The sequence below is a fragment of the Lepidochelys olivacea genome (genome assembly GCF_965140295.1).
Source record: "Lepidochelys olivacea isolate rLepOli2 genome assembly, chromosome: 7".
Classification (NCBI taxonomy): Eukaryota; Metazoa; Chordata; order Testudines; family Cheloniidae; genus Lepidochelys; species Lepidochelys olivacea.
In genome coordinates, this window is record NC_140417.1 from 120320313 (window position 1) to 121308933 (window position 988621).

A 988621-nucleotide genomic window follows, 5' to 3' on the forward strand; every position below is an offset into this window, starting at 1 on the left:
GTTTCTCTCCTTCCTCCACTGCACCGGAAACAGCAAGGGAGTTGGTCATTTTTGGAAGACTCATGCACTATCAGTTTAAATAAAAACTCCAATCATGAGATTTCCTAAGTTGTCAATAGGGAATACGTCCAGTTACTAACTCTGAAATATCAGGGGATGGGGAGGGAGGATGGAACAAACCAAATAGTGACAGGGAAACCATAACAGTTATTAATGCACCTTGCTGTGATATTCCAACAAGTCTTTCATCTAGGTGCACATGTATTGGAAAGAGTCTGAGAAAAGATTCAGTGTAACTTTTAAAAAATTGACATAGGCAACGCAGCTAAATCCTTCTAGTGTACTGAGGCCTGATCATTGGAGCTGATCAAAAAAAAAAAAAAAGGTATCAAAACTTTATTTTGATAAAATGTTAATTTTTGCCAAAACAAAACATTTCAGGGTTTTTAAGTGGTTTTTTTTTTTTTTTTTTTTGGGCAAACAGCCAATATCTTCCGGGGCAGAGACAATCTCCCAAGCAATGGAATGTGCTATTTCCTTACTATTATTTGTATTACCCTAGCAACTACAGGCTGCAACCAAGATCACATCTTCATTGTGGTAGGCACTGTACAAATGCATAGGGTATGTCTACACCGCAATTGGTGGCGGTGCTTTGATCCAACTAGAGCAGCTAAAGTAGCAGTGAAGAGATGGCAGCATGGACCCTGACATGGGCTAGCAGTGCAGGGACGTCAGCAAGGTCCCAGACAGGCTTGCACAGCCCATGCGGAAGCCCATGGCTGCAGCACCTTTACAGCTGCACTAGCTACACTAAAGCTAATGCAGGTTTGCCTACGCATGCTGCGATCACACCTCTGACTGTAGCATAGACAGAAACAATCCTTGTCCTGAAGAGTGTGCACTTGAAACAGACAAAACCAACAATGGAACTATTCTTATGCCCATATCACAGATAGCAAGAGGAGGCACAGGGAGATTATACTGACCGAGGTCACAGAGTCTGTTGCAAGAGCAGGACTTGAACTCAGAGTGGCTGAGATGAGCCAGGCCAGCATTCCCCCACAAAACCATCCTGCCTCGCAAAACTGCTTCCTGGATCAATGTAATACTGCACCGTGTTCTTTTTTCCCCCCAGGCATTAGCTAAACTGGCTTTATTTCACCCATTGTCCAGGCTGCAAAAAATGAAAGTTACAGGTTTGTTTTTTATATGAAACTAGATGGGATCACACACACAGTTTGGGGCACATGGTCAGGTTACTCAGGATCAAAAGGCAGGAGATTCTAACTGACCGGATCTGACCAGGTCAGTCAGTCACTGTCACAGAAGACCCTATCCTGTGACTAGTGGCACAGTTGACTTCCCTGGGAGTTGAAGTCACTCATTACCTTGCCAAAGACACTCAGCATAGTGTAGGAATGGGGCCCCAAATTGGGTGCACAGAAAACCTGCATACATGCCCTGGTTCAGCGAAGCACTTAGGCCAGATCCTCAAAGGTATTTAGGTGCCTAACTCTCATTGAAATCAATCGGAGTCAGGCACTTAATTACCTTTGAGGATCTGGACTGTAAACACTTGAATTGTCAATGGGACTACTCATGTGCTTAAAGTTAAGCACGTACTTAAGTGCTTTACAGGTCTGGGCCCTGGGTGATGATGCTGCCATGCCAACACAATCCGTTAGCTAGCCTGGGATCAGGAAAGTGGTTTGAGATTTTGCCTGGGCGCACGGTCTCTCATAAAAGACGCAGGTGAAAATCATGCTAGCTGACGGATGATCTGATTCCACACCTCCCAGCCTCAGTCTAGGAAGCTAGAGAGCCACTGGGGTAAGCAATCAACCGAATAGAGAATATGATAATGCAATGTTATCACTAGGGCTACATTTTGAAGCAAGAGAGTCTTTCACAAAGGTACATGTGTAAGAGTGTCCGATTTTTCATTTACTCACCCAGATCAGGATTTTGCAGCATGCCTAGTTTTGGGCATAGGGCCAGAGGCTGTTTTGGAAAAGGTGACCCAAAGGGACCAACAACTCCAAAGCTACAACAACAAAGGCTAAGGCTACATCTTGTCTTCACAGTGCAGCAACTAGATTTGGCAGCACAGAAGAGAAGCTCTCTCTAGCAAAGACTCTGGCGCAGGAAAAGAGTTCAAGTGTGAAGCCCTGCAATCTGGAAAGAAAGACAACGCTGAACTGTTCCGTAAGTAACAGCCCACCTCCCCACCTGGAAAAAACAACACCACCATCATCCCCGGGAATCCTGTGTGGGGTCAATCATTACCCAATTAACTCCCAGTCAAGGAGCACATCTGCCCTGGCAACGTCCTTAGATCACTGGCATATAGCTCTTAACCCCCTGGAGGTGCCTATATTCTGACAAGAACTCAACATCTGACGCCCGCTACTCGACCAAATCATGCCAGGGTGAGCTAAGGACAGGATTTCAGCTCCATCTCTAAATGGGTCTGTTTCTGTGGCTGTAAGCATGTGATCATGCGTGGTGCAGAGAGCCTCTTGGGACATGACTCAGCCCCTTGAACACCATGGAAGTTACTGTTTGCCTAAGGATCATTGTTAGAAGCTCAGCACATTGCACGTGGGTCGGTTTCAAATATATGGTCAGTCTCTGTGACACCCTTCCTCATGCTAGATAGTACTTTACTGCACGAGTAGTCCTGCTGAAGCCAATGGGACTGCCCGGGGAATGAGATGCTACTGAGAGTGAGAAAAGAGAAGGAGGACTTGTGCCACCTTAGAGACTAACCCATTTATTTGAGCATAAGCCTTCGTGAGCTACAGCTCGCTTCATCAGATGCATTCAGTGGAAAATATAGTGGGGAGATTTATATACATAGAGAACATGAAACAATGGGTGTTACCATAGACACTGTAACAAGAGAATGATCACTTAAGGTGAGCTATTACTAGCAGGAGAGTGCCCCCCCCCCCCGACAACCTTTTGTAGTGATAATCAAGGTGGGCCATTTCCAGCAGTTGACAATAATGTGCACTACAAAAGGTTCCTCCCCACCCCCGCCCCCGCTATCCTGCTGGTAATAGCTCACCTTAAGTGATCACTCTCGTTACAGTGTGTATGGTAACACCCATTGTTTCATGTTCTCTATTTATATAAATCTCCCCACTGTATTTTCCACTGAATGCATCTGATGAAGTGAGCTGTAGCTCACAAAAGCTCATGCTCAAATAAATTGGTTAGTCTCTAAGGTGCCACAAGTCCTCCTTTTCTTTTTGCGAATACAGACTAACACGGCTGCTACTCTGAAACCTGAGAGTGAGAAAAGGCATTAAAATCTGACCCAGAGAGTCCAATACACCACTTCAGATTTGAATAGGAGGGGGCAAGTTTCTGCAGGTGTCCAGGGGCCACTTAGGCCCCTGAAAGTTCTTGGATTTACAGAGGATAAAATGTAAAAATCAGTCTATTTCAGGAGCATGTGTTGTGATTATTTCCTTTACTTCTAATAATTCATAATAATATAGGTTTACTACAACAAAATTACCAACACCACACCCCCTCAGCTGGGTTGTCAGTAGGATTTGAAGTGGGGACCATCAGAGCTAATACCACACATTTTTTATGGCTTGAGAGAAGGGAGCAGCTCCTCTAACAAGTAGCTTTAGTAGGTTTTTATTCTCTCCTGTGGAGCAGCTGCTAGAGGGGAACAGAAACATACTGAGCTAGACAGGAGCAAAGACACTGTGCTAAGTGGGTTAGCGTGTTAGTAGATTGAGAAGTGCCTCATTTAGCAACAACCCATGGGCCTAGCAATGGGAGGCCAGGTATATCCCATGGTCCCACTGACATCCATTCACTGTCTCTCCTGAGAATACTAAAGGGGGAGGTGCCGACATAGCTTCTCCCCCTCAAAGGTGCCGAGCCCTGTTGACCCATCCTCTCCCACTCTCCCCTCTCCAGGCCGAAGCACAAAGCTGCAGTCGTATACGTGCACCTGCATCTAGCTGACCCTGCATGGGAAGAAGAGGCTGGTTGCCGTGGAGGTGCGCCATGAGCTCGCCTTCCCTAGCTGTAGCAAGAATTGGGATAGATTTGTGCTTTGTGGGCCAAGATGATGAACCAGGAACCCCTGCGGATCCCAGCTGCCCAGCAGGGTGGGAGAGGCCTGCTTTCTCCAACCCCCAGACCTGCCACTCCAAGGACTTGGAAACAACTCCCACCCACCGCCGCACCCTACCTAAATGTTTCCTCTGGTGGCAACGTGCTCAGCACCTCCTGAGAGGTTCTAAGCAATCACAATTCCCATTGACTTCAAGGGGAGTTGAGGGTCCTCAGTCCTTCAAACAATCTGGACTCTAAACTGCTCCTAAATTGCATCCATCAAATGCACTTGCACATGCCAACAGTCAATTGCACCTGATTAAAATATGCAGCTATCTGTGCATATTTGACAGGCACAACTTAGGCACTGCTTTTTGAAGATAGGATCCTTAACCCCAGCTCCTGGGTCAAGCTTCTGTCTTACACTTGTTGGGTAACCCCTTATTCCACAAAGAGCCCTGTTGACTTGAATGGGACCATTCATAGAGGAAAGAGCTATTCGATGGAAAAGCTTCACCAACTCTCCTGATAGTTTTTGGAAACAAACTGAAAACATCCTCCCCTGGAAGGGGTGACCCATCAGCGACATCACCCACTGAGTAACTACTACTCATTTATTAAAGTCCCTAAATTCAAATTAACCTAATCTGGAGCCTCCGCTCTGAGAGGGTAAATGCTGAGCCTGATGGGCTTAGTGTGAGCCGGTGAATAGGGAACCAGGTTAGGAACCACAATTCCTGCCTGGTGTTCCAGGCTTTGCCACTGATTCATCCTCCTGTAACTTAAGATTTAAAATAAAACGTTCAAAGAGATCCTTTTCACCCTGCCACCTCTCTCCAAATTTGCTTGTGGCGTAGTTAATTCAGCCCTGGCGTAAGAGGGGGTGGAATACTGCTCAGTGATCTGAGAACTGGCATACTACACACCAGCTCGAAATTTGTATGGCTAAATTATAAAGCTCTGATAATAGTGTTTACAGTGCAAATGTTGACAGACCTACCTGACAGCCAGTGTATCCAGAGGGAGGGTATATATGCTGTGATGCTTTGTTCAGTGTTAGCTCACAGTGATGTCTCATTCCTTCTTCCCCAGGCTGCTAACACCTTGGTTAGCTTTCCTGTAAACTACTGCAGCCTCTTCCTTGCTGGCCACACTGTGTCTCACCTCTCACTCTTCTAGGCCATTTAGAACATATTGCTAAAATCATATTCCTCTCCTGCTGATCCAGCCACAGCTTCCTCCACGCACACATCACACCTTCTTCAGTGATTCTTGGAAAAGCACCCATTCATGAGCACCCCCGTCCCTTCTTATTATGTGTTTGCAATACTGACCTCCCCACAGGTGGGTCCTGGTTGTGATCTGCCTTACACCAGTGAAACCCCATGGACTTCAGGGGAGTGGTTCCTGATTTACACTGGTAGGAGATGACAATAAGGCACGTTGTGTGTGCTGCTATCTATTATTCACACTCCAGTAGTGCCTACAGGTCCCATTTATGGATCGGGGCCGCCTGGTGCTAGGGACTCTGTACACGTGTAGCAAACAGATGGTCCCTCCCCCAGAGAGCTCACACTTCTGTGGCTGAATTTGTTATATCATGTGTGTTGTCTGAGCGAGGCCCTGCTCCTGCAATGTGATGCGGACAGACCCCTCTGCACCAATTGACCTCAGCTTAAAGGGTTAGGGCCTTAGATAGTAAGCTTCTTCAGGGAAGCTACCCTGTCTTTAAAGTAGTGTGTCTCCCCCTCCGGAGCTCTGAAATCAAACACTCAAAATATCACACCCACCATAAGAAAAGTTCCTTAGAATCCATGATAGACTTACCAGGAAGACTGCTATGGACCAAATCCAACACCTGTTGCAGTGAGTGGAAAGGCTCCCATTGACTTCAGTTGGCCTGGATCGAGCCCTACATCTCCATCTTTTCACGTGCTTTTACAGCAACCAAAAGGTGAAGTGTGCCTATTCCTTCTGGTTTACATCTCGCCCAGTGTTGGATTCAATTATCATTATTCAGCGACGGGACCTAAATGAGTACTTCAGAAATGCTGCCTGCCACGCAGGGCTAAGTGAACAAATGATGCTACCATTAAAGTTCTGTCGTTTCCTGCTGTGTAAGTCAAATCTTCAAGCATTAAAAGCGCCTCGGCACCACGCAGATTCACAGACAGTGACAATGATTTTCAAGTTCTCTGGCTTTTATATAGTCCTCGGGGGGTTTGTTCTCTTTCTGGTATGCCTGAGACAGTTTTAATGCCTGAATCTACATAAGGTTTCAGGACTCTCTGACGCTGTAAATTAGGCAGGCTGTAGTTGCTTAGTTCCTGGCAATGATAAAAGTTATTAGCAACAATTCTTAATTTTTCAAATTCCTGAGCAAGTTTAGTTCTCCTGAAAGTGGCAATGTAGCAGGGCGGGACTCACCCCTGCGGCACCTCCTGCTGGTCGTCCAGCGAATTAGCATTTCCAGGCTCCCGAGCACCCTCTGCAGGCCGGTGTCCTGCTTGCCGTTGGGCCCCGAGTCCCTCCCAGACTCCGGTGCTCCTTTCACGCCGGGGTGCTGCCCCCTGGCAGTATCCCCACAGATCTGGGTCTTCCCCCACCCCCTATCCCCACCTCGCCTCAGTCTTTGGCTACTGCCAGTCACCATCTAGCACCCGCTCCCTGGGGCGGACTGCAGTATAATTGCCACTCATCATCGGCAAGGAGGGTCTGGACCTGCTGTTTCTGCCTACTCTTGGGTTGCCCTCTGCAACCCCAGTACCCTTTTCCTAGGCCTTCATCAAGGCCTGCAGCCTGGAGGTTTCTCAGGCCGGAGCTCCCCAGCTCCTCTAGCCTTTCCCCAGCCCTGCTCCACTGATAGGTACCCTGCTCAGCTCCCAAGAGTCAGGCCCCTCTCTCTCAACATCTAGAGAGAGACTGTCCTCCTGGCCCACTGCCCTCTTATAAAGGCTATCTGGGCCCTGATTGGGGCTTGGCCACAGCTGTGGCTGTTTCCCCAATCAACTGAGGCTTGCTGCTTTCCCTAGCAGCAGCCCTCTTGCAGCCTCAGCCCTCTCCCAGGGCTGATTTCAAGCCCTTCAGGGCAGGAGTGGGTGACCAGCCCACTACAGGTAAGTTAATGCAATTGAGCTGGGACAGGGCTAGTGGCCAATGTATTCAAACTTTGGCTGCCTAACATTAGTCTCCTAGCATTTTATTGCCATGTGCTGCACTTGGCAAGTGGGGTCATACTCATTAATCATCCCTTCGGACTGGGAAGCATACTTGCGGTCACAAATCCTAGTACTTTGCATTCCTATAGTGCTCTTCATCTAAGTAGCTTAAAGCACTTTTCAAACAAGAATGAATTAATCCACATAACTCTCCACTCAAGTATTATTATACCCATTTTACAGATAGGTAAACTGAGACAGTGAGCTATTTAAGGTCAGATTCTGCCTCCCCTACTCAACACTGAATAGTACCTTATTCCATTCATAGTCCCATTTATTTTGACACTAGATACTAAACAGTGCAGGTAATGGTGGCAGAATCTGTTTGATTGGGACTTGTCCATGGTCACATAAGCAGAAAGAGGGAGAGCAGGGAATCATCCTGGTGCCTACTCCCCACCCCAGCCTTAACCATTAGATTACGCTCACTTTCCTAGATCCTGATCTGAATTAATGGAAAGACATCCATTGACTTGAATGAACTTTGAATTTGGCCCCTATACAGTACAGTTAAGATATGGAGTAATAAACAAATGACTTATCCGTAATGGGCTGGGCTTCTGAGGCTCTCTGAGCCCTATTCTGCCATTGTTACTCATGTGGAGTAATGCTTTACTCTGGGAGTAGTTTAATTTATTTCAGTATGACTGCTCCCAAAGTACATTACTACTCAGTACATTACTCAAAGTATATTTCTACTACTGAGTAAACGGGGAAAAATCTGGCCTTATAGAAACACTGGAAATTCAGCTCCTTTCTAAAGAATGGCCTAGACCCTATTTGGGACGTCTTCATACTAATATATCCAGGTCAGCCATCTTGACTTTACTGTGATTGGATTATTGTGGTTGTACTGAAATGTCATAAACACACACCAGACAAGAGTCAGACAATAAGACTCCTCTAAAATGATACTGTGGCGTAAATATACTTGACAGAGAGAAAAAAAATACAATAGATCTGATGACTCAGTGTTCTGGCCTCTGATGTAACAGCAAAGTAGATCCCTGTTGTATTTAACTTGAGTCTCCTGAATTAAACACTTCCATTAAAAGTTTCCCACAGTAGCTTTAATATTTAATTATGTGTTCCACCAAAGCAAAGATCAAAATCTCTGCAAAGGGGTTTTTTTTTATTAAATATTTATCAGCATATCTCTTTGGACTAGTTTTTCATCCCCTGAGCCAGGAGAGAGCATTCCATATAGAAAGCAGTTTCAAAACATTTTATTTTACAGCTTGAGAGTTTTCTATACTTCAGCACCTCTTGCAGTGATTTTGTCATATCACTTGGTAATCAATGGTAATTAAATCTCTTTTGGCCAAAAAGGTTGGAGGGCTCACACTGTGTTGCAAAAACAATTTTTTAAAGTTACAAAAATGTTCCAGGATCTTTCTCCTAATAGAAATTAAAGTGCAAAGTTTGCCATGTTTTGAGTTCAGATTTACAAGAAACAATTTATAGAGGATGGCAGGTTCCAGACAGAGTATATAGACTGCCTATTTAAACAGACATAATTATGTCACTTAGTATCCACATCCAGTATGCAGAATTGCATCCCAATTGTACAGTGGGTAGGTCCACTGTGGCCAAAAACTCCCTTGATCTTAATAATGGCTGTAGCAAATATTGAATAAACCAAATGATATTTCTCCCCCACAAAGAATTTTCTCACGTGAACATCTGAGCAAAGAGTTGTCAATTCGGCGTTTGCTTAAAATAGGACATGGAGTTTCTCGTTATTCCTTTTTCCTTGTTTTCTGTTTTTCTCCTTCCTTTTAGTAGATTTAAATTGATGGATAAACGGAATATGTGCTTGGGATGGAGGTAGATAGAGGGTATATAGTTGTGCACATTTAAGTGTTTTGGGTGTTACAATTCTAAATAAAAAGTCACAGTAACAAGGAAGAAATATCAGCATATGTCCCAGCTGTGCAGCTCCATGGACATGTATGTGGTAATGCTGGTGCCATCAAGAGCAGAATTTAGCCTATTGTGTGTAAATTACAGCACTGCCCACTCTAGAATAAGCTTCTTTTATGAAAACAATGCAGTGATACCAAAGAGAACATTTGATATGAGTTAATCTAAAACCATTCTCTGAAACACCCAAGAACTAATTTAGTTCAGCAGGAAAAGTGGGACATGATGAGATGACTCCAGTTTAGGCCATAACCTTGGGCGGCTGCTTGGTGAGAGCAAAGCCTCCCCCAGTGAAACGAGGAACATCCATTCTCTGCATTGGAAACTCCTGCTCCATGTTAGCCAACACTCGCTCCTTATCCCTTTAAAGGAAACAAAGAGGAGAAAGGAAAGAAATGTTTTTCACTTTAACTATGCAACAGTGTTTTCAAACAAAGCAAGTCCTGTGTCCTCCAAAGTTTCTGTGATGCAACCACTCTACCAAGAGATCATTAAAAATATGTTGATTAAAGCCTGTTAGGCTAAACAGCCAAGACTAGGTGTCTGTTTGGATCTAATTAAGCGACTACCGATGATTTTCAGAATTATTAAAAATTAGAACTAAATGAGTTCTAATGTTAGCCGCCCGAAGTTGGTCAGAGCATCTCATTAGAACTAGAATAAGCGTGAGCTTTGTGACTTTGGGTTTCTAATCATCACCCCATTCTACCAAGTCCTCATTTGTTTTCAAACAAATAGCTAGATTCATCAAAGGCACGATGGAGAGATATTTTTCCTTTGTTGAATTTTAATGAATAAATACTGTTATCTGTCTTCAAATTTTAACAAAGTTCCAGTTATAATTATCCAGCCTGTTATATTTGCAGAAAACCAACACTATATCTGTGGGGTACCTATAGCCTCAGGAACTTCCTCCATCTGAGGATCCAAAGCTTGAATGTGGTGGCCTTAAGAGAATGGAGCAATGTTTAGATGTTCACTCTTTAATAGGTCCGGGGGTGGGTGGTATCCAGAGTAGAATAAATATAAAACTTTCAGTTTTCTGAGATACACCTCAAGACTTCAGAGACAGGTGTCAGAAATCATAGAATCATAGAACCATAGGGTTAGAAGGGACTGAAAGGGTCATCTAGTCTAATCCCCTGCCAAGATGCAGGATTTCTTGTGTCTAAACCATTCAAGAAAGATGGTTCCAGCCTCCTTTAGAAAACCTCCAGTGAAGGAGCTTCCACAGCCTCCATAGGCAGTCTGTTCCATTGTCCTACTGTTCTTACAGTTAGGAAGTTTTTCCTGAGATTTAATCTATATCTGCTGTTCTGCAGTTTGAACCCATTGCCTCTTGTCCTGGCCTCTGTGGCAAGAGAGAACAACTTTTCTCCATCTTTTTTTGGCAGCCTTCAAGTATCTGAAGACCGTTATCATACCCCCCTTAATCTCCTCTTTTCCAAACTAAACATACGTAGTTCCTTCAGCCTTTGCTCACATGGCTTGCTTTCCATCCCTTTGACCATCTTTGTCACTCACCTCTGGATCCTTTCCAGTTGCTGCACATCCTTTCTATACATTGGTGACCAAAACTGGACACAGTTCTCCAGCTGAGGCCTACCCAGCGCCGAGTAGAGCGGTACTATTGCATCACATGACTTGCATCCTATGCCTCAGTTAATGCAACCTAAAACTGCATTTGCTTCTTTTGCAACAGCATCGCATTGCTGACTCAGGTTGAAGCTGTGATCCACCACAACTCCCAGAGCCTTCTCAGCAGTGCTGCTGCCAAGCCAGTTTCCCCCCATTCTGTATTTGTGCTTTTGGTTTTTCTTCCATAAGTGTAGCATCTTACATCTGTCTTTGTTACATTTCATGTTGTTGTCCATAGCCCCGTTCCCCAAATTGTCAAGATCCCTCTGAATTTTTGTCTTCTGCAAACTTGATCAGTATGCTCTTCTACACTTATAGCCAGGTCATTCATAAAGATGTTAAACAACACTGGACCCAGAACAGATCCCTGTGGAACCCCACTTGAGACCTCCCTCCAATCTGACATCACTCCATTAATCTTTTCTAATATTTAAAATAAATGAAGCAGGATTTTACAAAGTCCTAGTTTACTATAATAACAGTGGAGCTCTAAGAACTTTACAAAAGAGGTCAGGATACCCTCATTTTACAGATGGGGAACCTAAGGCACAGAAAGGGGAAGTGACTTGGTCAAGGATAACCAACATGTTAATGGCACAACTGGGAATAGATTCCAGGCTTCCTAAGTCACAGTCCAATCTGTCTACTAGGCCATATTGACTGGCCCTAGCTTAGTTAAGATTAAATAAACAGTTATTGTAAAGGAACACAATTTCCTTGTATTTTTTGTCATTTTGCTTTAACAGCTAATCTTTGGCCTTTGCTGATTCCTGCCCAATCTCCTTGGCCCCTGGATTGATCTCCCAGTGAAAAAAATGGCTTCCTATAGTTAGCATTTCTCCCTTGGCCCCCCAATATTACTATCTGAAAAAAGAAAAATCCAAGAGAAACCTCATACGGAGGCCAGGGATGTTTTCTTGTTCCACATGTCATTTGTGTGGAAGCATGGGATTAAGCACAGGTTGGGTTAGGTTAGGGGAGGGCAAACTTTTTGGCACGAAGGCCACATCTGGGCATGAAAATTGTATGGCGGGCCATGAATGCTTACGAAATTGGGGGTTGGAGTGTGGAAGGGGATGAGGGCTCCAGGTGGGGGTGCAGACTCTGGGTGGAGCCAGAAATGAGTTCAGGGTGCAGGAGGGGGCTCCAGGTTGGGACATGGGGTTGGGGTGTGAGGAGGTGGGTGAGGGCTCTGGCTGGGGGTGCAGGCTCTGGGGTGGGGCTGAATATGAGGGGCTGGGGCAAGGGAGGGTGCTCCGGGTTGGGACTGAGGAGTTCAGAGGGCAGGAGGGGGATCATGGCTGGGGCAGGGGGTTGGGGTGTGGGAGGAGGTCAGGATTGCAGACTCCAGGCGGCGCTTACCTCAAGCAGCTCCTGGAAGCAGCGGCATGTCCCCTCTCCCGCTCCTATGTGGAGGAGTGGCTCTGCGCGCTGCCCCGTCTGCAGGAACCGTCCCTGCAGCTCCCATTGGCCTCAGTTCCTAGCAAATGGGAGCTGTGGGAGTGGCGCTTGGGGCAGGGGCAGCGTGTGGAGCCCCCTGGCTGCCCCTACATGTAGGAGCCGGAGGGGGGACATAGCGCTGTTTCCAGGAGCTGCGCGGAGCCACGGCACGCGCAGAGCGGGGCAAGCCCCCGACCCTGCTCCCTGACTGGAGCGCCAGAGCGGGGCAAGCCCCGGACCCCACACCCCAGCGGGAGCTTGAGGGCCAGATTAAAATGTCTGAAGGGCCGGATGCAGCTCCCAAGCCATAGTTTGCCCACCCCTGGGTTAGATGCACACAAATAAACCAAACCACTTGTAAATATTTTTAACAAAGTCAACATAGTGCTGAGGGAAAGTGCCAGGCTGACAGCCCTGGGGCCTGAGGTGCCCCATCTTGACAGGTATTGCCACCCGCAGTGTACTTCAATCCAAAGGCTGGAGTGAGAAGGTTGGCCCAGCTCCATGTCCTTTCAAACTGTGGGTGCCCACTGAGGCTGTCAGCAAGGGTGCCAACTGCAGTGTTGCTGATTCTTGTGCACCAGGTACTGTTTCACACAGCATCATTGTTCAAGCTGTCAGGTGGTAATGACTTTCTGGTTACTGCCTGTAGTCAATGCAGCTACTCACACAGGAAAGGGCTAATGGATCAGGTCTCTGATCTGGATTCAAGCAGGCGACCTAGAAGCGACTAAAGGCTCCGTATCCCATGACCAATCCTCTGAGATCAAACCAATACCATGGTGTTGGAGGGAACCAGGAGAGGTAATGGAGAAGAAAAGCAACAAGTAGTGGTAGGGGAGAAAAGGGAGGAAGAAAGGATGTCAGAGGGAGCTGGGGATGCTGTCAGGGAGGGCCAGGGATCAGAAAAAGAGGACTAAACGTTTACAGTCCCAAACACAAGATTTCCTGCTTGAAGTCAAATCCAAAGCGAAGGTCCCATGCAAGTCCACCAATCATTACAGCCAGGGAAAGCCGCATCACTTCAATAACCAAGACTTTAAATCACAAAGAGGGCAGTACCGTGCAAATCAATAAAGGCCTTTAGATTACACCTTTCTGCAGTGCTATCTAGGAGCATTAACTCAGCTGCATACCAGCATAGTCAGTAATGTTGCCAATGCTGTTGCACCAGCGGGATTCTCTTTTTATCAGCAAAGGCAGCCACAACAGCCATTTGCCGCTATTACAATGATCAAGTCAAAAAAAGTTTAATTTTGGGTTGAACTGAACATGAAATGTCAACAAAATGTAAGCTGGGTCAAATGAAGGAGAAGGAGCAGTGGTGGCTAGGGCACTCCCCTAGTTTGTGGAAGCCCCAAATTCAATTCCCACTGTTCTGGAGAAGGAATTTGGACTTGGGTTTTGCAGGTCACCCTAACCACTGAGTTATGGGCTGTCTCAATCTCTTCTTTTGAAGCTTTCCTACTTTTCATAAATAAACCATTGGAACAGGGATCAACAGCAAACAGTTTCAATCAACCTGAAACTGCATTTTGTTTTTGGCAAATAAACTATTCACCAAAAGAATTTTGCTCAGCTCTAGCGACCTTCCAGAGGAGGAGTGTGAGTCAGGGCTGGGAGCCAAAACAATGTTGTCAACCTCTGAAACAGGTGTGGGGCAACATAAATCACCGAGGTCCTGGACAAGTCTCAGCATTGGCACTTGGATGGATTCCCAGAACACACATAGGGTGTGGCTAGCAGGGAACAAACACCCATGCTCAAAGGATTGGCCTTGTGCCTGGCCCCTGCAGGTGGCTGCCAGGGAGAGATGGCCTGCTAAATTCAACTACTGAGTTTAATCCTTAACTTTTAAACAAAATGATGGGACTGCAGGGCTGGCTCCAGCCTTTTTGCCACCCCAAGAGGCGAAAAAAAAGAAAGGGGAAAAAAACTGATTGAGCTGCCGCCAAAGTGGAAGGGAGGGAATGATGGGCCCGCCGCCGAATTGCTGCCAAAGACCCGGACGTGCTGCCCCAACAACTGACGGAGTGCCGCCTCTTTCTATTGGCCGCCCCAGGCACCTGCTCCCTTCGCTGGTGTCTGGAGCCAGCCCTGTTGGACTGGCATAAACTGACCAATGACGGGAACCTCTTTATCACTGTTTGTGACTGACAGCTGCAAACATAACCATCCCAGGCAAGGTAAAAGAAGTCAGGTCCTGAGTAATGTGATTCTCAATAAAATTATAACAGGACATCAATTCTAGCTACAGACATACAGCAAAACAGGAGCGTATTTCTTTTCTTCTCATGCACAAAAGCTAATATGAAACCAAGGTCCAAACTGTAAACATTAAAAGTGTTTTCAAGAGGACACTTAACTGTTGGAAATGGATTGTTAGACATTATGGGAGCCTCATGTATTGATCCTAAAACTCCAGGAAGGCCATTAGCAGTGAACAATTGTTGATAATTCCAACATCGAGGCAGCTTTATACAATTTGCAGATGGACAAAGGTCACTTGTCATCACTGACTATTTTGCTAGTTCCACCATCAGTACTGTTTGCTCTCTAAAATACAGTTAAGGCAAAGACAAATGCAGGTAGCTTTGAATCACAGTCAACAAAAATGGAAAAATGGAGTTTGGAGTGTCTGAGGGGGCAGGCTGGGGGAGAAGATGGGTGGAAGGAAAACTGGCTCATGCAAAAAAACATTACTGGAAATCAAACCATCCAACTGCAAAATTACATCATCCCCTAGAAACCTCTCCTTGGGGAAAATATCTACATTTCCAGATGTAAGCAGTGTCAGGATGAGCTCCACCCTGACATCTGGTGGTGAGGTGTGGCAAGTTGTGGAAAAGAACTTCAGGGGCCGATCTCATTTGCATAGGCACACCCACCACGCCTAGAATGAGACCATAGCTGCCCAAATGGTCACTTTGGCCGCTGTGGGATCCCCAGTGTCTCTGTTATTGGGGCAGGAAGAATAAATTGCTATTACCCTGATTATGGGAACTGTGCTTGGAACTGTACGTGGCCTTTTGTTATGATGGAGGGATTCACCATCAACTAAGTAGCACTCGCTAGGCAAGGGTCATGGGTTCCAAAACTGTGTGAATGGAGAGAGGCTGGGGACAAGTATTAATACTTGGTGGCATGGGCCCCTTGGTGAGGGCCTTACATGCTAATTGCACTTCCTCCTCTCTCCACTGTGGAATATCAGAGCTAATTTTGATTTCATTAGAAGTCTAGTTATAGGCTGCTGAGCTCACTTTGGGCTGACAGTGCACCAGCACTGGGGCTCCCCTATTATAAGCTGAATTCACCTAAGCGCTGAAATCACTGAGTGTTGTGTTAAGTAGTGGGGGAGCCTGAAGATATATTGTGGAGCAGTTTGCAGGACGGCTGGCGAAGCAGTTCGACACGGAGCAGTGTGTGGATGGCAGGAGCTGCTTGTGGGCCGTGGAGCTGAGCGAAGGAGTTCGTGGGGCGGCTGGCGGAGCGGAGTGCAGCTGCGCGAAGGAGTTTTGTGGGGCGGCTGGCGGAGCGGAGCGGAGCGCCGCTATGGAGCTATGGGGCGGTCAGCTTCAGATCACGTAAGGTGCCTCTTACCCCCGTCCCATTTCCACCCAGGTTGGGAGGTAAAGCTCCGCCAATAAACTTTCGAACTCTGGGGCTGCCCTGACCAGGGACAGAGACTTTTGGGGCATTGGACTTTTGGGGTTGCTGGACTCAAGAACCAAAGGGAAAAGGGCATGCCCCAATTTGCCTGGGGTGGAGTTGTTTTTGCTCATGGGTTGTGTTATGAATCCGGTTGGTGGTGTTTCCCCAACATAATGCCACATTGTTTCTCTCTGTTATTAAAAGACTTTTGCTACACTCAGACTATGTGCTTGCGAGAGGGGAAGTATTGCCTCTTGGAGGCGCCCAGCGGGGGTGGTATATATTTGTCCCAGGTCACTGGGTGGGGGCTCGAGCCGGTTTGCATTGTGTTATTGGAATGGAACCCCTAGATATTGAACCCGGCCCTTGTTGCTGCCAACTCTGACGGGCAGAAGGGTTACACAAACATGACTAGTGATTCTGGGTTCAACTTGAGGCACCATAATGGGGCCTGATTTTTCAGACTGTGTCAAGCACCCACCACCTGAAAATTAGGCCCCTTTAAGGCATCACAAGTGGAACACCCAAAAAACACTGGTCACTTCTGAAAATTGAGAGCAGCTGGTTTGAATGCTCAACTGTGCTCTGTGACTATAGAGGGAAATTACCTACCATCAAACTAAAACATTCAGCATTGGCTAAAACACTAGTGACTAACTAGATACAAAAAGATTCAGACACAGCCTGAGGTAGAAAGGGGTGAGAAGTCTAGCAAAGAAAGACTGTAGGTGCAGCTGAGGAGAAGAAAGAAGTGCTTGGGCATTGCTCCTCCCGTCTAAAGCTGTGGGTAATGAATTTCTGCAGCCACAAGGGAGCACTCATGCAGCCCCAATGAGCGTGGTTTTTCTCCAAGACTCTGCGGCATCAGGGATACATGATCCCAACATTAGGAATATGCATTCAGAAGAAGAACTACCTCCCCCATCAGGGTGCTGTGCAGTTTGAATATTTGTAAAATCCCTTGAGATCCACAGTCCAGTCAGTGCTTGAGAAGCCTTCAGTAGATGCACCTGAGCTGCCCAGTTACCACCCTGAATCCAAACTCCTATTTCTGAGTGAGATAATAGAGAAAGTGGCAAAGGGTCTCCTCCAACCGTATCTGATCAGCACCAATACCGGGACCAACCTAAGTTGATGTCAGACAAAGACGCTGTTGCTGCAAAATAGTCTCCTGACCATGGGCCAGGGCAGCTGGCTGAAGCTCAACCCAGCCATGACCAAAGTGATGTTGGTAAGTGAGGGGATACACTTAGAAGAAGTGGCACACACTACTACATCATCCTCAACTAAGTATGTCCTCGCATCAATGATAAGGATAGTTTACAGTCTCATGGCCCTTAGCAATAATGGCAATGAATGCTTCTTCTCATCTATAGCAGGCCAGGAGATCCACCCCATGCTGGTGGACGCAGATATGGGCACACTGATCCAATAAATGGTAAAATAAGCTCTGACCAGCATTTTTATGCTGACCATCTGCATAAACAGAGGAAGTGACAACTAAGTTACAACTAAGTTACAATTTCATAGAAGGCATGAAAGATAAAAATGTATAAAAACTTGGGCAGGAAGGAGGACACACAGGTGCCAGTGTGTAATTGGTTAAATTTTTTGTTATCTAGGAGTGTGGGACATTGTGATAAGTTTGAAGGAGGTAGCTCATTTTACCTATATAATGTAAATGAAAAACAATGCTCTTTGGGAACCATTTCCGGACCACAATTCAACATCAAGCTGCTGGAACTCTGACCCCCTGCACAACCGTGACATGCAGAGGCATCGCCGGGAACCCTCAGATGAGTGGATCCTGACTGGCCAACAGGAGAAATTTGTCTGTATATTGGGAGTAGTGAGCATAAGAGATTTGTTTGTTACACGTATTCTGTGTGTGTTGCTAATAAATAGATGTTTAAAGCACAGCTGTGTAAGACTCTTTCACTGGGAAAAGATAACACAGACCCGTAGAGCCTGGAGCCCCGTGGGAAATGGCAGGTACTTAAATTGGCCAGGTTTCTCCTGGAGCCCCATGGGAAAGAGTAGGTGCCTTACACCCTGAGCCCTCGGTCAGGAAAATGTGGTGGTGCCTAAATTGACCAGGTCATGCCTTGAGCCTTCGGTAGGGTATAGGTGGGGTGCCCTATATTGTGCGGGTAACATAGGAATGAATACAACAGCCTTAAAAATAGCTCCAGCTGGTGTAACATGCTGCATCGCATCTGCTAAGAGATTCAGACCAAAGTAAACATATCACCCCAGTGCTCCACTCAATGCAGTTTTCTCCCTTCCCAATATCAGATCAAATTCACAGTCCTTGCACTGATCTCCAGGTACCTCAATAGGATGGCCCTAGGCTCTCTCAGAAGTCACCACAATTATGACAGGTGATCTTTGTGAACCATGGAATTGTTCAGTTGTGTTCGTGGGGGAACAGTGCTTTCTTAGTGCCCAACCTGTGATGATGAATCCCATCCTAATGCAATAGCATTCACACAATAACATACAACCCTGAAGCAGCAAATATACTGTAAGTGTTGCCAAAAAAAGGAGACTAGAGAATGGAAGAACAGGATGGAGAAAGGAGGAGGAAGATGGAAGACATACGAGAAGATGGGAGAAAAGAAAGGGAGGAAGAGGAACATGCGAAAGAAAAACATTTAAAGATTTTTTTTAAAAATGTCTAGACCTGCTCAAGGAGAAGAGGGAAGAACTCTGAGAGCACCCAAACTTTTCTGCATTTATATCTTTGTAGGCACTCAGATGCAACTGAGGTGGGCCATGCCTAAGGTTGAGGGTTAGCTGGAGAGACGGATCAAGAGAATTAACATTATTCCTTACTTGGTCTGCTGTTCCTTGCGTTTCTGGGTTAGGTATTTCTTCTTCACATTCAGAAGCTCATTGCCCAGTCTCTCTATTTCATACTTGTACTCTTGACTCTGTGATTCATACATGTTCAGTTCTGAAGACAAAACCTAACCAACCAAAAGCAAAAAATAAGCTTCACAGCTTCACAGGTTACATCTTTCACACACTCCCTTCTCCCCTATCAGATAAAATCTCAGAGTTAAAGCTACACTGCGTATTTCACCAAGCAGCTTTTGAGAGACATTAACAACATTTACTGTAGTCCTCCACCTTCCTGGACCCAAATGTGAGCCAAAGACCCAAAACAAGGAGCACAGACAAATAATTAAGCAGGGAATTTTAAAATGGCATAGGATCCATCTCTTTACCACAAGTTATATTTTCCTAGCATTTCAGTGTCTTGATTATTAATTTCTGATGTATATAATTTTCAGCAGTGAAAGTAAGGTAAAGGCATATTTGTGGGGGTTAGAGAAAACTGTGGCTCTTAAAATGAAAGTTGTCCAGTTTAATGAGGGAGAGCTGAGAGATATAATGTGAGCCGGACATTTCAAAATGCTTGCAGTTAGAGTTGTGCTTTCTATCTTTACTAATCAGGAGAGAGCTGGCTGGGGTCTAGACTTCCAGGGAGTAGAGCAAATGTTACTCTGGAATCTTTCGGCCATCTGCCTATACCATTACGTCATTAATGTTTCTAACTGAAGGACGATTTTAGACATAGTTGAAAAGCCATCCTCTTCTACTAGCATTAATGTACCTTCTGTTGTGCACCCTTTCAAAACACTCATAAATACCTATTTCATGCAGACTTTACAAGACCTGCCTCATCAGAAGCGAACAGGAACTTTAATATTGCATTTTTGTTCAAGAGGACCCACTGTATTATAGAATATAATTAACTCCACATAAGCAATATGGCATCATGCGATACAATTATTGGCATGATCCCAATCCCATTTAAATCAATTAATTTGGAAATAGGGTCATACCAAAAGCACTTTCCTGCTGCAGAAAGAAGAATATTGAGACTAGTCAAAGTTTGGAGCCCTGGCGATGTTCCAGTTAGGAAGAGAAATTGGTGAGAGTCAGGTATTTTCTATGATGCAACATTGTTTATTTACAAGGAACACATAAAGTCCTGCTTCTCCAAATGCAGGAGGAACCAAGAACAATAGGAGCAGTTTCTTAGCTTATAACTAAGGCTACAATTTAGTCATGGAGGTCACAGCAGTCACGGATTCCGTGACTTTACCGGACCTTTGTGACTTCTTCCACCTTCAGCTGACAACAGCTGAAGCGGGAGCTTGAGGCAGGACTGTGCGCCCTTGCCCTGCTGCAACAGCTTGCAACTGCAAGCTGGAGAGCTGGAATCAGGACCCTGCAGCCCCTGCCCTGTGGTTTGCAAGGAGTGGGGGGACTGCAGCCTGGCTGTGCACCCCAGCCTGGCAGCTTCTGCCAGGGGCTGCAGCTGGGCTCATGTGCCCCAGCCCCGTGGTGGGAGCTGCAGCAGGGGCTGTGCGCCCCTGCCCCACAGCATCCCTGGGCCGTGCGCCCCCTCCTGGCTGCGCCCCCTGCTGCAGCCGCTGGAGCCAGGGGTCTTTGCCTGACAGTCCCCCCCTCACCCATTGGACTCCATTCCTCCCCCTATGTAACCCTGCTCCCAGTTATTTTTAGTAAAGTCACGGATAGGTCACGGGCTCCATGAATTTTTGTTTATTGCCTGTGACCTGTCCATGACTTTTACTAAAATAACAGTGACAAAATCTTTGCCTTACTTATAACCCCAAGCCTCCTTAGTCAACAGACCCAAAAATTCTCTCTAGTTTTTTCCAGGGTCACACTGTGCTCATCGGCTACTGTTTGGCTTTCTTGTTTTTTGCCTCTACCTCACTCACTGTTCTGTCCTCGGTCTCTCCCAGTTTTTTGACTGTTCTCCTTCATACACACACATGCCCACACACCCCTGCCCAAAACAATACTCAGCAAAAGCCTGTGGGTGGGTTCACATACTCCTTTTGTCTTAAGTGGGGGCTTATCCTTACAATAATAACAACCGTACCCTTCGATAGCAGAGGTCCAGAGCATCGAGTGTCCGGGAGCACTCTGTACAGCTTTATTCCAGGCATCTAAGAGTTATTAAGGCTCTGATGCAGCCAGGTGAAACACAGGCAACCACATGGCCACCACCAGTCCATGACCAGGCAGCATTCCCGCTTCATCTCAAGGCCAATCTTCAGAGTTTGATGTGCAGGGATTTTGTCTCAAAGGTGGGCAACATGACCAAAAAGTCAGCAGTGGCCAATGATGACTTCGGTCCTCTCTGGGCCAGTACTCAATGCTACATCCCTATTACTGATAAAGTCAAACCATCTTATACCCAGTAGTCATTGCTGACAATGCATATGAAATGGCACCAACTTCCTTATGTTTTTTTTAAGCAACGTCCCTGTTTCAGATCCACCTAAGAGAATCTGACATGTGCAGGCTTCATAAAACCATACTTTTGTATATAGTTCCAACTTTTGTTCACTCCAGACCGTATACAGGTCCTCCATTGCCGAGGCTGCTAAACCAGTTCTCCTTAGAATGTCTGGTGGGCTGCATCTGTTTGAAGACAATTTATTGCCTAGGTAGATGAACGTTTCAGAGTAGCAGCCGTGTTAGTCTGTATCCGCAAAAAGAAAAGGAGTCCTTGTGGCACCTTAGAGACTAACCCATTTATGTGAGCATAAGCTTTCGTGAGCTACAGCTCACTTCATCAGATGCACTTCATCAGATGCATCGGATGAAGTGAGCTGTAGCTCACGAAAGCTTATGCTCAAATAAATTTGTTAGTCTCTAAGGTGCCACAAGTCCTCCTTTTCTTTATAGGTAGATGAAGTTATCCACTACTTCCATGGGTTTGTCCAGAAGCAGAGATGTCTTGTACCACAACTTTTGTGCCAACACTCTGGATTTTTGCTTTTACCCAAGAAATCCTTGGCCCAAGAGCAGGTGCCTCTTGCTGGAAGCTCTCTAGTGTAGCTTTAAGATTGTTTGCATCCTGACCAAAGAGGATGACATCATCCGCATAATCCGGGTTGGTAAAAGAAGTTAAATGGACAGTTATACTGATATTTGTGGAGATATGTTCAAGGAAGCAATCTATTGTGCAGAAGAAGAGGGCTGCAGCCAGGACATATCCCTACTTTACTCTGGATCCAGTGTGAAATCTGTGAGACCTGAGGGTACCTCAATGCACCCATGCCTCTGAGTCATTATGTAGGTCTTGAATTAACCTCAGGAGGATATCAGGGACACTGATGCCTCGCAGGTTCTTCCACAAGGCAGCTCTAGCCTTACAGTTACATAAACCAAAGGGTGAGTTCACAGCTATCTGTCTCAGTGAAGTTTTTACTCAACCCATAAACATATGTTGACCTGGCACAGGAGAATAGCATGTATGCCTGTTTGCTAATACAATATTGTGTGTGAGGAAGTAAAAATGTACACAGCAGCAATTTAATGCATTAAAGACCAATGAGAGCTCTAAGGAAAACTTTGAATCATATTCATCATCTTTGAATCATCAACTTTGAATCATATTCATTGCTAAACTCCTGCTTCTATTTTACATTTTTTGCATTTCTTTTCTCTTCTTCCAGATAACTAAGATTTACATAAAAACAGGCTCCTTGTTTATTGAGGGTAAACATCATCTGCTCCTGGAGGATTTTCCCCATGGTTGGTGTAGAGTTGATTATGATGCAGAAATAGAAGATGATGACTTCAACAGGGAAAGGAGCTGAAGGAGCAGATGAACTCTTGGGAGAAGGCTCTTGCTTTCATATAGTCAAGAACAAGGGAAGAGCCCTACATTTCATATAAGTAGAATTGCTTCTCATGATCACACCTTCAAAACGTTTTCCATGAGGCAGCTCTTCAGAACCAGGAAATCCTGATTTCTAGTGACAAGGGGTTAAGATAGATTACTCTTGTCAGCCCTGTAATAAGACGTGAGACTAATGTACGCACAATGCACTGTGAGAGAAATAACAAGGATTTAGGAACAGTTTCCACTAGCATGTTAAAAGGAGTGTGAAAATGTTTTTGACTCACTTATTAGAAGATTTCACTCATTTAAGAAAAAATGAAATTAAGCCTCATGTATCTGTAGTATCTCAAAATGTCCATGTGGATGAGCGTTTAGAGTAATATGCTGTACATTAATATTCTAATTGCACTTTCATTTCTTCTTTGTTTAATGAAACAAATAAAAATAATATTACTAAATTCTATTCTCAGAATGCTTAGGAAGCTTACACATTAGTAAAACAACCTCCCTTTGTTTTCCCCAGCAGAGAGGCTATGAATATTGTTATGGACTTTCATACAGAAAGCACAGTTAACAGGTAGCACTGGCATTATACAACACTGTACTGTAGACTAGAGAAATGTCATGTAAGTGCTCGGCAATGTACCCACAGTAACATGTACAGTTCTGTCCACTTCAGAACCAAAACACCATTGGAACAAAACCAAGGGAAGTGGTGGATTCTGCATCTGTTGAAGTCTTCACATCAAGACAGGATCCCTTTCTGGAAGATAAGCTTTAGTGAGACATAGGTTACTGGGTTCAATATAGGGATAACTGGATGAAACTCTCTGCCCTGTGCTAGACAGGAAGTCAGACTAGATGATTCAATGGTCTCTTCTGGCCTTAAAAATCTATGAATCTATGAAAAAGAAGTCAATTTCTAAAATGTAACTGTTTCGGTTAGCCTCTGAGGGCAGACCAATAAACAGGCCCTATATCTTGTCCAAGTAAACCTGTTGAGTTAGTAATATTTACGCAGCATGCTATTCCTGGACTGAAATACAAGGTGTTCTTTCACAGATTTATTTGGATGAAATGGAGGATCTACTTATTGATCTGCCCTCAACGACTAATGGAAATGGTTAGGTTTCAGACGATTCTTAGAAAGGATGCTTCTCAACTGATGGGCCAGTCTTTGCTTGTAGAGACATTTTATAGTTATTCTTCCATCTTTGACTGTTGGTCCTATTTGTCCTCTTACTTGTATCTATTGACTAATCAAGCTGAGCATATCCAGTTATTTTAATCTTTCCTAGTAAATCAATATTTTCAGCCTTTTGTCATTAGTGCTATTCCCCTCTGAACTCCTTCCAACAGCCTGATGATTTTTTGGCAGTGAGGTGGGAAGAGCTGTGACTCTTAGGCCAGTGTTTCATGGAGAATGTAGGGAAATGTTGAATTATCCTTTTTTGACAAACATCAGAAATATTTGTTTAGGACAAGACAAGACTTGTAAATGAAGAAAACTATGCCCATTCCCCACAGTTAAAAAGTCTTTGGCATCACAGCTTAGTGTGGAATATGGATGCATAAAAAGCTGAGAGGAAACGGCTGAACTGCTAAATAACTGTATAGCCAAGTAACATCACAGGAAAACAAAGGTATCTTTTGATACGCAGCTATAGTTTAGGAAGTGTCCTATTTTAAAGAGCTTGTTCCATTTTCTCTGACATTATTCTTTCTTATCTTTTCTCACTTGCTATCCCCCTTACTGCACTGCAGTATTATTGGCCAGGCTGCACAAAAGCAGTGAAAGCACTGTGAAGAATTACAGTCTTCTGAAAACCCCCTGACAGTGAAACATTTTTAACTCCTTGCCCCCACCTCCAGCCAGAGATTGAGGCTCAGGTTCTCAGCACCAAAAGACTCCTTGGGAAGACAGCCTTCCCTGTGCAAAGCACTGATGTAGTCCTATAAGCATAGCAGCCCTTCAGATGGACTCCCTTTCTGATTAATCCCATGAAGGGCATCTCTTACTTTCAGTTGCTTGGTCTTCTCTCGGAGGGTGTGTCGGTAGAGCTGCAACTGTTCTGCCGCTTCGGGCCCAGGCTGCCGGGCCAAGATGTGCTTCAGCTCTACATACAACTTTTCCTTTTCCTAAGAGACAAGATAAGCAGAACAGCAACAGTTCATAAGTGCTCTTATTTGCTGTCACAGTAACAACAGGACAACCTGTATTTATATCAACCCAGCTGAAAGATGCAAGTAAATCTAGCAGCTATTTGCAGAAACAAAGCTGCCTGTGTGTCAGTCTCTGCCTTGCTAGCCATAAGGTATTTAAAGTTGTTGTGATAGCAGTGGGATAGCTCATTAAGACAAACACCCAGCTAGTTCGTACCAAGAATTAAATATTCTTAAACACTGTCATCAGCAAACCTGCTTTGGCACAGAGGGTATAAAACAGAGTCACCAGAAATATAGTCAAGGAGAAAATTACTTACCAGTAATTGTGTTTATTGTAGTCCCCTTCTCCCACCCCCATCACATTACACTAAGGGATATAGCTCCACCAACCTGGAAGTAAGGAGTCAACCAAACTGTCAATCACAGCCTGTATAAAAGAACCAGCCCGCCCAATTTCTCCTCCAAACAGAATCCTGTAGAGCAAATAAATATATAAGAAAACCAAACAACACACAGCACTAATTGAGAGAGCCCCCAAGGGGATGTGGGAGGAAAGGAAAATTAGGGATGACTATCACAAACACAATTACCAGTGAGCAATTTTTCCTTGTCATATGTCTTCTCGTCCCACACATTACAACAGAACCTATGCAGTACATGGATGTAACAAGCCATAAGTTCCCAGAGGAACTCCATGGCCACTAGAGGCTTTCAATGATGAAAGATTGCTTCCAAATATGGTTTAAGGTCTAATTTATTTTACCTGAGTAAATACGTGTATTATGTAAGGTCTATATCATGGCTTTGCACATTTCAATGGGGCTAATGCTTCACCACTCTCAGTGATGTTGCCACCTGTACAGGTTTTCCCAAAATCATCCCTTTTTTGAAGAGGCTGTCCTGGGAAATTTGTAAATGTGCTCAGTACACACTACCAGTTGTTCAGTTTTATGGGCCTGGGATCATTCTGGATGTCCTGTTTTTTTGTACCTCAGAGATGGCAACCCGACCGCTCAGACTGAGATAATTATTATTATTTAATATAATCATCCTTCTACAAAAAAAAGACATAGCAGGCATCTAAGTTTGTTAGATAATGAGAAAGAATGATCCCCCTTCTGTATGCTGTGAGTGTAGAAATGTTCTTTTACCAGTGTTGCCACATCTCTCAATACTTGTTGTTTTTCTTGGTACCCTGCTCCTGCGGTAAGGTGATTATGAGAATTTCAGCTATCATTTAAAAAACAAGTTTCTAGCCCTTGTGGTTGCAGAGAAAGGATGGAAAATGTGTACATCCAAAAGGCTCAAAACCAAAACGCAAATAAAAAACTTTTTTAAAAATATCATTTTTAGGCCAATCTCGTGATTTTGGGGGGCCTGACTCACAATTTTAACACTTGAGGTTGTGCTTATCAAATGAAGGCTTAGAACTAGGGCTATTGATTAATTGCAGTTAACTCACACTATTAACTCAAAAAAAATAATTGTGATTAATCGCAGTTTTAATCGCACTGTTAAACAATAGAATCCCAATTGAAATGTATTAAATATTTTTGGATGTTTTTCTACATTTTCAAATATATTAACTTAAATTACAACACTGAATACAAAGTGTACAGTGCTCACTTTATATTATTATTTTTATTACAAATATCTGCACTGTAAAAATGATAAAAGAAATAGTATTTTTCAATTCACCTCATACAAGTATTGTAGTGCGAGCTCTTTATCATGAAAGTGCAACTTACAAATGTAGATTTTTTTTTGTTACATAACTGCATTCAAAACCAAAGCAGTGTAAAACTTCCATGAAAGTTTATGCCCAAATAAATGTGTTCATCTCGAAGGCGCCACAAGTATTCCTCATTGTTTTTGCTGATACAGACTAACATGGCTACCACTCTGATACAAGTCCCCTCAGTCCTACCTCTTATTCAGCCAACTGCTAAGACAAACAAGTTTGTTTACATTTGTGGAAGATAACGCTGCCCGCTTCTTATTTACAATGTCACCTGAAAGCGAGAACAGGGGTTTGCATGAGACTTTTGTAGCATTGGAAGGTATTTATGTGCCAGATATGCGAAACATTCATATGCCCCTTCATGCTTCGGCCACCATTCCAGAGGACATGCTTCCATGCATCATGCTGATGACACCCATTAAAAAAATAATGCATTAATTAAATTTGTGACTGGACTCCTTGGGAGAGAATTGTATGCCTCCTGCTCTGTTTTACCCACATTCTGCCATATATTTCATATTATAGCAGTCTCGGATGATGACCCAGCACATGTTGTTCATTTTAAGAACACTTTCACAGCAGATTTGACAAAACGCAAAGAAGGTACCAATGTGAGATTTCTGAGGATAGCTAAAGCATTCCACCCAAGCTTTAAAAATCTGAAGTGCCTTCCAAAATCTGAGAGGGACGAGATGTGGAGTATTATTTCAGATGTCTTTAAAGAGCAACACTCCAATGCGGAAACTACAGAACCCGAACCACCAAAAAAAGATAATCAATCTTCTGCTGGCGGCATCTGACTCAGATGATGAAAATGAACATGCATTGGTCCGCACTGTTTTGAATTGTTATTGAGCAGAACCCGTCATCAGCATGGAAGCATGTCTGTGGAATGGTGGTTGAAGCATGAAGGGACATATGAATCCTTAGCGCATCTGGCATGTAAATATCTTGCGACACCGGCTATGACAGTGCCATGCAAATGCCTATTCTCACTTTCAGGTGACATTGGGTTTTCTGGTAAGCAGGTCAATTGTACTGGAGAAAGTTGGCAGAAGGAAGTAGTGATCTTCTTTAGAAGTTGTTGAGGAAGACAATGGCCAATGAAAGTTAGGGTAGGGCCGATGAATGATGCAATCCTGACACAAAGAGCAAAGGAGAAGAGAGCATGGATAGAACATCCCCAGTTGCTTATCTGATCTGAAGAGGGAGCACTAGCGTGCTGACAGGGTCCAGAAAGGAGAGGAACTCAGGAGATACTGAACTCAGCTAATCCTCAGAACACCTGAAAGGCTAAAAAACATGGATGGAAAGTAAATAGAAAGACTAGAAAGGGTGTGGGTCTGGTAAGAAAAGCAGGGCCCTGGATATCATGTCATCACAAGGTGAGTCTGGAGCCTGACAGAAGAAGCTGTAGTGTTATACTGGGACTCCATGAGGCAGATTAGGAGACTGTGGGGCCAGTGAACTTCTGGACATTTTTTGTAGAAGATGCTTATCCTGGTCAAGTCTAGAGTCTAAGCACAAGGGAGCAAGCATTAGAAAGGCTGCCTGCATTAGGTCTGGTCCTCTCATTTACAACAAGTTGTTTTGTATTTGGGGGCTCATTTACTGTATCTCTCTCTGTGTTTTTTTATCCTTTTTACTCATTTTTTAATTTAAAAAACTCATCTTCTATCTTATCCTTCTCTGCTCCCAGGAGAGCTGGAAGGGGAAAAGAAGCATGTTTGAACAGAAACAGAACTAAACGACAAGGAATGAATAAAGGGACCTAGACTTCCAGGTTGAAGATGACAAAAAGACTGAGTAGGAAGTAGGCAGGCTTGGTCATTTAGACTGGCTTTGATGAACATCCTTTTCACCTACCTGCTTCATGGATGGTGCAGCTATCCTTATTGGGGATTCTTTTGTGGGTGTGAAAAAAAGAGACCTACAACAGTGTGTAACTGCTGTGCATGATCTATATTCATAACTCAACATTGTATGGTACCTGGGCCAAGATTTTCAAAAGTGAGGCGTGATTTGGGATCCCTCAACTTTTCTTTTGGATGCCCAACCTTAACATCTTCACAGGGCCTGGTTTTCAGCACTTTCTGAAAATTGGGACCTTTTAAAGCGTATCTAGTTGAGCATCCAAAAATCACAAGTTACTTTTGAAAATCCTGGTCTTAAACTACGATAATTTATTCAGAGGTACCCCTTATAAGTTTTTATCAATGCCTGGTAGAAAACACAAAATCATCACTCATAAAGTGTGCAGATGACATAAAGTTTGGGGGAATGGTAAATAATGAAGAGGACAGGTCACTGATACAGAGTGATCTGGATTGCTTGGTAAGATGGACACAAGCAAACAATATGCATTGTAATATGGCTAAGTGTAAAATTATACATCTAGGAACACAAAATGTAGGCCATACTCACAGGATGGGGGACTCTATCCTGGGAAGCAGTGACTCTGAAAGAGATTTAGGGGGCATGGTGGATAATCAGCTGAACATGAACTTCCAGTGGGATGCTGTGGCCACAAGAGTAACACACTCCTCGGCTGTATAAAAAGGGAAATGTCTAATAGAAGTAGGGAAGTTATATTACTTCTGTATTTGGCACTGGTGCAAATACTGCTCAAATACTATGTCCAGCTCTGGTGCCCACAATTTGAGAAACATGATGATAAATTGTAGAGGGTTAAGAGAAAAGCAAGAAGAATGATTCAAGGATGGAAAACGTTCCTGATAGTGAGAGATTCAAGGCGCTCAATCCATTTATTTTAACAAAGAGAAGATTAAGGGATGATTTGAATACAATTTGTAAGTACATACATGGGGAACAAATGTGTGATAGTGGTCTCTTCAGGCTAACAGACAAAGATCTAACAAGATCCAATTGCTGAAAGCTGAAACTAGAGAAATTCAGACTGAAAATAAGGCATACATTTTTAACAGAGAACATAAGTAACTATTGGAACAACTTACCAAGGGCTGTGGTGGATTCTCCACCTCTGGCAATTTTAAAATCAAGATTGGAAGTTTTTCTAAGGCTATCCTCTAGTTCAGAGACGAATTGATTTAGGGAAGTCCTCGGGCCTGTGTTAAACAGGAAGGCAGACTAGATGATCACAGTGGGCCCTTCTGGCCTTAAAATCTAAGAGGTGGTGTGATTTTTTCACAGAACAACTCTTCTGTAACCAGGCAGCCCACTGTAACATGAACTACAATTTGCACATGCAAAGCATTACATGGAACTTTCATTCTGCTGCACAGAGTTTCACTATGTCTCTAAAAGTGACTTCTAACATTTTTTGTTACTTTGGGTTCAAGCTTTTTGTATGTTTAAAAAGCAACAGCAAATGAAAAAGTGGCCTTGTGAAAACCAGGCTTCTCTGTGTTAACACTCCATCCCTGAATGTATCACAGATTTGTATTTTGGGAGCGTGTACTGGTAATTTGGATAAATATGGACCAGTTGATGGATTGAAGGTCTTATGTGCAATTGTTTTCCAATTTATTTCTCTCCTAACCTACTACAAGGGCCAACCAAGCTCTTCAAACATTGTGCAATGGGGTGTATAATAACCACATTTAGAGACAAAGCGTGCAATTCTATTATAAAGAGAATCTATCTCATGCAACAGAGACTCATTAGCTGTCCGATGTGTATTGTTTCCATAGTCCAGCAGTGGCAGAACCAGCTGTCTTGTAATGCATATCCTGTCCTTTATTGCTAAGCGCTGTCCATCTCTTTTATATCTAGTCAATTAATTTGTCACTGGGTTAGAAGCACCATATGTCAGGGAAACATCAAAAGAAAACCCTGTATACTTAATTCTTTCCTCATCAGCAAAAGTTTGTATTCACAGGTTGACACTTCAAAATATTCTAACATTTTAGCCAAGGATGCAACAAAATGTGACTTGTGTATCACGTTGTTTACCTTTCAAATTACTTTAAAAACACATATAGCTGGAACAAATTTAAGTCAGAATACAAAGTATATCTGATACTATCAGCAAAAGTGGTGCAGTTATCCCCACACATACATATTTGGGAATGCCTGGCAAAAACAAAGCAGCATAAAATAACTGAGAAAGAACCCTGAATTTTACAATGCATAGTCGGGGCTTGGGGATGGATGAGCTGAGGAATATGCAATGTAAACTACACCTGGGTATCTCCTTTATATCCAGCCACTGGCTGGTATACTGACTATATGGAGTTACCAGCCAGCGCTGTCTGACCCATCAGCAAATGGTATTCAAAGGAGTGCTGATTTCAGTTGTGATATTTCCTGTACTGCAACCACTGAAGATGGCTCCCTGCTGCTGTTTGGACAGCAGCTGAAATTTACCCCTCCTCGCTCCCTCCTTAGTCTCCAGGGGTGAACCTAGTGGAGATGGGGCAGACAGAAATCAATCCTCCACCTACAGGAAGGCCATAGGGCTGCAACCCAGATGGTATTCCAAGTGAACACCTGGAGTAGTAGTTAAGACCCCTCACACCATTTATGCATGGGTAATGCTACAATTTAGTCACAGGTATTTTTAGTAAAATTCATGGACAGGTCATGGGCAGTAAACAAAAATTCACAGCCCATGACCTGTCCATGACTTATACCATAAACATCCCTGACTAATCTGGGGGGGGGGTGGAGGGCCGCTGCTGGGGGGGCACCCTGGGGGCCCGCTGCTGAGGGGGGTCCAGGGCCATCGGCTCCAGCTGCCAGGGGCTGCTGAGCAGCGGCTGCTCCAGCCATCCCAGGACTGCTGCTGGAGGCCACCGACAGCGGCTGCTCCTGGGGACCGCTGCCGGGGGGCCACTGACAGCAGCTGCTCTGCCCATGTAGCCTGTGGCAGGGGGTCTCAAACTTTTTCTTGTTCAGGCGCCGCACAACATGCTATAAAAATGCCAGGGCCCAGCAGGGGAGTGGGGGTGGGAACTCAGGGCTCCAGGCCGCGGGTGGGGGGGTGGCAGGGGACAGATCCTTGGGCATAGGCATCGTTTTACTTCTATTTGGGGGGGCAAGAGCTGGCAGGGCTCGAGCCAGCTCCGCAAAATGGGGTCCAGGGAGGGAGCGCTACCTCCACCCCCTGATTCACTCAGGAGGCCACCCAGCCTGTCTGGGCTCTGCGGGGATGCAACCAAAAAATATAACCCAATGGGGGGGCTCAGTTCAAAAAGTTTGAATATCACTCAGGGTGCAGGGAAGGGATAGCTAGGGGCTGTGTGCAGGCAGGGGGGTAGCTCAGGGTGCAGGCAGGAGGTATCTAGGGGCTGTATGAAGTGAGGGGAGTAGCTCAGGGTGCAGGCAGGGGGGTAGCTGGGGCTGTGTGCAGGCAGGAGAGTAGCTCAGGGTGCAGGCAAGGGAGTAGCTAGGGGCTGTGTGCAGAAGGGAGAGTAGCTCAGGGTGCAGGCAGGAGGGTAGTTCAGGATGCAGGCAGGGGAGTAGCTCAGGGTGCAGGGAAGGGGTAGCTAGGGGCTGTGTGCAGAAAGGAGAGTAGCTCAGGGTGCAGGCAGGGGGTAGCTAGGGGCTGTGTGCAGGCAGGGGAGTAGCTCAGGGTGCAGGCAGGGGGTAGCTAGGGGCTGTGTGAAGTGAGGGGAGTAGCTCAGGGTGCAGGCAGGGGGTAGCTAGGGGCTGTGTGCAGGCAGGGGAGTAGCTCAGGGTGCCAGCAGGGGGGTAGCTAGGGGCTGTGTGAAGTGAGGGGAGTAGCTCAGGGTGCAGGCAGGGGGTAGCTAGGGGCTGTGTGCAGGCAGGGGAGTAGCTCAGGGTGCAGGCAGGGGGTAGCTAGGGGCTGTGTGCAGGCAGGGGAGTAGCTCAGGGTGCCGGCAGGGGGGTAGCTAGGGGCTGTGTGAAGTGAGGGGAGTAGCTCAGGGTGCAGGCAGGGGGTAGCTAGGGGCTGTGTGCAGGCAGGGGAGTAGCTCAGGGTGCAGGCAGGGCAGTAGCTAGGGGCTGTGTGCAGGCAGGGGGGTAGCTCAGGATGCAGGCAGGGGAGTAGCTCAGGGTGCAGGCAGGGGAGTAGCTAGGAGCTGTGTGCAGGCAAGGGAGTAGCTCAGGGTTTAGGCAGGGGGGTAGCTAGGGGCTGTGTGCAGGCAGGGGAGTAGCTCAGGGTGCAGGGAAGGGGTAGCTAGGGGCTGTGCGCAGAAAGGAGAGTAGCTCAGGGTGCAGGCAGGGGGTAGCTAGGGGCTGTGTGCAGGCAGGGGAGTAGCTCAGGGTGCCGGCAGGGGGGTAGCTAGGGGCTGTGTGAAGTGAGGGGAGTAGCTCAGGGTGCAGGCAGGGGGTAGCTAGGGGCTGTGTGAAGTGAGGGGAGTAGCTCAGGGTGCAGGCAGGGGGTAGCTAGGGGCTGTGTGAAGAGAGGGGAGTAGCTCAGGGTGCAGGCAGGGAGTAGCTAGGGGCTGTGTGAAGAGAGGGGAGTAGCTCAGGGTGCAGGCAGGGGGTAGCTAGGGGCTGTGTGCAGGCAGGGGAGTAGCTCAGGGTGCAGGCAGGGGAGTAGCTAGGGGCTGTGTGAAGTGAGGGGAGTAGCTCAGGGTGCAGGCAGGGGGTAGCTAGGGGCTGTGTGCAGGCAGGGGAGTAGCTCAGGGTGCAGGCAGGGGGGTAGCTACGGGCTTTGTGCAGGCAGGGGAGTAGCTCAGGGTGCAGGCAGGGTGGTAGCTCATGGTGCAGGGGGTAGCTAGGGGCTGTGTACAGGTCCGGGGGGCTCCCAGGGCAGCTCCCAGCTTCAGCAGGGGGGTGGGGGCAGGGCTCTGAGCTTCAGCCCCGTGCCACTCCTGGCTGGGAGGTGGCCACCGGCTTCAGCCCCACACTGCTCCAAGCTCAGGGGGAGGCTTCAGCCCCGCACCACTCCCGGCTTCCGGGCACAGGATGGGTGGGATGCGCCGACTTCAGCCCCATGCCGCTCTCAGCTTCAGCGCTGGGGCACCGGGTTTCAGCTGTGGGGCCCCGCAGCCTCCCTGAAAGGGCTCACAGACCCCCAGGGTCCGCAGACCTCTGGTTGAGAACTGCTGGCCTATAAGGCTAGCCTGCTTGCTTGCCTATATATATCTATATCTATAGATATAGATATATATCTTTTCTTATGGACTTCTTATTTTGTTATGAATTTGATTATTTGTTTTATTATCATAGATTTATAGGTTTATATTAAAGCATTTTGGCTGTTAACGCAAGGGACCTACAGACCACATCCTGTATGCTGAGCTATGGCAAAGTTAGCAGACATATGTTCGGGACCTTTCACCTAGGTAGGTGGTGATGAGCTAAAGCATAAGGTTCATATATGGCTGCGACCTTTAACATAGCCAGATAAAGGATGCTTGAAGCAGGGTGGCATAGGGGGCTTCCTAAGTTCATACCTTATTGAAACTTAACAGGTAAACCACAAGGAAAGAACCAAAATAACTGGGTAGGACAGAAATAACAAATGTGAGAATGAGCTAATGTCATTAATATGTATGTATATGTCATCAGTACGCACAAACTATGGAGTAAGTGTCCCCTGACATTTTGTGGGTGAGGAAACTAAGTCTGGACATAGAAGGAGGGCTCAAGTACTCAAGCCCTATAAGAGAGGTGACCCGCCATGCCAAGAAAGTTTTTTTCTAAGCTTCCTAATTTCTAAGCTTATGGGTTCCTAACTTTCGAGCTTCAAGGCTTCTTTGTTTATTAGTCTATAAGTCTGTTAGTTCTTAATTGTAAGTTTAAGTCAGTTAGTTAAATAAAACTCTTAAGTTAGCTTCAACAGCTCTTAGGTCTGTAGCTTCTCCTAAGCTCTACACCTCCCACTCAAGAACTGAGAAACCTGGACATGAACTTTCTTGGCATGCCAGAAGCAAGGCTGGTCCTTTGTCTCTCACCACCAGGTTATCAAGGAAGGGTGTATGTATATTAATCAAAAGCTTTAGTGTATAATATCACATGTATCTCTAAAACAATATTACTACATTTGTAACTCTAATTATTACTCCATTTATCTCAATAAACATCTTTAAGGCTACATTTGTCTCAGTGTAAGTGCCCTGTCATACATCTCATCTCGAGAGTCCCTGCAAACTCTGTGTAGCCTGATTCTGGGAGAAGAACCTTATTATCTTCTGATCAAATTAATTGGTGAGCCTATAACCCATATTATCCAAATTAATAATATTAACTTCCTAAAATCAGGCACACTGGTCCCTGGGACCAGCCACACTGGCTGCTACTTGGGCGGTCCATGGGGTCAGCTGCTTGGGCAGCCCTGTGGTCAGCCACACTGGCTGCTGCACAAGTCATGGAGGTCGCGGAAAGTCAGGGAATCCGTGACTTTCCACGACCCCCGTGACAAACACGGAGCCCTTTGCATGGGTCTTGAGACACGTGATCCATGGAAGTGCAGACCCAGTAAACCCTTCCTTGTCACATTACAAACTACCCCTCTGTGCCAGACTGCAACTGTAACACACAGGTGGAAAGGTGGCAGATTTGGAGTTTCCCTACAGGAGTTTAAAAGCAGTTGGAAAGCACAGGTATTTGCTTGCATTAAGTAGGGCAGGTCTCAGTGGCAATACCCTTGCCTATTGAGGAGGTATGGGTAAGATCCACGAGGCTTCCCTGTAATTCAGAGAAAGAACAGGAGGACTTGTGGCACCTTAGAGACTAACAAATTTATTAGAGCATAAGCTTTCGTGGGCTACAGCCCACTTCATCGGATGCATAGAATGGAACATATAGTAAGAAGATATATATACATACAGAGAAGGTGGAAGTTGCCATACAAACTGTAAGAGGCTAGTTAATTAAGATGAGCTATTATCAGCAGGAGAAAAAAACTTTTGTAGTGATAATCAAGATGGCCCATTTAGACAGTTGACAAGAAGATATGGTAACTTCCACCTTCTCTATATGTATACATATATCTTCTTACTATATGTTCATTCTATGCATCCGATGAAGTGGGCCGTAGCCCACGAAAGCTTATGCTTTAATAAATTTGTTAGTCTCTAAGGTGCCACAAGTCCTCCTGTTCTTTTTGCGGATTCAGACTAACATGGCTGCTACTCTGAAACCTGTAATTCACAGTTATTGCTGCTTAGCTTTCATGGCTAGGAGAAATGTAAGTTCCTCTAGCTCAGAACTAGGCCCCAAAAGCTGAAGTCTTTATACAGTCCTTTGTGGGCAAAATTCCCACCAAAGTCAGTAGGAGGCTAGAGCTTTGTTCCAGGATTGGGCTCATTGTTACAATTATGTACCGTTAGTGATGCAGGCGAATATACAGCTACGGCAAAGTGATGAGACCACATTCATTGTGCGTAAGCAGTGCACATTGGGAGTCTCAGATTAGGGGTTAGAGTCAGTCTCCCGGAGTTCTGAAGAGGATTTCAGTGCCTCTTTGGTAGCTGCTGTATAATTTGTGTAAGTAAAACAGAATTATTTTAGAACAATCTTATCAGTCTGAGATTTGTTTTCCAGGAGAGCTCAGAGGAGCCCACAGATCTGCCTTTAGGCTATACTCTGACAATATGTTTCTGTGTCTCCAAGTCTCTGTCCCATTTACCCTCCCGCTTTTATTTCCTTCCTCTGAATATGAACTAGCTGCTGTCTTAGATTCCTGCATTCCCCTGGCCATCTTACTCTGCACTTGCTGAGTGAGAGGAAATCATTTCTTCTGTAGAGATCTGACTAGGTATTTGGCAAGTTCCAAGGGACTGATTCTTCAGACTCCCACGGTCATCAATTTACTCACTCTGTGGTCAGGCAGAAGCACCTTACCAAGCACTAAAGATATGTCTATATCCGAGCTGGAGGTATAATTTCCAGCTCAAGGAGACATACCCACGCTAGCTCTGATCCAACAAATGCCCCAGAATGTGGCCATGGGCAGGGCGAGCAGTGGCAGGGGCTAGCCTCCCCAAACACAAGCCCAGGGTCTTGGATGGGGTTGTATTCAGGGGAGCTAGGCCCTCCCACCACTTGTGCTGCCACAGCTACACTTCTGTCTTTAGGCACTAGTTTGATGAGAGCTAGTGTGGGTATGTTTACTGGAGTTGGAAATTACACCCTCCAGCTCCAATGCAGATGTCCTCTAAGGGCTTGTCTACACTTACAGCACTGCAGCTGTGCCATTGTAGCACTTAGTGAAGACGCTACCTACACTGACGGGAGAGCTTTTCCCATCACCCCAGTTAATCCACCTGCCCGAGAGGTAGAGAAGCCCTCCAGTCAACAGAGGAGTAGCTAGGGTTTAGGTTGCTTTAACTGTGTTGCTGAGGGTGTGGATTTTCCATACCCAGGAGTGATGTAGTTATACCGACATAAGATGGTAGTGTAGATCATAGAATCATAGAATATCAGGGTTGGAAGGGACCTCAGGAGGTCATCTAGTCCAACCCCCTGCTCAAGCAGGACCAATCTCCAACTAAATCACCCCAGCCAGGGCTTTGTCAAGCCTGACCTTAAAAACCTCAAAGGAAGGAGAGCGTAGGTAACCCATTTCAGTGCTTCACCACCCTCCTAGTGAAAAAGTTTTTCCTAATATCCAACCTAAACCTCCCCTACTGCAACTTGAGACCATTACTTCTTGTTCTGTCATCTGCTACCACTGAGAACAGTCTAGATCCATCCTCTTTGGAACCCCCTTTCAGGTAGCTGAAAGCAGCTATCAAATCCCCCCTCATTCTTCTCTTCCGCAGACTAAACAATCCCAGTTCCCTCAGCCTGTCCTCATAAGTCATGTGTTCCAGTCCCCTAATCATTTTTGTTGCCCTCCGCTGGACGCTTTCCAATTTTTCCACATCCTACTTGTAGTGTGGGGCCCAAAACTGGACACAGTACTCCCGATGAGGCCTCACCAATGTCGAATAGAGAGGAACGATCACATCCCTCGATCTGCTGGCAATGCCCCTACTTATACAGCCCAAAATGAAGGCTAAGCCTGCTTCACATAGTAGAAATTACTGCTGCCAAAAACTGCTCATTTTGCTCGCTCTTCCCATGGAGAAAAGACTGTCAGTGACTGATATCTCAGCTCTTTGAGCGACATTCCCTTATATTCCCAGAGTGCCACTCAGCCATTACTGCAGTCACAACCCAATTCCTTCTGTAGGTGATAGTATGCATCACAGAAACCAGTAACTGGGAGCAAAGTTCTGTGTTCACTTAGATGGCCTTTTCTTATCTGCTCAGGATGCTGGCAAACTCCTGAAATGACCCCAGTAGTTTGTAGCCAAGTGTATGATTTTGAACTAGAGGTGATCAATGATCTGACCGCTAATGAAGATGTATTTGCAGCAAAAATACACCAGAAAGCCCCAATTCTCTCATAGTATCAGTGTGGCCTTCTGGTTAGATATTTCAACAAATGTGACTAGTACGGCTGCTACACATCAACAGCCTTCTCAACCAGCTCTGCAAAAATCCTACCATGCACCGAGCACTCTCCCTCACGCAAAAAACATTTCAATCTGAGTAAATTTCCTTTGTGTTTGTTCCTGTCTCTAGCAACAGGAGCACCACAGCCATCAGCAAAAAGAAAATAAAGGAAGGCGGAGTTGTAAAGCGAAAATGTGCCACTTACTGTACCTTACCATCTCCCAAAACACTTAACCAAACTGGAAATCCTTATTTTAATTAGTAAGGGGTGAAAAACAGCATAGCGGCTCTGCAAGCGCATTGCAGTCAGACATGGCTTTGCTGAAGAAAACAGTTAGTCAACATGCCACAGGGGGTTTCTTGTTTATTGGCATTATAACCAAAATGTCAGAGCTAGGCTGAACTCCAGAACCATTTTGTTTATGATGTCATGGAGTATTACAGCCTCTTAGATGGGATGAAATCCCCACTGTGAGATATTAAATAGGTGGCTAGAATCTGGTTTAAAATAAGACTGTATATATCGTCATAGTCATTTTCCCTTTATAAGCAAGGTACTTTTTTTATATATAATACAGTAGTTCTTGGCTCAGGATGTCTATGATTAGGAGTTTTGTGAGGCATATGAGAAATTAGCATACAGTAACCTTCACGATTTTTGTAACAATAGAAGAAATTTGCCTCTAGCACTTCGAGCTATGTACCATATGAACTTTCTCAATAAACACTTTTCAAAAGCTCTTGCTCTTTCTCCTTGTCTATTTTAAATATGTTAAACACCTTTGCAGTTGGGGCAGCTGTCTAGAGTAGCCTGCATTTATATCATCAAGTAGACCCTCCTTTAACAGTCTTGGGCAATATTTTCACAAACTAAAACTAAATCAGGCTTGAAACAGAACACTAAAGTCCCTCCACAATGTGGCAGCACTCGCCCGGATGTCCTACAAGGGGCTGCAAGGAGCTCCTCCTTAAATGGTGCAACCAAACTGAAAGGAAGATTGGCATGATTTCCCTGCCTTTGCTGGAATTTGCACCACTCAGGACAGTGCTAAATTATCCCTGCCTGAGACGATTTATCCCTCCGGCTCATAACAATGCTTCTGAAGAGCAAATTTGTTTCTCTTGGAGTGGAGCAGACTGCACCAAAATGACTGGCATTTTCAAAACAACTTAATAAGGGGAAAAAATACCTTGGAGCCTCTTATAAGGTCTTCAACCTCAACCCTTTCTCCCAATGGCACAAGCTGAACACTACATTATCACTGTCTTTCAAGAACAAAGTATAAACATTTCCAGCAAAAGTGCAGTTGCTTCCTATACATTTATTTTTGCCAGGTGTTGTTCCCTGCTTCTTTGGGTGTGGGTGAGAAAGCTGTTTTGTTCAACTTGGAAAACAAATGTGAGAGATTCTCTCCGCTCCTCTACCTCAGAGCTCAAAGGTCTAAGACACAAGGTTTATAAAAGGCTAAGGGAGGGGGGGAAATACATAGGAGCCCCTTACTAAAATATTGACAGCATTTCACTGATTGCTAGTTATATGGGGCCAGATTGTCAGCGAGTATAAATCTGTGTGGCTCTGTTGATGTCAATGTTTACCTTTGTCATGGCAAAAAATGAAGGATTAATGATCACTTGTTCTTTTCTATATGTTCACAAGGACAAAAAAAAATGAGATTTGGTGAGCTGTTCCTTGAAACTGAGAATTGTGGTGAAAAGGCATGGACTTATTTAAATGCTCTATCTGACTTCAAGGTCCTTGTAATTTACCCGAGCTTTGGTTGAACAGAGTTCTAAACAAACTTCTGTTTCATCTTCTCCTAGGGATTTGTTTTAAAATATTTTGTAGGATGGCTAGAAAAGGTTGATGCAGATCCCATCAACAAGGAGTCTAAATATTCTAAATGAATAAGTCAGAAAGGTAGACAGTGTGATACCTTTGACTGGGCTAATAATTATACACAAACTTTCAGGACACAAAAAGTCCCCTCAAGTGAACATCAGTTTGCTTCGAAAGCTACAACATTGGTTTAATGACGCAATGGCTCTTACCGAGCTGACTGCAGTCTAAACGGTCAGATTAGCAGACAGACTTAGCAAGGTTCTGGTGCGAATGAATGCTTAGCCTTGTAGGCTAGTGGCTCAAGCAGCAGAGTAGGGCTTGAGAGACCTGGGTTCTAAGTCTACCACGAGCCTGCAGGATAATTTCAATGGGAGTTAAGCACTTAACCTGCTTAGGTGCTTTTGGGAAATCCCACTAGGTAACTTTAGGCATCCAAACAGCTTTGTCAATATGTTCCTTACCTTTCTATGAGACTTAGCCTAAACCTCACAGCAAAACACTGGGACTTAGGCTTCTAAGTGCCTCCGTCACTTTTGAAAATGGGACTTAACGCACTTTTGAAAATATTGCTTCTTGAATATATATTTTATAATTCCAGTCCTCTCTTAACACTACAAAACACCTGTCTATCAAAGTAGCAAAAACTCCTTGCCTATGCCAAGTATCTTACTGAATGAAGAGCTGTCCCCTGAGAGTCTGTGGAACCCACTGAAAGGCAACAACATACGCAAGGCATACACATGGCAATTCTGAGATTATTAATTTGCAAAAAAGAGCTTCCCCTCAGTAGCTGTAACTTGAACTAAAATCTGATGTGCACTAACAGCTCTTAGCTTTGCCGGTGCATGTTTACGAAGAATGCGGAGGAATACTACTAAAGAGAAGGGAAAAAATGTGGTCCTTATTGTCAAGCAGAAGCAACTGCTGTACCCACAGAATATGGGCCTGGTTATGTTATGTTTTTAAACTATGACCTCCCATGTGTCCGATTTTAAAGACATCAGGCCATAAGAGATTTTATTAACAGTGATACCTACCTCCCCCTCAAAATGATCTAGTTGTTGTTGCATATCTTGTCATCTGTGTTCCCCCAACACTGACACTACTCAGATTCTTCTGGGTAAGAAACTGAAAGGATTTAAAAAAAACCCACTTTGCCTGTCACTGTCATATGTCATTTTTTTAAATGACACACACAATAATCATCCATCACTGAAGGTGTTGTCACGGATTTTACATGTCCTGTCACTCGGGACTGTTGAATACATTCGCCCTGTCGGAAAAACGCCTGTCAAGTGGTACCTGAGTAATGGGGATTTTCAGCAAGCTTTGGGTTGGGTGCTATAATGTGGATTTGTGAATGCATTGCTATACTGTTGTTGCTGCACTCCTCCAGTAGTTTACTTTCTCTAAAAGGGTCTGGATGGCTGACAATCTAGACTGCATTGCTAACACCACAGCAAACTTTGTGCATAGCAATGTATTTATTCAGCAGAACAAGTAATTTACCTTTCCTTAACGAGATAACTATTTGATTAATATACTTCACCCTGAGGTGCATAGCAGATTTATTTGTTTCCCAGATATATGCTTGAATCCAGGGATGAGGAGTAAACATTCTTTATTCAGTTCATTTGTTACTTACTGGACCAAATCCTGAAGTCTTCATTCATACTTTATTCGTGCAAAACTCCAGCTGAAGCCAATTGCAGTTTTGCCTGATTCAGAACTTCAGAAGTTGACCTACTACATGTAGCGTTTGCCGTTTAATAGCACTTTGGGTTAATGCTCACGATTCACGGGTTCAGATCTGGTGCAAGATTCCAGCAAAAGGAATGTGGTGGTCTCTGTGACTTCCGCTTTTCTGCTAAATTGTGTGCATTCATCTCATCCTCCCAACCCACTCTCTTCCTTTTGTCCTTTTGCATCCTGTCTGTCATGTAGACTGTGAATTCTCTGGGATGCCTGTACATGTACATGCCTATACAGCACTTACAACATTGAGGCTCTGATCCTTGATTAAGGTTCCTGGGCGCTACCAGAACACAAGTAATTAATATAATAATGGTCTCCATCACCACAAAAAGAAAAGGAGTACTTGTGGCACCTTAGAGACTAACAAATTTATTTGAGCATAAGCTTTCGTGAGCTACAGCTCACTTCATTGGATGCATTCAGTGGAAAATACAGTGGGGAGATTTATATACATAGAGAACATGAAACAATGGGTGTTACCGTACACACTGTAACGAGAGTGATCACTTAAAGTCAGCTACTACCAGCAGGAGAGCACGGGAGGGGGGAAGGAACCTTTTGTAGTGATAATCCACTGAATGCATCTGATGAAGTGAGCTGTAGCTCACGAAAGCTTATGTTCAAATAAATTGGTTAGTCTCTAAGGTGCCACAAGTACTCCTTTTCTTTTTGTGAATACAGACTAACACGGCTGCTACTCTGAATCCATCACCATAGTATCTGAATGCCTTCCACCTTTAACATATTCATCCTCTCCATACCCCTGTGAGGCAAGACAGTGCTATTAACCTCATTTTAAAGATGGGGCAAATGGGGTACAGAGAGGCTGACTTGCCCTTAGTGCTGCACATCAGGAGTGTAGATATAAGCGGGATCTGAATGAATGCTTCTCTGAGATCTAGCGGGGGGGGGGGGAGAGGTGTGAAGACTTTGGGTGTGTTTATGTAAATACAAAAAGAAAAGGAGTACTTGTGGCACCTTAGAGACTAACCAATTTATTTGAGTTTCTCCCGCTCTGGTTAGATATTCAGGAGATAGAGCGGTGTCAAAGTAATCACATTTGGCTGGTGTTGGGTTACAAATCATTTTAGTACTGAATGCAGGGGTAGTGAAATACTGTTACCTATTTGTAATTATTGTAGGAAAGCAGGACTGTGCTTAACCTGTCCCAGATAAGGAGGCAACCAGCTGAAAGAACATTGTTAAGCCAGGGGTTCGAATGCCAGAGCCCTGTGATAGTAAGACAGCTGGGAGCAGGTGTCTCAGCCAGGAGGCTGTGAACCCTCCCCAAGGGTCTTCCCTGGACTGGTTAAACCTGTTCCTCCCCACTGTTCAAAGAAAGAGCTAAATGGGTTTCATTAGGAGCCTCTTTTGTTATTTTAAATGCTCAATCTCTGAGAGCTGCAATAACTTGAGCTGGGGCAGTGTCTCTGCCCAGCCTGCAAAGAGCTGACAATCACTAGGAGACTGATGTGCAGAGGTCACAGCAGAGAGGCAGGTGGCAGCAGAAGGTGATTGACAATTGGCTGGTGAGGTAGCGAGTGCAGCAAGCAGGGCAGCTGGCGGAGAGGCGCAGTGGGCAAGTGCCCAAGCAGCAGAGCGAGTAAGGTGCCTCCTTACCTCCACCCAGGGTGGGAGGCAAACTCTGCAGATGCACCTCTGAACTCTGGGTCTGCACTGACCAAGGACAGCAACTATGAGTGGGGTGCAAGAACCTGAGGGGGAAAGGAGACTGCCCAACTTACTTGGGGAGTGGGTCTTTTGCTCATGGTTTATGTTTATGAACCCTGTTTGCAGACCTTTCCCAAATTAATGCCAAGTTACTTCCTTCCCTTTATTAAAAGTTTATTTTCTACACTCAGACTCTGTGCTTACAAGTGGGGAAGTATTGCCTCTCAAAGGTGCCCCAGGGTGGTGTATAATTTTCCCAGGTTACTGGGTAGAGGCTTGAGCCAGTTCTGTGTTGTGTCAATGGAAAGGAACCCCTAGATATTGAACCCGGCCCTGGTTGCTGCTGGTTCCACCTGACAGAAGGATTACATCGGGAACATCTCTACAGTGTATTCCATATATCTATTGCTATCAATCTCTCACCTGCATACTAAAGTTCATGTATTGGGAGTACGTGCATTAAAACACAGGATGCCAAGGATGGCTTAGGTGTAATTAAATTAATCCTGAATGATGCAGAAGGATGGAATCTGAAGACCTGCTAGAGGTCCCTTTCAACTCAAATGAATCCACAAATTCCCCTAAAAACATTAAAAATGGATTAAGTATGTATGTAGGTTTCCTATCTATAAACCCAAATGAATTTCTGCTCCAACAGCAATGTCCTCCTCCTTATAAATGACATCTTTATCCCTGAAATATTTCTGGACAAAACACCATCAGAGCAGCTAAAAATGGCAAGGACATCCCTGAATTGTTATTGGGATCCATTTTCTTCTAATTTCTCAAATAAATTCACATCTTGCTGCTGTCCAAAAACATCTATCACAGGAAATCTGTTTTTTCTGGGCAGCAGGGGTGTGTAATGTAATTGCACAAAGATTCAATAAGAACTAAACTGGTCCACTGAAAAAATTCTTCATCAAAAATGTTTTGTTTGGGTGCTAAGTAATCTGCTTTGCTTTCCATCTCCCACTGCCAGACATATTATCACTATTTGTTTTTATTGGAAAACAATTTTCTTAGTGTTAAACACAGTTGATTATCTTCACCTGATGCAGTTAAACTCATCACTACCATTCCTGCCTTGTTTTTAAAAGTGCGATTTAAATAGACATCCCCTAAACAAAAACAAAAAAGGTTGCTTTCTAGTGAAGACTTTATTCTCATCTGTTTGACTGCAGTAGACAAGGCTGGGGGTAGGGGGGAGGGCAGAAAATAATATAAATGTCAACATGTTTTTAAAAACAGTTTATCATGCAGCATGTTTCCAGAGCACATAACTGTTCTAATTCTAGATGGATTTAGATTAGAAAGACTAAAACAAACTAATGTACCTTGAGATATGTTCTGAATACATAAGAGTCAAATTTGCATTGTGAAACTCACCCCTGTGCAGAGAGCAAGCACATACCCTAAGCATCATTTACGTCCCAGTTTAAGCCTCTATGTTTATAGGGAATTTAAGAGGTACATGCATAGACTATGCTATCCTTCTGCACAGGTGAACTTTGCCCTCTGGGCCTAAGAAATATGCCAATTTATGACATCACAGCTCCTTGTTTATAAAAGGAGTTAAGCCTACAGCAAACTTGGGCACTAATCCTGCAGTCTGCTCCATGTGGGATGGACACACAGAGCCCCACCGACTTCATGATCAGCACTTATAGTTGTAAAAAGAAAAGGAGGACTTGTGGCACCTTAGAGACTAACAAATTTATTTGAGCATAAGCTTTCGTGAGCTACAGCCCACTTCATCGGATGCATCCAATGAAGTGAGCTGTAGCTCACGAAAGCTTATGCTCAAATAATTTGTTAGTCTCTAAGGTGCCACAAGTACTCCTTTTCTTTTTGCGAATACAGACTAACACAGCTGCTACTCTGAAACCTGCACTTATAGTTGTATAAGGAAAGGGAATAAAAGATTAATCAAAAAGGGGATGTGTCAGTGATAAAATAGAAGGCATTAAAGAAATGGCAATTGTTCAGAAATATAATCATACCCACCCATGCAAAGAATCCGAAAAAAGAATCAAATCCTTTAACATAACACAAAATACCAGAATGCAAAACATTTCCACCTACAGGCACCAGTAAAGTGACTGAACAACGGCCAAGTTCAGTGGCAAGCACAAAGAAAGGAAAATAAAAAGAATGTCACAAGAAGGAAAGAACCTGAAAAAATGCTCCTGAAGGATAAGTCAATATCTGTAGTACCTACATATGTTACTTTATATACTGCATTGGAGACCTCTATTCAAGTCAGATCCAAGGAACTAGGTGAAATAAATTTGACCGCAATAGCTCAGTAGGTGGCTATGCATCAAAACTTATGTATCAGTAATTACACATTTGCGGTTGGTCTTTGGCTAGAAGTGTTCCAGAGCTGGAGTTCATGGGAAGTTATTCTTCATACTAAGAAAGAATGGTGCTCTCTTTTGAGTCCAAATCTAGACCACTGGAATCTTGCCTAAGGCAATTCTGAATGTGTCTTTCAGTATGCTGGCTGCTATGTGTATCGCAGGGGCCGGGGGGATTTCTTTGCGGCTACTAGCTCCCAATTACAAAGCAAAAGACAAACAATGTGTCTAACACTCCACTGTATTACTCCAGCCGTATGACAGTGTAACTCCACTGGCATCTGCACAGCTGGCTTAGAGCTGGAATCATGCAGTTGAAAATCAGGCCCCATGTGCTCATTCTTTTTCCTGGCTCCTCACGTTGCATAAAGACAGCCTCAATGTTCTCCTTTTTTCGGGGGGTGGGAAGAGATTTTTCTGCTTGTTTTTCATATTAGAAACATTTGGTCAACCCTAAGGCCTTGTCTACACTTAAAGTTTTGCCAGCATAAGTATGTTGGCTAGATTGTCGGGCTCAACGGGTAGTGATCAATGGCTCCATGTCTAGTTGGCAGCCGGTATCAAGTGGAGTGCCCCAAGGGTCGGTCCTGGGGCCGGTTTTATTCAATATCTTCATAAATGATCTGGAGGATGGTGTGGATTGCACTCTCAGCAAATTTGCGGATGATACAAAACTGGGAGGAGTGGTAGATACGCTGGAGGGGAGGGATAGGATACAGAAGGACCTAGACCAATTGGAAGATTGGGCCAAAAGGAATCTGATGAGGTTCAATAAGGATAAGTGCAGGGTCCTGCACTTAGGACGGAAGAACCCAATGCACAGCTACAGACTAGGGACCGAATGGCTAGGCAGCAGTTCTGCGGAAAAGGACCTAGGGGTGACAGTGGACGAGAAGCTGGATATGAGTCAGCAGTGTGCCCTTGTTGCCAAGAAGGCCAATGGCATTTTGGGATGTATAAGTAGGGGCATAGCGAGCAGATCGAGGGACGTGATCGTTCCCCTCTATTCGACATTGGTGAGGCCTCATCTGGAGTACTGTGTCCAGTTTTGGGCCCCACACTTCAAGAAGGATGTGGATAAATTGGAGAGAGTCCAGCGAAGGGCAACAAAAATGATTAGGGGACTGGAACACATGAGTTATGAGGAGAGGCTGAGGGAGCTGGGATTGTTTAGCCTGCAGAAGAGAAGAATGAGGGGGGATTTGATAGCTGCTTTCAACTACCTGAAAGGGGGTTCCAAAGAGGATGGCTCTAGACTGTTCTCAATGGTAGCAGCTGACAGAACGAGGAGTAATGGTCTCAAGTTGCAGTGGGGAGGTTTAGATTGGATATTAGGAAAAACTTTTTCACTAAGAGGGTGGTGAAACACTGGAATGCGTTACCTAGGGAGGTGGTAGAATCTCCTTCCTTAGAGGTTTTTAAGGTCAGGCTTGACAAAGCCCTGGCTGGGATGATTTAACTGGGAATTGGTCCTGCTTTGAGCAGGGGGTTGGACTAGATGACCTTCTGGGGTCCCTTCCAACCCTGATATTCTATGATTCTATATCAGATAGGGGTTACGGGGTATGATTTTTTTGCCATAGTCTAGATGCAGTTATACCAGCAAAAAAAAGTCCTTTTGCCCGCATAGCTTATTTAGCTTGGGGAACTGGTATAAGATATTCAGACAAAAGGGATGTGTCAGAGATGCGTTTGCCAATATAAACTTCACTAGAAGGATTTGCTGGTATAGCTATACCAGTGTAGCTACACTGGCAAAGCTTTTAAGTGTAGACAAGGTCTAAAGGTATGTCTACATTGCAAATGGGCATGATTGTAGCATGGCTAGGCATTCCCGTACTAGCTTTAATCTAGCTAGCATGGGTAACGATAGCAGTGAAGATGCAGTGGCACAGACTTCAGTGTGGGTTAGAAACCCAAATACATACCAGGGTCCCCAGCAAGCTTGTAAAAGGGCAGCTAACCTGTGCTGAAGCTCATTCTGCTACGTCTGCACATATTGTTACCCACACTAGCTAAATTAAAGCTTGCATGGGTATGCCTACCTGTGCTTCAATTAATTTACAGTGTAGACATACCCCAGACTCAATATGCCATCCCCTTAATTGCAGGCTGCAAGAACTGCGCAATGGCCTTCAACCTCCAGATGTGATGTTACAGTCTGGTTCTCCAGATCAGAGGATGTCAAAGTCCCCCAGGAAACAGAGGTAGACTATGACCTGACATATAAAAATCTACATAAAAAATCCCTCCTTTTTATTTTTTGGATGGAAAAATCTCCTTAAGAGGGCATCATAAAGAAGCTGTACAAGGTAAGGATAATTTTTCAGGCGGAAGGGGCTTGCAGTTCCACTGATGCACGGCTGGAGTAATAGAGTGAAGTACCAGGCACATTGTTTTGGCTTTGCAATTGGGAGCCAGTAGTGGCGAAGAAATTTGCTCCCCTGTTGTACACATAGCAGCCAACGTACTGAAAGACACATTCAGAATTGCCTTAGCCAAGGTCCCAATGGTCTAGATTTGGACTCAAAAGCAAGCGCCATTCTTTCTTAAAATGAAAAATAACAGCCTATGAACTCCAGCTCTGGAACACTTCCAGCCAAAGACCAACCGCAAATGTCTAATTACTGATATGGAAGTTTTGATGCATAGCAGCCTGCTGGGCTATTGCAGTTAAATTAATTTCACCTGTTGCCAGGGATCTGGCTTGAACTGAGGTCTCCAATGCAGTATATAAAGTAATGTATGTAGGTACTTCAGATATTAACTCATCCTTCAGGAGCATTTTTTCAGGTTCTTTCCTTCTTGTGACATCCTTTTTATTTTCCTTTCTTTGTGCTTGGCACATTGGTAGCTGAACTGGGCCTGTAAGTTTCACTGCGTGCAAAACACTGGTCCAAACTACACTAAAGACTCTCTGCAGGCAAGGAGATAGAGAGATGGTGATCTGTAAGTCAGAGGTGGTACTATTCAGGTAGAAAAAGGTATAACATGATTCAGTTGCTGGAAGGTGAAGTTAGACAAATCCAGACTGGAAATAAGGTGTAAATTATTAACAATGAGGGTAATTAACCATTAGAAAATATGGTCATGGTGGATTGTCCATATTTTAAAATCAATTTTAAAATCAAGATTGGATGTTTTTATAAAAGATATGCTCTAGAAATTATTTTGGGGGAGCCCTTTGGCCCATATTATGCAGAAGGTCAGACTAGATCACAGTGGTCCCTTCTGGCTTTGGAATCTAGGAAGCCTACTTACTGTAGGTTAAAATAAATTAGTAGGGATTCCATAATGAATAATTTCCTGAAGTGAATTATAGGTATTTTTACCTAAACAGATTATTTTCTGTCATAAAATGCCCAGCTACACCTATCTACCCTCCATGTAATGTGTAAGCTCACAAATGAAGTTGTTTCCAACAAATATAAGCAACCCTCACCTTTACGACATTTGACTTATGATGAATGGCACTTACAACGTTTCTGAATTGACACCCTCATTCGACTTACAAAATTGATTTAGACTCTACGATGCTCGGTCTCGCAATGGAGTGGATTGCGATTCTGAGTTACGACATTTCGACTTACGACGCAATTTTCAGAAACCAATTTTGTCGTAAGTCCGAGGACTGCCTTTATGCAAATAAGGAAGCCACTGAAAGCCAACCAAAGCATACATATGCCAGTTCTGAGAGCGCAAAATAAATCTCAGCCACTATGAATGAGTAGAGATAGTCACCTAAAGTGAAGCTGAACCTTCAGGAAACCAAAATAAAGACAGATAAACACGCACACCGCTAACATGACAGAATAGGTGTTCACTAGCAGAAGGGCCCTTCTGATGAGCAGCTCCTTTTTTCCGAGTGACTGATGAGACTCTTCCAGGTCATGTTCAAAACAATGCAATATATATTAAACACTGTTGCAGCAATGAAGGACCTAGCGGAAGCAGGCTCCATGACAGGCTGGTGGGAGAAAGCGATTTTGAGAGGACTAGGCTCCCATAAGGCATGCTGAGGAAAATGCCTGGGATTTTTAAAATAAGTGGATCAAGATCGTTTTATAACAAACAGCCAGGCCGACCATTTCACAGTATACATAGAACTAAATGCTGAAGCTCCTGGACATTTTTACTCAGTCCTTACTTGGTCAAAACTTGCATTGACTTCACTGAGATTTCTGCCTGTGTAAAAGCATGAGTTTGGCCATGTCTACACTGTGAGCTAGGGGTGTGATTCTCCTGCATTAGGCCTCATCAAGCTAGCATGGGTGTAAACAGCAGTGTTGTCGTGGCCGCATGGTGGTAGCAGCAGCAGAGGTGGGGTGCTGAGTGTATAGCCACCAGTTTCAGGTGGGCTTTTACTCAGCACAGCTCGGCCGTGTCTCCGCTGCTGCTACTCATGATTCCGCGGCTACCCAGATATTCATACTCACACGAACTTGAGGAGGGCTAGCGTTAGTTTAGGTACATAAGCAGCAGAATTACACCCCTAGTTCGTAATGTAGATGTAGCCTAGCATTAGTCTCCTGTCACAGCTTAAATACATTGTTCCATACAGTCCCAACACATTATGTTCTGTGGACCAGCGTTAGCATTGATTTCAACACACCTCTGAGGAACAGTTTGTTAGATCCTGTCATAAATATAAAGGGAAGGGTAAACCCCTTTAAAATCCCTCCTGGCCAGGGGAAAGCTCCTCTCACCTGTAAAGGGTTAAGAAGCTAAAGGTAACCTCGCTGGCACCTGACCAAAATGACCAATGAGGAGACAAGATACTTTCAAAAGCTGGGAGGAGCGAGAGAAACAAAGGGTCTGTGTGTCTGTCGATATGCTGTTTTCTGCCGGGGATAGACCAGGAATGGAGTCTTAGAACTTTTAGTAAGTAGTCTAGCTAGGTATGTGTTAGATTATGATTTCTTTAAATGGCTGAGAAAAGAACTGTGCTGAATAGAATGACTATTTCTGTCTGTGTGTCTTTTTTGTAACTTAAGGTTTTGCCTAGAGGGATTCTCTATGTTTTGAATCTAATTACCCTGTAAGGTATCTACCATCCTGATTTTACAGAGGGGATTTCTTTATTTCTATTTACTTCTATTTCTATTAAAAGTCTTCTTGTAAGAAAACTGAATGCTTTTTCATTGTTCTCAGATCCAAGGGTTTGGGTCTGTGGTCACCTATGCAAATTGGTGAGGATTTTTACCAAACCTTTCCCAGGAAGTGGGATGCAAGGGTTGGGAGGATTTTGGGGGGAAAGACGTGTCCAAACTACGTTTCCCAGTAAACCCAGTTAGAGTTTGGTGGTGGCAGTGGATATTCCAAGGACAAAGGATAAAATTAATTTGTACCTTGGGGAAGTTTTAACCTAAGCTGGTAAAAGTAAGCTTAGGAGGTTTTCATGCAGATCCCCACATCTGTACCCTAGAGTTCAGAGTGGGGGAGGAACCTTGACAGATCCCTACTCAGATACCACAAGGATGAGTATGGTGTAAGAACCCAAAATTAAATGGAACAGAACAACTGTCAAGTTAACAGAGAGAATACACATCATCTATTTCCAGTACTTATCTGGCCGCCATTACTATGGTACCTGAGCACCTCACAATCTTTAAGGTATTTATCCTCACTACATCCCCATGATGTATGCTATAATCCCCTTGGGAAACCGAGGCAAGGAGAAACTAAGTGACTTGCCCAAGTCACAGAGAAAGTCTGTAGTAGGGCCACAGGGAATTGAACCTCAGCTTTTCAAGTTCCAGGTTACCAACCAAGCCAGCATCTTTTACCAAGTAATGACTTCAACAGAACTATGCTGATTTGTACCAACTGAGTATTTGGGCCAATATGATGTAGTGCAAGCCAGCAAGATGTGGGAGTCCAGGGTGCTCCCAAGCTTGCAGATCCTAATTCCCCAGTCCTGGTCTTTAGTTGTTGCTGAATATTAAAAAAAAAAAAATCCAGTAAAAATGTAGCAGAACGGTACCGTCACTACGATAGGCTAAGTTTAAATGAGACTAAATGGTAGGATTTTATTTTTGTTACCAGGAGGCAATCAAGCATCCTTTCAACTCATGGTTGAAAATGTCCCTATGCTGTATATGCTCCCTTATGCTTATGATCAATCTTTAGAGAAGATAACTGACAACTGAGACATAACGTGAACCTTCCCACTGTAATAAACTCAGAGGCCTGCAGTAAAATAAACCAGACTTTTAGCCAGTCAGACATAAAATCAAATTAAAGAACGAATTCACTTTGAAGAAACAGAACTAGATTTTGAACAAATACAGCAGCACATAATTCACTTTTAATGGGACATTTTCCTAAAGCCACACTAATTATAATCCCAACAAGGCAATTTGGTTACTTTGTGCATTTAGTACATGTCACTGTTCATTATGCAATTAAGCACCATACCTGTGAAGACCTCACCCCATATACACAAAATGGGCAAATACTTTTTTAATCATTATTTATGATTCACTCTCCGGAGCATCTCTGCTGCAATAATAAGATCTTATAGCCAGAAAGCACCTTTTGCCCTGAAGGATCCAAAGCATTTTATATACTACAGTACACATGTTCACAAAGACTTTCACCCACCACTGAAATGGGATGACATGCAGCCGCATTTTTTACAGAGCACAGCAATACTATGAAAAGTAGTTTAAGACACAACTGAAGAATATTGTCTTGTTGAAACTGCAAGAGGACTGTAAGGAGTTAATAATTTAACACACACGGAGGCATTTCTCTATTTGTCACTTAAAGTGTAATTTCTTCTCTGAAAAATGGCTCTAAAAATGGCAGTGTGGTGCTTCATATTTATTACCTATCAGTGGTTGATTTACAGAGCAAATCTACTCAGATGGCAGGTTAAAAAGGGTGGTTTTGTTTACTGATAGTCTGGAATCTGAGAGTCAAGCTGGTTTCTTCCTGGCTCACATATCACCAGCAAGAAAGATTCTCCATTTGAAAAGTAGTTAATTTTTCTGTTGATGATGTGTAAGCCAGAATGGAATGTAGCACATTCTCTCATAGCTGCATTGTTTCTGCAGATCTAAGAGGAGTAAAAAGTAATGAAAACATATTTTCGAGGCTAAAGTGGATATGACCAAATACATATAGGAGCAAGACTAAGTAGATAGCTATCTATATTCAGCGGTTCTTAATCAAAAATATTCCATCCGTGTGCCCACCTGATCCTAAAAGATGGTCCCCACTCAGTGCTTTGTGTGATTTTTCAAATATTATTCACACACAAAAAAAAGACTGGAGTCATGGATGGAAGGCAGAGCTGGAGTATATAAGATACAGGTAGCATGTATTTTTCTTGTGCAAATGTTATGGTTCTGCTGTGAGAATGTGGTAAAATGAACACTCTCCAAACCTTGCATGCAACTGAGAGTAGGTGGCCCAACCGTTTCCAGAAAACAGGGATATTTCCAAATACCAATTCCTTACACTGTGCTCAATGCCCAGTCCACAAAGCTCCCTCCATGCCAGGTGTAACTCCATTTTTGTTCGTATGTTTTGATTTGTGTGTGTAGTCCGTTGGTTCGAAGATGACGTTTTCATGCTCTCTCTTTTTGTGGATTCTGGAGTGACTCTGAAGTCCAAAGCATGAGGTGCATTCTCATGAGCAGATCGGGCAGACAAAGTCATTGGTGAGCATCTTGGTAGCTATAGCAGGGGTATGACACTTTTCCCTGGCAGCTAACAATCAATTATTTCTGTCTTCTTCAAAGGCTCTGAGTGTTGTATGTTGCCATACTGATCTATTTAACACAGCCTTCTCAAGATCATCTGGTTTTACTGCACCAAAGTGTGTGCTGTTCTTGATGCTGTCCTGATAGCACTTTCTGGGGCGGCCTTGATTCTGGAGTCCTTGTGCCAATTCGCCATAGAAAATATTTCTGGGGAGTTGATATTCAGGTATCCTAATGACATGTCCAACCCAGCATAGTTGGGCTTTTATCAGCATGGCCTGGATGCTGGTGGCATTTGACTTTTGGAGAACCTCCAGGTTGGTAATTTTGTCCTGCCAGTGGATCCCCATAATGGCATGCAGAAACCGCACATGGAAGGCCTCTAGCTATTTGATATGCCATTTGTATGGTGTCCAGGTCTCTCGACCGCAGAAGAGAGATGTGAGCACAAAGGCATGATAACATTTTGTTTTTGTTGAGAGGGTTATTGTTGTGGGATTTCAGGACTTTGTTACGTAGCTTTCCTAATGACTGAGAAGCTTTCTCTGCCCTGTTTGTAATCTCTTTATCAAGCGATCCATCATTAGAGATATTGCTGCCAAGATAGGTAATGAATATGCTAGGGGATATGACATGGCGTGGTGAAAATGATTGGTGCACCACCAGAGTTTTCTCCAGGCTGATTGTGAGGCCAAACAATTTTGATGCTTCAGCAAAGCGATCTATGATGCACTGGAGAGCTCCCTCTGAGTGTGCTAGGAGGGCACAATCATCTGCAAAGAGCACTTCTCTTATTAGTTTCAGAGTAACAGCCGTGTTAGTCTGTATTCGCAAAAAGAAAAGGAGTACTTGTGGCACCTTAGAGACTAACCAATTTATTTGAGCATGAGCTTTCGTGAGCTACAGCTCACTTCATCAGATGCAAGTGAGCTGTAGCTCATGAAAGCTCATGCTCAATAAATTGGTTAGTCTCTAAGGTGCCACAAGTACTCCTTTTCTTTTTTCTCTTACTAGTAGTTCTGTTACTTTTCTTTTTGCTTTAAGCCTATAAGATTGAATACTGAGCTATTGTGTCTGTATCTGATGTATATGCCTCTGTTGAGCCCATCTGTAGCACGGTTGAGAACTTGGGTGAAGAAGAGGTTGAACAGTACAGGGGCAAAGACCAAGCCTTGTTTGACTCCATTTGAAATGAGAAAGGAGTTGATGAGATCTCCATTAAAAAGTACCTGACTTTGCATCCCCTCATGAAATAAACTAATGATCTTTACAAGTTTTGATGGGCAACGAAGTTTGCTGAGGATCATCCATGATCCTTCTCTATTGACTGCATCAAATCCTTTTGTCAGATCAATGAAGACACTAAACGGATCCATGTTTTGTTTGATACATTTTTCTTGTATTTGCCTGATACTAAAAATCATGTCTATGGTGTTATGACCAGGTCTGAATCCACACTGAGTCTCAGGTAGATTGGCTTCTGAGACAGATGAAATCAATCAGTTCAGGAGGACACAAGCAAAGATTTTTCCAGCAACAGATAGGAGATATCCCACAGTAGTTATCACAGACCATTTTGCTGCCTTTATTTTTAAATAAAGGAATAATTGTGGCATCTTTGAAGTTTTGTGGCATTTCTTCATTGTCCCAGGTGTCAGTAAGGATCTTCTGGAGTGCTGTTACCACCTTTGGACCCACAGATTTATATATTTCTGCCAGTATTCCATCTCTGCCCGAGGATTGTTGTGTTGATTTAAACACATCCAAAGCACCCAGCACGCCTACCCAGAAATCTGAGAACATTCACAAAACTCACTGTGTTCAACATATCGCAAGTACACAAAAAGCAGTGTGGTTCTTTGAACCACCATCATAGCCCCACCAATCTATTACAGTCTCCAGTTTACAGCATTCCAGAGATTAATAGCAAAACATCAAAAATTCTCACTTTCCCCCAAGGGCCCAGAAAAGACCTGACCTGCATGCAACAAAAGACCCATAAAAAATTCACCTCTATTTGGAAGTGGCAAGTCTGCCCATAGCATTTACAGCTCTACCATAAAGGGACCCGTTTATATCCATGTTATCACCTTCCACTCACAGTAGCATAAGAAAAAGATTCTGTTGGTGACAGGAATCAACAAAAGCTTCATTTCTTCCTGCGATGGCAGAGCAGTTCCTGGGAGACCAGGGCAGTTTAGAACAATAACTAAAGGTGGAAAAATGTCAAATATCTTTAAACACAAGGGGCTTTATTCAGATTGAAATATGTATGGTAGGACCTTTTGGGATAGATGTGTTCTATACTCTGGCTGCATACATCAACTGCAGAGCAAACTCAATAAGCAAGGCCAAGGGGAGAGAAGAAAAAGGCTTCACAGTATGGAACTTAGTTGCTGCTTGTTTCCTAGAGTCTTAAACCTCAGCCAGGGTCCGGTCCCTCTCTTTATCCCCAATAGGGGTCCTCTATTTGCAAATGTGCATGAATGCTGGTAGAGTAACCCCCTCATATGCAGCTCCATCAGGAAAGCAATACAACAGCCTCTCTTCTTCTTGATCCCTTTATTTAGGGGCTGGAGGATCTCCTGTTCTGCTACTGGGATGATGACTGCCTATAAATCAATGGATCAGCTTTCAAGTAAACATAATTTCCTTGGTCAGGCATTTCTTAGTCCTTTTGATCATGCCTGTCATTACCAAGACACTGAAGAAAATACCTGGTTGATTTCATTTTTATTTGGTTTGGCTTTTGGTGGCCAAATAAAATAAATCAAACCTTTTGTTTTATTTTTCAGAGTCATCCAGATATCAGTGACTGGAGTATAAAAGTCAACTGACCAGCTGATATTTGTTCTCTATGTGTGTGTGAGTGCTGCCATCTACCACTAGCTAAGGGAAATGCAGGAGAACAAGCAAACTCCACAATTCAGAGGAAAGGCATCCTAATAACAATATTGGGAGCATACCTATGGTCCGGAGGCTGCATATGCAGGGTACAACAGCTATACTATGTTGAGATACTGATGACAGAGATGATGCTACAGTACCTGAAGAAGCAATTCTTTCTCAACCACTTCTTCTGTCTTACTGATGAGCCGTTTCTGTAGGGTGTGTATCTTCTGTATCAATTCATAGGTACTCGGGTCACTGGCCTATTCAAGAAGAACATTATTTTTTACATTACAGCTGTACAGCCTATACCTAGCAGTCTATGCCTCGTGTCCTTATTGTGTACCAATAAGACTGAATGAAATCTGAGTGTCTGCGTTCCTCTTTTACCGCAGTAGCAGCATGAACTGGTTGAAAAGAGCATATAAACAAGCAATCCTTCTGAAGGTAAGCCTGTCAGTATGGGAGATCTGCCATGGTAGGCCAATGTTTATGACCACCAACCTTGAGAGTCCCTTTCAAACCAAACATTTGTGATGGGGCGTCCCAGCAGCCTAATACCAAACTGACAAGGCTGGAATATCTGCACATGCAGCTTGTCCTGGGACTGGAGGGGAGGAAGGAGGAGATTAGTACTTCATTTTTAGCAGAAGCCATTACTGACATACATGGAGCAGCACAAGCATTCAGAAACCATGCTGCTGGATACATATAAGAACCCAGACAAAGAGGAGCTCCCAAGGGAGCTGGATCCTGTCCTCTTGAACCAGAGGGAGGGACACTGCAACATTGTCCTTGGGAGTGGTGGAGGAGATCCTGGAGGACCTTCCCCCTATGTTACTATTCTGAGTCTTTAAAACTCCCCTATTTATGGCATCCCGTTTTTAAACTGAATCTAGTGCTTACAAAGGGGGCAGACTGCAGCCACTATACTGGAGTTCTCTAGCCACTGAATGTGTGCACAGCACTGAATTCTAGCCACTGAACGTGTGCAGCACAGGAAAAAGAGCATGCTTTGTCCACATTTTTCCCTTCTCCTGGCACTCATGTATCTCTACCCAGTTGCATCCCTGCCCACCATGCTCTGAGTGTCCCTAGGCTCTGTTTGCCAGAAGCTGGGAGTGGATGACAGGGGATGGATCACCTGATGATTGCCTGTTCTGTATTCCCTCTGAAGCACCTGGCACTGGCCACTATCAGAAGACACGATACGGGGCTAGATGGACCATTGGTCTGACCCACTATGGCCATTCTTAAGTTCAGTTATTAAGGAATAATAAAGGGAGTCCAGGCCCCCAGGACCCATTCAGTCATTGGCCCTTCTTAGACCATTGCCAAACTGGGTGCTAATTCATGACAACTGTAGTGGTATCTTTTGTCATGGCGATGTTTATTCATAAGGAATTGGACCGAGACCCCATCAAAATCATTTCATATGTTTGTTACCATCTGCTGACCTTTCAGTGTTCCAGGTCCAAACCAGTGACCTAGAATTGAAAGGCTTCATCTCCCATTATCAGTCCCCTGATACATCCAGTCCCCTACCACCTTGATTTTTTGAATGGTATGATTTCCCGTTTTTATCTGGAGCTGCTGGAGATTGTGCTTAGATCTCCTCAGTGCACTTCAGCATCCTGTATTTTATCTCCATTCCAGGAGAAAAGGTCAGCACACTGTGTAGCTTTAAACTCAGCACTGAAAGATCAGAAATTAACTATCATATTAGGCACCACAGCCAAAATCTTCAGATGCACTTCTTTGGGGGCTAGCATGTTATCACTCATTTACTAAGGCAGCTAAGCAAACCCTCGGCATCAGATCAGAGACCAAGCGTATGCAAAAGAGATCTCAGATGGCTCTGAGGTAATCTGAGAAATACCCAGTGGTGTCAATTGATGCTCATATATTTGGTTTGTGCTTAACAGGTTGGGGTTTTTTAGTCTTCATTTGGCAGGGTTGGATACTGTGAAAATTTGGACTCGCTTCATACATAACAATTTACATTATGTTAACCACAGCGGTTTGCATTGGAAACTGACCATTATTTATTTGGTTGCCTGTTCTTCCCCTCACTGGCCGCTTACCTCTCTGACCTCAGATCCACCCACTCCCTGTTCCACTACTCTCATCCTAACCCCTCTCATTTCTGTCCCACACTACTTTCCATCCTGAGTGAAGAGAGGGTCATACCTTCACTGTCTTTTCTTCTTTGAACAATCTCTCTGTTCATCCCTTCTAATGAATCATTTCCCTTTAAATCTCAACTCGAGACCTCCCTATCCTCTTTAGCAAAGCCTTTTGCAATTGTACATTACGGAAGCAACACAAAAATAACACTGATTGCATTGTGTGAAGGAGCCATTCAGCAGTTAACCACCATCGGGACTATGGAAATTTCACTCTGCCTGCCCCTCTAAATGCCAATTTGCATAACATTAAACAAAGTATGACTTGCGCTATGCTGTTGATTTGGAAATATGGCCTTTTTGGTGCTCATGATAATGTTATGCTAAAATATTACCTCCAATTTTCTCCATCTGTGAACATTCATGGGGTTCTCCAGCTCTTCCTCAAGGGCTCTGCATCGAGTTCGTTCCTTCAGTAGCTCCTTCTGCATGTGATAAACCTCCTGCCTTAAGTTCAGGACAAAAAAAAAAAAAAAAAACCAACCATGAACTTTCACAAAGAAATCAAACATCAGCATTAGCATTAACTCTTCATTCCCTTACACGCAGGATCATTAGCGATGGAAGAGACTCATGTGGTCACCCAAAAATCCTTCCCATCCTACTGCTTGGTTGTAGCCCCGTGATATATTTTCTATTGCTTCATCTAGTCTTAATGACTCAAGCGAGGGCTTTTCACCACTTCCCACTATTTCTCAATTTAATAGATCTCACTGCTTGGAATTTTTCTAGCTATTTCATAGATTTAAGGCTAGAAAGGATCATTAGTCTGACTTCCTGCTTAACACAGGCCATAGAATTTTACCCAGTTACCCCCGCATTGAGCCTAATAACTTGATTCTGACTACAGCATTTCATCCCACAGGGATCACACATGGTCCATAGTATTCACTAAAGGCCGCACTTTAGATTGTTTTGAGGAATGAATTATGAGACGGAGCATCTCAGTCCAGTTAAGAAAACAGATAAATATGGTCCAGCATAGTGGTCACTACACTGCAGGAAACCCAAGTTTGGTTCCTAGTCATAGTCTCTCGCTACATGTCCTTGAAGGGCTCAGAACACAGTGACGCTGTTACACACATACGGTAAAATAAACATGTCCCTGGTACTCCCACAACACAGGACTCTGTAAGTATACAGGACAGCTGTAAGCAGGTCAGGCAGTTTGTCACCCTAATTCCAAACTGCCTGTGGGTTAGACATCAAGTCATTCACCACTAGTTTCAAACTGCATTCAACAGCAGTTTGGGAGCTGGAGTGAAGTGGAGGGCAAAAGTCTGGGGGGCCTGCACAGTGGGCATGTTATTATCACCTATCCCCTTCTATCACATGCAATAGTAAAGCCTCCTTGACTTTAATATCTTAATTTAAAACTAATCATATAATTTCTCCTCCTAACAAAGGCGCAGTTGTAGCCTTTATTGTGTGAGCCTCACTTCACAGAACAGTTTAATAAACATCGGGCCAGATTCACCGTAGCTGGCCTGGGGGGGGGGGGGTGTAAAAGACAGTTACTTACCCATACTGCAACTCTTGTCCTTTGAGATGTGTTGCACTCGTCTAAGTGGAACAGACATATGCAACCACTCAAAGAAGATTTTACACTTCCCCATTCTGACCTCACCCACATGCTCCAGAAGTCTTTCACCACTTAGCACAGGCTGATTTAATAGTTGCTGGGCACTCCCCTAAGAACCTTGGCAATCAAGGCTGTTGTGGGCACATGCTGAATCAGCACATTCTCCAGCAGCCCTGCCTATACGACATCCTTGGTTGGAGCCAGTGCTGTGCTGGGCACCTGCAACTCCCCGCCACCCGGCAAAGGGGAGGTAATGGCTGCTTTGCCTTCCCACTTCGCCCTCCCCCAGTGGATTTCCACCTCTGAAGCTGCCAAAATCCTCAGCTGAATTTGACTGGCTGTTTGGAAAATCCTGATGCTGCAGGGTCCTGAGTGTAGATTTGGATGGAGTAGGGGAAGGGAAAAAAGGCATCTCCCATTGGCAAGCCAAGAAAGCTTATGGCAGAACTGGGTTAAATCTAATTAGTTGTACAAATGATAAAAGGACTCCTTCAGCTGGCAGTTTTAGTAATGGTTTGGGAGTTCATTGAAGTGTAGGCTTGCTGCTGTAGTTAGCAAGAATTGATCCACCCATGGTGGCAGGCACCACACTATACTTCAATACATTCCTTGCATTTCAATAAAGGAACAGGCATCCAGTCCAATACATTTGAGCAGCAGGCTCAACCCCTGCCTTTGTTTGCAGGCAGTGAATGTGAGCCACAGTTGTTAAAATCCTGGGCCTGTTTCTCCAAAATTGGCATAACCCGACTGCAGTCAATGGGCCAGAACCTCAGCTGGGGTAAATCAGCATAACCCCACAGAAATCAATCAATCCCCAGATGGGAATCTCACCCAACGGGGTTATACCAGAATTAGTGTGAATGAGGGCAGTACCACACCCTCCATCTCCAGATTTTGGGACATGGTTACCTGCTGGAAACACAGCTCTGTTTCTTTATTAGTCCCCCAGAGATTGTACAGCAAATGACAATGTTTTCCCACCAGGAAAGAATATGCCTCAAGTATAGTAAGGTTAAAAAAAAAGAAGGAAAACATTAAGTCAAAGTAGGAGAAGATAAATCAGTCTGGGCTATAAAACTGTGCTTTTAAAGAAACACAACCTTCAATGAAAATTTAACTAAATCTTCCTCACTGGTCAGACTCACATATAAATCTAGCAGGATGGAATGCTGAAAACATATGGGAGTTTGTTATAAATATGTCAAATGTTCTCCTTCCTCTATGGATTGCCTAATAAAAAGCAGTTCCACTAATGTGGGCCCTGGGCACCACTAAGTAGCTCGCCGGACTGTGAACACCTTTTCTCCTGCTGTCTGTCAAGCTTGTAATGTCACCAGCAACTCACAAGTCCAGGGTGAATTTTGGATATGGCTTCCTTTAGATCCAGGCATTTTTTTTTCTAATTACTGATCAACTGGTTTATGAATTTAAACTAGTTAGTGTTTGAGGTCAGATAAAGCAAACCCTCCTTCGGAGCACCTTGTTTGTCATTACAAATCTTTACCATGTGTGAAAACAAGCTTTCTCGTGTGTCTCAAATGTAATGTCATGCCTGCAGCCGCTAGTGAAATTTATTCATTCTGCCTTTCTACCTGAGTTCCTCCACATTAGCCACACTCTTGCAAAGTATTCCCTTCTCCCGCCGAAGTTTCTTGATCTCCAGCTTGAGGAGTCGGATGTCTTCCATTCTCTGCCGGTACTGAGTCTCCCCCTTGTTTAGGATGGACTGCTGGATTTTGATCTTTTCATAAAGCAGAGCTAATTCATCATTGCGCCGAACAAGCTGCGACCCCAAGATGTCTCTCTCGCTGATAACCTAGGAATGCAGAACAAGGCAAGATATTAAGCTATAAAGCTGTCAGTCATAGAACATCAGGGCCTGTATCTTCATCAGTCAAGAGCAGTTCAATCAAAACGTTATTTCTTTATCGGTGAATGAAAACTTGTTAAGGACCTATATCTCCCCCCCAGTGTAGGATCAGGTTATGTAAATTGAAGTCATTCAGTTGCCATCAATACAGTAACAGGTTGATTTCAATGGAGCACCATCAATTTACCCCAGCTGAAGATCTGTTCCTTAAAAAGCAGGTGGGAGGAAGAAAAGGAACAAAGGATTGTTTCTGTGAGTTGGAATGGCAATCAAGAAGGAGAAGCTCCTTCTTAATTAGACCTTCTTACCTGGTCTAATTCCTTCTTCTGCCTCAGCCTCTCAGCATCAGCCTCAGCAATAATTTTCAGGAGTTTTCTCTCTTCTGCCTCCTGTTTTTCAATAAAATGTTTGGTCTCCAGGGCTTGTTGTTTCATCTTCAGCAGCTCAGCCTGACAAAAGCAAAGACTATAGGTAAACTGTGCTTAGCAACAACTTCCCACTACATAAACGTGGTAATTTAGGGTTAGGGTTTAGAGATCGCCTCGTACTTTAATTTAGTTTCCTGTGTTGTGCACATGTTGCTAGTTCTCAAGAGCAAATAAGAAATACAAGCGAACACACAGAGAGCCAGAAAGAAATGGTGTAAACAGCACGTCAGCCATTTTTGTATCAAACTTTATACCCTTGAGAAATTCGGAAAGATTTCTCTACATTTATGGCAATGTCTTGATCTGTATTTCAGGGGCACTTCGTATAATGAAAATAAAGAAAAAATGCTGGAGATGGTAGGGGTCAGTTGCTGTCTGCTGTTACAACACAGCAGAGTTGGATTCGAAGCTAGCTTAGGTTGCAAGTAAACGTAAGTGTGAGGATCTCATCCTAGTGCCTAAAAGAGGTTAATCCATTGTGATACCGCATGGCCAGAGGGCAGCAGGAGAGTGTTAGAAGGGAGCCTTATTCCCTGTAGAGGGAAGAAAGTTCGCTATAAATTAATTAAAGCACCTGAAGCCAGTCACATGATAAAACCCCCCCGCTTCAATCAGACAAGAGGAGGAGTTGAAGCAGAGTGGATTGGCATTGGAGCCGAGAGCAGTTTGGAGGGGTTGAAGCAGAGTGGATTGGCGTTGGAGCCGAGAGCAGTTTGGAGGGGTTGAAGCAGAGTGGATTGGCGTTGGAGCAGAGAGCAGTTTGGAGGAGTTGAAGCAGAGTGGATTGGCGTTGGAGCAGAGAGCAGTTTGGAGGGGTTGAAGTAGATTAAATTGGCGTTGGAGCAGAGAGCAGTTTGGAGGGGTTGAAGCAGAGTGGATTGGCATTGGAGCCGAGAGCAGTTTGGAGGGGTTGAAACAGAGCGGATTAGCGTTGGAGCAGAGAGCAGTTTGGAGGGGTTGAAGCAGAGCGGATTGGCGTTGGAGCAAAGAGCAGTTTGGAGGGGTTGAAGCAGAGCGGATTGGCGTTGGAGCAAAGAGCAGTTTGGAGGGGTTGAAGCAGAGCGGATTGGCATTGGAGCCGAGAGCAGTTTGGAGGAGTTGAAGCAGAGTGGATTGGCGGTGGAGCCGAGAGCAGTTTGGAGGGGTTGAAGCAGAGTGGATTGGCGTTGGAGCCGAGAGCAGTTTGGAGGAGTTGAAGCAGAGTGGATTGGCGTTGGAGCAGAGAGCAGTTTGGAGGGGTTGAAGTAGATTAAATTGGCGTTGGAGCAGAGAGCAGTTTGGAGGGGTTGAAGCAGAGTGGATTGGCGTTGGAGCCGAGAGCAGTTTGGAGGGAAGCAGAGAAGAGTTTGGAGAAGTGCTGTGGTGGGCTAAGAAGACCAAGACCCTAGGTAAAGGGATACCTGGTTTGTGCAAAGGGAGGGCAGGAAGTCCCACAAGCTGAAGGGCAGGAGAGGGAAGTAGCCCAGGGAAAAGAACCGCTAGCTCTAGTGGTTTGCCGCTATCCCTAGGTTCCCTGGGCTGGGACCCGAAGTAGAGGGCGGGCCCGGGTCCCTCCCTTTCCACTCCCCTCCTCTAGGATACTAGTGGAGCAGTTAATACCCCAGTTCAGGAGCAAGAAATGGTGCCCTGAAACACCCCCCCCCCCGAAGAGAAAGCGCGAGACCCATCATAGTAGTGCCAGCAATTTGCCACACCATCTTGCAAAACTTGGTACAGTTCAGAAGAGTTGTGAGATTAGCTATGAAGAGGGCTAGGACTGGAATAACAAGGGTTGTTGTAGTCAGGATTAAGGCTCATGGGCAAAAATGTGTCACAGCCAGATATGGAATAGCAGAAGGCTCTGAAAGTCAAAATTAAAGTGCTTTAGCAGATTTGAGAGTGAGGCGGAGAAGGCTGGAATAGCAGGGGTCACCACTGATCAGGAGTGATACGCCTTTGCAAAACTGTGTGGAGACAGCTTGCAAACTATCTACCTGTGCTACAGATAGGACTTGACCATTGTCATGAGTTCTAAAATTTAACACATTTATCCACAGAAAGAGTAATAAGGTCTTGCTGGATTACTAAACAGGTATCTAGCACTGTTAGGCAATTAGCCGTAGTCAAGATGGCACTATCTTAATGAGGTCTGTTTGTACAGGTTCAAACGCTTTTAAGCCTGGACACAAATAAAAGAAATGCTTTAGCTAGGATCTGATTCCAAGGTGCTTCCTGAGAAAAAGCACCATACAAACATGAGAGAATCAGAATGTGATGAAGGGTGTGCCTGAAACAGCAATAATTTAAGAGGACAGAAACTACAATTCCATCATCATAATAAAAGATCTTGTTCCGCTCTTGTTTTCTTTAATAAAACTTTTATTTTTCCATCTCTGCAACATTCATATCTCTCATACTCAGTGTTGGATGCTGATCAGAATCCATCACCAGAACACAAATGTAAGCCACTTTACATTAAAATGCAATCAACAGTGTGTAAAAGCTGTCTACAAATGTAAAATTGCCCAGGCATTTGGCAATGCTTTGTAATATTTTTTTAATATATCAAAATTCAGCATTCTCCTTATGCCACAGAAAATACAAGTTGTAAACAAGATGTGGCATTAGATGTTGGCAGGAAACACTGACATAAACAAATCCCCTCAGTGGAATGCATTGAGTACATATAAATCTGGACTGGCGGGTACAGTAAAGAATCTAACCACTGCTAGTCATTCCATGGCCCTACAAACTCAAGCATAAGTCTGGTGGGATTAGTGGTTTCAATAGAAGAAAAGGAGTACTTGTGGCACCTTAGAGACTAACCAATTTATTAGAGCATAAGCTTTCGTGAGCTACAGCTCACTTCCTCAGATGCATATCGTGGAAACTGCAGCAGGCTTTATATATACACAGAGAATATGAAACAATACCTACTCCCACCCCACTGTCCTGCTGGTAATAGCTATCTAAAGTGATCATCAGGTGGGCCATTTCCAGCACAAATCCAGGTTTTCTCACCCTCCACCCCCCCACACAAATTCACTCTCCTGCTGGTGATAGCTATTACCAGCAGGACAGTGGGGTGGGAGTAGGTATTGTTTCATATTCTCTGTGTGTATATATAAAGCCTGCTGCAGTTTCCACGATATGCATCTGAGGAAGTGAGCTGTAGCTCACGAAAGCTTATGCTCTAATAAATTGGTTAGTCTCTAAGGTGCCACAAGTACTCCTTTTCTTTTTGCGAATACAGACTAACACGGCTGTTACTCTGAAACCTGGTTTCAATAGCTACAGTATTGGGGTCTTATATACAGAAGGTAAGAGAAACAAAACTTGGTTACACACATAGTCACATTATATGCAGATAAAGGGTCAGATCCTCAACTGGTGTAAATCAGTGCTGCTTCTTTGAAGCCAGGTGAGGATCTGGCCCAGAGTGTTATTAGAAACAGGAGAACCCATTTTGAAAAAAAATGAGAATACCTTTGAACCTTTGCCAACATCTAGAACCAAATTCAAACCAGATGGTTATTTAGATTCTGAAATGTTCAGGGAAGAGGGCCTTTTAACCTTCAATCTCCAGCCAGGGCTAGAACCAGGAATGCTGCAACCCGATGAGAAAGCTGTTCCCAAGGGCGTTCTGCCTGCGATGGAACCACGAGTGCTAGAAATCTCAGTAGTCGCTATTTGTGCAGAGTCTCCCACTCAATTCTGCAGGGTCAAGATTCTGATAGGTTTCAGATACACATCTCTCAACATCCGGACGCTTAACCAAACCTCTTCGAACCACAGGCCAGATCCAAAACCTGCCTAAATCAATGGAAAGACTCCTGTTGTCTCCAGTGGGCTTTGGATCAGGCCTCATGTAAAGTTCGCCCATCATGCATATATGTAACACATCTCTGTAAGTTACTGCGTTAAGCTTAAACCTCATATTTGCAGAAAAGCACCTGTGTGAATCTTACTCCTCCACATTACACAATTTCACTTAAACTGATTTTTCAGTCAAAGCCTGCTTTCTTCATATCAGTGCAAACACAACAAATTAAAACCTTCATGCCACAAGAATAATTGGGCTTTTTTGTGCCTATGTCAGTGATTCCTCTCACCGTTCTCTACCTCTGCATTCAGCAGACACACATAGGTGAAAAAAACCACAATGCCCCAAAGCCAGTCCCTAATATGATGCTGACCCATGCACATACTTGCTAGTGAATAACTGAGTAGCTAAAACAGTGCAGCAATCAAATTGCTGTCAAACTGATGGTGGATGATTCTGAGGTGACAAGACAGGGCTGGGAACTAGTTAAGGCAGAATCCTGCCCACAGAATATTAGGTGCTGTTTGGCTTCTCTGTAACTGATATAACAACTCTAAGACAGAACCGATAGAGGAATCACCTTTTTATACAGTTCTATTGACATCCTGTCATAACTGTAATATGCTGACAGTGGCTGAAAACCTAAGGAGTCATTGGACCATAGCGAGACATTGACAAAAAGAAAGCACTATGGAAAATGGCAGGGGATTTTTTTATGGGAGTAAGTGAAGAGAAAAATGACCTGCTATGGATATTGTTTCTTTAACTCTCAGACTTGGGAGACAGGAGCAAATTGGGTTGAGCTGTCAACACACATGTAATAATATATCCAAGGAGAGACTACAGAGAATGCTGAGAAAAAGAACCAGAGATTGCTGGGCCACTTTCCTTTTATTTAAACACAGATTTTTCTGCTTTCTAGAACATGCAATAGTGAAGTTGCTTTCTGGGCAGAGGGAGCTACTGTAAGATACTACCTGATTCCCTGAAGGCTTGTGCTTGCTAGTTACACAGCAATACCGGACTGAGAACTGGGGTAGTACTGTTAGCACTTAAAGCTACAGACACAAAAGAAAAGGTTCAAGGTCTGGAGCAACAGGTATCGACCCTGCGTTGCATAAGAGAAACTGAAGATTTCCTGGACAGACGTCAGGATATGCTTCTACGGGGACAAGGTTCTGAAGATTCAGAGCAGGCTGCGCAGCGGGGACAGGAGGATGGTGAAGGAATTTGGCAACATGTGACCTCCAGAAGAAGGGGGAACATCCATGTACCAGCAATGCAGATACAGGTAAGTAACCGTTTTCATGTTCTCTCCACAGGTACCATTGTGGGGAGTGGCCCAGATGATACATCTGAGGGAAGGGAGCAGAAGGAGACTCCACCAGTTGAAAGGCATGAGATGCACTGCCCTAAGGTTGGGGGTTCCACGACCACCACTCCCAGGAGAAGGAGGCGGGTGGTGGTGGTCGGGGACTCTCTCCTCAGGGGGACTGAGTCATCTATCTGCCGCCCTGACTGGGAAAACAGAGAAGTCTGCTGCTTGCCAGGGGCTAAGATTCGCGATGTGACGAAGAGTCTGCCGTGACTCATCAAGCCCTCAGACCACTACCCCTTCCTGCTTTTCCACGTGGGCACCAATGATACTGCCAAGAATGACCTTGAGCAGATCACTGCAGACTATGTGGCTCTGGGAAGGAGGATAAAGGAGTATGAGGCGCAAGTGGTGTTCTCGTCCATCCTCCCTGTGGAAGGAAAAGGCCTGGGTAGAGACCGTCGAATCGTGGAAGTCAACGAATGGCTACGCAGGTGGTGTCAGAGAGAAGGCTTTGGATTCTTCGACAATGGAATGGTGTTCCAAGAAGGAGGAGTGCTCGGCAGAGACGGGCTCCACCTAACGAAGAGAGGGAAGAGCATCTTCGCGAGCAGGCTGGCTAACCTAGTGAGGAGGGCTTTAAACTAGGTTCACTGGGGGAAGGAGACCAAAGCCCTGAGGTAAGTAGGGAAGCGGGATACCGGGAAGAAGCACGAGCAGGAGCGTGAGAGAGGGGAGGGCTCCTGCCTCATACTGAGAATGAGGGGCAATCAGCAGGTTATCTCAAGTGCCTATATACAAATGCACAAAGCCTGGGAAACAAGCAGGGAGAACTGGAGGTCCTGGCAAAGTCAGAGAATTATGATGTGATTGGAATAACAGAGACTTGGTGGGATAACTCGCATGACTGGAGTACTGTCACGGATGGATATAAACTGTTCAGGAAGGACAGGGAGGCCAGAAAAGGTGGGGGAGTTGCACTGTATGTAAGGGAGCAGTATGACTGCTCAGAGCTCAAGTATGAAACTGCAGAAAAACCTGAGAGTCTCTGGATTAAGTTTAGAAGCGTGAGCAACAAGGGTGATGTCGTGGTGGGAGTCTGCTATAGACCACCGGACCAGGGGGATGAGGTGGACGAGGCTTTCTTCCGGCAACTCGCAGAAGCTACTAGATCGCACGCCCTGGTTCTAATGGGAGACTTCAATCATCCTGATATCTGCTGGGAGAGCAATACAGAGGTGCACAGACAATCCAGGAAGTTTTTGGAAACTGTAGGGGACAATTTCCTGGTGCAAGTGCCGGAGGAACCAACTAGGGGCGGAGCTCTTCTTGACCTGCTGCTCACAAACCGGGAAGAATTAGTAGGGGAAGCAAAAGTGGATGGGAATCTGGGAGGCAGTGATGATGAGATGGTTGAGTTCAGGATCCTGACACAAGGAAGAAAGGAAAGCAGCAGAATACAGACCCTGGACTTCAGAAAAACAGACTTTGACTCCCTCAGGGAACTGATGGGCAGGATCCCCTGGGAGAATAACATGAGGGGGAAAGGAGTCCAGGAGAGCTGGCTGTATTTTAAAGAATCCTTATTGTGGTTACAGAGACAAACCATCCCGATGTGTAGAAAGAATAGTAAATATGGCAGGTGACCAGCTTGGCTTAACAGTGAAATCCTTGCTAATCTTAAACACAAAAAAGAGGCTTACAAGAAGTGGAAGATTGGACAAAGGACCAGGAATGAGTATATAAATATTGCTCGGGCACGTAGGAATGAAATCAGGAAGGCTAAATCACACCTGGAGTTGCAGCTAGCGACGGACATTAAGAGTAACAAGAAGGGTTTCTTCAGGTATGTTGACAACAAGAAGAAACCCAAGGAAAGTGTGGGCCCCTTACTGAATGAGGGAGGCAACCTAGTGACAGAGGATGTGGAAAAAGCTAATGTACTCAATGTTTTTTTTGCCTCTGTCTTCACGAACAAGGTCAGCTCCCAGACTACTGTACTGGGCAGCACAGCATGGGGAGGAGGTGGCCAGCCCTCTGTGAAGGAAGAAGTGGTTCGGGACTATTTAGAAAAACTGGACGTGCACAAGTCCATGGGGCCGGATGCGTTGCATCCGAGAGTGCTAAAGGAATTGGCGGATGTGATTGCAGAGCCATTGGCCATTATCTTTGAAAACTCATGGCGATCCGGGGAAGTCCCGGAAGACTGGAAAAAGGCTAATGTAGTGCCAATCTTTGAAAAAGGGAAGAAGAAGGATCCTGGGAACTACAGGCCGGTCAGCCTCATCTCAGTCCCCGGAAAAACCATGGAGCATGTCCTCAAGGAATCAATTCTGAAGCACTTAGAGGAGAGGAAAGTGATCAGGAACAGTCAGCATGGATTCACCAAGGGAAAGTCATGCCTGACTAACCTAATTGCCTTCTATGATGAGATAACTAGTTCTGTGGATGAAGGGAAAGCAGTGGAAGTGTTATTCCTCGACTTTAGCAAAGCTTTTGACACGGTCTCCCACAGTATTCTTGTCAGCAAGTTAAAGAAGTATGGGCTGGATGGATGCACTAGAAGGTGGGTAGAAAGTTGGCTAGATTGTCTAGATCCATGTCTAGTTGGCAGCCGGTATCTAACGGAGTGCCCCAAGGGTCGGTCCAGGGGCCGGTTTTGTTCAATATCTTCATTAATGATCTGGAGGATGGTGTGGATTGCACCCTCAGCAAGTTTGCAGATGACACTAAACTGGGAGGAGTGGTAGATACGCTGGAGGGTAGGGATAGGATACAGAGGGACCTAGACAAATTGGAGGATTGGGCCAAAAGAATTCTGACGAGGATCAATAAGGACAAGTGCAGAGGCCTGCACTAAGGACAGAAGAATCCAATGCACCTCTACAGACTAGGGACCGAATGGCTAGGCAGCAGTTCTGCAGAAAAGGACCTAGGGGTGACAGTGGACGAGAAGCTGGATATAAGTCAACAGTGTGCCCTTGTTGCCAAGAAGGCCAATGGCATTTTGGGGTATATAAGTAGGGGCATAGAGAGCAGATCGAGGGACGTGATCGTCCCCCTCTATTCAACATTGGTGAGGCCTCATCTGGAGTACTGTGTCCAGTTTTGGGCCCCACACTACAAGAAGGATGTGGATAAATTGGAGAGAGTCCAGCGAAGGGCAACAAAAATGATTAGGGGACTGGAACACATGACTTATGAGAAGAAGCTGAGGGAGCTGGGATTGTTTAGTCTACGGAAGAGAAGAATGAGGGGGGATTTGATAACTGCTTTTAACTACCTGAAAGGTAGATCCAAAGAGGATGGATCTAGACTATTCTCAGTGATAGCAGATGACAGGACAAGGAGTAATGGTCTCAAGTTGCAGTGAGAGAGATTTAGGTTGGATATTAGGAAAAACTTTTTCACTAGGAGGGTGGTGAAACACTGGAATGCGTTACCTAGGGAGGTGGCGGAATCCCCTTCCTTAGAAGTTTTTAAGGTCAGGCTTGACAAAGCCCTGGCTGGGATGATTTAGTTGGGATTGGTCGTGCTCTGGGCAGGGGGTTGGACTAGATGACCTCCAGAGGTCCCTTCCAACTCTGATATTCTATGATTCTGTGATTCTATGAAAAGTTAAAGGAAACAAAACTTGTAATCACAGAGTCAGATTCCAAGCCCAGAAGGGACCACTCTGATTATTTAGTCTTATCCTCTTGTATAATATCCTCTTCTGCAAAATAATTCATAATTCTATGATAATAATAATTTTATAATAATAATTCCTATTCTGAGGGCCAACTATACAGAGAATGATGCAGTCAGCACACCCACAAAACCCTATATGTGTGAGCACAGTTTGGGGTTTTGAAAGAGAGGGAGAATTTAAACTTTCAGCAGGTAATCTAGGAATCTGACGACTAGAATTTTAGGTGCAGAGAAACAAAAGGATCTATTCTTCCATCACAAACATGGAAGACTCATACCTGTAAAGGCCACTGAGAGTTATACTTCAATTACAGAATAGTTCTTAAAGAGTTCAGCAAAGTACCATGGGCCAGGGAATATGAAAGAACTTTCGAAACCATGTCCTTTCCTTCCTAATGAGTCCTGGCAAACGCCCCACAACTAAGGTGCCTTACCTTTAGAGCCTCCTTTTCCTTTTCTATTCGTTGATGTTCCAGATGTACTTTCACAAGAGCTGCCTCTTTGGCTGTGATCTCTTCTTTAAGCTGATCAACCTGATGAGTCATGATCTTCAGTTTTTTCTTCATTTCGGCGATCTCATCCTAATGGGACAAAACAAATGTTCACCAAACATCTGTCAGGGTGATCTAGGTATATTTAATCCTGCATCGGCACAGGGGGGATAACTAGGTAACCTCCCGAGGGCCCTTGCAGTCCCACATTTCTATGATTCTAAAAAGGGATAAAAGAGAATTCAACTATTTTGAGCCTGGAAGTTCAAGCTATATTGAAACTTGAAATTAAACCACAGCACCTGAGAGGAGAAGACTCTCAACCAAATCCTTATCCTACTAAGCTGTGCATACAAGACATCACTTTTAACGTTAGCAAAGAAAAACAATTCCATTAAATGATCATTTGATGTTCATGCTGGCATGATATTGCAGTAATCAGACTGCTAAAAGGACATTGACAACAACAATAAGCCTGTGAGCCACCTTATTTAGAGCGCTGGACACATAACAGGACCTAGCAGTGGATATAAGTGAATAATGCAACTGTGATCCTATCCATCTGTTTTCATGACTTTATTGGCTTGTTATTCAACAAACATTTGTACAACTGTGCTTTGTTTGCACAAATGTTGGGGGGAGAGCTATTATTAAATGAAAGTACTCATGTGCCAAGGCATGTCTCTGTAGGAAAATGAGCATAATCCTTCACAAATACCCATGCACACATCAGAAGTGGTCAGCCAGCCATTTCTTATATGTAGGCTTTGATTGTTTGGGACTGAGGGTGTTAGGAGGTAGAAAGGTCCCTTGGCTGAAGGCATTTTTCACATGTTCCAGCCCCAGAATATACAGCAAGGTGTTTGAAGTCAAGTTAGATAGCGTGGCAGAGAGATCAGTGACTGTGTATAACTATCCTATGGAACCACTTCTATACACGTACATATACGGTCCTATATCCAGAGAGTCACCTGCTAGTACAACGTTGGGAGGCTGCTTTTGTTTGTGACTGATAGTGACTGTGAGGAATGGTGACAGAAAACTGGAGGACAGTACATTCAATACATGCAGATTCGCTTGGTAGATAAGTGAAATATTTTTGCATAAGACTCTTAACACAGCAGTTCTCCAACTCCAAGCCTCTGGCCAGAGTACCGACACTGACAAAGTTAATCAAATGAGAATGACGATGGGTCACAGCACTTTTCACAAATAACACTGAGGCATATACATTAGATTAATGATTGCAGTGACCGGCTGGTAACAGTGTGATATGAAAAGATCAGTGGATTCAACACATGTATTTGGCAGATGCCTGAAATCGTGTGCAGTAAGGGATTTGGGAATACACTGCAACTCCATAAACACTGCTGACCAGTGCTGTGGTACTAAGTCAATTAAATGACCCAGACAATGATGTAACCTTTGCCACTAGAACTGCGCATGTGCATATACAGACAATTACTCATGTAAATGTAACAGGGGAAAACTAAATGCAAGAAGAAGAAGACCAGATATTTTAAAATCTGGTGCCTGGATACATACCCAAATACACTGCTATCTTTGTGTGTGGAAGAGGACATGAAGGGTCACGTGATTTTTGCAAAGGACAGGGTTAGTTTCATTTAAATAAACAAATAAATGTATTCCCAATGTTGGAAAGAACCCCAAAGCTGAAAGCATGCTTTCAAATCCAGCCAAGAAGTCCCTTTCCAAGAGATTTTACTGAGTTGGAGATTAGGATATCCTGGAGAGCAGAAGCATTGTGGGCTGGGCAGGTTAACTGACAGCCTTTCGTTATTAAACAATCCAAAAAATATCCACAGCTAGCTTTCTTCTATCTGAACAACCTTTTGCCAATTTATATTACTTCCCAAGAGGAATTACTATTTTGCATAGTTTTTAAGTCAAGCCATTTTTTATCCATGGCTGGCTGGCTTGTTACTGAACTATGAATTACTATGTTTTTATTTCCACATACAGTACAGTGTGATTACAACCAAAAGGATGTTTTATCCTCAGCAGTCTTCTGACACACAGAGCTGTCAGCTAGCACAAATTATAAATCAAATAATCCATTAAAGGGTAAATTAATGGCCTCTGTAGTAGGTAGTATCCTGCACAGATCTTTGTGTGGGCTGTATATATACATACACCATGCCAGGGCCTCCAACTGAGACGTCCTTAGTTAGCTAAAGAGTTTAATGCGTCAGAGTGTATCTGACAATTCTGTAGGAGGGTGCAAGAAGTTTGTGTTCTAAATTGATACTGTATCTTTAACAATTATAAAAGGAAAGTAATTTAGTGTTCTCTACATGCTTCACCTGGTTTTGGTGCCTTTCTTGGTACGAACATGTATTAGGATGGAGGACCAATGAATTATGAAGCATGTGAAATTCAGGCACTGTGAGTTCAAGAAATGCCGCTGCACAGCCAGCAATCACAAGGTTGCCAAAGCTTCGGTGGCACAACAAGATGGACAAAATCTGAATGTCCAGCCAGACCACCTTAAGGACCTAGCTAGAATCAATCCACTTGATCTGCCAGGAGGCCACATTTGGGATCTGCCAAAATGACAATGACATGCTTGACCCTTATTTCTGCAGATGCTTCACACATGCAAACATTCACACGAACATTAGTTACCCATCCTCAATTACCAAGTGTTATGTTGTCACAGCCCTTACCTGGCCACAGAGAGGAAGTACAGGAGAGCAGCCCCTTCCCCATTACTCTCCGGACCAGCTCTGCTCAGATAGTAACTCCAGCTGCAGTGGGGAGAGCAGGAGCTATTTGTCTGAAACGCCTGGCTATGAGCAAGGGTCGGAGAGAGCTTGGAAGTCACAGGAGTCTTGGATCCACCTCTGCTCACTGGTGGCCAGAGTTGCTGGTAGGATGCACAGAGGGAGCAAGTAAGCTGCTCCACGCTAAGAGGCGAAGTAACTTACTCCTCCCCAGACTTGGGGTAGTTCTACACTGAAACCAATGGGGCATGATAGCAGGACGTGTAGACATACCTCAGCTAGCTTTAATCTAGCTAGTTTGAGTACCCATAGCACTGAAGCCATGGTGGTACAGGCTTCAGTGGGCTATACAAGCCCACCCAAAACCCTGGGTAATTACTCGGGCACCTAGTCTGCACTGAAGCTGGTGCTGCCAGAGCTTCACTGCTCCAGGACCTTAGCGAGCTAGATCAAAGCTAGCTCAGGCATGTCTACATGACCTGCAATGGCACTCCCTGATTATAGTGCAAACATACCCAGAGTGGGGAACAAGTAGGAAAAGTAACTCTTTGGCATAGCTCATTTTCTGGTCTGCTCCTTGAGCAATGCAGCTACATGCCACCCCTTACTCAGGGTAGATTATAAATGTCCAGTGTGATCTATATATTTATCTTATATTTCCTTCTTCTCTCAAATACTCTAAGGCTCTAAACCACAGTCATCCAGAGCCCAGACTCTGCAGTTTATTGTAGGATTTCTATAGTGTTTAGGTCCTTACTGTTGAATAATGCACTATATTTTTATACAAGTGATCTTTACCTTTCCTCCTGTATTGCTGGAGGGATTCACAGGGAAAAGGTGGAGGATTGTAATCTGAGGGGAATGACAGTGCCTGAAATTCACAAGCCAGGTGGAAACATTTAGTTATGTGGGAAAATGCTACTTCACCTGACAAGTGTTTCTTCCATTGCCGCTTTCTTATACATGAGTCACAGTAGCGAGAGGGTGCAGGGGATGGTGGCGGTGGGGGGTGTGTGTTCATTTTCACTTATGTCATGTCTGCCATATGCTTATACCAAACCTAACAGAGGGCAGAGAAGAGGGGAGGAAGGAAAGAAAGGGAAAAATTTCTCTATATGATATGAATATATCTCTCCAAAGTGCCAGGGTCCTTATGCAAAGCAGGGAGCAGTCCAACATTGCACCCAAGGACTGCAAATTTTACTTCTCAATCCAAATGCAAACTGTCCAGATTAGCAGATGACCTAAAAAATTAATGCCCAACACACACACACACACACATATATAATATTTACACACATATCACCTGTGCAGATTTTATTTATCTGTCTTTCCTTTCCAAAAGTATAAATTAGAATGATTTTCTTAAAAAAAAAAAACAAGCAAAAATCACAGAGTAAAAAATGTATTCTTGTACCTGAGCTTCAATCAGATTTTTACTGTATAGGTTCCTGTCTGATCTCACAGCTTCATACAGATTCTGTTGCTGCTTTAATTTAGTCTCCGCCTCTGCTATCTTCTTCTTGTAGTCAAAAATCTGCATTTCCCGCACTTTGATATCTTCCATGTGCTGGAGGACCTGGAACAGAAAATAGGAAATGAACATGATTAAACCATCTTCCCATGATTATCAGGATGGGACAAAACTTTGTGATTTTCATCTAAGGTGGCAGCTGCAAATCCCTATAATAAGAATCTGTGCCAACAGTCACAATAGTTTGGTCCGAGTGGGAAATTTAACCTTTCTGAGTTGCTGATTTGGGGGAACATTTTATTTTTACCTGATGCCTAGGCTTTGGCTCAGACACAAAGGCAGAATACATATACATTTTAAGGTCAGAGCAACACAAAGCAGCATTCATAGGAAAAGTTATTAGGTTTTTTAGAAAGCCAGGGCCAGATTTCAGATGTTTACCAGCTACTCATTAGGGAGAGAGACAGAAAGAGAATATGTATGATATATTCCAACTGGTTACGATTGCAGATAGATCATTGTGAAGGACAAGAGGTTTCAGTCTCTCTTTCTTCCTTCCAGTTAAATGTTGTTTGAACTAATATCTGATCCCAAATGTTTGATGGATAATTACAGTAATAAGGGAGTCAATCAACTATATTTACAACTAAACAGCCAGGTAAGAAGCCACCATAGTAGCATTCATGAGGGGCTGGGAATGGTGAAGTGTGGAGATGGATGGTGGTGGATGGATTTTGATGAGGGATATTTTGCCCAGGGAAGATCACATTTGTTGCTAATGGAGATGGAGAATTTGAGAGGGAGATCCTTATTAAAGTGTTGGTGGCATACCACTTCAAGGGGAATGACAAGTACTATGTTAAAGAAGAAACAACAAAAATGGTTTGCCTGATCATTTTGCTGGACTTTTTAGTGATGCTCTATCAAAAATAAGCCCCTTCACCCTGCTGGCGCAGATTTCATAACAGATGAGCATAATCAAGCAGCACTGTATGGCTATTCAACCAGAATGCATCAAATATTGCACAGAAAGAAAACTAAATATGGGCAGGGGCACAAAGTGAAGAATATCTGCTTTTGGTTTCATCATGCGGGGCGGGATAAGAATTCCACCTTTAAAATGAGCAGAAATACCAAGGGATATAAAAACAAATGAGGAAAACAGCTTTATGCATAGACACGCAGGAGGAATAAACTCTGAATTACAATTGCAATTCATACCCAAGTGTCTGGTCTCCATTCTTTGAAAGTAATGGTTCAAGGAGCAGTAGAATTTGTATTCATATAAATTCACAGGAATATAAAAATGTTTGGAACAGACACGCAATAACAGCAAAGTTAGCAGTTAGCATAGTTGTCCCCTTCTGTGAATGTGACAGCAGAGCCAATGTACTGCAAGGTCTTTAGGGGGCTGGCTATGGGGCAAGAGCTTAATGAATTGATTACTCTACAAGACACCTTCACCCAACTCTGGAGACTAAGCGTATCTAAATATAGAACGTTTTATCACAGCAATGGGGCTGGAGTTCCAGCACATTTGTAGCTGACTGCAGAGGAGCCCAGAAACTGCTTGCAATGCAATATGAAAGCAGAGTCCCAGTTTATAATCTACTCCTGCCTTTTCTTTTTGTGTTAAAACAATTTACCAATAGTAATAAGAGTGAGATAAAATCAATAAAGAGTGTTTAAAATCTGCAGCGTAGCCTAGTGACTATATAAGCTGAAGCAGGATTTGAAAGTAGGTCACTGCATTTGTAACTCTTTAACTTGTATTTGATGCAACATAAGTGATAAACTTCTGGACTAAGTTTTCCAAGTTGGTACACATGGTTTTTACGCTGACTACGCCTTTTGTGAAGTGATGAAACTCAAACAATTCCCCTTTAAAAATACCAAAAAGGCTCGCACAATGTGATCCAGGGGCTGATTCTGTGAGGGGCTGAGGGCCCTCAAATCTAATAGGGTTGAAGGCACCCAGCAACATTCAGGGGGAGTTCACTTCTGTGCATAGGGCCATCACAAAGCCTATTCATTTACATACCATCGAAGCTAGAGTGACCATATTTCTCTATGCTCAATACAGGACACCTGGTAAAATTACTCATATTCATAGATTCATAGATATTTAGGTCAGAAGGGACCATTATGATCATCTAGTCTGACCTCCTGCACAACGCAGGCCACAGAATTTCACCCACCACTCCTGCGAAAAACCTCTCACCTATGTCTGAGCTATTGAAGTCCTCAAATCGTGGTTTAAAGACTTCAAGGAGCAGAAAATCCTCCAGCAAGTGACCCATGCCCCATGCTACAGAGGAAGGCGAAAAACCTCCAGGGCCTCTTCCAATCTGCCCTAGAGGAAAATTCCTTCCCGACCCCAAATATGGCGATCAGCTAAACCCTAAGCATATGGGCAAGATTCACCAGCCAGATACTATAGAAAATTCTTTCCTGGGTAACTCAGATCCCACCCCATCTAATATCCCATCACAGGCCATTGGGCCTATTTACCATGAATATTTAATTACCAAAACCATGTTATCCCATCGTATCATCTCCTCCATAAACTTATCGAGTTTAATCTTAAATCCAGATAGATCTTTTGCCCCCATTGCTTCCCTTGGAAGGCTATTCCAAAACTTCACTCCTCTGATGGTTAGAAACCTTCGTCTAATATTCAAGTAAGTTCAACAGCAATCCATCGGAACTATGCAGTGCAAATGTTCAAATGAACATCAAGTTGACTGAGCCCCTGTTAAAAAGAAATGCTGCGTAGTTGGATTCTTTTTATCTACCTTATTATCTTTAAGGCTTTAGGGTTCACACGGGGAGGGGTGACACACACACAATCTCATACACCTCTCCCACAGAGGGGAGTGGGTGACCGACCGACCCGACCCAACCCTCCCTGCCCAGCACTCTCCTCCCTCCATGCCTGGCTGGGCCCCCAGGATGGACCCGCCTCACCTGGTACCTGGCACCTCGTCTTCCTGAGGCAACACGTGGAGGGCACGCAGAATCACATGCTCCCTCTCCCCAGATTTCTGCCAGGGTTCACACCACAATGTGGCCAGCAGCCACCCTTCTGCACTCTTCAGGAGGGAAGGGATGGGAGCTGCTTCCATCCGCAGGGGAGGAGTGGGGGAAGGGATGACCTGGCCCTTGTCTTTGCAGAGCTCATCTCTTTCCCTTCCCTCCCTCCCTCCCCCTCCCCACTCCCCTGTGCTTGGAAACAGCTTGTCCCTTCCTGCCCACACAGTGTCAAAAGGCAGCTAACACCTCGCAGCTGCTGCTGGCCACTGACATAATCCAGCCACCCACTGACACAATAACCCAGCCGCCTCCTGTCCTCCGTCCCACCCCTACAGTGCAGGCAGGAAGGGGATAAGCCCTAAGGATGCATTGTGCACTGGGGGCCCGAGGAACCTGACTGCAGGGGCTTCAGCAAACTGGGCCAGAGAGGTGGCTCAGCAGGGGAGGGTTTCTAAGGGACGGAGCAGCCCCGTGCTCCCTGGGAGCAAGACCCAGGGTGGGGGGTGCAAGACACAGGGAGGGTGTTAAGTCCCTGCCCCGGGGGCTGCTATGGAGCCTGCAGGTTTGGGGCATGAACAAGCTGGAAATTGCTTTCCCCACACACACACTCCAGAGCTTAGCTGAGGGGCAGAGAGGCTTCCCATGCCAGCGCTGTGTGTGGCTTTGGCACATGAAGCCCTACTATGAGGACTTAAGTGGGAATTAAGTGATGTATGGGCCCCGTGCTAACCCTCTAGATGGGGTGTATTTTACCCTAAGGCAGCACAGGAAAGAGGATATTTTTGGTCTGGTAAATCCTTTAATTATGAAAATGGTAGTGCAGCCCAGAGGCACATGTACAACCTGAAAGCAACTGACTAGAGTTCATGGTGACAGGGTCCCTTTAAACTCCCAATTTGTATCAGGAAAACTAATCATTCATATGTGTATTTTGGGGGGAAGGTGATTTCCTTGCACTCATGCAAAAACCAGAATCTGCATAATTACTCCAGACACTGAGTGCATAGTTGAGAAGGCCAGTGAGGCATTTGCCTTCAAGCCATAACATGTGCAATTACACTGATGCAATTTTGCATCGTGTGCCACGCCCAGTTTTGTAGTGCATGAAATTAAACAAGACTACAGTATAAAGACTGAGCAAGATCCTTGGCTGTGGGCAAGAAGTGCATGGTGCAGGTCAGAATGGGGGTGCCAAGGTAGCCTTTGTACAACCCTGATCTTGGCATGTTAGAGCAACCAGAAGATTCCTCTACATTACACTGCCTGCCAACAGCCTCCAGGGGACAATGTGGCAGCCAGGAATCAGCCAGGTGTGAGAATCTTGGCCATACCCCCTTTTCCTCAGCCATGCGCCTTACACTGGTGACATAGGATTCTTCAATAGGGCACTTTAAACTGGTGGAGGGGCACAGTGTGGCCACAGCTTAGCAAGGAAAATCAGCCATTATTTTGAGGCAGCTTTCCGTTGTAGCCTCGGACATCTTATGTGTATATTTGGCTATTATTTACTTCTTCACCCTTCATTTCAGTGAACCTGCCCAAGAACTTAGTATTGGATCCTCGCTTATTTGCTTCACTTTATTTAACCGCTGTGAGATCTTGAGAAGTTCTGCCTACTTCTTAAATATCCTGCTATAGCATTAAGCTTTCTATAGATGAAGCGTATTAAAAAAGAAATAGGTTTCTGGATTTTCTTGGGTATGACATTAACCTTGTAATGGGCTTTTGGAGATACAACACTGCTTCGTAACCTCTAGTTAACCATGGCCAGGGAACAATGACAGGTGAGATTGAAGGGTTTATTCAACTGTTTGCTGTCCAACAGATTCTGAATGGTGAGTCTGAAGCTGCAAGAGGGAACAGAGATTTTAACAACTTGAAGTTTCAGGTGAAAACAGCCTACTTTCTAAAGAGAAATGTCCCACTAACACTTGTAGTGAGTTAATACAGCCCACACAAGAAAGATTTTCCTCTCATTTATACTGGTGTAAATCAGGACTCACACCACTGAAGTCAATGGCGTTACACCAGTGTAAAAGTGGTGTAGGTGAGCAGAGAATCAGGAACAATGAATAGAAGGGTGAATCTAGCACGAAGTCTCACCATAAAATCCTTTGCCATCCTGGTTGTAACTTTAAACAACAGGCTATTCATCAGATGCCTGAAACAACAGTATTGTAGCTCGAAGGGCACAGTCCTGCCTTGAATTTACAGACCTGTGTTAGGGTCAGTGTGGCATGGCAGGCCCCAGCAGGAGCTCTGGAAGGCACTGGGCGTCAGACAGGCATTCCTAGAATCCCTCAGGAGCACAGCAGCTGTGCCATCGGGGTATATCATGTGCCCCCAGGAGGCTGGCTAGCTCCACTGATTGGTGCAGAGGGGATGACACAGCCATGGCTGTCCACAGGGGAGAGCCTCTGGGAAGAGAATCTTCCCCCAAGTTGGCATAAGGCTCCTCTATTGCAGTATAAGGGCTGCCACTATCCCCAGGTTACTGTGCAAGGGGGAATGGCTAGCAGAGAGATTTGCATAATCACAGATATACCAGCCTCACCCAGAGCCCTGCCCTCAAAAAGGAAAGAGCAACTGAGCACAGGGAGCCTCTGCAGAGCACACACAGGGTGTGAAACTCTGTGCTAGTCCCAGCAACTTGCTCCAGTCCTGATGTGATCAGGGATCTCTGCAGCTGCACAGTGAGTCTGGATTTGCCCCTTAGTGAATCAAATAAGCGTAAAAATCCCCTGTAAATGGGTAAACACAATACAGGCACCATTACACAAACAGCCCTAGAGTCACAACCCCCATTTCCTGAGGCTCTGCAACAGTGAGGCCACTATTCCATTGACCACACTTTGCCATGGGTGATGTCTGACAGGCTCTGAGAGCACTTGAATGGGTGTTTTAGGAGTGGCCTAGACCTGCAAGGACTTCACCTCCCACCACATTGCATTAGATGCACATGTGTTAGGGTAAAAGGGTTATGGAACTTTCACATTAAATGCCAAAAATGTTGCACCCAAAGTGGAAAAGTCAGAAAACCCTCAAGCATTCATCCTTTTCACCCTAGGTACAAAAAAGTGTGCACAGCACTAATCAGAAATGCATAGTTCTATAGCAAGATCCTTGCCGTTCTGATTTCTGTGATTTACAGCTTGACCGTACTTTATAATGATCCTAACTCATAGCTACATGATTAGATGCAGTGCGGGGAGGTACGTAAAATGTGACTTTGGAATAAAGAGAAATCTCACTTAAATGGAATATTATTCCAAAGAAATTATATGAAGTAAGCCAGACAAGAGGGTATGTATCATTCAAAGATGATTTAGAAGCCACTGATCACATGAATGTGTAAGAGGTAATTATAAAGTGAGAAGGTAGCAAATAACTTGTGAGTTGAAACAGCCTGAAGGCTAGCTTCCCAGTAAATCAAAGAGCTTCTTGGAGAGCTCTGCAATGTGATCTTCAGCAATTAATGGAACATGTCATTGTCATGTTCCTGAGCACACCATATGAAATAAAGCGGTACAGAAGGCTAAAGCTTGCTCGGGAAGGACAGGCAGGGAAGAAAAGGAGGAGGTGTTGCCTTATGTATTAAAAATGTGCACACTTGGACTGAGGTTGAGATGGAAATAGGAGTCAGACTTGTTGAAAGTCTCTGGGTAAGGCTAAAAGGGGTAAAAAACAAGGGTGATGTGATGGAAGGGGTCCACTTCCAGGAAGAAGAGGTGGAAAAAGCTTTTTTTAAACAACTAACAAGATCATCCAAAGCACAGGACTTGGTGGTGAGGGGGACTTCAACTACTCAGCCATCCAGAGGGGAAGGATAGCTCAGTGGTTTGAGTATTGGCCTGCTTAAACCCAGGGTTGCGAGTTCAATCCTTGAGGGGGCTGTTTAGGGATCTGGGGCAAAAATTGTGGATTGGTCCTGCTTTGAGCAGGGGGTTGGACTAGATGACCTCCTGAGGTCCCTTCCAACCCTGATATTTTATGATCTGATGGGGAAAATAACACAGCAGGGCACAGATTATCTAACAAGTTCTTGGAATGTATTGGAGACCATTTTTTATTTCAGAAGGTGGAGAAAGCTACTAGGGGAGAGGCTGTTCTAGATTTGATTTTGACAAATATGGAGGAACTGGTTGAGAATCTGAAAGTGGAAGGCAGCTTGCATGAAAGTGATCATGAAATGATAGAGCTCATGATTCTAAGAAATGGTAGGAGGGAGAACAGAACAATAAAGACAATGGATTTCAGGAAGTCAGACTTTAGCAAACTCAGAGAGTTAGTACATAAGATCCCATGGGAAGCAAGTTTAAGGAGAAAAACAATTGAAGACAGTTGGCAGTTTTTCAGAGAGACATTATTAAGGGCACAAAAGCAAACTATCGCACTGCGTAGGAAAGATTGGAAGTATGGCAAGAGAACACCCTGGCTTAACCAGGAATCTTCAATGAGCTAAAACAGCAGTTCTCAAACTGTGTATCGGGACCCCAAAGTGGGTTGCAACCCCTTTTAATGGGGTCACCAGAGCGGACTTAGACTTGCTGGCATCTAGGGCCAAATCCCGAGCCCCACTGCCCAGGACTGAAGCTGAAGCCCAAGAGCTTCACCCTGAGTGGTGGTGCTCAGGTTACAGTCCCCCTGCCTGGGGCTGAAGCCCTTGGGCTTTGCCCCCACAACAGGGCAGTGGGGCTTAGGCAGGCTCAGGTTTCAGTCCCCGCTCCTGGGGTCATGTCGTAATTGTTTTTGTTAGAAGGGGGTCACGGTGCAATGAAGTTTGAATATGAACAAATAACACAAGTATATAGGGACAAACTTAGAAAGGCCAAAGCACAAAACAAGATCAGACTAGCTAGAGACATAAAGGGTAACAAGAAAACATTCTAAAAACACATTAGAAGCAAGAGGAAGACCAAAGACAGGGTAGGCCCGTTACTCAATTAGGGGAGAAAAACAATACCAGAAAATGTGGAAATGGCAGACGTGCTTAACGACTTCTTTGTTTCGGTTTTCACCAAGAAGGTTGGTGGTGACCGGATGTCTAATATAGTGAATGCCAGTGAAAATGAGGTATGATCAGAGTCTAAAATAGGGAAAGAACAACAAGTTAAAAATTACTTAGACAGGTTAGATGTCTTCAAGCCATCAGGGCCTGATGAAATGCATCCTAGAATACTCAAAGAACTGACTGAGGAGATAGCGGAGCCATTAGAGATTATCTTTCAAAAGTCACGGAAGAGATTCCAGAAGACTGGGAAAGGGCAAATATAGTGCCAATCTATAAAAAGGGAAATAAGGACAACCCGGGGAATTAGACCAGTCTGCTTAACTTCTGAACCTGGAAAGATAATGGAGCAAATAATTAAGAAATCAATTTGCAAACATCTAGAAGATAATAAGGTGATAAGTAACTGTCAGCATGGATTTGTCAAGAACAAATGGTGTCAAACCAACCTGATAGCTTTCTTTGACAGGGTAACAAGCCTTGTGGATGGGGGGAAGCAATAGACGTGGTATATCTTGACTTTAATAAGGCTTTTGATACTGTCTCGCATGACCTTCTCATAAACAAACTAGGGAAATGCAACCTAGATGGAGCTACTATAAGGTGGATGCAGAACTGGTTGGAAAAATCATTCCCAGAGAGTAGTTATCAGTGGTTCAGTCATGCTGGAAGGGTATACTGAGTGAGGACCTGCATGGATCAGTTCTGGGTCCAGTACTGTTCAATATCTTCATCAATGATTTAGATAATGGCATAGAGAGTACATTTATAAAGTTTGCGGACAATACCAAGCTGGGAGGGGTTGCAACTGCTTTGGATGATAAATTATAATTCAAAATTGATCTGGACAAACTGGGGAAGTGGTCCGAAGTAAATAGGATTAATTCAATAAGGACAAATGCAAAGTACTCCACTTAGGAAGGAACAATCAGTTGCACACATACAAAATGGGAAATGACTGTCTAGGAAGGAGTACTGGGAAAAGGGATCTGGGGGTCATAGTGGACCACAAGCTAAATATGAGTCAACAGTGTAACACTGTTGAAAAAAAGCAAACATCATTCTGGGATGTATTAGCAGGAGTGTTGTAAGCAAGACACAAGAAGTAATTCTTCTGCTCTACTCCATACTGATTAGGCCTCAACTGGGGTATTGTGTCCAGTTTTGGGTCCACATTTCAAGAAATTGAAGAAAGTCCAGAGAAGAGCAACAAAAATTATTAAAAGTCTAGAAAACATGACCCATGAGAGAAGATTGAAAAAAATTGAATTTGTTTAGTCTGGAAAAGAGAAGACTGAGAGGGGACATGATAACAGTTTTCAAGTACATAAAAGGTCATTACGAGCAGGAGGGAGAAAAAAACTTCTTCTTAACCTCTGAGGATAGGACAAGAAGCAATGGGCTTAAATTGCAACAAGGGAGGTTTACGCTGGAAACTTCCTAACTGTCAAGTTGGTTAAGCACTGGAATAAATTGCCCACGGAAGTTGTGGAATCTCCATCACTGGAGATTTTTAAGAGCAGGTTGGACAAACACCTGTCAGGGATGGTCTGATAATACTTAGTCTTGCCATGCGTGCAGAGGACTGGACTAGAGGACCTCTCGAGGTCCCTTCCTGTCCTATGATTCTATGATTCTACAATAGGAGGCAATGGACACAACAAAAAGCTTTTGCGCAGATTCTCCAAGTAGCCCATGTATCACAGACTGGATTGAATTAGTATGTTCAGAGGTAATAGGGAATTTTACAAATCCCCATCCTGTGAAGTGCTGAGCTCTTCTTGCAGAGTGCTGAGCATCCTCAACTCCTACTGCCTTCAGTGGAATTTGAGGGCACTCAGCAGCTTGAAGGATCATCTTTGCAGCTTAAATAGGGCTGAGAGAATAAGACATAAATGAACACAGAATACCTCTCTGTGGCTCAGAAGTAACATGTAGGAGACCTAGGTTTGAATCTCAGACTATTTCGCATTCCCGGAGCAGGGTGGTTGGGAGAAAAGCAATGGCAGCACACTCAGGGTACATCTACACAGCAAAAAAAGACCTACAGCAGCAAGTCTCAGCCGATTTGGGCCCATAGGGTACGTGCTATGGGGCTACAGATAGTAGTGTAGATATTTGGGCTCATGCTGGAGCCCAGGCTCTGAGACCCTCCACAAGCCCAAGTCTGTTGACCCAGGCTCTAAGACTTGCATTGCAAGGGTTTGTTTGTTTGTTTTTCACTGTGTAGACATACCCTCAGATCCCAGTGGCCTTGCCTGGCGTATCACTGCAATCTTGCATACCTGGCCTTGCGTATCACTATCACATTCACTGGACCTCCCAGACAGAGCAGAAACATAGTAATGTGTCTCATACACAGAGAAAGAAAAGTGACTTAAGCAGGGAAAAGGAAGATCTTGATGAAGGAGCAACTTTGATTTGAACCTAGGCCCCTGGAGATATTAACCTGTAAATAATTAACCATTGGAACAATTTACCAAGGATCATGGTGGATTCTCTATCACTGACAAGTTTTAAATTGAGATTGGATGTTTTTCTAAATATCTGCTTTAGGAAGTATTTTGGGGAAGTTCTCTGGTCTGTTGTTATATAGGAGATCGGACTAAATGATCACAGTGGTCCCTTCTAGCCTTGGAATCTATATATCTGTGATCAGTTTGTAAAGATCACCATGTGGGGCAATAGCAAGGCAGCAGAGCCAAAGAGAAGTTGGTTAAAAAGTCAGGAAAATCTGGCAGAGGATGGACATGGCCAAAATTATTTTTAACCACATGGAAGATAGGGGAGAAAAAGAAGATGCTAGCCTAGAACAGTGAACAAATGTACAAGACAGTCCTGAGTGCAACGATCTGCCTAAAACCCACAAGCTTTATTAAAATCTTTGTAAACTCTCTGCAGACCATTGCTCAGTCCTACCTATCAGCTAAATCTAGAATGTCAGGAACTGAATCTAGTCTCTTTCCAATTTTGAGGGGGAGAGAGAGAGATGGATGAATCGTGTGTACACAAATCATCTCATACCTTCTGGGTGAGTTCACTAGCTTCATTGATATAACGGTCTCTCTCTTTTTCCAGCTGGTAGATGATCTTCCTCTGCTTCTGAGCCTCATCCTTATAGTTCTGAATTTCTTCTTCCAAGTTCCTCTTGGACTGTTCATGGAGCTTCACCAGGTTCAGCTGCTTTTGAGTGACACTGGCAGCCTTTAGCAAGTTCTGCAAAAAGAATCCCAAAACAATATCCACCCATGTCTGTAACTCAGAATGCTGCACTGTACACACTATGTTAAACACTAGCTTGTGTCTGAGTGGGTTAGGAATGCCCTCGAGTCATTACACCTTATCAGATCCGCTAAATTAATGACACTCAGTCTCCAAATATGATCATGAGACTGTCTCCATGAGTCTGACAGTCACTAAAGCAGTGGTCCCCCAACTTTTTATGGCACGCCCACCCTTACTCGTAATGTGATCTGTCCATGCCATTCCCCAACCTCATCCCCCACCCTGGGCCAGGAACGGGACCATGGTCCAGGCCAGGGCCCAAGGCCGGAGCAAGAGCTGCGGCTGGGGCCACGGCTGGGAGCAGAGTCACACCCAGGGCCAGGAGTGGGGCCGAAGCCAGGAGCAGGGACAAGGCCAGAGGCCAAGGCTGGGAGCAGAACTGCAGCCAGTTCGTGGTGGGGGCTGAGGCTGGGGGTGGGGCTGGTGCCACAGCCAGGAAACTGGAATGGAGCCACAGCTAGGATGCAGTCGGGGCTGGCAGCTGGGGCCACGGTCAGGAGCGGAGGTGTGGCTGGGAGCCAGGGACTGGGGTTGGGGCCATGGCTGGGGGCAGGGCTGAGGCTGGGGCCGGAAGTGGAGTTAGGGCCAGGACCAGGAACAGAGCCACAGCCAGGAAGACCAGGAGCCAGAGCCGTATCTGGGGGCAAGGCCGGAGTACAACTGGGGGCAGAGCAGGGCTGGTTCCCAGCTGGCCCAGGCCCCGCTGCACCCCACCCCGAACGTTCCTCCGCATGCCCCTCTGGCAGGGAAAAAACCCACAGTTTGGGGATCACTGCATAAAGAATGAGGCAGAGCCCTGTGTTGGGCTATTTTTTTTAATCTCTGCTCCCATCCCACCTTGCAATACCCACTCCTGCCCACTCCCGCATTGTTTCTTACGGGTTTATCCCGCTCCCACCCAAACCTCAGATCCCACAAATCCCGCAAGAGAGACAGATTCCCCATGCTACTTAAAAAACAACAAAACAAAAATTAAAAAAAAACCCACCTCCGTTAATATATTATATACATAAAGGGAATTCGGACACAATTTTTACCACTAAAAGAATAAAACAAATCTTGCTTAAGCCATGTAAAAAAATACTTTAACTCCTGTTGTAATAGACACTAAATTTCTTTCTATTCCTTGCTTAAATTTAAGTATTAAAACCTTTATTTTATTTTTTTTTAAAGAAAAACTTTCTTTACCTTGCTGAAATTCTATTTATGACAAACTGACCAGAGATTTAGTGTTTTCCTGCAAATTACTGGAGTTTGAGTTTTTTTGCCACACAATTGTGGCCTCAACAAATTACATTTCACCCGCTCCCACTATTATGGCAGCAGATCCTGCGGGAGCTCCTAGTCCTGCTAGAGGGCTCTAGAATGAGGCAGTATTTTTGAATTGGAAGCTGGGCTACTGATGTTTGCATTACAGAAGGAATGGAGAGGGTTGTTCATAAGGGGGAATAATGAAGGCACTGGGGAACACCTTCCAGTCCCATTTTCTAGTAACCCGGTTGAACCTGTAAACTGAGCAAGGTTGGCCTGCAAGTCATAGAAGGAGAATAAACAGGACACCAAGATCTCAGTTTAATCAAGTTACTTTTCTAACCTCACTTTAAAAAATCCTTCAAAATCCTTCAAAACTAAAGAATCAGTTTTTCACCCTCTTCAAAAGGTAACCCTGTAATAGACTCATTCAGGATGCAGAACAATGTTTAATTCTCAACCAAGTGAGAAACCTAAAGAATCACATTATAGAGTCAAATCTACCAAACTCAGTTTCAGAAAATGGTGGCAGGAGAGATCAGGGTTAAAAACAGACAAGGCTGTGATGCAGACAGATGGTGTGTTTTTTATTAGCACAGCCCTAATTTGACTAGATTAACATTAAACTCGATATGTTGTAGATACTACAAGCAGAGGAGTAATCAACTGCTTAGAATATCAAATAACACGTTTGCAATAAAGGCAAATGCACATAACACTTACAGTCCCCTGCTGTTTTATATGCTAATACTAAGAAGTCCCTTTTGTGTTCACAGATAGTAATGTTGTTTCAATTCATAGAAAGGGGGGGAGCATGGTTTAAACTACAGACATCTCATATTCAAGGCAAGATATTTGTTTACCAGTGTTAGCAAAGCAAGCTCACCTTGTTTAATATGTCCCTTTCTCTCACCAGCTCATCTATGGCTTTCTTATCAATTTCTACCTGCTTTTTAGCAATCTCCAACTCTAAAAGCAAGGAAAAGATTATTAAACTCTGGGTTCAAACTGCATAGCTGGCAAAAACAAAGGTCTGTGGACTTTTTAAAAAGCTTTATTAATATTATATAAATGGAGATATAATTTATGACCTCCATTTGCAAATTCAGGTGCCTAAATTTAGGGATGTGAATCCATATTTAGGCACTAGTGGAGCATTAGGCCAAGATTTTCAAAAGGGACGAGTGATTTTGGGTGCCTCTGATTTTAATTTGAGACACTGTAAAGGAGCTGGATTTTCAGAAAATGCTATGCACTCTGAAAATCAGGTCATTTAAAGACATCTCAAGCTTGGCATCCAAACGGTGAGTCTCCTGAAATCACTAGTTCCTTTAGAAAATATTGGATTTAGATTTACAGAGTTGTTTTAGGTTTAGTAACAGCCGTGTTAGTCTGTATCCACAAAAAGAAAAGGAGTAATTGTGGCACCTTAGAGACTAACAAATTTATTTGAGCATAAGCTTTCATGAGCTACAGCTCACTTCATCGGATGCAATCCCTCTGGGTCAAATCCAGTCCTGGCATAAGGGCATAACTCCATTGGCTTCACTGAAGCTGCTCCCACTTAAGGCAATCTAGATTTGGCCCTTCATCCAAATACAAAGACGAATAAATCACTAACAAAATAAGTAAGAGGACATATGTGTCTGAACCAGAAATTGACATGCTGATATCGGAAAGGCTGAGATGCAGGCAATACAATGCACTGGAATGCATGAGAACAATCAAAGTTGCCAGGAGGTGCATTGTTATCTGTTGCCTTTCTCACCCATTCAAAGACAGAGCTGCATTTCCTGTGTCTTCCCCTCCATCCCAGCATGAGGCCTGATCCGATGAGGCAACAGCAGAATGGCTGTGAGACCCTTACCTTTCACAGTTGTGGAGATATGAATATGAAAGACAGCACGTCCCATACATACAGTCATATAAAATACTTCATGTCCCATATGTGCAGTCAGTTCAGTATACAACCTACAGTCTAGGCAGAGCACAGGGAAGCTTCTACTGAGGCAACATGTCCACACTAGGTATATAGCAGAATGGGGCTTTATATTTCAGCACTTCACTATAATTCAGTCTGTTGCACTGGAGTCATCTCCATACTGGTATCATTGTAGGCGCACAAAACTGCAGGGGCAAAAAAATGCCCTGCTTGTGTCTTCTTCCAATCTTCCCACAGCCAGCAGCACAATGCCCTCTGCATCAGGGGCTGGTGCACCGACAATACAGGCTTGCACACAGACACACACAGTGAGGGTATTTCTTGGGGTGGGAAGGGTTACACCTGCCACACAAAGGGGCTGCAGATCTGGCCCATTATGTTTTCACCCAGCACATGCCGCAGTGTGTGAAAATTCCAAAGACCCAGGAGACATACGTAAGGGCATTATAGCCATAGTGCCGTGCCGCTCCCATTCATATGGTCCCATACTGGGCACCAAAGAGGCATGATCTTGACTTGGAACATACACTGAATGAACATTATAACAAACAACACAACAGGGCCAGCCCAACACAACAGTGGCAACACAACAGTGCTTTGATTCCTACCTCTCTCTAGTCCAGACATTTGGTTTTTTAGGGTATCCCTCTGGTATTCTGCTTCAACTTTTTGTTCCTCTGCAACACGCAGTTTTCTCTGGATAACTTCTCTCATCTTGGAGAGTTTTGAAATTTCATGACGCATCTGAGTCAGCTCATCCTCTCTCACCTGTGTAGAAACAGAAGGGAGAGCGGTTGAGAAGGACAATCCATTTAGAATCAACAAAAGGAAATACTTCTTTGCTTAGAATATAGTTTATGTACAGTACTCAGTGGCACAGGAGGCCACTAAGATAAATGCTGCGGCTGGATTTAGAGAAAGTCTGGAGAATTGCACCACTATTAAAATAATTTAAACAAAGTCAGCTGAGGCAATGAGAAAGGTAATCAAATCTCATGCTTCAGGGCATAAGAGAGATCAATAAAGAATTCCCAGCTGCAGTCCATGCACAGCACCGCACAACTGGCTCAACGGATTAGGTCTGAGTAGCCTTGCCTTTCATTGACACATCAGCTACTGGTGACTGATGGTCTGATCTGATTCTACATCCCTAAAAGCATGAATCTACAGCTTTAAAGACCAAATCTTTGAGTCCACATCACATTATGGAATCAGGAAGTGAAACTATTGATCCAAGACACTGCACTAAAATGTTGCCAATAGTGATCATTGCACAGTAGTGACTGCAACCAATCAATACATCAGAAATAATCCCCACACCTACTATGAAACAAATATAAAATTGCCCTGTAGTTGCATCAATGCCATCACATTTTAAGCCTTCCCAAATCACAGTGCACACTGCCCCATTCGCAGAATCAGTCACTACTAGGGACCTAATCCTGTGAGATGCAGATACCTCCTGTGAGGAACTGAGTGCACCCAAGTCCTACTGACAAAGACTGGACTTCAAGAAATTTGCAAACATTTACATCACTCGGTGCTGGGGTGCTTAGTACTATGCCAGAGGTGTTTGCACACTACAGGATCAGGCCCCCACCTACAGCACCTAGCATAATGGGGTCATGGCCCATGACTAGGGCACCCACAAGCAATACAAATAAATAATAACTGGACAGCACCTTAACAATGAATTTTCAGAAATCTGTGCTCATAATTTGATGAAGTTTTGAGCTCCAACTTCCACTGAAGTGAGGATCAGGCCCTTACACAGCTAATATCTGCCTTTGCACCCACCTTGAATCTTGTACTCAGTTCCCATTTGAACATGTTGTTTGTTAAATGTTATGCAAAGATGATACTGCTGGGAATAACAATTATGCTAGCTAACCAGGCAGAGTAATCTGGTTTTTCAATAGGTAATAAAAGTGCCCTTCCAGTGTGCACAGCAATGCAACAGAAAAACAAACTCCTACAGTGAAATCTCACTGGGGTTCCCGAACAGGCTCTTTATGTTACATTAGCTTTGGACAGATCTTCTAACACGTCTGTTGTCATTTGTTTTCATTGTTTTAACCAACAGTGCCCACTGCAAGAAAGCTTTCTATCAGCAACTGACTTCTTTTAATTAGCTGAATCAGTTGTACTTTACAAAAGTTTGATAACCTATTGCTTTTCTGTCCTGTTTTCCCATATAGCCAGTGTTGTAACTGCAGCCATGCTCTTGGCTGGGGGAGATCAGATTCAGCAGACATATAGTAATAATATCTACAGTGTCTTTTATTCCCAAAAGCTCTTGAAATGCTTTAAAAACTGTATGTAGCAGTCACTTTACCCACTGATGAAATGCAGCTACCTCTGACGTGGAGCAAAACAGCTGTTTAACAGTGCACAGCAACACAAGTTAACAGTTTAGGTCAGCAAGCAAACAACAACCTACTGAATTGTATTTAACTTCCCCAATTGATACCAAAGAGGAAATTTAAGTAGGCAGGCTGTACCTACATTGGAAGTTGGCTGGGGCAGTTATTATTCCTATATATTATTGGCTTCCAGCAACACTCACAATATGCTAATCACTATACAAACATTAAGGAAGGCACAGCCTCTCCCACAGAGGGCTTACAATCGAAAAAAAGACTTTGCCTTTGTGAAAAATATCATGAGGTCTTTAATGATCACAAGTACTCAGGACCTCAGTCTTATATCTCATCTGAAACAGCACAGTTTGTACTGGTAATAGACTGGGATGCTGGTATAGTTACTGACTCAGAGGGAAGAATGCCATCTACTGAATCACCAACACCAAATTCCCAACAGCAGAGGGATATATCTGATGCCATGCAAATATGAGCTGCTACTTACTTTCAGCTCCACTGTTTTCTGCTGGTTCTCCTGTGTTATTTGTTCAAAGGCCATGCTGTGCTGCTCGTTCTCTTGCTGGAGTTTAGAGTTTCTCGCTTGAAATTGCTCAAGTTCTTTGGCAGCTCTTTCATTCAGGATCTGTTAGATTATAAAACAATCCAGATAATTCTTTTAAATCTAATTCTAATGTATCTACATAGACAGACTGGCAGCACCTTGAGTCTCCCTGGGGGATCAGAGCTACTGAAGATTTTTCTCTTGATAGAAATTGTTCTTTATCCCTGATGAAATTATTAATGTGCTCAGAAATATGATAAATGTTCAACGGCTGAGAAAAATAATTCTAATGAATAACATAGCCAGCATAATTTTCTCTGGGAGCTTTGCAAGTCTCCCTCACAGGTGGTAGATAAATATTTTAATGCCTCTTTGCCATTTGGCAGGCATCACTTACCTAGCAACTCACTACAATCATTGCAAATGAATATGAGATTCAAATAATTTTAATCATCTGAGGGGCAGGGGAGCTCTATGTTTGCAAGCAAATCCTACATTAATATGCCTATAACACTTTATGGAGTGTGCAGTTTGCTGACATCATGGCACAGCTATTTTGACAGCTTTGTTCAGCCAAAAGCCCAGAACAGCAGTTTCATGGTTCATACGGAGAACATATATTTCGATATTGGAGCTGCCAGACTTTTCTTCTGCATGATGGGACTTCCTCTGGCAGACACTACTTTATAAGTGAGGAAAGAACTATTATCATATTTTTCAGTTCAAGCTTCCATGTGTGGCAGATCAATATGCTGTTTAAAAAAAAAAGGGTGTGTGGGGGATTCCTCACCCCCATTGCATGCTGGGAGAGAGAGAGAGATGGGAGGTGAGTGTAGTGACTTCTGCAGCACAGAAGAGCCAAGGACTCAGCTGTAATGACTATGAAGGGGATTCTTCATTGAAGCTGCTGTGGTTCCCTAACGATACAAACTAGTCGCAAAACACTGCTTTAGGACTTCGCCAGAAGACTGGTTTGAAAACAGTACTTGGTTAAAAAAATAAAAAGATTTAAGACAATGCTTCATGCTTCTCTAGAGACTTTTATAGTGTTTATGCAAACATTCATTAGCTAAACTTCACAGTAATTTTGAGAGGGAGGTAAGTGTAATTTTTCCCAGTTTTCAGATGGAGAAACCAAAGCACAGAGGTTTCCCAACACACCACAGCAAGTCTTTTGCAAAACTAGGAATATAATCTGAGTCCAGTCTGCTGCGCTGACCACTAAATCACACCAGCTTTGGGGTATTTGGTCCCAATCACTGTGGTCTTTGCAAGAAGACCCCTAAAAATCATCATTAACCAGGTGGAAAACCAAAGGCCTTTAAGAGTGAAAAAAATAACTTGTCCATAAGAAAAGGATAATATTGGACTGTCATGCATTACTATTTTAATTAGGATTTAAACATCAACACTGGTATTTTCAACACAGCCTAAGGGAGTTAGGCACTTGAATCCCAGTGAATTTCATTGGTATTTGGGCACCTAAATCCTTTAGGTTCCAATGTAAATACCAGTCTAACATATTAGCATAACTGAAGCAGAACATATCTGCATTCTGGCCAGAGTATAGAAAGTCTCCTTTTACCGTACATAACGATCCTGAGGCCATTTCTTGCCACAAAACTTTAGGCAGTACTCCTTGTTGATTTCACTGGGGGCTTCTGTTTAGCATGATATAGCCCCTCCAGTGACAAAGAGATCATCTTGACAATCTAATTGGTCTTCCCCATCCCTCATTCTATTATGAAAATGCTAAAAGAGCAAACTAATTTCTTCTGTGTCTGATATCGGACCCTGATACTATTCCAATTTTTGTGTTGCAGATAACAGAATCACGTACTGTACCTTCTGTTCCTTGAGCTGCTGTTCCAGTTTTAGGAGCTCCTCTTTGTTCTTCAGCACATGCTGCTGCAGTGCCTTTATTTCACTCTGCTTGTTGTCCATTTCCACTTGAATGTGTTTAAACTCCTTCTCCAGTTTGTCCTTCTTTCGAGACTCCCGGGATGCCTCATTCTGACGCATCTGGATTTCCTGCTGGAACTGCCATCACACAGTGACAGAGGAAAAAAAGAAGTTAGGGCCTTGCCTGTCTTTTATTCAAACAAATCAGGTACAGTTTCCCTTTATTCTTATTGTGCTTAGCTTTGAGACCGAGCAGCTTTTGTTTAATACTGCCTTCCACTGAATGGAATACGGAAGAACTGCTAAGAGGTAAACAGGCTCCCTCTTAGGAGAGCTATCTTTCTGGAACCCCCCAGATGATGAGCTCAAATTATTAATTACAAGGATTTCTTAGCCATCAATCACCATACCCTAAAAGCAGCCAGCCAGAAGGCTCTGATGGATTCAACAGAGCTGAGGATACCTACCACAGCTGAGAGTCACCTGTCACCCAAACACCATGATTTTGACCCTGAGGACTAACAGCAAGAACACTCCACTAGGGATCCATTGGGGCTTTTAGGATGTTTTCATTTGTAAGTTACCCCATCTGATCCTTGGTTTACAGTCACAACATTGAAACTAACTTGGGCTCCAAGCTGTGTTGCCGGGGCCATGGTTTTGCTTATTGTACCTCACCAAACAAGCCATTTTTATAAACATTTATTACACACAAGTAAACAGTAAAGAAGGAGGGGGAAGCCAGACCACCAGGGCAATGTTCATTGCAACATCTGCTCTTACTCCCAGCCTCTCTATAGAATCTTTTAAAGGGAAAAGCCCCTCACTTAACAGACGATAATGATGTCAACAAGCTTCTGCCTCCCTGGCCCAGCACCCCTCAGAGCCAGCAGGGGACAGGGAAGAGTCAGGATGGGCCGGTCCACCAGGGACCATTCTAACCAGCACAGAATAGAGCAGTCCTGTGCAGCTCCACCTGAGCTAAGGCCATGACTGCCTGTCCCTTCAGCTGCGCCAAGCATGAGCTAAGGATGGAGCCCTCTGTCTTGGGGTTGTGGCGCAGTTTCTGGGAGGGCCAAAGCGCACTCCATGGCACACACCCTGTCAGCGATGACTGTCAATGAGCAAACGGTTTAACCCTCTGGTTCTGTGAAGCATCCCAGCTTTTTTAAGGCTCCTTCCTTCTAGCCCCACTGATTCTCCCCTCCCTCTCTGGGGCCCTTCCCTAGTCCTCCAGTGTTTCCCTCCCTTTGATAAGCTCACAGCCCGCTCCCTCCCAATAGCCTCCAATAGACCTGGGCTCTCTCCCTGCTTAAGGTCGGCAACAGTAGACAACAGCTCCTCTTCCCAACGACCACTGCCATCCCATGAAGATCTCATCATGTGACCTAGCAGCTCGGATGGACTACTTGTTGAGCCACAGCTACTCTAATTTCAGATTTCATGGCTCTGTGCCTCAGAGGCAACGTGTGGCCCAGGAACACATTATTTGGATTTGCTAGAGTCTAGATAAAAGGTTGCCAGAAGAGAAGTGCTTCTGGGACCCACTTCCTTTGGACGATCCCACTGAAGGGCCCAAGGGCAGGTTGCACAGAGTGGACTGTGACTATGGTGAGAGCAGAGAAACAATGGGAACTGATTCCTTGAAGAGTAAAATATAGCTGTAAGTCTAAGGGCTGGGGAAGGTCTTCCCCAGTAAATGTCTGAAAACTAAATGCAGTGTGGAAAGATTTCAGCAGCAGTACAAGTGCGATGGCTGTCTCTCGCTCTCATTCATTTCCCCTCTCTGTAGCAGGGCTGTCTCCCCATATCCTTGTCAGAGCAGCACAGATACCCAGTTTTCCCCTGCTTTATATCATCTACTCTCTGCTCAGGAAGCGAGAAACCAGGACTTGATATGGAACCCAGGTGTCCCACATGGCAGTGCAGGGCATGACCCCAGACCTGCTTTACTGTTTGTGCCTGACAAGAAGCCCTGGTGCTAGCTAGAAGGTTATCTCCACCTCTCTTTGTTTTTCCACTCTTTATTTCAGGTCTCTCCTTCTTGCCTCCTCTTCCTTCTGCTGTCTCTTTCTCCCCTCCAAATCACACTCATATTATTTTCTTTCACCTCTCCTTCCCCTATTGAATCTCTCCTTTCTGCATCTGGGAGCCTCCCACCATCCCCTGACCTCCTGCTCTCTCCTCATTTACATGTCCTCTTACACATTCCCAGCCTTCTACACCTCCAGCAGGCTTCTGTAGTAAGAGGAACATATTCACAGTATGATAACCTTCACAGATAGGAAACCTCCTGCAGACACGGAAGCTTCAAATGCAGGAGGGGACAGCCTCAAAGCAAGAGGAAACTACGACTCAGATAGAAAAGGAGGACTTGTGGCACCTTAGAGACTAACAAATTTATTTGAGCATAAGCTTTCATGAGCTACAGCTCACTTCATCGGATAAGCTTATGCTCAAATAAATTTGTTAGTCTCTAAGGTGCCACAAGTACTCCTTTTCTTTTTGCGAATACAGACTAACACGGCTGCTACTCTGAAATATGACTCAGATATCTCCTTCAAATGCAGGAGATTTGGCAGCTCTGGAAGGAGTCAATAGTTGACAAACTGCTTTGCAAAGAAAATAGCGGAGAAATAAGGCAAAGGATAAAAAGCACTGACGAGGAAATCCTCGGCGAGCCTCCTGAAAAGGTTTGGGATGTGAAATGGCAGGTAGCAGCATAGTAGTTAATGGAGATCAATTGCAAAGGTGGGGAATGGTTCAGGACAAAGACGACTTTTGCAACCTGGTGAGCTGCACAGACCTGAGCAATGCTTTCTTCCGCCTCATTTTTTGCCCTCTCTGTTTCCTGCTGTTGCTCTGTAGTTTGGATTAGACTTTCACGTAATTTCACAACCTCTGACAAGAGCTGGTCTCGCTCCTTTGTTACTTCTTCTTTAAACCTCAGCAAATCCCGGATACTGGAAGAAAGGAAATAATAGTCAAGCAATGTCGCAGTCCCCTTTGGGTTCTCTCGGATACCAGAACAAGCTGTTTTGTCATGATTGGGAGTTTAAAAGTCACATTTCATTTTGAACTCCTTTTGAATTAGTCCACTGCAGCTGTCAATCAAATACATGAGCTACCTACTATATTCATTAAAGAGTCATGATCAAGGCAGATGGACACAAAATTTAACCTACCACTCCATAAATCATGCTGTCTTTATTTTCACTGCCTAAAAATCTTGGGTCTAAAAATCCCAGCAATTCCCCAAAACAAGAGTTGTAACAACAGATAAACATTCCAGCTACTCCACCCTGTGCCCCTTGGAAAGTCTTTCAGCCACCTCCTTTTTGCACTATTTTCCAGGGTCCCTGCACTGCTGTGTCCATTCTCTTTGCAATCCATCTGGCTGGGGTGGCTGTACTGATGAGGTCTTGCTGCTGCACAAGTCATAAATAAATAACACTCCCTGATCTGATGAGCTAGCAATCAAACTATTCTTGGTCTCTCTTCGTATTATGGCAGCACCTAGACGCCGCAACTGAAATCAGATCGTTACTGTGCTAGGCACTGCATAAATGCAAAGTAAGTTTACCGCATAAATATACAAGACAGGTAATGGATGGGAGAACACAGAGAGCGACAAAAGCAACTTCCCCAAGATCATCCAGCAGGCCTGTGGCAGAGCCGGGAATAGAATCCAGGTCTCCCAACTTCCAGTCTCTAGTCCAGGGGTGGCCAAACCATGGCTCGCAAGCCACATGAGGCTCTTTTACAGTTAAAGTTCGGCTGATGGAGCCCCCACCGGCCCCCATTCTCCATCTACCAGACTGTGGGGGGAGTTTGGAACTTCAGTCCTGCGGCAGGGTGGTAGGGCTAGGGGCTTCCGCCTAGCAGGGAGTGGGAGCTCAGGGCTGAAGCCCCGAGCCCTAGAAGGCACCTGCCGCAGGGTAGAAGCCCCAAGCCCCGGCAGGTATACCCTGCCGTGCTGAAGCCCCAAGCTTCGGTAGGAGCATCCCAGCTCTCAAATTTTAAAGATTGTCATATGCGGCTCGGAGGGTCAATAAGTTTGGCCACCCCAGTGGACCACGCTGCCATCATGAGTGCAAAAATTTGCAGGATCAGCTCTCAAAATCAGTCAGAGATCAGACAAGACAGGCTGGCAGATCCTAGGACATTTTCATCTGATCTCTCTGGGCCTGATCCAACACCCATTGAACTCAATGGGCCTGATTTTCTGTTGTCCTGTGCTTTGCATGGTCATTTGCACCAGTGAAAAGTGAGTGCAAAGTGGAAGTAAAACACTACTATTTTGATTTACACTCACCTTGCATTGGTGTAAGTGACTATACAAAGTGCATGGCAATGGAGAACCAGCCCCACTGAGTTCAATGGGCATTGGATCAGGCTCGCTCTCTCCTTCATGGAGATAACTTACTTGTGCTCTTGACCCAGTGATAATCCAGATCCTTGCTCCACTAATTTAGTCAGGTTCATAATTTCCTCTTTCAATGAGAGAATGGTTTCCTTTGCTTTCTGCTCCTTGTCATAGGCTGCATCTACCATTTTCCAGGCTTTCTCAATCTCCTGGGAACATCATGGGAAAACAGTTTAACAAATTAAATTGGATTCAGAATGTTTTGTCTTGGTTAATTAATAATACAGGTTTTGGTGTTTTTTCATATTTAGATATATATCAGTTTTCTCCTTCCATGGACTATTCACTGTGGCCAGTGCATATTATACTAGGTCAGTCAAGCACTATCTATTTATACTCAATTGAGGATCTGGTCCATTTTCTCTAATAGACACACTGGGCTTAACATTTGCAACTCTTGTTGTAGGATTTGGTTGCGTGACTCCCACTGAAGCCAATAAGAGTTTTATGGCCAAAAACTCACTCAACTCTCTGAGACTTCATGTCTTAAGGGACATTAAAAAAATCATATTTCTGTCTTAAAATGTTTCATCTACTCTAGTTACAAGTAATACCTAAAATCATTATAACTGAGATTAGAGGAGGGGAAAAAAGACTTTTTTTCCAGTTTACTTTGTGCATTTGTTGACAATACTGTCGCAGTTCAGGGCAACTGCACCTGTATTCCCCCTCCATCGTCCCTCAAGGCCATCCAATCCCTGTCACAGAGACTATTTTTACAAAGTCACTTTAGCTGTTTCCCATGTAGAGAGTTAGTGAGGCCCTGCTTCAGCAAAGCACTTGAGCATGTGCCTAACTTTAAGCCCATACGTAGTCCTATTGACTTCATATGTCTTAGTTTAAGCCGTATTTAGAGCTGTGGTGGAACTACTTTGTGCTTACATTTAGGCGGATTGTCATAACTATAAAGGGAAGGGTAACCACCTTTCCGTAGACAGTGCTGTAAAATCCCTCCTGGCCAGAGGCAAAACCCTTTCACCAGGAAAGGGTTAAGAAACTAAGGTAACCTCGCTGGCACCTGACCCAAAATGAGGGGACAAGATACTTTCAAATCTGGAGGGGGGTGGAACAAAGGGTTCTGTCTGTCTGTGTGATGCTTTTGCTGGGAACAGATCAGGAATGCAGCCTTAAAACTCCTGTAAAGTTAGTAGGTAATCTAGCTAGAAAACGCGTTAGATTTTCTTTTGTTTAATGGCTGGTAAAATAAGCTGTGCTGGAGGGAATGTATATTCCTGTTTTTGTGTCTTTTTGTAATTTAAGGTTTTGCCTAGAGGGATTCTCTATGTTTTGAATCTGATTACCCTGTAAGGTATTTACCATCCTGATTTTACAGAGGTGATTCTTTTACCTTTTCTTTAATTAAAATTCTTCTTTTAAGAACCTGATTGATTTTTCATTGTTCTTAAGATCCAAAGGATTGGGTCTGTGTTCTCCTGCACCAAGTGGTGAGGATTATTATCAAGCCTTCCCCAGGAAAGGGGGTGTAGGGCTTGGGGGGATATTTTGGGGGAAGACGTCTCCAACTGGTCTCTTTCCCTGTTCTTTATTTAAAACGCTTGGTGGTGGCAACATACTGTTCAAGGACAAGGCCTAGTGTGTACCTTGGGGAAGTTTTTAACCTAAGCTGGTAAGAATAAGCTTAGGGGGTCTTTCATGCAGGTCCCCACGTCTGTACCCTAGAGTTCAGAGTGGGGAGGGAACCTTGACACAGATGCTTACATATTTTGCTGAATCGGAGTCCTAGTCAGCCTCCTTTGGTTGTAGGTGGGTTTTTTTGTTTTGTTTTTTGGAGGGAGAACTGCGGGGGAGGGGTGTCTTTCACCCAGTAACTGGAGAGAGAAACTTTTTGTAATAGGAAAATGTGGTTGTGATGCCACAAAAATTGCCAGATGACTAAGGCATAGTTGCAGTAACTTAAGCTGCTTTTAACTTTTTTTTGAAATTTACTAGATTCCATGTTAAGAGTGTCTCTTTAATATCTTATGAAGGTTGTGTAACAAACAGATGGAAGTAAGGAAGTTAGCAGTCAAGGCTGGTAGGTGTCTCTAGCTCTCAGTATTGTGGGAGAAGAAAAGAAACATAAGCCAAACGTACTAGTTAAAATTCAAATACCAGACTTACTAGGAGTTTGGAGATTTATTTCAGATTTAGACCCCAAACCTTTCAATGTAACTCTGTATAGGCACTAAGGTCTGCACTAGTAGATCCCGATATCAGCCTCCCATCCAACTCCCACTGAAGTCATGGGGAATCTTTTTATTAACTTCAATTGAACTTGCAACTTTACTCAGGTGAGTATTCTCACAAAAGTCAATGGGGCTACTCAGGTAAGTAATGATTGCTCACCTAAAAGTAAAGGTTACAGGATTGGGCCTGTAGATCCTTATGCTCTCTATGACAAAATTTCAGTTTTCAGTCTGATCTAGGGCAATATGTAAACTGGAGACATCCTGAATGGGGTTTTGCAATTTACTTTAGCTGGAACAGGACTAAGCCTAATGTTACCTAATTGTAGTAATCTGTTTCTAACTTCAAGTGGAGGAATGGGAGGTTGCTTCTTTTACATTCAAGATTAAAAGAAAGGAAATCTCTGATGATGGAAACCTCTGTTTTTAAAAATCACATATTACTCATTGGAAAGATAGGACTTAGAAAATACAGAGCATGTCATAATCTTTTAGATAATCAAATTACAATTAGTAATTAAAAAATGCATTGCAATTTATTGCATAATTAACACCAGAGACTGAGCTATACTTGATGGTTGTACTAACAGTCGTTCAGAAAATGTGTGGAAAAGATTTCTAAAGATTATAAAGCAGCTGGTTCATAAGCTGTAGATTCATAGATTCATAGATATTTAGGTCAGAAGGGACCATTATGATCTGTAACTGTATGGGTGTTTAAGTAACAAAAGTGATTGCACCAATTTAATTTTTCAAAGACTGAGGGCTTGCCTACACATACAGTGTTGCAGTGGAGGTGCTGTAGTGCTTAGTGAAGACGCTACCTGCAGGGATGAGAGAGCATAGTTAATCCACCTCCCTGAGTGGTATCTATGTCGACAGGAGAAGCCCTCCCATTGCCACAGCGTTGTCATAGATTCATAGATATTTAGGTCAGAAGGGACCATTATGATCATCTAGTCTGACCTCCTGCACAACGCAGGCCACAGAATTTCACCCACCACTCCTGCGAAAAACCTCTCACCTATGTCTGAGCTATTGAAGTCCTCAAATCGTGGTTTAAAGACTTCAAGGAGCAGAAAATCCTCCAGCAAGTGACCCATGCCCCATGCTACAGAGGAAGGCGAAAAACCTCCAGGGCCTCTTCCAATCTGCCCTAGAGGAAAATTCCTTCCCGACCCCAGATATGGCGATCAGCTAAACCCTAAGCATATGGGCAAGATTCACCAGCCAGATACTATAGAAAATTCTTTCCTGGGTAACTCAGATCCCACCCCATCTAATATCCCATCACAGGCCATTGGGCCTATTTACCATGAATATTTAATTACCAAAACCATGTTATCCCATCATATCATCTCCTCCATAAACTTATCGAGTTTAATCTTAAAGCCAGATAGATCTTTTGCCCCCATTGCTTCCCTTGGAAGGCTATTCCAAAACTTCACTCCTCTGATGGTTAGAAACCTTCGTCTAATTTCAAGTCTAAACTTCCTGGTGGCCAGTTTACATCCATTTGTTCTTGTGTCCACATTGGTACTGAGCTTAAATAATTCCTCTCCCTCTCCGGTATTTATCCCTCTGATATATTTATAGAGAGCAATCATATCTCCCCTCAGCCTTCTTTTAGTTAGGCTAAACAAGCCAAGCTCCTTGAGTCTCCTTTCATAAGACAAGTTTTCCATTCCTCGGATCACCCTAGTAGCCCTTCTCTGTACCCCTTCCAGTTTGAATTCATCCTTCTTAAACATGGGAGACCAGAACTGCACACAGAGTTCGGTCAGCATAATTGCATTGCTCAGGAGTGTGGATTTTCCACATCCCTGACTGATACAGCTATACCAACATAAGTCTGCAGTGTAGACCAAGCTCGAAAATTAGTAGCGCTGGTTAACAGTCCTGGGTTGACAGCCCTGGAGAATGAAGTCCTATTAGCCACAGCAAGGGCAGCACAGGCTTCTGAACACTGCTCTGATAATGTCCCTCCATCCTAACATGGTGGGACACCTCTAGAGGCAAGCGTGAAATTTGTTCTCTGTAGTTCAATTCAGTACTTAGCTTCTCTGATGTGACTGTCAACAAAGAGCTATTATGTGAAGTGTACATAAGAAAATGGATTGAAACCATAAAACACAGGGCTGAGCAGCCTCAAACGGTAACAACTGCTGATCACTATTGACCTAGGCCACTTTCCTTCAATCTGATCTAAAGAATCAGGCCTCTGCACCGGAACATTTCAACAGGACTTCACAAGGTGCATGGGTCTGCTTCTGCTGTTCAGACTGCAGGACTGGGGCCTTCTTTTGGATTTGATCCAGTGATCTAGAAGGAAAAGGCTCTGCACCCATTACCTCCGTGACCAACAGTCACCAACATTTAGGTCTTTACTTTTATTGTTTTTACAGGAACTGCCCCAAGAGAATTCTCCTTTCCCTAGCACACACTGTGATAAAAGACCCATGGCATAGCCACAGCTGGCCAGAGTCAGCTTACTCAGGCTTGCAGGGTTCAGACACTGTGGCTATAAAACTGCGGTATAGACATTCAGGCTAGGGCTAGAACCCTATTTTTGAGACCCTGCAAGGATGGGAGGGTCTCAGAGCACAGCTCCAGCTCAAGCCCAAGTGTCTATGCTGCAATTTCTAGCCCTGCACATCTGACGATCTTTTCAAAGCAACTAGTTAGTGAAATGATAGTGAAGTACAGTGAAATTAGGATTAGTCATAGGATTCCTTTTCAGACAGCAAAACAGCAAGCAATTTTGAGGGTACGCTGAAAAAAATCAATAGCAACTAAAGAGTTTCTCAAAGACATGATAAAAACATTTTTGTAACAATGTTATAGTGATACCTGAATACTTAGCCCAAAGATTAAGCCTGTTAGCCAAACTGAGCAATACCTGTGCTCTGTGCCCCCACATCAGCACATCCCTGTGCTTTAAAAGAGTAACAGTTATGAGCTGTTTATTGTGCCCTGCCTCTCTAACTGTAACATATTGTCCTCCACCTGGTGACGGTGCCCCCATAAGGCTTTATGGAAATATGCTTATGAATGTATATATATGACATAACTGGAATATGTTTTATGCTATATATGCCATGTAACATATCTCTGTGAAGGTTATGATCTACTGAATCTATTCATCCTATTCGTATGCATGTATCATTTTTGTATTCAAAGTTATGAATATTGGCATATACTTGCTTGATTTTTGAGTAGCCTTTGTAAAGCATTTGGTCAGCTTCTGGAGAAAGCAATGTGCAAATTAAGTGCCCAATCAAGAACCACTTGAAGACGCCAGTCCACATCTGAGCTTTCCCAGGAATGGGGCTTGGCTGGTAAGAAACTCAGTCATGCATGGACACGTGACTGGCCCATGTGACTCCAAAACTCCATTTTGTAGCTGGATTCTACACAGGGGGAGGGAGAGGTGTCCACCCTCAAGAGAAAGTCTATTTAAACCCCTGGGAGACCCCTCCATTTTGTCTTCAGCTGGCTCAGGAGATAGCCTCTCCACCCCCAAGGATACCTGAAAGAAACTGGAACAAAGGACAGTAACTACAGGGGGGTGTGAGTGATTGCTGGACCCAGACTAGAAGGAAACTAGTCTGTAAAAGGAAGCTTACTGGGTGAGGTTTTTATCTGCATTCAGGTTTCTTAGACATAGACTTGCATGTTCTATTTTATTTTGCTTGGTAATTCACTTTGTTCTGTCTGCTATTACTTGGAACCACTTAAATCCTACTTTCTGTATTTAATAAAATCACTTTTTACATATTATTAACCCAGAGAATATATTAATACCTGGGGGTGGGGGCAAACAGCTGTGCATATCTATCAGTGTTATAGAGGGCGAACAATTTGAGTTTACCCTGTATACGCTTTATACAAGCTAAAACTGATTTATTTGGGGTTTGGGCATCTGAGTGTTAAAGACAGGAACACATCTTAAGTTGTTTTCAGTTAATTCTGCAGCTTTGGGGCACGTGGTTCAGACCCTGGGTCTGTGTTGGAGCAGACTGGAGTGAATGGCTCAGCAAGACAGGGTGCTGGAGTCCCAAGCTGGCAGGGAAAGCAGGGGCAGAAGTAGTCTTGGCACATCAGTTGGGAGTCCCAAGGGGGTTTCTGTGATCCAACCCGTCATACACCCTTTCCACACCAGTCTCTCGGCTACTACAATGGTGGGTGCTGTTACTGTGTACATCCCTTCAGCCTCTTGGCTGCTGAGATTAGCAGAGATAATATCCTTCCCACTCTACCCCTCTTCAGCTTTATGGTATTTATGAGAGGATTTCTCTGCTACTCTATCACCCTCCCCAGCTTCCACTTTTTGAGTCTTCTTCCCCACGAACAGTTCCAGTGCCTCCCTCCACTCCTGCTGAGAGATTGCCCAGATAGAAGCAGAGTGAAATTGACATGATTCGCATCAATTTCAGAACTGTCTATAAGGATCTGATTAGCATCAGGAAAAACCTGCAAGAATTTAGACAGTTTTCATTCTGCCACAATTTGGGAAAGCCCTGAGCAGTAGCAGAGGCACAAGAACACCTCCTGGGTGTAAAGCATTTGGTCAGCTTCTGGAGAAAGCTCTAGGGACACCAAAACCACTCAGAGAGATAGAATATCAGGGTTGGAAGGGACCTCAGGAGGTCATCTAGTCCAACCCCCTGCTCAAAGCAGGACCGATCCCCAATTAAATCATCCCAGCCAGGGCTTTGTCAAGCCTGACCTTAAAAACCTCTAAGGAAGTAGATTCCACCACCTTGCTAAGTAACCCATTCCAGTGCTTCACCACCCGCCTAGTGAAAAAGTTTTTCCTAATATCCAACCTAAACCTCCCCCACTGCAACTTGAGACCATTACTCCTTGTTCTGTCATCTGCTACCACTGAGAACAGTCTAGGTCCATCTTCTTTGGAACCCCCTTTCAGGTAGTTGAAAGCAGCTATCAAATCCCCCCTCATTCGTCTCTTCTGCAGAATAAATAATCCCAGTTATTAATGAGTCTACTCTACAGCCTTATTGAAGAGGCATATGGCTTTTAGCTCATGCAGTAGAGGCTCATGCACTGAGGTCCCATGTTCAATCCCGCCTGCCGACAACCAGGGTCTGTCGGCGTTACATCTGCTGACTTGGGATGATAGTACTCCCAAGAATTTACACTCAGATCACATATGGATGGTTGTCTTCTCAAACATAAGGACAAGAAGCTTAATTTTTTTTAATGAAAATTTACAAAAGTTCATGACACTCCCTTGGGGAAAAATCCTACTTGCAATAGGCAGGTGGATTTTTCATGTCTTGCCAATATTTAAAATGTCTATAGCATTTCAGAAACATCAACTAATTAATCTCGAAATGCCCCTGTGAAGTATTTAATATTACTCCCATTTTACAGATAAATCATCTTAAGCAAAGAATTAGTAACTCCTTTGAAGCCAACAGAGTTAGAGTGGACTGTGTAAATAAGCACAAAATTAGACTGATAGATGTTGAGACATGCCCAAATGCAACTCAGCAAGTCAGTAGAAGAGCAGAGGTTAGACAGAAGGTTTCAGCTCCCAACTCTATACTCAGTCCACTAGCTCATATCACTTCTCTATAGCAGAACTATATCTTCAAGACATTGAACTGATTAAAATTTTCCCTCAGCTAACTACTGCGTCCTCCATTAAATATTTTCTGTTCGTATTTAATTCTATTTAAATTTTACCCTCTTCAGTGATGTTATCGTCATCTGATCATCTTGAGAGAGCTTCAGGGCTGTAGCCACTTTAGCCGAATTCACCACAATCTCAGCATTCAGCTCCCTGCATTTTGACATGAGACGCCTTTCATTTTCATACGATTTCTTCATAACCGTGTGGAGCTTCTCATATTCTATTCGGAATTTCTCCAGACTTTTATCTCCCATAAGTTCATTGATGACTTCTTGGAAGTCTTTTTCCAGTGCTTCGAAGGCATTTTCTTCTACACACAGTCTGTCGTTCCTTTCCTGTGTTAAATGAGGTGGATAATCAATTAGCAAGGGGAGTTCAAAAATCCCAATTTTGTCAGCAGATGACCACAAGAGATAACAGCAATATATTAATGACAGCTCATTGGTAACTAACCATGATGTAAACCTTCTGTGTAGCAGCTCCCTCCCTCCCATATGAAATTCACATTCCATTCTATTTGTAGAGGCCAACGGGTAATGGACAAGATGGATGCTTTTTATGTCTAATGTCTAAGGCTTTAATTCTGATCTCTCTTACACTGGAATGACTTCATTAAAATAGAGTTGTTAAACCAGTGTGAAATTGGTGTGAAAAGAGAATCACACCAAATAAGCTTGCGAGTAATGGATCTTTTTCTAGTACATGTAAAACATTCATCTCATATCTTAAGACTAAATGTATTATTATTCCATATATTTGGATATGCCATTTAGACAAAGACTAATTAAATTGGAAGGTGCTCACAATATCTATTTGACACTTAAAATACCTTTCTTAGAGCTTACAAATAACATCCTAATGAAATGAGTTAAGGTTCATCTTTTTGTGTGTTGGTGAGAAAATATTTTTGGTAAAACTTTTTGGTGACATGACGTTAAAACCAGCAACACACATAGGGCTGAATGCATCCCTGGTGTAAATCTACCAATGTACATGATGCAGCAGATAGGAATTTGGCCCACATTCTGGACCAGATTTTTTTTTTAAAGTGGCCAATGATTTGTTGTGCCTGCTTTTCTGGGTGCTTGGCTGGGCCTGATTTCAAGAAATGATCGGCACCGTGCCTCCAATTAAAGTTGATCAAAGTTGTGGGAGCTCTGAAAATTAGGCCCAACATGTCTCAAGATGGACACCAAACACTGAGGCATCCAAACTTATTGGCTGCTTAAAAATCTCACCACGTGTGTCTTACATCATTTTCTGTCTTCATCAGAAATAGCTTCAGGTGCACCAACAAGCAGATTCTTCTCCGCCACCTGATCAGCCTCTCAAATAATTTAAAACTCTGCAACATTTTAATTGCTGATAGAAATGCATATATGAAAACGAAACGACGTGGATGAGATAAACAGTATTAATGTCAGAGTCTGGTCAGCCCCAGTATTTCCTTTGCCCAGAGCTTCAAGAATCTACATTGGCAAAGTTTCAAATAGAGGGCAGAAGACAAGAAAAGGCCCAAGCACAATGAACTGCAAAGGGGTTTGTCCTCAGCTAGATCTGGATTAAAGCTGTGCAGAAAGCCTCAGTGTAACCCACACACCTCCTGGGTGTAGTGTTCTGTCCCCTCTAGTGGCATCGAGACCACTTAGAGCAGGGGTGGGCAAACTTTTTGGCCTGAAGGCCACATCTGGGCATGGAAATTGTATGGTGGGCCATGAATGCTCACGAAATTGGGGGTTGGGGTTTGGAAGGGGGTTCGTACTCTAGCTGGAGGTGCAGGCTCTGGGGTGGGGCTGGGTATGAGGAGTTGGGGCACAGGAGGGTGCTCCGGGCTGGGACCATGGGGTTCAGAGGGAAGGAGGGGGATCATGGCTGGGGCAGGGGTGCGAGAGGGGGTCACGGTTGCAGACTCGGGGTGGCACTTACCTCAAGCAGCTCCTGGAAGCAGCAGCATGTCCCCTCTCTGGCTCCCATGCGGAGGCGCAGCTCTGCACGCTGCCCCGTCCGCAGGCACCCTCCCTGCAGCTCCCATTGGCCTCGGTTCCCAGCAAATGGGAGCTGCGGGAGCGGCACTCGGGGCAGGGGCAGCGTGTGGAGTCCCCTGGCTGCCCCTCCGTGTAGGAGCTGGAGGGGGGACATAGCACTGTTTCCGGGAGCTGCACAGAGCGGGGAAAGCCCCTGACCCCGCTCCCTGGCTGGAGCGCCGGAGCGGGGCAAGCCCCAGACCCCACTCCCCAGTGGGAACTTGAGGGCCAGATTAAGACGTCTGAAGGGCCAGATGCGGCCCCCAGGCCATAGTTTGCCCACCCCTGATTTAGAGAGTAATGAGACTGCTACAGCATTAGTTAAGGGCCATGGGGCTTTTATCTCATGCAGTAGAGGCTCATACACTAAGCTCCAGCGATCCCAGGTTTGAAATCCCACCCTGCAATGACCGGGACTTGTTGTTGTTACCTCAGCCCACTGCGCTGCTCTCATAGGGAGGAGGAGTGGGTCGCAAGGGGTGCCAGACCCAGCAAAGGAATGTCTTTATTAATTGGGTTGCTGAAGGGCACATTTTCAGCACAATCTTATCAAAGTTGCTGCTCCCAGATTATGACAGACATCCCCGTCTTTTCTCAGAGTACTTTAAACACCATGGTCAGGCACCTGGGGACACTTAGATTGGGTGACCCTTGGAGCAGGAGCCCCAAACCACAGGCTGGGATGGGCTGAGATTCTAATGAAGAAAGGGGCAGGACAGAGAGAGCAGTGGAGAGAAGGGGATAGGGAGGAGAGAGCAAAGGGATGGGGAGGAGGGTGATGGGGAGGGGATGGGGAGGAGGAGAGAAGGGAGGGGGATAAAGAGTGCGATGGGGAGAGGGGAAAGGAAAGCAAGGAGGGTGCAGAGAAAGATGGGGAGATCAGGGGGCTGGGAAAGGAGACGGGAGGGCCTGGGCAGGGAAGAGGGGCGCACAGGGGGAGCAGGGCGCTGAGAAGGGAAGAGGGGTGCAAGGGGGGAGCAGGCGGTGGGAGGGGCTGGGCAGGGAAGAGGGGCACGGGGGGTCTGGGCGGGGGAGAGGGGCGCGGGGGGGGTGCAGCGGGGGGGCTGGGCGGGGAAAAGGGGCGCAGCGGAGTGCAGGGGGGGTTGGGGAGGGGAGAGGGGCACAGGGGGCGGCTGGGCAGGGGAGAGGGGCGCGGGGGGGTGCAGCGGGGGGGTTGGGCGGGGAGAGGCGCGCGAGGGGAGCGGGGGGGCTGGGCAGGGGAGAGGGGCGCGGGGGGTGCAGCGGGGGGGATGGGCGGGGAGAGGCGCGCGAGGGGAGCGGGGGGCTGGGCGGGGAGAGGGGCGCGGGGGGGGTGCAGCGGGGGGGCTGGGCAGGGGAGAGGGGCGCGGGGGGGTGCAGCGGGGGGGCTGGGCGGGGAGAGGCGCGCGAGGGGAGCGGGGGGGCTGGGCAGGGGAGAGAGGGGAGCGGGGGGGCTGGGCAGGGGAGAGGGGCGCGGGGGGGTGCAGCGGGGGGGCTGGGCGGGGAGAGGGGCGCGCGGGAGGGAGCGGGGGGGCTGGGCGGAGGAGAGAGGGGAACGGGGGGGCTGGGCGGGGGAGAGGGGCGCGCGTTGGGGGAGCGGGGGGGGGCCGGGCGGGGGGAGCGGTACCATGGGGGGGAGGGGGCCGGCCTGGCGGGGGAGGGGCTGCTCACCTCGCTCATCTTGCCGCGGAGCGGGAGGGGCTCCGGCCCGGCGCTGGCCCGGGGGGGGGTCGGCGGGTCCCCGCGGGGGGGCCGGAGGGGGCGGGTTTCGGCGGCTCAGGCTACCGGGACGCGGCTGTGTACACGGGCCGCCCCTCCCGTCTCCTAGCAACCGGCTCCCCGCCCCCTCTGCTCTCTGCTGGGGCAGGGGGTGGTGTGGGGCAGGGCGGGGGATGAGGTGGGGCAGCGGGGGGTCACTAGGGCAGGGGGTGGGGATGGAGCAGGGTGGGGGATGAGGTGGGACAGCGGGGGGTCACTAGGGTGGGGATGGAGCAGGGTGGGGGATGAGGTGGGGCAGCGGGGGGTCACTAGGGCAGGGGGTGGGGATGGAGCAGGGTGGGGGATGAGGTGGGGCAGCGGGGGTCACTAGGGCAGGGGGTGGGGATGGAGCAGGGTGGGGGATGAGGTGGGCCAGGAGGGGGTCACTAGGGCAGGGGGTGGGGATGGAGCAGGGTGGGGGATGAGGTGGGGCAGCGGGGGGTCACTAGGGCAGGGGGTGGGGATGGAGCAGGGTGGGGGATGAGGTGGGGCAGCGGGGGTCACTAGGGCAGGGGGTGGGGATGGAGCAGGGCGGGGGATGAGGTGGGGCAGCGGGGGGTCACTAGGGTGGGGATGGAGCAGGGTGGGGGATGAGGTGGGCCAGGAGGGGGTCACTAGGGCAGGGGGTGGGGATGGAGCAGGGCGGGGGATGAGGTGGGCCAGGAGGGGGTCACTAGGGCAGGGGGTGGGGATGGAGCAGGGTGGGGGATGAGGTGGGGCAGCGGGGGGTCACTAGGGCAGGGGGTGGGGATGGAGCAGGGTGGGGGATGAGGTGGGGCAGCGGGGGTCACTAGGGCAGGGGGTGGGGATGGAGCAGGGCGGGGGATGAGGTGGGGCAGCGGGGGGTCACTAGGGTGGGGATGGAGCAGGGTGGGGGATGAGGTGGGCCAGCGGGGGGTCACTAGGGCAGGGGGTGGGGATGGAGCAGGGTGGGGGATGAGGTGGGCCAGCGGGGGGTCACTAGGGCAGGGGGTGGGGATGGAGCAGGGTGGGGGATGAGGTGGGGCAGCGGGGGTCACTAGGGCAGGGGGTGGGGATGGAGCAGGGTGGGGGATGAGGTGGGGCAGCGGGGGGTCACTAGGGCAGGGGGTGGGGATGGAGCAGGGTGGGGGATGAGGTGGGGCAGCGGGGGTCACTAGGGCAGGGGGTGGGGATGGAGCAGGGTGGGGGATGAGGTGGGGCAGCGGGGGGTCACTAGGGCAGGGGGTGGGGATGGAGCAGGGCGGGGGATGAGGTGGACCAGCGGGGGGTCACTAGGGCAGGGGGTGGGGATGGAGCAGGGTGGGGGATGAGGTGGGCCAGCGGGGGGTCACTAGGGCAGGGGGTGGGGATGGAGCAGGGTGGGGGATGAGGTGGGGCAGCGGGGGTCACTAGGGCATGGGGTGGGGATGGAGCAGGGTGGGGGATGAGGTGGGGCAGCGGGGGGTCACTAGGGCAGGGGGTGGGGATGGAGCAGGGTGGGGGATGAGGTGGGGCAGCGGGGGTCACTAGGGCATGGGGTGGGGATGGAGCAGGGCGGGGGATGAGGTGGGGCAGCGGGGGGTCACTAGGGCAGGGGGTGGGGATGGAGCAGGGTGGGGGATGAGGTGGGACAGCGGGGGGTCACTAGGGTGGGGATGGAGCAGGGTGGGGGATGAGGTGGGGCAGCGGGGGGTCACTAGGGCAGGGGGTGGGGATGGAGCAGGGTGGGGGATGAGGTGGGGCAGCGGGGGTCACTAGGGCAGGGGGTGGGGATGGAGCAGGGTGGGGGATGAGGTGGGCCAGGAGGGGGTCACTAGGGCAGGGGGTGGGGATGGAGCAGGGTGGGGGATGAGGTGGGGCAGCGGGGGGTCACTAGGGCAGGGGGTGGGGATGGAGCAGGGTGGGGGATGAGGTGGGGCAGCGGGGGTCACTAGGGCAGGGGGTGGGGATGGAGCAGGGCGGGGGATGAGGTGGGGCAGCGGGGGGTCACTAGGGTGGGGATGGAGCAGGGTGGGGGATGAGGTGGGCCAGGAGGGGGTCACTAGGGCAGGGGGTGGGGATGGAGCAGGGCGGGGGATGAGGTGGGCCAGGAGGGGGTCACTAGGGCAGGGGGTGGGGATGGAGCAGGGTGGGGGATGAGGTGGGGCAGCGGGGGGTCACTAGGGCAGGGGGTGGGGATGGAGCAGGGTGGGGGATGAGGTGGGGCAGCGGGGGTCACTAGGGCAGGGGGTGGGGATGGAGCAGGGCGGGGGATGAGGTGGGGCAGCGGGGGGTCACTAGGGTGGGGATGGAGCAGGGTGGGGGATGAGGTGGGCCAGCGGGGGGTCACTAGGGCAGGGGGTGGGGATGGAGCAGGGTGGGGGATGAGGTGGGCCAGCGGGGGGTCACTAGGGCAGGGGGTGGGGATGGAGCAGGGTGGGGGATGAGGTGGGGCAGCGGGGGTCACTAGGGCAGGGGGTGGGGATGGAGCAGGGTGGGGGATGAGGTGGGGCAGCGGGGGGTCACTAGGGCAGGGGGTGGGGATGGAGCAGGGTGGGGGATGAGGTGGGGCAGCGGGGGTCACTAGGGCAGGGGGTGGGGATGGAGCAGGGTGGGGGATGAGGTGGGGCAGCGGGGGGTCACTAGGGCAGGGGGTGGGGATGGAGCAGGGCGGGGGATGAGGTGGACCAGCGGGGGGTCACTAGGGCAGGGGGTGGGGATGGAGCAGGGTGGGGGATGAGGTGGGCCAGCGGGGGGTCACTAGGGCAGGGGGTGGGGATGGAGCAGGGTGGGGGATGAGGTGGGGCAGCGGGGGTCACTAGGGCATGGGGTGGGGATGGAGCAGGGTGGGGGATGAGGTGGGGCAGCGGGGGGTCACTAGGGCAGGGGGTGGGGATGGAGCAGGGTGGGGGATGAGGTGGGGCAGCGGGGGTCACTAGGGTGGGGATGGAGCAGGGTGGGGGATGAGGTGGGCCAGGAGGGGGTCACTAGGGCAGGGGGTGGGGATGGAGCAGGGTGGGGGATGAGGTGGGGCAGCGGGGGGTCACTAGGGCAGGGGGTGGGGATGGAGCAGGGTGGGGGATGAGGTGGGGCAGCGGGGGTCACTAGGGCATGGGGTGGGGATGGAGCAGGGCGGGGGATGAGGTGGGCCAGGAGGGGGTCACTAGGGCAGGGGGTGGGGATGGAGCAGGGTGGGGGATGAGGTGGGGCAGCGGGGGGTCACTAGGGCAGGGGGTGGGGATGGAGCAGGGTGGGGGATGAGGTGGGGCAGCGGGGGTCACTAGGGTGGGGATGGAGCAGGGTGGGGGATGAGGTGGGCCAGGAGGGGGTCACTAGGGCAGGGGGTGGGGATGGAGCAGGGTGGGGGATGAGGTGGGGCAGCGGGGGGTCACTAGGGCAGGGGGTGGGGATGGAGCAGGGTGGGGGATGAGGTGGGGCAGCGGGGGTCACTAGGGTGGGGATGGAGCAGGGTGGGGGATGAGGTGGGCCAGGAGGGGGTCACTAGGGTAGGGGGGTTGGGATGGGGCAGGGCGGGGGATGAGATGGGCCAGTGCAGGGTCACAAGGGCAGGGGGTTGGGATGGGGCAGGGCGGGGGATGAGATGGGCCAGTGCAGGGTCACTAGGGCAGGGGGTGGGGATGGAGCAGGGCGGGGGATGAGGTGGGGCAGCGGGGGTCACTAGGGCATGGGGTGGGGATGGAGCAGGGTGGGGGATGAGGTGGGGCAGCGGGGGGTCACTAGGGCAGGGGGTGGGGATGGAGCAGGGTGGGGGATGAGGTGGGGCAGCGGGGGGTCACTAGGGCAGGGGGTGGGGATGGAGCAGGGTGGGGGATGAGGTGGGGCAGCGGGGGGTCACTAGGGCAGGGGGTGGGGATGGAGCAGGGTGGGGGATGAGGTGGGGCAGCGGGGGTCACTAGGGTGGGGATGGAGCAGGGTGGGGGATGAGGTGGGCCAGGAGGGGGTCACTAGGGTAGGGGGGTTGGGATGGGGCAGGGCGGGGGATGAGATGGGCCAGTGCAGGGTCACAAGGGCAGGGGGTTGGGATGGGGCAGGGCGGGGGATGAGATGGGCCAGTGCAGGGTCACTAGGGCAGGGGGTGGGGATGGAGCAGGGCGGGGGATGAGGTGGGGCAGCAGGGGTCACTAGGGCATGGGGTGGGGATGGAGCAGGGTGGGGGATGAGGTGGGGCAGCGGGGGGTCACTAGGGCAGGGGGTGGGGATGGAGCAGGGTGGGGGATGAGGTGGGGCAGCGGGGGTCACTAGGGTGGGGATGGAGCAGGGTGGGGGATGAGGTGGGCCAGGAGGGGGTCACTAGGGTAGGGGGGTTGGGATGGGGCAGGGCGGGGGATGAGATGGGCCAGTGCAGGGTCACTAGGGCAGGGGGTGGGGATGGAGCAGGGCAGGGGATGAGGTGGGGCAGCCGGGAGGTTGGTTGAGCAGGAGGGAGGGAGGTTGGGGTGAGGAATGAAATGTGATTAGGGGGATCATTAGGGCAGGAGGTGGTGAAGACAGGGGGTGGGACTCGGGGGGGGGGTCACAGGTGGCAAGGAAACAGGAAGAAGCACACCGACTGGGCAGTAACATGTTAGATAGGGCAGGACCTGACACCCTCATTGCCCTTGCTCAGGGGCCATGCCTGCCCTCCTTTGAGCCAGGGTCCCCACACGCAGCCGATTCCCCTCACCTCCTAACCCAGCTGTGTAGAGGATAGTCTCCTGGCTGCTGCCTCCCCAACTCCCAGCTCCTAAGGTGTAAATCGGGGAAACAACATCTCCTCCCCTTAGATGGCTTTGGATAATGGTGGCACTGCATGGTTGCAGCATTTGTCAAACCCAGAGCATTGTCACTGAGGACCTAAGGGATCCCCCCAACTTGGGGAAAGGCAGCTGGTTGTGTGCTCTATAATTAGATTTCATCCACCAAGTAACAAGTGTGAGCTCCTCAAGTATTATAACAGCCTTAACATGGAGTCACAGACAGTCCTCTTGGGCATTCTGATCTATCTTGCCACCCAGGCAAACTTGTCTTTGCAATAGAGGGTCTCTTACACCAAAAATCACAATAATGTCCAAGTTACTTCCAGTCCCAATGAACTAGTCGCTTACACTGGGTGAGTTGTCCTCTCTAGATCTCTCACCAAAGACAATGCTTGTAGCCAGTTCTGTAATAAACTAACTAAAGATTTATTAACTAGGAAAAAGAAATGAGAGTTATTTACAAGGTTAAAGCAGATAAACATACACACCCAACTGAGTTACAGTCTTAGGTTTCAAAAAGTAATAGACATTGCTGTGGTATGCAAGCTTTCTATGTCCTTTAGAGCTAACCCAAGCTAAGCAGATTGGGGATCCCTTGCTTATGCTTGGAAATATTGCCCTTGCCAAATTCCAAGCAGCATAGAGTTACAGTTCCTTCCCCCAGAGTTCAAACTGATGAAACAAGTGTGCATGCCTGTCTCCTCTTCACGGGTGTATGTAGAAGGGGGGGGCAGCAATCAACAAAGTCCTTCTGTCCTTTGATGTTTCACAGTGGCTCATTTGGTTTCATTGGGTCTTCTTGTGTGCATGCCCAGCACTTTACATTAATTAATGCTTCTTTCCTGTTTGGTGAGCTACACAGTTACAGAGGTTCACAATGCAAACATGCAATATAACCTTATACCATGGGCTACAGCTGCTATAAGTGTCATCAATACATGCAGCATCCTACAAGCATTTCATCATGTCTGAACATTGAACACATTGAACAATTAACATCAATTTTAACAATGCTAACACACAGGTGAGTCAGACTGGTTTACAGCTATGCATTTGTCAGTGTTCAGAGAGACCTAGGGGCCTTGGCATGAGCTCGCACCTGGTCTACCAGCATCACACCCTCTCAATCTAGTTTTAAACTGAGCTATTATTAGTTTCCTCCATTTATGTCCCTGTGAAATTATAGATGATGGTGAGAGCCAAAATTCTCTGGACCATGTGAACACAAACATAAGATGCCAGGTGCAATCATGGTGGGATTCCATTCCAAACAGGAATGAACTTGATTCAAGATGTTTTATTTAATTTAAGGTGTTATTATTTGTTTCCTCTTGTAACAATGCTGGTTTGGCTCAGTTGACATGAATAGTTTATAGTCAGGTGGCAGAATCAGCTATTTCAACTAGCTTAAAAGAGAAATCTAGGACAGTAGATCTCCATGTGTGTGTGCAGGCGATGGTTGGTGACTACAATAGAAATATTTGCTTAGTGACTTATTTGAGGTCACAGCTCTAAGGCAGTAACTTAATGTGTACTTTAAATTGTAGTGACATAAAAGTGATAAGCCATTATTCAGACAGGGAAGGATTTATGGGCCTCTGCAGAAATATAAAGGTGCAGTAAAATCTCATCATAACATCACCCAGAAGATTGTAAGCTCTTTGGGACAGGGACTATGACTATGTATTTGCTGTAAAGTGCATATCACTCCTTTGGGCATGATAAAATAAATAAGGATAAGAAGAAGAAATAACAGAAAACAGAGAGAGGTTTTTGTGTGTTCTTTTATACCTTTGCATTGTAGGAAAGAAAATCACTAGGTGGCACTGTACTACCAAAATGATGTGGTGGCTACCACCATAATAGCAATTAATAATACTCAGGCCTTACAGCCTTTTACATTTCCAAAGCTTATTACAAAAATGAATTAATAAATATTTGATATATAATAGTCTAATTAATATGCAAGTGTGATTGAGGTTCCATATGTGGGTTCACATTCTGCTGTCTTTACTCTTACAAATAGATTGACAGGGAATTAACAGGATGATTTATGTGAGTTGAGAGAGCAGGATTTGGTCTGAAATTTGCTAAGACTACAAATCAAAATCTCATTTTTCTAATGGCTGGCACTGAACATTCCCCTGGGATGTGGAAATCCAGCTGTGTTCTATCAGCCTCATACACCATCACCAGTACTAATAAGGATTCTGTAAGTAGAATATTACTGAAATTGGTTTGCTCATAGATTCCAAGGCCAGAAAGGACCATTGTGATCATCTAGTCTGACTTCTTGTATAACACAGGCCAGAGAACTTCCCCCAAAATAATTCCTAGAGTCGATCTTTTAGAAAAACATCCAGTGAATCCACCGTGTTCCTAAGGTTCTAATGGTTAGTCACCCTCACTATGAAATATTTACACCTTATTTACAGTTTGAATTTGTTTAGCTTCAGCTTCCAACCAATGGATTGTTTTATAAATTTCTCTTCTAGATTGTAGAGCTCATTATTAAATATTTGTTCCCCATGTGGATACTTATAGACTGTGATCAAGCTACCCCTTAACCTTCTCTGTACAGGGCAGAATAGAATCCAGCTTGCTCTCCCATAGTTGTGTCAGTTTTGCAGTGCTAAAAGGAGCAGGATGTTGTCAGTAAAAGTAAGTCTGATTTGTGTCTAGTCATTGGTAAATGTTGTGGGTTCTCTGATTGCTTGATTATTTGTAGGCATGGCAGAATTTTCTTTTTATTCTTTTTGTTATTTTGACAGATAAAATCAATGTTCATTGTAAAGAATGTTTTGAATTTTTATCTATTTAAATTTCAGCACCTGTGGGAAATTTTGCAGGTGTCAGACAATAACTTACTGACAGTAGACACTGAGATTCAAAAAGTTAAAGTTTATAACTGTTCAACTGTTAACATCACATATCAACATACACAAAGTAAACATCTTTAAATCAAACTCTAATAAGTTCTCAAGCAGTAATTTTCTTACTTTGCCTATTTGTAAATTTTGATTATTATTCATGGAAATGTTTTTTCATCCATTTATCAGTGTACAGTGATATCAACACTTACCAATTAAAATCTAGTCTTACGAAGCCTTATTATCTATGATATACTGTATTTCTTGTTGTGTTTGATTTTTTTGTCAATTCTGTTTGTTATTCCCAAATTAAATAGTGATATGAGCACTTGTCCATTAGAAATTGGACCGAACCTTCCTACTCACTTGCACACAAGACACAGAACAGATATCAAATGGTAACAACCTATGATCACTTTTGTCTTGGACTGGAATTGAGCCAGTAACCTAGAGGTGAGAAGACGTACCATATCCCATTACCATTTTCATACAGTCAAATCATAAACTACCTAGTAGGTCTGCCAGTCGGTGTCCCTCTTTTATAATAAAAATTCCCCAATAAAGGTTTTGGTGAGCTAGTAGCTAAGAGTTAAGGGTGCTAAGTGCTATTCTAAGCTACGTATACAATGACCTACTTTGTTTGGTTTTCTTAAAATCCATGTAAATAACTATGAAAATCATGTCCTACGGTTAAATCTACAATCTTGACACCAAACTCAACCTATCATTTATTAGCATCTCCCCAATGGACTGCAAGATTCTGCCTCTGGAGCAACAAAACATCCTTGACTTTGTCCCTGTAGCAGTGCTGGCCTCTGAGATTTCCATTTCTTTGTTCCGTTTGTACCTAGGGCCAGATCTTCAAAACCCTTTGTCACAACTCCGATCAAGCGCCACCTTATTGGCCACTCACCAGATTGCTGTGAGGGAAATCTCATGTTAACATGCAGACACCTGCTTTACTTTATTTTTTGCTGTATTCCAGTATCTTGATTCGCTCCCTCCATTACCTGCCCACCAAGCCGCCCATTTTGATTCCCCCTAGGTCCTCCTGTCACTGCTTTTGTTCCCTGGTTGGTCTCCCAGTTCAAGAACATTTGGGGGTATCTAAGATGAGTTGAAAGAAAAGGAGGACTTGTGGCACCTTAGAGACTAACCAATTTATTTGAGCATAAGCTTTTTTGATGCATCCGATGAAGTGAGCTGTAGCTCACGAAAGCTTATGCTCAAATAAATTGGTTAGTCTCTAAGGTGCCACAAGTACTCCTTTTCTTTTTGCGAATACAGACTAACACGGCTGTTACTCTGTAAGATGAGTTGGTTTCAATTATTTCTACTTTTACCAGGCTCTGACCAATGAGAATAATTTCCCCCCGCTTCTCCCCATAGCAACCCTTCTCTACCAGCAGCAGGAGCCATTGCCATAGACTCTGACTTCCACGCATAATTTACTCCTTTGCCTCATAACTCACTCCCACCAAATCCTTTGGTAGCTGTAAGTTAGCCTGACATGTTTCATTGCTTGACACTTGAGCCCCCTGGGGGGCCCTATAAAATAACCCTCCTCTTTTAACACCCCAGAAAGGCCATATAACTGCAAAGTCCTAAGATGATTAGAAGGTCAGGTGTGAGGGGGAAGATAAGGACACCATGTGGCCAGCTTGAAGCCAGAAGGCGACTGTCTCTCTGCAGGTTTATTTGAACACTGGCCTGTAGCTGTGAAAGATTCACTGGTTGATGGAACTCCCCCCTTCCTTCCCCCCTTCTTCTTGTGCTGCTGTCCTCTGAACAACTCATTGCTGAGTGGGAGCATTGAGACGCCAGAGGAATAGTGAGTGATGCAACAAAGGGAATTGTGATGCTAAAGGTAAGTGGGTGATGCAGGATGCTTGGGGGGCACACATACATAGGGGCAAAGGCATAGGATATTTGACGTGCGCTTTCAGGTCCCTCTGGGTTGTTTCTGGGAAAATACCATCCTGCTGCACCCTGTTCTATCCTTTCACAGCCAGAATGCACTATAGCTTTCAGGACTCAGCGAGGCCTGGATCTAGCAGGATTATCGCTCCTGCTTTCTTTGTTGTTAATCTGAATCCCTGTTTGTGCACCAGAAAAGCAACCATATGTTTCATTCTCTTTGTGAGTCAGATAGCTAGGGGGCTATCACAGGATCTATTCCACTGACGCATGGCCTGACATTTGACTTCCCTATTGTGTCCCTAATTTCTGTTTTCAAAGCCTGTGTAATTATTTATATGTTCTTTTGTTGTTTGTTTTGTTTTGAATTGCTTACAGAAACATAGTGCAATATTAATTTTACAAAGGATTAGAAGCAATGCCAGGAATCATCAAAAGAAATCCCTCCACCTTCTAAGGTGACTGAAAGCAAATGGGAAATGTGTCTCACATTCCAATCCTGGAGCAGATTCTGCTATTATTGCGGTAGCATCTAGGGTCATGGACTAGGACCCCACTGTGCTAGGTGCTGCAGTCCTATTGACTTCAGCAGGGCTGCTCACAGACTAAGGTACTACCATCGTGAGTAGGGGTGGCGGAATTTGGTCCTTTGTGACATTAAAATTAATACCTTACTAAATGATCTTAAATCATGGCCCACGGACTACAGCTTAGTGGACACGTTACTGGCTTTTCTCCTTGTTTCGAGCTTGTAAATTGTATAAAAAGACAGATCCAAATAAATTAATACTTTCCAAATATGACTTTCCCTAGAGATCTTATGCCACCACAACTGGCAGAGATGGAGGATCATGGATGGGATGGAAGATGGGTCCAGGAGATAATCTACTGCATTGCGGGCCTTGCTCTGAAAAAGTTTGAGAGCTAATATGTTGTTAGGTTAATATGATTCTATTCTTAACAGATGCCTTTAATTCATAATTACTGTAACTTGTATTGATTCTTTTTTTTGGGGGGGGTGGGGGGAGGGCATATCATCTCCATGTCCTCCACGGCTCTGTACTGGATAGAATCAGAACTGATCAACGGCTTGTCATAGGCTCCATGCTACTGACAGCTAATGATAGGTGATAGATACCAGTGTTTGTGGAGCAGGACGATCTGGGTCCTATCTCTGCTGTTGCCATGAAGTTCCCAGTGGCCCCGGTGTGCAGCATGGTGACAACTATAGAGCCCTAAGTGAGCACTGATTTGTTGCAATATTTGATTTTAGTACGGGTGAAGGATGTTTCAAGCTCCCCAAATTAAAAAACATAGTAAGAGGACAAAAAAAAGTGCCTCTGTGGCTAAACAACAAAGTCAAAAAAGCACTGAGAGGCAAAAAGGCGTCCTTTAAAAAGTGGAAGGTAAATCCTAGTGAGGAAAACAGAAAGGAGCATAAACTCTGGCAAGTGAAGTGTAAATATATAATTAGAAAGGCCAAAAAAGAATTTGAAGAAGAGCTAGCCAAAGACTCAAAAAGTAACAGCAAAAAAATGTTTAAGTCCATCAGAAGCAGGAAGCCTGCTCAACAACCAGTGGAGCCACTGGGCGATTGAGATGCTAAAGGAGCACTCAAGGGGGGTAAGGCCCTTGCGGAGAAACTAAATGAATGCTTTGCATCCATCTTCACAGCTAAGGATGTGAGGGAGATTCTCCATCCTGAGCCATTCTTTTTAGGTGACAAATCTGAGGAACTGTCCCAGATTGAGGTGTCATTAGAGGAGGTTTTGGAACAAACTGATATATTAAACAGTAATAAGTCACTAGGACTAGATGGGATTCACCCAAGAGTTCTGAAGGAACTCAAATGTGAAATTGCAAAACTACTAACTGTGATATGTAACCTATCATTTATATCAGCTTCTGTCCCAGATGACTGGAGGAGAGCTAATGTGACGCCAATTTTTTAAAAAGACTTCAGAGGTGATCCCAGCAGTACCGGACAAATTGATTGAAACTATAGTAAAGAACAGAATTATCAGACACACAGATGAACACAGTTTGTTGGAGAAGAGTCAACATGTTTTTTGTAAAGAGAAATCATGCCTAACCAATCTACTAGAAATCTTTGAGGAGGTCAACAAGCATGTGGACAAGGGTGATCCGGTGGATACAGTGTACTTAGATTTTCAGAAAGCCTTTGACAAGGTCCCTCACCAAAGGCTCGTAAACAAAGTAAGCTGTCATGGGATACGAGGGAAAGTCCTCTTGTAGATCAGTAACTGGTTAAAATATAGGAAACAAAGGGTAGGAATAAACCATCAGTTTTCAGAATGGAGAGAGGTAAATAGTGGTGTCCCCCAGGGGTCTATACTGTGACCAATACTGTTTAATATATTCATAAATGATTTGGAAAAAGGGGTAAACAGTGAGGTGGCAAAAAGAAAAGGAGTACTTGTGGCACCTTAGAGACTAACCAATTTATTTGAGCATAAGCTTTCGTGAGCTACAGCTCACTTCATCGGATGCATACTGTGGAAAATACAGAAGATGTTTTTATACACACAAATCATGAAAAAATGGGTGTTTTATCACTACAAAAGGTTTTCTCTCCCCCCACCCCACTCTCCTGCTGATAATAGCTTATGTAAAGTGATCACTCTAAGGAGAGTGCCACAAGTACTTTTCTTTTCTTTTTGCGAATACAGACTAACACGGCTGTTACTCTGAAACCAGTGAGGTGGCAAAATTTTCTGATGATGATATAAAGCTACTCCAGATAGTTAAGTCCAAAGCACGCTGTGAAGAGTTACAAAGGGATCTCACAAAACCGGGTGACTGGGCAGCAAAACGGCAGATGAAATTCAAAGTTGATAAATGCAAAATAATGCACATTGGAAAACATAATCCCAACTACACATAACAATCATGGCTGTTACCATTCAAGAAAGAGATCTTGGAGTGATTGTGGATAGTTCTCTGAAAACATCCACTCAATGTGCAGCAGCAGCCAGAAAAACTAATAGAATGTTGGGAATCATTAGGAAAGGGATAGATAATAAGACAGAAAATATCATATTGCCTCTATATAAATCCATGGTATGCCCACTTCTTGAATACTGCGTGCAGATCTGGTTGCCCTATATCAAGAAAGATATTTTGGAATTAGAAAAGGTACAGAAAAGGGCAACAAAAATGATAAGGGGATGGAACAGCTTCCATATGAGGAGAGATTAATAAGACTGCGACTTTTCAGTTTGGAAAAGACACAATAACTATGATAGAAGTCTATAAAATCATGACTGGTGTGGAGAAAGTAAGAAGTGTTATTTACTTCTTCTCCTAACACAAGAACTAGGGGTCACCAAATGAAATTAACAGGCAGCAGGTTTAAAACAAACAAAAGGAAGTATTTCTTCACACAACGCACAGTCTACCTGTGGAACTCTTTGCCAGAGGATGTTGTGAAGGCCAAGACTATAGCAAGGTTCAAGAAAGAACTAGATAAATTCATGAAGGAGGGGTTCATCAATGGGGATTAGCAGGATGGGCAGGGACGATGCCCCGAGACTCTGTTTGCCAGCAGCAGCTCATTCCTTCTGAAGCACCTGGCATTGGCCACTGTCAGAAGACAGGATACTGGGCTAATTGGACATTTGGTCTGACCCTGTATAGCCATTCTTATGTTCTCCTCGGAGAAGAACTGTCATTTTCCAATTGTCTCTAGGGTGTCTTGTGCCCCTCTGGGGCAGTATGAAAACAAACATAAAAAAGGGTCAACTCAGACCCAAGTAAAATAGCTGTCAACTGGGTGCATATAGATTTGGAGAAATCATCTGAAAACTAGGAGGAGAAAGAAATGGGGAGAGAGTAACTTGCTCCTTAACAAAAGGTGACAAAAGCCCATTTGACAAGACCCAGGGAAATAAAGGATGCACTAAGACAGGCTGAATGTTGCAAAGTAGCAGTGGTGAGATTCCAGTGTCTGTTGTTACAAATAAATAATTGTCACAAATTACCATATAATAAGAAAGGATTGTAGGAACAACACACAAATTGCCAATAAGCCCCAGCGGAGTCAGACAACCACATACACAAAGCCTGTCAGTAAGGTTAATGTGGTTACCTAATCTAACAAAAGTCAGGCAATTTAAATAACAGACTGACACAACATCCCAGGTCAACACTTATCAAACAGAAGGCTTCAAGACAAAGGTGTCCTATCACATTTGTATTGTGTCGTTTTTGACATTGCATAGTTCTGGTGCAATTAGGGTGGACCAGATGTCCTGATTTTATAGGGACAGTCCCGATATTTGGGCCTTTTTTTTGTATGGGCTCCTATTACCCCCCCAACCCCATCCTCATTTTTCACACTTGCTATCTGGTCACCCTAGGTGCAATACCAAACATGGGTGATAAAAGAAAAGGAGGACTTGTGGCACCTTAGAGACTAACCAATTTATTTGAGCATAAGCTTTCATGAGCTACAGCTCACTTCAGTGGATGCATGGGTGATAAACAGGTTTCTAACCTGGCACCATCCACACTACTGAATAGTGACCACATGAGCTGAAAAAGCAATTCTAGGAGCAGTAGTAGGCAGTTCTATGTGTAGACAAGCCCCCTGGGAAAGGGTAACAGGATGCTTTGCCAGTGGGTTACCATATTACAATGCAATTGTCACCATGCTGTGACAAGATGACATTGCAGGGACCCCAAAGGGATTTCAGCCCTGCTTTAAATGTCCTGCTGACCCATCAGAATCAGAAATAAGGCAATCCTGCTTGTCCCACTGAGTTCAGATGTTATGCAGCTCCAGAAAATCACATTTTTTCTGTGTTTCATTTGGGAGGTGATAGCTGTTTAGCTTGTAATTGTTTATTGTCAATTAGATCTTTAATTGGGGAGCAGCATTTTAATTGTGGAAGGAGGACAGGGCTGGGAGTCAACAATACCTTAATTCTAACCCCAGCTCTGCCACTGATTTCCGCTATGTAACTGTGGGCAAGTCACTTAAACTTTTTCTGCCCTTCCTGTACTGTGAGGATAATAACTATTTCTCTCCCTGACAAGGGCTTTGTGGAGAATTAATGAGCTGCTGTTTGTGCAGCCTTTCCCGGGGGAGGGGGGAACTAAGCGTTAATTAGATTGTTTTATCCTCAGGTTTTAACTTTCTTTTCAGTCCTCAGCTGGCCACAACTGCTGTGGGTGCCCCAGCTACAACAGTACTCACGTGAAAAGTAAAACAAATGCGCCTCCCTGCCTTTGTGGTAGGGAAAAGCTCCTCGCTGCAAAGCCATGTGCAGGACGCATGGGGGAAGCTGGGGGAGAGGTTACCAATAACTTTGCACGTTCCCCGCGTGGGCAGAGAAGGGCCGGGGGTTGCAGCGGGCCGCTTCTGGGTGACCGAAGTGGCGACAATGGAGAAGCCCGTTGGATGGAAATCTCGCTTCATTGCAACAAGCTGCAAGCAACAAACCCGGGAAAGTTGCTGCTTAGCCCTGTAATCATGTATTGCGCAACAGGCAGGGTTTAAGGGCGACTTCCCTCCGCCCGGGAACCTCCGGATTTTGTGGCACGCCGCTTCAGCAAGCGGCTCGGGTTTACACGGCTCTCAAAGGCTTGGACCCGTCGCGGCGGTCTTTGTTGCACTGGACATCTAGGAGCTGCCTTATGAGGCTTCTCCCCCACCCCCCTTTTTCTGACCGTCCTCCTTAAGAAGGTCCCAGGAGGCAGAAAGTGGAGCCCGGTGGCTTGTTCTTAGATGGAGGGAAGCGTTTCGCGGAGTCACGCCGACATCCAGGAAATGAGTAAGACCGAAAGCGAGCAAAGCCGGCGCTGCTAGCCCCGCGGTGAAAACGGGGAGCATGAGGCTCGGAAGAAAGGAAGACCCCCTGGGAAGCCTTTGTCCGGCGCCCCGGCGGGTGGCTCCGTGAGCACCCGTGTGCACGTTCACCAAGCGGAGCGAGAGGGAGCCGCCGCTCGCAAAGGCGCCCAGGCGCAGTAAGTCAAGAGCCGGCCGCCGGTGCGGGGGAGGCAGGGGTCCCGCTCGTCCTCCGTCTTCGGGGATGCGGAGCGAGTCCCTTTCCTTGTAACGCTCCTTCTGCCCTGGAGCTCGCCGGGCTGCGGGCCAGCGAACAGCCCCCCTTTGCCCCCGCACCCGAGCGGCAGGAGCGCGGCCGGGCTCCGGGGCGGGGGGGGTTAAGTCGGCGTGCGCCTCGTCCCGGCAGAGTAGGGGGGTTCCGGAGCCCGGGCGGTGGACGGAGAGTGGGGAAGCTGGCTGCGCTGGCTTGCCTGACGCTGTCCCACGGTGCGAGGGTCTGTGTCAAAAAGAGCCGCACAATTCGGAGCGGCACACTCCGTGTTGTTCTGTTCGCTGGCGCGAGCTCGAGCTGTTCTTTCCCGTGGGGTAAACAGGCCCGCGAATGATCCCCTGCAGGGCCACGGATCGCTGGCACGTCCCTAGATAAGCTGTTACCAGCAGGACAGTGGGGTGGGAGGAGGTATTGTTTCATATTCTCTGTGTGTATATGAAGTCTGCTGCAGTTTCTACGGTATGCATCCGATGAAGTGAGCTGTAGCTCACGCTCAAATAAATGGGTTAGTCTCTAAGGTGCCACGAGTCCTCCTTTTCTTTTTGCGAAGACAGACTAACAGGGCTGTTACTCTGAAACATCCCTACGTTGTAACCAAAGTTTTCAACACCAGCCTGCGTTTGCATAGATTTTCCTTCTGCGTCTGTTGACATGCCTGCATTGTGTCATTCTCTTTGAAAGCAAGGAGTGAATTGCGTCTGAGGTGGGGACAGAGAATGAGAATAAGATGGGGGAGAAACCCTAGCTTAGTTGAGACTTTCTTCTTTTAAAAAAATAACACCAGTTTCTGTAAAAAGAACAGGAGGACTTGTGGCACCTTTGAGACTAACAAATTTATTAGTGCATAAGCTTTTGTGAGCAGCATTCATCGGATGCATAGAATGGAACACTTAGTAATATATATATATATATATACACACACAGATAAGTTGGAAGTTACCATACAAACTGTGAGAGGCTGCTCTCATAAATGTTAGTCTGTAAGGTGCCGCAAGTACTCCTGTTCTTTTTGTGGATACAGACTAACAGGGCTGCTACTCTGAAACCAGTTTCTGGACATTTCTTAATCCTCAGATACTCCCTGAAAGGCCTACACACTGGAAAAGGTTTCCTGGTGTAGCTATACTTGTTCACACTAGGGTTTTTGCCTCTGCTAAAACTTCTTTTTAAAAAAAAAAAAAATCACATCACTAACAACAAAAGTTTCCAGGGTAGCCTGGCCTGGGGGTCTTTTCTCCTTTGAGCCACAGGGTCAAAAGTTAAACACAGTGTTTAAAGTTAAGCATGCATGTGAGTACTCCCACCCACTGATATCACCCGGACAGACTCAGAGTGCATAAAGTGAAGCACTCCTGTAAGTCTTTGCACAGTAAAGGCCCCAGCATAGAAAACCTAATCATCTGCCCCTCTTCTTCTGCACCAAACATACAAGGGATCCTTAGCTTACAGATAGAAAAGGAGGACTTGTGGCACCTTAGAGACTGACAAATTTATTTGAGCATAAGCTTTCTTGAGCTACAGCTCACTTCATCGGATGCATGCAGTAGAAAATACAGTGGGGAGATTTTATATACACAGAGAACATGAAACAATGGGTGTTATCATACACATTGTAACAAGAGTGATCAGGTAAGGTGAGCTATTACCAGCGGGGGGGACGAGGGGGGAACCCATTGTTTCATGTTCTCTGTGTATATAAAATCTCCCCACTGTATTTTCTACTGCATGCATCCGATGAAGTGAGCTGTAGGTCAAGAAAGCTTATGCTCAAATAAATTTGTTAGTCTCTAAGGTGCCACAAGTACTCCTCTTCTTTTTGCAGATACAGACTAACACGGCTTCTACTCTGAAACTTAGCTTACAGATGTTGTTCGTGAAATAACCAGTGTGGAATGCATGTTACACAAGCTTCATCTCTGGCTTAAAATGACACATGGCTGCCTTGGGTTTTAATGCTAACACAGCCAAACTGAACCTAACGTAAATGTTGACAAGTGAGGGCTGCATTTTTATAAAAACGTTACTATTTCTCTTGTATGTGTGTTTATCTTTTCCTAAAATAGCCTGGTTCCAATTTGCCTCTCATACCGGTGCAAATCAGGAACAGCTCCACTGGAAGTCACTCGTGGTAAAACCAGTGACCAAGGAGAGTCAGGACTCCAGTGGACTTTCCTACACTAGCATTGGGTCTGGAATCTTCCACTGGTGTTGCTTCCCTGGTGGTAGTAATTGTGGAAGTTCTGGTGTAAACAGGACTCTGGTATTTACTGGCATTCTTACCACTAGGCTATCTGCGTTCACTCTGGGGTGTGTTAGACAGCCTGCCGTAAAAATGCTAGTGCTGTCTCTACACTAGTGCAATAAAAGTAGTGTAGACAGAAACTGTCTGGAGTGTCTTCTTCAGCCACTCTGTCATGACAGCTGTTTGCACTGACTTATTGAGAGCATGAAGGTAAACACAGGGCCACATCTATCAGATGGAGCAGCACTTTGTATGTGCACCCACCCACCACAGCTTGTTTTGAATGATCTTGGGACTGCTTTAATGTCAGATGCTAGTGAAGCACTGCATTATTGCAGCTGTTACTATTGAAACACTGTCCACTGGTATGAACTCTTTGATTTACAAATGACTGGTCCAGATTTTCCTTTAGCTCCTTGCCATGTTTGAGAGCAGCTTCTCCAATACTTGAGTGGAAACAGATCATGAAAACAGGGAATGGAACCTTGAACTCCACCTTCTTTAACATATGGGACTTAGTGTGTTTCATCTTCAAAGCACTTAACTAACCCTCACAATATTCCCAGGTGGGTAATAAACTCAATAACTATGAGCACCACAGAGAAGTGAATGATTTGTCCAAGGTCAGAGAGTGAGTCAGTGTCCGCATTGGGATCAGTCACTGGGGATTCCTGGATCCTCGTCTTGTGCTCTTGCCACCAGATCAAACCCATGTGCTTGAGTAAAAGTGTTTGGAACGCTTGTAAACAGGGATCAAATTGGGGGGTAAGGTGGGAGAAGGAAGAAATCAGTGGTATTATTCCAAGGTGTGCTCACAAAACAAGCTCTACCCCTTTAGCAAGAATCCTGTAGGTAGATCTTCCTCATATAACTGCCTCTGGACTTTCTTCCACGCTTTGAGTGGCAATGCAGTAGTTTAATCCGCCATCACTAGAACTCAGAGTTAACAACCCCTTATATAATGAACAAGGGCAGTTTGCACTTCCTGAGCTGCTGCTTCAGGCTGTCTGCACACTCAAGCAGACTTCCCTATGTTTAACACTTTTGGTTCATATTTTGAAGGCTGTCTTCACAACTGTAGGGGATAGGGCATGCTGCCTCTTGTAATGCTAGTTAAATTGTAACAGAGGAAAAACTAAACACAAGAGACTTGGGCCCAGATCCTCAAAGATACTTAGGCCAGGTCTACACTACAAACCTGTATCAGTATAACTGTGTCGCTCAGGAGTGTGAAAAATCCACACCCCTGAGCGTCGTAGTTATACGGACCTAACCCCCTGTGTGGACGAGCGAGCGTCTCCCATCGACATAGCTCTCGCCCCTCGGGGAGGTGGATTAACTACGCCCATGGGAGAAGCTGTCCTGTCAGCATAGGAGTGACTTCCCCTAAGCGCTGCAGTAACACAACTGCACCCGCGTTGCTGCACCGCTGTAGTGCTCTACGTGAAGACGAGCCCGTACGCACCTAAGTCCTACTGATTAAAGTACCTAAATCCCTTCGAGGATCTGGGCCTTAAGACCGGGCTTTCAACGCTGCTGAGACTTTCAGTTCCAAATGAAGTCAACAGCAGGGGTGGATGTTCAGCAGCTCTGACAATCGGGACCCTAATTTGGGCTTTAAAGGAAAGCTTAGATTCTGCAGCACAAGACAGCAGCTGCCATAAAGCAGAACCAGTTTGCTAAGCTGCTGTGAAACCAGCCCCTCTGTTTGTAGCTCCTGTGTCCCATCCCAAAAGGACCTCACTCATGAGAGGAATGTCCATGGGGAAGAGGTGCTGGTTCAACAGGTGGCATTGGGACTCCACACAAGCATTACTAATACTTCCAGTGATATAGCTTCCTGTCCTGCACTCCCTACTGCTCATGACTGGCTCCGCTGATCCAGGACTGGTTTCAGAGTAACAGTCCTGTTAGTCTGTATCCGCAAAAAGAAAAGGAGGACTTGTGGCACCTTAGAGACTAACCAATTTATTTGAGCATGAGCTTTCGTGAGCTACAGCTCACTTCATCGGATGCATACTGTGGAAAGTGTAGAAGATCTTTTTATATACACACAAAGCATGAAAAAATACCTCCTCCCACCCCACTCTCCTGCTGGTAATAGTTTATCTAAAGTGACCACTCTCCTTACAATGTGTATGATAATCAAGGTGGGCCATTTCCAGCACAAATCCAGGGTTTAACAGGAACGTTGGGGGGAAGGGGGTAGGAAAAAACAAGGGGAAATAGGTTACCTTGCATAATGACTTAGCCACTCCCAGTCTCTATTCAAGCCTGAGTTAATTGTATGCAATTTGCAAATGAATTCCAATTCAACAGTCTCTCGCTGGAGTCTGGATTTGAAGTTTTTTTGTTTTAATATTGCAACCTTTAGGTCTGAGATCGAGTGACCAGAAAGATTGAAGTGTTCTCCGACTGGTTTATGAATGTTATAATTCTTGACATCTGATTTGTGTCCATTTATTCTTTTACATAGAGACCGTCCAGTTTGACCAATATACATGGCAGAGGGGCATTGCTGGCACATGATGGCATATATCACATTGGTGGATGTGCAGGTGAACGAGCCTCTGATAATGTGGCTAATGTTATTAGGCCCTGTGATGGTGTCCCCTGAATAGATATGTGGGCACAGTTGGCAACGGGCTTTGTTGCAAGGATAGGTTCCTGGGTTAGTGGTTCTGTTGTGTGGTGTGTGGTTGCTGGTGAGTATTTGCTTCAGGTTGGGGGGCTGTCTGTAGGCAAGGACTGGCCTGTCTCCCAAGATTTGTGAGAGTGTTGGGTCATCCTTCAGAATAGGTTGTAGATCCCTAATAATGCGTTGGAGGGGGTTTTAGTTGGGGGCTGAAGGTGACGGCTAGTGGCGTTCTGTTATTTTCTTTGTTAGGCCTGTCCTGTAGTAGGTGACTTCTGGGAACTCTTCTGGCTCTATCAATCTGTTTCTTCACTTCCGCAGTAAGTGTGTAAGAGTAAGGACTGTGGGATTTGAACATGCATAACGCATAAGGAGGAGTAATTTGGGGCAAGTTGCTTGTGCACAAAAACACACCCCTTAAAATGGCTTATCTGGGGGCAGCCTCTTGCCTTTATTGTTCCAGCATTCTGCTCTCCATGTGTCCCCTTTAAATCATACAGCTTTCCCTGCTTTGGGTCACAGCTTTCCGTAGGCACCAGCACAGCACTAGAGATCAACAGATGCGCTCTTACAGTCCCTGGACTTGAATGTCTGTTGGCTGGGTGCTCTCAGGCGAGAGCCCTCGCCTCTGGCGCTTGCTTCCCCTCTTGGTCCAACAGAGCCTGTGTGTCCGTTGGCCTTCAGGAGGCTGTTTAAAAGCCATTTGCTTTGCTGAATCCTTTACCTCAAGAGGGTGATTTCAGGGCAGGTTTGTGTTTGCAGCTCAGGGTCTGTTCTAGTTCATCTGGCAGCGGCTTAGTTAATTTAGTGTTGCGCCCGGAATGCTAAAATGTCTGCATCAAAAAATAAATCGCTCTCCCAGCTGTACCTCTGGGCTGGCTCTCGCTTTGCATGTTGCCCTATTCTTGGCTACCTGCCTCCCATCCTGCTTCCTCCGCTGGAGGAATGAGTGGGCAGAAAGATTTGCTTACACAGCTGAAATGGCACCTCTGGCGTTGGGCACAGCAGCAGCATCCCCACCCACATTACACCCAGGACGCTCTCACTCCTTACCTACAACTCCCTAAACTGGAATCAGATGTCAAGAATTAAAACATTCAAAAACCAGTTGGAGAACACTTCAATCTCTTTGGTCGTTCGATTACAGACCTAAAAGTGGCAATTCTTCAACAACAAAAATTCAAAAACAGACTCCAATGAGAGACTGCTGCATTGGAATTAATTTGCACACTGGATACAATTAACTTAGGCTTAAATAAAGACTGGGAGTGGATGGGTCATTACACAAAGTAAAACTATTTCCCCATGTTTATTCCCTCCCTCCCCCCGCACTGTTCCTCATATGTTCTTGTCAACTGCTGGAAATGGCCCACCTTGATTATCACAACAAAGGTTTTTTCCCCCCCGGCTCTCCTGCTGATAATAGCTCACGTTACCTGATCACTCTTGTTACAGTGTGTATGGTAACACCCATTGTTTCATGTTCTCTGTGTATATAAATCTCCCCACTGTATTTTCCACTGCATGCATCCGATGAAGTGAGCTGTAGCTCATGAAAGCTTATGCTCAAATAAATTTGTTAGTCTCTAAGGTGCCACAAGTCCTCCTTTTCTTTTTGCGGATACAGACTAACACGGCTGCTACTCTGTAAACTGGAATCGTCACCTTCCTGCTCCACCCAGCAATTAAAAGCTAAACTGGAAAGTATGACTGCTTGGCAGCAATCTCCTGGTTTTAATTTTCAAAGGGACACATGGAGAGCAGAGGCTGATCCCCAAATAAGCCATTTGGTGGGGAGGGGATTTGTGCACCTGCAGCTTGCCCCATATTGTTCTTAAGAGGCCAGAGCGCACCAGGCTTCAAAGGGGCGATTTTACAAGCCTTTGCCTGTTGCCAGGGGTCTATGGGCTCATTGCTGTGACAATCCAGCCGTTATAGATGTGGGGCCTGATTCTCGCATGCCATGCACCTTCAATTGTCACTTACATCTGTGCAAATCAGGTGTAAAATGCCTCCAGGCCAGAAATGCTGATTTGGCAGCCCATTGCACCTTGTGCAAGGGTGTGAAGAATCAGGCCTAATGAGGCCTCTTCTCAGTTAATGTGGAAGTGCCCCGCTTTCAAAACTGCTGACTTTGCACATGACCTGCCAGTGGGCATTGGGGACCAAAGAAGTAGGGGAGCTCTGGCCCAGATCCGCAAAGATACTGAGGCCTTTACGTCCAAGTTATGGCTCTGCTGCAATCCACGGGACTCCTACCAAACCCGGTAGGAGCCTAACTTCACTCCGCACCTAGATTTTCAAGTTCCCTACAGGCCTGTGGTTCTGCCTCTGGGTGTGTACATTGCTGCTTTCCTCGAGGTGCCCAGACGCCTATCTCCCACGTAAGTCCCATAGTGGTTAACGAACCAGGGGAAGATAGGTATGGCATTCGGCTGCCTACATTGTGCTGAGCCAGACCTGATAGGTGTGCTCAGAGGGGAGTAGGTCCCATTCAGTGCAAAATCATTTTCTGTCCCAATGTGGATAAATACTTAACTCCTCATTGAGCTACAGAGAGATGCTGCAGACCAGTGGTCTGGACATCCACCTGGGAGTTGGGAGACCCTCAGTCCGGTCCCCTTGCTCCAATCACTCTTTCATTAGAGGCTGAAGGAGCCCCACATCAGAATAGCCCGGTCATAGGAGGACTCTCCTGAGAGGTGTAGGAGAACCCCTGTTTAAATCTTTCTCCCCCTCTGGTAGAGAGGGGGGGAGTTGAACCTGGGTCTCCTACATCCCAGCAAAGTGCTCCAGCTACTGGACCAGGAGTTATAAACCAGCCTGCTGACTATTTTGTGTGGAGCGAGGCAGTCCACTAACTCGTTCCTGCAAGAAACACCTGAGGCATCTAAGCTATTGGACTCCAGGCGCTGGTTCCCGTGCATGGATCCACAAGCAGAGAGAGGCACCTCCCTGAAGCCGGGAGTTAGGCACCTGTCTGAAGAGAGGGTCCGAGCTTAGGACACACCCCTCTCCTACGTATCTCCCAGGGCAGCTCCCTGCCTAGCGTGCTGGCTTTTGTGGATCTCAGCCTAAGGTGCCTCTCTCTCCCCACTCACAGCATAGGGAGCCTGGGCTCCCAGCTCAGGCTTTGTGGATCACTGTGTTGTTCCTGTGCTTTTTTTCCCCCCTAGATACCTAAAATTTGACGCCATGATGCTCAATACTGCCCACTCTACTCCCTTCATGGCCCCCATCCCTAGTGATCGTTGTGGAATAGGAAAGAGAGGCTCTTCGCTCTCGCACTCCTGTGCTTTCTTGTTGGGACCCCGTGCCCGGCAGGCTCTTCTAAATTAATGTCTCTCCTCCTTACTGTCTTTCCCCTACAGTTACTGCCAGTTTAAAGTGAGGGTGAACCCTGGAACTACAGAAAAGAAGGGGACACGGTGATCTAATATTTAGCCCTTGAAGGGCCTGATCCAAGGCCCATAGGAGGGCTCCTGTTGACTTACTTAAGCTTTGGATCTCAGGACTTCCTAGCCCAAGCACAGTGCTTATTATTTGGCTTTGAGAAATAGCTATGCACTGTCTCCCCCTCCCCCAGTGCCCAGCACGCAAGGGAACAGCTGAGCACTGTTTGAATGACCCCTGTTTAACTAATGGACATGGCCAGTCACCTGTCTACATAATTTCTCTGAACTGTAACTTCCTAAGTCTCTGATGTCAAAAAAGTCCAGCCAGAGCATCACTCTTCCTCCCTATAAAAGATCAGGGTGGATCTTTCCTGCGTTGTTGCTCAGTATCCATTCATGCTTTCTGCTCCCCTTACCTCTGTTCTCTACCTCCTTCCCTCCCTTTTCTCCTGCTGCTTGCTGAAATCAACCAATCCCCCAGACTAAGCTTTTCTAGCTTGTGTAAGCTGTTTAGGACAGGAAGGTGCCTTTGGTGAAACAACTAGCATGCAATGGCATAAAATCATCCACCCCTCTTAGACCTTCTGTCTCTCTGGGTGTTAATTTGGCCCTATTCATAAGCATTAAACAACTTTAAAAGTGGGGGATGATCAATGAGAAAGGAGTCTACTGAGGGATTTCCTCACCTGCATGTGTGTTTGTGACTGCAACAAACCTGTGATCAGATTTGGGTGGCCAGTCAAAGGAGCTGGGATTTAAAAGCTGATTATAACTGGTCACTATAGGTCGAGAGCCACAATGGTATTTCCTAACTTACATTGAATACAGCTGTGGCTCTGGGCCTGTGGATTGTATGCTGCATGACTCTTCGTAACAATCTGTGCCCTGACTAATTTCCATCTATGGTAACTGTATTGTGCCTAACTAACTTCCCCCTCTTAACTTGCGGTTCTTCTTCTTCAGTTCTCTTTATGTTTTCAGCTTGGAAAAGAGATGGCTAAGGGAAGATATGATTGAGGTCTATAAAATCATGACTGGTGTGGAGAAAGTAAACAAGGAACTGTTTACTACTTCTCATAACACAAGAACTAGCGGTCACCAAACGAAATTAATAGGCAGCAGGTTTAAAACAAATAAAAGAAAGTATTTCTTCACACAAATCACAGTCAACCTGTGGAACTCCTTGCTAGAGGATGTTGTGAAAGCCAAGACTATAACAGGGTTCAAAAAAGAACTAGATAAATTCTTGCAGGACAGGTCCATCAATGGCTATTTGCCAGAATGGGCGGGGATGGTGTCCCTAGCCTCCGTTTGCCAGAAGCTGGGAATGAGCTACAGAGGATGGATCACTTGATGATTCCCTGTTCTGTTCATTCCCTCTGGGGCACCTGGCATCGGCCACTGTCGGAAGACAGGATACTGGGCTAGATGGACCTTTGGTCTGACCCGGCAGGGCCGTTCTTACGTTCTGCAGAATTCCATGCCAGAGCTAGCTGCATTTCTGGAGGCAGCGAGAGGCGGGAGAGGATGGACAAATGTCTCTTCTCTACAGCACAGAGGTAATAATATGAACCTTAATGAATGTATGTAAAGCCCCTTGAGATCTTTAGCAGGCAAAGTACTTGTTCCCAGAGATGATCTGGAAATAGAAAATGCCGCTTCCACAGGGACCTACTAGAAGGGCTTTCACTTTGGAGCTAGCTCACTTGACAGTAAGTAAATCTCCTTTAAAATGCTAATGAGCAAGGCTGTAGGAAAAACATGGGTTGTTTTTTTGGTAATGATGTGGTGTTGTTGTTTTTTTTTTTTTTAATGGAAATCTGAATGCTTGGGTTATGTGCTAATACCATCAGGAGATGAACCGAATCAGCAAAACCCACCTGGACAAGCAATAACAAGATGACTTTATAGAGGACCTTAATTTGGAAACGCTCTTGGCTTGTGTGTGCAGAAAAGGGGAGGTTGTTAATGTTTGGCACTCAGTCTGGAATTACTCTTGGCTGGCTGCTTAGTATATGTTGTCTCATGTCATTTTTTGGATCCAGTCTTGTGAGAGGGGGTCCCCCCTCTTGGTCTTTGGTTGAAATAGCTGTTCTGATGCCAGCAAAGCAGTTTTCCAAAAGCATTCCTGGGCACACTCTTCCCATCTGCCAAGATCAAAGCTGTGAGAGTTGGAGCACTTGCTTTCTTGCCTCTACCACTTCTTGCACTTAAATGGACTCTCCTGTTTTTCTGTTTTACCCCTTTCGGGAGGTCACTTTTCTGGTTGAGCCAGCACATTACTCATATCAATGAGATTTTTACCTGGGGCAAAGATGCTCTTTCAGTATATGCAGTGAGAGAACATTTTATGCACCGCATTGCCACATGCACAGCTTGGAAAAAATCCACTCCCCTTTGGTGCGTGGAACGCTTGCCTTCGGGAGAACAAGAGCCAAAGACACCTGTTTCTGCAGAATTTAAGCTCTTTTAAAATGCATTTTCTAGCCCATGTGGTTGTGATGATCACATTGTAAAGGCAAATGAAGTGTTGCCTTTGAGCCTGCAAGAATAGAGTCGGGGTTCCTTCACCCAAGCAGAAACAGGGAGTGGTTGAGCCCTACATTTTCAGGTAAGCTAGCTCTGTAATTAACTACCTCCTGCCCTGAACTGCACCAAGGAATGGTGGTGCTTCTAGTCGAAAATATTTGATGCATTGCTTTAGACAAAGCAATGAAAAATTAAATCCCATAGGGCCAGACCAACCCTGACTCCCACTGAGCAGTTACTCACTTGTGTAGCCCCACTGAATTCATCGGGACCATGGCTTAGGTGAGTGACTGCTCAGCAGTGGGGAATGAGGTTTCACAGACTGGCCCACAGAGAGTAAAGAAGTTACCATTGTTAAGAGTAAATTAGTAAAGACCCACTGGTCCATTATGGGAAGGAAATAGAACATAGATGCTGTGTGAATATGTTGGAATGTAGATAAAATTGAATGTTGTTCTCTCTTGAAGAAAAAGTGGTCACGTAAAGAATGGTTTCAGAGTAGCAGCTGTGTTAGTCTGTATCCTCAAAAAGAACAGGAGGACTTGTAAAAAGAAAAGGAGTACTTGTGGCACCTTAGAGACTAACCAATTTATTTGAGCATAAGCTTTTGTGAGCTACAGCTCACTTCATCCTTCATCTACAGATGCATACTGTGGAAAGTGTAGAAGATCTTTTTATACACGCAAAGCATGAAAAAATACCTCTCCCCACCCCACTCTCCTGCTGGTAATAGCTTATCTAAAGTGATCACTCTCCTTACAATGTGTATGATAATCAAGTTGGGCCATTTCCAGCACAAATCCAGGTTTTCTCACCCCTGCCCCCCACCCCCCACACACACACAAACCCACTCTCCTGCTGGTAATAGCTTATCTAAAGTGACCATTCTCCTTACAATGCACAAGGAGGACTTGTGGCACCTTAGAGACTAACCTGTAAAGAATGTGATTTATCGACCCGAGGGACAGAATTAAGGGTACTTGGGCGATATTAAATTGGCATTATTGCTTCCCTTGAGTGCTAACTTGTGCAACTTAATGTTCTTAATATAGCTTTTTCTATGGAGGGATGTGTGTACACACACATACGCATTAAGGATAAAAAAAATTCAAAAGCAGACTTTGGCCATTTTGAAATTTTATCCGTCTAACACAAGGCATCACTGAAATGCAGCCACTTCTGGAGTTACAGACTGGGGTGGGAAGGGAAGAATTCGACCTAGGTCCTTGCATGAATAGCTGTGGGCTCTATATATCTAGGGCACATGGGATCAATCAGCTGATCTTAGCTGGTGTAAGAAGGCAATGATTTTATGTGTATTTACATCAGCTGAAAATGTGTCCCTCTCTCTTTTAAGGCCTTCTGTAAAAGACCCTTGCATAATAAACCTGCTTGGTACTAAAGGTTTTACCAGGATTTTAACCTGAGAGTCCGGTATGTGCAGCCTGATGGTTAAAGCACTAATGCCAGGCTTCCGTTTGATGCTGGAGTTAAGAGTTCTAAAGACCTTCTCTACTGAGATTGGCTGAGCTGCATTCCAGCTTCTTATCGATAAGCTGCCACTTCAGACACTCAGGTGGTGGTGGTTGTGGTTTCTAACTCAGAAGCAGCTACTAGAGGAAATGTAAAATACTAGGGACTTGATTGGAATCATTCAGACCTCTGGAATGTGGATTTCTGGCTCAGTCCTGCATGCACTCCTAGTCCTGGAAATTGTTGAACTCCGGTCTCCCACCTGGAGTGGTAGCTTTTACTCTGTACTCTTAAACTGAGCTCAGAGGCCTCCCTGGCAATGCGGATTTTGGGCCCACTAGTGGGGACCCTGAAGTAATGACGCATCATTCCCATGGCGCTGTAAATTAGCCTTTAAACTACAGCAGGGGCGTGTCCTCGGGCTTCTGAACAAAGCCCTCCTTTCATGCACTCATATTTATAAAGGAAGTGAGCGTTCATGTTCACCACAGACATGTCCCTAACAAGAAACACGTGGCCTAATAACCCAAATGCTAGCATGCCCTTGTATTCAGTGCTTTCACCATGGCAATGTGTGTCACATCTCTTCTCTCCTGCTAACAATTCCTTGCAGAGCTTCCTTTTCCAACGTTTATTTTATGAAACACTCAGGGAAGGGAAAAGTGAAAGGATTTGTGGCGGTAGGAATGCAAAGGAGGAAATTGCCCAAGTTTCCCAGATAACTCCTTGGACCTTTGGCAATAGGTGTGCCACCCCACCATGTGAAATTGACTAGGAGGTGATGGCTCCGGGTGCAGGAGAAGCTGCATGAAATTGTGTGGGGAAGGGTTATCTTGTTTACTTGCTAGCTTGCTTATTTTATCTTCTCGCTCTTACTGATTAAACTAATTTAAAACCACAGTTTAGCAGAATGTATTCTTTAGCCAACATATTTGTCTTTTTTCTGGGTTTATGATCGCTGATCCAGGATGAGTGTTTGGAAAAGATTGCTGCTCCTGAAAGTGTTTGCACTGTTCCTCCAAGAGGTTAGCAGGGCGCAAGGCAATATGATATCAGGGCCTGATTCTACACACACACTTCTACTGGGAAGCAACTGCACTGAAGTCAATGCAGTTACACTGATATGTAATCCGTGAGAGAGGAAATTTAGCCAATCAGATCTTAAAATCTCATCTCTCCTATTTACTAGCTTGCTTTCCCCTTCATGTCAGCTGCAGCAGGACTCACAGATTCCGACTAGTTATTTTAGCAGGTGTCTAATGCCCGAAGAGGAGTGGCGATTTTTTATACCATTTTGTAAGATGGGATTCCAGTTCTCCTTTCAATATAAAGCATTGGTTTCCTGTTGTAATGGTTCTTGCTACAATGGTCAAGGTAAGTTGGAATTCAAAGGATTGTGGAGAAACAACTGCAAATGGTTATTGAGATAATGTGACCTTTAAAAGGTTCCGTATTTCACAAACCACCGGAGCACACGCATTAGCTGTAGTAACTCCTGTTCTGTCGAGCGCTAGTAGCCGACAGGACTGGTGAACAGCATGCTTCCCAGGAGAGTTCGCTCCCAGGAGCTAGCCTTCATTTTGAGCACTGTTTATTAGCAAGGTATTGGACCCTTAGATCGGGGCCCTGCAATAATTTTAAGTGTGCTAACTTGTCCTGTTTCAGGACTCAGTATGATGCAGAAGATCTTGGATCAGTGTAGTTCTCAGTCCCTGCCTCTGGGCTCTGATCCAAACAGCAGTGATGACAATGGGCATCTTTCCAGTGGCTTCACTAGGCTTTGGACCAGGCCCTTAATGGAGAGGTTCACACCACCACTTTTGAAATCCATGGTCAATGCAGGATCCTCCTACTTCTAGCTAGTATAGAAATAGGAGATGGTGTCAGGGATGGAAGAAATAGGAGCTCTAAATCTGCCATATTGCCAGTACCCATAGAAGTGGGTGGGAAAGTTCTGGGTGCTGGGAGAGCTGGCATAACAGTTAACAACTTGTTTAGCTTTTATGGCAGGTTTGACTCTTTTTTTTTTTTTCCTTGTTAAGAATTGCAGGAGCGGGGAGAGATTCTGTGTGGAAGTTTTTGGCAATTGGCCCCTCTCTGTAGTCCTAATGCAGGCTTTCCTTCCCTTCCTCTGCCATGAGACTACTCTTCAGGGATATCCGCTGTTGCTGCCGACAGGGTGGAGTGGGGCAGAAGAGGGAGATCAGGGGAGAAATTTCCTTAATGGGTCCCAATGTGGACATCAAGCAGGAGACGGGGAGCATGTGTGCAATGGCATTGCTCTTTCCCCGTAGCTACTGTTACGGGGCCAGCCAGTACAACAGCAGGGGGTTGCTGTAACTTGCGACCATCTGTGCTGATGAAAGATTGCATGAGGTGCGGATGACCGACTGGCTGTTGTGATCGCTTCTGTCCAATTCAGTGAGCTAAATGGGGGAGCTGTCCAGGCCAGTGGGTCAAACGTTTTTGGCCTAAGTGTAAAAGTTCCAATTGTTCTAGACCAACAGCATGAATGTATGTGACTTAAAAAGCCTAGCCAAGATGTTCTCTGGCATCGACTCTACAACAACCGAATACATTGTTGGGATGGGTGGGAGCGGCATATGCACTTCCTGCCCCACCGTCTGTGTTTGTAGCATAGAGGTTGGAGACAGGCAGCCCAGTGAAATGCTGTAAAAATCCTCCTGAGTGCTTTCCGCAGAGCTGAGGCTTCTTGCAACATGTGTCTCTGTGGCCTGCTAACCAGAACGGAGCAGGCTAGCAGTCGAAAAACCAACAACTCGACAGTGGTTAGACAACTGGTGTGCTAAGACCACTGCCCACTACACGGACTAATTACACTGTCCTTGTACTCTCCCATTTCTTTATCCACCTATGGTCTCTGGTCTTATACTTGGATTGTAAACTCTTTGGGGCAGGGGCTGTCTTTTTGTTCTGTGTCTGTACAGTGCCTAGCGTAATAAGGTCTTGGTCCCTGACTGGGGCTCCTGGGAGCTACCTCAGTGCAAATAATTAATACGTGCACAGGAGAGCATAGTGGACTTTCACTGGTGCAAATGGTGCTTAGATGCCATGGTGAGCAGAGCCTTGGAAATACCTCGATAGATTGCCCATGTGATGGTGAGATTGTGTGTTGGATCGAAAATCCAACAAGTAGCACCGTTCTCTGGGGTTTGGCCACGTGCTCCTGAGTGAGTGGCTGTTCTCTGCTTGAGTCAAAATAAATCGGCTGTCTCTTCTATGGGTTTTATTCTTGTAATGGAAGCTACTAAAATGTATTTCATCTATAGATGAAATACTGGGACTGTTCCCTTTTGAAAGGGTGACTTCCTGGAGCTGCCTGGGATCTATTAGAGCAAACAGCAGAGCCGGATTAGGGTCTGAGTCAGTCAGTCTGTTTAGGAGAAGGAGGGGCTGCCTTGTCCTGCATCCAGGACGAACATCAACATTTCCATGAAAATATCTGATTGTGCTACTGGGGGAGAAAACCATCACTTCTGAACTGTTTGCACCAGGCCACTGGGCAGGACGTCCAACTCTGGCCCTGCGACTGACCCCTTTGGCACTGAGAGTCTGCCCCAGGCACGATGTTCATAGACCTCCTGAAGGCAACAGTGCTGGCAATCAAATGGCAAAACAATCGTTACCAGGCAAGTATCCTTGTCAGACAAAGTTATCCCATGGCTGAGCATCTAATCTGGGGTGGAGTTTCCAAGGCAACATTCTGGCCTCTTATGGGGGAGAGGGTGTGGTGTTGGGAAGGAGTCATCCTTTCTCCCCCTTAGTGTGCTGTAAGGGGAGAAAAAATAGAGTGTTGGAGTAAGAGGGGTGGGCCTGGAGACAAGAAAGACTGTCTAGGGATTAGGGCATTAGTCTAGCACTCAGGAGAATCCAGTTCAATTCCCTGCTCTGCCATAGTCTGTCTCTGTGACCTTGGGTAAATCACTTGGGTTCTCTGTGCCTCAATTCCCCATCTGTGCAATAGGGATATCTTACAGGGGTATTGTGAAGCAATCAGTGTATTTATTCTCACAGTCTTTAGATACAACAGTAACAGCGACCTTATAAGTACCAAAGATCTGGATAGATAGGGCAGGGATGATTTTTATAATGTATCTATTTTTTAAAAGAAAATCTTGACCCTACAGTGATCCAGCTACTAGTGTTTCTTTTCTTGCTTGATTGTGGTGGATTTGGTTTTGAGACGTTAAAAATCAGTACTGACCCAGGGCAGTAGCTGACTGAGCAGCAGAGATGCATAAGTGAATATCTGAGGGCAAGCATAGGCCTTCAGCTTCATGTTTCATGAGGCAGTGCATCATGGAAGGAGGCACTGAGCCAGAGACTGGATAACAAGCACTCTTGGGGTCTATTTCTGGCTGCGCTACTGATCTGCTGTGTCCCCTCTGGCAAGTCCTTTAATCTCTCTGGTCATTTGCTTCCCCAGCTGTGAAATGGAGGTGACACGATTCTGCAAAGAGTGGGTGAGATTTAATATTTGTGAAGCAGGGTGGAAGTTCTGATGGTTGTAGTGATGTTAATTTTAGCAGGTGTAATACAAATTTAATATTGGTTCTGTGTTAAATGGACTCAGAGTTGACTGGTCTCTTAAAACTAACCTACCGTGAAAGTTGTCCCATGCAGCAGGGCTTAACTTGAGGCTTTCCAAAGTATCTTGTTTTAAGTATAGCCATGTCTCTGCCTGGCACCGGCAGTGGGATATAGAGCTCTTCTCTGGCTCACCAGTATAACTCAGTGGTGACTCTTCGGCAATCTGTGTGAAAAGAGCTGGCAGGTGATAGCTGGCCAGTTCCCAGTGCACAGAGGTCCACATCACAGACTGATGGCACTAACTGGTCCTTCTTCATTGGCAGCCTTGTTAGAGAAGCCAAAGATTGAGTCGGCCATGGAGATGGATCCCTTCCAATCCCTCCCCTACCACCGCCCGTGACGTACCTGTTTTGTGGATAAAGAGAAGGATGGGGAGGATTGTGCTAGGAACTGAAATCCAGCACCTTTCTCCAGCACTAAATGAACATAATGTGAGCAAAAGCAAACCGGAGCGCATGCATTAGCTGTAGTAACCCCTGTCCTGTCGGCTACTAGCGCTCGACAGAACTGGTGAACAGCATGCTTCCCAGGAGAGTTCGCTCCCAGGAGCCACAAGAACAGCGCAAACTATCATCTGTTTAACCAAGAGTTCCTCAGAGCGTGATCAGCCCTGTTTATTCTCTGCTTTGGCAGTATCCAAGATGGCAGCGCCCATGTTCCTGTGTAAGGACCAGCTAGTGGGAAGTCCTCGCAGATCTCCGTTGCTCAGTACAAGTCTGGCACGTCTCACTTCAGCATTGGCAGAACTTTCAACGATGGAGGGTTTATCGCCCTGAGTGATAGAAGCCAGATAAACACCCCTCCCCTCCCCTCCCCCTCCCTCCCCTCTACTCTTCTCCCCCCCCCCCCCCCCGGGTCTGCGCTAGGAGCTACCCTCAAGCAAACCGGAACACATCTCACAGGTGCTGCTGCTTTGTTACAACTGCCGCACTTCGCCAGCTGACAAGCGTGGGTAGGGTGGGAGTGCATTTATAAATATTAGAGTTCTCGGTGTGTTTAAGCACTTGGGTTTTGGCGGTTGCATCTAATCTATCCCAGGCCAAAAGAGCAGCCGCACCTTCCCCCAGAGCACAGTACAGCGCCAGTGTGACCTGCCATGGTACTGCCCCACCTCATGAAATGGAGAGAGTCCTTTGATGAACCTTGAGGCTTGTCTCACCTCGCTTTTGATGTGCAGTGGCTTCTGTGAGACACTAACTTGGGACCTAGTTCTGCAAGCTGACTCCAGTCTGATAATGATACGCCGAGCTTGGAAGAGTGTACCGGGCATTTCCTTGGTGGGGGACTTAAATCTACCAGCTTAGAGGTAGAGACAAAAGAGGGGAGGTTCCAACGGGAAAGCCCAACGGTGACGCCCTCGGAAGAAGTCCCAACTACCCTGACACCAGCAGCTGGGAAGAGGACATGCTGGCATGTTTACCAGGGTACCGACCCTGGGCATTGTGTGAGTGGGATCTTTATCTTCTGTATCAGCCTCCAGCCAAAAAGGGTCTAAGTTTGAAGTGCTAGCTGTTGGAAAGGAGAAGGAACTCTCTGTCTCTTCAAGGACCAAGGCAGCTGGGGGACAAAGAAGTCTCTGGTATTGAGGTAGAGTCTCATTTTGTGGAGGTTTGGGGGTTATCCTCGCCAGTGCATGCTTCCAAGTGTGCTTCAGCAGCAGCATGAGACTGAGTGGAGTCTTGATAATTCACAGCTGCCCACAGGGCTCTGAATAGCAGCAGTGGCACTGGTCAAGCTTGTTAACCTAGTTCTGCTGCAGCTTCGCCAAACTATGAGCAGCAGCAGAGGCACTGGAAGGAGATGATAGTAGACTCAGGAAGACAGCACTGAAGTAGTTAATACTCAGATCACCTACAGAGACATTTTTTCTTTGCAACCCATAAGAGCTAGAACTTCTACGTATTTTTTTTTTTTTTTTTTTTAATGAAAACTTAGATTGTGTGGGTCCAATCACTCACTAGGGCCATGGACAAATGGTTCCATCCTCCCCTGCCCTCCAAATGTGTCATTAATACTTAGGTTTATTCATAGGTTTTTAAGGCCACAAGGGATCACTCTGATCACTTGGTCTGACCTCTTGTATAACAAAGGCCACAGAACTTCGCTGAATTAATTCCTGTTTGAGCTACAGCAGATCTCTTAGAGCAGAGGCTTTCAAAGTGTGTGGGATGTTTTCAGAGGGGTGCACGGAGCTGACTGGGCCAGGCTGAAGGCCTGGGATGAGGATGGGGAAGCAGATGGGGCTCTGTGTAGGTGGTCTCAACTGCCGGAACCAGGTTTCCTGCCCATCTTGCTCACCCACTACCACAAATACAGCAGCCTTCAAAGCAGCACCGTGGGAGCTGAAGGCAGCATAGTGGGAATACTGACCAATATTGACCAATAAGCAGCAAAATGCTTGGCTGCCTTTGTGCAAGAGCTAAGTATCACAACATTACCCACAAAAAGCTACATTAAAAGAACATTATTATGGTTGCAAAGTCAACCACTCAAAAGTTAGGAAATGCCGGAGTTGAGGTTGTCTGTGTAATCTTAATTTGACACCTCCTGAGCCCCTTGCACATATGCATTGTGATACAGGGTTGTGTTAGATGATATCCCCCTGGTTTTTTCCCCACAGGATCCCTGCCTCATTCAGTTCTCTGGACTGAGAATGAACTGGGGTTGTACAGTGAAGGAGGCTGTTGTCTGGAAGACCTCTGCCTCATTTGTTGCAGTGGTAGATTGTCGTGCTCTGTGTGGACCAGCGCTAGAGGGGGGTGAGACACACACTTTGCCAGTGGGCTTCACAGATATCTGCAGAGAGTAGAGGAGCAGTGAGACTCAGGATTCCTGGCTTCCATTCTGCCTCTTCCATCCCCCACCCCCAATCTTGACCTCTTCTGCCCTGCCCCTCCAACCTGCCCCTGTCGTTTCCCTTGCCCAGCCCCATTCTCCTTGGCTGCCTAATGCCAGTCTCTGCTTCTCATCAGTCTCCCACAAGTTCACCCCTCTGCGGCTCCTTGTCCAATCTCTTATCCCAATTGGGTCCCAGTCCTAGTCTCCCCCCACCCTTGTCCTGCCTCCCGCCCAGGCTCCTTGTTGCAGGCTTTTTGCCCACCCAGTGCCCATCCTGCTCAGACTCTAGCTCCTTGTCAGATCTGTCTTTCCATTCTCCACCTTTGTTTCTAGTCCCAGTTCCCCTCCCATCCCAGACTCCTTGTCCCAAACTACTCCTTCCACCACCCCCAGTCTAGCTCTTCTCCCCTCTGTGTTCAAATCAGATGGTTTCCCCCATACTGCCTAGGAGTGGGGGGAGATGTCATTGACCGCACAGGAGAGAGGTTTCCTCCTGCTCTTTCTTTTGGTGCCTGGCTTCACCCTGGCCTGGAGCAGCCACGACAGGGAAAGTCTGGCTTTCCCACTGTCGCCCTGGTTTGGAGGGTGCTCTGTCGCTCTGTGGGGATGGCGCATGAGCAGACTGGGCATACGCAGGCACTGTGAGGGGCTGGACCATGCTCAGTCACTCTGGGAGGCTGGCACATGTAGGGTCTGGTCATAGTGGGAGCTGAAAGAGACTTGTGCATGCTCAGTGAGGACAAAACTTGTGGACATTTTAGCTGTTAAGCTCTAAGAAGCCTCTGCTCTGCAAACTCCCAGGGGAAGTGGGTTTTTTCCCCCCCCAACGGCTTGTAACTTGACCAAATTTGGCAGATTTTCATAGGGCTGAAAAAGGCTCAAAGCTGCTCCTTGCTAAATGTCAAGTCCCTGCTACAAAGCATGGGAGCACTTAGAGCTGTTTTAAAAAAAAAAAAAAAGTCACCAGAAGGTTGTTTTTTTTTTTTTTTAACATGAACAAAACAAGGTATCTTTCCCTAGCCTCGTTCTCAACAATGGCTGGACTCTTTTTGGCTGAAACGCTCTCTCAAAAAATAAAACAGCCTGGATCAAACACTCGTTACAGAAAATTTCAGCCCAAACAGTTAACACTTGGCAAAGGGATAAGCAACTGAAAACAGGGTCTTGTAATGAGAAGGCAGGCTGGACAAACTTAAAAGGTAGTGCTACCAGGCCAGCCCCCCTGTATCTTATCTCTCTCTCTCACTCACACACACACACTCTGAAGCTGCATTTCGTGAGATCTGGGAATGGAATGTTCCTAGTAGCCGGTATCAGAGCTGGTCCCCTGCCCACCTCAGTCTGGAGGGACTGAAACCGACTAAGCCCTCGCTGCAGTAGAAAGTTGTCCTGTGTTTAATTATGCTGGTGTAGGTAACGCAGTACAATCCCCGCTCGTGTGAATGCAGTATAACGGATAAAGATGTTTTGCACTGGTATGGCTATTTCTGCTGTAAGGCACCTTTTTATACTGGTAGAACTCGACCCATCCTGGTAGAACTGAATCTATACTAGGCTTGTCCTGACAGAGCAATGTCAGTTTTAAAAAAAATCACTCTTCCAACCCATGTAGTTACACTGGTACAGCTCTTATGCGTAGCCCAGCCCCTACTGAGGATCTGAAGGCAGAAGTATGGCCTCTGGCACCCTGTCATGTGTTCTGTTTTTTTTTTAATCTCTAAATGTACACACAGTTCTGCAAAAGCACAGTGCCGAGGAAAGGAACTCGGCAGCATTTCCTGCCTTTCCTTCACAAACTGATAAAAAGCGTTTGAGACATGGGCGGGGGGGAGGGGGACGGACGACCCAGCTTATTTTTAAACCGCACCAGGGCGTGAGTCTCATGGTGTCACTGCGCCTCCTGGACTTGCCGCTGTTTTACAAAATGATGAGTTCATGGTAGATGCAAAAAATGAGAAACAATTGGGATTTCCAGTCTTCTCTAGATGAAATTTGTATGTGTGTGGAGTGGGAGGGATGGCTGAAAAACACTGGGAATGAATGTAATGGTTGTGAAGGGGAGGGACTCTTAGCATTGTCTTGAGCATTGCGTGAGCTTCCCTTCTGCAGTTCTGCCAATGCCCCTCCGTCCTGATTTGCTCTCCCCTCCCTTGCTATTCCTATCCCAGCCCTCTCTTGAGCACAGGCTACCACTTATGGATAAATATATACCATCTATTGTTGTTTCCACCACACTGGTGCTCTGGAAATACAAGGAGGCATGGTGCTTACAGTCTAAGTTAGTCACTAATTATGTGGTGCCCTGGGGAAATACATGAATGGAAAGTAGAACAAGAAACCACTGAACACATTTTCAGTGACTTTTCTGTTAAGGCAATATATGATCTTGAGAGGGGTAAGGGTAGTGTGCACTAACCCAATATAGCACCTAGCTCCACGTCATGATGCCGAAATTAATGGTGGTCTCAGTGGGAGCCAGGATACAGTAGCCTGACAGCTGACAATATTGGAACAGTGCCTTCATAGTAAAAGATGGTATCCTCTTAGTATGTATAATATCCTCATGTGGAAGGGCAAGGGGCTACCTTTTATGGTGACACCATATTGTCTCATGACTTGTTGTGCTGTAATGAACTGGCTGGTACGTCTATGAATGTCTATTCCCTACTGGAGAAGTGCTCAGCTGTGTGTCATATGCCCCATACTGCTAACCTAATGGTGAGTCTCCTTACGTTCAAATGTTGGCCTGTGTTTCTGGAGCAGGAGGATCGGAGTTCTAGTCTCTCTGCTGCCATAAGGCACTGAGTAGTAAGCAGGGGCAGCACAGCCCCACAACCATAAATTCCTAGGTGGCATGGATTTGTTACAATATGACCTGAGAAAACCAGGAAGATTGTCAGCTTGTGAATTTGTACTACAGACAAGACAGCCTCTCATACCGTGTAACATGCTACCTACCATTATTGCCCAGAAGCTACAGCAATGGGATCACCATAATACCTACTTAGGATCCACCCCATCCCAATAGTATACATTAGTTAGTTAAGAAGTATTTACTTTGGTTCTGGCTGGCTTTCATTGTATTGTATTAATGTACCTTTATTCTCATAGCAGAGTCCCTTCTTTTTCCCAGATGCATACCTCTTGTGTCTCGCACGTCCACACATACCATGGGTCTGTTGCATCCAAATGTTCCACCAGAAATTTAAAAAAACAACACCGTACTCTTCTCTAGTCCTCTTGGATTCCCTGTTGTGTTAAGGCCCAGGGGTAATACTTGGCAAACAAGGAGACCTTTAGAGCTAGTGACTTCCTAGCACCATGGAGAGAAGAGGGAGATCAATCTCCAATCAAAGGAAATGCTACCCCTAAATACCCAAAGAACTCCTACTAATTCATGCTGGCTAGGACTCTGGGAGTTTCACTCAGTGTTGGGTAGATGCCCAGGCAATAGGATTGTGCCCAGCAAAGCTGGGAGTTAATTTCTTTAATATCATCAGCTCCCAGGAACCCCTGGGGCGCTAAACACTCATTCGTTTGCAGACCCAATGCATTATGGTAGCCGTTACAAATAAAGCCTCCCAAAACACTGTGAAGCTGTCACCCCAGCCAAGACTGGGTGAAGGGGGTGTCAGGTGGCGACTGTTGCTGCATGTAAACCGAGTGGTACACATTTGGCAGTAGAACAGCATGCCCCAGACCCTTCAGAATAGAGCCGGTTGACTGGGACTGCAGCTCTGAGGAAGAAGTGTTGATGTTCGTTCGGACCTGGCAGGGATGTTTTCCAATGTATCGTTCAGTAATAGATCAGCAGGTGCCAAAATTAAACTGCATGATGTATTTAACACCATCCCTCTCTGGGTGTGAGGAACCTGCCCTGCCCCATCCCCGAGCTGCAGACTCACCCGCCCTGCCTTCTTCTAAATGCTACCGTGTTGTGGCAGCCAGTACACTGGGACGGACGTGCCCCAGCATGATCTCGGCTGTGCAGTGACGCCGTGATACTTTGAAGGAGCGGGAAGCGACTTGGGATGTGCCTCCCGCCCAGAGGCACAAAACCGTGCAACCATGTTCCCACCCCACGTGTGAATGAGCAGCACTGATTGTGGAGATAGTAGGGTTGGATTTAGGCAATGTGAGGCTCTAGGCATGCCCTGCACAAAGGATATCCTTGCCGCCCCCCCATATCATGACCATTCCCCTTCCCTATGGTCCCACCCACCTGCATTGTGCCTCTGTCCTTTCTTAAGGTGGCAATGGTCAACTGCACAAGACTGCGGGGGAGGAGGGAGAGATTTCCAGCCCTCCTTTCAGCCTGCCCACTGTTCTCTGCCTTCAGGTGGGCCAGGGTGTGTTCAGAGAAGGGGAAGACCGCCTCCGCCCACCCGTGGGGGTCAGGGGGGGCAGGGAGAGCTTTCCAACAGAGTCACAATGGAGTGACAGCAGTGAAAGCGTCGTCCTCTGGCTCCAAAGGATAGCAGAGCTGTAGACAACTCTGGGAATCCACACACGCTTACCTGCCTCCTCTCTAAGCCTCTGTCTAGGAGTTCACGAACAAGTGCCTGTGTCTAAGAGGTCCTTGCCAGGGTGTCCCAAAGACCCTGTGTCAGATATTTAGCTGGAGCAAGGAGAAAGGGATTGACCACGTTAGACAAAATCACTGACCTTATTTCACTACTCCTCTGACCATGGGTGGAGGCTGAAATATCTGTGACACTGACAGTGGGTTTTTCTGCTCCTCTCTCTTGCAGGGAAGGAATCGCCATGCCAGCAGGGATCTTCCGGGTGTGTCTGGTGGTGATTACGGCCATCGTCAACCACCCACTCCTCTTCCCCAGAGAGAATGCCACCGTTCCTGAGTACGCTGAGGACATCATCCAGAAGATGAAGGCGCATGAGGAGAACCTCCGGCTGGAGCAGCTGCGTTTGGAGCAAGAGATTGCCAGACAGGAGGCCACGCTGAAGACTTTGGAAAAGGCCAGGGAGCCGGAGGAACAGAACAACAAGGAACCCCTCCCCTGGGACTTGTGGAGCGCCATGTCCATGGTCATCTTCCTGCTGATCGAGCTCTGGAGGCAGGATTACCAAGATGGGAACTGGCAGGAGTCAGCCTGTGAGGAGGACGACATGGCCGTTCTCGGGAAAGCATTCAAGGGCGTGGCCCTCCCAGACAAAGCCGCGTTGGCCAACTTCTACGAGAGGTGTATCCTGGGTGCCACCGGTGACATGGCTAGGAAGCGAGAGTTGGTGGAAGGCTTTGCAGACGACTTGCTGGAGGCCCTGAGGAGCGTGTGTAACCGAGACGCCGACATGGAAGTGGAGGAGTCCATAGGGGTGGGGAGCATGTACGAAAACTGGAGGGTGCACAAGCCTTTGGTTTGCGACTTGATCGTCCCTTTCACACCCCCAGAGCCATACTGTTTCCGATCCCAGACCTGGTGCTCAAGGGAGTCAGTCCCACCGGACAAACAAGGCTACGGCACCATAAAAGTCTGCAGGGCAGATGAGGATGCAGTAGGTTGCATCTGTGGCAAGACTAAGCTGGGGGAAGACATGCTGTGCCTCCTCCATAGCCAAACCAACCAGACCACGCGCAGTGGTGAGATGGAGGATCTGCTGTGCTGCAAGAACACCCAGTATCTGGATGCTAACCAGGTCATGAAGTGGTTCCAGATTGCGATCACCAAGTCCTGGAACAAAATCTCCCACAAATATGAATTTGACCTCACCTTCAACCTCTTGGACTCACCGGGAGCCCTGAAGATAAAGTTCAGGTCTGGGAAGTCCATTGCCTTTCACCTTACCCCTGTGGTACAGTGTGAAGACTCGGATGCCTATTTCATCTCCCATTTCCCCCGCAGCAGCCTAATGGCTGATCCTGTCTCCAGTACTGACTGGTTTGTTACTTTTGCCGTGTACGAGAGGAGGTTCATCCACTCCATCTCCAAAAAGCTGCCTGCCAGTGCCTGCCACCTCAGCTGCCTTCAGATCCTCTCCTTCCTTCATGGAAAGCAGTGTAGCTTAACAGGTCCCAGCAGCCTCACCAACTACCACCTGAAGACGGTGATGCTGCATTTACTGCAGACCCGGCCCTATCAGGACTGGGCCTCTGAGAACCTGGAGGTCAGGCTGCAAGACATGCTGAAGTTCCTGGAGAAAAGCCTGCAGGAAAAGAAGCTCTGCCACTTCTTCATTGGAAACCGGAAAGTGCCCGAGGTGCTGAACTTCCCAGTGGTGTTCCAGAAGGCAGAGCCACTCAACCTTTTCCGTCCGTTTGTTCTGCACAGGGACGCTTACAGAAAGACCGTGGACACGTTTCATGAGATGCTGAGGAACACATCCGCACTCATAAACGAGTACACCGTGCACATTCCCTCTGTGGGACATACAAACATGCTCCACAAAGAATCCCTTTAGCAGGACCAGCGGAGAAATGCTCTTCCACCAAGCACAAGTCCTTGGGGCATCGCAGAAACCTCTTGTGGGCAGTTGACTTCAGCGGGAGAGACTCTCGCCTTTCATGGAAACCACTGCAGGCCCTGGTTTCTACAGAGTGGGAGGGGAAGAAAGAAGGGGAGAAACTGAAAGATTTATGCTGTCAGTGTCCCTCCACTCCACCAATGGGTTGGCTGGTTTGTTTTTTCCCATTGTGTACCAGTCTCTGTGGTGGTGACAAGCAACAGACAGGACTAATCTTTTCAGGGGTTGCAATGCAAATATTGGGGGTTATTCAAAATCTCTAATCAGATATTTAGTTTGTTTTTAAAGGAGGAAGGGAAGGGGATGAGAGGGAAACTAAGGTGGCTCCCACAAAAAATAATATTGCAAATGAGACCTCCTGCTTGTAAAAAGCAACAGCCCTGTGATTGCAGCTTGGAAGTTTAGTAACAGCTGATTTTTCTGCGTGTGTGTGGTGGGGTTAAAACCCAGACCCTGCAGATTAATTTCAATCCCCCACAAGGCAGCAGAGAAAGCGGCATTGAAATCAACCATAGTTTTTTAAACTAATGGAAATTCAAGTTGCGAAAGTGCCCACTTAGTAGGACTTTCAGCTGCAGCTAAACAACCTCTTCCCCTTTCCTCCCCCACCCAAATACACACTTCCTGTACCTTGCAAAATCCTTCTCGCTTGGGAAGCATACCGGAGACGGGGGGCAGGATGCATTTGTGATACAATATAATTAGTCTCTTTCATTATCATCCCGGTAAAGGGCAGGGCAGTGGACTTACTGCCTGGGTGAACATATGGTGAGGACAGTGTCCCAGTGCTGTTCTGAAGAACACAGTTGAGCATTCTTTTGATGTTAGCAAGACAGACACAAACAGAGCAGGTTCCTAAGGGACAAACTGTGTTTCCCAGTTAAGCAGCTGATGTGTGTGTAGAGGAACCCACTGATGCCTCTGTGAAATAAGCCCAGATATAACAGTCTTCTAGCAAGGTAGATATTAACCTCGCAACCTAGTATGAGTAATCTAGTACACTTTTTTTTTTTTTTATCCTACCCAGGCAGGCAGAACAGCTATGGCTAAGGAAGAGAGTGGCGCACATGGGTGACTGGCCATCAGGAGCTTTAAAGCTGGATGTGGCAAACTCTTAGCCTCCATAGTAGAACTGCTGTCCTGTCCCTCCTTCTAAACACCCCCCGGAAGGTCTCCATCCGCATCCAGACAAGACTGCCTCCAGTCCTCCTAAATGCTGCTATTTTGATAAGTTGCTTTTAGGAGTCTCAGCTGGAGGGAGGTGAGACCCACAGCCCTCTGGGACCAAAGCATGGTGAATTTACAGCCTCTTCCAAGCTTCAAGCAACCACAGGAGAGCTAGAGTCTGAGGATCAAGTCTTGACTTCTAAATCTGGTGGGCTTTAAACAATTTTGTATTTTGAGGCTAGGGCTCTTGTCTTGACTGTACACATCACGTGGCTCTCTTTTTAGAAGAGGGGGGAATACTGTCCTTGATGGCTGCCTAGACAGCACCGGTGATGCCACCTTACAGCAGGGTGCTCTAACCCACTCAACTTAGTTAAGGCACATCTGGAAAGTAGATTTGATCCCATCTCATTGAGAGTGACACCCTCTGGCAATAGACGAATTATCCAGCCTGCTGCTGAGAGCGAACCTTGGAGAGAAGGTTCCCCTTTCCAGGAGGAACCATTATCCCACCCTTGAGGATGGATGCCCAAATCCACCCTTCCAGTGGAAAGGGGTCCTGATGTACAAAGGCAGAGGGCATAAGCCGAGAACTTGGGGGGCAGGGTGGTCAACATTGCTTCTGCGATGAGCTTGCAGCCAGCCTCAGGTGATACAAAGTGAGCCATACCCTAGGGCAGGGGTTGAGGGTTATTAGGTGACCACCCTGGTTTTATCTGTAACTTTACCTATGACATTACAAGTGTTTTGGATCAGAAAGTGACTTCTGCATTGTTCAGGAAGGGGGAAAGAAGAGAAAAGAGAAGGGCTATTGGTTAATGGCTGCGGCTACCACTTGAGAAGTGAAGTTGATGGTCTCCACGCCAAATTCTGGCAGCTCTCTGTCTGCACCCCCAAACCATCACATACCAGTGGTGGTCATTTTTTCAGGAGAACAAGAAGACTGGAGTGACAGCACATGTCTGGCTGCTGTAGGTCGGGCGTGAGGGAGCAAGTGCTATTGGGCTTTGGCTTTTATCAGCACAAACCATTAAACAATGATGCGTAATCAAAGGACAGTCACAACTGGCAACTTGGATACAATAAGCAAAAATATAAGGAAGGGTTTAGAGAGCAATAGGGACTTGTAGATACATCAGAAGCTCTGTGGAACATTTTAAAATGAAAGTAATGTGCCTCTGGCAGCGGCTGAGTTCCCAGTGCATTGTATGGTGTCCTCACCAGCCCTATTTTTACACAGACCTATCACGTGCAGGATCTGGTGAGGCAGCTGTGACTTAAGTCCCTCCTCAGTGGGTTATTATTACCGCTAGAGAGAAGTGAAACTCTGTTTGACGTTTCCTGTGAGGAGTCTGAATTTAGCATATCAGAAGCACAGAAAGAAATCCATGACCCAGGTGACACAGGAAATGACATGTCATGGACCAAAAAAAAATTGATACAAGAAATGGGGGGGTGGGGGGTAGGGATAAGGGAGAGAACAAGGCCATTTTAAAACATCTCTCATTTCCCTTGTGTAAAGTGTCAGAGCAAACCCACTTGAAAGCCAGCACGGATGTCTCAACTGTAATTCAGCTCTTGGTGGTTTTTGGGAGGGCTTTTAAAGTTGAGTTTGCAACCATATGCCGGCAATGGGGAAGCAGAACTTTACAAATTACCCTATATTAGCTACATGTAGCAGGGACTTTCTGGATTTATCTGACTGCTTTGCTAAGGCTGCTTAAACATGAGGTGCTTACTTTGCCGAGGTGGGCATCTTAAAGATGTTTACTGCAAATTCAGGCTAGGAAGGACCCTGCAGATGCCCCTCCCCGTGGGGGAAGCACTCTGTATTCACACAGCATGTTTTGGCAAACCTTGTGCAAGTGATCTCCTTCATAAGCTGTATGGTGCAGCTCTGACGGCTTGAACTACTGGAGGATGGGTGTACTTTGCATCTCAGGTGATCAGACCTTAAATGTGGTAGCAAGAAGAGGTACAAGGGGCAGGCCAGACATCATCCTGCAGAGATCCCCTTCTCATGCTGGGGTATTGCTGTTGCTATTTATTTGCTGGGAGAACTTTGTCACAAGGGGCTAGGGTTTGTTCTCCTGGAGTCTAACCACCTCCCTGACCCCAGATTTATTGCTTTCATCTTCTACTGCAGGCTTTACGAAGGTGGGGGAAGTGATACAGCCATGGACCCAAAGTGCAGCCTCACCTGCAGAAAATGCCTTGTACTGAAGCCATTATTGCTATTCAAGAGCTGAATGTCTTTTAAGAGAGTCTCTTCCATTTTGGGGGGATGGGACGGGGTTTCACTCTTCAACATGTGTCTGCCATGGGACGTGGCATCTGTGTCTCAGTTCCATGTACAGCTCTTCTGTTTCATAAAGAGAATTGAACACTTGGTCCATCATTCAAGCAGGGTGTAGTGGTTGTTCCACTTGGGCTTTTCTAATGTGTGTTAATGTACAATCTGTAAGACATTCTGTAAGTGACAGAGAGGAAACAGCAGCTCTTACCCTGATCTTACCGGCATAGCTGCTGATCACTGACTGCTTGGTGCTGCTCATGGGACCATACATGGTCAACAGCCTTATTGATTACTTGCCTTTTTGGATACCCTTTTGTAACCTTGCTTGCTTGGAAGGGAGACTCCTGTCCTGTCCTGTCCTGTATTGTAGAGGACTAACCTAGGAGGATGGGGAACAGTACCAAAAATCTTGCAGCTCAAGCTCCCTCTTCCTTGGGCTTTTTAGAACGTCCATATCCTGTTCCTTTTAAAGGATACACCAGGAAAACTTTCTGTATTAAACTGCTGCTTCTAAAGCAGCAGGTTGTTGAATTTTGTATGTATTTCTCATGCAGCTTTATTTATAATAAAAGAAGTACTAGAAGTCTTGTATGAAATCTTAAAGAAGAGAAGTGTGTGTGTGTGTTTCGTAATCTCCCATAGGCTTGCACAGTTCCCAGGGGGAGCAGCAGGTTGGAGTTTGGACGCTGTGGGCGGCATCCGCAACCCCAGTGAATAAACAGCAAAATCTGCGTTGACTTCAACAGAGGTAGGACTTCACCCAATCAGTCTAAAGTCAGTTCTGGTGTAACTGGGCGTCCGTGAAGTTGCAGCCATTTATATGAGGATTCAACCCGAGCTCCTGAATTACCAGTTCTGCTGGAGGAATTCCATTCACTTTCCTGTCTGACCGGTACCTAGACAGCTCAAAACAAAACCTCTATCTAGTGCGTACTTGGCTCAGCTCCTTCCCTTGAATTTCAGGTGAAATGGCACCTAATTCAGAAACTAACAGTGTGGTTCTCTCTGAAAGGAAAGTGCTAAACAAAAGCAGTCAACCATCCTATTATAAATCAATAATAAGCTACATATAACAACAATTCTTAACATTTCTCTTGTGACTCCCATCCCGGACTCTCCCAAGTTCTTCACAAGCCCATAATTAAGCCTTGCACCACCTAATGAAGTAAGAATTATGACGGTGTTCTGCACTGAGCAGGTCAGGGAGTAGGATAGTCCTAGTTTCTGACCAAGGCTCTTAGGTGCTGTGGCATTACAAATAATAATGTTACTTACCCAAAGTCACAGAGCCAAGCGGTGCAGTCAAGAGTTGCGCGTTATCCTTTCCCAGCTCTCACCAATGGACAATGCTAGATGAAGAACAGGAGTGTTGTGGCTTGGGTGCTGGGTTTGGGTGTTGACAACAGGCTGTGTTCTCTAGCTGAGCAGTCCCCTATGCTAGCTGTACTCTGCCACTACACGCTCTTCCAGAAGTCAGTTTCATGGACCACAGAAGAAGTTTTTCCATTATTGCTCCTGTACCTGAGAGCTAAAGGATGGGGGCAAAATCAGCAAAAAGAGCCCTTGTGGGGAAGACTCAAAGACCCTGGGTTGATTTCTGCTCCTAGCTCTGTGTCACAGTAAAGTTAGGTTTGGGGTCAAACCGATCTCTAGTCTCATCTGAGAGGTTTCCCCCATTTCATCGATGAGGAAACGCAGCTAGAGATTGTAAGTGACTTGCCAAAGAACCTAAAGTACAGGTTGAGGCACAGTTAGGAGTCCTCTGAAGAGTAGACAAGACCCAAAAGTCCCTGGTTTGGTCTTTCTTTGTGGTGTGACTTAAATATTTGTGATGGAGCCTCTGAGGCACCCAGCAATCTTGATATGTTAGCTGACTTAAGTTCCTCTGGGGCTGAAGAGCTGAGTTCAGGTTCTCTTTCAGACAATTAAGCTACTGCAAACTGAGATCACTTTACTTCTGGATGACAGCATCCACATGGGGGAGGGGGGGTAATGCACTTTAACTTATGTGCATTAACTTGACACCTTTAGCTGATTCATCTTAACTTTCCTGAATGCCCCCATGTAGATATGACCTCAGTGCGAATATCAAAACTTCATGGGAATAGTTTCCTTCCAGGCACCATCCTCTTTGCTGTAGAGTTAATGATTTCTCTATGTTAAGTTCTAAGCCTGTCCTCTCCTCCTCACATGTCCTCTGACCAACTTCTTGCAAAATAGAAACTACAGTGAACATATAAATTCTGACTTGGTTTTTAAAAGTAATTTGAATGGAAAAATCCCCATGTCTTCCAGTTAGCAGTACTCCTTTTTATGTTCTGCCTTAAAATTATCTGAGAGAGGAGAGATGAATCCTAACTTTTGTGGTATAAAATACTTTGAAATGTTCTTAGCAGTAGGGATAAAGAGTTGAGACCTTTGAAAGGTACAGGAAGAAGGCAGAGCCGGCCAGATGCTTTTGAAACTTGCAGTGGTGGTACTGATGTTATCTAGTTTCTACGGGGAGACCAGATTAAAGTGATTTAAGCTTAAACATTAACCAAGTTCCAGACATACTCATTACTAATTGAATTTAGTTCACATAAGTCTAGATGCTAAAGATCCACACACTGCCCTTGATACCCAGCTGAAGTTTGAATGTCTCAGGCAGGATGTGGAAAACATGAAGAAGGTTCAGCAATTACAACAAAGGTCTTAGACATTCACAGCTCCTTGGGTGGGGCAAGAGTTCAACTAACTTTTACCACCTTCTTTTTTTATGGCCAATAACATTCTATCTGAGACATAGTGTGAAACTTTTTAAGTCTTGTCATTCTCCCTCATCATACTGTCAACTGCAGCCATTTTGGCCTTAGAAATAATGCCCTGCATGCCATTGACAGCTTGGACACCGAATGGTTTAGCCTGGCTAAATAATTTTTACACGGGCAGCAGAAGTGCGTTAAGGTTAGGGTTTGATTAATCTTATTAAATTTAATAAGACTCAGGGTATGGCTACACTGCCGATGTTACAGCGCGGCTGGGGTGACCAGATGTCCTGATTTTATAGGGACAGTCACAGTTTTTGGGTCTTTTTCTTGCGGTCTGGTCACCCTAAGCATGGCCGCGGCAGCACTGTGATGTGGGCCGTGTAGTCACACTTTATCGCCGGGGGAGAGTGGTGTTTATACTGGCGCTTTTCAGCGCTATATCTTTTGTTGCTCGGGCTGTGTTTTTGCACGCCCCTGCACGACTAAAGTTTTTGCGCTGAAAGTGGCAGTGTAGATACAGACTTTCCCTCACTCCTTAGCCTTCTGAAAGCTCAAGTAACTTTAACAGCCAGGCAAAGAAAACATTCCTTGCCCCATCAACTATAAGGAGCTAGTTATCTTTAGCCTAATGACATTGTCTAACTCCCACTTGCCAACCTGCTGGGCCCTTGGGTTTGTAGCAAGTTATGTCCCTCTGCTCTCTTGTACATTCTCCTTCCTATGCAAGCTCCTCAGATCTAGATTGACAGGTACTTGCTACACAACCCAGCACTACAGAGAGAAAGGAAAGAACCAGAACTGTCGCTAGCTGGGTCAGCCCCAGGACATGACAGAGACAGGGTGGGAGAGGGAATATCTTTTATTGAACCAACTTCTGTTGGTGAGAGAGAGAAGCTTTCGAGCTACACCGAGCTCTTCTTCAGGTCACTGGCAGGGCAGAGAAGGCCAGCTCGCTCTGCAGAATGCTCCTAGGCCCCTGGACTAGGTGGTTTTAGAACGGGGTGTTTATATTTAGTAATACAAATGGGAGCTGCCCCTTTTAAAATAGGGTGGTGGCAAGCGACGTGGACCCATGGCAGGGGCCTTGGAGCAGCATGTGGTGCTATGGGAGGGCTTCTGAGGAGGCCGCAGCCCACCAGGGAACCCCGGGAGGGTTAGACTCCTCAAAGTTCTCCTGCAGGAACCGAGCTGCAGTGCTGAGGGTGCAAGTTTGGCAGCAGAGCAGCCGCTCCAGGCAGCCGCAGGAAGTGGGCAGAGCTCTCCCCTCAGGAGCCCACCCCGTTCTTCCAGGGGAGAGAGGAGGGAGCAGAAAGAGGCCAGAAGGTCAGGGCAGTTCTGGTCCCTTCCTCCTCTCCTCTGAACAATGGGATGGTTCCTCTGCTCCCCCGACCTTGGAGAGGCAGTAGGAGCAGAACTGATGGGGTCTGCAGGGGGCAGAATTGATTTGGGGTCAGAATTAATAGCATAGGGGACGGGGGAAGGCAGAGCTAGGGCAATGAGACACACACACACCACACACGCTTCAAACCACTGGGAAGGAGAAACATGGGCCCAACTAGGGCCACTCTTTTCCTCCATCCAAAACTGTGCGAGGGTGACCCCTCACCAGGCACTAGGATTCAAGCAGTGCCCCTGCTTCCAAGCCAGGCCTGGGAAAGAAAAAGCCCAGGGAGGAGCAAGCTAGACTCTCAAGGACCCACGGGAGCAGACCCACTGGCTAGAAGCCTCAGCAGGGACCAGGGGACACCTCATCTCAGACTGCTTTCTACAGGTTTGGGCCTTTCTGCCCCCTGTGGTGTTTGACTGTTTGTTCCAACCCCTTCCCTTCAAGGACCCTTTACCTAGTCTCACTCCACATCTCCTCCTCCTCCTCCTCCTTTGGCCCGTCCCTGCCCCATCCCCCATGTCCCTCTGTTTAGCTAAATCCCCTCCCATCAGAGTCCCACCCAAATAGCTTGTATTTAACAACCAGGATACTAACTTTTCCCTGCTCAGCTAGCCCCATGTTTGTAGCCCTTTACCCTTTGTCTGCCAGGTCAATTTAGTTCCATGCCCTGAAGAGCTTAGGGTTGCCAGACAGCCGGTTTTCTACCGGAACGCCTGGGCAAAGAGGGACCCTGGCGGCGCCGGGCAGCACCACCGACCGGGCCGTTAAAAGTCCGGTCGGCAGTGCCGCGGGTCTAAGGCAGGCTAGTCCTTACCTGTCCTGGCCCCGTGCTGTGCCCTGGGAGTGGCCAGCAGGTCTGGCTCCTTGGCTGGGGGGCCATGAGGCTCCATGCACTGCTCTCACCCCGAGCACTGGCTCCACACTCCCATTGGCCGGGAACCGTGGCCAATGGGAGCTGGGGGGGGGCGGTGTCTGTGGATGGGGCTTGCGGTTCCTGGCCCCCCTGCCTAGGAGCTGGACCTGCTGCTGGCCGCTTCCGTGGTGCAGCAGAAAGCCAGGAAAGACAGAGAGCCTGCCTTAGTCCCTCTGCACCGGGAGCTGCCCGAGGTAAGCCCACACCACAACCCCCTGCCCCAACTCTCTGCCTTAGCCCTGAGCCCCCCCCAACCCAGAGCCTCCTGCTGCACCCCAAGTCCCACATCCTTGGCCCCACCCCAGAGCCTGCACCCCCAGTACAGAGCCCGTACCCCCTCCTGCATCACCAACCCCCAGCCTCAACCCGCAGCCCCCTCCCGCACTCCGAATCCCGCGGCCCCAGCCCAGAGCCCCCTCCCACATCCTGAACCCCTCATTTCTGGCCTCACCCCAGAGCCTGCATCCCTCAGTTAGAGCCCGCACCCCAACCCCCGCCCCAGCCCAGTGAAAGTGAGTGAGGCTTGGGGAAAGCAAGCCACCAATGGAGGGGGAATGTAATGAGCAGGGCGTGGGGCATCAGGGAAGGGGTGGGCCTCAAAAAGGGGCAGGACCATGGTGCTCAGTTTTGTGTGATTAGAAAGTTGGCAACCCTAACATATCTGAGAGATTTTTTTGCCTCTGAGGCAGTGGACTGAACTCACACCTAAACCAATTGGGGTTAACCAAATATTTCAGCTATTTGAAGGGAATATAGTATCTTGATCAGATAATTTGCTGTTTCTGCACCAGAGGACTTAAGTGACTGCTTTGAATTGGTGTGTAGCATTGGGAAATAGGTCCAGCTTTGGGCTAGAAGCCAACCTCTAACTGCCTTAGAAGGAAACTTAGTTTTCCCTCAAACAGCTGTTCCTGACCACTTTTGGAAACAGGATACAGAACTAAATGAACCCCTGCTTTGAACAGTATGGCAATTCCTATGTTCCGAATAACACTTAGCCCTCAAGGTTTGAGTGAATATATAAAGGATTTAAAACCACTGTCCCCAGACGTGATGCTCTGAGGAAGTGCTTTCTGTTTCCAGTGTGTCCACGAGCAGTAGTATGAATCTGGAATTCATAATTTGTTTCCATTATTCTTTTTACAGTTTGAACATATGGAGTTTCTCTAACATGGAATACTGACAACATTTGAAATATTCAGGTGTGTTAAACGTTGGTAATTTGGATGCTTGTAAAATATAGGGATGTGGTAATGGCCATTTAAAAATGGTACATAAATATGAGGATTTTTATGAAGTTTTAAAAGTACTATTCTGGAATTTTTAGTCTGAAGAAAATAAAGCTCCTTAGTTTGCTTTGAAATCCTCATCAAGATTGCTCCCCAACATTCATTCTAGATATTTGGTATTCACACTTGCTTAGAATAGCTTCCTTCTAATCACCTTCTGCTTTGCAGCAGAATTAATGGCTTGTGTATTTAACTTTTAATGATCATTCTCTTATGTCAATTAGAATAACTGCAATGTTATTGTCCACAGGTTACAGAGGGGAATTGAGGCACAGAGTGACCAAGCGTGAGATCCATAAAGGTACTAAGGTGCCTAAATCTTGGGTTTAAGCACCTAAGTTCTGGTTTTAGGTTCCACTGCAATCCACAAAGCTCCTGCTGAACTCTGTAGATGCCTGAACTCACTTGGCGCCTGTGTGCAGCCTCTGAGAAGGTGCACTGTTGCCTTACTTTAGCTGCCCGAGTGCCTGTCTCCAGCCTGAGCCCTAAAGTGAACTACAAGCCAGGGAAGCTGAGCATTCAGCTGCCTAAATTGTGTGCTGGGCCCAGTCCTGTAGGCTAGTGGTTAGGGACAAATCCCTTATTCTCATCAGGTGGGACAGGGTGGGGAGAGGCTTGAACCAGGAGTTTCCTACATCCTGAGTACCCTAGCAACTAGGCTACAAGTCATAAGGGAGGTCCTCTTTTGCCTTCTGTCAGGCTGTTTTGTGTGAACTCACTGAGGTTCCAGTCTGGTAGGCAGTCTCTATGCATGCCTACTTGATTGGCCCCCTGCACATGACTTAGGTGGCTGAATGCCTATTTCCCCCCCATTCATGAACCACAAGCAGAGATAGATACCTCCCTACTGCCCAGACTTAGGTACCAAAAGATGAGAAAGGATCTGGGCTTAGGACAACCCTGTCTAGCTTAGGCAGCTCCCCGGCTCGTGTGCTGGCTTTGGTACCTTTCTCTACCTGTTCACTGTATAGGAGCTTAGGCACCTAACTCAGGCTTTGTGGATTCCAATCTTGTTCTAGGTTAAAAGTTAGCATCAGAATACCTAAGTGCCTTAGTGGATCCCACAACAGGTGACTTACCCAAGGACATATAGAACACCCAAGGAAGAGCAAAAAAGTTGAACCCAGATCTCCTAACCCTTCTGCCTAATTGCCTAACCAATGGGGCATCCTTCTTCTCAGTCTTAGCCCTGGTCTACACTTTAGGTAGAGTTTAGGTCGAATTTAGCAGCATTAGATTGAGTTAACCCTGCACCCGTCCACACAACGAAGCCATTTTTGTCGACTTAACAGGCTCTTAAAATCGATTTCTGTACTCCTCCCCAGCGAGGGGATTAGCACTGAACTCAACATCGCCGGTTCGAATTTGGGTTTGTGTGGACTCAATTCAACCGTATTGGCCTCCGGGAGCAATCCCACAGTGCTCCATTGTGACCGCTCTGGACAGCACTCTCAACTCGGATGCACTGGCCAGGTACACAGGAAAAGCCCCACAAACTTTTGAATTTCATTTCCTGTTTGGCCACCATGGCGTGACCATGCAGAGCTCATCAGCAGAGATGACCATGGAGTCCCAGAATCGCAAAAGAGCTCCAGCATGGAACGAACGGGAGGTACTGGATCTGATCGCTGTATGGGGAGAAGAATCCATGCTATCAGAACTCAGGTCCAAAAGACGAAATGCCAAAATATTTGAAAAAATCTCCAAGGGCATGAAGGACAGAGGCTATCACAGAGACCCACAGCAGTGCTGCATGAAACTTAAGGAGCTCAGGCAAGCCTACCAAAAAACCCAAGAGGCAAATGCCCGCTCGGGGTCAGAGCCCCAGACATGCCACTTCTATGATGAGCTGCATGCAATTCTAGGGGGTGCCCCTGCAACTACCCCACACCTGTATGTAGACTCCTGCAAGAGAGTCTCACACAACAGGGATGAGGATTTTGGGGACGAGGAAGGTAGCGCACACCAGGCAAGCAGAGAAACGATTCTCCTCGACAGCCAGGAACTGTTTATCACCCTGGAGCCAATACCCTCCCAACTCTTCTAACCCGGGCTCCCAGACCTTGAAGGCAGAGAGGGCACCTCTGGTGAGTGTACCTTTGTAAATATAATACATGGTTTAAAAGCAAGTATGTTTAATGATTAATTTGCCCTGAAGACTTGGGATGCATTCATGGCCAGTACATCTACTGGAAAAGTCTGTTAACGTGTCTGCGGATGGGGTGGAAATCCTCCAGGGACATCTCAACGAAGCTTTCCTGGAGGTATTCCCAAAGCCTTTGCAAAAGGTTTCTGGGGAGGGCAGCCTTATTGCGTCCTTCATGGTAGGACACTTTACCATGGCAGGCCAATAGCATGTAGTCTGGAATCATTGTATAAGAAAGCATGGCAGCGTGTGATCCCGGTGTTTGCTGGCATTCAAGCAACATCTGTTCTTTCTCTCTCTGTGTCATCCTCAGGAGAGTGATATCATTCATGGTCACCTGGCTGAAATAGGGGAATTTTATTAAGGGGACATCAGAGGTGGCTGTTCCTGCTGGGTTGTTGTCTGTGGCTGAAAAGACATCATCCCCGCTGTTAGCCACACAGGGCGGGGAGGGGTGAAGCGATCATCCCAGAGAATTGAGTGTTGGGGGTTTAGTTGGGTTTGTGCTGCACGTTAACCCGAAAACATCAGCCCCTCCTTTTAAATGGCCAATGTGTCTTTTTCAATTTTAAACTCCCTTTTTTCCCTCCTGCAGCTGGAAATGTTTCAATGCTGTGACTAGCATCTCTGACCCAGAGGCTAGCGCAGATAAGAAGGCGAAAAAACACACTTGCGATGGAAATGTTCTCTGAGCTCATGAAGTCCACCCAAAGTGAAAGAGCCCAGCAGAATGCATGGAGGCAGAAAATGGCAGAGTCCAGGAAAGCACAAAACGAACGCAAGGACAGGAGGGACGTGCAAGAGGATAGATGGCTGGAGCAACAGGAGAGGTGGCGGGATCAAGAGGAAAGGTGGCGGCAGCACGATGAAAGGAGGCAGGATGCAATGCTGAGGCTACTGGAGGATCAAACTGATATGCTCCGGCGTATGGTTGAGGTGCAGGAAAGGCACAGACCACCACTGCAGCCCCTGTGTGACCAACAGCCCTCCTCCCCAAGTTCCATAGCCTCCTCTCCCAGATGCCCAACAACGTGGAGGGGGCCCCCTCCAAGTACCCAACCACTCCACCCCAGAGGACTGCCCAAGCAACAGAAGGCTGGCATTCAATAAGTTTTGAAGTGCAGTGTGGCCTTGTCCTTCCCTCCTCCTCTCCTCCCTCACCCCACCCAGAGCTTCCCTCCTCCCCAACCCCTCCCGGGCTACCTAAGCAGTTATCCCCCTGTTTTTGTGATGAATTAATAAAGAATGCATGAATTTGAAACAACAATGACTTTATTGCCTCTGAAAGCAGTGATTGAAGGGGAGGGCGGTTGGCTTACACGGAAGTAGAGTCACCCAAGGGGGCGGGTTTTCATCAAGGAGAAACAAACAGAACCGTCACACCGTAGCCTGGTCAGCCATGAAACTGGTTTTCAAAGCTTCTCTGATGAGCAGCGCGCCTTGCTGTGCTCTTCTAACTGCCCTGTTGTGTGGCTGTGCGTAATCAGCGGCCAGGCGATTTGCCTCAACTTCCCACCTCGCCATAAACGTCTCCCCCTTACCCACACAGACGTTGTGGAGCACACAGCAAGCAGTAGTAACAATGGGAATATTGGTTTTGCTGAGGTCGAACAGAGTCCGTAAACTGCGTAAGCGCACTTTTAAACATCCAAAGGCACATTCTACCACCATTCTGCACTTGCTCAGCCTATAGTTGAACAGCTCCTGACTACTGTCCCGGCTGCCTGTGTATGGCTTCATGAGCCATATCACTAAGGGGTAGGCTGGGTCCCCAAGGCTAACTATAGGCATTTCAACATCCCCAACTGTTATTTTCTGGTCTGGAAAGTATGTCCCTTGCTGCAGCTGTTCATACAGACCAGAGTTCCTGAAGATGTGAGCATCATGTACCTTTCCCGGCCATCCCACGTTGATGTTGGTGAAATGTCCCTTGTGATCCACCAGTGCTTGCAGCACCATTGAAAAGTACCCCTTGCGGTTTACGTACTGGCTGCCTTGGTGATCCGGTCCCAAGATAGGGATATGCATTCCATCTATTGCCCCACCACAGTTAAGGAATCCCATTGCGGCAAAGCCATCCACTGTGACCTGCGCATTTCCCAGAGTCACTACCCTTGATAGCAGCAGCTCAGTGATTGCGTTGATTTGCCCACTCCAAATTGATTCCCTACTGACCGGTAGCTGTCTGGCGTTGCAAGCTTCCAGAGGGCTATCACCACTCGCTTGTGAACTGTGAGGGCTGCTCTCATCTTGGTATTCTTGCGCTTCAGAGCAGGGGAAAGCAAGTCATAAAGTTCCATGAAAGTGAATGTTTCGCAGCCACTGGGAATCATCCCAGACCTGCAACACTATGCGGTCCCACCAGTCTGTGCTTGTTTCCTGGGCCAGAATCGGCGTTCCACAGTATGAGCCTGCCCCATTGCCACCAGGATAGCCAAATTGCCTGGTCCCGTGCTTTGAGAGAAGTCTGTGTCCATGTCCTCATCACTCTTGTCACCGTGCTGCCATCGCCTCCTCACCTGCTTTTGCAGGTTCTGGTTCTGCATATACTGCATGATAATGTGCGAGGTGTTTACAATGCTCATAACTGCCACAGTGATCTGAGCGGGCTCCATGCTTGCTGCGGTATGGCGTCTGCAGGAGAGCAGAGTTGTAGGGAAGCGGTGGTTGGATGACCAGTTTTGCAGACCTACGGCACCGTCTGCTGCCCAGACACAACAGCTGGGCTGCACGCTTGCCGTGGTATGGCGAGACAAGAGCAGTCAAGCAGTGTTGCAGTGGAAGCGGCCCTGCGAGACCACCAGGGGAGCAGACTGCCAGCAGAAGTGGTGGGTGACGACGGTCATATAGAGGACCTGCGAGGTGGATTCATAGCAGCAGGAGAGCAGAGATGCAGTGGAAGCGGTGGATGATGACAATGGTTTGCAGTCCTACTGCACCGTCTGCTGAAAGCAGTATGGCGCCTGCACGGAAAAAAGGCGCAAAACAATTGTCTGCTGGTGCTTTCACAGAGGGAGGGGTGACTGACGACATGTACCCAAAACCACCCACGACAATGTTTTTGCCCCATCAGGCACTGGGAGCTCAACCCAGAATTCCAATGGGCGGCAGAGACTGCAGGAACTGTGGGATAGCTACCCACAGTGCAACGCTCCGAAAGTCGACGCTAGCCTTGGTACAGTGGACGCACTCCGCCGACTCAGTGCGCTAGTGGGAACGCACACAATCAACTGTAGAAAAATCGCTTTCTAAAAAATCGACTTCTATAAATTCGACCTAATTTCATAGTGTAGACATACCCTTAGCCTCAGCTCCCGGGTCTGCACCAGAAGGAGATTTCCTTAGCAAGTGGTGCTGCTGCTAAGAAACAGCACTGACCGCCCATTGCTAGACCCTATCTGCTCCCTGGGCAGCAACTGTGCACAAAACTCTTTGGTACAATCATTCTTTGGGGTGTGCTGCAGCCCAGCAATCTCCTTGAAAAACTGAAGGCATTTGCTGACTCCAACTGCTGAGGCATGGTCTCTGTCTTCACTCCAGCAAACTCCCCTCACAAGTCCTGGAGCCAGCTTGTTCTATAATGACTCCTCTGAGGAGATTTATAAAATAAGAAAGCCTGAAGTTCCAAACTGGTTAAGTAACTAAATGTTTGACATAAAAATACTGCTGACTGGAAGAAGTGAGTAGTTCAGCTTTTTTTTTTTTTTTAACCACCTTAGAACAATTTCCCTGGGAGAGACAAATCCTAACTTTTGCTGTACAAAATACTCTGAATTTTTTTTTCAGAGCACTAGGACTAGACAGCTGTGAACTTCGAGAGAGGCAGGAAGAAACTGGAAACAGCCAGATGCTTTTTGAAACCTGCACTGGATCCCTGTTTCTGAGGTGGTCAAGTGTGCACGGGAGGTAAGACTGAAATTTATTTCACAGGAGCAAGTGGCGGATTAATGATTTTGCCACCCCCAGGCCCTGAAATAATTGCCGGCCCCACCCCCAGCTCACCTCCGCTCCGACGCTGCCTCCTCCCCTGAGCGCGCCGCTGGGTCCTGCTTTTCCCCACTCCCTGCCAGTGCTTGTGTGTGAAACAGGTTCGCCAAGGAAGAGGGGGGAACACAGCACGCTCAGGAGAGGAGGCGGGGCTGGGGCGGGGATTTGGGGAAGGGGACCAATAGGGGCAGGGAGGGGGCAGGGAAGGGGTGGAGTTGGGGCGGGGCCGGGGGCACGACCTGGTGCCAGGGGAAGCAGCCTCTGGCTGCTATTACAAATTTACCGCCCCTGCAATTTTGTCGGCCTAGGCGTTAATATGCTGCTGACAGGAGCCCAACTGGAGATAAAGCGCCCAACTCCCACTCAATTTCAGTAGGATTGGGGCAACTAATTTCCAGAGGATTCTTTGAAAAATCTGACCTTAATATACAAACCTGAACCCCGCATGCACATTCCTGACACTTATTTAGTTTAGTAAAAGTTTGAACACTAAATGTGAAATCCTGCCAGTCAGTGGCGGTTGGGCTTGTCTTCACTGCAAAGTTAACTCAAGTGTTGTCCCTAACTCACATCCTGTCCACACACAAACGCCCTTAACTCAAATGCATTGGTGCTTTTAACGTGAGTCGGCTGGCCTGTCGGAAGGTATAGGCCACAGCTGGAGTTAGTACAACCCATCAGCTGCTAACACACATGGCCATTCTGCAGTGTAGACTCAGGTTAGCTCTACTCAACTGCTGCTAGGCCTCTGCTGCCTTCCCATAATTCCCCATACCTGCCCCCCTCATCCATTGTGCCAGGAAAGAACAGGCAAGTTCTCCCACAACTCACTGTGATGAAACTCCTAGTGCAACTTAGCTTACTGCAGTGCAAATACCATAGACTACGCCCCCAGAGGTCTTGCTGCCACACAGGAGTGAGTGAAGCGCCGGGATGGACACATCAGCTCGAGTATCGATTTGCAGTATGGCTGTTCTCATTCAAGCTAGGCTTACTCAAGAGAAGTAACAAAGTACAGCTACCCTGAGTTACTTCTCTAAGTGAAGCAGCCGCTATGCCTTTGGTAACCATCCGGCCTTTGGATCATTCAGGTGGTTGGATGTTGTGAAGGCCAAGACTATAACGGTTCAAAAAAGAACTAGATAAGGTCATGGAGGCTAGGTCCATCAATAGCTATTAGCCAGGATGGCCAGGGATGGTGTCCCGAGCCTCTCTTTGCCAGAAGCTGGGAGTGGGCGACAGGGGATGGATCACTTGATGATTGCCTGTTCTCTTCATTCCCTCTGGGGCACCTGGCATTGGCCACTGTCAGAAGACAGGATACCGGACTAGATGGACCTTTGGTCTGACCCAGTGTGGCCATTCTTATGGATTTGGGGAGCATAAAGAGGAGTCAGCAATTATGCCAGTCCACGTGCTGAAATAACATACAAACTTTGATGGCAGATAAAACTTCCATCGGGGACATCAAAAATTTCACCTTGAGCCTTGCCATTCTCACTCTCCAGACAAGAAACTGAAGTCATCTTGGGCTGCAGTAGCATGTAGTTCAAGTCATTTACCATTTGAACACCATCAGTTATTTAGTCTCCCTAAACACCTTTGGGGAGTACGTAAGAATGGTTGTTCGGTTATTTTTCACAACCCAGTCTTACACCCCAGCCCTCTTCTGAAAACTCAAGCAACTTTATTTTTCACAGCTGCTTGAGGAAAATATTCCTGACCCCCCCCCACCCCCACACACAACAGCTGACACAGAGAGTTTTAATGGCTATTTAACACCATGTAACTCCCAGTTGCCAACCGGACATGCACTGGGAAGGGCAGCTCTGAGACTGTTCCTATGCCCCGGGGGGGGGCATGATGCATTGGCAGCTGTCCCTGCCCATGAGCTCTGCTATTATTCCCATGGGAGAGAGCTTTTATGTGGTGCCAGTGGGACATTCTCAGCATCTAAACTCACCTTCAGGGCCATTGAAGAGTTACCACCGCATCATGTCAGGCTGACGTAACATTCCGATGCTCACGTTGTACCGGCCTCCCTATGCACATGAGAATTTAGGACTTTGAATGAGTCGTGCAATTCATGTACAAATGGACCCTGATCTTGCGTTCCGAGGTATCAACCCACTAACTTATTAAGGAATTCAGGTTGGGTATGGCTCTGATGATAAGAGTTTGAATCACTATGAAAACATGTCTGTGCAGTCTGACCAAGCTATGTGAGCCCTGTGAAGAGTAATTTACTATCACCAAGCCTTGTGGTTATGCAGGCATGGTGTATAATCAGAGCTGTCTTCCCACAGCTAGCAGTGGCTAAATAATCCCTCTGCCTTAGCTATTATGGATGAGAAGCAAGAGCCAGTGCACGCCAAAGGGTTTTAAATCTAAATAGAAATGGGAAAAGACTACAACCAAATCAGTAAGTGGCCAGTGAAGCTGAGACATGCATCATACCAGTGCCCCTGGATTGTTTTAGGGTAGGGATGGACTATATTCTTATTGACAGCACTTTTTTGGTGGGGAGGATTAGGGTGCAGGTTTTGAGTAGAGCCAGGAAGAAAGGGCAGAAGCATCACTAAGGGTTTGTCTGGGCTCAAGGGGTGCAATTTCCAGCTCAAGGAGATAGATTCATAGGAGCGCTCACTGAGCTAGCAGCAGTAGTGGTGGGACAGGGTAACTACACCGAGTATGTACTTGTCAGAGACCCTAGGTGTGTACTGGGGGTGGCGAGCCTGTCCCAGAGCTCGTGCTGCTGTGGCTACACTCTAGCTTGCTCAGTACGAGTATGTCTTCTTGAGCTGGGAATCACACCTCCGGCTCATTAGTGCCTGGCAAACCAGGGTGTGAAACTACAGTGTGTTTCATATATGGGGAGCTGGAAGATGGTTTTAAGAAATGATCAGTCCTTCCCTTCAACTCTTTTTGGATGTCTTGGCTCTTTTTGCCTCCCCCTGCGTCTCATGGCTGAGCTATGACCACGGAAGAGATGACTAATGAGACCTGCCCTTCAAATGCTTTGTTAGCCACAGATTCCAGGAAATGCCGCCTCCCCCACGCTCAGCTGGCGTGCACGCTTTCCCCCCCCCCCCCCGGATCGGTCCCTGTTTCCCTGAATGGATGGTGTTTCCCACCAGCCTCATTCGTAGTGGGAGAGCTACAAGGCAATAGGACTTTGTGTTGCTATGTGAGTGCCTGGCTACCAGATTACGCCTTGAGCTCTCGCATCAGAAGATAAGGTGCCTACAAATGGCACAGGGGAAACTCAGTATTTCAGGTGTGCATACGCAGTATGTGTTTTCATTTCACGTCCTGAACTGTTGGGTAGCGTTGCCCTGTTAAATAGCTGTCATGTTCCACCTCAGTGGTGGCTGCATCTCACAAGGTGACCAATTGAATGATTCCTGTATATAAGGTTAGCAAAGTGCTTCAGGAGGGAAAACGCTACCTAACTGCACTGCATTAATAAGCCATTTAGAAGAACCAGCAGCAGCTGCCAACCCACTTGTTTCTAGCACCCCATCACAGCTGCGTGTTGGCGGTAGGGAAAGAAGCAGTTACACCTCTATAGATAACCAATGAGGCCGGGGGCGGGGGAGCGTGCAAAACTTACATCAACTCAAGCTACCCTAGGATTGTGGAGCGATTAAGTCTCCCCAGCCTCTCCCCAGCGAAGCCATGACTCAGCCAGCCTGAATGATTTCAGCACTTTGGCTCTGCCTAATAGGGAAGGTACAGCAGCTAAAACGCACCTGTTGTGCCAGCTGATTAGGTGGAACATTTATATAGGATGCCACAACAGCACAGAAAGGGGAGGGGTAGCAGCAGCAGTTAAAATACCACTGTTCATACATGTCTCTGTTCACATCATGTCACACACAGTCTGGGCATGTTTGATTAGCAGATATGGACACCATCATACCTCCTAGCAGTTAAGGGCATCGAAGGGGGATCTACACTCACAATATCCATTAAGCAGACAGGGCAGGAGATTGTGATTTTTTTCCCCCTTTTGCTTTTGAATTTACCTTATATGGTGCAGCAGAACCCCAGGGCCAGCCCCGCTGGGTATGTCGCTGGAGTTCTCCTTAATGATGCTTATGCGGCCCCTGCCCATGAAGCTTGATTTTCTTTCTTAACAGGAGGCCCAGCTACTTTGTGTTTCTTCTCAAGGCAAAAGGAGGACACGTTCTAAAGCCCTTTCAAAAGGGCTTTTGTAAATGATTCCTAAAAGAAAAGGTGTTTTGCTGTAGCCCCAGGAAGATGTTGGCATTCTCTACACATCAATATGTCCAAAGGTAAAGACAGTCTCCCTGAATTGATCTCCCAGGGCTGCCATCCATTACTTACCCTAAGTCGCCCCATGCCTCACCCCTTGCTTCATTACAATGGGCCTTAAAATAAAACAAGGGCTTGGCCCTGACCGCTATAGGCCAAATTCTGCTCTGTTACACTAGTGCAGCTCCATGGGCTTCACAGGAGTGGTATGAATGCAATGGGAACTGAGAACAGAACCTGGCCCTATGGTACTTGTCTTGCTAACTTTCTGTACCCATCCTGCCCTAAGCTTTCCATGACTCCTACCATGTTGTGCACAAAACAGTCTGTCCTTTTGCCTGCATCTTTCTGCCTCTATCAAGAGCAATCACACGCTCTGGCTGCTTGAGTTGAACTGTTGTAAACTGGAGGGAAACTAAGGGCTTGGTCTATACTTAAAAATGTGGCTGGAATAGCTGTGTCGGTCCAGGGTGTGAGTACACCACAACTCGAACCAACATAATTGTGCTGCCCTAACCTCCAGTGTAGATACAGCTATGTCAACCGTTCGATGTAGCTAACTTTGTCTGGGGAGCTGGTGTTCCTACATCAATGGAAAAACCCTTTCTGTCCCTACAGAGCTGTGTCAGCCTTACTGAGTTATGCCAACATAGGTACACTGATATAGCTATGCCAGTACGGCCTCCAGAATGTAGACACAGCCTAAGAATAAGGCCTGGTCTCCACTGAAAATTTAGATGAGCGTAGCTACACCCCTGAGCGCCATAGCTATGCTGACCTAACCCCTGCTGTAGATGTGGCTAGGTTGATGGAAGAAAACACCCTGTGATGCCACAGCTATGCCGCTGTAGTGCCCATAATGTGGACGAGGCCTAAATTGCAGAGGTGCTAATCCTCTCGGTTACATCCCCCACCCTGCCTTCCCTGGTTTGACTGCAGCCCTTTAAACTTCCCTTTGGTAAGGAGTTTGCCTTCTACGCTGCCAATTTCAGCCAGCCTGGAGCCAGGCATCCTTTGTGCCGCTTGAGAGAAGAGAGAGGCTCAGTCTCTCCCGTGTTACAGTTTCTTTCCTTTAGAAGTCTCAGCCACGTCTCTTGGTCACCACTGACATTCAGCAGTCTCTGCCTAAGGCCGCAATTCCTCTGCCATAATGGGTTCAGGACCCTAGCTGTCTGCCTGTGGATTTAGAGCAATGGCTGATGTGTAATAGTAAATTATAGGGCAGTATATTTCAAATTTATTTTTTTATTGAACCAGCATATTTATAATGGTACATCACTGAGCCAGGAAACTAAAATGCAGAGAGTGTCTCTCTGTTCAAATATCACAACTGAACCTCTTAGTTCCTGGTGCCTGGCCTTAATCACTTGAATTTTTGCATACTGGTTTCTGGTAGAGCCCTTAGCCCACTGGGATAGCTTCCTGACACAGCACCTAACATTATTTCCCAGCAGCGGACTGGAGGCAGTCACGCCGCATTCCCAGGTTGTTTATGTCAATGCAAACCTGTTCCCAATCTGGTTTAATAATAGTTTTCAGAAGCCTGAAGGCTCATACTTGAACAATGTTGAATATTTAAAAATTAAATAGTTTTCCCTTCACTTACACAATTCCTTAAGCCAGCTGGAAACTCTCCACCAGGCTTTTCCCAGGCCCAGCTCACCAATGGACTTGTGCATTGGCAAGATGGATACTGGCTGTACCAGCCTCCAAACACCCCTTGCCTGTAATCAAAATGCATGGATCTGTTTTCTTATGTGACTATAAATGCGGCAACTTTGGACTCACTCAGGCCATTCCCTCTGTGTATGCAGTCATAGCTGCTGACTGTAGTAACTACAATAAAGCTCCAATCCTGCTATCACATGATGATTATTTGGGCACAGTAGTGCCTAACAGCCCTAGTCATGGAGCAAGACCCCATAGTGCTGGTGTCCTCACAGCATCCCCCTCAAGTCAGCGGTGCTCCACACATCTGATGGCAAAACTGGCAGCTACATTTTATGCCTATTATGCTAGTGGAGGTAATAATAATTCTGGGAGAGGAAGCTGGCTTATGTTCAGGCTTGCACATTGCCAGCGGAATTGTTACATAGGTTCCAGCTGCAGCGTCTATCACTGGTAATGTTTTACCCCAGCTTGACTCTCAGAGCCCAGGCCACATACAAAAATCATTCCGTTGTATACCTAACCACAGCTGCCAGTTTTCAGAACAGAACTGCACTTCCAGTAAAATGGATGATGCTGTTTGTTCGCAATGAAAAGAACTTGAGCTTTCCGGTGAGCTTTCCATGCTGCCACTCTCAGCAAAATAGTGCAGTTTTCCTTTGTTTTTGAAAAAGCCTAACACCCCTACACTTTTACCTTAGCAGGCAGAAGCTAGATCCATAACTGGATGGAAAGCTTCTGACAAATTAATCAATGCAACAGGATGTGGCAGGGTTAATTTAAGCTGTGGCATGCTTCCTTCTGAATCAGCATGGAACCAAAGCCCCAGCATAGCATAGGCGGAAATTTGCTGTTACAGATACAGTTGCTCAGGTGAGACATAATAGGGATCCGGGGTACTTGACATTGTCTCATTTTTAAGAGTGTTAACCCTAATGGACAGGCTGCTCAAACTCCTAACTCATGCAATAACATTGTTTCTCTGATTGCCCCCCTGCAGTTGGAGAGGGTATTCTCTACTTCCTTTCCTAAACTGTAACATGTATGGTTTGTCGGTTCTATGAACCAACTTTGATCCCTACTCTATATTTCACGAGGGCTTTGCCTGCTTTTAAGTGACTCAAGCAATGGCTTTCTGATGCACTAGGTCTGTCTTTGCTATGACAAAGCATCCACAAAGTCATACTAAAGCCAGTGAGAGTCCCTTACAAGTTCAAACTACAACACAGCAAAGATTAAAGATGTCACACCTCAGCTACCTTTATATTCCTGCTATAGACATACACACACACAAACAGTGAAGAATGTGGAGAGGGAAAGTGATGTTTTACTCAAGCTCCTTTCATAATCCAAGAATTGATGGATTGTCAGCTAAACAGATCAGCTGTGATGTTGTTCACACTGACACTTACGCTGCCATTGTTAAGTTTCAGGGTTAACGTCACAATGAAAGAAATGAGGCCAGTCACAAAGCTGTTGCCAGATGGTAAGATAGCCCTCTGTCTACTTGTTTTCAGAAGCTTCTCTTTGCAAACACAGGTGCTGAAATACAGATTCAAGTGCCCAGATAACTAGCCTGATTTTCAGAGGTGCAGGGCTGCACCTCTCATGGACTTAACATATTAAGAATACAACGACTTCAGTGGGAGCTGCAGCTACTCAGCACCTCAGAAAAAAAAATCAGGCCACTAAAATGCCTAAATTTGTATTTAGGTGCCTAACCTGAGACACCCAAGTTGGAAAATTTTGGTCTGCACAAATTCTGCATTAATGATCTGGAATGGATGATGGGATGGATTGCACCCTCAGCAAGTTCGTGGATGACACTACGCTGGAGGGAGAAGTAGAATATGCTGGCAGGTAGGGATAGGGTCCAGAGTGACCTAGACAAATTGGAGGATTGGGCCAAAAGAAATCTGATGAGGTTCAACAAGGACAAGTGCAGAGTCCTGCACTTCGGTTGGAAGAATCCCATGCACCGCTACAGGCTGGGGCCCGACTGGCTGAGCAGCGGTTCTGCAGGAAAAGGACCTGGGGGATTACAGTGGACGAGAAGCTGGATATGAGTCAACAGTGTGCCCTTGTTGCCAAGAAGGCCAATGGCATATTGGGCTGCATTAGTAGGAGCGTTGCCAGCAGATCGAGGGAAGTGATCGTTCCCCTCTATTTGGCACTGGTGAGGCAACATCTGGAGCATTGCGTTCAGTTTTGGGCCCCCCCACCCCCACACTAAAGAAAGGATGTGGACAAATTGGAGAGTCCAGTGGAGAACAATGTAAATGATTAGGGTGCTGGGGCCCATGACTTATGAGGAGAGGCTGAGGGAACTGGGCTTATTTAGTCTGCAGAAGAGAAGAGGGAGGGGGGATTTGATAGCAGCCTTCAACTACCTGAAGGGGGGGTTCCAAAGAGGATGGAGGTCGGCTGTTCTCAGTGGTGGCAGATGACAGAACAAGGAGTAATGGTCTCAAGTTGCAGTGGGGGAGGTCTAGGTTGTAGATTAGGAAAAACTATTTCACTAGGAGGGTGGTGAAGCACTGGAATGGGTTACCTTGGGAGGTGGTGGAATCTCCATCCTTAGAGGTTTTTAAGGCTCGGCTTGACAAAGCCCTGGCTGGGATGATTTAGTTGGTGTTGGTCCTGCTTTGAGCAGGAGATTGGACTACATCACCTCCTGAGGTCTCTTCCCATGCTAAACTTCTATGATTCTATAAATCCCTTGGGCCACCCACAAAGGGCTAGACAGGCATATGAGCCAAGTGTGAGTTCAATCAGATCCCTGCATAGTTCAGTGATTTATTCCATTTTGTCTTCCCCAGGCTGGATTCTTGTGTTTTATTTCTTCCCAAGAACCTTTAACAAGTTGTACCTAGAATGGCAGCATCACAGCTGGGGCTTGTCTTCCCCGCAGTTAGCTCAAGTCCCATCCACACACAAAAACCCTGGAGCGAGGTGGTGCTTTTAGACACAGCCACAGACTGCAGTGTGCGCTAAGGAGCTAAGGCTTAGCATGCTCTCTCTAGCATATGCTCAACGCTTCTGACAACTTCCTAGGACACGAGACGAAGGAGATTCTAGAAGGCTAAAAAACCCCAACCCTGCAATTAACTGTTAGGCTAAAGTCAAGGCCTTTAGTTTGGAAGTTTCTTAATGTCTGAGAATACCCTGACCAGTTTTTAACAGGAGTGGGTGTTTGAGAGGTGGGGGGAAATTATTTGGACAACTAGCCTGGCTGAGATGCTCCACGTTTGGCACCAAGACAGTTGAGGTCAGAAGCAGAGTAGCAGGCATGGCCTGTTCCCAGAGGGGCTGTAGGCATCGGTTTCTTGGATGTCATGCTTACTTTGGAAACCCAGCATTTTCCACTTACAGTCAACAGTGTGGTAATTGAGAAGTTCTGTGTAAGCAGAAAGCTCCCCTGAACAGAAAGGAAAATGGGGCTCTAATTGCAGGGCTTGCTCCCTGACTATTTCATTATGACTGTGAGATCTCTTGAAAGCTGTTACAGAGGGGACCATTTTTCAAGGCACCCCAAGCTGTGTTTAAAAAACATGCGGACTAAAAGAGAAACAGCAGAAATGAAAAACCCAAGCCCATGTTTCTGATCTAGCTAAAAGCTGAAAGTGGCATAAACAACCCCATGCAATGGATGTACATAGCAGTACAGTTATACATCTGCCAAACTCTGAGGGGACAGAGGTTCATGGTAGAGTGTGTGTGTGTTGCAGGAAACTACTTACAGAAGGGCCTATGGGTCACTACTCCCACCACACCTTTCTGCACAGCACACCCACATACCACCCTGTAACTTACACCATCATTCCCATCACTTCTTGCTCTGGCCCAAAAGGTGAAAAGTTCTCTATGTCAGGGTAGAGTACATTAGGAAAAAGCAATAAGACTTCTTCCCTGGAGCAGCCCTGAGACATCTTGTGTGGGATTCCAGCACAACAGTGATTCACCTAAACACCAGAACAGTTCACCACAGTGCGGTGGTACCCATAGAAACTGTCCTATATAGCTGACCAATTGTCTCACTGCTTTTGGATCTCCAAAAATTTGATCTGCTTGTTTTTTTGTCTCCCCCCCATTCTCCAGCTTAATCACTCTAGTTTGTTTTATGTAACTCAGTTTGGGGTTTGCACTGGTAAAGTTAATCTTGGAAAGGTGACACATTTTACCAACACCAGCTGAAGTGGGTGTAGTTTACAGGAAGGGACGTTTCAATATAGAGGCTCACAGAAGCTAGAGATAAGCAGTATGCCCCCATTATAATTTTTCACTGTAAGTACAGCATATAGCTTCCCCCCAGAAGACATCTGGTAGTAGTTATCCTTACAGAGAGCCCTTCTGGGAACCTCTCTAGACTAGAAGAGCTAACAATGCTTGTGTTTAACCTTCAGGAGTTTGAGCTTTGATGAGTGGATAGGTAGAAATAGTACTGGTTTTCTACCTATTTGTAAGGGCACTAGATTTAGGTGCCAGAATTCTAATCAACCCTGTGCTTGGACTACCAGTCATTTATTTCTCAGCACCTCAGTTTCCTCTAGCTGAGAAATGGGGATAATTTGCCTCTCCCACCTATGGTGGAAATTACAGTTATAAAGCTCTTTGTAGATGCAAAACTCTACAAGTGCCAATGCAACATAATGCACAACAGCAGCTGCACTGGAACCAGTGGCTAGGACTTGTCTGGGTACAAGCAAGTCACTGCAGTAAGGAAGTTGAGTTGCTTGGAAATCTAGGACTGGTTTCTCTCCCACACACCTGAAATCTGAAATTTCAAATCTGAAATTTGATTAATGATATGTTGAGCTAGGGCCACAGGTACTAGTCCCCTGTAGTCCCACCTAGTGACAAAGGGATCAAAGGTAGACTACTAGCTAAGTAACAGCTCACTGTAATTCATTCATCCATCCAGCTTTTCTGAAAGTAATGGCGAAAATCCAGGTTGGTGGAACAGGAAACAGGAGTTGAGAAAGTGCCTTTGGTCTCTCCTGGGCACAGGGCTGTTTTCTCCAAATGAAAGCCCACTGGTATTGGCACCTTGCTAGTATGCCTAGTCTGGGGCAGCCCTGAAGGTGGGTTTAATGGTACCTGTATTGTGAAGCACTGTTCTACTTAAACTAGGAGCAGGGAAGGTCAGCTCATATTCACTCCTTCCATATTGATAAGAAATTAGAATGAAGCAGAGCCCCATGGGTAGACCCGGCACAGCTCAGTTCACTGGACTTCACCTCCAGCCTGATGGTGAATGTGCAGTTTTGGACTCTAGACAAAACCAGACCACATCATGGGCACAGTGTAGACTGTGACACTGCTACCATTGTCTGTACCAGCTCAGGCCTACCTGGTTATGGAGGTTAGAAGGCCTAAAATAAAGTGAAAGAACAAACAGAGAACAGGTTAGAGCCCTGTAGGTCTAGACATCCCAAGACGATGCTACCCAAATTAAAAACTGTAGCTGTATTTTCCTCTTCCACTATTACCTTCTTGAGGGTGAATTCATAAACTTCAAATGCTTCCAGGTCTGAAATATTCCTCTGTGAGACTTGGACTATGAAACCTTGTAGCCTTTAGACAGACACCTGGATCTTGACGGCAAACTGCAGTGGCAGTAGAGAGCAACTTGCTTTGGACAATGGATCCCAAGTCATTTCCTGATCGCTCACTCTTCCATTGTCTTTGTCATGGGAGAGGGGCTTCAGGGAACAGACACATGAAGCACTGATGTCATGCCCATCCAGTTCTGAGGGTGCAGCATTCAGCCAAATGAGGGCAGGAGTTAGCATATTTAAAAGATTTCCTCCTCTATTGTTCAAGTACCAGAATCACAAAAACCAAATCATAAAGCAACCAAACAGGCATCACTCTCTACAAATGAGGAGGACAGAGATTATGAAGGGTTACATACATACAACTGCTAGTGACCTCCCATCTCCTGCCTGAGGCCAGCACTCCCTCCACCCACCAGGAGGGATGGGACTTCACAGGAGGTTTCTCATTCTTTCCTACACAGATTTATTCCCATTTTAAAATGCAAGCACAGAACTGCACCATCCCAGCCAACTGCAGGTGCCCAGAGAAAACAGAAGCTATATTTGTGACAGGGATATGCCCACCCTCATCTCACAGCCCATAGTCGCATGCCTCAGGACTGTTCTGCACATACAGCTCAAAAAAGCCTTTGAGTGTTTGTGCGTCAGTCATCGTAGCCTTGACGGCAGGATCCTTCTTCATGGCTTCCACCCATTGCCTGAGCTTCGGGGTGTGCTGCAGACAGCTATGGGAACAGGAAAGAAACTTTGTATGAGCAGAGGGGAAATTGGGAGGACATCAAGAAAGCTGAACATTTAATGAGGTTCTATGTTCCTGTTTGTTTTGCCTTCTCCCTCCCACAAGGTTAAATTCCAAACAGACAGAAGAAATACATTTTAGGCCAGAGAGAGCAGAGAGAAGGGCATCTCTAGCTACATCTACACTGCATTTCAAATCACACTGCACTGAGTCTCCAAGCCTGGGTCTACAGACATGGGCTTGTGCTCTGGCACGACAAGCCATTGTGCAGATGTCCAGGCTACCCACTCCCATCCCTGGGCTTCAGAGCCCGAACGGCAACACAGATGTTTAGTGTGCCATAGCGTAGACTCAACTTTGTAGACCCCTGCTCTGAAGCTTGCTGCCACGAATTTAAAATGCAGAGTAGACATGCCCTTTAAGGCTATCAAGTCTTCTTTATATAGCCAAGGGTGAATAGCCACTGCTTGTGGAAGCTCCTACTCTAAGAGAGAAGCATAATCCTTGTGTGATGTACCTACCATCCTTTAGACATTGGATTACTCCCTCACCCTTCCCAGAGAGTGCGTGATCCTGCACTGACTGCAGCATTTGTTTTGCTGGAGTGGAAGATATTCACATTACATTGGGGGGGGGAGGGGTGTTTTGCAGGTCCGTGACCCCTATCCCAATACACCCCACTTCATGCCAATCCAAGAGCCCATTCTTCCCATAAATCCTGTTGGCCAAAACAACTTACACAGTTTAGGTCACCACCAGCCAGTGACTTTTTATTGTCAGTTCCAGGGTAATTGCACCTGTATGCCCCACTCCATTGTCCACTCGGGGCATGTGCAGTCAGGTCTCCAGCCATCACCGGTCTCTGGGCAGGGACCCTGGCCCACTCCCATCTGACTGCGGGGTTTTTAAGGCTGCACAGCTTCCTGCCTTACACTGAGATAGCCAGACAGGCTAACTAGGGCTATAGGCCAGTGCCTGTGCGTGGCCTTCTCTCAGAGGGCTATGAACAGTGTATTGTCAGCAGTCCCAAGTTACCACACAGCTCACTCTAAGCAAGGAGATTTATTCTTAGGTAAAACATTACCTGGGGTGGGGGAAGGAGAGAACAGAGAGGAACCCACACAAAACACTGAACAGACATCCCAGGAGTTACCCATCAGTCCAAGGGGCCTTAGCAGGCCAAATTGGTCTTTCCAACCCTTCCACAAGAGTTGGGGCCCCACCTTGGAGCAGGTGGCCTTGTCCATTTGCTGGATCAGAAAGGCGGCCCTAAGTCAGTTTAAACAGCCTTTTTATATCAGTCACCCTTTCTTTGTCCATTGATCTCTGGAACACCCAGTTTCAGCCAGTATATGCAAGCCTCCCGCTAGGGCACTTGGTAGGCAAACCCCTCTGTACTTCACTTTAATCACCCCCCACTGCTTTTGGTTCCTGGAGGAGCTGTCATAGCCCTCCCTCCTGGAAAAAGAAAAAGGAGGACTTGTAGCACCTTAGAGACTAACAAATTTGAGCATAAGCTTTCATGAGCTACAGCTCGCTTCATCGGATGCAATCCCTGGCCCACAGTGATACAATATGGTCCCCAAAAGACATGGCCTGGGCTTGCGAGATCAGGCACAGCCAGATGGCTTGAAATCCACACGCAGCGAGCACACAGCTCTACTGCAGGAGAGCGAGCTCAATGGGCATTTTTAGCTCCCCCTCCCAAATGACCTCCCTGAGTATCCTGCACATGAGTTTGCAATTTCCAAGTCTGCTCGTATTAAAAGCCTAATACTGCCTCTGCACAGCATCCCCTATCTGACAGGGATCTCAGCTCTTACGCTCAGATTTTTTTTTTTGGGGAGAACCCCTCTCCCTAAACTGGAATAAGGCCATAATGCCACGAACACTTTTCTTCTTTACCTGCACGGCCCAAGTGATAGCACAGGAGAAGCTAAGCCACTTGGTGGCTTTGGCCCTTGCTTTCAGTGCCTGAGGTAATGACTTCAGATCCTAGGGTCTCCTTGCATCTTTGATGAAGGATTGGGGAAGGGGGGGGGGGAGAGCCTGGAACTTGGGAGAACTGGGTTCAATTCCCTGCTCTACCACACTCTCTGGGGAAGTCACGAAGCTCCCCATATGTAAAATGGGAATCACAGAACTTCCCTGCCTCACAGGAGTGTTGTGAGGATAAACGTATTTTAAAAAATAGTTGTAAGGTGCTCAGATACTGTGGTAATGGGTGCACTACAAACACCTAAGACAGAGGCAGGTTCTCTTTGTGGTTAGTTCCATTACGAGCAGGCCTTAACTTTGGGAGAGCTGGTTTCAATAGGGTAAGATGCCTTCTGGGACTATTTTTATTCAGTCTATACAGTGCTACACAATGGAGTCCTGGTCCATTACAAAGGGCTGTTATATGTTACTGAAATACAGCACACCCTCTTGTCCCCTCCCCAAGTAGGGCCCATTACGCGGCCCTGTTCATGTCTGGAGAATTTACACATTCCATTCACGCTAAGCAGCAGCGTTCCTGGCTGGGGTAATTTAGAGTTAATTAGAAGCTGTAATGCACCACTTGAAAATGTGTAAGATCCATAAAACATTCAAGCACTTACTCAGGCAATTGTAAGAATTCCAGTCGTTCAAACCAAGGCCAGATCATGTAGTCAATCATGGACACAGAGTCCCCACCATAGAACACAGTCTTGCAGCCAGCTAAAGACTGAGGACAAGATGCAGTATTTCATATTTAAAAATTAGTTACATGGAAAACCCTTACAAAAAAACCCAAAACATGCTATACGGCAAAGCAGGAGCCAGGGAGGAGATGAACAAGAGAGTGGAGGCAGAACTGGCATCTCCTTACCTAAATTAAACATTCTTAGTGGGCCAGTCAGTCACTAGAGCAGCTCCAATATGAGTTTGGATTCTTTACATGCTGAGAGCTGGATCCTACTCTAGCTCAAATGCACAATCTGGACTGGCAATTACGCACGAGCCCTGAACAATATTCTCAGGATCCAGGTGGCAGTTAGAGACTGTTTTAACTTGACAACTAGCTATTCTGATATGGAGGCACCAAGACAGATATGGCAACCCTGGTGCCTTGTGTGTTTTGAAACTGTTAAATAAACATTTCAGCTGCACCATAAGACTGGTCGAACAAGGGCATAAAGATTTCAGCTGTATTTCTTTTTTCACCGCATCCCCAAGTTGAGGTAGCTTTGTGAATGCAATTCTACCAGACCATTGTCATGCTAAAACCTGTGCCAGATTCCATCCTCAGACACAAGAGCAGAGTCCTCCACCTCAGAAGAGATGGGGGGATGCATTCTTCCTATTGCAAAACTGGTCCACACTATACACACTTCTAAAAACAAGTGCCGTGTAAATGGATTGGAACATGCCTCTGCTGCTGCACCTGTAAACTGGTGACAATCCCCAATTTCAAAGGAGAGAGAAGAGGCTAACCTAGATGTTTGAAAAGCACTTTACCATTCTCCAGGGCCTACTGTGGTAGGATCTTGAAGTACTTGACCTGCATTTGCAGTAAGGTCCCCATACCCACCTATGCTTTATCCACAAACAAGATCTTACATGTGACATTCTTAGGAGTTTGGTAGCGTTTGTACGTAGCACAACGGGATCCTGCTCCGTGACTCGAACGCCTACACGCTAGGGTAGTACAAGTCATCATCAGAAACAGAGCTAGCACTCGGAGGGGCTTTTTCTGACACCTTAAAATACCAACTTCTTGTCCATGTAAAGCAGACGTTAAGAGTCCACTTATTTGTGGTGGGGAGGAGGAGGGGAAATGCCAGCGATCTATTCAAAGCCGTAAACCATCAATCAGCAAACATCTGAGGAGCTGCTTCAGTCACCAGATGCCGGACAGAAAATAACCAGATGTTAGTATTCAGAGGAGCAGCCGTGTTAGTCTGTATCCGCAAAAAGAACAGGAGGACTTGTGGCACCTTAGAGACTAACATTTATTTGAGCATGAGCTTTCGTGAGCTACAGCTCACTTCATCGGATGCCAGCTACACTAACACCCCACTACCAAACGCTTCAAACACGGAGTTCCTCTCGAGTTAAAGCCTTTCAGCTTGGAGTAGCTGATCACAGTCAAGAGCTAAGGTACTGGCAGGTGACGTTGTCTGGTTCTTGTGGGAAGCGGCTTCCCAGGGAACTCCATTTTCCACGGCATGCATCTGATGAAGTGAGCTGTAGCTCATGAAAGCTTATGCTCAAATAAAATTTGTTAGTCTGAGGTGCCACAAGTACTCTCTTTCTGCAGATGTTAGCAGTTTCATAAAGATGTGACCATGGCTCCCTCTGGTGGACAGCAGTGAGTAGGACACAGGACATTTCAATACATTTCATGCTTCTCTGGCTAACAGCTCTTGGAACAGGCTGAACTGATTTTGCATGGCTGGATGCTCATTATCTTCTATAGGTCAGACTGGGATTTAAGCCACTGCAACAGAGAGAGGGGCTCCCTATTACCTGCCAGTCCATATACATCTAGAAAATCCCTCAGGATCTCTCAAAGTCTTTTGCAGCAGCAGGTATCTTGCAGCAGGATTGTAAATGGGAGGGAAAGGGAAGCTTAGTTTTTTATTTCTCAGTGTATTTGTCTTGCAAGAAGTCCCCTAGGAAGCAGCCTCCCCCAAGAACCAGACAATGTCACCTGCCAGTACCTTAGCTCTGGACTCTGATCAGCTACACAAAGATGAAAGGCTTTAACTTGAGAGGAACTCTGTGTTTGAAGCATTTGGTAGTGGGGGGTTAGCATACCTAACAAGTTAGACAGAGGTATCAGAGGGACAGGGATACTCTAGTGTCAGCCACACCAAAGTAACTGGCTGAAGTTAAAGCCATCAGCAAAGGGAAGGAGATGACTGTAGCCGGAGCTATGAGAGGTTCACAACAGAGGAGCAGTGTGCCAAGATGCTGCTTCTTGCTCAAGGAGGACAGAGTAGGATTTTTTTTTCCTTTTGAACATGGTCATTTCTTTGCCGCCTGATCAGATGACCAGATAGTTTTTTGGTTGCTTTATTTCTAGAAGATCATGGGCCTCTCTCCAAAGAGGTAAAGGAGGTTGTTCATTCAAACAACTATATTTTAAGGAGTCACACCGCAGATGGAGGGAAAGTATCAGCACATCTTCTTCAGACAATGACCTGGCAGTGGTTTGGGTTAACAAAAAACAGCACTTGAAGTAAAAAACTGAATTTAAATCTCCAATATAGATCCAAAACCACCTGTCGCAGCTCCCTGGACATTGATGGAGGTACACAATTGGACTAGAACATGGCCCATAGCTGGATCTTTGCAATCAGAGTCCCCCAACCCAATGGCTCATCGGAGTGATATGGTGAAGGCACATCAGCTTCATAGCCAGCAGCATGCAAGGGAGTGATGTGGCCAGGATCACATCCAGCCACCTTTGACTGCCTTAACTGGATGAACCAGGTACCTGTTTTGCAGCTCGGTGAATTGGAGTGTGAGATCAAGGGAGACTTGGACTCACCAGCTTCAGGATTCAAGTACCTTAACCACCACATCTACAGGGGAGGGATTATATTCCATGGGAATGAGCAGGGAGAAAGGATAATAGCTTGTAGTTGGACAGAGGGGGCCAGACCCTAAAATAAACTAAGGGTCAACAACTTCATCCCCAATATTGTTGTACTCATCTCAGTAACAGCAAAGAAGAAACACTGTCAGTCAGGTGGACATGCTAACATACCAGAGAAGGTTATAACAACCCAGTCTGAATGCTCTTCAAACTTGCTGCAAGACCTCCTTCTGTCCTAGGAGGGCAAGGCAGACATAAAACAGCAGAGGTAGCTAGCACCTGAGAAGGGTGTGGAACAAAATCCCCTACGAAGTCCACTATGGAGTTCAAAATTCAGCTCTAGTTTAAACTTTGCCATGCTTAGATGCTGGAGTTTTCTATGCCACATCTCAGTGTGAGGGGAGTAAACTACAGGACTACACATTTTTCATAGTTAGAACTTCTGAAATAAGTCCTGTCTCCTCCCTTTCTCAAGGCTTTCCAAGTGAGACAGCCAGCCCAGTGCATGCGAGCAGAAGAGGACTCCCATTTACCATAGGTTTGGTAGTTTCGTTCAGTCCCAGAGAGGACTGTTTCTTACCTTCTCAAATTCGCCAAACTTCTTAATTAACTCCGCTTTCAGCGCTGAACTGTCCTCCCCATTTTTAACTGCCAGGAGATGTTTTAAGGCTAGAGGTGGTAACTGAACAAACCAGAAAAGACAACAACATTACGGAGAGCTTGACCTCCTTGCAGAAGGGAGGTTTTATCTCATTACAGGGATAGTCACAAGTCACTTCAGCCCAGATCCTTAAAAGGTATCTGAAATCAATGGAAGTTGGGTGCCTAAATGCTTTTCAGGATCTGGGCTTTAGCACTTAAATTTAGGTTTTGCTTAAAAAACACACACCACACCAAGCCTAATAGTGACAGAAGTGTTCTCTAGGTTTCAGAGAAAATACAGGTTGCAAAAGAATTAAAATGCTAATACTGAAGGATTATAATAGTGCAGAAGAATCAGAAGAGGGAAACTCACTAGTCTTTCCATTGTTCAAGCTGCCTACGGTGCCAAAAAAAGCACCAGCAATAAAAATGGTGAAATGCAAATTTTGACATTCCAAGGATGCTTTTGAAATTCCAATACATGTTAACAGGAAAAGATATTAAGGGACAGTCAGATTTAGACATTTATATCTTCAAGAACTTTGTCGTTTGGCACCTGCCAGAGAAGTTAGGGGATTGGCATGAGTTACAATAAAATAACAGAATAAACTTGGATAATATTTGTAAAGCTTCCTTTTGGCTTTCAACAGTTTACAGACCCATGCTTTGAAGAATTACCCTAGAGTGAAGGATTTGAGAATGGCACTGATACAAGCATTTACCCAGTTTGCCATCTTTGCCTATAATGGTACAGCAAAGCATACCACAGAGGTGTGGTTTATAGAGTGCTCCAGTTGCCTCACGTAGACCCTGCTGGTGCATTCCAAAAGGTACCTCATTCATGTTCAATGTAATTTGAAACAGGACTATATTATGCAAACTAGGCACCTTTCAGAGCATGCCAGCCTGGTTTATATGGGGCAGTTAGAACACAGCACATTAGAGCTCTCTGGAGGGACAGGGACAGGAGACCAGCCCTAAGGCTGATCTGCTAACCCCCTTAAACTGAATGCCAGGTTCCCCATTCTGCACCCAGTCCTATAGAGAGTCAACGAGCTTAAGAGATCTCCTGCTTTCACCTCACATGTTCCTTTTTTCTGTCTTTCAAATGCTGACAGAGATGCAGATAGCTTAGCAGCATTTTGGATTAGCGAATGGTAAGTGGTTCTATTATATTTAGAAGAGTGATTTTACTAGGAAGCAAGATCCATCCTTAAAAGTGAAAGGAAATGTCTACAGTGCAGCACTAGTATTGTGCATAGCCCTGAAGGAGGTTACACCGCCCCCTCCTGATGGTTACACCGCCCCCTCCTGATCACACTGTACCTTGGAGAATCTTTCCAAGAGCATCTTTTGACATGCTCGCTCATAAGGATCAGCAGGTAGAAGCTTCTTCCCAGGATATGCTTCATCCAAATACTCGCATATGATTGGAGACTCATAGATCAGCTGACCCTTGCTGGTCTCCAGAATAGGTACCAAACCAAAGGGATTTTTCTCAAAGAGCCAGTCAGGTTTGTTTTTCAGATTGATGTTGATTGTTTCATGCCTGAAGAGTTTAAGACAGAGCAAGATCAGTTTTGTCAGCCTACTCCAGTAACTTCAAAGAAAGCAATAGTGTTTGCCTCAATATCCTCCTGTCGGTTAGCTAGGAGTAAAGGGAGAGAAGAGCCAGGAAAACATCCCCATTGATTTACCACCTCTCTCCTTTCTTGAAGTCAGTGGTGTCTCGAAGGTAGCTGGGAGTGCTGGTAGCATAGGGCCTGAGGAGGGAGTCTACATAGCCAGACAATTCTGCTGTCAGGGTGCCAATGCCTGAGATGATGGGGCGCCCAGGATTTCCAGGTTTATGGATCTTGGGTAGTAGACAGACTATCCCAGGTCGGAGTTCCAGGGGTGCGTCTGTGCGGATTTGATCTTGTGCTTTTTCAGGGAGTTTCTTGAGCAAATGCTGTAGTTTCTTTTGGTAACTCTCAGTGGGATCAGAGGGTAAAGGCTTGTAGAAAGTGGTGTTGGAGAGCTGCCGAGCAGTCTCTTGTTCATATTCCGACCTATTCATGATGACAACAGCACCTCCTTTGTCAGCCTTTTTGATTATGATGTCAGAGTTGTTTCTGAGACTGTGGATGGCATTGTGTTCCGCACGGCTGAGGTTATGGGGCAAGTGATGCTGCTTTTCCACAATTTCAGCCCGTGCACGTCGGCGGAAGCACTCTATGTAGAAGTCCAGTCTGCTGTCTCAACCTTCAAGAGGAGTCCACCTAGAATCCTTCTTTTTGTAGTGTTGGTAGGGAGACCTCTGTGGATTAGTATGCTGTTCAGAGGTATGTTGGAAATATTCCTTGAGTCAGAGACATCGAAAATAGGATTCTAGGTCACCACAGAACTCTATCATGTTTGTGGCGGTGGAGGGGCAGAAGGAGAGGCCCCGAGATAGGACAGCTGCTTCTGCTGGGCTAAGAGTACAGTTGGATAGGTTAACAATATTGCTGGGTAGGTTAAGGGAACCATTGCTGTGGCCCCTTGTGGCATGTAGTAGTTTAGAAAGTTAAGTGTCCACATACCACACAACAGAACCACTAACCCAGGAACCTATCCTTGCAACAAAGCCCATTGCCAACTGTGTCCACATATCTATTCAGGGGACACTATCATAGGGCCTAATAATATCAGCCACACTATCAGAGGCTCGTTCACCTGCACATCCACCAATGTGATATATACCATCATGTGCCAGCAATGCCCCTCTGCCATGTACATTGGTCAAACTGGACAGTCTCTACGTAAAAGAATAAATGGACACAAATCAGATGTCAAGAATTATAACATTCATAAACCAGTTGGAGAACACTTCAATCTCTCTGGTCACACGATTACAGACATGAAAGTTGCGATATTACAACAAAAATAACTTCAAATCCAGACTCCAGCGAGAGACTGCTGAATTGGAATTCATTTGCAAATTGGATACAATTAACTTAGGCTTGAATAGAGACTGGGAGTGGCTAAGTCATTATGCAAGGTAACCTATTTCCCCTTGTTTTTTCCTATCCCCCCCACGTTCTTGTTAAACCCTGGATTTGTGCTGGAAATGGCGCACCTTGATTATCATACACATTGTAAGGAGAGTGGTCACTTTAGATATGCTATTACCAGCAGGAGAGTGGGGTGGGGGGAGGTATTTTTTCATGCTGTGTGTGTATAAAAAGATCTTCTACACTTTCCACAGTATGCATCCGATGAAGTGAGCTGTAGCTCACGAAAGCTTATGCTCAAATAAATTGGTTAGTCTCTAAGGTGCCACAAGTACTCCTTTTCTTTTTGCGAATACAGACTAACACGGCTGTTACTCTGAAACCTGCAACAGAATTTTACTCTGACCTTACACTGAACGGAAGGGAAACTGTCTTAGCCACAAGTTAGAAAGAGGAATAGGTAGTCTAAGAGGCAGTATGATAAAGCTCAAATACCAAAGCCAAGCAGACAAGGTTGGGGTTGTTTGTTTGTTTTTTTAAAAACAAACACTCACTCAGGGTTGCATATCCTTGAGGTTTTTGGAAGTCAGTTTAATTGCTTGAGTTTATTAAACTACTTGTAATGGGAATGAACATTTATGGAGTGGTACCATGTACCTGTCTCCCGGAACAAACTTTTGTGGAGTTTCCAATTAAGCATGTCAGCTAACAAGTTAAACAACATTGCAACGAACAGATTTAAATATAGACAAACCCTAAAGTGGGAAATTTATTATCTGATGCCAGAATCCCGCCCCAACCCCTTTGGCCGCCTTGTATCGGAATGATCCTGCAGTACCCGATCCTGCAAACTGTTCTGACAGAAACCCCTGCACCAATGCAGAGCCCAACAAAAACTTCGGTGACTGCACAAGATGCATGCACACGGCAGCTTACAGGACCACAATCTTAAATTGTAAGTTCTGTACTGCAAAGAGCTATGTTATTTAGGTATTAGATAATTACGTATACAAAGCTACTAGTGTGATTTAACTGCCAAAAAGAAACTATTTTTTAATATGTGTCAGTCCCAGCATATTAGAGAGACCAGGTAGGTGAGGTAAGATCTTTCATTGGACCAGCTGCTCGGCTGGAAACAAGCTTTTGAGCCACACAGAAAGAGCACCATGTAGCTCAAAAGCTTCTCTCGCTCTCCCTCCTCAACAGGAGTTGGCCCAATGAGAGATTATCTCACCCACCTGGTCTCTCTAATATGCTGGGACTGACACAGCTACAACTACACTGCCTACAAAGAAACTATTATCTAATAATCTGTTCTCAAAAAGGTTCCCAAGCACAGATTCAGATATCAGATCACGAGGATTGCACATGCCTAGGGACACCAGTGACTATATTTCCACTCAACATAGCTGGACTCCAATCAAAGGACAATCGTCACCAGTTATGCAAGGAGCAGCCACCACATTTAAAACAATACCGGGGGCGGGGAAATCAGAAGAGACCAAGTTACTTGGGTTGCCTTATGTATAGGAAAATAGGCAGGTGGATTGATGTGGAGCTTTACTACATTTGGTTCTCTGAAAGAGTCAGAGAAAGACTGCAGTGTGATTGGTGTGTGCTCCACCAATAAGAATTTGAAATCCAATGCTGACCTATAGGGTGTGGTTAGACCATGAGTGAATCAGCAATCCAGCAGAGGTCATATTACTTACTAACTGCAAGCTTAGTCATATTACTTAATCACTTGTAAACAAGGAATAAATACTTCCCTATTTGAAAAGGCACTATTGTTGATAAAGTTCCTTCAGCAAAGGATCTAGAGGAAGCTATAGAAATGGAACATTTTTAAAAAGAGAAACCATGAACACACACAAGTACATTTACCATAGAAACCACTAACATACTATTGTAGGCTATATTTTAATGAATTGTAAGCCAGAGAAAATACATACCGAGTGTTCATGCTAAGGGCTACATTTTCCAGCATTTTTGCTGCTCAATTTCCATTAGGTAAAGATATTAAAAAAGATGAAATTCACACTTGAGATAAGGTTTTTCTGCCATTGCTACAAAGACAACCCAACATTACTACAACGGAAACAGAAAAAATTTTGCTTGGGGGTTTTCTAATTAGCTTACTTTGTACCTTTGATGCAGTTAGTTTCCTCAGTGTCCCATTTGTTTGGGCAGGCCTTTCCCACAGCAGCAGGCAATGTGAAAATATTTTCAATAAAAAAATAGATTTGAATGTAACCCCACAACAGCTGACTGGGAAACATTCAAAAGTAAGAACAATGAGGAGCCTGGTGACACCTTAAAGACGAACAGATTTATTTGGGCATAAGCTTTCGTGGATAAAAAATCCCACTTCTTCAGATGCATGGAGTGAAAATGCATGAAGTGGGTTTTTTATCCACGAAAGCTTATGCCCAAATAAATGTGTTCGACTTTAAGGTGTCACCGGACTCCCGTTGTTTCTTTGGATACAGACAAACACGGCTACCCCTCTGAGATTTAAAAGTAGTTTTGTGTACTGACTATACTTCCACCCCACCCCTTTAAAAAATAAATTAAAATAAAATTAAAATATTCCCTGGATTTTGTGTTTGTCTCTTTTTAAATAGGTATGGGTAGCAAGAGTGACAGCTATTTGATTCATCCTGTTAAGCTTGCTAAATTATAGAAGACCACCATACGTAAGCCAAAGTGGCTTTAACAAAGGACACAGCAGAGTTACATGAAAGCAGTAAAAAAGGCTTCAGCCCCTAAGCTTTTAAATACCAAGGAGACAGCCACCTTGGAGCATATGATCTTACTTAACGTCTTTGGCTTTCAAGACAAGACGTGTTCTCTGTGCAAAGGGACAGAAGCGCATGCTGTAGACACGGATCAGTCCCTCGGGCACAGGGCCTGGAACAGTGCTTCCTACAAGAGAGATGTTACACCGGTTATTCTATGCTCACACCTGCACAATTACAGGCTTCCTCTTAACATGAGGTTTAAAACAAAAACAAAAAAACCCACAACCAGTGGCCTGGGGAGGAAACAAAAAGGGATTCTGAAAGTAGCCTTTGCTCTTTGTAGAGCACTTAATTCTGGCATGGAAACGGTGCTTCTCCTGCACTTCTGGAGGGAGGCTTCGGGAGAGAATAGGGCTGTCTTACTTTGGTGAGGGCCCTGGGGTGAATCAGTTCTCCAGGGCAGTACAATAACAGACATTGTGCATTTATAGAGCTGCTGAGTGGGATGATCTCCTGGATAGCTTGCCTCCCACCCGAGTGAGCCGAGTCACCTCCGGGCAGATGACGACATAGGCTCTGTGCAAAACACGAGTAGCCCTCCCAGGGGCCAGAGATCCAGGCGTGGGGGGGGGGATCCAGGCACAGTCTCCCCACGTCTGAGCAGAGAGCACACGCGGATCCGGGGAGGGGGACGTGCGTGCAATGCAACCCACCAGACCCTGGCAGAGGCAGGGCCCTGGGGAGAGAAAAAGGCGTCCAGGGTGCTACAAAATGACACCCTCCCCGCGGGAGGGACAGACGCAGGGAGCAAGGCGAGAGGGGGAATCCGGTGCCCCAGCCAGAAAGGCAGAGCTGGAGGGTGCGGTGCAATGCAATGCAATGCAATGCCCCACCCCCAAGCGGGAGATCCCCTGCGGGGCACACAGCCCGGCCAGCACCCACCTTTCCCCAAGCTGCGAGCGCGCTCCCCAGCCATTGCTGCCGTCTCAGAGGCGCCTCGGTCACCCGGGGCGCCGAGCTCCGCCTAGCGCGCGCTGTATGCCGACCCACGCCGCCCGGGCTCCCGCGGGTCGATCCCGCCCCCTCGGGCACAGCGGGAAGTTAAAAGGGAAGGAGCTGCAGAAGCTACCCCTTTTCCACCCCCCAAACCGGGCGAGGGGGCGGGGGAAGCAGCAGATTCACCCCCCCCCCTCCGATAGCTAGGCGAGGGGGTGGGAAGCAAATTCACACACCCCCAGCTACCAAGTAAAGGAGGGGGAAAGAAATATCCAAGGTAAAAGCAGAGGGGAAGCAACCCACAGGGCACACAAAGAGTAGGTTTGCCTTATTCACAGAGGAACTGGTGCCAGTACTGGAGACGGCAAGAGAAATAAGTGGGGCATTAAGGGAGGCATGGGCCTGAACGGGGGGGGGGGTTTAAGGCCCAGCTTGACAAAGCCCTGGCTGGGATGATTGAGTTGGGGTTGGACTAGGTGACCTCCTGAGGTCTCTTCCACCCCTAATCTTCTATGATTCTCGTCCTGGCTCATGCATGAATTTGCTGCATGACCTTAGGCAACTCACTTTGCCTCTCCTGGACTTCACTTCCCCATCAGTAAATCAGGGCTATTAAGGCTTATCATGTCTGTAATGTGCTGTGAGATCCTTAGCTGGAAGGTGCTTCCTAAAAGTCAGTGCCATTGGTCTGTATGTATCAGGGAAGGTAGCTGGAGCACCAGTATGGATGGGATATTCAAGACAAGCTTGGCTCAGGCTTTAGTGGCAGTGAATAGTTCCGTCAAGATGCAGGAGGTCAGAATGGATAACCCAGTGCATGCCTCCCATCTAACATAAATCTATTCCATGCCCTGCTGATGCTGACCCAGTCACTAAGAGACACTGGTAAACTGTTTTTAATTTCCTTTACCCTGTTCTGCCTATGACAGGGGAAATCCGCACCAGGTGACTTTTCAAGTTAAATGGGGAACCCAAGGCAACGTTCCTGTATCGATTACGTCACTGCAAGGGAATGGAGGCACTGGCTTTCTGGATGGGAAACACCACTGATGCTTCCAGCCGCCTCTGATGCAGATAGAACCCTCCACTTCAAGATGAAAATAAAGGAGGGAGCTAAATAATCTAATAAAGGAGGGGGCACAATGGATGCTGGGCTTCACATGATTGCTGTCTTGACAAATGCCTCACAGGAACTCACCAGCCTTTGTAGGAGCTGTTGCTGCACCTGGGCCTGCTCCTTGATGAACTCCTGGAACCTGTTTAATGCATAGTTATGGTGAGTCCCTCTGACACAAACATAAGGCAAAGCAGGACTTGAATGTGCACAAACTATGGAGGGGGGAGGGGTAGAGAAAGACAAGGCAGTGTCACATGATGCCAGTTCCCCAGCAGAACACAGAAGTATTCACATTTTTCCTGCCCTGTCAGGGTAAAGACATTTGCAGTCAGAGTGTGCCTGCCCCTTACGGGGGTGCAAGATAAAGCTGAAGGAGGGAGTAAAGAGCCTTCTCCGCCATGTTACTCAGGCAAGGGCCCTGTGGTAAAATGAGGCACAGGTGAAATCTCTCCTCCTGGGGCACTGTGACCCTGCCCTAAGTTCAGGGCTGTGCCTGTTTGACACAGTCTAGTTCTTAGTATGCACAAGGGGACTATCAAAACTCTTGTTTTGTTTTGCTATTGACTCTAGATTTGCCCCTCAGTCGTTGCATGATGATCAATATCTCATCTCTCCTGTGGCCAAAGAGCATGAGAGACAGTAAGTAGTGAAAAGAAAAGGAGTACTTGTGGCATCTCTCCTTTTCTTTAACAGACTAACACGGCTGCTACTCTGAAACCAGTCAGTAGTGAGGTGATCAATGTCCGCTAACAGGGTGAATTGATACCTTATCAGCCTAATGTTTTCAGTAGTTTGAACCCTAAGTTTGGCATTGAACTGGTAGCCTGAAGTTTTACTCAGTCATTGTTGCTGTCTGGTTATCTAACTTTGCTCCAAGGAGTGATATATGTGATCAGGGAGTGGCATGTATGGCTCAGGCATGTGGTGTACAGGACAAACACAACCCATTTATCTCATATCTCTTGCCAACACTAGAGGCAAGAAACCTCTACAGTACTTACCCTGGAGATTCTCAAACACCTAATGCCTCAGCTACCAAAAGTAATTATTTCTTAGGGGACATTTCCTCTGAGTGCCCTCATTTACCACATCTACCTCGGACAGGGCAAGGGTTAAATAGGGAACTGTCACTGTCTCCTTTGGTTATGGAAGTAGTGACTTATTTGAATAATCTGGTGGAGTGGGATTGTAGTGGGGTGGCTGCCTCATTCCAGGAGAGCAAGGGTTAAAAGCAGCCCTTGAAGAGGGCTGTGGCTGGGACCCAATTAGAAAAGGGATTAAGAGCAGTTGAGGGAGGCTGGCTGAGTAGCTGGCCACAGGTGTGGCCAGTTCAATCAGGACACAGTTGGCCCTGATAAGAGGGGCTGTGAGCTAGGAGACAGAGTTTCACTCCAGTCTTGGAGTGAGAAGGATCTAGCTACCTGGAAATATGGGCTCCCTGGAGCTGAGCGATGCTGTAGTGCTCTGGCCTAGTGAGTCCCCAGGCTGAGGCCTTGCTGAAGGCCAAAGGAGGTACTGGGGCTGTAGGGAGACAGCTGGGCCAACAAGGGTCGTAGGTCCAACCCCCTTGCTAGTGATGAGTGGCTATTACAGACTGCAGTTAGCCCCAGAGAATGGGGGCTAGATGATGACTGGCAGTAGCTACTGAGGCAAGGTGGGCAGAGGGTTGGGGGGTTCCACTGGGAGAGGAGACCCTGAGCATGGGGACTGCTGTGGGGCAGAACCCTAGGGTAAGGGGCACTGAGGTCCAGGAGGGACACAGGGCCTGAGGCAGGAGAGACCCAGGCCAGCAGGAGGTGCTCTGAGTGCTGGAATTGAGCAATTCCTTGATGACCAGCAGGAGGCGCTGTGGTTGTGAGCGCTTGACACTCCTACAGGGATGCAAGGAGGAGGGGTGTAGTAATTAAGGAGGACACAGGCAGTCTGGTAAACCATAGCTGGTAAGCCAAGGAAGGACAGGTAGGATCCATATACACAATGCAACACCAATAAATCTGCACATGATAATATCCACTGTCCAAATGCTTTGATGACCACACCCAACACTGGCATCCCAGGGAATTGAGTATGGTATGTGACAGATCTCATAGCCTGTGGACTAGTTGAGCCCTTTTAGCCTCAGGTCTGCACATTAAGACAACTCTCTGGAACTCTATCATCAAGTCTCAATAATGACAGGTTTCAGAGTAACAGCCGTGTTAGTCTGTATTCGCAAAAAGAAAAGGAGGACTTGTGGCACCTTAGAGACTAACCAATTTATTAGAGCATAAGCTTTCGTGAGCTACAGCTCACTTCCTCAGATGCATATCGTGGAAACTGCAGCAGGCTTTATATATACACAGAGAATATGAAACAATACCTATTCCCACCCCTAACCTAAGCTAACCTGGTGGCTGAACTTTGTGACTTTGTCCTTACCCATAACTACTTCACATTTGGGGACAATGTATACCTTCAGATCAGCGGCACTGCTATGGGTACCCGCATGGCCCCACAGTATGCCAACATTTTTATGGCTGATTTAGAACAACGCTTCCTCAGCTCTCGTCCCCTAAAGCCCCTACTCTACTTGCGCTATATTGATGACCTCTTCATCATCTGGACCCATGGAAAAGAAGCCCTTGAGGAATTCCACCATGATTTCAACAATTTCCATCCCACCACCAACCTCAGCCTGGTCCAGTCCACACAAGAGATCCACTTCCTGGACACTACAGTGCTAATAAACAATGGTCACATAAACACCACCCTATACCGGAAACCTACTGACCGCTATTCCTACCTGCATGCCTCCAGCTTTCACCCTGACCACACCACACGATCCATCGTCTACAGCCAAGCTCTGCGATACAACCGCATTTGCTCCAACCCCTCAGACAGAGACAAACACCTACAAGATCTCTGTCAAGCTTTCTTACAACTACAATACCCACCTGCAGAAGTAAAGAAACAGATTGATAGAGCCAGAAGAGTTCCCAGAAGTTACCTACTACAGGACAGGCCTAACAAAGAAAATAACAGAACGCCACTAGCCGTCACCTTCAGCCCCCAACTAAAACCCCTCCAACGCATTATTAAGGATCTACAACCTATCCTGAAGGATGACCCAACACTCTCACAAATCTTGGGAGACAGGCCAGTCCTTGCCTACAGACAGCCCCACAACCTGAAGCAAATACTCACCAACAACCACATACCACACAACAGAACCACTAACCCAGGAACTTATCCTTGCAACAAAGCCCGTTGCCAACTGTGCCCACATATCTATTCAGGGGACACCATCACAGGGCCTAATAACATCAGCCACACTATCAGAGGCTCGTTCACCTGCACATCCACCAATGTGATATATGCCATCATGTGCCAGCAATGCCCCTCTGCCATGTACATTGGTCAAACTGGACAGTCTCTACGTAAAAGAATAAATGGACACAAATCAGATGTCAAGAATTATAACATTCATAAACCAGTCGGAGAACACTTCAATCTCTCTGGTCACGCGATCACAGACATGAAGGTCGCTATCTTAAAACAAAATAACTTCAAATCCAGACTCCAGCGAGAAACTGCTGAATTGGAATTCATTTGCAAATTGGATACTATTAATTTAGGCTTAAATAGAGACTTGGAGTGGCTAAGTCATTATGCAAGGTAGCCTGTTTCCTCTTGTTTTTTCCTACCCCTCTCCCCCCCAGATGTTCTGGTTTAACTTGGATTTTAACTTGAAGAGTGGTCAGTTTGGATGAGCTATTACCAGCAGGAGAGTGAGTTTGTGTGTGTATGGGGGTGGGGGGGATGTGAGAACCTGGATTTGTGCAGGAAATAGCCCAGCTTGATTGTCATGCACATTGTGTAAAGAGTTGTCACTTTGGATGGGCTATCACCAGCAGGAGAGTGAATTTGTGTGGGGGGTGGAGGGTGAGAAAACCTGGATTTGTGCTGGAAATCACTTTAGATAAGCTATTACCAGCAGGACAGTGGGGTGGGAATAGGTATTGTTTCATATTCTCTGTGTATATATAAAGCCTGCTGCAGTTTCCACGATATGCATCTGAGGAAGTGAGCTGTAGCTCACGAAAGCTTATGCTCTAATAAATTGGTTAGTCTCTAAGGTGCCACAAGTCCTCCTTTTCTTTTTGCAAGTCTCAATAGAGTGAACACAGCTCCTTGTTCTGTCCAGGTACTATGCAATTCACTGACTGATCTGTATGGACAGTAGCATGGCACTATTGGCAAGGTACAATTTTGCCCAACTGTCCTTGGGTAGAATTTCCACTGTTTGCAGTGTCCTCTGAGCTCTTTGTTGGTGCCCTTGACCACAAAGACCACTCCATTTCAATGGTGTTATGCATTAATGTTTTAAGACACTAGGTCAAAAGGGCCCATTTGTTCTATATAAAGTGTTCACCTACATACAGAGCAGAAGGACAACATAGTGAAAAATTTGTCTACAAGGCAGGAGCATGCCAAGTGCAGGGACAGAATTCAGGCCAAATGCCCAGTAGGGATGTAAAATATTAAGCAGTAAACATTAGTCTTACCGGTTAACCAGCCTTAACTGTTAACCTCTGGGCCGGCCCCAGACATGCCAGCCCTCTAATCAGTTACCATTTAAACAAAATATTTTAAATAATTTAAAGGGTTAACTTTTTAAATGGTATTTACATCCCTAATGCCCGATCTGGATAATGATGAATTCCAGGGTTTGGACTGTACACTTATAATGTACAGCCCAGCATGACATTTCAATAACCATCATTTCATGTTTTTCGCTGTGGATGGGAAAGGAATGTTTCTGGCACTTAATCTGACTCCTATCTAGGAATGTGGTCACACCCTGAAATAGTTCCATCTGGTACATAATGCCATAACTCCTCTGCTTAGCAACACTGATTACATCACCCCAGTGCTCTGCTCCAACTGAATAAAATCCAATTTGGGGTCTCTGTCCTGATATTCAGAATGGTTCATGGGATTGGTCACTGTTATCCTCTGTCGCCACAGAGGTAGAGGCAATGACCTCCCAGGACACCACTGTTTCATAGGAACAATTAAACTGTTGACCAATAATAGGAGCTTCTGAGTCAGATGACAGAACTTTCACAGGAGCTAGACCTAGACATTGGGATGCTCTTACAAGAAATAAGAATGGTCACAGGGCACACTACTTCAGAACTGAATACAAAACTCACTTTGATCTAATAATCTTCTCAAGAAGCTTTTCACATACACAGAGGCACGACACACGGTTAATGATTTATCATTATCTCTTGTTCACTTGCTATATTTTAAAACAAAACCTATGCAGCTAATACATGCAATCTCATGATTGCAGCACGGTCATCCTCATCTTTCCACCATGTTCCTCCACTAGAAGCCACCCCTTGTTCCTATTTGGATTGTAAATTCTTTGAGACATGGAACTTATGCTGTTCACTGAGCATTCTGAGTGCCAGTCGGAAGGCACTGTAGGCAAGGCAGAGATTTGCCCTGCTGTCAGTGGTCAGAATTTGCACTCTTTCCAGCACTATCTTATAGTGTCCTGTGTGCACCTCCTACAGCAGGCCCTCAGTCTTGTTTGGGGTGTCTGAGTGCAGGCACAGCACAGATCATTAATAATAATAAAATAATACACACAAACATCAAAAACCCTATAAACACTTTGCTTCTGTAAAAGAAAAGAGATGGTTATTGATACTTCTGTCAAAATACTTGGGAGGTGCTCAACATGCTAAACGATGAAAGCCACATAAATATGTAGATAAAGATTGCAAATCTATACATCTGGTGGTTCATTTTTTCAGCAGCTATCTTTACTTGAAACATTAGAATCACCACCAAATTTTGGGAGTGCAGGCTCTGGCCAGGAGGCGCCTACCTGCCCAGGCTCTGGCCAGGATCCCTGCCTGCCCTGGCTTCACGCGGCTCTGCTCCCCCAGGTCGCCAGCATACCCGACCCCTAGACAGAGGGGCCAGGCCACTCTGCACTCATACCTGGCCAATGGGAGCTGGGGCAGCGTGCAAAGATTCCCTGAATGCCCGTCACCATGGAGACTTGCCATGGGCTGGATGAAAAGAAGCAGTGGGCCGCATCCAGCCCACGGGCCTGCAGGGCCCCCTTTAGCCCAAGGCTCTAGGCTGCAGCCCCTAAAGCCCCTGCATTAATCCGGCCCTGCCCACACGCTGCAAAGAAAGGCCAAAAGCCTCCAAGGTCACTGCCAACCTGACTTGGGGGGAAATTCCTTCCCAACCCAACATATGGTGATGAGTTAGACTCTGAGCACGTGAGCAAGAACGAGCCAGCCAAACAACCAAAAGACAGAATGCTCAGTACCACCTCAGAGCACTGGCCCACCCCCTTCCATGTACCATCTCCAGCTACCACCATCTCTGTTGCTTCAAAGGAAAGAGACCCAAAAAAAAAAAAAAAAAAAACCAACCAAACCACCCAACAACCCAGAATACATTTAGGGATGGGAGGAATCCCTTCCTGATCCTTGCAGGGGCTGGCAATAGTCCTGAAGCATGAGCTTTTAGGAAGAGAAGACACAAACTAGAAGTGAGCCCAAATGTTGCTAAGCTCTGCCCCCTACCATCACAAGCAATCTCATCATACAATTGCATTCATACTTTTCTCCAGCTTGCTCTTAAAACTAATTTAAGTTGTTTGCCCCTACAACTTCTATTGGGAGGCTGATCCTGAACCTCACATCTCTGAAGGTTAGATGATTTCCTCGGACATGTTGGGCAAAGTATTCATTGATGTTGGGCCATACCTATATTTATCTTTAATCTCCTTCCCCATGTCGGCTCCATAGCAGCCCAGACATCCTTCCTTATTCGTTTTTTATTTATATAACAAACCATTTTATTATTCAGTTTCCTTAGCAACAGCTAATTCATCTTGACTTTTAGCAATTCTAACTTTATTCCTGCATTATCTAACCTCCAAGATGTAGCTTTCTTTGCTGTTCCATTTAATTCCCTATAGGCTCTCTCTCATTCCTGATAGGCTCTCTGGTTACTCCTACTAAACTTTTTGAGGTGGTTATTCATCCACTTGGATCTCGTGCCTTTCCCAACAAGTTTTTTACCTTACTTGGGTTGCAAATTTCCATTTTTGTATAGTTGATTTGAAGATATTCCAAGCCTCCTCCATATTTATGTTCTTGAGTTCTTCAGCATGGCTGACACCTTTAACTAATTCCCTTGGTTTCCCAAAGACTGCCCTTTTCAAATAAAAAAAAGAGGATAATTACGTTTTGGGTTAGGGTTAACCCTAATCAAGTTTTGATTATCCTTCCATTTAATTTAAACTGAATCATCTCATGATCACTTAATCCAAGATTATTTCCTATGAGCAGCTCTTTTATGATATCCTCTCTATTTACCAACACCATGTCTAACTTGCATCATTTCTTGTTGGTTTGGTGATGATTTGAAGAAAACGTATCAGATCCAGCAATCACAGGGCCCTACCACTGTAATTTGCTGTGAAGTTAAAGTCTCCCAGTATGGCACAATTCCCAATAGTATTCATTGCTCTGATATTATTAGAGCAGTCTCTAGCCATACCCAAGTGGGATCCTGGGGATCTATGGCAGACCTCTGTTCCAATTGACCCTCTTTTACAATTCAAAGTGATTTTGACCCAAACTGGTCCTGTTTTGTCTACACTATCAGCTCCTTATTTCTCAGCTCTGCTGCTGTGCAAAGCTACCCGCCCCCATAGGAGTGGCTGGTAGAGGAGAGGGCAGATGTTGGGGTCAGTTGCCAGGCAGGGGATAAAGGACAAAGACCCAGGGCTCTGGGCCCCACCGTAGGGCCCGCCTACAGCCTCTCCCTCCCAATACTGCACTGGCCCTTTAACTGCCAACCCATCGCTCATTGGTTGCTGCCGGCAGTGAGAGTTTAGCCAATCAGCTACATGTTTGGAAGTTGGCGTACGGGGGAAACACCGCAATAGCCAATGGCAGAGGCTGTTCTTGTTCCTAGGAGACCGATGTAAACGGTGCGGCCGCGGGGCCCGTGTTGCTGGGGTTGGGGGCTATGGAGTCTGACGCGGAGAACGGGGAGGACATCGGCCGCCGCGTAGCCGACCTGGAAGTGAGGTGGGGGAGGCCGCTCATAGCCCGCCATGACAGCCCCCGTAGCCGCCTGTGCCCCGCCCCCAGCCCCCCCTTAACTCTCAGGTGCCTCCCTGAGCCCCCTGTGCCCCGCCCCCAGCCCCCCTTAGCCCCACGAGCCTGCCTGAACGGCCTGTGTCCTGCCCCCCTTAGCCCCACGAGCCTGCCTGAACGGCCTGTGTCCTGCCCCCATGTGCCCCACCCCCGCCCTTAGCCGCACGCGCCTCCCTGAGCTGCCTGTGCCCCGTCCCCTTAGCCCCGCCCCCAGCCACCCTTAGCCCCATGTGCCTCCCTGAGCTGCCTGTGCCCCGCCCACTTAGCCCCCATGTGCTCCATCCCCAGCCCCCCTTAGCCCCACGAGCCTGCCTGAGCCCTACCCCCTTGACTCCCATGTGCCCCACCCCCCCTTAGCCTCACGTGCCTCCCTGAGCTGCCTGTGCCCTGCCCCCTTAGCCCCCATGTGCTCCACCCCCAGCCCCCCTTAGCCCCACGAGCCTGCCGGAGCCGCCTGTGCCCCGCCCCCATGTTTTCCACCCCAGTCCCTCTTAGCCCCATGTGCCTCCCTGAGCTGCCTGTGCCCTGCCCCCTTAGCCCCCATGTACCCCTCCCCTAGCCCCTCTTAGCCCCATGTGCCTCCCTGAGCTGCCTGTGCCCTGCCCCCTTAGCCCCCATGTACCCCACCCCTAGCCCCACGAGCCTGCCTGAGCCCCCTGTGCCCCGCCCCCCTTAGCCCCACGAGCCTGCCTGAACGGCCTGTGTCCTGCCTGAACCGCCTTAGCCCGCATGTGCCCCACCCCCATTCCCCCTTAGCCTCACATGCCTCCCTGAGCCATCTGTGCCCTGCCCCCTTAGCCCCCATGTGCCCCACCCTCAGTCCGCCTTAGCCCCATATGCCTCTCTGAGCCACCTGTGCCCTGCCAGCTTAGCCCCCATGTGCCCCACCCCCAGTCCCCCTTAGCCCCATGTGCCTGCCTGAGCCCCTCAAATAACCCCCGTGTGCCCCACTCCCAGTCCCCCTTAGCCCTATGTACCTCCCTGAGCCTCCTGTGCCCCACCCCCTTAACTCTCATGTACTGTACCTCTCAGTGCCTCCAGTGCCCAGCCCAATTAACCTCTCAGTGCCTCCAGTGCCCTGCCCTCAGCTCCCCCAACCTCCATGTGCCCTGCCCCCAGAGGTGCCTATGCCTCCACCCCCTGAGCCCCTCAGCACCCCATTCACCCCATGTGCCCTGTGCTTGAGCCCCTCAGCACCCCATTAGTCCTGTCTGCAGCCCAGCCATTAACCCCATGTGCCCCCACCTGTATTAACCCCTAGGTGTTCTGCCCTCAGCCCCTGTTCACCTCATGTGCCCAGCCCCCCATTAACCCTCATGTGCCCTGAACTCTCATGTGCCCCACCCCCATCCTCCTATTAGCCCACGGGTACCATGCCTCCCGAGTTCCCTATTGATCCTCATGTAGCCTGCCCCCCAAGCCACCCTTGTGCTCCAACTCTGAACCCCCATTAACACCTACATGCCCTGCCCCTCAGTCCCACCCCATGCATCCCACCCCTTAAGTCTCTCATCCCTACCCCATTAACCACTATAAAAAGAAAAGGAGGACTTGTGGTACATTAGAGACTGACTAATTTATTTGAGCATAAGCTTTCATGAGCTCAGAGGTGTTAAAAATCCACATCTCTGAGCGGCATACTTAAGCCAATTTAAATCCCTGTGAATTCTTCCATCGACCTAGCTACCGCCTCTCAGGGAGTAGGATTACTTGCACCAGGGCAGGAGAATCCCTCTCGTCAGCATAGATAGTGTCTACACTGAAGCACCATAGCAGCTGCAGCTGTGCCACTGTAGTATTTCAAGTGTAGACAAGCCCTAAATGGTTATAAACTAATATAGTCACTGTAATATCTTAGTACTGTACCTCATGGACATGCATGAATTTATATTCATCCCCCACGCCCACCCCATGAGATAGGAATGCATCATCATCCCCATTTTAGACTGAGAACTGAGGCGCAGAGAGATGAAGGGTCTGATCTTTGGAGGTCCTGAGTATCCAAAGAATGCCCAATCTAAGCCAATGGCAACTAGAGGTGCTTGGCCCATCTGAGAATCAAATGCATCCGATGAAGTGAGCTGTAGCTCACGAAAGCTTATGCTCAAATAAATTGGTTAGTCTCTAAGGTGCCACAAGTACTCCTTTTCTTTTTACGGATACAGACTAACACCGCTGCTACTCTGAAACCATTAACCACTATGTATCTCACCCCTCAGCTCCACCCCACTCGTCATCCTCATGTAACCTGCCTCTTAGCCCCACCCCATTTATCCTGTTTCCGAGCCCCTCAGCCCCCTTGTTAACCACCTGTACCCCACCCTTTAACACCCCCATTAGCCCCTATAGACCCAATCCCCTCAGCCCTTCCCCATTAAACCTCAAGTACCCCACCCCTGAGACCCTCTTCATTAACCCCCGTATACCACGAGCCCCTCTCATCCCATTAACCCCATGTACCCACAGCTCAACCCCCTGTACCCTACGCATAACTCCCATGTGCCCCAGCCCATTAACCCCCATGTACCTCACCCCTCAGAGCCTGCCACCTCACCCTCAGCTCCTATCTCACCTGCTGACCTCCCTATCCCTGAACCCACATACTCAATCTGTCCCCCTCCCTCAGTTCCATCCTGTCCAGAACCGCTGAGCCCCAATCCCCTAAATTTCTGTAATCCCTCTATATCCCCTGAACTCCATTGTTTCCCACCCCAGTGGCTCTCAACCTCTTTATCTCCTTCCCTCCGCCCTCTCTCCCTGTCTCTGCCAGTCCCTTAAAGATCAGAGATTTGGGATTTTTTGATCCCCACAGACACTACAATTGTCCCACCTGTGTGCAATGAAAATCTTTTTCCTCTCAAAGCGTATGACAGTCCCACAACATCCTTTTTGGCTTTGTGCAAAAATGAATTACAGTCAAATTAATCTATTGCACATGTATATTGGTTGAGATTTCCAAGGGATTTACATACATTTTCTGTTTGATTAATGGAAAATAAGTGTTTAAAACCCCTTTACTGTTTTGAGTATCTCAGCCATCGTGTCTACCATTACTGATATTTGGAAGCAGAGCCTGCAGTTAGCTTCAGCACTTATTGGAGAAGATAATCATTTAACACTTTATCATCTTCTCTCTCAAAAGCCTCACATTGCAACCACAAGCCTTCTGATCCTCAAATAGTAATATTCCTCTGTCTCTGAAGCTGGCCAGTGCTGTCGCCACCTTCAATCTGAGATCACTCAAAAGACTTGAGGTGACCTCTAGAGCTGGGTGGGAATGGGATTTTCCAATTCATGGAGAAATCTGTGATTCTGAATTTTTTTTCCTATTCTGAACTGGAATGAAAACAAAAAAAATTGAAAATTTCTATGAAACAAAATTCCAACTTTTTCTTTTAAATAAAATTGAAATAGTTTGTTCCAGTTTTGACTTGTTTTATATTATAATATATTTTATATTATATAAAATAATAAATTCAAATGAGAAGTAGTTTTGAAATGGAACATCATAACATTCGGTCTTGAAAAGGTCAAAATGGAAAGACCTTATCAGAACACTCCATTCTATTTTTTTTCAAAAACAAAGTTTTTTGGAAAACAGCATGTTGCCATGAAATGTTTCGCTTTTGCTGAATCTGCATTTTCTAACAGAAAACCACTTCATCTGACCAGATCTGTCACCTCCCTCCACTGAAATTGAGCTTGTTTGCAGATTGTGACCTGAAATTGAGCTTATTTGTAGACTGGTCTGATTGTGAAACGGCTTATGATACTTGTGGGTTCTATAAGAATAACATGTACTGCCATCATAGTGACTTTGTGCCTGCATATATGTTGAGACTTTTTTTTTCTCTACGCAGACATCAAAATGTTCTTTTTGATCACTGGTCCAGAACCAGTGCTGGGTAAAAGTGAGTTACTGGTCCTCTGAGCATTCATACAGGTCTGCCAACCTGCCCTGGCTGGCCATAAATCTGGTGCATCTGTAGAGGGCTCAGGAAGAAGCTTACGAGCTTAACTTCTCTTTTCTGATGCCGTGTTGCTCAGCTGATCTGTGAGCATGTGTTGATTCCTCAGGGGAGCACAAATGAACTTCTCAAGGAGCAGGTAGCCCTCTGGTGAGTGGGACAGAGAGTAAGAGAAAGCCATCATGTGGGGAAGGGGAGGAGAGCCCTCCACCCAAAAGAAACACTACAGAAAAGGAAAACAGAAAGTAGAAAAATTCACAGAAGTGCTAAGAGAAAAGACCCTGGCGTTGTCTACACTACAAACTTATGTCAACCTAAGTTAGATTGATATACAGCCACCACAATAATTACTGCAGTGATTCATGTCCACACAATGCCTCCTCTGTTGGTGGTGCTCATCCTCACCGGGAGCACTTCCACTAACTTAACTGTGTGAGGCATAGTGAGGCACTGACAGCTAGAGCCTCCCCACCCACCCTGGTGCCAAAAGCTTGAGCTGTGAGCCACATGCAATGGGTTTCACAGCCAACAGGTGATGTAAGTAACACAGTGTCTACACAGACACTGCATCACCCTAACTACATCGATCTAAGTGCTACACCTCTTGTGGAGGTGGAGTTATTAGGTCAGTGTAGTGGGCAATTTATATTGGCGGGAGCAATGTTGTAGTGTAGACACTTACAGAGTTAGGTCAGCATAAGCTGCCTTACGTTGACCTAACTCTGTAGTGTAGACCAAGTCTTAGAAAAGGACAGAAGAGAGGGAGAGATTAGGCACAGAATAAAGAAGAGAAGGTGCTAACTGTGGAAGGTACTACACAAAGGGTTAATGGGACAGTGAGGGAACCCGTCTGCCAATCTGTCACAAAACCTTATGACAAAAGAGGCTGAAGAATAAAGATCACAAGTATAAGGTATGTATTTCTAGCTTTAGTACAGTGCTACCCAAACTTTTGAAAGTTTTAAAGCACATACCCTTCAGGAAAATGAAACCAATTCTATCCTCATTGTAAGCCTAACCTGTTGCTAAAGTTCTACCTATCTTAATGTATGCATCTTCCCTGCCTCCACCCTGTGAAATACTTTAAATGTCTACACTGTTAACTATTGTTGGCATTTGAGTTAGCATGCATTGAAATCAATGGGGCAGTAGAGCTATTGTTTTAAGTCGTCTGTAAATTCGGGCAGATATTGTTGTCAATTACACTTGGATCAAATTTTAAAGGTTTTTTTTCTGATTGTAAGAGCTAAAGACTAAGGCCTTGTCTGCATTCAAAAGTTGCATCACTTCAACAATGCCGGTATAGTTGAAGTGGTATAGCCACCCTAATGTGGACACAGTTATACTGGGATGAAGGTGCTTTATACCACTATAACTGACTCTTGTGGGAGTAAGAGCTAGTCTAACTACAAAGGCTTTTCCTATATAGCTGTAAGAGCAAGTCCTCTAGTGGAGATGCAGCTGATACCAATAAAAGGAGTCCTGACCTTCCCTGCAGGAGCAGTCCTAGCCATTTTGCTGGCCACAGCAGGAAAAAATTTCACCCCAAGAGGCCAAGCCAAAACAACCCCCACAAAGCTGAGTGGCACAGCAGTATGGTGCCACCTGGAAGTTGGCACTCAGGGAGACTGCCCTGCTTACCTGAACCTAGAACTGGTCTGCCTCCCTGAGTGACATAAGCTATATCAGGAAAGGGACTCCTATCAGTATAGCTGTGCCTACGCGGGTGGGGAGGAGGGTGAGGGGGGAGGCGTTGCTAGCATAGTTATGTCAGTTGTGGTGTGATATTTTTCCCCCCCACACACTCCTAGCGTAGTCATGCCGGCAAACTTTGCAGTGAAGGTGGCACCTTTATACTGGCATAACTGCATCTACACTGGGGGCTGTGCCATTATAACTCTTTCAGTGAAAAATCACACCCTTAACAGAAATGGTTATAAGCGCTGTGTGTGGACCAGGCAGATTTTTTAAGTGAAATCTGAAACTAGAGAAAAATGCAGACATCTGTCCCAGCTCCTCTTGCTGGTCTTTTGTGCCTCCCCAAATGGGGCATGCCTCATGCTTTGAGAAGTGCTGCTCTAGTGATTCGTGATTATGGATCGTGAAACTGTCTCTGGCCCTCCTACTGGTGTTTTTCTGACACGGGTCCAGGACTGAATATAGCAAGTCTCAGGCCTTGGATCACTATAATTTCCGTTTGCTGCCATCCTCTTGTTTCATGTTGTTTTTTTAAATAAAATGTATTTATGTCCAGTGTATAATGCTCCCTTGTTTTTTCCCCAAAGATGGGTTCAGGGATTCACAAACAGGAATGTTGGTTTTGTCAATGACAAGACTATCTGCTACCCCTGTGGCAACTACATCCTTTTTGTTGACATTGAAACAAAGAAGAAGACAGTGCTGAAGTGCAAGAATGGTCACGTTGGAGCCTTTGCAGTGAATGGGAAAAGTCAAGTGGTGGCATTTTCAGACCAGAAGCTAAATCCTGTCATCTATATCTACACTTTTCCAGGACTGGTTAAACGGTCAGAAATAAAAGGTAGTGATGGGGGTTTCCTTTCCTGGTTCCTATTCCATTAAAATAAATACTAAATCATCATCTCATGAAGGGCATTTTGGTAAGAACAGAAACCTCTTAAAATAGCATGGCAGAAAGGTATCTAATGACAGGAGAGATGCAGGGAGCACTATAAAGATCCCTGGACTGCTTTCAAATAAAGACCCAGATCTACAGCCCTTAGATCCACTACAATCCCACTGAATTTGTAAGCGTGGCTAAAAGCTGAATGAGAGGGCAATATTAAGGGCTTATGCGGTGCCCATGGAAGTCAGTGAGATCTTTGCAATGGATTTCAGTGGGAACAGGGACTGAGTCAGCAGTGCTAGCAGCTTGATTAAAATACCTTGTATTAATATTTGGTCTTTTCCTTCTGAATAAGACAATTAAAGAAACATGCACAATGATTTTCTCAGTAGGCAAGAAAATTCTCAATTGAATTGGGTTTTTTAGGGCATCTGCATCTGAAGAAGTTGGTTTTTAATGTTGTCCTATCCTGACTAAGAAGACTCCATATTTCTTACTCCGTAGAAAGGAACATTGGTTTTGCCACGTCTTACCCTGTTTTATTGCTGGGTATATTACTTTGGAGTACCATACTTCATGGGCTGAGTTAATCACTTGAAGAATGATGTCAGCCTCTCTGTCCTCACAATGGATTCTTTCAAACTATAGAAATCTGAATGGCTCAGCTAAATTCTTTAAAATGCAAACATAGCAGGCAAAAGGCAACCTTTCTCCAGTTAGAGAGGTGTATTTTGCTTAAGCCTTAAGACTAAGAGCCTAAAGACTCTTCCTTAAATTTGATTTGGTATGCTATGCACAGACTCAACCAGTTGATAATCATTTAGGAGTAAAAACACATACATGTATAGCTTGGTTAACAACTAAAGGGGAATATGGCAGTAAACATTTAAGGAGGAGGGCTTTAATGGGATGAAATTAATTAAAGGAAAACATAGGCTGAATAATGGGGAAAATTTCCTACCAATGAGATTAATTAAACTGGAGCAGTCTCCCAGGGAAAGTGGTGGGAAACATAGAATATTAGGGTTGGAAGAGACCTCAGGAGGTCATCTAGTCCAACCCCCTGCTCAAAGCAGGACCAACACCAACCAAATTCTGTTATTTGAGACAGCTCAGTTGATGGTCTTCTGGTTAAAGGGTTGGAAGTTAGGAAATTTGGTTTATATTATTCCCCATTCCACAGTCTTCCTGTGTGATCTTGAGCAAGTCACCTAACCTCTCTATGCCTCAGTTTCCCAATCTGTTGAATGGGGATCTTAATACTTCTCTACTGCCGGGGGCAGCTGGTGAATAAATAAATGTTTGTAAAGCACTTTGAGATCCTTGGAGGGAAAGCACCATAGAAGCACAAAATTTTAATAAAGCAAGGTGGAAAAGCCCAGGAGAATGTTCCATAGGGGGCAGTCATGTGTTGGCTTGGATTGGAGGGGTGAGTGGACATAGATACTTATGAGGACTATTCTATTTCTAGAACAGAAGTATAGAAGCAGTTTTATATCTTCTTTTTTTGTTTTTCTTAAAAACCGTAATGAAAATTGTCTTTGTATGATCAAATCAAAGTGAATAATCATGGATGGAGCAAAGCATCAAGCTTGTGGTTGTCCAAAGTGAAGCCGAAGGCTGACTAAAATCACTGCTATTAATTTTATATTTTAGGGCAGGCTCAGCTGGACTACTCTTTACTTGCATTCAGTTACACGGGTCCTTATCTGGCCAGTTACTCTTCAGTCCCCGAATTTGCTCTTTCAATATGGTAAGTATCAGACCTGTATCTTTAATAATGGATACTTAGGTGAAGGTTTTTATATGTGCACTCCTTGAGCAGAGCTTCAATTCACTGACTTGCCAAGAGAAACCAGTAAGGCCAAATGATGCTTTGGCTTCCTCATTCCTCTCTGATCTGCCACTGTCTGCAAACATTCTCTGCCTGAATTGCCTTGCATTGAGTAGGACTTCATAAAAGATTTATTGTTATTTTGCCATAGCTAATTTCCAGACTGTTTTCTTCAAGATTTTACATTTTGATATATTTATAACAGGAAAATAAGCCTTTCCACGACTTAATTATGTGAACAGTCCTGGAAGCTGACTGCAGTGGTAATTGTGAGAGAAAGCTGCCTGCTAGCTAGAGCACAGGACTGGTAGCCAAAAATTGCTGAGTTCTAATGCTGACTTTCTCGATGGTCCTAGGCAAGCCATTTAACATCCCTGCTCAGCTACTCCCTCTGTAAAATGGGGATAATGAATCTTAATTACTTCATGGGGCTTATATGAGGATTAATTAGTTAAAGTTCGTAAAGCAGATAGGGGATATAAAATGCTTTGTAAATGCTACGTATTTGTTTTCCAATAAAAAGTCTCAGCACTCCTATCAAATCCCTGAGAGTTCCCAGTTTCTCCCTCCTTAAAACACCACCATCCTTGTCACAACTTCCAGCTGAGAACAGGAAAGGGGCTTTAAAGCCCCAACCACTCTTTCATTGTCCTGAGGGTCACATGTATCCATTCAGTCACCTCAGCAGGATCAACCTCCCCAGCATTCACAGCTTTGGGATGAAGAGACCTGGACTAGCCCTTGAAGCCAGGTGTCTTTCATAGCTGTGCCAAACAGCAGCACTACATGAGGTGCTTGAGCCACTTGGGCTGATTATTTGAAGCTTCAGTGCCTTGAAAAGACATATGGTGAGATAGGTTGAGGATAATGAAGTAGAACTCATTGTTTATTTTTTAAGTTGATCTTTGTGAGCCACTTAAATCCTGCCCCTACCTTTGTTTCTGGAGTGGTTCCACAGCACAGGGAGGGAGGATCATGGGGCAAGCAGGCATTCACAAGAAGTGTCTATCCTGTGTACGGCTCAGCTCCAAGAGACCCTTGCCTGTACAGGGGCATGTGAGGGGTGAGAAGGCAACTGCCCCCTTGAGCAATTGGTCCATCAGCCCTCACAGATCACAACACATTGTTTGTGTTATTCTAGCCAGTCCTTCAGCCACCTGCTGGCCAGGCTGTCAGTGGCACTGGACACCGGATTGGCATAGAGCACCGCAGCTCAAAACCTGTGAGCAATCCGCCAGCCTCAGCCTCCCAAGTAACTGGGATTACAGGCGTGCACCACCATGCCCAACCTACTGCGGTGGTAATAAATAATAATGATTCTTCTTCTCAGTCCCCAATGGAGAAGAATAACATGCATCACGTACTCTAGCTGTGTGATTCAGCTCAGGATTTAGGCTGAAACATGCTTTACACCAGATAAAGTATGCCAATCACACAACTGACTCTCTGTCTTGAAGAGCAGTCTAAAAGGCATGAACAATGACCATTCAGAACAGAATTAACATGGTTGGCCCAGTTTATGCCTTGCGTACACTTTAAAAGTTCCACCAGTTTAAAAGATTCTGCCAGTCCTGTAAGATAGGAAATTCCACTGGAAATGGTGGAACCTTTCACAGTAGTGGAACTTTGTAAGGTCATCTGCTTTAAGTTTATTTAATCAGCAAAGTGACCCCAGAATGCATTTGACCCCGAGCAGCTAGTTGTCACAATGGAATGACCCACAATTCAAGTCTGAAACAATTTAATAAAGAAAACCAGGATGTTGTTATAATATTAGGCTTTGGTCCTGCAGTGAGCTCCAGTAAGTGCACCTGTGTGAAGTTCATTACAGAATCAGGGCCTTCATCTAAGCAGTCTGATTACCCATCAGTGTGCATTCTTCCTACTTTGAGAACACAGAAATAATATTTTACAGGGTAAAATAGAGCAAAATATTTTTAGTATTTGTTCTGCGATTTCAATATGATGATTGTACAATGTCTATCTGTATTGTAATCCTCAAATTGTTTGCTATGCACAGATAAAAGGGATTTTTTTAAGTTAGCCTGGGCTTGAAGTATAGGAAGCTTGTGGATAATGAAAAGCTGCTTTTCATGACAGACATTTTATGCCTAGATCTTTCTTCTGTTCAAAGCAATGGCTTAGTGCCAGATGCTTTTTCAGACACATACGCCATATCACATCATATCTTAGTAAATTAGCTACAACAAAAGAAGCTTGGCACAGCTTGCTGTGTATCAGAGCACACGGACAGATCTTTAGGGAGAGAGCTACACTAACATCCTTCTATGCCAGAATTTCACCTTCTAACTTCCTTTAATATTAATGGGAGCTACTGAACATGTGTTAATACTAGTGCATCAAGATAAAATACACCCCTTAAATCATGTTTTATTTGTTTCCCAACACCCATTTTTTTTCCAGTGTGATATTAATATTAATAATTCTCTTGCATCCTGATCAATATCTATAAATGAATTTGTCACAAGCTAAACCAGCAGGATTATACTAAACTCATACACAGTAGCATGTACATGCTAGAGTTCTTCACTTCAACCTTAGTCATACATAATAAAGCTGAAATTCCAACTCCAAGTGACATGCTTTATCAATATATTTTTAAATTGCAAATGTTCATAAGACGTTAGTGTCAAGTATGATGTTCAGGAAATGGTGACTGTTCTCCTTCAATGATGCTAAGCAATTCCAAGGATAGCATGTGAAAACACAAATGTTTACCTTCTTACCTATAATAATTATAGGATTTTTATCCATACATCTTAAAGCTCTTTTTCAGAGGCCTGTAAGGATTATGGTCCCTGTCCTATAGATAGGAAGACTGAGGCACAGAGCTGGGTGGAGGGAAGTGACTTGTCCAGGATTACACAAAGAATAAATGACAGAGCTAGGGATAGAACCTATGTCTCCTGACTCCCAGCCTAATGCCCTGTCCGCAAAGCATAGCTGCCTGTGATGCACAGCAGCTCTATTTGTTTTGCATATTCTTGTAATGTTTCCTCTTAGTTAGTAGCAATCTTGGTCCTAAACAATATTCATTTTACATATGATTGATTATCCAGCTTCTTCTGTCATTCCCACCAAGAAGAATTAACTTGACTGACAGTTTTTGTGTGACAAGGTGCCAGATTCCTGAGGCATGGAGCATCTGCTACTGCCATGGATGTCAATCGGCACTTCTCAGGATTGAGTCTAAATGGTCATTCTGAATTTTATGACTTATTTGATACGTTTTTTTAAATTCTCCTTTTTGAAGGGACTGGCAAGAAAATATCCTTTTGTGCAGTAAATCTCAACCAGGTGTGACAGTGACCTCTATGAGCTTTAACCCCATGAACTGGCACCAGCTTTGTTTGTCCAATGAAAACTCTCTTACTGTCTGGAATATCGAAAGGAATGATCAAGAGCATCATCTCAAGTCAAAGTAAGTAACAGACCTTCCAGGCTAAAAGAAAACTATAGAGTTAACTTTATTTTACTAAAAAGAAAAGGAGGACTTGTGGCACCTTAGAGACTAACAAATTTATTTGAGCATAAGCTTTAAGTGAGCTGTAGCTCATGAAAGCTTATGCGCAAATAAATTTGTTCGTCTCTAAGGTGCCAAAAGTCCTCCTTTTCTTTTTGCGGATACAGACTAACACGGCTGCTACTCTGAAACCTTTATTTTAGTGTTTAGGATCACTGACGTATATCCATTTACAAAGACCATGGATCCAATGAAGATTAACTGACAACCCTTTAAATCACAACCAATAAGATCTTTAACTGTCTGTCTCTTGAGTTTTGTGTGTTGAATTTGTGATAACATTTCCTAGTGCTCCGGTCTCCACATTACAACCATCACTATAGCTGATATGAATGGTCAGATTTGGTATCAGTCTTTGCTAAGAGGCCAAGTATTGAATGCACATGGAGATGGGACTATCTTCCCACTCCTGCAGGTGGCTTTGCCATTACAGGACTGAGGAATATTGACAGGGCAATGTAGGAAAGCTTGCACTGCTGCTGTTGCATGTGATTACCATGTTTAGATAGAGTTTCTTGCCTGCAAAGATCATTTAGTAAAGTGGAATGTGTGTATTTTAAAGCAGATGTGGTCACAGACTGGTCTGCAAAAAAAAAAAAAACCCAGGTTGGGTCCAATGCTTGTTCTCTCTGTGATTAACATATCCTGTGTGATGAGTTTACAAGTCCAAAGGTGACTTTTCTAATGCTCACTGTAATTCGCCCAACACTACAGACTCAGGGCTTGTCTACACTTAATAGTTTTGCTGCTTTAACTATACTAGTTGTGTGAGTGTGTGTGTGCGTGTGTGTGAGAGAGAGAGAGAAAACAGCAAACCTTGTCTAGTGTGGATGTATAAAAGTGCTTATACTAGTATAGCTTATTCCAGTTGAAAACTGAAATAAGTTATACCGATAGAAGGTACCATTATATCATTATCGGGGGTAGCCGTGTTAGTCTGTATCCACAAAAACAGCAAGGAGTCCGGTGGCACCTTAAAGACTAACAGATTTATTTGGGCCACTAAAGCCTATGCCCAAATAAATCTGTTAGTCTTTAAGGTGCCACCGGACTCCTTGTTATTGTATCATTATAACAGTCTACACTAGGGCTTTTACCAGCATGCCTATGTCAGCAAAACGTGACAACCCTCACAGACACAGTTTTGCTGGTAAAATGTGTAAGTGTAGACCAGCCTTTAATGTGGGATCTGAAAATCAAGCTGGATTCTTTTTGCTTTTTATCACTATAAAGTTTACTCAGGAAGATGTATTTATTTTTCTCTCTCTTCACTCCAGTTGGCAGGAACTGAATTTGGTTGAAGGATTATTATTTATTTATACATTTTTACATAAAATTTCATTGTCATAAATCTGCATATTCCCCAAACTATTGCAAACTCACCCTCCCTTATACATTTTAATAGGTACTCTGCTATCTGATTGGTGATCATACACAAAAGACACTTTCTGAATACCACTCAGAATGCAACAGGAGAATAATATTTAGAGCATTTTTCATCTTTAAAGCACTTTTCAAACATTAGCAATGAATCTTCACAACTCCCTGCTGGGAGGGTAATTATTAACCCCAATGCACAGATGGGAAAACTGAGACCCAGGGTATGACTATACTGAAATAAAAAACCTGCAGCAGCAAGTCTCAGGGCTCAGTTCAATTGACAGTGGGCCTAAACATAGCAGCATAGCTGCTCGGGCTGAAGCCGAGGCTCTCAGACCCTCCCCCCTCACAGGATTTCAAAGCCCAGGCTCCAGCCTGTGTCCAAACTTTTTACTGCTATTTTTATCCCTGCAGCCCAAGCGCTGTGACCCTGAGTCAGTTGACCTGGGCTCTGAGACTTGCTGTCTCTGGTCTTTCATCACTATGTAGACATATCCCAAGAGTGATTAAGTTACTTGCCCAAGACAAAAAGGAATCAGTGTCAGAAGCAGACATTGGGATAGAATACAGAAGTTCACCACTGCCAGTTCTGTGCTCAGACCTTCTCCTGAAGTAGAAAGATTATGTGTATGTCTACACTATGGAGACTATATTGGCATAGCTATAGTGGCACAGCTATGTCCACTTAGCCCCATAGCATAGACTCAACCTACACTGACAGAAGGAGTCATTGTAGGAACACTGCCTCCCTGAACGAAGTTAGCTATATTGACAAAAGCCCTCTTCTGTCTACATAGCTGCACCTATACTAGGGATTTTGCTGTCATAGCTACAGTGCTCAGTGGGGGTGTTTTTTTCCATGTCGACATAGCTATGATGATGTAACTTTTCAGTGTAGACCAGGCCTATTATTCTTTATTACAACAGTATCTGCCATTTAAACTGGTTGTTTACGTCACTCTTTCATTATTATAATAGAGGTAAAGTGTTTGCATTAGAACGTCAACTAAGGGTCAGAGTCTCCAGGTTTTGAAAACATACTTCCCAGCTATGTATGAGTGTTTATTTTCTGTAAGTGCTTCCTCAGCTCATATGCTATTTCTTTTCCTTTCTGCAGGCCTGTCAGACTCCCTGCCGAAGATGGGTCTCTGATGTATAACCAGGATGTCTTTTTTTCACATCCTGGTATCCAAGACCTCTACTATGGTCCTGTGCTGCCAATTTCAGCCATTGCGGGGCTGGCAGGGGATGAAGCAGAGACATTTAGGGTAATTACCCTCTGCATCTAACTGCTAATATAAAATGTTATGATTGTAATGATACTGACAGATATGAACACAATTCATAATTGAAAGCCTATTAAACTTGCCTGGTCTAGGAAAGGGATATATTCTCTCAGCAATGTTTGTGAAACCCATATTAGCATTAGAATTATAATCACGGGGATGGCTCACTATTTTGTCAGGTCTGAAACACCTAGAATCCCAGATAAATCACATGAGGGCTGACATAGCCCATTTTAACTTTCCAAAGTACCTTGTAGTTCTTTTTCAAGTGGCCTCTGTGTATTCCTGTTTGTGGGATATAATGCCTCTGGTGTCAAGCTGCCGAATTTTTCTATGCCCACTGGGGCCATTCACCCCACTCTTGCAGAAGATTTCAAGGGTATAAAAGGGAAATGAGGGGTGGGGGTCTCCATGCACTTCAATTCCATTGTGACCGCAGAAGGTGCAGAGCGATTGTATCACACACACTGTCCTCAACGCTTTCCTCATTGATTTCTTGTAATTTTGCCCTTTGGGGCTATTGTCTTTCTAGTTAGTTAAATTAGCAAATTGTTAGCAAAGGCTGCCTTCAGTCAGAAGAATAAAGAAGAAATGGTGCCTATTGGGCACTGGTACCCTCCGGAAATGCTGCAGGAGTGGGAGGGTCTCACATATGCCTACTGACGGGGGAGGCACCTCAGCCCCAGTCGATGAAGTCTGTAAATGTGTACATCCAGCGTTGACTTGGACATCCACTAGCCTAAGTGGCACTGTGCAGAAGATTTGTGCTCACCAAGGAATTCCCTTCTTACCTCCCTTACCATCTAAAGTAATATTTACCTATGGCAGATTGCAATGGTCACCTTGTTCTCCAGCCTTTTAGGGCCTCCAGGCTCTGGTGCACATAAAAGCTTCCCCACATAGGGTTCTGGAATAGACAGTGATTTGTTTAGCCGGTAAGACTTTCTCCCATTGATCAAGACCAGAAATTCATCTGCAGAAAAGCACAAATGTCTCACTTTGACAAATACTAAGGAATTTTTTCCTCTCTACTACCTCATATTCATTCATTCAATAAGGACATGTTCCTCCTCTAATTTAAGTTTGTGTGAGGTTTTTCAATTGAATTCAGAGGGAGCAGGAGCTTGCCCTCAAGGAAACATTCAACAGACAGGATTCAACAGAAAGGAAGATTTATGTCCTTTGTCAGTAGGTCTGAATCAGATGAGAGGACATTCTTAATATTTAAATTTATAGACAACCACTTGCTCCAACTATGCTTCAGAATATGTTGTTGTGGCTGGAGTTGTAACCAAGTGATGCCAAAAAGAGGCAGGCAGCAGCATGAAGTTTTTAACCCTCTCTCTTCTTGCACAAGGAGATATTTTCTGTTTCAGTATCTCATATAGCTAAACCCTGAGTTTTCTGCAATTGCTCAGACTTGGTTTCCAAACATGACCCCTCTTTGTCACCATGCACTGTTAGAGGCCATCAGCTTTCCACAAAATGTTTCATGTCTAGGCTTCTGGGCTTTTCCTCTAGAGAGTGCTATTTAAAGGAACAGAGCTTTAGAAAGCTTATGAATGATTGTACAATTTCACAACACAAACAACAAATGGGAGTGCTTCCTGTGACTCCCTTGTCCTGGGTATGCACGGTGATGGTCCCATTCTGGAATCAGAGCTCTGTGCCTATTATGTATGTTGAGTCATGACCATGATTAGAAATTGACTTTATAACAGATGGCGACTGGACTTGCATAGGAAGCCTCTGAGTCAGAGTAACTCAGCTACTATCTTGCAAAAAAAGATGGGTGGATGTAAAATCTCACAAAATATGTAAAAATACCTGTCTGAAGTCTATGTCTGGATGATATAATGACCATTTCATTAAAGAATCACTAGCATACTCTAGAGTTTATTAATCTCATTTGATTTATAAAATAAATGAGTCCATTGTATTTCTGAAACATCTTCCCTCAAAATGCTTCATAGAGAATAATGGATTGAACCTGACAACACACCTTTGAGGTAGATAAATATCCCATTTTAGAGAGAGAGAGAAAGTGACTTAACCAAAATCACATAGTGAGTCTCTGCCAGATCTTAGAAATAAAACCTAGATACTTCTGATTCTCAGTTCTGTGTTGCCAGCAGAAGAGTATCCATCTTTCCTCTTCCTATACCTTTTGCAAGACTCTGTGTTTCGCAGAATTACAAACCAAGCATATTACTTCATTCCCCACTAAAATGAAGCTACTTTTGGAGTGGGATGTGATTGCTGTTATGGTCTCACAGCAATTCTACATAGGAGTTTTGGGCAAGGAGTGAAGAGTGAAACAACAGTGGAATTTGGCTAGGCAGGTAATCATTGACCAGTGTGGAATTAGGCAAGGAACCCAGGAGTAACACTTCCTACTTTCCATTGAATCTAGAGATGAAAAAGATCTCTTAGGTCATCCTGTCCATCTCTCTGTCAACATAGGATTATTCTCTATTTTACATTTGCTAGTGTTCTGTGAAGATCAGCTTTTCATGTGCCAAGCAGCAGGGTTTTTGCAACTTCTTTGGAGGGTTTATCTCACAGATAATATATATCACTCCCAGGAAGCTTCTCCTACTATTCATTTTAAATTTGTCCCACTACAATTATCTATAATCTGTTTTATTCTATTAAATACTTTTCCTCCTATTAAATACTTTTCCTTCCTTCATGCTTACACGTTTCAAATTCTTGTAGACTACATTGCATTACCTGGACTGCAGGATTCAAGCTACTATCCCTCATTTAATCACCACTTAGCCAAGCTATTAATATTTAATTCTTTTAATATTTTCTCTTAAATCAGTCCACCTAATGGTCTTTGTTGCTTTTCACTGAATTCACTTCAACTTAGGAATACCCATCTGTCCATACTTGTTGGCCCAACTAACAAAGATTCTGAGGCACTCACATACTATAACGCTCTTCTAATGTAGGGAAGTAATATTATCCCCATTTTATAGATTGAGAGCTTAGGCACAGAAAAGCTAGGTGACTTGCCCAAGCTTGCACAGGAAATCTGGCAGAGATGTGCCCAGAATTGATTTGCAGATGACACAAAGATTGGCAAAATGGTAAATAATGATGAGCACAGGGCAGTCTAACAGAGCAGTCTGGATGGTTTGGTAAGCTGTGCCCATGAAAACAAAATACATATTAACACTGACAAGTGCAAGAACATATGTATAGGTATAAAAAATGTAGGGTGTACTTACAGAATGGAGGACTGTGTCCTGGAAAGCAGTGACTCTGAAGAGGATGTAGGTGTCATAGTGGGCAAACAACTCGACATTAGCAACGGTGTGGCTAAAAGGGCTATGCAATCCTTCGATGTCTAAACAGGATAGTAGTGAGTAGAGGGAGAAAGGTGATTTTAGTTCCATAGATAGTATTGGTGAGGCTAATACAAGAATACTACATCCTGTTCTGGTGCCCACATTTTAAAAAGGGTGTTGAAACATTGGAAAGGGTGCAGAAAAGAGCCACAAAAATAATTGAAGGGCTGGAGAAAATGCCTTATAGTGAGATACTTAAAAAGCTCTGCCAGGTTAGTTTATCAAAAAGAAGACTGAGGGGTGACTTGATTACAGGGTATAAATACCTTCACAGGGAGAAGATACCAGATACTAAAGGACTCTTCATTCTAATGGAGAAAGGCATAACAAGAACCAACAGGTGGAAATTAAAGCCAGACAAATTCAAAGTAGAAATAAGGGACAATATTTTAACAGTGAGGGTGATTAACCATTGGAACAAGGTACCAAGGGAAGTAGTGGATTCTCTCTCTCTTGGGTCTTAAAATCTAGACTGGGCCCTTTCTGGAAGATATACTTTAGTCACATGCAAGTTAATGGGCTCAATTAAGAAGTAAGTAGGTGAAATTCTCTGGCCTGCATTATACAGGATGTCACACTAGATGATCTAATGGTACCTTCTGGCCTTAAAATCTCTGAACCTATATATTTATGTATACAAACGTTTGCCACTTTTAACTGAAGCTTGCTGATTTTTATATTGAAGCCTAAAGATGACATCCAGCCTTCAGTCCACCCTACTGTCCACTGCTGGACTGCGACGTCTGACCTGTATATGGGCTGTGAAGAGGGACATTTTTTGGCAATTAATGTTGAGACACTCAAAGCTTCTCTTCTCTATTACAAACCTCCACGAGACACTAAAGGTAACAAAGAGCTTCACTGAAGGTTTTTATAGAAATTACATGTTTCTCTTTGTATGTGGTTTCTTCCCTTTTCCATGGGCTTCAATATCTTTTTCCTCTGGCAAAAATATACAAATGCTTCAATGTTGTTTGGTCTTAAAAATGAACAATAATGCTGGTATTGCAGATCTCATTCACAACCCCACAGAACTGATGTAAAAGCACTAGTAGGCCAGACATATACAGACTTATATTATTATTGTTTATTAATGTATTGAGCACCAACAACATGTTTGATGTTGCACAAAACCCAGGGCTTGCCTTCACTAGAAAATTAGGTTGTGTTAGAACATGCCCTTGAGGAGTCATGCTAACTAACATGATACGTAACACTACTTTGCCGTCAGTGTAGACAGGGAAAGCTGTGTTTAATGTCATGCCAACTGTTCATGTTAACCATGTAGTTACAGACATGGAAAACATGTCAGTCATTGTCTACATTTACTGCAGAGTTGTGTTTAGCGTTAAGTTAGCTAACATGATTCTTCAAGGTCCTTTTCTAATGCTGCACCGAGTATTCCTGGCTTTCCAAAGTATTGTCCCTCACTTAAAGTGTGGTGATTAATCCAGATACAGAGGGTATTGTTTTGGAGGGTTTTTTTAACAAAAAGTGCTGTGTTAATCCCCTGGCTGTGATCTCATTATTTATTGTCACAAGTCAAACAAGGTAAGTATTTGGAGTTCTCCAAGAAAAGTTCGGGATTTGCCAATTCAGGAGGTTGCACCTTTCGGTGCTTCAGTTGGCCACAGTGTTCTTCTTTGCTTCCTGTTCTAAACTATTGTGCAGTGGTGTTATATGCTCTTAGGCCCCAATTCACTTTAAATTAAGCATGTGCTTAAGTAATTTGTATGTGATTAAGACCTTTGCTACTTAGCAAAGCACTTAATTACATGCTCAACTTTAAGCACATGCTGAAGTCCCATTGAATAAAAAAAAAACATTAAGCACGTGTTCAATCAATCCCTTTAACAGCTGCCACATTTCACCTGAACGTTTTTGGGGTAGCTGAAGTTCCTCTATCATAGATTAATCAAATATGATAACCTAAGTAAATAATAACAACATTTTCATTAGAATATATACTGATTTCCATCTATAGATCTCAAAATGGTGGGCAGAGACCTGTCAGGGATTTTCTAGACCAGGGGTGGGCAAACTTTTTGGCCCGAGGGCCACACTGGGGTGCGAAACTGCATGGAGGGCCGGGTAGGGAAGGCTGTGCCTCCCCAAATAGCCTGCCCCCCGCCCCCTATCTGACCCCTCCCACTTCCCACCCCATGACTGCCCCCCTCAAAACCCCTGACCCATCCAACCCTCCCCTGCTCCTTGTCCCCTGACCGCCCCCTCCTGGGACCCCTGCCCCTAACTGCCCCCCGGGACCCCACCCCCTATCCAAACCCCTTCTGCTCCCTGTCCCTTGACTGCCCCTCCCCCATCCTCACCTCCTAACAGCCCCCTATCCAACCGCCCTCTGCTCCCTGTCTCCTGACTGCCCCCCTGGAACCCCTTGCCCCTTATCCAACCCCCCAGGCCTGGCCCCCTTACTATGCTGCTCAGAGAAGCATGTCTGGCAGCTGCGCCACCCGGACAGAGCCAGACACAGTGCCGCACTGCCCTGCATGAGCTCGCAGCCCCGCCGCCCAGAACGCTGCCCACGCAGCGGCATGGCTGCAGGGGAGGGGGGCCAGCAGAGGAGGGGCCGGGGTCTAGCCTCCCCTGCTGGGAGCTCAGGGGCCAGGCAGAATGGTCCCATGGGCCGCATGTGGCCCGCAGCCTGTAGTTTGCCCACCTCTGGTCTAGACTCTAGATAATACTTAGTCCTGCCTCACTGAAGGGACTGGACTAGATGCTGTCGAGGTCCCTTCCAATCATATGTCTATGATTGTTATTCTCATTTTACTGATGGGGTAACTGAGCCACAGAAACATTGTGACTTGCCCACAGACACACAGATGAATTAATTGGTAGAAACAGGAAAAGAACCCAGGTCTCCTGATGCCTAGCTCTGTGTTCAGTAGACTAGGCTACAGCTAGCCCTTAGTGCAACATTCACATATTCAGTACATGCACTGTAGTTAACACTTTAATTTGTTTCTTTTTCTTTATGCAGAACGAAGGCGAACACAATTTCATTCCTTACCACTTCTTTCTGATGATAGTTTGAAAAACGAAGGTATTTACTTGTTTAAATGCAGTTGGGTTTTTGTTTGTTTTTGTTTTTTTAAAGGCTGCACCAGTGGCTGCTGAGAGTCATAATACATGTCAGTACAACTCCATCATAGGTAGAGCATTGGCTCTAGAAGGATACTGATGTTCAGTGACCTGCGAGAGACAATTTAATGGCATGAGGTCAGGTATCTAAATCACAAAAGTCATCAACACGATTGGTACTAATGGAAAGCCATTTTGACAGCCTCAACAGAGACAATGAAACTGGACGTATTTGTTTTGTGTTGATTCTAATTTACACTGATGTGAGATCAGACTCAGGCTCCTACATTTTGTTTAGAACCACTGAAAATTATTTGTTGTTTATATAGCACTAACTTTGTACGAGGCACTCTTTCTCAATTACTATTGGGAAACTTAAAAAAAATCTGTTTTGTCTTGGTGACTGTTCAGTGGCCTATACAAAATAAATGAATAATCTCAGTTCAGTTTGTAATGGACAGGTGTCCACATCACTAAAGCCACAACTGACACTAATTGGCCTTCTCCTTGCTAGACTGAGCTACTTCCTCACCCATAAATGTAATCCCTCTCAAATCAAGGTTGAGGCACATCCTGGGGAGTGTGGAGGTAACTAGCCCTGTGACTACTTGTGCTATAGTTTTTTTCAGCCTCCCAGGTTGTCAGTCTGTCATATTTCACAAGCAGTACATTCAATGAGATATTTAAGAGCTAAGCCATTTTCAAAAACATGAAATGTTTTTGCTTTTGCAGAAGACAAACGGAGAAAACAAAAACCTGTTCTGCTTGCTATGGCATATCATAAGGATGGACTATATGCAGCTGGAAGTGTAAGGCATCCCTCATTCTTTGAACCAGGCCTATTGTGTGAAAACCTAAACCGAAGCATATTCGAGTGAAATGCGCTCACAGAACCCCTAGCATGGGCAGAAGTGAGAAGAAGAAAAGAGCTGTAGAACTAGGAAATGTCTCTCTAGTGTTGTACGTACTTTGCTGTTTAAGATTTGGGACAACAAATCTGGAGGGGAAGAATCCATTTTTTCATAGTCTAACAAGCAAGTAGTGACTAAGCTCCCAGTGTTTAACAACGATAGGCAGCAAATAAAGAGCTTTTCTTTGGAGAACTCGTAAAGGGTTGTAAAGAGATATGAAAGAATTAGAATGGACGTAGAATGGAAGAGGAGAAAGAGAATTTCCAAGATAACTGCCCAGTCGTGTTGTGCTCAGAAGTCCGCTCTGCCTTTATGTATGATATAACTTAACGATACATGTCTTGGTTATTCTTTAACAAAAACCCATTAGGCCAAATTCAGCTTGTGTTACTCCTGTGAGATCTTAGTGAAATCAAATGGGGTACGTAGTATAACTGGTAACAGAATCTGACCCATTGCAATTAAACTTGAATTATTTTTAAGTCTAGATTTTTAAGAAATATTTTAGTTTATCTTCATTTCTGGCATCATGCAGTATTTCAGTCTAGGTGTCCCATACTCAGGGACAAGATAAAGGTTAATAAGACCAACAATGACAGGAATCAGTGGAATCATCTTGACCCTTCCCACAGCGTTTCTTAGATGTTTACACAGTGCAGTTTTGCTGTAACTGGTTAGGATAAGTGGTCTAGATCTGATGTGCATTTGCATTTATCTTTTCTGTTTAGGATGGTATTGTGCACTTTTACCAAATCAAAGGCACACACTATCAGATGGATAATTGCTTTGATGTATCAGAACCCATAATCAGCCTCGTTTTCTCCCCTGACTACAACATATTACTAGTAGAAACAGACAAGGTACAGTATTATGTAATGAGGTGCCCATGTCAGGTTACATAGCACCTGCATGACATTTTTAGTATCACTGAGCTAAATTCATCCCTAGTGTAATCCCACTAAAGTCAATGGCATTACACCAGAGGTGAATTTGGCCCAATGTGCATGTGTGAGAGAAGCACAAACCAATTGATTTCTGAAGATGGTGGATTGTACCATACAATTTTTACCTGACTCTTATGTATGATTCTGTGACTTACTGGTCAACACGGAAGTCTGGAAGCCAATGGGATCACTTGAACTATGTACAAAAATCTGTGCAGAATTGAGGCCTAAGGGAATAATTCAATTCCCTCAGAAAAGGAAGAGGAAAATTTAAGTTCTCTCTCTTCTGAGAAGTCATATTTTCCAGTCATATCATTTTAGTTGGCTTTTTTATAATTCTACAAAGTTTTAATATTTTTAATGTGAAAACCATAATAGCACAGGAGAGAGAAAAAATAATATCCTGGGTAAGAGGATGGAGCAAGAGATTGGAAGTCAGGATTTCTGGGGTCTGTTCCTAGCACTGGCACAGTGACCACGATCATTCACTCGTCCTCTCTACGCCTGAGTTTCCCCTTCTGTAAAATGAATTAATATTGCATCCCTATCTCACTGGGGTAATGTGAGGATTAATTAATAAATGTTTCCCAAATGCCTTGAGATATTCAGATAAAATAATATGCACTCTAAAAGGTTTATGTTTTGTTTTGTTTTAAAATACTTTATTGGTTCTTGAAATAAATTAAACAGAGTTTGCTTTAATTTTATTTCAGTCATTTTCTGAAATTGTCCACTAACTTTGGGGGAACTACATTGATTTACATCAGCTGAGTCTTTTTCCTCAATTCGGAGACATCTGTAAAAGTTTAAAGAGCAAAGTTCAGAAAGATGGGTGGTTTTTGTTGGTGTGATTGAGGACTCTTACGGAATGCTTTATAGCCAAATGATGGATTGTCATTTATATTTGTCAGGGATCAGTCTATGTCTATAAACCTTCACAGAATGAGAAAGTCATCAAACTCTTGGATGCATGCAATGATCATTTCCTGTCAGCTGATTTTCTTACTCCAGGGAACAAGTATTGTGTGGTAAGGAACTCTCTCCTTTGTTATACATAAGTGGTTATCCTCAACTAGGAATAATAGATAACCAAAATATTGCTATGGCAACCTACATAGCATAGAAGCAGATGTGCTGCAGAGGCTGGGGCTCATATTCTGATATCAGTCACATCAGTGTAGATCCAGAGTAACTCCATTAAAGTGAGTGGAGTTATTCCAGGTCTAGGTTAGTGTAAACGAGAACAGACTCTGGCCTTGCATTCTTTGAAGAAATGTGGTTAAGCCACAGATTGTTCAGTTCTTATCTGGACTCTCCTATTGATTCACTATGTGGCCTTGGAAACGTCACTCTGTATGGGCCAAGTTCATAACACGGCTGGAGATGGGCTCAGTACAGAGAATGGAAGTTGAAGGAGGTAGCTTTCTAGCTCCCTAGCCACCACACCTGTGCTGGGACTCCCACTGGCCTCTTCAGCCCTCAGTGCAAGTTTGAGCAGCCTGAGAGACTATCTATCCTGTGCCGAGCTATCCACAGCCCCCAGGGGCCTTTTCCACAGCCAGGGCATAGCAGTGCCATGACCATGCCTCACTCATCATGAAAACACCCTGACATTCCCCATGTGGCAGGGACTTTTCCAGGAGATAGTGTACAGCCAGCTACCCTGATTCTTTACCAGCCAAGGAAGTCCCCAGAGAGCCAGCATAAAGGAGCCTTGAGGTGCTGATGAATCAGTTGTGTGGGTCTCCTCATTTTTAGCAAAGAGATGATAATCCTTACCTGCTTCATGGGAGAATTATGAGTTAATTAATTCATATTTGTACAGTACTCTGAAGATTTAAATAATTAGATGCAAGGTGCTGAGCACTTTTATGACATAAGTCTCTTCTTGTCCAAAGACCAAGTCCTCTTTTTCAGGCACGTTTACCAGGAAAAATTGTGAGCGTTTTTCTACACTGCTGGCTGAATGGTGGAGGTGGAAGTGCTAATGTAGATCAGGCACGTATGTTACCAGTGCATCATCTAATCCTGCTCCGAGCACCATCGCTGGAGCTGCACTGGTGCGAAAATGCTTACAAATTTTCTGAGTATAGATGCATCCCTAAAGGAACGTGATTAATAGCACTGTGTGTGACACTGCTGTGATCGTTCAAAACTAAACCAGCATCTTTTTATCTGCTATGCCCTGTCATCAGCCTGGTTAATTTTCCATAGAAAGCCACTGCCCACTTCATGTCCATTTTTTCCACTCTAATCGGTCTCTTCTTCTTTAACAGTCTGTAGCAATTTCAGGGGAAGTGCATGTTTGGCTGCTGGAGGATGGAGCTTTCATCAGCAAGCTCTGCCTGAATACACAGGTACTGATTACTGGAAATTGAGGTTTAAACCTTTTTTAGTCATCAAATAAAAATGAGAATATTTTTTTGCAAAATATACCAAAAAATGCCTTAGATTTACCATTTTAATAATGCTGAAAATTTGTTTCTGAAAAGCCCAGTGAATCATAAAGATCTCCTGAATATGGGGATCTCATACCCAGGGCCCACAACTACAAAGATGGCCAAATTTTTTATATTGTTTAAAGAAAATAATTTCTAAAACATTGGTTGTGGTGGTACCGCAGTACCTTTCAGTCACTTCACCCAATTCATCTGTGTGCTATCTCCCAGGATTCTCCATAGCAAAAAACCAGAAGTCTCTTCAGGTTTAGTTTAGTCTAATAGATAGAGTGCTAGACTGAAATTCAGGAGATTTTGATTCTTTTTCTTGCTCTGCCACTGTCCTGCTGGATGATCTTGCCCAAGTCAGTTCATCACTCTGTTCCATAATGTCCCCATCTGTAAAATATGGGGACTTTGTGCTGACTTACACCAGCAGAGGAATGGCTAGTGCATTTCACTTGACTCCAGCTGGCCATATTTTACAAAATATCTGAAAACTGAAAACCATTCATCAGCAGTATTCTAGGCTTGTCCACCATTCAGCTGAACTGTTCCATGACAGTCTTTACCAAGAAGACCACTGGAAAGAAAATTATATTTTTTAAAATTTTAATTAAGATAATAATCCCAAAGGATTATTAGTAATAAAGGCTTCATATTTGCTGTGAGACAAAAGCCTTTGCACATGGTCTTTAGTGATCAGGATCTTAATAATTCTCATTCAGAGCAAAACGCTTTCTATGCATGAAGAAACCTCTGAGGATTTCATGACACTTTAAAAGGAGTTTTTGTTAACCAAAAGAAATGCTGTCCTTTGTGAAGAATAACCAAAATTCTTGCTGATAACCAAAGAATGATAGCATTTAGTGTTGAATTCAGACCTTTGTTTCATGCTTGGTGTTCTGCTTTCTGGCAGAGAGACCAAAAATTTCCAGTCCCACTTTTTTAGAATCTCAAGGTTGTAACTTTGTTAAAATACAAGACAGTGATAATTGCATTTTAACTATGATTATTTTGACTTTTTTGAAACTTTACAAAAGTATTTTGGTCTTTAAAAAACCAAACCAGCCAACCAACTTTACCATTCATCTTTAATTTAAAAATGTTGAATCAACTAATTTGATCCAAAGACCCTCTAGGTAGGGACCCTGCCTTCATTTTCAGTTTGGGAAGAATATACACAGTGTGGGTGCTACTGAAAATAAGTACTACTATCACTAATAATAACAATAAATTAATTAATGTTCTTGTAGAGATGCCAAAATCTCAAGCCAGTGGTCTATTAGAAACATGCCCAAAACACCCCTTACTGACAAGACCTGTGGACCCTACACATGCCTATCACAACACGTGGTGTACTTCATCCAGTGCACTAAATGGCTCAATAACAATTATGTGGGTGAAACCAGATAATCTCTATGCTCTCAAATGAACTCATACAGGAAAATGATAAAAGACAAGAACACCACCTGTAGGTGACTGCTTTTTACAAAGCGATCACTATATATCTGATCTCTGAGTCCTCATCCTCAAAGGAAACCTGCATAATACTTTCAAAAGATGGGCCTGGGAGCTTAAATTCATTACTGTGCTAGACACCAAAAATCATGGACTGAATAGGGACACTCGATTTATGGCTTATTACAAGAGTCTGTAACCCACTAATCGCCCTTTTTTGTTCTATGACTGCAGAGGAGTAAGCAGGCCGCTCTACCTTGAATGGTCCCTTACAATATGTGCTAACTACTTACGTTGAACAATCTGTTCCACCTTGCATTTAGCTGTGACACTGGGAGTTCCTTTCCCAGACCTGAAGAAGAGTTCTGTGTGGTTCAAAAGCTGTACATCAGCATAACTTAGGTTGACTTAATTTTGTGGTATAGACTTGCCTGAAGTGTATTCTGTACTAAATGAAAAGCAAAAAGCTTATATTTACACAGCACCTTCAATATGAGGGGTTTAAAGTGATTTATAGCCATTACTGATATCTCCTTAGTGCCTGAGTTTTACATCTGACAGAATGGAAGCACAGAGAGGTTAAGTATGTCCAAAATATTAGTATCAGAGCCAGGAATAGAACCTAGAAGTCCCATGTTCTAGACATTGGAAAACACTTCCTTTCTTTTAAACACCACTGTGTATGTTAGATTTGTTTTGTATTTGTTTTTGAATAATTCCATTTTACACTGATCTTTTTAAAGACTGATATATAGCACCCTAATTTTGCATGGGTCTCGAGTTAAAAATATCAGAAGAGTCAGGTTGCAAATCATGTAAGTTTCATGTGTAAAGTTATCATAGAACATAAGACTGTGACAGTGTAATCAACCAGTCCAACTTTTCTTTTTGATAGCTGTTTATTATTTTTACTTGTGTAGTTCTCTCCTGATATTTCATTTAAACTAAGCCTGTAGCATCTTTGCCCCAACAGTCCTTGACTCTGGCAAAGGGTCTGATGGTTTGATTGTACTAGAAAACTCCTTGCATGAACTGTTTGTTTACCCATTTACAGGAACTGCTCCCATTTACAGGAAAAGTGTTACTTAACCCCTTACAAAAATTAACAAATTAATCTACTCACTGGGCAGAATATTAAGTTCTTTGCCTTCACTGTGGGTTCCTACTTACTCTATCTGATCACTACTAATGGCGCACCAAAGACCACATACTAAACTACAATTTTGATTTTAAGATGTTTCCTATTTTACAACTGTGTTTTTGCTTTTTTGCATTAAAAGGATCTTAAAATACCAATTAAATTGTTGCATATTCTTGCATCAGCCTTGTACTAAAGTGTTGGACTACTATATAGGGTGCTCAGATTTGAGTCCTAGTCGCTTGCTTTCCTGGACTGGAAGTGCTGGGCAAGCTGCACATTATGCTCTGGTGGTTCTGATTTCATATAAATTTTTTTATTTTGAAATCTCAAAATTTTTCATGGATGGCAAAAAAGTTTCTGACCTGCTCTACTCATTAGCCAACCTCTCTGATCCGTTTAGAAGCACACTGACTGATTGTGGATATGATGCAGGGCCTTAAGGATGGGGGTATATAAACCTTGGGATGGGGATGGTCTTTAAGAATCTAGTACTGCATTCATGGAGAAAAGGGGGCATAATGTTTTTAATGACCCTTTTTTGTGACTCTGATTAAGTCAAAATTTTCTTTACATAGATCACTTATTGCTATTTTTTAGATGTGAGAGAACTTTGCATAATAGAGCAAGTTTCATAGTAAGATGTTGCAGTACAATTAAGTGTATTTTACCATTTAACTAGGCAACTGCTATGGTTTGCTGCCCCTCCTCATATAGTGTTGCTGTGGGGACCAAAGTGGGTCATGTCTATTTCATTGATGTTACCAAAGTTGAAACGCCACGTGTGGTTCACAGAGTTCTTCTTTCCAACTTACCTGTGCAGCATCTGCAGTAAGTATGTAGTAGCAGAGGGGAGAGGTATTGTCAGCAGATAGCCTGAACAATGTGTGTGTTGAGAAATCTATGTGCACTTTTTTGTGTATTCCTCAAGAGAGTTGTGCATGTCAGATGAGACACTGTGGACTAGATTCATGAAAAGAATAATGGATGACAATATAACATGCTATGGTGCTCATCATCCTGTAGGATCCAAAAGTGGCTTACAACTACAGACATGTAGCAACCACTTCATTGTTGAATGAAGCCACTTCTGCCAGAGTTGGAGTATAACAAACAGGTGGACAGCCGATGCAGACACACTACACAATAGTAGGTGGGGCGGGACTTTGGTTGAGGGCAATGGAATAAACCCATGTTCTTACGAAAAATGCCACAAAGAGCAGGAAATATATTAATATATAAGGTCCTATCTGACAGCTTCGCCACACACTAAGTTCCATGTAATTACATATCTAACTTGGGAGGATGAAGGGGTGAGTCAGTCCTGCAGTGATTCAGACCTGTGGTTCCAGGAAATGGAGACATCTCTAATCTGATGCTTAAAGCTCTGAGCTATCCCTTCTCACATGATGGATGTTTTTATTACTATTTATTATTATTCTGTTAACATTTCACAAATGTAATTATTCCTATACAATTAGCACTAGGGATTGTTGGATTTAAAAAAATGTCAATATTTAATAGTGACCCGTAGAGATAATCATTAATCTACTTTAACATTTTAATAAATGGGATTGATATTGGATTTGTTAAACATTAAAAAAAACTATTATTTGAGAGATCAATTGTGACATCTCTTCATTATTATCTCTAAAGTAAAACATTAACAATTCATATATTGAGTAAATGATTTTAAAGGTGTATCAATACATATAGAGACAGAGAGCATATAATATAAAAAGTCTGCTTAGAAATCTCTGAAAAAGAGGTGGATTAAAAGGAATGAAAGATTTTATAATGTAACCAAACTATTGTGTAATATTACTAGGTTTACATCAAACGCCCACTGAAGTAAACAGAAATGGCTCCCATTGACTTTAATGGGCTTTGGATCAGGCCTGAGCCAAGTAAACCCTACAGGCTAAATCTCTGTTACAGTATGGACCCCACTGAAACCAGTAGGGTTACACGAGTGTAACTCAGAGCAGAACTTGGCCTTTTGAATTGAATTGTATCAGGTGAAATACTGTGATTAGACTATAATGGACAAAAACTGTGTTAAAGTGGAATTCTGTTTTGTCTAGATATGATCAGAGTGGTCAGTACCTCATAACTGGAGCTGCAGAAGGACATATCTTTATTTTAGATGCCCGGCCCTCAAAATTATTCCAGGTTCTTGGATACTTAGGTAATATATGTAACAGAATATAATATCTAATATTAATTGCATTGTATTTTGTTTATGCTGTTATTTAGAAACTAAAGTTTTTAATACAAGGATGGAATTGGGGTGAAGGATTGCAGCCCTGGTGACTTTACTTCTTTAAATGGTGCTCTGTATTTTTTCCCGATAAATGCCATTTTGTTGTATTGGTTTTTTTTTCTTTTTGATGACTTTCTACAACAATCTCTCATGTGCAGTAGTCTTTTGTTTGGCACCTTATCACACTATAGCACTCTTCTGAACAAATACACTTTACAAGATACTGTTAAACAACAGAGTTTGTTGCAGTTTTAAATCCTGTATTCTGGGAGCTCCTCCATAACCTAGACACCTTTGCCTGAGGGTGCACATGTACTGCACTTGCAAATTCAGATATAAGCCATTCTGCATGAATGTTGTGTTTTCATCTAGTTGGGACTGGCCCTAACCATTTTTTCCTCTAATTTTCGTTCCCACCAGTGTGGCTTCCCCATCATAGGCCAGAAGAGTTACTGGTGAGCAGAATAAAGCATTTGTTCCAGCTTCCCACCCAAGAAGCTGAGAATGGTGCCAGCAAAGCACTCCCAGTCTCTTATGGTCCAGTAAGTGAGGGACTGGGACTGATAGCAAGTCTGGCTATCATCTGTCCAAAGGCCTATCCCACATCACTTGAACATGGGGACTGACGGAACTGTCAGTTTTGTTGATTGATACTGAAGAAGACAAAATGATAGACTGGAGAACTACAAAAGTACAATGTGTAAATGCTATTCCCTTTGTTCTCAAATGCTTACAGCAAGTCTTATTCATCCAGTGATAAAGATACATGTAAGCCTAATGCTCTTACTTCAGTGATAAACTCTGATTTAATGCTTTGCTTCATTCATGTACTTAAGCTGAAATGTTCAGTCTCAGTTGACCTCACCCTGATATAGACTTGCTTCCCTTACTTTTTCTTTTGCTATGAAGGGTGATTTTTAATAAGGATTAGCCACATGCAATAAGCAAACACAACCTTTTGCAGACTGGCCGTGTTAACTTTTTCTGTTGATAAATCATCAAGGCCCCAGTGCTGCAGAACACATAAGCACATGCTTTACTCTATCCCTATTCAGCACTTAAGCATGTGTTTCAATTTAAGCAGGTGCTTAAATCCTTTTAAGTCTAAGTGAGCAATTAATTCAAGGTTAAAGATGAAATTTCCACCATGTGTCTTTGAGTTGGTTCTTTACATACTTTAACTCATGAAAAGGATCCTTCTGAAAGCTGAAACCTTATATGTATATAACCCACTGGTGGTATTAATATTTTTAATGGTGTGGTATCCATGTCTTAATTTTGAGCCTAAATATGTTATGGTGGTGGTTTAATTTAATTTGAATTCCATTGTGGTGGCATTTGGATGGATCCTATACAAAGTAGGGCTGTCAAGCAATTAAAAATTAATCGTGATTAGTCGCGCAATTAAAAAAATTAATAGAGATTAATTGTGCGATTAATCACACTGTTAATAATAGAATACCATTTATTTAAATATTTTTGGATGTTTTCTACATTTTCAAATATAATTATTTCAATTACAACACAGAATACAAAGTATACAGTGCTCACTTTATATTTTTTTATTACAAATATTTGCACTGTAAAAAACAAAAAAATAGTATTTATTTACCTAATTTATTTAGTATATAGTTATTCACCTAATACAAATACTATAATGCCATCTCTTTATCATGAAAGTTGAACTTACAAATTTAGAATTATGTACAAAAAAACCCTGCATTCAAAAATAAAACAATGTAAAATTTTCGAGCCTACAAGTCCACTCAGTCCTATTTCTTGTTCAGCCAGTTGCTCAGACAAACAGGTTTGTTTACATTTGCAGAAGATAATGCTGCCCGCTTCTTGTTTATAATGTCACCTGAAAGTGAAAACAGGCATTCTCATGGCACTGTTGTAGCTGATGTCGCAAGCTATTTATATGCCACATGTGCTAGAGTTTCATATGTTCCTTCATGCTTCAACCACCATTCCAGAGGACATGCGTCCATGCTGATGACGGGTTCTGCTTGATAACAGTCCAAAGCAGAGCGGACCGATGCATGTTCATTTTCATCATCTGAGTCAGATGCCACCAGCAGAAGGTTGATTTTCTTTTTTGGTGGTTCGGGTTCTGTAGTTTCCACAGTGTTGCTCTTCTAAGACTTCTGAAAGCATGCTCCACACCTCATCCCTCTCAGATTTTGGAATGCACTTCGGATTCTTAAACCTTGGGTTGAGTGCTGTAGTTTGTCTTTAGAAATCTGACATTGGTACCTTCTTTGTGTTTTGTCAGATCTGCAGTGAAAGTGTTTTTAAAATGAACCACATGTGTTGAGTCATTATCCGAGACTACTATAACATAAAATATTTGGCAGAATGCAGGTAAAACAGGGCCAGAGACATACAGTTCTCCCACAGGGAGTTCAGTCACAAATGTAATTAACACCTTATTTTTATAATGAATGTCATCAGCATGGAAGCATGTCCTCTGGAATGGTGGCCAAAGCATGAAGGGACATACAAATGTTTAGCATATCTGGCATGTAAATACCTTGCAATGCTGGCTACAAAAGTCCCATGCGAACCCCTGTTCTCACTTTCTGGTGACACTGTAAATAAGAAGTGGGCAGCTTTAGTTCCCATAAATGTAAACAAACTTGTTTGTCTTAGCAATTGGCTGAAAAAGAAGTAGGACTGAGTGGACTTGTAGGCTCTAAAGTTTTACATTGTTTTATTTTTGAATGTAGTTATGTAACAAAAAAAACTATTATTAAGTTGCACTTTCACGATAAAAAGATTGCACTATAGTATTGTATGAGGTGAACTGAAAAATACCATTTACCATTTTTACAGTGAAAATATTTGTAATGAAAAATAATATAAAGTGAGCAGTGTACACTTTGTATTCTGTGTTGTAATTGAAATCAATATATTTGAAAATGTAGAAAAACATCCAAAAATATTTAATAAATTTCAATTAGTATGCTACTGTTTAACAGTGAGATTAAAACTGTGATTACTTGCGATTTAATTTTTTTGAGTTAATCGAGTGAGTTAACTGGGATTAATCAACAGCCCTAATATGAAGTTTCATTGATTGTAATATCCCTGAGAATTAGATTTGGTCTTAAATGGTATCCCCTGGAATAATTTCAAAATTTGCATAATCACAGTCCAAATATGGATGGCTGACCTTTTCCATGTCTTGTCACGTTTCACCCAATGATTATCAGCAACATCTCTCCAGAATTGTTCAAATTTGCTCAAATTGCAAGTCACTTAACCTATCAGATCAGCTTAAGTCTCAACATTTCAGTGGGATGAAAAGCCTGAGCTTTTCAGAGGTGCGGAGCATCTGCAGCACCTATTGACTTTAGTTGGAATTGTGGGTATTTAGTATTTTTGAAAATCAGTTCCCAGCAGTGCTGATTTTCTCAATTTAAATAAAGTAACTTAAGTGCAAGTACAATATGATTATGACATGTTCTGAATCTTCATTCCCCAATGTGCTTCGCGTGGGAGCTCAACAGAAACAAATACAACTTGATGCAATAACTGGCTTAAGTGTTGGTCTCCATCTACTTTCAGTGATGAGTAGTGAAGTCCTAGGCCTTTCTACAATATATGATGTGGAGAGTGAATTAGTTGAGGTGATGGCACTCCTTTGTCCACCAGACCTCAGAAGAGCAAGACTGGAAATCTTTTGTCTGCCTTCAGCAATCACAATAGGTAAAAATGAAATATGTTTCTTGTGTGATATTCCTTGAGACATGTGTACACTTTTGTCATCCCTTGCATAAAGCACTACTGCTCCAATCTGTTTTTTCTATCTACTTTATAGACCCTCCCAGTGTACCATGTCTAGTATCCCTTAATCAGCTGACTCATTTAACAAAATAGTACTGCAGTATGCAAATGAATTAAGGAGTGCGGGAGGCAAGAAAGAAGCGAGGGAATGGTGATTTACCTCTGGCATCACATTGCCACCACCCAACAATAAGATGTCCATAGGGCAGCAGAAGGAGAGGAAGGTGGAAGAGAGAGGTTAATCTCACCAGTCTGTCCGTGAATTACTATGGGTTCAAGGTGGCTTAATAGTGAAAATGTCAGCGGTTAATATATTAATAAATAATAATGACTGTCTTTCCCATAGCACCACTAGATAAAAGTTCATAGCAAAAAACCCAACAATTTTAAAAAAATCTTAACTTATATCCTAATTTAAGAATATTACAAAGAAACGTGGTGTGAAACAAAAGAACAGCATTGAGGGCAGGAGAGAGAACTAGAACTTACTTTATAGGCAGACTTTAGGGTTCTCAGCCATTGTAAATCAGCATAGCTCCATTCACCAGCTGAGGATCTGGCCCTAGATCTCTGCAGTCATAGATTTTCAGCAGAGCGCATATTGGGGCATCACACTGAAAGGGAACCTGGTGATTTGTGGGATGGGAGGAGGTTAGGCCTTCAGTAAACTGAACAACCATCCAAAAAGAGTTTTCAAAATACACCCCAGCCTTATTTTAGCTCTGTGAGAATTTATAAAATGGTCAGCACCGGAATACGAGTGATTTTTTTTTTTTTTGTAACTTCGCTCATAAATTCATAAGGGTTTTTAATATGGCCAGAAGGGACCATTGAAATCATCAGTCTGACTTTCTGCACAACAGACGCCATAGGAGTTTCATATATTTGTTTGTGGAATTCAGCATGTATCCTTGAAGTTAAATTTTTTTAAGCAGGTCACTTCTTTCAAGTACCACAGATTCCAAGAATTGGATGCAGCATGACAAGACTGATCATTGAGCCCTTGGTTAAATGTACATATGAATTAAAAGATCTAGACAATGTTCTAGACAAATGCATATTCTTCATCACATTTTTCTTAAATATTGAAAATTAATTGAATGGCCATGAAAGTGTTTTAGTGGATTAGTGCACTATAAGGTGGGTAGAAAGCTGGCTAAATTGTCGGGCTCAACGGGTAGTGATCAATGGCTCCATGTCTAGTTGGCAGCCGGTATCAAGTGGAGTACCCCAAGGGTCGGTCCTGGGGCCGGTTTTGTTCAATATCTTCATAAATGATCTGGAGGATGGTGTGGATTGCACTCTCAGCAAATTTGCGGATGATACTAAACTGGGAGGAGTGGTAGATACGCTGGAGGGGAGGGATAGGATACAGAAGGACCTAGACAAATTGGAGGATTGGGCCAAAAGATATCTGATGAGGTTCAATAAGGCTAAGTGCAGGGTCCTGCACTTAGGACGGAAGAACCCAATGCACAGCTACAGACTAGGGACCGAATGGCTAGGCAGCAGTTCTGCGGAAAAGGACCTAGGGGTGACAGTGGACGAGAAGCTGGATATGAGTCAGCAGTGTGCCCTTGTTGCCAAGAAGGCCAATGGCATTTTGGGATGTATAAGTAGGGGCATAGCGAGCAGATCGAGGGACGTGATCGTTCCCCTCTATTCGACATTGGTGAGGCCTCATCTGGAGTACTGTGTCCAGTTTTGGGCCCCACACTTCAAGAAGGATGTGGATAAATTGGAGAGAGTCCAGCGAAGGGCAACAAAAATGATTAGGGAACTGGAACACATGAGTTATGAGGAGAGGCTGAGGGAGCTGGGATTGTTTAGCCTGCAGAAGAGAAGAATGAGGGGGGATTTGATAGCTGCTTTCAACTACCTGAAAGGGGGTTCCAAAGAGGATGGCTCTAGACTGTTCTCAATGGTAGCAGATGACAGAACGAGGAGTTATGGTCTCAAGTTGCAGTGGGGGAGGTTTAGATTGGATATTAGGAAAAACTTTTTCACTAAGAGGGTGGTGAAACACTGGAATGCGTTACCTAGGGAGGTGGTAGAATCTCCTTCCTTAGAGGTTTTTAAGGTCAGGCTTGACAAAGCTCTGGCTGGGATGATTTAACTGGGAATTGGTCCTGCTTCGAGCAGGGGGTTGGACTAGATGACCTTCAGGGGTCCCTTCCAACCCTGATATTCTATGATTCTAGTTTAAACAATCACATTGCAGGCTGGTGCTCTATCAAGCATCCTCCACACCCCAGGAGTACATCCCAGTCCTGATATGCAGTCACAGTCAAAATGGGGCTTTGTGCCACAATGCTGTCATTTGATTTATATCTATGTATGAATTGTTAGCAAAACCTCTTTTGGAGAAGGCTTTATTGTGTAAAGTTGTAAGAAAATATGGTGCAAGACTTTCTTATCACTTAAATCTAAATTCTAAAAGGAACTCGTTAACCGATTTAAATTTTTTATTAAAGTTTAATGTTTAAAAACAAATTTACACAAGTTAAGGAGGAAGGTACTGTACATCTGGGGTCTGGCTTGGGTTATGAGGGATTACAAGTGTCGGTTACAAGGTTCATAAGATATATACATAGCACATAACCAGCATAGACCCAGATTGGGGTGCAGGAGTTTTTAAAAAGTCAGTGGATAAGTGATCTTGGGTATGCCACCCACAGAATGTAGAGTCTAAGTCTGTATTGGTGTAGTGAATAAGTACATGGGTGGGGTGCATCCCCTACACTTCACATAGTTACTTTCACTGAGGCACAGATACTGAGGCAAATATTTTCTTTAAATGTCCACTGACGTTGGATGTCTCCAGTTGTGGGTGCCTAACTTTAAACACTTAAAGTAGGGCCTGATTTTCAGAAGTGCTGGCCACCTGCAACTTCCATTGACTGCAGCTGGAGTTGTGCGTGCTCACACCCTTTGAAAATCAAGCCCTATTGTAGGTGTCTCATGTTGGGCAGCCAAAAAATGGAGATGCCCTGGTGAAAAGTTGGACTTACGTAACTTATCCAAGGTCATATAGAGTCAGTGGTAAAGCTGAGACGCCAGACTCCCAGTCCCCTGCTCAAAATATTAGACCACCCACCCTCCCTGCTGAGATTAGCTGGTACATTAAAATTTGCTTTTGTTTTTCACAGCTACCATATTATTTTTAAAGGTGAAATGTCTGCTCTAGCATCAGTGATGTCTTTTCCATCTTGTCTCTTTCAATCCGATAGACAATGATGAGTGTATTGATGAAAGAGGGATGCTAAAGAACAGTGTCATTCAGAAGCACCAGTACGAACTAGAATACCCCCTGTCCTCAGCAGTCAGACAGAAAGGTGACACTGTGTATGGCTACTGCAAACACGCACCTTTCATCTGTAAATACCATCTCACCAAAAAGGTATTTCTCTGATGCTGCTTTTTGGGTGGAGTTAAATATTGTAATGTTGTCAACACAAGAAATGTGGGGCATGAGCACAGCAGTAAGTAAGCAAAATCTCTTCTACCTATCCCTGACACCTATCAAATTGCATCATTCTCCACTAGCTTAATGTAAAATAGGTCAACCCTATTTGGAACCTACATGGTGCTCACTGCAGTTCTCCACCTCAGAAGTGTGTATCACAGGCATTAGATCAGCACGCCAGAGCAATGACCACAATGTGGCAGCATTCTTAAAATGGTACAAACCTGAAGAATGGCTGACACCTGTACTTCGAATAGCAATTCTTTCTCAAGAGCTAGAACTAGACATTAGGCCTCTGAATCCATGGATGTCTAGGGAATGTGTTGCTCTCTACATTTCCTTCCTGAGCCAATCTGCATAATTTCTGTCTGGCTCAGTCTCAGGTAGTTCTGAATCACTCAATTTCAGATTTCTGCAATATTTATTTGGATCTATAGGACACATGAAAAGGTGCATGTCCAAGTCTCTAGGTGACTTTTCACATATGTTTAAACATACAAACAGCTCCCACCACCCAGAAAATAATTATCCAAAAGTGAAAATTTCACTTCCTCCACAAAAATACCCTACTCCACCCACAAACACCAATCTTCTGAACTTCCCGACCAACCCAAAACCCTGCAGAAAGAGATGGACTCTTATCTAATATGCCTTGAGGGTCAACAGATCTGTGCTATTTCAGACCAAGTGGGAGAGTAAATCCTCATGGAGAAAACCTTGCTGGCAGGCTCTTCCCTTTTAAGCAGAGGGGCTCCAGCTTAGGCACCTCCATTGATTGCAACTCCTAAAACATCTACTATATCCCCTTCTGCAACTAGAGAGGATGAGATAACGTATTATCAGCATAGCAATGATATACCCACCCCCAGGCCCATAACTCTTATAAATAGCAACATATGTGAAAGATAATCCAACAAGCTATTTGTACCTGCCAGCATTATCACTCAGTTTTATATGGCCAGCTGTTGATACTTCCATCATCTCAATTGCTGTTTTGTATTTTGTTTGGTTTATAGAAAACCTGGAAAGATGTGTCAGTTACTTTATCAGAGAAGAGGATTCCAAGCAACCAGTTTGCACCAGGGTTCCTCCATTTGTCACCTAACAGCCAGCTGTTGGCATCAGTGGCTAAGGATGGAGTATTGTTTATCCATGATGCTGTTACTTTGGTAGGCATCAGTGCACAGGTCTCATTAAACCTATGTTGATCAGAGCAGTCGGGAGTTACTGCATGGATCAGTGTAATGAAAGCAAATATATAAATTGCTACAGAAAAAGACTTGCTACACTTGAAGAGAAAAGGAAATTGTATTATACAATTGACTAGTCTGATGTTTATTTTTATGATGGATGCTTTTATTTTCAGAGGTTGTGTGTGTGTGTGATCATTTGCCGCTTATTTTCTTCTACAGTAAATCTTCTAGTAGATAATTTTGCTGTGCATCACAGACATCTGAGAAATTAACCTAATGGTTCAGTCCTAGGAACTTATTCCAAGGCCTGAGTCAAAACTTGGCCCACCTTTTAAAACCACACATTCTAGTAGTTTTTATACTCCTTAATGACATTTTGGATAAAGTTTTATCCTAATACAAAGGAGCATTTTAAACAAGGGAGCCTATTAACAGAATTTAGTGACATATTCCTGTAGAAAAACATATTTGCTCCTGACCTGATATTGTTTCTGTAACTCTTTCAGGAAACAGTTGCTCGGGAGCATTGCCATTCTTACCAAGGACAGGGAATTGGATCCTTGGCATTTTCATTGGATGGCCAGTTCCTGCTTGTCAATGGCATGGATGATGGTACCCTTGTATGCCTAAAATGGAAGTATGTATAAGTTTAACTGATTATATTGATAATATGAATACTGGTGCCCAAACACACTAATTTCTGCATGCAGTTAAAAGCTTTAGGCAATATGTTGTATTATGTGGAAGTTAGTTTTATTGTCTTCTGTACAGACAGATAGTATACAACCTAACAGCAGCAATCTGTGATTACCAAACCTGGGCAGTTAATCAGCTGAAATCACTTGACTAAGCTGATCAGCCCAGCTATGGCTGCAGTTCAAATTTAGGATTATCTTTAGGACTTAGTTATGTAGAGCATCTTAAGGCTAAAATAAAAAACTCAGGGAAGACAGACTTTGATGAATAAAAGTAATTAAAAAGAAAAAATGAAGGAAAATTTCCCCTTTTAAGAAATTATTGGCTTTAGGCCATTTGTAAGCTATTCTGGAGTAAGTATTAGAAAAGTGGTTTCTTTCCCATGGTGGAAACTGCAAACAGATATTGTTGTTTCACAGAAACATATTGATGCTGCTACTTGTCAGTCACACCAGAGAGGCTTTGGATTGAATGGGCTTTGGATATTGACTTCCCTTCCTCTCACCCCTAGAGGTTGTCCCACCAGATCATTAAGAATATAAAATCATTAAGATTATGTACATACACATAGTGACCAGTTCCTCTACATCTTGGACATTCGCATCCCCTACTGCATATTGTCTGTACTTTGTCTGTTGTCTAGACTACAAGATCTCTGGGCAGGAACTGTCGTAATATTTCTGACTAGTACAGCCCTGAATATATTGTTAGAGAATCCTATCTAACTGTGCCATATCCATCCTGAGAACTTCCGTCTCTGGTGCTGTAAATCTGACCCCTTTATCAGCCTTAAAACAAATAAAAGTTTAAAGACAGAATAATATAGTTCATTGGTCCTTGGCCTTTCCCATAGTGTGACCCCATATCACAACAGAAAAAAGCTTTGGGATCCCCATTCCATCTAGTTATAAAGAAAGGAAAAGTAGTTGTAACTTATAAAAAAAACTTGATCCCCCCCGCTTGAGAATTTGTGATATAATTGTGTTTACTTAGCTGTTTGCAATAATATGTGGTTGTAACTAAGCTTTAGAAGGAGGCATTCAGAAGCATTGAAAGGTTACAATGGAAAAGTTACTGGCCTAGTCGCTAGGGGGATAGCTGTAGATGTGATATATGCAGATTTATGCTGTATGTTCATAGTAAGACATTTGACATAGTCCCACATGACATTCTCATAAACAAACTAGGGAAATCTGTTTTAGATGAAATTACTATAAGGTGGGTACACGCCTGATTAAAAGACCACACTTAGTACTCCTTTTCTTTTTGCGAATACAGACTAACACGGCTGTTACTCTGAAACTTAAAGCCTAGTTCGCTGTCAAACTGAGAAGACTTATCTAGTGATATCCCGCAGGGGTCTGTCCTGGGCCTCGTACTAGTCAACATTTTCATTAATGTCTTGAATAAGGGAGTGGGGGGTGTGCTTATAAAACTTGCAGATAACAACAACCTGGGAGGAGCTGCAAGCACTTTGGAGGACAGGATTAGAATTCAAAATGGCCTAAATAAATTGGAGAACTGATCTGAAATCAACAAGATGAAATTCAGTAAAGACAAGTACAAAATACTACACTTCAGAAGGAAAAATTAAAGGAATAAATACAAAATAGGGAATAATTGGCTAGGTGGTAGTAGTGCTGAAAAGGATCTGAGGGTTATAGTGGACCACAAATTGAATACGAGTCCAGCGTGATGCAATTGTGACAAAGGTTAATATAATTCTGGGGCATATTAACAGGTGTATTGTATGAAAGACCTGGGAAATAATTGTCCCGCTCTACTCAGTGCTGGTGAGGCCTCAGGTGGAGAATTGTGTCCAGTTTTGGGTGCCACACTTTAAGAAAGCTGTGGATAAATTATAGAAAGTCCAACGGAGAGCAAAAAAATGATAAAAAGTTTAAAAAACCTGACCTAGGTGGAAAGGTTAATAAAACTGGATATGTTTAATCCTGAGAAAAGACGACAGAGGGGTGACCTGGTAACAGTCTTCAAATATGTAAAGTGCTGTTATAAAGAGGATGGTGATCAATTGTTCTCTGTGTCCACTGAAGCTAGGACAAGAAGAAATGGGCTTAATCTGCAGCAAGTGAGATTTAGGGTAGATATTAGGAAAAACTTTCTAACTATAAGGATAAGGTTAAGTACTGAAATAGGCTTCCAAGTGAGGTTGTAGAATCCCCATCAATGGAGGGTTTTAAGAACAGGTTAAACACCTGTCAGGATGGTGTAGGTATACTTGGTCTTGCTTCAGCACAGAGGGCTGGCCTACATGTTCTCTGAAGGTCCTTTCCAGCCCTATATTTCTATGATTCTATGATTAAAGATTTAACTTGAAATTCAACGCAACTCAGAGAAGATGCTCTGTTCACCTTATGGATGCACTTAAGACTTGCATAGAGAGTGGCAGGTATAGTAGCGACACATAGGGATCTCTTTATGCCACTGAATACCATACATGTGGGCTCCCTGCCAGCCAGCCCCAAATAGGCCATTTGGAAGAGGCTCACTGGATCCATACTTATATGGATTCACATAAGTCCCATGTAGCACTGCAGTGGCTCAGCCACAGGGATAAACCACCGTATATCAAGGGAGGTGAAGTCCAGCTGGGGAGCAGAGCACATAGTGTGGAATGGAGTTATGAGGCACCTGGAACTACAACTCCCATGAGGCACCACAGAGGCAAATGCAAGGATTAATGTTGACCCAGCTTGAAACAAAACTTTTCAATTTGGAACTGTTAAAACATTTCATTTTGATTGAAAATTTCAAAACGAAATGTTTTGATGTTTCCAAATCGTAATTTTTCAGAATTTTTCATGCTGTGAAAAATTTCAGTAGTTTGACCTTTAGTCCCACTTCGGGGTGAAAACGCTGAAATGCCTGTACTGGAATTTCCTGTGGGACAGAAACTCCAAATTTCGATCAGCTTAATATATTGTAATAAAAGGTTTTAAATTCTTCAGCCTTTTCCATAATACACAGAAAAACATGTCAGTTCCTCCTTTTTCCCAGTAGGACTGGAGAAGATGAAATTAAGGAAGCTACTGATGATTGGCGACTCATTCTCGCCTTTCTGAACAACTCAATTTACAATGAAAATGCTGTTTTAAAGTCCATGGAGGAGTGGAACATTGCAACAGAGTCCCTACTGGAATCATCCTTGGAAATGGAGTCTCAGGTCTGAAACTTTTTAAAAATTTGAAAAAAAAAATTATCTTTAAAGGGGTGGGGGAAAAGATCGAGATAATTCTTGAGACGAAATTTGATCCACCATTACAAATGTACAAAGTTTACCGTATCCTGAGACAGTGCTCTTCCCCTAGGAGAGTTTCTAGGCGAAAGGGGGAAAATCCTGAGAATAAGTGGTCTTTGTTTAATTATTTTACTTCTGGGATAGAATTCTCATGAAAATAAGAATAGTTTTAGGGACCAAGGTGTTCACATGTCCTCAGATTTCACTAAATCTATTCAAATCTGCCCTAGACAATTGAATTTATTAACGTCAGACTTATTTTTTATTGTGATGATGCAAAACAGTTTTTCCAGGTGTCATCTGTACTATAGTACATATGCACGGTAGCAAGGGTTTGCAGGTTCAGACCCTAACACAGAAGTTGCCAGGGAGATGAGAAGAACATTGTAATATATCTTCTGATGAAGTACTCCTTAAGAATTTACCTGAATTTTTCAATCTGCTATCTTAAATTTTCTCTTGTTTTCTCTGAATATTCATATTTGAGGCAGTTTTTATAAAAAGTGTGAAGTATGAATAAAGGATTGAGTGGAATATGTATTGTCTGAACTAGGCATTTTGGAAATAGATCTGTGTAAATGCCTGGCTTAAAATTTGAATGTCAGGAAATGCTCCAGAAGAAACCAAGTGTGGAAGTGATGGATGAAGATAGCTACCTCAACCTGAACATACTCAGTACTGATGAAATGACCTGGCTCAACCAGAAAGTACAGAAGGTATTTTTACAGAACAGGCACCAACCAGGGACAAAATATTCAAAAATGACGAGTGATTTTGGATGCCTCGCCTTGGGGGCCTAATTTTCAGAGTGGATACTCAGCATTTTCTGGAAATCAGGCCCTGTGAAGGTGTTGAAAGTTGAGCACCCAAAATCACTAATCAGTTTTTGAAAATCTTGGCCCAGGATTGTAAACTCTTTGGGGCAGGGACTGTTTCTTTGTTATATGTTTGAATAGTGGTAGCACAATGGGGCGTCTACACATTATTGCCATAAAAATAATAAAAAAATAAGACTCTTCGACAACTGGAGCCATTGAGCAGCAGGCTGATTATCCTGAAGCCCAGAAAGATTTTCTAAAAATATAACTCAGAAACTTGCACAAATGGATCAGCATCAGAAACCAAGCAAATGTGCTTCCTTCTTCCCATGAGCCATCATACCAAATTTCACTGCATTGTTAAATCAATACTTAGGATTGTGAGGTAAATCTGAAAGACCCTGGAGTTGTTCCAAGCCATTGTTGGAGTAAGACTCCTGTGCAAAGAAAGGACCACATTTTAAAAAGACAAATGCCTCGCAGGGCTAAGAAGGGAAGAAAGAAGATGTAGAGCTTTGTGACCTTGGCAACTGCTGATTTTATTGTTAGTACATATATTTTTCAAACACACTAATATGTGGCTGGTGAATGGTCCTCATGTAAGATAGAGCTCTATGTATCATCTGTGCTTTCAGGTGAAGGGTGGGGAGAAAACAAAGGAAATGCCTGACAATGTAAGGAGAGTGGTCACTTTGGATAAGCTATTACCAGCAGGAGAGTGAGTTTGTGGGGGGGGGGGGGGCGGGGGTGTGTGAGAAAACCTGGATTTGCGTTGGAAATGGCCCACCTTGATTATCATACACATTGTAAGGAGAGTGATCACTTTAGATAAGCTATTACCAGCAGGAGAGTGGGGCGGGAGGAGGTATTTTTTCATGCTTTGTGTGTATATAATAAGATCTTCTAAACTTTCCACAGTATGCATCCGATGAAGTGAGCTGTAGCGCACGAAAGCTTATGCTCAAATAAATTGGTTAGTTTCTAAGGTGCCACAAGTCCTCCTTTTCTTTTTGCGAATACAGACTAACACGGCTGTTACTCTGAAACCTGACGAATATCATTGTCTTCCTGGGTGATCTCAGGAAAGCGCACCATTCCTCATAGGGCTGACTGAGGGCTTTCAGACTATGGAGTCCATCTCGCATCAGGATCACATCCATCCAGTTGCCATTAATGGCAATTGGGCTGTGTAAAGTTTCGAATCCACTTTGAAGAAGAGGAAGGAGGGAGCAAATTCCAGAGTCACTGAGGTGCAGAGGAATTGTAAAATTTCCCCTAAGTGATCAATCTGCAAAACTTAGAACCCAACAGGCCACCATAGCTTTCAGAATGGGTATGATCTGTTAATTCACTTCACCTTTTAATTAGTCCAGAGGAAATTTTTTTTTCCCTTTCGAATCCACTAGTACAAGGCTAGGTTACGCTAAAAGGACTTGGTTCTAAAACCTTTGATTATTAGATCAGATAAGATGCTCCTATGCCTTCTGACACCTCAAGCAGCCCAATGTTTTCACCTCTGTATGTCAGTTCTCTGTTTCTTGCTGCATCATAATCTGTTTCCATGGCATTGGCATCTTTTTCAATAGTTTTCTCGTGTCTTCTGTTGTCTTCCTCTTTTCCATCTTCTAACAGGTAGTATCCAGACAAGGGCTTGTCTAGGAATAAGTTTTTTTGATATCTTTACAACATCTCCAAACCACTTCAGTCTTCTTTCTCAAATCAGTTTCTCTACAGTCTGTTGACCAGTCCTTTGTAACACTTCAGTGTTGATTATTTTATCCTGCCAGTGGACACCAAGTATTCTCCACAGATATCTCTGATGGAATGTATTAAGCTTCCTGTTGTGAGCTTCTAGCATTTGCCAAGTTTCAGAAGCATACAACAATGTAAGTATCACAAGTGACATCATATAATTTTATCTTGGTTCTTGTGTGAATCTCCTTATTTTTCCAGATATTTGCCGATCTTGAAAAGGCTCCACTTGCCTTTCCACTTCTTGCTTCTACCTCCTTATGGAGTTGCCCACCAGCACTGAATGTGCCTCCAAGATATACATGCTTGTTAACCATGTCTTACTTTTCACGATCAATCACATACCCACCATCATTGCTGCCTCCTCATTCAGCGATCATGACTTTAATTTTCTTCTGGCGGATTTTTAATCCTACTTTGGCAGACTCACATTTGACATTGATGGTAGTCTTTTTTCATGGCACCGTCACCTGTGTCCAACAGAACAGTGTCATCTGCAAAGTTTAGATCTTGAAGTTTTACTCTGTTCCACATAACTCCTGTATCTTCCTTTGATATTGCTATTTTTATTACATAATCTATAACAATGCAGAAAAGAAGAGGTGATAAAATGCAATGTTGCTGTACTTCAGTGACCATATCAAACCAATGGTCTCTCTACCTTCAGTCCTTACACAGTGTTTTGAATCTTCATACAGCATTGTGAGTGGTCACACTGTCTTTCTAGGAAGCCGATATTGTCTCAAGATCTTCCATAGTGACTCTCTGTGAATGCAGTCATAAGCTTTGGTGAAATCTATAAAATTCAAGACTAATCTTCTCTGGTAACCAAGCCCTTTCTCAATCAGTCATCTCAGGATAGAGAGGTGATCTATACATGATCTTTTTGGTTTGAAGCCTGCTTGCTCATTTTGCAATTTTTCATCTATATATTGATTCTGTTCAATAGTACACTGCAGAACACTTTCCCACATACTGAAAGTAGTGTTATTCCTCACCAATTATCGCACACCATTTGTTGGTAATTTACAGATCACACCTTTCTTCCAATCCTCTGGATAGAATTATTTTCTCCCAAACTGTATTAGGAAGTTTATGCATTTCATGTAGTACCACATCCTCCCTAGCTTTAAGCATTTCAGCGGTTGTCTTATCTTGACCAGGTGCTTTGCCATTTTTCAGCCGCCTAATTGCTTCTTTTATTTCTGCTTCTGAAATTTCTAGCAGTGACATATTTAATTCTTTACCTTCTTTGCATTCATCAATTAGTACTGGTGGCTCTGGCTGGTTAAGTATTTCATTAAAATGTTCTCACCATCGTTTATTTTGTTTTACTTTCATTGTTAACAATCTTTCATCTTTTGATTTTATAATACCACTGTGACTCTGTAACCGTGATGACAAATAGCCTACACATCTGAAATAGTTTCTTAATCATCGCTCACTGACGCTTCTTCAGCTTCTCTCGCTTTTTCATCAAGCTATTCTTTCTTATCTATCCAACATGACTTTTTTACTTCATCTTTCTTCACATATTCCTGTTGTAATGTACATTGTTCTTCTTGTCATGTTGCCTGTACGTTCCTCTTTTTTAAGGCTTTTCTTTCCTCAGTCAGTTTCCATGTGCCTGATCGTATTCACTCTTCTTTCCTTGATCCTCTTGGTCCGAATGAAGTTGTGGCAGCTTCCCAAAAAACATCTTTGAAGTGAGCCCATTGTTCCTGTATATCATCATTCATTAACCATCACTCCTGAAATCCCGTTATGAGCTGGATTTTAAAAACCTTCCTGATTTCTGGGTCAAACATCTTCTTCACATCAAATACCATCTCTCTTTTCTTCTTGGAATAAAGCTAAAAAGACAGGCTAACTGTTCCGATGAGAACGTAGTGGTAACTTCTTACATCAGCACTTGTAAAAGATTGAATATCTAGCAGCGATCTTCTCTGTGGTCTGCTGACGGCAATGTGATCCAGTTGTTTCTCAGTCATTTCATCATTTGACTTCCATGTTAGTTTGTGTTTTCTATGATGTGGGAAAAGTGTCCCTCAATGCACAGATTATACATGGTGCACAGTTTAATGAATCTTTTGCTGTTGTCTATCCGCTCCTTAATTCCAGGTTTTAAATGTGTAAAATGTTTGTATCCAAAGTTTAGTCATTTCTTTTCTTTTCTTGTTCTCCTCATCTACTTTTTTCCTTCAATCATATATTTATTGCACCCAGGCCATCAAAGAAGAGATCAAGAAGTTTGCTGATAAGAGGAAAGAACTGAAAAAAGGAATTAAAAAGCTCCGTAAAACTGTGAGTGTTTGAGACTGTTCACAAGTTGCTTCCAGGGAAATTGGTTCCACCTGCCACTTTTAGTTTGCTTTAATAATACCGACCAGGTCTAGGCTCCATTTGCCACAAGCCCTGAGCAAGGCATAGCACATAGGTGCACTGCACTAGGAACATACCAGGAACCAGACTTGAGTTCCCCTTTTACTTCAAAAGGGGAGTAATTTGTGTCAGCCCTATATCTTGTGTAGATTACGTCCCCTAGTATACTGGCCCCTGCATGTCCTCTCACCACCCACATGCAGAGGCTGCTGTCCCCTCCATGTTGCTGTCTGTAAGGCAGAGTCTTACTAGCTGGCCTTTAGTTTGGTTCACTAGTGTACATGTCACTGCCCCTCTGCTCTGCCTGACTTCTCAGGCTGTGAAGAGTTAGGATACTAAAATAGAAATGAATCCTGCAAACAAAGGCCCCATCTGGCAAGTTGATGCCTGCCTCCTCTGAAGTGTTCTGTGCTCTCAACTCCTATTGATGTACATGGGAGTCAAAGACACTGGAAACTCAGCACCTTGCAAACTTGATCCCGAAACAATCACCCTGAATTGTTTTGGCTGTGGGTTGTTCAACATCATAGGCCCTGATTCAGCAAAGAGTCTAAGCAGGTTCCTAACTGTAATGAAACTAAGAGTATATGATGTCTGCACTTCAAGCTAGGAGTGAGAGTCCCAGGTTGAGGAGACATACATATGCTAGTTCTGATCAAGGTAGCATGCTAAAAGTAGAATGTAGCCATGGCAGTACAAGCAGCGGGAAGAGGTAGCTGCCCTGAGTACTTACCCACCCGAGACCCTAGCCACATACTCGGGGTGGCTAGTCCTTCCTAACACTTGCACTGCCATGGCTACACTCTGTTTTTAACATGCTAGCTGGATGAGTGGGAGTATTTGTCCTTGAGCTGGGAATCTCACCCCAAGCTCAAAGTGTAGACATACCCTAAAGGCCTGATTCAGGAAAACACTTGAGCACATGCTTAACTTAAAGTTAACTTAAAGCATAACTTTGAGTTCACTGGGACTTAAATACATGCTAACACTAAGTACATATTTAAATGCCTTTTCTGAATAGGGATGCTTCACTGCATCAATGCCTAAGTGCTTTGCTGAAATGGATGGATTTAAGCAGGTGCTTAAAGTTAAGCATGACCTAAAGTGCATTGCTGAATTTGGGTCACAGTCAGTAGTATTTAATTAAATTTTACAGGCCTTGTGATTCAATGATTCAATAAGCTCTGGACTGGGAAATGGGAAATCCAGGCTTTTGTTCCTAGCTCTGCCACTGACCTATCCTGTGATCGTGGGGAAGTCACTACACACCTGTGGCTTAGCTCCCTGCATGTAAAATGTAGATAATAATATTGATAATTCAGGATCAAGATTTGCAGAAAAGAGTTTCACTTTTAGGATAGGTTAAATTTTGGGTCTGTCACCTTTGACAATGTCTCTTTAAAAATGCCTGCTGTCAAATAGAAGAAATAGATATTTATTATTATTAACATTTATAAAGTGATTTTCACTGTACTAAAAACAAAGCATCTCCCTCTTTAGAAAGTTGGCAAACTCATACTCATGTTATGAAAGGTATTCAAGTTACATGAATTAAGACAACCATACAAAAATGCAAATAAGCTATTTCTTTTAAGCTTATAGCCAGAATACTGTGTGTGCTGTACAATAAATAATCATGCTGAAAAGGAACTCAGACACTTATTTTCAAATGTCACCTCTAAACCAGCATAAAGAAAGAGGAAGAAAAATATTTATGTATATATAAACCCCCATGTATATATAACCCTCTTCAGCTGAGATTGTGAAATCTACATGAGAGTAGTTAAAAGTTTAATAATTTATAGAACAGCTCTTATCTGATACACAGTCTAATAATGTGCTAGAAAATAGTATTCCTTCTATTCATATTCAGATGAATTCACTTTTGCTCCTTGTACGTTTTAAATAAAATTCAGATTCAGGAAATGATGTATGAAAATGAACAGGCGCCTGATATTGAGAGACTGGATCAGCAGGAATTCAACCTGGACATCGAAGAACAGGAAAGGCTGCAGGTGGAGAGTGAACAAGAAGTGGCCAAGGTATGGTAGTATGGCATGAAAATGTTTTAAATGATAGGAATGGAAGGGAGAGAGAATTAGGTAGGAGGAAAGGAGAGAGAGCACGAAAGGAGCAAATCCAAGCAGCAAAGTTTGTAAGGTGTTAAATTAAGTAGCAGCATAAATGTGATTGCCCAACTGTAAATAAATAAATAAATAAATAAATTAGCATTATGAAAGATCTTGAAATGAACGGATCAGGTTGGTTATTTAACCTATCTTGCAGTTAAAAACCAAATTTGTGTAGAGAATATGGTCTGTGCCAAGAACTGCTGAGTTCTAATCCCTGACATTCCCACAGTGACCTTGGGCACATCACTTAACCTCTCTGCCTTTTTCTTCCTTGAAATGTTAGTTTAATATTTGTGGTGTGCTTTGAAGATGCAGAGTGCTACAGTGTTTTTAGTGCTGAGTACTAGTAATGCAGAACGTCTGTGGTGTTTACTTGAGGGACCCATTGAAAATTGCTTTATTTTGCATCCCATCCTTCTTTCTCCCTCTGCTCCCCCTCCCCGCCCCCGAAAAAAATCCCAAAAGATAAGGAAGGAGATTGAGATGGAGAATCTAGCCAAGTGCTATCTGCGTGACGTCATCAAAAAGGAATGCTGGGACTCCATGTCCATAAAAGGTCGTGCAATTAAGGTAACTTCTACTGTCACTTTATTTCATACCTTTCCCCTGTAGTTTGGGACTCATAAAGGTATTGAGGTTAAGTATGCAGGAAGCTTACCACAATTTGGGCTTGCAGAGCATATGGGAAAGAACTTGCTGCTTCCCAAAACACATACAACCAGAGCTGGGTGAATATTTTCAGTTCAGCCAGAAAACCAAAAAATCAAAGAAAAATACTCTGTTTTGAAAATGTTTAGAATTTGTCAACAAAGTCTGTTCTGAGCCAGCTTCAGATAACATGTATGCATACATTTCCCCCTTTTAATCTTTAGCCTAGTAGCTAGAGCACCTGCCTGGGATGTGGGAGACCCAGGTTTGAATCCCCATTCTGTAGCAGGAACTTTAACTTGGAGCTCCCTCCCGCCAGGTGAGTGGGTTATACTGGGGTGGGTTGCTCTCAGTCTCTCCTGTTGAACCTGTTCCACTTTGTATAATTGTTTAAATATTCATTTGGCCTGAGAATGACTGTATAGTCTAGTGATTACACATCTATGAGGCAGGAGATGTGGATTCAAATTGAATCTAGTTATACAGTTCTAATAATGTGCTAGAATATAGTATTTCATCTATTCATATACAGAAACATTTACTTTTGCTCCTTGTTCTGTTTTTAATTTGTATTGTATGAATCAACTAATCTATTCACTCATTTTTTCTAAAGGTTGCTCTGAAAAACTTTTTTTCAACTAAAATGATCAGGTACAATTTCCAAATAATTTTGAGTCAACCAAAACTGCATTTTTCAGTGAATAACTATTCATGTGAAAAATTTTACCCAGCTCTCCATAGAAACCCTTAGATATTTTCCCCCCAGAGGTTGCAGAACTGCACAGCTCTGAGTTGGAGGAGCATTGGGTGTTGATTTGCAAACAAGCAACCCTGAAATTCCACTTAGTTACAGAATTCCTTTGTGCAGCTTGCTAGAACAAGGAGCTTCTGAAGTAGATTAGCATTTACCAAGGCTAACTGCTATTATATTTGTATTATTTGTTAAGTACTACTAGAAACACAAAGAAAGGCAAATCCCACCCCAGCTGAGCCTATAAATTAAACAGAAGGACAATGACTGGACAAATAAATGGAAGATCTCAGAAGATCCCGAGGATAGGGCAAACCTAAGCCTCAATCCTGCACTCTAATTCCAGTAAAACTCCCTGAGTAAGGAGCACAGGGTCAGGTTCTTGAGGGGGTTTATATTTTTTTTTTTGAAGACATTTTAAATCAATTTTTTTTAACTTCTAAAGACCCTCCAATATTTTATATTGCTCATGATTACTCCTCGGTGTTATTCATAGCAATAAAGCCGAGTCACTGTAACTGTTTACCAACTTGGAGTACAGCTGAACTGAATGCTGTTTTAACTGGGGAAATTTTATTCTAGTCTTTTTATCTCATTTTACAAGTGCTTCCATGCAGCCTATGAGGTGAAAAATTACCCAATGAAAGAACGTAGTAAAGAAGAGTTGGAAGCTTTGGAAAGGGTCCTGCAGTTAAAGAAGTTCGAGTCAGCTGATTTTAAGGTACAATCTCACTCCTCCCAATTCCCCAAAAAAGTAGGAAGAGATGTTAACTCCAGGCCTTCTTCAAGAACGTCTTAGCTATGCTTAAACAGGTAGGCGTTTGTTTCTAAGCTCCATTAGTATCCCAGATAAAACTTAAAGAAGAAACTAAAACAAATGGCATTGGTTATTTTAGTACAAAAATATATTCAATTTTAAGCATTTTGTCTACATCCTAGAACTAGGAGTTAATTGTAGAATTGGACCTCTTGAACTGATTACTTTTTGGAATCCTATTAGCTATAAATGGAAGGACTAAGGGGCCTTTTCTACACAAATGATTCTGAGATAATGTATATAGTTGATCGACCTGCTGTGTTTTTGGATATTCAGATTCGGAAGGAGATTGTTGAGTTTCAGCCTCAGGCTGTACCACCTAAGGAGGAAGGGGAGAAGGTGGAAGAAGAACCTGTGACTGATGAGGCCCCCTCCAGTTCCCTGATTGGGAGCCTGAGTGCTCAGTTTGGGGGAGACACATCCATCTTATACCACCAAATGGACCTGCACACCAGGGAGCAGAAGATTAACCAGATCATATTACTGCAGGTGACCTCTTCATACATTTGTGTTTCTGCATTGATACCACCACATGTGCAGGTTCTCAGCCAATCAGAGTTGCTGTTAGATACTCTCTCAGCAATGTACTTTTCTGCTGAATGAAAGAAAGTTTTCCTTTTCCTCCCAGCTCATTACTCCACCCTTGTTTAAATCCCTAGATATCTCTGTTATTTAAGAACTCCTTACTAGATGCCTAAAAAGTCACAATCCCACAACTGAGGAAGAAGGCTTTGCTGGTTATGGTTTAGACGGGAAGTGAAGGTAGCTATAAAAAATTAAAATAGAATATATAACAAATGGAAGAAAGGAGAAGTTGATAGAAATTAATATAAATTATATGCTAGCAATTGTAGAACATTGATAAGGGGAAACAAAGAGACACAAGTTGAAATCTATGGCCAGCAGAGTTAAGGACAATGAGAAGGAGTTTTTAAAATATATTAGGAACAAAAAGATCCTGACAATGAATTATATTGTTACCTTACTAGATGGAAATGGTAGAATTATCAATAATGATGCAAAAATATAGAAATGTGCAATAAATATTTCTGTTGTGTATTTGGGGAAAAACAGATTATATAGTCTCATCACATGGTGATAACACTCTTTCCATTCCACTAGTACAGGCGAGTCGCATCTTACGCGGGGGTTAGGTTCTAAAGTCAGCGCCAGAGGCGAAAATCGCGTATAGTCAAAATTACCCTTGAAAATCCCTTAAATCGCCCATAAAGTACAGTACAGTATACTGTACATGGTTTTGTGTATACTGTACAACCCTGTACAGCAGGGGTCGGCAACCTGCGGCACACATGCCAAAGGTGGCACGCAAGCTGATCTTTGGCGGCACTCTGCTGCCAGCCAGGGTCCTGGCTGCCGGCCCCGCTCAGCCTGCTGCCAGCCTGGATGAACGGAACCCCAGGCTGGCAGTGGGCTGAGCGGGCCAGCGGCCGGGACCCCGGCTGGCAGGGGCCAGCAGACAGAACCCCAGACCGGTAGCGGAGGGTCCCGGCTGCCAGCCCTGCTCAGCCCGCTGCCAGCCTGGATGAATGGAACTCAGGGCCAGCAATGGTCTGAGCAGTCCTGGCTGCCGGCGCCGCTCAGCCCACTGCCAGTCTGGGGTTCTGGCCACCAGCCCAGGTAAATGTAAAATGTATTATTGGCACATCAAACCTTAAATTAATGAAGACTTGGCATGCCACTTCTCAAAGGTTGCCAACCCTTGCACTAGAATCCACTCAGCGCGGCAAGATGCTCACACTATGTCTACACTACCCACCGGATCAGTGGGCAGTGATCGATCCAGCGGGGATCGATTTATTGCATCTAGTCTAGACGTGATAAATCGACTCCTGAGTGCTCTCCCGTCTACTCCTGTACTCCACTGCTGAGAGAGGCATGCGGGAACTGAGACCAAAAGAGGGAACAGCAGATTCACGTCTCCCATCTCACGCTCGCTCTGGAGCATATGCTCATTGAGTGGAATGGTGGGCGGAATCATTCTTTTTCTTTTTTTTCTTTTTTTTTTGCCAAGCACGTTGAATTCGCATAAGTTAAATGCGCATATGATGCGACTTGCCTGTATCTCTCAGAAGCAACTAAAGTTAGGCGTTTTAAGATCAGCAGGTCCAGATAATTTGCATCCACGAGTTTTAAAAAAGCTGGCTGAGGAGCATGCTGGGCCATTAATGATTCTTTTCAACCAGTCTTGGAGCACCAGGGAAGTTCAAGAAGACTGGAAGGAAGCTAGTGTGTGAAGTTTTTAAAAAGGATAAACAGGATGACCTGGGAAATTATAGTCCTGTCAGCCTGACATCAATCCTGGGCAAGATAATGGAGTGGCTAATATGGGACTCGATTAATAAAAAATTAAAGGAGGGTAATGTAATTAACCCAAATCAACATGGGTTTATAGATGACAGATCCTGTCAAACTTGCGTTTTTTTTTTAAATGAAATTACAAGTTTGGTTGATAAAGGCAATCGTGTGCATGTAATATACTTAGATTTCTATAAGGCTTTTGACTTGGTAGCACGTGACATTTTGTTTAGAAAACTTTAGCTGATAGGTCTCAAAATGTAATTGTAAAGGGGAAATTATCAGATGTTTTTCCGGTGGAGCCCCACAGGGGTCAGTTCTTGGCCCTATCCTATGTAACATTTTTATCAATGACCTGGAAGAAAACATAAAATCAATTATAAAGTTGCAGATGACACAAATCTTGGAGGAGTGGTAAATAATAAAGAGTTATGGGTCATTGATTCAGATTGATCTGGATCTCTTTGTAAACTGGGTGCAAGCAAACATGCATTTTAATATAGCTAAATGTAAATGTATATACATATATAAGAACAAAGAATGCAGGCCATACTTGTAGGATGCAGGACTCCATCCTGGGAAATAGTGACTCTGAAAAAGATTTGAAAGTTGTGGTGGATAATCAGCTGAACATGAGCTCCCAATGTGATGCAGTGGCCAAAAAAGCACATGGGATCCTGCAATGCATAAACAGGAATCTCAAGTAGAAGTAGAAAGGCTATTTTATCTGTTTGTGGCACTGGTGCAACTGCTGCTGGAATACTGTGTCCAATTCTGGTGCCCTTAATTCAAGAAGGATGTTGATAAATTAGAGAGGGGTCAGGGAAGAGCCATGACCCGACCCCCCTCAGTTCTTTCTCAACTATCATCGGCCTGAGATGAATCTCCCAGCAGTGTGATAGCTGATATCTTTATTTACTGTGTAGAATAGTTAGAGCAATTGTTTGTTTACTAGTTAGCATTGCCAGCAGATCAAGGGAAGTGATTATTCCCCTCTATTCGGCACTGGTGAGGCCACATCTGGAGTATTGCGTCCAGTTTTGGGTCCCCCACTACAGAAAGGATGTGGACAAATTGGAGAGAGTCCAGCGGAGGGCAACGAAAATGATCAGGAGGCTGGGGCACATGTCTTACGAGGAGAGGCTGAGGGAACTGGACTTGTTTAATCTGCGAAAGAGAAGAGTTAGTGGGGGATTTGATAGCAGCCTTCAATTACCTGAAGGGGGTTCCAAAGAGGATGGAGCTCAGCTGTTCTCAGTGGTGGCAGATGACAGAACAAGGAGCAATAATCTCAAGTTGCAGTGGGGGAGGTCTAGGTTGGATATTAGGAAACACTGTTTCACTAGGAGGGTGGTGAAGCACTGGAATGCGTTACCTAGGGCGGTAGTGGAATCTCTATCCTTAGAGGTTTTTAAGGCCCGGTTTGATAAAGCCCTGGCTGCGATGATTTCGTTGGTGTTGATCCTGCTTGAAGCTGGATGGTCTCCTGAGGTCTCTTCCAACCCTGGTCTTCTATGATTCTATACTTACCCTTTTTCTTCCTCCATTATATTTCTCGAAAAAAATTTCATGTATTTCTTACCCTTACCATAGTTTGTGCTCACACGGAGGGCTGAACTGTCATAGTTCAAACCATTTTTGATTCACCGGGCTTCAAGTGCTGCTTTTCTTGCCAGGAACCAATCCCAGTATTGGACGGTCACTTTCTATGTGTGCGATGCTTAGGTGAGACACACACCCACAAAAGTGTTCTCACTACAGCAATGTAAAGGCTCACCAGGAAGGACAGAGACCTGCATCTAAAACTTATCCTTATGGCAAAGATTCTGCGCCCAGCATCTGATCCCAGCCAGCAGACGCTCTCTGGACAGAATTCTCCAGAGACTTCACCCTCCTCTCAGAGGAAGGCTCATTCCTCAAAAAGAGTAACAAGGAAAAGAGCAGCAACTTCTCCTTGGAAAGTGCCACTGAAAAAGAAGCAGTCTCTGGCTCATTCTTTATCCTCAGTACTGACTGCACCACAGCTGAGTACTTATGAAGCACCAGAATCCTCTGGTACTGCCCGTGCTGTGACATCTGACAAATCCAAGCCTGCAGACTCTGAGTCAAGAGGCAAACAAAAGCTCATCTCCTCCGTTGCAGTATCAATGGAACTGCCAAAAGACGCAGCACTGAGACTCTCCCCCGGGCACCACCACCTGTTCCGACAACGCAGAGCACACAGGTGTCCAGCGTCTGCAGCTGCAACAGCACTGTCGGAACTGAACACTTCAGTGCCAAAACTATCAGCAGCATGCCATTTTCTGCAACACAAGGACTTCCTTATATCATCAGCACCTGAATCCCTGCCTCTTTGGCATTGACATATCCTCGGTATGCACGATCCCAGGCAGGCCAAGCTGCTTCACCACTGGCCCCTCCATTTTCCTGCGAGGAGGAGGATAATGAGCAGCAGGGTGTTTTCTCATCGCACCACTCCTCTCCTGTCCAACCTACCGCAATAGGGTCACCTGTATGGCCGAGACCTCATCCCAGACCTGACATCCAGACCTGGTATGGACACCTGTGGATCCCTCCACCTGGGCCGTTCCCAACACCCTGGCCTTATTGGGACCCCTGGGCTGCATACAGGAGGCAATATCCCAAGCCCCTACAGGGAAAGGATTAGTTCTCCTCCACCATCCTCTGTGGGTGCATCATTAGAGCCCATTGAGGGAAAGCTTTGAGGAACAAGAGGAAGCCCTGGAACAGGACAGGACAGGACACCACCTGCCGGTATTTCCTCCTCTTCCCCAGTCGAGGCCATAATGCTCCACCACCCACAGGTGCGGACGATTTCAAACACTTTCAAGAACCCTTCAGGAGAGTTGCAGATGGCCTAGAGATCCCTCTAGAGGAGGTCCCAGAGTCCCAACATAAGTTGCTAGACATTCTGCAAACCTTGTTGGCTTCAAAAATAGCACTTCCAATAAACGATGCACTCATGGAACTAGCCAAAACCATATGACACGCCCCGGCAACAATGCTGCCTACCTGCAAGAGAGCTGATAAAAAGTATTTTGTCCCCTCAAAAGGGATGGACATTTTATTTTCCCACCCAGCACCAAACTCTCCAGTTGTCAACCACTCAAGCAGCAATAACATTATAGATTCACCCCATATGACAAGGAGTGGAAACAACTAGACCTTTTTGGCCACAAGGCCTACTCATCAGCAACCCTGCAATTTCGAATTGCCAGTTACTCAGCATTAATGGTAAAGGACAACCATGTAAACTACTCCAAACTTGCAGAATTTATTAATGAGATCCCAGAAGAGAAAAGGGACCAAATCAAATCCTTTTTAACTAAGGGTCAGCTTCTGGCCAGAACCGTCCTGTAGGCATCCCTAGATGTGGCAGATGCAGTGGCACGATCTGCGACCACAGTCATTGTTATGTGCCGAGCATCGTGGCTTCACCTGTCCTGTTTGCCCAAGAAGTACAGTCCACAGTGGAGGACCGCCCCTTTGATGGCCAGAAACTGTTTGCCTCGAAGAGAGATGAAGCCCTCCACACCCTGAAGGACTCTCGGGCATCTCTCTGCATATTGGGGATATACACACCTGCAATGAACAGAAAAAAGGGTAGATATTATCCCTACCAGAGCACATGATATCATAGGTGCCAACTTTTGCAGGTGCCGGTGGGTGCTTGCTCCTGGCTCTGCCTCTGCCCTGCCCTGCCCCCATCCCAAACCCTTCCCCAAAGTCCCCTCCCCAACTCCGCCCCCTCCCTGCTCCTATTGGACCCCTTCCCCAAATCCCCGCCCCGGCCCCACCTCTTCCCAGAGTGCACTGCGTTCCCCCTTCTCCCACCTCCCTCCCAGCGCTTGCCGCCGCAAAACAGCTGTTTCGCATGGCAAGCGCTGGGAGCTAGTGGGAGAAGCAGAGCAGCAGCGCGCTCAGGGGAAGGCAGAGCAGAGTTGAACTGGGATGGGGTGGGAGCTGCCAGTGGTGCAGAGCACCCACCAATTTTTCCCCATGGGTGCTCCAGCCCCGGAGCACCCACAGAGTCAGTGCCTATGCATGATATGCCCCAGACACTCAACAACAGATACACTACAAGACACAGCAACAGAGACAGAGATCTTTGAGGTGTCGACCACATCCACCTCAATCATCTGCTTCTCAACCATCCTCTGCTTTACAACAATTTTGAGAGTTTGGTTGAGAGTCCGAGCAACCTCCTCCACCCGCCAGTGCTGACGTCATTGTCCATCCCCCATTTTGGCCACCATTTGACCCCTTTCTCTTTGGCATGGACTTCCATCACCACAGACAAATGGGTCCTAGAAATAATCCATAAGGCTATGTGATACAGTTCATCTCCATCCCTCCCCAGTCCCTCTTTAGGGACCCCTCTCACAAACAACTTCTACGGCAGGAAGTAAACCACCTATTACATCTGGACACCATAGAACCAGTACCATCTCAACACTGAGGGAAGGGCTTTTATTCCCAGTACTTCTTAACCCAGAAGAAGAACAGAGGATGGAGGACTACTATAGACCTCAGAAAACTCAACAGATTTGTAAAGCTCCAACGGTTCCAGATGGTCACACTAGCAACAATAATACCAGCACGGGAACAGGGAGACTGGTTTTCAGCCCTCAACCTCCAAGACCCCTATTTCCATGTTACCATATACCCCACTCACAAGAGGTTTCTCAGGTTTACTCTGGGAACAGAACAATACCAATACAAAGTTCTGCCTCTCAGGGTATGTCTACACTACGGAATTAGGTCAATCTTATAGAAGTTGATTTTTAGAAATCCATTTTATACAGTTGATTGCGTATGTCCACACTAAGCGCATTAAGTCGGTGGAGTGCGTCCTCGCTACCGTGACTAGCGTCGACTTTTGGAGCGTTGCACTGTGGGTAGCTATCCCACAGTTCCCGCAGTCTCCGCTGCCCATTGGAATTCTGGGTTGAGCTCCCAATGCCTGATGGAGCAAAAACATTGTCACATGTTGTCAGTTGCCCCTCCCTCCATGAAAGCAATGACAGACAATCGTTTTGTGCCTTTTTTCCATGCAGACACCATACTGCTGACAGCAGATAGTGCAGTAGGACTGCTAACTGTCATCATCATCCACCGCTTTCGCTGCAACTATGCTCTCCTGGTGCCATGAATCCACCTTGCAGATCCTCTTGTCGTTCTGTATAAATATCTATTCTTGTGGCATCCGTCGTCATCCACCACTTCTACTGCAACTCTGCTCTCCTGCAGACACCATACCACGGCAAGCATGGAGCCCCCTCAGCTCACTGCTGCTGTTGTGAGCATTGAAAACACCTCGCGCATTATCCTGCAGTATGTGCAGAACCTGCAAAAGCAGGCGAGGAGGCGACAACAGCGCGAACACAATAGTGATGAGGACATGGACACAGACTTCTCTCAAAGCATGGGCCCTGGCAATTTGGACATCATGGTGGTAATGGGGCAGGTTCATGCTGTGGAACGCTGATTCTGGGCCCGGGAAACAAGCACAGACTGCAAAAAGAAAAGGAGTACTTGTGGCACCTTAGAGACACGGCTGCTACTCTGAAACCAAGCACAGACTGGTGGGACTGCATAGTGTTGCGGGTCTGGGATGTTTCCCAGTGGCTGTGAAACTTTCGCATGTGTAAGGGCACTTTCATAGAACTTTGTGACTTGCTTTCCCCTGCCCTGAAGCACAAGAATACCAAGATGAGAGCAGCCCTCACAGTTGAGAAGTGAGTGGCGATAGCCCTCTGGAAGCTTGCAACGCCAGACAGCTACCGGTCAGTCGGGAATCAATTTGGAGTGGGTAAATCTACTGTGGGGGCTGTGATCCAAGTAGCCAACACAATCACTGAGCTGCTGCTATCAAGGGTAGTGACTCAGGGAACCCCACTGCAGCAAAGCCATGCACTATGACCTGCACATTTCCAAACTGTGGTGGGGCGATAGATGGAACGCATATCCCTATCTTGGGGCTGGACCACCTTGGCAGCCAGTACGTAAACCACAAGGGGTACTTTTCAATGGTGCTGCAAGCACTGGTGGATCACAAAGGACATTTCACCGACATCAATGTGGGATGGCCGGGAAAGGTGCATGATGCTTGAATCTTCAGAAACTCCGGTATGTATGAACAGCTGTAGCAAGGGCCTTTATTCCCAGACCAGAAAATAACCGTTGGGGATGTTGAAATGCTTATAGTTATCCTTGGGGACCCAGCCTACCCCTTAATGCCATGGCTCATGAAGCCATACACAGGCACGTTGGACAGTAGTAAGGAGCAGTTCAACTATAGGCTGAGCAAATGCAGAATGGTGTTAGAATGTGCATTTGGACGTTAAAAGCTCGCTGGCGCAGTTTACTGACTAGGTTCGACCTCAGCGAAACCAATATTCCCATTGTTATTGCTGCTTGCTGTGTGCTCCACAATATCTGTGAGAGTAAGGGGGAGACGTTTATGGCGGGGTGGAAGGTTGAGGAAAATCGCCTGGCAGCCGATTACTTGCAGCCAGACACCAAGGTGATTAGAAGAGCTGGGTCCCCTGCGCCTCAGAGAAGCTTTGGAAACCAGTTTCATGACTGGCCAGGCTACGGTGTGACAGTTCTGTTTGTTTCTCTGTGATGAAAACCCGCCCCCTTGGGTGACTTTACTTCCCTGTAAGCCAACCAACCTCCCTCCTTCAATCACCTCTTTCAGAGGCAATAAAGTCATTATTGTTTCAAAATCATGCATTCTTTATTAATTCATCACACAAATAGGGGAAAAACTTGCAAGGTAGCCCGGGAGGGGTGGGTGAGGAGGAAAGCACCAGGTGGGGTGGTGGATGAGGGGAGGCGGGAAGGACAAGGCCACACTACAGTTCAAAACTTATTGAATGCCAGCCTTCTGTTGCTTGGGCAATCCTCTGGGGTAGAGTGGCTGGGTGCCTGTAGCCTCCCCCCCCAGCGTTCTTGGGCGTCTGGGTGAGGAGGATATGGAACTTGGGGAGGAGGGCAGGCAGTTATACAGGGTCTGCAGTGGCAGTCTGTGCTCCTGCTGCCTTTCCTGCAGCTCCACCAGACGCCTAAGCATGTCAGTTTGCTCCCCCATTAGACTCAGCATTGCATCCTGCCTCCTTTCATCACGTTTCTGCCTCCTCTCATTGCGTTCATTTAATGCTTTCCTGGACTCTGCCATTGTTTGCCTCCACGCATTCTGCTGAGCTCTGTCAGTGCGGGAGGACCACATGAGCTCTGAGAATTTTTCATCGCAAGTGCATTTTTTTCACCTTCTAATCTGCGCTAGCCTCTGGGACGGAGATGATAGGGGGAGCATAGAAACATTTTCAGCTGTGGGAGGAAAAAAAGGGAGAGTAGTATTTAAAAAGATACATTTTAGAGAACAAAGGAAAGACTATTTCACACTTAATCAAGCAATTCATATTACATAGCACATGTGCTTTTGGTACAAGGTCACATTTTGCCTCTTGTATTGAGTGCTTGCCGGTTTGGTGTGAGACATCACACGTGCTCGGCTGGGCAACAGAATTCGGCTTGCAGGCAGCCATGGTAAGGCAAAGGGTTTTGACTTTTTCACCCTTCTTAACATGTGGGAACGGTTTCAAACAGCAGTGCCCTCCTTTCCCATACCAAGCAAAACCTGTTGAGTTAGCCATTTAAAAGGAGGGGCTGTGGTTTTAGGGTAAATGTGCAGCACAACCCAACCCCCACCCTCCAATTCTCTGGGGTGATCGCTTCACACACCACCACCACCCCGCATGGCTAGTATCAGGGAAGATCCCTGTCAGCCCAACGCGAATAGCTCAGCATGAATGGGCCTCCCCCCACCGCGTGGCTAACAGCAAGGATGATTTCTTTTCAGCCAAATGCAAACAGCCCAGCAGGAACGGGCACCTCTGAATGTCCCCTTAAACAAATTTCCTGTATTTCAACCAGTGACCATGAATGATATCACTCTCCTGAGGCTAACACAGAGAGTACCTCTAGAAGAGCTTCATGGAGATGTCCCTGGAGGATTTCCGCTCCATTCCCAGACATGTTAACAGACTTTTCCAGTAGCTATACTGGCCGCAAATGCATCCCAAGTCTTCAGGGCAAACTAATCATTAAACACACTTGTTTTTAAACCCTGTATTATATTTAGAAAGATACACTCACCAGAGGTGCCTTCTCTGGCTTCATGGTCTGGGAGTCCACCTTGGGAGGGTTGGGAGGGTATTGGCTCCAGGGTGATGAACAGTTCCTGGCTGCCAGGAAGAAGGGATTCTCTGCTTGCCTGGTGTGTGCTATCCTCAACCTCCTCCTTCTCATCATCTACAAAATCCTCATCCCTGTTGCATGAGATTCCCCCCTTGCAGGAGTCCACAGACAGTGGTGGGGAAGTGGTAGGGGCTCCCCCTAGAATTGCATGGAGTTCATCATAGAAGCGGCATGTATGGGGCTCTGATCCAGAGCGACCGTTTGCATCCTTTGTTTTTTGGTAGGCTTGCCTCAGCTCCTTAACTTTCACGCAGCACTGCTGTGTGTCCCTGTTGTAGCCTCTGTCCATCATGCCCTTGGAGATTTTGGCAAATATATTGGCATTTCATCTTTTGGAACGGAGTTCTGCCTGCACAGATTCTTCTCCCCATACAGCAATCAGATTCAGTACCTCCTGTTCAGTCCATGCTGGAGCTCTTTTGTGATTCAGGGACTCCATGGTCAGCTGTGCTGATGAGCTCTGCATGGTCACCTTTGCTGATCAGCTTGCCACACTGGCCAAACAGGAAATAAAATTCAAAAGTTCCCGGGGCTTTTCCTGTCTACCTGGCCAGTGTATCTGAGTTGAGAGTGCTCTCCAGAGCGGTCACAAAGGAGCACTCTGGGATAGCTCACGGAGGCCAACACCATTGAATTGTGTCCACACTACCCCAAATTCGAACCCATGAGGTTGATTTTAGAGCTACTCCCCCCACCGGGGAGGAGTTCAGAAATCAATTTTAAGAGCCCTTTAAGTTGACAAAACAGGCTTGGTCGTGTGGACGGGTGGAGGGTTAAATCGACCTAATGCTGCTAAATTCGACCTAAACTCGTAGTGTAGACCAGGGCCTAGTCTCTTGACAGCACTGCGAGTGTTCTTCAAAATTCTCGCGGTGGCACATCTCCGCAAACAAGAGGTAACAATACTCTCCCATCTGGACTATTATCTATTAAAAGCTCCCACTTGGACGCCCTTAACATTACTCAGAGGACACTCAACCTCTTCCTGAGACTGGGTTTACAGATAAGCATACAAAAATCAACTCTAAACCCCATACAGATGTTAGACTTCATTGAAGCCCAGGTAGACTCTCTGGAAGCCAGAGCATTGTTACCAACAAACAGGTTCATCACTCCAACCAACCTCATTTCTTCGTCACTGAAGTGTCCATACATATTGGCCCGAACCTGCCTCCAACTATGAGGACATATGGTGGCAACCACATTCTTGGTACAACATGTGCATCTTCACATGCGCTGTCTTCAGGGCTGGCAAAGAACCATCTATGTACCACATAAACACAGCCTAAACAGACGCCTGGCAATGCCGATTAAAGTCAGACTCTACACGGCTGGACGCAAACCAACTTGTGCGCAGGAGTCCCTTTTATCCAGACTCCTCCTTCAATAATAATCACAACCAATGCCTCCTTGATAGGCTGGGGAGCCCATCTACAACACCACACAATTTAGGGCAGGTGGTCTTCCTCCGAGACTCTGTAACACATAAACCTCTTAGAATTGCATGCAGTTCGCAACGCAGGCTTGCATTTCTTGCCATTGATCAGGAACGAGAATATACTGTGGCAAAGCACCTCCAAGGCACTTCCCCCTCTGGCGATGATGGGTCTCGGGTAAATCAGTCCCACGCTGGGCAGTGTTTGCCTTCCCTCTTCTGTGCTCCTTTGGCTGTGTTTTCAAGGTAGGTCCCAGGGTTGGCCTACGGGGCGATCCTTCACGAAACAAAAAGGAAACAGTCCTATAAACACAAAAACAAAGGGGGATATCTTTCTCTGACCCCTTGCTGGGGCAGGGTGTTGTTCTGCTGCTTGCCCTGGGCTGTCAGTCCTTCCCATAGCAGGCACTCAGGTTTGGCTGTTCCCCTATGGGAAGGAGCACAAACTGTCACCTTGGAGAAGCTTATTTCCCTGCTGACACTAGCCTGGCAATAGCTTGTCTCTCTCTCTCTCCCCACTTTTTTCTGCCCAGAGGAGGGGTTTTTAAAGGCCTCAGGCAGCCCTTAATTGGATTCAGGTGTCCCTAATTGATCTGAGGTAACCCCTTCTCAGCTTGTAGGAAAAAGGGCCTTTAACATTCTAGGGCTAACATATCAGCCTTCCAGGACCCTTTTGCAGCTGTCCAGCTTGACTTTGTCACAATACAGATAATGACAGACAACATTGCCTGCATGTTTTATATAAACCGACAGGGAGAGGCCATTCGCACTCCCTATGCACCGAAGGTATGAAACTATTGTGTATCCGGCACAATGTCAGAATCTCAGCCTCATACTTTCCAGGTCGTCAAAATACTACAGCAGATACACTGAGCAGAGAATTTTCCCAGGATCATGAATGGGAACTAAACAATGTGGTCCTGTGGTTGAAGAAACATATTCTTCAAACACTGGGGTCACCCATCCATCGACCTCTTCACAACATCCCAGAACTACAAATGCCCACAATTCTGCTCAAGAGCAGGTTTGGGGCCCCAATCCTTGAGGGATGCCTTCCTCCTCAGCACCCTTGTGATACGCATTCCCCCGATCTCTCTGTTATCAAGGGTGATACACAAAATATGTACCAATGAGGCCAAAAACATATTGATAACCCCAATGTGGCCCAGACAGACTTGGTACTCGTACCTATTGCAGATGATGGTATACGCATCACACACCCTTCCACCTCTGCCAAACCTTCTATCACAGGATGCTGGACGAGTTCACCACCCATACCTGGAGAGACTTCATCTCAGAGTATGGCTCCTATATGGTTCCATCATGATGAACTGGCATGTTCGGAACAAGTTAAAGACATATTACTAAACAGTAGAAGGACAACCACATGCAATACTTACCTTCACAAATGGAAGATATTCCACATATGGTGCCAGAATAAACAAATTAGTGCCATTTCTGCACCCCTACCCTTGGTATTGGACTATATTTTAGGACCAAAGACATCTGGACACTCCATTAGCTCAATCAAGGTACATCTCGCAGGCTATTAATGCTTTTCACCACAAGATTAGGCAAATATCAATGTCCTGTCAATCTGATCACCAAACATTTCCTTACAGGTATCAAGAACTTTTACCCCGAAGTGCGTGTACCTACTCCACCTTTGGGTTTGAACTTAGTGCTATGCTGCCTCACCGGACCCCCATTAAGACCCTTAGCAACATGCTCTCAGATGCATCTATTGATGAAGGTGGTGTTTTTATTGGCTATCACATCAGCCCACCGAGTGGACGAGTTAGGGGCCCTCATGACACACCGACTTTACACCATCTTTTTCAAGGACAAGGTCACACTAAGACCCCACCCAAAATTTCTACCTAAAGTATCTTCCTGCTTCTACATAAATCAGCCAGTCCATCTTCCCTCATTCTTCTCCAAACCTCATGAGAACATGCAGGACTCAGTACTACATACTCTAGACATCGGGTGCACACTAGCATTCTACCTCGACAGAACCTTTTCAGAAAATTTCCAAGGCTTTTCATTTCCACTACATAACGTTCTTACAGCTCTCCAAATTGATCTCTGGGTGCGTCCACCTCTGTTATCAACAAAAGAATCTGCAATCCCCTTCAGAGATCAGAACTCACCCTACCAGATCCCTTTCAACTTCAGTGACCTTTCTAAACAACGTACCAATCATAGACGTATTTAGAGCAGCCACTTGGGCTTCCACACACACGTTGGCACAGTGTTTTGTAATCGACCAGCATTCAAGATCGGATGCATTCCTAGGTCTTGCAGTGTTATCATCACGTATACAGGCAACTCTGAAGCCCCTTCCATCCAATGTGGGGTACTGCTCGATAGTCACTTGAAGTGGAGCACCCACAGGGATATGCCTCAAAGAAGAAGAGAATGTTACTCACCTTGCTCAGTAACTGAAGTTCTTCAAGATGGATGTCCATGTCCATGTGAGTGCTCCACTACCTCCCCTCCTCCCTCTATGTTGGAGTTCAATTTCCAGACTCTACAGAAGAAAAGGAACTGAGGGTGGCTGGTTAGCACATGCTAGATAGGTGCTGACAGCGCTGTGAGATGGGGACAACGCATGTGTGACCCGGACGGACACTGCTGCTGAAATTCTCCGATCAAAGGCATAGGGACGCACCAACACCTGAAGTGGAGCACCCACAGAGACATCCATCTCAAAGAACCTCAGTTACTGCACAGGGTAAGTAACCTTCTCTTTCTGACAGGTTTCAGAGTAACAGCCGTGTTAGTCTGTATTCGCAAAAAGAAAAGCAGTACTTGTGGCACCTTAGAGACTAACCAATTTATTAGAGCATAAGCTTTCGTGAGCTACAGCTCACTTCTTCAGATGCATATCGTGGAAACTGCAGCAGGCTTTATATATACACAGAGAATATGAAACAATACCTCATCCCACCCCACTGTCCTGCTGGTAATAGCTTATCTAAAGTGATCATCAGGTGGGCCATTTCCAGCACAAATCCAGGTTTTCTCACCCTCCACCCCCCCACACAAATTCACTCTCCTGCTGGTGATAGCCCATCCAAAGTGACAACTCTTTACACAATGTGCATGACAATCAAGTTGGGCTATTTCCTGCACAAATCCAGGTTTTCTCACATCCCCCCCCACCCCCATACACGCACAAACTCACTCTCCTGCTGGTAATAGCTCATCCAAACTGACCACTCTTCAAGTTTAAATCCAAGTTAAACCAGAACATCTGGGGGGGGGGTAGGGAAAAACAAGAGGAAACAGGCTACCTTGCATAATGACTTAGCCACTCCCAGTCTCTATTTAAGCCTAAATTAATAGTATCCAATTTGCAAATGAATTCCAATTCAGCAGTTTCTCGCTGGAGTCTGGATTTGAAGTTTTTTTGTTTTAAGATAGCGACCTTCATGTCTGTGATTGCGTGACCAGAGAGATTGAAGTGTTCTCCGACTGGTTTATGAATGTTATAATTCTTGACATCTGATTTGTGTCCATTTATTCTTTTACATAGAGACTGTCCAGTTTGACCAATGTACATGGCAGAGGGGCATTGCTGGCACATGATGGCATATATCACATTGGTGGATGTGCAGGTGAACGAGCCTCTGATAGTGTGGCTGATGTTATTAGGCCCTGTGATGGTGTCCCCTGAATAGATATGTGGGCACAATTGGCAACGGGCTTTGTTGCAAGGATAAGTTCCTGGGTTAGTGGTTCTGTTGTGTGGTATGTGGTTGTTGGTGAGTATTTGCTTCAGGTTGCGGGGCTGTCTGTAGGCAAGGACTGGCCTGTCTCCCAAGATTTGTGAGAGTGTTGGGTCATCCTTTAGGATAGGTTGTAGATCCTTAATAATGCGTTGGAGGGGTTTTAGTTGGGGGCTGAAGGTGACGGCTAGTGGCGTTCTGTTATTTTCTTTGTTAGGCCTGTCCTGTAATAGGTAACTTCTGGGAACTCTTCTGGCTCTATCAATCTGTTTCTTTACTTCTGCAGGTGGGTACTGTAGTTGTAAGAAAGCTTGACAGAGATCTTGTAGGTGTTTGTCTCTGTCTGAGGGGTTGGAGCAAATGCGGTTGTATCGCAGAGCTTGGCTGTAGACGATGGATCGTGTGGTGTGGTCAGGGTGAAAGCTGGAGGCATGCAGGTAGGAATAGCGGTCAGTAGGTTTCCGGTATAGGGTGGTGTTTATGTGACCATTGTTTATTAGCACGGTAGTGTCCAGGAAGTGGATCTCTTGTGTGGACTGGACCAGGCTGAGGTTGGTGGTGGGATGGAAATTGTTGAAATCATGGTGGAATTCCTCAGGGGCTTCTTTTCCATGGGTCCAGATGATGAAGATGTCATCAATATAGCGCAAGTAGAGTAGGGGCTTTAGGGGACGAGAGCTGAGGAAGCGTTGTTCTAAATCAGCCATAAAAATGTTGGCATACTGTGGGGCCATGCGGGTTCCCATAGCAGTGCCGCTGATCTGAAGGTATACATTGTCCCCAAATGTGAAGTAGTTATGGGTAAGGACAAAGTCACAAAGTTCAGCCACCAGGTTAGCCGTGACATTATCGGGGATAGTGTTCTTGACGGCTTGTAGTCCATCTTTGTGTGGAATGTTGGTGTAGAGGGCTTCTACATCCATAGTGGCCAGGATGGTGTTATCAGGAAGATCACCGATGGATTGAAGTTTCCTCAGGAAGTCAGTGGTGTCTCGAAGGTAGCTGGGAGTGCTGGTAGCTTAGGGCCTGAGGAGGGAGTCTACATAGCCAGACAATCCTGCTGTCAGGGTGCCAATGCCTGAGATGATGGGGCGCCCAGGATTTCCAGGTTTATGGATCTTGGGTAGTAGATAGAATATCCCAGGTCGGGGTTCCAGGGGTGTGTCTGTGCGGATTTGATCTTGTGCTTTTTCAGGAAGTTTCTTGAGCAAATGCTGTAGTTGCTTTTGGTAACTCTCAGTGGGATCAGAGGGTAATGGCTTGTAGAAACTCGTGTTGGAGAGCTGCCGAGCAGCCTCTTGTTCATATTCCGACCTATTCATGATGACAACAGCACCTCCTTTATCAGCCTTTTTGATTATGATGTCAGAGTTGTTTCTGAGGCTGTGGATGGCATTGCGTTCCGCATGGCTGAGGTTATGGGGCAAGTGATGCTGCTTTTCCACAATTTCAGCCCGTGCACGTCGGCGGAAGCACTCTATGTAGAAGTCCAGTCTGCTGTTTCGACCTTCCGGAGGAGTCCACCTAGAATCCCTCTTTCTGTAGTGTTGGTAGGGAGAACTCTGTGGATTAGTATGCTGTTCAGAGGTATTTTGGAAATATTCCTTGAGTCGGAGACGTCGAAAATAGGATTCTAGGTCACCACAGAACTGTATCATGTTCGTGGGGGTGGAGGGGCAGAAGGAGAGGCCCCGAGATAGAACAGCTGCTTCTGCTGGGCTGAGAGTATAGTTGGATAGGTTAACAATATTGCTAGGTGGGTTGAGGGAACCATTGCTGTGGCCCCTTGTAGCATGTAGTAGTTTAGAAAGTTTAGTGTCCTTTTTCTTTTGTAGAGAAGCAAAGTGTGCGTTGTAAATGGCTTGTCTAGTTTTAATAAAATCCAGCCATGAGGAAGCTTGTGTGGAAGGTTGGTTTTTTATGAGAGTATCCATTTTTGAGAGCTCATTCTTAATCTTTCCCTGTTTGCTGTAGAGGATGTTGATCAGGTGATTCCGCAGTTTCTTTGAGAGCGTGTGGCACAAGCTGTCAGCATAGTCTGTATGGTAGGTAGATTGTAATGGATTTTTTACCTTCAGTCCTTTTGGTACGATGTCCATCTGTTTGCATTTGGAAAGGAAGATGATGTCTGTCTGTATCTGTACAAGTTTTTTCATGCAGTTGATAGATTTCCACTCCATACGGCTAAATGCAGTGCCTTGCATAATGACAGGTTTCAGAGTAACAGCCGTGTTAGTCTGTATTCGCAAAAAGAAAAGGAGTACTTGTGGCACCTTAGAGACTAACCAATTGAATTGTATCTTATCTGCCACACAGGTTTATTACTGATTATACCAGAAATGGTTAGACGATTATGAACAAAAATATTTATCGTTACACACAAATTGTATGTGGCTAGGTATCTTGAAACATGCATTTTGAATAGCCTAATTCAACCACTGATTGTTTCATTCTAGTATAATAGGCATAATAGGAAAGATGCATATTTTTCTTCTTAATAATCCAGTTCCACTTAGAATACAGGCTTTTAAAAATCATTATTTGGCCTCTGCTTTGTTTCATACACTTGAAACACTTCCTAATTTCATTGGTACTTTATGTGCATAAATATGTACTACAGGAACTCCTCACTTAATGTTGTAGTTCTGTTCCTGAAAAATGCGACTTTCAGCAAAACGATGTTAAGCGAATCCAATTCCTCCATAAGACGTAATGTAAATGAGGGGGTTAGGTTCCAGGGAAATTTTAACACTCACACTCTACAAGGCAGAAGGAAAGGAGGGAGGGCAGACAGAGACACCCACCCTGTGTGTGTTTGAGAAATAGAAATGTGCATTTTCCCTTTAAGTATGAAGCGTGGGGTCAGAAGTACACTGCCTTGTTAATTAGATCTCTGTCCATGTGTCCCCCATGCTCTATGGAAGATGGGGTAAGTGGGGTGCAGGAGCAGGGGGGAGGGGGATACTCTGCCATTAGCACCCTTCTTCTTCCCCTTCCCCCCCCCACAGCAAGCAGGAGTCTTGGGGAGCAGCTCCAAGGCAGAGGGCAGGAGCAGCACATGGCAGTGGGGGGAGGGATAGCTGAACAGCTAGCAACTGATTGCCTGCTGAGCAGCTGCTGCACAAGGAATTTAGGGGAGCGGGGAGCTGATAGTGGGGCTGCCGGCCCACCCTGGTTCCAACCACGCACCAGCTCGCTGCAACGGGCTGCTCTTCCGGCAAGCAGTGGACAAAGCAGGTGGCTGCTAAAGGACTTTAGAAGGGAGCACTGCACAACTTTAAATGAGCATGTTCCCCAATTGATCAGCAACGTAACAACGAAACAACGTTAACCGGAATGACTTTAAATGAGGAGCTCCTGTATATAATGCTGTTCCATTCAGAAGCAATTTTAAGTTTGCAGACTACAGCACTCAAAAGCAGGAAATAAAATTAAGATTACCCACACATCCTAAACTCTGCTGCTTTGTGTGTATGTCTTATAATAGTCTCTCATCACAGGTTAGAAACCAATGTTTGCCTAATTTTCTTAATCTGTTTTTGACAGTGTGTTATTTACAACAGCAGCTTTGCCAGATGGTATTGAGGATCAGAAAAGGCATGGATTAGTTCTAAGAAATCAGAAGAAATAAGTTTTAGCTCTGCCTGCCATTTTTCCCATCTCAGTTAGCATTTGCATGCTTAATACAACTAGAATTTTGCATTTAGGGTTATTATGAAGGAGGTGTGGTAGTTTACACACACAGGCACACACAGACACACTTGGTTTTCTGTCTTCTGACTTGTTGGTGAGTGGTGTCCAGTCAAGACGGATGTGACCCTTGCAGTGTTTCCATTTTCTTGTGTGGTATTTCAGGACATCATTTACAAAGTGAAAACTGCCTTTAATAAGGAGTTTGACACCGTCGCTCGACAGAAGGAGCAGGAGATTGCCCGTGTAAAGGAAAGGAACCTGAGGATCCAAGAAATCGTGGAACAGCTCGAACTCCAGGAGGAGGTCTGGGAGCCAGCTCTGACAGATGATGAGATACCAGAGCGAGCTCTCACTGTCCAGGATTCAGAGGTATTTGAAAAATAAATCATTCCCTTTTATACGCTTGTGCAGACTTAGTTCTCTGGTTCTCCATCATTTCAAGCCATTATGTCAGTATACAGAAAGTAGCCATAAAACTGATGTGTCCATGTACACATTCACCCTTTTTTGTACTCTGCATTACCTTGGATTTTCCAGGTTTTGGGGGAAGATTCTGAATAATTCTGTCTGTAGAGTGGAAAGAAATTTGCAAAAATCTTTGAAGTTAAATTTGGTGCTTGTAAAGATGCTTGACTAACATCTCTGGAAAACAAAGCCTTCTGTTTATCCATAGACCATGTCCAGCATGGCATGGACAGTAGACTCATACAGTTACCCTGCCCAGACATTGTGCCTCAACCATGACCTGGAGGGAACACTTCTGTGGCAGTCAGAGCATGGTTTAGTTTCTCTGTTCATCTGTGAGTCGTCCCCCCCGCCCCCCATGCAGTAGTGATCAGTAAGGGTGTTAATTTTGAAGTGGATACCTAGCCACTAGAAACTGGACTGAGATCACAACTTTGTTTCATATACATCATTGAACAGCCATCAGATGGTAACTATGGATGGACTGTGATGGGACTTAGAGTGAGCGTCTCTTATGTAGTTTCACACATTTGTTTTTTCAATGTGATCTCTTCATAGGCAATCATCTGCCTTCTGTACAGTGTCTGAATTTATCCCAAATAGGCAGTTTTTGCAGGTGTTAGTGTCTATCATTTTGGTGTCAAAGCATAGATAGCATAGTACCTCTAAATTTAATTAGCAAGTTATGAATCATCACAGAATTCTTGGCACACGCTACGCTATTCATCTGATCTATACTTTTTCTCTCTGTCTTCTCTCCCAAAATGAGATTTGGTTGCAGGATCCTCTTTCATTTCAGATTCATGCATTCCTCTACATCATGTCAGTCCTGGAAACACACATGCCATCACCTTGTTTTGTGTGACGTACACACTAGTGGTGGTATTTTTGCCAAATGTAGAATGTACTAGGAGTCCGTGGGTTCTAGACCTAGAACAGAACTTGAGCCTTTTAATGTTTAACTTAAGCGTTGCTCTATAACTGGAGGCAGAGTAATACAAAACCTTGAAGGTGAGGAGACAGGGAGCTTGAATCTACAGGAAATAAAGGAGTCAGTGAAGGGATACAAGGAAGGGAGTAATGTTAGTAGTGTGGTTTTAGATAGATTGATTAGTTGAGGGAGATGTTCCAATCCCCTCCATTCCAGTACCATAAAACCCAGATGCATAACACACAAAACACAATCTACAGGAGAAAAAATGGGAAGAGCTTATGTTTTATTAGTTTAGAGCATGGCTATGTGCAGAGAAATCTGTACTGAATATTCACAAGAGAGTGAACATTTTGAGGAGTATTACTTAGATACAGAGAGCAGCGATACAAAGAAATAAGCATGCTAGCCCATATTATGATGTTTTTCTAAAAATTCTGTGAAAGAACCTACCCAGAGGAAAACCTGAGCTGAGTCTCTTTGTCTTCACAGATTAAAGTTGAAAAATACCTTACCCCAGAGCAGAGAGCGAAAGCGGAGATGATGGCTAAGATTGAAATGGAAAGACGTCTTGCTTCTCTGGTACTTTTGTTGAAGCAGTATTTTCCTTGCTAACTCACTTAGCATTGGGGACTTATTGCAATTATAATTAAATATATTACAGTCCATTTCCCTCACCATCCTTTACAATCCGAACTAAATAGCGATCTTATGGAGGAAGGAAGGGTTTAAGTTAGGGGTGCTATTTTAAAAAATATTTAGTGTTGGTGAAAGTCTCAGCTTGACAGATTTTAAGACTGGATAGTTTTCTAAAAGATATGCTCTAGCTCAATCAAAAGTTATGGACTTGATGCAGAAATTTGGTGGTGAGGCTTTTTGGCCTGAGTTTTGCAGGAGTCAGACTAGATAATCACAATAGTCCCTTCTGGCTTTAAAAAGTATGTATCTGCAACAGCCTGGAAGAAAGATCTGGCCACAGAATAGGTACACCATAGGCAGTGATAATGGAACCTTCCCCCACGCTAACCTGCCAATACCTTAATCAGAGTAAGTAAGTAGGTCATGTCTGTGCATCCATTGACATAACAGTTACTAACCTTTCCGTAACTTGTTCTTCGAGATGTATTGCTCATGTCCATTCCACCTTTGGTGTGTGCATACTGCATGCATAGTTGCCAGAGTGGTATCTGTCAGGCTGGCTCTAGTGCCCTCTAGTGGTGTGCACTCATGTGCCGGTATAAGGGGCCCAGCCAGTCTGCAACTTCTCAGTTCCTTCTTGCCAGCTAACTCCGACGGAGGGGAAGGAGGGTGGGTCATGAGCAACACATCTCGAAGAACAAGTTATGGAAAGGTCAGTAGTTGTTTTTTCTTCTTTGAGCGCTTGCTCATGTCCTTTCCACGTTAGGTGACTCCCAAGTGGTACCCAAGGAGGTGGGTTCAGAGTTCATGGACATGTGGTTTGCAACACTGCTCTGCCAAATCTGGCATCATCTCTAGCCTGCTGGGTGATGGCATAGTGGGAGGAGAAAGTATGTACCGATGACCACGTCGCTGCCCTGCAAATGTCCTGGATCAGGACCTGGGCCAGAAACCCTGCTGATGAAGCCTGAGCTCTCGTCAAATGAGCAGTCAAGATGGCAGGTGATGAAACCTGCCTACTAATAGCACGTGCAAATGCAGGAAGTGATCCAGGATTAAATTCTCTGGGCTGAAACTAGTAGGCCTCTCATCCTGTCTGCTACTGCCACAAAGAGCTGTGTGGATTTATGGAATGGCGTGGTCCTTTCTATGTAGAAGGCCAGATGTGAAGATGCTGCTCCTCCACATTCTTATACAGTTTTGGGAAGAAAACTGGCAGAAAAATAGCCTAATTACGATGAAACTGCAAAACTACCTTCGGGAGGAATGCGGAGTGGGGGCAAAGTTGTACCTTGTCCTTAAAGAACACCATATACAGGGGTTGTGATGTAAGGGCCCTGATCTCTGAGAGCCTCCTGGCCGAGGTAATCGATACCAGGAAGCCGGCCTTTCATGATTGATACGACAAAGGGCACAATAGCAGCAGCTCAAAGGGAGGACCCGTGAGCCTTGATAGGACCAGGTTTAGGTCCCACGGGGGAATGAGTTCACAAATTTGAGAGTAAAGTCTCTCTAACCCTTGAGGAAGCGTATTGACATTTCATGCAAAAAGACAGACCTACCATCCACCGGAGGGTGGAAGGTGGAAAAGGCTGCTAGGTGTACCTTAATCGACGAAGTGGCTAGGCCCTGTTGTTTCAGATGAACCAGATATTCCAGCACAGACCTAGTGGGTGAGAGGCCTCGTTGGGACGACCACACGGAAAAACACTTCCACCTGGCAAGGTAAGTCACTCTAGTAGATGGTTTCCTACTACCTAGCAATACCTGGTGGACTTGCTCCGAACAGCCAGCTCAACCATGGAACTTCCATGTGGTCAGGTGGAGGGCCTTGAGGTTTGGGTGGAGCAATCGGCCGTGATCTTGCGAGATCAGATCTGGAAGGGGAGGGCGTGGCAATGGGGTCACTACTGACAGGTCCAATAACGTGCTGAACCAGGGCTGGTGTGGCCACGCTGAGGCTATGAGAATAACCTTTGCTTTGTCCCACTTGACTTTGAGTAAGACTTTATGCACGAGAGGAATGGGAGGAAATGCACAGAACAGATGCTTTGTCCAGGGGAGCAGGGAAGGCATTTGTGAGCAAGCCTGGGCTGCACCTACACAGAGAGCAAAATTGCTGTCTCTTCCTGTTTTGCTTGATTGTGAACATGTCTATGAGGGGAGTCCCTCACCGCTGGAAGATGATCCTGGCTATATCAGGGCAAAGGAACCACTCATAGTGAGAGGAGAAAAATCTGCTGAGGTGATTTGCCAGATTGTTCTGGGCTCCCAGAAGGTGAGAAGCTTCGAGATGGATCGAGTGCATCACACATATTCCCACAAGCGAATAACCTCTTACCAGAGTGGGGAAAAGTGTGCACCTCTCTGCCTGGTGATGTAAAACATGGCTGCCATGTTGTCCATAAGAACTTGCACAACCTTGCCTGCAATCTGGGGTAAAAACACCTGGCACGCTAGGTGGACCACTCTGAGCTCTCTGACATTTATGTGCAAGGAGAGCTCCTCCAGGGACCACAGACCTTGAGTCCTGAGGTGCTCAAGGTAAGCCCCCCAACCTAGCTCGAATGCATCCAAGATTAGGGATACTGAGGTTTGGAGACTGATGAAGGGAATGCCCAAGCCTACCAACCAGGGATCCCCTCACCAGTCGAGGGACATGAGGACCTGTGTGGGAACTGTAAGCACCAAGTCCAAATGGTGATGGCAGCGAGTATACCGAGGACTGCCAAGCTTGAAGGGGTCTGAGTTGCAGTCTCGCGTGCTGCACCACGTACTGATCATAATGGTCCCTTCTGACCTTAATATCTATGAATCTATATGCATGTGGCCATGTGACCTAAAAGCTTGAGGCAGAAATGAGCTGTCGTGACGGGGTGGGCCTTGACCTGCTATATCAGAGATGACATTATCTGGAAGCGAGCCTCTGGGAGGAAGGCTCTGGCCCAGGTGGAATCGAGCACTGCACCAATAAATTCTATCCTCTGGCCGGGAATGAGAGGTGACTTCTGCTCACTTATCAATAGCCCCAGGGCTTGGAAGGTAGCTCTCACGTAGGCCTTGGACCAGCACTTTGATCAGCCAGTCATCGAAGTAAGGGCAGATTCATACCCCTTACCTCTGAGGAAGCCACCACCACTGCTATGCATTTTGTGAAAACCTGAGGGCCTGATGACAGGCCAAAGCGGAGGATGGTGAATTAGTAGTGGGTCAGGTTCACAATGAACCTGAGGAACCGTCTGTGGCCCCAAAAAGTGAAGATGTGGAAATAGGCATCTTTCAAGTCGAGGGCAGAATACCAGTCCCCTGGATTCAGGGAGGGAACAATGGACACCAGGAAGACCATGCAGAACTTCAGTTTCTTGAGATAACTGTGGAAGCAGTGCCGGCCTAGGATGGGTCAGAGACCCCCTTTGGCCTTCAGGATTAGAAAATAATGGGAGAAAACCCTTTCCCTCTCAAGTTCTGAGGCATCTCCTCCATGTCCCCTGGGAGGGCTTGCACCTTCTGTACTAGAAGTTGCTCGTGAGGAGGGTCCCTTAAGAGGGACAAAGATGGTGGAAGAAAACTGAAGGGTGTAACCTTCCTTCACCATACTCAGCACCCATGGTCCAAGGTGATGAGGGACCACGCTGGACTGAAGTAGAAGAGTCAGTGTGAAAACAAAGGGGAAGCAGGATCTGGTATGTGAACTGACATAACACCCTCGGGCACCCCTTCAGAAGTTGTGCTTGGAGCCTCCTGGATATCTGTGAGGGCCCAGTAGAGAGGCTGAAGCGGATGGGGGCAGTTGCCTATGCTTATAATCCCTGCTTCATTTCTTAAACAGGTCCAGACGTGGTGGCAGAGATGAGAAGCTGACCGGTTGCTGAGGTTGGAAGTGCTTCCTCAAAGGTGTTGGAACACAAAGGCTAGAATCCTTCAGGCCATGGAGCTTTGCATCTGTCTGCTCAGAGAAGAGGGAAGTTACCTCAAACAGGAGGTCCTGAATGGACAGCTGAATGTCTGGTGGTAGATCCAAGGCTTAGAGCAAAGAGCTCTTTTGCATGACTACTGCCGATGCCATAGCCATGTCAGCTGTGCTTAGGGCCATCTGGAGGGGGGCCCTGGCTATAGCCCGCCCTTCCTCCACAAGACTGCAGAAGTCCTGTCTGGACTCCTGGGGCAGCGAGTCCTTGAATTTTGACAGGGAATCCCAGACGTTATATTTATACCTTCTAGCAAGGTCCGCTGGTTGGAAATGCGGAGCTGTAACCCCCCCAGTAGGAAAAATCTTTCTACCAAACAGGTCCAGCTTCTTTGAATCCTTCACCTTGGTGGCTGCACCCTGCAGCCGTTACCTGTCTCTTTCGTTGGCTGCTACAACCACAAGGGGTCCGGGAGGGGGATGGGAATATAGGTACTCCTACCCTTTTACAGCAACAAAGTACTTTTTCTCTGCTCTTTTTGAAGTAGGGGGCAGAGAGGATGGGGTCTGACATTGGTTTCTGACTGGACCCATAACAGTCTCATTGAGGGGTAGGACCACTGCAGCCAAGATGTTGATCAGGCTGTGGGAGGATTCTTTAAGCACCTCCACTTCCAGCCCTAGGTTCAGAGCCACCCTTTACAGTAGCTCTTGGTGAGCTCTGAAGTCACTTTGAGGCATTGAGCCACTCAACCCCGACTGCTTCATTTGGGGAGGAAGAGGCCTGCACTGGCGGGAGCCTTCCCCCTCTTTTTCTGCACTGACCACATCATGTAGTCCCAAGTCCTGAATATTGGTACTGGGCTCGGTACCGAAGTCTGGGTCGGGTCGTGGTCACTGTGACAGAGGAGCCCATCTCTGACACCACCAAGTATGAGCATCTGGAAAGCAGGCCCGGTGCTGAGGGAAAACGCCTTGGATTCCAAAAAGGCCATTGAACCTGCATAGACCATTGTCCAGTGGGCCAAGCGCCAGGAGGGACACCTTCACCAGGATCCCACCGGTGGATGCCACTGAGGAAAAAAATCTCCAGCGACTGTGCACAGCAAACATGGAATGGAAATGAGCAAGCACTCTAAGAAGAACCTCCCTTCTGAAAAAACTAGGTGCCCATTGTAGTGATAGTTACTTGATATGTGGGCATCTGTCCACCAAAAATCAGACTGAGATTGCTAGTGTATTTCCCATAGGTCACCAAACAGCATTTCATTCACTGGCGACATATCACAGATTCTCATTGGCACCGTAGAGGTGAAAGGCCTGAGCCATCCAAGTACCCTGTTCTGCAGCATTTTCTTTTCATTTGTTATCTTTTCCAGAACAGCGCAAGACAGCGTGCCCTTTATGACATGATGAATGGGGTCCTAGAAATCAAAAAGGAAGACATCTTGAAGATTGTGAGTTGTTTCTCTCATATGATTAAAGTAACAGTTGTTATTAGAACTGAATAAAATTCACCATTTCTGAATTCTAACTGGAATTCCAAGAATTACAAAAGGACAGAAATGGTGAAAATTTGCCTTAAGCACCACTCTTGAGAAAATGTTTTGTCATAAGAATTGTGTTGAAAGAGGAAACCTTTGATATTTTTGTATAAATACGAACTTTCACTAGCAGTGCAAATCTTTCTAAAGGAGTTAAGCAATGGAACAAGATAACCCAAGAGGTTGTGGAACTCTTATAATTGGAGCTATTCCAGGTGAGACTACACCTTGCTAACAGGGATGATTTAGGGACACCAAATCAATTCTTCCACTGTACAGGAGAATGGATGGGAAGATCAATCCACTATAGTTCCCTTTCAAATCAGATTTCAGAGTAACAGCCGTGTTAGTCTGTCTTCGCAAAAAGAAAAGGAGTACTTGTGGCACTTTAGAGACTAACCAATTTATTTGAGCATGAGCTTTCGTGAGCTACAGCTCACTTTATCGGATGCATACCGTGGAAACTGCAGAGGACATTATATACACACAGAGACCATGAAACAATACCCCCTCCCACCCCACTGTCCTGCTGGTAATAGCTTATCTAAAGTGATCATCAAGTTGGGCCATTTCCAGCACAAATCCAGGTTTTCTCACCCTCCGCCCCCCCACACACAAACTCACTCTCCTGCTGGTAATAGCCCATCCAAAGTGACCACTCTCTTCACAATGTGTATGATAATCAAGGTGGGCCATTTCCAGCACAAATCCAGGTTCTCTCACCCCCTCACCCCCCTCCAAAAACCACACACACAAACTCACTCTCCTGCTGGTAATAGCTTATCCAAAGTGACCACTCTCCCTACAATGTGCATGATAATCAAGGTGGGCCATTTCCAGCACAAATTCAGGTTTTCTGACCCCCGCCATCCCCATACACACACAAACTCACTCTCCTGCTGGTAATAGCTCATCCAAAGTGACCACTCTCCCTACAATGTGCATGGTAATCAAGGTGGGCCATTTCCAGCACAAATCCAGGTCACTTTGGATGAGCTATTACCAACAGGAGAGTGAGTTTGTGTGTGTATGGGGGTGGGGGGGGTCAGAAAACCTGGATTTGTGCTGGAAATGGCCCACCTTGATTATCATGCACATTGTAGGGAGAGTGGTCACTTTGGATTAGCTATTACCAGCAGGAGAGTGAGTTTGTGTGTGTGGTTTTTGGAGGGGGGTGAGGGAGTGAGAGAACCTGGATTTGTGCTGGAAATGGCCCACCTTGATTATCATACACATTGTAAAGAGAGTGGTCACTTTGGATGGGCTATTACCAGCAGGAGAGTGAGTTTGGGGGGGGGGGGCGGAGGGTGAGAAAACCTGGATTTGTGCTGGAAATGGCCCAACTTGATGATCACTCTAGATAAGCTATTACCAGCAGGAGAGTGGGGTGGGAGGAGGTACTGTTTCATGGTCTCTGTGTGTATAATGTCTTCTGCAGTTTCCACGGTATGCATCCGAGGAAGTGAGCTGTAGCTCACGAAAGCTCATGCTCAAATAAATCGGTTAGTCTCTAAGGTGCCACAAGTACTCCTTTTCTTTTTGCAAATCAGATGATTCTAGGAGACCCAGATTAAGCAGTGGCCATAGGAATTTAGTGTGTCAGCTTCATTTGCTTCAGAGGTGATTTGCTAGTGCTGTAAAGTAGCAAGTATAGATACCTGACTTGGTGTTACTTCTTTCATGGCCATTTCAGAAATGGGTTTTGGCCTGGATCTTAGGAGAGGCTGCTTCGCTCTACCTTCTACAGCGAAGGAAGCCTGATCAATAATAGAGGGAGAAAACATTTGCTGTCCAAGTACAATGGTGCTCTAGAATGAAAAAGTAAAAGAGACCCAAGTACTCTATCTAAAGCTGATATGTTTTCAGGAAATGAAAGTTCATCTTGGCTTAGGAGTTAATTAAGGGATTTATAATGGAAAAACTGATCTTTTAGCAATAGTAGTAATACTGAGCTTGCTGAAAAATCTCACTTGTATTTTATTGTATCTGATGATTTTCTGTGAGAGAATGAAAGCAAAAATGGCCATGTTACTCACACCATAACCATTGGTGCTGCTAGGAGGTGTAGTTAGTGCTCCATCCCATGCAAATGCTGCAGGTTCAACACTGGTATTACTCCAGGAAGTCAAGGAACATAAAATAGGGCCAAAGCAGAGATATACATTCTTTGGGCGCAAGACTTGTGCAGTTCTTCCAGCTGCTACTAAGATGAAGCTCACAATAAACGTTGAGAGGTTTATTGCTGGTGCTGTACGTTCTTTTTCTCAGTGCTCTTTAATGGAGAATTGATGTTGCTCATGAATTGCATGGCTGTTTTGATATCTTCAGGAGATTCCCCCACCTCCTTTTGTTTCTAAACCTGATACCCTTTGGAATGAAGAGGAAAAGAAAGTATTCAAAGAATTTGAGAAAAAAGTTAAGGAGCTGAATGAAGAAAGGGAAAAATACAGAAAGGTAAAATAAAATGAGAAAAGGAGTGATTTTGTTCAACGTCCTTACACACAGTTTCTCTTTTTTCTCAGGATTTATTGACATGACCTCTTGGTTTCTTAAAGGGGGAAAACCCAGATCTATTTTAATAAAATAAAAAAATGCCAATAAGTGTTAAAAATTAACAAAGTTACCTGTGGCATTGTAGAAGCCCCAACTTAAAGCAGAAAACACGAGGTTTACCTGTGATAACTAGCACATTCTGAGTCTGATTAAACTGCTTTATTGCTTTCCATCACAAATGTACAACTATTTCCAGAAAGATGTTTGACATTCCATTAACAGAGCTGCAGGGAATATGGATATCAGATGCACATAATTTCACAATTTTTATTCTTCAAAGAGAAATTTGGGCAGCAGAACAGTCAGCCTTGCCACACCCTCATTCCAAATGTGTCATTTGTTGGGCCCTTTTGGCTGAAACATCCTTTCTTTTTCTACTGTCTTATAGCATTGTCTCTGATACTTTTTACTCAAATACAGCTTTTATGTGATGGTGGAAATAAAGGGCTTGATCCTATGAAGCGCTGCACGCTCCAATACCCATCATGCCTAGTTTAAACAAATCTTGGCTCCTTCTGTCTGTAATATTATCAATAATGTAATGACTCCCCAGAATTTAGCTGAATTTGATAGTTCAAAATAGAACCTAGCTAATTCTGAAACTACTTTCTCAGCTCAGTAGTGCTAACTGGAATAAAAACTAATCTTTGGGTAATATTTTCAAGTGCCTACATGATTTAGGCTCCTGAGTCCCATTTTTAGGCTCCTCAGTTTCATTGCATGTCAATGGTCAAAGCTATTTTATGTAATCTCTCTTTTTAAACAATAAAATAAAAAACCTATAGCCACACACTTTGAAGTTTTGATTTAAATGACTAGGTTTGGGTATGATTCTCAGCTCCCATTAACTTCAACAGGAGGAGAAGGAACTCAGCACGTCATAAGACAGTCCCTATATTGTCAGACCAACATGACTAAAATTTGTTTTTTCATAAACCTGGGATTTCCACCTGAGCAGAAGATAATGAAGCTGGCATGCATGGCTTCTGAAGGGTAATGGTCTAATGATGTAAATAAATGAGCCATCATCAGTTTTTATTGTCTGTTTTCTAGATATGTCATCACTGAATTATATTATATTATTATTATTTATTTATTTATATTGTGGTAGAACCTAGGAGCATCAGTCAAGGAGCAGGATGGCACTGTACAAACAGAACACAAAGATGGTCCCTACCCAAAGTGCTCACTGTCTGTGCACCTCTCCAGCCACCCACACACTTAAAAGCATGCACGTTCTTTTAGCTTTCATATTCCTCCTTCCCATTCCCCCGCAGACACTAGAAACTGAACTGAAGAAACTTCAGACCTCCATTCAGGAAACAACACAAACTTTTGATGACACTGTGAGCAAGCTGTTTGAGCGGAAAGTTAAATCAGAGATGGTCATATACCAGGTAAGGCAGAGATTTTTATCTCCATCTCCCAAGCTGCAAGCGTGCTGATCTTTCCCCTTACAATCTTTCCACAGGAGGAACTCAAAATAAACAACCTCCTTTACTCTTTGCTGTTGGATGAAGAGCTGAGCACAAGAGAAGCTGGACTGAACCACTTCCTTGACAAGAAGCAGAAGGAGAAGGTGAGTCCAGTACTTGGACTATAAGGCTCCAACCATTTTCATATGGAACCTGCTCTTTACAAATAAAAATGTTGCCCAAGCTGCCACAGATAATTTCCCTCATGATTTACACAGCTGTTGATCTTTTTTTTTTTTTTTAAGGGTGGCAGAAGACTCCTATACTAAAGGCACCTCTTCTTGGGAATATACTTCTCTCGGCTTGTCTGGAATTACATGTGTAAATTTCCATACACTGAGGAAAGCATGACATTATCTGTCAAATACACTATTTTAGTATCCTGTGGCAGTCTGTAATTTGTCTGGTAGCACTGATAATGCCTTTGCTACAAGAACCCTGCACAAAAAGATATCTAATGTTGCCGTCTTTCTTAGAGAAGAAAATGGAAAATTCGGAGAAATTTGAATTAATTTCCTGAAACTGAAGTTGTCAGGGTTTGCCCACCACTGATGAGCCATGTATAAGCCAACATAGTGGCTTTGGAGTTCAAAACAAACATTTCTGCACTTGTACACAAGTATATACAGGACTACAAATGTTCTATAAGATTCTGATTGCTTTATTCTGGAAGCTCACCTGTAAATCTGTTGTTGGACCAGTTCTACAGATATGCAAACCTAGGGACCTCTTGCACTAGCTGATCTCACCTGTCATGCTATTCAGGGAGAGAGGCAGACATTCAGGTAGCTGGGGACCACTATCATCAACATATTACATTGCACCCCGAATTGCATAGTGAGCCATTGCAGTCTATAGAGCACTTAAATAATGTGCTCCTTATGACAAACCTCATTAAGCAGCTGGGTAGCTAAATTTTGCACCTGCTGACCCTTTTGTGTGGTCTTTACAGGTAGCCCCATATAGAAAGCCTTGCAGGAATCCAATTTAGAGATCAGACAGGCACATGACATATTGAGTGCTGTCTGTGGTGTCTGCTTTGGAGCATGTTACACCGGAGGTGAATTTAACCCAATTGTTGTATCTTAAGCTGAGACAAGACATCTCTTCAGCATGTGTAATACATTTGAATAGCATTCCAGCAGCTGTGTTTACTTTTAGTTCTGTTTCTGAAATCCATCTGGTTTTGTTACAGCTCAGTACTGCACAGGCGGTCCAGGTTGCACGAGCACAAGATGATGCTTACAGGGAGACCTATGACAACTTAGCAGCTGAAGACAAAGTAAGAGTCCTAGTCATATGTTCAAGCAGATGCAATTGCAAAAAAAAAAAAAAAAAGGGGTTCGGTGCTACACCTCCAGAATATACAGTATTTAGGCCCCAGTTCAGCAGCACACTTAAACATATGAGTAGTTCCATACAGATTGATGAAACACTGAAGTCAGTGGGAATACTCAGATGCTCCAGTTCTTGGCTAGGTCAGGATCATGCCTCAGTAAGTTTCTTGGGCAAGAACTGCGTCTCTTGCAAAATGCCAAGACCACTGTCTACGCTTAACCTGCTAGTCTCACTTTTTGTAGACACTTCTCTGGGTTTTAAAAAGCACAACAGACATGGTAAATTGTCATCTCTGAGAGAGGCAATCTATGAAATAGCCCAACTCCACCTAGCACCTTTTAGCATGCGTCATTATTCTATATTTCTAGGATATGTGCATGCTGAAGTTTTGCTGATTATTTTTCCTGCTAGATTCTGGAACGTGGCTTTAAAAAGGAATTTTCTGATGTTCCGGCGCATCACATTGATCATCTTTTCAAACTTTACAAACGCCGACCACGGTAAAATTCCCTTTGACTCAAACCATTTTCTACATGTTATTGTTTTTAACTTTATGATGGGAGAGGAGAGTCTATTTTCTAAGCTCTGTGAAGTATCTTAGTTAGCAGTAGGCCATTGATTACTAACCTGTTTTTAAAACTGCACCTCTGTAATGACGATGGTCATTAACCATTGTTGATGACCAACTATCATATGGATGACTGACAGACATTTTAAAGCAATCTTCTCCTCTCCCCACATTATATATGCTATTTAAAATGGAAAAATCATGGAGCAGGTCCTCAAGGAATCAATTCTGAAGCACTTAGAGGAGAGGAAAGTGATCAGGAACAGTCAGCATGGATTCACCAAGGGCAAGTCATGCCTGACTAATCTAATTGCCTTCTATGACGAGATAACTGGCTCTGTGGATGAGGGGAAAGCAGTGGACGTGTTGTTCCTTGACTTTAGCAAAGCTTTTGACACAGTCTCCCACAGTATTCTTGCAAGTTAAAGAAGTATGGGCTGGATGAATGGACTATAAGGTGGAGAGACTATAAGGTGGCCAGATTGTCGGGCTCAACGCGTAGTGATCAATGGTTCCATGTCTAGTTGGCAGCCAGTATCAAGCGGAGTGCCCCAAGGGTTGGTGCTGAGGCTGGTTAGGGGGAGGGTTAGCTCAGTGGTTTGAGCATTGGCCTGCTAAATCCAGGGATGTGAGTTCAATCCTTGAGGGGGCCGTTTAGGGATCTGGGGCAAAAAAAATTGGGGATTGTGTCTGCTTTGAGCAGGGGGGTGGATTAGATGATCTCCTGAGGTCCCTTCCAACTCTGATATTCTATGAAAATCTTCTGGAGGATGACGTGGATTGCACCCTCAGCAAGTTTGTAGATGACACTAAACTGGGAGGAGAGATAGATACGCTGGAGGGTAGGGATAGGATAAAAAGGGATCTAGACAAATTAGAGGACTGGGCCAAAAGAAATCTGATGAGGTTCAACAAGGACAAGAGCAGAGTCCTGCACTTAGGACGGAAGAATCTCATGTACCACTACAGACTAGGGATCGAATGGTGGTGAAGCACTGGAATGGGTTACCTAGGGAGGTGGTGAAATCTCCTTCCTTTGAAGTTTTTAAGATCAGGCTTGACAAAGCCGTGACTGGAATGATTTAGTTGGGGATTGGTCCTGCTTTGAGCAGGGGGTTGGACTAGATGACTTCCTGAGGTCCCTTCCAACCCTGATATTCTAGGATTCTATGATTATAATAATTAATAAATAACCACCCAAAACATGCCTTTTTATGTTTTTTAAATAATATTTCCTGGTTGCATGCTGAAAGAGATTAAGACAATGGTGAGAAGCGTTTTTAGTGCTACAAGACCTTGTTCTATGTAGCAAGTAAGAAGAAAGATAAAATATTTATTTTACTATGTATGCCATGGTTGATGACACCAGAGCCCAGAAGATCAAGATGCACCTTGACACTGCTAACCCTTATGGAGATCGGCCAGGCTCAGCCAGAGCTTACAAAGAGGCACTTGCCCATTTAATGAAAGCCATAGATGAAATGGATGACCCTGAAAACATGCCTGAGGGATTAGACCCGACGGTCTGGGAACGTTTCTGTTTGGCTAGACGAACAAAAGTGGAAAGCGAACAGCTGGTACGTCAAGCTATTTCCATCAGATTTATTTTGCTGTTGATTTACTGTTTTATACTCTTTGATGCTTTGGGATCTTAACCTAGAGCATCAAGTTCTGAGGACTAAGCAAGTGGCAGCACAGTGTAGGTGATCTGTGAGTCCCTAGCTCACTTCCAGAGTGTGAATGAGCTGAGTAGTCATCACACTCTAGCAAAGCTCCCTCTTTCAGCAGATACAGAGCAGTATGAATGGCTTCCGAGGAAGCCACATCCTGCTCTCCTCTAAAGAAAATAAGTGGGAAGTAGGAGCTGTCTCAAAGTATCCCTCCTCTTTCTCCTTCCCCCATCCCCACCAAAACAAAAGCAAACCATCAAGGTGTATCCTACCATTCTGCATCTGTAACCTACGTGTAAATCTGCTGCATTTGTTTACCCTGATGAATGCTTTTTCCTTCCTAACGCATCAAGAGAAAATCCTAACATGTTGATAGAAAGCCCTGTTACACTATTAATTGATGTTAAGGTATATTAATATATTACATTAAATTATATTCTATTATACTAATATAATTAAGGTCACCAAGATATAAACCTTAAATATCCAAAGATGTAGCTAAGATCCGTTTTGCTTTGCTGAAGTGAGAAGGAAATGAGACCTTCCTTTCATAGGAAAAAAATATGCATCAGTAAAGGGTAAACTTTCAAAGAGCAGCTAAGGACTACAATTGTGGACTTGCGTAGACTTTAATGGGAGTCAGGAAGGTAGCCAGCTCCCTCATTCAGATCTTAAATATCTGTTCTTGTGAAGAATGAGCAAAAGTCTGTCTACCATAAAAGGTTTTCCTCTGTATTTGCAAAGTTCAGTGTGTTCAAGTAGTTGTGATGTTGTTTGTTTAGGTGAAACGGAAAGCCCTGACGCTAGCAGAGATGCAGGCCTTTCTCCAGAAAAGGATTGATGATGATGAGAAGATAAGGATGGACATTGAAAAAATTTTAAATGAACTCAATACGTAATTTTGCTTATTATTCTTACATTCACATTCATCTACACTTTAGCACTCTGCTGACACAGAATTAAGTCTAGTGAGAAGTGTACAGTTCTGTACTGTATCACACTTCTCTCTAAAACTCATCTAAGAGACATAGAGCCCAATTCTGAAAGAGCCTTGACTTCAATGAGAGGTTCAAACACGTAATGCTGTATTTTTCTTATTCTATCAGCTACTACACCATCTGGTTCTCACCACATTTGAAATGGGAGTGTTATTTGGGAACAAACTCCAAGATAATTAAACAAAAAGAAATGTACTTGACTAGGGTGGGGGAGGTTTCTGTCATGCTTTTACAATTATTGATAAAGTTTTTCTTTGTTCAGTAGGGTCTTTCTCCCTTATAACTTCTGCTTGACCTGGGAGTGAAGACAAAACACAGTCTGTGTAGAAAGAAGCACTCACTGTAGGAGCAAATAGGAGAAAACAGGGTGTGAGGGAGCAAACCCTTGCTGAAACATGCATTTGGTCATTAGCAAACCAAAGAATTATGAAAATTGCAGTGACCCTTTCTGTTTTTCAGATGATTTCCTAATCTTTCTGTTACCCTCTGATCATAGAGAAGATTTAAAATACAAGCATTTTATCAATCACTAAAAACTACTATTGATTCTCTGCAATTTTAGGCTACGAGAGGAAAAGATGAGGTTTCAACTGGATTTGACTATCCAGTTTCTGCTTAAACAAGGACAGGTGGAATTGGAGAGTGCTGCTGAGCTAATACCAGATTATACTGATGCTATTCTCATTCACAAGAGTGTTATTGAAGAACTGAATTGCACAATCCGGGTAATTTACATTTTCTGGAGGAAATTAAGGGCTTTAAATGAATGGATTTTCCTTTGGAGACTGCAGCTTTTATCTAGTTTGACATCTCTGTAATACTGATTTAATCTCTTTTCATGCACTTCCATATACCAATGGGCTCAACTGTCACCTTTGTTTTGAAAGGTCCTTGAAGCTATTATGAGTTCTGTAACATCTCTAATATAAAGGCTACCATCCTGAGCACTGATCACTGGAATCCTGATCAGTGGAAAGGCAGCATCTTTAAGCACTATGTCCATGCTGTTTATAGAGAATTAATATCCTATACACCACTCCTACATTCCCCAGTTGTGCAATCATGTCAGGTAACTGAATGTTGGGTTACAGTGAAACTTCCAAAAATTAAGCGATTCTCCTTTTATATAAAGGTGAAATTGTGGGATCATACATGGCACATTTCATTTTTCATACTCACAATAAAGGTTATTTTCTTGCCATCCCAGCTGCATAAAAATTTGCTTTTTATTGCTACTGCATACAACCTTCAGTGGTAACTGCAAAATACCTGAAACTGGGACAAGTTCAAATATTGTAGAGCAGGGGTCAGCAACCTTTGAGAAGTGGCGTGTCAAGTCTTCATTAATTTAAGGTTTGGCGTGCCAGTAATAAATTTTACATTTACGGGGCCCCCAACGGAACCCCAGACTGGCAGCAGGCTGAGTGGGGCCGGCGGCTGGGACCCCAGCTGGCAGGGGCCGGCAGACGGAATCCCAGACCAGCTGCCGGCTTGGATGGACGGAACCCTGGGCCGGCAGCGGGCTGAGCGGGGCTGGCAGCCAGGACCACGGCTGGCAGGGGCCAGCGGACAGAACCCCAGACCGGCAGCACGGTTGGCAGACGGAACCCCAGACCGGCAGTGTGCTGAGCTGCTCAGCCCGCTGCTGGTCTGGGGTTCCATCTGCCAGCCCCTGCCAGCCGGGGTCCCGGCCGCCAGCCCTGCTCAGCTGGGGTTCCGTCCATCCAGGCCAGCAGTGGGCGGAGCGGGGCTGGCAGCTGGGACCCTGGCTGGCAGCAGAGTGCCACTAAAGATCAGCTTGTGTGCCGCCTTTGGCATGTGTGGAGGAAAAATGCTTAGGCCTACATTTTTAAAGGTATTTAAGCATTGCTGAGTTCACCATTTCAATGCCTACCTCATTTAGGAGCCTCAACGTCATTTCCAAAAAGGATTTAGGCACTTAGGAGCCAAAATTCCATTGACAGTTGATGGGATTTAGGCTCCCAAATCACCATTGAGAATGACAGGCTCCTAAATCAGTTAGGTGTTGCAAAGCTAAGCTCAGCAATGCCTCAATACCTTTAAAAACATGGGCCACAGCACTTATATAAGGTGGGAGAACAGATAGCTATTGACTGCAATTTGTTTCACCCTCATCTGTGATACAAGGCTGAAGCAGTAGCGTTAATTTAAAGTGTCAGCAACAGGCAACAAGTTCCATAAAAAAGAATATAAGAATGGCCATACTGGGTCAGACCAATGGTCCATCTAGCCCAGTATCCTGTCTTCTGACCGGCCAAAGCCACATGTTTCAGAGGGAATGAACGGAACAAGGCAATCATCAAGTGATCCATCCCGTCATCAACTCCCAGCTTCTGGCACTCAGAGGCTGGGGCTGCATCCCTGACTATCTTGGCTAATAGCCTTTGATGGACCTATCCTCCAGGAACTTATCTAATCTGTTTTTTAACCTGGTTATGAGTTTTGGCCTCTACAACATCCCCTGGCAATGAGTTCCACAGGTTGACTGTGCATTGTGTGAAGAAGTACTTCCTTTTTTTTTGTTTTAAACCTGCTGCTTATTAATTTCATTGGGGGACCCCTGGTTCTTGTATTATGTGACTGACTAAATATCACTTCTTTATTCATTTCCTCCACACCATTCATGATTTTACAGACCTTGATCATATCTCCCCTTATTCATCTCTTTTCCAAGCTGAAAAGTGACAGACTTTTTAATCTCTCCTCATCCAAAGCTGTTCTATACCCTTAGTCATTGTTGTTGCCCTTCTCTGTATCTTTTCTAATTCTAGTATGTATTTGAAACAGGGCAACAAGAACTGCATGTAGTAGTCAAAGTGTGGGCGTACCAGAGATTTATATAGTGGCGTTATGATATTTTCTGTTTTATCTCTCCCTTTCCTAATGGTTCCTAACATTGTTAGCTTTTTTGACATGAAGTCTGTCTGGACACCAGCCTCTGAAAATGATTGCAATGTAGCACATTAAAATTACTGAAATTAGAAGTCCTGTTCATCCTGTTACAGGAAAAATTATTCTGTAATCCATAAATTATGCTAAAATTAATCTTTTTCAGGCTCAAGGAGAAAAGAAAATTGCTAGCATGGTGGAAAGTAAAGACTTCTCTAAAGGGATATTTCAGCTGGAATGGGAACATAAAAAAATGAAGATGCTGATGGAAGATCTAAACCAGAAGGCTCGGGATATTCAAAAACTGCATGTTTCACGCGATCGCCAGCTCGTAAGTAACTCTGAAATTGAGATTTTATCTGGAGAAAAGCTGCTGCCCATGTTTGTACCATTATTTGTATTCTTCAGTTGTCCTACATCTATAGGGAAACCCAGCCCAAGCTAGGACAGCAATTTAACCTTAAGGACTAAATTTTTCTTTGACATTTGTGTAATTCTGAAGTCTTTGGAGTTGTACAGGTGCAACTAGGCTTGGGAAGATTCAATTAAAATCATTAGTCATTGGTAAATGTCAATTTCACCTGACACTCAGAAAGAGAACCATGCATAATGACAGGTTTCAGAGTAACAGCCGTGTCAGTCTGTATTCACAAAAAGAAAAGGAGTACTTGTGGCACCTTAGAGACTACCCAATTTATTTGAGCATAAGCTTTCGTGAGCTACAGCTCACTTCACTGGATACATACTGTGGAAAGTGTAGATCTTATTATATACACATAAAGCATGAAAAAATACCTCCTCCCACCCACTCTCCTGCTGGTAATAGCTTATCTAAAGTGATCACTCTCCTTACAATGTGTATGATAATCAAGGTGGGCCATTTCCAGCACAAATCCAGGGTTTAACAAGAACGTCGGGGGAAGGGAGGGGGAGGGTAGGAAAAAACAAGGGGAAATAGGCTACCTTGCATAATGACTAAGCCATTCCCAGTATCTATTCAAGCCTAAGTTAATTGTATCCAATTTGCAAATGAATTCCAATTCAGCAGTTTCTCGCTGGAGTCTGGATTTGAAGTTTTTTTGTTGTAAAATAGCGACTTTCATGTCTGTAATCGCGTGACCAGAGAGATTGAAGTGTTCTCCGACTGGTTTATGAATGTTATAATTCTTGACATCTGATTTGTGTCCATTTATTCTTTTACATAGAGACTGTCCAGTTTGACCAATGTACATGGCAGAGGGGCATTGCTGGCACATGATGGCATATATCACATTGGTAGATGCGCAGGTGAACGAGGCTCTGATAGTGTGGCTGATGTTATTAGGCCCTGTGATGGTGTCCCCTGAATAGATATGTGGGCACAGTTGGCAACAGGCTTTGTTGCAAGGATACGTTCCTGGGTTAGTGGTTCTGTTGTGTGGTGTGTGGTTGCTGGTGAGTATTTGCTTCAGGTTGGGGGGCTGTCTGTAGGCAAGGACTGGCCTGTTTCCCAAGATTTGTGAGAGTGTTGCGTCATCCTTCAGGATCGGTTGTAGATCCTTAATAATGCGTTGGAGGGGTTTTAGTTGGGGGCTGAAGGTGACGGCTAGTGGCGTTCTGTTATTTTCTTTGTTAGGCCTGTCCTGTAGTAGGTGACTTCTGGGAACTCTTCTGGCTCTATCAATCTGTTTCTTCACTTCCGCAGGTGGGTACTGTAGTTGTAAGAATGCTTGATAGAGATCTTGTAGGTGTCTGTCTCTGTCTGAGTGGTTGGAACAAATGCGGTTGTATCGCAGAGCTTGACTGTAGACAATGGATCGTGTGGTGTGGTCAGGGTGAAAGCTGGAGGCATGTAGGTAGCAATAGCGATCAGTAGGTTTCCGGTATAGGGTGGTGGTTATGTGACCATCGTTTATTAGCACTGTAATGTCCAGGAAGTGGATCTCTTGTGTGGACTGGACCCGAGACAGACACCTACAAGATCTCTATCAAGCATTCTTACAACTATAATACCCACCTGCGGAAGTGAAGAAACAGATTGATAGAACCAGAAGAGTTCCCAGAAGTCACCTACTACAGGACAGGCCTAACAAAGAAAATAACAGAACGCCACTAGCCGTCACCTTCAGCCCCCAACTAAAACCCCTCCAACGCATTATTAAGGATCTACAACCTATCCTGAAGGATGACCCAACACTCTCACAAATCTTGGGAGACAGGCCAGTCCTTGCCTACAGACAGCCCCCCAACCTGAAGCAAATACTCACCAGCAACCACACACCACACAACAGAACCACTAACCCAGGAACGTATCCTTGCAACAAAGCCCGTTGCCAACTGTGCCCACATATCTATTCAGGGGACACCATCACAGGGCCTAATAACATCAGCCACACTATCAGAGGCTCGTTCACCTGCACATCCACCAATGTGATATATGCCATCATGTGCCAGCAATGCCCCTCTGCCATGTACATTGGTCAAACTGGACAGTCTCTATGTAAAAGAATAAATGGACACAAATCAGATGTCAAGAATTATAATATTCATAAACCAGTCGGAGAACACTTCAATCTCTCTGGTCACGCGATTACAGACATGAAAGTTGCTATTTTACAACAGAAAAACTTCAAATCCAGACTCCAGCGAGAAACTGCTGAATTGGAAGTCATTTGCAAATTGGATACAATTAACTTAGGCTTGAATAGATACTGGGAATGGCTTAGTCATTATGCAAGGTAGCCTATTTCCCCTTGTTTTTTCCTACCCTCCCCCTCTCAGACATTCTTGTTAAACCCTGGATTTGTGCTGGAAATGGCCCACCTAGATTATCATACACAATGTAAGGAGAGTGGTCACTTTGGATAAGCTATTACCAGCAGGAGAGTGAGTTTGTGGGGGGAGGGAGGGAAGAAAACCTGGATTTGTGCTGGAAATAGCCCACCTTGATTATCATACACATTGTAAGGAGAGTGATCACTTTAGATAAGCTATTACCAGCAGGAGAGTGGAGTGGGAGGAGGTATTTTTTCATTCTTTGTGTGTATCTAAAAAGATCTTCTACACTTTCCACAGTATGCATCCGATGAAGTGATCTGTAGCTCACGAAAGCTTATGCTCAAATAAATTGGTTAGTCTCTAAGGTGCCACAAGTACTCCTTTTCTTTTTGAGAAAGAGAACCCCCGTTCTCAAAAAAAAATCCATCAATAACAGTCAGCAAGTGCAGACCGCCCTGGAACTAGGCCCACAGGGCCCACTCAATTACTCAGCATTGGAGTATGCTGGACTGTCCCCAGGAAGCAGCCATTCAGTAGCAGGGTGGTATGCCCCATAGCTGGGGGTCTCTGCTCTGCTGGACGGGGACCACAGCCTCCCCCGCACTTGGGTGTCTTGGGCCCCCCAGCCATACAGGGAGCCTCTTGCAGCACTTCTATCAGTGCTGCCCTAACCCCTCACTTAATTTGATAAGAACATGAAAACAGCCATACTGGGTCAGACTAAAGGTCCATCCAGCCCAATATCCTGTCTTCCACCAGTGGCCAGTACCAGGTGTCCCAGAGGGAATAAACAGAACAGGGAATCATCAAGTGATCCATCCCCTGTCACCCATTCTCAGCTTCTGGCAAACAGAGGCTAGGGACATCATCACTGCCCATCCTGTCCAATAGCCACTGATATTGTCAAAATTATTAAAAAAAATTGAATTTTGTTAAGCCTAGGTGTAACTGCAGGCACAATTGGTTCTAAACTTCCGAGTATCAATATTGGCAGTTAAAGCAAGGAATCAGGATTTCACAGCCTTTAGTAATTCATCTTTAAATAAAACATTCTTGATCTTATAGAATCATAGAATCATAGAATATCAGGGTTAGAAGGGACCTCAGGAGGTCATCAATGAAAGTTCTGAAGTGCCTCCATTTGGTATGTCACAGAAAATCAAAACATTATTAGTGTGCTTTTTTTTTTTTTTTTTTTTAAAAAGGCAGCCACTTTTGAATTTTCTGACTTCAGAAGTGCAAAAAGGGGACTGATGCCAACAAAAGAGCCAACAGGTACCCAAAAGGTGACTGTAAGCTGGAAAGTTCCTGCAGCAAAATCACCAACAGTGCGCTGCTATTTGTTTGGGTGATCCCAAAAAGGCTTACCTGAACCAGGAAGTGGACAAGTCATCTACAAACATCTGATTGCTATTGGTCATGAGTTATTTAAGACTACTTTGTTTCCCACCTGACAACAAGATCCTTGGAAACAATATGCTACCTATTGGTGTCTCCCAGAGAAAGATTTTAATAAATTATCTAGAAAAATTACTGTGAAAGTAAAGTAACAAAATTCAGAACTATAAGGTGGTCACTTCATAAAGAAAAAGCGTTCCTTCTCAAAAGGTACCATCTGTTAGAACTGTGCTTATGGGCTCCGTGGGACATTAGTCTCTGTCTAGCTAGATTAGGCAGAAACATTTTGCATTCTCCCCCATGAACATGACTTGGGGAGTATATCACATCTAATTCATACAGTGTAAATGGACTTAGCCAGCCTGGTTCCGTCACTGGGAGAAGGGCTGGTAAAAGTGTACCTTTGCTACGTAGCGCATAACCTCCAGAGCCTTAGTCACCTAAACCATTGGACTTTCTTTTAAAACCTTTACTCTTAGAGATTACAGATTTTGAGAGCTTCTTCTAACAACAGACACACTGAGTATATTAGGGTTAACAATGCTAGACATAATGAATGCTTGAATAGAATGTTCTCAAATATTCAAGCAGCGTCTAAGACATCATCTTAGAAATGTTCATTTTATGGTTTATAGAACTGCTTTGTGCTATCCAAGATTAAAACAAATGTTTTTTCTAAACTTTATATAGCTTAACTGCCAACCTAGGATCTTGGAATGGTTGAAATACCCAGTAGTCTGATTTCTCTCTTTTTATTCTGCAGTTCCTAAGTGTACTAAACTATGACAGCCGCATCACCCAACAGGTTTCAGTAATGGAACAGACGCTTGGTGTGATGGATAAGGTAAATCCAAAATGTGTTGTACCTATTCAGTTCCTGGGGGAGGGCGGCCAGAAGCCCGCCCACATCTAAAAGCTCCTTCCCCAGCTGGAGGTTGACGAGGTCTCACGACTTCATGGGGTGTGCAAATACCAGAAGTTGTGGGGAAAAGTACAGCCAGAAACTGAGAAGGTTCTGGAGGAGCCAGAAAAGGGGCTGCAACCTGGCGCACTCAAGGCAGATGTACGCCAGGGTCTTCCTCATGCTGCAGAAGGGGCAAGTGTCAGGGAGAGTGCTGAAACATCAGGTACATGCCCGTGCTCACGGCTCCGTGAAGGAGCCGCCTAAATGTGTTGTAATTGAACAGATGAACCTGTGAGTAGCACTGTTCAACACAACTCCTTCCCTTCCTCCTCAACTAAGCCTCCCATTGCCCAAAACCTTGGTATTATCCTTGACACCGAACTGTGCTTCCTCACGTTTGTCTGCAGATCTGCATATCACTACCTGCAGAGCATTGTGTGTGTATTCCACTCTGCTCCATTACTAGTCAAGTTTTCCTTCAGGTCTTCATCTCCTATTGCTTTCTGTACTGAAACAGCTTTCTTTATGGGCTTCTCATATCCAGCCTCTCACTCCTACACATGCATAGTGCTGCTCGCCTACGTACAAAGAAGCATGCGCACAGCACCCATCCACTGGCTCATCCAAATAGAAATTGCCCTTGTTTTTAAAAGATTCCATGGACTTGCTCCAGTGTGCAATAACTGACACCATCCCCGACTTTGTCTCCCTATGCTCCTCCTCCCAGCTTTAGCATTTTCCGCCTTCCTCTCCATCCTTTCACACAATTTCACCAAAATTGGCAGACGAGTCTTTTTCTCTGTAGCTACTGCAATCTGAGATAGTGCTCCTGCATCTCTGCATCCTTGACTACACCTCTTTTCAAGTTTCATCTTAAAGTCTCTTTCCAGCTGGCCCATACTACTTAGCTTTTTCCTGTCTGCTAGTGGTTACATTGATACTCCATAAAGAATGTTTGGATACAATTTGTATGAAAGGTACTATGTAAAATAAAGTTGCATTGTACCAACTAGCCAAATATAAAAGCAAACTGAGCCCCAAGGTGGTGTTTTAGTTGATAGATTTCCATATAAAGTTTGTTCAGGCAGCTTTATTAAAGTCTCATATTTGCTTTATTCAACTGGAAATGGACAGTTGCACAAGAAGAATGTGAAGAACCGTCAGAAAGTATTTAAAGATCTGGAGAAGCGCATCTGTCTAAAGGAACAAGCAAACTACAAACTCAGCCAGGAGCTGCAAGAAATGCTTGTGTCTGTTTCAGAAAGGCGGCACATCTTTGAAGCAGCTGGTGAGTCCCATTCTATAGCACGCTCTAGGTCACAAGTAAAAGACATTCATAAAATACAGCTCCAAAGCTGGTCAGTTCTACTCTCCATCAGCAGCACTACAGGGACAAAACACTGCCAGCAGCAGATTTTTTGTATGTTACATATACACAGCTGGTATTGCCCTGCCTAAGAGAGCTATTTCAGTATCCATCAGACACTAAGGAGATGTCTAGACTTGAGATTTTTGCTCCTGTTGTAACTCAAGTTAATTAACTGTTGTTGGTATAAGTTTATGAAACTCCACTGAAGTCGTAAAACTACTCCCATTTGCATCAGCAGAGACTTTGGTACAATGCCTTTGTCCTCTCTAAAAAATAAATTCATCCCTCCTCCACTCACCATTTGTGCCTGGGCAAAACAGAAGTAGCAGTACATTGCAAGAGCAAAAATTTGTCCCCAAGTGTGAGCTCTTTTGAAAGTTTACCCCAGACTGTACAATACTTGTCACTGAAATAATATATGCCCTGGGGCAGGGCCTACAACAATAGTTTTTTTTCTGATATGAACTATTTCTGATATTTTGCTTTGCACAGACACACAGCTGATTTCTGAAAAAGCTGCAAAGGACCACTACCGAGATATTGTGCAGCGACGACAGCTAGTGGATCTTGCAAAAGAACAGGCCCAGGAGATTGCAGTTCTTCAGGCAGAAGTTGAAAGGCTGAGAATGAGAACATTTCCTGCCCTTTTTGAAACAGAATATTAGCAGAAGCGTACTTCCACCAACATGAACGCATATGAGTTCATCATTGCTTATCTCCTTTGCTTACCGTAGATACATCTCTCCACAAAAGAATTGATTTCTTCCTTTATTTACTATTTTAAAATATTTTACTAGACTGAGTATGAAAGCTATTTTGTACATTTTATACCCAATTCTGGTGTGCCTGTTGTAAAACTGGAATTTATGATTTCACAGCTTAATGACAGACACGTGTTTATTACTATAGAAACAGATGTTTTGAACAACATAGTCACCTTGTGTATTCTGTGGTCAGCAATGTATGTTCCTATGATGCTGAAGAATGGAAGCAATTCAGGAAACCCTGAATTGTATTTACTTAAGAAAAAGATATAGGGCAAAACTGTCAAGTAGTATAACTAAAAATAGTTTTGTTGAAAATCAAATTACTAGTATACATGTTGAATGAAATCACAAATATACTGATTATTTTAAAAAAGAGATCATCATCATTGCTACATGATACCATCATAACAGGCAGCATTAGGTGCACTTTACCTTGATTATATAATTAAAAAAAAAACACTACTGCTTCATTTAACTCCCAAGTCTTGAGTTCAGGATCCCGTATTTTACCTCCTTAGTTGATGCCATCGCACACTGAACAGGTCAACATCTGTCATCACAGGAAAAAGACACATAAAAACAGTGCTGAGAGCAGTTTTTTCAACTGCTGTAATTGACATGATACCAAGCCTTCCACGTTCAGAATTGTGTAAGTGAAGTATCAACTGTTTTTCAAAACTCTTAAATTCTGGAAGATACAATTTAAGTCTACATACGCTGTTAATAATTTTGAATCCTAAAGAGTTGAACATCTTTTCCTTTTTAAACCATTATTAGATCATCTTATTTCTGCTCTTAAATTTTATTCCACTTCACTGTATTTAAAAAAAAATAAATCTCAGTCTGTAGATTAAATAAGCCTCATTAGAGCTACCCTACTGAACTCTTCTTAAACAGTTTCTACTGTATGCCCCACTAGTGGAGTCCAACTTCAGATGTGTTGGCATGAAATTTCTTCTCACACCACTTCTCCCCGCAAAAGAGATGGGAAGCAGATAAGGAAAAGAGGAACCTTTAGTAAATTCTACCATGTGGTTTAAGATGGACCTGCACAGGAATTTCCTGCCATTACAATTTCCCCCCACCTGTTCTAAATTGTTTCTTCCCTCATCTTTCCTAGGAAATATGCCTCAAGTCAGAGCCCCATTCCAAGGTGACATCACTAACAGCATTAATACTTTTGTTTAGGAAATACTACTTTTGTTATTAAAACTTCTCCATTGCTTTTGCTGCCTCCTTCTAGATCTGACTTCTGTTTATTGCTTTATCATTTTAACTATGATTCATAAGTAGTCTAACTACCCCTCCATGGTTCTTCCCAGATTTCTTACCTCGTACCAAGTCCTCATCAGGAGGCAGGGGTTGAATTCCAATCTAGCAGAACCGAAGAGCCCTAGGAGGGCAGCTAATCCCTTCTGGATGCCCCATCTTCTTACCCAAGACACTGTTTCAGTCCCTTTTTCATTTTGGTAACTACACAGATTATCAAATGATTTAATAATAAACACTGCTTATATAAATTCCCAGTTAGCAGTAAAATTCACCTTCTACCCAAGAGGGCTTTGCTGCAGAATTTAGGTCTAGTGTCACCTGATAAACAGGAGCATGGTAATCTGGAACAGCAAAACAAAAATATGCTACTTCTAAATTCAGATTTTTCCCGATTTCCCTGCAGGTACATCAGAAGTGTCTCAGTGTTGAGGAAGGGAGTATAGATTGTCACATGTACAATAAAACAAAGTTACAGCAGATTAGGAATCTGTATGTGTACAACGAATCGGTGCATTCTGGAGGTATGGGGGGCAGCTGGGGTTCTTATAAACTTACACTGGATGAAAAGTGTTTCAAAGTAAAAAAAGAAATTCAGTAAAGAAAGTAGCTAAAATAAATGGATTGTCAAGGAGGAGATAATCAACAGGGAATCAATTTCTCTCACAATCTCTAATTAACATAATAAAATACCACTCACAAATTGGAACTAAAACCTAAAAAGATGAAAATGGCTTTGGGATTTACTAAGAATAATTGCAGAAATGTCAATTAAATGCAGCCATTTAAACATATTAGACACAGTTCTGTTTTTGTTAAGCACCATAGAATATGTATTGCTTCTCGTATCACAAGAAATAAAGCCATGCACAAAAACTCAATATGCTTCAGTAATTGAGAATATGCAATGTGATTACACCTGAACTTAACCCTTAGAAAGGTCGCATCAATTGACTGGCAAACTGAAGAAACTTCCAGAATATGTATGTGTTGAATTCCTCAACATCTTAGTCTTAACTAGAAAAAAAACAGTTAACTTGACCCCATTATATCAAACGAGAATGTACAGTGTAAAAATGATATGAGAAGATACAGCCCGCTGCTTAATTACAATATTACTAGATTTCATTTTCATATTTCACTAATGGCAATTTTCTCAGTAAATAAGTTTCTATCATATAAGTCAAGAGATAATCCTTTCCAGAAAACTACATAAGCACAGTCTATTACAACAATCCACTACTGAAACAAACTATCATGATGGTTTAATACTTATGATGCAATCAGTTGATATTTAATCTTTTCTGAAGACTTTTTTTTATAACCGAGACCTTTGTAATGGTAAATTACATATCTGTAAAGTCGTCTTCTGCTCTGCTGTAGTGTAGTAACTTGTCTTCTAATCCAAAATTGTCTATCAACAGAGTGAGGCTCAGTTTACTGCCATCTGTAGACAAAGCTGACTGGAGTTCATAAAGCATCAACTGGGTGCTGCATCTCCATTTCGTTATCAAAGACTGCAATTCTGATGGGTTATTCTGAAACGGTGGGGGGAAAGGTTACTTACTGAGTTGCAGAAATTATAGAAAAATAATACTTGGAACTTTACAGATATTTATATAACTTAGTTAACTGAAGGCGCCCCAAAACAATTACAATAAAAAGCTATATGCAGAGAGAATTTCTGCCTCCTCTGGAGTGGAATGCAACAATTACTTCTGTAGTGGTGCTGTCCAGGACAAGAAGTGGGAAAACAGCTCATCCACTTAAAACTATGTGGAAGCTTAGGTATGAAGAATGTAATTAAGTGAATTAGAATTTGACCCCTCATCTCCTACAAAAAGTTGCATGGATCTTTATCATCTACATATAGGATCTCTGCACTTTCAGCAGTACAATATCCACTAACAATGATGGCAAATTAAGTTGTAATCGAACAGAGAAGTGCTATCTCGTGAATCAACACTGTTTTCAGCAATACCTAGGGCTGCATCAACATTGGCAGCATTCAGACCCAAGAACCTAACATGGTGGAAAAAAAGGGCCAGTGCCTTGTCTGTGGTTGTTTCTATTAGTAGAGCTGTACTGTTAGTAAATTGCACATCCAATTTTGTCTAGTGTAGATAAGCATTGGTAGTCTCCCAGTCAAGTGCGAACACTTTTCACAATAAAAGACAGAGGTCAAGAACAGTTAAAGATGTATTTGAAGTAAACATCAGGTTTAAAAGTCATTCTTAAAGAGCTACATTATTTTGCATTATTTTTTATTGCATTTCTTTTAGTTTGGATGATGAAAACAGAACAGTCTTTCATTTTGGTTTCTCATCAGTTTCAATTTCAGGTTCTCATGTATTAGCCCAATGCTGCAATCTTTAGGCTTGAAACACTACTAAGGAATGTTTTCGTTTTAAAAAAATATTTTTCCAATAGAATTTAAAAGAACACACAGAGAAACATTTCTACTGGAGTTGGTCACAATTTTTTGAATTTTGAAATTAAATTTAAAACAGAAAAACAAAAATAAATAAATCAACCAACTTTCTTCCCTGCTTTTTGACTAGCTCTAATTTCTGCTGGTTTTAGGAATTTATAAAAATGTCTTTTTACAGAACCAAAATTTGCCCTGATATTGTCCCTTGCCTGGCACCATTTCAAAAAAACATTAAAAGATTTAGAGCTGAGATAGTGTGACCTATTCAGAAACTCTTCTCACCTTGGACCTGTACATCTTGACCAGTTTGAGTCTTCGAAGCAGCTCTTCCTTCTCTTGGACCTGCTTCAGCAATCTTAATTTTTCCTCCAGTAGTTCTTGTTGACTAAGGTCAGCCCCCAACACCACAGAGTGTGGAGAATTCTGAACAAATCTACAGCAATGTCTCTCCTGTAAAGGACTACTCAAACTTATATCTGCAGCACAGTTGTTCTCCAGGATTTCACAACTATCTTGTAATCTAGAACAGGCTCCTTTTGCCAACAGAGCCCCTTCTTCAGAAGTACTGTAATCTTTTTCTTCAATATCTACTTTAAGGCGTTTTGCCACAGTGAAACTGGAATTAAACGAACGTCTTGCTTTCTTTAATCGCTCCTTAAGAGTTGTGCTCATTGGCTAAAGAAAATGACAAAGGAACAAAAAAAATCAAACAATATTTTGGCTAATATAAACTGTTTATTTGGGAGAAGTAAGAACAGAAGTGACTTTAATATAAGTAGTAAGTTTACCAGTTCAATTTTTACAGTATATGTAAACCCCACTATAATGTAAATTTTCACAATTACCACTACATATTTCACAAATGTGACTGAGCAGTTATCTTCCTCCTCTCATGTATACCTACACACACTCCCTCAGCAGCTAGATGTAAGAAAGAGTTGTGGCTCCAATTTTCCTCACTTCATCTCTCAGGACTAAATCCTGCTGTCCTTATTCAATGACTCCAGGAGAATTTTCTTTAAGGAAGTACAACTATCCTAATTGTCTACTACAACTATCCTAATTGTCAAAATTTAGAAACTGTTACAAGTCAGTATGTTAACATCACTGTAAAAAAATCTCAGCATGGAAATCTACTCCTGGAGGCTTCAGAACTAGAGGGAACTCAAGATAACTACTGGATCAATAGCACAGCCTTGTAATTTCCCCCCACCTTTTAGTTTCAATATTGCTCACAATGTGCTATGTACTTTCCAAATATAAAGCCTAGCATGAACTCCCCAAAGTAGGAAAATTAATAGTTAAAAGAAAACTACAATGTGATATATTTGGTAGTACAATCACTATAAATATAATTATAAAGAAGTAAATCAATAAGTTTCTGGAAATAAAAAACAATAATAATTTTTTTAAAGAAACCTCTGCCTACATGACCAGTTAATGATGCAAAGTAGGACTGAAGGAATCCTTTCCTCCACTGGACAGCACTGCAAGTCAAGCATTTCAAAGTTATTTGTAAGGCAGATCCCCTGTTTTTTTGTTTAAGGGAAAAAACACAAATCTGTAAGTACTAAACAAAAAATTAAATGATAGAATTCAGCTTATAGTAGCTTTGAAACTGTTTTCAAGTGTTTTCTACTAGGAAAATTCTTGCAGGTCTATTCTGCAGGAAAGAAAGCTGCCTCACTAAATGTAAACACAGATATATCTAAATACTGCTTTAAAAATCAATTCAACATATATTCTTCTTATGAGCCTGATTTTGCCACCCTGACTCAAATTGGGTAGCACTCAAAATCCAAACGGGACTACTTGCACAGTAAAGTACTACTCAACATGTGTACGGGTGAAAGCTTTGAACCATACTAAATTAATTTAAAGTAATTTAAGTTAACTAATTCAAACATAATATACTCCTGGGGAAATTCTGCACCACTGCGCAAGCACAGAGTTAAGGTCCCTTGAAGAATAATTGACGCTGATGGGGAGGTGAAGGGAAGCCGCAAGAGAGGTCACGCTGCAATTATACCTTTCACCCAACAGGGGCTGATGTGCCAGAAGAGAAGGCAGCTGGCTCACAGGCTGGAGCAGCCAGCTGTGGAGAAGAAGGGAGCAGAGGCTGCCTTTCTCGCAGCACTCTGCCCATGAAGCCAGGTGAGAAGGCACAGAATATAGGGGAGACAGAGTGGTGCTGCTGGCGGGTGGGGGTGTTTACACAGACTGGGGTTCAGAAGGGCTAGTGGGGCGCATAGGAGCTAGTGGGGCAATAACACTGAGCCAGGGTCTGAATGGGAGTGGGGGTGCAGATATGCCTGGCTGAAAGGGAGATGCTAGGGGTCAGCCAGGGTCTGCATGAGGGAGGCTCCCTAACTCCTTAACAGTCCCTCCCCCTCAAATAAAACTGTTCCATACTTCTCCCACCCACACCCAGCAACCCTCCAGTTTTATTCCCAGGCTCCTTCCCAGCAATTACTTCCCTTTTTCTTAGCTCCTCCATTACCCTGACTCCCCCAAGCCTTTGCACTGCTTCTGAGGGGTGAGGGAAATACGTTTCTGTATTGTAGTTTAAATGAATTATTACTCAAAGTTCTGTATTAATATGCCTAGTAAGGAATCTATTTATCAAAAAAATTTTCCTGAATCTTTTTTGTTGTCTCTTTTATTACAGACCTGCTTGCTAACAGGTATTTTTAAATAAATTACCAAAATAACTGAAACTGGCATTATTATATTGTGTTATTTTGACATATAAAATATGCAGAATTTTTTAAATATTGTGCACAGAATTTTTTTTTTTTGGCCCAACGCTTTTAATTTTTTGGCCCAGCATTCCCCCAGAAATAATAATAGGCATCTTCCACTGTTGCAGTTCTCCAGCTGTAATGGTTATCCCAGGTAGCCAGTCCTCAGATTTCTGTTCTATCTGAAACAAGCATTACCACTATTTCTACTACATCAACCATTGAACATCACTGGACCTCAGACATGGTCATCAGAAGAATCAAATAAGTGTCAGGCTTGCGGCCAAGAGACATTTATATTCCAAACTGCTTTTTAAAGACCAAGGCCACCATTTTAGAGTGGTTATGGTTTTGAGTGCCTCAGTGTTAGAGTGACTAATCTGAGGTACCTTACAGGGCTTAATTTCAGAAGGTGGGTGCTCGGCACTTTCTGAAAACCCAAAGTCACTGAATTCAAAAATCACTAGTTATCCTTGAAGATCTTTGCCTACTATTTTATATCCTTATAAAATATTTAAACAATATAGTTAAAAGACACATATCACAATCTGCCTATGCTGGCCAGGCCCCTGTTTTAATGTGTGCCATGGTCAATTTAACATCACTAACACGGCTCATGCAGGGGCATTACATCAGAGAAGGAATAGGCAATGTAGAGCTGAACATCATAAGACCTAATACATTGCATTTCTATTTTACATAGAGTTTTTCATACAAGCTGTGCTCCAAACTTAGAGTTAAATAATACCAATTTGATTTCAGGTATGATGTGAAAACAGATAGGAAAGTCAGCATGGAAAGCTGTCAGATGCAGCGAAGGGTAATGCTGTTATAACTGTGGTAAGACTGTGATGTGACAGACTAAACTAGTGCTAAGTGAGCAAAGGGGGGCAAGGTCGGGGAAGAGTGGGCTGGAGCAAGGGCAATGTGATTGTATTATTCTGCCTGTACTTTGACACATACAGAAGCAGCAGCACCATTCTGCATATGCTGGAGCCCAGAGAACTGAGACTTGGAGCCTTTTGTACAGATGGGAAGAAGGATTTTAAAAAAGTGAGTTTAAATAACGTCCTGAATATCTTTATAGGTATTTATAAGGTTTCTATCAGCTTTTAGCTCGGCATTCAGGGTGTGCAGCACTGTCATAATCAAAGCACACATACTTAGAGAACATTACCCATTAATTTTAATTCTGGGCATAAACTATCTGTTCCCACATATATTCTGTCAAAGTATTCCATAGACCGCCAAACATCAAGTAAAGTTTGCTCACTATTGGTGTTGCAATACCTAGCTACAATGGGAAAACCTCACTAATAGAATGGTATATAAAAGGTTTTCATACCTTTTTCCCTGAGCCACTGCTCTGAGGAGCTAGTGTCCCACAGTCCTTTGGAGTACTGCACAGTGATGTTGATTTGTCTAACAATGGTGTTTCCATCTCGAGAATAAGTTAATATACTGTAGAAATAATACAGAAACATATTAATATGAAGAATAGACATATAACTTGATAAGTCAGGTTTTTTTCCCTCTGCTTAAGGTTAGAATGTGATGAAACAGGACCACCAAGTGGCCAGGGAAACAAGTTAAAAGCAATGGTAAGAAAATACCAACACTAGGCTATTTTCCAGTTGTTCAGTTTCCAAAGTCATCCGTTTATATAGGGCCTTATTCTGCCAACCTAATTTCCATGGAGTCGTACATTGGTCTGTGAGTAGCCCTCTTTATTACAATAGGACAGCGTTTCCCAAACTTCTTTGGCCACGAAACACTTTTTAGCCTATTACAGAACACTTACAATATTATTTTGTAGTCGTTTCATTTTCAAATTAAAAATTGCATTATTTATGCTCAAATATAATTTTACGCCATGATATTCAATACAAGATCTATCAATAACCGGAAAAAGTTTTATGTTAAATTATAGTCATTCAAAAAGAGTTGTAAACTACGCTTCAAATATGCAAAATTTAGAATTAAAAAAAATTTAAAAACGCTTTTTTTTAATTACGATTCTTTCATAGAACACCTATTCACATCGTGCGGAACACAGTTTGGGAAACGCTGCAATAGGACAAATGGCAGTACTATTCAGTAGAAGGTTGGCAAAACTTGGCCTTTATTGTTAAGTTTTGTCTATTTATTTGTCTCTTTGGTCTTAATGTAGGATTAGAGATAATATACTGCATAGAAAGAAGAAAAATTAATATAAAATTAATATGGTTTCCAGTCTCCATCATCAGCCTCTGTCATTTGCACCAACACTGGTGGGCTCTCTCAAACTCGCCACAGGCAGTGAGTGGCATGTATTTATAAAGACATGGAATCTATTATCATATGCTCGGAAAAGGCTAGATCCTGCTATATCTTACTCATATGCATAATCCTCACTGCAAACGGACACCCCATCGACTTCAAAACTTGAGCAATTCTTAGTACTTGTCTGAGTAAGGATTACTCCTATGAGTAAGGCCTTGAAGAATCAGTATCTTGGTTTGGCCATTTCTCACTTAGAGATAAAAGGTTGCTAAGAGCCACAGGATTTTTATTGTTCTACTGTACAAGCAATTAAGATTATTAAAAAAATAAAACAATAATTATATATACAGGAGCTCTGAAAATAATCTAGTATCTTCTTTGAAGTGTGATCCTTGTAGGCATGCCCCATGGATAAATGTATTACTCAAGTAAATGGAATTTTTAGATTAAAATGAAGATGCCCCAATTTGCTCATCAAAGCACACCGATTAACATGGTAAGTAGTACTTCTCCATACATACCAACTTTACATTGATTTGACAACATTTAATTTAGTTTATGCAGTGTAGTGTAGCTGTGTCGGACGATATTAGAGAGACAAGATTAGTGAGGTAATATCTTTTATTGCACCAACTTCTTCTGAAGAACAAGAAAAGTTGGTGAAAGAAAAAAAAAATTAACTCTCCCACCTTGTCTCTTCAATTTAGTTTGGCATTTCTGAACCACCTGCTAATGCCCAACATGCAGCTGGGAAGTTGTCAGTTATGCCTTCCAATGCCTAGAGACTGATATTAGCAGTTTACAAACAGAATAGAGAAGCCTTTTAAAATTAAGGATATTTAAACAAGTTACATGAGTAGTGTAAGATTACATGAGGTACTATCTCCCCACAGGCTGAGGGCACCAAAGCTGCAGCTCTCCAAAACCTTACTGTCTCAAAGAATGAGCTACAAGGGAATCCAAGTCAGGTCTGCATGGCTGCATAGACAAAGTATTAGCCCTTATTTGTCTTACTGCTAAATCAAATCCATGTTACCTTGTCATTCAAGATTCAGCACATAGCATTCTATTTTAGGTTAATTTTCTAAAAGGCTGTTAATCATGTGTCTTAGCAACTAATACATTCTGAAAATGCATTTTCAGAATGTAACAGTGATAAGTTATTTTCAGAGCATAGCAGTAAGTTACTTCATAGTTTGAGCAAGAGGCTAGGAAAAATTCACATCATACCTATACAATATTTCACAGATAAGTAGTGAGTCTCTCCCCACTAAGCAACAGAACATTTTAAAACCTGAAAACAGCCTTCAATAGAGCTCTCAGTCTTTCTGAAATCCAATGGCTCAGTTAGCCTTTACACAGGTTAGTTTTCTTCAGGAAATAATTTATTCTACTAACAAAAAATTTCCAAGGGAATTTCCAAAATTTCCAATCTGTAATTGCACTTCTCCACAGGTCTCTGCAACTCTGCCCTGCACAGTGAGAATCCTCCCCTTATGAATCAGGATCAATTTTATTCCCATGCAAAAACACCATTTAACATATAAAAACAGCTTCTTCCATTGTAAATGAAACCACTGGGAAGTAGGGGAGCAGTAGCTTTTCCTCAGCTCTGCCACTGACTCCCAGTGAGGCCTTGGGCTAGTCCCTTCTGTGCCTCAGTTTGCCCTATGGCACAATGGAGGTAATGCTGTTTACCTTGTGAACAGCTTTGAGATACACAGTGGACAAACATATTATCAGAGATAGTTATTACTGTCATTTCATGCTCAGCGAGCTTTGCGCCCTGATTAACCAAGGCAGAGCTAGGGGACAGACCATAGGCAGGGTCAGTGCTCTCAGCAGTTCGTCTGACACGTGGTAACCCCTGCCCCCCCCAAGCTGCCATCCCCTGGAGGGCACAGCCCCCTCCCAGGCAATACCAGTGCTGGGGTGTGGGGGGAAATCACCCCATTAACACGGGGTAACCCCCCCAAGCTGCCATCCCCTGTGGGGCACAACCCCCTCCCAGGCAATACCAGTGCTGGGGTGTGGGGGGGAATCACCCCATTAACACGGGGTAACCCCCCCTCAAGCTGCCATCCCCTGTGGGGCACAGCCCCCTCCCAGGCAATACCAGTGCTGGGGTGTGGGGGGGAATCACCCCATTAACACGGGGTAACCCCCCCTCAAGCTGCCATCCCCTGTGGGGCACAGCCCCCTCCCAGGCAATACCAGTGCTGGGGTGTGGGGGGGAATCACCCCATTAACACGGGGTAACCCCCCCTCAAGCTGCCATCCCCTGTGGGGCACAGCCCCCTCCCAGGCAATACCAGTGCTGGGGTGTGGGGGGGAATCACCCCATTAACACGGGGTAACCCCCCCTCAAGCTGCCATCCCCTGTGGGGCACAGCCCCCTCCCAGGCAATACCAGTGCTGGGGTGTGGGGGGGAATCACCCCATTAACACGGGGTAACCCCCCCCAAGCTGCCATCCCCTGCGGGGCACAGCCCCCTCCCAGGCAATACCAGTGCTGGGGTGTGGGGGGAAATCACCCCATTAACACGGGGTAACCCCCCCCAAGCTGCCATCCCCTGGAGGGCACAGCCCCCTCCCAGGCAATACCAGTGCTGGGGTGTGGGGGGGAATCACCCCATTAACACGGGGTAACCCCCCCCAAGCTGCCATCCCCTGCGGGGCACAGCCCCCTCCCAGGCAATACCAGTGCTGGGGTGTGGGGGGAATCACCCCATTAACACGGGGTAACCCCCCCCCAAGCTGCCATCCCCTGGAGGGCACAGCCCCCTCCCAGGCAATACCAGTGCTGGGGTGTGGGGGGGAATCACCCCATTAACACGGGGTAACCCCCCCCAAGCTGCCATCCCCTGTGGGGCACAGCCCCCTCCCAGGCAATACCAGTGCTGGGGTGTGGGGGGAATCACCCCATTAACACGGGGTAACCCCCCCCCAAGCTGCCATCCCCTGCGGGGCACAGCCCCCTCCCAGGCAATACCAGTGCTGGGGTGTGGGGGGGAATCACCCCATTAACACGGGGTAACCCCCCCCAAGCTGCCATCCCCTGGAGGGCACAGCCCCCTCCCAGGCAATACCAGTGCTGGGGTGTGGGGGGGAATCACCCCATTAACACGGGGTAACCCCCCCCAAGCTGCCATCCCCTGGAGGGCACAGCCCCCTCCCAGGCAATACCAGTGCTGGGGTGTGGGGGGAATCACCCCATTAACCCGGGCCCCTCCCACCCTGAACACGCGGAGGTGGGACTCGAAGGGGCTGGACTAGCCCCCCGGTAGCTGGGGCCCGACCCCCAGGCAATGGGGGAGGGGTGGCTGACGTGACCCCCTCCGCTGCGAGGGGGGGAGGGGCTTTCCCCTCGGTACCTCACGCTCCTCAGCGGGCCCCCCCCCCGCCTGACGCTGCGGCCTGACGCTCGCTCGGTCGGGTTAAAACGGCTCCAGTCCAATCTCCCGCTCGAGGGGGGGAGGGGCCGGGCTTGGGGGCGCGGGCGCGGAGAGGAAGGAGCGGTCGGGCGCGTGTAGGAAAGAGAGATCCCGAGGCCGCCCGTCAGCTCCCAGGGGGAGAGAGACACGGCGTGCGGTCGGGCGCGCGAAGAGAAACTCACATCCCGCTCTGCGGAGTGGCCACCGGCTGGGCGTGGCCAGAGGCGGGAAAGTCTCGACTCGCGGGCGGGCGGGCGGGAATGAAGAGAGGGGAAGGGGGCAGGGCGTGTGCACACACATGGGGCGGGGGCGGGGGGAGGAGGGTTGTGGAGCTGCCTGGCCCAGGCTGAGTTGGGAGGCAGGGAGGGGATTTCAAAATACCTAGAGGGGGAATATTGGGGGTTTATTTCTAGCCCTCCCCAGCATCATGCAGTGCCCCGCAAACCAGGGGGACACCCTTATCTCCCCCAAGCCAGGTAGCTGGTTATTCAGTGACATAGGGGCAGCATCAAAGTCATGCAGCTGGGTGAATAATTATACCCCTGTCCCCATTTGACACTCGCTCAGCTTCCCAGTTGGGCTACTGTCCACCCCAAATGCTAGCACGGTTCTGGATGTTTCATTGACAAAACTGGCCCTGGGCATCTCACGGCAACTCTCCCTCACGGCGAGGGAGATACTGCCTGAAAATGAGTCCCCGTGGGAAGCCATCTCTACTTGGGGCAGGCCTGACAGAACAGGCAAGAGGTAGTGTTACCACCCGCTATGCCCATGGTGAGGCCAAAAAATATCCCATGGAAAGAAGGACAGAAGTGCAAAAGGGCAAAGACAGGAGCAATTAGATTTTCCTAAAGTCAAAGCTAAATGAAATCATATGAAGAGTAAAGAAAAGAGAATATGGAGGGAAAAAAATGAAAATAAAGCAGCATGATTGGGGGAAAGGGCTTTGAGAGGCAGAAAATATGGATAGTTAGTCCATAAAGGGAAAATCAGAGGACCAAATAATTTTTAAAAGGAAGTAAGTGAGAGACAGACAGACACATGTCTATTCCTCACACCACTTCAATATTGTGTTCAATTTTTGGTCTTCTGTTGCAGAGCAAACAGCCCAAAACAGAACTCCACTTGCCCAATTTAAAATTCAATTTAAGAATGGCTATGCATCTAGTTGGTAGCATCTAATGGCAGAACTAGCCACTAAACTGTGCATATTTTTTATAAAAAGAAAAGGAGGACTTGTGGCACCTTAGAGACTAACAAATTTATTTGAGCATAAGCTTTCGTGAGCTACAGTTGCATCCGATGAAGTGAGCTGTAGCTGACGAAAGCTTATGCTCAAATAAATTTGTTAGTCTCTAAGGTGCCACAAATACTCCTTTTCTTTTTGCAGATACAGACTAACACACCAGCTACTCTGAAACATACTTTTTATGTCACTGAACCCTGCATAAAGTTCTCTCAGTTCCATGCAATAGATCTCTGCTCTTGTATTCTGCTCTCCCCCTTTGGGTGTAGATCTCTCAGTGACATCAGAACATAATCTTGTATCCCATCAAGTAAAAAAAGTTCAAGTAGGATACGTTATTCTTGAAGCACATGCGTTTTTACTTATCATTTGAAGGGATCTTGCCACATCTGGTAAACCCAAAATGTGACCTATGCCTCTTGTATCTGCAATAAAAATCTAATCATTTTTTAAAATATGTTAAAATCTGTCTCTTTAGACCTACAATGAAAGTTGGGTGTCATGTTTTAGCAAAACTCCTAACACAATTGCACTTTTCAAGTGGGTAGAAATTCAAATGTACAGTAACCATATAGCATGTCTCAAAGTTCTCAGCAAGTCTTCTTCTGCCTTAGTGATGATAACTTTTTTAGATTACTCACTCTTGGTTGTGCAGACATCCTAATATTTCAGTTGCACAAGATGAACGGAGTTTTAGATTTTAGATATTCTTAACTGCTAAGATTCCATTAAGATTTTACAAGAACCTATTGTGAAAAATGTAGATTACCAACAGAAGCATTATATACTTAATTATTATTACAGTAGTGTAGCACGTAGTAACTGCAACTGAAATCAGGATTCCGTTGTGCTAGGTGCCTATGCATGTAGAAAGTAAGACACAGCTGCATGTCCAGAAGAATTTATAATCTAAACAGACTAGACAAAGGGTATGAAAAAAGAAATATTATCCCTATTCGCAGGCAGGGAGCACAGCTACAGAGGTATTATGGTCTTGATTCAGCACGGTACTTATGCACATGCTTAGTTCCCCTGAAGTCGATTAACTTGCCCAGGGTCACACAGGAAGTCTGTGGTAAAGCTGGGAACTGAACTGCAATTTTTGTGCATCCCAGTCCGGGGCCTTAATCATAAAACCACCTGTCCTAATGGCTAGTATGGACATTCAGTACTTCAGGGTAGCAAGAGGGATAAAACTAAAATCCTCCCACTTGAAAAGAACATGTTCCTATTACGTATGCTAGAGGAGAATCTTCATTATCTCTTACCAGCATTATAGGGTTTATGGCATATTGTAGAGCACTTCTAATTGCATCCAGTAGAGGGCATTGCTACATACACACAACTAGCCGCTTCATTACAATATGCTAGATTATAAATTAATAGTGGCTATTGTTTAATTTTTTTTTCATTTCATAAGAAGAATGATTTTGTTTAAGCAAAACAAGATAGAAATGAAGTGAATTTGCAGGATGTTTTTCACCAGATTATATCAATTTTGAGGTCTAATTGCAGAATATGATATTGTCCCTTAAACCTCTTCAGGGATGCTTTGTTGACTAAAGAACAAAGGACCATATGTAACTCCAATTTAGTTTCCTCTATTCCTTGGCACTTTAATACATAAAGTGCCATCTGACTCTTCTCTCTTCAATTTATACCAGTTTACCCCAAAATCTAACTGTACATGTTCAGAGCCTTGTATGGCATGATCTCACTCGTTAATCTTCCGTTCCTAAGAAAGCACTAACATTCAAACACTAGCACTGATTGCACAAGAGCATCACCCATATTCTGTTCCAGTGTAAGAGCTTACATTGTCCATAGTAGCAAAACAGTTGATGTTTGTGAGATATGTGGGGCATAAATAATCTAGATCCAGGATTTAGAGGACCCAGATTAAATGTCATGGATTCTGCATTCTAACAGTTCCTGCATCATTACAAAGCCTATTTTGAAACCAGTTGCAAGGCAGCTAAGATCTTCCCCATAAGTCTTGTGGATGCTGATGTTATTCAACATACTGAGCAGCAAGTCCAAATCCATGCATAGGTTAACCGCTGTTCTAATTTTCTGAGATCAGTAGGTTTTACGAAAAGCCATATGATTTATCCCGACAGGTAAAGCACACTGCACACTCTGCATATTTTCTATAGCTGGAGGCAGTAAGGTGGAGTGTTTTTATGTACTCCACCACCAGCCGCTGCAGAAATTTCCGAAGTTCTTCCCATTACAGTGCGGGCCTAAGGCTGTGTTTTCACTGGCTGCACCGGCCTGAATAATATTTGCTCCTTGAAAAGTGTTCTGACTTGTTTATACCCATACGAGTGTAAGAAAATATGACTTTATAGGCCACATTCATGGAGTTGTGCAAGCTGAGACCAGATCTAAACTTGACTAAGTGGGTCAGAGTCTGCTCTCACAATGGTGTAAATGGGTAGCAATTCCACAAAGATCAATGGAACGGCAGTGTAAGACTAACACCAGAGCAGAATCTCACCTTCTCTGTCTTGGGTTTGAAGTTCGTTTGGGGCTTCTTTTACAATACTCTTCAATTTCATAAGAGATTCTTCCTGGAAAGAAAAACAAGTGTAATTTATTATAGCTGTGCAGCATTGCAACTCCTGATTAGAAAGGATAATCGAAATGCCAGCTAACATGGACTTCCTGATTCCTTTTACTGCTTTACCTCAGAATACCTAAGTGGGTGATGCCAGGTGGTAATAACAGGGAGTAGCAGCAGACTATGCCTTCTCTTTCTGTGTTTGTGGGATTTTCTCTGGTGTAGTCATGAAAAAAAATTATGAACATGTTTGAAGTCTTTACAAGATTTTAAAAGAAGAGACAGGGAAGGGAAACAATAAACAGACCTCCAGTGTTTCTGTGCTTGGCAGGGAACTGACTGAGCATTATTTTAGGAAAATTCAAACCTTTCACATTTTAACTTCAACCCTTTGCCCAAACTAGGCACCAAGCTAAAAAATGTTGACACTTGTGATGGTCTAAGCATGTGCTTGTTGTGTTAAAGATATTTGGTAGATGTTGGTTTTATTAAGAAAGGTTCAGCTTTTGCATTTTAATTCACAGCCCAGGAAAGTGTTAAATCTTAGTTTTGCATTCTGCTTTCAAAACTTCTTCAAAAACAAAAAGTGGCATTTCTGGGGGATGACCCAATGGATATTACCGGGGGTAACTATGTGAGAAACAAAGCTTTGACTTTCAAGCTTGACCCTTGTTTCTTTACTTCCTTGATCATAGACTTCAAGGCCAGAAGGGACCATTATGATCACCTAGTTCAGCAGTTCTCAAACTGTGGGTCAGGACCCCAAAGTGGATCGCAACTCCATTTTAATGGGGTCGCCACGACTGGTGTTAGACTTGCTGGGGCCCAGGGCCAAAGCCCAAACCCACTGCCCTGGGCCAAAGCCAAAGCCTGAGAGCTTCAACCCTGGGTGGTGGGGCTTAGGGTTACAGGCCTCCCTTCGGCTTCAGCTTTGGCCCACTCCATTAGACTTCTAGGATGGAGGCTGGCACAACTGATCAAGAGAGCTTTAAACTGGGAATTCGGGGGAGATGGTTGGGAGATGTCCAGCTAATCTCCATGTCAGTTATTCTCTTTGAGAGGGAAGAAAATGAAGTAAGAAAGGATACAGCCATGGGTAGGAGAATGGACATAAGGTGGAAGGGCAGTGTACATACCAATCTAATAGGTAATATTGGTGGTAGAATGTCTGTGCCCAATTGGGTAAAGAATGTGAGCGAAGCCAAACGGCAAAAATTAAGATGTTTGTACACTAATGCAAGGAGCCTAGGTAATAAAATGGAGGAACTAGATCTACTGGTGCAGAAAGTGAAATCAGACATTATAGGGAGAACAGAAACATGGTGGAATAGTAGTCAGGACTGGAGTACGGGTATTGAAGGGTATGTGCTGTATAGGAAAGAGAAATAAAGGCAAAGGTGGTGGAGTTGCATTGTATATCAATGATGAGGTAGACTGTCAAGAAATAAGAAGTGATGGAATGGATAACACAGAGTCTGTCTGCGCAAAAATCACATTGGGGAAGAAAGCTACTAGAGCCTGCCCTGGGATAGTGCTTGGGGTATGCTATAGACCGCCGGGATCCAATGTGAATATGGATAGAGACCTCTGTAATGTTTTTAAAGAAGTAAATACTAATCGGAATTGTGTGATCATGGGAGACTTTAACTTCCCAGATATAGACTGGGGGACAAGTGCTACTACTAATAATGGGGCTCAGATTTTCCTGGATACGATAGCTGATGGAGTCCTTCACCAAGTAGTTGCTGAACCAACAAGAGAGGATGCCATTTTAGATTTGGTTTTGGTGAGTAGTGAGGACCTCATAGAAGAAATGATCGTAGGGACAACCTTGGTTCGAGTGATCATGAGCTAATTCAGTTCAAACTAAATGGAAGAATAAACAAAAATAGATCTGTGACTAGGGTTTTTGATTTCAAAAAGGCTAACTTTAAAAAATTAAGGAAATTAATTAGGGAAGTGGATTGGACTGAAAAACTTGTGGATCTAAAGATGGAGGAGGCCTGGAATTACTTCTAGTCAAAGTTGCAGAAACTATCAGAAGCCTGCATCTCAAGAAAGGGGAAAAATTCATAGGCAGGAGTTGTAGACCAAGCTGGATGAGCAAGCATCTCAGAGAGGTGATTAAGAAAAAGCAGAAAGCATACAAGGAGTGGAAGATGGGAGGGATTAGTAAGGAAAGCTACCTTACTGAGGTCAGAACATGTAGGGATAAAGTGAGAAAGGCCAAAAGCCATGTAGAGTTGGACCTTGAAAAGAGAATTAAAAGCAATAGTAAAAGGTTCTATAGCCATATAAATAAGAAGAAAACAAAAAAAGAAGAAGTGGGACCATTTAATACTGAAGATGGAGTGGAGGTGAAGGATAATCTAGGCATGGCCCAATATCTAAACAAATACTTTGCCTCAGTCTTTAACAAGGACCTTAGGGATAATGGTAGGACGACAAATGGGAATGAGGATATGGAAGTAGATATTACCACATTCGAGGTAGAAGCCAAACTTGAACAGCTTAATGGGACTAAATCGGGGGGCCCGGATAATCTTCATCCAAGAATGTTAAAAGAACTGGCACATGAAATTGCAAGCCCGTTAGCAAGAATTTTTAACGAATCTGTAAACTCAGGGGTGTACCATATGACTGGAGAATTGCTAACATAGTTCCTATTTTTAAGAAAGGTAAAAAAAAGCGATCTGGGTAACTATAGGCCTGTTACTTTGACATCTGTGGTATGCAAGGTCTTGGAAAAAATTTTGAAGGAGAAAGTAGTTAAGGACATCGAGGTCAGTGGTAATTGGGACAAAATACAACATGGCTATACAAAAGGTAGATCGTGTCAAACCAACCTGATCTCCTTCTTTGAGAAGGTAACAGATTTTTTGGACAAAGGGAATGCAGTAAATCTAATTTACCTCGATTTCAGTAAGGCATTTGATATGGTTCTACATGGAGAATTATTAGCTAAATTGGAAAAGATGGGGGGGTCAATATGAAAATTGAAAGGTGGATAAGGAACTAGTTAAAGGGGAGACTACAGCGGGTCACACTGACAGGTGAACTGTCAGACTGGAAGGAAGTTACTAGTGGAGTTCCTCAGGGATCAGTTTTGGCACCAATCTTATTTAATCTTTTTATTACTGACCTTGGCACAAAAAGTGGGAATGTGCGAATAAAGTTTTGCGGGTGACACAAAGCTGGGAGGTATTGCCAATACAGTGAAGGACCGGGATATCATACAGGAATATCTGGATGACCTTGTAAACTGGAGTAAGAGTAATAGGATGAAATCTAATAGTAAAAAGTGCAAGGTCATGCATTTTGGGATTAATAACAAGAATTTCTGTTATAAACTGGGAACGCATTACTTGGAAGTAACAGAGGAGGAGAAGGACATCGGAGTACTGGTCGATCACAGGATGACTATGAGCCGCCAATGTGATATGGCCATCAAAAAAGCGAATGCGGTCTTGGGATGCATCAAGCGAGGTATTTCCAGTAGAGATAAGGAGGTGTTAGTACCATTATACAAGGCACTGGTGAGACCTCATCTGGAATATTGTGTGCAGTTCTGGTCTCCCATGTTTAAGAAGGATGAATTCAAACCGGAACAGGTACAGAGAGGGGCTACTAGGATGATCCGAGGAATGGAAAATCTGTCTTATGAAAGGAGACTCAATGAGCTTGGCTTGTTTAGCCTAACTAAAAGAAGGCTGAGAGGACATATGATTGACATATATCTATAAATATATCAGAGGGATAAATACCATGGATGGAGAAGAATTATTTAAGCTCAGTACCAATGTGGACACAAGAACAAATGGATCTAAACTGGCCATCAGGAAGTTTAGACTTGAAATTAGACGAAGGTTTCTAACCATCAGAGGAGTGAAGTTCTGGAACAGCCTTCCAAGGGAAGCAGTGGGGGCAAATGACATATCTGGCTTCAAGACAAAGCTTGATAAGTTTATGGAGGAGATGATATGATGGGATAGCCTAATTTTGGCAATTAATTGATCTTCGACTACTAGCGGTAGATATGCCCAATGGCCTGTGATGGGATGTTAGATGCGGTGGGATCTGAGTTACTACAGAGAATTCTTTCCTGGGTGTCTGGCTGGTGAGTCTTCCCCACATGCTCAGGGTTTAGCTGATCGCCATATTTGGAGTCGGGAAGGAATTTTTCTCCAGGGCAGATTGGCCTGCCTCTGCACTGTGCGGCACGGGCCACTTGCTGGAAGATTCTCTGCACCTTGAAGTCTTTAAACCACGATTTGAGGACTTCAATAGCTCAGACATAAGTTAGGGGTTTGTTACAGGAGAGCCTATTATCAAATATTTGTTCCCCATGTAGATACTTTTAGGCTGTGATCAAGTCACCCCTTAACCTTCTCTTTATTATGCTAAGTAGATTGAGCTCATTGAGTCTGTGACCATAAAACAGGTTTTCTAATCCTTTAATCATTCTCATAGCTCTTCTCTGAACCCTCTCAAATTTATCAAAATCCTTCTTGAATTCATGGGCACTGGAACTGGACACAATATTCCAGAAGCACTCAAACCAGTGCCAAATACAGAGGTAAAATAACAGCTCTACTCCTACTTGAGATTCTTCTGCTAATGCATCCAAGGATTGCATTAGTCCTTTTTGCTACAGTGTCTTATCATGGTCTGAAAGAAGGACACTTGCAATCTGCTAACACTCAGTGGGAGGGGCTGCTTAATATTTCTCTTGGTTGATGTAGGAGCTGCATTAATGTTCTCTGAAAGGAGTCCCATCTGACATTCCTCAGCCAACCAAGATCACCATGATATGAGACCTTTGGAAAGGGCTGGGTGAAAAACCAGGAGAACTGAGTCCTTCACTTAGGATAAAATAAAGGGACTTGCAGTCTATCTTTGGATTTTCTGTAGCACCATAATATCTAAGCAATGCCCAGGAAGATTTGTATGGCACAGACCCTAATGGATTTTATGGAGTCTTTTGATCTTCTCACATCCCTAGTATAGGAGATTGTAACTGGGATTCGTAAAGTCTAAAAAGTCTTGCCTACTCTTTGAAATTCACACCTTTCTGACAACTGGTGTAGCTCAACTCCTGCAGGACACGGTTTAACAGCAAGTGTAAATAAGAGCAAACCGACCACTCTCGGTTCAGCTGCAGTTAGCAATGGGTAATTTTCATAGTGTATACAAAGCTATAGAGTGCAGCACCTCCCTACAGTACTGCAGTGTCAGCAGAAAGCAAAATTTAAAAATGCACACCCTGTTATTAAAAGAAAAAAAAATAGATCACTTACCTGAGGCTACAGAAAGACACGTGGTCATAAAACTTAAAAAATAAAAAATATGTCCTTTGTTTGAGACATACTGAAAATTTGGCGTTCCAGGGAGTTTTGTGTCTATGCACACAGTTGACTAGAAAGGCTCTTTAAAGTAAAAAGAGGCCAAGGTGTCAGATAGTCGCTACTTTGAAATCTTAGGCAAGGCTCACAATGTTAAATATTCTGGAAGAGAATAGTAAATACAGACCACGGCCTGGGACTTCTCGCTGTTTTTTTCTGTCATTTATGTCAGGAGTTTTCAAACTGTGGGCCACAATGCAGTCCTGGGTGGTCTGCCATGGGCGGAGTTGGAGGGGAGTTGCCCCCCAAACAGTATATGTTGGCAGAGTGGCAACCAGCGATGGCCCCTGCACAGGGCTGGAGGAGCCCAGCACCACCAGCAGAGGGCAAAGTGGAGGCACCGGCCGGTGGGCGAGGAGAAGGGGTTGTCCCTGAGAGTTGGCAGCTCCCAAGGTGGCTGCAGGAGGCATTAATTTCTCAGCAACAAATTTAGGCAAAAAATACTACAGAAAAATATCAAAATATTTTAAATCATTTCTTTCAATACTTATTTTAAAATGAAAGAAAGAATTGTGAAAAATGGCTTCTGAGTTGTTTTATCAATTCAAATTGAAAACCCTGCCTAATATCTATCGTGAGCCCTGATAGAAAGGTGATAGTCACTACAGAAATTAAGATAGAAATTCAGGACTGCATCACTGGATTTAAGTGATTACTTATACTACTAATAATTTGTATTACCGTCGCACTTGCAATCTAATAGGACATATTTTAAGGAGACCCCCCAACATCACCTATCATTTTTCTGAACCTTGGGAATGACCTTTGTGACACATAAGTCAATGACAAAACTGTTGATTTCAGTGGGAGCAGAGCTGGTATTCAGTAAAATAACTGAAAAGTAAGTGATTTCATGCAGGGCCATATGCTGTACTGATTGATGTCAGAAAGAGTGCAGCCTATCGCATGCAAGTAATGGTACTCTTACTATTGCTACTGAGACCCTGCAGCAGAACTGCATCTTATTGAGTTAGCATCAGCATTTCACACTGTATTCAGTATGTATGAGTGTTTAGTCCCTCACTATCTCAGGGCATGAAGGAAACTGGAATATGGATGGAAAATATCTGTCTTAAATTGAGCTCAGGGAAGCCTGGCATGACACTGACAGGAAGAGGGAAATTCTCGAGTAACTGGCAAATACTGCCACATCATCCTTCATTGAAGACATTTTCCCATCAATAGAAAAGGTAGTGCACAGTCTGGGGATCACGCTGCGTTGATCAGTGACCCTATACATGGGGACAGTCACCCAAAGACCTTTTATCTGACTCTTCCGCTCTGCTAATAGCGTGGCCATAGTACTTTGTGTGTACATCACCTCCAGGCTGCTCTAGTGCAGTTCTTAATTTATAGGACTACATAAGAAGCTCACAGAAAATCTACAACTGTGATTCATGTAGCAGGCAACACCCTGAATGAGTTGAGCTGAAGTCACCATATTATGCCGGTGCTTCATAGACTGCACCTACTCGCCACTCACTGTCAAACCCATTTCTGAGTTCTGGTATGGATCTATCAAGCCTTTAAAATGGGATGGAACCATCATACATCAGGGACAGCCTCTCCCTCTACGGCTCATTTCAACAGCTCCAATTGTCTGCCACAATAAAACTGATACTGCTTAGGAATGAACTCAAGGGAGCCTGGGCCTAGCTACTACAGGGATAGGTGCTTTCGAAATGCTTAGATCAAAAGCAAACTCTGTCTTGTCTCTTCTCCCTTGTCTCTACCTTTCATTTCTCCCTCCCTCTTCTATTATTTCTTCAATTCTGTAAAACAGTTCAGGATATAATGGGGATGAAAGACTTTATATAATACTGTACAGAAAACCTCAGCGGGTTTTTGAGCTGACACATGTCCCTTTTATTGTGAATATGAGCCCATGTGTTCAACCAAACATGTCAGTCCTGGTGTTTGTCATATTTCACAAGGCCTGAGGGGTACAGTCAGTCAGTGATTCAGTCTTAACCCTCGGGTGTGTCTCTAGGAGAACAATATTTGAGGAAGGCGAAGCAAATAAAGACATTGCTCATGGTTATATCTTTGCTCAGAAATTTCTTGCTTTCTTTTTCTAAACAGGGCTATGAACAAGAACTATCCTTAGGGCTGGTGTTAGAGAAGTTGGAAACCTGCAGAATCATATAACACATTGTATTGTTAATGATGAGTTTGGAAAGTCTCATCCCAGTTATGCCCATAATAAAAGTTTTATTGCTGTGAAAGCTTATTTTGAAAAAGCAGAAAACATCATGGGCCAACTTCATCTCTGATGTAACTAACTCTATGGGCATCAGTGACGTTTCAGCAGCCCATCAATATGAAGACAGTCCTCTAAACCAGTTCTATTCAAAGTGGTGGTCTGTGGACCGGCTGCCGGTCTGCGCGCACATTGGGAAAAAAAATTGCCGGTCCCCCACATCAGGTAGCTTGTGAAACACTGCTCTAAACCTTGGAACCTGAGCGGAGAGGAAGGAAGGGAGAGTAAGATAAAGGATTCTTCACATGTTTTTCTGCCATAGGAAGAAGTTAAATAAGAAATGTAGTTCACTCCAGAAATCCACAACAGAAACTAAATAACTATAAAATACTAAGTAATTAGTCATACTGTAGCCTATAGGTATCAGTATTTGCAAGGTGAGGCATAGATATAAGTTAAGGTAATAATATTTAAAAATCCTCAAGGCCTGTAAAGTAATAGTTTAGTTAAACTAATTAAGGCATAAGGCCCCCAAAAGCCTTAAACATAAGTAGATAACCAAGAGTAACTCTGGATCATAAGATATTACAGCATTCTATTTTGTAATAATTAAAGTGTTGACACAAACACAAGATGCTAATTTATACCAGCTTGGGATATTTTAAGTTAGACTTCTGCTGATGTCCCTGACCACAGGAATACCATGGTAACGGATTGACATTGTGGCAAGGCACCTCCTTTGCCCTGCAGGCCTTAGCATTTCTCCCTCTGGCAGTGAGGGCCTGGAGTAAATCAGCGCTATTTTGGAGGGGTTTTGTTACTCATTCTGACTTATTTTTCAATATTTACAAAGTGGGCCTCAGGGTAGGCCCATGTAGTATTCCTCAGCCAGACAAAAGAAACAAACTCATAACACAAAAAGAGAATATCTTTCCCTGCCCTCTCTCTGGGATGTTGCCTTATTATGCCAGCTTCTGGGTGTCAGTCCTTCCCCGGACAGCAGTTAGCTTGGTTGCTTCTCCTATAGGAAGGAGCACAACCTTCCACCCAGCAGTAGCCTTTTCCCCTACCTGCCTCTAACCCTAGTGCAACTTATCTCTCCTTCCTCTCTCTCACCAGGTGTGGATTAAATGTCACAGGCAGCCCTTAATTGGACTCAGGTGTCTCTAGTTAACCTGAGGTAACCTCTTTTCCGCTCATAGGAAAGAGGGCCTTTACCATTCTAGGGCTGATATACCTGCCTTTCCTCACACTCTCATTGCTGTGAAGTCTGACTTTGTCACAACATATATTCTAATAAGCTAAAAGTAAAAGAATTAATAGCCTATGGGAAAAGGGCACCCCAACATTAGTAGGGTGAGGAACTACAAATAAAGAAAAGGGGCTAGACACCACTACTGAATGTGCATTAGGCATCGTGGCATAAGCATAACACATTATAAAAGCTGTACACCAGCCTGAGTGCCTGGCGAGATGCCAGGATGATGACCACTGGTGAGGGTGGTAATAGGGCGGAGAAGAGAACGATAATCATGAACACTGCAGGTTGTTTTGCAAGGGATGGTGTAAGTATAGGGATGCTCAGCTCATTCTGTTTTATCTCTACCTTTCTGAGCTACAGTGTTTGTAAATTTGCTAAGTTTATTAATAAAACTATTATAAGTATAGTGTAATTTCAAAAAGAAAAGGAGGACTTGTGGCACCTTAGAGACTAACCAATTTATTAGAGCATAAGCTTTCGTGAGCTACAGCTCACTTCCTCAGATGCATATCGTGGAAACTGCAGCAGGCTTTATATATACACAGAGAATATGAAACAATACCTATTCCCACCCCACTGTCCTGCTGGTAATAGCTTATCTAAAGTGATTTCCAGCACAAATCCAGGTTTTCTCATAGAATCAAAGAATTGTAGGACTGGAAGGAACCTTGAGAGGTCATCTAGTCCAGTCCCCTGCACTCAGAGCAGGACTAAGTATTATCTAGACCATCCCTGACAGGTGTTTGTCTAACTTGCTCTTAAAAATCTCCAATGATGGAGATTCCACAACCTCCATGGGCAATTTATTCCAGTGCTTAACCACTCTGACAGTTAGGAAGTTTTTCCTAATGTCCAACCTAAACCACCCTTGCTTCAATTTAAGCCCATTGCTTTTTGTCCTATCCTCAGTGGATAAAGAGAACAATTTTTCTCCCTCTTTCTTGTAACAACCATTTATGTACTTGAAAACGGTTATCATGTCCCCTCTCAATCTACTCTTCTCCAGACTAAACAAACTCAGTTTTTTCAATCTTCCCTCATTGGTCATGTTTTTTAGACCTTTAATCAATGTTGTTGCTCTTCGCTGGACCTTTTCCAGTTTGTCCACATCTTTCCTGAAATCTGGTACCCAGAACTGGACACAATACTCCAGTTGTCCTTATTTAATTTCATTCTATTTACTTCAGATCATTTCTCCAGTTTGTCCAGATCATTTTGAATTTTAATCCTGTCCTCCAAAGCACTTGCAACCCCTCCCAGCCTGGTATCATCTGCAAACTTTATAAGAATACTCTCTATGCCATTATCTAAGTAATTGATGAAGATATTGAACAGAACTGGACCCAGAATTGATCCCTGCGGATCCCCATTCGATATGCCCTTCCAGCTTGATGGTGAACTATTGATACTGTAACTACTCTCTGGGAACGGTTTTCCAACCAGTTATGCACCCACTGTATAGTAGCTCCATCTAGGTTGTATTTACCTGGTTTGTTTATGAGAAGGTGATGTGAGACTGTATCAAAAGACTTACTAAAGTCAAAATATACCACATCTACGCTTCCCCCATATCCACTTGTTACCCTGTCAAAGTAAAATAGTAGAGATAAGTATGAGTGTTGCAACCATGCACACCGGGGCTCCCAACTGAACAGTAATTCTCAAAATATTGGGCCTGATCCTGGGACAAGAACCTACTAAATTTCAGAGTGCTAACTGGGAAAACTAAATCATAATATAATCAATATTCAAGCAACAGTGCTAAAGCATTGCTTTATGTTTTAGACCCTGGATTCTCTATTTCTCCTTCCCATTTTACCTATCCCTCCTTTGACCATGTCCGATATTGCATTACTGATGTAATAACATACAGTCCGGGTACCCGATTGGAATCATCTCTACTCTTTTACAAACAGACAGTGACAGTGGCAAGAAATATCTTCTTCAACCGTTAGCCACTCAGTGACTGTTCCTCTGAGACAAGGATGCAGCCACAATATTCAGATTTCGATCTGGAGCTGACTATGTAGGCGATGCAGAACCTGCCACTCAGATAATATTCACGATCCTGCCTTTTAATGAAGAAAGACTGATGAGAGCACATCACTCCAGTGCTCCACATGCGCCATTGGCTCTCCTTCAGTTCCTAATCTAATACGAGGCCCTGGTCCTACCAAGACCATTAATGGTTTGAGAGCTGACCATCAGCTCAGAGTCCTCCTCTCCGTCCATGACCCACGGAAACATCTACGCTCAATATGGATGCGGTGGATGATGGAGCCCTGGCTGAAGCTTTCACAAGCTGGGGCAGAGTGTTCTCAGCAGATGGTCCCCAATTATGGAAGTCATTAAAAAGAGAGATTAAAATGTGCCCAAGCCTTAGTATATTCAGAACCTAATCCTCTAATGGAGGATTACTGTGCCTTCCCACACCTGACCAGCTGTATGTCTTTGACTTTACTTCATGTGAGACATTCAATAATTCAAAGCAAGTTTATTAAAACAATCTTAACTAGCAAACTTTAGATAAAGCACTGAAGATCTGCATTAAAAGGGCACAAAGTATTTTTCCTAATTTTAAAAAGCTTTCTCATTCAGTTACCTATATTAATTCTTGGATCGTTAACTCTGAAATCTGATTGCTCAGTGTAATTGCTTCTCTCTCTCTCACACACACACACACACCACTCTATTGTACTTGCAAATGTGGTTTTTAATTACTGAGTTGCTTATTGCTGGGCTGTCACACTGCTTTGTTATTGCAGAGTTGCTCATAAAGTGCAGGGCTCTGTCCAGCGGTTTATTATTGCAGAGCTGTTTGTGAATGCTAAGTAGCTGACAGAAAAAGGTATTGAAGAATTTGGTTTGGAAGAAGTTAAAGAATTACCTGGATTCTTAACATAGCTATAAAAATAAATATACATCATGTGCAGCACCACCCAATGCTAATAGTGACCCTTTCAAACTGATTTAATCACAGCATACTGCCCTCCTTTATATGAGCTGATGGCCTCAATTGTATCAATAATTGCTTGGTCTCTGTTTCCAGTCAATCACTTCCCACCTGGTCTCTTTCTTCCTAATACTTCATTATATTTCAAATGCTTTTATCAGCTTGTTGTTTTCTTTTTCTTGTTGTAACTCCTTATTCTTGGCATGTATTAGCTACACCAAGTCTTGTTCTTCTATTCACACAGTGTGTGTGGCGAGGGGGCGGTCTAACCTATCACTGGTACATAGATGGGGGCCATGCAAACTAATTATAGCTGAGTCAGCTTTTAACATTAGAAATGCTGTGTTATTGGGCAAAAGGCACAACTGTGATGCTGGACATATTAACAAGACAGGTTTAGCTATCAAAGCATTTGATATCTACATCCATGCTGTTAAACAAACACCTGTGAAGCCATACACTAAACAGGATCCATCAGTAAAGTCAATGAGCTCTGCCTTCTGTTGGCACAGCCTGCCCTTCCTCAGCAAAACAGGATATCTTGTACCTGCAGTTACAAGTTTAAAGACTCCTGTAAGACTGCCAAATCGTTACTGTCAAACCAATCATTATCACAAAGCGTTGGCAATTAAGCTGGCCCAGGATGTATTTCCCACCCTGTGCAATGCTATGAATTTAGTCCCCAAATCAACAGGGCATTTAAACATGCATATAGCTTTAAGCACATGAGTGGTCCCCATTATTGCCAAGGGAAGTCCTCAAGTGCTTGAAATTATAGATTTACATAAGTTCATTGCTAAATCAGGATCTTAGCAGGCAAGTACTGGTCCTCTGATTATTTAATTATTTCAAGTCCCCATGGTAATGTTTTTGCTCCCTAGTTTTCTGTTCCCCATCAGACCACAAGAGATGACATTCTCCTAGTGCAGATTTCTAATCTGTGAAACCATGGACAAATATTTATTTTTGATTACTTTAATTTATGCTGTGAAGCAAACTTCTTTATTGGCTGAAGCTACAAACCCTTCAGCCAATTACCTTAATTATGGACATTAACAAAGAAGGAGCCAGAGAGGGGTTCCTTCACAGGTGCTGGGGAGGTAACGCATCCCACAGCAACACAGGGCTGGCAACCCTAAGATAACAATAAATTCACCCAGCATGATTCATCCCTACAGGACATTTGAAATTTGTAACACGTGGAGCGAGGCGGGGCCTTGTGGTGCCTTGATGTTGATAAGTGAATGCTGCATGTTATCACAAGTTTCAGAGCCCGAGCTTGAGCATTAGATGAATTAATGAGACTCTGCATCGTTCTGAAATGAAATGTTTGAATAATAACTAAGTTTCCAGCCTTTTGGCTTTCCGAGATGGTGACATATAAGGGGGGCTGGCCTTTTGGGAAAGGGCAAGATTGTTGTGTCGTTGGTAATTACAGAGATTTTTCAAGGAGAGACATTTAAAAGTAGCTAGAGATGGGTCAAGCCACAAAGTCCAGACCCAGGTCAGAATGTCCCCAGATTTGGGGGTGTTTCGGTCTGGAGTTTAGTTCTGCCTATTATGGAAAGAAGGGGCCAGTCACAAAGCTTGGACCTGAGCTTCCTCAAAGTTTTGGGGACTCAGACCTGTTTGTAAAAATAATCTATTTTATGGGCAAGATGCTGAAGTCCTTATGAAGGATGAAAACAAAAGCTGCTTTGTCCCAAAGTGTTTGGTAAAGATTCTGTTTTTCCTCCTTGTGGCTGGCTGGAAAGCAGGTACACACAGTGTCACACCTTAGCTATCACTCTTTACCTGGTCTCCTTTTTCCTGTGGTTTTGAAGACATACCTCCTGCCTGGCTCTGGATTCTAAATGGAGGACAGGTCATTTGCAAAATTAGATTCTGCTGTAGGCAGGGTTATGCAAAGAAGATGAATAAGACAGGGTGATCCCAGGTGAGGTGTGTCTTTTACTTGTAATGGTTAGGATTAGGATCTGGAAAATGGCCGAAGTTAATATGAGAGCACTTATCTGCATAGCTCCAGAACCATATGAACCTATCTGCATTCAGCTCCGGTTTATACCAAAAATCGCAGAAGTTGTCACCAGAGTTTCGTTATTATCTTTTTTTCCAAGAACCTCCTTTCTCTCTGTTAAATGTAGCCTTTGCCACTCTATGTCCTTCCTATCCAGAGGCAATATACTGATGAGGGCAGGACATGGGTGTCATATATGCATTTAGCCAAATTATGCATGTAAGCAATATGCACTTACATTGAACGGGAGCACATGAGCATCACTCAGGAAAAATTTGGAACAAGGTGGTGACACAAGAGGACTCTGCATTTAAGTGGAGTAGACTCTAAGAATTTTCACTTCCATGGATCCTTTATCCAAGGATCACAAATCACTTTAGAAACCACAAGTTTAACCTCACAACAACCCCATGATAATAATACTTAGCTCTTGCATAGTGATTTTTAGCTTTCGATCTTAAAAGCATTTAATAAGGGAAGATAAGTATCATGGTTTCCATTTTACAGATGGAGAAACTGAGGCACAAATAGGTTACACGATGTGCCCAAAGTCACACAGGAAGTTTGTGGCAGAGTCCAGAAGAGAATCCCAGTGTCCTGATTCCCAGCTGTGTTGTGTGTGTGAACCACAAGATTATAGTGCATGACAGAGCAATATACCTACTGCAGACCTGAAGGCACATAAGATGATGTTGTTAAACAGAATTCAGTTTGATTTCCACAGACTGTATCATACCACTGTGGTTTCTTTTCTAAAGCATGAATAAATAATATTCAAAAGGCCGCAGACATTGATCTTTTGTGTACTGTTCTGGGTCATGAAGCTTCTCTTTGTATACCAGTTTACCCAAACAGATTTTGTCCGACATTATTGTGGAGTTTGAGGCTATGTATAGCAAAGGTGTGTCTGGCTAAGCCTCTACTTGCAGAAGCATGATCTCTGTTTGAAAAAAAGGAAACAGGGCGGGGGTTGCAGGAACATAGAGAAAAAGAAAAACAAATGATACTGAGTACTTCTGTCTTTCAACCCACACGAAGGAAAGCTGGAGACCAGTAAACACCTGACAAGGACCAAAGAACAGCAACTACAAAGGATTAAAAAACAGACTTAGAAAAAGTTGTTAGCCCACGGCCATCTATAAAGAAGGAGTATTATAGTATTCTGTGAATACTTAGAAGCATCATAGATATTGACAAATGACATGGTGTTAACTACCCTGTAATGCCATGCACGTTTTCCAGGTTTTGTTCAGTTTTTTTCTAACGTAACCCTTCTGCCCATCGGAGTTGGCAGCAACAAGGGCCAGGTTCAGTATCTAGGAATTCCATTCCAACAACACAATGCAAAACTGGCTCGAGCCCCCACCCAGTGACCTGGGACGAATACATACCACCCCCGCTGGGCGCCTCTAAGAGGCAATACTTCCCCTCTCGCAAGCACAGAGTCTGAGTGTAGCAAAAGCCTTTTAAACAGAAAGAAACAATGTGGCATTAGGTTGGGGAAACACCACCAACAGGATTCATAACACAACCCATGAGCCAAAACCCACCCCAAGCAAATTGGGCCGGGTCCTTTCACTTTGGTTCTTGAGTCCAGCAACCCAAAAGTCACCCAAAGTCCCAAAAGTCTTGTCAAGGTTCCTTCCCCACTCTGAACTCTAGAGTACAGATGTGGGGACCTGCATGAAAGACGCCCTAAGCTTATTCTTACCAGCTTAGGTTAAAAAATTCCCCAAGGTACAAACTTTGCCTTGTCCTTGAACCCTATGCTGCCACCACCAAGCGTGTTAAACAAAGAACAGGGAAAGAGCCCACTTGGAGACATCTTCCCCTCAAAATATCCCCCCAAGCTTTACACCCCCTTTCCTGGGGAAGGCTTGATAAAAATCCTCGCCAATTTGCATAGGTGAACACAGACCCAAACCCTTGGATCTTAAGAACAATGAAAAAGCAATCAGGTTCTTAAAAGAAAACTTTTAATTAAAGACAAAGTAAAAGAATCACCTCTGTAAAATCAGGATGGTAAATACCTTAAAGGGTAATCAGATTCAAAACATAGAGAATCCCTCTAGGCAAAACCTTAAGATACAAAAAGACATAAAAACAGGAATATACATTCCATTCAGCACAGCTATTTTACCAGCCATTAAACGAAAGAAATCTAACGCATTTCTAGCTAGATTGCTTACTAACTTTTTACAGGAGTTCTGAAGAGCATTCCTGATCTGGTCCCGGCAAAAGCATCACACAGAGAGAGGAAACCCTTTGTCGTGTCCCCCCCCATGCTCCAGCTTTGAAAGTATCTTGTCTCCTCATTGGTCATTTTGGTCAGGTGCCAGCAAGGTTACCTTAGCTTCTTAACCCTTTACAGGTGAAAGGGTTTTGCCTCTGGCCAGGAGGGATTTTATAGTTCTGTATACAGCAAGATGGTTACCCTTCCCTTTATAGTTATGACAAGTCCCAAAAGTCCAACAACCCAAAAGTCTCTGTCCCTGGTCAGTGCAGCCCCAGAGTTCAAAAGTTTATCTGCAGAGTTTTTACCTCCCAACCTGGGTGGAAATGGTTGGGGGTTTAAGGGGCACCTTACATGGTCCAAAGCCAACTGCCCAACCTCTCCATAGGGCTCTACTCCACCAGCCACCGCACAAATTGCTTTGCTCTACCAACCACTCCAGCGTCCTGCAAACTGCTCCACAATACATCTTCAGACCTCCCACTACTTAACAGAATGCTCAGTGATTTCAGCTTGTAGCAGGGGAGCCTCAGTGCTACTACACCATTGGCCCAGAGTGAATTCCGCTCAGCAGCCTGTAACTAGACTCCTAGTGGAATCAAAACTAGCTCTGATATTTCACAGTGGAGAGAGTAGAAGGTGCAATTGGCATGCAGAGCCCTCACCAGGGGGCACATACCACCAAATATTAAACACCTGTCCCCAACCTCTCTCAATTCACTGGGTTTTGGAATCATGACCCTTGTCTAGCGAGTGCTGCTTAGTTGATGGAGAGTCCCTCCATCATAACAAAAGGCCAAGTACAGTTCCACTGTCCTTGATTCACATAATCAGGATAATAACAGTTTATTCTTCCTGCCCCAATAACAGAGAAACTGGGGCTCCTACAGCAGCCAAAGTGACCATCTAGCCGGGGTAGGTGTGCCTATGCAAATGAGATCAGCCCCTGAAGTTCTTTTCCATAACCCGCCATGACTCGCCACCAGATGTCAGGGTAGAGCTCATCCTGACTCTGCTTACACTAACGATAGAAAGATTATAATTTACTCAGATGTAAAGAAAAAAAGAATTTACTCAGGATTGGCTCATCTGATTTTTTAAGAGTTTTCTGATAGCAGCTGTGAGCTTGTGTTTTCTGTGGCTCTAGACATCATAAGCCTAATCTGTAGTTCTTCTGCAAAAAAAGTCAAGGCAAATTTTACCTGATTGGGATCTCAGCACCAGTGGTAGAATCAGTGCCTTATGAGGGCTGTGCATTGACATCATGATCAAAGTATGGAAAAATCCACATTAGGAGAACCACCTAGGCTTTAATAATTCAAATGCAAACATGATCTACAACTTGTATATCCATTTATAAAGCCTTAGAGATGATCACGAGAGCCTTAGAGATGAAAGGCACTGTGAAAAAATAAGTTACTGTTAAAAAGTTATACAGCAACAGAAGCTGAACATTATGGAACATGTACAAAGAAAAGAGGGAAAGGCAAACATTTTATATAAAATTTTAATATGCAGGAGTGATGTAAAATGTCCTTAACTGGTATTAGTAATTTACAAGCTTGTCATAATAGACTCTTCTTATTGTAAACGTGACTATTTTTCATGGATTTGAGGTCAGCTTTCTGGCTCATAACTAGAGATGATCTCAAGCCATAAATTCAGATTTTTCCAGGGTGAATATTTCCAGTGTTTGGATCCAGTATTTGGCATGGCCTACTACAGAGCTATGGCCCACCCACTGAATTTATTTGTAATGAAATTATATTTCTGGTCTGTATTTCATACCATTCATGTTACTAAGTATGACCTAAAACTGCTTACTTGACAAACCTTCCCTTACTGAATAAGAAAAGCTATTGTCAACATGTTCATGGTGATTGGAGAAGAGGTACCCATGCTAAGTAAAAGAATACATTGCTAACCTATTGTTAAGTAAAACATTTATCTGTCCCTCTTACTCTGGCTACATGTTAAATCTGTAGCCATATCATCTTGGCTATAGTTGTGTCAAATATCATCAGCTAAGCAGGGTTGAGTCTCATTTTGGTTTTTGGATGGAAGATCCTTGAAGAAGTCCCAGCTGCAGATGGAGGTAGTGTGTGGCATTTCAGTAGGTGGCACTCTTTTTCTGGATGGGCCATGGAAAGTGAGCTGCCCTTTCGGCCACAGAGTAAGGAACACTTGTGGGGGAAGCTTGTGATGCCAGGCTCCCAGTATACCTGTCCTGAGGTTAAACAGCCCACCACATTCTTCTGGGCTGTTCTGCAAATGCTGAATTCATTTTAAATGTCAGAAGAAAAATATGTTCTAGACAAAGAAGCTTGTGCATCCTCTATAGGAATTACATCTTAGCAAGCATTGGCTCACCTTCAGATACGATGTACAGCATGACTTCTTTATTGCCTGTTCTTGATCTGCAGTTGCAGAGTCTGGCATTGATTATCATGCCAATTCCATGATGCTTGGATGGTCTTATGACTGATGACAAACAGCACAGAGCACATTGCCTTGCAGCGCCATCCAGACAGTACCTCCTCCACAATGCTGATCAGAGCAGCGTCTCCTGTATTGTTCATAGATCTGGTATTTAGAGTTCAGGCGAACCTCCCAAATCAGGCTGGAGAAGAATAGATGAATGGATTTGACATGTCTTGAGACCTGAGATTGTTATCATATGGTCTAAGGAAGGCAGCGTAGCCTAGGGGAGAGTTTAGCACACTAGGACTCGGGACCAGGGTTCTCTGACAAGCTTTATCACCGACTCGCTGCATGAGCTTGGGCATCATGTCAAAATCTATCTGCTTCCCTCAGTATAACAGGGACAATGGCATTTTGAGATCTGTAGATGAAAGGTGAACAAGTATGCACAACGTTGCACAACGCTGAATGAACCTTTGTGTTCTGCTGCTTTAAGGGTGTGCAGTGCCAGCTTTCTTGTAATTAAAAATGCAGTAAATAAGGGGTTAGTTCAGGTAGTCTCACGTGCTGTGTGCCTGCATCACTGCTAGGTTCAGTGTTGAGCACAGAGGCTTGGAAGGTTTTGTTCTTTTGTAGCATCTCATACGTCCTGAAAACAGCATTTTAAAAGAAAAAGATATTTTAAAACTTGTATATGACTCTTTTATTCTGGGGCCAGCTTTTTGTGTGCGTGTGATAACACCACAACTTAGTTTCCACAGATGCCTGAGTCTACATTTCGTGTATGTTTTACTAGCAGTGCAGATAAAAAGCCTTTTGTACACAAAGGGCTGTCCCTTTTGTGATCTCGCCTCACACATCATCTGTGGCACAATCCGAAGACATTTATTTTATGCTAAGTCTGTCTCATAATTTAACTAGGTGCATTTATTTTTTAAACAATAAAATATAGACAGCAACTTAAACAGCACCACATTTTCATACTTTCAGATATACTTCTATTGCAATTGAGGTCCCTTTGTGCGATACCTGGGATTTTGGATAACGGAATTTCACTCCTACCAAGAATAAAAGAAAATCACTAAGACTGAAATTTACCCCTATGTAGAGGTCAATGCCCCACTTAAGTGGGTTAAATTTCATTGTTAAGTGATTTTGTTTTATTCTTTGTGGGAGTGAAATTCAGTTATTTCAGCACAGGGCCTATGCATCACTTAAGGCCTCAAAATAGGTCTTAAGTCGTGCATTAGCTTTGTGCTGGCCCTCTGCACAGGACTGAATTTCACCCTAACAGAGCTGGGTAAATACTGCGAAAAAACCCCAAGTATTTGCAAATGTGAATTCATATCAACACCTTTTGCAGCTCTTTGTATACATTCTCCATTAACAATTGTACAGCCTGAGTGACTTTTTTGTTCTCAGGAATATTCATGGAAAGTGAAAGTCTCACAAACACTCGGATGTGCAAGTATTTTTATGGCCATCTTGAAATCATAGAATCATAGAATATCAGGGTTGGGAGGGACCTCAAGAGGTCATCTAGTCCAACCCCCTGCTCAAAGCAGGACCAATCCCCAACTAAATCATCCCAGCCAGAGCTTTGTCAAGCCTGACCTTAAAAATATCTAAGGAAGGAGATTCCACCACCTCCCTAGGTAACGCATTCCGGTGTTTCACCACCCTCCTAGTGAAAAAGTTTTTCCTAATATCCAACCTAAACCGCCCCCACTGCAACTTGAGACCATTACTCCTTGTTCTGTCATCTGCTACCACTGAGAACAGTCTAGATCCATCCTCTTTGGAACCCCTTTTCAGGTAGTTGAAAGCAGCTCTCAAATCTCCCCTCATTCTTCTCTTCCGCAGACTAAACAATCCCAGTTCCCTCAGCCTCTCCTCATAAGTCATGTGTTCCAGTCCCCTAGTCATTTTTGTTGCCTTCTGCTGGACGTTTTCCAATTTTTCCACATCCTTCTTGTAGTGTGGGCCCCAAAACTGGACACAGTACTCCAGATGAGGCCTCACCAATGTCGAACAGAGGGGAACGATCACGTCCCTCGATCCGCTGGCAATGCCCCTACTTATACAGCCCAAAATGCCATTGGCCTTCTTGGCAACCAAGGGCACACTGTTGACTCATATCCAGCTTCTCGTCCACTGTAACCCCTAGGTCCTTTTCTGCAGAACTGCTGCCTAGCCATTCGGTCCCTAGTCTGTAGCGGTGCATGGGATTCTTCCGTCCTAAGTGCAGGACTCTGCACTTGTCCTTGTTGAACCTCATCAGATTCCTTTTGGTTCAGTCCTCTAATTTGTCTAGGTCCCTCTGTATCCTATCCCTACCCTCCAGCGTATCTACCTCTCCTCCCAGTTTAGTGTCTCTTGAACTTCCCTCTTGTTTGTTAAAGGTTCAGTCATCCTACTGTAAACTGCCTACAATGGCATGTAGCCAATCTGCAACTGCCAGCAGCAAATATCTCCAATGGCCAGTGATGGGACACTAGTGGAGGAGGGGTCTGAGTTACTACAGATAATTCTTTCCCAGGTGTCTGGCTAGTGGGTCTTGCCCATGTGCTCAGGGTCTAAGTGATCACCATATTTGGGTTCTCGGGAAGAAATTTTCCTCTAGGTCAGATTGGCAGAGACCCTGAGGGTTTTTCATCTTCCTCTGCAGTATGGGGAACGGGGCACTTACAGGTTTCAACTACTGTAATTGATAGATTCTCTGTAACTTGAAGTCTTTAAATCATGATTTGAGGACTTCAGTAACTCAGCCAGAAGTTTATGGGTCTATTACCGGAGTGGGTGGGTGAGGTTCACAGTTGCCAACTTTCACATGGTAAATAAGCACTCTGGCTTTCACAATAAGCCAAAAATCAAGCTAATCCCATTTTAAAACAAGGCCAAAAGAAGCCAGCCCCTAAGAACCCCAACACGCTATGTGACTAGATCCCCCCAGCGTGCAGTCTTGGACTGCAGTTGGCCCACTGTGCTCCCCTGACTCTCTCTCCTTGCCCTTGCTTACCCCCCTTACCCCTGCTTGCCGGGAGCCGATCAAAAAAAAGAAGCAACAAGCTACAACAAGCAACAAGCCAGAAGCCAAAAACTAGCCAACAAGCAACTCACAAGCCAATTAAGCCAAAAACAAGCCTAATTTCTGCATTTTTTTCATGGGTTTGGCATGTCTGGTGAGGTTCTGTGGTGTGCAATGTGCATGAGGTCAAACTAGATGATCATGATGGTCCCTTCTGGCCTTAAAATCTATGAATCTTTCCACTAAAGGAGCCAAAAACATACCGTGTAAATCAGATATCCAATCATGCTTTAGAAGTTGCAAATAGTCAGATATGCCCGAGTTGAACAGAACACAAAAAAGGTCTAAATAACAAATAAATTATTTAATACCAATAGTTCACCCAAATCTGTTAGTAGTCATTTGCATTTATTTGTAGCATCTTTCCTCCTATGATCTCAAAATGCATTAATTAATTAAGCTTTAAATCCATCCTCCCATCCCTACTAGGAGGGGAAGTCAAGAGAGAGAAGATATGTGAAGTCAGCTGAAGCAGGTCAATGGATGCTCAGATATTTAAAAGCATACTCAGTAGGTTAAGTGGAAGAGGAGGAGAGAAAAATGGTGATAGCAGTTAGTCCGTTATCACAACAAAGCATTCCATATAGAGGAGGCAACACCCAAGTTGTGTTACTATCCTCTTAGTATTAACTCATTTTTACTGGATATATAGGTTCAATGGGAGACACAGGTCTCTCTAAGACAAAACCAAGGAGTGTGAGCTTATGGTGAGGAATAAAGTACAGTTACCATGTGAGATGCAGACACAGATAGGGAATCTACTGGCAATCTCTCATGTCCTGTCTTGTGTGCTGAGTGGTGAGAGAGGTTAGCAGTCTCCTGCCCAAATACATATTGGGTGATAATATTTTATACCTCTGGAATGTATTGTTTAATAAGGGAGTGCCATTAAGCTAGGGTTTTGCAAGCCTGTACATGGCAGATGAGGCTGAATGCCCCAGGAAAAGCAGGTGCAGCAATGGCAGAAGTCAGCAAGAAAAATTCAAGCCTTTCAGCAAACCAGGTAAACTGCTACATATGAATAGAAATAAGAAGAAAATCTGTTAGATTATAGAGTGGTTTCACATGATCACCCAAAGCAGCTAAAACAATGATAGAAAGTGACCAAGCTTAGGTATAACTGTGTACCCTGCACCCAAATTTGAGCTCATTTGCCCCAATGTAAATCCTCCCTTGCGCCACAATCAGTGGAGTTAAACCAGATTTAAGCCATTATAACTGAGATCAGAATCTGGCTTTACTCTAATATAATTGAGGTCTGGTCTACACGACAGACCTATATCACTATAACTACATTGCTCAGTGACATCGTTATACCGACCTAACTCCCTGTGTAGAGCTTCTCCCGCCGACAGAGCTACGACCTCTCGCACTGGTGGATTAACTGTGCTCTCTCCCATCGGCTTAGAGCGTCTTCATGAAAGTGCTACAGCAGTGCAGCTGCAGCATTTTAAGTGTCGACTTGCCCTGAGTTGAGAAACAGTCCCCCTCCACTTAAAACCCTTACTGAATCTTCACCTAAAGGCTTGCCTGAAAATGACTTTGGTTTGTGATATGAAACATCTGCTGGAATAAGAAGCAGCTCCAGGGTGAAATCACCCATAGTGATGGATTTCACCCGTAGTCTTCATGTGGCCAGCAGTGGAATCCCAATAGAAAATGATCCAATGTGATACAACACTAACAGCTCTTGTAACACAGCCAGGATTTCTCACTTCCTTACCTGTTCTGGGTGGAGTAGTGAACCCCACCCTAAAAGAGAATGAATGTTTTAGCACACAGTAACAGGAAATACCCACTCAAGGGAGAAAGAGAGAGTCTAACAAAGGATACATCTACACTTAAAACACTACAGCGACACAGCTGCCGCGCTGTAGCATTTCAGTGTAGACACTACCAGGACAGAGGGGAGGGGTTTTCCCGGCAGCGCAGGTAATCCACCTCCCCGAGAGGTGGTAATTAGGTTGATGGGAGCGTTCTCCCATTAACCTAGCGCTATCTACACCGGGGGTTACGTTGGCATAGCTCTGTCTCTCAAAGGTGTGAATTTCACACCCCTGAGGGACACAGCTATCCCAATGTAAGTTCCCAGTGTAGACCTGTTCTAAATTAACAGGTGGCTGACTAGGCTAAGATGGATGGTCTCTAGGACAGAAATCTCACAGTACTCTTTAGTCCATTATCTTCCAGAGTCCAGTCATAAGAATTGCCAAAAATGGGCGCTGAGGGCACGCAGCACTTCTCAGGAGGTGTGCAGCACGTTGCAGGATTGGGTCCCAAGAAATCTGAGTCACTGACCATTTTGAGGCCTGGATCCCAAACAACATGGCATACTGAGTGTCTGCAACAAAGCATGCCACCTCAAATCCGACGGTGGTGGTGCTTAGGAAAAATGAAATCTTTTCTTCTGCAGAGGATCCAAAGCCTTGAGAATGAATTCCGTGGTGCCTCCAGAGCAAAATGAGAGGCCTTTTGCCCATCATTGTTAGAGTCTCATCCGTTTTTCAACAGCCTTCCTAAAACTATCCAGCTTTTGCATTCAAGCTACCTGTAACAGGGTCGTGTGACTCACTGCTCCGCAGCACTGCCTCGTGACTCCTCTGGGGAATTATCTCACCCCTGTCAGTGCCCTATCCTGTAGTCGTTCAGCCCTTTGCCCCAGCCAGTTGCTCTGTGGCCCCTCTCTCACTAGTCAGGAGCTGCAGTGCCTCTCCTTCATGCCTTAGCCTTCTGGCCAAGTCACAATCGTCCTCTCCTTCTGGGGTCTCATCAGAGTCTCTTTCCACAAAGTCTCAGGCAGTCTTCCTATCCATTGTGCTGTCTGCACCACTCCCACAGCAGCTGGTAGGGAACCCAGGCCCACCTTCTGCTACAAGTTCCAGTCCAGGGACCCTCAAACCAGCAGTTCAGGTCTATACTCCCTCGGACTTTACTGCTCCTCCCTGGACTGCTTCCTACACTGCCTTCTTCAGGCTCCTACTCCCAGGGAGTGTGACTGCAGGATAACCTCACTACAGCCCCCCTCTATCCTCAACTCCTAGGCTTAGAAGCAAAAATGTTCCCTCAAATTTTTGACAGGCTGTGTGCGCAAAAAATTTCTTCTGTGCAAATTGTTGTGTTTCTGTGCAAATTTTTGTGCGCATGGTGTTTCGCCCTGTGCATGGGGTTTAGGATCTGTATGCACGCTCACAGCTTAGAGGGAACAGTGCTTAGAAGCCCCTGCCTTTTCCTGCCCTGGTGAGCTTCCTTCTCAATCAGAATCATCATTTCTTAGCTCCCAGGAGGTGTGGCTTATAGCTAATTGGCCTCTCTTGCCACCTTAACCCCTTCAGTGCTGGTGTAGGATGAACACCCCATCACACTATCACTTTACATATTGTACCTTTCGACATCAAGCAAAATAGGCTTAGGAAATCATACCATGCCAATGCCCAGTCAAGCCACCTTATACAGCACAGATAATATGACAGCACCTCCCGCCCCCGCCCCCAGTATCACCTTGTCTCAGTACAAGTTCTCCAGACTGTAAACTTCAATAGACAAAATCAGTCTGATGCCCAAATCTGGGATAGTGGTAGTAGGGGAGAAAAAGATCCTTATTCTCCACTTCATTATACTAGATTTATGCCAGTAAAATCACAGTGGCATATACCTGGTGGAGCGGACTGGAGAATAAAGCCCAATCTCTGTATGTTTTTAAATTTTCTTTATTTCTTTGCCACTCCTAGAAAAGAATGAAAATATGGTACAATGTAGCTTTCTGTCATCATCATAGAATCATAGAATATCAGGGTTGGAAGGGACCCCAGAAGGTCATCTAGTCCAACCCCCTGCTCAAAGCAGGACCAATTCCCAGTTAAATCATCCCAGCCAGGGCTTTGTCAAGCCTGACCTTAAAAACCTCTAAGGAAGGAGATTCTACCACCTCCCTAGGTAACGCATTCCAGTGTTTCACCACCCTCTTAGTGAAAAAGGTTTTCCTAATATCCAATCTAAACCTCCCCCACTGCAACTTGAGACCATTACTCCTCATTCTGTCATCTGCTACCATTGAGAACAGTCTAGAGCCATCCTCTTTGGAACCCCCTTTCAGGTAGTTGAAAGCAGCTATCAAATCCCCCCTCATTCTTCTCTTCTGCAGGCTAAACAATCCCAGCTCCCTCAGCCTCTCCTCATAAGTCATGTGTTCCAGACCCCTAATCATTTTTGTTGCCCTTCGCTGGACTCTCTCCAATTTATCCACATCCTTCTTGTAGTGTGGGGCCCAAAACTGGACACAGTACTCCAGATGAGGCCTCACCAATGTCGAATAGAGGGGAACGATCACGTCCCTCGATCTGCTCGCTATGCCCCTACTTATACATCCCAAAATGCCATTGGTCTTCTTGGCAACAAGGGCACACTGCTGACTCATATCCAGCTTCTCGTCCACTGTCACCCCTAGGTCCTTTTCCGCAGAACTGCTGCCTAGCCATTCGGTCCCTAGTCTGTAGCTGTGCATTGGGTTCTTCCGTCCTAAGTGCAGGACCCTACACTTATCCTTGTTGAACCTCATCAGATTTCTTTTGGCCCAATCCTCCAATTTGTATAGGTCCTTCTGTATCCTATCCCTCCCCTCCAGCGTATCTACCACTCCTCCCAGTTTAGTATCATCCGCAAATTTGCTGAGAGTGCAATCCACACCATCCTCCAGATCATTTATGAAGATATTGAACAAAACCGGCCCCAGGACCGACCCTTGGGGCACTCCACTTGATACCGGCTGCCAACTAGACATGGAGCCATTGATCACTACCCGATGAGCCCGACAATCTAGCCAGCTTTCTACCCACCTTATAGTGCATTCATCCAGCCCATACTTCCTTAACTTGCTGACAAGAATACTGTGGGAGACTGTGTCAAAAGCTTTCTCCCCTTCCTATTGAAAGCAATCCTGAGAAAAATGCTCAGTATGAATAAAATTTAGACCTGGAAATTCGACAGAGTTGCCTCCGCTATGCCAGATCTAGGTCTAGCCCTACGCCCTGTTTCATTTGGGAAAACTAATATGCAGGTGTTGTGCCTAGAACCAGAATTTGGCCTAAGAAATTAGTTAGTAAAGGTGGTCTAAAAAGGTACGTATATTTCACCATTTTTTAATTAAATGAAAATTTTTCATTTTCTTTGAAATTTTCTGTGAAAGTTTTTATTTTTGGATGAAAAACTTTTAAATGAAATTTTGAAAAAAAGAATTTTGATTTTTTTAAAATTAAAAAAATGAAATTTGTTTCACTGCAGTGGGAAAACCCCACTTACTCCCACTTTCTTACTTTTTTTCCCAATGACAGAAAGTATGATGGAAAATTTTTAACCAGCTAGAAATTTTGTTCCTTCATTTGGTTTCATATCCTGTTAATACTGGAGAGAATTACTTTGATTCTAAATCTGTCTTTTTGTCCCTTCTTCTGACTGACATAAATTCTCAGTCATAGGACCAAAGCCACTCATTGGAAGTTGGCTTTTCTGTTACCTAATAATACATGTCACAGACCTTGCCAAATCCATGCTATCTTGCTTGGGTGACCTTCCCTGATGACCTTCCTTATTTTCTTTCCAATAAGCACTCAGCTCCTTAGCACTGGTGGATGTCAAACATTTATAGTAATAGAGCAAGGGAATCTGAGAAAAATCTGTATGGCATGGATGTTATTTATTTTCTAAAATGACTGGCATGCCACATAACGAGGCACAGCTGAGACCTGTGTTAAGAAAATAGACTCGAGTTTCAGTCACCACTTGCTTTCTACCAGGAATTCAAAAACAGCAGGTACCTTATGTGGAAGTATTAGAAAGGATCATTGCAGGCTGCAGGGTGAAAGTAGGGCAGGAGTTTAAATGAAACAGATGCCGTGTGTTCTGTGCATTAGCCATATTATCTCTGAAAAGATGGGATTGGAGTTTTTCCATGATAGGGCCCATAACTCTCAAGTTTATTTATTTTTTAATTTGAACATATGTTTTTTAAAATCTCCCTTGGATCTCAGCTACTGTACTTTCCAGGAGGATTGTTTGTTCCTGTGTTAAGTTAAAACACCCACATGATCCAGGAAAAGACATTTCCTGGGTGTCCTGCAAAGCCATGTCATTGTGAGACCTGCTCAGCAAGGGGCCCGTTCTGTACACCCCTACCCTGGTACTGTGGGCCCAGCTTGCAGCGGAACTGGTGCGGTTTTGCTGTACAGGGGTAAGTTTAGGAGAGGCAGTGCATGGGGGTGAGCACTGTATCAAGTATGGCTCTTCAGTGGCTCACTTTGCTCTGTTGCCTGTGGTGGGGACAAGGAGAGGCTGGGAGCAGGATGGAGATGATGGATCTGCCATAATACAGATCCACTTACCATTGGCCCTCCTCTGAAGGCTGCCTAAGTTCTAAGGCTGGAATGGTAGGTATGGAGCAGTTATTACTTATTTTGTACTTTAAAAATGCCTTATAGGGAGAATCCTCCTCCCTTGCCCCTGTGGATTTCCCCGTGTCTAGTCAACTTACCGAGACCAGACATGGAGTATGGGCTTTGTCCCTTATTTGGTATGTAGAGTCTTGCACAGGCCCTTTTCACTGGGGTGAATTTCATTCTCAGTGCACAAGTACCTCAAAGAGTTAATCTTGGATTAAAGATATTGGGTGCAATTTTCAAATGTGCTTAAATGATTGAATGTCAGTGGGACCTGCACTTCTAAAATCTTTTGAAAACCCATCAATTCTAGATAAGAATCCACTTTATTAATGGAGAAGGGGAGTTTAAAAAAATAATTCTCCATGATACCCTCCACTTAATGTCATGATTCCATGTAAAAGGACAACTCCTCTCCTCCTGTGCATCTCCCATCCTGCCAATGAGAATCCCCGTCAGAACGTAGGAGGTGCATTGCTGCTGAATGAGTGTATTTAGGTTTGGCACAAATTTTCCATGGAGGGTGTCCCACTAATGTGGATTTCTATTGTTTTCTGATGGTGGTATAACCCTGGACATTTCTTCAAATCTCCAACACTCAGTATCTTATTTCCCAGGGAACCGTTCTAAGAGACGTGCCTTCTCAGGCTGCTGTCCAGCTTATCTTGTTGGGATTGGCCTATCCATTGCATAGTTTCCGTAATTATTTTTTTTAACAACTGTAAGACTTGTATCATGTGGCTAGGTAGACAACAGAGCTGGTGAATTGTTCGTTACCAATATATGCTGTGAATTTTGGTCCTTTTGCAGCTAGTGAACCATTGACAAACTGATCCTGATTTGCTTCAGTCTTGTTAGTTACTTGTAAGTGCTCACCTAAAGATTTGTATGAACAATTTTTCAGACAGCAAGTTCTTTGCAAACTGTTCACTTTGAGTGTTCTCCATTCACTATTTTTATTTGTGTTGTGCAGGTTGGTTTCCTAAGTCACATGGTATTGATTTTGACCACCAATTGGATGACTGAAGCATTTTAAACAGGAGAATCACTTTCTGGCACAAATTTTTGAACTAATAACAACTTGTGCTAAAATTTGTGAAACTTTTGGGATTCACAGGTTGCAAATAACCAGAAGTTGTCTAAATGCTAATGAAAAAGGAATTATATGACCCCCTTGAACCAGACATGTACTTTCATTCAGGGAAACATTTCTGGATCCATTTTTTTTCACTCTTTGACCAACTCCACTAGGTAGCTTTTCACCATCACGTGTAACTAACGGCATCAGACCAATGTCTTAGATATAAGTGACTGATAAAAGTCATATGCATTCAACACATGTTGCAGCGGGCTCATTTCACATGGAGACAAGGTGGGGGCAGTTACTTATCACTCGAGCTCTGTAATGAAGAGAAGGAAAGTTAATCTCAACCTTTACCCACAGCACTTCATTACAGAGCCCCAGCAATCAGATTCATTTGCTTCACTGCTGTATCCCCAGGCAGCTCCTGTGATTCACTGGGCAGCAGTAGCAGGTTTCTAATCACCAAACTCCCAGTGGAAGATTGGAACATCATTAGGAATGTAAAAGGTCATGAGGAAAATACTGTTTTGCCCCACATACTTAGTTCACTAAGTAGTTCAGAAATAATTAACAATTGAAACTATAAGCCACGCTAGGCAAGGATGGCACTGGTGATGACTTCTGGCTCTGACAGTCAAATCCCAGCATGCAACCTGATACCTGTCAGGGCATAAATATGCCAGCAGTGGCACAGAGAACAAAGGGTACCAAAAGAAGCACAGGTCTATTTTTGTCTCCATCACAAAGGCTCATATTATCAGAGCCAGTCCTATCGCCATGAGACACACTGTGCAGCACTTCAGCAGCCAACGCATCTTTCCCCAGCCAAGAAATAACTACAGATAAATTGTCTATTATTATTATTTATTATATATTTGTATTGCACTAGTACTAATGGTCTCCAACCAGTGTATGTAGCTGTATTATTATTTACTTATATTGCAGTAGCAATTAGGAGCCCCAGTCATGGACCAGAAGCCCATTGTGCTAGGTACTGTACAAACACAACACAAAAAAGTAGGTCCCAGCCCCAAGGATCTTACATTTTATAAGAAATGAGCATAGAAAGCAGATAGGCAGCATTCCCACTCTTGAATGTTGAAGTCGTGGAGTGCTTTGGCAGCCGACAGCTTCACGGTATGAATAGTGTTGTTCTTGTATCCTGGCCCTGTTTGTGGAGGTGTTCCCCTCCAGGTACTCCAAAGGCAATGGCTAGTCACCTACAGGCTTCCTTTCATGCCTTGGGTTATTCATGATGAATTTCTCACGTGATGCATAAGATGCAGACTACAAACATTGAGTCAAAGAGTGAATAAGTGAATGAGGTCTGATGGGTTAAGCTGCTGCCATGGCTTGAATGTGCAAAGCAGAGGTTCTTTAGGAGCTGCAGTTGCTAACAGAGATAGGTGTGGTCTTCTTCTCCTTTTGTTAACAGTCTTTGTGTGGACATGCAATGTTATAACCAAAATCAAGTCTGAATCACTAGCCACAAACCCCATGGAAACACGTCAATAGGAACAGAATTGCCTGAACATTTTTCTGCAAGTGTTCCCTCTTCATCATCTGATATTCATCTCTCTTTCAAGTTGCGGACGACAACAATATTTGGCTCCCAGGCATATTTCCAGCGTATGAATGTACGATGTTTTCTTTAAGCTACGAGAAGAGAGCCAACAGCACACTGTGACCAGACCAGGTAGTTCAGTTTAACTGATTTATCTTTGAGCACACATTGTGTATAGAGAAAAAAAGATAGGGGCATGCCCTGGCAAAGTATGGAAGCCCGTTTACAGATATCATCATGAGTTTACCATATGTGACGATAACATCCTTTTCGGTGCAAGGTGTAAATTGCTGTAACTCCATTGACTCTCGCTACATCTGTACTCACAACAGATGCAGTGTGACACACTTGTTTTATTAACTTAAGAATGGCCATACTGGGTCAGACCATAAGGTCCAGTATCCTGTCTTCCAACAGTGGCCAATGCCAGGTGCCCTAAAGGGAATGAATAGAACAGGGAATCATCAAGGGATCCATTCCCTGTTGCTCATTCCCAGCTTCTGGCAAACAGAGGCTAGGAACACCATCCCTGCCCAACCTGGCTTATAGCCATTGATGGACCTATCGTCCATGAATTTATCTAGTTCTTTTTTGAACCCTGTTTCATAGATTCATAGATATTTAGGTCAGAAGGGACCATTATGATCATCTAGTCTGACCTCCTGCACAATGCAGGCCACAGAATTTCACCCACCACTCCTAAAAAAGACCTCACACCTATATCTGTGCTATTGAAGTCCTCAAATTGTAGTTTGAAGACCTCAAGGAGCAGAGAATCCTCCAGCAAGTGACCCGTGCCCCATGCTACAGAGGAAGGCGAAAAACCTCCAGGGCCTTCCAATCTGCCCTGGAGGAAAATTCCTTCCCGACCCCAAATATGGCGATCAGCTAAACCCTGAGCATATGGGCAAGATTCATCAGCCAGATACTACAGAAAATTATTTCCCGGGTAACTTGGATCTTACCCCATCTAAAAACCCATCACAGGCCATTAGGCCTATTTACCATGAATATTTAATTACCAAAACCATGTTATCCCATCATACCATCTCCTCCATAAACTTATCGAGTTTAATCTTAAAGCAAGATAGATCTTTTGCCCCCACTACTTCCCTCGGAAGGCTATTCCAAAACTTCACTCCTCTGATGGTTAGAAACCTTCGTCTAATTTCTAATCTAAATTTCCTAGTGGCCAGTTTATATCCATTTGTTCTTGTGTCCACATTGGTACTGAGTTTAAATAATTCCTCTCCCTCTCTGGTATTTATCCCTCTGATATATTTATAGAGAGCAATCATATCTCCCCTCAACCTTCTTTTAGTTAGGCTAAACAAGCCAAACTCCCTGAGTCTCCTTTCATAAGACAAGTTTTCCATTCCTCGGATCATCCTAGTAGCCCTTCTCTGTACCTGTTCCAGTTTGAATTCATCCTTCTTAAACATGGGAGACCAGAACTGCACACAGTATTCCAGGTGAGGTCTCACCAGTGTCTTATATAACGGTACTAAAACCTCCTTATCCCTACTGGAAATACCTCTCCTGATGCATCCCAAGACGACATTAGCTTTTTTCACAGCCATATCACATTGGCAGCTCATAGTCATCCTATGATCAACCAATACTCCAAGGTCCTTTTCCTCCTCCGTTACTTCCAGTTGATGCGTCCCTAGCTTATAACTAAAATTCTTGTTATAGTCTTGGGCTTCACAACATCCTCTGGCAAAGAGTTCCACAGGTTGACTGTGCGTTGTGTGAATTATTCTAACTCAGCGGTAGGCTTCTTACTGCTTTTGTGCTCATTGATTTATATTTCCAATGTATTCATGCATCTGACGTAGGGCCAGATTACAGGCCCTGCTCCAACTGCTTCACCACTACTCCAGTGACGTAAAGCATCCAAGCCAGTGTATCCTGCCACCCATGTGTAGGGGAGCCCTCACAAAGTATAGAGCTGCCATAATGACTCCTATGTCACATTCCTGCCAGCCTCTAGCTCTGACATCACACACAACCCCCATAGTCCTCAGCTGCTAGAATGGGTCTTTGGCTTCTGCTGCTATCTGGTCATCCAGATCAGCTGAGGACCCAGCAGAACCCCTAGATTGTGAACCTGTTTAACAAAAGGCAGGCGTGCTCCCATCATCAAAGGAGTCAATGTCACCTCTGCTTGTTTCCTTCATCCCATGAGCATCACCTGTGTTTTATCTGAAATGATCTTCAATTAACACTCGTCTAAGCCCCAGTTTTGGCCAGGTGCTAGGAAAGTTGAAAGGCCACGCTGGACATGTGTGATAAAAAAAGACTCAAAGCTGAGTGTCGTCAGGGGCCACTGGGACCGCAAACACCTTTCTGTCTCCCCGGTGGCACATTGAACAGGGACAGAACAGAACTGTGGAATATTTATCCCCTATTGAGAGACTCTTGGGGCAGAGGAGCAATAAGACAACCCTGTAGACGCTTTCAGAAATGAAAAGAGCCTCTCAAGAGTGATTCCATCTATCTCTGCCAGGATCTGTAAACCTATCGACACCACATAGTCAATGGGATGAACGCAGCTGAGGAAGCTAAAAGAATGAGCACAGATGCTTGAGCTTTGTCCATCCATAGAAAGAGATTAGAGACCATCAAGTCTAGAGCAATCTCCGTCCCATACCCAGGCCTGACACCAGAGTGAAAGCAGAAAAGGAAATCTGAGGATAGTGCCAGAGCTGCTTTGTCCGTAACCTCCTCAATAATCCTCCCCACAACAGAAAGGGTAGAGAGAGGCCAGTAATGGGTGAGATTGTCAGCCCTGACAAGTGCTTTTTGAGCATGGGTCTAGCAGTCCCTCATTTGAGAGATTCTGGCATCTTGCCCTTGCAAAAGGATGCATGGAAAGTCTCCCTCAATGACAGACCCAAAGTCCCTCCACTGGATTTTGCCAGCCTGGAGAGGCAAGTCTTTAATTGGAGATTGCACTCCAGTGCTGTCTACATCCCAGAATAGTTCACCTGTGCAAAGTTTCTTGGATGCTGCAGCCAGGGAGAAGAAAGCTTTATTCACATCCATCACAGCCAGAAACTGTTCATGTCAGACCACCATCTTCTCCTTTCCATCTCATCTTTCTCTGCGTCAAGTGGATCTGTAAAGATGGCTCAAAGCAAGGGACTGTTTAGAGTCCACTGTTTGACTATTCAAGGACAAAGACACAGATTAACTGGAATTTCCCCTGGGTAAATTGTCAAGACTCTTTTTTTTTTTTTTTGCTGTACTATGGACCAATGAGTGGGAGATACCTGTTAGAAACAGGTACACCCAATTTCCTGCTATTACAAGGGCAAGGGGTGGGTATTACTAGACCTCAGTGTCTAGTAATGGAATATGCTCAGTGTCATGGAGCACATTCCAGGAAGCAAACTTCAGAAGTGTCCCACAGTGTAATAATCACATCATGAACAGATCTCAGTTACAGAATTGCAAGTTGCTCCCACTCCAATACAAATGTCTCTTTTCCTTATCCTGAAGGGACCACCAGTATAGAGTGTTAGTTGAGTTCAGACTCCAGGACCCATTTAGTCTACAGCCTCTCCGCTGAGGCAGTCAAACTGGGAGGCAGTTAAGCCCTGATTTTCAGCAGTGCTGATTACCTATAGTTCCCATTTACTTTAGCTGGAGATGTGAATACTCAGCCCCTCTGTAAATCAGGACCTTGTGCCTTTGTGACCTTGTGATGAGTGATATGGATGGACACCTGCCTGTCCACTAGGAGCTGGATTTCACCAAGGCCATCAAACAGCCCTCAGATGACAACAATTTTACCCACCATCTAAGCCACTCAATTCCCCCCAAATCTTCCCTTTTAAGTCCTGACCCAGCAGTTTCCAACGTGTGAATTTTTTCTGTTTCCTTTTAAGGAATCTATGTTATCTCCCACACAGCCTTTGGAAGTTCAATAAGCAATTGACAAAATGAGTCATCGAATCAGCTCCACAAACAGTCTGTTGCCAAGAAGCACTTATCCGGTTTCTTAGTCATTGCCGTCACCAGATGATCCAAAATATGTACTTATGTTTTCTTAGTTTAGCAAGATTTTTATCACTTTTTATTTAATTTATTTCTTTTATGAAAAGTAGAAAATAAAGATTGGCGGAAGGGGGGTGTTATTCCAGTCCTGGAACAATTTCTGGGCACTATTTTAAAACGAAGGCCCAGACCTTCCACTCCAGTGCAGTTCCTTTGTGCAGCTCCAGTGACTCAGTGGGGCTGGGGAAGCCCTTGGTCTACATCTTTCTTGGTTTCTTGTTATAATTTTGCACAACTCTGTTAATGAACTTCTTGAATGCAATGCTTTCTTTGGTGGCTTCTCTTTCTTTCATCTTTGGTGGCTTCTCATGTGTCCGGTACTTCCATTCTTTCAATTGATATGCTCATTAGTTCATTCACATGATCAGGCAGAAGGCAAAACACAAAATTCTATTCAATGACGAAAAAGAACACTCAATGGTAGCTGTTGTGACTGGGAGTAGCAAGAGATGAATTCCTACTTCTTTCATCCCAGGAAACAGCACACAAAGGTCAGGTCGAGACACTAGTGATGATAAAAAAGAAGTTGAAGTCAAATCTTCATTCATTCGTCGTATGATATTCCACTCTGTGTTCAAATTTTCTGTTCTGACCTGATCACATGGCAGCCCCATTGCGGGTAGTGCCTCACTCCACTCAACTGTTGGCGTTTTATAGGACAGGCATCTGTAAAAGCTATGTAGAGGTTGAGTAGAATCTAGAAGTCGCTGTTGAAGATTTTTAAGGATCAAGTCTGTGTACTTTTTCAGTTGTCTTAACAAACACTTCTTGTCTTCTTCACTTAAGGATTCAATATAAATGCCTTCATTAGTCAACTTCTGGACTGAAGTCTTTGCTTCTTCCAGTACTTTTTCAATGGATAGCTCTCTGATTGATCCAAATGTAGCTTCTATTGCTGGACAAAGATCTACTACTGTTGTAGCAGATGCCTGGATGGCATTGTTTAATAACCCAAGTGGTTTCAACAGTAGACTTACGAGAGAGAGAATGGCAATAGTCTTCTCTGAACATAATAGCAAAAGTAATCCACCAGCCTCACTACTTAGATCCATCCCATCTTGGTAGATACTTTCCAAAGCCAGTAATAATGGCTGGAGTAATTTTAAGATAACAGCCAAGGATCGCTCATGAGAAAGCTAGTGGGTTTTCCCAGGTTGGACTAATTTGAACTTCAGTCCCAGTGTATCTTCTATATTTTCCAGGATATTCAGTCTTTTTGGACTCTTGCTGAAAAAAAAAATAAAACGAAGACATTACATTTATAGCTTTTTTAATGTCTTTTGAAGATTCTGCAGCTCGTACTAGTGCTAGTTGGAGTAGATGGTCTCTGCAGTGTGTATAGGAGAGATTAGGGTGACACTTTTCTCTGAGCAAAGCTTGTACTCCAGCATGTCTTCCAGAGAAGTTTGCAGCTCCATCAAATGCACAAGCAGCCATCTGTTTGGGGTCCAACTGTCAAGCATTTAACTCTTCTAAGATGTGGGTTGTCAGAGATGCAGCCGATGTGTCTTCTATAACTTGAACATCTAGAAATGCATCTACTGGCCTACCACTGACATCAAGATAACGTACACTCAATACTTGATGCCCATTTGCATCAGTGCATTCATCAGCCATGTATGCAAATTTTTTGAATGTGCTGAGAGAGTTCTTCACTTTTTCAGCTGTGGAGTCTTTCACTGTTGCACCGCATGCTTCTAGCCCGTCAGTTGAGTTTCTTGCAGAAAGACAGTGAGCATTTGCTGGTCTTGTTCAGAACCAGTGTTCAACTTCAGGATGAACAAGTGACAATGCACTTCACATTGGCCTCCAGTTTGTAGTGTGTGGCATCTCTTGCTTAAGTAGAAAGTAGGAGGCCACAGCCATGTTTGTTCTCATGAACTGTGTTGTGTCTCCAGCATTCTTAACAGCCTCATTAAGTACTTCTAAAATGGGCTTTGAAAGGGGGCTTATAAGGCTTTCTGCATGTTGATGCACTCCAGAGGCCTGGTGTTCTGCTGCCTTTTCATGTAGTTTGTCAGCACTGGCTTTGCTGATCGGTCTGGCAAACCCAGCTCCTCCACTTTTACCAGTTACAGCATTGGGAAGCTTTCCTTCTTCGTAAGCTTTTTTGCAAGAGGTGCGCCAGTAGCCATCTTTTGTAACTTCAATAAATGGGAACACTTTGACCGACAAACATCGGGAAATGCCTTTAGGTTTTGGTTCTTCAGTAGATAGCTGTATTTGTGCTTTGGGCTGGTCGGATGTAGATACACCACTTGACTGTTCAGATGACATGTTGATATGTTCTTGGTTCTTGATGTGTTCTTCACCTTGGTTAGTTTTTGAGGCCTTTGAGCGGAAAAATTGTACTGTTTTTTGTCTTTTCATTTTCACTTTGATCTGCAACAAATAAAAGAGATATGAATAAAGTAAATGTTTTGTTAGGATAATTCAAATTTAACATAAGGATAGTGCAAGTTACATCAAAACACATAACAGGTCTAGATTTCGAAAAAAATATAAATTTTAAAAAAAAGGTGTTTAATTTAAATTGACTTTTGAACAGTAAGCCATCATGGGAGAAGAGGGAAGTCCTCTCATGGATCAGTAACTGGTTAAAAGATAGGAAACAAAGGGTAGGAATAAATTATCAGTTTTCAGAATGGAGGGAGATAAATAGTGGTGTCCCTGAGGGGGGTCAGTACTGGGACCATAACTGTTCAACATATTCATAAATGATCAGGAAAAATGGGTAAACAGTGAGGTGGCAACATTTGCGGATGATACAAAACTATTCAAAATAGTTAAGTCCCAGGGAGACTGCGAAGAGTTGCAAAGGGATCTCACAAAACTGGGTGACTGGGCAATAAAATGGCAGATGAAATTCAATGTTGATAAATGTAAAGTAATGCACATTGGAAAACATAATCCCAACTATACATGCAAAATGATGGAGTCTTAATTAGCTGTTAACATTCAAGAAAGATCTTGGAGTCATTGTGGATAGTTCTCTGAAAACATCCACTCAATGTGCAGCAGCAATACTAAAAGCAAACAGAATGTTGGGATTCATTAAGAAAGCGATAGATAATAAGACAGAAAATATCATATTGCCTCTATATAAATCCACGGTACATGCACACCTTGAATACTGTGTGCAGATCTGGTCACCCCATCCCAAAAAAAGATATATTGGAATTGGAAAAGGTACAGAGATGGGCAACTAAAATGATTAGGGGTATGAAACAGGAGGAGAGATTAAAATGACTGGGAATTTTCAGTTTAGAAAAGAGACGACTAAGGGGGGATATGATAGAGGTCTATAAAATGTTGACTGGTGCGAAGAAAGTGAATACGTAAATGTTATTTAATCCTTCACATAACACAAGAACTAGCAGTCACCCAATGAAATTAATAGGCAGCAGGTTTAAAATAAACAAAAGGAAGTATTTCTTCACACAACATGAAGTCAACCCGTGGAGCTCTTTCCCAGGGGATGCTGTGAAGACCAAAACTATAACAGGATTAAAAAAAGAACTAGATAAATTCCTGGAGAATAGGTCCATCAGTGGCTATTAGCCAGGATGGGGAGGGATGCAACACCATGCTCTGAGTGTCCCTAGCCTGTTTGCCAGAAGCTGGGAATGGGCAACAGGGGTTGGATCACTTGATGGTTACCTGTTCGGTTCATTCCCTCTGAAGCACCTGGCCTTGACCACTGTCAGAAGACAGGATACGGCACTATATGGACCATTGGTCTGACCCAGTATGACCATTCTTATGTAAAAAATTAATTATAATAATAAAAATGTTTAGTACAGAAACTCCCCAACATAATGACCTCTCAAGATAGCAATGATGAGAGATAACAACCTTGGCAAATAATGCATTTTAAAAATCTTGGCCTACTAGGAAACATAAGTTTCCATTCCCAGTCACAAATCTAGCATTCTGGAGCAAAGTCACTAAAATATAGTCCAACAAACAAATGTTTATTTAACGTGCCCCTCACTTTTCCCTCCACCACACCTGTCAAGGTTCCTTCTCTACTCTGAACTCTAGGGTACAGATGTGGGGACCTGTATGAAAACCTCCTAAGCTTACTTTTACCAGCTTAGGTTAAAACTTCCCTAAGGTACAAACTATTTTACCTTTTGCCCTTGGACTTTTGCTGCCACCACCAAACGTCTAACCAGGTTTATTATTGGGAAAGAGCCATTTGGAAACGTCTTTCCCCCCAAAATCCTCCCAACCCTTGCACCCCACTTCCTGGGGAAGGTTTGGTAAAAATCCTCACCAATTTGCATAGGTGAACACAGACCCAAACCCTTGGATCTTAAGAACAATGAAAAAGCATTCAGTTTCTGAAAAGAAGAATTTTAATAGAAGTAAAAAGAATCACCTCTGTAAAATCAGGATGGTAAATACCTTACAGAGTAATTAGATTCAAAACGTAGAGAATCCCTCTAGGCAAAACCTTAAGTTACAAAAAGACACAGACAGGAATATCCATTCCTTTCAGCACAGCTTATTTCCTCAGCCATTTAAAGAAATCATAACCTAACACATATCTAGCTAGATTACTTACTAAATTCGAAGACTCCATTCCTGTTCTGTCCCCGGCAAAGGCATCACACAGACAGACCCTTTGTTTCTCCCTCCCCCCAGCTTTTGAAAGTATCTTGTCTCCTCATTGGTCATTTTGGTCAGGTGCCAGCGAGGTTATCCTAGCTTCTTAACCCTTTACAGGTGAAAGGGTTTTTCCTCTGGCCAGGAGGGATTTTAAAGGTGTTTACCCTTCCCTTTATATTTATGACAACACCGCACTCACCGGTGTTGTCCTTGGTCAGTGGAGACTCAGAGTTCAGAGGTGCTTTCACATGAGTACACCTCGCAGGTGCGGGGCAAAAAGGCACCTTGCTCGTTCCTCCAGCTGCTCACTGTTCACTCTGGCCACTGCTGTTTGTTGTGCCACCGTTCACTCCACTGCTCTGTTTCCAATGGCCCTGCGTGGTCACCTTCTGCTGCCACCTGCCACTGTGACCTCTGCAAGTTAGTCTCTTGAGGTTCCACCCAGCTCTCAGTGATTTCAGCTGAGCTCTTAGGGGGGAACCTCGCAGCTAGTACAGTCTGAGCTGTGTCTTCCACATAAACACTGTCCCACAGCAGATCTAAGCACTTAGACCTGATTATCAGTGATTTCAGCTGTAGTTGTCACTTAACAAAACAAAAGACTATCTATGGAGCCTAATCAGCTCTATCTTTAAACAGTGGAGAAGGACAGGTCTCCACCCTCTCTCTTGATGCCCTCAATCAGCACAGGCTAAGTACAGTTCTACTTCCCTTTACTCATACAATAAGAACAAGAACATTTCATTCCCCCCCTCCCCCCACATTCAAGTCACCTTCTAACCCAACCCCAGCCAAAATCTATCACTTGGGCAACACAGCTCTGTTTGCTGGGTACCTAGGTAGATTAGGTGTGAATGTAAATATAATCTGGTCCTGAAGCCTTTCCCCCCAGCCCCAGCTCGTCACTAGCTGTCAGGGAGAGTTCATTTAGACTTCGCTTACAAATCATCATTTGAAATTATTAGGTTGGCCAATGTCACCAAAATGAATGCACTGACATTATCATAAAAAACAACTGTATAAGGAAGCTAGTCCATGTTCATACTTTTCAAATCTATGATACTTTTTCAGATACACGTATTTTATCATACACTGTATATGCTTTTAAAGTGTGTATTAATGTTTCAATTTCAATTCAGATTTCCAAACAGTCACTAAATTGGCATGTTTCTAGTTCACAAAACTGGGGGAGGGGGGCCTTGGGGAAATTCAGGGGGGGTGTATGGAAATCACTGGAAGCCTTCCCCCATCAGGTCCTGTGCTAAATGCAGTTTGGCCAGACCCAAGGATCAGGCCCCATGGCTCCTAAATTAATGTAATTACTTTATGCAGTTTATCTGACTTGTACACTGGCCCTGCTCCTCCCTGAGGTAGGGTGAGTGCTTTGTACTGCTCTGTGGTTACCATTCTGAATGATCTAGGAGCTGACTTGATGAGCTCCAAAAAGATTTCCACCCAGCTCTCTGCAGCCAGAAGGCAGATGAGCTAGCTTTTGGGGTGGCCGGGAAGCACTGTGTCTGAACCACTATCCTATGCACTGCAGAAAATGTACTGCAAGGAACCAAAGATAATGGATCCCAATCTCCTCTCCATTACACCGGTGCAATTCCACTGACGTCAATGGAAAAGTAAAGATGCTGGGTTGCGTTCTTCTATCGATTACACCAAGTGCCAATCCCTCACGCAGTTGGGTTGCATAGGTGGAACCTGGCGGAGATGTTTGTCCTCATGATTTTGGTGCATCTTATCTATTATCAGAACTGCCTCCTGAATACTGCATAAATATTGATGGTGGTTTAAATACAGTACGGGGCCAATGACTTCAGTGGAGCTATGCCAATTACCCACTAGCTGTGGATCTGGCCCATTGCACACAAGTTGCATAACATTCAGCCTCAGTTACCCTTGCAGAGATGCCAGCTAGAATTCTACAAACCTTCTGTAAAAAAAGCTAACGCAGATGAAATTCACACCTAAAATGTGTAGATCATGTATGAGGAAGCAAAGCCATAATAGGACATTTCCTCTGACATCAGCCTTTGTTCCCCATGTATCTAAATGGTTAATCTATCTAAGCAGGTATGTAGATGCTTTCTTGCCTTCAATAAAAAGTTTGATTCCTAGAGGCAGACTTTGTTTCACTGAGTGTCTGATAATTAGAAGGGTGGAGTGAGGCAGGAAACCATGACACACCTTTGTCAGGACTTGTTTAGAAGCAAAGAAATAGGAAAGGACCAGGGGGAGTGGGATAGAATATATTAACTACAAGAAGAAGTGAACATTCCTGGAGGATCACTCAGATTCAACACACCTTTGTAGGGATGTGGTATAAAGAGTAGGTGGCCAATTTTGATAGAAAGGAAACGGTTGAGGAGAAAGAGGATTTCCAGTCTTTAACTGAAGAACTGTAGGTAAGTAACATAAAGAAGAAGAAATAAAGTGTCCTGTTTTTCTTCTGGGGGAAGCCTGTATTCCTATAGGGGAAAAACCTGTATTCTCTAGTAAAATATAGGAAATGTACTTTCTACTATGGGACATACAATGTAAAAAGACTATCAAATCTTTATGTTCTGGGTTATTTTGGTTTATAAATTTGCAAGAGAGGGTTGCTTTTTAACTGGATGCTAAGTTAAAATGGTTGATGTGCTGAGAAATGGGAACTATAAACCAAGACATAGGTATTTTTCTTTGAATGCTAATTGTGAACTCATTATGCAAATGGGATGGTGCATAGGTTGATGGTCTGTGTTAGGATCTGGAAGAAAGACTACACTGCAAAATGCAAGGAGCTTTGGGATTGCTTTAAAAAAATGAACATAATTGAAATGCATCAGAGGATTGACAATAGATTGTATGCTCTAGTACTGGAAGCAGAATCTGGTTCGGGGTATACTGGGGCACCAGGTGCATTGAGCTGCAGTTCAGACAGCAGCAGGTGCTACTTTAAAGTGGCGGTTTGTGCTGCTCCAACTCCAAAAGAGGCTCCAACTTTTCTTTAAGATAAAACCGTTCCAAAGAACAGTTACTTATCAGTAGTGAGTCATGTAGCACAAACTTTTGGACACATGTGTTTGCATTTAAGATTACAAGGCCAAGGATTGTATCACACTTTTAAAAGTTAGTTCAGTGAAAATGATCAAATGTTTGTTTACCAGTCACCTTTAATCCTTTGCACAGCATGATCTAGTGATTAGAGCCTGGTCCTGTGAGTCAGGAGTCCTGCGTTCTATTCCTGTCTCTGAAACTGATGCTCAATGGCAAGTCACTTCACCTTTCCGTGCCTCAGTTTCTCCATCTATAAAATGGTGATTATAGCAATTACCCACTTTGAGATCCACTGCTGGAGAGTGCAAAGTATTATTGCATAGGAATTTTTAACTCCCTCTTTAGAACAGGAATGAGTGACTTGTGCAGAACAAAATGTTCTTGCTTTGGATTTGGATCTGTTTTTCTTTGAGCAATGCAACTAGATGGACATATAATTGAAAGTAGCATATTATGCACTGCAAAGAAAATCCAGGCAGTGCCCCAAATCCTGCCATCAGAAACAACACACGTTGACTTCAACAAGGCTGCTGCTGGATGTTAGTGAAGAATCTGACCCTTACAACATATCGAAATCTTGGTTGTGCACCTCCCCCAATTCACCATTATTATCAACATTTAAATTAATCTATACAACAAGCAAACAGAACACACATAGGGTCTGATTCTGATCTTGCACTTCTGTAAATGCAGAATAACTTCACTGAAGTCAATAAAGTTATTCTAGATTCATGCTGGTATGACTGAGAGCAGAATTTGACCTGCATTTCACTTAATTGAGTGATATCATAGCATATAGGCTGGTATATTTATTTTATTCACCAAAGCCTGAGCAACATACTCACATTATCTGCGAATCAGGCACAGACAGGGAAGCATAATACACACTATCCAGTGGATTATGCTTCCACACAAATGGATGCCATTAGCTAAGGCAAGAGTTCCTGATACTTTTCCCACTTAGACTAGCCAGCTGTTTGCAGACCACACACAAATCAGATCTGCCTCAGATACCAGAACCACTGAGATAAAAAATGACTTGACAGTCAACTGAAATTGAATGGCTTTTAAAGCAGAATAGGATTGTCAGATTCCTAGACTATTGGGTCAAGGTAAGCATATTGCTGTTTTGTTCTGATATTAATCCAAGGACTGTGAAACCTGAAAAGGTTTGACTCACAGTAAGGAAACACCTTGAAGCATGTTAGATATCAGGGAAGGAGTGGCACTTGTTCCTAAATGAAATCCTCAGTGTTCTTTATAGAGCCTGTTTTATCCACAATCAGTGAGTTCTGTGGAATTCTTCACATAGAATAGGATGAAAGGTTTTCGGCTCCATTAAACATTTATCTCGCCATTTGATGAGAGTGTATTATTGCAGAAGTACAGGTGGGGCTAAGAGAATCGAGATGGGTTCTATCCACCTGACGTGAGAATGCCACAATATCTGATGTGAAAACAGAAATGATCCATGTAGGAATTAACAGAATGTGCACCATCCATGGCTATTTTAAATTGTTTCCATTACAATATGCTTGCATAAATATAAAATAATTTAGGACGTTGCCCTGTTGACAAGAAGTATGGAACAATCACTGTTAGTGTTGTGTGCAAGTAATATCTAGTTCCTAAAATAAGCAGAGGGATCAGAATATCCGGCTAATCAAGGCACCTGGGACTGGCTGAACATCCTTAGGTGCTTTATCATTTAAACTGTAAAGTAAGCATAAAAGGCCAGCCTCAGTGGGACTTTTCCTATGTTGATGAGTGCACATTGCATACTAAGACCAGTTAAATAGATTATAAAACTCTATATACAATAGCAGAGAGAGAGAAAGAGTGATTATCTGCAAAATATTTGCATGGACACCTGGTATGGCTCGACCATTATAATAACAGTTTGCACGCTAAGAGTATATCTACACTGCAAAGAAAAACCCATGGCACTGAGTCTCAGAGCCCAGGTCAATTGAGTTGGCCTCCTGGAACTCAGGCTGTGGGGCTGGAAATAGCAATGTAGACGTTCCTGCTTAACGTAGAGCCCAAGCTCTGAAACTCTCCCCCCTCCCCAGGTTTTGGAGCATGGCCTCCATCCTGAGCAGGAATGTCTACACTGTTACTTTTAACCCCGCAGCCTGAGCCTGGGTCAATTGACTACAATTCAGGGCCATGAGTTTTTCTTTGCCCTGTAGACGTACCCTTAGGGTCTGATCCTGCAAGGTGTTGACCACCCTCTGTTCCCAGTGAAATCAAACTGAGCTGAGGGGTTGCTTCTCAGAGAGCACTTAGCCGCCCACATGATGGGGACCCATACATTCCTCTCAACGCGTTTTACAAAGGTGGACGCCTATCAAGAGCCCCATTTTTACAGACGCACGGAGGTGAAATGACTTGCACAGGGCTCATACTGTGAGTCAATGACAGAGCCAGTGAGAGAACTGGGGTCTCCTGGCTCCCAGTCCCAGGCCTCTTCTTCACTTGCCAGATCCCTGGGGCTGCTAGGGGCCAGTTCAGCCCCCATTGTAAGCCAAAGCATCCTTAGGGCCATTGCGAGAGAACTATGATGTTTCACAAGTCTCTTCTTGTAGCTCAGAGATAATTGCAGATGGTTTCTCTGATTCAACAGAGCTATTCCGTTTTGTCTCATGCATCGCCCGTAGCTATATTTATGTGAATCCAAGCAGGAGGAGTTGGTGCAGTAAGTCAACGCTGACAGCGGCTGAAATCAAGTTGTGTAGCTGTGCTGGAGAGAGGGCTGGGAATTGTGTTAGTCCCACTGTGTGGGGGATAAACCTGGTACATGGAGCAAAATGCACCTGCAGTCAAATCTGGCATTAGGGATTTGTGAGCTGTCTGCAAGGATATATTTTAATGTGTTCTCCTTATTTTACCTGTACAGTGTTAAAGCAGAATGTTCCCAATTCTTGAGAGGAGGGGTGGCTAACTTACCCCATGTTTATGTCGGTTTCTGCCAGCGTTAAACTCTGGGGCAGCTTGCGGGTGGTGGAAAAGGCTACGGTGTTGCAAAGCCAGGGACAACAGTCTTCAAAAGTCAGTGGTGCTGGCCAGAAAGCTGACTGGGCCAGGAAGTGAGCTCAATGAACACATCTACTCAATAGCTTCCACCCGCTGAGTTTAGTGCAGTGACGTTTAAAGCTAACCGCAAGTGTTGGTGGAAATTCCAAGGAAGGAGGATGGTGGAGACACCAGCTTCTCCTCGTGGTGAATGGTCAAGGGCTACCCTGCAGAGAGGTGTAAGTCACACCCTGGGGAAAGAAGAAGTCTTTTTTTCCAAATGTAGGCCCCAGTCCTGCTAAACTTAAGAAGGGGAGTAATTTTACTCATGTGAGTCAGCCCACTGAAGTCACAACTCCTGGTGATTTCAGTGGGAGTGGCAGGCCGCTGTGTGGAGTGGATGTAGTTGTTGTGTAAGGACTTGAGTGTGGTCAGTGGGACGGCTCACATCGGTACAGGTATGCACGGGCTAAAATGAATGCAGTCTCAGAGTCTTGGAACCCATTTGAAAATCCTGGGTTCTAGAACAGAATACCAAGCATTTGAGGTTTCAGATCCATTTATCTCTGGGAAAATGTGAACTGCCTTTAATTCCCCTCCACCCTACCCTGCTAGATCTAGAACCAGAGGCTGAGCTTTCCATAGCCACCTAGGTGATTTCCAATTCCCTCAGGCAGCTGGAAATCTCAGCCTGACTCTTTATTTATTTGGTAGCACAAATTTACATTTCTTGTGAAAAATATTGTTTCAAAATTAAATTTCCACTGGAGACAAAACAGTTTAAATTAGATGATAGAGGGAAATTATTTCACCAAACCCTAAACTGAAACTAAAGTCGTAGGGGCTTGCAGAAACCAAAATCCCCCTGACCTTTCTCTAGGCACAATACACAAGAGCCCTGATGCTGCGGGATACTGGCCCCCCTCTGACTCCCACTGAAATTGCGAAGGGTTGTGTGCCCACTGCAGTTGACAGGATCAGGCCAATGGTTTGGTTGGCTTTATCTGTAGAAACAAAGAAGTAGACAAGGGGATTTCAATTGGAGGTATGTGCCTAAATAGCTTTAAAAATCTGGCCCAGGTTAATTGATGATTGAAAGAGGGCACATTCTCCATGAACCTGCTATCACTTAAATTGAGCTGTGTAAGGCCATTCCTAAGATCTGTTCCGAACAATTACATAAAGCATAGGGTAGAGGAATAACTACCCTGTATCTAATCAGAGTGATTGATCGATATTTTCCTTTATAAACCCATCCTGTCTGTTTTCCTAGGCAGTTTTGTGCCTAGCAGGAGTTATTTAAAGACAAGCCACATCAAATGGGAAAGGTGAAATTTGTCAGTGACATTACAGCACCTTCTCCTTTCAGGTATTAGAGTAACAGCCATGTTAGTCTGTATTCGCAAAATGAAAAAGAGTACTTGTGGCACCTTAGAGACTAACCAATTTATTTGAGCATAAGCTTTCATGAGCTACAGCTCACTTCATCGGATACATACTGTGGAAAGTGTAGAAGATCTTTTTATATACACACAAAGCATGAAAAAATACCTCCCCCCACCCCACTCTCCTGCTGGTAATAGCTTATCTAAAGTGATTTAGACAAGCTATTTGTGCTGGATTTGTGCTGGAAATGGCCCAACTTGATTATCATACACATTGTAAGGAGAGTGATCACTTTAGATAAGCTATTACCAGCAGGAGAGTGGGGCGGGAGGAGGTATTTTTTCATGCTTTGTGTGTATATAATAAGATCTTCTAAACTTTCCACAGTATGCATCCGATGAAGTGAGCTGTAGCTCACGAAAGCTTATGCTCAAATAAATTGGTTAGTCTCTAAGGTGCCACAAGTACTCCTTTTCTTTCAGGTATTGTGTCTGATTCTCCACTGCCTTTCACATGGTGGCATCATTTACATATGTGCAAAGTGAGGGTAACATGCTCTCCTGTCAGGGTGGTAGGATTTCACCCTCGCTTTTCACAGGTAGAAGTAAAGACACCCTGTGCAAGGCACTGAAGAATCAAACTCATAAACTATAAAGCGAACCACATCTGTGCTTGAGGGCCTGATCCTGAGCCCTTGCTCAAACCAAACACCTTGGAAGTTGGTGTAGAATTTTGCCCGAATCTTGTGCAGAATCAGCCCTTAAATATGATGCTTTCTATACGTCTTCAGATAAGATGGAGTCCCTGGCAGCAGTGGGGAGAGTTCACCTGCAGATTTGACTCCCATGCTTTTCGCAGATTAAAATTTCATTTCTAGCATTTGAGACTGCTCCACAGACGCAGTGGAATCGCTTCTAAGTAAGACTGGGACTGAATGACTGCACTGTTCTTTCTCACAGCGGGATTTTTCTCCTGGCTGATGTTTGTTTTCCTACCAGCTGCAGTATTCTTGGTAGTACCGGTGTGTTATGAAACCTGGAACGACAGTACTATGGCTGCCTGGGATTATAGTTTTGGCTAGAGGAGGATACAAGGCATTCAGTCGGAGTGGTATTTCAGTAATGACTACAGCTGTCTCTGCACTTAAGCTCTTTGGCAAGGCGTTCCAGCCATGGTAGCAAGGTTGGAATCAGTGGGGTAGACAAAACTTCTGCAGCTGCCTGTGTTTTTAACATTGTGTGTCTAACCCTGCTCAGAGCAGATATGTGGGGCTGGGCTTTGGATCTTGTGTTCTGATTTAAGCTTACCTCAGAGGAAGGGCTGGAGATAAGCAATTATAGAGATACGCTAAAGTCATAAAATCATGAGGTTGGATTTGATCCAGATCTAAATTCTCCCTATGTTTTGAGCCAGCTCTCTTGCATCTCTGTTGTTGGCTTTATCATTCTATCCTTCTCAGTGTGCCTTCCCTGCATCCTCCTGGAACGCCAGACTAACACGGCTGCTACTCTGAAACAGGGCTTGTGTGTGGACTGCCCAGGATGGCTCTTGGAGTCAGCCCTGCTCTTGCTGGAACACCATAGGCTCCTACTGTTTCAGAGGAGGATAATGCCAAGCAAGCCAGTAATACTCATGTGGCAGTGTTAAATGGGGGGAAAGAGGGAAAGCGTGGGGTCCAGTTGGAATGTCCTCTGACTGTGATGATCTCTCTGTGACTAAACTGACCAGCCATTAGATGTCCCTGGCACTTCACACAGTGAAAGACTGTCTATAGGGCAGGAAGAAAATAACCCCACTCTTTCACCCTTAGGCCATGCAATTGTAAATACCATTAAACTCCCTTTTTCATAATTCATGCCATTAATTTCCACTGGACGCCAAGACACATGGGATGCATTCATAGGACCACACAGGCACATATAGAGAGCCACAGTGCCGTATGGGCATCAGTTTGGTGGACATATTTGCAATGCTGCCTGGCTCTGGATAGATATAGCTTATATGGACATACCCTGTGCTTCTATTTAGGGTCCTGCATGGGCTAATTACTGGACCTATACTGTGTATCCATAGAGCCATGCATGTGATGGACAGAAGCCATATGGGTGGATCTACATTGTACATAGGATGAATTGTACAGGGTGGATCTACATTATACGGGATGGATTTACATTGTACATGGTCCATAGTGCAGTTAACAAAAATCTAATATCTCCAGATGTTCCCCTTTCCAGGAGATGCTGAGTGACAAGTGAGAAAACGAAGAGAAAAAAAATGAATCATGCTGGCTTTTAAATATTATGGCTGCAAAATCTTCAGCTGGCAAAGATGTAAGTTGGTAGAGAGGGTGAGTGAGTGCAGCAACTGAAGTCCCCCAGCAAGTCCTCGAGCACTAAGCGGCATAGTTAATGACAAAAGAAACAGAGATTTGAAAAAGGAAAGAGCCCCACTCAGGCTACAACCCTTCCAACAACTAGATGGGGTGCTCTGCACTAAGGTCCTTTGAGTGTCTGGGCAAACCATTCATCCCTGCTTCATTACCCGCTTGGATACTATTGGGGCTCTCAGCCAGCTGATAGGATGACAGGACCTCTGCCTACAGCATGTCCTAGTGCTGATATTGAACGACTATGAAACAGTGTCCCTTTCAATGAGGTCTCTGTGCTTTCCCCTCAGGCGGCGATGGTATGGACTCAGTAACGAAGAAAACCAAACGGGATGGAGCAGAAGTCACTGAAAGACGTACGAAAAGCTTTTAAAACAAAATCTTTTTGTCAGAGATGGGCCCCAATCACAAAACCCAGATCCGAACACCCTGAACTTTAGAGGGGGTTAGAATCCGAACCTGGATCCAGAATTGAACTGTGCAGCTATCTGAGGTGTCAAGGCCCGATTCTTCCCACAGTATGGAACAGCATGAATTTCTCTAGTAACAGAGGCCACATTGTACATTCTGGAGCGTAACCCAGGCCTGCTTTTAGGGTGTGGTGCTCTGTCCCCCTCTAGTGGCAGCTAGACCCGCTAGAGATTGATGAGTCTGCTACAACCTTGGCTAAAAGAGAAGTGTCTTTTAGCTTATGCAGTAGAGATGGGGTAGTCAACGGACGGATCACGGCCTAATCTGGGCCTCCAGATGCTTTTGAATGGATCCCGAAATCTTTTTATTTACTGATTATCATGATTGTTATTATTATTTTTTCATTATTTTCTCTGGAGTCTGGACCTTGACTATACCTTGACCAAGAAATTGTGGACCTTGGAAAAAAATAGTTGACTACCCCTTCAGTAGAGGCTCGTGTGTTAAGCTCCAGAGATCCCAGGTTTGATCCCAGCCTACGATGACTGGGGTCTGGCAGCATTACAAGTGAGGGCTTGTCCAGTGTATCAACTGGGAAGTCTCTGAAGCTCGGGATGCACTTCCTCAACTAGGGGAAGTATGTCACCCATGCGTGCTTGGTGTGGTACTCTGTCCCCTTTCAGTGGCAGTGAGACCAGCTAGAGGCTGATGTATCTGCTGCAGCCTTGGTTAAGAGAAAAGTGTCTTTTAGCCCATGCAGTCGAGGCTCATGCATTAAGCTCCAAAGAGCCTAGGTCTGATCCCGGCCGACGACGACCGGGGTCTGCCAGCATTACAAGAACATTTAGAGTGCCCTCTCTAATTCACCACAGGGACAGCCTTGTGATTAGGGCCCTGGCATGGAACTCTGGAGATCTGAGTGCTGATTCTGCCACAGACATGTTGTGTGACTTAGGTTTAGATGCCTCAGTGCTGCATCTGTAAAATTAACATAATAATCCTTCCCTTTTTCACAAGGGGTTGTTGTGAGGCCAGGTTCATTAATTCTGTGAGGAGCTGAGATAGTACAATGACAAGCACTGGGTCAAAGCCTACAAACAGAGTGTGTGCTACCACCAAGCTGGCTGGAAAGCCATTTGGCTCTGTGGTCTTAAAAGATTTTTCTTTATTCGAGTCCCATTATTCCATGGACGTAAAATAAAACTTGCACCTTGCTTGGCTAGATTTCAGGGCCATAACCTCACCTTTTTCTTTCCCCAGTTATTACAGAGTCAGTAACCACAAGACTGACGTCCTTACCACCAAGTAAGTAGACATTATATGTTGTGCTGTCCATCCTCAGCAGTGTGTGTGTGCACACACGCGTGCAATTTATGTGTGTTGGTGCGGTTTGCACAAGTCCTCATGTATCAGTGCATCAGCCTCAGAGAAGCACTGTGCAGGTCTCAGAACCCCCCCACCTCCCAGAAAAAGTGCTTCTTGATCATTAGAATAGACAGGGTTTGGGGGCCCATTTGAGTGGGAAAGAAAGGAGCAAGGGATGGTCTGTGAAGACTCCCAGACCAGATCTATCAAGGGATTATGCCAGGGTGCAGGGTTCCAGAGAAGAAACATCTCCCAGGGATGAGGGTGAGAAATCTTAGGCCCATAGGAGACTAAGGCCACCCAAAAAACAGACCCAAAAAAGGGTGGCACTGGCTGGGGATGGGACAAAGATAGAGTGGCTATGGGGGTGCTGCTTTAGCTCATCTCCACAGCAGCTGCCACGGGCAGGGCTCCTATATCTCCCCCAGCTTCTCTTCCGCCAGTAGAAAAATGTCTACCCTGCCTATGTCAGCAAAACTTATGTCACTCAGGGCTGTGAATCTCCCACCCCTCTGAGCGACCTCAGTTATACTGACATAAGCACTCGTGCGCACAGCTATGTTGGCAGGAGAGCTTCTCCCACCAACACACCTTCTGCCGCTCGCGGAGGTGGGGTTTTTGTGCCGACGGGAGAGCTCTCTCCTGTTGGTATAGAGCCTCTTCAAAGCTTGGGCTGCCGTGGTGTACATATAGACGTGGCCTTAAAACCTGCCTTCCCTCAAGATGAATCTCCTCGGGGCACGTAAAGGGTCAGTTATACCTCCCTTTACCAACCTGGGTGAATCTTATGTGCTCTTGGCACCAGCGTGCAATTGCTTGAGAAGAGACTTGAGAAGAGACTTGCGTGCAACCTGGATGGAAAGTGATGATCTGAGCACTTTCCTTGCTGTGGCAGCTGGAATGTCAGAGCCCGGAGAAAGAGAAGAGGTTCAGGCTGGCTGGCTTCCCCAGCACTGATAACTCCTTCCAACTACTGTACACAGTTCCAAAGACACCTCCTCAGCCATGGCCCTGGCTCTGTAACAGAGCATAACACCAGCTGTGGGTGCCTGGTGCCTCATCCCGCAGCGTCTTTTGCTCTTGTCCTCATCTCTTCTGGCCACAGAAAGTCTCATTTTGTGCTTGTCTCTCACAGAAGGAGGGAGCAGCACTGGACACAAAACAGCCCATGGCGGAGGGAGTGGAATGGAGAAGAGGACTTTCACCCACGGCAGCAGCTATGTGACTTCGAGTAGGTTGTGACGAAATGGAGAGTGAATGAACAGAAAGCAAAGGCCGCTTCACTGGGGTGGGGCGCAGGGTCAGGGACGGGGTCCGAGCCAAGGGCAAACCCAGAAAACATTCATAGGGAAGTGGTGAGAGCACTTTCTGTGTAAGAGCCCCATCCCTACAAGGTGCTGAGAACTTTCTGTTCCCACTGCAGTCAATAGGATGGGTGCAGCACCTTTTAGGATTGGTCACGGTTTTTTTTACACAAAAAAATTTCCCATTAGAAAATGCTGCTTTATCAAAATTGACATTTTCAATGGGGAAAATGTTGTTTTCCATGAAATTTTTCAATTTTCCTCTCGGAAGGATCAAGAGGAGAAGTGTCGTTTCCGCGGGTCAGAGTTGTTTTGTTTCGTTCGCAAACGCTGCATTGTCCTTTTTGATGCTTGCAGTTCTAAACTCGGGGGAATTTTTTGTCTGGCAAACATTTCCAGCGTTTCGACTTTTCGTTCCGGTTCAAAACCGAAAGTCACCTCAAAATTTCCCATGAAAGCCAGATTCCATCTTTCGAACTGCTCGGGCATTTCAAAAGGTCAGGCATCAGTTATCTGGAGATTTGCTTTATGTGCCACAATCACATTTTCTAAAGGCAACTGTGCAGTATGTGGAGGGATGGGGAGGAGTAGAAGGGAAAATGAGTACTTGGAGGGATGGGGAGGAGTAGAAGGGAAAATGAGTACTTGGGTCCTGGCCCCTGCTCATTCTCTATTGAGATCCCAAGGACACATTCTCTTTGTGCTAATGGAAAGATGACGTCCACTGTCACCCTCACCGATCCCCATGAATACATCTTGCTCAATTGCAGCTGACACGCTATTCTGGGTTCTGACTCGAATGCCAGTGTTAGAATTCACACAGAGGTCAGGTCCTTCCACACACCACAGATCAGCGAAAGAGATGCTGGCCTGTCTCCCTTCTGCTGCAGCTCTGATGTGAGTAGGAAAGGAGCCCTCTCCTAAGCCTGAATTTAACAGCATCCAAGTTCCAGGCTCCTTGTTCATGACTCACGTTCACCCCTTCGCTAGTTTTCCAGGAAGCAGAGTAACTGAGCAACGGCAGAGTAAGGACACGGACCCTCATGCTGTCAGGAAGGCAGTCCCACAAATGCACACACCATCTTGTGGATTTATGGATGTGTTTTCCGTTTCTGTATCCCCCTACCGCATGGAGCTTGTGTTCCAGCAGCATCCCCTACTTGTTGGGATCAACTTAAGTGCCCCACAATTTTTGTGGTCCGTTTCACACTGACCCTTAAATTTACATATGGGCCTGAACCTAAACCAACCCACAACCCTAGCCAATTCCCAAGATCTCCCATCTTTGGAGATGTGGCTGGTTCCTCAAACCTGGGCACAAACCTGCTCCTATTGATGTCGGTCGCAAAACTGCCTTTGGCTTCAAAGGTAGCAGGGGTTGTCTCTCTACAATGAGCTGAACTAAAACAACAGATATAAGCACCCCCTGAACTTTGGAGAAGCTCAACAGAGCCAGATCCAAACTTTGTGGCTCTAGCCCATCACTAGCCCTAACATACCTCTGCAACTCAGTGTGAGGTCCATCCATGCCAACACAGAAGAGTATAGGGCACCACTTTACATGTATGAGGCATTAGCTTTACTTTCTGAGGGGCGTTTGTTTTACCTATAGGTGGAAGTGGTAGAATGAATTCCTCCTCCTCCGGCTACAGACAAAGCCCATCTCCCTGCTCTACTCTCCCCAAATCACCTGGCTCAACCTTTGAAAGAAAAACCTACGTCACCCGCAATGCAACATATGAAGGTATAATAGAATCTGTTATAGAGATGGGGAATTAGAGGTGCCCTGCTAGGTTGTCTTGGCAGTTCCAACCTGCTAAAGCAGAATTGTCTCCTGGAGCATAAATCCCAATATGGGACAATTATGGAATAGACCACAAGGATGCATTTTAATGAAAATTACCCACAGAGTCCTATTTATAATTATAAAAAGAAAAGGAGTACTTGTGGCACCTTAGAGACTAACAAATAATTATGTTCATCCAAATAATGTTCATAGCTTATTGTGGTTGGAGGATGACAGCAGCTCATCAGTATAATACTCAGTAGTTCTTTTTAAATGGAAATGTTTGTTACCCTGTCACTGCCAGTACTTAAGATTTGGTAGATATGGACATGATATATTAAACAAGGTCTCTTAATGACCTTGGGGCATAAATATTTGACAAAGCTTTAACATAGAATCTTTTCTTCTTCTGCAGGGAGCTCCAGCGCAAATTCTTCTCCTGAATTCCCTAGAAAAGAGTTCGGTATGTTCTTACATTACAGTCACTATGAATGTCAGGCCAAGGGCATGCATGTTGGCAGCTCTATGGCTTCTGGCAGGACACATTACTGGAATACATGGATCAATAAAAATAATGCCATGCACATGACGAAGCATGGGGAAGAAGAAAAGGAGTACTTGAGGCACCTTAGAGACTAACCAATTTATTTGAGCATAAGCTTTCGTGAGCCACAGTTCACGAAAACTTATGCTCAAATAAATTGGTTAGTCTCTAAGGTGCCTCAAGTACTCCTTTTCTTTTTGTGAATACAGACTAACACGGCTGTTACTCTGAAATCTGTCATAGGGAAGAATGACTCTGGAAAGTCTGCCCATTGGGAAAGGGGTTGCAATGTCTTATTATGCCCACAATTTCCCCTCTGCTCGGGGGTTCTCATGCAGCCAGTACAGACAGACAGATAGATAGATCTATGACATGCATGGAGTTACTCCACATTTATGTTAATGTAACTGAGAGCAAAATTTGGTCAGTGTTTGTATTTAAAGACCATTTCTACAGATGCTCTATTGTATATCTGCTATCCCCAACTTTGTGCTGGTGATCTTCACTTTAAGGGGAGATCTCATTGAGTTTCCTGCTCCCTAACTGAATATTAACACCCATCAGTGCAATCCAGGCATTATTATTATTCAGTGAGATATTGTTGTACAGCCAGTACAGACACATACGCCTCTGTGATATGCATGGAGTTACTCCAAATTTATGTTAGATATTGTTGTATGCACACATCCCCTGGTTCTTCTCCAAGTTGGCTTCTGATTTACCATCAAGTTTCTTGATAGGTCATTAGGGGCATTTGCCAACCTTGGATGTGTTGAGGGAATTATTAGATGATCCAGAAATACTAAGTACTGTATATTTTCAGTTAAATATGCAGCGACCTAAGTGATGGTAGCCAAAATATTTGGGGATCAGCGTCTCCATGCCATGCCCCAGCTAAACAGAGCAACTGTACAACTCACATAAGAAGCTTGCATTACTTTTCAAATATGTTACAGTTGATAGAGTCTAAAATTTGCTTTTCTCTGATTGGTTTTCACAGCATCGTCCAATACCAGAGGGCGGAGTCAAAGCCGAGGTGAGTTGGGATGTGCTTTTTGGAGATCCTTTTGGAGATCCTCCTCCTGCTTCTCTGGACCAGTCCTGCAGCTGGCATACATCAGTTTGGCTCCAGGGAAGTCAATGGAGCTACATGTATTTATACCAGCTGAGGATCTGGACCACTAAGATTTGGGCAGCTGCACAAACAAGTGCAATGAGCAAAATGGAAAAATCAATAAGGTGAAGAAATCAGGAGTGAAGGATGTGGGCAATTCTTCATAAGGATGAGCTGGGGAGTTGGACGGCTGAGGGTGTTAGAAATAGACCAAAGAGATTCTCATCTTTAGTTCAAAGCTGGGCCAAGGTCATGATCTTGATCAAGATCAGACCCCAGGTTTTGTGTCCAAAATCTGTCAGCACTCTCTTTTTCCCTCTCTCTGTCTTATGTAAACATCACCTTCAATAAATCTATCTATCTATCTATCTATCTATCTTTATGTGACCCATCTCTATAATAGCTGAGCACTTCCAAAGTATTTAAATATTGAAATAACAATAACCCCCTTCATCTTCCTTCCATTGAGATCTGTTATATGAGACGGTAGCTACATTTCCCTAAGAGGTATGCCCTAGTGGATGGGATGGCTAGGAAATCACTGAAGCAGTGTGGTCCATTTAGACACCTTCTTGTAAAAACTTGATTTGCTTAAGCTGTTAAATAGAATTTCCCTCCTTTTATTTCACTAATTAATCAGCCGTTTGGGGAAAAGTTGGATATAATTGATACTGAAGAGCTTAATTTATATTCCCAGCTGGTGAGAAAGCAACAGTAAAAATAATTTTATCCAAAATCATATGAGCTGTGGCTATAAATCAAAGGGCATAGTTACGGCTCCTCCAGTAGATCTTAGCAATTGCCAGTTACTTCTACCTGAGATCTTTGGAGTCTCTCCCAGCACTTTAGAAACCTGAGATCTCTGGGGAATCTTCCCACACATAATAAAGCAGACACAGGAGGATCATGCTCCAGCTTTTCATATTGCTTCAAAAAATAGCCCCAATCTATCATCTTCTCCACTCAACTGCCAAAAGAAGTGTTTCTTTCATAGAACATGCACTGTTAGGTTTCATCCGGAGGAACATGTGTCAGACACTCAGGCTGGCCAGTTGGCTCCTGGACAACTAGATTTAAAGTTTGTTTCAGCCCAATCAGTTTAATCCTATATTCTTTCATGCTGGAGAGTAAAACCCAGTAATAAAACTATCTTTTGCAACCTGGCTATTTTATTTCAAAGCACTTTTGAATCAAGCAAAACCCAATAAAAAATTGTATGGGAAAGTCTACACTAAATGAGCCAATAGAGAAGTCGTCTAATAATACCAGACCAGTCCTTACACAGGTAAATCTCCGAGTGATGAAAATGGGAGTTTTATCTGAGTGACAGCTGGGAAGGGCTAGAGGCCCAATGCAACTAGTAACCTTTAAAATTCAGAAGTCCTTTGTGACTCTGATTGTTCTCACATTAGGATAATATAATAAAAGTAATTAACTAATAGATGTCAATGAGAATATCCATGTGACTAAGGGCTGCAAGATTGGGCCTTATATTAATGTTGCACCTCCCTAATGAGGTACATAAGATGCTATGCAATATGACAAAAATCTGTGCATTATGATTATTTATTAATGTATTTATATGGTACCAAAAACATCTAACAAAACATTGTGAAAACTTAAAGGGCAATACTTCTCAGTGGGAGTGAAAGTATCAGAATCTGTCCCAAAAGTAAAAAGCCACTTCTAAAAATTCAGATCGATAAAACCAATCCATCAAGCTGTGCAAGCTGCCCAAACCTAACAGATAATAATGTATATGGACAGTGAGAAGTAGGGAATTAGCTTTTGCAGCCTGCTCGTGACGCCAGTTCATCTCGCTCCGTATTCATGACCCTCTTTTCTTGTGCAGAGAGCGAAATCCGAGTACGACTCCAGAGTGCTTCTCCCTCGACCAGATGTAAGTGTCCCTGCTGTTGTTTTAGAGTGAACACGGGGGCCTGGTTTTCCCCTCCTAAGGGATAGCCCTCAAGAGCCAACTCCGATGCTGACTATTTTGGTCTTGAGGCTATTTCTGCTCTAACTGTGCCGATGGCTTCTCTGGGGCTGCGCACTCAGGGTGGCACATGGGGCGCCATAAAATTTGCATGCGGTGATAAGAAACTGCCTCCCTTCACTCTCTGCAAGTAATTTTTAATTTAAAGTGTGAGGAGTGAGGAAGTTTGCTGTGGGCTAGACCTCTAGTTTACCAGGGTGGTTTTATTTAGCTTGAATGAGTCACTCCTGAATAGAATCATTTTGCCAATTGCTCCTCTCCTCACTACGGCCCCAGTCCTGTTCCCATTGAGGGGACTGGCAAACCTCCTATTGAGGCCAATGATGAAGGACCCTAGGTCCTCACTGCTGACTTCAGTTGCTTCCCTATGAAAGTGAGGGTCTTTACAAGAGTTCTTTGGCCTTGGTCATAGTGCTGTGCTGTTACTAGAGTGAGCCTGCACGCTAGTGGGTGCCTCTATACTCCGCTGAAAGGTGTATTAGATGAGACAGAAATTTGTGCATTAAAAGAGCACTTCATAGACAGGTTCAACACCTTCCACAGTCTGGAGAGTCACCAATGTTCAGTGATATCCCAGCTGGAGTTCCAGAGATATCAGTACCTCCTTCCAGGAACCGGGGGCAACCCTAGTCCCAGAAACTAGTCCTCTCAAAGACAGTCAGACAAGATTTTGTAGAAAGAGACGGGAAAGACCTACTGAGGATTCCTCCCCCCTCCCCAGCCAGTTTAGGGTTTTGTCCTGCTAGATATCCTCTGGCATTTTATCCCACCTAATCCACTTTCAGGGGGAAGTGCTGGAGATGGGACAGCCATTTGCCTAATGCAGAGTTCTAAGGAGCTTTGGGAAATGGCCCTGTTTCCTGCTGGACACCACCTCTCTTACACATGTTAAAGTAGTAGGAGCATCTCTATATTAGGTGATGGCTTTGGGCTTAGTCTGGACATCTGTTTTCTCTGCCAGGGACGGAACTGGATGATGTGAAGCGTTTGCTGAAGGGGAGTCGATCGGCCAGCGTCAGCCCCACACGATCGTCATCCAGCACTCTCCCCATCCCCAAGAAAGCTGTAGTGGAAACAAAGATGGTGACTGAGAGCTCCCAGTCAGGTACTTTGCAGAGGGGTGTTAGCAATGCCGGCTGCGCAGGGAGTGGAGAATGATTCATTTAAAGCATGTGGCTTGTGACATAGAAATTCCAGGCAATTCTTATAAAACTAAAGAACAATGCCAGGAACAATTCAGGTTAAAAATGTTTGCTGTCTTTTCCAGAGTGTAATAACAATGCAAAAAGGGGAGTTACACACAGGGTGCCCAGATACTGCCCAGAGCAGGGCCATAATTGCCAGTGTCCCCCTTAATTTTCATAAAACAGAGCAGATTCCAGCTGCCATCATCTTTAATTCAGAGTTGAGGCTGGTGGAGACTAAAGCCCCAAGCAATCCATTCTCTGTCTTGGTCTAAGCAGCAAGATGGAAGTTACCACAGGCCACCCTTTAGAATGTCCTACATTTGGCCCAATGGTCTGTGTCCCACGAACCCCACATGTTCACTGGTCAACAGAGCTATGCGAGTGACAAAAATGGTCCAATATATCATCTTTCATTTGCGTACCCATCCCTGCTATAGTGCTTTAGGCATCATGGGTCAACTTCACCTGGTGTAACACCACTGAACTCTACCAGTGTTTAACAGAACAAATAATGGCTCAACTCTCATATTTATCTGGATGCAGTGGTTCAAATACCCTAGTGAGGAGCTGACTCACCTGGTGTTTTTCCTAGTTGTTCATTAATGATACAATAGTTGCCCATGTGTGGAGGTTTCATAGAAGATCCATATTCAATGTTGGTTTCCTCACCAGGATGTGGACTGAAATGTGTTTAGTTTGTATTCTGCCATCATCATATGTGACTGTGATTAAACCCTTGAGGTGCTTTGCAAGTGGTTACAGTGAAGTGACACAAATTCAGGCAATCTCTGTATTTGTCCAATGGGTTCAAAATTGGCTTGGCTATAGCGGGCCAGGTGCTGATCTCAGTTAGACAGGTGTGAATCTGGAGTCACTCCATTGAAACTGAGGGAGTGACTCCAGATATACACTGGAGATCAGGAGCTGATCAGAAACTGAGATCGAAACCTGGCTTTGTGTGTCCTCTGCCTCTGAGTAGGTGGTCTGTTTTCTGTTACCAGAGCCTGCTCTCACTCAACCCCATTACTGTTTCCTCTCCAGTGTCGGGGACATATGACACAACCATACTGAATGCTGCCCTCCCTCCATACATGTGGTCCTCCACCCTGCCTGCAGGGTCTTCCCTTGGCAGTTACCACAACAACATGGCCCAGGGCTCTTCCCTGGTCAACACCATGTCCCATTCAACAGGATCAGGTACAGTAACTGCCCCACCCCATTGGCCACTTGTCCTAGGACCCTCTTTGTCCTGCTGCTGGTGTTTTGTGCATGGGATGAGGAGATGTTGAAGGCGGGGGAGGGATAGTGCAGGGGGAAGCAAATGCACTTGATTGTTCTCCATAGATTTCTGCCTCCCTGTACCCCCGGAATTACTTCTGCATTGATTATGCTTTGAATCCCTTATTCATGAAGATCAAACGTCCACAGTGCCTGATCCTGTTCTGCTGAGCTTTCCCATTGACTTCAGTGAGCTCAGGATCAAGCCTCTTAGAGAAGACAACATTGGATTGGAATATGGACGGTGTTTGAGTTATTACAGGGTTTGGATCCCACATTAGGACTATTAGGTGTATTCCTTGCACATCCAGAACTCCCACTTCAATCAGTGAATGCTGGGACTGAATGTTACGTCTTTAGAGCCATTTCTGAATGTCAGGAAGTGTCGTCCTCAATGACGCTGTTTTCTAGCTGCAAATGGAACGGTGAAGGATCCTCTAAAGTTTAAAGGACTTGGCATCCTAACCGTGTCCAGTCACTGTAACTTTTTGGAGATCAAAACCTTCTCCCTTTTTAAAATAGAGTAAAACAGAGTGTTTTGTGCAATGATTTTAAATTTCCCCCAGTGTGTTTATTGTACGTTTTCTAGCAGAATCTGTTTCTGATGAAGGAATGAAATTTCCTAGTGATCCATTCACTCTCAGGCTTTGGGGGCTGAGCCATCTGCCTGGATGCGCTGGGATCTCATTTATCTGTTTTGACAAATCATTTTTTTCCTCCTCTTGCAGTGTTTGGCATCCCAAATAACCTGGCTTCTGGCTCTCCCACTCTGAACACAGGGCTGAGCAGTTCCTCAACAGGTCAGACTTCTCTCTTCTTCCCTACTTCGTTTCACGGAGCTCAGGACATCAGCTGAAATGTATAACAAAAAACACCTAGATTACCCCCTCCCTCTGTGCATTCTTTGCGCCGTGTCCTGAGCTCAGTTACATCAGTCAGCATGTTCACTGGGAGTAACTCTTTTGGCTGAAATGGAGTTACTTCAGAGTCTGCCCTGAGTCATTGGCATTAGAAACCAGTGATGGAATATTTGGGGGGATGGAATATTTGGGGTCTCGGGAGAAATGTCATTTATTTGGAAAGCATCCATTAGGCCAACTTGTCTATCCTTGTGAGACAAATCCAGGATTGTATCCTACAGGAAAATCTCAAATGTTTCATTTCAAATAACTTGAACTTCCACTGTTTCCCCAGGGAGAAAAAATGAGTGTCTATCAGACCCTGTGGTTCCTGATGTTCAGCCCACTACAGTTCCCTTTGCTCAATCCCATCCCAATACTCCGGGCTAGACCCTCCTACCTAACCCTAAACATTTCTCTCCTTCATGGTGTCTACACCTTTCACATACTCAGTGTGCCTATCACATTGCCCCTCAGCTCTCCCTTAACCAGGCTCGACCGGTCTGTGAATTCAACCCTTTCTTTACAAATCGGCCCCTCCGGAAATGTATACGCAGCACAGAGACAATGCCAGGTCTCTTCACAGTCTGTTTAAGTCAAATGTTCCAAAATGGCTACCTTTATTTATCCTGAGCTGACCATGGCTTCCAGGACAGGGTGATATCGGGGCGGCCAGGGATCTGTGGAAGGGAAAGTGACAGGTGTGCAAAATTCTTATTAAAAGTAATGAACACAAATGTGTATGAAACATTCAGCTGGCCAGCTGAGTTCATTTAGAGTCCCCAGTGGGGGGGTCGTCTCAGGCCTGCTACTCTACCTTTACAAGCAGGAATCACTGTAATTACTATTATTTTCATTGGTCCTAGTTTTTGTTTGTCCAAATGCCAGTTGCAATGCCGACCTCTTGTTATTCACCTCAGGGCTTTTTTTTTTTTTTTTTTTTTTGCAGTGTTTGGTGTTCAAAACAACCTGACTCCAAGCTCTACAGCCATGACTCATAGTGCGATCGCAGCCTCCACAGGTCAGTGACATTTTAATCATTGAGAGGAGTGGCTGGGTAACTGATCTGTGTGGCTTTGTTCTGCAGTAGCGCTTCCCATGTCCCAGTAACTCCTTAATGATAAAATAATTCACATCAGGGGCCTTTCTCAGGATGCACAGTCTAAAAGACAGGACAATGCAAAGAGCAGAATCAGTGCTTTACATGAAATGTAACTGGGACTCGAATCGAGAAGGAAATGTGTTCAATTCTAATCTATCCTATTAAAGAAATATGAACACTGGTTCCCTCTGGCAGTTTTTCTGGTGTGTCATATAGGATGCAATGGGGTGTTCCCTTCAGCCACGCAAGTGTGAGGTCCAACTGTCAGCACCCAAGGCAAACAATGAGCCCACTCCTGCATGCCCTTAGTCACTGGGGAAGCTCTTACCTGAGCAAGTTGTCCCATACACTTTGCAAAAGAACTTTTCACCTGGGCAAAATTGCAGGATCGAGTCCAAGGTGGGTTTGGGTCGGCACCTCAGGATCCCCAGCCTCTTTCCTTTTGGGAACGGTTCTATTTTTTCCCCTTCTCTCAGCCTGCTTCTTTAGCAATTCTTCTGTGCGGCTTTTCCTCTGGCTAGGAGGGTTCAAGTTCTGTGGTTTTAGTCTCTGCTGATTTCTGTCTTCAGTATACGGAGTGAAGAAAAACACTTCCCAGAGCGCTGGAATGGTTGGTAGCGGAGTGTGCGCTTCAACTGGTGAGTCTGCAACTCATGGAAGTCCAGGACTGACAGTATATAGCTGATGATTTGTGTGGGCAATTGTCCTCATGCAGGCAGATCGTGGTTTGAAAGTATTGGAGGGTATGATTGCAGCTGGTGTGGGCATACCCAGAAGATTGCAGCCCTTGTAGACATACCCAAAGTCACTTTAGTCTAGCTAGCTCAAGTGCTGCATGAAACTGCAACACCGTGTGCTTCGGCATTGGCTGTAGGTGCCGCGCCCACCTGGAACTCTGGGTAATCACACACAGTGCTAGCCCACACCAAAGCTCGCACTGCCACGGCTTCGCTGCTCTGGTACCCTGCTAGCTAAATTAAAGCTCGCTCCGGTGTGTCTACTCCAGTTGCAACCCCACCCTGTGATTGTGGGGTAGACATAGTCTTGGATTCACCCTCTTGGGCCACTGTAACTCATGGAATAGCCTTAGAACAAATAAACACTGATCACGAACCAAGTGAGCTGTAGCTCACGAAAGCTCATGCTCAAATAAATGGGTTAGTCGCTAAGGTGCCACAAGTCCTCCTTTTCTTTTTGCGAATACAGACTAACACGGCTGCTACTCTGAAACCTGTCCACTAGATGTCACTCTTGCTGTTCACAAATGAAAAGAAAGTTCAGCACTAGGAAATCAGAGACCTGATTCTGACCTGCCCCGTGCCAGGGTCATACTGGTGTAACTCAGTTGGCCTCACCGGCGTTAATCCTGATTTTAACCAGAAAAACTGGAAGCAAAATCGGGCCCATTATCTTTAATATGAAACCTGAAATTTTGCAAGGTTAGTTTTGTACAAAATTTTGCAGCATTATTGGCCCCAAGAGTTCAAAATTTATGAGATTGGTTTAACAATCGTGAGATTTTAACAAATAAATTCCAGGTTCTTTTGTTTTGCCTTCTTGTTTTTGAGCCTTTGGGGTTCATGTTTTCAAACTTTTCTCCCCAACCATGAGTGCTAGAAACCTTTTTTAAAATTACAGCCCAGCTTGTCATGTAATCACAGGACTCCAGAAGGTGGGGCTTTAAGAAAACAATAAAATATTGCAAAACTCACAGCAGAGTAGGCATTAGTGATTACTCCAGATTCACACCAGGATAACAGAGCAAAAGCATGCCCATTATCTTTAATCTGAACTTTGTGCCGGTACATTTGCAAGTTTAGTTTTGTACACCATTTTGTCAGAAGACCAAGCAATTCAGGGGATCTACTTTCCATTTGCATGTGAATGTATTATATGCCTACGCCACGCCATATATAGAGTTCTCACTAGCAATCAGCATAAACCGAAAACCTGTTCAACACTACTGCTCTTCTGCTAGCCAAAGGACTGATTGTTCCATAGCTCAGTGCTTATGGTAGCCATATTCCCATCACCAAGGGAGCCTGGGCTTTACCAGATGGTTTCATTTCAGCTGATTTGTCCTCAAGCTTCCTTAGCAAAAGTGCACTCTCTATCTTATCTGATATAGCCTCCTTACCATAATATAGGACTGCCTCACAGTCTTAAATGTAGTTATCCTCACAACACTGCTATGAGGTAGGGCACTGCTGTGATTCCTATTTTCCACGTGGGAAACTGAGGCACAGAGAGGCTAAGTGACTTGCCTAAGTTCACACAGGAAGCCTGTGGCAGAGCAGAGAATTGAATCCAGGTTTCTTAAATCCTAGGCTAGCATCCTAACCACTGGACCATCCTTTCTGCCCACTAACCAATCTCTCTCTCTCCCCCCACCCCCCGCACACCCCAGTTGGCAGCAATGTGAACTCCCAGAGCGACGACATCCTGCGTAAAGACTGCAAGTTCCTGCTGCTGGAGAAGGAGAATGTCCCTGCCAAGAAGGAGATGGAGCTCTTGATCATGACGAAGGACAGCGGCAAGGTCTTCAGTGCTTCCAGCACGGGGCTCAGTGGAGGTATGTTCTCCTCCCACCGTCTCCCATGACATGCATGCATGCTGGGGGCTTAGAAATGAATATTAATTGCTGGGAAATAGTTCCAAAGGTGAGAGTCTGGCAGGTTCTGGGAAATTGCTATTGCAATCTATCCAGCTGTGGAACAGTCTGCCCAGGGGAGTGGTGAAAGCCCTACCCCTTGGGCACATTTAAAATGACACTGAACAAAACCCTGGTACAGCAGGGAATAAATCTGTCTGAGCAGCGAGATGGACTGTATGACCTAAAGAGCCTCTTCCATCTCTAGAGTTTTCAGCTCTGTGAACTACAGAAATCTAGCGTCAAAGGGTTTGATTTGAAACTTTATAAGCCACGGGAATGCAGAATAGACATCTGGGCTGCCATGTCATCCATTAACCACACGAGGGCAGCCTCCCACACTATGTACACAAGGACAAAGTTCATACTCTCTGTATGAAACGCCATGGAGAACTTTACAAGGCATCCCCGCTAGCCAGCTTGCTGTTAAAACTCCAGGGCTTAAAGACCAAGGGCCAGAGCTTTGGCTGGTGTAAATCAGCATGGCCCCATTGAGTTCAATGGAGCTATGCCGGTTTACACAAGCTGAGGATCTGGCCCAGTCTGACTTCTGGTAAGACATATTTGACTCCTCTTTGGACTCCACACAGCGTCCTTTGCAGAAGACACCTTGAAGAGAGAAAAGCAGGGCTTCTCTTCCTCTTACGCTGCAGACTCCTACCTGAAATCTGAAACAAATGGTAAGAGACAATCATTCTGGCACCGATCGCCTGTTTGTCGCAGCACACAGTCTCCTCACTACCTGTCAGAGCTTCCTCTTCTGCACCATCTGGGACAGCCTGCCTATCTCACTGCACCTCACCTGCCCTCCAGATCTCCTTCCAGTCCCATCTGAACATATGCCTTGCCTGTGCCTCTTAATTTCCTCTCTAACTGTGTATTAGCCTTGTGGCTGAATGCATTGATTCACAAACCAGAAAGGGACCTATTCCATGTTGGTGGAGCTAGTTACAAAGTTAGTGGTAAACTAGGGATCAGGAATATTGTATGACCTATTAAAAAAAAGAACTGTGTCATATTATTAAGACAAAGCCAGTCACATGCTTGAGCCCTCTGTTTATGTCTTGCATTTCCTTCCTCTGTCTGTTGGTCTGTCTTTAGATTTTAAGCCCTCGGGGCAAGGACTGTAACTTCTTCTCTTCCTGGAAAATGCCAAGCCCATTGGGGTGCTACTGGAAGACATGCTAAATAATAATAGTAATAATAAATAATTAATAACTGACTAGTGCTGGCTTGTCACATAAGACCTGATTCAATATAGCATCAGAGGAGTTACACCACTGGAGTGACGCAGTCTTGAATGGGTGTGTAAAATGAGTGTGAATTATATGCTCTGGGGTAAAGAGATGTGCATGTAGCAGGAAGTTACTAACAGGGGTAGACTGGCCCCTACTTACACTTACACTTTCCTGTTAATTGCTTTTCCTGCTACACCATCCTTCCATCCCCAGGGTGTGTAAATTTCACTTGTTTTTCAGACTCAAGGAATGCCAAATCAGTACACGTCACATCACTTTCCTGCTTGCACCCATGTTCAGCTCAGCTTACCTGCAATATGCAATTTGCACCACTTTTGTTCCATTGTTTCCTGTAGTTTATACTATTGCCTGCTTTGGCCTTGCATAATTTCATTCTATTATGGGAGAGCATGTTGCAAGCAAGTACAGGTCTTAGAATGCTGCCTGTAATGGAAGTAACAGAGGGATTAAATCTACCCTACTTAGCCAAGAGAGGGATATCAAGGTGGTTAGAATAAAGCATTGTCCAATACAGCTTGTACTAAAGACACACTGATAAACAGAATTGTATTTTAGCTGGTTTCAGAGTAACAGCCGTGTTAGTCTGTATCCGCAAAAAGAAAAGGAGGACTTGTGGCACCTTAGAGATTAACCAATTTATTTGAGCGTAAGCTTTCGTGAGCTACAGCTCACTTCATCGGATGCATATGTGGAAAGTGTAGAAGATCTTTTTATATACACACAAAGCATGAAAAAATACCTCCCCCCGCCCCACTCTCCTGCTGGTAATAGCTTATCTAAAGTGATCACTCTCCTTACAATGTGTATGATAATCAAGTTGGGCCATTTCCAGCACAAATCCAGGTTTTCTCACCCCCCCTCCCACACACACACACACACAAACCCACTCTCCTGCTGGTAATAGCTTATCTAAAGTGACCACTCTCCTTACAATGTGTATGATAATCAAGGTGGGCCATTTCCAGCACAAATCCAGGGTTTAACAAGAAAGTCGGGGGGGGGGGGGTAGGAAAAAACAAGGGGAAATAGGTTACCTTGCATAATGACTTAGCCACTCCCAGTCTCTATTCAAGCCTAAGTTAATTGTACCCAATTTGCAAATGAATTCCAATTCAACAGTTTCTCGCTGGAGTCTGGATTTGAAGTTTTTTTGTTGTAATATCGCAACTTTCATGTCTGTAATCGCGTGACCAGAGAGAGGCTCGTTCACCTGCACATCCAGCAATGTGATATATGCCATCATGTGCCAGCAATGCCCCTCTGCCACGTACATTGGTCAAACTGGACGGTCTCTACGTAAAAGAATAAATGGACACAAATCAAATGTCAAGAATTATAACATTCATAAACCAGTCGGAGAACACTTCAATCTCTCTGGTCACGCGATTACAGACATGAAAGTTGCAATATTACAACAAAAAAACTTTTAATCCAGACTCCAGCGAGAGACTGTTGAATTGGAATTCATTTGCAAATTGGATACAATTAACTTAGGCTTGAATAGAGACTGGGAGTGGCTAAGTCATTATGCAAGGTAACCTATTTCCCCTTGTTTTTTCCTAACCCCCCGCCCCCTCCTCAGACGTTCTTGTTAAACCCTGGATTTGTGCTGGAAATGGCCCACCTTGATTATCATACACATTGTAAGGCGAGTGGTCACTTTAGATAAGCTATTACCAGCAGGAGAGTGGGTTTGTGGGGGGGGGGGGGTGAGAAAACCTGGATTTGTGCTGGAAATGGCCCAACTTGATTATCATACACATTGTAAGGAGAGTGATCACTTTAGATAAGCTATTACCAGCAGGAGAGTCGGGTGGAGGGAGGTATTTTTTCATGCTTTGTGTGTATAAAAAGATCTTCTACACTTTCCACAGTATGCATCCGATGAAGTGAGCTGTAGCTCACGAAAGCTTACGCTCAAATAAATTGGTTAGTCTCTAAGGTGCCACAAGTACTCCTTTTCTTTTTGTATTTTACCTGTGTCAATATTATCCTGGGTGTGGTTGGTAATAATTAAAAATAAAATAATTTAAAAAGATAATTAAAATCTCTTTTGTTGTAACAACAGGAGGTCTAAAATCCGTGTCAACAAAGGACAAAGCAACTTATGCAGGTCAGTAGTGCTTTGAAGATTCTTTAGTAGGAGGGGATATATTAAAGCACAGTTTACTTTCAATGAAAAAAAGAATAACCCAGCTGTGATATAAATAATCTGTACGTGATCAGTAAAGAGGGGAGGCCATTTTCATAAGAGTTGCTGTTTTAGGATGAGCACAGTCTGCACCTGCAAAATTTGCACCCGTAATTCAGATGTGGGTGCAAATCTGAGTAGATGCGCTTCTTGACTGGAGGGGTAAATCAAGTAGTTAGCAGAACAACTACACAGAGCTATGGCTGCGATTCATTGTGTCATCGTTGTGCAAGCACACAAATGTAGGGGCAACTAGCACCTGCAAACTGGAAGTCAGCAGTTCAAAAAACATTAGCCCTGTTGAAATCACGGGAGTTTTGCCATTGACTTCAGGATGCTCCGAATTTCACCCATTGTGTGCAAACTGAATTGGAAAGGTTTTTCCCTAGAGCACTGTATTTAATGGGCCTGCCCCTGCAGGCCTTATTCTCATACTGAAATCAGTGAGTTGTTTATTAACTTTGCTGTTGTCCTTTCCCACTTTAGAAATTCGAGGCGATGATGGAGGGGGAGGGATAGGGTCAGCCCCAGCTTGGTGTCCCTGTGGTTCCTGCTGTAGCTGGTGGAAATGGCTCCTGGGTTTGCTCCTGGCTGGGCTGCTCCTCCTTGGATTGCTCTTCGGACTCATCGCTTTGGGTAAGAGATCACAGCAAGAGCAGGCCAAAGGATGGACTATATCGTTCAGGTTCAGTGAAATCCAGATGTGATTCGTGATTGGCCTGAACCAAACTCCAAATCTAAATACCCGCCAAACTTTGAGGAAGTTCAGATCCAGATCGATAATGAAGGAAAGCAAAACCCTCCATCCAAACCCCCATTAGAGGGACAACACAGAGGGAAACGAAATCATGGATGGTAGAGAGAATGTAATAGTATCTGTCCCATGCAATACTTTTTTGCAGCGCACATAATTAGCCTGTGAACTTCCATTCACTGAGCGCTTAGCAGGGCTAAGTAAAAGATAAAACAAAGATAAGGATAATGAGAACAACGGATACATCAGATAAGATAAAAATAATGTGTAAGGGATAGAAACCCTCTTGCTTCAGGGCAAAAGCCAACCTGTAAGTGACCAGGGTTAGGAAACTTCTCCTCTGGGCAGCATAGGCACGGGAACTAGGGGTGCGGGGGGTGCTGCAGCACCCCCAGGTTTTGCGCAGGGCTCCACTCCCAGCCCCGCACCCACCCCCAGCTGTGGCCCCAGCCTCAGCCCCCTTACCCCTGTCCAGGTTCCCCCGTCCCAGAGACACGGCCCTGCTCCCAGCTCCGGGGCGGGAGGGGGGGGCAAAGACTGGGGTAAGGGGGCTGGCTTTCAGCACCCCCACTATTAAAAGTGTTTCAGTGGCACTGCTGGGCAGGCTATTCCACAACTATCGATTGTAGGGTTTCTTAGACCCTATTCTGAAGCCTCCAATGCTTGTCTGTCTTAGAGATAGGAGACTGAGCTGCATGGACCACTAGTCTGATCTGGTTGCACAGTTCTTGTGTTCTCCTCATCTTTCCCAAAATTTGGTTCAAGATCTGAATCCAAACCCAAACTGTGCTGCTGGGGCCCATCACTGTCCATGACGTGATCTGTGTCACCTCCCATAAAGAAGTGAACAGTGTTTGACAGAAACGCAGCAGGAGGATACTTGGAGTCCATCAGCTCTCCCATGCTGTACCAACACAGTGCTCACTGTCCCCAGAAGCATCCATGTTTGCTCAGCTTTGCTTTCAAATTTTCTTGGGTCTCGTATCTTTCACTTGTGAGGATTTAGCTACTAAATGCGCATTTCTTTGTCTGTGCCTTTAAGTATCATTAGAGAGCCTTGCACTTCTCTTGTGCTGTCCATCAAGGTTCTCAAGGCGCTTGACCAGCATTAGTGGATTAGGCTTCACAACAGCTGTGCGAGGGGTAGAAATCAGTACTGTTCCTGTTTTACGGATGTGAGGAATGAGGCACACAGGGTGCATATTCACGAGGAAAACAGTGGTGGTCTTAACTCGAGGTAACTAATGCAAGGTGAAATCCTAGTGAAAACAAGGCAGTGTGTCATTTCCACGTGTATAAACAGTTTGAATTAAAGACTATGAATTAAACCCTTAGGTTTTGCCTCAACCAACTAACTCGTGTGAAAGCTACAAACTGTCTTGTCCACCTTAGGATTTTGTCTCATGTTAGTTAACTTATGTTAGGAAAACCCCTTTTTTTCCTAGAGTAGATGAGACCAGAGAGGGGATGTAACTTGCTCGAGATCACAGAGGAAATCAATGGCACAGCTGGGAGGAGAATTTAGATCTGACTCCCACTCCAGTGCTCTGACCACCAGATAATTTTTGCCCTTAGAGCAGGGGTGGGCAAACTTTTTGGCCCGAGGGCCACATCGGTGTTGCGAAACTATATGGAGGGCCAGGTAGGGAAGGCTGTGCCTCCCCAAACAGCCTGGCCCCCACCTCCTATCCAACCGCCCCCTGCTCCCTGTCCCCTGACTGCCCCCAGAACCCCTTCCCCCTTATCTAACCCTGCCCCTGCCCCCTTACCATGCTGCTCAGAGCAGCAGGAGCTGACAGCCCCGCCGCCCGTCTGGAGCCAGCCACGCCACCCGCAGTGCCTGGCGGGAGCGGCGGGCCAGAGCGCTGGCAGCATAGCAAGGTGAGCCTGCTGGGGAGGGAGATAGGGGGAGAGAGCCCGGACCAGGAGCTCAGGGGCCGGGCAGGACGTTCCCGCGGGCCGGATGTGGCCCGCGAGCCGTAGTTTGCCCGCCTCTGCCTTAGAGGCTGACAGGTTCAAAAGATGTCTTTTCAGTCCAGTGGAAATCCCAGGTAAAAAGTTACCAGTTACAAGGAGCTACTAGATACACAGAATAACCCTACCCTACTCTCCCATCCCCTGCCAAATTAAGCAGCAGCTGTGAGTTGACAAAGAACTTTCCCTTGCTTCTTGCCTTTAGAAATAATTGTTATGGGTATCAACACACCTCTCATTCCCCTTTAATGGTTTACTTTAATTTAACCTTTCAGCGGAAGAAGTGAAGAAGCTGAAATCTCGTGTGGAAAACCTGGAGAAAACCCAAGCCAGCTACCTGTTAATTAATCCACACAATGCGGATATTAACCAACAGTACAGTATTTCTGATGTAGGGAAAGGTCCAGACTATGCTACAGGTTTCAGTCATAAAGATCAAGAGGCTCTCTGGCTGTTTATGAGGAGCAAAATGGCTTTGGAAAGAGGACGAGGTAAGAAGGGCAAGAGTCCAAGAAATTCCATGAGGCTGGATTGCTAAAAGATGCTTCACCAGGAAAAAAAGGCAGATCTGTCATTTGCACTGTCCACAGGACTTTGTGATTTAAGATTGCAATTAGGTAGCAAGAAATGTAGAACATGGTGTTACCAGATTCTGTATATATTATTGAAGAAGAGGCAGATTCTGATTTCATTTACATCACTGACAGGTTTCAGAGTAGCAGCCGTGTTAGTCTGTGTCTGCAAAAAGAAAAGGAGGACTTGTGGCACCTTAGACACTGACAAATGTATTTGAGCATAAGCTTTCGTGAGCTGTATTTTCGACTGAATGCATCCAGTGAAGTGAGCTGTAGCTCACAAAAGCTTATTCTCAAATAAATGTGTTAGTCTTTAAGGTGCCACAAGTCCTCCTTTTCTATTCACACCACTGTAAACCTGGAATAACTTCACTGGCTTTCGTGGAGTTACTCCAGATTTACATTTGTGTAACTGAGATGTGATTTTACCTCATTTCAGCCCCACCCTTGGCCCTGCAGTCAGATTGCACTGACAAATGTAAACTCTTGAGCAATTATCGTTCTCTTGTTGCAGATTTTCCAAATTCACTGTCTAAATTGCGTGTGTAAAATTTGCATTCACACAATCTACACTTACATTCAGAAAATGGAGAGGTGCATGCACTGCCCATGCAAAAATAGATTTGCTTGCACAGATGAATAGTCTGAACATGCAAATGTTGCATATGCAAGTTTTGCAGGAGCAGTTTAGGTGGCCATTTTTTGAAAATGTGCCCTGTTCACTGTCCCAGATAAGGGGAAAGACTTGCAGAATAGTCTTCCCAGGTAAGGTGTGTGACTCCGTATCTGAGTTGGCAGAGGCCTTCAAAGTACAGCATAATATATTCAAATTATAAACCCTTCCTATTATGGGAGAGCATGTTGCAAGCAAGTACAGGTTTTAGAACGCTGCCTGTCATGGAAGTAAGAGAAGGATTAAATCTACCCTACTTATCCAAGAGAGGGATATCAAGGTAGTTGTAAATGTAAGAGGACTGTTGCCCCCTTACTAACATTCAGTGGGGGTGTTTTGGTTGGCTAGCTCCCAGTACTAAAAGGGGAAGGGTCTATGGGAAATCAGGACCCTGAGACTGACAGTCCCCAGGAACAATGGGGAGAGAGGCCAATGCTCCAGGTCAGCCTGAATGACAGGGAGGGCAGGCTATTCAGGGAGTCAGGAGGCCAGGGAGGTCCTGTCCTCCATGTGAGCCGGACTTGGCTGGGTCAGACAGAGTGGGGCCGAGCTAAGGAGAAAGAAAGCCGAGGCCCAAGCTGAACTGGGGAGCAGAGCTGGGCCAGATCCAGCAGCCCAGAGAGAGCAGACCCTGTCCTGGGAGCAGAGCTGCAGCCCCCAAGCCAGAGGCACAGCCCAGAGAGAGCAGACTTGCCCTGGGAGCAGAGCTGCAGCAACCAGAGCCAGAGGGGCCAGAGAAGCAGCCCAGGGAGCTGGGGGCAGAGCAGCAGCCGTGCAGAGACCGAGTGGTGGGGCTGGGGCTGGAGCAGTCCGGAGCTGGGTGCGGTGAGCAGCTGGGGAGAGCGAGGGGGACCCTGGGCAGTGGGCCCAGCACAGGGAGACGCCTCAGCCAGGAGGCTGCAGGCCAGACTCGGAGGGGGATATGTAACCCCGACAGGGCGGGGGCGACACTGGGAAGAAGGGTCCTGCCACTTAGAACCTGAGGGCATGAGGCCACCACCAGAGCGAGTGTCCAACCCACAGCATCCCTGCAGCACAGCCAGGGCCGGAAAAGGGGCCTGGGGCTTACAAGGAACAGACTGTGAACTGCCCTGACGTTCCAGAGACACTGTTTGTGATGTTCCCTGCCACAGAGCGGGGTGATGTGTTTCCTTTAACCTTTCCCATTTTTCCCTATTCTTTTTAAAATTAATTGTTGATTAAATAACTTGCATTTGCTTTAAATTGTATGTAATAGTCAGTGGGTCAGAGAAGTGCCCAGTGCAGAGAGAGTACCCCAGAGTGGGGACACCCTAGCCCCTGTCCTAGGTGACCACAGCAGGGTTGGGGGTCGAGCCCCCCAGGAATCCTGGGCCCAGCCTTGTTGGGGTTACGAGGACTCTGCCAGACAGGAGAGTGGAAGGGGAGTCCTTAAGGGCAGGGAGACCACTGGGTAAAGGAAGTGGGAGCGAGGACTCAGATCCTTTCGCTAGCCCACCTCACCAGGGTAGTGCAGAAGCCAGGAAAGTTCCCCACAATAGTGGGACTATTCCCCCACTTACATAATGTAATGGTCCCTGTAATTATGAATCATACTTACAGCACTGATAAGGCTTATCATTTTTAAAGCACTGCACAAAAAGTAGCTGATTATTCCTTACAACACCCCTGTGAGTGAGGTCTGTATTTTACAGATGGAGAAAATAAGGTTACGTGATTTGCCCAAGGTCAGAGAGTCAAGAATGGAATTGGCACTCCGAGAGCATGATTTTCCTTCCTCTGCGAGAGATGAGTGCGGCTGATTTCAAAGCGAGTCACTCCTATCAGTCTGGGGAGCTCCTACTTTCCAAATCCATGCTCTGCTCACTAGATTATGCTGCCTCCAGCCTTGAAATCGAGTCAAAAGCAGCCTTGTGTCTTCAGAGAGAGAGAGAGAGAGAGAGATTGTTTTACTTGAAATTGTGTAATTAAATCTAACAACCATTTTACTTCCCATTGCAGGTTTCTTCCGAGGAGAGAAAGGGGAACCTGGTCTGAAAGGTACAGGAGAGTTTTGTTTCCCTTTCTTTGTTCTGTGTCTCAGGTTCTTCCAATAATTTGCATGATGAATCCAGGGAACTGACTAGCACAACTACTTAAAATGGGAAAGGCCCAATCCTGCATTCCATGTTCGCCCCAAACTCCCAGGGGTCTCATTGAGAGTTCGGAGTGTAACAAGGAAGAAAGGATGGTCCCAAAATGAGCAATCACTGGGAATACCTCCTGGATCTCTCTTGATTTGATTTTTTTTCTCCTTTCTCAGGCGATATGGGAATGCAAGGTCCCAAAGGTGAGTCTGAAATTAGACATTTTCTCATATACCCGGACAAGGTGCTGTGAGAACTCTAGATTTAGAAGCACTTAGCTGAAGGAAGGCCTTTTGTTTCTCACAGAAGTTAGTTCTGTTGAGAGGCTGATGAAGTGGTGACTGCTTCTCACCTTCTAATGGTTCCCTGGGTCCAGTATTATAATGACAGGGGTTGGCTGTTCTCATGGGTGGTGGGTGAAACTTCCCCTGGGGGAGGCGAGCTCCTTGTCCTGCCTCTTCCACCCACAGCCCCCACCCACACTCCACCCCTGCTCTGCCCCAGGCCCTGCCCCCACCCACTGCTGACTCGCCACTCACCTCTTCACCCCCTCCCGAGATCCCCCCTCCACTCACCTGCCGCTCACTCACCTGCTGCTCACCTCCCCCCCCCGCCAGACCCTGACCCCCCACCACGAGACCCCCCCACCACCACCTGCTGTGCAGCTGGCTCACCTCAGCCCTTAACCCTGCTGCTGCCCCCTCTCCCCTGTGAGACCCTCTCCCTTTTTCACCTTAAAGCAGTAATAACATTCCCCATGGGAACTGAACAAGCAACAGGTGTAGCTCAATTACCAGATAGATTCTCCTCTGCGTGGCAGGGCGCTCGGTGTATGCTGTACAGAGACGAAACGCCAGGCTACCTGCGCCAAGCTGAAGCCTAATCTCTCCTTTTGAACAAGTGCTTGTCACTGACAGCCTGCATTAGGGCAATAGTGTGATCACCTTACCCAGAATTCCCTGTCGGACTCGTTTACTTAAACTGGGTTTGAGTAAAACGACTAGATCAAGAAATAAACTCTCTGGCTATGTCAGCTCCTCCTTGAGCCAGGTTAGCAGTTACTTAGAATCATAGAATATCAGGGTTGGAAGGGACCCCAGAAGGTCATCTAGTCCAACCCCCTGCTCAAAGCAGGACCAATTCCCAGTTAAATCATCCCAGCCAGGGCTTTGTCAAGCCTGACCTTAAAAACCTCTAAGGAAGGAGATTCTACCACCTCCCTAGGTAACGCATTCCAGTGTTTCACCACCCTCTTAGTGAAAAAGTTTTTCCTAATATCCAATCTAAACCTCCCCCACTGCAACTTGAGACCATTACTCCTCGTTCTGTCATCTGCTACCATTGAGAACAGTCTAGAGCCATCCTCTTTGGAACCCCCTTTCAGGTAGTTGAAAGCAGCTATCAAATCCCCCCTCATTCTCAGGCTAAACAATCTCAGCTCCCTCAGCCTCTCCTCATAAGTCATGTGTTCCAGACCCCTAATCATTTTTGTTGCCCTTCGCTGGACTCTCTCCAATTTATCCGCATCCTTCTTGTAGTGCGGGGCCCAAAACTGGACACAGTACTCCAGATGAGGCCTCACCAATGTCGAATAGAGGGGAACAATCATGTCCCTCGGTCTGCTCGCTCTGCCCCTACTTATACATCCCAAAATGCCATTGGCCTTCTTGGCAACAAGGGCACACTGCTGACTTCTTCTGGTACAGAGAATGACTGAGGGGTCATCGTTTGGAAACTCTTTTTAACCCCAATAACACATTTTCCTACAATAGAAAAGCCAGCTGAACATGGCCACAGGCTTCCCGAGGGCCTTGGCAAATGCCTGTCAAATGGCTTCATTACCACTTCAATGGCCCTTTAACAGTTTCAGTGATCTCTGCTACTAGGTCTCTGGAAGCCTTTTTCACTGTGTAAAGTAAGGGTATGCCTACACTGCATGAGGGGTGGTAGCCGTGCTCCCGGCGATAAAGCACTGTCTGTCCTGGCGCTTTTCAGCGCTAAAGCTTTTGTCGCTCCACTTTTAGTGCTGAAAGTGGCAGTGTAGACACAGCCCTACTCAGGGGTGCCCTCCACTCGCCTCCTCGCTCCCCTCGTCTGCCACTGACTCCCAGCTCGCACTCTCAGGCGCACACCCAGCCCGCGCCCCTCGGGGGTGAGGGCATGAGGAGAGGCGCAGCCGGCAGCTGCGGGGACCTCGGAGGGGAGATGGGGATGGGGTGGAGGAGAGAAGGGGAGGAAGATTCACCCCAGGCAAAGATTCACCAGCAGCAGCAAACCGTGGGAACCTTGGGGAAGGGTCAGAGCAGGGAGGAGAAGAGGCGGGGGGAGGGGGTACCACGGCCCAGGTGTCAGGCAGCAGGGACGGCTGTGCTGGGGGTGGCAACGCCTCCCCTTGGCTATTATACCTGCTGCCCATGGCTGTTCACTCGTCAGCACTATCCCCTGGCAAAGACCCGAGTCTAGAGAGCACTGTAGAGGGGATCACAGGTATTTGTATCCAGAAATACACTCACCCGTTTGAAAAGCAAGATGGGAATCGTACAGTATCTGGTTTAATCAAGATATGCTTTAGAGGAATGTTGGGGTCTTTGATTTGTCAAAGGCCAGGCACCTACCCCTCTGGTTTTTGGCAGAAGGGTAATAACTAGCAAAAGGAGGAAGGTGGGAACATAAGGCAAGATCCGTTTTCCCATTAATGGTCTGTTTCTTTGTTCTAACAGGAGATCAAGGACTTCCTGGTGCACCAGGTAGGCTGAGTTCAACAAGTCGCCAGCCTCCGTGGCGCGTCAGCTGAACACCACACACAGTGACATTGCAGTCAGCCAGGATTAATTCTGCACATCAAACCCCTCCAGGCTGGCTGTCCATGGAGTCTGAGTTTGACTCTTGTGCCATTGCAAATGTCTTATACTGCTTGAAGTTATTATTCCCGTAGTGCTGAAATACAGGCAGAACCACTGCCTTACAGCTCAAAGGCCTTATTTGCCGCAAGGCCTCATCCTGTCCTGGCTTGTGTGTGAGCACACATTTCCCTGCACGATTTTGGTGCACTGAGATCTGTGAGCATGCTTGAAAGATTCTGGCCAATAATTGCAAACTGGGTTTTGCCTGTGACAGTTCTATCAGATGCCTGCATGAGTGATCATGCCTTGACATTGTGTGTGCAAAAGACAAAGTCATGTATCCTTCAGTATCAGCCGTGTTGGACAGGAATGTTCTCAGAGCCAGAGAATATTTATAGTTGCACCCTACCGTACCTACCATATGCTGCTAAAGAGACCCCTGCATATATACAGTGCTTAGCAAACAATATATTTTTTCAGCCCGGCCACCCTAACCCTGCAGTCCTGGGTTTCCAAATCCCTTATTTTCATATTTCTTAGACACCCACCCTTGGACCGTAGTCAGGGAAACTGCAGATTTACCACATTGTGTTTTGCTTACAGGCATGCCTGGTTTGATGGGGCACCCAGGACCAGAGGGACCGAAAGGACAGAAAGGCAGTGTGGGTAAGCAGCACTGACCCATCTTACTCTGAGCTTAGCACAGCTCAGTTACAGTGGGAGACTCGCACAGTATGTTCATACCCTCAACCTGCATGTGTGAAAACAGGACCCCGTCCTGCTGCAGCGGGGGAGGAGGAGACACTGAATTTCACTGCATGGAATGTATAAAGCTATATTACAAGCCATTTGCTTACCGTAGGTGATCATGGCATGGAGGGACCCATGGGCCAAAGAGGGCGAGAAGGGCCACCAGGGCCTCGTGGGGAACCTGGACCACCTGGATTTGGGGAGAAAGGAGACAGAGGTAGGAGACTGTCCTGTTCTGTCCCCAGTGCATAAAGAGATGGGCCATGGAGGCTGGGTCTCGGTTCTGGTTTTGCAAAAGCCTCAGTGGTCAGGATTTAGTTTTGATAGTTCAGATCCAGGTTTCCTGTTATCTGCCTCTCCACTTGGAATAGGGCTGAAAGATTTCGGGTTTGTGCCACCTCGACAACGGCCAAACCAGGTGGCTTTTGTTTTGCCAAAGCTCATCAGTCAGGGTTGGGTTTTGCAGAACCAGAAGTGGTTTGGCTCTCAGCTAATTTTTATCTTGTCCACACTGCCAACCTTGAGGCAAGAGTCACACCAAAGGCTCTGGCCCAAAGCTGCTACAGAGTTGAATAAATAGACTAAACCAGAAAACTGCTGACTGTGTGCAAAAAGGCAAACAGGTTGGTGCTGATTGTGTGTCCTACCAAAAAGAATCTTTTCATTTCTGTAGCTGCCGCAATTAATTACAAAGATCTGTCTGTTGCATTGGATTGACACGTCTTTTAGCACAGAAATGACTGATAGATTTTTTTTTTCACTAAAATATTTACTGACAACAGAAGACAATGACGCCAGGTGGTGTAGTGAGATAAGTCCTGGGACATTAGAAAGATTCAAACTCTGGTGTGTCGTAATGCCCAATGAGATGGGCTCATTTCTGGATAATGTGTTCTCAGTTGTCTTAATTACTGATTAATCATGACACTGAGTGACGGGAATCAGAGCCGTATACCAAAATCAGATCCTTACTAAATGGGCTGGTAACCCTCAGTCGTTCAAGGTGACTCCTAGAAGAAAACAGACTAAAGGTGGCTGGTGGTTTGTTTTGTAGCTGGGTAAACATACAATACCTCTCTGCAAAGCAGCATTTGCATGGGTGCACATAGATCTGGGGGTAGGATGGTGAAAGAGATGGCTGGACTTATAAAACAGGGAGCCCAGTTTAGGTTCATGGAGACAATTTGTTGATAGCAAGTGGATCCCACAGGAGCAAGCTGCAGGCTTGTTTTGTCTTGCTGCCCAGGAGGACAAGAGAAGCTCAGTGTGGTGCAGGTGATCCCCACGCTGTGGATACGTCCTTTTGAATCTTAGAGTTCCTTCTGGGGGTGGAGGATGGCAGCTGGCAGGCTGGTTAATGACGTGCTCTGATGCTTTACTCTCTAGGCGCTGTTGGTGATCACGGACCTGCAGGACCGCCTGGGCCGCCAGGGTCTGTTGGCCTCAAAGGTAAATACAGTGGTGAACAGAAAATGGCAGCAGGATTGCATGGGCAATAGCCCTGATTAGGAACTGTGGGAGGATGCGTTGAAGGTTGTGGGTCCCGCTGTTTTTATTTGTGCCTCACTGCAGTGGGGAGATGAATGAGCTGGCTTGCCCCCAAATGAGCCACATTTCAGAACGAGACGTTCTAATGGGAAGAGGCGTATTTTAGACTTTAAAAAATGGCTTGTTTTATGGAAGTCTAAGTAACGCTGTAGATGATTGACTGGTGGCAACAATCTACCTGAGCTTACAGATGGCTTTTGCCTGCCTTTGAACCTTTAGAAATAATGGGACGAATCCTTATCTGTCTGTCACATAGGGGCCACTCCACAGACTTCAATGGGAGCTGACCCATGTAACTGAGAGGAAAAGTTTTGCCTATAAAGCGCAACTCCCCACTGAAACAAGGTGGAGCTCTATTCCTCCTTCCTTGGGCAAGGAGGAGAGGCTATGGCTTGGCCCACCAGGGAAAGCTGCTTCCTGTAGATCACAACAATTCCAGTTCAAGACTAAGTTTCTCTGATGTATAGGATGCAAATTATGTGAGATCGTCTAGTGGCTGGAGGACCCTGTTTAGTTAGGGGCACTCTGGAATCTGGTCACTTGTTGGCAAACCCAAGGAGATGGGTTCTCCTTCCCATTGCAATGTAGCTGAAATATTGTACACTTCTTATTTACAGGCATGACGGGTTCTCCTGGCCCACACGGTCCGCCTGGTGAGTGCCACATTCTCCTATTATACAGGAAACAAAGACAGAGTGACAACTCTCTGCATGCTTGACTTCCTTAGAAAATGTGTTCAGCGGTGGAGTAGGCTGGACATGATTAAAACCCCAATTTCATTTTTTCTTGCAGGTTCTCCTGGCCTTCAAGGATTTAGAGGAGAAGCAGGTCTCCCAGGGGCCAAAGGTCAGACTTAGAGCCCACTTTCTGCTACACTGACGAGTTATGGTGGCTGTAACCGATGTTGTTGTGCTTTTCCATTACTGCCCAGAAGAGAACACCCAGCTGTGAATCAGAGTTATATCTGAGAAAGGTTCTGACCCTGGGGCCCAAGGATAATAGGAGAAAGATAGGAGGAAAAAGAATAAACTTAGTGATGGTAATAGGTACCCTGGAAATACCATAGATAGGTAGGAGCATGATAGATTAGATTAAATGAAGCATCAAAAGAAGAGATGGGTCATGTCCTGTCTCAAGAGAGGAATGATGGAGGGAGACCTTTTTCTCCCCCTACAACATTTATACTTTAAGCCATTGCTTTTATATCTTTTAGGTGAGAAAGGAGCTTTGGGAGCACCTGGACCCAAAGGTATGCTAATCAATTAAATTACTTTTGTCAGTACTTTCTTCCTATTAGATTACTCAGGATATTTTGTCCTGGTTCCCCCAATGTCAGGTTGGGATCAATCACATACCTCATTGGCTTTGGTTACTTGATGCTTTTGCCATCCGGTTTTCTTTTTCTTCGACAGTAAAATTTTTCAGTGAAACAGTTCTCATCCCCACAATTCATGAAGGATGTTGATAAATTGGACATGGTCCAGAGAAGAGCCACGAGATTGATTAAAGCATTAGAAAACATGCCTCATGGTGACAGACTCAAAGAGCTCAATCTCTTTATCTTAACAAAGAGAAGGTTAAGGGTGTGACTTGATCACATTCTATAAGTATCTACTTGGGAGAAAAATATTTAACAGTAGGATCTTCAGTCTAGCAGAGAAAGACATCACAAGATTCAATGACTGGAAGCTGAAGATAGACAAATTCAGACTGGAAATAAGGCATAAATGTTGAAACTAATTCATTATTGGAACAATTTACCAAGGGTCCTGGTGGATTCTCTATCACTGACAATTTTTAAATCAAGACTGGATGTTTTTTCTAAAAAATCTGCTCTAGGAGTTATTTTGGGGAAGTTCTATGGCCTATATTATACAGGAGGTCAGACTAGATGATTACAATGGTCCCTTCTGGTCTTGGAATCTATGACTCTATGAATTACATGAAGTTATATTTCCCCTTGTGTTTGCTTTAGGTGACCATGGAGAGAAAGGACCTCGTGGTCTGACAGGTCAGTATATAAACATTTGTTGTCTGGGGTCCTGGAATTAATACTGGCTATAAAATATGAAGTAGATTATTATTAAAAAGTGCATGCAGGAATAAAGGCTGCCCATCCAAGCTTGCTCTGCTTATTTTTCAAAGATGTAAAAATATTGTTATTGTTGACATTTTTGTTCATTAGAACATGAGGTTTGCCATATCTGATCATATTCTTGATTCATATAATCAGGTATCCCTGGGGAGGGATCCATACCTATTACTTCAGCGAGAATCCCCCTCACCTGGAATGCACTCAGTTAATTTGTGCATTTTGGAAAACTTCCTCCCAATGCCCAGAGGTGATCACGTGGCACCATGAATCATGAGACCCGAATGGCCTGTCAATACTACCTTTAGCTTGCAAAGCTGCAAATGTTGTGGATGGTCATGAACTCTACCCTCACCAACATTATTTGTATTCACTTTAATTTGATTTGATCGCAGGTGAGCCAGGCTCAAGAGGATTGCCTGGTCCTCCAGGGGAACCGGGAGCCAAAGGATCCATTGGTAAATAACAAAGACCTGATGCAGCATTTCTAGAGAACACACACAGATGTTGTTTCCGTCAGTGGCTAGTCCATTTCTGTGAGGACTGGAACGGAGATAACTGTGCAGTGGGATTGTACTGTATGTATTGCCAGGTCTTTCCCACAGATTTCTTTCATTAGATTATATTTGCATAAATGAGGTCCTTACCTTTAAGATTTAGGTGAAAGTTTCTGAACCATCAATGATCCCAGTCAAGGTCTTATTTAGACATAATATAATAGAAAGCCATAGTCTTGTGTTCAGCTATACACCATACAGGGAATATCCCCCCATACTGAGTATACTGTGGGACCATTCCGGCAATCCCTAATGAGCTGTTATCTTTGGGTAGGTCCAGCTGGCCCCGATGGACACCAAGGCCCACGAGGTAGGTGGCTATTTTTTCCTTCTTCTCCCCCATTGCCCCTCATCAGAGACAAATGATCACCTACATCATGACTTGCCTGCAGCTTGAGATGGTGACTGATGTAGTAACAGAGTCAATGGAGTCATGACTTGGGGCCCTGGTCTCTCAACATAGTAGTACAGTAGTGTACCATCAAACATCTAACCCTGAACCGAGGGATGTTTACGGGAGGCTAACTATCCTTGTGCCCCATCATCCTGGCCTCACCTGCGATGGGTAGTCTGTGTCCAAGACACTAGAGTGAAGTTAAGAATAAACTATCGTATGCATTCTGTAGCATGAGCACCAGATAAATGTGTGTGTATTTTCCTTATGGTCACACAGTCACCTCCCCATTTCAAGCAAAAGTCCGAGTGACTAGATATACCGTATGCGATCTCCTGGAGATCACCTGACTCTTGCTGTGTCACAGCAGTGGCCTTATATCTTATATTGGACAGAACAACATTGTGACACGTCAAACCTGGTTGCCCACCTCCTAACTTTGGATGCTCAAACTGGCCATTTAGGCATGAAAGTACCCGCTTAATGTGCCAGCATGTCTGCTGACTTGTGGGAGGTGCCTACAATCGAAACGTTGGCACTTTTCACATCAACAGTCTCTAGACTGTAAATGGTTATTGCGCTACATGAATCTGAGTATGTATATGTTGTCTTGGTAACCGTCCCTAGGGGAACAAGGTCTCATGGGAATGCAAGGATTGCGAGGACCACCTGGACCCGCTGGCGATGCAGGACAGCCAGGTAAAAGCGGAAAGGAAAAAATGACTATTGTTAGACAAGGCCATTGAGTTACACATCCCATCTGGAGGAATTGCCTGCCTACCAACTCTATGGTTCTATGCCAGATAGTCATGCTGGGACATTGTAATGAAATGCGAAGATATGTGGATGTTGGGCCCTTTGCAATATGCAGATTACACACACGTATATGGATGCTGATTTGCACAGCTGAAGATCTGCCCATAATTATAAACAAAATTATTGTTTTTCCCCAAAGAAATTTTTCCAAACCTCAGAATTTTTGCCTTTATTTTTCCAGGTCTCACAGGACCGCAGGGACCCCCAGGTAAGTCATTTTGCCATATTCTGGCTTATCACCAACACGTTGTAGCACCTTGACTTTCCTATTAGCCTCACATTTGTAAGCCTATTATCCTTACGTGAAACACAGGTGTAGAGACCACTAAAATAGCCGAGATATGAGATTGACAGCATATATTCACGCATGATCAAGTCTCATTTATGGAGTTAGGGGAGCTCAGCTCACCACATTTTTTAAGGTTAACACAGATATTTTATTAAATGCTAGGAAAACCCAGTTTGAAATGTGCTGTAGTAAAGAGGAATGGGCCTTCATGAGAGACGGTTTTTCTTTAGTACAATTTAAATCTACATTACCTCCTCACTAGCCTGGTAGCTGTCTCAGCCTCACAGCGTTCCACACATGGAACCCTAGGCAAGACAAGGACACATGAGAAGGCTGTCCTCTCCCAAATGCTAGGATCCACTTCCAGCCCAGTTTTGTAGTGACCAAGCCTTGTTATCATTTGGTGACTGCCCAATGGTCTTTGTGAAATCTGTTGATTGTTTCAGTCTAATTCCATGTCCCACATCACCAAAGCTACCACCACAAATGTCTCTAGCTAGCCCCATTGTTTGCATTTCCAGCCAAAGGGTGAATTACACCTCTACCCCGGTATAATGCTGTCCTCGGGAGTCAAAAAATCTTACCGCGTTATAGGTGAAACTGTGTTATATCGAACTTGCTTTGATCCACTGGAGCACGCAGCCCCGCCCCCTCGGAGCACTGCTTTAGCGCATTATATCCAAATTCGTGTTCTATCGGGTCGCGTTATATCGGGGTAGAGGTGTATCATGGTATGGGTTACTGTCTGAACCTTAGAGGTTGCACCTCCAGAACAGGGTTAAGTTACATTGGTGGGGTGCCATGGGGAAGAACTTTGCATTTCCTTTCCCCATAATGTAGATGTCCTGTAAATAAACGAAGGATTTCAACCTCCAGGGCTGTCAGCCTAGAAATTTTCACCAGGACTAAGCTCACTTACTTTCCTTTTTGTAAAACACTGGAAAAATGAGTTAATGCTAGTCAGCTGGTGAGGAGATGATAAGAGCTAGAAAAGGCCATGCAATCTCAAGGGTGCAGTGTATCCCACTGAGTAAATCAGAACACTGAGCTAGGGAAAACTTTGTGGAGTGCTATGGGAAGGTCACTTGGAGGAGCACCTGGGCTGAGATGTCCTGAATAAATAAACAACACCCATCTGATAGAAAATAGATTTCTGCTGGATGTTAGTTCAGGAACTCCTTGGAATCTTCACCCTCATCAGGTCAAAATAGGGATTCTAATATGGTGACTCACAGGATTCTGAATCAAAGTGGGTGTTGAGATCGTTACTGCGGATGGGATTTTCACAACTATTTAGCAGCACCGTGTCCCATTACACTTCTGAAAATCCCACCCTGAGTTATTAGGAAGGCGTTCCAGGTCCTTGTGCATAATTGAACCACCCCGTTAGCCATCACTAGAAATCTGGGGCCATCTTGCAGTGGTATCTGGGGCCCTCTGATAAAGCAAAGGAGGTGCAATCAACAGCAGGAAATCTTTTTAAAACCACCTGCCATAAATGTAGGAGAATAAATGGTTGGATCAAGTGACTGTGTGGGAGGTTTTCTCACTAACCCACAATTACAATTCTGGGAATTATCTGGAAAAAAAATATTTACATTCATAATTTTGAATTGTTTCTTCATACCAGGACTCCCAGGCAACCCCGGTCGACCAGGGGCTAGAGGTAAGTTGGGATTCAAACCAGATATTCATTTATTCTCTAGGTACTTTGCATTAGTGAGGATTTTCTTGTCTCCTGACCAGTGCCTGGATCAACAGTGGCACCTAGTGGTTTCAAAAAAGAAAAATGGAGTTAACAAAAGTCTCCTGAAGCTCGTAGAAAACCGGGTGTTCTCCAAAGAAGTCATCAGCATAGCTCCCCCTCTGAAATGTACATATTGGACCCAACTCTGCCCCCAGATACATGATCACAAGCCCCAGTGACTTCAGTGGAAGCCGCACACTTGTATCTAGGATAGAACTGGGCCTGTTATGCATTCTGACAAATGCAGCATTTGGACATTTGATTAAAGAATCTTTTGGAGTTAGCTGAGTTCTCTCTTCTCTGTCTCTTTCTTCCCCCATTATCTCCCATCCTTATAATTTCTCTAACAAAAGATTGAGGGGAATGAGAACAGAAGCCAAAATGCTATCAGAAACTTATTCAGAATGTTTTGTTGATCTGTTAACTGATCACTCTTCTTCTGTCCCTCTCTCTCCTAGGTGAACCTGGTGCTCCCGGCCAAGTTATAACTGCTGGTACGTATGAGAGTGGGATTTTAAACAGGCCCAGTTTTTGATGATTTTCTCTAATTTCTATTATCCCTTCTATTTTCATGGTTACCTTGTGCCTACAAAGGATCAGGGTCTCTTTGTGTTTGCATCATTTAAGTCGGTTGTGGCAATGTAGACAGCAGAACTGGTCAGAGCGTTCGTTACAAATGATATTTGTTGCAGATTTACTTCTCTTCTCTGTTTGCCAACTGCCTTGTTTTTGTGTTGCAGAGGGTTCATCAGCTATTGCTCTCCCTGGCCCTCCAGGCCCACCAGGAGCAGTAGGACCACCAGGACCACCCGGTGTCCCAGGTAAGGAAACCCTGCTCCTTCCAGGTGCAGCATGCATCACTGTTTGTTGTGTATTTACTGAGCACTGTGCTTGGGGTTGTCTGAAACACAGAGAAAGACAGGGTCCCTGCCCTGGCAGGAATTTAACAATCTCAGGGTAAAATGCTTTTTCATCTTATAGGTGGGAGAGGGGGCACAAAGCAGAATTGGAAAATGCTGCTTCTGAGCAGCAGGCGGGAGCCCGGTGAACATGCTTCTTGGGCCGACAGGAGTATGGTCAGCCAGCCTGGGGACATGGCTAGGGTCCCCCTGCTCTGCTAGGGCTGAGTGGGGTCCACACTCTTCCTTTCTGGAGCATTCTGGAGTCCATGGTTTCCTATCCCTGCCAAGCTGTCCTGTCCTACAGGCCACATAGGTCAGGGACTCTCTATTCATTAGCTTCCCCATCTTGCCTGCCCTCTGTGATCTCCACCGTAGTAAGGCCAGGGTTTGGGCCTCACTTAAACAGGCAGCGCAGTGAGCATGTGTATTTGAAGGAGGGATTTTTGAAAAGGAAGACAGGTCGTTTGGAGCACGGGGAAGGGTGTGAAGATGGGGGTGGGAGACAGATACAAGAGAGACAAGTAGGAGGGAGGCTTCAGAAGAGTAGGAGGAAGTGAGGTTGTGGCCTGGAACCTCCCATTACATTTTGATCTAATGCACACAGTCTAGCAATGGGTCAAACCTGGGATTTCAAATCCAAGTCCCTTCGCATTTCAAGAAAGGGAGGGGGGAAATACGCTGGATCTGACACCCCTCCCCCCTTCCCCTCCCCACCCACACACATACCCCATAGTTTTGTTTTCAGATCCAGACGCAGAAGGGGCTTATCTTCCAGTCCTGAATTGGGTGGGGTTGTCATCAGGACAGCAGAAATCTCGCAAGAACTGCTGACGAGATTTTAGCACTGCCCGCTCCAGACCCTAACACTAAGAGCCCCAGGCTCCATGATAACCCCCCAGCCTAAACCTCTTCTGAACAGTCCTTATTCAGTCATCGCCCTCCAGTATATGGAGTCATAGAGCAAACCTCAAAGGTGCCGATTCTTCTCGCACCTGTCTGCCTCTTACAGTGGTGTAACTCCTTTGGCTTCAGTGGTGTTATTCCTCAGCTTCATCAAGGGAAGGGACAAGGCAGACTAGATCAGGCCCCTTGTCTTTGTATTATACCCCGTACCTGCCTGGTTATTTCACCAGTCTAAATGGACTATGTGCTTTATTTGCCAGGTATTGAACTAAAAATCACCTCTCCAGAACCTCCAGTATCCACTGACATGCTGATTAATTCATGCCCATATCCTGATTTAATTTACTTGCGTGGACAAATGTATGATTTGATGTTCTCAGCTCTTTTCAAAGGCCTATTGATTGTCCCCTGATACCGTTAAATACAGCCATGGAAATCTAATGCAGTCGTTTTTTGTTTGTCCTTTGAAACCAGGTCCTGTTGGGCCAGCTGGTCTCCCCGGACTGCAAGGTACCGTACACAGTCTGCCTAGCACACTGTCTGCCTCTGAACGAACTGCATTCGTTTCTTTTCTTTTTCACAAACTCTTTCAGTCCCGCTCCTTATTTCTCAGCTTCTTGCAAAGTCTCTTTCTCTTTTGTCTCCAGAGCTTTTCATTTTGGCTCATTCGTCTGCGTTCATAGTTTTAATTAATCTTTTAAGAAATTCCCAATTTTCATGTCTCTCTCCCCCCACCCTCCCATAGAGGAGTGTGTGGGGAGTGCCCAAATAGCTTCTGTATGAAAGCTACAGCCACAGATACAGCTATTATTATTCTATCCGGGCGTTAGATCTAGCAGAGCACATTTCAATCAAAGCTGCCTTTCTGTTATATGGGCCCAGATCCTCAAAGGTATTTAGGTGCCTAACTCCCATTGGAACTGATTTCAGTGGGAGTTAAGTGCCTAAATATCTTTGAGGATCTGGATTATGGTCCTGATCTAGGGAATCCTGCTATGTAAAAAGGTGGGAGCTAGAGATGGACCCTGAACTGAGCTTGATAATAATGGCAGATTTATGCAGGAATTTCCAGATTTGGATGACTGTCCATCAAGGATTGAATTTGTGTCAACCAGTTTATTTTAACAGAAAGCAAAATCTGAAGCCATGTCAGAGGAGATCAGAAGCTAGTACATTAGCCTGGAGCCTTGCAGATCCCCCAAAAGGTAGAGCTCGTCCTCTATGGGCTAAATAACCCACACTCTCTCTGTTCCCAATGAAGGTCCACGTGGCGAGAGAGGGCTCACCGGTGAAACCGTTGTGGAAACCATCAAATCAGAAGTTGCAACTTCATTATCTCAAAGTAAGAAGAGATGCTGCTTCTGTTCTTTATTGGAAGCATGAAGAGTTAGTGGGTGAGACCAGCCCAGCTAAGGGAGAGGGTCCTTCAACTTGAGCTGTCTCTAGCTCAATATGTTGTAGACGAAGTGTGCACGTGGTTTAGTTGAGGCTCATGGTATCTATATGATGACAATAATAGTATTTAGCACTTTTTATTGGTAGAGCTCAGAACATGTTACAAAGGAGGGCAGTATCATTATCCCCATTTTACAGATGGGGAAACTGAGGCACAGGGCATTGACATGGTCTGCTCAAAGGAGAGCTAGCAGGCCAGAGCCAGGACTGAAACTAAGGTCTTTTTGAGTCTTACTGCACTACTCTGGCCACTAGGCCACAAGAACATGCAGCTGCCCTGTGCTCACACTAAAACTAATGCTAAGCCTGCTGCAAAGAAGTAACCAGTCCAAAATGACATGTTATATGGATGTGGAGGAGGACCAAGGGCTAGAGTCTCCCACATATTTGAGGACAAAATCATCAGGGAAAGAAATGTTAATTTCAAGGCAGAAGTGACAGAAACTGAATTGAGTTAACAGCAGTATCCCCTGCGGAAAATCAATTTGTTTTATGTAATACAGTATGCATGTTGCAACCAGTTACTATTACAATTATTTATTATACCTTGGATTATTCTACTATGCTCTGAAAAGCTTTTGTAAGTATTTGTAGGATGTTGATCAAGGATGGATTAAGACTAAAAGTGGTCCCGATCCGCTCCCCATATGCAAACACTGCATTTGGAGTAATTCAGATCTGGAACAGAACTTTGTGACTCCTCCATAGCTCTATAATGGGCCGAACCCAAATCCTGGATCTGAACACCCCCGAACTTGGGATTCACATCTCAGCTTTGAGGCTGGAGTCCATCTCTAATTAAGACTATCTGGAGCCCAGATTCATGAAAAATTGGCCTTTTACCTTGCTCACCAAAAAATTCAGGCCCTCCTTTAAAAATTCTTCCTCCTCCTGAAAAGTCTTGTCATCCTAGCCCAGCATCTTTGGCCTCTGTGGTCTTTCTCACAGGTCCTCACTGTCCAGAGAGATTCCTTGCTGTTTCCCACCCTGGTGGCCTTGGCCATCCCAAACTCACCTGCCCCAGGTCTTGCTGCCTGTTCTCATGGTCCCCGAGGGACTATCAAGGGAAGCCCTACCCTGTCCTCTCAGAATCATGGGTGTGTCCAGGTCCCCTTTGACCCATGAGGCCTTGTACCAAGGATCTTGCCTTAATCCACCCCTGACTCCAATAGCTTTCATTAGCAACATCACAACAATATTTCCAGAGCAAAAATATTTCCTTTTTTTCAGTTTCGTCAGATTTACTGGGACGAGCAGGCCCCCCTGGCCCTCCAGGACCCCCAGGTATATATATTATAATAGAGTATTATATACGTGCAGTACATAGGAGAGAGCACAGGGGCCATAGGGGTGGAATAAAGCCTGCAGCATGCTTTCAACTTGTTCATTTTGCTATGAAAATATTCTTGAATACGTCTGATTCTTTTCTTTTGTCAGGCGCGTCCATCCAGGGACCACCTGGACCTCGCGGTCCAGCAGGTAAAACTTTGTTCCCCCACATCCATGGATTGTGGCGGGAGGGAGGGGCGGTTTACAGTCGATTTGTCATGTGCCCCCAGATGAGCAATTCTGAAACACTGTGGAAGAAATCTTGGCCCCATGGAAGTGAATGGGAGTTTTGCCGTTGACTTCCACGGGGCCAGGATTTAACCCCGTGTGTTCACACAGGCACACTTCACTAGAAGGGGAGTTTTACAATAATGGGAGAGGAACTGTCTAGCAAAATCCCTCCACACCCTGGACTTGCTGGTGGGCCTGACCTCTGGGGGAAGTCTGGTGGGGAAACTTTGGCCAGGAAAGTCATGTCTTCACCCTGAAAGGCGACAGGGTGCCAACTCTTCTTTGCAGTTGTAGCATCTTCCATCCTCCACTGCCCAGCGGTCTAGCCTTGGCTCCTTTGCACTCCCTGCCGGGAGCAATACTGGTTGCTAAGGATGCCTCCTTGTTCCCCTTTCGGTGATCTAGTGGTAATTTCCCTTCCCCTTCTCACCCAGAGCAGAGGAGGCTGAAGAGTTGATAATCCTTGTGCAATGCAGCACTTAAAAACTAGCTGTTAAATGGTGATTGCTGCAGCCCCAGGAGCTGAGCAATGTGGGCCCTGTTTATTATGGAATGAAAACTCCTCTATAAGTAAAGCTTCACTAGATTAGGAGTGGAAAGGCTATTTGAATGCACTGAGGCACTCTGGGATTTTTCCTGCACCACACTGTAAATGGAGTTTCCCCCTAACTGGATCGTGCTGTGATCCTCCAGTATTACAGCAGGAAGTGACTGACTAATGTGGGATAGAGGTGCAGTGAGAAATAGGTAACTGGCACCAGGTTTGGCAATCCAGCGACTCTGCTATGTGGACTGCTGCATTCACCGGCCTTTGCCCTCCCTTCTGAGTATTGTTCTATCTCCCTTGCTTAGGAGAAGGATTACCAGGCCCGCCAGGCCCACCAGGAAGACCAGGCTCCTTCGTGCCCACCTCAGGTAGGTACTTTCACTTGATTCCTAACCCCAGTTCTTGTGCCTGATCCTTCTGAAACCTCTCTCTCCCTCTGCGGTTCAAATGAACCCCCAGCGATTCCTAGCTTCAGGAGGATGTAGACGGGGGGACACGTCATGGTCCTCCACTCCATGGCTGTGTCTGCTTGTGTACATTAAACAACCCTTTTGTTTTCATTACAGAAACATTCTTCGCAGGTCCACCAGGCCCACCTGGGCCAAAGGGAGACCAAGGTGAGTCCATTTTCTCAGATCCTACTGCTCTGACTGAGCATGAGCCTTCCCCAACAGCTAGCTTTTCAAGACACCGGTAAAGTGCCTCAGCACTAAACCCTCACACTGATAAGCAATGCAGAAGCTCTCTGGGGCAGGAACTGTCCTTTTGTTCTGTGTGTGTACAGCACCTAGCACAATGGAGCCCTGGGCCATGATAGTGCTCCAAGGAGCTACCACGGTACAAATAATAAATAGGATTCTCCCTTGACTCCATGGCAACTAACTAGATTCCAGTTCAGGAGCCAGGGCAGTGACAAGCCACGACGTTCCAGTCTAGATTTCGAGTGCCCGTAAGATTCAGGGGTGTTGGGAACCAGAGGTTCGGTTCTGCCATCAAAGAGACAAGATCCATTTGCAAAGCGTGGTTTCTGATGCGGCTTGGGTTGTGATTTGGGGCCGTTCATTGTTCTGGTCCAGGCCCATCTCTGTTCTGCCTTAGCCACAGAGCGATTCCATTCCGTCAGGTCCTGTCACTGACATCGTCAGAGGCGGCGCTCCTCCTCCCCCATGGCTTTGCTGCCCTGCAGGGTCCTCTGGGACTCAGAGGTGCTTAGTAGGGTGCATGGATGCGGGAGTGTTAAACATAAACCCATGCTCAGCAGGAAGCTGGCTGAATGCCCTCCCTTGCCTGGGTTAAAATACCCAGTTCAGCCCTGATAATCAGATGCTGTGATTGTGTTCTGCATACTCGATCAGGGCCTGGGTGATCTAGCAAATCCAAGCCAGGTGGGTGTGAACAGTCTAACAACGCCTCTGTTTTCCTGTTCACAGGTTCACCGGGCCCACGCGGATTCACAGGTGAATAGGATTCCAGCATACAGCGCTGCTGTCAGGTGAGGGATACTATAACAGCAGGAATGTGTGACTGCCCTCTCTCTGTGTGTTTCATGTAGGTGAACCAGGTCAGCCCGGCCTCCCAGGAATCTCTTCTTCAGGTCAGTGTGCACACACTTTGCCTTCTCTGCATTAGTTGCTCTTGAGCATTTAGCTGGAGCCAGGCAGTGAAATCCTGGCCCTGCTGAAATCGATGGCAGAACTCCCATTGACTTCAGTGTGGCCAGGATCTCCCCCAATCTCCCCCAAGGCTTTTCTGCCTGTGCACTTCTAACTCCTTTTCCTGGCATTCTGGTTGGGCAGGTGCTGGAGTTGCCATCCAGGGACCTCCCGGACCCGCAGGGCCTCGAGGACCCACCGGACCCAAAGGAGACAAAGGTTTGTGAAAAGAAAACCCTTCCTCCTCCTCATGCCCTGAACCTGCAGCCCTTTCACACCGAGACCTCTCACTGAGGCAGCTTGCTCCTCCTGGGCTGGTGTGGAGTGAAAGCATGGCCCTGCTGCCCTCTTCGGGTGCACCAAGGGAGCCGGGACTGCACTGTCTTGAGCCACAGGGGCTGCCATTGCTGCTGGCCCTTACTCACCTCACTGCAGGGTTGTGCCCTGTCCCTTCACCCCAGTCTCCAAGATCATGCCCCTGGGTCTGGGATGACTCCATCTCAGACTGAATCAGTGTTGTGGCTGGAAGGGGACATACACATCAGCCATTATAAACTACCCAAGGGGTGAGTTAATCCCTTGCTGCCCAATCCAGGCTACCTGTGTCTCTCTCCCTTGTTTGCAGGTGATGCAGGCGTGCCAGGGGCTCCCGGCATCCCAGGAGGGTCTTCAGCAGGTAAGGGGAGCCTATTTGGGGATCAGACTCTATCTGGTCCCATGTAGCAGGAAGTGCTGACATTAATGGGGAAGAATTTCGAAAGGATTTAGGAGAGCTGGTCCCACTGAAAGTCAATGGCACTTGTGCTCATAAGCTCCTTAGGCACTCCTGAACATCTTTCCCAAAGTGGGCAATTCCAGAATCGCACCTTTCCGTTTTCTGCATCACAGGAGCCACCCAGTCCTTTGGAATGCATTGCCTCGATTGCCTGACTCACTGAGAGCCAAGTGTCTTATTCTGATCTCACTCACACCAGTGTCACTCCATTGACTCCTCATTTACACCAGTGTGAGAGGAGACTCAGGCCCAGGTCCTTTATATGCCATGGGCGCCTTGTAGCTCCATCATGGAGGGGATGCGTTGGCAGAGTCCCACCAGGGATGAATTTGGCCCAATATCTATTGCCAACGTTAAACCACAACACAGATTATTCTCCACCGTTCCTGTCCTCCACCTTCAGACTAAATGACCAGTGGCCTAAATCAACCATAAATCCAATTCAGGGTTCCCATAGAGGGGCGCTGGCAGATTGCAAGAGGAAGCAAATTCCAGAGCTTGGAGCTCATCACAGGAAATGCTTTGCTCCGGATTTCCATGCTGGTGACAGACAGCTGGATCCTATCAGCTGATGGTGATGTTATAGGATGTGGGAGAGTAGGCTCAGAGAAGGGCATTTCGGGAGGGCATGGAACTGAAGCCTGGTCCAGTGGTGAGGGCACGAGCCTAGAACTTGAGAGACCTGGGGTCCAGTTACTGCTCCACCACAGACTTCTTGCCCAAGGTCAGGCAAGTCGCTCTCTGTGCCTCAGTTTCCCCCCTGTACAATGGGGATCAGAGGCCTGTCCTGCCATACAGGGGTGTTTTGAGGAGAAATGCATTAAGGCCTGTGAGGTGTTCAGATGGTGTGATGATGGGGCCAGAGAAATAGCTCAGATAGATTTAATAACAGCCAATACCCAGAATTGCACTTGAAAGAGAACTGGGAGCCAGTGCAAAGCCTGGAGCTCCAGTGTTATGTGCCTCTGTCATCCTGATTAGGTAATTTATTAAGGGTCCCTCCCAGCCCTGACCATACTAGCATAGCTCTTCCCATACCCAGGTGAAGGGATCAGGGCCTGCTCCGACCCTACCAGTCCTTGGTCTGGTCCCTTGATGCTAAAAGCCATTGGCCTATTTTATTTCTTCAGGCGGGTCTTCAAACTCAAGACACAGGCAGGGTCCACCAGGTCCTCCCGGCCCACGCGGTCCCCCAGGCCCAGCTGGAGGCTCACTGCAGGAGATTCAGCAGTACATTGCGGAGTACTTGCAGAGTAAGTAAAACCAGGGACGTCAGGCTTTGACGAGGGCCGGTTACTTAGCTGCTCCTGGCAGTCCCACCACCCAAGATCCATTGGCCATTGTGGTGCTGAAATTATTCAGTGCCCCCATCTCCAGCATGGGCCAGCAGGGGAGGGGGAAGCTAAACAGGACTTAGATCCACCAAAGGTTTGGGTTCCCTTAGACCCACCCTCTCCCATCCTTCCTGGATGGCTTCCAGCCTTCCTCCACTCTTGAGCCCTTCATAATTCTCCCAAGTGTGGCAGCCAACTCTGCATGGGCTGCAACCCAACCTGCTGCTCTGCATCCTATACACCGGTGAGCACTAGCCCCTCTGATACGGGCCCCCTCCTGCAAGGATCCTGCCTAAACCCTCCCCGGCAGGCAGGTACTGTTACACTTCCATGGGCCGTGGAGAGGGGAGTGCAGAGAGTGAAAGAGTGTTGTGTGATCATCCTCAGACACTCCGTAATACCCAACCAGGGAGGATACACATGACCAGGCTCCCTTCAGACCCCACTACGCAGTCTCTCCTCATGTCACACCGTTCTCACTCTGTCACCTTTTTTCCCTCATTAGGTGACACTATCGGGCGTTACCTGATTGGACCTCAAGGCCCACCAGGACCCCCCGGGCCACCAGGAATCATCACCACCGTTGATGGACAGTCCTTGGACTACGCCGAGCTGGCCAAGCGTGTTATGAGCTCCATGACGAGTAAGCCCCATGTTCCTGTCTACCTAAGCGCCGCTATGCACCAAATCCTGTTCTCGGTTGCATCTGTGCAACCTTCTTTGAAACTGAGATCAGCATAACTGAGATCAGAATGTGACCTGCCGTTGAGCCCAGGGCTGGAGGGGCTCCTGGTGTCTATGGGGCAGTGCTCCAGCATGATTGTAAAATGTCCGACTGGGGCTATGCAAAGAATAGCATGCTGCTCCACATGAGTGAAGGGGGCAAAATTGAGCCCTGTGTCTTGTCTCATTTTTACATTAGATTTAGGCAATTCTTACTGCCTTTTAGATACTCAGTTTGAACGCTAGACCCTCCTAAACTCCTGGAGGGTCAGAGGGGAGTGTAATCTGCCATTGTCACTGTGGGCAACATGTATGTGACAGCATTGCCATCTGCTTGCTGGGATTAGACTGTCTGCCATTGTTTTGTCCTTCAAAGACGAGGGATCTACAAAGAGGCAGAAGCCCCTGTGCTTCTGGCTGTCTATATAGAATCCATTCTAGGTCAAGAGAGCAGAGGCTCCATGTTTTCCCAAGTGGCAGGCCATTAGTTTCAAAGCTGTTGTCATGTGGATGATACTTACCTGCTGACCACGCTGTGATCCAGCCCTGAATTCATCACCCTGCGCACGAGTGGAAAGTCTTTCCCACTGAGCCACTAAATTCCTTTTAAGTTGCACCCCTTGATCCAGTGTTAGTCCGTTTCTTTGCCACTGCCTGGCACACCAAACAATTTCCTATTGAGCTGCCTCTCTGTATGTCGGTCTTCATTCTACATGACCTTAAACATTTCCATTCTCACAGGCTCCGGTTACAATTTTGAGATGTCAAGCTCTTCATCATCCTCATCAAGATTCTTGACTTACGAAGACATCCTGGCTATGCTGCAGAGTGAGTGCCCCGAGCAGTGAGGGCTGCAGATTCCACCACTGCTCAGGACTGGCTGGGTAATGCTTAGGAACGTAGGAATTGCCAGACTGGGTCAGACCAGTGGCCTGTCACTGTCACCAGCACCAGCTGCGTCAGAGGAAGAAACCCTGCAGCAGGCTGCGATGGTGAAACCTGTCCCCAGGGAAATTTTCTTCCTTGACCTTGTCTTCCTAACCCAAAATTAAGGGTTTATATCCCTTGCTTTGGGATGATTTAACTCTGGATAGTCTTGGCTCCTGTTTGAGAGTAAAGAGCTATCATCTCTATTATTAGAGCTGTCATCATGTAATCTCATCATGCCTCAGATCAGAGGGGAATCCCATGGCAGAGATGTTGAGTAGGTTTAAATCATGGTGACAGCTAGGGATTGCACAGAGCTCTACTCCTGGCTGAGCAACAGACCCCCTGGGGGAAAATCACTTGACCTCTCTGTGCTTGAGTCAATCCAGCTGGAAAATCCAATTGAAAAGCAGGAGCAGGTGCTGCCTCTGAGCTGAGCTTTCCCTGCTAGAAACTGACAACAAAGGAAATACAATCAGAACTTGAACTAATTATGAATTGTAAGAAGGATCTTGGTATGGGCGGATTCTGAAGAAATAGCTCAGCCTGCTAAATACAAGCAGAGCAGATCCCTGCAGCAGCTCAAAGCGAACAGAGCTAGTATGTCTTTCTCCTGGGGATCCCCACCTCGAAGGAGGTCCAGACTCTGTGAGCTACCCAGCTCCCAATACAGTACCCAGGCACATGTGCATGGGGAGCTGGTTTGAGAGTCCATCTTTCAGTGCAAGCCCCTGGCTAGGAAGCCCTGCTGTCAGACTGTGAGTGCTTGCAGCCGATGCCTTCCCACTCTTTGGGGACAACCAGCAGCACAAGACGTATTTTCCTTCTTCGTTTCAGGAGAAGAAGTTCGTCAGTATCTAATTGGACCTCAGGGGCCCCCAGGCCCGCCTGGACCCGGAGGAGATGGCTTGTCTCTGTCACTGAGCTATGATGAGTTGACCAGCCGGGTTATAAGCTACATAACAAGTAATGATCCTTTTTAGTGTGTGGTTCTCGCTGTTCTCTCCAAGGGCCCATTCAAAAAGCCATAGAAGTCAATGGCAAGGCACCCATTGACTTCAGTGGCCTTTGTATCAGGCCTTAAGTGAGGGCATGTATTGCTGGTGTATATATAGTGACGGCCAGCACAGAGGTCTCCTTAGAGAAGAAGGATGGTCCAGCGGTTAGATTAGGGCTCCAGACACCTGGTTCAGTTCCCTGTTCTGCACCTCTTACAATCTGGCCCTGACTGATTGGATCCTATTAACCAGACAGTTCCGGGGGAAAAGCTACTTTTTGTCATTCTAGTTGGCAAGTGTTTGTTTAGTTGAAACCCCACTCGAGAGGACTTTAATGCCCTCTAGGAGCAGTTCAACCTGTGTGACCAAGTTTTACTGGCAGAAACATTTTGGCAAAGCAAATTTCAAAGCTGCGAGCTACCAGTATTTGCAGAAACCAAATTTTAAATCCACCCATTTGCGCTGAAAGCATGGTATGCTTATCCAGTCAGGAAACAGGGAAGCAATACCATGTGATTCATTGGCTCAATCACAGCTAACCCAAACAGGTTGAATATGCACGATCAGTCCATAGACTAAGAGATGCAGAGAGATACTTGAGGGGTAAATCTGAGGCTATTCCAGGAGCAGAGAAAGAGGCTAGATTCACAATGAGTGAAATTCCCATCTGGTGACGAGGGGCAGCACTAGACCTATGCATCAGCTGAGCCCTGATTTGAATGGATCGTAAGTGGTACATAGGCCTTAGCCTTTGGTTGGCCTTCTGCATAGAAGTGAATTTCACCCTACAGGAATTATTGGCTGTAAATTGTCCACCCAGCTCTGTTTGTCCCACTGCGATAGTGATCATGTTTCAGTGGCACATGTGACATGTAGCCGGCCAATGTTGCTGTAATCCTCACATCTAAATGTTTTTAATTTCCTAGATAATGGACTCAGTCTTGGGCTCCCGGGGCCCCCAGGTCCTCCAGGATTACCCGGCACATCTTATAGTGACCTAATAGCTTTACTCCAAGGTAAGCCCTAGCTGTCAGATCCTGCTATCCACATGTCAGGTAGTTAGTCAGTGATATTCTTTTACAGGCTGATATATGCTGATAGATTCCCACAACCAACAGCTGAGGGACAAACATACTTTTCTGGGGGAGGATGTTATAACTAAACTCCTCCCATCCAACCATCATCTACAGGAGAGTCAGTTGTAAGCCCAGAGTTTCCAGTACCACCTGTCATTATGGTTAACCCTCTGTAACCTCTGAGCAGTTCTGCTCTGCTTACAGACATGCTGTTGCACTGAATGAATGTTACAGTTCCATCAAACTCAAGGAATCCCTTAGGTACTGTGTATGGCTTGTACACAGTCAAACCCAGAAGTGTGTCCTTCGGGATCTTGCTCCATCTGATGCTGTGGAGAACGGCAGGTGAGGGGGTTCTGAACGGAACCCCACCTCTATCTGAAAGCTCGGGAAGTGTCTGTTCCATGTGAGGACTGGAAACACAGGCAAAGATTGACCCCAACCCTAATAAAACTATGGAGTGACGAGTGTGACACAAAGGAACCTCTAATGCCATTGTACAAAACAAATACAAATCTGGTCCCTTGTTCTGCACTGGGAGGAACTGACCACAACACAGGCCTCTGCGCCCATTCGTCGTCCGTGCAGTCCTCCAGAAGCATGCGTCTGCGCTGGCGGGTCCCGATGCAGGCCATTCACAGCACAGTCTCTTGGATTCCCCACACACTCCTACCGCAAATAAACATGCGGGAGTGAAGCCCTTTCATCAGCAGAGAGGTTTCTGCCAGGGGAGCGACAGTTTGGTTGCAATGGGGTGGGAGCCTTGCAATGACTCTCTTTCTCTTCCATTGTACTTTCAGGCTCTGAATTTAGTGGCATTGTTGGGCCCCCAGGGCCACAGGGACCCCCCGGAGTTCCAGGAGCCCCAGGAATCCCCGGAATGCCAGGCAGCTCTCTCTCCACATTCAGCCTAGAGGATGTCACCTCTTACCTACAAAGTAAGGAGTTTGCTCTTCTCAACAGCTGCTAGGAAGGGTTTGGGCCTGCAGAGGAAATGGCATTCAGAGACAGCAGGGAGATTTAGGCTGCGAGTTAGCTGCCCAGGAGATTTGGATGCGTAATTCCCATTAAATGGGACTGAGTCCCCAGGCAGCTTGCAAATCTCATCAATGTCTGCATTTCAGGGCACAAAGAGAGGTGGAATTTCGGGTTGGAATCTTGAAGCAATCAAGATTCCAAAACAAGTGTAATTGCCAGGTCACCTTCCATTCACAAAAATATTATTTCTCCCCATCCCTGCTCTCCCAAGGTGTGGGATATGCTTCCGTCTCTGGACCACCAGGACCCCCTGGACCTCCAGGGCCACCAGGGCCACCAGGTCTATCAGGAACTGGCCACTTCTCCTACACTGACAACGTGCTGAGCGACACATTTAGGAGCGAGCTGATCCAATATCTAACCAGTAAGGAGACTCTGTATCTGACGGCAATCTCACCACCCACCCACTCTGCTTGCTGTTGGCTCTGGTCAATGTTATAGTTGGCAAGTCTGATCTATGATCTAGTAGGATTCGCTCTGGGTGAAATTCACTGCAAGGACTAGGTATCATTTAAGGCCCCCAAAGGCTGAAGCGGGACTTAAATGGTACCTAGTCCCTGTGCCAAACCTCTGCCCTGGGCTGAATTTCACCTGTTGCATCTTATCTATTCTGCAGCAGACTGTGGGGCTAACACAGCATCTGGTGATCCCAAGATGCAAGGCATTGGAGAGACAATGAGTGTTTACTACTGTTGTATTTAAAGGTGGATTTGTCATAAGTTTTTTACTGCCCCATTTTTAATGGGGAAGGCATTTTCCTAATGGGCAATGGAAGGAGGTATGGGTCTAGTGGACTGAGCAAGCAGCAAGTACACCCTGAACCCAGCCTTGGCTCTGTCCTGTGCTGGCAAGTCACTGAGGGCAACCTTTGAAAAAGTGGCTTTTAATCTGGGGAGCCTCCATCTTTGGGCTCTGTGCCTCAGTTTCCCCATCTGGGGCTCAGGACACATGCCAGCCTCCTGGGGCAGTTTGCAGATGGAAAGTGAAGTGCACTGCCACATGTTTCATTCTGCAGACAAATCAGGTTGCAGATCTCAGCTACTACCCAGCATTCCCAGGCTGTCGGCCACCACTGCCAGTGCCCCATGGACCCTGTCCTTGTGAAGCAGGGTGGGTGTGTCTGTCTGCTAGCACAGCCCCATCAGCGCCTGTTGTGTTTTGCAGGTGATGATGTTCGAAGGTTCATCTCAGGGCCTCCCGGGCCTCCAGGGCCTATGGGCCCACCAGGGCCAAAAGGAGATAGCGGCATCATGGCTGGGTCATATGGTGGATCCCTGGGTGCAGGCGGATCATATGGTGGATCCCTGGGTGCAGGAGGATCGTACGGTGGCGCCATGGGCAGCGATGGGTCATACGGTGGCGCCATGGGCAGTGATGGGTCATACGGTGGCGCCCTGGGCAGCGATGGGTCGTACGGTGGCTCGATGGGTGCAGGCGGATTGTACGGTGGATCCCTGGGAGCAGAGAGAGCACAGAGGAGATCGATGAGTTCGAGCGGATCCTATAGCGAGTCATTCACCGGATCGCTGGATTACAACGAGCTGGCACTTCGGGTGTCGGAGAGCATACAGAGTGAGTGGGAAGCCTTCTCCTGCTGCATGGTGAAACCTCAACACCTTCCCCCCATGTCCCCTGCAAATCCCATCTAGCACCATCCACCACTTTCTCTTCCTACCCACTTCCCATCAGATGGGACAAAACTCCTTCCAGCTGAGCAGTGCTGGATGCAGCTCTCGCCTGAGCCCATCACCACTGGGAGCAAGGCACAGAGCTACTGATCCCTGCCACCGGCAGTGCAAAGCACTGACCTGCTGAACCTGCCAACCTGTGAGTCCACGGTGAGGTTTGCTGTGCTGGAGGAGAATGTCTGTGTAACTGGGAGGAAATCAGACTCAGTGACGGTGCTACTTCTTCTCCTGAGCCAGTGGGAGCAAATTTCTGCAGAGCCACAAACTCTGGGTGCAGATTGATGTTTGAACTCTTTGCCGATTAAACATCAGCCAGAATGAACTGATATTCCTTATTTCTAGCAGTAGGCAAGGGGCAGCGCTCACCTGCCCAGGGAAATGAAAATAACCTGCTCAGATAAGACACTGAAATGCACAGCTCTGGGGGATTGGCCTCCCTCTGTCTTTGGGTGAAATTGACCCCTGTGTAGAGGTACCAATGCACCACAGAAGTCCCTCTTAAGTCCTCGCGTGGTGGCTGGGCTCTTGTGTTGGTTCCCTGCACAGGGGCTGTTGTTCTCTGGTGGTTTAGAAGAGAAAATAAAACCACAGTCCTCCAAGACGTTTAGTACAAACAGTAGCGCCAGCTGCACAACAGTGAAATCCCATGCAGCGCTGACCCGCTAAGATTAATCTTCTACTGCAGGAAGAGAGGGTCTCTGACAGGATCTCAGGGTTATTCCCGGGAATTCACCCTGCAGGGATGGAGATACGTTAACGGGCCAGGAACTTGCCATTCAGATCGCCCTAGGAACAGTGCTCCTCTGGCTGAAGGGGGTTCTCTCCTCTGTGTCATGCTATTTTAAACCCTGTGTTTGATTCCCCAGGCCGAGGCCTCCTCCGGGACATGGTCACTTACGCCGCACAAGGTCCACCAGGACCCCCAGGGCCACCTGGGGTCAGCAAGGTGTTTGCAAATTATGGGAACGTCACCGAGGACCTCATGGACTTCTTCAGAAGTAAGAGACACTTTGGTCCCTCCTTGGTCATCCCAGAACATTGTGTGTTCTTGCCCTCTCCCCATGCTGGCCCAGCTTTGCTGTCTGGGGCACTCAGCGAGGATGGGGTTCCCAGTGCTTCTCTAGCTGGCAGCATCCCCTGGCCCTTGCATACTGCAAGAGTAGGAACCAAAATTCTCTGTCACCTGTGCCACAAGCAAAGGGAAGAAGACTTGTTCCATCTCTACCTCCCTTGCCGACCAGCACAGGGTCAGGAACAATCTAGACTTTAGTCAGAACAGCCACATTTGCCCATCATGTTTTGTAAAACCCTTCACAACAGCCTTAAGGGCACTCCTGCGCCGGCTCTGCAGGTTCCAGCTGCATCTATGTATGTTTAGCTAAGAACTCCCTGCTCAGCTTTCCACCTTGGTGACGTGACAGTGTCCCAGGCTCTGCTTTCAATGGCATCACTGCAGATCCAGAAAAGCTCGTCTGAAGCCAGCGGGATTATTCTAGAGCCACATCAGGGGAAATGAGCTCAGAGTCTGGCTCAGTGTCTCTTGAACGTACAAAACCTTAAAAAAAAAAACCCCACCCCAAACAGCCCATCCAATACTATTTAAACTAGGAAAATGTTCCAGAAAACCTTGATCTGAGTCTCATTGCAATGCTGTTCAGTGTTTCTGCAATAAGAGTTAGGTCCTGTTTGCTGGCACATCCCACTGATGTTCTCATTCATTTTCCTCTACAGCATATGGTACCATCCCAGGGCCACCTGGTCACAGGGGGGAGATGGGCTACCCAGGGCCCAAAGGTAAGAATTGCAATCCTGCTACCTCCTTGCTGTCAGTTCCAGTAACCTCTGGCAACCAGCTAGCAGCAAAGCCTCTGTGAAGAGAAGTTTCCCTGAAGCATGCATCCTTCTAATTGAGCATTACATATGCCACCTTCAGTATCTGATCCCTAGTGTCGTTCATGTCCTTGTCCCTCTCGCCCCAGCCCACTTCTTGCTGCAAGCAACTGGGGACTGACCTGCAGAATAATCATGATGAAATGCAAACACGTTTCTCTTGTTCTTCCAGGTGAGGCTGGACCAATGGGGCCTCCAGGACCCCAAGGACCCAGGGGCCCGAAGGGGGAGAAAGGAGAGAAAGGTAGGAACATCCTCCCAGTGCAAGATGGGAGTTCTGCACTTCTTGTGGGTAGTGAGAGAGCAAAGTGTCTTCTGGTGGCTTGAGTAAGGGACAGGAGCCTGGGTCTGAATCTCAGCTCCAGCGCTGACTTTCTCTGCACCCTCGGGCGAGTCGCTTGACCTCTCTGCCTGGTGGAGAAGCTGAGAGGTGGCATCCACCCCTCCCACCTACATAAAGCCAGAGTAAACGGCTGGGGGCAAACCAGGCAGCGCAAATAAAACAAAATCCACTCTTGTCCGGTGTCGGGGAGCTGGGCAGCCCATCCCTGGGCTACAATGAGGCAGCAGACACTGGGTCCTCCCGTACATAGGGATAAGCAGCCACTAGGGGACGCACATAACCACAGCCCCAGTGGCCATAACGCTCCCTCTCGCACGCTCCAACCCTCTTCTGAGGGGCGCTATGAAGAGCTGGCACAGAGCCGTCGTTCTCAGCTTGGACGCCCCACCACGTCCTTTTGCTGCACTGAGAAGCTTCCCTGCTCCAGCCACCGATGGCTGAATTTTAGGGAGCACCTCTTTCCATCATTCCTTTATATTAACGATCCAAAGTGACTCGCACGTGAAGGAATCCTACAGACATCAAAGGCCTTTCCATTGCTGAATTCTAACCCAGGGACTGGTATGGCTCGCCACACAGTGGATGAATGTAGGATAATGGGTGTGTTCACAAAGCATAAAACTAAGGCCCAGACAGACAGGCTGCACACAGCCCTGGGAGCACAGATCCCATGGTGATGGGAAACCTACATAAATAACCACTACTTAAACCCTGCCGTAAGGGCTTAAATGTTGCACATGTCCTCTGCACTGGGGTGAATGTCACCTGGAGGGTACATTCTTACCAAAAACAAAGGGTAAATATGCATCTGAAAGTGAAAGGTAGGGGAATGCTGAGTTGTCACCAGAACCACCAATCTCCTGTAACTGATGAAAAACTCACGTTGCCTTTTCGATACACAGCATTTCACACAATCGCTCTCTGTCTCCCTCGCTCTCTTAGGTGAACAAGTATTTGTTGGCAGAAGAAAAAGAAGAAGCGTCGGGATCTAAGTTAAGCACCAGGATCAGTATTCCCTACCGCGGGATCTACAGCCGCCATTTTGGAATCCAGTAGAGAATTAGCCTGACTCTTTATTGGTTTCCTGCTAGAACACCTTCCTAGTCAGTCAACTAACCACATAGACTTGGTAGTTCAGGACGTGTCTTTATTTTTTATTTGATGTTGTTGGGCTTTGAATGACTCTAATTTGTACGTGTCCAACACAGAACTACCTGTTGGGAATATGCTCCCATTCATTCACAGTGCATTAATCCCACACACACTGTCCGCTGATGAGAATTATATTCAAGTTCCTGCATTCGTATCTTAGGTCTCGGAAGGCCTTCCTTTGTCACCAATCCAGGTGTCTTGCATTAGAGCCAGACTTAGTTAAATACAGTGAAACCGGCTTTAACCAACTCCTCAAGCCTCCTGGAAAAGAAAAATCCAGTAGCCTGGAGATTAAGGAGGCAAGCAATTTTTCTGAAATCAGAATCTGAGCCAAGGTTGTGAACTGAAGCTTGGACAAAAGTGATTGGAGACTTTGGTGATCACAGAAGTAGGTTGTCTCAAGACACTGGGGTGATGTCCTTCATACAGGTTTCGTTGTACTTCCCACCAGTCGCTGTCGAATGGCTATGGAGAGTCTCTTCGTTCCATAGCCATGTTGGGTGGTCTGATCAGCAAGCACAGTTAATGAAAGCAGCAATGTAAGGAACTAGGCAATGTAAGGAACTAGGATCAGGGTTTCTTGGAGGGGAAGCAGGGTGGGTGAAAGCAATCGTGGAATTCTCTGTATCCATTGACAATCAAAAACTGGCAAGGATATATGCTGTCAAAAACTGGACAGGTAATTCACCAGCAATGGAAGTGTAAACAGAACTCAGACACTAGAGCACCCAGTGAGAGAAATACCTGACCCCTGTCTACGTTACAGCATCTCACCTGCACAGCGGCAATGGTGGGACATTACCATTTGACTATTACCAAGGTAGATGCACCCCTTATAAATTTCAAAATCATTTTATTAGCATCACCCATAAATGCATTTGGAGTTGGTTGATAAGTGCATGTATTTATGCACCAGAAATGGCTACCATATCCTGTCCTGTTATAGGCCAATGGCACAAAGGGAGGTCATACGACACTACCCATATTGACATACATACACACACACAGGGTGGGTGCCCATCCACTATGCAGGTCACTTTGCCAAATACGCTTTTAATTTCACTTGGTAACTGCTTTGCCACGATGTGAAGGGTGAGTTCGAACTTAAGCACTTTTGTTAAAACATAATTTGTTGATTTTTAAAAAAAATTATTTTTATATGGTTCTTTTTTTACGTTGGGGGGAAATTGCATTTTTAATGTAAACCTCCCAATTAAAGTGTGTTTTTAACCCTATGTTCTCCTGAGCAAGCTTACAATTGGATATCAGCGCTAGACTCAGTGTCACACTGGGTAGACACATCTAACAACGTCAGGGTAAATTGTCGCAAATAAAGCACAACACAACATGTGTCAGGAAGCTAGCTCTGGGCACGGCTGAAGAACCAGGCCTGTTTTCTGCACTTCCCATTTCATCAGGGCGAATTATCAGTGTGAGCTTTCTTTGTGACAAGCAGTCACTGTCCTAATTGATCATACAGTGAAGAGTCAACTTAAACAGCCAACTGGCTTCTGACTGAGCATGATTTCCATTAGTGTTAGCAGGGAATTACACACATGGCTCAGTGGGTGAATGGCCCCTTTGTCTCGGACATCATCTTCATTTCTTCAGCAATCCAATTATTTCAAAATCTTCAGTTTATCACATCATTGCAGGACTAATTTGGCGGGGAAAGAGTCAGCAAAACTGGCCATGTGATGGCTTAACTAGAAGGGCTTTATGAACTACAGAGATTAAAGAGCCAGTCATTTTAAGGCTGAATTGTATGCAGTTTTCCATTTAATACACAGTCTCACTTCACCATTTTCAGTGTGAGACACTTCAATAGCACCCCCCACTATCTGGTAGGACATTCTCACGTCCAGAATTACCCTGTGGTAATCCCAAGGATAGATGCTAGCAAAAACTGATTTTCTTCCATTTAAAGGTGTTAGACTGGAACTGGGAGCTTATCTGCTAGACAGATTTGGTATGTGAGCTTCATAGACCAAATCATATATCTTACTGAAAACAACCTTATTTCATTCAAAGCTTAAACACCAGCCATCAGTTTCATTCATTAACTCTAGTGAAAGTTTCAAAACAGATTTTAGCTGGTCCATTTATTTCCTGTATCATTTTGTTCTGAGGGTTTGGAACAAGGGCTGTGTTGAACAGGCCGGCTTTCTGAACACACACAAGCTTGCAATGTTTTTAAATAAATAAAGTCTACTATTGGGTTGTACACACGATGCCTGTACTTGATAAGCTGAGCCCTTCTCTTTGTAATAAAATGCCCTTAAAAATGTCATTTGGTGTCATGTTTAACTACTGCAACAGTGTTTCAGTCTGTAAATGTTTTTACTGTCATACTTGGAAAAACCTACCAAGCTTCTCTTGACAGGGGTGCTGATAAGCGCCATTGAACCAAACTGTAAACCCTGTATATCATGGAAACCACTTCAAGGTGGGGTGGGGGGAGGTTGCATCCCTACTTCCAGCACCTATGCCTCTTGGTGTGAGAGAAAGTTTTGTAGCTTCCAAAATGGTTGAACCAGTGAAATGCTGCAGCCTTAACCGTATACACAGAGAGTTTGTGGACCTGTAACACTGAATTGCCTCACTCTCAAACAGCTATGGGTTATCCTTTAACTACAATGCTCTGGAGAGTGTTTGGCTAAGGGCCAGGAGAAAGCAGCTTAGCCAAGATGGAAAGGCTGTTCAGGTGGCTACAGCACTTGGCCTGGCCATTCTTGACTCAGGTGCAGCCTCCCTGTGTGAACTGGGTCAAGCCACTTCCCCTACCCTGTGCCTCAGGTCTCCTCCCCCTGTATAACAGGGCTAGTGATCGCAGTCATGGCACAATACCATGTTAGCCACTGCCAGGCTCCCGGACTTAGCCCAGGGGTTTCATTTGTTCTGCCCATGTCCTGGAAGTAGTGTTGCCAGGTGTCCTGTTTTCCATTGACTGCCGGGTTGAAAAGAGAGCCTGGCGGTGCCGGTCAGCACCATCGATCAGGCGGTGAAAAGTCCGGTTGGAGGTGCTGCAGGGCTAAAGCAGGCTAGTCCCTATCTGTCCTGGCTCCGCAGCGAGCAGGTCCGGCTCCTTGTCAGGGGGGCCACGGGGCTCTATGTGCTGACCCCCCCATCAAGCACCGGAACCGCGGCCAATAGGAGCTGGGGGGGGGGGTGCCTGCAGGCAAGAGCAGCACGCAGAACCTCATGGACACCCCCACCTAGGAGCCGGACCTGCTGCTGGCTGCTTCCGGGGTGCAGTGCGGAGCCAGGACAGACAGGGAGCCTGCCTTAGTCCTGCTGCACCGCTGACCTGGAGCCACCCGACGTAAACTCAAGCCCCAACACCCTGCCCCAGCCCTGAGCCCCCCCGAAAACCCAGCACCCCCTCCTGCACCCCAAACTCCTCATCCTCAGCCCCACTCCAGAGCCTGCACCCCAGAGCCCATACCCCCAACCTCCTGCCTCAACCTGCAGGCCCTTCCCACACTCCGAATCCCTTGGCCCCAGCCTGCAGCCACCTCTTGCACCCCAAACCCCTCATCCCCCAGCCCTGAGCCCGCACCCTCAAACAGAGCCCTCACCCCCTGCCCCAGGTCAGAGCCCCCTCCCACACCCTGAACTCCTCATTTCTGGCCGCACCCCAGAGCCTGCACCCCCAGTTAGAGCCCCAAGCCCCTGCCCCAGCCCAGAGGGTGGGGGAGAGTGAGCCCCCAAGGGCAGGGCTACGGTGGTCAGTTTTGTGCGATTAGAAAGTTGGCAACCTTACCTGGAGCCGGGTACTAGCTGTGACTAACACATCCCCCATGGCGTTTGGGGCGGGGGTTTTTTGGCCAGCACCTTGGGCATTTTCCGCCTGGTTTCCCCTCGTTGACCACTAGAGGTTGCTGCAACACGGCCCTGAGCGGGGCAGAGCCGCCGCCGTTGCTCAGGGAGTCCCCGCGGCTGGGGAGCCAGGCCGCCGCCGCCGCCCTCCAGTATCGCGCGCACCGGCGGGAGGCGCTTGGCGCAGGCCACGTCCCACCAGGGCAGCCCCTCCCTGCTCTGCAGGCCAGAGGCCGGGGGGCAGGAGAGCCGGGTGCTGGGGCCTTCTGGGGGGATGAGTGGGTTGCCTCAGTCCTGCGGGGGGGGATGTGGGGGTTGCTTGGGGACTGAGTGGGTTGCCTCAGGCCTATGGGAAGGAATGTGGGGTTTACTGGGGGGGGGGAATGTGGGCCTGGTGGTGGGATAAGGGGCTAGAGGGGAATGCTGGGCCATGCTGGAGTGGGGGGGGGGCTGTTGCTGAGGGGGCTGCACTTTGGCCATGGAATGGGGTCAAAACTTGGAGAAACTCCCTCAGGAAGCTTGAGACAGCCCAGGGGCTGCACGAGGGGAAGCGGGGTGTCCAAGTAGGGAGGAAGAGGGGGGTGGGTGCTCCTGGTTTGTGTTTCTTTTCAGGTTGAATTTTACGGCGAGACGTGCAGTCAGTCAGGCCCTTGGGGGAGGCATGTGTTCAACTTCTGTGGCGTTTAGACATCAGGATCAGTCCCCAAAACCCTAATTATTTTAAATCTCATGATTTTTAAGCAATTCACATGATTTTGAGGGATTTGTCATATGATTTTTAATGAGGTGGTTTGCAATAATTGTGTGCGCGCGTGTGTGTAGGTGTAGGAACCGCCCTTGACACTTTTTGGATGCCTCAGGACATTGTCTGCAGAGCTTCTCATCTGCAGATCACTGGTATTAATCGAGCCCAGCTCAGTAGGAGTTTGCATGTAATGGAAGTTTGGTGGGCCCTCTATGACATGAGTTTGATGGGTCTCTCTGCTCCAGCTTTCACAACACAAAGTGCAAAGCCTGCTGGTTAGTAATTGTCAGACTCACCAGCAAGCCCAAGAACCACATGGACCAGGGCGATTGCCTGAAGCTGGAGGGCCTGTTGCTGTGGATTAATTCCCAGGCTAAAGCATGCTGAAAGGGCAGGGTGTGGGCATCTTGCTCTGCTTCTGTAGTGGAGCTCAACAGGGGCCTTCGTTTACCAGCACCGGGGTGGGGCTGTCTTTTACCATCAGTAAATCCACACTACTGTTTAAAGCTAAAGTTTGTTTCTATACAAATTATTTGTAAATATGCAAACTAGCTCATGAAATAATTTGCATAACACACCACAAAGGGAGCTGCGCAAAATTTGTGCTGGGGGCACGGCTGTTGCTGTATAAAATCCAAACAGATAAGGGAGCTATCGCCCTCTGTCATGGAACTGTGACCAATCTGCAGGCAGGGTAACTTATAAAATGTCACCTAATTGTTTTGAAAACTTTCCCTGCATCTAACTCATTCACACAGCACTGGCACTTGATGCAATCTTTGTTTTTGTTCATGCAGAAGTATGTCTCGGCCAACACTGTGTTTGATGGTATTTACAGAAGAATTATTGCAATATTCTACAGGTAGCCATGGAATCAAATTACTTTAAAAAAAAACCTGTGATGAAAACCACCGTCTAACTACTGCAAATTCACTTCCATTCATTGTTTATTCATAGATTCTTGGCCAATTTGTTCAGCTGGTGGTGATGTCCCCACATCCTTCACATAAGGCAAAAATAACTTGCTTTGCGGTTACATAAAACATTCAACAAAAATTGTGATGAGACAATATTATGTTTCATGGGCTCCTTGATATATGCGGTGCCCTTTGTGCCTTTTATTTATCATAGACAAGCACAGTTTGCTTAACTTTCTTGGCAGACATAGTGAAATAAATGTTTGTATCAATTCAAGTTCCTGATTTTTCAACTCAGTCTCCACTTTCTGGTAGTATTAAAAATAGATGGAAGTCCAGATTTTTTTTAATAATATTTTCTCTGGAAATATTTTCTATCAGTCCAAACTGATGTCATCCTCCAAAATTCTGCTCATCTGTCAGGTAGACTGACCAATAATCAAGGCTTTTTGCACATACGCATGCTATTCTTTCATAGGGGCACAAGGACAATACTTTGCCTACGTCCCCAGGAAAAGAAAGCAGCAGAAAGAGGCCCTTCACTTGTCTTGGGAGATCTGCAAAGTGACAAGGGGCTGGGTCCCAGTGTTAGAAATCAGACACACAAAAGATCTCGGGACAGCCAGGCCACCCCTCTAATGTTTCATACAATTTGATATTCTCCACTTTTTGAGCAGTTTAATTTTAATTAAGTATGATGACAGTGTTTCCATCACTGCCCTGGGTAGATTATGAACTCTCATTGGTGGATATGGTTTACAAAACCTACATCTGCAGAAACCAAAAAACCCACAACTCCACCAAAATAGCCAGTTGGTTTGATAATCAGCTAAGAGAGAAGCTTTAATTAGGACTTGACAAATATAGATGAGAGTACTGTGACTATGATAGCATAGGCAATTTATGTGTGCTATGCTATATCCTTCTGCTTCAAACACAGTGGGGTCTTAGGTAGCATTATGTAGGTGCCTATAGGTGAGAGCCTTTTCAGTGGGTCCTTATTGTGATTACTCAAAGAAGGCTTTCCACTTCATCTCCTTGGATCCAAGAAATGCTATTATGCATAAATATGCAATTGTTCTAGAAATTGACAATAGATCACCAAAAACGTTCTCCACAGGCAGGGAGCAGGGATGCCAGAAGACGAGAAGAATTAAGTGTTGGCGAAAATGGAAGAATTGGGCTTTGGTGAGCACACTGGCATTAACTCTCTTGAGCTTAAAGTCTGAGTGTAATTGGCCAAATCCTCTGCAGGAATGAATATATTGACTGCAATAGAGTTACACCTGTAGAGAATTTGGCTCAGCCTAGCCTCTTGACTGTTGGATTTTAACCTAGTTACTGTGCAGAAGAGTTAGGGTGATCCAGTGAGTATCACCTACTTTGTTCTCTTACTTGTCAGTGGCTGAAACCTAGACCTTTAATACAACTGTAGAAAAATGAAGACCTCACTGCAGAAATTCTAGGAATGAGGTTACAGAACATAGTTTGGGCCTTACCGGTGGATGGTTACTTGATTTAACCTTTCTTTGCAAAGTGTTTGCTGGGTGCCTATTTCCTAAAAAACTATCATGACTCTGGTTCTGAGCTTGTAGTCCATTTCCCACTTGACAAGGCAGGGAGAATAAGTTTCCATTTTCTTTTTGTATGGATCCGTGCCATATATTAGCAGTTATCACTACCATCACTAACTCTGGCAGAGCTGTAAGGTCTGAAAATGAAACCCTTTGTGTCCAGAAAAAGACAAATAGGATTCTAGTGGGCCCTATTTCTCTGGTTGTTTTTCATAAGACTTTAGGGAATAAGTGGGGAGAGGCATCCAGAGCATGTCTATGGACTCTCTGGCCTTGTTCTCAAAGCTGTTGCAAAATTCTGATGTTTAAAAATAGGGCAAAGAGGGAATGTGTCTGGACTTATCAAGTTTTGGAAGTTTCTTACTGCCATTCCCCTTCTCCCGTCAGAGTCTCTGGCTGACTGAGGGCAGTGCTCAGTGTACGTCAGATGGGAATTGCTCAATGTGCCAGATGTCGGTCTGCCCGTAAATGCATTTTTAGAGACTGTCCAGCGTAGGGTGAATTTCAGGGTCACCTTGAGCGTGTTATAACTGCTGTTTTTCTTCAGGAGTTTGGGCCTACACTACGACACCCTCTCTAGCAGGAAGATTTTTCCCCTAGCAGCATCTGTAGGGTCGGCCTGGGTGCCCCCTGGAGTTGCACCATCATGGCACCCAATATAGAGCCCTGCTAGCCCGCCACTCCCTCAGTTCCTTCTTGCCAGCTACTCCGGCAGAGGGGTAGGTGGGAGGGTAATGGAATGGACATGAACACCACATCTTGAAGAACAACAGTTACGAGAAGGTGAGTAACCATTTTTTCTTCTTCATGTCAGTTCCAAATCAGGTGACTCACAAGCCGAAGTTCAGGAGGCGGGGTTGGAGTCGTCCCGTTTGGAGCACGGCTCGTCTGAAGGCTGCATCATCTCTGGCCTGCTGTGTAACCACAGAGTGTGCGGTAAAAGTGTGGTTGGAGAACCACATCACTGCTCTGCAGATTTCCTGAGTAGGGATCTGTGCCAGAAACACTGTTGTTGAAATCTGCATCCTGGTGGAGTATGCAGTGATTGGAACCCCTGCCAGGTTGTAGCATTCGCAGATGCAGGATGTGATCCATGACGAAACGCGTTGTGACAACATGGGTAGGCCTTTCATTCTGTCCGCCACTGCCACGAATAGCTGGACCGATTTTCTGAATGGTTTCGTTCTCTCGATGTAGAAAGCTAGCACCCTGAGGACATCTAGTGAGTGAAGTCTCTGCTCCCGGCCCCTAGAATGCGGCTTAGGGTAGAACACCAAGAGAAAGATGTCCTGGTTAATGCGAAACTGTAATACAACCTTCGGGAGGAAAGCAGGAGGAGGCCTGAGCTGCACCTTGTCCTTATAGAACATGGTGTAAGGGGGCCCTCTTCACCCGGGTGAAAGGCTGAGATGGCAGCTAAGTGCATCCTTATTGATGACAATGAAAACCCCTGCTGCTTCAGATGGAGGAGGTAGTCCAGAGTAAGTGGCACTGAGGCTAGTGTCGGGGACGAATGGTGCTGTGCTGACCAGATTGAAAATCTCTTCCACTTAGCAAGGTATGTGGCTCTGGTACAGGGTTTTCTGCTGCCAAGAAGGACCTGTCTAACCTGATCTGAACAGGAAAGTTCCATTGGGTTCCACCATGGAGCTTCCACACCATGAGGTGAAGCAACACAAGGTTTGGATGTTGAAGATGACCGTGATCTTGTGTCAGAAGGTCCAGGAAGAGCGGCAGGGTGATTGGGGCTTCCACGGACATGTCTAGGAGAAATGTGCGTCAGGAAAGAGTTAAAATTCAGCTAACAGCTAAGACAAAAACTGCAGAACAAGCAGGAATGTTTCAATAAGCATTCAGTAGCAAGGACATGGACAACTGTAAACAATTGATAAGCTTATATGGTCAATGCCTGCCCAGTAACTCAGCTCTTAGAACAATGCTAACCCTCCCTTCACAGCCCACCAGATATCTGTAAGCACTCATCCCTACCCCCCACCCCACCTCTTTCCCCCGCAAGGTAGCCACAGATGCTTGATGCAATAGGATGCCCTCTATACGTATGTACTGTTCTTAGTTATATCTTTGTTTAGGGTTCTCTCTTGACTTGTAACGTCTGTCTCTGTATGTTCAGATAAATGCAAATGAACTGATAAGAGAATGTATAGAACTGGCCACTATGGCCCCATATCTTTGCAGCTGCTTGTCAGTCTTCCCTGTATGGTAAATAAACCCCCTTCAGTGTTGTCTGTGCTTGCCTGATTCTTGGGAAAAAGATTCTTTTTCCTAACAGTTTTGGCGCAGCGAACAGGGTGTGATCGGGAATCCTCAGAGAGTTTCTCACAACCAGGGATAGAGGTGAGTACCTTTTTACTTACCACCTCTAGCGCACACCTTGGTTTGGGACTTCCCGAGGCACCCCTCCACGCCTCTTTTTAAAATGAACCACACATAGGATGCACAGGCAAGAGGACTGAACGGGACTGTGTTTGTGGCCAAGTACTGAGCACCAGAGTGTGTGTTGCAGTAAACTGAGTACAAGGGTGTGCTCAGTCAGTCTGCTCTGAAGCGCCGCTTAAGTGGGTTTCAGGAAGCTGGGATACAATGTCTTATGAATTGCCCCAGAATGCGTCAACGATACCCTCCACAGCGGGAGGACTCGTTGGCGTGCCCCAGTTATTGATAGTGCACCAGTTTATCTCCCATTCCTGATCCCAGGGAAAATGTCTGCTTAGTTTGTCCGTGGTGGTATTCAGGGCCCCGGGAAGATAGGCGGCTGATATCTGGATGATGTTTGTGAGGCACCAGTTCCAGAGCTTCATGGCTTCTGTGCAAAGCGAATGAGATCAAGCCCCTCCCTGCCTGTTGACATAGAACATGCATCCAATGTTGTCTGTCATTATCCGAACATGTTGGTTCTGAATAAATGGGAGGAAGTGATGGCAGGCATTGCGTATGGCTCGCAGTTCTAGGACATTTATGCGCAGGGAGGCTTCGGTGGAAGACCATAGCCCCTGGGCTGTGTGGTGGGACATGTGTGATCCCCATCTTGTGAGGGATGCATTGGTAGTCATTATGAGTGATGGGGAGTTCTGGAGAAAAGGGACTCCTAAGAAGAGGTTGAAGGGAACTGTCCACCATCGGAGGGAGTCTTTGACTCTGAAGGGTATGGATAGAGGCTTGTTTAGAGCGTGTATGTTTGATCTGCAAACCGTGGCCAACCAAGCTTGGAAGCACCTCATTTATAGGTGTGCATTTTTGACCACGAAAGTACACAAGGCCATGTGGCCTAATAGTTGCAGGCAGTCTCGTGCAGTGACCTGGGGACTGTTGCGAAGTTTTGTAACCAGGAGTTTTATGGTGTTGAAACGATTGAGCAGGAGAGACGCTATTCCCAGTCGGGAATCAAGGTGCGCTCCTATGAACTCCAGTTTTTGGGTAGAAGATAAAGTGGATTTGTTTTTGTTTATTTGCAGGCCCAGGGAAAGGAAGCAAGCGATGCTAAGCTGCGTGGATCAAAGAACTTCGTTGAGCATTTAGGCTTTGAGGAGACAATCATCAAAGTAAGGAAATATTATAACCCCCGGTTTCCTGAGGTGGGCAGTATCCACGGCTAGGAATTTGGAGAAAACTCGGGGGGCAGTAGATAGGCCGAAGGGCAACACTCTGTATTGAAAATGTGTCGAACCGAGGGTAAAATAAAGAAAACGTCTGTGGGCTGGGTGAATAGTCACATGAAAATAAGCGTCCTGTAGGTCGAGGGCTGAAAACCAATCGCTCTGCTCCAGCGCTGGGATTGTGGTGGTGACGGTAACCATTTTGAACTTTTGCTTTTTGATAAATTTGTTTAGCCGCCTGAGGTCGAGGATCGGTCTCCATCCCCCAGTTTTCTTTTCTGTTAAGAAGTAATGGGAGTAAAAACCTTTCCTTCTGTGTTGTTCGGGCACGATTTCCATTGCCCCCAATTGAAGGAGATGATGTACTTCTTGGAGGAGCAGTTGCTCATGAGAGGGGTCCCTGAAGAGGGATGGGGAGCGGAAAGGGATAGAATAGCCAACTGTTATGACCTCTAAAGCCCACTTGTCGGTGGTAATATTGCACCATTGATGGGAGAATGGGCGTAGGTGGTGACCAAAAATAGAGGCAGGCAGTGTAAGCGCTGAAGGGGGAATATTGTTTTCTATACCCTTGACCAAGGCTTCAAATTTGCTTATTGGTTGGAGGGGGTTGAGACGCTGCTGAGTAGTTGGGATGGCAGCATTGGTATCTGGATCTCTGGCATTGCTGTTGTTGCTGTTTCTCGTGAGATCTATGGAATTGCTGGGTATATGTGGGGTAGCACGGCCACTGGTAAGGCTGGTATCTATATTGTCAAATTCTGGTCATAGGGGTTTGAATTCCTAGAGACCGGAGAGTTGCCCTGGAGTCCTTCATGGAGTTGAGTATGTCATTGGTGGTGGAGGCGAATAGTTTGGCACCGTTGAAGGGGAGATCCTCAGTGGTACTCCGGACCTCCCATGGAAAGGAAGAGGACGAGAGCCAGGACCCTCGGCGCATCACAACTGCTGTGGCAGTGGACCGTGCCACAGTATTGGCTACATCAAGGGCAGCTTGAAGAGCAGTGCGGGAGATGGTTTGTCCCTCAGAAACTATGGCTGTAAATTGTTGTTTCTTATCTTCTGGAATGTGATCAATAAAGTCCATGAATTTATTATAATTTTTGAGGTTTTACTTTGCTAGAATGGCTGAATAATTAGCAATGCAAAACTGCAAAGTGGAAGAAGTGCATACCTTATGTCCAAGCAGATCTAGTCGCTTACTGTCCTTGTCGGAAGGGGTGCAGTGGGGAAATTGGTGTTTGTTCTTGTGGTTAACTGCGTCTACCACCAGTGAGTTTGGCGCTTGGTGAGTAAAAAGGAATTCTGAGCCCTTGGAAGGAATAAAGTACTTTCGGTCCGCTTTCTTACAGATAGGCAGGCTTGCAGCTGGAGTTTGCCAAATGGCCTTGGCAGGTTCTAAAAGGGCTGCGTTGATAGGTAATGCAATTCTAGAAGAAGAAGAGGGCTGCAGGATGTCAGTTAGCTTATGCTGCTGTTCAGGAATTTCCTCCAGATTAATTCATAGGTCATTGGCAGCTCTTTTAAACAGGTCTTGAAATTTCAAGAAGTTGTCCGAAGACGAGGAAGCAATCATAGACTATCAGAGTTGGCAGGGACCTCAGGAGGTCATCTAGTCCAACCCCCTGCTCAAAGCAGGACCAATCACCAATTTTTGCCCCCATCCCTAAATGGCCCCCTCAAGGATTGAACTCACAACCCTGGGTTTAGCAGGCCAGTGCTCAAACCACTGAGCTATCCCTCTCCACAGTGCTTCATCAAGCAGAACAACTGGTTCTACCAGGTTAGAAGCAGGCCGTGCTTGCTCTTGCGGTTGTGACAGGACTGTCTGGAGTCAGTGGCAGGGCCGTCGGCTGGTGGTACCGAGCAGGTCTCATGCCTGGCTGCATTGGTACAACGAGTGTGGACCTGAGTATAAGGAGCCCATGGAGCCCAATATTGCCACTGCGGTGGGAAGGGCATGGGTGGTGCCATCCAGGGGTTCATGCACCATGGGGCAGGACCCTCGGAGTAGGACGAGGCAGCTTTTCTATGACCTCTCCTGTGGACGGGAGATCTGAAATTTCAGACTTAAATAGCTAAAATAATTAAATTTACCATTTTAAAAATCCTATGACCGTGAAATTGACCAAAATGGACCGTGAATTTGGTAGGGCCCTATAGATAATGGCCAAAATGGCCACTTACCGCTTTTGTGCTGCTACGACTCTCGCTTGTACCAAACACATCCACGCAGGGCAGGTCATATATAAGTAAGGCTCCTTGTTTGTCACAGCAGTCACGGATTCCATGACTTTCTGTGACTTCAGCAGCAACTGGTGTGTCTGGCAGCTCAGGCAGCCCCTAGGCCCGTCACACTGGCTGCTGCTGTTGCTGGGGCAGTCTTGTCCCTCCTCCTCCGCAGCAGAAGTTTGGAGAAGGGGCTCAGGACCGGGGGTTGCGGTACGGGGTGGTGCTTACCTAGGGCGGGCTCCCCGGAAGGGCTCCAGGAACTCCCCTCCCTCAGCTCCTAGCTCCATGTGCTGCCTCTGCCGGCAGGCACTGCCCCCGCAGCTCCCATTGGCTATGGTTCCCAGCCAATGGGAGCTGCAGAACCTGGGCTTGGGCGGAGGCAGCACGTGGAACTCAGGAGCCAATTAGGGAGCCTGTCCCAGCCCTGCTAACCCTCCCCCGAGCACCCACAGTGCTCCCCTGCCAGGCTGGCTCCCCCGCCCCGAGCACCTGGGACACCCCGAGCACCCGGGGTGCCCCCACCCCCTGTGATCTGTCCGTGATTTTTACTAAAAATACCCATGACCATTATTCGTGATGTACCATCAAGAAAAGCCTGAAGTACAGTTCAAAATTTTCAAACTTGGGTTCCTAAAATTAGGCACCCAAAAAAAATTATCTGGTTCTCAGAGGTAATAAGCACCCGCAAAATCACTGGGAACTGGGGTTTCTCAGCACATCTGGAAATCAGGCCATCCAGTCAGGTATCTAGATACAGATTTAAAAGCCTTTGCTTTAGATATCAAAGTTTGAAAATGTGGGCCTTTCTGTGTTGAAGCTGTCAAAATCTTGGTTTTTCCCCCCACAACTTCTGAGGGAGAACTAGCTGAAACCATCAATATGACTTGCCACCATAAACATAAGTTCCTGGTGGAAGTACTTTCAGGCACTTTCCTTGTTAAGGGATAAATGTTAAGTAAAAGAGTAGGATTTTTTGACAAATCTCTGTAGTACTGGGATGGAATCCTTTGAGCCTCTAGAGACATTTCTTATTTGCCAGGGATATTGAGATTTGGGAGACAAGATATCAAACTCTTCCTGTATAATTTGGGGGTGGCATTATTTTAAAAACGCTTGGCTGAAGAAAACTGATATAAGAACAGTACATACATGAGGAAAAGATACTTCATGCTTCCTTGAACCATAGGAAAAAGGGATTTTTAGTGAAACACTTGACTAAACAGACAATTCCTCCTCAAGCATAAAGGCCTGATGCATAATTTGAAATGATAATCAGCTTTCAAAGATTGCTGTGGAAAATCACTTTGAGTGGCCCCAACCATCACTCATTTCCAGACTGTGGAAATCAAAGTAATACAGCCTCACCTGAATTTAATTTCTGCTTATTCTGAGTTTTCTACAAGAAAATCTTTAAAACCAAATTAGGACATCCCTGGCCCCACATGACAAAGCAGTTGTGCTCAATCTTTTTGTAATAACCTCAGTTATGTGATGTTTTAACACAATAGAACGAAATTTCCTGGCAAGGCCACTGCGCAAGAAAAGCATCTCTCCTTGGCAAAGATAGATTTCCTAAGGCATATCCATTTTATGATGTGTGTGCTTTCAGGATGACTGAGAGGGACAGCAGAAAGCTTAGAGAACAACATATTTTTTAAAATTGCTTGTGTATATGAAATTACACTCTGAGAGGAAAAGAAGAAAGTCAGGGGGTGAAATTCTGGCTCCATTGAAGTCAATGGCAAAACTGACATGGACTGCAGTGGGGCTCAGATATCACCATTTCTATGTCCTCTGTGATCTGAAGAACATTTTACTTTAAGGAGGCCGCTACGGTTCTGGGTAGGAGACCCAGGCTTTGCGTGAAGAACCTTCTACAATAAGTACAGCAGAATCCAGATTATCCAACGATCTCAGGTGTCCCTGTAGCTCACGAAAGCTTATGCTCTAATAAATTGGTTAGTCTCTAAGGTGCCACAAGTCCTCCTTTTCTTTCAACTAACAAAGGCTCTGACTCTGCAAACATTTGAACACATTAGTAACTTTATGCTGCGAGTAGTGCCGTTGAACTCATGCATGTTTACAGGGTCAAGTCTCAAGGGAGCCAAGTAAGGTGGTATTGAAGCCTGCTTTCAGGGTCCAGGAAGACAGACCTAATGGTCTGACTCTGCCAAAGGCAACAAGAGTCAGGCCTGGAGCTATACAGAGCTGAGGTGTACAAGAAGTACAGTCCTGTGATGTGCAGATCTGTGGCACTGGAATTTCAGCTGATTCTCAAGGGAAATTTCCAGTCTTTGGATTGGAGTTTTAAGATGGATTCAGAGTGGAAGTTTTCCTGTACTTGCACTTTAGCAGAGTGTCAACACCACATTCATTTCCCACAGCAATACTGAAGAGAGTACAAAAAAGTCTGAAATTTAGGGGCCCTTATGAGAAGAGGCAACATTTGACACTAATTCAGAAGCCTCAATCTCTGCTGGGGAAGGAGACACTGGTGGGACTAAGTGTACTTAAGTAAGTGAGGATCAAAAGAGGCCAACTGAAATGTTCAGTTGCAGGTCATAAATTTGTACCCCATTTTGTGCTTTGCCCTGCTGGTATTGATCATGCGGTGGAAAATAAAGGTGAGCAAGTGCAGATTGTAACCACGCTGTTTAGGGGGAAATGAGATTTTATCAGACCAAATTCAGTGAGAAAAGCAATTGTTTCATCTGGAAAATAAGTGAGATCAGGCTTCATTCTGAATTTAAATGTGTCATGAGCTAAGGCATCAAAACAATCTTGTACATCTCTTCATGTTCCATAATCTTCAAAAAGCAATTTTATAAGCCTAAGTACATAAACAATGATTTTACCCTAGATTTTATTACCAAATGGTAATTTTAAATCAGATTTCATTTATCAAGACATTTCAAACTACTGCAGCTATTTAAAGAATGCAGTATGACTGGAAATACTCTGAATCCAACCCTGCCCAAACACTGAATGAGGTTTCAGCTGCTACACTCCCTTCCTGTATCCTTTTAATGAATTCATTTGTGACCTTTCTGAAGGGATAAGGTTACAGAGGTTGGTGAGGAAGGTGGTGGAACTCAAATAAAAAGTCTTACAGATGCAGAATAATATATATAGTGTGTCATAAAATATAGTAGCAAATGATCATCTAAACCTCCAAAATATTAGAGTGAGAGGAGAAAATATATACTCTGCCTGCGAAGTTATTAAACATTTTGAATGAGCTGAACACAGTTTAGAGGGGGAAAATTTGCCTGACCCCTTCACAAAAAATAGATCACTAACAATGTATTTTGCAAAAAAACAGTTTTTCACACAGATGTCCTGTTGACTATAGTGATATAAACACTATTTAATATATTTAGTACTAGTCATTTTATAAAGGTGTAGCTTAAAAAGTAAAGGCCTTCAAAGACATTTTTCACCCTAGAATTTTGGAATAAACATATTAAAGAATTTTGCATATAGCAACATATTACATTCTAGTATGATATGGTATGTGAATTTACAACCAATACACAATACATATTTATATAATGAAATGCCAGAAATTAAGGCTAGCTATAAAGTAATTTTCAGAGTAAGTTATACTTATCAAAAATGTTACAAAATTTAAATCAAAACATGCATTTCTCATTATATTTACTGTGCTGTCAATTTAAACTGTCTGCATTAACAAGCTAAAAGTTCAGCATACAAGATTTCAACCAAGCCCAATTAAAATTCTACATTAATTTATAACCAGTTCCTTCACATGCGTCAACACTGTTCCCGTGAAATGAACATTATATGTTCACCAGTCAGATGTTTGATGCAAGCTAGCAAACAAAAATAAAGGAACTTTTACAAAGAGACTAAAAGATCACGCCTCAAATGACAGAAAGCAAACATTATTTTACAAATTTAACTTTGGCATACCAATGTACAGTTTATAATACTGTCTTGATATGACTCAAATTCTAAACCTTCAACGAGTGCGCTTTTCTTTAATACAGTTACATTCCCACCAGCTACATGATAAACATTTCAGATTTTTCTTCCCACTGCAAATCAGTCAAGTAAATAACCTACAGTACACCTCTGAAACTGAAAAATAAAAATCTTAACACGTTAATTACTATGTGGCAAAAAAACAACAACCCAAACACACGCATATTTTTAAAGTAGTTTGTCTACATATTCAACTTAAATCCTTCCACGAAATAAACTGACTAAAACAAAAATTTCAAAACATTTCTATTCAGATCAGATTTCAGCAACTAGTTTATAAATATGACCAGTCACTTCCACTTCTCTGATGGAGTTTCAAATGAACGGACTTTGGTAAGAAGAGAAGGATCCACCTACCCAGTCCAAGTATGTTAGAGAAACAATGTGCAAAGTGCACATTAGGTTCTGAAAATACATTCTACGGTTTTTATTTCAGTCTGTAGAAGTAAACACCGCTCATGTGTAAGGAAAATAACAACTTGTGCATTTTGAAATTAGCAGGTTTTCACCTTTACATATTTCAGTGCAAAATATTTTAGGGTGAGGACTTGTGACCAAAACGGCAGTAGCAGCAGGATTTTTTTTTTTAATTTTTTTTTTTTTTTACAGCAACATCAATGCGAAGAAGGTTTTTTAAGAACAATAAGAGACTACCCTATTGCAAAGAATAATATATTGAAGTGTTTCAGGCACTGGATTAATGAAACTAGCACCCCATTTCATCCTGGATTTTAATGGACAAAACATGTAATGGAGGTTTGGTTGCTTTAGTTATGATGCCAGAGGGTTTTTTAAAACCTTTTAAAGGCATATGCTGTAACTAAATATGTTGAGCATAAGACTTTTTTTCTTCAAATTCAACAGTATGGTTTGAAGAAATAGTTTCTGCCCTAGTTATGAATGACTTGCTCAATGACACAAAACTTTTAACCTCTTTACAGCACAGTTTCAGTTGTGAAATTCTGTGGTGGAGAAATCAGACAGTCAAAAAAAAAAGCAATATTATATCGTTTACATGATGATTTGTGTAACAGTTTCTTTTTTGTGGTGATTATATCTAATATTTTAAGCTTATTTTCTTAATGTCAAAATAGTAGATAACATTTTCTGAGACTGATTTATAAAAAAAATTCTTCTTGAAACATCTGAAGGACGACATCATATTACCATTACAGACCAATGTCTGTTCTTCTATTTAGTTTTCTCCCAGTCAGAAACAAAAAGGAAAAATCTTGACAATGACACTGTTGATTGTCTCCACCGAAACTTAAAAGCATAGAGGTCCTTTGATGTAGTTTGTAGATTCTACCACGGCAGAAGCTGAAGATATGAGCATTCCAAATAGGAAAATCTACAGAAGTTCCTAGAGTTACGATCCAGTGGAGTGCAGGCTAGGGATTGGATAGAATTTGGAAATCCGGCTCTGTGTTGAAGGGTTAAGGCATTCAGACTCTCCAGTCATTTTAAAGAAAACTTCCTGTTCTTGAAGTTTTCTAGCAAATTCCTCTTCCAGTGTCTAAAAACAACAGATTAACAAAGGTGTATATGGTGAAGTACAAAGAAATCCACGATACCGTGTTATTTGCCCAACCTTCATGCAACAGACCACAAAAAATCATGCACTAATATAATATTGAGCATACAGAGGCTTTATAGTCTACTACTTAGGTTGGTCTGTATCTGTAGGACAGTTTGCCCATAGCTATAGCTATGTTTAAGGGTCCCATTTATTTTTTACACACATAGAATCATAGAATATCAGGGTTGGAAGGGACCCCTGAAGGTCATCTAGTCCAACCCCCTGCTCGAAGCAGGACCAATTCCCAGTTAAATCATCCCAGCCAGGGCTTTGTCAAGCCTGACCTTAAAAACCTCTAAGGAAGGAGATTCTACCACCTCCCTAGGTAACGCATTCCAGTGTTTCACCACCCTCTTAGTGAAAAAGTTTTTCCTAATATCCAATCTAAACCTCCCCCACTGCAACTTGAGACCATTACTCCTCGTTCTGTCATCTGCTACCATTGAGAACAGTCTAGAGCCATCCTCTTTGGAACCCCCTTTCAGGTAGTTGAAAGCAGCTATCAAATCCCCCCTCATTCTTCTCTTCTGCAGGCTAAACAATCTCAGCTCCCTCAGCCTCTCCTCATAAGTCATGTGTTCCAGACCCCTAATCATTTTTGTTGCCCTTCGCTGGACTCTCTCCAATTTATCCACATCCTTCTTGTAGTGTGGGGCCCAAAACTGGACACAGTACTCCAGATGAGGCCTCACCAATGTCGAATAGAGGGGAACGATCACGTCCCTCGATCTGCTCGCTATGCCCCTACTTATACATCCCAAAATGCCATTGGCCTTCTTGGCAACAAGGGCACACTGCTGACTCATATCCAGCTTCTCGTCCATTGTCACCCCTAGGTCCTTTTCCGCAGAACTGCTGCCTAGCCATTCGGTCCCTAGTCTGTAGCGGTGCATTGGATTCTTCCATCCTAAGTGCAGGACCCTGCACTTATCCTTATTGAACCTCATCAGATTTCTTTTGGCCCAATCCTCCAATTTGTCTAGGTCCTTCTGTATCCTATCCCTCCCCTCCAGCGTATCTACCACTCCTCCCAGTTTAGTATCATCCGCAAATTTGCTGAGAGTGCAATCCACACCATCCTCCAGATCATTTATGAAGATATTGAACAAAACCGGCCCCAGGACCGACCCTTGGGGCACTCCACTTGACACCGGCTGCCAACTAGACATGGAGCCATTGATCACTACCCGTTGAGCCCGACAATCTAGCCAGCTTTCTACCCACCTTATAGTGCACACATACATACATACATACATGTGTGCACACACTCTAGGAGATGTTAAAAGGTGGATAACTTGCAAGCCTCTCCTGTCTGCCTCCCTTGTATCTATTGTGGCTTCTAGATAAGGTGATGCTCTACTGAATTTTTTGTACATTAGTTTCACTGTTTTGCTGGGATGAATTTTTTTTGTACTGTCCAATTTGTAACCATACAGTTTCAGAGTCTGAGGCATCATTTATCTTCTGGCCCCATCTTTTGCTTATAAACTGTCCTCGGTTACCTTTTTTCTTGGTCTTAGTTTCTCTCTCCATTCCTTCAGTTCTAGGCTATGCTCTTCATCTAACTCTTTTAGTTTCTGAGTCTCATGTTCAACCAGTAGATGGCATTTTTCATTCTGAAAATAAGATCGATAATCCTTAAATAAAACTAATTCAGATTAGACAATAAACCATTTGTACAGTAACATATGTTGTCCTAATTATTTTAAATCAGCTTACACTGTATAATGTGATGTGAATTATAACATAATGCACTCTTATCAAGAGCTGATGTTTCCAAAAGAACCAGTGGTTTTGTGTTATAAAATATGGCATAATCAGAAATATTGTGAAAAGCGTTTCATTGGTGTAGAAGATAATGTCACTCAACACTGTATGTGTGTTATTGGCTAATCTATTCAGTGTCACGCAGTGCATGCTCTGTCTAGTCAAGGCAGTTTTGTTGGATTCAGTTTAAGAGCTTATTACGTTAGAAAGTTATGCTTACAACCATTTCATCCCTTGATTCCAATAGTTAAGGCTGACTGACAAATCAAAGGGGATATGTCTTTATGGAGGGAGCCTCAGGATCACCACTATACAGAGGTAAACAGCAACAAACCACAGGAGAGAATGGGTCCAACTTCAGCAAGATATTTATGCACATGCCTAACTTTAAATAGATGAGTAGTCCATTCAAAGCAAAAGGGAACGGAACTGCTTAAAAGGTAGGCATGTGCTTAAGTACCTTGCTGAAGCAAGACTTTAGTTATAAACACTTGCCAAAGGCTATCTACGGGTTCAATCCTAGCTGAGCTCAGTCTAAGACCTGAATGGGGAAGAATGGGGAACACAGATGGCTGATGGTGCACCACCCTTAAGTCATCATCTTGATCCTGAAGCCAGCTGGGGGCCAAATTATCCCCTGCTACAGCGCAGAGCAACCTTAGGGCAGCTCTAACTTACACCCAGCTGAAATGGCCCCCAATGGTCTGTTCCTACAGTGAGGGCTCACTGAAGCACATCAGTGCTGTGGCCATGCCCACTTCCACAGGATGCTGTGAAAGAGAGTAGTGTAGCACCAGCTTCCTTGGCTCTATGCCACTGGGGGATTTCCCCACTACAAGGGGAATAATTGGCTGGTCACTTAACTCCTGCTTTAAATCTGCCTTATGTCACTGGAGCAGAAGAAAACAAACTTAATGGGGAACAGAATCTGGCTCATGGTGTGTAGCAGCTGGTTTTACAACTTACAGGTCATGAAAAGACCAAAAACTGAGGCCTGTATTACTGAAAACTTTGTTATGTTCCAGAACTGCAGATGTAGTCAACAACCTGCCCTTTGCAAGACAGACCTCATTACAGGTGGTACTATAGACCTGGTCTTATGGTGAGGTACTGACACCATTCAGAGCAACTGAAAATTCAAACAACAGAAGATGGAGCTACTTTTCTGTTTTGAATGCGGATTAAAAACAAAAACACATTAAAAAGAAATGTTGCCAAAGGAAAGTAGCAGTTAAAACAAAGGTTGGTAAGCACTCTACAAGTTAATGTTCCCTTACGGTTCATATTCTCTCTCTCTCTCTCTGTGTATGTATCGATTTATCCTTAACTGAGTTATAGATATGAATCAAGAGTACACTATGCTGTATCCCTTAGAAAGGGATCTCATTAATTTCTATATGGATGGGTAATTATGTAAGAAAAACACCATTAAAACATTTTCCTAATCAATAAATTCAGAATTGTCTCAGTTTGTATTGATTAACTTGACTCTTCATACACTGCTTATTTTATGCCCTATATGTTTAACCTGTAATTGGTGCAGTTCTCTGATGTTTGCTTCACACTGCAACTGAAGGTCCCGCATTTGATTTTCATGTTTTTGATGCTGAGCCAACCTCTCATTTTTCTGCCTCTTTTCTTCTTGAGTAGCAAACTAAAATTAAAAACAAAGAGTAGGTGATTTATACAGTACCTAATGCAGGTATATATTACAAATGACTTTTCCAGGGTTGTAAAGAATATAACGGATTTACAGTATAACTGGACAGAACAACATTACAAGATTAAAGTCATCATTGCAATTTCCTAATTCTCACCACTTGAATTTTCCAATATACCCTTATCCAAGGCAGGCTCTTCCCTCCCATCTCTTCTCCTTCATGTCACTTCACCATCTTTGTTCAAATCCCTCCCTAAAACTCACTTCTTCCATGAGGCCCCTAAAATATGTCAATTATAGTTATTATGGGCCCCAACACATCTAGTGTAAATCAACAAAGCTCTGTTGACTTTAATGGAGCAAACGGATTTGCACCAGTTTAGAATCTGGCTCTATATTTTAAAAAAATAAACATTCAATATACGCATAAACTATAAATGAGTAATCCTTGCCTCTCATCTAATATACTTTCACTCCTTGTATCAAATCTAAGGCTCCGATCCTTCAAAAACTTATGCATGTACTTAACTTTACATACTCAGTAGTCACATTGACTTCCATGGGATCACTTACTTATGTAAAGTTAAGAATGTGTTAAGTCTTTGGATGATTGGGGCCTGAAGTTATCTGGTATGATCTTCAAGGCAAGAACTATATTATTTTACTAGTACTGAAGAGTGCCTACTAAATTGGGGGTCTCCGTAAAAACAACAAACATCAATCCTATTCAAGAATTAGAACATATATAGATGATTATCAAAAACAGGCTGTCAAAAATCAGAACAATTTAAATGTCTTTGGTTATACTCAACTAGAGAAGTAATCCAATCTGCAGCAGGCATTCCAGCTAACCTTATAATATGCACACAATTTGGAAACATCAAAAACTATTGGGGCACACAACAAACTGATTTGTACAAACAAATTTGGAGAAGGATTAAGGGCAACTGCAAATATTTCTCTTAAATGCAAGAAGAAATGGCTGCTCCACATTGACCCAGTAGGTAGAATTCCATGATAAACAATCCAGTCTCCATTTTACAGTGGGATGATTTTAGATATATATTCCAAATTGAGTTGTGGCCTTCAAACCTGCACAGAGGACTAGATGGTATTCTCTTTGAAACTCAATAAAATTATATTCCAAAAGTTGTCCATGAAAGTAAATACTAAGCATTATAAAGTTCATAACATCCTGAGGCCAAATGTACTTCTTTCACAGAATTTCAAGCCCTTGATCACTTCTGACATATATAAAAGACTGATTTGGGACACTCATGCAGCAGTACAGAGCAATATCTCTAGGCCTTCAAACTGATCCCTTTTAAAATACAACTGAATACATATAACTATACTTCAAAACTTCACTCAACTCAAGCACTTTCAGAGATTTTAAACTATAGATGTTTTTCAGTCACCTGTTTAATCTTCTCACGATCCTGTTCTGGAGTGCCTGATGAGTTAATTCTTAAACTTTTCTTAAACATAGCCATTCGAGTCTTTGCTTCACTTCGCTGGATTTTGGGCAGTCTTGCTCTTTCCTGAGTTTGCCTGTTCTTTAACTCCTCAATAAGCCGTTGATTATATCGTTGCATCTGTTCTGTTTCCTAAAAAGGTTTTGAATAAAAAGATTGTTTGTAATATTGCTATATGACTAACATAATATGTTTAAACATTTAGGCCCCAATTTAGCAAAGCACTTAAACATGTGCTTACATCCATCCCATTAGTGCAGGGGCCTGATTCAAAGCCCAGTGAAGCCAAGGGCGTCTTTCCATTGATTCCAAAAAGCTTTGGATCAGGTGCCAATCCACTTAAGTCAAGCATATACGCAAGTTGGACATGGAGACTGAAACACATGCTTATAGTTAGGGCCCTACCAAATTCATAGTCCACTTTTGTAAATTTCACCATCATAGCATTTGAAAAATCTTGAATGTCATGGTTTCAGATACTTAAACCTTAAATTTCATGGTGTTTTAACAACCACGAATATGTATTTTTAAAACAGCAAAATATCAACATGTAAAGTCCTTAAGACACAGCATTTCTCAAACTGGGGGTCCCAACCAAAAAAGGGGGTTGTAAAGCTATTATGAGAGGGTGGGGTGTCACGGTATACCACCCTTACTTCCGCACAGCCTTCAGAGCTGAGTGGTGGCAGAGCTGTGGCTGCTGGCCTGGCACCCAGCTCTGAAGGCTGCGCCATCAGGAGCAGCGCAGAGGTAAGGGTGGCATGGTACGGTGGCAGCAATATTGCCACCCTCACTTCTATGCTGCTGGTGGTGGCGGCACTGCCTTCAGAACTGGGCCCCTGGCCAGCAGCTGCTGCTCTCCAGCTCTGAAGGATAGGGTAAAAGTACACAAAAGACCAAATTTCACGGTCTGTGATGTGTTTTTCATGGCTGTGAATTTGGTAGGGCCCTACTTATAGTATTTTCCTGAACTTGGGGCCTTACAGGGACACTGATATTAAATATTCTTAAATAAGACCTCTTTACCTATGTTAAAAATACCATAGGTTATTAAAACTCTAACTTTAGTGTAATTACTCTGGACTTACACTAGTGCAATGTAGCTCAGAATATGGTCCATATCGCTTTCAGGTTCTCTTGCATTAACACATTGCTGGAGTCGTTGGACTCTAAACACTGCAGAGAGCTTTTTGTTTAAAGAACCTGCTTCTATTGGAATAAAATACCAATACTAACAAGAATCCACTAATGGTAATATTTCTATTGGTTTTTTATTTTTAAAAGCTTGTTTTATGAAATCTAACTTTTGGGCTAAATTTGACATAAAAAGTATCTTGATCCCATTACTTTATAGGCCCAATACTACAAATGATTACGCAAATAGATGGAACCGATCACATAAGAAAAGATGTAAACGTATTTTTGGAAGATAAGTTTCTATATTTTTAACCCCAGTGCTCCCTTTTATGCTCCCTAATTGTTTACTGCTCTCACATGTTACATCTGGTCTTAAATTTAGATTGTAATCTTTCTGGATAAGGAATGTTTCTCTCCTAATTGCGAGGAACCTAGCTTACTTTAAGTGCTTGAAATATAAATAATGTGTTAACTACCAAACATGTCAAACAACTTTGACAAAATGCCTCAATGTACTGATTGAAGCAACAAAATAAAGAGAAGAGACATTTATATAGCAAGAAAGAAGCTACATTAGTTGAATGAACCAAGTTGTTGTAGACAAGTAAACTAGTAGTATAGATCACAAGACATTTTAATAAACCACTGAAGGTTGTAATATAGAGAAAAGTGACAAACTCAGCACTAACTTTTTCATGCCTCTTAAGAAGCTGGTGTCTCTGCATGAAGTACTGATCTTTGAGTTGCTGTTTGAGAAGCTGGTGTTTTTCCTGTAAATGTCGTTCTTCTAACTCCCAGATTGCAGCTTCACGAGCTGGAGGAGGAAGTTTGTTTCAGAAAGTACTACATAGTATTTTCTAATCTAATCTACACATATATATTTAAAATTACAGGGACATTTTAATTTAAAAGAAATGATAAAAACATATTTGTAAGAAGCCATTAATTCAGATATATACCACACCAACCATATCTAATAAAATGATCAATAGTTACAATTTTAATGAAGGAATAATCCAAGAAAAGTGTTACCTGGAAATGTCTTGAGTAAATTATTTTCTTTATAAAGTTATAAGCAAAATTCAAAATTATGTGACCAAAACTGTGCAAATAAATAGGTATGGCGGAGTCAGAAAAGGCAAGGTACATCTCAAAAAAGAATTATTTTAACACGTTACTTTTCTGCTAGCAGAACAAAGACATTTTAAATATAGTACTGTTTCATATTAAAGATATGTTTTTAACGACAGTTTCGATTTTAACTCTGGATGTCCTTGATTTTATAAATTTAAGCCAGACTTTACTATTTCTCTAGCAGGTCTCTAAGACAAAACATTGCATATAAAACAGAAGAAAATCTAGTTTTAAAGGGGAAATTTGATTATGGATACCTCTCATAAGCTGCTGCTTGTTATTCAGGCAGTCTCGCTCAATATTGGCTAGCTCTGTTTTTTGCTGCTGGATGATTTTCTTCAGAGATGCATCCAATTCTTGTTGCTGCTTCTGCACAAATTCTTGTTCCTATTAAAAACCAGGGAAAATAGATTAATTTGCTGTACTTCTATTCATACTAAATTTTTAATGAGATTTCCAGAACAATTCTCTTTGTTCCCTTGATTAGATTGCAAACCAAACACATTTATGAAAATTTGGCCTACAATACATCTGCTATAAAATTATCCATTTTTTGGGATATCCAGTAAAAGAGAAATGGTACAGAATATTTAATTACACTTTTAGAAATGAGACAGAAAGCAATGAACTAACCAAAATCTGCAGTTCTTTCTATGATCAGAGTAAAATACAATAGGAGTTTGATTAGAAAAAATAATGTCCATCTTCTCAAATTAAATTAGCAACTGATCTGAAAGCGGGTGGAAACTGTATCTGCAGCAATACAAAAACTAAAACCTTCTATTCCCTGAACCAGCAGGAGCTACTACTGTTGCTCAAATAATGTGTCAACACCAGGGAGAGGTAACTTTATTACACCCTGGTGGTTCCTTCTGCCCAATTTAGGTGGGAAGCTTATGAAAAGAAAGCCTTGGCTCCTGACCTTGGTTGGGTAATGGTACTGTCATGCAAGATGCATGGAAGGGCTGGTATTAAGCACTACGAATAAGGAGCAGTCCTCTATGGGAAGAATTTAAAGAGGAGGAAAACATGCGGCTTATGTAACTGTGGGATCGGGGTTTGAAGATCCCTCCTACCTAGGCTCTGGGTTTTGGAAGGGCCACATAACATAACCAAACGTGACAGCAGCTGCATGGGATTGAAGAAGCCATAGAGTAGCCAATAAAGGAAAACCAACCGTGTGCTAAAAACTGAACCCAAGCACACTCAAATCCAAGTACAATAATTATTTTGTTAGCTACTCTTTATTTGGCAATGTGTAGAGTTAACAAGCCTTCATAAACTAATAGAAACAATCTGCACATAATTTATTCAAATACCTTTTAAATAAAATAATGAATTTTCATATGTGTATATTTATTTATAACACTGGGGAATAAAAACTGAGAAAGTCATATTGATATAGGCCCCAGTCCTGCAATTTGCTCCATGTGGGTAGAGCCCTGCATGGAGAGCCACTCCCTAAGGTGCGAAGGTCCTCCCATGCAGAACAAGCTGCAGGACTAGGAACCTAATTTGTAGAAATAACAAAAATATTTATTTGCAAAGTTGGAAACCCCCCGCCCCCATGTGCACACACACAAACAACCCAGAAAAACTCTGATACAATAAAGTCACATGTAGTAAAGAGTGTAACAGTCATCATTTGTTTGAGATTATTATTATTCAAAGCCTATTTGTGTGCACACTTTGCATGGCCACACTTAAGTTATTTAGTCAAAATAAAACAGACGTTACACAGTTCACTGTCACCTATCCACACTCTACAGTTGACACATCATTTTTATGTATCTACACACACACAGGCAAGCATGCACGCACACCTTTGCCTTACACAATATGACGAACTTTTATGTAAAATATGATATACATTGAGCCTACTTTCCAAAACAAGAAAACGGTATTTTAAAAATGGACCTGTGCTAGTTACATGGAAAGGGCCACAATCTCAGCATAATCGGCATTTTTAGTGGAACACAAAAAGGAACATAAGGAGAATACACACCTTAGTATAATGTTAATTTTGCCTTTAAACTTATAAGACAGATTTTCAATAAAATGTTTCCAAACTTGTTAGTGAAAGTGTCTTAGTAAAGTTGAGTTCAATAACTTAATTAAGAGTTCTGAAATAGTCACTGATATTTTTGTTGTTGAAAGTTACCTTTACAAAGTGTATATGATTTTGTTAAGCACAGACTCTGTGAAAAGCAATAAGTAAGCTTTTTACACTGTGAGTTGGACGTGTCCTTGTTTTAGTGCTCATGAATTCAGAAAATTGACATGCACGGCTTAGGGGCTATCAAAGAAGCTTTTCTGCTGCAGCAGTCCAACAAGTTTGACAATTTTTACTGCACTTGCAATATACAAATAGACAAAAGGCCTGATTTAGCAAAGCATCTAAGCATGAAGATAGCTGTGGTCTAACTAAGGGCTTGTCTACACTTGCATTTTATAGCACTCTAACTTGCTGTCTCAGGGGTGTGAAAAATCACCCCCGAGCGCAGCAAGTTTGAGCGCTTTAAAGCGCTAGTGTGGACAGGCTCGGAGCACCGCTCCCAGCACTATTCCCTTCGTGTAGGTGGATTACCACACTCATACTTCAAAGCGCTGCCGTGGGAGCGCTCCCACAGCAGCGCTTTGAAGTTTCTAGTGTAGTCGTAGCTTAAGCCACTAGGTATTTGTGTGGAATGTAGTGTCCTGTGATATACAGGTCAGACTAGATCGGGGGGGGGGGGGGGGCAAACTTTTTGGCCCGAGGGCCACATCTGGGTATGGAAATTGTATGGCGGGCCATGAATTGGGGATTGGGAGTTCTGGCTGGGGGTGCTGGTTCTGGGGTGGGGCCATAAATGAGGAGCTCACGGTGCAAGAGGGGGCTCTAGCCTAGGAAAGGGAGTTGGGGTGGGGGGTAAGGGCTCCGGCTGGGGTTGAGGGTGCAGGAGGGTGCTCTGGGCTGGGACCAAGGGGTTTGGAGGGCAGGAGAGGGATCAGGGATGGGGCAGGGGGTTGGGGCCTGGGAGGGGGAAGGGGTACAGGCTCCAGGCAGCGCTTACCTCAAGCAACTCCCGGAAGCAGCAGCAGCATGTTCCCCCCCTTAGGCTCCTACACAGAGGCGTGGCCAGGCGGCTCTGCGCGTTGCACCATCTGCAGGCGCTGCCCCTGTGGCTCCCATTGGCCATGGTTCCCAAACAATGGGAGCTGCGGGGGCTGCGCGTGGGGCGGGGGCAGTGTGCTGAGTCCCCTTGCTGCCCCTATACATAGGAGCCGGAGGGGGGACATGCGGAGTCAAAGCATGCGCAGAGCGGGGCCAACCCCTGACCCCACTCCCCAGCTGGAGCACAGGAGTGGGGCAAGCCCCGGACCCTGCTCCCCAGTGGAATCTCCAGGGCCGGATTAAAATGTCTGAAGGGCAGGATGCGGCCCCCGAACCGTAGTTTGCCCACTGCTGGACTAGATAGTCTAATGGTCCCTTCTGGCTTTAAACTCTATGAAACATGTAAGAGAAGACCAGTATCTCTAGAACAATGCTGTGGAAAGGCTGAATGGATAGAGGACAGTAGTTAGCAAAAGCTAGCAAACAGCGAGAGGGTTAGAGCAGACATTTCTAGCATGACTGACTAAGAGCTAATATATAGTCAATGGAAAGGTTGCTGACAGCTGTGATATGAGCCAAGTTGCAAAGCTAGGAGCATTTGTTCTCATACAGGAAGAAATGAAGTTGAAGAAGGTTTCTAGAGAAGAGAGATAGGAAGACAGATGGGATGCTAGTCAAACGAGATACATGGGCTTGAGCAGCAACAACATTTTATCTTATTGATCTTTAATGTAAGATGAGTGCAGCAAATATTTCACAGAGCTCAATGGAGAAGAGATGTGAACAGTGAAATGTGGAATCAACAATCTGTTACAGGCACACTTGATAATGACTGTTGAGAGAGACCTGATTTTCCTCTCCCACAGAAGTTCAGTAAATAGTTACTAAGGCTTGTGAGTCCCATTGGACAGTGAATTGCAATTTTCACAACCATCTCTCCAGGGCTGGGTAGGTACACTGAAGTGGGTACACTTGGAGGCTATTGTGGTACCAGGGTGAATGGGATGTGCAGAAGGTAGTATAAAATTGGAAGAGGAGCAAGTTGGTGAATATCTGGGAGAATGATAGTTATGGGTATTATCAGAGGGATAGGGTCAGTGATACAGATTAAATACATAATAATGGACTGATGAGAATACAGTTTTAGAGGGTAAATAAAAGTTTATTTACTTTTCAACTGAAAGAGTAAGAAGACTGAAATATATTAGAAATACAGCTTTAGTATACTGGAATAGCTGGGGGTGCCATTGTGTAAAACATGCTGCAGGTGACTTTCAAGGTATTTTTTCATGATGTCTTACAACCCCTGGGGAAAACATTATATTAGAAGTGTGTGGTCAAGGTCAAAAAAGCAATTATGGAAGAGACTTTCCTCCCTCAATCACTTACGTATCAGTTCTGATCTGTTTATACTGGAAGTCAAAATAACAAGGGTTTTTTTTTAAAAAATGGCTAGCACAGCAAGCTAAGCTACGTATCTGAAAAACGCAAGCTCTGTCCTTTCAGCTTCATACAGTAACTACTCGATTAACGTTGTAGTTATGCTCCTGGAAAATGCGACTTTAAGCGAAACGATGTTAAGCAAATCCAATTTCCCCATAAGAATGAATGTAAATGGGGGGAGGGGAGGCTCCAGAGAGAATTTTTTTTGCCAGACAAAAGGCATTTTAAACAATTTTAAACAAGCAATTTAATACAGGCGTTAAAACAGGCTGGCAGCCCCACTATCAGCTCCCCTGTCCCGCCCAGCACCTCCCACCCGCCAGCGGACCCGGCGGATCAGTGCCTTCCCTCTGCTCCCCTCACCTCCTGCCCATGGCAATCAGCTGTCTTGCGGCGTTCTGGAGGCTGGCAGGAGGAGCGGCGTGCAGCCTCCCCCCTCCCTCCTGAACGCTCCAAACCAGCTGATTGCCGCAGGCAGGAGGCAAGGGGAGCAGGGTGAAGGCGCTGATCCGCGGGGTCCGCAGGCAGGTGGGAGGCACTGGGGGAGGGCGTAGGGGAGCTGATGGGGAGATGCCAGCCGTGGACAAAGCAGGTGGCCAAATGACGTTATAGTGGAGCACTGCACAACTTTAAATGAGCATGTAATGGAGCAGGGAAGTAAGACTGAAACAACGTTAAGCGAGAGGACATTAAATGGGGAGTTACTGTACATCAATACCAGACGTCACCCGCAATAAAGACTGTGTATTGTGGTCTACCTCCTACACTATCCAACCAAACTGCCAGTGAAGATGTTCTCCACAATCTTTACCACATCACATGCAATAAACATTGTGGAGAAAAACTTCACTGGCAACTTTGTTGGCTAGTGTAGGAGGCAGACCACAACATAATTTGCTCCTTAGCAGTTACATTAGTTCTTTGTGACAGTAGTAACAAGTTTTTGTCCTACGATTTGGCAAGAAAATGATAAAAGCTTTCTCCCCACCTCCCGAAGGTAAAAATTTCACTGCACACACAACATAAAATTTAGTCACTGCATTCAATTTCTCACAGGTGCTGACGTGATAAAATCATTCAATTATTGACTACTTCTGTTTCTGAGAGAAAATTCACAATGTTTTATCCAAAGTTAATCAGTGCATCAATTTGAACTTTTAAACTATACAATTTTATAAATTTGCACTCATCAGTTTTTGGGACAATGAAATTCATCAGCACATATGAGCCAAAGAAAAAAATAGGAGTGAACACAAAGTTGAAAAAATGAGGGAAATAAACCCTTCTTGGTATTTTGGGACTTACATCCTGCATTTGTGCATTGCAGAGTGTACACGAAGACAATTGAAAAGACTGAATCATAACCTGAGCAATGCCCTGTGGATCAGAATACAATATAATACTTCCCAGGTCAAAATGTAAACAAAAACAATTCCTTTCTTTCAAAGATGGTAAACTACTATATATCAGCCATGAGAATATGAAGATTCCAAGGCTCGTGGTTTGAGCAAACATTTACAGTAGAAATGGTACTTGTACGTAACTGATCTGTTTACAGATTTGAAATCAATTTCTGTAGATGTTCTTATGCTAATAGTACTTTTTGATGACATGAAATGAGGATCTTTTAACTTAATCAACATATCTTATTATTTATCAAAGCTTTTGCTGTAGTGGAAACATATTAATCCACTGTTAGAAGTATGACAACTGGTAGTTCTAAAACTCTACTTACTATGAACTTTGCTCAGGTGTACACCCATCTTTATTTCAAGATGTACAACGAAGTTTTCAACCCATCATGCCCATAAAAATATAACATCTACTCCTCAAAGTCAAATCACAATTAACATAGTCCAATCACATCACTACCTTTTCCACTCCTGTAAACAATAATTAAATCCCACTTCAGTTATCCATCCCCAAACACTTTTTGTTCTATAACCTTGACTAGAGGTAGAATATCACATTCAAAACCTTACAAAGGAAGAACACATTTAATATTTTTTTTTGTCTTCCAGCTCTGTCAGATAATATCAATAAGGTGCAAGGTGTGGAATTATATTTGCAATCTTCTATAGTTTCATACAACTTTCCGTTTCATTTTGGTATTTAATTAAGTCACTTTACTTTAAATGCTCTGCTGTCATGAACAGTATTCCTTAATTTTACACTTTCTATATACTTATTTTCCTCCTTTAGGCTTAATATTCTGAAAATATTTGACATTCTACTCTAACATTTATAAATTATGCAGACACACAAGATACTTATCAGCTGACAAGACAATGTAATGAGTTTTCCTGGGATGTACAAAGATATTTTTCTAATTTGAATACAACTTTCCGAATCTTAAGCTTTTTTAACATATCAATACAAGTTTGCATATCATTGATTATACACTGTACTCTATGGAAAGGGTTATGGTAGCATTTGAGGGAGCAGAGCAAATGTCAAGGGTTAGAAGTTAAATTTCAGTCACCCTAAAAAAGAAAGTGAAATGATTAAGCTGTGTGACTAATGCTGCTTTTTGGATTTTAGTAGCATGAAGCTGCTGCTGTTACCTGAGCATGCTGGGTTTGTGCAAGCTCCTCTTTCTTGCGTTTCATGAGCTCTTTTCTCAGCTCTTTTGGTGCTTTCTCCACTTCATTAAAAACCTAGTATATAAGCATGCAGAAGGTGGGGAAAATAACATTTTTTTCTCCACAGCAAGCATTTGTTGTGAACATGAGAGTGTAATTCAAGCACTAAGGTATTGGAAAGCATGCAGAGGTATTAGTTTGGTGAAAAAGGAAAAGATAGTGCATGCTCTGTACAAGTCTAAGTGCAGCCTAGAAAGGAGCCATAAACCAGTCTGATTTTACATGCAAATGTTAATGAAGTGCTCTCAGAACCAGCGATTCCTTCCTATGGATTACTATATCTCATGAATGTGTTTTCATGCAGCAACTTAAACAGCCATCGATTAAGAAAGCTGCCTGCAATAGTAATGGTCTCTTTGAACAGTACAGGAAATTTTATAAACTATTTTTATCCCCAGAGTAACGGATCTAGAACTAGTAGAAGTTTAGATGAACTTCCACTGAAAAACAGCTTTTATTGACATTGTGCTATGTCCAAATGGATACAATGTCATTTCTGTATTCTCAACCACAAATGACACTTACATAGTATGTTTTAAAATATAAAAGAGGCACATAAGCACATAAAGATAAAAGGGCTGTAAGTATTCAGTTTTAAAAAGTAAACCTTTGAAACAACCACCCCCATCAATTATTATATTCTTCAAAAACTCTGCATTACAGTTAGGCAGAAATTGTATAAAATGTGTTTCGGTATAGTGCACTTTAAAATGGTGAGATAATTTCTAAATATTATCTGATAAAGCAACTTGCTAAGAATATGATGATTTGATGATTTTGTTTAGGGGAGATTAAATATTGCCAGTTTTTAACATTACATACTCTCCATACTCTCCAATATAATATGGATAGTTTTAGAGTTCTGACTGCATTTTCCTCCAAACTATAAATCTCCTCACTGAACTATAAATAAAAAAAGTATGCCTTCAAGAACAAATGTTTATTTAATAGTGGAAGCCCCATCAGAAATCAGAGTCCAAACCACCACATGCTATTCCTGTTTCCAAGGAAGAAATTTTTTCAGATCAGTATACAGCATTAAGTTCCACCAGCTTCCCCATATGAGACCCAATCACCAGTAAAAAGAAACTCAAAAATGCAAGAAGTTCAGCAAAAGAGAAAAAAAATGATTAATACATACCAGTGTACAGTTCAAAATAAATAAAAAAATATATTTTCCTAAACATGTTCATACTATAGTGTCCTTCTGCATAAAAACTCTGATACTGCACCACAGATTTTTAGAGTAATGAATATTAATCTAATAACTACTCTTATTTTTGCATAAATTATATTCACTTATATGCAGAACTATAACTATGCAATTGGTTTAAAAATAAAATACAGCCTTCATATACAAAAAACTATATGTAAATACACAACTTTCTCATGCGCTAACACAAGCAAATTAACAGTTTAAACCAGAGGTTCTCAAACTGTCGTCCACAGACCACCAGTGGTCTGTGAGCTCCATTCAGGTGGCCCGCTGATAGTTCCCTCTAAGGTGCGCACCTGAGTGGCCACACGCAAGAGAATGGCCACCCACCTAATTAGTGGAGCTGCACAGGCGTGGCTCCACTAATTGGGTGCCTGGACCCTGGAGAAGATGCACATGTAAGGTGAGGTGGTGGCCTTGGGGGGAATAAGGGGTAGGTGGGAGGGAGCAGTGGGGTGAGAAGAGGGAGTGGGGGGAATTTGGGATGTGCAGGGCTGCAGCGGCCAGAGAAAGAGGTGACTTTCCCCAGATCCAGGGCTGCGGCTGCCGTGGAGAGACCTGCTCTCCTTCCCAGCCCCAGCTTGGGGGATGCTGTGGTGGGGGAGAGACCTGCTCTCCTTCCCAGCCCCCAGCTTGTGGGATGCTGTGGTGGGGGAGAGACCTGCTCTCCTTCCCAGCCCCCAGCTTGTGGGATGCTGTGGTGGGGGAGAGAGGGCACATCCATTGCATTACAAAGGTAAAACTATTGATATTAAAATATGAGTTCTGTGCTTTTATTTATAGAACAAAAAAATGTTTATTATTATTTTTTATATAGTGCTTTTATCCAAAGTGCTTTACAATAGTTAGCTAATGGTACAAACAACATTTGGAAAGATCATTAAGTGGTCTGCAGAGCCCCTCAGCAATTTTCAGGTGGGACGCGGAAAAAAAAAGTTTGAAAACCACTGGTTTAGACTTTCAGCATCATCCTTCACTCACTTGGTTTCACTATACAACTTAGATCTGCAATTAGTCATAAAACTTTTCAGCTGTCGGCTTTTTTGTTTTGTGGAATGCTATCAACCAAAATTAAAATGTATTAATTTTAAAGATTCTATGAAAGACACAAATGTGCTAATCTATCAGTGACTTCTGCGGAAGTCAATATTTCAATGGCTTGTTAGCTGTTTTGTATGCAATAAAACAAAAAAATTACAATGGCTGTGAATGGTCCCCAGAAGTCACCATGGCAGGGATAAAGAGAGTCCAACCATGCTCGCCTCTGGCCATGTCCCCTACTTTCTACATTATCTAAGAGTCTTACCTCTTTTTTCCTGTTTTTCAACATGTTCTGGAATTTGGACAATTCCTTCTCCTGTTCTGCTTTGATGCGTTTTGCTTCATCTCGTAAGCGATTTGTGTGTTCCTGTTCCAAACGTTCTATTGTCTGTTTTTGCTGCTTTTCTAGATTTTCTATCTCTTGATCATACTGCCGCTTTTTACTCTGTAAAATAATTCCATAATAAAAATAAAATAAAATAATTCATCTGATATTTTTCTAGGAAGTTAAATTCGGGACGGTTGAAAGCTCTGCAGAACTGTCCAGTCAAAGTAATGATGTTTGCTCATCTTAACCAGGGAACTACAAATTGTGGTATACCAAATTTTGAATTTGTGATGAATGTGTATGAATGTGAACAGAGCATGCCTTGCCAGTGCTGAAAAATGCCTGGAGACCTCCTGTGTTACGAATCTTTATGCATTACACAACAGACACAATTTACTACATAAATTTTATATTCATACCTCTGGAGATGAATCATCACAGTCTAAAAATACAGGCCTCTAAAACTTGAGTTAGCAGATCTCACTTTCAGCGAATAATAGATTCCTTATCTTCAGCCAGCCATTAGAGGGCAATACGTCTCAAATCATACAAAAAGCCAGTACATTATGCTGGAAATAATTTATATGGAAGTGCATAAAATGAGACAGAGTGAGGATGGGAGGCATAGCCCAGGATACTTAGCAACTCCAGGTCAAAACATCTTGTGCGTCTAGCAGGGGGCCTGTGCTATCTATCTTACTGTAGGTATTTACAAGGTGACTATTACCTTGGCCTATGACCTGCTATGCAGGAGGCGGAGCTACTTATTTTCTTAAGGAAGATGGAGCATGTTCATGCTTCTAGGGGTAGGGGAAGTTGCCTGTGGGAAAGTGAATCTTTTTGCATCTTCTGTTCTGGCTGCCTGCATGCCTACTTTGATGTGTTGCAAAGGAAGATTTAGATGTAGTGGGGGCAAAGCTAATCTGGTGCATATATGACAGGGCGATTCCTTTGATTCCCCACACAAGAAGCTTTTACTCCTGGGTGAATTCTGTGCCACTGCACATGCACAGTATTTATGTCTCCTGCAGATTTCTTTGCTTCCCCGCAGAAAAATGACTTTCTGACTGGGAGGCAAAGGGAAACCACAAGAACGGTCATGTGACCCTCCCCAGAAGTATGTTTTGGGTGCCCAGGGCAGCCGTCAGAGAGATAAATCACTGTGGGGCAGGAGGTGGGACTAGGGAAGACCTGGCTGGGTGGCTCCTACCCTCAGCTCAGCTGCTAATCCCTGCTGGGCTGGGGAGGACGGGACTTCCTCTTCCCCTGCATGGCATCTGGGGCTGGATCAGACCCACCTCCAGATTTCTCCCCTGGCTGCAGGCTCTGCAAATTCCCCGCCACCGCTTCCTGCGCCCATTGCTCTTCAGCTGCAGGGGGAGGGATTCCTGTACAGGGAACTGCTCCCCCACTCGCCCAACCCCTGTGCATTCAGACCTCCTCATACCCAGACCCTCCCACCAAGCCTCAGCGCCCCTCTCCTCCCCCACTCAGAACTCTCCCAATAAGCCCCACTCCCACTGCACCTGGACCACCCTGACGAGCCACCCAGATCCCCACCCCACCAAGCCCCTACCAGTTGCGCCTGGATCCCCACCCCACTGAGCCCCACTCCCCCAGCATCTGGACCCCCCCACTAAATCCCCCACACCCAGACTCCTCTGCCGAGCTCTATCCTCCCCACACCCAGACTCCCCCCCCACTGCTGAGCCCCAACCACCTTCACCTGGACCCCCTGCAGAGTACCCTTACCATTGCACCCAGAACCCTCCAACAAGCCTCTGTGCATCCAGATCCTCCCCGAACTTGGATCCCCCACTGAGCCGCCTGCACCCAGATTGCCCCACAGAGAATCCTCTCATCCCACACCTGGATCCTCCCACATTAAGCCTCTCCACACTTGGATCCTGCCGTGCTAAGCTTGCTTGCCCACACAGAGGGGCAGGACCCATGTTTCTGGGGCAGGCATGGACCTTGCACTGTGTCAGGGTTCGGTGCAGGCTCACTGCTGAGTCTGTGTCCTGGGGATGGAGCTGCACAGTCATCTCCCACCTTTGTGCAGCCAGTGGCCTGTGCTCCCCAATGCCATGCTGGAGCCTCCACATTTATTTAACAAATATAATTTGCAGAATTTTAAAATACTGTGTGCAAAATTTTAGGTGCAGAATTTCAAATTTTTTGGTGCAGAATGCCCTTAGGAGTAAGCTGTGAAGGACCTGGGGACTAGAGGATGTTCATTATTGGAGTTTGAATACCTTCTGCAGTCACTCTCCTGGATCAGATGGCGCTAATAGCTGTTATTTCATTCCTCTGATGAGTCACTCAGGAACTGGGCTGAAGGAGAGCCCAGGACTGACTGGGCTCAGGCAGGCTGGAGTTGATTTGGAAAGGATCAGGGATAGGACTGAACCTGCTTGTTGCTGCTAAGGTTCCTTCTATTTGGACCAAGAAGTAGGAGAGAAATTCCTGGAGAGTCCCAGAGAAGAAGATTTTTTGGGAAACCAAAGGCAGTGCCCTCAGAGGACATAGGACATGCTAGGTATTCCCTGAGGATAGGCTTTCTACCTTGCTGGTCCTCTCCTGAGATACCTCACAACTAGCTTTTCCCACACAATTAAAGCAAAAGCATCCCCCAATTTTTGGTTGTGTGAGGACTTAGCATTACCAGCAACTCCGGGCCCTAGAGCTCCTGTAGAACTTGTCATACTGCACTCCCGAAAGGGCTGACCTGCTGCTAGGGAGAGGGCTTGCATACTCTTGGGGTCTCAAGTGCATGCTGCAGAGGCAGCTGAACATCGATGAATATCTCTGGCCTAGTCTTTTTGCTTTAGCCCAGACTAACCAGACATCTGGCAAAGGAAATGTTCCTCCACTTGCTAGAGACAAAAACAACTGAAGTATGTGAATGAGCAAACCAATTAATGGAGTGAGGAAGACATCCTCCCAAAAACTGGTTTTATCACCCTCTCCTGGCTGGGAGGCACTATTTCCAAGCATTTCGATTAGTTCAGGAGATCAACAAGACTACCTGTCAAAATCTCTCTAAGTAGAGAGAACAAGGACTGAATAAACATGAACACTGAACTACAGAACAGTACCCTCAGCAGAAAAAGCCTAGGCTGTTGCTACCCATGTTCACCTACTCCATCAATATGGCATCTTTTAAGAGCACTAAATAAAAAGTTGCCTTATATCATGTAGGTGCAATCAATCAAACTTACCGTCATTTCCTGTTCAAAGCGTCTGAACATCTGTTCTCGTTGTTGTAGGAGTTTATTACTGAGCTGCTGTTGAGCTCTCTGCTCTTCTTTTTGAAGAAGTCTTAGCTCCCGCAGCTCTTGACGTCTGATAACGAACAGTAGTGTTGGTGGGGCAAAAGAAGAGAGGAAGTGAATAAAGATAAAAATAATTGCAAAAAAATCAACTATTTGGGCTCATTAATACCAGTTTTAAAAAAGAAATGTAAGATTAGACTTGGATTTTTGTATCATTATTTTAAAATAAACAGTTTTTCCTTCTGCTAACAAAAAGATCTAAATTTAATCCCAATGCACTATAAAAACAAATCCCAGACCGCTCTCGCATTAATTAAAGATTCTTCCTGTGTTATTCAGGAAGGAAAAGGAATACCAAAGGTCTCCAAAATCATTTAGAGATTTTTACTCACCGAAGAAATCTCAATTCTTCACTTTTTGAATCATTTTCTGTAACTATTTTTGAAGTTGTCACACTCACTTCTACTCCATCAACAACAAATTTGCGAGTTTTCTTTAATGTTTTCTTGTGTCTTCTAGTTTCCTGGATGAAAATGTTGTTATTCTGTGTTCAACTGAATAACACTTTTTTACATCTGAAAAATTAAATTACTGAGTTTCTAAATAGAGAGCAACTGAATAAGATACAGCAAAGTTAAACTGTCCTCAGGTTACAAGAGCTTGAAAAGTCCTCTTACCAGTGCCAAGAAGTTAAACTTTTTTTAGCCAGCAAAGGGGGAAATGAAGCTATTATTATTTCCCATAAATTAAGTTGCCATTTATCTAGACAATTTTTTAATCTTCCAATGTGAACTGATGCAGTGTTATCTTCCTGAGTCTGAAGACAGTTCTGTTGCCTTTGTTGTTCCCCACTGCTTTCCCTTGAATTCATCAAGACTAGTCATTTTCACATATGCCCCCAGGATTCTGAAAAGTGGCAGTGAAACTGAATAAAGGTTTGCTGATTTCACCCTACCACTTCTGCCTGGGAAACCAATCAGCAAAAACAGAGGCACGTAATGGGAAAAGAGGACCCAAATTTTAGGTTAGGGGAGGAGCAACAGCAGACACCTTCCTTACAACAGGTTGGGGTAGAGCAGGAGGCTCCTGAATGGAGAAGAGGAAGAGAGAGCAAATTGTTTTCATCCCTTAACCAGGGTTTCACATTTGTCAGACACCTACAAGCCAGAAGTGGATATGAAAGAAGGAGCTCAAGAGCAGTATCCATGGACAACACCTCTAGTGGGAATCCCAATATCCTCCCCTTCAGTTACTGACAGTAGCATCTTGGGAGGGGAGTGAGAATCTCCAGAGACAATGCCTCTCTAGACCTTGGTGGCAACTCCCACCAGCCTTTTGTCCTTAGGCTTAGTCCTCTGGCCATTAAGTGTTTGGTAAATTTTTCAAGCTGTGTTCAACAACAGACTGCTTCTAATGTGAATCAGTGAGGTGATCAAATGTCAAACATTACTGCCAGATTCCACGCCTTGACAGTGCTTCATTAACTTTTATATTTAATTAATCTATTAAATTCTCCTTTCAATTCAGCAATACCTCATGACTTAAAGTATCACGTGACTAACAAATGAATAGCCTTTTATTATTTTTTATAATTGGGAACCGGCCAATGGGAGTGCAGAGCCAGTGCTTGGGGGGGAAGGGGGAAAGAGTGCAGAGTGCAGTCCTGTGGCCCCACTGCCTTTGAGCCGGACCCGCTGCTGGCTGCTTCTGGGGCGCAGCGGGGTGTCAGAACAGGCAGGCACTAGCCTGCCTTAGCTGGGCAGCACTGCCGACAGGACTTTTAACGTCCTGGCTGGCGGTGCTGACCAGAGCGACCCAGTGCCTTATATGCCATGACCCAGTATTGGGTTGCGACCCGAACTTTGAAAAACGCTGGTCTAAATAGTCAGGACAAACAATGGGTTAGAGAGAAGATATACATGGAGAAGACTGAGATGTGGTAGGGAGAGGTTAAGTGATTTATCCAAGGTCAACAGGAATTATGTATAAAGCCAGGAATTGAACTTGAAATCTTGAGTTCTAGTCCCAAGCCTTAACCACAAGACAAATCTTCCTCTTAATCATCCTGTAGTTTTCGGCTCTTTGGAATTTCCTGTCTCAATGTATTGGTTTACATTTAGTTCACATTTTGAAGGTTATCCTCACAACTGTAATGATTAACAATTTTTTGATCTGATAGTTTAGATTTTGGATTTAGATAAATGTGTGGCAGTTTTGTTGCCATTTACAATTGCTGCCTAAACACATGTACACAGAGTTACAACATTATTCCATGTACTCCAATATTTTACTCTGAAAACAGTTTTAGATGCAACTGGTATTTGACTATTTGCGATCTTCAATTCTAGCAAAGTGGTTCCTATAAAGGTACAGATTCAATATTACGACTCTAGTTTCTGATTAGTTGATTTTCTCGGCATTATTAACTCCCCAAGGAAGTCTTAGGGTCTTACTATATAAGATTTTACATAAAAAATTATAACTAATTGTCCTACACTTACTTGTAAAGATATTGATCCAGTGTCCTTGTTTTTAGTGAGGAAGCTAGAGATGGACAAGTTCAAATCAATGCTATTATTATCAGCTGCAGAACCAGTGCCTGAATCTGTATCATTTTCCTTTAGTGTCTCAGGTTCTAGCTGCTGTAATGTTTCAGCATGGGCTTGATTACCCATTTTAACTTTTTCCTCATTTTCTTCAGCGCTAACACTAATAATGGGTACTGGAGTGAGTTCAGAATCATTAGGTTGTTCAACTGCAGGATCCTGAAGCTTGTTCTTAAGTGGTGCATCAAACGGAACTTCGGAATGCTCTGCATTTATCTGAATGTTGTTCTTCTGGGTATCCTCAGGTCCATGTGTTTCTACATTTTGGTCAGGCTCAAACACTTTACCCACACTTTCGATCTGAATTTCCTCAGTGCTATTTGTCTCATGAATATTCTCAGTCTTGCTCTGTATTGGCTTCTGGTCTATACCACCCACTTTTCCTGAATCCTTGACCTCAGTTTCCTCTGTACTGCTTGTCTTATGAACATCTTCATTTTCACTTTCTACTAATTTCTGATCTGTATCAGTCACTTTATCTCTACTTTTAATCTGAGTTTCTTCAGAGCTGCCTGTCTCGTGAACATGCTCAGTTCTACTTTCCATTAGCTTCTGGACTGTCCCGGGTATTTTATCTCCATTACTGATCTGTCTTTCATTAGTGCTGCCTGTCTCTTGAGCATTGTCAACTCCATTTTTTAGTGGCTCCTGCTCTGTGTCAGCCATTTTCTCTGCACCTTTAACCAGAGTTTCATTAGTGATGCCTGTCATCTCATCTTTCTGAACTTCTTCAGATTTACCATCATCTTTTTGCTCTGTATTTTTTTCTATCGTTGTTTCTTCATTCTTATTTTCCTGCCTCTCTGTTCTGCTTTCTTTCTCCTCTTTCTCCCCAGTCTCTTTAGATATTACTTCTGTAGTTTGAGCACTGGCATCTTCAATTTCAGGTGCTATTTTCAGTTTATTTTCATCTGTCTCTTCATTTTCTATGGCACTTCTTTCCGCTGTTTTCAGACTGTGTTTATCATTTGTTTCTAATGTTGTCACTGTATCAACTTCTTTTCTTTCTGTCTGTGATCCAGTGTCCACATTTACTACTTCTGATTTTCCAGTATTCTTTTCAACTCCTAATCTTTTCTCTGGCTCATCTTCCTCAACTAATACTGACCCATTCTGCACCTTTACAATATCTCCAGGAGTGGTATCAGACACACTGTCAATAATTTCCACACCTTTAATTGTCTTGGGTTCACTAGCAGTTTTATCATCTGGAAATATACTGATGTTCTCCTCAGCAGCATTATGTTCTGTTTTCTCAGAAACAGATTCCAGAATAGAGGCATTCTGTGAAAGTTTATCTTCTTCAGAGCTGGCAATACTAAGGTCAGAGGAGGCACGCTTGTTTGTTGGTAACTGCTAAAAAATTATTAAAAAAAAATTACTATTTTCTAATTTATGTAGAAAACAATTATACAAACATTTCTTACATAGAGAGAGAGAGATGTATATGAAAAGACACTACATGTATGTAGCTTGGTTTCCAGGAAAAATGAATTCCATAATCTCAAACTATTTGACAAGACATAACCACAGAACTATTACGTCTGTAGAAAAGCCCTTCTTCCCAGTTTACAATTGCACAAGAGCCCTTTCTCAGTCCCTGAGGGACGCTGGACATAATTTGCCTCAGCACCCACACACCTTGTAAAGTCCTCATAAACCTTTCTTCAACCACTTTACACCCTATATGGTTCTTCTGGCCACAGAGGTGGGATTCTGTGCTGCACACCTAAGAGGCACAACAAAAAATCTTGGCCTCACACCACCTTTTTGCCCTCCTGATCCTGGGCTACTCCAGGGACTGGAGAGGACCTCAGCATAAATTAAACACATCTGGGGGCACGTCTAAGTTACAGGTTTCAGAGTAACAGCCGTGTTAGTCTGTATTCGCAAAAAGAAAAGGAGTACTTGTGGCACCTTAGAGACTAACCAATTTATTTGAGCATAAGCTTTCGTGAGCTACAGCTCACTTCATCGAATGCATACTGTGGAGAGTGTAAAAGATCTTTTTATACACACAAAGCATGAAAAAATACCTCCCCCCACCCCACTCTCCTGCTGGTAATAGCTTATCTAAAGTGATCACTCTCCTTACAATGTGTATGATAATCAAGTCGGGCCATTTCCAGCACAAATCCAGGTTTTCTCACCCCCCCAAATCTCACCTGGATTTGTGCTGGAAATGGCCCGACTTGATCATCGTACACATTGTAAGGAGAGTGATCACTTTAGATAAGCTATTACCAGCAGGAGAGTGGGGTGGGGGGAGGTATTTTTTCATGCTTTGTGTGTATAAAAAGATCTTCTACACTTTCCACAGTATGCATCTGTGGAAGTGAGCTGTAGCTCACGAAAGCTTATGTCTAAGTTACAGCAGCTTCCCCAGGCTGCCCTACGGACCACAGCATTGCCCACAAATCTGAGTGCTGCCCCAAGATGCCCCTCCTATCCCCAGTATGTTCTTTGCCAGGGCTTGTGAGGGGATACTCAGAAAGCAGTCTCATGGCTGTTTTCACAGTGCCTCTGCCAGGGAAATCCTCCCATAGCCAGAAGTAGGGCTTTCAGGGCCCTTTTACCTAGCATAATAAGGCTGGAGTGGGGATGAGGATCTCACCCCAGGGGTCCCAACTAATTAGCAGCAATACAAATGATTAAGCTTTTTGCTTTGTAGTCAACTTTGCTCCACTCACATGTGAAAAAAAAAATTTCTTTTCAACAATGGCACTACGCCTCCAGCAGGGTTATTTCCATGCCATATTTTAACTTGCAAATGTTTAAGAAGGTTGCAACATTTTCTTTGTTTTTTAAATATATACCTATATTATATTAGAATATCAGTATATAGATATATAAATTGGAAAGGTGTATTTTTTAACCTCTTCTCCCTCAAAAATGGCGGAACAATTTTTACACAAACTTCAGAAGTTCACCTTCAGGCAGAGACCAAGCATGAGAAATATCAGTTAAAAAGGTAAAAGTTTCTAGCAGATATGAATAGATGGTAACAAGAAGTTAGAATCAAAACAATTATGTGAACATAACTCTAGCAATTGTTGTTGCTAGATTGTGAATTAATATTATTATATTTCCACAAAGACAGATACAGAAAAATATATTAATGAACCATTATCTCAAATCATAATTATTCTTTCACTCTTCAGAGTGATAATGACACATCTTTGTCTATATTTACTACTAGAACTCCATAATCTGTGAATGAAACTGTTACAATTTGCCATTAGGAGATTACAGTATATAATTTAAAATGTTATGTAAATTATGCCTAGCTACTGTATCAAATATTGGCCTGATCCTGCTCTTCCTACTGAGGCAAACCTCAATGAGAGATTTTTGCCTAAGAAAGCATGTAGTAACACACTCTTTGTGCTAAAATGCATCTAAAATAATTCTAAATATGAAAGTATTTTAGAATCTCAGTATATTGGAAGTCAAATGTGTTTTTAAATAGGATATATATAAATGCATCTATGTTAGCCACAATATATTAGCATATTATCATACTAGAGCTATGATTTCATTTCCCTTCAAGGGAGTGAATTTGACTGGCAGAAGTATCCTTATAAATCTAAAATTTCTCACAAACTAACTCTACTAAAGAGTTTGTCCTTTAGACAGATTTTTGTTTTTTTTAAACAGTCGAGTTATAAATACACAGGAAACTTAATTTATAACATAAATGTCATTACCTTCACCCATACAAGAGTTATTAGTTATAATACCAAATACACAGTTCACTTACACATTAATACATTTACATATTTGCCTGAAAGTATATATTTGTGTATTATTTTACAAAAAGTCTTTCACTGTTTAAACCAGAGGTGGCCAAACTTACTGACCCTCCGAGCTGCAAATGGCTATCTTCAGAAGTTCGAGAGCTGGGGCGTACCTGCTGGGGCTCGGGACTTCAGCCCCATGGTAGGCGCCTGACAGGGGCTGGGGATTTAGCTCACAAGCCACAGTTTGTCCACCCCTGGTTTAAACAGCCTTCTCGCTTTACATATCCACATGTACATGCATAACCATACATGCACACAATATTCTTTATTATTCTGTCCTGAAGAAGCTTAAGATCATCTGACTTTTATAAATTCTGACCTCTGTATTTTGTACTGAAGGCATGCTATACTTGAAGAAAAAAAACAACATTCATTCTTAGTACAAATTAAAAATATTGCAAAAATAATTAGTGTGCCAGAAAATAAGTTTTTCATAGACAAAATGTAATTAAAATAAGCATCCATATATAAATTTATACTTTAACTGACCAGAGAATTTTCTGTTTCCTCCTCTTCATCTTCATCTTTACCATCTTCAACTTCTTCTGTTACTTCAGCCTTTGCCTCTGCAATTAACTCTCTGACTGGTTTATTAGAAGTGACAGTAACAAACGGATGCTTGAAAAAAAAAATTTGGCATTTAAAGTAAACAGTAATTTCATTTTTTTATAACAATGGAATAAAAGTAGCAATTCTTTTAGGGTTATATCTTGGTCTCCATTATACCCAGATATGAAAGCGATTAAGCTGAAATACTTACTCACCACCCTTTTTTATTAATGTAGATTTTTTTAAATTAGAAGTTTTAAAATCTAAAATATCAATATCTAAATCTTTATGTGGAGATTTGTTCAATAAACTCATCAAAAATACAGACAGCTCATGAAATAATTTTTTTAAAAGTTATACTGACCTTAACAACCCAAAGAACAAAAGTAGAAAGAGTTTTTAAGAGGTTGCTTTTCTTGGAAATGGTCTTCATTATTTTTTTTATTCCATGCCTGAACTTCCACCTAATACATTTTCTATTTACTATCTGGAAGTATTTAATCTAGAAAAATACAATGCTGCCTTTGGACCAAAGATTTGCGAGACAATCAATTCCTTCTGTATGTTTCCTTTAGAAAAAACAACTACCTGTCTTCATATTCTTTCTGCATAAACTATTCTCTCTCTGTTTGGTCCTGCTTCTTAAAGCCTTTCAACATATGTCAAATGTATTTTGGATACAAGTAAACATGCACTGACGTTAAACAGAATCAAATGTATCTAGTCAGATCTACTCCCGTTAACTCTTCTGCAGTGACAGCATTAGAGCAGATGGATGAGGACTAAAGCTTTTAAAACATCTGTCAGCAATCAACTGCTTATATAAACACAACTACTTTATACATTAGGGGAAGCACTGAATTAACATAAATAGGTCCACAAGAGAATTATTTACATATAAAAATTTATAAATAGTAGGCCAGATTTCCACCTGGTGTAAGCTGGTGTCTCTCCACTGACTTATACCAGCTGAGGATCTGCCCCATAATGTTAAATACAGATTAAGTATATCTAATTTTGAATTGTTCAGAACTTCACAGTAGCAGTGTCTTGCTTCTAAATAGATGTATTAAACCCAAGTACTATAACCCTGTTGGCAGCTAACTTTTCTTACCTGAAGAAGTTGAGCAGTATTCCATCTGGCATCTACATTCTTTTCCAAACATTTCCTTAGAAAATCTTTAAAATCTGAAGACCTGCAGAAGAAAACAAAGAAGTGATTGCCACTTTACCTTTACTCCTACACAAACTGCATAGTGACACATTCTTTTCAATTTCCTATTTATGACTTCATTACAATTGCTCACCATCCATTCAAAAGAAGGCAGGAGAGGCAAGAGAATGAAAAAAACCAAAACCCAAACAGTTTCTCCTTAACAGGTTACAATCACTGGTATAACTCTAATGAAATCAATAGAGTTATATCAGGGATATGAATTTAACCCAATGAGTTTTACAGTTGAAAAGCCCATGAGGTGTTGCATATTGAACTTCTGATAGCCAATCCAATAAATGTTTAAAACTGAAAGTAGCACATTGCTTACCTTGTAATCTCTCTTAATAAAGTTTTATAATCTAGACTATATTAAAAACCACTGCTTTATCTGCCACATTGTTTTGCGTAAAGTGATATGGCTTGATTCAACACCCGTTTATCCATTATTTTGCCTTGTGAAGTGCAACCTTAACCTTTCTGTTGTTCTTTTTTAGTCCCTGAGCTGCATTTTTTCAAATGAAGTTCCATTTTAAAGAAAGGTTTTATTTTATGGTTCTTGGTTTTAGAAAGAAAAGGAGTACTTGTGGCACCTTAGAGATTAACAAATTTATTTGAGCATAAGCATTTGTGAGCTACAGCTCACTTCATCGATGCATCCTAACTGCAAATTCACCTAGTAATATTTTGCACTAACCATTTGAAAACAATCTGTTGTCATGACTGAGTGGGCAACGGCATACTCTTTTCAAACAATGTATATTCTCTGTATGAAATCAAAGAGGATTCTTCAACATTTCTCTTTTTTTCCATTTTTACTTTTTTTAAAACAGATCATTGTCCTCATGCTTTTTCTTTATATCACATTTTTTTTTAAAAAGGGTAGTTAAAAATCTTTATGTACACATTTGATGTTGAATCTGAAACTTATATTTGAAAAGAACAAGCTCTATTTTCCAACACAACAATATCAAAATACTAAGATACTGTAGCCTTTTTAATATGAAAGCTTCTAGACACTGCAATAACAAAAAGTAAAGTCATGGGCCCCAATCCTCCAAGGCCACATAGAAGTACTTTATGCAAGTGAGTAGTTCAATACAGTTTAATAGGACTACTCAAGTGATTGAAGTTAAATGTGCTTACATCGCTGCAGACTCAGGGCCAATCTTCAAAACTCTTGGCAAAAAAAGTTAGCATTAAAAGACTAACCATTTTGAAGGCTGTGCCAATGTAGGTGGGTCAGATTTTGCTATTTTCAGCAACACACGCATAGGATTTAGCTCATGATGAGGTGGTTCTACTTGAGCCATTTCTATTAAAGTGATGCCCAGTGACCACACATCAGCCTTATAATCATAAGGCCTGTCTTTAGATGTCTCACACATTACCACTTCAGGAGCCATCCTGCAAAAGAGAATGGTGTATAGAATTAGAGAAAGAAGCATTATCATCTGCAGTCAAAAACATTCTAAATAGTTTACTTAATTAAAATATTAATGAAATTTAAATATTTTAAAGTAAATGGCACACTTTTACATATTTTACATTATTCTTTTGCAAGGCTATGTACTCAGTTGTGATATTAAAATATTAGTTCATGCTACAAAGTTAACAAAACTGCACACTTACCAGTAAGGTGTACCAATGAAAGAATCTCTTCTCTGTATTGTCCTTGTGTTTTTAGCAGACACGCCAAAATCCGCTTGAAGCAAACAGTAAAAAATATTACTAATTTAGAGGTGGAATTCTTTTTTACATTCCACAACTAGCATATGAAATTTTGAGCTACACTGTAGACCAAAAAGTATATATATATGAATATTAAAACTCCAAAGTGAGCATTCAAAATATTTAAATGTGTTGTTATTATTAAATCAGTAATACTTTGTAGCTCACTAACTACTCTAATAAAAAAGTATAATGCCTCCCCCTGCTAAAAATAAAGCACTTTAAAGGCTAATGCCAAGATTAGGATGTGAAGGACAGAAATAATGGCAGGTAGGAGAAGTATTTGTTGTTAGAAGAAAAGAAATAAACGATTTTCCATTAGGAAATTATTTATTTTGCCTATGAAATTATCACACTAAACCTGAACATTAACATCTCTACCTACTTCAACAATTCCCCATTAGGTTTTGATTTTTACACTAATTCAGAGATCCTAAACTAGGATTTATTTTCTTTTTCCTGTTCCCCCAGTATGAAATCTTTGAAAAAGGCGAATAGTAAAGACATGTAGGTACACTTTTGATTGTAAAATGTAAATTAGAAATCTTGCATTTCCAATAATAAATTTTATCAAATAGCATATCAAGCATGACATTTCTCATTTATAAAATAAGTATATTTATTTTGAAGAGATACTTTTTTGTGTCCTACTATAGCAGATGTTCTAACTCTTCTTAATTAAAGTGTACTGATTAGACCAGAGACAAAATACCCATACTCTGTCTGCTTCAATCTGTACAAAATGACGTGATAGGCTCAACACTTGATAAGCCTAATTTTGCTCTTTACAAAGAAGTGTAGGATTAAGGCAGCTACCTATTCCAGTATAAAACCAGAAATATTAAAGGACTGTAGATACTATAAATTAGACATTAAAACTTGATTGTTTCTCATAAAACTATCACATATGAAATTCCATTTTATTAAAAAACAGGAGGCATTGCACTTAACATATTCAAGACCACCAGAAGCAAAAAAGCAAACAGTACAAGCAGCAAGAAAGAAATTATATATTCTTTCATACAGACCCTGTTTCCTTTTCAAAGGTAAAGTAAATTAAATCTTTGACCAGTCTGAATTTTATAGGGCCAGTTTACATCCACTGAATCCACGAAAGAAGGGGACTTCCCCACTTAGATTTCTTTGCAAAGTAGGGTCTCAGCTACCTCTGCAGCACTATCACCCAACTTCACGTCCAGGCTAAGAAGAGGCAGAGATCTCGTGGGACAAGGGAAATGGACAAAGACAGAAGAATACATGTCATCCTAGCTCTGACCCTGTGGAAATTTGTTAGAAAAGATAATACAGCCTCAAGCTTTAGTATTAATTATTATTTTATTTAGTATTATTTTGTATTATTATTTTATTTATTTATGTATTTCTACTAATGTAGTGCCTAGGAATCCTAGTCATGGACTAGGACCCCATTGTGTTAGGGGCTGCATAAACACAAACCAAAAAAAAGTTACTTACCCCAAGAAGCTTACAATTTAAGTATAACATAAGAGACAATAGGTGGATACAGACAGAGGAGTACAAGGAAACAGTGGGAGGCCACAATCAAGATCGGGATCCCATTGTGCCAGGTGCTGTGTATATATACACACAGTAAGAGACAGCCCCTACCTTGAAGCTTACAAGTTTAACAGACAAAACAAATAGCAAGGCAGGATTATCATCCCTATTCTGCAGAAGAAAAAACAAGGCGAAGAATCACCAAAGTACTTGCTTAGCTATTCTGAATTTTTTAATTGACTTCAAAGTTAAGCTAGTAGTGAAGGAATGACACTTGGAGCCCCAAAGCCACTGTAAAAGCAGAGGGCCTCCATGCAGCTAGATCTGGCCCACTGTGCATCCCTGAGGGTCTACCAGGTTTGGAGGTGGGCCATTTCGCCATTTTCTAGATGGAGGAACCAAATTCCATCCATCAATGGGACAATGTGGAGCCTTCATGAAGAAATCCTCATGGAGATTTCCTCTCTATACCATCCCCATTCTCAGGAGAGGAAATTTTGGGCGGTGGTGATTGCTTCAGACAGAATGCTAGGAAGAAACACTACAAAGCTCATAGCAATTGTGTGTTCCAGCTCCCACTGAAGTTAAGGAAGAGGGAGTGATCAGTGGTATAGAAGGCTGCCGGGAAAAGGGAACACCAATAATAATAATTTTTTCTATATCTAGAATATTAGTGGGAGACATTTAAAGAAACTGAATTATTATAGACTATTTTCACACATTTTAAATATTTTCCATAGCCAAATGAAACCTAAAACTCTTGTTTTTATATTATATATATTTAAAAGTATTTACACCTAGCGTAACCTGACTTTCAAATTCAGTAACAGTATTGGTACAAGGCCTGCTCCTGCTCTATGGGAGGTTTGCCAAGCATAAATAAGATAACTCAAGCTTTACTTATTTTTCAGAATAACAAAAAATCACTTATGTCTGTTGAACTATAATTCTTCTATAACATATATCTAAGTACACAAATACTTAACAGTGCCAAACAACAATTTAAACAAAAAAGTTCATGAGATGATCTGTTTTTTTTTTTAAATCTTGTATATTTCCATGCAAGAGCCTTACCCAGTTTAATGTCTCCATCTAATGTAAAAAGAATATTGCCAGCTTTTAGATCTCTGTGAATGATCTTATTTTCATGCAAGTAGCTCAGTGCCTCCAAAGTCTGTTTGCAAACTACTTTAATCTGTGGCTCTGTTAATGGCCTCTCAAGCTCTGAAAGAGAAACACATACACAAATATAAAAAAAAATCCCATCTTTTGCGTTTTTATTTTTACATAAATTTCCAGACTGATCATTATAAATCATAGCAAAAACTGTCAATCTGACCACTTAGTTTTAGAAGTAAACATTAGGCGAAAAATTCTGGCCCCACTGAAGTCAATGGCAAAATTCCCATGGACTCCAATGGAGCCAGGATTTCACACCTGGGATCTGGGAACGTCTCATTTATGAACTATTTATAAAGTTACTTTGAATTTTCTGTTTAATATACAGAAATGTTATTAAAATGACTTTCAGGTCAATGAAATATTAATTATGTTTTAAATAATACTTTGAGTAAGATGGAAAAAAGAACCATATTCTGTAAAGACAAATATATGGACAACTAATCACATAAATAATCTACTCATGCGATTAAGGTTGCTCACATGCATAAATTAATGCATAATTTAAATTATTAATTTTAAAATAATTTAGATTTTTGAGAAATATAATGACCATTTTAAAAATAACAAAATTACTTTACATTAAGATGAGGGGGTTAGGTACATAGATATAGCTACTTTACACTCATATAATAAACATTTTAAAATCATCACATTGAGTATTGTTCAGTATAGTCCTGCATAAAATACAAACAAAATATCTGCATTTCAAAATAGTATATAATTTTTAAAAGTGAAATCCTTCCAAATATTTAATTATTTTTATTTTAACCTGTTATAACGATTATTATTTGAAACAAAATCTTGTATTTACCCAACATTACTGCATCTACTGCTCCACCTGCACAAAATTCAATCAGGATCTGTGTAAAAATAAAAAATAAATAATTTACTGAATTGGAAGTTTTGTCTAGAGGTGAGAGACCATAGGACTTGGCATCAGGAGGCGTGGGTTCTATTTCCTCGTTTATCCCTGGCTTGCTGTGTGACCTTGATAAATCACTTATCTAACTTCTGTAGAACAGTGATATTAGCTAACTGAAAGTGGCACTGCAAGGCTTAAGTAAATTGTATGCAAAGTGCTTGGAGATACTCAGACAAAATGTGTTAATCCAGGTATATAAATTCCACAATAAAAGGATTAAAATCAACTGGAATCTGGTTGGCTGGGTGTGTGATTTGCACAATCATTATATAGTTATTTCTGATTTGAAAATTCTGAGCACAGGAGCCAAAACATTTGTTAACAGCAGACATAGCTGCCTTATCTTCACGCCCCCTTCACGTGAAACAGAAAAAGTATAATATTTACATGAAAGGAAAGACATCAAAAATCGAAGGAAAGAGACCTGTCACATGTTTTAAAGGGAAAACCAAAAACCCTTTGACTTGTTTTTCTCCTTCTTCCTATTCATGTCCATAGAACTCTTCTTGGCCCAGAATAATCCCCCCATTTACATGAATTCTTATGGGGAAATTGGATTCGCTTAACATCGTTTCGCTTAAAGTTGCATTTTTCAGGAACATAACTACAACGTTAAGTGAGGAGTTACTGTATTTGTGAAATCTACATATGTACATTCAAAGGCCTAGATCATCAGCAAATTGTGGGCCAAGTTCTGTGAGATGCTAAGCACTTTCTGCAAGTTACTGAGTGCCCTCAAGTCCCATTAAAATCAGTGGAAGTTGAGGTTGATCAGTATCTCACAAGATTGGTCTCAAAAAGCCCTAATTTTTATTTTATTCTTAATTGTGTGGTTCCCGTTATCTATTTCTGAACTGTGCTGGTGGACTTAAAACTTGAATCCAGCAGTTACAAACTAGAAATGTCTAAATCCTCTCCATACATAGAAATAAACTATCAAATTCCAAGTTTTAGAATCTAATCCGGGTGAACCAGAGCTGCTGTTACAGTCAGAGCTGAACAGATGACTCTGTATATCTTAATTTCATCATACTGATTTGCTAGAAGATGCTTTGACACAGTAATCATGCGACTTGCAAGATTTGATGGAATAATGATATAAAGTCTCTTATTATTAAGTTGGGGAGGGAACCTAAAGTTCAATATTTTTACATAAATTGGAGAACTGTATACAAAAGGAAACACCTACCCAAAGATTATTTTCATAGTAGAAAGCATCTAGAAGCTTGACAATATTTGGATGATCGCAGGATGCCAGAATATCAATCTCAACCATGTAATCTTCTAGTTCTTCCTCGGATTTAGTATCAATCACCTTTGCTGCAGCAAGGACTTTGGTTTCTTTGTTCTGAGCCTGTAAAAGGAAGTCACAGCACCATTAACACAGGAACTTTTCAATTCTGAACACATTCAAAATATGACAGTGACAAACTTCAATTATTTCACCTCAAGATTCCGTTATAATAATTAGTATACTACTGAAGCATTTTGCCATCTTCAATATGTTTATGAACATTTACTAATTAATCCTCAACATAACATACAGAAGACAAACATACATATTATATACTGGATAAACTGAGGCAGAGGAAGGTTTGATAACTTTCCTAGTGAAACAGAGAATCTGTGGAAGAAATACAATAAGGACATAGGTGTTCCTGACTCTGAATCACCATGCTGCTTATCTCTCAAAAAGAAAAGGAGTACTTGTGGCACCTTAGAGACTAACCAATTTATTTGAGCATAAGCTTTTGTGAGCTACAGCTCACTTCATCGGACGCATTCAGTGGAAAATACAGTGAGGAGATTTATATACACACAACATGAAAAAATGGGTGTTATCATACACACTGTAAGGAGAGTGATCACTTAAGATGAACTATTACCAGCAGAAGAGCGGGGGGGCAGAGGGGAGAAAACCTTTTGTAGTGATAATCAAGGTGGGCCATTTCCAACAGTTAACAAGAACATCTGAGGAACAGTGGGGGGTTGGGGAGTGGGAAATAAACATGGGGAAATAGTTTTACTTTGTGTAATGACCCATCCACTCCCAGTCTCTGTTCAAGCCTAAGTTAATTGTATCCAGTTTGCAAATTAATTCCCATTCAGCAGTCTCTCGTTGGAGTCTGTTTTTGAAGTCTTTTTGTTGTAATATTGCAAATTTTAGGTCTGTAATCGAGTGGCCAGAGAGATTGAAGTGTTCTCCGACTGGTTTATGAATGTTATAATTCTTGACATCTGATTTGTGTCCATTTATTCTTTTACATAGAGACTGTCCAGTTTGACCAATGTACATGGCAGAGTGGCATTGCTGGCACATGATGGCATATATCACATTGGTAGATGTGCAGGTGAACGAGCCTCTGATAGTGCGGCTGATGTGATTTGAAGTGAGCTGTAGCTCACGAAAGCTTATGCTCAAATAAATTGGTTAGTCTCTAAGGTGCCACAGGTACTCCTTTTCTTTTTGCGAATAAGACTAACACGGCTGCTACTCTGAAACCTGTCATTATGCAAGGCACTGCATTTAGCCAAATGGAGTGGAAATCTGTCAACTTCATGAAAAAACTCGTACAGATACAGACAGACATCTTCCTTTCCAAATGCAAACAGATGGACATCGTACCAAAAGGACTGAAGGTAAAAAATCCATTACAATCTACCTACCATACAGACTATGCTGACAGCTTGTGCCACACGCTCTCAAAGAAACTGCGGAACCACCTGATCAAAAATAGGATTCTAGGTCACCACAGAACTGTATCATGTTCGTGGGGGTGGAGGGGCAGAAGGAGAGGCCCCGAGATAGGACAGATTCTTCTGCTGGGCAAAGAGTATAGTTGGATAGATTAACAATATTGCTGGCTGGGTTAAGGGAACCATTGCTGTGGCCTCTTGTGGCATGTAGTAGTTTAGAAAGTTTAGTGTCCTTTTTCTTTTGTAGAGAAGCAAAGTGTGTGTTGTAAATGGCTTGTCTAGTTTTTGTAAAGTCCAGCCACGAGGAAGTTTGTGTGGAAGGTTGGTTTTTTATGAGAGTATCCAGTTTTGAGAGCTCATTCTTAATCTTCCCCTGTTTGCTGTAGAAGATGTTGATCAGGTGGTTCCGCAGTTTCTTTGAGAGCGTGTGGCACAAGGGTCATTACACAAAGTAAAACTATTTCCCCATGTTTATTTCCCACCCCCCGACCCCCCACTGTTCCTCAGATGTTCTTGTTAACTGTTGGAAATGGCCCACCTTGATTATCACTACAAAAGGTTTTCTCCCCCCACCCCACCCCCTGCTCTTCTGCTGGTAATAGTTCATCTGAAGTGATCACTCTCCTTACAGTGTGTATGATAACACCCGTTTTTTCATGTTGTGTGTATATAAATCTCCTCACTGTATTTTCCACTGAATGCATCCGATGAAGTGAGCTGTAGGTCACGAAAGCTTATGCTCAAATCAATTGGTTAGTCTCTAAGGTGCCACTAATACTCCTTTACTTTTAAAGTTTGACGACCTTGGAAAACTTTATGGACCTGCCTACCCTAGCAAAAATGTCTCTAAATGATATACCATTGATAATGACAGTTCAGTTCCAATAGTGTTAGCACAACTGGGAGCTCTAGTATAGATGTCTACCTGCTGGTGGTGGTGGTTTGAATAGGATATTGAAAATTCTGGCAGCCTGTCCCATACTGCTAACACGGGGGCAGCTGAACTGCATATAGCAATGGTGTGAAATGTTTAGAGAATGTTCTTTGTGTAGAGGTCCCTCAGCAAATGGAGAACTAATGGAATTATGTCATAACAAGCAACAAAACCCAGAAAGCTGAGCAACTGAGAGAGGAAAGGATTTGTAGTTAGACTGTTTAAAACTCTGGATTTTGTCTGGCTTTTAATAACACTTTTTTAATATTAAAGTTAACAAATATTTGGGAAAAGGGAAGTCTTTGTTAAGCATTCAATAAAAGCGTGAGAGCTCACCATACTTAAAAAGTAATCCAGTAAAACTACAGAATGTGAGACTTCACATTTTGATATTTTTAAGATCAAAACCAAACATAAAAGTAAAACAAAAGCCTTTAAGTCTGTCTATATACATTATAAATGGACACAAATACAATTTTTAAATAATCTTTTGAAGTGACACCATACATTTGGAATCTAATCATTTTCAATACATGAGAAAAGTAATTTCTAAAACAATGTGTCCCCCCCACTTTTCTTTTTTTTTTTTTTAAAAAGAAGTAGGTTTACCTCACCAAGTACTGTCTGAAAGACCCACAAAAGCAACACGGAAAACTGACAAAGACCTCAATGCTGCAAACGTATCCTCGCAGAGCAAGCCCCGTGACTACAAATGTGTAGCTGCAGGACTGAAGCCCAATTCTCTTGACAATTGAAGAAAAACCATGAAACTGATTATACACAAAGTGTCATCACAAATGCACAAAAACACCTTGAAAAGATGTTTTTCCTCCAATCTCTTTTAGTTATACTCATTTTAGACATTACTTGTAATACTCACAGCTAAGAATTTTTAAACATGATTTTCAAGTTGAGAATGTTCCTTTAAATCTCAACAATGATTTATTCAATGACTTTGTAAAACGTGTATTAAAACTAAAAGGTAGATCAGTATTTACAAGTATCTACTTAACTCAATTGGGTTTTCTATTGAAAGGAAAAACGGGAAAACACACAAATGTTAGGTTTATAAACGTACACACAAAAACTTGTTTCATTCAATTTGTAAACTGAAATGGTCACTTACTAGTGTACTACTATTAAAAAATAAAATGACTAACATTTCCATACATATGAGCTATAGGGGGAAAAATATCACCAGTAAAATAATAGTCCTAATTATTTTCAAATAGTCTCCCCCCTTTTTTTTTTCTTGCCACATCAACAAAATCACTTATTTAAGATGGACATTTAGTCAGAGCATATGTATTTCATCAACATTGCAGCAATGCTAGAATATAATTTGAATGTATCAGCTAAGACTACTATATTATGTGGAGGATATGATTTTCTTGACAAGTATGTACTACTTTTATATATCAAGTAGCACTTCCAAAAGTGAACTGTAAAAACAAAACATAAGTCTTGACATTTGCCTTTTTGTTTTTCCACAGTAAGATCAGAACATTCATAGCTGTATGAAGTTATTCTAAAACATAAAACTAATTACTGAGGTAGATATTCTAATATCTGATAACAATGATTAAACCAAGGTATTTTATCATTTGTTTGTATTAGTTACATGTTTTGCAAAAGGAGAAAAAGTCAAATCTTCCTGTACTCTAACTGCACTCAATATACCGTATCATTAATAAATTAATGATAGATAAAATAAATGAAAAGATAAAATAGGTATCTAATTCCACAGTAAAACCAGACTGATATGTTTTCTATGCATAGTTAATATGTTTCTATGCATAGTTAGACTTAATGCAAATGTCTACTTACCCAAAAATTTATTTTCACAGAACGGGCAGAGAATTTATTTTCTTCAGTATCTCCTTGGAGTTCAGAGTCCACAATCTCGAGGGTATGTCTATGCTGCATTTAAACACTCATGTTTGGCCTGTGTCAGCTGACTCAGGCTATGGGGCTGTTTAATTGTGGTGTAGACATTCAGGTTTAAGTCCTCAAGGTCACAGAGCCCAGACTCCTGCCGGAGCCGAATGTCTACACTGCAGTTAAACAGCCCAATAGCCTGAGTCTGCTGAATCAGGCCAAACATGAGTGTTTAAATGCAGCACAGACATACTCTCGAGGTTGTGGAGTCTGAACTCCAAGGAGATACTGAAGAAAATAAATTTCTGCCCGTTCTGTGAAAATAAATTTCACTTGAAAGTGAAAACAGGCATTCAGATGGCACTTTTGTACCCAGTATTGCAAAGCATTTCCATGCCAGATATGCTAAACATTTGTATGCCCCTTCATGCTTCGGCCAACATTCCAGGTTTAAGACTCTGAAGTACCTTCCAAAATCTGAGAGGGATGATGTGTGGAACATACTGTCAGAAGTCTTAAAAGAGCAACACTCTGATGCAGAAACTACAGAACCCAAACCAGCAAAAAAGAAAAACAATCATCTGACTCAGATGATGAAAATGAATGTGTGTCCGTTTCCACTGTTTTGGATGGTTATTGAGCAAAAGCTGTCATTAGCATGGAAGCATGTCCTCTAGAAAGATGGTCGAAGCATGAAGGGGGATACAAATGTTTAGCATATCTGGCATGGAAATACCTTGCAACACCAGTTACAACAGAGCCATGTGAATGCCAGTTCTTATTTTCAGGTGATATAACTAAGAAGTAGGCAGCATTATCTCCTATAAATGTAAACAAACTTATTTGTCTTAGTGATTGGATGAAGGAAAAGTATGACTGAGTGGACTTGTAGGCTTTAAAGTTTTACATTATTTTATTTTTGAGTGCATTATGTAAAAAAAAAAACCTACATTTGTAAGTTTCACTTTCACAATAAAGAAATTGTACTACAGTACTTGTATGAGGCGAATTGAAAAATACTATTTTTTTTTTACAATGCAAATATTTGCAATAAAAAACATAAAGTGAGCATTGTAAACGTTGTATTCTGTGTTGTAATTGAAATCAATATATGTGAAAATGTAGAAAACATCCAAAAATATTTAAATGGTATTGAATTAACAACAGTGTGATTAAAATTGCAATTAATTGTGATTTTTAAAATCTTTTTAATTTGTTTGACAGCCGTAGTATTAAGGAAACTAAGTAGTCACAGACAACAGATAAAGTACTGTCATGGTTGAGAAACTGGCTAGCAGAAAACAGAGTGGAATTAAGTCGTCTATTTCCAATATCACAGAAGGATAACAATCAAGAGCCCAGTGATCTGTACTAGGACTGTGATATTTAATACATTAATGTTCTGGAAAGGGTGGTGAACAGTAAGATGGCAAATTTTGATATCTATGTAGAGGGAAAGTGAGTACAGCACAAGTCATTCAATTGGGTTGCTTATATAAAAGAGATACTCATGTGTATGTATGTATCTAGCTCAAAGTAAGAGGACTTGTGGGGGGAAGGGGAATTGTTTAATATTTGATACTGTAATTTGAGCTAGATTAAATGATTATGAGGTGATGTGTGAAAAAAGAGGTAGATGGCTAGAGCTGAAAGACTAAATGAAATAAAATACATGACTGTATTAGCACTGCATCCTTCTACCTTGCTAAAGTGAGCAATAGCTAGTTAAGATAACGTATACTTTTCCGTTTACAAAGACATGCTTATGGTAAATTAAGACTAGCAATACTTTACAAAAAGATATTTGATGCAAAACAAACTACTTCATATTGTTAGAAAGCAGTGGTAAAATAAGGTTCCATATTAATAATAAAATATGGCAATCAATACCATGTGGAAATTGGCTTTTGTGGTTTCTTATGAGGCTTGCTATGTACATACTCTTTGTCATCATACTTCGCACTTTATCTTTATTTGCTGAAAAGCTATTTTGTTCAGATAAAAACATACTTATTTCTGAGCTAATGAAGAGGAAGTAGGGTATGTTTTTATCAACTTGCAAAAGAAAAAAAGGTATTGCTGAAATGTCTTTGTTTCCTAAAAAGTGTTAGAAACTGATTAATAATTCTCTTTACAATATTAAATCAACTAGTTTTGGGAGAAATTGAAGGTTAGAGTATTACAAGAAGTAAAACATTAAGCAAATTTTAATTGATTCTGAGGGTATTGCTGAGTTGCTCCCTTCTACAAACCTTTAGCAAATTTTAAAAAATTTGATTTTTAAATGTAAACCAATTGTAAACAAATGGAAAATTGCACAGAAATTAAAGAAAATTATATGATATATTTAAGCTAGTGTTTCACAGATCTTCTACAGTTTATGAATAAAGATGTAAACATAAATATTTCTCCTCAATTCTATGCTGATGTTCATTTAACAAGAGGTACAAAATTAGATTAAAAATATATTAAAAGCTAAGACTTCCAGTAATTATGAAGTTTGATTTTGTCTTTTGATTCTTTTATGAAGCTTACACTGAATCTCAATTAGTTTGTGATAGTGCCAAATCTCACAAGAGAAAGAGGGTTGATATGAGCCAGCACTTGGACGATGGATCTCTGAGGAACACCTAGTGCTGTAAAAATGACATTCAGGATTCAGCAGATGGACTCTTCACTCAGATTCAAAGGAAAACCACTACCCTAGCATGGTTTTAGGAGCAATATGATGCTTAAGATGTGGTCTTTCAAATGAGATGGACCCATGAATTGTATCCATTAAAGATTCCCATGTGATTATTCATAACTGTATGGGTGTTAACCCTGGAATACTGACAAAATTACAAATTGGCTTACCTAAATTACTCTTCTAATATGTTCTGTAGTGTTGTGGTGTAGTATACTGTTATACACCTACTGTATTTCATTTATAATGTAGCCACACTCCAGTGGTATATACAATAATTGCTGTGGCAGCTTGTATCAGTTCATAAAGTACATTGGAATCATTTGAAATAAACATTAAATATAAAACATAAAACCCTCTGGAAAGCTTTATGCACAAAATGTGCAAGGAGGAAATGGTTGCCCTTATGCAAACTTTGCAGCTATATTAAATTAGAGATTTTATCTGTATGTTTATGAATGGCAGAAACATGACTGATGTCCTTCCTCGGATATAACTGCAGTGTTATAATAGTTTTAAGTACTATCTGAAGCTAGTTCTGGAGTTTTGTATCTTTTGTAACTAACTTGTTATAATTATTAAGGGGGAGGAGCTACTATTATTAAACTGTTTATTATAGCTTTTCCATAAAAACTCCTTTATTGCTGAGTGGGTTAACGGTGAATTCAGTACTGAGGAAGACCAAGCATCCTCATAATGAACTACGCCTTACTGATATGAGCAACTAACACAAGTGTTTCATACTAGTGTATGAAATGCTAATAATGTTGCAAAAATGTTCATTTTACAAGAATTATAATGACTTTTACATTACCATTTTGCTTAAAACTGCCTATCCTCAATCCTGGCAACAGCCAGGAGGCTCCAGTGTGGAGGGAATATTTTTTCCCTTTCATCAGGCAGAAGCTCATTATTATTTTCCTCATCCTTCCTCCCCAGTTCCTTCTGTTACACTCACTGAGTCTTATTTTTGTTAGACTGAAAGCTCATTGAGGCACGGACTGTCTTGTTTGGTATTTCCACTTTCACATCAATCTCAGGACAATCCTCTTTCTTTGCAACTGGCTAAGTAGGGTACACCTCTCCCCAAGGCATTTCAGCTGTATTTCACAGTTTCTCAACGTCTGTAGTATCCTGACACAAGTAGGTTTAGCATCATGAGTTGTAGGCCTCTTGTCAATGTTTCATTCTCTGAATAGAGGTTAATGTAGCATATTTAAAAAGCAGAGGAAAGCTAGTCTGAAATGAAAGAAGCCACAGGATATATGCTTGGAATAATCCCCCAAGTAACATTTGTGAGTGGCCTTGTGTCTCTTTACTCAAGAAACTACTGAAAACCCACCGCTCTGAGAAGGTGTTCTTGCTCTAATGGCTACACTCCATTCCACATTAATTACATCTTGTTTAATTCTGTTTTTCTTGGTTTGTGCCTTTAAATTATAAGGCGAAGATTTTCAAAAGTGACTAGTGATTTGAGTGCCGAAACGGAGGCTCTATGAAAAGGGTCTGGTTTACACTGAGTTAATTATAATCAAGAACTCATCTATTCCACAGAATCTGAAGTGAAGATCTAAGGTAAGCCTCCATGGTTTCTGAGCCCATAGACTGGAAAGTCACCAGCAATATAACTAAAATTTAAAAATGTAGAGTTTTATTGAATTAAATATGAAAATGGGTAATAACCAGTACAGCTGCTCATATTTTAAATTAAATTATCTTTTCAATATGCAGCAAATTTCTATACTATCAACAAAACTCCAGCAACACAGGTATCAGGCAAAGCTGGAAATTTAGCTAGTTAGCTGGAAGACATAGGAGGAAGTTTAAGATGTTAGAAAAGTTATATTAGCATAGACACCTGGGTCAGGGTGTGGAAAAAACCCACCCCGACCAATGTAGCTAAGCTGACATAACCCCCTCTGCAGACTCACCTATGTTGACTGAAAGAGGGCTTCCATTGACATAGCTAACCTTGTTTGGGGAGGTGATGCTCCTACACCAACAGAAAAACCCCTCTGTCAGTGTAGTACTCCTGGGTGAATTCTGCACCACTGGCCATGTGCATATTTTAATTTTTTTGCGCAGAAAAAAAGCTTCTGCTGAAAAGTTGCTGCACTTCTGCCTTTTGCCCACCAGAGGGTGCTGTGGTAATAGAACACAGCAGGACTCCCAGCCAGCTTGGGAAGAGAAACAGCCTGCAGAGCATTCTTCCCAGCGCTTGTGAGGCCAGGTCAGGAGACGGGAGCTATGGGGAGAAAGACAGCCTAGGTTGCTGGTGGGAAGGGGGTCAGACTGGGGCTCATAAGGACTAGTGGTAGAGGACAGATGGGGAAGGGGCTGAATGGGAGTGGAGGAACAGGGCCACATGGTGATGAGATGCAGAGCTACATAGGGACAGAGTGTGTTTGAGTGGCAGCACAGAGACACATGTTGACAGGGGGTGCAAGGACACAGGGGGACGAGGGGAGTGGGTATCTGAGTGGGGGTGGAGGGACACAAGTGCCTGACTGAATAGGAGAGGCTGGGGACAGCCAGGTCTGCATGGGGAAAGCTCCCTAACAGTCCTCCCCTCTCCCCTACCAAAAAAACACGCCCATTCCATACTTTTCCCACCCATACCCAACAACCCTCCAGGCTCCTTCCCAGAAATTATTTCCCTCTCCCTCAGCTCCTCTATTACCCCTGATTCCCCCCAGCCTTTGCACTGCTTCTGGGGGGTGCAGGAAATATGATTCTGTATTGTAGTTTAAATGAATTATTACTCAGAATTCTGTATTAATATGCCTAGTAAGGAATCTATTTGTCAAAAAACAATTGTTGTCTGTATTGTTACAGACATACTTACTGATAGGTATTTTGAAATAAATGACCAAAAATAATTGAAACTGGTGTGATTACATTGTGTTATTTTAACAAATAAAATATGCAGAATTTGAAAATACTGTGTGCAGAATTTTTAATTTTTTGGCCCAGAATTCCCCCAGGAGTAGTGAAGGCTGCATCAACACTAGAGGGCAATGCTGACACAGTTATCCTGGCATAGTGTCTTTAGGGCAGCTTACCCCCTTAAAATGGATATTTTTGCTAAACTTATCACTAGGGAAACAGTTAAGTGTTGACATTTAAATGGTCATTAAATTTCAGAATTACCACTCTACTGAGATAAATGAGAAGTTCACATCTCTGAGCTGTTTCAGGCTACAGTATTTATAGACTTAGGGGATAATTTTCACAAGGAAAAAAAAGATATATTCTTAAATCACGTTAGCTAATACATGGTAACCAACAAGCGGTAAAATCCTAGCGAAGGCAAGTCAGTTTGCTGTTTTCACACAAGTTAGCAGGCTGAGGTAAACCCTAGGCTTTCCTCATAGTCTTTACCTCGACCGGCTAGGAGCAGGCCTAGGTTTACCTCAAACAGCTAAGGCCTCGTCCCCACTACAGAGTTTTGTTGACGCAAGTTACATCAATGATCAAAAACTGGCATAATTACATCACTTGTGCATATTCACACAACGTTCCTGTCGGCAAAGTGTGATCACAGTTGGTGTTCTAGCATCGAGAGCATAGTGCACTGTGGGTAGCTATCCCACTGTGCTATTTGCTACCTTCTGCAGCTAGGTGTTGTGGGAAGGCAAAGTGGATCACAGTGCATCATGGGTGTGTGCTCAACGTCCCATGATGCAGTTTTTTTCCATCCCATCACTACATGGGCTTCCAACTGTGTTTCACTGCATTTTTCAATGGCCCCTGTTCACCTGAAGCCTGCCATTTCTGTCTGAATGGATGGATCCTGCACTGCTCTCTACTGTTGTGGTCACTGTTATGAACACATCGTGGCTGGTCATGCAGTGTATCATGAGCACCCAATCTGAACAGGTATCAGAAGTGCCTGACCTGCTGTGTGCCATGGAACGAAACAACACCAGTTTACTTTTGGCATTCACAGAGCAGCTGACACGATGACTGTTGCTTCTGGGCTCGCGAAACAAGCACTGAATGGTGGGATCACATCGTTATGCAGGTCTGGGATGACAAACAGTGGTTGCAGAACTTTTGAATGCAGAAAGCCACCTTCCAGGACCTGTGTGTGGAACTCTTCCCAGCACTGCAACACAAGGACACCAAAATGGTGGACAGGAGCATGCAATTGCTGTGTGGAAGCTGGAAACTCCAGACTGCTACCGGTCACTCATGAATCAGTTTGGAGTCAGGAAGTCCATCATTGGGGTTGCATTAACACAGAGTGCAGGGCCATTACTTGCATTCTGCTATGAAGTACTGACACTCTTGGAAACATGAGATAGCGGATGACTTTGCAGCAATGGGATTCCCTAACTTGTTCCTCCTCAATTGCTTTCTTATCTGGTGGAGGCGCTCCACCAGCATGTAGGGGGTTCCCCTGAAGGCTACATCTGCAGACGCACAAGAAACAATAAACAGAAGCATGATTTCAATGCTGTGCATGCATTAACATCATTGTAATAAAATGCACCTCTTTTTAAATATGAATCAGTTTCTCATGGTCTTTTGGCAAGCGCACAGCTCAGCGAACGTCCTAAATATGGGGAATTCAACCTGGGCTGGCGGGATGCATGCTCAAGATGGGGCAAACTGCCTAGGTGTTTTTTTTAAGGGGATCTCTGCAGACAACTAGGGACAATATTGTAAATTCTGCCACCATCTTCCACCGATGGGGGTCACTGAAGGCAACCTCTCTCTCCTGAGGGTAAGCAAGGATGCATGCGTACATCTCTTGCATGCTTGCAGCTCAGCCCGAGTCCCTTTGCTGCTTGCCAATTTGCACAGGAAAGTTTCCTACAACGGGAGAAGGAACAAAGCAGCTCTGCCAAGGAACCTTCAGCAGAGGATTGGTGAGTACCTCCAGGAAAGTTTCCTAGAGATCTCTCTGGAAGATTCCTGTGAAATCTTGGTGTGCCGCACAGAGGAATGTGTGGCACACGCAAACACAGCTAGTCTTGTAAATTTCTATCCCTTTCCCCATTTCTAGAATATACAGAGCAAAGGACAGCTCTACTTTAGATAACCTCAGATAACCAAGCAGCATCAACTCAAAAAGATCACTTACCAAAGCTCCCTTTTCCTGCATCATGCGCACCAGAGACGGACTGCTGGGGCTGGTTAGACCCCCCGAGTGGAAAAGAGATCCTGACTCGCTGCACCACTGGACAACCCTGCTGTGTGCTCCACATCCTCCTCCAACTCTACCTCTTCATCCATAACTTTGTCCTTGGGGTTGATTCTGCTGTCCACTGTCTCTAGTTACACCGAAGAATCTACGGGGCTCTTGAGGGTGGAGGTGGGGTCACCACCAAGGAGGACGCCTAGCTCCTTATAGAAGCAGCAGGTCTTCAGCACAGCACCAGAGCAACCGTTTGACTCCACTGCCTTCTGGTATGCCTGCCTCAGCTCATTTATCTTCACATGGCACTGATGCATGTCCCATTTGTAGCCTGTCTTCGACACGCCATGAGAAGTCTGACCATAGGTATTGAAGTTCCTATGGCTGGAGCACAGCTGGGACTGCATCCAACAACTCAGATGTGCTCCAAGCAGGAGAGTATTTGCTGCATGACACTGCCATGGTCAGATGGGAAGATGCTATGTTTGCTGCCCACACCAAGCAAACAGGAAGTTGAATTTCAAAAATTCCCAGGCCTTTAAAGGGGGAAGGGCGGATGGCTGTGCTCCTGAGTGCAGGGCAGCGGAGTTCAAACTGCTGACAAGAGCAATCAGGGCGGGCATTGTGGGACACCTCCTGGAGGCCATTTACAGCGACATAATCAAACAATGTCTAGAGTGACACTTTTTCTACCTAACTTTGCTGCAAAAAGCTCTACACCTCTCATTGAGGTGGTTTTATTTTGTTGGCAAAGCAGGAGAATTTTGTCAGCGGAAGGAGCATTGTAGTGTGTACACCTGCACTGTTTCGGTGAAGAAAGCTGACTTTCATCAACAAAACTCTGTAGAGTAGACATGGCCTTACTTGGGTGAAAACTGCAAACTGATTCGTCTTCACTAGGATTTTACCTTGTGTTGGCTACCATATATTAGCGAACTTGTATAAAAAATTAGAAATTTTTTTTTTAAAAGAAAGCTTTGATTCTGGAACATAATTCTGTGCTCAGAGTATCATGAGACATGTGGGACCCAGCAAGAATAAATTATCTAATGCACAGTCCAAGTTTTATCAAGCTTACTGTATCCTGGCCAAAGCTAAAGCTCTTTTCCTCACTGGACTGCTTGCAAGAGGGAGAGTCAAGGGCTTGGCTGAATATTTCTCAAGACAAGACCCAGTCCTTTAACCGTTAAGTTTTTGGACTCTTTGTAAAGAACAATTTGACATTTTGCTTTTCTCAACCAAGAAAGAACTGCTCATCTGTTGCTTAAGAATAAGAATGAAATAAAAGGAGAAATGTTGGCAGTTGCAACTGCCTTCATTATTAAGCTGTAAGAAAACTAGGCGGATTAAAAAAATAGTCATTACAGAAAAGCAGCTGTTAATCCCTGCCCTACTTGAAACAGACTTGTCACTGGAGTAATTTAATAGCTCTAGACTGGTGGATCCTACGCAGTAATGCAATTGATTTTTGACTACACTTGCTCTTTGCTGTTGTTTTGAAACTTTGCATTAGCTTAATTTAAACAAAATTGAGGTTTTTAATGAAATAAACAAAACGTACACCAGATCATGTTATTTCAAGATTGAATTCCATTTACTTTAAACGGTCTCATTCAGTTTAACGCACTTTAGATTTCAGAATAGACAACACCAACTGCATAAAATATTGTCTTGTCTTTCTTTAAAATGGTAATCTTTTTAGGTGTGGGGCCATGACTTCTTCTGCATTTAAAAAGGGATTGGGATATTTTGCACACTACTGTCAAGTTAATCAACTTGGTTTGGTTAATGTATCATAGCACAATGTTTTAATTTCACTCACTTCACATTCTTCTTGACAGGCAAACTACTAGACTCACCAAAAGTAAACAGACATCATCATGATGTATGAGGCCGGTAAAGTGCCATCCTGTAGCCAGATTTTGTGTGGAACTAGGTTTGAATAAGATTTGTTTCAAACAGTGGTTATAAAATTGGAAAGGACAACAATGGGCTTTTAAAATATAACCAAGGATCCTAAGGGAAGCAGCTTTAATCTATCCAGATCCTCCTGAATAACTGTTCTCAAAACTGTGTTTTATATAAATATACATGTATTTATACATATCAGCAACATGGAATGTGAAAAACTGTCAGGCTCAACACGTAAACATACATCAGGAAATTTTAAAGTTGAATGCTCAAGCTTAATGCTGCAACTTTGTGTCTACCTGTTTAGAGTTCATTATATAATAATATTTTTCCAACAGAGCATAATATATTGTACAGGTAAAACTGCACATGTACAGCATCTTGCAATTTACCATTCTTCAGTACTCATCCTTGTATGTTTCTGGTTTATGTAAATTTTCTAATATATGCATTTTGTCAGTATGGGTGACTACATGTTCAATATTAGTTATCCCTTGGAGACAAATTTCTAAACAGTAATTTGTTAGTGCAGTACCTCAAGCTGTTGCTCAATACAAATGAAGTCTACTTTTCCACTTGTATTTCATGATTCCTTGTTTTACTGAGCCTTGTCTAGTTAAGTTTTATGGCAGGTCAGAATACAAGTAACACTAAATATTTTCAGCATATATTGGATTTTCTTTCTTTTAAAAATTCTTAAATATTTGAGTGGAAATAGATACACTTGTACACACTATGGATTTAAATGTTAAACATTTATATTTATACCAATAAAATGAATATCAGGTTTTTCTGTAAAACATCCCAAAACTGTGTGCAAGTTTCACAAGTATTAAATATTTAACTGTATAAATTACCATAGGGAGCTATTACAACATGTATTAATGAAGCAGCACTGATAATCTAATCACAGAAAGAATTTGGGGTTTAGAATTAAATTACAATGCTTTGTATACTAACACATTTTCACTTACTCTGTGCTATACTTCACTCTTTAGTAAGTTAGATCTAAGTATGGTTTACCATGTAATATTCAAACAGTACAATATCATGAACTGGCCTACACAAAGTTGTACCTCCTACTGGAAGATGGTAAGTGTACTTAAGTGGTTGTGCGAAATGCGACAGACTGTCGAAAGACAAGCACAAAGGCAAGTAAAGATATGTATATAACTAATGTTGGTATTTCTTCACATAACTGTGCAACCTGACATTAGCATATACATTTTGTTGTTTTTAAGGCAAAATACTAAAAAGGTGATACTTCAGGCTCCAGGGCTTTAAAAAAAATGAGCGTAAATTCTTTGAGTCAGGAATGATTTGGTTATATGCTATAAGCCACCCTTGATCAAGGCTGCAGAAAGACAAATGTCACTGGACAAGAACGCCCTTTACAGGACCCAGGGTTTCCCAAAACACGTATCATAGGCTATGACTCATTTCCTGCTTGAATCACTTAAGGCCTTTTGATTCCTATACTGTCACTGCATTGAGTAGCTAGGGTTAGTTGATAAGACACAAAATTCCTTTTAACAACAAGAAGTCCAAAAATATATATTTAAACAGTCCCCTAATCAAGACTTTAGTTCCACACAGACTTGAGAACAGTTAAGCCTTGTTTACCTAAGAAATGTTCATGACTTGTGTGCCATAGTTAACATTCCACCAATGGTGGAACCTCTGGTGTAAATAGGGGAAAAGTTCTTCTACTATCATGCTCTGAGCAGGGTTAAAGACACTGGTAAAAAGGTCTGAATCTTGACCTTGTCTATACCAGTACTGATGATGCACTGTTTGGAATAATATGTATGAAAGTCTTCAACACAGAAACATCTTTAAAATTTACACTCCGATTGTTCCACAGACTGACCCAGGGCAATGCCTCAGAGCTCAGATGCCCTACTGTAGACCTCTATTCAGGCTTTTAAAAGGCAAGTGGATCACCTGATTTCAGGTTTTTGGGAACTGTTGCATTTCCACTCATATCCCTTTCATGAAAAGTGCTATATAAAAGAGATAACTAGTAGTCTTATTTCCTTAACTTCAGATGCATCTAACTGAAGATTCAGCTTCTCCTCAGGCATTCCACCTCCTTGGATAGGGGTAGAAATGAAACCAGAGTGGGAAGGAAGACAGACAAAAGGAAAAGTCTTGGATGAACAGAACTCTCCCCCCCACATCAGGAACTTCATCCTCAGTTCCCTAACCAAAGAAGAGTGGCAAAAAGTTTTCTTTTGCGCCACTTAAATAATCCAAAACAAATATACACATATAGGATTCTCTCAAGCATGATTTTCATAATTTAGTCAAATGTAAAACAATTTCATCTAGAATGTGTGTGTATTGCTCCTCTGAGGACTATTTGCATACCAAAGATGCAACTCTAAAATTGCAGCCACTTTAAATGTAAGGCCTGTTAAAAAGCAAGCAAATAAAGATTTTTTACAGCCTTTTCTCCCTCAGAAGTGGATGAACATCCAAGAAAATACAACTTCATAAATAGAGCATGAAAAATGTAATGTTTAAACATTGTTGAAAGTTATGACAGTTTGAAAATAGGACTTTATTATGGAAACCGTTGTACAACCTTAAATGGTTGCATCTGTCCTACTATATAAAGTATATACAAACAATCTGGAGAATAAAAATGTCAGTAATAGTTCAAGATGTTACAGATAGATTGTTAACTATAATAGACTATGCATAGATTTCTGGACCTTAAAAATTAGAAATGTTGTAAGTATAGGTGATACAGAGTACTAGAAAACCCTTCAGAAATTAAAGTAAGGGTTTCTTATTTCAAATAAGGTACTTAACTAGAGTGGCAGAACAATTTATATAGCTGAGCTCACGTTTTGGAAAAGATGACTGCCTGGTAAAGGAAAGGGAGTGATCATGAACATATTCTATATTTATCCTCTGAGCCCTTGTGTGCTCACTGCATTCAAGAGTAAAATGTAGACAACACATTATTCATATAATCAGGACCCATAGTGCAAAACTCTCATACACCAAATGACTTATAAGAATATACATAAAATGATGGGGCATTAAACAACTTGTGCTATCCATCTTGCTTATTTAAAACATTTAATTGGTGTGGGTATGATGAAGAGAAACCTTTTACAATGAATAAAGATGACCATCTTCAGTAGGGATCCATTAAAAATATAAATCGTAAAATTCTCAAACAATAGTTTACTGATTGTAGGTAAGTTTTTTCTGCTCTATCCATTCCTTCTCAAAACCACAAAGTGATGGAGGCAACAAAGAAGCATACACAGTTATGTGCAACAAGACTGTTTCTTACTGTTTAATCATGAGAAAGACTGCCTTATTCTTACCTGATACTCTCATGTTCTTTAATAAAATCATTTACAATAGTGTGAAAAATAAAGTTAACACTCTTACTCCATACTTCTTGGTGCCCTGCAACATTAAGGATAGTTTTGACTTTGAGCAGCTGACCAAGCTGATCAGTGAGACTAAAAAAATCCTTTGTTTTCTATACATGGTAAGCTTTCAGCTTTGTTTCAAAAGTCATATCCAGAAGACAAACTCTTTAGGCCTGTTTAACATAATGATGAGGTATACTTAGGAGGTAGAGAATAAATAAAGAATTTGAGTTTGTAAGTGTTTTAATTAAATAACAGTAAACAATGCAGTTATTTGAAGAATTCATGTTACATCTGAGTAAAAGTAAACTGAAGTGTGGTCTACATCTAAAACATAGATCAACCTAGATATGTTGCCCAAAAGTGTGAAAAATTCACACCCATGAGACACAAGCTGAAACAAGAAGCTGGCAGCATTATCTCCCATAAATGTAAACAAACTTGTTTGTTTGAGCGATGGGCTGAACAAGAAGTAGGACTGAGTGGATCTGTAGGCTCTAAAGTGATTGTACTACAGTACTTGTATTAGGTGAATTGAAAAATACTATTTTTTATACAAAACACTTGCACTGTAAAAAACAAAAATATAAAGTGAGCAGTGTACACTTTATATTCTTTGTGATAACTGAAATCAATATATTTCAAAAGGTAGAAAATATCCAAACCTATTTAAATAAATGGTATTTTATCATTGTTTAACAGTGTGATTTATCACACTATTAATTTTTTTAATCGCTTGACAGCCTTAGTAAAGACATAAGATTTCACTGTATAATATAACCAAGACATGTTCCAACATGTTCTGGAGGTCAGTCACAAATAAGGTCCCCAGAGACAAAAGGCTAGCCAAATGCCTCAGCCAGGTGTCAACAAGACCAAATAGACCACCACCTGGCCACTCCTCGGCAGGAGAGATGGTGCAGGTTAAAAAAAAAAGAAATCTACATTTTGACAAAGAAGCAGTTTAAGGTTTCTGGCCACACTGACTTTGTCTCCTGAACATCAGGTGGAGATGATTCTTGTGAAAGAGAAAGGGCTATAAAAAGAGAGGGCAGATGGCCCAAATCATCTCTCCCTAGCTCTCTGCCCACAGCATCATCAACACCTGAAGAACAAGAGAAGCAGCACTGGACTGGAAGAGAGATCCTGACTGAAAGAGGTTGTCAGTAAGACTGCTGGAACATGTGGTGAGAGAGATCTTTGCTTTATATTCATTTAGCTTAAGTTAGGTGTTGGTTATAAAGAAATAAAAGGTAAAATGCAGCTAAGTCTGAATTATATACCTCATTACTTGTAGTCACTTAAAAGCTATCTTTCTGTAGTTAATAGTTGTTTTGTTGTTTTATCTATCTACACCAATACATTTGGGTTGAAGTGTCTGGGAAATTCCATTTGGGATAACAAGATTTTTGCATATCATTTTCTATTAATAAATAACTGACTTTATATGAACTTATATTGTCCAGGAGGGTGCTCTGCAATACAAGATGCACACTTCTGGGGGGAAGTTTAGGACTGGAAGTTTGCTGGTGTTGTCCTGCAGTGCAATTCATGGGTGGCTGGCTACAGCAGGGAGTGATTTACATGCCAGAGACAGTGTGAGAGCAGACCAGAAGTGATTGCTCTCATAACAAAGTAGTGTAAAAGGCACCCCAGGTTGTGGAATTGACGGGACACAGTTGTCTATCAGTCCAGATTGTACCCTAGGCAATGACACAGTGTCACCCTGCAAAGAGCAACTGGGCTGGTGAGAGCCAGCATGAAACCTTATGCTTGTGGGCTTGCTACTGATATCCAGGATCTGAACTATATCTGCACTGCATAAAGATCCCCACCGAAGGTTACAGGGCAGCCAGTGACAGAATCCGTTGCTAGTCTCGGTGGACCGCAAAACATCATAACATGTATAAAGGCATAAAAGTGCTTTTGCTGGTATAGCTTATTTTGCTTGGGGAAACAGTATAAGCTATACCATCAAAAGTACTTTTTGCCAATATAAGCTGCATCTATATTAGGTGGGTTTCCCAGTATAACTGTACCAGCAAACATTTTCTAGTGTAGATTAGGTTTAGTAGAAAATTTGGAAAAATTGGAGACTGTGGCTGTTCTGGACAACTTTCTCTCTCTTTCAACCCAAAAAGCAATGGTAGAGAGAAGAATGGGCTTTGTTAGGCCAAGGAAATTTCATCACTTTGTATACCTATGCTATGTCAGCAAAAATGCCAAGTCAAAAATGAAGTTGAGAAACTCTTGTTGCCTTCATATAGAGCAAAACAGGATTCGGATTTTCTGAATTCTGATAAGAAAACAGTACAGGTCCTGTAAATATCTAACATGAGCTAAAGTTTTGTCACCCTAGACCTGGGACAATAACTGGACAAAACAAGAAGCACGAACATTTTTGAAGAACTAAAATATTTGCAAGACAATTTTTTCTGATGAATAATTGTATACGGAAATAGGATCCTGCACTTAGACCAAGAGATTGTAGGGAGCAGACTTACTGGCAGAGCTTTCTCTAGAGGCGCCTGGGTGGAAAACACTGCCTAGATGTTAGGAAAGTTCATATCCTTCTGTAAGTTAATGAAGTTTTAAGCAATTTTCTTCTCATAAGCCAAGATGGCAGATTAAACTGGAAGTGGGTCCTGGCCACTTCTGATTGATTCAGAGGGCTAAGTGGGGCATTCTTGCAGTTAAATTAGTCATGCATACTCGTAAAATACAGGATCCTTAACAGTGAATTTTAGGAGTACAGCAAGACCAACCCATGAACAACGTTATGTACACCAAAGGCTTGTTTACCCATAATCCGAACACCAAATTAAATAAATCAGTTTAGAAAGTGATTTGATGAAACCTGTTATGCGGTAGCTCCTAATTTCAGTTTGAGTTCCTTATATCGATTTAGTTTAAATCAGTTAGTCATTGAATTAAATAAATATATGGCCTTTTAATCTGAAACAAGAGAGACCACATAAGGGGTTTCACCAGTTTAACCAAATCACTTTCTAAACCAATTTACCTTGTAGCTACAACTGTGAGTAGACCATCCCTCAGAATGATTTTCCAAAGAGTCAGACCTTGACCAAATCAAAGAATTTGCGTCAGAGCTATTTTTTTTCCTTTAAAAAATATATATATATATTTTCACTGAGGGCCATTCTCCCTGAAAAATTTCAAATATATAAAAACAATAGGGAAAGTTTTTTCCCCTCCACTCTCTTCATACTCAGAAGTAACTTAATTGCTTTTGTTCAAACTCCCTCAACAATTAACCCCCCAGCACACAGCAAACCAGGGGAAAAAATTCTGCCTAAAAAGTGGAAGTTTTGAGTGACTGAAAACTAACTAGAATGAAAAGCCTTATCCAACCTTAACCATCCCTATGAAAAAGGCCAGCAGCAATCTCCAGTTATGTAGCCTCTCTGATCTAGCTGGGAGAGATTTGCAGTGGGAATATTAGTTTTTAATTGACTATTGAGAAGTTTTACCTAACTAGTATGAAAGATATTTCTAAATGTTATTTAGAAGTTCCGTAAGTTAATGAACCTGAATGCATGGATAGCCCATTTCAACCCGCCAGGGCTAAGACAACATGAGCAGATCAGTACAAGTGCTTCCAGTACCAGAAAATTTTACTATTTATTGAACTGGGATAACTCGTTACTATATTCCAATGACATGGCTGTTTTATTGCAAACTTCAAAAGGCCTCTGCCAGTTATGATCCTGTTTTTCTTTTTAGTGCACTTTGAGACCCGGTTCTCAATTGGAATAAGATCATCATCATCATATTTGGGAAAAATCCTCTTGAAATTGAGTGGAAGATAGAAGGCCACCTTGTAGAACAAGTCTCTGCTTTTACTTATTTAGGGAAAAAGTTTCATCATCTGGGCCATTCGTCACATTATCATAAAAACTTAAAACAAAAGGCCCTTAGTTCTGCTCAAGGGGTGTGCTCTGTTCTACCTGCTTGCATGGGGGAACAGAGTTTCCCCAGTGCCAAGAATTTTTAATGCTGAAATAATAAGGCAGATACTCTGCGTGGTCAAAGTTTGCTTTAGAGGCCAAGTTTCAGCCTTAGCGATCATTCAAATAATTTTCTGAGGAAACTTTATTCCTTCATTTTCTCACCCCCTCCGCCTTGTTTTTATGTGCCACGGTACGTGTTTTTATTAGTAGAACTGTACATAGTAGAGCTTGTACTGCTTTTCTTAAATTTTGGTTGAAGATCTGTACTTTTCCAGATTATAGATTGCCCCATCTTTGCCTTCAAGAGATGGAAGGAACAACCTGTGTATTGTTTCCATGGTATAAGACACTCCAATTTATTATAGCTAGCTTGAGTTTTTCTATTACTCAGCTATTGTCAATATATTTTAATCAGCATCATCAACTACTCCAACAGTGAAAGATATTACCTCAAAAAGAAGATCTGGCTGTGATTCATAAGTCTAAGTTTGCCTTTGGGTTCTCTACTTTGAAGATGGTCACGTTTTTATTTTAATGAGTTATCAAATCCTCATTTAATCAAGATTCCAAACCATGGAAATTGCTATCCTTAGAGGCAGATATGAACAAGTTCCTTCACATCTTTATTTTTGCCTAGGTAAATCTAGAGTGTTGGAAGACCTACTTCATTATTTTTGAACTGCAGAATTTTTCAGCTTCAGAGAGCACAGTGGATTTTACCTCTTTTGTATTCTTTTTTTTTTTTTACATCATTTAAAAAGATAATGTTTTAAGTATTTTCTCAATCCCTGGTAGTAGTTACATCAGTGGCAATTTTTGCTCTTTTAGCATTGCACCAAAGAAGAGTTTTTATGCGTTCTGATTGACATTTTAATTACATGAATGTTTCTGTTTTACATTGTGTATGTTTAACATTTTGTATGTGCAAAAGACATGTCATATGCAATCTAATAAAACTGAATTGAACTGGAATCATAAATGATTAGAAAGAGAAAAAGAACCCTACCATTAGCAGAAAAAAAATGTAACCCACAAATTAGATATCCAAAAGACTTCAACTACATTTTGTTAGGTTAATATATCCTGTATTAAATAAATTTATATTAATAAAATCAATCCAGTCATAATTTCATATGACCAATAGTAACAAATATGTTAAACTTTTTTCTTGTAGGGGGTACTTAAGCATATTTTGTCAACCGAAAATGAATTATGACAACTTAAAAGATGTTTCTAAATGTAAGCTATAGCAAGTAAGCAACCCGATCTTTGAGTTGCATTAAATACACAAGAAACACTAAATCTGATTTGTTTAGTGCTCTATTATAAATCTGCTGAAAAATTGAGAATACGCACTTTCACACAAAGGTTCCTAGGGTCTTAACAGTTACATAAAAAGATGTTTTAGTCTACTTAAATCCAGTTCAGAGAAAACTGGGCTGTGGAAGTAGTATGTTATTTCCCTTAAGCTTCTGACATTATGGTATCCATGAAAATTATGTTCACTCCAGGAATAAAAAACTACTATAAGAAGACACTTCTGAGTACTCTTCACTGCTTTTATGCAAAATAACAAATGTGGCTTGATTTAGATTCACTGGGTAAAAGGCTTTAAGAGACAGGATCTACTTAATTAACATGGTTTGGCTGCTAGTTTCAGAATGGAATTGTGACTGAACAGCTCTATTTGCCCCACCCCCTTTTGGATGCCAGATAAAGCTCTAATCACTTTTCAACAGATTTATTTATACTTGCTTTGTAATTTAACCATTTACTGGTATTCAAGATGTAGTTAATATATATATACACACACACACTACTAAAGCATGTTAATGACATTAGCAAAGCCTGGCATGCTCAAAAAGATTATTTGGAGGCGAGGGGAGCGGAGAGGAGTAGTTTTTCCAAAATGTGTTGGCATGAATTCATTGCTTTATAAATCACTAAATACAAATTGTCTTTAAAAGGCAACAGTTCTGTTTTATTGAAATAATTCAACATCCTTCCAATAATTTTAGTCAAATATGTATCCTGGCAGTTTCTAAACAGAAACGCATATGTCAAGGAGTTAAGATTGTGATGTACTCTAACACTTGGAACTAAGAAGTTTCTGTGCAACAGCCTCAGTGAACAAGCTGCAATACATATAGGATGTGTAGTTTAGATATCTCCCTCTCAAACTATAAATAGAAACAAGTGGAACTCCTCAGAAAATAAGAGCAATCCTACTCATAGATATCTGCCACTTTCCATTTTTTAAAATTGAATAGTTTTAAGTAGTGTTAAAATATGTGAAAATTGACAGATTTTTGCATTCAACTAAAAAAGTTTGAGAGCGCACAAGTAACAAGACTGTGGAATTCCAAGTGTCATTCTGAATACTATAATCTAAATACCAAGATTCTCTAAAAATATTTTTAGTTTGAAAATTGTGAACAACTTCAGCATTTAAAAGTTTTGTTTTCTGAATGCAGAGACATCATCAAATTAGAAGTCACACTTTCTGCTGAAAAATGTGTACTTACTGTGGGGGGAGGAGGAGGGAGCGAAATCTCTTTTATTAGGTTTACTTCCTTCACATGCAAAATGCACAGTTTCACTGTTCTGTTGGTCAATTGCACTTTCTGCCTCATGCACTAGTATGACAACGTCACTGGTGGTGCTCTCAGAGGAGCTCACTACATGATTTTACCCAGATCCTGCAGATAGTGTGTTTGTCACTAGCGGCTGAAACTGAAGAGGAGGCATGTGTGGGCACATGGAAAGGATGTGCCAGAGAACCGTTTAGTGGTGTTGCTCTGGGGCCTGCCCACTCTCCCCTGCTGGAAAGACCATTATAATAATCAGAAGAAAATTAAAAAAAAAACACTTATGAAGTTTCAAAAAAAAATTTGAGTCCATACATGCTATTTATGAGGGTGCTCTGCTATATCAGATTTGACTGAGATTTTCAAAACAATCTAAAGGATTTAGATACACATCATCCATTCATTTTCTTGGAAGATGTACCAATCCCCTATACCGATTTGAAAATCTCAACTTTGCTTTAAAAAAATAAAATCAAGTTCTGTGTTCCTTTAACAGGATGTTGTTTACATACAAGAGTCCTGAAAACCAGACTCTGGAATTAGAACAAGTTTTCTGACTTTGGCTATATCTTACACTACGGACTATGTTGGCAAAACTTACGTTGCTCAGGTGTGTAAATATTACACCCGCCTGAGTGACATAAGCGCTTGTATGCACAGTGCCATGTTAGTGGGAGAGCTTCTCCCATCGACATACCTTCTGCCACTTGCGGAGGTGAGTTTTTATGCTGATGGGGGAAGCTCTTCAACAGATGCGCTGCAGCGGCACAGCAGTCTCGGTACAGCTACAGCACAGCAGCGCTGTACCTAGACATGGCCCTAGCGAAAAGGAAGGCATGCAAGAGATGCTACTTACAAAAACATTAATGGAAAGTGTTATTCCCTTTAACAATTTGGAAAAGAAACATAAGAAAATGCAAAATTACTTCTGTCCAGAATAGCTGCTATTTGCTGGAGGATAAGGAATCCTTATAAGCCAGTGGTTCTCAACCACGATGCAGGGCCGCCTGGGGGTCCGTGAGCAGGTTTCAGGGGTCCGCCAAGCAGGGCTGGCATTAGACTTGCTGGGTCCCAGGGCAGAAAGCCAAAGCCCCACTCCCAGGGGCTAAAGCCCAGGGCTCCAAGCTCCACCACCCAGGGCTGAAGCCAAAGCCTGAGCAACTTAGCTTCGCAGGGCCCCCTGTGGCAAAGGGCCCAATGCAACTGCCCTGCTTGCTACCCCCTAACCCTGGCTTTTATATGCAGAAAAACAGTTGTTGTGGCACAGGTGGGCTGTGGTGGGGACGACGACACACAACTCAAAAAGAAAAAGATTGAGAACCCCTGGTGTAAATGATCTTGTAGTCCCACTGAAACGCAGTATTTTAAACATGAAAACTTCTTGACTGAAACAACTAGTTACTTTCCAGCAACAATGCATCTGGTATCCTTTTTTCTACACTCTATCCCTATCCCATGAACCTGCTCAAGATATCACCTTCCTGCACCATGTCTGTTCCCTAATGAGCTTGAGGATGCTGTTCTCTCCTCGCCACCGAGAAACATCGAACATAAGAATGGTCTGACCAAGTATGGCCAAAGGTCCATCCAGCCCAGTATCCAGTCTGCAGACAGTGGCCAATGCCAGGTGCCCCAGAGGGAGTGAACCTAACAGGTAATGATCAAGTGATCTCTCTCCTGCCATCCATCTCCACCTTCTGACAAACAGAGGGTAGGGACACCATTCCTTACCCATCCTGGCTAATAGGTTAAGTCCTTTAATGACTATCTAGTTCTCTTTTAAACCCTGTTATAGTCCTAGCCTTCACAACCTCCTCAGGCAAGGAGTTCCACAGGAACATGCCTGTCATGCACTCCATAAAACAAACTAGAGGCATTGACACCCTGTGTGAAACCCAAAGCCAGCAGAGAAGACTGTTTGAAGGCATGAGTTTATTTCTTGCCATTTATCTGACAGCGTCTTTATGAAACAAATTTAAAACTATTACAATGTAGGTTTCTTCTGTGAAGGTTCATCTAGCAAGTAGCCTATAAAGATATAGCTTATATTGCTATATTTCAACATTTTATATCAAGTCATTGAAACAAGTTAGGACAACCAACACACACATCCTTAAAAAAGGAAAACCTGGATAGCCCTGGGGCATTTAATTCAATCTGATGAGAGAACAAGGTATTTTATTAAGGCAAATGGACTCATTAAAAATATCACAAGATCAGCACTCAAGCCACTATAAGAGACATTTAAGTCTATTTTACTTTTAAGTGTGATATTTTACAAAAAAGTAGCTAAGGAAAGAAAATTGAGCTTATGCTTGACTAGAGAAGCCTATCCCTTGATAGATTAAAAGCCAGACTGAACAAAACACTGGAAGGAAAAAAAAATGCAGGAGCAGGGAACAACTCAGCAGTGGCAGGCTGGAGGAGAGGGCGGGACCATGACCTAATAGGACTTTCCCATCTCCAGTTTCTATAATTCTTTGTGATGATCAGGATTTTCAGGTAGCCCAGTGCTGTCAATGTTTAGCTGTGTGACTGGGCACATCATAACCTATTTGCCTCAGTTTCCCAAAGTGTAAAATAGGCAAAATACTTACCTATGTTAGAAAGATGCTTTGAGATGCTCAGACGACAGGCCTTATGGAAAGGCAAGCTTGCGATGCACTTATTCCAAGAAACTATACCATATGAGACTTAGCTGCCACTTCTCAAGTTTTCTCTTACCTTGAACACTTTACCAAAAGCACCATCTCCCAGCTCGCCTATAATCTCCCAGAACTCCTCCGGATTCAAGTCTCTCTTGACGTGCTCATATTGTTTCTTTTTCTTCTCGCCACCGAGCTTAAAGATTTTACGAAAGTTAAAGAAAGACATTTTTTCCTCCCTTAAAAAAAAAAAAAAAACAAAAAACGGTTCCCAAAAAAAAACTGAAAGAAAACCGCAGAGGGTGGGAACAGCAGCAGCAGCAGCGTCTCACGATGTGTCTGTCACTCCACCTTCTGCAAGGGAAAAGCTAAGCAGTGTCTTGGCAAGTGTGCTGTCCCGCACGCGCGCCCCCCCCCCCCACGCCGCCGCGCGTGGAAAGCCCCCGGCCCGGGGGTGCTCCGCTGAGGCAGGGCGTGGGGTGAGATTCCCCCCCCCCGCCCTCGGTGCTTAGAGGGCTGGGTTATTTCCCCGAATCGCTATTCGACAACAGCCGGCTGCGTGGCCGCCACACCGGCGGCAAGCGCCCGGCTCCCTGCTCGCCCCGGGGACGGTGGCTTCAGCGTCCAAGGCTGAGCGGGGACGAAGCACGAACTTCCTCACTCACATCGTCGGTGGAGGCTCCGAGCCCGCTGGAGACGGCGGGCGGTAGCCGGCACCTGGGGCCGCCTCTCCCCGGGGTGGGAGTCACCTCCTCTCGCGGAGGGGCGCGGGGTCCCCCTGCGGCCCCGGAGGAGGGGGCTGTCCGGTCCCCCTAGTCACACAGGGGAGGGCGGCAGGGTCCCAGCGGCAGGAGACGGCGTCTCCCCGCTTCCTCCTCACAGGCGCGGAGCCCAGGCGGCCGATCTCCCTCCGGGCGGCAACCGGCGTCTCCTCGCTCAGGGCCGGCTGGGGGGGGAGGGGCGGAGCGTCAGGCTCCTCCAGCCGCGGCGGCGGCGGCGGCGGCCTCCTTCTTCCCCCTCAGTCAGTCACTTAGTCACTCGCGCGCGCGCCTCTAGCCCCCGTCTCCGGACCCGTCTCCGGCGCCGCGCTCGCCCGGCCGGGCCTCACCTCTCTAGCACCCCCCTCCCCCTTCCGCCGACTTTCCCCCTTTGGCGCATGCGCGCGGACAGCCGAGCCCGGAGACGTTTTCCCCCTCCTCTCACGCTCCCTGGCCGGCTGGAGAAAAGGGCGGGGTTAGAGGACCAGCTTAAACGGCCGAACGGGCGGTAACGGCCTCTTCCACGTGATCCCGGAGAGCCCGCGAGGGGCCAATGGGAGCGCGCTGAGCTCTCAGGCGGGTAAGATGGTGGGGTTTTTTTCTCGGGGGGGGTGTGTGGTTTTTTTCCTGACTGTCCTGGGGGAGGGTGTACTCCCCTTTCCTGACCGTGCCCCCCCAACTAGGGGGGAGGGGAAGACTCTCCCCTTTCCTGACCGTGCCCCCCCCCCCAACTGGGGGGAGACTCTCCCCTTTCCTGACCGTGCCCCCCCCAACTAGGGGGGAGACTCTCCCCTTTCCTGACCGTGCCCCCCCCCAACTAGGGGGGAGGGGGAGACTCTCCCCTTTCCTGACCGTGCCCCCCCCCCCAACTAGGGGGGAGGGGGAGACTCTCCCCTTTCCTGACCGTGCCCCCCCCCCCAACTAGGGGGGAGGGGGAGACTCTCCCCTTTCCTGACCGTGCCCCCCCCCAACTAGGGGGGAGGGGGAGACTCTCCCCTTTCCTGACCGTGCCCCCCCCCAACTAGGGGGGAGGGGGAGACTCTCCCCTTTCCTGACCGTGCCCCCCCAGTTGGCCCCTCCCTGACAGCCACGTGGGCAGGGGATGGGAGTTCCCTTTCCTCCCAGCTCCTTGCCTGGTAGGTTGAGGCAGGGTGTGGGTGGGTTCACCTCCATCCCCTGAGGGAGGGCACACGCTGTGATGGGAGAGTAGGGGGTTGTAAGTTTTATGGGGCTGTTTAGCTGGAGCGGGGGGTTGTGCCAGAAGCTCTGGCCCTGTACTTTGTTTCTGAAGCAGAGGGGTTTCTAGACTAGCACTTGGTGCATTGGGGTCTCAGCAAGGTGTGATGTCATTGCGTCCTATGGGTTTGGCACCTTACGGGGTTTAAGTAATGGACTAGACTTGCTTTTTCTGCTCCCCCACTCGCTGCATCAGGGATCCTGTTGTAATGCTACTATTTTTTATATGCCACAAAAAGTGTCAGGTGCTTCACACACAAAGAAGATAGGCTGGCTGTCCTGAAGGGCTTACCATTCAAACAGACAACTCCTGAACCAGTGGGTCTCAAACTATTGTATTGGTGACCCCTTTCACACAGCAAGCCTCTGAGTGCACCCCCCCCCAAATTAAAAACACTTTTTATATATTTAACACCATTATAAATGGTGGAGGCAAAGCGGGGTTTGGGGTGGAGGCTGACCCCCCCATGTAAAACTGTGTGACCCCCTGAGGGGCCCTGACCCCCAGTTTTAGAACCCCTGTCCCAGACAATGGGTAGGATGCAAGGGGAGGCAGGATGGACTTGGGCTGAGACACTGGATTGGGACTTGAGAGAGCTGGATTCCCTCCTCTGCCTCCCACCTCGGTCACTTCCTGTGTGCCATTGGGCAAACTGTGTAGCATTTTTCAGAGTAGCAGCCGTGTTAGTCTGTATCCGCAAAAAGAAAAGGAGGACTTGTGGCACCTTAGAGACTAACAAATTTATTTGAGCATAAGCTTTCGTGAGCTACAGCTCATTTCATCAGATGCATTTGATTCTCAGATGGGCCAAGCACCTCTAGTTGCTATTGGCTTAGATTGGGCATTCTGGATACTCAGGACCTCCAAAAATCAGACCCTTCATCTGTCTGTGCCTCAGTTCTCAGTCTAAAATGGGGAAGATGATGCATTCCTATCTCACGGGGTGGGCGTAGGGGATGAATATAAATTCATGCATGTCCATGAGGTACAGTACTAAGATATTACAGTGATTATATTAGTTTATAACCACTTAGGGCTTGTCTACACTTGAAATACTTCAGTGGCGCAGCTGCTATAGTGCTTCAGTGTAGACACTATCTATGCTGACGAGAGGGATTCTCCTGTCGGTGTAAGTAATCCTACTCCCTGAGAGGCGGTAGCTAGGTTGATGGAAGAATTCACAGGGGTATAAGCTGGCCATTCAGGGATGTGGATTTTTCATACCTCTGAGCTATTTAGCTAACCCGACCTAATTTTATAGTGTAGACCAGGCCTCAGATAGAAAAGCAGCTTGAGCAGTACTGTCAACAACTTCTTGTTAGTTACGGTTTTGTTTTGTTTTTTGTCTCTCATCTGTTTTATTCTCTACTATGGGAAGGGCTAAGACTTATAATACACTTGAAAGAAGTATTATTTAAGGAGGTTCTTAGAAAATGATAACGTGGTGGGGCACATTAGGAAGAAGATTTCATGGAATAAGGTACAACTAATATGGGAGAAGGGCATAGTGACGACTGGGGAAGTGGAATAAAAAGAAACAAGGGCAGAGAGGTAGGTAGGAGGTGAACTTGGCATGAAACTATTTGTGGAGGAGTGGTAAACCTTTCAATTCCAGAAAGCTGCTGACATTGCATAATTAGTGATAAGAATATTAGTTGTATTGCTGTAGTACTCGGGAACCCCTGGCATGGACTGGTGTCGTATAGTGCCAGATGCTGCCCCAACAAAGAGCTTATAATCTAAATATTATCACAGTGTCATACATGACCTAAGGTTCTATTACCAGTCCAGAATTCTTTGCTATGAATAGCACTGACAGAATAAGGGACCTCCCAAATATTTCTGATTTTAGAAGAGATGGATGGTAACACTGATCTCCTTTGTTCAAGGAGAATATTGGGTTTTGTAGTTTCTCTCTGTGTTGACTCCTTCCCAATACAGTTGGCAGGTACCAGAGCTGTGCTGCCCACTTATGGATGTGAGGTAGTGATAAAATGACAACAGCCATCCAGACTAGTCTCTGTTTTCCCACCACACCTGGATTCTGGTTGGCCAGTCACAGCTACCAGGTTCATTTGGAAGTTGCATGAAGATGGTTTGGAATTAAAACCGAGTGAGAAAGAAACTGTTATGGCTGAATATTTTTTTTAAAAATTGATTTTCCTGGGTTCTCAACATTTCCCACCTTAAATTATGAAATCTCAGGATTTTAAAAGTCCAGTTTTCCCTCAGGCTGAATAATAGCAAAGTCAGTTTGGTTTTAAAAATAAAAGTTGGATTTTTTTAAAAAGCATTTCTAGTGGCATTCAGTTATGTAAAAGCTTACTTTTTACAAAGACTCAGATTTGGCTCCAAACCAAGATTAACATCCTTTGAACCAGTCCACTGACAGGACATCAAAACAAGTGGAAAGTAAAAGCACAAGTTTTATCCTCAAAAAGAAAAGTAGTACTTGTGGCACCTTAGAGACTAACCAATTTATTTGAGCATGAGCTTTCGTGAGCTACAGCTCACTTCACGAAAGCTCATGCTCAAATAAATTGGTTAGTCTCTAAGGTGCCACAAGTACTCCTTTTCTTTTTGCGAATACAGACTAACACGGCTGTTACTCTGAAACAAGTTTTATCCTGTAGCCTAAAACCAGTCCATCTTCCATTTTCTTCAACAGAAGTTGGATTAAGCCCAAAAGCTTGTGTCAGAAGTAGGTGGGTCAAGCCCAAAGACAGAAACTTTTCTAGAGTTGCTTGAGGGTGAATGTAGTTGTGAGGATGGTCTGTTGGATAGAGCAGGGGTTAGGGAATTGGGACTCTTGTGTCCTGTGACTGACTAACTTCGTAAACAATTCACTTTACCCTTCTGTGCATCAGTTTATCCCTATGTAATATGGGTGTCATGGAATTGGAACTGCTCTGTAATAATTTATGAATATTGTATGTTGACCTGGTTCTAAGTCATTTATTCTATGAATATTTTGGTGTAGTTTAATATGGGTTGTAAGTAAAGACCAGCAGAGAGTGAAGAAATGGCTCAAGATAAATTACTTCTCTACAGATACTTGAGGGATGTTATGAGATAATACCAGGTCAGGAAAAGGTCCACACATACAGGAGATCAGAAGGTTTAAAAAAGGAACACATTCTGAAAAGAGAGGTAGGAGGAGAGGAGCATTTTGGGGCAACCAAACTAACATAGGCACCTTCTGGGATTTCTGAAAAAGTTAGGCCTTCCAAGGTTACCATCAGTGGATGGTAAGCCTTTAAGTCAGAGAGAAATAAGTGTAGATTGTTTTAAAACCTTTTTTTCCTCTAAATGCATTGTTCCTACTGTTTAAAATAAACAATACTTTGGTTTTAAGAAGGCTGTCTGATCACAATGTATTACCGGTCACAGACTCCTGAAGGAAAGAAGTACTGCGGGTACTTAAATTCAGTCAGATGTACAAAATAAGAAGGAGGTGATGCAAAAGGTCCTGTAGCCCAGGGCCTGGTCTATGAGTGGGGAGAATTGCACAGTTCCAGCCAAGGACAGGTAAAGGCACAAGACCTGAGACCTGGTACACTCAGAGACCAGAAGCATGGGAAGGCAGAGGTGCAGCCAGCCCCGTAACCATGTCAATAGATAGAGAATTACACGTTATATAAAGCCCCAAATGTGCTTTAGACTGGTATGTAGACAAACTCCCTGCTTCCAAGTTCTAGAAGATCTACAGATCACATAAACAATGAAGTATGTGGTAAAGAGATGCCATAAAGACTCGGTGATTGAGCAATAAGGTTTGACATATTGTAGTTCCACTTTTTTCTTTTTCTTAATGTTTGTAAAGCAATTTCAGATCCTCAGATGAAAGGTTTTTTTAGTCATAGAAGATTAGGGTTGGAATCTCAGGGGATCATCTAGTCCAACCCTCTGCTCAAAGCAGGGCCAACACCAACCAAATCATCCCAGCCAGGGCTTTGTCAAGCCGGGCCTTAAAAACCTCTAAGGACAGAGATTCCACTACCCTAAGTCACCCATTCCAATGCTTCACCACCCTCCTAGTGAAACAGTGTTTCCTAATATCCAACCTAGATCTCCCCCACTGCAACTTGAAACCATTGCTCCTTGTTCTGTCATCTGCCACCACTGAGAACAGTCGAGCTCCATCCTCTTTGGAATCCTCTCTTCTGCAGATTAAATAAGCCCAGTTCACTCAGCCTCTCCTCGTAAGTCATGTGTCCCAGCCCCCTGATCATTTTCATTGCCCTCCACTGGACTCTCTCCAATTTGTCCACATACTTTCTACAGTGGGGGACCCAAAACTGAACGCAATACTTCAGATGTGGTCTCACCAGTGCCAAATAGAGAGGAATAATCACTTCCCTCGATCTGCTGGCAGTGCTCCTACTAATGCAGCCCAATATGCTGTTCGCCTTCTTGGCAACAAGGGCACACTGTTGACTTGTATCCAGCTTCTCGTCCACAGTAATCCCCAAGTCCTTTTCTGCAGAACTGCTGCTTAGCCAGTCGGTCCCCAGCCTGTAGCAGTGCATGGGATTCTTCCGTCCTAAGTGCAGAACTCTGCACTTGTCCTTGTTGAACCTCATTAGATTTCTTTTGGCCCAATTCTCAAATTTGTCTAGGTCACTCTAGGCCCTATCCCTACCCTCCAGTGTATCTACCTTTCCCCCCAGCTTAGTGTTATCCACGAACTTGCTGAGAGTGCAATCTATCCCATCATCCAGATCATTAGTAAAGATGCTGAACAAAACCGGCCCCAGGACTGAACCCTGGGCCACTCCGCTTGATACCAGCTGCCAACTAGACATCGAGCCGTTGATCATTACCTGTTAGCCAGACAATCTAGCCAGCTTTCTATCCATGTTATAGTCCATTCATCCAATCCATACTTTTTTAACTTGCTGGCAAGAATACTGTGGGAGACCATATCAAAAGCTTTGCTAAAGTTAAGATATATCATGACCACTGCTTTCCTGCATCCACAGAGCCAGTTATTTCGTCATAGAAGGCAATCAGGTTGGTCAGGCATGACTTGCCCTTGGTGAATCCATGTTGACTGTTTCTGATCACCTTCCTCTCCTCCAAGCGCTTCAAAATGGTTTCCTTGAGGACCTGCTCCGTGGTTTTTCCAGGGACTGAGGTGAGTCTGTATTTCCCCGGGTTCTCCTTTCCTTTTTTAAAGATGGGCACTATGTTTGCCTTTTTCCGGTTGTCCGGGACCTCCCCCGAATGCCACAAGTTTTCAAAGATAATGGCCAATGGCTCTGCAGATGCATTAGATCTGGACCCATGGACTTGTGCATGTCCAGCTTTTCTAAATAGTCCTTAACCTGTTCTTTCACCGTTGCGGGCTGCTCACCTCTTCTCCATACTGTGTTGCCCAGGGCAGCAGTCTGGGAGCTGACCTTGTCTGTGAAGATCATGGCAAAAAAAACATTGAGTACCTCCGCTTTTTCCACATCATCTGTGACTAGGTTGCCTCCCCCATTCATTAAGGGTCTCACACTTTCCCTGACCTTTTTCTTGTTGCTAACATACCTGTAGAAACCCTTCTTGTTACCTTTCACATCCCTTGCTAGCTGCAACTCCCATTGTGTTTTGGCCTTCCTGATTACACCCCTGCATGCTCGAGCAATATCTTTATACTCCTCCCTACTCATCTGACCAAGTCATGGAAAGTCTGAGAGACAAGTTTCTCTTCCCTTATTTCTGCTACAACAGAGTAATATCTTGCCAGCCAATCCTAAAAATATACACTATAATATGAAGGTTAAGTGACAGTAGCAAATCCTTCCCTATTTGTACTGATTTCCTGGTCTGGATTAGGGTATGTGGAACTTAATCTGTTTTTGGAGGCAAGAGGTTTTTAGCAACTGTAAATGCTTCCAAATGCTAGAGATGAAAAGTAAAAGTGACCGATAGGTAAATTATAATTCCTCCTTCACCAATTTACTTCAGTAGCCTTTGAAAGTTATTTCACTGAAGCAGAATTAATGTCAAGTCTTGCAAAAAGAAAACTATTTCACTTCTGCATTGAGTACATTGACCTAGAAATATCTTTCACTCCTGATCCATCACTAAAACCCTAATTCCACTGCCACCGCCTTTGTTTCTGACTCTGAAGTCTCTCTCCTACTTTCTTATTCTAAAGCTTGAACTCTGTTTGCCCCCTTGACCTCATCCATTCTCACTTCCCACTGTCCCTAGTTCCCCCTTTAATACTCCCCTTTAACTGCTCTCTCCTCTGCTTCATTTTGTGCTCCCTGCATCAAGTTTAAACTAAAATATTCTGCAAACTAACATGACCCTCTAACTGCTGCTCTATTTCCTCTCTTACCTTTCCAAAATCCTTAACTGTGTAGTGTATTTTTTTTTTTTTTTTTTTTAGTTTTGCTGTCTTGATTTCCTGTCCACCACTCTTTGGGTGATCTCTTCCAATCTGTCTAAGGTTTTCCATTGCCTCCACTCCACTGAAACTGCCCTGGCTAAGGTCACCAATTTTACTAGCTTCTAGCTAACTCTAAGGGATACATCTAGTCTCCTCCTCCTGTATCTGTTTGCCACCTTTGACACTTAATCACTGTGTGACACCTTTTCTTGTTTTTTCTCAAGCCATACTGACTCTTCCTTCATGGCTTCCCCATTCTCAGAGTCCATTTATTCCTCTACCCTGGCCAGTTGCTTCAGCTACCATCTTTATGAGGTAACTCCTAATTCTTCTCTTTAACACACCCAACCCTTTCTTGAATCTCTAGCTGCCCCTCCAACATCTCTTCTTGGTGTCAGCTGCCATCTCCAAAATTATTTCCATTGATCTCTCCAATATCTATCTTGTCTGTGTCATTTGACTTTTTTCTTTACCCTTGTCCATGAGCTACTCTTATCTCACTTTGATTACCGAAACCATCTGTCTGACCTCCTTGCTTCTCACTTCTTCCCATTGCATCATCTGCCTCTTCCCCTGCTCTGACCATGTCACCCTCTCTTTGAATTCCTCCATTCACTCACTGTCTCTTATCACATCAATCTCAGCCTATTCCAGCTCACGAAGAGGCTTTTATGTAATACTTCCTTCACCTGCGTCTCTACTGTCATTACGTTCTCTTTTCTGCTTCCTTGCTATGCTCATCTCAAGCTCTGCATTTTACTCCTTCCTTTGAGGCCTATTCCCTGCTCTCAACTTCACACTCTTTACCATGCTGCTTCCTGCTCCTGGGCTCTAGTTTTATTTGCATAACAAGTGCCAACAGTGTGCTAGGCATTTGTTTACCAGTCCTAAATAACACACTTCTTTGTCTTGTTTTTGACTTGCTAGTCCCATACAGCAAAGAATGTGAGGAGTTTCTAGAATCATCTGAGAGAGAGTGCACACAAACCCAGGTCAGTAACGGTGATCTGAATATAAGAAAATAAATGGATTTGTACCCTCTTTAGTTTCTTTAATGTACAAGGAAGGCCTGAGAGGCTGTTTTTCTGCACCCACCCACCCAAAAAAGTCACAAATGTCAATTCATATTTTCCCATTTCTTGCTGGAAGTCTTGAATGACTCAGCAGTGTTTATGCAGACCTCTCAGCTGTTAATTGAAGGAGTGTGGTTGCTAAATCTAGGGTAGAAAGAAGCCCTCATTTCGGTCGGTGTGTGTGGGGGAACCTTTCATGGCTCGTTCATAAAGAATCCATAGAAAGGCACAAACCTATGTTTTTCATCCTTGCTTGCTGTCATTAAGTCTCTGTATAATGGAAATAATTCAGGAATTTATGGGGCAGATAAGAAGAAAGCATAATGCTGGAGGTCAGTATCTGAAAGAACAAGTTCCAGGGCTGTCATTACATTGTTAATCTGAATCAATATTCTGGCTCATAACAATGACCTTGAAACAAACCATTGCATGGCTCCTTGTTTGCTTCTGATGGATTTATATAGGGTTGTTTTTTAATCCGGGGAAACTGCTATGGAATTATTTGGTATTTGTGCTGTGAAAACTTAAATACACAAAACACATTTATTATTATTTAATTTGTAACCCTTCTGCCAGTTAGAGTTGGCAGCAAGTAGGGCCGGGTTCAATATCTAGGGGTTCCTTTTCAACATACAACACAAAACTGGCTCGAGCCCGCACATAGTGACCTGGCACAATTACACACCACCCATTGCATGCCTCTAAGAGGCAGTACTTCCCCTCTTGCAAACACAGAGTCTGAGTGTAGAATAGAAAATTTTAATAAAAAGGGGGGAAGTAACCTGGCATTAACTTGGGAAAATGCTACAGGCAGGATTCATAAGCATGAAACTGTGAGCAAAACACCCACCCCAGAGTATGTTGGACAGTGTTCTTTTGCCTCAGGTTTTTAAGTCCAACAACCAAAAGCTCCTTTAATGTGCCCCTTCCTTCTCCCTCCACCGCACAGTTGTTGTCCATGGTCAGTGAAGACCCAGAGGTGCATCTGTGTGAGTTCACCTTCCAACCTGGGGGGTGGGGAGAAGGCACTTTGCTTGCTTCACTGTCCAGGCACTCGCTCTGGCATCAGCCACTCTTCCAGCTGCTCACCACACTGCATGCTCTGGAATGTCTTAAGGTCCCACTGTGTAACACAGCTGTCAGTGATTTCTGCTGTTAATGGGGAAACCTCACTGCTAGTGCAGAATGGGCAGCCTCTTGCATCAGACACGCTGCCCAAAGCAAGTCTAATGCTTAGACCTGGTTATCATGGTCTTCAGCTCTATTGGTCTGCACCAAAAGACTCAACTGAGTCTTAATCCACTCTGTTATTACACAGTGGAGAGAGGAAGGGTCAAATGATGTCTAGGATCCTTAGGCAGAGCCCACACCACCAGGTACAAATACTTGTCCCCACTACACTTGTGTCTCAACTCCACTGTTCTTTGGCACTCTTGTCGCCTGTCTAGCAAGTGCAGTTTAGTTGAGGGTGAGTCCCTCAATCAGGGCATGCCAAGCACAGTTCTTATGCCCTTGATTCACACAACAAGGATAACAACCCTTTATTATAAGGATTTACAAAGTAACAAGCCTTGTAGATAGGGAGGAAGTGATAGAGGTGGTATATCTTGAATTCAGTAAGCCTTTTGATACTGTCTCTCATAAAAAAAAAAAAAAAAAGTAGGGAAGTATAACCTAGATGGAGCTACTATAAGGTGGGTGCAGAAGTGATTACAAAACTTTTTCCAGAGTGTAGTTATCAGTGGTTCATGGTCAAGCTGGAAGCACATATCGAGTGGGGTTCCTGCAGGGATCAGTTCTGGGTCCAGTTCTGTTCAATGTTTTCATCAGTGATTTAGATAATGGCATAGAGAGTACACTTATAAAGTTTGCGGGCGATAGCAAGCTGGAGGGGTTGAAAGCGTGTCATAAATATAAAGGGAAGGGTAAACACCTTTAAAATCCCTCCTGGCCAGAGGAAAAACCCTTTCACCTGTAAAGGGTTAAGAAGCTAGGATAACCTCTCTGGCACCTGACCAAAATGACCAATGAGGAGACCAGATACTTTCAAAAGCTGGGGGGAGGGAAAAACAAAGCCTCTCTTTCTGTCTGTGTGATGCTTTTGCCGGGGACAGAACAGGAATGGAATCTTAGAACTTAGTAAGTAATATAGCTAGGTATGCATTAGATTCTGATTTCTTTAAATGGCTGAGAAAATAAGCTGTGCTGAATGGAATGGATATTCCTGTTTTTGTGTCTTTTTGTAACTTAAGGTTTTGCCTAGAGGGATTCTCTATGTTTTGAATCTAATTACCCTGTAAGGTATTTACCATCCTGATTTTACAGAGGTGATTCTTTTTACTTCTATTAAAATTCTTCTTTTCAGAAACTGAATGCTTTTTCATCGTTCTTAAGATCCAAGGGTTTGGGTCTGTGGTCACCTATGCAAATTGGTGAGGATTTTTATCAAACCTTCCCTAGGAAAGGGGGTGTAAGAATTGGGAGGATTTTGGGGGGAAAGACATTTCCAAACGGACTCGTTCCCAGTAACCGGTGTTGGACATTTAGTGGTGGCAGCGAAAGTCCAAGGGCAAAAGGTAAAATAGCTTGTACCTTGGGGAAGTTTTAACCTAAGCTGGTAAAAGTAATCTTAGGAGGTTTTCATGCAGGTTCCCACTGTACCCTAGAGTTCAGAGCGGGGAAGGAACCTTGACAAAGCGCTTTGGAGGATAGGATTAAAATTCAAAATGATCTGGACAAACTGGAGAAATGGTCTGAAGTAAATAGGATAAAATTCAATAAGGACAAATGCAAAGTACTCCAGTTAGGAAGGAACAATCAGTTGCGCACATACAAAATGGGAAATGACTGCCTAGGAAGGAGTACTGTGAGAAGGGATCTGGGCGTCATAGTGGATCATAAACTAAATATGAGTCAACAGTGTAAACACTGTTACAAAAAAAGCAAACATAATTCTGGAATGTATTAGCAGGAATGTTGTAAGCAAGACACAAGAAGTAATTCTTCCGCTCTACTCTGTGCAGATTAGGCCTCAACTGGAGTATTGTGTCTAGTTCTGGGTGCCACAATTCAGGAAAGATGTGAACAAATTGGAGAAAATCCAGAGAAGAGCAACAAAAATTATTAAAGGTCTACAAAACATGACCTATGAGGGAAGATTGAAAGAATTGTGTTTGTTTAGTCTGCAGAAGAGAAGACCGAGGGGAGATATAACTGTTTTTAAGTACATCAAATGTTGTTACCAGGGGGAGGGAGAAAAATTGTTTTCCTTATCCTCTGAGGATAGGACAAGAAGCAGTGGGCTTAACTTGCAGCAAGGCCCCTTTTAGGTTGGACATTAGGAAAAACTTTCTAACTGTCAGGGTGATTAAGCACTGGAATAAATTGCCTAGGGAGGTTGTGGAATCTCCATTGTTGGAGATTTTTAGGAGCAGGTTAGACAAACACCTGTCAGGGATGGTCTAGTTAATACTTAGCCCCGCCATGAGTGCAGGGGACTGGACTAGATGACCTCTGGAAGTCCCTTCCATTCCTAGGAATCTATGATTAGCCTTGCCCCCAATAACAAGGTGAGTTGTGATCCAACACCAGCAAAAAATGATCATTTGAACAAAGCATTGCCCTCATGCTGCATGCCTAGGCAGAATGGGTGTATCCATGCAAACAAGGTGGGTTCATGACGTCGTCTCCCTCAGCTCATCAGTAAATATCAGGGGAGAGCTCAAATGCATACAAATTGATTGATTGTATTATTGTAGTGTCTAATTGCCCTAGTCGTGGGCTCGGACCTTATTGTGCTAGGTGCTGTAAATACACGTAACAAAAAGACAGTCTCTGCCCCAAGAGTTTACAGTCCAAGCATAAGACAAGAGGCAGCAAATTGATGCAGACTGATAGAGTACAAGGTAGTGATCTCAACACACCAGCAGCCTAGGGTCTTAGTTGGTATTTTCTGCAGAATTTTAGATTGTTTAATAACATTACTAGCCCTTCTGTCTGTGAATAAATCCTTCTCAATGTGAAACTGATGTAGGGCTGCCTTGTAGGATCTGCAGACAGCTGGCTGCCTTCATCTCAGTTGGATGTTAAACTTTGAGGCTGAATGACAAATAAAATGTCAACATTACTAAATTATCAGCATACCTAGAAACCTTTAGATGATGCACTTTATCCAGTTGGTTTTATTTGAAATTAAATATCATTGAATAAAGTTGGAAAATTTTAAAGATGCAAATCCTTGAAGGTCTGTCAAATATTTGATTTTTATTCAAGAACTGACATTGAAAAAAGGGATTTTTTTTTCTACTTCAGCAAAATGTATTGGGCCAAATGTATTCCTGGTTAAAATATTGACTTCAGTGGAGTTGTTACAGAAGTTATATAGGTTTCAGAGTAACACCCGTGTTAATCTGTATTCGCAAAAAGAAAAGGAGTACTTGTGGCACCTTAGAGACTAACCAATTTATTTGAGCATAAGCTTTCGTGACACGAAAGCTTATGCTCAAATAAATTGGTTAGTCTCTAAGGTGCCACAAGTACTCCTTTCCTTTTTGAGAAGTTATATATTTGACCTGGTATTTCTAGCAGGCTAACTACAATGTTACCTTCAGGAATGGGATGCTGAAACAGACTGTCAATCCTGCATACAATATGACAGCTAAACTGTGCTGCCATGCTTATTAGAATTGATAAGCTATGTATTGCCTCATAGATGTAATGTGAATATGCATCAACTGCTTGACAATTGTATAATCAAACTTCCTTTTTTTGAAATTCAAACATTAGTATGTCAGATAAAAGCCCTTTCAAATACACATGTGTAGTTTAAAATGTGATATCCAGTGGACTATAGGTTTCTGACAATTGGCCACATTAGGAAATGTGTATTCCTCTAATTTCCCTATTGTAAGATTGTTGCTTTTGTCTGAATAAGTTGACTACAGTGTGCGTTTAGTAGATCTCTGTTAGGTAAATCTCTTAATTGAGTAACACTCATAACTTCTAATAAATTACTATTCCTGGGGAACCTGTAGGTTTTAAATGGGTATATCTTTCAATAAATATTAACCACTATTTTTGGAATATACCTATATATTAAACTGAACATTTTAAAATACTTCTTATAACAGTCTTTCACAGCATTCATGAAGTACACCAGTAAATTGGTAATCTGGATTTCTTTAGAAAGAACATATAATTATTTTTGTTTAATTAAATGTCTATAATATTACCAAAAGGAATAATAATACTCTAGTCCCTTTAACCAGTTTTAATCAATAGAGATTATCTTTTATTTAAATCAAAGGCATCTTGTAGCTCTTCTCAGGGTATTGGATCAAAACTTCATTATGCAGTATACGAACATGAGAAAAGGTACTCAAATCTTGTAGAGCACCATCCATCTGATAGGTATTAAAAGGCTTAGTTCAGTCACATGAAAGCACACACTGCAAATGCTACACCACGGTTGTCTTACCACCAAATGGTAATTAGACCTTTCCTCTTGCACAGGAGCACAAGCTGATTTGCTTTGTTTGTGGCTTTAAAATGTTCACTAGGTCACACAATAGTTAAGACTAGGAATTTATTAAGGGATAAAGACTGCTTTGCATTTCAATATTGCTTTCAGTCAACAATGGCACAACCATTTCTGAACATATAATATCTACAAGCATGGCTTTTCTTGTTCCAAATCTGATTTCCCTCCTCCATACCACAGGTTCTTGTTTCCAAAATTGCTGACATGCTCTGTTATGTCCTGATTGGCTGCAGAGTCTCAAGATAAAACAACTTGTAATGTGATAATCTAGTTACAACTGTGTATTTTTAAATTATCTTTTTTTATTAAGGCCAGTAAGTCAGCCTAGTTCAGGTTTTGCCATAAACATGGTCTAGAAGGTGATCTGATTCTTTACATATACCATTTTAAAAAATCACCTGTTTCTCAGTAAAATTTATTTCCAAAACCTAGCACATTTTGACACCAAGATAAATTACGAAAGACTATTAGTTTTGCAGTAAGATATGCTTTAATCACAAGATGGAAAGAGATGCAATGTGATAGAATCAAATTTGGCTAGTAACACAAAGAGGAAATAATGACACTAAATGTTAATTAATGCAAAGATGAAGTTGAAAGTCTAAACAAAATTTAGAATCAGGAAACAGTTGAAATACAGCTGAGTTTTTGGTAGTTGGTGGGCGGGGGGTTGGGTGAAAAGTGACTTCATAGAAATGCCATTTGTTAGGTTGCATGTTTAATGATACATTACACGCACAGAACCATAATTTTAAATGCAGAATGTTGCTTGGGTTACTTGAGTTTTCATAATAGGTGTTCTCCAATATTTATTTTTGAAGGCAAAGATACCATTATATTGTAGAATAAAAATTGGTTTTATTTAGCATTTTTAAGCTTCCATAGTAATGAAATTGATACTAATAGTGTGATTGTTTAGGCAAAACACAGCAGCTGTTTTGTGTTCAACAATAGCTCATCCAAACCCTTGGACACTAGGATCTGCTTTTTGAAATATAGATAACTAGCAAACTGATTGTATTCCTCCTTTTCTTAAATGACTTGGAATCTTTAATTTGCAGAATGAAGGGATTTTAATTTACAGTGCAGAGCATCACAATATTTATACATTAAGGCCAGACGAGACTATTAGGATCATCTAGTTTGACCATCTGCATAAGACAAGCCCGTATAATTTCATCCAGTAATTTCTGCAGCTTCTGACTGAGCTACACATATTGTATCTGTTGTAATTCATGGAGGCAGTTTGTGGTGAGAAGGTGCGACATAAAATTTCAGCAACATTTAGAGTGGTGTTTACAAAAGCTGAAGTACAATTAAACCAAACCACATTTCAAACCTGCTCATCAAAAGGATGCTCGTTTACCATTTCTAAGTATGTGAAGCAATAATAGGGAGTCACGAATGTCATGCATATCCATAACATCAGTGTTCTAAATGAGTGACTTGCCAAGAGATCTGAGTAAATTAAAGCTGTTGTAGGGAATGGGCCAGGAGGTATTTGTGCTCAGAAAATCTTTTTACGTGCCATTTGGTGCTGTCCTGGTGCATTCAAAATGTTCTTTACAAGGCAGAGAGAGTCCGCAAAGGCTTAGCAGAATCTAGAGACAGGCTAACTACATTAAAGTTGGGGAAACACGAATACTGCAGAGTGGGGGTTCTCAACTTTTTTTATAGTTTGCACATCTTAACAGATAAATGAGGCAGAGTGGGAGAGAGTGGCAAGGAGACTTTCAATCTCAACATCATGTGGCAACTACAGCAATTGCTTACACAAAAATTAATATTAGGAAAGAAACTGGACTTTAGCAGCTGGGGTTAGGAGATCCAACACTGTGTGACCAGCCAGTTCTCCCAGTCCCCAGATTATCAGAACGTGCTTCACAGACTACCAGAGTCCATCATCCACAGCTTGAGAACAACTAACGCAGCATTCTGTAAGAAACTTACCAAAAGAATCTACACAGATCCAGAATCTCTGGTTGACCAAAAAAAAAAAAAAGTACTAGTGGCACCTTATTGGATGCATCCGATGAAGTGAGCTGTAGCTCACGAAAGCTTATGCTCAAATAAATTGGTTAGTCTCTAAGGTGCCACTAGTATTCCTTTTCTTTTTGCAATACAGACTAACACGGCTGCTACTCTGAATCTTGTTGACCGTGACTATTACATTTCTAGCCTTGGAAGGTCTACAATTAACTGAAATACAACGTTGTCTTTACCTACAGAGCTGTTTATCTTAGCAGATATTTTTGTTTAGAAGAAGGCAGTGGAGGGGGGCCTTGATCTCAGGCTGCCTAAATGTACAGTAGTTTGTGATGAGGCACAGCAATGGGTTCCTATAATGAAGTGCTACAGGAAATTGCTGACTTTATCCCAATTTGTATTATATCTGTATTGCAAAGAGTTATGGCTGTTTGAGCTGCTTTCATACAGTCTACCCCTTATGAACTTTGAGTTCAGCAAAACATTCTCTTGGTATCTTTCTCATAGCCTCGGCTAATGAGCCTGAGAACAAGTGCAGTCAGTGTGGGAGAAGCTAATCTTTGAGAAGCATAACAGGAAACTTGTTTTCACATGGCTTAATGGGTCAGGGAATTGCCCCAGGTAAAACTGAAAGTAATGTATCTGTGAGCTGGAAGGAAGCCTCAAAGTACTTCTTCCCCATTCACCCTCAGCTTTCACAGGCTTGTTTCTGGAGATGCATCTGAAAATCTTTTTGCTGCAAGAGGTGTCTTTCAGCACTTCCTGTCTGAAGCCTTTATTTAGGGACGTGATAAAGATACAAGAAAACACTGTGACTGGTTCAGTCACAGAAACCCCCTTGGGACTGTCACTTGATATGCTGAGACTACCTCTGATCCCGTTTTCTCTGCCAGTTTGGGCTTCCAGAACCCTGCCTTGTCGAGCCAGACACGCCAGTCTGCTCCAACACAGCCCAGGGTGTGAACCACACGCCAAACACCCCCTCTTGGGAGGCACCCGACAGTTTGGGGACCACTGCCCTACACTATGTATATGAAATGAAGTCTAGGAGGGGCTGACCTTTTGGTGGGACTCTGTAGTGTTTGCATTGCTAAGAGTTGTCACAGCATTTTGGTACTTAAAGTATTAAGTGTGCATAGCATCTACTCAGAATTGTCTGTTAGCATTATGATTGATAATGACACAAATATCTACACATCTTCAGGGAACCTGCTATGTCCCTAAACCTTCAGTATACAGTGTAGCTGCTATCTTCCTTCCAGATAACATATAACCAGTATCAATTAGGCATTTAAAGCCCCTACTAGAATAATAGAAAGTTTCACTTTCTCCCCAGGTGACTTACTAATTAATAAATCCCTGGGATACTCTGCCTCAGGTGTCAAAACTTCCGGTGTCAATTTTCAAACAGACATAGGAAGATCAGGTACTTCAGCTAGGCGTTGGGGGATCCTGTAGGAATGGTACTTTGGAGATAGGATCAAGTTTCCTATGGGTAGGGCAGACAACATTTTTTTTTTTTTAACTCCTTCTTCTAGCCGGAAGCACATTTGTGAATGACATTACAGATGCGCATGAAGTAATGAAAAATATTGCCCAGTAGATGCATTGAAAAGTTTCTTTTCCATCCCTCTCTTGGAGTAGGAGAGAAAAAGGGAGGCCTTTCTTAGGGTAAGCCCAGATGGTGGGATGTTCCCATTGTGCTTATAAGGAATGATAGGGATAATTCAATACAGAACTATTGTGGAGGTCAACGATACTAGATGAATGGAAGTCACAGCAGGGGTGGAGAGGTATAGCATCATGAGTCCCTTCATACTTGTGTTCTCCTTTAGATCTCTAAGGCCTGGCCTACACGAAGGGGGGGACTGATCTAAATTAAGCAACTTAAGCTATGTGAATAACGTAGCTGAAGTTGCCGTACTTAGAGCTACTTACCGCGGTGTCTTGAGTGCGGTAGGTCGGCTGCTGATGCTCCCCCTTCAACTCCGCCTACGCTTCTTGCTCCAGTGGAGTACCAGAGTCAACAGGAGAACACTCGGCGATCAATGTATCGCATCTTTACTAAGAGCGATAAATCGACCCCTGCTGGATCGATCACTCCGGAGGTAAATATAGACATGCCCTAGGGGACCAAAGAATTGCTGAAATAGGTCCTAACAGGGTAAACTGAAGTCTGTAAAAATAATTCAAATGGGGCTACCACATGGTGGGCTCCTAAGAGAGGAGAAGAAAGCAGGGTTGTACATGTACTGTCAATCATTTTAGAAAACTGATAGTGCGTACAATGCAGTGTCTTTATTCCCTCTACCTGAAAATTAACTTCCTGTACTGAAAATGTGAATCTGCCACCTGGAAAAGCGAGGATATGTTTGTAGATGAACATTAAGGAGCTGCTCATCACATGTAGTGTTCTTCTGAAGTTAGTTTAGATCTCCATGCTTTCTAACTCATTGCACTTTAACCACTAGGAATTTAAAGCTCTTGAGCTTACAAAAGCTGTGATCCATGGACCCCCACAAAATCCTGCTGGTGCCCTTTGAGTAGACCACAGCCAAAGCAGAAATGCCACTCCACAAGGGCTTTCCCCAAACTTGAAACTTTTTGTTTCTACAGCACGCTTCATCTGAGTGTGTTGGTGTTTCACATACACTGAAGTACTTATGAAGAAGTGTAAAAGTCATCTGGTGCCCCCAGGAGGCCCTCTTGTACCTGTCCCCAGTGATGCCCTGAGTAATCATGAGATTATGTAAAAATAATAGATTTGGTGTTCTTTGTTTGACTTCTGCATTTTGAGCCTTCACTGGGGGTCACATTTTGAAGCTTTCTCCATAGCTACAGGGCCTAGAAACTTACTTATTTTTTTAAGAATGAAGGCTGAGATCATCACATATTCACTTGACTCCAGGAGCTGGGGCTTTAACAATAACTATCATGAGACTCATGACAAAATCATGAGTTGGCAACACCGAATTAACTCCTTCTGCAAAGGTTCACAGGCAGGAGGAAGGAGCAGTGAGTTAATATGGGCCTTGCCTTTGGGCATTCAGCTCAAAATAGAGCAATGCATGCTGGATCCTTCCCTCTGCTGGTTGGGGGAGAAGGAAAAGCTGAGGGCAGCTGCTTCACTTCATACAAACTGTGTACAGGGCCTAGATTTCAGGAAAGTGCCAGTCCAGCCTATCTACCTTTTGTGAATGTTTGGCCATCCTTAAAATTCAGTACTTGCTATTGAAGTCCCAAATACCTCCTTATTTCCAGGGCTACTGATGGAAAGTTCTTCATCATTAATTATCCCAAGGATTCACATGTGCCAGTAGTGACTTTCTTCTTCCGCTCCACCCGAGCACATGTGAAGTTATGCAGTAAAATGTAGTCAGACCTGCTTGTTGCCTAACTCTTCCCTTGTTGCTTTTAGGTCTAGAAGTGTCATCTTGGGCTTGGCTCAGAGAAATGTCTTCTATTGTAAAATTGTGACAGGTGCTGGAATTCAATGTGTGGAATATACCTAATGACTCTTGTTTGGGAGATACTGATTTATACAAAAGGAAAAACTTCCCTAGGGAACCAAAACCATCTGCTTGTGTCAGGTTACTTTCCAGGGAAGAGGTGCCCCTAATATTGAATAATTTATATCATAGCATCATGAGACAGGCATGATATCTTAAGCCTTCTTCCTTCTGGGTGGGAGAGGGTTAAGCGGAACTGCTTTCCTTCACTCTAATCTGGTGTCAGGAATAAGGCCCTGCACCTGTGCTTGCTCAGACTCTTGACAGCCTGAGGAGTCAGCTAGGCTGCTGATAGACTGCCCTGCCTGGTTCACTAGGGAAGCTACTAGGCCAGATCTTAAGCCAAGCAGTAGCTTTCTGGCTGGCTCAATGCACAGGCCTGTGAATTCTCTGCCTCATTCCAAGCCCTGCTTCGGCCCTGATCCAGCCTAGACCCTGCCCTGCACCTTGCCTTGTTCCAGTCCTGTCCCAGCCTCTCTCCTGCCTCTGAACCAACCCTGCTCCTGCCTTCTCTGACTCTGGGTCTGTCCCTAATTCCTTGCTCTGACTCTGTCTTGATCCTGAGCTCTGGCACTTGGACTCTGACTGCTGTTCTTATCTCTTGCTTTGAAGTGTAGGCCTGATTTCTGCTCTGACCATTAGACCTGACTACGTACAACGTGGTCTTCTGACACATGGGCTGCTTTAGCTCTGGTTAGCTACAGAATGGAGGTTTGTTAACATTTAATTTTACAGAGGACTTCCCTCATGTGCTATGACTAAGGCTAAGATTTTGCCACGGAGGTTGCGGAAGTCGTGGAGGTCTTTGAAAGTCATAGATTTGTGACTTCAGCCCCGGCGGCTGGGAACTGCGGAGTCCCACCTCCTCCCGCAGCGGCAGGGAGCTGTGAGGTACCCCTGCTGCCTGACGCAGCAGGCCCCCAAGCTCCAAGCTGCCATGGGTGGAGGGTACCCCGCAGCTCCCCACCAGCTGCTGTGGGGAACAGGGGGACCTGCAGCTCCCTGCCCTCCGCCATGACTTTGGCAGCGGGGGGACCCCTGCAGCTCCCTACCCTCCGCCATGGCTTTGGCAGCAGGGGGACCTCTGCCACTGGGGCCGGGGGGACCCTTGAGCTCCCATGAGTGGTGGGGGGCCCCCAGAGCTCCCAGCCACTCCGTAGCTGCCCAGTCCCTTCATATTTTATCATGGATATTTTTAGTAAAGGTCAGTGACAAAATCTTAGCCTTATGGCCCTTCACATTTTCATTAAAAACAAGACCCAATGGACAAGTGATTCTCAAGGTGGATTGGAAATGAGCAGCCAAACAATTGGCCCTAAGTAATGGTGAGTGTACCATTCTAGAGGGATGATGTGAGCAAGTGTGCAATGGATTAAATGGAAAGGGGAGTCTGATAGTAATAATTTTGCCATGTCTACAGGCGTGCTAGGTACCCTGCAAAACACACAATTTGCCCACAACCTTGCTTTGTAAAGCTTACAATCTAGAGTTCATACAAGCACACTGAGCAATGGTGAGCACAGCTCCAAAGTGGAGCAGGGAGCGGTGAGAGTTAAATTAATAAGATCATACAGTGACTGAATTAGTTCATGCATGCTGCTTGGTAAGGTTTGATCTAAACTTCGTGTAGTTCAGCGGTTCTCAACCATGGATCTGGGGCCCTCTGTGGGCTGTGAGCAGGTTTCAGGGGGTCCTCCAAGCAGAGCCAGTGTGATTCGCTGGGGCCCAGGACAGAAAGCCAAAGCCCCACCATGGGGTCTGAAGCCTGGGGCCCCCAGCCCTGCCATCTGGGGCTGAAGCAACTTAGCATCGTGGGACCTTCTATAGCATGGGGTTGCAAGCAATTGCTCTGCTTGCTACCCTAAGCCAGCCCTGGCTTTCATATGCAGAAAAACAGTTGTGGCACAGGTGGGCTGTGGAGTTTTTCTAGAATGTTGGGAAGGGGTGTTAAAAAGGTTGAGACCCCCTGATGTAATTCACGCCTTTGTAGGTTTCATGGGAGACATTAAGTTTTTGAAAAAACAAGGAGGAGTCTGGTGACACCTTAAAGACTAACAGATTTATTTGGGCCCAAATAAATCTGTTAGTCTTTAAGATGCCACCGGACTCCTTCTTGTTTTTGTGGATACAGACTAACATGGCTACCCCCTGATGATTAACTTTGTGGAGGGATTTGATGAGGAGAGGGTGGTTGGGTTGGTTTTGGAAGGCCCTTCTGTATGTAAGGGTCAGCATAGAAGAAAGTAGAGTTGCCTGTGGGAGGAGGAAACAGAAATAGATCCAGGCACAGCAAGCTGGTGTTAATTTTGCGTAAACAAAAGGGAGTGGCTGCACTAAGGGACTTAAGTAATAAAAATGTCTTCACCTCTATACCAGCATGAATGACTGTTGCACTTAAAATTGGGGAGGTTGAAAGTGAGTGGTGTTCTTCTTTTGTTCTTCCCCAGCAAAAGGGGACAAATAGAATTGTTTTCTACAGTTCCTTTCATGCTCTGGGGCAACCTGGAGTACTTTACAGGAACAAGTTAAATGCCAGCAAAGGGGAAGTTAACAAAAATGCATGTCAAGGCTCAAAATTCCTACTGGGTGTCCCAGGGCAGGTATTTTTGGGCAGAACACCTGTCTTCCAAAATTATCTGCCTAGTGGGATGTCTAAATTAGTCATGATGGTGGTGAGAAAAGAGAACACGAGAATAAGCAGAATGAAAGGGAAGGGGAGGTAACCAGTATGAAGTATTGAAGGTTGTGTGGCACAAAATGGCGACGAGATGGCTGCTTTCATTTGGTTCCAATAAAATAAGCTAATTTTTCAGTAAAATATTCAAGTAGATGAATAGGGGAAGATACTTTTTTGGGGAGTGGGGGAAAAGAGGAAGAAAACCATAAACAAAAAGAGAAATAGAAAAGTAAAAAAGGTTAAAAAGAAGGCATGTGATGCTCCAACTCTATTAGTGAGATATATTTTGGATCATTTTACTTCTGTAGGGAAATCCCCTTAATTTGTGTTTAATTTGAAGGAGTTGATAGCAGAATGCTATTGCTGCTATTACTGGTCGCTTCAAGTAAGCTAGCACAGCAAATATTTTACATGTTTTGTGCTACAGTTTCCGGAAACTCTCTATCAATTTCTGAGGGCTATATGTAATAGAATCTTTTTACCTATGTAGATAAAGATCATCAGCAATCCCGAGCCTGTTCTTGTTCATGCGAATTGGTCACTTGGTTTCTGAATGCAGTCTGACCCTGCGAAGTATGAAGCAGAGATGCCTTCCCTGTTATGGGGGTTGGATCCTGTCTTTTCTGCATTTGCAAGACTCTACATTAAGGATATAAAGGAAATGAATGAATCTAAGCAGGTTCCAGGTATGTGTGCATGATTTCTTTGGTGTGTATAGAAATGTAATGGGTTTAATTAGTAATGGGTGTTATTGTAGAACAGTATCAGCTTTCTGCAGTCTTAGTTATGTCTCAGTTATGTAGCACTGACTGTCCAAGGATCTCAGAGCTCTTTTTGAATGCTGATGAGTAAGTTCTCAACACTCCCTGTGAGGTAGGTCAGTATTGTCTCCATCAGGACAGTTGAGACACAGAGGTCAAAGATCTTGTATTAATTTATGTAGAATTATAGTGGCAGTGCTGGAAATGGAACTTAGGAGACCCGGTGCCTTCTCCATTGTTCTAACTGGTATGAAACAATCTCTCTAAATTTAAGAGACTTGTTTGGCAGAACAGAAAGGCTTCACTAACTTTCTCTGTATGTGTGTTGCTGGGATCTAATAAAGCTTAATTGGAAAAAAAATTTTTTTTTTGCTATGCTTTCTCCCCCTCAAACCATTTAAAAAAATTTTATGGAGGATTTCCAGCCTTTTCTTTTATTGCCTTCTTGTTGAAAGGTGGTCACTTTCTTGTATTTAGATGTTTTTAAAGAGCAGTGCTTTTTGTCTGGGCACATTCATAGGTAATAAGAAATAGTAATGGGCCTTACCTGTTTGGTTTCTAAATATGAATGAAGGATACTTCATGTATTGGGAAAGCCTTGTGGTTCATTCTAGTTTCTGTGCTGACTCTTATGCCACACCTTTTATTTCCTAACCATTGTTTGAAATTGTATGCTTTGCTGTCTGCTTCCTGTGGAGCTCCAGCCAATATCACCCACATATATACATTTTTCTAACGCAGCATAGGGCTGGCATAGGGTTGCTGTTATCACTAGGAAGAACCTAAACAGGCTGCAGTTTGTTCCATACTGTGGTGGGGTCTATGTACCCCAAACTCTGTCGGGCAGGACTTAAGACTGTTCTTATGGGAAAGGACAAGGGAAGGAAAACCCATAGAGAAACCTAGAGAGTTAATCAGGAAAACCAGCTAGTTCTGAGTAGGTTTATCTACAAGAAGGACTAGGGACATATATTTATCCCCTTGAATAAAAGAAGGTTGTTGGCTTGCTTTACTCTTGAAGCACTGCTCTTGATTTTTGTTAATATATTAACTTTTCATTGACAACCGGAATGACGCTAGTCTCCTTCCGGAAGCCAAGAACTGGCTTTGTTATGCTCTTCTGACATCTAGTGTTGTGCCCTTAGGGACAACACAGAGTGTACAAGATCCAGCATATTTACTTCTGTGGAAACAGATAGGATGTATGTTTTCAAACCTGTTGACCTGGGGCACTGACAAAAATATGGAGATACTGCTGATGGTTAATCTTGTATTTTAAAATGGGCTATTTGTATTATGGTAGCACTTATAGGCCTAAATCTGAGATAATGGCCCCATTGTGCTATGCACACATCAATGAAAAGAATGTCCTTGCCCCGAAAGAACTGACAGATTGTCATCTTTAATTACTTAATCTTTTCTTGATTTAAAAACAATAATACAGGGACTCTGTCTCTCTGTTCTGTGTGTTGTACAGAACCTAGCACAGTGGGGTCCTGGCCCATGACTGGGGCTCCTAGGTGCTGCTGCTAAACAATAATAGCACATAGTGGAAGAATAAAAATTGATGAACATCAACAAACATACTCTCTCTCTCCTTTTAAAGTCCTAGACAACTACAGCACTTCTCCCTCTCCCAAATATGCTCTTATATTTCTCATTTGTATCCGATTAGGTTTTATTTGAGAGAGATTCCTCATCTGCCACAATTTTTGTCATTAATCTTCTAAATAAGGTGCTCATGAAGATGTATCCTCTACCATGTCAAGATACCACCCTTTTAAAATTGGGGCATGCAAGTTTTCCCCACTTCCTATGGATTTGTCTCTTTGCACAACCAGAGTCATTGCAGTCCTTTGTGTGCGCATGTGTATGCGTGTACATGTGTGCATATTAACAGACTTTGCAGTCCCATATAAGGATGAAAAGTCATGGAACAAACATAATCCTAATTCTCTTGCCCATCTCTTTGATGGGGGGTGCACCCATGCACACACACTATATGAACCATCCCAGGTGCCTTCCAGCATGTCTTTTTCACCCATATCCAATGCCATCGGAATAGAACCGTACACAAATAAGTGTTCGGTGGGAGGCTGGTGGGGGAATAGGATGGGCAATGTATAAATTTGCTGCCAAAATTCCCCTCCTATAACGAGTTTCTTAAAGACCAGATGCTGTTAAGTATACAATTGGCTATAAACCAGTCATTAATGATAATTGGGAATGACTTAGGTCGGCGCAAAGAGCAATGGGAAGAAATTAAAAAGTAAATGTAGGCTGAACTTAAGGGAAAACATCCTTGCAGTCAGATCTGTTTGATTGTGGCACAGACTCCCTAAGGAAGGGCCGGAAGGCCCATCACTCAAATCTATTTATGTCGGGATTGTACGGATCACTGAAGAATGTACTGTATGGAATGATCCTGCACTGGCCACTAAATGATCTAATAAGTCTTTTTTCCAGGTCTAACTGCTAGGATTCTAGGAAACCATGATTAATCCCTTAGAACAACACCGGGGAAAACATGTAAACCCAGCCAGCTTCTCTCCTGTTGTATATGGTGATATGAAGGCTGAAAACCACCCAGATAAAAGCAGCAATTGTGATGCCCCAGAGGCCTTGAAATGAGAGTGGGTGTCAAACGCAACAACACAATGTAATTACAGCATGGAAATGAGCCTCTTTTCCATGTTAAAGTGCAGCTAGCCAGATTATTGACTCTGCAATGTGACAGCACCTTATCAACAAGAAAGGGAAGCTATGAATAGTATAAAAGCAGGTTCACTAGCAGCAGTCATTAAAGATTCTATGCTCCTATGATTTTTGTACTGCTCAGTTAAAGATACAGGGCTCCAGTTTTTAACAAAACATTTAAGATCCCTGACCCTAAACAGGTCAGAGGCAGTTCCACATGTACATCCTATCCATTATACCTCTATTCAGACAGTCTTTGTAATGAGGACGGGTGATGACCAGACTACATAGTATATAACTGTATATACAGACTATATTCTGTATAACTATACACTCCCTTCTTCCTGTACCTCAGCAACTTTTTCTAGAAGCACAGGCCAAAGTTCTGTCTCTTAAAGACTTCTCAGAAAGCATTACACAGAGTTAAATTTTAAGGTTGTAGTATGTAAAACCCAATAAATGGATATTAATAATTTCCAGGGAATTTTGAAAGAGTGTTCTGTTTTGCTCAGAAAGAGTAAACATGGTGCACTCAAAACCTTGTAAATAAGTTTTTGGATGCTATGCATAACTTTTAAACAAAGATACTAAACAGTACATCTACTGGTATTTCATATACTGACTTTCCTCCTTTTGTTTCTGTAAAAAACATTCAAATACAGGTTTTCAGCATAACATTTTCTATACTTCAGTGCACGTACATCAAAACATGTCTCCTCTGATTGCGAGTGATTTCTCAGTCTTTATAGTGTGACCATAGTATGGAATGTGTGTCATCTGGACTTTGCAGCGTTTGAGAAATGGCAGAATTTCAGTCCTTTCAAACACTTCAGAACCCTGTCAGGGGATCTCCACAATCACCACCATTCCAGCCTCTGGTTTACTAGCTCACTGGTTCTCTCAGTTGGTGGTGAAGCAGAAGACTGTAGCCTGTATCCAAAGAGGGGCACAGACTGAGGCCCAATTCTCACAGCAGACAGATACATCTCTTGGTCCTGCATAGGTCAGCCACTGACAGTCTACAGGGCTGTCTGTAACTCTTATATTTATAAACCCTCCCCCCACCACACACACACACACGCGCACGTGCTCCAGCTCAGCTCTCTGAGGGTGACCCACCCAGTTGGGCTGTTCACAGTGAACACATGATATACAGCCTCCAAACAGCTGTTGAATGCATCAAGTCACTGCCACACCCTGTTCTGGAAACTTCTGGGTCCTTCTGAGTCCTGGGGGTGATTAGGGACAGGGGTTTCTGGAGTGGGCGGTCAGGGAACAAGGAATGGGGCGGGCCAAAGCAAGTTCGATATAACGCAGTCTCACCTATAATGTGGTGAGATTTTTTTTGTCTCCCGAGGACCGTGTTATATCGGGGTAGAGGTGTATATTGGCACATGAAGAGAAGGGAGTTACCTCATAAGTGGAGAACCAGTGTTGACAGGGCCAATTTGATCAGGGTGGATGTAGTCCACTCCCAATAAGAGAGGCAAAGCTGCTTTTGTAGTGAGCCAGCCACTCCCAGTCCCTATTCATGCCCGAATTAATGGTGTTAAATTTGCAAATGCATCTTAGTTCTGTAGTTTCCCTTTGAAGTCTGTTTCTGCGTGGACTCCTCCTGACAGTTGAAATGACAGACTGGACTTCTACATGGAGTGCTTCCGCAGACGTGCACAGGCTGAAATTGTAAACAAACAGCATCACTTGCCCCATAACCTCAACCATACAGAATGCAACGCCATCCACAGCCTCAGAAACAACTCTGACATTATAATCAAAGGGGCTGACAAAGGACGTGCTGTAGTCATAATGAACAGGTCGGATTATGAACAGGCAACTCTCCAACACCACATTCTACAGGCCACTATCCTCTGATCCCACTGAGGAGTACCAAAAGAAATGACACCATTTGCTCAAGAAACTCCCTGCTATAGCACAGGAACAAATCTACACAGACACACCCGTCCAGGGGTATTCTATCTGCTATCCAAGATCCATAAACCTGGAAACCCTGGATGCCCCATAATCTTAGACATTGACACTCTTACAGCAGGATTATCTGGCTATTTGGACTCTCTTCCTCAGACCTATGCTACCAGCACTCCTAGCTGTCTTTGAGACACCACCGACTTCCTGCGGAAACTACAGTGCATTGGTGATCTTCCTGAAAACACCATCCTGGCCACCATGGATGTAGGGGCTCTTAACGCTAATATTCCACATGAGGATGGACTACAAGCTGTCAAGAACAGTATCCCTGATGAGGCCACGACACACCTGGTGGCTGAGCTTTGTGACTTTGTCCTCACCCACAACCATTTCAGATTTAGGGACCACTTATACCTTCAGGTCAGTGGTACTGCTTTGGGTACCCGCATGGGCCCACAGTATGCCAACATTTTTATGGCTGACTTAGAACAATGCTTCCTCAGCTCTCGTCCCCTAGCTCCCCTCCTCTCCTTGCGCTACATTGATGACATCTTCATCATATAGACCCACGGGAAGGAGGCCCTTGAAGAATTCCACCTGGATTTCAACAGTTTCCACCCCCCACACACACACACTCAGCCTGGACCAGTCCACACAAGATCCACTTCCTGGACACTACAATGCAAATAAGCGATGGTCACATAAACACCACCCTATACTGGAAACCTACTGACCGCTATTCTTACCTACATGCCTCCAGCTTCCATCCAGGACACATCACACGATCCATTGTCTACAGCCAAGCCGTAAGATGCAACCAAATTTGCTCCCATCCCTCAGACAGAGACAAACACCTACAAGATCTTTATCAAGCATTCTTAAAACTACAATACCCACCTGGGGAAGAGAGGAAACAGATTGACCGAGTGAGACAGGTACCCAGAAGTGACCTCACTACTGGACAGGCCCAACAAGAAAAATAAAAGAACACCACTGGCCATCGCATACAGCCCCCAGCTAAAACCTCTCCAGTACATCATCAACGATCTAGAACCTATCCTGGAAAATGATCCTTCACTCTCTCACAGATCTTGGGAGGCAGGCCAGTCCTCGCTTACAGACAGTCCCCCAACCTGAAGCAAATACTCACCCGCAACTACACACCACAGAAACTCTAACCCAGGAACCAATCCCTGTTACAAACCTTGTTGCCTACTCTGTCCCCATATCTACTCTAGCAACACCATCAGAGGACCCAACCACATCAGCCACACCATCAGGGACTCATTCACCTGCACATCTACTAATGTTATATATGCCATCGTGTGCCAGCAATACCCCTCTGCCATGTACATTGGCCAAACTGGACAGTCTCTATGTAAAAGAATAAATGGACACAAATCGGACATCAGGATTGGTAACATACAAAAGCCAGTAGGAGAACACTTCAATCTTCCTGGACATTCTATAAGAGATTTAAAAGTAGCCATACTTGAACAAAAAAACTTCAGAAACAGACTTCAAAGAGAAACTGCAGAACTAAAATGCATTTGCAAATTTAACACCATTAATTTGGGCTTGAATAGGGACTGGGGGGTGGCTGGCTCACTACAAAAGCAGCTTTGCCTCTCCTGGAATTGACACCTCCTCCTCAATTATTGGGAGTGGACTACATCCACCCTGATCGAATTGGCCCTGTCAACACTGGCTCTCCACTTGTGAGGTAACTCCCTTCTCTTTATGTGTCAATATATAATGTCTGCATCTGTAATTTTCACTCCATGCATCTGAAGAAGTGGGTTTTTTACCCACGAAAGCTTATGCCCAAAGAAGTCTGTTAGCCTTTAAGGGGCCACCGGACTCCCTGTTGTTTTTGTGGATACAGACTAACATGGCTACCCCCTGATACTTGAGTCCTGTAAATGTTTCTCACTCTAGCCCTGATCTGCAGGTGCACAACAAATATACTCAGCTCTGAGATCACAGCAGTGGGTAATTCTTCAACACATGTTGTGAGCTTTTGTCAGCACAACTTCCACATAAGAACTATGTGGCTAAACACTTGTGCAATACCTTGAAAACTTGCCTGTGACTCAGTAATGTGAAGAAGTTAATTCCAGGCCCATTTAAGGTTATTGAAGACCTGTTTAGGCTATGTCTCTGGCTATGTAGGATAGGATATTTTAGGGTTCTAATCAGTTTTTGATTTTTGTTTCTAAATTCTGCACATTAAACTGACCTCCTGACTTGCGTGTGTGCATTAAAATATCCCATGTCTTCCTTCATAAGGTTAGGGATTTGCCCTGGTATCTTGAGCCAAAATTTTCCCTCTCCAATTCCTAGTTTTGTTCAGTATGCTAGTTGCCAGCTGTCCACATCATATGGGTCTGCATCTCAATGGGGCTGAAATCTTTTGAAATTGAAGATAATATATGCATTTAAAATAATTAGCAGTCCAAGTAATTTTAAATCTCTTGAATTATCTTCTCTTCTTTCTACATAGTGTGTTGCTCTGATGGTATGAGCACTAATGCATTCTGTGGTTGTATATATGGTATATCGCATCAGTGTTTACTTTAGTATTTTTAGTTTTGTTTCTCGATAAAGATATTGGGTGATCACAGTGGCCCCTGTATTTCCCAAGTGAATGCTGGGCAGAAGCTGACAAAAGGACTCTGAGGTTTCTCGGACACATTTTGATACTCAATAGCGTTGTCAAAGTCTATTTCATAGAAGCACAGAAATGAAGGGATATTTTATGGGGGACTGGTTGCAGTGGTTAAATGGGCTTGGAGTTTCCCCTGATACCTGCATCTTGTGCTTCAGAATCTAAGTTGTCTATTTTAAATGGTCCCTTCCTTAGCCCTTTTGGTAGTGAAAATAGCCTTAAAAATGTAGAAGAGTCAGTAATATCTGCCTCAATCTGCAGAGAGCATCAAACAGAAGTACGGGGAGATGTATAAACTGTTCATATTTATTTAAAAGGACATTTACTCTGAAGCCTAATGATGACAAATAAAATCACATTTAACTATTTTGCTGCTAGTCAAAATATTCAAGAAAGGAGAGAGATGATCAAATTATGAAGAGCTGCAGTGTCTGACTACAAAATACAAAACTATTGACATCTCCTTTTAGCATAGTAAGTGGGTGGAACTAGTACTCTGCTTCCGTGTACTCAGTGAATTCATTAAAAGAACAAGAAGATCCTCTTTCTAATGATGTGAATGGCTAACCAACGTAGAACTCCTGCAAGCAGTATTCGGTCACACTTAACAGAAATGTTCTGTGTCTTTCTCCATAGGTATATTCTTTTATAATGGGCATCCAATAAGACAGGTGGATGTGGTTGGGACAGTGGTTCTAACAAAAGAACGAGATGCCTTCTGTAACTATGGAGGTAAGAAGAGTTTTGTTTCTTAGCATTTCTTGGACTCCAACCTTTGTAACCATTAGAACCTAGAAGTTGTCTCATTGGTTTGGACCATTGTCTGTTCTTGAAAAGACACTTTTTCTTGATTATACTTTTCACTGTTTTATAACACATTTCAGATGAAGATTTCAAAGCACTTTAAAAAGGCAGGAAAGTATTATCCCTGTTTTACATGTGGGGAAGCTGAAGAGGCATGATTAAGTACTATTGATTTGCTGTATGGCCTTGAGTGAGTCAGAGCGGGGAATAGAATCCAGGAATACAGACTCTTGATCTTAACTTGTATGCAAAACTCTTATCAAATGTAAATTGATCTAATGGTTTTTGCAAAGGGGAAGTCACTTCCCTTTTCTCCTTACTAGCTTGAAGGGATCCCTTCTAATTGTTTTGCCCTTTTGCCCCCATGTCTTAGGGCCAGAGTTTTAAAGGTATTTAGGTGTGCAAAAATGCAGATAGGTGTCTAGTGGAATTTTCCCATTGGCAGTTAGGTGGCTGGGAGCTTTTGAAAATCCTACTGGGTGCCTATTTGCATTTTTAGTACCAAATAGCTTTACAAAACTGGGCCTTAGCCATCATCTTGTTTTGCAAAGATACGCTAATTGGGGTTCTGAATCCACCCATACTGTTTACTGGCCTGAAAGGCTGCTGTTCAATGAGACGAGTCACTTGCTCTCTACCTCACTAGTAATAGAATATTGATGCTTCCCCAGTGCAGCAGTATGTGCCTTCATCCACAAGGAGCTTCTCCCCTCCACTCCAGGTTCTCCCAAACGTCAGACGTTTTCACTAACTAGCTTTTTTTTTTTTTTTCTTTAACTCCCTTGCCAGGCCCTTGTACTAAATTGGAATTTCTGCTGTAAAGGGCACATTGGAATAGTGATGGCACATCAGGTTGGCTGAGGCACCTGGGAAGAGAAAGGGAGGGATGAAACAGTGGTTATGGCATATGCCTGGGACTGGGGAGATCAAGATCCAGTTCCCTGCTCTATCAAAGTTTTCCTGTATGAGTTTGGGTGAGTCACTTTAATCTCCTGTGCCTCTATTCCCCATCTGTAAAATGTGGATTATAACACTTCCTGCCTTGTAGGGGTGTTGTGAGGAGAGATTAAAGATCGTGAAATACTCAGATGCTACGGTAATAGGGGCCATATAAATACCTCAAATAAGAGGTGGAAAGATGATCCATGGTGAAAGTGAAGTCAGAAACCTAATGATATCTTGCATTGGACTAAATAATAAAGTGTCTCCTGTGTTCAGATTGTCTGTCTGTCTCTGGTTTTGGCAAGCAGTTGGTATGGTTGGATGCTGCTGCAGTATAATAATAAAAGGATCTGAGTTTGCAAGAACGTTTGAAGGGAAGTGGGGTTCCACATATTGGTCTAAGATAGCTCAAGACATCTGACCAGTGCAGGATACAGAGGGGAAAAAACCAAAAGAACCTAAGAGAATTTGTGGATTAATTAAGAGAATAAGGTCTCAGATGCTGGATCAACAGGGTTGAATGGAGCTATCATCTAGCCTGCTCTCCTACCTTTTTGCATCCAACTTGGCTCCTGTTTTGTTCAACAGTTCTTGGTTTAGCTTTCAGGATACCTGCCAAGCTGCCCCTCCCTGTCCTGTTCTCAGCCTCAGTCAGGCTGACTCCACCAGTGTAAATTATAACTTCTTCGTTTCCTGCTCATAACTTTTTACATCTCTCAGCTAAACAGTCTCTGATTGGTGTGGCAGGGAGCAAGTATTGCATCAGCTGTAGTGCCTCATACTATTCAGCAGTCAATCTCCTCCCATCTGTTTTTAAAGATGACCTGCAACGGGTAAATGTCCTTGTATTTTTGACTTTCTGATATATAAAGAAGACCTGAAAGATATTTTTCCCATCTCTTCCCTTGAACACACACATCTGTTTCTGCTTGGATTTTCTATTTATTCATTCATTCATTAGAAATCTAAGTCTTTTCTGCCGTGGAAGACTATGGTGACTGAAGAACTTGTGGTGAAATAAGAAAAGGATGAAGTCTGGTCAACTGAGAGGGAAAATAAATTCTATCTACTTTTTTGTTAACTGCTATCGAACATCAGTATATAGTGAACATTTAGGAGAATGGATGTCTGTGATTAAAGTTCAGAACCTCCCACCCCTTCTATTAAAGTGAGAACTCTCTCTATATGCATCTTTAAGGCTTCCAAGAAGTCTTTTAGCAAAACCAAGCTTGACTAGACTTGCTGATATTTCTAGACTTGAAGGAAAAAAAAACAGAACAAAATACTTGAGAGACAATGCAAAGCCTTTTTTTTTTTCTTTGGCCTGCTGGCTTGACCCCCCTGTAAAACTCACCAGTTTGGTTTTGGGCAGCAGGTTCAAGCTTGGGGAAAACTGAGGACAAAGAATTTCTAGCTGGATTTAAACCAGGACCTTGACAGAGGCAGGGAGAGCTAGGGGAACCCAGACTCCAGAGGCTAGGGTTTCTGAGAACTTAGACCTGCCTATGGCGTCTGTCAAGGGATGGTAAGACTTTAGGTAAGATAGATGTGTGTAGACCTTGCACTGTTTTTAAAATCCTTTTACTCATTAACCATAGAAACAAAGCATGATGTAACAATACTTCTATCTTTGTGTGACTATAATCCATTGGTCCTGAAGTGAGGTACTGAAGATATCCTAGAGGTCCAGCTGGGTTCAGTAATGGGACTCAGTCTGCAGGGTCTTGTAGCTTAGGACCTGGTCCAAGAGTGGGAGAATCATGGGATTCTGCCCTGAGTGTGCCTACATTTGATCTGGGAGGCGTGATTCGTAGCTTGCATGGGCATACCTGCGCTAGCTCTGCTTAAGCTAGTGTACTAAAAATAGCAGTGTAGCTGGGGTAGCCTAAATGGCAGCTTGGGCACACTGCTTGAATACATACCCAGGGGGCCCAGATGGGTATGTACTTAGACAGCGAGCCTGTGTCACCGCCCAGGCTACCCTGGCTTCACTGCTATCTTTAGCGTGCTGTCTCAAGCACAGCTAGCATAGGTACTGTATGTCTACACAAGCTGGGAATGATGCCTCCAAGCTGAAATGTAGAGGTACCCTCTGAGGGATGAGGCATGAAGCCTAAGATCTGAGGAAGGTGCCCTCGGAGGCCAGAGAGTTGCAGCTAGTCCTGAATTGTGACACTTGCATTGCTAGGCCAGGATCTTTGTGCGCTACTCTCTTATTTATTAAATAGTTTATTTCAAGGAAATCGATGGGTGTTGGCTGGACAAGTTCCTTCAAACAGTTTTGTTTTATCTTGATCTATATGGAACAATAAAATCATCTGGTGGTTTGTTTTTTGATTTCTCTTTCTCACCAGTTCATTGCCAATGGTAGGACTACAACAGTTAGTATCATCTGTCTTACCTGTAGGACACCGCAGCTTTTCCTCATTGTATGAAATCTCTTTCTGTACAGGAAATGATAATAGCATTGCCTGTGAAGTCAGATACTAGTGCTGATACAGTTAGAGGTACTAGCTATCTTGGTGAGTTAAATCTGTGCATCATCCATAGTATGATATACATTCTAGCACTGATATAGTGATGCTTTCCCATTTAAGGGTAGGCAGTGAAGTTTATACTGGTACACTTTAATATAATAAATTCATAGATTTTAAGATAATAAGGGACCATTAGATCACCTAGTCTGCTCTCCTGTGTTTCACAAACCTTGAAATTTCACCCAGTTACTACTGTATTCATCCCAATAATTTGTGCTTGACTAAAGCTTATCTGCCACAAAGACATCCAGTCTTAAGATGACAGGTTTCAGAGTAACAGCCGTGTTAGTCTGTGTTCGCAAAAAGAAAAGGAGTACTTGTGGCACCTTTAGAGACTAACCAATTTATTTGAGCATGAGCTTTCGTGAGCTACAGCTCACTTCATCGGATGCATACCGTGGAAACTACAGCAGACTTTATATACACACAGAGAATATGAAACAATACCTCCTCCCACCCCACTGTCCTGCTGGTAATAGCTTATCTAAAGTGATCATCAGGTTGGGCCATTTCCAGCACAAATCCAGGTTTTCTCACCCCCCACACACAAATTCACTCTCCTGCTGGTGGTAGCCCATCCAAAGTGACAACTCTTTACACAATGTGCATGATAATCAAGTTGAGCCATTTCCTGCACAAATCCAGGTTCTCTCACCCCTTCAGCCCCCTCCAAAAACCACACACACAAACTCACTCTCCTGCTGGTAATAGCTCATCCAAAGTGACCAGTCTCCCTACAATGTGCATGATAATCAAGGTGGGCCATTTCCTGCACAAATCCAGGTTTTCTCACACACCCCCCACCCCCATACACACACAAACTCACTCTCCTGCTGGTAATAGCTCATCCAAACTGACCACTCTCCAAGTTTAAATCCAAGTTAAACCAGATGGTCTTAAGATGGAGTATCAACCACTTCCTTGGTAGTTTCTTCCAGCAGTTAATTACCCTCATTGTTAAAAAATTGTCTCTCACTTCTAATATGAATTTTTCTGGCTTCAGCTTCCAGCCATTGGTTTTTATTCTGTCTTTTTCTGCTAGATTTAAGAACCTTTTAGTGCCTGGTGTTTTCTGCCTGAGAAGGTGCTGAAACGTTGTAGTGAAGTCACCTCTTGATCTCTTTACGTTGTCACCCATTGATGGCACATAAGCAGAATATTTGGTGCCAAGATATTGGAGCAGTTGGAACAGCAGGGGAGGAGATTTTTCAAAGGCACATATGGCAGCTAGGTGCCCAACTCTCTTTGAAAGTCAGTGGTGTTAGGGCCTTCACTCCTGTTTGTGCTTTTGAAAGATCTCCTCCCCAAATACATGGCTGGATTTGTGAGGGTCGCCTCTTTCACTTTGCAGTTCTGTGACTTAGTCCTTCTGAGAATCTTAAAGTACTTTAAAAACATTGAATTAAGCCTTGCTGCACACCTTAAAATGGGTAAATAGCCTGACTTGGGGCATGGAGGGGGAGTGAGGCACAGAGATAAAGGCTAAAACTCAGAATTCAGGGGGGATCTGTGAGTGCTCAGCATTCTGTACATCAGGCCACTTATTTCTGTGCTTAAATATAGATATAGGGGCCAAACTCTAGGAACCCAGCTCTGTAAATCTTGGCCTAAGTGACTTGCCCAAGGTCATGGTAGAATTGTGTTTGTCAGGATCAGAACCTGTATATCTCAGTACCATTCCTTAACCCTAAGATCATCTTTCTGCCTCAGGTCTGACAGCTCTATTTCTGACCTTTTTTTAAAAAAAATTTGGAATGGGGGTAGGGGAAGAAGAGTTTTATTGAGAACATTGGTGTGTCCTCTGGTGTGACTGAGAGACTACCTAGTTTCATCGTGGTTAGTTGAAGAGGAGTGGGAGTCAGGCGCCCTGAAGCATATTTCTCACTGCAGCTGTCTTGCTGTGTAACCCTGGACAACTCAAACAGAATTCTCCAAAGTGGCCTCTGATTTTGAGAGCCTCAATTTTTTTGGATGCCCAACTTGAGATATAGGGCTGGAGGTGCCAAGCACCGTGGTGATAAAAAATATGGATGCTCAGCACTCCTGAAAATCAGACCCATGGAACCCCGACCTGGGATATTCTATCTACTACCCAAGATCCATAAACCTGGAAATCCTGGGCGCCCCATCATCTCAGGCATTGGCACCCTGACAGCAGGATTGTCTGGCTATGTAGACTCCCTCCTCAGGCCCTACGCTACCAGCACTCCCAGCTACCTTCGAGACACCACTGACTTCCTAAGGAAACTTCAATCCATCGGTGATCTTCCTGATAACACCATCCTGGCCACTATGGATGTAGAAGCCCTCTACACCAACATTCCACACAAAGATGGACTACAAGCCGTCAGGAACACTATCCCCGATAATGTCACGGCTAACCTGGTGGCTGAACTTTGTGACTTTGTCCTTACCTATAACTATTTCATATTTGGGGACAATGTATACCTTCAGATCAGCGGCACTGCTATGGGTACCCGCATGGCCCCACAGTATGCCAACATTTTTATGGCTGATTTAGAACAACGCTTCCTCAGCTCTCGTCCCCTAAAGCCCCTACTCTACTTGCGCTACATTGATGACATCTTCATCATCTGGACCCATGGAAAAGAAGCCCTTGAGGAATTCCACCATGATTTCAACAATTTCCATCCCACCACCAACCTCAGCCTGGTCCAGTCCACACAAGAGATCCACTTCCTGGACACTACAGTGCTAATAAACAATGGTCACATAAACACCACCCTATACCGGAAACCTACTGACCGCTATTCCTACCTGCATGCCTCCAGCTTTCACCCTGACCACACCACACGATCCATCGTCTACAGCCAAGCTCTGCGATATAACCGCATTTGCTCCAACCCCTCAGACAGAGACAAACACCTACAAGATCTCTGTCAAGCTTTCTTACAACTACAATACCCACCTGCAGAAGTAAAGAAACAGATTGATAGAGCCAGAAGAGTTCCCAGAAGTTACCTACTACAGGACAGGCCTAACAAAGAAAATAACAGAATGCCACTAGCCGTCACCTTCAGCCCCCAACTAAAACCCCTCCAACGCATTATTAAGGATCTACAACCTATCCTAAAGGATGACCCAACACTCTCACAAATCTTGGGAGACAGGCCAGTCCTTGCCTACAGACAGCCCCGCAACCTGAAGCAAATACTCACCAACAACCACATACCACACAACAGAACCACTAACCCAGGAACTTATCCTTGCAACAAAGCCCGTTGCCAATTGTGCCCACATATCTATTCAGGGGACACCATCACAGGGCCAATAACATCAGCCACACTATCAGAGGCTCGTTCACCTGCACATCCACCAATGTGATATATGCCATCATGTGCCAGCAATGCCCCTCTGCCATGTACATTGGTCAAACTGGACAGTCTCTACGTAAAAGAATAAATGGACACAAATCAGATGTCAAGAATTATAACATTCATAAACCAGTCGGAGAACACTTCAATCTTTCTGGTCACGCAATCACAGACATGAAGGTCGCTATCTTAAAACAAAAAAACTTCAAATCCAGACTCCAGCGAGAAACTGCTGAATTGGAATTCATTTGCAAATTGGATACTATTAATTTAGGCTTAAATAGAGACTGGGAGTGGCTATTTCCTCTTGTTTTTTCCTACCCCCCCTCCCCCAGATGTTCTGGTTTAACTTGGATTTAAACTTGGAGAGTGGTCAGTTTGGATGAGCTATTACCAGCAGGAGAGTGAGTTTGTGTGTGTATGGGGGTGGGGGGGGATGTGAGAAAACCTGGATTTGTGCAGGAAATGGCCCACCTTGATTATCATGCACATTGTGTAAAGAGTTGTCACTTTGGATGGGCTATCACCAGCAGGAGAGTGAATTTGTGTGGGGGGGTGGAGGGTGAGAAAACCTGGATTTGTGCTGGAAATGGCCCACCTGATGATCACTTTAGATAAGCTATTACCAGCTGGACAATGGGGTGGGAGGAGGTATTTTTTCATATTCTCTGTGTATATATAAAGTCTGCTGCAGTTTCCACGGCATACATCTGATGAAGTGACCTGTAGCTCACGAAAGCTCATGCTCAAATAAATTGGTTAGTCTCTAAGGTGCCACAAGTCCTCCTTTTCTTTTTGCGAATACAGACTAACACGGCTGTTACTCTGAAATGCTGCCTTGAGTTCACCACTGAAAAATCAGAAGCTACTTTTGAAAATGTTAGTTTAAACCCCTTTCTGCTTCCATTAACTTCATTTTTATATATAATATAGTGCAATAGTACCTAGAGGCATTGAATCATGATTGTACTAGGTGTTGTACATACCCATACAAAGATGTGGTCCTGGTCCCAAAGAATTTACAGTTTTAATGTTAAAGGGTAGTAATACTTGCCTACGTCATGTGGGTTTTGTAAGTCCTAATTAATATAAGATATCCTAAGATGAAAGGGGCCATAGATGTGCAGAACATATGGTAGGTGAGTTTTGTTTCCGTGTGTTATGATTTTACTTAAAACATTTGAGTTAACATTTACAGTGCAGTTTTCAACAGATGGTGAGAGAGGATGCTGCAAAAGTCTAAACTGAGGACTGCTTTTGGCATGTGATTCAGAATAAGATGAAATATTGTAGTATTTAGAAAAATAATGCAAATAACTTGTCCTCCTATGGCTGAGCCAAAGGAGTACTGACAAAATAAGTAGGGCTGTGCTGTGTGTTAAGATCTCTTGGAATGCCAAGACCACTTGTTTCCTTGATTACTGCAATTCTCTTACAGTGGATGATGGTACTGGGGTCATAAACTGCATCTGCTGGAAAAATCCCAGGGAAGCAGAATGGCCTTTGTCAGGTAATGTATGAGTACATAACACTTTTCAGCTATGACTTAAAAACACTGCAATTTGTGTCGTTTTTTTTTCAGATCGGATGATAATTTATCAAGTCAACACAATAGCAAATTGCATTCACAGGCACGAAGAATATTTACAAGTACATCCTATAGCCTGGGCTGCTTTGAGATACTTACCCCGTAACATAACTTCTCCCTAGACAGTCATCTTGTGCTGTTACTAATGGTGATGCCAACAATAACATTGCATCCATAACCATTAGAACCTTTGTTTATCAGAGTGATGTAGTGTTTCAGTTTGACAGTACAAAGAATTTTCTTCCCATTGTGTGACCTCATCTGGTTTAAAAAAAAAAAAAAAAAAAAATATCCTGGAAACTTGCCATTTGTTACAGCTGCAATTTCCAAACTGAACCAGTTGACTTCTGTGGCCTGTTCTGTTTTTTCTTTGATACATCAGGCGTGTGTACCCTCAGTTTTTCAGTTTGTGTGGATATTTGTTTTTCCTGCTCCCACATGCATGTGACCATCATTCACTGTCTTGAAAATAGCATATAACCACCTGAAAACATGAAGGAAATAGTTCAGTGAGCTGGACTGTTCCAAATCTGCAAAAAAGTGGTGATGCAGTCCTTGCAGATCAGTGGTAGTGAAATACTTTACTTATGTCTGGCTTTTTTTCCTAAGGCATTTCCCCCCTTGCTACTCCCTTAACTGTTTTACACTCAGATTAGGGGTGTGGCAAAGTCCATTCAAGTCTTATACTGAGTTCAAGAGGCTCTCGATCAGACACATTTATAACCCTTGAAGTCAGTTATACATTTTGGGGGGGACAAATTCTCTGCTGGAGTAAATGGATGGAAAACTTTTGAAGTCAGTGGAACTGTGCCCATTTACATTAGTAGAGAATTTGGTCCTATGTGTTTAACAGAGCTGATTTTAATGCATGTGTCACTCCCAAATAAGTATATCAAGGTAAAGCATTAATTTCCAAAATGTAATACCGCAATAAGGCTGCCAAGTTTCATCTGGAAGGTTTATTAGTCTGTGTTCATTCTGAGCATATTTGACAAAAGGGTAGAAGCACCATTTGCTAACCTGATCTATATTCTTCGAATAATCTCTTTCCATTGGTTAAAATAGCTTATAATTTATAAAACCATCTGTTGAAAGGAACAGGCAGACTCTTTTCCAGCCTGCTGCAGCCATGATTGTAGCTGCCAGGATCATGCTTTAGGTTTCAAACAATTAAGGAATCAGCTTGACTCTCAAGCAAAGGTGTTACATAAATGTGAAGATCTTTCAAGATGCATTCATATCATTACAGGCACAAAATGGCACCACACGAATACTTTTGTGTTACCTCAGATGACTCAGGCTTTCACTTCTATATGAAAGCTCTGCTGATTTTGCTCAGCCTAACAGTCTGGAAGGGATGCCTAATTTACAATTAAAATCTTTCTTTTTTATCACAGTTCAGGGTATGTTCCTGGTGAGAAAGTCAGATGTGTTTTTCCATGAAGAACAATACCTGAATGGTTTTAAAAAACAAATATGTAAATGCAGAGCCTTAAACTAAAGACTGACACGTCTGGGATGTGCTGCCGGGGAACTCCAATGCTGCTGAGCATGCTGCCCTCTTTAATAAGATAGCACTATGAAACTTAGGTTCTTCTTAAAGTTCTGTCCCTGTGGGTGCTCCATTTCAGGAGTCTGCGCATCCTGGCGCCATTGATCGGCAATCTTCAGTAGCAGTGTCCCTCTGGATTGCACATGTGCAGTGATTGTCTCGTGGTGCCGTTGGCGCCACATCTATCACACATGCGCCCTGACCTCCTCAGTTCCTTCTCAACTGTCCTCAGCCTGAGATGGAGTTCTATAGCAGCGTCGATGACAACGTAGGAAAATAATTAGGAATAGTTTGAATTAATTAGTGATATTTAAGTTTTAGTTCAATAGTTAGTTTCCCATCTCCTTTTTCCTTTTGGAAAAAAAAAATTCCTCTTTACACTTCAATCAACCGATTCACCTGCCTAAGTTTTATCCCAAGCCCCATGGGAAAACACAAGAGGCTGTCCTAAATACTTTAGACATCAGGCACGCATTAATATTCTACCTGGACAGAACACAACCCTTTCAAAAATCCCCCCAACTTTTTGTTTCCACAACCAAATGTTCCAAGGGCTCTGCAATATCCACACAGAGACTATCAAAATGGATCTCCAATTGTATCCATACATGTTATCAACAGCACAAAACAGAACCCCCACTAGGGATCAGCGCCCATTCAACAAGATCAGTGTCTACCTCAATAGCTTTCTTAAACAACGTACCAGTGGTAGACATATGCAGAGCAGCCACCTGGGCCTCTGAACACACGTTTACGAACCATTATGCAATTACTCAAGGTTCAAGCTCAGACACAATGCTCGGTCTCGTGGTGCTAGCCTCCAGTATGCATACAACTCCGAAGCCCCTTCCACCCACACGAGGGTGCTGCTCTTCAGTCACATAAGTGGTGCACCCACAGGGACAGCCCTTGAAGAAGAAGAAAAGATTACTCACTCTGTGCAGTAGCTGAGGTTCTTCAAGATGTGTGTCCCTCTGTGTGCCCAACTACCCACCCTCCTCCCCTTTACTTTGGAGTTCGCAATATGGACTCTACTGTAGAGAAGGAACAGAGGGCATCGGGTCGCACGTGCGCTTGATGAGGCTCCAGCAGCTCCACGAGACAATCACTGCACATGCATGACCCAGAGGGTCACTGCTACCGAAAATCTCCAATCAACAGTGGTGGACGCACTGACATCTGAGGTGGAGCACCCACAGGGGGACACATCTTGAACCTCAGCTACTGCACAGGATGAGTAACCTTGTCGTAGCTGATCTTCTCTGATAACTCTGCCTTGAAATTGTGACAAGGAAAGCATCGTTCTATGACTTATCTCTGATTTCCCAACATCTTTTGAATCAGGACTAGACACATCTTGCAGCAGTGATCTTGCTGAACAGATGAAGAAGCTCCAGGAAGAGGTGCTCCAGAAAACCAAACTGGAAATTGGGGATGTTGTCCGGGTCCGAGGTCATATCCGAATCTACAGAGAGCAGCGAGAAATTCAGGCTTCCACCTATTGTGAGCAGTATATGTTTGTTTCTCTTAAAAAAAACAAAACACAACACTTAAGTGAACTTGTGACAAGATCACAATGTTGATATTAAGTTATTAGCTTCTCTTCAGCTTTATCTGAGAACATTTCATACATCCTATGTTTTATATGATTTCTGATCTAATACTTCTGCATTGTAATTTTTGGGGTCAAACTGAATGTGTTTTTAATAAGCAACATAATATTAGTTCCACGGTACAGTTCATTGAGCAACACATCTCTTCTTTGTAGGTGTTCTAAAACAGTGATTCTCAACCAGGAGTACACAGAGGTCTTACAAGGGGTACATCAACTCATCTAGATATTGGCCTAGTTTTACAACAGTCTACATAAAAAGCACTAGCAAAGTCAGTACACACTAAAATTTAATAGAGACAATGACTTGTTTATACTTCTCTGTATACTATACACTGAAAAGTAAGTACACTGTTTGTATTCTAATTGATTTATTATATAATTATATCAAAAATGAGAAAGCAAGCAATTTTTCAGTAATAGCGTGCTATGCACTTTTGTATTTTTATGTCTAATTGTAAGCAAATAATTTTTAAGTGAGGTGAAATTTTGTGGTACACAAGACAAATCAGATTCCTGAAAGATGTACAGTAGTCTGGAAAGGTTGAGAGCCATTGTTCTAAAAAAAAAAAAAAAACACATACAATTTATTCTTGAAGATAACCATAATGCGTATAAGGATGCTATCCAGATACTGTGACTTTTGTTATGGTGGTTTCAGTATTCAACTTCGGTTTTCTTTGACTTAAGAAAAGGACTTTCCTAAAGTGTTGCCATGTGAATTGTGGATCATTTACACTGCATTTCACCCAGAGCAACATCACTTTGGAAAAATTGGTGACAGTTGTCACAACCTGGTCCAGTCACATTCTCTAGACAGACACTAATTTGTTATAATGGGATCCAACTGCTCAATCCCATATGCTGAGAAGCCACCTGTGTGTGGATAGTGACTGGTCACAGTTCCTAGTTCTGGACCCTGGAACAAGTGCCACAGCCCTCCCAAGGCCCCCAGTTGTTTAGACATGTTCCCCTTCCCCCCACCCTAGAGTTCATGTGGCTGTGTGAGCTCTGGTTTATTGCATCCTTCAGGGACCACATGACAGTAAAGCATGGAAACACAGGCTTAGCAAAGGAATTTCTTAGACTGACACTCTCTCACACTCACTCTCCTTACTCTTGGAAAGCACAGGAGAGTTCTAGATAAATGGAAAACAAGCTACTGAATGGAATCCTTTTCTGTCTGATCCCAGCCCCTTTTGAGAGTCTCTGTATTTGATTCATGTCCATTAGGGAGGTAAGGTCCCTTCTTCTGGGCAAGGGCGGCAGAGCCTGCCCAAAAGTGGCGGTGGGGAAGCCTGGGGCCAGGGCCCCCCGCCCTTCCTCTTTTTTGCCCGAGGCCCCACCCCCAGCCAAGCTGGAAGCTGGAGCGGGCTGGGAGGGCAGGAGGGTCCACGGCTACGTACAGCTGCCTGTGTGCTGTGCACGGCTCTTATCTGGACCTGGCTCCCATTGGCAGGGGCTGCAGCCCGGCCATGGTAAAAGCCACATCACAGCTGTGGGGTGGTGTGGACCCTCCTGCCCTGGGCAGGGGAGGCCCCTGTGGGATGGGGACATAAGCCGGGGGCTGCTCTCGACCCCCACCCCCACCCCACCTGAGGCAGGTGGAAGGTCCATGGCCCCCACAGCTGCCCAGGCTCCCCTGCCGGGCTATAGCTGCTGGCTTGGCTGGGAGGGACAGAGGTGGAACTCCACCGAAGTGAATAGGCCAGGTCCCCCCCCTTTCAAAAAGTGGGAGGGCCATGGCTCCCTGGCCCCACCTATTCCCATGCCTCTGTTTCTGGGTCTTCTGTTTGACTCGGAGAAGCATATCTTTTAAAACAGTCTCTGCCCTTCTGTCAGATGGGCAAATGGGGAAACTGCAGCTCTTCCAGCCATGTGCTCAGGTTAGGGAGGAATCCAGCTCCCCTTTCTCCCCAAACAGGTTTCTGTGCAGAGACTACCTGCAAGGCCTTACAGCTAGTAACTCATTGTTCCACCTCTGGAGGGTCATTCAGTGCTGATGACCTCTTGATCGCTTTGTCGCACCTTCCCACACATAGCTCCTCCCTACATGTCAGCTTCCTGCTATCTAATGTGTGATCCAATTCAGAGTGACTGTAATAAATGCAAACAGTGTTCATAAAACCAATTCAAAATTGGACACACCCATTCCCCAAACTATCATTTGCTTTTTTGCAAGGTAAAAAGCACTTCGTTTGTGATAAAAAGCACTTTTGGTTAAGTAATAACATAAAACATTTTTTTCTTTATAGTAGAATAGCAGAGAACAAAATGTGCCAGCTATATTTGGCATGAGAAACTCTCTTGTGCTGCTCCAGTTTATATGTAGCAGCTCAGCTGTACTCATCTAGTGAATTAATATCAAAACCCTGGTCATGGTTTGTTTGTTTGTTTTCTCCATATCCTTGCAGATAAAGTGGATGATCCTATGTGTGAGGTTCAGATTTCAAGGATGTTGGAGCTCCCATGCCTCTATAGAGAAGTTTATGATAAGCCTTTCAAAATGCCAGAGGAGGCACCGAGGTAAACAGGACACTTAGGTTGGTGTCCAGTCTAGGTGTGAAATACCCACAGCCCTTAGCAGAAGTTAATGTGAATCTCCATCGTGGAGATGAATGTCATGGTAACCAGATTAAAAGCAAAGCATGTTGTGCAGTGTGCTGTTGCACTGGAAAAGGCTGGAAATACTTTGGAAGCAGCATGCTCAGCATTTAGGGCAGGGGGAAATAGTTGGATAGCCTCCTCTGATTAACAAAATTTTGACTGGCTGTAAGGAGCTGCCCTGTTGACTTTCATGGCCAAGGTCTTTTGTGGTGGGAGACCAAAACAGGAAATTAGAAGACATCTCCCATCCACCCCACCTCCATGCATCTGCATCCTCGCCCCACCTCTACCCATACATACCTAAAAGTATGAACTAATTTCTTTGGAGGGTACAGCCCTTTGACACAATATTCTTTGCTACAGCCACTGGTGTGTACAGCAAATGTGAGAGTCTGTAAAAACAGTTAGTGAGGAATATGGACTATTCCTGAATGTGATGAAAACAAAATGCATATGCGTTGACACAGTTAACGAAAACAGGATGCAAGTGGGCATGATGATTAACGGAGAAGTTGTAGAGGCAGCAGATTAATTTAATTATCTGGGATCATATATATCCAGCCAGAGAGGCTGTTCCAAGAAAGAAAACTAAGGATTGGCTCGCTAAACTATGGCCTCCCTTAAGTGTGGAAAAAATATGGCATCTCAAAATGTATAAAGGTCTGACTGGTGAATAGCCTAACTTTCTCCATAGAGATTTATGGATGTAAATCATGGGAAGCTTTTCTGCTCACAGGAAAAAAATGTAAGCTTTTGAAATGTGGTGCTGGCAAAGGCTCTTGCATATCTCCTGGATGGGGGGGGAAAGACAAATATTTGTGCTCAAAATATTATTGGAGAGAAGCAGACCCTAATGTTGGAAATCAACAGATGCAAACTTATGTTCTTTGGTCATATTAGGCATAGAGATAGAAATAACCTTGAAAAAGTTATTATGGAAGGCATGGTGGGGGGATGACCAGCAAGGAGATGGATGGATGGTGGGTGGCAGATCACTGGAAAGTCAGCTGCTGAGTGCTTGCAGTTAGTGATCGATTGTGAAGATTTCCGAGAATTCTGCTATAATGTCACCGATATTCGGACATAAATCCATTTATATATGTTCTTAGAGCTCTTTAGAAATTTTGAAAGAGGGGAAGCATGTGTATGTGTCAGTCACACCCAGGACTTGTCTATGCTACAGATGTTTGCTGGCATAGCTATGCTGGCGAGTCCCCTGGTTGGAGAGGCAGCGTAAGCCAACAGGATTTTTTCGGTTAGCATAGTTGAACAACACTAGATATGCCAAGACAAGCTCTATTCTATTTGCAGAGGTGCATGTACACCTGGGGGTGAGGGGTTGCTCCCAGTGCAATGCTGTGTCAAAAAAGCTAATCACTATTCCTCTGCCTATACATTCAAGGATAGGAATAGGAGGTATTTTACTTGTGGTGGTTAACCATTAGAACAAACTACCAAGGAGCTTGATGGATTCTTCATCTCTCTTGAAGTCTTCAAGTCAAGACTAAGTGCCCTTCTAGAAGATAATCTTCAGCTAGATGCAAGTTATTGGAATGCATACAGGGCTAGCTAGATGAAACTTAATGGCCTGTTGTTATATACAGGAGGTCAGACTAGATGATTTGATGGTCCTTCTGGTCTTGAACTCTATGAATATTTTGTGATCAGCCTAGCTCTCTCAACTGGTGTAAAGCTCCTTTTTCTAGCCCTGATGGGTTGAAAGAGAGCAGATATTTAGACCTGTCACTGGTCCAGGAATGAATGTCATCCTGTGCCTCAGATCTGCGTAACTTTGGGGGTAGACATTCCTCATTTTGGTTTTGTGGATTGGGTGTGGAGGGAGAATAAAGGAGAAAAGTGTTTTTCTAGCAGAGTTAGGTGGGAAAATGACAACTTGTAGTTCTTCCCCCAAGTTTAAGATGTTAGTAGTACCTGTGAGGAAAATATAGGTTAGCAAGCAGAAAGAAGGTGCAAAATGAATACAATTGGTCACATAAGTTTTCCTACTTTGTGTGAGCATGTCTATAAATGGTCAAGATTTTCAACAATGGATGCCTAAACAAGTAGCTGGATCTCAAAAGGGCTGAGCACCCAGCGCTTCCATTGACTAGAATCAGAAGCTTTATTCCATTAGAAAGCTATGAATCCCCCTTTCCAATGGTCTGATGTCTTTGTTTCTTGACACCGTAGATCATGAGAGATCAGACCTTAAAATCACAACATTACTATATCGCCTGTCTTCTATGGGAGCTGCCAAATACTCGGCACACATGAAAATCAAGCTGTTTATTTCAGAGCCTAAATAAGGATGTAGGGGTGAGATTTTTCAAGAGCACCTAAATGAATGAAGTACACAAGTCCTATTGACTTCGGCTTAGGCACATTTGAAAATCCCACCCTCTGAGCTGAACTTCAGGTGCCTGTTTTTGAAAAATTTGGCCATGTACTTTTTTTGTCTTGTGACCAAAGCTTTGTATCCCTATAGTGCCCCAGGTGGTCTGAACCTTAGGAGCTCAATTGACTTGCTGAGCGAGAAAGTTAAAGACTTCTTATTGGAGAACAGAATTCAGACCTTTTACCAACAGGAGCTGGAAACAGTTGACAATTTGGTGTCACTGGCCAGTCAGCCTGTGTCCAGGACTGACTCTCAGCTGGTAAGTGCAGTAACTTCTGGCTTTTGAATGTTGAGTAGGGAAAATGCTTGCTAGCAGATTTGTGCAAGTGGAAATGTCTTGGGTTTTCAACCATCTCTACACATTTAGGTGCCAATTCCTGATCTTTAGCTGTAGGCATGAATTATTGACAGTACCTGGGAAGCCCTGTAACTTCAGACATTTAAAATGGGGCTGGAGAACCGAGGAGGAAAACTCTGTTGTAGGGAACAATATTATGCTAGCTGCAGGGGTGTACTACATAATCTAATAATGGCTCTGTTCAAACTCTAACTTTCATAAATCTGTGAAAACTAGATACACAGTGGAAATAACCGTGTATGAGATCTCTTGAAGGCACTGCAGCAGTTTGTGGGACAGGCCTGGGTAGTGCTGAACTTGTTCAAGGAGAGAGGATTGAAGCACAGTATATTAAAATAGGTTTAAACTTACAAAGGAGTGGGTGGACATCTGCTTCCTATTACAAGTTCTCCTTGTTGGACATCTCCAGTTGTGCAAGGCCAGGGTTGTGGGATGGAGTGGAGATCAGAAGCCTAGATCTAATTGGAGTCAGCTGTACATAAAGAAACTGAGAAAAGGGACGCTTTCCAATAATATGCTAGTGTGGTCTCTGGTTTTCATTTTGATGCTGGCTAAATGGTAAAATGCATGTGTATCATGCTGAAAATGTTATGATATTGAGATAAAAATCACAAGCCAGATTCTCAACTGGTGAAAATTGGTGTCTCTCCATTGAACTTAATGGACTATACTAATTTACATAAATTGAGGCTCTGGCCCATGTACATATTAGTAACAGAGCTAAGGATTTAATTATATAACAGCTGAGAGTATTAAACCTGATTATTAGTAAAGTTGATTCACTTTTGCATTTCACTGTCCCTAGATGGGGAAAACTGCATTGATAGGTTTCACTTTCTGGTTCTGGTGTGCTAGAATAATACTCTGGCTTTAGATTTGCAACACTGTAGAGGGACATTTAAATCTGAAAAAACTTCTTCATTGAATTCAAATAATAATGAAAACTACCTCCCACAGTTTTGTAAACTGCTTCCTGGTGGTTGCTTCCTGGAGACCATTTATTTTCTTTTGTCCTCTTTTATTAAAGGAGCTTTTGTTGTTGTAGTATTTTTAACAAAGCAAAGAGGAATGAATATTAACAGGAGGCCTGACAGTCTGTGGTCGAGAAACCAGTATAAAAACATCAAAGACAGGATTGGGCATAAACTTTTTCCAAACCAGCTAAAAATAATTCAGACTGAAAGTCCATAACCATCTGGATTATAGAAAGGAATGATCATTTTATTAAGGATGAAAAGTTCCAACACTGAAGTCATAGCATTCATAGAAGGAACAGGATAAATGGTTTACAAAAGCCATTCAGAGTACAGAAAGGGGTGTGTGTGTGTGTGTATATATATATATGTGTGTGTGTGTGTATGTATATATGTGTGTGTGTATATATATCAGTGCTCATTACGGTGGAGTCATGATGGGGGAGGAGAGAAGGAGTTGCAATGGGTACTACCATAATATAAATCCCTGTTGCTGCAGCTGTTGGTGCAAGTGGCTTTTATAAATCCCAGGGAGTCAGATACCCAGTCATTCCTCCTGAAAAACAGCGTTTCTCCCATATGCCTTTCACCATTAATCCACCTTACAAAGTGTGTGTTTGTAAAAAGGAAAACCTGCAATTGTTCTGTGATGGACACATCTTCAAATCTGCTCCTGCTAATGCCCATTTGTAAGAGCATTAGATTGCCCATCTACTCAGTCATTGGACAGCGTCCATTTCTTGTAACCTGTAAAGGGCTGAGTAGTCCTCAACAAAATAAGTCCAATGGGCCTGACTCTCCATTGTCCTGGCAACCATTTGCACTAGTGCCAAGTGGCTATAAAGCCACTATAGAAGTGATATATATATCACTTCTTATTTTGGTAATGTCTTACATCAACTTGGCACCAGTGCAAATGGTTACAGAAGGGACAGGGCAAGAGAGAATTGGGTCTAATATTTGAATATGGAGTTAAAGTGTTATACAAAGATGCCCAAAATGTAAATCTACCAAGCACACCCTGATAAATGATACTTGTTTACTATTTGCACTTAATGTAGACACTATAGGACTTGGTTAGATTTTGATATATATTCGGTTTCTTTTGGTGATTCTCATTCTCTAGCACAAGGTTGCACTGTTTAGAATGTTAAAGACTGAAAGGGGTTAGGGTTAAAAATGTGTTTATTTAATAAATTGATATTCATATTGGCTCTTGCTAACAACATTGTTTTAAAAAAACTTGGAGACCTTCCCCCCATAAGCGGTGCCCCTTCTGTTTGAGTGATATCACTTCCCCCATCAGTTGTTGAGGAAAAAAGTGAGTTTCAAAAATAGACAAGATAAATACTGCAGTGAGGATTACAAGCAGGAAGTAGAGACAAATGTCACCCAGTATTTAGCATGACCACAAAGACCCCAAGTCCAGCTAAGAGTGCTACTGTGTTTGGCAGATGAACGAGAATTTGGTTCTTCTTTGAATGAAAACTATATATAAAGTTTATCCATCCAGTTCCTGAACTGGAATAAATAGCTCCTTGGTGTGGCTCGCAACCAAGTGGCCGCAGTTGTATCCTACCCTGTGGTTTAGTTTCCTGAGTTAAGCAGTTTTCTTTGTACCTCCTCCATTATGAAGCTGTACAGTGTGCTCTTTTAATAACACCATCCCACTTGGTAATATGTCACTAGTTTGGACAGCTCTTTTGGAATTGTACTTTCCAGACCTGTCTGTTTATACTTTCCTTGGTCTGATTATAACCTCAAGGTCAACAGGGACAAATACTTAGAACAAGGAATTTAAAATGCTGTTTATATTTACTCCAGGCCTGGGTTTCTTGCGTGTCCTGCTTCATGCATATGCTTGATACTAATGTGCTTGTCTATCAGCTTCCTGGCATAGATTTATGTCCCCCTGTGGAGACAGTAGTGCAGATATGATAACAAGATGACATTAGGCTTGACAGGCAAGTCTCTCTTACTGAACTTGTCACCCACTCTAAGCCCAGGCTCAAGCTCCATGTGAAAAGCAAAGAGAAGTTGACACAAACAATACCACGTGCCATTATACCAGGATACTTTAATACCCCCAGGTGTGCTGTGTCTTCAACACTCTTCCCAAGCAGAGAGGATAATTCGTGCACCACTGCACACCTTGACCTATTATTCCTTGGATAACTTTTTTGAAAGGCATAAGGTGAGAATAATTGGCTACACAAACTCCAACCTGTGGTGCAATATGAGGCCACTCGGCTGGGAGGATGCTATTTAAAGCACAAAATTGACAGACTTGGATTCTATTGCTGGCTCTGTCACAAGCTCTATGTGTGATCCAGGGAAGTCGTTATTTAAACTCTGCCTCTGTTTCCCATGTGTAGAATAGGGATAGTGGCCTAAACTTACAAAAGTGACTGGCGATTTTGAATGCCTCCATTTTTAGGCACTCAACTGACATACTGTAAAGGGGCCTGATCTTCAGATCCCTGTGTTCTTAGCACTTTTCTGAAATCTGACCTCTTTTTAATATGTCTCAAGTTGAGCACCCTAAAACCGAGGAACCCAAAATCTAGTCACTTTGACAATGTAGCCCAGTAATCTCGCCTAACTCATGTGGAAACTGTGAGGATTAAGAATCTGATCCAAAGCCCACAGAAGTCAATAGGATTCTTTTTCAAGTACTTTAGATCAGGCTGTAAATCACTAATGTTTATAAAATGCCTTGAGATCCTCTGATGTGCTGCTCTATAGAGGGATAAAGTATTATTAGATGAGCCGTTTTGCAGGACTTCACAATGTTAACAGCCACCTTTTATTTCTCCAGTTGTCAAGCCTTCATCCTGCTTCAGGAGGAGGGGCAGGAATGTGATATCATGCAGGGTTACCTGCCCACAGATTCCTTGTCTGATTTGTTATTTGTTATACCCTCGTACACGCACACAACTGTACAGTTGTACAGTTGGTGTGCTTGTACCAAAGAAGACTCAATCCCTGCCTATAAGAGCTTAGTCCAGTGGCACAAATGGGATGCTATACAGCCCAATACCAAAAGGTGTATGGTCACTGTAGCTGTAATGTTTTGTGGAATAGGCATGAGGTGTCTTTGGAAGACAAGAGCTGAAGGGTTTGAATGTGCATTGAGAGGCTTATTCCAAGCAGCCTGAATGGCATGAAACAAAGCACAGTCTGGAATAGGAGTAAGGCCATTATCTTTGAAAACTCATGGCGATCGGGGGAGATCCCGGACGACTGGAAAAAGGCTAATGTAGTGCCCATCTTTATAAAAGGGAAGAAGGTGGATCTGGGCAACTACAGGCCAGTCATCCTCACCTCAGTCCCTGGAAAAATCGTGGTGCAGGTCCTCAAGGAATCAATTCTGAAGCACTTAGAGGAGAGGAAAGTGATCAGGAACAGTCAGCATGGATTCACCAAGGGCAAGTTTTGCCTGACTAATCTAATTGCCTTCTATGACGAGATAACTGGCTCTGTGGATGAGGGGAAAGCAGTGGACGTGTTATTCCTTGACTTTAGCAAAGCTTTTGATACGGTCTCCCATAGTATTCTTGCCAGCAAGTTAAAGTAGTATGGGCTGGATGAATGGACTATAAGGTGGATAGAAAGCTGGCTAAATCGTCAGGCTCAACGGGTAGTGATCAATGGCTCCATGTCTAGTTGGCAGCCAGTATCAAGCGGAGTGCCCCAAGGGTCGGTCTTGGAGCCGGTTTTGTTCAATATCTTCATTAATGATCTGGAGGATGGTGTGGATTGCACCCTCAGCAAGTTTGCAGATGACACTAAACTGAGAGGAGTGGTTGATACGCTGGAAGGTAGGGATAGGATAGAGGGCCCTAGACAAATTAGAGGATTGGGCCAAAAGAAATCTGATGAGGTTCAACAAGGACAAGTGCAGAGTCCTGCACTTAGGACGGAAGAATCCCATGCACCGCTACAGACTAGGGACCGAATGGCTCGGCAGCAGTTCTGCAGAAAAGGACCTAGGGGTTACAGTGGACGAGAAGCTGGATATGAGTCAACAGTGTTCCCTTGTTGCCAAGAAGGCCAATGGCATTTTGGGCTGTATAAGTAGGGGCATTGCCAGCAGATCAAGGGACGTGATCACTCCCCTCTATTCGACATTGGTGAGGCCTCATCTGGGTACTGTGTCCAGTTTTGGGCCCCACGCTACAAGAAGGATGTGGAAAAACTGGAAAGCATCCAGGTGAGGGCAACAAAAATTATTAGGGGACTGGAATGCATGACTTATGGGGAGAGGCTGAGGGAACTGGGATTGTTAGTCTGCAGAAGAGAAGAATGAGGGGGGATTTGATAGCTGCTTTCAACTACCTGAAAGGGGATTCCAAAGAAGATGGATCTGGACTGTTCTCAGTGGTAGCAGATGACAGAAGAAGGAGTAATGGTCTCAAGTTGCAGTGGAGCAGGTTTAGGTTGGATATTAGGAAAAACTTTTTCACTAGAAGGGTGGTGAAGCAGTGGAATGCGTTACCTAGGGAGGTGGTGGAATCTCCTTCCTTTTGAGGTTTTTAAAGTCAGGCTTGATAAAGCCCTGGCTGGGATGACTGAGTTGAGGATTGGTCTTGCTCTGAGCAGGGGGTTGGACTAGATGACCTCCTGAAGTCCCTTCCAACCCTGATATTCTGTGATTCTATGATTCTATGAAAGCCTATAGGAGAGACACCTCGATGGTGGGTTGGAGGAGGTGAGGCCACAGATACAGGCAAGAGAGGTCTTAGGGGTTACTTTGAAAGTGAAGTTCCTTTTTGTGGAAGACCATAGAAGGGACTGGGGGAAGGAAAATAAAAGGGGCTTTTGGCAGAGGTGTCTGAGATTGACTGGAAGGTCAGCAACAGAGGAGCCGTTTGCAGTAACGAAGAAAATTACCAAACCATGAACTAAGTCTAAAGGTGAAGAGGAAGGGACATATTCTGGGACACTTTATAGAGAAAAATGGCTGATTCCTTCCTGTTTCTGAGTTCCCCTGTAATTTTCTGTGCCAATGCCCTTCTACCATCCATTGGGCCTACCAAGTCCCCTGGAAGGGCGGCTGTCCCAGGGAATACCTGTTGTTGTAGGCCTGTTCAAAGTGTGTCAAAGAGGCTTCGATAAGCAGGAACTGTTGCTTTTTTTTCTTGCATTCGAAAGCCTGTTTCTGTTTGTTCAATTCTGTCAATCTCTCGTCAAACATCCTTAATAATTCTCTTTCAGTATCCATCCAAGCTAAGCCATGTGTCAGCTTACACAGAGCATGTTCCTAATTATCTCCCTCTGACGGGATCTCAGCATTAGACCAAACTGAATAATTATCACACTCCTTTGGAGATTTTTGTCTCTCTCACTCTGATTCATTGCTTTCACATTAAAAATTGATTAGCACCTTGCAAGAGGCAGTTGCTTTGCTAGTAGTTTCTCCTGCTGTTGAAGGTTTATTCCAGCATCTAGAAGGGGAACATTTCTTCCCTTTTGTGGAGAAGTGTGCGTGTGTGTGCATGTGTGGAGTGGGGAGCCTGTGCTTTCCTGTGAGAGCCCGAATAATTGCCCAATCTCCCTTATATCATTCTCAAACCCATCCATCCAGACCTTCGGTAAAAAAGCCAGTAAGGGCTTGTCTTTGCTACCAGGGAGATCGATGCTGCTGCAATCGATGCAGTGGATATCAATTTAGTGGGTCCAGTGAAGACCCTCTAAATCGATGGCAGAGCGTTCTCTTGTCGACCCTGGTACTCTAGCTCTCCGAGAAGAGTAAGGGAAGTCGACTGAAGAGTGTCTTCTGTCGACGCAGTGCAGTGAAGACACTGGGGTAAGTCGACCTAAGCTATGTCGACTCCAGCTACGTTATTCACATAGCTGGAGTAGTGTAACTTAGGTCAACTTACCCTGGTAGTGAAGACAAGCCCTTGATGTGCTTCCTCAGTTGGCCAGAAGGGTCGCTGTAAATCAAAGCAAGTTTCTTTCTATGCCTAAAAAAGGAGCCACATTGTGAACACCATGCTTCCAGCCGGTAAGGGCATGAGAGACGGGTCACTGAAATAGTCTGCTTGCATAAAATGATGATGTCTGAAAGAGAGAAGGGACGAGAATGATGGGTTTGGCAGGATGGAAAGTGAGGTGCTCCTAGAGAAGAGTAGGTACTGGTCTTGCCTTTTCCTGCCTATGTGGCACACTCTTGTCTCCTACCCCCATTTACTTTCCCTCCCTTACTTGGTATCATCCATTTCCTTCTACTCCACTTACTGTCCTTCCATTCTTTTAGCCCTCCCTACTCCCTCACTTGCTCTGCTCTTCCTGACTCTCACCATATTCCCTTCACTCCCTATCCACGTCTTCCTCTGCAAATCCCATCACTTTCTACATTGTCAGTATAGATCCCTCGATTCTAGGTCTCCTCTTCACTCCACAAGCCCCTGACTTCTGTTTTTGTTCTTCTTGCTGCCATGTTCTTTCTCTCCCTAATACAGCCCTTTGTTCCCAACCCTCTCAAAATTACTCCCCTTAACACACTTCCTGTCTTCCCCACAGTTCTCGTCACCTTGTATGCATCTCTTACCCTTTGCTGGTGAATAAGGAAGTGTTATTTACCCTTTCACATAATGCAAGAGCCAGGAGTCCCCCAATGAAATTATAGGTAGCAGGTTTAAAACAAATAAAAGGAAGAATTTCCTTGCACAATGCACAGTCAACCTGTGGAACTCTTTGCCAGTAGATGTTGTGAAGTCCAAAACTATAACAGCGTTCAAAACAGAATTAGATAAGTTCATGGAGGATAGGTTCATCAGTGGCTGTTAGCTAAGATGGTCAGGAATGTAACCCCATGCTCTGGGTATCCCTGCTCTCTGACTACCAGAAGCTGGAAGTGGACAACAGGGGATGGATCACTCAATTCCCTCTAAAGCACCTGGCATTGGTCACTGTCGGAAGACAGAATACTGGGCTAGGTAGACGATTGGTTTTACCCAGTATGGCTGTTGTTATGTTGTTTCCCTCCTATTGCAAAACCTGTGTTGTCAACTCTTGCAATATGTGTTTGCTTTCTTAAAGACCCAGCTCCTGGAGTCATGTGAATGGGAATCTTAGCTTTTGCAATTTCATGGCTTTTTTTTTTTTAATTTGTAAAAATTTCTCCATGACTGTAGAGGAAATCTTGAAAAATGACCTGCGTGCCATTCTAAAGGTTTAAAAAAAAAAGGCAAATAAAAAGAAATATATTTTTATTTATAAAATCTCATGATTTTGGGGGCCCTGACTTGTGATTTTTTTGAATACTTGGGGTTGGCAATATTGCAAACCCCTCATTACTATTATTATTTGTATTACTATAGCACCTAGGACCCCAGGTCAATATCCTGTTGTGCTAGGCACTGTACAAACACAGAACAGAAAGATGGTTCCTACTCAAAAAAGCTTAATTCTAAGTATAAGACAAGATAACAGATAGATGGGTGAGCACAAGGCAGCAATGAGACAATATTGGTCAGTCTGATGGGTAGTGGTCTTAGCACATCAGCAGCTTAACCTCTCTTCCACCCCTTCCATCACTCCCTTTCTCTCCTTCCACAAGTCCCTTCTCCCTCACCACTCCCATTCCCTTCCTTCTCTGGGAGACTGGCTCAGTACTGACTCGGGGAGAAGAGTGTCCCCATCCCTCAGGTTCTTGTTGGAGGTCACCTATGCAAAGCACTGATCAATCCACCTGCCCTTCCCACCTAGCTTGTGAAGTCTGTCAAAATCAGAACCTAAGTGTGTGTGGCTGCAGCTGGAGGAGTCCATCAATCAGTCTCCTAATCTGCAAGCATTATAGCAGTCTTGGGGTTTGCAGTGTTCCAAAGGAAGGAATAGGTGACTGTATGTGGCAGCCATTTCAGCAAAGAATTAAGAAGGCAATAGATGACTTGGGTGGTTCTGCTGTCATGCAGGGACACACCTGTGATTCCCTTCTGGCCTGAGAATCTATTCTGCATATAATAGATATAACTTATGAACTCTTGAGCTAGAGGAACTGGCTTGGCTTTAGTAAGGAAGATGTCTAAAAACTCCGACATACTGGCTCTACTGAAATCAAAGGGAATTTCACCATTGACTTTAGTAGGGCTAGGATTTCACATGTTGTGTATATGCTGTTTGTTCCTTTTTTCCCATCCAGGTGGATTCAAAAAGTGAACCCAGCTCCAAACAGATTCACCGTGCATTCAAGGAAGCAATAAAGGTGCTGCAGGAAAAAGGATTGGTTTTCCAGAAATCCAGTAGCTCCAAGGATGTATATCATGTAAGGAACTGAATTGTAATTATGGAGATGTGTAACCAGAAGTCATGAATGTCACATCAGGCAGGAGGCATTCTGCAATATGATTGAATCACATAGTCCTAGAGGCCCTTTCAACAGGGTGAGGTGGACCCTGTGGGGTCTGTTTACATGTTCAGAAGTTTTAGCTCTCTTCATTGCTTCTTCCCCTCTTGAGTATCTTGTCAGTTTATTTGTGTACATGTTTGAGAGAGCTGGACAGCTGCTGCCTCTGCCTCTTGGTGACCAGCAACTGCAGTGGACATCCCTTGCAACCACACACATTTAGCAGATGTGATCACATAGTGAGACCATCCTGCACATTCCCAGAGGAGAGGTGCAAAGTGGCACCCTTAAGGTCCACTGGCACTAGATCTATCGAGTGAATGCAAAGGGAACCACCGCCTTTGGTCTAACCTAGTTTCAGCTAGGAGTGGTTCTCTCCTTACCTAGAGGTAGCACCCTGACTCCCTCTCCACTGGGTTTCCAAGTCCCTTTGAGTGACTTCTTTATACTAGTAGGTGCCTTATGTTATGACTTTCTGAGATGCAGAGGCTGAGTCTCATGTTTCTCTCCTAGAGGAACTGTTGAGGCTAATAAACTGCATAAAGCTGACTCATGTTAGGATTTAAGCCATTACCTTAAAATCAATGAAATCTGGATTTTTGAGCTCTAGTGCTCATGAGAATGAGAGACTAAGAGCAGGGGCTAAAGCCAGCAGTCACCGAGACAGGTGCTATGTAAGTTTCCTACTTGCAGTTCTACCACATACAGCATATACACAGTCCTTTCAGCTCTGCAGCTGCACCTCAGTCCTGACCTGCAATATTGTCTGTTATGCAGTGCTGAGCCTCTCCCATGCAGCTCTGCCAATGCACGTTAAACTTGCTCTACCACCTACATTCCAGCACTTATGCACCCTACACAAAATCCAGCTTTGCCTATGCAACTCAGTCCTAGCCTGCTGCATCCCAGGGTGTTCCAGACCTCGGTCCTCTTTCGTTAGGCTGCCTAGTTACATGCTGGCTTGGTGATGCCCAACAGAGAATGGGACCTATCAAACTCATATTCCCCTGTTAGCTGAGGTAGGATTGGAACCCCATGCTCTAGAAATAGCAGACTAGTGCACTTACATGCTGCATTGCTCACCTTCCTTTGGGAATTATTCTTATATCCTGTCTTTCACCTAATTGTTATTAATATTGTTTGTTTATAAAAAGAATAACTTTAAGAGAGAACTGACTGTTTTTGTATATAGCACAAATGCAAAAGTGCAGTCATGGTAAAGGTTTCAGAGTAGCAGCCATGTTAGTCTGTATCCGTAAAAAGAAAAGGAGGACTTGTGGCACCTTAGAGACTAACACATTTATTTGAGCATAAGCTTTCGTGAGCTACAGCTCACTTCATCGGATGCATGCAGTGGAAAATATAGTGGGGAGATTTTATATACACAGATAACATGAAACAATGGGTGTTACCTTGCACACTGTAACGAGAGTGATCAGGGAAGGTGACCTATTACCAGCAGGAGAGCGGGGGGGGGGGGCGACCTTTTGTAGTGATAATCAAGGTGGGCTATTTCCAGCAGTTGACAAGAACAGTAGGAGGGGAAATAAACATGGGGAAATAGTTTTACTTTGTGTAATGACACATCCACTTCCAGTCTTTATTCAAGCCTAAGTTAATTGTATCCAGTTTGCAAATTAATTCCAATTCAGCAATTCTTCAACAAAAAAACTTCAGAAACAGACTCCAACCAGAGACTGCTGAATTGGAATTAATTTGCAAACTGGATACAATTAACGTAGGCTTGAATAAAGACTGGGAGAGGATGTGTCATGACACAAAGTAAAACTATTTCCTCTCCTACTGTTCTTGTCAACTGCTGGAAATGGCCCACCTTGATTATCACTACAAAAGGTTCCCTTCTGCCCCCCCCCCCCCCCCCGCTCTCCTGCTGGTAATAGGTCACCTTCCCTGATCACTCTTGTTACAGTCTGTATGGTAACACCCATTGTTTCATGTTATCTGTGTATATAAAATCTCCCCACTATATTTTTCCACTGTATGCATCCGATGAAGTGAGCTGTAGCTCATGAAAGCTTATGCTCTAATAAATTGGTTAGTCTCTAAGGTGCCACAAGTACTCCTTTTCTTTTTAGTCATGGTAAAGTTAGGCTAGCATGTACCTTCATAGTTCGTGTGTTACAGGACAGACTGCTGTGAATCAGCAATTTCTCTTGCATCTTCTAGGTGACTGACCATGATAAGGAGTTACACAATGTGACCCTTGGTGTTGTCAAAGCAGATTGTCGAAAATCCAGGCGTAAGTAGTTGTGTGGTCTGGTTTCTGAGCCAGTGCAGACCTATCATAGACAACCGTATCTCCTCCTGCCACTCAATTAGAATAGCCCTTTCCCTTTGTTCCTGAACCCAGTCTCGACCTCCTTCTCTTCTTTCTGCAGCCAAAAACCTGGTGCAGGGCAGGCCTAGAGTTGTCTTGAGCATGGGAGCTGGTGACAATGCGAAGCAGGGAGAAAGTGCCACAATTCTGAAATGAGCAGCCACTGTGAATGCTGGAGACTTGGATCTGAATCCAGTGGAGGATTTAGGTTTCAGAAGGAACATAGTCAAATGGGGCTAGGTCAGCCCCTAGTGGTTGGTAGCTTTACACTGCTGAATAAATAGGCAAACCTTGTCAGCTGTCAGGTTTCAGAGTAACAGCCGTGTTAGTCTGTATTCGCAAAAAGAAAAGGAGTACTTGTGGCACCTTAGAGACTAACCAATTTATTTGAGCATAAGCTTTCGTGAGCTACAGCTCACTTCATCAGATGCATATCGTGGAAACTGCAGCAGACTTTATATATACACAGAGAATATGAAACAAAACCTCCTCCCACCCCACTGTCCTGCTGGTAATAGCTTATCTAAAGTGATCATTAGGTGGGCCATTTCCAGCACAAATCCAGGTTTTCTCACCCTCCACCCCCCCCCACACACAAATTCACTCTCCTGCTGGTGATAGCCCATCCAAAGTGACAACTCTTTACACAATGACAATGACAATCAAGTTGGGCTATTTCCTGCACAAATCCAGGTTTTCTCACATCCCCCCCACCCCCATACACACACAAACTCACTCTCCTGCTGGTAATAGCTCATCCAAACTGACCACTCTCCAAGTTTAAATCTCTAAGGTGCCACAAGTACTCCTTTTCTTGTCAGCTGTGTCAGTACAGGAGATGTCACAAAAGGGGTAGTGTGGACTGAGCTGCCTTTTCTAAGGAGTAGATTTTAGGAAATCTTTAGGTGAAATTGATCCCTATGCCGTGGGCCCATGCCCCATTTAAGACCATAGGGTGAAATCCTTACTCCAATGAAGACAATGGAAAAACTTATTTTGACTGCAGTAGAGCCAGGATTCATCCACAGACCATAGGCTTTAAGTGATGGATAGACTCTGTGGTCCCTGTGCATAGGGGTCAATTTCACCCTAATTAAATCAATCTCTTAGCAGACCATGTGCCTGTAAAATTGCCCCTTTCTCCCAAATCCAGTGTGTCAATGCCATGGCAATGACTTGTTTGGTTGAGGTACCTGTCCTAATGATAAATGTGCATTTGCTGTAGTGCTTTTTTTTTTTTTTTCCCTCACTCTCATTCCAAAACCCTTGGCAGAATGTGACACCGGGGGATCACTCACTCATCGCTGAAATGCAGCCACTTCTGGGCACAGTATATAACAGCATGGTATAAACTGCTCAAACACTGTTTGTAGTGTTGTTGTAGACAGGTTGGTCCCAGCATATGAGAGGGACAAGCTAGGTGAGGTAATATCTTTTATTGGACCAACTTCTGCTTGGTGGAAGGTACAAGCTTTCGAGCTACACAGAGCTCTTCTCACCCCTACCTTGTCTAGCTAGAACATGTCAGCTGTTCTGTGCCAGCGGCACTAAACTAGCTTTTCCAGGAGGGAATGAGAAGAATAATTGCTCCAGTCATTCAACTGGGGTAACTTGGCATGTCTGAATATAGTTGCCTGATGTACCTGGACACGAACATTAGTGCTGCGAGTAGCCTATCTCTGCTGATGCCTACAGGAAGTCTGCCAACTAAGGATGACTAGACAGAGGGACAATTGAAATAGCTGATGTTTTTATTTTAAAAAAAGACTTCCAAATGAGTTGGAACCATCCAGCTATGCATGTACTGTAGTTCCACTGGTTAGCTACCTTGTACTGTCCACCTCCTACCCTCACTTCTCGGGTCTTGCCTTAAATTTGAATGTAAATTTTTGAAGGCAAGAGCTCTCTTCCGTGGTGGGTGGGTGGATGGGTGTGTGTGTGTACTGCACCTAGCATACTGGAGCCCCAATCCTGATATGAGACTTTGGGTGCTACTGGAATTCATTGAACATGTCTCTCAGAATTATTAAATATCCCAGAAATTGTTAGGGGCTCTGTTTTCATCTCTTCCAGAAGACGGCACCTTTGGCAACATAGTGCTCCTACTGGTATCTTGGAGCATTTGGTTTGGTATCTATTACTCAGCATCTGCTCCCCTCTCCATTACTGCACTACTATCTGAGTGCCTCACAGCATTGAGCAGACAGGGAACCAAGGCACAGCGAGATTAAGTGACTTGGTCAGAATCACAGAGTCTGTGGAAGAGTCAGGATCTCCTAAGTCTCATTCCAGTGCCTTAATCACAACGCCATCCTTTCTCTCCTGCATCCAAGGAAGGAGTAACAACTAGTGCAATATCAACTCTGCTTCGTGAAGAACCTGAGTTTTCCTGGCAGGTCATTCATCTGCATACTGACCAGGCTTGATTCTGCTTAGTTTCAGATTTGATGAAATTACAGCTGCAGGATGCTTGTCTCCTGGATTTGAGAAGGAAAAAATACGTCCGCTTAATTTGATCAGTGGCTAATTTGATTTTTTTTTTTTTGACTCAGAATCGTGGTAAATTATTTTGTATTGCAAAGGACACAATTTCAGGTCTGTTTTCTATCACTCTGTTGGCTTTCTGTAGGATTGTTTGTGTAATATGGTCACTGAAAATATAGAATTGTCATGCAACCAACTGGAAAGGCTGAAGTTCTCTTGGAGATCAAAGCAAAAATAGCCTGTGGCCACAAAAAATGGATAAAATAATGTGTGGTCAATGTTGTTGACTTTGAAGGCAGTTCTGGGCACTATGCTGGCTCTCATATGCCCTCTGGTGGTTGTGGGTAACCAAACAAACCACTTGGAACTGAGGAAACCTACTTTGAGGTGAGATAATTGAAAGGCACTAACTCAGCAGCTCTTACTAGTTGAAAGAAGCTGTGGGAATTTCTTTCAAGAAGGGAAATCTTTGTCTGTCCAGTCTTCGGTAGCTAATTACAGTTATCTTTCTGCTAACTCTTAAGATGAACTATGTCAGACAGCCAGTTTGTAAATATGATGTGGGTTATTGCTCTATAAGCCAACATCCTGGAATGAATAAACTCTTATGCTATATGAGTCCTAGCATATGATTAAATGAGGTTCCCGTAAAACTATTCTATAATACACTTAAAAGACAGTCCTGGTCCAGAACAAGTGCAGTCGCAAACGACCAAGTTCACAACAAACACCCTTTGAGAGGCCAGCTTGGGACTGACAGCATGGTCTAAAGGCAGCTAGAATTGTCATTAGAATTTGTCTCCAGAAGGCATGACAAAACAGAGGGCTTCTAAGACAGCTTCTTCCCTAGGTTGAAATCAGGACCAGGGAGGGCTCTGTTTTATCACCTGTGTTGCCTAATATCTACATGAAACTACCTGGGGCATCCCTGTATCAATTAAAGAAAAGGAGTACTTGTGGCACCTTAGAGACTAACCAATTTATTTGAGCATGAGCTTTCGTGAGCTACAGTTCACTTCATCGGATGCATACCGTGGAAACTGCAGCAGACTTTATATACACACAGAGATCATGAAACAATACCTCCTCCCACCCCACTGTCCTGCTGGTAATAGCTTATCTAGAGTGATCATCAAGTTGGGCCATTTCCAGCACAAATCCAGGTTTTCTCACCCTCCACCCCCCCACACACAAACTCACTCTCCTGCTGGTAATAGCCCATCCAAAGTGACCACTCTCTTCACAATGTGCATGATAATCAAGGTGGGACATTTCCTGCACAAATCCAGGTTCTCTCACCCCCTCGCCCCCCTCCAAAAACCACACACAAACAAACTCACTCTCCTGCTGGTAATAGCTCATCCAAAGTGACCACTCTCCCTACAATGTGCATGGTAATCAAGGTGGGCCATGTCCAGCACAAATCCAGGCTTTCTCACCCCCCCCCCTTTTTTTTTTCCCCGGGGAGACACACACACAAACTCACTCTCCTGCTGGCAATAGCTCATCCAAACTGACCACTCTAGGCAGATGACTGCCAGCTCTATACCTCGCTCATCTCTGCCAATGATAGTACTGTTGTCTGCTTATCTCAGAGCCTGGCTGAGATCATCCTGTGGATGGAAGTCAGAAGGAGGAGGGTAACCTTATGAAGATCATTTCAGCATCTCCCACTAGAGGGGGAATCTGCCCCCAGATGGTCAGGAGTGATTCTGGGCTGCTCAATGCTTCTGCACACACAAGGACCAATGGCAGCCAAAAATGTCGCCTTCCCTCTGCCTACTGTTGGATGACGAGCTGGGTCATACCTTCATGACTTAGATTGGGCCATTGTAGCATGTTGTATTTGGGAATGAATGCTCTGGCCTTCTTAAAACAAACCTCCAACTCATCCGAAGTGCAGTCACCCATCTCTTTAGCAACACTAGCTACCAAGAGCACATTATCCCAAAAAGAAAAGGAGTACTTGTGGCACCTTAGAGACTAACCAATTTATTTGAGCATAAGCTTTCATGAGCTACAGCTCACTTCATCGGATGCATACTGTGGAAAGTGTAGAAGATCTTATATACACACAAAGCATGAAAAAATACCTCCTCCCACCTCACCTTCCTGCTGGTAATAGCTTATCTAAAGTGACCACTCTCCTTACAATGTGTATGATAAGCCCACCTTGATTATCATACACATTGTAAGGAGAGTGGTCACTTTAGATAAGCTATTACCAGCAGGAGAGTGGGGCGGGAGGAGGTATTTTTTCATGCTTTGTGTGTATATAATAAGATCGTCTACACTTTCCACAGTATGCATCCAATGAAGTGAGCTGTAGCTCACGAAAGCTTATGCTCAGATAAATTGGTTAGTCTCTAAGGTGCCACAAGTACTCTTTTCTTTTTGCGAATACAGACTAACACGGCTGTTACTCTGAAACCTCACATTATCCCAGTATTCCATGTACTGCACTCATAGAATGTTTGCTCCATTTTAAGAAACCAGTTAAGACTCTCCATGCATTGGGCAAGAGGTGCTCTTTTATGCCAATCTTATCTTGCACAGCAACTATGCAACTTCCAGTATCACAGATCACACTTGTGAGAGTAGGGAATTGAGCTTTCTCAGCAGGTGGCTCAAGACCTATATAGTACTTCCTTATAGAGGTGGACAGAACAGTCACAGACCTCACAGCTTTCTTAACTACGTGTTATCTTCCCAATACTCTAACCCACTCTTTTCTGCAACAGCTGAGATAGCAACCTCACTCTCATGCATACCTCATGTATGTGTGCGCACAATCCCTTAATGCTTATTTCCACTGATATCCCCAGGAAGAGGGAGAAATCTGCTCCACTTGTTAGACTCTTTCTTTCTTCAGTTCAGTTTTTGGGAGGTGCTGTGATCCTGCAGCACTAGATAATGAAATGGGGTGGGGAAAGTGTTTCACATGTGGCTAGAAGAGCTCCTGCTTCATGGATCCACCAGCTAAATCCCCGTTCCATGGGTAGGATGCAGCAGCCACAGACACTACTGCAGCCCATAAGCAGTTTCACTGCTACTCTGCACTTGGGAAGGGGGGACTCTTCTCCTGCCATTGTTCTGTGTACCAGGTGAGCAAAGCCCACTTACTCTGGCTTTACCCAGACTGAATGCAGGGGAAGGCTTTTGCCGTAAGGCAGCACAACAAATGTTACTTCCTATGTTATTCAGAAGTTAGGGGCATCTTTATAGTCTAGGAATTATTTTGTGGAAGTCCCATGGCCTGTGTTGTACAGGAGGTCAGACTAGATGATCAATGATTCTTTCTGGTCTTGGAATCTATGAACTGTTGTAAGAGAAGCCCAGAATTTGTAACTTTGTAGGTAAAAAGCCTTTCAGTTCACTCCTCTTTATGTAATATAAAAGTCACTGAAACCCAAGATCACAAAAATCTGTGACCTATTCAGGCAATTGCCTGAGGAGTCTGTAAAATGTAGAATTATTCGTTTGTTTTGTTGGTGTATAAAATAGGTGTAATGCAACACCTTGGCCACAAGGTGTCAGCATTGGGTAAACATTCACTACTGGCTGGGTATATGAGTTTATCTAAATGGCTGGGTTTAGAGCTTTAAAACTCAGACCAGTCAAATGTGGACAAGAATTTCCACTGGGTCTCTTCTGTGTGAGCGGCAGACTGAGGGGCTGAATAGCTTGAAAGACTGTAGATGGAGATTTACAACTCAAAGAGTGGTGTCCCAAACTCATTACCATTGTTCAGGTTGTGCCTGCATGTATTTGAGCTCCTTGCCTTCTCCGGCAGTCTTGTCTAACCGATAACATGTTTTCATGATTATTTTTTTAGCCCTAACACTGGCACTTCTTAGTGAACTTAATGGGAGCATTAGCCAATGTCAGGACTGCAAACTCAGCCCCCTAGTCCCCTTCCTTCCAAAGTCCAGGACCTCTGCTCTAACCCCTGTGCCCTCCTCTTGTCTAACAGCATTTGTGTGTATGTGACTGATCTGTATCTGTGATAGTTGATATGAGGCAACTGGAAACCTGTGCTGGTCTTTTCCACCCTTGCTGCATTTTACTTTTGTTTCTGCAGATGCTGAAAAGGGCTGCCATTTTCTTCACATCTTGTGTTGTGTTCGCCAGAGCTACAGTCCTTATCTAAGTGAAATGGTGATGCATCATGTCCTGAACCTGCTGGAGAGAAACAGTGATATTGTCAGCACCATGGAAGGATATTACATGGCTTTCTGAAAAGAAGAAATAAGATACAGGACATCTGTTTGTGTATGGTGCAGGCAGAACAAAACTTACCCCAGTAACCACATTGCCAGAAAAGAGTCGGAAGAACCCAACAATGACCCTGAGAAGCTGGCTTTGTGTGTAATATAAATTGGAGAAGGAAAATGGGATGTTGACTCAGAAATGCTATTGGTTCCATCTGACTCTGATTCCTTGAAAAAATACATGCCTCACACTTTGCTTTAAAGCCCATGCTGATTTCAGCTATTCCAGGAATTAAAATATACAGGGATCATTACACAGTGAAAGTTATAGTGCAGGATTGATCCCACAGCATCCAAATATCACAGTCTGATAGGTGCAAGCTACCTGAAGAAAACATTCTGAATACAATCACAGTTCTTCCTCATATGCTTCTCTTTCTCCAACCATAGTACTTCTAAGAGGTACAGCCTAATGGCACCTCTATGTGCATATGCTGTATCAGCCCTATGTTGCTACTAATGAGATCATTGGTTATAGTAGAAGTCTCATCTGGAGTCATATTTTGGTTTAACGACATTGTGACCTCTCTCCATGTGAGTGATATGCTTTCTAATAAATGTTCTCTAAGTAGATTTGTCTCCCTTTTTAAATGTGTGTTGTAAAGACCAGTGAAAGGCACTTTCTGATACCTTACATGCACTGTATGTAGCCATCATTTCATCAGTGTCAGCATGATCTTATGCCCATTTCCCCAGTTCGCACGTGGTGGGGGGGGGGGGTTGGGAGCAGCAGCCAGCTGGGAGGCAAGGGTAATATGTCTCCTAAGAGCATACTTACCTCCTCTTACCTCCCCACAAGGAACAACCTAACCCATTGCTTGTAAAGCATGTTTGAATCCCTCCGGCTATTAATGCAAGTTCTTGTTGATTAATTTGGACCCAAATTAAGCTCCTGTTCTCGCAAATCAGCCTAATTATTACTTCATATTTTTTTAAATAGCTCTTAACATCACAAATACTGAACCGTGAAACAAAGAGTTCATGGAAAAGAGCGTGCCAAAACCATGAGACTGGTGCAATTCCCTGACTTCCCATCTCCCCTCTTTTTGCTTGCTCTGCATCCTTGCCACAGTTAGGAAGCTGGCATCACCTCTTTGTGCTTGGATTGGGACTGAAATTCGTAGAATGACATTGAAAGAAAGCTAGCACTGACAAAGCTAATGGGCAAGACATTTGACCAAGAATAATTAAAACTCATATGTATGCCCAGGTTCAACCCCCAGTGCTGCTCAGCATTTAAACCTACAGGACTGGTTCCTCGAGGCTTGTTCTAACTAATCTGTTCCATTAATGGAGGAAAATGTCTTGAACTTGAAATAAGTAAAAAGTGCTGCTTGCGTCTTTCCTCTGTCTCCCACAAGTAATACTTGAAATAGCAATCTCCCCAGAGCCACAGTTCGCAGTAAAGCCCTGTAAGGATCAGCAGAGCTGAGAAAAATAAACCATGTGTGTGTGTGTATTTGGAGAGCCAGCAAGTGGTATGTGTCTTGGTTTGGTGTTACATTATGCGCTTCGTTTTGAAATGTGGCTGAAGTGGGATATAGGCAAATAGGCATGATGAAACATGTGGCATTTGCATTCAGATGTCTATAGAAAAATCAGCTTTAGATGGTGCATGTGTCCTGAGTGTAAAGCTATGTTTGACTCACTACTTCATCTATTTCCCTGCCTACTGTGGATCTTGACTGCCAATTTCCCAGTTGGCTGTTGCTATTCCTTGCATTATTACTATTTGTTTTTTGCTCAACATTATATGCCCTGTCCCCAGACCTCAGCATATGTTCCCAGACCTCAACAGGTGCAGAAAGGATGTATTTATTCCCAAGGAGATTGGATAGGGGGTTAAAAAAGAATCAGAACTGTCTGGGAGACATTCTTATAAAAAAAGAAGAAGGCAGGGAGTGGAGTCCAGGTCATGATTCAATCAAGTAGGAAAAAAATCGGGCTTGATTACAGCTGTTCCACTAAAATAAATCTGTCTGATCTAAGCCCCAAAGCGGGAGGGGCATTTTATATTTGTTTTCAGCTCTGATACTAATCAATTTGAAGGGGTTCAGTTTTAAAAAATAAAGGCTACCCATGGAAGAATAAAAGGCATAAGGATGTCTGTTCCTGGCTTAGAGTCTGAATCCCCCTTAGTAGTAACTGAATATTTAATAGCCATTTCACCTAGGCTATTAAATGGCCCCCTACGTGAAATGAGTTTGCAGAGCAAATGGGGGTAGTTTTTGGGAAGAGTGTTAATGGGGATCAGTAGATTACTCTCTTTAGTGGACAAGCGTTAGGCATCACAAATGCTGGTAACTGGCCACCTCTGCCTTAGAGACCTAAGCTGGCAGGTTGGTTTGGTTGGTTGGTTTGTTTTGTTTTTAAACCATTCCACTGTGTTAGCAGATGGTAATTCTGCTGATAAAGGATTAAATGAGTACTGCTGGCTTGCTGAGAAATGTGTTGGGCTATGCTGCCTGGGTAAAAGGGAAGTGGGACTGGTTATCTGGGGAGAGAGAACTGAGGGTGTGGGCTGAGCAGTCATTGGGGAGGAATTCTGCAAGCAGCTGAGCCTTGTGGGGAAGGATTGGGCTTGGTCTGGTGTTTCAGTATTAGTCTCTTTAAAATCAAACCCCAGAAGTGGGGTAAGTTTTGATCCAGTCCAACTTGTGTAATCTGTTTGAAGCAGCATGGGGAAGCCTTATACTCACTGCATCTGATGCACATCTTGCAATAGCCATCCCTGCCTTTTGTTATCTGCAGCCTTGACTTCTGCAATCCCCCTTCTTAGGGCTATACCTGAAGTCCACCTGAAGCTCCAGCTGCTTGTTTCTTGAGTACTGTGAACTAGTCTGAATACAGTCCTATTCATGTCTCTGTAATGGCTTCCTGTTCATTTCTCTGTGTGATTCAATATGTTTGTGGTGATCTTTAAAGTCCCTTGACCTGGACTAGAACTTGGTCATTTACAAATATCTCTTCCCAGGCAAGGCAGGTGAGAGTAGCTTGAAAGCACATGGCATTGGAATCTGTTTGAGTGGTCTGTGCTGGCATGGCAGAGCTTTCTAAATGGAAGAGCCTGCCACTGGAAATCTCTTGTCAACCAAACTGGCATTCTATTCACTGGAGGGTGCGGGGTGGGGGGAAGGTGTGCTCTTAACTCAAGTTAGCCAAGTGAAGGTGAAATCCTAGTGATTACAAGGCAGGGTGTAGCTTACAGCTGAGTTAGCAGGTCAAGTTAAAGGTAAAGCACATGAAGCCTAAACCTGACCTGCTATGGAGGAGCCTATTGGTTAACTTGACCTGTTAACGCATGTGAAAACTACACCCTGCCTTGTCTTCACTAGGATTTTACCTTGAGTTAGTTAAATTGAGTTAAGAACACACCCTTTTTTCCCCTAGTAAAGACAAGGCCTCAGAAGCTGAGGCCAGGCCTACGCTACAAATTTATATTGGTATAATTATAGCTCGGGGTGTGAAGTAGTCACATAGCTGAACGACGTAGTTGTTCTGACCTCACCCCCGGTGTAGGCAACCCTCCCATCAACATAGCTGCCGTCTCTTGGGGAGGTGGATTAACTACACCGATGGGAGAAGCTCTTCCCTGTTGACATAGCAGCATCTTCACTAAAGTGTTAGGGTGGCACAGTGCCACTGCGCTGCTGTACATGCAGACAAGCCCTAAGTTTGGTGAACTTCAGGGCGAGATCCATTGGTGCACTGGTTCTGGTTTTGTTTTATTAACCTGCCCTGCTATAGCACCTGTCATCCAGGAACCTCAATATACTTTACATGCCATAATGAATGAATCTGCACCACACACTGTCAAGCAAGCAGATGGTGATCAAAGCCCCATGTAGTCCACACTAAGGGCCCCCTTCTTTACGCCTGATCTCTGTAGTTATCCAATGTCGCATCATGTAAATTCTGTAGCAGCTTCAATGGAGATTTTTTTTGTTTGCATGTAAAAGTGAATCATCTACTTAGGATAATATCCATTGTGTGTTTATGCTGATTTTTTAAAATTCAGCAATGCCCCTGTGTGCTGCAGAGGTCTACAGACATTGGAGAAGTTGGTAATGGGAAGCTGGAAATTTAGGCAGCTGGGTTGGGATGTAATTGAGGCTTTTCTATGCTGGAAAGTTGTAAAGCTTTGTTTATTTACACTAACTATACTAATATAATTAATTTCCCAGTGTGGACACAGTACACCAATATAAAGGTGGCTTATACAGGTATAGTTTATTCCCCTTCCTGTATGGGAACAGGAGTAACTATACTAGTATAACTGTCCACACTAGGGCTCTTAATGGCATAACTACACTGGTTAAAAAAAATCTCATCCCAAATCAAAATAGTCTGTTAAAATTAAAACTTAGGTTTAGACTAGGCCTCACTGTGGTGGTGTGGGGAATTTAGTGAAAGCACTTTTCTTTGTTTTTGTTCAATTAAAAATCCTTTAGGCAACACAGTCATTAGTAGCCTGCTATGGAGCTGTTTCAAAGGTGATACTTTAAGTGGGCTTGACGAGCATGAATTCATACTCTGGGACTGCTGGATGGCCTGGTTCCTGTTTCCATAGAAACAATTAAATTGGCAAAAGCCAGGTAAGTGTAATAGGTTTTTAAATCAGTCAGTGTTTTTTACCTTGTTTTCCAGTGATCAAATTTCCATGGAAACTGCCTGGGAATTAAAATTAAGGAAGGGGGGGGTCAGGGGAGGGTTCAAAATATTCAACTGTTGACTGTGTATCCATGGAAGTGGAAGTTAGCCACCTTTCTGGAGGGAAAACAAAGGATAAACCTCTGTGCCACTAACCCCCTACCTTTGGTCAGGCACAAGGAGAGCACCTGAAATTAGAGTTAGGTGCTTTGTGATCAGAGTGGGCCAGTGGAGAGTGGCATTTTGCTAGCTCTGCCTGGGTTTAGGTTCAGTGGCTATTAATCTGACTATACAAATAAGGGAGAAAGCTTTCTACAGGTGATACAGGATTTTTTTTAAAAGTACAGGCAATTCCATATTATAAAGGAAGGCTGGCAACCCAAAATATAACTTCTTAATTTTATCTTCAGACTATCCACCCTCAACCTGCCAAAATATAAATACAGAGGAGAGGGAGGATGGGCTTGTGGTTAAAACATGGGATAGGGAGCCAGGAGCCTTAGGTTTTCTTCCAGGCTCTGTCACAGGCTCCCTGTGAGATTTAGGGCAAAACACTTAATCTGTCTGTCTCAAGATGTGGATTCTAATCCCAGCTCTCTCTGATCTACTGTGTGACTGAGTTAAGTCACTTCCCCTCTCTGTGTCTTTGCTTGTCTGTTTAAGCCCTTCAGAGTGTTGTGTTTGGCTATGTACACACTACATCTGAGTGACATAATGTATACTGATGTATGGGGTGTGAATAAGCCACCATCTTGAGCGACTTAAGTTACACCAACCTAAGCGCCAGTGTGAACAGCGCTATGTTGGCTGCATCAGTGCAGCTGCGCTACTGTAAACTCTGTGTTGTAGCTATAGCCTTTGTGTTGCTTTACTTTACCGTGCCTAGCACAATGGGACCCTAATCTGTGCTGTGGCCCCTGGGCATTTGTGTAATACAAATAATGAAGAATAATTTATTATAAATTGGAGGCAGAGTTCTAAATGGCCTCGCTCTCCAGCCTCTTAGTTGGATTATCAATTTCCATGAGGCAGGGACCTTGTCTTTACACAATTACACACAAAAACACATCATCCAGTAATTAGGAAATCCAGCAACACCCATAATTCTGGCATTTCCTAACTTTTGAGTGCTTGACTTTGTAACCGTAATCTTTTAATGTAATTTTTGGTATAATTCCCAAGTTGTTTTTTTTTTAATCACATGGGGGGGGGACAAAAATTCCATTTTGTAACATTATATTGACACTCAGCTGGGTCATCTGCAGGGTTCAAAGCTGTAGATCTGCCACTTCGGTAAGGGAGTAACTGATAGCAGTAGTAGACTGTTATCCTCTCTTTGGACCAGCACTACCAGGGGCATGAGACACTTTTCAACCACATTTCACAGATATTTGCTGAGAGTAGAGGAAAGGTGAGACTCCTGAATCTTGAGTTCCATTCTGGGCTCCAGAGGGAAGTATGTTTCAGTGGGTAAAGATTTTGTGTGCCCACTTTCCCCCAAGCTTGATCCCCCTTCTTCTCTACCCCTTCCACCCTGTCCCATTCCTGCTTTGGCCTAGTCTCCTTGCCTATGCCGTCCCAGTTTCTACTCCTCAAGCTTCTCATTAAAGTCTCAGTCCCTTTTCCCAGTCTCTTTGCCCAACCAGTCCTAGTTCTCTTCCACCCCTCCTTTCCTTTTTCCTTCCTCTAGCACTGGTTCACTGTCCCATTCTCCTTGCCTGCTTCTAGTTCCCAGTCTTCCTTCCACTCATCCCAATCCTCTCCCTGCCCCAGGTCTGGCTCTTGTCCCCTCAGAATTCAAATGCACCAGCTTCCTCAGTGCCTTGGCAGTAGTGGGTGGTTGTGAGAACACAGGAGCGACATGTGCCTGTGCTTTCAGTTGAGCTGCCTGGCCTTAGCCCAGCCAGTAGCAGTCCAAAAATGCAACTACAGGGACAGTCCTGCTCAGTTCCCTGCAGTCCAAGGCTGGATGGTTCTTCATGTGGATGGAATCTTCAGAGACTTTTAGCTGTGAAAGTCTAGGAAGTCTCTTCTGCATAAATGCAATCTGTAGTTTTTCAGAGGCCTATAACTCTGGCAAATTTGGGCAGATTTTCACAGGGATGGTAAAGGCGCATCCCTGACACAAAGGCCACCCCCCTGCCAAATTTTAAGTCCCTGGGCCGAAGCATGGGGTTCTACACCTTTATAAAGAAAAATCACCAGAATTTAGCATCAGCAAAAAACATTTTTCTCTAGTCCCATTCTTAGAAATGGCTGAACCATTTGGACTGAAATTTCAATAATAATAATAATAATAGCCTGAGGCAGACACCCAGTATGGGAGATTTCAGCCCAAACAATTAAAATTTGGCAAAGTTCTATAAGCAACTGAAAACTTATAATGGGGAGTGTCAGGCAACCTTAATAACAAATGGTGCTACTGGTTACACCTGTAATTATATATGTAATGTGTAGTGTAAAGACTATGCTGGTCTATTAACAATAAAATACAGGTTGAGATGAGCCTAACTTAAGAAGATCCCTATAGACTAGCAAGTAGGATACAACCAAGAATTAAGGAATTTACTAGAAAAAGAAATAACCAGAGGAATTATTTTCTGCAAACACAGAAGCACTGAGGAGCATGGTGCCAATTAAGATGGCCCAACAAGCTCTGCAAATGCTTGGATCCAGCTCTTGTCCTGGCTTGCTTTTGGTGATTATTTAGTAGAAAAATGGGTGCTCCCCTTCCAAGAACAGGAACTGCACCACTGTGCCAGCTCAGTCCGGCTTATGGGAGCGATCTGTTTATGGGTCTGCAAACTTGCTAGGGCACTTGTATAGCTTCCATAGTGGGCGGGTGGGTGGGACTGAGCCATCCATGTGCTTTAGAGGATTTAGTGTTGTTGCTATTTTTTTTTTTTTGCTCATCCATTTTTAATTAATGTGATATAAAGGGGAGCGGGAAGGGTAGCCCTGCTCTTACCTTTGAGGCACTGATTCAGCAAGGTAATTAACAACATGCATAGCTCCAGTAAAGACTACTCCTTAAAATTAGGCACATTCTTCAGTTACTTGCTGAATTGGAAGTTCCTCCTCATGGCAAAGATCCTGCTAAAAGGAAATGAAGAACACTGAAGTAAAAGAGGAGGACAGACGTCCACAAATGCCTCTCTTAATGATAGGGTCATGTAAGCCTAGATTAGGGTGACCAGACATTTTTCCCAAATGTGAAAAATTGGGACAGGAGCTGGAGGGTAATAGGAGCCTATGTAAGAAAAAGACTCCAAAATCGAGACTGTCCTTATAAAATCGGGACATCTGGTCACCCTAGCCTAGATCAGCTCCCTTGTTTCCTGAACCTGGATACTTTAATTGTGTTCTTTCTTGGGGTGAGGAGTGTTTGGAATTGTCTTCCTCCAGCTCCCTGCCCAAATTAAACCATTCAGGCCCCTTCTGTCTGTAATTCTCAAATGGTGATATGCCTATAAAAAACTTGACAGTTGGGGTGCTGAGCCCTCTGTCTGTCATGCTGACCAATATTGTCTCATTGTTTCCTCATAGTCCCCTGTCTGTCTGTATCCATCTGTTGTCTCTTGTCTTATACTTAGCTTGTAAGCACTTTTGGGTGGGAAGCATCTTTTTGCTCTGTGTTTGTACAGCACCTAGCACAATGGGGCCTTGGTTGAAGTCTGCATCTCTCAGGCATTACTGCAAAACCAATAACTAGGGACAATCCTAACAGGAGCAAAGTGATAGCAATAGGAATTCTTATAGATTCATAGATACTAAGGTCAGAAGGGACCATTAGGATCATCTAGTCCGATCTCCTGCCCAATGCAGGCCACAGAATCTCACCCACTCACTCCTGCGAAAAACCTCTCACCTATGTCTGAGCTATTGAAGTCCTCAAATCGTGGTTTAAAGACTTCAAGGAGCAGAGAATCCTCCAGCAAGTGACCTGTGCCCCATGCTACAGAAGAAGGATTGGAAGAGGCCCTGGAGGAAAATTCCTTCCCGACCCCAAATATGGCGATCAGCTAAACCCTGAGCATATGGGCAAGATTCACCAGCCAGATACCCAGGAAAGAATTTTCTGTAGTAACTCAGGCCTAATGGCCTGTGATGGGATGTTAGATGGGGTGGGATCTATTTACCATGAATATTTAAAGATCAATTCTTGTTGGAACGTCCTAAAGGAAGACTATCCTCAGAAATACAGACTTAAGCACAAAAAGACACTACTTACGGCAAGTCAACATTTAAAACCCTGCGTGGGTGCAGCTGCACCACTGAAGTGCTTTAATGAAGACACTCTATGCTGATGGGAGAGAACTCATCCACCTCTCCCAGAGGCGGTAGCTGTGTTGACGGGAGAAGCTCTCCTGATGACATAGAACTGTCTACACCAGGGGTTAGGGTAGTATAACTATGTTGCGCAGGGGTGTGGATTTTTCACACCCCTGAGCGACGTAGTTATACCAGTTATAGGTCTGTAACATAGACCAGACCTTAGCCTTGGTCAATATCTGGCTTATTGCAAATAAGTAGCTAACAAGGCTGCTGGCATCTGAAACAAGTAGTATGTGCTAAAGGCAACAGTAGTTGCATTCTTTTATCTTCTCTAATTAGAAGGGAAGCAATGAAAATAAGGAGTCAATGAGACTGGAGTAATGCAAAGTTTATCATAAACCATTGGGTAAATTATATAATACAATGTCATTCTTCTTCTCTCCCCTCCCCCCCCCCCTTTGCATATACAGTCGTGCCTCTTTACTATTTCTCCTGCCCTGCAGGGTACCTCTCTCTTTTTCTAAAGAAGTTATTTGTAGGGCAGGCAATCCCCAGGTGGACTTTTAAAGGACCAGTCAGGACTATACTTCCTAATTTCTCTCTCCCCTTGCTATTATCAGTGAATTCAAAAGTTCATAATTTTGAGATGCAGTTTGTAAAGAAATGCTAGTTTTGGGGGTTGTGCAAGTCTGTCCTCTGTTCTGAAGAAATAAAAATTGCACAGGCACATTCCTTGGATGGATTCAGTGCCAGATGCCAGTTTGGCATTGCTGCCTTGCGTGCAACTTGAGGCTTTAAATATAAACCTTAACAGGTGCGTTTTGTGGACACAACACCTCTAGGGACGAAAAATGTTTGATCACTGAATGATGGAAACAGCTCTAAAGAGAACATCTGCCATCAACCTATGCAATATGGAAAGAGCTCAACATGATTCATAACGTATTACTAAGGCTCTATCTAAGCTAGGGACCTTACAGCGGCACAGATATACTGCTGCACCTGCACTGCTGTAAGGTCTCCTGTGTAGCTGCTCTATTGCCAATGGGAGAGAACTCTCCTAAGCGACCGTAGCTCTGTCAGCAGGAGAATGTCTCCCACCAACATAGCGCTGGCCACACTGGCGCGTCTGTCGTGAAACTTATGTCGGTCAGGGGTGCATTTTTTCCACACCCCTGACTGACAAAAGTTTGACTGACAAAAGTGCTAGTGTAGACGTAGCCTAAGTGTCTGTATACAATGCTTACTGGCAGCATGTGCACAACTAGAAGCCCGGCATCTAGTGATGGAGGGAAAGTGTCCTCTAGTTCAGAGATCTACAGTTTTGGAACAAAGTCTTTTGGGTGGCATCCCTGTTGCCACCTGTGGGCCATGGCTTAGACCATAACTCTGAGCACAGAATCATAGAAGATTAGGGTTGGAAGAGAACTCTGGAGGTCATTTAGTCCAACCCCCTGCTCAAAGCAGGACCAACCTCAACTAAATCATCCCAGCTACGGCTTTGTCAAGCCTGACCTTAAAAACCTCTAAGGATGGAGATTCCACCACCGCCATAGGTAACCCATTCCAGTGCTTCACTACCCTCCTAGTAAAAAAGAAAAGGAGTACTTGTGGCATCTTAGAGACTAACAAATTTATTTGAGCATAAGCTTTCATGAGCTACAGTTCACTTCATCGGATGCATTCCTGAAGTTGATAGATTTCCACTCCATACGGCTAAATTCAGTGCCTTGCATAATGACAGGTTTCAGAGTAGCAGCCGTGTTAGTCTGTATTCGCAAAAAGAAAAGGAGGACTTGTGGCACCTTAGAGACTAACAAATTTATTTGAGCATAAGCTTTCGTGAGCTACAGTTCGCTTCATTGGATGCATACCCTCCTCGTGAAATAGTTTTTCCTAATATCCAACCTAGACCTCCTCCACTGCAACTTGAGACGATTGTTCTTTGTTCTGTCATCTGCCACCACTGAGAACAGCCTAAGTCCATGATGTCCATATGCGTGAATCAAATAAACCAGGCAGTTTGGCAATCAGTAGCACTGTCTCCAGGTGAGACAGGGCACCTTCAACTGGGACTGCTAGAAAGAGTCCAGTGCTTTGTTTTCCATGAGATTTCCACTTCTGTGTGATCACACTCTTTTTTTCAAACAATACATGTCCTGCAATTTAGTTTTCCAGACCAGCCTGGTGGGATTGCATTTTCCAATGGTTTCCTTTAATGTATGGCAAATTCTGACCTAGGGATACTGTTCCTCCTCATAGGCTGATTACCAGGGCAACTGAAAATAAAAAAGGACAGTTGCATAGGGAGCAGAGCATGCTTATGTGCATCTAGCCACACAGTGTCACTGTGCATGCAACCTGGAGTCCCCTTGTGATCCTCCTCTGGGAACTAAAAATACGTTCCTTTAAAGAAACGTGACATTGAAGATCATCAGACTCTACAGACAGTGGATCACCTTCAGCATATGATTGGGAAAATACTAGCGCTCTCCAGTGTCGAGTAATACATATTACAGGCAATGGGACTCCCTTATAGCTGTGTGCTTGTGATTATTGTCATTTAAAATCCTGCTGTAGTTTCCTTAATAAACTTTTCATAAGGTTTTAAATTATACATTTTACTATTCACAGTTCACCCTCTACATATTATAATCTTTTGGGTGTTGGTAGCTCGGGTATTTGAACTTCTCCAGGGCATACAAAAAAACAATTACTATTAGATGTCAGAGTGTAAATTAATAAGAATAAGGCACAAGGAAAGACATACATGAATTTAAAATACACATCTAGAATCTAAGAAGCTATTAAAAGAATCAATATACAGACATACACAGGCAAAATTGGAAGAAAATTCACAGCAAGGAAAATGTTAATAGATTTTGTTGTAATAAATATGGATTAATAACACATTGCTCTTTTCACCACTGGATCTCAAAGCACTTTACAAAGGAGGTGGGTATCGCTGTCCCCATTTTACAGATGAGGAAACTGAGGGACAGAGAGGTTAAGTGACTTGGCTGAGGTCAGTTAGTCAGTGGTAAAGTGGAGAACAGAATCCATGGGTCCTGACTCTCAGACTCCAAATCAATCTGCTACATTGCAGCTGCCTCTTGTAAAATTGCCCTTTGTTTAATGTTTGAGGAAGAGAAGTATTTTTTTTTGCCATGTAACTAGATACCCTCAAAACCTTGATAACAGTGGGAACGAATCAGGACGTACTTAGATGAAGATCAATATACAACTTGCTACCTTTATCACAAAGGGAACATGCACTTAGGAGGTTTGAAATACCCAGGCTCTAGTATAATAAAACATGAAGGCTGGAAAATAGCTTTAAGTAGTGAAGAGGTTAAGCTCTGAGATAGTTGCTTTATACGATGTTAATCTATAATTTAAGTAAGATGGATGAAGCTGCCCTGTTATAATGTAAGTAAAAGCTTCTCTAAGTCATTGACAAATGACTGCAAGCTAGGAGAATGGTTTCTTCAGTTCACAACCACTATATTAAATCGATGCATGTGAGCTGATGGCATGTTCTACTTGGTGCTGCTAAAGCAGAGCTCTTTGGTGGGTAGGCTTCTGGGGCATGCTGCCATGTTTATGGTGGGTGTGGGAAAGCCAGCTATTCATGGACTTTCCTCTCGGAACCACCCCTGACCTGACATGCCCAGTATCCATGTTAGCTGGGCCTTTTAATCCCCACAGCGAGCCTTGGTTTGAAATTAAGGAATCTCCCAGGCAGTATGGGATACAGTTAATACAGAAAGGTGGAGTTTTGTTTTGTGTGTCAGAATTTGAGGTTTGAATGATAAAGACTCTTCAACTTTTGTGATGTATATAGAGAGACATAGTTTTTTAACACGGCGGAAGAACCACACAGAAAGCAGCCTTTTTAAGAAGTCGTGGTTTATTAATACAGTAGCTGAGCTGGGAGCATAACAAAGGTTCTGTGTTGTGTTATTGTATACCAGAGCCAAAAAAACCCTAAGGAGCATATCTCTAGCACCATGCCTGGGGGATTATGTATGCAACTGCTGTTGCCAATAATGAAGCGTGTGGCTAATCAGCCATTCACAGCACTGAAATGTTGCCCCTAGGGACGGATCCTAATAGGTGCTCTTCATACTCCTGAGGTACTGAGCGTCTTTAAATCCCATCCTGGTTAATGAAACATGTGGCCATTAGGCACTTACCAAAGTTGGACCCTAGATTTCCAACTCTGGCAAAAAGAAGTCAGGGAAAATCAAAGTTAAGGCTGAAGTGCTGTCCTTAACCTGCTCTGTTGTGTCTAGCATCCCTGATAGGGTAGGCAAGACTAGCCATTATGCAGAGGAACTTCCCTTACCTGCTGCAATATGCTATGCATAATAAGTGGAATTAAAAATGTATAACAAAAAGAAGTCTATCCTGTGTTTATTTTCTCACTGGTTTCCTGGTCATAGGCTTTTAATTTACACATCAGAATCTTTTTTTCTTTTTGTTTTTAAACTACAGCTCTTCCTGAAATCTGAAAAATCAAGCCCTGTTCCTCCTCTGAGACCATAACACAAAAAGATTCTGGGATCAGCATCTAGCTGTAATCAGAGCAGAATCCAGCTCGCTCTCCCACTGTTATATGGGCTCTGAATTGCCTGGGGCTTGGGGGATTTACACCAGCTCCTGCAGTCTCAAACTTGAACCCCAGCCAATGGCGAGGTCTATAAGTCCAGCGCTGCGGTGGCGCAGCCGTACTGGCATGGCTGCTCTGCTGCAGCATGTGTGGTGGAGATGCTCTATGCTGACTGGAGAGAGCTCTCCTGTTGGCATAATAAACATGCACCCACCTCTGTGAGCGGCATAAGCTACGGCGGGGGAGACACTCTCCCGCCAACATAGCGCTGTGCCCATGAATGCTTAAGTCGGTGGAACTTGTGTCGCTCAGGGGGGTGGAACATTCACACCCCTGAGGACATAAGTTTTGCCAACATAGGCTGTAGTGTAGACAAAACCTAATCTTGGTATGAATCCTGCCTCTTCAGACCCATTCTAGGTTTAATAGTGTGTGGCTACACTATAGGCTCACACGAATTGAGTCCATTAGGTTAACTTTTCTTGATTCAGGCTGACGTGACCATACTGTAAACTAACAATTGTGTGTCACAGGATGCTGTCACGCCCTGCACAGCACTGCACGTGACTTATGTTAGATGCAATGACTTCTGGAAGAACATATCCCATAATTCATAGCATGACTGCAAACAACACCACTCTAGGAATACTTTCACTGGGTATTGTGGGAGAACCTGTCTGCACTCACTGGGGAATATGGGTGGAAAGATCTAAACCCAGGAATTTCTACAATCCATATAGTTCTAGGAAGCCATGCTCCTCATTTTATTATCTGGCCTGCATCACAACTGGTGTCATGGCATGGATCCCACAGAGGGATGACCTGCACCCAATATTGGCAACTTTCATAGAGCTACTTTCAGTTTAGTGAAAGGCAGTGGAAGTAGGTGCCATGATGTGGGGGAGAGGGGCATTCCTGCCGCAGTTGATTCCCCAAAGCAGGTAGGTATGATGCTGAACAGAGAACATGCCAGGAACATGTACACATAGGCACTGACTTTTGGTTTTCCTGGTGGGTGCTCCACCCCGCTCTGCCCTGAGGCTCCGCCCTGAGGGCCTGCTCCTGCTCAGCCTCTTCCCATGAGGCCCCGCTCTTGCTCCGTCTCTTCCTGCCCATGTTCCCCACCCCCTGAGGCCGCACCACTCACTCCTCTCCACCCCTCTCCCCTGAGCGCCTCCTGCCAGCCACTCGCTGACCAGTGGCCAGCCCTGGGCCCGAACGACTGTGGCTGGTGGATGCAAAGCACCCCCTATTTTTTTTCATGGGTGCTTGAGCCCCAGAGCACCCATGGAGTCGGGCCTATGCATGTAGAGCTGCAGGAAAGGCCTCTCCGGGGCAAGTGGGTGCCACTTCTAGTACTGGTCCTGGGCCCGGAAAGGCAGGAGTGCATCATCATGGAGATAGAGGATGACCAGCATCTGGAGCTTCTGAATGAGGAAGGTCACACCAGCCATGCAGCACCAGAACATGAAGATGAGAGTTGCCATCCTGGTCCAGAAGCACATGTGCCTGTCATTCTTTCGAAGCAACCACTCCCCAATTGCTACAGATCTGTGGGCCACCAGGCTGGGGTTGGCAAGTCAGCTGTGGATGTTGTGGTGATGTATGTCTGTGCTGCACCTACACATGGGGACAGTGACCAGTGTCCCTGATCTCACAGTAGGCATTGAGCTACCCCCTCAAAAAGTGAAAATGGGTCTATCAACAGGAAAGAAAATTTTCATGATGCAGGTCTTGGTCAACATGGGTAATGATAGAAGTTAGCAATAGAGTGAAGGGACTGTGATACGATGTATACCCCATCCTGGGTCTCACATGAGTTAAGTGGTGCTGAGATTTCAATCTGTGCTCCTGGACAGTGGGCCAGGCCCAGTTAAAGATGAGTTCCAGCTGGGGAAGGAGCTGAGTGGTTTGTATAAAGAGAGGAAATCTTAGGAGTGCAGGGGAGCTATAGGGAAAAATCTTTGTAGTCCTCTGAGTAGTATAGTCCTTTTCCCTATACGCTGAGAAGGGATTACCTCAGGTCAAGTAGGGGCACCTGAGTCCAATTAAGGGCTGCCTGAGGTCTTTAAAACCCCCCTCCTCTGGTAAGAGAGGAGGAAGAGAGAGAAACTGTTGTAAGAGTCTGGCCTCCTTCCTACAGGAGGGACAACTAAAGCTCAGTGGCTGTTTAGGGGAAGGACTGATACTCCAGGGCCACTGACAGGACGGGGGTGCACGCGCACACACACCCTTCATTCATATTTGTGAGTTTTTCTTTTGTGTGGTGGAGGAGTATTCCTTGGGTCTGCTCCAGGTCTCCCTTGCACATACTGATAAATAAACACCAAGAAGGAAGTCAAAGGCTGCCCAAAATGGGGCTGATTTACTCCAGGCCCTGCCACTGCCAGAGGGGGAAGTGCTAAGCCGAGGGAGATGGAGGAGGTGCTTTTCCACAGGGATGTTGATACCCAGGAAGGTGAGAGACTTCACAGTGATCTGGCTGGAGGGCTGTGTAACGAGAAGCGGCTGGAGTGCCCATTGGCGGAGGGTCTTGATGAGGCAAGCCTGCTAGGCCCCAAGGAAGGCACTGGGGTGAGTGCACTCCTCTACAGGAATGTTTGCATCTTCAACATCCTCAAAATGTAAAGGAGAATTGCTTTTATTTATTTAAAAGGAGGGGAAAAAAAAAAACAATTCACAGGTGCCTGTGGCCCCATTATGCTGGTGCAAACTGTAGCTATAAGGTTCCTCTGTACATATGCCTTGTGGAATGTTCCCAGCATAGCTGGCCTCACCAGCAGGCACAGATGCAGCAATGGTGACTGAAGGTAACTGAACTTTCAACAAATAATGAAATGACTGCTGCCAGCCTGTTGCTGGGTGCATGGGGGTGCTGACACCCCACTTCAGCTCTGTCTGAACTTTCAGCAGTTTGGGTACATGCAGCCTTTTAGTCTTAACTCACCCCAGAGCTCTGTGTTAACTATTTAAGCATAGTCTAGACCGGACTCCCAGCTCTGATGTCCCACTGCAAGGTGGAGACATCACTTTCTGGAGTTGAGCAGGTCCCTAAGTTGCTCAAGCTGTGGCATTTCCTTGACTTCTGGTGCAATGGAAGGTTTCTTTCCCTACTCTTCTTTGCCCAGGTTCAGGCAGGCTTGTGACTGGTGATGACTTCTATTTCAGCAGAAACAACAAGGAGTCCTTGTGGCACGTTAGAGACTAACAAATTTATTTGTCAGTCTCTAAGATGCCACAAGGACTCCTTGTTGTTTTTGCTGATACAGACTAACATGGCTACCACTCTGAAACCTGTCACCATGCAAGGCTTTTATTTCAAGGACTGTCTTCCATTACTGATCAGTGCTTATGGTAACTAAGACAGCTGTGTGTGTGGGGGCCCTCTAGAGTCAGATGCTTCATGTCATCTGAGCTCCCCTTACTGAGGAGCAAAATGGAGGGTGTTTGTGTTGGGTTTTTTTTTTTTTTTTTCTCCTATCCTACTCTCTAGAGAGTAACTAAGGGTTGATATGTTCTCGTGCTGCTTCTGGAAGCCAAAACCCTTCTATTGTTGCCAACCACAAATGTCCCCAAGATACCTTGAGAGTGGCTTACAAATTAAGGGTTGGTTTTTGTTTTTTTTGTGTTGCCTTCTGTGGAGTGTGGGGTTTGGGTGTGTGTTTTTTTGTTTTTTTTTAGCCTTTAGTGTGCACTTTGGTCACATTTTCCAGCTTTGCTTTGTAACTATGAGGGCTATTAATGGTAAAGAAAATAAAATTCTCACTTAATCACACGACTGTAGTAGCTAGGGCTTTAAGCAAAACACCAAATATCATAAACTATTGATAAAATCCCAAGAACTGGCACCACTGTAAACATTGTGCTGGTTTGGCCTAGGTGCACATATCTGAATGGTCTTAGATATACACAGACAGTTCAGGATTTGGAGTTGACTGTCCAAACAAGTCAGTCAAGCTCCTAGCCCTATAACTCCTCTTCCTTCTCTCCTGTGCCCAGTCTCCACTGGCACCTTGGGTCCCAAGCATACAGGTTAGGCAGGCAAGTTCACTTTCATTTTCTGTGCTGCTGACTGATATGAGAGGGCTGCTTTTCAGAAGCCCCAAAAAGGGCAAGGGGGTTATAATTTTATTATCCTTTATAATACCATTGTGCCTAGAGGTCCCAGTCTGGGATCAGGCTCCTATTGTGCTAGGTGCTGTATACACATGCAGTTGAAAAACAGTCCTTGTCCTAAACAACTTACAGCCTTAGCAAGGGGAGGACAAGCTGTTACTCTGAAACCATCCTGTTTAATAAAATATGTAGGGCATAGAGCATGGTGGAGAGTGTTAATGAATGAAACCATAGGGGAAAGAAGGGACTAGAGCAGAGGAGGAAACTGGATATTGATGGACTGGGAACTGTGGATGGACTGGGTAACAGGAGAAAGAAAAGTAAGCAGGTGAGCACAGTTATTTCACAGGTTTACCCCAAAACTGCCAAGCAGCCTTGGCCACAAGTCAATAAAATATCACTGGGAAGAAGGGCTAGAAAAGCAGCAGGAAGGTGAGGAAAATGCAAATTAACAAGAGGGACAGCAAAGGGTTAGCAAGGGGGCGGGTTGGGAAAATATTTTTGTGACAAATAGTTACCGAAAACTCTTTTCTTAACTAAAGCTTGAACTTTTGACAAAATTGACTTTTTTTGTGTTTTTAAAAAAAAAGTCAATTTTGTTGGAAAACACTTTTGACCAGTTCCAGTTAGGAATTGTTCGTGTTTGTGTGTTTTTTTGTTTTTTTTTCTTTTACACAACACTGTTGTTAAAAAAAAAAAAAAAAAAAAAAAAAAAAAGTGACCCAAATAAATAACAATATGCCTGGCCATTGCTATGCTTATCAATGGATTATTTAAATGATATTTACATCTTCATAGAAGAATTTTCTTTGTTTGCTCTCCACACAAGGGACTCTTTAGCTAGACTAAACAGAAATGGTTTCTAATGTAAATAATTGCTATCCATGCCTTGCAGAGTACAAGGAGGATTAGAGATGGGTTGTCCTGTGAAAGCAGGAGGAGAAGGAGGTGAGAGTGAGTGGAATTAAAGTGGGGGAGCCAATAAGGTGAAATGAGATCAAATTAACATAGTGAGAGGCCATGCTTCCCTTCTGGCCTACTGCTGTGCATTGATCTCATGGGTGCAATTAGGCCCAGAGTTTGCTGCCTAGGTGGAATTTAGTGGCAACCCCACACAGCTAAGGGCAATAGCAAATATATGCTGTTGAGATCATAGCATTTTCTGCTGGCCCATCTGGTCTGATATACTTTGTCTGGAAGCAGCTGATATCTGCTGCTTCACAGGGAGGTAAAACCCAAACACCTTCCCCACCTCTCTTAGGTACCTAATTCAACTGTGCGGTTGGGGGGAAGGGTTAGATTCCTGCTTCACCCCAGCAGAAGCAAGCTGCCTCTGTAGGTTTGCTTATACCCATTATTTTCACTCTTTCTACTGAGACTGTAAGATCTTTGGGGCAGGGACTGTAACTTCTTAGGTGTGCATACAGCACCTAGCACCGTCAGGCCCTGCTCCTGATAGTGGGTTCTCATTTGGCTGCTGCAATACAAAATAATAATGGCTTAAGGAGTCCAAATCTGAGAGATGTTCTTAAGGCCTGGATAAGACCAGCTTTCTTAGGTGGATAAGTGTAGCCTAGTGGATGGAGCACTAGACTGGGACGCAGGGGGCCTGGGATCTATTTCCAGCTCTTCCCCTGGCCTGCTGGGTGACCTGGGCAAGTAACTTCCCTTTTTGGTGCTTCAGTTTCCCCATCTGTAAAATGAGGATAATGGTACTGACCTCCTTTTGTAGAGTGGTTGTGACCTACTGATGAAAAGTGCTGTATAAGAGCTAGCTATTTAGTTCTTTGTGGGCCAGAAGAGAAGGCATTATACAAGCCTTCTCCCCACCTGGCCACAGCCAGAGACTGCAAGGTTACAGGTCTGCATCCACTGATGCTGTCGGCAATGATACAGGGTCTGCCTTAAAAGTTGCTTGTGGAAACCTAGTATGAAATTGACTTTCACACTTTATTAAACTTTAACCCTTTGCTTTGAATTTCCAGGATTTTGAATATATATTGCTTTGTAATGCCAGTATGCTAACATGTTCATTATTTATATTCTAATCATATACAAAAGTGTACCGTTTTAAAGGTGCACATTTACAACCTTAAGCCTATCGTAAAGCTTTTATAAAGGAGTTGATGCATAATTTTATCTTTCTAAAGGGTTTTTTCCACCTTGGTCTGGGCACTTTCTTGATCTGTGGCTTTTTGAAAGATCTGGGGTATTCATGTTGTATGAGTCAGTCTGTGCAGGGGTAAAAACCTTTGGTGACTACTGAATTTGGCAATGGACTAATGAAATCTATAAAGATAGCCAAAGGCAGCCAGAGTATTTAACTTCCTTTTTTGAGGTGACTGTCTCCAAAGTAATCATATGCATTAGATCTTGTGAAGCTCTTGTGAATAAAAGCATTCTGAAATTTCTAGGGCAAGCTAGCTTTTAAATGTGACTGGGGGAAGTGAATATTAGACCTCAAAGACCTTAACCAATATGGGTTTTCAGGAAGCTGGAGAAACAAGCTTGCTTGCCGCCCTCTCAATTCTGTCCCATCTCCTGTAACCATAGATCAGATCTATGCAGGTCAGCCTGGGGCCAGTGCAACAATTCTGTCTGAAGGAGGAAGGATGGTTTTGCACTTCTAGCTCTTGACTGGGACATGGGAATGTTGCTCCATACCCAGCTTGTCTGCAAATGTCGTGTGACTTTGGGCAAGTCACTTGGGGTGAAGTTCCAAAAGCAATAGGGAACCATTGAGAGCTTTTGAAAATCCTACCCTTCATCTGTTTGGGCCTCCATTCCCTACCCCCTGAAACCTGGCCACAATACTAGTTCCCTTGTCTGTTTAGACTGTAAGCTCCCTTCGTCTTGGTTTGTAATGTGCCTAACAAAAGGGGACTTCTTTCTCAGTTGTAATGCTAAACGAACAAGATCTTTCTCCTCCTTCCAACTTCTTGAAGTTTCACAATGGAAAGCCTGGTGTATTAGAACTAGGGAGAGCAAGCTGTGTCCTCATGATGAGATGTCATGGCAGCTCTCGGAGGAGGGTAAAGGTAAACTGAGGCTCCTAGAGGGGAAGCAATATACCCAAGGTCACACAGTGGATCAGTGGCCAGAGGTGGGAACAGAAACTATCCGTTCTGCTGTCCAGGCAGCTGCTCTAAGGACTAGTCCCCACTCCCTCTCCCTTTGCTTCGCGTCCTGCAGAGGGGTGTTAGCGGAGCTTGTAGCTCTTGTGCCTCTCCCTGGGGATCGGAGAGCTGTTACTGCTCCAAGGGAGAACACACAGCCAATCCCCAGCTGGACCAGCCTTTCCCCACCGCTTTGACTAGGATTTCAAAATGTAAATGCCTCTGGGGTGTCTCGAACAACACCTGGGCAGGGGAAACCCTCACCTTCTGGTCTGGTGGGCGAGACCCCAGCCCTCCTGCTGTCTCTGGGGGGGCCTCTACTTCTGGTTGCCTAGAGTGCTGGGTGGGGGGAGACCCCCCCCAAACCCTTCCTTGTGCTATATCTCTTGGGGCCTCTGGGGGAGACCCCACTGCCTGCTGTCGCTGAGGACCCTATACCCTGGCGGGCTGGCGCTCGGGCTGGGGCCTGCCGCCCCCCCACCCCTCCCCCGTTTCTCTGCCTGGGAACCTGACCCCTCCCCTGCCGCCTGGCAGCGGCCAGACCCTCCCCTCCTGCCCAGCCCCTCCCCGCGCCCGCCGCGCACGCCGGCCCCTCTCCCTGCCCGGCCCGCTCTCCGGCCGCAGTCAGAGGCGAGCGCTCGGTGGCAGCGGCCCGGCAGGGAGCGAGCGAGCCCCGGAGCGGAGCCGCCGGAGCGAGCGCGGTGGGGACGGGAAGGGAGCCGCGCACGCCTGCCTGCCGCTGCGCCCCGGGGAGCAGCTCCATCCCTGCCCCGCTCGCGCCGCGCTTCGGTCCACCGGGGGCGGCGGCGGCTGGAGGAGCCGGGGTGGAGGGCGGGGGGGGGGCAGCGTGCCCGGGACCGGGGGCGCAGGAGATACAAAGGAGCGGCCCGTGCAGGGCAGGCGAGGGGAGAGACCGACACAAGGGGGCATCCTGCCACAGGGAGCTAGCTCCCCGCGGGCTGCGGAGCCCCCCAATAAACCCTCCAGGCAGACCCAGCTGGAGACCAGCCGCCACACTCCTCCCCGCGTGGAGGGCAGCAACCTGGACACTGACGCTGTGTGTTACCTCCCGCTCCCCAGGGGAATCTATCCCAGCCGGGGAGCGAGCCTAGCTCTTGGAAGCAACTGAAAACACTTCTCCTCTCTTCCCCTCCCCCTTTTTTTTTTTTTCGCGGAGGGAAAAATCTGGGCAGTGTTCGTTGTCATCTCCCTCCTAAATATTAGCGATTTCCACCCAAAGAGGGTTAAGTCTAGGAAATAAACCTACCAAGGGGAGTGAAATCTAGGGGAGGGGAAGATTTTTTTTTTTTTGGAAGGAGATCCACGCCCCCCTCGTCCCGTTTTTGTTTGGTTTTGTTTTTTGAGGACATTTAAAAAATTCTTATTGTGCAGGGCACAGGTTCCCAGCTTCCTAGGAAATCCTCTGGACGGTGAGGAGCTGATTTGAAAGAATAATAATAATACAAGGATACAGCTGGGCCCTGTTTGCTTTTCCTGGTTTTTGTGTGTGAAGATGCTGTCCTATAGCGTGCTGGACGCAAATGTGGTGGATGTGGAGAAAAGGAGAAACCCTTCTAAGCACTATGTGAGTATAGACAAGTTGACATGCTTACCCTCTGATTCATGTTGCATGCTGTAGCAGGGGTAAATCCTATTATAGGAGCAAATGTGTTAAGAGTCATTTATTGCCCCATCATTCAACAGATATTTGCTGTGTTTTCAAGAGCATATAGGTAAAGTGATATAGGCTGGATTGTTTTCTCTATGTGCCCCAGTAAATCTCTACAAAACACTTTTTTCCCTGCCAAAAGCAACCGTTCCCCCTCCCCCCCCCCGCATTGGAATTTGCAAATGTTTGATTTTGTATATTAGTAATCTGTTAGATTTACAATTCTAATGGGTGGACCCTGCAAGTCACTCACCATAACTGCATCTTGAGCCAAAACTCCGGTGGGGAGTAATATCTTAACATCTGCTCCCTAGATTATAAGAGTGTAAGAATTTGCATTTTTAGCCTATGCAGGATAGGGTGCCTTTTAGAGGAGCCCCTTTAAAATCCGTGCAGTTGAATATATTCCAAAACAGTTCTCCCAATTTTGTAGTTGATAGTTTTCTTATATATTGCTGGAGTACTGTGAAACCACTTTATCTCTAGTGCTTGCTTAGGACTGATGCTGCTCCAGTGGGCGGAGTGCTAATCTCAGAAATCCAGGTTCAGTTCCCTGCTCTGCCTCAGATTTCCAGTGTGACCTTAAGCAAGTCACTTAGCCTCTCTGTGTACTAGTTGCCCATCTGCACAATGGGGTGATAGCACTGATCTACCTCTGAGGTGGGTTATGAGGCTAAATACACACAAGATTGCAAGATGCTTAGATTCTATGATAATGGATGGTCATATAAGTAACTAAGAAAGAGACTGTTTAATGGAGATGGCTCTCTATGAAAGGAGGAAGAGAACTGTACTTGATAAGTTCATACACTATATATAAGGGCGGAGGGAGAGTCCTCTTAGTACAGGAGCAGCTTAATAAGTGTGGCCTGTCATAGAGATTTCTCTGTAATTTTTCCCCCACTAGTTTTTCATCACTCCAAATAGATTGCATTGATGTTGCTTTGGTTTTTTTTTTTTTCTGTTTCCTTCTATTGTTAAGGTGGACTTGCCCTACTTGCTCAGCAAAGGTCCAGTGTAGCATGCAAGGGGTCCCTTAACTCCCCTCTCAAACCCTCATCCAATTCAGTAAATTGTGCAGCGCTTGCTCTGCTCCAGCGGGGAGCAGAGCAGGACACAGCTGTTGTAGGTTTCTGGAGTTAGCTAAGGAGGAGGTGCTGAGGCATCAAGTTCGTATTTTGCTTCTCGGTCTTGTAAATTTTAAAGAGACTTCGTGTTTTTGAAATGTGTATTTGCCAAGTTGTCGAGGCAGACTCAACACTTGTTTCCTTTTCATGTCTGCTTCACCTTCTGTCTTCACACCTCACTGCTAAATGGAGAAACATCAGACCGGGATTGCTGCAAACCCTCCCAAGATACCAGTATTACAGTATATCTGTCCCTGTGGTGTAGCGGTGTTACCTAAAGGTGCTGATGGCGTGCAATAGAGTAGGCTCTTCTGTGCCCTGTGGTTGAAACATACACATCAATTAGACAAGGCTTTTGAATTCTCTAGATTTGTCTGGGTTTTAGTTATATAACCCTTTTTGCATGTTCTTCTCAAAACCAACACTCCTTTAGCGGACTTTCCTAGAAGAGTTGATTCATCTTATAGAAGATAAATCAGTCATCACACTTCTTATGCAGTGGAGTTGTTGCCCTGTGGGTCCAGCTCAAAAACCAGGGCAAAGCCTGGGGCATGGTTTACTTTGGTGTTTAAGCATTCTGAGCAGTTAGCCTGCAGCCACCTCCCTTTGGGGCTGTACCCTTGCTAAAGCTCCCAGCCTAAGTAGTTTTAGGTCCTGTGTATGCTAAGAGTGGAGGTCTTAACCCTGATGTCCTGTCAGATTTCCACTTGAGCAATTGCACTCTGTCTACTTATTCCTCCATCACTTCATGTTGGATAAAGAGTTGTTCGTCAATTCCTGCGTAATGTTGTTGTTTGGCTGCTGTGTGCCTCCCCAGATGTGGCTGAAATTTATTGCTGTGTTGTGATCACTATGTAGAAGTTTTTAGTAACTCTCTGTAAAGCACTATGAACTTACAAAAGATGCTAGATAAGTAAAATCATAATTTCTTGGTCCCTAAAAAGAGACCTACAAAGGTTTATTTTTATTCTTTATAACTAACAGGATATATGTGAAAGAGCTAAAAACAAAAGCATCATTTACAGTTTGAATCACAACCTGTTCCTTATTCACCTACCTGTCAAGTCTTCTGACTTTTGAATCTGTTTCCACAGCAAGAGTTGATATTACATTTTATACAACTGTCTAAAATCTCTTCTCCTCTCAGTTGTCACTCTTGACACTTTCAGGGCAATTTACCTATTTCTCCAATCACTAGAGTCATCCAGGGAAGATAAGACCAGAATTTCGAATGTGTCTGTTAGTTTAATAAAAAAAAAAAAAAAAAAAGCACCGCTTCTTTTCCCAGCATCCCCATCCCTGTGTGCAGGTTGCCTTAAGTACAGAGCTTGCTCTCCTGCATCCTCACCTAAATGCGCAGTATCTTTTGGGGACCATACAGGATCTTTTTGCGTATTTGGCTTACTTAGATTTGGAATCTCTTGCTGTGTGAGGTTTTTTTTTAAGGCACAAGTTTATTTGTGGTTTACCTACAATACAAAGAAGAAACATAAAATAACTTCCTCTCAGGAAAATGATCTTCTCCATCCATTTCCAACTTCGCATCCGATATCAGGCCAGGTCTACACCAGAGTTTTATTGGCATAGCTGTGTTGGTCAGAAGTGTCTGTGTGGGAGAGAAAAAAATCACATCCCTTAGCCAACATAGCTGTGCTGGCAAAGCTCACAGTGTAGATGCAGCTATGCCGACAGAGTGTGTCTGTTGGCATAGCTAATGTCACTGTGGAGGTGGTGTTACTGTGCTGAAAGAAACTCCATCTGTTGGCATACACCGTGTCTCCACTGCCAGAATAACTATTCTGGTGGTACTCTACCGGCAAAGCCTTTGTAGAATAGACAAGGCCTCCAGAAGTGCAAGTATTTCGTATCTCTGGTGTTTTCCATATCCTCAAATTAATGGCTTGACCATTATGTCAGCTGCTTTCTCCTCCACAGCTGACCAGATGTATGGTGATGATGTGCATTATCCTAGTGTTGTCACTGTACTCTCAAGTACTTATGCTGAGATCCCAAGGTAATGGACACACATTGGTACAAATTTTCTCTTACAGCATCATTTGGTTTCCTGTGACAGTGGTGCTTGGTTACAGTATAGTGCACAGGCTGAGAAAAGGTAAAATGCCAGTGACATCAGATAGAACTGGTTAGACCTTCTCTGCAACTGAAGCAGTTAAATGTGCTGCTGACTCTAGCCATCTGAGAGTCACATATATTATCTATAATTCCTTGCCAGAGTAATTATTTCCTAATGTGATCTCCACATGATTCACACTATAGATATTGCATGAATTCCTGTAAATAGAAGCTGTAACCACTTCACCCGAGCTGTTTGAACATGATTGTCAACCAATGCATGTGATTATTAATCTTTTTGTGTCGTAAGGGAATAAGTGTTTCTGTTCAGATGTTCAACTCTTTGATTGCCTCTACTGTGAAGGGAGGGTAGGAGTTGGCTCAGTATCACAAGCAAGTTTGTGCAGGTCAAACTAATTATTGTAAAATGTGGGCATTTCTGAAAAACTGACTAAAATTTCACCATCTTACTTGCCAGATCTGCTCCCCTTGTGTACTCAGAGTCCTATCTACTTGCTTTAATGACAAAGATCCTTGCTATTCTTGTTAGCCCTATAGAGCTAACATGGGAGTGGGAGCTGGATTCCATTCTGGCTTATGCATCAGTGGAATAGTTAACTAAATTCCAGCTGCAGGACTGAATTTTGCCCCCTGTCTTGAGGGGGGCTGCATAGGTATGACAATATGTGGCTGGTTATTGATGGGTTAAAAAGGGCTTACCCCGACTTTCAGACCTCTGGTGGAGTTTGCAGGACTGGAGATTGCAAGCAGATACTTTTTCCACTTTCTAAAGTGGACAAATCGCCTCTGGAGTTAGGGGGACGCTAACCAACATGAATCTCCACAAGGCCCATGATTCAGAGCTGCTTCTCAGACAGGACTATTCCTTTGTATGTAAAGAAGTATTCCTGCTTTTAACCGAGTTAATTGTTAGCAGTCTTAGACATGGGGTAGCAATTTCAAAAGTGACTTAAGAGCCTGAGTCCTGCCTGCTGTCAAAGAAAAAAGAAAAGGAGGACTTGTGGCACCTTAGAGACTAACCAATTTATTTGAGCATAAGCTTTCGTGAGCTACAGCTCACTTCATCGAATGCATACAGCTCACTTCATCGGGTATGCATTCGATGAAGTGAGCTGTAGCTCACGAAAGCTTATGCTCAAATAAATTGGTTAGTCTCTAAGGTGCCACAAGTCCTCCTTTTCTTTTTGCGAATACAGACTAACAGGGCTGTTTACTCTGAAACCTAAACAAGAAAGTTGCACTGGTTTAACTGAAGGTGTTATTTCAACTCAATTTAGTTAAGCTGGTGTAAGTGATCTGAGGCCATGTCTACGCTACAAACTTTGGCTGACACAAGTTGCATTGGCATAAAGCTGCCACAGTTAGTATATCATTCGTCTACGTGTATAGTTGATTCCTTGCGTCGGTGCTATATGTACTCACTAGGAGAGCTTGTGTTGATGCATATCATGGGTAGGTATCTGGGTTTGCAATTTACCACCATGCAGTGCACTGTCTTTTGGAAGGTTTTGGCAATGCCTGGTGGGGCAGAAATAAGTCACCTGGGGCGACTGGGAGCAAGGAATCTAAATCCCACCTTGCAATTTTCTCCATCCCATAGTGTCAGCCATATCCCATAACTTTGGCACATTTAAAAAAAAACATCCCACGTGGCCCTCCATGCTGCCAGCCATCTCTGACAGAGGCCTGGAACCTGCACCGCTCTGCACTATTGTCCTGAGCATTGCAAGCACAGGACGCATGATCTTCCAGTATTTGCAGAGCCATAAGAAGAACCGCATCAGTGGGGAATGTGACAATTTCATGGAGGACAAATTTGCTGTGGGCCATAGCGAAAACCAATTCAAGGTTATTGGTAACATCCACGGAGCAGCTGCAGATGGTGGAGCACTGCTTTTGGATACAAGAATGAGAGATGTGCTGTCAGCAGAGAAGCTAGAGGTGATTGCACTGTAGAAACTTGTGTTTCTGGATTGATAGCGGTCAAAGGGAAACCATTCTGGAGTTGGAAACTCCACTCTAAGACCACTGTCATGCAAATGTGCAGAGCCATTCATTTTCTCCTGCTGTGAAGGACTGCAATTCTTGGGGGAATATGCAAGGTATAGTGGGTGGATCTACAGCAGTGGGGTTCCCAACTGAGTTGGAGTGATAGATGGTATGCACATTCATATTTTGGCACCAACCCACCTTGACCCAGAGTATATCAACAGAAAACTGCTTTTCCAAGTTTATGCAAGCATTGGTGTGTCACTGGTGACATGTTGCAGACATCAGTGTTGGCTGGTCAGGGAAAGTGCATGATGCTCCTATCTTCAAGAACGCAGGACTAGTCAGAAAGCTGCAAGCAGGGACACTATTTCCTGACCAGTGGATTATCATTAGCAACTTTGAAATGCCAGTAGTGATCGTGGGGAATCCAGCCTGCCCCTTGCTCCCATGGCTCATGAAGCTGCACATCAGCCTCCTGGACAGCACCAAGGAAAGATACAATTACCAGCTCAGCTGGTGCAGAATGTCAATTGAATGTGCTTCTGGTAGATTGAAGGGATGTTGGTGGTGTTTACTCACAAGACTGGATCTCTGTGAGGAAAATATCCGAATGGTTATAGCTGCTTGTTTCCTGCATATTATCTGTAAGGCAAAGTGGGGGAGAAGCTGCCCCAAGGATGGAAGTAGAGTGGCTGTCTGCTGAGTTGAAACAGCCAATACAAGGGCTGTTAGACAAGATCAATGCAGAACTATGGCTGAGGGCGCACCCTCAGCACATCATTGTAGTTGGAAATACATTTACATGCTTATCCAAGGCTCCTTCCTCTGCATTGGGCTTGCCTGTGCTTGACTGCCAGGACTGAGTGGACTGCCATGAAGCCTCAAACAGGCCATGGCTTTCAGCATAGCTGGACCCCCCAGTTGCATGTCCCTCCTCCTTGCTATTTACGGCCAGGGTCCTCGGGGGTATCCACAGTGGTCCGCAGGGTGGTGGGGTCTCCACCAAATATGGCATACAGCTATCTGTAAAAGTGGCAGGTGTGTGGCTTGGCACTGGATTGGCTCTCTGCCTCCCTGAGCTGGTGCTGCTCATCCTTCTTGTACCGCTTCTATGAGCAGATTGCACAGGGGGCTGCACGAGAAGTCAACATTTCTAGGGCCGGTCCGTAGCTGTGCCTGCACAGCCTTTTCTCCTCACACCCCCCAGAGAGCCAATATGTCCTGTCTCCTCCAGGCTGGAGCATGCCTGGAGCACGTAGCTGGCATGGTCAACTGGGCAGTTGTACACAAACATGGAAATTTACTAGGTGTGTTCGCAAAGCTGGGCAATCGGGAAAAGGCATTTCAAAAATTCATGAAGGTCTTTTAAAGGGGGAGGGGAGGCTTCTGCTCCCAGTGGACCTCCCCCCCCCCCCCCCCAGGCAGTGGCGTTCACAACTGACCAGAGCGGTCAGTGTTAGGCATTGTGGGACAGCTGCTGGAGGCAGGGGTGGTGGAACCTTCCCCAAAGCAGGGAGGCTGGGGGTCCTGCCCTCTCTATTTCCCTGGCCCTGCCCTTCCTCTCCCCCTCCAGGCTCCAGCAAAGCCAGAGCAGGGCCAGGGAGCCCAGGCTCTGGCTCATGTCCCCCCCCATCCCCCACCCGTCAGAACCCTGCCAAAGGCAGGTGGAGGGTCTGCCGCTCCCCACAGCTGCCCAGGTGGTTCTTACCCCAAACCAGCTTGCGGCCTGGCAGCGGGGCTGAAGAGTTACAGCGTGTCCATGGTAAGAGCAGGGGGCTGCTCTTGGGGGGGGGGGTGGAATCCCAGGAAGGTGGAGGGTCTGTGGCTCCCTACAGCTGCCCATGCTCCAGCTGCTGGCTGGGGGGGGGCAAGGCTTTGGGGGTGGGGGGAAGAGGTGTGGGGCCTGTGGTGAAAAGTGGGAGGACAATAGCCCCTCGGTCCTCCCAGCATTCCTGGCTGGGGGACTGTTAGGGTTGACATAGGTAATGCAGAGTCTACACTCACCCTGTGTTGACCTCATTGGTTCGACAATGGCTCAGTACCCTTAAGGAAGGTGATGTTACTGCTCTGCTATAATGGGGCACTAACGTTGCTGAGAGACAAATTTTAAGTGTGGAGACATGCATGACTAGGTCGACGCAAGGTGGCGTATGTCGACTTGACTTTGCAGTGTAGACCAGGCTTCATTTTGATTTAAACCAGGAACTGACTTACGCTAAACCCAAATAAGTGTGTCTACAGGGTTTTGCATCAGTTTAACGAAACTGGTGCTTAAAATTTTAAGTTAAATGGGTGCATCTTGTACATGTAGAAAAGGCTTTAGGCTGCTAAGTCACACAGGCACTTCTGAAAATGTTACCTACGGCTAAAGGTGCTGCACAAACACTTGGGTCCTGTAAGCTGCCCTCCGCAGCTGAGCACCTGCATTAAACCTCCCTGACTTCAAAGGAACTGTGCAAGGGTCCATGTGTGAAGCAGTTCGCAGGATCAGGGCCTTAATCGCTGCCATGGCATCCCTGCTGGGAGCTAGGTCTGTATTATGCTTCTCTTACAGATGGGGAATTGAAGAGGAAAAGGCTAACTGCCCAAGCTCAGTGGGGGAGCTGCTGATAGAGCTCAAATCTGCTGTCTCTCAGTCCCTTACATTGGAAGACAGTCTGGCTACTCGTTAAAGCATCTGGTAATGGATTAAAATACACAACCAGAAAAGTTACAAGACCTTGAATTATGTCATTGTCTTCCTAAAAGCCACTTCCTGTTTCATAAGGATTAAACAGGGAGGATTCAATGGGACTCTACCTGCAGCAGGAAGTGACATACCAGCTATCTCGTTTAGTCGTTTTGGAGGAAACAGCTGGACTTTCTACTGTGCGTTTTTTTTTAATCTGCCTTTTTAATGTCACTTCCCCTGAGTCAATGCCTGCTAGCACAATAGGGAGCAGTTCTCAGGGATGACCGGGAAGAGTAGGGGTGCTGGAAGGCACTTGAGAGCTTTGTATAGTCCTTACTATTGTATAGTCAAGTGGTACCATTTTGTAAAAAAACCGATACCTTTTTGCCTTGGGCATGCAGTATAAATCGTTCATTAAGCACACAGTACTGCACAGTAACCTAATACTGGCTTTTATAAAGCTTCATTAAACAGTCTCTCGACTACTTAATAGCATCCCTCATTTAACACACAGACAGAGTTTGGTTCATGTATATGCCAACTTCAAACATTCATGGAGCTTTAAACAGTCGAGGGAGAATGCGTGCATCTGTGACCCCTGGGCAGTGGAGTTCACAACTGACTAGAGAGGTCAATGTTGGGCATTGTGGAATATCTGCTTGAGAACTGTTGTCAACCTAGGTAATGGGGTGTCTACACTCGCGCTGTGTAGACCCCAATACATTGACTAGTTTACTAATAGCTATTATAGACTTGTCCTTTTCTGCTCATCACAGGAGAAATGAGTTTTGTAAGTTATAGTCACTGACTTTCTTCTTGGAGCAGCTAGTACTGGAATCCACACAAGGGGAGAGGCAACTTTTGATTTAGTCCTAAGTGATGTACAGGATCTGGCCCAAGAGGGGAATATAGCTGAACTGCTCAGTAACAGCAACCATAATATAATTAAATTAGATATAAGTGCTGGGGGGCAAATACCAAAAAACCACCCCAAACAAAACTCACCACCACAGTAGCATTTTACTTCAAAAAAAGGGAACAAAAACAAGGAAGCTAGGTAAATGGTCACAGCAGTGAAATGCCTGCAAGCTGCATGGAAACTATTTAACAACACTAGAGCAGGGGTGGCCAAGCTTACTGACCCGCTGAGCAGCATATGGCAATTTTCAGAAGTTCAAGAGCTGGAGCACACCTGCCAGGACTTGGGGTTTCAGCCCCACAGGAGGCACCTGACATGGCTCGGGGCTTCAGCCCCGCTCCTGCTGAAGTCCTAAGCCCTGGCAGATGCGCCCCACAGGGCTGAAGCCTCAAGATTCCCCCCCACACACTTCCCAGCTGGACAGAAGCTGCTACCTCCCCACCCCGTTGCAAGGCAGATGTCCTGAGCTCTCCCCCAGGTCTAGTAGCTGGAGAATTGGGGTGGGGACGGACATGAAGGGGATTTACGCATACTCACCAGTTTTTTGACCCAGATTGATGAGAAGTTCTGTCTGCCATCTGACAGCTGTCTGGTCTCAAGTGAAACAAGCAGAGGGTCTCAGTCCAGTTACTACCGGAGCAGATGCTGTGATATTGGGCTCTCTCTTCTTGCAAGAGGTAGTCAGTCAGGCACTCTAGCACTAGGTTTGAGATAGGAAAGCATGCACAGCGGCTGTGATAAGTGGAGTCCTGTAGTCGCCCAGGGCTATCAGTCTAGCAACTTTCCCCAGCATTAAAAACACTTGGAACTGATAAACAAGAACTTGCTAAGTATTTTCCTGGAGGGCAGCCACAGGAAGAGCAGAGCAGGTTAAGTGATCTTCCCCTTCACTGAGCATATCACAGGAAGAGGCTGCACCAGAGTTCAACCTTTTCCTGAAAGGATTAAAATGAACTCTTGATCTAGCTCCTGAGAGCAGGAAAGAGGAAACCCAGGAGCTGTGGAAGGAAACCTCCTGCGAGCGTTTGCAGACCCATGAGCAGAGTAGACCCATGAGCAGAGTGGACCACGGGAGGCCCAGCATCATTTCTAATATAGTATGCTGTTTTAAAAAGATATAGTGGTGGAGGGAGGGTGAAAAAGCAACTGATAATGTGGGCAGTACCAACTCAGTTGTGTTACAGTAGCAGTAATACCCATATACCCCTTCTCATTTTCAAAGTGCCAGACACACTGCTGAACCCCCCAGCTCCCTTGGCTAAGTAGGTCGGGGTCAACCTCGTTTTACAAATGAGTAAACTGAGCCACAAGGGGCTGTTGAGCAATTATCTTGTGATTTCACAGTAGGTGGAGCTGGGATTAGAAACCTAGGAATTCCTGGTCCTAATAGCAATTCACCCCACCACTCTGTTCTGTCATTTATAAAGCCTTAGCACCTGGGTCATTGGAGGAGGGCAGGGGAAACGCTGCACCCTGTGTCCTAACATGCGCTGCCATGGTCAATCCCAGTCAAGGGAGGTTTATTCTTTCTTAACAATGGTTAAGAAACAACCAGAATGCAGTCTTAATTCAATACCTCGCGCCAGGCTTCAGGACTACCCTCCCAGGGGTCTCTGGCTCTCCAGCTCCTGGCAGCTTTCCTGTCTCCTCCAGCTCTGCTCCCCTCTTGGAGCTGTAGGTTGCATCCTTCAGCCCCTGGACTTCTTACTCCAGGGACTTGCCACAGGAGTTAGCTCCACTCCAGTGTGGCCTCTGCTGACCAGGGCTCAGTCTGCCTCAGTCCTTTCTTCCCAGCTGCCTACTAGCAGCCCTTTATAGGCCTTGGTATAGCCCAGCCCCCTTTAATTAGCTGGATTGGGCTCACCAGCTCCAGTTATAGAAGATTAGGGTTGGAAGAGACCTCAGAAGGTGATCTAGTCCAACCGCCTGCTCACAGCTGGACCAACCCCAACTAAATCATCCCAGCCAGGGTTTTATCAAGCCGGGCCTTAAAAGCCTCTGAGGATGGAGATTCCACCACCTCCTTAGGTAACCCATTCCAGTGCTTTACCACCCTACCAGTGAAATAGTTTTTCCTAATATCCAACCTAGACCTCCCCTACTGCAACTTGAGACCATTGTTCCTTGTTCCACTGAGAACAGCCTAGCTCCATCCTCTTTAGAACTGCCCTTCAGGTAGTTGAAAGCTGCTATCACTCTTCTCTTCTGAAGACTAAACCCCAGTTCCCTCAGCCTCTTCTCATAAGTCATATGCCCCAGCCCCCTAACCATTTCTGTTGCCCTCCGCTGGACTCTCTCCAATTTGTCCACATCCCTTCTGTAGTGGGGGGACCAAAACTGGACGCAGTACTCCAGGTGTGGCCTCACCAGTGCCGGATAGAGAGGAATAATCACCTCTCTCTATCTGCTGGCAGTGCTCCTACTAATACAGCCCAATATGCCGTAACCCTTTTGGGCAACAAGGGCACACTGTTGATGCATATCTAGCTTCTCATCCACTGTAATCCCCAGGTCCTTTTCTGAAGGACTGCTGCTTAGCCAGTCGGTCCCCAGCCTGTAGCAGTGCATGGGATTCTTCCTTCCTAAGTGCAGGACTCTGCACTTGTCCTTGTTGAACCTCATCAGATTTCTTTCACATCAGTCCAGGGGAGCTGGGCTCAGTCTATCCATAGGGACCAGCGACCCTATGGCAGCCTGATTTTGAGAGGTGTGGAGCATCTGCAAAGCTGTATGACTTCAGTAGGAGTCAATATGTGCTTTATATTCTAATTAAAACACGTTCCTGGCTCATGGTATCTTTGAATAAAACACTGGCTGTAACCAAGGTATTGTACCACCAGTAGTTCATATGTAGGCTCAGCAGGCTGATGGGTTTTTGTTGGGGGTGTTGGCCTATATTCAATTTCTTTTGTATGAGTTGGATTAAAAAACAAATAACAGACCCTTTAATAATAATGATACCTAGCTCCTATATAGCACTCTTCATCAGTAGATCTCCAAGTGCTTCACAAAGGAAGTCAGTATCATTATCCCCATTTTACAGATGGGAAAACTGAGGCACTAAGTGGTGAAGTGACTTTCAGAAGGTCCTTCAGCAGACCAGTGGCAGAGCCAGAAGTAGAACCTAGGTCTCCTGAGTTCCAGTTCTACTCCTTAAAATGGTGTGGCAGATGCACTAGTGATTTCTCCCTAATGCTGGCAGAGGGGAAGTCATAGTATAAGGACAACACACAATGTTTTCCCCATGTTAAAAGGGGTTATTTTACTATGAAGGAAATCTTGCTATTTCCAAAGCAGGTTGAGCTACCGAACCTCCAGAATGTCTTCATTTTGGATACTTAAGGTGATCCTCAAACCATCATTGCTGTAGAAAATATGTTCTGTTTAATTTTTCTTTAGATTCTGCCTACTCGGTAGTAGGCAGTTTTGGATGGTTGACTCTCCACTCATTTCTGAGGTGTGTAGAGGGGACTTCACAAATCAAGCATGTAAAATGCTGAAAGTAAAGATGTATATTAATATTCCACTCTTCACTATCTACGCTAAATTTAGAGTGAATTTACTGCTGGATAGGAACCAGCATGGAGTTCTCTCTGTACTCACCTGCACCCGATCCTGTGCATATGTGTGTCTCTGTCCCTGAGAAACCACCCCGAGAAGGAGAATGGGTTATTTGTATTGCAGCAGTAGTTTGCTAGCTCTGATGCTGCTTTAATGGCACATTGGTCTGGAACTTCCATTTCAGTGCACGGACTCTACCCTGGACAACTCCACATCAGCAACTGTAGTGATCTGCATTTTAGACAGGTACAAAGAGAGAGACTCTGTCCCAGATAGCCAGTGTACAAACCAAGGGTGGGAAGGAGATGTTACCCATTCAGTCCTTGGCTGAGGTTGCTAACCAAAGCAGCCAGTTAGTGACAGCTATGTTGGTGGATCTTCACCCAGTTCCTAGAGGACAGATGAAAACCCACCAGCTCCGTTCATACAAGATACCAAACAGCCTTCGACAGCAATGGTTGTTGGTCACTGTTGATCATGACCTAGCTTAGAACAGACAACCCAAAGATGATAAACTCTGTGATCCACCCCGAATATCCTGGCCTCTCCAGTTTCTCTTCACTGCAGGCGTATTTCTAAGTAAACAGGAAACTGCAGCAGAATTGCGCCAGATTCCTGTTACTAAAAGGAAAAGACACTTTCTTAAAAGCACAACTGGGTGGAAAAGGGTTAAACAAAAGGTCCCGCAGGGTGACCAAGATGACATGGCAATATACTCTAACTGACGTACTCGTGAGTCTCTTACTGACCTCAAACTCCTGGATGGTCTCCAGGAGAGCCTGGCCTTGCCCCAGTGACAATAGTCTTTAATTTGTTGGCCTGTCAGAAAGCTGTTAAGTCACTTTTTTCAGAGCCCCATTTCCAACCCTTTGGATTTCCCTGCTAGTAAACTTAGCAGCACGTCATCGTTTTAACAGAAGCCAGGCTTTGAAGCCAAGTCAGCAGTGCTGGAGTCCGTGAATGCCCATTCATTGTAGGCCATTATCTGAATTCCCGGCTTTTTCTTCTCAATATGGTCTGTGTCTTGCGCAAAGTGCTGGTCAAAAGCCCAGTGCAGCCTCATGGGAAAACGTTGAAGAGGTTCTAGAAACCATGGCCAGTGTTGTCCGTGCCTGAAGACAGGGCCTGAATCCCCAGGGAAAAGTGCTCTGATTCTGAGAGCTGCAGCTCCCATTGACTTCAGTGGAATTTATGGATACTCAGCACTTCTAAACTCAGGCTGCTCTTATTCAGGTGCCTAATTTGAGGCACCTGGGTTTGAAAACTTTGTGCGCTAATAAATTGTTGCTATTAGAAATTTTCTTCTTAAATAAAGAGAGAGAGGCCGGAACTAAAACTAAAATGCCCAAGCTTTGTGAGGGTTTAGATCCACACCCAAACATCGCACCAGCCCTCCAACTCTAAATATAGCAAAACAAAGTCTCGGATCCAAATGCTCCTTCATGTAGGTGGGATTTGTAGCCCAAATTTTGCAGCCCAGGTTCATGTCTTGTAAAAAATTCCAAGACATTTCTAGTTTTGTATCTACAGCTGTGGCAGCTTCTTCACTTGAAACCTTGGTCTTTTCTGGGGCTGTATTAGGCTGTGGAATTGTCTCCCAAGAGAAAGAGTAGAAATTAAATTACTTGTGACATCTAAATCTATACTGGACAAAGCTCTGGAAAACAGACTATAGGGAACAATCTTTCAGTGACCCCAGTGGATGGATCAAGTAGTCTAATCGGTTTTTCCCCTTCTCTAACTTCTGTTAATATCCTACCATGCAGAAGCACATTAGGTGGATGTTTCTGTTGAAAAGATCAGTAGCCAAATTTAACAATTAAGATAACATTAGGTTTCAGAGTTAACATAGAAACTAGAGTTGGGGTCCTTCAGACCTTTCTTAGGTTTACAGACCGCCTAAAACAATAGTTCTAAGAAGGCACCACTGCATCAGGTTGCATTGCAAAGGTTTTAATTGCAACCTTAATGTCCAGGAACAGATCATTTAAAAAACAAAACAAAATGACACTCGGGTCACGTCTACACTAGCACGCTCAGAGTGGCATAGCTGTACTGATGCAGCTGTGCTGCTATAAAATTGCCTGTCTAGCTGCTCTGTGCCAACAGGAGACAGCTCTCCTGCTGACATAATAAAACCACCTCAACGAGTGGCGGGAGCGTCTCCTGCCAACATAACGCTGGGCATACTGCCACTTATTCTGGCAAAACTTAACGTTGTTCAGAGATGTTTTTTTTCCCCACATCCCCGAGAGACGTAAGTTTTGCCATCAAAAGTGGTAGCGTAGACATGGCCTTAGATTATAGTGTCTCCTGAGCCAGAATACTGTGATCTATTTCTGTTGACTCTGAGCTCTGTCCAAAATTATCTCATAATTTAGCCAGGTAGCCTGGAGGCAGGAAGACTCCTGCCAGCTGGGTGGGGGTGAAGGAGGGGACCCTAATTGTATTTCTCCCTCCTAGGCATAAGAGGCTAATGGAGAAGAAAGAGTCAAGCTCTTGACCACAGGGCAGGAATTATGGCATAATCAGGTGCTGTATGGAGTGAGATGAAATTGCTGCCTTCCCAGCATATTCCTCAACTGTATCACGCCAACCAAGCACCCTAAACCCACTGCAGGTTGCTAATATTAGAGCTGTAGAGTCATGAACAGTTAAGGTTAGAAAAAACATTAAACACATAAAGGAAGTGAACCTCATATCCTCACTTCCAGCTCCCACCTCTGCTGCATTGTACCTCTCGGTTTGGGATGCTATCACACATTTACAGGCCAATGCCACGCATCTAGGTCTTGGCAGCTGGAGAACTTCTGCTTCCCAGCCTCGGGTCAAGTGGCAATTTATTTTTGTACAGGTCTAGTGGCTGGTATTACTAATAATACATGTGCATGCTTTGAACTTATCTGGTGCCTTTCATCCGCGGATCCCAAAACACTTTTAAGCCTCAGCTCCTCTTTATAAGGTGGGTAAATAAGAGCGCCTAGCAAAATATCTCCTGGTTGGGAGCCCGCACAAAATAACTGGATGGGCTAGGGCAGGTGGAAGGAGCTTGTTAAGGTTTGAGCCTCCCTGGAAGTCATTTCATCATAGGACTGGGGTTGGGGGTAGGGAGTAAGGAAGAGAGAGAGAGGATTCACAGCCTGTGCTCTGACCACTGCTTATCACATTGTTCATAATTGTCTGTTCCCTTGTGCTCCCACCTGTCCTCTTTTATCTTATAGACTGTAAATTTCTTGGGGCAAGGAAATGTTTGTACAGCACCTACCAGGTCCCGATCTGGCCAGGGCACCTGTTGATTGGTGCTACTGCAATTGAGAAAATTAATAATAATGATGGCTGCAATACAACCAAAATATTTAACATCTACCACTACGATTTTTATTTTTTAAGGCTATACACCCATCACAAACTAGTAAAAGTATCAGAGATTGATGCATGTTCAGTATTGCCAGCCCCAAGTGTTCAAAAATTATGAGCCAAGTTCCAAAAAGCTATGAAATTATTTTAAAAATTGAGTGTTTTTAAAATTATATGTATCTGCCTACTGGTTTCTGAGCCTTTAGGATTTACTCAGGTCACGTTTTCAAACTTTTTCTCCACAAACATGAGGGCTAGAAACTTACTTCATTTTAAAAAATGAAAGTAGAGATTCTCCTATGATCACCTGACTCCAGGAGCTGGGGCTTTAATTAAAACACCAAACATCTGGAGACTCGTGATAAGTCACTAGAGTTGGCAACACTGCCTGTGTGTGTGTGTTTATAAAATAGTAAATAGGTTTATGTAGCAATCTGGGTGGAGAAGGGGCTTCATAATGCTAATACATGCCTCAGCTGGGATATTGTTATATGGATTGAAGAGACAAAGTGTGTGAGGTAATATCTTTTATTGGCCCAACTTCTGTGAAGAGTTAGTCATCCTGTTGGATCCCAGCTTTCAGCTAAGCCATTGTATAATAAGCATTACCATATGCCCATTTTAAAGAGGGGGATATAGGTACAGAATAATTCAAATTTTCTCAAGGTCACAAGGAGCCAGATTGAGCCACGCTTACTCAGATGAGTGCAGTGGGACTATTTGCCACGTAAGGTACCACTCAACCTAAGCGTGGCATGCTTTAGCCTGGCCTGACTTCCGACTCTATCCCTGGTGTCAGCCCTTTGAAAACACTTGGTGCCCAGGGACGGATAGACGTTTATTGCAAAGAAGAGATGAGTGAGTGCCTCCACTGTAACAGAATATTCCTTCCGGGCTGTGTCAGAGAAGCTCAGCTGGAAGCCTTGAATGATGCTACAGGCTTGCAAAAGGGTAGAGGAGAAAATAGATCTTGTGAGGTTCCCACATTACATTTAATGAGTTTAATTTTGTTCAGTTACTTAAGCAGATGGTGTCTATTTAGTATTCTAAAAATACAGATAATCCAGTCCTTGGTTGGCTTTTTGGTAGGGAACAGGCACAGTACCTTTAAAGAGAGCCATCAGCCTGGTATAGACACTCTGCAGAGTTTACAGAGCGCTTTCCTTCAGCAAATCTGCCCCAATGGGAGGTAATGCATAGTAAACGCACCCTGGTTCTGTGAAAGGGGAGGTAGCAGAGCTGGGGAGGGAGGCAACCTGCGGTTTTTGTTTCGGATGCAATAACACTAAGTATTTCCAGATTGGGCCTTTGAAAAAGTTTTTAGGGGGACAAAATGCCAAAGATAACAAGAGTTTTCCAGAGTCTGGAGCAGGGGGAAAGGGAGCCAGTGTAATTTGGAGCCCTGAATGCTGGCGGGCACATAAAGGCTGAATCTCAGCTCACTATGTCACTTGCAAATCAGGAGAGAGAACCATTGTGATACAAACCAGCTTCTTCATTGGCCAGTTTGTGAAGCTAATGGCCCTGACCTGGCGCTTTGGAGTTTCAAAAGTGCTCTCTTTTAAAGTCACTTTCCTTTTAATGTAACTGCTTTCTCTTTTTAATTGATTTTGGCAGTTGCTTCTTAAGGGATCTGTGGCAAACCTCAGGATTTCAGTCCCCACAATGCCAAACCGTGCTGTGAGGTCATGGAAACCCAGGGCGTACTCTTGCTCCTATTGAAATTGATGGCCGTACTGAGATCCTGGCTGGTTGAGATGGTCAGTGTCTCCTTCAAGGAGGATATAGTGCTGATGGCTTTAAAGGAAACACATGTCCAGCCTCCATTCCAAAAGACGTCTTCTGACACTGACAATCTAGACAGCTGTCATCTGGTATCTCTTTTAGTTCTCACAGGCTGTGTCATGCATCTTTAATTGAGGGCAAGGCTTGTAGATGTTTTGCAAAGTGTTCTCTTGTGTGTGTGTGATTCAAAGCATTTATGCATTTCACATAATTATGTTAGAGAAGTGCTAACAGAACGTTATATGGCAGCAGCTAATAGTTAACAGAGTAAAATGAGATAGTAATTTACCAGTCATACGTTTTTAATAAAGTGAGGTCATTTAATCTGATTTTGATGCTAGATTTGGTAGTGTCCTGAGCTCTGGACTTGCATACATATTAAAATAATAACCATATATTGCACTTACATTGAGCCTTTCATTTGAGGACCTCAGAACTCCTCAAGAAGCATTAGAGCAGTCTCACAGGTATGCAGTCACATGAGCATCATGGGAAAGCACCAGAGAGATGAGCCACAGTAACCATTGTTAGGATCCTCAGTGTGTTTGGAGCATGAGGCATTAAAGGAAATTGAAGTGCCACTACGTGCGATGTCTGGCTCCCAGCTGCAGCATCCATGGCAGCCTGACGTGCCCTCTGTGAAAAGTGTGTGTGTGTTTGGTAAATAACACAGGGAAAGTCCGCTGTGTGTGTGTGTGTGTGGGGGGGGTGAATAACACAGGGGAAGTCAGCTCCTTTTTTATTAGGAATTCAGTTAGAACAGAAGACAACAGGCACTTACGTCTAGCTTGGTGTTCGATACAAAAGAAGAGCATGCTGAAATGCTAAAAAATTAGGGTAATACTTTTGGTTACATTTTTATAGCACTATGAAGAATATTTTGCACTTTTAAAAACCGCTCATCTAAGTCTCGCAAAGTGTCTTGTGAACATGAGTATGCCCCAGAACTCCTCCATGAAGCAGGGGTCACTTCCCCATTTTACAGATGAGAAAACTGAGGCACAATGAGATTGAATGACTTGCCCGAGGTTTCACAGGCAAGCTGATGGCAAAGCTTGGAAATAGGAGCCAAGATTTTAAAAAAGGGTTAGAGATTTTTGGATGCCTAATTTAAGACCCCTTAATGGGGCATGATTTTGCAGAAAGCGCTGGGCATCCACTGTCTGGAAACCAGACACTTTAAAGGTTTCTAAAAATAGACTTAAGCAAGTCACACTGATGCAATTATAAGCACATCAGCTACATCTGGCTCCCAGTTCAAACCACCCTGGTGATGCCAGACTGATGAAGGCAAGGAAACAAACCATTAAGCTGTACGGGAAGACAATATTTATAGTAGCACACTCAAGATATTGGGCCTGGTTCCTGAAGCAGTGTTAGAACATAAAAGCTGCCACATTGGATCAGACCATGGTCCATCTTGCCCAGTATCTTGTCTCCAACAGTGGCTTGTACCAGCGTTTCAGGGGGAGTGTATCAAACAGGGGAATTTGGGAGTGATCCATTCCGGTCTTTCGTTCCCAACTTCTGGTACTTGGAGGCATAGGATCACCCTTAGTATGGGCTTGTGTCCCTGACCATTTTGTCTAATAGCCATTGATGGGACCTATCCTTCATGAACTTACACAGGTATACTTTTGGCTATCACAAATCCCATGGCAACCAATTCCACAAGTTAGTTTTGCATTTCCTCTTGTTTGTATTAAAACTGCTGCCTATTAATGTCATTGGGTGACTCCTGGTTTTTTTTTTTGTATTGTGTAAAAGGGTAAATAAACTTCACTATTCATTTTCTCCACGCCATTCATGTTTTTATAGAACTTCTATCATATCCGCCTTTAGTCACTTCTTTTCTAAGATGAACAGCCATAGTCATATGGAAGCCATTCCATACCCTGCCTTGATCATCTTTGTTGCCCTTCTCTGAACCTTTTCCAATTCCACTATAACCTCTTTGAGATGGGGTGACCAGAACGGCACACAGTATTCAAGGTGTGGGCACACCAAAGATTTATATAGTGGCATTCTGATATTTTCCATCTTATTTTCTAATCCCTTTTCTAATGGTTCCTAACACACTGTTAGTTAGCCTTTCGGATTACTGCTGCTTACTATCTGTGGTGACTCCAAAAATCTCTTTTTTGGGTGGTAAATAATGACTGTTAATTTAGAACCCATCATTATATATGTACAGCTGTACATATGTATGGGATTATTTTTCCGGTGTACATTACTTATCTGCTGTTTCAGGGCATTCAGGAGGCTCTGGTAGGGTGAGGGGGAAGGCTGGATCCTCACTCCTCCACCCTCCCCACCCCCACCCCCACCCCCCAGGCCTCCTGAACGCTGCAAAACAGCTGAATGCTGCAGGCAGGAGGCTTGGGGAGGGAAGGGGGCGTTCTGATCTGCAGGGCTGCCAGCAGGCAGAAGGCATTGTGGGGGTGGGGTGAGCTGACGAGAGGTTGCCGTTCCACCCTGGTTCCAAGCCCCCGCAGCCAAACAACGTTATAAGCAAACATTGTGCAACTTTAAATGAGTGTTCTCTAACAGATCAGTGATGTAACAAAGAAACAACATTAACCAGGCTGACGTTAAGTGAGGAGTTACTGTACCCTGTTGTGCAGTGTGGAAGATCTCTCCCGTGGGGTAGGAGAAAAGGGAAACAACCCACACATGCTATTCTTCTTAGCTTGGCTGAGAAATTGGCCAAATTCCAGCAGCACCAAGAGTGTCTTTATTTCCTCATTTTCTGCTTCATTTAAAAAGATGCTAATGTTCCAAAGAATACCCTAACGCCCCCCCGATCTTCTCTATCTGTGTATCTTCTCTGCTAGTCGCTAAAAATGTAGTTTTCTTTTAAATGAGAATTTTTAATAAGTTCCAGAATCCATTCTAATGTTTAGATTGCTAGAGCCAGCACAAAGTGATGGTGATAAAAGTGACACAGCTATCCTGGCAAATGTTTCCTGTTTGGGGAGTGTTACCAGAGTGAAATGCTGGGAGAGTAACTAAAACAAACTTGTTTTTATAGAGCTTTGTGGGGTGCCCAAGTTTTGTTTCTGCTGTTCTTTAGAGGGCATGACCACCGTGTTTGCTGGGTCTAAACCCCCACAATTCTCTCCGCAGTTCAGCTGAGGCATCACCAAGGGAGAGTAAAGACCCTCCCCAGTCAGTCATGTAATCTGGAGAGCAGCCCATTGATGCTGTGATGGGATGCTTAGCTGGCCTGTCCAGGCCACAGGTTTCAGATCTAGAACCAGGCTCCCCCCCTCACCCTTCAGACTTGGGGGTGTTGTTTGGATCTGCTGTTTGGGAAGGACCCATTCCTATGTAATAACTAAGGGCTGGATAGATCCTTCACTCAGTGCCTTGTGTAAGAAGGGGTACACAGCTGCACTAAGTTAAGAGGAGCCATGGGAAGAAACTGTGACTTGGGAATTGCTTGACTGCTCCCTGCAGTGCAGCTATCTCTGGGGTGGGAATACTTCCTCCTGTGCTCTGCCAGCTCTAGCCTTCTCTACCTACTTTCAGTCTACCTGCTAACGCGTGAAAAAGCAGGTGGAGTAGCAGATTCTGTTTTCCCCATTGTGCTTGGAGTGGCAATCCATGCAGTGCGGCCACCCCTGCGGTTGAACTCTGCCAATGTTCTTAGTTATAGCAACAGCAGCTTTTAGGAGGGTAGGTGAAGACTTCCCCCAGAAGTGGTATCTCTCTGAGGTCGACCCACAGTGGGGCAAATAGATGTAGGGAAGAAGGAATGCAATGAAAGAGGGAGGAGGAGAAAGAAAACTAGCATTAAAAAAAATAAACTAAATTAAATCCAAAAGCACACTAGGAAAGAAGGCAGACTGAGGCCTGGTCTACACCTAAAAATTAGATCGGCCTACCTGCATTGCTCAGGGCTGTGAAAAATTTCACACCCTGAGCATTTGCCATAGTGAGGTGTTGACCTACCCCCATTGTAGACGCAGCTAGGTCGATGGAAGAATTCTTCTGTCGATCTAATTGCCGCCTTTCGGGGAGAGGGATTAAAGGCATCGATGGAAAAACCCTTTCCGTCGATCGAGGAAGCTTCTAGATTACAATGCTACGGGAGCGTAGCCGCAGTGTTGCGGCTGTAGCACTTGTTGTGTGTAGACAGCCTGAGAGTCTAGACCTTGGTGGGTATATCCATTGCCTAATGGTCGCCGGGCACACAAGTAGCATAAACATAAACAGCATGGTTGTAAGGTCTCCCATATAAAACACTGACTGCGCCTTTCACAGAATTAACTTCAGGCTCAGCACCATTATTAGCCACATCAGTGCTGCCTGTCTAGACAACGGTATTGCTTCCCATTAAGACACAGAACCATGGTCCGAGAAATCCCCAGAGGTTCTCTCTCACACACAGCAATTTAAACCTGCTGTACCAAATCCGTGGCTGTATATGAACTTTACAGCTGTACGTCACAGGCACTTGGAACTTCATTGTGGCAGCGGGGACAGAACTCTGACTCTCTTCCAGAAGCACAAGCCTCTTTGAGATGAGCTGCTGGAGAATTTCTCTTGCCTCTTAGGAGTAAAGGGCCTAAGATGTGCGCACACAATAGGGCAGTTCTGATCCCAGCCAGTAGAGGACAGTGGTTCTGACACACTCTAGCCAGTTTATTGTTGTTTTACCTCACCCTTAATTAATCTCCTAGATTTTCTAATTTCCACTCAAAATGATCTTTGCTAAGGTATGTGTCTCCATGAAAACTTTCTCCTATCTAATCAGCCTGCTCCTCCAGAGAGATTCTTTCAGCACAGCCATATTACATTTGTGACATCAGTTTTTTGCCACGGGAACTACAGTGATGTCAGAAGCCTGGTTGTGGTGTCAGTAAATGAATGTAACTGAAGGAGCAGATACTTGTTCCTGCTGTCCACTGAAAGCTGACGCTGAAGGTGTGTGCAACATTACCTATAGCTCTTTAAAACAAAGCACTGGGACTCTAAACTATAGGTGCTGTAATAAGGGTTTGCCACATGGTTACTGGTCAGTGGATACTGTTATGGGGTGGGGGTGGTGGGCTCACGCATAAAGTTTCTACCAGTGTAACTATGAGCTTTACTGATCATGTCTTCTACTCATGGGCGTCCATATGGCGCTCGTTATGTTCAAAGGACTTGTGCATATAGGAAATTGTTTTGTCACAGCCTCATTCCCCATTTCAATGAACTCACCCAAGGTCTGCACTGTTAAGAGTAAAAATCTCACACACGCAAATTGCCATCTGATTTAAAGTGAAAAGAGTGAGGAAATAAATACAAACCTTCATCCTGAAGTCACTTCCCCCTTTGCTAAGTTTTGTAACACAGACCAAACAAAATGTAATTTCTTTCCATTTGGAAAGAGGAAAGTGCAAACTGTAAAATCAAGACGCAGTTTGGGGATTGATTGTAAGTAGGGAGAGGATTTCAGGTAGAGTTTCTGCAGTAGCTCCAAATTTCTTGGCTATATCAATAACATTCTGGCAACTGCTTTGCCACATATTAATGTCATTTTAAAAAACCCTCTCCCTACCAAAGATTCACACATCCCAATGGAAGTCAGTGGAAAGATTCTTATCGACTTCAGAGGAGGTCCTATGTCTGATCACATTGTCATTGTCATAAATATAAAGGGAAGGGTAAACACCTTTAAAATCCCTCTTGGCCAGAGGAAAAACCCTTTCACCTGTAAAGGGTTAAGAAGTTACGATAACCTCGCTGGCACGTGACCAAAATGACAAATGAGGAGAAAAGATACTTTCAGAGCTGGATGCGGGGAGAAACAAAGGTTCTCTCTGTCTGTGTGATGCTTTTGCCGGGAACAGCAAAGGAGTGGAGTCTTAGAACTTAGTAAGTAATCAAGCTAGATATGCGTTAGATTTCTGTTTTGTTTAAATGGCTGATAAAATAAGCTGTGCTGAATGGAATGTATATTCCTGTTTTTGTGTCTTTTTATAACTTAGGGTTTTGCCTAGAGGGATTCTCTATGTTTTGAATCGGATTACCCTGTAAGGTATTTCTCTTCCTGATTTTACAGAGGTGATTCTTTTACTTCAATTAAAATTCTTTTAAGAACCTGATTGCTTTTTCATTGTTCTTAAGATCCAAGGGTTTGGGTCTGTGTTCACCGATGCAAATTGGTGAGGATTTTTATCAAGCCTTCCACAGGAAAGTGGGTATGGGGTTTGGGTGGATTTTGGGGGGGAAAGACGTTTCCAAGCGGGCTCTTTCCCTGTTATATATTTGTTAGACGCTTGGTGGTGGCAGCAATAAAGTCCAAGGGCAAAAGGTAAAATAGTTTGTACCTTGGGGAAGTTTTAACCTAAGCTGGTAAAAATAAGCTTAGGGGGTTTTTTCACGCAGGTCCCCACATCTGTACCCTAGAGTTCAGAGTGGGGAAGGAACCTTGACAGTCATGATATAGAATCAGACTTTTCTAATCTACAGGTTACTTCGATGTAATTTATAATGTACACCTCTGAGCGACATAAGTTATACCGACGTAAGTGCCAGTGTAGACAGCGCTATGTTGGCAGGAGAGCTTCTCCTGCTGACACAGCTACTGCCTCTTGTGGAGACAGGCGTTATTAAGCCAATGGGAGAGCTCTCTCCTGTCAGCTTAGAGCGTCTCCCTCACAAGCGCTACAGCTGTAGTGTAGATGTAGCCCAAGTCTTTCTTAAATGGGAGGTGTTCATTAAAGAAAATATCTACTTTAACAGACAACAGCTTTCCACACAGCTTAAGTTCCAGCTTTGTCTCTTGTTTGCCAGGGACCACACCCGGTCAGGAATTCTATACAGCACATAGTCTTCTAGGATATGTCTACATTGCAGTGAAAGATCTGGCTGGCCCAAGTCAGATGACTCGGGTTTGTGGGGCTCGGGCTATGGGGCTATAAAATTGTAGTGTAGACATTCAGGATCTGTCTCAGAGCCCAAACATCTACACTACAATTTTATAGCCCTGCAGCCCAAGTCCCAGAGCCAGAGTCAGCTGATCTGTGCTCTGAGACTTGGTGCCACCTGCTTTTTATCACATTATAAACATACTCCTAGAGTCTGAATAATTTATTACAAGTGACCATATCATTATGCTTTCTATAGATAGTTGAGACACTCATAAAACATCATTGTGATATTAATCATTTTCCAAAACTTAACCCACCTCTGGATTTTCCACTGTCTCATCTCTGTGTCTCTCTTTTAAACTCTAAAAACAGAGGCTTTCTTTAGTTTTGTGTATTGTACAGCGCTGGATACATTGTCACGCTAAACAAAGATTTAATGTGTGTTGAGCTTGAATATTTTTCTTTTTTAAAATTAAAATGGAAAGTGATCAATGTACCTCTTCAGGCCTTTAGGAAAGGAAAGATCTGTGTGTTTGTCATTGTATCTATTCAATTAGAAATGGGTTGCTAACAGTTCAAAGAGTGCTATCCGCACTCTCACATGTACGCTCTGATTACAATATTTATCTTTGAGAAATACACTGTGTGTTACCTTAAGGCCGCCTTTAAAATTAACATTAACTTGAAAACACAACATAAAAAGCTCAGTCAATGCAGCCTATCAGGATAACTAAATATTATGGATGGAACAAAATATTTCCCTTTCATTTTGAAAATAAGTGATCTCTGCAGTGTTAAGCTTCAAGTGTGTTGTTCAAAAGATGTGATCAAGACATCAAAGGGAAGAAAGCTATTAAGATAGTGTTAACTGAACTGACTGTGTTTCCATTGGTAATTAAAAGAGAAATTCCCCTGCTTTTGTCTGCTGAAATGGCACGTTTACCATTGTTTAAATGTACTGTTTAATTTCTTAATGATGATAATATGTAGTGATAATAGCTAAGGATGCAAGTTTGTCACAGAAGTCACGGATTGTGACCTGAGGTCTCTTCCAACCCTAATCTTCTGTGATTCTATGATTCCCTTGGGTTGCATCTTCTGTGCTGCACCTCCTGCCATTGCAGCACAGAATTTCAATCTGAGAGGCTAATGCTAAGCAGCCACATTGTCAAATGTGGGCTCTAATTCTGTGCATCCCCAGTTTTGGGGGGCTGGACTTGAGAAACTTCAGACCTGATTTTTTAGAAGTTCTGAGCCCCTGCTGCTCCCAGTGTCTTCAACTGAAGTTGTGGGTGCTCAACATTTCTGGAAAGCTAGGCTCATGGTGTCTCAGGTTGGGTACCCAACATCAGTAGCTACTTTTGAAAATCTTGGCTGTGTTCAGAGAGTTAGACAAGGTGGGTGAGGTAATATCTTTTATTGGACCCACTTCTGTTGGTGGAAGGTAGGAGCTTTCGAGCTACACAGAGCTCTTTTTCAGGTCTGCAGAAGGAAATTGGAGAGTCTGAGGCTAAATGCAGAAGTTGGAGCAGATTGATAAGCAGAAAGGGTAACAATGGGCAATTGAGGGTAAGATTATTATACGTAAGGGGTCTGAAGAGGGAAGTTAAGGGTAACGGGCAGGGATGTGTGTTACAAATTGTTGTAACGAGCCATAAAACCAGCGTCTCTGAGTCCATGATTTTTAGTATCTAGCAAAGTTATGAATTTAAGCTCCCAGGCTTATCTTTGGAAGGTGTTGTGCAGTTTTCCTTTGAGGATGAGGACTGAGAGGTCAGCTGTAGGGTGATGGCTTTGTGAAAAGTGTTCACTCTCAAGTGATGGTGTGTTTTTTGTTTTCTATCATTTTTCTGTGAGAGATCAGTCGAAAGTGTAGGGATTGTCTGGTTTCACGCACATAGTTATTATTGGGGCATTTGATGGACTGGATGAGGTACACCACATGTCGTGATAGGCATGTGTAGGACCATGAATTTGGAAAGTTGTGTTGTGAGGGATATTGATCATTGTAGCTGTGGAGATACATATGCAGGTTTTGCATCTGTTCTGGCAGGATCTAGTGCTACTTTGAGTTGGGTGTGTTCTGGTCTATGGGGAGCTTGCATCTGATGGTGAGTTCGGACCGATTGGGGGGAATTGTTTGAAGGCCAGAAGAGGATGTTCAGAAAATATTTATTTTAGCATGTGGTCCCCATCAAATATGGGTTGTAATTGTTTGATGATACCCTAAATGGGTTTGAGTGTGGGGTGGTAAGTGAAAATTAGGGGTGTGCAGTTAGTGGTTTTTTTTTTCTGTATTGAAACAGGTTCTCCTGGGGTATTTGGGTAGCCTTTCCATGACATGAGCTACTTCTCTGGTGGAGTGTCCTTGTTTAGTGAAGGTGGTTTTATGTGTGTTTAGGTGTGTATCCCAGATTTTCTCTTTGGAGCAAATTCTGTGGTATCTGAGTGGCTGATTGTAGATGACAGATTTCTTTGGTGGGTCTGGGGTGGTTGCTGGCTCTGGGGAGGTAAATGGTGATCTGTGAGTTTCTTATATGAGGTCGTTTGTAGGGTTCTGTTGTTGAAGCTGATCGTGGAGTCCAGGAAGTTGATGCTGGTGCGGAAAGGTCCTAGAGAGAGTCTGTTGGCTGGGTGGTGGTGGTTGAAGTTGTGGTGGAAATTTATGATGGAGTTCAGGTTGTGTGTCCAGAGGATGAAAATGCCATTGCTGTATCTCAGGTATATCACTGGTTTTGTGGTGCATTTTTCCAGAAATTCTCCCTCAAGGTGCCCCGAGGGTGAGGCGAAACTTACGTTGCTCAGGAGTGTGAAAAAAACGCTCCCCTGAGCGACATACATTTTGCCGGTGTAAATGGTAGTGTTGGCAAGACAGCTTCTTCTGCTGACATAGCTACCGCCGCTCATTGAGGTGGTTTTATTATGCTGATGGGAGAGCTCTCTTCTGTCGGCATAGAGCAGCTACACGGGTGATCTTACGGCGGCATTGGTACAGCTGTGTCACTGTAAGTTCGCTAGTGTAAACACACGGCCTTAGTATCAGAACTTTCGTTCTGGGCTTGGTCAACCTAGCTCATGCCACCTCTCTGAGCATTAGTATGGTCTTGCAAGGAGGGCCAGGAGAGAACTACCGCAAATCAAATGATTTGCTCCTCATGCACTTCTGAGTTACAGTAGGAAAGTTCTTTGCCTAAAGCCTGGAATTACACAGATGTTCCTCTACTTGAAATCTGGGCCCTCTCTGGAGGCTGACAGTATAAAGTGATGAAACTGACGCTAATCAGCTCCAAATGCCTCAGCAATTAACAGGCTTGTAGCTTGCCCCAGCTCCTCCTTGTTGTATGTATAGAGCAGTAAGGAGAATGATCTAAGGAAAAGCTTGCATATGAGAGCTTGACTTATTAGAAGTTTCAATAAACTAATTATAGCAGCCAGATGCAAGTCTTCCCTTGGAAAAGTTAGAGTTGTTTATAACTGTGTGCCCGCAACAGGAACAATTACTAAGGGAAAAGGATGGTCTTTTGACTAGGACAGGAGATGGTAAGTCAGGAGACATGGGTCTGTCACAGACACCCCTGTGTGACCCTGGGCAGATCACTTACGGCCTGGTTTTTCTGAGCCTCTGGGCAGCTGCTGCTCTCATTGAAGTGGTTGATAGCTGCTGGTGGTCAGCCCCACTGAAATCAGGCCACTGACTTCCCCCGCCTCAGTTTCCCCACTGTAAATTGGGGATAACATTTTTCCACTTTTATGAGAAGCTTTTAGCTCTGTGGATGAAAGATTTTACATAATTAAATAGTGGTGTCTACAGACTTAGATATTAGCCTCATCCAGTTGTCTTTAACTGAATGAATAAAAGAGTGACACTGTATTTCAAGAGTTGGGTGGGTGAAGGGGGGGATTCTGTTGGCTTACAAGAAACAAAATGTGTCCTGGGATTAAAATATCTAGGTCTTTTGCAGTCTCCATATAAACCTTTAGGATTGGGGCCTTTTTCTCCCAGGGGCTCTAATGCAGGGGTTCTCAAACTGGGGGTCGTGACCCCTCAGGGGGTCACAAGGAGGGTCATGAGCTGTTAGCCTCCACCCCCAAACCATGCTTTACCTCCAGCATTTATAATAGTGTTAAATACAAAAAACCTGTTTTTAATTTATAAGGGGGGGGGGGTCACACTCATATGTTTGCAGTGTGAAAGGGGTCACCAATACAAAAGTTTGAGAAACACTGTTCTAATGGGAGTTTTGCCTGAGTAAGAAGTTCAGGATCAGTTCCTTAAATGCATTTTAAATTGTTCCCTCACACAAGCCCAAACTCCAAAACTAAGGCCCCAGTACCTAAACAGATTGCTGCAAGTCACCTGCTTGGTTAATTAACTCCCAGACTGTGCAACAAGTTCCTTTTTTAATTTCCTATATTCTGTTATTTTAAACTCTGTTTTAATGGGATTACATCAGTTTACTTCCTGTCACATGGGGATAAGTTGCATCAAATGTGGTATAACATCATGTGAGATGCTTACAGTCCTGTCCCACTCAAGCCCAACATAAAGGGATGGAGAATTCAATTTAAGAAGGTGGAGGAAACACATTTTTATGCTTCAATTATCTGTGAAGAATTCAGGCAGAAAGTGACAAAGCAGAACAAAAGAACAATTAATAGGAGCTCTGCCTCTCAGAGGCACTGGGTTTTTGTTTGGGTTTTTTGGGGGCAAAATACACAGCTTGGCCAAGTTACAGAATCTAGAAATGTTGTTTGGGATCAGTCTGTCAGGTTTGAGCCTGATAATGAAATACTCTGAGTTTTCTTGACTCTGATTAAAGTCAATAGGAGTTGAGCACACACAGTACTTTGCACCATCCAGGTTTTTTTGGTTGCTTACAAGCATCTTATCTGGCTTGAAATGGAGTGAGTCAGTTTGGGCAAAATTAAATTATTGGTGTAGAAAAGCATTAAGGAGGTAGCAGGCTTTCATTTCTAGCTCCCACTCATTCCCTTCCCTGAAAGCTTCTGCCTGTCTTTAAGTTAGCTTTCTGAAGTGTAGATGGAACCTGTTGTGTCATGTGATGAACTTTTGACCCAATAGTGCCAATGCAGCATGGTCTTGTAGTGCAGAGATGAGACTTGTCTGCATTTTTAATCATGTTACCTGAAATGTGCTAGAACCTTGATAAAGCTAGTCAGTTACAGTGCATTTTCTTCATCTGGGAAACTACTCTGCAAGATGGAAGTGTGTTCAAACCAGTGTACGCTACTGTGTTATACCTCATTCCCCATATGTGATTGCAGCTCTCTATTTAGAACCTATTGAAACACTTACACATTGTTCAAAATGTTTCCAATTTTCGATGAAACAATTCAAACTGAAAAAAATTCATTTCAGTTTGAATAGAACCAAAATGAAAATTTTTTGAGTTGTTTTCGTTTTTACCCCCCTATTAGAAAACAGGAAGGGAAAAAACAACCTATCCTCCCCCACAAAAAAGTTTTGTTCATTTTGATTTCATTTGATTTGAAATGAAAACTTTTCATTGAGTGCAAAAATTGAAAACATCAACAAAAACAGGAAATCATCCCCACTTTTTGATCAGCTGTACCTGTAACATGGGGAAGGGGACGGATGGGACTTAACTGAAGGTCATAATAGCCATCTTGGGAGAATGTTCCCCATTTAAAACATACAACCCAAATGGTAAGCTTCTCTCTGATCTCTCCCATTAATGTTCTCACATTGAGATAGTTTGATAGGGAACCCCACCCCCTCGGAAATATTAAAAAAAAATCTCTGGGTGAAACCCTGTGTAAAACACCCCAGTTATCTAGCTCTGGAGGAGAGACATGAATGGTATGAAACAGACTGGTGCTTTCGCCATGTTCTGTGGTGGTGAAATCACTGAGAAACTTGTCAGGAGTTATTCTGATGCTGACAGGCAGTGGGGACCACACCACAAACCAGCAGCATGCAAATTCCTTTCCACTGACTTGTGTGCTTGCTATTGCTTCCCTTCTAACTTATCAGAGTGAACGTGAAAGGGGCACATGGTGCTTTTGCACGTGTTATCCGCTGCGTCCTAGCAGCTCAGCATGCCAGCTTTCTCCTAACTGGAGGACAGTGGTGGTTCCCCATTCTCTGTGCTGACTTAAGGTAGCAGAAAGTTGGGACGCTCAAGTAGCTACATTGGCATTGGAGAAACCAGTCGTACTCTAAACCAAAACAACAATACGCTTAGACAGCAAGAGTCCATACTGCCGAATATCCCTGGCCACATGGTATGGCTTTATTCCACCAGGCATCTAAAAGTGTCACAGGGTCATTACTAATCTGATGCAGCCAAGTTAATGGCTGCCACCACTCTGTGGCCAGGCAGCATCCCCTGCTGACCTCAAGTCTGGTCTTCGATACCAGCCTCAGTCAGGAGTAGCAGAAGGTCCCTAAAAGTGGAGGGGCCACAGGCACCCAAACCATGGTCCCACCCCCGCCCCGCCCCGCCCCTTCCCCATGGCCCCTGCTCCTGCACCGCCTCTTCCCCCTAAGACCCCGCTCACTCCTCTCTACCCCTTCCCCTCCATCGCTCGCCCTTATGGCCGGTAAAAAGTGGGAGGGCCATGGCCTCCTGGCCCCCCCTGTTCTGGTGCCATTGGCCTTACTTATTGATAAGGGACTGCTGTTGCATTATGCACCATAATCTAGCTGAAAAGGACCCTCTGCTGTCTGCAAATGTTTAAAGTACTTACCTCACATTAGAATCTCCTCAGCACCAATGGGGTCTTATTAACTGTCCATATAAGAACCTGGGTAGACAGAAAACACTGAATGAATTCTGATATCAGTTCTGCCATGTACACAACACAGTGTAGGTGCTCGGCAATTTCCGTGACAAATAAAGCTGTTGGTTTTCTGGAGCCAACCACTAGAGGGAGACATCACATGTACTAAGTGTTGTGTTACCAAGTATTTGCAATCTGAGAGCCTGCTCCCCCCAACACTTAGAATAGGTCTACACTATAGGCTCTACAACAAGACAGATACGGCGCTGCAGCCGGGCCGCTGTAGCATCGTAGTGTAGATGCTTCCTACGTCAGTGGAAGGGTTTTTTCCATCACTGTGGTTAATCTCTCTTGCCAAGAGGTGGTAGACTGGTTGACGGAGGAATTCTGTCAACTCCCAGTGTAGGTGAGGCTAGGTCAAATTGACAACCACATTGCACACGGCGTGAAATTTTTCACAGCCCTGAGTCACATAGCTCGGTTGATTTTATTTTGTTTAATGTAGACCAGGTCTACTGGGTGTAGTGCTTATTGCCAGGAATACTTCGAGAGACACAAGGTGGGTGAGGGAATATCCTTTATTGGACCAACTTCTGTTGGTGAGAGAGACAAACTTTTGAGCTGCACAGAGCCCTTCTTCAGGTCTGGGAAAGGTACTCAGCACATCACAGCTAAATACGAGCAAACTGATAGTTTAGCAAGAGTAGTTAGCGCATATTCTGTGTAGCTCGAAAGCGTGTCTCTCTCACCAACAGAAGTTGGTCCAATAAAAGGGCAAGTCTACACTACAGAGTTAAGTTGACCTAAGTTACATCGACGTACAGCCACCATGGTAGGTACATTGCTTTTCCGCGCCCACGTTACGTTCCTTGTGTCGCCGGTTCAGGTCCTCACCCGGAGCACTGGCATCAATGAAACTGTCAGCGTGGGACATTGTGGGATGGCTTCTAAAAGGCAACAGTCAGTGTGAGCAACACGGCGTCTCAACTGACACTGCGTCGACTTAACATCAGCCTAAGCGCTGTGCCTCTCCCAGAGGTGGAGTCGTTAAGTCCGTGTAGTGGGCGAATTACATTGGTGGGAGCGACATAGACGCTTGCCGAGTTCGGTTGACGTAAGCTGCCTTGTCGGCACTACTATTAGGCCAAAGATGTTACCTCACCCAGCTTGTTTCTCTAATATCCTGGGACTGACATGGCTGCAACAACACGGCACACATGCATACTTCTAGTCAGCTAACGGCAAGTACTCCTGGTAGTAAGCACTATGGTTGGTAGCATTTGCAGGATGGGTACTAGGTTAAGAGAAGAGAAGGAGGTGATATGCAGCGACAGTGTGTGTTAAGACCCTGAGATCATGCAGTTGTTTGGGTGAGTAATGCACATTGTGGAGGTTACATAGGGTTTGTTGGTGTCTATATACTGTTATAGTTTATAGGTTTTGTATAGTGGTGTTTGTTTATACACTTGGTCACTGAAGGGACTCTGGATTTTCAGTTACAATCAGGATTTACACCAGTGTAATTCAGAATCTGTCCCATGGGTTTTAGGCCGGTGTGATTTCTCTGTTAAACCAAATACAGTTTTAAATGTCCATGATCAGACCATAGGAGTTAGGACCAAATTCAGGCCTGGTATCACTCCATTGATTTCAGTGGAGCTACACTATCTCAGAGCTGAATTTGAGCCTTAAGTTTTTTGTTTTGTTTTTAACGTTTGCTTTGATAGTGATAAAAATATTGACTGGTTGGCAAAACTCCAGGGCTTCACTTTGTATTCTAGCAACCCCAATGGGAACAAATTTAAAGCAGTTTGATACTCCAGAATCTTGAGATTGTTGCAGTTTTCTTTTAAAGTTTTTACTCTGGCAACTGCTAAGGGCATTTTCTGTAATCCTGGTGGTGCAGACTGCGTGACCGTTTCTTCTTGAGGCTGCTTTTGCAGACGGCCTTGCCATCCCCCGTGCTTTAACCCCTGACACACAAACACTTTGTTCATAGAAAGGCCGTACTCAGTTTCTTCCTTACTGAATGGATGTGATCAAGAAGAAGGTGAGTATGGGGCACGGGATGTAGAAAGCTGATCCTTTTCCCTTTGATTTTTAAATGAGGCACTGCATCTCTGACTATCAACCGTAGTTACCTTTTGAGTTGACATTTTGAAGCATCTGTTATTACACTTATTCTGTCCCTGGTCGGTCTGTAGTAGTGTGTGTGTGCACACGTGCATGGGGTGGGACGATTGAGAGAGAATGTTTTAGGAACAAGATCCTCATGCATGATTGAGCTGATCATTCAACATGCCATACAGGTCAACAGTCTTTTTATATCACAGAGGATTCAAGTGTGCCACAAACAAGCTGCTGCATGTTAATCCTGCCTTGGAAACCCTGTTTAGAGGAGCAGATTTATTAGACGTGATGTGCTGCTATTCTGCCGTGTTTCTATAAGAGCTTCCTGTGATAAATCGAGATCACTCTGTAGCATTTATATTTCAAAATTATTTGAAAGTTTTCACATAAATCTTCCCTTTGAAGAAGTTGCACAAACAAACTTGCCCTTTGTTTGTTCAGCCAGGTGTCCTCTGACTTCTGATAGTATTAATCTTTGCCCCACAATGCCCCCTGGAATTGGTCGTATCTGAAGCAGGCTGCCTCAGAGGTTCATCCGTGCTGCTTCTGTGCCGGCTGAAGAATGATGCAGTATCTGGGAGACAGGGCATCAATAGATGGTTACCCCTGCGTGGCTGGGCGGAGGTGAAAAGAGTGCAGGAAGCCCGCCCTTTTCTCTGGGTAACGAAGGATGGCTACTTCCATACAAACACCACTTTCACAAGCGGGGCTTCAAGTTGGGACCTTGAGCTCTGAAATCAAAAGCTCCTACCAAAGGAGCAACTCCCGGAGCGGCCAGGTTACCCTTATATGAGCCAGCCACTGGACTCGCCTGGAGGGAGACCTCACACCCACTAAGAGCTATACTTGTGCCGGTGCACAGGACTTAGGTTCTCGTGCTCCCTGTATGCAAGCACCTGAGGAGCATCAGCAGCAGCCCCAAGTGGGGCATGGCAGAATGGGGACATGGCCTTACCCACCCTAGACTGGCTGGTGGGCCAGGGCTAATGCAGTGGGGAGTGCATCATGCCTCTGCAGAAAGGAGGTGTAGGAGCTGCTCCCATTAGTATTGCAAAGGCATTCTGCCTGCTTGGCATTCTGCTACTGGTTCAGTGCCTCCCCATCCCTTCCATAAACCTGTGTGCTTCTAAAGGACACAGTCTGGCCCCAGCTTTCTGCTGTCAGACATTGACAGCCCATCTGGAGCCCTGAGTCTCAACCCGCTGCCGGGATTGTGTGCACATCAGGTGCACATCTGGAGAATGCTTAACTCTGCTGAGAAGACACTGAGTCCTGGATGGATTCTGCAAGCAGCACCTAACTGATTCCAGGTGCTGCTAATGATCAGGGGAGTAAACATGATTAGTTTAAAAGGAATTCAGTGTATCAGAGTACATTCCAAGAGGATATCATGCCTCTAAAATAATACCTTGCAAATCGAATAAGTATTCTGTAGTGAATAGGAAAACAGTAGCCAGTTGGCAGTAAGAGAGCAACCCAAGACAGGAAACTAACTTTGTATAAAAATGCTCCCCTTTTTCTCCCCCTACAGCCAAATAACCCCGGTCTCCCACCGTTCTTCTTCTAAGTGGTGGGGTTCTCCTCAGAGCTCTCAAAACCAACTGTCACACATTTACAAGGGCTGGAGTATGAGTGGCCACTTCTTTGTATTTAGGGCCTGTGAAAAGAGGAGAATTCTGAAGGTCACTCAGGCCCCAGTTCAGCAAAGTACTTAAATCCCACTGAAGTCCATGGGATTTAGGCACGTGCTTAAAGTTAGGCACGTGCTTAAGTGCCTTGGTGAATCGGGGCCTCAAACCGCTGCTGTTACTGTGATGTCGGTGGGTGGTTTTGTTCAAGATGTTTATCTTTGCTTGGATGGAGCAGAATTAAGCACATGCGGGGTCTCTGCTTTGTATGTTCCAGGCAGACTCCACCGTCTGGCAAACTAGCAGATGATATTTGTGTGACCAAGGCTAAGCATGTTGCATATTAGTGTAGAAAAAATGGATGGTTGCTGTGGAGATATTTTTGTGACCATGAAGAACTGGAAACTTTTAGGCTTTGTTGCAAAGGTCGCATCCACCTGTAGTAGCCATGGAATCGTCTTTTAAATATATATATTTTAGTGCTTTCGGAAGATGCCCCATTGTCAACTCCAGGGACATCATGGGATGCGCCAGCATAAACTTTGAGATGCTGCACTTCCATTTAGGGGTGAGCAGGTAGTTCAGTCTCTGAGTACATTCAGTCCATGGCCTTTTTGAGATTCTCCTGGAGGGCATCAATTATGGTGCTGGGTTTTGCAGCGTGGACAGCTGTCTCACAGGAGCAGGGCTGGGATTATCCCCTTTTACATCCTAGAACAATTCTCTAATTGGCTTCTTTCTCTTGCACTCAAGAGCAGTTTGGATGGTCAACAGAAAAAAGGGACTATTTGAGTATAATAGTGCCTGTCTGGGGATCCAAAAACTGCAGCTTTCCCATCTGGAATGATTCCTACCTTGGTTCTGTCTGCTTCTGGGTCTTTCAAAGTCTGTTCATTCCCCCCGATGAGAAAGTCAGCAGCTTCTCCAAACCAGGCCTGACTCCTGTTTGTGGTAGACTTAGGGCTAGTCTACACTGGCAACATTAAAGCTGCTGAGCTTGCAAGCTAGTTCTTTCTACAAAAAGAAAAGGAGGACTTGTGGCACCTTAGAGACTAACCCATTTATTTGAGCATGAGCTTTCGTGAGCTACAGCTCACTTCATTGGATGCATTCAGTGGAAAATACAGTGAGGAGATTTATATACACAGAGAACATGAAACAATGGGTGTTACCATACACACTGTAAGGAGAGTGATCACTTAAGGTGAGCTATTACTAGCAGGAGAGTGGTGGGGGGAGAGGAGGGGGGGAAGGGAACAACCCTTTGTAGTGATAATCAAGGTGGGCCATTTCCAGCAGTTGACAATAATGTGCACTACAAAAGGTTCCCCCCCCCGCCCGGCTCTCCTGCTGGTAATAGCTCACCTTAAGTGATCACTCTCGTTACAATATGTATAGTAACACCCATTGTTTCATGTTCTCTACGTATATAAATCTCCCCACTGTATTTTCCACTGAATGCATCCGATGAAGTGAGCTGTAGCTCACGAAAGTTTATGCTCAAATAAATTTGTTAGTCTCTAAGGTGCCACAAGTCCTCCTTTTCTTTTTGCAAATACAGACTAACACGGCTGTTACTCTGAAACCTGTTCTTTCTGCAGTTTGGGCCAAATCCTCACCCCACTGAAGTGAATGGCAAATTTCCCGCGGAGTCGGCTGAGACTAACATTTAGCTCTACCGCACTTCAGCAGTGGTGTAGCTGCTTCCAAGTGTTTTCTGAGATGTAGGGAACTAAGGCACAGATCCTAAATTGGTGTAAATTGCTCCATTAAAACTATGACAGTCTATCCGGCTGGTGACCTGCCATGAGTCTGATCCAGCAATCTTTCTTTGCTCAAGCAAAACTCTCCTTGACTTCAACCCTTGACTCTTATCTTCAGTGGGAGTTTTGCCTGATCAAGTTCTGAATCTGGAGTATTTGTACAGTTCCCCCATTTAGCTTTCAGTGACAGTGAATTGTAAGGTTTCAGAGTGGCAGCTGTGTTTGTCTGTATCAGCAAAAACAATGAGGAGTCCTTTTGGCACCTTAGAGACTAACAAATTTATTTGGGCATAAGATTTCATGGTCTAAGACCCACTTCATCAACTGCATGGAGTGGAAAATACAGTAGGAAGATATATATACATAGTACCAGCCATTCCTGATGAGGAGTAAGCACAGCAGCCATGGCAAAGGAAGAAGGAAGGAAAGCTGAAGCCTGCCATGCTGTGAGCCTGATCCAACATCCATTGAAGACAGTGGAAAGATTCCTGTTGATGTCAGGAATCAGGGCTTTGGATCAGCGTTTTTGTGTCCTTCCAAGGTAGGAAATGAATTGTGTTTGCAAATAATTATTTTATTTTTTACCAAAGCTCTAAGGAAGGCACAGTGGGCCAGTCCTGCTAGCTCTACTCACTGCTCATGTGGGTGAAATAAGTGAGATCTGGTCCTGTTTGGACATATCTGTACTTTAAGGGTTTGGTGGGAGGAGGAGAATTACAACATTGAAAAATTCTTGAGCGGCTCTGCTCAGAGCCATTTGCTAATTGCAACAGGGGACTCCGGCCTGTGAGTTATGATGTTGTAATTCACACCTTGTGCTTAACGGCACTCAGCCTGCTGCCTCGTGCCATGCACACATGGTGTGAATTATTAGAGCTCAGCTCACACCCTGTTGTGCCATACTGCTTGCATAAAGATGGCTGTGGGGTGTGGCTGGTTAGCTTGGCTCTCCCCGAACCACTTTTTCCCCATCTTGTCCTTGGCAGTTTAGCCATTGGCCACGCGGCCTGGGATTGACTTCTCCCTGATTGCAAAGGGCTGTAGGTGTGCAGGCAAACTGAGAACTCCTTATCTGTGAAACTCTACTCTCTGAGCTCAGCATGTTGCCTTCTAGTCCAAAGCTTTAGAACCACCCTGATTTCTTACCTGATAAGCTAATGTAATGGCTGGGGGGGTATTGCATTAGGTACTGCAAACATTCCTCTCAGCTCTGTGGAGTCTTTCTGTTTGTTTGTTTGGAATAATTGCTGGTAGCTTTCAATGCAGCCTGAGCTTGTGCCTCTGAGTAGGAAGCAGCGTGCATGGATTGAATGGGGATTGCAAAAAGAAACAGCTGAGTTGGTTTAAAGTATGATACTGAGATCACAGATGAATCTGCTCGTTAAAAAAATGCTCAGGGAAAGCATTACAGAGCAAGCAGTTGTTGATAGCATGGGCAGTAGGTATGTGAGTCTTGCAGTCAGGCCTTCAGGTAACAGTTGGAGTAACCCTGTTTGCTGCCCTGGGGTCAGAATAAAAACGTTGTCAGGTTTAAAAATGTTGTTTTCCTAGCCCAATCCACCTGCAGGCTGTCTAGAGTACAACCCAAGCAGTAAATATTGATGTCCAAGGCATCAAGTATTTGTGCATAGGAATGTGTTGGACAAAACATCCTGGTGGCTGGAGAGCGGCTGTGAAACAAATGGGGCCAGGTCAAATCAAAATGGAAGCATTTTATTTTAATTTTCTATCTACCGTATTCCTGGGACTCTGGGCTAGATTCTCTGCTTCTCCAAGTTTATGCCGAGCCAGGACTAGATAACCCCGCCCTCTCTATTACCCCTCAGAAGAGCAGAGCTTTGCGCAGAGCAGTAGAGAATCAAGTCCTGGATTTCAGACTGGAGAACGTTGTTTCTTGTTGGAGCCTAGGCCCATCTAGTGCATAGGTAAATAACAATACTGCCTTCGGGGGGAGGGTTATTAGTAGGTTGGTGGGGTTGTGAATGATTGTAAAAATGCACTTGATATCTAGGATAAACTTGCCAAGTGTGTAAGTGACTTAAGAGCGTAAAGCTCATTTTTAAAAGTGACATTGGCCCTTAAGAGCTTAAATCCCCTTGTCTATCAACAAGATGTAGGCTCCTAAGTATCTAAATCACTTTTAGAAATGGGATGTAGGTTCCTAAACCTCTTAGGCACATTTTGAAATTTTCACTTCTAATCCCCAGTAGGCAAATCTGTGTCCTAAGTAACCATTATAAAATATCTCAAGGTTTTGTTTAATTGGGTGGTCAATGAAGCCAGCTATAATTCTGATTCTCAGAGTGAAATGTTTGTAAATCCATTGAAGTGGCTAAGAGTCAGAGAGCGTTCTGGTTAGAGGATACACAGGAAGGGGTTTGTTTAATGTTCAAAAGGCCCTTAGACAACGAATCTGGCAGGAATGTAAATGCTTATAGTCATTTTGCTGATTCATTTTTTATTTCTGGTTTCAATAGGACACATAATATAGGCAGAGCTATAAAAGGTTTGCTTCAAGGTGACCACTGCTGACTCGCAGGAACAAATTTGGTTTCTGAAAATGAGTAACACTCTTGTTATGTGGCTCGTGGTTGGCCTGGGTTGGACTGATAGGCAAACTGGAAGGGGATTGCTGTGGTAAGTGATCAAAGTGGTGCTAAAGGGTAGCTGTATAAAAGGCCTTTCTCTCCTTGACTCCCTTAAGAGTTTAATCAAAATTGCATGACCAAACACCAATGCAATGCTTGGAAAAATTAACTCCAAGGCTCACTGAAGAGGGAGGATGATGTTCATGTGATGACTCAGGACACCTGGGTTCAATCTCTGATTCTACATCGTATTTTCTGTGTGATTTTTGGCTAAAACACTTAATCTGTCTTTTCCTCAATTTTCTCCTCTATAAAATGTGGATGATAATACCCTACCTATCTAACAAGGGTCTGAGAGTGTTAATTCATGACTGTTAGTAATGAGTTTTGAGGTTTCATAGATTCATAGATACTAAGGTCAGAAGGGACCATTATGATCATCTAGTCTGACCTGCACAACGCAGGCCACAGAATCTCACCCACCCACTCCTGCGAAAAACTTCTCACCTATGTCTGAGCTATTGAAGTCCTCAAATTGTGGTTTAAAGACTTCGAGGAGCAGAGAATCCTCTAGCAAGTGACCCATGCCCCATGCTACAGAGGAAGGCGAAAAACCTCCAGGGCCTCTTCCAATCTGCCCTGGAGGAAAATTCCTTCCGGACCTCAAATATGGCGATCAGCTGAACCCTGAGCATATGGGCAAGATTCACCAGCCAGATACCCACGAAAGAATTCTCTGTTGTAACTCAGATCCCACCCCATCTAACATCCCATCACAGGCCATTGGACCTATTTACCATGAATATTTAAAGATTAATTAATTGCCAAAATCATGTTATCTCATCTCAGAATGGTCCTGCAGAAGTGCAATGTATTATTATTTTTTCAGTTTCTAAATGTGACCTGCTGCAGTAGATACACAGGAGTATTGGAGAAACATTTCCCTTGTTTGTCTAACTTAGGGCCAGATTTGTAAAGGTATTGAGGCACCTAAAGATGCAGAGATCCCCTAGTGGGATTTTCCCATTGGGAGGGAGGTGCCTGGGTGCTTTTGAAAATCTTGCTAGGCACCTCTGCGTCTTTAGACACCTAACTAATCTTTGAGGATCTGGTCCTTAGTCTTTAAAGTGGAGTCTGCCTATTAACTAATTACCCTGCAACTAGTCTATGGGCCACTATTGAGCTTCCAGGAGAAAGCCAAGACTTTGTGTAGCATGTGTAGTCAGTGCCTCCTGCCTAAATATTTACTTAAGAGTAGCCCAGTGCCACTGATCCTAATCTAACTGGCAGCTGAGTTAACAATTCTGAGGCCGGCTTCCAAAGAATCCAGTTCTGTAGGGTACATTCTGCTCTTGAAGCCTGCAGCTCCAAGCTGAGGATGGGAAGCAGTGTGATTGCTGCTGCAAGTGGGAAGGAAATTAAATAAAACGTAAGTGACTCTTAGGTAATTTATGTCTTTGGTGACACTGGGACAACTAACTTGGACGAACTGTAACGGAGTCTGTTACCTACATTTGCATGATTGCTGATATGGGAAGGCTATAAAGGGGGAATTGTTATCTGGAGAGGCAATATAACACTCTGCTTTAATTCATTTCACTGGGATATCTGTTTGGACCCAGAGATCTTGTTTCAAATCTGTAGCCACCTTGGACATCACAGTTGGTCAGTGTGCTGCAAACCCTGCGCATCTGAAACTTCCAGTTGACGCTGGGGATAGAATTCAGGTCCTTCTGCTCCAAAGTGCAGACTTGAGCTAAAGGAGTGTGTGTACAGTCCCAGTGTGCTGCTAATTCCAGAAGTGGACAGTGTTGCATACATTACAATACTGTCTGTGAGTGGAATCGGAAGAGTGCCTCTGAAGAGGAACAGGCGATGTCCGTTTCCTCAGGTTTCCATGGCACCTTGGCCATGAGCAGAAGGAGACAGAAGATATGTGGATGCTGAGGATTGGGAGAGAATGTTCTGAACATAGCGGGCAGCATGTTAGCTGGCAGGAAACCAAGAGTTGGAGAAGGAGGGAAAGGAAAGAGTATGTCAAGATGATTGATGGTTGGGAGAAGAGTAGGAGGAAATGAGAGCACAGAGATGATAATTTGACTTACCAAAGAAACAAAAATATACAGAGAGTTCAGAACTTTGTAGCTACAGGTTTCAGGAATTGCCTATGCAGACATGTTTCATATTCCACATACAAAATGTGTATTAAATCCTGTCTTTTAAAAATCAGTTTAATACCATAATCACAGGGATCTAACTGATCTATCCCTCACCTAACTCTTGCATCAGTTTTCTAATGTCAGCCCAAAAGCCTTTGAACTTCGGACGGTCACAGATGATGTGTTCCTCTTAGCGTTTTGCTCATGGACCTGATCTGAAACTTATTGAAGACAAAGCCCATTGAAGTTAATGGCAGTCTTTCCATTGACTTCAGTGCTTTGGATCGGACTTCTGTTGATTTCAAGACTTTGGATTAGGCCCATAGTAGCTAGCATTATATCCTTCCAGTCCTCTAGAGGGATAGGCTGGCTTTTCCTAATTTAGCTCCACATTGTCAGTCTTGCCCTGCAGTTTTACAGAAAAAAGTATGTACATTATACATATGCATGTACGTAGAGATAGATCTCTGGTTAAAATATCTAAGATGCTGTAAATTTTTTGATAGTTTTCAATTTGAAGATAAAGGTAGTTTTTAAACTCTCCCAAATTCTTATCACTTTTGAAATAAGGTGCAAAATTCCCATTTTTCTAACTCATATTAGAGTTTGGAGTTATGTGAAAGATAGTAGGCCAGTTTTGTCCAAATAATTTTTTCATATGCTTTTATCCTCTTCGCTCCCACCAGAGACATAACCACGTAATCAATACAGAAATCCTCAGACTTTTTCTGAAGTTTTCCTTCATGTACTGTTTATGCTAGAAATGGCCCACCTTGATTATCATACACATTGTAAGGAGAGTGGTCAGTTTGGATGAGCTATTACCAGCAGGAGAGTGAGTTTGTGTGTGTGTGTGGGGGGGGGTGGTGGTGGTGAGAAAACCTGGATTTGTGCTGGAAATGGCCCACCTTGATTTTCATACACATTGTAAAGAGAGTGGTCACTTTGGATGGGCTGTTACCAGCAGGAGAGTGAGTTTGTGTGTAGGGGGGCGTAGGGTGAGAAAACCTGGATTTGTGCTGGAAATGGCCCAACTTGATTATCATACACATTGTAAGGAGAGGTTTCAGAGTAACAGCCGTGTTAGTCTGTATTCGCAAAAGCTCATGCTCAAATAAATTGGTTAGTCTCTAAGGTGCCACAAGTACTCCTTTTCTTATTGTAAGGAGAGTGATCACTTTAGATAAGCTATTACCAGCAGGAGAGTGGGGTGGGAGGAGGTATTGTTTCATGGTCTCTGTGTATATAATGTCTTCTGCAGTTTCCACAGTATGCATCTGATGAAGTGAACTGTAGCTCACGAAAGCTTATGCTCAAATAGATTGGTTAGTCTCAAAGGTGCCACAAGTACTCCTTTTCTTTTTACGGATACAGACTAACACGGCTGTTACTCTGAAAGAAAGGACTGCAGCCACCAGTTCAGGCTTTGTGAATCTGGGGGCCTCTTAGTTTACATGAACTTTCCTGTCTCCTCTACTCCAAAGGGGGCGGAGGGAGAAGAGATCCCACCATTCTGTAGGGTACCGCCTGAAGAATTTCCATTATTTGGAATAGGAACATCCCCGGAGACCTGTCATTGTTCTGTAGGGGCCTGAAGGAGTTTTGCTCCCTTTCCCAGGCCCTGGATCTGCTGCTCTCGCACTACATCTCAGGGTCACTCATAAGGTTAGAAATCAAAGCATGTTAATATAAACTGCATCCAAGTGTTGATGCAGAACAAGGATTACCAAAAGGGATGAGCCCAGAAAATAGGGTTGGGTTTATCAGCATATATTTACATGTGGAAATGCTGGGCCTGCCTGTTGTGGGAAAACTTGTGCAGATGCATAAGTGTAGCTACACAGTGCAAACTCCCCCAGTGGTGTAAAGCGGGGCTCGCAGAGTTGTAGTATATCCTGTTTTCAAATGGTTGCAAGCTCCATCTTAGGGCTTGTCAATATGGCAAGCTATTGCGTGGCAAGCCAGGGTGTGAACCTACATCGCACCAGTTTGCTGTGTAGTAACATCCTGGGTGGACACTGTAACGACACTCCCAGATTTTCAGTGCGCTGTAATAATGTCCACATGGGATGTTATTGCATGGCAAGCTGGTGCACTGTAGATTCACACCCTGGCTTGCTGCACAGTAATTTGCTGTATAGACAAACCCTTACACCGGTACAATGCATGTACCCTGGGAATCTGTACTGGTGTAAGTGCATCAGTATAGCTACCCAGGTACATCCGATGAAGTGAGCTGTAGCTCATGAAAGCTTATGCTCAAATAAATTGGTTAGTCTCTAAGGTGCCACAAGTCCTCCTTTTCTTTTTACCTAGGTACAAATATCCCTAATATGGATAGGCTCTAAATCTCAGAACAGGGAGAAAGGTAATGGGAGAAATGTGGAAAGAGTGGAACAATTTGAATACTTACACTGAGAAGTGACTGTAAAAATGGCATTGTATGGGGTTCCATGTTACATGTGCCTCCATAATTTCCAGATTAAACATTAATCCATATACAAGTAAAAAATTGTGGGGTTCCCCCCAGCAAGCCCTGGGGTTTGAATGTCTCTCACCGGGTTATTTTTGGGTCACATGTCATCACCAGCAAGAACGATTCCTCAGGCCGTATCTGCCCTTGGTTCCATCTCTGTCACGTTGCTGGCCCAATTTTTCTCTTACGTCTGTAGGTTGATTCCAGGTTTACAATATCTGTGCAACTGAGGGCAGAAGTTTGTCCTGCCATAGCATTTATTCAACAATTCTTAAATAATGCATGAGCTAAAAAAGAATCAAGCTCACTCTCCAAGGGCTTTTTTTGGTTAGTAAAGCCTGCAGATCTGACTTTGAATACAGAGTGAGAGCAGATCTGTTGTATAAGAAGTTGACACATCATCTGTTTCCCTGATAACAGATGCCTGAGTCATTTAAAATTGGATGGGTCAAAGAAATCTTGAGACTTCCACTGAGAAACTCTTTGGCTGTTATGGGCTTTTTTAACATTTGGTCTAAATTTTCTTTTGCTCAGTTTCATCTCATTGTTTCTACTGCTAGTGTGGGCAGAATTTCACTTGTAGTTCTTGTAATTGTCCCTTAAATCAGGTCGGTCCATATTGCCCAATAATCAGTTTTGTTGCTCTGTTCTGAATTTCCTCTGATTTGTCAATATTTTTCTGACACTTTAGTGACTGCATCTGTTTTTATGGGGCCTAATTCAGCACCTGTTGAAGTCAATGAGAATCTTTCCATTGACTCCAATGGGCATTGGCTCAGTCCCAGATAGAAGTCAATTGGAAACTGATTGAAGTCGGTGGAGCTGCACCCAATTTTACCAGCTGAATTTAGCCCAAAGAGGCTGGCTATCTTATTGACTTTAATGTGGTTTGAGTGTCTGTGTGCTCTTTTGAGTGGTTAGGGGTTTAAGGCAGTTAATTGTGATCTAAGGTGGGGTTTCAAAAGTGCTCAAGATTGGACTAATTGTTCCTATAAAAAGTCAGTTAAAGTCAGAGGAAGCAGATTTAGGCCAATATTGAGTGTTTGTGAAAATCTCATTCCCTATGGATGCATGCACACAGCTCTCACAAATTGTCATGGATGTTTTTCCTGCATATTGACTAGTGATGTGAAAATGAAACTCTCACTTTTTTTTAGTTAAGAAGAAGAAATTCTTATAACCCCCAGGATCAATGTTCTGGAAGAGTTTGGGGCATGAGAGATCAATAGGCATTTGCTTACTAGGATTCATCCCGAATAACAGCACCGCTAGTACACTTCTCCAAAGTTCGCACTGTGGATTTATGTACTTAGCTATAGTCTCAGAGCTTGTCTTTACTCCGTTTGAGCATTGATTTAACTATAAATTTCTAAAACAATGTAGTTAAATTGGTACAACTTTTGTGTGGAGACAAGCCCTCCAAATTAAAGTCACCTGAGCAAGTTACGTTTAATTGCCAGATCATTTTCATGCTATTTTCTTGGGGCGAAACCTGTCTGCTTTTGCATTTGTGAGGAATTCTTGCAACTCTCTGACTGCTGGCTGTGTTGACCACCCGCTGGTTGAAGAAACACAATCACTGTATCAAAATACTTTAGAACGCAAACAGCCCCAGCGGGGAACCAGGTAGAAGGTGATGTTAAGCCAACAACTTTATTGAAAGGTCTGTGCCTCACAAGCATAATTAGATTCTTGTTTGTTTGAAGATGCAGCCTCTTCCTATCTCTGCTCTGATTCCTTTTTGGAACTGGAGCCGGGCATTAATTACTGAGGTTGAGCATCCAGGTTCCACAGAAAGCCAAATAAACATACAGTCTTGGTATTGGTGTTTGTATTTATTTGTTAACTGGCTTTTTTAATGCTCCATGGGGCTAGAGACGGGCCTGAAATAATGCCTCTTCTTGTGGTATAGCCATTCATAATGGCAGAAGATCTGATCTCATGATATTTTGGCCAAACAGACAGTTCTCTGAGTCATGACAAAGTAACTACAAATACACACACACTCTCCCATCCAATGGAAATACAAATCAGTACTAGACCCTGTCTGATTTCCTCCCAACCCCACACACTATGCCCTTCCCATGCGCACACACACATTATCCCCTACTCATATACACACATACGAATACTGTGTTCCTCATGCATTCCAGCCGTAATACTCTTAATGCTCACTGTGGTGTGAGCTCTGTTAAAGACCACGATTTAATAAACCCAGGCCGGGGGCTTAGTGCTAAAAAGGTGGCCTGTGGCAGAGCTGCAGGTTTGAGAAATAGTAGCAAATCACTCTATTTCTGCAATCTGGGCTGATAACTGTCTAACTGTAAGTGGCTTTCTTCCAATACCCAGAGGCTGTAAAGGGGGCTAACTAAGGGCAGGTCTGCGCTTAAAATGCTGCATCTGCACAGCTGCGGTACTTAACTGGAGATGCTCCTGTGCTGACGGGAGAGCCTCTTGCGTAAATGTAATTAATCCACTTCCCTGAGAGGCAGTAGCTATGTAGCGCTGTCTGCATGGTAGGTTCGGTTGGTATAACTACATCACTCAGGGGTGTGGGTTTTTTACATCCCTGAGCAACATAGTTATAGCGATATAGGTCTGTAGTGTAGGCGAGGACCTTAGAGCTGCTGATCTGGGGTGTGATTTGGGGAGCCCTGGTGCATGGAAGCTGCGCTAGGAGGCTGACTGCTCCTGGCTGGATTGCCTGGTTGAATAGGATACCAGCTGGTATTTAATGGAACTCCACTGTGGGTTGCTTATGCAATCTTATTTTGCAACCCTTTTGCAAATAGTGCTTTGTTGCTACGGCTATCATTGATATGTAAATAAATAAATGTGGGTGAGGTAGCTTCCCACTCCGGTTACTACTTGGGACTCACTTATTGCGCCTTTTAGTAGCAATGTCCTGTGGGGACTACAAATTGCTTCAAAAAAATCGACATAGTAGATAAGTAAATTACAACGTTTCACTAGGGGACGCATTGGGGGACAGCTGAAATCTGGGTGCATGTGGGGTGAAGTTCACTTCTGGACACACTTCTGCATCCTCTATTGAGGAATCTAGAGCCTGTTTGCAAAACAGATACGAAAAATCATGGTCTTAATGACAGGTTTCAGAGTAGCAGCTGTGTTAGTCTGTATTCGCAAAAAGAAAAGGAGGACTTGTGGCACCTTAGAGACTAACCAATTTATTTGAGCATAAGCTTTCATGAGCTACCGCCCACTTCATCAGATGCCACTTCACCTTGAATGGTCCCTCAGAATAAGTGCTAACTCCTTGTGGTAAAGTGTCCTTTTGATCTTGTATTTAGCTGTCCCTTTCCCAGACCTGAAGAAGAGCTCTGTGTAGCTGGAAAGCTTGTCTGTCTCATCAACAGAAGTTAATCCTATAGCATCACCGTTAAGAGTAAAAACACACTGCATGAAGGAATATAGTGGGTGGGAAAATGTCGTCTTTTGTATGTTTAATTAAACTGCAAGCTCTAGTGGCCAAGCACTTCTGTTTTTTGAGACACGCCCTACCCCACTTGAGAAATAGGAAAAAAAGGTCATTGAGGTCAATGGAGTTGTGCCCGTTTGCACCATCTGAGAATCTGGCCCACTGTGTAGATGCCCTCACTAAAGTGGTTTGCCTCTGGGGCAGCCGTCCACATACCATAAATGAAAGAGTGTTCTATTGCCATTAGATTCCTTCTTTTCAATCCCACTGCATCGCTGCTGCCGTTTAAAAAGCTAGACGTGTGCAACTTTTATCCATCAGACCCGTGGGACGTCATGGGCTGCTTCTCAGTTACATTTCCCCAGTTGGTAATGGAAACTCAAGCTGTATAGAGAGATGTCTGTGAAACGACATCTGTTCCATCAAAAAGCCAGACAATCTGCACCTGTGCAGAGTCTGCGTTAGCCTGTGTACATTGGACGAGTTTAAAACAACAAAACAATAGAATGAGTAGCCCAGGAGGAATTCTCTCCATTTGTCATGATTTGGGGTGCTTTGGTTGTTCCTTCAAGGCTGTGTCTATGTCTCAGCTCATCATTCTTCAAACTCAGATGGAGAGAACCGCTCCTCACCCCACGTGTTATGGACTGTGTTTGAAAATAGTCTTTCATCGGCACTGGCATTGCCAAGCAGTGGCCCCTCAGTGACGATCCTGCTGAAAAGTGACCTCATTTCATGGCACCAGCCATGCAATCGCCTCTGGTTCTGGGGCTGTCTCAGTTTTCACAGGCTGATTTCACATCTGTGGGTATTTCACAGGTCCCAAAATACCTTTTTGGGGCTTTTGAGGATATATCTGTACAGCCTGCTGCAGCCAACCTTGCAGCCTGGGTTGACAGTCTTGGGTTCCCGGAGCTCATGCTGCTATGCTAAACATAGCTGTGTAGACCGTGCTTTGAAGTTGTACCTCTGACACACCCCCACATTTCCCCCCTTCACTCCAGCTTCAGAATCCGACCTCCAGCCTGAGCCACAAAGTCTACACAGCTATTCTTAGCATGATATCGCAAAGCCCTGTGAGCCCAAATCTGTCGACCTGGGCTGTCAGGCTTGTTGCTGTGTAGATGTACTCTTAGATTGTTAGCAAGCTGGAGATGGGTCTGAGCTATACACATTCTCATCCAAAGTGAACTTTCCAAAAGTTTGGAGGTGTTCAGAGACAGATTCAGTCAAAGGCACGCGCCTAGGGTCCTAGCTTCAGCAGTCGTGTGATTCCACCAGAATCTAATCTTAAAAAAAAAAAAAATTAAGCTTCTCAGCCAACACGGTTGTAGATAAAACCTTGAAAATCTGACCCAAGTGTAGCTGAAACAATAGACTTGAGAGGACTGACCTGCCCCATGCATCTCAGTGGCGTGTTAACTCCAAGCTCCACTACTCTAGCATTCCCGCCTCTCTGGGAGGGAAGAGGGGCCTCCTTACTACCACCAGTCCTAGTGTGGGGCTGGGACATTGCTAGGGTTGCAAGTCTCCAGCATTATGTGATGTGATGAAACCTCCAGGAATACGTCCAACCAAAACTGGCAACACTAGATTGCATGGGGATGGAGCCACAGCAACCCATGTCATGGCACGACTAGGGTCCCTGATTGTCTTAATCCAGTGCTGGGGCAATCAGATGTCCCAGTTTGAGCCCATTAGAGAGAAAGGAGGTGGATGGGTCCACCCAATGAGATTTGGATCCTGATACAAACTTCCCAAAAGTCAGGAGGGTTTGGGTCTAGGGCTCCAGGTTCAGGCCAGCCTCTAGCTTTGCCACAATGCACTGAGGCAGCATTGCACCGTTAATGTTGTGTGTTGGTAGAGCTTGTGCTGTGGGGCTAATGTACAAAACTAGTGACAGCTTTAATGAGGCCCAGCATCAGAAATTTCCATCCTGCTCTTAATACTGGTCTAGCAATGGCAAGAAGAGCTCTGTAGTATAAAAGATTTTATCTTGTGTTGAGTAAACCGGCTGTAAGAGAGGACAGGAACTACCATCTACCCTCTTATCACTGGGAGCCCATCTCATTGGTGCTAGAGATTGGCAATGATGTGAGCAAGAAGGTGGCTACCAGTACAGATGTCATCTGTATTAAAATGTCTATGTGCACGTATAGAACAGCTTTCTGCCAGGGATCTCAAAGCACGCTACAGACCTTGATTATGTTCGTCAACACACAAGAACGTAGGGATTTCCATGCTGCATCAGGCCATCTAGACCAGGGGTTCTCAAACTTTTTTTTTTTTTTTTTTGCTAGGCCCCCCTTTGCAAATATTTCAGGCTTCGATGCCCCCCCCCCAAAAAAAAAAGTGATAGCAAATTACTGTACATACTCATAGGAGCATACTCATGGTATTGCCACCTTTACTTCTGTGCTGCTGCTGGCAACGATGTTGCCTTCAGAGCTGGATGGCTGGAGAGTGGTGGCTGCTGTACCCTCCCTCCCCTTGCCCCCAGCAATATTTTTCTGCAGCCCTCCCCCCCCCCATAGCCTTGCGACCCCCTTTGAGGTTGGGACCCCCGGTTTGAGAAACCGTGATCTAGCCTGTCCAACTAGCCCATCACCCTGTTTCTGACAGTAGCCAGTACCTACTGCTTCAGAGGATCCTGCAAGAAGCTGTGTCCTTGGCAGCTATGGAATAACCTTCAGCAGGTGTAAGGACTAGTTTCCCCATTTTACAGATGGGAAATCTAAGGCACAGGGATTGGAGAGATTAGTTCCTGCTGAAGTCAGTGGCAAAACTCTGAGTGACTTTTTCAGTGGGAACAGCAACTGACCCTGAGTGCATTGCCCAAAACCATATAGGAAATCTGTGGCAGAGGTGGGATTGAGCCCTTGCTTCAATTGTTAGCCCACACTTCCTCCAGTTAAAACTTATATTATGCATAGAGGCACTTCTCTCTGCGAGAAGTTATAGAACACTGCTCTGAGCCAAATGATACAGCTTTATTAACTCCTCTTCGGTGCTGTGTACAGGGGGCCAGTTATTGTGTTGTTTTGCATGTGGTGTGACCCCCATTGATTTTTTTTTTTAAAGGCTCTTGGAGGGCAAGTCAGCACAGAATTTGGCCCCAGATAACTTGCTACAAGGCAATGAAAAACTTGATAGAACTATTTAGATACTTTCTGCATACTCTGTGTACCATAGCTATGCTTTCGTGTCCAGAAGATTATCAGTAATGAATATTTAGCATCATTAGTTGTACTAAAAGTTAATTTCAGCTTCCGAAGGGCTCTCATCTTGGTCCCATCATGCTATCTATCCCAGTCACGCATAAACCACTCCAATCCCACTGTCACCAAAGTATCATCTACTGAACAGCTGATAGAAAAAGCAGTAGCATGAAAGCTGAAGATGTCACATCAAGGCACTCTGTGGATTTGTGCCAGGGAGAGCTGGATATTTTCCATCAAAAACACAACGTTTGATAGTAAAGTCAGAACCAGGCCGGTGACAGTTGAATGTATACTTTACTTACACTGTAGGAAATCACCTTTCCTCCTTATTGCGCTTTGTAGGCAGCAAATAGTGCTTAATATCCTTATTTTGGCATCCAACAAGCAGTCACTTATAAAATTCCTCTGTGAATATACGGTTCAAGATGCACCTGAGAACGTAGGAGCACATCCAACACAACCACTGCTTCTTGCTGGAGGCTTTTCCAATGGTGCTGTGGCAAAGTCCGCTACCAGTAGAGGTGCTGAAGAAGCCCAAGACTTATATAGTACTCAAGAGGAAGCAGACACTAGGATCCTTCTGCATGCTGTATGTGCCAATGTGGCTTTTGGCTCTCTTGGTGCCAAAGGAACCATAATTAGGTCACCTGATACAGATGTTTTTGTCCTTACTGTTCACTACTTTCCTAAAATGGAACACACCGATAAGAACAAGTGAATTGAAACAGGCATCATTACAGTTGACAAGTGTCGCTTCATACCTGTGCATGCAACTTGTGATGTATTCACTCCTGACTTCTGCAACATACTTCCTGCTGTAAGCCCAGTAACAGGAGGTGACTCTGTGCCAGCCCTGGCTGGTGTGGAGGGGAAAAGTCTGTGTTATATGTTGTCAGAGCACAGGGAGCTCACTGCTTCACAGATTGGTCAAATAGGGAGAGGGTGATGGACAAGCTGCAATTTCTGAAGCCAGGAACTTGGCTGTATGACCACAGCGAGAAAGAAAAGGAGACCCACAGAGACCTAAATTGCTTGCGCCTCAATGTGTCCCTCAAAAAAGTACAAGTCACTGGCCAATCTCCCTTCCTGTGAGGACTGTTTTGAAGAGCATGTCATAAGAGCATCTTGCCAAACAAAGATTTGGATGTCTTTGCACGTAGGTAAGCCAGATATTGTATCACCATTGCGACATGGATGGAAAAATGTGGATGAGAACTACTTCCTGTATTCTTCAAGGGCCTGATGGCTTCTGAGCATCTACCAGATCTTATTTGTGCCTGTACCAATAGGGGTCACTGCACAATCATCTGTGTGTGTGTTCAGAACGATCTTTCCTGCACAAAACTGTGTACATGCTAAAGCAATGAAGACTATGGTAACCACACACTCTCGACAGAGATCATAATGACGAACAAGATGATGATGATGATGATGATAATGATGTAGACTAAAAATGTCCCCCGTGCTGTTACATTTCAAGGATCTCTGTACACATTTATTATTAGATTTTATTTTACGCTTTAGATTGAGGCTTTGAGAAATCCAATTTTATGTCTTGAAATACCACATAGTCATTAAACTAGCAGAAACTAATGCAAATATTTCAAAGTGGTAATTTTAACATCTTGATGTTGTCATTGTTTATTCCCATTTCTGTGGTAACAGCCTGACTTGACAGCTCCACATCGTACTTCATCTTAAAGTAGCATCATAAACTTTTGAATGATGTATGATGTGCATGTGTGTAGAGAGGGTACATTAAGTCGCCCAAGCGGGTGGTGTCTGCTGCTGGCCTAAAACCCAGTTTCTCTAAAAATACAAGTTTAGAGTGGCTCTTTGTGCCGTAGATTATTCTAATTATTGTAGCAAAGGCCATGTCACAGACCGTGTTCCCTCTAATTTTTCCCATGCATGTGTGGAATGAATTTTGTTCTGTGCACCAATATGGAGGTGATTGTGCTGTAGATTATTCTAATTGTAGCAATCACCTCCATATTGGCGCACAGAACAAAATTCATGTGGTGGGGGTGGGGCTGAGGGTTTTGGAGTATGGGAGCGGGGCTCAGGGCTGGGGCAGAGGGATGGGGTGCGGTGGGAGGGAGAGAGTGAGTGCTCCGGCTGGAGGTGCGGGTTCTGGGGTGGGGCCTGGGATGAGGGGTTTGGGGTGCAGGCTGCCTGGGGGCTACAGTGGGGAGAGAGGACATCCCACATTTCTCTCTCCCTGCAGCAGCACCTGGGCTATGTGGTGTGGGGAGGCTCCTCTCCCCCAGCCACGGCAGGTCTGTACTGGGGCTGGGTTGGGGCGAGGAGAGGGGCACTTCTCCCCCAGCCACGGCAAGTCTGGGGAAAGTCCATGCTGGGGGAGAAGCGCCTCTCCACGCTGTAGCCCTGAGCCCCTGCGTGTGGCTTAATAGGCAGCTGTGCATCTGCGCAGCTTAGAGGAAATTTAGGTCATAGATCAGGATTGGAGCCCATTGTGCTTAGCCCGGTACAAATCCAGACACTAGGATGACACAGTTCCTGCCTTGAAGAGCATATTACAGGTGGGGCTGGTAGCACTGCGTGCTATTAAGGTTGCCCGACACTTTCTATTTATTATAAGACCCTGCTTTCTGTTGCTTATAGCTCCTGTGTGTGACAGGACTGTACGCACCATCCCCACAGAGTGACTGAGCCTGCTCCAGCCCGGGGCTATAGGGTGAAGCCTGACTTTCACTGTCATAGCTGCTCCCAGCTTCTGTGAGCTGGGGTAGGGCTGGGCACTGGAGCTGAGGGCACGAAGCCTGTCTCTCCTGTGTTCTCAGTGACCCCTCAGGCTCCTAGGCAGTGTGGAGGGGGAGGAGGGACTGGTTAGGTGGGGAAGCTGGAATTGGTTGGGTAGAAAGGCTGGCGCAGGGAGCCAGGTGGGGAAGGGAGGCTGGACCTGTGCAACCTTAATTTGGCCCCTTTGTGCATGTGAAGAACATAGAATTAGTGAAAAGTTTGGTTTAAATAAGTGGGCTAGCATTGCACAGGAACTCTTTAGGGATGGAATCCAGTTCTCCAGGGCAGCATTCAACTACCTTAACCAGGATGCCATCCTGTCTCTTCCTGCAATCCTGTGACTCCTTCACTACACACCTTTCAACTTCTGCACCAGATGAGTCAGGGGCCCATCAGACAACAGCCTCTGTTACTACACATCCCTGATTCATCCCTATAGCATGGCCATCCTGGGCACTGAATGAAGAAGGGGTCCTGTGACAAAAATGCTAGGGGTTCATGTAATCAAAGACTGTACCATAATGCATGTGCACAGTAGGGTTGAAGTATCATAGAATCATAGAATATCAGGGTTGGAAGGGACCTCAGGAGGTCATCTAGTCCAACCCCCTGCTCAAAGCAGGACCAATCCCCAATTAAATCATCCCAGCCAGGGCTTTGTCAAACCTGACCTTAAAAACTTCTAAGGAAGGAGATTCTATCACCTCGCTAGGTAACGCATTCTAGTGTTTCACCACCCTCCTAGTGAAAAAGTTTTTCCTAATATCCAACCTAAACCTCCCCCACTGCAACTTGAGACCATTACTCCTTGTCCTGTCCTCTTCTACCACTGAAAATAGTCTAGAACCATCCTCTCTGGAACCACCTCTCAGGTAGTTGAAAGCAGCTATCAAATCCCCCCTCATTCTTCTCTTCTGCAGGCTAAACAATCCCAGTTCCCTCAGCCTCTCCTCGTAAGTTATGTGTTCCAGACCCCTGATCATTTTTGTTGTCCTTCGCTGGACTCTCTCCAATTTATCCACATCCTTCTTGTAGTGCGGGGCCCAAAACTGGACACAGTACTCCAGATAAGGCCTCACCAATGTCGAATAGAGGGGGACGATCACGTCCCTCGATCTGCTCGCTATGCCCCTACTTATACATTCCAAAATACCATTGGCCTTCTTGGCAACAAGGGCCCACTGCTGACTCATATCCAGCTTCTCGTCCGCTGTCACCCCTAGGTCCTTTTCCGCAGAACTGCTGCCTAGCCATTCGGTCCCTAGTCTGTAGCTGTGCATTGCGTTCTTCCGTCCTAAGTGCAGGACCCTGCACTTATCCTTATTGAACCTCATCAGATTTCTTTTGGCCCAATCCTCCAATTTCTCTAGGGCCCTCTGTATCCTATCCCTGCCCTCCAGCGTATCTACCACTCCTCCTAGTTTAGTATCATCCGCAAATTTGCTGAGAGTGCAATCCACACCATCCTCCAGATCATTTATGAAGATATTGAACAAAACCGGCCCCAGGACCGACCCCTGGGGCACTCCACTTGACACCGGCTGCCAACTAGACATGGAGCCATTGATCACTACCCGTTGAGCCCGACAATCTAGACAACTTTCTACCCACCTTATAGTGCATTCATCCAGCCCACACTTCTTTAACTTGTTGACAAGAATACTGTGGGAGACTGTGTCAAAAGCTTTGCTAAAGTCAAGATACAATACATCCACTGCTTTCCCTTCATCCACAGAACCAGTAATCTCATCATAGAAGGCGATTAGATTAGTCAGGCGTGACCTTCCCTTGGTGAATCCATGCTGACTGTTCCTGATCACTTTCCTCTCATGAAAATGCTTCAGGATTGATTCTTTGAGGACCTGCTCCATGATTTTTCCAGGGACTGAGGTGAGGCTGACTGGCCTGTAGTTCCCAGGATCCTCCTTCTTCCCTTTTTCAAAGATTGGCACTACATTAGCCTTTTTCCAGTCATCCAGGACTTCCCCCGTTCGCCACGAGTTTTCAAAGATAATGGCCAATGGCTCTGCAATCACAGCCGCCAGTTCCTTTAGCACTCTCGGATGCAACTCGTCCAGCCCCATGGACTTGTGCACGTCCAGCTTTTCTAAATAGTCCCTAACCACCTCTTTCTCCACAGAGGGCTGGCCATTTATTCCCCATGTTGTGATGCCCAGCGCAGCAGTCTGGGAGCTGACCTTGTTAGTGAAAACAGAGGCAAAAAAAGCATTGAGTACATTAGCTTTTTCCACATCCTCTGTCACTAGGTTGCCTCCCTCATTCATTAAGGGGCCCACACTTTCCTTGGCTTTCTTCTTGTTGCCAACATACCTGAAGAAACCCTTCTTGTTACTCTTGACATCTCTTGCTAGCGGCAGCTCCTGGTGCGATTTGGCCCTCCTGATTTCATTCCTACATGCCCGAGCAATATTTTTATACTCTTCCCTGGTCATATGTCCAACCTTCCACTTCTTGTAAGCTTCTTTTTTATGTTTAAGATCCGCTAGGATTTCACCGTTAAGCCAAGCTAGTCGCCTGTAAGTAAGGTTGCACAAGGAAAATTAATTCTGGTATTTCCTATCTTATGAGTGCTTGACTTGGCAACCTCAATAAAGGTCTTTTTAACAGATTTTTTTGTGTGTGTAATGTACCTTTTTTTGGGTAGTAAATAAAAAAATGACCCTTGTGGTCCCTTCTAACCCTATGCTTCTAACACGAAGGTTTTGTTGCATGCAGTGTACATGTAGATGCAAAAGGCATATTCTACATCTGTGCTAAAGGCTTAAGGAACATCCAAACTGACTGGTTCAAAATTTTAGCCACCATTTTAAAAACTGTATACGGGCTTCCCAACCCTGAAAAATCTGTTTGCTTCCCACACTGCGGACTGAAGTGTTTCAGAAATTCCAAACTTCTCTGCTATGTAGCCTTACAATAGCAAAGCTGCGGGCCTGTTTGCAGTTTCTCTCTCCTGCTCCGTTCTTGTGAGCTGGCTGGATAGTGAAATATCAGAGAGATGGTGCGAGATGCACAAGTGCTGGCTCTCAAATTTCTACACAGCAGCTCGGTCTGATTCCTGCCCTGCCTGCCTTCAGAACATTTGAATGGGGGACAGTTCTCCATATTTGTCAGGCACTTCCACTATTGCCATGTGCCATCCTATTGTGTGTTTATTGCAATTGCATTTGCATGGACTCAGGCTCCAAAGGAGCTCTTTCTTCTTCTTCACCTGAAGTCATTTTCCTCTGGGATATCATTAATCATTTTCACAGCATCCAATTTTAATGACCCTAGCAGAAAATTATGAGATGAGCTGGGGAATAAGTAATGGGAGAAGAGCCTGCCTTTCGTGCAAAGGTTGTCGGTAAAGCCAAGGCTGCTAGGACTGGATAAATGGCAAGCTGAGATTCCTGTGGGAGGGAGAAAGTGATATTTGAGGCTTTTGAAACCTCTAGAATGGTCTTTTAAAGTCTGAGGTTTTACTGAGTTCCAGCAAACATCTTTTCCCCATTGTTTTAAACGGTGGTTTCCCAAGAAAAATTTAATTTATGCAGACAAGCAAAACATCAGTAGTCATTCCAGATTTACACCTGTCTGTCACAGACAGCAGAATTAGATCCCGTGTAGTTCTAGCTAATTGGAAGCCTGCATGATTATTTAAGGTGCTTTTCTTACCCACCTGCTAGGATCTACCAATGCAATAGAATAAAACAAAACAAGCCTGCTAGACTTCCCGAGACTTTGAAATTCAAAAGATTTAATTTCCATTTTAAAGACTATTAATGAAATCCTGGCTTCACGGAACCTTTCCTCCCACTGGGACTGGGATTTCAACATACAAGCTTTTCAGGGCAGGGACTATGCCTATACAGCAGCTAGCAGGATGGAGCCCTGATCTCAATTAGTGTCCCTAGGCACCATCACAGCAGTGTATCTCCCAAGTAGCATGGGCTACTATGAACACATCAAACATGTCCTCTGTTTTCTACTGTCTTCTCATAGAATATCCAGTTAAATCTAGGGTCTCAGTCCTTCTCTTCAAGATGCTCCATGGTCTGGGCCCAGGATATCTAAAAGAGCCTAAACCTTCGAGATAAGGACGGTGGCCAACAACTCCTCTCCTCAGGGACAATGGAACTTTGTACCACAAGGGTGAAGCTTGTCTGGGCAGGAGACCGCGCTTTCTCGGGGCGGGTCCCAGACTATGGAATGAACTCCCCAGGATTTACCACAAATTTACCCTGTGCAAGGTGCACTTCTCTGATCTGCCTTCTCTTACATAAATCCAGAGTAGGGGTGGACGTATTTAAAAACAAACAAATAAACGTAACCTTAACAAAACGTTCCACTGCACGCAAAATTTCTCTCCCTAGAGAGGGGATGAGAGAGACGATAAACTACATTTGATAATGTTAGTCACTCACTCAGTGCTTTGCTCAGAGGCGCTCAGATATCACTGTGATCAGGGCAGCTTGAAGACCAAAGCAGAATAGAACTTGATAGAATAGATTTGTGAAACAAATAACAAGTAAAACTAAAACCCATGTTTATTGTGAGTTCTACGTAGAGGTCTCAGGAAAATGAAAAAATATTTAAAAAACCTTGAGATTTATGGTATTTCCATGTTGTTTCCAACTTTTGAAAAAGGTACAAACTTGCAAGAAGAGAGTTAGGAAATCTCACGTAGTGGGTTTTTCGTATTTGACTAGGCCTATTTTATGCTTATTAGCCACTTTTTGAGAACCCCAATTAAGAATTTATTTTGCATACAAATCAGTTTGTACCCACCAAGTACAGTTCTGAACCTTGTGTGTTTTCTGTTTGTAGCCATTCCCATTGAACGTTTTCCAAAAGTGGCCTTTTTGTAGAAACTTGATGGAAAACTAAATTTCTGGGTTGCGAAATGCCCTGGAATGAAGTGACAAACATTTTTGCACAAGAATCTTGGGGAAAAATTTGTTTTTGTGCAGCTTTGGCTTTAAACCTGGCAAATACTCTCCTCACGATACCCATGCTCTGGTGGTTTGTCTGTCTATCTAAGGTCCTTGGATGGCCCTCATTACTGTAATGTCTGAGTCCCTCATACTCCTTAGTGTATTTAGTCTCCCAACAATCCCCATGAGACAGAGCTGTGCTATTATTCCTATTGTAGAGAGGGGGAGCTGAGGGATACAGAGGCTGAGTCATTTGCACTCAGAAAACTTGTGACAGATCTCCTGGGTCTTAGACTGGTGCCTTATCAGTGGACCATCTTTCCCCTATAGGGGAGAGACACTGCACTGCCTTGTCAGGATCTGCCATCAGCCTTTTTCACTTGGTACCGTGTCCAACCTCACATGGGAGTTGAACATGGTAATAACGGATGGGGATCCTTGGTTAAGAAGACATCGGACCGCTCCCCCTCCCATCAGGGAAGAAGAAAGGGGGGGGAAAATCCCACTATGATCGTTTGTTCAGCCTTTTCTCTGAGGCCTCTCCAGGGAGCTGAACGCAGTACCCCTTATCTTTTAAAAAGCATAAAGGCAATTATCTAACCACAGACCTTTGCAAGGCAGCCTGATGTAGCCAGGGGCAGGGACCAATGCTTATCCAGCCATGATCTCTGGAGATACAGAACTTCACACTTGCACAGACTGAAAAAGCAAGAGTTCCTGCTGTTAAGCATTTGGGCTGCGAGACAGGAGGAGATGCAGTCCTGCTCCTTCCATTTCCTCTACCAGATCCTTATCTTATGTTGGTAGATGAAGTCTGACATTTACTTTAAAGACACAGTAGTGGGCCACACCGTGCATTCCGTTACACTGGGGCTCATTTTTTTTCTACATTTGTGTGGCTGGAGGCAAGGACGTGACAAGTTAGGAAATCATTTTTTTTAACCATGTTGTGGTGAACCAGAGGAACGGGGTTAAGGAGGGCTTTTGGGCCCAGCTAGCCCTGCCCTGTTATATCTGCAGCTAATGCCAGGTCTGGGGAGGAGAGAAAAGGAGGGAGCCTGACTCAGTTGAGGCTGACCAGCAAAGAGGGAGGAGCTAGCTCTCGCCTTGCCTGAGGGAAGGAGCACTAGCCTGCTGACTGAGGCAGCCACCAGAAACCAAGCAGTGTCTTCCTGGCAAAGGAGACCGAGAAAGAGGCCTCGGAGCACCCAGCCTGAGAGGAACCCGGGTGACCAGAGCACGGGAACCTTGTGGGTGTTCCGACTCCACCAAACTGATGACTGCCCCGGCCGGAGGAATCTGGGAGGACAGTAGCAGGACGCCACCCAGTGCCCACGAGAGGGCACTGATAGGAGACAAGGCACAACAGGAACTTGGACCATAGGCGCCACGCCCCAAACTAGAGGGGCAATGGTAGAAAGTAGCCCAGGGCAGTAAACATAGATTCCATGCTGGGAGGTCCCCTGCTCAGGGGTGACTTACACAGGGTCTTGCATCTTGTGTCATCACGTTCACTGGTGTGAACTGGGTGCAAAACGCTACCATTCCCATCTGGCTGTTTTACAGGTGTAAATGATATCTGCAGGTACAAGGCAGTGGTGAATCCATCTCCCAGTGTATAATGTACTATAGAGTTGCACTGTATCACATGAGGCTGATTTGGGGCTGTATTGGGTCCTCTAGCCTGCAGGGTTTGTACAGTTGCAACTCCCTAAAATGAGTCTGGTGGAGATTCTTTTCATAGATTGCACACTCAGAAGGGATCACTGTGGTCATCTAGTCTGACCACCTCTGTAACAAAGGGCACAGAACTTCCCCCAAATAATTCCTAGAGTAGATTTTTTTAGAAAAACGTCCCATCTTGATTTTAAAATGGCCAGTGATGGAGAGTCGACCACGACCCATGGTAAATTGTTTCAATGGTTAATTACCCTGACTGTCAAAAATGCCACCTTATTTCCAGTCTGAATTTGTCTAGCTTCAATTTCCAGCTATTAGACCTTTCTCTGATAGATTGAAGAACCCATTATTAAATATTTGTTCCCCACAAAGATACTTTGGCTTTGTCTACACTGGCACTTTCATCATCAAAACATTCTTTGCTCAGGAGTATGAAAAAACGCCCACCACCCTCCCCCAAACTAGAAAAGTTTTAACAATGAAAAAGTGCCAGTGTGGACATTGGTAGGAGCCACACTCCCGGTGATGAAGCTACTGCCCCTCATTGGAGGTGGTTAGAGACTGTAACCAAGACATCCTGTAACCATGTTTTTGTTAAGTTTAAATAGACTCAAGAAGCGCAATCACTGTAAGGCATATTTTCTAATCTTTTAATCAGTCGTGTGGCTTTTCTCTGAACTCTCTACAATTTATCAACATCCTTGAATTGTGGGCACCAGAACTGGATACAGGATTCCAGCAGTAGTCACACCAGTGCCAAATACTAGAGATAAAACAACCTCTCTATTCCTGCTTGAGATTCCCCTGTTTATGCATCCCAGGATGGCACTGGCTGTTTTGGCCACAGGGTTACTCTGTGAGCTTATGTTCAGCTGATTATCCACCAGGGTGAAGTCCCCCATTGTGTAAATACGGCCTGCATTCTTTGTTCCAAGATGTATACATTTACATTTAGCCGTATTGAAATGCATATTGTTTTCTGGTGCCCAGTTTACCAAGTGATCCAGATCGCTCTGAATCAGTGACAGTGACTTGTCCTCTTCATTATTTACCACTCCGCTATGAGTGTGTTATCTGCAGACCTTTTTATCAGTGACGATTTAATATTTTCGTCCAGGTTACTGATAAAAATGTTAAACAACTGGGGACCAAGAACTGATCCATGTGAGACCTCACTGGAAACAGACCCACTGAATGCTGATTCCCCATTTATATTTACATTTTGAGACCTAGTAGCTAGCCAGTTTATAATCCATTTAATATCTGCCATATTAATTTTCTATTGGTTTAGTTTTTTAATCCAAATGTCCTGCGGAACGAAAATGCTTCTTTGGGGAGAAAAGTTTGGGTTGCCTGTGAAGGAGATGGGGAGTAGTCTGCAGATCCCTGGTTTCGGGGGAGAGCAGCAGCCCTGGAATGTGCCAGTCCCTTCATAGTTATAGCTCCTGCCTCTGGAGCCAGGCTGGCACTATTCTCTCTGCACAAACCTTCATCTCCAAGGTGTGCAAGGACAGTGTGGCAGGTGACTCCGGCATGGCTCCTCATGTGCCTCAAATGGGGGCATGGGGTGCAATGTAGCTGCTCTCCTGGCCCCTTCTCACTCCCACCACCAGCATGTGCCCTGGGCCCCAACAGATTTGGGGCAGAGGGGGATGGAAGGAGTGTGCCAATATTCTAATAAAGCTTTAAACCCAGGCAAAGTAATGTCAATAGGAGTTACTAACGTGGATTGGTGGAAGACTGTGCTCTATGCTATGTTCTACAGAGCATTCTCCCAAGAAGCCTATGAAAGCCCAGGGTGAGTTCAGGACAGAACTACAGCTTTAATTTAGACTAACTTTGAGTTTGGTGCTGTGTTTCTTCCAGTGTGCACGTGGGACTAAGTGGTATTAGACTGTCAAACTTATTAAAGATTGGAAATCATCTCCTTATATAGACACACACATGGGTCCTGACTTTTCTGCCTTTGAACTGCAGCCAATGCTTTAGGGCTCCTTAGGCACTGTGTTGACATTTTTTTTTTCTTCCCTCGAACAGGTATATATCATAAATGTAACATGGTCTGACTCAACTTCCCAGATCATCTACCGGAGATACAGCAAATTCTTTGACCTGCAGGTAATCGTTCATTTTACTTACTGGAAATATTACTTGTATCAGTTTGTACATTTCCACACCATCATAATAACATTAAATAAGACTTATATAGCCTGTTGCATCAAATGATCTCAAAGCACTTTGCAGATTCTTCACAGGATGTGAGATAGGTAAATCCAGTATTATCCTGCCTGTTTTATAGAAGGGTTAATTGAGCCATTGAGAGGTTAAGGCCCAGATTTGTCAAGAATGGCTTCTAGTTTTGGGTGCCTAACTTCAAACCTGTTTTTCAGAAGTGGCTTGCTGGAGGTCACACAATGAGTCAATGGTAGAGGTGGGAATAGAAAGCGAGTCCTGACTCCCAGTCCCCTGTTCTAACCACTAACCCATCCTCCCCTTCCGGAGATAGGCACAAAAGCCAGGAGTGCTGACTTCCACGGTATGGAGAAATGCTACTGCGGCACAGCTGCAACTCTGCTGCTGTAGGGTAGACGCTTACTACAGTGACAGAAGGGTTCTTCCATCACTGTGGCAAATTCAGCACTCTGAGAGATGAAGAATTTTTCCACTGACCTGTTTTCTTCCACTGAGGTGTCTACGTCAAGGCTTAGGTCAGCCTAACTACATTTCAGAGGGCATGACATTTTTCACAGGCCTGAGTAATGTAGATAGGTCGACCTAACTTTGCAATGTAGACCAGGCCCCAGTCCTCTGCTTTAAACACTAGAACATGCTTCCTCACTGTATTCTTGTCTCTGCATTTTGATGTACTCTGCCATTGCATCATTGTCTCTCCAGCAGCAGCCCGTGTTGGTGTGAAAATGAACTTTGCTTTCCAGTTACTTGTATGTTTTCCCAAATTACAAAATTCAGCATTGGCTCCAGTGATTAAATTATTTGCTATGCTGTTCCTAGGCTGTTGGAAGACTAGTTAGAGAGCTCCTGCTTGGTATCCTAATTAGCAATAATCCAGCAAAAAACCCACTGCTATCTTTCTAGACAGCTAGAACATAATTGGCTGGGGTTATAAGATCACTCTGAAGTGCACTGGTTGCTCTAAGAAAAGGAGGACTTGTGGCACCTTAGAGACTAACCAATTTATTTGAGCATAAGCTTTTGTGAGCTACAGCTCACTTCATCGGATGCATTCAGTGGAAAATACAGTGGAGAGATTTATATACACACAGAGAACATGAAACAATGGGTGTTACCATACACACTGTAAGGAGAGTGATCAGGTAAGGTGAGCTATTACCAGCAGGAGAGCCGGGGCGGGGGGAACGGGACCTTTTGTAGTGATAATCAAGGTGGGCCATTTCCAGCAGTTGACAAGAACGTCTGAGGAACAGTGGGGGGGAATAAACAAGGGGAAATAGTTTTACTTTGTGTAATGACACATCCACTCGCAGTCTTTATTCAAGCCTAAGTTAATTGTATCCAGTTTGCAAATTAATTCCAATTCAGCAGTCTCTCGTTGGAATCTGTTTTTGATGTTTTTTTGTTGAAGAATTGCCACTTTTAGGTCTGTAATCGAGTGACCAGAGAGACTGAAGTGTTCTCCGACTGGTGTTTGAATGTTCTAATTCTTGATGTCTGATTTTGTGTCCATTTATTCTTTTATGTAGAGACTGTCCAGTTTGGCCAGTGTACGGCAGAGGGGCATTGCTGGCACATATCACATTGGTAGATGCGCAGGTGAACGAGCCTCTGATAGTGTGGCTGATGTTATTGGGCCCTGTGATGGTGTCCCCTGAATAGATATGTGGACACAGTTGGCAACGGGCTTTGTTGCAAGGATAGGTTCCTGGGTTAGTGTTTTTGTTATGTGGTGTGTGGTTGCTGGTGAGTATTTGCTTCAGGTTGGGGGGCTGTCTATAAGCAAGGACTGGCCTGTCTCTCAAGATCTGTGAGAGTGATGGGTCATCCTTCAGGATAGGTTGTCGATCCTTGATGATGCGTTGGAGAGGTTTTAGTTGGGGGCTGAAGGTGACGGCTAGTGGCGTTCTGTTATTTTCTTTGTTGGTAGTAGTAGGTAACTTCTGGGTACTCTTCTGGCTCTGTCAATCTGTTTCTTCACTTCAGCAGGTGGGTATTGTAGTTGTAAGAATGCTTGATAGAGATCTTGTAGGTGTTTGTCTCTGTCTGAGGGGTTGGAGCAAATGCGGTTGTATTGTAGAGCTTGGCTGTAGACAATGGATCGTGTGGTGTGGTCTGGATGTAAACTCGAGGCATGTAGGTAGCCACGGCGGTCAGTTGGTTTCCGGTATAGGGTGGTGTTTATGTGACCATCACTTATTAGCACCGTCACACTTGTAGAAAGCTCATAGCTCCAAACTTGTATCCAAGCACTCCTGAATGTTGGGAAAATGTTGATCTATTTCTAAAGCTTGTGGTTTGGGCCTGTGTGTATTTAGAATACTAATAAAGTCCCTTCTAGCTAGCGTCATGGATGTGCACAGCCAGCCGCAAACTTCAAAGCTGTGTCACGATCGATGATATCAACCTGTTTGTCATGCTGAACCTGCAAGAAACAGATTCCTCAAATTTTGGGTGGCCAACGTGAGATCCCTTAAAGAGGCCTGATTTTCAGAATCAGTTCCCTCTGAAGTGTCTGTAGTTGGGTATCCCAAATCATCAGTCACGTTTGAGAAAAGCAGGCTACAGTGCTTTAGGCTTCAGAGGGGTAGCCGTGTTTGTCTGGGTCTATAAAAGCAGCAAAGAGTCCTGTTTCAGAGTAGAATTCACCCACGAAAACTCATGCTCCAATACGCCTGTTAGTCTATAAGGAGCCACAGGACTCTTTGCCGCTTTTATAGTGCTTTAGTTTTTCAACCAGAAGCTTGACCTTTACGTAGCAAGTCCCATGACCCAAATTCCTAGTTTGTGATACGGATGAAATGAAACGGAATGAAGGTAGAAAAGGGAACATTCATCATCTTTCCTATGTTTCCTTTTGCATTCCCACCCCTCGCCACACCCATTGACTGGGTTGAAGTGTGTAGACTGGTCAGTACCAAAGCCATAGACAATACATCCCAAGTGCAGTTGGTTCTCTGTGGCTGATGTTATGCTTGTTCACTGATGTGCAGCTTTCTGTGTGTATTTGTATTAGAGTAAGGGTCATGGCCAAAACAGTTCTTTTTCTTTCTTTCTTTCGTTCTTTCTTTCAAGCTCCAGTTCTGTTTTCATGTATATATTCTTCTGGGTCTCCTGGCCTTTCCTGGTGGGTTTGAAAAGTTCCCATCAAGCTGAAGTTATCAATGGGGTTAGTGTGTTGGACAGGAAATGATGTCTCAGTCAGGGAGAGTGAGTCCTGAAAGGTCCCATTGATAAGTGCAAGTGCCTAGCGCCAGTGAAAAAACTCCTGCTTGTACAACATGGCTCCCCCCCACTAGAAAATATTACAAGAAAGGAATGAAATTCCCTTATTTAACCCTTGTCCCTCCCAGGGATTTTGGGAGTCGCCCTTTGTGCCAATTGGAAGGGCACTGGTGTACACAGAAATTTGCAGCATTGCTTAGGAAGGAAGGAAAGAAAGCATCTCCAGTGATTAGAGCACAGGGTTTGAAGTCAGGTGACCAGGATCCTTATTCCAAATCAGCTAGCAACTCTCAGGGCAAGTCACTCACTTCTCTGTGCCTTGGTTTCCCCATCTGCAAAGCGGGGGCAATGATGCATGCAGGCTATCGTAAGGTGCTTTGAGATCTGTGGGTTAAAAGCATTACTGGAGTGCAGAGTATTATTGTTATTTTATTCATATTAATGAAGCTGGACTCCTGGTGAAAATGGACATTACTAATTCCATCAGTGAAGAGACATGCACTGGACCCACTTCCCTCTTAACATCTTTCATTAGCGTTCTGTGAACAGCTCAGCATCAGGGATTTAAAATATTAAATGCTCCTGTAGTGGGTCTGAGAGGGGAGTTAGAAAGGCAAAGACAATAGTGGGGTTTCATGGGATGCCCTCTCACAGCCACTAACTCCTCACTTTATCTGTGGTGACTCTCCTAAGAGAGGGCAAAAATCCATATAATCAGCACAGCATGCAAATAAAAGAAAAGGAGTACTTGTGGCACCTTAGAGATTAACCAATTTATTTGAGCATAAGCTTTCGTGAGCTACAGCTCACTTCATCGGATGCATACTGTGGAAAGTGTAGAAGATCTTTTTATACACACAAAGCATGAAAAAATACCTCCTCCCACCCCACTTTCCTGCTCGTAATAGCTTATCTAAAGTGATCACTCTCCTTACAATGTGTATGATAATCAAGGTGGGCCATTTCCAGCACAAATCCAGGGTTTAACAAGAACGTCTGGGGGGTGGTAGGAAAAAACAAGGGGAAATAGGTTACCTTGCATAATGACTTAGCCACACCCAGTCTCTATTCAAGCCTAAGTTAATTGTATCAAATTTGCAAATGAATTCCAATTCAGCAGTTTCTCGCTGGAGTCTGGATTTGAAGTTTTTTTGTTGTAATATCACAACTTTCATGTCTGTAATTGCATGACCAGAGAGAGTGCAGTGTTCTCCGACTGGTTTATGAATGTTATAATTCTTGACATCTAATTTGTGTCCATTTATTCTTTTACGTAGAGACTGTCCAGTTTGACCAATGTACATGGCAGAGGGGCATTGCTGGCACATGATGGCATATATCACATTGGTGGATGTGCAGGTGAACGAACCTCTGATAGTGTGGCTGATGTTATTAGGCCCTGTGATGGTGTCCCCTGAATAGATATGTGGGCACAGTTGGCAGCGGGCTTTGTTGCAAGGATAGGTTCCTGGGTTAGTGGTTCTGTTGTGTGGTATGTGGTTGCTGGTGAGTATTTGCTTCAGGTTGGGGGGCTGTCTGTAGGCAAGGACTGGCCTGCCTCCCAAGATTTGTGAGAGTGTTGGGTCATCCTTCAGGATAGGTTGTAGATCCTTAATAATGCGTTGGAGGGGTTTTAGTTGGGGGCTGAAGGTGACGGCTAGTGGCGTTCTGTTATTTTCTTTGTTAGGCCTGTCCTGTAGTAGGAGACTTTTGGGAACTCTTCTGGCTCTATCAATCTGTTTCTTCACTTCAGCAGGTGGGTATTGTAGTTGTAAGAATGCTTGATAGAGATCTTGTAGGTGTTTGTCTCTGTCTGAGGGGTTGGAGCAAATGCGGTTGTATCGTAGAGCTTGGCTGTAGACGATGGATCCTGTGGTGTGGTCAGGGTGAAAGCTGGAGGCATGTAGGTAGGAATTGCTTTGTGTGTATATAAAAAGATCTTCTACACTTTCCACGGTATGCATCCGGTGAAGTGAGCTGTAGCTCACGAAAGCTTATGCTCAAATAAATTGGTTAGTATCCAAGGTGCCACAAGTCCTCCTTTTCTTTTTGCGAATACAGACTAACACGGCCGTTACTCTGAAACCATGCAAATAAAGAGGCTTTGAGTGTGTGAATTACATTTGGGGTGAGGAATGCAAGTTGCCCCCAGCCCAGGGACTTCCCCCCCATGTAGCCACCCCATGGCCATGGTTTGTGGAGTCACTTACACCTATGCAGAGCAGGGTTGCTACTTCAGCCTGTTGTAACTGCCCTGGGCATCCTTTTTAGTTAGTGCCCTCCTGTCGTTTGTAGCTCCGCTCACCATGCCTACCCCTTCTCCACGCTGCTGCTGTGGAGAGAGATGCCACAGAGTGGTGCTTCGTAGCACACAGAGGTTGGAATGTCCCCCAGCGTTGCTCCCCCTGCAGATTAATAGCAGTGGTTCTGCTGCATAGTGGACCTTTGAGTTCCCCTCAACGGTTGCGGGATTCACCTGATAGGGAGATACGTGGTGCTGTTGAGATGGGACAATAAGCTCTTTAGGGCAAGGACTGTCTCTTTTGTTCTCTATTTGTACTGCGTCTAGTGCAATGGAATTCTGGTCCATGATTGGGGCTCCCAGCGGCCACTGCAATTAAATAAACAGATGTTAAGATCCTCAGAAGTGATGAGCAAGATTTTAAATTTGAAACAAGTTTCAGCAGCCTTCCTGGAACAAGGAAGGGATTAAAATGATATCTGGGCCTGAGCTGCAAAATCCAACTCTAGGTGTCAATCCCCAGTTTCCAAAGCAAAAGCTCAGGTGTGTCTGGACCTAAAGTTTTGGTCTGGATCATAGGGCAGGCTGTGGGAACACTACCTGGTTCGTGATGAGCAAGGCAATAACTCCAGTGTCCCCTTCCCTTTGCACAGGCCCTGGGGGTGTCTAGGAGGCTGACCAAGCTGGAAGGTGGGGGAGAAGTCAGACTCCACACTCAGGGCCATAGGGCTGGGCTGATCCCTGCACTGGGAAGATTTTATTGTGTGCTTGCTGAGCATGGTAATGCTCTTTTGCATAATCAAATAAATTTACTCCTCCCCGCATACTTCCTACTTCACTATAAACAGAAAATCAAGCGTGCACTCAGTGGTCTAATGCAAGCTAACTCAGAGGCACTGTGTGTGTCCCAAACAGCTGGAGTTTTCTGACAGACAAGCTTGTCCCATCATGTCTGCACTTCTGGACTTTGCTGTGCACCTATATGTGTTTCTTTTTGCTTCTGAATGGACGTAGAATAACAAGAAAGGCTTGTAATGACTTAATCAAAGCTGCAAGGGCTGATGTTGACAGTGATACCCGATAGCACTCGAGGGGCAGCCTGCAGAGCTGCCTGGAGGAGGAGAAAAAGGAATACAAATAATTAATTTTGTGGCTATAATTTTTTGTTTCTTTTAAATAGCCCACCCTTTTCCAGTTGCAATCTATATGGGCAACAACTGGGAGGTGGTAGATACTGTTTCTCCTAAATACTTTTCTAGCAAACCCTCTTCTTCAGCCCTGCAGGTGCTAAGAGTCAGCCCCAGTTCTGTTACACTGATGCAAATCCCAGGTAACTTCCGTGGAGTTACTCCAGATTTTTGCGGGTGTGAGTGATCTGAACGAGGGGTCAGACTCTCTTCGGGAAAATGAACAGGGCAACATGTTTATACTTGCTGTGAAACTTAAGAGCTGGAGATTGCTGAATTGAATCAGAGAATGGGTGAATACCATTTAAACTGGTACCTGTTCTGTGATGCTTGATAAAATAACTCCTCCTCCCACACTTCCAGCTGAGGGCTGGAGATGTATAAAGTGGGGTTTAAATTAAACGGTGCAGTAATCTCCTGATTTAGTTGGTGACAGAGTCCCATCCAGTGGTGACATGGATCATGGCAGCAGAATATGTGCTGGGCTTGACGTTTCAGTAAATGGGATCAACAGTATTGATTAACTCAACATTCGATGGTGTTATAAAGTGCTTGTCTTGTCTCATTATCTGTTGCCTTCCACTTTGTGGAGTCACTTACACTTGTGCAGAGCAAATACAAAATAGGGGCTAAAAGTGCTACTATGTCAGAATGGTAGCATTGGACACCCACTTTGCACAGAAGTCAATGACTGCACAAATGCTACCATTCCAAAATAGGAGTATTCTTACCCCCGCTTGACATTGGCTGCATTGGTGCGAAAGGCTATTCCGCAGGGTGCAAGGTAGCAGAGAATCAGGTATAAGTTAATGTGAAAGTGGCATTAACTTCTATGGATTGGCAGTCAGTGTGTGAACAAAATGGGTGTAACTTACTAGGTACTGCTCAGTACGGCGTAGCGTTATGTGGGGACTCTGTGCAACTCCTACTGATTTCAGCGCAAGCCCCTTTCCACTTATATCAGCGCTGGGTTTGGTTCCACCAGTGTTTGGGATGGTGCGAGGCATGCACTTCTGCTTCTCTTGTACACATTTGGTTAGTGATAGGCCCCTGTTAGCTCCTTTGGTGTTTCTTGCACACCCGGTGACTATCAAATCCATGCAAGATATCCTTAAGATAACATACATCTGTTTCACATTCAGTCTTGGCACTATGATTTCCATCACTGCTGAATGTGGTCCAGACACTTTAATGGGAGATTCTTCTGCTTACTCCAAGCTACATTTGGCCTTTTGTGCATGGGCTGGGGGAAATGAATACCAGCAGAACAGCTCAAATAGCAGAACAGAAGGAAAGGGCCAGATGCGAGGGCGTCTGTCTTTAGGCTGCATTAGAACATGTGCATCAGGGATCGGTGTGGATTTCCAAGGGCTTCCCCTTGTTTGTAGTTCTAAAATCTAACTGGTTTGGGGAGGCAAGAAGTGAGCATTCAACTTCAATGGTGGAATGACCCACCAGCAAAGCACCACTCCGACCAGCTTAAACATGGACCTGACTGAAGTGAGTTGACTGTGGCGGAGCGAGGGTCTTTCATCAGATTTCATTTTCTCCTGGGTGAAGTTCACACTTAACAGCCCCAGTACCCGATACGGGGTAGGCTCCTCCAGAAGGATGAAGACATCTGTTTGTAGCAAGTCCTAACCTTTCACCTGGAACGTGAGTAATTAGAATCCACCCAAGGTCTCCCAGCGCTGCAAATTGATTCGCTAGTCATTGTAATAGGATATGGGCATGTGTTAGTAGTTCACCCATGCTGCACTCCCCTAATGTTGGCCAAATGAGCTTTTTGCAGTAATTATAATACTGGCGTTTCTACAGTGCTTAACGTATTCAAAGAGCTTTATAAGACCTAGAGGTTGATTCTTCATGGCCTTATATCTGGTGTAATCATTGTGCAAAATGGGTGTAAAATGCTGCTCATGCTGGAAGTGGGTGGGAAATTCTGATCTGCATGCATTTGACGCTATGCAGGCGTGTCAATGATTATACAAGCTCTAAGGCAGTGGAGAACCGGAGCCTACAATTAAGTAACCCTCCTAACACCCATGTTAGATTGGGAGTTATTATTAACCCAGTTTTGCAAATGGGGAAATTGCTATTCAGAGGTGAGTCTCAGCTGGTGTAACTCTTCTTACAGGCCATTCCATGTGTAAGTTACACCAGTTCAGACTCCCTTAGATCTTCAACCACACACCAGCAGGTCACATAAAACACCCTCTTACACGTCACCTATGAATTTGGCCCAGTGAGCCTATAGGCTCTGTTCTGATCTCACATGTGTAAATGGGATTTCTCGCCTTCTGTGGTTAGTGGAGTTGTATTATATCAGGGTATGACCAGATCAGAATCTGGACAGAAGGATCAAATTCTGCTCTCAAATGTCTGGACTTTCCATTGATTTCACTAGGACCTGCCGATGTCAACTGGAGATCAGAGTTTTTGCCCTATATATAAGAATCCTTTCTTGCAGTATTGAAATGCGCCCCTCTCTGGGGCGGTGAAACACAGCAGCCATTTTTAACAGCATGCAGTTACGCTACACAACAATCGAGGATGTGAAATGAAGAAGAATAAAATGCCAACTGAAGGCGCAGAAGGAATGTTAGGTAGGCAGGATGACATTTCCCAGCACGGATTACCCCACATTGACATGTTTTGGCCACAAAGAGACATCTGAAATGTCCGAAGTTTGAAAAGACAAATAAATAAATCTTTCTTCAAGCATTCACTCTGCAGATCAGTTTGCAGAAAATATGCTCTAGATTCAATCCTGCTGATATAAGCTGGTTTTCCTCAAGTGGCACAGAGAGCCAACTCCCTGGCTACTTAGACCATTTTAAAAAAATAAAGACTTTTATTAGCAAGATGGAAGCGCTTTAGCTGTTTTCAGGCTGAATATGAAACATCAGGAACTTCATTTATTATTCCTAGGATCACCCTGATTGTTTATAGAGCAATAATAGAGTAACTGAGCACTAAAGATTGCATTAAACAAAAACTTACCCATAAAAACTATAATTGCAAACTGTAACTCTGTTCTTTTTACCTAGACAGTGATTAATCAGCAGAGCGCCAGCCACTCACTGATCCCTGGTCTGCAGTGTGCTTCTTTATATAAACAGTCACCTTTCTGTCCCCACAAAATGTATGAATTGTTGTCATAAATCTACCGCCATCTAAGACTTAGTGGTTATAACCATGCTGTGTGCCATGGTCACTCGAAATTTTATGGAGACAGTGGGATTAGAAACAAGATCCTGCTTCTTCAAAAGAACCCATTTCTTCTAACTGAGCTGAAAGAGAATCTGCATTGGCTGTTAACCAATACAGCTTGTATGAAATACAGTGGAACAGTGCTGACTCCATCCTATAGAGGGCAGTTGTGTACATCGGGTTTCTAGCTCTTTCATTACAATATCCTCTATCTCAATTATTACTATTTTTGTGTAGGACCTACCTAAAAACAATCCTTTGTGTGGTAGAGCTTCCTTTGTTGGTTCTGTGGCAGTAGTTAATTGACAAGCTCAGACCTGTGTTGAAGTCATCAGTGATGCAGAGAGAAAGACAAGGAGCTTAAAAATAAGCCAAAAGTTAATTTCAAACCTCATCAGCCACAATGGAGGAAAACCATTTTTTTTAACTGCGAAGAACAGGAATGGATGGAGATGTATTTTCAAGTTTGTAAACAGTGCTACCTGTAAACAAATGACCTTTTATTGCAAGTTAAAGATGCTTTAACTCCATTAGGTTCCTTTCCAGCCTTCTGTTGTGCAAAACAGCCATCTAGGTCATCAATACCGGTTTGTCCAGCTCCTGATGTTGGTGGAGGTAGAGACAGGAGAGGAGAGCAGCTGATGTAGTTTAGTGCATGATGTAGCTCGTCCCTGTTGTAATCAGAAGTTTGGGAGCAATGTATGAGAGGAGTTTCTAGCCCATAGCATGGGCAGGGATCAGAAGTCTCTGCATAGCTGTGTGTGTGTGTGTCTCAGGGCTACCCAGGTGAGAGAGAGAGTGTGTTTGTGTATGTGGAGGTGGTGGCTGCAAGAGTGGTGAGGCAGAGGAGAGGGCACAGGGAAAGGGATCAGAGTGGGGAAAGAAGGGGGTGGAAAGTGAGGGAGTAGAGCCGCAGGGATGGAGCTGGGGTGAAGGAGGATGACAGAAGAGAAGAGAGTGTTTAAAATTCGGGGCCCAGTTCACCAATGCATCATTCCAGTTCTGCACTGGTGGGACTCCATTGATAAAGCAGTGGTTACTCAGGACCCCGCACTCGAAGCTGTGCCATGTCACTGTGTATGTTCCCCTGTTCTAGGTTATAGCCGCTGTCTTGAACAGAGATGGTTCTGAGCCACAAAGATTGGACCAAAACTTCCCCCAAGTATAGGTGCTGGGATTCTGAGTCTTATTTCGCCCCATAATTGAGATGGAGAACTGATAAGTAATTCAGAACCAGACCCGGAACCTGATTCCATACCACACCCATGAAGTTCAGATCCAAGGGTTTGGTTGAGGCCCATTTCTATTAAAGGGAGTCTGGAGAAAAGGAGATATTCTAGAAACTGGAAGTTAGAATTTGGTTTGAAAGCAGCCACCTTAAAAATAGGATTGAAATTGAATCAAGCCTGTGAAAATCCAGAGGAAATCAGAACATTGCCCCCTCAACCTGTCTTTCCTGAGAGATCAGTGCAGGGCACCCGGGGTGAAATGGCATCCTCTTTCTTAGTAAACACCAACCGTTTGTCAGCTTCTGCGAGCCAAGATTTGCACGTAGGGAAGTCAGAGATGGAACATTTTAAGGGTGATTCAGAAAATCAAATTCTAGGTACAAGCACCAGACTGCCCCGGTATTACATGAGCCCTCTGCAGCTCAGAAAGAGTAGTGTAACCTCCCCACCTCCTGGGTGTGGTGTTCTGTCCCATCTGGTGGCACTGAGACCACTTGGAAAGAGAGAGATTAATGAGTTTGCTCGACAGCTTTAGCTAACAGCCCGTTGACTTTTAGGTCATGCTGTAGAAGCTCAGGCACTAAGCTCCAGAGGTCCCAGGTTTGATCCCACCTGCCGATGATTGGAGTCTGTCGATGTTACACTGGCAGCTATGTAGTGGATTCCACGCTCCAGCTCTGGTTGGGAGCCTTGAATAGCTTTAAAATGATCCCGTATACCCAAGACAGGAGCATTATTGGCTACATCTTGTATAGAACTATGTCAAGTCACTTCAGCCCAACACTGGGCCTCAGTGTGGTGGGGAATACAGAGGAGACCTGAGAGGCCCCTGGGAAAAAATAAATGGCTGGAGTGATTATTGAGCCAGGAAGTGGTTTGTTGTAACTGATTTAATTGTTATTTTAATACTGATTTTCGTTCTGATGCTGTAGATAGCAGCTGCCTGGGGCAATGCCTTTATCTTCATTGAATAAATGGAGTTGTTTTGTAATTCCTATTTCCATCATTATTTAAATGTAAATGTCCACTTGGAAAACAATCTCTGTTCAGTTTCCACTTTTTGTTCCTGAAGAGACTCCACGTCAGACAAAGACTAGGGCCGTGATGGGAAAACGGCAAAGTGCCTCCCATGTTACAATAGATGTTGGCTCCCGTGAAAACCTCCTGTAACCTGGGACTGTGAAAGGGATCACCCGAACACATGTAACCAAGGGCGTTCCCCTCCTTGTGTCCTTTGCTTGTCATCTTGGGCATTACTGCAACGCACGTTGCACAGGAAGATCATCCAGTAGTGGTGCAGGCTCCAGGGATTTTGCTGCTGTAGGTCAGCTAAAAATGGCTCAACGATCGCAGCCCGCAAGTCGTCACGTCGCCGCTCCAACTAAGCTGCTGAATGTTGCTAGATCTCCCTCTCCAGGAGCTGACTTTGCTGCTGGTATGGGGGCACTGGCTCAGCCTGCATCTCCAAAAGGGTTAATTTCCTCCATAATGCGTTGTGTGAGGGGGTGAGAGGCCCACACTAGCCCTGCAAGAGCAGAATTGGGCCAAGTGGGCCCAACCAGCTAATTAGGCTCCAAACAGGAGCTTTAGGCTGGAGGCAGTTATTTAGAGAGAGGTTCACCTGTGCACAGCTTACCAAGGGTTGTGGTCAATTCTCCATCACTGTCCATTTTAAAATCAAGATTTGGTGTTTTTCTAAAAGATCTGCTCTAGTTTAAATGAATTATTTTGGGGGAAGTCCTATGGCCGGTGTATGCAGGTCAGACGGATTATCACAGTGATCCCTTCTGGCCTCAGCATCTATGAATCTATGACACTCTACAAACCGCATTTAATTCCTGCATTGGCATTACTTCCTACAAACCGCATTTAATTCCTGCACTGGCATTACTTCCTTGTGCTGACTATAGAGCTGTCTGAAAATCTGAGTGGCCTTAAGTATCTTTATTTTGCAAAGCCAGTGATCACTGTGACTTGTTAGACTTGAGAAGGAAATTAACTAGCTCCCATCATCAATTCATTGCCTTTTGCAACCTTAACATTCAGTACTGGTAGTTTTTCTTAGCATTTAATTTGTAGACACCCACTGTATGGTCGCTTAATCACAGTAGTAAAGCAAGCTCTAATTAATCTGCTGATTCAATATTTAGATAGATGGGTGAGGATTTTTCTAGGGAATATCACAAAGAGATAGTTTGCCTCTTTGCTGTACCACCAATTAGGTGACAATTTCGGTATATGATGGGTGTGTAAATTTCCTGGCAGTGAAAACACTTCTTTACAGTCTTCATTTTGTGATAAAATGTAAGTTGTAAAAATTGAAGGAGAATGAGTTACATGATTGTAATGAAAAGTGTGTGTGCGTGCTTGTGCACACCATTAACCACTAGTGGGTCAAATCAGAGTGATTCATTTGTGTATCATTGGCCCTCTACTACTAACAATTAAAAGAGTCTCCTTTGTGGGAAGAACTTGTGCTTTTGAAGTAGCAGCATCTGGGTTTGAGTGCCCCTGCCAGTTGACTGGTGCGTAACACAGTGCCAGCTGCGAAGTCCTAGGTAGACAAGTGTTAGGCAGTTGCTGCCAGTTTTAGCGTTCAGGTTTGACATTTCCTTTGTGTAATTTCATGTGGCGTGGACCCTGTTTTAATGTGCTAGGGCAGGACTCTGGAAATCTCATCTTCCAGGGGAGAGGATGAAGTCCATCTCCAAAGTGTTTGATCATGCTTGGAAGTTGGTGGCTGCCAAATTTGCTCATTGGATCAAGGCCCTGGGGGATCGGAGGGAAGGTACATTAGGGTGTTGGATTACAAAGTAGTTCGGATTTCATGCAGGAGAGTGAGAACTCATAAAAAGAAATCCCTCTGGGATGTGAAATCTGTGTAATATACATGAACTGTGGCAAATTTCCTGATTAGCTGCTTGCATCCAGCACTTGCAGATAAGGCAGCTCAGTTTGGGGCTTTCTCCAGTTGAAGATCTGCCAGATACAATCAGGGGAAATCTAAGAAATGAAGTAATAATAACAAAGAGCAGTTGGCCTGCTTTACAGCAGGACATTGTGACACAAACTTTAAACAGAGCACAATGCAAACAGCACTACATCCTGGTAACATTTGCATTTTACTAATGGAGATTTGGCCATTTCAAACAAACACAATCCTGCGCTCTATGATATTTAATAAGGCTAGTGCTTTAGAAACACCTAATGCTGTGAACTGCAAGCTACTGGCAGAGGTCTGGAGCAATTAACTTCTATTGCTTAAAAAGAGAGTAATTTAACTTTATTAGAATTAGAGATAAGCCGGAACCAAAGTTTCTAGAACTGAACGGCCCTGAACTCTTGAGAAAATTCAGATGTTATGCCAGCTGCTGGCTCAGATTCCTTCTCTAGTTAGAGGAGAACACTGTGGTATGATGCCACAGTAGCAAATGTTTGTGTGTAGAAGGAAAGTATTTTTACAACTGAGTGAAGGTTGTAGAAATCGTATGTGAATATTCTTTGCAGTCTGCAAATGAATTTGTTTCTCCTGCATTTGTGCCCCTTTGTGTGTGAATTCCCCAGTGAATGAGAGTTCACCCAGACATGTGTGCCCAGCCAGAAAATTTTAAGAAAATACTGCAGAATGTTAGTGAAAAGCAGATTTTACAGTTGATGAATTGTGACTATGCAGAACCAGAACCCTGATTCTAAAGAGTTAAACTCAGCCCATTGGGGACAGATATATTACCCTGTAAACTATGCATCCAGTGACACCCACTTGAATATGCAGCATCAGACACTCACAATGACCTCTCCAAGCAAAATACACAAACCAAGAATTCTTTGCAGAAATTTATTCAGAGAATAACTTCCAAACTGAATCGTGATCTGTTAATATTTTGCAAACACAAAATGTGGCAAAATTAATTGGATTATTTGTTATGAATTATTCATCCAGCTCTATTTGGTTTTGTTAGATAAATTACCTATTTTAAAGTACATTTCTAGTTGTTGTGTTCGTTACAGTATTACCAGAGGCCTCCATCACCGATCAGAGCCTCTTTGTGTTCGGTACTATACAAATACTTGTAAAAACCCTTGACCTGATGCATCCAGCTATAATAGTGCACTAAAATCCATTAAGAGTGAAAGGGAATGATTCTAATAATGCAAATCCCTTCTTCCAGATTATTTTAATTCCTTGGAGCTGAGTTAATTTATACCAGCTGAAGATCTGGACCTATTTTTATTGTAGCTGCTGCTACTATTATTTATTAAATGCTTCATGAATGTAAATGCCTAATAAACTGGGTTGCTAAGGGAAATGTAAAAGCAGTACTGAAAATCTCCACTCTTTTATGAACCATCTTGCTAGTGTTCGGTATACCTGTGCCCGCCTGCCCTCTGGCTATGTCATAGTGTCATGTCATAAATGTAGCAATTCTAGAAAATCACCACAAAATGGGCTAAAAGCCAGGAGAGATCAGGCCTTTCTTCAGCGGAGTGTTTTAAGGTTCCATCTAAACTTTCTTCATTATACTATCTACACCTTCGTTATTCCTGTGTTGGGAGACCTGGTTACATCAAATTAGTCCCCCCAAAATATTAAAAAACAATTTGATTTGTGGTAATTATTGGACCTAAAAATGTACCTGAATTGTAAGGTCAATGGTGAAAAGTGAGTGAAAGTTCGTAAGATATCACAATAACCTATAATAACAAATGTTGAAGGGAAGAGGTACAAAAGGGACTCAAAAATATAGAGTCTAAACAACAAGGCCTACTGATGTAACTAAAGAACAGTGTTAAAATTGAGCTCGGTAAAAACAGAAGATACAAAAATGGAAATGAATGAGCCAAAATTGATGTGTCGAATACTAGGCCTGATTGGTTGGACGCACTAATGAGGCTATTCCATACATCACTCCCTTTTGGGGCTCTTAAAACAAAGAGAGAAGACCAGACGGAGGCTAGTAGAGTGAGTTTCACCATCATGGCTGCCACCCCCCACTGTCTCCTGAGAGATGCTCTGATCAATTCAGGCCAGAGAGAGGAATCCAGATCACATCACCACCTCTATCAGCGCCAGCTGAATCCCAAACACGACCTGAGATTAAACGGGACCAGACTTGAGCAGCAACAGCTCCAGCTCATTCAACTAACTTCTTCTCTTTTACCCAAAAGGACCCTTATTGCCCTCTTCAATACCATCTGAGCAACTGTCAAACAAGGGGGCTTTTCCTTCTAAAGACTCTCTCCTGGGAAAGGGAACAAAACATGTTTTTTACCATAAAAGCCTTATTTAATACTTTACATTTCAAATGCTTTAACTGTTTTTCCTTCTTGTCTGTTTCTTTAAGAAAGGTTAAAAAGGATTTTTAATGGGGTGTTTGCCCAGGTACTAAGCAGGCTGTGGTCTCTGTATACCAAACCCTGAAGTTTGTTTCCAACTGTTAAATGTTGGACAGTGACTGGATTGCGTTAACACCTTTTGGCCTTTTTAGTCCATTTAAGTGAATACCACAGGTCTTGCAGTGTAGATGGGACTCAGCTATTTGTTCACCTTGTTCTGGTTTTTGTATGCCTGTGGTACCATTGGGAGCCCAGTTGGGTAAACTCAGTTCCTGCAGGACTGTTGTGTTGTGACTGGATCCCAGGGAACAGTGGGAATGAACTGATGTGCCTGTCACACTCAGGTGATGAGCTTTCAGGATGCTGTTTATTCAACCCTTGTTTTTCCTTTCAACAAGACGTTTAGACTAGGCTTTTCCTCCTCCCACTTCCCCTTTTGATCTCCATGAAAATTTAAATCCTGATTTGAATGCTTCTGTGGCCCCACTGCCCAGAAGTACCAATTCCACAGAGCTCAGCCATATCTGCTGCAACACAGACACTCCCCCCGCCCCCAAGCAATCATATTTAGCTTTTAGTTATTTATACTGCCAGAAAATAACATGGAGTTCACAGCCCCACCCCTGAAACACAATTCTGCTTTTGTGCCAGGATTACCATCCTTCATTTTCCTTAAGTGTATAGAGACTGAGATGAAAACTGCCTATTATGCTCACATCCCTTGGCTCGGGATGAGAGAAGCTGGTGGTTTTTACAAATGTCCTAACTCACCCTGGAAGGGTAATGGGGAGTTTATTTACATTAAGTGTAAATAGAAAATTGCCCCAGCTAGAATGGAAAGGTTACGCCAGGCTCTGCCATGGCTGTTTCCCCACGAGCTCTCCACTCTTACAGTATCAGATGTTTAACGGCTGAGTCTAGAAGGAACTGTAGATTCTTACTCCGCCATCATCAGGGGTTAGCCTAGAGGATAAACAAAATGATCACAGAGTGTTTCTTCCAGCTCTGGATTTTACATAACATTAGCTGCTTTAGGAATGTCAGTCTGTCTCCTAGTGTTTTGTCCGCTGTGGGTCTAACTCTTAAGAGCTGGGAGTTGTTCCCTTCACCTGCATGAAACCTGAGGAATTAAGCTTTATTTTAGGTAAACTGTCTGGGAGTGTGAAGTCTTCCCTGACTCCCTCCCCCACCACATACACTGGACCATGGTGCCGGGATAAGACACATTCCTCCCTTCCTGTACCCAGTGCAGTGCCGTCTCCCACAAACTCCTGAGGATTTCCACTGTAGAATTATCCTCTGGGGCTTGCCTCTTTGCCCTGCTAGAAACTCTAGATCAATCACTGGTGAAGAAGTCATGGCAACATAGCACTGTTTGGAGCTGTGTTGCGAAGGCAGCTGGGTGCCTGGGGAGCAGTGCAGAAGAGCTGGAGAATGTTTTGATGAATTGGGGGGCTTTACTTCAATGACTGTTGGGGACCTAATCCCATCCCTGTAGGAAAGACGATAGGTTGGAAATGCTGCTAGATGAAACTTGTGGGGTTTGCTTTCTCCAGTGCAGGTTTTTCCCACACAGGGCAGATTGAACTTAGTTTCATAGTATTGAAGTGTTTACCTGAGCCCAGCAGAAGGACATTGGATTAGTTTCTGCTTTTTCCTGACGGGGAGCAGCGCGGCAGATATATCATCAAGGCGGGTAAACCTCTGATGTTTACATGGCCAGAGAGACAGCAAGATGTGCAGCAACTTGACACAGATCTCTTGTGTTCCTTTGTTCTCATTCATGCAGGGAGAGAGAAAACTGCAGTGCTGGTAACTGGGGCTGGGCAAGGATTTCAAACTAAGCCAGGCTCAAGAGAGAGGTTCCTGGGAGAGAAACACAAACCTCCTTATGCAATTGTGGCTTTGAGTTCAGTTTCTGAAGCACTGGCCAGCGCTGCTGGTCAGAGGATGTTGGTGGTTAGGGCCTGCCTGCTCTGTGGTGACATTCTTGGTGGGGAAGCTGGCTGCAGCCTGGTAGACTTACATGGTTTGTTCTTGCAGTATAATGGGACCATGCCATGGTTCTGCTGTGTTCCCAAAGCACGCTCCCCATGCCCAAATCCTGAGAGATGCTCTGTACCTGCAACTCCTATCGACTTCAACAGGAATTGCTGGTGCTTAGAAGGGCTCACAGTTTGGCCCTAGGGCACCATTGAGTGCTGTTTGGGAACAAAGTAAAAATAAGGTGCAGCTCTCTCCCTTCTGCTCTCATGTGTAAATGGGTTCCTGCGTATGGTAGTGCAGATGGGACCACATGGACTGCGGAAGTGGTGGAGTGAATGAGGGGTGGAAGATTATGCTTTTCAGTGGAATTTTGGCCGAGTGAGAGAGCAAAGTCTTGTCTCCGTTGGGAATCTCCCCGATCAATGGCCAAACACCAATGTAGCTGCACAAGTGCAGACAAGGAAAACTGTGGTTTATACCAGTAGAGCTCACCAAGGTTTTAAGCAGGAGTAAGCTCCTTTGCAGCTTTGCCTGTCTACTGTCTTCCTAGGCTGAAATTGGGGCCAATTCCCAGTGTTGACAAAGCTTTGGTTGGCAAAATAACAAAGGAACTAACCAGAGAATGCAAAAAAGATCCATGTATTTAAAACAATCTCTGCAAATTTCACAATGCTAAAACAACACTGGGCCAAAGTCTGTTCTTTGATACTTTGTTGTCAATCCATGGAGGTTAGTGACTTTGCACAATTTACATCAGGTGTAACCAAGAGTGATGTAGTGGTGGGAGTCTGCTATAGACCACCGGACCAGGGGGATGAGGTGGATGAGGCTTTCTTCCGGCAGCTCACGGAAGCTACTAGATCGCATGCCCTGATTCTCATGGGTGACTTTAATTTTCCTGATATCTGCTGGGAGAGCAATACAGCGGTGCATAGACAATCCAGGAAGTTTTTGGAAAGCGTAGGGGACAATTTCCTGGCGCAAGTGCTAGAGGAGCCAACTAGGGGGGGTGCTTTTCTTGACCTGCTGCTCACAAACCGGGTAGAATTAGTGGGGGAAGCAAAAGTGGATGGGAATCTGGGAGGCAGTGACCATGAGTTGGTTGAGTTCAGGATCCTGACGCAGGGAACAAAGGTAAGCAGCAGGATACGGACCCTGGACTTCAGGAAAGCAGACTTCGACTCCCTCAGGGAACGGATGGCCAGGATCCCCTGGGGGACTAACTTGAAGGGGAAAGGAGTCCAGGAGAGCTGGCTGTATTTCAAGGAATCCCTGTTGAGGTTACAGGGACAAACCATCCCGATGAGTCGAAAGAATAGTAAATATGGCAGGCGACCAACTTGGCTTAATGGTGAAATCCTAGCGGATCTTAAACATAAAAAAGAAGCTTACAAGAAGTGGAAGGTTGGACATATGACCAGGGAAGAGTATAAAAATATTGCTCGGGCATGTAGGAATGTTATCAGGAGGGCCAAATCGCACCTGGAGCTGCAGCTAGCCAGAGATGTCAAGAGTAACAAGAAGGGTTTCTTCAGGTATGTTGGCAACAAGAAGAAAGCCAAGGAATGTGTGGGCCCCTTACTGAATGAGGGAGGCAACCTAGTGACAGAGGATGTGGAAAAAGCTAATGTACTCAATGCTTTTTTTGCCTCTGTTTTCACTAACAAGGTCAGCTCCCAGACTGCTGCGCTGGGCATCACAAAATGCGGAAGAGATGGCCAGCCCTCTGTGGAGATAGAGGCGGTTAGGGACTATTTAGAAAAGCTGGACGTGCACAAGTCCATGGGGCCGGACGAGTTGCATCCGAGAGTGCTGAAGGAATTGGCGGCTGTGATTGCAGAGCCACTGGCCATTATCTTTGAAAACTCGTGGCGAACCGGGGAAGTCCCGGATGACTGGAAAAAGGCTAATGTAGTGCCAATCTTTAAAAAAGGGAAGAAGGAAGATCCTGGGAACTACAGGCCAGTCAGCCTCACCTCAGTCCCTGGAAAAATCATGGAGCAGGTCCTCAAAGAATCAATCCTGAAGCACTTGCATGAGAGGAAAGTGATCAGGAACAGCCAGCATGGATTCACCAAGGGAAGGTCATGCCTGACTAATCTAATCGCCTTTTATGATGAGATTACTGGTTCTGTGGATGAAGGGAAAGCAGTGGATGTATTGTTTCTTGACTTTAGCAAAGCTTTTGACATGGTCTCCCATAGTATTCTTGTCAGCAAGTTAAGGAAGTATGGGCTGGATGAATGCACTATAAGGTGGGTAGAAAGCTGGCTAAATTGTCGGGCTCAACGGGTAGTGATCAATGGCTCCATGTCTAGTTGGCAGCCGGTATCAAGTGGAGTGCCCCAGGGGTCGGTCCTGGGGCCGGTTTTATTCAATATCTTCATAAATGATCTGGAGGATGGTGTGGATTGCACTCTCAGCAAATTTGCGGATGATACTAAACTGGGAGGAGTGGTAGATACGCTGGAGGGGAGGGATAGGATACAGAAGGACCTAGACAAATTGGAGGATTGGGCCAAAAGGAATCTGATGAGGTTCAATAAGGATAAGTGCAGGGTCCTGCACTTAGGACGGAAGAACCCAATGCACAGCTACAGACTAGGGACCGAATGGCTAGGCAGCAGTTCTGCAGAAAAGGACCTAGGGGTGACAGTGGACGAGAAGCTGGATATGAGTCAGCAGTGTGCCCTTGTTGCCAAGAAGGCCAATGGCATTTTGGGATGTATAAGTAGGGGCATAGCGAGCAGATCGAGGGACGTGATCGTTCCCCTCTATTCGACATTGGTGAGGCCTCATCTGGAGTACTGTGTCCAGTTTTGGGCCCCACACTTCAAGAAGGATGTGGATAAATTGGAGAGAGTCCAGCGAAGGGCAACAAAAATGATTAGGGGACTGGAACACATGAGTTATGAGGAGAGGCTGAGGGAGCTGGGATTGTTTAGCCTGCAGAAGAGAAGAATGAGGGGGGATTTGATAGCTGCTTTCAACTACCTGAAAGGGGGTTCCAAAGAGGATGGCTCTAGACTGTTCTCAATGGTAGCAGATGACAGAACGAGGAGTAATGGTCTCAAGTTGCAGTGGGGGAGGTTTAGATTGGATATTAGGAAAAACTTTTTCACTAAGAGGGTGGTGAAACACTGGAATGCGTTACCTAGGGAGGTGGTAGAATCTCCTTCCTTAGAGGTTTTTAAGGTCAGGCTTGACAAAGCCCTGGCTGGGATGATTTAACTGGGAATTGGTCCTGCTTTGAGCAGGGGGTTGGACTAGATGACCTTCTGGGGTCCCTTCCAACCCTGATATTCTATGATTCTATGATTCTAAGACTAAACTCCAGTCAGTCTCCCTCTGCCTCTCACACAAATTCAAACTTAGCCTCAGGCTTGTGGATCAAGCTGACTGCCAAGCCCGTGAAGGCAGTGTGGCATGCACCTTGTTTTTGTTGCACTTTGTTGATAAGGGTGTGTTGGGAAAACCAGTGTGACCTGCAGAGCTGCTGCCTTCAGCCAGGTGGATGATATACTTAAGGGTAAACTATGAAAGGAATGTGTGTGAATGAGAGAGAGGAAAAGAACTGACTGGGAAGAAAATAAAAAACCCAAATCAAAACCAAGCTGGAAAGGATTAAGGAAAATGATTAAGGGGAAGAAGTTCTTCTGTAGGGCTAAGGTGAGTTTAGTGATGCATGTTGTTGAATTATGTCTGATGGTGTGTATGTCCTTGTTACCAGCTATGCTGGAGCAGATCATTTCATGACATCTTTTATTGTGTGGCTTGTCTCTGAGTCGGACAACTCAGCCATGGCTTTCACATAGGACTCTTGTGGCCTTTGCACATTGGGGGGAGTGGAGTTTGAAAGCTAAGCCCACTCTTGTAGGCAGTGTAAGTAGGAGTGGTGCAATCGATGCATTTTCAGATAGACCCACAAACACCGGAGAATCTTATTACTATCTGCCAAAGTCCTTTGTGAGCAAAACGTTGCCCAGAGTGCTGGCGGGTGTTTCATCTACTCATGTATCAAATATATTATTTAGGGTTTCTAGCTGTCGCCGGCCTTTTGCTTCATTGATTTTTATCGGTAATGCCTTCCAACAAAAATATGTAGACTACAGTATTATACAATGCTTGCATTATTGCACCTGTTGATGTGGAGCATAAAGGACCACTATTGTGGAATGTTGCTGTTTTGTTTTTCAATGAGGATGGATTTTGATCTTGCAGGTTTTAGGGGCTTACACGGAAAAGATTGTCAGTGAATGAGGGGGTGGAACAGAAGGTGGAGGGTAGTCTAAAAGAGTTTTCTTTCCTACTCCTTTTCTAGGAGAGATGTTTGCTAGCTGCATTTGAAAGTAGAGCTAGGGCACTGTGAATTTTAAGGTTTGATCATGTAGTTATTCAGCAAGTGGAACTTCCGATGACTGGTTGCAAGGAAGGGCAGGTATGTGCTGTATGCATTTGCTCCAACCCCTCAGACGGAGACAAACACCTACAAGATCTCTATCAAACATTCTTACAACTACAGTACCCACCTGCTGAAGTGAAGAAACAGATTGACAGAGCCAGAAGAGTACCCAGAAGTTACCTACTACAGGACAGGACCAACAAAGAAAATAACAGAACGCCACTAGCCGTCACCTTCAGCCCCCAACTAAAACCTCTCCAATGCATCATCAAGGATCGACAATCTATCCTGAAAGACAACCCATCACTCTCACAGATCTTGAGAGACAGGCCAGTCCTTGCTTATAGACAGCCCCCCAACCTGAAACAAATACTCACCAGCAACCACACACCACACAACAGAACCACTAACCCAGGAACCTATCCTTGCAACAAAGCCCGTTGCCAACTGTGTCCACATATCTATTCAGGGGACACCATCATAGGGCCTAATCACATCAGCCACACTATCAGAGGCTCGTTCACCTGCACATCTACCAATGTGATATGTGCCAGCAATGCCCCTCTGCCATGTACATTGGCCAAACTGGACAGTCTCTACGTAAAAGAATAAATGGACACAAATCAGACGTCAAGAATTATAACATTCAAAAACCAGTCAGAGAACACTTCAGTCTCTCTGGTCACTCGATTACAGACCTAAAAGTGGCAATTCTTCAACAAAAATACTTCAAAAACAGACTCCAACGAGAGACTGCTGAATTGGAATTAATTTGCAAACTGGATACAATTAACTTCGGCTTGAATAAAGACTGGGAGTGGATGTGTCATTACACAAAGTAAAGCTATTTCCCCTTGTTTATTCCCCCCCCCCCCCCACTGTTTCTCAGATGTTCTTGTCAACTGCTGGAAATGACCCACCTTGATTATCACTACAAAAGTCTCCCCCCCCCCCCCCCCGGTCTCTCCTGCTGATAATAGCTCACCTTACCTGATCATTCTCCTTACAGTGTGTGTGGTAACGCCCATTGTTTCATGTTCTCTGTGTATATAAAATCTCCCCACTGTATTTTCCACTGCATGCATCCGATGAAGTGAGCTGTAGCTCATGAAAGCTTATGCTCAAATAAATTGGTTAGTCTCTAAGGTGCCACAAGTCCTCCTTTTCCTTTTTATAGGAAGCACAGTGAGTTAGGGTATATCTACACTTCTATAAATTCGACCTAATTTCGTAGTCGGTTTTGTAGAAAGCGGTTTTATACAGTTGATTGTGTGTGTCCCCACACAAGTGCTCTAAGTGCATGTAGTCGGCGGAGTGTGTCCACGGTACCGAGACAACCGTCGACTTCTGGAGCGTTGCACTGTGGGTGGCTAGCCCACAATTCCCGCAGTCTCCGCCGCCCATCTGAATTCTGGGTACAAATCCCAGTGCCTGATGGGGCTAAAACATTGTCGTGGGTGGTTCTGGGTACATATCATCAGGCCCCCGTTCCCTCCCTCCCTCCGTGAAAGCAAGGGCAGACAATCGTTTTGCGCCTTTTTTCTTGAGTTACCTGTGCAGACGCCATACCACGGCAAGCATGGAGCCCACTCAGCTAACCGGGGCAAACATGGGAGTGACTCAGCCAGGTCATTTCCCTTTTAAGTTTCGTCTGATGGCGATTCAGTCCTACCGGCAGTGCACTGTCTTTTAACCTCCAGCCAGCAGAAGATGATGGCTAGTCATCATACTGCACCGTCTTCTGCCAAGCACCCAGGAGATGACGGCTAGCGGTCGTACTGCACAGTCTGTTGCCAGCATAAAGATAGATGAAGTGGCTCAAAACAAGAAATAGACCAGATTTGTTTTGTATTCATTTTCTCCTCCTTCCCTCTGTGAAATCAACAGCCTGCCAAACCCAGTTTTGAGTTCTATCCTTGAGGTTTTGAGTTCTATCCTTGAGGAGGCCATTCAGTTTCTCGCAAAACCACCCCCTTTGTTGATTTTAATTCCCTGTAAGCCAACCCTGTAAGCCATGTCGTCAGTTGCCCCTCCCTCCATCAGGGCAACGGCAGACAATTGTTCCGCGCCTTCTTTCTGTGCAGACGCCATACCACAGCAAGCATGGAGCCCGCTCAGATCACTTTGGCAATTAGGAGCACATTAAACACCACGCGCATTATCCAGCAGTATATGCAGCACCAGAACCTGGCAAAGCGATACGGGGCGAGTAGGCGACGTCAGCGCGGTAATGTGAGTGATGAGGACATGGACACAGACTTTTCTCTCAAAGCAGGGGCCCTGGCAATGTGGGCATCATGGTGCTAATGGGCCAGGTTCATGCGGTGGAACGCCGATTCTGGGCTCGGGAAACAAGCACAGACTGGTGGAACCATATAGTGTTGCAGGTCTGGGATGATTCCCAGTGGTTGTGAAACTTTCGCATGCGTAAGGGCACTTTTATGGAACTTTATGACTTGCTTTCCCCTGCCCTGAGGCACAAGAATACCAAGATGAGAGCAGCCCTCATAGTTGAGAAGCGAGAGGCAATAGCCCTCTAGAAGCTTGCAATGCCAGACAGCTACCGGTCAGTCGGGAATCAATTTGGAGTGGACAAATCTACTGTGGGGGCTGCTGTGATGCAAGTAGCCAACACAATCAAAGATCTGCTGATATCAAGGGTAGTGACCATGGAAAATGTGCAGGTCATAGTGGATGGCTTTGCTGCAATGGGATTCCCTTAGATGGAACCCATATCCCTATCTTGGCACCGGAGCACCAAGCCGGCGAGTACATAAACCGCAAGGGGTACTTTTCAATAGTGCTGCAAGCACTGGTGGATCACAAGGGACGTTTCACCAACATCAACGTGGGATGGCCGGGAAAGGTACATTGCGCTTGCATCTTCAGAAACTCTGGTCTGTTTCAAAAGCTGCAGGAAGGGACTTTATTCCCAGACCAGAAAATAACCGTTGGGGACGTTGAAATGCCTATATGTATCCTTGGGGACCCAGCCTATCCCTTAATGCCATGGCTCATGAAGCCGTACACAGGCAGCCTGGACAGTAGTCAGGAGCTGTTCAACTACAGGCTGAGCAAGTGCAGAATGGTGGTAGAATGTGCATTTGGATGTTTAAAAGCGCGCTGGCGCAGTTTACGAACTCGGTTAGACCTCAGCGAAACCAATATTCCCACTGTTATTACTGCTTACTGTGCGCTCCATAATATCTGTGAGAGTAAGGGGGAGAGTAAGTAAGAGCACAGGAGGGTGCGGTGCGCATCAGAGAAGCTTTGAAAACCAGTTTCATGACTGGCCAGGCTACGATGTGAAAGCTCTGTTTGTTTCTCCACGATGAAACCCACTGCCGCTTGGTTCACTCTACTTCCCTGTAAGCTAACCACCCTCCCCTCCTCCCTTCGATCACCGCTGTCAGAGGCAATAAAGTCATTGTTGCTTCACATTCATGCATTCTTTATTCATTCATCACACAAATAGGGGGATAACTACCAAGGTAGACCAGGAGGGGTGGTGGAGGAGGGAAGGCCAAGGCCACACAGCATTTTAAAAGTTTAAAACTTTAAAACTTATTGAATGCCAGCCTTCTGTTTTTTGGGCAATCTTCTGGGGTGGAGTGGCTGGTTGGCCGGAGGCCCCCCCACCGCGTTCTTGGGCGTCTGGGTGAGGAGGCTATGGAACTTGGGGAGGAGGGCGGTTGGTTACACAGGGGCTGTAGCGGCGGTCTGTGCTCCTGCTGCCTTTCCTGCAGCTCAATCATACGCTGGAGCATGTTGGTTTGATCCTCCAGCAGCCTCAGCATTGAATCCTGCCTCCTGTCATCATGCTGCCGCCACTTTTGAGCTTCAGCCCTCTCTTCAGCCCGCCACCTCTCCTCCCGGTCATATTGTGCTTTCCTGCACTCTGACATTATTTGCCTCCACGCAGTCATCTGTGCTATGTCAATGTGGGAGGACACCATGAGCTCAGAGAACATTTCATCACGAGTGCATTTTTTTCGTCTTCTAATCTTCACTAGCCTCTGGGAAGGAGAAGATCCTGTGATCATTGAAACACATGCAGCTGGTGGAGGAAAAAAAAGAGGCAGTGGTATTTAAAGAGACATATTGTCTAGAACAATGGCTACACTCTTTCACGGTAAACCTTGCAGTTAACATTACATACACAGCACATGTGCTTTCGTTCCAAGGTCGCATTTTGCCTCCCCACACCACGTGGCTAGCCCCTCACCCCGCCCCCCCCCCCCCCGGCTAACATTGGGGAACGTTTCTGTTCAGCCACAGGCAAACAGCCCAGCAGGAACGGGCACTTCTGCATGTCCCCTTAAGAATAGCACCCTGTTTCAACCAGGTGACCATGAATGATATCTCACTCTCCTGAGGATAACACAGAGAGTTAAAGAACGGATGTTGTTTGAACGCCAGCAAACATACACTGCAATGCTTTGTTCTACGATGATTCCCGAGTACGTGCTACTGGCCTGGTGTGGTAAAGTGTCCTACCATGGTGGACGGAATAAGGCTGCCCTCCCCAGAAACCTTTTGCAAAGGCTTTGGGAGTACATCCGGGAGAGCTGCAAATGCCAGGGCAAATTAATCATTAAACATGCTTGCTTTTAAACCATGTATAGTATTTTAAAAGGTACACTCACCAGAGGTCCCTTCTCCGCCTGGTGGGTCCAGGAGGCAGCCTTGGGTGGGTCCGGGGGGGACTGCCTCCAGGTCCAGGGTGAGAAACAGTTCCTGGCTGTCGGGAAAACTGGTTTCTCTGCTTGCTTGCTGTGAGCTATCTACAACTTCATCATCATCATCTTCCTCGTCCCCAAAACCTGCTTCTGTGTTGCCTCCATCTCCATTGAAGGAGTCGAACAACACGGCTGGGGTAGTGGTGGCTGAACACCCTAAAATGGCATGCAGCTCATCATAGAAGCGGCATGTTTGGGGCTCTGACCCGGAGCGGCCATTTGCCTCTCTGGTTTTCTGGTAGGCTTGCCTCAGCTCCTTAAGTTTCACGTGGCATTGCTTCGGGTCCCTGTTATGGCCTCTGTCCTTCATGCCCTGGGAGATTTTGACAAATGTTTTGGCATTTTGAAAACTGGAATGGAGTTCTGATAGCATGGATTCCTCTCCCCATACAGCGATCAGATCCCGTACCTCCCATTTGGTCCATGCTGGAGCTCTTTTGCGATTCTGGGACTCCATTATGGTCACCTCTGCTGATGAGCTCTGGCCAGCGTGGCAAGCTGCAGCTGACCATGCAAACAGGAAATTGAAATTCAAAAGTTCGCAGGCCTTTTCCTGTCTACCTGGCCAGTGCATCTAAGTTGAGAGTGCTGTCCAGAGCGGTCACAATAGCGCACTCTGGGATAGCTCCCGGAGGCCAATACCATCTAATTGCATCTACAGTACCCCAAATTCGACCCGGCAAGGCCAATTTAAGCGCTAATCCACTTGTCAGAGGTGGATTAAGGAAATCGATTTTAAGAGCCCTTTAAGTAAAAAAAAAAAAAAGGGCTTCATCGTGTGGACGGGTGCAGGTTTACATCGATTTAACACTGCTAAATTTGACCTAAACTCCTAGTGTAGACCAGGGCTGAATATACTTGCCTTTCACCTTTGGAAAGCTGGTTTCAAATCCAGCGTAGGTCTCACCTCAAAACAAGTTTCACAGACTGACTTCAGGGATGTTTTCTACATAAGCAGAAGGTGACAGAGTTTTAAAATGGGGACACGACTGCCCCAGTGACATGAACAAGTGTGTTCATGAATGTCTGTAAAACACTTTGAAGTCTTTGGATGAAAGGTGCTCGGAAAGAGCCCAGTGCTGCTGCTGTTAAAGTAGTGAAGCCAAACCTTTCTGACCACTTCGTCTTTTTCTGTTTTCAGAGACCTTTTGAAAAGGTTTGATGAATAAACAAAACCTCAGCAGTTAGTGACCCAAGAAAAATGAAGTACTCAGCAGAAATATAAATAATGCCTTTCTTTCTTGGGCCTAAATACTAGCTCCATTGAATTCAGTGGGAGTTTTGCTCTTGGGAGCTGAGTTTGGCCCTTAATGTGCAGGGAGTGGAGGAGTTGTTTCCTAGTTTAATTCTAGCTTTGTACAGTGATGCACCAGTTGGTGCCTGGTTTGGGATGTTCAGTTGCAAAGCCCTCAAAGCAGTTCATCTCTGCCTTAAAACAGCTGAATCCTGGAACTTCCTTGCAGAAAGCCATTCTGGTTTGCCAACATCACTGTATGGCAGAAATATACTTTGCTTTTTCCTTCGTGTGTTTGCCAGGAACTCTTCCAACAGAGTCAGGGCGGAAGCTTTTGGGGATATGCAAAAATTCCTGTCTTAGGTCTGCAGGTGAGGAAAAGCTCAGAGAGAGATTCTTTGCCCTTGGTGGTGGAATTGGACTCGCATGTTTGACACTGAACCAAGCTTTTTACAGGGAGAAAAAGAATTAGCTGCTCATGGTCAGGTGTAAAACTAAAAATGGAATTTATACCCACCAAGAAGGGTCAATATTGCATTGTGACAAGAGAGGTTGAGGACACATTGTGTTGCACTGAGTCAGGAGTGTTGTGTCGTCAGCACCGCAATTATAGATTGCATAGTCCAGGCCTAGATTTAGGGAGATTCTCTTTGATGACACTAGGCATCACAGGGTGTTCGTCTAGGGAACTAGAGAGTCAGTGAGAACCACAGGGTCTCTCTGAGTCCAGCAGCCTCAGTCAAGAATCCCCTTTGTATTCACTACCGATGAACAGTGTCTCATCTCTTTTACAAGCTATCTTACAATGGTGTGCGTGCTGTTGCATCTTCTGGGAAAGAGATGGAGCTGTGCTTGCTGACACGGAACAGAGGAAAGCTAGGGAAGGCTCCTTGTGCTTTTAGGAAAACGGGGTGATCCTGTCTTTATTGTATGATGAATGTAACTGAGGGTCATGTTTCAGGAGGGATATAGTTTGGTAGGACACGAGGATCTTGTAGCATATAACACTGGTCTTTGTGGATGCTCCGTGAAGATCTCCTTCCCACAACACTGCCTGCCTGCCTCATCACTTATTGCTAATGAAACCGCATTAATCTCCAGATTAATTTGACTTCTGGTCCCACAGGCCAGGCATGACTGGGAAAGGGAACCTTCAGAGCTACTGGGAGGATGTACAGTAAAACCCATTTTAACACAGTTGCTAAAAGAGCAGATTGGTTTCAACCAATAACACTTTGCTCTGCATCAGCCCAGAAATATGCATGCAGAGTTGCAGTGTGAAATCCCTTTTAACTGAAGGTATGATACAGGAACAAGGAAGGTGGAGCACTGGTGCACCCAAATTATCTGTTTAACAGGTTAGTGCTCTGAAGTACAGTGCACGAGCCACATCCCCAAGGCGTGAACTGCTCTTACAAAACAGCTCTCTGGGTTCCCATTACAGGCACTGCATTTTGCTTTGTAACATCAGCTGAGAACATCAGTTAAATATGGGCTGATCCGCTGCACGTTCAGACACAGTCATAAAGCTCCTGGTTCTTGCACTAGGCTGCATCCATTTCCTAGTCTCCACCTACGATTCGGTTTGAGTTGCCACACCTTCTGGATTTCACAAGTTAATAATTAACTGAACATTTGTGTTGTCCACACTTGTCTTGATATGGGAGAGGCCTTTTTGTACACACAGAGCAGACAGTCCTGTGAAACAGCTTGTTTGGAATGGGAAGGGTTTTGCTTTTTCCCTGAAATCAGAGAAGATATTTTATCCTTGTCAGTTACAGTAAAATTAGCAGGTTTCAGAGTAGCAGCGGTGTTAGTCTGTATCCGCAAAAAGAAAAGGAGTACTTGTGGCACCTTAGAGACTAACAAATTTATTTGAGCATAAGCTTTCGTGAGCTACTAAATTTGTTAGTCTCTAAGGTGCCACGAGTCCTCCTTTTTTTTAGTAAAATTAACATCTTTGCTGGACTGGGCCCAGATGCCTTTATCCAGTGCTTCTTCCTGTGATTCTCAGCATTCCTTTGCTTACAATAAAGAGCTTAATTATAGTCAGAGGAGAGGAAGATGGCGCTGTCCACAGCCATGTCACCAACCCTCTCCCCCTACCTCATGTGCGGTACTTTGATGCAATGCAATCTGACTTAGTATCACTACCCCCATTCACCTTCCTTCAACAGAAAGCTCCCTGCATGCGTGTGTATGTAGGTGTGTTAATCACTTAAGTCCCTTCTGCTCTGTAATTCCATTGCTGTTAGACGATCTGGTTGAAACTGTATTCTTCAGACACAATAAAAAACTCTCTTGTGCCTTGCAATGTAGATGGGACCAAACCCCAGTTAATCACCTATCTTGTGATATTTGCTGTTTTCCTTACAGCTGCAGCTTCTGGAGTTGTGTTTATGTGTGAATCTCAGCTTTCTTTTTCAACAAAGAGGAAGATTCTAGCCTTTGTGGCTGCAGAGATAAGCTCGAAACTGCAACCCCTAAAGACTCAAGCTCCAGAAGGGAAATTAAAAAGAAACCAACATTTAATTTTTAAAATCTGAGGGTTTTTCAGCCAATCTCATGATTTTTTGAATGTTTAGGGTTTGCCATTCTGTGCCACAGCCATTCTGTCTTGTGCTGCAAGATATCAGCCTCAGCAGAATGGCTGCTGTAACTATGAGCAGCCTCCAGCCCAGTGGTTCTCAACCTATTTACCATTGTGGGCCACATATGCGGCTCTGTAAGTGTTATGTGGGCCACATCCACACAATATATATACTCCCTGTATGGCCCTGAAGATGTCACATAGGCTGCAGCTGTGTGCTGATTGGGCCACAAGTTGAGAACCACTGCTCCAGGCTCTTTGAATTATGCTAAGGGGAGGAAAGCTGTATTGCACCCTGCAGCTGCCCAGAATCAGGAAGGCCCTGATTCTCCTGGGTGCCTTTATGTGCTACATCTCCTGGAGACCTAGCACAGGATCTGACCCTTGGATTTTAGTGTAACTTCAGCACAGTTTGGGAACTCTGCTAAATCCCCTCTCTGGCTATATTGTCACTGGAAATAAAGAGTGTGTGTTTTACTGCAGGATAACTAATGCGCACTAGCTATTCCACAGTAAAATCAGAGTGGAGACAAGGCATTTTAGTTTTACTGCAAGGTAAACCAGGCCAGAGCAATCACCGGTGGGGTGGCATAGCTGACCCGGCCTACCTACCTTGCAGTAAACAATACAGGTGCTTTGTTTCCATATAGGATCTTACAGCGAAATAACTGGTTTCAGAGTAACAGCCGTGTTAGTCTGTATTCGCAAAAAGAAAAGGAGTACTTGTGGCACCTTAGAGACTAATCAATTTATTTGAGCATAATTTTTCGTGAGCTACAGCTTATGCTCAAATAAATTGGTTAGTGAAATAACTAGCGCTTTCGTTACCTTGCTGCAAAAAGACATCTTTGTCAGTGAAAACAAAGCCTACGCTGGAAAACTGAGCCATGTTTAACCATAGTGAGGATCTAATGTTTTATAACCAGGTCCCCCCAACACATACGACCTCCGTAACATCTCTAGGTGGAACAAGGGGAGCCAAGGTCTCCACCAGAAGCCTGACAGTCATGCTTACACAGGGGTCCAGGGCTTCGGAAGCACCCTCTGATAACGGAGTCTGAGGCCAGAGCTTTATCCCCCCCCTCCTGTCTAATCTGGTTTTCCTCTTTGAGTCAGGTCCCTGGGAAGATGCAGCACTCCAGAAAGACATTCCAAGGGTTTTCAGTCATCCCACAGGCTTAGGCAGTGCTGAGCTTGCGGTCTGAACACCTGCTCTTCCATTTAATTTGCAACAAATAGGAGAGTGGGGGGTGGGGAGGAGAAACACCCCAGTGAAGTATTTGCTGTGATATGCTATATTTGATTTTGGGTTCAGAATGAAGGCCATGGTGAACATCTTCCAGAGGGCTCCTCAAATTCAGCTGTCTTGGTTCTGAGAATGATTTCTGGGGAATGGAGTTAGATCGTGGAAGTTAGCCACGCTGAACAATCGGATTTAATTCGTACTCCAGGGCTCCCTCTGCTGCATGTCTCACGATGCTAGGAGCTGTGTATTTTCCATGTCAGAGTGAAGTCCATCTTACAAAAGACCGTTTATTTTCTTATTTATTTATTTTTTTTAAATAATTGACCTCAAACAAGCCAGTGAGTTAAGGGTAGGAGCCTATCTTTCTTTGGTACTAGTTGTTATATTATGTTATTTATATTATATTTGTGCCTTCAGTCTCCAGTGACTATTGGGGCCAGGCATTGTACAAACTCCTAGGAAGAGCCAGTCCTGTCCTGAAGAACTTAGTGTAAATAAATCACTTTGTTTTTTTTAAAGGTGACTTCCATCTGAACAAATGCAGATGAATTTAGCCTAGCAACACCCTTCTGAGTTAGGGAGGCAGTATTATTATCCTCCCCATTTTACTGATGGTGCAGGGGGAGGGTCAGAGATGTGAAGGGACTAGCCAAAAATCATCATTGGTAGATCTGGGAGAAGAACTCAGGATTCATGACTCCCAGTCCCTTCTTGTAGCTGCTAGACAATACCCTCTCTCCCTCTTTGTGTCAATAGTACGGAGCGCTGCCAATAGGAACAGATCAGGCAGGTTTGGATCAAATTCTAGGCTTCAGTGCGGTGAAACCCATGAAATCAAAGGGCTCTTCTTCTCAAGACCAGGAATGCTCACATCTGAGGCAAACCAAATAGTTCAACCCCAAGTCTAGTGGCTTGTTGGTATAGTGTACCCGCTCTTGTTTTCTTAGGGTGATTAAATCTCTCTGGGGCCATGAGAGAAGAATATATCATCCTTCCTTCCTGTATCTCTTGTAGTTAAAGCAGAAGACTGGGACTCAAGAACCAAAGCCAGCTCTCCCCACTGCCAGAGGCTTCCTGTCTGACCTTGGGCAAGTCACTTAATCTCTCAGTGCCTCCATTCCCCATCTGTACAATAGGGACAATAGCATTGTCCTCACAGGGGTGTTGAGGATAAGTACATTAAAGATTGTGAGATGTGCAAATGCTATGGTGATGGGTATCTTATCTTACCATGGATAGATCTTAGAAATGGATTCCTTTTGTTTGGATCTGAGCTGGAATCAATAATTGTAGGGACAGGTTCAGATCTAGGGAATTAAAATCAGAACCTCCCCCCCTCCACTGAAATTTGGAAGGGCTATAAATATACGGTTCCATTTTCAGCCCATCTCTCATTGAAAGCATTGGTTTTTAAATCATGTTCAGACTCCAGACCAAACTCCTCTGTACACAGAATGGCAATCTAGCTAAAAGAGAAATTGCCCAGCAGTTTGCTTAATTAGCCTGATAGATAGGGATGAACCATTGTTTGTTGTTTGTTTTCAATCCTGTGGGTTGGGTTTTTGTTTTGTTTTGTTTTTTAAACCATGGTGATAATGAGTTAATCCCCAGCTAGTCTAGATTTCCCAGAGGTGCTCTCACCCTCTGGGATAGAAAGCAGTGTCCCTTCTCTCCACCATCTGTCTGTTGCTGCCTGTCTTGGAAGTAGGAGCATCTTCAAATCACACCCCAAATCCTTCTGCATATTAGTACTAATCTACCAGGCTCAAAGTAAGGGTGAGATTTCAAAGACTCCCACCCTGTGTTCTATCTACATCAAGTCACTCAGGCTCTACAGAAAACCTATCTTTGGAAGCAGGCTTAATCACGTCACTGCACCTGTTGAAGGAGGGAAGATTTAGGGTTTTTTTAAAAACACCCTCTCCCCCCCCCCCCCAACAGGTTTTCCTCCTCTCTTCCTGAATATACAAGGTTATGTTGCATGTGATGATGTGGAGAAGAAACATCATTGGCTTTCGTGAGCTCATGCTCACATAAATGGGTTAGTCTCTAAGGTGCCGCAAGTCCTCCTTTTCTTTTTGCGAATACAGACTAACACGGCTGCTACTCTGAAAGCTAATTAAGCAAGATAACTTTGCAGCTGGATTTTCGGCATCATCCAGTGCATCCTTGGTTATACACCCACACAGTGTTATATTTTCCTAGTGGCCTGTGCTGTTCTTGTGGAAGACAGCTAACATTTTAGTCCTGATTTATCTGCACTCTCACCACCTTGTACCTCCTCTATTTGATTCAACTAGCCACAAAGGACAAAGGTTCAACCATTGGGTAGCAAGTGAGAGCTCTCTAGGAACGTCATTGAGTGAAACTAGCTGGAACCCAACCAGAGAAGACATGGGACCAGATCCTCAGTTCGTGTAAAGGGCTGGTGCAGCTTCCTGGATTTCATTGGAACCATGCCCTTTTACACCAGCTGAGGTTACGGCTCATGGTGATTTATCCCTGTGTATGCTGTTCATCCCACCCAGATCTTAGTGAAAGGTTGGAAAACTCACAGTGATGACAATATTTCTTGACTTAAGACTTGGCGACTTAAAAGCCAGCTGGCTAAAAACCTATAACGTCTTTATCATAGACCTCCATCAATGCTTTTAATATTCAGCCAATTTACCAGGACTGTAATTGATACCATACACCATCTGGTCCACTAGCAATGTGTCCCGGGAGGAAAGGCCCTCTTCTGAATGCAAGCTCTGGAGTAATGGAGGAGTGCATACAGTTTAACACAGACGGCCTGTAAACAGTTGCTATGACCACCCAGCTTCTGACAGCACATATTAAGTGGCTGTTGTCCAAACTCACCCACTTTCCAAGGTTTGCCTTCATTCTCAAATAAAGTAAGAACGCTCCAAGGCAGGACTGAACTTAGACGCCTATTGCTTTTCTCTTTGTCTCCCTTCTAAGGGGGGCTGGTTAGGGTTTTCCCTGCAGGACGTGTTGTCCCTTCCTTCGGCACTTTCTTGCTTTGGAGAGATGCTCAGCTATTCATGCTCCTGCATGGATCTAATGGGACTCTCCTGGTTTGTCTGGCAGGCTGAGTCAGCAGAATAGCTTTGTACATCCCTACGGGGTCCTATATCCTGACTCCCAATTTGTGGAGCCCAGATTTCAAATCTGAGCACCTTGTTTAACAGACCTCAGAACGTAGTATTTGGGCACTCCGCTCTGCACATCAATACCCATTCTGTAGCGATGAGGCAGTGATTTGAGCAAACCAATTTGGGATTTGGACATCCTGCTAAGAACCCCGTGTGATAATCATGCCAATGATAAGATTATAATTTTCCTTTTATGTTAGCTGCATAATTTGGGTATACTCAAATACAGATAGTCACAATGAATGCACTTGATCAGCAACAATTGGACTGGTTTCCAATATGTTTTCCCCCCTTATTATTACCCCTGAACATCAACCCTCAGAGCAGATGAGACTGTGGATAGAAATGTGCATAGGTGCTAGTAGACCATGGTGATGGTGGTGACAAAAATGAACCTGGAAAAGTGACTTCATTGCTGAGTGAGCATGTATTGCATCCGATGAAGTGAGCGATAGCTCACGAAAGCTTATGCTCCTATGACTCTGGCTGCCCATCTGTCAGTGCTGTGAAAGTTAAAAAAAGCCTCAGGAGTTCTCCCAAGCCTATTGAGCCAGGTGATGTCAGTTCTGCACAGAACAAAACACCTACAAGCCAGCAACACACCTAAAACTGGGGGAATAAAGACTTGCAGCTGGAACTAAAGCCTTTTTAAAAATGATCACCCTGCTTGCAGCTTTATAAAACTCCCATAAGGCCCAGAGCAGAATATCGGTTACACGTGCAGCTGCATCTCTCCACTCGAGTGATAAGATTCTTTGTCTGAACTCCTCTCTGAATTACCCCAAAGCCAGGAGAAGTATGTTTAGAACAAGGCCCTCAGGCAAACCATTGAAAGATTTTTTTTTTTTTTTAAGCGGGTGTGGGGAAGGTAACTCTCGGGAGTACATCGTTAGAATGCACAGCATGGTTTTTTTGGAGTCACACTTAGTTGGGCAGTCTATCCCTCCCCCCCCCCCCCCCAGATCAGCATCCTGGGAAGCTGCCAGACACCGTTTCAGTTGGAGTTGCCAAAGTAAGATGTGCCATTGTGTTTTTGAGCTGTTTTCTGTTTTCAATGTCGGCTTAAAGTTAGCTGTGGTTTCAATGCGGGAATATATCAAGCCAAGCTAACAGGCTCTTGGGGATTTGTAGATTGTGAAAACGTTCACCCATTCAGAGCCGGATTCTGATCCTATTGATAGCAGTGTGAATCAGGAGTCGGGACTTATCCACACATGAACTTGCACCAGTTTAACTAAATGTGTGTTTTTTAACGGATTTAGATCAACCACTGCTAACCCTGTGTGATCGCTCTTAAACATCTTTAAGAATAGGTTATATTGACGTAGCTTAGTAGGGTAATGAATCGATTTTGGCTGTGGGGCTATAAACCAGGTTTAAATCGAGGGTTTTAGCGTGTTCACACTAGAGTTTTGCACTGGTTTTAAAAAAATCAGTTTCTGCTCACCCGGTTTAATTTTGCGGGTAGTCCAGGCCTAACACCATTGAAATCAGTGGAGTTCAACCGTTGTAAAATGGGTGGGAGGTAAGACCCAGGCCCGCTCTATATATTTTGGGTTTGATTCGCCACCATGTGAAACCAGTTTTACTATGGGGTGACCTCATTGGCTTTAGAGGAGTTGTTCCATCGTAAAACTTCAGTGCAGTTTAGTGTAGCCCCTTTGTGAGATGCTACCTTACCTAGGTACTTGTTTTAAACCGCTCACCTGAACAGTCTGACGTTAGGAAAAGACCTTGGACAAAAACAAACCCAAAAATCAGGCTAAATTGAATGTTTGGAGCATAATTTATCATCATGGCAAATATGTTATTAAACACCTCCACCCTGTTCATAAGACACACCTTGTGGCCCCTGACTTCCAGCTGCAAGCGGTCTCTTCAGTGTTCCCACAGATTTTCCAAGGGCCAAGTCCAAAGCTTGTTGGAGGCAGTGAACTCCCATTGACCTCAGTGGGCTTCCTTTGCATCACGCCCCATAGGGAGGAATATGGCCAGGGATGGAAATCAAAGCAGCTTCTCTGTAAAATGAGCCTCTGCTCGGTTAGGGTTTTGGAAACTTCTTGTCTCTCTTTCAATTGTAAGTTCTTTGAGGCAGGGACTGTTTTGTTTTCTGTGTTTGTACAGCACCCAGCCCAATGGGGCCTTGTTTGCAATTGAGGGCTTTGGGTGCTACGCGAACAAATTATTTATTAACAGAAACAATAATACTAATCCTGAGGCTCAGCGGTGTTATGCTCATGTTTTAATAGGTTAGTTAAAAAGTTAGGAATTTTAAAAATATGCAGGGTCAAATTTTCTAAAGTACCTAGGCACCTAAAACCTACTGACTTTCAATGAGATTTAGGCTCTAAAGTGCTGAAGCCACTTCATGAGGGCTTTGAGCCCCAATCCTGCTTCCACTGATGTCCAGAGGAGTTTTATTGTTTACTTACAGTGGAGCATCATCCGTCCCTTAGTGCTTGTTTTCAGGGTCAATGGTTACCGTTCAAATCCTATGATCATCATGGGAATAAAGAGTTGCAAACCATTTCCCAATAGATATTAGATTAGATTCATCATAGGATTTGATTAAGTTGGCCATCTTGGACGGGGGGTTGTTAGTCTCTTTATTATAGAAGATTCAAAACTCCAGAGCAGAGAGGAAGGAGATGGCTGTTGGACCAGCATAAGGAAGCTTACTGTAATGCTTTTCTCCATACTCCCATCTGTAAGCTGCATTTTCCATGCTGTACTTTTGTACCTTGCAGTGCCATCTGAATCTTCCTAGTGAAGGCAGGTAGCTGAAGAACTGCAAGAAACTAACATCTGCTGTTTCCAGGCACTACCTGCCTGGGAGATTAAAAATATATCTGTTTCCACTGCTATCAATTGAGCCCTTTTCAATTCACTTGAATTTGTTTATGAACTATACACAAGGCATAATGGGAAGGTGACCAGTCTTAAGCAAAGGCCTATCCTTGGACGAGCTGGGCCAAATTTTGCTGTCATGGTGGTGTAAATGCAAAGTAACTGGATTGAAATCTGTGGAGTTGGTCTGGATTTACAAGGGTGTAATGAGAGCAAAGTTTGCACGTTAGGTCAAATTATGCAGTGCCATAAATGGAGGTGTAAGTTACCCATTAGGTGCAAATTGGTCACAGGGTAGTAACTCTGTGTAACTCTGTTCCAGTATGACGTTGACTGGACGAACAAGGAGGCACGATTCCACAAGGGGTAAAACCAATGTAAATGCTATTGACTTCAGTAGAGCTACCCCAATTTACCGTAGCGTGCGCGAGAAAAAGATCAAAGCCCGGTGATTGTAACTTGAACTGATTTGACATGGCGTACGTCCAGATCCAACCCTACCACAAGCTGGTGTGACTTCCACCGAAGTCAATGGGAGTTGTGCCCTGTTCATCAGTTGGGTACCCCTGGAGAGTAGGGGATGGTACGAATGTAGCGTTGTGTGTGTGTGTGTGTGTAATGAACTCCTTTATCTTACACCCTCCCAGTAGTTGCTTTTCCTCCTACATCTCATACTGCTTCTGCCTTCTTGATGTGTGGGTTACGCTCAGTTGTCTCGCACTGAATGACAAATTGGTGGAAGTTATAGGTAAGGCTACGATTTTGGCACGGGTATTTTTATTAAAAGTCACTGACAGGACACGGGCAATAAACTATAAATCATGGATTCATTGAAACTGGAGCCCCGGCGCCGTGGGGCTCAAGCTGGAGCCCCACTGCCCGGGGCTGAACTATTGGAATTTTCAGGAAGTCACAGAGGTCTCGTAAAATCATGGACTCCGTGACCTCCACGAGTGACTCGTAGCCTTAGTTATCATCTTTTGCTAGTTGCACCCATTTTAACAGTCGCCTATGTATGAATGTTTTATTTACAGCCTGGTTTATGTCACAGCTGCATTTGTGCTGGCAATTTCCCATTTACGCCAACTTCCATTTGGCCCCATGTAAGAGACCCTAGGCCCATCTCTTTCTACCTTTAAGCCTTATACTCTAGAAATAGTGACAGGAATCCAGTTCATCTTTAAAAGAGCCTGGAAAGGGATGGTCCAGTGGTTAGGATTCTAGCCTGGGACTTGGTATAGCTGAGTTCATTCCTAGCTTCACCACAGATGTCCTGCCTGATCTTGGGCAAGTCACTTAGTCTCTCTGTACCTCACCTGAAAAACAGGGATAGCAGCAATTCCCTACCTGACAAGTGTGAGGATAAAAGTCGTCAAAGATTGTGAGGCGCTCAAATGTTATAATAATGAGGGCCTTTGATGGAAAAAGCATGAAATAGTTTTTGCCCAAACTGTAATTATTGTGAATGTTTAGGTCACACAGGCTCACTGTGTGCCGGGGATGCTAAGCTACATGTGACATTCATTAGCTTCTTGGTGAAAGTACAGTGCTTCCATCCTGCGAAGTGATTCTCAGATGGACCAAGTGCATCCTTCATATTTAACCAGCATCTCCAAATGTCTTACAAGCTGGTTGAGCCTAAGTGCTGCAGTTGCTTCCTAGAATTTAAGAAAAATTATCATTTCTTTATGAAAGATGAAAAATAATTTTAGCTGGGAAATGGGCCTTCTTAGTGGGCTCTTTTTTGATGGATTATGGAGGGGGAAAAGACCCAACCATTTCACTTTGATGCTGTATAGCTTGTAAGAGTTCCAAGATTTCTGTGGAAAATTTTCAGACCTAAAAATCCCTTTGGGGATTACCCCATCCTTTACGTGGCTGTTCTTTTTATTTTACATGGATTTCCCTGCTTTTGTTTGACTGTTTCTCACGAATCACACTATATTTAATTCAGAACATATCCTAATACTGTAATCTTTGGTCATGTCACCTGGAAACCCTGAAGGTTTTTGCTTAAGATTTTTTTTTTTAAAGGGAAACCAGTTGCTTCTGCGTCTCAGGGATTCTTGCTGATCTTACACCCTCGGATGATATTAGCCTTTATGCAGTAACAGGAGTGTCATATATAAGACACGGGGAGTAATTGTCCTGCTCTGCTTGGCACTGGTGTGGCCTCCCCTGGAGTAGTGTGTTCAATACTGGGCACCCCATTTTAGAGTGATGGGAACAAACTGGAGAGAGTTCAGAGGAGAGCAAAAAATGATCTACGGTTTAGAAAACCTGACCTATGAGGGAAGGTTAAAAAACAAACAAACTGGATATGTTTCTTCTTGAGAAAAGAAGACTGAGGGAGGGGACCTGATAACCATCTTCAAATTTGTAAAGGGCTGTTACAAAGAGGATGGTGATCAATTGTTCTCCATGTCCACTGCCGTTAAGACAAGAAGTAATGGGCTTGATCTGCAACAAGGGAGATTTAGAAAGTTTTTCCTAATATCTAACCTAACTTTAAGGATAGTTAAACTCTGGAATAGGCTTCTGAAGGAGGTTCTGGAATCCCCGTCATTGGAGGTTTCTAAAAACAGAGTCCTGATGTCCCTTGTTTTCTTGATGCCTTCAGTAGAGTTGGAGGTAAAATGATATTGCCTCAGCTGAATGCACAAAACCCGTTTGCACCCCCCGTGGAAATGAAAATACAGTGTACAGTAAATCGTGGCGTGCCAGAAATCTGCTCCTTTCAATCTAGTGGCCACGGTTTTAATTTCTTAAACTGGTTATTTTTCATGCCTAATCTGAAAAAGCATCTGCAATGTGACTGTGACTCTGCATTGCTTTGCAACAGGCTCGAATCATGTCTGCATTGCTTCGCACTGGTGGCTCTTTTATAATTTGCTGAAAAGGAGCTGCTGATTTGTAAGTTGTAAGCTGATTTGAAAAAGTCACTTAGTGTTGGTAGGCATTAAAACTGTGTGGTACCATAGCCTCTGGGTAGCCTTTATGTTATCTGAAGTGTAAGTAAAGCTGCATCCATTCCAGACGTAAAGAAACCAGCAAGAAGACAGGTGCTATAATAAGAGATCACCTGGGTGTCCTAATTTGCTGGCCATAAACTGCATGGAAAAGATCATTCTTTTTGGGGGGAGGGTCAGTGCTAGAACAAAAGAACTAATTGCTGGACAGGATGTTGTAGAGAGAATCTGCAGCGTCAGAACTACTGAATGTGGGGTAACCATCCCAGCGGATTAGCTTCAAAGACTTCGATTTGGCCCCGAATTTCCCAAACCCAAGACCAAATGAAATTGTAATGATTTTTTTTTTAACAGACTATTTTTAATTTAAAAAATTCCCTTTTTAAAATGGGTTAAATTTTTAAGTGGGTTAAATTCTGCATTAATTTAGAATTTGCATCGCCTGCAATCCCATGATGGGATGGGTTATAGGTCAGTGCAGAATTAGGCTCAATGTTTGCAATCCCACACATTGCAGCATTGATCAATGTAATACACTAGCTTCAGGCTTGATCCATGCTACCACCAGCTACGTGGCTATTTTTAGTGGGCTGCTCAAGAGCCAATGAGCCAGCTCCAGTATCACCAAAAATAAGCATTCAAAAATTGAGTCAGGCCCCCTGAAATCCTGAGATTTGGTTAAAGATCGTGAGAATTTTAAAAAATCATAAAAGTTGAGTTATTTTTATTAGCCTCCTGGTTTATGAACCTTTTGGGGTGCACCTGGGTCATGTTTCCCAGCTTTTTTCTGCAACCATGAGGGCTAGAAACTTTTTCTTTTTTAAAAGAAAGCTCAGATTCTCACACAGTCACTTGCCTCCAGGATCTGGGGCTTTAAGGAAAAACACCCAATAGCAGGATAACACGTGCAACTCTTATCCGCCGTACCACCCATGCAAATTGGTTGTCTTCATTCTGGTTGCACAAGTGTAGCAAGGACTAAAATGTATCCACATGCATGTATTGGTCCAGATTATGAACCCCTGACTCACACTGGCTAGTAATTACGCACATGAGTAATGCCATTGATTTTAATGGGATTATTTTTATGAGTTTCTGCTTGCCAGTGTGAATCGCAGGTTCATAATCTGGACCACAATGTTCGTAGGCTGTCCTTCTAAATACCGTTTAGCCAGCTGCAAGGCTGAGATTGCTCAGTGTAAACCACAATGCTGATGAGCAGTGCTTGTATAGGAAGTCCATCTGGGCACTCAAAATAAGTCGGAGAGGTGAAGCCTGGAGTGGGTGGTTTTGGTGGTGAATTATTTGTGGCCCTACATCTGTTATATCAAAAGGCAGAAGTTGCTTGTGTTTGTTCAGCATGATTCCATGTGCTCATTTCCCATTTTCCACATACACTCCCTGTTTCCAAACGGATCCCCCACCCAGATGTCACGCTCACAGACTTCTCTTTGCATGTCTTATTGGTCATAGCTGGAGGTGCAGCAGTGGGATCATAATCAGTGCTCTAGGTGCAGACCCAGTCATTGCTAATGCTAATCAAATGATGTGACTATGAGCTACTCCAGCCTAGGACACCTCACTGATTGATTCCTGATCGTTTTCCAAAAAATACAGCTCAGACTCACCTGTTCCATGCTGTCTACAAGTGGTTACAGACTTAATGCCAACCTTTTGTCTCTTCCAGTCTCCACTCTCCTCTTTCTCTCACCCTGTGTCCTTATGACATTGTCTTTGCTCCCACTAATGTACTTTCTGACACAGTGTGACTTGTTGCAAAATTAAATTGCATTAACGAGAACAAGAGGACATTTGTGAAGCTCACCCATTTTGAAGGAAAATAGCAATGTGTATTGTTCAAGGGAGAGACTCCAGGTGAAGTATTTTTGCATCTGCCATGTTTAAATATGTAAGAATAATAATTTCCTATAGTATGAGAACACTTGCTATGGGCCTAGTAATTCTCAACTTCAAAACTCTCTGCAGACATTTAATTAAGCCACAACCCCCCTTGAAAGCTAGAGAATCAAGCACTACTATCCCCATTCTACAGATGGCGAACCTGAGAAACAGAGGGATTTATTTGTTTATGGACACTAATTAGTTCAGGGGCAGCGTGCTCTGACTGGAACTAGAAGTTCCTGGCTTGCAGCCCTGAGCTCAGTGTATTAGAATCTATCCTTTGTTTCTTTGTATAGTTCCATATTTGGTTTCATTTTTGTTAGAGATGGGCCGAGCTGCCAAGTTCTTCTTTGAGTGATGGTACCTATTGTATTCCACTGAGGGTTTACACATGCGTTCCTTGTGTCAGGAGCCAGAGAATTTGAAATTAGTAGTGTCCGTTGGTCTGTGTGCTCGCCCTTGCTTCGCCTTATGGTTTCATCTGAGGCGATAAAGGATGGGGCAGACTGAGCTCGCCTCCAACTCCTCCTCATTACCACATGGTCCAAGTCACAGCTACTCTCCTCTCTGAAGCACTGTGCGGGGTGGGGGGAGAGGTTTAGAATTGTACATAGTTAGTTTTTTCTTGTCTTTTACAGGTATTTTTTACATAGTTTAGCTTCACTAGTAGTTTTTAGAAGAATTAAGACTTTGGGGGACTTTGTTTTCTGACTACTCCCCCTCAAATACCCACGCGTAGTACTGGACTATGCAGAGGACGCCAAGGTTCAAGATCTGCGCGTCCTGCCCACAGTCCTTCTTGATCAGCAATGAGTGCCAACCCTGCCTGTACTACTTGGGAGAAGCCCATGTTTCATCCAGGACAGATCTGACAGGTGCTGTGGAGGGCCCCATAGAATGGGATACCAGTGGCTTCCCTGCTGGGGAAGAGGACAGTGATGCCAAGAAGCTTGTGGTCCCTTAGGGTACCCATAGCGGCAGTAGGGAATGGGTGGTCCTGTCCTTGTGCTCAATCGGAATCCGCCAAAGAGAGAAACTCAGTTCCTGGCTACAGTGGCAGTACCGTGGAACTGGTGGAACCGTATGACCACAGGGGGATGAGGTGAAACGTGATTCGCCTGAGGTAAGTCCTGCGTTGGAGATGGTACCTCGTCAGGCGTAGAGGAAAGCGTGGAGATCTTAGTTCCCCTAGGGCGGAGAGTTCATGTGGCTTAGGTGCTGTCGCCCGTCTCCCTGCTGTTAAGTGGTATGCACTCCATAGCCGGAACCGGAGCAGAGGCCTGTTCTGGAACCGGTGGTTTCCTTGCCTTAAGGGAAGCCGACATTAAGGGCGTGCGTGACTCAGTACCCACTACTGGCAGATCTGCCGTTCTGCGTGGGTTCTTCTCCTATCTGTGCGTCTTGGAATGCTCTGTCTCCCCGTGGCTGGAATTCGTGGAAGGGGCATCATCCTTCTTCAGTTTGGAGGTAGACTTGCTGCTATGCCGACGTGCATGCTGCTTTGTTTCCCTAGTAGGCCCCAGCACAGGTCAGTAGTGGCTGTGCTGGCAGAGCCGGGCGTGATCTCTGAAGCCGGAGGCACACTCCTGGCTGTCTCAGGCCGATGTACGGGGGGGTTTCCCTGGTCTGGATCCGACTGCGGCCTCATGGAAACCTCCAGGAGATGCTTCTTAAGTCAGAGAGCCCAGCCTTCTCCTGTCCTGTTTGGGAAGGTGTGACAGGGAATACCCGTCCCATGCTGGGCTGGAAGGGGTTAATCCCATACTATGGACTGAGGAAGTCCCTGGACTACTTAGGGGCCTCCATTGACACAGTCTTAGCATGGGAATACCTACTTTAGGGACAGGTTCCAGACTCTGCAGGAACTCATCACCTGAGTAGCCAACAGTCCTCCTCCTCTGGTAAGGACTTGCCTATCCCTGCTTCGCCACATCGTGGCCTGCACGTATCTCACCGCCTTCGCTCTTTACAGATATGGCTCCAGAGAGTCAATTCACCCATGCGACATACCATGGACCTTCTGCTGACAATCCCTTTGCAGTGCTCTCCTTCCTCCAGTGGTGGATGGACCTGAGGCAAGTGTGTGCCAGGATACCTTTCCTCCCATCCTCCCCGGACAGAACGATCATCACGGACATATCGCTTGCCAGATGGGGTGCCCATGTGACCAAGCACATGATGCAAGGGACTTGGACTCCTCGAGAATCCAGAATGCACATCAACATTCTAGAGCTTCAGACGGTATGGAGAGTGTTGAGTATTTCTCCCATCCATTCTCTCCCAACATGTTTTCATCATGTCCAACAACATCACCACCATTTATTACATCAACAAACAAAGGGTCACAAGGTCGACTGCGCTCTGTGAGGAAGTAGTCCATCTGTAGGACTGGTGCATTGTCCACAAGATCCTGTTGTCGGCAGCCTATCTTCTGGGGATTCAGAATGTGATTGCAGACTCTCTCAGCAGGAAATTCATGGCCGATCATGCATGGGAACTTCACGACACCGTAGTCAATGATATTTTCAGTCAATGGGGGACTCTGACCAGGAATCTCTTTTGCCTCTCATGTCAACAACAAATAAAGTACATACTGCTCAAGGAGGAGTATCGGGATCCACTCTCAAGGTGATGCCGTCATCCTCCACTGATCGGACCAGATCAGCTACACCTTCCCCCCCTTCCTCTCCTTCCATGAGTCCCCCACAGGATCAGATGGGAGAGAGTCATCGTCATCCTGATAGTCCTGTTTTGGCCCCTCCAATTTTAGTTTCCTAACCTCCGCATGTTTGCCTGTTCATCCGATTGCCCTTCCCTCTTTCTCGGGGCTGCTCACACAACACAACAGCAGAATCAGACATCCCAACCCACAGATGCTTCACCTCAGAGCTTAGTATTTGGATGGGCATCTTCTCTAGAAAGGGAATGTTCATCGGCAGTACAGGACATGCTTTCGAGTAGCAGGAAAGAGTCCATGAGGTGTTCCTATTAGGCCAAGTGGAAATGCTTTGCCTCCTGGGCACAGTAGAAGGGGTTTGCCCCTGAGGAAGTGGACATTCCCCTTCTTTTGGACTATCTCCTGTCCATAAAGACAAGGCATCCCCAGCCCATGGAAGGGCGCTACATATTTACACATCGATTAACTACTAGGTTTTGGAAAGGTCTCCTCAGGACTTTTGCTCCCCAATGGGATGCCCCTAACAACCTATTGCTCCCCAATGGGATGTCAATCTCGTTCTCTCGGCATTAACAAAAGTGCACTTTGAGCCACTGGCTTCATGCTCACTGTTCCTCCTTTCCATGAAGATCGCCTTCCTAATGGCTATTACTTCTGCGAGTAGAGTAGGTTAACTGTGGGCCATTATGGTGGACCTCCCCTTCACTACGTTCCAGAAGGACAAAGTCTCCCTGCATCTTCATCCCAAGTTTCTATCAAAGGTTGTATCCCGCTTTCATCTCAACCAACCCATACTCTTACTTGCTTTCTTTCCGAAGCCGCATGCCTCAGCGGAAGAGTGGTGCTTTCACTCCCTTGATGTCTGCAGGGCCTTGCACAGGAGAAGACCAACCAGGAAGTCCCCTTGATTGTTTATCTTATAACTGAGAGGGTTAAGGAGTAGGCAATCTCCACACAAAGGATTTCCTAGTGGATTTCAGGGTGCATGACACTCTTCTATCGCTGGTCAGGGCTGCCTCCATTCCTTGGAGTGAGAGCCCATTCCACAAGAGCACATGCATCCACTACGGCCACACTTCACAATGTACTGCTTCCGGGCACATGTAGGGCAGCCAAGTAGAGTTCGGTACATGCCTTTGCTGCACGTTACGCCTTGGTGCAGGATGTTGCGCTGGATGCTTTGTTTCTTCATTCAACCATTCCATACTCTTCCTTGCACCCTCCTCTGAATTGTTAATAACCCTCAGCGGAATATAATAGGGACCATCACTTGAAGAAGTGGTTACTTATGTGTAACTGGAGGTTTTTGGAGATGTGTGTAGTCCTGCCTTCCTTAGCCTCTGCTGCAGATCTGTTCGTTTTGCAGTGGAGAAGTCACTGAAAGCGTGGTCGGTCCGCCCCATCCTTTATTGCCTGGGACAAAACCATGGGGCGAAGCAAGGGCACATGCATGGACCAATGGATACTACTACTTTCAAATTCTCCAGCTCTGGATGCATGGTGCACATGCGTAAACTCTCAGTGGCATACAGATAGGGACCACACATCTCGAAGAACCTCCTGTTACAGGTGAGTAATCTCCTTTTTTATAATGTCCTGAATGAGTTTCCAGCAGTGCAGTGATCATAAATGCTCTCTTAGTTTCTACCATTGCATTGTTGGTTTCCCACCATCTCATTAATCTTTAGCAGCACAGAAGCCTTACCATGTGTGCTTCCTCATGCGTGAATGAGAGCAATGGGTTGACCATTAGTTACTTCTCTTTTCCCTTCAAGTGGCTGGGGTATGTTTGCAACACGCACCAAAAGCGCAGAGCCCCCAGCAGCCGACTGCCATACTTGTGTGTAAATCCGTCCCTGTCCAGTCACATCTTTGTTAGAAAGAGCTCTCCTGGCGGAAGCAAGAGTTTGGGAGGAAAATGTTGATGAGGAAAGTTTAGCCAGACTCTCCAGCTATTTTGCTGATATCTGCCCTTTAGATAAACAGCGCTAAATTATACACTTTGTGACCCTCTTGATGTGGTTAAAAAGGCCTGCATTAGCCAAGCTTATTTAACTCCAAGAATAACCCCGGGAATTTGTATCAGCTCCAGCTTGAGTCAGTCACTCTGGAGTAAAATGAGAATAATCTTCCTGGTTAAAAGTGTAGTGACAGCAAAACTGTAAGTTATACAGTGGCTTTTCCTGCTGCCTTCCCCCTTCCCCCCAAAAAACGAAACTTCTACTCATGTCCAACCCCAGGCACCCTGACTTCTACCTAAGAGAAAACAAAATTTTCAACAAAAAAAATCCTTTTCCATTGGTAGAAAAGCAAGTTTTCTAACAATCCCTAAAGCCACAAACTATTTATTCACAAGGTTGGCTCCCTTGGGGAAATGTAGGATCTTTTATTTTTTTTCTCCTGCACAGATGTTCCTTCTACTCTTGCTGTGCCATGTGCTTAGAATGCTGAAGATGTTCTGTGAAGTAGAAGAAGAGAGGGGATCTGTGTTTAAAAAAAACAAAAAAAAACTTTTTTTTTTTTGCTGTGTTTGCAAAGCTTTTGGGATTTTTTAAAAAAGGAAATCTGTTCAGGTTGCAAATGGTACTGGCTCCCACACCCTAGCTGGTTGGAAATGTATCCTTTTTATATCTAAGTGCAAATTAGATCCCCTGAGTCTAGCTGTCACTGCCACTATAAATATTTGTGTTGATCTGTATGATAGTATTCAGAGTAACAGCCATGTTAGTCTGTATTTTCATGGTTTGTGTGTATGAAAACGTCTTCTGTACTTTCCACAGTATGCATCCGATGAAGTGAGCTGTAGCTCACGAAAGCTTATGCTCAAATATATTGGTTAGTCTCTAAGGTGCCACAAATACTCCTTTTCTTTTTGTATGATAGTAGATTCAGCTCGGGTGAAATGAGAGAGTCATACAAGATTTGCAAGGTATTTCCCCTAGCCCAAGCTTTTAGGGGGGTTGTGTTGAATGGGGGACCCAATGGGGGTTTCTTTGTGAGCCCCAAATCTGGGAGAAGATTGAAAAGACGATAGCTTAGTGTATGTATTCTGACATCATCACAGTCTGAGTTAAAGTTGAGGACGCACCAGATGGTAGGCATGGGACTTTCAGAAAATTTAATGCAACCTTCCTCCTTTGTCAGATCTCGTGTAGTCCTGGATTGGGTCTAGGTTAGTCAGTGTGGAAGACTGTTCCTGGGGGTTCTCCATGGAACAGTGAAGTGCTGCAAGGACTGTTGCTTGGTGCTCTCCCCTCGGAGTCAGTCATGAACCCAATCCCCATCATTAAAATGGATGTATATTACCTGGAGACCACAGGTCCCAGCATTTATAGCTTTATCTCAATCTGAGTGGAAAGCCACTGGAAAGCTGCAGCGCTGCAACGTGTAGTCTCTACGGCTGTGCTTTTATAGTGAAGGTGGCGGGAGGTGACTGCAATCTGCTCCATATGGTGCAGATTTAGTGCCTTCAAGTGCTTTGGCTCAGGGACTGTTTGTACAGCACCGTGTACAATGGAGCCCTCGGTTGGTCCTCAGGCACTACTGTAATAAGCATGATTAATAATAACAACACGGATGAGTTGAGGATCTGCTGGTTTAATGTCTCAGTTTGCTGTAAATGCTCTCTATGGGTGAAATTAATCTCTGTTCAGAGCCAGTAGGTCATAAGTGAGACTTCAGGGGTCCACAGGCCATGTGCTCAGGGGTGAACGTCCCCCTGTGTGCATTTGCATCATATTTCCTTGTATACAGTCTGTGCTTGTCCCCCTTTGTAGTATCTTTTTGCCTGTGTCTGCGAGCAGGGCATTGCTGATTCTCTGCATTCACCTTCCCTACAGTTGTTTCTCTCCTGCTCTCTCACACGGGGGTGTTGTCACAGGGATTACAGTGAAGTGGAAGACATTTCCAGAAGGGCTGGAAACTCCTCTGCCCAGTGTATCCATCCCTGGGAAAGCAGGAGTGCTCTGTCAAGGGAACAAACCCAGTGGGAATAGTTCTGCCAACAAGAAGACAGATTCAGTTTTTTATTAAAGTAACCTCTGCGCTTATTTCTGAGCAGCAGTTCTAACCAGGTGGGTGGTCTGTCCAAGAGGGCAGATGGAGCCTTCATCCTCACCAATCAGGGAGCCGAACGGGATTGGAGACAAGGCATTTGTTTTGTAGTGAAGGATGAATACCTAATTTTAGAACTGCAGAAAGGCCAGCTTCAGATATTTGCCTGGGCCCTGTCCCAATGTGCACACAGGAGCCTACCCTCCGTTTATGGGAGTGACTGTACTTTGATACAGTCTCACTCGGACACTGTCACTCATTCCAGCCATTTCTCTGATTTATCAAGCCTCTGTAAAACCACAGACGTGCCGAGAAATAATCCCTGCAGTTAGAGGAGACTGGGAGGAGGAAGGACAGAGTGGCCCTATGTACCCTCTAAATGTATTTCTGTTTCTGTTGCAGATGCAGCTTCTGGATAAATTCCCCATTGAAGGAGGTCAGAAAGACCCCAAGCAGAGGATCATCCCTTTTCTACCAGGTAATGCCTTGATGATGGACTTGAACAGGGCAATGTAAGGAGTCAGCAATCCATTCCTCGACCGCTGAGTCCAGGCTAGGATGTTGGCACACAGCTTATGGTGACACTAATGAATCACAGGCTGCGTTAGCCACGCTGAGAGTCAGCGTGAACCACAGCGTCTGTTTGTGTCCAGCAGCCTCAATAAAGAAAGCTCTTTATATTCATTACAGATGGCCTCTTTCCCATCACAAGCTGCTACAGGGAAGGGGATGCGTTGACTATCTGTAAATACTAGATAAGGGAATATTTTATGGAGGGAAAAGAGAATGAACATAACAAGTTTGTAATGATTTAAGAAAAAAATTATACTAGACATTACCAAGCATTTTCTAATAGTAAGGCCCACCGGACAATGTCACTGAAGTCCTATATTTAGAGATGTTCCAAGCAGACTAAGTAGATCTGAAAGTCCAGCTGTGCACTGGCCAACTCTGATCATCAAAGGTAATAAAGGGGAACTTAGTTGACAATTCTGGTGATGATACAGAATCCAGGATAGGATCCACCTCCCTCTCCCATAGTGGAATAGGCAGTGACTGCGGGTGAAGAAAGAAGAAAAAGCTTATATTAGCTGGTAAAGCAAACCAATGCTATCCGGAATAGGCACAGGGAGCTGAGTTCTTTGGTAAGAAGGCACCATTTTTAACCAGTACCTTTTCTGGCCCTTAAGGAATAAAATACAAGAAGTCTAAATCCCATATTCTTTCTTTCTGAAGGACTAGTCAGGGGCTATGGTGGTGTGAATGTGGGGAACACCGATTCTATGTGATGCGAGAGAGCCTGAACCAAGGAAAGCCATAGGGTGAGGATGGTTTACAGCACTAGGATCAGGGTGAATCCAGTGTGGTAAAGCGTATACAACATGCAGGGACACGGGCCAAGGGATGCTCTTGTGCACTCTGGCCCCCTGCCCAGGGCAGGTGGTGGGTCTGGGACTCCCCATAGTGGCCCAGGCTCCCTGGGCAGCTCTCGCCGCAGCCCAGCTCCGGCCTGGCTAGGGGGCAGGGCCTCAGGGGGAAGAGGAGGAGCAGGGGGCGGGACTCCTGCAGCTGTCCCATTTTTGCATTTTGAAAAGGTGGTCACCCTAGCGGGACTCTTAGTGAAGTTGAGAACTATTCTGCCTGAGTCTCAAGAACAGAATCTAGCTCATAGTTCATAAACTCTCTGGGCTAACGGACCTTATCTTTCTTTGTCTCATGTAGTCCTTAGTGCACCCTTGCTCCTTAACAAAGAAGAAATAATAATGGTTTCCACTCCCCACTAAGAGATGAAGGAAATGGACAAAAGGTTACGTGCATGAGAATTTGAGATACTGGCCAGTAAATATCCCTTTGCCCTGACACACTATCACTTCTACAGCTCAGTGAAAGAGTAAGGGGCATGAAGTGAGCTGTAGCTCACGAAAGCTTGTGCTCAAATAGATTTGTTAGTCTCTAAGGTACCACAAGTACTCCTTTTCTTTTTGTGGATACAGACTGACATGGCTGCTACTCTGAACCTCTCCTTAGCGTAATTTCACGTACTTTCATACAACCACTTCCAACCAAGGTCACAGGGGAACGATCAGGATGGCACCCAGAAGACAAGGTCCGGGCCACAGTTCGCTGTTGAAGCGCACATTCAAGACCAGCTTTCTATTGTTTGACTAGATGGCTTTGGCTGTCGGTCTGAAGTTTGGCTGGCTGCATTGAATTTCACAAAAGGGGCGGTTAGGCCATTAAAAGGTTAACTCTGCCTTTAGCTATAAAAATGGGATCCCATGTCTTCCCTGAGGGGTGATAAAGTGAAGTTAAATCAGGGTCGTAGTGGGAGGGTACGGCCCATCTAGGAACACATTGCAGGCACTGATGCAATTTGAGGCAGAGCAGCTGCTGCAGTTGGTTTTCAGGGCCTTGAAATAGCACAGTGCAAATGCATGTGCCGTGAACGCCGCCAGAGTCACAGCCTGACAGCACCCTCCACAGACCTTCTGAAAAGCTGCAGTGTGTTCAAGGAAGCATCGGCTTTCCTCGCGAAACAGATCTCTTTCCTACAGACCTTTTGCAGCCAGATGGAGGCGGTGTTGCTTTCTGGTTAGAGCACAGCGCTGCAGAGTCAGGGATCGGGGTTCTGTCCCCAGCTGTGCCACTGACTTGCTGGGAATGTCACATTATATCTCCAGGCTTCCAGTCCCCCAGCGGTAAAATGTGGTCAATCATGCTTACCTTCCCCTCCTACTGTGCTGTGGGATCTGCAGATGAAAAATGCTCTATACGGGAGAATTATTATTGTTCATGCACTGAGTTGGCACAGATGTTAACATCTGTCTCTGCTGGTGAATTGTTCATCCTGTAATTCAACAGGCATTGACCAATTTATTGTGCTTTGCCCTCAGAGAATTCTAGATAGGCACTTCACTGATTCCCAAAATTTGCCTCCATTCCGTGGTGGTGGTGGTGAGGTATTGACGGGTGACCCTTACAGAGGAGTAGAGACCACCCCATCCATCATACGACAGCATTAACCTTTCCACCCTTCAAGAACTCTAGGGTAGGGTATTGCTGTATTTCCCTAAGAGCGAAAAAAATAAGATCAGGAAAACAAACTCGTTCTGACTTGGTGTCCCATATGGAGATGCTGCCAGACTCGAAGATGCTTCTGCCGTAGTTTGTTAAACAAGGAGCTGCTATATCCGTTCTGCTTTTAATGTCAGTTCGCCCCCTCCTCCTTTTTTAGCTCCTGCTGATCTGTTCTTTGATTTACCAGTGCCGAAGCTTTGTAAGGGAACAAGCTGCTCTGAAGAGTGACTCCGCTAAATGTCAAACAACGTCAAACTCTGTTAAATAAACTAGCTGCTGTAATTAGAATACACATGGTATTTCTACAGCCAAAGCTGCTGGTTATTGAAACAAATACCTGGCTATAAACTGTCCTAATTAAAAAGCAGGCACGAGAGAGGCTTGTATTTAAAACCCGCTTTTACAAGGGCATCATGATTCCCTTTGCTTATTATGGGCCTGTTCATGTGTGGTGCAGAGTGCTTCTTTCTGCATGGTGTTGAGTGCCCTAAGCTCCTGTCTGTAGTTTGAGGGTCCTTGGCACGTCTCCAAATCAGGCCCTATAAGAAAGAATGGAGCACATGACAGCACAAATACTCCTGGATGTAAGTACCCAAAACTATGAATAATGTGGTTGTGCCTTCCTCCAATAACTATATGATTTCAGGTGCAAAGAATAAGGGGACCCCTTTTCTAGGTCACTGTCCAGTAGAAAAAGGCTTTGTAAGAGACTGACTCACTGGGTCACACCTAGCCATTTTATTACTAGTGACAGCAGAATACGCAGAGTAGATGATGATGATTAAGGCTGAAGTGGATGGGTAGATTGCATTTATGTGAATCACCTGCTGTAGCACCTGGGCTAGAATTAAGAAATATTCTTTAGTGGCTAGAACGTGGGAATGGGAGTCAGGGATCTTGGATTCCGTTTTCAGCTCTAGAAGGGAGAGTACTGTCCTCTAGTAGTCAGAGTGGGGGTATGTGTGAGTCTAGGCTCTATTCTGGGAGGTAGGGGGCTGGGAAGCAGGACTGCTGATGATTACTGCCTGCTGGTGTTATGGAATATTTTCTAGTGGCTAGAGCAGGGAATTAAGAGTCAGGGCTCCTGAGTTCTATTTACAGATTTGGGAAGGAGTTTTCTTTAGTGGTTAGAGGCAAAGACTGCAGGTCAGGACTCCTCATTACTGTGTTTTTCTTGCAGTACCATTATTGTTCTTCATCCATGTTCTCGCTTCTATTTGTTATCTCATCGTATCACGTCTAACATTAGTTTGGGGAAGGGACAGTAGTTATCTGCTTGTAGTTTGTGCTCGCCTGCATTTGAATACTGTAAAAAATAATAATACCAATAAATTCCTGACTCTGCCACTGACATGCTGTTTGATCTCAAGCAAGTCACATAATCACCTTGTGCCTCAGTTTACCCATCTGTGAAATGGGGATAAGAATTATTTATTTCAATTTACAGACAGAAAAAAACCCCTATTGCCACTCCAGTATAAAGACTGGGAGTGGTTGGGTCATTACAAAACCTAAACCTAATTTCCTCCATACTAATTTCCTCCTACTGTTACTCATACCTTCTTGTCAACTGTTTGAAATGGTTTCAGAGTAGCGGCCGTGTTAGTCTGTATTCGCAAAAAGAAAAGGAGGACTTGTGACATCACAAGTCCTCCTTTTCTTTTTGTTTGAAATGGGCCACCCTCATTACAACTACAAAAGTTATTTTTCCTCCCTTGGTATCCTACTGTTAACTGAATTATCTCGTTAGACTGACCTCGCACTTGGTAAGCCAACTTCCATCTTTTCATGTATTTATACCTGCTCCAGTATTTTCCACTCCATGCATCTGATGAAGTGGGTTCTAGCTCATGAAGGCTTATGCCCAAATACATTTGTTAGTCTCTAAAGTGCCACAAGTACTCCTTTTCTTTTTGCTGATACAGACTAACATGGCTGTTACTCTGAAACCTGTCTCCAGTCAGTTTGCTTGTCTGTTGTATTCCTCCACCCATCTCTTTGTCTGTACAGATTGTAATTAATCTTTGTTGTTCTGACAGCATCCTTTTGCTGTGGGTTTGGTTCCTGCCAGAGGAGGGTGATGGAATGGCTGCGAATTGTAGCTGGTTTGTTGAACTGCAGCTTTTCCATGCGATTTTCATTGTATAGCAGTGGTAGTGATTGGCCCTTCTGCACTAAATCCTACTGTTTTGGAGAAATTATATATTCACAAATTACTAGTTGCATTAGCCGCTGCTTAGATCAGTCAAAGTGCATGTAATGTAGTTATTTGGCTGTGCTGAGAGCCCTTTAATCCTAGGGCAATATGTAAAAGCATGCAATGTGTCTAAATTCTGTCAGCCTGGGAATGTCTGAATTGGGTTCGCTGGGAACTGGCTCACACTCACACTCACATACACACACACCCACACACTCTCTCTCTCTCTCTCTCTTACACTTTTCCTTTTACTGCACCAAACTCTCCAGGCAGGTGCTTTCCGGCACTGATTCCAGTGATGATAAGCCAGGGGCAGTGCAGATGCTGCTTCTTGTTCATAAGGGGCTTGAACCCATGGCCACAGAAGTCCGTGGCAAAACTGCCATTGGTAGAGCTGTCAGGAAAATTGTATGGTTATTTCTCAAAATGTCCTGAATTTAAAAAAAAAAAATAAAAATCAGTTTTTCACATTTTTTTTGGTGCATGTTTTTCCTGTTGTCTCCCTTACACCCTATTTTCCCGTTTCACCACTGGAAAAGGGGCAGGGGGAATATATGAGAGAAACTGTGTGTGAATGGGGATAAGACATGGAAAACTTCCACTTTTTGATTTTTTTATAGAAAAGCTGGAAAACGTAAAAGAGAGAGAGAAAAAAAACATGAAAACTTTTCATGGAAAAAAAGATGCTTTTCACTGAAAAGAAATTTAAAATGAAAAATGTTGATCAGCTCTAGTGAAGGGATTGTGGACAAGCCTGTTACAACAGCATGTCGTTAATGTCTTTGTCAGCCTGTGTTCAAACCATGCTGCCTTTATGCCCTGGTCTACACTACAAACTTATGTCGGTACAACTACGTTGCTCAGGGCTGTGGAAAATCCATACCTCGGAGCAACGCAGTTACACCGAGCTAACCCGCACTGTAGACAGTGCTATGTCAGTGGGAGGGCTTCTCCTATCAACATAACTACTACCTCTCGGGGAAGCGGAGTATGTACGCCAATGGGAGAAGCTCTTCCGTTGGCCTAGATAGCGTCTTCACTAAGTGCTACAGCTGCAGGATAGTAAGTGTAGACAAGCCCTCAGCCACATCCTCCTGTAGTTACTGCAACACAAAGAAAAGGTAATAGGTTGGGAACTCGTGATCCCCAGTTCCAGAAACACAGATCTCAGCATAAATCACGTCAATCTAAGGAAACTTGGCTCTAGAAAGAGGATCAGCTACAAGACCCGCTCCTTTTGCTCAGCTTTTGGAAGGAAAAGGCGGGTCTGTCATGCTCCTGTAGAAGGCAGTGGTGAATGTATGCAGAAAGGGACCATATTGTTCAGTGTCAACTGCAGCAGCAGTGGGCCCCAAAGGCTAGATGAATCATGTAGATTTCCATTGCTGTAGACAATAAGCGTAAGCACCAGTCAGAGAAAGGGTAAGAACCTGGATAGACAGAAGTCAGCTCCGTTTGTTCACACATGTTCTACTGTGCTTTTCAGAGGGAGGCCTTGAAAGATGCTGTAGGGCATGAATATGGGGGATAATTTGATCGCTCTGGCTGTTCGCTTACAGATCCCCATGCCGTCAGTAACGAAGATGGCTTGTCTTTCAGATGTGCCACATCCTGTACTAGAGATGGGCTCACACCCTCAAGGTTTATGGGTACTCGGATGCCAACCCCACACTGCAGTTTGAGACTTTCTGTATCTTGCACCAATTCCCACAAGAAAAAGTTGAGCCCAGGCTTCAAACGAGCCCTGAACCTTCCTGTGTGACACCTGAGCCCTGTAGAGACATTTAGAGGTTGTTTGTGTAAGCCTTGCCAAATGGGAGGTGGCCCTCACCACCCTTCCTTTTCCTCCCCTTCCACATTCCCTGCTCTGTGCACAGGAAAACATGCAGCAAAGGGGGATTGGCTTTTTTAATTCCCAGATTCCTCCCTGCTGTTGGGAAGTTGACTCCCTCCCACCTTGCTGACTATCACAGATAGCCAGGCAGGCTCAGAAGCTGGTTGGATCCAACAAGGTGGGTGAGGTGGCAATTCAGGATACACCCGCATATCAATTAGGTTCCAGTCTTCCTCTCCACAGTTCGCTGCTATTCTGTGGTGGAGTCTGCATCAAAGTGGCATTTTATCCCTTCTCTGTCTTTCTCTCTTGTCCCCTTTTAATCCTCCCGCTAAAGAGAGGAGAATCACTAAAACAGTGTTGCCAGGAAGATGTTTCTTTGTCAGCAGCTCTCTTAAAATTGAGATGGGAGGCCCCCAACTAAAATTCCAGATCTGTTCATCCCCCAGGAACCAGTCACTCCATAACATTAAATGCACTGGGTCATGTAGGAATGAAATTAGGAGGGCCAAATCGCACCTGGAGCTGCAGCTAGCGAGAGATGTTAAGAGTAACAAGAAGGGTTTCTTCAGGTATGTTGGCAACAAGAAGAAAGCCAAGGAAAGTGTGGGCCCCTTAATGAATGAGGGAGGCAACCTAGTGACGGAGGATGTGGAAAAAGCTAATGTACTCAATGCTTTTTTTGCCTCTGTCTTCATGAACAAGGTCAGCTCCCAGACTGCTGTGCTGGGCATCACAACATGGGGAATAGATGGCCAGCCCTCTGTGGAGAAAGAGGTGGTTAGGGACTATTTAGAAAAACTGGACGTGCACAAGTCCATGGGGCCGGACGAGTTGCATCTGAGAGTGCTAAAGGAACTGGCGGCTGTGATTGCAGAGCCATTGGCCATTATCTTTGAAAACTCGTGGTGAACGGGGGAAGTCCCGGATGACTGGAAAAAGGCTAATGTAGTGCCAATCTTTAAAAAAGGGAAGAAGGAGGATCCTGGGAACTACAGGCCAGTAAGCCTCACTTCAGTCCCTGGAAAAATCATGGAGCAGGTCCTCAAAGAATCAATCCTGAAGCACTTACATGAGAGGAAAGTGATCAGGAACAGTCAGCATGGATTCACCAAGGGAAGGTCACGCCTGACTAATCTAATCGCCTTCTATGATGAGATTACTGGTTCTGTGGATGAAGGGAAAGCAGTGGATGTATTGTATCTTGACTTTAGCAAAGCTTTTGACACGGTCTCCCACAGTATTCTTGTCAGCAAGTTAAAGAAGTGTGGGCTGGATGAATGCACTATAAGGTGGGTAGAAAGTTGTCTAGATTGTCGGGCTCAACGGGTAGTGATCAATGGCTCCATGTCTAGTTGGCAGCCGGTGTCAAGTGGAGTGCCCCAGAGGTCGGTCCTGGGGCCGGTTTTGTTCAATATCTTCATAAATGATCTGGAGGATGGTGTGGATTGTACTCTCAGCAAATTTGCGGATGATACTAAACTGGGAGGAGTGGTAGATACGCTGGAGGGCAGGGATAGGATACAGAGGGACCTAGACAAATTGGAGGATTGGGCCAAAAGAAATCTGATGAGGTTCAATAAGGATAAGTGCAGGGTCCTGCACTTAGGACGGAAGAACCCAATGCACAGCTACAGACTAGGGATCGAATGGCTAGGCAGCAGTTCTGCGGAAAAGGACCTAGGGGTGACAGTGGATGAGAAGCTGGATATGAGCCAGCAGTGTGCCCTTGTTGCCAAGAAGGCCAATGGCATTTTGTGATGTATAAGTAGGGGCATAGCGAGCAGATCGAGGGACGTGATCGTCCCCCTCTATTCGACATTGGTGAGGCCTCATCTGGGGTACTGTGTCCAGTTTTGGGCCCCACACTACAAGGAGGATGTGGATAAATTGGAGAGAGTCCAGCGAAGGGCAACAAAAATGATTAGGGGTCTGGAACACATGAGTTATGAGGAGAGGCTGAGGGAACTGGGATTGTTTAGTCTGCAGAAGAGAAGAATGAGGGGGGATTTGATAGCTGCTTTCAACTACCTGAGAGGTGGTTCCAGAGAGGATGGTTCTAGACTATTCTCAGTGGTGGAAGAGGACAGGACAAGGAGTAATGGTCTCAAGTTGCAGTGGGGGAGGTTTAGGTTGGATATTAGGAAAAACTTTTTCACTAGGAGGGTGGTGAAACACTGGAATGCGTTACCTAGGGAGGTGGTAGAATCTCCTTCCTTAGAGGTTTTTAAGGTCAGGCTTGACAAAGCCCTGGCTGGGATGATTTAATTGGGTATGGGTCCTGCTTTTGAGCAGGGGGTTGGACTAGATGACCTCCTGAGGTCCCTTCCAACCCTGATATTGTATGATTCTATGATTTCCTGGCCTCTTGCATACCCAATGATCGTAGTGATTTAATTAGGGGTGCATGGGTGTAAGAGGGGACAGAATCTGATCCTAGCTAGCCATAACTAAACAGTATAGATAGATATGATCATATGAATAGGTGCATCTATTTCTTATTGCTGGGTGGAAGGACCCAGCCACCCTTCTACTGGTTTCACTGCGACTATGCCTCTGCTTGCTTATTTTTAGATTCGTTTCTCAGGTGCCACATCAGTTACCTGGGAAGAGACCCCAGTGCTCCTCCACACCTACTGGTGAGCCACCTTGTTAATCAGGATCACCGGCAGCTGGTGCCAGCTCAAATTCACAACTCAGGAAAAGTTATGCTTTAGGATTAGTGTCTTGACTCATCCTTGAAAGTACCAAGACCCAGGCTCAATCTTACAGGTGTGTCTCGGGCATCCGCCTCACTGCTTGTGCATGAAAGTGCACTGTACCACAATCACAGCCCACACAAGACTTCTGAAATAGGGAGTGCACAAGTAACAAGGAAGCCCCATACAGGCATGCTAAGCTGGTCCAGAGGAGCAGTAGGATGGCCGGCTCCTGGCATTTGCCATGCATGCCTGTTTTGGGGAGGATTTTGCAGGAAGAGGAAGATCCCATAGGATTGTAGGAAGGAGGGTGTGACACTTCTCAGGATACCCAGGACTGGGAGTCATCTTGTTATCCCCTGCCTATGGCGAGAGGGTGTCTTTCTTGTGATAGCTGGGTGTCAGGGAGCGGACTCTATCAGCTGCTCAGGCACTCTCCTCTGGGCTATGCCAGCCTTGCTTTTGCCAGGCGGGTTAACAATAGGTACATCCCAGTTCCTGAGTGCCTTTGATTCTTTCCCCTGTGACATCTAGCCCCTGACACTGGCCACTCAGAGAAATCCCAGATCCTCTGCCCGAAGGGAGTAGTGTACCTCAGTTTACCAGTTTTACCATAAACCACTGTTTCTGTATAACACAGCACTTGTGAGCTCTCACAATAAAACAAAAGGAGATTTATTTAAGAAACAATAAAGATTTAACTAGAAACAAGAGAGAGTGGTGGAAACAAGTGTTTATAATATGAAACAAACCCTGCGTCTACGCTTGCCTATTGATTAAAGCAGGTCCCCCTCCCACTCCTTTCCAAAGTTCAGTCCATTGCAGAGCTGGCTGGCTGCACAGGAACATAAGTCTTGGCAAGTTACAAGCTTTCTGGAGATCCCTTACGTGTTACTCTTTACGAATAAATATCCTGCATGACATATGTTTGGTGTAGTGAATATGTCAGGGCTGAGGTGAAAGCTGTTTGCAAAGAACAGGACATTCTTTGGTAAAGGGTCTCTGTGTCACAGATGGGGACCCTATACTTTGAAAGTTCGGATGTGTGTCAGGTTTGAACCTCTCAACGTTGAGAGCTTCCCATCACTAATTGGTAGACTGGTATTGCACAAAGGAAAGGGATGTGCAGTGTGAAGAATGGGCCATCCCAAACTGTTGGTTTGGGGAGTCCAATCCCCTGCACTTCTACAGGGAAGCCTTCCCCAACCCCTCCCCCCATTGGACTCCCTCTTACAGGAGGCATAGAAAACTCCAAAGCAGGCTTGGAGAGTTTCCTGGTCTCTACATGGGAATAGCCATGGAGAAGACACTAAGGCCAGGGAGAATAAGGCTGGGATTGTCAACAGAGCCCAAAGGAGTTAGGCACCCACCTACCATTCAGCACCACTGTGACATAGGCTCCTGAATCCCTTAGGCCCCATTGACAGTCCCAGTCTCTTCCCCTCTCTACTTATTGTTTCCGTGGTGAAATGCACTTAACTTATTGCGTGTTAACCGAACTGGTTATTAAACAAGTCCCATGAGTGAGAGGGAAGAAAAAAAGACAACAGCTCAGTTACAGTACATGATTCAGAAAGCTCATGCCTGGGAGAGCACAGAAAGGTGTGACTGGAGCAACAAATGAGCTGTTGCCTTGCACACCGCCCAAACGGTTGGATCTGGTGAGTGAGGGCATAGGCGGAGTATGTTTGCAGCAAAGCCTGGTAACTCCCTGTTTTGAACAATGCAAAGGTAGCTTGAATAGCCACTAATACATCTTGTGTGGGGACTTTTCTTGAGTCGGTTTCAGCTCCTCACTTGCAGGCTGCAGCAGAAAAGTAGATCTGCCAATGAACTGCATCCCAGGTGGCTATCCATGTTTTCTTTCAATCATGGCTTTTATATGGGGAAGAGGAAGCTGGGGTGAAGAACTTGAACAGGTTTGCAGCTGCAGCAGGATTTAATACACAGTGAACACCAGCCATTTTCTCTCTGTTACTTATTATTAAGTGTCACAGTCCTGTTGTTGTTTTAGTGCAGGGTGAGAGAAGCTGGAGCATTATTTTCAGACCGTTTGAGATGGTATTTTCATACATAAATGGAAATTACATGAAATTATCCTAATGGCTAGAATTATGGTGATGTTTGGTTGCTGTGAGCCATATTCTGATCTCCTGCTGATGTAACTCAGGAGTAGATCCTTTAAAATTAGAATCTGCCCTTTTATAATTTGTTAAACACTGCTGAAGTTGCGTGTCTATATAGCCTTGGAAGCATTTTCTGCATTCCTTCACACCTTACTGAAGCAAAATGCCCAATGCTTTCAGTGGGAGTTTTGAATGAAAAGGACCCTTAGAAATTACAAAAGAAGACTCAATTGAAATGTCTTATTAAAGGCTCTTTTCTTAGCCTAAAGGGTCAATATCAGGTTAATATTTAAAAATAAATATATTTCTTTATTTGTTTTAATAGTAAAACCCTGAATTATTTGATAAACTAAAAGTATTTATTTTAAAAACTGATTTGCTGTTCCCATTGATTGTTTGTTTACTTTTTTGCATTTCACTGAGCCTGAATAATGAAAATAGATTAGTTAGTTTCACTTCTTTTTAAACTCACTTTCACTTCCTGGTCCTCGTGCACTAGCAGAAACAACGAGGAATCCTTGTGGCACCTTAGAGACTAGCAGAGTGTTCCAAACATGACAGAGGAATTTGTAAGCCACTGAAAAAAACCGTTTTCATTGAAATGTAAAGTTATAAAAAAACCCACCATAAAATGTCTATTGAAGTTAGATTTGGTCATATCTTCTGTGTGTGTTTGTGAAATAACATATGGGCCTAAATCAACCTAAATAGCATCCTTTAATGTGTACCTTCTCCTTCCACTGACATAATTTATACTCTCTTTTCAATACGTGTGTATCGGTTTCATGGTTTGCATTCTTTCTAAGCCTTATATTGCTAATATTAATTATAGTGTTATTCTATATTAGAAAGACCTGCTAGATATTGGAAGAGTTCAAGCGCTAATTTTCTTATGATCTTATGAAGTGTGATGTTATATTTGCCTTCTGGTGAGCTGCAGTTTTAGAAATACCTGTTGGTTGATAAAGTAGAATTTTCTTCCTTGTTAAGAAACTATTGTGGAAAATTCATCTCCTGTTTTCTCTGATGAGAGTAGAATGGATTTCCTGTCCGTTCTGAGCTTGAAGGCAAAGCAAAGGATGCTGGGAGGAAATGACCATTATTTAGTGAAGCAGACTGTGGAATTGCTGATCTGAAAAGAAGAAAAAAATTCACTTATTCCAGACTTAGTGGAGATATTTTTAGGTCTCAAGTCCTTTATAGTTGGAAGACAAAGTTATTGTGCATGTAGGGTCATGTGATGCCTTTGGCTACTTATTGAGGGACCTGCAAAAATAGCTTTCAGACGGCAGCTCCTTCCTTTCTGAAGGAAAGGATTGTGTCTCAGTGACCTGAATTCTAATTGGTACCATGTAATGGAATAACAAAAGAGAGTATTCTGCTTTGCATACCGATCCTGTTTCAAAAGCATAGTAAAACCTTTCAGAGGCTTTAAACGTTGTAAGGACTTGGACTGAGAAGTTGATTCATAGTAAAAGAATTGGTAAGAGAGTTTGTTTGTTGTTTAAGGCTGAGATTCTGCCATGTGTTGCGTGCGGATAGGCTGCTCTGCCCACATGGAGCTCTGTTGCAGTCAGCGGGGCTCTATGCCAGTCCCACAGTCAGCTCACATGCAACCAATTGCTGGAGCAGGGACTGATGTTTAAAATGGTTTATTGACGTTTTCAGATTTTATCCATTAGTCGTTCCTGTTTTAAAAACCCTGCACTATTTGAGCCAGCTCCTCAGCGGGGCTCATCCAGTGCAGCTCCATCAAATCAGGGGAGTTCTGCCACTGATTAATACCAGCTGAGGATCTGGGCCTACATCTCCATTTAAATCCTTTTTGCAAACCTGTAATATTCTGATCCCCTCTGGCTTTTTCATTGTGTTTAACTTTCAGACTTCAGGACTTCCTCTAGTCCTCTTTTTTGAGACACATTTCAAATTCATTGATCATCAAAACAGAGCAGAATGGGTTTATCATTTTAGGCTAAGGAGAACAGCTTTATGGAGGGTCCAATTGATAATACTCTGTTCAGTCCTATATGTTTCCATTTGGTTTTGGGGAAGAAAGGGAGAATGATTGATTTGTAATCCACTGTACCTCCCTTAAATTTGCGGCCATGGTACTAGCTATGGATTTCTCCACACAATGAGTTTGTTGGCAGGCTGGGATGTGAATCTACCCTGAACTAGGCAGCTGTGGACTAGCTGTCCATATGGACCCTCTTGCTGGGCCCTTAAATGTCATAAGCCACAGCTCTGAACCACATTTTTCAGCAACTGACCTTTTCTCTGACAGTGCTACAGAGGGGCAGGTGAAGTCCAGTAATAACAGTTTTGCTGGAAGAGCAGTGGCCCTAGAATACTTTCCTCGGGTTTGCACCTGCCCTTTACACACAGGTTGAGATCTGGTGGGCGTGCAGACACTGAACAGGATATGTGTCTTTGCTGTACTGTTTGGGTCTCCTGCTCACAGAGTTTTGTGATTGCCAACCCATAGTTTTAAGGGACAATAGAACGATCTTTTTAAAAAAATACAGAAGCGAATAAGGATTTTCTTAATGTTTACAATTAATTAGATTCAGGACTGAAAAGGCAAGGGGAGAGATTTCTAATTTGCTCAAGTTGGCGGCTTGCTTAGGGAAATCCACCTATTTTTTAACTTAGAAATGGGGTTGAATTTTGATTTGTTTGTTTAAAGGCAGTACGTAAACAAGATTATAGACTTGAAAAGCAATCTGAGCTGCATCAGGATCATCACTTCCCCAGGCAGCCCTACTGCCTACTGCTATCAGTACTTTCTAAAAACCACTCTGAAAGTGTGGGCAGTGGGCAGTGTGCAGCCAGGCTCTGAGTGCATGCATGAAACCCTCAGACTGGTGGTTTTATGGAAGGGTTTATCTTCATCTCTGGGTTCAGATCTCTCCTCCAGACTAACCTTTTCCCACAGTCCATCAAGTGCAGATCCGTATGGTGAAATGTTATGGAAAGAGGAGTCAGTGTGCTGAGTACCATTGCAATACCACAGGGTTATTGCGTGTGCTTACTTTACTCTGCACCAAAAAATTAAAAATTCTGCGCACAATATTTTAAAATTCTGCAAATTTTGTCAGTAAATAAATGTGGAGGCTCCAGCATGGCAGTGGGGAGCACAGGCCACTGGCTGCATGGAGGTGGAAGATCCCCCTGCAGCTCCCCTCCCTCCTGGGATAGAGACTCGGGGGTGAGGCTGCACTTGACCCTGACACAGCACAAGGGCCAGGCCGGCCCCAGAAACACCCCAGGACACTGCCCCACCACACCAGGTGCACCAGGTGTGGACAGGCAGGCTCAGCCCTGCAGGATCTAAGTGTGGAGGGGCTTAGTGTGGAGGGATCCAGGTGTGGGGTGATATGGTTCTGTGTGGGGCAATCTGGGTGAGGGCATCTCAGTGGGGGTGTCTGGGAGTGTGCAGGGGATCTGGATGCACAGGGGCTCGTGGGGTTCTTGGTGCAGGGACAATGGGACTCTGCAGGGGGTCCAGGTGAAGGTGGTGGGGGTTTGAGTGTGGGGGGATAGGGCTTGGCAAGGGGAGCTTGTGGGAGGATCTCAGCCGGGGTGAGGTGGGAGAGTGGGGCTTGGTGGGGTGGGGGTCAGGGTGCAGCTTTTTGGGGCTATGCAGGTGCCTTCTTGGATCACTTGATACCAGTGCTTCCTTTCCCTCCAGGGTAAAATAAAGAACTGAATACAAAAATCAAAGTTTCTGACTTTCGGAAGGCACCAGTCCCTCCTTTGGAGGCTTGGACAGGTCACTATCTCCAAGCCGCAGGCAGCAAAAGCTCCTGGGGCGCTCCTTGCCAGGAGTTGAGCACACAAGTCAGCTACCTCCCCTGCCTGCCTGCCTGCCACTAGCTGCTCTGCTTCCCTTTTTAAGCTTCACCTCCACCTTGTGCAGACTTTGCAGGTGCACCAGGGTGGGACCACCTGGGCCCAAAGCAGCTCCTTAACCCCTTCTTCTCCAGCGTTTGTGTACCCCATCATAGGGCCAGAATCCAGAGCTAGGAGAGACCCGCTGGAACATCTGATGCAGTTTCCTGCCAGGACAGGACTGTCCCCAGTGGTATATTTATACTGTTTTGTTAGATCCATAGATATTTAGGCCAGAAGGGATCATTATCATCATCTAGTCCAGGGGCAGGCAAACTTTTTGGCCTGAGGGCCACATCGGGTTTCAGAAAGTGTATGGAGGGCCGGTTAGGGGAGGCTGTGCCTCCCCAAACAGCCAGGCATGGCCCAGCCCCTGCCCCATATCTGGCCCCCACCCCACTGCTTCCTGCCCCCTGATGGCCCCCCCGGGACACCAGCCCCATCCAACCACCCCTTCTCCCTGTCCCCTGACTGCCCTCGGAACCCCTGCCTGTCCCCCGCCGCCCCATCCAACCCCCCCTCTTCTTCCTGACTGCCCCCGCCGGGACCCCACCCCCCATTCAACCCCCCTGCCCTCTGACCGCCCCGCCACCTGACCGCCAACCCGAACTCCCCTGCCCTCTATCCATCCCCCCTTCTCCCTGCCCCCTTACCGCGCTGTCTGGAGCACCGGGGGCTGGCAGCACCACAGCCGCCCCGCCCGGCTGGAGCCAGCTGCGTGGCACAGAGACCAGGTCAGGCTGGGCTCTGCAGCTGCGCTGCCCCAGGAGCTCGCAGCCCCCCCGCCCAGAGCATGGCGCCGGCGGTGGAGCGAGCTGAGGCTGCGGGGGAGGGAGAACAGCTGGGGAGGGGCCGGGGGCTAGCCCCCTGGGGCCAGGAGCTCAGGGGCTGGGCTGGAGGGTCCCGCGGGCCGGATGTGGCCCACCTCTGATCTAGTCTGATCTCCAGCATAGTGCAGGGTATTCAGATTTGTGTGTGTGAGACTTCCTCTTGCCCAGAGAATGCTCCTGGGGATAACAATCGTTTTAGCTACATCTCCACAGAACCAGCCTTTATCAGAAGAACAGAGGAAAAGATACACGCTTGAAAAACACCCGCATTTCCTGACTCAGTAAAGAGAGGAGGCTGTGTATGCTGCTGAGGGGACTGTTGTTAGGCTCTCTACTTTCAAAGAGAATTTTCTTTGAGGACTGCGATCAGATGAGGAGTATAGAGCCAGGGAACACCGGTTCCTAAATCAGAACTGCCCGAAGGGCTCGTGAGTGTCATGTCATGCTGTGCCACTCACTGACCCTTTTGAGATTCAGCCTTTTGTGAGTTCCTTTCCAGTCAAGTCCATCCTCTCAGGTTACAGACCACTGTGGGAGTGTGTGTGTGTGTGTGTGTGTTTGGGGGGCAATAAGGAGAGGAGAACGGTGCACTCACAGCAAGATACAGCTTAGAGTGTTAAGCTGCCAGCTAGCAGGGAGTTTATTTCCTGAACAATTATGAAAACAGCTGATCTATGACATTTTAAGAAAGGGGAAAAAGCGGGATGGGGAGGGGAAGGGAAGGAAGGCCCCAGCTACATAAATATTTATTTTAGTACAATGTCACCCCCCCCCCCTCCAATTTGCCAGGGATTAACTCTGGAGCTGTCAGGCTTCATGGAGAACAAGGGAGGCTACAATGGAACAGAGTCCTTTCCTAGCAGGAGGTCTCTGTTTACAGGGAAAGTGTCCCGTGGTTCTCCCACCCCAGCTTCCCCACTTTTTCTCTGCTTCCCGGGGTGGTCTGAAGAATCAAAGTAACGCTCTGAAGGAGCCAGCTGGGAAACAGGACAGAAATAATGTATTGTTTCTGGTTTGGGTCAAATTTTTCTGACCAGCTCTGCTTGTAATATAGGGCAGGTGGTCCCCTACATGGAAGTAACCCAGAGGAGAGTTCATCTCTTAGTGTGTCCCTGGCATTGTTCCTATGGGGAGGGGAAGGGATGTGTATGGTTGCGCCTACACACACACACCTGTGTGCACACGATGGGGTGGGAGTGCTGCGCCATGGGTTCTTTTGTGCCGCTACAGTGGTTCTCTGCCCCCATGGCTCTTTCCTAGCTCACTGGTATTGCAGCTGTGTGATGGGGTCTACAGGCCCCAAACTGACCCAGGGTAGGGAGTAGAGCAATACTGGGCTAGGGAGGCCCTACCCCATAGCGGGGACAGGGCACTTTCCCAGTGGAAGAATAGTTTAAAAGGACACTAGTAGCCCAGAGAAAGATGCAGCCTGGGTTCCCCTACCGTGTCCCTCTCCCTCCCCCACCTCAATAGGGACAGAACCTCTGGGGAGGAACAGCTGGAGCACACAGAAGTAATGAGGTCACAGCTGGGACTGCATCTGGGATGACTAGGCCAGTTGAAATTATAGGACCTGATCACTAGGCCAGTTGGTCTTTGGACCCTCATGCTACAAGCTTCAATGAAGCCATGCTGCCAGAGTTGTCTCTCTGGCTGATCCTCCTTCCCCAGCCCAGAATATCCCCAAGAAGTGGATTCCACGACATGAAAGTGAAAAGCTTCCATGTTAATGTGGCTTCAGACAGAATGGCCATGCAGTGCCCGTGGACAGCAGCCATCTTCCCCTCCTCAGTAAGCCCTAAAAATGAAAGCTAGTGTGAACTACAGATTTAGTATGAATAGGTAGTTTGCTAGATGGAATTCAGAGAGACCCTTGGTAAGTGCAAAGATTTTCATTCAATCACGCAATTGTTCAACATCATTTAATCCTGTCTCCCATTTCATGTATTTATTTATTTGCTTGCTTGCCCTAGAAATTTTTTTAATTTTTCCAGCTCTGTTAAAGAGAGGGCGAATTAAAGCTTTTCGTCTATAAATGCTTCTCTGTTGTTTCACTAACCCTCATCAACCATGGTATCTGGTGCAGTGCCATGCAGACGGTGTGTACATTGACATAGCATCTAAACTTTTGGGCAGCATTTAAGTCTCTCCTGTGTGTACTCAGTGGGTGGAGAGAAGACTGTGGTGCATTTAGACTGAGTTCCAATTTGTCTATGTTTGTACCCATAGCTGTGATGTCTAAACTGTATCTCCACAACATATGAGGTATAGGCGAGGTACAGGCGATCTCGTTGATGTGAAATATCAGAGATTTGTGCACTTACTATAAGACGTGATACATACGGTCATTAAAAACAAAAATAAAATTCCCTTGGTGTGTCTGGACACACTCAATTTTCCCAAACAGCCACTAAAATGTGTCTATATAAGATGGAAGGTTAAAATAGAGCACAGGAGTCTGCAAATGCTTGATGTGGCAACAGAGGTACCTCAGGACGAGATATTTTCTTTTCATCAGGAGCAAATTGGCTCAAGTCTGTTCCCCAAGAAGTACTAACTATAGCATCATTCAGTGACTAAATACAAGGGATTTTGTGTTGTGGGTTGTGTCTGCTATTGGAAATTAAATCCCATTACTGTTCAGTGACACCTTTTTCTTGGAAAGGGGCCCAAGTTAAGAAGAAAAGGAAAGCACGTTAGTGAAAATATGTCGAGGTCTCTTGGACTTCAGGGAAAGATTTTACAGAGCCTGTAAATCAAAGCCTTTGATTTGGATTAAATATTTTAAGATGATACAGTCATGTTAAATTTGGTCCAAAAATTGTTTTGTAAAATCAAGTATTTACCAGATCCTAACATCAACTGAAATGCTTCCATGACTTTTAATATCTGTGGAGAACATTGTTTTTACACACAAAAATATTTCCCTGAAATATTTGCAGTACAAACATTTCAACATTATGCTAGAGCATTAGAACCTTAAAGTGAAACTCAGTAGAAATTAACAAAAGTGAAGGTGACTTTTTCTTATCCTAGTCCAGGCTGAAAGGAAGGCACACAATGCAAACAATCATATACCATTAACAATGAAAAATAAATGAGATTCTTTTTACATTCTTTCTTTTTAATAATCAGAGTTAGTTACATAGGTTAATGAGCTTTATCCTGTTTCACTTTAAACTGCAAAGGTGTGATATAGCAATTATTTGAATTCACTTGTCAGGGTGAGAGAATGTCACATCCTTTTTTTTCTCCTGAAATCAATATTAAACTAATACATTGTCTTTGATATTAATTAAATTAGACTCCTTCTGTAATGGTATGTAAGTGGTTATGCTCAGTACAGTGGTTGATACTATTCAATCTCACCATGTCACATACTGTAGTTGAATCTGGCTGAATACTGTACAATAATAACATTCAAATACAGCTTCCTTTTGTCTTTGTCAGTTGCCAACTCTGATCTCAGTTACACTTGTGTCAATCTGGAATAACTCTGCTGACTTTAGTGAAGTGTCACCAGATACACAGCAGTGTAATTGACCTCAGAATCTGGTCCTTAGTTTGGTACAATACATCTCAGTGGAAGTATAGACTCACAAGATCTTGATATGACTAAGCTTGTGTTTGCATGCTTTTACTAGAAGCCTGTGTTTGTGGATGTTTTAGATTCCCTGACTGCACAGATGCCATTCAGGAATTTTCCTAAATTACTGATATGCAGAACACTTTTGATTTTAATCCACTTTGCTCTGCCCGGACCACTGCTGCTGTTTTATTATTAGGTGTTTCAAGTATCACTCAGATTACTGTAGAAAAAAGACACTTCCTCCTTCGGAGCAAACTAGGGCGTGATAATCAAGGTGGGCCATTTCCTGCACAAATCCAGGTTCTCTCACCCCCTCACCCCCCTCCAAAAACCACTCTATTACCAAGCAGGATAGTGAGTTTGTGTGTGTGGTATGCATCTGAGGAAGTGAGCTGTAGCTCACGAAAGCTCATGCTCTAATAAATTGGGGGTGAGAAAACCTGGATTTGTGCTGGAAATCACTTTAGATAAGCTATTACCAGCAGGACAGTGGGGTGGGAATAGGTATTGTTTCATATTCTCTGTGTATATATAAAGCCTGCTGCAGTTTCCACGATATGCATCTGAGGAAGTGAGCTGTAGCTCACGAAAGCTCATGCTCTAATAAATTGGTTAGTCTCTAAGGTGCCACAAGTCCTCCTTTTCTTTTTGCGAATACAGACTAACACGGCTGTTACTCTGAAACCTGTCATTGTGAAGAGAGTTGTCACTTTGGATGGGCTATTACCAGCAGGAGAGTGAGTTTGTGTGTGTGTGTGGGGGGGGGGGGGGGTGGAGGGTGAGAAAACCTGGATTTGTGCTGGAAATGGCCCAACTTGATGATCACTTTAGATAAGCTATTACCAGCAGGACAGTGGGGTGGGAGGAGGTATTGTTTCATGATCTCTGTGTGTATATAATGTCTGCTGCAGTTTCCACGGTATGCATTCGATGAAGTGAGCTGTAGCTCACGAAAGCTCATGCTCAAATAAATTGGTTAGTCTCTAAGGTGCCACAAGTCCTCCTTTTCTTTTTGCGAATACAGACTAACACGGCTGTTACTCTGAAACCTGTCATTAAACATGTGAGTAATCCCATTGAAGACACTCTGGCTTTGCCTGCACTAAAGGCAAAAGTCAATCTAAGCTACGCAATTTGAGTTATGTGAATAGTGTAACTCAAGTTGACGTAGGTTAGATCTACTTACCGCAGGGTCCACACTGCGCAAGCTTCTCCTGTGAACTCCCCTTACTCTTCTCGATCAGAACGAGTACAGGAGTCAATGGGAGAGTGTTTGGCAGTCGATTTAGCGGGTCTTCACTAGACCCGCTAAATCGACCACCGTTGCACGTAGATCCTCCAGTAAGTGTAGACAAGCCGTTAGGCTGATTCTCTTCTCACACTAACATAATCTCATAGACTTCAATGGGTTTATTTCTGATTTGTACCAGTGCAAGAGAGAGTTAAGCACATATGTAAAATGTTTGCAGTATCAAGGCCTTTGATTTTAACTTTTATGTTTGTTTGGTTTTTATTGGTAATTTTTTTTAGAGTGACTATCACTGTAAAAGCAGTGGATGGGATTTTCAAAAGCTCTCAATTTAACTCTCTTCTCATTGAAGTCAGTGGATTTACCATTGACTTGAGTGGGAGCAGTGAGGCCAAGTCTGAGTGATCTTGAAAACCTCACCCTGACACGTTTTACTTAGTTTACTTACTCCTTAGACCCCCGCCCCCTTCCAGCAGGTTTTATAACAGTACCCCAAATGGATGGTATTTTTTTATAAACACTATTCTTTTTGACAACAATAAAACCAAACAAAAAAAAAAGTTAAAATACAATACAAGTTAAACCAAGTGATCTGACTTTTTTTCCCCCTTCCAGCCTGTATGATAAAATCAATTTCAGATCATCCTGTGTGTCTGACCTGGGATATATATTAGCGTTTTCCCTCATAGGTTCTGTGCAACTCCTTGTCTAGCAGTCTGCCAGTGGTAGCTCAGATGCTCACTCCCATGTACAAGTTTATCCCTTAGAATGTGTGAACGTGTCTTTGAGGAAGGATGGTCCACGGGATAGAGCTGTAGCCTCTGAATCAATTCTCTGCTGTGCCACAGACTTCCCGTGTGACCTTGGACAAGTCACTTTGTCTCTCTGCACCTTGGTTTCCCATCTCTAAAGTGGGGATAATAGCATCACCCTGCCTCACTGGGGTGTAGTGAGGATAAATACATTAAAATTGTGAGGCATTCAGATACTACAGAAATGGGGGCCATATAAGTACCTCAGATGGGTGGAGAGTCATTATCCCTGGTGCCTATACTCACCAGTGCTCAGAAATGCCCTTGATTCATATCCATTTGAAGCTGTTCTGTGGAGCAGGGTGGTCTGTTGCTGAAACAGAAATGAGAAATATTTCACCTTAAATCCTTCCTTCAGAACAGAAGCAAGACAGACCCCAACTACTATGTCAGGGGGTAGAATGAAAGATTGACAAAGCTAAAGCAAATCAGGACAAAGATCAACTGGTAAAATACACAAATCTGAGCAGCAGCTTTTCCATGTGGTGCAAGGGGAGTCTGTGACAAATGGGTGTGGGCCTTGGTGATACCTAAAATAAGACACTCCTGGTTGCAGATGCAACCTTTATTCACTTCTTGGGACACAGTTTTCCACTTGTCTCCCAAGGTTCAGACCCAGCTCAGCCAGATAAAACCACGATTTTAGGGGTTCACATGTCTAAGGGACACTTTAGCTTGTGCAAGTGTAACGCTGATAGACCCCGGTTGTCGGCAGGCAGTATCGAACCTGGGACCTCGGGAGCTTAGTGCATGAGCCTCTATCGCATGAGCTAAAAGCCAGCTGGCTCTTAGCTAAGGCTGTAGAGCAGTCTCATTTTCTCTCTCTCTCTGTTTCTAAGTGGTCTCCATGCCACTAGTTGGAACAGAACACCACACCCAGGAGGTGTGTGGGTTACACAAGTTCTGTGCCAGAGCAACATTGGCATGGGACCCGGTGTGTCTGCCATCTCTAGGCACTGTGCCTCACAGCGCTTCCCTTGCATTTTGTCTGCGGTCAGGCAGAATGACCAGCATGCAGTAATACGGGGAGTAACAGAGCCTCCATCTCGCAGGCCTCTCTTCTCACTAGACTCCTCCTTCAAGCTCTCTCTTGTGTTTTTAAGTATAAGGTGAGGTGGTCCCCACCCCGGGGGCTCCGGAGGGTCATCGAGTGCTGTGGTTCTTTGCTTGCGTGCGAGGTGTACCACACCTCGGAGACAAACACTGTAGTTCAGTCAGTTGCCTTGTTAGGGTTCTCTCCATGCTCTCATCCAGGTGTTTTACAGGCTACTTTCCCTGTGGTGCACCCCACAGTCTCCGCTTTTTACTTGTAAGGTCTGAGCAGGCCTGTAATATCCTTCTGCTGCTACAGCCTGCTCCCATGCTGGGCTTTCTGCTCCTCGCCAGTCTCTTAGGCTGCCTCCTGCTGCTGGATTCCCAGAGAGCCAACTCACCTTCCCCACTCAGCCCCCTAACGAGGAGCTGCTTCTCCTCACTGCAGCCAATCCCCTCAGCTGCCACAGAGCCTTCCCCCTTGTTGCTGTTTCTTCTAACCCAGTCCAACTATCCTTCTGCTCAAGACTTGGGGGTTGAGCTGTGGGTTCTAATCCCAGCTCAGCCACTTACTGACTGTGAGACCTTGAGCAAGTCAATACATGTCCGAGCCTTGTTTTCCCCCTCTACAAAATGAGGATAATATACCCCACCTCACAGCAGGGTTTCTCCAGTTTAGAAATGTTCCATTCATCCCCGTCTTCAGGCCTGTCCTCCACGACCATAGGGAGGCGTCCTGAACGGTCCTGGGTGTGCATGGAGTGGAAAACTCATTCAGACACTTTCCCCTGCTCAAAAAGAATGTGCTTTAGCCCCATACTCCTTCTCCATCTATTGTTCCTACACTATTTGTTTTAATTTTGCTCTGTTATTAATTTATCTTGGCTCCAGAACAGCTCGTGTGGTGTTCTCCTTTAGGCATGCAGTTGTTCCTGTATGGCTGCTTTCCAAGGGTTGAAATGAAAGCCTGCTGGTTGTAGAGAGTCCTTGATCAAGCTGTTCACATGTTCTGCTTGACCATGTGCTTTTTGGTAGAGAAGAGGAGTTCTCTCATGGGTTATACCATTCATCATCAAGTAGATCTCCATTTCCGTGGAGGTCAGTAGTAACCATCGGCTTAGACTTCTTCTAGGCTACTTCTTTTGCAAAGAAGTGTATGATTTTGTTTTGTTCTTTTGGTGTCAGCAGATAACAATATCATCTCTGGCAACTCTGAATAACAATCCACCCAAACCAGTCCATACCTCTGAGTAAAAGTTTCTGCTTACCTGGGCCAATGCACTCTCCCCTTTTAAATACGCCCTCTGTGCTATACGCTCCGTATGGATCAAAATGAGAGAGGGTTTCCAGCTGTAGAAGCCATCCAAAACCTGCTTTGGTTCCACTGTTAAAATTGCATTGGTTCCTCAGTTTTAATCTTTCATTAAGCCCTGGAGTAGGCAAGACTCTATTTGTTTTCCCCCTCCTTTTTCTCTACCTCAAAGGGTAGGAATAAACGGTCAGTTTTCAGAATGGAGAGAGGTAAATGGTGGTGTCCCCCAGGGGTCTGTACTGGAACTAGTCCTATTCAAACATATTAATAAATGATCTGGAAAAAGGGGTAAACAGTGAGGTGGCAAAATTTGCAGATGATACAAAACTGCTCAAGATAGATAAGTCCAAAGCAAAGACTGCAAAGAGTTGCAAAGGGATCTCACAAAACTGGGTGACTGGGCAACAAAATGGCAGATGAAATTCAATGTTGATAAATGCAAAGTAATGCACATTGGAAAACATAATCCCAACTATGCTTATAAAATGATGGGGTCTAAATTAGCTGTTACCACTCAAGAAAGAGATCTTGGAGTCATTGTGGCTAGTTCTCTGAAAACATCCACTCAATGTGCAGCAGTAGTCAAAAAAGCGAACAGAATGTTGTGAATCATTAAGAAAGGGGCAGACAATAAGACAGAAAATATCATATTGCCTTTCTATAACTCCGTGGTACACCCACATCTTGAATACTGCATGCAGATGTGGTCACCCCATCTCAAAAAAAATGTACTGGAATTGGAAAAAGTACCAAGAAGGGCAACTAAAATGATTAGGGGTATGGAACAGCTTCCACATGAGGAGAGATTAATAAGACTGGGACTTTTCATCTTAGAAAAGAGGTGACTAAGGGGGGGATATGATAGCGGTCTATAAAATCATGACTACTGTTGAGAAAATAAGTAAGGAAGTGTTTTTTACTCCTCTCTTAATACAAGAACTAAGGGTCACCAAATGAAATTAATAGGCAGCAGGTTTAAAACAAACAAAAGGAAGTATTTCTTCACACAATGCACAGCCAATCTGTGGAACTCTTTGCCAGAGAATGTTGTGAAAGCCAAGACTATAACGGAGTTCAAAAAAGAACTAGATAAATTTGTGGAGGCTAGGTCCATCAATGGCTATTAGCCAGGATGAGCAGGGATGGTGTCCCTAGCCTCTGTTTGCCAGAAGCTGGGAATGGGCGACAGAGGATGGATCACTTGATGATTCCCTGTTCTGTTCATTTCCTCTGGGGCACCTGGCTTTGCCCACTATCGGAAGACAGGATACTGGGCTAGACGGGGCCATTGCTCTGACCCAGTATGGCTGTTCTTATGTTCTTTTCTATGAGATGGTTAGGGAGCAAACCTGGCTTCAGTTCTATCTGACTGTCATTTATGTGAAGGAAAGAGAAGGAATAATAATCTGAAACAGGTGCTTTTTAAGGGAACTATCAAGATGTGTTGCATAAGTAAGGGCCTGACTTCCGTGGAAGTCAGTGGAATGACTCCCTTGGATTTCTGTAGACATTGGATCAGGTGCTTACTTGAGTGATCACATGATACCATTATTGTCACTTAGTCATTCTCTCCCTTCTCTCTATCTTTCCCCTCCATCTGTGACCGTCCCTCATGTTGTGTTGAATTTAGATGCAAAACTGTTTGGGGTAAGGACTCTGGGCCTGAGTCAACACTAGCATTTCTTCCGTTGGGTGTTGCTTTGGCTCCATTCTAACCAATGAGTTACACAGCAGGAAGTGGGAGTAACACAATGGTGAATCAGGCCCTGAAGTCGTTACTTGGCTTCGAAGCACCTAGCACGTTCCCTGACAGCTTGAACAGTGCGGAAGTATAAGTGGAAGAGGAAGTGTTTGGTTTTCAGAGAGCAGGTGCTCCGCGGTTTCTGAAAATTGGGCCTCTTAAAGTGTCTCAGGTTGATCACCCCCAAAATGGAGGAACCCCAAATCACTAGTCACTTTTGAAACTATGACCATTTTAACTTTGCACTCATTCTGAGAGCTCAGCCGCTTACCAGAAAAATGCTGCACACGGCTGGCACAGGTAGAAACCACTGAACTCCAAGGAAAATCCTGCAAAAAAAGAAGACAATGAAAACCCCAGGCCTCAACATTTTGTGCCCCTAGCCTTGGGCAGTGCAGTCCATCTTGGCCTATGCCTTTGGGATTGGGCAGGCAAGAAAGCGCCTGCAGAAGCGCCTTATCCTTTTCGCCATCACCCTGCTCCCTACACCCCATTAGTTAGGAAAAGGCCTTCACTCTCCCCACGCTCGTTTCCAATAAATGCTCTAACCCTGCGCGTTTCACGCACAAGGAGGGGCCCACTCTTGTTTCCGTGCCGGGAAAAAAGGTGATTTTTTTTTTTTTTTAATTTGCCAATCATGGAAAAATGTGAGGTGGGGTTAGGCTAAATTCCATTCAACTGTAAATAGAGACATGGCCGCTAAGTACCTTGCTCCTGAATTGCCTTTCAGTCTAAATACTGCCCAGAAGTTGACAATCCCAAACAATAACTATGAAGTCGCTGACTAATGAATGTTACTCAGTTCCTTCGGGTGCCTGACTCAGGGGAATCATAGTTTCCAGTCATACGATTACTGGAGAAGGCTGCTTTACTGGTTCCAGAAATGGTTCTGTTTTTCTTTAGTCTTTGCAGACCTTAAAGAAACACTGAGTGGCCTCGTGTTTTACTTCCCACTGAAAGCTAAGGGGCACACAGTCTCCTTAGTGGCCATGCTGCTACCTCTGGCTCTTCAGAAACACCTTGTTTAGCTTTGATGCTGGTTGAAGTGTTTATTTTCCAGCTTGCTTTCCTTCCCTCCCTGAGCCTTTTTCTTGCCTGTTTTCCAGCCAGCACTAAAAATGGAATATGATTTCCAAACAGAAGCCATTCTCCTTGGGCTTCAGTAGAGATGGGTCTGAACCAAAATGTCTGAGCATCCCTGGACTCTTGAGGGGAGGGATTTGAAATCTCAGCCTGAATCTGAAGTTTGCCAGTGGGCCGAAATCCTGGAAATGACCAGCCTCAAACTTGGGAGCATTTGTAATCTGGATCTGAATGTTGTGCCTTGGGCCCAGGGGTAAATATGGTGGAAAGAGGGTCCAGCTGTTAGGACGCTACCTTGGTACCCAGAAGATCTGGGTCCAATTCTCTGTGCTGCCACAGGCTACCTGTGTGACCGTGTCAAGTCACTTAGCCTCCCTATTCCTCAGTTCCCCTTCTGTAAATGGAGATAACCCTGCCCTGCCTCACAGGGTTGTTGTGAGGAAAAAGTACAATAATGATTGCAAGGTGATTGGACACTGTGGTGATGGGGAGCTGTATGGGAACAAGGGACTCCTTTTCATTATGAAAGTATTGGTTGGGGTTTTAATAGCAGCATGGATTCTCCCTCCAAACCATGCCCCCAAAATAAAAAGCTGACTAATGACATCCTGCTATCAGGTGCTTGAAACCCCCCGTTCCCCTTCTGCCCCCCACAAAAGTGCAGTGTAATTACTGCTGCTTCATAGCGGTGAGTGGGTGCATTTATCTCCGGGCCAGGCGTAAGATGGGCTGGAGTGTTGCCAGTGATGTTGCCCATATGTTAATGAGGAGCTCCTCATTAACATATCTGCCTCATCACTGATACATGTGACGCTTCCTGTGTCGAATACTCTTTCCTCAATGCAAAATATCCACTGATTTCTCACTCTTCCCCCACGCACCCTCCTGCTCCGGGCGCTCAGGATCCACCCGGCTTCCACCTTCCTGTGCTGCCCTGAGACTTCGCGAGGTGGGTCCCAACCTAGCAGCTCTCACAGCAGAGGCATCGGTGGCACAGGCCAGTCACCCTGCAGCCCTGGGCTGCCTGGAGGTTGGTTGGCGGGTCCCCTAGAGAAGTGGGCGGTGGAGGGATGAGTCCCCCTGAGGGCGTACCTGTCTCCTATAGTGCTGTTGGAGGAGCAGGTCTCCCTTGCCTGGTTGATGCAAGAATAAAACTCCAAGATCCCTCCCAGTGCCAGCTCTTTAGACTGGAAGCTGGGGCTGGGCAAGCAGGCCCGGGCAGGAAGAGAAGCAGGCAGCAGGGCCTACAGGGCACCTTTTCAGTGCAGCAACAGCAGCTTGGCTCTGCCTCCCTTCTCCTCATGCACGGCTAGAGCGGCTGGTGGGGGTGTTGTTGAGGGGAACCACAGGATACGTCGCCCCCCAGGCATACCCATACAAGAAGGGGATTCCCATCGCACCGGCTGCTGCAGTCGCAACAGTTTGGAGCTAGGCTGCGTGGCAATAATGCAAGCATTTCGTTTTCCACTGATGCAGCCCATCTATACTGGGGCATTGCATAGCAGTAGCTACACCAGGGCAAACCCTGGCTGCCTTAACCCCACCCCAAACACGCTAACAAGGGCTTTTTGTCCTTGGCCTGTCACTCCCGGGCTATGCATCACTTAAAATCCCTGCTTTGCTCAGGTATCTAATGAGACCCAACATCCAGCTGAAGTCACCTTGTCTGGGATTCTCTGTTCACACAACAGGTTACTGAAGGCCACCACCTCAATCTGGCAGTGAATGGGTGGGAACATGTTCTACCCACATACCTGGCAAAGCTCTTGGGGGGTGCTGCGGAAGCGGACCCCTTTCAGACTCCAGATACTTTCTGTCAGTAGAATGAGCAGCTTTACTCTTCTGGCGCCCTTTGTGCAATGACTCTAGGGTGATAGGCATGGAAGCTTCAGCTAAGTAAGAGACCGAGGAGCCTGAATTGCACTTTCAAATCAGATCGGGATTGTGAAGTTACACAGCATGCTGTGATGGTTAAGTGAAGTCTGAGCCCTGTCCGAGTATTTGTGAAGGGGGGACACTACAGCCTCCATCCACTGCTTGATCCAGCACAGACCCAGGGACGCTTTTGGCACTGTGATGTAGTGGGGAGTTGTTCTTTTGTAGCGTGTCTCTCAGAATGAGGTGACTGTTTTCCTGAATTCAGTGGTGCTGGAGGGGTGTAACTGAAGTCAGAGTTACATTCATTGTGTTTTGCTGACTATCGCAACAGAGTCATTCTGTCAATTTTTTTCCCCTTTAAATACTCAGGATCAGGATTCTGAAAAAATGTATGTACATAACATGCCCATTGCAAGAGGGTGACTTTGGGGACCTTCTGCTGCCACTGAAATTGCTGGCATAGCTCTCATTGATTTCATGGATGCGAGATTAGGTACTGTACCTGGGCACATGGCAACGCAACACTACAGTTCATGACAAGCAGTAGAGAACAATACTGTATCAAATTGACCCTATCAAATCCAATTCAGACTGCAAGGAGATTTCTTTTTCCCCCTGGTAGGCAGAATGTGATTAATTTCCCAAATGAAAAATTGTTCAAGACACACATGCTCATAAATTATGGAACAAGAGATCCCATTACTGAAAGCTACGTTTGAGCCCAACAACACTTCCCAAAATAACAATGAGAAGATAATTTTATTAACAGCCTTTCTTGTTGTTCGGTGTATGACTGACATAGAGTGTAAGCTTATGTGCTTCCAGGTTGGGACCGCTATCTGATGAGGGCTGCCTAGATGTTTTTGGACATGAAAAATAATCACAGGTCTGATAACAAACTGGGCTGAGTGACACTACGATAATCAGAGGTGACGTGGGGGCGGGCACGCAGGGTCACATCCCCCCCACTTCTGCCAGGGTGGGAGTTGGACTGAGCGTGGCTGAAGGGGACATGCCTGGGAAAGGCACCGGCACCTAGCACTCCCGCTGAGCCCTGCTAGGAGGCGCCCAGAGCAGGGAATAGAGACAGGACTGGCAGCATAGCTCTGCCAGAGGGGGCACGGGAAAGACGTCTGAGCCCCGTCCCTTCCTCAGCCGCAGCTGTACTTACCAATGCTCAGCAGTAGGTGTCCGGAGCCCACTCCAGTCCGCACTGTGCCCGCCGTGGGGAGGCGCTCGGAGAAGTAAGCAGGGAAGGAGCTGTGAGGGGAGTGAGGGCAAGGCGGTGCTGGCTTAGAGCGGGTGTGAGAGGCACAGGGGAGTGGGAAAGGCTCCAGAGGCAATGCGTGGGGGAATCATGTCCCGCCCCCCTTTAAATTATGCCCCCCACCACCATCAAGAGTTATGGGTCGTCTCTGACAATAATATAATACATAATAATAACTCGTGTCTCTTTTTAGTATAATATTGTCAATACTGACATGAGCATTTTCTTGAATTATAACAATGGAATGTGTGGATGAGGGTGAGAGTCTGTCTCCAAGAGTAATTTTTCTGTGTGGCCCTCGAGGTGATGGCATATGTCCACTAGTGGAGTTCTACCTGAAGACTACAAGTCTATGGCCTTGACCACCCCGGAGGGTTATGTGAGGTCCCTGGTTTTAGGACTTTATAAACTATGGCCAACCCTGCACAGCACAGCATGCCAGGACACAAAGACAAACAGTGTTTGGGGAGCTGCTTTTCCTGTGTGGTGATGCTGGGAGAGAAGGCTTGGCTTGTTTGGGTGTGTATTTTGTTAGCAGCCTGTCCAGTTTGGCTGCTCTGTGCCCTGCATTGGTGCTTCAGATGTAATTAATGGAGATACTCAAGGGGAATTATTAACTCACATTTCTAATTCTGATTTTTGGTCCTCTTAATTTCAGTGAGATTTTTCTTTTAATTTTAAGAACAAAGATTTTTTTTTTTATCACACTGGCAGCAGCAACCCTTATAAAACCCCCAAACCTTAACAAAACCGCATCTGTTTCCAGTCCTTTTCTTTTTTTTCCGCCTCAGGCAATGAAAAGGACGTATTAAACATGAAAGGAAGACGAAAGAGTCTATAGGTCGAGAGTCCCCCTGTCACCTTTGCTCAAGGCCCTTTTCCTTTTGAGGGGGGAGTAATTGGTCAGAATGCTAATCCCTGAATGAGCCTTTTTATTCTTTGACTTCCAGTGGGAAAGGCTGTTGAGATGTGACAGTGCAATTTGGGGCGGACTTATTTGGTCTAACATTGGCACTTTGTTAATCCTGTACAGCTCCTACTCTGTCAGCAAAGTGGCTCTATGAGAGACGGCAAACTTTAACAATCTGGAAAACACCCAGGATGCTCAGGGCAGGAGGGAACAGCAGAGGCTCCTGCTAACAACAGCACTTCAGAAGATTAAAAGAGACTCACATCTGAAGGGTACTATCTCTTAGGGCTTGTCAATATGAACACTTAGTTCCTGGCAGGCTGGGGTGTAAATCCATTCCACATAAGTCTGCTGTGCACCAAGATCTACACTACACCATTAGGTTGACGTAAGCTGCCTTGCATCAACCTCGCTGTGGAAGTGTCTTCACTTCAGTTTGGCTCCTGACGATGTAAGTGCTTGTCTACACCGATTTAGTAACACCACCTCCCCAAGCGGTGTAGAATCATGGTCGATGACATTAGGTTGATTACATCGACAGTTACAGGGCCTACAGGAGCCGTCCCACCTGTCCCATGCTGACAATATGCTCGATACAAACGCTGCTGGTGAGGATACTCGCCGCCGACACTAGGCGCCAACTGTGTGCGCACACAAGCGATTTAATAACTGTGGTGGCTGTAAACTGATGTAAATTAGGTCAGCATAGTTGTGTAGTGTAGACATGGCCTAAGTGTATCTGTGAACTCTACTGCCACGCACAAAAAGTTCCATAGTGCACTTTGTTTTACCGCCTTCTGAAACAGAAGTAGATTAAAGAGCACTGGGGAACTTCTAGTGTGTGGCAGCCGGGTCCACATGGACAGTTAGTGTGTGGTAGGTTAGTACAGGGTAGATTTACACCCCAGCTTGCTGCAAATTGTTTGTATGGACAAGGGCTTATGTAGATGGCACATAACACTGACATAGTTCTTCCTAGTACAGGTCTCAAAGTGCTTTTCAAAGGCCAATAAACATTGTTATCCCCATTTTACAGGTAAGAAAGCTGAGACAGAGTGATAGACACAGCCATTTCAAAATTGTCCAATAATTTGGGCTCCATCAGTTTTTGGGTACCCATCTTGAGTTACTTGTGGCCTGACTTTCGGAGGCACTGAGCACCCGCAGATCCCATTGACTCCAGCCGGAGTTGTGGGTGCTCAAACCCTCTAGTCGTCAACAGCTGGGCACCCAAAAATAGATGCACTCAGAATTACTGGGCAACTTGCCGAAGGTTAGTGAGCAGGTCAGCAGCAGAACTGGGAACATAAAACATGTCCCCACCCCCCCACCTCCCCCCGCGAGAACCTACTGCCTTTCTGAGCAAATGCAAGGTCTTCTTTTTAGATCAACTGCATTTGTTCCTTATTGCAAGTGAAAGGGTGTATATTTTAGTCCAGAGAAAATGTAGGTCTGAAGGGATTTTCTTTAGACAAGAGTCTGCATTGTTAATGATTAATTCTTGGTTAATCGTACAGCACAATACACTTCACATACATTAAGTGATGATTCCCTGCTCCAAGAAGCTTACTACCTAAGGGCCTGATCCTGTGAGATACTGAAGTCAATGGGAGTTGAGGGTGCTCAGCACCTCCAAGTATTTCACCCTAGATGAGGGACCCTGTCCTGCAAAGCTCTTACTCTTTAAAGTTAGGCACCTAACTGAATACAAAGGCACCTAGAGGCAAAGCCTGATTTTCAGAGGTGCTGAGCATATGCAGGGCTCATTGACAGTCATGTAACGGGTGGTGGAAAGGTTTTGTCGGCATTAGTTAGGGATGTCTGTGCTACTTCATGCATGAAGAAGCCATGAGTGAGTTATGCTGATCATCCCAAATATGTACCTATGAAATCTTTATACTGCACCCATCCCATCATGGATTCTGTATCGGCCACACATTTTACAGAAGAGTTATTTTAGGAGTGATTAAGAGGGTTTTATTGGTACTGGTTGTGGTATCCCATTAAGTACCATGATCAGATACAGCAATGGAAGGTATGTTATGAAAACCTAGATCGAGTGGTTAGTCAATTTAGGGCTCAGATAGTTCCTTGGTGCCTTGGCAGAACTGTTAATAGAACTGTTGACTAATAAAAGAATAAAATGCATTTAGATTAATGGTGGGGAAGGGGACGGTGGTGATTTTTCACAGGCTTGCCCCACATTGATGGGCTCTGCCTGAACCCCCACTGCAGTGACAACCACCCTCAATTCCACACCAGTCCAGCTGTCATATCCTCCCACATGCACCCAGTAAAAATCCACAAGCAACATCCACCTGCGCTGAGTTCCCACACACCCTCCCACCTTCCCTCAGCCACAGGCAATATTCTTAGCGATTATTCCTGTATCATTATTTGTATCCCACTAGCACCCACAGTGGGCAGGGCACTGTCCAGGCACACAGGAAGTTGCTGCCCAAGCTCCAAGCATTAGGTGCTTGATCCTGCACTATTGAGGTCAATAACAGCTTTGCTATTCATCTCAATGGACACAGGATCAACCCCTAAGAGAGCTGCCTTTTTTATATATGAAATCCCAAGCATATGAGGCATGTTATTAGTCCAGACATCTGGCCACCCTAAATTAGGAATGGTGCAGTTTGACTGAGATTTTAAACTGATCACAAGCAGACCTCGGCGTCAGAGGCAGTAACATAGACACAAAGTGCGTTGTTCCAGAAATGGTCCCCAGATTTCGTCTTAGGGTATGTGTACACTGTGAAATTAGGTCGGTTTTATAGAAGTCGATTTTTAGAAATCGATTTTATACAGTCGATTGCGTATGTCCACACTAAGCACATTAAGTCGGTGGAGTGCGTCCTCACTCCCGTGGCTAGCATCGACTTATGGAGCAGTGCACTGTGGGTAGCTATCCCACAGTTCCTGCAGTCTCCGCCGCCCATTGGAATTCTGGATTAAGCTCCCAGTGCCTGATGGGGCAAAAACATTGTCCCGGGTGGTTTTGGGCACATGTCATCAGTCGCCCCTCCCTCCGTGAAAGCAACGGCAGACAATTGTTTCATGCCTTTTTTCCGTGCAAACGCCATACCACGGCAAGCATGGAACCCACTCAGCTCAGCTCACTGTCACCGCTGCTGTTGTGTCCTGGGTGCTGCTGTCAGCAGACAGTGCAGTACGACTGCTGACCGTCATCATCCATTGCTTCCACTGCAACTCTGCTCTCCTGGTGCCATGAATCTACCTTGCAGGTCCTCTTGTCGTTCTGTATAAATATCTATTCTCGTGGCATCCGTCGTCCTCCACTGCTTCTGCTGCAACTCTGCTCTCCTGCAGATGCCATACGACGGCAAGCATGGAGCCCGCTCAGTTCACCGCTGCTGTTGTGAGCATTGTAAACACCTCGCGCATTATCCGGAGTATATGCAGTACCGGGCTAAGAGGTGCCAGCACGAAGATGATTTTGATGAGGACATGGACAGAGACTTTCCTGAAAGCACAGGCTGTGGCAATTGGGACATCATGGTGGCAGTGGGGCCGGTTGATACAGTGGAATGCTGATTCTGGGCCTGGCAAACAAGCACAGACTGGTTGTTGCATAGTGTTGCGGGTTGTTGCATAGTGTTGCAGGTATGGGATGATTCACAGTGGCTGCGAAACTTTCGCATGCGTAAGGGCACTTTCCTGGAACTCTGTGAGTTGTTTTCCCCCACCCTGAAGAGCAGGAATACCAAGATGAGACCTGCCCTGAAAGTTGAGAAGTGAGTGGTGATAGCCCTGTGGAAGCTTGCTGCGCCTGACTGCTACCGGTCAGTCAGGAATCAATTTGGAGTGGGCAAATCTACTGTGGGGGCTGCTGTGATCCAAGTAGCCAATGCAATCATTGACATTCTGTTATCAAGGGTAGTGACTCTGGGAAATGTGCAGGTCATAGTGGATGACTTTGCTGCAATGGGATTCCCTAACTGTGGTGGGGCGATAGATGGAATGCATATCCCTACCTTGGCACTGGACCACCTTGCCAACCAGTACGTAAACCTCAAGGGGTACTTCTCAATGGTGCTGCAAGCACTGGTGGGTCACAAGGGACATTTCACCGGCATCAATGTGGGATAGCCGGAAAGTGCATGATGCTTGCATTTTTAGGAACTCTGGGCTGTTCAAGCAGCTGCAAGAAGGGACTTACTTCCCAGATCAGAAAATTGCCATTGGGGATGTTGAAATGCCAATAGCTATCCTTGGGGACCCAGCCTACCCCTTGCTCCCATGGCTCATGAAGCCGTACACAGGCAGCCTGGACACTAGTAAGGAGCAGTTCAACTATAGGCTAAGCAAGTGCAGAATGGTGGTAGAATGTGCCTTTGGACGTTTAAAAGCTCACTAGTGCTGTCTGCTGACTTGGTCAGACTTCAGTGCAACCAACATTCCCATTGTTATTGCTGCTTGCTGTGTGCTTCATAATATCTGTGACAGTAAGGGGGAGACATTTATGGTGGGGTGGGAGGTTGAGGCAAATTACCTGGCGTCCGATTTTGAGCAGCCAGACACCAGGGCGATTAGAAGAGCACAGCAAGGCGCACTGCACATCAGAGAGGCTTTGACAACCAGTTTCTTGACTGGCCAGGCTTCCGTGTGACAGTTGTGTGTATTTCTCCTTGATGCAAACCCGCCCCCTTTGTTGATTTTAATTCCCTGTAAGCCAACCACCCTCCCCCCTTCAAAATAAAGGTCGAAACATCGTTCTCCCTGCTGAAGGCCTAAGGGCTTCTTCTCAACCGCCCTTAATAGAATTCAGGCCTGGCTGGTTTGAGTAAGCTTTTTTTGCTTTTAAAACAATGTTGCAGCCGCAGATAATGCCTTATAGTGTAAGGTTTGCTGATGCCAAGTTAAAGATAATAGGAGATAGTTACAAGGCCAGACAAAATGTGCTGGTTGTTTAAGTTGCTAGAAATGCTTGTTAGAGGTTGCAAAAAATAAACATTGTTGTAACCCATATAAAAAAGGCAGAGTATTTGTGCAAAGTTTTAATTGGCTGATGTGTAGTGCAATAGTATTAAAAAATATAAAAGTGTGTGTAATGACCTGCTCTGGTGTGCAGGATTTGAGATTCTATTCTCCCTGTACCTTGTTTGTAGCTGCAAATAAACTTCTCTGCTTCTCCACCCCGTTGTGATTATTGAGTGAAGCACACCGGGTAACGAGCCCCTGCTGTTGTTTTGCCTTTCGGCACTGGGTGCTGGCAACATTTTGAAACCATGTATTCTTTCTTTATTAATTAAAAAAAAAAAGGGAGATAACTGACAAGGTAGCCTGGGTGGGGTGGGGTGGGGGAGGAGGGAAGGACAAGGCCACATTGCTTATTGTAGCCACACTACAAATCAAACTGTGTGAATGACAGCCTTCTGTTGCTTGGGCCATCCTCTGGAGTGGAGTGGCTGAGTGCCTGGAGCCTCCCCTCCCCCCCCACCCCACGTTCTTGGGCATCTGGGTGAGGAGGATATGGAACTTGGCGAGGAGGTCAGATGGTTGTACAATGGATGCAGTGGGGGTCTGTGCTCTTGTTGGCTTTCCTGCAGCTGCATCAGGTGCTTCATCATATCCGTTTGCTCCCCCATTAGCCTTAGGATTGCCTCCTGCCTCCGCTCTTTGCATTCCTGCCTCTGCTCTTCGTGCTCACTTAATGCTTTCATAGTCTCTAACACTGAATGCCTCCATGCATTCAGCTGTGCCCTATCAGTGCGGGAGGACTGTATGCCCTTGGAAAACATGTCATCACGAGGGTGTTTTTTTCGCCTTCTAATCTGCAATAACCTCAGGGATGGAGAAGATAGGGGGAGCCTAGAAACATTTGCACCTGGGGGGAGATAAAAAGGGAGAGTAAAATTTAAGATGATACCTTTCTAAGAACAAAAGGAAGACTCTTTCACAGTGAATCAAGCAATTCACAGCAGGCAGCATATGTGCTTTAGGTACAAAGTCGCATTTTGCCTTTTATATTGAGCGCCTGCTGGTATGGTGACACATTGCACACGGCTGGGCAACAGAATTCGGTTTCCATACAGCCATGGTAAGGCAAAGGGTATGCGAGGTTGGCTTCTTATGCATAACATGTGGGAATGGTTTTAAACTGAAGCGCCATCCTTTCCCATAGCAAGCAATGGGTTGGGTTTCACATTTAAAAGGAGGGGTTGCGGTTTTCGAGTGGATGTACAGCACACACCTCCCCTCACCCCACCACATGGCTTTTCTCCGGGATGATCCCTTTTAGCCAAACGCAAACAGCCCAGAATGAACGGGATCCTTTTACTATTCCCTTACAAAAATTCCTCTATTTCAACCAGGTGACCATGAATGATATCACTCTCCCGAGGCTAACACAGAAAGATATAAGACCAAATGTTGCTTGAACGTGACCAAAACCCAGGACCATTCACTGCCATGCTTTGTGCTGCAATGATCCCAGAATACTTTCAGAGTACCTCCAGGAGAGCTTCATGGAGATGTCTGGAAGATTCACGCTCCATCCCCAGACATGTGAACAGACTTTTCCAGCAGCTGTACTGGCCGCGAATGGATCCCAATTCTTCAGGGCAAATCAAACATTAAACACTGTTGCTTTTAAACCCTGTACTGTAGTTACAAATGTGCACTCGCCAGAGGTGCCTTCTCCAGCTTCAGGGTCAGGGATCCCGCCTTGAGAGGGTATTGGCTCCAGGGTGATGAAACGGTCCTGGCTGTCGGGGAGAACGGATTCACCGCTTGCTTGCTGCGCATTCTCCTCCTCCTCCTCTTCCTCATCCACAAAATCCTCCTCCCTCTTGCGTGAGACTCCCTCCTTGCAGGTGTCCATGGACAGTGGTAGTGGTAGGGTCCTCTCCTAGAGTGGCATGCAGCTGATCATAGAAGCAGCATGTGTGGGGCTCTGACCCAGAGCAACCGTTTGCCTCCTTTGTCTTTTGGTAGGCTTGCCTCAGCTCCTTAACTTTCATGCGGTACTGCTGTATGTCCCTGTTGTAGTCTCTCTCCAACATGCCCTGTGAGATTTTGGCAAATATATTTGCATTTCTTCTTTTTGATCGGAGTTCTGCCTGCACAGATGCTTCTCCCTGTACAGCGATCAGATCCAGTGTCTCCCTTTTGGTCCATGCTGGAGCTCGTTTGCGATTCTGTGGGGACTGCATGGTCACCTGTGCTGCTGAGTTCGCCACACTGACCAAACAGGAAATGAAATTCAAAGGTTCCCGGGGCTTTTCCTGCGTACCTGGCTAGTGCATCGGAGTTCAAAGTGCGGTCCAGAGTGGTCACAATGGAGCACTCTGGAATAGCTCCCGGAGGCCAATACCATCGATTTGTGTCCACGCTACCCCAAATTCGACCCAGGAATGCCATGTTGATTTTAGCACTACTCCCCTCGCCGGGGAGGAGTACAGAAGTCAATTTTAAGAGCTCTTTAAGTCGACGGAACGGGTTTGGTTGTGTGGACACATTCATTTTAAAATCGACCTAACGCGGCTAAATTCGACCTAACACCATAGTGTAGACCAGGGCTTAGTTGGCCGTAGTAGGTGAACTGGTTAATAGTTTGCTAACATATCTTTCTAGTTGCACTGAAACTCAGGCTTGGCCATGATCAGAGGCTGAATGTGGAAGACGCTCTGGGGACAGCACTTTCCTTTAAAAGATAAAATAGAGACCTCTGTTCCATAAAACGCATGGCATTTACATTTCTGGACACAGCTTTGTATGGATATTTGCACAGCTCAAATGTTTTGCTGAACTCCTTGCTTTTTATTGATTCCCAGGGCTTGACGAGCACAGTTGCCCAGTTATGCTTGCCACCCAGTTGTTTGTTTGTTTAAATTCATGCTGTAATTGCCGCCTCCCAAATACCATAACTGCGCTGAGGAGCTACGTTGCTGCCAACATTGCTGCTGAATTGGATTGATCTTCGCATGTGTGCCTCACAGATGACCTAATTTTGCTCTTCCCTAGAGGATGATCCAACCTAATTTATGGCAAAAATCGGAGAGCTTGCTTTTGATTAGAGTAAAACTATTACTAAAAAGAAGGGTCTTTTCTTCATAAACTGAATGCCAATGTAAGGTAGATCTGCACAGTGTTTCTTTCTCCTTCAGGCAGGCCCCATGGTCTAGGGGTAGAGTGAAGGACTGGTGTTGAGAATCCTGGGTTCTGTTCCGAGCCCTGCTGTTTACTCATTTTGTAACCTTACAAAGTTACTTCACGTCCCTGCCCCTCAGTTCCCACCTGTAATTCATCTTTAAGAATATTTACCTCTAGCATTGGGTTGTTGTGAGGCTGAACTGTGTTAGTTAAGTACTTTAAGATTTATGCCTTGGGAGTGGAAATATTATCATTCACACCTCCTGTGCTCCACCAACTCTAGGGTGGAGTCTCTTTAGCCACATTATTGCCAATCCTGCCAAAGGATGTGGCCAGAATTTTACTATGCATGTACCATTGCCAAACTACACTGGAAAAGATGTTGTTAACCAAACCAGTCTCCACTGAGTGACCTTGCCACAGGGGCCATCAACCTCAGTGGACATTGCTCAAAGATTCTTTCACAGCCTTGTTGGCACTGGCCCATTGACTATGAGGTAGTGTCTCTGACTTGTGGGTGTCAGACTAACTTCACTGTTGATGGTAAATCTGAAGGGGATGAGACACACAGGCAGTGGGAAAAACATCCTATCCAATGATAATATTTGTATAGGTCTGGTCCTGTCAGGCCACTGGGTCTGCATTTCAACAAATGCAGCTTGGACTCATCGAGGACCTGCCATCAAGTCAATGGAAAGGCTTCAATTGACTTAAATGGGCTTTGGATCAAGCCCCAACTGAGTGTGATGGAACTTGGTTCATAGTTAGATGCAGCATAATGACAAAGAGCTCACTGTGCCTAACAGAAGCTTTGAAGACAATTGATGAGTGTTCTGGTCCTCATTAGAAAGTCAGCACTTACTGTGAGGAACCACACTGTGGGCATTTCCTGTCCTCAGTACAGGAAAAGCTGCAGTATCTCAGATGCCACTGTTGTGGTACCTGTTGGCAAATACTGATTGTGTAATAGGAATCATGGTGTACTGATGAAAGCAGGACTTTCATATGACCTGACAAAGGAGAGAAGCTGGTTGTTTCAGCGTGTGGTAGGGCACATTCAAAGATATTTTCCCTTGTGGTGTTGATGATTAGATCTTGCCAGTGTGACTGGGTTTTAAACCCCAGTGATTTCCACGTTTGTCTACCATGCCTTGATGTTTGGAAATGGATTGTTTTAGAGAATGTCAGACGAGACACTGGCTACAACGCAACATACCTTTCTAGCCTCATCTTAGGCGAGAAGCACATGCCAGAAAGAGATTTCATTAAGGCCTCAAATTGCCCAACTTGCCTTCCCTTTCCCCTCATGGTGCGAATGACCTTATGCCTAGCAGCCTTGTCTTGAAAGTAGTTTTCCTTTGTCTTTAAGGTAGTTTATTTGCGATAGGGCAGATGTCCCTGGAGCCTCTTAAGAAAAGTTTGCGTGTGCGCATGCGTGTTTATGTGTGAGGGAGAATGAGGAAGAGATGATGTTCCTGGTGTTGAGCAGAGCATAGAATTGCCCAGGCCCCCACAGGAGCAAAAAAGAACCCGACAAAAGAAAACTCCAGTCATGTTACCATCGGCTCTAAGAAAGTGAACACTTCTGCATCCCTTGGGCTCCCTTGTGTGATGAGCTGCTTCAGCTCTCTTGAAGGAATCTGGGGACTTGTGATCATGTGAAAGTTGAGCTCCTCTGGCGTGGAGTGGATGCTGTCCTCCACTGCAGCATATCCTGGCAGTGAAGCTGCGGAACCAGCCCAGGAGGATCACCCTAGCGAAAGGATGGTTCTCTGGTGATATGGAGTTAGTGTAGGGGCCAGCATGCAGCGAGCAGCCCTGCAGCAGTGGAGTACCAAGGGGAGCTTTATGCCACACACCGGTCTGATTTGTGCTCTGTGTTATTTGTCTTCACAACTGTTCCTGATATGGATAGGCTATTGCTTTGGAGGGACGGCAAAGAGTTGTAGCTGGAGTAACGACTTTAGAGGAGTTTCCAGAAATGTATGGTTCTTTGGGTGATGCCAGTTAGATAAATTCTAAAATGAATAATGAGCGGCTGACCATTACAAAGCGCCATACAAATAATAACTAAACCATGTAGAGCTGAGCCTGATATGCAGAGAGGCTAAGTAACTGGCCCTGTCTACCGCACAAAGTGGGGTCAGTGTGAGAGTAGAACTTGGAGCTCTGGAGTTCCTTGCCCTCAGTCCTGCACTCAGATCACTCAGCCATGCTTCCCTGCTTTCTCTGGCTCTCCATTGGAGAAGATATTCCCTTTTAGAAGAGGAAGGTTTCTCTATGGGGCATGTTTTTTTATAATCAACTTACACTCTGTGTTTCCCATGCTTTATTTAGTACTTCTCGATGATTTGCTTTGACGTTGCAGCTTGCGTGCAGGATCCACGTGCACAGACAGACTGATTCTGACATGCTCTATCTAGCTCTAGGATTATTAGTGTTTGTGCTGTGTTGACGCTGGTTTTTTGGCTGCCCAAACTGTCTTCAGAACCCTCTGTCACCCTCACTAGTAATTCCCACTGACTGTTGAAAGCACTTATCAGCTGCAGCAGTTTTGACAGCTGAGCTCAGGCAAAAACTCTTGACTCCATGAGATGTTCCTACTGTCTCCACTCTACCTCCTCCCCCCCCCCCCTTCCACCAGAGGGACATATGTGAAACTTCCTTCCCTCCTTTCTTTGTCAGGAGTGAATGCTGTCCCTGTTGGGACCCCATCACTGGTTGGTTGACTCCAGGAAGTCATCAGTGAAATCCACTGAGGCCAGGATGTCTCATGTAAAAGTGAGACGATGCTGTATCTGGATTGCAAGATTAGTGGCTGCCTCCCTCTATGCATCTCACTGATAATAGCATGTGCTTCCTTGAGAAGCGTGAAATCACTCTTCTGCCCCCAAAACGTTAGCTCCTTTGTGTCTTTTTCATCTCAAGGATGCCATTGTGGGTTCAAACGCTCTGTTTACTTAATGGCCAGTTGGGAACAGATGCTTGAGTGTTTGCCTGCAGGGCTTTAGGGGGAATGTCATGGTTTGAAAAGGGTGAGGGGGTGTAAAGGAAGTTTGTGTCTCAAAACCAGTTGCCTGTCTGTGTTTCTTCAGTGCATAAACATAATGAAAACAGATATAGATGGAATAAGAGCCTTCATAAAAATAAAATACGTTCGTCCCAAAGAAGGTTTCAGTTACCATGGGGGAAGCTGTGAAGCTAAGGAGGAGATGCTGTGGCAATGTTAGGGCCACATTTTTGTCTCCTTTCCACTGCTGCACTGTAACTGAGAAGAGAAGTGGATATACCATATTGAATGAATTCACTCTGAGAAGATGACCTTAGATTGAATGCATCATACTGATACATTTTATCTCCCAACTCCTCCCAGAGGTAAAAGAAAGAAAGGACCAACAGTGCATGCATGTGTGCGTGTGCGAGAGAGAGAGAGAGAACAAAAGCAAGGTGGATTGCATGCTTTTAGGAGGCAGCAACAGACTTGACCTCCGCAGCTGCAGATTCTGAAGTTGGCCGCAGCCCAAGTTATTTTAAGCATAAATCATGAAATATTACATTATTTTTAACATACCCCTAAATATCACACTAGCTGCTTAGGATACATCTTTATTGTATGGTAAGTTTCATATAAGATTCTCTGAAGTTTTGTGGCTCTGCTTGGGCTAAAACGTGACACACACAACACAGAGTAAGCACTAATTTCCTTTGTGTTCGATATATAGTGCGCTGGGCCTAACTACTCCCTCCCTTGTGAAGGTGCCATCAAGAAAAAGTTCCTTGTATGGAACAATCAGTGTCCTTAGATCTATCATCAAAAGATGTGGCAAAAGTACCTTCAATAACATAAAAGGAAAGTCAAACTCTATAAGCCCTACACAGTATAAAACTATATAGCGTGTGTTGGTGGCATCAGATAGATTGTGGATTTATATTTATCTCCCAGGGGAAAAAGTGATTGAAAACACTTTTCTCTTGGAGGTATGTGAAAATCTGCAGGCATTTTGCATCGTTTTTTTGTTGCAGTTGTGGTGTGACAGCGTGCTAGCTGGGTGGGATTCATTGCAATAGCAGGGGTTGCATACTGCACGTTTCCTATTTAAACAGCAATGTCTGTTTAAATTTTTCAGCACCCCTTGTAAGTTGTTTTGGGCTGAAATGCTTCCTCTCTCGCTCAGCCCTGCCTTTCTGGTTTTGATATACTGTGGATTCCCTCTCCATGCTAGTCTCCACAGTGCTACTAATGGCTGGTCTGGGCCCGAAGTGTTTAACTTTGCAGCTATGGGAACCAGTAAATGGAACATTAAATCTCATCCTAATGTGGACTGGTCCAGTGTGATAAGCAGATGAACCATATACTCCTGGGGTATACAACTTTGTATACATCATGTTGGCCTTTCTTTAGTATTGCTGCCACTTACTTTAGTACTGTTGTATTACCAATCAGAGCAGGGCCATATGGGACTCCTATGAATGCCTCGAGCCCCTACCCTGTCTGTTTCTGGTCCGCCATCTGCCACTGATTTACATGGCATGTATGAAAGTCCACGATACCCAAAGTACAATGTTACACAGGGCAAAAACTGTATTAAAAGAACATTATTAAGGTTATACAAGTCAGGAAATGCAAACTTTTCTTGTGTCTCCTTGAACATCAATGTGGTGCACCGAATAGGGCAGAGGTCCTGTGGAAAAAACCAGTATGTGGTCATGTAATTAAAGACTACACATGCCCAGGAGGAGAATACTCAAGGTTACATGTGCAACCATAAACCTGGGATTTCTTAACTTTTGAGTGCTTGACTTTACCACCTAAATAATCTTCCTTTAACATAGTGTGTGTTGATGTAATTTCCTAGGGTGTGTGTGGTTGTGTGGTGTCTTAAAATCAAGAACTCATTACATATCACACCCCCAAGGAGGTGACATCCATGTTGTTTCTTTCATGATGATAACAACAAATGCTCAGAAATTCGAACACAAACCTTACATTTCCCCTTTCAGACACTTTGAAATGCACCAGACCATTCTGAGGACTCTGTTTCTTCACTGAAATGTCTGCACCAAGTAACCCAGGCATAATACTGAACTGCTGCAGCTGTATGGGGCCTGCAAATGACATATCCCCCCACGGTTTCCCCATCGTACCAATCCTAGGAGTCAATTTTAATGCATCTTCCAGATCTTCCATGGTCCTGTCCAAGTCTGGGACATCTGTGAATGAAATACTTGCCCAGTACAGTGCAGTCAGCTTCTAAGCTACCATGTGAGACGGAGACAGGCTTATCATTCACTACCTAGCAGGGCTGTAGTAAGAGTCATAAGCTGTTTACTATTCTGTAAAATGGGGGTGTGATTCCTGTGGACAGATTTAGAAGAGCTGCAGTAAAATTCTGTTTCTCATTGAGAGGAAATATATACCATATGTACTCGCATTTAAGCCGAGGCTTTATTTATTGATGCTGAAAACTACCAAAAAATAAGTGATTTGCATATGACCAAACCCCTCTGTCTACCACCTCCTAACAAAAGTCGCCTCATGTCCCTGGCAGTTTGCTAGAGGCTTATCCATGGCCCTCAGTCCTGCCTTGGGACTCACCAATCTCTTAGGGCTTTGCCTGGCCCAATTGCTCACCTTTTTGTTTCTTGCTTATTTGTCCATGTGATCACTGGATTACCAGAATTGTCACACGAGTCAAGCCTCTTCATTAGACTGTCCATACCAGTCTTAGGGCCAGAGCATCCCCACTGGTTGTGTGAGCATAGATCCACTGTACCTGCTCTTGGGGTGCATAGAAGGGGGAAGGTTCCAGCTGTGCTGCATCATTCTCCCCCCTTCCCTGACCTCATGGGTCCCCAGGATCTTGGGAATGAGGGTCGAGGTGCAAGGGGAGAAGAACAGGGAAAACACCATTAACTCTCACTGGAAATGCCCTATCTTCTCACAGCTGCTACTGCTCAGTCCTAGAGGGATTCTCAGGTAGCAGCATGGCTTCTGCAGGCAGGAGCATTCTACCTGAAGAAGAGGGGCTGGCGAGGGGCCGGCAAGGCACCTGCAGAAGATGTATCTCCCTAGAGATGCCTCTGCACCCTCAGAGCTGGGCCTCCCTTTCCCCAAGGATTCCCAAGATCTTTGGGGTTAGGAGCCCACTTTCTCAGTCACTTCACACCTCTGAACTCGGGGCCTGAGTGGTTGGTCAATCTTGCTGAGATCTCTGTCTCTTCTGCTCCCTTCCCTAGCATGGCTGCTGTACTGAAAGGCCCGGCATAGCCCTCCGTGATGCTAGTACTATTCAGAATGCTCCATAATCGAATATTCCTATCCTCATACTCTCTTGGTACTGGGTAACCAGGAAGGCAGGCCTATAACCCAGTTCTAACCTTTGCTAACTACTGATATTGGTGTTTTCTAATGGCACTTTCTGCATAGAGAGAACCTGGGAGAAAAAATTAAAGCACCTTCTGGGGTTTGTTTCATATTAGCACTGTGATCATCTTGACGTTTTCCATCTCCATTTAAGGAATGAATTAAGACTCATCATATCTTGGGGGTCTTTTTTGTACTCTGTGTTTAATATAACCTTCCTTACTATATTTATCTTGTTCCTTATGCTCCAGTCTTTCATTTATTACATTACTTTGAAGATGTTGGCAGTGACCGGGCATCCCTGTAAACGCTTTTAGCAAAGCTGAATTACATTTACAAGAGATCTTTAATGTGTTTAAGTCTTTGGTTCCTTTATGTTTTTATATGGTCACCACTCTGGCTTTCAGTTTGTGGCTTGGACTGAAAACAGGAAAGCTGGAGGTTTGCTTACTCTTTACAGCACATTTATAAAATTCACAAAGAAATGAAAAGTTTGCCCACACCAACACTTTTATAATGCTGAGAAAGGAGCTATTTTATTCTCCATTATTAGGTTTTTTTTAAAAAAGGAGGTATAATAATTGCATCCTCTGGCACCTTTCATTTGAGCCTCATGGAGGGTTTTATAATAACAAAGTCTCGCAAATACATGTTGTTGTTCCCATTTTACAGATGGGAAAACTGAAACAATAAGGTTGTGATTTGCTTGGTGTCACACAGCAAGTCAGTGACAGGGCAAAGGACACAACCTAGGACCCCACATGCCAGCAGAACAATTATTTTGCTAAATGACTTAGCATTGACAACGTTAGCTTTCAGGATGAGTGAAGATTCTCCAGTGTCCCTTGGGCCTTGTCACAGCATGGCACTGCATCATAAAGTTTTGCCACGGTGTCATTCTAGAACAGTAGAATCTCATGGGGTGGACATCTACATTATTAAGAACAAATTTTCCCTGCAAGACGTGTCAAGATTAATGAGAACCATGTGTTTTTAGTTCCTGGGGGGTGATGTATCCACTTTTCCTTGGCTGGAACGAAACTAACCATGCTGTTAAGGTCTTTGAGACTGATAGTTTGGGAGGAAACAGGGAAAAAGTGGGAGCGTCCTGATGGATTTTACCTCCTCCCAGCTGTTAAGGTGCATGGTCCTGTTCAACTTCTCAGGTGCTATAAGCTTGGCCAAAGGAAATTCTGGAATTTAGGTTTTGGCTCAGATTCCCTTTCCTCCTCATTTTGCCTATCCTATCATCTGTGAACCACTGTCCTTCATTTCTCCATTGTCCAGTGGGAATAAGTTTGCAGCAGAGGTTGGTGAAAAGACCAGTTTATGTCTGACATGGAAGCTTGATGGACTAAATACGTTCTACAACAAGAATGTATAATTTATTCTTGTTTCAATGTGTTTTAAAAAAAAATTCAACATGAGAGAAAAAAGGAAGAAAAACACCAAAAAAGGATGCGAAAATATATTCCTTTCAAGCCAAAAAATACCAACTCCATGACATCTTTTTCTGTGGGAAACTCATTTTCCTAGAGCATCTCGATAAATTCTGGTTTTATCAGTTTAACACAAAACCCAGCAATTTATTTAAGCTTCACTTGCTTGCAGAAATTTTATCCACTAAAAACATCAGGATTGTTTTTTTTTTCACTTAAAAAAAATACAGTGTCATGGCTGAGATTATAGAAGATACAGTTGAATGTACCGCTTGCCTGTTGAGTTACCGTTTGTTTGCTCTCTATCGATTTCTGCGTGAGTTACCTTCATTTGCAGTCTGTGGGGAGGGGAGAGTAGCTGCTGTGGGCAGAGAATAGGTGGGTAGGAGTGGGGAGGGGGTGGAACCTTGGTTCCGACCTGCAGAGGCAGATTAAGATTTATTGGGCCCATGGGCACAAAGAACATTTGGCCCCCTACACGCTGGTGGCCCAGGGATGCTGGAACTGGGGGAACCACAGGGGCCATGGCCCCCCACTTTTAAAATGGGCATAGTAGCCTTGGGCAGGTGTGGATCAATGACAGCAGGGGCTGCACTTTGTGGTGGGGGAGCTGATAAAGTGATAAGGCTGCTCCTCGGCCCCCAGCCAAGGGCAGGTGGAAGGTCCAGGGCTCCGCACAGCAACCCAGGCTTGCTGGATGGTTCTTACCATGGCCCAGTTCTAGCTTCTGGCCTGGCCGGGGGTGGGGCCTCAAGGGGCAGGGCCACAGTTCCAGTGCTGGTGGGCCCCCGCCCCTCCCTCCCCACTTCTACACAGGTTCCGGTTTCCCTGCAGGGGCCCCCAAATTGCCCCGGGCCCAGTAAGCCCGTGTGTTAATCCGCCACTGTCGCCCTGCTCTCACCCACTGCGCTGGCCCTCGCAGCTGCGCTGTTGCAAAGGGGGAACTAAGTCGTTCCAGGTATACAGCTGGAACTGCTTGCTTCTTCTCTGGAGCAAAGGGGGAAGCAGAGACCAACTGTGACTCTTTGAGGAATCTTAGAAAGGAATATTTGTAATATTTTTGGCATTTTCACTGTAGCACTTCAGTGAAGATGCTACTATGCTGACGGAAGAGTTTCTCCCATTGGCGTAGTTAATCCACCTCTGCAAGAGGCAGAAGACACTTTCCGATCGACATACCGCTGTCTACACCTGAGATTAGGTCGGTATAACTGTGGCACTCAGGGGTGTGGATTTTTCACACCCCTGAGTGACATTGTTATACTGGTGTAAGTTTGTAGTGTAGACTTGGCCTTGGCCGAGGTCAGTGCAGCAAATTTGTGGCTGAGCAAAGAGTGGAACCCAAATCTTCTGACACTTTGTCTTCTGCATGGGGCACTAGACCATGTTTCCACTCCATGCTATCATATTATACCATAGTCCCACCCATATTCCTAAACCTCTCTTTTTATGTATTCCCTTTGCAGGTAAAATCCTGTTCCGGAGGAGTCATATTCGAGATGTAGCTGTGAAGAGACTGAAGCCCATTGACGAATATTGCAGGGTAAGAACTTTATCTTCACAGAAGAATGAGTATTGTAGGATTACGGATGGACAACTATGCCAGGTGATCAATCAAAGATACCCATGACTAGCAGACAGTGCAGCGCTGGAAATCTCCCGCTGTTGCCATTAGAGAGTTTGAGCTGGCTAAATCAGACTTGCAGAGCCTGTCCCCAGGAAGGGTCTGCTTGGAAAAATTAGGAAGTGAAAAAGGAGAAGAAAAAGGTGAACTGAGAATTGCCCTTTCTAAAACATCAGCAGGTAAGGAGGGGGCAGTGTACTTGAGCACAGAGGAGCCTTTGACCTACAGGATCCTCAGACAAAACTACTGTAGATAGTGCCAAAGATGGGAGAGTTTTGCTTCAGGGAGCTTCTTTTACCAGCATGGTGCCCCGTGTGTCCAGTGTTGAAGAAGACCTTTAACACCAGCATACATTACATGTCGAGAATCTTACTATCAGATAAGGGATTCTGTGCGAAACAGCTCTCTTCATCTTAGCCTCAAACTCTGGTCTGAGCTCTGGTTCTGCCAGACAAAATTCCTCTGCCTGTCTGGTCCTGGTACAATTCCTGCGTTAGGAATCCTCTTGTGTTTTACCATTACAGACAGAGGTAACACAGCCCAGGGAGCCCAAAAGAGTTGAAGATAGCCCTCTTGAGGACTCCTGAGCTAAAAGATGCAGCCATGTGTGCCCAGGCTGAAACAGGCTCATCACAGGCACAGAAACACCTAGCCAATGGTATAAAAGCCATGAACCTAGTTTCACCTCTCAGAGCATTTCGAAGAGATGTGGTCAGCAATTAAATCCACTGGAGTTGAACCCTAGAGTTGTCCTAGTGCACATGATGGGTGATTCAGAGGGGGGAGCAGAGTAGTAAATATGACATTTGCTAAGTCCTACCTGCCCACCAGTTCAATAATATTCCAATTAGACCAGGTTTTGCTTTGCAGGAAGCTAGAGATAAATGATTTACTACTTTTTCTAATTGTGTTTCCAATAACGAGTGAAGCCCTGGAAAATACGTTGCAGGGAGGAACAGTGCATTGACTAGTGGAGGGTGGGTTTGGTGACCTAGTCTGCCTCTTCCATCCCTGATTTTGCGATTTGTTCATAATTAATCTTCTGACACTAAATTAAAGGGTATTTCTGAGCAAGACTGGTGTGCTGGTTTTAAGGTGGGATTAGTCATGTCAACCAAAGTGCATAATCTAAACCCAGACTTCGTCTTTTATTTCCTGTGATTTTTTTCCTTTTTAAGAAAACTAGATGGGCAGGCGGAGGAGAAAAATATATATTCCTAAAGATGCTTCCCATCAGGTATTTGCTTATGCAAATTGGGTGCAGATCACTGGAGACCATAGAGCCTGAGGCATGTGGAAAGGGAGCAGACTTTCTGCTAAATTGAAGTCCTTGTCATCTGAATCATCCAGTCCAGAAAACTGGGGAAAAAAGTCTTATCTCATGAGATCAGGCTTTTTATGCAACAATTAATGCAGTGTCTGACGAATAGTGGCCTAATAGCTATCTTTAAAAATGTGTGCTTGTACTGTATTCCCAGCATTATTTGTTCAGGAAGGAACTGCATGAGACACATGCCGTAAGAAATAATGTCATGGGTTCACCAAACAGGCATGCCATGTAGAAGGCAGTAGTTTATGCCGGGGAGTGCAGACATGACCTCTGACCGTGATGAACTGGAAGCTGGTTATCTGGGCCGCCATTGTCTGAGAAGCAGACATACCAGTCCCAGGTTAGGGTTACATCACCGGTCATGTCTGAGGAGTCTATTACAGTGACTGTTGCACTTCAGGCCTAATAATTGCTATCCCTGCCTCTAGCCATCCTTTTCATTACGTATTTTCTCTCATGGAGAAGTCCATTCAGACTGACACTAGCTTTTAGTTGAGCACAACGAACCTCCTTCATTTCCAGCAGGCTTCTCATTAATGCTAGACCAGATTTGAATCACTAATGGGCAAATTTCAAGCTATGGCTCAGTTTGGGGAAGCTTGGAAGCTTCTCCAAAGAGAGGCTAATTTAATTTATTGATTGATTAATAAATCAATTGATTAATAAATCAGTGCTCTTTGCCTCAGTCTTTTACATTAATCTAAAAATGACCAAAATTCATTAAAATATGCAGAGCCTGCCACTAAAACAGTCTGCAGGTCACTGAAAAGCTTGATCAGAAATGTTCATCTTACACCCTGCCCTGAAGATCACCAGACACAGTCGTAGGCTAAGCCAGATCAACGCTGCCACTTGCATTAGATCCATCTCCCCCAGTCACTGGTAGCAAGAGTGACACATTTCAGAGTAGCAGCCGTGTTAGTCTGTATTCGCAAAAAGAAAAGGAGAACTTGCGGCACCTTAGAGACTAACCAATTTATTTGAGCATAAGCTTTCGTGAGCTACAGCTCACTTCATCGGATGCAGAGTGACACAGTGGTTAGTCAGTCTGTTGGCTGGCAGGACAGCAACACAGTGGTTCATGAATCCCACAGCAGGACCTAGGGATAGAGGCCCAAGGAAGTAACTGGGTGCCAGACCACATAGGGCTTTACAGATTTTAACCAGCACCTTTGCCGAACTTTTTGAGTCTACAAAGCTCACAAGAACAGCTTTCTTTTAAAATTTCCTCCTACTTCCTGCCTCCATTCATACAAGGAATGGCTGTCTTATGTTGTTTCACAGCTTCCACTTCCAGACCATGGAAGTCCAGAGGTGTTTGAAAATAATAATGAAAAGCAAACATTTTGAGCCTCAAAAGTTCATTAGAGTTTTTGGACAAAGGTTAGGGGAGGGAAGGAGAGATTCTTGTTAGGTCCTAGCTGGGGTAAAATCCTGGCCCCTTTGAAATCAATGAGAATGTTGCCAGTGACTTCAGTGGGGGCAAGTATTTCATGCCTGGTTCTTATTAAGACCTAGACTTCAGGAGTATTTTTATCAGTGTAAGGGGTTTGTATATAATCTGTGTAATCCTGAATGTTCGCCCAATCACAACCTTTGAATTCCCCAGTATGAAATTGACCGGGAATGTTAGGCAGCTGTGAATCAGGAGCATAACAACCAGGAAGCATACAGTTGATGCAGGGAAGGGGAAAGAGGTTGTGGATAAAACAGTGTTAACAAATATTAACTATTTCCTCCCCAGCAGCAATTATTGATACATATGTTTTCCACAGGCTTCAGTGAAATTAGGATCTAGCCCCACAACTTCAAAAGTGTTAACTCCTTTATATCTTTCTTCCTTTCTCACTGCATGTATTGATTTTAAAAGTTATCCCAAACTACACAGCAACAACATAAAACATGGAGACATAAAACAAAACATTTCACTGAGATGAGTCCTCCATTGTGCAAAGAATTATGCACTACTTCAGTCCCACTTTAGCCCCCAAAATAGCTTACATGGGATTCAGTTGGAGCACAGACAGGGATGAAGTTCACCTTTTGTGAACTAAAAGTTAGGATGCGACTGAATCTTGAGTCTTGAAAGGGGATGATGTAGGGTTGCGATTGCGTGAAACTGTCACGGAGGACTTTTGACCTGGGGTATTAAAATCAATAAATACGACAAAGTGCCTCGCTCTATGTCGGCTGCTCGCAGCTGCCGCATCACTGAAATCAATAGCACTTCTAGCGTGAGTAAGGAGGGCAGGCTCAGACCCGGAGGGCAGGCTCAGACCCAGAGTTCAGGCTGATTGTTGCCAGATGAGCTTTACTCCTCCATATCACCTGTCCTGGAAAGCAGAAGTTCAGAAAGGCCCTGGCAAATGCGTGATAAGAATGCTGCAGCTTCTTTTGTTTTTATCATTTGGGCTTGCAAGCTGTCTCTTTCTGAGTGGGCGGGTTTGCACGTTTGAGATGTGGGGTCTGATATTTTTCAACAGATGCAGAAACAATGAAAGCCAGACAAAGCATGTCTGAGCATTTGTGTGGAGCTGTTGCAGCGCAGGGAGGTCTGTAAAATGTACTATGTCAGTCCCAAGAGTGCATACCTTATGAACTTGAGAACACTGGACTCCCACCCTGCCCACTACCAAGGAGACCTCCCAAGGACTCTGGATATTTCACTGTTTTATTACAGCTCAGGGAAATAGCTGCACTGTGATAATTAAGCCAATATTTGGCACAGCAGTAAGAAGCATTTAAGAAGCAGTGAAAAGGGGAGAGGGGCAGAGAGGGGAATATTTTCAGTGCTTTTTCTCATCTCTGAACATAAACTGCAGCACTCTGAATGTGTTGCTGGTTAATTTAGAAAGTAATCTAACAGACCAGGCAAACTCTGCCTGTAAATATTTGTTGCCCACTGGAATTGATATCTCTGGATGATTTCCCTCTTACACAGAGACTTTCAACTACTTTAGCATGAATTACGCGCCTGTGGGCTCATCTGAACCAGTTTCCTTCTTGCATCTGAAGATCTTTTGCCAATTTAAAATAAAGAGCAACTTCATATTCTTGCTCTGCCAGGGGGAGGGGGCGCATTTTATTTAATAAGACTTCTAAACTTTGATGGCCAAAATGCATCTCTTGGTAAGCGTGTGTCCAATACATACTGTGCCTTATGCATGGAATGACCTCTGAGTTGTGGTTCACAAAACCACCATGCTGTCCTTGTTCAACCCCCTTTGAAAAACTCAGACCAACATTTTCAGACTTGGAGTTGCCAATTTAGGAAAGCATTCTTGTTCAGGACAGCACTTAAGCACGTGCATAAATCACATTGACTTAAGCACATGCTTAACAGGTACGTGCTTGAGTGCTGACCTGACTAGGAATGGGTTTAAGTAAGCAGTAAGTACTTTTCCAAATTGAGGACTTAAATCTCATATTTTCGCACCTAAATAAAAGTGGGTGATTTCAGAGGGGCTGAATACCAGCAGCTCCAAGTGAGAAAAATTTGATCCTGCTTGTTGCACATGTTGTGAGATCATAATTAAAAAAAGAAAATTTCCTTCCTCTAGATTTCCCAGTCCATCCTCTCTGCTCTATGTCAGTCTTTTAGGCCATGATTCTGCCAAGACTTACACATATGAGTCTTTATGTTTGTGTCTACTACAGAACCAAATGAGCACCAAATGAAAAATTAATAATAATTAGCGCTGATAAAAAATGTGTCATATTTTCATGAAAAAATTCAAAATTTATCTGTTTTTTTTTTCAAAAATTTTTAAAAATCAGAAAATTTAGACTAGGTCTACTACTGTCTTTTATGAGTATACATACCATATGAGTTCTTGACTTTGCTGTTTTAATGTTCTTTTCATGCAATTTTATTGTGTGTAATTTTCTCAGCTTTTAAAAAAGCACACTGAAAAAACAGAAACGTAATTGTGTGGAGCAGCAATTGCAAGGAAAGTCCTGATCACTCCCCTGGAGTGCCAGATTGGAGCATGCTCAGTGGCTTTACGGGGATGGTGCATACGCAGTACATTTGGCATTTAGGAACTCTGCAAGGATGGAGCATGCTTGGTGAAGATGGAATCACTGGAGAATTTAGTTGCCACACTTTAAGAAGTCTCTACTGAGCATGTGCCAATGGCAATTTTTCAGAGGCATGTAGCTTGGACAAATTTGGGTGAATTTTCACAGGGATGCAAAAGGTACATTCCTGGCACAAGGGCAACCACCTTGCCAAAGTCCAAGACCCTGCTCTAAAACATGGGGCCGGTAGAAGTTTTGAATGAAATAGCGGTAAGCACTTTTTTTTATCATGGCAAAACCACCACCTAATTCTGAGAAACAGCTGGACTCTTTTTCCTGAAACTTTCCAGAAAAATTCAGCCTAAGGCAGACACTCAGCATGGAAAATTTCAGCCTGAACAATTTAAGATTGAAAAATTATAAGAAATTGAAAACAGGCTCTTCTAATGGGAAGTGCTGAGCAGTCTTAAGTATATGCAACCCTACCAGCTGTACCTATAATATGCCTTTGTATTCATACATGTATATACATACATACCCACACATGTATACCAATGTCTGTAATACACATCTGTGTGTATATTTGTAAGTATATGTGTCTGTACACACACATGCATATATGTATACAAAACCACGCTCATGTTCACACACATACAGACACGTTCTGGCCGTAACACACACTCTCCATCCTGTGGTTCGTTTGCGGTTTTTGCATTATGTTGAGTTGCACTTTCTGTGCTGGCAGACAATAAGCTCCCATGGGCATGGATCTGTTCTTTGTTTTACACACTCCATCTAACATACAGCACCATGCAAGCGGATGACACCATGTAAATAGTAACATTTGCCAAAAGCCTTTATAACTAAAGATTGTCTGGATGTGAACTGGCAAATGTTGCATCACTTCTAATACGCTTTCTGATATTGGCTATTGTTCTATGAGTTTTCTCTGGAAACTGCATTCTACCGAGAAAATTGCATGTTGAAATAAAGCCATAAACACCTTTTTCTGAAGGCATATGGCTATGTGCGTGCGGTATGAGTTGCACATTACTGCTTTAAATACTCAGCACGGTTAAACATGTTATTGCTGATACTATTCTACAAGTGTGAAAAACTGAATTCCATGTGTTAGCATTTTTATCTTTCATCTTTCCTGTGCAAATCCTTTACCGGTTTGGGATGATTGCTGCTTCTAATTATGTATTTTACCCCCATTTCCAACTCCTTGCCACTTCCCATTTGTTTTCATCCCCTTGCCATCTGTTTTCCTCTCTTTCTTTCCCTATCTTGAACTCCCTCCTTTCCTTGACCCTGTCCTGCAGTCCTTCCTTTGCTCTGTTGTATCTTTGCCCTGGGACTTACTCTCTTCTTCAAACTGTTGGAATCTTTCCTATTGCCATCTAAATGTGACATTGCCTCCTCAGTATGCTCTTTGTTAACTGTGTTGAATCTCATTGGACTTGTGTAGCTAATGGTTGGTGCATTGTATGTTTGCCTAAGGGGGCTCTGTATGGGGCAGAACAATGTGTGGCTAGTGCTGTTATAGCCTCCCAGGCCCCAGCAGCCCCATCTACACATAGCTTTCACACCCTATTAGTATTTCCCAGCAGCAGTGTCTTCTAGGAGCTATTACATGGGTCCGGATCCTACAGACGTTGTGCATCCCCAAATCCTACTGATTTCTGTAGGCGTTCTGGGTGTTAAAACAAGTGCAGGATCAGAGCTGTAGTTTCAAAAACAGAAACTGACTTTCAGTGGGGCTTGTGCTCCAGAGTCAGTGAGGTGCTTTTGAAATGTCCCGCCTAAGTGTAGGTAGGGCCAGTGATTTTCTTTGTGGATGACCCAAGATTTCCCAAAATAGGGACATAAATTTGGGAGTGAGATTTTCAGAAGCACCTAAATGACTTGAGCACAAATCCTATTGAAAGTCAATGGGCCTTACGCCCCTAAGTCACTTAGCCCATTTGAAAATCCACCTCGTGTCCTACTTCCATGGTTAGGCTGCACAGCAGCAGCTCCCATTGACTTGAAAGCCACTTATGTAGGTTCCTTGTGTTAGGCACTCTGTGATAGGCTGGGCTCTTTTTAGGTTACATTGGGCGTTTTCATACATTCCGCCTTCTCTCCCCCCCGCCCCCCACCATCCTTCTTTTGATGGGGGCACTCAGTCTCAAAGTGTTTCAGAAGACTGTGTAAAGATCTGGCTTGTTTCTGAAGATGAGGTATGGCTTGGCCCCCGGTCAGGGCTTATCTTCAAACCTGCCAGGCTGCGGACAGCTTGTATGTGGTCTGATGAGTCTTTGTGGGCAGCAGAGGTTCACAAGCTGTCCTCCTCTCAGCGGCTCTGTTACAAGAGTCAGCTGACTGTGGTGTGCAGTAGCTTTTCTCCTGGTTGCCACCCCTTCCTGTGACACACACTCCCTTTTAAGCTCATTTGCTTCAAATGGAGCAGGCTCTGCAGCTGTGTCTGTCCAGTACCAGTTCAGCCCAGAGGCCATCGTTAGCCTTTTTCTGATTGGGATGGGGGTGTGCCCCATCACACCTCCAAGTTTGAAAATGTTGTCCTGTATGACAGTCCCTTCAGGAAAGCGCCACTCTGGACTTGCAGGACCAAGTGACACTTGGGGATTTCTGTTTATTGTTAATGATACTTAGCGCTTACCCTGCTCAGTCCTGCAATACTAAAGTCTGTGGAAGGTGCACTATTGACTCCAAGGGTCGCAAGGTCAAGCCCATAAACAACAATAATTTTTCAAAACAAAGTACAGACATTAAATAACTAAGTCTTGCAGCACCACAGCAAAATAGATGTTTCTCTCCCTCTTCCAAATATGGGCAGCCTGTTTGCATAGCTCCTCTGAATTTGGTCTAAAGAGGTTAAGTGACTTGCCCAGGGTCAAAAAGGAGTCAGTGGCAGAGACAGCACTAACTCTCAGGACTCCATTCCCTTGCTCAGTTCACTAAATCAAGTCACCTCTCCTTCTGCTTGAAGACTGAAGTTGAATGAAATGTGCTTTAATCTTGTGTTTATGTGTCTTCTTCATTATGTTCATTGTGTTGTGAAATCCAATGACATTTCTTGTACTCTTATGCTTCTCCCTCCCCCATTGGGTAGAATCCAATTTCAAAATTCTACAGTTACTGCTGTTCCTGGGCTGGAATTGTGTCTTCTGGATGATGGTTCTGATTTGCCATATAGATGTGTTTGTTTATATGCAACGAGGACAAAACTCACACAACTTATATAATTCCCCTATGTATAATGTGCCTCAAGCAGAATAAAGCAAAACCCTAGACTCTTAAGAAGACTTGAATTTGAATTTCAGACCTCTTCAAGTCAGGGATACATGTACTGTAGCTGGAGAATTCAGGGGACAGAAATGCAGTATTAAGACATTAAGTTTTAAATTTTCAGCTGTTCCTCCCCCACTGCAATTATATGGAAACAAATTCCAGTGCTTTTAGAAGTTTGGTTAGATGTAGAACAACACAGCTAACTGAATTGCACTGCCATGTCTTTTTGTTTTAGATGTGTGTCTGACTAAGATAAATCAGATCTATCGCGAGGTTAGTCAAACCCAGTTCACGCAGCCATATTCATGATTTAGTACTAGTGTGATTTTTCATCTGTCTTTCAAGATTGCCTGGAAGGGAGTTCAGGTCTTTTGCCCTATTTTCAAGTGACTTAAGAGCCAGGCAGTCTCATTCTGTTGTACAGGTTTACAATGCCTCTAAGAAGCTTTGTCTATATTTAACTGTTCACGTAGCCTACTTCCAATGTGCCTTAGCAAAGGAGAGGGTTAATCCCAGCCCACTCTTCCCCTTATGCTGTTCACTTCCCTCTGTTAATCTCTGAATCATGTGCAAATCGAAGCACTGATCTGATTCTTTCTTCTCTGCTGCCTCTCACATTTTAGATGAATATTTGACCTTCTCTGACAGAACCAAGCCATGGAACCTAGAGAGCAAATACCTAAGACATTTTTGGCTTTTACGTGATGTGCTTGTCTCATCTATTTGAGTGCTTAGTTTCCAATAGATTTAAAAATAATTGATGTTATCCCAAAAATTGCATTTATTATTGTTGAGTGCAATGTACACTGCATATCGGTACCTTACAGAGTGCATTAATATGCTGTACTTAGCCAGGATACATTGCAGTGAAGGCTCCTTTGTACTGCAGAAGAATCCTCTCTGCCTGTCTTTCCAACCAATTAATCACTTTCTTTCCTGTTAACTTGCAAGGAAACTCATTGGCAAGTCCTGCGTTCACTACTGATACTCCATAAAGGAGAGGGTTTATGGAGCAAATTACTCCACTATATTTGTGAGTTTTGAATTTGTAGTTTACGTATTTATTATTGTTGTTATTATTTTATTATGTATTTATACTTAGCGGCCATGGCCCCATTGTTCTAGGAGCTGTGCAAACACAATGACGAGACGGTCCCTGCCCTGAAGAGTTTACACTATAAGTAGGATGGATTTGCACATGAAGAGCTAGAGCAGAATTTTGCCCCATGTGTCCAAAACCAAACCAGCCATCCCCAAGCCCCTCTGCTTGTTTAGGCCACAACATAACCCATTTGCACTAACACGTGCCACACCCTTTCTTTTCAGGGAAGCACCCTGGCATGATGCTTTTCTTGTTTATTGCCTCTGCTCTTCTATCATTCTACTGACAGGATCCAGAATTTTGCATTGTTCCCTTTCTTGCCTCTTGGTTGTATATTTAAGGATCAGTTTCTAAACTTGATTTCGCTAAACACTTTCCTCTCCCCTCCCTCCTTTCTTTTACAGGCACTCGTCAGGCTTCCTCCTCACATTTCACAGTGTGATGAAGTCTTTAGGTTCTTTGAGGCTCGACCAGAGGACATTAACCCTCCGAAAGAGTAAGCGTCATATTGATTTCCAGCACCACACGGTGCTTTTGTTTGCATGGAAGGAAGCCAAAGGTCATTCTGGTTTATTACTTCCAGTGGATGTGAGAACAGCGTTCTAAGTTTTCAAATGCTACCTGGGAAATGGCTTTGTAATTAGGTAAAAATAAGCCAGAATGGGGGGGTGGGGCTGCGGGGTTCAAACAACCCCAAACACAGGTCTTGCCTCCATTCCTCAGGAAGCTCCCTTCCCACTTTTTCATTGTTTCTTGCTGATAATTCTAATAAGAGAACTTTTCCCAGTTTGTTGGTTTTAACTTGCCTGTTATCACCAAGGAGTCATTAAGCTCCTGAAAGCATTGTCTCAGCAGCAGATGGAAATCCTGCCATTTAAGAGATTGACTCATAATTAGCAGCTGCCTCTTTAACTGTACTCCTTCCTGAAGATATTTAGTTATTTTACTGGAGTATGAGTGTGATCCTGAACCAAAATTGTCTCCAGAGAGTTTATTCGCTGGAAGCAGGAAGCCAAAGCAAAGGTTGACGGCAAAGCTTAGGTGAGAGATAAAACAGAGTCATAGCTTTTACCTTGGGATGGACAGATTGATTCAAACAGAGACCTGGCCAAGGATCTGAGAACTAGTACATTTTATTTAACCTAATGAGATGCTAATTCCTCCTGAAAAAAAAATACATTGACAATTGTATTTACTAACAATGCTACTGTTCTAGCTGATATTTCCTCTTCCCCCGTTCTCAGTGCCCCAACACACCCACACTTTGTATTACACGTGATATTTGCCTGCTAAAAACATCTTGACCCCATCCACACTGGGCCTCAAACCTGTTTGCTGCATTGATTGTAAACCATGCCGGACTAATTTGTTTCAACACTGTTTGCATGGCCATTGTGGATAGGGCTAAAACATGTTTAGAGCCATTTGGGTTTTAAACCAGTTCAACCAATGTGGAGCCTGATCCAAAGCCGACTCAAGTCAATGGGAGTTTTTGCATTGGCTCCACTAGGTTTTTGTTCAGGCCCATAGTTCCCAGCCCAGTGTCGAAGAGTCGGAGATGTACTTTAGGGGCCTCATTTTCAAAACAGTGTCTCTGTTTGTACACACGCAACTATGCCTGCATGGGGAAATGCTAGAATTTGCACTCACACTAACCGTGCATAGTCTTTTCTTTTTCTTCAGATTTATAATCTGAGAGCTGAAAAAAGAGTAAACCTGTCTCTTCAGCTCGGCCTCTTCAGGAGAATTTGTGGGGCGACTATTAAAAAAGCCACGCTTGTATGTTCACTGCTTCACTCGGTACTGCAAAGTTATTTTAAAAAGTAGGAGGATATGTCCAAGTTAAGGGGCTCATTGCACTTTGAACTTACTGTCTGGCACAACAGTCCTCCAAGAACCTGAATCGGCTTTACAAACATTAACTAACTGTAAAACATCTCTAGAAGGCCAGAAAACGTTGTCCCCATTTTACAGGTAGAGAAACTGAGGCACAGAGAAGCGATGTGAGTTGCTTAGGGTCACAGAAGAAGCCAACGACGGCTTGAAATAGAACCCAGGAATCCTAATTTTAATGTTTAGACCACACCCCTATCTACTTGAGGTACTGATTATAGTCCACATCACCGTAGCATCTGAGTGCCCCACAGTCTTTAATGTTTCCCTACAAGGGAGGGCAGAGCTACTAGTCTCTCTGTGCATCAGTTCTCCATTTGTGAAAGGTAAGTGACTTGTTTAAGGACACACAGGATGCCTATGGTAGAGCAAGGATTAAACTCTGGTCTTCCAAGTTCCAGGCTAGCACTCTAAGCACTGCACAATCCTTCCTCCCTTCCTACAGCTCTTCTACAGCCTTTGCCAGTCTGAATGTTCAGACAGTCCGAGCAGTTATCTTTGATCCCATTTTCTTTAAACCTCCTTCCACTCTCCCAAAGACAAAAGACTTGAAAGTTTCCCAGCTCAGTACTTGTATCTTATTACGACTTGATAATGAATGTGATTTATTTCATTGGAAAGTATAGAGAAAAGCCTGATTAAATCTCATTTTGCTAATGTTTGCGAGACGTTAATCTAGCCAGGTTTAAATAAATCCTACCTCGTCTTCTGTAAGCAAACAGATCTTAGGGAAGGTGTCTAAGGTTTCTGCTGAGAGCTCTTCACAAAAGATGTATTGTTGAAATGGAAGATTAGCCCCTACAAAACCGCAATGTAGAAGCCAATGGCAACAGCTCAGTATTTTTCTTCACTGAGGGGAGGGGAAGGGGAGGAGGTCGAGGGTTTGCAGGACTGCTGTGCAGGCTCTGCGCAAAGGGCATATCAGCAGAGAACCTGAACCTGAGCAGTGAGTGTGCAAAAGAGCAGAAAGAACAGTAAAAATCCTGGATTTATCCTCTCGGCCTGCTTCTGTACCAGGCCCTTCAATTGTCTTCTTCAGAAACAAGGTGGTGCACTGTCTGAGCTCTTGGAGTTAAATTCTACTCCTAATTACACTCATAAAACCCAGCCAGGTCATTGGGGTTACGCAGGTGTAAATGAGGGCAGAATTCGGAGCATGATATAAAAAATTCATTTTTTTCCTTCAGTTGGTCCCTCTGGTCTTCAGTGTAGATACTGGTCACAATTTTAATTTGTATGTAAACTACACGCAAAAAACAATGCTAAAAGAATAGGTGTCAAGTCAAGTATTCAAAAGGTTGGAAATGCCAGAATGATGGGTGTCTGTGTAACCTGAATTCATCCTCCTTGCATATGCTCTGCATCACAGTCTTTTATTTCGTGATCATATCCTATTTTTTCCACAAGACCCCTGCCTCATTCAGTGAAAGTCAATGAGACTTGGGCATGACTTAGTGTTTAAGGGCCAGATTTTTAAAGTTATTTAGTTGCCTAACTCTATTGATTTAAATGCGAGTCAGGTGCCTAAATACCTTTATTCTGGCCTAAATTCTGGCCTTAAGTCACTTTTGAGAATATAACTCAGGCTCCTAAGTCACTCTTAAGTAGGTGTTTTGGAAAAAATTGCCTCTAATCTCTTATGTCACTCCATTGACTTAAATGACGTCTGGATTTCACCTTAGTCTCTTAAATTACTTAGGTGCTTTTGAAAATGTTGCCCAATATGTCTGTTTCCCGATCTCTTCTTAGTCTGACATTCCTTCACCCCCTTGTTTATTGCCTTCCCTTTCTGGGTTATGTCTCCTTTCCTTTACGAGCTCCCTGGGGCAGTCAGCTGCAATGAGCCGTGCACTCCTGTGGTACGCATTATAACAATGTTTATTTGATGTGATTTTTAGAAGTGCTGAGCACCTGGAAATCCTACTGCAGACAATGGTAGATGCTGGTGCTAAGCAGCTCTGAGACAGTCAGGCCCATTACCCTTTGCATGAAGCAGTCTGACCCGAGCTCCCTGTTTGTTTTACTGTTCCATGTTTTCGGTGACCTCCCAAAGTTTTTGAGCCCTGTGTCCATGGGAATAAGGTATCTCCATCAGCTCTCTTGACCCCCTGCCATACTTCTGAAAACTTCTATGAAGCTTAAAGGCAAATGGCTTGGAAAGTGCCATAGGGATAGTATCAGAACAGGACAACATAGTCCCCAGAGTGCCATCCTATCAAGCTCAGGTAGGACCCATCAGCGCTAATGTTATAACTGAGTCAAGAGCCTTTTACAACAGGGTTCCTTTCTGCAGTATAGACGGGGTCTTCCTTGTGTTCTGTAACAGAACACAATTAAGGCTCCATCTACACTGCAAAACTTAATAGTGCTGTAACAACGCCCCCAAACCAGCGTTATACCTGTAGTGAAAACGGGTCCTTAGTAGCGTTCACTCGTGCAAATGCTGATGACAGGGCTAACACATAAAGCAGAGCATAGAGCTGCATTCCCAACATTCCTTACAAAGCGTGAGGGTTTGCTACTACACATGAACTGTTGCATGGGGGGAAAGGACCTTTGAACTGTAGTTTTTGGCAGATAAGGAAATAAGGAGGCAGTTTTAACTATTTATATTTGAAATGTATATATTGGGCAAACTTGCTGTGCCTGCAAAAACAGATGTAGCAAATATTTAGGTGTGCTAATGACTGTGCCCAATAAATTGTAGCGTTTTGAATCAGTACTGTAGTATTTGTTTTGTATTAAAGAGGAAGGCACATATTTGCTTTTCATCATCCTAAATGAATGAAATGTTGCTCATCTGAATACCACTCACCCCATAACTGGTTGCTTCAGCTGCTGCTGATAAATAACGAATCCAGAAATGGATTAATTTTAGGCTAGGTTTTGCAATTTGAGTTCAAAGCTGAATTTAGGCAAGGGTCCATCCTAGACAAGAACAAAATCTCCAAGAGATTTTTGTACCCAAAATAACAGAAGTCTGAAGAGAGCAAATGACCTTGCAATAATTCTGCCGTCTTGCATGGTAGTAATCACATATGATCAGCTACTTTTGTGAGTTTTCTGCCAGCTTGAACATGCTCTTCACAGGAGAGTTCAACCCCTTCTGGTTTGGATTCAACATAGAGGGCAGGTTCTGTTCTGAAAAACATACTCCAGCACAGAAATTCTAATAGACTTGAATTACAGCTATCTATTTTGGCCAACCTATAACAACAACAATAATAAAAAAATAATATTTTGAACTCATAGCAAAATTTCTTATCTAAGAATCTTTTGATAATGGTAAAGGGCTTTACAAACAGTACACAAATCCAGGAGAGCTTGAAATATATTAAGTAGTAGACAATATAATTTTAAGGGAGGGTTGAAATATATAACCTACTCAATAACTAACGTTCATGTAATCAAGTACTGAGGCACTATAGTGAGGTACATACTCATGAGCTTTATTGATCATGTCTGCATTGCATAATGCAGCATTCAAACTCCTGAAGTCCAACACCGTAGATCTCAGAGTGTCGATTCCGGCTGTAGTGTAGACCTGCCTTAAGATACTTGAGAATAGTGTATTTAGGCTTTTACCAACTCATAGTTTCAAGATCTTTGATAAGGTTTCACTTAGAAGATTATCTAAAGTAAATTATCACAATGAAGGGGATGACCGTGTCTCTTTGATTTAAAAAAAAAAAAAAAAGGAAATAGCCAATGTCTTACTGGGGCTCTTCAGTGTTGGTCTCACATGGGATTTACTATCCTGTTTACAGTGTATAAATGATTTGGATTAGAACATCCAATATAAAATTATGAAGTTTGCTGCTGACTGCAGGATAATGCAACTTAGGCTGAGAGAAGATTTAAATCTTTTAGTTACTGGGCCAGTAAATGAAAAATGGAATCAAATGTAAATACACATCAAATAATAAACCTGGAAGAAACGAGGACACATATTAAATGGAATAGGTACAACAGCAAAAAACCCCAAAACAACAAAAAAAAGTGGGGGGAGGTGGGTGGGGAGAGAGAAAGGTACATTGGCTAAGTGACTGTATCAACAGAGGAATAGCAGACATTATCACTGTTATCAGAGGTGCTGGAACTAGGGGTGCTGTGGGTGCTAACACACCCCTGGCTTGAAGTGGTTTCCATTATAAACAGGGTTTACAATTTGGTTCAAGGGTTCTCAGCACCCCTGACTGGTATCGTTCAACCAAGTGGTTACACGCATGTTGACTATTGCATTCAGATCTGCTCCTGCTTTCATAGCAAAGACGTGACTGTCCCAGAAGAAGGTATAGTATAAGTGTATATTGGAGCAAGGATAATTTTTATGCTTGATACTTAGGACTGGGAGCTCAGAGATCTGGGGTGAAACTGGCCCCGCTGAAGTCAGTGGGAGTTTTGCCATGGTCTTCACTGGGGCCAGGATTTCACCACTAGAGTCCCGTTCAAGCTGTGCCACTCGCTCACTGTGTGACCTTCAGCAAGTCATTTCACAGCTCCATGCCTCAGTTTCCCCAACTATCAATTGGGGATCATAATTCTTATCTATCTCACAGGGCCTTCTTAAGACTGAATTCCTTAATGTTTGTACCTGTTGATACAACTTGGAAATTTAGGCAGAACTGCTTCACTCAAAGAATAGAATGACATCCCACAAGGAAAGCCCAGACTACACCACTCGCCATCAATGCTCGTATCCCAGTGCCGTTATGAAATAGCCTGTCCTCTGGAGGACATTCTTGGTATCGACATGCAAAGCTTTATCCAACAACCCAGCTTCCAAATTGCTTTATCTTGCATTGCTTTTGGAAATGGATTTGGGTTGCTTAGCTCTGGTGTGCTATAATAGCCACAAGATGGACTCTGCTCTCAGTTACACTGGAGTAAATCTGAAGTCACAGAGTAACTGAGATAAGAATCTGGCCCAGATATGTTCATCCCTCATCAGCAGTGCAGCAAACTGGCCCGCTGGGTATGTTGTGTGACCCAAACATAACGATAGTATGAAGGTTAGTAAATCTATAACATTTATGAGTATAAATGAGTTTGAGACAACTAGGTTTTTTTTTATGGCGGAGGGGATGGAAGAGGTCCAGTGAGAAAGCAGAGAAGTGGAGTTTCAGAGAAACCTGAAGAACAGTCTTGTTGGTTCAAGTGGCTTTTCCCTGTTCAACAGATTTTTAGTCATATCCTTAAAGAAACAATCAGTGCTGATAATCTGCCGATGCCTTTTCCTAGAATATAAAGTGACAGTGTAATAGTTTTACTTTGTGCTTAACTTCAGAATTCATGTGTAGTTGAGTGGCTAAAGCAAGGGATTTGGACAAGCCACTTAACCCCTTCTTGCCTCTTTTTACCCATTTGTAATATAAATGTCATTATACTGTTTCACAGGGTGTTCTGAGGCTTAATTCATATTTGCAAAGTGCTTTCAGATCCTTATATAAAAGGTGCTATGCTGCAATGTAAATCTAGGGATTAGCAATCATAATACTTCTTAAAAGTTATCTGCTAATCCTGGAAGAAATATTACCTCTAAAACCTGTCAAGAGAGTATGTTCTGTCAGTTCTCTTTGTGTCTGAAACCAGCTGAGAAGGCAAAGGGTAGAATTTATTGAGGAAGCAATAGAGAAAATGGGGGATTATGAGGACTGGAAAGGAACTAAAATAGCTGGATTCAAAGCTCATCAAAATCAAGGTGCAAAACCACCCAAGCAGGTTTTCACATTGAGAAACATGTTTGGCATTCATTACCCTCAAACCACCACTTCCTGAAATATTTTATCCAGCTAAAACAGGCTGCAAGGTCTTCTAAAATCTTCCTTCAAAGTCAGTGAAACAGGTTTATAGTGGGAGAACGGAACAGCAGGAGAACAACGTTAGGTGCATTTCAAGGGCCCTATGGTTAAAGCACAGGAACAGGGACAATAATTCTTATGTGGAGCAGAGGGTATTGAGAAGGCTTAATCCATTACTATTGATAAAGCACTTAGCAATCTTTGGATGGAAGGCTTTAGAGAAGTGCCAGTAATTTTTCCTTACACTTTAGGATAAGCCTGGAATGAAGGGGAAGTGAGAGTGGTGGGAACTTCCTAGCCTGATCTGACTTTGTGTAGCTAGGTGAACCCCTGCTAGGGTGTTAATTACACCTGTTGCATTCCTGTCTCTGTTAGATAGAACACATCACGCATTAATTCATGATCTGCCAGGCAGGAGGTGGTAGGTTGAATTTTTCTTTCACAAATGTAGCAGCATTTAATGTCATTGATTTACCAGCCTTCCCCCGTCCCCCTCATAGAATCATAAAATCATAGAATCATAGGACCGGAAGGGACCTCGAGAGGTGATCTAGTCCAGTCCCCTGCACTCATGGCAGGACTAAGTATTATCTAGGCCATCCCTGACAGGTGTTTGGAGATTTTTAAGAGCAGGTTAGACAATGTCAGAGATTCCACAACCTCCCTAGGAAATTTATTCCAGTGCTTAGCTACCCTGACAGTTAGGAAGTTTTTTCTAATGTTCAACCTAAACCACCCTTGCTGCTATTTAATCCCTGCTTTTCGAAAAACAAGACCAGGCAGGTCAGGTTACTAATGTGTTGTTTAATGGAGAAGAAACCAATTTGCCATTTCCATATCTAAATTAATGTTACTGGAATATTGTTGAGTGAAGCTCATTTCCCGCTTTTGGAAGAGCGGGGGCTGTGGACAGACATTTTCAGTGGGGCGTTTGCTTATGAGTGTGATGGATGACCCACATGTGCTGAATGGAGTCAGATGAAGATTGTATATTCTTTAAGCTATTGTTGATATATTGCTGGGTAGCATGTCTGGTAATACTTGGCTAGGGATTTCCTATTTTTTCAACGCTTGGGCAGCCTTAACTGTTACACCTCATGGTGTTTCTATGCTGGAGTATATACTGTGACAAAGTTCATCCTCTACCTTGGTGGGTCTTGCGCTTATTGGTGGATTTGCTCACCTTGGAGCTTCACAGCAGCCCTCAGTTTGGCCATTTTCATGAACCCACAGTCCAGGTCAACTCCTCCTGTGTCTGACCAGGAGTTGGGAAGTTTGGGGGGAACCCGGGCCCACCCTCTACTCCGGGTTCCAGCCCAGGGCCCTGTGGAATGCAGCTGTCTAGAGTGCCTCCTGGAACAGCTGTGTGACAGCTACAACTCCCTGGGCTACTTCCCCATGGCCTCCTCCCAACACCTTCTTTATCCTCACCATAGGACCTTCCTCCTGGTGTCTGATAATGCTTGTACTCCTCAGTCCTCCAACAGTCCGCATTCTCACTCTCAGCTCCTAGCGCCTCTTGCTCCCAGCTCCTTACATGCTCACCACAAACTGAAGTGAGCTCCTTTTTAGACCCAGGTGCCCTGATTAGCCTGCCTTAATTGATTCTAACAGCTTCTTGATTGGCTGCAGGTGTTCTAATCAGCCTGTCTGTCTTCATTATCTCCAGAAGGTTCCTGATTGTTCTGTTACCTTACCCATGGAAAAGGGACCTACTTAACCTGGGGCTAATATATCTGCCTTCTGTTACTCTCCTGTAGCCATCTGACCCGACCCTGTAACAATACATATATAAAATATATAATCAAATATAGAGAGGGCCTGAGTCAAAACCCATTGGAATCAATGTAAATACTCCCGTTGACTTCAAAGGGCTGTGCATCAGGCCTGTGTAGATTATACTGAAGGCAACTGGCCTCCTGGAATCTGAGCTTCCTTCTGCCTAACATTTAGCCCTCAGTGGTCCCCTTCAAAGAGAGGATAAGATGCACTGGGGTAAAGGAGCACCGAATGAAGTTTAAGGCAGCACAAAGCACCTTCGTCAGTCGTCTGTTCAGAGTTGCATCTTGTGATTTAAGTCAGTTAGGCAATTTTTGCTGACACAGCCACAATGACGTTAGTGTATTTGACCATCTATATGTTTCACACTTAGACCCTCATCCATCGACCCCACTGAAGTTCATGGAAAGATGATTCTCATTGACTTTTGCACACGTTGGATTGGGCTCTCCATTTTTAAGCTATTTCGTATTTCGACCTGGGGGTTAAACGCCTCATGTTGTTAGATTTATTTTAATTATACTTTCAGCAGTCAGGATAAGAAAAGGATGTTGTCGCCCACAAGAGACTTTGGCGCAGAGCTGCAGTTTCTTTAGTCAGTGTGCATAGTGCGGTAGCTTCTCGGCCTTTCTGTCTCTCTCAAGATAATGTGGTGCCTGCTAAGGGACTTAAGAATACTGTATGCAAAAGATAACAGACCCCAAACAGTGGGTAGATAACCACTGTCTGGGCTGTAGGAGACATGCTGAAGATCTATTGGTGAAACCGCAGACACACTATCCATCTTTTGATTTGTCTGCACGACCGTCTTTCATGTGTGCTGTCCCCCGAAACACAAACAGAGATCGAATAACAGCCTGTTTTGACTCCAGACTCTGGGGTGACTTATCAAATTATCAAAGCTTCTGATTTAATTGAAATGTCATAGATAACCCTAGACCTGCTTTTAAGTGCAGGTTCAAGTGCCACTGGGAATTCAATTAAAATGCTTTTATAAAATTCTTGCATTTTTGCTCAGGAGGCTTATGAAATGGATCTGCTGCTGCTTATCTCTGGCTGTGACTGTATGTCTGGGCTGAAGGCTACTCTACATCTTTAGGACTATTTTATCCTTTCAGTTACACTGGTGTAAATCTGGAATAACTCAGCTGAAATCAGAGGACCTATTCTGCCTTTACCCTGGTGTAATAACAATAATACCCCCTTTTACATAGTACTTGTCATCAGTAGATCAAAGTGCTTTACAGTCTTCAATGCCTTTGTCCTCACAACAGTGTGAGATAGGGAATAACAACAGAATTAGACCCTTAGAAAGTAAAATTCCCGTCTTGTTTTTCAGTCACTGCTCTTAAAACAATTGGTCTAGACTCAGAAAGGATGTTCTTTTAAACAGAACTTAGATGTATTCTGAACAGAGGATTTACTGTGGCTTTGCAATGTTTTAGCCTAACCTAATAAATTCTGGGTCCTTGCTAGAATCTTGCAAGCTATATTTGTGTCCCAACTCCAAGAAGTTTTAATAACCTCTCCAGTAACACTGGCTGCAGTGCAGTGTGGTGAACCTCAGAGTATTGTATATGTCTGATTACATTTGCTTTCAATTAGGGGCTTGTGGGTTTTGAAAAATCTGAGCAGTTAAGGCTCATTTGGGAACCACCGCAAAATATCACTGGTAACCTGAGCTATCTAGTGCTTTAAAATAAAACATATAGAAATGTCGGGTGTTGGGACCTGAAAACAAGTCCATGTTGCTTTATGAAAAGAAACCCATTGCAGAGACTGGGAAGGGATAGGATGAAATAGAGAGTTGTTAACTTTAAGTCCATCCAGTTGTGCATGGGGGGGCCTGGATGACTCAGGAGGTATGGAGCCTGTCACTGGTTTGAATTCAGCTCAGTTCAGCAGTGACCAAATGTTACCATCCTCAGGGCTTGTCTACGCTACCGGCCATAGCGTCGGGCAGCGATAGACGATAAATCGACCGCCAAGCGTTCTTCCGTCGACTCTGGTACTCCACCAGGGCGAGAGGCGCAGGCGGAGTCGATGGGAGAGCGTCAGCTGTCGACTTACCGGAGTGAAGACACCATGGTAAGTAGATCTAAGTACATCGACTTCAGCTACGTTATTCACATAGCTGAAGTTGTGTAACTTAGATTGACCCCCCCACACACACTATAGACCAGGCCTCAGTGTCCCATGTCAAAGGAGTTGCTGGTCTTAGTCCTGGTATAACTGGTTGAAAAATGGGAATATTTTTTGTGAAGTTCATCCTGTTTTTTCCATTGAAATTTGAACAGTGTGCACCAGCTCTAAATCTGGTCAAAAAAAGGGGCGATTTTCTTCATGAAAATGTTTTGCAAAAAATCATTTCATGTTTTTTGTTGAAATAAATTTTTGATGAAAAATCAAAATTTGGATCTTTTTATCGGCTCTGCTTAGCAGAGAGGCCAAAGGGTGAGTGGGCCCAAAGAACCTGAAACACTCCGCAACCCTGCAGATGATTCCTCGAGGGAAGGGGCTGAAACTTTCTGGGGCAGCCTGGGGGAAGAGCTTGAACTATTGCTTCCTGCTGAACATGCTCCGGGGATACACCAAGAATCCAGTCTCCACGTTTGTCAGTCTGTCTCCCGCAGCTAAATCCTCTTGCTTGTTCCTTTTTCTCATAACTAAAATCCATACTGCCCGCCCAGTTCCTACGCCGGAACCCTTGGCCTTGCCTTGTCCATCTCTCACATTGATTATCGTAACCTGCTTTCCACCCTCACCTTTCCAATCTACCTGAAACACCCTTCCATCCCCTTCTCCAGCCATGCCACTCTCTCCTTGAATCCTTTCATCTGCTCCTGGCAATCCCCTTCAAGAAACTACATAACCTCACTTCTGCCTTCCTCTCCAGCCTCCGCTCCTTTCCCAGAAGCTCTCACTGCTCTTGCTATACTTCTCCTTTCCTCTTTCTCCTGCTCTCAGCTTCCCTATGTCTAACATACACTCCTATCTGCCCAGCACCCTCCCTCTCTCTTCCTATACATTCTTCTTTGAAGCCCATTTATTCCAGGAATCCATTCTTCCTACCTTCTCAGTGATAAGCATCCCTTGCCTTCCCTTTCCGGAACTGTGGTTCTGCACAACGTCTTGTGCTGCCTAACTTAGATAATATATTATTTCGGGCAGCTGTGGGCAAATGTTATTTGCGTAGATGTGCCTCGCTGAAGGGCTCATCGACACAGGTAAGAACTGTACCATGTAGCCCTGTGCGTTTAACATGCAGTATGAGTTTATGGCATGGTATAAATATTTAATAATAAAAATAAATAAGAAGATGGAGCAGTTATCATTTAAAAAGTCTACATTTATTCACGGCTCCCACAGTGATACCTGAGATACTGCACTTGTGTCCTATTCCAAGAGCAGGGAACTGTCTCAGATGCCATTGTACAATAAATGTGGATACATGTTAACTTCTTTCTGTGGACCAATGTGCTGTACTTCGCTTCCATTTGATGTATGAGCTGAGGGGCAGGGTGCGGCTCAGCAGTGTGGCTTAAAAATAAAGAAAGGGAAAAATCATGCACATAGATTTCCCTTGCTGGCCCCAATTCAGCCAAGTACTTCAGCACATGTGTGACTTTAATATTCCCATTGGTGAGTTACACATGTGGCTTAAGTGCCTTACTGAATCAGGGCCTATATCTTTAGTTCCTTCACAAGGATACCCATCTTTACAGTTAAGGGCTGTGGAGGTTACAGGGATAAAACCAGGAGGCTGATTCGCATGCCTGCAAATGGCTTTATGTTTCCAGCAGGAGATCAGCAGAAAAGCATCTATTGTTTCCCTGGTCCTCACAATGCACAGAGCAAGCCTCTGTGGTGTACACAGTAACCCTGTTATTAATGTTCATGATGCATTAGTGTCATCTCTGAGAGTGAGAGGAGCAAGGCGCGGGTGGGAAGTGCAGGCAACACCAGCCAATTCCTTCCAGCCCTCACAAGCGACTCTGTTAACCTTCATTGTCTAGTGCTCATCCATATCCATTGTTTTAGAAATGGTTAGCCAAGAATGAATTCGAGAGCACGGGCTCTGAAGGTATGTGCTGCAGCTTTAAGATGAGGCAGATACTGAGCAGCTTAGGAGAAAACCTTGAATCCATTCAATGAAGTTGTGTGTTAGAGTGAGTGGTTGAAAGAAGTGGGAGTTCTGCTGAGGAGAGGAGATAAAAGGAGGCTTTCAGGCTTGAGAGAGAGGGTTCTTGCCTTTTCCAGATGTAGCATTTGCATTTGGAGGAGGGGAGCTGCCAAAGGGCCAAGCTGATGAAGGATGCTTTGTGATGCTTCCAGAGTATGAAAAATGTGATACTTGGAAAGTTAGGTGCCTGTGGGTCATTAGGCAAGGGATGAAATGAACATCATAAGGATATTTCCCCTCCCCCATTCACTTTGAGGAATGACGGTCCCCAGTGCGTTATGTAATTATTACTTTTTTAACTTAATTTTTTTCATTTGCCTTCTTGTGGCTGTTTTCACTGCAGCATTGTCATGATCATTCAGCATCCCCATTGGTGGAAATCTCCAGCCTTGCAGTTTGATGACAAGCAAGGGTTTGGTTTTTCTGGTGTAAACATAAAATTCATGAGCTTCAACCTACTGCTCAAATATACCCTAGCCCCGACTGGATAAATAATATCAGAGAGAGGAGAATTTTGGGCTCTAACAAACAAATGCTGCTTTTTGACAGTACTTTGCCCAGCTTAATATGTGCTCAGAAAAACCTTTTACTTTATTTTAATTTAAAACAAACTTAAATAAGATGTTTCACACACAAAAAACTGCATAAGTTAAATGTATAACTTACTAAGGCTACGTTTTAGTCATGGGTATTTTTAGTAAAAGTCATGGATAGGTCACGGGCAGTAAACAAAAATTCACAGCCCGTGACCAATCCGTGACTTGTACTATATGCCCTGACTAAATCTTGGGGAGGGGGATGTCCTGGGGGTGCAGCGGGTGCTCGGGGTGTGTGTGTGTGGAGGAACGTCTTGGGGGCATGGCGGGGCCCGGGCCAGCCCCCACGGGCAGCAGGGAGGGAGTGCCATCTAGCCCCTCCCTGCTCCTAGCTCTGCTCCGGTCCTGCCCCCAGGCACATCCCCAGCTCCCAGCCCTGTGCCTGGCCCCGTCCCCGTCCCCGTCCCCAGCCTTGGCATGGCTCTGCTCCCAGCTCCAATCCCAGCCTCGTCTGCTGGCTGCGGCTCCATTCCCGGTCCGAAGTAAGGGGTGGGGGCGGCGCCGGGAGCAGAGCCACACCTGGCCACAGGCACAGCTGCCAGCCCCCACCGCAGCCCAGTACCGCTCCTGTTCCTGCCGCCAACATCGGTCCTGGCTGCGGCCCTGCTCCCAGCTCCACCGCCAGCTGTGGTCCCAGCCTTGGTCCCTTACCCCGTCCGCTCCCGCCCCCAGGAGCCACAGCTTGGCTCCAGGGAGCCGTGAACAGGGAGAAAGAGGGGCGTGACCCTCAAAAGTTTGGGGACTGCTATTGTAATGCCTATTTTAGGGGAAGCCCCAAATGGCCCTGCAATAAAACCAGGGAAGCACAAACTCAACCCTCCCTATAAATCTAAGGTGTTTTTTTTCAAAGACAAGCATGGAAAAAAAGCTTTTATGAAAAAACTTTTCTGGCCTTCTTAATACATCATAAAAAAGCCCAAAAGAGCACAAGCCCAATTTAAAAAAATCTTTTGAGGTGACCTTTAAAAATAATGCATGCTTTTCATAACTGTATAATGGAGACAGCATAAATATCTTCACTTAATGATCTTAACATGAGGAGAACGCAGGCTCACTGAGGCAAAATAATAAGCACGAAACCGATCCGCACCAATGACAGTGCCCATATTCGGTGTCAGACCGTGTTGGATACCATCACTTACCAATGCCCTTTAGTACATTTGCTTTAACTAGCACTTACAACACATTCATAGAGAATTCGATGATCAAACAGGCACATACATCACTATGGCTTCAAAAGGAACAATGAAAGGACAGGTTTCAGAGTAGCAGCCGTGTTAGTCTGTATTCGCAAAAAGAAAAGGAGTACTTGTGGCACCTTAGAGACTAACCAATTTATGTGAGCATAAGCTTTCGTGAGCTACAGCTCATTTCATCAGATAGCTCACGAAAGCTTATGCTCAAATAAATTGGTTAGTCTCTAAGGTGCCACAAGTACTCCTTTTCTTTTTAATGAAAGGACAGTGACAAATGAACCTAAATCAGATTAAAGAATTGCTGAATATTTATGAAACTACACACAATCAGGTCATTTTAATTATATACATATTTATTCCTTTTCTTTTTCTCTACTGTAGCAAGATTAACTGGGATTATAAAGCCACTGTGTAGGAAACCTGCTTAACGATAAATAAAACCTTATGCCTGAAATAATTAGTTAGGCAAGAGGTAAGTGACAGCTCTCTAGAAGGCCTGGAAAAGTTTATGAAAATAGCTGGGCAACTTGGTGGTATATTCTCTTGATATACAAACATTTGGCCATGCCTTGAAAAAAAAATCCTTGTAACTGCAAAATAAGTCTGAGAAACTCCACCACCAAAATGATTGAATATTCTATCTCCCTTGTGTGAGTGTGGGGATTGGGGAGCTTGAAAAATGCACTTGGCATCCATTAGTCCCAAAGACCAAGCCTACTAGCCGTACTGAAAACTCCCTGTGCTGGTCACTGTCCTCAGTAGCACATGCCCCTTCACACTCTAAAATACAAAGGACAAGAACAGCTACATTCTGTGTATTATGTATTGTGTTTACCTGTAACATTTTGTCATATAACTTCCCATATGCATTTTTAAAATGTAACTGACTCCATCTCTCTTGCTTGTGTTTTAAATTCTTCCCCTTCCCCTTTTTCTGGTGGTGTTGTAGGTAATGAAGTATGTTTTTCTGCATTGTCTTTAATGTCTGCTGTTTTCTCTTTCCTTCCACCCCATCAACTATCTATTTCTTCCCTCAGAATGTGTTCTCTGCCACATCCCCCAGGATTTCCTCTCTTCTTTCTTCTCCTCTCCAGGATTTCTGTAAATCTTTTTTTCTAGTTAATTCCATCCATCTCTTCCTCTCATCCTCACACACAGCCCCTTGCCCACAACCACCCACACAGGTGACTTAAAAAAATGTACCAGACACTAACAGCCAAAGGACTAAACATAAGAGACAAAGACCAATAAAACAGGTGGCTGGAGCTTGCTGATTAGGGTCAAACCCAGATGAGAAGCCAGTCCCTCCCTGGTGGCTAGGAAAGGGGAGGATGCTGGGGGGGTTTCTATGGAAATGCTACAGTACTGTAACAGTTCATAACCTTCATCTCAACCCTTGTCTGCACTATGAAACTCACCCATTGCTGATAATGAGTGCTGAACAAAGTTTAGCTGCAAGCATAGCCAAGGGCATGTTTAGCATTGCGTTGGAAACCATTGTTAAAACCCTCTCCAGAGTCTAACACCAACATCACGCTTGGCACTCTACAATGCAAGGTTGCTGCACGGTGTACTGGACTTGGGTGTATGATGGTGCTCTCTAAATAGCTGGCCCATACAGACGGTAAGAAGCCTGCTATTATTTCCCGCTATTGGAGGCTTCCATTAGTGGGAAGAGTGGTAGAGGCCTTATTTATTTATTGGAATAAAAGGACCAAGGTTCTTGTCCCAATACTCCATGTGTGATTTATATAGCAATGAGCTCTGTTGTCCACAAAACACAGATTTGTTATATCTGCTTTGAAGAGTTTATAGGGTAATTAATTGTCACTTGTGACATAAGGAGGACTAGAATGTAGATCCCCAGACAGGGAAAGTTGGTGAGCTAACCCACTGCCCCACAGAGTCTCCTCTCACTTGCCTACCTCTTCATTTTCCCATGACCTTAGGGGGAAAAGATCTATACTTCATAGATCTTATTTTTTTAATTGCACTTTATAGAACACAGTTTTAATATTGTATGGTACGTGTTTAATGACGTCCATGTGGGTTTGTGGGTACAGGAATTAAATACATAATGGTTCATGATGACATAACACGGAAATGCAACTCCCGCAGTGCTGGTGTGTAGGCTGTAAAGGGTTATTAATAAAAATGAATGCTTTAAATAGAAAACAAGCTTAGCAGCACTGTTTTGGCCTCAGGCCCATCTCTGAGCAATGGGAAAAAAGAAAAAAGGCTGGAATATGTGGTTGCTCACTCCCCAATACATGGAAATAAATATATGTTACCACCATGCACTGTTAAATTTTTCACAGAGAATGCTGTCGGACTGATGCATGGTGCTAGTTTTCAATCAGAATGCAAGCTAAGTGAAGTCTGAAGGGTTTATTTCAGCAGAGTACAGAATACATCAAACGACTGTTGAGGGTGAGATTGATGCCTTAGATTATTAAAACAGGATAAGGCCACAATGTTTTGGTTGGCAAAACATTTCAACAGTTGGACATTAGCTTTTCAGAAAGCAAACCACGTTGTTTTGGGGTGAGCCAGGAAAATAACTCATACAGTTCAGGGATGACTTCAAGGAAAATCCCATCCAGTCCTAGAACCAGAGTCTTTCCATATATGAGCCAAATAAATTACATAATCACCCTGTTAATATTATAGACAAACTAAAGCACGTTTACTCTTCTGTATTTACCCTCGTGCAAAGCTATTTTGTTTTATTTAGGACACCCCCAAAACCCCTGTCATTATCTCTTGAAAGTGAATGGAACAACAAGGGATGATTTGGTTAACAGGTCCCAGCTGACCTGTTTTGTGTGGGACAGATCTACCCAGTATACCGGTGGAGTAGATTTCCAGCCCATTGTTATCCTTATTAGAGGGAGTAACTCGAACAAATGCCACCAGCGCATGTTAACACCGATCAATCTCTTAACGAGTTCATCATCCAGAGTTCGGGTGTGAGTTTGAGATGAGCCCAGATCAAAACACATCCAAATTTGGGGGGAATTCAGAAATGGGTCCGAACTTTGTGGCTTGTATTCATCTGTGTCTCTGTCTGTTTGGTGTGCTGGGTGTATATCTCTAACACCTCTGAAAGCCTGCGCTAAAAGAAAGTTAAGGTTTCAAAGGCAAGTACTCAAAAGTTAGGAAATGCCAGAATTAAGGTTGTCCATGCTCCTGCCCCCCACCCTCCCGGTCTTCCTATCCGCACACCCAGGGTCCTGGCCCCTCCATCTCCAGCTATTTTCCAACATGCCAATTGCCTGGCTCCTGCCCCCCCGCAACTACTGTCCAACACCCCCATCGCCTGGCTCCTGCTTCTCTGCCCCACCAGCCACTATCCAACACCGCCATCACCTGGCTCCTTCCCTCCCTTGTTTGTACCTATGTGCCCCCCAACCCCAGCTACCTCCCCTCCTCTTCTGCCCAACCCTACCTCTCCGCTTCCCCCCACGCTTTGGCTGACCTCCACAGTCTGGCTCCTGCAACCCCCTTTGCCCATGTCATTCCCCTCACCGTCCCCCAATTCTGACCTCTCTGCATTCCAGCCAGGCAGCTTCCTTCTTCACTTCCACCTGCCTGGGCGCCAGCAGGGTTAGTACTGAGAGCACACCTGGAGAAAGTCTCACTGCTCTCAGGTCCTGGGCCTGGTGCCATAGCAGCCCACAGCAACCAGGAGGGGCTGTTTCCCCTCCACAACAAACATGCTAAGATCCCTGGGTCCTATACATGCCTATCTCCATCTCTTCCAGTGCCCCGGAACAACCCCATGGGTGAATCCAGACAAGCACCGTGCTCTCAAATGAATTCACACAGGCAAATGATAAAAGACAAAAACACCCTGTCTCCCGTGGGTGAACACTTCTCACAGAGCAGTCACTCTATAGCTGACCTCTCCGTCCTCATCTTCAAAAGAAAACCTACACAACGCCCTCTGACGAGACCCTGGGGGCTTAAATTCAGAACTCTGCTTGACTCTAAAAATCATGGTCTTAAAAAAGACACTGGATTTAGGGCTTATTACAACAATCTGTAACCCACCAGCCCCCCTTTTTTGTCCTGTGACTGGAGAGGTGTCAACGGGCCACTTCACATTGAATGGTCTTGTAGAATATGAGTTACTACTTATGCTAAACAATTTATTCCACCTGTTGTTTAGTTGTGACACTCTGAGGGTATGCCTACAGGTAAACCGCTACAACAGCACCACTGTAGTGCTTCCGGTTAGACCCTACCTACGCCAACAGGAGGAGTCCTGTTGCCGGCATAGGTACTCCACTTCCCCAGGAGGCAGTAGCTAGGTTGACAGGAAACCTCTCTACACTCTGGGTTAGGTCAGTTTAACTGCATCGCTCAGGGGTGTGGATTTTTCACACCCCTGAGCAACATAGTTAAACTGACCTAATTTCCTGGTGTAGACCAGGCCTGAGTACTTTTCCCAGCCCTGAAGAAGAGCTCTGTGTAGCTCGAAAGCTTGTCTCTCTCGCCAGCAGAAATTGGTCCAGTAAAAGGTAGTTACCTCAGCCACCTTGTCTCTCTGATATCCTGGGACCAACACACCTAAAACAACACTGTAAACTATAATGGGGGAGATTTTCAAAAGTACCTAAGGGATATAGGAGCACAAGTCCCATTGAATTTCAATGGAACTTGTGCTTCTAAATTCCTCGGGTACTCAGGGGTCACCATAGATAACATGTCAGTTTCATGCCACTGAAAACCCTGTTGTTGCATCATGCAGGACGCAGGTGATGTCAAAATCTGGGCTAAGCGTGAGTGGTGGTTTACTCCCTGTTATATAGGTACAGGTATAAGTAGACAGATACATATAGATATACAGACACTGATAGGTATTTCAAATGACACCAATCTCACCTTGCCCCTCCCTGTGTGATTGCAGATGAGCATTTCTCAAATGCGGCCACCAGGGGGTTTTCCTCCGGCCACAATAGCCTCCTGGACAGAGATCAGGGAGGGGGCAAAGCGGTGGCCCCTCCCTGCAGCACCCAGGGGCTCCAGGGGAGGGCTTCAGCCCCCCTCCCCTGATTCAGCTGGAGGCTCTGGGGACAGGCTGCACCCTATTCCTCTTCCCCCCACCCCAGTTTCTGTCAGAGACAGGCTTCTGCCGCCCTCATCCACTTCAAACACCCCCTCCCCTTTGGCCTTGGGACTCTAGCCGTGGGACTCTGAGCTTCAGCCACCCAGGGTGGCAGGGCTCTGGGCTTCAGCCCCCCAGCTCCCTCCCACTCCAGCCATGGAGCTCCCACGCTGGGCATCAGTCCAGGGTGGCGGGGCTTCAGAAGGCACCATGGTCAAGAGGCAAGGAGTAGAGTGAGCCTGGGGTGTGAGGCCACAGAAGAGAGCTTGGGGCAATGGAGGAAAAGCACCGGGGCCCCAAGGGGCAATGGGAGGCCAGACGATGCAGTGGGGACTAGGGGAATCTATTGGGGGCCAGGGCCAAGGGAACCAAAATACAGCTGTACATTATTTTTATTATTGAGTCTTAAAAAAAAATCCCTACATAAATAAATGACAATGATTTGGACATGTATATGTGCATATTTATTTGTTTTTACTACAGATAATTATTTTAGGAAAATTTGTCAGAGTACCCACCAGCAAGAGTGCAGCCACCAAAATTTGTGCTGTGAGAACCCAAGGTAAACTCATAGGAACACAGAAATTGTCAGACTGGCTCAGATTCATGATCCATCTAGTTCAGAATCCTCCTACAGTGTCTAGCTTCAAGATGCTTTAGCAGAAGGCACAAGAAACCTCCCGGCTGGGAAATGTGGGATAATCTGATCACCATGAGGGTCTCATTCTGAGCCCTATGAGTTAGAGACAGGTTTAAGCCATAGAACATGAGATTTTATCTGCCTCCCATGTTAGCATGAACTGTTATAGTACTTGTCTTCATTTCCAAGGCTCTTCACAGCCTATCCCCACTCTCCCTATCCTCTTTCATTCATAATCAAGATGTTGACTCCTACCTTTGATTGGTTCATGCTGCCAACCTTCCTCGTTACATTTTCAAACAAGCACTTAGATGCTCCCTCCCATGCTGCCCCTCGTGGTTGGGATGAATTCCCCATAGACATTCTCAAAAGTAACTCATACTTGTCTTTCAAATCCCTCCTTCAAACTTTCCTTTGACGTGATGCCTACACAAAACTCGAAAACGGTCAGGCGACCAGTGTGCTGAGAATCCCCTCATGCAGACTGATATCGTCTCGTTTCCTTGTGTTCCCCTGTTTGTCTCTACCTGTCATCTCTTGTTTTAAGTTTAGATTGTAAGTATCTTAGGGCTGGGATCATCTTTTTGTCCTGTATTTGTACAGTGCCTAGCACAGTAGGGTCCTGGTCTGTGACTGGGGCCTTTAGGTGCTACTGCAATTAAATAATAATTATAACCCTGAATAATCTTGTTAAACATATGAACATCCAATCCCTATTTGAATCTTCATAAAGTGTTGGCCTTTATAACCTGTTGTGGTAATGGGGTCTGCAGTTTAATTATGCACCGTGTGAAAAAGTATTTGCTTTTGTCAGTACTGAATATGCTACCTTTCCATTGACTTGAACGTCCCCCGGTGCTTGCGCGATGAAACTGGGAGAAAAGAAGTTCACAGTCTACCTTCTCCAGACCATATGCTGGAGGCATTCACCAAGTATCAGGGAGAAAAGGTTTTGATTTGTTCGTTAAACGTACACCTCATTCCCTTCCCCCTACCTCCTACCCTCCTGGTGTTATTGTAGAACCAAACCTTCTCTATAGTTTGTAGAAATCCTTTGTAGGCCAGATTTCACCATCATTTACATCCATGCAATCTCACTTTAGTCAACAGGGATTGCATAAACTACAAGTGATATAGAATTATTGGTTTCCTACCTCACATTTAAGATGCATTTCATTTGCCTAAAATCCGCAACCATCAGTTGTTGTTCATTATACAAAGCCAAATGATATTAGTGCAGTGGCAACCCCAGTTACTTCTTAAAAACCCCCTCCTCTGACTAGAATGTTATTCCTGCACTTATTATGAGCACGCAGCGTCAAACACTCTCCATATAATCACAGCCTCAAAAGCTTGTCTGATGTAAGTGGAACATGGCACAAAACACTGCCCCCTATAGTTGAAATGCTGCACTGACTTGCTCCTTCTGCAACCACACGACCTGCAACGGACGTGCTGTAGTTGAAAGTCATTACAAATCTTGTTGCTTACTTCTAAGGGATTTTGCTGTGTTTTGTCATTGATGGTTTTGTGAGCCAGCTGAAAGGAACACTTCACCCACAGTTTGCCTTAACTCAGAAATGTCCAAGGATACCATAAAATGAAGTCCAATGTATCTTCCTGAGTTTCTTCATGATGACTTGTCTTTTGAAAGTGCAGAGAGCTGCTCTTTCTAAAATAAGTACAGTTTCCCTTTAAATAGCACAAAACATAAGGGAACAGGATTATTCTTGCCACCAGCTGCCAAAAAAACATTTTTTGTTGTTCTGTGAAACCAAAATCTTCCCAGGGATTGTTCCTGAGAATAATACTGGAAAGGAAGCATTATGTGACTCATGCAATAGCAATAATAATATTAATACTCCACTGCCCTTCCATCCAAGGATCTCAAAGCACTTTACAAATATGAATCAATTCTCCCAGCCTGCCTCTGAGATAGTGGAATATTATTTTCATTTTGCAGTTGGGGAAGCACAAGCACTGGGAGGTAAAGTTACTTACCAAAAGGTCAGAGAGCAAGTAATTGGCAGAGCTAGGAATACAAGGTAGGAGTCTTGACTACTAGTTCCATCAGATTAGGGCTGTTAAATTTACTCTCCTTTGTTTGAATAGTTATCCATGTAAGTGGTCAGGTTAAACAACACTCAGGGCTAAATGGTTGGCTCCCTGATATACAACCATAGGAAAGAGTCAAGTTAACCATAATGTTATGAGCATTTTGTAGTTGGTCAAAGTGATGTCCAGAGAGGTTCCGTATCTTATGCAAGGTCAGCATGGGACTAGAACTCAAGTCCCCTGCTTTACCACTAATCCACCTTTCTTCCAAATAAACACAGACACTGCTTGAGTGCAAGTGTTCACAGGAGGACCTTTACATTAACAGATATATAACACCCTATAGGTTACTCATCCCACAAAACTGTGAAAGTGCAAACAACCTCACCTAAAGTTGCAGTTAGTTTACTCTTCTTAGATGAACTTCAATTAGCTGCATAGGAGAAATCAGAACTTCCCCCATGTGGCCAATTCACTTTTCCCTTATGGTATGCCAGCACCTGAAACGTGCTGGACATGCACCTGGAGTGCAGCACACTTTGGGAGGGTAAGATTCTTACGGAGCCTAAGCTATGTATTTCAGCTCACAAAAATAAGTACGTATGGCTCCGAGTGCAGATTCCATCCAGCTCCTCATCATGCTTAAGTAGCTTGTAAGGTTTATAAGTATGTAAGAAATTAACCAAAGAAAGGGCCATGCCGACTAAGCCTAACTTCCTGCTTTTCCACCAGAACATTCCATCTCCAGGTCATTCTCCAGAGTCTGTTCTAGGTCTCTCTTGATCTTGTTTGCACTCTGCTTCTGCTACCTTCCCAGATAACTTATTCCTTATGTCTGTGACTGATGAGCTCCTTAATTGCAGTTAACTTTTGACATGTCCCTGAGCTGCAATTTTCAGAACCTCACGTTCCCGTGGTTTGATGTGGAGTTTTGGGTTGAGCCTTATAACACAACAATGGCTTGCCCCTTTAAGGGTTAGAGTCCTGGGGCAGGCCAACCTTAGTTACTAAGTAGACACACCTGAGTAGGAGTCAGGTGATTTCCCTTACAGAGCAAAGCTGGGAGGTGCTCAGGGAGGACTAAGCAGAGGGCATGGGTTTTAGGAGCAAGTAGGCTCTAGCAGGGAATCCTGAGTTTTCAGAGAAGAGGCTGCAGGCAAGGAAGGCTGGGAGGCCTCCAGTAGGAAGAGTGAGAGCAGCTACTTGATGGGGGAGTTGAGAACGTTTATGTTGAGTATTTTGTTATGTTAATAAATCCAGCCCCAGGGAGACTTGTTGCTAAACTTAAGAAGAGTTTGTGTGTGGTGTGTTTAAGGGGCCCTGAAGGGGGGAAACAGAGGTAGAGGACTGCAGAGACATCTTTGGCCATGAAGGGACTGTGTGGGAGGTGGCTACTTGTTGACTAGCAATAGAAGGCAGCTGTATGGTTTGGACCTGGATCCAAACCTTCCCTAGTGGTCAGGTTCATCTGTAGTTAGCTTGCTGGTTTTAGATTTGGGACTCCTTACGGGTATGGAAAATGCACATTGCTTTCTTCTCTTCCTCCCTACTCCCAAAACTCTGTGCTCCCCATCTCTAACTTTGTCATGCCTGTTGATCTGTAAACACGAACACATCTGCTTCTGGCAGATCTTCACCTTGCTGGCCTCTCCCTTAAGATTTGGTAAGGCTTTTCTTTGATGTGCTAGGTTTTCCACACATTCCTAATCCTTACTTCATTGCATCCATTACTCCCACAGGACCCACTTTGTCTTCAGCTGTTATCACTGGCTCTGATTCCAAGCCTTGCCTATGTAATCTGCCCCTGATTCTGAAAAACAGAAGTGGGAGGGAGAAAGAAATGTTGCATGTAGGCTTTGTTCTCTGCTGAAATGCACGGCCCACCTCCCCAAACAGCGAATAAACACAAATAGCCTTTTTGTGCATTTTAATAAGCAAAGCAATGCAGTGCTTCTGAGCTGGTTCTTTAACAACGAGGACAGCTTCATGCCCTGAGCCTCATGTAAGTAAAGCTGTCGTCATACTTAAGTCTTCCTTTTGTGTAACTTTATGTAGTGGCTTGTCTTAAACTTGTAAAAACATTTTCAGGGAGGGTATGTGTGGGCGGTGAGGCACTCCCTCAGACCTGAACACTCAGTTACTCCATCTCTTTTGTCTCAGTGAATGGGGCAAATCTCTTAAAAGCAGTCTCATATGCCCTCCTCTCATGCCTTTTTCATTTAACATCTATAGAGAAGGTCTAGCCCCAGACACTTTTAACAGAGAAGTGTGGTTAGAACAAGAGATGGGGAGCCAGGACTCCTCAGTTCCATTTTCAGCACAGCCAGTGATCTGCTTGTGTGACCCAGAGTATGTCGCTCAACCCATCTGTGTCTGAGTTTTCCCCCTTTGTTAGGGGGATCATAATACATGCTTCACAGGGATGCTGTGGGTTGTATTAATTCCCATTTGTGAAGCACTTTCCTTGGCTGAAAAGTGCTGTATAAGTGTGAAATATTTTTATTATTAATCACAACTTTTATGAAACATAAAGGAGAGGAAAAGTGGGTGAGCAAATGCTTGAGTAATCTGGGGAATGATTGGGAATCCGTGTCTTCTGTGTGGGGAATGACAGTAACTTTTGTTTCTCACAACTCCATAGTTGTCCTTTTAACCCAAATTGCTTTGTTTAAATAAACATTCAAGATTTAACAACTCCAGCTTCTCAGGGATGGAATAACATGATTTTGCAGCCACCCCATCCCACCATCATCCTGAACTCCATTTCAGTATGTGGCATTGAAGTTACCCCTTTGCTCTTATGCTGGTGAACTAGCGCTGAAAATCAGCTTGAATTTGGCAGAGTCCAGCTCCCTTTCTGCAGCAAGGTTAATCCTTCCTTAAGTGGAAATTAAGGGTCTTATTTGTCTTCCGTTTTTTCCCTTTGTTTTATTGTATGTTCTGGGATGTCGGTTTGGAGTCCTGGGTGCTAAATAAATTCCTGCTTGCCAGGACCTGCTCTGTGTGCACAATTTCAACAAGCACATTTGAGGAATCAGAAAAGATGGAAAAAACATGATATTCCAATGCAGGATTGGGCTTTGGGGGTCCATTGCAGAGTGGAAAGGGAGGTGGGGGGAGTTATTTATTTACTTTTTGCTTACATCAAAAAACCTAAGTATCTAATCCTGGTGGGTCATGTTGGTAGGTGTCCAAGGACCATAAATCTGGTCATGGTGCTTTTCCAAATGTTTATTGTGCTGGTTAAGCTTTTACGGGCTCTTGCTGCACTTATACATATGGTCTGAATAAGTGTAATTTTGTGTTACTGCATTTAGCTGAGATACACAAGCGCCTCCAAGGGAATCATTAGAAATAAGGCAGCAATTGTTGGTGCTTTAGGGATGAGTTTCCTGGTGCTGCTTGAAAGCTGTTGGTGGCACTGAGCATTTTGTTGTTGAAATGCTATTTGCTCTAACGTTTGATGTGGGTGGAATTAAGACCCGAAGAATTACACTGTTCAGAATTCAGTCCAGAATTCCTAGCAGTGACTTCTTTTCTTTCTGAAACTCCCATATAAAGGGCCAGGTTCTGCCCTCATTTATATCCCCTTGTGATGATGCCTTTGAGGTAAGATTCTGATCTCATACCAGTGTGGAGCAACCCCATTGACTTAAAGGACTTACAGTGATGTGAAAGAGATTGATGATATGATTGCAGGTAGGAACTCCACTTAAAGATCAGGGCCCCATTGTGCAAGGGACCACACAGACCATCAACGAAGGAGACACTCCCTGCCCCAAAGAGCACACCACATATGGCCCAATCCTGCAATGTACAACATGCGGACAGACCACCACACCCATGCGGAGACCTGTTGAAGTCACTGGGATTTCATGTGGGCACAAGTGGATGAAAAAGTCAGATGGAGATGGGGGGACAGGGGAGTAAGAGCAAATAATAAAACAAAGTTGCGTTTAGAAGCAGGAATCTCAGGTTGATGCTTGCCTAGCCCAGGATGGCCATGAGATCCGGGTCAGGCCAGCTGACATAGCTCTGTGTTTGTTTGCTGAAAGTTTCCATGGCTGATGAAGGGCACAGCTGGGGTGGACTGACTGATTATCTAGACCTGCATCAAATACACTTGCTCTAGTGGATCAAATGTCAGGCGGGTGAACAGAAAACTAACTAATAAAGAAATGGAAAAAAACCCCTGCTTTTGCAGTTGCTTTAAATGTAAAATGCACTGTATGCTTTCCTTTCTTTCTTGTTCAGTCTCCATACCATCCTTCAGTAAGAGCATTGGCTGAAATTAAGGTGTATATTATAATTGGTTATGGCAACACCGCAGTCTAATCTGGGAGAATGCAGAATGATAACAAGCATAGTTGCACTCATATCCTTCCTTACGCTGTATGGCAGTTGCTTAACGTTGGGGAAGTCCTGTGCCCTACAGCAGGTCAGACCAGATCATAATGGTCCCTCCAGGACTTGGCATCATTTAGGTGCTCACAGATTCTATCTGGGAAACACGGATGATAGGGTAACACTGACGGATCCCGGTCATCGGTGGGTGGAATCAAACCTGGGACCTCTGAAGCTAAATACATGAGCTAAAAGCCACATGGCTCTTAGCAAAGGCTGTAGCAGACTCATTCATCTATTGGTGCCCCTAGAGGGGGACACAGCACTACACCAGGCAGGCATGGGTTATAATAGCACTCCCTGTAACTCACATGGGGGTTGTAAGGTTTAATAATTCACTATCTGAATAGTGCTTTGATGTACTTGGATGAAGAGGTCAAGTATTGTTATCAAATCTCCAAAGGCTTTGGAGATGTTAATTACTGAACCCCCCCCTGGGAAATAAGTACCTTTTCCTTCCCTGTTTAGAGGTGAGTAAACTGAGTCATGGAGCAGTAGATTGGGCCCTAGTAATTTGTGCATGTAGACAAAAAATGGTTAAAATTTTTTAATTAAGAAAAATTTCATGCAATTTTGTGTGACGGTTATTGGAAAAGAATAATTTTTGGTTTTCAGGAAAAATTCTCATTTGTTTTCGAAAATTTTGGGTTTTCATTTTTTATGTTTCCTTTCCCCCTTCTTTTCCTCCCTTTTCCCTCTTTTTATCAATTTGTCTCAGAGAAGCGGGGAGGCAGAAAGGAGAGAAAAAATGAACACTGAAAATTTTAATTTTTTCAATTTGGATGGAAAAAAATTGAAAAAAAAATTCGTTTAAAAACTCTAGTGATCTGTCTCTGTGGGGTGCTCCTCATGGGGTCCTGGGTCTTTGGGTTAAGAGAGAAGAGGAGGTCTCCAAGTGAGTATGTGGGGAAGCATGTTGACATTTGTCCCCTTAGTTTGCATTAACTTATCTGCAGAGTCTCTCTTTGTGCTATGAAACTCCCTTAGAATTGGTGTCTGGGAGCAGTAGCTGACTGAGGACTCCCTGACAGTATAGCCCCTATAGGCTGTGAAGCCAGTATGTAGACACAAGGCTGGAATAAGATGGATGCCCTGGCTTTAATTCCCCTGAAATTCTGGAGATCCATGTAGCCAAACACCATGCTCATTTGCAGAGGGCAAATCCTGCTCCCCATTGGAAGAATTCTGAGGGAACTTGGTAAGGGGAACTCACTGAGTTTCCTGGCCTTTGCATTTGGTTTTCCAAAAGAGGCACGGTCTCAGCCAGGAGAGTTTGGCCTTTCTGAGGTGATACCATGGGTCAATTTCAGAGCTTGGAGTAGAACCTAGGAATCTCTAGTCCACATTTCCTGCTCTCACCACTGTGCTTTCCAGACTAGACTGGTGGATCTAGCACATTAGCACAGGTTTGTCTTATATACGCTTGGGTCGGTCCCCTTAAAGGGTGCCATTGGTCTAAACAAGACTCTGGGTTCTTGATCTCTCAATGGGGGGATTTCATTAAAACTGGTAGAATCTTTCAAACCAGTGCCCACTGGATTTAGTGTGTGTGTGTGGGGGGGGGGGTTCAGTGCCCACAATATACCTCTAAAACATAAATAAACTGGGTCTCTTATATGCTGACAGTTTGTGCTAAGAGTCCTTTCACTTTTGACTCCTCTATTTGACCTGAGCTTACTGATGTCCAGTAGATAGATCAACGTGAGCTATTGGAAACACAGATGTGCACAACCAGGTGCGTTATTCTGGTTTTGATTGGCTAGCGCAGACGAGACATTGGCAGACTCAGTTCTGCATTGCTGCTTGGAGTTAAGTAAAGTAGGAATCTGAGGTCTGCCCCAGGGCAGAAACACTGTGCACTCCCTAAGGTCTCAAAGAAGGACACCAGGAGGATATAACCGAGACTTCTGAGCTGCACGGGCCTTGTGCTTCCTCTGCACAGTGGTGAATTTCAGCCGCAATTGGTATCAACAAAGCCTGGAACTCAGTAGATTTTACAGCAAATTGCTTTGACTCTCCCTTCTTGCTGCAAGGTGCTCAGTGAGATGAAGTCAACCATCTCAGGGGAGTTGTATAAGTTCTGGGACAGACTCATCCTGGAGGTAGCTCTGTTGATGTCAGGGGAGTGACCCCAGGGATAAATTCCTCCCTATGTCTTTGGACTCCCTGGAGCAGTAGGTGGGGCTGGCTTATTATTCAGCTTAGCTCAGTGTTGCTCTCTGCATCCTGTTTTCCACGGTTTTTTTGGTAGTTGCTTTGACCTGCAGGAAGAGTTTGAACCTGCCTGTGCAGAGCTCCTCGCTGAACAGAAGCATTGCAAAGAGCTGACTGTGCGGCTCAGAAAGCTTCCCCAGCCCCGGCCCTCGCTCAGCCCAGCGATGCTTCAGTCCACTGTTTCCATTCAACGCGATGCTGCTACCTCCACCTAGCCCCCGCTTGTGTGCAGCTGCAGGTCTCCGGCCGTCCAAAAGTTATAGGACCCCTTACGTTCCTTCATGTGGAAGGGATAAAAATAGTGGATTCATGGCCCTAGGTTGGTGGGGCAGAGAAACAGGGGTCAGCTAACTCTGCAGGATAGGACCCCATCTGTAACCTCAGGACCCTGTGAGGTGGACTGGGCTGGAGGGAGAGGGAGAGCAGTGGGGCCGAAGGGTAGGTGTGTTGTGGATTTCTTTCTCCTACAGGTAGGTGGGATCTGACAAGCATCGGGGCAACTGGGGCACATGAAATGACATCCGGCCTTTTTAGTGAAATATTTAATAGGCAGACAGTGAAAATCTCCAATGTCTGACCTCCAGCCTATGCATGTGATATGCACATGTGTGACCCTCTGTGTGTCTTGTATAATCTGCTGTTGCATTAAAGTGCAGACGTGCAATCTCGGCTTTAGACATGCAGGTAGCAGAGGCTGGGAGGATGACACCTGTTACAGCTTACGAAGAGCTTTGGAGAGGGAATGGGGATCAAAACGGGATGGATTATACCATTGCTTTTAAGCAGCTTTTAAGGTGACCCATTTAGTCGGCTGAACTTTTCCTAAGCCTGAAAAGTCAAACATTTAGGAACATAAGAAACATCTAATGGTCCTGACTAGATCAGGTAGGGTTAGGGTCCAGAGTGAGCTAGACAAATTGGAGGATTGGGTTAAAAGAAATCTGATGAGGTTCAACAGGGACAAGTGCAGAGTCCTGCACTTAGGACGGAAGAATCCCATGCACCGCTACAGACTAGGGACCGAATGGCTAGGCAGCAGTTCTGCGGAAAAGGACCTAGGGGTTACAGTGGACGAGAAGCTGGATATTGGTCAACAGTGTCCCCTTGTTGCCAAGAAGGCTAACAGCATATTGGGCTGCATTAGTAGGAACATTGCCAGGAGATCGAAGGAAGTGATTATTCCCCTCTGTTCGACAGTGGTGAGGCCACACCTGGAGTACTGCGTCCAGTTTTGGGCCCCCCACTACAGGAGGGATATGGACAAATTAGAGAGAGTCCAGCGGAGGGCAACAAAAATGATTAGGGGGCTGGAGCACATGACTTATGGGGAGAGGCTGAGGGAACTGGGGATATTTAGTCTTCAGAAGAGAAGAGTGAGGGGGGATTTGATAGCAGCCTTCAACTACCTGCAGGGGGTTCCAAAGAGGATGGAGCTTGGCTGTTCTCAGTGGTAGCAGATGACAGAACAAAGAGCAATGGTCTCAAGTTGCACTGGGGGAGGTTTAGGTTGGATGTTAAGAAAAACTTTTTCACTAGGAGGGTGGTGAAGCACTGGAATGGGTTACCTAGGGAGGTGGTGGGATCTCCATCCTTAGAGGTTTTGAAGGCCCGGCTTGACAAAGCCCTTGCTGGGGTGATTTAGTTGGGGATTGGTCCTGCTTTGAGCAGGGGGTTGGACGAGATGACCTCCTGAGGTCTCTTCCAACTCTGATATTCTATGATCTACAGTGTGTTTGAGCATAACATGTGTGGCTAGCCGTGCAGGATATTTAGCATCCCCAATGCCATAATACGGGTGTGTGTGTGGGGGGGGGGGGGAAGAATGGTAAAGTGAGACTGCCTTCTGTTGGTGTAAACCACCAGATTTCCTTTCCCTGCACCCCTGCATGAAACAGCATCTACTGTTTCTGGAGTGGGATGCTGGAATGGGAAACCATTTCACCCAGCAGCTGCGTGCAGTTGGAAGGCAGGGCTCCTTGCGTGCTCCTGCAAGTAACAAAAGAGAAAGGGATTGTAAAGGGTCTGTATCTGAATGGGAGATACGGATCATTTCCCCGGGGCTGTGGATCCTCACAGCCAAGCTCGGTCTGGTGGCTCCTGAACATGACTCGATTTAAACCTCTTCCAAGTGAATTTTGGCTAGGGGTTCCCACTGCAGCTATCTCTCAGCTATTTGGAAGAAGACAAGTGGAAACCCATTCCTGGCTTACTCCCTTCCATTACATACCCCAGGGCTGCAAACTTTAGTCGTCCCCCCCCAGACACACTGAAATGGGAGAGAGGGGTGGGGAGGTGAAGGTGAGAGGACAAGAACCTATTTCCTCCTCTGAAGCCAAATACAGGGCTGATTCTGATCAAAAGCAAACACCTTCCACACTTAAAGGAGCAGCAAGGAGGACTCCATCTGCCCTGCTTCCAGCCGTCCCCTGCCTACAGCTTGTATTCTGCACTGAAGCTCCACGGACGCGCAGGTGGGTGGTTTACAGCCTGACTTGACCACTTGCTAGCTTTGCCTGCAGATGCCCGAGCGTCCCGTGGGTTGGCAGCCCTGAGGAAAATGCCTGAAAAGTCACATGGGAGGGCGAGGCAGCCTAGCACCGGGCTGGGTGGGAGAGTGACGCTTGCACAGAGACTCCTACTGTGGCAAGCATCAGGCCGGGATGGCCCAGGAATGCTGAACGCCTCGCCTGGGTACATGGGGGTTTGTGCTCCGTTCTTTCTAAAAGAACAACCGAGGCTTGGGTTTGGGCATCAGCCACCTCCCCTGGGGAGGTTTCAGCAGAGCAAATGCAGGGAGAGCTCCCGGCCCATATAGGAGTAGAAAACACAACCACATTAATTGAAACAATGGTGTCCAGAAACCTAAACCTCAGCTACAAGCCCGGCTCGCTGGCAGCCCCGCAGGCGGCTGTGGAGCTAGGGCGTGCGCCTTGACCAAAGGTCAATTGACTTTGGTACAAGAACCCAGAAAGGAGAGACTTCGCCCTTGTAGATGCCCAGCCACCCGCTCTCAGACACATTCAGACCTAAAGCCCTGGGCACAGAGAGCACCCGCTCGTCCCAGCACTCGCGAAGGAAAGGGACTGTCTCGCTGGTAGCTACAACGCAAGCCACGCTGACTTTGAAGATCACTGTGACCATCAAACCCAGTGCAGGCTCTGGGGCCCTGTGTCCTGTGCTCCTCAGGTGTAACAACTAAATGGACCATTGCATGAGGTCGTAGTTGTAGCTGCCGAGCAGGCAGCCCTGCACAGACTGCATGGCAGTAATCTGGTCTGGAGATGGCAGAGGCCTAGGTCACTGTCGTGAGGGCTAGAGAAATGATAGCGTCATCCACTGAGGACTCCGAGCAGTTAGGAACTCATAAGTGCCCCCAGAGTGTGAGTCTCACTGAGAAAAATTGGGTAAAAGCCCTTCAATTAGGGGTCAATATTTGCTACTGCTAACCATTGACATGAAACTACAATAACCCCCTCATATGGGTGATCAACAGGGGTTGAAGGTGGGATCTTCCACACCGCAGCACAAACCTCTACTACTTGAACTAAAGGAGTACCTCCATTAACTAGTAGCGACAGTAGGCTTTTGTCCTCTTAGGCGGACCAGCCACTTGAGGGGATGCAACACGCTTTCCCACTGTCACACAAGCTTTCAAGATGTCCCCGTTTTCATTGTCTTGCCACTCCCCAGTGCTGAGAAATGTTAACATCTTGACCTAAATATTTTAGCCCATCTGTGTTTTCTTTTGCTGAGCACTTTTCTGGGGGAGCAGCCATTTGATTCATAACATCCAGTTCTTCCCTTGCTGGGCCTTGCACAAAGGGCTGCATTTCCCAAGTGTTAGGCAGGGTTTCAGCTGCATGATTCTCTCCCTCCACAGAGGGCTAGAAGAAAACCTTTGCAGGCCTGTGGGCTGAAACGGGACTTAAGCCATTCAGGAATTTTACCTGCTGACTTGAATAGGAGTTATTTGGCTCAGCCTATCCACAGCACATTCCAAACTTAGCAGAGGGCTTTGGAAAACTTGTGGAAGTGGGGAAGATTTAATGTAAAATTTCCCAGGAAATCTATCCCTGTTTCATAAACTCTGTGGGGCAGGGACTGCCATTTTGGTCTGTGCGTACAGCACCTAGCACAAGGGGGTCCTGATCCATGACTGGGGCTCCTATAGGCCATCACAGCACAAATAAATAATCACCACCATATCCTTGGTATTCTGATTTTTCCAAAAACAATCAAACAAAACCCATGAGAAGCAGTAGAATTCCACAGGTAATCTGCAACTTGAGCCATTTATAGAAATGTCAAACAAAATGCAAACGCTTTGATTTTCAACGTTTTTTACATTATATTTTTCTCACATCTCTGATGCCATCTGGAAACATTGTGCTTTACCTTTGTAGCAAGCTTGGTGGCGAATGTCAGTCTGTTCCCATTTTTTTACATGTGGCATTGACAGCCTGTTAGATTGTATCTTGATCTATACCTTTTGTGTCCTCTTTGATGTCATTTGGAAGCTCACGTGACAGATGCTATTATTGGGGGATCTATAGTAGTCTAGCACCACCCTGTGGTAACACGGTTACATCACTTTCCAAGCTAAGAAATGCAAAAATTCTGAGCTGGGAAAAATGCCTTGACTTGTTTCAATATTAATCATAGAAACGTCAGGCTGGAAGGGACCTAGAGAAGTAGTCAAAGTCCAGCCCCCTGTGCTGTGGCAGGAGGAAGTCAACCTCGACCATCCCTGACGTTTGTCCAACTTGTTTTTAAAAGCTTCCAATGATGGGGACTCCACAACCTGCCTCGGAAGCCTATTCCAGAGCTTAACTGCCCTTATCATTAGAAAGTTTTTCCTAATATGTAACCTAAATCTCCTCTGATGCAGACGAAGCCTGTTACTTCTTGTCCTACCTTCAGTGGACATGGAGAACAATTGGTCCCTGTCCTTTTTATAACAGTCCGTAACATATTGGAAGCCTGTTCTCAGGTCCCCCCTCTGTCTTCTTTTCTCAAGACTAACCAGGCCCAGTTTTGAACTTTCTTCATAGGTCAGGTTTTCAAAACGTGGTATCGTTTTTGTTGTTCTCCTCTGGACTCTCTATAATTTGTCCACATCTTTCCTAAATTGTGGTGCTCAGAATTGGACACAGTACTCCACCTGGGGTCTCACCAATGCCAAGTAGACTGGGACAATTACTTCCTGTGTCTTACATTCAACAATTTTTATAGTACACCCCAGAATCATAATAACCTTTTTTTGCAGCTGCATCACATTGACGGATCATATTCAGTTTGTGGTCCTCTATTGCCCCCTGATCCTTTTCAGCAGTACAACCACATAGACAGTTATTCCCTATTTTGTAGTTGTGCGTTTGATTTTTTCCTTCCTAAGTGAAGGACTTTGCACTTGTCTTTATTGATTTTCATCTTGTTGAATTCAGACCACTTCTCCAATTTGTCACGGTCATTTTGAATTTTAAACCTGTTCTCCGAAGTGCTTGTAACCCCTCTCAGCTTGGTGCCATCTGCAAATTTTATAAACATACTCTGTGCTCCATTATCCAAGTCATTAATGAAAATATTGAATAGTACTGAACCCAGGACTGACTCCTGTGGGATCACACTAGATACATCCTCCCAATTTGACAGTAAATCATACTCTTTGAATATGGTCTTTCAACCAGTTGTGCATCCATCTTTTAGTAAGTTCATCTAGACCACATTTCCCTAGTTTTCTTATGAAAGTATCACATGGAACTGTGTCAAAAGCCTTACTAAAATCAAAGTATATCGTGTCTACTGCTTTCCCCCATCAACTAGGTCTGTAATCCCATCAGAGAAGGAAATTAAGTTGGTTTGGCATGATTTGTTCTTCACAAATCTTGCTGACGGGGCAGAGCAGAAGACATGAGGTGAGTGTGTGTCATGTAGCTGTCTGGGGTGGTATTATTGGGTTGTTAAAGGACTGGCGGAAATGGACCCAATTCAATGAAGGATCCGGAAAGACAATGGGAGCCCCAACAACTGGCACCAATCCTCAGGAAACTGTCAGGTGGAGCATGTGAACTCAGCAGGAGGAGGATAAAAGTTGGCTTTTGGAGAGACTGAGCAGCTCTCCTCTGGGGCTGATAGAGAGGGACAAAAATGGATTCCATCACAGGTGGGCTGGCTGGTTGCACTGGTATGGGTGGTTTTTAGCCCCTTTGCAGCCACTTGGTAGCCATACAAAGTACACAGGGAAATTGAGGCACACATGGGACTGATAAAAATATTATTGAAAATTCCCACTTCATCACACAAATATTTTCAACTCTGCTTTCTTCCAACATCCCCCACATCTCACTGTCTTGCACTTCTCATCAGTGGCAGCTGACATTTCCTCTAGGCACCCAGTTCATAGAGGGAGTGAGCTCCTCTTGGTAAGAGTGGCCAAGCTGTGATGTTTTGCTATTAACAGATGTCAAATAGCTTTGCCTCCTAGCCTCTTATTAGGTAATAGTCCTTTTTTTCCTATTTCTGTTATGACATCCTTTTTTTTTTTTTTAATTTAATACCATTTGCATCAAAAATGTGACCAACAGAAGGCAGGGGGAAGAAAGTGGACATACCTTCTTGTACATTAATTTTATACTATAAATAACAGTACCTGGATCCGTGATTAAAAATACATAGGTGTATGGGTTGGTTAGAACATTATCTGTTTTTCTTTTCCATAATCAATGCTGGACTAAAAAGGTCTCCCCAATATTGAACAGCTGTATTGATCACAAACCTCTCCTTGATCCCCCTTCACTAGCCCAGATTCTTGTAAATGGATTAGTGAAAACTATTCTCTGGCCTTTGTAGCCTGTTTTCTCAGCCACTTTTTCCGCAGGGCAGAGCTTCAGAATTTCAGGGTGTGGAGAGGTGTTTGCTTGCTTTAATTTTAGCTGTGAAACCAAGAGTCTGACAGCGCTTGTTGGAACCAAATTTCATGCTTGATCCTGTTAGGTGGTGACAGTTCTCAGCTCTGTCTGGATATTTGCTTTCGCCCACAGAGCTCTGACAATGCTCTGAAAACCACCACCTGCCTCTTTGCTGTGTCTGAGCAGAGGATGCCAGTTATGCTAAAATATGTCCAGTAGCTGCTGTGAATCAAAAATGTAGCAAAATATTCAGAAAACTTACTGGGGAGCACCAGGTCCACTTTCCTTTTATATAATATTCATAAATCCTTATTATTTTTTCCAAATACAACACCACCACCAAAATACCAGATTCATCATAATACACAAAGTAAAGAAACAGTTTTAAGGTAAAGGGAGGGCAGGGGAATCATAGACCTCTAAAAAGTCAAATTGCTTTTAATATTTTGGGCATTCATTTTCTGCAGAATGTTCGTTATTCATTAGCTGCAAGGACTCAACCATATCACCCAGCCAGTCATCAGTGTTTGGTGGGGATCGACTTTTCCATTTTTTCAGGATGAATTTTTTAATGACCAAAACTGCATATTGGAACCACACTGCCTTGTTAGTAGCTAATCTCGAGATATCAGGAATATATTCAAGAATGAATTTTAAGGGGAAGGGCTCCAATTTAGCATCCAATATCTAATTGGTCATTTGATCCTCATACCAGAAATTCCTGGTACCGGGGCACTCCCAAATCATGCCTGAAAGGAGGAGAGGGTATACCCATTCTCGTTCAGTCTGAACCCAAGGTGCTTTCATATCTAAGCCTGCTTGTCTGTCACGGAAGTCATGGATTGTATGACTTTCTGTGACCTCCGTGACTTCGGCCGGTGCTGGTTCAGGGGCTGCCAGGGCCAGCAGCAGCAGTTTGTGTGTGTGGGCGGGGACTTAGGGCTGGGGCAGGGAGTTGGGAAGTGTCGCGGCACTTACCAGGGGGCTCCCACTGGCATGTCCCTGCAGCTCCTATATGGAGTGGCTAGGGAGGCTCCGCACTTCCCGCAGGTGCAGCTCCCACAGCTCTCATTGGCTGTGGTTTCCAGTCAATGGGAGCTGTGGAGCCTGGGCTTGGGGTGGGAGCAGCATGCTGAGCCCCCCTGTCCGCCCCTCCCCCTAGGAGCCAGCTAGTGGGAGGCATGTTTATCTACCCTAATTTTGGGGGGCTGTTTTTGATTATCTCTGATTGCTTGATACAATCCGTTCTGGTGGTATCCTGGCTGTGATTCTCCAGGCTCTGTTCTGTGGTCCTTGGGGACTGCTGTGTTAAGAAGAAAACGTGTATATGATTCTGAGTTGAAAATATGCTCCCTGAGCCACGCCTTGCAGTTTTTTTAACTGCAGTGTTGTGAATCAGTCTATTTGCTGTAGGGGGCCCTGCCTCACACCTCTTCCCCGGCAGCACCCAGAGCAGCTTCTGTATGAGCCAGCAGCACCTTGAGAGGCTGCTCTTCCTTCCTTGATGCAGCTCTACAACAGCGCCCCTGCTGGTTGCCTGCTGCATTGCAGAGGAGGGAGGAGCATAACTTTGCTCACTGATTGCTTCTTGGCCAGGCTGTGGAAACCTCAGGGAGAGCAGGTTAGGAGTTCCTAGACCTTCGGTGCCTGAGCCTAATGAGCACCTAGCTCCACCCCCCTCCACAGCCACCCAAAGCAGCCTAGGAAAGGGGAAAACTGAGAAGAAGCTGAGAACCAATCATCAGCCATGGCTCCCTGATTCTCTGACCCTGTCTAGGTTACAGCAACCTGGCGACTGCTCTAATTTATGACAGCGGCTATAGTCCCCAAAGGATTGCATATTGCCTGGGGAGAGCTAGGAATTTTGATCCAGTTACTTGAATTACTTAAATGTGGCCTGATCCTGCGAGGTGCTGGGAACCCACCACTTCCCCTTTAGTCAGCGACACAGGCTCTTCATTTCTTCATTGTCAGCTTTGAAGGATGTGTGCCTTGCTTGATTGCTTCTAGATTTATTGAAGTGAAGTTTTCTGCCAAGGCTGGGAATCTGATTGACTCTTGTGCCTGTGGTCTTTGCAGAGCACTTAAGCCCTTTCTCATCTAGATACTGAACCTCTGCCCAAGGTGCTGGTCTTTTCGGATTTGTTTTTATTTTTGTCCCTTTCAGCACTTCTGATGTGTCCTATAAAATTCAGAAAATCAGCAACGGCAGCTGGCCAAGGACAGCAAGTGCATTGCTAGGGGGCAGCTTTGAATAAGCCTTATGCATGCATTGCGAATCGTGTGTGTTAGACAGTATATCTGAGGCTGAGTTTTTCACAGAAGTAAGACCATCACTTAGTTTACCACTGTCTCAATTTCCTTTGCTTCTCTGAGCCAAATTCTACTCTCAATTACACCAGCGCTACAACCCCAAAGGAAATTTGGCCTGATACTGTATGAGCTATAGAATTGCCCATAGCTTTTAATCTCTCTGACTCTGCCTAGGAGCCAGTGCTTTCCGAAAAGCTTGGTTAGTCTCTTTCTACATCAGAATTAGCTTCCTTTTTCTGCAGCATCTATATGACCTACTTAATTTAAAACAAGAGAGAAGAAGTTGAATTGACATAGATCAGTTTTCAGGATCTGTGCATGGGTGCTGTAGTATGAGTGTTAATAATTATATATACACTTTCAAAATGTCATCATTTTCATACCCCTTTTTAATATAGAATAAGGAAATGAAAGTATGAATAAGACATCAAAAGGCTTGTGCTACATAGAGATCAGTGGAGAACCAAAAAGCTGAACTGATTGATAGCTTTACAAGATATGGGAGCTCTTTTTGCCCCAGTTCTTTGTAAAGTGGCATAGACAAAAATAGGAATCTTGAACTGGTCCTTTGATGATTGTCATTACTGAAGATTTAATTGAGGGAAAGCAGGTTACTTAACAGAACTTTCCACTGACCTGGGCTCTACATTAGTTATGGGATTGGCAGGGTCATTGCTCAAGCATCCATGTACCTAATTGGTTACCAGAACTGCTAAAAAGTTAGAAGGGGCCAAATTGGATAGGCACCAGAGCCTAGCAGGTTGAGCTATGGGCCAGGAAGGCTCTGAGTTCTAATCCTGACTCTACCGCAGACATTGAATCACTCTGTGTTTCAATGTGTCCCTCTGCAAAATAGGGACCGTGTTCCATTCCTCACAGGAGCTTTTTGGGTGGCTTATAGTGCTGCCAGCCCCTAGCATTCAAAAATCGTGAGATTTTAAAATTGTAATAAACATTACTTCCTTTTTATTTTGCCTTCTGATCTTTGAGCCTTTAGGGGTCACATGTAGGGAGAAGGGCACACGTGAACAGGCCTAATGGTTAGTCAGAAGCCTGGAACCAGAGCTAAGATGAGAGTCAGGTGCCAAGTTGAACGTCAAGGCCAGAGCCAGGTTTAAGGTGTAAGATCAGGGACCTGGAGTGAGGCAGGAACAAGGAACAGATGGGGGGCTGGGATAAGGAGGGCAGGAACAGGCAGGTCCATAATAGCAGCCAGCCAAAGATTCCTCTAGTTGCGCACACAACTTCCCATGCCTCTTTCTGGGTTAACTAGAGCTTCCCAGCCAATCAGGAGCTTTGTGGGAGGGGTCCTTTGCAGACTAGAGCTTTGCTGGCCCCCTTCTCCAGTCATTCAGGAGAGCTGCTGGGTAGTGATTGTCATCTGAGCCCTGCCCAGGGATCTGCAGGCCTGGGTTTGGGGCCTGTGGTCCCCCACATCACTTTCCATGATATACTCTGCAACGGGGAGGGCTAGGCATGTACTTTCTGCAAATGACACCTGAGAATGTCACGTAATCACACAATCTAGGAGCTGGGACTTTAAGAACAACACCAAGTACCCTGAGATTCACAGTAAAATCGCAGAGTTGGGAACACGGGGCTTAATTAGTGCGTGTTTGTACAGTGTTCTGAAAAAGATGTAGAACCGAGTAACATAATTTGCAAGGAGGGGAGGGGACTCCCTGAAACATGGATGGCTGCTGCATTCTCCTCCCAGGGAGGGGTTTGTGGCCACATGAGGATTGTCTTACAGTTGCACAGAGGTCATGGATCCGTGGGGAAATCTGATTCTGTTGTGTGACAGGGTATGCCAGTCTTTCTCCGCCCCCCTGCTGGAGGTGCTGCCACCCTGACACACCTGCCTGAAGGAAAGCATCACCTAAGAGAGGCAATGAGTTTAGATCTCTGAGCTCCACCTAGAGGGGCCACTCAGGCTCTGCTGTTGGCAGAACCAACAAGATTTAGTCCTTCAGGGGCTAGAAGGGTCAGGAGGCGGCAGTAGCCAATCAGGAGCCACCAGGTGAGATAAGAAGGCTTGCCTGCGTCTCCTAAGGAAGAGTGCTGGGTGGAGCTGGGGCAGAAGATGAGTTCCCTGATTACATCCCAGAAGTACCGGGTCTGGGCCTCGCAACCTAATTTCACCTTCAGTTAAACTACATGACAAACTGTTTAGTCTTTTGAGTTGAATTTCCACTAATTATTGCAAGACTAGCAAGGGCCCGTGCAGTAGGGTAAACCTTGCTCCTGAAGAGCTGTGACACGCCTCCATGGCTTTGCTGCAGAGACCTAGCTTCTCCATACTGTTTGGAGCCCATTCCCACTAGGGTTATGACTTAGCCAGCTGGCTTCCCCCTGTGGAGTTAATGCTGCTAGGAATGGAGTTTGCCGCATGGAAGTCTGGCAAGTTTCTAGGGGAACATGTGACCTAGATTGACTGCTCCCTGCTTCGATACCTTCCTCTAAACCCAGCTGAGCCCAGACCACGTGATGGAGGGGTGTTTGTTGCAGGTGGTTAGGAGTGCTAGGAAATTCAGGGCCCGGATCCATGCGGTTTTGGCAGTTAGGAGGCAATGCACTCACAGCCTGAGTGCTGCATGTACCATGGGTACCTGAAGGATAAGTGGTTGGGCAAGTGCGCATGGCCAACTATGACAATATAGCCCATAATATATCAAACCTTTGCATCTCTATAGTGCCCTCCAGCCAAGGATCCCAAAGTGCTGTGTGCACATTAGTATATTAGGTCTTGCCGCGGCCCAGTGTGGGAGGTGTCGTCATCCCTATTTTATAGATGGGTAAGTTGAGGCACAAAGAGAGGAGCTGGTAAACTGAGGCTCAGTGGGAGTTGTTGGGTGCGGAGCCACTTCACTTCACAAATCAGGCCACTTCACTTCCTATCTGAGTGGGAGAGCTGAGCTTTTTTCAAAACCTGGCCGTAAGTGACATGCCCGAGGTCACGCAGTGAGCAAGTTGCAGAGCGGGGAACATAATGAAGAACTGACTCCCATGCCCCTGCTGTAAACAAGACTGCACTGAAAGTTATATAAGAGGTAGAAATTAGTGATCTCCCCTGAACGGTCTAGATGGTAAACTCTTCGGAGTTGGGAGTGTCTCTGTTTGTACAGCACCTAACACAATGAGCTCCTGATCCAGGACTGGTTTCAGAGTAACAGCCATGTTAGTCTGTATTCGCAAAAGGAAAAGGAGTACTTGTGGCACCTTAGAGACTAACCAATTTATTTGAGCATAAGCTTTCGTGAGCTACAGCTCACTTCATCAGATGCATACTGTGGAAAGTGTAGAAGATCTTTTTATACACACAAAGCATGAAAAAATACCTCCTCCCACCCCACTCTCCTGCTGGTAATAGCTTATCTAAAGTGATCACTCTCCTTACAATGTGTATGATAATCAAGTTGGGCCATTTCCAGCACAAATCCAGGTTTTCTCACCCACCCCCCCACACACAAACCCACTCTCCTGCTGGTAATAGCTTATCTAAAGTGACCACTCGCCTTACAATGCGTATGATAATCAAGGTGGGCCATTTCCAGCACAAATCTAGGGTTTAACAAGAACGTCGGGGGGGGGTAGGAAAAAACAAGGGGAAATAGGTTACCTTGCATAATGACTTAGCCACTCCCAGTCTCTATTCAAGCCTAAGTTAATTGTATCCAATTTGCAAATGAATTCCAATTCAACAGTTTCTCGCTGGAGTCTGGATTTGAAGTTTTTTTGTTGTAATATAGCAATACTCACCTGCGGAAGTGAAGAAACAGATTGATAGAGCCAGAAGAGTTCCCAGAAGTCACCTACTACAGGACAGGCCTAACAAAGAAAATAACAGAACGCCACTAGCCATCACCTTCAGCCCCCCAACTAAAACCCCTCCAACGCATTATTAAGGATCTACAACCTATCCTGAAGGATGACCCAACACTCTCACAAATCTTGGGAGACAGGCCAGCCCTTGCCTACAGACAGCCCCCCAACCTGAAGCAAATACTCACCAGCAACCACATACCACACAACAGAACCACTAACCCAGGAACCTATCCTTGCAACAAAGCCCGTTGCCAACTGTGCCCACATATCTATTCAGGGGACACCATCACAGGGCCTAATAACATCAGCCACATTATCAGAGGCTCGTTCACCTGCACGTACACCAATGTGATATATGCCATCATGTGCCAGCAATGCCCCTCTGCCATGTACATTGGTCAAACTGGACGGTCTCTACGTAAAAGAATAAATGGACACAAATCAGATGTCAAGAATTATAACATTCATAAACCAGTCGGAGAACACTTCAATCTCTCTGGTCACGCGATTACAGACATGAAAGTTGCTATACTACAACAAAAAAACTTCAAATCCAGACTCCAGCGAGAAACTGTTGAATTGGAATTCATTTGCAAATTGGATACAATTAACTTAGGCTTGAATAGAGACTGGGAGTGGCTAAGTCATTATGCAAGGTAACCTATTTCCCCTTGTTTTTTCCTACCCCCCCCCCCGTCCGACGTTCTTGTTAAACCCTAGATTTGTGCTGGAAATGGCCCACCTTGATTATCATACACATTGTAAGGCGAGTGGTCACTTTAGATAAGCTATTACCAGCAGGAGAGTGGGTTTGTGTGTGGGGGGGTGGGTGAGAAAACCTGGATTTGTGCTGGAAATGGCCCAACTTGATTATCATACACATTGTAAGGAGAGTGATCACTTTAGATAAGCTATTACCAGCAGGAGAGTGGGGTGGGAAGAGGTATTTTTTCATGCTTTGTGTGTATATAAAAAGATCTTCTACACTTTCCACAGTATGCATCCGATTAAGTGAGCTGTAGCTCACGAAAGCTTACGCTCAAATAAATTGGTTAGTCTCTAAGGTGCCACAAGTACTCCTTTTCTTGATCCAGGACTGGGATTCCTAGGGACTACCACAGTACAAGTAAATAATAATGATAATGCTAAAAACTGGACCTCAGTTAAAAAGCGGGCTACAAAGCCATTGTGCCCCAGAGCTCCTGTTCTGAGTGGCTTGTATAAAACATTGGTATCTTGGTGTGGAGAAATTCTGCCCACCAGAGGGCGTGTGAGCTTTTGGATTCCATTTTATTGTGACACGTTAAATTCAGAGCCCTACAAATGGGCCTCTTTTTTCTTTCTTTCTCTCAGCAGACTGCTAAGTGGGAACAGAGCAAAGCGATAGCGGATTGTTTATTGTGGAAACATGCCACTTTTAGTAGATTTACATGCAGCTTGCTGGAGCTCCTGATTGCTCTTTATTTTTGTTTTCAGCCAGTTACTCATCCTGATACATTGTTGGTATATGTCTGGCTGTGGCTGTAAAAGATTCGAGCAGGGAGGTGATGTGGGCCAAAGCAGGAGAGACAGAAACCAGCTGTCAGGCAGCATTTCTTCCGTTGCTTTGAGGCGTACCAGCAGGCTGTGTCAGTCCAATGGTGCCTGTTTCCTAGTGGCTGAGTTTGCAGTCAGGCTAGTTTGTAGCTCCCTCAAGGCTGGATCGTTTAGCTAAGGCATGGCTGGTTGTGTTGAAAATTTGTGAGTATCAGCCATGCATTTAGGGTGAAGTGTAATAACATTTTTCAGAGTATCAGCCGTGTTAGTCTGTATTCGCAAAAAGAAAAGGAGTGCTTGTGGCACCTTAGAGACTAACAAATTTATTTGAGCATAAGCTTTCGTGAGCTACAGCTCACTTCATCGGATGCATTGATCACCTCTGTTCTCGACCCTCTCACCCTGAGAAATCAGCAGCCTCTTCTGAGAACTATAGATGCCAAAATCCCAGATCTAAACACCCTCCAAACTGTCAGAGGATTAGAGTCTGAAACTAGATCAGGATCTGTATTTCTTGACTGGGACCCTGTCTGTTTAATGGTCTAGACTAAAACCCCAGAATGGAATCCACTGGAGCTTTGGGGCTGGGGAGTTAAGAATCCAAAGGTGTATGTGGTTCTGGACTCCACAGTTAGCTCTCCATGGAATGGATCGAATCAGCTCCCCTGATCTGAACACAGCTGAATTCTGGGCAGGTTAGGGATCTGGATCTATATTTTGTCTTTTGTGCCTCTCTCTATTTTTGGCAAGTATAAAACATCAGGACCAGTAATTCGCTGCCTACTAAATAATCTACTTTATTATCTGGGCTCTGGTCTGGGCTTATGAGTTTTTAAGGTTACTGTGCTCCTTGCAATTACATCAGAGTTACAGCTGAGTAATGAGTTCTGGATGCAACACATGGTTCTAATTTGTAGTGTAGATAGGAGAGTAACCATGTTCCATAAGGGGGCTAAAGCTTTTGAGCTTATCTTTTATATTCTTATAAGGGTTTCCCGGCCTATCTCTGCTTCTATGCCCTGGCTGAGCTAAAACAAGTGCTTTCTATGACAGGTACGTAACATTTATCAGTCATGACTTGCTTTCTGTGTACTGCACCTTTAAATAGAGACAGGTCACCTCTGCTGCAGAGACAGCTGCTATTTTGTGTTCAGCTGCAGCCCATTACAGGGAAGAGGAGCACACACACACATATAATGCTCTCTCCAAGGGACCTAATTTTTGTTCTTTCTTGCTTTTATTTGTTTATTGTTCTCCTGATACAAAATGGGTCATTCAGGCTGGAAGTACATGGTTGCTCTTTCTATAGGGAAAAACATAATGGTGAGCAGTTCTTGGAACTGTTTGAACAGTAAAGAGGAGCATTTTATAATGCCACTAAGAGACAGACAACAGGATGGATTAAATAGACAGACAGGCATGAGATTAGATTAGATTACATTGGCAGACAGACGTGAGCATAAACTAAATTTATGGGTCTGGAAAGTAGATTATTTTTCTCCAAACTCAAGAAGAATAAAAATAGTGCAGTCAAATTCATCCCTGGTGTAATTCTGTTGAAGTCAATGGTTTGCACCAGGGATGATTTAACACTATTAATTTTAATGGCCATCCCTGTTACCTCTGTTATGCAGTATTATTGGCAGTATCAATGCAATGGTATTTGAATTAGAGAGAGACCAGCGCTGCAGTGGCCAGCATCCCCAGAGTTTTGCTTTGGGCCCATCTCTGCTCGGAATATGAGGGTTTTACTCCATGGCTCTAACATCTCATTTGAGAAGGGGGAAGGGTGCTCAGAAGAAAGATCCGTTTCCTATTGTGACTGGCCACGTGACAGTCAATATTTCATAGTGACTCTTAACCTGCGTACAGTTGGTCTGGAAGGCCACGTCCTGCCTCAGCAATGGGAGATGGACTAGATCAGGATTCTCAACCATTTTCTTTCTGAGGCTTCCCCAACAGGCTATAAAAACTCCATGGCCCACCTGTGCCACAGTAACCGGCGTTCTGCATATAAAAGCCAGGGCCGGCGTTAGGGGGGAGTAAGCATGGCAACAGCCTGGGACCCCATGCCACAGAGGCCTCCCATGGAGTTATATAGTTCAGGCTTCAGCTTCAGCCCCAGGTGGCAGGGCTTGGGGCCCCAGACTTTAGCCCCACGGTGGGGCTTAAGCTTTCTGCCCTGGGCCCCAGTGAGTCTAACACTGGCCTGGCTTGGTGGAAACCTGTTCGGGGCCCCTGGTTGAGAACCACTGGGCTAGATGACCTCTTGAGGCCCCTTCCAGTCCTACATTTCTACAGTTCTATGTCTGTGCTGAGACACTGGCTGCCTTTGACGACACGGCCACCATCCCTGCTCCACCTCCCAAATCAGGTTTGAGAACTGTTGCCTGGCTAGTATAGACAATATACCAGCAGCCACTGGAATCTGAGAGACTGTATGTTGCAGAGTGTGAGAGACCACATGATGTTCGGTGGTGGTATGTTAAATGGAAAAGAAACTGATGACAGATCTGCCTGAACTGAATTAGTTATGCAAGACAAAGGGAAATGCCCCTGGCACATGAGAGGGGCAGGAGTCAGTGGCTGGCTCCTGTTAGAGACGGGGATAAGCATGGTAACCATCCACTGATTTTTTTTTTAAAATGGCTATTGCAGGTGTCAGCCATACTTTGTTAAAAAAGGGTGTTTAGCACAGCCACCCCCGCAGACAGCAACAGGACAACAGAGTCCAAAACTGGGAGAGGAGGGGGGTGTTTCTCGCCAGTTGTCAAGCACAGCTGCAAGTATAAGTGCAGACACAGCTGAAGTCCCTGAAGGAGACTAAATATAGAAGCCAGGTCTCCGTGTCACTTTGCAGCGTGTAGTGCACTGGAAGGAGCTGCTGCTTGCCCAGGGAAGTCTTTGCAATAATTTCATTTAGAAACCCCCCTGCCTCGCGGTGTTATAGTTTCAGTCTGTTCCTCCCCAAGTGCTTTACCATGAGGGATATTTGCATGAAAACAGGATTATTGTCTGAGCAGAGGTCCCATTGAAAAAGACTCTCAGTGGGACTTGTGTCCCTGAGGCACTTCGGGACTTTCAAAAATCTCACGTGGAGTCCCAGTCCTCTGATTCTGTGATCCGTGATGTCCTGAACTGAGGATGGGGAATGAGCTGCAAGGAGCGGATCAGCTCTCGAGCACCAAAGAGCCTGTTTTCATGCAGGTGCCCTAAATAATAAAGAGCTAGGGGAAGAACAGCATGGAAATGCAGGATATAGAAGCAGAAACTCTGTTTCTAACTAGGCTGTTTTCCTTGAGGCATCAGCTGCTCTTTAACTTCTTGCAGAAGGAAGAGACAGACAAATATCCCTATGAAGATCGGATCCACGTGGCCATACAATGGCTCTGGTCAGAAGTTAGAGATGCAGAGCTGGACTGTTGGGAAGTATGTCTGTATGCCAGCACAACAGATGCTAAATAAACCGGATGGCTTGGCTTCTTCAGCAGTCTCCATTGCATCTCGTTAGTTTATAGTCTTGTTCTAATCACAAGGCAAACCTGGCTACCTCTGAATCACCCCGCTGGAAAAACAGAACAAAAAGGTTCCAAACTGTCTGATGTCCTCTTTGCCTCTGCCATATCTTAGGGCTCTTGCCTAGACCTGACCGCTGGAGGGACAGAGGTAGAGCATTGTCAGTGGAGGTTCCCTGGTTGAGAAACTCTCTCTCTGATGTTCCCTCAGGGCCCCATTGCACTCACCTTTAGCAGGTTGGTGAGAAGCGTAGTGTTTGGTCAAGTAAAGTTTAAAATCTGGGCTGTCATTAAGGAAGCTTTTCCTTCCGGTGAGTTGGGATGGAACATGGGGGTGGGCTGACGGTGAGAGTTTGTGCTGTCCTCGTTTGCAAGCAGTTTGATTTAAATGTATGTCATGTGCTCAGATGCCGCACTGCTGGGTTCGTATAACATCATTTAAACAGTAGTACTAATGAAACAAGCTGCCTTTGATGTAGCTTTGCTGTTGCCTCTAAATGTATCAGTTAGAGAGCTAAATCCTCCAGAACATTAGCTGCACCCTCAGTCTTATGGAGTAAATGCCTTTCTGAGTGCAGAGCCAGCCACTGTATTAGCCTCTTGCACGAAATTCACACACAAATACCTATGCAGAGGGCCATATTTGGGCTGGGGCAGGGGGAGAATTCACTTCCCAGTTGCGAAGAACATTCAGGGTTGCAATACAGAGCAGCAACGCAGCCATCACTCCACCATTCCTTAGGATGAAATGACCCTCTCTGCAGGAATCCATGCAGTCACAAATCCTGTTCTGGGCTCTGTTAATGTACCTGCTGGTTTTTGAGCCATTAGGGTTCATGTTTTCAGGCTTTTCTCCACAATCATACGGGCTTGAAACTTGCATTTCTTTTGAAATAGAAGCAGAGAGTTTCATGGAATCACGGGACTCCACAAGCTGAGGCTTTATGAAAAAACACCTTGCAATAAAACCATGAGAAGAGGCAATGCTGCATGTGACCTATGCATGTGTCCTATCAGACCTAGCCAACCCAGCTCCAGTTTTGAATATCAGTTCCTCACATCAAGTTGCTTGTGGACAGTCCACAGGCCAAATTATCTGGCAAAGAATTTCAAATAATGAGAATATTCAAGAAAGTTCCAAACTGTTCGTTGGACAGAAAAGAGGCTAAATTTGTCAATAAAATAATTCGTGACAATTTCTACACTGGGCTCTAGTGTCTAATGTTAACTGACGGGATCAGGAGCGAGTGAGTGTGAGACATACTTGAGAACACTCGAGAGAATATCAGGAAGGAGTCCGGGAAGAAGAGGAAAAAGCAACAAGAGGATGGAGTGTTGACATTGTTAGTTTGCTTAAATGCAGAATCCAATGTAATGTAAATGCCTGCTTGCGTACTTCAGCTGAAATATAACAGAAGACAAGAGATGAGCTCACTCCACTCCTCTTTAATGAGACAATCTCCCCAACAGTTGGTTAAATATCAGTTTACTTAGCCATCCTCATTCTTTACCAGCTGTTTAGAAAATCCTGATCTGGGCTGAACGCTGCATCTCTCCTGGACTTGTTTCCTGATAAAGCACCTAGCAGAGTGTTCTTAATGGACTCTGATGGGAGCTAGAACAGAACATCCATATTTCAGAGGCAGCCTTATTACCAGAAAAGCTTAAAGTGTGTCTGCAGAAAACCCACAGCATGAGACTGGCATTTGGGAGGCTAGATCTGACTTATGGCTGGTGAGGATCAAAGCCCAGAAGAAGCTCAAACAGAGCTGTGCTTGAAAGTCTGGGTCCTGCAGATGCAACATCCTTGTTATAGCTGACCTGCTAACATCCCTGAGGAGCCATCAGATCATTAGTCTTGTTCTTGTTATTGTAACATTCACTAAATCGGCACTTGAAATTACAGATACCAAAACCCGTTGTGCTTTGTTCACAGAGTCTTTCACTGTGAATGTGCCTTTGATGCTCATACCCTCTAAAATAGACCTGACATTGCCTTGAGGGGATCCAGAGATAAGCTACGGTTGAATGTAAAAGAATTATCTTTTTTTAAACAGGGTAGAAAAAAAAGCAATAGAAAAGGAACCCTTCCTCTTTAAACAGGCTCTGTCTCCTGCTCCAAGCCACTGACACTGAATGTGTTTGGTGTCCACAGCTCTGAAGAAAAGCTTCTGCTTTCTAAACTGGAATTTGGAAGGCATTTTCTCCAAGTTACAGAGGATTTTCATACCCTCAGTGTGTTCGCTCGCACCCACCACTCTGTTCTGCTGGTTCAGAGAGCTGTGATGCTCTTTCTGGAGGAAGTTAATATATATTTTTAATTACCTAATGGCTCATGAGAAGAATTGGTCAGGATGCTACTCTGGGACTCCGGAAACATGGTTCCAATTCCCTGTTCTGCCGCAGACTTCCCGTGTGACCTTGGGCATGTCACTTAGTCTCTGTGCCTCAGTTCCCCATCTGTGCAAAGGGGATAATAGCCCTTCCCTGCCTCCCAGGAGTGTTGGGAGGATAAACACATTAACGCAGTGAGGTGCTCAGATACCATGGTAGTGGGGGCCAGATAAACATCTTAGATAGATTGGTACTGAAGAGCTCGATGGCTTTGAAATGGGTACTGCTAATAATAACCCCACCGATTGGGCAGGTATCTGGTTCCTGAGGTGCATCTGCCCAAATCCCTGACTGGAAGCGCTGACAGAGCTGTGTTCGGAAACACATTTACATTTGCAGCTCTACTTTCTTTTATTCAAACTGTATTTTCATTTTATTATTAGTTATTGCAGAGGATGATTGTGAGCCTCTTCCCCCAAACCTGCTTGCTAGAGGCACCCTCTGGGCATGGATCTTCCCTCTCTCACACAGAAGAGGGACTCAGTTGTTTCTGCAGTACCATCTCCCTTCCCGTGTGGGACACCCAGATTCTACACAGGGGAATGGGCAGGCTAAGGAGGGGGAAGGGGGCAGGCTAAAGTATACTCTGTGGGAGCTGTTATATACTGGTGCAAGTTAGAGTAGCCCTGAGACTGCTCTAGTTTGCAGTATGGGCTGGCTTGGCCTGCAGCACCCTCAGGATCTGGGAGGGTGGAAGTCGCCAAAGACCCGTCTCCCGCACCTCCCCAGATGTGCCAAGTACAGGTCTGGTGCACGTAGGTATCTGGCTCAATATTTTAATTGTGCTGTTATCAAAATGCTTTAGGCAGGTAAAACTCTCTGGAGCTCCTTCACTGCCCCATGTCCTTACTGAGGAGAGGCTCTTGGTGAGTCATTGGTTATGGTAAATAAATGAAGCAGCACATCCCTTAATGTAAAAGCTCACATTTTTCAGGATAAACAAAAGAGAGATAAATTACTGACACTCAGAGCTGTGCCCTGGCCTCTAATGTATGCTCAGTTCAGTGTTCCAGCCCTCGGATTTCATCTGGACAGTGATTTAGAAGGGAAAAGCTTTTATCTAATTGCAAGACAAGGCTCTGCAGAACTCCCCAGACACTGCTAATGGATGAGATGCACAGCAGGGCTTGTGGTTTTGTTTTTTTTTTCTTTTTTTAAGGTGGATGAAACGGAGGAGTGAGATTTCTTGTGTTGCCTTAGTGTGGCCGCTCGGGCCAGGTTTGCTTTTTACTCAGTCAGGAAGGTTCATTTAGTGACCAGTGGTGCTTTTGCAATGTTTCGAGATGCGTGGGATTTCACACATGCACTTGCATACTCTGGGCAGAATTCTGTGAGGTGCTGAGCGCCCACTGAAATTGATGGGATCTGCTGGGTCAGGCCCACTGTCTCTTCCTGTTCCTGAGAGCAAGCAAGCATTTTTGTGCATTCCCTCCCTATCTCCCATTCTTCCAACAGAGAGAAACTGGGCATGGCTCACACAGGAGCTCATCAGTGGTCTTCCTCAGCCTGCCAGAGGAAGTTGCTTAAGAGTGACATACAGCATGAGATGAGAGAGGGCCCAAGTTAAGTCCATTAACTGGGCCTGCTGTATGGTTTTGTGTGCTGTAGTGAGGTATGTGTTATAAAAGGGGAATTGCATTGAGTTTCAGTGGACGTGGGAACCAGAGTTCAAGTACATTGGGCAGGCCGGTAACCGAGAGGCTTACAGTGACACAGCACTGCCTAATATAGTTGTTGTAGCACTCGGTACAGTACATATAGGGAAGTAGCTTCAGCCTGAGGAATGAATGTAGATAGAGTGCTGAGAACCCACTTATTGGCAGCATGACGTTGTGCTTTGTGCTCTGAGTTTTACCCCCCACTGTAGGATAGATTTCTCAGTGCTGCTTTGCCCAAATGCTGCTCTCCATTGTACCAGAGTTAATCCAGAGTGGCATGAATTTCAGTGGAGTTACTCTGGATTTACACCAGTGTAATTGAGCACAGAATTTAACCCTGCGGTTCACAGTCAGTGGTAATGTCAGAATGATAACAAGGCAGATTCTAAGGGAAGGATATGGCACTGTTTTCTCTTATCCAGCTTCTGGCATTTTGGGTAACAATGGGAGGAAAAAGTGCAGAGAAACAAACCACAGTCCGTGGGATCAAAGGGACCTCCTCAACAGTCTAGTGTTGTGAGTTACAGAGAAAGTGACAGCTTAAAAGAAAACAGGGGGCGGCGGGGGGGGGGGGCCTGTAATTCCTGCAATTGACTACATTTTTCTCCACGCCCACGTCCGATAAGATAAACGATAATGTGAACAATTGCATCAGTTACAAACTGCAAATGCTCTTTTCGCCTTAACAGACAGAAAGACACTCTTTGTGTTCCAGGCCTCAGATACCTGCTGAATCAAAGCTCATTTTGAAGGAGTGGGGAGACTCATAAATTTTCTTTTTAGCTTAATTAAAACGTCTTCTTCCTTAGCCAGCCAACAGGATGGGAGTAATTAGATTCTGCCAGCCTTCCTGTACATTTCTATGAAACCAGGACACAGACTGAGAAATTGACATTGGAAAAAATTTGTTCCAAGGCCTGATGGGAATGAAAAGTAATATCTGCATTAAGAATTGGTCAGGGATTTATACGAAAGGGATCACTTCATTCTTTCACTGCAGATGGACGTGAATAGCATCCAAATCTGGATCCAAATTTGGTTCCCCCAAATTTGTGGGGTGTTTATATTAGGGATTTGAGTTTGCCCACTAGGTCAGTGGTTCCCAAACTTTTCAGGATTGTGCCTCCCCGTGCCCCTATCCGTGGCTCCCGGCGGGTGGAGGGTGGGGCCGCAGCTAGGGGCAGGGCCTAGGCCAGAAGTGGGGCTGGAAATGGAGCTGAGGCTCTGGGTAGGGCTGGGGCCGGGACCAGGTGCAGAGCTGTGGCTGTGCATGCAGGTGGGGGCAGGACCAGAGCAGAGCTGGGAGGGGAGCGGGGCTGTGTGGCATTTCTTCCCCTTCCGCTCGGGGACTGGCTCAGGCCCCGCCATACCCCCTCAAACATTCCTCCGCGCCCCCTAAGTTTGGGGACCTCTGCACTAGGTAGGTGGCTATTGTATAGAAGTATGTTGCCCTTTGTTTTCTGTGCACCACAGGTGCCAGCTTTTCCCTTTCCCCGGGGGTGCTCAACCCCAGCTCAAGCTCAGGGCCCGCCCCCACTCCACCCCTGCTCTGCCCCTGCCTCACCTCTTCCTGCCCAGTTCTGCCCCCTCCCCCGGGTGCGCCCCGTCCCTGCTCCTCCCCGCTCCCGCAGTGCCTCCTGCACGCTGCAGAACAGCTAATTGTGGTGAGCGGGAGGTGCTGGGAGGGAGGGGAGCAGCTGATCAGTGGGGCTGCCAGCAGGCAGGAGGCGCTGGGGGCGGGGAGGGGAGGGGAGCTGGCTACCAGTGGTTGTTAAGCACCCGCTAATTTTTTTCTGTGGGTGCTCCAGGGCTGGAGCAGCCACAGAGTCGGCGCCCATGCTGTGCACTTCTAAATGCCTTCAGAAAGATTATCATCTTCTGTTACATTCCGTAGAACTTTTCCAGAGATACTGTAACAAATTAATTCACTGGCCCTAATTCAGTCCTGGTATAATATCATGTAACTGCATTGTCCTCAATGAGATTTCCACTCAGTTGCAACAGGGTTGAATGTGCCCAAGAATCTCCGCCTTGTTCACAGTGAAGAAGTTTGAAGGGTTTTTTTCTTTTGCTTCTTCTTCTTCTTAATAAACTTCCAGAACTATTTTATTTTAGCGCTGCTGTAGGCAGGAAGTCAAGTATCAGGGGTTAGCCGTGTTAGTCTGTGTCCACAAAAACAACAAGGAGTCCTGAGGCACCTTAAAGACTAACAGATTTATTTGAGCATAAGCTTTCGTGGGTAAAAACCCCACTTCTTCAGATGCATGGAGTGAAAATTACAGATGCAGACATAAATATACTGGCACATGAAGAGAAGGGAGTTACCTCACAAGTGGAGAACAGGCAGGAGGCTGCATCTTCCACCTAGTGGTTAAGGCCCAAGGAGGCATTTACACCCAATGGTTCGCCTCTGGCAGCAACCATGCCTAATGGGTGCAGTTCTCGGGCAGCAACCCCACTGAGTGGGTGAAGTTCCCAGATGGGGTAGGGGATCCCGGAGGGCCCTCCCACTCCACCGGGCTCTGACCCAGGGCCTTGGAGGAGGCTGGTTTGGCTTCACTCATGCCACGGTGCCTTGCATCAGCGTCAAGTCAGCCTCCCTGGGTCACTTCTACCTAGGGTGACCAGATGTCCCCATTTTATAGGTACAGTCCCGATTTTTAGGTCTTTTTCTTATATAGGCTTCTATTACCCCTCACCCCCGTCCCGATTTTTCACACTTGCTGTCTGGTCACCCTACTTCTATCTCTCTCTGCATCCCAGTTGGCCGTCCCTGGGGGGCTCTGCCTTCTGAGTTCCCTTCCCTGGTCCCAATCTGTGGTGCCATAGCTCCTCTGTTCCCTAGCTTGGTGCGAGATCCTTCTGTGTCTCCCCTGGAGCTCCCAGAGCATGTCCTTCTCCCTGGTATGCCAGCCCTGACTGAGTGGTCTGGCTGCCTTTTAAACCCCGCCTCCATCCCGAGCATGCTCAGCCTGGGCTGAGGGGCAGGGCCTCCTGAGCCCAGAGTTGCTCCTTAACCCTCTCCTGTCCAGTGTGGGGTTTATACATCCCGTCACAGCTACGTTTTCAGACAGGCGGCCTCCCTTTTATTAGCTCACTTTGTGCCCGCAACATTTGTGTCTGAGTGTTCTGTGCAAATCAGATAGAGGTGCACAAGCTCAGATTTGCACCTGCAATTCATTGTACAGATGAAGAAATTCAGGCAAATTACATCGTTCCGACAGAGAGAAGCTGGGCATGGCTTCCACTGAAGCTCATCAAGGACCTTCCTCAGCTGGCCAGAGGAGGTTGCTTAAGAGTGACATAAGGCCTAGGGTGCTCTTCTTAACCTTGGCATGCAGAGTGAGGGTCCAAGCTAAGCCCATTAACTGGCCCTGTGGTATGGTTTTATGCGCTATAGTGAGGTATGTGTTCTAAAAGGCGAATAGAAATGAGCTTCAGTGGAGATGGGAGCCAGAGTTCAACTACATCAGCAGCAGGCTTGTGACTGAGTGCTGATCCTATCTAACATTAATTCTAGCTGCCAAAAATTATAGTAGCTGAAATTGCAGGGTACATTTAGAGTGAGATAGTTCATGTTCTGGAACTTTCTATAGTGTCCAGCTTCATTACATTTCAGATGCTCCCAGGTCATCATAAGTATTTGTGTCAAAGCTCAGCTTGTCTGTCTGAAAGGGAAAATAATTCTCTGTGGTCAGAAAGATTTGTGTATCCCTGGTCATATATGCCCTGATAGTACAGATTGTATATAATGCTGGAGAGTGTAGAAATGGTCTCTCTGCACCATTTGGTGTGTTTCCAGGTCTGGCTAAATATTGTTTTGATTGGTGTGATTTTCTAATTCTTAATTACAGTCCCTTTGGGACATTCCATTGGGGCGAGGAGGTCACACTTCGTACCAGAAGGTACTAGCGGAGGCGCCTACATGAATGATAACAACCATCCTACTTCTCTACATTGCTAGCTGTCATCATCAGCATCATTGTCTGTATCCAGTTCTGAGCGTCCATTCATACAGGCACCATCCACCAACCCAAACTGAGACATGGCAGTTAGGCTGCTCTCTTTGGTTCCCTCACAGAGAATGAGTCACAGTTCAGATGAATTGACCTAGTATAATCAATATTTTTTTGACACCATTTCCTGAATTTGTGAGACAAAGAATTAGGACAGGTCCCTTTGATTGCATACCTGTTCACCCAAAGGTAGCTCACCATTCATGGGGCATTCTGAAAAATGCCCTAAATCAGTGGGTCTGAAATGGCAGTGGATTTAGAATCATAGAATCATAGAATATCAGGGTTGGAAGGGACCCCAGAAGGTCATCTAGTCCAACCCCCTGCTCAAAGCAGGACCAATTCCCAGTTAAATAATCCCAGCCAGGGCTTTGTCAAGCCTGACCTTAAAAACCTCTAAGGAAGGAGATTCTACCACCTCCCTAGGTAACGCATTCCAGTGTTTCACTACCCTCCTAGTGAAAAAGTTTTTCCTAATATCCAATCTAAACCTCTAAATCCCCCATGGATTTCTAGGTGATCCATGTTGCTCCTTTTGGCACAGTGACCCTGGATGCTAGCAATATCCCCTTCTGCCAATCCAGTGAGACTTCTATAGGTATCTTTGGTTGTTTTTAATCTATCCAGCTTTAAGTAAAGACCCTGTCTGCCTGCTGATTTCTTCATTGTCAATTTGATCACATTTTCTGGTGACTACAAAAATGTAGTGGTAGGAAATATACCGGTACAGAAGGAGAGAACCCAACTGTAAAGTAATCTGGAGAAATTAGGCAAGTGGAGTCCCAAAGAAACAAGATTTGATCTTAATAAATTTAAAGTCCTTCACACAGGGCATTTGTGTAGATGGCAGGGAATAACAATGCAGTCACAGCTACAGGTGATATTGCAGTTTTGCATAAATTAGATCTATATCCATTGCAGGGAGATTGTGAGATCCTAATTGGTGGGATTAGGAGATAGGGTAACGAGAGCAATTTTGCCTTAAAAAGTGTTCCACGATTTGAGAGATTTTAGGCTTAGGAAACCCTCTATTGCAGTGGTTCTCAAAACCGGTCCGCCGCTTGTTCAGGGAAAGCCCCTGGCGTGCCGGACCGGTTTGTTTACCTGCCGCGTCCGCAGGTTCGGCCGATCGCGGCTCCCACTGGCCGCGGTTCGCTGCTCCAGGCCAATGGGGGCTGTGGAAAGGCGGCCAGCACGTCCCTTGGCCCGCGCCGCTTCTCACAGCCCCCGTTGGCCTGGAGCGGTGAACCGCGGCCAGTGGGAGCCGCGATCGGCCGAACCTGCGGACGTGGCAGGTAAACAAACCGGTCCGGCGCTCCAGGGGCTTTCCCTGAACAAGCGGTGGACCGGCTTTGAGAACCAGTGCTGTATTGTACTGTGTAACTACCTGGATTCGTAAGTGTTTATGGCTGAGAATTTTAAATGAGCTCCTGCATCCCAATATGATACAGTATTTGCAAAGGTTCCTCCAGGCAATTTCGTTCTTTGCTCTGCTGGTGTTAGAAACAAAGAGGATATTTTTAAGTCTGCGTGCTGCCCGTGTGTAATCAGTCCAGAGATAGCCAATGGTAGCTGCCAATCCAGCACAATTTACTGGATGCTTTGATATGTTTTGGAGTTTTGTTGTTACTGGCAAAGCTTGGTTCGAAGAATAGTGATTTAAAAAAAACCTCCCAGAGTTCATGAACTTGTGATAAATTTCTTGCACTGTTATTTATTACCCCGAGTAATAAATTGAAGGGTCCTTCTGTGCTTCACTTTGTAGAAGCAAGCAGATAACAATGTCGTGGCTAATAAAACTATTGTCTGATAGAGGAGCTGTGTAGCTTTTATAGTCAGATGCAAGGGTATTTGATATTGCCCGCGGTTAACTCAGGACATATTGCTGAGATAAATAGACATAGGAAATTACTGTTTACTGTGTGCTGCATTTTGTTATCCTGACAACGGAAGATCAGATTTGATAGGGTAGTCTTTTTGGTCAGATGTAGTGTAGAAAAGAAGGACTGTAGTCACTGAATGAAGAAATCAGAATTCGTACAAAGAGCTTGATCCCGCCTTCAACACACGCAATGAATTTCTACATATCTTGGAAGATCGTCTGCCTCTCTCAGGGCCGCACAAACAGCAGCTGATTTTCAAAAATGCACCTGATGTGGTTTCATCTGTGAGAGGCAGGATCTGCCATTAAAAGAGAGCATCAAACCAGCCAGGGCAGTGGGGTAATTAGCAGTCTGAAATCTGCACTCAGGCAACGGCCATCTGCTGTCTGCACCCCTAATCGCTCAAGGTGCAGCTTCTGTTGCACATAATGTGGTCAATAACAAAGCAGGAGCAGCGAGAGAGAGAGAAGTGTAAGCAATGTGTTAATAAGGGTATGTCTACACAGGGATCAGAAACCTGCGGCTGGCCTAGGTCCACGCACTCAGGCTCGCTGGGCTCCGGGGCTAAACACCTGCTATGTAAACCTTCAGGCCTGGAGTAGCTCTAGGACCCTGTGAGGGTGGGGGGACCCACAGCTCGGTCTCCAGCCCAAGCCTGAATGGCTACAGAGCAATTTTTAGCCCTGCAGCCCAAGCCCGGCTTAGCTGACCTGGGTCAGCCGCGGCCGTGCTGTGGGGGTTTTATCCCTGAGCAGACTTACCCTTAAAAGGCCTGAGGAGAACCCAAAAACACCCTGCCAGACACCATACGATATGTCGCCATGAGGCAATTTAAAATCGTGTGACACAGTGCATAGCATTTTCTCTGCTTTGCCAGGCCTTCTCAGACTCATGGGGCCTGGACAGTGTCTGGAAAGGGCAATAACTCTTCTGTTACTTTGTTAATTTACAGTCTTGAAAAGTGGCAGCCTGGGATTCCTGCTGAGATTCCCCCACAGGCTCAGCCCAGCACCAGCTGTTCATCTCACAGGGCCACAGGGTTCCCCTTGCAGTTCCTCCCTGCCTGTGGCGCGAGCCACCAGGGAGCAGGCAGCGCCCTGGAGTTTGCCCTGGCACCTGGTAGTCTCGGGGCCTTGCAGACAGGGAGGTGAGGGGGAAGGAGTGGAGGGAAGGGAGGCTCAAGGAGGTTGGGGGATTATGGCGAAGTAGGGGCAGAAGGGGTGATGCTGTTTCAGGATTGCACCCAAATGAGCCCCCAGGGCTCCAGGCTCCCACCGCCCCTCAACAGCCTGCTCATCTCTGCCTCTTACAGTCAGACTGCCCCATGCTCCTCCTTTCCCAGCCCCTGCTGCCCTTGATTCCCGCCACTGGCTGCCTCAGTTTCCCCAGTTGCCCTGGCTCCCTTCCCCTTCACAGTGTGAGAGATGGGCTCCTGCCTCCTGCTACACCTGCCCCCTATGGGTCGCCAGGCACTGCTTCACACTGGTGACCAATGCCTCATACGCAGCAGTCCGAAGGCAGCTCTAAGGCTAAAGGTACGTCTGCAGGAGTATAAGTAGCAGTGTAGATGGTGAAACATGGCTTAGGAGAGTAGAGTAGAGTACAGATACACCTGAACCCCCCAGGCTATATACAGAGGTGGGAAACTACGGCCCGTGGGCCACATCTGGCCCATGGGACCATCTTGCCCAGCCCCTGAGCTCCTGGCCCGGGAGGCTGTCCCCGCTCCCCCAGCCACGCCGCCGCACGGCGCAATACTCTGGACGGCGGGGCTGCACTGCAGAGCCCAGCCTGACCCGGTGCTCTGTGCTGGGTGGCACGGCGTGGCTGCCTGTCCTCGTGCAGAGTAACAGCCGTGTTAGTCTGTATTCGCAAAAAGAAAAGGAGGACTTGTGGCACCTTAGAGACTAACCAATTTATTTGAGCATAAGCTTTTGTGAGCTACAGCTCTCTTCATCGGATGCATACTGTGGAAAATACCGGTGCCCCAGGAGCACGGTAAGGAGGCAGGGAGCAGGGGGTGTTGGATAGAGGGCAGGAGAGTTCGGGGGATGGTCAGGGGCGTGGATAAGGGTCGGGGCGGTCAGAGGGCAGGGAATGGGGGTTGAATGGGGGCAGGGATCTTAGGGGGCAGTCAGGAAGGAGGCGGGGTTGAATGGGGTGGTGGGGGGCAGTTAGGGGCAAGGGGTCCGGGGGCGGTCAGGGAGAAGGGGTGGTTGGATGGGGCAGGGATCCCGGGAGGGCAGTCAGGAGTGTGGGGGGGGTTGAGTGTGGGGGGGGACCGAGAGCGGGGGGTGGTGGATGGGGCAGGGGTCCCCAGGGGGCCATCAGGGAATGGGGGCATTGGATGGGGCAGGAGTCCCGGGGGACCCGGGCCATCAGGGGGCGAGAAGCTGGGGGGTCGGATAGGGGGCGGGGGCCAGGCTACGCCTGGCTGTTTGGGGAGGCACAGTCTCCCTTAACCAGCCCTCCATACAATTTCAGAAACCTGATGCGGCCCTCAGGCCAAAAAGTTTGCCCGCCCCTGCTGTATACCCAGGCAATGCTTCCCACATCCATACTGCAGTGTCGTTTCCTGCTGCCTCCCAGCTGCCAGAACCTCTTGCAGCCATGGATAGCTGCACACCACCATGTGGACGCAGCCCGCCTGTCACGACGGCCTGTAGCTACACATACCTGACCCACTGCCACCAGTGTAGACAAGGCCTAAGTGTGTGAGGGGGGAGCAGTGAACTCCTTGTGCTGTTGAACCTGCTGGCCATCCCGAAAAGCATTGCGTTGTTTTGAGGCGTTTATCCCCTCTTTCCCATTTCCACCTTAGAAGGTGGAGGGAAGAGGGAAAATGGAGAGAAAAGGAGAGTGGGAAATAAAACTGAGGTTTTTTGGTTTTCATTTAATTGAAAAACTGAAAATTCCTGCAAAACTTTTGGAATGAAACTGATTTTTTTCATTTTTTTTTTATGTTTTGCACGGAAAATACCTGCCTTTTTCCAGCCTGCCCTAATGTTTGTGCAGCTTAGTATCCTGGTATTTCATTAACAGTTGAGCTATGTGAATGTTGCCTCTAGCACAAGGGAAGGTGGGGCCTGAGCTGATTTGCCTTTTGACATCCCCTGCTCTATGCATTTGACTAAATGCAGGTTAAAATGCAGAGCTGGCATTCATGAGAGCTGGTTTCCTGGCTCTGCCTCTGACTTTCTGTATGACCTTGGCCCAATCACTTAACATATTTTAGTCTCCCCATCAATAAAATGGTGATAAAGTGACTCACTTTTGTTGAATGTGCACTGATAGTTGTTGAGTCCGTACAGACCTATTCTAAAGGATGCCTCTGTCTTAACAAACTGGGTGTTTGCTCGCTTGAACATCTTTCAAAATATAAATACATATTTCAGCTTAAATGGACAGAAGAGACTCACTTGCCATTAGCAAAATATACCATATAGCTTGTACCCTGCCAGATGCTGGATGTGGCATATGGGACAATAGGGAATGGTGAAGTATTTACTTAAATTGCTAGTTTCCACTGCATTGAGGAAGTCAAAGGCACTGAGAGCATTATAGCATTTGTTGGTAATTTCCTAAGTACAGTAGTATTTTGAGATGAGAGCCCTTCTCCTGTAGTTTGTACATGCAGAAAAATCACGTAGCTAACATAAATCGGGATTAAATTGCTTTTAAGGGCTCATTGAGTCTCTCTAAAGGAGGCAAGATGAGGAAACCTTTCCCCTAGAGCACTATAGGTTCTCCCCTTTGTAAGTCCCATTAAGGTTTGATCAAAGACCTTTATAGGCTTTTCATTATGGCCCGGTTATATATAGTTGAAATTCAACAGTGCCTTTTACAGTCATCCCAGAAATATACACAATAGGTGAACTTAAGCAAGAATCTACCCAACAAAGTGCCAACAAAGTGAGTGTCTCGAGGACAACTTAAGCACGAGGAATAATGTAGCATTGTAGGTTGTTCTAACCCAGCAATGCCAGATTTTTTTCAGCCTGAGGGCCTATGCCTGTGTATCCCATGACCGACTCACTCCTCGGGATGTCATTTCCACGATGTTTCAATGGGCATTTTTTTTTTAATCTCAGCAGCACCATCTCTGGGCTCTGCTTGAGGGATGAACGTATTTCTTCAAGAAAGGTCAGGATGCTACAATCAATACTAGAGGGCAGATTCCTGCCCAGTTTGTTGTGCTGTGCTGTGTGAGGCGGTGCAAAGAGAGCACAAGCCTGCTGAGGGTTGCCCTGGAGTGGGGGGTCCCTATGCCTGCCTGCCCACAGACCAGGGTGCAGGGGGTGGACGTGGGTCAGGGGAGGGCAATGACTGGAGCAGATTGCACTCTGGCTATCCTCAACTAGCTTGGTGCTTTGTAGGCCATAGCCTGTTTGTGCAAAGTAAAACTGCCCCTAGGCTGCTCTACACTGGGCTGGGGCAGAGAATCAGGAAGCTGTAACTATTTCACACCTTCTCCTTCTTCCCCCCTCTCCTGGGCCTCCCTGGAAGCTGTAACTATTTCACACCTTCTCCTCCTTCCCCCCTCTCCTGGGCCTCCCTGGGTGGCTGTTTTGGGGAGGAAATCATCCTTTGCTAGACCCTCCTCTAATCTCAGGCAGAGCTAATTCAGCTTCTGTCCTGCTATACCTGGAGCAAACACAGGGAGGCAGGCAGTGGAGCATCCAGAACTAATCTCCCTTCAAGGGGGATTGATTTTAATCAAGGTGATTTATATTAGTGATTTTAATCAACTTTTTCATTTGTACTTCAGTTATTTTCTAAAGAAAGGTGCATTCACATCCATTAATATAATCATTAAAGCTTCTTGATTTATAACGAAATAGAGCCTTTACACTAGGTTTGGTACATACGTATGCTACCTAGGAGGGGATGCTATAACTGTATACATTTATTTAAGCAATTATATAGCTTAATATTTTCAGATTCCTATTAATTAATTGAACATTTTTAGGATCTTAGAAAATGGTGAATGATACATTGCTTATTTACTAGATAATTAACTTTTTGCTTATGATTTTTATTGAGCTGAATTAGAACGGTACCTGGAATTTAATGAAACATACAAAAAGCATGTAAAATTTATTTTTATTAAACAAAATAAGCCTTTAATGCAGTACATGACCTATTGTGTCATATTTAGAAAGCTTGACCTCAAAAATTAGGTATTTTTCCCAGTTCTTTCTTCAGATGTAGAAAAGCAGCCTTTTACCGTACAATTTTTGACAGAGGCTCATGGGTTCAGCATATTTATTTTTTATGGAAACGTTCTAAGAGATCAAACAACATTTAGATCTAACGTATTTTGTGTTAAATTCAGATTTCATTTTTTAAATAGACCCACTATAATTTGAATAACAAAATCAAGAACATCCCATTTAAATGCAAAGAAACCATCAGTATTTTTCTCTACCGCCCTTCCCGGTAATGAGCCGCTGCAGTAGCAAAGAGACACCAGCCACGCGGAGCATGCTCAGCTCACATCCGATTTGCTCCTGAGTAAGGTTGCCAACTTTCTGATGGCAGAAAACTAAACGCCCTTGTCCTGCCCCCTTCCCTGAGGCCCCTGCCCCCCTACTCTGAGGCCCTCGCTCACTCCATCCCCCCTCCTTCCATTGCTCGCTCTCTCCCACCCTCACTCACGCGCTCATTTTAACTGGGCTGGGACAGAGGGTGCGGGAGGCGGTGAGGGCTCTGGCTGGGGTTGCGGGCTCTTGGGTGGGGCTGAGGATGAGGGGTTTGGATTCGGGGGGGCAGGAGGTTGGGGTATGGGAGGGAGTGAGGGCTGCGGGTGCGGGCTCTGGGGGGGCTGGGGATGAGGGGGTGCAGGGGTGGGATTTGGGGTGCAGGAGGGGGCTTTGGGCTGGGGCCAAGTAGTTTGGAGTGTGGGAGGGGGCTCAGGGCTGGGGCAGAGGGTTGGGGTGCAGGAGAAGGTGCGAGGTGCAGGCTCTGGGAGGGAGTTTGGGTCTGGAAGGGGGCTCAGGGCTGGGGCATGGGGTTGGGCTGCGGGGTGCAGGAGGGAGTTTGGGTGCGGAAGGGGACTCAGGGCTGGGGCAGGGGTTTGGGGTGTGGGAGGCGGTTTGGGGTGCGGGCTCTGGGGGGCACTTACCTCATGGGGCTCCCGGAAGTGGCCGGCATGTTGCTCCGGCTCCTAGGCGCAGGGGCGTCCAGGGAAGCTGCGCTACCCCCGTCTGCAGGTGCTGCCCCTGCATCTCCTATTGGCCACAGTTTCTGCAGCACATGGAGCCCCCCTGGCTGCCCCTGCCCCAAGGAGCCGACGGGACATGCCGACCGCTTCCGGGAGCTGCGCAAAGCCAGCCACTGCGGCCAACTGGACTTTTAGCTGGAGCCGCCAGGGTCCCTTTTTGACCAGGTGTTCTGGTCGAAAACTGGACGCCTGGCAACCCTACTCCTGAGACTGCAGATATACTGGCCCAATATAGTGATTCTGCTGATTCAAACACTTCTGTTTCAAAATGGCAGGGCATGGCTCCGTGACCACATTTGGATCTGATTAGGAGTTGAAAATTTTCTTCTTAACATCGCTGCCCTCGAGGTTCACAGTTTAGAGCCTTAAGTTCTACAAGCAACCCTCCCGTCAAGGGTTGGACACTGCTATTATACCATAACTAGAATGCCAGCTGCAAACTTGTGAAATCAAACAAGACCAAATGAAAATCAAGCAAAAAATTCAAAACACTTGCTGCCCTATTACTTTTTTTTACCAGATTATTAAGATTTCTATGAGAGGTTATTGGCCAAAGTTGTTTATAAAGTTCCACGTTTACTTAACATGCTAACATCCAGTAATGTATGCAGTGGTGGTGTAGCTATGTTGGTTCCAGGATATTAGAGAGAGATAAGGAGGGTGAGGTAATGTCTTCTGGTGGACCAACTTCTGTTAATGAGGGAGACAAGCTTTAAGAAGAGCACTGTGTAAGCTTGAAAGCTCGTCTCTCTTACCAACAGAAGTTGGTCCAATAAAAGATATCACCTCCCCCATCTTGTCTCTCTAGCACCCAGTAAGTCGTTTGTAATGGTAATAAGATGCATATTTTTATATAGACTGTGCGCATGTGTGTGCATTTGTTCCAAATATTGAAGACCCCAAGTGAAGGGCACAACTGAAAAAGCAGTAGCTTAGGGAGCATTACAATGATTAATGTCATGACCTTGTTTTTAACATTTAGTATTTCTGCTATAAATAATGTACAGTAATAAAATGACACGTCCTTGCCCACTGTGGGATGGAGGTAAATTTTGCACTTTCATTAGGGACAGCTGGGAGGTCGGCTTTCAGGAGGCACTCAGTACCTTGCAGAAACGGGACCCTTGGTGAGGTAAATATGTTTTGATCTCCTGTGGAGAAACTTACTATGGGAGGGGATAAACAGGGCAAAGCAGAAACAGATGGGGATGTGATTCTTAGGCAAGACCTTGTTTTTGTACTGTCTCTTTCCAGGAAAAAGCCTGCTATAAACATCCATGTTGTCTTTCCTAGTGCTGGGTGACCCTTACAGGAGAGGGATCACATGGCTTTAATTGACTGTCACGATATTCCCAAAGCCTCCTGGTTCTACAGAGCCCTCTCTCACTGCCGGCTGGGATGGCTTGTGAGGCCGGGGCTCTTTCACGGTGCCCCAGTGCCATATATCTGTAGCACTTAATACCAAGTCTTCCTCCAGGAGAGTCACTTGATCTTAATAAAATAAAATCAAAATAAGTAGAGCAGCCATCTCTCAAACCTGCAGCTGTTTGCCTCTCTGTGGCCTCTGCTTCCCCTGACTCCTGCTCCCTGAAAGCACAGGCAAGATTCCACAGTTGGTGGCTGATCTGGGGATCCCCTCAGAAATGGGAGAGGATGGGGACAATGTGTGTCACTTGCCACAAACTACCACTTACATATGGATCCCTGGACAGGGAGGATCTGGAGGAAAGAGCCATGGTTCTCGACCAGGGGTACGCATGCCCCTGGGAGTATGCAGATGTCTTTCAGGGAGCACATCAACTCATGTCGATATTTGCCTAGCTTTACAACAAGCTAGATAAAAAGCACTAGCGAAGTCCGTACAAATTAAAATTTCATACAATGGCTTGTTTATACTGCTTTATATACTGTACACTGAAATGTAAGTATAATAATTATATTCCAATTGATTTATTTTACAAATATATGGGAACAATGAGAAAGTCAGCAATTTTTCAGTAGGAGCATCCTGTGACATTTTTGTATCTTTATGTCTGATTTTGTATTCAAGTAGTTTTTAAGTGAGGTGAAACTTGGGGGTATGCAAGACCATTGGGACTCCTGAAAGGGATACAGTAGTCGAGAAAGACTGAGAGCCACTCAGGTAGAGAGTACATTGCTTCAGGGGTGTCGGAACCCCTTCCCCCCTCTTCTGAGTGAGTGAGGGGTAGCCATGTTTGGATGGTCCCCCAATCCCTGTGTTCTCTTGGAGGTACAGTTTGTCTCCAAGTTTGTAATTAGCCTTTCACGGGCAGAACTTGGGTTGATTTCACCCTGTTGGCTTCAATGAGTAAGGCTGGAGTCAAATTTGTCCCAGTGAGCGTAACGGAGCAACAAATGTGATACTACAGAGTCAGAAACCACTTGTAGCCATGCCAAAAATGAGTGGTAAATAAGCCTGTATTAGTTTGTCCCAGGCCAGCACTTGAGTAACACTATGAAGATAACAGAGAGATGACAGAAAGGGAAGATCACCTCTTCAGTGGTGCCTCCTTTCTCTTATGGAGCTGATTACACAATGTTGCCTTAACACTCTTAGTGGCAAATGAGGATTTCAGGCCAACAAGAAATCCCTGTGTCTGAAGTCAAGTCACCAGACTTTTTCTCCCCCCTCAAGTACTTTTTTGCTTGCGGCGAGGAATTCTGGACTCTTAGATGTCTCTATCATCACAATGGGGGCCATTCTGAGACTACTGAAAGCTGGACCTCTGTTCAGAAAGGACAGATTCATGTTCAAGAGGGTCCACAATGCAACAATTTATATCAAGAAATGAATAAGATGCTTTAAAAAAAAAAGCCTTCGTCTGTTTATTTGTCTTGGGGAGAGGGGGAAATGATCAAATGTGCTCTTTATGATTTGTTAACACTGTATCTTGAGGTACAAAATAGCGTATCGAACTAAGAGAGGCGAAGTGTATAAGGGTACGCTCCGCTGCCTGATGGACAGAATTTGAATTGCTCAACTGTGTAGCATAAACTGTCTATCTCTAAAAGCTAATGGAGATCCCTCTTTAGCTGAAGGATAGGACCTTCGCTCTCAGAGCAGGACGGTTATGAGCTTTACCCTGTTCTCTTATTGAAATTCCAACTGCGCAAGGATTAAAGTAAAGCAAAAATTGAGAAGTTCTTATGTGACAGTGGAGCCCTGTCCTATGTGTGACTATAATACAGTCAATATGTAGTCCTAGGGGCAGTGGATTTGGAATCATGCTTTGTCTAAAAAGCCCCAGAGTGAATGTCAGTTTGGCTCTTGAATAAAATCAGTAAGGAACAACTCAAATTTTAAGGCAGTTCTCAAGGCAAAGGTGGTGACACTGTAAAGCGTAGGAGAGAGGTATTTTGGTGTATTGTGTTTTTTTTAAATAAACTGTCAAATCTGATGTCAATAGCATTGAGAAAATGGTTCTAAGAACTGCAGCAATCGTTGATAATCCAATATGCAAACCATCTCAACCTTCAGAAGGGGGAAGTTATTGTTCCTGTTACTAAGTTACTGAATGGAGTTCAGTGGTTTTGGCGGTCTGCCAGTTCATAGGAAATTGAATGATAGTTGGAGTGGTTTATTTGAAATGACATCCATTCTATAGTGCCAGTGACTCCCCACAGCCTCAAAGGCTCATAGGAATTAAGGAGCATGGGAACATAGAGGCCTACAACATATTTAAACAAGCCTTGGCAAAAGCCAGCAAATGTGAACTGATTTTAATTTATGTATTCATGTATTAAATGCTCTGGAGGCTACAAATTAACTTCCTCCACTTGGTGTCTGCTGCTGTTTCACCTCCTTTGGAAATAGAGATGACAAACACTGCTAAATGGATTGGTTTCAGAGTAGCAGCCGTGTTAGTCTGTATCCGCAAAAAGAAAAGGAGTACGTGTGGCATCTTAGAGACTAACAAATGCTCAAATAAATTTGTTAGTCTCAAAGGTGCCACAAGTACTCCTTTTCTTTTTAAATGGATTAGAAGATTGTTTACTTTCCCCGTAGCTTCTATTTCTGCTAATGAAATACCTGGTCTGTCACTTCCCACAGCAATACTCCATAGTGAATTAGTAGCTATTAGGAAAGGAATAGATAATAAGACAAAAATATAATAATGCCAGTATATAAATTCATGGCATGCCCACACCTTGAATGCTGCATGCAGTGCTGGTCATCTCATCTCAAAAAAGATATATTAGAATTGGAAAAGTACACAGAAAGGCAACAGAAATTATTAGGGGTATGGAACAGCTTCCAAACATGGAGATATTAAAAAGACCTGTTCATTTTAGAAAAGAGACAACTAAGGTGGTGGGGGGTGTGATAGAGGTCTAGACAATCATAAATGGTGTGGAGAAAGTGAATAAGGAAGTGTTATTTATCCCTCCACATAACACAAGAACTAGGTGTCCCCCAATGAAATTAATAGGCAGCAGGTTTAAAACTAACATAAGAAAGTACTGCTTCATACAACGCACAGTCACCCTACCAGGGGATGTTGTGAAGGCCAGAAGTATAACTGGGAGATAAGTTCATTGAGGATAGGTCCATCAATGGCAATTAGCCTATAGGATCAGGGACGCAACCCCATGGTCTGGGTGTCACAAAATCTCTGACTACCAGAAGCTGGGACTGGACAACAGGAGCTGGATCACTCGATAACTGCCCTGTTCTGTTCATTCGCTCTGAAGCGTCTGGCACTGGCCACTGTCAGAAGACAGGGTACTGGCCTAGATGGACCATGGCATGGGCAGTCGTATTATGGCAACTATTCCCTACACCTCATGCTTTACGGATGCTATTTTCTCTGGTCGTGGAATAACATCACGGTCACAAGTCTGTACTGAATGAATAGAAGCGGGGCCTTCGTTTATTGATTCCAAGGAGATGTCTACGCAGCCCGCAGCAGGGAGCCGCCCAGCCTGGGTCACTAGACTTGGGCTAACGGGTCTTGTGCTAGTGCTCCAAGAATAGTGGTGTAGACAGTGCTATGAAGTTGCGGCTCTGTCGAGCAAGGCAGAGAGGCTCGCTGCCTGGATGTGTCCTAAGAGGACTTGTGCTTAAAGAGTGATATATGCCCATTACTGGAGGAACCCCATAAAGTATTCCATGCCATGGTACCCTTCAGAACAAGTGGGTGTGGGGAGGGGAGGTCTATAGGTGGTGTGTCTGTGCAGAGCAGTCTCTTCACCTCCAGTGTATCAGAGACGTGGTCTCCCTCATCCCTGTATGTACCACCATGAATGGGATGAGGCTGAGTAAATGGCAGGGCCATTGGAGTTCTGCTTCCATAGACCCAGTTAGTGAGAATCTGTGCAAGGGAAGCACAGAAAGTCAGTGACACCCATTGCAGACTCTCAGCTGGCAGAGTGGCTGTGGAGGGGTGAACTGCATCCGTAAAGCCCACCCCTTGGTTGGGAAGGGTGTTGGTTTTCAGACAATCCCCTTACAGGACAGCTGTGTAAAACTTAATTGCACAGTCTTCATGTGGGATTCAAGAGAACCCTTCCAAGGCCACATACAAATCAAACAATGAGAATCATGGCTGAAAAACACGGAAGATCCCTTCTGGAAGCTATATACACTTTCAGTCTTCTCAGCAGCTTACATTTATTTTTGTTCACACTTTTATTGACTCAACTCTAATAAGAATCCTCTTTTGTTATGCACCTTTCCAATTGTGATGCTAAGTAGTGCTTGTCTATATTTTTTATGATCTATAATTGACTATGGCATGTAAGTCAGTCTCCAAAGAGAGGATGATTGAACAGGGTGATTTAGGACATTTAGCAGAACAGTGTCCTTTCCTGGGCAATTAAAGAAACAATATTAAACTCCTCCTTGGCAGGCGGTTTTTGATGCAGGGCACAGTTTGTTTAAGTGCTTGATGGTGTGTTTGGTGCCGTACAAAATGCAGGAGAAGATGGGGTCCCTGCCCTGAGGAACTAACAATTGAAATAATTATTATGAATGTAGAATTTTCTTATCTGTCCTTGGGCATAGCCCTGCACTTCAGACTTAGACCAAGCACCGTCGGAGGTTAGTAAGGGTGGGAGTGCTCCTACACTGTCAGTAGCCAAGAAGGGGTATGAATGAACAGCATTTTAAAATTAGACATGGAGTCAGGTGTTGCTGCCGGGCAGCTGCTGCTTGTAAACAGTAAAGAGGGACTTGTCTCATGGGAGGTTAAAGAAGGAAAGAGCGTATACAAAAAAGCATACTAAAGTAGACTGATCATTTTCTTTGCCCCCTTTGGTACTGCAAGGATTGATATTTCCACTAGAGCTTTCTCCTTCACAGTGAGGAGGGCCAAGGACACTGGGCTTTGGGCTTTCAAAGCCTGTTTGGGAGAGATGTTGATTTTGATTCAAGTTCCATTTTATCTGAACCACCAGTGTTCAGGAGACTCAAAGAACAGGGATTGGTTCTGTCCCAGTTCTGTGGGTGAAATTCACCCCTGTGCAGTGGGCCAAGACAGAACATACGTACTTTGTAAGATCTGAGGGCTGAAGGGAACTTTAGAGGTCCATACTGGCCCTCTGGGCAAGGCTGAATTTCACCTATTACAGGAAAACCAAAGTCAAAACCTGTTCAGCAAAACCTACACCAGGATGGCTGGTTTCTGTGTCCATTTCATCTGAGCCATGAAAATATGTGGGTTAAAAGAAAATGTTTTTATGTAATTACTATTTTATTTCTTCAGGAAGGATGGTCTTGTGATTGAGGCTCTGGACTGGGACCCATGAGATCTGGTTCTGCCCTGAGCTCTGCCTGAGATTTCCTGTGAGACTTTGAGCAATCACTTTATTCGGCTTCCCTTCGGCAAAGGGGGCCATTAATATTTTCTTTGTCCCATCTTTTGTCTGTCTTGTCAATTTAGATTATAAACTCCTTGGGGCAGAGACTCTTACTATGTGTGCGTGGCACCCCTAAGACCGTGGGCCCCGACATTCAATTATGGGCTCCTGGAAATACCGTAACACAACTAATAATAACAATAACAGAGCACCGTAAGAGAACATGGTGCCTTAGCAGGCACATTAGAATAGCAGGTTCCCATGACTTGCCGCGTACAAGCTAGGACACTGCTCCTGCAAATGCTTATTCACATGGGAAAGCGTGCATGAATTCAGTGAGACTATTCACACACATAAAGTAACCTTTTCCAGGGTTGGGACTTACATTAGACTTAACACAACAAGGTACGGCAATAAAGAAAGCGTAGCGGAGGGGGCTAAGTGTGAACATGGACAGGGTTGATGTCTAAGGGGAAGAAGTGAGTTCTGGGGAGGAATCTGAAGGAGAGTAAAGTTGTGTGGTACACTGGAGCGAAGAGGCCATTCCGGGTGTGAGTGCTGGGGTGATGGAGGAGACCAAAGGAACATCAGTGTGCATTGACATAACATGAGACACGAGCCAGGCAGTAAGGGGTGACTAAAGAGACATGGAGCCTGATTCTGATCTCACACTGATGTAAATCAGCAATACTTAGTTGGAGTTGGTGTAGTAACACCAGTGTGAACCTGATGCAAGTGAGAGGAGAATCAGGCCCACACTGCAGGTGGGACTGAGCAGTGCAGGGCCTTGAAGAGTTTGAATATACAACGGGCCCATGTTCCCTAACAACCCTGCATCTCCATCCCGATTCCATAGTGAGGCCACAGACGCCTGTTTTGTTTCTTCAGTCTGTTGTAATGGATGCTATTACAAAGGGATAAATTCAGCATCACAGACTCAGTCGTGCACTGAAGTCACTGAGCGTGGAAGATCCTGAGTGCACCTGGCAGGACCAGTCCTAGCAACTTCAGTGCAAGAGGCAGGAATCAGGAGAAGGGACCAAAATGAGCACTGGGGAAGACAGACTTGCTTAAATTCAGACCACTTTGACCATTAGCCCGTATGCCATGGGAATATCATATAAAGCAAATGCACGTCTGTTTGTCTGATTCTGTGTGAAATCTGCCTCCAGTATGAAAGTCCCTCCAAGAGATGCATACAGGGTCTGCGTCTGAGCTGAGGCTCCTCATTGGCACAGCTATCGGGATGCAGCTTAGAAGAACAGGGTGTAATGGTGGCCCAAAAGGAACTTTAATTGACAGTTGCTGCCCACAGCTTCCCCTGGAACTAATCTGGAGCCCAGAATAGATGGAGTGTGTAGTGCGACTGCCCCACAGTATGACAGTGGGCACTTGTGGGAATTCCTGGGGGTGGGGGTGGGATATATGGCGTATATGGACTATACCACATTCAGAACCAAGGATTCAGGACTGGAGGTGGGCAAAATTTTCATAACCAAAAGGAAAGATACTTGGAATTCAGGTTTTTTCACCTTCTAGTTAATGACTCATGAAAAATGTGTAAAAATTTTGTGCAACCCAGTCATTTGTGTCCTGTGTCCCCCTCTGTGCTCAATCCACAGAGTGTGAATCTGTTACACCTCTCTGCTTGTGAGCCTGGCTGTTTGGTTTGTGCTGTGGAGACTTTCCTGTGTAACTCCGAGGAAGCTCTGGTTCAATGCCTGTACGGCACTCATCACTTTTGCACACCAAGAATGGAGTGCAATGGTGGCCCAAGAGTAACTCTCAGTTATAGGAGCTGTCCACAGCTTCCCAGGGAGCATATTTATATAGCGTTTGCATATTCGCTGAGCCAAGCAATAGCATTCCTAGTGGCCAAGTGGAGCTCTCAGAGCCCACCACTGAATTTCATTCGCGGACACTCCTTGACAATCTGTATCCTTGTTTGATCTGCACTGCAGCTTGGATTGTCTCAAAGACCGCAGTGGTGCTGGTTGGCTGCTTAGAGGCCTCCCCAGTCCGGAATCGGTAAAGAAGGGCCCACTGTCAAAACCGGGTGGACGAGTAGTAGGGTCTGTGACGAGGAACTGATTGGTAGCTGCTGTTAAGCACTAGTCTGCGTGCCACAGAGACTCCTAGCATGGCAGCCTTGACCACAGTGGGTGTCGTGATGAAAGACGTGTAGCTGGTAGGCTAAAAAGGTCATTGAATAAAGGAAAGCTTGGGTTGGCATGTACCTTAATGGGCAGCACAGAATAGATGAAGTACGTAGTGCTCCAGCCCCCTCCTCACAGTATATCCCTGTGACAGTGGACAAAAAACAATGTTGCTTCTGGGCAAAAACCAGTTGGTTTATGAACGATAGGGGCTTTGCCTCAAATGCAATTGAAAAAATGACTGATGAGAACACTGTTTCATAGAAATACGTGAGACTGGAAAATTCGAAGGGACCCAAAAAGAAACTGGGATTTTTCTTCTTCTTCACCAGCAGTAAATCCTGGCTATCCAAATGTCCTGGGGCTAGATCCAAAACATTTGGGAAAACCAAATTCATTTCTATGCACATTTCTGATTTTAGGGACCATGCCAACATTTCAGATTATCAGATTATCTCCCAAATATTCTGAATTTTGCATAATCAGCATTGGGATACTTGGTGTTTCCCAGCTTTTTTAAATGTCCCCATAGAATACACAGTGCTGCACAAGAGAGAATAAACAAGCCAGTCGCTACCCAAAGAATTGACAAAGACCTCAGTCCTCCAGTGGCATCTGTAGCAGGCAACCCTTGGTTCCTGACTACACATCCCGTTTCACAGTCAGTGTTTAAGAGACAGATACAGATAGGACACTGGGAGAGTGGGAAGAAGTAGTTACCATAATTAAATATTTTCCACCCTCATTCTAATTCTAAAACAATTTTTTCCAATTTCTCCCAGCTCTGTTCAGCAATTTCTTCCTCTTTTCTGTGATAGCAACTTCTAGCACTTCCACATATTATTCTGTGAGCAAAGGCACTAGCTTCCTTCAATCTGTAGATCCAGAAGAAAAGCCACATTATCCTGAAAACAACAAAAAAAGAACTAAGTTTTCCTTTTTAAAGAGAGGACAAGTGTTTGACAGAGATAACCAGAAGGGGCTGGGGTTTATGCAGATATTAATTAGCATTTGAAATGAAGGGACTGTGAGCAATGCACGATATGCCTATAGCAACCGCACCTTTGCAGAAAGTGTTTGACTTGTAAGGGAATGTAATGGGTTAATTCAGCAATGGGGCATTAAATACTTTGTTTTAAAGGGGGGAAAATGACACTCTTCTCCCCTGCTTTGCTGGTTGTAGATGGTTTGCTCTGTCTTGGATCACATGGTCCATTGACCTCCCTAGTGCTGCAGAAGCACCAGCTGCTGCTGCTCCTGGTGCTGATGAGCTGCTGCTGATCAGGGTGTATAAGTCTGTGTGTGTCAATGCCTTGCAGCCCTACCCTCCAGTTTAAAGGAGGGAAAGCAGAGGATGAGCCCTTGAGTGTAGGGGTGGAAGTCTGGGAAACACCCTTTTCTTTCCCCACATTCCAAACACTAACCATGTCTATCTGTTGTTGCCTATTTTTCAGGGAATATGGATCCTCAAAAAGAAAATCAGGTAAGAGACCAGATTCTCCATATAATGCATGGCTATGTAGAGAGATTTTTAAGAGCCTTCCATTTACCTCCTGTTGCATGAAATTGTATGGTGATTTGACTCTTTCCTGCACAAGACGGTTGGAGGCAGAGGCATCAAACAGACAATATAGCTGTGCAGAGAGAAAATTGCCTTTTATATTAAACTGCCTTTGAAACAAAAATGACTAGCCCCCTGCTGATTGCACTTAAACAGAGCTTTCTCCAGTCCAAGAAGGCAGCTGCCTTAAATTTAAGTCCTCTTTCTGCTCTATTTGTACCTGCGCATGATCCAAGCACTGTCAGGTTTCTTTATGGGGGAGTAGGGATACTATTCTCTTTCAGTTTGATCCTTATTTTGTGGCCACCTGCTCTGCCAAGTTGCCTCTCCTGAGGGATCCTGTGTTGTGCTTGAAATAGTCTTGCCTTGTGAGTTACCTCAGTGTGAGCTTTGCCCCAAACTTTGGGATATAGACTGGTTCAGAGGCTGTGGTTGGGGTGTCTGTTTTGTATCCTAGCTGTTACCTTTTATAATTCCAATCTGACAATATAAATGACCTGAGGAAGAGTTGGAAAGCTTCTCTTTTTTGCCAACAGAAATTGGAGGATTGGGCCAAAAGAAATCTGATGAGGTTCAATAAGGATAAGTGCAGGGTCCTGCACTTAGGATGGAAGAATCCAATGCACCGCTACAGACTAGGGACCGAATGGCTAGGCAGCAGTTCTGCGGAAAAGGACCTAGGGATGACAGTGGACGAGAAGCTGGATATGAGTCAGCAGTGTGCCCTTGTTGCCAAGAAGGCCAATGGCATTTTGGGATGTATAAGTAGGGGCATAGCGAGCAGATCGAGGGATGTGATCGTTCCCCTCTATTCGACATTGGTGAGGCTTCATCTGGAGTACAGTGTCCAGTTTTGGGCCCCACACTACAAGAAGGATGTGGATAAATTGGAGAGAGTCCAGCAAAGGGCAACAAAAATGATTAGGGGTCTAGAACACATGAGTTATGAGGAGAGGCTGAGAGAGCTGGGCTTGTTTAGCCTGCAGAAGAGAAGAATGAGGGGGGATTTGATAGCTGCTTTCAACTACCTGAAAGGGGGTTCCAAAGAGAATGGCTCTAGACTGTTCTCAATGGTAGCAGATGACAGAACGAGGAGTAATGGTCTCAAGTTGCAGTGGGGGAGGTTTAGATTGGATATTAGGAAAAACTTTTTCACTAAGAGGGTGGTGAAACACTGGAATGCGTTACCTAGGGAGGTGGTAGAATCTCCTTCCTTAGAGGTTTTTAAGGTCAGGCTTGACAAAGCCCTGGCTGGGATGATTTAACTGGGAATTGGTCCTGCTTCGAGCGGGGGGTTGGACTAGATGACCTTCAGGGGTCCCTTCCAACCCTGATATTCTATGATTCTATGATCCAATAAAAGTTATTACCTAGCCTAATATAAATCCAGTTCTCTGTCTCTCCCTTCCTTATGGCCTGCAGTGATATTTTTTCCAGACAGTTTTTCAAAAGTGACCTATAATTAGGGGTTTCTCAATTTGATTGCCCTAAACTGGAGGTGGTAGGCCTGGCTTCGGAGCTTCTGAGCATCTGCAGGGAGTTCTGAGTGCACAATACTACTGAAAATATCAAGTGTAACGTATCTCAAACTAGGCACCCCAAATCAATAGTTACTTCTGGAAATGTTGTTCTGGGTGTGGCCTTTCCACCCCCCCCCCCCCCAAAGTGGTATTATGGTAGTTCCAAGTTCCCTACCTACCATGCAGACCCCTTGGGAGTAAAAAAGGTCACACTCTCTTCTCAGAGAATGGCATTGCTTGGATTGATGGGTCAGTTAAATTATGAATGATTTATGCTGCCCTTCTGCAGTAAGCTAATACACTAATGGGCTGCTGCCACCTGGCTCTGCTGTCCTATGGATTCACTGATAGTGCTGTGTGAAACTGCCAGCCTGTTGCCTACACAGGCCTAGGATGGAAGTGTTAGTTAGAATCCCTGCTAGGGAATTAAGCGATACCTTATGCTTATGGTGGAACCAGTGAGGTACTGGCTTGCTGTCATAAATCATAGCATGCGTGTGGCAGTTTATCATTCTAGCCCTCTACAAAAACTGTATCTGGATTATATTGTATCTGAAAACCTCTCCCACTCTGGAATAAAATTATTACATTCAACGCCCCTTTTAGCAACAATATTAACCATGTGATTTAAGTGGGCCAGTCAATTCTCTTTACACCTTAGGAAGTAGGGTAGTAAATGGCATTCTCCCTTTATCGGTAGCCTTGGATTTCCCCATCTAGTTAGTGTTAAAACTGGGGTCCAAACCTTGCATTCCTAGCTCACAGGCCCAAGTTGAGATCACTAGATGATATGTTAAGATACATACTTTATCTTGTAACTCTGGTCTCTTTCAGACTTCCATAAAACATAAACGTATATGGCAAAGATTAAGGCACTCCAGGACATGCTGTGGTGTTTTGTTTTTGTTTCTCTCCCTTCCCCACCCCGCAAAAGTGACACTCGGGTTGAAATTCCAGGTTTAATTTTTTACATTTTTAGATTAGAACATATCCAATGTACCGGTCACTTTTTGCTGTCGCTTCACACTGCATTTCTCATAGATTGGAGGGAATTATTTTCTTTAGCTAGTCTGTTTCACTTCGTGCCCTAACCCAATGCTGCAATGTTTGGGTTGCCAATCTTACAAAAGAAGAATTGTTTACGATAAGCGTTTCCATTGCTCATTAACCAAGGAAATGCTTCTTTTGAGCTTCATTGTTCACAAGCTTGTCTTACAAAACCTAAATTTTGATAGATCTCTTCAAAAAAAGAAGTCACAATTAAGAAGTTGTTTAAAAGCCCTCAGCAAGCCTCTGTATTAATACGAACACGAACACGAGGAGTCTGGGGCAAGCCTTGCTGTGCCACTTTCATTTCATAGGTGTTGGCCATGCCTGCATTATCCATATTCAGTTAAAGTGAACGCTTCTTTGTGAACTAAAGAGCAACTGCAGCTTGTGTGTTTTGAACACTGAGAAAGGGCCTTGTCTTAAAAAGCCCCAATTAAAGCATGCCTGTGAACAATTAAATTTTGCAGAGACTTTGTTTTTATTTTTAAAGTGGGTCCTTGATACATCTGACTATTAGTGGCAGAAGCCAGGAGTTCTAGACTCCTAACCTTGAGGTTTCACAGCCTAGGAGTCTACTTGTTTCTGTTCTAAATGTCACACTGACTTGCTGTGTGACCTCAAGCATGTCACTTAGGTCCGGTGCCTAACTCCTATTGAAATCAATTGGAATTAGGTTCCCAAATATCTTTGATCGAGGCCAGTGGCTTTCAGCATGTGGTCCACGGACCCCTGGAGATCTGCAGACTGTCTAAGATTTCCAAAGTGGTCTGCATCTCCATTTGGGTGAAAAGTTGAAAACCACTGATCTAGGCCTTTTTCCTTGAGCTACACTCCTCCTCCTTGGTGTAATTCTGTCATTACTTACACTAGGGAGGAGTTTGACCCTCTGCCTCAGTTTACCAGATTATACAAAGGGAATGATACTCCTCCTTACTAACAATTGGGTAGGTAGTTAGAAAACCCCTCTCCTTCTCCCATCCTGCCGCTTGGGAATGGAGGTCCGGGCTGGTTGCTGCGAGCTCAAAGAGGAAACCGAGCAGTAGGACCAACGTACCCTGTAACTTCAGCTACCATTTCCACCTTACCCCTTCTTTGGGGAGCCACAAATAGGATGCCAATGAGTTGACGCTCTCCTGAGTCCCTGTCCAGTCAGAGCTTTGAATTCTGTGTCTGTGTGTTTCACCTTCTCTCACTCTCATTACCCAGCTCCCACCTTTTGGTACTAAGCTCCCCAGGGGGTATGATAGCATCGCTTGTTGGCCCTTTGCTTCAGTGCGTCCTATTGATTCTGGTGTATGATATTGGTTGATGCTTTTTGATGTTGGGGTTTGGCAACGTTCTGGGATTCCCTTTTTATTGCTACACCATAGTTGAGGAGGTACCACTTTCTGGCAAATGTCTCTGTGGCCAAGGGTGGCACAAAAATGCTCCGTTTTCCCCTTTTCATGTGGCTGAGAGCACTGTCCAGACAGCTCTCCCAAGGCGCAAGAGATCTGGGCACTCATATGGCATCAATTTAATGTACTGCATTTGGATTGATAGTGTGCAAATCTGTTAGAACAAACTGGTTTAACTTTCTTGGCGTTTGGAATGAATTGGGTTCTTCATATTAAGAACAACAAAACGAGGTAAAATGCTCATACGAACCCACTCTGACATGTTGACTTAATTACAAATAAAGTATGATCATCAGACTCCGTCTGAATATAGTATCCTCAAAATAATGAATGATTAAAAATAACTGTGTGGGGTCTTTTGACGGCTTTGTTTTTTAAAGTTTTAATCTCCACATTAAATCTCTTTACGAAGTTGAGGAAATTTTCGCTCTAACCTTTGTCCCTCACCACTTTAAAACAAATTGGTAAACTGTATTTTCAGAGTTAAATATTATGGAACGGAGACTGAATATTACAACTTGTGGTCACTTGAGCTAACTCAACTAACCTCATGAACTGGCTAAAAGATACAGCTAGTGAGAGAATTGTTTAGCTTGCAATTACATTCTTTCCTAAAGGCACACCTCACAACAACATTTGAACAGATAATAGGTCAAATAAAAATAGTTTTTATTGCATATGTGGCCAAATTCTTTAAGATGACAAAACTGCTTAAAAACATGCATTTAAAAAGCAGCTCTTCCCAATAAGTGCAAAAAGCACATATCCCTCCCACAGCATGGAGTAAAAAAATATAAACAGCCCTCCAGCAAAAAATGAACAGTAAACAAGTCTTGAGGCTTGACTAGATGGTGTGCTGTAAAAAGGCTTTTAGCCATGAATATTAACTTATGCACAGTGTGGTCCCGCTGGAATTCTGCAACTGTTGCATTGGGAGCACTGATACAAGTATGGAAGACACAATAGGAATTCTCTGAATGCCTGGAGACACCACTGACTGCCGCTTCCTTTTTCAAACACATGCTCATTATTCAGACCCCAAATCAGCCCACACTTTGAGGGGGAGGGCAGGGAAGGGAGATTGGATGGGTTCAGAACTTAATGAATGAATGTTTGCCCAGCTCTTAATTTTCAGACACTGGCTTTAAATGTGTGTCTGTGGTGTTCTGAACTGACATGCAGCTTCTTTGCACTGGTACAGGAGAGCAAGAAAGTGACTTTTATGTTGACGCTGTCTGTTTTTTGAGCTACATGCCTAGTGTGTGGCTTTATTATCACTATTTGTTATTTTATTATGGAAGCACCTAGGGACCTGTCAATGACCAGAATCCCATTGTGCTAGACGCTATATAAAGACAGAACTGAAAGGCAGTCCTTGCCCCAAACAGGGTCCATTACATATGCTCCAATCCTGCCATCAGATCTGCATGGCTGGAACGCCACTGAAGTCATTACGGTTCTGTACAGACAGAGACCTGCCTGCATGAATCTGATTGAGAACCCCTGGTCTGGATCATGCAAACTTCATTGCTCTCTGACCCCCTTCTGACAACAAAAATTACTACACGACCCCAGGAGTGGGGACTGAATCCTGAGCCTGCCTAAGGCCCCATTGTCCTGGGAGCGGGGATGGGGGTAGGTCAAAGCCAAAGCTTGAGTCCCACCACCCTGGGCTTGGAGGCCAAAATCAAAGCCTAAGGGCTTCAGGCCCAGACAGGGCCTGCTACCTGAGCACCATTTCCCGGGGATGAAGCCCTTAGGGTTTGGCTTTGACCTCAGGCAGTGGGGCTTGGGCTTCCGCCCTGGATGGTGGGACTCAGGTTTCGACTTTGGCCCCAGGCCCCAGCAAGTCTAAGCAGTCCTGGTGACCCCATTAAAATGGGATTGTGACACACTTTGGGGTCCTGACCCACAGTTTGAGAACTGCTGATCCAGACTGAATGCATCCGATGAAGTGAGCTGTAGCTCTCACAAGCTTATGCTCAAATAAATTGGTTAGTCTCTAAGGTGCCACAAGTACTCCTTTTCTTTAGACCTAAACTAGTAACCTTTGCTCTTATTTGGGATATGCATGCCTATTTTGCAGAATATCAGGTGCAATAAATTGCTTCTGAACTGTTCGGTTGGGAGGAATTAGCTGTCACTAAACTATAGCAGCCTTGAAGGACTGTCATCAATCAGTGCCTAAAGGGCACCAATGCAACTTCAAGGAATGGAACAGGTGGGCACATCCCATGTGTTCATAATGGATGATCCCTATTAGGTCTCTCCCAAGGCCCTATGAGGCAAAAGGGGAAGGAATTCCTTTGTACATCCAAATTTCCATATTCCCAAGTATGAGAGAAGCAGCTGACATCCATTATCATTCAAACAGGCACCGGTTCTATGCAGGTGTCCTGTTTGGCTTTTTTTCTGAAGCAAAGTAAGGATAGCATTTTAAATCTGTTACTGGCTATTTGCACACAACATTACACACAGCAAATTAGATTAACGCATTATCCAAACCCTGCAATTTCTCATCTGTGCACTGTGAAACTGCTTAGGATGAGCCGGTATGCGAAGGGTTAAAGTGATTTAAAGCATTTGTAGGGCACATCAGTTCCCTATGGTGGTGAGTAAGCTAAGAAAAAGAAATTTGAGATTCCTAGGGTAAGCTGGTCCTGCCCTTTTCCTCTTGCTTGCCTCATGCCAGAAGCTGTTGTTGGGCTGTCCAAGCCTCATAACAAAAGCATCTGGATCCTGGCATAATCGGTGGCTAGGGGCAGGAGGAAGCTGGCATGAACCTCTGAGTCGTTCCATAATGAAGACTCCATTTGGCCATAAAACTTTGGCAAGTTCCCTGAAAGTGTAGTTGGTTAACCTGCTGCTTGCTCAGCAATTAGTCCTAGCTGTTTGGGATCACACAGTAGGTTTGAACGCAGTCTGTTTTTATAGGGTTCATTTCTATCCTAGTATCATGGTTCAAGATGTCACTTATGTTAGGAGAGACAAATATTTATGGCTGCATCAGTCATGCAAAGTTGTGTTGTAGGGTTTTTTTGTTTGGGTGTTTTTGAGGATAAAGCTCAAGAAAGCAGAGGAAGTTTTTTGTTTCTGTTGGTGTTTTGTGTTTTTTGGTAGGCAGACAGGATTTTAAAAAACATTCTTTAGGATGAGATGGGTGTTGGCTGTGAATATAGCAGTTTGCTTATAAATTTTTATCTGTCTGTCTCTGATGCTGTTACAATAAGGGTATTGATGCTTTGGACTTCTCTTTCAGTACGGGTGAGCATTTCAAGTGTGAAACTTATAAATAAATAACTTGCTGTATAAACTTTATTTACAATTAGGAAATGAAAGAAACAAGTATGTAACATCCGCTCTAGCAATTTAAGACTATCCATATGTACATAGAACTTTTGACATGAATTTAAAAAGCCCAATTTAAATCATGAGTGTTCTAAATTGACTTTAATTTCAAAATGGTTGTAAATTAATCCTAATGTTTATTCACCTGGCTGCAGATGGCTCGAAAACAATAGCTGTGAGCATTTTACCCCTGTTGCTTGAAATGAGGTGTCTACTTGGAAAAACTAATGAAATCAGTGTAATAACACTTTAATGCCTTGTTTGGTTTTGTGTGGAATTTCTGATCTAGGTTTGTGGATGGAGCCTGAGAACCTTGCCATCAACATATTCCTCCTCCACGTGCGCACCTCCCCTTCTTCACCTACCAGACTGGGTCTGGGGTGGAGGGAAGCTTGGGACCTCTGCTTGCAGCGGGGTGGTGAGGGAGGGGCGTCTACCCAGCAGGATGGGGCGGGGGGTCTCAGGGCTTCAGCCCCACAGGGCATGTCTGCCAGGGCACAGAGCTTCAGCAGGAGTGGGGCTGAAACCCCAAGCCCTGTCAGGTGTGCCCCAGCTCTTAAACTTCTGAGGATTGTCATATGTGGCTCGGCGGGTCAGTAAGTTTGGCCACCCCGGCATATGTGTTCTATGGACTTAATCTAACTTCTAGTGTTTCTCAACTGCCACTTGCTGACAGTTAAGCACTTGCTCCACTAGAATTGAGTTTTGGGTGGTTCTTTTTTTTTTTTAAATGAAACTCCTCTCAGGATATCTTCTTCCTGTTAGGGGTAATAGGTATAAATAACATCCATGGGGAAACTTTTTTCCATTCCTCTCTCACGCACCTCTTCTCCATCTTCTGTTCTATAAAATCTCTTTAGTGAGAGGTTCTTGACTCCTATTTGAATTGTTCTCTTTGAGGGCTTTGGGTGATGGTATGGAGAATATGATTGTAGTAGGCTAACATTTCTGTGCTTAATCCTTCATCGCTGTTACAAACCAAAGATCCACAAAGGGACTGAGATGGCTGTGTGAGTGAAGTTGTCCTATAGTCCGTACATAGTAGCTGATGCACAGTAGGGATAAGGGTTTTGCTACACTGGAGCTCTCCTTTTAGCTCGTGTAGTGGAAAACTGTTTTGTTTAGAGTTGAAGTTGAGTCTAGCCCTAGCTTGCTATCCTTGTGATCTTTACATGGGAATGATCAGTTTGTAGTCATGGAGTCTCAGTATAGATTGATGTCCAACTTCCTTTGTTCTTATGGGTGCTGCTCCCTTGATAGGATCTTGAACAGGGCTGGCACTTAGGACTATTACTAATAGGATTATCCCATCATAGTTCATTGTTGATAGCCTATATCTTTTATTGCTGTCCTAACTGGGACAGCTCTAAATGATCTAATACTTGCTAAATTGCATCTTAGGTTTCTCTAAAGAGTCCCATCAGAAAGTTGATTAGAGTGGATGAAACACAGATAAGTATCGGTCTTCCCTGGGTCTGGGATTTAGGTCTTCCCATCAGGATGGTCAGCCCTACCAGTGAATACATCTAGACCAGGAATCATCTGAAACATCTACCTCTTAATCAAATGCAATTTCCTTTGTAAATGATAGGTTAAAAAATTGAGGATCACTACTAAAGTCTGATGTGGGAGGAGAAAGAGGGAGTTAGAGTTTTTAAAAGCAAAACTGAAGGCCAAGTCTACACTAGGCAATTAAGTTGGTCTATTCACATTGCTCAAGGATAGGAAAAATCCACACCCCGAGCAACGCAGTTACACTGACCTAACTCCCAGTGTAGACAGTGCTAAATCAACAGGAGTATTTTCCCGCCTATATAGCTACCACCTCTTGGCGGTGAAGTACTTACGTCAGTGGGAGAAGCTCTTCCATCGGCATAGGTAATCTCTTCCCTGTAGCACTACAGCGGCAGCATTTGAAGTGTAGAGCTGCCCTCAGTCTTGCTCTGCTACTCCCCCTCCTTTCACTGTCTCAAACTTTCCCCTTCCCTTGTTCGGGGTGGGGGGAACCTCTCCCATTGGAGAGGAGTGTTTCAGGCTAAACAGGTGAATTTGAGAATTGAAACACCTAAAATAGCAAAAATAGAAAATATTTTGTAGGCTGAAATCTGCTTGAGGATGCATCAGTGTCCCAGGACCATGTAGCTCTGGCTTTGTGTTTTAATCTCTCCAAGACTTCTGCAGCCTGTGACATGGATCACTGCAGCCTCAAGCACATGCTCACTTTTGTGTCTCCATAAAACACGTGTGCACAATGACTGCCTGTCTTCCCTATGTTGTGGGAAAACAATGCAGAAAGACAGGTTTCAGAGTAACAGCCGTGTTAGTCTGTATTCGCAAAAAGAAAAGGAGGACTTGTGGCACCTTAGAGACTAACCAATTTATTTGAGCATGAGCTTTCGTGAGCTACAGCTCACTTCATCGGATGCATACCGTGGAAACTGCAGCAGACTTTATATATACACAGAGAATATGAAACAATGCCTCCTCCAACCCCACTGTCCTGCTGGTAATAGCTTATCTAAAGTGATCATCAGGTGGGCCATTTCCAGCACAAATCCAGGTTTTCTCACCCTCCACCCCCCCCACACAAATTCACTCTCCTGCTGGTGATAGCCCATCCAAAGTGACAACTCTTTACACAATGTGCATGATAATCAAGTTGGGCCATTTCCTGCACAAATCCAGGTTCTCTCACCTCCCTCCCAACAACCACACACACAAACTCACTCTCCTGCTGGTAATAGCTCATCCAAACTGACCACTCTCCAAGTTTAAATCCAAGTTAAACCAGAACATCTGGGGGGGGGGGGGGGGAGGAAAAAACAAGAGGAAATAGGCTACCTTGCATAATGACTTAGCCACTCCCAGTCTCTATTTAAGCCTAAATTAATAGTATCCAATTTGCAAATGAATTCCAATTCAGCAGTTTCTCAAATCCAGACTCCAGCGAGAAACTGCTGAATTGGAATTCATTTGCAAATTGGATACTATTAATTTAGGCTTAAATAGAGACTGGGAGTGGCTATTTCCTCTTGTTTTTTCCTCCCCCCCCCCCCAGATGTTCTGGTTTAACTTGGATTTAAACTTGCAGAGTGGTCAGTTTGGATGAGCTATTACCAGCAGGAGAGTGAGTTTGTGTGTGTGGTTGTTGGGAGGGGGGTGAGGGGGTGAGAGAACCTGGATTTGTGCAGGAAATGGCCCAACTTGATTATCATGCACATTGTGTAAAGAGTTGTCACTTTGGATGGGCTATCACCAGCAGGAGAGTGAATTTGTGTGTGGGGGTGGAGGGTGAGAACCTGGATTTGTGCTGGAAATGGCCCAACCTGATCACTTTAGATAAGCTATTACCAGCAGGACAGTGGGGTGGGAGGAGGTATTGTTTCATATTCTCTGTGTATATATAAAGTCTGCTGCAGTTTCCATGGTATGCATCCGATGAAGTGAGCTGTAGCTCACGAAAGCTCATGCTCAAATAAATTGGTTAGTCTCTAAGGTGCCACAAGTACTCCTTTTCTTAATGCAGAAAGAGAGATGGTGGGCTGGAATTCATGGTGTGCCATTTGGTCTGGGTCAGTGAGGATAGATGGGCTGCTCAGTCTTGTCAAATGGAATTTCCTAACTTGCTCTTCAGTTGTTGATCTGACTTGTTCCAGTAATTTTTGAATGTTGTGAAGAAATAATTTATCCTAGGATTAGCTCCTTGGCTACATGTAGCCATTGTAATCACTGTATGGAATTAATAACAAAATCCAGCAGGCGCTGCCAGAATATTTTTGTCCAAGTGTTTCTCTTTATTTTAAAAATAGTGCGGCAGGCAAGGAATTAATGAGAGAAGGGATTTGAAAGTGTGCACAACCCGTGCCAGATAGCACAGCAACATACAAAAACTAGTTGGGTTGAGCAATATTTGCTTGGTACTGCAAGACTGTGATTGCCAATGGGATCTGAGGGTGCTTGGCCTGTCTCAGGTGTTCCGCATCTATTGGCATCAAACGCTGAGGCTCAGATCTCAACTGGATGTAGGTGCCTAACTTTCATTGAAATCAGCAAGAGTTTTATGCACCCTGTCATTTGAGGTTCTCTGTCTAAGACCTTTGTTAATCACAGAAAAATTCTTGGTCTCAGAGAACCTTTAACAGAATAGGTGAGTTTGTGTCTTAAGTTCAACTTGTTCTTCAGGTTTCCGGTTTCTGGTACAGCTGTCCTGGCCAGGGCAGATCCTCTATAGAACTGCTCAATATTGTCCTCAGGCCCTTGGTTTCAAATTCTGCAGTACAAACTTTCTGAGTAGTACAATGAGTGACCCTCCTTCCGCAATTTACAGTGAATGCCCTACTAAGTCTGAGTTTGCAATGTTGGAGCATTGTGGCTTTAGGAGGAAGAATTTCAGGCAGTCTATTCAGTCTTAGTGCACTCAGTGTGTGATCTGCATTACTACTGTTCAGTGGAGATGTGGATCTATTTAAGCAAACTGGCACATTCAGAGTCCTGTCTGCAGTAATTCGGTGCAGGGAAACTGATCCTTCTTGTATACCAGATTTTAAACTACTTGGTTAAATGAGATGTTTTGGCCATCTGCCTGAGGCTACTGAAAACACAGGCACTGATAGGATATCTTTTATTTCATGCCACTTTAGTTTGCTCCTGACACAGTCTGTGGCCTGCTGACTACCCAGGATCACTATCTTCTCCTGGGTGGCCCTTACTCCATGGGTTTTTCCATTTCACTGGTGGGAGGAGTTGGGGACTAAGACAAAGTAAATGTCTGTCCCCGTTGACTGAACTGTGCACAGTAAAGAGAACAATTCTAGGCAACCAGGTTCTTCTGCAGCTAGTCCTTCTCCTGTCTGAGGAGTGAAAAGGTGTGTGAAATGAGAGAGGCTCAGGGAGTGGGATGGAGGAATCATGGAATGCAGACTTAGTGCTTGGATACCAGTGAGAGACGCTGTTGCGGAGAGCTTCAAACTCCATGGATCTGTTTAGAAAGAAAGCTTCAACTTCATGCCAACTTGTCCATGGTGCTCCCTTAGGAATCCTATCTAAACTAGTGGAGACAAGAGTAGCAAGTTCTTGCGTCATAAGACCATAAATTCTTACATAGTGTCTTGAGTGCCTTCCTACTGAGCATCGAGTGATGTGATGAGCATCTGTATGCGCTACAGTTGTAGCCGTGTTGGTTCCAGGATATTAGCGAGACCAGGTGTGTGAGGTAATAACTTTTATTGGACTAACTTCTGTTGGTGAGAGAGATGAGCTTTTGAGCCACCCAGAGCTGTTCTTCATGTGACTAACATCTGACCCATGACTTCTTGTTTCTCTGATCCTCTCTCCACAGGGAGAATTTGTGTGAGTGGTATGGGATATTTTTCTTTTTTGTCTACAGTATTCTGTGTGTATTGAAATATGACAAGCATTTTGAGCAGAAAGCACTGAGGTTCGTGATGGCTCTTCATTTTTTCAGTTTGTTCCACAGTCTTGGAAAGTTCTGCCTCCCGCACAGACTAGCTTTATCCTTCATGGTGGAAAGTTCCATTGTACCAGAAGAGCAGAGTTCTCTACCACCAACTCAATCCTGGAGCTTTAGATGTTTCTTCAGCTCTCCTGGGCCCAAGCCACTGAGGGTACATCTGCACAGTCAGCAGCAGTGAGCCTCCCAGCCTGGGTTGGCAGACTCAGGGTTGCACTATTGCACTAAAAATAGTTCTGAGGTCCACCTCTCTTGAGCTGAAATGTTTATGCAGCTGTTCTTAGTGCAGTACTGTGACCCTGAGTCTATTGACCCAGGCTGGAACGCTCCCTGCTGTGGGGTATGTCTATATAGTCCACAGTTCCTTTAGGATAAGGACTAAAACCTTGATCTTGACTCCCTTTGTTGGCTTCCCATAGACAAGGGGAGGTTTGATGTTCTTGCAGTTGCCCATGAGAAGTACTATATCCTTCTGTACTGGCTGGAATTTCCTAAGAGCTGAGATAGATATGAGCAGAAAGCTTTCTTTGCTGTAGTCCAGAAGGGAGGTGTCAAAGGCGTACATGCAACAGACATTGGGTCACTGTCTGCCTGGTTAGATAAGAGTCTTGTCAGCCTTAGAGAGCAGACAGCATTGCGAATGAGAAATCCAGGTGCGCTCTCAAACTGCAGATGGATTGAAGACGGGGTGAAAGTAAGTTAAAGGACTTACTGGTACACCGGAGTCCTGAGCAGGGGGCATGGCCTCAGCCAGAAGAGGCATGGCCTTAAATCCCTGCGCCCTTTAAACCTTTAAAGGGCCTGGGGCTCCCCTGTGGTAGCAGCTGCCGGAGCCCCGAGCCCTTTAAATCCCCACCTGAGCCCTGCTGCCCGAGCCCTGGGGTAGCGGCGGCTGGGCTCCATCAGGCATTTAAAGGGCCCCGGGGCTCCAGCTGCTGCTACCGCCCCGGCCCTTTTAAATCCCCTCTGGACCCCCGCTGCTGCTACCCCAGGGTTCAGGTGGGGATTTAAAGGGCCCCAGGGTGGTAGCGGGGGCTGGAGCTCCGGGGCCCTTTAAATCCCCGCTGGAGTCCTGCCGCCACCCCAGGGCTTCGGCAGCAGGGCTTCGGCAGAGATTTAAAGGGTTTGGGGCTCCGGCAGCCGCTACCGCGCCAGCCCTTTTAAATCCCCTCCGGAGCCCCGCCGCCGCTACCCCAAGACTTTAAATTGCTCTCTGGGAAAGCCGGTCCTGGTACAGCGCACCGGCTCTTGCCGGTATGCCATGCCGGAGCGTACCAGCTTACTTTCACCTCTGATTGTTGGAAGAACACACCCACTAAAGGAGACTGCACTGTGGCTGTGAAATTCTTCATAGTGCTTTCCTCTGCCCACCGATATCTGTCTCGCTCAGATTCAACCTGCTGCTCATCCCTGAGCTGATCTCACCCAAACACTGGGTCGTCTTGGTGGTAGTGGCTTGGTTGTGCGTATATGGTGAAGATGGGTAGAGCTGTGTGTCATCTGCATATTGCTGGCACTTGAGGTCCTTGTCCTCTTACTAGTTCAACTAATGGCTGCATGTAGATGCTGAATAGGACCAAAGAGAATTGATCCTTGTGGAATTTCATAAGTGAGGGGTGGGGAGAAGTGGCAGAGGTGGAGCTTCCCATTGCTACTCTTTGGGTATGTCCCTCCAGGAAGGACCACTTTCATGGTCTTTCCCTGGGCCCCTGCCTCGCATGAGATGGCAATCATAGAATATCAGGGTTGGAAGGGACCTCAGGAGGTCATCTAGTCCAACCCCCTGCTCAAAAGCAGGACCCATCCCCAACTAAATCATCCCAGCCAGGGCTTTGTCAAGCCTGACCTTAAAAACTTCTAAGGAAGGAGATTCCACCACCTCCCTAGGTAACGCATTCCAGTGTTTCACCACCCTCCTAGTGAGAGAGTTTTTCCTAATATCCAACCTAAACCTCCCCCATTGCAACTTGAGACCATTACTCCTTGTCCTGTCCTCTTCCACCACTGAGAATAGTCTAGAACCATCCTCTCTGGAACTACCTCTCAGGTAGTTGAAAGCAGCTATCAAATCCCCCCTCATTCTTCTCTTCCGTAGACTAAACAATCCCAGTTCCCTCATATCTTGCATATGAGCAATATCTCATGCTCATCAGTGTCAAATGCTGCAGAGGGACCCAGGAGGAGGAACATGGATGGATGGCTGTCCTCTATTCACTGGCTACAAGAGCTCATCTGTCAATGCCACTAAAGCTGTTCTTACCCCACGACCTAGCCTGAATCCAGGCTGTGCTGGGTCTGAGCTGGGAGAGATGTAAAGTGTGGCTGTTCATTCAAGGGGCAGTGGAAAATAAGGTTGGCTTGTCTGTCTATGGATATGTCTACACTACCAAAAAAGCCTGCACCAGTGAGGGTCCAGGCCCACTGATGCAGGCTTTGGCTATGGGGCTCAAAGTAGCAGTGTAGACTTTGGGCTCAGCCTGGAGCCTGGGCTCTGAGACCCACCTCCTCCCCCACTAGGTTTCAGAGCCAAAGCTCAGGCCCAAACATCTACACTGCCATTTTTAGCCCTGTAGTGGGAGTCCAAGTCAGTTGAACTGGGCTCTGAGACTCACTCCCATGGGTCTGTCTTTGCAGTATAGACACCCTTAGTGTTTGCACTTTTTCATAATACAAGTGTTACTGCCCCAGGTCGGAACATTGGCCCTTGTACTCCATCTTTCTGCAGTTATCAACACCTAGCTCTCCAGAGGGAGAGACACAAACCTCTCCAAATACACCTGCTCTGTTGTGCAAAGCTATAGAGCTGGCATTGCCTTCTCCTCCTTGGCAAGGGATGGGCATTTCCCCCAGATTAATGCTATTTCCTCTTAGCTTGCATAGCTGTCAATGATACTGATAGCCATAAAGTTATCCAGATTCTCTTTTTAAAAATCAGCCTCACCACTTGGACCCTAAAATGGCAACATTATTAATGCCCTTGAATCTGAATGCACACTAGCATAATATAGCAACCATATGGAGAGGGGAGCCCATACTCACTGTTGTCAGACAGCTACTTGTGATTTAAGGTGACCAGACAAAAACAACATAATCCTGCAGATTTTCCAGTTTCTCAAATTGGATTAGGATGGTCTCTTTAGGATTACACACAAAGTGCACAATGCAAATCAAGCCTAAAAGCAAATATTTAGGTCTTAATTTCCTTTAATGTGCAGCTTGATTTCTCAGTGAAGACAGTAACTGAACATGGTCACTAAAATACAGATGTTAAACTAGGGCTGTGCTTCCTTTTCTACAGTATGTAGAGCACATGATCTGCTCTTGCTCCATGTCTTCGTTTAGACTTTCTGGTAGGGATATTTTGGTTGCGGGTTTCTTCCTTGTAAGAGTTTGCTACACAGATAATGAATTTCTGAGGCACGCTTTGGTCATGTGAAAGCCAGATGTGAATATTTTTCCAAGCTGTTTGTGTGTGGGTCTAATATACACTAGGCAGTTCAGTTTACGTGGCAAGTGGAAGTTATTTGAAACCGGTCTGCAATCAGATGTGGGGGTGGGGGTGAAGCGGGGGGAACCAGTGTTTTACAAGATAGCAGGCTACTGTTTGAGGAGGACAGATGCGCTTTTGGCTGGACAATACAAATAATCATATTGTTGGGAGTTCTGGTCTCGCTTCTTGCAACAAAATCTATATTGTGTATTAAGAACAAAAGATGCTTGTAGACCAGAGTAACAAATGATCCCAGCACAACCTATTTGAGACAAGGCTAAACTCAGTAAATAAAAGACCAAAATGTAGCATTCCTGTAATGAGTAATACAAAATTACTTTGACCAAGGTTTGCCTGATGTTTCATCAGCAAGACTATGTCTCAATTAAAAATCTGACTAATTGATTAGTGATATAGTGTGTCAGTAGTTTGTTAGTTTTTTAGAGTCTGCTTACTGGTTTAGGACTGCTGGGCTCTGTTCTTCAGTAGATTACAGTTGGAAGGCTAGCATAGCCATCAGTAGGCCTTTCCTTTATTTAAATAAGTTGGGGTTTTGGGGGTGGGTTTTTTTGTCAGATCCTGTCTTTATTTTTTTATTTTTTGAAGGGCATATATGTGCTTTAAACCACTATATTCCCCCCCCCCCTTTTTTTTTATACACTAGACTCTTGTTTCATTAGAATAGGACAAAAGAGAATTCTGAAACCCTACAAAACAAAAGCATATGGCTGTGTCTACACAGCAGCTGGGAAGTGTCATTCCAGCTTGGATAGACGTACATGCACCAGCCAGTTCAAGCTAGAGCCTAAAAATAGCAGCCTGGCAGCAGTAGCAGGGGCAGCAGCCTGGCCATGCCGCTTCTTTAAGTATTCGCTCTGGCTGAGCGTGCATGTGTGCGGTGTAGACCTGCCCTTACTCTCACTCACCTGCTGGAAGTTTAATGTCCCTCTTTTAAAGAAGCTCTCTAAAAACATGCATGTGCCTGTACTGCTGAGGATGGCTTTTAGACACTTGCATTGCCATTGTTCATGCAGCAGAAAGGACTAAATGCAATGCATTGGCTTTATCACATGTAGAGTAGGGTGGCAAATGAATTTTCCTTGCCAATGGAAGTTTGTGTATTTAAAAAAGAAAAGACCCTTATTTGTGCTGTGGGGGAGGCGCTCCAGCTGGACACCAGGACGCTGCAAACACTGAACAAAGAGGTGGTAGAAAACTTGTCTGGTATAAATCTCTGCTCAGAAAAAGAGATCTCATTGGTTAATGTGATATAAATGGTGTAATTAGTTTGGTCAACATGGTGTGCTTTGGTTTTGATTTGTTTTTAAATCCCTATATTCCTAGCTTTTCTCCTGTTCTTTATTTCTTTTTTCCCCCCTTCCCCCCCGCCCCATCTCTCAAGTAGAGCACAACCCTAATGACACTTGACTAAAACTCCTGAACCCATAGTGTTCAAGTAGGTTCAAAATCAGATTAAATCTTGTTTTTTGCTTGTCCTTAGTCCACCTGTCTTGACATTATGTAGACCTGGGTTTCAGACCCTGCAAGAGAATCTGTCTTAGTGCCCATGTTAACGGGTTTTCTGTATCCTTTTGTGAACAACTTGGAGGCAAACAATAATTATTGCTGAAAATATGGACATCAGGGTGAAGCTGGCCAGGAGATGCTCTATTGGGGTTGGACTTGGTATACCCACTTTCAGTTACAAAGTCTAACTTGAGTAGAAATGGGCCTGAGCTACAAAGTTCATGTTTTGAACAGTGTTGTCTCCTGACCTTTATTTTTTCTCGTCTCCCTGCTGTGAGCATCTAATGTAATAGTTTCCTGAAAATTAGTCCATCTTAGTAGCTTCAGTCAGTTCTTGCTGATTTCTTTTGTTCTGCTAGTACTATCTGATAACACACAAAGAAGTGACCGAGCAGAAGGAGTGGCCAGGTTTGGATCAGTTGCAGGTTTATGAAGGATCACTGCCGGCTGCTAGACTACCAATGAAGCTTTCCTGGCTCAAGTGGTACATAACACTAATGGCCTGTGTACAGCCGCCTTCTGTAGGAAGTTAGTCATTTTTTGGTTCAACTTATACCCTCAAATTAAAACAAACTAACAATGATGGGGTATGTGTAGGAGGGATGCTGGGAAGGTAACTGGTATTGGAATGAATGGATGTGCTTGCAACTGGGATGCTATTGCCCCATGGTCTGAACATCTACTATTGATCTTCTGAAGTCCAGGAACTTTTCTCATCACTGATTTCAATGGGAGCAGGTTTAGGCCTGCTTAGAACACACCATTGGCTAGGAATTGTTGGTGCTTGCCCCTTCTCAATTTCCAAATGCCAGCACTTGCCCTTAAGTTTACTTGTATGTACTTACTCAGCAGGGGATACTCATGCTGATTCTTCCCCTGCCTGACTTTGGGTGTGCAACTTGTCAATGGCAAGGCCGCCCTAATATTCCTTGTTGGTGTTTTTGGGGGCAGGGCTTCATGATGGGCATTTCTAGTCTATTAATAATTGTGCATGTGCGAAGATCTTTAAACTCCAGTGACATGTAGGGGATTTACCTTTTGGCTCCAGTGTTAAAAGGATAATAGGCCCTTTAATGTGAAGATCTCTGGCAGTCGGACTCTCTTGTTGAAATTCAGTACAGGAAAATTATAGTGCTGGTATGCTGCATGTTGAGAACGGCTGTTTGCTGCTGCTTACAGCACTAAGAAACCCTGGAACAGCTAATGATGAGCAGGAAAAAGAGTGCAAATGAGTTTCCTTATTCCACCTGTTGCTTTGTCTGTGGCCCTTCAGTGGATTGACTCCCAGAATGCGCGCTGAGATTACTCCTGTCTTCCTCAGCTTTTATCCCTACCGATGGTCTCCTGACATGGCTGCTATCCATACAGCAAGAGATGATTGGTTGGGGCTCCTCTTTGGAGATTTTAGGTGCTGCTTCAAAGAGACCTTACTGTATGAAGTGCTGTCAGCCTCAGCTTTGTCCAGCGATAGGGAGAGCCGACGTTGCACCATCTTAATTTGAATTAAGATGAATTCTTAATTCTTAATTTTAGGTGCTGAATTCTTGTCAGCAAGTTAAGGAAGTATGGGCTGGATGAATGCACTATAAGGTGGGTAGAAAGCTGGCTAGATTGTCGGGCTCAACGGGTAGTGATCAATGGCTCCATGTCTAGTTGGCAGCTGGTATCAAGTGGAGTGCCCCAAGGGTCGGTCCTGGGGCCGGTTTTATTCAATATCTTCATAAATGATCTGGAGGATGGTGTGGATTGCACTCTCAGCAAATTTGCGGATGATACTAAACTGGGAGGAGTGGTAGATACGCTGGAGGGGAGGGATAGGATACAGAAGGACCTAGACCAATTGGAAGATTGGGCCAAAAGGAATCTGATGAGGTTCAATAAGGATAAGTGCAGGGTCCTGCACTTAGGACGGAAGAACCCAATGCACAGCTACAGACTAGGGACCGAATGGCTAGGCAGCAGTTCTGCGGAAAAGGACCTAGGGGTGACAGTGGACGAGAAGCTGGATATGAGTCAGCAGTGTGCCCTTGTTGCCAAGAAGACCAATGGCATTTTGGGATGTATAAGTAGGGGCATAGCGAGCAGATCGAGGGATGTGATCGTTCCCCTCTATTCGACATTGGTGAGGCCTCATCTGGAGTACTGTGTCCAGTTTTGGGCCCCACACTTCAAGAAGGATGTGGATAAATTGGAGAGAGTCCAGCGAAGGGCAACAAAAATGATTAGGGGACTGGAACACATGAGTTATGAGGAGAGGCTGAGGGAGCTGGGATTGTTTAGCCTGCAGAAGAGAAGAATGAGGGGGGATTTGATAGCTGCTTTCAACTACCTGAAAGGGGGTTCCAAAGAGGATGGCTCTAGACTGTTCTCAATGGTAGCAGATGACAGAACGAGGAGTAATGGTCTCAAGTTGCAGTGGGGGAGGTTTAGGTTGGATATTAGGAAAAACTTTTTCACTAAGAGGGTGGTGAAACACTGGAATGTGTTACCTAGGGAGGTGGTAGAATCTCCTTCCTTAGAGGTTTTTAAGGTCAGGCTTGACAAAGCCCTGGCTGGGATGATTTAACTGGGAATTGGTCCTGCTTCGAGCAGGGGGTTGGACTAGATGACCTTCTGGGGTCCCTTCCAACCCTGATATTCTATGAATTGGCATTCTTTGTAGTCCAGCAGAAAAATCATGGATGAGATGGGAGACTCCCTATGGGAGCTCTGGGTCTACTAATGGGTGGCCTTATGTTTCCTCGAGAGCAATCAAAACCTGTTGCCTTCCACTGTGTGCCAAACAACATAGAAATCTTCAGATTAGGTTGTAAAGTCTTTGGGGGATGGGTTGTCGTTTTTTTTATTTGTCGTGCTTGCAGCTAGGTGCTGTCCAAACATGTCCCTGGCCCACAACTAGGGCTCCTAGAAACTACTGCAACACAACCAGTAACAAGCAATCACCCAAACGCCCCCAGGACTTTAGGAAAGTTCAGGTTGGTGGCTCATCCCTGCAGTTAGGCCCCTCTCTAATGCTTCAGATATTCTCTGGCTTTTGCAGAAAGTCATGTGAATGTAGCATTAATTTATTTGACGACACCTGGCAAGACCGAGCTAACAGACTAGCTCTATTGAAATGAGACCAATTGGGCTGTATATTGTAAGCTTAAAGGGTCATAACCCAGGAGTCTCAGCCCGTTCCTCCTCCCCCACCACCAGTAGAAGAAACAGAAAAGCCCGCCTGAAAGGCATCAAGAAGGCTTCTGGTGAACTCGGAATAAAATCCGCTGCTGTCTTTCAATCTGCCATGGCAACTAGTTTGTTTAAATCTTATGAGCATCTTCTCTCTCCCCACTCCTTGCCATTCTGCACCTGAGAAGGCAGAGCTGACCTGTCCGTCGGCCAAGGCAGCAGTTTGAATCGGGCTGGCGCTCAGCAGCCGTCTCCAGCAGAGACGTGCCTCTCCTGTTTCCCTGCTAGTTCTGTGAAATACATCTGTGAACTGAAGGGGAATCTTTCCTAATGCTACTCACAAGCCGCTCCGCTCCGTCGCTTTGTTCTTAAGGAAACCAAGCCCATAAATTTTTTTTTTAAAGGCTTGACCCCATTTGAAATTGCAGCAGAAATCCCAAGGAATAGGATGGGGAACAGGATCAGGCCCCAAATGTATTAGGAGTGGCTTGCATTAGCAGGCAACTTTAACTTCTCTTCCAATTGATGGTTCTCTCTAAGTCATGGGTGCCTAACTGGCTTTCAGCAACGTAATGGAAGGGAAGCAGAGGGAAGGAACTGAGGGGGTTGTTCATTTACCATTACCAGTCTCATTTGAAATTGACGACAAGCCCAGTGCACAATTCCAGTAAAACTCTGCCCTAAAGGGAAACCCTGGGCTGTTTGTTATGGCTTTTGTTTTGCTGGCACAGTTGCAGAACTCTCCAGCTTCTGCCTCCCCAACACTCTCCTTGTGAGGCTGCATGTGGTCTTTGCTATTTTTGTTGTTGTTTTTGGGGGGAGGTTTAGAAGCTGGGAGCAATTAGAGCCTTAAGCATCTTGGAATTTAAAAAAAAAAAAAAAATCCCCAAGCAGGCAGTTTGGCGCAACACATCTGCTTAGCATTAGAGCAGCTGAAATATGCTAGCTGTCTCCTCCTTTAGCAGCACTCGGATTTGTTTCTAGCTGCTGTCGAGCTCTGTAATGCCAAGGAAGTGCTGATCCTTTTTTTTTTTAAAACTTTTATTTTAATTTTTTTGATGCGTGGGAATCCAAGAAACCGAATTTCTCCTTCAGTTCTTTCTTGTAGTCAGTCTTGGATCAGCCGCTGGAGCCAAGAGGGAAAAGTTGCTTTTATTCTAAAAAGCTATCCTACATCAAATAAGCGTAGGGTGCTATCCGACTGCATGAAAAGCTTGGTTAAGTACCAAGAGTTACTTCTGAACTGGTGGTGCTCATGTACAAGAGCCACCAAGTGGCTCCCATTAAGTTAGCTCTGCTGGAGCACGTAGCTCCAATATAACTGTAAGACCATGATAGTCATTTCCTTATTACAAATATTTTTCATCTTCAGCTGTTTTAGTTTCCAGTGTTGGCTTGGCTCAGTGCAAACTTTGTTTGAAATTCCCTTCTCTTCTGCCCTCCCCTGCCTCTTTGGATGAAATAATTTTGTTGCTTTACTTAAAATTCTGTCACCTGTGTCTGTATGTCCAGAGTAACCTGCATATGGTAATAGGTTTTGATGTATCTAGGCATCTTAATATCACTGGATGTATATGCACAAACTAGTAATTAAGACAATCTCTCACGCACACACACCCCCGTCAACTCCCCAGGCAAAAGCTTGAATATACAACTGGTATTTAGTTGTTACACTCAATAGCACCTCCCATTTGTAGATCTTAAAGCACTTTGAGTTTCAAAGTTTTGTTACTTCCATTTTATAAATGGGGAAACTGAGGCACTGAGCAACAACATGACTTGTCCATGGCCACTCAAAGAATCAATAGCAAATCCAGAACGTCACTCCCCAGTCTCGTGCCCCAGCTATGGAGTCTTACGGTCTCTAAAGGCATCACACTCTGCTGTGAAGGGTAGACTCTCTTGTTCTGTTGGGCCAAATGGGAAAGTGAGTTCCAGAGTCAATGGCCCTCTGCTGAAAACCTGTTGACCCTAGCAATTTCCATAAAACTCTTTATGCCTTAGTGTCTTTCTCCACACAGTGAAGCTAATGTACCTACTTCAGTGGGAGTGCTGAGATTTTGAGAGCCTTAGCCTAATTTAATACATTGCACTTCCATAACACTGTTTTTGACTTTTTATATTTTCAGTTGGAGAACCCGTTGAAAGTGACTTCTTCCGCTGTGCATTGTGTAACTGGTGAATTGCCAGCACAGTCTAGGGACCAAATGCCTATTCAAAGAATATTGTCCTGTGACTCCAAATAACAGCCAGTCACAAATAAATCCCCTAATGTGTATTGGTTTTTGTCTCCAAGTGGTGTCTTGCTGCTATGAGACTGATGGAGTCAAAACTGTTCTTAGCATTACATTGTGTGCCAGAATATAGCCCAAGGAATTCCACATATTCCTTTGTGTGGCATTCTGGAACTATTATAAGTCATGTTAAGTCCCTCGCAAGATCTTATTTTAAGAAATCAGGGATGAATTTGGTTCATTTATATCAAGAAATTTTTCTCAAAGCTATTTGCTTTTCCTGCCTACCTCCAATGGGGGCAGCGTTTCTGTCCGAGACGCTAGTTCTGGCTGGCCATGTCTACACTCTCAAACTTGCTTAAACAACTGTCTGGTCAAGGAGCAGAGCTGCTGATTTTTAAAAAAACTTCCAATGTCCCCAAACCCAAAAGGCATATTTTGAAAGACTCTTGACTGTTTCCAGCATCCTAAAGCGCAATATTTCTTCCCTCTGAAATAGGGCATAAATCTGACCTTGTTGCCAGACAATCCTTTTACTGATTTACTGGGCTTTTACTGTCAATTCACTCACTAATGCTTGATGCTTTTGTTCAATGCCTGCTTGAAATGCATTTCTTCTTTAAGCTGCTTAAACTCTTTCCATGGAGCATGAGTTACCTTTCTTTGCAGGACTGAGGCCTAATGGGTCAAGAAGTTCCCTGACTTACGCTCCATGTAACTCAGCTAGGGTTTCCCACAGTGTAATTATGCCTGGATTTCAATATTTGGAATGAACAGGAAAGTTTGCATGTGAACCTTTTTTGACTTGTGTGGATCTAGTCATCTGACCAGTATGAACACGTGTGAAACTTTATAAATGTCAGTAATTCACCTAAACCTATGAATTGCTGTGACTCGGATAATAGCTTAATCACCATCAACTTTTCTTCAGTGGCCTTCAATTTCTTGTCAGACTGGTTTTTAACCTTTCTTTTTCAAAGCTATTTTAACTCTTATTGCTCCTCTATGCAGAGCTATGAAACTGCTTGCTTGTTTTTCTAATTACTCTTTTTATTTTACTGCTGCCCTCTTCTTGGACTTTTGAAGTTTGGATGTCCAGAGTCTCTGAGACTCCAAGGAAGGATGTTACAGGTACTAAATTGTTTGTGTGGGGGTTTTTTGTTTTGTTTAATTCCTTGTTCGTATTCAGCATGCCACTGAGAAGAAAATACCATTTAAAATCAGTATTTAGTTCAGACAATGCGTTTTGGGGCTTTTTGTATGTCAAGTGGAGGGAGGCCATCTTATGTTCTAACCTTCTAAGTGTCTCGGCTTTACAACCTACCTGTATATCAGCATTTCAAAATATATAGACCTCAAAAAGAATAGCCCTAAAGAGAAAAGGGGGCTCATTATGGGCTCTAACCCTTAAAGGAGATATTGTCACTGCCAGAGGATGGGATCTGACTCTATTGCACTTCTGTGAATAGGACTGGGGAAGGAAGAGGTGAAGTCAACAAAGGACATTAGGGGTCACGTGCACTCGGAAATTCTCTCCCTCTTGTCTCCGTCCCCCTTCCTCTAAGCTGCACGTTCCCAACCAATTGTACTGGTGCTGTGAAAGGGCTAGTGTGCACTACACGCTGCAGGATCAAGAGCCGAGGAGACTTCACTGATTGAATGCCCAGTGAAACTGTACTAGGATGGACCTGAATCTGAACTCTGGGAACGTTAGATTCAGATATAAACGTCCCCAACTCTGGGGGAAATCTGCTGGGTGGGTGCTGTTCTTATGGCATCACACTTTGAAACCATGATGTTCCTGGGGGATGACTGTGCAAATGGATGAGAAAACCACAAAGTGCCTGTTCATCTTGGCTTGGGAATTTGTGGGGGTGACCGGTTACTCGCTCCCCTGGTCAAACAGCTAGACCACACTGCAAGGGAGTTCATGAGAAACATCTTCATGTAGCAGATAACGAACATGAGGAATGGGCTTGCAGGAGCAGAGTTAGAAGCTATAATTGGGAACGTGGTCAGACAGACATGTTCAGGAGAAAGGGACAGTACAGGTGGATGGAGCTCAAAACAGGCCTCCTTCCATTGTGAAGTGTTTTCTGTATGGAAATGCTCTCCTACTCTTCTGCAGCAAGTGAAAGCTGTGTTAATGTAAGTATCTTCTAATACAGAAGAATATGGAGTCTCTCTCAAACTCCTCTTTGCTGCATAATTCTCAGGGGAGGAGGACACTGTACTTTCTCCTAAGGTCAAAGGCTGGGAGGAAGTGTCTTATGTGTCTAAAGTGAAAAGCAGAGTTTCCTGTCCTACTCATTAGTGAGAGAAGGTCTAAGCATCTAATGCAATCCTCTACCAGTCGTTAGTTTCTATAGACCAGGCAGATGCTTGGATTGGTGTAGATTCCCAGAAGCAATGCACTCTTTGCCTTCTCTAGCATTCCTCTGTGATTCTTCCCTTTTTCCTTTTGTTTGTGAAGACACAGCAGAGGCTGATTCATTCTACCATGTATTATCTTAAGGGGCACATGGAGCAGGTCCCATGATGCTGCATGGATGGACTTCAGCACAGTGGGTATGACTTTATTAAAATAGTGCTAACACTGGTTTTCATTGTTCCATAACTGGTCCTTGCATTAGAATGTTTTACATTCTTAAATATGAATTCTCTCCCCAAAAAACCTCTGCTCCTTTGATATTTATAATGAATTATATAATTCTTCACAAATCAGTTGGTTTTATTCCATCAGCTAGTTCAAAAAACTCCAAGCCTTGGCCAAAAACAATACATTTTATTCCTCCAATGTAGGGTTTCATTCCATGTGTCTGTGGAGCAGCTAGAGGTTTGTCTCACTGAGGTCAGTAAAAGTAATTTATAAGAGGCTTTATTCTACAGATGAGAACTTGGGACTTTTCCTGGAGAAGTTGTCTGCTGCACTTCTCAAGTAGAACTTGCATTCACTGATCTAGTTGATCCCACACAGTGTCTTCTAATCTGGCAAAATTATTTTAGGGACTTTGCCATTTAGTCTGTATAAAAGCTTCATTGGTTGGTCTTTGCCCCAGCCGTGGTCAGAAAGGACTCTTTCCTCCCACGGACAAGGCTGACCTACTTGATTTAACAAACTTTGTTGAAAAGGAAACTTACACTTTGAAGCCTCTGTGGTAGCCAACTGAATGCTATGACTATGGGCTCTGTGAGCATGGCCACCTGTTTGTTATCCAAAGTGACCATTGAGGATGGAAACTGTGAAATACATGTATTACTGGAGATGGCACTTCACTGCAGAGAAAAGATTAAGGATTCCCCCGGTGTCCAGTCATTCAAACATTCCTTAATAGAAGCCTCTTGGAAGCTTGAAACCAAAATCTATTTACTAACCTGTTTCTTATAGAGATGCTCACAAGGGTTAAGCAGCTGGCATTGCATTTTATCCCCTCACAAAGAACACTAAAGTATTTCTCTTCTTCCCTCCACCCCCAAAATAAATAAAAAGCAGATGAACTTGGCAAATGGCCTTATGGGGCAACTGTGCAGAACCACCTGAACAGATCAGTTCAGGATATCCGTATTTCTCTGCTTCTCCTCTGATTTCCCCCCACCCCCTTCTCTCTCTCTATCCTGAGTTTCTTCTGAACAAAGTGGCTATCTTGGGAGTCCTACAAGTTTGTAGAGCATGGCAGGTATGGCCCCTGAGCCTATGGCATTGTAGTGCACAAAGGCCACGTGTCCCGGTCTATCATGGCACTCCACCTTGCTCAAAGACAAGACTCTGCATTGACCAGGATGGGGTTTGCAAATGGCTCCACTTCATGCAAGTTGGGCTTAGTTGCCTAAGTGGTATTTGATTGGTCAGATTGTTGCATCCCTGCCATACTTCCTCTCCTGGTCACATGTATCTCTTCACTCTGCCATCCTCCAGGAGTCCTCGGTGGTGGTTTTTAGGCAAGCATTGGACACTAACCAATTTTTAATATTCATTCCTTTACTACTATAGACTAATTTATTCATGTTCTAGGTAGTACCTGGAGGCCTCAACCAAGTCATGGGCTCACTGTGTTGATTACTTTACAAACGTCATAAATACAGTTCCTATCCCAAACAGCCTACATTCTCAAAGACCAGACAGAACAGGTGCACAAGGCAAATGGATGGGCAGAGGAGAGGAATGGGGGGAGAAGTGAATTAATATTAATAGGATTTGGTCATGTGGACTAATTCTGTGCATAGTTTGGTTTCATATAGCTGCAATCAGTAGCTGGAATTGCTGCTCACCCCCTGCCTAGCCATGATCAAATGGCAGTCTTCTGGAGGCATCACAGCCTAGCTAGACTTAGAGGAGGGGTTTGAAGGAAGGTCTAAATGTGGTGGCCTAAAAATGAAAGCGATCTCCTTTACTTCTCCCCTCTCAGTGAGAAGTTTGTGTGTGTGTGTGTGTGTTGGTCTGTCTGCAGGTACCAGGCCAAGTGAGGTGGGTTTTCTAGAGAGATGAAAATCTGCAAACTAGTAGAGGCCAAATTCTGCCCAAAGATGCTCTCACATGGCTTGTGTTGAAAGCCACATGCACATCTGAAGGCAGGAGTCGTTACCAGGGAGAAAAAAATTAGTCTCAAGAATCCCAATATCTTTGTCAGCACTTAATAGAAAACAAACCCAGCCATTGCAACTCTTCTCCCCCAATATATCCCTTGTTGATATGCACACAAAATAAGGTATCCATCTCAGCCTCTGACTGCAAAAAACCCCAACTTTTGAGTAAGCAGAGTCTAAAAACTAGCATAGCTCCTGCAGATCTCCAGGCCAGATTCAGCACTGGTATAAACAATGGTGTGACATGCATGTTGGGTGCAAGTGACAGTCGTATCACTCGCATTCAGTGTGTGGAAAACAAATGCAGCATAACTAGGGTGGAGAGGGGAGGAGGCTGTTACAGGAAATCCAATTAATGGATTGGAAAGCCCTGCTTTGTCTGTTGGGATTTTTGCCATTGCTCTTAGGGCCAAATTCACCTTCAGTTAAGCTGCCACTGACTTCAGTGTGGACTGCACTTGATTTTGGCCCCCATAGAATCCCAATTTGATGCAAATTAACTCCTGTGCTCACCCAGTGAATGACTGACTAATCTGGGTAAGTTACATGTAGCCACTTGTATCCACCTCCTGACCACTTTGCACCCCGCCCCTAGTATGTGTATCTTGTTCGAAGGTGTCTAACTAGGAACAACAGAATGAAATGAAAAGTAAACTTTTCGGAGAGCTACATGGGAAAATGGGAGTGAGAAAACGAGACTCGGCAGAGATGTCTACCCGGGAATAAATCTGTGGTTGGCCTGGGTCAGCTGGCTCAAGCTTGTGGAGGGTCCCAGAGCTCGGGCTCCAGCCCAAGCCCATACGGTCTACACAGCAATTTTTAGCACCACGAGCCTGAGTCAGCTGACCCAGGCCAGCTGTGGCCATGCTGTGGTCCTCTTATCCCCATGTAGATGTCCCCAGTGAGAATGAGACGAAAGAGGTGGTGGAACCCCCTTAGACTGGATAAAAGCCTACCAAACATTCTCTGTCGCTACCTTCAAAGCAGTAAACTGAATGCCAGGTCTTCTGGGCTGACCAAAAAGGGAAAGAGGTGGGTTTGGTTTTATGAACTTGGGTCTACTTGGGAGCAGATGTGAGTGATTAACTGCATTGCCTGGTACAGCAGCTCACTCTGCAATGCATTGCATGTGCTTCCTCTGCCCAAGCACCATGTATCTCTTAAATCCCTGATGATTTCTAACCCTCTGTTCTTTGTAGTCAGACCCTTGCATTGAAATTCTAGAGCACTCTCCACCATGAAAAGTATTCCATTCCTTTTCGGACACCGGATCCAGATTTAACTCTGAAAACAAAGCATCTCCTTTCAGTTGGATGCCAACTATGAGCCACATCCTGAGAGGCGCTGAGCACCCTTTGCTCCTGTGGAGTCGTTGGGAGTTGTGCGTGTCTGGCTCCACCCCAAAATCAGACCTTATACTTAAAAGCAACATTTCCCAATCTTTGAAAGATAAGCCCCCCATTCAGGAGCAAGAAACTAATTGTAACCCCTCCTTCCCTTATACCCTACCGGTGCTTTTCTAAGATGGCTTTTAACTATATAGGTCTTTCATTTTCCCCCACTACCCTAGCTAGTCTCCCTCACACTTTGGGAAACACAGCTCTAAGGAATCCAGTATGAACACATTGCTGCAGCAAGCAGAATTAGGGCAAATGCCAAAGTACTTAGGTGATTTTAAGCTGGTGGGAGACCCTGTCTGGCAGCTGCTTGAATGATGTCCAAGTGGTTTAGCACATCTGTGTGCAAAATACTTAAGGAAAGTTTTCTTAACTTTTTCTACCTGTAACCTAGTCATTTGGACTCCATAAAGTGAGCCAACTTTCCAAGAAGGGGTGGGGGAAAGCAAATCTAGTTTTCTCCCCCCCACATACCCCTCCTCTAATTTTTCTTGGCTCTGTCTTAGAAACCAGCAGATAAAAATAAAGTCCCAAAACTAACAAGCTAATCTTGGCAAAGGGCAATATTTAACTTTTTTTTCATTTCTGTGAAGACTTTATTGGAAAATGCTGCAAAAAGCATAAAGGAGGAAAGGAAAGAAACTGAGTGCTTGCTTGAGGAAGAAATCGGTGCAGATGGCAACGGGGCCAAGTTCAATCCTTGTGTAACTTCACTGACTTTAATGAAGCTACACCAGGGTTGAATCTGACTAGCTCTGTATAGTTACACCATGTGCTCTCTTCTTCACCTCCGTGCACTGTTCTCACCACCTGCCTTAGGGCTGCCTGTCCTAAATTTTTGAAGGAATATCCTGATTTTTGTCACTTGCAGAACTTCTAAAAATGACCAGATTGTCCATTCTACACATCCCATATGCTGGGGGCTGGATTTATTCCTTAAGAATAGATTAGAGGAGCCTCCAGGCTGGCCTTTCTCCCCAGCGGCATATGCAGCATTTGGCTGGGTGTCCCCGCAGCTGCTCCATAGCAGCCACAAAAAGGTCCCAGAGGGAGATGAGACAGCTCCGGGCTGTAGTAACTCTTCCAGATTGTTGCATCAGTATCCAAAGGGGCGGCAGGGAAGAATGGACACTGTTACTAGGCAAGGTGTTGGGGATATGGGAGAGGAGAGTGGATATAGCATCTTTGTTCTAAACTTCACTGTGCAGCCCTCTGTGTGCACAGTGCCGTCGCACACTCTTTGGGGGGTGTGGGGGTGTGTGTGTGTGTGTGATGGCTTATTTATCACTGCGGGACTGGCAGTTAAAACGATTCAGGAAGTCATGTTGGAAGCTTTAAATTGAGACTGTATGTTATACATTCAATATTTGAATTGATCAAGTTTTTCCATTCAAGTTGCAGTGGCTGTATTCTCCCCCCCCCCCTTTTTTTTTTTTTTTAAAGAGTTAGACTTAAACAGATTAGTCCAAACCACATGCTTGTATGGAACTCCTCTTCATCTTTCACTTCCAGTGTCTCTGCCATTCGTATATTGCAGTGGTAGATTCAGAATACAGTTGACTATACCCCATCTTCTAAGAATCAGAAATACCCCCGTCCATATTTAAACTGTTTGGCCAAGTTCACAAAAGATGCCACAGAAATAATGTTCTATAAATTTGCTTGATAGATGGAACCAATTAAACAGTTGGAGAAGATGGTTGTTACAAAGCAACGCTCTTTGCCAATACTTTGTTACTACACAATTGAAAAGGGGCCCAGGGCCAAATCCAAAAATCTCTAAAAAGGATCCTGAACTGTTGATCTGGCCCTAAACTTTATGGCTCAGGACGCATCTTACAAAGAGAACTTTTTTCTTTAATATTGGGCCACTTATTTAAACACTTCTCCTAATTCTAGATTTTTATCTTAATACTCCTTCCTGTATTTACAAGAATCTTTCCACAATGCCCACAGTATGCAGTATCCCAGACTTTTACATCTCCTCCCCTCTCTCCACATGCTCCTACCAGACAGCTTCATCTCCCACCATAACATCCCAGCCAATGGCTCTGTTTGGTATAGAATCACTGATACCATTATCTGGCTTTGCTGATCAAAATATTGCTGTAGTAGCTCGGGTCATAGATGATCCGGGTTGGGAGGGACCCTCAGGAGGTCATCTAGGCCCACCCCCTGATCAAAGCATGACTAATCCCCAATTTTTGCCCCAGATCCCTAAATGGCCCTCTCAAGGATTGAACTTACAACCCTGGGTTTAGCAGGCCAGTGCTCAAACCACTGAGCTATCCCTCCCCCCCAGACTTCAAAGCTGTGAGATGAAAGTCCTGCTAGTTTTTACTGCTGGAGATGGTCTGTCCCGTCTTAGGGTATGGGTTCACCACCCACCGGATTGGTGGGTGGTGATCGATCTATCAGGGATCGATTTGCGTCTCATCTAGATGCGATAAATTGATCCCCGAATCGAGGCCTGTACTCCACCTCGGCAGGAGGAGAAAGCGGAGTTGACGGGGGAGCAGCCGTGGTTGACTTGCCGCCATGAGGATGGCCAGGTAACTCAAACCAAGATACTTCAGCTACACCATTTGTGTAACTGACGTCGAAGTTGAGTATCTTAGTTCGAAACCCGCCCCCCAGTGTAGCCCAGGCCTTAGTTTCGACCACTGTGAAGTGTTGTTCTTTCTTTTAAATGTCTCCTTCCCTGGCTTTGGTTAGCTGCTTTTCCACTTTCATCTCTATCTCCTCTAGGTTTTTATACCTAATAGAGCTTGTCTACTTGGGAAAATTGACTGCCATAACTGTAGTGGAATAATTATTCTGCTATAGCATTGCCTGGTAAACAAGCCATATATTCTGATGAGGGCAGTGTACGCAGTGGGGCCTTTTAGGAGAAGACCTGTGAAAGAAATGAATGTTTTGTGTGGCCCATAAATTTATGCCGGGAGGTGGGGGGGGGAATCCAACACCAAACTTTTATCTACCCAGTTTTCTTTCTAGACCGTGCTCCTCCTGTGATGCGGGTGCACAACTTCCAACAGTGTCTTGGTGGCACTGCTTCAGAGGGTACTCCTGACATGTAAATGACTCCTGACGGCATTCTGCACCAAAATATTAAATTCTGCGCACAATAGTTTAAAACTGGGCAAATTTTTATTTGCCAAAATAACACCACATAATCTCACCAGTTTCAATTATTTGGTAATTTTATTTCAAAATAGCTGGAAGCAAGTATGTCTGGCACACACACACACGCTCTGTGAGGAATAAAGAGTTAAAGAAACCCGTATGACAACCCGGTTCCTGTTTCTCTGCCCTCTGTTTCCCCCACACACACAGAGCGCAGCCAGGAGGCCAGACACCCACAACCCCTCCCCCGAGAGCCCACTTGCAGGGCCCCCCGCTTGCCCAGACACCTGTCCCCTTCCTTCCCCTCCCCTACCCCCCAGCCCAGGGATCCAGAGGGAGAAATAGCCTGATGCTCGGTCCCTGGCTTGCAAGGAGTTTCCTGCATGCCCCACTCCCCTTCCTTCAGGGCATGCTGGGAACTGCTGCCAGAAACCCTCTAGCTCAGTGGTTCTCAAACTTTTTTACTGGTGACCCCCTTCACATAGCAAGCCTCTGAGTGCAATCCCCCCCCTTTATAAATTAAAAACATGTCTTTAATTTATTTAACACCATTATAAATGCTGGAGGCAAAGCAGGGTTTAGGGTGGAGGCTGACCGCTTGGACCCCCCAGGTAATAGCTTCATGACCCCCTGGGGGGTCCCGACCCCCAGTTTGAGAACCCCTCCTCTAGCTCCCTCTCCTACCCCTCAGCAGTGTCTTCTGTGTGCAAGCTGGGCTCGGCCAAGTCCAGTGGCCACTAGTGGCTGCTAGCAGCATTGCAGACCACTTCTGTGGGGGTGGGAAAAAGAAACTGCGCACAACAATTTCTGCAAAATTCTGCATGGTGCCGTGGTGCAGAATGCCCCCAGGAGTAGCAAAGGTAGGGTTTATATGGAGGGGGAGTGAGGGGAATGCCAGATCTTAGGCTGGTATAGACTCCAAGGGAAGTGTTTGGAAGCACCTTTGCCTGGAGAGGATGGGGCAAAGCGTTAGAAGCTCCCTACAGTACATCAATTCTGTGGTAGCGAGGGGTTGGCTAGCCTGCCTAAATGCAAGGGATGTCTTCCACTACAAACTCCTGTAATTCTGTATATGCTTAAAAAGTTAGCACATCTGCATCTTTGCTAAATTGTATTCACTGAAGACCCAGGCAGGCTGTAACAAGCTGGCAATATATGCCTGAAACACCCTATCTTATGAGTAGGTGCTTAGGTAGGAGTGGGGGGAGCAGTCAAAAGGAAGGAACTCTGGGGAGAAAGTTTGAACTGAAAACCAACATGAATATGTGAGAAAGGGGAGAGCTGGACACTCTCGTGGGCATGGACTGTGTTTAAGAAGGTTGGGAAAGGATCTGTGTATGAATCAAGGCTTCATGTACAGTATTTAAAGGGCTCTTCTGGTAAAATGCTTTGAACTCCTATGGCTGGATATTTTTTTTTTTTTTTTTTTCAAAACTCGTCAGTTGCTTCCACTGGGATGAAAGGGAGATGCTGAGGGTTTGCACACTTCTGAAAATCTGGCCCTTTAACCATACGTGGTCATTAACTGATGTGCAATAGCTGACTAACTTCATCAATGGGCCACCCTCAGACATGTCTCCGCTGTGAAGATCGAGTCTGGCTGCAACAATGCTAAGTGTTCCTCAAGTGTATTGTAACTTTTTTTTTTTTAATATGTCTACACACACATGGATGATTTCTAGGTCTTGGATGAGTCCCCATCCCCACCCCACTTAAGATTTTAGGGAAGGGTTGAAGCAAGCGAGAACAGCCTCAATGGATGCCCCCAAATCTGCTAGCTCTTAACATGAGAAATGCAGCGTAGATGGTCCTGGTCTTTCCTTAGAGAAACTAAAGGGTCGGGGAGGCTTTTGGCATTGGAACCATTTTTAATTAAAAATAAATCTTGGTAGGGGCTGGTGTTGGTGAAGAAATACAGGTAGGGGTGTCGGGGTGGGGGGGAGGTGAGAGAAAGGCAGCTGCAGTTTGTAACTCCCCTGTAACAGTTTCCAAAGATGCGGACGGGGTTACCTTTTTTCTTTTTCTTTTTTTTTTAAAGGTTCCAAGTTTATTAAGTTGCTACGATGCTGGATCTGAGACTCTAGAGTTATTACTTCCTCAGTATAGGACAGCACCAAGATCCAACTCATGTGGAAACTAGTGACAGTTTAATGGCACCCACTGTACATACTGCCAGATACCTTGAAGAAAACTTGTATGGGGTAAATCAGTGGTTCTCAACCAGTGGTCCAGGGGGCCGCAAGCACGTTTCAGGGCATCTGCCAAGCAGGGCTGGCATTAGACTTGCTGGGGCCAGGGCAGAAAGCCAAAGCCCCACTGCATGGGGCTGAAGCCCGGGGCTGAAGCCAAAGCCTGAGCGGTGTAGCTTCATGGGGGCTCCCGTGGCATGGGGCCCCAGGCAATTGTCCTTCTTGCTACCGCCTAATGCCGGCCCCGGCTTGTATATGCAGAAAAACAGTTGTTGTGACATAAGTGGGCCGTGGAAGTTTTCTAGCATGTTGGGGGAGCCTCAGAAAGAAAAGAGGTTTAGAACCCCTGAATTAAATGATAGTTGTATCCAGAAGGGCTAAAGAGATCCCTAAAATAACAACACTATCTGCTACTTCACTAAAAATCCTGTTTAAAGGGTGCTTGCTGACCATTTCCGTTTGGCTTCTCTTGAAAGATTTTACTGCTCAGTTTTATATTAATTCTTATAATCAGGATCTGTAAACACTTGGTACATGATGATCCTAAAAGGGCATTATGAAAACCATGCATGATATGGATTAAAAGAGCTGACACATTTTATAGGCCTGATAGCAAAATACTTTGGCAAAGATCAGGGTTCTCAAATTTCCATAGCCAGACAACCTTGTGTCCTGTGAGTGGTTTAAATGATTGGCCATTGCAGAACATAGTATGTTGGCTATTGCAACACAGCAGAGAAGAACTGGCTTGGTAATACTGGCCTGCATTTTTACCTAGGAGACTTGAGGTCAGTAGTAGGTCTCTGTCGCTGAGAGCTGCAGAGGTAGCTATGCTCTCCTGCTTGGGCTGGGGGACAGGTTGGAGATATGTCACTTAGCAGCAAGCCATCTGTTTGAAAGAGTGGTACAGGCAAGCTCTAATGAGACTATTACCCAGTCCCTGGAGGGTGACTTCACCCAATCCTCACCTCGGCATCCCAGCTGTATTGTAAAGCTGAGCCCTATGGAGAGAACTGGCATACTCAAGTCTTTCACCAGGAAACAGACCACAAGATGAAAATAATCTCACAGGCAAGCAGACTCTTCACTGCTGTTCTGAAATATGCATCCTGCTGGGGGGGCCTACAGGCTGAGATCAAAGGAGTTTGTGAAGGTGGAAATAATATCTTGGTTCATCAAGCAGATTCTGTGTTTCTCTCCCCCTGCTTGCCGGTCTAGTCCAACCCCCTGCTCAAAGCAGGACCAATCCCCAACTAAATCATCCCAGCCAGAGCTTTGTCAAGCCTGACCTTCAAAACTTCTAAGGAAGCAGATTCCACCACCTCCCTAGGTAACACATTCCAGTATTTCACCACCCTCCTAGTGAAAAAGTTTTTCCTAATATCCAACCTAAACCTTCCTCACTGCAACTTGAGACATTACTCCTTGTTCTGTCATCTGCTACCACTGAGAACAGTCTAGAGCCATCCTCTTTGGAACCCCCTTTCAGGTAGTTGAAAGCAGCTATCAGATCCCCCCCTCATTCTTCTCTTCTGAAGACTAAACATCCCCAGTTCCCTCAGCCTCTCCCCATAAGTCATGTGTTCCAGTCCCCTAATAATTTTTGTTGCCCTCCGCTGGACGTTTTCTAATTTTTCCACATCCTTCTTGTAGTGTGGGGCCCAAAACGGGACACAGTACTCCAGATGAGGCCTCATCAATGTCGAATAGAGGGGAACAATCACGTCCCTTGATCTGCTGGCAATGCCCCTACTTATACAGCCCAAAATGCCATTGGCCTTCTTGGCAACAAGGGTACACTGCTGACTCATATCCAACTTCTCGTCCACTGTAACCCCTAGGTCCTTTTCTGCAGAACTGCTGCCTAGCCATTCGGTCCCTAGTCTGTAGCGGTGCATGGGATTCTTCCGTCCTAATTGCAGGACTCTGCACTTGTCCTTGTTGAACCTCATCAGATTTCTTTTGGCCCAATCCTCTAATTTGTCTACAGCCCTCTGTATCCTATCCCTACCCTCCAGCATATCTACCTCTCCTCCCAGTTTAGTGTCCTCTGCAAACTTGCTGAGGGTGCAATCCACACCATCCTCCAGATCATTAATGGGGATCTGGGGAGGGAACCATTGGGTCTTTTGACATGCAAGAAGAAGGAATGTAAGCTGGCTGTGGCTTTTACTACCAAGAAAGCATCTCTGGCTTTGGTTTTGGGAACGGGCTGTCTCGCCTCTTTAGCACCCCCTTGTAAATGTTACTGAGGGAAATATTTCTTTTGTAGCCTATTGTGAAGGAGTCCCAGAGTACAAACAATGGGCCCAGGCCTGCAAGGTGCTGAGTACTCTTCTCTCCCATTGAAGTCAAAAAGTTGAAGCCACTTGGCCCTCTGCAGGCTGGATGTAAATGAAATGCGTCTTGAAATGCATCCACTTCTGGGTTGGAGGACAGCAGCTGATGCTGTACACAACAGTAGAGGGAAGGGGAAATTTTCGTCCAAGGTCACAGACATGGGATCCATCACCCTCATTAGAGGTCCCATAGCACACTTTTTTTTAAACAGGCCTGTTTCAAAAGTCTCCTTTTTTATCAACTTGTATTGTGCCAATAGCTGTACTAACTAAGGGCTTGTTTGCACAGGGCAGCAAAGTGCACCAGAGGGTGCGATTTGTAAAGCATTGTGCACTAGGTATCTCTTTAGCAGGCAAGTTAGGGCACCACATGTTGGAATGCTTTACAAATCATACCCCACTAGCGCTCTGTGCCAGGACTGTGTACGCAAGCCCTAAGCTAGATCCACATCAATCAAGCCACTTAAGGCTTGATTTACAGTATCTACCTTGGAAGGATGAACTACCAGGTTTCAAACCTGTGGATGGAGGACGTCAAGATGTTGCATATCCGACACTTAATTGTTGTAGCCAGATCTGACTTCTGTATCTGGAGTTAAGGAACAGGCCTCTAAATGCTGCTTCGTGAAATGACACTTCTTTTTTCAATTCAGCTGGCAAAGCTTCTCCTCTAGCATCTGTCTTCTGGCTCAGATGTCCGTGAATAATATATGGGTGTTGGCCGATGTACAGCGTAACCTGAAGCAGCCCTGTTCTGTTTGTATCCAGCAGGGATGGTTGTCATAATGGCTACCATTCCTGCCACTGGACTCAAGAGTGTGTTGGACTTTTGTCTTTTAACTAAACATTGATGGTCTGAAGAAATATTTTATTTTGAAGTAGATGTGATGTAGCTTGACTAAATATTGTACTTTTTTTTCTAATATTCTTGTAACTTTCCTACCAAAGTACAGTCCTGCAGTAGCATCTAATATCTGAGAGGCTACCAAGTTTCTGATATTGACTAGATTGTAAGTGACTGTGTTTTGTGGTTTCATCCTAGTCCCCTGTGGATATTGCTTCATGTTAGAAAACCACCATGGAATTTAGGCATACGTCTTTATGATTGATGGACTCTCTTCCAGTGGAGCCTTGAGCCTGATTAGCAGAGGTTACTGTCAGTCAGGATAGAGGTGCAGTTGGCACACTTGTTTGTGGGCCTAGGATTAGAACAGCAGGCAGTGTTGCAGATCTGGTCTGAGGTACATGACATGACATTTTGCATAGCACTTACCTGCACTGGACTTCATAGATTCCAAGGCCAGAAGGGACCTCTATAATAGTCTAATAGAACTTCCTCAAAATCATGCCTAGAATAGATCTTTTAGAATACCATCTTGATTTAAAATGATCAGTGACAGAGAATCGACCCAGTTCCAATGATTGATTACTCTCTCCATTAAAAATTTACACCTTATTTCCATTCTGAATAGATCTAGCTTCAGTTTATAGTCACTGGATTGTTTTCTCTGCTTGACTGAAGAGCTTATTAACTATTTAACCTGTGGATGAAGGACGTCAAGATGTTGCATATCCGACACTTAATTGTTGTAGCCAGATCTGACTTCTGTATCTGGAGTTAAGGAACAGGCCTCTAAATGCTGCTTCATGAAATGACACTTCTTTTTTCAATTCAGCTGGCAAAGCTTCTCCTCTAGCATCTGTCTTCTGGCTCAGATGTCAGTGAATAATATGTGGGTGTTGGCTGGAGGGGAGGGATAGGATACAGAAGGACCTAGACAAATTGGAGGATTGGGCCAAAAGAAATCTGATGAGGTTCAATAAGGATAAGTGCAGGGTCCTGCACTTAGGACGGAAGAACCCAATGCACAGCTACAGACTAGGGACCGAATGGGTAGGCAGCAGTTCTGCGGAAAAGGACCTAGGGGTGACAGTGGACGAGAAGCTGGATATGAGTCAGCAGTGTGCCCTTGTTGCCAAGAAGGCCAATGGCATTTTGGGATGTATAAGATGGGGCATAGCGAGCAGATCGAGGGACGTGATCGTTCCCTTCTATTCAACATTGGTGAGGCCTCATCTGGAGTACTGTGTCCAGTTTTGGGCCCCACACTACAAGAAGGATGTGGATAAATTGGAGAGAGTCCAGCGAAGGGCAACAAAAATGATTAGGGGACTGGAACACATGAGTTATGAGGAGAGGCTGAGGGAGCTGAGATTGTTTAGCCTGCAGAAGAGAAGAATGAGGGGGGATTTGATAGCTGCTTTCAACTACCTGAAAGGGGGTTCCAAAGAGGATGGCTCTAGACTGTTCTCAATGGTAGCAGATGACAGAACGAGGAGTAATGGTCTCAAGTTGCAGTGGGGGAGGTTTAGATTGGATATCAGGAAAAACTTTTTCACTAAGAGGGTGGTGAAACACTGGAATGCGTTACCTAGGGAGGTGGTAGAATCTCCTTCCTTAGAGGTTTGTAAGGTCAGGCTTGACAAAGCCCTGGCTGGGATGATTTAACTGGGAATTGGTCCTGCTTCGAGCAGGGGGTTGGACTAGATGACCTTCTGGGGTCCCTTCCAACCCTGATATTCTATGATTCTATGATTTGAATCCCTCAAGTCGACATAAGATTCCATCAGTGATTGCACCAGTGCCAAATACAGAGGTAAAATAACCTCTGCTCCTACACGAGATTTCCTTATTTATGCATCCTGGGATCGAATTGGCTCTGTGGGCTCTGCTGTGGCACTGGGAGTGCATGGTCAGCTTATTATCCAGCAGGACTCCCAAATCTTTTTCAGAGTTGCTGCTTCCCAGGAGAGTTGCCCATCCTGTGAGTATGGCCTACGTTCTTTGATCATTGTTGCATGAATTTACATTTAGGCATATTAAAACACACATTGTGTGCTTGTGCCCAGTCCAGATTGCTCTGAATCAGTGACCCTTCTTCAGTATTTACCACTTCCCCCAATATTTTGTCATCTACAAACTTTCAGTGGTGTTTTTATTAATGACTTGGCTGAAAACATAAAATGCTTAAATAGCATAGGGCCAAGAACCAATCACTATAGGACCCCACTAGAAACACATCTGCGTGATGACTGTTACCTTTTTACAGTTACATTTTGAGACCTATCAGTCAGCTTTTAATGCATTTTAATGTGTGCCATGTTTTATATCTTTCTAGTTTTTAATAAAAATAAAAATGTCATGAAGTATCAAGTCCAGTACCTTACAGGAATAAATACATTCCGTCAACACTGTTACTTTTGTCAACCAAACTTGTAACCTCATCAAAAGGTATCAAGTTAGTTTGACAATCTGTTTTCCATAAACCCATGTTGATTCTCACTAATTTATTAATAAAAAATTAAAGGAGAATAATATAGAGTCCCACATCAGTCACTCCATTATCTTGCCTGGGATCAGTGTCAGACTGACAGGCCTATAGTTACACAGGTCATCCCATTTACTCCTTTTTAAAAATTGGCACAATATTCGCTTTCTTCCAGTCTTCTGGAACTTCTCCACTGTTCTAGGACTTAGTGAAAATTTAAGATTAATGGTCCACAGCTCCTAATCAGCTCTTCTAAAACTCTCAGATGCAGGTTATCTGGCCCTGCTGATTTTAAATAATGTCTAACTTCAATTGCTGCTGTTTTTAACACCCCCACTCCTCTCCCCCCCCAAAAAATACTAATGGAATGGAAGGAGTGTCATCTGATATGACTATATCAGTCCCCCCAATACAGAAAAGAAGTATTTATTGAATACTTTTTTTACTTTGTTCTTATTGGTCATCCTGCTATTTCTCCTAGTAATGAAGCAGTACCATTGTTGGGGTGTTTTTGTTCTTAATCTACTTTAAAAAGGGAGATTTTTTTTATTGTCCTTAACTCTGATGGCTATAGATATGTGTCCCTTTGCTTTCCTTATCAAAGTTTCTAACTTCTGATTTATATTCATTACTATTATCTTCCCCTTTTTTCCATTGGTTATATAATTTTTTTATAGCTGCCTTTACTTCCCCTCTAAACCAGGTTGGTCTTTTTAACCAGTAGGTTCACAGTCTTCTGCCTCGATTGTGGCTTTTGGAGCATCTTGTAAAGTGTTGTTAAATAATTCCCAATTATCATTCACATTTTTCTGATTAAATTCTTCCTCCCAGATTGGATTCATAATAGCTTTCAGTTTTGTGACAATGCTCCTTTTTAAAGGTGTGTGTGTGTGTGTAAATAATCACTGGTCTAAACTCTGTTCTGTTTTGATCACATGTATAAATTTGCAGTCATGATCACTTGTACCTACGTTACCATTAACTTCTAGTTCTGTGATCAGTTCCTCTATCTGTCAAAACTGGTCTAGTGTAGAATTCCCCCGTGTTGGCTGCAACGCTATTGCATTAGGAAATGTGTCCTATCTAATATTTAGACATTCCAAAGATGTGTTATACTTGCAACCCGAAACCTACAGTATATATCTTTCAAACTGAAGTCCCCTATCATCACACAGCTTTTTGCCCTACGTATTATTGATAGGCACATAAGGAGTCAATCACCCTGTTCTTGATGATACTCCGCTCATTGCTTTTGTGAGCAGAAAATTCACTAGCAAGAAAACACTCTTCTTAAAATATACTGAAAAATTGCTGTGGGACTCTGTATGTTGTGTGAGTTTAGCTGGACACTCTTAAGGAATTTTATTCTGAACCTCTTAAATCTGGGCCAAAGAGAGGCAATCAGTATTCCTGCTTCAGGAAAAGACTGGACTAGTGGCCTTTGGATAAGGCAGTAGGTACCTGCCAGAAGAAAGGAAAGGGAAATTTTTAGGCCTAACTTTGTCTGTAGGATCAAATTACATACTAAATTGGGGGAAAGATGGATGTGCAGGCACTTAAGTACTGTGCTGATTGTGATCTGCCTGGCTGGAGAGAGTTGATTTAAATATTCCACTGATTACCTTGACCTCCCAACAGAGCAGAAAGAGCGTGGTCGTCTGGTGGATAGGGCATTGAACTGGGACTCAAGAGGTCCTGGATTCTATCTCAGTTCTGCCACTGACCCATTGTATGACCCTTGGGAGAGTTCTTTTGCCCCACTTTCCCACCTCACCTTTTGCCTGTCTTGTTTCTTTAGATTACAACAGGAATCTCTGCTACACAGAGTGCTTAACACATTAGGACTCCAATCTATTGCAGCTTTGTCAAATGTTTCTTATGGCTAGTGCAGTGGTTCTCAAACTGTGGGTCAGGACCCCAAAGTGGGTCGTGACCCCGTTTTAAGGGGTTGCCAGTGCTGGCATTAGACTTGCTGGGGACGAAGTGGAAGCCAGAGCCTCACTACCCAGGGCTGAAGCCAAAGCCAGAGTACTTCAGCCCCGGTTAGTGGAAATCAGGTTACAGGCCCCCCCGCACCTGTGGCTGAACCCCTTGGGCTTCAGCCCCTGTCTTCCTGGGGTCATGTAGTAATTTTTGTTGTCAAAAGGGGGTCGTGGGTGCAATGACTTTTGAGAATCCCTTGTCTAGTGTCTCTAAACAAGGTGATCCTTGATCTACATCAAAAGGATAGCGTCCTTTTTTTTAATTAAAACAGGAACTGTTGCATTAAAAATGCATTCATAGCCTTTCTCTCTGCAGTGGTGTGTATGCAGAGCTTTCCTGTGTCTGTCCGTTTGGCAGTTGCGTGGCCCTGTGTGCTTTGTTGATGTTGCAGTTGAGTGATGAGTTAAGGAGATTCTTGCATCTCCTGCAGCTTGCTACATGGCAGAGAACTCTCCCTCCATCCCTGGTGGGGGAACACTCCTGTCTTCTAGCTCGGCTTTAAAACATATGATTTGCATTATTCAGAAAACCAAAAGAAACCAATCAGAGGGATGCTGGTGGGTTTGGGGGTGGGGGGCAGGGAGGGTAGGAGGGAATGTGCAGGAATAGGGAAGAAATATCTCCTGCTGGTTGAAAAGTCCAGCATGGAGAAGATGAAATAATTAAAGCATTTCATGCTAGATTGCAAACTTCTTAAAAAACAAAACAAACAAACAAACAAAAAACATTGGAAGGGAGAGAAATCAGACTGTGTAAAGATTTCCGCTGTTCATCTCGTACAAGGCAGTATGTGGAGTTCTGCATCTTCTCTTATAATTGGAGGATTTTTTTTTTTTTTGGACGATTGTGCAAAATGCTTGGAAAAGGCTGTGGAGGGGTGTCTGTCTTAATAAGAATCTGGCGCTGTGACTTTTCTGTTTCAAGTAAACAGTCTCTCTGCCCTCCCCTCACTCGTTCCCTTCCTCCACCCCTTCCCTTAGTCAGTCCTGCTCATGTGTTTCTATTTAAGGGCTGCAGTGCACACGAATATGATTGGCATCCACAGCCCCCTCTTGACTTACAGCTCAAGCCTTCAAGAGTGGAGAAGGAGCTGAGCCTCCGAGGGGAGAACTGTTTATTTTTTCTTTTGGTTTCCTGGGGGGGAATAGCTCTGCTGTGGATTTATGCTGCTTCTACCCTGGATTTTTCTATCTGAATGGGGACAAGGATTGTGGCAACCATGTTGGGAAGAGGTTTATTTTCAGAATCCGTCATGAAACTTTGATTAATTCACTATGCTTTAAACTTTTTTTTTCTTCCTCTCTAATGTTCCTCTGTGCTGCTGGGTTGTGGGCCAGAGGAAGCTGTTTCTATATGGCCAGCCATTTGGGGATATGCTGCGAGCCAAGGTTTTGTTCTGATTGGCTTGACGGTGGTGACAAATTGGCCTATCATGAATTGGATGGACGGCGGTCGCTCTCGAGGAGCCATGGCTGGAAGCTGGCTTACAGCTTGCTTTTTCCCTTCCCCAGGTGCTGATGCTAGTTCTGAACCCATGATCCTGGAGCAATATGTGGTGGTGTCCAGCTATGAGAAACAGGAGAACTCTGAGATCAGCCTTCAGGCTGGGGAAGTCGTGGACGTAATAGAGAAAAACGAAAGCGGTGAGACACTTGTACCTATTTTTCTCTCTAATAGTTTGGTGGTTCGTTCCCTTCATTCTCTCATCATTTCATGTCACTATACATTAGTTCCATCTGGTCTTGTCTGGCTGAGGATGTTGACATTTCCCCCTGTTGGTTTGGGCGGGGGGCCAAAATGTTGCCTTCTGCTGTAAGAATGTCTCGTAAGCTTGTTTGTTAATTAGCCAATGTACATTAACAGAAAACTAAGGCGGGAGGAGAGAAGGATCCACAGCTTGTGCGCATACTTATTAGAATAATACGTTGCCCTGCTGTGACTTTTTTTTTTCTGGGGGGGGAGGGTCTGTCAGCATTTCCATTACTAACAACTGTTTCGGGGGGGGGGGGAGATTTATATACAGCTGTTAAAACTTACTCTGGGATGAAGACTTGGCTTGATAGCTCAACTGTTGGCCCAAAATGTAAAAGGGATGAGACACTACGTAGATTCAGTAAAACTTTAAAATTGCTACTTGCAAAAAGTATTGGTGTGGCCTTTTTCAGGCAAAGAATGGGAGCCTCCCTGCTAGCAATGTAGGCTGAAATTCCCTTATGCTGCCCTTAGAATAACCAGTGTTACCATTCAGAAAATGAAATTTTGGCAGGTGATTTGGTTAAAGGTTGATGTGTGGTGGCTTTGCCTCCTGGAAGTCTGTTTTCCAGCCAGGCTAATGAAATGCTTCAGAAGCTATGTGTCCATTTGCAGCGCTGAAAGAGTTAACTGTTGGCTAGCCTCATGCCCATTTGCTTGCTTCTGCATGTGCCCCCGTCCCCCTCATGCATCAAAACAAAACGGTTGCCAAAGATTTTGGGTTCAAAGACCTATTTTTCTCATGTTTTGCCCAGAGGAGCCATTGCAGACGACTAGGTACACTCACAGACTAAGGTCCTAATCTTCAGAGATGAACATCAGCAGCTCTCATTGACAGCAGTGGGAGTTGTGGATGCCAAAGGATCAGGCTTTAACAGAGAAATGTCCTGATCTGTCAAACATCCCTCCAGACTGGTATGGAGGGAGTGTGTACATTCTGAAGGTGAATATTTTCACTGGACAGCAGTGCCACAACTTTACAGAAGGCGAGTGATGCACTCAAGGAACAGTTAGCCTGCTAGGTGACTTAGAGCGGTGTTAAAGGGGGGTGTGTGTGTGTAAAACACACAGATGCTTGCTAGTGAAGCCATATGGTCTTTTGGGCATACAGTACTGTGTGCTTTTGCAAAACTAGTAAGGAGGCCAAAGCACATATCTACCTAATTAAAAGGTGATCATGGGTGAAGGAGGAAAAAGATGCCATAAAATTGCTGCTCTGCTGATTGTGTTAAGATAGGGGTTCTGTTAATTATCCAATGCGCTAGCTCCCAGACAGTGGTGGGAGTTACCCATGTGCATCCCAAGGGCAGTATGTAGACCCCTTATTGTGGCAACTCTCCTTCACCTTTATGATGCATTCTCCTCTATTTTGGATTCCAAATATAACCACCATGGGGATTTGGACTGTTCAACAATTCAAAGGTATCTGGTTTCAAGTGAAGGGGTGGGGGAATGGAATTCCAATTCAGCCTTTCCTGTTTTGCCAAGGAAACACAGTTCATATGGTATTGAAGATCATGGTTGTTGCTAAGGTGGAATGTCAATGTTAAGTGAGATTACATGGTCAGAAAAGTTTCAGAGTAACAGCCGTAAGCAACTCTATGAAAAGGTGCCTTTTTAGAGCCATATCATGCTCCATTTACTCACTGAAGTAATATCACCAGGATTAGGGTTAAAGTCCCTTCTTAAATAATCATCTGTAAAGTCCAATAGAATAGTCGGGTGGGTTGTTACCCCCAGGAGGGTCATGAAAGCCAATTGGGCAGGGAGGGGTTTGCAAAGAGCTGAACGCTTTTTTAAAAAAAAAAAAAAAGTATTACAACATGAAGCAAGGGAAATCCCTCTCCCCTATTTCCTGCACACTCTTCCTCTACATGGTCAAGTATTCCATGCCAATGTCTCAAAGCCCACACACAACTTTTTAGAGGCTTAGTGTTGATACATTTTTTGACACTTTTATAGTATGTATAAAAGAAAGGGGTACGTAAAGGTTTTTGACTTTGAATAAAGGGGTCTTCAGTCTCGGACCTAAGAAGACTCGGAAACACTGGAGTAGTTTTATAGTCCCTCTCCTGTAGAACAGAGGTAGTTGATGATTAGTGGTGGGCGAGCATCCTTAGGTCTGGATGTTTGACTAAATCCCTGGCTGAGAAACTGGGCTGCCACTTTCCTAAGAATAAAACTCAGCTCAAACTTTTCAGCAACTCCTGGCCTGGGCCAGGCTGGAAACGCCGCAGGAATGGCCTTTTCCAGGGAATCTTGGGTTTTCAGAGTTGGCTGAAAATACAAAGCTGAGAAGTTGCACAGAAAAGAAAAGCAGCCAACAAAAAATAAATTGAAACTTCTTTCAAACTCAAAACAACATTCCCCGCCTCCTCCTCCCATCTCCCCCACCACACACACACACACATATTCTGGTGAGTTGTGGCTGATAGTTTGGATTTGACTTTACTTTATCTAAAACGTCTTGTCCATCACTAGTTGGTGTATGGATTATTTTCTTCAGGACAGTGTGATTACACAAACCCAAAGACCATTGGATTCTTGGACCTTTTTAAAAAAGGTGCAGTCCATAGATATGTGCCTTTGATAAATGTGTGGAAAATAGAATCAAATTGGATTCATTCTATCCTGATTGCATCAGGTAGGTTCACTTCTCTCCCTCTGGTCCAGGTGAAATATTCAGACTGGTTTACTAGGTTAACTCGAAGTGATGTTAGTTCTGAACAGCCCACATGCACAAACAATTGGATAGTGGTTAACTGTGTGGTTCAAATTTTTATCAGACTGAACTTCTTGTCAAGTGCATTAGACATCTTTGCTGCTTTCCTACTACCTTTGATGAAAGACTGATCGTGTAGTATGTAAAATCCCATACAGTATACGTCTGGCTCTGTGTTAAGGGTGCTTTAGGAAATCTGGGTATGAAATGCATAGGTAATTGTTCTTTTTAAGAAAAATCCTAGCAATCAGAATAGGATTGTGTGTTGATATTTCTGTGTGGTATCAAGTGTTTCATGGCTTTTTCCCCTCCAAGAGAGAGAGCAGCTCTGGTAAACAAACCATTTGTCCCTTAGTAAAAAGCCCAAAGCAGCCCTATTAGCTGAATGGGTCTGTATCTTGCATGTCAAAGTTTTGAAGTAAAGCTTTTTATATATGATGCTGTCCATTTTATTCTTGTCTAAGCTTCAGTTTTTAATTGTCCTTTGCCAGAAGTCATAGCTTCTTGCAGTGGTCACCAACCTGTCGATCCTGCGGACTCTCGCAGTCGATAGCAATCTGCGGCCACGGCCATGCAGCAGGGCTGCCTGCTGCTAAGGTAGGCTCCCTGCCTGCCACAGCCCGATGCCACGCCCGGAAGTGGCCCCCACGGCCCCTGGAATGGGGGGCATGTGGTTCTGCGTGCTGCCCCTCTCTGCCCCTGCAGCTCCCATTGGCCGGAAACCGGGAACTGTGGCGAATGGAAGCTTTGGGGGTAATGCCTGCAGAGAGGGGCAGTGCACAGAGCCACATGCCGCTGCCCCGGTCCCCCGTTGGCCCCTTTGGGAGTGGTGTGGGGCCTGGCAGGCAGGGAGCCTGCCTTACCTCGGTCGGTGGTGCAGCGAGGCTAAGTGCACCCAGCAGAAGGCCATACCCCAGCCCTGAGCCCCTCCTGGAGCCAGCACCCCAAACCCCCTCCTGCACCAAGCCCCTGTCCCAACCCTAATGGGCATTGAACTCACTCATCACATCAAATGATCAATGCTGGATAGTGTATGCTAAACTACTTTGGTACCTCAGCAGAGTTGAGGACTATTGGAAGGCCGCTATCGCTCTGAGTAATCGTGTGTTGCACTTAAATAGTCAAAGACAACATTCAAAACAACATTTTTTCCATAGACAAGTGATGGAATTTGAATCCAAACTTTGCAATTTAACTTTCCTAAAGTTTAGGCACATCCACACCCCTAACTTTGGTTAGGGTCCATACCTAATATTTAATTTTTCTTTTTATCAACCAAAGTAAAATATAGTGTCTGGTAAGAGAACGTCTTCATTGCTGTGCCTGGTGCAAGTTCAAGAGATGTCCAAGTCGTAAACTTGAAAACCCCTCTATTAATATCACAATGTCAATACAAGGTCAATGAGACACCTGAATACATTTTGAGACGCTTCCAGCCACGTTCTATCAAGCCTGTGGGTCACTTCATGCTGAGTTTCACTGCGGCTATCAGTGTCTACTTTTGTGGATGTTGGGGTACTTAAAGTAAATGCCCACCTGGGGTGCACAAAAATCTGTCTTGAGACCTTCCTCTGACCTCTGGGGTTCCGTGTAGTGGAAGCTATCCTATCCTACCATGGGTCTCTTTGGGGTATAGTCTCCCCTTGCTATGTGCAGTTATTTCCTTTTTGCCATTCATCATAGGTATGTATGTACATAAAGAAAATTATAGCACTTTACATTCAAAATCAATCTTCACTGTAGCTACAGCTGTTTCCTAGGCACTGTCTTTTCCATCTCAACGATTGCATCTGTGAAATGTTTGGAGTCTGCATGGTAGTAAAATCTTCCTGCAGAACGTTGTTGCTCAAAACTGAGCTCTGTGATAGGCTGACTCTCTCTTTGGGTCTTTGTGGCTTTTTTTAAACTAACCACTCCAAAAAACCCATGCAGCAAACTTTCTGCTGTTTGCCAGTCTTCACAGTACAAATGACTGCATCAGTCTGTGTAGAACTTTTGTTTAAAGAAAGGAAGGAGGGGGGAAAAAATTGGATTTGTGCTAACTTCATTCTTGCCAAGTTTTGGATGTGGCTTGAAATGGTCAAGTTATAAATTGTGGCAATGCTATTTGTAATGGAAACCCTGACAGGCCTTTAAGTATAACTGTACTATCAACCACCTTCCATACTGCTCTTCCTCCTTTTCTGTCCTGATCAGAGGGGTGGGATTGAGGGCTCTTTATACATAACCCATTGGGATTTACTTTGGTGGTAGAAACATGGGATGGCATTTTCAGCTGGCCTGAACAAGCCCATGGCTGTTTCCTTTGCAATTACATAACAGCAGACCTATTTCCAGTATTCTATTACACACAATATGTAAAGTAAACCTATTATGGCTAGTGTAATTTTATCGGGACCCAAGGGAATTTTTGGCAAGGGAAACTGCTCCTTTCTTGTAGCTTGCGGAGATTATCTTGTGGCAATATGAAGTTTCAGTTTTATCTTAATAAATGTCTGCATTCCAAATGGCTTTCTAATCTAGGAATTCCAAGACTTAATGGTTGTCCCCTACAATGTTAATGGATTTTGTGTACACCTAGCAATATACTCTACTTTATCATTGCACAGGTTCACTTCTGCTTCTTGATGGATGCAGGCTTAATTAGGAAAACTATACAAAGATAAAGGAAGGGTCCATTAAGACTAAAGAGAGCCTGCCTCCACGAAAATTTTGCCTTCTCAGATGGAGACCTTCTGCCTCCCTCTTCTCCCTTCTCCACAACCCATCCATTGCAGTCTAGAATAGAGTCTTAGATTGTTGGGGTGGGGGGGGTTGGTTGGGTTTTTTTTGGTTTTGTTTGTTCCTGTCCATGTGACACAGTGCATCCCATCTGTGGGTGGCTGGACTAGATGACCTCCTGAGGTCTCTTCCAACCCTAATCTTCTGTGATTCCATGATCTGTGCACAGGGCAGATTAGCCCCTAGGAATAGAATATGGAGCAAGGAACAGTCAGGCAAGGCTCCACCCCTCTCCTGTTCATTATCCCTGTTCTACAGGTCAGCGGAAGCCCAGGTAGATCTTTTATACAAAGATACCTGGCACTTTCACATTATCCTTTGCTCCTGGAACAACCTCCCTCTTTTGGTGGGCTGTACATTCTTGTACTCCTCTTCCAGATCCTTCCTCATAACTTGCTATGGCTTGCATCCCTAAAATTCTGTGTCATATTCCTGTTTTCACCACGACCTTACATCTTCAAAACGGAGGCGAAGGAAATGGGTGAGGACTAGAGAGAGACGAGGGAAACCATGGCCATGGACCCAATAGTGCTACGTAGACACTAGCAAACATATGTCTTCAAGCTTGCAGTGTAATACAGTACTGGAGAACAGTAAGCAAAGAGCCAAAATGTTTCTTCAATTTATTTAGAGAAGTAACCTTTTTTGTTGACGTAAATTGGGTGCAGCGCTGGATTCTTGGAAAAATTGTGGCGTGCAGCAGCATGCAAACTCACAAATGCAGTTATCACAGTGTCTTATAAAATTGCATATCCACCGGTTGCATCTGTAATACATTTGCATGCAGAATTACTGAGCGCGTGTGTCCGCAAACACTGTTTCAAGTGCAATTGCACATTTTTCTGGAAATTGGGCTCGCTGGTTCTCTGCTTACTCTCCAGTCCATGTTTCATGAGAGATGGTATGGTCGAGTGGATATGCTCCTGGACTGTGACTTGAGACTTGGTTTCTATTCCCAACTTTCCTGCTGACCTGCTGTGTTAAACTTTGGGCAAGTCACTTCACCTCTCTGTGCATCCATTTGCCCTCCCCCTGTTGCCTGCCTGTCCTATTTAGATAGTCCTAATGCTGAAGAGTTTACTGTCTCTTTTACTATGTGTAGAGTGCCTAGCACTATCTAGCTCTGATCTCATGTGGTCCTTTAAGTGCTACTGGAATATAATCAATAATCTGCCTCTTTAAAAATAGACACAAGAAGTGCTTAAATGTATGAAAAGACTTGTGGGCCCCTTCTTCAGCACCACTAGAGTCCCCACTTGAAGTGCAGGCTTGGGTAAATGGCTAAGATTTCATTTAACTCCTTAGAGATGTTGTCCAGTCACTCTATGAAAGGGGAAGATAAAGAATACACTTCAGTGTTTGGGATGAATGACCTGGACCTGTTGCAAATATGTTCTCTCAGTGGACAAGAATTGCTAACTCCTTGTCAGGATAAAGTTATGGACTGTGTGGAGGTAGGCAGGATCTAGTTTTTGAGTAAATGAAAGACGTGTCTGCATTATGGCTGCCTCTGCTTGGCTAAACCAGGTAGTTTAACAAGGCTCAACACCTTTAATGTCTTGCAAGACAAAAGCCTCGTGGTATGATATTGCATAGGCTCTAAGATATATTGTAGGATCATTTTGATGATCAGGCTAGTCTGATGGAGTTCGCCCTCAAAATGGGAACATTGCTGGCAAATGTGGGATGACTTCCAGCCCTAAGTAGTGAAGGCAGATCTGCCTCCATTTTCTTTAAATGCTCAGGCGCCCAGCAGCTAGAGGACATGGATTCTCTGTGCATCATCCATTGTTATAGCTGTCTAGGCTGTGTTTGGCCAAAGTACGCTCAGTGCTGCTTTGTGTCTGTCTCGTGATTGCAGTACTAGTGGCCTTGGCTCTGTGTGCCACACTGGAGAGTGCCGGGATAATAAAGGCACTAAAACCTGGATAAAACCTGGATTCAGTTCCCACCTCTGTCACAGACATCCTCTGAGACCTTTGTCAAGCTATTTAAGCTCTGTGCTTTGGTTCCCCATCTGTAAAATGAGAATAATAATGCTTCCTTTGTCTTGTCTACTTAGACTGTAAATCTTTGGGGCTGAAACTCTTCCTGTGTGTTTCTATAATGCCTGCCATAAGGCCCTGATCTCAGCTGGCCCGTTCCGGTACCACCATATGACGAATGGTAAACAAGCGTGGTGCACAAGGAACATTCAGAGTGTAATGTGTTATGGTGGTCCAGTGTTGTGCAATAGTCTTGTGATATTGTTTTATTTTGTTTTTATGGTGTCTTGCAAAATGAGTCCTTGATCTCAGTTCAACCTTTAAAGTACTACCAATATTTCAGAAGAGAAATCAGTGTGATGCAAGATAGTCGTTCATTTTGAATGTGTCACGGTGTCTCATTGTGCAACAGTCTTGATATTTTTCATCTTAGTGTAACACCCTCAAGAACTGAGGTTTTTTGACATGGCTCTTTTTTATTCAAAGATCTGAAGGGAATGCACCAAGAGGAGGACAAAACAGAAATCTTAGAGCGGTGGGGTATGAAACGAAAAAGCTTTCTCAGTCTATCCCACATAGAGAAGACATTGTTCTTCTTGCCCTACAATTTTTTATCAATTAAAATACTTGGATTAATGTCATCTGTCAGATGGAACAATATGGAATCTTAGGACTTAGCATTACAATGGACTCTTATGTTGGTGACCATGAGATTTGTCTGTTCCCCTGCCAGTGATGGATTGGCTCTCCAAATAGACAGGATAAGATATTGTGCAAACTTTAAGTGACCAGTGATGTGTGGTTCCCCTCTCTCTCCTCTTGGGAGGCTTTTCTGTATTCCAGTGACTTTGACCTAAATTTTTCTTTGATGGGTTGAGTCCCATAAGTCCTAGTCATGCTACCTTGAATTGTGGTGCATAGTTCCTCTCACCCTTTGGTGTTTAATCAACTTCTAATAGTTACAGATGGCTATCTGATATCACTATTATGCACTGCAAATACTTTTACTAGGAACACTTCCCCTCAGGACTGCCTGGTTGCATGCTCTGCACTAGCAGAAAAGGTCATAGTTAAGCAGTTAGTCAGAATGATGGTTAAAGTGACGTGGGTCCTGCTTGGTGCTTGAGTTGGTCCATGCAGAACGATGCATAACCCATTTAGATCAGCCTCAGTGCATCTCTGCATAACAACTAGCCTTACTAATGTTTGATTATTAATGTGTGTTTTCTTGGATTCCTTGGGTAAACTCTGTCTATGGTAGGGAAGCTAGTGACTGTTCCCCACGTAATTTTAACTCCTATTTGCTTATCCAACAAAATTTAAAGAGGGGCAAAAATATAGAGATATGGAAGAAGAGGTGATGGGATCAGGAAGTTCTAAAGCATTGGCTTCTCCAAGGAAATCCTACATATCGCTACCCTCCCCTGCTGTGAGCACCTTTAATTCCATTGCTTCATTTTAAAAACAGTTCTTACAGTAAACTCATTCTTGAAATGATTTTCTTAAAACTGCCAGCGTCGTCTTGATGGTCTTGTTTGTTGCTCTCTTGGCTTGTGCAGAAGAGACTCCTCAGAATACAAATTCTATCTTGTTATGGAGGCATTTAAAGTCAAACATTTTGACTTTTGAATGTTTGTCTCTGTTTCAGCTGACTTCAGCTCTTTCTGTGGCACACACCCTATTAAGCTAGCTGAAGAGGGCTGCTGTTAGTGGCAAGTCACCAAGTGTATTGAACACCAAATTTGTGTAGGTTTCTTTTTTCCTGTATTCAGTAGGTGCCCGAGACTCCAGTCCTATGAATAGGGCCCTTCCTTTGCTTCACTCGAACCTGTGTAACAAGAGGATCATGGAATTAATGCCTGAAGTGCTGTAATTCTGCGCAAGTGGGGATTGGACCTCAGTGTGGTACAACTGCTCTCGGAAGCCCATCTGCACAGTCAGAGCAGCTTGCGGTTTTTTTGGTGGTGTAAGTGAGGGGCAGGAGGAAATTGGAGCCTGGGAGCTGCTTGTTCCCCATAAGACTTCATGGATTTCGGAGCAGTGACTTTGTGGCTGCCAGATGAGGATGGAACTCCCTCAGCGTCCCCCTCCAACATCTACTTTTGATGCTGTTAGTGGGTGTCATCACGGTGCAATGTGAAGGCTGTAAGCCCATTTTCCCAGCATGTAGGTTCTGGCATCTTCAGAGTTGGAGTTCCTTGTGGATTCCCTGGGTCCACAGCCTGACAGTCTTTCCATAATACTTTCCCACCTTCTTGAGGGAAGCTTTAGGAGAAGCAGTTCAGCAGTGGGCACCCCGTAGAATTTTCTGTATCTGGTTCCTGGCCATTCAGGCCTTGTACAGTACAGTATGGCCTACAGTAACTTATTGTCTGAACACTTAGGTCTGTACAAGATTTCCCCCACCTCTTCCATGAAGAGCCAAAACTCTTAAAACGTTGTCATTTTGTAGGCACCATACAAAATACACCATACCACCATTGAAAACAAATTATTGACATTTGATTATATCTAAAGCCTTAATAGGAAGAGTTTGCCCCAGCCTTGAAGCGCTCTAGGGAATTGTAAACATATATAACGCGCACACAGGTGGCTTTTACCTACCAGTGATTAAACCAGTGGAGATGTTTAGTAGGGGTTGGCCACTGTTACCCCTCTTTTTAAAACCTCTCTGCAATGATGGCATTTAGTAAAGACACTGTTGAATTGTTAGTACGTACACACCCTTTTCTCTCACTTAGCGTAGCAAGTAACAATACCTCCCACATGCAGTTTAGAACACAGACATGTTAAATTCTCATTTATCCTATTGTCTTCTAAGATTCATGCAGCGAGATGACTTCTTAACTAGGTATTCCACATCTTGCTTTTAAGTTCTTGCCTTGCTTCCCAACCTTCTAACCAGCTCTGTCCTAGACTATGCTGCCCTCGTGGCCAAGTAGGTTGGTAGGTAGACAAGGCACACAGCTTTCACTAAGCATTCTTGCTCATGGCCCAGGATGGTAACCTAAAAGGAAAAATAATTGCACATAGCATCCCTTGTTGGACCTTTACTCGTTACCTCCTCTGTTTATACAGACATTGCCAATTTTGGAACCATGAAACCTCCCAAAGCAAAATGCTTCCAAGGAAAATCTGCTTTTCATATTAGAACACTTTGATTGGGTTTCCTATATCTGCCAAATAGGTCACCAGCTCAGCAATGCTGCAAGAACTGACTGACTAGCTCCAAGAAGATCTGCGGATATTAAGGCCTTCCCGTCAGTTCTGTAATTTCATTTGGGGGTTAGATTTCTGGGGTTATAGCAGCTGAAAAACGATTGTTTCCCTGGGCTTATGGGTTTTTTTGTTTGTTTTTTAAAAAAAAGCTTTGTAAGTCAGTGAGGCTGTTAAATCAGATTCTCCTAGCCAATCTAACATTTTCTGCCTTTTGTTCTATTAATCAGAAAAGTGATTAATATGATTACACGTGCAAGTTTTTGTTTTGTTTGATAGTTTGAAAAACTGGCCTAAAAATAATCTAAACAAAAGACTGATGGTGCATATTTGTTGTGTCAATTGAGGACAAGATTAATAAAGCATGAGGTGACTGTTTTTCCCCAAGCTGTACAGAAAATAAGCAGTTTCTAATATTATCTTGGCAGTAAGTTGGAAGGAATAATCATGAACAGACAAGTTTCAGTTACAACCAGAAATTCCATTTTTTTCTTTTTTCTTTTCTTTTCTTTTTTTTTGGCTTTCATGTTCAGTTTCCCCACAACCCAATTACTCAGCCCTTCTCAAATGAAGCAAAACCTGTAAAAGTAATCACCTTGCTTATTAAATTCATAGAATAATCAGAGTTGGGGTATGACTTAAAAGAGATTTGTTAAGGGTTTTTTTTGTCTGAGGTTAAACCTTGAACTTCCCAGCGTTCTTTATTGTAAAGACCTTACTTTTTTCTTTTGGTAGAAAAGTTTTGGATCATGGTTGTATTAACTAAAGTGTTTCTGGCTCATGTTTATTATGGAAATGGCTGCCTTGGTTCTCTATTATACTAGCTGGTTTCTCTTTACTGCTTTTCATTGCCCGTACTGTGACACATCTGAAAACTTCACCTGTGAGGCACCAACTTCAAATGGGCTATAATTGTATTGGGAGAGTTCTCAATTTCTTGGTAATAGTGACACACACTTCCTACGCTTCATTTGTGTTGTGTATGAATTCACTTGCTATAGGGGTACAACTACCTCCTGGTAAGACAAAGTGATCTGCTTTGAATATCACTGTTGTTCTTTTAAAATGATTTGATACTCTGTTCAGCTTGTCACAGCCTTGAAGCCCTCTATAGAATTTTAAACAATATAGATGCATAGGTGACTTCACCTACTGGTGAAATGCAGCCACCTGTGGGATAAAAAGCAGTGGCTTTAAAGAGTGGATAGCAACATTATACGCAAGTTTAGTGACAGGAAGACTAAGTATAAATACCAGAATGCATTGACACTGCAGGGCAAAATTAGGAAAGCAGACAAATTGTGTATGAACAAGAAACTGCATAGAACATTGGGGGAAATACCCCATCTTTATGAAAAGTGCCATGGGATTCTTTTTAAAACCACAAGTTCTGCTGGTAGACATTTACCTTACAACTCCACCAAAAAGATGGCACCTGAATGATGGAGGTGCTATCTACTACCATGCTGCACTTTTGGCTTAGGGTTTGGGGACAGGAATGCTACACTGAATTGCCAACCCTGCTTTGTGTGGCACCTGGATGGTCCTTGGAGACCCCTCATCCCATCTGGGGTGCACAGATGGACTGAGCTGATGTCTCCTCATTGCACTGATTCAAGGTGACTGAGATTACCTCTGGAGGGTAGGCAGGATGAACTTGAAACCCTAGGATTAAACTAGTGACTAATTCATTTATTCTTGAAGTCTGCATTTCAGTTGGTGAGGAGCTCCACCATGCAGACTGACTCACAGGAGTTAAGATGAACCTGTGTGCATATCTGAAAAGCAGGACTGATAAATCCCTCTGCGGTCTGTCTCTTCAGTTTTGCAGACAGCAGGAGGGAAAAAAATGCATAGCTCAAATTTACTAACATTAATGGGAATGTACTGGGGGAGGGAGATCTAATTAGCAAACAGAACATGGAGAACAATGACTACCAGGAAACCGGGGAAGGGGGCAGAATGTTTAGAGTAAGTGTGACTATTTTTGGCAATAAATTTTTGTAACATAAAGGCATAAAATGTACCCCCCCACCCCAACAGAACAGTTACTCCACCCCATCCCTACCCACTCTCCCATTCAGCAGACAAATAAGACTGCCAAGGGCTCATGAGAATGTTTATCAAACTTGGGAGGAGCAAAAGCGGCAGGCAACCATTTTCCTTAACTACAAGTTAAATTACACACCCAGCTATTCCAGACATCTTGGTGTGTTTTAGGAGTCAACTGTGTGTGTTTTAGCTTGTGATTTTGTTTTTTAAAATGACAAATGGGCAGCCAGGGCTTGGTGTGAGATGTTCTGCTCAGTTGGAAACTAGCAAGGATATTTTTGTTTCTCTTTCTCCTCCGCAAAAATTTCCAGGTTTGAGAACCAGCCACATAAATGAAAACAATTTTCCCCAAAGGGTCTCCCTTGCAACCCATCCCTTCCTCACTGTGAGAATGCTGTCTGTGGGGGAAAGGGTGGAGATTAAGACTAGATGACTCTAGGGATAGTTCATAGGATACTTTGCAGACACTGGTTTGAAACTTATGTTGTGGAGTGGCCTTTGTAGGGAAATAAATTACTGCTCTCAGGCTGGTTCCTAGTGGATTATTGTCTACATCCCAGAAACCAGGACCAAATTTGGCACCTTACTTTTCAAGTGTTGGCAAAGAGGCCAGGAGTGAGTGGACCGCAGGACCTTTCCCATGTGGTCCTGCACCAGAAGCGCCCAACGTTGCAAAGCGGAAGGAATATGCAAGGTTAGCGGTGGCACTTGATTGCCCACAGACCTCATAATGAGCTGGTTTCAGAGTAACAGCCGTGTTAGTCTGTATTCGCAAAAAGAAAAGGAGTACTTGTGGCACCTTAGAGACTAACCAATTTATTAGACACAGCCATGGTCCTGCTGACCCACCAAACCAGCTAGTGGAAACCAGGCTGTGCCCTGAAAAGATGTCATGACTACAACTTTCAGGGGGTGCTGCCTCGAGGGGAATTTTGGCTGAGTCAGCTGTAACGTTTTTCCAGGGGATTTTACAGCAATGCAACCTCCTCCTCTACCCTTGTCACAACAAGCTGTTGCTTAAAGCCCTAGTGTCATCTCCAATCCGTTTCACTATCATGCAGTAAATTTTTTGATTTGGAAGACAGGTCAGCTTTAAGTTTTCCAAGCTTGGCTAATATTGATGGCATATTTATTAAATAACTTATCTTTGCTGAAGCCACTTGTGTTTCTCTAGCATCTGCCATGACCTCTGCATGGCAGAGAATCCCCTGTGAGACTGGTGACTTCTTGCGTCTCAGATCAGCTATGGTAATCACCGAAGACTTTTTTCAGCTCGAAAGACCTGGTGTCTCTAATGAAATGTTGCTCTAATGTAACCAAGGTTGTAAATTGGATATGACTGGAAGTTTGCCTCAGTCATCCCTAATGATGTGAAATTGTAGGCTTTTTTCTTAGCTATTCCAAAGCTATGACTCGTCTTGAGTATATGGACTATACTTGCACTTATAAGGTCTAATTCTGGAGCCAGTTTGTCCACTGGAACTTTGTTAGTGTTTTGTCTTACCAGTGAATTGGCAGGAGAGAGGCTGAATTGCTACAGCTAAGCATTGACATACATTGGCTAAACTGTCTCCACTTAAAGCAAACTTTGCAACTCTAGTACATAGGGTTTAGTAGGAGGCAAGTACAGAGGTCAGAATTACTTATCTCTGACTTTTAAAGTAAAAGTGAAATGGGCTGAAGGGAAAGTGGGATTGAGGATAAAGAGGTAAGTGAGAATCTTTGTAAGTAGCAGTGTTAAATAGCTTGCATGCTCTAGGCAACTTGTGCCTTAACTCAAACACGTTCCTCAATTGTATAGTGGTGGTTGGTCACTGTAATAGGAGGAGTTTCTGGAGAGGCCTTGGGGGTTTTGTAACTATCTAGATGGAAATAACCCATTCACTTCCCCTCCTGTGCTGCCTACCTTCTTTGTTCTGTGCACATATGACTAACTCTGGGCAAGTTAGTGGAAAAAGGTTCCCTGCAAGACAGACAGAAAACAAAGGAGCAGTTGGGATGGACAACTGACTGTCGTCCTTTCTTTCTGAGATCTTAGATGACACTGTCAGGCATGGATTTTTAATCCAAGTGCAAAGCCCTCAGAAATGCTATCTAAGCTCAATGGGAACAAGAGGTGCTGATGAGCACCTTTGAAAACATTCCAAAGAATGTTGTTCATAGCACCTTTTTGTACATTTAAAAGCAAAAAGACATTAAAATGGGCCTTTTTATGACACATGCTGTTTGTTGCAGTCACCATGAGTGGTTGAAACCCACTCTTTCTACCTAGGTGGTTTTTTGTTTTAATAATCACATTCACTTCTGCTTTTCTGTGCCTATTCCTCTCTTGCTTTTGTTCGTCTTCCTAGTTTGGGGAAAAAAGCAGAATATAATTATGGTTCTTTATTTTAACTTTCTCCTTTCTCTACCCCTTCCTTTATCTGTTACCTTCTTAACACGCAGCACATTAATTTAAAGTTGGTGAGGCAGGCACCATAGGCCAAACTAAGTGGAAATCAGAACTCCACTGAAGTCAACTAATCATCTTAGATTTGTTTCTGTAACTGGGAGCCAGATCTGGCTCCATGTCTCCTCCTTTTAATCTGTCTCTAGTGACATGCAAAGTTATAACGCTGTATACATCCCAACCGAAATTGGAAGCTCAAGTTTCCCAAGAAGCATAGAACATTGTGCTCGTTGTCACTGGCTCATGCCTCTCATTAGGCTCTGGAAGTAACATGGTGCTTATCGAAAATAAATACACTCTGATGTTTCCCAGTAATGTCAGCTAAAAGCAACATGCACGTGTGACTAGAAATGGCTGAGTTTATGGATGGCTCGAAAGAGGCACATTACATTTAAGGAAACCCTCCAGTTGACAGACACAACCAGACTGTGCTGAACAGGGGCCTCTCCTCCTAGGCTAATCTCTCCCTGTTGGTTTGGAGGGCTTGGAAACTGTCATTTCTGGACACTTGCAGAAATGAAATCTGCTTCCTTAAGTGCCAAGCAAGAGTTGAGCAGTCATAAATTCTCACAAATATAAAAGCATAGATTTTTCTTTTACAGGCTCCCAAGAGATGCCGTAGCAGTGTAGTCAAAATTTAGTGTGCTGGCAGATAAGAGCTGCTTTTGAAGTACTGGGGCATCAGTGCAGGCTTCAGTCCAGCAACTTTCTATCTGAGTCTGTAACTGGGATGGTCCATTGTGTCCTTTTGTATCTCAAAGCCAATGGCAGTCTCTAGCTGTGTGCTTCAGTTTTACCTTCTCGTCCACTAATAGTTGGACATCAAACTTTAATCAGTAGGACCCTAGAGCCAGTGACAAGCTACTTTGGGGCTACTTTCGGCAGGAAAAACTCCTTATTACAATAAGGAGCCTCCATGTGTTCCTAGCAACTTAGCTTGTAATTCCTTCAGGGGGAAACTTGCTAGTTTGTAGGGCTCAGGTACTAGCTTGTTCATCTCACTAGGTACACAGATGTACTGATGCGGTCATACAGGTGGCAATATATTTTCATGTAGCTCCATGTTTTGTTTCTGTGTTTGCTGTCTTCGGTAAAGGCAGGATTCTTGCCTGCTGCTGGAAAGGGGCATAAGGAACTTGTGCAGACACCTGCAACTTCTAACATCAAACATCTAAAATTGTGTTTGGGCAAACTTTACTTGTTTTTAAAGTGGCTATTTTATCCGTTAGTCTTTGAATCTAATGGAATTTAATTGAAATATAGTTGTGCAATACGTCAATAGTAATGAGAATTTCTTTCCATCTGATCATGGTTATTCTTGTATACTGTGGGAATACCTTGTGGTCTCAACCAAATCAGGACCCTGTTCTGCTTGGTGATCTACACTTACTAACTTCTTTGGCTTGCGGAAGAGAAGTGCATGTCAAGGTGTTCCCTCCTTCCACATCATAATTGGTACCATAGATGCTAGTCTTGGTGAAGAGGCTTATCATGATGATAGAATCATGGAGACCAAATTTGCCATTCACGCTAGCTATGATCTGTTCAACCTGACTTGAAGCATTGATGGGGTGGTATGCGGAACTTGACTTGCTTCTATTCTTGGTGTATTTGTTCTCAGACTAGGTGGAGGACTTCAGGCTGACGTTTCCAAAGAGCCTAAGAGAGTTAGGCCCCCAGTTTTCAATACCTTTTTAAAATTGGGATAATCAAAGAAACCTAATAAATAAGGCTTTCAGTCAGGCACTAAACTTCCTCCTCCACCCCTCTGCTTCATTAAAGGAGGATCAAATGCGAGGTGATCAATTAAATAGATGTGATTCAACATTTACTTCAGCTATCACTTAAATCTCTTTTGCAGCGTCTCACTGAAGATTCATATTTGTATAGCATTTATAGGAATAAGCTGTAAATATCTATATGGCTCCTGAACTACATTTAAGAGCTACAGATGGGTCCAAGATGAGAAATTAGGATACAGATCCAAATCTCCCAAAATGTGAGGGGATGATTTTGGTTCATGTCTGTCCTTGCCAGTTCAATGGTTTCCCTTTTCCCCCAAATTCACTGCATTCAAAACCACTTGATTCATAGAGGAGGTTGCAACGGTTAGGTTTCTGTAGAATTAATTTAAGCAATTGAACGCATCGCTGAAGCTGAGTCCTTTGGCAGAGCATACGGCATAAGCAAATATTAGCAAGTCTGAATAGCTGCATGCGGTTTCCTCTTTCATGATGAAACACTTATAAAGCATACACATATTTCAGATAAGCTTTAACATCATCCCTTCCCTTCCTCCAAATCCTTCCTGAAAACCTAGTTCTTCCATAAAGCTTTTGAAAAATGACCACTTCAAAAATATTAAATATCCCACCTCCACTCCTACTCCCACTCCCACCAGCTCTGGTATGCTGTGTGCAGAAATATATTCCCATGCACACCTTGCAGCAGGATGCAGTGTTCTGCCCCTCCTCCTCCAACCTGTGGCAGTGGCTGGGTCCTCAGTGCATCTATTCTCGATAAGCAGCTATCCCACATCCCCAACCCACCCTCCACGCTGCTACAATTCCCTGCATCTTGGGCCCTTTTTTGCACCTAGAATGCAGCCTGTTCCCACCGAAACTTGTGCATCAAAACTGGCTATAATCTCCTCTATGGGCTAGAGAGTGATTGATTATAGGGAACAATTGAATGATCCTAGATAGGATAACCCTTTATTGACTATATTTTTAACATGTCTTCCTGTGGTGCATATCCAAACTATCTCATGAAATTCTGTATGTAAGTTTATTGAAATACTCTTTTGAAGTTTTACTCTTGAGTTTAGAAGATAGCAAGGATATTTTTTTCAAATTAAAAACATTATCTGAATGTTAAAAACTTAGATCAACCTCTAGGTGAGCAGCTGTGTAGGCTGCAGATACATTGCTTGGGATTTCCTCTGTTATGTGATATTTTTACTTCTTTAATACCAAGTACTAATGTACCCAATTTTTTCCTCACCCCTGAGCAACGTAGCTAGGGCAACCTAAACTTTAGGTGTAGAGCAGGCCTAAATGTTTGACATAATAGAATTTCCCCTTGTAATGTGAACCAGATTCTACCTTTTCGTCAAGATATGCTTTTCAGAACTTGCCATGAGGGGGTGTTTGCTAGCACTTCTACTGGATCACAGGAGCTCACTTGCCTTTCAGTGGTTTGCCATGAACCGAAAGAGCAAACGGAAGGTCCTCTTCTTGTAATTGAAAGCTTGGTAGTTTTAGCAATTACCACTTAAGCTGCTGCAGAGTTTGTGGCTCCAGCACCATGGAAGGAACATATGTTTGTGCTATTGAGCCATGCAGTCAGGAAGGAGCAACCCAAATTTCTAATGGAAAACTTCTTAGGAGATGGAATGTGCTCCCACATATCTGTCCTCCCTCTATTTTTCTGGAGAAGAGTATGTGCTGAAGCCATGAATTTTGTCTTTTTATTTAAATGGCCTGCAGTTCTCCTTCACCTTTCTTTCTGAAGGATCTCAAAGCATTTCACTAAAGTAAGTGACTAAGTGAATCAGTCTCCAGGGAAATGCAGCAGCCAACCAATGCACAGTGTGTTCCAGTGAGGTGGGGGAGGGAAATAGTTTTGCCAAATGTATTCCACAAGGGTGTACACCTGTATGCTAGGTGGAGCTGCGTTGAGACCACCAATTTGTTTCACACAGGCAATTAAACAGCTCTCCTATTTGAATTACTCTACCAGCCTAGGCCAGATTCAAGCCAGTCACCTAGAAGTAAAAGGCTCCATATCCCATTTCAATCTCCTGAACTGTAGTCCCAGTCCAGTAATGAAATAGTGATACAATTCCCTGTGGTGCAGGCTTTATTGCCTTTTCAACTCATTTGGTACTGTGTACATTGTGCACCTATTGGGATCCAACCTTTAACAGTTCATCTGATTTTGCATACAAATAAAGTCTTTAGAGAGCTCCTACCATGGTGAGGGGGTTTTGTACCAACTATTCTAGCTTTGGTGTACATGCCAAACATCTGTGTGCTTTCTATGTGTGGGGTTTTTTCTCCATTGTTTTCCGGGAGGAAAATGGTGGTTGGTTGGTTGAGGATGGAATATTTTGCTGGGAATGACTGTAAATTTGAATGGATGAAAGTTGTCAAGGAAAATTATAGACAATAGCCAGAGAGATTATTCTGGGGGTAGGGGAGGAATTCTTCAGCATCCTTTGGTCCCCTTTGGATATGCATAAATGGGAAATCCAGTGATCTTTTTGGTTTGGAAATCGGAGACCATTCCGAGGTGTAAGCTGTGTGGGAGGGAAGGCGCCAGAAAAAGTTTACTCTTGTTAATTTAGACTAGACTGCATCAGGAAGGGTCTGGCACATCACCTAAGTGGGATGGAAAGCGCTGCTGCGTTCTGTTCCTAGCTCTTCCACTGGGTGCACTTGGCAAGTTACTTAGACTTGTCCATGCCTCAGAGTTTTTGTTTGTATTTGTGAGCCTTAGAGCACTCCTGTTGAGCAGCTGTCTAATTGTAAATTAATTAATCCACCTAGAAGATAGGTCTTTATAAGAGATGCTCCTACCGTGAGCAGAGGGTGTTATGAACCTTAATTATTTGTAAATCACTTTGACATTCTCAGATGAAAAATGCATTAGTCCCTACATTACACTACTGCTAAATCATTTTGGCCTCTCTATGGAATACCACGCATCAGTGGACATTATCTGATTCATTATGTATTGACAGTTAAATACTGTGGTGCATTGCAGGCTGGCTATACAAATTATGCTACCACTATACCTCTGTTAGAAACCTGACACACATCCTTGTTTCAGTGACTCCCTCCCAAATATTCCATGGTCGTGCCATCCGCAGAGTACATGCATCGTTTTCTGTCATACAGAAGTTGCATTCAGATACTCGGAAAGCAAGTTGTTTCTCTGAAGAGACAGCAACCTGTTCTAAGATGCAAGAGGACTTTACCTATCCTACTTTGATCAGAACTATTTCCTTTAAATCAAGTCCCAAATAGAGAGAGAGCTAAAATTCTAAATGAATCCTCTCTGATGAAGAGAATATTCTGTTGTGGTTCAGCTTCTGTAAACCAGCCTCTTGCTGTAGGTCTCACTCTGATTCAGAGCAATGAGGCAGTCCATGTGTTAAGCTTGTTGGAATTTGGATCCTGTGAGTGAGAATATCGGCACTCTTGCAGACTCTTAGTTTATAACTGTCTCAGGCCTTTTATCTGCCAGTTTAGATTGCTCTTCCTAGGAGCACAAGAACTATGATTGGTTGCCTAAAGCAATGTTGAATAGACCTGTGAATGGCCAAGGAATGTGCTTTTAATATAAACGGGGGTGCCCCAAATGCATTTAGTATATCTGTATTTAGAAGAGCAATCTAATCTATTGAGAGAGAGAGTTTTTAGCTGTGCATGTGTTTGGTTTGGACTGAGTTAGGCCTGCACTTGGAACTGGAGTATGTCTTGGCAGCAGGGTATCATTGTGACAGAATATTCTGAATTCATAGGAGTCAAACCAAAGTTCAGTTAGCTCGCTTCCCTTCTTAAAGAAGCAGTTGTTTCTTTTTGTGTTTTTAGAACCAGGGTACTTTCTTGGGTCAAGTCTACTCAAAATGGACCCCTTTTTTTAAAATCAATACTCTTACCGTGCAATAAGAAGCCTGTTACTTTTTCTGAGTGAAGTTTTTTTTTTTCTTGCTCATGAGACTAATAGTGTTGATTAAAGCCGGGTATTTGTAGGTCAGGGCACTTTGCAAACTTCTTTCTATGGAGCCTCGTCTGTGGAACTCTTAGGTGGAATGAGGATTCTCAGTCTCTCCACCTTCACAACAAAAAGCAAGTGGTAGCAGAAGCCTTCCTGCCACAGCAAGGCTGAAGGATCCTTCAGCAACCCTGCAGAGGAGATAAATGGCAGAAATAGTTCAGTCTTCAGACTCCATGTGACTGTGTTGTTTTGTAGCTGCCCAGTTACTCTTATGAGTTACATTAGCAATATGTGGAGACAGGCATGTCAGTGTTTCATTCCTGCAATGCAGTTGGCCCCTGCTAATTTGGTCCTGAGGGACTTGCATGAAATAATCATGTTAAGTTTCATGGTGGCTTTTTATGGGGACAAATATATCCATTAAGCCCTATACTGGAGATCCCCACATTCCATAACTTCTAACTAGGGTTTGATCTCACTCTTGAAATTTGGGAGTAACGGGCTAGTACATACCCATAGCCACCCTAGCTAAATTTATTACACCAGATATTTGACCTAGCAAGGGGAAAAATGATGGAAAACTGGTTTTTAAACCTAGAAATATTTCGTAGGTCAGTCTTTCCCTCTTTGAGTGCTTGTTCATGTCAGTTCCATTCTAGATGTGCACACGCGCCCATGTGCAGAGTCCTCAGATTTTTGCCTTTGTGGTATTTGTAAGGTGGGCAGTGTGCTGCGCTCATGTGTCGGTAGATCAGGAGCCGCCGGTCCTACGCCATCAGTTCATTGTTACTGCCTGTGACAGTCGCTTGGAGCACCTTCTCCTTGCCTTGCAAGTGGATAGCCGTTTTCTCTTGGACTCTCCATTGTTTGCCTTGTACATAGTTGTTGGCTTACAGTAGTTAGTCAGTAAGTAAGTGTTCAGTAGTGTTAGTAAGTTAATTACCCAGCAGGTCCAAGACTCTGCTGGCTTCAGTAGAGCAGTGTACCATGAACTGAGCCTCTATGGATATTGCCTGTGAGTCGCTTAGAATGGAATAGACATGAGCAAGCACTCAAATTAAAAACCGTTACCTACCTTTGGGAACTGTTGTTCTTTGAGATGTGTTGCTCCTGTCCATTCCGTTACCCACCCTTCTGCCCCCCTCTGTCGGAGTTGCCAGCAAGAAGGAACTGAGGGCATAGGGCCGGCGGCAACTAATATACCGACGCATGAGCCCGGCACTCCAGCGGGCGCCGCTGCTGACCTTACAGATACCGCTAAGGCAAAAATCTCCGACGGCTGTATGCGTGGGTGCTCGCACACCTAGAATGGAAGGGACATGAGCAACAGTTACGTAAGGTAGGTAACAGGTTTGTGGTTGGTTTTTTTTAAAAGTGACCATTGGTACAAAGGACTAATTCAGTTTTTCAATTGTCTAATGCAAAGAATTAAATAACTTTTTGAACTCCTCTTGTCTCCTGATCTCCCTGTTGCCAGTTATTTAGTTACTCTAAGAAGAGCTGATGCAGGATTTTAACTTCCTTTATCAGCATTTTCATAGTTAATTTCAAAGACATCTGGTGCAACAATTATGTTTTTCTAGTTGTATTTCAGAAAATTTGAAAACTGGGTTGGAAATGTATTCCATTAATAAGAACTGACTGATCGAGACATGTTTGCTTCCTCTTTCCAACTCAGTCAGGAGGTGAGAACAAAAATCTGCAGTCGGGTCAAATCAATACCATGGTCCACAGGCAAGCTCCTGAGACGATTTCACAGTGATCTAGGGAGTGATTTCTTGCTCTGAGAGCTATAATGTGGATCTGGTCATCTTTAGCATCAGTTCTGGAAAGCACTTAAGCACAAGTCCTAGAGTGACCACCTTTTCAAAATGCAAACACAGGACACATGCAGGAGCCCTGGCCAGGCCAGAAACCAGAGCTGGGCAGTGGTAAGAACCGCCTAGGGATCCTGAGATGCTGTGGGGACCCCTGGACCCTCCAGCTGCTCTGGATGGAGGACTGAAGTTCCCAAGAGCAGCCCCAGCCCATGTCCCTGCCCTCCATGCAGGTGGAGGGTCCAGGACTCTGGGGCTCCCCACCAGTGGCCTGAAATCCCTGGGTGGCTCTTACTAGTGCCTGCCTAAGGCTTCTGGCCAGGGGTGGGGCCTCGTGGTGGCAAATGCCCTCCCCCATCTACCTGGTGTGTGTGTGCAGGGGGGGGAAGAGGCAGGTGCAGAGCAGTGTTGCAGGGAATCCAGGACCAATGCTGTCCAGGAGTCATTCAGCCCAGGACCGGGACTCAAAATGTACAGTTTTGGACTGTCCTGCCCAATTTAGGGATGGGTTGTTACCCTATTAAGTCCCCCTCCCTGATTAGGGATGTTTCTAGAATTTGTGCCTTAATTATCAATCCTATTATTTAAAGGGGCACCATCAAGTGATTGGGCCCCAAATGTGGCCTCCCTATAATAGAATACAGAATGGGCTGCGAGGGTAGCCTTGGAGGTTACTGTTTCAGCAAAACTGTACTTTGGTGGAGTGAAGAGGGAACCTCAGTGGAAATTCAAGCTGACTCCTGAAGAAGAGGGAAGGCTAGTAATGGAAACACCCGCCTTCCTTTTGAGAGTGAATTCCCTCTCCTGGCCTTTGATTGTAAGGGGCCTCATTGGTAGAGGAGGCAAAATAGGCAGCTGTGAGGTGATTCTGCTGCTCAGTAGAAGGAGAGGGGTCTGGGGATGTATGTACAGCAAAGACCGGAGTTGTGTGCAGTATCTCTTCACTCCTAGAATGAACTGATGCAGAACTAGACTATTGGAGCAAAACAAAAAACACTCTGGAATCCACAGTAAGCTGGCCAGAATATCTGAGTGAACTAAACTAATGGGGGGAGAGAGAAGTAATTCTAGAGACACCCAATGCCCAACAGTGGGCTGTCTCAGCAAGTGCCCTGTAATAATTGAGCTCTAATGTACTTAATGTTGGGAAGTATCCAGTGACAGTCCTCTTCGCAGAGGCTAAGGATTAAAGAAACCAAATGCAAAGAGTGCAAACTAAGCAAGCTGATTAGATGCTCTTTTCACCTCTCCACTGTGAAGAGAATCTTTCTCCCATCCCCCCTCCCACTTTTTTTAAGCTATTCAGAAAACTAGCACATGAAAACTGTTCATTCTCTCAAATTAGAGATGGGGCAAACAACATAGTTGGGATCAGCATATCATCAAACTTCAGGATGAGCCAGAATTCTGAAGTAAAACAGCCTGTCCTAGAGGGAGGAGGTAGTTTCAAAATGTGGATCCGTTGGTCTTCCCACCGAAGTGTTAGTGATGATCAAGTTTGAGCTTTTTGGTTGGGTGTTCATTTGTACTTCAGATACTATAATGGTGCAGAGTCTAGAATTACCTAGACAGGTGGACAGAGCACAGTTGGAGGTGTGTGAAGTTTTTTGAGATTTCTGGGAAAAAGGCCCGCCCTCCCCCGAAAAAAATAAATCTTCAGAATGGGAACTGAGGCAAAAATTGGAAAAACAAAATTATAAATGTAGATAAATGAAAAGTTTTGAGGATGTGGAATGTCTTTAACTCCTTGTAAGTCTAACAGTTGCATTAAGTTCTGGATCTGTCCACCTTCATGTCACTTACATGATAAATATACATGTTTCAGGAGGCTGTCTAGATATTAGAGGATGTTTGTGTTTTGGTGCTTTGGATCCTTGGGCAACTTAGTCTCTGAATAAACTATATTTATTTATTTAATTGTAACCATTCCTGTCTTCCACCCTAAGTGTTTTTACATAAACACCAAAAGCTGAACTCTTCCCACAACTTAAATTTCTGTTGCAATGTTTCCAAAATCTTCCCTCCTCCTACTCTTGATTATACTGTGTAAGTACCTTAATGGGAAGAAAATTCCACATACTAAAGGGCTCTATAATTAGTGGAGAAAGGCATAACAAGAATCTGACTGGCTGGTGAGCGTGATTTGTTCCAATGGTTAATATACCACAGGTAACTGGATGAAATGTAACAGTGTGTGATATCCAGGAGATCAGACTAGATGTCCTGGTCCCTTAGGGCTTTAAACTCTACGAATCTTCTCCACCTCCCCGCCAAAAATATATATTAAACCCTGTTGGGTAACATCCATTATCTCAGCTCAGCCACCCGTCATTTCAGACAGGCCCAGATGGCTAACAAATCTGGGCTCTAGCAGAACAGGGGCTCCTAATCCTGGAATTAAATGCAAAAGGGGGTCTGTAGCTCCCTGAAAAGACAGATGTGCTGCTTTAAAAAAAAAATCACATGGGAGGACATGGATAACTTGCTCATCACAAGAGCTGGTTGGGAAGATGTAGATGAAAATTATTTCTTTCTAATCTTTCTGTAGGGGTTGTGTCCCACCATCAGTTATTCTCAAAAGTACATGGGGGAGGGGGGGTCCTCGGGGCCTGTCTACAGAGGCAGCCAATCGGAGCCCAGCAGGCTCATATAAAAGGATCTGCAGGGCCTTAGCCAATCAGTCCCTGGCTGGTACCAGAAGAGTAAAGATGGGTGCTCTTGGGCCCAGAGATGGAGAAGAATCTGAGGATGCTGACCCCGAGGTAGGTTGGAGATAAAAGGACCCTGGTAGGAAGAAGTCCAGGGAAAGGCAGTATATGGCTACTGTGCATATAGTCCCTGGGTTAAACCCAGAGCAGTGGGAAGGTTCAGGCTCCCCTACCAGCCACAGGTAAAGTGGCATACACCCCAAGAAGGGGCAGGTCCTTTTTGGGAGCCTGCCCAAAGGCCTGAATTGAAAGGGTCTAGAGCTGGGGCTGAAGACCCTAGTGAAGGGAAATAAACTGCTTATTTGTTGGACTCTTCAATACCCCAAAAGGGGTTCATTTGGACTCTAACTTGGCCAGAGGTCACTGAAGACTGCCAAGTTGGCAGCCTGCAGGGTGCACCAGAGACAAAAAAGAAATGTGATAGGGCACCCCACTGTTCAGAGGCACTCCAGAAGTGACTGCCCCATTAGTGTCCATCCCAAATGCATGCAATAAAACCCTTCATCACTTTACACAATACTGTAGAATCTCACTAATTTGCACCAGTGACCCTTGGCAAATCAGCCGGTTGATGAGGAACAAAGCAAGGATAATCATTGTGAAATGGACTGCTTATTTTAATTGCGTAACTTTAATTTGATTATGCATAATATATATGATTAAAAATGACATTTTAGTCATCACTCCAACTCCTCATCATGAAGTCTTTGAGAGGTGGGAAGAGGCAGCTGGTTTTGGGTAGACTGGCAAACTTCTGCTTTTATGGTGCAGATTTGGATCTTGATTATATTGGTCTGCATCTGGAGTAACTCTGTCAACTTCAGCTCAGCTCAGAATCTGGTCTTGCCTCTAGTGCGTGGTTCTTAGAAACAGTGATTGAATACCTTTTTAGAGACCAGTTAGTACTTCCTTACCGCTGAAAAAAATAATTTTTCCAGTTGATTCTAGTTCCTGGATATTCATTCCCATCACAAAACTGCCACAGAAATTGGCACAGCTGTTACCTTCATTTGAGAGGGTGACGGTTTGAATAGCTGGTGTCATTGCAGAATAAGAGTATAAGTGAATGCGGGGAAGTGTACAGGACCTTCCTGGCTATAGCTAGTGTTACTGGCCTTTCACTTTTTAGGCTGGATAGTAAATTTGAGTGCTAAAAGTTAAATGCAAACAGAACCCTATTAACGGGATGTGTACTGAAATCTGCCAATTTCAAAGCTTCATCTATATTTGATTTTCAGGAGTGAGAGCATATTTTAGCCAAACAGTAAACTACTTCAAGGTGACTGATAAGGGGAAACCTAAGAAACAGTTGTATAATAACTATCATGAATGGAGACTGGTCTGCTTAAAGTGCTGTCAAGCAAATCCTATTCAAAGCAACCATTTTGGGCAAAATTCACCACTGGCATTTGCTAGTGCTAACAACAAGCATAATGATATCACCAGCAAATGCCAGGGGTGATAGATAGGTTTTATATTATCACAGTTCTTATATAGTCATCAGTATATCTCTTTACAGTAGTGCTTTAAAAAGGTCAGTATCATCCCTGTTTTGTAGATGGGGAAACTGAGGCACAGGGGTGAACATGACCTGCCAACAGGCCAGTGTCGGAGCTAGGACTAGAACTCAGGTCTGAGTCCAAGTCCAGTGCTCTGTCCACTAGAACTAGTGTTTCTCAACCTTTTTGATACCCGTGACCGGTTTGCTGCCTTCCTAAACTTAGTCAGGGAGATCATGGGGACTGGCACCGGTCCATGGACTGGTAGTTGAGAAACACTGCACTGGACCATAAACCTTAGTTGTGCCAGACTCCTTCCCCTCCACACCAAGTGGCTGCAGCTTCACTTATCAGTAGGGCCCTATCAAATTCATGGTCCATTTTGGTCTGTTTCACAGGGTTGTAATTGTAGGGATCCTCACCCAAAAAGGAGTTGAGCAGTGGTCGCAAAGTTATTGTAGGGGGGACTGCGGTGCTGCCTTCAGAGCTGGGCAGCTGGAGAGGGGCGGCTGCTGGCCAGGAGCCCAGCTCTGAAGGCAGAGCTGCTGCCAGCAGGAGCAGAAGTAAGAATGGCCTCGTATGGTATTGCCACCCTTACTTCTGCGCTGCTGCCTGGAGAGCTGGGCCATCAGTCAGCAGCTGCCTCTCCCAGCTCTGAAGGCAGCACAGAAGTAAGGGTGGCAATATCATGACCCCCCCTAAAATAACCTTGCAGCCCCCCGCAACACCCTTTTGGGTCAGGACCCCCAATTTGAGAAACGCTGGTCTCCCTCATTAAATCTGTATAGTGTACGCTAAAAGCACACATATGACAAGATTTCAGTCCATAACATGTTTTTCATGGCTGTGAATTTGGTAGGGCCCTACTTGTTAGGGAAAGGAGGGACCTGTGAAGCCCCGAAAGCAGCAGTTCCTAGCCAAAAAAAGTGTACCTGGTCAAGAAATCCACCCATTAAGCAATTCCCTTCAGAGCCTGTTAGCTGGTGAAGCTCCTGTGGCATTCTGATGAAAATTAAAGCATTTGCCTGATCCTTGGTGGAGCCCCAGCATAGGTTAGGGGTGGAAATAGCGCCTCCCCTGCCTCAGGAGTGTCTCGTCAGCAGTCTTTCCATGACTACCTTCGTGAAGCTCGAATTTAGAGGGATCCCATGTGGTGATACTTGGCAGCACCTGATACACTTGGTCAACCTCGGACCCAGAGAGAACTATGTCTGTCTAGCCAGCAGCCTCAACATATGTCCCGTCTGCCATGACTGATGCCTAAAGAGAACACCCTCACCTAGTGCAATGGCTTTGTTGGTCCCCATCTGTGCTGGATTTGTCCCCACTGACTAATCCTTGTGTATACCTCCAGTGAGTTGAGTAATTAGAGATCATGCTTTAGTTGACTACAGCCATTTCAAACCATGTGCTGCTAATCTAGTAGATTCTAGTTCTCTCTAGTTCTAGTTGGCTCTCTTAGAAATGCATTGTTGTGCACATCCTGCAGTCCCAAGATAACAGGACCTGTACTGTAAGCCCTGGTCTACACTAGGACTTTAAGTCGAATTTAGCAGCATTAAATCAATGTAAACCTGCACCCGTCCACATGATGAAGCCCTTTTTTTGACTTAAAGGGCTCTTAAAATCGATTTCCTTACTCCACCCCTGACAAGTGGATTAGCGCTTAAATTGGTCTTGCTGGCTCAAATTTGGGATACTGTGGACACAATTTGACGGTATTGGCCTCCAGGAGCTATCCCAGAGTGCTCCATTGTGACCGCTCTGGACAGCACTCTCAACTCAGATGCACTGGCCAGGTAGGCAGGAAAAGAACCACGAACTTTTGAATCTCATTTCCTGTTTGGCCAGCGTGGCAAGCTGCAGGTGACCATGCAGAGCTCATCAGCAGAGGTGACCATGATGGAGTCCCAGAATCGCAAAAGAGCTCCAGCATGGACTGAACGGGTGGTACGGGATCTGATCGCTGTTCGGGGAGAGGAATCAGTGCTATCAGAACTCCGTTCCAGTTTTCGAAATGCCAAAACCTTTGTCAAAATCTCCCAGGGCACGAAGGACAGAGGCTATAACAGGGAACCGAAACAGTGCCGTGTGAAACGTAAGGAGCTGAGGCAAGCCTACCAGAAAACCAGAGAGGCGAACGGCCGGTCCGGGTCAGAGCCCCAAACATGCCACTTCTATGATGAGCTGCATGCCATTTTAGGGGTTCAGCCACCACTACCCCAGCCGTGTTGTCTGACTCCTTCAGTGGAGATGGAGGCAACACGGAAGTAGGTTTTGGGGACGAAGATGATGATGATAGCTCACAGCAAGCAAGCAGAGAAACCAGTTTTCCCGACAGCCAGGAACTGTTTCTCACCCTGGACCTGGAGCCAGTACCCCCCGAACCCACCCAAGGCTGCCTCCTGGACCCAGCAGGCAGAGAAGGGAACTCCAGTGAGTGTACCTTTTAAAATACTATACATGGTTTAAAAGCAAGCATGTGAAAGGATTAATTTGCCCTGGCATTTGCGGCTCTCCTGGATGTATTCCCAAAGCCTTTGCAAAAGGTTTCTGGGGAGGGCAGCCTTATTGTGTCCTCCATGGTAGGACACTTTACCACTCTAGGCCAGTAACACGTACTCGGGAATCATTGTACAACAAAGCATTGCAGTGTATGTTTGCTAGCGTTCAAACAACATCCGTTCTTTATCTCTCTGTTATCCTCAGGAGAGTGAAATATCATTCATGATCACCTGGCTGAAATAGGGTGCTTTTCTTCAGGGGACACTTAGAGGAGCCCGTTCCTGCTGGGCTGTTTGCCTGTGGCTGAACAGAAATGTTCCCCGCTGTTAGCCACGGGGAGGGGGTAGCCACACAGTGGGGGGAGGCAAAATGCGACCTTGTAACAAAAGCACATGTGCTATGTATGTAATGTTAACAGCAAGGTTAACCGTGAAAGAGTGTAGCCATTGTTCTAGAAAATTTGTCTTTTTAAATACCGCTGGTCCCTTTTTTTTTCTCCACCAGCTGCATGTGTTTCAATGATCACAGGATTTTCTCCTTCCCAGAGGCTAGTGAAGATTAGAAAGAAAAAAAAAAACACACTCGTGATGAAATGTTCTCTGAGGTCATGCTATCCTCCCACACTGACAGAGCACAGACGAATGCATGGAGGCAAACAATGTCAGAGTGCAGGAAAGCACAAAATGACCGGGAGGAGAGGTGGCTGGCTGAAGACAGGGCTGAAGCTCAAATGTGGCACCAGCGTGATGAGAGGAGGCAGGATTCAATGCTGAGGCTGCTGGAGGACCAAACCAGTATGCTCCAGTGTATGGCTGAGCTGCAGCAAAGGCAGCTGGAGCACAGACTGCCACTACAGCCCCTGTGTAACCAACCGCCCTCCTCCCCAAGTTCCATAGCCTCCACACCCAGACGCCCAAGAACGCGGTAGGGGGGCCTCCAGCCAACCAGCCACTCCACCACAGAGGATTGCCCAAAAAACAGAAGGCTGGCATTCAATAAATTTTAAAGTTGTAAACTTTTAAAGTGCTGTGTGGCATTTCCCTTCCTTCTTCCACCACCCCTCCTGGGCTACTTTGGTAGTCATCCCCCTATTTGTGTGAATGAATGAATAAAGAGTGCATGAATGTGAAGCAACAATGATTTTATTGCCTCTGCAAGCAGTGATCAAAGGGAGGAGGGGAGGTTGGTTAGCTTACAGGGAAGTAAAGTGAACCAAGGGGTGGGGTGGGGGGTTTCATCAAGGAGAAACAAACAGAACTTTCACACCATAGCCTGGCCAGTCATGAAGCTGGTTTTCAAAGCTTCCCTGATGCATACCATAGAATCATAGACTATCAGGGTTGGAAGGGACCTCAGGAGGTCATCTAGTCCAACCCCCTGCTCAAAGCAGGACCAATCCCCAATTAAATCATCCCAGCCAGGGCTTTGTCAAGCCTGACCTTAAAGACTTCTAAGGAAGGAGATTCCACCACCTCCCTAGGTAACGCATTCCAGTGTTTCACCACCCTCCTAGTGAAAAAGATTTTCCTAATATCCAACCTAAACCTCCCCCACTGCAACTTGAGACCATTACTCCTTGTCCTGTCCTCTTCTACCACTGAGAATAGTCTAGAGCCATCCTCTTTGGAACCACCTCTCGGGTAGTTGAAAGCAACTATCAAATCCCCCCTCATTCTTCTCTTCTGCAGACTAAACAATCCCAGTTCCCTCAGCCTCTCCCCATAAGTCATGTGTTCCAGACCCCTAATCATTTTTGTTGCCCTTCGCTGGACTCTCTCCAATTTATTCACATCCTTCTTGTAGTGTGGGCCCCAAAACTGGACACAGTACTCCCAGATGAGGCCTCACCAATGTCGAATAGAGGGGAATGATCATGTCCCTCGATCTGCTGGCTATGCCCCTACTTATACATCCCAAAATGCCATTGGCCTTCTTGGCAATAAGGGCACACTGCTGATTCATATCCAGCTTCTCGTCCACTGTCACCCCTAGGTCCTTTTCGCAGAACTGCTGCCTAGCCATTCGGTCCCTAGTCTGTAGCGGTGCATTGGGTTCTTCCGTCCTAAGTGCAGGACCCTTATCCTTGTTGAACCTCGTCAGATTTCTTTTGGCCCAATCCTCCAATTTGTCTAGGGCCCTCTGTATCCTATCCCTGCCCTCCAGCATATCTACCACTCCTCCTAGTTTAGTATCATCCACAAATTTGCTGAGAGTGCAATCCACACCATCCTCCAGATCATTTATGAAGATATTGAACAAAACCGGCCCCAGGACCGACCCTTGGGGCACTCCACTTGATACCGGCTGCCAACTAGACATGGAGCCATTGATCACTACTTGTTGAGCCTGACAATCTAGCCAGCTTTCTACCCACCTTATAGTGCATTCATCCAGCCCATACTTTTTAAACTTGCTGACAAGAATAATATGGGAGACCGTGTCAAAAGCTTTGCTAAAGTCAAGAAACAATACATCCACTGCTTTCCCTTCATCCACAGAACCAGTAATCTCATCATAGAAGGCAATTAGATTAGTCAGGCATGAGCTTCCCTTGGTGAATCCATGCTGACTGTTCCTGATCACTTTCCTCTCGTGTAAGTGCTTCAGGATTGATTCTTTGAGGACCTGCTCCATGATTTTTCTGGGGACTGAGGTGAGGCTGACTGGCCTGTAGTTCCAAGATCATCCTCCTTCCCTTTTTTAAAGATTGGCACTACATTAGCCTTTTTCCAATCATCCGGGACTTCCCCCATTCGCCACAAGTTTTGAAAGATAATGGCCAATGGCTCTGCAATCACAGCTGCCAATTCCTTTAGCATTCTCGGATGCAACGCGTCCGGCCCCATGGACTTGTGCACGTCCAGCTTTTCTAAATAGTCCCTAACCACCTCTTTCTCCACAGAGGGCTGGCCACCTACTCCCCATGCTGTGATGCCCAGCACAGCAGTCTGGGAGCTGACCTTGTTCGTGAAGACAGAGGCAAAAAAAACATTGAGTACATTAGCTTTTTCCACATCCTGTCACTAGGTTGCCTCCCTCATTCAGTAAGGGGCCCACACTTTCCTTGGCTTTCTTCTTGTTCCCAACATACCTGAAGAAACCCTTCTTGTTACTCTTAACATATCTCGCTAGCTGCAGTTCCAGGTGTGATTTGGCCCTCCTGATTTCATTCCTACATGCCCGAGCAATATTTTTATACTCAACCCTGGTCGTTTGTCCAACCTTCCACTTCTTGTAAGCTTTTTTATGTTTAAGATCTGCAAGGATTTCACCGTTAAGCCAAGCTGGTCTTCTGCCATATTTACTATTCTTTCGACACATGGGGATGGTTTGTCCCTGTAACCTCAATAGGGATTCCTTGAAATACAGCCAGCTTTCCTGGACTTCTTTCCCCTTCATGTTATTCCCCCAGGGGATCCTACCCATCAGTTCCCTGAGGGAGTCGAAGTCTGCTTTCCTGAGGTCCAGGGTCCGTATTTTGCTGCTTACCTTTCTTCCCTGTGTCAGGATCCTGAACTCAACCAACTCATGGTCACTGCCTCCTAGATTCCCATCCACTTTTGCTTCCCCCACTAATTCTTACCGTGCCCTCCTGTGCTCTTCTAACCGCCCTGGTGTCTGGCTGCGCGTAACCAGCAGCCAGGCGATTTGCCTCAACCTCCCACCCCGCCATAAATGTCTTCGCGCTTACTCTCACAGATTTGTGGAGTGCACAGCAAGCAGTAATAACAGTGGGAATATTGGTTTCGCTGAGGTCTAAGCGAGTCAGTAAACTGCGCCAGCGCGCCTTTAAACGTCCAAATGCACATTCTACCACCATTCTGCACTTGCTCAGCCTGTAGTTGAACAGCTCCTGACTACTGTCCAGGCTGCCTGTGTACGGCTTCATGAGCCATGGCATTAAGGGGTAGGCTGGGTCCCCAAGGATAACTATAAGCATTTCAACATCCCCAACAGATATTTTCTGATCTGGGAATAAAGTCCCTTCCTGCAGCTTTCGAAACAGACCAGAGTTCCTGAAGATGCAAGCGTCATGTACCTTTCCCGGCCATCCCATGTTGATGTTGGTGAAACGTCCCTTGTGATCCACCAGAGCTTGCAGCACTATTGAAAAGTACCCCTTGCGGTTTATGTACTCGGCGGCTTGGTGCTCCGGTGCCAAGATAGGGATATGGGTTCCGTCTATGGCCCCACCACATTTAGGGAATCCCATTGCAGCAAAGCCATCCACTATGACCTGCACATTTCCCAGGGTCACTATCAGCAGATCTTTGATTGCGTGGGCTACTTGCATCATAGCAGCCCCCACGGTAGATTTGCCCACTCCAAATTGATTCCGAACTGACCGGTAGCTGTCTGGCGTTGCAAGCTTCCACAGGGCTATCGCCACTCACTTCTCAACTGTGAGGACTGCTCTCATCTTGGTATTCATGTGCTTCAGGGCAGAGGAAAGCAAGTCACAAAGTTCCATGAAAGTGCCCTTACGCATGCAAAAGTTTCGCAGCCACTGGCAATTGTCCCAGACCCGCAACGCTATGCGGTCCTACCAATCTGTGCTTGTTTCCCAAGCCCAGAATCGGCATTCCACTGCATGAACCTGCCCCATTAGCACCATGATGCATGCATTGGCAGGGCCCATGCTTTCAGAGAAATCTGTGTCCATGTCCTGATCATTCACGTGACCGCGCTGACGTCGCCTCCTCGCTCGGTATCGCTCTGCCAGGTTCTGGTGCCGCATATACTGCTGGATAATGCGTGTGGTGTTTAATGTGCTCCTAATTGCCAAAGTGAGCTGAGCGGCCTCCATGCTTGCCTTGGTATGGCGTCCGCACAGAAAAAAGGCGCGGAACGATTGTCTGCCGTTGCTCTGATGGAGGGAGGGGCGACTGACGACATGGCTTATAGGGTTGGCTTACAGGGAATTAAAATCAACAAAGGGGGTGGCTTTACATCAAGGAGTATTTCAGGCAGGACTTCACGGAGGGTTCCAATAAGAAATGGTGCATCTAAGTAATTGTTCTTATTGGAACAAGCAGGTTCGTCTGGCCTCTGATTGATACATGGCTAGATTTACCTCGCTGCACCTTCTCTGTGAGTGACTGCAGTGTGACCTAGAGGAATGAGTCCCCTAGATGGGGGAGGGGGGGAAGCAAATGAGTACAAAACAAATCTGGTCTATTTCTTGTTTTGATCCACTCCATCTATTTTTTACATCTTTGGCTGGCAGCAGACGGTGCAGAAGGACTGCAAGCCATCCGCATCTCATGGCTGCTCGGCAGAGGACAGTGCAGTAGGACTGCTAGACATCCTCCTCTCTTGCCTGCCTGGCAGAAGATGGTACAGTAGGACCGCTAGCAATCCGTATCGCTTGCCTGCTCGCCATAAGATGGTTCAATAGGACTGACTGCAGGACTAAAGAGAGTGACCTGGTCAAGTCACTCCAAATTTAGTTCCTGCGCCCATGTCTTCCCAGGCGCTCCTGATCGACCTCACATAGGCGACCAGGAGCACTTCAGACATGACAATGACAGTTACCAGTCCTACTGTACCGTCTGCTGCCAGAAGGCAATGGGTTGCTGCTGCTGTGTAGCAATGCAGTACCACGTCTGCCAGCACCCAGGAGACATACGGTGATGGTTACCTGAGCGGGCTCCATGGCGTCTGCATAGGTAACTCAAGAAAAAAGGCGCGAAACGATTGTCTGCTGCTGCGTTCACAGAGGGAGGGAGGGAACGGGGGCCTGATGTTATGTACCGAGAACCACCCGCGACAATGTTTTAGCCCCATCAGGCCTTGGGATTTCAACCCAGAATTCCAATGGGCAGCGGAGACTGCAGGAACTGTGGGATAGCTACCCACAGTGCAACACTCCAGAAGTCAACTCTAGCCTCGGTACTGTGGAAGCGCTCCGCCGAGTTAATGCACTTAGAGCATTTTCCGTGGGGACACACACACTCGAATATATCAAACCGATTTCTAAAAAAACGACTTCTATAAATTCGACCTAATGTCGTAGTGTAGACGTACCCTAAGGCTGTTTTTCAATAGGAAAGTAAATACCGTGTTGCATTTTTTTGGAACAAACTTCCAGACAATTCCCCATTTATGACGTGCATTGAGTAGACTTTGGGAGCTCTTGGGTTTTAATTACAGTTGTATCAAGTAGACCTATTCAGATTCCTTATTTACAAGTCGGATGTCGTTTTTGTTTTAAACTGCCAGAACCATGTTTCTGGGGTTTGTGTGTGAGAGACGAGCAGTGACATTAGGCTTTGCTCCCAAAGTGCTTTAAAATCTAAATCGACTATACTTCTGTCTCCTGTCATGTCTGTTTTACACCTCTGGGAGAAGGGAGGAGGTACTAAAACAGATTAAGTGACTTGCCTGAAATCACACAGGCAGTTTATGGCAGAGCTGAGAACTGAACCCAGAACTCCAGTGTTCTAACCACAAGACCCATCCTCCTCCTCTTAATGTGGCGGGGGGGGGGGGACCTGTCGGTTTTCAGTGGATTCTGCTCTGAAATTCAGATAGTCAGATGCCGTTGTTGAAGTATAATGTAAAGAAGAATACAGGCATCTGTTAATTCCCTCCACATACTCTATACGTCTAGGGGAGATGGCTAGTCTGTTCATCGGACTGCGTGCAGCCTGTGAATTGGAAGTAAATCTTGGATTCTCTGATTTCAAACCCTGAATATCTCACAAATAGCTAAATGAATCTGGTGGCTTCTGTTCTACTCCGACAGTCCAAACAAAGGAAAATTCACATCCAACGTGGCACAGTTCCTGTTTGCTGCTCCATAAAGGCCTAGAAGCTGAATACCAATGGGGTGCTGCATAGAGGGTTGCCAACCCTCCAGGGTTGTCCTGGAGTCTCCAGGATTTGAAGATTCATCTTTAATTAGATTATTTGAGTAAACCTCCAGGAATATGTCCAACCAAAATTGGCAACCCTAGCTCCCTGTTGGAATTTGAGGTGCATTTTAGAGGTGGAGGTTGCAGGCCCAGGGTTGGAATAGCAGTAGGTGGTGCAGGGAAGGAGTGGGGTGCATCAGCAAAGGGGTGTGGGTTTGGAAATGTGGCCAAATCCAGCTCTGACTAATCCCCTGTTCCACTGACTTCAATGTGTATCAGATGAAAGGGGAGGAGGTGATGCTCTGAGCTTCCCACTTCCACAAACACAATCTTCACCACCATCACCCCCCACCGGAGAATTAATTTGAAGTGACTCCCTTTTAAAAGAATAAACTTGGTGTCTCTAGATCATCTCTGAACAGGTTTAGACTCTCCTTGCTCTGCTCTCTGTTTGCTATCTTATATATTGCGTGTGTGTGATAGAAGTCTTGTACATTTTTTTTTTCTCATTCATTCAGGACTGCATTACTCTTTCCCCATGTCATGGATGATTTATTCTTAATGGAAAGGAATAAATAAAGCCCCATGGTGATATGTCTTGTCTCTGTTCTGTGAAATGCATGGAGATTGACAGCATATCTGTGCCACATTTCATTAATTTGTCTCACTAACCTCTGTTTAGCACCAGAATATCAGTCTAGCAGATCACTGCCAGCAAACGTTCTGTGGTTGCTTACTTCCAAGTCAGGCTTTTTGTTTGCTCAAATGTGGCGAGGCAGCAAGGAAACTGGAATGTTGAAATACTGACTTATTGCACATCAGCTCTGACTGCCTTGAGGAGGATGGCTACAGTAAGTGTTTCTGAAAGGCCAGGCTATTACACAAAGTTTGTGAGGATGTGGAGCAAGTGTACCAAAAAATTATTGCAACACTATGGCTTTGTGGAAGAAACATTCCAGTGGGCTCACCCAGGTAGAATCCAGTAGGCTTTGGGAATCTTAGTTCATAATGGGAAGACAAAATAATTAATGCTAGGAATAGTGGTAGCAGTTTTCACCAGCACTTTTCACCAGAGAACATGCGATCAGTCCTTCTTCAGTTTCTAAGAAACCTAAAACTTTAATTTTTTAAATAATTTGTCTCTGGTTGCCAAGAAAACATGACTCAGTGCTGCCTTCCAGAATCTGCAGATGGCTGAAACCAGGACCCTGAGAGATGTGACTTACCCCACTTCTAAATTCCAGAAGATCTGAAGCATGTCGGTGGGTTTTTTTAAAAAAAAAATTTCACTGCTCATCCCTTTTGGCAGAAAGTCTGACTGTATGAACCTCAAGTAGAGCACCACCACATCACCCCCCACTCTTACCATCACTACAAATACTAATAAAACCCTGTCATGGGGGGGCGGGCAGCTACCACTGCTTCCCGGCTCCACACATGTGCTGCCACATCCCGCCAAGGAAGCTTATTCTTTTATAGCAAAGGTTAAACAGAGCACAATCTTAAGTCATTATCTGGCCCCTAGGCTTCAGGGCCACCCCTCCCAGGGGTCTGTAACTCCAGCTCCAGGCATCCCACTTGCTTCAGCCAGCTCTGTTCTCCCGCTGCCCCCTTGGACCAACAGCTGAAGGGTTGCTCCAGGGACTCACTACAGGAGTTAGCTCCACTCCCGTGAGGCCTTTGCTGCCCAGAGCTCAGCCTGCCTCAGTCCTTTCTTCCTAGCTGCCTACTAGTAACCCTTTACAGGCCTAGGTGTAGCCCAGCCCTCTTTAATTAGCTGGATTAGGCTCACCTGCTCCAGCCCAGGGGAGCTGGGCTCAGTCTATCCACAGACCAGCTACGTATGTCTTTGTTCAGCACAGCCCAGTTCATTCATTGGTGTTTGTTAACAAGCTGGCTGTTCTGTAGGCTGCTGGTCATCACTCTGGCACTCACTTCCTAAGCTGTCACTTCCTACTTTGTGTAGTCAGCTCTCTGAGACATGGCTCACCAAGGCCCCTGGAGAACATGACTGATTGGAATGGAGCTGAGAAGAAAAGCAATGAAGCGGAGTCCGAGGAAAAGCCGACCATTCAATTAGGTTTACTTCAGTGTTTGTAGTAACATACCACGTGGGTTTGTAATCTTGCTAGCTAAGCAGGGTTGTGCAGGAGCTATATTTGGATGGGGGGATCTTCAAGAAACCTCCAAACACTTCAGGAAGTGGGAACAGGAATCTGGTAGGTGGCCGTCTGTCCAAGTCTGCATTAAAATTATACTTCAGAGCTGATAGTGCTCTGGGATGCTACCAGCCGCCATCTTTTGGGTGGGAAGGAAAATCCAAGACCTCAGCAGCTTGTGGACACTAAGGATCCCATGAAATCTTTCACAAGAGGGATAGTGTATGTCCAGCGTTCACCCATGTTCCCAGTTGGGTTAATTGCATCCTACCTCCTTAAGTTTTACTTTATTGCAGTTGTATATTTACATTCTTCAGTTCCTGACTTAAACTGTTTTGTATAATGACGCTTTGCTCTGTTTATAAAGCACCCACAGTCCACCTTAAGGCTGCACTTTAGTGGGAGGTTGTGGGATCCCAATATACTCCTTACCGCCCTCTCTCCCTGGGGTGGTTTGTGAGGTTTATACTTTGGTAGGACGCTTCATCCAAAGATCTCAAAGCACTCTACATAGTCTGCATTTTTATTTGCCATTAACTAACCCATGGTACATCACTTGCTGTATGTGTTTGTTTTTTTTTTAAACACAAGACTACAACTGGAGTGATTGTGTCAACATACACAGGAAGTAAATACCAGTTATTTAATACTGTGAATGAGGACTGTTTCTTATCAGCTGGCTCTGGGGTCTGTGTAGCTTTTTTTTTTAAACCATGAGGAAGTAGTTTGTAATCCTGAGATGAGATTACTGCAAGTCTTGTTTAAAAGGTTTAAGTTTTCCTAATGAAAGTTGGAACATGGAATGTATGTTTGCTTTCAGATTAATCTATCAGTGTAAGGAAATAACTTTTCTGCGTTTTGACTATTACCCTCTTTTGGTTTGCTATGGCCTACAGAAAGCATAAAAGCCCAACTACTACTGATGACTGAGGGAGAGCCTTCATTAGGTCATGTGATAGAGGCTTGATTTATTTTCCCTCCTCTGAACTGATGTCTGTAGTTCCTTTCCTAGTGCTCTACATATGTTGTGTTGCTAGCAGATGCTTATGCCTATTGCTCTGAAACCTTTATAGCTGACACTGATCGTCACCTTTGACAATCTCAACATGGGTTAAGGAATGAATGAGTGTGAAGAATGAAATCCTTACATCCCTAAAGACGGTGTTTCCAGGTTAGCTGTGGGGACAAACTAGCAGTATAGTGTGACCATTTGACAAGAGAGAGCTTGGATTGCTTTCTTTTCCCCCTCCTTCTCTTCCCTCCACCTCCCACCCCCGCTTCGTTGTACCAGAGATGGAAAGGTCCAAGCTTGATTCTCAGAACCTAGATAAAGCTGTAGGACTGGCAGGTGGGGGAGGAATAATTGGAGTGGAGCACGTTTGATCTGGAAATCATTGAGCTGTAATAGACATGGAACTCCACAATCCTACTTCAGCAGAGCCACATCAGCATAGAACATACTTCAGAAATGTGTGGGTTTTTTTGTAAATACGCAACCTAGAAAAGGAATGCCGTGCTGTGTGAGGGGAAAAAATATTGTGTAGTTCTCCAGTTCAAGCTAGATCAACCTATTGGCAAAAACATTTCTATATTTCTTGTCTGCTATATGTATTTTAGTTTTCTGGAAGTAGGAGAGAGAAGGAACTTGGCTGTAGCCAAGGATAACGCAGGGAAAGTGCTCTGCAAGCTTCCCCATAGCACTTTCCCTGTGCATGTAAAATGTGATCTGCAGCCAGCATCCCCTGCAGTTCTACTCATGGGGCCTCTTCAGAGCAAAGACAAATTTGTGGGGGGCGGGGGGGGAAACCTGAGACCATTAGACTTATTTCAAATTTGGTCCAACCCAGGTTTCCACTATTGAAAGCTTGTGCATGTATAAAATCAGGGTGTGCTATCTAGCCTTCTTAATTTTACTGATTGCCACTGTAACCATGTCTCAAAGGTGCACGCGAATCTCTCATTTCAGAATCCATTGTAGAAGATAGTGGATTATGAAGAGGAATGGTGGGGCCATGTAACAATCTAGAGTTTGAGTTCAGGGTTCAAGAGTCCCAGCTCCAGTCAAACTGGACAAAAGGACATTGTCTGAGAGCTCTAGCCCAGGGGGAGGGAAATGTCTCCTGTCAGCTGATTAATCTCTCTCGTACTGGCCCACTACATATGTACTCTTGCTCCTTCCCCCACTGTATATCCCAGCGGTTTTCAAACTGTGGATCAAGACCCGAAAGTGGGTCGTAACACCATTTTAAAGGGGTCACCAGGGGGCCAGCATTAGATTTGCTGGGACCCAGGGCTGAAGCTGAAGCCTGACCTCCACTCCCACCCAGGTTGGCAGGGCTCCAGCTCTGCTGCCCCACCCCAGGGTGGAGGGGCAGGGGCTCTCCTCCCCCCGCCCCCCGGTGGGTCATGTAGTAACTTTATTGTCAAAGGGGGTCACGGTGCAATGAAGTTTGAGAACCTACAGTAGCATAGAAGGTGCATGGTTGCCTGATATACGGTATACCTGGTATACTTAGTACCACTACAGTACGTGTTCTCTTCCCCCCCACCCCCCCGCCCCACCTTAATGGTCAACAAACGGGAATATCTTGTCCAGAGTGACTAAGTTGGATTTGTCCATGGTACTGGGTGCTGCCTGTGAGGACTAGCTGGCAAATATACAGGGACATGTACAGTATTTCCAGAAAATAATTTTGCTATGAATGGATCTTATTTACTACAAATATTGTACAATACTTGCCATTCATGGGCAGCAGGCTAAAGCCAGCCTGCTCACACATTGTAGCGTGCCCGCCTAAAGATAGATCTCTGCATGCCATGATTGATAGGCTATTTCCTTTATGACTAAAACACTCATTTTCTTAGTTTCTTTTGTTCCTGGAGCAAGCAAAGGCAGTGATCTGCTCCTTACAGATGACTTGGGTTATGTGGAATGTAGCCTGTGTCATACAAATGGATTTTGTGCTTTTTTTTTTTTAATTTCAAGAATATTTAGTGTCCAAAAAACAGTTGTTTGTTTTTTCTGTTTTCTTCCCCCAGAGCGTATTGGGAGATGCCTGGAGCCTTTGGAAAACTGGGGGGAAAACCCCAGTTGTGACACCTCTTGATGCCAACAGGCCTTTTCAGTCTGCCAACCTTTTCTTCACTGTGCTATAAATCTCCCCGTTCCAGCCCTCTCTGCAGTGCTGGCTAGACCTTGGAAGTCAGACCCGTGTCTTTTGGCATTGACCTTGCACAAGCTAGCCAGTGGTGCTAACGTACAGGATTGGTCTGAAGGAAAGCGTTGGTTTTCATTTTGCTAGGAACTGGGATGAATCAGGATTGTACTGTATTTAGTTAGCAAGCTAGTCTTGGCAGAAGCGATGAGTATAGTGGGCAGTGCACTGACTTATCTTTTTTAGCGGGGGCAAGGTGTACAGGTCTGGTATATGTAAGGACTGTGTGGTCTTCTTCTTCTGTTTTGTATAGGTTCTCATACTGTACTCCTTGCTGTAGAATCTGAGCACTTTCTAGGAGTGCATTAAATAATGTGGCCAAACATGTGACAGATTTTCTCTCATCCGCTGCCTGCAGGGAGGAGCACATGCAATGGAGTGACTCGTTTTGGTAGGGTTTTTTGGTGGGTTGGTTGATTTTGATTTGGGGTTGGTTTTTTAAATTAGCAGAGCATCCTGTATATGTTGGAGTATAAAGTCAAAGAAATGTGCCTTGCGCTTAAGGAAGGAGGTGTGGTGGTTTGTGATCGCCCTTATTTCCTGGGGGAGTTCATTCCATAGATTCAGCCCTGCCCCTGAGAAAGTTCGGTCTCCCACAGACAAGCTTTACCCTTGTTGTAATACATGCCAATTCTCAGATGTATTAAAATTGGCTCAGTTGCATCTCGCATTCCAATTGTGTTGACCCACAAACTTCTTACCCACTTAAAAAATCCCCAGACACCAGCCAGTCAAATCTTACTAGCTATTGACAAACGTATCTTGAAGAATTTAAGCGTCCGTTTTGTTCCTTTGTTTTGTTTTTGAATTTGAGGAATCACAGACTTATTAATAAAATATGTGGAAGGCTATCCGTGCGTCTCTGGCTTCTGATACCATTACAAACCCATGAAATACTGTGCTTGACGTGACCCTAACATGATGCTGCAGCGTTTCCAGGACTGTGTTCTTAATACTTTCACGAACCTCCATTGTTTTATTAGTGCCGTAACTCATAAACTATCGCAGTTAAGAGTTGTATATCATCCAGTCTCTTCTATTTCTACCCATTCAAAGCACTCTTAATTTTCCAGAACTACCAGGAACTGCAATTTCAGTCTCTGTACAACAGTGGTAGGACAAAATACCTATATCAGGAGGGAAAGCGTACTAGACATGTAATGAAACGCTCTGAGAAATTAAATCCAAGCAAGCTGGATGTTAGGCCAAAACACACAGAGTATATGGGCAGGGCTCTGCAGTCCTGGGCATTTCTGAAAGCAATCTGGCTAATTCGGCTAGCGTTCCTTCAGAGGAAGTTCACATTGCAGTGGTCATTAAGACATCCTCTCACGGGGTGAAATACTTGCTGCAGACCTCCCACACCAGCTCAGCTGTCAGCGTCAGAGCTGAATTGTAGCCGCCAGGGTAAGAGGTAGCGAAGGCACATGTGAGAACTGTACCAGACGGGAAACAGAGGCCTCGGTGTATGTGGGCAGTGGAGGTGCAGCAAGAGGACAGAGGAGTTTGGGGGGAGGGATTAAGATCCCAAATCTGGAACCAAACATCGAAGAGGCTTTTATATATTTTTTTAAAAACTACTTTAAAAATGCCAGGTCTTGTTACAGGTAGGGGAGCACCCTAAATTCAGGATTCTGACTTTTCCCTTGCTGCTGTTCACTACCTCAATAACTCCTAAAGCAGAGTAAGGAATTCAGCTCCCTCTCTGTTAGGCCTTAGTGGGATTATCAGCTGTTGCTGGAGACCCATAAACCCGATCTCAGCTCTTGGCCTTTCATTCCACCTCTTTTAACAGTTAACCGCTCCATAAAGCAAAACATTCACTGGCAATCAAAACAGGCAAACCTAACTAAACCCAGCCCTCCCAAAACTCCCCCTCTCAAAAAAAACCCCCAAAAACCAAACTTTTTTAACACTGTTTCCATCACCAAATTAAGTAAAGTTGCTTTAGACTCTGCTCTGTGTTAAAATATGGCTTTGTTTTTGAATACTCCCTAAAGAGAGAGAGAGAGAAAAAAACAATATTTCAAAGAGGACTCTGCATGTGTTTCCTGCTGAGGGTGTTCTGTGAGGGCTGGCTGCTTTCAGGCTAATGTTCCTGCTACATTTTTGCAGATTCTCCTGGTGAATATCTGTTTGTTGAACTTTATAGCAAAGAGCAGGGTTGTGCTTCTCTGTCTGTTTTTCATGGATGTGATTTCTTCACTATGTGCATAACTGGCTGTCATAAATGTAAAGGGAAGGGTAACCACCTTTATGTATGCAGTAATATAAAATCCCTCTTGGCCAGAGGTACAGAATCCCCTTACCTGTAAGGGGTTAATCAGTTCAGTTAACCTAGTTGGCACCTGCCAGAAGGACCAATGGGGAAAAGATACTTTCAAATCTGGAGGGGGAGGAAGCTGAGGCTTTGTTTTTGTGCTCTGTATGTGTTCTCTCTGGAGACCGAGACCAGGCAAGTAATCCAGCTCCTACTGAATGATACATCTACGCTTACAGAAATAGTAAGTAATAGCAAGGAAATGTGTTAGATTATCTTTTTGTTTTAGCTTGTAAATTTTCCCTGTGCTAAGAGGGAGGTTTATCCCTGTTTTTTGAAGTTTTGCCCAGAGGGGAATCCTCTGTGTTTTGAATCTGATTACCCTGTAAAATTACCTTCCATTCTGATTTTAGAGGTGCTTCTTTTATTTTGTTTTAATAATAAAGTTCTGTTTTTAAGAACCTGATTGGTTTTTAGTGTCCTAAAAACCCAAGGGTCTGGTCTGTGCTCACCTGGTTCCCCTATTTGGTTCATAGATTATTCTCAAGTCTCCCCAGAAAAAGGGGTGAAGGGCCTTGGGGAGATATTTTAGGGAAACAGGAACTCCAAGTGGTCCTTGGTGGTGGCAGCAGTACCCATCCAATGACAAGGAAGGATTTTTGCCTTGGGGAAGTTTTTAACCTAAGCTGGAAGAAATAATCTTAGGGGGTCTTTCACATGGGTCCCCACACCTGTACCTCAGAGTGGGGAGGGAGCCCCTGACACCGGCTCATGGCAATTACTGGTTCTGTGGATGAAGGGAAAGCAGTGGATGTATTGTTTCTTGACTTTAGCAAAGCTTTTGACACGGTCTCCCACAGTATTCTTGTCAGCAAGTTAAGGAAGTATGGGCTGGATGAATGCACTATAAGGTGGGTAGAAAGCTGGCTAGATTGTCGGGCTCAACGGGTAGTGATCAATGGCTCCATGTCTAGTTGGCAGACGGTATCAAGTGGAGTGCCCCAAGGGTCGGTCTTGGGGCCGGTTTTGTTCAATATCTTCATAAATGATCTGGAGGATGGTGTGGATTGCACTCTCAGCAAATTTGTGGATGATACTAAACTGGGAGGAGTGGTAGATACGCTGGAGGGGAGGGATAGGATACAGAAGGACCTAGACAAATTGGAGGATTGGGCCAAAAGAAATCTGATGAGGTTCAATAAGGATAAGTGCAGGGTCCTGCACTTAGGACGGAAGAACCCAATGCACAGCTACAGACTAGGGATCGAATGGCTAGGCAGCAGTTCTGCGGAAAAGGACCTAGGGGTGACAGTGGACGAGAAGCTGGATATGAGTCAGCAGTGTGCCCTTGTTGCCAAGAAGGCCAATGGCATTTTGGGATGTATAAGTAGGGGCATAGCGAGCAGATCGAGGGACGTGATCGTTCCCCTCTATTCGACATTGGTGAAGCCTCATCTGGAGTACTGTGTCCAGTTTTGGGCCCCACACTACAAGAAGGATGTGGATAAATTGGAGAGAGTCCAGCGAAGGGCAACAAAAATGATTAGGGGTCTAGAACACATGACTTATGAGGAGAGGCTGAGGGAGCTGGGATTGTTTAGCCTGCAGAAGAGAAGAATGAGGGGGGGGGGATTTGATAGCTGCTTTCAACTACCTGAAAGGGGGTTCCAAAGAGGATGGCTCTAGACTGTTCTCAATGGTAGCAGATGACAGTACGAGGAGTAATGGTCTCAAGTTGCAGTGGGGGAGGTTTAGATTGGATATTAGGAAAAACTTTTTCACTAAGAGGGTGGTGAAACACTGGAATGCGTTACCTAGGGAGGTGGTAGAATCTCCTTCCTTAGAGGTTTTTAAGGTCAGGCTTGACAAAGCCCTGGCTGGGATGATTTAACTGGGAATTGGTCCTGCTTCGAGCAGGGGGTTGGACTAGATGACCTTCAGGGGTCCCTTCCAACCCTGATATTCTATGATTCTATGTCCTTCGAGCACCTATCTCTGCTCTGTAAAGAGCAATGTGTGTATAGAATGTTTGGTCAGGATGTAAGCGACCTTAGCTGCTGCCAGGTGGACAAAAAACTATCCTGTAACCAGGAAAACTGTATAACATGACTACCTGGTGGGTACCGGTCTGCAAAGCTGTGCTCTGGAGACTTGTAGTCTACTTTTCAAATGGCAATACTGCTGGTGGTGATGATATCCAAAAAGAATACATGGGCCACATTCAAAAAAGATATGAGCCTTCTGACTTTTTTTCCCCCTGCCCACTCTAAAATTTCCTGTAATTGTCCTGTCATTCCCACCCATTATTGTCGGTGCAGTGGTAGCAGATCAAGGTTTCTTGACCTGTCAGTCATGACTCCCAGTGGGGTTAGCTGTTTCTTGTCGCATGGTGGGGGAATGAAATGGGAGAGAGAGACAAGCTTGCTCCCTTTTCCTGCCCCTGCCCCTCTCGTACCAGAAGCATCCTGTTGTGATCCATGGGGAACTGCCTATGAAATGCCCTATGAACCAGCACAACCTTTGAAACATCACGGGGTTCACTGGTAGCATGGGCTAGTGAATTGAACGCAAGATGTCAGGGGTTCTAATCCCAGCTCTGACCCTGACTTGCTATGTCATCTTGGGCAAAATTTTATTTCCTCATGTGGAAAATGGAGATGATGTTAGAGCAGGCTGTGTGTCTGTAATCAACGTTTCTGAAAGATTGAGATCCCAGGATGGAAAGGACTGTAGTAGGGATAAGCACTTGACACCAATGCTTTGGGAATTGGCACAACGGGTTCTGGAGCACAGCTGAGCTTGACTAATTGCATGGAGCTGAATCTTGGGTTTCTGGGGTTGATTATGGGGATGCAAACATTTGCGCATCCCTGTGGCTGATATTTAAATACTCCAAGCAATGCTTTAGCCACAGGGTCTCTCTCCCTCCCCCTCGCCCCGTGTTAGATCTTTGCCTTCAATTTAAAAAAAATGCTTCTAACCTAGAAGTTGGCCATAACCAAGTCTGCAGTGAGTGCAGCCTGTGAAGTGCTGTTGTGTATTTCAGAGATGAAAGCTGCCTTTAATATTTCACCAAGTTGAATAATTTATTCTGGGGCTAGACACCTCCTCTGCACGGTGACTAATGGTCCAGCCTCTACCCTAAACTACTGCAGCCAGCTCCTTGTTTTAAAAGTGCTCTGGCACCAACTGCCATTTTAAAAAATGGAGATTTGTCTACTTAAGAATTGGGTTGATTGGGCAAAATCCTAAGGAGAAAGTGTCACTTTAAAAACATTGTTTTATATGTTGTATGAGTTTTAATGCTGATGAAAGATGCTGGACTGATAGTCCCCTTATTAGCAGAATTTAGCTAGCAGAGATCATGGAAATCTCCGTCAATGTACAAAAATTAGATTAGATTACTAAGAAGTGGGTGTGAGAGTGGATTTAATGCTGCTGAACTCTCATTACTTCCCATTTCTGATGCTCATGACTTCCATGCCCTCTGTTGCTCCTGCATATTCTCTGAAGATTTGCCCTGAGAGTTTGCTAGATCTGTGTGCCAAACAATGAATCTTAATCTATTCCCTTCTAATATATATAAAAAATGTCTTGCTCACTCTCACTCTCAAAAGAAGTATTAGAGAACTGTTATAGAACTCCGGAAAAAGTATCTGAAATAACTGTGTCTTGGAATTATCGTTACCGTGAAAACACTCTTAAGATTGGTCAAGTCGTTCTCAGCCTTGAATGAAACACACTGCATCTTTGAAGGAAAATGTCTGACTCAGAAGGAAAAGGCCTGCATGCCAGGTTTGGAGGAGTCCTGATTGCGTCTAATGAGAAATAACTCCAAGAACAGTTGAACCTGTTGATTCCGTATAACATGGTCTAGGTCAGCAGAACCGATTGTAAAGGGAGCAGTTTCCTAAATGCAAGTCTTGTGTCAAATGTTCCAGTTTGTTGCTCGAGCACATACTTTGTTCCCAAAACTTTTGGGTTTTGTTTTTTAAAGTAGTGTTGACTAGAATACATGTAACTCGCTCCTGTAGGTGAGATTCCTGCTCCTTTTTAAAATGTTGTCCCGTTCCCTTTGGGGTATAATTATTCTTGTTTACTGTGTCAAATTCCAAAAACATATACCACTCTGTCAAAGAAAGAATACTAGTGAGTGAATTTTATTGAATGTCAAAATCGCTGGCGAAATCCTTGGTTAATCAGGGCTCCACTTTCCTAGGTCAGACACCAGGTCTGCAAAGAGGCTTCCCGTATACCGAAAGCACATTCTATAGCTAACTGAGCCAGGGAACTCAGAACCCATTCTGAGATACAAAGACACCTTGAAGGCCAACCTCAAAGTGTGCAAGATAGACTTTGAAACCTGAGAACACGTTGCACTGGACAGACACAGATGGAGAAATCTGTGCCATGAGGCTGCATCCACTTTTGAGGAGTAGTGGCATGTAAGGTCTTTTTGCAGGAGAAGAGAGCACATCCTAAGGCCAACACGTAAAGCCCTCCCCGTAACTACTACACTTGTAACTGCATCTGCAAATCCAGGAGTGGACTCACTTCCCACATGAGAAGCCATAAAAACAAACAAACCCAGAATTTAAGTCAATACTAGGTGAACACTCATCTGACGAAGAGACAAGAGAATCCATCACCACAGTGGGCCTTAAACTTGCCAGGTTTAAGGGTCACTGTTTTTTTTAATTCAGTGGGTGAGACCTGTAGTATCCGAAGGGGAGATGGAGTTGGAGATGGATTGGGTCTTTAAATCCTCCCATCCAAAGGTCGGGGTGGAGGTGGGGGTTATCCAGGCTATTTTTTCTTACTGATTTTTAACATTTTACATTTTAATGTTATGTAAAAAGTAAACTTTTTTTCTTAATTTCCCTTTAATTCTCCTTTTTGTTTTATGACCTATTTCCATTATTTTCCCCCACACCCTTAAGAGAACTTTTAGAATGGCCATGTTGTATAGGACTATTGGCCCATCTAGCCCAGTGTCCGTCTTCTGACAGTGGTTAGTGTCAGATGCTTCGTAGGAAATTAACACAACAGTGCAATTTCAAGTGATCCATCCCCTGTCATCCAGTCCCAGCTTCTGGCAATCAGAGGTGTAGGAACACCCAGAGTATGGGGTTGCATCCTGACCATCATGGTTAATAGATCCATCAATGGCTATCCTCCATGAGCTATCATTCTTTTTTTAACTCACTTATTCTTTTGGCCTTCACAGCATTCCCTGGCAATGAGTTCCACAGGTTGACTGTGTTGTGTGAAGAAGTACTTCCTTGTGTTTGTTTTAAACCTGTGCCTATTAATTTCATCAGGTGACCCCCTTGTTCTTGTGTTATGTGAAGTGGTAGGAGTGGGAACATAGATCTTCCTCATATGGGTGGTAAACAAAATTTTGGAGAGAGCGATGGTAAATTTTCATGCATTGCCAGAGGTGAAAGTAAGCCGGAATGCCCCGGTATGGTGTATTGGTAAGAGCCGGAGCGCTGTACCGGGATCAGCTTTCTCAGAGGGCAATTTAAAGCCTTGGGGTAGCAGCAGCGGGGCTGCGGCAGTGATTTAAAGGGCCCCGGAGCTCCAGCCGCTGCTACCCCCCCAGGGGCCCTTTAAATCCCCACCAGAGCCCTGCTGCCCGAGCCCTGGGGTAGCGGTGGCGGGGCTCCAGAGTGGATTTAAAGGGCCAGGGCGGTAGCGGCGGCTGGAGCCCCGGGGCCCTTTAAATCCCCGACGGAGCCCAGCCGCTGCTACCCCAGGGGCTCAGGCAGCAGGGCCCCGGCGGGGATTTAAAGGGCTCAGGGCTCTGGCCACTGTTACCACAGCAGAACCCCAGGCCCTTTAAAGCTCTGCCAGAGCCCCGGGGCAGTGGTGGCAGCCGGGAGCCCCCAGGGCTCCTCAGTGATTTAAAGGGCCCGGGGCACTGCTGTGGTAGTGGCAGCTGGAGCCCTGGGCCCTTTAAGTCCCCCCCGAGCCCCAGGGTTCCCAGCCACCTCTGCAGCTGGTAGCTCGGGGGTGATTTAAAGGGCCCCAGGCTCCCAGCTGCCACTGTTGCAGCTGGAGCCCTGGCCCTTTAAATCAAGATTTAAAGGGCCCGGGGATTAAGGCCCTGCCTCTTTCGGGTAAGGCCACGCCTCTTCCAGTTGAGACCATGCCCCCTGCTCAGGACTCTGGTGTACAGGTAAGTCCTCTAACTTACTTTCACCCCTGTGCGTTGCCATCCTAACACATGAGTTGGTAGCCATGAATGAATGACTGAGGTAATAGATTGTGGAGCCTTTATCCCTCGGTAACCGATGCAGATCCAGCCCATGTTCCTGACATATTAGGTGGCTAGATGAAATGAGTTGTCTGTCTTGGTCCATTTTCTAATCATGCCACAAAACCCAAAAACTAGTGTTCCCCCTAGTAAGCAGACTCGGCACAGACCAAAGGATTGGATGGGCCTGGGGACAAAATCCCCTACCTATTGCAAGAAGTACCGGGTCAGGACTGAGGCATGCTGTTAAGAGCAGTGTGCGGGGGACGCTTGCATTGCTGCTGCTGTGCTTGGTTTGTGAACACATGGAGGACTCCAGCCACCACCTTTTGTGAACAAAACTCCTATTAAAATTAATTTTAAAGGCTTGGATCACACCTCAGAGTTATGCCATCTTTGGCATTAAAGTCTGATTAGCATCTGAGATTAGGATGAGCCTCTAAGGGTTAATCCAAATCACAATGCACCGTGTAATGTTTGCAGATGGTGTGAGAGCAAGAGCTAGCCTCGTACTGTCTTGGCAGCGCACAGATAACTTCGCATAATTCCCTGCAGATGTTCCTGTAGAATGGTTTTAATAATGAATTGTGAAGTCAGGCTAAACTCCTGAACAGAGGAAAGGGGGGAAAAACACACAAGAAATGCGTCACTTGATTCTGCTTTAGAAAAATAAGTCTCTTAGCAAAGTTCCTGTAGCAGGCAGGGTGCGGGGGAAGCATATCAGTTTGCACCACGGTAGCCCAGCCTTTGCTCAACTGAGGGCCACCTTGGCTACTTGCCCATAGCCTGCAAACCCCATGTAATTTGCACAAAATGGAGCAAATGGCAGATGTCCAAATCTCTCTCAGAGGGGGCTCTGGCCTGTGAAACTACAGTGCTAGCATCCAGTGCTCTGTTATCTAAATGGAATGTTGCCTTCTTGAACCTGTAGTCTCCATCTGTGGATTGCATTGTGAAACTCGCCTGCATTTTGCCGACCTTCTGGTTAAGTGTCTGTCGGCCCTTACATTAGAGGGGAATTTGCAACATACAGGGGTTATCGCTTGGACTTGCCATCATCAGGCCGGCTCTCAGTTTGTGAGCAATGAAGCGCCTCCTTAACTGAAGTGGAAGTTCTAGAAGTGGCTGCAGGCTTGCTCGTGGACTATAGGCCTTTTCAGCTGCAGAAGTTGCTTCACTTTTCAACCAGGGTGGTGATGTAGAACATAGGGTCAAAGGCAAGGTGGCTAATGGGAACGAGCATAGGGAAATGAAGACCATCACATTTGAGATGGAAGCAAAACTCTGAGCCTACTGTGCTCAAGCCCAGGGGGGACCAGATAATCTCAGTCCCAGAATACTGAAAGAATTTGCATGTGAAATTGCAAGTCCAGTCGCAAGGATTTTTAATTAATCTGTCAAATCCAGGGTGGTACCACATGACTGGAGAATAGCATAAACCTGCTGCCTGTGTTCTTAGTATGGCTGATGCGCAGCAACAACGATAATTTTACATTCCAATGGTTAAGCCAGATAATTGTGTTGGGAGTTGTAGAGGGTATTGCTGTGATGCCTCCTTTCTATTTGTGAATCGGGCATTGACTCTATGTTCCATGGTCTGTCCTGAGTGACCCCAGTCGCACACTAGAGTGTCCTTAATTTAGTTGGGGATTGATCCTGCTTTGAGCAGGGGGTTGGACTAGATGACCTCCTGAGGTCCCTTCCAACCCTGACGTTCTATGATTCTATGCTTCCATTTGTGCAGCAGGTATCTGCATCTGCCATGATTTGCACGGATGCAGTTTAGGGTTGCCCATGAGCTTGCCTGGAGATCAAAGCCAGGGATCATCTGTGTTGGGTCTTTCATGAAATGTTTATTTGTGACTGCTTGTGAACTCCATTCAGCTTTCCAAGCTTCATCAGGGTTGAAGTTGCATTGGCAAAGGTTAAACGCATGGGTCCAGAAGAGATTACGTGACTTCAAGCTGTGGTGAGGGATGTTAAGGTCTTGGTGGCTGGGGTGAGACTTTTGTTTTTCACGATCCGCTGGAATTCCTGAAGGGTTGCGGCATCACAGTGAATGGATTGGGGGACAATGTGTGGCAGCCAGTGAGGTCAACTATTTAAGAAAGGGAGGGGGAATCAACCTGGGCACCTACAGACCCATTAATCTGACCTCAATAGTAGGCCAGGCTTTAGAACAAACATTGACAGAATAATTAAAGAAAATGGGATAAAATGCAGCATGTGCTTACTAAAGGCAGATGTCAGACTGATCTGATGTCTGTCTTCGATAAGCAAACTGATTTACTAGACAAGGGAAATATGGTAGATCTCATTTATTTGGACTTAAGTAAAGTATTGGGAAATTATTAATTAAACAGGAGAATATGGGGATTAGTACAAGAATTGTACGGTGGGTAAGGAACTGGCTAAAAGGGAGATCGCAATGGGTTGTGCTGAAAGGAGACCGGTTGGGCTAGAGAGGAACTAGTGGAGTTCCTCAAGGATCAGCCTTGGAACCAATCTTATTTCATATTTGCATTAGTGACCTTGGCATAAAAAGTAGGAGCGTTGTAATGAAACTTGCTGATTAGACAAAGTTGTGAAGCATTGGCCGCACTGAGGAGGATCAGAATATCCTACAGGAAGAATTGGATGACCTTTTGAGGACTGGAGTAATAGAAATGAGATGGAAATTTTAATAGTACGAAGTGTAAGGTCATGCACTTAGAGACCAACAACCGTTTCTGCAATAAGCTGAGGATTTCAATTGGAAATGGCAGAGGAGAATGACCTGAGTGTATTAGTAGATCACAGGATGACTGAGCTACCAATGTGATGCGACCTGGGGGAGGGGGAGGCGCAAATGCGATCCTAGGAGGTATCAAGAGAGGTATTTCCAGTAGAGATAGAGAAGTATTAATGCCATTGTACAAGACCCTGGTGAGACCTCATCTGGAGTAATATGTACAATTCTGGTCACCCGCTTTCAAGAAAGATGAATTCAGACTGGAGAATTGCTATTAAGATGATCAGAGAAATAAAAAGCCTGTCCTATGAGAGACTAAAAACTTTACTTATTTAGCTTAGTAAAACAAACTGAAAGGGAATAACAAATTTATCTGAGCATAAACTTTTGTGAGCTGTAGCTCACTTCATCGGATGCATTCAGTGGAAAATACAGTGGGGAGATTTATATACACAGAGAACATGAAACAATGGGTGCTACCGTACTCACTGTAAGGAGAGTGATCACTTAAGATGAGCTATTATCAGAGGGGAAGAACACCTTTCGTAGTGATAATCAAGGTGGGCCATTTCCAGCAGTTGACAAGAACGTCTGAGGAACGGGGGGAGGGTGGAGAATAAACATGGCGAAATAGTTTTACTTTGTGTAATGACCCATCCACTCCCAGTCTCTATTCAAGCCTAAGTTAATTGTAGCCAGTTTGCAAATTAATTCCAATTCAGCAGTCTCTCGTTGGAGTCTGTTTTTGAAGTTTTTTTGTTGAAGAATTGCCACTTTTAGGTCTGTAGTCGAGTGACCAGAGAGATTGAAGTGTTCTCCAACTGGTTTTTGAATGTTATAATTCTTGACGTCTGATTTGTGTCCATTTATTTTTACATAGAGACTGGTTTCAGAGTAACAGCCGTGTTAGTCTGTATTCGCAAAAAGAAAAGGAGGACTTGTGGCACCTTAGAGACTAACCAATTTATTTGAGCATAAGCTTTCGTGAGCTACAGCTCACTTCAACGGATGCAGCTGTAGCTCACGAAAGCTTATGCTCAAATAAATTGGTTAGTCTCTAAGGTGCCACAAGTCCTCCTTTTCTTTTTACATAGAGACTGTCCAGTTTGACCAATGTACATGGCAGAGGGGCATTGCTGGCACATGATGGCATATATCACATTGGTGGATGTGCAGGTGATAGTGTGGCTGATGTGATTAGGCCCTATTTCCATCCCACCATCAACCTCAGCCTGGACCAGTCCATGCAAGAGATCCACTTCCTGGACACTATGGCACTAATAAGCTATGGTCACACAAACACCACCCTATACCGGAAACCTACTGACCGCTATTCCTACCTACATGCCTCCAGCTTTCACCCAGATCACACCACATGATCTATTGTTGACAGCCAAGCTCTACGATACGATACAACCCCTCAGACAGAGACAAACACCTACAAGATCTCTATCAAGCATTCTTACAACTACAATACCCACCTGCTGAAGTGAAGATGGTGGGATGGAAATAGGGCCTAATCACATCAGCCACGCTATCAGAGGCTCGTTCACCTGCACATCTACCAATGTGATATATGTTCACGGCTGCTACTCTGAACCTGAGAGGGAATAGGATTTCTCTCTATAAATACCAGAGGAGAGAAAAGCTATTTACGTTTGAAGGACAGTGGTAGCACAAGAACAAATAGGGATAAAATGGCCATAAATAAATTTAGGCTGGAAATTAGAAGGTTTTTAAACATCAGAGCAGTGAGGTTCTGGAACAGCCTCCCAACAGGAGTCATGGAAATAAGAAACCTAACAGGCTTTAAGATGGGGCTTGATATAAATGTATTAACAGGATAATACGGAGTTGCCTTACTAATTTTTAATGTAAATCTCCATTTGAGACTTAAAAAAAATCAAACCATATTTGAAGAAAAATGAATCAGTCGTGTTGTAGCTGAGTGTTTGGTGGGAGGAGGGGATGAGTTATTTTGTTGTAACTAGCCAATTCCATAAATGTTTAGTCGAATCTTCTGTTTCAGGTTTTTCAGAGGCCTTCCAGGGATTGTGGGTGATACTTAGCAGTGCAGGTGCTTCGTGACTGCTTTCATCTGACAGCTCCTCTTGGGGGCACTCACGGCAGCACAGGTCTAGCTCGAGGAATTTACAAGCTGTGCTAGGAGGCAGTGGAGCCTGGAAGCAACTTAAGCCAAACTGTGGGGGGGAGAAGAAATAACCAGAGCTTTAAGAAATATAATATAAAATACACTTTCATTAAATCAGTATTAAGGTTGAGAGCCCACATTCAAAAGTTAAGACTTCTACTATAATTTTTAAGTTGGCCACATTGGACATGCAAAGTTATAATCTAGTACTTTGCACAATTATTTTCTTCATCTGCTTCAGAGGAAGGGTTTATATAAACTCTTCCAGTCTAATTAGTATCAGCTGATTGTCAGCTTCTGGCATACTAATTATGCGTGTTCACTATAAATGTATGTTAAATTTAATATGCTACCCAAGTTTTAAAAAAAAAAAATCAACGAAAGTCTGTTTTTGAAATTACTTGGCTCTGTTAACTTCTCTATATCCACTGCCATGGGTGAGCACCATGTCAGGGAAAATCTACCTCCTGCTGGGAAAGGAGAACTAAATTTAAACTCTGACCATGAATGTTGTGAAGCAAAGTTTCCAAATCTCTATTGGGCCAGAAAATGGAAATCCATGTCTGAGGTCTTAGTGGCGTTACATAGCAGCTGTGGAATGGCTGGCCAGTGGATATCGTTTCCTGGGGCGCATGATGTATTCAGTCATACAGAATAGAAAGGAGTGGGTTTAATACCTGTATATCCTTCTGGTGAAATATTCCATCACAGCTGCACCTGGAACTAGTACTGGGGGATTTTAACACCCACGTTGAAAATGTGCTTCCGTTAAGAGATAACTGAAGTTACAGATTAGTTGGCTTGTAGCAATATGCTCTACAGCCTCTTCCATAAGTAAGGCCCTACCAAATTCACGGCCATGAAAAACATGTCACAGACCGTGAAATCTGGTCTCCCTCCATGAAAGCTGGTCCTTTTTTTGTGTGCTTTACTGTATACAGACTTCATGGGGGAGACCAGTGTTTCTCAAATTGGGGGGGGTCCTGACCCAAAAGGGTGGGGCGGGGGGGGGGTCGCAAGTTTATTTGGGGGGAGCTGTTGTGGGATTGCCAGCCTTACTTCTGCACTACCTTCAGAGCTGGGCAGTCAGAGAGGGCGGCTGCTGACTGGGGGCCCAGCTCTGCAAGCAGCAGGTCAGAAGTAAGGGTGGCAACACCATACCAGGCCATCCTTACTTCTGCGCTGCTGCTGGCAGCGGCTCTGCCCTCAGAGCTGGCCTCCTGGCCAGCAGCCGCTGCTCTCTAGCCGCCCAGCTCTGAAGGCGGAAGCAGCAGCGCAGAAGTAAGGGTAGCAGTATCACACCACCACACACACCCCCATACCCTTGTGACCCCTGCACAACTCCTTTTTGGGTCAGCACCAGAGGCCCCACTTCACTAGGCATCATAAAAATATTTACAAAAATAGTCCCTGTCCAAAAGATCTTGCAGTCCAATCAAATACACAGCAGATGGATGTAACAAAACAAGAGGCAATAGGAGAGGGAGGACAAGAATAATAGTGACAGTGACCCAGTTAATGTGTGTGGTTCAGAGACTTGCATATTTGTGTTTTTTATTATGGTATAAATAAATGGATGTCTCCAATCCCCAGTGGTGCTCTATCTAGCCACTATTAGCCAGCAATTTTCTGTAGGTGGCATGGTAGAAGTGGGCCTTAAAGGGGTTGGAAGGAGGCTGAATTGATGCTTTACGGACTGAGATCACTACTAAATCATTGCATGACTGTTATAAATATATTTTAACCTGTCTGTGCTTCCATTTCCCCATCTCCATAGCATAAACTACTCAATAATACCTCCAGGGTGTAGAATTCAATTACTGTTTCGATATCCTAAGGGGAGAGGTGCTCTAGAAACATTAAGTTTTTCATATTTTGTATCCCCTTTTGAAGTGATTTTACAGAAGCCTTGGTGCAAGGATTAAGAAACTACTGCCTCTGATTTTTATTAGAGACCAGATGGGGGTGAGGGAACCTCTTCTTTTATTGAACAGACTTCTGTTGCTGAAAGAGACCAGCTTTCAAGCTACACAGAGCTCCTCTTCTTGATTTTTATTGTTTGAGGTTGTTCAGTTTTTTTTGTCCTTCTGGTGCTAGGGTTTGTGTGGGCCCCTGCTGTTTTCTCTTTAAAATGTGTTGACTAGAGCTGCATCGCTCAGACTTGTTTTAAGTGGTTGGATCAAAGAAACTGCTAATGGGATTCTAGTTACTGGAACAGGGACTGTGGTGGAGCAGAACTAAATTCTGATCTGAGCTCTGCTACTGACCCCCCATGTGGTCTTTGCATGGGGGCAATAATCGGCACCTCTGGAAAGCTCTGTGCAATCTTCTGATAGTACAGTAGAAATGCTAAATAGTGCAATCGATGTCTGCTTCCAAACGGCTGCAGGACAACTGAACTCTGCACAAGATCACTGACTTGCAGAGCTGTGACTGTTTTTGTTTGATGCTCAGCGGGATCCCAGCAGAGTTGTTTAGGGGGCTGTTCCTTCCAATGTTGATGACTTCTGTTTTTCTCTTGCAGGTTGGTGGTTTGTGAGCACTGCAGAGGAACAGGGCTGGGTCCCTGCCACATACCTGGAATCCCAAAATGGCACGAGAGATGATTCAGAAATTAACACATCCAAAGCTGGGGAAGGTATGAATTCTTTGGTATCTAGGGGAAACTTTCAATTAGACTCTTGATTTCAGAAATCCGACCTCTCTTGAAAACAAGTTACCAAAGACCAACGACTGCAGTGACTGCATGAGTGTGATTCTTAAGACCGTTCACTGGTCACTTTTGCTATCTAGTAACAGCAAATTCACTGCCATGGAAGAGATCAGACTAGAGTACCAGGTCTGAATTTCTTCCTATTGGGTTAGCTAAGTGCACCAGGGGATTCAAAAGCAGAGTGTCATTTGTTAATGGTAGTGACTGACACTCAAGGCCTTCACAGTCTGAGCAGCCTGTGTCCTTGCATATCTTGGATATCCACATTCTGCCATTGTGGGAGAAAATTTGCAAAGTGAAATAATTTCTATCAAGAACAGTGAGTGTCTTTGTTTGAGGAGAAGTCTCCTGAAGATAATTCTAATATTTGTTAGAGATGCTCAACAGAGGAGGAAGAGTGAATTCTACTCCTCACCTTTGATAACTTTTCATCTCCACAGAAGTTCAGCACATCTACGTTATATATATTTTTTAAATTACCATTTGAATTAGATTTCATTGTTTGTGGGTGGAAGGGTAAATGGTGTTTTAGAATTGTCTCCGTTTAGAACTGTCTCACTCCACTAAAGCCGAAGAGTCATTTGTCATGGTAAGAAGTAGGCTTTCAAGTATTCCTAGCCAAGGATAATCCAGCTAGAATACATGTATCAAGCTCTAAAATGGGATAGTATGATTACACCTGTGTCATCCTACTCCATTATGAAAACTTAACCACCTTTTAATGGAATATTCATGCAGTAACTGTGTACAAAGGACAGTGTTTTATTACGATTTACTCAATTCTAAACAATCCATCACTGTAGTACCTGGGTGCTCTTTCTGTAAATGTCCACATACAAACAAAATGGAAGTGTAGCTCTCAGATCTTTCTATGAACCTCCTATGAGTATGAATATGGTATTGATATACCATATCAATGAATGATATGACTATGGTATCATGAATATGGTATTGGGGTGATTGCCAATCTATTAGGAACAAACACAGTAGATTCTTATACTGTGCCCCAAGGGTTTGTCCCAATCTTCCATGGCCCTGTAACAACTTTCCTTGGTCTAAGCTAGTCATATCCCAGGCCATTAAGGGTTCGTAGACAGAGGCTTCAACCTTGAATTAGGCATAAAAGTGGACAGGTAGTCAATGAACCAGACTGGTGTGATGTGCTCTCTTCAGCAGAAACAGCACAATGCTTTAAAAAACAAGAGCAAGCTGCTTTCACTGAAATTGTGTTCACACATTTCATGTCTTTCTCTTCTGAAATCGCCCCGTTTCCTTGTCTCCTAGGACACGTTAGATGTTTTAGACCTCGTAGTTGCTTAAGCCTTTCATACTCTTGATTAATTTCTACGTGTCCTTGTTCATCCATATTACTCTGTTTAAATTACTTTTCAGAGTTGTTGCCAGATGGTACATGTAACCCTGAGGCACAGAACTTTCTTTGAACAGTTCCTGTATTTCCCCTTTCTGCCCTCACGTCTTTGTATTGCTCTCCTCAATTATGCTCAACACACTCTGCCTTCTTCCCCGAATTGGATCTGCTGAAATTCAAGACTTTATTCTTTGCCTTTTCGGTCTCACTTCAATTCCCATGACAAATAATATTACGTTATCTCTGCTGCTGCTTTGATGTGCTCCAACTCTCCTTTTCTCTACATTTTTAATAATTATTTCCTTTTATGTCATCACCACATAATCAAAGACCACTTCTGTTCTTCATTTTCCTCCTATTTCTTATGTATCGAGGCCATTCTTTACCTTGCCTCATCATAGAATGGCTGCATGATGATGATTAGAAGCGTAGCAAGACTTCCAGACTGGGGGGAAGGGGAGAGAGTAAAAAGTTTCACATGCTTTAGTTAAGAGACAATAAGAGGGCATATGCTACAGGTTTATGAGTCAGGAATGGTAGAGGAAATAAAGCCGTCTCTTCCGTTTACTCTTTTTCATGATACACAAAAAAGGGGGCCGCCAATGAAATTGAGAGGCAACACATTTAGGTATGATAAAGTAAAAATTTTAATCCTTAGTTAATCTGTGGCATTTACTGCCACAAGATGTCACAGAAGTCAAGAGTTTAGTGGGATTCAAAAAGGGGTTGCTCATTTAAATGGATCTAATGTGACCGGATGCCCTCATTTATATAGGCTAAAAATGTTTAGTGGATATAAACTCTCATGCTTCAGGACCAATCACCAAATGATTGGTTAGGAAGAAACTCTTCCTGTAGGCAGTTTATTTCATAATTGTCTGCTGAAAATGTAGCAGCTGCTATGGACCACTGTTGCTGACAAGAACGCTGGATTAGTTGGAACAGCAGGGAGTTTCTTGTGTTCACTGGCATGTCTGCCGAGCCTTTGTTTGATTTATTCCTTTCTCTGGTAGTGGGTCTGAGCAAATCCCTGGGTCTGTATCTGGATAAATGAAATCTGTAACTTGAATGTGTTCTTCTCCCCCAAACCTTTAAGTTATCTCTTCCTTCCTGATTGATCTTTCTAACACTGTCCTACTCTGTTTGCTCTTGGTTTAGTTTTTAATTCTGATCTGCCTTGACTATAATCCAACCACAGCTTTGCCTCCCGCAGCACTCCTGTATTCCATCCTTTGGCATAATTACAGCAAAATGAAAGTCTTACGCAAGGAACTACAGATGGGAGAATCTTACCAAATTAAACTGGTGGAGGGAAATGACATTAAGAGCAAGGTGTGAAGAACGCTAGTCTCCTGTCTAGGACCTGAGTTGTAAATCCCTTGTTCAGAAGCCCAAGAGAGTTAAAGTAAGCCTTTTCCTGTAACATAATTTAGTTTTCTGGCCAAAACTTTGTGGCCTATAAACTGCAACTCACACTTTTAAAAAAGTCCCTTCTTCTCTTCAGACTGTTGAGTCCCTCCCTTCCTTCTCACGTAAAACCCTCTGGTTTAGAACACTCTTTGATTCCAGCTGAAAGTAACTTGGCTTGTGATGGGGGGGTGGGAAAAACCTCTAATGACTCAGAGGAGCCAAAGACCCAGAAGTAAGGATTCCAAGAATATGCAATGGCCTGTATTTCCTGTCACTTCTTTCCTGAGCACTCAGACTCCCACTGAAGCCAACAGGAGTGCTATAAGCGCACCCTCTCTCAGGATAGTTCTGTTCAGGGTGATGACACTGATTAGTAGTAGTAGTATTTGTATTACCGTAGCACTTAGGAACTCTAGTGGTGTATATTCTGCTAGGCACTGTGCAGAGACCGAACAAAAAGATGGTCTCTGTCTCAAGCTTATAATTTAAGACCAGAGACAACGGATGGATACAGACAGAAGGCAGAGTACAATGAGACAGTATTGGTCTGTGGACTCCAGACCAGCAGCCTCACTGTTAATTTTTTGTTGTTGGTATCATGGAAAAAAGTTTTTAAGCAAGATAAGAAGGTATCTTTGCAGTAGCTTACAAGGAGCTCCTCCCAAGTGTGAGGGGCAGCATGGGAGAAGGCACTAAGGTGCTTGTTTGAAACTTAGGTTACTAATTATTTATTCCTTTTTAATATCTCTGTGCTTTCCATGAGCAAATCACTCTTCTCTTCTGTTTTCTGTCATTCTCCCCATTTTGATCCCCTCTACAGCATGGTCTTGGAGAACCATGCTCTCAGTTTTGCTTACTGATACAGGATGTCCCCAGACTGACTGAACATAGGCATTATTGGATACTAGGTAAAAATATCAATAATTCAGAAATCCTATTGAAATTCACTGTCATTGAGGTTCCTAAGTCATTTAAGGCACCTTTTGAAAATTTGACCCAGCGTCAGTAAATCCATACTGTTGTGTTTTGCACTTACATTAGCTATTTTGAAGCTTAATGTTTGGAAGAAGAAATATAGAATATACCTCACATACCTTCTTTATAGCAGCAATGAATGCCTTTTCTAATGCCCAAACTAGTATGGAAGCCTTTGTGAAAGATAAAGCTTATGCCTTTGTCTTGCCTTCCCAGTTCAGTGGTTACTATATCAAAATCCCAATACATGAGCAAGAGAGTGAACTGAAGGACTGTCCATGTATGTGACCTGGCAAACTGTGTGTTCTGGCATTTCAATTAAGAAGTGTCCTCTGTGCACAGCTATTTTAACAATATCATTTTCACAAGTGTCTTTTTTTCTTTGTTATAATTTTAAAGCATAAACTGTTACTGAATGTGAAACTAATTCTTAACTCTGTCATGTACACTTCTTGAACCCTTGACGTTTAAGAGAGTTAAAGATTATTATTTTAATGGTAGAAAACTGCGGCTCTAAAAATTGATGGGCCTGACCCAAGGAGTGTGGATCTGGAGCTGAACTTCCCCAAAATATGGAAATGTTCAGATGTCTCCATTTCTGTTTAATTTTAACTATCCATTTCTAGTCAGTATTTAGAAAAGCTTCCTGATTTTTTTTAACATATTTTGCTTGGACAAAGTATGCTTAAAATCAGTTTGTAGTAGAAAATGCATTTTCTCCTAATTAATTACTTACTGTACTTTAATTAAATAAATAAATAAATAAAGTATACTAGGGATAGCGTGTTAGTGCTCAGTTACTACAATGATGAGCATAGTACAACTTTGTAGCTTTCTACAGGTCCTATAAATACTTACTACTACTAAATGTAAGACTGTATATATTTTAAAGTATCACAGCCCCGGACAAGGTCCAGGCCCCATTGTACCAGACTTTATACAAAGTAAGACAGCATAGGCCCCAAAGATCTTGCACCTGAGTAGAGGAAACAACAATAACATCTCTTCAAAGTTTCAAAGTCCTAGACGCAAATTATCTAATCCAGGGTGTAAAAACTAAAATTCTAATTTGTTTTAAAAGCCAATAGCAGAGACTACTACTAAATGCAATGACAGTTCTGTTGCTGTGTGTTCCTTGGGCTCAAGAAGTTATCTTGTTTCCTGTATTGTATAAACTAAAACCCAAGAGTTTTACATTCCACCTAATCAGTTCTTGCTAACAAGACCAGTTCTCAGAATTATGTTGTTTTTATTCCCCACCCCTCCATCATTTTTCTTTTCTTTCTTTTTATGTTTCCATCCATGTTCCAAACTAGTTTCTAAGCGACGCAAGGCTCACCTGAGGCGCCTGGACCGGCGATGGACGCTGGGCGGGATAGTCAACAGGCAGCAGAGTCGAGGTGAATAGCTTCCTGTGGCATAGTCCCCTTAAAAGCACAACAGCTGAGCTTCTGCTGCTGCTCCTCATCTCCTGCCATGTAGCATGCCAAAAGGGAATGATTGGCATTTTGCTGGTTGACCCAATCTTGTTTACTTGGTGATAGACTTAAGCCTGAGCTGCAAAATTCAGATGTGGATTTCAAACATCCCGAAGTATTGATTTTCAGGGTATTTGGAGTAAGTTTGGTCAATCCACTCAGAGATGAGCCAACAGCAAAACTTGGCCCTGGAGTCTGACTCCCCACCCAGTTTGGGAGCAGTCAGATCTGGTGTTTGCTTCAGGCACATCTCTACTCTTTCGTTCCTAAGTTTAAACAAGTGATACTTTTACAGTTCCTTGTCAGAAAAATGGAGAAAATATCAGGAAACACAGGGATGTTTGAACTGCAAAAGCATCAGAGATTGGGTTTGGATGAGTACCTGGATGCATCTTCAAACTTCATCCTGAAAATTGAGACCTCTAGAGAATGTATAGCTTTCTGGCAAGATTTTTGATGTTTCCAGTAATGCCACAAGGACTGTCCTCCTTTTGGTGTTTTTCTCCTTGAGACTGAAACCACAAACACCCATTTCTGTAGAGGTTCCCCCCAAAAATATTGGAAAAGAGAACTTGGTCTCAAGGATTCAGTGTTCCTCTTTAGGGAAAGGTTAAGAGAGACTGGAGTGATACTTTACTGGCCTTCCTACAATCTGAAGATTTTTTCTTTAAACATAATGCAAACATTGACATTATGATTGGATTTTTCCAAAGAACTTGAACCATGAGAAGCTGATGAAGTAACCAGAATTGTGGATTAAAAGATTTACGTCTCTGTGGGATAGTCCTGACTCAGCAAGTTCTTGGTGTCAACCCAGTGCATTTGAGGGATGGAAGGAATGAAAGTGACTTTCCTCTATTATTGCTCTTTTGCTTAGAGGAGACCTTTGCTAGGGAATGGAGCCAGATCTATGCATAAGTAAACCCGATCTTATTTAACAATAAATAATGAATGCCCTTCCGGGTGCTAGTGTGTGAGGAGAGGAAAAGCAAAACTTGTGAATTTAGATTCCACTGCAACATGGATGTTTCTGTATACAGGGAAGGGAACCCCAGTTGTCACCAAATCTGTGTGGTTGGTTACAGACTGTTGTGTTACTTTGGCCCCTTCAGTGGTTCCCAAAAGCAAAAACATGTTCTTTTCATTATCGCTCCATGAGCCAAAAATATCATGAGAAGAGCAGGTCTTGTTCCTTGCCCAACAAAGGGGTCCCTGAGCCAATGAAAAGCCTCTGAAGAATATAAGTGCACATACTAGATATGAAGATGCCAAAACCAAAACACTTATTTCTGTGCTGCAGGGAATGGGAGGGTTTTTTCAGTTTGCATGTACATAGCCTTATTAGATCATTCTAGACTCTTTCCGACCAAGAAACTCTAATTCCCATGAATAACAGCAATTTCCAAAATAGTGTTTTCAAACTCAACAAAGACACTTTTCTTGTTCTATGTTTTATATTGCACCCAAAAAAGACATTAAAAGAATATTTAGTTTGTAAAATCAAGCACTAAGAATTAGGAAATGCTGAAATTAATGTACCTGTGCAATCTTTATTTGGCCCCCTTGTGCGTATGCATTATAATAGTCTTTAATTTATATGATCACATAATGCATACGCACAAGGGGGCCCGTTCCCACCAGGCTTGACCCTTTCTTCCCCATCCCCTCCAACCTGTCCCTGTCTTGTCTCTTCACCACCCTAGCTAATGTCAGTTTTCAAATCCTAGTCTCCTTGCTCAGCCGTTCCTTGTCCCCTATTGGTTTCCAGTCCCAATCTCCTTCCCCTTGCTCCTGGTCCTGGTTTAGCCAGTCCTCCGCTCCCTCCCATAAGCCCTCAGCCCTCATTCCCCAATTCTCAATCCCAGTCTCCCCCACCTCCCGGTTTCCCTCTTCCCCTCTCTGCTAACCTTCAGTCCCAGTCTCTCCAGCTCCTTGTCCTAATCTACTCCCCCTGCCTCCTCCCCACGTCCAGCTCTTGTTCCCTCTGCATTTGAATTAGGCAGTGAGAGTCTCTCTGCTCTGAGCTGAGGTGCCCTGATCTGGACCCAGCACAGCCTGCAGCAGGCTAGTGCTGCAATTGCAGGGAAAATCTAATTCAGCCCAGGACTGGCGCATGGTCAGTGCACATATAGTTTCCAGGAAATGTAGCTTGATACGTATGTTTCTGCTGAGCATGTGCAAACAGCAAGTTTTCAAAGGCTTTTAACTTGGGTGGATTTTCACAGGGACCACTAAAGACATGTACCTGACACAAAAGCCACACCCCCTCCAAATTCCCTGTCCCTGCACCAAAGCATTGAGGAGCTAGCTCTGTTCAAAGAAAAGGTCACCAGAATTTAACATAGGCAAAACAATGTATTTTTCTCTAGCCTTGTTCTGGGAAACAGCTGGATCGTTTTAGCTGATATTTTCAAAAAGATCAGCCTGAGACACTGCTGGTGTGGAAAAATTTCAGCTGAAACGATTTGGCAAAGTAATAAGCAACTGAAAACAGGGTGCTGTAAGGGGAAGTGTTTGGGCAAACTTAAATAGGCAGTTCTACCAGCCCAACCTATAATATAGTAATCGTTTAGAAACTGGATTTTGAATTTGGAGACTCTAAAGGCCAAGATTTTTCAAAAGTGACTAGTGACTTTTGTATGCTCCAGCTTCTGAGTGTTTAACTTGAGACACCTGAAAAGGCATTTGACTTTCAGAGGGTGGGTGCTTAGCATTTCCTGAAAATGGGGCCCCCTTGAAGGGGTCACAAATTGTCCACCCAAAAATCACTAGTTAGTTTTTTTTAAAAAACAAACAAAAAACCAACCTTGGCCATTATTGTTTAGACTCAGAAGGCAAAAATATTTTGAAGAAGGCATTGCAATGGGTTCTGCCCTCTTCTGGGTGGGGGGGGGTCTAAGAGGATTGTAGCAAGCTCTGCTATTACTGTTGACCTAGCTAATGTAGTTTTAGATCAAACAGCTGAAGGAGAAAGTCAGCAGTTCACATCCATTCTCTCCACCTGTTGCTTTTATAGGGCCTCATAAAGGTCTGATTTACAGACAGTTACATTTTTATATATTTTACTTGGTACCTCTTTGCCACAAGTTAAGGAAAATGTAGCATTTTTGAGTTAATTCTAGTATAAACTTGCTTCCAATCAGTTCAGGATTGTTCCCTACAAACATAATTCATTGGGTAGTTTGTATGTGTTCTACTGACCTCTGCTGTATGGGGTCAGAATTACTTAGCCTTGTGTCATAAGCTCTCTGTTGCGAAGAGCTAAATGATTCTCCTTTAGTTCAAGAGATGGAGCCTGTGCCATTCAGAGCAGGTATGTGTGGCCAGTACCTGGCATGCTGTGGCTGCCACTACGATATAAATCATTTGTATGATCTTCCGATGCTGTGGTGATAAGAGCAGTTATGCTTCAGTATATAAAAATAGTCAGCAGGAAGAGACGAACTCTTAAAGAAGGATCATAGAATCATAGAATATCAGGGTTGGAAGGGACCTCAGGAGGTCATCTAGTCCAACCCCCTGCTCAAAACAGGACCGATCCCCGACTAAATCATCCCAGCCAGGGCTTTGTCAAGCTTGACTTTAAAAACCTCCAAGGAAGGAGATTCCACCACCTCCCTAGGTAACCCATTCCAGTGCTTCACCACCCTCCTAGTGAAAAAGTTTTTCCTAATATCCAACCTAAATCTCCCTCACTGCAATTTGAAACCATTACTCCTCGTTCTGTCATCTGCTACCACTGAACAGTCTAGATCCATCCTCTTTGGAAGCAGCTTTCAACTACCTGAAAGGGGGTATCAAATCCCCCCTCATTCTTCTCTTCTGTAGACTAAATAATCCCAGTTCCCTCAACCTCTCCTCATAAATCATGTGCTTCAGCCCCCTAATCATTTTTGTTGCCCTCTGCTGGACTCTTTCCAATTTCAGCAGCTCCCTTCCAGCCTCTGTGCTCTGTGGGGGCGGGGTGCTACCCAGTTCAGTTGCAGGGCCTGAAGCCTGCAGCAGGCAAGAGGCATGTCTCCTTCCTTGGCTCCCTCCCAACTGAGCAGGAGGCCCTGCCTCTTATACTTCCTGTCCCCCCTCAACTTTGGGCATGAGGGCTGGGCCTGGCCTGCCTTCGCCCACCTGGGCGCAGAGAGTGGTCCCTCCCCCTCTGGCTCAGTGGGAGGCCACTCCGCCAGACTACATGTGTAAATACGTACTTTTGAGAACCAAACAAATGCTTTGCATGTTCACCTCTCCCTGAGTTGCCTTAAAAAGCCTGGTTGAGCTCTTCCTGTTTTCATGTAGCCTCTCTGGCCTACTGCATAAGGATGCTTTGAGCCACTAAAAGAGTCACATCCGCATAGTGCAATTTCAGTATTTTGGCCTCAGTTTGTTTTCTCACTGGGGATCCAAGGAAAATAGTCAAGTTTTATTGCCCCTTTGCCTATTGAGGAAATAGCATGTACAGTAGTTCAGAATTTAAAAGAAATCTCGTTATTTCCCCCGTTTTGTGTTTTGAATTCTATGTTAAATAGACTTAATCAGAAGGAAAAGAGGTGGTAAAGGGAGGCTGTTCTGCAGATTAGCAACATTGTTGATAATTGTGGAGCAGTTAGGCAAAAAAAATCAAAAATAACCATCACAAAAGTCCATTTTCATTGAATATATTGTCTTCTGGAAAGGAGAGACTTTTTCCAGAAGCAAATCTGACAAGGAGGAGGGGGGAGCAGGGAGAGAGCGTTAAACTGCTGACTGAGGGGAAAGTATTTATTTTAGAAGAGAATTCTTCTGTGGTTTGGAAGATGCAGGATTTGAGCTTTTGCATTTTTCTTTGAAATCTTAATTGGATAATTACCAAACCAAACCCGCTCCTGCGTTCCAGCATTTCAAGTGAGGATCAGGTCACAGAATGACAGTGATACATAGAGACACATCAGTTAAGTAAAGGATATTATTCCCTGACTTGGTTCTTGAAACTCTGGAGATGCAATAGGAGTTTAGAATTTGGAGCCAGGAACTCATGGGTTCCAATTCTAGGTTTGCCACGGATTCAATTTGTGGATCTATAAATATGAAGGCGGGTTACCCACCTTGCAGGCATGAGAGAAATTGTTTAAATAGTACATGGCACTTTAGACACAAGACTCTGGCCCCAAAGAGCTTATAGTGAAGACAAAGGAATGGATGCAGCTTAAGAAGAACATGAGTCAACAGCTGTGTCAGGCATACATCTTGTTAATACTAAGAGATTATTCTTCAGATTGAAAAGGGTAGTTTGTTGTCCTGGGAATTAAATTAACATTATTTGGCAAAGCATATGTGCAGGGTAGATGGTGAGCAGTAAATTTTTGTTCTGGAGGCATTGGGAAAGGTGCCATGTTGCTTAGCACCCTGGAGGAGAGAGGCTGTTCCAGGTGCAAGGGACAGCATGAAAAAGGCATGGAGCTGAGGGAGGAAGATGAAGGATTTGGGGAGGTAGATGATACTGGGGTTCACAGCCTCTGGTTCAGGCCACAGTCTTGCAGCTGCCCCAGTGCTCCAGGCTCTCTACTACAGGAGACTCTGGTGTGTTAGCCTAGTGCTTGAGCATCTACACTCATTTGTAACCCCAGATTAGGAATTTTTGAACTCTGTGTCCCAAACTCTGTGTCAGGCTCCAGCGTCTGCTGCATTATGTGGGCCTCAGTCCAGCCACCCATATCCCAGACTTCCTAGTGCCCTCCCAAAATGTGGCCACTCTAGACCTTTGTTTGTGGTGCAGTGTGGGAAAACTTGACATGCCACAAAACTTGACTGTCCGGATGAAATGGGTAACCTATATAAAAAGAGACGGTTTTCTGCATTCCCCCCCCCCCCCCCCCATGCTAAAGTTTGACCAACTCAGACTAGTGCTGCTGTATGTAGCTTCCCATTTGTACAGAAAAATTTCCTAACAGTCATAAGTTGGGGTTAGTGACACTGCACCCTAAGTAAAGCACATCTCATTCAAAACAATTTTGTTCAGTGTCAAATTACCAATATTGAATCGTTATCAAATATTGCTGTCAACTGACTCAGTAGACAGTAACCAATTATCTAAAAAACCAACAATCTATATCAACTACCAGTGTAGCATCAAGCAGTGCAAACCTAAAAAGCACTGCATATAGCTTGTTATGCCAGGAATGTTTTTGACATCACAACTCCAGTGTGTGGCAATAATAATTCAGGCCAATCCAACAGAACACAAAAGTTAGTAGCTCCTGTCTCTTGCCCAGCAAAACTTACCAGATTGTGGTAACCTGTAATATGAATGGACAGTACAGTGTACTAATAAATTACATAAATTTATATATGAAGGCTTTATGTGGAATGTCACTGTTCCAAATTCCTGTTCTACTCCTGTAATAATGCCTATCCCAGTATTTCAGAACAACTCTAAAATTACATCTTTCAAATAAAGTCCTGGACCTAATATTCCCAGGCCCACAATAGGAGACTAAAAACAATTGGAAAAAGGAAACTGTCCACAGGTTGCGCAAAAGAATGTTCAGACTATTGGACACATGGGGCATGAATGTATGCACAGGTAAAGCAAAATGGGAAAGAAACAGTATTTAGCCCCGAGTCATTTTCAGTTCATACATTATGCTTTTCTGGGATGATGGGTAAACATCCTCCCCATAAAAAGACACAAAGCAGGGGAATGTAGTAGAGAGAGAGAGAGAGTGCCTGGTGCAAGATCTGAGGCCTGAACCAAAGGCTGTGAACGAGAGTCGACCTGGTCTTGGCAAAATAACACACTAGATGTTTACATAAATACATTTCAGAAGGCTAGTACAGATACACCCCAATCCAGTACAAGATAACAGGGTTTGACCGAACAATGAATTCAGATGGTTTGTCCAAGATATGAACCAGGAGTGGCGTAACAAACAGATGTCTTGAAATACGTACAGTAGTATGTAAGTTGTTTCCCAGTTGTTTTTCTCAGTCTATAAATGTTGTGGTACCCCGCCTCAATCCTTTTGTGTGGCGTAGGGGACAGCAGAAACTCCTGCTGCTGACTGGGCACTCGTGTGTTTAGTGTACCTGTAACCACGGAGCCAGAGCACTACGACTGTGTCTTGAGGACAATAAAACTGTCCAAGTTAATTTTGCCACCGAACCTTGCAGGTAGTCTCTTTATGCGTAACATCGAGGTCTGCTGAATTAACATGTGGCACTATCTGCTAATACTGATAACATTGGAGCTCCAAGGACAGAAGCACAGAACAGCATTACTGAGGCAACAACATTCTAGCCATCAACACAACATCTGCTAACTGAAGTTCTACTAACCCTGGGTTTACATTGCAGTGTAGACATGCCCATAGTGATCAAATCTTGATGCACTAGAGCAGGGGGGTCTCTGTGTGGCCGCCAGCCTTTGCTGGTGGCCGCTCTGACAAATTTTCCTAAACTACTTACTTAACTTTAGGAAAAACAAATAAATATGCACACATACTTGTCCAAATAATTGTAATTTATTTATGTAGGGTTTTTTGCAGACTCAATAATAAAAATAATGTACAGTTGTATTTTGGTGCCCCTTGCCCCTCTCTGCTCCTTGCTTCTTGACCACTGTGCCCAGCAAGGCCAGCCCTGCTGAAGCCCAGAGCCGGAGCCCCATGGCTGGAGTGAGTGGGCGGGCAGGGGGGCAAAGCTCAGAGCCCACTGCTGGAGCCCCGTAGACGGGAAGTGGGTGCTGAAGCCCGCCCCCAGAAGCCCACAACTGAAGTCAGGGGGCTGAGGGGACTGAAGCCTGCCCCCAGAATCCTGCAGCTAAGGATGGGGGGGGGGGGCAAAGCCCTCTCCTGGAGCCTGGGAGTACTGCAGGGAGGGGCTGCTGTTTTGCCCTCTCCCCCAACTCTGCCCAGGAGGCTCTCGTGGCTGTAGGCAAACCCCCCGATGGCCGCATGCGGCTATAGTGGCCGCATTTGAGAAACGCTGCACCAGAGAGTCTGGGGATTGCCACAATTTGGAGATGAAAATCGAAGCACAAGAGACTTGTGGGAGGATCGGGGTGTGGTTTGCTATCTTAACGGTTTATGCTGTTGTCTAGAAATGTAGTTTCCAAATGAATGAAATGACCGTCCAGAACTGTGATGGAATTCCAAGAGGTACAAAGTGTGCTTCTGCTTGTTCTTCTTTAGAATGGATTATCCATGTTTGTCTTTCTGGTAACTTAGTGCCTCAATCATTAAATGCCCAATAGCTTAAGCATCTTGATCAGTAACTTGGATGCCTCACTGATCATTCTCTTAAATGATAATGTGTCCATGTGAATCAACTGATTTTTTTAATACGATTTCCTCCTCCTAGGGTTTGTCTCGGGAGAAGCAAACCAGAATGACTTTTGGGTTATAAATGAGCCCATACTTCAAGAGTGCAGTTTAGGTTAAAAACCTCATGTATGTGTGTTTATGGTCACCCCTTCACCACTGAAAGAAACCAAATGTGTGCAACCTTGGAAATGATTGTAATTCTTGCTGAGAAAGCACTCTGCAAGGGGAAACTTTAATGATGGCTTCCTGTTTTTGAACTGTAGGCTTAAAAATAGATCATCTAAACATACATCATAGGAACCTTAATTTCTAAATGGATTTTGAACTCCTTTGCAACATGCTGCCTCGTGAGAGCATTTTTCTTTCTTCCTTTTTGAACACTTTCCTTGGTAATTTTTTCCCCTTAGCATTTACCTATGGTTGGAGAGGGGGTGGGAGGGAAATGTTCTGAAGCATCTTTCTTCAAATTATGACCTAAACCAAAGTAATGAGGCTAAAAATGTGGGTGGTAGAACTTGTAATCAGCAAAATTGCACATGTTCAGCGCTGATGAGCACCTGAGTCTTAGCTGAACCATCCAAACCTCTTGGAAAGCTGGGCCCAGAGATGCCATGCCGACTGCCCTTCTTGTGGCCTCTCAGGACTTCAGTTTCTGGTATGGGCCAGAGGCCAGAACTCAATTCAAAGGGGCATAAAAATAGAAGACTAATGGAGGTGGAGGGATAATGTTCACCAGAGGGGGTTTTGGGGACTGGAAACCTTCAATTTTTGTGTTTGGGAGTGGGGGAGTAAGAGTTCCAAGCAAGGGTTATTTTCACTGAATTTTAGAGAGGGAAAGCATGGTGTGTGGCTAAGAGCATAGAAGCGGGGAGTTTTATTCTCAGCTCTGCTGCAGTAACTTGGACAAGTCAGTTAGGCGTGGTCTACAATACAAATAAACACAGTGATGGTCACTTCATGCTCTAACAAGGCTTCACTTTGCCCGCTTGAAAGGAAGGGAAGAGTTTTATGGCTGGGTTAGGGGAATGTGTTTTGATATTGGAGTCATGTAGGCTAAGCTTATAATATGAGACCTTATTCTATACATGTGGGCCTTGCCTACGCTAAGATTTTCCTCTAAAATTCATGATCACCCCCAAGCTGAGAGGGGTTAGACAATGTGGTGGTTAAAATACTGGGAGCCACTTGAAGCCTTGTCTGTACTAGAGCTCCCATCAGTGTAATTGCCCCTGTGAGGGCAATGGTGGAGCTATAGCTGTAACCCGGGTAGGCTACAACCATGTTTAAACATGGGTATTTTAGTAGTGTTGTTGGGACTGTTACCCTTCTTCTGCCACCCTTTCCCTACCTGTAAATAATGCCTCTCATGGTGAGACATGGAGATTTAAGGTTTGTAAAGTGCTATGACAGTCTGATGGCAAAGTACCATCATCCCCGGTTTGCATTCCCATGTGGATGGCTAGGTTTGACAGCACTGGAAAGGCTGATGTGCTGTTTGGTCATTGCTGCTTAAAGTCGTCGATCAGCAAATTCCTTTGGATCAGGGAGCTGGAATACCCGCAAGTGCTCGGGTAGGAACACCTCTCATCTGACCATTTCTCCTTGTCTTCTGTAGAAGATAATGGGTAGAACTTCCAAAGAGTCAGACTCTTCTGACCACAAAGAGGAATCAAGGCAGCGGCAGCCAGAATGGAGAGCTAGTTAAATAAAAATATTGCCTCCAGCTACAGCGGGGACTGCTGTTTACATGTAGCGGGAATAAAATAAACAGACATCTTTGTCATAACTCTTGTGGCAAGAGTGTGGTCTGGTAGTCTCTAGTATAAGGAATGGGGCTTTATGACATGAGAGATACACAAAGTGGAGTTTTGAGGGGCTAGTGGTGATGTCAGCCTCCCTATGATTATAATCTGCAGTAAACACATGGTTTAGCTCTTTTGCTGCGACTTTTATAGGAGAATGATAGAAAGATACCCTAGGCAATATATTTCTGGGATGATGTTCAGTGGTTCAGGTGCCTGAAGTCACTTGGCCTCCTGCCTTCACCATATATTCCAGGCAAGTTCTGATCACCTAGAAATCATCTGCATCTCCAGTTAATGCTCTGGTCTTCCAAGCTCAAAAATGAGCTAGTTTAACCCACTCATTCTGCAGTATGACCTTTTGAAACTTGTTCTCCCTGTGTAACCAAAACCATTCCACAGACCAGACGCCCATCTAGAGGAAACGTTCTCCATCTCATGATTTGATTCTTGGACTGATTAGCTGCAACTGCAGTAGTGAATCTGAAGGCAAGTTATTGTTCAGGGAAAGTACAGAATACTGACCATGCTGTTCAGGAATGACCCCTTCGGAGTCACTTAGCAAGCGTTACCATAATAAATTACTAAAGCAGCTTCTCTGGGAGCAGAAGTAGTTTTGCTTCTTGAGGAAATGAAGGTTTTGAGAGTTCAATACATCGGAATCAGAAGGACCCAGGCGAGCAAAGTTGTCTTTAAAGATGCAGTCTCTGACTCCGCAGCCATCAGATGTTCTGCCAACATTATTCTCTTTCCGAGGTATTTCTTTTTCTCAGTAAATATTTTTTTCCTTTACATTTTCCTTACTTCACTCAGCAACAAAATATAATTCAATCACAAAACTAAACAGATGGAGGTGTTTCTATTTGACTCCCTCTCAAAAGAGCATTTGCCTTAAGCTGCTGCAACCCTTTTCCCACTCCTTTCATTTGCCATTTGTGCAATGATCAGGAACTCTGGATTCACTTAGGTTCTTGCCCTCTCTCCTTCACAGAGAGACCCCTACTCATTTTCCCATGTCTAACCCTCCAATGTAATAGCCACCATTTTAACAGGTTAGGTGGACTGAGTGGAACACCCTTAGTATGTCTACATAGCACCTAGACACCCACGGTTGGCCCATGCTAGGACACTCTGACTCATGGGGCTGTTTCACTGTTGTGTAGACTTCTGGGCTTGGGTTGGAGCCTGAGCTCTGGTACTGTCCAACCCCTCAGGGTCCTAGAGCCTGGGCTTCAGCCTGCTCCCAGAAGTCTACACAACAGTGAAACAGCCCCATGAGTCCGAGTCAGCTAGCAGTGGGCCAGCTGTGGGTGTCTAGTTGCTGTGTAGACATACCCTTAGAACCTTGCTATTCTCCCCGTTAGTCATTTACAGGAGTCGCTACTAAACATGCGGCTACCCCCATCCTATCCTGGGTTCAGCATGATGTTTTGGCACCATTTCCTATCCCTGCCAATGCTCAGCAAGAGTCCCCGGCGATAGGAAAAAGGTTAAATTTTTGTAGCTTTGAGACTAACTTACAAAAATGCTGAGTATGAGACTGATGAAAATACTGTGCAGTAAGTGTCCTCAAGGGTGACAGCATGGTGTGGTGGGTAAAGCAAGGGACTGAGAATGAAGTTTTTTTTGTTTCTGTTCTTGGCTCTGCCACTCACTGTGGGACTTTGGGCCACTAAGCTCCAGTCTAGTGCTTCAGTTTTCCCATGTGTAGAATGGGGACAATAATTGGAGATGGGCAGGTTATGCCATGTTCCAATCCTGTGCCAGACTCCCAAAAGTGTGTGGGTGTTTTGGGTCAAGGGTTTGCCTCTGGCCCTTCTCTATTGACGATATGTACCCACTTCTCGTAGGTGTGAGGCTTAACGAACATTTGTGAGGTACTTGGAGGTGCTATGTAATAAAGTACCAAAACTTTTCTCTGTGCTTACACTTGTTAAAAAATACATCCATTTCATGATTATCCCTGTAGAGCCACATGGTTTCCAGAGGTGTGAAGAGAACAGATAGGTCAGTCCCTCTGAGTTGGGGAGGAGTACGGCTTGCTCTCAGGATCTAGCGCTCAAGTTTCTGTAATACCCCTGCTCAATGCATCCATATGCACATTTGGAAGAGCCAACTGGCTCTAGCTCCCTCAGTGATGCTTGGCTGCTTTGGCAGCCAGGCTGATTCCATCAAGTTACTGTGTGCAAACTAAGTCCAGCTTGACATCCTACTCTCACTGTCTTACTCACTTGAGGGAGGACTCTCTGAGACCTCATAGTTACTGGCATGGAAGCGCATTGTGATTGTCAGCAGCCGGGCGGTGTCAATGAGCTAATTATCTGTCATGCCGTAAGCATGCCTAATCAGTGGGCCATTGAGCAGGGCTCCACCTTTGCAATGGTTCCATATAACTGCTGCACAACCAGTTGAAAAGCAAGCAGAACAGAAAAACAGCTGGACTAATTCTGCCCCTAACTGATGTTTGTCTTTTTTTTTTTCCTCCCTCTACTAGAAGAGAAATATGTCACAATCCAACCGTACACCAGCCAAGGGAAGGATGAGATTGGGTTTGAAAAAGGGGTCACCGTGGAGGTCATCCAAAAGAACCTGGAAGGATGGTGGTACATCAGGTAAAAAGCTTCCTGCAGGCAGATTTATTACAGCATTTATGATCTTCGAGACTTCTGATGATTAGCTTCACATCCGCATCCTGTATTGTTCTCTGTCTAGAGAAGAAAACCGGCATTATTATCCAGAACGCATACTAGGCAGAAATGTAAGGGAAAGTTACAGAAGACCAATAAACAATAGTCAGTATTGAGTGTAGGAATGGAACGTGGACTGTGAAGTCTGTAGATCTGAAATATTTTGGGAGAAAATTCTTACCTTTTAGATTTCCTTCCTTCAAAATAAAAACCCATATCCCAGTCAGCAAATGGCACTTATCTAATACAAGTGATCATTTTAGTGTACATGCAGCCGATTGAGTCTTTTTTTGTGTGAGTCAGATGTGTCTTTCTGCAAAGTACTAAAACCAGATTCACCAAATAATGCTGGAAGGTTGCTGTTTGTAATCTATCAGGTTGCTTGGGGCAGTTCATTTTTTTTTTAGGGGTTTGGGAGATCAGCCCGCTGACTGCAGAATAAATCATCATTGAGACTGATGCAAATAATAACAGTAATATCATACTGGGCCAGATTTTCAGCTATTTGCCTCTCCAAGTTAGTCATTGCATGCAGTTGTAAACTATATGCCACAAACAGATACAGATATCATGCATGCAAATTAGACGTGCCACTCTGAAAATAACAGCAGTTTTTCCTTATGACAGCCAAACTCCCTTGAAAGGAGTATAAGACAACCATATCCTAGGCACAATTTGTATAGAGAGATGTAATGTATTGGGACCAATACTTGTCAAGAATGGTCTCTTCATATAGGTTTATACAGTAGCTAGTACTGTGGTACCCCAATCATGACCGGAGTCTTTGGGTGCTACTGTAAAGTTTGGGGTGTTCAGATTCTGGGAGTGGTGTTTGGAACCATTTCTATTGATTAAATAGAAAATACAGGTATAAAGGTGGTTAAAGAGAATTCTGTAATTCATGTGCCCTTTAAGATCTCCTTCCTGCTCATCCTTTTGCATCTAGAATAGATTTTTGTTGTTGTGCTTTTCTCGTTGGATTCTGCTTGGTTTATAACTAAGGCAGCAGAGACATGAATCTTGATTGAGAAAGCACAGTCGGAACCTACATTTAGTGCTTCATGCATGATAAACATGTTAGTTTTGTATCTGTCTCTGAATCTTCCTAACAAAGTGGCTAATAACTAAAGTAATGCAGGAGTAAATGGGCTCTAGACATTATGAGCAGGGAATGCCCAGGCTTGGTCATATTACTCCTCCTCCCCTCCCCCCGCCCCCATTTAATCATTCACAGGATTTGAATCCAAAGTTGAAGACTGAAGAACAAAGCATGCAATTTTGTTGGGAACCATGATTATAAAAATCTTTGATTTATGTCAGAACTAGTCTCCTGGATAAATGTTTTCTTATTACTGTTTTAGGCTTCTTTTCATCTTTATAAATAATAATTTTGCAAGCAGCTAGCTGGATCTGTTTTGTGCTTAAATTTTTCTTGTAGTGTTATTTTTGTGTAATGTTAAGTGGGTACACTTAACTCTGACAAAAAGAAGACCCCTTGTTACTCTACTTAAACGTTTACAGCAGAAATGTCTTTAGGCCCAAGCTAACATCTTTCAGTGGGTTTAATTGCACTTTTGGATCAGGGACCCAATCCCAGAAGGTTTTATATGTTCTTGACTCCCATTGAAATCCACGAGGATGGAGGATGCTCAGTATGACCCAGTTTTTGTAATCTGTGTCTCCTCGTGATTATGCAGATCCAATTTGGATTCAGAGCATTTCTGAATTTGAAATGATTTGGTGGGTCTTAGTAGCCACATCACAAAATACCACCACAGTTAATGCCAAACTAGTATCTTGTTTGGCATCCTCTATCAAAGGCCAAGGACCGAAGTACCCTCTCCATGAGAAACACTAATTGGAGCCGCATTTCAAAGCTTTCCCTGCCACTACCCCATACCGTACCCATTCTGTGGCTAAAGAGGACTTCATTGTCCAGAACTATTAAATTGAAAGCCTTCCCCAACATTATACATTGATTTTAAAACATTTAAAATGCTTTTAAGAATACTTGTAGAGCTGCTTTGAACAATGCCTCCCTAGTGTTTAGTAATACCTGAGTCCAAGAGTTTGGCTATTTAAATTGAAACGCTCCTTATTTTGTATTTTGGAGGGGGAAGTCCGTATGAATCTGGTTGCCATTTTATCTGTTCCATTGGATAATATGGGAACAGAATAAGTGTATTAAAGTTTAGCAAGTTGTTGGCGTTTTATTTTTAATCAGGTCTACCTTTAAAGATGTTAACAAGCTCCACCTTAAATATATAATTTCCCAAAATTCCTGGCCATGTGCTGATCCTCATTTCCTGTCTTTCTTTTTTCTCCCTCCCAGTTTGCTTCCCTCTGGAGTAATTCCAGTGCTCTGAAGCTGGAAAGCAGATGTTAAGGGAACCAGTGCTCAGACACAGAGGCACTTTTGATATATTTTTTTAAACATTCCTATCGCTTGAATCTTTTTTCTTCATGTAATATTAAAGCAAAAAGGGGTTTTTCACTCTGTGAAGCCAAATCAATGCCCCTAATCCTGTAACCCTACAATTGTATGTTCATCTCTCTTGCATTGGAACACTTGTATTTCTTGACCTCTCTTTGCCCTGTTTCATGTTGTGACTTGAGAGGCCCTTAGACTTGTGTGTGTTGAAGACTCGGAGCTGGAATCTTCATTACTGCTTTATTGCGTTCAGCCGTGGATTGGTGTCAGTTGCCTGCATGATCATGTTACATGCTTAGTAGCTGAAGTTACAGTCAATTATTTAGATGCTGCTTTATACCAGTTACCCTCTGGAAGGTGTTGGAGTTCTTCTGATGCTGACAGATAAGGGTTGTCACTTGCTTTTGACCTACAGGTTGCTGATCAGGGTTTCTGTTGTTGGCGTGCCCTTGATTTCCTGGACTATTACGAATTTTAGACCCCTTGTGAGAAGGAGGCAGTTTGCTATGCTGTGTAGACTGAAGTGCTATTGGAAGGAAAATAGGATAAGATTTTAAATACCTGGTACAGTTTGCAAATGCAGGTGAAGGCCCAGGGCTGAGGGTATGCCTACAGTTGGGAGGTGCCGTTGCAGCACAGGTAGGCATACCTGAGCTAGCTTGCTAAAAATTGCCGTGAAGCTGTGGCAGCATGAGTGGAATTAGGGGTTAGGCACCCAAGTAAAAGCTGGTCTGGGACCCTTGGTAGGTACTCCAGTGGCTATCCTGTGCTGCCTACCTCCCTCCTCCCCCCACCCCAACCCCCCAAGCAATGCTTCCAGGGAGCAAAGCTAGCTTGGGTACATCTGTGGGTGCTGCAGTCACACCTTCTGACTGCATTATAGACATACCGTGAGAGTCAAGTGATCTGGATTTTATTCCTGGATCTTCCTACACGACTTTGGTTATGACGCTTGATCTCCGTTCCTCGGTTTCCCTACCTGTGAAATAGAGAGAACAAGCGTTCCCTAATGCAGTGTAAACGCTTTGAGATCTTCAGATGGAACTACTAAATACTTATTGCTGTTGTTCCAGTGCTGGGTGGGAAATAGATGTACCACTTGGACTAAGTACTTTGGGATTTGTTGCTGTCCTGATAGTGACGGTTACATATTACTTCTAGCTAGGTTGCACTAACTCAACCTAATGAGTAGATCCAATGGGGAGGCAGTACTGCAGCCAGTAGCTAGGTGGTCAGTAGCTTTGTGTGGCTTAACCTGTGACTAGCCATAGATTGAAACAGTTTAAGGTCACATAAAGCTGTCTGGATGGATTGTGTTTTGCAATGCAAAAGTCTAAAATAGATAGAAAAATGAACAACCCAGCATAGAGTCTTTATCCGTTAGTGCTATCGTTCTGATCTGAAAAATGTCAACTCTTGTAGTCCTGTATGGACTAAGATCTTTGCAGTGCGTACTCTTATTTGATTTTGTAATGTGAGTTGTACTCCAGGTTATGTTTGAAATCCGATCACATACTGTATAGCTTGACATAATTCCCAAGTAACCACAATACATAGTCAACAAAGAACAGGAACTTCAGATATTTTGAAATCTTCAAAATACCGGGGGGGAGAGAGTATGATCTCAATAACCCTACCCAGGGGCTATCTGTTCAAAACACTTACGGGGAGGAGTAGAGAGGGGCCCAAGTCATGGAATTCCGATCCAAATCCATACTGTTCAGATTCATTATGAAGACAGGCTTAAGCCAGAAAGTTTGGCTCTAGATATGGATTTTTCCAGTGCCTGTCAATTTTGGTCTTGGGGTTCCAGTTCAGGGCTATTTCAACCCAGGAGTGTGCTAGAGCAATGGTTCTCAGCTAGGGCTCTGGGGCCCTGTGCGGGGCCATGAGCAGGTTTCAGGGGGTCCGCCAAGCAGGGTCAGTGTTAAACTCGCTAGGGTCCAGGGCAGAAAGCTGAAGCCCCAGGCCCTGAGCCCCAACACTTGGGGCTGAAGCCAAAACCTGAGTAAAGTAGCTTTGTGGGGGCCCCTGTGGCATGGGGCCCCAGGCAATTGCCAAGCTTGCTACCCCCTAACACCGGCCCCGGCTTTTATATGCAGAAAACCAATTATTATGGCACAAATGGGCTGTGGAGTTTTTATAGCATGTTGGGGGGGGGAGGTTGAGAATCCCTGCGCTAGAGAGCAGGGGGAGAGGGTTGTTCATAACCACATCTTGCTGTTTACAAGAGACCTTAGCCGGTGCCTGGACAGTATTTGTAAGACCCTCCTTTCATGCTGAGACCAGTTGAGACATGCTCCAGAAAGAATTGCCTCTAGCCCTCCTTGGCACAAAGTGGGATTACTCTTATTCGGGGCCTATGGATGGTGATGGGGAGAAAGCAGGGAGGGAGAAAACTCACCAAAATTTGGCACATGGCAAATCTTGAATTCCTGCTCTCTTTGAGAGTGCTGCTACAGTGCCTGGTGCATTCAAACCCCTGCTGTATTCAGTTCACATAGAAAAAGATTTCCATTACCTCTGGGTTGAGTCTGCAGACTTCTAAGAATCCCTGGTATGGTTTTCTAATACTGGTTGCTTCAGGGAGCACAGTGTGCCAAAAATCAATGATAGTTTCCAAATTCGTGTGCTGTAGTTGACTGTGGCCCGAGTGAAGGACCATAATTGCTGCACGCTGAAATGTTAGAAAGGGGGGACTCGCTTGCATAGCCCTAGATATTTACTTCTGTATAGAGACGATACAGAAGCAGGATTGTGTATCCATCACAAGGTGGATGTAATCATTGCCACTCTGTCTAGAAATACTGCAGTGAATAGCAGTAATTGAGTCACTTGCAAAGCCTCAGGGCCACAGGTATGGAGACCAGTCCTTTGTTTTCCTTTGCTCTTTTGAGGGTGCAATCCCTTGCAAAACCAGGTCTTTTGAACCCCTACATTAAACTGGCTGGTGGATTTAAACATGGGAGATTCCTCCTCCTTTCCTTCCTCTACAGCAGTTAGGGATAGGCTGCTAAGACTTGGGTTAAACCTTATAAATACTGGCTTTTGTAATAGGTGTTCCAAGTAAAGAGTTTTAGATACCATCCTTATTTAAAGACATATTCTCCACTTGATCCCTGCTCAGGACTCCTAATGACATCAATCAGTATTTTGACTCAGTGAATCAGAACAGAATAAGTCCAATAGCCTAAAAGAAACCTCACCGCTAATCTGACTCTTCCTGTCACAGCTCACTCATGTGAAGGAGAATTACTTGACTATCCTTGTATTTTACCAATCGCTTCTTTTTGCTTTCTAGTGAGTCTCGGTTTTTGTTATAGAAGTCTCAGAGCCCTGCCATTTTAACCTTTTGTTTCCTGAGCACCAGGAATTTAATGGTGCCCGCATCCCCACTTACAGTTCAAGCATCTGCTCCAGGTACCTTGGGAGATTAAAGAGAGAGGGGTTTCACTGAGTTACTCTGGAGCAAGCTGGGGTTTCATTAGGGAAATCAAAGTTATCCACGTATTCCTCCCTGGAGCCTGATTGTAATCTGAAATCGCTGATGAAGTGTCAGTAATAACAGGAGTTAGAAAAAACACTTTCCCAAAAAGCCAGCTGTGGAAGAATGACAAACTTCAGCCTGGAAAGGTGTGAGCATATTTTGTATTTGGTCGACATTCAATTTTTTTTTTTCCAAATCATCCTTCAAATAGTCTCAGACTTATTATTTTTAAAAAAAATTTTACTCCAGTTTTGAGCCTGAATTTTTTTCTAATCAAGTAGTTGCTCCATCTTTACAATGGCATGAAGGCGGGCACAGTTCACACCTACTGGAGATAGGAGGCATTCTGTAAAATGCTTCACAGAGGATCAGGGGTATAAAGAAAATGGGAGTGAAACATACCCCAATACAGAGGGAATGCACAAGGTTGATGAAGGGCCTCTGCTTTGGGGTGAATGTCACCTTTAATTGTGATAACTTGTCCTTTGCATTATGGGCATGAGAGATGCAATTTGGAAGAAAAGAGAATTCTGTGTATACGATCTGTTCATTAACATGGTGGCTATTCAGCACTTCCATGCTCAAAACAGTCTCTTTTTATCCCATTCCGTGTAAAAGCTGCCTGCAGCCAACCTACTGCTGAATTTTCCCTTATGCCTCGGGAGTAAGCGTCTCTCTGATCTGGAGAGACCACTTCTCCTTGAAGCAACGGGTAACTCTTCTGTTAAAATAGTTCACTGTTCCTTGCTAGCTGAGTAGACTGTGAGGTGACTAATTATAGAAAGTGGATGAGCTGAGACACCAAAAGCATAACACAAAATCCAACATCTGGTTCTAAGATATCGTCTAAGTCATTTTTTGTCTTAGTCGTTGTATCTGGAAGGACTGCAAAGGCTGGTCTGTGTGGTAACAATATTTTCTTTTAATATACGCAGGCATCTAGGTAAAGAAGGCTGGGCCCCAGCATCATACCTGAAGAAGGCTAAAGATGATCTTCCATCTAGGAAAAAGAACTTAACTGGGCCAGTGGAAATTATAGGCAACATCATGGAGATCAGTAACCTGCTGAACAAGAAACCATCCAGCGACAAAGAAACCCAAGCAGAAAACGAAATGGTGGAATCCCACATAACAAAGAAAGAAATTAGCTTGCCGATCCTGTGCAATGACTCTAATGGCAATGCCATGATGACCTCAGACAAGCAGGCTTCAAAACTGGCTCAGGGATCCCCTGCTGTAGCGAGGATCGCACCACAAAGAGCTCAAATAAGTAAGACCAGAATGTATAGCTGGACTGCCATCATTTTCATAAGAATTCCTGATTTATCTTTGTGTGGGGGCCTGTGGCGTGTTACTTGCTGAAGGGGCCACACTGGAGTAGCCTTGCCCTGAGTCTGTAGAGAATAAGTTCAGTATAGAGCATGTTCCCTGAAGCAAGGGCTGCCCTCTTTACTGCACTGTGTCTACAAGCATCTGTTACTTTGTCAGCCAGGAAGCTCGCTCATGTTGGTCCTATAAGGGAATAATTTATTTGCCTTCCTAGTGATAGGAGATAAAAGAGCATAAGATAATGCATGGTCCACAGAACGCACAAGTATCACTGGGCTAGTGATAAAGCTGCAAGTACAGAACGGTACGAGGATTAATGTGCAGTGTGAGGAGTACGTCAGCAAGGTTGTGTGCGAGCGCAAGGAATCCGCTCACAGGGATTCCGTTGTAGGATCAGGACTCGTGTTTGTAGTTTTGTGGTGGTTCCAAGAAGTGTTCATTCTCCAGCGTCAGTACAGTTTCATCTCCCCGACCTCTGGACTATGCTTGGTACAGTAACTTGTGTGAACTTCAAAATTGTTTTCTAGGACAAGTCCACTGGTTTCCTCAGAGTAGGTTCTAAAGTGAGACCCCAAATAATAACTATTAAAACAGCACTCTGGTGACCAGAGCAGATGACTAGAAGTTGGGACACCTGGCTTCTGTTCCCCACTCCTTCATTTGCTTACTGTTCTCTTGGGGCAGGTCACCGTAACAGTTGTGCCTTGGCTGCTGCTTCTGTGAGATGGGGCTAATGATACTGCCCAACCGTTGCAAAGAGCTTTGATACGTTGTGACTAAAACTGCAGCGTTAATGTTACTGTTCTAACGATTCTTTTTACTATGGAAAAGCTAGATACAAGGACAATTTCTCTGCTGGCCCAAGTCCAGTGAAGTCCATGGAGTTATTTCAGCACAGAATACAGCCCAGTGTTGTTTAAAGATTGTACAGTAGTGGCCTTTGAAAACTTGCTAAGGTTACCTCAGTAATCTCCAGTGGTCCCTTATACTTTTCTATACTCACTCTTAGAAATACTTTGATCACTGCAAATAATGGAACGTTCTAACAGCAATTACTAATTTAGCTATCTAGGACAGTTGGCAGCTTCAGAAAGCTTTTGCTTAGCACAACTTACACAGCTAAATAAAATTAACTTTTTAAACTTTTTTTCCCCCATAGGCTCTCCAAATCTAAGAACTAGGCCTCCACCTCGGAGAGAATCCAGTCTGGTTTGTGTTTTTTTTTTTTTTTATTCTTAAATATTGCGACGGTCATCTAGACACACAGCTTTAGAGGAACCCCCTCTCCCCCCACACAGGGCTTCTGAAGAGATTGTTTTTTTTTTTTAAACACACGGCATATAATAGAGAATAAAATACACATTCTGGAATTTGCTCAACATTCATTGAGGACATTTTTCTGAGTCAGTGCATGTTTTGAAAAAATCTTGCTTCACATATAAGCGCTATTCTTGGTTGTGTGATTTTTTTTCTGTCTTTATTTTTAAATATTAAAGAGCAGCTATCACTTAAAATAACTCCAATTAGGGAGGTGTGAAACTGGATGGGGTGGGAGAAGCCTTGTTTATGAAAAATGTCATGATCTCTGTTTTTGTTTTGGGGCAATTTTGCACCCAGGAACAACTTTTTAATATAAATTCAGTCATATTGGGCTTTGTATGGGAACATTTTTCCATGGGAAAAGTTACCATGGAAAAATGTTCTTCATTTGGAATAAAACTGCCCTTTTAGTGTTTTATATACAAAGTTGAACGCCCAACTTTGTGTGGTGCTTTGTTCCCATAACTCCTACTGGGACCAATTGGACCATTAATTATTAAACATTAATAAGTATAATAGGATCAACCTTTGAAGGGATGATACTCGAGCTATAGAATGGTAATTGTAACTGTGCTCACATACTACAGTGGTGGGGCCATGTAGTTCAATTGGGAACAAAGTTTTTAAGTAACAGCCATCACATTTTCACTAGCCAACTACATCTTCCTGGGATTGTGGCATATTTCAGAACCATGCACAGAATATTGAGTGCATTGTGTAAACTTGCCCTGTTTGAATCCTTCCTTTTAAAAAAGGGCATAAGTACCAACACTGAATGGCTCCAAATACAAGAGCATAAATAGTATTTATAGATTTTATTTATTTTTCCCCAATGGCTGTGATTTAGATAGGTACCTTACTAGAGAATGGCTTGTCCTCTTACACCAGTGAAGTGGGCTTTTAGCAAGCTACCAGGACTGGCATTTCCCAATGGAACAAAAGAACTGAATTGTTATGTTCCTCTTTTTTTGTTCATCTTTATGCCGAGATGAGCTTGCATGAAGGACCCTGTGTTCAGACCCTAATAAGAGCACCCAGATAGGGTTCAAAGCACCCGAGTCTCAAGAACTGTTCTTTTGAAAAATGTGCAAATTTGAGAGCTGTTCTTATGAGATTTCTACCAACTCAGAATGAAATCTCATGAGATTTTGGACACACCAAAACTAGAATATAGGCCTCTTTTTGTTTTTCATCTTATCATGAACAAAAAATTGTAGAAAGCAATCTCGGATTGGAACATTTTGAATCTAATTGGCCTAAATGTAAAAGGGGTTTGGATGCAAAGTTTTGGACCATCTTTAGTTGCTATGTCATATCAGTGTAATGTCCCTCATGACGACGAGGACCGATAATAAACCCTTGATTCTCTGAGCTTTTCCCCGTCACAGAGGGGCTGGTGACCTGAGCGTTACTGAAATGCTTAGTCTTCCCGCAACCCATAGTCTTGACTCTGCCCTTTTATAATTCCAAAGTAGATAAATTGAGTTCTGGGGAGGAGTAAAACCTTAATGTCCTGTCTGCTGAACCTGGACGCTAAAGCGCCCACAGCTCTTTCAAAAGAGTAAAGACTTTCCCAATTACATTTTAGCCAAAATTGTCCCTTCCACCTTTCCTGCAGTGGTGCGCAGCATGCCTATAGCAGCTAGAAACTGCTGCCCACTCCAAGGTGGCTACATTTTAATGCTGCGGCATCTGTTTAATCTTTAAGTCTGTTTGGTATCTTGTGGGAGGACAGGTGCTAGGGAAATGGGAATTATTAAAATTAGTTGTCCTGCTGTCTGGACTTGCAGAACTCAGGGCAGACGTATGAAAAGCCGAACTGTCTCCTAAATATGAGGAAGACCTAGTAACCCCATTAGACAGAAGTTACATCAATCAAATACTTTTGTTTGTAGCGGAGTCTCTCCTGCTCGGAGCAGGAGCAGTGTGAATTTGGATTCACTCTGTAATGTGCAGCATTCAGCTCTTCCAATTCTTTTATCCTGTGTGTTGATCTCAAACTTCTCTTCTGAACATTTTATTAACTGAGAGCTCAGTATGGTTAATATTTACGCTGTTTTCCTCCTGACTTTTGTTTCCTTTGCACTAATTATTTCAATTAGTTTTTATTTTGGCAGGAATGCTGTAATTAACTCCATGTTAACAAAACACATGTGAAGCATCAAGTATGTTTGCTGTTTCCAATTAGCTCAGTTTAAATTCAAACCATTCTAAAATCTGAAGGCATGTTGTTATACTGCATCCTATGCTATATTTTAACGTGTACAGTGCTGAAATGCAGAATTGAAACATTGCTAGGCAAGGTTAATACGTCGGCCAAAATGCCTCCGGCAGTTATGTTAAAATGATGCATGTTTCTTACTATGAGGGTGGTTTAGAAATCAATGGAGTAGTACGTTAAGGTACAGTATTTTGCTTCCTTTCTTCAGTTTCCTGGCTCAGAATCTTGCTGCAACTATCTCAGTTGTCATCTTAACTATCTGTCACAATTCAGACCTGTGTGTGTAAGTCACATTTTTAATGCAAGGAGCAGATTTTGTCCTTAAAGAACCAAGGATCCCTTCTGGTTTTTTCCATCAGGACTCTTTTTTGCTTATTTAATAATGAGTCATGTCATTCAATAGAGTGTTACGCTAATCATGGACGGTGCAGATATATAGATGCTTAGAAGAACGGAATCTTTCCTAGTTTCTCTTTTTAAATCTAAAATATGAGAGGAACCTAGTAAGATTGTCTATGGTTTTAGGGTTGGTTAATGATGACATCGGGGTTTGAACAAAATTGCTTGTTCTCCGTTACATAAAGAAATAGGGAGCTAGGGCCCCCGTCCTGACATCCATCCAACTGCCATTGGCATTTTAGCTGAGTAAATCCATAAATTGTGATCCAGTTCAGTCAAGGGATACTTGTGGGAGGTGCTCAGGTTTTATGGTGAAAGACACAGATATGTATGTTTGTTTTTTCCTTTTTAATTCCAATTAATAAATAGCAATTATCAGCTTTTAGATTTTTACATGCAGCTCTAGTTAATCTGGATCACTTAATTCTTGATATCTGGGAAACAGGTTCCATCTTGGGCCTGTTGTTGCACAAAATTTTCCATATGTATGTCCTCTGAAGCCATAGGTGGGTGAGGTGATATCTCTTATTGGACCAACTTCTGTTGGTGAGAAAGAAGCTTCTGAGCTTACAGAGAGCTCTTCTTCGGAAGAAAGAGCTCAAGAAAAGCTCTGTGTGTAAGGTCGGAAGCTTGTCTCTCTCTCTCTCAAACAGAAGTCAGTCCAATAAGAGATTATCTCACCCGCCTTGTCACTTTAATATCCTGGGACCAACACGGCTACAACAACACTGCAAACCTTTTGTTATAGAAAGCCTGGTGCTTATCACTAGGAGGTAAATTAGGAGTAAGGAATGCCACTTGTTCAGCCGCACTGAAAAATGGCAAATCACTGTCCATGCTGACACATCCAGCCTCTTCTTGCTAGCTGCTCTCTAAACAAGACTTTCTTTTGTTGCCACAGGGCTTCCAGTTGCCTAAACCACCTGAGCCTCCATCAGTGGAAGTGGAATATTACACTATTGCAGAATTCCAGTCTTGTATTTCTGACGGAATAAGCTTTCGTGGAGGACAAAAGGCAGAGGTGAGAGCCTAAACAGTGCAACCGTACAAAATAATAATGCTTTGCAATGGTAGAGCATTGTACAAAGTTAGATGATGGCTTGAAAGAAAAAAAAAATCCTAACCCGTTAACTCTCCAAACTAATGGCAGTGTTCATCATCATCGTCTTCTAGGTTATTGATAAGAACTCTGGTGGCTGGTGGTATGTACAGATTGGAGAGAAAGAAGGGTGGGCTCCAGCATCTTACATTGATAAAAGGAAGAAGCCCAATTTAAACAGAAGAACCAGTACTCTAACCCGACCCAAGGTCCCTCCCCCAGCACCTCCCAGTAAACCAAAAGACGTGGAAGAAGGAACTGCTCCTGGGACTGTTTCATCAGGAGAAGTCCAGGACTCCCCACAAAAGCTCAGATATGAAGAACCAGAGTATGATGTGCCTGCCTTTGGCTTTGATGCAGAGTCTGAGGTGAATGAGAGCCATGGAGATGATAGTTCCTTGGAAAAACGTCTGTTTCAGCCACTCAAGCCGTCCCCTGTCTCATCCCTGCAGAGGGCAAAGTTCAGAGTTGGCGAGTCTTCAGAGGATGTTGCTCGTGAAGAAGAGATCATCTATGAAAATGAGGGATTCAGACCTTATGTGGATGACGTTTCGTCATGTAAAGAATCTAGCGGAGATTCGGATTCCCAAAAAAGCTCCTCTCTCTCTCTAATCCGAAGAAACTCTCCATGCTCCAGTTCTCCCAAATCATCGCTCCTGAAGCTCAAATCTGACAAAAGCATTCAGCCTGATCTTGGAAAATGTCACTATTCCAGAAGTGACGAGGTAAAACCCAGATCAGCCTCAGACGTTGGCTTACGTAGCATGCAAAGAACAAGTGCGAAGAAGGAGCCTGGACAGAGCCCCTCAACTAAAGCAAAGCCAATGGTTAGACCTAAACCCTTCCTCAATAAGGCAGATTCTCAGAGCCAAGAAAAAATGGATATCAGCACTTTAAGGCGTCAGCTGAGGCCAACTGGGCAGCTCAGGGGTGGACTTCAAGGTTCGAGAAGTGAAGAGTCTGAAAGCCCTCCACAAATAGCTCCTGAGATCCAAGATGACTCCCTTAGAAGAAGCTCCACAGATCTCATTACATCTCCTTCCCATGCCATTTTCTGCTCTAACCATTCAGCCAAGACAGAGCAAGAGAATGAGACAAAATGTTTGTATGTAACCACTGACTCTTACCAAAAGGTTCAGGATTCTGAACTCTGCTTCCCAGCAGGAGTGGAAGTGGAAGTGTTGGAAAAGCAAGCCAGCGGATGGTGGTACATGAAGTATGGAGATATGGAAGGGTGGGCTCCTTCCCACTACCTGGTACTTGCCGATAACCAACGACGAGAAGCCTCAGAGACCGACATCTCGCTGGCCAGGAACAGAAGAAATGAAAGCAAGTCAAATAGTTTGGAGAAAATAGAGAAAAGAGTTCAGGCTTTGAACACCATCAACCAGAGCAAAAGAGCAATGCCCCCCATTCCAAGCAAGCCCCCTGGTGGCTTTTCCAAAACTTCAGGGGCGGTGAAAATGAGGAATGGAGTGAGACAGTTAGCAGTGAGGCCACAGTCTGTATTCGTTTCCCCACCCCCAAAGGATAATAACCTATCATGCTCCCTGCGCAGGAACGAATCCTTAACTACTACAGACCACCTAAGGGCTGTCCGCCGGAATTCCTCTTTCAGCAGTGCGCGATCACAGCCCGGTGACTCGAAGGCAAAGCAGGCTGATCAATCAGGCATAGAGGGATTGGAGACAACCTGCAATCTATCCACTCAGCGCAATGGAATCCCAGTGTCCACCGTCCGGCCAAAGCCCCTTGAAAAATCCCAGTTCATCCACAACAACCTCAAGGATATCTATGTTTCCATTGCAGACTATGAGGGGGATGAGGAGACGGCAGGGTTTCAGGAAGGTGTCTGCATGGAGGTTCTGGAAAGAAACCCAAATGGTTGGTGGTACTGTCAGATCATGGATGGTGGGAAACCATTTAAAGGCTGGGTGCCCTCAAATTATTTGGAGAAAAAAAATTAATGTTGCAATATCTTTAAATTCCCTAATTTATACTGTTCCTGCTGTGTACATCTGAAAAAAAATGCTACACCCACAAAATTTTTTTCCCGTGCTCTAGTTTGTGCAAAGGGACTGACTGATTAAGCTATGCTGTGTTTTCAGAGCTTTATGGGATTAACATGGCCTGAAGGAATTTAAGCAAAGAAAAAGAAGATACAGCTTAGTCAAATGCCCCTTTTTGGGAAGCTGTTGTTAATCTGTGTGTAACAGGGTATGATATCTCATGTTTCCTGTTGCTAATGGTAGGAAACCAAATGTGTGCCTTTGCGAGAGATACAAACTGATGCATCCACTTGAGGAAATCGTTGGGGGGAGTTTAGTGCCAAACTTAAACATTTTAGAATCTCTGCTTCCTCTCATCTCCACATGGAATATCCAGAAGTTTTGAATGTGTTTTCACAACTTTTAAGTGTGCAAAGTGAGTTGGAATTTGATTCTAAAATACAGAGGAGAACCCCAGCCCTTTCTAGAAGCTCAGATTTTTCACTCTTCTCAACAGTCAGTTTCAGCGTTGGAGCCTTTTCATCGTGGAGAGATTTGGTCTCTGACTTCAACCGCGGTTTGTCATTATTACTAAACCTCAGAAATTACATTCAGGAGGCATTGGGGTTTTTTTGTGTTTGTTTTTGGGTTTTTTTTGCTGCCTTTTGTTCTCTCTCTGGGCTCTTGAGCTGAGACTCCAGGTGTTCTTATGGCCTGTAGGGCTACCAGGTGCTTGCAAACACACCACAAAAACAAACCTATGGACACAATTTTGTGAACAATGATTACTTTAAATACTCCTTGTTTAGTTCAGTGTGGCGACTCCTGTCAGGAGATCCAGGTTGATTCTCTTTCCTGAGCTGGGTTTTTCCAAATTGTCACAATTTTTAAATATTCAAAATACCCCTGCGGCCTCAAAGAAGAAAAGCAATCAAATGTGTTACTCCTGTTTTCACTGTCCGATACAAATTGGGAGCACATTCACAGGACCCACAAAGCTGTAAGTTAGAAACAGCCATAACCTGTTGCAGCATCAGTGTTTACAAAGGGAGCGGTGGAGAAGCCATTGAATTCAGTCTGCACAATTTTAATTTGTATATTTTGGGGAGTTGTTTTTGTGTCTTTCCTGTGCATTCTGGGTATTTTTTTTTTACCTGTGCATTGGTTTACCAAAAAAGCCTTTTTTTTTTTTTTCCTTTAAGTGAAAACTAAAGTAGGAGTCAATTTTGTGATTGGATTCCCACTTGAATCCAAAAAGTACATTTGTACTGCAAAGAACACATGGGATTTTCAAGCTCAGAGAGAGATCTAATAACAAAGCAATTAGGGCTACAATGTGACTAACCAAAAAGCTGCCTCTCCCCCTCCTCCCCCCACTTTTCCTTCATGTTATTTAAAACTGTAATGCTTTAAAACGTGACACATGGGTGGTGGGGCGGGGAATATACAACCATTTGGAAAGGGCATGGATTACAGACATGTTCCTGAGGTAGCCAGCTATTGTACTGTAAGCATCAGCCACTATAAATCCATACTGTACTTGAGAAAGTCTTGCTTTTAGCAGTTTAATGGGCTCGTTAAGCATTTAAGTGACGATCAATATCCAGTTTCTTTAAATAAGAGGCAGCATTTTTGTGTCCTGTTTTAAAGGGGAAAAGTCAATTATTTCACTGCTGGTGTATTACACATATTGATAAAAGCCCTTTTATTTTCCAGCCAAACTTCATGCCAATTATCATTTGGCATTGGGAAGATAAAGGGTCTGATGATTTAGTTAGCTGGAACCCAACCTGATGTGAGGCCTAAAATAGCACAGTATTGAGTGTGTTATAGGGAGTGTTTTCTCTGCCAAAAAAAAAAAAAATACACAATTTAAAAGTTGTTCTCGTCTTTATTTTTTTGTGATTTGGGGTTTTTTAACTAATCACCACGAAAACTTCGAGGGAAAGAGGCCTACAGTTGACATGACTGACGCCCATTTGCTAGCTGAAAAACCATTACGTTGCAATCAAAGTCTGTGAATGGAGTTCTGTTGAAACAGTTATGTCCACGAGTAATGGTGGGGGCGGATGTTCTCAGATCCAACGTAAGTTGTGACGGGGAGGTGTATCTACACTACAGCCCAGATCAAAATGTGTAGAGTCCTCTCTCTACCTTACGTTTTACTATATATATGTATATACCCAGTTAACCACATCTTACTGGATGTCTGTCTGAGGCGCTGCAGTCCCATCTCTCATGCTTCTGTCCATTTTTAGTTGTACTAATATGGTAGCAGTCATTAAAGACTGCTGGAGCTGTTGTGAGATTATAATAGAAGTATTCTATTCTTCTGCTGGACAGTATTAAATAGAGCAATACATAGTTATCTGCTAGATTGCAGTACTAACAGTAGTGACTTAGTGACTTGTGTAATGTTATTTTGATTTACTTTAACAATAATGATGCGGAAGTGGTTCATTATTTTGAATTAATGCACTTTAACAATAAAAAATCCAAAATGGAAGTCAACACAGCAAACTAAGTGCATTATTTAAAGGTGCAGTATATAATTGTTCATTTTTTAAAAAAGCATGTATTTATTAAAATTAATTTATAATTATTTAAAAATATGCTAAAATTTTGTTTTGACAGCACTTTCATGCTGTCATCTCCTGAGGAGACAAAAAACACAGCTCCCAATACTTCTGCATTGAGCCACTGAACTCTCAAAATACAGAACAGCATGACTTGAGTTCTTGCCAAGAGAAAGAGACACATTTCTGATTAGAGAGCAATTTAGGAATATTCAGATTGTATCCAACAAAGGAAAGGCCACAGATGCAAAGAATCTCTGAGTGGGAGGAGACCTCTGGTGGGGCCATTGGAGCCTGCACTGGGACTGGATTGATTTCATTAACCCTAATTTTCCCCTTTCTGTGTGGGTGGCAGGATAGCTTTGAACACCTCCTCGAGCCTGGGCCCTGAATGAGGTTGTGGAATTACTGAGGTGATCAAACCCCGCTGTGACCTGGTGGTACTTACAGGCTCAGGCCATTGGAATCGGGGCCATTGTTAAACTTTGTAACTAAAGTCATTGTGTCGCATTCCTCCCTCTCTGCCAGTACACTAAATACTTCCCACTGCACCTTAAACCAGAGTTGCTTGTTCTGTCCTAATTGAGGGACTTGGTTTGGTCTTTGTCTTTGTGGGTACGTTGTGCCCAGCCAGTTATCAACAGCACAGTGGGCTGTGGTGTAGAATCTTTGACATCAACAAGGTACAAAAAAATATCAGTACCTGCAAATGCTGGTGTCTTGCGCGGGTCTTCTCAAGCATCAGTTCTGCTCAGCAACAACTGATGATGATTACTCCTGTGAAGCTTCTTTCAGATTTCATAGGAGAAGGCAGAGCTGAGCAGGTCAGATTCTGTGTAACACAGCCCCCGCCCCGTAAAAACTACACACACGTATGCCCAACAGAATGGAAAGTGACAGATGCACTTGAATCTAAATGAGAGAGTTTGTGGCTCAGAAATGAATCTGAGCCACATAAACGTCAGATCCAGATTACCCGCTATTCAGGAATGACCAGATCTAGGCTTCACTTGAATTCAATGGTTGTGTCATAATTTTCAGGTTAAAAGGATGTTTTACAAAAGCAACAACGTTAGTCTAAGTACTGTTGTCACCAAACTTCCCTCCCCCACTTTAAGAACACTGGACCTGAAAGAAATTAGAGAAAGATGTGTCGAGTTATATATTTGATGACAGCACTTTTTGTGTAGTCAGATTCACTGTTTCCCTGTGTAGCCAACTATTTTCCCCTCATGGTTAAGATCTTTCATAAAGTGACAGAGGAAGGAAGCTCTCCCTGCCCCCCCCCCCCCCAAAAAAAAAAAAAAGGAAAATTTGATTGTAAAACAAAAACTGCCAGGGTGACTTGGGGAAGACGAAGGAAGAGTTCATGGCCCTTTAATTTTTTTTATTGAATTTACCAAAACTGACACTGTGACACTGAACAATTTTTAAATGTATATGTGAACCTCACTTTATAACAGTAAATACATAATTCCCTAGTGGTGGTTTAAAAAAACTTGAAGCAAGTTTAAAAAAAAAAAAAGTCTGGAGAGCTACTGAAGTATTTTGTGGAGTCAGAGTGCCCTCTTGTGGTAGGAGGAGATGAGTGCTGCCATTCTATTGAGCTAAATGATTGCTTTGATCATGCAGCCATGCTTTCCAAAAAGTGATACGTGGAAATTGAACCCCCAAAAGTCCAAAATGCAGTTCAATTATACCAAATTTACAAATGTGAAATGTTTTGTCTTGCTGTATACTGCAACTTTAATAATAATGAGCACTTCTGAGTTCGTTATTGAGAGGTTTATATAATGCCTGAAAAGCTTTCTTAATCCCCAAAAGAATTTTTCCAAATTAACATTTTTAAAAAAAATTTTAGCCTTACCCACGTAAAGGTAGTTCCTATTAATTGGCTTAACCTTTATGCCTTGCAAAATGTGCATTTAATATAAATATACCTGATTGATTTTGTTTGTAAAACCCAATCTCAATGCAAAAGACGTTAAATATAAACTACCTGGTATTTTAACTGATACTTATTCATATGTATTGACTGCAAGTCGTCTTTTTAAAAAAAAAAAAAAAAAAGTGTACCCATAGTTTGAATTTTAGCAAGGATTCGATAACTAAAGGCCAAACTTTGCTCATAGTTGAACTGGTGTAAATGGCATTGCTCCATATTTACACTGGCATAACTAAAATCAGAATGTGGGCCTCAAATGATTCCTTCTATAGCAATGCTATAGTTCTTGACGAAGGCATTATATAATTTGTTTTAATCACTTTCAGATCTTAGTGCAGCATATGTTATTGTAATATATATTCATTGCTTTCCTCAGTTAAAAAGAAAGTTACTGCTTTTATCATTTAGGAGAAACACAAGGGAATTTGGTAAAGCATTCATTATGTTCATGTTACTCGTATTAACAGAGTAGAATGTATACTGTTTAATTTTAGGCCTTTTTAGGCAGCTTTTTAATAATTCGTATTTTGCTGTGTTGTATCTTACTAATGTTTTTATTACATTTTCCCCCCAAATACTCTGCATTCTCAAGAAAAAAAAATCCAATGAGTGGATAAGTGCAATATTCACAGAATAAACAGGCCCCTCATCCAGGACTTGGAGTGGAGCGCACAGTGTGAAACATCTGTAATTTTAAGTCATGCACTCTTAAGAAAACTTTGGAAGAATCGGAAGGGTGGGGGGGTCAGTTGGAAGGAAATACAACTCGGGTACATATGGATTGTTGACTGTTTGTTTTTTTATAGAATGACTGTTTCAAAAGCAAAACACCTATTAGCAAAAATGCAGGGATTATACGTGCATGTTGCAAGAGCTATGGATGGAATATGCAAGAATGCCCTTAATTAGGCATGATACCTGTATTGCCCTTTAAACACATCCTTGTATCATCTATGCCTGATCTTTCTCTTTTTCCAGTACATATTTTTTTCAGCAAATTCCCCATGCTAAACTTCAGAATTTATGGTAATTTAGAAAGGGATAAAATTTTTCATGGTTTAGGCCTAGGTTCCAATAGTCTCCTGTCCTTTGTGTTTATTAATAGGGCCGTGTGACTTGCAAAAATTTCTTCTCCCTTCTTATGAAATTCCACAGGGAGATTGTTGCATTGAAACAGGAAAGTTCACATTTTGATTTCCTATTCTGATGTGCAAAAATAAAATCCGTTTGGACAAATTAATAATTTTTGGATCTTAAATTTTGACACTCTTCCTTTTTGAAATTTCCAATTCAAGTTTTCAATCTGGGGGACTATTTTGGGTGGCAAGTGAACTCACTTTCACCCAAAATAGCTCTAGTTTCAAATAAGCTGCAAAATTTTATATCTTTGCAAAACTTGATTATTTTCACTAAGTTCAAATGAAATGCGAAAACCAGAGCTTCGCGCTCTCAGACTTCAGTGAACATATTTCATGTTGTCCAGGTTAATACGCTTGGGGGAATTGCACTGCAGCTTAGTCTCTCCCCCTCACCCCCCCACCCCCGTTCACTGTTGCCCTGCTGTTACTTAAGCTCTTCTCAGAAGCTTGTCATGTTGTAGGCGAGTCCTTTGCATTTAAACAGCAAAACTGAGCTCAGCTAACCATCTCCTTCCAGATTCCTGTAGGTATCTTCTTTCAGGACAGGAACTAAGAGCTTAACTGAGTAACCTCATTTCAGTTTATGGGGAGAGCTCTTGAGTCTCCTCTCACCCTTTCTATACATCAAGAGTAACTCCCATGCAGTTACCCTGAAATAAAACCAGTCTAACTAAGAGAGTCAGGCCCGGAGGACGAAGCCTTAATGTAACTCAGCTGTTTTACTTTTTTGGTGGGAATATCTTCCCCAGAACTTCAAAGCAAAATTGAGACTCTGATTCGAAAGAAGTGCTAACAAGATGACATACAATGATCCCCTTCGCAGGTGGTTGTAGTTAACACTTGAATGTCGACTGGAGTTCTGCTGCTAGTGGCTGGTGTCCTCTCCCCTTAGAAATCCAGGCGACTGACTGACTGCTGGAGAAGGGGTTGCTGTATATAACTTTAGCATTTAATAGGTACGGATTGGATGACCTGAGAACAAACGTGTGTCTGTGTAAATTATTTGACATTTTTGTTTTAGGTTTTTGGTGGCGGCAGAGAGAGAAACAAGGCAGATGTTTGGAGAGCTTGTCTTTTAAATGTTTCATGGCCCTGGCGTCCATGTCACAGTGCCTGTGTTTTGTCTCTGTCGTCCATCTATACATCTCAGTATTTGTTTTGTTTAATTATAATCTCCGGATCACGTACTGTACACAGGGCCTGATCATGAGTTCACTGGAGCTCACGGGAGTCTTTTCATTGACTTCAGAAGGCTTGGGATCAGGCCTATAGGTTCCTGTTTTTCCACCTCCTCAGACCCAACTTGTAACCAAATGCCGAGACTTCTGTAGAAACAGGCGTCCATAATTGCTACAAAGTTAGATCCCTCATTTTTTTTGGAGGGGCTTATGTAAATGTTGTGTGTGTGTCTGTATGCATTTGTATTGTGATTGGGAAATCGTTTTCACTAATATCCTCACTATAGGAGCCCAAGTTCTGCTGTTTTCTGGAGGAAAACTCCTGTTGAAATAAAAAGCCTGCCTATTGGGAATTTTCCCATAGGGACTGTTGGGTCAGGCTGAACATGGGCATAGGCAGAATAAATTGGTCTCTTCCATTTTAGATTCACAGGGCTGGGCTGGTCCCACACAGGGTGTTCATAGTTTGTTCTTGCATTCAGGTAGCTTTAATTCTAGTTGGAGAGTGCAATTTAAATAAATGGTTTTAAAGCTTCACACTGGCGTTTTACAGACCTGTCCTTTTGCAGCATAAGCCACTGCTGTCCTGTGTTGAGACTCCTGTTTGTTACTGAATCAAAACAAGGGTTGAGGGGGGATGGGGGGAGGGGTTGGGAGAGAATAAGAAGAATAATTTGTTAAGAGACAATAGAGGTAACTGGACAATGGTAGTGGCGGGAAAAAGAGAGGTGAAAAATAAAGATGAAAATTTGAACCAGGGATGTTTCTTCTTAAGGCCATAAATTATTGGGTTTGACACTGCAGGTGCTTTCACTTTGTATTTTTTTAAATATATCACTGCTCTGGGTTATACAGTATGATTTATTATTGCCCAATGTTCAGTTTCACACAGCATGATAAAATATGACAACCTCTATCCTGAAGTTCATGATCCGCTGAGGTAAGACAAACGTGTTCTGCATTTGTTTTAATCAAGGAGCCTTGTGCATCTGGGAGATCTAGATAATGTTGAGGTTCATCAGAAGGTCAAAGCTGGCAAGACAGTCTATTCCCAGATCCATTGAGAGCAGCCTTTAACCCGGCAGTCCCTTTTCGTACTATTGTGAAATAGACCTCTGCTAGTGACGCTGCTGGGAAATGTCTGAGGTTTTTATAGCTTGTACATTGTGATCTTGCTCTTCTGATACAGGAGGATTAGCTGGTTACAAAGGTAGCTGCTTCTCTTGTTCTCTTCTCCCTACATAATTAGGGGTGTGAAAACCAGTTGGCATTTGGGAATCTTTCTGAAATCTCTAGAACTTACGCTTCTAATATTTACTTTTAATTTTAGGTTGCCCCAGTTATTTCATCTGTAGCTGTAACCCCTTGACTTCTACAGATCAGTGTAATCTAAAAACTCCTAAGCACTTGGCAGCCTTCACTATGCAAACAGTTAAATTCTTATTTGAAAATTATTCTTGTGCTGTTTCTGCGGTCATCCAGGAAACAAACGGCAAGAACAAATACCCATGAGTCAGTTCAGAACTTGAACTTCAAATGTGCCAAATTATGTTCTGAATCTAGAACTCGCAACATTCAAGTAGGGTCAATTTCTTCCACTCTAGAAGCAGCCATCTTCTTGAACCAAAAAACTCTAATTGTCTCATGAATACATCTTAATAGGGGCAGTTGAAAAAGGAGAATGAAAAACAATATATAAACACAAAGTGATTGGTGGAACGATTGATTACCAATGTTTTTTCTTGTTAAACAACAAATCCAGAAAAGGACCAAGTTACTAATTGTTTCCATTCTCTAGGCAATTTCTCAGTTTTATGAGGTACTGGATAAGCATGCTAAAAAGGGGGGGGGGGAATTACTTGTGAATTTGGGTGTAAGGAGTATTTTTGGAAGCATGGTCTGTCTATCACTGCACTTGCTTTTTTCTGTTCTGGGAATCTGAATTGAGAGTTACACGATCTCTGGATTGTGTACAGAGTAACTGCAGTTTTGTTGGTTGTTTCTTCTGACTTGATTATCCAAGTGTTCAGTCGTTAATTTCTTGTCACTCATCAAAATACTCTCTTCTTATTTTGCAGTTGTTTAATTGCAAACAGCATCTGTTTGTTACCATAGATGGCAATGTTTTGAAGAGGATTAAACCTATAATCCTTCCATTCTCAGGGCTTAAAATTTCGTTTCTACCTAAATGAGTCTCACCAGCAACCTGATCGCCTGCTTGTGTTGACTTTGAGAATTAGGCCAGAATTTTTCGACTTGGGTCCCTAAATCCATATGTAGGTGTCTAAATAAGTGGGCTTGTTTTCAGAAGTACTAAGCATTCCCATTAAAATCAGTAGGAGCTGTGGGAGATCAGTAGTTCTGAAAATCCAGACTCTAATTTGGGTGCCTAAGTGTCTTGATAAATCAAGGCCATAAAGCACATACTTAACTTTAAACATGGGAGTGCTCCGATCGACTTCAGCGTTGCCTAGGCATGTGCTTACATTTGAGTATTCACTTATCCTGTTCAGTCCAGACATAAATGTAGCGTTAGGCATCCAAGTTTGAAAATGTGAGCAAGTCTAAAAGTCCGAACGCGGCGTGGGGCTCCATTGTAAACACCAAGCTGTGGATTTTGTAGGTGGCTGACGTTCTGAATGTGACAATAATTATTGGGCACTGCAGTGTACGGGTCTAGGTTTCCATTGACTGATGGGTGGGAATGTAACCATCTGCGAGAGAGAGGCTTTGAGAGTATGTTGGTGGCAAGAGAGAGAAATGTGTGACTGGTCCTGGTGTGTGGGGTAGAGCTGATTTATTTTTTTTTGTACGTGGAAACAGTTTTGTTTGGAGTTTTCTTGAAGCTGATGTGGTTTCTGTTGCAGTATAAATGAAAGAGAAGAATTGAGACTTTTAAAGAGAGGATGAAGGCGGGAGTTAATTCAGCTTGTTTTGGGAGAGGTGAAGTAAAGTGATGATGGTATTTACTGTTCATTCCCAAGGGAGGAAGAAAAATACAGGAGAAGCCATTCCTCAAGAAATAACGTTGGGCCAGATTCACTGCTGGTCTGTAGTAGCAGAGTTTCACTGCTGGTGAATAATGCCTATTAAGTAATATTTGATCTCTTAATGCCCCATCTTGATCCTATGGAGCTGATGGGTATTTTGATATTGATGTCAGTGGAATTAGCAGTTGCCCCATAATGTTCTGTAGCAGGGGTGGAGCTTGACCTAGAAGTGGTCAGTGCAGTGTTTTATTTTGTTTTGATCACTTGCTGGAGATGGAACTGTTTGTGCAGCAGACCTGCTTCTACAATAGTGACTTGCCAGGTGGAAACAGTTTGCAACACTGTGTCCATTAAATTGATTTCTCAACTGGTAAATCAGTTGTGTGACTTATAGAAAGTACCTCTGCCCCCCACCCCCACCCCACAACACACACACAAAATCCTGTGATTAAATGTACTTCACAGGTGGTGTCACCATTTGCTAACTATGATGATTTTTGAAATGGTCACTGTGAAACACCCTCTCAGTTGCTGTCTGAATTGACAGAAAACTAAAGGTCTATTTGATCAGTCTTCAAGTCTGCCTTTTAAACACCTTGGTATAGAGCACTGAGTTCTGATCAGCAAAGAGAAATTTGTTTTACCTGCAAAGAACAAGGACTGCATCCAAAGTGGAAAATTGACTGTATTTTTTTTTGCCAAGTAAATGTTGTTTCTCTTCCCTCTGTGGTTTAGTGCCGGCCAGTCAGTGAGCATGATGACAGGTTTCAGAGTAACAGCCGTGTTAGTCTGTATTCGCAAAAAGAAAAGGAGTACCTGTGGCACCTTAGAGACTATATTGGTTAGTCTCTAAGGTGCCACAAGTACTCCTTTTCTTTCAGTGAGCATGCTTTATCCAGTGTGATATTCTAATGAGAAGTCATTTAGTTGGTATGGGTCCGATTCTGAACACGTGGATCTCTGCCAGGTAACTCCCACTGAAAGGCATAGTGATATTCTCATTGTTCTGCTCTGGCTGCGAGCAAGGTGGCAATAGCCCTGCCTCTCGTAAAACATGATGCTTGTATAGTCCATGCCCATCAGGTGGCCTTGATTTTTAGCCTTTATTCTTCCTGGCTCACCTTAACTGTCTGAGAGCTGACTTCCTCGTCATTTCTTTACTGGATATGATACAAATCAAGCATATTAACTGCGATTGGAACTATGAGGTTCAAACATTTTTGCAGCTAAGGCTACAGGGTTCAGCCGATCTTCAGGCATGCAACTGGCCTGTGTGAGACTAAGAGGTGCAGTAGATGTAACATTTGCCTCCTTTCTTTTATCAGGTTTTTGATTGTTAGTCACAAGATACATCTTGCCAAGCACTACTTGGCCAATTCCTATTGCAATTCTTTTTGGATAAGCAGTGTTCGTGTGTTCACTTTTCTAGCAGAGTGTCTTCTGGAACAGTCAAGTGAAAATGTGTTTTATTGATTTAACAATTAAAACTCTAGGTGCATTACTTATTAAATGAAGAATATATAAGCCATATTATCTGTCAAAGAGAGTCCAAAACATGCCAGGTGGCAACTATTGTGTATGTGAATACACATGCCAAAAATTTCAGACTGGTGTTGCCTACGGTTAGATTCCTAAATCCATATTTGGCTATCTAATACCAGCTTGATCTTTCAGAGGTGCCGAGCAGCTTCAGCTCCCATTGAACACGAGTTGTAAGTGCTCAGAACCTTTTGAAAATCAGGTTACTTCTATTTAAGAGCCTAAATGCAGGGCCATCAGTCTGAAAACGTTTGTTTTGGCCATAATAATCCTAAAATATGGCAGTCTGGCTTATGGACCCAGATTCCTCCAAGAAATGTCATAAATCAAAATGATCATGTCCTGTACCATAATAGTGCCATCTTTGGCATCTGTGTATTTGATTTTAGTGGAAAGTCCTAAGCCATGCAGCTCCATATTGTGTGTCTATCAAGAATGTCCAGTCAGGGTTTGGAATAAATGATGCCTGATAAACAAATGTCTCCGTCTGAAGTATCTGGGCTAAATCTTCTGAATTGCCCAAAGGAGCCAAACTGTGCTTCTTTTCCAGGCTTCTGCCTCCCTCATCTAGTAACCTGTGCTGTCAGGAGGGATGGCAGGATGCTGATGGAAGAGGAAAACTGCACACCCAAGCTGTTGTCAGCCCTTTATCAGCTAAAGTTTGGAGCGATTTAGGCCATCTGCAGTGTTAGAGCAGAATCAGGACTCGTGGAAAACATTGGTATGTCCTATTGTACAAAGCTACAGACCCTTCTGAGGTTTTGCTTATACTGTCTTGACTTACGGTTATCGTTCGCATGCACTGTTCCATCAGAACAGCAGCCATCTCCACACCCGTGCATGATTAGCAGAGGCTTGTGAGGGACTTCCAAAGTTTTAGGGCTGTCTTCTCAGTTTTACTACAAGTTCTTGCAGTGTGAAACTACAATATTTAATGTCTCAGGCAGAGAGGGCTTGCTAAGTAGACTGTACTTGTGGTCATCTCCCAGTTCATTGATAGCTTGGACCAAAGGTGGTGCTAAATATCTTAATATTTGTAATATTTATGTTGTCTTTAAGTATTTTATCACAAAGATGCAGTGTCCTTTTAAAGAAATCTACCCCTTGGTTTTAGGACCTTGCAAAATCCCTGAGGGACTTTCAGGGGTCAGGGTTGTTGCTTATTAAAATTTGAGCAGGCTTTCTGTATTTTGAGGGCCAGTGGGGGAAAGGATGCTCTGTTTTCAAATGCTTGCAGATTGTAAGATTTGATTTGTGATAATTTTTTTTGTATTTTGTTTACATCTCCTCTTATATGCCCTAAGAACAAAAATAAAGTTTTTTTGACCATTTTGTGTCCCCGATGTGTTCTTCCCCCCCCCCCCCCCATTGCATTTTTGTTGTTACTGAACTCACTGTATTCATGAAAGTAAGGACAAATTTTGCTAATACATTCCTGCAATGGCAAAACCTGGTCTATTTCCGACTTGAGTAGATAGTAGGTTGGCTTGTGATATTGACAGTCCCAGCAGTTTGGTGATGTGAAGTTGCCACTATTCTTCCTTTTCCTCATCTTTAGACTGTCTCCTTCCTGACCCACTAATGGAAATTTCACCTCACCTTTTGACCTCAATAGTAGTTTCAAACACAAAAGCCTTTGAATGTGGAGCCAGATGGAAAATGTCTGACCTGCCTCACCAAAAAAGTGAAGCAGGGGCCAGTGAGCTAGCATCTGTAAATGGGTGGAGCTGCCTCCTGGTAAACACGGGCAGCCTCTTCCACAGCGGGAGGCACTCCTGCCCCCTACTGATGTGAAATGGATGCAGGCCACTCAGTAGCTCAAGACTGAGCCCATGGAACATACAAGGCCACTGGCTCAGCAAAAGCAGCACTCGGGCAATTGAATATAAGGGCTTGATCCTGCACAACATAAAGGCACTGAGCACCATTACTTTTACTACAGAGGGCCCCATGTGCATAGACCTTGTCTGATTTTTTTTTTTTTGAGTGCATTGACTGCTTCATCTGTTGGGCTGTGTAGAGGAGCGAAGGGTACCCAGGCACCGCAAGCTCCCTCTGTTGGGGGTTCTACGCTGCAGCATTAGCTGAGCCACGTTTACCAAAACACCCTCCCTAATTTCCCATGCTGCTTCAGAGATGTGGAGGGGGTTGTTTTCTCAGACTTAGAAGCTGATTAGGAAAGGCCACCTCCAGCTACGCATCTGCATAGCAGCCCTGAGAGCAAAGCAGGTCAGTGGTGGCAGTTCAGTAGGTAACGTTTGTCAAACACGGCCCTTCGTCTCCTGGGAAGGACAAGGAAAAAACCAATTGCTAGTCAGTCGACAAATCTGTAGTTAGCAGCCAAGGGTGTCCCTGTTATCCTCTTCCTTTGTTGTGTTCTACATCTCCCATCAAACATTTTCTTGTAGTGTTGCAGAGGCTAGCGAGGAGCCTGGTCCATTGCAGGATGTACCTACAGCAACAGCACTCTGTATAGCGTTGTCATTTTTGACCTGGTATCTTAGTTTAGCACTGACCATATTTTGTAGGGAAGAGGTTTCTTCCCAAGGCACTTCACAAACTTGTTACCAAACTTGACTCCCCTGTCAGGTAGGTGCAGTCACCTCCATGTTGAGGCACAGATGGCCACCAATCCTGCATGCTGGCAGACTGCTGGACCAGCTCCGCATCACCACTGAGGTTGAGAGGGTCCCACACGTGCTCGTGAGAAGTTTCAGGATTGTGGCCTAAGGATAGGAAAACGCAGACTTCCAAGGGAAGTGGTACAAAAGGCATTTGTCTGGCTTTAGAATTAGGATAGAGGAAGTGCATTTTTTTTGGTAGGTGTTGTACGGACATAGGGCCCAGTGAGTCCCTGGTCCCCGACTGGTGTTAATGCAAATAATGGTAGGGAACAGCCCTGCGGTAGGAGGGAGAAAGACCTCAGCAACCTACTCAATCTTTCCAGTTCTATGCCTGGTTCTCCAAATATTGTGTACATTTGAATATGGACTGTAACTTCCTTTTGTGTTGTCTGATTTGTTTTAATTTTTTTTAAAAGAGAAGAACTCTTGCTGGGAGGCTCAGCCCTAGCAGTGAGAGAGATGGTTCATTAGATCGGAGGTGAGTCACTAGGAGTTAAAATTGAAACCCATGAACAGCATTCATCCTAATTGCTCTCTTTTAACTCTAGTAATGATCAGACTTCTGCATTTCCAGACAGGGCTGGTGCTTTTATTCTTACCTGCTGCTGTTCACGATATATGAGCAACAGCCAGGGTATTCTGTAACAGTCTCCATGCTAAGGGCTCCCATCTGCTGCTCTTGACAATTCAGAAGCAGAGAAACAAAGTCTATTTATTCATTAAATATCTGAAAGTCAAACCTTGTTCGTGCTTTAATGAATTCAGCCGACACCTTCTACCTACTTTGTGGAGCAGCCATGTAGTCCCTTAGCTAAGGCAGCAGATGGTGCTGTTTAAGTAACTCTGTACTACTCCACCTTGTTATGTTGGAGCTCAGATTCAACTTGCTGGCTTTTGAAAGTGCCATAGTGTGCAAGCAGCCCGGGGTTTTGGCCAGAGCTAATCATAGAATCATAGAATATCAGGGTTGGAAGGGACCCCTGAAGGTCATCTAGTCCAACCCCCTGCTCGAAGCAGGACCAATTCCCAGTTAAATCATCCCAGCCAGGGCTTTGTCAAGCCTGACCTTAAAAACCTCTAAGGAAAATCACAGCCTTGATCCCATAAGGTACATTAACGTAGGGTTCACTCCTGTTCCGATGGAAAGGGGAGTGTCAGTGGGAGAAGGCCTGGCCAGCCAGGAAAAATGGAGGGGAGGGATTTCATTTATAAACCAGCCGGGCCATGGCACAGTCACGGTCTCTCCTTGGGGCAAGTGACCTAGGTAGTAGGCATTGGGCAGAGTCAAGTTGAAGCTTTCTCTCTGTTTCAGTGTGTGCAGCAGCGGCAGACCATTAAGGAAAGCAGAAGTGCTGGACTGAAGACTAATGGCCTTTACTGTGTTAGAGGAAAATGCATCCTCTTAGAGCACTGCTCACTCACACCTCCCAAAGCACTGGGCCCAGCTTGTTGGGGAGGGGGTAGCTGGGCAGTGAGCCACAGCTGTAAATGATGTGCCTAACAGGCCATTATGCATAAGTGACAGAACTGGGCCCCGAAGTTCCTGCCTCTGGGGCTGTCATCAACTGCACCCTCTGGTCTTCATTTCATCAGCTGATACTCTGATGTCTGCAAGTGAGCTGGCAAAGGCCTTCGCAAGTCTGAAGTCAGGCTGGACAGCAGTTCCACTACCCCAGGAAAAGGCTTTGGCTAAGAGATTCTTTCCACCTCCAGCCTAGTGCTAGTCATCTTGCTTGTAGTGGGAATGTACTGTAAGTCAGGGATTCTTAACCCTTTTCTTTCCGAGGCCCTCCCAAGCATGCTATAAAACCTCAAGCTGATTTTCTGAATCTAAAAGCCAGGGTCCGCATTAGAGGGTAGCAAACAGGGCAATTTCTTGAGCCACATGAAGCTAAGCTGCTCAGGCTTTCTGCCCTGGGCCCCAACGAGTCTGATGCTGGCCCTGCTTTAGGGACCCCCTGAAACCTGCTAGCAGCCCCCCAGACCACTGGTTGAGAACTACTGCTGTAGATAATGTAGACAATCTAGGCTGGGAGCCAGCAGGGGTCCTTCTAAGCCTCAGAAAGCAGTGCTGAGAGTCTGGAGTTGCTTCTACTAACAGAAGTATCAGAAGGGGCTGGGATAAGCTACCCCCAGCTGGCCTCTTCGAACAGGAACTCTTTTCACTGTATGCAGGAAGGGCAGCCAGAAGCATGGGTGCAGGAACTTGCTCTCCTTTTCTTAGACCATGCTGAAGGATTGGTAGCAGTAGTGTTTTGGGGCTGTCTTCACTGCAAAAATGGAGTGCGGGGGGGGGGGCGATTCTAGCATGATGTAAAAAGACAGTTTTGCTGTGAGGACCAAGCCTGCATATTCGATTTTATATCTAAGGCTGCAGGGGCCTAGGATTGTCTACACAGCATGGGAGTCCTAGGTTCAAATCCTCCTCTACCTGATAGGGAGTCTCCCTCCTGCAGCCTAGTGTGTATAAGGCAGGCCTCTGAATCCTCCGTGTCTTTGTCGGGGAGAGAAGAGGGGAAGGCTGCAGCCCTTATGCCTTGGCAGGCTAGGGCTGAAATAGTGTGCTCAGCAGTATTTTACCACCCCTTTGCATGGGGGGTAAGGAACTAGAGCCTCAGGCCCTATAAATCCAGCTGATCAGGCTCCGATGGGTGTAAATAAGGTGGGTAGAACTCGTCGTTTTGGCTGCATGTACTCCAAGCCGATGGCCAATAACTGCGCCCTTACGCTGCCGTGGGATACCTAAAATCACCTTTATTCACAATCACAGTTATCCAATTTTCCCAGAATGGGTTTTTCTGCTAGAACACAAACCACTGTAAAATAAAACAAGGAAAGGGAGCTGACACCAGCACATATGGGAACCGACGCCAAGCCACCAAAAGTTAGTTTTGTTTTGTTACTGCTTCTGCTTGCAGCCAGCCCAGCCCTGCAGCTCCCTGGGCCGGACCGTGCTTCTACTGTGGCATTAGCCAAACGACACCAGGAAACGGAGCCGCCACCCCCCTTCCCCCCCAGTGGCATGGCTACTTGGCATACTACAGCCCAGGGCTGTGCCACCCAGGCTCATGGATGCCGTGTTTCCAAGCCTATGAGTCAGCACTCACACTGCAGCATTAAGCTGAGTTTACAGGTGCTGGCCCCAGGTCTCGCAGCTGTGCTATTGCATTCCTGTTGCCCTGTACAGACCACCTGACTTGGCTTGAGCTGTGACCACACTGCAAAATGACAGGGTTTGGCCCTGAGTCACAGCAGTACTGGGGCTCTGATCTGCCCTCCTAGCAGGGGCCGGAGTCCGTCCTAGGGTGACCAGGTCTCTGGTTTTCGATCAGCACACCCTGTCGAAAAGGGACACTGGTGGCTCCGGTCAGCACCCCTGACTGGGCTGTTAAATGCCTGGTCTGTGGTGCTAAGGCAAGCTAGTCTGTACCTGTCCTGGGTGGCACCGCGCTGTGTCCCAGAAGCAGCCAGAAGGACAGGTCTGGCTCCTAGGTGGGCGCGCCGGGGGGCTCTGGGCATTGCCCCTGCCCCCACTACTGGCTCCGAATGGGAGCGGGGGGGGGGTACCATACCTGCAGGCAAGAGCAGCATGTGAAGCCTCCTGGCCCCCTAGCCTAGGACCCGGACCTGCTGGCTGCTTCCAGGGCACATGCAGCGCAGGGCCAGGCCAGGCCAGGCCAGGCCAGGCACGCAGCCTGCCTTAGCCCCCCCCCCGCCTCCACCGCCCTGCTGCCTATGAGCTGCCTGAGGTAAGCCTATGCTCCTGCACCCCAAACCCCTGCCAGAGCCCAGTGAGGGTGGGGGAATGTAGTGAGTGGGGGGGGCAGGGCCTTGGGGAAGGGGCAGGGCTAGGATGTTCAAGTT

The 988621-nt window shown here is 44.4% G+C and overlaps 9 protein-coding genes and 2 long non-coding RNA genes across 31 annotated transcripts; 6 read left to right on the top strand and 5 right to left on the bottom strand.

The window, feature by feature from the left end:
• Positions 1-8422: 8422 nt before the first annotated feature.
• On the bottom strand, positions 8423-111054 carry CFAP58 (cilia and flagella associated protein 58). 2 transcript variants are annotated; one of them, XM_084634152.1, is made up of 18 exons: positions 110974-111054; positions 107353-107634; positions 99455-99603; positions 97835-97991; positions 94972-95166; positions 93070-93207; positions 90813-90972; positions 89149-89231; positions 86751-86942; positions 75629-75790; positions 71411-71557; positions 62050-62190; positions 61464-61687; positions 58622-58733; positions 56259-56363; positions 24652-24771; positions 18792-18925; positions 8423-9589 (listed from the first exon to the last, which is right to left on the bottom strand). In XM_084634152.1, exons 1-18 carry the CDS (start codon positions 110980-110982, stop codon positions 9469-9471), a joined length of 2631 nt encoding a protein of 876 aa, XP_084490278.1. In that variant the 5' UTR covers positions 110983-111054; the 3' UTR covers positions 8423-9468. The 2 variants fall into 2 exon arrangements, with proteins under 2 accessions (XP_084490278.1, XP_084490279.1); XM_084634153.1 differs by lacking the exons at positions 8423-9589; positions 18792-18925 and adding an exon at positions 22954-23395.
• A 14675-nt stretch (positions 111055-125729) lies between these two features.
• ITPRIP (inositol 1,4,5-trisphosphate receptor interacting protein) lies at positions 125730-156862 on the top strand. 5 transcript variants are annotated; one of them, XR_014712424.1, is made up of 3 exons: positions 125730-126532; positions 151099-154202; positions 156141-156862. XR_014712424.1 is itself a non-coding variant. In XM_084634154.1 (2 exons), the coding sequence occupies exon 2, from the start codon at positions 151112-151114 to the stop codon at positions 152762-152764; it is 1653 nt and encodes a 550-aa protein (XP_084490280.1). In that variant the 5' UTR covers positions 125730-126532; positions 151099-151111; the 3' UTR covers positions 152765-156862. The 5 variants fall into 5 exon arrangements, 2 of the variants coding, with proteins under 2 accessions (XP_084490280.1, XP_084490281.1); XR_014712425.1 differs by having other exon boundaries at positions 151099-152979; XR_014712426.1 differs by having other exon boundaries at positions 151099-152944.
• A 23639-nt stretch (positions 156863-180501) lies between these two features.
• Positions 180502-194030, bottom strand: GSTO1 (glutathione S-transferase omega 1). The gene is made up of 6 exons (XM_084634389.1): positions 193872-194030; positions 193005-193113; positions 188540-188762; positions 187152-187253; positions 183606-183712; positions 180502-180991 (listed from the first exon to the last, which is right to left on the bottom strand). Exons 1-6 carry the CDS (start codon positions 193903-193905, stop codon positions 180838-180840), a joined length of 729 nt encoding a protein of 242 aa, XP_084490515.1. The 5' UTR covers positions 193906-194030; the 3' UTR covers positions 180502-180837.
• A 1093-nt stretch (positions 194031-195123) lies between these two features.
• LOC311523882 lies at positions 195124-202882 on the bottom strand. Its single transcript, XR_014712444.1, has 3 exons — positions 202621-202882; positions 202140-202274; positions 195124-195181 (listed from the first exon to the last, which is right to left on the bottom strand). It is a non-coding gene; the product is annotated as an uncharacterized lncRNA (long non-coding RNA).
• Positions 202883-202998: 116 nt separating this feature from the next.
• CFAP43 (cilia and flagella associated protein 43) lies at positions 202999-302938 on the top strand. 3 transcript variants are annotated; one of them, XM_084634386.1, is made up of 39 exons: positions 202999-203156; positions 209479-209732; positions 211434-211530; positions 214886-215053; positions 217653-217803; positions 221863-222022; positions 224173-224235; positions 225006-225082; positions 225913-226044; positions 227040-227156; positions 228405-228485; positions 231848-231996; positions 233250-233353; positions 236999-237139; positions 240448-240617; positions 241700-241852; positions 242383-242513; positions 245591-245756; positions 246437-246547; positions 250628-250705; positions 252700-252825; positions 253381-253485; positions 254919-255035; positions 255408-255620; positions 274758-274964; positions 276484-276573; positions 281917-281994; positions 284410-284535; positions 285912-286031; positions 286106-286213; positions 287305-287391; positions 287859-287947; positions 289385-289592; positions 290468-290580; positions 291246-291408; positions 293760-293924; positions 298512-298592; positions 299787-299940; positions 300514-302938. In XM_084634386.1, exons 1-39 carry the CDS (start codon positions 203095-203097, stop codon positions 300684-300686), a joined length of 5088 nt encoding a protein of 1695 aa, XP_084490512.1. In that variant the 5' UTR covers positions 202999-203094; the 3' UTR covers positions 300687-302938. The 3 variants fall into 3 exon arrangements, with proteins under 3 accessions (XP_084490512.1, XP_084490513.1, XP_084490514.1); XM_084634387.1 differs by having other exon boundaries at positions 245594-245756; XM_084634388.1 differs by lacking the exon at positions 300514-302938 and having other exon boundaries at positions 299787-300507.
• Positions 302939-303061: 123 nt separating this feature from the next.
• Positions 303062-313178, bottom strand: SFR1 (SWI5 dependent homologous recombination repair protein 1). Of its 2 annotated transcripts, none has more exons than XM_084634391.1 (4): positions 313108-313178; positions 308575-308690; positions 304771-305163; positions 303062-303595 (listed from the first exon to the last, which is right to left on the bottom strand). In XM_084634391.1, the coding sequence occupies exons 2-4, from the start codon at positions 308668-308670 to the stop codon at positions 303404-303406; spliced, it is 681 nt and encodes a 226-aa protein (XP_084490517.1). In that variant the 5' UTR covers positions 308671-308690; positions 313108-313178; the 3' UTR covers positions 303062-303403. The 2 variants fall into 2 exon arrangements, with proteins under 2 accessions (XP_084490517.1, XP_084490516.1); XM_084634390.1 differs by lacking the exon at positions 313108-313178 and adding an exon at positions 312866-313074.
• Positions 313179-358312: 45134 nt separating this feature from the next.
• Positions 358313-423349, top strand: COL17A1 (collagen type XVII alpha 1 chain). The gene is made up of 57 exons (XM_084632964.1): positions 358313-358472; positions 366184-366249; positions 367565-367609; positions 368805-368900; positions 370586-370717; positions 371175-371222; positions 372304-372339; positions 374270-374317; positions 375375-375518; positions 376642-376797; positions 377607-377678; positions 378727-378798; positions 379449-379517; positions 381287-381451; positions 382120-382209; positions 384857-384901; positions 385466-385615; positions 387983-388198; positions 390936-390974; positions 391237-391263; positions 393781-393807; positions 394507-394569; positions 394766-394870; positions 396040-396102; positions 396819-396854; positions 396994-397047; positions 397415-397450; positions 398177-398212; positions 398689-398751; positions 399125-399160; positions 399872-399943; positions 400242-400268; positions 401980-402015; positions 402555-402590; positions 402837-402917; positions 404376-404411; positions 405163-405243; positions 406587-406640; positions 406794-406835; positions 407769-407831; positions 408030-408080; positions 408894-408920; positions 409016-409057; positions 409260-409334; positions 409741-409791; positions 411021-411143; positions 411730-411867; positions 412689-412775; positions 413712-413840; positions 414799-414888; positions 415749-415886; positions 416198-416350; positions 417151-417558; positions 418541-418672; positions 419406-419468; positions 419737-419808; positions 420850-423349. The coding sequence occupies exons 2-57, from the start codon at positions 366195-366197 to the stop codon at positions 420897-420899; spliced, it is 4581 nt and encodes a 1526-aa protein (XP_084489090.1). The 5' UTR covers positions 358313-358472; positions 366184-366194; the 3' UTR covers positions 420900-423349.
• Positions 423350-424828: 1479 nt separating this feature from the next.
• LOC311523192 lies at positions 424829-432807 on the top strand. Of its 4 annotated transcripts, XR_014712287.1 has the most exons (4): positions 427034-427728; positions 428929-429050; positions 431588-431674; positions 432500-432807. It is a non-coding gene; the product is annotated as an uncharacterized lncRNA (long non-coding RNA). The 4 variants fall into 4 exon arrangements; XR_014712286.1 differs by lacking the exons at positions 427034-427728; positions 428929-429050 and adding an exon at positions 424829-425131; XR_014712288.1 differs by lacking the exons at positions 427034-427728; positions 428929-429050 and adding an exon at positions 429084-430171.
• Positions 432808-437360: 4553 nt separating this feature from the next.
• Positions 437361-502148, bottom strand: SLK (STE20 like kinase). 3 transcript variants are annotated; one of them, XM_084634684.1, is made up of 19 exons: positions 501788-501867; positions 501202-501361; positions 474464-474628; positions 473164-473212; positions 472245-472394; positions 469557-469629; positions 469137-469331; positions 467826-467907; positions 466652-466780; positions 462258-463715; positions 460149-460279; positions 459703-459826; positions 456419-456598; positions 446975-447104; positions 446273-446397; positions 444390-444578; positions 442840-442965; positions 441047-441160; positions 437361-439481 (listed from the first exon to the last, which is right to left on the bottom strand). In XM_084634684.1, coding segments are annotated over exons 1-19 (3729 nt in total). In that variant the 5' UTR covers positions 501790-501867; the 3' UTR covers positions 437361-439334. The 3 variants fall into 3 exon arrangements, with proteins under 3 accessions (XP_084490810.1, XP_084490811.1, XP_084490809.1); XM_084634685.1 differs by having other exon boundaries at positions 437362-439481; positions 462258-463718; positions 501202-501476; positions 501788-502148; XM_084634683.1 differs by having other exon boundaries at positions 437362-439481; positions 462258-463718.
• A 167-nt stretch (positions 502149-502315) lies between these two features.
• STN1 (STN1 subunit of CST complex) lies at positions 502316-569059 on the top strand. 3 transcript variants are annotated; one of them, XM_084634687.1, is made up of 12 exons: positions 502316-502460; positions 508100-508254; positions 510430-510494; positions 524777-524972; positions 532975-533070; positions 541395-541466; positions 544441-544599; positions 547123-547234; positions 549801-549969; positions 559192-559314; positions 561583-561655; positions 563807-566171. In XM_084634687.1, the coding sequence occupies exons 4-12, from the start codon at positions 524840-524842 to the stop codon at positions 563962-563964; spliced, it is 1095 nt and encodes a 364-aa protein (XP_084490813.1). In that variant the 5' UTR covers positions 502316-502460; positions 508100-508254; positions 510430-510494; positions 524777-524839; the 3' UTR covers positions 563965-566171. The 3 variants fall into 3 exon arrangements, with proteins under 3 accessions (XP_084490813.1, XP_084490814.1, XP_084490812.1); XM_084634686.1 differs by lacking the exon at positions 563807-566171 and adding an exon at positions 568299-569059 and having other exon boundaries at positions 502320-502460; XM_084634688.1 differs by lacking the exons at positions 561583-561655; positions 563807-566171 and adding an exon at positions 568299-569059 and having other exon boundaries at positions 502317-502460.
• A 20846-nt stretch (positions 569060-589905) lies between these two features.
• On the top strand, positions 589906-973304 carry SH3PXD2A (SH3 and PX domains 2A). Of its 6 annotated transcripts, XM_084634157.1 has the most exons (16): positions 589906-589958; positions 590650-590842; positions 652879-652959; positions 703670-703745; positions 752186-752262; positions 762497-762588; positions 836664-836692; positions 861064-861108; positions 880436-880567; positions 938292-938405; positions 943551-943634; positions 956300-956417; positions 963346-963680; positions 964899-964948; positions 968581-968700; positions 968853-973304. In XM_084634157.1, the coding sequence occupies exons 2-16, from the start codon at positions 590771-590773 to the stop codon at positions 970743-970745; spliced, it is 3318 nt and encodes a 1105-aa protein (XP_084490283.1). In that variant the 5' UTR covers positions 589906-589958; positions 590650-590770; the 3' UTR covers positions 970746-973304. The 6 variants fall into 6 exon arrangements, with proteins under 6 accessions (XP_084490283.1, XP_084490282.1, XP_084490285.1 ...); XM_084634156.1 differs by lacking the exon at positions 589906-589958 and having other exon boundaries at positions 590138-590842; XM_084634159.1 differs by lacking the exons at positions 589906-589958; positions 943551-943634 and having other exon boundaries at positions 590138-590842.
• The last annotated feature ends 15317 nt before the right edge of the window (positions 973305-988621 follow it).

What these genes read in the sequence shown, in the direction of transcription:
- ITPRIP (XM_084634154.1), top strand. Translation starts at nt 151,112, where the DNA reads ATGCCAGCAGGGATCTTCCGGGTGTGTCTGGTGGTGATTACGGCCATC.
- SH3PXD2A (XM_084634157.1), top strand. Translation starts at nt 590,771, where the DNA reads ATGCTGTCCTATAGCGTGCTGGACGCAAATGTGGTGGATGTGGAGAAA. An exon ending in GATCATCCCTTTTCTACCAG is followed by an intron (nt 703,746 to 752,185) that starts GTAATGCCTTGA and finishes TTCCCTTTGCAG; the next exon opens with GTAAAATCCTGTTCCGGAGG. An exon ending in CCATTGACGAATATTGCAGG is followed by an intron (nt 752,263 to 762,496) that starts GTAAGAACTTTA and finishes TTTCTTTTACAG; the next exon opens with GCACTCGTCAGGCTTCCTCC.
- COL17A1 (XM_084632964.1), top strand. Translation starts at nt 366,195, where the DNA reads ATGGACTCAGTAACGAAGAAAACCAAACGGGATGGAGCAGAAGTCACT. An exon ending in ACTGACGTCCTTACCACCAA is followed by an intron (nt 367,610 to 368,804) that starts GTAAGTAGACAT and finishes TGTCTCTCACAG; the next exon opens with AAGGAGGGAGCAGCACTGGA. An exon ending in CCGCAATGCAACATATGAAG is followed by an intron (nt 370,718 to 371,174) that starts GTATAATAGAAT and finishes CTTCTTCTGCAG; the next exon opens with GGAGCTCCAGCGCAAATTCT.
- CFAP58 (XM_084634152.1), bottom strand. An exon ending in TCACTGGGTCAAGAGCACAA is followed by an intron (nt 97,992 to 99,454) that starts GTAAGTTATCTC and finishes CCTTTCTTCCAG; the next exon opens with TATCCGGGATTTGCTGAGGT. An exon ending in AGGAAAAGGAGGCTCTAAAG is followed by an intron (nt 62,191 to 71,410) that starts GTAAGGCACCTT and finishes TGCTTTTGTCAG; the next exon opens with GCTGAGCTGCTGAAGATGAA.
- GSTO1 (XM_084634389.1), bottom strand. Translation starts at nt 193,905, where the DNA reads ATGGCTGGGGAGCGCGCTCGCAGCTTGGGGAAAG. An exon ending in CGCTCGCAGCTTGGGGAAAG is followed by an intron (nt 193,114 to 193,871) that starts GTGGGTGCTGGC and finishes TCTCTCTTGTAG; the next exon opens with GAAGCACTGTTCCAGGCCCT. An exon ending in TCTTGGAAAGATTCTCCAAG is followed by an intron (nt 187,254 to 188,539) that starts GTACAGTGTGAT and finishes TGGTTTGTTCAG; the next exon opens with TTACCACCTCTAGCCTTAAA.
- SFR1 (XM_084634391.1), bottom strand. Translation starts at nt 308,670, where the DNA reads ATGGAAACACCATTGTTAGACAAATCAACATCACTGTGCAGTACTCCA. An exon ending in GCAGTGGCTCAGGGAAAAAG is followed by an intron (nt 305,164 to 308,574) that starts GTATGAAAACCT and finishes CATTTTCTTTAG; the next exon opens with CCAATGAGCACAACTCTTAA. An exon ending in TCAAGATGTACAGGTCCAAG is followed by an intron (nt 303,596 to 304,770) that starts GTGAGAAGAGTT and finishes CCACCGTTTCAG; the next exon opens with AATAACCCATCAGAATTGCA.
- CFAP43 (XM_084634386.1), top strand. Translation starts at nt 203,095, where the DNA reads ATGGAGTCTGACGCGGAGAACGGGGAGGACATCGGCCGCCGCGTAGCC. An exon ending in GAGCATCATCTCAAGTCAAA is followed by an intron (nt 215,054 to 217,652) that starts GTAAGTAACAGA and finishes TCCTTTCTGCAG; the next exon opens with GCCTGTCAGACTCCCTGCCG. An exon ending in AACTGAATTGCACAATCCGG is followed by an intron (nt 291,409 to 293,759) that starts GTAATTTACATT and finishes AATCTTTTTCAG; the next exon opens with GCTCAAGGAGAAAAGAAAAT.
- SLK (XM_084634683.1), bottom strand. An exon ending in ATACTGCTCAACTTCTTCAG is followed by an intron (nt 466,781 to 467,825) that starts GTAAGAAAAGTT and finishes TTTTTTTTCAAG; the next exon opens with CATCCGTTTGTTACTGTCAC. An exon ending in ATCGTGAGAAGATTAAACAG is followed by an intron (nt 442,966 to 444,389) that starts GTGACTGAAAAA and finishes TTTTAATTTTAG; the next exon opens with TTTGCTACTCAAGAAGAAAA.
- STN1 (XM_084634687.1), top strand. Translation starts at nt 524,840, where the DNA reads ATGCAGTCTGACCCTGCGAAGTATGAAGCAGAGATGCCTTCCCTGTTA. An exon ending in TGAATCTAAGCAGGTTCCAG is followed by an intron (nt 524,973 to 532,974) that starts GTATGTGTGCAT and finishes CTTTCTCCATAG; the next exon opens with GTATATTCTTTTATAATGGG. An exon ending in AATTCAGGCTTCCACCTATT is followed by an intron (nt 544,600 to 547,122) that starts GTGAGCAGTATA and finishes ATATCCTTGCAG; the next exon opens with ATAAAGTGGATGATCCTATG.